Here is a 1,072,387-nt window from a genome sequence, read left to right on the forward strand (position 1 = left end):
CCGGAATAGTGGTTGGCCTATTCAGATCATTATCAAAGTTTCCTTGTGGCCCGCCTGCTTCATGCTTTTTCCCCTCTAACCAGGGCTCTTTTAGGTGACTCTCAGCTTGTTTCAGCAGGTTATTCTTTGCCCCCGCCAATGAGTTTTCGCCCAAAATTAGAATTTTTGGAAGGACACCAAAGTAGGTTTTGAGAGAGGGAGTTATTTTAACTTTGCGACTTTGTGATTTTTGTAGGGGCCCTTGTGGGGTTCTCCTAAGATTTGCCCGGGGGGGGGGGGGGGGTGAGAAACCGTTTAATTCACAAAACTGAATGGGGATTCACAAACCCCTTCTTTTGCTCCTTTTATTTTTACATCCTCAACTTTCACGGCCTCCCCAGCCTCTTTCCCCTTCTCTCCCTTCCCACCTATCTCACACTTTTGTCCCCTACCTCGTGTACAGGATATCTCCCTATCTTGCTGGACTCCACCTGTCACCCAGCTGTCCTCCTTGACCTCCGTTTTTATTGCACTTCGTAGGGCATATCTGTGTTCATCTCTTGCTAACGCGCCCTCAAAACCCCCTCTCCTCCTGCCTCTTTTGGTTACCTTCGGGTTATCTCTGATAAGCTGGAACATGGTGACTTTCACTCCGCCGTGTACTCCTCTGCGCCGCACAAGCCTTCACCGCCGATCCCCCGAAAGGAGATTTTCGCTGCAGCTTCTCTCCCCTTACGGAGCTCCAGGGCCGCTCTACGCCACACTTGCTCCGGCGCTGTGATTTTCGAAGGAGACGCCACCTCACACGTCTATCTGGCCTTCTCTCCTCCTACCAAGCGGGAGCCGAAAGTCGAGGAACCAGGAGAATCAGAAGAACTTCAAACCGGGCACAAGCAAGGTAACATCTTAGTATGCAGTATCATTGCAGACGAAATGTGACATCTATTTTCCTTTCTTCTCTAAAGGGAAAACTCAGCGCTCAGAATCCCAAGTTTAAAGATCATAGTGAAAATATTCACGAACTTCCCAGGAGTGTACCCGCGACCTGCTACTCGCCGGCCGCCATGTTTTCCGTGGTGCAAACAGGTTTTAACCAAAGGCAACAATTGGTGCCACTTCAATCCTCTCTGTGCAAACCATTTAATGCCCACATTTTGTAAACTTAGGTCTAAGTCAATACGTCTCTGTTCTGCATACCTCTTGCACCAGAAAATATAGCTATGTCCTATGATCCACAATTGCATTTTGAAGGTATGGCTGGAAGGTATGGAAAGATGTCTGTAGCTCATGCAGTTCCTTGGTAGAATAAGAGATATGTTTAAAGATGGGGATCTACTTTTTATTGACATACAAAACGATACGTGATTGGGAGACGAAAAGCATTCTTTTTTAAAAGTAGGGTGCACATTCGTTTTGTGGAAAAGCATCTTTATGATTGGTTAAGAAAAAGCAGTTTCAACGTGGAGTACATATCATAGGATAAAAGTTGTCAACTCAACCACACCTGCTACTTGCACTTGGAAGGCACTGTTCGAACTTAAAACAATTGTGAACTTTTAACCTGCACGTGCCGTTAAATGTTCGAGAAAATGTGGCAAACAAATATGATTACGTTTAAAAAGATTGATGAACTTTTAACCTGCCCATGTTGTAAAATGCTCTAGAAAGTGTGCTGATAGAATACGTTGCACTGACTTCTATGTGTTGTTGAATATTAAAAAAAAATGTTTAAATGGCAAATTAAAAAGAAACCAAGAGAGAGAAGTTTTCAAACCTAAAAGAATCAAGGAACTATTCTAATTTGTTCTTTACATGTATTTATGTGTGGAGCAACACAATTATAGACAGAACAGCACCAGGAAGAGGAGGAAGCAGGGAGTGGGGGGACGGGGGAGATGGGCAGAATGGCAGACATGCACAATTAAGTGTAGCACAAGTATAGACAAACAATGGCCAAAATGAAATACACCAACAAGGAGCACAAGTCACACAACTCTCCAACATCACACCAGTGAATGAGCTCCCACACTTTTGTACGGTGCGCTGTTGTATCTCGTGCACTCATACAGCACACTATTGTAATGCCTATTTGCGCATGTTCTGCTGCATTCCAGCTGCACCATCACAGTGCCGTTTGGAGGTGGTGCATGCCACTTTACAACATCGACTGCTGCGGCCCTTGTGGCAGGCCACACCAGAACACAGAGACACACTTACCGCACGTCCTGTACACGGAGATGTCCAAGACACCCAGTTCCCGTTGTCAGATAGGCACACCCCTGCGCGGACCTGTGTACCCCAGACCAGCACACGCCAGTTGTGCATGCAGGAGGATTCGTGCGTAGCTACATGTCCAGGCTCACTGCCAACGCAAGGTGATAGCACACTGTGATGTTGCAGGGCTGGTGCCTATCATGCTAACACAATGACCAGAGGGACACACTTGCTCAGATGCAGGTTTGGGGGCGTTGGTGTTCCCGGAGTTGTTCCGAAGAGTCTTGTGGCCCTCATGGGTATCCCTGTATCATGCTCATTTATTCTATGGCACCTGTGGGTGTTCTGGTGTGGCTCTTGGCTGTTTTCTCTTTCATGGAGCAGGTAGTCGTCCTGCTTAACAACATCAGAAAGCAGGTGTATAATCCCTGGTGCTAACGTGGCTTATCGCCGGAATATGTTTTGCATTGCAGTTGGTGTGAAAGTTGTGATGTGATATTTTGCGTGTGCAGGACAATATACGAACTGGGCAGTGTATCTTGTCAAGATCCAGCACCTGACGCCCGATTCCCAATCAATATAAATACAATGAGGTTTCGTAAATGATTTTGTGTGTACACTGTGAGTGCAGCCACTACGTCAGTGCAATACAATATGGGATTTTAGTATTTAGAATAAATCGCAATGGTGCACCTTGTGTCTTTTTGCACGGGAACGGCTAGTCTGCATTTCATTATCAGCACTTTAAAACACTTTTCAGAAGTTGGTGGAAACTGCAGACATCACCAGTATTCCCGCGATAAGTCCTCCAAAATTTAAGACCATGGCGGACTTCATCAAATAACAGTAAAAAGAACAAGAAAGAGTTACACAGCAGTTAAGAAAACAACTAGAAACGTTACAAATTATTTTTTTCCAACTTTATTTTTTTATTAACATATATCAATGATAAAGTAATAAACAAAATTTATCAAAAAATAAATAAAATAACAAGGTGGAACATTGCTGTGGGGATCATGGATGTGGACGACAGAGCCTGGAAAATAAAGCACAAAATAAGGACGTCTGTAATGTGCATATCAAAGGAGCGAGACATAGAGAAAAAGAGAAGGAAAAAAAAAGCCAGAGAGAAAAAGAGAGGGAAGGAAAGAAAGGGAGTGAGAAAGGGAGAAGGACGAGAGAGAGTTAGAAAGATAGAAGGAAAAGAAGGAAGAGAGAGAGAGAGAGCGAGAGAGAGAGGGGGAGAGAGAGAGAGGGAGACACTGCCCCCCCTGCGCATCCATGAGTAAATAATTACCTGGTGCCACCGGAGTGTGCAGCAGTGGGCACTCCACGTGCCCGTCAAAACTCACCCCAGATATATGTCTGAGTCCTGAGTAATGAATGGCGGGGACCACATCAGGTGCTTGGCGGATCGCACAGATGTCGCTGAGTCCTGAGTCATCAATGGCGGAGGCCACATCAGCTTTTGGGGCCGTTAAACCTGTGGAAGTTAAGTTCGTGCCACATGGTGGTAGGCCCCTGATGGCCATATGAGCTTCAGGGGGCACTAAACCTGTGCATCTGAAGTCTGCGTCAAGGGGGTGGTTGGCCCCTGAGGGCTATACAGATTAGGGTGCGAGTAACCTTCTGCGTAAGTTTTGAAAGACTCTTTATGGTTGAGACACGTGGAACGTCCGGCATCTAGCCAGCACCGGCAATAAAGGATGTGACGTTGTCAATCTATTATATTTGCGTGGTCACATGGCCTGTGACGCATGTGCCCGGATGGGTGTGGTGTGTGTGCAAACCTGCCATCAGGGAGTGGGCGGAAGATGTGGAGAACTAGACCACTGACCTGCACACCAACAGCGAGTACGCCTGCGACAGGTAGCTATGTGGGGCCATCGTCGGAACGTAATCTGAGTGGCGTGGCGTGGCATGGCGTATGACGGAACAGGGCAGGGATAGCTACAATAGCACGGATGGCTCATAGTACTGCGTCTGTGAGTGGAGTGGACCGGCCGCAGTTGTCCCTCTGCAAGCCTGGGTGCGAACTGTTCATAACTCACACTACATAAGTATTGAAAAATAATTTTGTGATTCAGTCCGTCAGCTGGCATTTGTCCGAGGTATTTGTGAAAACATATTGGAGTTCTTTCTGTGATAGATACCCCTTTGACGCTGCCTCTCCCCACATCAGCAGTTAAAACACCCTCTTCCCACATTACCATCATACCCCCAACAACTTTCTTGGGCCCGGAAGTGTCCCTGTGCGGTTGGACAAAGAAGAGTCTTACACATGTATAGATTTACATATAAAAAAATTATTTAAAGAAAAGAACAAAAATAAGACTGAAGGGGGTCTGGTGCTGTGGTCGCTGGCACGAAGTTGGGGTGACTGCCATTCAGAAATCAGGGCACAGTTACACATGTGGGATCGGTCTGTGTTAAAGAGGGTTAGTGGCACGACGTGCTTTTGGCCATGCATATGGAAATATGCCTCATTGATCAGAGGGAGTCTGGTGCTGTGGTCGCTGCCACGAACTTGGGGTGACTGCCAGGACACAGATACACATGTGGGATCGGCTTGTGTTAAAGAGGGTTAGTGGAACTAGGTGTTGCCGGCCTTGCATATCGAAATATGCCTCACAAATCGAAGGGAGTATGTTGTGTGGTTGTTACCTCGGACTTGGGCTCACTGCCACTCAGGACACAGTTACACATGTGGGATCGGCTTCTGTTAAAGAGGGTTAGTGGCACCAGAAGTATTGAGAGTGTATGAGCCTGTGATGATGCTTGGTGTGGACGGGCCGCACTGGGAGCAATGTGTCTTGGCTATAGCACGCGTCATGTGGAATCACGACTCTATCTGAATTGTGAGGCCTGCTGATCGTAGTGTAGGCCAGAGGTAGCGGTGAGCAAGGGCCCACAGCCACGTGCATACGTTGGTGGCGTCACCGGCCTGCGTAGTGCAGGTTCAGTGGCACCACTTGTCGCCAGCCTTCAATATGAAAATACTCCTCACTAATCGAAGGGAGTGTGGTGGTGTGGTCGCTGCCATGAAGGTTTGGGTCACTGCATATGGAAATATGTCTAACTGATCAAAGAGAGTTTTCTGCTGTGGTGGCTCCCATTGACTTGGGGTCACTGCCATTCAGGACTCAGGACACAGTTACACATGTGGAATCGGCTTGTGTTGGACAGTGTTAGTTGGCACCACATGTCCAAAATTCAAATTGCAAGGTCTGCTGCCCGCAGTGTAGACTGCTGAGTGTTCGTTTGTACTTGAAAATGAATTTGGTGATTGTACTAAAGGTATAACTGATATAAAAAATGTTCAAGAAGAAAGGATACTAAAAGGATATTATGTAGATTTGAGGCCTGTAATAGTTACTTTCCTAGTGGACTCTGTAGTTAATGAATGAAGAAATAATTTGCATTGGGAGCCCCAGTGAGTGCAGTGTAGGCGTATGATGAAAAGATGAAATAAGTATAGAATACACTGACGAAGTGTTGTATTTTCTGAGTACAATCTTGTTGTTAGAAATTAGCATTTAAAAATGGAAATGCGAGCTGTACTGTCTGCAGTGTAGACTGCTATTCCATTTTAGTTTTAATTTGAAGATTAATTTGGTCATTGTAGTAAAGCTATAACTGATATAAAAAAGTTCTTGAAGCAAGGATACTAAAAGGATAATATGTAGGGTGTAGGACTGTGATACTTACTTGCCTACTGGAGTCTGTAGTTGCATATGGAAATACCCCTCACTGATCAAAGGGAGTGTGGTGGTACGGACATGGGGTCACTGCCATTCAGGAGTCAGGACACAGTAACACATGTGGGAACGGCTTTTGTTAAAGAGGGTTAGTGGGACTACGTGTCGCTGGCCTTGCATATCGAAATATGCCTCAGTGATCGAAGGGAGTGTGGTGCTGTGGTCGCTGCCACGGACTTGGGGTGACTGCCATTCAGGTCTCAGGACACAGTTACACATGTGGGATCGACTTGTGTTGAACAGGGTTAGTGGTAGTAAATCTACATTTGAAACGTAAGTCTATATCATCACAAATTTGTTTTATAACATTTATATTAAAACTCGATTTCCTGCCGCAGGAAAACCTAGACTTATCCAAATGGTTCCTGTTGACTTTGAATATAAACTTGCAGATGTCTATCGGTCCGAACATTGGTAGGATCCAATTTCTCGATGTGAAAGTATCTTCAAACTGAAGCTGTACATTTTTTTCCTAAGTGTCTTCTGTGAAATTTCTTCTCACATTTCTTTGAATTCTGTCTTCTCAGAGTTGGTAATATATGACGTGACATAGTGAGAAACAGCAATTAAGTTATGTGCATCATATTGTATGTTCATATTTGCATTTTACATCTTCAAAATCTCCGTATTGTAATCATTATTGCACTTCGATGCTTCTGTTCTTTTTAATTTATAAGTATTTTTGGGTGATTTTCGAGTGCTGGTATGTCTCATTGCTGACTGTTCGCTCTTCCTTTGGAAACTACTGGACGTGGAAAGGGAAATCGACAGTTTGTGTAAAATGTATCTTTTACGTTATCTTTTGCTCGGCAATACTATCCACTTTGATGACTTTGTTATGCAAATACGCCACACTAATCGAAGGGAGTCTGGTGCTGTATTCGCTGGCAAGAAGTTGGGGTCACTGCCATTCAGGATTCAGGACACAGGTCCACATGTGGGATCGGCTTGTGTTGAAGACGGTTAGTGGTACCATTTGTCGCCGGTCGCCCACAATGTAGGGCAGAGGTAGCGGTGAGCTGGGTCCACAGCCATGTGCATACGTTGGTGACCCTAACAAACCTTGAGTAGTACCGGTTCAGTGGCACCACGTGTTGCTGGTCTTCCATGTGGAAATACCCCTCGGTGATCGAAGGGAGTCTGGTGCTGTGGTCGCTGTCATTGAGGACTCAGGACACAGTTACACATGTGGGATCGGCTTGTGTTGAAGACGGTTAGTGGTACCATTTGTCGCCAGTCGCCCACAGTGAAGGGCAGAGGTAGCGGTGAGCTAGGGTTCACAGCCGCGTGCATACGTTGGTGACCCAAACAAACCTTGCGTAGTACAGGTTCAGTGGCACCACGTGTCGCCGGTCTTCCATGTGGAAATACCCCTCAGTGATCGAAGGGAGTGTGGTGCTGTGGTCGCTGCCATTGAGGACTCAGGACACAGTTACACATGTGGGATCGGCTTGTGTTGAACAGGGTTAGTTGGCACCACGTGTCGCCGGTCTTCCACAGTGTAGGCCGGAGGCAGCTGTCAGCAAAGGCCCACAGGCAGGTGACGTTGACTTGAGCTGCACAGATTGGGAGCATTTGGTCTTCTTAACCCATTATAGTCTCTTACACAATTTGCGTCGCTACTAATGTTGAATTGTGAACCATGTAACTCCAGTTTAGGGCGGAGGCAGCGGTCAGGATGGGCGCACAGCCACGTGGCGTTGAGTTGAGCTGCACAGTTAGTGGCACCTGGAGTACTCCGCGTGTGCGCACCCTGCGATGAGACGTGGTCCCGGCGCGCATCACTAGGAGCAATGTGTTTTGTCTTATGAATTCTGCATTGATAAGGCCACGTGGGGATGACTTATGAGGCAGTGAGTTAGAAGCAAACAACGTGTGCGCAGCCTGCGATCATGCGTGGTCCGTGCGGGCTGCACTGGGAGCAACGTGTCTTGCGAAATGGACTGTGACATCTGCAATCGCCACTGCATCTGAATTGTGAGCCATGCTGTCCGTAGTGTAGATCGAAGGCAGTAGTTGGTACAGACGTAAGTCTGCGGTGCTGTGCCGCTGGGTTCGCAGGGGCCCTGAGTCGAGGAGGCCCTCGGTTATGATGGCTGCCACATGCCAGGGTGAGGGCTGCCGTTCTGACAGACTCGTTGGTCTTCCCACAAGTGAACCACACCTAGGGCCTGGTCTATTTATACATACTCCTATGCTAGAGTGGCGTACGTTGGAGCAGCCCACTCCGCTTCCGCTTCCAGGGAGGGACAACACAGCTACATGCCCGAGATCTTCCCCACTGCCTGAGGTAACATGGTTGCATCCACCGTGTACTACACTACAAGTATCAATAGTATATCTCCACATGGAGAGGTTTGTGCTTTGCATAGTGAGGTCTGTGCAGCACATGAGCGTTACACATGGCATTGTGTGCTTTATCAGGGATGGGTGACTTGCCTCCTTCATATATAGTTGGTTGCTCATCTCCCAACATTCAGCTATTGTGTGGCTGAGGGGCATGGCGTTTTGGGAAGGTCCGTTCTGTTTTCTGCAGCCTCGGTGGTAGTAGGGGGGGTGGTCCAGGGGGAAGGTTCTGGTGGTGGTGGGGCTGGGTGTTGTGGCGTTGTTGGGTGTCGGAGCTGCATGATCAGTAGCTGTATCACGTGTTGGGCTTTAGATGTGGCTGTGAGTTGGGTCGAAATAACTGAGTAGATAGTCGACCTCCTTACACCAGTTAAAGGTTGATGTCAATTTGTTACTGCTTACTCGGCTTATCGCCTGCTTTTTGGATCGCATTGCAGATTTGGCTGGTCGTTGAAAATATGGGGAAGTGGTGTTTTCGTGTTTTTTTTGCACGGAAACGCCTACTGTGCATTTTATTAGAGTTAGGTGTAGCTCTTGTTTGTGTTGATTTTGTTGGTGTAAGGTATTGATGGAAGAGTGGTGAGATTTGCAGTTTTCACCAAGTTGAGAATGGGATGATAATTAAAAACACAGAAAAAAAGATAGGTTTAATGAACGTTATAAATAGAAATTAGCATTTAAAAAACCTTTGAAATTCACTGAAAAAACCATAGGTTTCAGACACGTTATAGTTAGAAATTAGCATTTAAAAAATCTTTGAAATTCACTGAAGAAACCATAGGTTTCATGCACGTTATAGTTAGAAATTAGCATTTAAAAAACCCTAGAAATTCAATGAAAAAACCATAGGTTTCAGGGACGTTATAGTTAGTTGGACATTTGAATCATATAAAACCAGAGAAATTCGCCTGTTATAGTTAGTTGAGCTAACTATAACTCGCGCCCCCGCAATGCACTGCTGATGACGTCTGCTTTTCCTCTACTTGACTCTGACATGAGCCAAACCGGGCCCACAATTCCTTCTCTGTGGTGGTGCATCTTCCGCAGTATTATCTCTCTTCAAAGCTGTCCACAAAATGAAGACGCACTCCTCTGCAGACTACAAGAGTTTATTTTCAGCGAGGAGGTCTGGCGCTTACCTGGAGAATTCTTTCTTGCCTAGTGCGTTTTGGATCCACCCGATCCTTATTCACAGGCAGCGGCAAGGCAGCATGACACAGCTGTGGCACTTTTCTGTCATGCACAATTTATGCTATTGCCCTCTAGTGGGCCTTTCAAGTATGTTTTATCTTAAAATGCATGCTGGGAAACATAAGGGATTACGCATTAGAGAACAAGTGCCGCAGCTGTGTCATGCTATGAATTGCTGTTGCCTGTGATCAAGGTTTGGGACGATCTGAAACATGTTAGGCAGGAAAGAATTGGCCGTGTAAGCGCCAGACCTAGTGCAAAATAAAATCTTACAGTCTGCAGAGGAGTGCCTCTTCATTTTGTGGACAGCTTTGGAGAGAGATAATACGGCGATCCTGCCGGGAAGACTGCACCACCACAGAGGAGGATTGTGGGTTTGGTTTGGCTCATGTCAGAGCCAAGCAGAGGAATGGCAGACTGGCAAAGAAAATGTAAGTGTATCTGGTTCTTAAACGTAGAAGCCCACTGGAGAGCTGCAAACAGTTGATGACATTTGCAGCATCACTATGCACACCCACTGGGAACGCTAATAGGATGAGCGTTCCTTGAGGCAGGGATCAATTAATGACTGCAAAGACTTAAGCCAACTAACTACTTATTGAACAACAACAGTTGCAAAAATAACCTGAAAGAACCGAAGATTGTTGCAAAAATGAAAAACATAATTTATTGTTACACATAAATGCACTTTACATAAAGATACTCACTCATACTGACTTCATTCACGTCCACATGCACACTCCACATCCACAATATTAAAAACACAGTATTCAAAAACACAAAAATTATTCAAAGAATTGTCGTTGCAGCACTACGTTTCCCAGCATGCATTTTAAGATTAAAGTTACTTGAAAGGCCCACTAGAAGGCAATAGTATAAATTAAGCATGAGAGAAAAGTGCAACAGCTGTGTCATGCTCTGTCTTGCGGATGGATGCCTTTGATCAAGGATAGAGAGGATCCAAAACGTGTTAGGCAAGAAAGGAATTCTCCTTGGAAGCGCCAGACCTCCTTTCTGAAAATCAAATCTTATGGTCTGCAAAGGAGTGCGTCTTCATATTGTGGACAAATTTGTATGTGTGTATATATATGTGTGTATATATATATATATATATATTCACTGAAAAAACCATAGGTTTCACACATGTTATAGTTAGCGGAAATTTTACTGATAAAAAACCAATGAAATTCCCCCGTTATAGTTAGTGCAGGCAACTATAACTCACGCGACCGCAATCCTCTGCTGATGCTAATACTGTATTTAGACACTTATTTGCCCATGTCTTCTTCCATACATTTTTAGCTATACATATATTACAAATATTTTTTTTTCATAAAGACACATATGTCATCAGCAGAAGATTGCGGTCGCGTGAGTTATAGTTGCCTGCACTAACTATAACGGGGGAATTTCATTGGTTTTTTATCAGTAAAATTTCCGCTAACTATAACATGTGTGAAACCTATGGTTTTTTCAGTGAATTTGCAAGGTTTTTTAAATGCTAATTCCTAACTATAACGTGTGTGAAATCTATGGTTTTTTCAGTGAATTTGTACGGTTTTTTAATTGCTAAGTTACTTTACGCCATTCGTGGCGTGCGTGCCCACTTAACGCAGTTCGTTCCGTGCGCGCACGGTAAGCACGCGGTGCGCTTCGCGCACCGCGCGCCCACTTTACGCAGTTAGTGCCGTGCACGCACGGTGGGCACGCGGTGCGCTACGCGCACCGCGTTCCCACGTTACGCTAGATGGGCCATGTACGCACGATGCGCTTCGCGCACCGTGCGCACATGGAGGACATATGATGCACTTCGTTTTGAAAGGTAATATTTTATTTTTTCGTAATTTTAATAAGCCATGCACAACTGGTGCCCTTCGGGCACCATTTGCACACGGGGTGGACAGAGTGTGGATAATTTTTTTATTTTTTTTATTTTTGTAAATATTATAGTTTATCTCAAGTCTTATAAGCCATGCACAATTGGTGGCCTTCGACCATCCGATTGCGCACGGGGTGGGGAGAGTGTGGATAATTTTTTTTTTTATATAATTTTTTACCGTACGCGTACGGTAAGCATAATCGGCGAAATTAGCGAAAAAAAATAAATTCCGTTTTTGGCCTTGGGGGATCTTTGGGGACTCCCTCGACATGGCTATGTGTGTGGGAGCTGTCTAAACAGCCCCTTTACATGTCATTGTGCTTTGTATTTTCATCATCACTCTCAGTGCGAGAGAGAAAATGGCGGCCGCCGCTTCCTGGTTTCGGCCGATTCGAATGTTTACTAAGATCTAAGAGCCAATCAGAATCGCGCTCGCGCACGCCACCGTACGCGTACGGTAAGCGTACCGTAAGCGCACCGTAAGCTGGCTCAGATATATATATTGATTTAAAGGCTATTTTCTCAGAATCTACTGAACAGATTTACACCAAACCTACAAAAGGCACTTCCTTGACCTGAGGACTACCTCTCTGCCAAATTTCAAGTAATTCTGTTCAGCCGTTCGGGCTGTAGCCCTGTCTAAAGGTCCTATGGAAAAATGCATGGGAAAACGCGTTTTGGGACCCCCCTTTTATCTCAGCCCCCGCTTGACGAATCCCCCCGAGACTTTCAGGGTAGGAGCGGAGCGTAGCGCCCCACCTATTTTGAAAAATTCGCGAGGATTCGTCGACCGGCGCCAAAGTTATTCAAAATAGAATGTTGTGGATTTCCTATGGAAACGTGGTCCTAACTATAACTACCTACTGGCGACCGCCAGTAGGTAATATATATATATATATATATATATATATATATATATATATATATATTCACTTAAAAAACCATAGGTTTCACACATGTTATAGTTAGCTGGACATTTCCCTCGTAAAAAACCAATGAAATTCCCCTGTTATAGTTAGTGCAGGCAACTATAACTCACGCGACCGCAATCCTCTGCTGATGACGTCAGATATTACATCACTGATTACATATGTGTCTTTCTGAAAAATAAATATTTGTAATATATGTATAGCTAAAGATTAATGGAAGAAGACATGGGTAAATAGGTGTCTAAATACAGTGATGTAATATTTAACGTCATCAGCAGAGGATTGCGGTCGCGTGAGTTATTGTTGCCTGCACTAACTATAACGGGGGAATTTCATTGGTTTTTACAAGGGAAATGTCCAGCTAACTATAACATGTGTGAAACCTATGGTTTTTTAAGTGAATTTGCAAGGTTTTTTAAATGCTAATTCCTAACTATAACGTGTGTGAAACCTATTCCTACAGTGGGCGCTGACAAATTCTTGTTTCTTTAAAATTTCACTTACTCCATGTGGAGTTACCTCTGGAGAAAGAGTTGCCTCTTCTGCTATTTATTCCAGCAACACCAGGCTTCAAAGTGCACACTGCGCTCGTTATTAGCTGGCGCTGCAGGTCCGCATATATTTGGCGGCAATGCTGCCCGAAACGCATATGGCAACTTACCTGATGTGAGCGTGTTTCTCTGCAGCCTGCAATAAAGAAGGTGATTGATTTTAAAGCAACAAGAATTTGTCAGCGCCCACTGTGGGAAATGAAGGAACTACAGATACCATGAGGCTATGGGGCATGATAACCCCACTGGAGGCGGGTCCAACAAGCACTTTAAATGTTCCTCTTTCGCTGCAAAAACTTGTTGATGCTGAGCCAGTGATCAAGGGCAATGCTGCCCGAAACGCGTATGGGAACTTACCTGATGTGAGCGTGTTTCTCTGCAGCCTGCAATAAAGAAGGTGATTAACTTCAAAGTGTGCTGGCGTTCTCACAAAGGGTAATGTTGAGTTTGGACATTAATTAGCGGCGCACCTCGTCGCGAGAACGCCCTGCCGCCAAATATATGCGGACCTGCAGCGCCAGCAAATATCGAGCGCAGTGTGGACTTTGAAGCCTGGTGTTGCTGGAATAAATAGCAGAAGAGGCAACTCTTTCTCCAGAGGTAACTCCACATGGAGTAAGTGAAATTTTAAAGCAACAAGAATTTGTCAGCGCCCACTGTGGGAAACGAAGGAACTACAGATACCATGAGGCTATGGGGCATGATAAGCCCACTGGAGCACTTTAAATGTTCCTCTTTCGCTGCAAAAACTTGTTGATGCTGAGCCAGTGATCAAGGGCAATGCTGCCCGAAACGCGTATGGCAACTTACCTGATGTGAGCGTGTTTCTCTGCAGCCTGCAATAAAGAAGGTGATTAACTTCAAAGTGTGCTGGCGTTCTCACAAAGGGTAACCTTGAGTTTGGACATATATATATATATATATATATATTTCTTATACATACACAATAAATCCATAAAAGATATAGACAATGCAGTAACAAAAATATATACATTATTTTTGACAATAAAGTAATATTACGTATTGAAAACTCCAAAAAAACACATTTACTAGAAATACTATGAACAGTAGGGAAAGCACTGGACTTCGGAGGGGTTACATTTACTATTCCTTCTCCAGTCTGTATAACAATAGGGAAAGCATTGTACTTCAGAGGGATAAGATTCAATAGTCTCACTTAATATTACCAGTCAAGCCTGTGCTACAGTAAGGAATGTGTTGGACTTCAGAGGGGTAAGATTTACTAAACCCATTTCAGTCATTGCAACAGTAGGGAAAGCATTGGACTTCCGAGGGATTACATTTACTATTCCCACTCCAGTCTGTGCAACAGTAGGGAAAGTGTTGGACTTTGGAGGGGTAAGATTTACTTTTCCCACTCCAGTCTGAGCAACAGTAGGGAAAGTACTTTACTTCAAGCACACTACATATTTGAATAACCCTATTAATTCATAACAAATATACAACTGTTAATAGAAACAATATTAATTAACATAAATAAATATATATATTAAAAAACAACTGGGGCCTTGGCCAACCATCATGACCGGGTGGATGTGATCGTGAGGGCTCCGCTGAATACCCAACAAATATTCCATGATCTGACGCCATCCACCTGTTTTGCAACTAACAAAATAATAAATATATAGAGATGCCTTCAGTGAAGCCTTGAACCCTCTGTTTCTACTCCTCTGTTTGGGAGAAGCAGCTCAAAACTAAAGCGACTCGCCTCCGGGGCCCAGGAGCAATGGGGGCAGTGAAGGCTGAGTAGCAGCACCACTGAGTAGCCTCAAGGCCTACCTGTCAATACTGGAGGACTTGACACACTCCAGCATGCATTCTGATGTGGTAAGAAGATTCAGGGACACTCCCTTCATGGTGAAAGTGGATTGTCTTTCCTGTCCTGGTCCCTCTAACTTGCACCAAGATGGCGGCCAAAGCTTCCTTCTTCTGCCTTGTCTCCTAAGGGTGGGTCCAGGCATCCTTCCTAAAGCCCTGGAAGACACCAACTACTGTACAACATCCATGTTACCAGAAATGCAATGGTGAAGAGACTGATAAAAGAACTGAGGTCTGTTTCCGTCTTGCCTGACCTAAACATGGTGCTGCCTCTGACATGCGATCAGCGCACTATCTTGCTGGCATGGTGAACAGCCCACTTCTGCCGCTCTGCAATTGCCACTGAGGTGATACATGCCCAATCCTCCCACTAATGTCCCTGGGGGCAAGTACTAGACTGTTGTCACCAGACTTTTTGAAATTAGCCTCCACAACCCTTTCATCTTGTGATACCGGGTTGATTACAGGACTCTGGTGCCGGTGGGGCCTCCGAGTGATATCGGTGAGCGGGGGAAGGTACCTCCACAGTACAGGGGAGTGATTCACACTTGGAAAAACCTTTGAGTGCGTTCACTTTCAGTCCCTCCGTGATACACTGACCCCAACAGGAGCTGTATGACCCATTGCCCATCTTAACATGATTGTAGCCTGGAGTGTTGGAAACTGCTAGACCTGAGGGGAAAGGAGTTTAGCAGCAACAGACCTTCTGTACCCTTCAGCTTCACCAGCCGCAATTGTTTATATGTTGTCAAATAAAGTCCAAGCACACAGGGCGTCTAGTTACTTCACCCCCTCAGAAGCAAGGGCATCCAGTACATACTCCTTCCCAGAGGCAGCCATGGCTTTAACTAAAGATGAGCTCCTCTTATCGCTACAAGAATTTAAGAAGGAGGAGAGCAGGCAGCGGAGCCCCTATGACTGACTGCTGAACTCCAAGATGTGGCCTCCTCCCACCAGCTAACGCCATGCGCTCCTACACGACGCTGCCTAATGACTCTCTGCAGCAGGCTCAGAGGCACAGAGGTGCGGTGTCTCCTTCATTCCACGCCAAGGAAAGTTTGCAGGGGGGTTGATTACGCCCCTGGCAGTAAGTTGGAGGCGTGGAGCTGTGGTGGTTCCTATTTATCTCGAGCTCTAAATTCGCCAGGAGAAGTATTGGGCAGGCTGGCTCCATCATTGTATAAAGAGACATTCTGGGATCTACAGCGCCTAACAAAGCAAAGGCACCAGAGCAGCTTTTTTCAAGGACCTAGCAGCAGGGTACTGCAAGCGGTAGGTGGGCTCAGCACGCGAGGAGTCGTGGGATGGGCTCAACTTACAGGGCAGGGGGACCTCATGCGCCCTAACGTAATGCGACAACAGCGCTCAAAGCAGACTGGTAATCCTCCTGCAACCCCAGTCATACCAAAGCAACAGAAAAAAGCATCCTGGTGCCAGGTAGCAGGCTGGAGAGAGAAGAGGATACTCCCAAGTACTAACGTGGCATCCACTGCGGAAATACAGTTTTCGGGCATAACAGAATCTGCCCATTCATCATGTTCGACAGGGGAGGAGATCTTTCTGGAAGAAGGAGGAGTAGAGGCGTCTAATGATTCATTCCAGGTGCAATCTTGTCAATGACTAGCCAGCCCACCCCCCTACACCTGTCATACTATGTACCACAGCTATTAATATGCCAGGGAAATCTAAAGAGTATCCTCAGTTTCAAAAATTCACTTTCAAAGCAGGTTCAGTGCAGATGGAGACTGCACTAAGCTCGCAATAATCACTAAACTCGACCGAGATTCAGGCAATTCCTACATTGGGCTTATCAGACACAGTAAGGCAATTAGCAGTACAGGATTGGCAAGCACTCCCGAGGTAGTAAATGTAGGTCAAGGTTCGGCTCAGGATAAGCAAAAAGATCCAGAAAGAAAGGATACAGGTGACACAATTGGGAGTGGATAATGCAGAGCTCCATCTAGAATCTATTTCTGAGGCGCTGCGACCATTACTGGAAGTGATTTTAATGGAGGTCCGCGGGCTCAAAGCACAACAAGCTCTTGAAACGGCAATAGTTCATCAAAGACTGTCTAAAATTGAGGATAGCCTGATACAGCTACCAAAATGTCTTCTGCTGGCCGCAAAAAGGATTTCTGATCTTGAAGATCGCTTTCAAAGAATGGATGAGAACATTCTCCAAGAAATAAAAAAAACTGCAACAGATGGAAGCTAAAATGGAGATGTTGGAAAATAATTTGCGATGCAGCAATTTAAGGTTTATTGGTATTCCAGAGGGAGTTGAGTCACAGGGGGAGATTCCGAACGTCCCCCAGCTGAGGAATTCTCTCATAAAGAAATTTATATTGCCTAATGCCCCGAATGATTTATCCTAATAAAGTAAGAACAGTGTCCACAAGGAACTTATTCACAAACAGTGTTGACAATTTTGGAGCAACAATTCAACTCCCAACCGATTTAATCCATAAGCCAAACAAAAGTATTTTGTTATTCTGGAGTACTTATTTATTCAGACAATAACAATTAATTGCATAATTCACAATAATATGAAAAAATATATTCTAGTTTTCAGGCACAAAGAAAAAAAAGTGAAGAAAGTGAAAATAGAGCCCAGTGTGAATAGAAGTAGCCTATAAGGTGAAATAGGTGTAAAAAAGGTCTTTCTTTTTAAAAAACAATGAGGAGCATATAAACGTGTAACGAGTCTGTTTTGCTCTCCCTTTGTTGAGTTCGACGACGTTTCAACCCTCTCTGGGTACGGGGTCTCATCAGAACATAATCTGGGGACTACAAATAAACAAAGTGTGAGTGCCCTAATTACGCTAATTATGTAAGTGAATTTGGGACTCCAGTAATTCGTTGGCTTACCTAATTACGTTCAAATGGATTTTGAAAGATGATAGATGAACTATATCAGACGTAAATCTAAAAAATAGAAAAATGATGTATAAGGAATATATTCTTATCGATATATATATCTTTATGCTATCCCTGAAAACCGGGATTTATAAGAAATTATTCAGTACATAACCCAAATAGGACATCATCCTAAAAGGGGCTTAACACCATTCAGGTATATTTCCTAGGTGTTTGTCACACTATAGTGATCTTCATCCAACAATGCTTATCTCCGCTATTTATAATATGTATATCACTTACTTGGAGTATTTAATATCTCCACGTTCTCCGTTTAGACAATGGCAAGGCTTCCCAATATATAAGCGCTATTGTGCCCAATCTGTATGATGATCTATATAAGGACATTAAAATAAAGCATAATCGATAACTGAAGGTGTGCTAACCCGGTTTCCATTCTATTTGTGAAAAAATATATTACTCACAGGGCTGTTTTGAGGATCCAGGGTGGCCTCGAACTGTATTCAATATGTTAGTGATAATTCCCTAAAGAAAATGAGGCCAAAAATTAAAAGCCAAGCCTTCACCTAATACAATAATATAGCTGAGGCCGTGCGTGTAAATTACTTACTTTTCCAAGGTAACGATTAGGGAAACCAATCTCCGAATGATTCAAGCATCCAAGTAGCCCGCACAAGTCGGTGAACGCTGACCCTGAAGGCGGAAGTATTTAAATCCGCCTGAAAGCCCGCCTGAGTGTAGGGGAGGAGCCGATTCTATTGGCGGCCATCTTAGAGAGGGGTATTGTACTTGTATCTTAAGGATAACCCCAAGACGGAGAGTGCTAATTCCAAACCGATTACTACGTATGCATCGAGGAAAAAAAAATGAATTATAAGGCAGACATCCTAGAGGGGTGCTTAATTAATCCGTCCTTCTATGTGATTTACTTGTCAATGATAGACGATTAGTAATTCAAACGCCGGATGGTTCAAACATCCAAGTCATCGGCGCGAGTACGTGAACACTGACTCTGAAGGCGCAAATATTAATTCACCTAAAAGCCTGCCCATGTTCGGAGATAGAGCCGATTCAATCGTCGGACATCTTAAAAAAGGGGTATTATACTCATATCCTTAAGAGCTACACGTTGACCCCGGAACCGGAAGTGCTTAATTCCACCCGATTCCTGAGTGTGTGCTGAGGAGAAGTTGAATTATAAAGCGGCCATCTTGGAGGGGGTCTTAAGTAATCAGTCCTTTATATAAGTACACAGATTCAAAAGACCATAAAAAAACATTGGCTCACATTGAACACTCTCAACATCGGCCGTGAGCTGCCCATGTTTTCCTTTAGAAAAGGAAAAAACATACGAGACCATTTGGTCCATTCCGACACAAGCATCAAAGAAACGAAAAGTAGCCTCACGGAGCTTTGGTCATTACCACCTATAATTGGACATCATAAGTGCGGTAGTTGCACCGCATGTAAATTCACTAAGGAAACCAAGTCCTTCTTACATTCTAACATCAATTACATCTTGCGTGATTTTTCCAATTGCGCGACTTGTAATGTTATATACTGTATTTGGTGTCCATGTGAATTGATTTATATTGGACAGACTACGCAACCAGTCAGAAATCGAATCTGCCAACACCGTAGCAGAATACGGTGTTCTACTGAAAATGCCCCATTGGTTGAGCATTTTAAGGAGAAGGCTCACTCACCTGATGACATCAGGTGGCAAGTTATTGAAAAAGCTAAACTGCCACCCAGAGGAGGGGATATGTCAATTCTGTTACAGACACTGGAATGTAAATGGATCGATAAGTGTCAATCGACAACTCAGGGCCTTAACAGTCTAGAAGAATGGCGGAAATTCATCAGTCTACATTAACATACAATTGAAAAGAGTTCCACCCATGATATTGTGCCCGGCTTTTAGTAATTGTTATTGGGAATGAAAGGTTATGTGACCTATATTAGATCTCTACCAATATACAGTGAAAAGAGTTTAAGCCATGATAATGTACTTAGTCTTCATCATTATCCCTTAGAAATAATAGATTGTAGGGCCTATATTAGAACTCCATAAGGTAGATTGTCAGTTTTTCGATAGTCATTGTTTACAACTACAATTGAATTTTGATTATAGTGTTTTGATTCATCGATGTACCCGTGGGAAGTTTTCCCACGCACAAAATCTTACCAATGTAAATTGTATTTTGACCAAAAAATGATTTGTTGCCATGAATCGATTAATACAGTGGCAAGCAATGAACCATTAATATATCTTTGGCTACACCATTTGAAGTATGATTAAACATCATGTGTATGAATCATGTATGATGATCCCTCAACTAGTCTATTTTGCTCTCTCCGACACAGTTGTCTATTAATTATTAATTTAATCAGGGTATTTTACCACTCCAGAGTGCTACCTTTCAATTGGTCTAATTATTCCTCCTTGAGCGCACTGTGTGCTCACAGAATTCCGTAACCACACACACCCCTTATTTTTCACACCGCTTTCCTTAAAAATGAGCCTTCCTCATATAAAAGGACTGATTACTTAAGACCCCCTCCAAGATGGCCGCTTTATAATTCAACTTCTCCTCAGCACACACTCAGGAATCGGGTGGAATTAAGCACTTCCGGTTCCGGGGTCAACGTGTAGCTCTTAAGGATATGAGTACAATACCCCTTTTTTAAGATGTCCGACGATTGAATCGGCTCTATCTCCGAACATGGGCAGGCTTTTAGGTGAATTAATATTTGCGCCTTCAGAGTCAGTGTTCACGTACTCGCGCCGATGACTTGGATGTTTGAACCATCCGGCGTTTGAATTACTAATCGTCTATCATTGACAAGTAAATCACATAGAAGGACGGATTAATTAAGCACCCCTCTAGGATGTCTGCCTTATAATTCATTTTTTTTTCCTCGATGCATACGTAGTAATCGGTTTGGAATTAGCACTCTCCGTCTTGGGGTTATCCTTAAGATACAAGTACAATACCCCTCTCTAAGATGGCCGCCAATAGAATCGGCTCCTCCCCTACACTCAGGCGGGCTTTCAGGCGGATTTAAATACTTCCGCATTCAGGGTCAGCGTTCACCGACTTGTGCGGGCTACTTGGATGCTTGAATCATTCGGAGATTGGTTTCCCTAATCGTTACCTTGGAAAAGTAAGTAATTTACACGCACGGCCTCAGCTATATTATTGTATTAGGTGAAGGCTTGGCTTTTAATTTTTGGCCTCATTTTCTTTAGGGAATTATCACTAACATATTGAATACAGTTCGAGGCCACCCTGGATCCTCAAAACAGCCCTGTGAGTAATATATTTTTTCACAAATAGAATGGAAACCGGGTTAGCACACCTTCAGTTATCGATTATGCTTTATTTTAATGTCCTTATATAGATCATCATACAGATTGGGCACAATAGCGCTTATATATTGGGAAGCCTTGCCATTGTCTAAACGGAGAACGTGGAGATATTAAATACTCCAAGTAAGTGATATACATATTATAAATAGCGGAGATAAGCATTGTTGGATGAAGATCACTATAGTGTGACAAACACCTAGGAAATATACCTGAATGGTGTTAAGCCCCTTTTAGGATGATGTCCTATTTGGGTTATGTACTGAATAATTTCTTATAAATCCCGGTTTTCAGGGATAGCATAAAGATATATATATCGATAAGAATATATTCCTTATACATCATTTTTCTATTTTTTAGATTTACGTCTGATATAGTTCATCTATCATCTTTCAAAATCCATTTGAACGTAATTAGGTAAGCCAACGAATTACTGGAGTCCCAAATTCACTTACATAATTAGCGTAATTAGGGCACTCACACTTTGTTTATTTGTAGTCCCCAGATTATGTCCTGATGAGACCCCGTACCCAGAGAGGGTTGAAACGTCGTCGACCTCAACAAAGGGAGAGCAAAACCGACTCGTTACACGTTTATATGCTCCTCATTGTTTTTTAAAAAGAAAGACCTTTTTTACACCTATTTCACCTTATAGGCTACTTCTATTCACACTGGGCTCTATTTTCACTTTCTTCACTTTTTTTTTCTTTGTGCCTGAAAACTAGAATATATTTTTTCATATTATTGTGAATTATGCAATTAATTGTTATTGTCTGAATAAATAAGTACTCCAGAGTAACAAAATACTTTTGTTTGGCTTATGGATTAAATCGGTTGGGAGTTGAATTGTTGCTCCAAAATTGTCAACACTGTTTGTGAATAAGTTCCTTGTGGACACTGTTCTTACTTTATAGTAATACCCAGTTCGCAGGGACATATGGGTTGCTCTTGTTTGTTAGAAATATAGATTGTGCAGGATTCTGCAAGAGCTTTTTTGAATATATTGCTCAATACCCCATGTGGGTTATTTGTTTGTTTGTCTGTTAGTATCTTATATATGTTTAATTGTGGACTCACTAATATATAGTGTCCATTGCAAAAAAGTCTGTACTAGCTATGTCAGAGGCTCCCCTTTACACTGAGGAATATATAGCTAGAGTGATTAGTGGTCCCTCTCTCTTTTCAACACCTACAACAGCAGTTCCAACCAATCCTAGATCCATCCTACTGGAAAGACTAGAACGTACTAAGAAGAAACATGTACGCACTGAATTGCATGCTCGCATGCTGACCGAGTACTTAAAAGCTGGAATCATTCCCCAAGGATTAATAGTGAGGAATGTCCCTGGGATATTTAGAGAAGACAATAGATTCAAAGGTGGTTTTTCCAATATCTCAGTGACTTGCTCCAGACACTGGATGGTTTTAGGTATAGAAACAGCTTTGGAACACAGTAAACAAGAACTACTGGAAATAGAGAATTTGGAAAAGGAGTTGTTTGGATGTGATAGCTTAGAAGAGTCTAAGCTTGCATTGGAGAAATTGAATAAAACAATACATGAATTCAATTGTTTTGAATTAAAAAAGAAAGCCGACAAGGTACAGAAAGATATTGCAGCATACAGCAAAGAGAAAGCCTTCCCGTATTTACAAGAAAATTATTACAACCAACCTCAACAATACAAAAAAAGTGTTACGTGGGGCAGATATAGGAACAATAACCTAATAGGTTTTTCAGAATCTTCAGCAGGGTCCACTTCCTCAGACGACGCGGGAGAAGGCCCTAGTGGTTTACAACAACAGAAAAATCAACCACTTCCTCATACCTCCCTACAGCAGCCTTTTTTAGGGCAGGGCCAGAGGGGCAGAGGTACCAATCGGAACCAGCGAAGGAATTGGTACCAATTTGCAGGCGAAAGGCAAACTCGACGCCAATATTACACATGGGGTCCTCCGGGACAACAGCTGTAAAATCAATATATGCTAGAGATCAACTATATGAGCCTGTGATTTATGTAATTGACACGACTACTAGAAATCTAGACAGCACTATCCCTGTCTTTAATCTGTCAGCACACCAACTTAGCATCAATGAATTATCACTATTGAACAAGGGCCTTTCGTATGTTCTAGCAGAGTCTACTGATTTTTTCAAATTGCAGACGGAGTTACATAGATTCTTTAGAACATTGAGACTAAAGGTGTTCTTCAGTGAGAGAGAAACAGCAGCCCCTGACCCAAATAAACTTCAGATGAGATCAAAATCCACATTTTTCCCACCTAATAGCATGATGCCTGCAGAGATTATGGCATTTGAAAAGGGAGTCCTTGCGGATATCCTGAAATTGAAAAATAAAAAAACTTTCACCCCCTTTAACATCTCCAAATTGGAACGTGAAGCCCTTAACACGTTGAAAAAGGATGAGTCTATCATTTTGAAACCAGCAGACAAGGGGGGTGGAATTGTTATTCAGGAGAGAAAAAACTATGAAGCTGAGATAATGAGACAACTAAGTAATCAGAATCATTATAAAAGACTACAAAGAGATCCTATTAGTCAAATTCAGGAATGTATACTTACAGTCACACAAAAAGGACTAGATGATGGCTTTCTAAATAAACATGAGTTTGAATATCTGAATGTGAAACCCCCAAGGACTCCGGTCCTATACACATTACCGAAAGTGCATAAGGACCTTGCTAATCCACCAGGCAGACCTATCCTTTCAGGTTGCGGATCGGTTCTAGAACCACTTGGCAACTACATAAACAGCTTTATTAAGGACTATGTACCAGAGTTACCTGCATATGTGCGAGACAGTACACATATGATCAACCTAATAGAGGGGTTGGATTTTGACCCGAGAGAGGATACCTTAGTTACAATGGACATAGAGTCATTGTATACTAATATTCCGCAAGTAGAGAGCATGGAAGTCATTAAATCAGTTCTAAACACCCGTCCAGGTCCCGTACTAGTCCCTACAGATTTTGTGATTGATCTGCTCAAAATATCCCTGACAATGAACTACTTCAAGTTTAATAGCTCATTCTTTCAACAATGCTCAGGTACATCTATGGGCGCTATTTTTGCGCCAAATCTAGCAAATCTTTATGTCGGCGCTTTTGAGGAGAAGTATATCTATGACGCCTCCAACCCATTCACTAACCGTGTTAGGTGTTGGAGGCGTTATATTGATGACATTTTCTTCATATGGAGGGGAAATGAAGGAGAGCTTGAATCATTCATCAAATATCTACATGAATGTCAAACATCTTTAAAGTTTACAATGAACTCTGATAAAGAGTCTATCCCCTTTTTGGACTTGAAAATCAGAAACAACAACAATCACTTAGATGTAACTCTATACCATAAACCTACGGATAGAAATACCCTCCTACAATATAAGAGCTATCATCCTAGAGCCTTGAGAGATGGCCTCCCCTATGGACAATTTTTAAGGCTCAGAAGGAACTGTACGGAGAAAGCGGATTTCTTTAGAGAAGCAGACATTCTGAGTGCCAGACTTAAAGAGAGGGGCTATCCAAAAAGATTAATAAAAACCTCGATGAAACGCGCATGGTTTAGTCCTCGCGAGACACTTTTGGAAAAATCTGTAAAAAGACCATCACCCCAACTGGTATGTGTGACTACCTTCTGCCCCCTAAGTACACAGATTCAAAAGACCATAAAAAAACATTGGCTCACATTGAACACTCTCAACATCGGCCGTGAGCTGCCCATGTTTTCCTTTAGAAAAGGAAAAAACATACGAGACCATTTGGTCCATTCCGACACAAGCATCAAAGAAACGAAAAGTAGCCTCACGGAGCTTTGGTCATTACCACCTATAATTGGACATCATAAGTGCGGTAGTTGCACCGCATGTAAATTCACTAAGGAAACCAAGTCCTTCTTACATTCTAACATCAATTACATCTTGCGTGATTTTTCCAATTGCGCGACTTGTAATGTTATATACTGTATTTGGTGTCCATGTGAATTGATTTATATTGGACAGACTACGCAACCAGTCAGAAATCGAATCTGCCAACACCGTAGCAGAATACGGTGTTCTACTGAAAATGCCCCATTGGTTGAGCATTTTAAGGAGAAGGCTCACTCACCTGATGACATCAGGTGGCAAGTTATTGAAAAAGCTAAACTGCCACCCAGAGGAGGGGATATGTCAATTCTGTTACAGACACTGGAATGTAAATGGATCGATAAGTGTCAATCGACAACTCAGGGCCTTAACAGTCTAGAAGAATGGCGGAAATTCATCAGTCTACATTAACATACAATTGAAAAGAGTTCCACCCATGATATTGTGCCCGGCTTTTAGTAATTGTTATTGGGAATGAAAGGTTATGTGACCTATATTAGATCTCTACCAATATACAGTGAAAAGAGTTTAAGCCATGATAATGTACTTAGTCTTCATCATTATCCCTTAGAAATAATAGATTGTAGGGCCTATATTAGAACTCCATAAGGTAGATTGTCAGTTTTTCGATAGTCATTGTTTACAACTACAATTGAATTTTGATTATAGTGTTTTGATTCATCGATGTACCCGTGGGAAGTTTTCCCACGCACAAAATCTTACCAATGTAAATTGTATTTTGACCAAAAAATGATTTGTTGCCATGAATCGATTAATACAGTGGCAAGCAATGAACCATTAATATATCTTTGGCTACACCATTTGAAGTATGATTAAACATCATGTGTATGAATCATGTATGATGATCCCTCAACTAGTCTATTTTGCTCTCTCCGACACAGTTGTCTATTAATTATTAATTTAATCAGGGTATTTTACCACTCCAGAGTGCTACCTTTCAATTGGTCTAATTATTCCTCCTTGAGCGCACTGTGTGCTCACAGAATTCCGTAACCACACACACCCCTTATTTTTCACACCGCTTTCCTTAAAAATGAGCCTTCCTCATATAAAAGGACTGATTACTTAAGACCCCCTCCAAGATGGCCGCTTTATAATTCAACTTCTCCTCAGCACACACTCAGGAATCGGGTGGAATTAAGCACTTCCGGTTCCGGGGTCAACGTGTAGCTCTTAAGGATATGAGTACAATACCCCTTTTTTAAGATGTCCGACGATTGAATCGGCTCTATCTCCGAACATGGGCAGGCTTTTAGGTGAATTAATATTTGCGCCTTCAGAGTCAGTGTTCACGTACTCGCGCCGATGACTTGGATGTTTGAACCATCCGGCGTTTGAATTACTAATCGTCTATCATTGACAAGTAAATCACATAGAAGGACGGATTAATTAAGCACCCCTCTAGGATGTCTGCCTTATAATTCATTTTTTTTTCCTCGATGCATACGTAGTAATCGGTTTGGAATTAGCACTCTCCGTCTTGGGGTTATCCTTAAGATACAAGTACAATACCCCTCTCTAAGATGGCCGCCAATAGAATCGGCTCCTCCCCTACACTCAGGCGGGCTTTCAGGCGGATTTAAATACTTCCGCATTCAGGGTCAGCGTTCACCGACTTGTGCGGGCTACTTGGATGCTTGAATCATTCGGAGATTGGTTTCCCTAATCGTTACCTTGGAAAAGTAAGTAATTTACACGCACGGCCTCAGCTATATTATTGTATTAGGTGAAGGCTTGGCTTTTAATTTTTGGCCTCATTTTCTTTAGGGAATTATCACTAACATATTGAATACAGTTCGAGGCCACCCTGGATCCTCAAAACAGCCCTGTGAGTAATATATTTTTTCACAAATAGAATGGAAACCGGGTTAGCACACCTTCAGTTATCGATTATGCTTTATTTTAATGTCCTTATATAGATCATCATACAGATTGGGCACAATAGCGCTTATATATTGGGAAGCCTTGCCATTGTCTAAACGGAGAACGTGGAGATATTAAATACTCCAAGTAAGTGATATACATATTATAAATAGCGGAGATAAGCATTGTTGGATGAAGATCACTATAGTGTGACAAACACCTAGGAAATATACCTGAATGGTGTTAAGCCCCTTTTAGGATGATGTCCTATTTGGGTTATGTACTGAATAATTTCTTATAAATCCCGGTTTTCAGGGATAGCATAAAGATATATATATCGATAAGAATATATTCCTTATACATCATTTTTCTATTTTTTAGATTTACGTCTGATATAGTTCATCTATCATCTTTCAAAATCCATTTGAACGTAATTAGGTAAGCCAACGAATTACTGGAGTCCCAAATTCACTTACATAATTAGCGTAATTAGGGCACTCACACTTTGTTTATTTGTAGTCCCCAGATTATGTCCTGATGAGACCCCGTACCCAGAGAGGGTTGAAACGTCGTCGACCTCAACAAAGGGAGAGCAAAACAGACTCGTTACACGTTTATATGCTCCTCATTGTTTTTTAAAAAGAAAGACCTTTTTTACACCTATTTCACCTTATAGGCTACTTCTATTCACACTGGGCTCTATTTTCACTTTCTTCACTTTTTTTTTCTTTGTGCCTGAAAACTAGAATATATTTTTTCATATTATTGTGAATTATGCAATTAATTGTTATTGTCTGAATAAATAAGTACTCCAGAGTAACAAAATACTTTTGTTTGGCTTATGGATTAAATCGGTTGGGAGTTGAATTGTTGCTCCAAAATTGTCAACACTGTTTGTGAATAAGTTCCTTGTGGACACTGTTCTTACTTTATAGTAATACCCAGTTCGCAGGGACATATGGGTTGCTCTTGTTTGTTAGAAATATAGATTGTGCAGGATTCTGCAAGAGCTTTTTTGAATATATTGCTCAATACCCCATGTGGGTTATTTGTTTGTTTGTCTGTTAGTATCTTATATATGTTTAATTGTGGACTCACTAATATATAGTGTCCATTGCAAAAAAGTCTGTACTAGCTATGTCAGAGGCTCCCCTTTACACTGAGGAATATATAGCTAGAGTGATTAGTGGTCCCTCTCTCTTTTCAACACCTACAACAGCAGTTCCAACCAATCCTAGATCCATCCTACTGGAAAGACTAGAACGTACTAAGAAGAAACATGTACGCACTGAATTGCATGCTCGCATGCTGACCGAGTACTTAAAAGCTGGAATCATTCCCCAAGGATTAATAGTGAGGAATGTCCCTGGGATATTTAGAGAAGACAATAGATTCAAAGGTGGTTTTTCCAATATCTCAGTGACTTGCTCCAGACACTGGATGGTTTTAGGTATAGAAACAGCTTTGGAACACAGTAAACAAGAACTACTGGAAATAGAGAATTTGGAAAAGGAGTTGTTTGGATGTGATAGCTTAGAAGAGTCTAAGCTTGCATTGGAGAAATTGAATAAAACAATACATGAATTCAATTGTTTTGAATTAAAAAAGAAAGCCGACAAGGTACAGAAAGATATTGCAGCATACAGCAAAGAGAAAGCCTTCCCGTATTTACAAGAAAATTATTACAACCAACCTCAACAATACAAAAAAAGTGTTACGTGGGGCAGATATAGGAACAATAACCTAATAGGTTTTTCAGAATCTTCAGCAGGGTCCACTTCCTCAGACGACGCGGGAGAAGGCCCTAGTGGTTTACAACAACAGAAAAATCAACCACTTCCTCATACCTCCCTACAGCAGCCTTTTTTAGGGCAGGGCCAGAGGGGCAGAGGTACCAATCGGAACCAGCGAAGGAATTGGTACCAATTTGCAGGCGAAAGGCAAACTCGACGCCAATATTACACATGGGGTCCTCCGGGACAACAGCTGTAAAATCAATATATGCTAGAGATCAACTATATGAGCCTGTGATTGATGTAATTGACACGACTACTAGAAATCTAGACAGCACTATCCCTGTCTTTAATCTGTCAGCACACCAACTTAGCATCAATGAATTATCACTATTGAACAAGGGCCTTTCGTATGTTCTAGCAGAGTCTACTGATTTTTTCAAATTGCAGACGGAGTTACATAGATTCTTTAGAACATTGAGACTAAAGGTGTTCTTCAGTGAGAGAGAAACAGCAGCCCCTGACCCAAATAAACTTCAGATGAGATCAAAATCCACATTTTTCCCACCTAATAGCATGATGCCTGCAGAGATTATGGCATTTGAAAAGGGAGTCCTTGCGGATATCCTGAAATTGAAAAATAAAAAAACTTTCACCCCCTTTAACATCTCCAAATTGGAACGTGAAGCCCTTAACACGTTGAAAAAGGATGAGTCTATCATTTTGAAACCAGCAGACAAGGGGGGTGGAATTGTTATTCAGGAGAGAAAAAACTATGAAGCTGAGATAATGAGACAACTAAGTAATCAGAATCATTATAAAAGACTACAAAGAGATCCTATTAGTCAAATTCAGGAATGTATACTTACAGTCACACAAAAAGGACTAGATGATGGCTTTCTAAATAAACATGAGTTTGAATATCTGAATGTGAAACCCCCAAGGACTCCGGTCCTATACACATTACCGAAAGTGCATAAGGACCTTGCTAATCCACCAGGCAGACCTATCCTTTCAGGTTGCGGATCGGTTCTAGAACCACTTGGCAACTACATAAACAGCTTTATTAAGGACTATGTACCAGAGTTACCTGCATATGTGCGAGACAGTACACATATGATCAACCTAATAGAGGGGTTGGATTTTGACCCGAGAGAGGATACCTTAGTTACAATGGACATAGAGTCATTGTATACTAATATTCCGCAAGTAGAGAGCATGGAAGTCATTAAATCAGTTCTAAACACCCGTCCAGGTCCCGTACTAGTCCCTACAGATTTTGTGATTGATCTGCTCAAAATATCCCTGACAATGAACTACTTCAAGTTTAATAGCTCATTCTTTCAACAATGCTCAGGTACATCTATGGGCGCTATTTTTGCGCCAAATCTAGCAAATCTTTATGTCGGCGCTTTTGAGGAGAAGTATATCTATGACGCCTCCAACCCATTCACTAACCGTGTTAGGTGTTGGAGGCGTTATATTGATGACATTTTCTTCATATGGAGGGGAAATGAAGGAGAGCTTGAATCATTCATCAAATATCTACATGAATGTCAAACATCTTTAAAGTTTACAATGAACTCTGATAAAGAGTCTATCCCCTTTTTGGACTTGAAAATCAGAAACAACAACAATCACTTAGATGTAACTCTATACCATAAACCTACGGATAGAAATACCCTCCTACAATATAAGAGCTATCATCCTAGAGCCTTGAGAGATGGCCTCCCCTATGGACAATTTTTAAGGCTCAGAAGGAACTGTACGGAGAAAGCGGATTTCTTTAGAGAAGCAGACATTCTGAGTGCCAGACTTAAAGAGAGGGGCTATCCAAAAAGATTAATAAAAACCTCGATGAAACGCGCATGGTTTAGTCCTCGCGAGACACTTTTGGAAAAATCTGTAAAAAGACCATCACCCCAACTGGTATGTGTGACTACCTTCTGCCCCCTAAGTACACAGATTCAAAAGACCATAAAAAAACATTGGCTCACATTGAACACTCTCAACATCGGCCGTGAGCTGCCCATGTTTTCCTTTAGAAAAGGAAAAAACATACGAGACCATTTGGTCCATTCCGACACAAGCATCAAAGAAACGAAAAGTAGCCTCACGGAGCTTTGGTCATTACCACCTATAATTGGACATCATAAGTGCGGTAGTTGCACCGCATGTAAATTCACTAAGGAAACCAAGTCCTTCTTACATTCTAACATCAATTACATCTTGCGTGATTTTTCCAATTGCGCGACTTGTAATGTTATATACTGTATTTGGTGTCCATGTGAATTGATTTATATTGGACAGACTACGCAACCAGTCAGAAATCGAATCTGCCAACACCGTAGCAGAATACGGTGTTCTACTGAAAATGCCCCATTGGTTGAGCATTTTAAGGAGAAGGCTCACTCACCTGATGACATCAGGTGGCAAGTTATTGAAAAAGCTAAACTGCCACCCAGAGGAGGGGATATGTCAATTCTGTTACAGACACTGGAATGTATATGGATCGATAAGTGTCAATCGACAACTCAGGGCCTTAACAGTCTAGAAGAATGGCGGAAATTCATCAGTCTACATTAACATACAATTGAAAAGAGTTCCACCCATGATATTGTGCCCGGCTTTTAGTAATTGTTATTGGGAATGAAAGGTTATGTGACCTATATTAGATCTCTACCAATATACAGTGAAAAGAGTTTAAGCCATGATAATGTACTTAGTCTTCATCATTATCCCTTAGAAATAATAGATTGTAGGGCCTATATTAGAACTCCATAAGGTAGATTGTCAGTTTTTCGATAGTCATTGTTTACAACTACAATTGAATTTTGATTATAGTGTTTTGATTCATCGATGTACCCGTGGGAAGTTTTCCCACGCACAAAATCATACCAATGTAAATTGTATTTTGACCAAAAAATGATTTGTTGCCATGAATCGATTAATACAGTGGCAAGCAATGAACCATTAATATATCTTTGGCTACACCATTTGAAGTATGATTAAACATCATGTGTATGAATCATGTATGATGATCCCTCAACTAGTCTATTTTGCTCTCTCCGACACAGTTGTCTATTAATTATTAATTTAATCAGGGTATTTTACCACTCCAGAGTGCTACCTTTCAATTGGTCTAATTATTCCTCCTTGAGCGCACTGTGTGCTCACAGAATTCCGTAACCACACACACCCCTTATTTTTCACACCGCTTTCCTTAAAAATGAGCCTTCCTCATATAAAAGGACTGATTACTTAAGACCCCCTCCAAGATGGCCGCTTTATAATTCAACTTCTCCTCAGCACACACTCAGGAATCGGGTGGAATTAAGCACTTCCGGTTCCGGGGTCAACGTGTAGCTCTTAAGGATATGAGTATAATACCCCTTTTTTAAGATGTCCGACGATTGAATCCGCTCTATCTCCGAACATGGGCAGGCTTTTAGGTGAATTAATATTTGCGCCTTCAGAGTCAGTGTTCACGTACTCGCGCCGATGACTTGGATGTTTGAACCATCCGGCGTTTGAATTACTAATCGTCTATCATTGACAAGTAAATCACATAGAAGGACGGATTAATTAAGCACCCCTCTAGGATGTCTGCCTTATAATTCATTTTTTTTTCCTCGATGCATACGTAGTAATCGGTTTGGAATTAGCACTCTCCGTCTTGGGGTTATCCTTAAGATACAAGTACAATACCCCTCTCTAAGATGGCCGCCAATAGAATCGGCTCCTCCCCTACACTCAGGCGGGCTTTCAGGCGGATTTAAATACTTCCGCCTTCAGGGTCAGCGTTCACCGACTTGTGCGGGCTACTTGGATGCTTGAATCATTCGGAGATTGGTTTCCCTAATCGTTACCTTGGAAAAGTAAGTAATTTACACGCACGGCCTCAGCTATATTATTGTATTAGGTGAAGGCTTGGCTTTTAATTTTTGGCCTCATTTTCTTTAGGGAATTATCACTAACATATTGAATACAGTTCGAGGCCACCCTGGATCCTCAAAACAGCCCTGTGAGTAATATATTTTTTCACAAATAGAATGGAAACCGGGTTAGCACACCTTCAGTTATCGATTATGCTTTATTTTAATGTCCTTATATAGATCATCATACAGATTGGGCACAATAGCGCTTATATATTGGGAAGCCTTGCCATTGTCTAAACGGAGAACGTGGAGATATTAAATACTCCAAGTAAGTGATATACATATTATAAATAGCGGAGATAAGCATTGTTGGATGAAGATCACTATAGTGTGACAAACACCTAGGAAATATACCTGAATGGTGTTAAGCCCCTTTTAGGATGATGTCCTATTTGGGTTATGTACTGAATAATTTCTTATAAATCCCGGTTTTCAGGGATAGCATAAAGATATATATATCGATAAGAATATATTCCTTATACATCATTTTTCTATTTTTTAGATTTACGTCTGATATAGTTCATCTATCATCTTTCAAAATCCATTTGAACGTAATTAGGTAAGCCAACGAATTACTGGAGTCCCAAATTCACTTACATAATTAGCGTAATTAGGGCACTCACACTTTGTTTATTTGTAGTCCCCAGATTATGTCCTGATGAGACCCCGTACCCAGAGAGGGTTGAAACGTCGTCGACCTCAACAAAGGGAGAGCAAAACAGACTCGTTACACGTTTATATGCTCCTCATTGTTTTTTAAAAAGAAAGACCTTTTTTACACCTATTTCACCTTATAGGCTACTTCTATTCACACTGGGCTCTATTTTCACTTTCTTCACTTTTTTTTTCTTTGTGCCTGAAAACTAGAATATATTTTTTCATATTATTGTGAATTATGCAATTAATTGTTATTGTCTGAATAAATAAGTACTCCAGAGTAACAAAATACTTTTGTTTGGCTTATGGATTAAATCGGTTGGGAGTTGAATTGTTGCTCCAAAATTGTCAACACTGTTTGTGAATAAGTTCCTTGTGGACACTGTTCTTACTTCATAGTAATACCCAGTTCGCAGGGACATATGGGTTGCTCTTGTTTGTTAGAAATACCGAATGATTTATCCATCATGAGAGCACACAGGGTCCCTGCTCAACAAATGCCAAATATCCACGGACAATATTAGTTAATTTCGCAGACTTCCCGCATTAAAGAACAGTTTTTGGTTACTGCAATCCATCAAATATCATTTGTTATCTCTGAAAATGTTCATAGGAGGGTATTCTCGGATTTGGCTGCAGCCACAGCCAGGTGCCGCAAGGCATTTCAGGGTTTTATTCAAGAATTGAAACATCTGTGGGGTCAAACTTCGGTGATACAGCAAGCCAAATTTAAAGTGCTGCTTAAGGGCCGGTTCCATGTTTTATTATCAGTAGAGGACGCAAATGTCTTTTTATCAGACCTATCTCAAGAATAATTGTGGATGCAGGAGCTTTTTTGGAGTGAATTTAGCTAATTTTGGATTGTGGTTGCAGGAGTTTTCTTTTGGTATTTTACATAATTGCTGGTGGGAGGGTTATGTCTTGGGCACGGGTGCCTTACCATGGTACCAATAGGTGGAGTGAGGGTGAGGGGCTGGCAGGTGGGTTGTCCCCCAGCTCTCGAAGGGGGAGTGGGGAAGCTTGAGGGGGGAATGGAGGGTTGGGGATTGGGATTGCAGACAAAAAAATGAGTAGACCAAGAGCAAATGTTTTACAATACATGTTAGTGGAGGGAAAAAAGAAAGAGAGGGGGGAAGCAGCAGGGAAAGTTGGTCCAGGTTCATGATATTGAGAACAAATTAGATGACAGTACGTCAAAATAATTACATGTAATTGAACAGTCTCCTGAATCCACGTAAAAGCGGTGCTCTTCTTAAATGGCTAGCATCTTTTGCCCCTGAAGTAATTTTTCTGCAAGAAACTCACTTTAGAACCAATACTCCTAAGATCAGCCTGCCAAAGAAATATGCACTCGCATACTTCTCATTGACTACTGTAGCGGTTCGGCGAGTAGGGATTTAATTATCAAATATGATCAAGTGGCAGGTAAAGGAAGTAATACAGGATGGGGTGGAAGATGGTTATGGGTAAAGGTTAAAGTTGAGGAAACTGCTAAATCTGGTAAATTACTATGGCCCCATTGATGATGATATTGCAGCGCTGGAACAAATTTATAATATAGCTGTAAAGTCGGGAGGTGACTTGATTATTGAGGGTGATTTGAATTTTAGTCAAAATCTGACACTTGATACTTCCAATAGAATGAAATGACAATTAAATCCTAAAACGGCAAGGTTAGTGAATACTATAAAAATTGATTTTGCATTAACAGATCCATTGAGGGCGGGGCACCCTGACTTCTCCCAGTTTACTTGTTATTCATCTAGATATAGGACAGCCCACGATTGTATTTCATTCTGGTAGATAAATTATTTACTAATGGCAGGACAGAGATATTAGCTAGTTCTTTCTCAGATCATTCAGTAGTTTCCTTTGCATTACGTCTTGTGATTGCTACAAGAAAGAAATCAAGATGGCAGTTTGATAAATCTTTATTGGAGGATATCACTTGACTTAGGGAAACTAAAACTTTTATTAAGGAAGATTCCAATTTAATTTAAATACCGCTTCAATCTTAATGGTCTGGGAGGCTTTTAAAGCCGCCTTGAGGGGGCAAGTTATTTCTTATAAAGCAAGGATAAGTAAACAGCGCAAGCAAAAAGTTGAGGAATTACAGGCCTCTGTTGATAAAGCCAGACAAGAAATTAATTTAGCCTCAATTAGGGAGCACTGTTTTGAGGTACAGCAGCAGGAATGAGCAAAAGCCAAGGAAGACCTGAAAGATTTCTTTGTATTAGAAGAGAGTACGGGGAGTAAAGCATACCAACATAAGCTCTATGAAGAAAATCCGCACATTGGTAGATTTCTGGCCTGGACCACGAAAATCCAGAAAAGAGCCCAAATAATAAATCAGCTTAATGATCCTATCACTGGTCAATTAGAAGAGGATAATCATAAGATCGCAGATATCTTTCTTACTCATTTTTAAAAAATGTACACGGACTTGCAGACAACAGCTGAACATGAATTAATTTCTTATTTCAAATCTTTAGATCTGCCTCAATTTTTGGGTGAATGTATCAGCAAACTTAATAAAGTTATAGAACCAATAGAAATTGTGGGAGTGCTGAAAAGCATGGCTAACGCTAAGGATCCGGTAGAGGTGTAAAAAATATTCAGGATGAATTACTCCCTTTTTTAACTAATTTTTTTAACCAAATGAAATAAGGAGCTAGTCTTCATAAAAGTTTTAAGGAGTCAGTGATGATTATTTTCTTGAAAAGGACAAAGATCTGCGGGATCCCAACTCTTACCGCCTAATTAGTCTGCTAAACACAGATTACAAGAGGCATATGAAAATGTGGGCGATGTTAATTGCTCTGAATTCCCAACAAGTGGCGCATATAGATCAAAATGGTTTCCTCCCTGGGAGGCAAATGGCCACCAATACTTATTTTTAACACAAGCTATTGACTACTTCTCAGCTAATCAGATTAAAGCTGCAATACCTATGATGGATGCCGAGAAGGCTTTTGACCTGGTAGACTGGCGTGCATTATTTTTCATTTTAGAAAAGTTTGGCTTTCCACACCAGTTGATAGGCATACTGAAAGAAGTATATAGTCAGGCAGAAGCCAATATTATTAATAATGGAGCAGAAGCAGGAAGGGTGAATATTAATTGAGGTACTCGGCAGGGATGCCCACTGTCCCCCTTTATTTGCTCTTTTTAGTGATCCGCTCGAGGCAAAAATGCGGGCTAATCCGCTGATTATAACTCCCGTTGTAGGGATGGCAAAACTTAAATTATATGCAGACTTAATCTTATATCTTAACGTGGCGGGACCAAATATAAGAGTGTGTTGGACGAAATTCTGAAAATTACAAAAATTCGGGGATACAGAGTAAACCAAGCTAAAACAGAAATTCTTACATTTAATTTCAGTATCTCAGAGACCCCAGAATGTTTACAATACATAACATCCAGCTCTATTAGATATCTTGGTATTCTCGTAACAAATCAATATGCCGAACTGTTTTCATTAAATTATTTAAATATGCTGGGGAAAGTAAAAAGGCTACTAAATAAATTGACAATCTGAATTTATCGCTCATTGGACGGATTTCAATCGTTAAAATGTTGGTACTCCCACTATTTTTATTCCTGTTTAATAATCTCTCCTCAAAAATTCCCAGTTCCTATTTTAAAGAGCTGGATGAAATGATTCAGAAGTTTGTGTGGAATAATAAGCAAACCCAGGTAAAATTAGCTACACTACAATTAAATATAGTTCATGGGGGATTAGCACTTCCACATTTTGCAACATACTATCAGGCCTCCCTGGTTAATTTGATAACACAAGTAGGGGTACCAAATTCAGTTTTTGGTCATTTTCTTTTGAATCATATGGTAAAGGAGCGTGCAATTAAGCTACCAAGCTTTTTACGAGTGGCAAAAAAAATCTAAGAAAACCAGATATAAAGTTTTATTGGTGTTATTGAGGAGAATTCAGTTGTTTTTAAAACCTAGAGACATTCCTGCTTACCATGCTTATACCCCCATCCAAGTCTGTGTAGCAGGAGGCCTAATTTTGTCCAAAGAGCTTTTTCAATCATGGCACGAATTAGACTTTGTTCAGCTTGGGAATTTTTATAATCTAGGTAGATTAATTACATGGGAAACAATACAGATGCAATTTGGTAGTCAAAGTATGTCTTTGTGGATAAGCTATACACACACAACAGAATAGGGGGTCTGATAGTAGACAGCACAAGGATAAAGAAAGGGAATAATAGTGTGTGAAATATCAAACCCATACGTTTGTCAGAGCAGAGCACGGAAAACCATCAAACCGACTCAACCAACGAGACCAATATTGAGAGCAAAGTCACCTCTCACGATCAGTTTATATCATATGGTCTCCACCTAGAGCAGAGGTATGCCTCTTGATCATAGAGACTTCCTCGTTAGTTCAAGGCTCTATTGCTCCCTTGGGTTGATAAAGAAAACTCCAGAAGGCACGTGACAGACTGTGACCACCAGACAAAGTGGAAGTGCAGTGCAAAAAGAAAGATGTGAATTTTAAAAAAAGATTGTGTGAAGACTACGATATAATTCAACTCACTACGCACATCTCAATTAAAAAGGTGTGTAACAAAAATACCAAACAGTGCTAACTAGTCACTGTTGAGTGAGGGTCGTTAACACACATAATAAACCAATTCAGAAAAAATGTGCCGTCTACAAACAAGCAAATCTATTAAATATGCCTGGTTAATTGCTGTGAAGGAATCTACGCAATGCTTACCCAGTGTGATCAGGGATTGCACCTCACCTACCCTGGAACCTGGCTCAGGTTAAGGAGGCCCCGCTCTAGATCGTGGGTAAAAGGACAAAAAAATAAAAGAATTTTTTATTTGTTTTCTGTTTTTATTTTATATTTAGAACAACAAAGAGCCAAAATCACTCCCAATTGTTCTTTCGCGTTTAATTCAACGCAAAAAACTCCTAGCGCTTTAGTAGTATACTCTACCCTTCAGTACAAATAACCCACCCCAGTAAATCAACTCTCAGAGGTGGTACCATTAAAACTACAAAAGTGCATAATTTTGGCCATTGTGAATATCCCTGACTGGTAAGGGAATGGATCTCTAACTTGTCATTGCATGTATCTCTCAGTTTGCAAATACAGAAAAATGACTGCCAATCTGCCTAATTGCACTTGTCAGGTGCCTCTATTCAAACGAGTGAGGCTCGCTTCTGAACACGCCTCAGCCAAATCTGCTGAAAACGAGTGAAGAAAGGAAAAAGAGAAAGCAGAAAACGCACCGAGAGTTTAGCGCTCGGTTTGCAGCAACTCTCACCTGTCCGTCGTTGCCCCTAGCTTTCCTAAGCAGGGTGGGAGGCAACGTACAGGATCAGGCAGTGTGTTAAAATACCGTAAACTCACGGAACACGCCTCACGCTGCGTAACCGGAAACTACGGAGGGCGCCGTGTTCAGTTTAACAAAACTACGAAAAAGTAGCCTGCCTCATGGGAAATGTAGTCAGCAGCTATCAGCGCGCATCAGAAATAACTACGCGCAAAGCCGGGGAACAGGCAATCCACTTCTGGTACAGGGTTGCCGCTTCGTTGACTCCTTTAAACCCTTTCCAAATATCAGTATTACTATTTGTCTAATCCATTATCAGACAAACCCGAAAGTCCCGTTTGAGTGCCATATATTGTTCGAGTGTCATATATTGTTCTGACCGAGCAGTGGCATTGTGACGTTGCAGAGGGAAGAAGGCTCCTATGTATTAGGTGCTTTATGGGTAATGTAGTCAATAACAAGTCAGCAGGTTCCTCTATAGATTTTAAAGTACTTGCAACTATAGCTATAAGCCATATCCAAACAGATGTTCTAGCAAAGCAGCTATAGAGAGGGAAACACCCTGTGAATGTCGAGTTGCAGCTAATATCATAAATGTCACGATGTCTATGTTTTATCTAGTGATGACTGTAATGACTTAGTGTATTCTAAAGTGCTCTTTACATGCTGGTGTACCGCAGAGATTTATAATTAGTACGCTCTTGTCTTACTAGTTTTTATTTGATTTAGTGGTTAGCAACTTGTGATCCTGTCGCACCCTCTCGCAGTACTAAAAGTCAAAACAGTAATGAAGCAAAGAGCTTAGGTTAATTCATCATCCATTGCATCAATAAACAGCATATGTTATAAACTATGACCCAGAGTATCACAATGCCTAATGGATCTTGCCCTCATAGTTTAGAAAAGCCAATCCTTAATACTGGATGCTAGTCCAGGGTATATCATCATTTAATCCCAAAGTGTCACAACGGAGCCTGTGAACCCATTTTTGTTCTTTGTTGAACAAATACCTTGAGATATCGCTGATGTGTTGTGGAATAATTGGTTTCTCCAGTATTGTCCAATGGAACTCATCTGCAGTGTGATTGACTTCAGTATAGTGCCTGGTGAGTCTTGTGTTGGATTTGCGGCACCTAAAGGTGCTCTTGTGTTCTAACATGCGTAGCCTCACCTTACGGGTGGTCATACCCACATACCTAGTCTGGCACGGACATGTGAGTAGATAGATGACATTACTGCTATTGCAGTTTGTAAAGTGGGTCTGCATCCAAGGTCTGTTGGTCCCAATATCCACTGAAGAGCTGTGGGTAGTTTGTGGACACACCGAACATCCCCCGCAGGGGTGGTGTCCTGTCACTGCTGGTAGGTCCCATAAAGTGCCCAGTGGTCTACTGGGCCCACTTGGTGGTCGTGTATGGACCAATCGGTCCTTTATATTGCCTGATCTTTTAAAAGCAAAGAGTGGCATCGCTATCCTCTCCTGGCAACTGTTCAATATCCGCCAATGTTTTTTAATGCTTTTCTTTATGTCATTGGATAGTGTACAAAAAGTACTGACCATAGTCAGACGTTCCAATGGTGGCTTCGGTACTGGCGGTTCCAACAGTGCTTCCCGATTGTTATTTGAGGCTCTTTTGAGAGACCGTTTGACCAGCTTGCGCGGATAGTGTCTCTCCATAAGTTGCTCAGATAACAGATTGGCATGTTTGGCAAAGCCATCTGTTGTGGAACAGTTCCTACGCACCCTTAGAAACTGGCCATAGGGTAAATTATCCCTTAGGGCCTTAGGGTGCTGACTGTCATATCGCAAAAGCGAATTGCGTGCCATGGGCTTGCGATATAGTTCACTTCCCAAACCTTCAGGAGTTACAAAAATCGATAGGTCCAGAAACGCCAAACGGCTCTTGTTCACTTCAACCGTGAACTTCAGATAATTATTACGTGAGTTAAGCCACTGGTGGAAGTGGCCAATAGACTGTTGATCTCCTCTCCACACCACCAGGACATCATCAATATACCGCTTCCATAAGCGGATTGATGAAAAGAAAGGGTTAGTGGGAGCTAGGACGTGTTCCTGCTCGAACGCATGGACATACAGATTCGCTAAGCTGGGCGCGAAAACGCTGCCCATGCTGGTCCCCGACGTTTGCAGGTAGATGGTGTTCTCAAATTTAAAAAAGTTCTCTTTCATCGCCATTCTGGCCAAGGTCATAATGAAGGGTACAGGTGTAATAGACTGTAGATCAGTCGCCTCTAAAATGGAGCATATTGTATCCAGTGTTTCATCTTGGGGAATGGATGTGTATAGAGATTCGACATCGAAGGAGACTAAAATGTCTCGCTCCGGGTCGAACTCTACCGTGGGAAGCAAACGCAGGACATCCTTAGTATCCTGCAGATACGTCGGCATCTTCTGGATGATAGGTCTTAAGAAGTGGTCCACAAACATAGACAGTGGTTCCAGAAGGGAACCCTGTCCCGAGATGATTGGTCGCCCAGGTGGTGGTCTCTGAGCCTTGTGCACCTTTGGCAGTACATAGAAGTAGGGGATGACAGGAAACTTGGTCTGTAGGAGCTGTGCTTCATGGTTAGTAATCCAACCTTCACAGAGAGCTTCTTCGGTGATTTCACCGATAGATTGAAGTAGTCTAGCAGTGAGATCTTGACTTAGAATCCTATATGACCGCTCATCGCCCAATTGGCGGAGGCATTCTGCTCTGTAGTCAACAGTATCCAGGATAACGATGGAGCCACCCTTATCTGCAGGTTTGATGGTAATTTCTTCTGCTTTCGACAAGGAAGTAAGTGCCTGTCGTTCATCTCATGGTAAGTTGCTAAATCTCTCGTTCCTTGTGTTACACAGGGCACTGATCTCACACGTAACCGCTTTTTCGAAGGTAAGAACCTGTGGAGGAACCAGGTGTGTTGGAGGGTTAAATGTTGACTTAACTCTAAGACCCGTGTTTTGTTCCTTCTCATCAGGATCAGCTAATGTTTTATCCCTAAAAAAATGATGAAGCCTGAGTTTTCTGAAAAACTGTGCCAATTCGCATTGGATCTGAATAGGGTCCCCTATGGAGGTGGTAACGAAGCCAAGGCCCCTGTTAAGGACCGACTGCTCGTCTGCTGACAGGGTGCGCTTGCTCAAATTCACTACGAGGTTAGATTTGCACTGCCCGTTGGTGGAGCCGAGTTCTTCCTCGTATTGCTCCGTGTCCCGGCATGAGGACCTGAAGGTGGGCCTGAGGCTAGATCCCAAAGAACTTGGGCTTGTGCGTTTCTTCGTCTGCCTCGCGTTCTTGGGGGGCCATACCCTAAAAAAGACTGGTTGTCAAATTCTGATTCATATGGTGTCATAGGTGGTGGAAAGGCTTGTGGTGGGAAGCCCCAAGGGGTAGGCGGCCACCACTGTTGAAATTGTGGTGTGCCATAACCCCTTTGGTGGTAAGGTCTAGTGTATCTGCCTCTGGAACGTGGTTTGGGTCCATCAGTGTCGCTAGATGTTTCATCTGAGCTGGAGCCTGAATAGGAAGAACCATATCTTCTCCCATTGCTCTTGAACTCAGGGGGTGTACAATTCTCACTGGTGTAAGGGTAGACCTTTTCATGTTTGAACTTGGCCAAATCTTTTTTAAATTTTTCAATTTTAGTAAGGAGAATAGAGTCCTTAAACTCCTTGTTGTTCTTATTAGATTCGTCCAAGTTCTTTTTAAATAAAGTGGCAGTGATGGTAATTTTGATTTGGGCTTCTAAGGCCTGTATCTCTATAAGGATGGAATCAGCCACTCGCTTCGCTGTGCTGATAATTAAAATCAGCCAATCACGCGTACAGCGCCATGCTATAAGTGACCAGTCTTTGAGAAACACCCTATCATCCAGAAAAAGCCTAGGGGCATTGGTTACTATCAACCCCGGGGGCGCGCAATTCGCTCTCAAATATTCAGCCATGATGGCGCCGTGAATAGAAGAGCGTGAATGAGATTTCTTAAGAACGAGGACTCTGCCCCAATCATTGCCTGTTTCTAAGAGGGGAGCGTTGGAACCCTCAAGTATACTAGGTGTATTATCTAGAATGGATTGGTATACTGCATCATCATACGCCAAACCACTAAATTCGGCCATTTATATGGTGACCAAAGCAAAAGTTGAGATATAGCAAAAGGGTTAAATGCTAAAGGGAAAGAAACCACAAAAAGGTGTAGGCTAAGCAGTTAAATAAATCTGCAGTGAATAAAAAAGGAATACCCACGAAAGGCAGTATAATCCTTAAGCAAGACCCGCAGCCAAAAAGCTGCTCAAAAACATCAAAACTACCACATGGAGGAAGGGTCTAAGGGAAAACATTTTTTAAAGACCTGCCCAAATTCTAATCCCCATAACAAGACTATACACACACAACAGAATAGGGGGTCTGATAGTAGACAGCACAAGGATAAAGAAAGGGAATAATAGTGTGTGAAATATCAAACCCATACGTTTGTCAGAGCAGAGCACGGAAAACCATCAAACCGACTCAACCAACGAGACCAATATTGAGAGCAAAGTCACCTCTCACGATCAGTTTATATCATATGGTCTCCAACTAGAGCAGAGGTATGCCTCTTGATCATAGAGACTTCCTCGTTAGTTCAAGGCTCTATTGCTCCCTTGGGTTGATAAAGAAAAGTCCAGAAGGCACGTGACAGACTGTGACCACCAGACAAAGTGGAAGTGCAGTGCAAAAAGAAAGATGTGAATTTTAAAAAGAGATTGTGTGAAGAGTACGATATAATTCAACTCACTACGCACATCTCAATTAAAAAGGTGTGTAACCAAAATACCAAACAGTGCTAACTAGTCACTGTTGAGTGAGGGTCGTTAACACACATAATAAACCAATTCAGAAAAAACGTGCCGTCTACAAACAAGCAAATCTATTAAATATGCCTGGTTAATTGCTGTGAAGGAATCTACGCAATGCTTACCCAGTGTGATCAGGGATTGCACCTCACCTACCCTGGAACCTGGCTCAGGTTAAGGAGGCCCCGCTCTAGATCGTGGGTAAAAGGACAAAAAAATAAAAGAATTTTTTATTTGTTTTCTGTTTTTATTTTATATTTAGAACAACAAAGAGCCAAAATCACTCCCAATTGTTCTTTCGCGTTTAATTCAACGCAAAAAACTCCTAGCGCTTTAGTAGTATACTCTACCCTTCAGTACAAATAACCCATCCCAGTAAATCAACTCTCAGAGGTGGTACCATTAAAACTACAAAAGTGCATAATTTTGGCCATTGTGAATATCCCTGACTGGTAAGGGAATGGATCTCTAACTTGTCATTTAACAATTAATGATTACCTGTCAATTATTACATCATACACTTCCCACCCTTAAACCCCTACAAGCCAGCAGCCCATGCCTAAATATGACAAGCATATATAACTATTACACAATATACATAACTATTAATCAATTAAAATAGTAATAAAGATGAATAAATAATAAATAATTAATTATTACTTAATTAACTTCCCACTCTATCCTCCTATAAACTTAGCAAACTGCACCTAACATAACACTAAAATAAATCAGTATTACATCAATCATATACCAACCTAAAAGTGATTAGTTCATAAAATATTACTTCTTACTTAATTAACTTCCCACCCTATCACCTACAAACCAAACAACCCGCTGCAACACTATAAATTACCATTAGCAATTAAATTAAAAGATCATACTGGCACATGCATCAACAACTGGGGTGGCAGAGTGGGCTAAAGAATGGTGATGGATCAAACCCAGATCTGTTGACTGGGTGTGAGTGTTTGATTGGTTCTGATGCTCCGTCCATCACCACCCCCTTTTGTACTGACATGCATCAACAATGCCATTTGCGATTCCTTATTAGCGAAAAATGAGGATCCGCTAATAAGGAATAGCAAAAGTCTATGCATGTAGAAATCGCTTAAAAAATAGCGATTTCTAAACATTCCTTAAATGCGACTCGGAAATTGCGAGACGCAATTAAGGAATACCTCCCCATTCATTCCGATGGGCCTAGAGGCCCATAGGAATGAATGGGAAGACATTCTCAATTTGCGATTCTCAATTAGAGAATCGCAAACTGGGAATGCAATTTCAAGGGTGCCAGGGTGTCAAAAGGACACCCTGAAATCTGCATATGAGTACATCTTGCACACACACATGCCCCAAGGGCATGTTTGTGTTTAAAATGGAACTTTGAAAAATGCACTTTAGTGCATTTTTCAAAGTTTTCGCAAAGTACCATGAAGTTCAACTTCATGGTAATTTGCACCCCCTATTATTGAAATTGCTAGTTTTTTTACTTTAATGCATTGCATTTAAGGAATCTCAATTTGAGATTCCTTAAATGCAATCGCAATTTAAGTAATCGCAATTTAGAGATTACTTAAATTACGATTTTTGCATTTGGGATGATGCATCCCAAATACAAAAATACTGGTCGCAGAGGGGCAGATTCTGAGAATCTGCCCGTTTGCGACCGGTTTTTGCTTTGATGCATGTGGGCCTAAGTCACTTAAAATTGCAAACTATTTAAAAAAAGTGATACAAACAATTATAACACATAAAATTAATATATAAGCTAAAACACATTACATAGTTAAAAAACTATTTTTTTTACAACTATAATATTGGAAATGATATTAACAACGATATTCTTAAGGACGATATTACCCACCTAAAAAAATGATATTCTTTTTTTTTTTTTTTTTTTTTTTTTTGAAAACCTTTATTTCAAAATTCAGGACACAGCTATTCAGCCAACAGCCCGAAGGTTCGGCAGCATTAAGAGTTAGATACAGTGATGTGTCCCCAATACAGTTCAAAGAGTAATGCAAAGGTCCAATTTTAAGTAAACACAAAAAGAAAAAAAAAAAAACAAAACTCACAACAAACCCCAGCAAGGCAAGGACATTGAAAGCCCATGGCGAAAGCCCCCAGGGGAGGCCGGACCCCACTCATCTACTAGTTACAAGACTGTGTACGGAGGAAAAAGGGGGACAGCAGAGGCCCAAAACGGTTCCTAAAACCAAACTGTGCTGGAAAGTAGGTCAGGGGGAAAGCTGTTCCTCGGGAGGTTCCAGATCCGGGGCAAGACATATTCCCCCCCTGTATTGGTTCCACCGCCCCCAGATGGCATGCCACTTCCGGGGGCGACCTCTAGAGCAGTAGACCGTCTTCTCCCTAAACATGCTCCAGTCCATGTTCTCCTTCCACGCGGTCAGTGTAGGGGGTCCCGAGGAGCCCCACAATCGCGCGATATCCCTTTTAGCTACCATGTTACCCAGAGTCACCCATTGGGTCTGCGCCTCATTGAGGTCAGTGGGCCCCCAGACGTTCAGGAGGCAACACCGCGCCTCCGGCTGTACCGCAGTGCCCGTCACCTCCCCCATAACTGCATGGACTCTCCTCCAGAACTCCACAATGACACCACATTCCCAAATGATGTGCAGGAAAGTACCCACCATACCACATCCCCTTCTGCACAGGCCGTCCTCCGAGAATCCCATGTGGACCAGCCTTGGCCCCGTCACATACACCCGGTGCAGTATTTTAAGCTGCACCAGCCTCAGACGCGAAAAATGATATTCTTGATGCTATTTCTGCAACACTATATTTTTGTATCCCAATATTTTTTTCCGACATTTCTGTCTCACGATATAAAAAACTATACATTTTGTAGAAAACACAGCAGGTGTCGTTAGCAGAGAGTCGGTTAAAGCAATATTCATGTCGTGGGATAATGCTAGATGGCAAAGTGCTGTGACGTTAATAATTCTGTGCTCTGATTAGTCAAAATTGTATTTCGTTTGCTCACACCATAATGAATTAACAGTTTTAGTTATGTTCTAACAGAGATTTCCTGTATAAACACTCAAATATGGGGTGATCCAGATGACTTTCCGATGTTACTAAGATGCTGTCGATTTCTTACTGGTTTTAATACTCAAGTGGGACTGAGAATGTTTTAGATTTCGCTTATTATTTCACGTTGCCCTATTATTGAGAGCCTTCATGGTAATGACATTATGCATCTGCATTTACAACTTCTGTATTGTATCTTTTGATTTTTTGTAATAAATCCTTTCTAAACTTTCTAATTCTGCCCCAGACCTCACTTATGGGGTGTCTCCTTACTTAATTGACTATATTTGATATGCCAGGTTGTACCTAACTTAGGGACACATTGCCTCATGAAATTGAGGTCTAACACCATGCCTGACCCATCCACCTCCGGACGTACTATTGATATCTTTTTAAGGTGTAAGAATTTAGGCGGTTCCTTGTGCCCACACTAGTCAGCCCATCAGGTCAGTGACTATCGTAAAATTATATACATTTGAAAGGTAGTGTTAGACCTGGCATCATTGGCGTGGGTTTCCCCTGTATTTTTGTCTTTGCCTCCTGTGTTTTTGCTGTGCTCCCTTTGTAAATTATTGTTGTGGATTGGTGTTTCCACAATTGGCTTATTTGATTTACGAGTCAGTCCCTAGTACAGTGCACTGTGTGTGCCTTGGGCCTGTAAATCAAATGCTGCTAGTGGGCCTGCAGCACTGGTTGTGCCACCCACCTAAGCAGCCTGTAAATGTAACTCAGAACTGCCACTGCAGTATCTGTGCACAGTTTGGTACTGACATGTCGACTTAGCGAGTGCTCCCACTTGCCAGGCCCCAACCTTCCCTTTTTTTACATGTTAGCCACCCCTAAGGCAGGCCCAAGGTACCCCTGTGGGCAGGGTGCAGTGTATGTGAAAGGAAGGACATGCCCTGATGTGTGTGGCATGTCCTGATAGTGAAATACTGCCAAATTCGTTTTTCACTACTGTCAGGCTATCTGTTCCCATAGAATAGAATCGGGAATTTGCTTATAACATCTTAGAAGAATAACTGCCCATGGGAACAAGATGGAAAAATAAATGATATGCCTGAACTCAGTTAAGATGCATCTGTTAGTGAGGGTGAGTTTTACATTCTGGGTTTGAAAATACCACTTTTAGAATGTAGGTATTTTGTTGCTTAGACATCTAGTGTGTCTCTGCTAGGTTGTGTATTGACTGTCTGGCTTTGGGGTGACAGGGGTTGGGGATGTGCATTCTGTTCAGACAGCCACTTGGGGGGTTGGAGTGTGTCCTGCCTTTCCAGGGTGAGTCAGGGTTGGGCTGAATAGACCTGGGCTGCATTCAGAGTAGGGGGAGGAGATTTCTTTCACATCTGAATGGGCCTGATCTGCCAAGGACAATGCTGTCTCCACCTCCTGCCAGGAAGCTGCACCAGAGAGGACAGAACTGGTTTTGGCTAGGCACAGGGCTTCTCTGCCAACAGAGAACAAAGGATTTTGCTGCATAATTGTTGGGGCCCAGAACTTTAGATCACCTTTGGACTTCAAGAGGAACCTCTGCCAAGGAGAAGAGCTGGAGAAATTGGAGGAGGAGTACTGCCCCTTTGCTGTGTGCTGTCTGGGGTTGGCCTGCAGTGGCTGTTTCTGCCAAGGAGAGGACCTGTGTGTGCATCCTGCTTGAGAAAGTATCTCCAAGGGCTTGAAGTGGAGCTTGCCCCCTGTTCAAGAGGTCTCAGGAACAGCAAAGACCTCACTATCTTTTTGGGCAGCGGCTCTGGAACCGCTGGTTTCAGTCGCGCAGAAGAAAAGGGCAACCGACTCCGTCACCGAGTCCATCGCAGGATTCCGTGTCCTGAAAGCTCCGCAGAGAGCACCGCCTCACTTCGCATCGCAACCCTTGTCTCACCAACTCTGTCAACGAGCCGCTGCTTGCACCGTATACTGTGGGCACCGCACTCCGCACTGCTTCTGTACACGCTGCACAGACGTCACCGACTCCGTCGCTGCCCAACTCAAACATCAACCGGCTCTGTCGCCGCACCGTGGCCTGCCAGCACCGCATCCAGCACCATCTCACCCTGCAACGCAAGCCTTGGTCTCACCGACTCCATCAACAAGACACTGCCTGTGCCGAGCCGCGAGGAGACCGCACGCTGCCACGCTTTCATCTCTCAACGCAACCGTGACGGTTGCCCCGACCAACTCTCATCTGCACGTTGGCCGCAACAAGAAAGGTACTGTTTCTGAGTCTGTCGACGCTTTAGCTGCCCCGTACCGACACATTTGGCTGGAATTGTTAGACTCTGTTGTGTTCAGTATCGCGATAGCCCTGAACGGAGCTACCGAATCGGTGGAACTGTGTTTTCATGTTATTCCTGCAATTTAAAGGTTATTTTGCACAGTAACTATTTTTACAGTATTGTATGTTGGGTTGTTGGTTTAGATAACGTTTTGCTTATTTTCCTAAACTAGTATGGTGTCCATTTGTTGTGTTTTCACTGTGTTACTGTATGCATGCACAAATGCTTTACACACAACCTCTGAGATAAGCCTGTCTGCTCGTGCCAAACTACCAAGGGGATGAGCAGGGGTTACTTTAGAAGTGAATGCCCCTTACCCTGACTAGGAAGAATGGTCCCTACTTTGACAAAGATACCTACCACTGCCAACTAGAGACCCCCATTTCTAACAGGTAGCATTACCTTCCTAGAAGGAGTAACTTCCTAAATGTAATTTCTTCCAGAAAGCTATTTCAGAACTGCTGCTCAAGCCTGTGTACTCTTGCAACTGGATAGTGGTAATCCCTATTCTGTAGCCTTCTAGACTCCATACTGAAACCCCTTATGGGCATCCTACATGCCACAAAATGCCTCAACCAGGGCCTGAAGAAATATGATCACATCAAACCAATCATGATGGAACTCCATTATCCCCACTTGCTGGCCCGCTCCATGTTCAAAACCAACAACATAATTTACAAAGCCATCACAACCAGTACCGCCGCTTACCTTGTAGACCATCTCTGGCAGTTCGCGGTACACCCACAGACACGACACCATCAGATTGCAGACTAAGAAATATAGAAAAGGAGCAGCAGAGATGACAAACATGTGGTGAAAGAGCTCCACATGAAACAACCTTTACAACGCAGTTATTACATTGCAACATCCTTTGCATCACATGTAATTACAACGCAGCTTCTCTAAAAAGAGTGAAGGGTGATGGTACACTTTGGTGAAAGCTCAATTCAATTGATATTATGTTTTGATTAATTTCTTGCAGAGCCTTCTGACCAATCGTATTGATTGATACCGCGATTGATGGTCAAGAGTTGAGGCCTAAGTAGCAATCTTATAGTTTTATATTTATTATTTTTGCACTATATTGTCAGCAGAGTGACTGATAGATACAGGTCCTGATGAATGCCCTGAACTTAATTGTCACTGAGCCAGAAACATGTTGACCATACGAAAGGGTTCACATCCATAACCCAATATCACTTGCTTTTTATCTACTATCACGTAGGATGGAAGTATAAAATTGTTGCCCCTATGTAGTTAGTTTTAATACACTCTTACATTTTGTTTGCACTCTGCCCCTCATTGCCCCCTCGATGTAGTGGATTTAACACATGCTTTGCACTCCTGCTCCTTCCCTCTTGGGTAAGTCGTATCCCACATGGGGTACCTTACGGTCCCTGTGTGTTGGAGGAACCCAATGATGAAGCATGTCACCCTCGGGTGAGTGAGGGTTGTTGTCCACAACATTGAGGTGCCCTTCCTTTCATCCCCCTTTTTTCTCAGGGTTTTCTACCTTGAACATTGCTACCCTATATTCTGTGTGAGTCATGATAATGGAAGTAGTATAGGATAGATTTTTCTATGTTGTAGTGTAGCCTTCCTTGAGACCCTCTTGTGTGTGATAGAGAACCCAACGACCTCCCATCCCCCCACCTACTTCCTTCTGTCTTCTTGTCATTGTCAGTTGTAATAGCATCAGGACAGCCATGTGAGTATTGTATGAGGATCTGCATACATTGTATATATGAGACATCATCAGATGAAGTTGTGGATTGACTATTAAGGTCCCAGAATGCATTGTGCCACCTGATAGACACGCAGCACCATTGCTGTGTGTATACACATTCCTTCATGTCACATAGGGTAACAATTCTTTACACTATCCTGTGAGCGGGAGGTTCCAGTCTAGTAGCCATGTCTTTAGCATGTGGTATGTCGCAATAGTATATGGAATTTGTTGTTACCCAGGGTCATGGACTCATCATGCTCATCAGGTCTACATCACATACCATTAGCAGGTTGATGCTGTGTTGCAGCCTCCTGTCGCAGTACTTGTTCTCAGTGGTTCTGGCAGTAATAAGGGACCCACATGTGCCATCTACCACCCCAGTGATGTTAGAAAATCTCCCAAAACATAGAACTTTTCTTCCGCGTTATTTACTGTATGGGCTTCCCCTGGATAAACAGTATTCTGCAGGACTAAAGTAGGAAGGACACTCATGACCTCTCTCAACACCCTAGAAAAAGTGGGCTCTGAAATGACGCTCAGGTGTCCTACTAGCCTGTGTCATCCACCAGCAGCAAGGAAGGGCAGCACAGAAGGTAGATTCATGAGGAGGGCAATAGCAACCTGCATTCCACTGTTAGGCTCTAGTGCACCCTGACTGGAAGCCAGAAGATTCAGAATGATGTCCATAGTTAGGGAATGTACTCTGGACATTTTGAAGCAGTTCAGTCACCTCCTTGTAGGTCTAGCTTTTCTCAGGTTGGCAATGCTCTTAGATGCTTGGAAGCATGCTTCTCTTATAGCTGCAGGAATTTTCATTTAGCCTGAAGAACTGGTCAGTGTGTGCTTGCCAATGGTGCAGGCATGTGAGTGTGGCTGTAGAATGTGTTACTACTGTGCGGTGCTTCTGGGTGGAGGAGCACTCTGGGGCTAATTCACCGTTTGATTCCTGCTTTTCAGCAACTTGTTATGTGTGTTTTGGTGTTATGCACATAGAGTCATCACATGCTAAATATCAGCCTGTTTGGACTGGTATTTCACCCAGTATTTGCATATGCGATGACACCACTTTCGGAACAATGTGTATTCATTTTGCAACTATTTAACCAAAGGAAAAATGATGATAATACCATTCCACATGAGTCATGACAGGGTTTTACTGTCTGAGAGAGACACATCGCAACATCCATTACAACGCATGATTTTACATCGCATGCCATCACAACGTATTTTTAGAAACTACATTTACAACGCATTCCATTACAACGCATACCATTACAATGCATATTACTTTTAGGGCAACAGTAGGGTAAGTGTTGGATAGTGTAGGGGTAAAACTTACTATTCCCACTCCAGTGAGTGCAACAGTAGGGTAAGTGTTGGATAGGGTAGGTGTAAAAATTACTATTCCCCATTACTTACCTTATATTGCGTTGTAATGGCATGCGTTGTAGTGACATGCATTGTAATTACATGCTTTGTAGTGGCATGCGAAGTAATGGCTGCATTGTAAGGGCATGCGATGTAAAGAATGTTGCGTTGTAAAGGTTATTACCCCCACTGACAGGGAGAACACTCTGCAGAATTCATCAACAAAATCCCCTCTCATAAGAACTGGCTCAGGAATGCTTTGGTGCCTTTAATGGGAGCATCCTGAGAGAAGCTCTCCTGCCAGATCTTAGCCAATCAGAACAAGGTTTTCACATGGTTTCCAGACTCCTCTAGCAGACTTGGTAGAATTGTACTCCAGAAACCCATAAATTGGGGGTCAAGGTGTGATAGAGGAAAAGGGTTCGATTCACAAGGGGCAGAGCTTGAAAATCAGTCTCTGAGGGTCATCTTATGCGTTTATATAAAAAAAGTCTGCTGCAAAGAAATTGGCAACAAGTACATATGTGACAGTAAATCTGTTCTAGATTACTCAATTGGCCTCAAAGAGGAAGCATTTAAAAATATCTTATAGGGTTAAGGCACCTGCTGCAGAGATCATCGTGTGCCCAGCGAGGGGATTATAATATCGATAAGGTAACTCTAGTGGTCAACACAGTTTTTGGAGAGTTCTGTGTTTTGTTCAGTCAAAGTTTTGATTCATAAAGTAGCATAGAGGGTTAATGTTCCTGCTGAAAAGCACGTTGTGTAGCATGCAGACCACACATTTGTGTTTTAATTATACAGGTAAGTGGGCTACTGCTTTTGATACTGAGATCATTTTGTTAGTTCCAGTTAATACGTTGCAAGCCTTCTAATGTAGCACAGTGACCTGCTTATGGCGAACTGTAAGACATGGGTTTGGATCCTTATTTTTTTCTCATTCTGTTGTCATTGCAAGGTTACAAAGAAGGCTTCCTTTGAGAAGAAGTAAGTCATGTTAGTACAGATAACCACAATCTCTGTTATGTTTTATATCCTGACTTTGTGTTTCTCCCGACCATTCACTCTTCACATATGATATCTACAAGTATGAATGATATATGATTCCTGCACCTTATAACTCTTGTTGTTTTATGTAACATTTCCTGTATATTTATTGTGCCAGTCTTTGTGAAGTAATTTTTTTTCTTTTTTAAAATTCTTTTTATTAAACGTTTTCTCAGTTGCACAAAACAGTGGTACAGTACAAGATGAGCGACGGGAAGTACAGTGGATTGCGATATATCACTTTCACCTGGTACACCTAGTACAGATAAATAGGCATTGCCTCCCATGCAGATACTGGTCTCCTCAAACAATAGTGGTAAATCACTTGAGGATCCCACAACCCTCCCTTTCAAGCCCTCTCCCAGAAAAATCATTTACCCCTATATGCCACATACTAATCCCAGACCTTTTCCCATTTCCGTGGGCATCCCGACTCTCGTAGACCACCTTCTCAGCTGCACAGCACCATTCAAGATCGATTTTCCAGTTTACAACCCTCGGAAAAAGACTCGTGCCCCAGGTTCTGGCTATATTCGTTTTCGCCACCATCAGCCATATTCTGTGATACTTCGGCCAGGTCTCCTCCTCCATCACACACAACGCATACCACCTGGCCTCCATTTGGTATAGTCTATCCCATCACTTCAGACATGGTCTGTGTTACCTCCCTCCAGTACTGTTGGATTTCGGGGAAACCCCATAAATGACACAGTGGTTTGTGTTGCAGCATCCCAACCTGTGCATGAGTACTCTGGAGGAGTAGGTTCGATGGAGGATACGGAACTATGTAAGATGAAAGTGAGACCGGATTTCTACCTCTCTAGGACTTTGAATTGCTTCCTCCCAGTCATCATCTTCCAATATCCCTGCGTCAGCTTCCCATGCCTCCCGCAAGGCCCTCGGTGGGTCAGGTGCATTAGTCATGATTTTCTTAAATATTAGGAAGGTGGCCTTGTCTACTATTGGGTCCAGCAAGAGTCTATCCTCCATTGGAGTGTATTCTGGTAGCTGTTCCCCCTCCAGGATATGGGTGCGCAGCGCGTGTCCCAACTGCAGATATCGGAATGTTGGTCACTAAAAGAGATTATGGCCTTGAGCCCTCCAGCCGTCCCTGAGATGGTCTATACACAGAAGCCCCAATTGATTAAAACCCTGCAAGTTCCCCACTTCCTTTAATAAATCACTATGCCACAGTGGGGTGCTTTCCGTTAGCTTATCTGCCCTTCCAAGAAATTTAGTGGCCTCTCACCACGCTGTGATGTAAGAATTAAATGAAAAAATAGGGGTGCCATTTAAGTCAATAGTTGTGTAATTACTCTTACAGTGCAAGCATATCTCTTAAATAGGGAGTTGCACAAAGTTAAAAACCTGCCTCCAAATCACAGTTTCTCTTAAGTACTTGTGAAGTGATAACAAGCTGTGCACCTTTGGAATCCAGGTGTTAGACTCCAGATGGCTCCCAGCCAGGATGGTACTTGAATAAGGAGGGGGCCCTTTAAATCAGGCCTTTGTTATGGCCCAGCTGGATGTTAAAATAAGAAAGCCCCATCGCTGCTTGCAGGTTTCTGCTCTGAAGGGAATGCAATCAATGTTGGGGTGCCCTGCTGAATTATGTCCCAGTGTCAGAAAAGGACACCAGGACAAATTCAGCAGATTTCCCTATAAAATAACTGCCGGAACCAGGATCTGGAGGGCTCCCCCTACTTTCCAGCACTGTGAGTGGGGGTAATCCTTCAACAGAGTTGCTGACTCCTTGAGAAAGAAGAGTAGAACATTTCCCTGGCACGGTAACATTCATGACAAGACAACCAATCTTAACTAGGAAAAACAGTTAACGCATACAATACTGCAGGGAAATGTATGTAACATATTTTGCCAACAGAACGGGCTCCTTAAAAGTGCATTCCTATGGTAAGCATACAGACACAGTGGCATACTACTTCAAAGGGCTGAATCAACAAACTGATTTCCTGCAACTCCGTGGCCCTCCGCCCCACTGCAGGTTTGCAGCCAAGAACGTGAACTAGCAATCGTCAGAGAGGGCAGCCTGTGCAACACTTCCTGTGGCAAGAGCAGCCGCCCTCTGCACTCAACCCGGTGAATGCAAACCTCGTGGGCGCTGTGTCAGAGCTGGCTGTGCCGGTAATGTCTGCTGACTCCCATTTCACGTGATATCATTTCCACAAAACGTTATTCATTAAATACTCACATGCTTTAATCATGTTCCGCTTTCATAAGGAGAAATACTGGGGATGTTTGCAAGAATACAGCAAGAGGAACGCTGCCATGAAAACTAGAGCGTTTTGCTAAAAGGTGTGGTCATAGAACCCTTGGTAAGTGTGGATACTGGAGGTCTGATCATTTGGAATGTGTAGCATATATTGCAGCTGTGAGAACTTAACAAGTCAAATGGGTGCTTCCATGCATGCAGCGATTTACAAGTCTGGCAAGTTTTCAGAAAGTCAGTGGTAAACTTGTTCTGTAATACTTGAAGACAGTAGTTATCAGTTGCATTAGTTGCCAAGAGGTGCCAACGGCACTTTCAAGCAAAGGTTATTATCTTCTCACTATAGAGAAATGAATTATGGCATATTGCATATACAAGAAATGCAGTCTGGCTATGTTGCACGCCTCCGAAGCAAGTCTCTGGTGTAGCATGGTCACCTCTATTTATTAACTTCCGTCCACGTGACCATAGGGTCGTACTATTCTCTTTATTCAACTGGGGCCACTGCCAGAACACCCCTGTCCAGGTAATCTAGATGGTGGGGCACCGACATTACATTTCTCCTCAACCATAAACGAAGAAACACATGACACACTGAGCCAGTATATCTGAAACTACAATATGATGGCCATATTAGTCCACCACGAAATCCTGATACTTCTGGGAAGGGGTGGGTTTGGACCAGAGGCTGTACCTTGACAAGCCTTGGTCAGTTGACTGACTCCCTAGGACCTCTGGGTGTCTCTAGGTCAGTGCCCCCAGTACCACTTTGTGGTCTACCGAACCTTAGTCACAGCTGGTGCTTCCCTGTAGCCAGGCGCCATCGGGTGGACATGGTCTGCACACGGCATTGTCCCTGGGAGACACTATTTATCTTCCATTGTCTCACTCCCCTGATCTCCCTTATCCCTGTTGGCTTCCTCACTTGGGGCCAGTCACTGACCACCAGGTGGCATACAGAACAGTTTAAAAAATGACAAATTACTGGTAATCCTCTCCGTCTTTGTTTTGGCCGACACCATGGTACCTCGGAAGCAGCTGATCAAGAATGCCCTCTCAACACTTTGACCTGGGGCTTGGGTGATGCGGATCAGTTTTGCTAGGGTTCTCATAAACCACTTGACCTCCCTATTTGTCTGAGGCGACTGGGTTGTTATTCTCCTCTGCTTGGTCCCTCAAGAGTTAAGGTAGTCTGTTATTTCTCAGCGTTGAACTGCAGGCTGCTTTCAATGCAAAGTTCCTTGGTCAGTCCATGTGTCACCATGACTTTCTCTAGTTTTGTTATGATCGCTCCCGCTGATGTTAACTTCAGGGCATTTCGAGAATTCATCAATAATGACTAACATATGATTTCCATCGAAGTCTACCCTAGCCTGATATCACAGCGCAGCAAGTAGAGGGGTCAGGGTTCCTGTTACTAGGCATAGCCCATACTGCCGGACTGTCTGTTCTACTCACTCGTCCAGCCCTTGCTTCGGAGTTGACTTTTAATTTTGACAATGCCCTGGTAGGAACTGTGTGCTAGATCAACTACTCGCTGGGCCACACTTTGCAGGAAGTGATCCAGACTAGTGAGCCGGGGGCCTCGCAGGAGGCAGCCTTCAGCCATGATGGGCAGTTGTGCGGCATGTGGTACATAGATGCCAGTGTTTGCCTGACCTCTTCCGTCCATCACACACCATCATGTATGAGCAACTTCCAGTCCCCTGACTGCCATCTGCAGGCAGTCGTCTACTTTGGTGGTCTTTCCAATGTCTGCCAGGGATCTCAGTAGGGATTGGGAGAGTTCTACGACTAGCTGGACATACTCCTCTGTCTCCAACGATTCCACCTCTTCATCCATCGTGGCTGGGTGGGCGTGTGTTCACAGATAGTCAGCAGGGTACTGCACTCCAGGCTTGTACTCAACTGTGAACTGGTATTCTTGCAGCTGCAAGAACCATTTTTCAGTTTGTGGGGCAGGGTGAAGAGACTGAGATCTGTTTGTACCGTAAACAAGTGGCCATATAGGTACAAGTGAAAATGCCCGCAAGCCCATTGTATTGCGATGGCTTCCTTCTCAATGTGTGAGTATCTCTGCTCTCTGGGTGTGAGGGACCTGCAGGCGAAGGCGACTGGGGCACGCTCTCTGCATTGTTGTTTTTGTGATAGGACTATTTTTAGACCTGTGGGGTTGGCATTGATAGGCAGTCAGACTCCTTGTGGGGGTCGAAGTGCGCTAGTGTGGTGTGCTCTGACAATGCTTGTATGGTGGCCTGGAACACTTGCGCTTGATCTTCTACCAACATCCATGGTGTAGACTCCTTCTTGAGTTCTCAAAGGGGGCTGGTGAGAGTGGTTAATTTCTATATGAATCGGCGACAGTAAGCGACCATCCCAAGGAAACTTCTGACCCCTGTCACTGTGGTCGGGCTAGGGCTGATGGATGTCGCAAGCTTTTGCCAGGTCCAGGGTTATTTCCTTTTTGGAGAAGTGATATCCAAAGAAACAGATTTCTTCTTGTAGAAACTCACACTTTTCTTGGTACAGGGTGAGCCCACTGTACTGGAAATGGCCTAATACCACCCTTAAAGGGCTGAGGTGTTCATCGAGGGTTAGAGCATGCACCAGAATGCCATTGCTGACATTGAGGACTCCCGGAAGCCCAGCCAGCACTCGTTGAATAATATCTTGAAACTCCTGAGTGGCACTAGAGATGTTAAAATTGTAGCGTTTACAGTTTCTTAACCCAAGGTGGGCTGAAAATGTGGTGATATGGCTGGACTCTGGTGCCAGCACGATTCGGTGGTATCCCGATCTCAGTTCTACCTTGGAGAACCAACATGACCTCATAACCTTGCCCACGATGCTATCCATCTTCAGGTACGGTTTTCTGGGTACCACAATGGAGGACACCCATGGGATACGGCCATCAACCTTTTTGATGTCTGCTGCTTTGAGTTTATGGATCTCAGCTTCCACTTTGAGACTGAGGTGGAAGGCCTCTGTTCTGTGGAGCAGAACTACTGATCGGCTGGACTTGTTGATGTGGGGATGAACCATCCTCCCTTTAAGCATCCAAAGCCTACGAACAATGGTTTGAACTCATCAAAGAGAGCTTGTATGGTGTCCACATGGATACTGAATGCAAATTGTACCAGCTGCAAGCTTTCTGCTGTTTAGCAGCTCAGGAGCATGCTGGTTCCATCTTTGGTGACTTATATCTTGCCATCTGTTGAATGCTCTTAGTGTGCAATGTTGGTAGCAAACACTCCTGCTAGTGGTAGATGTGTGGTCATGCCCCACCCGGGGTCTCGTTCGGTGGAAGGTTGGTCTCATTGGTAGGGTTTCATACAGTTACTGTGTCATGATATTGATTGATGCACTGGTGTTGAGGAGTGCAGTCAGGGGCTGATCTCCTATCAGGATGTTACATTTTGGTGCAGTCCTGGCACAGTAGTAAAATGGCTCAACTGCGTGGATCACGTAAACTGTCCCCTCGAGGTCTTCGTCATCCGTACCTTCATCCTTAGATGGTTGCGTAGGGCCTCCGTGACTTTAACGGTCGTCTTCAGCTGGCCTCTTGATGACGGGATTGAGAGGTACACCTTGGCATGGTGCTTCAGATTTCCACATGCCAAGCATTTCTTTCCCATCTCTGGACATTCGCCTGGATGGGGTAATGGAACGCCACACCTCGGGCAGGGCCTGTTTGCCTCTGGGGTTTCCTGTCGGTCTTTCTGTCCAGCCGGGTCTCCGTGTGTGACTTGGTTGACTGGCTGAGTCTTTATGGATCATTGGAGAGTTGCTTCCATATGGAAGGCCAGTGCTTTGGAAAGCTCTTTGGTGCGCCCCAGCATGCAGATGTCCTGCATGGTTTTGCCTTGGTCTTGAAGTATCTGTTCCATTAGCTTCCCAGAGATGCATCCCTGTATGAACTGCACCCTGATTTCACCCCCTTTCCCTGATCCTCACAGAGAAAGCCTCATCCATCTGGTCCTATATTTTTATACAGAAACCTATTTCTAGTGCATCTTACTAGTTCTTTTATTTCTTTCACCTTTTGGTGTAGGTGGTGCACATGGTTGCTTCCCATGCCTATCAGTAGGTAGTGAGGACCACTTACACTGTTCTCACATTAGGACACTGATGAAGGAGGAACTTTACATTGAATTTCTTATAAGCACTCCATGGGAGGGTGCCCCATATGCTGCTTTTCACTTCACTCCCCCTTATCTCTTGCTCTCTGTGTTGCTGCGCCCCTGCTCGTGTGTTGCTTCCCGCACCCTTCTCTGTTCCACTCAGCTTAATATTAATATTCCCTCCTCATTTGCTGCCCTGCTCCTAACCACTTGGCAACCCATCTTCTCTCACTTCCAAGTCAACTCCGCCCACTATGTATCTACCAATGATATTAGCTTTGCCAATGCAGGATGTTTTCTTTATTTTCAAGATGGCTACACGTTGCGTGACACAATGTGACGATGCAACATAGTGGCTGCCTGAAAGGTATAGAAAATACTTTCAAGGTGGTCATCAATGTAATGACATATGCAATGTGGTAGCCATCTTGAAAGTATAAAAACATTTGTTTTCTATACTCTTGGAATGGGGACCTGCTTCTTTCCTCCAGCATAACTTTGGGTTGTCACACATTATATTTTACAGTATAAAAGCACAACTATAAGTACCAGAACGCAAACCAAATGCGGGACTGTGTGAGCTCATCTCACCTGGCAGAGGCCAACTTGTTGCATCTTAAGCCTATTTTTTGTATTGTAGGAGTTATGTAGTTAAAAGCCTTTTGTTTGTTCATCTTTTTTTAATTTTTTACTGGGCTGCTCCAGTCCGCAGACTGCATGTTTGAAAAGCATTTTCTGATTAAAGTATTTTACAGTGATCAGATGTTTAGCCTTGTAATTTAGACTCACCCACATTTTCTGTAAATGCTAATACACTTTTCTCCTTTACATCTGTGAATATATATATAGGTCCCTCCTATATGTGTAACAGCCCTACATACAATAATGTTTATATTTTAATTGACCTACATTACTGTGATATATTTTGCTCCCTTCTTATCGCTATCTTTGCACCTCTATTTCATTCCGCCTGTCCCTACTCAGGGTTTTGAGTTAATCTTATGATGTTATATAGCGCTGGGCAATAAAAAACAACCCATTCAGAAGTACACCTTCATACACACTCACTCACAAATGCACACAAATAATCTCTCTCACCTGTACATATAGAAGCACAAACACACATACACATGGGCATACTTGACCACTCACAGAAATATACACACAGCCACATTGCCACATTCACATTTACCTAAGCATATAGGCGGACATATCAACACACAGGCGTATTCTTTTTAGGTGTTGTTACCTATTGTTCTAGACGGGATTGTCTCTCCCAGGGCCTGATGGAAGCCTATTGTTATCGTAGTGCTGCAGTGCCTTCGCCCCACGCAAAGGGGCGCAAGGGCAGCGCAACACTATAGTCAGATTTATCAAGCCATGCAAGACCACCTTGCGTGGCCCTGCATGGCTTTATGAATCTGGTATAACGTGAGACAGCACAAATCACTGCCTTGCATTACTCTGCTCCAGGGAGGCATTCCATGGGTGGAGTGTGGGTGTTCACACGCATCCACCCATGGATTTTGGCACATTCCTACATTTACCATTAGTGATAGACCTGGGAATGTGTCAAAATTCTACCGCTCCCCAGTAGAGGTATAACAAGGAGAAATATCTTTATTGTAGAAAGAGGAGAAATATCTTTATTTTTCCTCATTTTTTTCCTCTTTCTACATGGGCTGCATTAAAGAAGAAAATTCCTCTAAGTAGTCCCTTCCTGCACAAAACAATCCTGCCTCCAACGCAGGCACCCTTGTACACGTTGTGCAATAGCTCAAGGAAAGGACAGGAATGTGCTGTATAATGTTAAATACAGAGCATTCCTGCCCTTTCCCTTTCATGCAGCGCAGCAAGGTTGCTTGCTGCCTTGCGCTGCATGAAAGTATGATAAATCTGGGCTTTAGTTCTTATTCCTGTGATGTGCACTTCTAGGAGCTATCTCCATGTTGTGCAGAAGCATCCCAGCTTCTCTTATTATCTTTTTCTCATTGAGGTTATCAGTTGTGGTTTCGCAGTTCCCACATGCAGCCTTATTTCTATTCGTTTTTATCTGCTGTTTTCGGTGTTTCGGTGTGATACTGGGATGTTGTCTATATTTCACAAAGTCTCTTTTCAGCACTGTAATCCGGTCCATTATCGCCTGCTAGTATGGTCCTGTTTTTTCTGTCTCTGAAATGCGGCTGTCCGCGGCCCCCGCAGGGGGCCATTCCAAAAGGGCGGCCCTTTAGTGCCATTTGGGCAGCAGCTCACCCCTCTCTAGTTGGGCTCCTCTCCTGTAGGAGTCCACTCGCAGGGGCGCCATATGGGCGTCACATCCGGCGCGCCGAGGTGGGGGGAGGGTTTATATGCCTCCCCTCCTGGCATCCACTGTCGCACCAGCCACACCGTCTTGACTGATTGTCTTGTGTCTGCCGGTGTTGTTGCGGCTTCTTCCCTCCCCCACTGGATGCGCTGTTTCTGCAGCGCACCTCAGGCTTCATGTACCCGGGTCCAGGGGGTTGTCGGCGTGCGTGGGAGTTTGGGGGCAGGGAGGTCCTTTTGGGCCTTTGTTGTCAGGGATTTGGCGCCGTTTGTCAGGCACGAGAGCTCATCGCTTGCGCTCCCTGCTTTGCAGTTGGTTTGGTTGAGTGAGTTTTGGCCTCTGGGGCCAGTTGTTCCCCCCGCCAACCACCGTTTGAGGCAGTTGCTCGGCCTACAGTTTGGCTTGATGTGGTGGTGCGAGATCAGGGGAACAAGGGAGCGGCAGAGTGGGGGCCTCACGTTTGGTGTGTTGCTGGTTGCTGTGGGGCCTCCATCCATCTCGGAAGGGGGGCCACTGGTGGCGGAGAGCAGGCATGACCTCGGAGTGTTTTTCGTGCGGGCTGGGTGCACTGCCGTGGATGCACGGCCGCCACGCTGTGGGTTTGTTGGCCTGATTGCAGGATGTGCCCCGGTGTGAGAAGGGAGAGCAACGTTTGCATTGTGGAATTGGACTTCCCTGGTAAACTGGCGAAGGAAAGGGGGTTGATGTTGATCCAAAGGCACCAAGGGGATCACTGGCCCAGTTTTGGATTTTCGAGCTCCGGGACATTTTCATCTGTTGTGCTGTTGTCGGAGACCACCGAGGTGCCAGTTCCGAGGTGCATCTGGGCTGACCCTGCCTGCTAGAGGCTCTTCTCCTTTCATCATCCCAAGGAGTTGCCTCTAACGAGTGAAGGGGGTGCGCGCGTGCAGGTGGTGTGGGCACCGGGTGGTTGGGGTTGAATTCCGACGGGATGGTGCCGGTAGTTTGGGCGGTCTGCTTAGAACTCTGTCCGTCAGTCTCTGAGCTTTGGCAGCTTACTGCTGGTGTCTCTGTTGGAAGTGTATGGTTGTCCGTTTGTCGGCCGGTGGGAACGTGAGGCAGCCCCTGTGGGGTGTAGGCTGTGGGGGGCTGTTTTGGACAGGTCAGACACGGAACATGAGATGGTTGTGCTGGTGTTGTAGGCTATTTCTGGCCAAGCTGGCATGCTCCCAGGAACAGCCGGTGATGCTCAGCGGGTCTCCGGGGAGCTGCTTTTTGCCCGGGCGAGTTGCGCCGCACTGGGGGGGTGGGGTGCTTGGTCGGGCAGGTCTACCGTTGATCAGTTGGTGGATCGAAAGACAGCAGTCCAATGGCAGGTGTCCTTGGGGCGCAGGTTCGGGTCCATCTCTGTGTGTTTTTGCCTTGAGGGACATGAGCGGAAAGCATTGGCTGGTTGGGGTCGGTTGCTCGGCGCTCTGGTCCTGGGAGGGACACCTACCTCTCCGTGCTCTACGCTTTTCCTGTGTGGGGGGAATGTCCCCGGTGGACTCCCTTGGAATGCAGACATCGTGGTTCCAGTGGCAGGAAAGTGACATCTTGTCTCATGGTATGTGTACTCAATCAGGCAAGACGGACATGGTGTCTGCACCATGGGGGCGACAGCCTTCTGGGCTACACGTGAGTTGGTGCTTGGCTGCGATGCAATATTTTGCCTGCTTCGCGATGTATGGATTCCCGTGTCGGATCTGAGCGGCTCTCCAGTCCTGTTTTACTTTAGTCATTTTCTGCATCCTAATTCCGAGATTCACAGGAACCTACAGGGACCAGCTGGAGGGGTCGTGTATTCACATGGGATAGCTTGAAGGAGAAGGCTTCATTGAGATGTGCAACACCTGACCAACATGTCTTGGGGAAATGGAGAGCGGCTTTGAATGGAGGTCAAACGAGCTCGCTCTGCGCTCCAGGGTCGCGCATGTCGTGGTACACACTCTTTTTGATGGGCAGCACCACTTGACAGCATCTCTCTCTGAAAGGTGTGGGGCAGGGGTTTGCAGACCCGAGGCTCTCGAGTGGCAACTAGGGGCGCTTCACACAGGTCATCTGAACGCCCACCATGGCATTGTCAGGCAGGGGGCTCTGGGGAGATGGATGAGATGGCTCAGCTGGTCATTGGCCCTGCTGCAGTGGGGTGAGAGCAGGCAGCAGATCACAGAGGTGTGTGCAGGCAGTGGCCAGTAGACATGCCTCTTGGTGGCACGCCAATCGTTGTCTTTGCCGTGAAGCACTACTGGTACCGGAAAACGTGGTATCTAGTCCCACACTACCAACAGAGTAATGGGATGATGTACTGCTGGGCACTGTAGGACACAGTGTCAAATACATGTATGAAATATAATTGTACACGTGGGCACAGACTCATACTTGCAGAGGTGTCCAGGAGGCCAAATTTTTTGTGATGTTGGAGGGGAAAGGCCCTCTAACGTTTTTGGACATACACTGTTAACATTGTGACTGGTATTCAGGGATGAGCCTGTTCGCCAGCACTCCCTGCTTTTGTAGGTGAGGAAGTTGATATCCTCACCCGTTAACTTTTTCTGCCCAAGGTCAGAGTGTGGGGGCCCGGATTTAGAACCGGTGCCTTCTGGTGAGGATGATGGGAGCTGGCCGCTTCTCTGCTGTCGCCGAGCTGTGGATCTATCGGCGCTCACATGCTCAGTCGAGATGTCTTGTTTGGTCATGGTGGGGCCAGTCCAAGGGCGGATTTTGCATGGAGTGGGAGATGACAGTTGTGGTTTGTTTATGCACTGTCTGTTTTTTGGATGTCACATTTCAGCTGTTCTGTGTGGCACTTTGTGGCTTCTCGCGGGCCAGCCCAGGGAGCATTCACTCTGGAGACCCTCTTCCCTCCCTCCCAAGAAACGTCGAACTCCCACCACCGGAAGCAGAGCATCCTCTTATCTGCTATGACGTGTGCGCATAAGTACAGCACAAAATGCTTACACTTGTACAAACATGTTAGTCTTTGTGGCACTCGAACGAGGTCGGATCTTTTTGAGTACAGATCATTGTAAATCTGGCACGTTCACCAAATTGCTTCCGGTGTGCTAGGACCAATACTACCAGAATTTGGCAGGGGGGCAAGTTAAGGGTGGGATTTCATGGGCCCGCCCATGATCAGCATCAGCGTGCTTGCTCCTCAAACCGGGTCAGCAAGGTGTTTGTCCCTGATGAAAGCATTGTTAACTGTGCCCACTGCACCCCATTCGTTTTGAGGCCTCTCTTCCCTCCCCCCCTCCGTCGCCTACTCCCCTGTCACACACTGTGGGTGGTTTTTCAACCAGACAGTTGCTCGTAAACGGCACGGACCTCTGGTGGGTTAGATTTCGTTATAGTTGAATGTTTGTATTATTTGGTTCTATTTTTATGGGTGGCATTTCTTTTATCAACTTAGAACTAACTGAGAATACTAGACAGAAGACATGTTCTAGTTCACACAGACATGTAGGCATTTAAACAGCCACAGGAGTAGATGTTCAACCCCTCCCCACTGAACTGAAGTTAATAACTAGAACTTATTATAAAGAGGACCTGCCTCCAATGTAACTACTTATTTTGCGTGCAATTGAACGTATGTATTATGCTATGGCTCTGTATAACCTTTTTTGCTTTGCAGGAACTCTTTAGTGTTATTATGTCAGATGTAAACGATAACTACTGCAATATGTACGATCTGGATTTATCTAAAAAATTATGTTGATTGTTAAGTGTACCTATCTATACAAATACCAATAAAAAGATATTTTTTTTAAAAACTGTGCCCACTGCACTATCCCTCTCCCAGTTTGCGAGCAGAGGCTTAATTTGAAAGCAGTAAGTTGCACAAGAGTAATTCATACTCGGGTGTCTAGTCTGCTCTTCTATGTATGTCAGAGCAGGGAGTGCCTTGCAGTTTGCTAGTTCCCCTGTGGTAAATCTCCCTCGATGATTGTCATTGCGTCCTTGTAGACTGTGTAATAATTAGCGGGGCCTACTGCCACGTAGATCTATCTGTGCCTGTAATGTGGCGTAAGTCATGGTATAACGTGACGGGTGCTCATGTAAGGCTCCTCGATACCTTCAGCTTGAGTATGTGCTAGATAGAACTTTGAAGAGACAACCAATGGCACTTTGCATTTATTTGATTAAAAAGTGAACGTTAAGCAAGCAGTTTGAGCAGCAGTAGGTTTGGGGTGAGCCCGTCCGTTTCCGGCCTAGGGGCTGTGACTCCTTATGTGACTTTTTGAGTCCATAGTCCTGCTTGCTGTAGGTGGAATGATGCATGTTGATTACATAACTGGATGCGATATCTGAGGAGGCAGAACCATGCAGCACACTATGTTAAGCAACGTTCCTGGTGAATTGTTTTGATCCAACGCCGAAGTGAGAGCTTCTAGTGCAGGGCCAGAATCATTAGGCGACTGCAGCATGACAAGGGTCTTTTAAAGGCACTGGTGAAAAATGGTGCATGCTAAGTAGTCCTTAAGGCCCACCTCTTGCAAGGATGGCAAGCAGGGGTCACACGAGGGAATGAGCTATTAGCTGCCAGTCTTTTGAGCAAATAACCAGCATGAAAGTTTGAGGGAGGCTGCTGAGTTGCCCTAGCATTGTTTGCCTCGTTTTGGGGCCAGCGATGGTTACTTTTCAGGGTAAGGTTCGAATTTTTAGTTGCGTTTGGATACTTTGACAGGTTGCCCTTACTCATGCAACACGGCGATAAAGTTGTAATTTTGTGGAGTGTTGAACTAGGTTGTAACTTACAAGAAACTCATCATAGATCTTGCAGTCCCTTCAGTGCAGAACATAAGAATTTCCACCATTCTTCAAGGAAGCCAGAGTTGTTGCTTAGTCAAATTATGTAGCTATTAACCATGGATAAGGCATTGGCCCGGGCTGGCGATACGTCCAATTTGGCGGGTTGATTAAATAGATGGACCCTAAGACAAAAGATGCGGAATCATGCAGCACACGATGTCAAACCATTCTTCACCTGCCATGTAAGATGTTCGGCAACCATAGATAGACACACCTCTAATTTCAATTATAGCAGACTGATTAATCAGCAGCAGTTGCGTCGATAAACAGTTTCGTTCCATACACTCTTCGTGTGGTGAGCATGGAGATATGTTAGTGCAGTTGGTGGAGGACAAATAGGGAAAAGAGGTGTGTAGCTTCAATACGAGTGTCAGGTGGTCAAGGGTGGTGTTGACTTTTTCAATATCAGAAGAGTAACTAAGGACATGAAAGTCCCCCTTGTGTCCTCCGGCAAAGCCCAACTATGTCCGTTAAAAGCTCTGGATGTATTTTGAGGCCCTCCTATATATGATAAGGGAGATAAAGTGTCTGTCATCGACAAGTTCTGATGGCTTAGGGAGCGGTGAATGCTCGGTCTGATCACATTGGCAGGTGATTTATGCGTGGCTTAGCTTAGTATGCCACCCTGCAGTGGCATTACCAACTAGAGTGAGGCAGTGGATAGGGTTGCAAGCATTGCTCTCAGAGATGGGTCCTTCGACATCAATATTACTCTTAAACTCGGTCAATGTACAGGCCAGGGAATGGCGGCATGCCTCCGTGTGCTGGGGATGGTAGAGTTTGGGGCAGGTTAGCATCCCCAGCATGTCTCCGTGGGGATGATGTGTCTTTCGGGTCATTATGAACAAGTAGAGCTATATCGATTGGTACAGCTGGACATAGGATTGCTAGGCTAGAATCCAAGGGATTGTAGAACAAGTGTTCCGTGTTCTGAGCCTGGTATATGCAGGCGTGAGTAAAAATGGTAGCTGCCAGTTTAACCTTGCGTCACCCGAAATTCAAGAGAATAGGCATTGCTTTAAGAGTGAATTAGGCCCCATACAGGGCTGAGAGGGAACATTCACCTGGGCTAACCGGGACTGTGCAAACCAGTATGATCTGGGTCGGATTGGCACATTTGATAATGGTGCGGGATAATTATTGTTTTACTCTAGGAAACTGGGATCTTATGCCCAGGTTCTGTCTTTCTTTGCCATCGGTTACTAGCCCAATGGTTCGAATGTATAATTTTACACTCACTTTGGCAAATTACAATGCAAAGAGAGGTGCGGCAAAAGGTTGTTGAGACTGCATTGTGCAATTGGTCACAAGGAGCATTGATGAGGAGATCTGCTGGCACAGGATAGAAACAGGTACCATGTACACTGGTGGGCATTCTAGCTTTTGAAAGAAAGTTGAGACAACCCAGTAGAGTTTCAATGCAAGGCCTCATTTGGTTGGGCAATTTCATTTGTAAAGCATTAAACCAGTCAGCCATGGGAATTACGCAGACATACCATTAAATAGGAAGTGTGTTCAAACCCAAGCGTCTGGTCAACGGGGTTTAGTAAGTGTACCCCAGAACCAACCGTAGGTGACATGTTCTTGCAGTGAAGCTCAAATGCCCCGGCCGGTTAGCTATATTAGCCCCGCTTGGTGGGGACGCTGTCAGCCAACCTAGTGTACTGCCGTCCCAAGAAATGGGGAAACAAGGTGTCAAGCACAAAAAGCTACCATGTAAAGAACATTTGGCACGTCCAGTGTTCAACAAAATTTTAATTTTACGGAGCAGGTAATTTTCACCGCTGGGGCTGCTCAGGGTGGGCAGTGTGAACCCCCCCCCCCCTCAGCCCACGCTCCCCTATTTGAGAATATTCTAGGATGGGGGTAAAGTAGGACTTGGTCAATCCTTAATGTTAGGCACCATATTGGAAACAGTGCACTCTGTATTAAATCAGACAGATTCTCTTAGCTGGTATGCCTAGAGGGTTTCACCACAGAGGGAGCTGAGCTGGCGGAATTCCCATAAGGGATAAGGGATGCATTGCAAGGGCAGGAGGGCATCCTTGCTCATTGTCACATACTTCTAGTTATGAACACTCTTGCGCGTCATGATTTAGAAAGCAAAGGGACTGTGCAAATGTTAAGTATAATCCTTCCCGCCATAATAGCCAAAGTAGGCAGGTGAGGGTGGGAGCGGTTACCTAACAAGTGGGTTGCTGTCCCATAGAGGGGGGACACAGGTGTTCAGGCACACACGGTGCTAGAAGGATGGCAGCTAGGTGAGATCAGCAAATAGATGGGGCAATGTGAGCCATGGTGTCTGAAATTGTCCCGCCCAGAGTTGGCACAGGGCTGAGTCATGTGAGGCAGTGGAACTTTCCCGCAGGAGGGTGAATAGTTCTTGGCACAGGTTCACAGGCCAGAAGGTCCTATGGTTTCATCAGACACTAGCTGATCCTGGCTAACGTTAAGGGCTATTGTGACATAGATGAGGTTCATCTATCACCAGTAGGGAGGGAACTCTTCCCTTAGATTTGCAGGAGGCCGGGAAATGAGTGGTTGCAGGTGAGACATGCGCTGTTTTGGTGAGATCAGCAACTACATGGGTCTATGTGAGCTCTGGGGGTCTGAGATGTTCCCCCACAGAGGTGGCACGGAGCTAAGTCAGAGGAGGCCGTTGAACATCCCCGTAAGAGTGAACTGTTCATGGCGTAAGTTCGCAGACCAGAGGGCTCTGGGTGTCATCAGACACGAGCTGATTCAGGCTAATGTTAAAGGCTACTTTGATAAAGATGGGGTCCATTGTCACCATTAACATCCAGGCAGACGCCTAGGTTAGGTTGACAAACATGGGGTGCACTTGTCACAGGTGGGCATGGACACTTTCCTCTGGACATGCACGATGCCCTAGAAAGAAGGTTGCAGGTCAGAAATGAGCTGTTTTGGTGGGGGGACTCTGGCGGCGACAGGGGTCGCCTCCAGAGCTGTGGCAGAGTTACAGGGCGATCTGGAAGCAGACTGGTACAGTAAGGGTACCTCTGCAGCAGACGGGTACAGTAAGGGTACCTCTGCACGGCACAGTAGGGGTGCCAGAGCCGAAAACCAGGAGCCTCATGGCAGGTTCCTGGAAAACTGCGACGGCGCCACGTTAGTCCTTCGGGCGGTTGTGGGCCTGACCAACCGGGGGTTTGCCCTGCTACGCTCCGCCCCGAAAAGAGCGTGAGTAATAAGAGACCAACGTGTCACGTGATCCGGAGGAGGATCACCAAAAACGTGTAGCACTGACTGGGTGTCCCACAGTGCTGGCTCATCAGGCGGGCGGGGCAGCATAGGTTGGTACAGCTGCCTGCCCTTGGATCACCCATAAGATAACCCACCATATTGCATACTTTTGTATGGAATAAACCTGCAGCAATATTTTCCCATAACAAAAGTTGTCTTGTGTATTTATTTATTCATGCATGCTCAGACTGTGGGTGGTGGAAGTTGCCGATAATGGCACTATGCGGCCGTCCGCGGCCCTCACAGGGGGCCATTCCAAAAGGGCGCCCTTTAGTGCCATTTGGGCACCAACTCACCCCTCTCTAGTGGTTGGGCTCCTCTCCTGTAGGAGTCTGCTCACCAGGGCGCCATATGGACGTCACATCCAAGGTTGGGGGAGGGTTTATATGCCTCCCCCGCCCTTCCTGGCATCCTCTGTTGCACCAGCCACGCCGTCTCCCACCCCACCTCTTAACCGGTGGACAGGCTGGTGGACAAGGTACTCAGAATGTTTTAATGTTTTCTTTTGTGTTGCAGGCGAAGTTACAGGGCGATCTGGAAGCAGACTGGTACAGTAAGGGTACCTCGGCAGCAGACAGGTACAGTAAGGGTACCTCTGCACGGCACAGTAGGGGTGCCAGAGCAAAAGACCAGGAGCCTCAGGGCAGGTTCCTGGTTAACCGCGACGGCGCCCCGTTAGTCCTTCGGGCGGTTGGAGACCGGACCAACCGGGGGTTTGCCCTGCTCCGCTCCGCTCCGAAAAGGGCGTGAGTAATAAGAGACCAACGTGTCACGTGATCCAGAGGAGGATCACCAAAAAGGTGTAGCACTGACTGGGTGTCCCACAGTGCTGGCTCATCAGGCGGGCGGGGGCAGCATAGTTTGGTACAGCTGCCCGCCCTTGGATCGCCCGTAAGATAACCCACCATATTGCATACTTTTGTATGGAATAAACCTGCAGCAATATTTTCCCATAACAAAAGTTGTCTTGTGTATTTATTTATTCATGCATGCTCAGACTGTGGGTGGGGGAAGTTGCCGATAATGGCACTATGGCTCTGCTCGTTTAATCCTGTTGATTGACTGCGGTTTGTGTAAGCTTTCTGAGGGATTGCCTTGTGCTGTTCTTGACACTTTTTGCTTATCCCATGTTTATGCCTTCACCCTAAATGCAAGGCTTTTGTTTTGTCACTGGCTCTTTATTATCCTAGGCCTAGATTATATTATTTCAAACTTGTTTTCACTGAGATCAAGGCACTCCCCACATCCTTGACTCATCGATGCCCTCGTGCTGTTGTTTTGTAAATGCTGTTCTCTGAGTTTTCCTGACTTGTACATAGTGAGTGATACATTTGTCATTAGAAATTCTTTGTGCAGTACTGGAAGTGGCACACGTTCTGTACAGAAACGGAGGTTGATAATGTGCTTCACTTCGGGGGCGGTACTGAGATCAGCCACCCGTGCTTCTGGGTGGCTTTTCATTATTCGATCTTTAAGGATTACTTCTGAATACAAAAGGCTCAGTTCACAAGGGAAGTCACAATCCTGCGCTTGTACTTGGGTATCGATCTACAACTTTAAATTTCAGAAGTAGAAATGGGAAACTTGCACAGGTTTCCAGATGTTTGGATAAACATGTGCGAAAGGCTGCATAAAGCATAATTGTGCACGTTGTGCAATTACACATACTGAAATACCATACCCCTCCTAGAACGCCCGCTCCCCACTCCTTAAGTAGGGTTTACTCACTTACAATATTACACCATCTTGCAGTTATATTGTGTGAGTAAAAAGAATGACAAGTTGAGCTCACAAGTCAAAACGTGATCGGGGGAATCTTCCAGGGACATCTAGTGCTTGTCTCCAGACACATATTTTCCAGAGATTCTGATTTCAAGGCTTAATGGTATTTCTTTTTGTGAGGCTCTGGTGCTTCCGCTTGTGCGCTCAGTTGAGCCTGCACCTTGCTGTCTCCTGGTTTCACAGCGCTGTAGTTTTCCTTCCGGAATGCATTGTAGCATGCATCAGTCAAGAAGACCTGAGGGAACCCTAAGAGTTGCCGCTATCTGGGGTTTCTCAGGTTTACCTTTTGCTTGTATGTCTCTTTCAGTTTTTCTTGTATTTTCCTATTTCTTGTGCTTCTACTTTGCAAGCTTCACGTTCTCCTAGGGCTGAGCCTGAGAGACCTATGGTGCACTGTACCGCACCTCTCCTGCCTCAGGTCCCAGTCAAGGAGCAGTGACACATGCAGGCTCACTGATCTCCGCTCAGCCTGCTTCACCACAGTGACCGCCTCAACAGCAGCCCCTTTCCTTCTCCCAGCATGGAACATGCTATAAAGGTGTGTACTAGGCTGGTGCAAGATCAGACTGGCACAAGGTATGAAAACTGGACAGAAAGGCCACCTGGAGCTTTTCCAAAGAGTAGCAAGATAAGGCTACCCTGCAGTGACTGCAAACGGGGTGGGAACCAAAACAGTACATTTATTGAAAAAAAATCCTGGACAGACACATAGCATTGAGTAAGTAAGGTACGTTCTCTATTGAACAATTTGATTACAGTAGTAGCCTTAGAGCAATATCGACTTGGGGTGTTACACCCTACACTCTGCTCCCCTCCTTGCTCCATTCGCTATGCTTCCAACAGTTTGCTCCACAGGGCTCTGGGGTGGCTACAAGAGCTCTTATTGGTGCTGCATAAACCCCAAAATAAATGCATAAATTAAGCCGGAGACCAATAAGGGCCAGTGTGCCCAGAGTAGAATGAGAAATTTCAGACTGTGAGAAAATACTCAAAGAATTATACAATTCAGAAAAGACCTGCTTCTAACGTAATTCAGCAAGTAAAGAGCAGGGTATCAGTGCGTAAGCTGCGCACACTCACTGTGACGGGGCATGCAACTACTTCAGGAGGCCACGCCTCCCACCGCCTCTTACTGCTTAGCATATTGCCTTACAAATAAAGGCGCATAATACCAACTGGGTAAAGTCTTAACAGCTTGGCCCTCCATTGATATGAGACAGAGTCGAGCACAAAATGAGAGAACAGCGCACTGCAGGCGCCATAAGATCACACCGGCCTGAAGTTACCAAGGCCACTGCCTTGCCATCACAGTGGGTGCAAGCACTGACCAACATGCATGCGTACACGCAAGGGGAATCCAGGAAAAAGAGCTAATGAACCCAACAAAAGGAAATCACCTTAAGAAATGGAACTCGAATGGCATCCACGTATTTAGAGCCAACGGGTAAGATAGAAAAAGTCATCTTTAGGAAAATGTCAGAAAAAGCCGGTTCCAAAAGAGCCCAGGCAGCAGGGGACATTACGAAACACACTGCAAAGTACACAGAACTGACGTGTCAAGGTTGTGCCAAGTGGACCCAAATGCCAAAGACAGGGTAAACACAGCACATGCAATACATTGCTCAACGGGTTTGGTATTATGCCCAGAACAGCCAACAATAGAATAATGATGGGAAAATGAAGAAAAAGTGAAGTCACATCTGTGAACCATATCCCGGATTGTATTAGTGCCGGGTACAAGGATGGAAACACAAACACTGCCATCAGCAACAGCCCATCCCCAAATCCCAAAAGGGTTACCGAACTAAAAACCCAATAAACACCATAGAGTATCGCACACACACATGCAGCTTTCAACTACTGGCCTCATGATCAGAGTGGGGTTTTCAGTCTGTTTCCCTTTTCATGCAACAGCTCTAAGAGTGACGGGCAGGGCCGGCTTTAGCACTGGTGGCACCCTGTGTGATAATGTTTGTTGGCGCCCACCATGGGTGCCCCCCACAGATTCCCTCACTACCACCCTTTAATAGTGCCCTCTCAAGTCTCCATAACCACTCTCTCTCAGGTATATTTAATTAGTTATATAGTGCCACCTATACCAGTGTAGGGTGTCAGGGCACTTAACATCACACACACACATACATTAAACATAAACAATCAATGATATGTGTGTGAATCAGTGTATAGGAAATGTTACATAAGCCAGAAGACAAGGTGTCTCACATGTCATCCACACTGGAAGACAGTATAGTTTCAGTGTGCTTGGTCTGGAGAGGCACAGACTCAGAATTTAAAACATAACCCCAGGGTTGGAGGTTACATTTAATAATTAGGATTTTTGTTTTTACCAAAATGAACCCTTTTTGAAACATTAGACTAACGAAAGACGCAGGAAAACATCATAATGCTCTAAACTATACCTTGACCGTTTGCATGCAGCTCTTGAATGACAGTTATTAGCTCACTGTTCCATGTTAGGATTTTAACATCTACGCTGCTAGTAACCAAAGGATCTCTCTGACAAAAGCACTGACCTATTTAAACTATCTGCACGTTGTGATTGGCATGGTACACATTCTTTGCAACAGGCACATTAACACTCTGTGCTACCATAAAATGAGATAAAACTTCCACAAGACAAAACTCCTTCTCTCTCCAGGAAGAACATTAATCACTGGAGTTACCCTGACATTTTTATTGTTGTATGAAAATTGCAGGAGGCTAGCAATGCAGCAACGGGTGCTTTTTAAACCATAAAATCCTTCCAAACACGGCGCCCCCTCAAAGAGTCAGCACCCGGTGCGGTGGCACCGGTCGCACCGCCCTAAATCCGGCCCTGGTGACGGGACAGGAAGTCCATAATTGTTATTGGAATCAGATTACAGTCCGAAGGATGCTTAGTGCTGAACTATGAAAAGCCATGATTGCCTCAACGTTACATGCAGAGAATGAGGCCTGTCAGCAGCTATGCACAGCCCTTACCAATGGCAAGACACGGCCATTTGCATTCATTGACACATGAGAATGAGAATTCTGATCTGTGTACCTTCATATAGAGAGATCTGTAAGCCATCTTAACCAGATCTCACCAAGCTGTACTTACTCTTCATACGCAGCTCAGCAAAAACACTGACAACACCAATAGTTTACTTTTTAGGTCGAGCCTACCAGACAGAGCAGGCTGTTGGTTGTGAAAGACATATTGTGGGCTTAGCAAGAACATACAGGGGCTTGCAACCTATTCGTTGTTTACCATTGGTTGGCTTTACTGTCACTCTCATTTGCCTACTTGTTCGTCGTGTCCTAGCTTGTCAATCTTGTGTTTGTCACTCCCATATAGCCTCTTTACAATCTCTGTGATTGGCAGGCTTCTCTACTTCAACTGCTTGCTTTTTGGGATAAACTACTCTTTAGGTCTCGGCTAGCGTAGGCTGCGCAGACATGCGCAGTCTCGCTGGCGAGATTTTATGTTTTTGGGTAGCTTTCACTAGCGGGGTTTAAGCCCCGCCCCTCTTTTCCATTGGCTGGCATCACCGTTTATGCTAAACGGTGGCCAGCCATTGGAAAAGAGCTTCCAGTGACGTACACTTTTCTCTTTTAGAGCCGTCCCAGTTGGACTGGCTCACTTGACTTACGTGTGCGGTAAAAGGTTTCTTATCTTCTTTATGGGACGAAACAGATGGCCCCATAAAGAAGATAATAAACCTTTTAAGCCAGCAGGGCAGTCCGTCCAAGTGGGACGGCTCCAAAAGAGAAAAGTCTCTGTCGAGGACAGGCACGAGCAGCAAACTCAATCCTGGGCGTCCTCGTCGACTTTCACCCCGGTCATTCGGAAATTGCGGTGCAGTGAGGCGCGAAAGCCCACGGCTTCATTTTTTTCTAATTTGGCAATTCATAGCATCACAGTTGAGAATTCGGAAAATGCATTTATGATAGACACGAACGCACTGGGGCTCAAGTAGGTTAATTGTTTTCAGCACACAAATCATCTTGTCAATGCCTGGTGTGTTTTAGCAACGAAACAGAACAGAGACGAGTCGAAAACGTTTCTATTCCAACTTGTACACTCTGTTAGGCGCATTCGGTATGGTCATCGTATGGTCATCGGTCTCACAGAAAATGTTTCCTACCTAATAGCATGGATCACAAACTCACCCCAGTCCAAAACTAAAGCTATGTAGACAGTTTACAGTCAGCTGTATGTTTGGGAAGGAAAGTAACATTCCTCTGCGAATAAGGCCGTTAAGTTAGGATTGCGGCTTTTAACTTGGATTGGGGCTTTACCTTAACTGTGCAACAGATGCCCGATCGTAGGGGCGGGTTTTAGCCTGTGCCTCCATTTTTATTAATATGTACGTCCCCACACGCAGGCTCCTGCGTATGCGTACGCACACACGGCCCGCCACTTGGCTGTGCTGGGAGAAGGCCGAAAGATGCCGGCTATTTCCAAAGGAGATGGGATGAGCGGCTTGGCCGTGTTCATCTCCGACATCCGCAACTGTGAGTGTGGGGATGGGAGCGGTCCTAGGAGCAAGGTTGGTACTTCCGGTCAGAGAGAGCGAGACCGGAAGTGGCAACACCTGAGACCGGAAGCTATATTAAAGCAGATGTCAAAGCTCAATAGAGTCCATGCATTTACCTGTCAATTTCTCTTATTACCTGTCAGAGTAACATAGGAATGTGGATTGCGCAACGTGCTGGTATGAAAAAATATTCGTGTCTACGATCACAATCTGGTAAATTCAAAAAGAGTGTGATTGGACTAATCGGACCCCGGGATTTTACTGAAAAGGGATTTTAAGGCTGACGTTGCTTTAACCTGAAGCATTAAACCTGTCACTGCACAGTCTGTGACTGCGCGGACGCGTCTCAGCCATGGGATTGCCATGCGTGGGAGCCCGGAGCATATCAAAAGCAGGAGGCGCTGCTTCTGGCGGGATTAGAGCGCTTTATTGGAGCCGTCCCTCACACACGTGGCAGGCACAGACTGGGTCTCGCACCAGGGCAGGTCGCCGGCCGGGTGTTACTTCACACCCATGTGCAATAGGTCTCGCCTTTCATTAAGTTAAAGCCATTTGCTTTGCTATACAATACCATTAGCAAAGCAAATGGCTTAACTTAATCAAAGGCGAGACCTATTTTATTTTCAATGCTTGTTTTCTTAGTGCATGTGGTTTCCAGTTATCACCCCGTGCCTTCCACCTGCACATTACTCTCTCTCGCCCATGTGCTTGTCCCCATCCCCACAGTCCACGTTGCTCTCTTTTGCTAATATTGCTTCCCTCTTTCAACGTTTCTATTCCAACTTGTACACTCTGTTAGGCGCATTCGGTATGGTCATCGTATGGTCATCGGTCTCACAGAAAATGTTTCCTACCCAATAGCATGGATCACAAACTCAATCCAGTCCAAAACTAAAGCTATGTAGACAGTTTACAGTCAGCTGTATGTTTGGGAAGGAAAGTAACATTCCTCTGCGAATAAGGCCGTTAAGTTAGGATTGCGGCTTTCATCTTGGATTGGGGCTTTACCTTAACTGTGCAACAGATGCCTGATCGTAGGGGCGGGTTTTAGCCTGTGCCTCCATTTTTATTAATATGTACGTCCCCACACGCAGGCTCCTGCGTATGCGTACGCACGCACGGCCCGCCGCTTGGCTGTACTGGGAGAAGGCCGAAAGATGCCGGCTATTTCCAAAGGAGATGGGATGAGCGGCTTGGCCGTGTTCATCTCCGACATCCGCAACTGTGAGTGTGGGGATGGGAGCGGTCCTAGGAGCAAGGTTGGTACTTCCGGTCAGAGAGAGCGAGACCGGAAGTGGCAACACCTGAGACCGGAAGCTATATTAAAGCAGATGTCAAAGCTCAATAGAGTCCATGCATTTACCTGTCAATTTCTCTTATTACCTGTCAGAGTAACATAGGAATGTGGATTGCGCAACGTGCTGGTATGAAAAAATATTCGTGTCTACGATCACAATCTGGTAAATTCAAAAAGAGTGTGATTGGACTAATCGGACCCCGGGATTTTACTGAAAAGGGATTTTAAGGCTGACGTTGCTTTAACCTGAAGCATTAAACCTGTCACTGCACAGTCTGTGACTGCACGGACGCGTCTCAGCCATGGGATTGCCATGCGTGGGAGCCCGGAGCATATCAAAAGCAGGAGGCGCTGCTTCTGGCGGGATTAGAGCACTTTATTGGAGCCGTCCCTCACACACGTGGCAGGCACAGACTGGGTCTCGCACCAGGGCAGGTCGCCGGCCGGGTGTTACTTCACACCCATGTGCAATAGGTCTCGCCTTTCATTAAGTTAAAGCCATTTGCTTTGCTATACAATACCATTAGCAAAGCAAATGGCTTAACTTAATCAAAGGCGAGACCTATTTTATTTTCAATGCTTGTTTTCTTAGTGCATGTGGTTTCCAGTTATCACCCCGTGCCTTCCCCCTGCACATTACTCTCTCTCGCCCATGTGCTTGTCCCCATCCCCGCAGTCCACGTTGCTCTCTTTTGCTAATATTGCTTCCCTCTTTCAACGTACTCTTGCAACCTTTTTCATTTTTAAAAAATGTTTTAAGTGATTTTGTGCTCTGTTTTGAAACAGCACTTTTGCACTACTTTTTGAAAAAAAATTACTGATCAATCTTGGGTCGGTAAATAAAAAGCAAAAATCCTGCATCATTTTGTTGACGCACAAGCATGTTGAATGCATGCATGTGTCTACAAAACAATGCTCTGGCCATGTCATCACGCTTTTATATCAATAGCTATTGTACGCGGCAGCTTTGATACTGTACACCATGGCTAAAAATGATTGGCCAAGCCAATAGGTGTAATAGGCGACACCTATTTACTTTACCAATGCCTGTTTGTAGTAGAAAAATGTCCACAAGCTTCACTAACACACATAAGAAGTACAGTATGACCAGCAGCTTCCTACATATGAGGGCACTGAACCCCAATGATTGAATGAACCCCAAAAAATTTGATCACCCAGATTTGATCTCATCAGTTTGTTTCCACTGCTCCGTTGATCTAGTGGCTAGACACGCCACCCTCTTCCCTCAGGAACATCAAATTAGCAGAATATAAATCAACATAGTCAGATAGTAACTGGGAACACCTAATAACTATTTTCTAGATCAGAAGAATACGTTTATGGATTTATAACAAGCAATTTCAATAAAATCATTGTCGAAAATATGCATTAAATGTCATGACGACATGGGTACATAAATCAGATTCAGAACAGCAATCAATCCCTATTTAACCATCTAAAATTAAGTTTCTGACACGTAAAGACTCTTAGCAGCATATTAGCAGTAAGGGAATATGACTCAATCAAATCAGACTGAGTTTAGGGGAAAAAATGAGAAGTTACCTCCAATGTCTGAAAAACCAGGAGTTTGTGTACTCAATTCATACATATCAGTTAACAAAACTGCAAATGTATCATGGTATGATCATGGTTAGATCACAAATCACATATAATATCATCATAAGATTTCAAATACTAACATTAACCCATTTCCTAAGGTAAGGGAATCTTCCATTCGCTTCCTTAGCAACTACAGTCCGGAGATGCAAAATACAATGTGAAACATTCTAAACAAAGCCTGTTAGAGAAAATGTTATTCTGAAAGCCTACATCTGAACTTTCAAGGGAAGTCCTTCAAAATGTACATTAGGAACACGGTGAAAGTTTCATTCACAATACACATTTTCTAACAAAATCTGTCATTGCCGTCATACACGCTGAAGCCACAGAAACTCTGAGGAGAGAACATTTTGCACAGTAGCGGCTGCTATGGGGCAGTAGTGGCAGGGGGGTGAGGAAAAAAGAAAAAGTCACTTACCTGCTAGCCGTTGCTTCTCCTCCGTCTTCTTTGGTCGAGCAGGAAGCAGAATCCCCTCGTCAATCACAACGCTGCTGCCACCAGCATGACTGCAAAAACAACAGTTGATGGACAGAATGCAGAACAATGTCCTACATTCATCCCAGTACAGAGATCTGGGCCCAAATCCATCGTTATTTTGTTCACCATGCCATTCCAGTTTGAACCCAGCCATATGCAAATCAGTCTTGAACCTGTGCCTCATAGGTACAGTCCAGCCCGACCGGTCAAGCCTGGTCCTCCCTGGACTGGAAACAAGCATCCAAGGACCGGTTTCGGGGTTTCACCCCTCTTCAGCCAGGATAGCTTGATTCCAGTGGCATGGAGAGCACGGGACCCACGTCTGGGCATACCCGTCCTACTCGGGGTGACAAATGCAAAAACAACAGTTGATGGACAGAATGCTGAACAATGTCATACATTCACCCCAGCACAGAGATCTGGGCCTAAATCCATCGTTTTTTTGCTCACCATGCCATTCTGGTTTGAACCCAGCCATATGCATATCAGTCTTGACCCTGTGCCTCATAGGAACAGTCCAGCCCGAACTGGGGTGGCAAAGTGAGCTAAAGAATGATGATGGATTCAACCCAGATCTGTGACTGGGGGTGAGTGTTTGAAAAGTTTCAGCACTCTGTCCATCATCTCCTTGTGTTTTCTTTGTTCAACCTAAGTTGGCAGGGTATGCCCAGATGTGTGTCCCTTGCTCACTTTGTCACTGGATTCAAGCTAGCCTGGCTGAAGAGGGCTGTTAGCCCAAAACCGGTCCCAGGATGCTTGTTTCCGGTCCAGGGAAGACATGGCTTGGCAGTTCGGGCTGGACTGTTCCCATGAGGCACAGGGTCATGACTGATTTGCATATAGCTGTGTTTGAACTGGGGTGGCAAAGTGAGCTAAAGAATGATGATGGATTCAACCCGTCCATCATCTCCTTGTGTTTTCTTTGGTCACCAGCATGACAGCAACTTTGTGATTGGTCTGAGCGCCGTGGTTCGGAGCTCAGACAGGCAGTGGTAGCATGTGCATGTTCTCCACCCAGGCTGTGCATTACAGCCCGGTGGAGGACATGCTAAGCGTGCATGACTGTTTGGCCGGCCCCAGATGGTGGGCCATACCACCATGCACACTTAGAAAGTGCTCAACACTCCTCTCCTTGCACTGGTGGCAGCCCAACCCCGTCCTGCACCTTCAGAGCTATAGAAAAATAAAATGATAATAACACAGTGTTATTATCATTAAAAGTTTCCTGTGGGGTTACACTCCTCTCCAGAGGAGCCACCCCTAATTTTGCCGCAGGTCACTCATTGGGAGGGAGAATGACCAGGAGCAGGATAGGCAAAATATCAGAAACTTGCTTACATTTTTTATAAAATGGTATCTGCAACAAAAATGTGAAACAACGTTATTTGTCCTTAAACACTCTTTTGAACCTTGTATTATCATTTTTTAAGTACAACATCATTTGTTCATTGGTTAGGGCCATTGCAACATGAAAATTATTAGCTCTCACAAATTATTTATCACCCAAAAGTGCACATTTTGATAAAGCTTTCCCACATACATAGAAAAATAAACATAGCAGCAGCATTACAAGCAAGCTTCTCTCAAACACATACAAATGACACCCATCACCAATAGAGAGCAGGAATGAAAGAAGAAAGTTCAGGGGATGCTACCGTCACACTCATAGAGCAGGTGCAGCTATGACAGCAAAAGAACACGTTTACTTCTTCATAAGCAGCATAAGGTCAACAAAGACAGCTGTACATGCTCCCTCACACACACAGAATGTTTGCAAGTGATGGGCAAGCTTCCCCCACACCCATAAACACCCAAAATGCACAGGACAGGCAGCAGCATTGCATCACCCACAAAAGAGATGCAGTACAGCAACAGCATTACAAGCTTCCCTCCCAAACAGAACAAGCATTGGCATAGCCAATTGGTCTCGCCTTTGGGACCTTATAAGGGTTTTGTTAGTGGCGATTAAGTGCTTTGGGATTGGTGAAGCGTACGGGTGAAAGGGGGAGAATAGTGTGCAAATTGTGAGCTTAACAGGAAAACGGTGGGGATGAGATATGGCTTAATGGCTACAGCAGTCCTGACGTTGGTTTAACACCCTGTGATCCTGGGCAAGTCACTTAATCTCCCCAAGCCTAAAGCAAAGTTAACGTGCCCTTGTATAAACCTAACAGAGAGGGCCCCGGGTCCCGTGTCGAGGAAGGCTGGTGCGCAGTGGAGCGAGGAACCGAAGCCTGATTGATGGGGCCGTGAGTGAAGGGCCTGCTAATCCCCTTACACCGAGCCAACTTCACTCACTTCCACCCTGGATCTGACGGCGCGGACTCTAGCTGCGAGACGGACACTTCCTGCCTCTGGGCCAAACCCGGCAGGATCTCCCGTTCATCATCTGTTCTTACACACCTGGGTCAAGTGGAGTGTAAACAGGTCAAGCTTGTGCAACGTCTCCAACACCTAGCACCGCTGAAGGGTGGCAGTCTACAACAGCAGAGTAATGCTGTCCTCTTTAACTGTGGAACGTGAGGCACTTGTCAAGGGGTGCGTCGCAGAGAACAATTCCAGCAGGGAAAAGAAACAACTCCCGATAGAAAAAAAAGCTGTTTGTTGCTAAATAACACACACACACACACACAAACACGCTTGGATGGTAAGTGCGCTGAGGCTGAATAAACCGAAGCACTATATTCAGGCCTTAACAAGAAATATTTGAATATTTCCTGCCATGTAACTCTGTGTAACCAGCACTGCACGACTCCCTTTCATTAACTAGGTAATGTATTCCAGGAGCTGTAGTGCTGACAGGTCCGGATTAGATGCTCCAACTGAACACAGCAACAGCCAAGGACGTTGTCTGTAGTTGATTTGAGGTGGGTGAAGGTGCCGAGGTCGTGAGTAATCCTAAATGGGAACTGTTGAAATGTTTAAAATGCAGATGCACTAGTATACAGTGGTTTGAAATGTTTGATATTCTTTATGGTTATTATATTGTTTTTATATGGAATGGGAGGAATGTAGTGTTGCGTTAATTTAGACGGCACCTCACACACAGGAGTGATAGTTGGTTGGACCCCTTGTGCGTGTGTCGAAAAGTATTGTCTGGCACACAGCCTTACGTAAAAAATAAATAGCCCGGGAAGCAAGCGTGGTTAATAAGGAGTGACCACTACAGCAGTCACGGCATCTGTGTGGTCATTTCATAGGTCGCCACGTGCGCTGACCAGCAACCCTACAGACACAGTTTTTCCTGCCCTAAGCTTCCATTTACTACATCAGTGCATTCTGGGATTTGTAGTCCTGCTGTAGCTAAACTGAGCCCCTTGGACTATCACATCCAAAACAATGACTAAAAAGATAAGGAACTACGGGCCCAAATATAACACCTTTCCATAGGAGACTAAGAAACACAAAAACATTTCATAAAGTAGGCAAGACACCCAAACAATCAAACATAAAAGGTAATTAATTCTCGATTGCAGATAAGTGTCCAAGCGATCTGCCTCCAGGCTATGTGGTGCAAACAGGTTTACAGCTTCATTGTATTTACAATATAGTGGGCAGATAAGAATATTTCACAGCTGTCTACAGACAGCGGGCAGAACGCGCTGAAACACACAATTTATTAATGTGCTGGTGCTCAGCGAGAGACAAAGAGCGCCTTCAACAAAAGCGCCTGATTCAGCACTGCGGTGACTTTGGCTGAAGCGCATCGAAAACGCAGCCCGTGCCCAAGGTGGAGAAAGCGGCGCTGTGAAGGTCGACAAACGTGTGATTTTTCCGCATCGCCACCCGAGCGTGTTATTATAAAACATAGTATTATACAATCTTTCTGCGAATCTCTAAGGCACCTGACCAATAAAAGAAACGCAAACAGAGACGTATACTCAAGAGAAAATAAACAAGTATAAGCGCGCGCGCCTCGCGCGGCAGCAGGGGGAGGGGGGAGAGAAGAGGGGGCCTGCACGATTCCCTTGTGGGAGCGAGTGGCAAGGCGCGATAATTGCTACCATATGGCGCCAGCTGCTCGCTCCCGTAAGTGAATAGCCAGACGTGCACGCGTTGCCATTGGAAGCAATGCAACCCGTGCACGTTTTTGCAGGTAAAGCTGTGCCGATGACTAAAGGTCTCTTTCCTATGCAGCGCATGCGCACTGCGTAGGCGAGACCTAAAAAGTATAACACAGCAGAAGTAGTTAGAATTCCAATCACAGTCTTAGATTGGGCACCAGCAATGCAAGATTTCCTCACACAGAACATGAATGCTAGTTTTATAGACTTTTCATGTAGATATAATGCAACACTTGACAGAAACTGAAACACTGAGGTCATTGCAAGTGCACAACATTCTCATGAGAAAGACACAAAGGATCTTGAGAAAAAATAAAAAGAATATAAACGTCCAGATGCTCAGCTGACTACTTGTGAATCCTTGAGAATCTTTGCTTAGTGCTGTCAAGCATGAGCGAGAGTTTAAATATGCTAGAAGAGGTCCAGTCTACACAGCTTACGGTAACATGGACAAACGAGATGGGGGTTGTCAGATCAAAAATGGCACTGGTTATCATGCTAATGCCAAAGTAAACTAGTACAACTTCTCAAGCCCTTCCTTTTGTTCCTTCTGGTGCAGTTCTTTAAAGTGAGTCTACACCCATTAATCTCATTTCATTATATAATAAATTGTCTATACTGCACTTTTCTGTTTCATAATTAAACCAGCTGCTAGTAATCAGGAATTGTGAGGGGGAAACACGAGCATAAACATATATTATTGCTGATGCGATGAATAGCACGTATACAGACTCAACACAAGTACTGTTTCAATCATCATTAGCCCCTATTCACCAAAGGATCTTTTAGCCAGGACCAGATACTCTGCCCATCTAAATTAAACCCTTAGTTCATATTATGGAGTTCCTTCACACTTTCCCTAATGTGATCTATTTGCTCATGAAAACTAAGAAAGCTATTGAGTACATATGAGCAACATTCTGATTTAATAATTACATAAACACCACCTTTTGCAGCAAGGACAAAATCCAGAGTTAAGGAATCTTGCAGGATTATAGTTGTCTACGCTTCTAGTTGGTCTGAGATGAGCTCCAACATGAGAGCATACCCATTGGCTACTTCTTCAAGAGTCTTAGTAATACCCTTAACTTTTTGTATGGTTATTTCTATCCCGGAACAGGATAGTGAAAAACCTTGCAGTTTCATTTACTGTGATAGAGCCAGCATGCACACAAGGATATACCTCAGTCCAAACAGAAAACATGCACACAATCACAGGTACATAGTAATGGCAATAACATTTAGGCATGTGGATGAAATCCATCTGTAGATGGACTAAAGGCCACAAAGGAATTTAGGTGGACCTAACCCCTTTCCGAACAATGAGGGCTTGGTAAATGGCACAGGAATGGCTACTGCTGGGCAAAGGAGGAAAAGAGTGAAGCAAGCAAGCTCCCTTCCAAAATGGGCATGACAAGGGGAAAATGCGTGAGGTGGGAGAGCAAACATTTCAGGGCAACTTCTTTCCTGGTATTGTCTCTCCACACACTTTTTATAATCCTATTTCGCCCATGCTTGTTTATCAGTTTCTGAGGTTGGAGCCAAAGTGGCTTTCTTAGCAGCTTGGTCAGCAGGATTACAAGAAACTTGATCATGGGCAGATTGATCAGCTGTTTAACTAAATTAGCAAATCCCATTATCTACTGTCTACAATATGCCACTATTCAGAAGAAGGTGCATATATGAGCAAACATGACCAGGCATGGTAACCTATGGTTGTCTTTCATCCACTTGGCAGACAACTGGGGTTCTCCAGTCAAGATGCTGCAATCTAGATATCGAGCATGGGGGGAGACAAAAATGTAATTTCTCTTTTGAATCCTTATTTAGCACCTTTCTTAGCCAATTCAGTAAGATATTGCATTGATCGAAGGTGGCAGAGGCGTGTAACACATCATCAACATATTGCACTAGTGTGGGCTTTTAGGAAAGACAAGAGTGTCCAAGTCTCACTTAAAGTTTGGAAAATATGGATGCTGACTTAGTAAAGCCTTGAGAGTGCCAACACCACTTGAGTTGGTCCTTGGCCCAGCAGAAGGCAAGGAGAATCTGACTTTCCTTATGAATCGGGGTAGAGAAAAAACGAAGAACTGAGATCAGCAACAGTAAAAAGTTTGGCTGTGGCCAGTTTACATAGTAATATGACAGCTGGATTAAATACAGGAAAACTTAGTATTACAACATTACTTATGGCTCAGAGGCTGTGAACAAACCAGTACACATTGTTACCAGGTTTTTTATATCAGCAAAATCAGAGTATTACATACACACGTTGGGCTATAGGACACCTTGCTGGATTATTTTGGTTTAATTGGTCAGATTAGAGCTACTGCTTCTGAACATAGGGAGTACTATGGGATGTGGGTCAATTTCTTTATAGGATTGACCTTCATTTTCTCATTTTCACAGGCCTACTGAAAGTATAAATTGTACATCATTTGAATGCTCTAAGTACAGGGATGAGGGGCACGCTTAAGTAGCTGGTAACTTTTTTAGGGTCTTCAGTACCATTTATGTTTTTATGAATACACACTAAAACTTTTGACTTAGGCAAATTCAAGAAAACACTATCTATAGTATGATACACAGTTCAGTTCAATTTACTGATGAGATCTATTTCCAGTAGGTTTGCAGGTGAAGTGGGCGTCTACAGGTAAGTATGTTGACCACTGCTGAGACACAGAGTGATGGAAACAGGGTTGGTGAAATGGCGAGGAACACTAGTGTGAAAAATGTCAACTTCATTAGTAGACACGCTTGACTGACGTAAAGAAAGGAATTCAGCGGTTTTCATTGTGGATCAGCAAGCACCGGTACCAATTAGGCAGGAGGTGGTTTTCCCACTAATTTTACAGTTTACATGTGTGCCATTCTGGTCAATGGGATGTAGTGCACGCACAGTGCAGCTGGTGCCTCTTGGACTGTACTAAAAGTTAGATGTATTGGCTTTGAGAAATCTGGGTAAAGTCAGGAGATTTAGCTTGGGAAGGGGTGGATGCAAGATTGTTGCAGTCGAGTTTCCAGTGCCCCAGTTGTCCACAACTAAAACCAGATCCACCCAAATGGAGTTGTCTCTCATTCTGTCCCACTAGTATGTTGGTCAATGCGAGATTTCTCTCAATCTCTCTAGTGCTTCATCTTGCAGCCTTCTCAGACTATCCTGGGCTGTATTCAGACTGTGTGCTCTCCCTTGTCAAGGTCTAGGCTCAGCCCGGTGGGTAGCCAAGTAAGAGCAGGGCCTGGAGAGGATGTGTATTGGTATATTTGTGGACTCTGCTTCTAGTCAAGTGCACCCAGGACCCCAGGACCTTCCTCTACTTCTGTACTGTCAGTTGTGCTGTTTTGCACTTGTCTCGCAGTGCTCGCTTGTGCACCCGCTGCACCCACTTGTGAGCTGTTCTCTTGTCCCCCTAATGCTGGAGCTCTCCTGGCGTCCTCCACTGCACATAAAAACTACGACATCTACAATATCCTCCTCTTTCTCTTTTGGTTCTGACTGTTCTTTTCTGATGTGATATAGGCAACTAAGTAGAGAGGAGATGGGGCAGTAGTGGTATAAGTCTAACCCTGTCCCTCAAGTGACTGACTTGGAACTGGAGCTTCTCATAGGTCTCTTTCAACACCATTCATCTAGATCATGAGTCTCTTTTGCACACATTCAACCTTATGCTCGCGTCCTGGCACTCTTGCCTATATTTCCCTTTTTTCTTTACATCTAGAGCCCTCTTGCTCTATGCCATTGATTAAATTCATACTCCTAAGCCCTGGGATTCCCCAATATCCATCTACCCAAACTGGTTTGATCTATTCTCCTACCCTGACAACAACTCGAGGTGAGCTGGCTACTTGTGAGTCCTCCTTTATTGCTGCTAAGCATGAGAGAAATGTTAAAAACAGAAGAAGCGGTCTGGTCTTCACAGTTAAGGTTAAGGTGGCAAAAATGATGGCAAGATGGCGCCAATTATCATGGTGATGCTAAAGCAAATTAGCACCATGTCTTGTATGGGTGGTGTGTGTCCAGTTACACTGACCCAGGGCCGGCTTTAGGGCGGTGCGACCGGTGCCACCGCACCAGGTACTGGCTTCCTGGGGGCACCGTGTTTGAAAGTTTATTATGCTTTTGAAGCACCTGCTGCAGCGTTTCTTTCCGCCGGAAATTGCCAGGCCTCACATAAATGTCAATATAACTCGTGTGATTAATTATCTTCCTGGAGAGAGATCAGCATTTTGTATAGTTGAGGTTTTGACTTAGGTGAAGTTAGTGCAGAGGGTTAATATGCCTGCTGCAAAGAACATGTACCAAGTAGATTACAGAGTGTGTATGATGTAAACAGATCAGCAGGTTACTGCTTTCAAAAGAGACATCCTTTTGTTACTTGCAATTTATAACTTAAAGTCCTAATATAGAATAGTAAACTATTAACTTTCACCTTTGAACTACATACACACTGCAAAGTATACATTATTAGAACATTGATTAATGTTGTAAAAAGGGTTAATTTGGCTAGAAATCGATTCTTATTATTAAAGAAAAGTCCCAACTATGCTGTTTCTTTTTTGACTCTGAGTTTGTGCTTCTCCACACCAAGCACTCTTAAACTATACTGCCTACCAGTGTGGATGACATATGACTCCTACACTCTTAGTCCTTTGGCTTATGTAACATTTCCTATACACTGATTTGCACACGTATGATTGATTGTCTCTGTGTAATGTGTGTGTGATGCAAAGTGCTCGGACACCCTACACTGGTATGAGTGGCGCTATATAACTAATTCAATGCATCTGAGAGAGTGTGGTTATGGAGACTCGGTCACTGTTAAAGGGTGCTAGTGAGAGAATCCGTGGTGGAGGTGGTCATTGGGGGGGGGCGCCAACAAACATTGTCGCACAGGGCGCCACCAGCACTAAAGCCAGCCCTGCACTGACCGCATCATTGTTTTACAGTTAGTGAAATGAGATGTTATCCTTAAAATTAATATAGAGCCTCTGCTCCTTAAAAAAAACAGCACTCAAGAGAAACACTTTAAGGATTGTTTTTGTGCATTGTGATTCTGCTGATAATGCAGGCACCCTTGCACCATGGTATAAGGGTGCCTCATTTGATGCTAGGTATCACACAGTGCGCTAGGGGGCAGCAGAAATGTGCCATATCTTAGTTGTATGGCGCATTTCTGCTGTCTCCCTTTCACACAACCAAGCCCAGCAATTTGCTTGCTGTCCTGTGTTGCGTGTAAATATGCCCTGAAGTTCAGTATGTCAGGCCTCACCTGTCCTTAATGATCTAGTTATCTGTGCCTTTATATATGATGTATTCATGGTGCAAGGGTACAGATCATGGATAGTGTTACAGATGGCAGGAAAGTGGGTGGCACATAGTGTCTGAGATCACGCATACACACAAAGACCTACACACGTTTTATGTATTCAGGCATATTAGCAAGAAAATAATGAATCCCCTTGACCAGACAGTGTGTTCTCAATAAACAGAAATTACCCTGTGCTTTTTGCATATATGAAAGCCCCAGAGAATATCACAAATTAATAATTATAAAATACCATATTCAATTCTTACACATAAATTGTAATTTATTAAAAAGATTTTGTTTAAAAATCACATATAAAGTCACAATTATGACTCAAGACAGTTAAAATACAATTCATACAATACAGAAGAAAATTATTCAGTTTGAATTACAAAAACCGTTATGACCAGCATAACAGAGACAACAAAACATATTAGACAAAACACCTTGTCATTTACTGTTGCACATCGTATGGAATTGTAATTGTTAAAACACAGCTAGTGATACATTAATCTCATCTGTATCTTCAATTCTATGTTGGTCCTTAGATTAGCCATGACTGAATAGAAATTAAGAGAAACTAACAGACTAAAGTGAGGTAAATTAAAGCCCAATACTTTATCATTATTGTGTAAGATGTGTTGTGAACCACATTTTGTTGGGGCTTATAGTATTATAAAATAGTTGTTATCTGTTAGAAGCGCTTGTTTTAAAGATCAGGTCACCCTGGTTTCTCGAATTTAGAGTGCTCCAGCTTGGCATGTCATTTCTATATTTTTTTCAACTAAGGTCAAGAGATGAGCCTGTGTGTGTGGGTGTGCACGCTTGTATGCGTGTGTGTGTGTGTGTGTGTGTGTGTGTGTGTGTTTCCCTCTTAAATGTATTGCATTGCAGTTGCATTTATTTAGTGTTTCACATCCCACCTGTGGCACCAAAGCGCACATGCGGACATGTGGCCCAGTGCTCCATGGGAGCGCAATGAGTGGAAGTGCGTGCGCTTGACATTTGTCCTCTTTGGATAGTATTTCAATGTTGTGCATGTGGGCCAACGTGCTTTTGATGTGCTCTATCACTCAGCTGCCTCTATACTTGAGAATGACCAAATTTAGGAAACTTCTTAAAAGACATTTTTTTTAATGACTTCCCCATGTTTACCCACTATGTGATGGACTTGACCTCAGCGCTGAGAGGCCCACAGGGTAGCCATGCGCTTTACAAATCCCTAGCATAGCATATCCTAGACAGAAGGCTTCTGGGAAAAGGCGCGACGGGAAGATCGATTAGGCAGTAGACGTTGATGTGAGGGAGTGCGTGAATACAGTGTGCTCTACGTGGGAAGCACATTTGAGGTGCCCATGTATGGCAGGGACTGATAAATTCTGCCGACATGAGCGCCTCCCTGAGCTTTTTTTTGGCTTTAATTAGAATCTGTAAATGAGCATCCCTTCGGAATGCGCATTACACAAATGTTCGCAATTGGACTCGAGGGGCAAGGGCGGCTACCAGGACCAGCAAAAGAGCAACCAACCCATGGCAGTGGGTAATACTGAATCTGAGTGAGGGTGGTTGCTGAGAACATTTGGAATGGGGTAGTTAGATTAGTATGAAGGGATAAAAAAATAACATTAAGGGAGGAGATGTGAGGAAACTAGAGCAGGGGTTAGTGTCCAATCTCTTACTTGGCCCAAACAGGCTCAAACAAGGAACACACTTAATCACTCTGCTCTTCACCTGGACGCCCTGGGCGGGTTGATTATATAGGGCTAGACCAGACAAGGAGGGGGCAAAGGTAATGCCACTTCCCCAGTCATGAGAAGGGCAGAGGCACAGGCCTGGAGTTTGCTGAATGCATGGCTAAAGGGAAACCTTGGCAGGGTGAAGAACAAGCAGGCTTGAATGCCTAAAATCTGTGCAAGAGTCGCTGGCATAAAGCAAGGCAGCCTCTATCAAGTGCACCCAAGTAAGCAGGAATGGGGCTCCATAACAAGCAAAACAAATTTCATATTTTTAAAACAATAAATAAGAATTGTTGAAATTGATATGCTTAAGGACTTTTGAAAGCAGAAGTGTCAGAAATTGATGATAAAGGAAGTGCAAGAGCTTTTCACGTTATTCATTTTTTTGCAGTTAAATTGGGACACCCTTAGTATAGGGTTCCCCTCCTGGTTTTCAAGCTCTGGAGTTTGTGGTTTAGTATGAAGTTTGCTCAGCTGACATATATTTCATGTTTCTAAGTTTTAGGGAGGAGATTTTGAGGCAGATGGATAATGGCTCCTATCAGTTAGATGGTTTAATACAAGAATGGTAGGACTTAGTTGATGTGAAAATGTTACGAGGGGGATTTATATGTTCAGTTCAAGTTCATAGCATTTTGCCAGTCATGTTCTGTGCATTTTTAGAGTGCTCTATCACCCATTAGGTATCTTGGCACTGAGCAGGTGTGAGGGCCATGCATCATGGGGCGGGGAGGCGGGCTAGTCAAAGAGCCAGGTCTTTAGCTTCTTGCAGAACTCAGAAAGAGAGGAGGAGGTTCTGATGGAAAGTAGGCAGTCATTCCACACTTTAGGAGCGATGTAAGAGAAGGCTCAATCTCCGGCTTTGTTTCTGTGTATGCGTTGGATGTGTGCTAGGTAGATGTTCAGCTGAGCAGAGGTGTCTGGATGGTTGGTGGAAGGAGATGCAATTGTTCAGCTATGCTGGGCCTTTGAGGTGCACTGTTTTGAATGTGTGGGTGAAGACTTTGAATTGGGCACGTTTGTGTATAATGAACCAGTGGAGCTCCCTAAGGTGTGGTGCGGTGTGTGTCTGGCATGGAAGGTTGAGAATGAGCCTGGCTACCACAATTTCGATGGTTTGTAATGTTCTGGTGAGTTGTTTGATGGTTCTGGCTTATAGGGAGTCAAGCCTGCTGGTGAAAAGGACAGGAGTTATGGTCTTTCTGGTCATACTTGGGAACCATTGAAAATCTTCTTCAGCAACCTCAGGGTGAGGTAGCAGGATCTTGCCATGCAGGTGGTGAACTTGTTCCTAGTGCTGAGGGTTCTGTCCGAGATGGATAAAATGAGTTTTGTGTCATCTGTGTATAAGAGGATGTCATGGACGTGGATGACATTGACTAGTGGAGTCATGTTTGTGCTGAAGAGGGTGGGTCTAAGGGATGATCTTTGAGGCACGTGGCATATGAGTTTCTATGCTTCTGAATTGTACAGTGCTGGGTTTACTTGTTCCGTTGTTTCCATCAAGAAGGAACAGATCCAGCGGAGGGCATGTCTTTGAATGTCAATCTCATGCCGTCTCTTCTCTATACAGGATCATGCAGATGTCATCTGTTTCAGCGATGAGTGCAGTCTCTAAACTGTGATTGTGTCTGAATCCTGACTGTATGGCATTGAGAAGCTGGTGGTAGATGGTGAAGGAGGTGATGAGCTTCTCAAGTACCTTCTCCAAGTACAGTAGGAAGGAGATCGTTCTGTTGTTGGCGAGGTTGGCTGGGTCATCGGAGGGTTTGTTGAGAATGGAGGTAGCAGCAACATGTTTCCAGGTTTTAGTGAAGGTGGCTGAGTTGATGGAGGCATTGAGGATGATAGTCAAAACCACGCTGATGGGGGTAAGACCCTTGTTAAAGGCTTAGTGGGGGCAGGGATTTGTCATTGGATAAACCTAATGGTGGCAATGGATCTTGTCTATGGTAACGGCAGGCCACATGATCAGGGTTTGTTCTCGGCTGAGATGGGAAGACTTGAGATCGATGGGGTCTGTTTGAAGGTCGTAGTTTCCATATATCCTGTTATCTTGTTACTGAAACATTTCTGAGAGTTTGTCACAGAGGTCCTGAAAAGGGATGGTGTTGCTGCCGGTGGCTGTATGTGCAGTGAAATCTTTGATGATGGCAAAGATTTTCTTGCTGGTGCTGCTAACGTTGATGCAGTCTGCGAGTGCTGTGCACCTAGTGAGCTGGAATTATTTGTAGTAGTGTCTCATGGCAGATGTGAAAGTTCTCTTTCTTCAATGTCCTGAATCATTCCCTACTTGCACTCTTGTTGTTTGCAAAGCTGTTTCATCATCTTGAGTTCTTCTATGTACCAGCTGGTGTGTATTTTAGTTTTTGCTGTTTTGTCACACTTGAGGTGGGCCAGTGAGTTGGAGTAGTGGACATCTAGCCATTGAAGCTCATGGTGTCTTCTTACAGGCTGCTGGCATGCCTGGGGTGGTGTGTGGAGAGGGTGGAAGTCTAATCTTTTTCTGTGCTGCGCCAGCAGCATCAGGCTGGTTTAAGGGTGGTAGGTCTTCCATGGAATGGTGAAGCTGACAAGAGCGTGATCTGTTCAGGTGATGGGTCACGGTTTGTTGATCAAAATGTTTCTGACGGAAGAGAACATTGGGTCCAGGAGGTGTATGATGGTGTGGGTGGGTGTGATAATGTGCTGGGTGTGGCTGTGGTTCCTGAGAATCTCCAGCAGGTCTACTGAGTGAAAATTCGGGTCTCCTTGGAGAAAGGAGGTGGTGGAGTTGATGATAAGGGGTGTAAAAAAGTCTGATATTGCTGGTGAAATTGGCACAGGGTCCGGATGGTTTGTAAAGGCGAGTCCTGCACAATGTGAAACTCACTGTGATTCTTAGCTTGACGGTGAGGTACTCCAAGTATCTGGTCGGGGTTTCGATCAAGTTGGTGGTGAAGGTATCCTTGAAAATAATGGTAACTCCATCCACCTCTGGGTTTATGCTGGCGGTCTTGTCTGTCAGTCTTGTAGCTGTTAGGGATTGCTGTGACGATGTCTGGTGCCGAGGTGATGAGGAAGGGAAGGTTCACTGTGTAATCGTGCAGCAGGTCCCATATCTCCGTGGTGTGTTTCCTGAGTGGGTGTTGAGGATCATGCAAGTGAGAGTAGAGTGGTGTGCAGGTGGAGGCTTGTAGGTGAGTGTGTGAGCTGGTAGGGTGTTGAGTGTTTTTTGGGTTGTTTCCGAGGTAGTGGTGAGTGTTGGAGGAGGCAAGAGAATCTGCAAGAGGTGCAGGTGAAGGCACCTTCCTTTGGGTGTGGTGTGGTGTGGTGCGGCAGAAGGGCAACAAGCGGCAGCAATGGTTGGGTGCAGGCCCAGGGGTCCTGACGGTGGGTGCTGTCTAGGAGCTGATAAGCCTGTCTTTGCCACCCCATCTAAGCATCCACACTGCTACTGCCATTAAGTAGGCCTTGGGAGCAAAGGGGGTCAGGCTAGGTGGGGCATAGGAAACGGATGAGGAGCATTGTGAGGAGGAGATATGGAGGGGCTTAGCAGAAGGATCAGAGAAGCAGGAAATGGCACACAAGGATAGCAAATTAGCAGAAGGATGAGAAAGTAGCAGGAGTCAGAGACAAAGGTGAAACAAAGAAGGCAGATAGAGGGCACAACACAGATGAAGATGGCAGTGAAGGGGCAAATCAGATAATGGCATTACAAACAGTGGCAAACAAGCAGTGGCACAGTGGTGAACAGTGGCAAAACCAATGGTGGCCAAGACAAACAAAAAGAGGCAAAGGCAGACCAGCAGTGGTAAAACAAAAGGTTGTCAAAGACAAACAAAAACAGGCAATGTCAGAGGGAACAGTAGCAAAACAAATGGTATCAAAGACAAACAAAAAACAGACAATAGCAGAGTGAATAGTTGCAAAAACACATTGGCAGAGGCGGACAATGACATGGCAGAGACAACTATGATGTGGCAGAACAAACGATGGCAGAAAGAGCAAAGAGAAATGGAAAGTGGCAAAGTCAGACAATGACAAGGCAAAAAACAGACAAACCTAAGTTAGAGAGAGAGACGGAGAGGCAAAGAATGAGAGAGATAGAGAGAGAGAGACAGGAATGAGAGGAGCACAAGAGTGGGATCCGCAAGGCCTATGCCTGGTCAGAGGACCAGACACAGGTAAGTGTTTGGGGGTTAGGGCTATGCACCTGCTTAATGGTTGGTCCACCCTGTGGCTGCCATTGAGTAGGTCCTGGTAGGGGGAAGGCGCGCAGGGAGCAAGGCAAGACTACAAGCTTCACAGCAAGCAGGAGATGGACGAAGAGCAGTGCAAGGAAGAGATAAGGAGTGGCAGGGAGGATGGGGAGCAGAAGAGCAGGAAATGGCACACAAGGAAAGAAAACCAGCAGAAGAACAGTGAGAAAGGATTCAGTCACAAAGGTGAAACAAGGTATATAGATAGTTTTTCATAATGCAATGTTTTTTCATTAGTTTCAGTCTCTATGCAATGATTGCTATGTGTTCCTCATGGCGGTTATCTTCCAGGAAATAGTTGTAAAAATGTGGTTTGTGAAGGAGGAGGAGGACAGGAACATGGATGTCATTTAGCGGTTGCCAGGGGTCGCAGCTGTAACCCCTGGCTTGCCTTATGAAACCCCTGGCACTAAATCTTGACCCCTCCCCTCAAAGGTAGCAACATCAGTCCCAGGAACAGAGGGGTAGCTTGTCCTTATGGACATTGGTTAAGCCTCCAATCTCCATATCTTGTGTAAAAAAATATTACAGTAATAGTGAATTATAATACACTATTCACTATTAGTGTAATGAAAATAGAGTACAATTATGAGCATCCCTGGCAGCAAAGGTAAGTAAAAAATGCTTTTAAATGTATGTTGTGTGTATGTGAGAGACTGTGTTTATGTGAGAGACGGTGTCTGTATGTGTGAATGTATGTGTATTCATGCGTGTGTGAGTGAATGTAAAGATCAAGTGGCGTGTGATGTCACTTCCGCTACCTCTGGTTTTTTGGTGAATTGATGGTTATGGCTTTAAGGAGAAATAAGGTGGAGGCTTGCCAGGCGAAAGGGAAATGCTGACTTTCAGACCCGGGTAGAGAGAGGACAGAGATGGAGGACGATAATAATTGCACAATGAGACAGGATAATGAAGTCCAGGAAGAAGAGGTCTGAGGTGACCATGATGGAGAGGAGTGAAAGATAATGAATTGGGGGGGGGGGGGTGAGGGGGCAGATATGAGTGCTGTTAAGGATAATAAGGGTTATTACAGTGAGATATTGAGAGGTGTTTCTGCTAAAGGTAGGGGCCACCGAAGGAGCTACTGTGGTGTTGTTACTGTGAGAGGTACTTGGGGAGATGTGATTGTGAATGGTACTCAGGAAGGTATCACAGTATGAGATACTACAGGATGCTGATGGAGGATTTAGTGTGAAGGGCTCAGAGAGATGTAGATGGTGTCTAGGCATAGTCAAGTCTAGGCAACACCTGATTATACTTTCAAGCACCAAACGGCCAGTGTACTAAGACCCATTCACAAGCCAGGAAGTACAGTTTGCGCATTTACTAGATTGTGAATTGGTCTGCAATTACAATGCAACCAGTGTACTACAAAGTTGCATTGCAAATTGCACGTTTACAGGTCACAAAACTAACCATATAACATATATGAATAAGGCAGGTCGTAGTTTGCAACCCCATGCAAATGGCTGCGAATAGTGGGATGGTGGTGTACAAGGGACGGAAGATCATTGTTTATGCATTTGCTTTCTCCAAAGGGAAACATTTACACAAATTCTTGATAAATGCATTTGTTTTCACCTATGTGAGTAATAATAAGCGGGTTTTTTTTGTGAGTTGTAGCTTGTTGAGTAGTTGTACAATATAAGTTACAGAAAGTCTGTTAAAGTGTTATGGCTTGTTTGTGTACAAAAAGGCAATATATTGTACAGTTACTGGTGGTAAGTAATAGCAATATTTTGAAAATTTAAATAAAAGAGGGAACTAATAAAATTCCTTAATGTAATAGCAGTATCATGTGTTTAGAGGAGTTCTGACAACTTTTGGGCCCGGTGCCATTGCACCTGCTGCACTATAATAAATATGCCCCTAGTGCCTGCAAGATAACTGCATTTGTGACTGCCTGTTTAGTAGAAAAATATAGCAATATTTAAAGTTTAGAGGAGCTATGACAACTTTTGGCCCTGGTGGCACTGCACCTGCTGCACCTGCTGCACCATTCAAACCATGAACCTATTGCCTGTAAGGTAACTGCACTTGTGATGCCTCTTTAGTAGTAAAATATTACAATATTTGGTGTTTAGAGGGGTTCTTAGAGCTTTGGGCCCCAGTGTCACTGCACCTGCTGCACCATTGAAATCATGCCCCTAATGCCTACAAGCTAACTGCTATTGTGACGCCTTATTTAGTAGTTAAATATAGTAATACTTGGTGTTTAGATGAGTTCTGACAAATTTTGGGCCTGGTGCCACTGCACCTGCAGTACCATTGAAATCATGGCCCTAGTGCCTGCTAGATAACTGCAATTGTGTCAGCCTGTATAGTAGTAAAATATAGCAATATTAGTTAGGTGTTCAGAGGAGTTCCAACAACTTCCAACAACGTTTTGACGCAAGTAAGCATCGTAGAAGTGACGCAGTGAAATCTATGAGATTTCACTGTGTCACTTCTAGGACGCAAATGCGTCAATATCTTACGCCTTCCTCTTGGCAGGCATGAGACTGACGCAGGATCATTTAACATGGGACTTGCCCATGTGTAATGACCCATTGCTGACGTTGTGTCACTTTTGTGACAAACTCCGGCAATGCGTCACTTTTGCGCCTACAGATACGTCAGAAATACTGACGTATTTGTAGCTCCTTGCGACATGATGCGTCATACAGTAAATATGACGCATCCATTATGTCTCAAGGAGGGCCCACTGAGAAGTGACGCATCGCAGCTTTCACGCAGCGATGCGTCACTTCTCATTATTGAGGCCCTTTGTGTTTAGAGGAGTTCTGACAACTTTTGGTCCCCTGTGCTACTGCACCTGCTGCACCATTCAAATCATGACCCTGTTGTCTCCAAGGAAACTGCACTTGTGGCTGCCCGTTTAGTAATTAAATATAGCACTGCTCTTGTAATAACTTTATTTTCCACACGTAATGTTTATTATAACATTTAGAATTTGATCATAATGCCCAAATAGATGTTGAAAAAATCAATCTGACAATGCCTACAAAGTGCAAAGAAAGGTACTGAGGCATGAATAGGAAATGCCACAAACATTCTAAGGATAAAACATCTGCTTTACACAACTAATTAATAAAAAGCAAGCATTCCATCACACAGTTAGAAGCTGTCAGCCTTTTCCGTGGGAAGAGATTTTATCTTGACAGTGAATGAGGCTTAAACAGTGTGAACTGCTTTAGTAGAAGTATCGTAAATACGTGCAGCCAGGGGAAGTTAAAAAAAAAGTTCCACACAAAAGCAAATGAACACAGTAATTTGGCAAGGGGAACTGAAAAGAGCCCCCTTTTAAGATATATTAAATAGAAGATATTTCACAAGCACAGCACAAGCGCTGTGTAGGCGAAACCTAAAAAACAGGCAAGTCCATGTGTCCTATTCATGAATGCATTGGGGCCGGAGGTGGGTCATTTTCCTGCTCCACGCAGGGCTATCGCACCTGATTTCCTAGGACAAAGCTGTCTCGCAAGAGCGGCAGCACCTTTACAAATCAGCGACAGATGTATTTGGTGTGCCATTATGTTTCTGTCTCCTGCAGCACCAGTGCAGCAGCAAAGATTTGATCCATATCACCTGGAAGCACAAATAGGAGAGAACACCTCCTTCATACCCCACTCCTGATGGCGAATCATAATGATTAGTAAAACCTCTTTTGCAAGTCTGAAAGGATTGTCCAGTTCGCAAAAAGGGGTTCAATAGAAGGTCCAGTACCATTTCATCGTCACAATTGTTTAGTACTTCTAGCCCTAAATGTCTTCTGTCTCCAGGGGTGTAGTGGAATGTAACGAAAAGATGACTTTGCACCAATCTTAGCTCATATGGGATCTACTGCACCCCTTGCAAATGCCAATGCTGTAACATGTCCATGCTCTAATTAACACAGTAGGGCATTAGAACCACACTGTCAATGCAGGTGCAAACCTTCTTTCCAGCTATATCTAACCTTAATTGTTTGATAACTTAATACTTGTGACATTTGACTTAAAATATGTGTTCATATTAATTTTCATAACAAATTGCAATGTTTCGAACATTATTTATGGCGATTTTTAGAAAATGCCTTGCACCCTCTTCTCTCTCACACAATATAGCTTACAATAGTATACCTACAATACATACTCAACCCTCTAAATCAAGTTCTTACTTTTATCAATGATTGTAATGTTGCACTGCTTACTACAAGCATCACAACTCCAGGCTGCTTTATATATCTTTACATACACATAATGGATCTTCTTTGAGTGGGGAGCAGAGGCACTACCCACTGTAATGTGAATTACAGGAGCTCTTGCTTCACAATATGGTATGCAAGAGTTTATCAGACCATAAATGTAAGTATTACACATGCCTTCTGGAAATCCATAGATGATGGACTGCTGTACCTGCATCTGTTCCAAAGAAGCCATCATTCCACAACCTGACAGTTCTAGCGCGTTGTCGTAACAAAGAAATTGACATTTTAAGTTGATATACAATGATAAAGGGCAAAGTTATTTCTTCTGCAGCTTTGGTGCTATCATTATTAGTAAGAGCAAAAGCCGGGGCTCTTTGTAGTCCCTGAAGGAAGCTATTGTGCGACGTTGAAGGCTTTGGGACTGCAGGAGTCTACCAGTTAATCTCTCAAGTACTCTAGCTCGTCAAAAGGAAGTGAGAGCGTCCTTCTTGGCCTCTGCACTTAACAAAAGCACTGCAGAGAAAAATAGCCAAAGATATATTAGACGTCTGAAAGTCAGAGACGTTTTAGGGCAAAGTGGGATTTTTCATTGGGGCCTTCTGTTTTAGCGAAGGGAAAAGGCCCTCTTTCATTTAAAGCTAATTGTCGCAACATTTAAAAACAGGTTCCAAAACAGAATTAATTCCAGAGACTATGGAGTGCCTAGGTGGAGGGATTTTCCCTTTGTGGATTTTGGGTGAGATGTAGAAGTATGGAATCCGGGGGTGTAGATTCACCAAAAATTCTGGCTCCTTCTTTGTAATCCACTTATTGAGTTCTGCTTTGTAGCCCATACGTTTGCCCAGCGAAATCATGGGATCCTGAAAGATAACTTAGTAGTTCCTTTTATCTCCCAACTGGTAAAGGTATATCTGCCTGTAGTCTTCCATATCCAGGATAACCACTGCTCCCCCTTTATCTGCTGGCTTAATGATGCCAGATTTATCTTTAGATTGAGAGGAAAGCGCCTCTCTTTCAGCTGAGGTGATTTTCCTGTATGGTTGTTTTTTGTCAAGTTGTACGCCATGCAAGGCAGCCTGTTCAAAGGTTTGTACTTCAATGGATATGGTTGATGCAGGTGCCATGAATGCTGAAGGATTCTAAACATTTGGAAAGAAAATGAAAAATAAAAATAATGTACAAATGCTGAATGTTCATTAACCATGACACGCATCATGCTGTTTTGAACCTTAACAACGAACCCCAAAATTAAAGATGATTTTCCTAGACTATTGATAGTTAATTTTAAGCTCATTTCACACTTGACCAATCTACTTGGTAATACTGGGGCTAGATAGGCCTGGCCTCTGTTGGCTTTTCCCAAAAAGATCTCTGGCAAAGAGCCCCCTTGTGAGCCCTGCTGGGCATTGCAGCACCAACCCAACGAGGAGCCCAGCCCGATTATGAAGCATTCCATGGATTGATGGGAGAGGGCTTGTGCTCTGCACCCATGTTGCCTATAATCATAACAATTGAATGAAACAAGTTGTCTAAAGAACACATTCTATTTTGGGTGAAGTGAATTTTTCCCTCTCCCTGGAACTGCACACTTATTATTGTTATTGTATACAATTGAGAGGTTGTTTGCTAGACCGTTCTACCTTCCTATGGATTGATATTTGTCTGTGATGTTCGTAGGTATAGTGTTCCATGGGAAGTTTTTCAAGCAAATGGAAAAACATGAAATTGCTTTATATGCATTTTCAGAAATGAGGTGGTGACAGAAGACCTAGGCCTGGGCAGCAGGAGGTTAAGGTGGATGGCTAGATGCAGATCAGTGAAGTATGTATGTTAGGTACGTCTTGAATGGTCTTTCTTTATGTTAAATAGGGAGCAATAGAAAAGCATGGATATGTGGCTGTCCCATCATAAAATGGTTAGGAGTTTATATATGTAAAGAAAAATATGGAAGACAGCTAGAACTGTTATAGTAGGAGGTGGAAGCTTCCATTTCAAGGCAAGCAGGACTGGAATTGGGGTCGTTTTTTACCACTCTACTAGACGTAGTTAGTGTAATGCCCTGTTCAGGGTGATTCATTTGGGGTGAATGACCTTGCACAGGTGCCAGACATGGAACTGAAACAAGTAAAGGACTTCCTAGAGGAAGTGAAAAGGTGGCATGGTAGTTAAAGAGGATGTCGGGTGGAAAAAGATAAGATCAGAATTACAAGGAGACAAGAAAGTCAGCAATTATCAACAGGGCTAGGAAGGAGATATCTGGTTCTTGCACACAGTATGATTTGAAGTGGATGATATTCAGAAACATTACAACTTCTCCTTCTGTACTATTGGTTTCAAGAGCTCTTCTTTCCAAGGGTTCTCCTTAACTCCATCAAACGTCCTTATCAGTGGTTTGGGACTCTAAGAGTGCCCCACCAGCCTCTCTGCCAATTGGGGCCCTTCAAAGGTCAGTCCTAGGACCACTGTACACAGTACCTCTCATGGAGCCTTCTTCTCTCTTTTTGGCTTTTTCTACCATCTTCAAACCAAGATTTCACACATTTTCGTCAACTTTCCTACACTCACCACCTTTTTCAAAAACACACCTCTCTGGGTGCCTCATTGCTATTCGGCACTGGAGTCTCTCAGGTCTCTTATCTTAAACTCCTCTACAGGGCCGGCTCTAGGGCGGTGCAATCGGTGCCACCGCACCGGGTGCTGACTTTGGGGGGTGATGTGTTTTCAAGTACAATATGGTTTTAGAAGCACCCACTGTCCCTTTCCTCCAGCAATTTTCAGGCAGCCATAAAAATATGAAGATAACTCTGGTGATTGATGGACCTGCTGAGAGAGATCGGAGTTTTGCAAGTTTTAATTTATCATAAAGTAGCGCAGTAGGTTAAAATGCCTGCTGCAAAGCATGTGTACCATGCAGATTACAAAGTGAATATAATGTAAATAGGTCAGTGCATTACTGCTTCTGTCAGAGATACCCTTATGTTACTTGTAGTTTATAAGTTTAAATCCTAATATAGAACAGTGAGCTGTTAACTAGCATCAAAGAGCAGCAGGCAAACCTTAGGGCATTATGACATTTTGCCCCAGTTTTTTTTTATCCTAATGTTGCAAAAAGGGTTCACTTGGGTAGAAATCAATTCTTATTAGTAAAGCCAACCTCCAACCATGGTGTTATGTTTTAAATTCTGAATTTGTGCTTCTCCAGACCAAGCACTCTTAAACTATACAGTCTACCAGTATGGATGACATGTGACTGCTACACCTTGTAGTCCTCAGTCTGATCATTTCCTATACACTGATTTACACACTTAGGATTCATTGTCTCTGCAATGTGTATGTGATGTAAAGCGCTCTGACACCTTACACTGGTACGACTGACGCTATAAACAAAAGAAATGCATGAGAGAGAGAGAGTGGTTATGGAGACTTGAGGGGTACTACTAAAGGGTGGTAGGGAGGGAATCCATAGAAAGGAGGTCATTGGGGGCTCCATCAAACATTGTTGCACCTGACGCAACCTCTGCTAAAGCCGACCCTGCTCCTCTAAGTGGAGGTACACTACTGTCCCTCTTCCTATGTGCCTCTATCTCCACCTATCTCTAGCCACTTTCCCATGGACATCTTGAGATTCTCCTCCTCAGTTAGAACTTTTAGTGCACTTTCAACATTTCAATCATTTTTGCAACCACTGCATCACAGCACAAGTAATAAACATTAGGAAAATATGCTGATGTCTTCCATTCCATAAGACAATTCCATAACGCCAAGACAGTGAATAGTTCATTACACTTAGTAAATCCGGTTACTGTAACACAGAGCCTCCTCAATATTAATTTTCTCCAATGGGACAAGATTCTCATTTTTGCCACAAAAACCTTATTGAACATGCCCAGGAATACATAGCACTCCTTTTCGTGATGACCATGTGCAGCTCTCAGACGAAAATAGGGCCCCATCCAAGTTGGGCAATTATATACAAGGTAAGCCATGGTACTTCCCGGGCTACCTTTCTAGCATATTGATCTGCTACACACCCACAGGGAATCTTTGATCTGCCAACCAGAACATAATGGTCACACCGAAAGAACAATGATCAATATCCAGATGAAACCTCCCTACCTCCTGTCCCTCATCAGTGGAGCTCGATGCCTCATCAGATTCGAGGTTGCCCCTCTCTCACTGAGCTAAAACTACCTTGAAATGTCATTTCAAAACGGAGTGAAAGAACAACTAATGTTGCACATTACACCAAAATAGTGAATAGATCCATCGTGTAAATATGCCGTGTTAATTGTCCTTATGTGTTCCTGATAGTGTCTTGCAGTCTTCTTATCACAACACAGCTTCTTTCCAAAATGTCAATCACCACTGTTAGGATATCTGCAGCATCTGCCTATCATACTGTGCACCATCATTGAAGCATTTCTAGTAGACATGTCATGCCACTTGGGCTAGAAACCAACAAAAATTATTTATAAGGCCCTTAAATTGTGAAAAAGCTAGAGGTGGTGGAAGAGTGGATGAATGTAACAGGCCACAGAAATAACACAATCTGTGGAGGGGATTTTCTAGATAAGGTAAAAAATTACAGGCTAACAAAAGATGGAGTGTCCATGTTGTTTTTTTGGCCAGGCCTCAACAGTCAGTCAGTGTGTCAATGTGCTGAGGCGCGTTTCAAGTTGGGGAATTAATTACCCTTCAATAGTGGGGGTCCCTGGGGGCCAACTAGCCCATCAGATACCTCCAGTAAGCTCCACAGGGCTGAGTTGCGGAGAGGTGGTCTAGGCCATGCCCCTTTTTACACCTCTCTGCAACGCAGCTCTGTGGCGCTTACTGGAGGTACCTGGTGGGCTAGTTGGACCCCAGGGACCCTCAGGATTCAAGGGGACTTTATCCCCCAACTTAAAACGCGCCACGGGGCGCGTTTCCACAGTGGTGAAGGGAGGGGGTGGGGCCTGAGGTGACATGTGTGCAAACACTCCCTGTGGTGCGTTTTAAGTTGGGGAATTAATTCCCCTTCAATCCTGAGGGCCCCTGGGGGCAAACTAGCCCACCAGGTACCTCCAGTAAGCGCCACAGGCCTACGTTGCAGAGAGGTGGTCCAGGCCATGCCCCTTTTTACACCTCTCTGCAATGCAGCTCTGTGGCGCTTACTGGAGGTACATAGTGGGCTAGCTGGACCCCAGGGACCCTCAGGATTCAAGGGGACTTAATCTCCCAACTTAAAATGCGTCACGGGCGCGTTTGCACAGTGGTGAAGGGAGGGGGCGGGGCCTAGGTGACATGTGTGCAAACACGCCCTGTGGCACGTTTAAAGTTGGGGAATTAATTCCCTTTCAATCCTGAGGGCCCCTGGGTGCCAACTAGTCCACCAGGTGCTTCCAGTAAGAGCCACTGCGCTGCATTGCAGAGAGGTGGTCCAGGCCACGGCCCTTTTTTCACCTCTCTGCAAAGCAGCTCTGTGGGCTAGTTGGACCTCAGGGACCCTCAAATTCAAAGCGACTTAATCCCCCAACTTAAAACGCGCCACAGGGTGCGTTGCACAGTGGTGAAGGGAGGGGGCGGGGCCTGAGGTGACATGTGTGCAAACACGCCCTGTGGCGCGTTTTAACTTGGGGAATTAATTCCTCTTCAATCCTGAAGGTCCCTGGGGGCCAACTAGCCCACCAGGTAACTCCAGTAAGCGCCAATGCGCTGCGTTGCAGAGAGGTGGTCCAGGCCACGCCCCTTTTTACACCTCTCTGCAACGCAGCTCTGTGGTGCTTACTGGAGGTACCTGGTGGGCTAGTTGGACCCTAGGGACCCTCAGGATTCAAGGGGACTTAATCCCTCAACTTACAATGCTCCAGGGGGCACGTTTGCAGAGTGGTGCAGAAAGGGGGCATGGCCTTTGTCTACCTCTCACGAATCCCACTGCGTGGGGCTTATTGGAGGTAAAAGGTAGGCTAGTTGGCCCTTAAAGAACCCCCAGCAGTAAAGGGGACTTCAATCCCCTTCCAAGAGCGTGCCAGGGTGCGGGTTTGTAGAGTGGTGGGCAAAATGGGCGTGGCCCGGTACGAGTACTTACAAGTGCTGCTGTGTGGGACTGACTGGAGGTAATAGTTTGGGAAGTTGGCCCCAAAGGATGTCCTTGGGGGTCAACCACCCCTCTTGTTTCATCCAGTAAGTCCCACACAGTGGGGTTGCTAAGACGTCTTCGGAGGCCATGGCCCCCTTTCTCTACCACTCTGCAAACGTGCCTCGTGGCAGACTACGGGATGGGGGATGAAGTCCAATTTAGTCCTGAGGGAGTTTGGGGGCCAAGAATCCCTCCTGGTACCTCCTGTAAGTCCTACGCAGCGGAATTCCTGAGCGTTGGTTGGACGCCCAGCACCCTTTCTCCACCACTCTGCAAACACGACTACTAGTTAAAGGAGGATATTTCTGCACCTCTGTGTGGTAAATATTTCATTTCCGGTACTATTTTTATGCGGTAAAGTCTAGTAAGAATAACTCAGTAAAAATAAGAGGCATAATCCGTGGTATTAGAGGTTCTGAAAGGCTTTATTCCTCTACAAAGGAATTACAGTTCGAACCGTAGGCTTCAAATTCCATCACCACGAAGGTTCAGGAAGGGAAAGGCAATACATTATCGACAAGTAAAGAGATTTATATGAAAAGCATTACATTAAGACAGATGTAGGAGGCGTAACAGCTGATAGTACAGATAATAATACACATACGTAATGAAAAAGGCGTACATATAGGCGTAACTAGATACGTCATTAAACATGATGTCACAAGTGGGTGGATCCATAAGAGAATCCTGCAATGTCAGCAGAAAATATTTGGCAGAGATGCGCGCGCAGCCATATGACGTGTGATTGACGTGCAACTAGAGGGTGAAGGGGACTTGACATTTAGCTCTACATGTGGAGACAGAAGTCTGAGGGGTCATGTCAATCTAATCCCAAATCATATCTAATATCTTATGTTTAAAGAACTGTATTATCCAAAAGGAAAAAGTCTCTCGGGCGGAATCTATTCTATACTGACTGTTAGTGCGTGTACAAGCGTCTAAGTGTCTACATGAGATGCGAGGGGGCAGGAATCTTCCATGGTAACAGGGGCTATGAATTACTTGCATGAGGACAATGAGGCCTGGCCCTTTGCTCGGTAGCTGGAAGAATGTTTACCTAAACTACTAGACAGGAATGCATCGGATGAGGAGCGGAGCAGATAATCTTGAAGGTGAAATACAGTTTTTGGCAGGCAACGGCCGGATCAGGCACCGTTAGCCGTGCAGGGAGTAGGACAAAGTTCATGGATACAGATGCGGGCTCGGACTGGAGCTTTCAGAGGCAGAAGGCAGGAAAAAGCTTGATGGCAGAATTCAGGGCCTACTCGCCTGAATCTGTAAAATGTGGAAAGTGAACCACATAAAGTCGGTGGCCTTTCATACTTAGGAATGGAATATCTGACCCATTCATGGCGGATCTGAAAGAGGACATGTTGACGGTGGACGCACATGTATTTGCGTCTTCATAACTGGAACTGGAGGGAACATACATGTACTTGTAGCATGCACATGGAGCCGTTGGGGTCTACGATAGGGGACATAACTGATCACAAAATTCATATTTCCTCATTCCCTCCTTGTCCCCTACGGACCCTCAGGAGATATCGATCTTCATCAATCCATCGATCTGTTCATATAGCATCATTTGTTCTTCTTTCTTCTTCCGGGATCTTGAACGAAAACTTGGATGCGGGATACACGATGTGGCACACAGACCACAAATCGCTGGCCCACATTGTAGACATTAGCAGCAACTGAATAGTATGAGAAAGCCAATACCTAGGAAGGATAGGATCCTCCATCCCCAGGCTGACAACACGCTCCAGAACCAACCGGACCAAGTCCAGGTGCCTGGACTCTGGTGTATCTGGCTTATAATCTTATGAAGGCGAGTTATGGCTTTATATACTGACGGCGAATTTTCTGGTATGAAAACACAGCAACTTGATCCGATGACCCTACAAGCTCCGCCCCTATCGGCCAGAATGACGTCAAGGACAAGACGATTTTGAAGCACAACAATCCGCATCGCAGTCTGCTCCTCTGTTAAGTTGCCTAGGGCGGAAGTAGTCTCGTTCACTACTGCTTCAAGGGTTCTAGTTAATCTACGTATCAGCTTACTATTAGTGACTGTACCTATATAAGGAAAGAAACTTTTATTGAAATCTGTGTATTGCTCCCATGCCGTTTCAGTATAATCGACAATCGGGAGATCTCTCTGCTGTCTATTGTGTACTAAATGGGTATTTCTGTGATAGTCAGGAGGGGCTAGGAAAACAGGTGGCAGAAGGAATGCTATGTAACAGGTACCATCCCAATCTAGAGGTAAACGTATATATGCAGTCTGGCCACATATAAAGTAGGAATGACGGGAAGCTCTAAATGTAGACTTGCCTTGATCACTGAATTTTATTACAGTGGTGCATTTACTATGGCCCATGTGTATGGAACCATTCTTTCTTACACATAATTCCCCTTTAACTGGAAATACTGACATAGCGGGCAAGATTGGCGTAGCTTCGGATTCAACATTCAGAATCATGAGGTTAAGTGTAAAATTACCTAATCCATATACTTGATTTTCTAGATCAGTTCCTGTTCTTTTGGGAAGTCCCTCCTTGTTAGGGTAGCAGACTTTAAGCAAAACTAGGTTCAGGTTTCCCCATACCCAGTTGTCTTGATAAACTACTGAATTTGAATCTAGGGAATTAATCAAACTAAACCATGCTCCACAGGAGCCATTGTGTGTGAACGGATACGGAAAGAGGGGCAAAACTCCCTTATAGTTCTGATAGGGAGGGAGTCGGCCACATATCCAACAATTGGTAGCATTGCTGGTCTGATGGGAATGATGTAACATACTAATAAAAGTGTTGTTGCGCAGCGCAAATCTATAAGACAACTCATGCGGAGGTAATTCGCTAAAAGAATGTTCAGCAGTAACATTGTAAGCACGCTTAGAAATAGGGTAATACATATGTAGCAATACACTAGAAATGATGATCAGAAGACTTAGAAAAAACAAAATTAATAATGTAACTGTGCAGTGACTACGAAGCGATTTACAGTACGCATGTTTTTTAAGCTTTATCTGTCTATTTCTCTCTCTATTTCGGTCTAGAGGATACATGTCAGAGACAAATTCAACCGATTCACCTTGGAGAGGACTTAAACAATCAAATTGTCTGACTTGCTAGACCTTAGTTTCAGTTTATAGAGTTCGTTTTTTGTTTGTTCAACCAAGGGGAGCTTTGAGTCTGTCTGTGAGGGAATGCAGGGCTGAGTGTTCACATCGGACGGTAGTCCATAAAATTTCTTGATATGACTCGAGTGCAACCACCCTTTACGTCCCTCAACCTTCACGGCTGTCCTTGTTGTCAGCAAGACGAGTTTGGGCGACTTCCACCTGGGCTCCAGCTGGGTCTTCCGGTCGAAATTCCTCACAAGAACCAGATCACCTGGAACCACGTCATGGGGCTTTACCTCAGTGTTATCGGGAAAAGCTGCAGCTACCTGTGAACGACAAGATTGTAGTGCAGACATCAAGGAAGCCAGGTAATCTGTCAGCATATTACAGTCAACATCAGTGATTTTACGAGGTATAGGCGTCCCCCACATATTTGGTGGTCTACCGAAGATCACCTCATACGGGGATAGCCCTGTTCGAGAATGTGCTACCATTCTCATGTAAAAGAGCGCAACTGGTAAGGCTACTATCCAATCGACACCTTTTTCTCTACATATTTTGGACAATCTGATTTTCAGAGTTTGATTATGACGTTCCACAAGACCTGCTGCCTCGGGATGTCGAACACAGTGGAATTTCCATTGGTAACCTAACAGAAGTGAAACGTGTTTCATTAGTTCGGATGAGAATGGCTGGCCGTTATCTGAGTATACAACACGTGGCAAACCGTACCGTGGGAAGAATTCTCGAACTAACTGTTTGGCAGTAGTCGGGGCAGTGTAATCTGAAACCGGGTAGGCTTCTGTCCAACGGGAAAGAGCACAAACAACTACGAGAACATATTTGAATCCTCGACATCGTTCCATCTGGATATAATCCATCTGGAGGACTTCAAACGCATGATCGGGAGGTTGAAATCCACCCTGCTCTACGGGGATGCTTTTACCTGGATTAAACTGACAACATATCATACAGGTACGTACTTTCTGTTTGGCTGCTGCTCGCAAGTGTTTGTTGAACCAAATGTGTTGAATGCTGTCTAGCATAGCTTTTTCTCCTAGGTGCGCTGGACTATGTATTGTGTTGATGATGACTTGAACCATGGAGTCGGGAAGAAACCATATAGATTTTTCCTTCGTCATCCATCCTTGATCCGTTTGGATCCCTCCTAATTCAGTCCATTTCTTTATTTCTTCTGGTGTAGCATGTGTCTGTATGTCAATTACATCAAGGGCGGGATCCTTAACTGTCATGCAATGTGTTGGTGTCGGAACTATTGTCTTTGTCGTGTCAGTTGTATGAGTCTGGTTCTGAGCAGTCTGTTTAGCTGTTCTGTCAGCTAGGTCGTTACCCTGAGAAATGATGTCGGTAACTTTTGTATGAGCTTTGCATTTCATAATCGATATTGCAGTAGGTAGATGAATCGCGTCTAATAGAGCTTGAATGAGGGGTCCGTGTTGGATGTGGGCACCGTGGGAAGTTAAATAACCTCTCTCTCGCCACAGTACGCCGAAGTCATGGACGACTCCGAATGCATAACGTGAATCTGTGTATATGTTGACTTTCTTATTTTTGGCTTGAATACAGGCTTGTGTCAGAGCGATGAGCTCTGCTGCTTGAGCTGACAAAGTGTTAATACAATTTGTTTCAACGATTTCAGTGTCTGTTGTGACTGCGTAAGCGGCCACTAACTCTCCTGTACTTGTTCTCATACATGAACCATCTACATACAATGTCAGGTCCGGATCTGATAAAGGGATGTCTGTCAAGTCTTGTCTGGGTTTCGTCGTGATAGTAATGACTTCAATACAATCATGTGCTAATGGATCTGTTCCATTTACTGGCAAAAGTGTGGCAGGATTTAATGTATTACAACGTCTGATTTCTATGTGTGGCTGAAACAATGTTAATTCATAACCGGTGAGTCTTGCTATAGTCAAGTGTTGTGTTTGTGTGCGGTTCAAGAGAACCTCTACTGCGTGTGGTACTTGTACTGACAATTGATGTCCTAACACTATGGCATCGCTTTGTCTGATTGCTAAAGCTGTTGCTGCCACTGATTTCAGGCACGCAGGAAGAGCCTGAGCTACGGGATCTAATGTACTAGAAAAATAAGCACATGGTTTGTGTGATCCTGCTTGTTCCTGAGTGAGTACTGACAAGGCAGTACCTTCGCGTTCTGTAACAAAGAGTGTAAAAGGCTTACTGTAACATGGTGTTGCTAAAACAGGTGCTTGGCATAAAGCTTTCTTTAAGCTTTCAAAGGCATGTGTATGTTCTTGAGTCCAAGGGAGGACAGTCGATGTAGCTGCCTCCTGTGTTGTCAACTGAATGAGTGGTTTTACTAGAAATGCATATTGAGGGATCCACTGCCTACAGTATGAAGTGAGGCCTATAAAAGCCCGCACCTCCTTTTGTGTCTTGGGTGGTAGCATGTTAGCAATTAACTGGATGCGATCAGGTGTAAGCTGTCTTCCCTCCTTGGACAGCGAGTGCCCAAGGTAAACAACTTGCTGGACACAGAATTGCAGCTTAGAAGGGGACACCTTGTGCCCCTTGTCGGCCAGAAATCTTAAAACCGTCAGTGACGCTTTTTCACATTCAGGTTCGCTTCGGGCGGTGATCAGCAGATCATCGACATATTGAAGCAAGGCAGTGTTAACTGGCATGTGGATACTGTCAAGTTCTCCTTTCAGTGCTTGGCTATAGATGCTGGGGCTTTCTGTGAATCCTTGAGGAGCGCGTGTGAATTTAAAACTTCGTCCATTTAAACTGAATCCGAACAAATATTGACTTTCCGGATCTATTGGGACGCTAAAGAAAGCATTCTTGAGATCAATTACAGTGAAGAACGTTGCTTCTGAGTCAATAGCTGTTAGTAATGAAGAGATATCTGGGACCACAGGGTATTGTGGTACAATACATTTATTTAATTCGCGCAGATCAATAACTAATCGATATACTGGTGGTGCTTTTGGATCCGTTCTTTTAAGAATCGGAATTATCGGGGAATTACATACATTGGAGTCGGTTTCCACAACCACTCCTTGTGAAATGAGCTCGTCAATGATTTGCAGTAAAGCCACAACAGCATCTGGTGGTAACTTGTATTGTCGCATTCGTGGTAGTACTACTCCTGTTTTTAGTGTGACTCGATATGGTGTAATGTTCATGCAACCAACATCAGTCGGGCCTTGTGCCCATAAATGTGTAGGTAAATTCTGCAGCCGGTGATCCATGTCTCTGGACACGTAGTGACCTTTGAAGTCACGTAGAAATAGTCGTACTCCTTCCGGAGAACAACATATTATGGCTCCTAGAGCTTTCAATGTTTTTATACCTAACAAGTTTTCTGGACATGATTTAGTAAGCAATAAATCTGTAGTTCGTGTCAATGGACCAACCGTAAGTGGTAGGGGTTGCGATACTTCATTAATGATAGGCTTTCCTGAGAATCCAAGGGAAATATTCTGTGAGCCTGAGAGGGGTGCCCCTGGAACTTCACTGCGTCGTATAGTTGTTCTGCTTGCCCCTGTATCAAGTAAAAACTTTCTGTCTTCCCCTAATAGTTCACTATGTACATAGGGTCCCTCTTGATCTACAGGAACCTCGATAAGGGGTAAGCCAACTTCCCTCTCTAGGCTATTTCATGTGTAGCGCTGATAATCGGGATAGTCAGTTTGTGCATACTGGTACATCTGTTGTGTCGTTGCTTGTGTGGCAGCAATAGGCTGCGCTTGTGGTGTTGCTACGGTCTGTTGTGGAGCTGCCTGTTGCGGAACTGGCCTAGATTGTGCATGCTGAGGAATTTGTGATTGATTCTGATCCTGTCTAGGTGGACGTGGTCTTTCCTGGGTTCTACCCGTGGCGATATTATGTTTCAGAACTGGACAATCGTGTATATAATGACCTTGTTGTTTACAATAGTTGCATGTCCCTTTCGCCGGACCTGCGGAATCACCCTTTTTATGACCATCAGCTGGAACTGACTGGGCCACAAGCATTTTCATTTTCGTGTCTTTCATACGTCTTTGTTCATGTTCTTGTTCTTCTCTAATTCTATTGTGGTGATATTGTAACATCTGTAACATCTGTGACGGGGTGTTACCTTGCCAGGTACTCTCGAATTTCAATACTCTATTCTTAACTTGCGATAGGGAATTTTCAACTAATTTTGTCACAAACAGATGTGGATATGACTCACTACTTGCTTTTATGCCACTATTTATACCAAAACATTTTTCAAATCGGGAATAGAAATCACTAGTGTCTTCATCTTGCTTTTGTTTACAGGCTGAGATTGCACCCCAGTCCTCCTTTTTCGTAGTTAATAAACGTGGCAGTACCTGCACTAGTAATCCTGGTAGTGCTGTAGTCTTTTCCCCAAGCCCTGATCCTGCAGCTCGAGCCTTTTCTTCGTTTTCTAATGCTGTCCAATCTATCTTTTGGTCTCCCACCTCCCATTCCTTTTCTTTGAGTTTCTCGTAAACACCGGCAGGCATTAATACTTTTAATATTTTCATAATGTCGGGGTAGGTATACTCTCCAATGAGTAACATGTCCTTTATCTCACGGTGGAAACCTGCTGGATCCTTGTCATGGCTGGGTACTACTTTCTTCATTTCTAATAATTCAATTTTAGTTATAGGCGTGTACACAAACACGCGTGTAAAATTATTGTCTTCACCTCTTATTGGGTGTACTTCGCGTAAGGGATTCTGTCTATCTATGTGATACATTTTTCTTCCCATATTGGGAACCGGAACATGTTCTGGGCATACGAAAACTATATACTGGTTTCGAAATTCTAGAATTTCTTTAATTAAATCAGTACCTGACCCTCTCCATTTATTCGTGAGTAATTCGGTCAATATGTCAGGTAAGGGTCCAGGATCGGAGTGTTGGCTTTTATATAATATAAGGAGGTGTTGAATCATGTATATACCAGCTAAACGCTGTTCGTCTGGGGCAAGATTCAGAAACGTGTGTGCTAGTGCATCATCACTGTATTTACTGGGACTGTCAGCCCATTGTACTGCTGACCTGGCCAATTCTTGTTCATCCATGGAATCGAGCATATGGTACCCCCTTCGGTCTCGGAGTAATTTATCAGCGGCTTGGAATAGGTGTTCAGGAGACCTTGTATTTAACATAGGGGCTTGGAAATGTCTGTTACATTCTGGACGTATCGGACGTATCGGATCATTAAAGCATCTGGTTTTATTAAAAGATCTTCCTTTACCTACATAAGCCATCGTTTCTAATTGTCCTGTAGGCATTTCGTCCTCCTCTCCCTCTGGTTCATGTAGATCTGACTCTAATCTTTCTGTATGTATTCGTTCTACTTCTTTGCAAATCTTACGGTACATAACTACTATACATGTCTGTTTATCATGTTTCCCTTCTGATATATTCTGACCCCATTTGGTAAGTACTTGCATTTCCTCCTGATCTACCCCAGGCCTATCTCTGTTTCTGATCACACAGTTTATGAAGAAGCGTAACAGTTGTCTCTGTACATCCACTTTCTGGTATTCCATAGCTTCGTCAATACTTTCAGGGCCTCGCCCTGATTGGACAAAGTGATATATATTGTCTAAATGTGCCACCATTCCTGGTAGCGTTGCTAAATATCTTGAAGCTCGTCGTATACGTAGTGATGACAGCAGCATACCGTCCCGTCTACCGGGCACAGGATCATATCTACAATCCACTAGATGCTCTTTAAACAAGTCTGAAGTTGCTAGTTGGGGTGTACGTTCGTATGCTAAATCTCTAAGGGATAATTTATTTCCTCGAGGTGGCGTGGCAAAAATTTCTGTCGTACCTCCTATCGCACCATCTGAGGTGCTAGGCGCGAAAGGATTTGTTGGATGTAAGATAGAAGCTGTAGATGTAGGAAAAGCGGTAGAAGCAGATGGACCTGTGGGAATGTGCGTAGGAGTTTGTTGTTGCGGGGATACAGACGGATGATCTTGGCGTTGAGCACCATCGGTGGGCGGTGGGTGTGGCGGAACATTAGCATATTCAGGAGCTACATCATCTAAATAGGAAGAAAGGAAAATATCTTTTGCTGTTTTGGGATGTGCTTTTATCGGGAGCAATGGGGGTGTCAAGTTTTTCGGTATTTCCGGGGTGGCCTGAGGTAACCCTTCGGCCAGAAGAGGATACATACCATTCATAAGAGTGTTTCGCTGTCTGTCTACTTGTTCTGCTTTTACTCGGGTACCTTCCTCGATTAATAAATTTTCTCGGGTTTTATTCGAATTCTCCCTACCTTTCTCTTCCTGTCTGAGCGCTTTTTCTGTACGTCTATATGATTCTTTACGCCATAATTCAATGGCATCTTTCTGTGACTGTCTGGCTTTCTTTTTCCATAATTCTTCTTCTACTCTCATGATGCAATCTGCATCCCAGGTCCCCGCTGCGGGCCATCTCTGACTCTCTGGTAAATCCTTGGTGTAGTCCACCCATAGATCAAGAAATAATACGGCATCTAGGCCATGCTTATGATACATAAAGTACCCTGGAGTGTCCCTAGGTGGAATGGGAACAGCTTCTTCGAGTACCCCTTTTCTGGTTTTGATCTGTCTTAATTTTGAAAAGAGCGGCATTTTTAGACCTTATTATTTGAACACACTTGATACAATAAACACAATAATGAACAATCATTCACACCACAATATGTAGAACGTATTAAAACATTTAACATTTAACAGTTAACGAACGATGATAACTGATAGAAAACTAGTTACTGACATAATACTGACACTAGATAATACTGAATTATATGCAAGACATACTAGATATACTGCTAAACAGTACAGATACACTGCTGAAACAGTGCAGACCGGATTTGTGTACCCAAACCCGTCTTGACCGGCACAACCTATGTGCACGTCTAAATGCCTCCCCGGCAATGGTACTCACCGGGTAGCGCGGAACGGAAGGCCTCGGAACTGAACTGGACTGGACCGGACTGGACTCGACTCGACTGGACTCGGAACTTCGGAACCTGGTGGGCCTCTGTATACCTCGGATCTTGCTCTCTCAGCTAGGCTCTGGTCGGGATACTTCGCACTTCTCACCGCCTCGTCTGGGTGTTGATCGCAGCCTCAGTCACCCCCGCTTGGCCGGAGGGAGATACAGGAAATCCTGCAGGTACGCGTTTTTGTCCGTTCAGCTGTGGCAGGAGACCGGGCCTGCAACGCACCTCCGGCGCGTGAGATGAGAAAGTGTCCCTATTCGGGCGCCAATTTATGTGGTAAATATTTCATTACCGGTACTATTTTTATGCGGTAAAGTCTAGTAAGAATAACTCAGTAAAAATAAGAGGCAGAATCCGTGGTATTAGAGGTTCTGAAAGGCTTTATTCCTCTACAAAGGAATTACAGTTCGAACCGTAGGCTTCAAATTCCATCACCACGAAGGTTCAGGAAGGGAAAGGCAATACATTATCGACAAGTAAAGAGATTTATATGAAAAGCATTACATTAAGACAGATGTAGGAGGCGTAACAGCTGATAGTACAGATAATAATACACATACGTAATGAAAAAGGCGTACATATAGGCGTAACTAGATACGTCATTAAACATGATGTCACAAGTGGGTGGATCCATAAGAGAATCCTGCAATGTCAGCAGAAAATATTTGGCAGAGATGCGCGCGCAGCCATATGACGTGTGATTGACGTGCAACTAGAGGGTGAAGGGGACTTGACATTTAGCTCTACATGTGGAGACAGAAGTCTGAGGGGTCATGTCAACCTAATCCCAAATCATATCTAATATCTTATGTTTAAAGAACTGTATTATCCAAAAGGAAAAAGTCTCTCGGGCGGAATCTATTCTATACTGACTGTTAGTGCGTGTACAAGCGTCTAAGTGTCTACATGAGATGCGAGGGGGCAGGAATCTTCCATGGTAACAGGGGCTATGAATTACTTGCATGAGGACAATGAGGCCTGGCCCTTTGCTCGGTAGCTGGAAGAATGTTTACCTAAACTACTAGACAGGAATGCATCGGATGAGGAGCGGAGCAGATAATCTTGAAGGTGAAATACAGTTTTTGGCAGGCAACGGCCGGATCAGGCACCGTTAGCCGTGCAGGGAGTAGGACAAAGTTCATGGATACAGATGCGGGCTCGGACTGGAGCTTTCAGAGGCAGAAGGCAGGAAAAAGCTTGATGGCAGAATTCAGGGCCTACTCGCCTGAATCTGTAAAATGTGGAAAGTGAACCACATAAAGTCGGTGGCCTTTCATACTTAGGAATGGAATATCTGACCCATTCATGGCGGATCTGAAAGAGGACATGTTGACGGTGGACGCACATGTATTTGCGTCTTCATAACTGGAACTGGAGGGAACATACATGTACTTGTAGCATGCACATGGAGCCGTTGGGGTCTACGATAGGGGACATAACTGATCACAAAATTCATATTTCCTCATCTGACTTAGAGGTAGTTTTAATCCCCCTGACCTATTATGTACTAGGGCCTTACAGAGGACGTCATGCTAATCACAGGGGTACCCCAATGCATAGTGTTCCCTAGTGTATGTAGGTGTTTTCACTGTATTCTAAGTGTCTTTTAGCATAGCGCTAGCTCTAGGCCTGATTAGTCAGAGTCAGTTACCACCAGTACCCGTCTGAAAAAGTTGTGGGCACAGGATGATTTTGCAACAAGGCCTCTTTCTGCTCCTCTGTTGGTTCTTTCTGCACGTCTTGCTTCTTCCTGCAATTTTCTTTGTCTTTGTGGACTTCTGTTGCCTCTTTCTGCATTTCTTTTGCATAGTTAGAAACTAGCATTTAAAAAACCTTTGAAATTGACTTAAAAAAACCATAGGTTTCAGGCACGTTATAGTTAGAAATCAGCATTTAAAAAACCTTTGAAATTCACTTAAAAAACCATAGGTTTCAGGCACTTTATAGTTAGAAATTAGCATTTAAAAAACCTTAGAAATTAACTGAAAAAACCATAGGTTTTAGGGAATGTTATAGTTAGTTGGACATTTCACTCGAACAAAACCATAGAAATTCCCCCGTTACAGTTAGTTCAGCTAACTATAACTCGCGCCCCCGCAATGCACTGCTGATGACGTCACATATTACATCACTCATGGCATGGTCAGTGACATCACTGATGACATCACTGATGACATCTCAAATGACATCACTGATGACATCATCCATGTGATAATTTGATGCATCTTCTCACACCCTAATATAACCTTTGACACACACACTCTAAATTACAGACTGCCATTCTCAAAACCATGGACACTTCAACACCAATAACTACATACCCACTCACTGATTCTTAGGTTTACACACACATCCACTCACTCACCCGTACAGTCACTCATACTCATGGTCACTCAGTACACCTATGTAGACACTCACACACCTCCACTCATCCATAGAGGTACTCACACACCTAGTCAGTCATTCAAATAATTAATCACACTGCCATTTACTCACCTACACAGTTATACACATACCAGCTCAATTACTCATACATATACTAGCACATTATTACGCTCTTATACAATCACTGATACAAGCACACACTCACCCATACAGCCACTCTCACAATCACACACTCTCACTTATAGTCATTTATATACTCCAACACACATATATACTGCCTTTCACATAGGTAGTTACTCACACATGTACCACTGAGATATACATTCACTCACCAATACACCTATACACACACTCACCCACCCTTACAGTCCATCACAGATGCACTCTTGAAACCATGCACCCAGTGAATCACCCACTCACACATCTATGCACAGAGTTACACACACCCCACCCACACAAACACTCAGGCACCCATACAGATACTCAGACAACCAATCAATAACCCATATAGACACTCATGTAGCTATTTGCAAACCCATGCAGTCGCTTACACACCAACAAACAGACGGATACAGACATTCACACAGTTTAGTCACTAACCCATGCATTCAGTAAGATACGTTTAATCACTCACTTATAGAGTCAGTCACGCACCTACTAAATCACCCATTCAGACACTTATACACCCACTCATTCTTCAATACGCCTTTCCTGTTATATATTAAACACATTTAAACTTTACAGAAACACACAGTCACTGGATGATGTCATCAGTGATGTCATCAGTGATGTCACTGACAATGTCATGAGTGATGTAATATGTGATATGTGACGTCATCAGCACTGCATTGCGGGGGCGCGAGTTATAGTTAGCTGAACTAACTATAACGGGGAAATTTCTATGGTTTTGTACAAGTTAAATGTCCAACTAACTATAACTTTCCCTAAAACCTATGTTTTTTTCAGTGTATATATATATATATATATATATATATATATATATATATATATATATATATATATTGTCCAAACTTCTCCAAACTTAAGAAAAGCAATCGACGCCGTGTCTGTGCTGAAAGTTATTTATTGCCAGCTGAAAAATCTAGACGCGTTTCGCCTGTCCTGCAGGCTTGTTCACTAGCAGTTTAGTAAAGTTTTCCAAGGCAATTTAAAACAGTGAGTGACGATCAAGGCACGTGATGGACTACAAGTATTAAAATAAACAACAGACTCGTAGTTCAACAAACTGCAATAGATAAACAATCCAGGCAAGTGCCGCAAAGTATAAGAACAATTCATTACGGTCAGTAAAACATAGTTTGAACTCAATAGATTTGGAATATTAAGTAACATTCAACAATTATGACACAATTATTACCCTAGTGGTCCTGTCATAATTGCTCATTAAACATTTTAAACCAAGTCAATATTTAACTGGCAAAGATAGCACATTGCACGAGTAATTAGATCAAGTGATCAGACGCTCTGAATATAATTTCAGCCGTTATGCCAAAACATATTTAATCAGATCAGAATGGAAATGACAGTGAATATGAAGTTTCTGTGAAGTTACTGCCCAAGTGGGCTACAATGAACATCAACAGAGAGTCTGTAACAGTTAATAGTAGCTATTTTTAGTCCAAAACAGTGACGAAATCACACAATAGACAAAATACAACTAAAACCAAGTAGAAAAAGAACGGGAGGATTCTATAAATGCGTGTGTAAGTCTTCTTCCATGTTAAGACCATGTGGTGTTTTAGTATTGAGTCTAATGATATAGCAAGATTCAAGTTTGCGCAGTTTCTTTTCCCGGTTTCCTCCTCGGCTGCCAGCTGGAATAGCATCAATTACATAATACAGAAGACCTTCAGGGTCTTTGTTATGACATCTGTCAAAATGCCGTGCCACGGGATAGCTTTTATCCCCATTTTTGATGGCACGTAGATGTTGTAACACCCTTTTATGCACAGGCAAAATCGTAGAGCCCACATATTTAAGGCCACAAGGGCACTGTAGTATGTAGACCGCATAGTCAGTCTTACATGTGTAATGACCCTTGATTTGTTGGATGGCTTTATGGGAAAAACCTGCTGGGAAACAAGTGATGTTTTTTCCATACATACAGGCCTTACATTTATGGCATTTAATAAAACCATCCTTTCTTTGAAGCCAAGAGCCTGCTGATTTCACTTGATTGCTAGGTAACACATTGCTAACTAATGCTTGGTGCAAAGATCTGGCCTTTCTGAATGTAAATTGTGGTCTTCTTTGAACAATTTTCCCCAGCACTGGATCACTCCGAATGATGTGCCAATGCTTGTTAAAAATTGTTCTTAGTTTATCCTGTTGCTTGTTGTAAGTAGTGATAAACCTACACTGGTTGGTGTCTTTTAATGAATTTTTAGCTGACTTGGTGTCTTTATTGAAAAGGATTTGTTCTCTGTTGGTTTTTTCAATTTGAGTGACAGCTTGATTGAGAAAGATTTCTGAATAACCTCTGGCTTGAAAACGAGATTTCCAACATGCAAGTTCTTTATTAAAATCATGTTGGTTGCTACAGTTACGCCTGGCTCTAAGACATTCCCCGTAGGGGATGCTGTTGACTAGTTTAGCCGGATGGAAACTTGATGCATGTAATAATGTATTACCATCCGTTGGCTTGCGGAACAATTTAGTGTGCAATTTACCCTCATTCACGTACAGTGTTAAATCTAAAAAGTTAATTTCAGAGTCACTGATAGTACTGGTGAGTTTCAGGTTCAAGTTGTTACATTGCAACTCTTTGACAAAATCTTGCGCACTTTTCATGGTGCCTTTCCAAATAATAAAAAGGTCGTCGATGTAACGACTCCAGTGCATTACATTATTGTGCCATTCCGCATGCCAGCGCGTCTGGACAACCTGCTCCTCCCACCAGCCCATATGCAAATTAGCATAGCTGGAGGCGAAGCAGGTGCCCATCGCCGTTCCGCAAATTTGTTGGTACAATTCTCCGTTAAACAGAAAAAAATTGCTTTCAAGACAGATGGTGATCATTTGGAGTAGCATTTGAGTGTGGTGCCAAAATTTTGCTGGACGGGTACCCAGGAAATGTTTACATGCATTAATGCCATCTTTATGGCGAATACTGGTGTATAGTGTGGTAGCATCTATAGTAAGTAGTAGGAAATCTGATTCCCACGGGATGTCATACACTTTGCGTAGGAAATCACTTGTGTCCAGGATAAACGATGGTAGTGCTTGAACAAGAGGACATAAAAAAGAATCAACAAATTTGGAAGTGTTTTCAAAAGCACTGCCTATAGCCGAGATAATGGGACGACCCGGGGGATTAGCCATGTCTTTATGAACCTTAGGTATAAGGTATAAAACTGGAATGACGGGGCAATCAATTTTCAGGAAAGACATTTCATCTTTGCTCAACACACCTGTTCGGACCCAATCAGCTAAGGAATTGTTAAAAGACAAATGACATTCTTCCATAACATTCTTATTCACCTTGATATAATTTGACTTATTATTAAGTTGTTTATAGGCCTCTGTCAGGTATTTCTGTTTACTCCAAAGAACCACATTGCCACCTTTGTCTGCATTGCGGACAATGCAATCATTGCTGTTGGTCAATTTGTCGACAAGATTATAATAGTCTTTGGACTGATGGTTAAATGCATTTCTCTTACTATTTAATGATGTACATAGATTTTTGATTTCATTAGTAACCAAATCATTAAATAGGTCTACAGAATCTCTTGCTGTGACAGGTGTGAATTTGGAACGAGGCTTGAAATCAGTCAATTTATCAGTGTTCATATCAATTCCTTCCTTGTAGGCCAGTGATGTCATCCACTCATTCGAACTGGTGGTTTCCAAAGATCCACTTGAAAACGCATTGACATCATCCTGGTTGACTAGTTGCTGCAGTTCGAGCATAAGGTTCATATCTTCTACACCCAAGTTGTCAAATTGAGTGTGTGAGGGCACATGGACAGATGGCACTGATTTGTTTGGTGTTACTGCAAAGAATTTTTTTAACTTTAAGGACCTGATGAATTTAAAGAGGTCCACCCTTGTTGTCACATAGTCCATGTCAATTTGGGGACAGTATGAGAGGCCAAGTTTGAGGATGTTCTATTCTTCTTCAGAGAGCACAATGTCAGTTAGATTAACAATTGTGGCTTCGTTGGTTGCTTTTATTTCTTCGGGTTGGATTTGAGATTCTTTTTGTCGTTGGTAAAGTTTGGAGCCTTTGCGCCTCTTCCGCCTCTGCCTCTTGCTCTTTGTGCTCCGCTGTTTGCAGGGGGTCTTGGGCGTAAATTGAAGCGTCTCTCCTCCCTTAAAAAATCAAATTCATCCACAACCGATGGAATAGCTGCTCCCATCGGAACATTTGGCCCGTCTTCTACATCCGTGTCAAGTTCTGAACTAGGAATACTACTAAGTTCAGAAACACATGTGTGACCCATAGATGTAGCTGCACTCATTCTCAGTTTTCTCATACTTTCAAACTTTTTAGCAAAAGTGTAGATTTGCCCTCTGTCATAATCGTTCTTGTCACGCAGAAACTTCTGCGCCTTCCTTTCTTTAATGGTCGTTTCCAACTTGCCCAATCTTTCTTTCATTTCCGCCAAGAACTTATTCACCATCTCTTGGTCTACTTCCTTCTTGAGCATGTCCAGGATTTGTTCAATTTCTTCAAGGATTTTTATGCGATCAGTTTCAGCATACTTTATAAGAATCATTAACATCCTGCTGGAGGATTCCTGACTGTTATCGGACCACTCTCTCAGCATATTAGGATTGGGGTCCTCGTAGGTAGGTGCTACTAAAATGCGTAACCCTCTGGGTATTCTTTTGGCATCCAAATAGCAACGTAACGATTTGGCTTCCCACCATTTGGAAAGTTCTGTCCGCTTTAGTTTTTCCAAACGTTTGAATCTTGCTTGTACATCGGTGGTTTTAACTCCTGCAACGGGTGTAACAGGTTTGTGAGACCGTGCTGGTTTCTCACAGAAGATAGACAAGGCAGCTTCCTCCCGTTCTTGTATCTCAGCAGCTGACATGGTTGAAAAAATTTAACTTGTGCGGCGTGAGTCCGCAAAACACAGAACCGCCAGCATTCACACTAACCAATGCGTGTGAATATGTAAAGTTCACTGGCTTTCCCTTCTCCCCGTCCGTATGAACAAACGCTCACCTGAGCTTGAGATCCCACCGCACACAGGTCCTCCGACTCGTGTCGACGCTGTACTCTTCGCTGAGGTTGCAGTAATCCAATTAATCAGGACGCGGTCCCGCTTTCCTGAATTCACGGCACGGGGGGGGCAGCGGTATTAACACGATCCACAAATGGATGGGAACACCCGTTGCCTCCAGAACGAAGGGCGCGTCGAAGAAGAGACCTCCCAAACACGGTCACAAATATTGTCCAAACTTCTCCAAACTTAAGAAAAGCAATCGACGCCGTGTCTGTGCTGAAAGTTATTTATTGCCAGCTGAAAAAGCTAGACGCGTTTCGCCTGTCCTGCAGGCTTGTTCACTAGCAGTTTAGTAAAGTTTTCCAAGGCAATTTAAAACAGTGAGTGACGATCAAGGCACGTGATGGACTACAAGTATTAAAATAAACAACAGACTCGTAGTTCAACAAACTGCAATAGATAAACAATCCAGGCAAGTGCCGCAAAGTATAAGACCAATTCATTACGGTCAGTAAAACATAGTTTGAACTCAATAGATTTGGAATATTAAGTAACATTCAACAATTATGACACAATTATTACCCTAGTGGTCCTGTCGTATTGCTCATTAAACATTTTAAACCAAGTCAATATTTAACTGGCAAAGATAGCACATTGCATGAGTAATTAGATCAAGTGATCAGACGCTCTGAATATAATTTCAGCCGTTATGCCAAAACATAATTAATCAGATCAGAATGGAAATGACAGTGAATATGAAGTTTCTGTGAAGTTACTGCCCAAGTGGGCTACAATGAACATCAACAGAGAGTCTGTAACAGTTAATAGTAGCTATTTTTAGTCCAAAACAGTGACGAAATCACACAATAGACAAAATACAACTAAAACCAAGTAGAAAAAGAACGGGAGGATTCTATAAATGCGTGTGTAAGTCTTCTTCCATGTTAAGACCATGTGGTGTTTTAGTATTGAGTCTAATGATATAGCAAGATTCAAGTTTGCGCAGTTTCTTTTCCCGGTTTCCTCCTCGTCTGCCAGCTGGAATAGCATCAATTACATAATACAGAAGACCTTCAGGGTCTTTGTTATGACATCTGTCAAAATGCCGTGCCACGGGATAGCTTTTATCCCCATTTTTGATGGCACGTAGATGTTGTCACACCCTTTTATGCACAGGCAAAATCGTAGAGCCCACATATTTAAGGCCACAAGGGCACTGTAGTATGTAGACCGCATAGTCAGTCTAACATGTGTAATGACCCTTGATTTGTTGGATGGCTTTATGGGAAAAACCTGCTGGGAAACAAGTGATGTTTTTTCCATACATACAGGCCTTACATTTATGGCATTTAATAAAACCATCCTTTCTTTGAAGCCAAGAGCCTGCTGATTTCGCTTGATTGCTAGGTAACACATTGCTAACTAATGCTTGGTGCAAAGATCTGGCCTTTCTGAATGTAAATTGTGGTCTTCTTTGAACAATTTTACCCAACACTGGATCACTCCGAATGATGTGCCAATGCTTGTTAAAAATTGTTCTTAGTTTATCCTGTTGCTTGTTGTAAGTAGTGATAAACCTACACTGGTTGGTGTCTTTTAATGAATTTTTAGCTGACTTGGTGTCTTTATTGAAAAGGATTTGTTCTCTGTTGGTTTTTTCAATTTTAGTGACAGCTTGATTGAGAAAGATTTCTGAATAACCTCTGGCTTGAAAACGAGATTTCCAACATGCAAGTTCTTTATTAAAATCATGTTGGTTGCTACAGTTACGCCTGGCTCTAAGACATTCCCCGTAGGGGATGCTGTTGACTAGTTTAGCCGGATGGAAACTTGATGCATGTAATAATGTATTACCATCCGTTGGCTTGCGGAACAATTTAGTGTGCAATTTACCCTCATTCACGTACAGTGTTAAATCTAAAAAGTTAATTTCAGAGTCACTGATAGTACTGGTGAGTTTCAGGTTCAAGTTGTTACATTGCAACTGTTTGACAAAATCTTGCGCACTTTTCATGGTGCCTTTCCAAATAATAAAAAGGTCGTCGATGTAACGACTCCAGTGCATTACATTATTGTGCCATTCCGCATGCCAGCGCGTCTGGACCACCTGCTCCTCCCACCAGCCCATATGCAAATTAGCATAGCTGGGGGCGAAGCAGGTGCCCATCGCCGTTCCGCAAATTTGTTGGTACAATTCTCCGTTAAACAGAAAACAATTGCTTTCAAGACAGATGGTGATCATTTGGAGTAGCATTTGAGTGTGGTGCCAAAATTTTGCTGGACGGGTACCCAGGAAATGTTTACATGCATTAATGCCATCTTTATGGCGAATACTGGTGTATAGTGTGGTAGCATCTATAGTAAGTAGTAGGAAATCTGATTCCCACGGGATGTCATACACTTTGCGTAGGAAATCACTTGTGTCCAGGATAAACGATGGTAGTGCTTGAACAAGAGGACATAAAAAAGAATCAACAAATTTGGAAGTGTTTTCAAAAGCACTGCCTATAGCCGAGATAATGGGACGACCCGGGGGATTAGCCATGTCTTTATGAACCTTAGGTATAAGGTATAAAACTGGAATGACGGGGCAATCAATTTTCAGGAAAGACATTTCATCTTTGCTCAACACACCTGTTCGGACCCAATCAGCTAAGGAATTGTTAAAAGACAAATGACATTCTTCCATAACATTCTTATTCACCTTGATATAATTTGACTTATTATTAAGTTGTTTATAGGCCTCTGTCAGGTATTTCTGTTTACTCCAAAGAACCACATTGCCACCTTTGTCTGCATTGCGGACAATGCAATCATTGCTGTTGGTCAATTTGTCGACAAGATTATAATAGTCTTTGGACTGTTGGTTAAATGCATTTCTCTTACTATTTAATGATGTACATAGATTTTTGATTTCATTAGTAACCAAATCATTAAATAGGTCTACAGAATCTCTTGCTGTGACAGGTGTGAATTTGGAACGAGGCTTGAAATCAGTCAATTTATCAGTGTTCATATCAATTCCTTCCTTGTAGGCCAGTGATGTCATCAACTCACTTGAACTGGTGGTTTCCAAAGATCCACTTGAAAACGCATTGACATCATCCTGGTTGACTAGTTGCTGCAGTTCGAGCATAAGGTTCATATCTTCTACACCCAAGTTGTCAAATTGAGTGTGTGAGGGCACATGGACAGATGGCACTGATTTGTTTGGTGTTACTGCAAAGAATTTTTTTAACTTTAAGGACCTGATGAATTTAAAGAGGTCCACCCTTGTTGTCACATAGTCCATGTCAATTTGGGGACAGTATGAGAGGCCAAGTTTGAGGATGTTCTTTTCTTCTTCAGAGAGCACAATGTCAGTTGATTAACAATTGTGGCTTCGTTGGTTGCTTTTATTTCTTCGGGTTGGATTTGAGATTCTTTTTGTCGTTGGTAAAGTTTGGAGCCTTTGCGCCTCTTCCGCCTCTGCCTCTTGCTCTTTGTGCTCCGCTGTTTGCAGGGGGTCTTGGGCGTAAATTGAAGCGTCTCTCCTCCCTTAAAAAATCAAATTCATCCACAACCGATGGAATAGCTGCTCCCATCGGAACATTTGGCCCGTCTTCTACATCCGTGTCAAGTTCTGAACTAGGAATACTACTAAGTTCAGAAACACATGTGTGACCCATAGATGTAGCTGCACTCATTCTCAGTTTTCTCATACTTTCAAACTTTTTAGCAAAAGTGTAGATTTGCCCTCTGTCATAATCGTTCTTGTCAAGCAGAAACTTCTGCGCCTTCCTTTCTTTAATGGTCGTTTCCAACTTGCCCAATCTTTCTTTCATTTCTGCCAAGAACTTATTCACCATCTCTTGGTCTACTTCCTTCTTGAGCATGTCCAGGATTTGTTCAATTTCTTCAAGGATTTTTATGCGATCAATTTCAGCATACTTTATAAGAATCATTAACATCCTGCTGGAGGATTCCTGACTGTTATCGGACCACTCTCTCAGCATATTAGGATTGGGGTCCTCGTAGGTAGGTGCTACTAAAATGCGTAACCCTCTGGGTATTCTTTTGGCATCCAAATAGCAACGTAACGATTTGGCTTCCCACCATTTGGAAAGTTCTGTCCGCTTTAGTTTTTCCAAACGTTTGAATCTTGCTTGTACATCGGTGGTTTTAACTCCTGCAATGGGTGTAACAGGTTTGTGAGACCGTGCTGTTTTCTCACAGAAGATAGACAAGGCAGCTTCCTCCCGTTCTTGTATCTCAGCAGCTGACATGGTTGAAAAAATTTAACTTGTGCGGCGTGAGTCCGCAAAACACAGAACCGCCAGCATTCACACTAATCAATGCGTGTGAATATGTAAAGTTCACTGGCTTTCCCTTCTCCCCGTCCGTATGAACAAACGCTCACCTGAGCTTGAGATCCCACCGCACACAGGTCCTCCGACTCGTGTCGACGCTGTACTCTTCGCTGAGGTTGCAGTAATCCAATTAATCAGGACGCGGTCCCGCTTTCCTGAATTCACGGCACGGGGGGGGCAGCGGTATTAACACGATCCACAAATGGATGGGAACACCCGTTGCCTCCAGAACGAAGGGCGCGTCGAAGAAGAGACCTCCCAAACGCGGTCACAAATATTGTCCAAACTTCTCCAAACTTAAGAAAAGCAATCGACGCCGTGTCTGTGCTGAAAGTTATTTATTGCCAGCTGAAAAAGCTAGACGCGTTTCGCCTGTCCTGCAGGCTTGTTCACTAGCAGTTTAGTAAAGTTTTCCAAGGCAATTTAAAACAGTGAGTGACGATCAAGGCACGTGATGGACTACAAGTATTAAAATAAACAACAGACTCGTAGTTCAACAAACTGAAATAGATAAACAATCCAGGCAAGTGCCGCAAAGTATAAGACCAATTCATTACGGTCAGTAAAACATAGTTTGAACTCAATAGATTTGGAATATTAAGTAACATTCAACAATTATGACACAATTATTACCCTAGTGGTCCTGTCGTATTGCTCATTAAACATTTTAAACCAAGTCAATATTTAACTGGCAAAGATAGCACATTGCACGAGTAATTAGATCAAGTGATCAGACGCTCTGAATATAATTTCAGCCGTTATGCCAAAACATAATTAATCAGATCAGAATGGAAATGACAGTGAATATGAAGTTTCTGTGAAGTTACTGCCCAAGTGGGCTACAATGAACATCAACAGAGAGTCTGTAACAGTTAATAGTAGCTATTTTTAGTCCAAAACAGTGACGAAATCACACAATAGACAAAATACAACTAAAACCAAGTAGAAAAAGAACGGGAGAATTCTATAAATGCGTGTGTAAGTCTTCTTCCATGTTAAGACCATGTGGTGTTTTAGTATTGAGTCTAATGATATAGCAAGATTCAAGTTTGCGCAGTTTCTTTTCCCGGTTTCCTCCTCGGCTGCCAGCTGGAATAGCATCAATTACATAATACAGAAGACCTTCAGGGTCTTTGTTATGACATCTGTCAAAATGCCGTGCCACGGGATAGCTTTTATCCCCATTTTTGATGGCACGTAGATGTTGTAACACCCTTTTATGCACAGGCAAAATCGTAGAGCCCACATATTTAAGGCCACAAGGGCACTGTAGTATGTAGACCGCATAGTCAGTCTTACATGTGTAATGACCCTTGATTTGTTGGATGGCTTTATGGGAAAAACCTGCTGGGAAACAAGTGATGTTTTTTCCATACATACAGGCCTTACATTTATGGCATTTAATAAAACCATCCTTTCTTTGAAGCCAAGAGCCTGCTGATTTCGCTTGATTGCTAGGTAACACATTGCTAACTAATGCTTGGTGCAAAGATCTGGCCTTTCTGAATGTAAATTGTGGTCTTCTTTGAACAATTTTACCCAACACTGGATCACTCCGAATGATGTGCCAATGCTTGTTAAAAATTGTTCTTAGTTTATCCTGTTGCTTGTTGTAAGTAGTGATAAACCTACACTGGTTGGTGTCTTTTAATGAATTTTTAGCTGACTTGGTGTCTTTATTGAAAAGGATTTGTTCTCTGTTGGTTTTTTCAATTTTAGTGACAGCTTGATTGAGACAGATTTCTGAATAACCTCTGGCTTGAAAATGAGATTTCCAACATGCAAGTTCTTTATTAAAATCATGTTTGTTGCTACAGTTACGCCTGGCTCTAAGACATTCCCCGTAGGGGATGCTGTTGACTAGTTTAGCCGGATGGAAACTTGATGCATGTAATAATGTATTACCATCCGTTGGCTTGCAGAACAATTTAGCGTGCAATTTACCCTCATTCACGTACAGTGTTAAATCTAAAAAGTTAATTTCAGAGTCACTGATAGTACTGGTGAGTTTCAGGTTCAAGTTGTTACATTGCAACTCTTTGACAAAATCTTGCGCACTTTTCATGGTGCCTTTCCAAATAATAAAAAGGTCGTCGATGTAACGACTCCAGTGCATTACATTATTGTGCCATTCCGCATGCCAGCGCGTCTGGACCACCTGCTCCTCCCACCAGCCCATATGCAAATTAGCATAGCTGGGGGCGAAGCAGGTGCCCATCGCCGTTCCGCAAATTTGTTGGTACAATTCTCCGATAAACAGAAAAAAATTGCTTTCAAGACAGATGGTGATCATTTGGAGTAGCATTTGAGTGTGGTGCCAAAATTTTGCTGGACGGGTACCCAGGAAATGTTTACATGCATTAATGCCATCTTTATGGCGAATACTGGTGTATAGTGTGGTAGCATCTATAGTAAGTAGTAGGAAATCTGATTCCCACGGGATGTCATACACTTTGCGTAGGAAATCACTTGTGTCCAGGATAAACGATGGTAGTGCTTGAACAAGAGGACATAAAAAAGAATCAACAAATTTGGAAGTGTTTTCAAAAGCACTGCCTATAGCCGAGATAATGGGACGACCCGGGGGATTAGCCATGTCTTTATGAACCTTAGGTATAAGGTATAAAACTGGAATGACGGGGCAATCAATTTTCAGGAAAGACATTTCATCTTTGCTCAACACACCTGTTCGGACCCAATCAGCTAAGGAATTGTTAAAAGACAAATGACATTCTTCCATAACATTCTTATTCACCTTGATATAATTTGACTTATTATTAAGTTGTTTATAGGCCTCTGTCAGGTATTTCTGTTTACTCCAAAGAACCACATTGCCACCTTTGTCTGCATTGCGGACAATGCAATCATTGCTGTTGGTCAATTTGTCGACAAGATTATAATAGTCTTTGGACTGATGGTTAAATGCATTTCTCTTACTATTTAATGATGTACATAGATTTTTGATTTCATTAGTAACCAAATCATTAAATAGGTCTACAGAATCTCTTGCTGTGACAGGTGTGAATTTGGAACGAGGCTTGAAATCAGTCAATTTATCAGTGTTCATATCAATTCCTTCCTTGTAGGCCAGTGATGTCATCAACTCACTTGAACTGGTGGTTTCCAAAGATCCACTTGAAAACGCATTGACATCATCCTGGTTGACTAGTTGCTGCAGTTCGAGCATAAGGTTCATATCTTCTACACCCAAGTTGTCAAATTGAGTGTGTGAGGGCACATGGACAGATGGCACTGATTTGTTTGGTGTTACTGCAAAGAATTTTTTTAACTTTAAGGACCTGATGAATTTAAAGAGGTCCACCCTTGTTGTCACATAGTCCATGTCAATTTGGGGACAGTATGAGAGGCCAAGTTTGAGGATGTTCTTTTCTTCTTCAGAGAGCACAATGTCAGTTAGATTAACAATTGTGGCTTCGTTGGTTGCTTTTATTTCTTCGGGTTGGATTTGAGATTCTTTTTGTCATTGGTAAAGTTTGGAGCCTTTGCGCCTCTTCCGCCTCTGCCTCTTGCTCTTTGTGCTCCGCTGTTTGCAGGGGGTCTTGGGCGTAAATTGAAGCGTCTCTCCTCCCTTAAAAAATCAAATTCATCCACAACCGATGGAATAGCTGCTCCCATCGGAACATTTGGCCCGTCTTCTACATCCGTGTCAAGTTCTGAACTAGGAATACTACTAAGTTCAGAAACACATGTGTGACCCATAGATGTAGCTGCACTCATTCTCAGTTTTCTCATACTTTCAAACTCTTTAGCAAAAGTGTAGATTTGCCCTCTGTCATAATCGTTCTTGTCACGCAGAAACTTCTGCGCCTTCCTTTCTTTAATGGTCGTTTCCAACTTGCCCAATCTTTCTTTCATTTCCGCCAAGAACTTATTCACCATCTCTTGGTCTACTTCCTTCTTGAGCATGTCCAGGATTTGTTCAATTTCTTCAAGGATTTTTATGCGATCAATTTCAGCATACTTTATAAGAATCATTAACATCCTGCTGGAGGATTCCTGACTGTTATCGGACCACTCTCTCAGCATATTAGGATTGGGGTCCTCGTAGGTAGGTGCTACTAAAATGCGTAACCCTCTGGGTATTCTTTTGGCATCCAAATAGCAACGTAACGATTTGGCTTCCCACCATTTGGAAAGTTCTGTCCGCTTTAGTTTTTCCAAACGTTTGAATCTTGCTTGTACATCGGTGGTTTTAACTCCTGCAACGGGTGTAACAGGTTTGTGAGACCGTGCTGTTTTCTCACAGAAGATAGACAAGGCAGCTTCCTCCCGTTCTTGTATCTCAGCAGCTGACATGGTTGAAAAAATTTAACTTGTGCGGCGTGAGTCCGCAAAACACAGAACCGCCAGCATTCACACTAACCAATGCGTGTGAATATGTAAAGTTCACTGGCTTTCCCTTCTCCCCATCCGTATGAACAAACGCTCACCTGAGCTTGAGATCCCACCGCACACAGGTCCTCCGACTCGTGTCGACGCTGTACTCTTCGCTGAGGTTGCAGTAATCCAATTAATCAGGACGCGGTCCCGCTTTCCTGAATTCACGGCACGGGGGGGGCAGCGGTATTAACACGATCCACAAATGGATGGGAACACCCGTTGCCTCCAGAACGAAGGGCGCGTCGAAGAAGAGACCTCCCAAACGCGGTCACAAATATTGTCCAAACTTCTCCAAACTTAAGAAAAGCAATCGACGCCGTGTCTGTGCTGAAAGTTATTTATTGCCAGCTGAAAAAGCTAGACGCGTTTCGCCTGTCCTGCAGGCTTGTTCACTAGCAGTTTAGTAAAGTTTTCCAAGGCAATTTAAAACAGTGAGTGACGATTAAGGCACGTGATGGACTACAAGTATTAAAATAAACAACAGACTCGTAGTTCAACAAACTGCAATAGATAAACAATCCAGGCAAGTGCCGCAAAGTATAAGACCAATTCATTACGGTCAGTAAAACATAGTTTGAACTCAATAGATTTGGAATATTAAGTAACATTCAACAATTATGACACAATTATTACCCTAGTGGTCCTGTCGTATTGCTCATTAAACATTTTAAACCAAGTCAATATTTAACTGGCAAAGATAGCACATTGCACGAGTAATTAGATCAAGTGATCAGACGCTCTGAATATAATTTCAGCCGTTATGCCAAAACATAATTAATCAGATCAGAATGGAAATGACAGTGAATATGAAGTTTCTGTGAAGTTACTGCCCAAGTGGGCTACAATGAACATCAACAGAGAGTCTGTAACAGTTAATAGTAGCTATTTTTAGTCCAAAACAGTGACGAAATCACACAATAGACAAAATACAACTAAAACCAAGTAGAAAAAGAACGGGAGGATTCTATAAATGCGTGTGTAAGTCTTCTTCCATGTTAAGACCATGTGGTGTTTTAGTATTGAGTCTAATGATATAGCAAGATTCAAGTTTGCGCAGTTTCTTTTCCCGGTTTCCTCCTCGGCTGCCAGCTGGAATAGCATCAATTACATAATACAGAAGACCTTCAGGGTCTTTGTTATGACATCTGTCAAAATGCCGTGGCACGGGATAGCTTTTATCCCCATTTTTGATGGCACGTAGATGTTGTAACACCCTTTTATGCACAGGCAAAATCGTAGAGCCCACATATTTAAGGCCACAAGGGCACTGTAGTATGTAGACCGCATAGTCAGTCTTACATGTGTAATGACCCTTGATTTGTTGGATGGCTTTATGGGAAAAACCTGCTGGGAAACAAGTGATGTTTTTTCCATACATACAGGCCTTACATTTATGGCATTTAATAAAACCATCCTTTCTTTGAAGCCAAGAGCCTGCTGATTTCACTTGATTGCTAGGTAACACATTGCTAACTAATGCTTGGTGCAAAGATATGGCCTTTCTGAATGTAAATTGTGGTCTTCTTTGAACAATTTTACCCAACACTGGATCACTCCGAATGATGTGCCAATGCTTGTTAAAAATTGTTCTTAGTTTATCCTGTTGCTTGTTGTAAGTAGTGATAAACCTACACTGGTTGGTGTATTTTAATGAATTTTTAGCTGACTTGGTGTCTTTATTGAAAAGGATTTGTTCTCTGTTGTTTTTTTCAATTTTAGTGACAGCTTGATTGAGACAGATTTCTGAATAACCTCTGGCTTGAAAACGAGATTTCCAACATGCAAGTTCTTTATTAAAATCATGTTGGTTGCTACAGTTACGCCTGGCTCTAAGACATTCCCCGTAGGGAATGCTGTTGACTAGTTTAGCCGGATGGAAACTTGATGCATGTAATAATGTATTACCAAGTCAAATGGTCTTTATTCGGATAAAAATATCCATAAAAGTACAAGTCATCACCGCCAATAGGATAAAAATACAGCATAAAAAGGTAAAAACATGATTAATTACATGGTGATGGTGTTGAAACATAGGCAGAAAGTGCAGGGTGACAATAGAATGCAAGTAAATTCACTTATATAAACAAGCATCTCATCAATGTCATAAAAGTTGTGCAAACTAGCAATAAAGTGCTCACAATTTCAGTATGCACACTATGCATACGGCAGCCAAACTGTAACCATGTTCAAATGAGCAAGCTGTAAGCAAAAAATGACAGGAAAAACAGGAATAATACAACTATGAGGTTTCCATTGTTTTCCGTGAGCGAACCGCAAAATATAAAAAAGAACTTACTCTAAAAATCATCAAGTCACTTCCTAACCGTAATATTTCATTATATGCCGTTTTATGGTCAGTGATAGCAAGTGACTTAAAATAAGGGATAAAATACTGTTTAGTATAACTATTGTAAAAGTTACAGAAGAGAAGGAAGTGTAGAGTTGTTTGTTTTTGGCCGTTCCCACAAGGGCAGAGTGAATGCTCTAAGTTTTTAGTAAAGCCAAGAGGGAAACAAAGGGAATATTTTATGCTTCCATCCCTAAGGCGGAAGAGCAGGCTCCTATTCCATCTTCCGATATTCTTTTTAAGATATTCTTGTAGTGTGTCTTTCTTGTAACCTAAAGTAGGCAAGAAAGAAGTGTATCTGATTATTGAAGGTTTAGGAAGCTCTGAACGTTCTCTTTCCCTTCGGTATAAGTCAAATAATGCCTCTCTCAGTGCCTTAATACTCATGCCCTCTGTGTTCGAACGGTCAGAAAAGATATGTTCCAACCCCACACTAGCTAAACTTTCCTTCACAGCGTTAAGCCACGGAATGGAACTGCCCCTATCGCATTTGAGGCAGTCAATGATTATTTCCTGTGTTAAAATTGCAGCCGGATTTTGCCATATCTTCAGCCAAAACAGAGCTGGCCGAGACTTGATAAAATCTTCAACATAATACAGGTTTAGTTCGTTATGGCATATATAGGTAGGAGAAGAAATTTGAGCCCCCAGAATCTTTCTACAGAATCTATTTTCTTCTCTTTGAATGCCACTGCTATTTGTGTACCCCCACACCTCAGCGCCGTATGTTGCGGTAGGTAGGCATTGGGATTTGTAGATCTGTATTAGGGGCACCATAACCTCAGCTCTCTTTGGCTGTTGTAAGCTAATAATAGAATTAACTGCCTTTGCGAGTTTGTTTCTGCCATGTGCTGCATGAGCAACCCATGAACCAGTGTCTGAAAAAATCAGGCCCAAGTATGGAAAAGTGCTAGTGCTTTTTAAAATGTTTTCTCCTGAGACTATGTGATTAATGCGATGTTTAGTTGGACCGCACAACATGATATATGATTTTTTGAAGTTAGTGCATAAGTCCAAACCAGCCATAAAGGAGACAAAGCCCGTGATTAAAGTACGTAGTGCTTTTGGTGTGCGGCCTATCAGGACCGCATCGTCTGCGTATAACAGTACTGGGAGTAAGTTGCCATTAATTTTCGGCACGTCGCATGTGGATTTAGAGAGGGATTTATTTAATTCATTTATGTATAGAATGAAAAGCAGGGGGCCAGGACACAGCCTTGTCTGACCCCCCTGCCGATTAAAATATCACCGGAGACCTCTCTCTAATGTATTACCATCCGTTGGCTTGCGGAACAATTTAGTGTGCAATTTACCCTCATTCACGTACAGTGTTAAATCTAAAAAGTTAATTTCAGAGTCACTGATAGTACTGGTGAGTTTCAGGTTCAAGTTGTTACATTGCAACTCTTTGACAAAATCTTGCGCACTTTTCATGGTGCCTTTCCAAATAATAAAAAGGTTGTCGATGTAACAACTCCAGTGCATTACATTATTGTGCCATTCCGCATGCCAGCGCGTCTGGACCACCTGCTCCTCCCACCAGCCCATATGCAAATTAGCATAGCTGGGGGCGAAGCAGGTGCCCATCGCCGTTCCGCAAATTTGTTGGTACAATTCTCCGTTAAACAGAAAAAAATTGCTTTCAAGACAGATGGTGATCATTTGGAGTAGCATTTGAGTGTGGTGCCAAAATGTTGCTGGACGGGTACCCAGGAAATGTTTACATGCATTAATGCCATCTTTATGGCGAATACTGGTGTATAGTGTGGTAGCATCTATAGTAAGTAGTAGGAAATCTGATTCCCACGGGATGTCATACACTTTGCGTAGGAAATCACTTGTGTCCAGGATAAACGATGGTAGTGCTTGAACAAGAGGACATAAAAAAGAATCAACAAATTTGGAAGTGTTTTCAAAAGCACTGCCTATAGCCGAGATAATGGGACGACCCGGGGGATTAGCCATGTCTTTATGAACCTTAGGTATAAGGTATAAAACTGGAATGACGGGGCAATCAATTTTCAGGAAAGACATTTCATCTTTGCTCAACACACCTGTTCGGACCCAATCAGCTAAGGAATTGTTAAAAGACAAATGACATTCTTCCATAACATTCTTATTCACCTTGATATAATTTGACTTATTATTAAGTTGTTTATAGGCCTCTGTCAGGTATTTCTGTTTACTCCAAAGAACCACATTGCCACCTTTGTCTGCATTGCGGACAATGCAATCATTGCTGTTGGTCAATTTGTCGACAAGATTATAATAGTCTTTGGACTGATGGTTAAATGCATTTCTCTTACTATTTAATGATGTACATAGATTTTTGATTTCATTAGTAACCAAATCATTAAATAGGTCTACAGAATCTCTTGCTGTGACAGGTGTGAATTTGGAACGAGGCTTGAAATCAGTCAATTTATCAGTGTTCATATCAATTCCTTCCTTGTAGGCCAGTGATGTCATCAACTCACTTGAACTGGTGGTTTCCAAAGATCCACTTGAAAACGCATTGACATCATCCTGGTTGACTAGTTGCTGCAGTTCGAGCATAAGGTTCATATCTTCTACACCCAAGTTGTCAAATTGAGTGTGTGAGGGCACATGGACAGATGGCACTGATTTGTTTGGTGTTACTGCAAAGAATTTTTTTAACTTTAAGGACCTGATGAATTTAAAGAGGTCCACCCTTGTTGTCACATAGTCCATGTCAATTTGGGGACAGTATGAGAGGCCAAGTTTGAGGATATTCTTTTCTTCTTCAGAGAGCACAATGTCAGTTAGATTAACAATTGTGGCTTCGTTGGTTGCTTTTATTTCTTCGGGTTGGATTTGAGATTCTTTTTGTCGTTGGTAAAGTTTGGAGCCTTTGCGCCTCTTCCGCCTCTGCCTCTTGCTCTTTGTGCTCCGCTGTTTGCAGGGGGTCTTGGGCGTAAATTGAAGCGTCTCTCCTCCCTTAAAAAATCAAATTCATCCACAACCGATGGAATAGCTGCTCCCATCGGAACATTTGGCCTGTCTTCTACATTCGTGTCAAGTTCTGAACTAGGAATTCTACTAAGTTCAGAAACACATGTGCGACCCATAGATGTAGCTGCACTCATTCTCAGTTTTCTCATACTTTCAAACTTTTTAGCAAAAGTGTAGATTTGCCCTCTGTCATAATCGTTCTTGTCACGCAGAAACTTCTGCGCCTTCCTTTCTTTAATGGTCGTTTCCAACTTGCCCAATCTTTCTTTCATTTCTGCCAAGAACTTATTCACCATCTCTTGGTCTACTTCCTTCTTGAGCATGTCCAGGATTTGTTCAATTTCTTCAAGGATTTTTATGCGATCAATTTCAGCATACTTTATAAGAATTTTATTTATTTATTTATTTATGTGTTTTATAGAGCGCGAACTTGACCCGTTAGGGTATCAGAGCGCTTTACAGGGGAGCAAAGCAATATACAGACAGATTTAGAGTCAACCAGTTACAGCTCAAGTAGCAGTATAGTGCAGGAATATATATACACAACGTATGTATTTACATTTTACATAACCGATTACAAAGAGCGACAAACCATATTTACAGAGTACATTTTCAATAATTCTAACCCGGTCCCAAGATTCTGGTGTTTCGGGAGACCCGGTAGGTAGGGGGGAGGTAGTGGGCCGTCATAGGCTATGCCAAAGAAGTAGTTGAGGTAGTGTTAGACGAGAAATTTGCCCATAAGGAAGATTTTGGCATCCTTTTTGAAGTGAGACAGTGAGGGGATTCTTCTGATGTGGGGTGGGAGAGAGTTCCATATTCGTGGAGCAGCCCCTGAGAAGGCCCGATTGTACGTTTTATTTTTCCGAAAACGTGCAGGTTGGAGCAGGAAATCCCTGGCGGATCTGGAGTTTCATTAACATCCTGCTGGAGGATTCCTGACTGTTATCGGACCACTCTCTCAGCATATTAGGATTGGGGTCCTCGTAGGTAGGTGCTACTAAAATGCGTAACCCTCTGGGTATTCTTTTGGCATCCAAATAGCAACGTAACGATTTGGCTTCCCACCATTTGGAAAGTTCTGTCCGCTTTAGTTTTTCCAAACGTTTGAATCTTGCTTGTACATCGGTGGTTTTAACTCCTGCAACGTGTGTAACAGGTTTGTGAGACCGTGCTGTTTTCTCACAGAAGATAGACAAGGCAGCTTCCTCCCATTCTTGTATCTCAGCAGCTGACATGGTTGAAAAAATTTAACTTGTGCGGCGTGAGTCCGCAAAACACAGAACCGCCAGCATTCACACTAACCAATGCGTGTGAATATGTAAAGTTCACTGGCTTTCCCTTCTCCCCGTCCGTATGAACAAACGCTCACCTGAGCTTGAGATCCCACCGCACACAGGTCCTCCGACTCGTGTCGACGCTGTACTCTTCGCTGAGGTTGCAGTAATCCAATTAATCAGGACGCGGTCCCGCTTTCCTGAATTCACGGCACGGGGGGCAGCGGTATTAACACGATCCACAAATGGATGGGAACACACGTTGCCTCCAGAACGAAGGGCGCGTCGAAGAAGAGACCTCCCAAACGCGGTCACAAATATTGTCCAAACTTCTCCAAACTTAAGAAAAGCAATCGACGCCGTGTCTGTGCTGAAAGTTATTTATTGCCAGCTGAAAAAGCTAGACGCGTTTCGCCTGTCCTGCAGGCTTGTTCACTAGCAGTTTAGTAAAGTTTTCCAAGGCAATTTAAAACAGTGAGTGACGATCAAGGCACGTGATGGACTACAAGTATTAAAATAAACAACAGACTCGTAGTTCAACAAACTGCAATAGATAAACAATCCAGGCAAGTGCCGCAAAGTATAAGACCAATTCATTACGGTCAGTAAAACATAGTTTGAACTCAATAGATTTGGAATATTAAGTAACATTCAACAATTATGACACAATTATTACCCTAGTGGTCCTGTCGTATTGCTCATTAAACATTTTAAACCAAGTCAATATTTAACTGGCAAAGATAGCACATTGCACGAGTAATTAGATCAAGTGATCAGACGCTCTGAATATAATTTCAGCCGTTATGCCAAAACATAATTAATCAGATCAGAATGGAAATGACAGTGAATATGAAGTTTCTGTGAAGTTACTGCCCAAGTGGGCTACAATGAACATCAACAGAGAGTCTGTAACAGTTAATAGTAGCTATTTTTAGTCCAAAACAGTGACGAAATCACACAATAGACAAAATACAACTAAAACCAAGTAGAAAAAGAACGGGAGGATTCTATAAATGCGTGTGTAAGTCTTCTTCCATGTTAAGACCATGTGGTGTTTTAGTATTGAGTCTAATGATATAGCAAGATTCAAGTTTGCGCAGTTTCTTTTCCCGGTTTCCTCCTCGGCTGCCAGCTGGAATAGCATCAATTACATAATACAGAAGACCTTCAGGGTCTTTGTTATGACATCTGTCAAAATGCCGTGCCACGGGATAGCTTTTATCCCCATTTTTGATGGCACGTAGATGTTGTAACACCCTTTTATGCACAGGCAAAATCGTAGAGCCCACATATTTAAGGCCACAAGGGCACTGTAGTATGTAGACCGCATAGTCAGTCTTACATGTGTAATGACCCTTGATTTGTTGGATGGCTTTATGGGAAAAACCTGCTGGGAAACAAGTGATGTATTTCTATACATACAGGCCTTACATTTATGGCATTTAATAAAACCATCCTTTCTTTGAAGCCAAGAGCCTGCTGATTTCGCTTGATTGCTAGGTAACACATTGCTAACTAATGCTTGGTGCAAAGATCTGGCCTTTCTGAATGTAAATTGTGGTCTTCTTTGAACAATTTTACCCAACACTGGATCACTCCGAATAATGTGCCAATGCTTGTTAAAAATTGTTCTTGGTTTATCCTGTTGCTTGTTGTAAGTAGTGATAAACCTACACTGGTTGGTGTATTTTAATGAATTTTTAGCTGACTTGGTGTCTTTATTGAAAAGGATTTGTTCTCTGTTGGTTTTTTCAATTTTAGTGACAGCTTGATTGAGACAGATTTCTGAATAACCTCTGGCTTGAAAACGAGATTTCCAACATGCAACTTATTTATTAAAATCATGTTGGTTGCTACAGTTACGCCTGGCTCTAAGACATTCCCCGTAGGGGATGCTGTTGACTAGTTTAGCCGGATGGAAACTTGATGCATGTAATAATGTATTACCATCCGTTGGCTTGCGGAACAATTTAGTGTGCAATTTACCCTCATTCACGTACAGTGTTAAATCTAAAAAGTTAATTTCAGAGTCACTGATAGTACTGGTGAGTTTCAGGTTCAAGTTGTTACATTGCAACTCTTTGACAAAATCTTGCGCACTTTTCATGGTGCCTTTCCAAATAATAAAAAGGTCGTCGATGTAACGACTCCAGTGCATTACATTATTGTGCCATTCCGCATGCCAGCGCGTCTGGACCACCTGCTCCTCCCACCAGCCCATATGCAAATTAGCATAGCTGGGGGCGAAGCAGGTGCCCATCGCCGTTCCGCAAATTTGTTGGTACAATTCTCCGTTAAACAGAAAAAAATTGCTTTCAAGACAGATGGTGATCATTTGGAGTAGCATTTGAGTGTGGTGCCAAAATGTTGCTGGACGGGTACCCAGGAAATGTTTACATGCATTAATGCCATCTTTATGGCGAATACTGGTGTATAGTGTGGTAGCATCTATAGTAAGTAGTAGGAAATCTGATTCCCACGGGATGTCATACACTTTGCGTAGGAAATCACTTGTGTCCAGGATAAACGATGGTAGTGCTTGAACAAGAGGACATAAAAAAGAATCAACAAATTTGGAAGTGTTTTCAAAAGCACTGCCTATAGCCGAGATAATGGGACGACCCGGGGGATTAGCCATGTCTTTATGAACCTTAGGTATAAGGTATAAAACTGGAATGACGGGGCAATCAATTTTCAGGAAAGACATTTCATCTTTGCTCAACACACCTGTTCGGACCCAATCAGCTAAGGAATTGTTAAAAGACAAATGACATTCTTCCATAACATTCTTATTCACCTTGATATAATTTGACTTATTATTAAGTTGTTTATAGGCCTCTGTCAGGTATTTCTGTTTACTCCAAAGAACCACATTGCCACCTTTGTCTGCATTGCGGACAATGCAATCATTGCTGTTGGTCAATTTGTCGACAAGATTATAATAGTCTTTGGACTGATGGTTAAATGCATTTCTCTTACTATTTAATGATGTACATAGATTTTTGATTTCATTAGTAACCAAATCATTAAATAGGTCTACAGAATCTCTTGCTGTGACAGCTGTGAATTTGGAACGAGGCTTGAAATCAGTCAATTTATCAGTGTTCATATCAATTCCTTCCTTGTAGGCCAGTGATGTCATCAACTCACTTGAACTGGTGGTTTCCAAAGATCCACTTGAAAACGCATTGACATCATCCTGGTTGACTAGTTGCTGCAGTTCAAGCATAAGGTTCATATCTTCTACACCCAAGTTGTCAAATTGAGTGTGTGAGGGCACATGGACAGATGGCACTGATTTGTTTGGTGTTACTACAAAGAATTTGTTTTTAACTTTAAGGACCTGATGAATTTAAAGAGGTCCACCCTTGTTGTCACATAGTCCATGTCAATTTGGGGACAGTATGAGAGGCCAAGTTTGAGGATGTTCTTTTCTTCTTCAGAGAGCACAATGTCAGTTAGATTAACAATTGTGGCTTCGTTGGTTGCTTTTATTTCTTCGGGTTGGATTTGAGATTCTTTTTGTCGTTGGTAAAGTTTGGAGCCTTTGCGCCTCTTCCGCCTCTGCCTCTTGCTCTTTGTGCTCCGCTGTTTGCAGGGGGTCTTGGGCGTAAATTGAAGCGTCTCTCCTCCCTTAAAAAATCAAATTCATCCACAACCGATGGAATAGCTGCTCCCATCGGAACATTTGGCCCGTCTTCTACATCCGTGTCAAGTTCTGAACTAGGAATACTACTAAGTTCAGAAACACATGTGTGACCCATAGATGTAGCTGCACTCATTCTCAGTTTTCTCATACTTTCAAACTTTTTAGCAAAAGTGTAGATTTGCCCTCTGTCATAATCGTTCTTGTCACGCAGAAACTTCTGCGCCTTCCTTTCTTTAATGGTCGTTTCCAACTTGCCCAATCTTTCTTTCATTTCCGCCAAGAACTTATTCACCATCTCTTGGTCCACTTCCTTCTTGAGCATGTCCAGGATTTGTTCAATTTCTTCAAGGATTTTTATGCGATCAATTTCAGCATACTTTATAAGAATCATTAACATCCTGCTGGAGGATTCCTGACTGTTATCGGACCACTCTCTCAGCATATTAGGATTGGGGTCCTCGTAGGTAGGTGCTACTAAAATGCGTAACCCTCTGGGTATTCTTTTGGCATCCAAATAGCAACGTAACGATTTGGCTTCCCACCATTTGGAAAGTTCTGTCCGCTTTAGTTTTTCCAAACGTTTGAATCTTGCTTGTACATCGGTGGTTTTAACTCCTGCAACGGGTGTAACAGGTTTGTGAGACCGTGCTGTTTTCTCACAGAAGATAGACAAGGCAGCTTCCTCCCGTTCTTGTATCTCAGCAGCTGACATGGTTGAAAAAATTTAACTTGTGCGGCGTGAGTCCGCAAAACACAGAACCGCCAGCATTCACACTAACCAATGAGTGTGAATATGTAAAGTTCACTGGCTTTCCCTTCTCCCCGTCCGTATGAACAAACGCTCACCTGAGCTTGAGATCCCACCGCACACAGGTCCTCCGACTCGTGTCGACGCTGTACTCTTCGCTGAGGTTGCAGTAATCCAATTAATCAGGACGCGGTCCCGCTTTCCTGAATTCACGGCACGGGGGGGGCAGCGGTATTAACACGATCCACAAATGGATGGGAACACCCGTTGCCTCCAGAACGAAGGGCGCGTCGAAGAAGAGACCTCCCAAACGCGGTCACAAATATTGTCCAAACTTCTCCAAACTTAAGAAAAGCAATCGACGCCGTGTCTGTGCTGAAAGTTATTTATTGCCAGCTGAAAAAGCTAGACGCGTTTCGCCTGTCCTGCAGGCTTGTTCACTAGCAGTTTAGTAAAGTTTTCCAAGGCAATTTAAAACAGTGAGTGACGATCAAGGCACGTGATGGACTACAAGTATTAAAATAAACAACAGACTCGTAGTTCAACAAACTGCAATAGATAAACAATCCAGGCAAGTGCCGCAAAGTATAAGACCAATTCATTACGGTCAGTAAAACATAGTTTGAACTCAATAGATTTGGAATATTAAGTAACATTCAACAATTATGACACAATTATTACCCTAGTGGTCCTGTCGTATTGCTCATTAAACATTTTAAACCAAGTCAATATTTAACTGGCAAAGATAGCACATTGCACGAGTAATTAGATCAAGTGATCAGACGCTCTGAATATAATTTCAGCCGTTATGCCAAAACATAATTAATCAGATCAGAATGGAAATGACAGTGAATATGAAGTTTCTGTGAAGTTACTGCCCAAGTGGGCTACAATGAACATCAACAGAGAGTCTGTAACAGTTAATAGTAGCTATTTTTAGTCCAAAACAGTGACGAAATCACACAATAGACAAAATACAACTAAAACTAAGTAGAAAAAGAACGGGAGGATTCTATAAATGCGTGTGTAAGTCTTCTTCCATGTTAAGACCATGTGGTGTTTTAGTATTGAGTCTAATGATATAGCAAGATTCAAGTTTGCGCAGTTTCTTTTCCCGGTTTCCTCCTCGGCTGCCAGCTGGAATAGCATCAATTACATAATACAGAAGACCTTCAGGGTCTTTGTTATGACATCTGTCAAAATGCCGTGCCACGGGATAGCTTTTATCCCCATTTTTGATGGCACGTAGATGTTGTAACACCCTTTTATGCACAGGCAAAATCGTAGAGCCCACATATTTAAGGCCACAAGGGCACTGTAGTATGTAGACCGCATAGTCAGTCTTACATGTGTAATGACCCTTGATTTGTTGGATGGCTTTATGGGAAAAACCTGCTGGGAAACAAGTGATGTTTTTTCCATACATACAGGCCTTACATTTATGGCATTTAATAAAACCATCCTTTCTTTGAAGCCAAGAGCCTGCAGGGAACAGCATATTGCATGCCAGTAGCAGCCACCCAATGAAATTGAAAAACAGCATACCATATGGGGAGCTTTTGCGTCTTAAACGTAATTGCTCTAGGGAAGGTGACTTTGCAAGAGCAGCCAAAGATAGCATTGAGAGATTTGAAGCCAGAGGATATGACTCACAGCTATTGCAAAAAACTTTGCATAAAGTGAATAAGATACCCAGAGGCAATTTGTTAGGAGAAAACATAAAGAAACAAAATAAGGAGAAAGAGGAGGGCAGATTTCGTTTAATCACAACATATTCTGAGGATGCCAATGCCTTAAAAACCATTCTTCGAAAAAACTGGCAGGTTTTAAGAACAGATCCTGTAATTGGGTCAGATATCTCACCGGTCCCATTAGTAACCTTTAGGAGAGCGAGGTCACTTAGGGACAGATTGGTCCATAGTCATCTGGAGAATCCAATAGACAAGAGAGGCACCCTGAGTGACATGAAAGGATTTTACCCTTGTGGGCGATGCAAAGCCTGTGCATTTAGCAAGAGAGTTTTGAACTATGAAATCAAAAGTATGAAGGAACTTAAGATCATAAGCAAGTTTGTGACATGTCAGACAACGCATGGGGTGTATTGCTTGATTTGCCCTTGCAAATTAAGATACATCGGTAGCACCATACATAGTGTGAAAATAAGAATTTTAGAACACATGCGTGCAATCACAAATAGGGACTTAAATTATCCAGTGGCAAGACACTTTGCCATGAAAAACAACAGTGATAGAAATTTACTTCAATACTTTGGATTAGATCATATACCACTCCACATCAGAGGTGGGGATAGAGTGCTTAAACTGAGAAGATTGGAATCTCGGTTTATAATCGACTTGCAGACAAAACTCTGAATGGTTTGAACAGTGGTGAAGAGTTAAATGTACACCTAGGGATCTAGGATAAAAATAACTCATCTGACATTGTAGATTCTGAAACTTCTTAAACTAATGTTACATAGATAGGTTGAAAAAGGCAGATACACGGCGCGAATGAGAGAAATGGGTGAGGACAATAGGCGGATCAGTATGACTGAACCGCTAATGGCCGATCCACGGCGAAATTCAAATGATAAGGAGGTACAGAAACATTTATATTGACTAGGAGACACATAACACATAAACAATAATGTATAATGTGGTATGAATTGTTTTAGCAATATGCTTATATACAATTATGAAGTAGAACTCTAAGTCAGAATGTTTATTTTGCACACTCCAAAATGGCGCCCAATTTGTATGGGAAGATTTGTCCTTCATCTGTTTCAGAACCCGGAAATGCTGTGTTTTTTAATATATAAAAAACAATGCCGCGCTACACAAATTGCAAACACACTGACGAAGGGAGAACCCGAAACGCGTATGTGAAGCGCTATGGAATAAACTGGTTATTGAACAAAACCCGCGAGTGCTGTGTCTTTTTTCCCGACTGGGAGAGAGAACTTTGGAGCTGGATAGAATACACGGGGCACCATCGTGTGAGAAGCACCCGTCATGGAGTGACCCGTTGCAAAGGTGCAGTGGAGCGAATATATATATATATAATTATTTTAAAATACCCCTAAAACCCATAAATGTCCATTTGTATCCTAATGACTAAACTCCGCAAAAATTGTTAATTTACCCATACCACCCCAATACCCATACCCACTAAAATCTTAAATTATCCTTGGTACCCCAAGACCACCATGTAACCTAAAATTACCCTGTGCACCCCAAAACCCAAACCCACCCTGTTCCCTAAAAATACCCCTGCACCCCAAAACCCTAACCCACCCTGACCCCTAAAAATATCCCTGCACCCCAAAACCCAAACAAACCCTGAACCCTAAAAATACCCCTGCACCCCAAAACATAAACCCACCCTGTACCCCAAAATTACCCTGTGCCCCCCAAAACCCAAACTGACCCTGAACCCTAAAAACACCCCCTGCATCCCAAACCCCAAACCCACCCTGACCCCTAAAAATACCCCAGCTCCCCAAAACCTAAACCCACCATGAACCCTAAAAATACCCCAGCACCCCAAATCCCTAACCCACCCTGACCCCTAAAAATACCCCAAAACCTAAACCCATCCTGAACCCTCAAATTACCTGCACCCCAAAACCCTAATCCACACTGAACCCTAAAAATACCCTGTTTAGCCCATAACCCAAACCCACCCCGAACCCTAAAAATACCCCAGAACCCCAAAACACCGACATACCCTTAATTCTAAAGTTACCCCATAAACCCAAAACATATACTCCTGCACCCCAAAATCCAAACCCACCCTAAACCCTAAAAACTGTCCCAGTACCCCAAAACTTAAATACCCCAGCACCCCAATACCTAAACCCACTGTGTACCCTAAAAATACCCCCTGCACCCCAAAATCCAAACCCACCCTGACCAATAAAAATACCCCAGCACCCCAAAACCCAAACCCAAGTAAAAACCCTAAAAATACCTTTGGACCTCAAAACCTAAACCCACCCTATGCCCTAAAGATACCCTGTGCACCCCAAAACCCAAACATACCCTTAACCCTAAAAATACCTCTGCACCCCAAAACCCTAACCCACCCTGACCCCTAAAAATACCCCAGCACCCCAAAACCTAAACCCACCCTGAACCCTAAAAATACTCCAGCACCCCAAAACCCTAACCCATCCTGAACCCTAAAGATACCCTGTTCACCCCATAACCCAAACCCACCCTGAACCCTAAAAATACCCCAGCACCCAAAAACCCAAACATACCGTCAACCCTAAAAATACCCCTGCACCCCAAAACCCAAACAAACCTTAAACCCTAAAAATACCCCTGCACCCCAAAACCTAAACCCACCCTGTTCCCTAAAATTACCCTGTGCACCCCAAAACCCAAACCCACCCTGAACCCTAAAAATACCCCCTGCACCCCAAAACCCAAACCCACCCTGACCCCTAAAAATACCCCAGCACCCCAAAACCTAAACCCACCCTGAACTCTAAAAATACCCCAGCACCCCATAACCCAAACCCACCCTGAACCCTAAAAATACCCCAGCACCCAAAAACCCAAACATACCGTCAACCCTAAAAATACCCCTGCACCCCAAAAACCAAACAAACCTTAAACCCTAAAAATACCCCTGCACTCCAAAACCTAAACCCACCCTGTACCCTAAAATTACCCTGTGCACCCCAAAACCCAAACCCACCCTGAACCCTAAAAATACTCCCTGCACCCCAAAACCCAAACCCACCCTGACCCCTAAAAATACCCCAGCACCCCAAAACCTAAACCCACCCTGAACTCTAAAAATACCCCAGCACCCCAAAACCTAAACCCACCCTGAACCCTAAATATACCCCGAGCACCCCAAAACCTAAACCCTAAAAATGCCCTAGTACCCAAAAACCTAAATATACCCTGAACCCTAAAAATACCCCTGCACACTAAAGCACTAACCCACCCTGACCCCTAAAAATACCCCAGCTTCCCAAAACCCAAACCCACCCTAAACCCTAAAAATAAGCCTAGTACCCCAACACCTAAACCCACCCATACCCTAAAATTACCCTGTGCACCCCAAAACCAAAACCCACCCTGAACCCTAAAACCTCCCCCTGCACCCCAAAACCCTAACCCACCCTGACCCCTAAAAATACCCCAGCACCCCAAAACCTAAACCCACCCTGAACCCTAAATATACCCCAGCACTCCCAAACCTAAACCCACCCTTAACCCTCAAATGACTCTGTGCACCCCAAAATCCTAACCCACCCTGAACCCTAAAGATACCCTGTTTACCCCAAAACACAAACCCACCCTGAACCCAAAAATTACCCCAGCACCCCAAAACCCAAACATACCCTTAACCCTAAAATTACCCCTACACCCCAAAACATATACCCCTACACCCCAAAACCAAAACCCTATACTTACATATAAAAAACATATGCTTTTACCATTCATGCATTTACAACGAATTTCGTTGTAAAAGCATGCGTGGTAAAAGCATATGAAATGTAATGCCATGCATTGTATGGCATTGCAGAGTAATGGTAGTTGCATTGTGATGGTATGCGGGGTGATGGTAGTCGTGGTAAAAGATTCATTGTAATGGGTGTTTACCGTATGACTGAACTGAGGAGGCACACCAACCCTCATCTTCTTAGGGTTTGACACGGCTCCCATCCCGTTCTCCTCCAGCAAACACACAACATCGGAATCCAAGGACAGGCACTCCCCGATGGATCTGCTTCTTCTTTACTGGAAGGATACAGTCAGTCAGTCTGGACCATACATCTCGGGCGCCCACAATGTCATCTTTGGACTTCTATAAGGATCCTTCCTGAGCCGACCCTCATCAATGCCTACATGATCACTCTGGCCAGCATCATCTGCTCTCACTACATCAACGTTCTCACCTACACCAATGATACGCAACTCATTCTCTCCCTAACGCACAAGACACCTAGTACCAGAATCAAGTTAAATGCCTGCATGACTGAAATAGCTCACTGGATGAAGACCAACTGTGTGAATCTGAACACAGACAAGACCGAAATCATGATCTTTGGGAAGACCACTTCACTGTGGCAGCCCACCTGGTGGCCAAGAGAGTTAGGACAGACAGCTACACAACCACCTATTGTAAGAACCTTGAGATCGTCATCGACAGCAAACTCAACATAACCGCCCAAGTCACCGTCTCCTGCTTCCATACCTTGAAGATGCTGAGGAGATTTTCAAATGGCTCCCAATCAGCATCTGAAAAATCATCCTGCAGGCACACCCTTCTCACAAGCAAACCAAATTATGGGTACACCCTCTGTGCTGGACCAACAAAAAACTCACCAGAAGGCTGCAGATCATTGAAAACTCAGCAACCAAATTTCACTCTTAACCTCCCACGTCACACTCACATCACACAGAAACTGAGGGAACTCCACTGGTTTCCCATACACAAACAAGCACAATTCAATCCCTTCATCCAAAATTACACCTAAAGTATCCTGGCCCACAGCAGTGTATGCTTTTAAATCAATTTTAGGAAGCTTCAGTTCCCAATCTCGAACAGGAACAGCAGCCAAATGCTGGTGCACAGCCAGTACCACCACTTTTCCTCAAACGATAGTTAGACCTACAGAAGAAACTGTTTTAAAATAAAATATTAATTTCACACCTAAATCAACAGCTTGTGCAGCTCCATGCTCATTCTGTTTTAGCTTTAACACCTCCGGTCACACTGCCAATGAGGGTGTGCCATTCGTAGTAATACAATACATTTTGGTTCTCATGTAGTACACTCTTCTACAGGTGATACTATATCAAATGGAACATGCATAGCTAGCATTTTATGTGTTTCTTGAGGTGATGTGGGAAGACACTTCTAATTGATTCATTTTGAGCAAACCAAAATGAAATCATGTCTAGCGTGTGGGCACTTTGCCCATAATGGCATTAATAGTCTGCGGACTAATTGCCTGCACTGCAGGGTGAACTTGCTGTGCAGGATCAGGAACTATTGCCCCAGTAAATCTTACTGTTGAAGCAACCTAAAAATGGCCCCTAACTGATTTAGCAAATAGTTTAAATCCTGTACAGACAGATTTGCTGCCACTGGATGTGGCATTTTCTCACACTAAGCACTACTTGTTCTAGATTTCTTGACATCCTTGACATCCCTATACCCCTCTATTATCCTCTTAATTGCATGTAATCATAAGCTGCTTTTGTGGTGTATACCCGTTCCTCAACTGAATTTTGCAGCTTGGCCTGTAGCACTTTTCTCTTATGGTCCATCTCGTTATTCCTGATCTTCATTCACATACCTCTTCTGTCTACTTTTACATCCCCCAGTAGTATTTCCTGTTCTTCTTTTATTCCTATTACCTCAGAAATTCTGAATGCTGCTAAAAACATAATTGTGAATAGTGAATGAAATACTTTTCTTTCCCTTCCAGATGCACACACTGTCACCTGTTCTATCAACTCCAGCAGAATTTATTTTTATATTCTCTTTTCTATGGTTCACCCTCCCCCTTCTTCCTTGAAGACCATTCTAAAATCGCTCACCCAAATTCTCCTTCTGATGGTTGAAAGCCCCAGAAATACCTCCCGTGGACCACTATGCCTACCAGCTTCCCAGATCTACTGGCTGGTGCCAGTTCCTCCTCCAACATATCCAGTGAGTAACCACTTCATCTCTACTACACAGTCCCATGCATATTTTGTGCACCGTGTGCTTGGGTCTTCCGCACAGGCTTGCTCTAGATGAGGGACGTACGTCGGCTCTGATTCTCTTAGACCTCAGTGCCGCATTTGATAAGATCTCTCATTAAGGGGCATATGTTTGAAAGGAAAAATTAGTCGCAAACGCTGCGAATCGCAAAAAACAGCGTTTGCGACTGATTTTTCGCTATTTCATATGTATGACACACTTCCACACAGAAAAATAAGAAATCGCTAAATTAGCGATTTCTTAGGCTGCGAAACCTGAAAACAGCGAATTTCCTTGCGAATACTTAATTTGCGATTTCTTAGCTTAGCGAAAATCGCTAACAAGAAATCGCAATCTAAGAAATCGCAAACACATGTATGAAAATGTCGCAAATTGCGATTTTTCGATTTTCGCAATTTAAGAAATCGCTATTAACACCAATTGCTTGCAGGTGGTAAACTGGTGCAAGGTACATAAACCAGCCCACAATGCAACAAACACACCCACAATGGCTGCAATGTACGTGATAGCCAGGAGGCTGCGTATTCGGGCCCTTGCTCACAGGAGAATGAGACAGGAACGTATATTCAGGCTGCGCATCACCCTGTTCCAGAACACTGAAGAGGACATCTATGACAAGTACAGACTGCACCCACAGACCATAATGGACCTGATTGAGGAGCTGAAACCCCACTTGGAGCACCCTACACGCAGGACACAAACAATTCCCACACATCTGCAGGTCCTGTGCTCCCTGCACCTCCTGGCGTCAGGGAGTTTTCAACGGGTCATAGCGGAGGTTGGTGGGGTGTCACAGAGTGCACTTTCGCGCTTCTTCCATGCCTTCCTAGATGCAATGCTACTGAGGCTCTCACATCACATTTACTTCCCCACCACCCAACAGGCATTACAGCAAACGATACTGGACTTCTACCAGATTGCACGTTTCCCCCACGTCATTGGCTGCATTGACGGGACCCATGTGGCCATCACACCCCCAGCAGAAACTGAATATGTCTACAGGAATCGGAAATGCTACCATTCCCTCAACATACAGATTGTGTGCAACGCTAAGTATCTCATCACAGACATCGTAGCCAAATACCCTGGAAGTACACATGACTCTTTCATCTTCAGACACAGTGGAATACACAGACGTCTGAGTGCTGGAGACTTTGGGGAGGGGTACCTGCTTGGTAAATACATTGCACACATCAATACATCCACTACATCACTTAAGGGGGGGGGGACATTGACTTACCTATTGTGTTTTTTTCCATGCAGGTGACAGTGCCTATGCAGTGCGCGACTTCATCCTGACCCCATACCTGGATCCTGCAAATGCAAGTGAGAGGAGCTACAACAGGGCACACAGATCTACACGCTGCATCATTGAGCGAACCTTTGGAATCCTGAAGAGCCGCTTCAGGTGCCTGCATAAAAGTGGAGGCGCACTGCAATACAGCCCTGAGACCTGCTGTAAAATCGTGGCAAGTTGTGCAATGCTACATAACATGGCAATGAGGAAAGGCACCACAATTGATGTGACCGATACAGACACATCGGATGACGAGCGCCCTGCTCCCCCTGCCAGACCAGCACCAGGAGTTGGGGCAGCTGCTGGACGCCAGAGACGGACTGAGATCACACAAAACTACTTTTAGGTGAGTATTGATGAAATGAGACTACAAAGCCTGATGATGTGTCAAGTGTTTAATCACACTTCACATGCAAGAAATAGCAATTGTCCCCAGCACGTTGTACTCACAGTGCAGAGAAGGCACAAGTAATAGGGCAAACAGCATTTTCGGGTTAATGCACCCGTGTTGCAGGCAGTGTCCCCGCAGATGATCACCTCCGTCGGTGCCGTCCAGGGTGAGTGCCCCCCATGGTGCGCCCTTGGCCTGCGACCTGTCTGCCACTGCGGCGTCTTTCACCTGGCAAGGTTGGAGTGATGCTGCTGCGACTTGATGTGTCCTCACTCTCAGCAGAGGCCATTAGTGCGCTGCCACCAGCATTGGCTGTCTGCAGCTGTTCCACAGCAGTGGTTACCTGCGGAAGCCCTCGTGCAATGTCCTGGCAGCAATGTGCCATGTCCACCTGCATGGTTACGCTTCTGCGTGTGAGTGCGCTGGTGGTGGTGCAGAGGCGGTTGACTGCCTTTGTATAATTGTGTAGGCGTGCATTGGCACGTCATCCAGCCCTGTCATTGGCAGCTTGGGTGTCCCTCAAAGTGGCACAGAGCTCATGTATTGCCGCTACCATATTCCGATTGTCCTGATGTATGCGGCATAGCTGGCGATTTATTGACCGCATTGCCTTGCTTTGCAGGCGCTGTTGCTGCAGCATGCACTGTTCCAAACCGGAGAACACGGACCCTTCTCCTTCTGTTGCAGTGCTGCTCCTGGGCCTTGACCTGGATGTAGCTTGTGCCCTTTGCCTTGGTATTGGTGCGTCATGACAGGGCATTTCTGTCACACCCTGACTCCCCTCTCTCCTGTCGGTGTCATCGCCTGTTGCTGGGAATTCCTCGTCAAATGGAGGCAGTGGGGGCACATGTGCGCGCTTCCTGCGCTGAATTGGCTGCTGGTCTGTGTCATCGCTGGAGTCCGCAGGGTCTGCAGGCTCCTCTCCCTCTGCGCTGTCTTCTTGTGGCATGCCATGTGCTGTGGATGTAAAGGGGACTACATGAGTTTGTGTTACTGTCTGGATGTGGCACTCAATAAAGTTACAATTCTTTGACGGCTAACCTCTAACACATTTTCATTCAATGATCCCCAAAACACATATGTTGCATTTAATTTTGATGGTGTCATGGACACACAGTCAGACACAGTACTACGAGTCCCATGATGCATTGCTGGGTGTGCTGTAAGACCTGGGCTGGATTGACATTTTGGGAGTTTACTATGCGCATTTGGGGGAGTGTGCAAGGGATGGGGAGGAGTGCAGGTTGATTTTGCATGCATCTTACCTTGTCTGCTGGATGAGGGGTCAGAGCTGTCTATTGCAGCCACACCACCAACGCTCTCAGGCAGGAGGGTAGACTCCACGAGCTCCTCATGGGGGGTTGGCTGCTCTGCAGTGGATGGTCCTCCTCCAGTCTGAGTGGCATCCTTGAGTCTGGCTGCCACCCTCTCCTTGGACCTCTGGCGCATATCGTACCACCGCTTGCGCAGCTCCTCGATGGTACGTGTGGTGACTCCAACAGCATTCACCTTGCTCTGTATTTCGAGCCAGATTTTCCTCTTCCTGGCCTCTGGGACTTTGAGTGCCTTCTTCCCAAAGAGGAGCTCATGGCTGCAGACCATCTCCTCTATGAGGACCTCCTGCTCCTTTTCAGAAAACTTGTGTTTTCGCTTTCTTTTCTCAGCATCCTTTCCCTGCTGTTTTTGGTTTGGATCCATTGCTGGTTGCTGTCTCCAGGAAAGCCTCCTCACACTCCACAAGCAGCCTCTGGGTGTGGCTCAGGTGAGCAGGTGCAAGCAATCACTCCAGTTTCCTGTTTGTGATGTCATCAGCCTGCACCAGGCTTGCAGATTCCCGTTTTTGCGATTTCTTAATTTGCGAATTTCGCTATTAAGAAATCGCAATACGGAATTCTGCGATTTATTTGTGACTTTTAAGTAATCGCAAATGATTAGCGATTTATTTTTTACATCCCGTTTAGCGAATCAGAATTTGCGAATCGCAAAATATCGCAAATTAGGATTCGCTAAAGGGGAGTTTGATACATATGCCCCCTAATCCTGTTACGCAGGCTGGAGGAGGCAGCTGTTGTGGGCTCGGCCTTGGATTGGTTTGCTTCCTTTCTCTCCAACAGGACCTTCCAGGTTGTGACCCCTCCGTTTGCCTCCACGCTCCATGCCAACAAACAAGGGGTTCCTCAGGACTCTGCGCTGTGCCCCATGCTTTTTAACCTTTATGTTCAATCTCTGACTGTCCTGGCGAGGAGCAGAGGGCTTACTATTGTATCACATGCTGATGATACACAGTTGGTAGTTGCTCTCTCGGATGACACCGTGGGGGCAGCATCCAAGTTTCAGGACTATCTTACGGCTGTCGCCGAGTGGATGACTGCCAACTGTCTCCAACTGAACTCCAACAAGTCAGAGGTTCTGCTAGTGGGAAAAGATCAATAGCTGTGGGGGGAACTGTGGTGGCCGACCATACTGGGCTGTGCACCTACCCCTAAGCAGGTGGTGAAAGATCTCGCTTGGGTTTTTTGACCCGTCCGTCAGTCTAATGATTATTCATGCCTCCATTTTATCAAGACAGGACTATACCAATGCACTGTATTTAGGGGTAAACAAGACTGAAACCCTGAGACTACAGCGAGTTCAAAACACTGCGGCTAGAACCCTTCTGGGTCTCCCTAGAACCTGCCCCACCTGTAGGGCAATTCATCGGCTACATTGGCTGCCTGTTGCCAGCCGAGTGGAGTTACTTTAAGGTCCTTTGCACTGCGTTCAAAATTCTGAAATCTTCCTCTCCCGGCATCCTGTCACACTTGCTTTCACTCTATTCTCTTACGCGCCAACTTTGCTCGATGGGATAACATCTGGCGACTGTGCCTCGAATGAGGAGGGCGCGATCGGGCGGGCGCTCTTTCCGTTTGCTGGCTGCCAAGCTTTGGAACGCTTTGCCATTGTCCATTCGTGCCATGAAAAACTAAATGGCCTTTCGTAGGGCCATCAAAACTCATCTTTTCCCCTCACTCTAGTGCCTCCTTCTGGTTACCAGCCTCCATGTTCTGCTTCAGCACTGGGACGCCTCTTTGCTGAGGCAGCTGTGCGCTATACAAAACATGCGAACATAACATAACAGCAATCACACAATCTCTGGGCCTCATCCCAGGTTCGTAGTCCAGGTGTTGAGAGACGAGCTGCAGTTCACCATCTTTACAGATGTGCTTTACCTTATTAATGTATGGGCGTCTTCCATGTCTGTCTCACCCATTCAAAGGGTTACCGCTTGATCGCTTGCCACAAACGTGCACTCCACTGTCACAGCTGTGCCTTACTGATGTACTGAGGATCTACATATCCTTAGCAGGAAGCGATGTTCTGTTCACTCTTGGCTGCCATGAAATTTATACACACAGGTATTCATAACGGAAGCATCTCTCCCACAGCAAATCAGAGGACCAGAACTGATTCTAAGCTCCACAGGATCAGACTAGGTTTTTAAAACTTCAGCACCAGAACAAATTCAAGCGCTTTTCCACTAAACAATCCTAAGCGCACCCACACTTGTACAGATTCGAATTGTTTAAGTCTCAATCATCTCGGTAGACTGGTTAGAGGATGATAAGGAATGGAGTTGTGAAGGCAATAAAGAGAATTGCATTGTGGCATCTGTTGCTTTAGCCTTATTTAGAGCTTTTACGGAGCAGAATTGGCGTAAGGCGCAGAAAGAAGATTCCACTTTAGGCCTGGTCAAGAAATATATTGAGACAAGTTGGCCAAAGTAAAGAAATATTGATTTTGACCTTAAGAGTTTTGTCAAGGTAGCAGGGGAGCTATCTGTGGAGGAGGGTCTTCTATTGAGGACTGACAAGTTTGTCCTTCCCATTGCTTTGAGAAATACCATCATAGTAGGTGCTCATGAAGGTCACTTAAGGGTTACTCTGACAAAAAGGCGTGTGAGGTTGTCTTACTGGTGGCCTGCTATGGATCATGAAATTGATCAAGAGGTCAAAGAATGTGGGATTTGGTCCAACTGTGACAAGTCCAAGAAGTTAAGAACTCCTATTGTATGTCCCATTGAATTATCCACTGGACATTGGGAAAAACATGGTATAGACATTGTGGGACCTAAAGTGGTGGTGGAATTTCTGAAGGAAGTCTTTTTGAAGGAGGAATCCAGTTTGTTTCAGGAGAGTTGAACATCTTCCTAAATGCAAGTGGTATAAAGCATCTTAGGAGTTCACTATACCATCCCCAAACGAATGGTCTCGTTGAGAGAATGAACAACATGTTGGAGGAGTGCATTCAATGGGCAATTGCTAATAACAATAATAAGTTACTAATGCAGTGAAAAACATGCTTTGGTTTTATCGCACCACCTCTCATGTTGCAACAGGGGCCACTCCTATTAAATTGTTGCGTAGGAGAAGGGCTACCACATGTTTTTGCCCTGCATGGACAAATAAATTGATGAGGTCTGGTCAAGAAAAAATGTCAGGTGATAACGTCAGGGAAAGAGTTTCCAGGATGTAACAAAAACAAAAAGAATATTTTGATGATGTAAACAGAGTCAAAATGCTAAATTTCAAGGCTGGTGATATGGCTCCAATGTGTAAACTTGTTCACGTCTCCAAAAAGGAACCAGATTTGGTGTTCCTGTCAAGGTGATTAAAGAGAACAGTAGTAGTGTGAGAGAGGAAGGTGGCTACTGTTGGAACAGTAAAAGTGTGGCAAGATTTAACAATGGTAAAAACTAATTGGTAGGAGAAAGGAGAGATCCTATGGTTATTGAATCAAAGTTAGGGAAGACTATGGGGAATGCAGCTTCTCCTAGCCAAAATCCTCTGCTGGCTGAGCCAGACCAAGAACTTGGGGGCATATTATCAAGAAAGGGCGTTAAAATTATCACTGCTTTAGCGGCAGAAAACTGTCAGAGGACTGTGCAGCACAAACAGTTGCACTGCACATGAGCAACCATGACTGCAAACCTGTACAAGAAAATCACACATAACTAATTGGGAAACTGTCATGAGTGGCACATTGGTCATGTGCACAGATCAGTACCACAAAGCATGGTGTAACACATGAAGTGGTGGGGAGGCACACACACTGGCAACCCAAGGAGATAGGTGACATGAGAGTGAAGTGATGTGTATGTCAGTAGTGGACAGGTCAGGGATGTACAATACACAAATACATGGAGGAGTCACTCACAATGGGTAGGCATTAGAAGCAAAGCTAGGGGATGGTATACCTCCACATCCCACATACCATACTGGAGCCAAAAATGGCTCAAGTGACAGCAATGCATGATGAAACTCACCCACAATGTCAGTGTGGTGAGCAGGTCTGCACAGTGAGCACAAACAGCAACAAGAACCCATGGCTGATCAACAAAACACAACACAGACTTGGCTGTCACACACTCTGCATACTCACAACTGGCAGCAACAACAAGTAGGTGTCCCCCAGGAGTGCAAGGACACACCAACACACTACACAGTGCACAACCTACAACTCCCCCATGTGCACACAATCACAAGCACAGGGCTGACAAATCAAACTAACAGGCACTCAGCTCCTGGGTGACACGTGTGCAGTTGCCATTGCAGGGGCACACACCCATCAACACAAAGTGCAAAGTAGGTACATGAGAACCTGTACAGGGAATGGGCATCCAAAGTGATGAACAGCAAGGTCATTGGCCAGTACAAAGTGCAAAGTAGGTACATGAGAAACTGCACAGGGAATGGGCAAACACAGTAATAAACAGCAAGGCCAGTGGCCAGTCCACAGTTTAAAGTAGGCACATGTGTGCATGAGAACCTGCACAGGGAATGGACAAACACAGGAATGAACAGCAAGGCCAGTGGCCAGTACACAGTTCATAGTAGGCACATGTGTGCATGAGAACCTGCACAGGGAATGGGTGAGACTGTACACTGCCCTGGTTAGCAACACAGCTGGGGGATACAATGGGCAGCCCCGGAACCGCTGTGGGAGAGACAGGTGTGACAGGGGGACTTTGCCTCAGACTTGGCTGTCAGTTGGACTGGGAGGTGGCTGAGTGTCGGGCCAGTTGGAGGACTGGACCTGGGAGAGAGAGGACCAGCTGAGGCAGAGGCATCAGTGTCTTTGGGAGCCGGAGGGCTGCTTGGACCGGGTGGTGTTGTGGCACGTGGAGGCGGAGACATGCTGCCGTGAGACACAGTGTGGGAGGAACAATGTGGAGGGGTGCCTTTCCACTTCTTGGGGACTCGATATGGAATTTGGGTCTTGGTAGGAGTGGGAGGTGGGGCGGGCACAACAGGCACACTCTCCACCAAAGGTGCATCAGGGGCTGGTGTTGGCCCTCCCTCTGGGGACCTGCTGGATCCAGCGGTACTCTTGGCCTGGCCTTACCTTTTCCCCTCCATTCCCTGTTGACCAGGTGAACCCCCTGCAGTGCCCTCTTTTCCCAGCTTCACAGGGGTGTGGATGGGAGTTGAGGTTGTGAGTGAATCTGCCTTAGAAGGCTTTTTCTGCAGACTCTTAGCAGGCACCAGCTTCATAGCAGGCACGGCAACTGTCTGCTTGTCTTTGGGAGACGCTTTTGGGATGGGAGTGTCCTTGGATGGGGATGCTTTTGAGGCATGTGAGCCTGAGGCCTGCTTCGTGGCTTGATGCCCCTGAGTGTCACCTGAAGGGCTTTTGCCTTTGTGCTCTAGGGTGACTTTGGTTTATTTGGGGGATGGTGTCTGCACTCTGGCCCGCTTGGGGTGCCGCTGTTGTGTGCTGTGTGTGGTGTATCTTGAGCCTAAGGGCTGTAGTGTGTGGTCACTCTCATCAGTTGTAGCCACTGGCAGGGGGTGGGCAAAGGGACTGGAGCTGGACTCTGAGTCTGTGACAGCTGAATGGCTGCCGTCACTGTGGAGGACAAAGACTGGACAGTCCTGTGTAGCCCACCCACATCTGAATGAATGTCCTCCATGAAGGCAACTACCTGTGCCAACTTCTTGTCATGGTCTAGGAAGGCATTCAGGAGACTTGTCTGACCCACACACAACTGGCGCAAAAGGTCCACAGCCTCAACACTGAGGGCAGCAGGGGAGACAGGGGCAGGGTCAGCGGTGCCTGGGGGGAAGGACATTCTACCCATCTTACTGGTGCGAGCACGTGCAGCACTAGTGGAAGTAGCTGGGAGGGTGGGCACTGGACGATGTGTGGTGGAAGAGGAGGCAGATTTCCCACTCCCTGTGCCCGCCAACATAGAGGAGTCACCGCTGGCATCAGATGACGTTGAGGTTGGTGTCTCTGGCTGTGGTTCCTCAAGCACACTACTGTCCCCCTCCGAGGCGCTGGTCACATCAGTGTCAGTGTGCTCATGTGTAGCAGTCATGCCTGATGCCTCACCACTGGTGTCTATCCCCTGTCCTTCTTTGCCCTCGGTAGATGCTGCAAGAGACAGAGACGTAGGTTCAGTTTAGTGCCATTCACACAAACATCATATGCAAGCAAAGCACAAAACAAGATTATGATACCTCCATGTTGCACACCACCCTGTGCAGTCACATTGTGCAACCTTAATTCCAGAGTCAAAAATTGCATGGTATCATGCAAACTTGGCATAATTGACCCATGTGATGTCCACACAGCCAAATAGCTTGCCCATGCCTCCATGTGACCAGACATACAGATCCCTCTGAGCATACCTAGGTCGCTGTGGGTGAAAAAGATGTACCTCCCAACATGTTGTCACAATCACATATGAAGTCACCATAAGGGGACAACACAGATACAGACTCCAAAATATCAGTTCGCAATGGCCATGAGCTCATGCCATCCACCATGTTGTACTTTGGGGCACAACTACAGTTGTACATTGGTGTCAGATGTGTAGTTCTCACAATTTTGAGATCAGGCACTGCACACATTGATGAAAGCACACTCAGATGAGGCACACTGCCGTTCACTGCCATGGGATGTCCCTGACTCCCCCAATGCAGCTGATGCCATAAGGCCACAACTCAGAATGCAAAGTCAAGGGCCATTACATCAATGACATGAGAAAGTACATGTAGCAAAAATGTATGACAGCTGCACCCAACACAGAGGCCACTTACAAGCCATTGCATCACACTAGCAACATCACAGACCTCAGCACTGGCTCAGGCTTGGAATACATGCAGTCAGTCACAACCAAAATCACCCTTCCCGGAATACTCACCCCCAGCTTGCTGCTGATGGGCCTTCAAACGTGCATCCAGCTCTGGCTGTATCACTGCCAAGACGTTTTTGCTCAGCCGGTAGATGTCATCCCACCTCTTGTGACAGTGTGTGTGTCATCGGTTGGAGACACCCAGAGCCCGCACCTTGCATGCAATGGACCTTCATATATCCTTACACTGGTGGACTTTGAGCTGCAGGCATGAGAGACAAAAGGGGGAAATTTCATGACACTGGGTTATGTACCCCTATCTCTCAGTACAGGAGCATGCATAAACTCAGCACCACTTCACAGATATGTTTAGCAGAGACAATACAGCATGACACTTAGTACTTAAGCATGGAATAATCATACCAAAATGCATGCAGGTATGAGGATGGACACAGTACCTGCCCATCTCATACACATGCAGAATGCCAGCACAGAAAGCAATGTGAAGGAGGCCCACATCTGCTATCCAGTTTGTGAGTGAGCAAGACATACATTACATTGGATATGATGTGGCGGGGCAGACTCACTGTGTCCAACACAGCACACCCCTCAATGTCCTTACCCTGTGAATGGCTCACTGTGACATGGAGGTCCCTTTTAGGGACATTAACTTACAATCTCACACCCTCCGATCAAGGTCTGTCTTGTGCAATCCACAGGCCTGAGATAGCTCTTTGATGGATAGGGTAGCAGACAACCCATATGTCTCACTCTGTCCATTCAGTGATGGGTCCTTGTCAAACTGGGCAGTGACTGTGCAGGCCAGGGGGGGCTCACACTGAGGTTTAACGTGGGGCATCAGAAATGTTACATGCAGGTACAATATGAGAGGGCAAACAGTGCCTACACATGCGAGTCAGAACCCATAATGAAAACAATGGAAGGATGACATTACATAAGTACAGTAATCTGATGTGTCATATGTGAATTATTCGCCAAGAGTGTCACCCTCAGGCATTTCACTCTTGTGCATAATGCTTACATATCCATGGTGGCAATATAGAGCCAAACACACTTCCATCAGTACACTCTGGACGCAAAGTCTTTCTCATTCAAAAATGAGCCTGTGAAAAACCTGATGGATTCAAAGATCCATTAGCACAGGCAAAGTCTGTCCTGACTCCCACTTTCCATACTTGCAGTGTCACTGTCTGGCTGCAAAAAGACTGAATGTCCCTTCCATCCTGAAATGTGGACCGGGGAATGTGTGAAATAGGCTACAAACCCCATTTCCATGAAGTCAGCATGCTAGGGAGTGTATCACACAAACCCACACTCTCAGGCACATACTGCTGCAGATTAACTTCATGTGGGCACTCCCTACACTCTCTCTTCCACTATGAAACACTTACCATGACATCTGGAGCACCATATAGCCTTCCATAATGTGTGAGCACCTCATCCACCAGGACATCCAGCTCCTGTGTGGTGAAGGGACGGGCCCTGATGTTCTCAGTCCTCATCATCACTGGGTCCAGGAGACAGGAGCAGCAGCAGTTGGTGGTGAACAGTGTCAGGCAGCAGTGTCTGGAAACATTGGAAATGTTAAGCTCTCTCCCACACATATATAGCCCCCTGGGGTAGTTTCAGTGGTTCTAAGCTACTGCAATTGGTGTTCCAGGTCCGCTTTTTTTTTATGCCTACCGCGATTTTCAAAATTGCATTAGGCTACCGCGATGCGGTTCCCATTGGCTGTAGGACTTGGGCATTGGCGGTGACACACCGCAGGGGCCAGGCGGTTGCTACTGCGATCGTACATCTTTCAATTGCATCCAAAGACCGGCCGAGGTAGCGGAGAACGCCTATAGCGATTTTCAAAATTGCATTAGGCTACTGCGATTGCAGTTTCCATTGGCTGTAGGACTTGGGCATCGGCAGTGACACACCGCAGGGGCCAGGCGGTTGCTACCGCGATCGTACATCTTTCAATTGCATCCAATGACCGGCCCGAGGTAGCGGAGAACGCCTACCGCAATTTTCAAAATTGCATTATGCTACTGCGATTGCAGTTCCCATTGGCTGTAGGGCTTGGGCATTGGCGGTGACACATCGCAGGGGCCAGGCGGTCGCTACCGCAATTGGGCATCTTTCAATTGCAACCAATGAGCGGCCCCGCGGTAGCGGAGCACGCCTACTGTGATTTTCAAATTTGCATTAGGCTACCACGATTGCAGTTCCCATTGGCTGTAAGGGCTTGGGCATTGGCGGTGACACATCGCAGGGGCCAGGTGGTCGCTACCGTGATATGGCTGTTATCTATTGGTGCCAATGACCGTGATTTGGGTGGCGGAGCATGCCAACCACCATTTCCCAATGTGTATATCACTACCACGATTACGGGTCCCATTGGCTTAAAGGGCATGGGCATTGGCGGTGACAAACCGCAGGGGCCAGTCGGTCGCTACAGCGATATGGCTGCTATCCATTGGTGCATATGACCATGAATAGGGTGGACAGCACCTATGGACAAATCATGCTGTGTCAATGGCAATGGCCAGTTCTCAACAGTGTACAGTAGATACTTGATTCATGCCCCAAGATAGTGCACACAATGCCAGTGTAACATTTAGCCCACTGCTGACTACACATGCCATGTCGGTGCACATGATTGCAAACATTGGCATGTTCTCCCTCAATCAATCAATCAATCAATCAGTCATCTGTTAAGTGCACTACATACCCGCGAGGGTCTCAAGGCGCTGGGGGGGCCGCTACTGATCGAACAGCCAGGTCTTCAGAATCCTCCTGAAGGTCTTGGGTCTTGGGTCTGTTGTAGGCTCAGTGGCAGGGTGTTCCATGTCTTGGCGGTGAGGTGGGAGAAGGATCTCCCGCTGGTGGTTGTCTTTCGTACGCGTGGGACAGTGGCGAGTGAGAGGTCGGTGGAGCGGAGCTGGCGGTTGGGGGTGTAGAAGGAGAGCCGTCTGTTGAGGTAGGCTCGGCCGGTCTTGTGGTGTGTCTTGTGTGCGTGGTTGAGGAGCTTGAAGGATATCCTCTTGTTGAAGGCGAGCCAGTGCAGGTTTCTCAGGTGGGGGGTGATGTGGCCGTGTCGTGGTACATCGAGGATCAGTCGTGCCGAGGCGTTTTGGATGCGTTGTAGTCGATTGATGAGCTTGGTCGGGACTCCCGCGTAAAGGGCGTTTCCGTAGTCGAGTCTGCTGCTGACGAGGGCCTGGGTGACTGTCTTTCTTGTATCTGTCGGGATCCATCTGTAGATCTTGCGGAGGGTGCTGAAGCAGGAGGAGGAGACGGCGTTGACTTGCTTGGTCATTGAGAGCGTTGAGTCGAGGATGATTCCCAGGTTGCGTGTGTGGTCGGTGGGGGTCGGGGCTGCCACCAGTGCCGTTGGCCACCAGGAGTTGTCCCAAGCTGACGGGTTGGAGCCGAGGATGAGGACCTCCGTCTTGTCTGAGTTCAGCTTCAGACGGCTGATCTTCATCCAGTCGGTGACGGCCTTCATTCCTTCGTGGAGGTTGGCTTTGGCGGTGATGGGGTCCTTGGTGAGGGTGAGGATTAGTTGAGTGTCGTCGGCATAGGAGATTATGTTGAGGTCGTGCTGTCAGGCGACGTGTGCGAGCGGGGCCATGTAAATGTTGAACAGTGTCAGGCTGAGGGAGGATTCCTGGGGTACGCCGCAGATGATCTCAGAGGCTTTGGAACGGAATGGGGGGAGGCGGACGCTCTGGGTTCTGCCAGAGAGGAAGGAGGTGGTCCATTCCAGAGCCTTGTCTCAGATCCCTCCGGTTTGGAGGCATGCGCGTAGTGTGCGGTGGCAGACGGTGTTGAAGGCGGCGGAGAGGTCTAGGAGGATGAGTGCTGCGGTCTCCCCGTTGTCTAGCAGGGTACTGATGTCGTCGGTGGCGGCGATGAGGGCGGTCTCCGTGCTGTGGTAGCTGCGGAACCCAGACTGGGAAGGGTCTAGGATTCTGTTCTCTTCGAGGTATCGGGTTAGCTGTCTGTTGACGATTTTCTCGATCACCTAGGCCGGGAAGGGGAGCTGAGAGATGGGTCGGAAGTTCTTGTGGTCTCTTAGGTCTGCCTTGGGTTTTGTGAGTAGGGCGTTGATCTCAGCGTGTTTCCAGCTCTCTGGGAAGGTCGCGGTCACAAGGGAGAGATTGATGACATTGTGCAGGTGGGGTGCGATGGAGCTACTTGCTTTGTTGAAGACGAGGTGCGGGAATGGGTCTGACGGAGAGCCGGAGTGGATTGTGCTCATGGTCTTGATGGTGTCATCGACGCTAACGCTGCTCCAGGCTAGCAAGGGGATGTGGTCGATGGTGTGCAGAGGGTCTGTTGTGTTGCTATCTGTTGGGGCTGTCTGGGTGTTGAAGCTGTCGTGGATGTCTGCTATCTTACGGTGGAAGAAGGTGGTGAGGGAGTCGCACAGGGCTTGCGACGGCGGGATGTCGTTGGTGTTGGAGCTGGGGTTGGAGAGTTCTTTCACGATGTTGAAGAGCTCCTTGCTGTCGTGTGTGTTGTTGTCGAGGCGGTCTTTGAAGTAGGTCTTCTTGGCAGCCCTGATGAGGTAGTGGTGGTTGTGGACGGCGTCCTTGTGTGATGCATGGCTGTCCGGAGTTTGTTCACTGTGCCATTTCTTCTCTAGTTTCCGGCATGCTTGCTTGGAGGCTAGGAGTTCTGGGGTGAACCAGCTGGCCCTCTTGCTGGTGTCTCTGTGAGGGGGTTTCTTCAGCGGGGCGAGGGTGTTGGCACAGTCCTCGATCCAGCGTCTGAGGTTGTTGGCAGCGTCGTCGGTGTTGGAGGGTTCGTGGGTGGGCTGAGAGCGAGGTTTGCATGCAGTTGGTCTTCGGTAATTTTGCTCCAGCGGCGGCGGGGGATCTGTTGGGTGCGGTGGTGTGTGGTGGGTTTCTGGAAGGTGAAGTGGATGCAGCGGTTGTCAGTTCAGAGGAGTTCGGTGGTGTGGCTGACGGAGACGTGTGGGCTTGAGGAGAAGACAGGGTCGAGCGTGTGGCCGGCGGAGTGGGTGGGCGTTGTTACGAGTTGTCTCAGTCCGAGGTTGGTGAGGTTATCGATCAGGGTTGTGGAGTTGTTGTCGTTGTTGTTCTCAAGGTGAAAGTTCAGGTCTCCGAGGAGGATGTAGTCGGTGGAGGTCAGGGCGTGCGTGCTGATGAAGTCAGCAATGGAGTCGCTGAACTGGGGGCAGTGTCCGGGGGGTCGGTAGACGCGGGTGCCTCTGAGGGTGGAGTTGGGGTCTGTGTGGATCTGGAAATGCATGTGTTCGGCGGTGCTGAGCGCGTCGTCGGTGCTGGTCGAGACCCTGATGCTGTTCTTGTGAACAATGGCGATTCCTCCTCCGACTCCGTTGGTGCGGTCTCTGCGGGTGATTTTGTAGCCGTCTGGGATGGCTATGGCGATGTCAGGTGCAAAGGAGTTGTTCAACCAGGTCTCTGTCAGGAAGGCGACGTCCGGGGAGGTTGTGTTGAGCAGGTCCCAGAGCACAACGACGTGTTTGCGTGCGGAGCGGGTGTTCAGTAGTATGCATCGGAGTCGGTTGAGGTCTTTCTTGGCGGGTGGTTCGTCGGCTCTGTGGCTGGTGTAGCTGCAGTTCCGGCAGGTGAAGGGACAGTGTGTGTGTTTCGGGGAAGCCTTGAAGCAGGTGTGGGTCCGTCCGGGGTTGAGAGCGTGCAGAGTGCTGGCGTCATAGTGGCGGGTGCGGGGTCCTGGGGTTCTGGCGCTGGGTGCGGTCCAGGCGCGAACGGGCACAGACGCGCTTGTCTTATGCTTGCCTTCAGCGCACCAGCGGCGTGCCTGCCGTGCACAGCCGCACAGCGGCCAGCATATATGGGGAGGTGGGAGGGAGGAACAGCTGGGAGGCGGGAGGTGGGGGCAGCGAATAAGCAGTCAGGGGGGCGGGGCCGCAGGGGACACAGCGTCGGGGGAGGTGAGGGGCGACGAAGGAAACAGAAGGCAAAAAGGGTACAACAATTGAGGGGGAAACGAGTGGCACAGAAGGCAAAAAGGTCACAAGAAAGGGCAAATAGGTCACAAAAATCAGGGGGAAACGAGTGGCACAGAAGGCAAAAAAGGTCACAAAAATCGGAGGAAACGAGTGGCACAGAAGGCAAAAAGGTCACAAGAAAGGGCATAAAGGTCACAAAAATCGGGGGGAAACGAGTGGCACAGAAGGCAAAAAAGGTCACAAAAATCAGGGGGAAACAAGTGGCACAGAAGGCAAAAAACATCACAAGAAAGGGCAAAAAGGTCACAAAAATCGGGGGGAAACGAGTGGAACAGAAGGCAAAAAGGTCACAAGAAAGAGCAAAAAGGTCACAAAAAATGGGGGGAAACGAGTGGCACAGAAGGCAAAAAGGTCACAAGAAAGGGCAAAAAGGTCACAAAAATCAGGGGAAACGAGTGGCACAGAAGGCAAAAAAGGTCACAAAAATCAGGGGGAAATGAGTGGCACAGAAGGCAAGAAGGTCATAGAAATGCAGGGACAGCTAAGCAACAGAAGGCAAAACTGGGCAGAGAGACACGGGGGCAGCGAGGGAAACAGAGGGAGAAAATGGGAACAGACCACGTACAGGCAGCGGGGGAGACAGACAACAGCAGTCACAGACACAACGATGAAAAAATACAGGCAGTACAACGAGAGCAATAAGAAATACAGGCAATACAATGGAAGATGAGCAAACCTACGGCCTACCACTGGCCACCAGGGATGAGGCGCAGGTGGTAGCCTGCGGGTGGAGGAGGGCCTCGAACTTCCTCAGCAGCGGCAGCTGGGGCAGGGACACACAGGCGGTGCTGTGCGGAGGGGGAGCGACCTACCTGGAAGGGTCAAGGGTCACATGTTACTTGTGATATTGTTGTGCTTGTACACAGATCAGTGTTGTGATGGACTCTCCAATATGTACACATGTCAATGTGTGATCTGGCTAAGCAACACACAGTGATGAATGATCACAAACAAGGGTAGTAGTGTTCCCTAAAAGGGAGATACCGCACATCAAAATAGTCCAATATTGTGCAAATTCTCAGTCAAATGGCGTGAATATTGAAAAATTGCTGTAAGTACAGCGAGGTGCTTAGCTAGCTTGAAACACCAACCACCCAAGAGTGCTATCGGTACGTCGAAATCAACATGCACCACAATGACAGAAATATAAGCTAATACAGCACACCCCTCATCAGTTAAACATAGTCCCAGACAGTAAGCAAAATAATGGAAAAATGTCTATCACGATTCCATAAGTCAATTCCAATACTCCTATAATTCCAAGGGGATCCAATAATGCACAGGATACTTCACAGGACTTCCCTAAACATCATTCCTTTTATTGATTTTCAGAAACATTTCCCAGCATATGAAGCAGCCAACACGTGTTTCGTCTGTAATAATTACTAGTTACGGCGCGTGGTAACGCTCAGGTAAAAGCGCCGTAATTCCAGAGCAACTTTTAGATACAGGAGGACTGGATGTATCAGGATCAGGTGCATTTTCCATTACTTGAAATTTGCAGTTTATTTGAACCTCACCATTTGTGCAGGGTTACGTTGGCCTTCGGTATACCCGACTTGGCCGCATTTTTGGTTGTTACTGGATTTCTAGTCCAGCCGCAGTGGAACTGTCCCACCTTAGGAGACTATTGGCACATCATAGATTTGACTGTGCTGCTGTTCCACTTCTTCGTTACGTGGCAGGGCCTTATATCGGCTTTGTTTCAACTATAGATCGTGTCCTATCAATTGATTACTTACTTCATTAGGATATTTTGGAAACACGTTTTCATTTGGACTATTTGTGTATCTTGACTTGACGACGAATCGGCCAGGAGTTGTTTTATGCCTTGAGAAAGTCTGAATACTTATTAGTACAGACGAAACACGTGTTGGCTGCTTCATGTGCTGGGAATTGTTTCTGAAAATCAATAAAATGAATGATGTTTACGGAAGTCCATTATTTTGCTTACTGTCTGGGACTATATTTAACTGATAAGGGGTGTGCCAGTCATTGTTGGCGTTGTGTCAGTCAAAACGTAAGATGTTGGACACATCTCATGGTGGATTGCAATGACATGTGTCCCCTTTCATCCTACCTAGGAGGCGACCAAATGTGCATAGTCCCTTCAAAGTGCTGGCGGACATGGAGGATGAGGACGTCATACAGAAATTCCGTCTGGATTGACCCACCCTACAAGACCTATGTGCTATGTTGGAGCCCCACCTGTGGCCTCGCAGAACATATCCGACTGCTTTCACACCAACGTCTAAGGTGATGGCGGCCCTGCATTTTTTTGCTACTGGATCATTCCAGTACACGGTGTCCAGCACAGGTGGGATGTTGCAACCTATGTTCAGCATGGTGCTATGTGATGTCCTGTCCGCTATGATAACCTACAAGGACAGATACATCCATTTCCACAGGAGGCATGAATTAGCGGCTGTGAAGGGTAATTTTTATGCCCTTGGGCACATCCTTATTGTTGTTGGTGTCATTGACTGCACACATGTTGGCCTGGTTCTACCACAGGCACATGAGCACATCTACAGGAATATGAAACATTTCCATTCCATCAATGTGCAAGTGGTGTGCCAGGCGGTTTGATAATCTCACATGTCTGTGCCGAATTTCCCGGCTCTACCCATGACTCGTACATCCTGCGTAACAGCATTGTGCCACAGCTGATGGCAAAACTGCTTCTGGAGCGTGCATGGATTGTGGGTGAGTACGCAGAGTCAAGTAGCGTGCTCTATGTGTGACAGGCTGTCCTCTGCCACAGTTATATTACAAAATCGGTATGTGTATCTCACACCTAGGTGACTCTGCATATCCCAACCGGCCTTGGTCGCTGAGCCCACTGTGGAATCCCAGGACCCCGGGTGAAGTCCGCTACAATGATGCCCATGGGAGGACACATTGTGTGGGGGCACGTACTTTTGGTCTCCTGAAGTCACGATTTTGCTGCCTGGACAAGACCGGAGGTACACTGATGTATTAGCCCAAAAAGTGGTGTCAGATTGTAGTTGCATGCTGCATGCTCCACAACCTGGCCTTGCGCAAGGAGATCCCCCTGCTCCTGGACGCTGATGAGCAGCCGAGGGCCCTGCCTGCAAACCCACACATGTCCAGTGATGAGGATAGTGTACAGGAGGAAGGTGTCGACCTGCGTCAACAGCTCATCAACCGTTACTTCACTTGAAGGTGAGTGAAAACGTACAACGGGGCCATTGTCTGCTGATGTTGTTGGTGAGGCCTAGGTGAGCTTTGTGACTGCTGCCTGTTGTTGCCTCTGTGCTATATGCTAATGTTTCTGGGAAAGGTTAGTTGTGCACAGGTACAGGATGTCTATGTCGGTACTGTTGCTCATTGTAATGTGTGCAGATTGGAGTACCTTGATGACAAGTGTTGTGTAATGGCTGTGATGCCATCGCCTGACAAGTGAATATTGTTCTCTTGTGTTTTCCTAGCTCCCTTCAGCCTCTCATTGCCTAAAAACAATCTGTGCACTCCTGGTACATTGTAATCATGGTCAACATTGTACATCCTGTGACAAACATGGAGCAGACACGAAAACATAGGTGTGTAAGGAGTATTTATTTACAATGGGTATATGTGTCAGGGAAGTGAATATTTACAAAAAGGTGAATAGGGAATCAATGAGTTGTCAGTGATGGAAGATGAGACAATCGTGTAGTCACCACATTGATGTGATGACCCAGTCCAACAGATGCATTCCATTAGCATGGCAGTGTGGATAAGGACAGTCAACAAAGTCAATGCAATAGTGAAGATGGGTGCCATCATGGCTGACTTCTTGACTGGCGTTTGGCGGGTGCTTTGCCATGGGATCCTCCCTGGGATTTCTTTGGACGTCCCCTTGATCATTTGGCAGAGGGGGGCCTCTGCTACGGGCTTAGTGGGGTCTGAGGACTCCCCCCTCTCTGTGGCTCCAGAGGAGGTGGGAGAACTGTCATCCTGCGGGCCACTGGAGGGAGGTGGAGCTGTTGTTTGGGCCACAGGCCTGTCTCTCAGAACCGCCACAAGCTGGCCCAAGAGGTCGACCTTTTAGCCCATGCGGGTGTCTATGGACCTCTGCAGCAGGCGTAGTTCACAGGAATCTTCACGAGCCTGGCCCTTGTGTCCTTGGGCTCGTTCATAGGCCCCAAGGACTCAAGCGATGTTGGCCAGGGCTTCGGTCCCAGTGTCCAGTTTTGTTTGACTCCCAGTTGCCCTCCCACCTGCCCTGCTGTCACAGACCAGTGGCGTCACCACTCTACGCACCCGCCTACTCTCCCTGCCCTCCTCAGTTGGTGAGGTAGGGTGGTCATCCTCTGAGGCAAGGATAGTGTTGCAGGCAGCACTGATGGTGGTGGAGGCTGCACAGGTCGTTACAGCAGGGGTCAGCGTAGTTGTTGTTGCTGATGTGGTGGCGGGGGGGACAGTGGGGTCCTGGGACCTATTGTGCCTTGGCATACCTGATGGGCCAGCTTCTTGCTCCGCATCCTCGAAATCCAGGGATCCATCATCAGAGAGTCCATGTTCCGGGGGTGGAGACTGTCTCTGCAGGTTGGTGTCATCCTCTTCTGCTGTCAGTTCTTGGTCACGTGTGGGGCAGAGGGAAAATGGTCATTGAAGTGCACCCCTAAAGCGTGGGATGAAATGTATCTTATTTACAGGTTATACACCACACAGTTTACTAGCTATCACATGGTTTGTCTGCACAGTACTGTGCATCATGACATGATGTGGAGGTAAAATGCATTACTTGTCCATGGTGTGACATGTCAATAGATACTATGCGCCACGTGCAGATTTTGTGATTACAAGGACTTGTTGTCATCTAACGGCTAGCGGCACAACTGTATGTGAAGCATCTTCGTTGATTACTCTGCCTGGCAGACATTACATCTGAGCATGAACTAGCAATAGTTATCTCATGCATACCTTTGTCATGTCATGTGTATTGCTTTATTTGTACTACAGACCATGTTTGCTTTGTTTTCATATGGTCTTTAAAGCTCTGCCCCCATGGCACTTACACATAGCATTCAGTGCTGTGCATGATTGTGCCCTGAATTTCTTCAACATGTGATTTGGCGAGTCACACTTTGGTTGCTGTGACAGTTACATATGCTTAGCTGTCTGCACACTGTAAGTGCCTACTGGATCTGTGTCAATTTTGGTGGGATGTGAGGGCTGGTGTTGTCATATGGCTCCATGCTTTTTGAGAGGAATGACGGGGTGCATGCACTGTATACTTACCTGTTCTGTTAACACATTTGGGTTGCATTTCTGACACATCTCTCTGAGTGTGTGGGGAGTGCTACATACTGCTCAGGGTTGGGACAAGGGGGCCTGGTGGGAGTGGTAGTGCAGGCATCCCACCCCCAAACACCCTTCCCTGGGATGATGGCTACCTACCTGTAAGTTGGTTGTTGTGATGCAATGGCTGCCACATGCTTCTGGGTGTGGTGGAGTGCTACATCCTGCTCAGGGGTGGGACAGGGGGGCCTGGTGGGAGTTTTAGTGCAGGCCTCCCACCCCCAAACACCCCTCCCTGGGATGATGGCTACCTACCTGTTGGGTGAAGGTGAACAATACAATGTCTGCCACATGCTTCTGGGTATGGTGGAGTGCTAAATCCTGCTCAGGGGTGGGACAAGGGGGCCTGGTGGGAGTTGTAGTGCAGGCCTCCCACCCCCAAACACCCCTCCCTGTGAAGATGGCTACCTACCTGTAAGTTTGGTTGTTGTGATACAATGGCTGCCACATGCTTCTGGGTGTGGTGGAGTGCTACATCTTGCTCAGGGGTGGGACATGGAGGCCTGGTGGGAGTTGTAGTGCAGCCCTCCCACCCCCAAACACCCCTCCCTGTGAAGATGGCTACCTACCTGTAAGTTTGGTTGTTGTAATTCAATGGCTGCCACATGCTTCTGGGTGTGGTGGAGTGCTACATCCTGCTCAGGGTTGGGACAAGGGGGCCTGGTGGGAGTTGTATTACAGGCCTCCAACCCCCAAACACCCCTCCCTGGGAAGATGGCTACCTACTGTAAGTTTGGTTGTTGTAATACAATGGGTGCCATATGCTTCTGGGTGTGGTGGAGTGCTACATCCTGCTCAGGGGTGGGACAGGGGGGCCTGATGGGAGTTGTAGTGCAGGCCTCCTACCCCCAAACACCCCTCCCTGGGAATATGGCTACCTACCTGTTAGGTGAAGATGAAAAATACAATGGCTGCCACATGCTTCTGGGTGTGGTGGAGTGTTTCATCCTGCTCAGGGGTGGGACAGGGGGGCCTGGTGGGAGTTGTAGGGCAAGCCTCCCACCCCCAAACACCCCTCCCTGTGAAGATGGCTACCTACCTGTAAGTGTGGTTGTTGTAATAAAATGGCTGCCACACACTTCTGGGTGTGGTGGAGTGCTACATTCTGCTCAGGGTTGTGACAAGGGGGCCTGGTGGGAGTTGTAGTGCAGGCCTCCCACCCCTAAACACCCCTCCCTGGGAAGATGGCTACCTACCTGTTAGGTGAAGGTGAACAATACAATGGCTGCCACATCCTTCTGGGTGTGGTGGAGTGCTACATCCTGCTCAGGGGTGGGACAGGGGGGCCTGGTGGGAGTTGTAGTGCTAGCTGCCTGTACACATGTAACCCTGGGAATGTTGCTGGCTACCTTTCAGGTGATTCAGATGGAGTGAATGTTACATCTGTGAGACATGTGTTGGGTAATGTGTGGTGCAGATGAATGGAATTGGGCCTAGGAGGTGTAGATTTGTAGTTGTGCAAGACAGTACAGAGCAGTGTAATGGTAGACATTTGTTTGTACTTGTCAGCCTCCACTCCCCCGGGTACTCCTGTGAGACTCTCTGGATGCAATATGGTAAGCACCTTCTCCTCCAAAGCAGGGAATGTTCTTGGTGGAATGGGAGGGCCACCTCCAGTCATCTGAGCCAGCTGACGGTTCTAGTAGTTCTTCTGTTTCACCATCCTCTTCAGGTCATGCCACCGCTTCATGATTTCCTGCTTGGTGCGCGGGGTGGTCCCTACTGCATTAACCTTGTCGACTATCCTTCTCCACATTTGTGCTCTGGTGGCTAATGGTGTCTGTTGGACCAGATGACCAAACCATTGTGGTTCTACTCTGATTATCTCATCTGCCATGACTGACAACACACTGTCAGTGAATTTGGGCATTTTCTTTTGTGCCATGGTGTGTCATGTGCAAATGGTTTGAGGTGCAGTTGTGAGGGTGGTGGGGGTAGTGGGGGTGGTGTGTGTGTGTGTGTTGTTGTGCTGGTGAGATGTGTTGTGTTTTGCCTATCCAATGTGCTGCAGGGTTTAGTTTCTTCAGGGCCGGAGTAGTGCAAAGGATTCTTGTCAGTGAAGGGGCTGGTTTTAGACTCAGCTATGTGGGTGCGTCAAAATGGAGTATTGCTGTCAGGTGTGTTGTGTGTGTTGTCCTGGGATTTGTATTTTTTAAGTTGCCATGTGGGTGTGTCATTGGGGTGTGTTAGGTGTTTTGGGGGGCTGAGCTAGTTTGATGTGTGCACCCGGTGACCTTGTTGTGTGTTTTTTTTGTCAACCACCATATTTGCCACGGAGCGTCCACGCCGGTGGCTATGCAACAGCCCTTCCGCCGGCTCTCCCATTCATCACTGTTTGCGATCTCGGCAGAGGGAAACAGCGGATAGTCCCGCTGTCACCTCAATGGAATCCCCATTTTATATGCGGTCAGTCCGCTGGCCTAGCGGAGGATTTGTGTGTTTTTGTTGCGAATCTGACCGCCGCGGATGGATTTTCACCAGCTCCACCCGCTACCGGTGGTCTTTTGTGGCATTGTTCTGTTGTGGTTGGAATTTTTGGGCGGTTGATCCTAATCAGACCGCCGGTTTTGCCGCAGTACCAGCGGACGGTTAATTTCCTCTACCATGGCGGTCGGGATGGTTTTCCGACCGCCATCCTAATGGACCCCCAAGTTTAGAGTATGCGACGAACAGTTCATTCGCATATCAAATAAAAAGACTGCACTAGCCTAAGTGCCGGTAACTGACATGGCCGAATATTATAACCTTTTACGAGAAAGTCCCTTCTATACCATAATACCAAATACCATGGTGGAATGTCTACCTTACCACACTAAATCAAGAAGCCAAAACCAATAATGCTGTTGAAGGATGGCATAATGCCTTCCAATCATCAACAGGATGAGGCACACCTACCCTACACAAACTCCTAGTCTCCCTACAAAATGAACAAAGGTACCAAGAACTCAGAATGGAGCAATCTGTCACACAACTCAAGCTTAAACTATCCAAACAAACTAAGCAAATGTATAAATACCTTCAACAACAAGTTAAACTATACCCTACAACAAGAGGCCTAGAATACTTAGGAATGATTGCCAAAAGCCTACTCTAAACTTTAAAAACAATGTAAATATATAATACTTTTCATTTAAATTAAAAACATACCAAACAATTTTATTTTTTCACAAATGAATTAATTTGTCTAATATATTTTTATTATTAAATAAATATATATATAGACACATTAATTAAACGTGAAAAAATAAACAGTAACAGAACTAAAATTATAAATACTTCCCTCCCACAATTAAAATGTTTAAAAAATTAACGTTTCCGTAGTTGTAGATTAAAATTCCCACATCTTCTAAATTACTGCAGGTAGCTCATAATCCCAAAAAATTAAAAAGTTTCCCAAAAAAAATTGAAAAATCCAACTGTAACAAAAATAAATCCTCCAAATGTAATTCCACAATACCGAAACCATAAAAAACCCGAAAAAAGATTTTAAAAAAGAAATGCTCTGTGAAACCCGAAAAATTAAGAAAGTGTTAAATAATTATTAGTTACTAAAACTAATATACACTTCCTTAATAAAAAAAATGCAATTTTCCGGCACCCAAAACTTCTTTCGAATAAAACCTAGAAAACAAAAACAAACACATGCCCACCCACACAAATAAACGCATAGGTGCCGATTCCGATCCTGTAAAACCCGGGTACAAATGGTCGTACGGAGCGTTTTCTCCATACGACTCGTACCCGGGAATTCCACCGTACAAACCAGCAAGTACGAATCGTACAGAAATACAATTTCCGTACGATTTCTAAAAAACACAGTACGGCTAAAAAATACATACAATTTCGATCCTGGACAGCGCGTACGCGACGTCCGCACGGAGTCAGGCAGCGTTTTACGGACCAGCAAGTACGAATCATACCCACAGCACTCCGCACGGCTATATTTTTACGGGAGCCAAAAAGTGCCGGAAAAGCTAAGTACGCTGCGATGCACGAGGAAAAGGGGGCCCGGTACGCATCGTACACGCCATCACCCACATCGTACGTGTCATCATGTACGGTGCGTACCCCAGCCCCTTATGTACGCGCCGTACCCCCAGCCCTGTATGTACGTGCCGTACCCCCAGCCCCCCGTATGTACAGCGCGTACATACAGGGGGCTGGGGGTACGCCGCGTACATACGGGTGGGCTGGGGGTACGGCACGTACATAAGGGGCTGGGGGTACGGCGTGTACATACTGGGGGGTTGGGCGTACGGCGCGTATATACGGGGGGCTGGGGGTACGGCGCATACATATGGGGGTTGGGTGTACGGCGCTTACATACGGGGGGGCTGGGTGTACGGCGCGTACATACGGGGGACTGGGGGTACGGTGCGGACGTATGCAGGAGGGGTGGGAGGCTGGGGGGGCCGTACGACTCATACCCCGGGCACAAGTGTACCCGGGGTAGTGGTCGTGCAAAGTTTGCTCCGTACGGGACATTTTCCATACGCTTGTGTATTCGGGACGCCGGTACGGATCGGACTTGTGCGCTCGGACTTCAGTTTTACGACTCGTACGTAAAACTGTCCGGGGACGTCTCGTAGACTTTTCCAGAGGTCATTCGTATGTATTTTTCACGTATGAATCGTACTTCGCCGTTTGTACGGGACTTGTACGATTCGTACGTAAAAAAATACGGATACGAGTCGGACGGTAAATTTTTTTAACGGATCGGAATCGGCACCATAATGTCCCAAATTACAATATTACAAACATTATACACACAATAGTACTACATATACAACTCTACTTTAAAATTTCTAACTAGGCCTCAAAAACGTTACACTACAGAAATCGTCGCTACCTAACTAAATCATAAATAACGCCAAAACTTCGTAAACCTAACTCAACAAACACTAACTACAACCTAAATACCTTCAAAATCTAGTACAATTATAGTTTAAATAAAGAAAAGTATTCTTACCTTGCTCAACGTGAAGCAGCTTCCAACCGCGACCTTCTCTCCTTCGAAATGACCCAAAATAACAGCGAGCGGTTACAAAACACAAGCCCCAAACAAATATGGCAGTTTCAAAAATATCAAATAAATGCATTTTAATTTTTAAAATGTTATAACATCATATAAAGATTACTATTTTGTTGAATTAAAATAGTACCATTTGTATATTATTTGTTTAAATGCATTATATATTTCTTACACATTGTAAAATTATAATAATAAATATTATTAAACATAATGGGGCCCATTAGCATGGCGAGCATATCGCCACCACCCGACCGGCGGTGGCGATCCACCCGCCAAAACATCCTGCCGGATGGCCTTTTACCCTCCACCATATTAGCATGGCGGGGGTACCGCTGTGGACGGAAAGACCGTCCGCCACTTTTCCGCCGGTAGGTAATCGTCATGATTGCCTACCGGGCAGAAAAGGCCTGCAATATGGTGGCGGTACCACATTATGATGTTACCGGTTAAATGCCTTTCCATGGCAAAGACTCTGCCATGGAAAGGCATGCGGTGTTTACTTTGGGGGCCCGTTGTAGGCCCCTGGGGGGTGGGGGATACACTTGGGGGTACCCATGGTACCCCCCTACATTGGCATACACAAGGTGGCAGGCACCGTGCAGTGCCTGTCACGTTGTCCATGCCAATGCACAACATGCATTCACAACATTGTGGTGGGTGTTGCTCACAGCGCCGCCTGCCACAATGATGTATATGCAGGATGCGACCGCCACGGTGGCGGTCGCATACTAATTGGCAGTGCGGGACCGCCACACCACTGGCGACCGGTCCCAGCACCGCTAGGGTGTCTGCCCGCCATCCTAATGGACCCCATAAGATTTAATATTATAATTCCATATATTTACATGTTACATGGAAAACTATGTAAACATAATACTTTTGTTTCCTCTTTAAAAAAAATCTACCGTCTAAATAAAATGTATAAAATAACAACTATGTAATAATTATTAATATTAATATTTTATATATTAATATTTCTAATTAAAATTTATTTTGTTTTTATAATAACTAGCAATTGTTAAATAAATACATTATTATGTGAAGTGTACACACAAAAATATGAAATAACAGTATCTGATATTACATATTTGTCCTCAAATGTGTAAAGTAATTTACTAATGAATAAAACAAATTTTCTTTAATTATAACATTTAAAAATTACATACAAACTGTTTTATTGTTTCTCAAATAAATATAATTTATTATCTTCATGTATTGATTTAATTTTATTATTTTTAATAAAATATGTTTTTGTCATTTGCATTTCATATCATTTTTGAAATAAATCAACTTTATCAAAAAAGTAAAATGTCTTACTTTTTCTCCCATTTCAATATTATTAAATACAATGTTCCATATTAAATATATTTGTATTAATTGTACTGTATGTGATATGTTTTATTAAAATATATGTACAATCTTATTTTTTTTACCTACACAACTATCTTATATATATTTTTATATTACTTTAAATGTTAGGTTTTTTTTTTCAAATATTTAAAAGGACATTTCGCTACATTACTCTTCCAACCCCACTTAACGTAAATACAGGGGAGGTGCTGGACACTACACTTAATTAATCTACTATTCCCACTCCAGTCAGTACTACATTGGGGTAGGTGCTGGACACTAAACTTAATTAATTTACTATTCCCACTGCACTTAATATTAAATTGGGGTTGGCGCTGGACACTAAACCTAATTAATTAACTATTCCCACTCCACTCACTATTAAATTGAAGTAGGTACTGGACAATAAACTTAATTAAATTACTATTCCCACTCCAGTCAGTATTACATTGGGGTAGGTGCTGGACCCTAAACTTAATTAAATTACTATTCCCACTCCAGTCAGTATTAAATTGGGGGAGGTGCTGGACACTAAACTTAATTAATTAACTATTCCAACTCCAGTCACTTTTACATTGGGTAGGTGCTGGACACTAAACTTAATTCATTTACTATTCCCACTCTAATCAGTATTAAATTGAAGTAGGTGCTGGACACTACCCGTATTCAATTTACTATTCCCACTCCAGTCAGTATTAAATTGGAGTAGGTGCTGGACACTAAACTTAATTAATTTACTATTCCCCCTCCAGTCATTATTAAATTAGAGTAGGTGCTGGACACTAAACTTAATTAATTTACTATTCCCACTCCAGTCAGTATTAAATTGAAGTAGGTGCAGGACACTAAACTTAATTAATTAACTATTCCCACTCCAGTCAGCATTCAATTTGAGTAGGTGCTGGACACTAAACTTAATTAATTTACTATTCCCACTACAGTCAGTGTTAAATTAGAGTAGGTGCTGGACACTAAACCTAATTAATTTACTATTCCCACTCCAAACAGTATTAAATTGGGTTAGGTGATGGACACTAAACTTAATTAAATTACTATTCCCACTCCAGTCACAATTAAGGGGCCAATTCCGATTCCGGCCGCAAAACGAACCGACCGACACGGACCGGGACCAAACACCGACCGACACGGACCAGCGCCGTACGACCTGTGCAGTACGATGCAACGCATGTGAATTACAACCGACACGTACGGAATACAAGCCGTATGACCGAGCCGTAGTGAAAATAGTGATCCAGCTGGAAAACCGACGCGAATATCACCGACCGACACGAACCCAGAATGAAGACGATCGACCCGTACCCGCGATGTACGATATGTGCAGTACGATGCAATGCGTGTAAAACCAGACCGACTCGCATGGAGAACAAGCCGCACGATCGACACGTACCAAACACAGAAGATAGGCAGCGTGAACGAGGCGGAGAAGCCCGCACGAGACAACAGCTGCATCCGTTTCCGTCACATGAACGTCTCCTTCATGCCTACAAAACACAAAGAAAAAAGACAAAAAAAGAACCAAACAAGCAATGACAAAGCCAATAAATACCAAAGAAAAAAACATGGTACAAAGACACACCCACCACTCCAACTATATAAAGGACTACAATCACTACCATCATCCCTTGCAAACAGGAGACACAGCCAGCAGCAAACACCAGTACACAGCAGCCACAGACACACTCACAACTCACCCATCACACAACTCACACACCATCAGCACCTCACACAAAAGCACACACACATACACCCAGCAAAACCAACACCAACCCACCATCACTTGCACCCTCACACACACATCCCTCACCACCACCACCCATCACCATGCCTCCAAAGAAGAATCCAAAGTTCACAGATAGTGAGTTAGAAGTGCTGGTAGACGAGATCATCAGAGTAGAGCCACATTTGTTTGGTACATTGGTCCAAAGGACCCCCATCTCACAGAAAACCAAGATGTGGGCGAGGATTGAGGACAAGGTGAACGCCCAAGCACCAGCAAGGCGCACTACGGACGACATCCAAAACAGGTGGTATGACGTGTGCAGGAGGGTCAAGAAACTCATCTAAAAAGATCACGCCCTGAGTCAGTGCACCGGTGGTGGCCCTACTGCCAAACCAGTCTACTTCAGGACCTGGGAGGAGAAGGTGCGGGACATCCTACCACCAGAGAGCGTTCATGGCCTAACAGACATCCCAGAGCCTGGTGAGTACACAAACAACATACCCAAGATTGTGTGGCAAGGGGACAGTGAAACCATGCACCGCAAGCAAAGCTACACTAACCAATAGATAATCAGCCCAAGATGTGTATGCCAGTCAGACAAACACAATACCTGCCATCTCATAGTGACTGGGAACTGTGTCTTGACATGCACCAACCTACAAACAAATAGAGCAAGCCAGTGGCACTAAGAAAAATAGACCCTGCCAGACAGTTTGACACCACAAACACACCACCTCACAGTGCAGCTGACTGACAGGAAGGAATAGTGGGGATGCAGGTGAAGTGAGTGTAGCCAAAAGCATGATGGGGCCTGTAGTCACAGATAATGCTCCCCCTCCTGATTGGCCCATCAAGACCTCTAAGAAACATGCCCACACAACAGGGAGTGAAAAATACCTGACAAGATGACTGACTCTGGCTCCTGCTGTGGGGAGCACAAGGCCCTGCTAGGGCTTGTGTGCAAATCAGAAGCAGGACACCACTGACTGACATCCTGAAGACAACTTGCACGCACTACAATGGAAGCACTTTTCATGATGGGAAGGAGGACTGACAGCTCTGACCATACTAATCAGCATGGGGAGACCCCCCCTCAACACAAACTCCACACAACTCACAGGGTACAATGCATTGACATACACCTCATTGAAATATCAGCAAAAGATATCCCGTACTGGGTGCTGCTGTGTGAAGCACAGGGGCTCACTTTGGACTTGTAGCCGAACAAACACCAGGATGTCACAGTCAGCCATCTTGCCATTGCTTTCATACCCCCTCACAGGGAACCAGAGTCAAGAGGGAGGAAGTATGGGTATGCTGAGAAGGGGGGTGTAGCCAAGAGTATGATGGGACTCGCAGTCACGGACAACCTACACCCACCCACATGGCCCAGCAAGATCAAACTGAACCATACTTGCCTCACAGGGAGTGGGAAGCAACTGACAAGATGTCTGACACTGGGCTCTGTTGTGGGGAGCACAAGGCCATGCTGGGAAATGGCCAACAACAAACATCAGGACTTCACAGTCAGCCATCTTGCCATTGCTGTCGCACCCCCTCACAGGGAAGCAGAGTCAAGAGGGAGGAAGTATGGGCATGCTGGGAAGGGGGGTGTAGCCAGGAGTATGATGGGACTCGCAGTCACGGACAACCTACACCCACCCACATGGCCCAGCAAGATCAAACTGAACCATACTTGCCTCACAGGGAGTGGGAAGCGACTGACAAGATGTCTGACACTGGGCTCTGTTGTGGGGAGCACAATGCCATGCTGGGAAACGGCCAACAACAAACATCAGGACTTCACAGTCAGCCGTCTTGCCATTGCTGTCGCACCCCCTCACAGGTAAGCAGAGTCAAGAGGGAGGAAGTATGGGCATGCTGGGAAGGGGGGTGTAGCCAAGAGTATGAGGGGACGTGCAGTCACAGACAACCTACACCCACCCACATGGCCCAGCAAGATCAAACTGAACCATACTTGCCTCAGAGGGAGTGGGAACTAACTGACAAGATGTCTGACACTGGGCTCTGTTGTGGGGAGCACAAGGCCATCTGGGAAATGGCCAACAACAATATCAAACTCTGTCCGTGACAAGCTGGGAAAAAGCAGTGTACAGGCAGGCATCTATTCGAAAAGTAGAAAATGTCATGATTGTGAACCAACGATGCATGTAGAAACATAAATCACATTGTGTGTCTCCTCCAAACACAGGTGGTGTGGTGCTGGGCACCCAGCACCAAATGATGAGGATACCCAGTCCCAGACTCTGGTGGACACTGAGCTCTCTGGTCCGACTCTCTCACTGTCCTCTTCGGATGACGACGACCAACCTGGCCCCTCCGGTGTGAGCCATCATGCAGCACCAGCAGCATCAACATATGCCCCCCCTGTACCCACGCCTCCAGAATCTGGACACCGACAGGGCACCCCCGCCAACACGGACAGACCAAGGCCAATCAACACCCACAGCACAAGGACACAGGACCCCCCGGAAGCTACAGCAAACACCACCAGCAACACCACCAAGGGGTCCCAGATGTCCCAGCACATCCCCCAGGGCCCCTAAACCTGTTCTGGACAATGTCCTTTGTGCACAACCCGTTCACCTTGTCCAATCGCACACAACTCGCCCACATGATATGGAGGGTTCATGTTGGGCCAATGTATCAGATGACTGTGGACTTTACTCTGGACATTTCATCTACCAGCACTTCCAACTCCAATGTGAACTTTGGATTCCCAAACCAATGTAACGCACCCACCATTCTGTGCACATCCCTCACACATGTTTGTAAATAAACTCACCAGTACACCATACTTGCCTCTGTTGTGATTCCAACTTGTCATGTTCAGGGAGATGTCGATCTGCTACATAACACAGTGCATGCCAAATACTGCACCAATGTGACCAACGTAAGGTGAGTCATGGGGATGTGACACATGTGAGGGAGGCACACCACTATGGCAACACAAAACATTCTCACCATGGCCATGTTACTCATCACACACAATGATGTGGACCTGAAACGCATTGGCATGCACAGACACAACACCAACCCCAGTCAGTGGTAACAAGTCCACAGGTGAGGTAAGCAGATGTCACTCAGATGTGGGAAGACAGACAACGCACATAACAAAGCGTAGCACAGGTTCATTACACATCAGCAACACGTTTATTCCACAATAGTTGCACGATAATTCTATGTGACAGCGGACACACGCTCTCAATGTGTTGGAGAATGGAAGTCCAGGGATGGGTGGTAGATCAGTTGATGGGAATTGTCAACTTCCACACTGGTGTTGGCTTCTGGGTGTTGGGGGTCAGTGTTACCACACAACAGGCAAAGTACCCTGGGAAGGACAGACAAGATACAGTCAAAAGCACAGAAGAACAGGAGAGAAATGCAATACACATGCACAAAACATGTTGCAAGACACCTACACAAACACTAGTTAGCAGTACTACCCTATTGTGGAGTACACACCAGCTGAATGGACACATCACAGCACACATCCAGGCAAGTGGCAGACAGACACACTCAGACATCAACAGAGCTGGCACAACACATTCCAGGCTACCTCCATACATTCACATAACAGCCCTGGAAACTCACATTCAGGTGAAGAAGTTGTTGATGAGCTGTGAGCGGACGTCACCATCATCTTCATCATTACTGGCATCTTGGCCCAGGCCGGAATCCTCCACAGGTGCCAGACGTTGGTCATCGTCATCGTCATCCTGGATGAGAGGCACCTCCTTCCGCACCGCCATGTTGTGTAGCATGCAGCAGACAAGGATTATTTTGCACACCTTTGCAGGATCATATGGGAGGGCCCCTCCGGTCTTGTCCAGGTAGCGAAAGCGGCTTTTCAGGAGGCCGAATGTCCGCTCAATCACCCTCCTGCTCCGACCATGTGCCTCATTGTAGCGCATCTCGGCTGGTGTCACAGGGTTCCGGAGGGGTGTCAGCAACCACGGCATGTTGGGCTATCCGGAGTCACCTACACACACAAAAAGTTTGTAGGAGTGCGGAATACAACATTGACAAACACACACAATGTGAAACAGTCAGTACACACCGACAAGCCAGGCATGCTGAGCTGGCATCTGTGACACCAGCGTTGTAATGCGACTACTCCTCATAATGTAGGCATTGTGCGCAGACACAGGGAACCGTGCACACACATGTGTGATCGACATGTCAGTAAGACAGACCACAAGAGCATTGATCGAATGGTAGTGCTTCCTGTTCCGGTATGCCTGCACATGTGCCTGTGGTGGTATCAGGGCAACATGTGTCCCATCAATAGATCCGATGACGTTCGGCATCCTCCCCGGTGTATAAAAGGCATCCTTTATTTCAGGGAGTTCAGCTGGGCTCGGGAACTTGATATACAGGTCGAGGAATTGCAACATCCCCTCCAAGACATCGCGTAGCACCCGACTAAACATCGTTTGCGACATCCCACCAGCAGTAGCCACAGTGTACTGGAAGGTACCAGTGGCAATGAAGTGCAGGGCTGCCATCACCTTCACCTCTGGGGTCAGTGCTTTAGGGTATGTCCGGACAGGTAGCAGATGTGGCGCCAACTGCTCCGCCAACTCCGCAATCAGTGGCCTGGTGAAGCGGTACCGTCTGATGCAGTCGCGTTCCTGCATGGTTGCAAGGTCTGGGAACGGCTGATGGACAGCTGGTGCCCTGCAGTACAGAGATGCACAAAGGAAGATTGTCAGTACATCCACCCATGTGGCCATGACCATGATCAATATCACATGCTAGTTCATGACATTACACAATGTACTGAGGTGTGTGCTGTTGGTCATGGACACATATGTCACCTACAAGACCACCACCTCACATCTCAATTCCACATGTCCACATGAGTCCCATGTAGTGCAATGGCCAATCATCTGGCTGTGTCACCCAACCCATGTGCTGCTGCAAATTTCCAAACACACACCACAGTGACAATTGAGGCCTCAGGTCTCCCAGGCATCACAGATCTTTGCCATGCAGAAACCCAGGCTCCCTGTATTGCCACAACAACACAGCAATGGACATGGCGTAGCACGTACACACCACAAGGCAAGTGTAAGTCCCACAGGTAGTGGGCACTGTTGTTCCTGCCGGCCCTACATGTACGTCTCTTAGACACACACCCCATCAAGGTTGATACATATGCAACATGGATGTGGAGACTGTCACCCATTGGGAACATTTGATCAGACACATCTGAGACACCACATGCACACAGACTGTGTGTGCACATCAGTATTGTGGTTACAGGTCTCACTGTGACGTACATGCCATCACCCCCAGGACTCAGGGTGCATGTGACCTGTCCTAAACATATCCAACCTGACACTGTGGCCGTGACTCATGCCCATTACTGTCCAACTGCACATCACAGTGGTAATGTGCACAACAAACAAAGGATTCTGCCCCCATGTACACGTGCACAGCCTGGGAGTAGCTGCACAAAGTGCCAGCCAAAAAAACAGATGTGCCCCCCTTAACACCCAGGGAATGCAGCCTTACATGCCATGGGACACTGTGTGGCCAATGCTGTAGTGTGGTAGGTGTACACAGGTGTCCCTGGCCAGTATATGTGTGTTGCATCCGTATAATAGTCACACTAATGAGGTCCAACGCGGGTGACAATGTGTACGCATTGCATGGGTCATGTCCGAGCCGTGCGTACGCTTTGTCATTGAATGCAATGAGGTCCGACGCGGGTGACAATACGTACGCATTGCACGGGTCATGTCCGAGCCGTGCGTATGCTTTGTCATTGAATTCAATGTGGTCCGATGCGGGTGACAATGCATATGCATTGCACGGGTCATGTCTGAGCCATGCGTACGCTTTGTCATTGAATGCAATGAGGTCCAACGCGGGTGACAATGCGTATGCATTGCACGGGTCATGTGCGAGCCATGCGTACGCTTTGTCATTGAATGCAATGAGTCCGACGCGGGTGACAATGCGTACGCATTGCACGGGTCATGTCCGAGCCGTGCGTACGCTTTGTCATTGAATGCAATGAGGTCCGACGGGGGTGACAATGCGTACGCACTGCACGGGTCATGTTCGAGCCGTGAGTACGCTTTGTCATTGAATGCAATGAGCTCCAACGCGGGTGACTATCATGCATACGCGTCAGACAGGCATGGTCCGAGACAGGCGTACGCCTTGGCCATTGAATTGTATGGAGACGGGTTCATGTGTATATTCAAAATACGCGTTGTACAGTCAGTTGAACGAGCTGGGCGCACCCATTGGCTCCGGACTGTCATGGAGACGGATGCGGATTCAAAACTTGTACGAGTTGTGCACTGGAAATTCAGTTGGATGCCTACAACAATGTTGCAATTTCAAGTGTTCCATGAAGGTGAAGATTTGAACAATGCGGAAGGCGTGTACGAGTCGTACTTTTAAATGGATTGGCCAGATTCATAGAACGCAACCGTGTTGGACCTATCACTTGGGACACATGGCACAGAGTTTGCCTCTGCAGCACAGATATAAGGCTGGCTGGCCCCCAGGGAGCTCACTTGCCTGCACTACATGCTACTGGACCACATCCCAGCTACCACTGCTACTGTCTCTGCATCCTCTGGCTACTGCTATGGCATGTACTCTGGAGAGGGCCCCAGCCTTCACTGAGGAGGAGAACCAGGCCCTGCTGGACGGGCTCCTTCCAGAGTACAGCAAGCTCTATGAGAGACCAGGGGAGCAGGTGCGTGTGCAGTCCACTGCCTTCCTAATTATGCATGTTGTCTGACTAGCAGTACTAGCAGTGTGTACACCAGTGGCAAGCATTCTCACTGACTACTTTCATCCCCCAATGTGCGTAGGTACATATAATGAATAGTTTTCCTGCTGCTAAAGTGCATTATTGCAAGCTTAAACTATCCAGGCATTGTTAACATGTCAGACATGCAGGTGATTTTTCCTTCCCCATGGTTGCACTACCTGTGTAATTCATTTCCCTTTGCGATGATGACATGTATATCCAAATGTGTGCTGCACAAATCTGAGGCATGTGTGTTAATGCACTTTTCACTTTGTCCTCCTCACAGGTTGATGCCCACGAGAAGCAGGAGATCTGGATGACCATTGCCCGGGCTGTTCGTTCTGTGGGGGTCTACAAGCGCCGGATCCGCAACTGCTAGAAGAGGTAGCAGGACCTTCGGGGCTGGACCCGGAGGATAGCTAGTGTCCAGCTGATGCTGTCACCTCCACGCAGGAGAGGCAGACACCGGACCCTGACTCCCCACATGCTCCGTATCCTGGCAGTGGTCTTCCCGGACCTGGATAGGCAGCTGAAGGCCAGACAGCAGCAGGAAGGGGGTGAGTCCATGTCTGATCTGTGTACTATGTCTGATATGCTAATAGCAGTCTTTTGTCCTGGTCACACTTCCACATTACGTAGGTCTTGTAGTCCAAAACTCAGGTCCCACAATTGTGTGATGCACCCTCCTCATCTGTTCCACAGGTGTTGCCCCTCCAGTCTGTTGCTTGTGTCACTAGGGCACTATGTCCTGCAGTCAGCTATGCTTCAGCTACCGGTCAGCATCAGTTCCAGTGACTCTGTTGTGTGTTTCATGGGTGGGTCAATTGTTTACACAATGCCTGAGATATGACATGTGATCTGTGTGTGCCCTTGAGATGTGTACCAATTGCTGGTCTGACTCGCAACTTGTGTCTGGGGTATTCCAAACAAACCCATGCAGCAGGGGACTCCAATTTTTGGGCCTCAGGAGTATGTATATCAAGTATGTCACACTTGCGTTGCCACCTGACTACTGTCCAGGGCCAAACACTGTTTCACATAGACCTGGCCAGTCATGCCTCCTCAAGGGCATTTAGAAACACTCTGTAATCCCACTCCTGTGTATGAAATTGCAGGTTGTGCTTAGTGACATGTGCCCTCAGGTGTCTGCTTCTGTGTCATTAGGGTGTGGCTTGTTGTTACGTACAACTGGGGTGTCCATGATTCAGAGGGTCAGCATGACATCTGCGATGTGACTGTGAGAGACAAGACCTGTGTGACATATAGATGTGTGATCATCTGACAGCGCACAATGGTGTATGCAACTGTGTCCTTCATGCAGCTGGGTTACATGCATGGCAGACTGTGATGTGTTAATGTACAGGTATTTGTGTTTGCAGAGACTCATATGTATGATTTGCATGATGTGGGGTCTTCTGGGTCCTGGATATGTTGTTTGCATGGGATGGGCAAGTGTGCCGGTCATCTGCAGAGTTAGCTTTACCCCTGAGCTAGGATTGTGAGTCAGTGCATATTGTTGTTGTCTGGATGCCCTGCCCCTGTGACAGGAGACAGTGTTGACGGACTTTCAGGGCATCCCAGTGCCATGGCATTTAACTTGCTATGAGTGATCCTACATTGTGTTCAAGTGTGCACCATGCACCCGATTGTGGCATTGTCCATCAGGACATGGGTACATCATAGTGTGTGTTGCTGGCATGCATCCCAAGCATGTGAAATGAGTCTCTGCCCATCCCTTCATCCGGACACCTGTACTGAGTCAGTAGCAAGAGATGTGCTGTGTGTATAGTGACATACTCCTACATGTTCACTTGCATGTACAACTCATGTGTGGGTGGTGCATGTTGGCACATTGGGGTGTTAGCATGCAAAAGACATATGTGTGAAAGTCAAGGAGGGATATGTGTGCCATGGTTGATGTTTAGAATGACAATTGTCTTATCCTTCACAGTGTTGGCACTTTGAGCTGTGTTCAGCTGATGATGCCAGGGCTTGCCCTGTGATGTGATGTACTCACTGTGGTGTGTGTAGTCGGTGCAGGTGACTGATGCTGTTCTCTTACTTCCTATTCCTATCCAGATACATCCACAGCCACGGGAGGGGACAGCTCCATGGGCCAGGAGGAGCCACAGAGCCTTACAGGGACAGAAGGAGAGGAGTCGGGTGTACCCAGTGGCACGGAGGGCGAGTGGAGCCACACAAAGGAGTCGTCAGCACCACCCCCCCAGCTGAGGGCCACAGCAGCTCTGAGGATGACTCCCTTGTGGAGGCGGGGGTCAGCAGCCACCAAACCTCAGCTAGTTAGGCTGTCCCTGCCATCACCACCACCATCACCCCCCTCCCATCGGCTCCCATCCCAGAGGTCCCTGTGGGCTCCCGTGTTTGTGAGCATGTCTCCTTTGTGCCAGGCACCGCACCCCCTGCCTCTGTGTCCCCTGCTGCCCTGAGTGAGGAGTCTGTGGATTTACTTTGACAGATCCATGTAGGGCAGACATCGATGCTGAAGGTCCTCCATGCACACACACATCTGTTGACACAACTGGTGGCATTTCCTCGGGCATGTCTGCCCTACAGAGGACCAATCAGTCCGTGGCCTCCTCCCTGATGGCAGCAGTGTCCCTCCTCCAACAGTCCCGCACCCCTCCTACCCCTGCACCACCCAAGATTCCTAGCACCCTACCTGTCCCAAGCACAGAAACCCCCAAACCAAGGTCTAGACGTGCACACAAGCGAGCGCAGGGGACTGATTCCACACTCACAGGAGCTGGTTTTCAGACACACACACAGTCATCCACAGCCACTCTGCAGTCCTCCAAGACCTCTCCCTCCCAGCCCCCTTCCATTGCCTCACCTGCAACCACATCCCCCAGAAGCTCTTCCTCTGTGACCTTGGCCTCTTCCCCACCGACCCTGCAGATCCTGATTACAAAGGGAAGAGGAAGTCCCCACATACAGAGGGGAGTGCCCCTCACACCTGGACACCCTCCCCCAGGTGCAGTCAGACAGAGACCCCCACCTGCAAGTCCCCCCGGCCCAAGAAGAGCAAGACCCCCCCACCACCACGCTGCTCCAAGGCAAAGTCTCCATCCTCCAGCCGCCAGGCCACCACTCCAGAGGTTCCCCCGCCACTCCCTGCCCCGGGTTCCCCTACCCACAGATACACCATCCCCAAAATGCTAAGGCCATCCCCCCTAGCACTTGCTCCTCCACACCTGGTCAGACAGTTAGTGCCACTAATGTGGGGACCGTGTCCCCCCTGCCCTGCCGACCTCACCTGTCCCCCATTCCGCTCCCATGGATGTAGGCATTGCTTTGGAGTCCACGACCACCCCGTCTGACTTGGGCACTGCAGTGGTGAGCCAATCCACTCCATCTGACCTGCCCACTGGAGTTGTGCCGGCACCCCCACCATCTGACTTGTGCTCCACAGTTGTGACAGCACCCACCACTTCAGTCGGCTCCACTGCAGTTGCAAGTGTCTCGCCTGTATCCCCCACCTCTTCACTGCCTCCTTCTGCTGTGCCCTGATCCTGTCCCTGTGGTGCCTGGCCTGCCCCCATATATGCCCCTCCGAGGGGATGACCCCGGTCCTTGGCAGTGCAGGCAAGCAAGGTGTGACAGTTGTCACTCTAATTCACTCCTTGGCATTTGGACATGGACTGGCCATTGGCCTTTTGTTTGCACAGACGTTTAACTTTTAAAATGCTGAATAAAGCTTTTTTCTTTCTCCCTGTGAACTAGATTTAGCTGTACATTATGTTGATAATGTTAAACATGCCCTTGCACCTGTGATGCTTTGTTTACAATGTTGAATTCTGATGTGTTGCTGTGAGGTACTCCCTGTAGTCCATGAGATATGTATCCTATTCTGGTGGGTATCCATGTCATCCTTTGCAGTTACCTGGGTGTGTCAGGATCAACTATTTCTGGACATCTCTCTGTGAGCATTTCATTTGCATGGACACATCTCTGGCTTGCACCCCTGCACATATGATGTGCTTCCCATTGTCCAATTTGTCACTTCCACATACTTTGTGCTCCTCAACACTGGACCTACAGATGTGGGCATCATTGTAATAGGAGCAACTGGGTCCTCTGTGCAACTTGCTAGACATATGTTTTGGGTATGTGCAGATGACTTAGGGGAGACTCACGTACCCAGGCTGTTGTGACCAGAGCCTTCATTGTCTGGTAACTGATGGCTGACTGACCAAGTGTTCTGCAGACATGAGTGGGACTTGCGGTGAATATGTTTGGCACAGCTGGGCTACCACAGGAGTTGGGTCCCCTCAAGAAAGTGTGTTGTCCAGTGACATGGCCTGGGCCCATGGTGTGTATTGTATGGGCATGTGTGTGTGTCCACATCCCTGTTTATACACAGACAGTGTTCCCTTGATATGTTCCTGTTGTTGATGCTTGCTGAGTGGTATCGGGTTCATCCCACTACTTTTCCAATGGGCTACCAGATGTGTGGGTGCATGACACACTACTGTTAATTGGTGTTTCATCATTGGGTTTTGTCAGTTCTGAGTGGTGATGATGTTGTCAGACACAGATGGGACACAGTCAGGGTTCCTCAAGGCACCTGTTTATTTACTAAATCATAAATCATATAGTTGTCCCTAGGTGGTAGTTTTCAGTGATTGTGACATTTGTATGTGTGTGTGACTGCTCCCACTTGTCGGGTTCATGGCTGCGATGCTGGCAGGTGTCAGCATGTGTGCCTTGCGGTTCTCCTTGGCCTCTGCATTGTCCTGGGACTGTGGCAGGGGTTCTGAAGGTTACGTGACCTTTGAGGTCATGGCCATGTACTGCATACTGTGCAGTATGTCTGTCATTCCCCAGGGTTGTAAACTGTCCTTGTGTGATGTGTCTGTGCACCTTAGTTTCTCCCAACATTCCTGTGTTTGTCATGGGTGCATGTGCAATGTCACCTGTCCATGTGGGCGTCATAAAAACACATTGTTGCAGGGTGTGTGGTGTTGAGGGTGGACTGATGTGAATGTTTGCATGGATGGTCCCCTAGCTCCCGTTTGTCCATGGATGAGGGGCCATGCTGAGTGATTTGTGTTTGTGTATGTGTGATGTACGTTTGTGGCACAGGACACATGTTTGGGTTTCCCAGTTTGTACGACATCTGCCTTTAGCATCACAGTGGAGGTGTCATGCATGCTTGTGGCACCCCAATGTCTGTTCCCTGGGGGTAGTGGTGTTGTGTGTCAGTCTCTTGCTGTGTTAGTTGGTGTTCATTCCAGCTTGTGTCACATGTGTCTGTTGTGCTCCCTCTCATCCCCCAATGCCTGATTGCCATCTGAGGGTGTCCCAATGGTGGTTTACTTTTGTATGGCACTGTGTCCACATTTGGGTCACTGTGGTTCAGCCCCCCTAATGTGTTGTGTAGTTGCCTGGGGATACTGTGACACACACACACACATATGCTGTGTCAGATGTGCAGTGTGAGTTTGCCTGTTTGTGTTTGTGCATCTGCACCAGTGCATTGGTATTGCTGTTGTGGGCCTTTGTCTGGATGCTGTTTCTGTGATTTTGCTTGCTGTCCCTGTGAGTCATATCACATCATTGTGCACATTCATCCTGGTTGTTAGGTGCCATTGCTGGCATGGAATGTGAGTTTGGGAGCTGACACCTACAGTCTACACATGTTGTTTTGATTGGTGTGTCTATTTTCGAGATGTGTGCATGCTTGGTGATGGTCACTTCTGCTGTTGTGTCATTGTACACTGTATGCATTTTCAGCCCCCATGTGTGGTGCTTGTCTGCACATGGCCGAGAGTGTGTTATGTTTTCACAGCACTGTTAGCCTCACCACATCTCTGTGTGTATGGGGACGTGGGGAAGTGTGGCTCAGGGGTTAGAGGCGGCAGACCCGGAAGCTGAGATCGGTCCTGGACCAGGGTTCAATTCCCCGCCTCGGCGCGTCTTGGGCTAAAAATTCCACGGACTCGATAATTCTCGCCCCGGTGCCTCCTCGACTCACGGGTTCACACTCTGCGACTCTGGGCAATAGCTTGCTTAATCTCCACAACGGCCCCTCGCGGCGGGATGCCTGACTTTCACCTTGTGGATACCCTGCTATCTCACAGGGGAATACCAGGACGGGTTCCCTAAGCAAGCGCCGGGAAACCCACAGCGGGTAGCTGTGCGCTATATAAGCTCAACTACATTTACATTTACACAACCACTAGTTTGCCCCAGAAGTGTTTGATGTGTTGGGAGAAGGGATCATACATGCTGTTTGTTATTTGCAGCTTTGACCATAATGATACATACCTTTTGGTCACTGTGATGAGGGGGGTTTAATCCCCATCACCACAATGCTCAACATCTGCTGCATTTTGGAAGCCCACACTTAACTTATATTCTACACAGTGAGGGGGTGTTCTTTTTACATTGCCACAGTGCTATGGTGATGCTTGCCTTGTGTATGTCACACTCATGTGTTGGTCACACATGTGCTGTTACTTACATTTTTTGTTCGTAGCCATAATCACTGTGGTGGGCATTTGTCACAGACTACACACTGTTGACATGATGTTAGGGGGATGTATTTTGCAGACATACCTGATGTTGGAGTATGCTGGATGTGTTGCACATCACCCATCCTATGGCTGGGGGTGGCAGGGGTGATGGACAACAGGTCCCCTATGGGTGGGGGTGGCAGTAGTGATGGGCAACATAGTCCCTATGGCTGGGGGTGGCAGTAGAGATGGCTAACATAAGCCCTATGGCTGGGGGTGGCAGGGGTGATGGGCAACATAAACCCTATGGGTGTGGGTGGCAGTAGTGATGTGCATCATAGTCCCTATGGCTGAGGGTGGCAGTAGTGATGGGCAACATAAGCCCTATGGCTGTGGGTGGCAGAGGTGATGGGCAACATAAGCCCTATGGCTGGTGGTGGCAGTAGTGATGGGCAACATAAGCCCTATGGCTGGGGGTGGCAGGAGTGATGGGCAACATACGCCCTGTGGCTAGGGGTGGCAGTAGTGATGGGCAACATAGTCTCTATGGGTGGGGGTGGCAAGAGTGATGGGCAACATAAGCCCTATGGCTGGGGGTGGCAGGGGTGATGGGCAACATAAGCCCTATGGCTGGGGGTGGCAGTAGTGATGGGCAAAATAGTCCCTATGGGTGGGGGTCGCAGGAGTGACGGGCAACATAGTCCCTATGGATGGGGGTGGCAGGAGTGAGGGGCAACATAGGCCCTATAGCTGGGGGTGGCAGTAGTGATGGGCAACTGGTCCCCTATGGGTGGGGTGGCAGTAGTGATGGGCCACATAGTCCCTATGGGTGGGGGTGACAGGAGTGATGGGCAACATAAGCCCTATTGCTGGGGGTGGCAGTAGTGATGGGCAACATAGTCCCTATGGGTGGGGGTGGCAGGAGTGATGGGCAACATCAGCCCTATGGGTGTGGGTGGCAGTAGTGATGGGCAACATAAGCCCTATGGCTGTGGGTGGCAGTAGTGATGGGCAACAAAATCCCTATGGGTGGGGGTGGCAGGAGTGATGGGCAACATCAGCCCTCTGGGTGTGGGTGGCAGTAGTGATGGGCAACATAAGCCCTATGGCTGGGGGTGGCAGTAGTGATGGGCAACATAAGCCCTATGGCTGGGGGTGGCAGTAGTGATGGGCAACATATGCCCTGTGGGTGTGGGTGGCAGCGGTGATGGGCAACATAGGCCCTATGACTGGGGGTAGCAGTAGTGATGGGCAATTGGTCCCCTATGGGTGGGGGTGGCAGTAGTGATGGGCAACATCAGCCCTATGGGTGGGGGTGGCAGGGGTGATGGGCAACAGGTCCCCTGTGAGTGGGGGTGGCAAGGGTGATGGGAAACAGGTCCCCTGTGAGTGGGGGTGGCAGGGGTGATGGGCAACATCGGCCCTATGGCTGGGGGTGGCAGTAGTGATGGGCAACATAGTCCCTATGTGTGGGGGTGGCAGGAGTGATGGGCAACATCAGCCCTATGGGTGGGGGTGGCAGGGGTGATGGGCAACAGGTCCCCTGTGAGTGGGGGTGGCAGGGGTGATGGGCAACAGGTCCCCTGTGAGTGGGGGTGGCAGGGGTGATGGGCAACATTGGCCCTATGGCTGGGGGTGGCAGTAGTGATGGGCAACATAGTCCCTGTGGGTGGGGGTGGCAGGAGTGATGGGCAACATCAGCCCTATGGATGGGGGTGGCAGGGGTGATGGGCAACAGGTCCCCTGTGAGTGGGGGTGGCAGGGGTGATGGGCATCAGGTCCCCTGTGAGTGGGAGTGGCAGGGGTGATGGGCAACATTGGCCCTATGGCTGGGGGTGGCAGTAGTGATGGGCAACATAGTCCCTGTGGGTGGGGGTGGCAGGAGTGATGGGCAACATCAGCCCTATGGGTGGGGGTGGCAGGGGTGATGGGAAACAGGTCCCCTGTGAGTGGGGGTGGCAGGGGTGATGGACAACAGGTCCCCTGTGAGTGGGGGTGGCATGGGTGATGGGCAACATTGGCCCTATGGCTGGAGGTGGCAGTAGTGAAGGGCAACAGGTCCCCTATGGGTGGGGGTGTTAGTGGTGCTGGCCATGCAACCCCTATGGTGGCCTGTTGTTAGTGGCCAGGATGTAGATCCCCTGTGTGTGTGTGCCATTTTGCGGGTATGTGTTGTTTGTTTATGTGGTAGGTGTCTGACTTACCGCCTGCGCCGTCTACGTCGGTTCCTGACCTGGTCATAGATGTAGAGTACTGGTATGACCTGCGCGATGGGATTCATGATGTGTTCGTGTCGTACACGCTGCTTGTTGCTCTGTCTCGTACCCGCTGCACGCTGGTCCGTCTCGTAGCCGTGTATTGAGTTGTGGCACGAATCGTAGCTGATATGCTTGTTTTCCGGATGCTGTGACGTGCAATACGTGGCGACCTGTCCGGCGCGTAGGAAGTACGCATCGTACTTGTCATGCCGGAAACTGCTATGGATACTGCTTCCGGGCGACTCGGTTCATCGTTAGGAGTTACGGCTCGGACGGAGAATGGAGCTTGAATCACAGCCTACGTGACGGTTGTGTTTGTTGCAGTTATGCGCATCGTACTTACTCTACAGGACGGACCGGCTCCGGGTACGTGTCGGTCGCACGGTAAGGCTACATACAGCTGTCCGACCAGCTATCGGAATCGGCCCCTAAATTGGGGTAGGTGCTGGACACTAAACGTAATTAATTAACTATTCCCACTCCAGTCACTATTAAATTGGGGTCGGTCCTGGACACTAAACATAATTAAATTACTATTCCCACTCCAGTCTGTATTAAATTGGAGTAGGTGCTGGACACTAAACTTAATTAATGTACTATTCCCACTCCAGTCAGTATTACATTTAAGTAGGTGCTGGACACTAAACTTAATTAAAGTACTATTCCCACCCCAGTCAGTATTAAATTGGAGTAGGTGCTGAACACTAAACTTAATTAATTTACTATTCCCACTCCAGTCAGTATTACATTGAAGTAGGTGCTGGACACTAAAATTATTTAATGAACTATTCCAACTCCAGTCACTATTACATTGGGTAGGTGCTGGACACTAAACTTAATTCATTTACTATTCCCACTCTAGTCAGTATTAAATTGAAATAGGTGCTGTACACTACCCGTAATTAATTGACTATTCCCACTCCAGTCAGTATTAGATTGGAGTAGGAGCTGGACACTAAACTTAATTAATTTACTATTCCCCCTCCAGTCATTATAAAATTAGAGTAGGTGCTGTACACTAAACTTAATTAATTTACTATTCCCACTCCAGTCAGTATTAAATTAGAGTAGGTGCTGGACACTAAACTTAATTAATCTACTATTCTCACTCCAGTCAGTATTAAATTGGAGTAGGTGCTGGACACTAAACTTAATCAATTTACTATTCCCACTCCCATCACTATTAAATTGGGGTAGGTGCTGGACACTAAACTTAATTAATTAACTATTCCCACTCCAGTCACTATTAAATTGGGGTAGGTGGTGGACACTAATCTTAATTAAATTACGATTCCCACTCCAGTCAGTATTTAATTGGGGTAGGTGCTAGACATTAAACTTAATTAAATTACTATTCCCACTCCAGTCAGACGATCTACGACTCGCAGCAGATAAAAAGACCCACTCAGCTTTAATCCTACTTGACCTCTCAGCCGCCTTTGAAACCGTGAACCATGGGCAGTTACTCACTCGTATGCGGCGGCTGGGAGTCATTGGGCTGGCTCTCCAGTGCTCCACTTCTTTTTTGGAAGATCGCCGGCAGAAAGTCCAGTTAGGTGACCTCATGTCTAAACAGGGCACTCTCCGGTGGGGGGTTCCGCATTGTCCCCCCTGCTTTTTAACATCTACCTCCAACCCCTGATTGAGGCCCTGGCTAAGGCAGACTGCCAGGTGTTTAACCACACGGACGATACCCAGTTAATCGTCCGCATTGATCATACATGTGATTCACAGCGGAATGTTCAGAACATTCTTCGGTACACCATGAACTGGATGACCGTCAACTCCTTAAAGGTGAACCCAGATAAGACTGGTACTCTCCCCAGATTCCTCCCCTTGGTCCAGCTTGTTTTGGCCTCAAGAGCTTGGCACTACTCCAATGCCAGTGCCGGCCGTGAAAAGTCTGGGTATTAGACTGGACACCGGACTGACCATGAAGAATCAGGTCATGGGAAGCTGTATCGGATTGATGCGTCAGCTCCGGAAACTATCTGTCCTTCTGTCATCCACCACCATGCAGGTGGTGGTGACGGCTTTAATACTTTCTCGCCTAGATTATGGCAATGCAGTCTATATTGGCCTCCCTGCAACACTCCTGAGGAAACTCCAGGTGGTCATGAATGATGCAGCAAGGCTGATATTTAAGCTGCCCTGCAGAACGCATGCCACCCCCTTGCTGCGTCAACTACACTGGCTGCCTATTAAACAAAGGGTAGGCTTCAAGGGTTTGTGTATTGCACACAAATCCCTGTTTGGTGAGGCTCCCAAATATATTAAAGACCGTTTGAAGCCCTATGCACCGGGCCGTCACCTTCGTTCATCACAGGCCAGTCTCCTCACTTGCCCTCGCTTCAGCATGGCGACCTTTGGAGGCCGGGCCTTTTCGGTCTGTGTACCCCAGATGTGGAATAGGCTTCCAGATGATATGCGTAAGGAAGCTAAACTGCTCCCATTTCGGAGGAGGCTCAAGACGATGCTATTTTTGGAGGCATTTGATCCGGCCTCTTAGGATTAAGGTCAAGATTCAGTGATGTTACTAAATTCGGTCTGTCGTCTATGATGCAGCGCTTAGAGACCTTTGGTGATTAGCACTATATAAATGCAAACAAACATAAACATTGGGATAGGTGCTGGAGACTAAACTTAATTAATTTACTATTCCCACTCCAGTCAGTATTAAATTGGAGTAGGTGCTGGACACTAAACTTAATTAATTTAGTATTCCCATATTTCATAAATTCAAATATTAATTTCTTTAATTAATATCTTAAATGTTCACAAATATTATACATTTCCAAAAATTATTTTAAAACACTCCCCACACCTATCCCATATAAACCCAACATCCCGCTCCTAAAAAATATTTTTCTGAACTCTAAATTTAATTTTTAAATTAAAATGTATCATTTATATTCTTGAAATTTAATTTTTACATTAAAATTAATACTTTATAAATTTAATATAAATTCAAAACAATTATTTTAAAACACTCCCCACCCTTATCCCCTATAAACCCATCATCCTGCTCCTAAAAACTTAATTAGTTTACTATTCCCACTCCAGTCAGTATTAAATTAGAGTAGGTGCTGGGCACTAAACTTAATTAATTTACTATTCTCACTCCAGTCAGTATTAAATTGGAGTAGGTGCTGGACACTAAACTTAATTAATTTACTATTCCCATATTTCATAAATTCAAATATTAATTTCTTTAATTATTATCTTAAATGTTCACAAATATTATACATTTACAAAAATTATTTTAAAACACTCCCCACCCTTATCCCCTATAAACCCATCATCCTGCTCCTAAATGTTTTCTGAATTCGAAATTTAAATTTTAAATTAAAATGTATAATTTATATTTTTGAAATTTAATTCTTTTAATATAATGAATAATGTATAAATTTATTATAAATTAAAAACAATTATTTTAAAAAAACTCCCCACCCTTATTTCCTATAAAACCAACATCCCGCTCCTAAAAATTATTTTACTGAATTCGAAATTTAGGGGTCTATTAGGATGGCGGTCGGAAAATCACTCCGACCACCATGGTAGCGGGTATTGACCACCCACCAGGACCGCGGCATAACCGCCGGTCCAATAAATATGCTCCGCAGTCGAATACCGACCGCGGCGGTACGATCGCGACCTTTAACATTGCGGCGGTTGCTGCTGCTAGCAGCACCGCCGCGATATCAAAAGGAGCATGTTCTGCATATCCCTGCACAGTGCCTGACACGTGGTGCAGGGATATGTAGGGGGGTATGTGCAGTTAGTGCGACATGAGACTATTGCTATTGGAGGAGGATCAAGGTTTATTTGGATAAGATTGGTCCCTTTCTGTAGAGAAACAGTGAGCAAAACAACATAGACTGGATTGCAGCCCAGAGTAATTGTTAGTGGTTGACTTCATTTCAAGCATTCCACTCATCACTTTGTGCTGTTATATTTGTGTACCTTCATTCTATTTTAATTTCCAAATTAAATGGTTTTGCCACATGATGACATGTGCTGGCCTATTGTAGCATTTGATTATTGGGATACTTTCAGACTTCTAAAATATCTTTGGCTACTTTTTTCTGCAGTGCTTTTGTTAAGTGCAAAGGCTAAGAATTATGTTTTCACTTCCTTTTGACGAGCTTGAGTACTTGAGAGCTTAACTGGTAAACTCCCTTAGTCCCAAAGACTTCAACGCCGCACAATAGCTTCATTCAGGGACTACAAAGAGCCCCGGCTTTTGCTCTTACTAATAATGATAGCACCAAAGCTGCAGAAGAAATAACTTTGCACTTTATCATTGTATATGAATTCAAAATGTCAATTATGTGTTCTTCTTTGTTACTGCAACGCACCAGAAATGTCAGGTTGGGAAATGATGTGTTCTCTGAAACAGATGCAGGCACAGCAGTCCATCATCTATGGATTTTCAGAAGGCATGTGTAATACTTATATTTATAGTCTGCTAAACTCTTGCATACGGTAATATTAAGGAAGAGCTCCTGTAATTCACATTACAGTGGGTGGTGCTGCTGCTCCCTTTGCTAAGATCCATTTGAGGAGATATATGCAGCAGACCAGGTGTTGTGATGCTTTTAGTATGTGGCAGCGAAAAACAATTATTGGCAAAAATAAGAACTTGATTTAGAAGTTGAGGACATGTTGTAGCTATGTTTTGTAAAATATTTTGTGTTATTGTTCAAAACATTGCAATTTGGTGCATATTTACAAGAACTGACCCATCTGCATCTATGCGTCAGATATCTTGTGCCTGCCGCAAATGCCCTAACGATGGCATGGATGCATTGTATTTACATTACAGTGGTCCATGGCACAAGGATTCTTGGATGAGCCACATTTTTTGGCGCTAAAGTGACGAATTGCTGGACTTAGTCATAAGACTGAAACAACTCCAGCAATGCGTCAGAACACAGAGGCGAGTCCCATGTTAAAAGCCCTGTGTCAATCCTTACGCCTGGTTTGAGAATGCATAGGGATTTTGATGCAGTCAACTCGTAGAGTGACGCAGTGAAAAATGTGTACTTTTCACTGAGTCAGTTCTATGCAGCGTTTAACGTGGAACGCCTACCCTGCATACATATAGCTGGTGCAGGTACAATCTGATGCAGGCCTCTACAAACTGATGCATTGGGCTAGGGCTTTAGATTTGAATATGGAGCAGTGTGGGGCACTGATTGCGCCGCTGCATTAAAAATAAAATGCTTCGGCTGCGTTAGCTCCTTGTAAATATGCCCCTTAGTTTCCATTTAGGGGCATATTTACAAAAACTGACGCATCGGCATTGATGTGTCAGATTTCTTGTGCTTGCTGCAAATGCCCTAACGACTTAATGGATGCGCTGTATTTACAATACAGTGCTCCATGGCATAAGGATTCACAGATGCGTCAAATGTCACTAGTATTAATTAAACAAACAAGGTGGATAGACATAGCTGGAAAGGGGTTTTGCAACTGCATTGCAATTTCTGTTTGGTTCTAGTGGACTACTGTACTAATTAGAGCATTGTTGTGTTTTGATATGGGAATATGAATGTTATTTTAATTTATTGCATCGGCTTCTCTACATAGCACTTTAGCCAAGGTTGATCATGGACAGTCAAGAACAATAGCAACAGTTTAAATTTACTGACATAAACTTGAGAATTAGAGGCCGGTAGTGTGAGTGCAGTGGACAAAGGTCACAATTGGTTTTTTTTCTTTAGTTTCCATATTTGATCAAATAGGGGACACAAAGTGGTTGGAAGACAACTAGGACTCATGTAGAGAGAAGGAAGACATATCAGTTCACTGTAGTTTAATTTTATGACTTTTCTGTTACACCACATTGGAGCATATGGAGCCGGTGCAATGTTTTTAGCAATCACCAAAGACGCCAGTAGTCCATTGCGAGATGCGGATGGTTGGCTGACCAACATGGATCCAAAGTAAACGGTGAGATTGTACATGCTGCAATTGGTTGTTTATGAAATTATTGACTATTATGTTGCAGGTTTAAGAGCACCATTAGCCATTTGCAATTTTAGAGAGGTGTATTATGAACAAAGGCAAGACCATATAATGGTGTACAATTTCAACTATAGGATTCAGGATAGACTGTGACAAATACAAAATACTAGTCTAATGGAAGCATTGAATATTCCTGGAGAGACTACCCTCACACACTGCTACATATTTGGGAAATGGTACTTACACCGCAGTGTGTGAGGGGATGCAAGAAAGAGAAATCCTTCTACCACATCTTATGGGAATCTCTAGTGATTTGTACATTCTGGCAGGGTGTAATGACAGTGATGCCCAGGGTCCTCTGGGTGGGGGTGCCCATGGGCACCAAGTGGCTACTGTTGATGATACTAGGAGAGGAAGACTGGCACGACATATTAAAACTCTGGCTGGCACTGGCAGCAAGAGTAGCAAAAGAGAGCATAGCGCGCAGGTGGGGGGCACCACATCCCCAGTCAGTGGCGGAATGGGAGACTGATTTAGACTGGTGTCAAAGAGCAGACAAAGTAATTTACAAAAGCAGAGGGTGCATTAGAAAGTGAGAAAAGATATGGTCCCCCTGGAGGGAATACAGACGCATGTAGGGGTGGATTTGATTTCTCCGACGCTGGATCCCGAGATAAAGCAAACTGAGAGCGATTTGTGCCTCATACAGTGTGAAAAGCTTCAAACGACTTGTGTGTTGTTCTGGATTCCTAACCACACCACACTGTTAAATCACTTCAGACTTGTAATGTATGATGAGCTTGTTCAATTAAAAAGATTTTTTTTAAAATAAAAAAATATTGCTGGAGAGGAAGAAATGTCACAATGTGCGCAATTTGCAAATCAAATGAAAGTGGAGGAAGGTGCAGGGGCTGTGTGGATAAGGAGTAGTAGACTGCACAGAGTTAAGCGAGTGAGGGTACAAAAGTTCCGGCATAAGCAAGAGCAATATAAAAGAGAGGTGTCAGTGTTATAGTTGTAGCCAAGCCAGCCACATGGCTAATGCTAAGGGGTGCCAATGTTCTCTAGTCAGTCTGGCATATATTTAGTGAGAATTGGGAGTAAGAGAAATCTGTGTTATTTCTCTTGAACAAGGTGCAGCAGAAAGAAACAGTATATTTGTTGCACTACAACTGAGTGGTGCAAAGTCCAGGGTTAGAAACCCAAATTTCAAGTCATCGTCATAAGTAATAGACCAGAGTCCATCCACTCAGGGCCCCCATCAGACCCCTGCCCCCACCATGCCTAATCCAGGGGACTGAAACCCACCAGTGCCATGACTTCACTCGTTCTGAATGCCTTCACCTCCTATGTGATCACCCCATATGCTTGGAAACACGCAATTGTCCTATTTTTGAAAAATCCCTCAACAGACCCTTTAATGCTCTCCAACTACGCACTTATCTCCCTGCTACCATTCCCAGCTTAAGTCTTAGTGAAAATCCCCAACAGATGCCGCATGGAATACCTCAATGACCACCAACTCCTTGACACCTCTTAGTCTATTGACACTACTCAGACCCAACCACATCATGGAAACTTCCCTCCATGCTGCCAAAGATGGCATCAACATGCCTCTGACGTGAGGAGGCATGGTCACCATCATCTTCTTAGACCTCTCCCTACGGTTTGACATGGTTTCTCACTCCATTCTCCTCCAGCACCTACATAACATTGGAATCCAAGGAAAGGTACTCCCCAATGGATCTGCTTCTTCCTTACTGGAAGGACGCAGTCAGGCAGCCTGGACTTTACACCTCAGACGCCCGCAATGTCATCTGTGGAGTTCTGTAAGGATCTTTCCTGAACCAACCCTCTTCAATGCCTACATGATCCCTGTAACCATCATCATATGCTCTCATGACATCAACATCCTCAAGTACGCCGATGATACGCAACTCATTTTCTACCTCACTGACAAGACGTCCAGCACCCGGATCAAGTGCAAAGCCTGCATGCTAAAACTGTGTGAAGCTGAACACCGACAAGACTGAAATCATGATCTTTAGGAAGACCACTTCACTGTGGGAGTTTACCTGGTGGCCAAAAGAGCTAGGACAGACAGCTATGCCACCACCTACTCCAAGAACTTCAAGATCATCATCAACAGCAAACTCAACATAACTGCTCAAGTCAACATCGTCACCGTCTCCTGCTTCCATACCCTGAAGATTCTGAGGAAGATTTTCAAACAGCTCCCAAATCATCATCCAGAAAACCTTCCTGCAGGCACGCCCTCCCAACAAGCAAACCGAACTATGGGTATACCTTCTATGCAGATCAACAACAAACTCACCAAACGTCTGCAAAGCACAGAGAGCTCGGCAGCCAAAATCACTCTTAACCTCTCACTCTGCACTCATATCACACAGCACCTGAAGGAGCTCAACTTGTTCCCCATACACAAACAAGCACAATTCAAACTCTTCACCCACACTTTCAAAGCACTACATAACACTGGCCTAGTCTACCTCAACAAATGTATCTGCTTTCAAAAACCTTTCTTTCTTGCTTAAATCCCATTCATATGGAAAAACAGATCCGGCAGTCGGGCCTTCTCTTACATTGCGCCTAAAGCGTGTAATGATCTGCTGCTACACATATTAGACTCCTATTTGCTTCTTGAAATCAGAAACAAGCTGAGGGTGTGGCTTTTCACATAGTACCACACTACGTTCTACAGAGCAGCATGAAATTTGCAATTTTAGGGAAATGTGTGATGAATATATGCAAGGCCGAATAATTGTTTACTATTCCATCTATAGGATCAAGGAGAGATTGTGACAAACACCAAATACTATTCTGATGGAAGCATTGAATATTGCTGGTGGGGAAGAAATGTAACAATATGTGCAATTTGTAAATTAAATGAAAGTGGGCGCTGGTGCAGGGACTATGCCCTGGGTAGATAAGGAGGCACTGGAAGCACAGAGTAAAATGACGAATGGTACAAAAGCTGCAGTATAAGCAATGGCAATATGAAGGAGAGGGCTGTTTTCAAAAGAGGTGGTGGGTGTTATAGTTGTGACCTCGTTAGCAACCTGTCCAATGCTAGGAGGGGTGCTATGCTCTCTAGTCAGTCTGGTACAGATTTGCAGAAAAGAAGCATTTTGCCCGTACATGCATGATGGGTATTAAGAGAGATCAGTTTTAGTTGTCTTGAACAAGGTGCAACAGAAAGTAACAATATCTTTATTGCACTACAAGTAAGTGGCGTAGAGTCCAGGGTTAGGTACCCAAATGTCAAGTAATCGTCATAGGTAACAGACCAGAGTCAGCAGATTTAGAGTCTTGTTACTAAATGGGAAATACAGGACTTAATTCTAACTGAGGATGTATTACAAATAATGCCCCGGGGCACTATGGTATTAGAGGCTTGTGTGGTATCTTCTGTAATACAGACAGCACTGGTGCACATGTAGCATCAGTCCCATCTTCAGAAAATGGTCCCTTATTTACATGGGAATCACTTTTGCACACAGGCGCAGAAGCAAACATGATCTTAGGAGGCGCCCTGACAGTGCGCTACAAAAAGGTGGCACACTGTCAGTGTGCCCTCTGAGGATAGCCCTCTGGAAGGGGGAAATGGGGTACCATGGAACCCCCAGACATCCCCCTGCAGGCAGATGCAGTCACTGACTCACTGTACCTGCCTGCAAGGTAATCTCTCTCCCTTCTTCAAAGTGCAGGCAGGTTTCCATCTGCATTGTGAAACACAGAGCAGCTTTGAAGCAGCCTTTACACTGAATAATTGTTTACTATTCCACAAGTACACACTGTCCCTGTTTACGCCCAGCGCACCTGTTTAAAGGTGCGCCATGGCACAAAGAAACAGTGCGCCCTATCACTAATACAGGCCCTGGTGTCATATGGGTGAATGCCCTTAGTTAAGCTGGGGTATTATGAGTGGAGCTAAAGTCTAAGGACATTTGTATTCAGATAATGTCGGATTTGCACAGAAGGGTGACCCAATTTGGCTGGGAGCACCAGGCCTTTCTTAAAATGGAGTTATGTCTAGAGACAGTCAAACAGATTATGTTTGTTGCCCGCAGGAAAGGAGTTGCAAGATGTGGGTGAGTTCTAGCAGAATGTTTTTCAAATGTCCTGGAGAGTCCTGATTTGGGCATGCCAGTGCAGATGATTTTTACAACAGTGCAGGCAGGACAAAATGAGAGCTCTATCAACTTCACCCAATGGTTGATTTGGAGTAGTAGAAGGATTTCATGGAGAAAGAAAAGCTGGAAGTTTATCCCCTTGACTTCTGCATTGGTTTGTGCAGCGAACAACCACTCTGAGTCAAAGAGATTCTGAGGAACTTAAGTTTTGGGGTGAATGAAAGAAGGGGTACTCTTTGACTGGGGGCCAGACAAAGAGCAGTTATTTTAATTTTGTAACTATATAGGTGCCGATTCCGATCCGTTAAAAATTTTCCCCGTACGAATCGTATCCGGATTTTTTTACGTACGAATCGTACAAGTCCCGTACAAACTGGCAAGTACGATTAGTATGTTAAAAAATCCATACAAATCGCATTGGGAAAATTCCCCGACACGTCCTCGGGTCGGAAAAAGTGTCCGACACGTCCCCGGACATTTTTACGTACGAATCGGTAAACTGAAGTCCGAGCGCGCAAGTACGATCCGTCCCGTCCGTCCGAATGCACAACCGTATGGAAAAAACACCGTACGGAGCGAACTCCCATAGCAACCATGGAGACGTCCAAACATGTGCCCTCATACGCGCCGAACACCCCCCCAGCCCACCCCCCCACATATGCGCCGTACCCCCAACCCACCCCCATAGGTACGGAGCGAACCACCACCCCCGTAGGTACGAAGTGTACCCCCACCCCACCCCGTAGGTACGGAGCGTACCACCACCCCCGTAGGTATGGTGCGGACCCCCACCCCCGTAGGTACGGAGCGTACCCCCACCCCACCCCATAGGTACGGAGCGTACCACCACCCCCGTAGGTACGGAGCGTACCCCCACCGCACCCCCGTAGGTACGGAGCGTACCACCACCCCCGTAGGTACGGAGCGTACCCCCACCCCACCCCCGTAGGTATGGAGCGTACCACCACCCCATAGGTACAGAGCGTAACCCCACACCACCCCATAGGTACGGGGCGTATCCCCACCCCCATATGTACGGTGCGGCCCCCCAGCGCGTAGCGCTGGGGGTCCACACCGTATCTACGGGGGTGGGGGTACGCTCCATACCTATGGGGTGGGGGTACGCACCGTCCATAGGGGGGGTGGGGGTACGCACCGTCCATGAGGGGGTGGGGGTACGCACCGTCCATAGGGGCGGTGAGGGTACGCACTGTCCATACGGGGGGCTGGGGGTACGGCGCGTACATAGGGGGGGCTGGGTGTACGGCACGTACATACGGGGGCTGTGGGTACTGTGCATACATACGGGGGTCTGGGGGTATGCGCTGGGGGACGGTGCTTACATACGGGGGCTGGGGGTACGCACCGTCCATACGGAGGTGGGGGTACACACCGTCCATACGGGGGTGGGGGTACACACCGTACCCCCAGCCCCCCGTATGTACGCGCTGTACCCCCAGCCCCCCGTATGTACGCGCCGTACCCTCAGTTCACGTATGCACGGCATGTACCCCCAGGCCCCTACACCCTGCCCGTGCCTGTACGCACCCTACCCCAGGCCCCTACACCAGCACCCTCACACAGCCATGCGCATTTACGAGTCGTACCAAGCCATAGCAAATGTGAGCACTGTACAACAACATGGCCGATGTACGCACCTCACAGACGCGAAAAACACACGTACTGAACCAGGACACTGCAAAACACCACAAGGAGAGTCAATTTGAATCGCACGACACCACAAAACACCTCCAACAAGCCCAAATACATCCAATACACTGACCTGCAACAGCCAAACAGGTAAACAGAGGCCCAAAACACAACCACTCCTTATAACACACCCACCCAAAGTTCAAACACAGCCACACCCACAAATGGACCAATAAAAAGGGCCCACACACACAAACCATGAGCCTTTACAACAGATCCACTGCTGCCAGACCCCACAGACAACCCACAGCACCATACTTGAACCTTGACTACACCTTACACTTGCACACCTTCACACAACCACCTTCACAAACACCCCCTCATCACATTCACACATACACCTTCACAACCACACACACACACCCACAACCATCCACACCCACACCCCACACCATGCCCACAGACAGGAATCCAAAGCTCACAACAGCGGAGCTGGAGATCCTTGTCAACGAAATCATCAGAGTCGAGCCACAGCTCTTTGAAACATTGGTCAGACAGACCAGCGTAGCAGCAAAATCAGCCATGTGGCAGAGGATCATCGAGAGGGTGAATGCTGTTGCGCCCATCAGAAGGACCAGGCATGAATGCCAAGCCAGGTGGTATGATCTGCAGAGGACGGTCCGCCGCAAAATGACTGACGAATATAACCAGGGGAACATCACTGGAGGTGGCCCGCCCCGCACACCGGTACACTACCATCCCTGGGAGGAGAAGGTGATGCGCACGCTGCCGCCGGTGGGAGTACACGGAGTAGAAGGAGTCGCCGAGCCTGGTGAGTACACAAACAACTCACCCCACATGGGGGGAACCGCATCAACAACCCAACTCACAATAATGCACGCAACTACCCCAAAGCCATCACCGGACACAACCACACTCCAAAAACACGCACATGCCACTATCGGCTCCATGCCCCATGCACCAAGCAAGGCCATGCCAAGTCACAGGCCACACAAAATACCAACACAAGACAGGATGTCCGTGATGGTGGGAGGGTGGGCCTCCAAAATCACATTGTGCAACTCAGATGCAGACACCAATGCCCTCAGCCCATATGGCCTAGGGCAGAGCTATACAAACAGTGTGTCCCGACACTGTACTGTGTCGCCTGCAAATGGTGGACGCGTCGCAGGATGACATGGGTATGAAGGCCCAATTTGCACATAACAGCAGCTAATGAAGAGGCATCACTGTGAAAGAGTGTCAGCACACACCGCCGCAGCAGCGCAGACTCTAGAGACACTCCGCCCAATGGGGGCCGAGAGATTCTAAACAAAGGCACATGAACAAGCCAATGGCCTTTGAAAGACCTGCAAAGTGTGTGTGCCCAGGAAGCTGGGCTGAGGTGACAGAGGGTGACAGACAGACGGAGGCAGAGGGAGAGAAAGGGAGGGAGACAGAGGGTGACAGAGGGAGACAGACAGAGGGAGGAGGGTGACAGAGGGAGGGAGAGAGGGAGACAGGGGGAGACAAAATGACCCTTGGGTGGTGTGGGCATGTCCGCTCGTCAGCAGGTGGACTGTGTGCATGTTGACAAGGTCTGGCAGTGTGTGAAACACCCCTCTTTCATTTGGAAATCACTGGGCCATGTGTCAAACTGTGCACGAGTAGATCCTTGCTGCAGCCACAAACCTAACCTTACACCCAGTATACCCACTCACTGTGTTTGTTAGAACCCAGTCACAAATGCATAACTTACCTACCTGCATTCTCCTATAGATATGAAAAAGCACCATTTGGCCACGTACAGTGCAACACGTAAGCCGGTTCAGCATCGCTCGCTACGCACGCTCGCTACACTGCTCACTGCGTTAAAAAATGATGCAACAACAAAGAGTGTGTCGCACATAGGAAAAGTGTTGATAGCTGTGGCCAAGGGACATACCCATGCACCATGCACAATCCACAGGGACTTGCCAAGTACAGACAAGGTAGATGACACTTGGCCCTGCTGTAGACAGCACAAGGCAATCCTGTGACCACTGTACACTCAAACACCAACTCCACATGCCACCTACCTACCACAGGAACTCACATTCACTGTCATGCCAGCATGCACTATGAGGGGATAGACACATCACCTGGTAGACCCAAGGACAAATCACACCACACCCAACAGCATGCCCGGTCACACACACACCCCCCTTACACAAGCACACACCCCCGGGGCAACCAATGCAAATTGGCACTCCCACAATGGATATGTGACACAACAAGACCAATCCATAGCCAAATAAGCATCCCAACACTCATTAGACAGGCCACATAACCATGACTACTTATCAATTTGTCCCCCGCAACATACCCATCCACAAGTGCACTGTGAGAGGAATGCTAGACATATCCAACTACCCAGAGGAACTGTGCCAACTTGAATATGTATGAAACATGGATGACGCATGAAACACCATTAACATTGTCTCTCTCTCACACACAGGGCAACGCCGTCGATCTCCCCCCAACACTGGGGGGGAAGAATCACAGGACCAGGCTCGGCATGACGATGATCCCACCGGCAGCGACGACTCTCACCACACCGTGGATGACCCCGACCAACCTGGCCCCTCTGGTACCCAAGCACCTGCAGCACCTGCGTCAGGTACAACTGTGCCAACCACCACCCCCATTCCTGCCACATCCCAGGATACACACAGGAGCCCTGGTCGCACACAACAACGCAGCCAGTCTGACCAGGAGGGACAAGGTACTCCGGGCACCCAGGAAGAGGCAGGTGACCCCGCAAATGCCATCCCTCTGGGGTCCCAGAGACCCGATGTGCCCACAACGGCAGGCCAGGCTCAAGTGGGCAGGGGTGGTGGGAGTGGAGGACGGCGGAGGCGCGAACCGGACCAGACAGCTGAGGAACCCGTTATGTCACACGTCCGCAACATCCTGGACACATACCGGTGTGACACTAGGGGCATCAGCCAGGTAGTGGAGACCCTCAATGAGATTAAGAACATGCAGGCCGAGCAATATGCCAGTCAACAGCAACACCAAGGACGGATGGAGGCAAAACAGGCTGAGCTCGTGGCGGTGCTAACGGACATGGGGCGTTCACTCCGTCGGATTGCCGAAAACATGGGCAACCCTCCCTGTGCCACCAGGCGAAGATCAACACCAGCCACAGGGAGGGATCAGGAGGTGGAGGGTTCGTCCGACGGAGCATCACAGACATCGTCACGGCCTGCTTCTGAGGGTCCCCTGAGGAAGGTGGGTCGTCCACGCAAAAGTCCGTGAGAGTCAGCGGACCATCACCATCTCCCAGGTCACCTGGCCTGGCACCTGGACCTCTGGCGCAACAGAAGTACCTCATCCAATGACATTCTCTGCCACATGGACTTGCTGCTCACTGTCTGACCAATGTTGACAAAGACTGTGGCATGGACTCTGATGACTTCCAATGGCAAGGATCCCAACTCCCCCTGTGAACTTTGGATTACAGACACCCGGCAAGCACCTCTTTACATCCCCCAAACACGTACCCCACCACTAATAAAAATCATAAAAATCACGACATGATGCCGTCATTTTGCATTATTCCATAACATGTGTGTGTTGGAAAGTCAAACCATGCCTGAGTTTTGAAGTAACTCCAACCATGCATACCCTGGGTTCTGAGTCTGGCACAGGACAAACATAGGTCACAATGTATCATCCAATACAGACATGGAGCACCATACTCACCCGTGATGGGCCCAACCAGCTGAGGGGGTGCCTGCACAACTGTGCGGACAGAGCTATTTCGAAGAGCAACAGTTATGCGCAGAGGTCAGGGATCATGTGGAGTGTCCTGGGGTGGGAGTCCCAGGTATGTGTAGCCAGGTAGGAGAACTATGTCCTGCATGCTGGAGTCAGGTGGATGTGGAGAATGGTGGCCAGGCCAAGGTTGGATGCATGGAGATGGCACAATAGGGTCTTGGATGACAGTGCCACAAGGTTGTGTTGGGGTCGTGGTCGTGGGCTGCATCCTGAGTGTGGGCGTGGATTGTGAAGGTCATCCTGCAGCTGACAGTGATCCATTGCAGCTATCTCTGTTGGACGGTGATGTGGCTGGGATGCCGGATGTTGAAGCAGAGCTGTGCAGATGCACCCTGGATGTGGACAAGTATCATGGGAGTTGTAACGTACTTCTCCGTAGAGTGCAGGGTAGGATTAGACACGGATATTGTAGTTGACCTGGGGGATGGTCTGTCTTGCCTTGAGGTGGATCGAACTGCGGATCTTGTGCATAATGCAGAGTGTGCTGAAGCCTGAGGTACAGATGCTGGTGATCAGCATAGCACATGTGAGCAAGCAATCCATGATGCACACCATCTCGTATGCGTGGACACTGTGTGCCTGTGCAGGGCCCTTGCGGGTGGGACACAAGCAATTGAACCAGCTGTAAGGGGACAATCCGCAGATGAACACCTCAGTCGTGTACAAGTCCAGCATCAGGTGGCCGATGTTCAGCCATCTGCCAATGGATACCATGCATTATTCAATATGAGAACTGGCAAGGACTGCGTCTTTGGGGAGGGTGAGGAGCACCTGGCTGGCAATGGGACGCCAGATGATGATGAGATGCAGTGCGCATGTCATGGTGTAGAGGGGGATCCTGGACACATTGTAGACTGACACGCTGAGACATGATACCTGTGCCATATGTCCCACAACGACACCATACTACATGCAGAGGCCTGGAGTACCACTCCCATGGCCTTGTTGGGGTACAGAGCCGGTGTGGAGTAGGAGGGACATGACCTGGTTGGTGTGACAGGGCCTGGAAGGCGTGCCAGCGCTGTGTAGGCAGTTGGAGTTGCACACTCATTATGCAAACGTGTTGTGTGGGCGATGAGTGCATGCCTGAGTGCATGCAACAGATGTATTGGATGGACATTGCTTGGTGGGTGGCCACAACATCATGGTGTAGCGTGATGTGGCACATGCAAGGACATGAGGCACGTGCAATGTGCACGTAGCATGTGCAGACGGTCCAGCCTTTGCCACCGCAACTGTGTCACACACAAGCAGATTACACCAAAATGAATGGGTGGAGGGAGGATGGGGGGTGCGTCTTAGAGGCGTGTGTGTGAGGGCAAATATAGAAACTCTGTGTGCCCTTGCTGCAGGGCCTGCAGCAGCAGGTGCCAAGTCCTGAAAACCATGCCACAAGTTGCACACAAACACAAGCATGTCCGAAATGACTACTGCAAAAGGTGTATGATAAGGAAGGAGTGTCTGGTTCAACATGGCACACACACAGACAATGGATGCACATGCAGCAAAGTGGCCATTGTGGGGACTGAGATGCCAAAATACCTACACAGCCATGTACATCATGCACAATACATATCATAATCCCTGACAAACAGCTCGCATCTTGCTACTCTACACATAGACTCATATGCACAATCTGTGATAACTATGCCAGTCATGCCGCATGCACAGTGGCAAGAGACCTGCATTGACAGAGATGAGGCACCTTGGAGGCTGAGGGACACCTTTATTAGTCATGATTGCCGGAAGGCAAATGCATCTATATTAACAGATGCACAGGTCATGTGGATGAACATGTGGGACCTACACTGGCACACCCCTTTGCACCACAGATGCAGGAAATCCATAGAACTGGCACACAAGTGACAGGTTTGAGGCAAACACCCCGTGCTACTCACGGAGAGGCTGCTATTCACCATTCATTCCTGAAATGCCAGAAACCAGTCCTAGGAAGCTTGTTTCCGGTCCAGGGAAGGCATGGCTTGGCAGTTCGGGCTGGACTGTTCCCATGAGGCACAGGGTCAGACTTATTTTATCAGCACAGTGCCTGCTTCACGGTTTATGCGCTTCAAGTTTCACAATGGCGGCTGTGAACCTAACTTTTATCTTCACGGGCACCGCACTTTATGTTTTAGCACTGCGCCTGCTTTCATATTTTGTATGTTACAATAATATCTAACTTTTTTATTTTTAAAATGATATTGCACTCGCAAAATAAATAAAACAAATATAAAGCAACACAGATTAAAATAATCTGTTCATGTAAGTCTGGTTAATTTTCGATAGCCCAGTTACAGTTTACAGAGAGCATTATTATATGAAGATGGCTGCTGGTTTCATGTCATTCACAGTGATGTTCTGCTGCACGGGCACCGACCAGAAGCAGAAGTGCAAGGAAGCTGTCTGAGAGTGTCAGTGTGCTGTCTCTGACCAAGGAAAGCAGTGTGAGCGATTGCTTGCTTTCCACAAGAGATCCATGTTTGCTGAGTGTTGACTAAAAGAGCCTGGCTTTTTAAAGGTTAGACAATGAAGAGCATCTCCGAAGGATGCCTCTTGGGGCAAAAGACTCGGTGACAGCCTAACGCTTCAATGAACCAGCGCCTTGCTTGGTGCGAGGAGTTTGCAGGCCCTCGGACTCTGATTCTGACAGCCCGCAGTGGGCGAATGTCCTCGCCCTTCCACCCTGTGGTTTGATAGCCTGAAGCATCCTTTCAGCCTACATTAAATGATTTAATCTGGGTGAAGGGCTGCAGTGTAAGCCATCACTGGCACGCCTGCTTCTGGATTTCCCTCAGATCGTGTAGTTCAGCATTTTAATGCATTTTCGGTAGAGATTTAGGTTTACTTCATACACATTCTATTCAGATTGTGCAAATTCAGCTGTATATCCTTCCCTGGTCGATCAATCTTACTCTTCAGTTGGATGGTAACACTAACTATTAAAACTGCAAAGGCACACCTCGCAATGTGTAATGTACACTAGAAACTGTCATCATTCATGATAATGTTTTTATTCATGTGTATTGTGCAACTGTTATCTTTGGTCATAGGATAATGTTGGGTGTGAGTAGTGTCATCTATCATTGTTGTCCATGGACCGCTGGTACTATTGCACTCAATTGCCAAAACAAGTTACTCCTAAATAAATGAGGTAGCAGTAGTGGGTTTAAAAGTCGGATACACTAAGAAACTAGAGTAATTGTACACAATAAGGTCAGTACCTACTTAGAGCTATTAGTTTTAAAAGCTTGGAGTCTTTAATCCATACATAAAAGGCTGAGAAGTTAATATAAGGAAAACCAAGGACAGATTTTCTAGGGCCTTCTGGTTTAGAGATGGGACCACCACACAGCTTCATGTCATTAAGGCTTTGCCCTTATGCTCAACAGCCTATAAGTTAAGCACTTGCCACTGACAAATGCAGTGACTTCAGGTCACATTTTCAGTATTGTCCACTATACCTTCTGTCTTTCAGTGGTTGGTTGATTACCATAATCATGTATCATAGTAACACTTGGTAAAGCTCGCATCACTGTCCATAGCAGTGCAACATTCCAAGACTAAGATCTCCTTGCTTTTAAATTCTTGTGCATAATGTGTAAAGAGTCTATGTCAACTCTCCCCTAGGTGTGTCCGCAAAGTTATGCAGCGGGTTTTACATTCGAGATCTGAGCTACAGTAAGAACGTTTCCTTAATAGCCTCTCATTTTCTGTGCAAGAGCCGTTATTGTACTTATTTACTGATTGACATTAAGCTCTTAAACATAGTACCAAGCATAAAAAATCAGAGGTCTTAAACGTAATATTATTTAAACACATGCAAAAACAATGATTCATAATGTTTGTTCAAAGTTTGAATAAATAATGTCTTATTGGTTATATATAAGGTAACAAAAATGCTTCTAACACTTTGTTATTATAACTTTTCAACATGCTGCACAGCAAGCACGCAGGCATACAGACATTGGCAAAGCCGATAAATAACTCTGGCTAAACACCTATAAGGTCCCAAAAGCAAACTCTATTGACTATGCCAATGCTTGTTACTTTTGTGTTTAGTCTTACTTTACAGGACTCATTTATCTATAAATGTGCCTTACAGGAGGAGAGTTGTTCACAGACTGCAAAGTTAGTAGAACGCTATCCACGAGACAGTAAAACGGGGGCTTTAAGAACAAAGGGGATGGAATCATAGTGCCGGTTTAGTTTTTGACAGGATGAAAAAAATGCCGTGTGGCAGCTTTGAAAGTTGTTGTGAAAAATGTGGCTCCCACTTCCTCAGAGGGTTCTTGTGAAGTAGGCGTTAATGTGTTGCACCACATGTGATGAAATCCTGTAATATTCTCTAATGCCACGATAAATGTTCTGATTCCGGAGAAAATAAGTGACTCTAATTATAAACTACAAGCGCTGTTTATGTATGTTTTGGAACTTCGGTTGCCAAACCTAGCCAGGGAGCCAAAGTACTCTAGAAAAACAAGTGGGTAAATAAGCTATTGAGGGGAGAGAGCGATTCAAGGTTGTCTAATGTAGTTAGGGAGGGGTAATTACTTGGGGATGGCATGTGGCCGCAGGAGCGATAAGTGTCCTTATCGGAGAGCAGCTCCATGAAGAGGTAAATTGTTGCCTCTGTTTCGTATTACGGGAGTGAAGGTGCACCGTGCAAGCCTGGTGTGTGGAGAGATCTTTTTCCAGAACTTCAGTGGATAAAAGTGGGCGGCTCGACTATTAGATTTCTCTATTTCGAGTTTCTCTTGGTTTTGACTCGGGATGATCCATGGCTACTTTTTACGTTGCCTGTCTGAAATTGTCCGTTTTTGTTCAGATATGTTTTTGCGCCGATTTTTGCTGCTTCGAATGCTGATCCCTTCGTCCACTCAGATGATAATAGAAGGAAATATGACATGGTTTCACTCACGGACATTAAAACGTGCGAGAATATTTCCAAGGGGTCAAGTAACTATTTAGGACAAAGTCAGAAAATCACGTGTGCCTCTGATATATACATGAAAAGAAAATGCAACAAAAAAAAGTTAAATCCTGAAACTATTTACAGAAACAATTTGTAACAGAGGTTTGTGGACAGCATGTACAAAATATGGTAGATAAACACTTTAAAATCACTAAACACTCTCTTCGCTATGTTGAAGGTTTACTCTATAGGCATGCTGTGGGATACTTTCATGTATGTACCACCGCATGAAAAAGCTAAGTTCATACCTATCCCTCTGCCCATTCCAAAGCACAGCTGGCGAATGTAATTATTTGTTAGGTTTAGTTTTGTAAGCATACTTTAACAGTGTTTTTTTTAGTGAATACGTATTTATTCAGCGAACATATATATATATATATATATATATATATATATATATATGTTCACTGAAAAAACCATAGGTTTCAGAGACGTTATAGTTAGAAATTAGCATTTAAAGAACCTTAGAAATTCACAGAAAAAAACATAGGTTTCAGGGGTGTTATAGTTAGCTGGCCATTTCACTTGTACAAAACCATAGAAATTCCTCCGTTATAGCATAATTCATGACATGGTCAGTGACATCACTGATGACATCTCAAATGACATCACTGATGGCATCACTAATGACATCATCCAGTGAATGTAGTTTAGTTTGAAATTTAAATATGTATTATATATATACATATATATATATACCAATCTGTATTGAAGATTGAGTGGATATATAACTGTCTGGATGGAGGATTTAGTAGCTGTCTGACTGTCTGTTTAAGAGAGTAATTAAAAATGTCTCACTTAATACATGGATTAGTAACTAAACTATGTGAATGTGTGCATCACTGTCTCTGTTGTTGTATAACATCCTGCATCAGTTGGTCACTAACTACATGAGTATGTATATTAGTTATTGATCAGTTGGGTGAGTATTTGCATGGGACACTGAGTTTGTGTGTGGTTGGATGGGGTGTGTGTAACTCTATGCATAGATGTGTGAATGGTTGATTGACTAGGTGTCTAGGTATAAGAGTGCATGTGGAAACAGTTGTTTGGGTGACTGAGTGTATTTATTTGTGTGTTGGTGAGCGAATATATATATGTTTTAGTTGTATATCTTCAACAAAGTAAAAAAATAAAAGGCATTGTATGTGAGAGTTGGTGTATATAAATAAGTATGTGTAAGAGTCAGTGATTGTGGGAGTAACTATATGAATGAGTCTATAATTGTAATGGTGATTTTTTAACATATTAACTATAAGTTGCTATGTGTTTGAATAAATGAGGTGTTGTTGGATCATTGTGTGAGTGAGTAAATGTAAGTGTGAATAACTTTTTCCATGAGTGAGTAGGATGACTGCATAACCGACTAAGATGGCTGCTGATGTGTCAATGTCTATATATGTGTATAAGTGCATTTGATAGTGTTCTATTAATTAGTGACTGCATGTATAAATGATTCTGTTGTTGAATGGGTAGTAGTGTGTGTAGACTTAGGAATCAGTGAGTGGGTATGTAGCAACTGGTATTGGTGTGTCAACGGTTTCAAATATGGTACTCTCTATTTTACAGTGAGTGATGAAAAGTTATACTAGTGTATGATGAGGTGTATCAGATTGTCATGTGGATGATGTCATCAGTGATGTCATCAGTGATGTCATTTGAGATGTCATCAGTGATGTCACTGACCATGTCATGAATGATGCAATATGTGACATCATCAGCAGTGCATTGCGGGCGCGCGAGTTATAGTTAGCAGAACTAACTATAACGGAGGAATTTCTATGGTTTTGTACGAGTGAAATGGCCAGCTAACTATAACACCCATGAAACCTATGGTTTTTTATGTGAATTTCTAAAGTTTTTTAAATGCTAATTTCTAACTATAACGTCTCTGAAACCTATGGTTTTTACAGTGAATTTCAAATCTTTTTTAAATGCTAATTTCTATCTATGTAACGTCTCTGAAACCTATGGTTTTTTTCAGTGAATTTCAAAGGTTTTTTAAATGCTAATTTTTAAGTGTGATAGTAGTTATACCTATTTTTTTGTACTGATTTTCTACAGTTTTTTACCTGTTTATTTGTAAATATTTGATTCATTAAATAACATTATATATTTTTCAGAAAATTGCAAAAAAACATAAAAAAATGATTTTAATATATTTCTATTATTCTCTTTAAAAAAATGTTTTTTCCCCAAAAAAATTCGGAGCAGTGCACTCAAAGCGTACACATCACAGTGGGTGCGCGGATTCTAGCCGCTATTTTAGAAAAGTCGTGAAGGAACCGCGTACGGTGTGCGACGGCTGCGTGTTTTTCAGTTACATCATATACATTTAATATTACGTGATGTGCGCGATTGGTATGCGACCAGTCCGCGACTCCTGCTCCCGCGCATTCACAACACATGCGCATTATGGTATGAGATGCTTGCACGGTGGCGGGTCCCGCGTGTTGTCATATACGTGCTGGGGCGCGCTGGGTGCGCAATTCCCACAAAAAATGTTATGTTCCAAAATGATTTGTATGTGCCTTTAATATACATATTAGGGCAAGAGATTATCTAAGATAGTCATAAAAATAACATATTTGTACTTATAATAAACTTATATTATTTTTAAATATATTTTCGGGAAGTCGGGTGCGTGCATCGTGACGTGAGTGCAGAGAACCAGGTCAGCAGAGGTGCTGTAGAGCCAGAGAAACCAGGTCAGCAGAGCCGTTGTAGAGCCAGAGAACCAGGTCAGCAGAGCTGCTCTAGAGCCTAAGAAGCAGGCCAGCAGAGCTGCTCTAGAACCAGAGACCCAGGTCAGCAAAGCTGCTCTAGAGCCAGAGACCCAGGTCAGCAAAGCTGCTCTAGAGGCCGAGAACCAGGTCAGCAGAGCTGCTGTAGAGCCAGAGAAACCAGGTCAGCAGAGCTGCTTTAGAGGGAGAGAACCAGGACAGCAGAACTGCTTTAGAGCCAGAGAACCAGGTCAGCAGAGCTGCTCTAGAGCCAGAGAACCAGGTCAGCAGAGCTGCTGTAGAGCCAGAGAAACCAGGTCAGCAGAGCTGCTTTAGAGGGAGAGAACCAGGACAGCAGAACTGCTTTAGAGCCAGAGAACCAGGTCAGCAGAGCTGCTCTAGAGCCAGAGAACCAGGTCAGCAGAGCTGCTTTAGAGCCATAGAACCAGGTCAGCAGAGCTGCTCTAGAGGCAGAGAACCAGGTCAGCAGAACTTCTTTAGAGCCAGAGAACCAGGTCAGCAGAGCTCTTTAGAGGGAGAGAACCAGGTCAGCAGAGCTGCTTTAGAGCCAGAGAACCAGGTCAGCAGAGCTGCTCTAGAGCCAGAGAACCAGGTCAGCAGAGCTGCTTTAGAGCCATAGACCCAGGTCAGCAGAGCTGCTCTAGAGGCCGAGAACCAGGTCAGCAGAGCTGCGGTAGAGCCAGAGAAACCAGGTCAGCAGAGCTGCTCTAGAGCCAAAGAACCAGGTCAGCAGAGCTGCTGTAGAGCCAGAGAAACCAGGTTAGTAGAGCTGCTTTAGGGTGAGAGAACCAGGTCAGCAGAGCTGCTTTAGAGGGAGAGAACCAGGTCAGCAGGTCTGCTTTAGAGCCAAAGGGACCAGGTCAGCAGAGCTGCTCTAGAGCCAGAGAACCAGGTCAGCAGAACTGCTTTAGAGCCATAGAACCGGGTCAGCAGATTTGCTTTAGAACCAGAGAACCAGGTCAGCAGAGCTGTTGTAGAGCCAGAGAACCAGGTCAGCAGAGCTGCTCTGGAGCCTAAGAACTAGGTCAGCAGAGCTGCTCTAGAGTCAGAGAACCAGGTCAGCAGAGCTGCTGTAGAGCCAGAGAAACCAGGTCAGCAGAGTTGCTTTAGAGGGAGAGAACCAGGTCAGCAGAGCTGCTTTAGAGCCAGAGAACTAGGCCAGCAGAGCTGCTTTAGAGCCAGAGAACCAGGTCAGCAGAGCTGCTTTAGAGCCAGAGAACCAGGTCAGCAGAGCTGCTCTAGAGTGAGAAACCCAACGCAGTAGAGCTGCTTTAGAGCCATAGAACCAGGTCAGCAGAGCTGCTTCAGAGCCAGAGAACCAGGTCAGCAGAGCTGCTCTAGAGCATAAGAACCAGGTCAGCAGAGCTGCTCTAGAGCGTAAGAACCAGGTCAGCAGAGCTGCTCTAGAGCATAAGAACCAGGTCAGCAGAGCTGCTCTAGAGCGTAAGAACCAGGTCAGCAGAGCTGCTCTAGAGCCAGAGAACCAGGTCAGCAGAGCCGATGTAGAGCCAGAGAAACCAGGTCAGTAGAACTGCTTTGGAGGGAGAGAACCAGGTCAGCAGAGCTGCTCCAGAGGGAGAGAACCAGGTCAGCAGAGCTGATCTAGAGCCAGAGAACCATGTCAGCAGAACTGCTTTAGAGCCATAGCACCAGGTCAACAGAGCTGCTTTAGAGCCAGAGAACCAAGTCAGCAGAGCTGTTGAAGAGCCAGAGAACCAGATCAGCAGAGCTGCTCTGTAGCCTAAGAACTAGGTCAGCAGAGCTGCTCTAGAGCCAGAGAACCAGGTCAGCAGACCTGCTGTAGAGCCAGAGAAACCAGGTCAGCAGAGCTGCTTTAGAGGAAGAGAACAAGGTCAGCAGAGCTACTTTAGAGCCAGCGAACCAGGTCAGCAGAGCTGCTCTAGCTGACACTGACTGACACTGACTGACTGACACTGACAGATTGACACTGACTGACACTGATTGACTGACAATGACACTGACTAACACTGATTGACTGACACTGACTGACTGACAATGACTGACTGACACTGACCGACACTGATTGACTGACACTGACTGATGACACTGACTGACACTGATTGACGGACACTGACTGACTGACTGACTGACACTGACTGACTGACATTGACACTGACTAACTGACACTGACTGACTACTCTGCTACTCTACTACTTACTCTCTACTACTCTCTTCTACTCACTCTCTACTACTCACTCTCTACTATGCTCTACTAATCACTCTCTACTACTCACTCTCTACTACTTTCTACTACTCACTCTCTACTACTCTCTACTATTCACTCTCTACTACTCACTCTCTACTACGCACTCGCTACTACGCACTCTCTACTACTCACTCTCTACAACTCTCTACTACTCACTACTACTCTCTACTATTACTCTCTACAACTCACTCTCTACCACTCACTCTCTACTACTCACTCTCTACTACTCGCTCTCTACTACTCTCTACTACTCTCTCTCTACTACTCAATCTCTACTACTCTACTACTCTCTACTACTCAAATCAAATCAAATCAAATATAACTTTATTCGATTGTTAAAAACAACCATAAAAGCATACATTAAAAAATCATTGCGTTTAAAAAAGTCACAACTGTTCATTTAGCGATAACTCAATGGCTTTAACACTAAAATTATTAATACAAATCATTCAAGGACTTAATAAAGTGCATTATATTATACTTTTCCTAGTGCAAATCACTTTTTTATAAAACAATGTAATTGTGGCAACACAAAAATGATTATCCAAATGTAGGATATCTAACATAGCCAAACAACATTGCCGATGACCCACCTCTCTTAAAAATGGCAGTAAAACTGTGTGCCTAATATAACTGTAAAATTTACAAAATAAAACAACATGGATAGTACTTTGAGGGGAAACATCATCACAAGGACAGGGCAATAATGTGTGCGTCCAATCATTTGTTATAGGAAAACTAACCAATCTGTGAAAGATTCCAAATCTGAAACGTGATAATAGGAATCTATCATAGTTACCAGGGACATACAGCAAAGAGGGTTGAATATTAAAAGTTGTTAAAATTAATTGATGTTGCAGGACAGTAGGTTTTAGGATTTCCACCGAAATTCTGGTGGAATCCAAAAATGCAAGGCCCTCCTTCTTCAACTCCTTACGCGATATGGCTGAGATAGTAAGAGGATTTAAAAAATAATCCAGCTTTCCCATGTCAGCTAAAAATTTGCGTATATATCTCAGCCATGGTATCCTCATCACTCCTTCCAATTCCAAGATATCTATCAGTATATCTCTATTAAACATGGTTTCATCTTTAGTCCACATCCTGTGCCATAGTAGCACTGGTTCAAGTTTAATAAGACCAGATATAACAGGAAGACCCAATTCTGCATGACAATTATAGTTAGAGGAACTCTTGGGTACTGCGAGGATACATTTCAAGAAGGAGTTTTCAACTGCCTGAATGGGAGCAGAGTTAGCAAAGCCCCAAATCCCACTACTGAGGAAATTCGATTTTCGATCTCGCTTGTATTCAGCCACCATTTTTTGTGTTCCACCGCCATTTTGTGTTGCCCTCACTCAGGCAGCACAATGAACAAAGTTTTTCTGCTGATCTTACTGCGACGTGTCAAATAACCTTCTGCCTCTGTTTACGAGACTGATGTCAGGGACTGGCTGAGTCCACTAATCCTCGTCTGGTTTGACTAAACCCTGTCTCAACTGTCTGTCGGTTCACACCATTCTTTCCTGAGTTTATCTTATCTTCTAGCCTTCGCTATTCTCTACTTGTATTCTCTCATTTCACAACTGCCCTCCAAAGCATACAAATATGTCCTGCCACCTGCAAGTTGAGTTGTAGACACTACCACTGATTAACTTGTGGGGAGGGGTGACAAAAACAGTTAGAAGAGAGGTTTATTTGGGTTACTTGATATCTTGTTTTCAAACTTTTCTCATTGGTTATATCTTGTTTTCAAACTCTTCTCATCGGATAACCATGTATGCATTGGGAGTGTTCTTGGTGAATCTATGTGCTATAAAAGATTGTGCGCCACGGAGTAAAGTGGCAGTCTACTAAGAACATACTGAGTGTACTTCTGGGACAACTGTACTTAGCTGCAGCTAATAAACCTGATCTTCTACGCTCAACAGAATGTCCTGTGTCTCTGTTCAACAAAGCAGGTGAACTCAGGAGATTAAGGCGTGCCCTGCGCCGCCAGGCCCATAAGGCCCTGGTTCTTCAATGGGTGCCCTCTGTGAGGCGGCTTCAGAGGTAGTGATTTTGCCGTGAGGAACCCCGCAAGAAAATTCTGGAGGAATCGCGAACCACGTCAAGCGACCCCTGTCGAAGTGGTCCGAAGGTCTTTTTCAGCGCGGTTTCTCCTTCCTGACGGCTGCTGACGACTGCTGCCCTGACTGCCGCCTTGCTTTGGCCCTTTTTGGTGATGTATGGTATCGCGAGACGTTAGACGGGCCTCTGTTGGCGTAAGAAGACACTTAGTTAAGTATTGGTGGGTAGCTCCCACTATTTTTGTTTTGATTTGGGTCTTTGATTCGGCTATTGCAAAAGCCGAAGCCGAGGGGTGAGTACGTTTGTGCTATATTATTTGATTTAACCCCTTGATGTTTGTGAACAGTCCAGTGAAATAACGATGCCTGGTCTGAGTACGTTTAGAAAGTTTTGTTGTTTTGGTTGTGATAGGGATTCCCGGCTGGAGGACTCTTGTCCAATTCCTCCGGTTGGAACTCCCACTTATGAGCTTTATTCTAAACATGGTGTTGGCCCCATTGCTTTTAATGAGGCATGGATCCGATACACAAAGAACAATGGTGTTCTACAGTGGCCACAGAATGGTAGCTTTGAGACGGACATATTAGATAATTTGGAAGCAATTTTGTTTAAAAGAAAAGCCCAGCCGGCAATGTTTAACTCTTTCCGCCTCTGGCGTAAGGAAGCCAAACAGAGAGAAATTAAACAGGCAAAACGAGATAAGAAAACACAAAGTATGACGATTATACAGGCTGCCCAGCAGTTTAAAGATAATGAGATTGATAATGCAACAGAAATCTCAGAAAGACAGCATCGTATGGCGATAGATAAATGCTATCCGGTGTTGCCTATTTCCCCTTCTGATAAAAGTAAGGATCCGGAGAAAGACCCTTTGATGTCTCACTTATTGAGATTGCCTCCTCCCTATGTACAAGGTGCTAATGCACCCCCATTGTTACAACCAGTTTAGCCATTAGTTGCGCCTCCGCCTGCTCCAGCTCTTCCGCATTTGCCCCTTCCGGTAGTGCCACCCCCACCTCTTCCGCCACCGACTTCTTTGCCTCCGTTTCCTGAACATCAATCTCCTTTGCCTTCGGCTCCCCTTATAGCTGTTAATTCTTCTGTTAGTTCACCTAAAACCTTGTCCCCTGTTCTTATGTCTAATTCTCCTACTGTGCGCAAACGAATCACAGATACTGTCTCTGGGTTTCTGTCTCCTTTCTTTGAGACTTTGAATATGTCTCCGGCTTTTTCTCGAAGACAGTCTCGTAGTCAACTCCCAGGTTCCGACGAACGGGTGGTATTGGACTCTCTTGCTCGCAAATGGATCGAGAAGGGTCCCCAGTATAGTGTGAAAGATATCATGACCACCTTTCATCAGTGGGAGGCGCCCACGCAGAGATATGTTTTTAATGTTATGTGTGACACTCTCGCTAAAGAATGGAAGGATATGGATTTGGGTTTACTTCCTCAGGGTTTGTTAGATGTTCAGGCTAATTTCGATAAGGGACTCATTGTGGGTTCTAAGGTTGAGGATGCCGTAAGGACACTTGTCACTTTTAGGTCCTTATTTTCCTCACAGACTTTTTTTGATTCCGATCCTGCTGTTAGGCTGACATACAAACATTATCCCATGAGAGAGGTTCCTCCAGTGTGGAGAGAAGCGGTTGCACAAGCAGGTGCTAATCCAGCTGTTCCCGCGCACTTCCAGCGTATATGGGTACATGTCCCCTGGAAGAGATATGAAGTTTTGGCTCTTAAACAGTCTCTACGGATCCCCGTAAAAACCCTGCTGGCTATTATAAGGAGTTGTCCCAGACTGTTGATGCCTGTATCATGAATTTAGCCGATATTGATATGTTGATGGGAAATGTAGTCCCACAAGCATTATGGGCTCGGATTCGTAGAGAGGATCACGCCCAAGCATTGGGTGGCGATTGGGCTGCTATAACTGCCGCGGATGCAGCCCAAGTGGGTGGTGCTAAGCCTGATGTTTTGATTTCAGAACTCCCTGGTAGGATTATTACTTTAATGAAAACGATGATGCTCGCCTTGCGAGTTAATTGGGATAAATTAGCTGCGTGTAAGCAGAAGAAAGATGAGAGTGTCTCTGATTTCTTCATTCGTTTTGAGGAGACGTTTATTGATCACAGTGGTCAGGATATGACTACGGAGGGTGGACAGCGATTATTTGTAGATAAATTCGTATTTAATTTGCTTCCCGAACTGTCACATAAGTTGAAAGACTCCGAGAGTTCATGGGCTGTTTCTTCTTCTGCCCAGATATTGGCTACTGCTCAATATTATGAGAACAGGGATAAAGAGGAGAAAGATAAGCAAGAGAAGAAGACGAAAGAATTAAAAAACGAAGATTCTTCTGCAACAAGCTTATCCTCCTCGTTATACTCAGCGCCAGTTTCAACAGCCTATACAGTTTCAGAGAGTGTATCAAATATCTGAGCCCTTTATTCCGCGACCTTTATTAGGTCCTAACCAATGTGCCTATTGTAGAGAGGAAAGTCATTTTAAGAATAGCTGCCCGGTTTTATTGCAACGTAAGGGAGAACTATCTGCTCCACGAGGCCGTGGTGGTTTCCAGATAATATACAGGGGTAGAGGTCGAGGTGTGATGCCTCAAGAACAGCGTTCCTTACCCCCTCCAAATTCTACGAACTACGTCGATCAGCAGAATACTCAGTCTACACAGTATTACAATGATGATTATCATATTGAAGGTGAAAATGAAAGCCTTCACGCTAACTAGGACAGCCATAGACAAAGTGAGGGAGTTGTATCGATTCCAGTAAATCAGGATGGGCCTTATGTCAATGTCACTACAATGGGTGTTTCAGAGCCATTTCTTTTAGATGAGTGCGATGAGAAGTTCTATCATTCATTCTAAACTCCCTGGGGCACCTTTATCTGGCTTAACAAATGTATCGGTAGGATTTTCTGGCGCCCCAGTTCGTAACCCGGTCTCCTGTCCTTTGCCTATTTCAATTGGCCCTTATGATATGGAAGCTCCTCTTCTTTTAAGGACTGGTTGCGGCGAGAATCTGTTGGGTTTGGATCTATTGAAAAGAATGCATGCAACGATATATTGTTCTCCTTCTGGTGTGCATCATACTTTAGGGCAGAAATTGACTTCTTCAATGTATTTGTCTAAAGATCAATTCCCACCTGAATTGCTCTCTCTTCCTGCAACGCGCTGGGCTACGGGTCCAAATGATGTTGGTTGTCTTGAGATCCCGCCTTATGTTGTTACTCTCAAGCCCAATGCTAAATTGCCACGCATTCCTCAATACAGAATTTCCAATTAAGGTGAAAGAGCGCTTTTGGATATCATTTATGATTTGTTTCAGAAGGGTGTGATTGAGGAAACGAGAGGAAATGTATGTAATAGTCCTATTCTTCCTGTTCTTAAACACACTGATCCTTCTAAGCCTCCTGTTTATTGTTTTGTGACTGATCTTCGGGAGGTCAATAAAATTGTTGTACCACAGTTTCCTGTTGTTCCAGATATCACTGCCCTGTTAACTATGATACCTGCCTCAGCGGCTTGGTTTTCTATTATTGATCTGAAAAATGCTTTCTTCAGCATTCCCATTGCCAAAGAGAGTAGGGATATTTTTGGTTTCTCTCTAGGAGGCCGAAGTTTCCGGTTCAAGCGCGCACCCCAAGGCTGTTGTGAAAGTCCCTCCATTTATAGTCAAGCTCTGAAATGTCAGCTCGATGTTTTTCCTTTGCCTCCAGGTGCTACTCTTATTCAATATATGGATGATTTGTTGATTGCTGCTGATTCAGAGGATGTCTGCAAGAATGTGACTGTTGCACTGTTACGTCACTTGTCTGATCTTAATCATAAGGTTCGCCTTCTAAACTACAATATGTCCGTCGAGAGGTTACCTATTTGGGTTCATCTCTTATCAAAGGAGTGAAGGCGATTAACCCCAGAACGAATTCAAGCAATTGCGCAAATGTCTGTGCTATCTACACAAAGAGAGGTGCGCGCCTTTCTGGGCATCACTTCTTATTGTAGACAATGGATTCCGAATTTTTCTTTGTTGGCCAAACCTTTGTTAGCACTCACTTTGAAAGACACAACCCAACCCCTTCCTTGGACTGACGAATGTCAGAAGAGTTTTTCTGAATTACATACTGCTCTGTGTTCTGCTCCTGTGTTGGGTACTCCAGATTACAGTAAGCCCTTCACGCTCTATGTCCATGAAAGAGAGGGTTGTGCGTTGTCAGTCTTAACACAACGATTTGGAGACAAACAGCGGCCATGTGCCTATTTTTCAGCTACGTTAGACCCAGTAGCCAAGGCATTGCCTAGTTGTCTTAAAGCTACAGCAGCGATTTCTATTCGTCAGTCTGCTGGAGTGGTGCTAGATAATACTCTCATTGTTATGGTACCACATGCAGTGGATACCTTGCTAAATAGGACGAAAACACAACATCTTACAAGTGCTCGATTGTCTGGATATGAGCTGACGCTCTTGGCTAGTCATGTGCACATCAAACGATGTAATATTTTAAATCCAGCCACATTGTTACCTCTTCCAGAAGAGAAAGGTATTCAGGAACAACATGATTGTTTTCTCCGTACTGAGGAGGAGACAAAAGGCAGGATTGATTTGAAAGATACGCCGTTAGTGGATCCAGAAGGGATCCTATGGGTGGATGGGTCTTGTTTCAAACTCCCAAATGGTGCGACAACTTCAGCTTATGCTGTTACCACCTTGTATACAATTGTGGAGACAGCACGCATCAGACATAATTCAGCTTAGGCAGCTGAACTGACAGCTTTGACCAGAGCGTGTGTGTTATCTAAAGGAAAGAGAGTGAATGTGTATACCGACAGCCAGTATGCGTTCGGTGTGGCGCATAGCTTCGGTCGTTTGTGGAAGGAAAGAGGATTCCTTACCTCCCACGGTACTAAAATACAGCATGGTCAATTGGTAACTGATCTTCTTGAGTCACTTGTTTTGCCTACCCAGATAGCAATTGTGAAATGTAGTGCGCATAAGAAGATTACTGATGATGTTGGTCGCGGAAATGCTTTTGCGGATGAGGTAGCAAAAAGGACAGCCAGAGATGCTACAAGTCGTATGTATGTTGCGGGCCCTGTGAATTGGGTCAGGGAAAGAGGATGTGTGAGGACACAATAGAAAGTGTGAGATCGATTCAGGCAGATGCTACAGAGAAAGAGTTGAGAAAGTGGAAAGAGAGTACAGGAATGTTAGATGCGATGGGATGTTGGATAGAATTGTCAGAACACCAGCGTTGGCTGTTACCAGACGCCTACGTACTGCCTGTAGTTACTATGGCGCATGGTCCAGCCCACATCAGTGCAAAAGGAATATGTCAACTTCTGGCTCCAGTGTGGCTGAACGAAGGGATTCCAAAATGTGCAGATAATGTGGTGAAGCATTGTATCATTTGCTTGATGTACAATCCGGGAAAGGGAACCCCAACTCCAGCAGGTCATTTTGCTCCCCCAACATATCCTTTTGAGGTGTTGTAAATCGACTACATTCACATGGATCGATGTAACAATCTTAAATATGTTCTGGTAGTGGTATGTGCCTTTTCCAGATGGATAGAGGCTTACCCCCTGAAAGACAACACTGCTTTGTCCACTGCCAAGGTTCTTCTAAAAGAGTTCTTCCCTAGGTTTGGTTTGCCGCGCATTGTCTGGAGTGACAATGGAAGTGAATTTGTAGGCCAAATTATGCAAAAGGTGTGTACCGGTCTTGGTATAAGGCAGAAGTTTCATGCGGCAAATCATCCTCAGTCCGCGGGTTTGGTAGAGTGCTATAACGGCACTCTCAAACTTAAGCTTGCAAAAGTACAAGCCAGCACAGGTCTTAATTGGCCCGTTGCTTTACCTTTGGCTCTCCTGTCCACTAAAACAGCTGTACATTCTCGTTTGGGACTCAGCCCATACGAGATTGTTTTCGGGCGCCCAGCTAATGTATGAGGAGTTTCTCGCCCTAGAAAGTATTCTGATATACAGTATCCAATGCTGATTGACTATTTACATGACCTCACCACTAAATTACGTGTTCTTCACCAACAGGTTCAAAACGCTTTACCAGAAGCCTCCACAGACCCAGGTCATTCTATCCAACCTGGAGACTGGGTCTGTGTGAAAAATTTTCAGAGGACAAAGAATTTGGAACCTCGCTGGAAGACGCCTCGACAGGTTCTCCTGACAACTCGCACAGCAGTAAAAGTCGAAGGGAAAAAGAACTGGATCCACGGCGTGCACTGCAAGAAAGTGCCCTTGCCCTTGCATTTTGATCAGTGGGTTCGTAAGGGTATAGGTGATTCTGAAGGAGAAAAAGTCCCCCGATTCATACCTTTCAGTAGTGCACACCTGGATGGAACTCAATCGGAGAAAGAAGATGACGACATTCTACAAGAAGCCGTACCTTCCCATCTCTGATTAAACACTACAGAGCCACAGACCCTATTTCAAGACCAAACTGTACCAACAAGGACTAGATACAATTTAAGACCTAGATTGGTCAAGGACACCTGAGATTTCCATCTCTTCTGCTACATTTATCATCTGTCCAGGTTGCAGGGTCACGGTAGGAGTCTTGGTTTGTGACCTGTATAGTGGCTGGGTCCCCAGGACTTGCAGTGTCATAGGACGGCTACTAATCACAGCTAAGTGAGTAAGGAAGATTGCCGTCAGCAACAATTTTAGAGGATGGATGTTAAATTAGGAAAGAAGGATAATTAGGAAGAGATGAGAAAGAAATATTGTAAAATATTGTACATTCGATGTGGCGTGACATTGTGTGTTTCTATATTTTTGTGTATCTTATTGGCTTGTGTAGGTTGGGTTATTCATGCTATGCAGCAAAAAGTTGTTCCCAATTCTATCTCCTTGCCTCTTCATTCTACTATCTCCCCACATCAATTATATACACTTCCCCAACATGAACTAATCAGGAGAACAGAATATTTTAATAATTCATTTATCCAATTGTTACACCAACACCAATTGGTAGTCAACACAACCGACTGTTGGGTGTGTGGACTTATGCCTCATACCACAGATAAAGGGATGTCATATTTAGTCCTTCCATTTTCTTATGAAGGTTCCGCTTGGGCCTATTTTGTAATATTTTCAAATGCATATCAGAGCCGATTTAGACGTCCAGTTGGTTCCTATGGTAGTAAGCCAGATTTTAGTCATAATTCTCTGATAAAGGGAATGGTGGCTATGACTAAAATTGTGGAGAATAGTAAGGTTCCTGTTGACGAGAGACAAACATATACTAATTGGAACGTGACTCGTTACATTACTAGCCTTACAGATAAAACTAAACAGGGAAAATCTCCACCAATTTGGACTGTCCCTCATCAAGGTAATTTCTGTTTACAAATGAATGGCCAGACTACTGACACTGGACAAAGAAAAAGCTTTTGTTCCCATACATACATCTACACGTCTCAGAATTCACCGCCGTTAGTGCCATCCCAGGGCACATATTTTGTCTGCCACGATAGAGCTTACACGTGGCTACCAACAGATTTTTCAGGAACATGCTATATAGCTTTTCTTCTCCCTCCTACATACACTGTTCCTTCAGGCCATCATAGAAACAGATATGGCAGAGGGATTATTGATTCTAAAGACACGGCAGGACAAGAGGGAAGTGATTTCCTCAAAGGATTTCTTCCTTTTTGGGGCCCAATGGCCAACAGCAGAAACATGAGACAGCTGGTTCGTGTTGTTGAGACTACCATAGATGTCACTGTGGGAGCCTTGAGTAATCTCACAGCTGAACTTCAGGCGGATCGTCTCATGACTTTGCAGAACCGGATTGCACTAGATGTTATTCTTGCAGATCGTGGTGGTGTCTGTAAATTGATCGGATCTAGCTGTTGTATTTATATACCTGACGACGCCCCTACGGTATACCAAGCCATCTCCAAATTACACATGATCTCCGAATCGATTCATCAAGACGAAGGAGATTGGTCTTTATTAGGATGGTTTTGGGGACTACTATCTAAATGGGGATGGAAGGTACTAACCTTCCTTGGAGTGGTTTTGGCCATCATTTTTTCCTGTTGTCTCTGTATGCAGTGTGGCCCCGCCATCTGCGGTCTTTGTGCCACTCTATGTGTCCCAAGACCTGAGTCACAGAAAACAGAGAACATTAAAATGATGTTGCAGCAACAGTTTGACGACCTCATGGCTATTGACATTGATTCAGATTAATGTGAATCTGTGTGTTTTGCCTGAGTTATGGCAAAAGGAGGGTCTGAGGAAATTCAATTTTCGATCTCGCTTGTATTCAGCCAACATTTTTTGTGTTTCACCGCCATTTTGTGTTGCCCTCACTCAGGCAGCACAATGAACGAAGTTTTTCTGCTGATCTTACTGCGACGTGTCAAATAACCTTCTGCCTCTGTTTACAAGACTGATGTCAGGGACTTGCTGAGTCCACTAATCCTCGTCTGGTTTGACTAAACCCTGTCTCGCCTGTTTGTCGGTTCACACCATTCTTTCCAGACTTTATCTTATCTCCTGGCCTTCGCTATTCTCTACTTGTATTCTCTCATTTCACAACTGTCCTCCAAAGCATACAAATATGTCCTGCCAGCTGCAAGTTGAGTTGTATACACTACCACTGATTAACTTGTGGGGAGGGGTGACAAAAACAGTTGGAAGAGAGGTTTATTTGGGTTACTTGATATCTTGTTTTCAAACTTTTCTCATTGGTTATATCTTGTTTTCAAACTCTTCTCATTGGATAACCATGTATGCATTGGGAGTGTTCTTGGTGAATCTATGTGCTATAAAAGATTGTGCGCCACGGAGTAAAGTGGCAGTCTCCTAAGAACATACTGAGTGTACTTCTGGGACAACTGTACTTAGCTGCAGCTAATAAACCTGATCTTCTACGCTCAACAGAATGTCCTGTGTCTCTGTTCAACAAAGCAGGTGAACTCAGGAGATTAAGGCGTGCCCTGCGCCGCCAGGCCCATAAGGCCCTGGTTCTTCACTACCGTACATTGCACCAGACACGCATTTAGCTTTGTAAATCTTAATTCATTCTGCCGGCGGTCTGGTACCTAGTTTCATGGAGACGGATTTAAGGGCGGCAGTCGAGCGAACCAATGCAAGTTTTTTCGCTGCCACTGCCGGACCCCAAGAGTCATTCTGGTTGAACAAGATACCCAAGTAAGAAAATTGTTTAGTGGAATCAAGCTTCTGTCCTGCTATAAAAACGGCCTTTTTAATTTTGGGATTTCGACCACAGCGCATGATGAAAGTTTTCGAGATGTTCACTCTAAGGCCCAACTCGTTCATAAAGAGGGCAAAACTATCCACCACGCGCTGTGATCCCACTTGAGTACGGGACATTAGCACAGCATCGTCCGCGTACATCAACGCCGGGATTGGACGACCAGCAGCGTATGGGGGTCGAATTTACTATTGCACAGGGCTTTCTCCAAACCATTTATATACAAATTAAAAAGGAATGGGGCGAGGACACAGCCCAGCCTGACACCACTCCTGATTGGGATTTTGCCCGTGCATTGCCCCCTAAGGCCATAGCGGACGCGAGCTGAAGCGTCACTATAAAATCGTTTAAGAAAATAAATAATATTGGATTCAACCCCAAGTTGTCCCAGCACAGTCCATAAAGTGGAATGGTCAACGCAATCAAATGCGGCAGAGAGGTCAACAAAGGCCAGGAACAAACTTCCTTTCCTGGCCCTCGTGTACTTCCCGGTCAGCATTAGAAGATTTAAGCTCTGTTCCACTGTTCCTAGGCCGGAGCGAAAACTATATTGTAAGTCAGATAAAATAGAATTATCCTCAGCCAAAGCAAAAGGCGGTCCAAAATTATTCGACCCACTATTTTAGTAAAGGAATCTAAAAGGGAAATGGGTCTGTAACAACCCGGGTCGTGTCTATCCCCTTTTTTATAGATGGGCACAATTATGGACTCCACCCAAGTGGGCAATAATTCTGTAATACAATTAGCGTTAAGCACCTGGACCAGAAGGGGAACCCACAAAGGAACAATTGCCTTAAAAATATCTATAGGGACACCGTCCGGACCTGGTGCCTTCCCGCCCTGACTCACACGTAAGGCTAGTTCAACCTCTTCCAGGGTGAACATTAAGTTTCTTGAGATGGGATAAGCAGAGGGATTCAAAAGAGGGCTAGACTTACCTAGTCCTTCGTATACTTTAGTAAAATGATTAATCCAATCTGTTTCAACAATTGCTATCTCTAGAGTTGGGCCAGTAGCATCACTAAGGAAAGGAGTTCTAATGATCTTCCAGAAGCCCGCACTATCCTTCCTTACCGCAGCGTCGTGCAATGCTTCCCAAGATTCTATTTTTAGCTCGTTCTTTCTATCTTTTAGGGCGAGCTTATACTCAATCCTAAGTCTACTCACTTCCTTTGCACACCTAGGTGATTTATGCAGTTCTTTCTTTAAGAGAGAATAAGCTCTTGTGCACCTAGAATTAAACCAGCCTCCGTTTTGTTTGTTTTTGTTTTACATTGCCTAATAAGGGAGGACCTGATTTCATTACAAATAGATAGAAAGGATGCAAGAATCTCTTCAGATGTAGACTCCTCCCTCAAACAAGTCACTACCTCAGACATACTTTTAACAATTACTGTTTTAAGTGTTTCTACTTGATCCACCTTATCCCATCTTAGCGTGTAGCCATTCATACTACCAGTGCTCAAGTTTTCACGCAATCTGTCCGCGTCTATGTTATCTTTTGGGACAGAATTCCTTGGAATCAGAATGGTTACACAAAGAGGAAAGTGGTCACTTAACGCAATATCTGAGACCTTGAAAGAATATATGCTACCAGCATGCTTAATAGTTACTAGAGCAAAATCAATTGTGGAAGTACAACCCCTCCCGGTAAATGTAGGAGGTAAGATGAAAGGGGTTGCACAAACTTCATTTACAAATCCCAAATCAAGTTTGCCTATTAGTTCGTTAAATTGTTCACCCAAAAGGGAATGATTAAAATGTGACTGACACAAGCCATCTTCCTGGGTGATTCCGCACCTATTGTCTCCCCTCATGGTGCACAAAGTACAATTAAAATCACAGAGGAGAAGGGTCATCATATTATATCCATAAAATTTACCTTGTAGAAAAAGTGCATTAGCCAACTTTTTAAAAACATTAAGTACATCACCAGGGGGAATGTTATTATACAAATTAATCAGGGCAATCGGAGTGTCTGAGTCCAAAACGAGTAACAAAAATTGGAAATAAGTATCTTTGACAGGCTCTGTTGCCTTTAAGATGTTCAACTTATTTGACAAATAAATCATCAGTCCACCCTTAGCTCTACCGTGGGTATCGTCCACGGCTGGTGTGTGAAAGGTCTTAAAACCATTTATATGGACCGGATCCCTACTCCATGTTTCTTGTAAACAAATCAGATCGTAAGTCTGAATAAAGGCCTGCCACAATGGGTTACTAATCTTAGATTTGATACCAGCAATGTTCCAAGAACAAACATTACATAAAGGAGGACCCAAAGGGGGGGAGATGGAAGAGCCCACACTAAGACCAACGGGTAGAGATTCAAAACCACACTCACTCCGCTTCTCTAACCCACCAACCAGAGCCTCCGGCCCCCCTGTGAGACCCTCAGACGTAGAAGGACTAGGATCTAACCCCTTGCCTTCCTTGCTGTTTTCCCTTAAAGTAATAACAGGCATAAGATCCGTGACTATCTCTGAGGAGTTGTAAAGGGAATAGAGTTGTGGTCAATCATTTGTGTCCAAACCGCTAAGGGTATCAAAGGGATTAAACGTCGGGATACCATATCGCCCTCCCATGGACCCCCCCCCTACTATTTCTACTACTCTCTACTACTCACTCTCTACTATTCACTCTCTACTACTCACTCTCTACTACTCGCTCTCTACTACTCTCTACTACTCACTCTCTACTACTCCACTACTCTCTACTACTCACTCTCTACTACTCTCTACTACTCTCTCTCTCTACTACCCACTCTCTACTACTCACTCTCTACTACTCACTCTCTACTACTCTCTCTCTACTACTCAATCTCTACTACTTACTCTCTATTACTCTCTACTACTCACTCTCTACTACTCTCTCTACTACTTCTCTCTACTAATCTCTACTACTCCCTCTCTACTACTCACTCTAGTACTCACTCTACTACTCACTCTCTACTACTCCTCTCTACTACTCTCTACTACTCACTTTCTACTACTCTCTCTCTCTACTACTCTCTGCTACTCACTCTTGTCTACTCTCTACTACTTTCTCTCTGCTACTCACTCTCTACTACTCACTCTCTACTACTCTCTACTACCCACTCTCTACTACTCACTCTCTACTACTCGATCTACTACTCTCTACTACTCACTCTCTGCTACTCTCTCTACTCCTCTCTACTACTCTCTACTACTCACTCTACTCTCTATTACTCACTCTCCACTCTCTACCTCACTCTACCTCTCTCTCTACTACTCTTTACCTCTCTACCTCTCTAACTCTACACCTCTACCTCTACACCTCTACCTCTACACCTCTACCTCTCTCTAGACGCACACATATTCACATATATATATGCATATGCATTTTTTATATGTATGTGTATATATATACATACATATCTAAACATATATATAATCTGCATATCTATATAAATACAAATATAAATGCATGCATACATATACATATATGCATACATATGCATGTATGTACATGAAAGTTTGAAAAACACTAATACAAGCAAAGCTAAAAAGCCACCTAATTACAAACAGAATTGCTTTAACTTAAACGAGGGCGAGACTTATTGCATTTTCAATGCTTGTTTACTTGGTTCCACCAAGAAGGCATTCAGATGTATCACACATTTGCCATAAATTCTGAATGTTAGCACTCTAGTTGCTCATTAGATCACTGTAGTAAAGCTACTGCTCACCAGGGAAGTCTGCTGCTGGTATTCAAAGTTCATGTTTCAGTCTGCATGTCCGAATTTTTTAATGAAATAGAAGAGGATTTGAGAAGTCAAAATGTGCCCTAATTGTTCTTTCTGCAGAACTAATCATAATTTCTATGGCAAAATTAACCCCCTCATTTTTTTCCTTTGCAAATTAAATGTTTTAAGTGTTACCACTTTATTCCAATCAAGATGGCTTCAAGTGGGCCACACTTTTGTCAAAAGTAAGACGATTAGCGCTCTAGTTGTTATTTACAACACTCTGGGACATTTTCTCATTGGGCTACATGTCTCTGGTGGCCATCTTGGGAGACTTATTTGTTATGAAGTTTCCTAATTTCCTCATTTACTACAGTCTCCTCAGTAGGAAATACTTTCAGTTTTTTACTTTTATTCCATCAAGAAGGCATTCAGATGTGTAACACATTTGCCATTAATTTGGAATGTTAGCACTCTAGTTGCTTATTAGATCACTGTAGTAAAGCTACTGCACACCAGGGAAGTCTTCTGCTGGTATTGAAAGCGCATGTTTCAGTCTGCATGTCAGAATTTTTTAAGGAAATAGAAGAGGATTTGAGAAGTCAATCAAAATGTGCCCTAGATTACATTTTGTCAGCACTAATCATAATTTCTATGGCAAAATGAACCCCCTCATTGTGTTCCTTTTAAATTAAACTACTGACTCTCTACTACTCACTCTCTACTACTCTCTACTACTCACTCTCTACTACTCACTCTCTACTCTCTCTTCTACTCACTCTCTACTACTCTCTCTACTACTCACTATCTACTACTCTGTACTACTCACTCTACTACTCACTACTCTCTACTACTCCCTACTACTACTCACTCTCTACTACTCTCTACTACTTGCTTTCTACTACTCACTCTCTACTACTCTCTACTACTCACTCTACCACTCACTCTCTACTACTCCCTACTACTCACTCTCTACTACTCTACTACTCCCTACTACTCTCTCTCTACTACTCACTCTCTACTACTCTCTCTCTACTACTCACTCTCTACTACTCCCTACTACTCACTCTACTACTCACTCTCTACTACTCTCTGCTATTCACTCTCCACTACTCCACTACCCTCTACTATTCACTCTCTACTACTCACTCTCCACTACTCCCTACTATTCTCTCTCTACTAACTCCCTACTACTCTCTACTACTCACTCTCTACTACTCACTCTCTATTACTCTACTACTCTCTACTACTCTCTCTACTCACTCTCTACTACTCACTCTCTGCTACTCTATTACTCTCTATTACTCTCTCTACTACTCACTCTCTACTACACTCTCTACTACTCACTCTACTACTCTCCACTACTCTCTACCACTCACTCTCTACAACTCTACTACTCACTCTCTACTACTCTCTACTACTCTCTCTCTACTACTCACTCTACTACTCTCTACTACTCACTCTCTACTACTCTCTCTCTACTACTCTACTACTCTCTACTACTGACTCTCTACTACTCTACTACTCACTATCTACTACTCTCTACTACGCACTCTACTACTCACTCTCTACTACTCTCTACTACTCAGTCTCCACTACTCGCTCTCTACTACTCACTCTCCACTACTCGGTCTCTACTACTCTACTACTGACTCTCTACTACTCTCTCTACTACTCACTATCTACTACTCTCTACTACGCACTCTACTACTCACTCTCTACTACTCTCTACTACTCAGTCTCCACTACTCTACTACTCCCTACTACTACTCACTCTCTACTACTCTCTACTACTTGCTTTCTACTACTCGCTCTCTACTACTCACTCTCTACTACTCCCTACTACTCACTCTCTACAACTCAGTCTCCACTACTCCACTACCCTCTACTACTCACTCTCTACTTACTCACTCTCTACTACTCTCTCCACTACTCTATCTACTACTCTCACTCTACTACTCACTCTCTACTACTCTCTCTCTACTAGTGTCTACTACTCTCTACTACTCACTCTACTACTCACTCTCTACTACTCTCTCTCTACTAGTGTCTACTACTCTCTACTACTCACTCTACTACTCACTCTCTACTACTCACTCTCTTCTACTCTCTACTACTCTATCTACTACTCTCACTCTACTACTCACTCTCTACTACTCTCTACTACTCACTCTACTACTCTCTACTACTCACTCTACTACTCTCTCTCTGATACTCTCTCTACTACTCACTCTCGACTACTCTCTACTACTCACTCTCTACTACTCACTCTCTACTACTCACTCGACTACTCACTCTCTACTACCCACTCTCTACTACTCTCTACTCCTCTCTACCACTCCTCTCTACTACTCACTCTACTACCCACTCTCTACTACTCACTCTACTACTCTCTACTACTCACTCTCTACTACTCTCTCTCTACTACTCACTCTCTACTACTCTCTCTACTACTCACTCTCTACTACACTGTCTACTACTCACTCTACTACTCTCCACTACTCTCTACCACTCACTCTCTACTACTCACTCTCTACTACTCTCTCTACTACTCTCTCTTTACTACTCACTCTACTACGCACTCTCTACTACTCTCTCTCCACTAGTCACTCTCTACTACTCTCTACTACTCACTCACTACTACTCGCACTCTACTACTCACTCTCCACTACTCAGTCTCTACTACTCTACTACTCTCTACTCTCTCTACTACTCACTCTCTACTACTCTCTCTACAACTCACTATCTACTACTTTGTACTACTCACTCTACTACTCACTCTCTACTACTCTCTAATACTCAGTCTCCACTACCCTCTACTACTCACTCTCTACTACTCTACTACTCCCTACTACTACTCACTCCCTACTACTTGCTTTCTACTATTCGCTCTTTACTACTCTCTACTACTCACTCTACCACTCACTCTCTACTACTCCCTACTATTCACTCTACTAGTCACTCTCTACTCCTCTCTACTACTCAGTCTCCACTACTCCACTACCCTCTACTACTCACTCTCTACTACTCACTCTCTACTACTCTACTACTCCCTACTACTCTCTCTCTACTACTCACTCTCTCCTACTCACTCTCCACTACTCCCTACTACTCTCTCTCTACTACTCACTCTATACTACTCTCTACTACTCACTCTCCACTACTCACTTTCTACTACTCTCTCTACTACTCACTCTCTACTACACTCTTTACTACTCACTCTACTACTCTCCACTACTCTCTACCACTCATTCCTACTACTCTACTACTCACTCTCTACTGCTCTCTACTACTCTCTCTCTACTACTCACTCTCTACTACTCTCTCTCTAGTACTTTCTACTACTCACTCTCCACTACTCGCTCTCTACTACTCTCTACTACTCACTCTCCACTACTCAGTCTCTACTACTCTCTACTCTCTCTACTACTGACTCTCTACTACTCACTCTCTACTACTCAGTCTTCACTACTCCACTACCCTCTACTACTCACTCTCTACTACTCACTCTCTACTACTCTACTACTCCCTACTACTACTCACTCTCTACTACTCTCTACTACTTGCTTTCTACTACTCGCTCTCTACTACTCTTTACTACTCACTCTACCACTCACTCTCTTCTACTCCCTACTACTCACTCTCTACTACTCAGTCTCCACTACTCCACTACCCTCTACTACTCACTCTCTACTTACTCACTCTCTACTACTCTCTACTACTCTCTCCACTACTCTCTCTACTACTCTCATTCTACTACTCACTCTCTACTACTCTCTCTACTACTCTCTGCTACTCTCTACTACTCACTCTACTACTCACTCTCTACTACTCTCTACTACTCACTCTACTGCTCACTCTCTACTACTCTCTCTCTCTGCTACTCACTCTCTACTACTCTCTACTACGCACTCTCTACTACTCTACTACTCTTCTACTCACTCTCTACTACTCACTCTCTACTACTCTCTACTACTCACTCTACTACTCACTCTCTACTACTCACTCTCTACTACTTTCTACTCCTCTCTACTACTTACTCTCTACTACCCACTCTCTACTACTCTCTACTACTCACTCTACTACTCACTCTCTACTACTCACTCTCTACTACTCTATACTCCTCTCTACTACTCCTCTCTACTACTCACTCTCTACTATCCACTCTCTACTACTCTCTACTACTCACTCTACTACTCTCTACTACTCACTCTCTACTACTCTCTCTCTCTACTACTCACTCTCTACTACTCTCTCTACTATTCTCTACTACTCTCTACTACTCTCTCTCTACTACTCTCTCTCTACTACTCTCTACTACTCACTCTACTACTCACTCTCTACTACTCTCTACTACTCACTCTACTACTAACTCTCTACTACTCTTTCTCTGCTACTCACTCTCTACTACTCACTCTCTACTACTCTCTACGACTCACTCTCTACTACTCTCTACTACTCACTCTACTACTCACTCTCTACTACTCTCTACTCCTCTCTACCACTCCCTCTACTACTCACTCTCCACTGCCCACCCTCTACTACTCACTCTACTACTCTCTACTACTCACTCTCTACTACTCACTCTACTACTCTCTACTACTCACTCTCTACTCCCTATTAATCATCCTCTACTCTCTACCTCTCTACCTCTCTCTACCTCTCTCTCTACTACTCACTACCTCTCTACTTCTACCTCTCTACCTCTACACCTCTACCTCACTACCTCTCTCTACACGCACAAATATGCACATATATATATATGCATATGCATTTATATATATGTATATATATATTCACCTAAAAAACCATAGGTTTCACACATGTTATAGTTAGGTGGACATTTCACTGGTAAAAAAACCAATGAAATTCCCCAGTTATAGTTAGTTCAGATAACTATAACTCGCGCAACCGCAATCCACTGCTGATGACGTCACATATTACATCACTCATGACATAGTCAGGGGCATCACTCATGACATCACTGATGACATCATCCTTTTGATAGAGTGGCGGTCGCGCGAGTTATAGTTATCTGAACTAACTATAATGGGGAAATTTCATTGGTTTTTTACGAGTGAAATGTCCACCTAACTATAACATGTGTGAAACCTATGGTTTTTTAAGTGAATTTGCAAGGTTTTTTAAACGCTAATTCCTAACTATAACGTGTGTGAAACCTATGGTTTTTTCAGTGAATTTGTACAGTTTTTTAAATGCTAAGTTATGTATTTATTATTATATTTTTTATATATTTATTTTACAATAAACTACGTATTAAAAAAAAAATTGGGGGGGTTTTCAATGTGCGCGCACGGTGCGCGCACCCCGCGATTTTTTAAAAAAAAATTAAATGTTTTTTTCTGCCTTCGGGGTCCTTCAGGGACCCCCTGACAAAGACTAGGGGGTCAGGAACTCTATACCCTGCCCCCTTTTCACGTTCGCCACCTTCCTTTTTCACTCTCGCACTCAAAACAAACAAAATGGCGGCCGACACTTCCTGATTTCGACCGATTCGAATGTTGACTGACATGTAACCACCAATCAGAATTACGCTCGCGCACGTTAAGGTGTGCGCACCGTGTGCGCACCGTGCGCTCACGGTGCGCGGCTATAGATATTTATGTACTTTAGCTGCAATTTTCTCAGGAACTACTGAACAGATTGACTTCATATATGCGAAAGGCACATCCCTGACCTGAGGACTACCTCTTCGCCAAATTTCAAGTAATTCTGTTCAGCCGTTCGGGCTGTACCTTCGACTAAAGGTCCTATGGGAAAATGCATGGGGAAAACGCATTTTGGGACCCCCCTTTTTTCTCGGCCCCCGCTTGACGAATCCCCCCGAGACTTTCAGGGTAGGAGCGGAGCGCCTCATTAGTTTTGAAATTTTCGCGAGGATTCGTCAACCGGCGCCAAAGTTATTCAAAATAGAATTTTGAGATTTCCTATGGAAACACGGTCCTAACTATAACTATCGACTGGCGACCGCCAGTAGATGATATACTTACATATATAAGCATATATATAATCTGCATATCTATATAAATACAAATATAAATGCATGCATACATATACATATATGCATACAAATGCATGTTATGTACATGAAACTTTGAAAAACACTAATAAAATCAAAGCTAAAAAGTCACCTAATTACAAACAGATTTGCTTTAACTTAAACGAGGGTGAGACCTATTGCATTTTCAATGCTTGTTTACTTTGGTTCAATCAAGAAGGCATTCAGATGTGTCACACCTTTGCCATAAATTCTGAATGTTAGCACTCTAGTTGCTCATTAGATCACTGTAGTAAAGCTACTGCTCACCAGGGAAGTCTGCTCTGGGACATTTTGTCATTGGGCTGTACTTGGGCTACATCTGGGTGATATTTGTGCTACATTTGGGCTCTTTTGTCTCTGGTGGCCATCTTGGGAGACTTATTTGTTATGAAGTTTCCTAATTTCCTCATTTACTACAGTCTCCTCAGTAGGAATACTTTCAGTGTTTTACTTTGATTCCATCAAGAAGGCATTCAGATGTGTCACACATTTGCCATAAATTCAGAATGTTAGCACTCTAGTTGCTCATTAGATCACTGTAGTAAAGCTACTGCTCACCAGGGAAGTCTGCTGCTGGTATTCAAAGTGCATGGTTCAGTCTGCATGTCAGAATTTTTTAATGAAATAGAAGAGTATTTGAGAAGTCACTCAAAATGTGCCCTAATTTTTCTTTCTGCAGCTCTAATCATACTTTCTATGGCAAAATGAACCCCCTCATTTTGTTCCTTTTTAAATTAAATATTTTAAGAGTTACCACTTTATTCCAATCAAGATGGCTTCAGGTGTGCCATACGTTTGTCATAAGTAGGACTGTTAGTGCTCTAGTTGTTCTTTAGAACACCCTGGGAAGCTGCAGTAGAACACAAAGGAATCAACTGACAGTCTCTGCCCTTGTTGGATGTACATGTTTTACTCAGAATGTCAGACTTCTTTCTCACATGACTGAGAAAGATAATGTGAATTTACAGAAAATATGCTCTCAGGTTAGCTTATAGATCACCTTCCAAACCTCTGTGGGAAAAGCATGAGAACATATTTTTCTCTGAACCATGATTCATGATACCCCAGCAGAAGGCTTTTTCACATGGTAAAATCACCTTAGAACATTCCTAAAATGAGTATGATACCATCAACAAATGATTCATAATGTAACTAAAGTTTTAAAACCTTCTATTAGCTGCAATGCTTTTTAATGAGGTGCTATCATGTATATTGGTCCCAAGATGGCTGCCAACACTTCTTGGATGAAGTGCTGACAGCCAATCGAGTCTCACAGTGAGATGTGTGGTTAGGCTCCGCCCAGATATATATGTGATTTTGATTTTGGTTTTCTCAGGAACTACTGAACAGATTGACACCATTTAAATTGATTGGGGAAAACATGTTTTGGGACTCCCCTTTTTCTCGGCCCCCGCTACACGAATCATCCCAAGACTTTCAGGATAGGAGCAGACCGGAGCTGGCCAAAAGTTTTGAAAATTTCACGAAGATTCGTCAATCGGCGCCAAAGTGTTTGGGAATAGAATGTTGCGGATTTCCTATGGAAAATAGGTCCTAACTATAACTACCTACTGGCGACCACCAGTAGGTAATATATATATATAAATATATATATATATATATATATTTTATTTTTTATTTTTTTTATTTTATTTACTCCAATGTGGTTTAATGCCGGATCGCACAACAGCGGGTGCGAGCGTTGGGCCAAACCCAGGCCAAGTTCAATTTTCTGACAAAAGACGCCGCACTCTGGAACCAGTAGTTTTCGAAATTTATTTAAACAGAGCCCAGTCTGTCGTACCGACGCGTTTCGACCATGACGGCCTTTCTCACAGTAGGTGACACTACTGTCAGCTGATATTTTATGTCATATCCTGTCCATAGATTGCTCCCATTGAATTCTGGGAGTTGTAGTTCAAATTACATCAGGGGTCACCTTATGACAGAAACGATAATTGTACACATTGTAAATGCAATTACCATTGTTACCAATGCATTCGTGATTTAGTGTTAAGGCTAATCAGTCTTTATTATGAGTAAGGTAATCATAAAAGAAAAAATATATAAGAGGAAAAAGTGTTAATTGATAGTAATTAAACACAACATTGCAGTTTGACAGTCTAAAGTTGGTCTGATCAATTGTGTAGTACCCCTGTTGACTGCCTACTGATGTTAGTGTTTAGATTATTTAGATGCATGCGTGCCTACTCAGTATGGAGACATTGTGATCGTCTAGTACGATTGATTGTGCATCTATTGTCATGATGGAGCTGTAAAGTTAATTAGCCACATTGTTACAGACATTGATTAAAGTTCATATGTCTGTAACAATGTGGCTAATTAACTTTACAGCTGCACTTTACTTGCCTCTCTCTGCACTTCACTTGCCTTTTTCTGTACTTCACTTGCCTCTTTCCACACCTCTGTTGCCTCTTTCTGCACCTTACTTGCTTCTTTCTGCACCCTTCTTGCTTCTTTTTGCACCCCTTTTTGTCTCTTTCTTCACCTCTCTTGCGTCTTTCTGTACCCCTGTTCCCTCTTTCTGTACCTTTCCTGCCTGTTTATGCACCTCTCTTGCCTCTTTCTGTACCTCTGTTGCTTCTTTCTGTACTTCTTTTGCTCTTTCTTCACCCTTCACGCCTCTTTCAGCACCTCTATTGCTTCTTTCTGCATCCCTACTGCCTCTTTCTGTACTTGTCTTGCCTCTTTGTGCACCTCTCCTACTTATTTCTGCACCTCTCTTGTCTCGTTTTGCACCTCTATTGGTTCTTTCTGCACTGCTCTTGCTTCTTTCTGCACCTCTTTTGCAAATTTCTGCATCCCTCTTGCCTCTTTCTGCACCTCTCTTCCCTCTTTTGGCACCTCTCTTGCCTCTGTCTGCACACCTGTTCCCTCTTTCTGCACCCCTTTTGCCTGTTTCTGCAACTCTCTTGCCTCTTTATGCAGTTCTCTTGCCTCCTTTTGCACCTTACCTGCCTCTTTCTGTACATCTATTGCCTATTTCTGCACCTCTCTTGCTTCTTTCTGCACCATTGTTGTCTCTTTCTTCACCTCTGTTGTCTCTTTCTGCACACGTCTTCCCTCTTTCTGCTCTTCTCTTGCTTCTTTCCACACCTCTGTTGCTTCTTTCAGAAATTCTCTTGCCTCTTTCTGCACTTCTCTTGCTTGTTTCTTCACCTCATTTGCTTCTTTCTGCACCCCTCTTGCCTATTTTTGTACCCCTTTTTTCTTTTTCTGCACCTCTTGTGCGTCTTTCTGCACCCCTGTTCCCTCTTTCTGCTCCTTCTCTGCCCTATTATGTATTAGAGCCTTACAGGAGAGGTCATGCCAATCAGAGGGGTACCCAACCCATAGTGTACCTTAGTGTATGTAGGTGTTTTCACTGTATTCTAAGTGTCTTTCAGCATAGCACTGGCTCCGGGCTTGGTTAGTCTTAGTCAGAGTCAGTTACCACCAGTACCAGTCAGCAAAAGGTTGGGGGCACAGGATGACTTTGCAACAAGCCCTCTTTCTGCACCTCTGTTGGTTCTTTCTGCATATCTTTTGCTTCTTTTTGCACCTTTCTTAATCTTTCTGGACTTCTGTTGCATCTTTCTGCATTTCTCTTGCCTCTTTCTGCCATTTTCTTCCTCTTTCTGCGCATGTCTTGTCTATGTAGGAATAGTTAGAAATTAGCATTTTAAAAACGTTTGCAAAATTCACTGAAAAAAAACATCGTTTTCAGGAGCGTTATAGTTAGGAATTAGCATTTAAAAAACCTTTGAAATTCACTGAAAAAACCATAGGTTTCAGTGACGTTACAGTTAGAAATTATCATTTAAAAAACCTTTGAAATTCACTGAAAAAAACATAGGTTTAAGGGACGTTATAGTTAGAAATTAGAATTAAAAAAACCTTTGAAATTCACTGAAAGAACCATAGGTGTCAGGGATGTTATAGTTAGTTGGACATTTCACTCTTTCAAAACCAGAGAAATTCAGCCATTATAGTTAGTTGAGCTAACTATAACTCGTGCCCCCCCAATGCACAGCTGATGATATCACATATTACATCATTCATGACATGGTCAGTGACATCACTGATGACATCTCAAATGACATCACTGATGACATCATCCACATGATAATCTGATGTACCTCCTCATAATCTAATATAACCTTCGATACACCCACGCTAAAATACAGACTACCACTTTCTAAACCATAGACACACAAATGTCAGTTACTACATACCCACTCACTGATTCCTAGGTCTACACACACATCCACTCATTCACCCATACAGTCACTCATACATGCAGTCACTCATCAATACAGCACTATCATATGCACTCATACACCTATACAGACACTCACACACCGCCACTCATCCATGGAGTTACACACATAGTCAGTCATGCAAAGAATCAATCACACTCCCATTTCCTCACCTATACAGTTATACACACACCACCTCACTTATTCAAACATATACTAACACATACTTACTCTCTTATACAATCACTGATATAAGTACACACTCATCCATACAGCCACTCTCACAGTCACTGGCTCTGACGTATACTCATTCATATACTCCAAGTCTCACATACACTGCTTTTAACATATGTAGTTACTTGGACATGTACCACTGAGACATCCAATCTCTCACCAACACACCCATACACACACTCACCCACCCATATAGCTGTTTCCACATGCACTCTTGAACCCATACACAAAGTGAATCAACCACTCACACATCTATGTACACCTCCCACTCACCCACACACACACTCAGTCTCCCATACAAACACTCAGGCAACCAATCAATAACACATATAGACACTCATGTAGCTACTGACCAACCTATGCAGCCGCTTACACACCAACAGACAGACTGATACGCACATTCAGACAGTTTAGTCACTAACCCATGCATTCAGTAAGACACATTTAATCACTCACTTATACAGTCAGTCACGCACATACTAAATCCTCCATCCAGACACTTATACACCCACTCATTCTTCAATACACCTTGGCATATATATAAAACATATTTAAACTTTAGAGAAACACACAGTCACTGTATGATGTCATCAGTGATGTAATTTGAGATGTCATCAGTGATGTCACTGACCATGTCATGAATGATGTAATAAGTGATGTCATCAGCAGTGCATTGCGGGGGCGCGAGTTAAAGTTAGCTGCACTAACTATAACGGGGGAATTTCTATGGTTTTGTAAGAGTGAAATATCCAACTAACTATAAAGTTACAGGGGTGGGCTGTTTCACTGGAGTGTGGTGAGCCGCACACTGCACATGGAGGGGGTGGGTTGCACATGGTGCACAGACCAAGGGGTGAGGTAGTGCTGGCTCACAGTGATGACTAGACTGTATAGGGAGGGAAGCAGCCTGCTGATGGCACGTGGCACAAGGGGGTGGGCTATTTCACCGGTGTGTGGTGAGTCTCACACTGCACATGGAAGGGGTGAGTTGCACGAGGTGCACAGCCCAAGGGGTGAGGTAGTGCTGGTCCACAATGATGCCTAGACTGTACAGGGAGGGAAGTAGCCTGCTCATGGCATGTGGTATGAGGTCTGGGCTGATTCATGGGTGTGAGTGTGACCATCGGCACACGGAGGGCGCGTTTTTACTACTACGTGGTTGGTCTTGTACTTGTACTGCAAGGGGAGGGGGTGGTTGGTTCGAGACGTGATGCGTTCCTGTGTCCGAAACCACACTTCACAGAGAGAGGGTGGTTTGAATGCAGCAAACAGCATGAGGGGTGACCTATTTCACTAGGGCAGCATGTTGTGGTGAGCCTTACACTATGCTTGTTGCACACAGCATGCGCAGTTAGTCAGCACATGGCACAGAGCACAAGACCTGGGGCAGTACTGGGCATGGTGAGTTCCACATCGCCCAGAAATTGAGACTGCCTGTTCCTTCCTTTTTTTTTCACGAGTGGTCGGACATTGAGGCTTGCTGACCCCACACTGCAGACAGGATGAGGGAATGGTGACTTTGTGGCACACGGGCTGTGAAGCAAAACACAGCTAGACACTTGCTGCAGCTGGGCTCCAGCACCCCATGCACCCCCCATGGATTATCGTCCAAGGGTGATGCATCTCGATCATTACTCTCAAAGCCGGACCTATACTTGTCAAGCCGTGTCCATACTCTAGCTGCCACAACAAGCATCTGCACTTTACAAACTACGAAATCACAGGCATTATGTGCAAAACGCAGTGCTTTGAGCGGCAGGTTCTGTCACAGACTGAGTGATTGTACGTCTTCAGTTTAAAAGGGAGAGTAGCAGCACTTCTTAGCAGGTGTGCACTACATTTAATGGGAGAGGTACTTACTCACTGATACTGAGTTGCTGTACTTATGGCTATTTCAAGCACTAGCAAAACAGAACCGTGTTCGAGTATAATGAATTATTCTCGGGTGCCCGCGGCCTGCACTGTGCCATTTATGAGCTTCGGACTGGAACGGCCAAAGGCATCGGGATAGTCCTAAGAGCCAGACTCAGGGTGTGTAAGAAGAGGATAGTGGTGTTCGGTGGTAGCAATGAAGATGAGAGAGATGGAGACAGAAAGAGAGAGCGATGTAAAGAGTTGAAACGTGGACAGATTGATGGGGGTGAAGGGTGTTCCAGTCACAGTGCGTTGGGACAGTGGGAAGCTCTTGTGACACTGTGATGGAAATCGACTTGCATGGTGGGTAGGAAAGGACATTCCAGACCAGTCCTGGCACATCGAGTGCCATATTTCTGACGGAAATTGCCAGGCGCTGAGGCAAAGAAGTGAACCCTCCAGTGACGAAACTTGGGGGGGTCTCCCATGCTCCAAACCCAGTCAGGAGCTCTCAGTCCAGTGCCCGCCGCTCGAGCTGCACAGTTTCGGAGGGAGCCCCCTGGTGCTGAACCCCCTCCCCCCGCACCGCAGGAGCTGCGGGGCTAATGTTACGCCACTGGGGGCACTGCACAACCTGTAGGTGCAGCGGGTGTCTCACACCTGCGGATCTACCAACCCAAGCCGTTCACTGGATCGATCATGAATTAAATATTGGCAAAAAGTGAACTATGGCAGGTCCCTGTGGATGGGGTCTCACTCCCATCGTGAAGACCTGCCCACCTTAAAGCACGTGACAAAATCAATCACTAGTGGCGCAGTGTTTGTCAACAGTGGGAAAAAGATGCCATCAAGGTGCCCTGACCATCACACACGCACCACAAAGGAATATTCAAGAGGTAAAAGGCAACAGGCCCATTCTAAAAGCTGATGCATTAGAGGAGCCATCAACCCGGGAGCAAGCTCGTATTTACTAAAGCCTGGCTTGTCACTTGCAGACACGGCTCACAGGAATCACCCCTTGGCTGCCTCTGTTACCCAATGCCCACACTCCTAATGCCACCTCGGCCCCACAGCAAGAGGTCTTACAAACACCCCGGGCATCACTCCTAGAGAAGCCAGCACTAACCCATGCCAAGTTAATCTCTATGCCCCTGCGCAAATACCTGAAAGGGCATCCCTTACCATCCTGTTAACTTCCTGGGGATACGGGTCAGCAGACTATGGCAGAGCCATGCCCTGGCACTGAGCTTTGCAGGTGCGGGCCCATTCAAGCCACAAAGCCCCCTTCAGAGAACACACTCGCTGGTACGGGTCCAGTGGCCCTCCATGCTGGTGGACACATGCAGCCAGGATTCACTCCTGTTCCTTTCCTGGCTGCATCACTTACACAATCTTTAGCCAGGAAGCACCTACAGGTGATGTACTTCAGGCGCTTTTAATGCAAGAGCTCTCATTAATCTTACCTACCTATTCATCCAAAATCATAATTGATTCATCCACTCAACTCGCCGTCATCTCAGCTGCTCATTCACACATTCATCCGTGTGACGGACATATATCAGGGCCTGTCCACCACGCCTAACTTGCAGAGAAGTTCCTCCTCATAAGTTTTTACAGTTCCTTTTAGACAGCCCTAATATTTCAAAGGCGCCTTCCTTTTATGTATGCATAGAAGTACTTTACAGTCATATATATAATTCATGATTTATACAATGGGTATTTATAACGTGCTCATGTTGCTGGTTAGGAAGTCTGAAAAGGCGAATATGGTGCCTACACCCTTTAGTGACACTTCAGACCACTATGGGACATTGTAGAAACACAAAATACAACACATACAATGCTACATGGCTATAAAACTCGATAACACCCTCATCCCCAAACCAACTAGTAAGCCGAGTTGATTACTTGAAAGTGTTCTGATGACACTCCAAGGGTCTGACCCACTTGTTACAGCCAGCTATCGATTGACTGAATAGGCATGCGTGCAAACAAGGACCAAATGAAAGCACCGAGGTGCCGCCGGTGCGCGGTAGACGCTATATGCTCAATTATAATGTGATATAAGATACTTGATAGTCCTGTGCCAATGTATCTATAGTCGAGCGCAGTAAACCCCAGCTCACCCCAACTCTTCTCAGCCAGCACTTGATATGAATCCCCAACGCCGCGGTGGCACTGCCTGGGTGCCCTATCTCCCCCCAAACTTGCTGCAGCTTCTGAGGCTAGCTTCCTGCACAGTGCACGCGCGGTGCCCCTCTTAACTTCTCCACCTGCACTTCGCCCCAAATTCCACACTAGCCTTTTTACACCACTCTGCAAATGAGGCTTCTGGTGCCCTGCTGGCGGGGCTATGAGGTCCTCTTGTGTCCTGAGGACCTCAGGACACAAGAGGACTTCATCCTCCGAGCAGCAGTGCGCCAGAAGCCGCGTTTGCAGCATGGGGTAAAAAGGGGCATGGCCTCGGAACACCTCTCTGCAACGCAGCTCTGTGGTACATACTGAATGTACCTGATGGGCTAGTTGGCCCCCAGGGACCCTCAGGATTCAAGGGGACTTATTCCCCCAACTTACAACGTGCCAGGGGGTGGGTTTGCACAGTGGTGCAGGGAGGGGGTGGCGCCTGATATAACAAGTGTGCAAACGCGCCCCCTGGCGTGTTGTAAATTGGGGGATTAACTCATTTCAGTTCTGAGGGTCTCTGGGGCCAACTAGCCCACCAGGCATCTCCAGCAAGCTCCACAGAGCTGCTTTGCATCGAGGTGGTCCTAGGCCATGCCCCTTTTTACACCACTCTGCAAACGCGGCTTCTGGTGCACTGCTGTTGGGACGATGAGGTCCTCTTCTGTCCTAAGGACCTCAGGACACAAGTGGACTTCATCCTCCGAGCAGCAGTGCACCAGAAGCCGCGTCTGCAGCATGGTATAAAAAGAAAGAGCAAGAGAAGTGCAGTAAGAGGCAACAGAGGTACAGAAAGAGGCAAGGTTGACGTTTGGGGCTAACTACCCCTCCTGTTACCTCCAGTAAATACCACACAGTGGGATTGCTAAAAGGTGTTTGGAGGCCACGCTCACCTTTCTCACCACTCTGCAAACGAGACTGCTATGTTATAGTTAGAAATTAGCATTTAAAAAATCTTTGAAATTCACTGAAAAAACCATAGGATCCAGGGACGTTATAGTTAGAAATTAGCATTTAAAAAACCTTTGAAATTCACTGAAAAAAACATAGGTTTTAGGGCCGTTATAGTTAGAAATTAGCATTTAAAAAACCTTAGAAATTCACTGAAAAAAACATAAGTTCCAGGGACGTTATAGTTAGTTGGACATTTCACTCGTACAAAACCAGAGAAATTTGGCCGTTATTGTTAGTTCAGGTAACTATAACTCACGCCCCTGCAATGCACTGCTGATGACGTCAAATATTACATCACTCATGACATGGTCAGTGACATCACTGATGACATCTCAATAGGTAGGTATAGTTAGGACCCTGTTTCTATTCAAAAGCATGTTTTCTTTTGCCAATATCTTCGGTGCCGTTTGACAAATCTTCACAAAATTTTCAAAACTAATGGCCTGCTTAGATCAGCTCCTGTCTTAAAAGTTTCGGATGATTCGTCAAGCCGGGGCCGAAAAAAAAGGGGATCCCAAAATGCGTTTTCTCCATGTTGATTGCCACAGGAAACCTTTGTCGCAGCAACAGCCCGAACTGCTGAATGGACTTACACCATATTTGGCAGAGAGGTAGCTCTTGGTCCAGTGTGAAATCTTTGCTTTAAATGGTGGGAATCCGTTCAGTAGGTCCTGAGAAAATTATATGTAAACAAATATTAATATCTGGTGATTGCGGTGGATCTGCGAACCCTCCCGATCCTGAGCTGACTTCTGATTGGCTGCCAACACTTCAAACCAGGAAGTGTTGTTGGCCCTCTTATGAATTGTTTGAACCGAGTCACAAGAAAAAAAGGGTCAGCGAAACCTGCCAAAAATGTAAAAACTATAAAATAATGCGCGGTCTCTCGCGTTTCGTTTCGTTTCTTTTAAGCCCCCGGGTGGGCCAGGTCCCAAGGGCAATGGTTAGTTGTTATGCAGGGGCCCAGGGGCCCCCGCAGCCACGGGGACCACCACCTTCCTGGGGCTTTTTTAATAATACGTGGGGGACATGTGCCTCCCCCACAGCCCTGGGGACCGCCACCTCCAAGGGCCTTTTTTTATAAAAAATAAATGTTTGGGGGGGCTCCTGCCCCCCACACTGCCATGGGGGTCACCACTTCCCTTGGGCAAACTTAAATTAAGGGCAGGGTCCATTGCAGACCCTCGGCTCCCGGGAACCACCACCTACTCGGGGCTTAAAACATGCTTCAAACATGCAGGGAGGGGAGCCCTCCTAGGCCCTGGGGACCGCCACCCAACAGGACTGGCTCCGGCAATGTCCCGGGGTGCCCACCCCAAGGACATTGCAGTTTGCTATGGCAGGGCGGGAGCACTGCTTCCACCCTGCCATAGCAAACATCTGCTTCGCTTCATGGAAGCGAGAGCATGAAAAATGCTCTTGCTTCCATGAAGCGAAGCAGAATTGCTTTTTTAGCAGAGGGAGCTGCATGCCAGAAGCTCCCTTTGCCCAAAAGCAATGCCAGCTCCCGGAGGAGGTGGAGAGCTGGCTGCGACCGCGGGGGCATTAGGGCTCCCCCCTGCGGTCCCCAACGTCATGGCCATGCCCCAGGGGATGGGGTCCCAGGGGCCAAAATTGGCCTCAGGAGTGGGGCCACACGGGACCCCTCCAAAATGTTTTTTAAATAAGAAACGGCAAGGCAGGCCCCGGGGGAGAGGGTCCCCGGGCCAAAAGTGGCCCGGGGAAAGAGGGGACACGATGCCCCCCTTCTATTTAAAAAAAAAGGTTTTGCCGGGCCCCCCTATAAATAAAAATAAAATAAACAAAGGCCTAGCACTGGGGGATGAGGTACCCGGGCCGCAATCGGCCTGGGGAGGGGGCGGTGTGCACCCCTCTCCCTTTTCAAATTTTGTTTAAATGGCTAAGGCACTGGGGGATGGGGTCCCTGGGCCCAAAAGGGTTAAGGGAAGGGGGGCCACACAGCCCCCTTCCTAAAATAAAAAAAAAAGAAAGAAACCGTCAACTCGCCGGAGGCCCCGCCCCCTCCCTGCAGCACTCTGCAAATGCGCCTTCGATCCTAAGGGTCCTTAGGGGCCAACTAGCCCACCAGGTACCTCCAGTAAGCCCACACAGTGGGATTGCTGAGAGGTGGTCTGAGGCCACGCCCCTTTTTACAACACTCTGCAAACATGGTGGGGCAATGAGGTCCCCTTGTGTCCTGAGGACTTCAGGACTAAATTGGACTTCATCACCCAAGCAGCAGTGCTCAGGGGGCATGTTTGCAGAGTGGTGTAAAAAGGGGGCGTGGACTCTGACCACTCTCAGCAATCCAGCTGTGTGGGGCTTACTGGAGGTAACAGGAGGATTAGTTGGCCCCCAGGGAACCTCAGGAGGCAAGGGGACTTCATCCCCCAACCAAGAGGGCGCCAGGAAGCGGGTTTGCAGAGTGGTGGAGAAATGGGGCATGGCCTGTGTCCACCTCTCAACAATCCCTCTATGTGGGGCATACTAGAGGTAACAGGTAGGCTAGTTGGACCCTAAGGATCCCCAGCAACAAAGGGGACTTCAATTCCCATCTAAGAGTTCGTCAGGGAGCGCGTTTGCAGAGTGGTGGGCAAAAGGGGTGAGGCCTGGTATGAACACTTAGCAATCCTGCTGTGTGGGACTTCCTTGAGGTATTAGAAGGGGTAGTTGACCCCCAAGGATGTCCTTGGGGGCCAACTACCCCTCCTGTTACCTCCAGTAAGTCAAATACAGTGAGATTCCTAAGAGGTCTTCGGAGGTCACGACCCCCCTTTCTCTACCACTCTGCAAACGTGCCTCCTGGCACAGTACTGGTTGGGGGATGAAGTCAACTTTACTCCTGAGGGACTTTGGGGGCCAAGATGCCCTCCTGGTACCTCAGCGGAATTCCTGAGTAGTGGTTGGAGGCCCAGCCCCCTTTCTCCACCATTCTGCAAGTGCGACTACTAGTTAAAGAAGCATTTGCAATGTAATAGGTCTTGCATTTGCGAGATTTAGAGCTATTGTCAATGTAAATGTAAACGTTATTTACTGATGTTTTTCGAAGTGAAGTGGATGTATGTTGTGTGTAGTGGAATTATGTAGATAGAAAGTATGTAGTATTAGTGTATAGGAATTATGTAGAGTGGGATTGTGTGTTCTGGAGAATAATTGTGTGGTATGGTAGTCTGTGTTGTGAAGTTGTAAACTCAGTGTTAGAACTGGGGGTCTCTAGTTGGCTGAGGTAGGTACCTTAGGCTAAATAGGGATCCTTGCTTCCACTTCAGGGAAAGGAAGGATACCTTATCAGATAGTCCCTGCTCACCCCGTCGGTAGCTTGGCACGAGCAGCCAGGTTTATCTTCAAAGCAAGTGTGTAAAGTATTTGCAACCACGCTCTCAGTAACCCAATGATGACACCACAAATGGACTCCACACGAGTTTCATAAAAACAAGTATATGTTTATATAAAAGATATACGATGAGACCACACAATATAGATCCAACATATGCGTATTTGTAATATTCCTCCAGGCCGGTTATTAGGCCAGCCAGCCCTTGTAGGTTCTGGTGATATTAATGAGCAATTCTAGATGATCCAATGCAGTCCTAATGCAATGCTATGCAGTTTGTAATGCAAGAATCAGGCCCTTCGCAATGTAAAAATAATGCAGTTTGTTATGCAACAATCAAGCAGTTCGTAATGCCAAAATAATGCAATGTGTAATGCAACAATCAGGCAATTCGTAATGCAGAAATAATGCAATGTGTAATGCAACAATCAGGCAGTTCGCAATGCAGAAATAATACAATGCGTAATGCAACAATCAGGTAGTTCGTAATGCAGAAATAATGCAATGCATAATGCAACAATCAGGTAGTTCGTAATGCAGAAATAATGCAATGCATAATACACTAATCAGGCAGTTCGTAATGCGGAAATAATGCAATGCCTAATGCAACAATCAGGTAGTTCGTAATGCAGAAATAATGCAATCCATAATACACTAATCAGGTAGTTCGTAATGCAGAAATTATGCAATGCGTAATACACTCCAGCACCGTTCACGGTGTTTTAGACGGTCTCTCTGCCACTCGTACTGACTTACGGTCACGTATATGGTGTAAACCAAAGTGAAGCTCCACACTCCGGTACTGCCCCTACTAGGCAAGTACGGGCCGCGATATGAACTCAAGCAGAGGCACATGCTGCAAGAATGGGAGAGGCCGTGAGCATCTCTCTCCGAGCCCGCACCCCGCCCCAGGCGGCGACACACATTACCTGGGGGGTGCGACCTCGCTCTCCTCTTCTGTTCTCGCAACGTGGGCCTCCGATACAACTTTGTGGATTCCGGTGCAGTGGCGATAACGAAGATCTCAGGCTGCAACAGGGCACACGCACACAGCGTCGCTGAGACTCCCTTGAGCTTTCGGGTGTGCACGATCACAGGGCAATCCTCACGAAGGTCTCAGGCTGCAAGAAGCACACGCACACAGCGTCGCTGAGACTCACTTGAGTTCCAGGTGCACACAATCACAGGGCAATCCTCACGAAGGTCTGAGGCTGCACAAAGTACACACACACAGCGTAGCTGAGACACACCTGAGTTCAAGGTGCACACGATCACAGGGCGATCCTAACTAAGGTTTCAGGCTGCAAGAAGCACATGCACACAGCGTCGCTGAGTCTCACTTGTACTCCGGGTGTGCACGATAACAGGGCAATCCTCGCAAAGGTCTCAGGCTGCACAAAGCACACGCACACAGTGTCGCTGAGACTCACTTGGACTCCAGGTGTCCACAATCACAGGGCAATTCTTACGAGGGTCTCAGGCTGCAAAACGCACATGCACACAGCGTCGCTGAGACACACCTGGAAACCTTTGTGTTCCTGAGTTTCCACAACAGGAAGCCAGCTCTCCTCGGGTCCTTGGGGATAAGATACTTCAGGACACAGCACACAGCAAAGTCCTTTCAAGCAGGGGGGCCCAGCAAACAGCAAAGTCCCTTTAGCCACTCCTTGGTTAAATGAGCAAACTGCAGGCCAGCCCCAGAACACAGAGCAAGGGTCAGTCATTTCCTTCAGTCTATTCAGCTGTTTCCTCCTTGGTCGAGGTTTCTCTTGACCACAAAGTAGTTTCAATCCTTTACAGTCTTGAACAGTTCAATTCCAATGCCAATTCCAATTCCAACGTTCAGGGGTTTCAACTCTCATAGTTATACCCCTCAAAGTCTTTGAAGTCCTTGTGTTCAGGGGGGCACTGACCCATGTCCAAACCAGTTCTGGGTGTCTCCCTGCCAGTGACACCTTCTTCCTTTGACAGTGGGGTCTGGATTCGTAATCACACAGCAGCAGATGGAGCCATTGTTTTATGGCAGCAGCCCAGGCCTCTTCACCTCCAGGGGCTACTCCCCCCCTACACTCCAGATGCAGGTCAGCCTGTTGCCGTCTCACCTCCTTCCCTGGGTCAAGACATTCCCCAGATCCTATCACTTCAATCCACAACCAGGCAGAGACACACAGAAATGTTAGAACACAAAAAAACAGCCACTTCTAAAAGAGTGGTTTCTAAACACACAATGCAAAAACCACCTTCACAATAAGATGTGTTATTGAATTGTGAGTTCAGGCACACTAAACTTCACCTCTCCATCTTAAGCCTATGGGAAGATAGGCTGGACACATATTACACAGCCTCCCCATTCTGTCCTATGGGCAAGATGGCCTTTCAACAGTGATAAACAAAATGGAGAGTATTTCACTGTTAGGACATGGTAGGCACCTCAGTACATGTCCTACCTTTCACATACACTGCACCCTGCCCAGGGTGGTACCTTGTGCCTACCATAGGGGTGTCTGATGTGCATAAAAAGGGAAGGGTAAAGTCTGGCAAGTGGGTTGTACACTTGTCAGGACAACAAGGCAGTTTAACAAACTGCGCTCAGGCACTGCAGTGGCAGGCCTGAGTTCCCTCTTTAAGGCTACTGGTGTGAGTGGCACAATTAGTGCTGCAGGCCCATTAGTAGCATTTGCATTACTAGCCCTGGCACACATAGTGCACTTTACTAGGTACTTTAGTAGTAAGGAAAACATACCAATCATGGACAACCAATTATCATTACACTTTACACAGGGAGCACTTGCACTTTGACACTGATCAGCAGTAGCAAAGTGCCCAAAGCATCTAAGTTGGCAACACCATGTCAGAAAAAAGGTCTAGGGGAAAAGCAAAATGTTTAGGGAACTTTAGCCAAAAAAGGACCAAGTTCAACACTCAGGTTTAGTCTTCCTCATTTCCATAGAAGCTAAACTATAAACTCAATGAGACATAAAAGAAGGAACCACTGAGGAGCACTTCTGGACCTAGTTAGAGATATGAGCAGGGCCACTGGAATTATGCGACTGTTCGGCTGCACCGATTTTTGCATTATGATACATTTTACGCCTTTGCCACATAATCCATCATCTGCTGCATAATCTGCAGATTTGAGCAAAAAAAACTTGTTTCTAGCTCAAACGGCTCAAACGTTACCAGAAATGCAGTGACAAGTGTTACAGCGTGGTGGAAGGCCCTTTACCAACATGGAATGGTTAACTATTACTTTTTGCTAAATGTGTGTGTTAAATTGGTACTAATGATGCGCAAACCACGCTTGCTTCTTTCTGCGCCTCTCTTGCCTCTATCTGCATCTATCTTGCTTCTTTCTGCACCTTTCTTCCTATTTCTGCATATCTCTTCTGCTTTCTGCACCTCCATTCTTTCTGCACCTCTCTTGCTTCTTTCTGCACCTCTCTTGCTTCTTTCTTCTGCATCTCTCTGGTGCCTCTTTCTGCACCTCTGTTGCTTCTTTCTGCACTTCTCTTGCCTCTTTCTGTACCCTCTTCCCTCTTTCTGCACCTCTCTTGCCTCTTTTTATACTTCTCTTGCTTCTTTTTGTACTTCTCTTGCCTCTTTCTGTGCTTCTTTTGCCTCTTTACGCACTTCTCTTGCCTCTTTCTGCACCACTGTTGGTTCTTTCTGCACTGCTCTTGCTTCCTTCAGCACCTCTCTTGCAAATTTCAGAATCCCTCTTGCCTCTTTCTACACCACTCTTCCCGCACCTCTTTTGCCTGTTTCTGCAACTCTCTTGCCTCTTTCTGCAGTTCTTTTGCCTCCTTCTGCACCTCTGTTGCTTCTTCCTGCACTTCTCTTGCCACTTTATGCACCCTTCTAGCCTCTTTCTGTACCCTGTTGCTTCTTTCTGTACTTCTCTTGCTTCTTTCTGTACCTTTCTTGCTTCTTTTTGTACCCATCATGCCTCTTTCTGCACCCCTCTTCTGTCTTTCTGCACCTCTTTTGCCTCTTTCTGTACCACTCTTGCCTCTTTATGCACTTTTCTTGCCCCTTTCTGTACTTCCGTTGCTTCTTTCTGCACTTCTCTTGCTTCTTTCTGCACCTCCTTTGCTTCTTTTTGCATCCTTCTGGCTTCTTTTTGCACACGTCTTCCCTCTTTCTGCACCTGTCTTGCTTCTTTCTGTACTTCTTTTTGCACCTCTCTTGCCTCTTTTACTCCTCTCTTGCCTTTGTCTGAACCTCTCTTGCTTCTTTCTGGACCCCTCTTGCTTCTTTCTGTACCCTTCTTCCCCTTTTCTGTACCTCCCTTGCCTCTTTCAGCACCTCTCTTGCCTCTTTCTGTACCTCTCTTGCTTCGTTCTTGATTTTTTCTCTCTTCTTTCTGGACCTCTCTTGCCTCTTTTGGGACTTCTCTTGCTTCTTTCTGTACTTCTCTTGCCTCTTTATGCACTTCTCTTGCTTCTTTCTGCCCTTCTGGCCTTTTTCTGTACTTCTCTTGCCTCTTTCTGTAACTCTCTTACCTCTTTCTGCACTTCTCTTGCCTCTTTCCTGCACCTCGTATGCCTCTTTCTGCACGTCACTTGCCTCTTTCTGTACCTCTCTTGCTTCTTTCTGAACCTCATTTGCCTCTTTCTGCACTTCTCTTGCCTCTTTCTGTACCTCTTTTTCTTCTTTCTTTACTCCTCTTGCCTCTTTCTGCACTTGTCTTGCCCCTTTCTGCACTTCTCTTGCCTCTTTCTGTACTTCTCTTGCTTGTTTCTGCACCTCTCTTGCTTCCTTCTGCCCTTATGGCCTCTTTCTGCACTTCTCTTGCCTCTTTCTGCAACTCTCTTGCCTCTTTCTGCACTTCTCTTGCCTCTTTCTGCACCTCGTATGCCTCTTTCTGCACGTCACTTGCCTCTTTCTGTACCTCTCTTGCTTCTTTCTGAACCTCATTTGCCTCTTTCTGCACTTCTCTTACCTCTTTCTGCACTTCTCTTGCTGCTTTGGTGATGAGGAATGGGAAGCAGCTCAATTTACAGCGATATAAGAAGTAGGTAGTCATGAGAAAGGAGAGGATGACGTCAAAATAAAAAGCAGCTCTGTCCCCTGTAGTATGCCACCAGCACCCGGATCAGTAACTACCAAATGGCACAAGACTCAGATGCAGACACCACCACATACATTGATTCCGCCAAGACACACACTGAACCTGCCACCTCTCGTTCCCTCTGAAAGTCACCAGTGTCAGTGACATCACAAAGAAAATAATTCAAGGTACTATTATGGGCATGTTTAGGCAGGAGGGGACCTACAAATGCAACTATCCAACTATACGTTTGTACAATGGGAAGCTGACTAAAATGTTAGCACTGGACCTCCTCCCTTTTTCCTTTGTGAAGGAGTGAGATTTTTAGAATTTATGGCAGCCATCTTCCCAAAATGGAAGGTTCCTAGCCCATCCTATTTTGTCAGAGTTGCTTTTCCAGTGCTCCATCATGATGTGCTGCTTTTGGTTGGCTAAACTATGAAGCAGAGTGCTGTTCACACTATCCACCTGAAGACAGATGTGTGGACCAGTTGCAAAGCAACTGATTACATGTGTATCACAGCATACTGGCTCACTTTTGTAAGGGTTAGACAACAGTCATCTGCATGTCTCAGCATTGAAGAAAGTTTTAAGGGCATTTAGTGGCATGCAACAGTATTGATGTTCACCTTGAAGTAATCCCATACAACTGTGAAAATCTTGGAAGAGTTAAACTGCAAGGTGTTTGAATGACTTCAAGCCAGAGGTCTCAGAACTGGGTTTGTTGCCATGAATAATGGCAGTAATGTAGTCAAGGCCATGGAAGATGGATATTTCAGGGTCATATGTTCGGGGCATTGCCTCAGCCTGATTGTGTAGGACTTCTCTAAAAAAGAAGACATAGTCAGCAACATACTGGTCACCTTCCAAATAATCTGCACTCATTTCAGTCAATCTTTAAAAGCTCCCAAGCAGTTGAGGACCATTCAGTGTGCTGATAGAGTACTGGATAAAGCCCTCATACAGGAGGAGTCAACATGTTGGAACTCGACCTACTACATACGGCAAAGTCGGTTTGAGTAGTGCAGACAGACCATCGACTATTTCCTTCAAAGAGGAGGAGCTGCAACTTAGAAAAGCATGACAATGGACATGGACAAATAGGGCTAGTCAAGTGGCTGACACAAATGCTACTTCCTTTTGAGGTTTTTGCACAGGAAGTTAGCATGGAGGGCAGTACGATGAGTCAAGCAACCCCACTGTGCATCTGCTACAGTGCCAGTTGGAAACGGTGGCACAAAGGCTTGCCAGTGTGAACGAAGAAGCATATATGTTGATTCAGAGCTTAATCTTTCGCTTGGCTGTTAACCCAAGGCTACAAAGAGAGATTGTGTCCTCCAAAGAGTCAATATGTGCCACAATACTCGTTCAATGGTACAAAAACATATAGGCCACTTTCATTCCTTTTTCTAAAGGGGATGTTTCACTTTCAAAGGCTTGGATTGTCGATCAAGCAAGAGACCTGGAAGAAGAACGGCAAAAAGTTAGAGGCCCGAGCAGAAGTTCTGGTGTAAACCCGTCAACCTCCAGAGAGGGCAGTGCTGTTGTCTCACAGCCAACACTATCATCACCAGCAACAGACGAATCTGACCCAACCTTAGCAATGGCTTAATTTCAAGTGGCAGGGCTTAATTCAATTGCAGAGGCAAAGGCAATAGAGGTCGAGCAAGTAGCAGCACCAGTGATCATTCACATAATGGTCCAAGGCTATCTGGATGACACAAAAGAGGTCTGCCTGGTATATCAGTATGAGAAAATGAGACAAGGCTAGAGCTCAGCAGGCTGGCAATAAAGTATTTGGCTTTATCTGTAGCTAGTGTGGCTTCTGATCGTGTGCTCAGTGCATCTGGTGCTGTTGTCACAGTCAGAAGGGCCAGTCTCTCATCTCAAAATGTGGAGAGATGTACCATGATTAAAATGAACCAACAGTTCATACAACAAAATTACACTGTTTCTGAAATAGCACAGGTGGAGGATAAGGGCAATTTGTCAGACTTAAGTGTGTTAGCTGATGAACTTCTGGGTGAACCCCCTAAGTTTGAGGATTCACTCTACTTCCCTTACAAAGTAGCCCACAACAGATGTTGCATATAAATAACTGAACTGCTTTGAAAAATATATATATATATATCAAGAAGAACATTTATATATTTGGGGCCCCTTGCATCAAACTAAAAACCGGTCGCAAACAGGCAGATTCTCAGAATCTGCCCCTTTGCGACCGGTATTTTTGCATTTGGGATGCATCATCCCAAATGCAAAACTCGCAAACTGCGATTGCATTTAAGGAATTGCAAATTGCGATTCCTTATATGCAATGCTAGAAGCAATTTAAAATAGAGATTTCGCTATTAGGGGTCGCAAATTACCGAAAAAATAAACTGGTCGGTAATCTGCAAAAACTTTGAAAAAAGCACTGAAGTGCATTTTTCAAAGTTACATGTTACACACACATGCACTTGGGCGTGTGTGTGCGCAGCATGGGTGCACAATACAATTTCAGGGGTGTAACACGGTGTCCTTTTGGCACCCTTGCACCCTTGGTACTTGTAAATTGCGCATGCAATTCCCATTCATTTCTTTGGGCCTGTAGGCCCATGGGAATGAATGGGAAGAAGCCATTCCTTAATTGCGAGAAAAGGGAGAGGTAGCAAACATCACTTAATTATTCAAGTAAGAACTAGTTTAGAAGTTAGCACTGAAGTAGTTCTAGTGAAAAAGAGATAAGATTGAGATTTTTGTGTATGTTGTTGCCAGACACTGTAGGAAAGTAAATGGTTACCATCCCTTTTTGCTTGGTGTTACACTGTTTTTGACTTATCTGACTGGGATCCTTCTAATCAAGACCTCAGTCTATCTGCTTTCTCCCTAAAATCTTAAACATGTACTTGGGTACACTCTATATTGGATACTGGGGTACCCTTGTCAGTCCCTAGTATATGGTATACAGGTACCCAGGGCAAAGGTACCCCAGAGGCCTCCCATGGGCTGAAGCATGTAATATGCCACCCATGAGAGGGCATGCACAATGGAACTACAGGCCTGCCATTGCAGCCTGTGTAAGACGGTGCATGCACCACTTACTTTAGATATAGGTTTACTATATCTATAGGTCACTACACTTAAAACCTATAAGTCACCCCTATGGCAGGCCTTGACAATCCTGAAGGCAGGGTGCTGGACTTTACGTGAAAGGGTGCCCCTGCATGAGCAGAGCACCCCTGCAGCCTTCAGAGACCATTCTCAGGGGTTGTCGGTGACGCAGCCAGACATGTAGGTAGAGGTGGATTATATGCTCGCGTAAAATGCTATCTCGAAAACGGCTGCAACAAACCATTTGTGTTTGCTATCAAACACCTTGGAATCATACCTCCACACTGGTAACCGGTTTGGGAGGTATGATTACACCCTTCAGAAGCAAGCTTCATGGGGTCCCTGCTTTTCCCGGTACCAGCCTTCTCGACCCTGACAGCCCAAAATGCTTGCCGCTGACCAGAGACACATTTCTGCCCTCCTGCTGCTGAGCCAAGCTCGAGCAGAGGAAGGCAGCACAATAGGCATCCTGTTACAGGGAGGTGTGACCACCTCCAAGACAGGATTTAGTGTATTGGAGCTGGGTGGGTGTACGTCCAAAGTGCATGAAAGTCTGCATGGGACACATTTGTTGTCCCTGTGCATAGTCCAGTTCAAACTAGTCCTGGGAGCCTTTGGCTCCTGCTCTGGTGCTAAACTGGACAAAGGGCATGGGAGTAACCTCCTCACTGTCCTGACCCTCCCCTGGGAGAGTCCCCTGAATCTGTCTAACCCTCTTCCATGGGATCATAAGGGCTTACTTGGCTGTAGGCCCTAGATTCGATGTGGACAAGATTCTGATCAAGAACCCACTGACCTTCAACCGTCTGGACACTCTGGACTTTGCTGGACTTCGACTGGGCCCGACTTCGTCTCCCTCTCCATCCAAATCATTGTCTGTGCACATGCACCATACAGGCTCTGTGTAGGACCTGTGGAGCATCAAGGACAACTGAAGGTATCTCCCTTGGGGTGAAGGAGTCACTCCCCTGCATTCACAGGCACCATAACGCAACTGACAGGCCTGCTGATCCTGAGCTCCTGCAGACTCCAAAAGCTTCAGCAACACAGGAGCAGGGTTCCTACATTCCTTGAGGTTAAGCTTCCCTCTCACCAAGTTTGAGGCAAGTATCCCTTGTGTGGACTGCATAACCCTAACTCCTGTGCACAGTGTACTTTTGCAACTGCATATGCTTGTTGGCATTCACCAACTGAGTGCATTGGGCTATCGATAGCCCCAACCTCTGCACACATTTCATACAAAGGACTTTGGCCTCCTTACACTCCGTACCCTGCAAGCTGTTACTTTGTGAAACTGCTAGAGGTCTCCCTCGCGGCTCCAGTGCCTTCAGCTTGAGGGTCCACTTGAGGGACAACACTGCTTTTCTTGGGCTCTCCTGGTTGCTCCAAGCCTGCCCTGACTCCCCTTGCTGTGGTGAGTCCCCTGGTCCTTGCTAGGCCAGACCGTAACCTTCTTTGACCTTCTTCATGGGTTGCCGCTGCCAAGGCTTGTTGGTGCTCCAGCCAGACACCGATCCCTTGGCACTCAGCATCCTTCATGGAACTGCTCATATCCAGCTCCTGGTTGTACTCAACATCTCCTGGTCCCTGCAGCTGTAGAGTCAAGCTCTCCATCTTCACACCTGACGCACTCGACAACGGTGGGCATTGATCTATCAAGCCCCTGGTTACTCCTGAGTGAGCTAGGCTCTGTCCCCTCTGCTTTCAGGTTCCTTCCATTAATAATCCACCTGTGGGTTCCACCGGACACTTTTCTTCTTTCCAGCAGTGGCATTTCTTTGAAGGCTTCCATTGAGAACGACAGCAGTTTCCAACGCCACTTTGACCCTATGCACCCGGCTTCCCTGGGATAGGTAACTCTGGTACTTCGGTATCCACAGGTGGGGTGGCTCTCCAACTTTCTAAGTTCCAAAGGGTTTCTTCGTAATCCACTGGGAAGGGTCCTTAAATTTTACAACTGCAAACGTGACCCTCCCATTGAATTGTACATAGCACGCAGTTGTGTTCTCACACTGCGCCCGTCCTCCGTGGGGTCCCTACTTACTCACCTTAGGTGGTTCCTTGGAGTCCCAGTGATTCTACATCCTCTAGACACTGTCTTAACTCAAGTTGTGGTTCTTATACCACTATTTTAGTATATGGTTTGCTCTCCCCTGGAGCCCACTGTGTATTAGTGTTACTTACTTTTGTTTCTGTGCTACAGTATTGTGTGCTTTGTGTTTATCTGTGTGTAGGAGATACTGTGAGGTTTATAAGATGAGTTATAATAATAAATACATATTTTTATAACTACTGTGTGGTTGGCCATTCATTTAACCAATACAATAAGGTTGCATTCTGGTAAAGCAAGCTGCTTAACATTCTTTCAAGACCAAGCCTGAACGCTGCTCTCCACAGCTATCACTTTGATAGCTTTCTAAGGTAATCTTTGACCTCTTAAATCACCATAAGGGTTGTTTGGACTGGTGCAAGGTGCCCACTTTAATTAGTGGATATCATATACCAGACCAACTTCTCACAGACCCCATTAGAGGTCAATAGTTACAGAGGGTGGGAAAAGGGCAGTAACTAACTAGTGTACATTATCACTGATAGGTGGCTGGGTGCTGCAAAACCTCATCAAGCAATAAATTCAAACACAATTAGTCAGTTTTCTATTCCCAGTCTGGTAGCGGGGTACCCTGTAACCTACTGAACAATAAATGCATCGCAAAGGACTTCAGGTAGGGAAAATCTAGGGGGAAAAGTGGATGTATAGTATAATGTGTGACCATTCCAGAGGAAAGACTCTCGTCTTGCTCTGTTACGCTAACTAGCAATGCAGACAGATCCTAAAGACAATGAAAGGGCCATTTATTTTTTGCCATACGAAGCCCGCCCTATCAACTCACAGCACACCCACTACCCAGATCAAAAACCCAAAATGTCTCTTTGACTTTTTCCGCGACTCCCCTACCCACTCTCTCCACCCACAACAGGACCTCCCACCAAAAATAATGTTCAATAATAAATGCTTTGAGCACATCCAGTTCATTTATTTTTGATATCTGCTATCTCCCAGGCCAGGACCTGTTGCCCACACCTGAGGAGCGCTAGTTCACATAGGATGTGGTGGAGTTCACATAGGATGTGGTGGAGTAGGTGGTCGGATGATGACAACGAGGAGCGGTGGCTGGTCATGTTCCGGGCAGCAGTGGACCCCAGCTGTAGGCACCACTGGAAGTGGCATGGCCAGGTTGTGGGTGGACTCTGCTGTCAGCCCAAGGCACTGGTGGCATGTACCTCCTCCTCATCCATCTCCAAGTGTTGCAGGGATTCTGCTTATGCACAGAACTATGCGCAGGAGACCAGGACCTCAGAGAATTGTGGTGTACCAGAAACTCCCCTCAGAACCAAGAACCCCTTCCCCTTATCCGACTAGCTTAGTATCCCATTCGTTAGCCTAGATCTAGCTAGGCGGTCCCAATGTATAGACAAACTAGAACAAGCGACTTAGATATTTCTCAGGAGTGGTGGGAATCCGAAATACCTGTTCGTATCTATTTGTTAGTCCACAACAGAATAATACAGACACGGTAAAGTTTAAAGAGTTTATTTTATAAACCTCGCGTCCTAAGATGCAGTACTTTGGCTAACACTAGCAGACTAACGGTACAGATCAGAACCATAAGCATTGTTACAATACCATACAAAATGAAAGGAGCAATCATACTAATAATGACAGTGGTATACAGCCACACTCCTTTCTCTAGAATCTAATACATTATTATTAGACTATTAGAAGATCTCTTAGGTTAACAGGGGGGACCCCATACCGTATAGATCAGCTTAGTAGAATCACATCAAAGGATCAGCTAGCTCTCTCATGCATCAGCTCTTCTGTTCGAATGTGTGCCAACCCAAACTGTTCTGCAATATTAAAGACGCTTGACCTTCAGATATTGGCAGCTGCATGTATGATATGTCTAAAAAGTGGTACGATAAATCTAATCACAACACTCTGTACCTTCTAGTGACCCAGACTCGTTCTTTACATGATGTACAGACCAAGGGCACATTTCACTGTTAAGAATGTGAAACAACAGTTTGTTATCCTGTAAGGCAAAGTCGAGTCAGCATTTCTAAAAATGAATAGCAGCGCAGCAGAAACGACAAGCTGGCTTGCTAAGAATTATCTCGGTTATGCTAACTTAGTGTTGTAAATAGGGCGTGGCTTAATCCATCCTACACCCCCCCATGATCGGAGCACGAACCAATAGGGATACACTTATCAAGAACGCAGAGTTCAAGTGATATAGAACGGAACCAAGGGCATGAACTATAAGTCCATATAAGGTAAGTGTAAAGTCCGAGAATTAATTAAAAAAAATAGGTAAAAAAAATTCGATGAAAAATTAACAGCCCTGGATGCACCCTGGAGTGACAATCTCAATCCGTCAGTCCATAAAGGTATATGCACCGTAAATTGCAACAGCTTCCAAGAGGAAATCATTTGAGCGGTCCGCAAAAGTATCTGCCACCCAATTTAGCAAGGGAAAGGAACACACGTGTTCCTCAATTATCGGAGCATCCAGCACCACAATAGGACAACTCTCAGCATCCTCGATATAACTCCTTTCAAGGAATTCAATAGCCGCCTCTCCGATATCCCAGTCACCAAGGACTCCTTGTGCAGCACCCAAAGCCATAAACCCGACACCAGAACAATCAAAATCATGAGCCACTAAGGGACACATTAGTTCATCAAAATCCGGGTCAGGTGACGCCAAGTTTGACAGGCACAAGTCCAGAGCCCACTGGATGGGACAATCTAGGCAATGAAAGACAGGCTGCGCACAAGTAAAAAACGGAAACCGGAAAGACAATCCATACTTGACGCTTAAGACCGCCAGAGGGAAAGTGCCGTAATAATCAAGCATCCGGCTACGAAGACGGAGCAGGCGGAGCATGCCGTCTTGCAACTCCTGTTGTGCAGCCATATCGAAGTGCGCAAATCAACAAGAGGATCCCAGCCACCAAAGCGAGGAGCAAGGGGAACCCTCCGAAGACACTTGAAAAAATAGAATGTAAAAATGCGGGGATCACACCAAAAATAGTCTGGAAAGATGTCACGAGGCCCGAGCCCACAACTTTAAAAAAATGAACAAGGCCAGTCGTAGACGAGGCATTAAAGATAGTTTGAATCAAGGTTTCAAAATGGAGGGGGAGGTCAGTATTTAAAAGAGCTTATACCTCAATGTTTCACGGGACGAAGTCAACGCAACTTCCTTTTTAGACAAAAGAGCCCTTATTCTGCTCATCCTATTGAACTCTGCGTTCAAGGTTGGAATCGCCGGCCAGATGGATATATCGAGTCGGCCTTGCGGGGGTGGGAAAAGGACGTTATTACAGCAAACCACCTTTTGCGAAACAGTGACTATGTAAGGAATACCCACTAGCATCCCACAGCAAGCTTCACTATTTAAAAGCAAATAACTACCGTTGGTAAGCAGCTTAAAAGAAGACGTTATAACTGGCATTGTAATCCCCTTTAGGACACAAGCCAAATTAGGAGCGTGTATATTGCAAGCGCCATGTAATTGTATATGTCTACAAACCACAGAATGATCAGGGGCGGAAGTGCATTCTTCACCTTTTAAGTAAACCTCCTTGCCATCCCTTACGCATCTGTAAGTGAACGGAAGTGACCAAACTTCGTGCAGGAACGCATCACCAAGTTGTTCATATCTACCAATGGCATAATGCTTCATGCACGAACTAAATTTAAACAGACTAAAAGGTAAAGTGACCAATCCGTGTATAAGCCACACGGCTGAATTCAACTCAGCAACAGAAAAAGGTAAAGGTTCTAATTTTTCAATGTGCAGCAATGCGTAAGTTGCATCTTTCATGGACATGAACTGCTGTTTTGCTGTCAAATTAAAAGGAAGGAACAACGATGAAATATTCATGTAATCCCAAGGGACTTTCCCTGCCTTTAACGTTTGCAATGTCCATGCAAACTGCATAATTGAACGCAACTGATTTTGGCCATGATACAACACAGATACATCATCTTGCACAATGTCTACGACAGAAGAAACAATATTATCTAGTGTATAAATTCTAGATGACAAAGTATTATCTATCACAGCCAATACTTTTTCCATATTGGCCTGGTCAATAGCACGTAATCTTGAAGCAGCTTCAATTTGCGACAATTTCCAAATTTCATTGTAAATAGCATAAACCCATTGTTTGGACCTGCCATTTGCAGGGCACTTAATAAAATCATTCAAATCTACTTTGTCATTTAATCGTGATAAATGTAGCTTAACTGAAGCTAACGTGGAATGTTGCAGCCACGATTGACATAACTTACCTACAGAGTAGGTAGTCACAGTGTGTGAAGATGTAAAACGAGGGTCAACCCTAAGTTGTGTATACCCTGGAGCCAAATCCAGAAACCGACGTTGACAGGAATCTGAGCTTGTTTGCCAAACCAACCAACCCTCAGGATTCAATGTTGAAATATTGAATGTGCCGTTGGAAACAAGGGACTGCAACATAGTAAGGGACAGATCTGAGTGATTTTCCCAACCAGGGTAAGCACCCAGATCTGGTATCAAGGAGGAATTCAATTTTTTTGATATAGCCAATCCAAAACAGGTGGTCTGAAAAATAGACGAATTCAAAAATAATATATGGTTTGGGATAAGACAGGCACGATGCAAGGCTTCTGTTCCTTGTACCTGCCAAGGTTTAGTTCCCCAAACCGACTTAAGATCGATAGTAGCTTTCCATACGTCATAACCTCCAATTGCCAAATCATCCATAAAGGATTTGGAAAATAATAATTTTGTGTGTGTCAATCTGACCTTAGAAGTGGGTTCTACCGCCACCTGAAAATAAAAAGAATCAGGGTTTGACACACTAAAATCCGAAAAGTATGTGAATTTTTTCAAAAAAGTGGCAGAGCTGCCAGGCATAGGGACAGGACAATGTTCCCATTGAGTGAAATTAACAAAATTTCGAAAAGTATTTGCTCTGTGTAAGGAATGTGTGCCATAATGTTGAAAACAAAATTGCTCATCGTAGTTCGCAGTATTTAAATACAGATCTTCAGTATCAAATGCAGCATAATATTTCAAATCAGAAAACAGTGCTTCTATTGCTTGTACATCCCAATCATCTGAACGGATGTTTTGTTTAACTACATCACCTATAGAAACACGAAAAACAGTGGGCACATTAATAACTTCGGTGGGACCATGAATTTGAAAGTTCACTGCATCCCAAGCAATCCCATCACGTACAGGCCAGGCGGTGATGTTCACAAACGTCTGGTCTCTTTTCATGATGTGTAATGAGGAATGAGGGGCCAAAGTTCCATCAATTAATTGAATTGTAGAACGTTCATTCAGGTAGTGTCCATTGATAAGTCTAAAAAACACTACCACAAAGCCAATCGTCATGAATAAAAAAATACAAATCAGCACCAGCCATATGTAAGTCCAAGGTGCAACCAAAAAATGTCTCTTGAACCAGGCAAAAAATATAGAAATTTTGGAAGGGGCAGTGGAAGTCAATGATTCAGTTTCAAAGGAAGAATGGGACTGGGTAAGTGTTGTTGTATGTAATAGGGGCAAAGGGACTTCTGCAGGATAAGCATACTCAGGATCATCAGGCAAACCACCAGCAGTAGGTGGCACAGGCGGTTCAGCAACTGTAAGCATCTCAATGGAAACCTCAGGCACGATGATAGAGGGTGGCATCACAACAGAGTTTCTCATCACCGAAGGGCAGGAAACCGAAGGCGTCATACTATGGAGAATCGGCCACCCTGTGTAGCTTGACATTCTCAATTGAAATGTACCTGTTACCCTTGCGACCAGGAAGAGGGGGTAAAACAACTGTACGTGTACCCAATACTCCAAGCACCGGGACTGGTGCAGGATAAGAGGGGCCAAACTCCTTCTTGTTCTCCACTTTCTCACGGACCAGGTCACCAACTTGAGGTAGCCAGCCGACTACCGGAATCAGGAGCGCTTCTTCGGATGTAGAGGGCACGTGTTCCTTTGCTAGAGTGTCTCTTGCTTCTTGTAGATTCTGCAATACAGCACAGTGGTCATCTAGGTCAAAAGGCGTGGCAGCCGCCGCCATGTCTAGACCATCAAGGTCTGGAACAAACATTCTTACTCCAAAGAGCATCATGTAAGGGGTCCTCCCACCCAGAGACCTTCTAGGGAGGTTATTAAGTGCACGTTGGACGTCATACAAGTGGGCAAGCCAGTTCCAGCCTTTACCTAATACCGTGGCTGTCAATGATTGCTTTAGGTCACGGTTCATTCGTTCCACAACACTATTGCCCTCAGGCCGGTATGGAGACGAAAATTTGACTTGGACCCCCAAACTTCTCATTGCTTCTTTGTACGCCTTAGAGGCGAACGCCGGGCCCTGATCAGAGTGAAGGGTACCACATGCAAAACTCCCTATAGAGACACGCAATACTTTGATGACAGTCCTGGCATCAGCACTCCTTTGTGGCCACACCCATAGAAAACATGTGCACGAATCCACTGCAACCAAGATGTACTTGTACGCAGTATCAGAGGTAAAAGGCCCGCAGTGATCTAAATAAACACACGCAAGTGGTTGATTAGATATATGCAGCTGCGTTGGAGGTGGAGGCGCAACAGAAGAAGGTTTAATCTGCTGGCAAATGTCACAACAAAGTACATAAGCCCGCGCTTGTTTATACAAACCGTACCACCAGTAACGTTGCTGCAAAAGAGACACAGTTGCTGACACTCCAGCATGCGCAGACGCAACACCTTCGTGGGCAGCCGTTATCAAATTTGGTCTGCAGTCCGCATTGGGAATCAATCTATCACCAATGTCGTTAATCCTCACTAACGGGACGTTATCAGGACTTAAGTGATAATGGTATCGAGAAGGGAAACCTCTAGGGAAGTTTGTCCCTGTCTCAGAAGCAGCAATAGCTGCCAAGATGTCAGCATCAATCTTAGATTTTGATCTTGTAACTGCTGCTACTAAATATGTCGCCACTGCTGTTTTAGCTGCCTCGTCAGCCAAACTGTTACCGACAGTATGGACACCAACTCGTTGGTGACCAAGAGTGTGAATTACATTCACAAGTGGCAGACTCCCTTTAAGTTCTGCCACCCGAGCCCAAAGCGTTTTATGCTTCACTGTGCCACCTTTGGAATCACGAAAACCATTCATATTCCAAAAAAGCAAATTGTCGTTGTAAGATTGAACACAATAGTAAGAATCACTCACTATAAGAGTAGTGACCCTGTGATCAGCAAACTCAAGTGCAAGCACTAGAGCATGAAGCTCCGCCAACTGCGCGGTACAATCACCCAATGACTGCGTATGCACTGCATCAGATTGGAACTCTCCATTTACGAAAGTACCGACTACAATTGCGCAAGCCGCTGAATAAGCATGCCTTGATCCAGTCGCGGGTTGCGCCGACCCGTCAGTGTATATGACACAATGGTATTCCTCGATAGGGCGCAATAACAGAGGAGCTGGATGAACAAATTCATACTCCAAACTCTCCTGAGTCTGCAACGCCGCGTCAAAGATGTATTCGATGTCAGGCGAAGCTAAGGAGGTCGCCCATTGTATCCACCTTGGATGTAAAGCCTTGGAATTCGGTACACTAGCTTTTGTGACTGCTTCGAGAGCAGGAAACGGTGTTACCACCAGCATGCACTTTCCTTGTGATAGCGCTCGTTCTTTCAGGATCGCCATCTGAACTGCTGTCAAGACTTTTTCAACAGTGGAAAATCGCAGCTCAGCCGAAGTGTACTGATGAGATTTGTAAGCAATGGGAACTGTGTCGCCCTCATTGAACATTAAGTACGTGAAACCTTCCGCGCCTGGAACAATTCTAATGACCAGGTTGGTGTGGTTATCACGAGTTTTTAAATATATAGCAGTAAGAAGATCAGTCTGCAAAGAATACAATGCAGATGAATGCTCTGGCAGCCAGCAAGATCTGGTAAAAGTTGGTTGTACCAAGGCATAAAGCGTCTTGATACGCTGGGCATAATCAGGAATGTAGGAACGACCGAAATTCAGAAAGCCCAGTAATGATTGTAGTTTTTTCAGTGTCGTAGGGATACGAAGGCGTGCGCATTTCTCAAGGAAGTGCGGTGCCAAGCCTCGACCCTCATTATTGAGTTCGTACCCCAAGAATAACACTGTGAACTCAGCAATGTGGGACTTCTTAAAGTTAAACTTGTAACCAAAGTCTGCAAACATAGTCACTATGTTATCCACACGAGCAAGGTGTGGAAGCAACTCGTCGTCAGTCAGATAGATGTCATCAACATACGAGTATGCCTCCGGGTCTACCATCTCCAAGAGAGAGACCACTCGAGCAGAAAAAACTCCAGGGCTGTTTTTATAGCCCATCGGGAGCCTCTTGAACAATTTTTGTTTTCCACCCGAGGTAAATGCCGTCCACTCATAACTATGAGGGGCCAGGTTATGGCAATAAAAGCCATTTGACAAGTCGAGCGTGGTTTTGAAACGTTTTCTCACAAGACTATCGACGAGAGCCGAACTATGAGTATTTTGTACCGCACACGTCCGGCAATGCGAGTTTAAATGCCGGTAATCCAAAACTAGGCGGTACGACCCGTCAGGCTTCGTAACAGTGAATAAAGGATTATTCATGGGTGACACACATGTCTCATCACTCCTTGGTATTCCAATTGTTCAAGGATGGACGCGACGTGAGATCGTGCCTCGCGACGCATGGGGTATTGGGGTTGAGGCTGGGGATCGGACCGCAATGGAATCTCATGATTGGGAGAACATTTATCCCATCCAACCTGATTACGATATAACGCAGATGCAAGCACCTGTGCCCACTCTCCGGCCAACCTATTAGACTCATCCGTGGGCACTGCGTGCCCAAAGGAAGGAAGAATGACTTCCTCTCCCCTTGGAGCGTCCAAAATGAAAGCCGGAGGCCAATCTTTCTCCGCCAAAAGAATATCATAGGTGGTTGTAAGATTGTCCCAAAAAACCACTTTAATTTTGCGTTGTATGTCACCCTCAATATTAAGGACTATTTCAAATAATCTTTCTGGGGGAGCTACGCGAGTATCAGCAGTTTCAACTGTCACATAAATGTCAGTTGCTGTCGCCTCCAGAAATGGACGCAATGCTTGCCGCACTACTGTAACTTCCGCCGCGCTGTCTAGCAGCGTTCGTGCCCATGTCAGGTTCCGAAGCTGTGTCCGTACCATCTGAGGCATATCTCGCTGAGATTGCAGCAACTTTCTTTTTCTGAAACGGTGGACGTTGTCTGGCAGTGTCTTCCTGCTTGCCTTTACCGTCAGTCTGGCGGGGCTGGTCTTGACCTTGAGTACCCCGTCCTCTCCCACGCTCTCCACCACCAGTGTGCGAAGTCGATGTTTCCTGTGAAGAACGAGGAGAGCGTTGTTCAGAAACCTGAAACCTATCAGGTGACTTAATACGAGTACGATCGCGCAAATCATAAGTGCGTTCACTAGACGACTGTACGGATGAGGCAGAACGAGAAACCCGTTTCTGTTGCTGTTTTTCTTGTTTTTTGGCTCGCCAACTTTGTTTAGGAAAGTTGGGCTTTTCGTCTTTTGTAGACGAACTCACCTTAGTTTGCTGTACTACATCAGGAATTTTGATGGTGGGCTTCACGCCTAAGGCACCACGTCCAACCATCCTGTAGGCTTTTGCAATAATTTTTGCGAACTCCCTGGGATTATCGGCATCATCCACAAGTTCCAGCATATTACCAACTTGGAACCGCATGGCATCTCCTTTGAGGTTGCCCATTACCATGGAACAAACCACATCGAAACTGTCGACAAGCCTTAATCCTAACTCAATAGCTGCCTCCGCACCATGACTGTCCTGGACTTTCTTGATGACGGAGGGTAGTACAGACATAGACGGAGTGCCGTAGCACTTCGAATAGGTTGCAGCAAAGACTTTGCCCCAATTGTCACAATCAATAATATCAGGGACTAGGTCCTTCGGCAAAGTAATGGTGAGTATCCTGTGTTTATCCACAGGTGTAGTGTTTGGAAACACGGCTTCCAATTGATCAAATTTTTCTGCAAGCCAGTAAGGAAATTCATCCTTACTGAGGGGGCGCTTGCCGACAACCGCATTAACCATAACAGGGCTTATCACCACCGCGTGATGGTGATCCGTCCCGTGCCCAGCAACCGCAGGTGCTCCCACCTGTACTGTGCGTGACACATACTGCACTAAAGCCCTATGGACGGTAATCAGGGCTGTGTGTAGCGTTCGTAATTCACCCACTCCCACCGTCAGGTAGCGTGGGTGCGGTGTATATCCGGCCAGTACCGGCCAAGTGGCCCCTGCAATGGACAACGGGCCCATTCTCGCCGGTACGACCTCATGGGGGAGGGCGCCATTAATCCAAATTGTATGCTGCCAGGCAGAAATAGGTATTTCTAGCTTCCTATATGGGGCATAAGCCGCAGGCACAGGCGTGGCTGTTTATTCGTGGAACAAATTATCGTCCGTATCCACCTCCTCAAAGGTCACCCATGAGTAAAAATACTCATAAGGGTAGGTGGCATCAGCACTGACCACAAAGACCACGGCCATCCCGTTATCAGGTACCCCATAAGCCCTCAAATGAGTGCGCAGAGGAACCCTACTATGAGGGGGAATATTAACCGCCATAAGGACACACTAAAGAGGAACAACGATATCTACAGTAGCACTTGGGCTCAAAAGTTGTAACCTTTTTAATTATCAAGCTTGTATGAACCTATAGTCAAACCCTAGGTAGGTTAAACCGTCACTCCTGTTATCCAGAAACGAGAGTAAGGGTGGTTGTGGACTAACACAAGTACTGCTAAAGCGTCTCAGATCATAAGACCAAACGTTAGGTGGGCCATGTTGCAGGGATTCTGCATATGCACAGAACTATGCGCAGGAGACCAGGACCTCAGAGAATTGTGATGTACCAGAAACTCCCCTCAGAACCAAGAACCCCTTATCCGACTAGCTTAGTATCCCATTCGTTAGCCTAGATCTAGCTAGGCGGTCCCAATGTATAGACAAACCAGAACAAGCGACTTAGATATTTCTCAGGAGTGATGGGAATCCGAAATACCTGTTCGTATCTATTTGTTAGTCCACAACAGAATAATACAGACACGGTAAAGTTTAAAGAGTTTATTTTATAAACCTCGCGTCCTAAGATGCAGTACTTTGGCTAACACTAGCGGACTAACGGTACAGATCAGAACCATAAGCATTGTTACAATACCATACAAAATGAAAGGAGCAATCATACTAATAATGACAGTGGTATACAGCCACACTCCTTTCTCTAGAATCTAATACATTATTATAAGACTATTAGAAGGTCTCTTAGGTTAACAGGGGGGACCCCATAGCATATAGATCAGCTTAGTAGAATCACATCAAAGGATCAGCTAGCTCTCTCATGCATCAGCTCTTCTGTTCGAATGTGTGCCAACCCAAACTGTTCTGCAATATTAAAGACGCTTGTCCTTCAGATATTGGCAGCTGCATGTATGATATGTCTAAAAAGTGGTACGATCACACTCTGTACCTTCTAGTGACCCAGACTCGTTCTTTACATGATGTACAGACCAAGGGCACATTTCACTGTTAAGAATGTGAAACAACAGTTTGTTATCCTGTAAGGCAAAGTCGAGTCAGCATTTCTAAAAATGAATAACACATAACAACAGTATCGTGTGCAGCGCAGCAGAAACGACAAGCTGGCTTGCTAACAATTATCTCGGTTATGCTAACTTAGTGTTGAAAATAGGGCGTGGCTTAATCGATCCTACACAAGGCATCCAGTCGGCAGTATTCTGCAGCCATGGACTCCATCTTTTGCAGCCACAGCCGGGCAGCTATCTCCCACTGGGATGGTTACTAGATCCAGCTGCAGGAGTAGCTATGTGAAGAAAGAAACAAATGATGCTCATCCCCCACACTTGCTTAAAAATGTCTAAAGTTGCACAATAGCAGAACATTGCTGGTCCCCTAGGGCCATTGGAATTCAATTTTTGATTTGATTAGTTGCATGGCCAAGTTTTTCCCATACATGCATCATATAATGCTTGAAGCTAGAACACCAACATAATCAAAAAGTTATTCTATATGAAAGGATTTCATTGTGAAACTGAACCGATGCTTTATATGTGTTAATAAATGAATTTGCTGCCATTAAAAAGTAAGGCATATATATACCGCACAATAACTTAACTATATGTGAAACATTAATGGAGTCATAGTGGTAGGTCTAAAACTCTGCAGCATGTTTTTGGGGCAGCTATAATGGCATTTTCTCCTACACCCTCTTCAATTCTATCCTGAGTTCAAACTTAGGGGCTGATGAAGTCTGGCAGATGGGATACTCTGTTAAACATGTGGAGGATAACAGATATTCTGTCCGCCGTATTATAGTAGAAGGTGTGCAGGAATATAAATGATGCACTGTAGAGAAGCGGACAGGATATAATTTATTCATAATGTTTGTCACAGAGTATCCCACCGGCGAAATTCTAAATCATGCTGTCAGTCCAAGATTACACCTTGACTTCCACCATAAAATATTTTCAACAAATACCTTCACTTGGCAGTGGAGAAAGTTAGTCTACAGGAAGATAAGTTATCTGGGTACTTGACTAGGTAGAGGTTTAGCTATGGAATGATTGGGTGTCACTGATCATGCACTATGCTTTTGCTTAGTCACATTGGTGGGTGGAAGCAAAAAATTGGAAACGTAAATCCATAATGGAAGCCATGTAATATAAGCCACTTGGGCAGAAAAATGTGGCACATGCCAAGATGGACTTTGCACTTTTGGTTAAGCAGGGAAAGAAAGAAAGAAAGAAAGAAAGAAAGAAAGAAAGAAAGAAAGAAAGAAAGAAAGAAAGAAAGAAAGAAAGAAAGAAAGAAAGAAAGAAAGAAAAAGAATGAAAGAAACAAACAAACAAACAAACAAACAAACAAAAAACAAAGAAACAAAGAAAAAACAAAGAAATATTAAGTGAAGTACGAGTCGGTGACTGAATGGGAATGGGGAAATACACCTTGTCTTTGGTTTGTATACATTGCAGATTTTGTGCTGCACTGTTAACTGATGCAAAAACAACAGTTGATGAACAGAATGCAGAACAATGTCATACATTCACCCCAGTACAGAGATCTGGACCTAAATCCATTGTTTATTGGTCACCATGCCCTTCCAGTTTGAACCCAGCCATATGCAAATCAGTCTTGACCCTGTGCCTCATAGGAACAGTCCAGCCCGAACTGCCAAGCCAGGTTCTCCCTGGACTGGAAACAAGCATCCTAGGACCGGTTTCGGGGTTTCACCCCTCTTCAGCCAGGATAGCTTGATTCCAGTGGAATGGAGAGCACGGGAACCACGTCTGGGCATACCCGTCCCACTAGGGGTGACAAATGCAAAAACAACAGTTGATAAACAGAATGCAGAATAATGTCATACATTCACCCCAGTACAGAGATCTAGGCCTAAATCCATCGCAAAAAAACGATGGATTAGGTTAGTTATCAGTATCTTCTATCAAAAGTATCACTTTGGGAGGTTTAGTTGACAACATTTTAAAAACCAGGAAGTCAATCAAAATCTTGGGTGGAAGGTAATGTAAAGAACATATAGTATTGCTTGGTATTGGTACCTCTCATTACTCCCATGCTGCGATGTTGTGGAAACTGCTAGTATAAGACAACATTGAGGGTCCATGATCACTCTATCTCTGTCAGGAAGGCGAGCTGATGCATGCATGTGAGTGCTCTCTGAATGAGTTGCATGGTGTGAGCATGACACTTTCATTTCGCCGATTGAACTACATGCATGGGGATAATTTATGCCACTACTGTAATAAGGGTTATTTAAAGAAAAGGAATTATTTCCTTTCCCGTGCCCAATGATTTAGAATCTAGTTAGGGCGAGCACTCCTCCATCATGCCATGTTGCTGTGGCACTCGGTAGGATACCTACAAGTACTGCTTAATTAGTTTGGGCGGACATATTCCCCCCTTCCATCCCGAAAGGTGAAAGGACCTCTCCACCCTTCAGGACTGTCCAATGGTTCCCCACCACTCCCAGTTCCTAGATTATAACACTCTATCTCTGTCCCATTACGTTTTGACTGTTTGATCAAGAAAGCCTTCTGGTGAATACTTGCACGTGCGATCCTTTTTATGTTACCAAATTCTGTTCTCTTAACAGTACTACATAATACGTGTAAAAGAGGGGCAAAGGAAAGCTTACTGAGAAGGGTAGCAGAAGAAAGCTACAGACAAGGGAAAGTCAGCTGCTGAAACAAGAATTATAGAAAACACGGTGAAATGCAGGAATAACAAACTTTGGGTAGGGGAGGTGAAAGAAAAGTAAATGCATAAGGCCATAATTACCATTAGGAATAGCTAAATGTAAGAAATAATAATATGCATGACTTACTGCAGCCAGCAGAACCATTTCCCATGGCTGTGGCTCTGGAGGTGGTAGTCCCACTCGCTGTCGAGCTGGTGGTGGCAGCAGCAGCTGCTTAGACGGATGCCCTCTTCTCCTTGGATGCTTATGAAAGGAATAAATATAAAAGGAACAATGATAGTGGTACTCCCTCCCAAAAACATTTTGGCAGGCACAGCATTGTACTTTTTAAATCAAAGAGCCTATTCCTAGTTTCCTAACCTAAAATTACAATTTGAACTATTCATTCATTCGAACTAATTATCTTTGCTTCCCCACCGCCTTTAAGTATTGATGGGCCACTTCGGTCTCCCTTTGCCTACTGCACAACAGGAAGATTGGGATTGAGCTACATAAAACTACAGAGAAGAATGCTAACACCCATGATATACTACTGTTGTAATAGAGTCTTCCTTCAGTCAGCCCAAGAGAACCCCTGGCTCACACTGGAACAGAATCACGGTAGTATCATTCACATGATATCCTCGCCACTCCTATGGTCCAATACCCTCCCTGTTAGGCTGACACCATGCACCATTACTCTGGATACCAGGGCCCAGATTTATATAGCCATTGCGCCACGGAAGGTGGTGTAAGGGCAACACAAACCCTTAAGCGATATTTGCTAAGCTATTTCAAGCTCCTTTGCATAGCCCTGCTTGGCTTGGTAAATCTGGAGTAACGTAACAAGGCAGCACATCCTGCTGCCTTGTATTACTCTGGGCCGGGAAGGCACTCCATGTTACCTGGGTGGAGATTGAGAATAGATATTCTCATGCATCCACCAATGTATACTATTTTGGTGCATTCCCAGATTTTCCGTCACTGGTAAACCTGGGAATGCACTAAAATGTAACACTTTCATAGTAGAAGTGTGCGCATCGAAGAAAAATATATTTATTTCTCTTTGTGTTTTGTTCTTTCTAGATAGAAAGATGAAGAAGCCTCTAAGTATTGTTTTTGTGCAGAAAGGTGTCCCTTCCTGCACAAAAACAATCTAGGTTGTAACGTGGCACAAGGGTGCCTGCACTGGTGCTAGGCAGAACCCAGTGCACCAGCACAGGGAGAGAGCAGGAATGTGACATATCTTGGTACATAAAAATGTTGCATTCCTGCCCTTTCTCTTTGATGCAGCACAAAAAGTTGTCTTGCTGCCCTGCACTGGTGGAATTTTGATAAATCTGGGCCCGATGCACTCCGCAAAGTCTATAAACCCTGGCGTACTACATACCGACTCCTTTTGAAACAAAGTCAGTAGACGCAAGTACTCTCTGCTGCAAAGAGTGCATTTATTTAAAATGTTATTGGTACACACTAACATTAAAAAACCTCTTGACTGGACATGGTACTACGCTCATAAAATAAATTCCTTTTTTTCACCTGAGGGCACATGTGGCCACAATCATTGTTATATATATATATATATATATATCGAAAATGTAAAATCTCCTGCCTCGCGACAGACTGATTTCTTTTAGAAAGACGCACTCACTTGTGTTCTCAGATGTTTAAGGCGGTTTTATTTCAAATAATTGCCGAACCCAACGCGTTTCACCTTTACTCAAGGCTTGTTTACGGGATACTGCATACTAGAAACAGACATCTTTTATTTCTAATAGTCCCCAGTTAAAACCAGGGCTACAATGTGGCAACGTTTCAAGACGCGAGGCAGCCGTCACGTTAAAAGAACACTTTGAATTCGTTGAAGAATTGTTGAAAGGAAAGGAACCGGAGATATGTGCCAGTTTGGAAACCCAGAAATCGTTAATTGGAAGCTGTGAGGAATCCTACCGGAGGGCGGGGAACCACATGGTGAACCTCGAATGGGTAAGTGCTACCGCTTGATTTCTCTATTTTCCATAAACATTCTTGAAAACGATTAACAAAGCATAATACGTGACTAAAAAGGCCCCGTTACATCATCGAACTATACGATTTTGTTTCCCGTGAAAAAACATTCATTAAAATTGAAGCATTGAATGTTTATCTGCCATTGAAAGAGAAACATTAAAGAAATACTGTCAATAATAATATACGAGGCAGGAGATTTGACATTTTCCATTGAAACCGGTGTGGCCCTGCTGGAAGAAACGCACCGCCTTGGACAAGAGCGCCAGCGTAAAGCCAGGGCTATAATGTGGATATATATATATATATATATATATATATATATATATATATATATATATATATATATATATATATATATATTTCATCAAGGTGCTCTTGCACTCTTGAGAGGGCACTCACGGCATCCCAGCAATTCAGCTTTCTCGCCTCTCTCAGCTCTCATGCCCTTTCTCCAAGCATGTTTCCCAATTCCCGACGCGTTTCGAGGCAATTCCGCCTCTTCATCTAGGGGACAAACACAGAAGCAGACAGGAAACTCGCCTCTTGTTTCCATTACTTTTTATTGGAAATCACCGCCCTGAGTGGGCGTGGCTCGCCATGTTCACCACCAAGCATGATGGTATACGTAGTCCCTGAGGTGAGTTGTAAGTCTCCCTATAGTAGGTTGTATGCTTCTGTGTTCAATTTCAGTCCATTTTGAAGCCTTTAGTAGGAAAGGAAAAACGGGGCAGTTGAGCTGTTTATTACAAACGGAACGTCGTATCCAAGGGTGATGAGCAGTTCTCCACCACGGTCTCTCTGCTAGCAGTATCGTCTTCTGCAGACAGAGCGGTACACCTCTCCACGGCCAAGGGCAGCCGTGTAAATATTTTTCATCAAGGTGCTCTTGCGCTCTTGAGAGGGCCCTCACAGCATCCCAGCAATTCAGCTTTCTCACCTCTCTCAGCTCTCATGCCCTTTCTCCAAGCATGTATCCCAATTCCTGACGCGTTTCGAGGCCATTCCGCCTCTTCATCTAGGGGACAAACACAGAAGCAGACAGGAAACTCGCCTCTTGTTTCCATTACTTTTTATTGGAAATCACCGCCCTGAGTGGGCGTGGCTCGCCATGTTCACCATCAAGCATGATGGTATACGTTGTATAAATGTTTTTTAAATGCTAATTCCTAACTATAACGTGTGTGAAACCTATGGTTTTTTAAGTGAATTTGCAAGGTTTTTTAAATGCTAATTTATGAATGTATTATTATATTTTTGTAATATTTATTTTACACTAAGCTACCTATATATATAGTTATAGATTAAATTTATCCTGTAATATGGAATGGCTCAGTTCTTTTTTTTTTATTTGGATAGAGTTGAACAGCATAGTTAATATCTTCTGTAAACTTATAAACACTTTAAAAACATTTTTTTAAGGGTTTTTGTCCGTGCGCGCACGGTGCGCGCACGGTGCACGCATGCGTACGTGCTCCGTGTGCGCATGCGTACGTGCTGCACATGCGCATGCGTACGTCGTACGTGCTCCGTGTGCGCATGCGTACGTGCTCCGTGTGCGCATGTGTACGTCGCGCGTGCTCCGTACGCGCATGCACGCGTGCTCCGTGCGCACGTGCTCCGTACACGCAGGCGTGCGTGCTCCGTGCGCATACGTGCATGCACGCGTGCTCCGTGCGCGTACGCGCATGTGTGCGTGCTCCGTGCGCGCACCTTGCGCGCACGGCAAGTCATGTGATTTAGAAACAACACTTTTCATTGGTTTATAGTAGTTTCAGGTCATGTGATTAAGAAACAACACTTTTCATTGGTTTATAGTAGTTTCAGTTCCAGAAACTTCCAACACCACACCCACTCCCCTCATTATTACTTCTGATTCCCTGGGAGAAGGAGCTGAGCAGCTTTTCCAGTACTCCAGTACTTGAGAATGGCAGAGCAGCAGTCATTTTCTGGGAGGGAGCAGGAGACCCTTGTGAGACAGAGACAGAGGAAACAGAAAGACTCTTTTATATGGCAATTTTTTACATTTCCTGAGGGGCAGAAGAAGGTGAATGCTCCAAAAGTCACCTGCACTCTTTGTGACCGTGTCTTATCAAGAGGAGATCCTAAAAAGAAATACTCTTTTAGTATCTTCTCTATGATCAGGCACGTTAGAGATGTACATCTTGTGGCTTATGCTCGAGCTGCTAGAGAAAACCCTCCAGCAGCTCAGCCGAGCACATCCGCAGCAGCTCAGCCGAGCACATCATCGGCAGCTCAGCCGAGCACCTTATCTGCGGCGGCAGCTTCACCTGCTTCTGTTCCTCTGGATATACACCCTCTGTTTAAGAGGGTGCATATACGGTGCAATGCGTGCAATGCTCTTCTCTCTTATGGGGACACCAGCATTCCCCTAATAGAGAGCAAGATACAGCAGCACACGTGCGGCACCCTATAATTTTTGCCATTTTTCTGTTCCTCTGTCCCTCTATTAATACAACTGCTCTTTTTAGAGCCACCTAACATCTAAACACTTAAATTTGATTTTTAATTCTATTTTCTTTATGATTTTTTTCCGACGTGCGCGCACCCCGCGATTTTTTGACAAAAGCTAGGGGGTCAGGAACTCTGTACCCTGCCCCCTTTTCACGTTCTCCACCTTTCTTTTTCACTGTCACACACAAAATGGCGGACAACACTTCCTGATTTCGACCGATTCGAATGTTGACTGACATGTAACCACCAATCACAATTGCGCGCACGGTGCGCGTACGGTGCGCGGCTATAGATATTTATGTGCTTTTAACTGTAATTTTCTCAGGAACTACTGAACAGATTGACACCATATATGCAAAAGGAACATGCCTGACCTGAGGACTACCTCTTTGCCAAATTTCAAGTAATTCTGTTCAGCCGTTTGGGCTGTACTTTCGACTAAACGTCCTATGGGAAAATGCATGGGGAAAACGCGTTTTGGGACCCCCCTTTTTTCTCAGCCCCCGCTTAACGAATCACCCCGAGACTTCCAGGGTAGGAGCTGAGCGGAGCGCCCCATTAGTTTTGAAAATTTCACGAGGATCCGTCAACCGGCGCCAAAGTTATTCAAAATAGAATTTTCAGATTTCCTATGGAAACACGGTCCTAACTATAACTATCCACTGGCGACCGCCAGTAGAGTATATATATATATATATATATATATATATATATATATATATATATATATTCTCCATCAAACGCCTCTAGCTTTCAGGACGCACTCCCAGCCGATTTCACCATTCGGTTTTTTCTTTACAGCAACCAGCAGCTTCATTCCAGTGAAATTAGTGCCGACGCGTTTCAAGGCATCTCGCCTCTTCTTCTCGGGCAATCTCAGGTGATTTCACAGAAGGCTCTGCATGCCGTTTATAGTTCCGCCCAATGGGTGTTGCTAAGTGCCTTATTAGTGTTCAGAGGCATGCTGGGAAGGGTAGTCCATTCCGTTGAGTAATTATTCCCTAAGTGGGTTCTGTGACTTCAGTTTGCGACTTTTTAATATCCTATAGTAGGAATCCGGAGTTGGCGCTGGTTTGATTGTGCTAAATCGGCTGCGCTGCATACACGGCGTGGATCAGTTCTCTGCCGCAGCCTCACCAACATTGTGGGATGTTGCTGTCCTGCGCGGAAGAGGCCTCCGCGTGCATGTTCTCCATCAAACGCCTCTAGCTTTCAGGACGCACTCCCAGCCGATTTCACCATTCGGTTTTTTTCTTTACAGCAACCAGCAGCTTCATTCCAGTGAAATTAGTGCCGACGCGTTTCAAGGCATCTCGCCTCTTCTTCTTGGGCAATCTCAGGTGAATTCACAGAAGGCTCTGCATGCCGTTTATAGTTCCGCCCAATGGGCGTTGCTAAGTGCCTTATTAGTGTTCAGAGGCATGCTGGGAAGGGTAGTCCATTCCGTTGAGTAATTATTCCCTAAGTGGGTTCTGTGACTTCAGTTTGCGACTTTTTAATATCCTATAGTAGGAATCCGGAGTTGGCGCTGGTTTGATTGTGCTAAATCGGCTGCGCTGCATACACGGCGTGGATCAGTTCTCTGCCGCAGCCTCACCAACATTGTGGGATGTTGCTGTCCTGCGCGGAAGAGGCCTCCGCGTGCATGTTCTCCATCAAACGCCTCTAGCTTTCAGGACGCACTCCCAGCCGATTTCACCATTCGGTTTTTTCTTTACAGCAACCAGCAGCTTCATTCCAGTGAAATTAGTGCCGACGCGTTTCAAGGCATCTCGCCTCTTCTTCTCGGGCAATCTCAGGTGAATTCACAGAAGGCTCTGCATGCCGTTTATAGTTCCGCCCAATGGGCGTTGCTAAGTGCCTTATTAGTGTTCAGAGGCATGCTGGGAAGGGTAGTCCATTCCGTTGAGTAATTATTCCCTAAGTGGGTTCTGTGACTTCAGTTTGCGACTTTTTAATATCCTATAGTAGGAATCCGGAGTTGGCGCTGGTTTGATTGTGCTAAATCGGCTGCGCTGCATACACGGCGTGGATCAGTTCTCTGCCGCAGCCTCACCAACATTGTGGGATGTTGCTGTCCTGCGCGGAAGAGGCCTCCGCGTGCATGTTCTCCATCAAACGCCTCTAGCTTTCAGGACGCACTCCCAGCAGATTTCACCATTCGGTTTTTTCTTTACAGCAACCAGCAGCTTCATTCCAGTGAAATTAGTGCCGACGCGTTTCAAGGCATCTCGCCTCTTCTTCTCGGGCAATCTCAGGTGAATTCACAAAAGGCTCTGCATGCCATTTATAGTTCCGCCCAATGGGCGTTGCTAAGTGCCTTATTAGTGTTCAGAGGCATGCTGGGAAGGGTAGTCCATTCCGTTGAGTAATAATTATATTATAGTATAGTATATTATAGTTATAGTTAGGACCAAGTTTCCATAGGAAGAGTATTTTTTGTTTTGCTTATAACTTTGACGTCGTTTGATGAATCTTCATGAAATTTTCTAAACTAATTCTGTGTTCATATCAGATCCTATGTTGAAAGTTTGGGGGTGATTCGTCAAGGGGGGGGGCCAAGAAAAAAGGGGGTCCCAAAACGTGTTTACTCCATGTTAATTTCTGTAGGAAACTTTAGACAAGGCTACAGGTCGAACGAGTGAACGGGATTTCTCCAAATTTGGCAGGGAGAAGGGTCTTGGTCTAGAAAGCACACTTTTGTTTATTTGGTATAAATCCATTCAGTAGTTTTTGAGAAATATTGAAATTTACAGATATCGATATTTGGGAATTCTGCCATCTGATTGGCTGAGGCGTTACGAGCACGAGCTTGCTGCTTATTGGTTGGGAGCGCTGCGAGCGATTGCAACTAGGAAGTGTTGGCCGCCATTTTGTGATTCTGTCGAAGCGAGTAAGGGGAAAAAAGGGCGAAAAAAGTAGGAAAGAGGAGGGTAGGAGCACTGTAACCTCTGTGGGGTGTTTAGGGTGTGCTATAGAGGGGGTGCTAAGCGAACTACTCATACCTACCGGTCTGAAAGTGCTGGGTATGGAAATTAAGTGAGGTATTGCGTAGAGTCTGATGCTGCTAAGGTGAACTGCTGCGGGAGTTGGGGATGAAAGCGTGAGCCTAAACTGTGTGTCTTATGGTGTGACGTCATGTGCCCTGGCCGCTGCAGCATACCTGTGGAAGTAGTGTCAGCATGTGTTTATACCTACTAGGACGAACTACTGACTCTTACTGGTTTGAAAGTCCTGGGGTACGGAAAATATGTGAGGTATTGTCTAGGGTCTTATGGTGCTAAGCTGAGGTGCTGCCGAAGTCGAGGATGAAAGCGTGAGTCCAAGCTGTGTGTCATATGCTGTGAAGTAATGTGCTCTGGCCGCTGTGCCACATCTGTCAAATAGTGTCAGCATGTAGTTATACCTACTCGGAGGAACTTTTGTTTCGAACATTGCAACTTGTGTATGGTGCTTAGGGGGTGTTATACCGGGAGTGCGAAGGTAAATTTGCACGTATCAAATCAATACGGTATTTGTAAAGAGCAAACTAATCACCCCTATGGGTCTGAAGGCCCTCGAGGCCGGAGTGGAAATTATGTGAGCTATTAAGTGAGCTATTGTCCAGAATCACATGGTACTGAGCTGAGGTGTCCAAAGGTGTCCTTCACAAGCATTTCCAAACCTACCCCAGTCAATGTGAGACCTTCGGGTGATATAGGCGCCTTACAAATACCAATACATAGACATAGACATAGACAATGTGCCTAGGTCATTTCCACCACAATGCACAATCATGGGGTCAGGGTGTGGCAAATACTAAGAGGTTTTAACCAAAGGTAGCAATTGGTGTCACTTCAATCTCCTCTGTGCAAACCATTTAATGTCCACATTTTCTAAACCTAGGTCTAAGTCAATACGTCTGTGTTCTGCATACCTCTTGCACCAGAAAATATAGCTATGTCCTACGATCCACACTAGCATTTTGAAGGTATGGCTGGAAGGTATGGAAAGATGTCTGTAGCTCATGCAGTTTCTTGGTAGAATAAGAGATATGTTTAAAGATGTGGAACTACTTTTCTTTTTGCCATACAAAACGATACGTGATTGGGAGATGAACATTTTTTTTGTTGTAAAAGTAGGGTGTACATTCGTTTTGTGAAAAAGCATCTTTGTGATTGGTTGAGAAAAAGCAGTTTCAACGTGGAGTACATATCATAGGATAACATTTGCTCAACTCAACCACACCTGCTACTTGCATTTGGATAGCACTGTTCGAACTTAAAACAATTGTGAACTTTTAACCTGCACATGCCGTTAAATGTTCTAGAAAATGTTGCAAAAAAATATCGTTATGTTTAAAAACATTGATGAACTTTTAACCTGCACGTGTTGTAGAATGTTCTAGAAAGTGTGTTGATAGAATACGTTGCACTTCTGACTTCTATGTGATGTTGAATATTAAAAAAACGGTTTATATGGAAAATTAAAAACAAACCAATAGAGAGAAGATTTGAAACCTAAAAGAATCAAGGAGCTATTCTAATTTGTTCTTTACATGTATTTATGTGTGGAGCAACAAAATTATAGACACAACAGCACCAGGAAGAGGAAGAAGCAGGGAGTGGGAAGACGGGGAGAGATGGGCAGAATGGCACACATGCACAATTTAGTACAGCACAAGTATAGACAAACAATGGCCAAAATGAAACACACCAACAAGGAGCACAAGTTAAACAACCCGCCAACATCACACCACTCAACGAGCATAGAAGTGAAATGCACGCTGCATTCATACAGGATGTGTACAAAGGCCGGTCATTGGTGTTGTGGGATGTCTGCGAACGTAGTCATCATGGATGAGATGCCCAGCACGTGGCACATGGGTGAGTTCACTGTGTGTTACGTTGCCAAACAGATGCTCCTCCCTCCCACAAGCCCCCATACTTTTGTACGGTGCGCTGTTGTATCTCGTGCACTCGTATGTCACACCATTGTAATGCCTATTCGCGCATGTCCTGCTACATTTGAACTACACCATCACAGTGCCATTTGGAGGTGGTGCATGCCACTTTACAACATCGACTGCTGCGGCCCTTGTGGTAGGCCACACCAGAACACAGAGACACACTAACCGCACTTCCTGTACAGGGACATGTCCGAGACACCCCGTTACCCTTGCCGGATAGGCACACCCCTGTGCTGACCTGTGTACCCCGGACCAGCACACGCGGGTTGTGCATGCAGGAGGATGCATGCGTAGCTACATGTCCAGGCTCACTGTCAACGCTGAGGTGACAGCACACTGTGATGTTGCAGGGCTCATGCCTATCATGCTAAGACAATGACCACAGGGACACACTTGCTCAGATGCGGGTTTGGGGGGCATTGGTGGTCCTGGAGTTGTTGCGATGAGTCTTGTGGCCCTCATGGGTATCCCTGTATCATGCTCATTGACTCTATTGCACCTGTGGGTGTTCTGGTGTGGCTCTTGGCTGTGTTCCTTTCATGGTACAGGTAGTCTTCCTGCTTGACACCAGCAGAAAGCAGGTGTAAAATCCCTGGTGCTAACGTGGCTTATCACCGGAATTTGTTTCGCATTGCAGTTGGTGTGAAAGTTGTGATGTGATATTTTTCGTTTGCAGAACAATATACAAACTGAGCAGTGTATCTCGTCAAGATCCAGCACTTGACACACTATTCCCAAATAATATAAATACAATGAGATTTCTTAATTGATTTTGTGTGTATACTGTAAGTGCAGCCACTACCTGAGTGCAATTTAATACTGGATTTTAGTATTTAGAATAAATCGCAAAGGTGCACCTCGTGTCTTTTTGCACGGGAACAGCTAGTCTGCATTTCATTATCAGCACTTTAATGGAAGTAAAGTTGAGATAAATCTAACACACTATTCAGAAGTTGGTGCAAACTGCAGACATCACCAGTATTCCCGCGATAAGTGCCCCAAAATTTAACACCATGGTGGACTCCTTCAAATAACAGTAATGAAAACAAGAAAGAGTCACACAGCAGTTAAGAGAACAACCAAATACGTTATTAATTTTTTTTTTCAAACTTTATTTATTTGGAAACATATATAATATGTAAACTATTTTCAAACTTTATTTTTTTATTAACATATATATATATATAAATATATGAATGATAAACTAATAAACAACATTTATCAAAAATAATACAAAACAACAAGGCGGAATACTCCTGTGGGGACCATGGATGTCGACGACAGAGCCTGGAAAATAAAGCACAAAATAAGGATGTGTGTAATGGGCATATCAAAGGAGAGAGACACAGAGAAACAGAGAAGGGAAAAAAAGCCAGAGAGAAAAAGAGAGGAAGGAAAGAAAGGGAGTGAGTGAGAAAGGGAGAAGGAAAAGAGAGAGTTAGAGATATAGAAGGAAAAGAAGGAGAAGAGAGAGAGAGAGATAGAGAGAGAGAGAGAGAGAGAGAGAGAGAGAGAGAGAGACAGGCACTGCCGCCCCTGCGCATCCGGAGTGTGTAGCAGTGGGCACTCCACGTGCCTGTCAAAACTCCGCGCATCCCAGATATGTCGCTGAGTCCTGAGTCATGAATGGCCGAGACCACATCAGCTTCTCCGCGGATCTCCCAGATGTCGCTGAGTCCTGAGTCATGAATGGCGGAGACCACATCATCTTCTCCATGGCCCGGCAGATCTCACACATGCCGCTGAGTCCTGAGTCATCAATGGCAGAGACCACATCAGCTTTTGGGGGCGGTAAGCCTGTGGAACTCAAGTCCATGCCACGTGGTGGTAGGCCCCTGATGGCCATATGAGCTTTGGGTGGCACTAACCCAGTGCATCTGAAGTCCACACCAAGGGGGTGGTAGGCCCATGACGGCTATACAGATCAGGGTGAGACTAACCTTCCGCGCAACTTTTCAAAGACTCTTTATGGTTGAGACACGTGGAGCGTCCGCCATCTAGTCAGCCCCGGCAATAAAGGATGTAACATTGTCGATCTATTATATTTGCGTGGTCACATGGCCTGTGACGCATTTGCCGGATGGGTGTCGTGTGTGTGCAAACCTGCCCTCAGGGAGTGGCCGTGAGATGTTGAGAACTAGACCACTGACCTGCACACCAACTGCGAGTAAGCCTGCGAACATCGGAACGTAATCGGAGTGGCGTGGCAGCCAGCTCGTAGTATTGCATCTGTGAGTCAAGCGGACGGGCCGCAGCTGTCCCTCTGCGAGCCTGGGTGCAAACTGTTCATAACTCACACTACATAAGCATTGAAAAACCATTTTGTGATTCAGTCCGTCAGCTGGCATTTGTCCGAGGCATTTGTGAAAACATATCGGAGTTCTTTCTGTGATAGATACCCCTTTGACGCTGCCTCTCCCCACATCAGCAGGTAACGCACCCTCTTCCCACATTACCATCATACCCCCAACAACCTTCTTGGGCCTAGAAGTGTCCCTGTGCGGTTGGACAAAGAAGAACCTTAGTCATGTATAGATTTACATATAAAAAAGTTGGGGTCACTGCCATTCAGGATTCAGGACACAGTTACACATGTGGGATCGGCTTGTGTTGAACAGGGTTAGTGGCACCATGTGCTGTTGGCCTTGCATATGGAAATATGCCTCACTGATCAGAGGGAGTCTGGTGCTGTGGTCGCTGCCACGGACTTGGGGTGACTTCCATTCAGAACTCAGGACACAGTTACACATGTGGGATCGGCTTGTGTTAAAGAGGGTTAGTGCCACCACGTGTCACCGGCCTTGCAAATAGAAATATGCCTAACTGATCAAAGGGAGTATGCTGCTGTGGTTGCTGCCACGGACTTGGGGTCACTGCCATTCAGTTACACATGTGGGATCGGCTTGTGTTGGACAGTGTTAGTTGGCACCACGTGTCCAAAATTCAAATTGTGAGGTCTGCTGCCTAGCAGTGTAGACTGCTGAGTGTTCGTTTGTACTTGAAAATGAATTTGGTGATTGTACTAAAGCTATAACTGATATAAAAAATGTTCAAGGAGAAAGGATACTAAAAAGATATTATGTAGATTTGAGGCCTGTTATAGTTACTTGCCTGGTGGACTCTGTAGTTAATGAATGAAGAAATACTTTTCCTTGTGAGCCCTACTGAGTGCAGTGTAGGGGTATGATGAAAAGATGAAATAAGTATAGAATACACTGACGAAGTGTTGTATTTTCTGAGTACAATCTTGTTGTCAGAAATTTGCATTTAAAATTGGAATTGCGAGCTGTACTGCCTGCAGTGTAGACTGCTATTCCATGTTAGTTTGCATTTGAAGATTAATTTGGTCATTGTAGTAAAGCTATAACTGATATTAAAAATAAGTTCTTGAAGCGAGGATACTAAAAGGATAATATATAGGGTGTAGGACTGTGATAGTTACTTGCCTACTTGCCTACTGGAGTCTGTAGTTGCATATGGAAATACCCCTCACTTATCAAAGGGAGTTTGGTGCTGTGGTCACTGCCACAGACTTGGGTGACTGCTATTCAGGACTCACTTAAACATGTGGGATCGGCTTGTGTTAAAGAGGGTTAGTGGGACTACGCGTTGCCAGCCTTGCATATCGAAATATGCCTCACTGATCGAAGGGAGTGTGGTGCTGTGGTCGCTGCCACGGACTTGGAGTGACTGCCCTTCAGGACTCAGGACACAGTTACACATGTGGGATCGGCTTGTGTTGAACAGAGTTATTGGCACCACGTGTCGCTGCCGTTGCATATAGAAATATGCTTAACTAATCAGAGGGAGTATGCTGCTGTGGTCGCTGCCATGGACTTGGGGTCACTGCCATTCAGGACTCAGGACACAGTTCCATATGTGGGATTGTTCGGCTTGTGTTGAACAGAGTTATTGGCACCACGTGTCGCCGCCGTTGCATATGGAAATATGCCTCACTGATCGAAGGGAGTCTGGTGCTGTGGTTGTCCATGGAGTTGGGGTCACTACCATTCAGGACTCAGGACACAGTTCTTCCACATGTGGTATCGGCTTGAGTTGAAGACGGTTAGTGGTACCATTTGTTGCCGGTGTTCCACAGTGTAGGCCAGAGGTAGCGGTGAGCAAGGGCCCACAGCCACGGGCATACGTTGGTGGCCTCACCGGCCTGCATAGTGCAGGTTCAGTGGCACCACGTGTCGCCGGCCTTCCATATGGAAATACCCCTCACTGATCGAAGGGAGTCTGGTGCTGTGGTCGCTGCCATTCAGGACTCAGGACACAGTTACATATGTGGGATCGGCTTGTGTTGAACAGGGTTAGTTGGCACCACGTGTCGCCGGTCTTCCACAGTGTAGGCCGGAGGCAGCGGTGAGCAAAGGCCCACAAGCAGGTGACGTGTGACCTGTGCTGGGGAATTCAGATAGAAGCTGGGAATCGATGGGAGCTGGTGGGAACTCATCTTGTTTTGAGACTCGACACCCCCGCTCGCCATTTTGGAGCGGGGTGCGGTCTAGTGTTCCAAACTGGAACGTATTAGGAGAGAGGCTGCGCGCAGCGGTAGCGCAGTGGGCGCGCCACTGGCGTGCCAAAGGTGAAGAATACAGGCCCCAGCTAGGCCCGCAGAATACAAGGGTTCGCCTCCCTGTAACGAAAACTAGAAGGAAGTTGGCACGGAAACTGCAAATACAAAGACAAAGTTTATTAACCCTTAAGGGTGGTCCTACAACCTATACAACACTCTTCAGTATTGCATAGAGTAGCACAAAGAACTTGCGTACACAGTCCCCTTTTATACACAACAGAGGGGCTCATAAGTGGGTGGATACAACATGAGGCAAAGAGTATTACCTTTTATGGACATTTTCGATACAGAATCAATATGTGGGCGGAGTAACTAATTTCCTGAGCCCGCGAAAACATGGTCAAGCAAGGACTAACTGATAACAGATGTGGTCAAGTCTGGGCATGTGCCAGACGGACAAAGGAGCTATTTATAGACTGTTACTAGGCAGATTACAAGAGCAACTAACACGAAGATAGGACTCTTCTCGTGCAGAGCACGTGGAGGCATGACTATACAAAATGGAGTCCGGACATTAGGCAACATAAGAAGGGAAACTTGTTCTAAGTAAGGGGAATTCATGTCTTTAGTGAATGCTTAACCAGATCGCTGTTTTAGGTTTCAACAGACGACCCTTTCAGCATTTACTGAAGACATTCGGCTTATTAGGATAATCATCATATATGTCAATTTTCATCATCTCTTCCACTTCTTTGGTTAAATGTTTCTGATGGGTGACATTGGCAATAGCTTTATTATCAGGAATACAGAATGACACACATAGAGAGCAGAGTAAAGGACCACACTGGACACAGATGCAACAGGAAAACAAGATTGCTACAATAATGCAGAGACCAGTTAAAACCTTCCATCCCCATGCAGTGATCAATGCCCAAAACCATCCAAAAAAGGTCCAAGTGCCATTTTCTGTGTGAATCTCAGCTGCGATTTTATGCAATTTATTAATAGCGCTATAAACTGATGGCGTATGGTCAGGAATAAACACGCAACAACTACTTCCGATAATTTTACATGCTCCACCTTGGTCAGCTAACATAACATCTAATACCATACGATTCTGCAATGCAACAATTCTAGTAATTTGTCATTCTTCCGTAAGATTCCCAAGAGCAGCAGCGGTTTGATTCGTCACAGCCTCTACAACTCTCGTTAATCTTCGAACCTTCCTACTATTTAGGGCAGCTCCAACAAAGAAAAACAATCCTAAGTTAAAATCAACATATTGCTGTAAGCTAGTATCGGTTTGATCAACATCATCAATGGATAGAGTACGTTTATATCTGTTTACGGTCACATTATTCAATAACTTCAAATCTTTATGGTAAGATGCAGGTGCTAAAAATACAGGGGGTAATAGGAACGCTACATAACATACTCCGGACCAGCCGGCTGGTAAACGATAATAGCCCTTATTCCCACATACAAAGTATGTGTTATGGGAGGCTAAGAAAGTACTATTGTTTAATCCGTCGATATTCAGGACAATAATACAATCACTAACACCAACAGGAATATAACCTACACTCTCGACACACAGGTCCGCTTGAGCTTGTGCCACTTGAATCACGAATGGGTTCTTCCCTATAGTGTCTCTGGTGTTCGTGAAAATGTAGGGGATCGATTCATTGTCTGGTCGATATTCTTCCCATTCCCATATTGTCCCATTCGCTTGTGGATAGCCATCTTTGTCTTGATGACATTCCTTATTAAGTCTGAAAAGTAATCGTCCCACTGTAGGTTTCCGTGTGGCAAAAAGCAAAGTATACCATGCTCTACAAGAGCCATTATGAGAGAAAGGAAGAGGTATGAACGGCGTTCCTCCTTTCTTCTGATGAGCTGGCATCATACCACATATCCAGCAGTTCGTAGCATTTGTGGCAACATGGGTATGATGCAACATCTGGATGAGAGTGTTATTCAAATAAGACTGACGATGCTTCAATTCTTGATACTGAAGGGTATAAAAGTAGTGCTCCTCAGGCACTGGAGTGGTCAAAACAAGCAACTCACGGGCAGGAGTCACGTCCTCAACAAACCATGTGGTTATACCCATAATAGCCACAATGATAATAAAGCTTGTCGCACAGAGAATCTTCTTCTTCTCCATCCTGTAATAAGTCAATATCTTCCTGAAACTAAAAGGTTGTCAGAACTCTTCCCCTTAGGCAGCCGTTGATTTTTTCACCAGCGGGCCAAGACGGGTGTCACTACACTAATGCAGGGCTGATCCCCCCCCTTGCCTCATTGGCTATCCGTTTCACTAACCTAAGGGCCGTTCTGACAACTTTGGATACAACAATCACTTCCTTGGTCTGAGGTGATATCTTCTTCCTCCAGAAATCGCTTGGTCCGGGAAGAGCTCCTCTGTGTCGTTCGGTTCCACAACACGGCCTTTCTCCGCAGTCAGGACTTCTCGATGGTCGGTCAACGCAGCAGGCTCCACCAATCCAGGCGGCACTTTACGACAGTGCAAGGAGTGGATCCAGTTCTTCCGATTGGAAACCCGCACAGCTGTCCTCGTTGCGAGCAAGACTTGCTCAGGACCAACCCATCTCGGCTCCAGACTGTTCGTCCTTTCGAACACCTTTATCATTACCTGATCGCCAGGTCGGAGATTATGGCCTTCACCGGCGGACCGATCAGGGAGCGCCTCTCGAACCTGTTGATGAATAGAAACCAAATTATCCGTTAACTGTGCCAGATAATCATTCATCATTACACAAGGTACATCATACACGGACTTTGGTTTTGGTGGACCCCAAATATTCATTGGGCGTCCAAAAACAATCTCGTAGGGTGTGAGACCGGTCCGAGAATGCGGTATCGATCTAATTGACAATAATGCCAGCGGTAAAGCATCTGGCCAAGTCAAAGAAGTCAAAGCTTGGATCTTAGCGATCTTAAGCTTCAAAGTACCGTTATATTTCTCAACCAATCCCGCAGACTGGGGGTGAAAGACTGCATGGAACTTCTGAGTAATGCCTAGGCCTTTCAGAACATACTTGATAACGTCTGCTATGAAATGAGGTCCGTTATCACTCCACAACAATCTACAAACACCATATCGAGGGAAGAACTCCTTCAATAGCATCTTGGCTGTAGTCATTGCAGTATTGTCTTTCGTAGGGTATGCCTCAACCCATTTGCTGAAGGCACAAACCACTACTAGAACATACTTCAGATTGTTACAGCGCTCAAGCTGAATGTAATCCATCTGCAAAACCTCAAAGGGGGCAGTGGGTGTTGCAAATCCTCCTGCTGGAGTTCGTGTACCTTTTCCTGGGTTGTACCTCAGGCAAATCATGCAGGTCTGCACTACCCTCTTTGCCGTACTAGCGATCTCCGGATGCTCCCAAACTCGTGTGAGTAATTTGACAATTGCGGAAGCTCCGACATGCGCTAGTCCATGTGCCATCTGAACCATAGGTTGTACGAAGGCTGTGGGTAACTTCCATTTATCCATCTGCTTACTTCTCCAACACCCTTCATCATCTAATTCTCCATCATTGGACCATTACTCCCGTTCCTTATCGGAAGCGGTCCTCTGTATTTCCAGCACTTCTCTCCTAGCATCGTGCCATCTCTCTGCCTGTGACTTCACAACATACATTGCAGTAGTGTCAGGCTGCATCGCAGTCTCTCGTGCCACCCGGTCTGCCAAAGCATTCCCTTCTCCAACTTTTATCAACCACTTTCTTATGGGCACTACATTTAACTATAGCAATCTTCTTTGGATATGTTAACGCAGTCAAAAGATTGTGAACTAACTCTCCATACATTATCTGTGTTCCATGTGACGTTAGAAACCCTCTCTCCTTCCAGAGTAGGCCGAAATCATGCGCTACTCCGAAGGCATAGCGGCTATCTGTATAAACATTCACACACAATCCTGTACTGAGCTCACATGCTCGCGTTAATGCTATCAGTTCCGCTGCTTGAGCTGATTTCTGCGGTATGCGTGCTGTCTCCACTATTGTTTGTAATGTGGTAATTGCATATGCTGCTGAAGTCGTACCATCTGGTAGCTTCAGGCATGATCCGTCCACCCACAGTTCTCCATCTACATCTGTAAAGGGCGTATTCTGGAGATCAATACGACCCTTTGTCTGTTCCTCAGTCACAAGAATACAATCATGTGCTTTCCGGGCTTCAGACTGAGTTTCCAGGAACGGCAACAATGTGGCCGGATTTAACGTTGCACATCTCTTTAACGTAATATGAGGAGCCAAAAGCGTCAACTCATATCCCATTAAACGAGCACTGGTCAAATGCTGCGTCTTTGTCTGATTAAGCAGGGCATCAACAGCATGGGGGACTAATACCAACAGTTTGTGAGATAACACAATTCCCTCGCTTTGGCGTATTGACACAGCTGTTGCCGCAACCGAGCGAAAACACCCTGGTAATGCTCGGGCAACAGGATCAAGTACAGCCGAAAAATATGCACAATGGCGCTGCTTGTCACCGTGCATCTGCACTAAAACTGATAATGCACATCCATCTTTCTCATGCACATACAGTGAAAAGGGCTTTGTATAATCAGGGGTACCTAACACTGGTGCTGAACAAAGGGCTTGCCGTAATTGCTGGAAGGCAATTTCACACTCATTTGACCAGGGAAGAGGAATCAGAGTGTCTTTTGTCAAAAGCGCTAACAATGGTTTAGCTATGTGTGAAAACCCCAATATCCATTGCCTACAGAAAGAAGCAAGACCCAAAAATGCGCGCACATCCTTCTGTGTGGAAGGTACTGGTGTGTCCAAAATTGCTTGAATACGATCTGGTGTGAGTGCACGCCCCTCCTTAGACAAAAGGTGACCCAAATAAGTCACCTTTGGTCTACAGAATTGCAATTTCTTCCTTGACACTTTGTGATTATGAGATGCCAAAAAGGAAAGCAAAGATAACGTACACTGCTCACACAACTCAATTCAATTCAAAAGACCATTATTCGAATTACTTGAATTCATAAAAGTACAGACATAAAAACAATTCATCATTACAATATACAACACAATATCTCTAAAAAAAATTTTTTTATAAGGAACTAAAACAACAATCTTTCAGGGATTTTCCATCATATTGCGTACACGGATTATTAGTCTTAAAAAGGTGCTAGTACGAAAAATCAGTTCCTCAGAGTCCAGGGAGAGTAACATTTGACAAGACTCCATAAGAGAAAGGGGTCTGTGTTTCCTAAAATAGGGTGTTAAAAACCAGTTGATATATTTTAAGTAAAATTTACAAAAGAATAAAAAGTGTAACTCATTCTGCTTACTGGTGCTATCACAGGGGCACGGGTTGCGGTCAATAATTAAATTGTAACCCAAAGGGAAACCCAGCATGAATTTTATGGAACCGGCCCTTAATCGAAATAACAGAGACCTCTCCCAACTAGTCATAGGTAGAGTAAGATAAAGTGGGAGAGGTTGCCTGGGCAGGTCATTCTCGATATATCTAATAACCGTAGCTTTCAATGTTTCCCTTTCCAACCGTTCTGCCTCATAAAGTGCATATAGTGCTTGTCTGACCTCTACCTTGTCTTGACATCCAATACTGGAGGGATCTACAAAGAGATCACCTTTCTTCACGGCGCTTAATGATTTTGAAACTCCCGCTAACCATGGGATTAAAAGCCCATGATCACATTTAAGACAGTCTTTGATTATGTCTTGTGTTAGCGAGGCTGCATTATTCCTCCAAATTCTCAACCAGAATAGAACTGGTCTACTTCTAATGAAATCACAAACGTAAGGGAGGTTTAGCTCTTTATGGCAGATAAATTCAGAGGACGAAATTGGGGCACCCAAGACTTTTCTGCAAAAACGTGTCTCTTCTCGTTGGATGCCGGGATTTTTAGCAGTAGCCCAAACTTCGGCCCCATAGGTGGCAACAGGAACACACTGTAATTTAAAAAAATTTAAAATAGCACTGGTTGCACCTAATTTCTTAGGGCGTGGGAGACTCAGTATTGAGTTGATGGCCTTCGAGAACTTGCTCGTGGCATGGGCGGAATGCCCACTCCACGAGTTGTTCGCAGCGAAGGCCACCCCTAGATATATAAAAGAGTTTACGGAGTCAAGTTTATCAGACCCGATATGGATGGTGTTAAGTTTCCGTTTACCAGGTCCGCATGACATAACAAAGGATTTTTTAAAGTTCACACGCAGGTCCAAGCCCTCCATATGATGTACAACATTTTCCACAAGCACACGGAGGGCATTAGGGGTGCGGCCCATAAGGACCGCATCATCTGCGTATAATAGAACTGGCAAAGGGTGCCCCTGGATAGTTGGGACATCTCTGGTTACTTGTTTTAGGGCCTTTGCTATGCCATTAATATAAACGATGAACAACAGGGGTGCTAAAACGCACCCCTGTCTGACCCCCCTGCCAATTTTTATAGCACCAGAGACTTCTCCTCCTGACCCAATCCTGACTTGTGCCCTAAGATCGGTATGGAGATATGCCAGGAAGTGTACTAAGGGCTCGTCCAATCCATAACTGAGAAGCATTGACCACAGTTTTGATCTGTTTACCAGATCAAATGCGGATGAGAGATCCATGAAAGCGAGATATATAGGAGAGGATCGGGCAACGGTATACTTATCAATTATTAATTTTTAATTCAAGCATTGTTCAACCGTGCCCACCCCACTCCTAAATCCCATCTGACATGGATCCAGTAGGTCAGAATCTTCAGCCCACTCTACCACCCTATTGTAAATAACTCGCCCAAGTATTTTTAGAGTATTGTCCAAAAGCGAAATTGGTCGGTAGTTTGCTGGGTCTGACCTATCGCCCTTTTTATAGATTGGAACAATAATACTAAGGGACCATGTCTCGGGGATGGACGCTCGTATCATACTATTAAAAACATTATATAAAATTGGTGCCCATAGGTCTGTGCTGTGTTTTATAAAATCTATCGGTAGGCCATCTGGTCCAGGGGTCTTATTACCTAGACTCTCTCTAATGGCTGTCGTCACCTCAGGGAGATCAAACCGTAAGTCTCCCAGCTGTTTCAGATCCAAGGTGATTATTTCTTCAGCGGGAGCAGCATAAATGTTGGAGAAGTGGGCTTCCCAGGTAGGGCCAGTTATATTGCAGCCAATAGGGGATACATTTTTACCCATATCGCGCATTTTCCTAACAGCGGGCCAGAATTGCCCGCTGCCCTTTAAATTGGCGCTATCAACCAGGGACTCCCACTGTTCCATCAGAAGTGCCGCCTTCCTTTCAGCTATTTTTTGTTTGTAAAATTTCCTAGCTGTTTGTACCTCCGCTGTGTTCCTTGGTTTGGTGGTTAATGCCCTACGTAATTCCCTATTTGCCATAGAGCAAGCCGAATCGAACCATCTAGGGTCCTTCGTCTCAGGGAGTATAGGGACTAACAAATAATTTTTAATTGCCACGCATAATTTCCCAAAATCGGCGACTATTCTGTGACAATCTTCATCCATTGATAGACAGGAGTTTACCAATGCTAGGTGATCATTCTTTACGCGGTCAAGTAGGGCTTCACAGTCAATTCTCCTCCATTTAAGACGGAGACCGTCACCTGATGGCGTGATATCTCTTGCGCCATTGAATTTAGCATATATTGGGCTGGGGCCCAAATACAAGGTGACTGTAAGAGGATTATGATCTCCATATAGGGTCTCTATCACATTTGAGTCAGTAACACAGTCTGTTAAGTGGGGGGATGTGAAAATAAAATCAATCGTTGATTTTGAATCTCTCCCTCTAAACGTGGGGGCATGGGTCAGTCCGGGGGATTGGCTTGTTTCCATAACATTACTAAGAATGTGATCGTTTAAAATCTTAACAAGCTCGATACCTCTGCGATCTGCTAGATCGGGGCAGCTTTTATCCTCTGCTTGATATTTACTTGAGATTTTTGCATTGAAATCACCCCCAATAAGGATCCCTGACTTCTCGCCTGGGCCTATATTCATATTTGCATCAAGGTGTACCAATAAATTAGAAAGTGCTGCATAATTCCTATTTGGTATCGAATTAAAATCATTATTATAAAAATTGATTAAATAAATCAAGGTCTTTCGTTTATATTCAAGGACCTGGATATTTGGGTTCCCCAATGATAGGTCCTTAAAAGTACCGCCAGCCAATATTCTGATCCCTATAAAGAGTCCTCCCATTGCTCGACCGTGGGCAGGCTTAGAGGCGGGTACACTAAAACAGTGATAGCCCTCTAGGTACACATTCCCTGTAGCCCAAGTCTCTTGAAACATAATGACATCTTTGCCATCCAATAGCTGGACCCACTGGGGGTCAGACAGTCTTGATTCGATGCCTGCAACATTCCAGCTAAGGATGGACAGATCATAACCGCTTTGCCTGCCTAGGTGTTTAACACTGGTGGTCTGCTTGTAATTAGGTTGTGGCGTTAATGTTGCGTCCTCACATACAACTCGGGATTTGTCAGTAGTAGGCTGTGTGGCCATAGGTTGAAATGGGATAGTATTGAAAAATGTAGTTCCAGGCCCCACTAATATCGGAGATACTAATGTAATGCTAGCACTAGGGGCCGGTGAGTCAAAGGGCCTGCTACAGACATTCTCCACCAATGATGTGTTGATCGAACTTCCAAGAGCGTTAGTAACATTATGGGCCGATAAATTATCCAAAACAGCCCGATTATTCAGTGGCCCATCCAATACAACAGCATTCAAGGTAGGTAGCTTAAGAGAACTGCAGGCACCACAATCCACAGCCATTGGTTTATCACTAGAGAGTCAATCGACCCCATCCAAGCCATTCAGGCAATTAAAACGATTAAAATGATTAAAATGGAAGTAGGGCCTGTCTTGCATCTGAAAGTTTGGACGTTGTGCATGATCCCTATATCTATGTCTATGTTCCACCCTCACCCACTCATCTGATGTCGGAGTATGATGCATATGGGTTGGGGGGAAGAAAAAGGATACTGGCATGGTCTGGATAGTAGAATCCAATGACCTGTTTATTCCTTTACAAATATGCCGCACAGTGCCCGGATCCTTAAAGCTTGTCAGGATGCAGTCCCCTATTATAGATTTCCTAGTTTTACCTAGCCAGGAGACCCTTCTTACCATAATAATCTCACTATTAAAATGGGACGGTAGGGGTCGATTCCAATTCAGCCATTTAATGACCTTATGTTTTAGTGATTGGTAATCCTCGTTCTCCCCTAGTCTTAAGCGGGGGGCACCTGCTAAGACCACCGTTAGACTATTAGCCTCTGGTGGCAAGTCTGGTCTCCGTGGACTTGGGGCCAGCCGACCCGAAGATGGTAGAGAGATACCACCAGCTTCTAAGTTGCCGTCAATAATCCCCAAGTGGGAACTTTGAGAGGCAGAGTTTAATGTCTCTCTGGGCCTATTGGGTGCGTTGCAGCGCGGTACATGGTCTGAAACAGCCATTAATGGTTGTAGAGGAGGGGCAGTAGTCACTCTCTGGGGGGAGACTTTATTGTTACCCTTCGTACCTCCCTTTTTGGTAAGGTTTCCTGCGGGGGGATAGGGTCCCATATTATTTGATTGCTTGCTAACTATGATGTTCAAATTAGTAAAAGCTGTTTCCAATAAGGTAAGCCTACTCTCTACTTTTATCAGACTATCGCTAATGGGCTGTAAAAGAGAACGCAATAGCGATTCTAAGCTCCCTATAGCTGTAAGAGGGTTAGGTGTATCAGCCACTGGGGTGCTTAGAATAGGGGCTCTAGTTGAACTAGAGACCTTTGAGAGAAGAACAGTGGGAACGTTCTTATTATCCCTCCCAGGTTGGGGTACAAGTGTGTGTTTTTTACCGAAATCTAAATGCGTCGGTTTGATTTTCCCCCTGTCCCCCGTTGACTTTTTACTCCGTTTACTCGGTGGAGGCTTGTGCAGCTCTACCTCAACTCTTTGTTTAGGCTTGCATTTCTTGGCTGCGAGCGAGGGTGGGATTTGGGTGACCAGATTAACAAAAGTAGGACAAGTCCCAGAAGGGGTTATATCAGGGGGTTTTCCAGGGGCCAACTCAGGGGAAGTGGGGATGTCCCGCAATAAGAGAGGAAAATCCTCAGGGGTCAGAGATTTTAAGCTAGGTGGGGGCGTATCATCCTCTTGGGTGATAGGGTACGGGATGATCTCTGGCAGGGGCGTATTCTTCAAGGAATCAATGGAGCGCCGCCGCTCAACCCTGCGTTTCTCCAGTGATTTTTCCTTACTTACATCATCTTTAGTAGGTTTAAAGTACTTGTCCAATGTCCCTGCATTACAGCCCCCTTCCCTGGCAGTCGGTTTACAAAGTCCTGGAGAGGACATCCTCCTGGACAAGTTGTGTTTTGGACGAAAGAGATATGGCCCGGCCCGGCCTCCTTTGGCCCCTGACGGCCACAGACGGCCCGCCCTTTGCCCGGGCTTAACCCGCGCGCGGTCCCGCGACGCGGGGGGTGTCCCTCTGCTTTATGCGCCTCCTGGCGCCAAAATCTGGTTGGGCGGGTCTCCTGCCCCAAGAGGTGCTGGGAAATGTAGTCTTTGGTCTCCCCACCGCGGCCGCGAAGGTGAAGACGCGGCGGCGGGAGACTGGAGCACTGGGTGCAGGTCCGACGCGGGAAACACGCCACTGGTACGTTTATTTTAAGAATTTGAACCCGCTCTGCCGGGGGTGTCCCTCTGCTTTATGCGCCTCCTGGCGCCAAAATCTGGTTGGGCGGGTCTCCTGCCCCAAGAGGTGCTGGGAAATGTAGTCTTTGGTCTCCCCACCGCGGCCGCGAAGGTGAAGACGCGGCGGCGGGAGACTGGAGCACTGGGTGCAGGTCCGACGCGGGAAACACGCCACTGGTACGTTTATTTTAAGAATTTGAACCCGCTCTGCCGGGGGTGTCCCTCTGCTTTATGCGCCTCCTGGCGCCAAAATCTGGTTGGGCGGGTCTCCTGCCCCAAGAGGTGCTGGGAAATGTAGTCTTTGGTCTCCCCACCGCGGCCGCGAAGGTGAAGACGCGGCGGCGGGAGACTGGAGCACTGGGTGCAGGTCCGACGCGGGAAACACGCCACTGGTACGTTTATTTTAAGAATTTGAACCCAACTCAGGAGTGTCAGCCGCCAACAAGATGTCATCGACATATTGTATAAGGGCGACACCCTCAGGCAGAACAAAGGAATCCAATTGCCTTTTCAATGCTTGACTGTAAATACTAGGACTTTCAGTATAACCCTGAGGGACTCTACAAAATCGATAAGACCTATTATTCAAAGTGAAGCCAAAAAGGTATCGGCTATCAGGGTGAATAGGAATCGAAAAGAAGGCATTTTTCAAATCAATAACTGAAAACGTGGTCGCCGTTGGCGGGACCAAAGTGAGTAATGTTGTGATATCAGAAACCAGTGGATACTGAGGTATCACTATCTTATTCACTTCCCTTAGGTCAATGATAAAAACGATAAACCCTGGTATCAGTATCTTTCTTCAAAATGGGTAAAATAGGACTATTGCAGACATTATAGGGAACTTCCTCCACTACTCCCACCTGAATCAAATCCTGCACAATCTGTATGAGTGCCTCCTCCCCCTCCTGGGAAATGCGATACTGAGGGAGGCGTGGTAACACCGCACCCTCCTGGACACTAATGTGGACAGGCGGAATCACCATCTGTCCCACATCAGTATCCGAGGTGGCCCACAAAGAAAAAGGGAGGGACGCTAATGCAGCCTCCTCTGCAACCACACACATCCGGTCTGTCATAGGGTGATTATCGTTTAAGATCACACGCACTCCAGTAGGGGAGCAGCGGATCGTGGCCCTGAAGTGCTTGAGCATATCCAGACCCATAATGTTGTCAGGCGTGTTCGGGGCAAGCAAAAACGGACAGGGTGCAGAAAAATGGCCAACATGGAATGCAAGGGGTCAGGAAAGAGGGCTTCGAGAGAGTGTCCCATCAAACCCTACCGATGTAACCATTAAGCCAGATGGGGGAGCCCTCGGAACCAATTGTTTGGACAGTGCACTACGAGTAGCTCCTTTATCAACTAGGAACCGATCAGTAGAACCCAAAACATTTGCTGAAACATAAGGACCCTTCTGATCAACCGGCACTTCAACTGATTCCAACCCCCATCCATCGCAATCCTACGCATGCTGTGAGTCATGGTACCCAGAACGGTCATTCCCAGACATCTGATACTGATTTTGCCGATCAAATACATTAGGCCTATCCCGTTGCTGTATGTTAGGTTCAAATCGAGCACGATCATTGGAGTTCCTTCTAAAATTCGAAAAACCCCCTCTACCTCTCGGTGGTCCCTGACCGCGTCCCTGCCAAGATGCATATAACACCGGACACTCTCTAGCCCAATGGCCCGACTGTTTACAATACGCACATTGATTCCTATTAACATCTGACCGACCCAAAGGGGGACCATAAAATCCTCCTCTACCTCTTTCTACACCCCGGCGAGGCGGACCATACACTTGTGCTAGCATCACCTTAGTTTTCAAATCTTTCGATTTCTTCTCCTCATTCCCCTTCGCTTCTTGTTCCTGACTCTCATAATACTGAGCCATAGTCAGGAGGGATGCCGGAGACGAGGTGGACCAAGAACTTTCACGAGCTGCTATTCCTGGTAATAAATTCGCCACATATTTATCAACAAAAAGATGCCGACCCGTATCATCCGTAAGCGACTGACCACTGAAATCATGGAATGTCTCCTCAAAGCGTGTAAAGAAATCTGAAACTGATTCATCGACCTTCTGTTTGCATGAGGCTAACATATTCCAGTCCATTTTTTTTAGGGGGAATGATTGTTTTCAATTTAGTCAAAATAGCAGCAGGAAGGTCTAAAATAATCTGCGGTGGTTTTTGCGCGGGTTTTCTCTCCCTATCCTCATCCTCAATCTCGGACCACTTAGCCTTAAAAACGGGAACATCATCCACCTTCCGCACAGATCTCCACATATCCGGTGGTAAAATGAGCCCAAAGAACAAATCTATATCCGCTAAAGTCATAGTACAAGAATTCAAGGCCCCTTCGACCTCTTCATAAAAGGCCGCTGGATTCTTGCGGGGGGTCAGGCAATGCATTCTTTAATGCCATAACATCAGCCCTATGCCAGGGAGTATAAACCCAATTATACACAAAATATCCCCTAGCATCGGGGGAAGACATGTCTGAACTAGTACCCACTCCTTTAGGAGGAACATACAAAGGTGCCGCCTCTCGCATCGGTTTAGCATGCACTAGTTCACTCTTATCTGAATGGGAGGTAGATGATTGGTCGCCGCCGATATGTGAATCCAATTGCTCCTTCTCCCCTGCCTGCAGGCGCGCTCGCTCTTTAAGTTCAAACGCCGCGTCCCGCAATGCAAACAGCCGTCGGACCGCATCGGGTACCTTAGAGGGAGAAAAACACCGTTACGTAATGCTTTAGAATCTGATACTACATCATCAGGCTCGAAAACATCTGAATATTTCCGAAAGGCAACAATCACGACATGAGAAAAAGTTTCAAGAAAATACAGCCGCTCTTTATCCCGCCAATGTTCCAAAGATTCCAATAATTCAGAAAGTGATAGCTTGTTCTTAAGCGCGCGAAGAGAAGTTTTCCGAAGCTCACCCATACGCTCAATTGATAACATGGACCGCGTGTCTACCTTATCCGAAACCGATCCAGAATCCTGTGATCTCGGTGCGGACGCGCCAATATAAGGAGGCGGAGAACGATCTAATAAATAAAAATCATCTTCAAGATTAGTAAGGACAGGATAAAGTGGCTGACGGACAGCATATTGACCCGAGACTTGCAACCTACGCTCTTTCTCTTGTCTCTCCGCCAGTTCTCTTTCTTCCCGACACTTCGCTTCCTGCGCTCTCACATGATCATTTTTCCGTTGCTCTTTATCAAACAACGCTTTCTCACGTTTCTCTCGCTCACGCACTTCCTTCACCCATAACCGTACACATTCAAACATATCTTGCCGAGCACGCCGCTAACACATACACTGTTCCACATACTCAATCTTTCGCATATCAAACGATCCATACAAAGGCCATCGTAACTCAGGATCCTTTTTGGTGTATTTCCTCCACACTGTGCTGTACATTATAGAGGAAAGACCATGCTTCACATACATGTCCCTATTAGGAGTCCCCTCTGGGGGGGCTGGAGCAGATTCCTCGAGATTTAACCGGTTTCCAAAACAGCAGCACCACTTACGGAGTGCGCTGAAAGCAGGCATGCTCAAAAATAATGCAAAATATGCAGTATTATCAAAAATGGCACTTAAACTTTGCGCCGTTCAAATTTACACAACTCCGGAGAAATATCTCCACATTACCTGCCTATATGTGTTGCAACGCATATATTCTCACAGTAATCAATACAAAATATGACCGGTCATCACAAATCAAACTCAAATAGCCAACCCAGGCTTCAAAACTCGGAGCAAGTACCGTACAACGGTTCTTACCAATCAAGAGTCCAGATTCCAACTGCCAAGTTCCACAATTCGCCCAAACGGCTGTCGCGGCAAACCGACAGAAGAGGTCTCAGTCGAGGACCGGCGCCACCCAGAAGGTCAGATCGGAAGGGAAGGAAGAAAACCTCGGGATGCCAGGGCTAAAAACCGCCACTGGCAGTGATCACATCCCCGGCCAAATTCCTCACCTTCGTCACGACCAATCCTTCGAGCATCCGAGTCGCCGATGAGCCCCACGTGACGGGCGCAAATTGAAGAATACAGGCCCCAGCTAGGCCCGCAGAATACAAGGGTTCGCCTCCCTGTAACGAAAACTAGAAGGAAGTTGGCACGGAAACTGCAAATACAAAGACAAAGTTTATTAACCCTTAAGGGTGGTCCTACAACCTATACAACACTCTTCAGTATTGCATAGAGTAGCACAAAGAACTTGCGTACACAGTCCCCTTTTATACACAACAGAGGGGCTCATAAGTGGGTGGATACAACATGAGGCAAAGAGTATTACCTTTTATGGACATTTTCGATACAGAATCAATATGTGGGCGGAGTAACTAATTTCCTGAGCCCGCGAAAACATGGTCAAGCAAGGACTAACTGATAACAGATGTGGTCAAGTCTGGGCATGTGCCAGACGGACAAAGGAGCTATTTATAGACTGTTACTAGGCAGATTACAAGAGCAACTAACACGAAGATAGGACTCTTCTCGTGCAGAGCACGTGGAGGCATGACTATACAAAATGGAGTCCGGACATTAGGCAACATAAGAAGGGAAACTTGTTCTAAGTAAGGGGAATTCATGTCTTTAGTGAATGCTTAACCAGATCGCTGTTTTAGGTTTCAACAAAGGCACGCCTAAGGCAAGCCCGTCTGCGCCCGTCCGCGACCCAGAGACGACCAGCGCCAGCTATGCTGTCGATTCTCTCCTAGGTAACCCTGACACTTATAAACGTACACTAGTATACAGCAGGAACCGAATGTTGATGTTGGACAGAGGTATTTATCAATGCTCCCAACACTGTATATCAGTAGAATCCGAGTCACTGGTTTGTAAAGAATGTAATCGGAACTTTTATTTTCAGTCAGACTGTAGGAACCCTCGAGGCAGGACAGAGCAGGCTTTTGAGTTGACAGGGGCTGCGAGGATGGGGGGAAAGTTGAAAGCTATTCTTCTAAATGTGAGATCTATGAAGAAGCATGAACTTCAGCTTTTTGACCTCCTCTCAGAGACACAGCCAGATGCAATGTTTCTAACAGAAACATGGCTTAATGAGGGCTCTAACCCTACTATTGCCTGTGCACTCCCTCCAGACTAAAAGATCCTAAGGAAGGATAGATCTGACGGCAGGGGGGGGGGGCTTGCGGTCATATATAAGCATCCACTTGCCTGACAATCAATACCAATGACAGAACCGGAAGGAGCAGAGGGACTGGGCTTTTATCTGATGGTCTCAGCCCACCAATCTATTGCTGGGGCCTTGATTTACCGTCCCCCTGGGCCAGCAGGAAGGTTCTTGAAATTGATTGGCCACGCTATCATGCCCCTTATGTCCAAACACAGATAGTGCATGATCTTGGGAGATTTTAATATTCATTTTGATCAAACGACCGATTCAGATACCATGAAACTCTGCGAACTATTAAGCATTTTTAACTTGGCTCCATATGTAGCGCTTCCCACACATGAAAAAGGCCATATTTTAGATCAAATTGTCTCGGCCACTGAATTGGAACCGATTGTTCCTCTGCCTATTGTTTAGTCAGACCATTTTCTGTTAACTTTTACAATTGGAAAGTTTCCGACCAAGTCTCAGTCTTATTGTAAAAATCGGCCGGAAAGTTTCAGACCTTTTAACCAAATAAATCGGAGGCTGTAACCGCCATGCTTAGCCAACATCCCATACCAGTTAATTATAATTTAGAGCAAGATATGTCTGCTCTGGAAAACTGGCTCTATGAGTGTAGTATGCAGCTAGCCCCCATTAAAATACGAGTGGCCAAACAAGGCAGTAACTCGGTACCATAGTTTAATGAGTCCTTAAGGAAAGGTAAAGGTACATGTAAAAATTTAGAACGCCGCTGGAGAAAGAATTTTGACCTTACAGATAAACTAACATACAAAATGGCTCTGAAAGCCCATTATGTAAAAGTTTGAGTAGAGAAGAAACAGTTTTTGGCCAGTAAAATTGAACAAGCAGATAACTGTGCTAAAGAATTGTTTAAGATTGTTAAGGATTTTACCGTCCCTATAGCCTCTAAAAATTATTTTGCCCCCACGGATACATGGACAAATGAAATTGAATACTCTATAGGAAAATTCTAATAATTCAGGACTCTTTCAGTAGTCCATGTCTGGATGCGATCAGCAGCATGTTTAGATCTCCACAAACAAGCCCCCCCCAGTGAGAATACCCTAGTGGAGTTTTTGCCCATGCCCATGGCCACTTCACTTAAAATTATGAGAGCCCTAAAATCTGGATCTCCTTCCGACCCTTGTCCGGCAAAAACGCTGGTATCATTGCTGAAGTAATTAATCCAGCAGTAAATAGGACGCTCAACCTCTCTCTGTCCGAAGGAAGGATGCCTATAATCTGGAAGCATGGGAAATTCTTCCTCTTTTAAAATAACCACTAGCAGATCACTTGGTAGTCAGCAATTATCAACCTATTTCGCTCCTACCTTTTTTCTCCAAAGTGATGGAGAAATATGTGAATACTATTGTTACTGATTTTATTGAGGGTAACCAGATACTCCATCCTAGCCAATCGGGTTTTAGAGCGAACTACAGTATGGAAACCACTGTATTAGAAATTGATGATTAAAATTACCCTAGATACTGGAGGAAAGGTGGTGCTGACATTATTAGATCTTTCAGCGGCCTTTGACACCGTGCCCCATGACCGCCTCCTTCAAAGACTGAAGGAGAGTGGCATAGGGGGCACGGTGCTCAGATGGTTTACTTCCTTTTTGGACAATCAACAGCAAACAGTTTGGGCGCCTCCTTTTTCAAGCCCTATTCAATCTCTGAATGTAGGGGTCCCTCAGGGTTCGGTTTTAAGTCCAACCCTGTTCAATATATATATGGCCCCTCTTGCCCTTTTAGCCGAACAATATGGGGCAAAAATCATATCCTACGCAGACGGAACACAATTGCTATTCACCTGCGAGAAGGATGAGGTGTTTAATGGCAATGAAGTTAATGTCTGCCTAACCAAGGTGTTTAACTGGTTTAGGCAAAACCAGTTGCTCTGCAATTCCGACAAATCAGAAATAAAAAAAATTTGGGCATACTCCGGATGACGAGTGGCGCCAGTGGTGGCCTAAAAATCTTTCTCCTCCTGGGAAACCAGTCTCCACCGTAAAAAATTTAGGAGTAAAGATTGACTCTGACATGACCATGAAGTCCCAGGTACAATCAACTGCAGGTACCTGTTTTGGACTATTAAAAATGATGAGGAATTTCCTTCCTCTTCTTCCTATTTCACATAGGAAAACCGTGGTCCAGGCCTTGATTATATGTAGGCTGGACTGCGTAAATGTGTTGTATCTGGGCCTTCTGAACTACCTACTAAACCGTTTGCAGGTAGTACAAAATGCGGCAGCATTGGCCGTACTTTTTGTTGGACCCAGAGCTCACATGTCTTCCCATCTGAACACCCTGCATTGGTTACCAGTAAGACAAAGGATCTGTTTTATATCCCTGGTCTTAACTTTTAAGGCCCTGAACAATATTGGAGCCCCATATATTAGAAATAAAATTCAGCCCTATAAACCCTCTAGAACACTGCGTTCATCATCTCAACAACTGACAATTGTGCCTAAATTTCGCCGTTCTTATAAAGGTGGCCGCTCTTTTCAAGTGGTAGCTGCAAAATTATGGAACAGTCTTCCTTTCTTCCTCCAACAAGAATGTGATCTCTACCGCTTCAGGCGAGGCTAAAAGACCTGGCTTTTCCAGCAATAGTGCGTTTTTGTTTAGCTGTTAGCTTTTCTGTCCTGGGATCAGGCTAGCACCGGGACACTCCATGGAGTAGCCATGCGCTTAACAAATACCCCTATAACATAACATAACATAACATAACGTTGACTTGAGCTGCACAGATTGGGAGCATTTGGTCTTCTTAACCCATTATAGTCTATTACACAATTTGCGTCGCTACTAATCTTGAATTGTGAACCGTGTAACCCCAGTGTAGGGTGGAGGCAGCGGTCAGGATGGGCGCACAGCCACATGGCGTTGAGTTGAGCTGCACAGTTAGTGGCACCTGGAGTACTCAGCGTGTTCGCACCCTGTGATGATACGTGGTCCCGGCAGGCCGCACTGGGAGCAATGTGTTTTGTCTAATGAATTCTGCCTTGATGAGGCCACGTGGCGATGACTTATGGTGCAGTGAGTTAGTAGCACCTGAAGCACACAGTGTGTGTGCAGCCTGCGATCATGCGTGGTCCGTGCGGGCCGCACTGGGAACAACGTGTCTTGCGAACTGGACTGGGACATCTGCAATCGCCACTGCATCTGAATTGTGAGCCCTGCTGTCCGCAGTGTAGATCGAAGGCAGTAGTCGGTACAGACATAAGTCAGCGGTGCTGTGCCGCTGGGTTTGCAGGGAGCCTGTGTCGAGGAGTCCCGCGGTTATGGCGGCAGGCACGTGCCAGGGTGAGGGCTGCCGCTGTGACAGACTCGTTGGTCTTCCCACAAGTGAACCATGCCTAGGGCCTGGAATTTATTCATACTGCTATGCTAGAGTGGCGCACCTTGGAGCAGCCCACTCCGCTTCCACTTCCAGGGGGGGACAACACAGCTACATGACCGAGATCTTCCCCACTGGCTGAGGTAACATGGTTGCGTCCACTGTGCACTACACTACAAGTATCAATAGTACATCTCCACATGGAGAGGTTTGTGCTTTGCATAGTGAGGTCTGTGCAGCTCATCAGTGTTACACTTGGCATTGAGTGCTTTATTGTTGCTGGGTGACTTGCCTCCTTCATATATAGTTGGTTGCCACATCTCCCAACATTCAGTTATTGTGTGGCTGAGGGGCATGGCGTTTTGGGAAGGTCCGTTGTCCTGTTTTGCGGTGCCTCAGTGGTAGTAGGAGGGGTGGTGCGGGGGGAGGTTCTGGTGGTGGTGGCGCTGGGTGTTGTGACCTTGTTGGGTGTCGGAGCTGCATGATCAGTAGCTCTATCACGTGTTGGTCTTTAGATATGGCTGTGAGTTGGGTCCAATTCACGGAGTAGATAGTCGACCTCCTTACACCAGTTAAAGATTGATGTTAATTTGTTACTGCTAATTCGGCTTATCACCTGATTTTTGGATCGCATTTCAGATTTGGCTGGTCGTTGACAATATGGGGAAGTGGTGTTTTTGTGGTTTTTTTGCACGGGCTCTCGTTTGTGCGATTTTGTTGGTGTAAGGTATCGATAGAAGAGTGGTGATATTTGCAGTTTTCACCAAGTTGAGATTGGGATGTGGGATGATAGTTAAAAAACACAGAAGAAAAGATAGGTTTAATGAACATTATAATGAGAAATTCGCATTTAAAAAACCTTTGAAATTCACTGAAAAAATCATAGGTTTCAGGCACGTTACAGTTCGAAATTAGCATTTAAAAAACCTTAGAAATTCACTGAAAAAACCACAGGTTTCAGGCACGTTATAGTTAGAAATTAGCATTTTAAAAACCTTTGAAATTCACTGAAAAAACCATAGGTTTCAGGCACTGTCATGTTCCTCTAAACCCTGGCGCTCTACTCCTAACTATGAATGGGTTTCCTGTGGTTTTCAGACAGTTCTTTACTCATGCCAACTGCATTGGTACCTACTTTGTGCGCTCCTCCTGATGATGTCACTATTATACTGATTTCCTCCAGATTGGTAAAGAGCCAAGGACCAAGCTTTTTAGGACCAGCGTATGACTGCATTGTTTAATCCCACGTATCCATTCTTTGACACTTATTTCCTTTATTTGTAAAACACTCTGCTTTGCAGAATATTGTCTTTATGTGCAAACATGTTCTGTTTGTCTTTATTTGCAAAAACGCTTTGTTTGTATATATGTTAATTGCGCTCCAAATGCTCTGTTTGCTTATATGCTAATTATGCTCCAAAGCCTTTCTGCCTTTCCTGCTATTTTTTCACTTCAGAGGCCTCCGTATTTGGTTCTCTCGCTATTTAAGGCGACCGCACCCAGCCACACCCTGCAGGTTATTCCAGAGTCTACCCGAGGATGTTTTCCTGCTCGCATCTTGTGTGAGAAGACATTATTCCGCCGGTAAGATTAGCCGATAATTCCTGTTTGTGCAGCTCTCACCTTCAGGTAAGGAACTTTGTTTCCTTTTTGGTTTATTGACAGTGTTTCCAGGCAACTTCTTCAGATCGTTAAGGTCAAAGACATTAAACGCGCATAATTCCCTGCCTTTCCAGCTGAACTAAGGATGTGATTAATCATGTTTCTAGGCATCGCGCGTTTCTGGGAGAAGTACTTTTAGAACATTTCTGAGTGTATTCCTTAAGAACTAGTATAAATATTTCATCTACGTATTTCACTCATTACAACAAAAAAACTGTGGAAGATTATTACAAACTTATAGAGTATACTTGTTTTTGGATTTACTTTTCTATCGTGGGCCTGATAATAAGCAATGTGCTATGTGATAGTGGAGAAGACACAGTTCTTAAAACTAGTTGGATATATGATGAGAGCTCATTTTGGGAAACATTTATGAATACTTAAGAATATTCTCAAGTACTTAAATCGAAACGTCAAAATCAAGAAAAGTGCATGTAAAGATTAAACCCATTATTCATGACTTGGAAAAGCACAATAATCTACAGACGAAGACAGCAACAATTCATTTAATCTTTTTTCTTTTCAGGTAATAATTATTTACTATACTAACTATAAGACCAACTAATATTTGATGTTGTATTATGTCTGTGATTTGAACTAGAGATTGCAGATTTCACTCAACAGATATCTTGCCTCTGTTCCAGATCTCCCTCCCTGCAGTACCATCCCTAATTCCCTTCCCCCCATCTGGCCAACATGATACTCTGGTGTTTTTTGAGCACAGAGTCAAGTCTGCCTGGAGGTGGGCTTCTTGAGGGTACTGCTCCTGAGGAACCAGTTCTGACAGGCACGTTATAGTTAGAAATGAGCATTTAAAAACCTTTGAAATTCACTGAAAAAACCATAGGTTTCAGGGATGTTATAGTTAGTTGGACATTTCACTCATAGAAAACCATAAAAATTCCCCAATTATAGTTAGTTGAGCTAACTATAACTCGCGCCCCCGCAATGCCTTGCTGATGACGTCACATATTACATCATTCATGACATGGTCAGTGACATCACTGATGACATCACTGATGACATCTCAAATGACATTTTAACTATAACGTGCCTGAAACCTATGGTTTTTTCAGTGAATATATATATATATATATATATATATATATATTACCTACTGGCAGTCGCCAGTAGGTAGTTATAGTTAGGACCTATTTTCCATAGGAAATCCGCAACATTCTATTTGGAATAACGTTGGCGTCGATTGATGAATCTTCGCGAAATTTTCCAAACTTTTGGCCAGCTCCGGTCTGCTCCTATCCTGAAAATTTCACGGTGATTCGTCAAGCGGGGGCCAAGAAAAAAGGGGGGTCCCAAAACGCATTTTCCCCATGCATTTACCCATAGGACCTGTTGACGCAGCTACAGCCCGAAGTGCTGAACGGAATTACACCAAATTTGGCAAAGAGGTAGTCCTCAGTTCAGACTCGTGCCTTTTGCTTAAATGGTGTAAATCTGTTCCGTAGTTCCTGAGAAAATCAAAAGTAAAATCACATATATATCTGGGCGGAGCCTAACCACACATCTCATCGTGAGATCTGATTGGCTGTCAGCACTTCATCCAAGAAATGTTGGCAGCCATCTTGGGACCAATATACATGATAGCACCTCATTAAAAAGCATTGCAGTTAATAGAAGGTTTTAAGACCTTAGTTACATTATAAATCATTTGTTGATGGTACCATACTCATTTTAGGAATTGTGGTGTGTTCTAAGATGATTTTACCATGTGAAAAAGCCTTCTGCTGTGATATCATGAATCATGTTTGAGAGAAAACTATTTTCTCATGCTTTTCCCACAGAGGTTTGGAAGGTGATCTATAAGCTAAACTGAGAGCATATTTTCTGTAAATTCACATTATCTTTCTCAGTCATGTGAGAATGAAGTCTGACATTCTCAGTAAAACATGTACATCCAACAAGGGCAGAGACTGTCAGTGTTCTACTGCAGCTTCCCAGAGTGTTCTAAAGAACAACTAGAGCGCTAACAGTCCTACTTATGACAAACGTATGGCACACCTGAAGCCATCTTGGTTGGAATAAAGTGGTAACTCTTAAAACATTTAATTTAAAAAGGAACAAAATGAGGGGGTTCATTTTGCCATAGAAAGTATGATTAGTGCTGCAGACAGAAAAATTAGGGCACATTTTGAGTGACTTCTCAAATCCTCTTCTATTTCATAAACAAATTCTGACATGCAGACTGAAACATGCACTTTCAATACCAGCAGCAGACTTCCCTGGTGAGCAGTAGCTTTACTACAGTGATCTAATAAGCAACTAGAGTGCTAACATTCTGAATTTATGGCAAATGTGTGACACATCTGAATGCCTTCTTGATGGAATCAAAGTAAAAAACTGAAAGTATTTCCTACTGAGGAGACTGTTGTAAATGAGGAAATTAGGAAACATAATAACAAATAAGTCTCCCGGCAAGATGGCCGCTGTCTGCTTGTAGGGAGTAGTCGCTCTCTCCCCCCTCTCAGAAAGAAGTATAACCGAGGAGATGCTGTCTTTATGAACATGGAGTGTTTTTTTCTCTTATCTTCAGAGCGGATTACAGAATGCCTACGGAACCAGTTGAACCAGTTGAAATATGACCACGCTTTTGAAATTTTACCTATATGGCTCCGAGAGAAGATATCGGAAATCTCTACAGGCAGTAACTTTAACGGCTTTGACGGCTAGGAAACATTGGGGCACCCTGCTGCAATATATCCAAACTATGGCACCAAAAATACAGAAGACACAGAAGACACAGAAATCTTCAAAGGAGCAGAAGGGGAAGATAGAGAGGGGAAAAGCTACACCCCAGAGTCTTGATGTGCTAAGTGCGAGAGCAAAAGCTCCAACAAAGGCTCAAACTAGGAAAGCAACGGAGAAAAGTATCGAAGCACGAGCCAATAGCGAAAATACTGAGGCGAGTGAAAGGAAAAACGGAGATAAGGGAAAGAGTAAAGAAAATGGATTGCCTGCAAGAAGCAATAATCAAGTACGACAAGGAGACTACCGTCCAGCGAGGGAGGCATCCCTGCGCCAACCTACCTTGTTGGAATCTTTCTCTCCCTTCTCTGCTACACCGACGGTGATGCTGGGGTTACAGAGGCCGTCCTCAGCTGCCCCGGATATGGTTGGAGATGCTCGAATGCAGGCGGCAGTTTCGATCGGGAGCTCGGAGCGCCTGGTGGCGCGGGGAGCGCAGGACAGCATGCAGAGCAAAGAGAGCACCGCGGCATGTGCCATGGATGAGGAGTTAAACTACCCGGAAAAACATGCTTTGAGAGCTATATCTCAGCCAGTAGACTCAGACCTACAGGAGCTACAGGAGCGCCAGGATGCACAGCAGTCGTTAACAAGTGGCAAGGTAGGAGGAATTACTGGACATGTGGGAGAGCACATACACGCACTCGACAATGAACACGCTATGAGTAGTGGTATTATGGAGAATACTAGCAAGCTAATTGCAGACGCGGTGGGAGACAGCCTCACGCTCTTAAACTTTCAATTGAAGGGGAAAGGTGCTGCAATGGTAGAGATGCCTATAGTAAGGGATCCCCAAGCTGAGGGAAGTCTGGAATTAAACTGCAATAATACAGTACTAGTTTCAAAAGGAGGTACTGCAGTAGGAATAGACATCAATACCCTTATTCCTGGCTCTCCGGGCGATGACGTCTTTTTTTCAGTAAATGATGAGGAGGACGACGAGGATGAAGAGGGAGAAGACGATGAAGATTATTCAATCTCAGACCCTCGGTCCGATATAAGTCTTCCCTCTCTACCCTCAGAAAGTTTTCCAGAAGACTCGGAGTCTGGATCTGATACTTCAGAGTTAGATGACAATATAGAAAATAGGGTTGCCCGCAAAGACGTTTAAAAAGTGTGAAGAAATGGGTGCATAGCAGGGTAAAACAATCGCAAAGCCTTCCACAAGCACAAGCACAAATACAAGCAGAGGTTGCGAAGAAATTGGATTGGGATTACTCTGCTACCTCCCAGATATATTATGAGCAGGAAGGAAATAATACTCAATGCCTGCCACAGTTAAATCTGCCTCAGCAGCAAGATCAAGCTCAAGCTCTAGCTCAAGTTCCAGTCCAGCCGCAGAATCCTAGCCTTGAACTCTTATTTTCAACACTGAAACAGATGCAGGGCGAGGCGAGGATTGAAAGTCGAAGGGCTAGACAGGCAAATAAAAAGATACAGGGATCGCTTCGAAAAGTGAATAAACTTTATGCAGACATGGTAGGTAGGGTTGCCGAGGTGGAGGAAAGAACAGGAAAATTGGAAGAAGAGGTTGCTAAATGGAGAGATACTAAGCTTGAACAGGAAAAAACCACAACGGATATAGTATGGAAACTTGAAGCGTTTGAAAACAGACAAAGGCGGAACAACATCAGACTGCTGGGTGTGGGGGAAGGGAGAGAAGGACAAGATATTCGATCATTCGTCATTGAATTGTTCAGAGAGGGACTTCCTGAGATAAATAATTGGGACTGGGAAAAAGAAATCCAACGTGTTCATCGTTTCCCCATATCTCAGAAACAGGGAAATACAATAACTAAACCTAGAGCGATTCTGATATATGAGGGGAATTTTTTATTAAGGGAGGAAATTATGAGTAAAGCAAAACCTGTGGCTAAACGCTCTTATCGAGATATACATTTTTTTGTTCAGCCTGATTTTTGCCACATCACTGTAGAAAGGAGGTGGCGGATGAGACAGTTAATTGCGCCGTTTCAGAATGCTGGATGTGAAGCTTATTTGATGTTCCCATCCCGATTGAAAATAGGGCGTAGTGGCCAATTTAAGATATTCTATTCTGAAATACAAGCCCAGGAGTATCTCAACGAAATTAAACTCTCTAAGGGGCAAGAAGCTCAGGCAGCTAGCAGGACTAAATAAAAAAAATTAAAAAATTCTTTAATATAATTAAAGAGTTGAGTTTTTAGATTAGCCTGACATTTAAGATCCTAATAAAATACTGATTGATAAGGTTAGTTTAATCAACAGCAAAACAATAATTTATTATTGATAATCCATGGGAATATGAAACGGGTAAGGAAAAATATAGAGTGGGGGAGAGGCTGCAAAACTGCGAGCCAGCGGACACACATAGGTCAGGATTGACCTATTTGCCAGTAAGGGGGGGTGGGACCTCAGGCCGGGTTCCTTGGGTAGGGGTAGGGGTTGGGGGGTTTTGGGCACAGGGCAGGACACATTGAGAGAATGTATGAGCACAACAGGTAGGGAAGAAGAAGAAGATATGCTAGAGATAGATGGCGCGAAGATATGCACGAGCAAAAGAAGAATGAAGACAAGTACCAAAGATGAGGAAGGACCAGAGGAGAATAGTAGGACTTATTGGTTGAGACAAATAGTAGAAATAAGTTAATGGGTACTCGATTTGTTACATGGAATGTATGCGGATTAAATGATTGTCGGAAGAGGCGGGCAATTGCACAAGTATTAAAAAGGATGAATGTGGACTTTGTCCTATTACAAGAGACACATATAATGGGGACACAAGGCTATCTCTTGGGACAGTTAGGTTTTCAGGTATTAGCATACTCTAAACAAGGGGTTAAAAAGAGAGGTGTGGCTATTTTATCCAGAAAAAAGGATATAATCACAAGAAAAAAATTGGAAGATCAGTGGGGTAGGTGGGCACTGATTGAGTGTCTACTTAGCGGTAAATGGGTTACATTGGGGACGGTCTACGGCTCAACTGATGACGACCCAGAGATATTCGAATACCTGGATTTGGAATTAGCCACATGGGCGCCATCCGTTATCCTAGCCAGGGATTTCAATATTAATGGATCAAATGGATTGGACCCTGGGCTATACAGGAGTAGGAAAAAGAGAGTATGCCAGGCGCTATTTAGTCTTGCTCAAAATAATGTTTTAACAGATGTATGGGCGAGTTTAAGATCGGATGATTTCGGGTTTACATATTATTCTGCCCCGCACAAAACTTGTGCAAGGTTGGATTACTATTTTGTAACTAATTCACTGATTCCTAGTTTAGAAATTGAAAGATCCCCTAGAGTATTTTCTGACCACAACCCGCTGATTTTAAACTGGGTTACAACAACTGTAATTCGGAAGGAGAGGGCATGGACGTTTGAAAGAGGGTTATTAAGCGATGAGCAGTATATCCAGCACATGAAACAATGGATAAAGTCTTTCTTTGAGATCAATAGGGGGACGGCCGCTACAGGAATGGTGTGGGATGCCTTTAAGGCTGGAGCCCGGGGAGAGACTCTAAGTTACAGCACATATAAAAGAAAACAAGAGCGATTGAGAAATCTAGAACTAACTAGAGTACTCTTGGATGCTGAGAAGGAGTTGGAGCAATGTATTCTGTTAGGGGTCCCGCTTGAGCAAGCCCTCATTAAGGTCGCCAGGGCAAAGTTGCAAGCAGAAGAGAGTGAGGCACACAGAGCTGCTAAGATATATTTGGCAAATAAAGAGAGATGCCACGAGTTTAGTGAGAGAGTGGGACGTACACTTGCCATCCGAACTAGGCAGAAGGTGGCTACAGGGAAAGTTAGAGAAATCAGAGATAACATGGGCATCCTACATATAGATACAGAGGAGATTCGTGAGGTATTTAGGGAGTTTATGCAAATCTATATGATGAGAAAATCGAGAAAGAAGAACAGGCAATTGTTACATATCTACAGGAGATACCATCTACAATATTAAGCGAGGATGATGCTGAGAAGCTAGAGATACTCATAGATAAATCAGAAATTACAGTTGCTATTCAGAATTTACCCTCTGGCAAAGCAGCAGGCCCGGATCAAATTCTGATCGAATTCTATAAGGTATTCTGGACTGAGATAATTAGTGACTTTATGGTCACATTACAGCAGGCACAGGCAGGAATATCTATCCCGGTGTCATGGGGAGGAGCAGATATTGTTATAATCCTAAAGAAAGGAAAGTTACCCATTGAGCCAGGCTCGTATAGACTGATAACCTTAATGAACGCAGACACGAAGATATACTCAAAGGTATTAGCCACGAGATTTGCCAATGTAATACATACCCTTGTCAGCAATAATCAACATGGATTTATACCCGGTAGGGGTACTACCCACCATACGCGGAAGGTTATCACACTATTTGACCTTGGAGAAGTTACAGGAGATCCGATCGCGGTGATGCTCTTAGACGCAGAAAAGGCCTTTGATCGGGTCTCCTGGCACTATTTGTGGTATACCTTAAAGAGAGCAGGGTTTAGGGAAGGGTATGTCAGGGCGCTGCAGGCTCTATATATAGCCCCGATAGCCTCGATTAGAGTAAATGCTGGTTCTACTGCCCCAGTGAAAATAAAACGGGGAACACGACAGGGATGTCCCTGCTCGCCGCTATTGTTTGCGATGTATATGGATCCGTTAATACGCAGGCTGGAGATGAACGAAAGAATAGCGCCACTAATTACAAGTTTGGGACAGTGTAAGATACTAGCATATGCCGATGACGTTGCGGTTATAACACCAAACCCAACAGAGGCAATAGAACAGATTGAGATTGAGGCTACTAAATTTGGTCAGATATCGGGGTATGCACTGAATAGCTCTAAAACGCAAATAATTAAAAATCAGTACGTACACTGTTTGGATCGCAGAGTGGTGGACTCAGGGGTGTATCTGGGTGTAACTATCACTTCTGCATTAGAGACCCTGGTGGAAAAAAATATAGCTCCAATAATTTCTAACGTGAGGGGAGATCTAGACAGGTTACACAACTTACATCTTTCCATTATGGGTCGTACAAATATTATTAAAATGATGGTCCTCCCGAAATTTTTATATATATTTAGGGCAATTCCCCTAATGTTCGAGGATAAGTGGTTTAAAATCTTAGAGAACCTGATAAATAGATTTGTTTGGGCTAAGGGCAAGACAAGGAGGGCATTGAGATTCATGGCACTCCCACGACACAGGGGCGGATGGGCGTTACCCGATTTAAAACTCTACCATTGGGCAGCTGCACTGCAGTATATGGCAGGTTTAATTGGTGGGGCAGAATTTGAAGGACAAGGGGTTTTCGGTACAACTGCTATATATGGGTTAGTATTAGGAATTGAAGCAGAAAATATTTTTTTGAAGCAGACGGATTCGAGTTATTTTAAAAGGACCAGATTCAAGACAGTCATGGCAGCATTCCGTATTTGGAAGGCATTTACAAAGAAATTTGGCCTTGGGCGGTTTAACTGGTATACAAGAATGGGACAGAACCCTTTCCTACCTCAGGATATCTTTTTTGATTTTGTGTTTAAAGAATGAGGAAGGAAGGGAATAAACAAGATTGGCGACATTTTGGCTGGACAGGGGATAATGCAGTTTTCGGAGATACAATGTAAATATGGAGTGGATTCAAGACAGTTTTTCAAATACTTACAGGTTAGAAGCTTTCTGGTAACAAAGAAGGGTGGGCAGGTAGGATTCAAGAAAAATTCAATTCTGGAGATTATACAGGGAGGAACTGACTGTACAATTAAAAGACTCTATTCGGAATTGATAGAATCTAAACAGGACGATTTAGAAAAAGGAGCGGAAAACTGGACACATAAGTTGGATGTAGGGAAAGATTCTTTTTTTCTTTCATTAGAATTTGGGCAGACTACACTATGCTCCGCCACCCTCCAGGCACAACATTATAAAACACTGTATAGACTATATTATACCCCTGCTAGAATAGCGCAATGGGGTGGGACAACAGGTATTAATTGCCCAAAATGCGGAAGCCTCGAGGCTGATATAGTTCACATCTTTGCTACATGTCCACATATGAAAATAATACAGAAAGATATCGAGACCTTCCTTACCAGATCACTAGGATTGGAGATTAGTTTAACACCGGTGATTATATTGCTAGGAGTCAATAACTGCGATAGGCAATCTGAATTTGATCGCTTTATTTTTATTGCCATGGCAGTATTGAGATTGTGTATTGCTGCGGAATGGCTTGCACCTTTGCCCCCGCCTTTTCACCGCTGGTTAGCTAGATTAATAGAGACTTATAATTTGGAGATGGCAATCTATGCAAGGAAGGGGAAAAAGGGTAGACAATTAGGTAGGCAAATTTGGGAGCCCATAATTAAATGGAAAGAATGCCATGTGAGCTAATGTATTATGGTAATGCGTTTATAATTAATTGATATTATGTCCTATATATAATACATGATTCTGTATGAAATGTTTATGGTCCGAGAATAACGGTATCAATGAGTACTGTATGTAAATTGCTGTTGTTTATTTAATGTAATGTGTCCTGTTTTGTGCTTATTATATATGGGAAAAAACTCCTAAATAAATAAAAAAAAAAAAAAATAACAAATAAGTCTCCCAAAATGGCCACCAGAGACAAAAGAGCCCAAATGTAGCCTAAATATCACCCAGATGTTGCCCAAGTATAGCCCAATGACAGAATGTCCCAGAGTGTTCTAACAAACAACTAGAGCACTAACAGTCTTACTTATGATAAAAGTATGGCACACCTGAAGCCATCTTGATTGGAATAAAGTGGTAACACTTAAAACATTTAATTTACAAAGGAACAAAATGAGGGGGTTCATTTTGCCATAGAAATTATGATTAGTGCTGCAGAAAGAAAAATTAGGGCACATTTTGACTTCTCAAACCCTCTTCTATTTCATAAAAAAATTCTGACATGCAGACTGAAACATGCACTTTGAATACCAGCAGCAGACTTCCCTGGTGAGCAGTAGCTTTACTACAGTGATCTAATGAGCAACTAGAGTGCTAACATTCAGAATTTATGGCAAATGTGTGACACATCTGAATGCCTTCTTGATGGAACCAAAGTTAAAAACTGAAAGTATTTCCTACTGAGGAGACTGCAGTAAATGAAGAAATTAGGAAACTTCATAACAAATAAATCTCCCAAGATGGCCACCAGAGCCCAAAATAGCCCAAATGCAGCACAAATATCACCCAGATGTAGCCCACATGTAGCTCAATGACAGAAGGGTGCAAAACACTTATTTTTTGTGTATTTGCAGTTTTATATAGTGCAGACTTGTCAGGTATTGGAGTGCTTTACATGAGCATTGGTTACATCACACAAGATCAAATTTTGGTTGTAGACATGGGGAGATTAAGTGATTTGACCAGACTCACAGAATGTTGAGCTGAAGCAGAAACTCAAACCTGGTTCCGCAGTTGCAAAGTCTGCAGCTCTGGAAGTAAAACCACCTCCTCTCCCCTAGGTGCAACATTTAATCAAGTGATCAGTGGAGAGGTGTGGCTCACTGGTTAGAGGCGGCAGATCCGCAAGCAGAGAATCGGCCAGGGACCAGGGTTCAATTCCCGACGCGGCAGGGTTGTGGACCAAGGTCAAAACAGACTCGATAATTCTCGCCTCGGTACCTACTCTAACCAGGAACACACTCGGCAACTCTGGGCATTAGCTTGCCTCATCTCCACAACGGCCCCCCACATTCGCCAGGGATGCCTGGTTTCACCTTGGAGATATCCAGGAGGGACCATCTCACAGGGATAGCCAGGATGGGTTCCCCAGCGGTCTACAGCGCCACGACGCCTCAGGGCAGCAGTGCGCTTTACAAGACACATACATACATTTACATTTACATCAACTGGATAAAAAAACAAAGATTACAAATAATTTAAAAGTTCTTTGTCTCTATTTGAAAACTCAGAAAAGATGTCCTCATTTTAGTTTTTTAGAGCACTAACCATAATTTTGATGCAAATAAGACCCTCTCATATATGTAATTTCTAAAGGAAATACTCTAGGTATTACAGTTTTGATTACATCAAGATGACGTCAAGCGTTCCACACTTTTGCAATAAATATAGAATGTTAGCAATCTAGTTGTTCATTGGGATACTGTTGAGAGGCAGAGGCCAGGGGCACGTACTCTGAAAATTGAAGGCAGGTAGGAAAGTGCAGATGCAACAATTTGACCACACTGGGCAGGCAGGAAGGGTAGTGGCAGCACAACAGACTATGGAGGGCAGTGGAAAGGGGGGCAGGGGCAACAAACCAATAATACAGGTCTGGCAAGAGAGGTTGTGGCAATATAATAGACCATTGTGGGCAGAAGGAAGAGACAGTGGTAGTACACCCATACATGCCAACAGACCCGTTTCAGCCAGGAAACGTCCAATGTTTTTAAGCTCAAATGGGCTTTATTTGGTCTGTCTTCTATCTACAATCTCCTCTTTTTCAATGTAACTCAAAGGGGAAAATCAATACCCCAGTTTGTATTCAAAATCTCCCTCTTACCAAGTTCAAAATGTTCGCAAGTATGGTACATTGGATCATGGTCGGCAGGAGGAATTGGGGTAGGGACATGGACTCGGATAACAGAGGACAGGAGGGACATGGAGAGGCGCACCAAACTGACCCTACAGGGCAGGCATCAGGGTTTGCAGCAGCACAATACACCACACAGCGCATGCGGGACGGGAGTGCAGCACAACAATCCATAGAAAGCAATAGGGAGGGGACAGGACCATGCACATGGACAACAGAGAACAGAGGGGAAAGAGGCAATGGTAGCTAGCTGACCATAATGGACAGACAGGAGAGAAAGCTGCAGCATAACAGACCATAAAGTGCAGGAGGGATGGATCAGGGGCATTACAATGGAACAGACAAGCTAGGAGGGAGGGAATAGGGGTCTGCACATGGAAACAGAGGGCTGGGGGCAAGGGGGCAGGGTAGGAGCAGCAAGATGACCATGGAGGTCAGGCAGGATGGGCACTAGAAACAAGACACACCATGGAGAGCAACAATGAGACTATGATGGCATACACACAGACCATGGAGGGAAGGTGGGAGGGGGTCAGGGGCAGCTAGCTGACCACACAGGGACGGTGGGAGGGCCATGGCAGCACAGAAGACCATGCATGGCAAGCGGGAGGGTTAGTGGCAGCACAATGGCTATGATGGGCAAGAAGGAGGGTGCAGGGGCATGCACAAAGGACCATGGAGGATAGAAGGGAGGGTCAGGACCTGGGCACAGACAAGAGAGTTCAGGGGAAGGGGCCTCACAACAGACCGCGCGGGGCAGGCAGGAGGAGCAGTTACAGCACAACAGACCAGGGAGGGCAGAAGGGTGTGGCAGTAAAATGGACCATGGAGGACAGGAGGAAGGGGATAGGGGCATGGCATGTGGACAGGCAGGGTGGAGGTGGCAGGGACAGGTTACAGTCATCTGACAATGCTAGGCAGGTGGGAGGGGAGTGGCAGCTCAACAGAACACTCAGAGTAGATAGGAGTGGCAGGTCCATGGAACATGGTGGGCAAAAAGGATGGATCAGGGGCATGCACAAAGACATCGGAGGGCAGGGGGAAGGAGAATAGAGGCAGCAAGCTAAGCACAGAGGCTAAGCAGGAGGTCAATGATGGGCCATAGAATTGGGCAATGGAGGGCAGGAGGAGTGGACTGGTACATCATGCTAAATGGAGGGCAGTGGCAGCACATCAGACCATGCATGGCAGGAGGGAGGAGGCTAGTCCATGGATTCAGACAACAGAGGATAGGGAGGAGGTGGATGGGGCAGCAAGCTAACTGTTCAGAGAAGGTGGGTATTAGGAATTTTATTGTTTTTAGAATGTGTGTCTTTGCGAACTACTTAAAATATGAACAAGTATGCAGCATAATCTCACTTTTATTCAGGAAGAAGAGGACGTTTGTGACTGTGACTCTGGGCTCACTTGGCAGAAACACCCCCTGACCCTCCACCCCCCATCGCAAAATATAATGCCCGTGAAAAGGGTAGCTGGACGCAGTGTTATATAGAACATAGTCCTGAGAGCACGATTGAAAATGAAAACTAGATATAGTATATGGTATAAACTATGCACCAAAAAGTGTGATATTAGATGAACCGGGGCGTGAAATATAATATGCAGTACATTGTGCGCAATGACAGATTCATTGGAGAGCGCGAGATAGCACAGGCATTACCGCGTGCTATGCGATATGCGCCTTGGAGTGTAATATGCACAGGGCAGTGTTGTGTAACCTAACTAGTCTCTAAAGTTGTAATATGAAATATGTACTGGGGAGTGTAACGTTGCATATGCACTGTGACAAAGATATGGATCCCAGATTGTAATATGTATAGCATAGCGCTGTGCGTTATAACATAGGCATCGAGGAAGGCACGTTAGATGGGGCAATATAACCCGTGCGAAGGCAAGTGTGGCAGGACATATTCATGGGGTGGTATTACAGTGCACATGGGCTAGAGAGTGTCATAGCATACGCACTAGCTGGTGGAATACAACACAGAGGTGTGAGGCACTCAGCGGGCACTGATGGGTGTAACACAGCATTGGGCTCAGCCAGGAGCACGCTGTGACTCTCAAGTGAGGTTCGTCTCCTTTCCAGAGAGTAAAATAAAAAGTATTAGACATCCGGCGGTGGATGTGTGCTTTATTAACCGTGAGGGGGGTTTCTTGCATAGTTTGGTCGAATTTTTGTCGAATCCCCTTTGAATGGCTTGGTGTGCGTGTATATTAAATGTGCCCGTCAATAGCAACCCATGTTTGAATAAATAAACGACAAGGGTGTCTACTTGGAGAGTACCCACCGGCGGGGGCGACGGGATGATGGCACGGTAGGGCGTCAGACACGTCAGAGCTTCACTAGCGGTGTACATACATTCCATGTGGATTCATTCTAGGCAAAGTCGCCTTTTAATGAATATCACGCAAATCGTCATGGTGATAGGTACATACGGTTTGTCCAGCATGTCCTAGGTTTTTCTATAAATATATATATTTTTTAAATAATAAAAGACAAAGGCCGGCCCCAGGGGATGGGGTCCCCGGTGCCATAAGTGGCCTGAGAAGGGGGGCAACGCAGACCCCTCCTAAAGAATTTTTTTAAAAAAAGGCCATGACCCGGGGGTTGGGGTCCCCGGGGCCGATTAAACAAATCATCCATTAGGCACTTATATACCCATTGATTCTTCCATCGACCTTGAGATATACATATATAAAACATGTAATTTTCAGAAAAACACACATTCACTGGATGATGTCATCAGTGATGTCATCAGGGATGTCATTTGAGATGACATCAGTGATGTCATGAGTGATGTTACTGACCATGTCATGAGTGATGTAATATGTGATGTCATCAGCAGTGCATTGTGGGCGCGCGAGTTATGGTTAGCTGAACTAACTATAACGGGGGAATTTCAATGGTTTTGTACGAGTGAAAAGTCCAGCTAACTATAACGCCCCTGAAACCTATGGTTTTTTCAGTGTATATATATATATATATATATATATATATATATATATATATATATATATATATATATATATATATATATATACATATATACATATATATGCATATATATATATATATAATTAGTAACTCAAAGGGGTCTGAAGAATTGATGGCGCACTCCTCTGTTGGTGCTAGCGGTGGGGGTAGACCAAACCCCCCTAGATAATTACACATCCACTTTTAAACAAAGGCCGCTGCAAACCAGTCTCCAATAATTTTACGAGTTAATTTTAACGTAGCAAACAACAATGCATTTTAACTCTTCCAAGTCTTGCTCACGGTCATTGAGTCCCTTGTCAATTTAATCTATAAATACATGGCTTGGCAGTTCAGTCTGGTCTGTTCCCATGAGGCATAGGGTCAAGACTGATTTGCATATGGCTGGGTCTAAGCTGGGGTGGCGTAGTGGGCAAAAGAACGATGGATTTAACCCAGATCTCTTGACTGGGGGAGAAGGTTTGAATCATTCAGCATTCCGTCCATCATTTGTTGCAGTTACACAGGATTAAAAACAGAGCACCTGCAGTGTGAAATAATAAGTGCAGGACGCAACCAGGTCTATATGTTTCAGCTTAAGAGACCCCAAAAGGTGTCACAGCTTTAGTCAGTACCCTAGAAAAAAGTGCTACTGCTATTCGGGTGCACTCCATGATGAAATGCACCAACGAGATGATGTCCAGGTTCCTGTTGTCGAGTGATGTTCGTACTGTGGCCAGAGTCTCGTCTTGATGGATGCAGGTGTAAAGCGACTCAACGTCAAATGAGAGAAGATAGTTTCTGGTGGCATCAAACGGAGTGTCCGTCAACAGTCTCAGATTGTCTTTAGTGTCCTGTGTGCAGGATCAACTATGTAGATATGAAATAGAATTGAGGGTAAGAAAATAGAACCAGGTAAGATGGCATCAATTTAGACGTCATATCTATGGGTAGTCTACCTGGAAAATCTTATGCCTGTGACGTCGGTAAAGCAATTCTGTACCATCTGTGGGATACAGCTGTAGATGTACAAGGGAGTTAGACTTCCACGTAAAGACAGCAGGTGGGAATATCCCAAATTGTTTAGGCAGTTACTCTTGGTAAGAGTAAAACCAGGAAACATTGCCTTAATAGGTGAGTTGATGGAAGACCAGTTACATATACACAAGACAAAAAGGATAATAAAGAATGATAAGAATTGAGACCACCTACTAAATACAGAATACTGGTCAGTTCTAAAAGGTTCCCCATGGAGAGAAGTCTCTGAAGTAGGTGGAACGAGACAGTAAATCTGCAAAAGAGATTCACATTTAAAATGCGTGCACAGTCCATCATAATGATCGCAGTTACATGAGGGAGATTTGTAGGGAATAGATAGTTTAACTCCCAGAGACTTTTTTATTTAATCGTGGAATGTCTGGTGACAGTAAAGGCATTATGCTGATTAAAGTCTTCTTGCGTGTACACGCGTGCCCAAAACATCATATAGAATATAAGGCTAATACATAAGGCTAATACATAAAAGTATAGTGCCAAAAGAGGCTAGCTGAATAGACGTTAGGTGAAAAGACGCCATGAACTGCCATCTCTTGGGACAAAGACGATGACCCAATTATCAGAAAAAGGATGCAGCAACTTACCCAAGACTCGCAGCAAGATGGCGTCCCAGGGAATCAAGGAACCATGCATAGGGCGGCTCGAAGGTAATTTAAACACGAGCACGCAACGTATTCCGTACATCACGTATGTGTGATGTCACACAAGGCCAGACGCTCACTAGAACGCTAACATAACCTAATGGCAGTCTAGAATAGAAGAGAGACTATGAAGGAGTGATAGTTGTGGACATAGAGGGACCATATCATTCAGCAGATTACGGTTTAAGGATCTAGACTTATTGCTTCAGATAAATGGAATATTTAATACTAAATATTATAACACGTGGAAGTAAAACCTCAAAGGTTATATTTCCATCAATGAAGGGAACAAATTGTAGAAATAATAGTCATTAAAAGAGAGCCCTTTGCAGCAGAAGAGTTGCTGCTCTGGTGTGCTGCTGCAAACAATGAAGTTTCAGAGAATGGAGTGAAAAGAAATATAAGAAAGGGACTGTGAATAATTGTGAGACACTAATAAAATCTTTGGGGCAGAGTCCAAAATAACCAGTAAGGCAACTAAGTAGGCACCGTACAGATAAATAACATCTGATAGCTTCAAAACTAGGTCTTAAAGGAGGCCATATGTCTATGGTGACATATAAAATTACATTTTATCCATCTGAGGATGAGGGAGAGTCCAGAAAGCAATTTCTCAAAGAAAGTGCCCTGACGGTTAGATTTGAAAGTTGTATAATATAGTGTTTTCCCAGGGCATTTGGCTATTGAGTCCATGTTTGTAGGTATCTAGAGTGAAAATTCATAATACCTCTCTCTTTTTACGGATTTCATGGCTTCTGTTTTCATCCATGATCTCTATTTTTTCCAATATCAACCATAGTATATTGTTAGCTGTATGTTTCTTGTCAAGATAGTGTTTGACTAACTGAGCTGTGGTTTTAGAGGTGCAAATTGCTGACCGATGTTCTGTCAGACAGGTAGCTACTGAACGAGAGGTCTCTAACCTAGGTTGCATGGGCCTAATAGGAGATAGACCTCATTCTTAGGTTTGAAGTTAAGGAATTTGTTAGCTAGGATGGTGTATCTATTATGAACAAATGTATTCCCTTTTGATCCCTCTCTCGCAACACTTTTTTAAAACAGTGCGTTTGCTGCTTCTCCATATGATTGGGGGTGGCTGACAGGCCCGTGTGGGCTGGCGCACTCTAACTCTGGACTTCAAACACGGGGGATTCGGGGTTCCAGATATTTACGTATACTATTTATGCGCACATGCGCAATACGCACACTTTTGGTTTACTTCTCACAACTTTATCCCGCAAGTAGCAGTGGAGCACTGGGACGCACATCCCATCCCCTTAAGCTCCAATTTAACGCAGAAGTGTAGATCCACGCCCCATTCCACATTCAACACTATTAACTCGACGATCGCAGCATGGCAGGCGCTAGGCCGACTGGCCGGGAAATTGCCATTGTATTCTCCACTGCTTCCCATTGCTTACCATGAGAACATGTCAGTGACACATGAGATGGGGTCTATGCGCATACTGGCTCAGGCAGGCATTGACAAAATGCAGGACTTGTACCCTATTGGCACTTTTCTGACATTCGCTGACGTCGATTATGTTCAGCATCAGACTCTGCTATCAAATTCACACTACACAGGTTTAAAAAAGCAGCACAGGCCTATTATCCAACGTTCCCTGCAGAACCTCTAGAGTCCCTCGCAATGCACACCTTACTTATTAGTCCCACCCGACACAAACTCGTCACTAAACTATATAGAGCTGCTAGAGAAGATAGGGCCCTCCCTAGAGATAAGAGTCTAGCCATATGGAACAAATATTTAGACCCACAGATCTCCCATGACGATTGGGTGCGCTGCTGTAGCCTGACCGATGCCCTCACCTCCAATGGGAATTTGCGTATTATACATTTTAAATTTCTTCATCAAGTCTACCACACGCCCCAAAGACTATTTAAATATGGCTTGCGAGACCCAGATGCATGTGCACTCTGTGGCGCCTTGAGTGCAGACTTTTGGCACCTGTCCTGGGCCTGTGGGCGAGTGGGAGCATACCGGACCGAGGTGATTGCTAGGCTGTCCAAAATCCTTGGAGTGGAATTGCCTTGCTCGCCACAGGTGTGCTTATTGGGTCTCCTCCCTTTGCTGAAAGGAGCGATGGGTAAGCTGGCAAGAGTGGTACTGCTTATCGCCAAACGGCAAGTAGCAATAGTATGGGGTGGCAAGCGGAGCCCTACAGCTGACCAACGGCTCAAGAACTTAACAAACTGCAGAGAAAATGTAGTGCTATATGCGGAGGAATTGCCGGTGACCTCCCGACCAAATGATATTTGGGAGCCTTTACTGTCTTACCTACGCACGGATATTCAGCCTACTTCCCCAGATGCAGTGATTGTATAAACGATGCTCAGACTCAATCCATATACTGTGTTATGATTGTAACTGTAATGTCAAAGATCTGGAATCTACTTCGATATATGTATTTTATAGCCACGGGTTATTGTTTGAAATATTTTTTTGCTATTGACAATGCTCACAATGCTTTCATGTCTCAAATGTGAACTGTATATGCATTTATGAAAATCCACAATAAAAAAAATACAAAAAATGTATTCCCTTCATTCATAGTCTCACACGATTTACATTGTGAACATTTGAAGTTGCCTCTCACTGGTAAAGTACCGTCAATGGTTTTCTGGATGAATGGCTAGCCCTCTGTGAATCGCAAATGTACAATGATATACTTAATATTTTTGTTGCTGCGATTAACAAATAAAGGTTTCACAAGTTTGTGCTGTTGGTCTGGGTCGCTATTAAGGATATACCAATTGGAGTTAATGATCTGTCTGATGGTTTCATTCATGGTAGAATGCTTGGTGACACAAACTAATTGTGTCACCAGAGGGCGACTACGTGATTTCAATAGAGAATCTCTATCATAAAATCTTGCTATTTTGTAGGATTTTCTCACGAGACGATGAGGGTATCCCCTAGCTATAAATTTAACTTTAATAGCAGTGGCTTGTGCATTGAAATCTGATGAGTTGGAACAATTTTGTCGCAATCTCAAAAACTGCCCGAAAGGTATACTTTGTTTCTGTGCTCGGGGGTGGTAACTGTCGCAATGCAGTAGGGTGTTTCAAGCAGTGGGTTTAACAAAGAAATCAACTTCCAGGATGCCATTGTTGTGTCGAATAAGGATATCTAAAAATTCAAATTGTGTCTGGCTAGTGTGGGCAGTGAATTTGAGATTGGTGTCTCATAAATTTAGCCATTCTAAAAAAGTTTGGAGGCATTTGTGCCTGTTAGTCCAAATGAAGAAAATGTTGTTAATGTACCTTGACCAATGTACAACTGATTCTAAAAAGATCGCAATCTCATTATGAATGTATTTTTTCTCAAATAGAGTCATATAAATATTGGCTACAGTTGGAGCTACCGATGCCCCCAAACTCACGCCCTTAATGTGTTGCTATAGGGTCTTGCCGAATTTTAATGTATTCTCCGTAAGGAAAATTTTGAGACATTCAAGGCGAAAAGATTTCCAGCATGTGATGTTATACATGTCGATGAACCAGTCGATGAACCAGTTGACAGCCTCCATAGCATCCGTCTTGGGGATGTTGCTGTATAAAATATTCAATGTCTAGGGTGACCAGGATGTCGGTTTCATGGTTGAAAGAAAGGTTCTCAACTTTATTGATAATGTCTCTGGTGTCCTTAATGTATGATGGAATTTTAGATGTGTGGGGCCGGAGTAGGTTGTCTGTAAATATAGACAAAGGTTCCGTGATCGACCCAATGATGGACACGGTGAGGCAATAAGGTGGATACTTCACTTTTTTTGTGGCTCTTTGGAACGCCATAAATACATGGCATCTTGGAGTCAGTGTTGGTTAGATAAATGAACTCTTTTCTGCAAATACCTCCAGCATGCAAAGCGTTTAAGGTGAGTTGTCGAATTTTAGATGCTACTCTTTTGGTGGGATCTAAGGTGATTTTGAAAATCCCGATCATTTAATAAGGTCATTATTTTTTGTTCATATTTAGGGGTGTCAATAACGACAACGCCTCCCCCTTTGTCACAGCTTTTGATTGTCAATAATTTCTCATGTGCGATGGTTTGAAGTGATCTAAATTATTCCCTATTTAGATTGTAAATAGGTTTGGGGATGTATTGTGTGGCTTTGTCTAAACGGTTCAGTACTGTGTGTTCAAATATAGCAACTTCTGGGCCCAATTGGTCTAATGTGGGCGTGAATGTTGAAGGTTTTGATAGTCCCGAGATATTCAGGGACATGGCTGGATGTATTTCAGTACCGTCAAAGAATTGTTTTAGCCTTATCTTACGAAAGAAAGACATAATGTCTTGATAAAGTTTAAATACATTAGTATATGTGTGTGGTACATATGAGAGGCCTTTAGATTGAAGCGTTATGCAGGGGTGATTCAAAGTTGTGGAGGATAGGTTGAAAATAGGTATCATGTTCCCTGTCTCCAGTACTGTCCATTGGGAGTTTCCAGCATGTGGTGATTGCTCGGTTGGTAGTATTGGTTCTGATAATTGCCCCTGAACTGAGACTGAAAGTGAGCCTTTTGTCTGCCCCTGCGGGTACCGCGCTGGGCATAAAAGGTTGCATCGTGCCTACATTGGGGTACAACAGGTTGCGGTGTCCCTGTGGTTTATAATGATATGAACTGCTTTCGCCTTCAGAGTCTGAAGTATCAGAGAAGGTGAGGACTCTTTGTTTCCTCGACCTGTCTTCCTTTTGATATTGGTTTTTGTTTATAACAGTTTTCGGCTAAGTATGGGTATGTGTTTTCCCAAGAGTTGAAACGTATGTCCTTATTAAGTTTGTCTGTCTTAGGTTTAACTAAATATTCAGTAAATGAAGACAATTCTTTGTCTGCTTCTTCTAATTTCTTTTTTGCTTGTTCCAAGGTGTTTAACGTTTTGATTTTATCCTCAAGTTTAGCATGTTCATTTATAAGTGTGGATACTAGCTCTTTGGCAATCTCCACAATATGCATCATTAGGTCTCGAGAACATCTGTTCACTAGCATAGTCAATTTTTCTAGAAACTTTCTAATTTGGACAAACAGGCCTGAGATGTTGCGAACTCTGAGACCTGGCGGTATAAATCCAGATCTCAAATACTCTACATGGATTCTCTGTGTTTAATTTTCTTTTTGAGGGTAATGAGTTGGGCCATATCATAATAACCCTTGAAATGAGAGTTAGAGATGTTACTAAATGTCCTGTTGGAACCTACTAATGTAGCAAATTCTTTGTCGGTAAAATCAAATGTTTTTAATTGATCCATGTTGTTAAATTAATCGAAGATTGAGACAAAAACCAAAAACAGAAATATGATAAATAGTAATGGAACAAAAAGAGAAAGGAAACGTGCAAGAGAAGACAATACCAACACCATAGGTTAGATTCACAGCAGTATTGAAGGAGACGAAGGTGAAAGAAAGTGATGAAAAATGCTACACAGCTGCAATGACATAACAAGAACAGCCCCGCACAGAAAGGCTGTGGATAATCTAACCTAAAAAAAAAAAGACCCCCTGCTACTAATGTAGATTCCTAGGGCAGGGAAATTACTGTAATTGAGAAACAAAACCCTAGGCAACTATAGGTTTACGAAATATGTAAGCCCTAATAGAACAAAGACATATATTAAAGACTCAGTGTATACATCAAATCATTAAAAAATTAATTTATTTAGTAAACCATTCTTTAAAATCATCCTGATAAATGTTACAATAATTTAAAAAAAAAACATAAGTGCAACAACATCTCAACATGACCTAACAGAAACAAAATAGACATAATACTCAAAAAACATAATTGTTTCCATTGAATATACTGATAGATTGTGATAACAAATTTGCAAATTCGATAATTGTGAAACACAAAATAAATCTGATAAATAAACAATTAGATGAAGTTGCTAAATGATGGATCTTCTTAATGTCTGAGCGCGTTTTGGCGTGCTCAACACCTTCATCAGGAAAGCCACAGTAATTCCTAAGTTTAAAAATAAGAGAACGTACACTGAGTCCATATTGAAAATAGCATCAATTCTAATGTTAGAGAAACCTTCCATCTCCTGGTGCAGTAAAAACCAGAAAAAGCTATGATGACTAGAAAATGGAAAAGTATCCTTCACCTAGAGAAGTGTTCAGTGCTTGGTATTTACAAGACAATTGCCCAGTGATGAAGGGAATACCTAATAGGGAGAGAGTATGGGACACCATGTGGAATGTGTCTCTGCAGAGAAGATAAGAGCAGGGACAAAACGCCCTGGGGGGTGGGGGGGCCATTTTGGGAAAAGTAGAGAAAAGTTCCATTGACTTACCATGATGTATCGCTTGATACATATATCCAGAAGGGACAAATATTCAAATGAAAAGGGATAAAACAGCTCTAAAACAGATGAGTATATAGGGAATGTCAGCCTAGATACAGACATTATAATTCAGGGGCTGGCTGCTCAAACATGTACTGGTGAAAATTAATTTACCTCAAGAGAATATTTCAAAGTGCTTGGGCCCAAGCAACTTTATCTCCAAATCATGACCTCAGGATGGGGAAGTGTGCCGGATCAACTATGAAGATATAAAATAGAATTGAAGGTAAGAAAATAGAATCAGGTGAGATGGCATCAATTTAGGCATCATATCTATGGGGAGTCTACATGGATAATCGTATGCCTGAGATGTGGGTAAAGCAATTCTGTACCATCTGTGAGATACAGCTGTAGATGTACAAGGGAGTTTGAATCAGACGTGAAGACAGTCAGTGGGAATATCCCAAATTGTTTAGGCAGTTACTCTTGGTAAGGGTAAAACCAGGATCTACAGTGAGAAAACTCAAAACTCAAAATAAGGTGGACGGAACATCTACAAGCCATAAAGAATTGTGGCACAAAACATCCTATGGCGATACATATAGCGATACATTTTCGTGACTATCTCAAAATGACAGAAGTAGGATGTAAACGTTTTATGATTTTTGTTTAACAACCCTGAAGAAGCGCAATTGTGCGTGAAACCCGTGTTGGCTGTATTGCTGTATCAAATGAATTATTCAAAGAATGAATAAAAGAAACATGCAAAGAAACAAAGCAAGAACAAATTATTATAATTGTTTGATTTCTCGGTAAATTTATGTTTATATGTTAAAATATTATACTGGTGGGGACTAGTAACCAGTAACTGAGACATTTAGCGCCGTATAATATTGAATAATGAATATGCACACTTATTAAATTTAAATTATATTTATTTTTATAAATACAATAAACATACATTATATATATTAAAAAATAAATAACTATATATATATATATATATTCACTGAAAAAACCATAGGTTTCACACACGTTATAGTTAGGAATTAGCATTTAAAAAACCTTGCAAATTCACTGAAACAACCATAGGTTTCACACATGTTATAGTTAGCTGGACATTTTACTGATAAAAAACCAATGAAATTCCCCCGTTATAGTTAGTGCAGGCAACTATAACTCACGTGACCGCAATCCTCTGCTGATGACATATGTGTCTTTATGAAAAAAAAATATTTGTAATATATGTATAGCTAAAATTTAATGGAAGAAGACATGGGCAAATAATTGTCTAAATACAGTATTAGCATCAGCAGAGGATTGCGGTCACGTGAGTTATAGTTGCCTGCACTAACTATAACGGGGGAATTTCATTGGTTTTTTATCAGTAAAATGTCCAGCTAACTATAACATGTGTGAAACCTATGGTTTTTTCAGTGAATTTGCAAGGTTTTTTAAATGCTAATTCCTAACTATAACGTGTGTGAAACCTATGGTTTTTTCAGTGAATTTGTACGGTTTTTTAAATGCTAAGTTACTTTACGCCATTCGTGGCGTGCGCGCCCACTTAACGTAGTTCGTTCCGTGCGCGCACAGTTAATGTTAATGTTAATGTTAATGTTAATGTTAATGTTAAAATGGTACTTGTAGAGCGCACGGCTACTCAAAAAGAGTGTCCCGGCGCTTTTATTTAAGGTGAACTACAAAATGGAGACACAGCATATTAAAAGAGAAAAAGAAGAAGTAACACATTCAAAAGGAGAAGCAACCATCAAAGCAGGACCTACTGAGTAAACAGCCAGGATTTAAGATCCTTTCTAAAGGCAAGTAAGCTAGTGGCTCCCCGCAATTTGAGAGGCAAAGAGTTCCACAACTGTGGCGCCAGTAGACCAAAGGAACGACCTCCCAAGCGCACTCTCCTTACTCGCGGGACGGAAGCCAAAAACAGATGTTCTGATCTCAGAGAACGCGCCGGTCGATAGAACGCAATTCTCTTTTGGAGATACTTGGCTCCCGTCGCATGGAGAGCCTTAAATGTCAAAGTCAGAGCCTTAAAGGCAATCCGCTTGCGGATTGGAAGCCAGTGCAGGGTCTGGAGTAAGCCCGCAGCACTGACACGTCTGTTCAGGCCAAAAATCGCTCTCGCCGCAGCATTCTGCACAATTTGAAGCCGCTGTAGCAGGTAGTCTGGCAGGCCCAGGTACAGAACATTGGAATAATCTAACCTGGAACCTATCAGGGCCTGCACAGTCAGCCTCCTGTGCTCCTCCGATAAAAGGGGAAGAAACCTCCGTAGCATCTTCAGGAGGCCGAAGCAGATGCCCGACACCTCCAAGATCTGCGACTTCATAGTCAGCCCATTGTCCATCTTAACCCCCAAGTTCTTAGTCAATTGGGATGAGCATATAGGGGGGAACATATTGGCAGGCCACCAAGCCTGCCAGTCTGGCTCCGTATCGCACCCAAAGAAAAGTACCTCGGACTTATCGGAATTGCACTTGAGGCTGTTCAGTTGGAACCATTGAAACACGGCCCCAAGGCAATCCCGGATACTCTTCCCATCAAAGTCTCCTCCTCTCTTACACGAGAAGAGGAGCTGGGTGTCGTCTGCATAGGATACGATCCGGGCCCCAAACGACTCCGCAAAACGCCGCCAGAGGGGTCATGAAGATATTAAAAAGGGTCGGGCTCAGGATAGAGCCCTGAGGGACCCCGACTCCCAGAGGCGGCATCTCGGCGGAATCAGGCGAGGCCCAGACCGTTTGCCGGCGGCCCGTTAGGAAGGAAGAAAACCAACTAAGCACCGTCCCCCGCAGTCCAATCTCATAGAGTCTTAAGAGAAGACCATCATGGGGGACGGTGTCAAAGGCCGCCGACAGATCCAGCATCACCAGCATGACTTTGCCCCCAGTGTCCAGAACCCCTTTAATGGTTTCTGAGACCTCGAGGAGCGCAGTCTCCGTGCTAAGATTTGGACGAAAACCCGACTGAGTGGCATGCAAAATCTCATTCGACTCTAGAAAGTTGGACAGCACCGTCTGCACGTGCTTTTCGACAACTTTCGTAAGAGCCGGCAGCAGGGAGATAGGCCTATAGTTGACTGGGGCATTTGGATCCAGACCAGGCTTTTTAAGCAGCGGGATGACCATTGCTTGCTTCCAAGCCTGCGGAACCACTCCCTGACTCAGCGAGAGATTCAGTAACGGGTTAGCCAATGGGTTGACCACCTCGGCCAGTTTTGCCAGAATCTTAGCAGGGCATGGATCCAGGGGCGAGCCCGATTTCAAACTGCCCAGAAGTGCTAAAGAGGCGGGCGCAGGTAAGGGTGGAAATATGTCCAGCGTCAAACCTGGCAGAGCAGAGGACGATCGAATAGCCCCAGAATTAACTCGCTCCACGGGAACAGTTAATTGGAAAGAATCCTGTATGTGTTGGATCTTGCTAGTAAAGAAACCAGCGAGATCAGAGGCCCAAGAATCAGAGGGTCTCTCTTCAGAGATGTTAGTCCGTGGGGAAATAAATTCTTTAACTATGGAAAAGATCTCCTTACAGGAGTTTGAGGCAGCCTCTACCCTCTCTGCCAGGTAGGCTTTCTTGCTCAGGCGGATATCTCGATGGTACTCCTTAACCAAGCTCTTATAGGTCAACTTAGCATCCGAGTCATATTTTACTCGCCAGGCTCTTTCTGCTACCTTGCATTGCTGCCGCCTAGCCGACAATGCTACGGAAAACCAAGGGGCGGAGACTCGTTTAGGAGTCAGACGAGGAGCCAGTTCCGGGGCCAAATCATTAAGCCTGTCAGAAAGCCAAGCCTGTAAGAACTCCAGATCCTTCGACAGGTCGCCAGAGAGAGGGCAAGGGTGATCCAGGGCCGCCTGAGCCAGCATCTCAGGGGTCACTCGATGGTACGCCCTATGGGTACGACCATGCTGCTGTAGAGCGGCACCAGCCAATCTACCTGTGCCTTTGATCAAAAATTTAGCCAGCAGATGGTCAGACCACAGTACCGGGATAATTTCTAAGACTTCCAGAGAGGAAGTCGAGAAAACCTGGTCCAGAGTGTGCCCCTTAACGTGCGTCGGCCCCTGCAAATAAGGGAGTAAACCCAGCGGTGCCATAGCCTCAGAGAATTTAATAGCAACCGCATCAGAAGGGTCATCCATCCGGAAATTGAAATCTCCGGCCACGATGCAATGTTCTGTTTTCAAGGCCAGTCCCAAGAGGACGGAGTCAAGATCTTCAAAAAAAGTCGCAGGTGGGCCAGGTGGTCTGTAGACCAATAGTCCCTTGACTGATTGATGCGGAGCCAGAGCGATGGAGAAGGCAAGGGACTCCGAGCCACGAATATCCTCCACTGGCAAGATAGTGCAAGCCAAGCCTTTCTTCACCACCAGTGCCACTCCACCACCCCTACCCTTCGCTCTGTCCTTCCTGAAAACGTTATAATCAGGTGGAATTGCCATGACGACGTCTGGGTTCGAGAATTCTCCCCACCATGTCTCGGTCAACATAAGACACAGTGGTTTAGCCGTGTCAAGGAGCTCGTAAATATCTTGTGCGTGTCTGCAAGCCGATCTGGTGTTTAGTAGCATGCAGAGAAAATCCACATTGGCGATATTATTGCCGGGGAGACACGCCAGAGCGCGGGAGGGACGCCATCCGCAACCAGGGCAGATGGACTTACCCCGATGACGTCCAGGGAAGACAGTGCAGCAGCCACTGGAGACAGTGCGGAGAGCCCGAAGCTCCCCCGCCGTATAACACAGCATGCGAGGACCTGTAGGATACACGCTGGATGACCGAGCCTGTCCCGCCGCCCCGAGCGTTTCCGAGACGCTGATGAGCGCAGACGGGCAGGACTCTGGCTTGACTCAGGCGCGAGTCAGGCGCTACCGCTGCGCGCCAATGCGAGCTTTAAATAGGCATTGAGGCGGAACAGCGGCGCTGGAGCGCTAACCCCCGAACCCAGGATGTGCCAATAGCCCTCTGCAAGATGGCGGCGGCGCGTCACGTGACCCCGTGAGCCCGGACCCGCAAAGTGCGGTGCTAATAACTATTATGGTGCGAGTAAGGGCCAGGGGGGGGCGCAGCTTTCGTAAAAGCAGGGAGACAAAACAAAAATGAAATTAAATACAGAAACAGGGAGGTTTTAAAAGTTTCCTCAGCAAGCCACGAGAATGCGCGCAGCGCGAAACCCTCACGCAACGTGGTAGTCACCTTTACAAGGCTGACCCACCTGCCCACTCACCTTAAGTAGGCAATGAGGCGGAACAGCGGCGCTGGAGCGCTAACCCCCGAACCCAGGATGTGCCAATAGCCCTCTGCAAGATGGCGGCGGCGCGTCACGTGACCCCGTGAGCCCGGACCCGCAAAGTGCGGTGCTAATAACTATTATGGTGCGAGTAAGGGCCAGGGGGGGGCGCAGCTTTCGTAAAAGCAGGGAGACAAAACAAAAATGAAATTAAATACAGAAACAGGGAGGTTTTAAAAGTTTCCTCAGCAAGCCACGAGAATGCGCGCAGCGCGAAACCCTCACGCAACGTGGTAGTCACCTTTACAAGGCTGACCCACCTGCCCACTCACCTTAAGTAGGCAATGAGGCGGAACAGCGGCGCTGGAGCGCTAACCCCCGAACCCAGGATGTGCCAATAGCCCTCTGCAAGATGGCGGCGGCGCGTCACGTGACCCCGTGAGCCCGGACCCGCAAAGTGCGGTGCTAATAACTATTATGGTGCGAGTAAGGGCCAGGGGGGGGCGCAGCTTTCGTAAAAGCAGGGAGACAAAACAAAAATGAAATTAAATACAGAAACAGGGAGGTTTTAAAAGTTTCCTCAGCAAGCCACGAGAATGCGCGCAGCGCGAAACCCTCACGCAACGTGGTAGTCACCTTTACAAGGCTGACCCACCTGCCCACTCACCTTAAGTAGGCAATGAGGCGGAACAGCGGCGCTGGAGCGCTAACCCCCGAACCCAGGATGTGCCAATAGCCCTCTGCAAGATGGCGGCGGCGCGTCACGTGACCCCGTGAGCCCGGACCCGCAAAGTGCGGTGCTAATAACTATTATGGTGCGAGTAAGGGCCAGGGGGGGGCGCAGCTTTCGTAAAAGCAGGGAGACAAAACAAAAATGAAGTTAAATACAGAAACAGGGAGGTTTTAAAAGTTTCCTCAACAAGCCACGAGAATGCGCGCAGCGCGAAACCCTCACGCAACGTGGTAGTCACCTTTACAAGGCTGACCCACCTGCCCACTCACCTTAAGTAGGCAATGAGGCGGAACAGCGGCGCTGGAGCGCTAACCCCCGAACCCAGGATGGGCGCACCGCGCGCCCACTTTACGCAGTTAGTGCCGTGCACGCAGGGTGGGCACGCGGTGCGCTATGCGCACCGCGTGCCCACGTTACGCTGGATGGGCCATGTACGCACGATGCGCTTCGCGCACCGTGCGCACATGGAGGACTTATTATGCGCTTCGTTGTGAAAGGTAATGTTTGGTTTTATGTAGTGCAATGGTTTATATATAAGCCATGCATAAATGGAGCCATTCGGGCACCATTTGCACACGGGGTGTGGAGAATGTGGATATTATTTTTTTTTGCAGTTTTTTTACCGTACGCGTACAAGAAGCGTAATCGGCAATTTTCGAAAAAAATTAAAATTTAATTTTTGCCCTTGGGGGTTCTTTGAGGACACCTTCATCAAGGCTAGGTGGTTGGGAGCAGTCTAAACAGCCGCTTTATATGTTTTTTGCCTTTGTTTTTCTTCCACCCCCTCAGAGTGCGAGATAGAAAATGGCGGACGCCGCTTCCTGGTTTCGACCGATTCGAATGTTTACTAAGATCTAACAGCCAATCAGAATCGCGCTCGCGCACGGCACCGTACGCGTACGGTAAGCGCACGGTAAGCGCACCGTAAGCTACCACAGATATGTATATTGGTTTAAAGGCTATTTTCTCAGGATCTACTGAACAGATTTACACAAAACCTACAAAAGGCACTTCCTTGACCTGTAGACTACCTCTTTGCCAAATTTCAAGTAACTCTGTTCAGCCGTTCGGTCTGTAGCTGTGTCTAAAGTTCCTATGGAAAAATGCATGGGAAAAACGCGTTTTGGGACCCCCCTTTTATCTCAGCCCCCGCTTGACGAATCCCCCCGAGACTTTCAGGGTAGGAGCGGACATAGCGCCCCACCTATTTTGAAAATTTCGCGAGGATTCGTCGACCAGCGCCAAAGTTATTCCAAATAGAATGTTGCGGATTTCCTATGGAAACGTGGTCCTAACTATAACTATCTACTGGCGACCGCCAGTAGATAATGTATATATATATATATATATATATATATATATATATATATATATATATATACCGAAGAACTTCGCCATAAGAAACCCAACAGTCCCAGCTTGCAGGAATCAGATGAGCACAGACCCAGTTAGAAGTGCACGGTGAGTTTACTTAGTTGCTTTGCATGTCCGCCATGACGCGTTTCAGCCTACCAGAGGCCTTCATCACATGGCGCCTTGGGAGGAGTGTACCAACTTTTAAAGTACTATGTGCAAATAACATACAGCGTGATTGGTTAATTGCACCAATGTATGGACATAGAAAAAATCTTAATGTTCGAACATAAATGTTTTAAACAATGTAGTAGCCAGCCATATTAAGATGATCTTTCTAATACTAAAATAAACATTATGTCATGTCTAAAAAAGTATTAAAAGCAACACAGTAGTATGTAAGGATTTCTTTATAATTTGAAATAAAAAAATCAGATCTTAAAACCATGGAAGCATATGTGCAAATAAACGCAGACAGAATAAAACCCTAGTGGGTTTTGTGCATATAGTTAGGCTACATGTAAACCCAAATAGTTGTTGCCCAACCGATCTGCTCAGGGTATGGTATCTAATGAAAACCTACATCAGTTACAGTCATTATTCAATGCAGCAGACAAGACGATTGACCTAGAATCAATAAAAAAACTCATTTTTTTTTTTTTAAATCGCGGGGGTACGCGCACGGTGAAAACCAAAAAATATAAATATATAAAAAAATAATAATACATAAATAAATTAGCATTTAAAAAACCGTACAAATTCACTGAAAAAACCATAGGTTTCACACACGTTATAGTTAGGAATTAGCATTTAAAAAACCTTGCAAATTCACTTAAAAAACCATAGGTTTCACACATGTTATAGTTAGGTGGATATTTCACTCGTAAAAAACCAATGAAATTCCCCCGTTATAGTTAGTTCAGATAACTATAACTCGCGCGACCGCCACTCTATCACAAGGATGATGTCATCAGTGATGTCATGAGTGATGCCACTGACCATGTTATGAGTGATGTAATATGTGACGTCATGAGCAGTGGATTGTGGGCGCGCGAGTTATAGTTATCTGAACTAACTATAACGGGGGAATTTCATTGGTTTTTTACGAGTGAAATATCCACCTAACTATAACATGTGTGAAACCTATGGTTTTTTAAGTGAATATATATATATATATATATATATATATATATATATATATATATATATATTATCCATATACCTATATGGCGGTCGCCAGTAGGTAGATATAGTTAGGACCTATTTTCCATAGGAAATCCGCAACATTCTATTTGAAATAACGTTGTCGCCGATTGACGAATCTTCGCAGCCCCCCTCCATAAAACCTGCATCTTTTAGCCCAGCACTGACTCTGAAAAGTAATTCTAAGCGTACTTACCAGTAACTTATATTTCCTTCCATAGGAATCCATTGTGTGGTTTTCGGCAGAAAAGTTTCTAAGTGTCCATTTTTGAAACGTACAAAAATTCCTCTAAAATCAGCCGAACTACGAATTCCGATTTACTCACCTGTTATCAGGAGAGAACCCAGGGCTGCATCTGTTAGCCCAGCACTGACCCTGAAAAGTAATTCTGAGCGTACTTACCAGTAACTTGTATTTCCTTCCATAGGAATCCATTGTGTGGTTTTCACTTGAAAAGTTTGTGTCCATTTTTGAAACTTACAAATATTCCTCTAAAATCAGTTGAACTACGAATTCCGATTTACTCAACTGTTATCAGGAGAGAACCTAGTGCTGCATCTTTTAGACCAGCACTGACTCTGAAAAGTAATTCTAAGCGTACTTACCAGCAACTTGTATTTCCTTCCATAGGAATCCATTGTGTGGTTTTCATCAGAAAAGTTTTTAAGTATCCATTTTTGAAACGTACAAAAATTCCTCTAAAATCAGCCGAACTACGAATTCCGATTTACTCACCTGTTATCAGGAGAGAACCCAGGGCTGCATCCTTTAGCCCAGCACTGACCCTGAAAAGTAATTGTAAGCGTACTTACTAGTAACTTGTATTTCCTTCCATAGGAATCCATAGTGTGGTTTTCACCAGAAAAGTTTCTAAGTGTCCATTTTTGAAACGTACAAAAATTCCTCTAAAATCAGCCAAACTACAAATTTCGATTTACTCACCTGTTATCAGGAGAGAACACAGGGCTGCATCTGTTAGCCCAGCACTGACCCAGAAAAGTAATTCTAAGCGTACTTACCAGTAACTTGTATTTCCTTCCATAGGAATCCATTGTGTGGTTTTCACTTGAAAAGTTGATGTGTCCATTTTTGAAACTTACAAATATTCCTCTAAAATCAGTTGAACTACGAATTCCAATTTACTCACCTGTTATCAGGAATGAACCCAGTGCTGCATCTTTTAGACCAGCACTGACTCTGGAAAGTAATTCTAAGCGTACTTACCAGTAACTTGTATTTCCTTCCATAGGAATCCATTGTGTGGTTTTCACCAGAAAAGTTTCTAAGTGTCCATTTTTGAAATGTACAAAAATTCCTCTAAAATCAGCCGAACTACGAATTCCGATTTACTCACCTGTTATCAGGAGATAACCCATGGCTGCATCTTTTAGCCCAGCACTGACCCTGAAAAGTAATTCTAAGCGTACCTACCAGAAACTTGTATTTCCTTCCATAGGAATCTATTGTGTGGTTTTCACCAGAAAAGTTTTGAAGTGTCCATTTTTGAAACGTACAAATATTCCTCTAAAATCAGCCGAACTACGAATTCAGATTTACTCACCTGTTATCAGGAGAGAACCCAGTGCTGTATCTTTTAGACCAGCACTGACTCTGAAAAGTAATTCTAAGCGTGCTTACCAGTAACTTATATTTCCTTCCATAGGAACCCATTGTGTGGTTTTCACCAGAATAGTTTTTAAGTATCCATTTTTGAAACGTACAAAAATTCCTCTAAAATCAGCCGAACTACGAATTCCAATTTACTCACCTGTTATCAGGAGAGAACCCCGTGCTGCATCTTTTAGACCAGCACTGACCCTGAAAAGCAATTCTAAGCGTACTTACCAGTAACTTGTATTTCCTTCCATAGGAATCCATTGTGTGGTTTTCACCAGAAAAGTTTCTAAGTGTCCATTTTTGAAATGTACAAAAATTCCTCTAAAATCAGCCGAACTACGAATTCCGATTTACTCACCTGTTATCAGGAAAGAACCCAGGGCTGCATCTGTTAGCCCAGCACTGACCGTGAAAAGTAATACAAAGCGTACTTACCAGAAACTTGTATTTCCTTCCATAGGAATCTATTGTGTGGTTTTCACCAGAAAAGTTTCTGTGTCCATTTTTGAAACGTACAAATATTCCTCTAAAATCAGCCGAACTACGAATTCAGATTTACTCACCTGTTATCAGGAGAGAACCCAGTGCTGCATCTTTTAGACCAGTACTGACTCTGAAAAGTAATTCTAAGCGTACTTACCAGTAACTTGTATTTCCTCCCATAGGAATCCATTGTGTGGTTTTCACCAGAATAGTTTTTAAGTATCCATTTTTGAAACGTACAAAAATTCCTCTAAAATCAGCCGAACTACGAATTCCAATTTACTCACCTGTTATCAGGAGAGAACCCCGTGCTGCATCTTTTAGACCAGCACTGACCCTGAAAAGTAATTCTAAGCGTACTTACCAGTAACTTGTATTTCCTTCCATAGGAATCCATTGTGTGGTTTTCACCAGAAAAGTTTCTAAGTGTCCATTTTTGAAATGTACAAAAATTCCTCTAAAATCAGCCGAACTACGAATTCCGATTTACTCACCTGTTATCAGGAAAGAACCCAGGGCTGCATCTGTTAGCCCAGCACTGACCGTGAAAAGTAATTCAAAGCGTACTTACCAGCAACTTGTATTTCCTTCCATAGGAATCTATTGTGTGGTTTTCACCAGAAAAGTTTCTGTGTCCATTTTTGAAACGTACAAATGTTCCTCTAAAATCAGCCGAACTACGAATTCAGATTTACTCACCTGTTATCAGGAGAGAACCCAGTGCTGCATCTTTTAGACCAGTACTGACTCTGAAAAGTAATTCTAAGCGTACTTACCAGTAACTTGTATTTCCTCCCATAGGAATCCATTGTGTGGTTTTCACCAGAAAAGTTTCTAAGTGTCCATTTTTGAAACGTACAAAAATTCCTCTAAAATCAGCCGAACTACGAATTCCGATATACTCACCTGTTATCAGGAGAGAACCCAGGGCTGCATCTGTTAGCCCAGCACTGACCCTGAAAAGTAATTCTAAGCGTACTTACCAGTAACTTGTATTTCCTTCCATAGGAATCCATTGTGTGGTTTTCACCAGAAAAGTTTCGAAGTGTCTATTTTCACAAACTAAAAATATTCCGAAAAAACGTCTGTATGACTTAAACACATCCTTTCAACTGTTTACAGGAGATTGGCCAGTGCTGGATCCAGGATCCACCACTGAGTAAGAAAAAGTAACGATAACACTACTTACCTGCTAAGTGAATTTTCTGCCATAGGGTAACATTGGTGATTCTATGTCCACATTTTTCTAAGTGTCAACTTTTAAAATACAATAATGTTCCTTAAAAATCACTACTGTAACCAGAAGGCTTTTACTCAACTGTTTACAGGAGATGTCCAATTACTGAATCTAGGATCCAGTCCTCTGGTTAGAAAAGTATTCCATAAAGTAACTAATTGCATTTGACTAGAAATTCACATTGAGCTCAATGTTGCATTGTGTTTGAAATTGTGTTGCCCATTGCAACAACTGTAACTACTGTACTTAAAAGTCTATTGCCTATTTGCAAAGTATTTAAACTAAAGTATTTCATTCTGAGAAAGTATATTTTGTATTGTAATGTATAATGTAATTAAAAAAATAAAATATCTAAAAATAAACCGTTTACGAGTTTCAAAGCTTTATTCGACAGCATGTCATAAAAGCATTTTAACATCCTAACAATACCATAATATAAATACTAATTTAAAATACAATATATGAATTTAAAATTACATTAAATCATAGTGCTGGCGAATAGTTCCAATGAATTTAGCAACATCAATTATCTGTTAAAAAAGTAAAATCTTGAAATTTAAAATAGATCAGTAACATTTAGTGTCAAATACTCATTGACCAGCTTCTAGAATTTTTAGGGTACGAGTGCGTATTATCCATGCCCACCCCAAGAATTTTGCAACAGCAATAACCAAACAAGGGGTGCAATCAGATTCGAGTATTCTTAGGGCTTCCTTATATCTGCGTATTCCCAAATTTAAACATACTGGTTTTATCCACCTGTGACGTGGAGCAACATACAGTGGACAGACAAATAGCAGATGACCAGAATCCTCAATCAAATCTCGACAATAAGGACATTTATTGTCCTGATTAGATGACCATCTATGAGTGAATGCTTTTACAGGAAGAGACCCAATTCTAAACTGAAAATACAGTTTTCTATCAATGGGCCTCTCTATAAAATCCCAAAATGCCTCACAAGATGGAATAGATTTGACGTCAAAATAACGACCTGCTATCCCTGCTTCGTCGAGAACCCTCCAAAGTTTAGAGCGAGGCACTAGGTCAAATGCAGATTTTAAATCTATAAAGACCGCATAAAGGGTCCCATTAATCAGCTTCACATTCTTCCAATAGAGTGCTAAGAAATAAAATACCTGGTCAACCGAACTAGTACATGGTCTAAACCCAGCTTGGAACGGGGATAAAATATTATTTTCTTCAATCCAAGTTTGTAATTTATTTTGTACTAATCGACCTATGAGTTTTTGGGCAGAGTCAATAGGACTAATAGGTCTATAGTTGCTTGGTAGTGATTTATCCCCTTTTTTGAAAACTGGGATTATTTCAGCCCCTTTCCACGAAGGGGGAATAGGTGCACCCATAGCTATAGAATTAGCTAGCCATTGGAAATATTGACACCAAGATGATCTATCAGTTAAAAATACATCCGCAGGTATCCCGTCCATACCAGGAGCACGACCCCCGGTTATGCAATCTAATGCTAAATTAACATCTTCAATCGAGAACACCTGCGTGTGAAAATGGATAGCGGGAGGAAGTGAGTGCTCTCCTTCAGACGAGACTGAAGCATATTGCGGTCTGAAGAAGTCAACCCACTGGTTATTTGCCACATTATTTTGGGGTGATGGCGCAACCCCACCTCTGTCCCACTTAACTATGGCCCAAAACTGTTTTTGATCCTTGGCCAGACAAGCGAATTTCAGGTCTTGCCAGTGCTCCTCGTCCCATTCCTTCTTAGCCGCTAGCTGTGCTTGTCTATATGACTTCCTAGCGGATCTCACATCTTCGATGTTTCTTAATCTAAGGGCTACATTTAACCTCTGGCGAGCTGCTCTACAAGTTTTGTTAAACCATCCCGCCTCAGGTGGTTTGCCCTTATTAACTTTCCCACCATCAGAGGGCTTCATAAAAAACTCTTGGAGTTTTGAAAAAAAGACGGTGTGGGCCTCAAGCATAGATGAAGAGAAGTTGTTATCGGACGATTGGGCTTTTAATTTAGCCACTTCGTCAATTACAACTTTTTTAAGATCCTCTAATTTCTCCGGCTTTCCTATAAATCTGCCCCATTTAACATGCCTCATATTGTTTGATACGACGATATCCAGGCTAGTTTTTGCCCCACCAATTTTGGGTTCTATAAGCCCATTAGGAGCTTGTAATTCCAAGCACAGAGCGTTATGATCGCTATCTTCCCGTGCGGTTATGGTCATATCGTTCAGTCTATGCCAAATCCTAATATCCACCAGAAAGTAATCAATACGGCTAGTGGACCTACCATTATCAAATGTACTAGCACCCTGGCGATCTGACCGGGTGTACCCATTAGCAGCTCTGAGCCCTCTCTCTAAACAGAGTGCTTTAAGTTGAATGGCCGCAGCGGTCCATCTCTTAACTGGGGGAAGATCCAGCTGGGGAACACCCCATCTACTGTCCTCCTCTTCAGCAAGGAACTGGTCCTCAGGGCCAAGGGGCTCGAACGTCGTATTAAAATCACCACCCACTACAATGAGCTTCTCCGATGGTAGTACAGAAAGATGATGATCTAGGGTAGATGTCACGTCGGATGAAATACCTCCAACCATCCCTCTAGCATAAATGTTAGATATAACCATTCCCTGGTCATTAGGCCAAGTGATATTTAATGACAAAATGTCATTAGATTGAAGACTATGTTGGCTAATTTTGCAACATAAGGATTGGCGGATCCAAATTATTAGGCCACCTGATGGTCGGCCTTTAGTTCTTTTGGTAGCAGGTATGTAAAAATTAAGGAATCCCAGACGGTAAACCGGGGCCAAGGACCACGACTCTTGAAATAAAATTATGTCGAACTGGTCAACAAAACTATACCATTCAATTGAATGTAGCTTATTGCCTACTCCTGCAAGATTCCAGGATAAAAAGGTCAGGCATGGCTCAGTTTCAAGAGAACAAGAAAACTCATTTATTGTTAATGGACTTTGGAGCTCACCATCAATCCTATTCACGTGTTCGACGTTACTACATGGGATACCTAATGGTTCGTTTGTTAATACCTTTAATCCTATGTTTCCAAAACCTGGGTGGCTGGGGGATGTTAACCTGCGCGATTCTATTGCGTCTGGCTGGGTTATACTAAAATTGCATGTTACAATATTTTCTTGACAGCTGGCGGAAGCTATGGGAGTAGACAAGCTATCAAACAGTACCAAGGCTTTGTTCACAAGTCTAACCTCCCCATCAAGTCAATCACAGTCATTTAAATCTGACAAGACCCCAAACCTGTTTTCTAAACTGATGTTCCACTTCCTAATAGAGTCACTCCCACCCCCTATGCTAGGCATTGGGATCCACCCTGGCCTCAATGTCGCTCGGTTAGCTTCCCAATTCCTCCCACAATAAAAATATTTTAGTGTTAGAGGAATGATAGCACCATGTCTTCGTTGAGGGGGAAATATATTATTCAGGACATTGGGGAGAACTTCTGGGTTAGAAAAGTTAAGGACCACGCAGTCTCCTGCGTATTTTTTGGGATTATGCCCTAGCCATGAGACTCTTCTTGCCATGATAATTTCCCCAGCTAATTGTTGCGCTCCCCAGGGGGACATCCTCATGTTTTTTATCATCCAGTGCAAAGATTTGCTAATGAGAGAAGATGTAGTTTCTATTTTGTCGGACGGCAAAGTAGGGACATTAGCAAGGACCAATGTAAGGGGGTGGGCCTCAACAATACATTGGAATTGGTCATTCACTGGACGCGAGGCAATGCGGTCGGGTGGAGGACCGGATTTGGATACCTTCTGGAAATTCCTATCAGTTCTAGATTGCGAAGGTGGGGGATTCACTATCTCTTTTTGCGTAGCCCTTCCTTCACCTCTAGCGGGCAGCACATTTAGAGTAGATCTACTTGGTACCGGGGACATAACTCTGGTCACTTCTTCCACTGGTCTATTTATTAGGGCACTCAATCTAGCTACCTCTGCCGTTAATTTATCGATTTTATCTACCAAAGGAGTGATGATACTCTCAATTTTGGTGTCAATCATATTTACTATTTTTATAGGTAGTTCATTCTCAGAGTTTTTAGCAACATGTAACTCTAGTGCCTCTGCCTTATTCAGGCTTTTGGTTACGGAGGTTGCCTTTTTCTTCCCTGGGCGGGTCCCATTGTTTTTAGTCTGAGATTTCCTACAAGCTCTAACTGCCCTAGCTCTAAGGGGAGGAGCGGGGGACTTAGGATCAGCTAATTCAACATCCATAACCAAATCTAAATCAGGAGTAGATTGCGAATTGACAGTTGGGTGCACACTTAGTTCAAGGATGTCACTGTCTAAGACCTCTGTATCAGTTGGGGTGCTACTGTTGACCAATGAGGGAGAAGCCAGCAGTGAATCAGACAGGGGGATCGGTAAAGGAAGGTTAGAAGAACAATTTAACCCCAATGAAACCCTCCTGTCATTATTAATTTTACTAACAATCTGCACCAAGTAATTGTCCATAGTGTTCGAATTTGAGGACATTTTTGGTTTCAACATGCTACCACAGAGCTATAACAGAATCTGATGACAGCATGTATTATAATAGTGGAAACTGTGAGCAATATCAGTCAACAGTGGTGCCTGGCGGAATTGGAATCGGTGGAAAACTCACTCTACCACAGGCATAAGGGAAGTGGCCCGTCCCGTCCTCTGTCGCCCGCGGACGGCCTCAGACGGCCCGCCCTTTGCCCGGGCTTAGCCCGGCGCCGCCCGCGCGCGTCCCGCGAGGCGGGAGTCCAATTTCAAATTTAAGCGCCACTGAGCGCGAGCTGGCGGTGTACGGCGTCCGGCCGCTAAGGCTCCTGGGAAGTGTAGTCTCCCCTCACAGCGGCCGCGCCCTTAGGTGTTACGGGGCTGCAGGCGGCGGGGGAGACCGACGATGTAGGATCCCACAAGACCTGAGGGAACACAGGGATTCAGCAAGGGCTCGGCAAGGGTCCACACGAACCAACAAACAGGTAATTTCCCCGCACTGTTCGCAGGAATGTTGACAAGGCTCCCACTCGGCCGGAGTCCAATTTCAAATTTAAGCGCCACTGAGCGCGAGCTGGCGGTGTACGGCGTCCGGCCGCTAAGGCTCCTGGGAAGTGTAGTCTCCCCTCACAGCGGCCGCGCCCTTAGGTGTTACGGGGCTGCAGGCGGCGGGGGAGACCGACGATGTAGGCTCCCACAAGACCTGAGGGAACACAGGGATTCAGCAAGGGCTCGGCAAGGGTCCACACGAACCAACAAACAGGTAATTTCCCCGCACTGTTCGCAGGAATGTTGACAAGGCTCCCCGTTTACAAAATGTAGTCAATCAGTATCAAAATAATCAGTATAACAATTAATACATTAATAATTGTCATTTACAAAGCCTTTGAAATTCACTGAAAAAACCATAGGTTTCAGGCCTGATATAGTTAGGAATTAGCATTTAAAAAACCTTTGAAATTCACTGAAAAAACCATAGGTTTCAGGCCTGATATAGTTAGGAATTAGCATTTACAAAACCTTTGAAATTCACTGAAAAAACCATAGGTTTCAGGCCTGATATAGTTAGGAATTAGCATTTAAAAAACCTTAGAAATTCACTGAAAAAACAATAGGTTTTAGGGGAGTTATAGCTAGCTGGGCATTTCACTCGAACAAAACCATTGAAATTCCTCCGATATAGTTAGTTGTACTAACTACATCTCACGCGCCCGCAATCCACTGCTGATGATTTCACATATTACATAATTCATGACATGGTCAGTGACATCACTGATGCCATCTCAAATGACATCACTGATGACATCACTTATGACATCATCCACGTGACAATCAGATACACCGCATCGTACACTGGTATAACCTTTCATCACTCACTGTAAAATACAGAGTGCCAGATTTAAAACCATTGACACACCAATACAAGTTTCTAAACACCCACTCAGTGATTCCTAGATCTATACACACATGTAATCACTTACCTATAGATTCACTCATACATGCTGTCATGCTGTCAATGATCAATAGAACACTATCAAATATACTTATACACCTACATCGACATTACATACCAGCACACATCCTAATCAGTTATGAAGTCATCCTACTCACGTATGCAAACAATGGATCATACTTACTTTTACTTAGCTATACACTTATAAAAACACCACTTCATCTATTCATAAAGATAATAACTCATACTTAGTGTGTTATAAAAACACTATTACAAGTATACAGTTATCCATACAGTCACTCATACAATCACTGAGTCTTATGTATACTTATTTATATACAACAACTGACACATACACTGGCTTTTATTTGTCTAGTTTGTTGGACATGTACCATTGAGACATATATTTGCTCATCGCCACACCCATAAAGATATTCACTCACCCAAACAACTGTTATAACATGTAGTTTTAACTTCATATACCTACTGAATCAACTATTCACACATCTTTGGGCAGTCACACACCCCCCACCGAACCACACACACATTCACTCTCCCATACAAATACTCAGTTAACTAATCAATAAATAATATAGACTTTCACGTAGCTAGTAACCAACTAGTGCAGCAGTTTACACAACAACTGACAAAGTGATACAGATATTCACACAGTTTAGTCACTATCCAATATATTTAGTGAGACACTATAAGTTAGTCAAGTAAACAGTCAATCGCACTGCTACTAAATCCTCCATCCAGATATTTATATTTATATATCCACTCATTCTTCAATGCAAATTGCTAGATATATATTACATATTTAAATAACGAACCAAACCACATTCACTGGATGATGTCATCAGTGATGTCATCAGTGATGTCATTTGAGATGTCATCAGTGATGTCACTGACCATGTCATGAATGATGTAATATGTGACATCATCAGCAGTGGATTGCGGGTGCGCGAGATGTAATTAGTACAACTAACTATATCGGAGGAATTTCAACGGTTTTGTTCGAGTGAAATGTCCAGCTAGCTATAACACCCTTAAAACCTATTGTTTTTTCAGTGAATTTCTAAGGTTTTTTAAATGCTAATTCCTAACTATATCAGGCCTGAAACCTATATATATATATAATCATCGTGTACACTTAAATTACCTGTGATCATGCTGCTTGAAAAAAACGAATAATATTAAAATTTTTAGAGAACAAAAATAGTATTCGCCAAGTCCCGCAACCTCGACATCTAGCAGGTCGATCAGGTTGGGTTCACGGTCAAGGATGTTCACCAAGCGGTGCGGCGGCTGCTGCTGCTGGGTGTGCAGGACATTGGTGGTGTGGTGTATACAGCGCCCCACTCGACCCAGAGCATCCGACGCTCCTGCTGGGCCCCTTACCAGACCTGCCCCCCTCCTGTCAACATGCGGAAGAGATGGCGCTGCACCCTGAAGATGAGTGCAGCCGCATCAGCTTCTCACACGCCCACTTATTCACACATACAGCCACTCTCACATCCACTCACACACGGATACACCGTCACACATATAATATATGTTAAGAAATTGAACCACTCATTAGTAGTACACAAAGTAAACTAATTTAACCTTTGTGTTACATTAGTATATATGTTTAACACTCAGAAACCTTTAGAAAGCACTTACAATCACTGGATGATGTCACCAGTGATGTGATTTAAGATGTCAGCAGCGATGTCACAGACCATGTCATGAATGATGTAATGTGTGAGGTCATAAGCAGTGCATTGCAGGGGGCATAAGTTATAGTTAGCTCAGGTAACTATAACTGCTGAATTTCACCTGTTTTGTACAAATGAAATCTGAGCCTGACTATAATGTCCACGTAACCTTTGTTTTTTTCAGTACCTTTCTAAGTTTTTTTTCCATTCTATATGCAAACCATAACGTCCCTGTAACCTTTGTTTTTTTACAGTGAATTTCTATGTTTTTTCATTTTATTTCCTAATTGTAGCCTGTAACCTATGAGAGTGAGTGTATGAGTGAGTGCACGAGTGTCTCAGTGGATGTGTGTGTCTCAATGGGTGTGTGAGTGTCTGAGTGGGTCTGTGAGTTGGTGCGTAAGTGTCTGAGTGGGTGCATGAGTGTCAGGGGTCTGTGAGTGGGTGTGAGAGTGTCTGAGTGGATTTGTGAGTGCTTCCATAAGTGTGTGAGTCAGTCTGAATGAGTCTGTGAGTGGGTGCATGAGTCTCTGAGGGGGTCTGTGATGGGTGTGTGATTCTCTGAGTGGGTCTGTGAGTGGGTATGTGAGTCTCTGAGTGGGACTGTGAGTCTGTGTGTTAGTGTCTGATTAGGTCTGTGAGAGAGTATGAGAGGTTCTGTAAGTGGGTGCATGAGTGAGTGGGTGTACCTGTTTGAGTGGGTCTGCGAGTGGCTGTGCATGAGTGTCTGAGAGGGGGGTATAAGTGTCTGAGTGGGTCTGTCAGTGGGGGTGTGAGTGCCTTTGTGTGCGAGTGGGTGTCTACGCGTCTCTGTGGGTGTATCAGTACCTATGTGAGTGACTGGACCACAACAGATTCACACTTTCTCCTTTAACCAACAAGAGTCCACAGTTCTGTACAAAATATTTACTCAAGTGGAGTACTCTCTACTGGCTAACTACTAAGTGCTAACTTGTTGGGTAAATGCCCAGTAGGTTTTCTACACTACAGCTACGTTATGGACTACGAGGAAATGTAACAAGTGACCTTGTGTGCGTTTTGGCAATGTGATTGTTCCTTGTGTGTCTTTATCCAGAAATATATGATAACATGAATCTTCCTATCGATAAGACAACGAGACTACAAAGAGGTACATCTCCACCAAACAAGGGTCCTTCTTCTGAACTACATGAAGTGCTTCTTTGTTTGATGGAGATGCCCTCATATTGCTCTGCATCAAGAACGCCTCACCAAAATCAGAGGGATTAGCGCTGGGGGCCTTGGCAAAAGGTAGGAAGACCTTTGAATACTACTAAAGTGGCCGGGGCTAAATGGGTAAAGATTCCAAGTAATTTGCACATTTGCATACTCATAGTAATTTAAAGGGAGAACCATGGACACTGCTCTCACCAGGTAAGGAGAAGAAAGAACACACTTGTCACAGTCACTTACAAATTGCGCTCCAATAGATCAACAATGCATTCACCCCCAACCAGGATCTCAGATCATTTTTCAATGTGGGATTGTGGAGAAAACACACTTGCTTAGCCTTTGCCAAGCCCAGGAAGTCAGGATTATGTGTCATTTATAGAAGGGGAGGGGGCTCTGCTGCCTCCTTACCTGGGACCCCTTTCACCTGGGGCCGGGCCAAGAATACATGGGGGAGGGGGCCACACATCCCCCCTCCCCAAGCTTATTTTGGACCTGGGAACCCCATTCCCCCAGGCACAGTCAAGTTTTGGAAGAGGAGGTGGGTTGCACAGCCCCCCTCCCTAGGCTGATTTCAGCCCCTGGGACCCCATCCTCCGGAGCCCGGCTTCTTCATGCTGGGTGCCCTGGAGCCCACCCAGGGCACCCAGTGTTGCAACGTTGGGAACCGTGGCGGAAGCCCCAATGTCCCTGCAGTCCCTGCCAACTCCCCACCTTCAGTGGGAGCCAGCATTGCTCCTGCATGTAGGGAGCAGCAGAAAATACTGCTCCCTGCATGCAGAAGCAATTCCTTCATCTGTTTGAAAATAGATGAAGAGTTGGCTCCCAGCCAGCAGGAGCAGTATTCCTGCATCCACTCGCTCGGAGCAATCTTAACGTTTGTTATCGCTCAGCGTTAGCTGTCAAAGCTCCTGCTGAGTGAGAGCAAACAGCTATGTCCTGGGGGTGGGCACCCCAGGAAATAGGGAGCTGGCCCTGGGAGGTGGCAGTCCCCAGGGCCAGTAGTGGCTCCAGGAGGGGGGCTGCGCAGGCCCCTCTGCTTTGTACTTGTAGGACCTGCCCCAGGAACCTGACCCATCCTAAGGCTAATCATTAAACAATCGCGGGAGACCATACTTGATTTTTTTTTTTTTTTACTTTTTGAAGCCCTGGAGGAATCCCTGGGGTATCCCAGCACCAGAGCTAGGGGGGTAGGGTATTTCTACTTAGCCCCCTTTTCTTTATTTTTAGGGTGCTTTTGGACTCGGCTGAGGCGGAATCCCAAAATGGCTGCCAGCTCTTCCTGGTTAAAGTGTTGGTAGCCAATCAGATCTCTGCATGAAATCATCACTAATCACAAAGGATTTGCATCCATAGATACACAAATTTGGATTTTCTTTATATCTCGAAAGTTACTGAACGGATTTACACCAAATCACAAAAAGCATGCTTTCTGTACCAAGATCTAGCTTTCTGCCTAATTTGGTGTAATTCTATTCAGAAGTTCGGGCTGTAATCTTGTCTAAAAACCCTAAGGAATTAACATGGGAAACTCACCTTTTTTTGACCTCCTCCTTTCTCTTGGCCCCCACTTCACGGATCATCCTAAAACTGTCCATGGAAAACTAGAACCAACAGGCCACTTTTTTGGGAAAATTTTGTGTATTCGACATCCGGCTCCAAAGATATAGGCGAGTCAAAAAATGGTTTTCCTTTTTTTTTTTTTTTTTATTGATTTTCACAGCAGCAAGTGAAAGTTGACCAGACACATTATTGTCCATTTAGTTATACAAAAACATAAATACAACATAACAGGAAAATCAGGTTAATTACAGATTATACTTTAACATTGTAACCATTCGTAAATAGGGGCCCAAAGTTTAGAGCCAAAGTTCCTCTTTTTCGTCCCCTTAAAGCGATACACAGCATTCTCTAATTGATACATATTTAACAATTTAATTTGCCATTGAGAAAATGAAGGGGGATCTGCATCAAGCCAGTGCGAGGTGACACAGTATCTAAAAATAGACATTGATATGAATAGAAATCCCTCTTCAGCACGTGTGTACGGCCGAACTGGATTAAATTGAATGCCAAGTATTACAAGATCAGCAGACAATACTAGGGGAATATTCATTATTTGGTTTAGAAACAATTGAACTTCAGACATAAATTGAGATAGTTTAGGACATAAGAAGAACATGTGAGTAGAGTTTGCACCTATGCATCCACAGCGGTTACACTTATCTCCAGTATTCCCATTCCATTTTAGTAACTTGGCAGGAGTATAATATAAGTCAAAAGTACTCATAAAGCTCTGGCTCTTTAGCGATCCATTAATTAATACTTGATTAGACAGCACTAAGGTATCCAATACGTCTATATTTTCAATATCCATTTCTTTTTGCCATTTTGCATTATAAGATACAAGATTATCTTCTAAACCTTTAATCATTGCTTTATATATCACCCCAATTTTCTTTTGTTTCAAGCAGCATTCTAATACCTCATGTTTCTTAATTTTGTTAGAGTTCACTAAATTCTTTGAATTTAGGAAACTACGTATTTGAAGGTATTTAAAAAAATCTGCTTTAGGTAAATTATACAGTTGTTGAAGATGAGAGAATGTTATAAATTGTTCATTAGGAAAAAGATCCCCAATTTGACGAATATTACAATTTTGCCAGCGCTGCATAATATAATCAGAAAAAATTAATGGCAACGATGGGTTATCAAATAAAGGTGTATAAAAATTAAAGTTACTATCTAGATGAAGTCTTCGTTTGCACATTTTCCATAATTGGAAGACTGTTTCCATTATCTTAAACCTTGTTTTCTTATAGTAACTTGGTTCTAGAAAGCGGACCAAGCATCTTTGTGCTTGACTACCAAGAATCATTGTGTAAATTGAAGGATATAAAAAATCATCCAGAATTATCCCCTCAAAAATTAAGCTGCTCATTAGTCTAAGTGATATCGCCATATAGTATAAACGAAAATTAGGGATTCCCCAACCACCTCGAAGCGGGGATACAGTACAACTAAGTAAAGACTTCCTTGCTCTTTTATATCCCCATAGAAATCTAGAAGTTATCCTATCTAATTTAATAAAAAAACTGGATGGAAAAAGTAATGGTATAGTCCGAAAAAAATAGAGAAATTTGGGGGAAAAAAGCATCTTAACGACATTAGCACGACCATACAAAGAGAGATGTAAGTTATCTAACCTCTCGAGGGACCTATTCGTAGCGGCAAGTACTGGATCAAGATTAAGCCCAACAATATCTTCTACTTTAGGTGAGAGAATCACACCTAAATACAAAGCCGTCTTCGATAATGGCAAACCAGTTGGCGCGCCAGCAGTAGAGTGAATCATCTGTGTTTTTGAGATATTTAATTTATAGCCAGAATAAGATCCAAATTCGCTAGCTATTTCAACAATCTTGGGAAAAGCTCGATTAATGTCTGAGGTCACTATCGCGACATCGTCGGCATATGCCAAAATTTTATACTCAATTTGGTGGATCGTCACTGGGGAAATATTGTCATCTCGCAGAATTTTTTGTAAATATGGTTCTATATATAATGCAAATAACAAGGGGGAACATGGGCATCCCTGCCTTGTCCCCCTCGTTATTGTAAATGTTGTTGAGATATCCGAAGCAATTCGTATGCTCGCCTTAGGGTCAATATATAGGGCTTTCAAGGCTGTTATATATCTGCTTGGGAATCCCTTCCAGGCTAGGACAGACCAGAGAAATCCCCAGTCGACCCTATCGAACGCTTTTTCAGCGTCCAATAGCGCCACGCCGACCGGGGATCTCGAGGCCTGAGCCCAGTCTAAGAGGGTAATGATTCTTCTTACATGGTCCGTTGTATCTCTATTTTTAATAAAACCATGTTGGGTTTTTGCAACTAAATTAGGCATAAAATCTTTCAGTCGGTTTGCTAATATCTTAGAAAAAATCTTGCTGTCGCAGGTTAGTAGAGAAATTGGTCTATACGACCCCAGATCCAGAGCATCTTTACCTTTTTTTTTAAATACAACTATAGTTGCTAGTGACCATGAAGGAGGAGGTCTACCTGCAAAAGCTTCTTGAAAGACTTTTAATAATTCGAGTTTCAAAATGTTACGAAAGGTACGATAGAATTCTAAAGGGATATGATCCGGGCCCATCGCTTTACCAATAGCCAAACCCAGTATCGATTCCTCTACCTCTTCCCATGTTATAGGGGCAGATAGTGTTATACATTGTTCACTAGTAAGGGAGGAGGGACTATCTAGATTTAAAAAATAATTAAGCACATCATTCCTTATACTGGTACCGTCATTTGATTTATTATATAAGGATTGGTAAAAATCCCGGAATGCCCCTAATATGCCAACAGTAGACTCCTGAACTACACCATCTTGGTCTTTTATTTTGAGGATTTCCGTGATGGCAGCTTTTTGTTTCAGCCTTTGAGCTAAGGTCCTACCCGTCTGTTCACTAAGTTCATAGCAGTCTTTTTTAAATAATTTATATTTTATCGCTACTTGTTCAGCCAGAAAAGAATAGACAGTCGAACGTTCCACAGCTACAGATTTCTGAGCTTCTTGAATGCCAATACCGTTTCTAATACAAGAAGCTAAGTTTACTTCTGCAGAAGTAATTTTATCCATAGCAGCCATAAATTCAGCTTGTTTTTTCTTTAAGCGATGTTGCGAGAAACTCAAAGTCTCGCCTCTAATGACCGATTTGAAGGTATCCCAGACTACCTGTATCGATGTAGATCCATTATTGTTAACAAAAAAATCTTTAATAATCCCATCCATATGGGATAGGTAATCCTGATCTAACAATAGGTTTCTCTGAAATGACCATTGTCTCTTATTGTGATGCTCAGAAGAAGGGATTGAGAGCTTTAAAACAATAGGATTATGGTCAGAAATAATTTGTGGTAAGACCTCTATGCTTAAATCATGAAAAACCTTAGGAGAGATAAAGAAATAGTCTAAGCGGACAAATTTACGATGCGGTGCAGAATAATAAGTGAAACCTGGTTCTGTTGGTCTAAGTTTGTTCCAGACATCAATCAAACCATTCCCCAAAACTAAATTCCTGAGGGCCCTATAGGATTGAACCTTCCGTCCTTGATGACACCTAATATCTCTTATATTACAGTTTGCTACAATGTTGATATTAAAATCACCACATATAATTAAAGGTTGATTCCAATTCGCTAATTCACAATTAATAAAATTAAAGACTTCTTTGTCATCTAGGTTGGGACCATATAATGAGCAAACTGTCATTTCTACTTTATCTATAAGAATCTGTGCAATTCCCCATCTGCCCCATTTGTCACCTAACGTTTTACTACACTTCCCAATCCCTTGTTTTATCAAGATAGCTATTCCTCTTGTAGTTCCCATTTGTTTAGAACAGACTAAAAGCTCAAGACCTAATCTTTTTAACAGATCCCTCTTAACCCAAGAAATGTGTGTCTCTTGAAGACAAAGAATATCAATATTCAACAGGTGAATCAAATAACGTAAGACCCCGATCTTCCTATAGTCATTCAGGCCATTGATATTTAACGAGCAAATTTTTAATTTTCTCCCCATATTGTGTTCTTAACAAATATTTATAAGTACATTTCTGCTCATGAAATTTTTTTTTTTGTATATTTCTAATATCTAGGTCAACCATTCTTGCTGCTTTACACCCCAAACCCCACCACCGAAACCCCCCCCACCCCCAGGTACAAGACCTTCGGCCCACCCCCCTCCCCCCCCCACCATATGAGACTCAGGAACTCTCAGTTCCTGCTAGAAGAGGCACTGCGTTCACCGAGCTCCGCGTCAGTTGAGTAAAAAAAAAAAGAAGAAAGAAAAAAAGGAAAAAGGAGAAACATCAACAGTACTGTTCTCTAAGAGAATAGATGTTCACATTAAGTCTTCATAAGATGAAACAAATAAACCCTTATGCTAAAATAGGAGAGCTTTAGATTAGAGAGTATCTAAATATTCTTTTGCTTTGATCTCTGAAAAAAAAAAAATTGTTTTGCCTTTCCACACAGTCTTTAATTTGGCCGGATTCTGCAGATAGACAAGGGCTCCCTTTTTCTGGAAATCTGAAATTAACTGCCTTAAATGCCACCGCTGGGTCACAGTCGCCTGACAAAAGTCCGGTCGAACAAAAAAAGAACATCCTTTGGCAGTTGCTTTTTTATCCGGTCTAGCTCGAGTTGAAATGTCTTCTCTCGCCATAAAATTGTTAAAGCTGACCAGGATTGCACGAGGATACTCAGCTTCACCCTGCCGTGGCTTCCTAATAGAAAAAGGGAAGCGATGAGCTCTTTGGATCTCTTTTGACCAGTCCCACTCAGTTAGATCCGGAAAGGCCTCATTTAAAAGTCCAATCACAAACTGTCTGGCGTCATTTCCCTCTTTCTTTTCTGGAATTCCGAGGAAACGCAAGTTATTCCTACGAGCCTGGTTTCCAAGATCTGACAGTTTATAGGAAAGGTCGTCCTTAAGGCATTTGACAAGTTCAAGTTCTTGCTTCTGGGATTTCATCTCTTCTTCTAATACTAAGATACGGGCCTCAGCTTCTGTCACTCTGTCTGCTGTTTCAGAGGAAAGTTTAATTGCACGACGAACCGTGTTTTTTAATTTTATACAGGAAGCCTGAGTGCGCAGATTTTCTAATTTAGTCTCCGCCCGATGAGCCATCATAGTGTCATAAATGGTTGACAATGTAATTTCAGGGGGTGGTTCCGTCAGAGAGTTCATATCTATAGTAGAATCGGACCTCTCTGTGCAGACAGCCCCGGTCTGACCAACCAAACCCTTTTCAACGAGGGAAGCAGGAACAGGAACAGTATTCTCAGCTTTTTTTAGATTATTAGACGCAAGATTAAGAGTGCTCCTCTTCTTACGTTTCTTCAGAGTAGCCATACTATCATTGGGTGAGATTAAAAAAGATTGGCCAGCATCTTCATCTTCATCGTCATCTTCTCCTTCACCCGAGGGACTGTTTTCTTCCATGTTATCCGCCCAATCTCTTCTCCCACTTAAACTTTCATCAGATGAATGATCTGAGAGAGAGTAAAAGTTTTCCAGCGCCTCTTGGGTCTTGGAGCTTTCCAAAACGTAGTTAGCTTTTATGGCAGCAGAGGACTCACTGGACGTAATATCCTGCAGTACATTGGCTTGTCTTTCATCTGTCATGAGACTCTGAATGTCCTGGGCCCTCGGATTCAAACTTGTCACTGTTGAATCTGTAACATCAGCAGAACCGCCACCCAAGGCAACATTGTCTCCATTCAAAACTGTAGCCTCCATAATAGCAATCGTTGAGGATACTGTTGCAGTATGCTTTGGTACTTTTTTATCAAAAAAGCCATGAAATGGTAAAGCATTTTGTTTTAAAGAACACTGAGGTACCGGTATAGATGTATTTATGCTGGTCAAATCTGCCGGAACGTTACCCAAATCATCATTACTGTCTGTAAGTTCGTATACTTTTGTAGGTGAGGGGTCAGTTGCAGCGTTTTTAACTATGGGCAATTTCTCACTCACAGACGGTTTTACCTTTACACTGCGTGTCTGGACTTTCGTTTGTGGTTTCTGTGTTTTCTGCGGCATTCTCACACCTCCTTGTAGAACGTTGTTCCTGCTCTCTCTCCCTCGGTACACCAGGAGCCGGCTTCCCGCTACGAATCCTAGAAAACGCCACAGAATGAAGCGTTCGCAGGACCGGAGCACATCGAGAGCGTCAAGCAGCATCCGTTGCAGCTGAGTTCGACACCAGCCGGGCAATCAGCAAACTCCGTAATGGAGCGCCCGGGTCGGACACGCCGCTGATATCCAAAACCTCTGAAATCGCTGAGAATCGCCGTTGACTAAGAGTTCACCGGTTAAAATTCCTTTACTATAATTGACAGTCGCGTAAGTGCTCTCGTTCTAAGAGATGAAGAATTCGTTGAAGATTCAGCCCTCCGTTAGCATAATCTCTCCTTTTTCTTCAAAAGACGCGGAGCCGGGGAAGGGAGCTGCTTACACAGCCCGCATCGCATCCGCCATCTTGTCTCAGCGACAAAAAATGGTTTTCCTATGGAAACTAGAACCTAACCATAACTACCTATTGGCAACCTCCAGTAAGTAATACATACATACATATATTATATTCTGCAGTGGCAGTCATCACTGTGTGGTTATAGTTGAGGGAGAGTTTCCGTAGGAAAGACATTTTTAGTGTTTTATTAATAACGTAGGTGCTGTTTGAGGAATCTGCACAAAACTAGTTTGGCTCCTTCATTATTTTTACTTTCAAAACAAATTTTATTGCCATCAGTTTATAGCCAATTCCACATACAGAAATTATAACACAGGTGCACCACGTTACAGAGTAACATTATACTCATGGTAGAGACATCATTACAGCACATTTTAAATTAGAGTAACTTAACTCAGACGAACCTCCGAGCTGACCGTCTATGCCGCATTAACTAAAAACCGAATGCACCAGGCTGCTAACAATCGACAGAACATGCACATAGGGAACAAAGGCCATGGGGAACAGGAGTCGTTTTCACTGGCCGACAAAAGGGATGTTTGCAAATATCGCACGGATGTAGGGCACATCCAGAAATTGACTTGTGAGCAAGAAAGGCACCACGTTCCAACTCTGGGATCTGATGTCGAGCAACACAGGGCAAGACCATCAGCACAGCAAGAAAGTGTGCATCTGAGGTGTCCAGAACCCGTGCACTGAGAGGGAAGATCTAGTAATCAACATATGCTCAGAGGACTAGGGTTCAAGAAGTTTTATTATAATTGTTAATGGGTGTAGTTTCTGTATTATTTCTTCTTATCACTGTGCGATGGGGATTTGTGCAGCCCCCTAAGCTCCTTGCTATGAAGTCAGTGACTCAGCCACAGCCCAGTGTGTGAAATTACTGTGCCCTTTGATGAGGGAAGGAGGTGCAGTGCAATGGTGATATTGCGCCTGGAAGGTATAAGGGCCAGGTCAATAAACCTCGCCAGCACCTTGTCCGCTTTAGGTCTCTTAAAGGCTCCCAAAAGGCAGACAGCAGGAGAATGTGGCTTCGGCACCCCTATGCTATTGGAAAGAATTCCTGTACTGCCTTTCCAGTGTCACTCAACACAGGACAAGTCCATCACATGTGTATAAAACCAGATTTTTAAAATCAACACCTAGGGAAATGTGAGGAGGATCTAGGAAAAATCTTGAATAGCTTGGCTGAGGTATTGCTCGGTGTAGTATGTACAGCTGCATCAACTGAAATTTACGCTAAACTTTGTGCAGCTATTATATCCCCCTGTACCTCTTTGTACCATTAAATATGCTACAATATCCGTTTCCCACTTAACCCTAAGCGATGACAGTTGCGTAGCGGCTAGCTACATCTGGGCTCTGTAGAGCCACTGGACTAATTCACTGGCCTCGTCAAAAGTATGCATAGTCTGGTGGAGTTTGTGTTTGTGGGCTTCTTCACATATGATTTGCCATTGTGTATGTAGCGCAGCAGTAATATGTCCATATGTTATGAATTGTGCTTTATGAATGTTGTACTGTTGCAGTAGGTCATGAAAGGCCATCAGGTTGCCATCCTTAAACAGCTCCCCACCCCGAATAATGTTTTTTTTGGAACACTGGGTTAAAGCCCTAGATGAGAGCTATCCAGTAGGCAGAGGGGGTCCGGCCAGATGCAGAGCTAGACCGTATAGAAGATGGGACCAGGTCAGAAGAAGCCCGCACCTCAGCACCACAACTTTCACAGACATCAAATTTGAACATTTAACAGCCTGGTGGGAGGGAATGAAGGGATAGGAGTCTTGATATGAACGGCGTCTGAGAGAGCGCAGTTTCAGACAGAGTGATTCGCCAACCATCGAGGAGGCCGTTGTAGTGGAGGAGCCCCATAATAGATCTCAAAATCTGTACCTCCCAATCCCCCTCTGTCTGTAGGTAACCATAGTGTAAATAGAGCAACTCTACGCCTTCCCGCACCCCAAAGGAGACTCCCTAACAGCTGCTGCGAGCATCTACAAAAGGATCTGAGCAACACTAAAAGTAGGTCAACAAAATAATGTAGAAGTGTCGGCTACATGAATATCTTGGAGATTGCCATGAGGTCTGCCATTGAGAGAGGCAATGTGGTCCAGAATTGTATCTGTTTTTAACTAGCACGCTGCTGTACCTAGATTATCCTCTACATACTGTGCATCAGAGTGATAGATCTTCACTCCAAGATATTTAAAGCAGTCAGGGGCCCATCACATGGTGCTCCACTTTGGCTCCCTCATGGAATGGTTTGCACTGATCTATCAAGGGGGTGAGGTCAAAAATTGGGGGTGGAGGTCCCAAAAGTGAGGTTCCCAATTTTAATTCCCATAGGAAAATTTGCTCTCCAATACAAAAAAAACAGTTGAATGGATTCACACCAAATTTAGCACAAAGTTAAAACTTTACTCACAAAGCGTGCTTTTTGTGATTTGGTGTAAATCCATGTAGCCGTATTTGAGAAACGAATATTGAAAGAGGGGCTTGTGTTGGGCATGAAGGGGGTTAAACCTCAGAAAATGTTGGAGATATTTGAGTGGTTAGTTCCACGATATAGAGCCGTGGTACCAAAATAAAAAAATACTCAACCCTGATTGGTCTAGAATTTAGCTTTTTTCCCTGACTGCCATTTTGCTTCTGTAGTAATGAAAGTATTTTACAACACTGAACAAAATATTGCGCCTCCATTTCAGATAAAAATGGGCTTATCTGGTGGCAGAGTGAGCACACCGTGACCCCCTGGGCTATAAGGATCCCCAGTAATTAAAATGTGTTGAAAAGTCGATATTGCAGCCTGTACCACAAGACCCAGTGAAGTCCTGTGAGGTACCGTGGTACTCCCACAGGACTATAGTAATGCTTTGCCATAAATAATAATAAAGAAATGCCAACCACCACTGTGCAAGGCCAAAAGTTATGTGCCCCTATTGCTAACACTTTTTTTAAAAAAAAGAATGCCTTTTTTGAATTGGCAAAGGATCCAAATTCTGCTGGGACATCCAGGGAAATTGTGTCTCTAGGAGCCACCATGTGTGCTAGAGGGAAGTGCCAGTTGTTTACACCTTCTGCGCATCCTGCCTTCTTTTCACAGGGTTCAACTGCTAGAAATGCTGTGTGCTTAGATGTTTCTACATTTCAGAGTACCAAAGGAGTACTTTCTACCTGTTCCTTGGCTAAACTGCTTCTGACACATTTTACATGTCACCTCCTTTGCGGAGGCCTTCTCTCCAGGTGGAATTGTGAGGGACTACCAAACTTTGGATTTGGGAGGGCATCTCATTCTTCTTTCCTTCCCTTCTTCAAGGCCCTGAGGTTCAGGGTGGTCACCTGCTGATTTCATGCTCTAAAATATTTTTGGGATAATCCCTAAAAAAAAGGAAGTCCAAAAACACATGAGGACAGATTTCACAAGTAATATCCAAATCCTTAATGCAGGAAGGAGGTTGTCACTACTTTCTCTTGGATGAGTACAATCCCACCAACGGGTCAGATGTGTTTTAAATGAGTCATTGGCACTGCAGTACCATTTTTAAGTACCAGAACACTTAATGACGCAGCAATTTTATTACAAACTACACAATCTCTTAGTTATTTGCTCCTGTCAAAAAAAAACCTAGTCTCAAACTTAAAAAAAAAATGAACCCTTCATAGTAAGCGAAACATTTTTTTAATACTTCCAGTTCTTGTGATACTACCATGAGAGTGACGCAGCACTCTATGATTGGCGCTATCGGTCCCACCGAAGTACCTCGGTACCAAGGGGACACCAAAAAGATAAACAAATAATGCAGCCATAGGATTGGCAACTCAGTAAACACTACTTAAAAAATAAGCCCACAGACATTAGAAAGAAGCACAAATTATTTTCCTGAACACCATTAGCACACTGCTGTTTTACAGAGTGAGACTGGTGTGCAGAAGATCAGAGTCAATCAAGGCCTCACGGAAAATTGCACAGCAGCTGCCGACCACACTATCCACTGGGTCTTTCGCGGTTGGATCATTGCAAGATGATGATATTATTGTGCTGTCATCAACATCTTCAGGAACAAACACCTCCCTGAAAAATAATTAGTGGCATGGAAATTCTTTCCATTACCAACTGGACAGAAGCAAAAATAATAAATGCACAAGAAGTTACATGTACTTTGTGTAAACAGGTGATCTATAGGGGTAAGCTGGCCAGAACTCCTCAAGTCTGGGCGGTATATGGAAGCAACAGGGGGCTATGCATCCCGACCACATATTAGAGCCAGAGGCCAGGCCTTGTGCCCAACCCCCACTGCACATGGACATATGGCATGTGATAAAGAAAAATAAATTCACTGACATTGAGACAAGAACTAATGTTTAAAACCCCCCAAAAACATTCAAATTGTCCAGTCATAGTTTAATCAGCTAACTATACCTTGTGCTCCTGTCATGCACTTTGAATGACCTCACATATTCCATTACTCACGACATAATTGATGACATCACCGTTGACATCATCCATACCACTAATATTCTCTTTGCTCAATAAACCTTTACATTTTTTTTTTAACTGAGATAGGCACCTGGACACCTAGCTTGACACTTGCCTGTGGCCTCCAATTCCTGCTTGTTCCAGACTGATCCAGTGACACAGCAGCTGCCCAGGTTTTCCTGAACAGGTTTTCCTACTCGCCGCTCTTCCAGCCAACAGAAGCCCCGCCCACCCCAGGACCTTCTTATTGTAGGCCGCATCACGACCGTGCAGCCTGGCGTGCTCATCAGGTGTGTCACTGGCATGCCAAAAGCGCACCAAAGACTAGCCCGTCTGTGCCCATCTATGCCTGGACCTCGCCCAGCGCCACTAGCCCTGGGCCTCCCGCCCCTGAAGATACACCATCACCGAGCTCTACAACCTAGACCCTGGGCGCTGCACCAAACATTACCACCACGCCGACCAACACTCCACGGTAAGACCTTTCACTTGCACCCAATGCCACCTCACATCACCTGCCACTGCACACACACCAGCCCACCGACCAGCCTCACCTCAAACACACCAGCTGAACTTGCATGCGCCCTTCTCAACACAAGCTCACTTTGCAAGCATTCCATTGAATTATGGGTCCTCATCGCCATCCTTGCATCCAACATAGTCTTCCTCACGGAGACCTGGCTCAACCCCACAGCCACCCCAGATGTTGCCACAGTGACCCCCAACCGATATAAACACACTTACCAGGACTGCACCAACAAGCCAAGAGGAGGAACAACCATCATCCACACAGAGACCATGCAGTATACCACCACTGACAAAACCATCACCCCCATGGAACATCTCACCTTCAAGCACTACACGGTTGACAAGACAACCGTCAGAAGCCCCCTTGCATACCGACCCCCAGGCCCGCACTCCAGCTTCTGCAACACCATAGCAGACTTCATTGTACCCCTAGCCTTCGACTCCAAGGACTACATCTTCCTCGGTGACCTAAATTTCCACATCAAAAACCTCAATGACAAAAGTTTTGCATACCTCCTCGACAGTATGAGCAGTCTCGGATTGACCCTGGTCATCCACAACCTTACACAAACCTCAGGACACATGCTGGACCAAATTTTCACCTCCAGCAACTGCATCAAATACAGCCACATCACAGAACACACATAGACTGGTCACTCTGTCCACCACTTCAGCATCTCCAGCCCCCACACCACCATCCTCAAGATAACCAACACCTCCCCCTACTAAAGGTGAAGTAAAATCTCAGAGACCAGCTAGGTAAACGCCCTCAACACCTCCAACCCTGCTACTGCCACGAACCTCGAACAGGGAGTGAAAAATGTCAACGCCTTGATCACTAATTGTGCAGACAGTATCATCCCTATCAAGAGCAACATCCAGAGAAAATCATCTAAAAGGCCAGCTGGTACACCCAAGACCTCAGAACAGAGAAACGAGACAGCAAACAGTTGGAGAGGAGATGGCGCACCAGCAAGGACACCTCCAACAGGGCAGCCTTCAAGACCTCTCTCAACCTTTACCACCAACTGCTGAAGGCAACAAAGAAGACAGCCATTGCCGCAGGCATCAAAACTAGCGCCAACAACACCAAGGAATTTTTCAACATCGTTAAGGAATTCTCCAACCTGGCTTCCAGTGAAAACATCTATACCTCACAGTAGCTGAGCGACAACCTCGCCCCCTTCTTCCATGAAAAGATCACAACCATATATAGTAACTTCGAACCCCAACCCACACCTATGTCCTGCCTCGACATATACGCCACCATCATAACCGACACAAACCACACACTGACCACCTGGAACATCCTCTCCACTCAAAATACCACCTCCAACATGAAATCCATCCACTGAGGAGCTCCCACAGACCCATGCCCACACCACATCTTCAATCTTGAAAAACAAATGATCAGCCATGGACTCACCCCCCTACTCAACACCTATATGACCACCGCAACATTTCCCAATGCATGGGAACATGCAAAAGTCAGACCACTACTCAAAAAACCTTTTTGCCGACACCAGCGAACTCAAAAATTGCAGGTCAATCTCTCTGCTCCCATTCACAGTGAAGGTACTGAAAAAGATAATCAACAATCAACTCATGACACACCTGGAGCTGAACCAGCTACCCGATGCCTCCCAATCCGGCTTCAGCAGCAATCACAGCACCTAAACCACTCTGATCACAGCCACCGACAATATCCGAACACTCCTCAACCGAGGAGAAACAGCAGCTTTAATACTCCTCGACCTCTCGGCAGCCTTAGACACTGTATTCCATCACACACTGATAGAAAGACTCCACCACATTGGCATCCAAGGGGACGCGCTCAGATGGATCACCTCCTTTCTCACCAGAAGAACCCAGAGGATCCACCTCCCACCTTTCACCTCTGAACCCAAGAAGATCACCTGTGGTGTCCCCCAGGGCTCATCCCTCAGCCCCATGCTGTTCAACGTGTATATGACCCCCACTGGCTAACGTCGTCAGATTCCATGGTCTCAAAACATCATTTCCTACGCAGACGACACCCAACTCCTCCTCTCACTCACCGATGACCACACCACCACCAGAACCAACTTCCACAGATGCATGACAAATGTTGCCGTCTGGATGAAGAACAACTGCCTTCAGCTGAACATAGACTAGACGGAGTGCTGATCTTTGGCAACAGCAGCAACACATGGAACGGCTCCTGGTAGCCATCAGACCTAGGACCCACACCCACTCCATCCAACCACACCAGAGACCTCTGAATCATCATTGACAACGAGCTCACCATGAAATTACTCATCAACTGGTCTCCTCCACCTGCCTCCTCACTCTGCGCATGCTACATAAGATCTTCAAGTGGCTACCCCTATACACGAGACACACCACGACACAAGCCCCCATTACCAACCGACTGGACTAAGGCAATGCCCTCTATGTAGGAATCGCCACACACCTTCTACAGAGACTTCGAACCATACAGAATGCCACAGCCAGACTCATCCTTGACCTTCCCAGACAAACCAACACCACATCCTACCTCAGGAAACTCCACTGGCTCGCCGTACAGAAGAGATGCAAATTCAAGCTGCTGACCCACACACACACACAAGCCTCTACACAACCAAGAACCCGCCTACTTTAACCACCACCTGAACTTCCACCAACCATCAAGAAGGCTGTGCTCTCTCTCCATTTCATTTGTCCATACTCCCCACATCTACTGAAGCAGAAGTGGAGGATGCTCCTTCTCTCACACCGTAGCAAAGACCTGGAACACCCTACCTACACACCTCCAATCACCTCACTTCTGAAATTCCAACTGGCCCTGAAGACCTCGCTATTCGAATAAGCTTTCGGGCCAGCATGCGCCTGGATACCCTATCAAGTGATTAGTCGCACTTTATAAATACTAATTGATTGATAGAGTTAGTTGTGAAGGGTCTATAGTCATATACAACACACAATTACTGTGTGAATAGAATGGAAATAGAATTGGCCCTGGAGCCAAGTCAATTTCTGCATGGTGAAAGTTCTATTGTGCATGGCTTACCTACCACTAAAGTTAGAGGTGCAATAAATACTCAAAGTTAAGGTAAAGGATGAGCATGCATTATGTGGGTTGCAGAGCCATTTTTTAAAAGTTGTGGATTAAACACAAAGGCTGTTTCCAAAAATCTGTGAGAAAGGTGAAAGCTTTGGTTTACAAACAGTTATTCACCTGTGCAATTTGGGCACATTCCCAAGTCAAATATATGTCATATACTAAAAGAGAGAGGCTGTATGAACACTGTAGATTTATAGGCTGTGGGTGTTTATTTGCTGAACTTCCCTGATGACTTTGAGGCATTGCACATTGTCAACCACAGTACGGACACCGCCCTCCTTCCTGCAACAGATGACATCAGTACCTTACTGGACAAAGGAGAAACAGCAGTCCTCATCCTCCTCGACCTCTCAGCAGCGTTCGACACAGTCTCTCACCGCACCCTAATATGCAGACTCCACGACGCAGGGATCCAAGACAAGGCCCTGGACTGGATTTGCTCCTTCCTCTCCGGCAGAATGCAGCGGGTCAAACTCCCCCCTTTCCTCTCGGACCCTACACCTGCCGAGCCCCCCAGGGGTCCTCCCTCAGCCCTACGCTCTTCAACGTCTACATGGCTCCGCTCGCCCCCATCGTCAGAACCTCCGGACTCAACATTGTGTCACACGCAGATGACACCCAACTCATCCTCTCCCTATCCAACGAACCCAACACCGCCAGACACAACTTTAAAGAAGGCATGGAAGCTGTCACCAAATGGATGAAAAACAGCAGCCTACAACTAAACACCAACAAAATGGAAGTGCTCATATTGGGCCAAAACCCCGACGCCTGGAACAACACCTGGTGGCCCCCCGCCCTCGGAAGCCCGCCCACCCCCACGGACCACGCACACAACCTGGGAATCATCCTGGACTCGGAGCTCAAAATGGACCGCCAGATCAACTCTGTCTTGTCCTCCTGCTTCCACACCCTCCACCTCCTACGTAAGACCTTCAAATGGATCCCCCTCGAACACAGAAAGACCGTCACTCACGCCCAGGTCACCAGCAGGCTCGACTACGGCAACACACTCTATGCCGGAATAAACAAAAACCTCACCCGCAAGCTACAGAACATCAAAAACGCCGCCGCAAGACTGGTCCTCAACCTGCCAAGACACTGCCACATCTCCCAGCACCTGCGCACACTCCACTGGCACCCCATCGCAGCTAAAGTCACCTTTAAGATGCTAACCCCTGCTCACAAGGCCCTCCATGACACCGGACCAGCATACGTGTACAGCCGACTCAAATTCCACGCACCCCAAAGGACCCTACGATCAGCCCAGCTCTCCTACGCCGTGGTCCCCCACACCAGAAATACCAGAATAGGAGGCCGCTCCTTCTACTTCTGCACGGCCAGAGCCTGGAACGACTTTCTGCTCCACCTCAGACAGACAACATCACTCCCCATCTTCGCAAGAAACCTCAAAACCTGGCTCTTCGACAGACCCCCTCCTTGATGAACTGGAACCTGCGACCCCCTCATCCCCCAGCGCCTTGAGACCCTTACGGGTGAGTAGTCGTGCTTAACAAACACCTGATTGATTGAACTAATATACAATGTAGGGTTGGCCAACTTAGGGATAGAATAACTCACAGTGTGATTCAACCATGGCTCTGATGTTGTACGTTTCTGCTCTTCTCAGTAATGCACGTAGTGGGGTTATCCATATAGATTGGCTGAAGTTACCTTTTTAGTTGTAAAAGCATACCTGTCAATCTTTAAGTAAATAATTGTGGGTAATGTGAGGTCTTTAGCAGTGTTATACTCCTAAGGTGAATATAGAATAAACTTTATTTTATAAGGGTTAAAATGTAGGTGACCCCATTAAACTGCATGGAGGCATTTTGTTTGTTAGGTGGGGTAACACCAGTAAAACAGGGTGACATTATTTTACACTGTCCTTTACTTAACAAATTCCAATTGACACCTCTCCTTTTTCTTTCAGATGGCCCTCTCCTCACTTCCATCTTCTGCATGACTTCTCCCTGAGCACAGGCACCTACACAGTCAATCAAGCTTCATGTTATAATTTTGTGCATAGGTTTTGTCAATCGTTTAACTAGTGGGTCTTCCAACGTTACTGGATCACGATAGAAAAACATAATCTTTAAGTATCTAGACCCCCAGCCATCTTCAGTTGGTGTCGTTATTATCTTTATATCTTCTCCTTTGGCTCCACTGACCACGCAAACGGGGGGCATGGCTTGAGCCGCCACAAGATGGCGGCGGCTCTGTGAAGTTCCGCACTGCGACTTCGACCGTTTTCCTTCCGGAGTAGCAGCCTTCATTTATTTTCTTCATGGAGTGAAGGTTTTTTTAGCGATTACGCGGGGGCACAGGTAGCTATTATTTTTTCTCCTCTACAAGACGTTTTTAGCCCTGTTTAGCCTCATGTGCGTTGGTTTCCAGCCACCATTTTGTATGAAACGGGATGCAGCGGTGAACGGCAGCATTTACATTTTTGGTAATGCCTCAACCTCGTTGAAATATGGTCCTTTTTTACTTATTGGGTATACTTTGGCCATATTTAAACTAATTTCAATGCCTCTCAGCCACATTAGACTGTTATTTTCTATGAACCACTATGTTCTTCTGCCTCTTATTTGTTCTATTTTATAAAGAGGGGAGAAGGGTATAATTGAAAGTAACAGAAAGTAGCTGTAATACACTTCTGGCTACTTGCTGAATTTATATGGTTTTTGTTTTTGCTCCTGCCAACTAAGCATGTTCAGAGGTTGCGGTTCACCAGTGGTATATCCTCTTTGTGCATTTATGGAGCCTCCTTCTCTCCTCAGCCAGAAGGGTGCCTCTGCAGTCATGTTTTCCTTCCACAAAGAAACCACTACTGCTGCTTCAAAACGCCAAAAGAAGGAACCCTGTTCCCCCACTAAGTCTCCACTACCTATCACGTTAGAAGACCTCATGGAGGACATAAAACTTATGAAGCCATTTGTTATTGAGACCAATGCTACTCTTTAGAGACTCTAGGAGAAATGGTCCAATCTAGAGTCAAGGGTATCGGTGGTGGAGCAGAGGATCAGCGATGCACAAGATGTGCTCCCTAAAGTTGAAGCTATGTCTACAGAAATAGCTCTTCTCAAACAACAGACGGAGGACTTGGAAAACCGCAATAGGCACAACAACCTTAGAATTTATGGTATCCCTGAAGGAGGAGGGGCCTGGCATGCTTGCCTTTCTTAAAATTCATATCCCCAAAATAGTTGGCCTCAAGGAAGGTACCACTCTTAACCTGAAAGGCGCTCATCGTATTGGACCCACCTTTGATGAGTCCCCTTCTACATCGCCAGTCAGTTGCCCGAGAGGGATCATTGTTTTGTTTTTTAAATATACTGAACTGTTAATGGTTTTGTCTGCTGCAAAGCAGAGAAAGTAGATGTTGTGGTCAGGCCAAATAATTTTTCTCTCACAAGACATGGCTCGTGCCACTGCTGCTTGTCGCAAGGAGTTCCTCTCATTTCGTCCTGCACTTTGTTCTATGAATGCAAGATATGGTATTGTACATCCTTGTTTTTTTAAAGTCACCCACACGGAAAGGACTCATTCATTTGATTGCCCAGAAGACTTACAGCGCTTTATTCTTTGCCACAAAGGAGAGGAAATGGAACTTGGGAAAACATGAATATTGACTCTTCCTTCATGTCTTAGGCCCTTTTTTGCTCAACTCCCCTTAATTTACAGGCTCTGTTGGTTTTCGCCTTTTTCGCATCTATCCGCTTGCTGATTTTGTGGTTGTTATGTGTATATCTTTTCATGGAAATACTTCTTATTAATCATGTGGTTTCCTTTCGCAGATGTCTCTTGTCTTGCTCGGACATCCCTCCAAGATGTCTCTTACTTCCCGCTCCTCCTTTCCCGTCCCTAGTGTGTATAGCTCTTCCCTGCGTGGTGGTAAGTGTTATCCCCTTCATTAATTATGTCCGTATCCTATATTTGTACGTTATAGTTTTTATCTTGCTAAGTTAATCCTGTCCTTCTTATATCCCTTGCTGCTGCTCCTTATTATATTTTCTTAATTTTTTTATTTCTTCTATTTAACGGTCCTCGTCGTTTCTCTTGGACTTCATTGACTCTGTTGTCTGTCTTTTTTCGCGGTTCCCCGCTTCCTCATGCTGTTCTTTTCAGTCTGGTTTTTTTACTCTGCTCTGCTTGACTGAAGCCTTCCGGCTTTTTGTCAACTTCTCTTTCCATATCTTTTTCACCTTCTTCTCCCTTTTCTTTCTTTTTCTAATCTTTTCCAGTTTTTACTCTCCTACTCATTTTTCCTTGATTTTTGGTTCTTCCTTCTTTTCTTCTTTCTCTAAACTATTATCTCAGATTATTTTCTTCTACCACTTTTACCTAGTTTTTTTTTTTTAACATCCTTTTCTTCCATTTATTCTTATTGCACACTGTTTTCTAGTTGGTTTCATAATTTTGCAGGCTGTTTTCTTAGCTTTACAAATTTTAGAATGCTCATGGCTGTATTTATTGTTTCTCTTTTCTCATTAAGACTGATAACGTTCGTATTGTGTCCTGGAATGTGAAGGGTCTGCGTAACCCTATCAAGAAACAAAGGGTCCTTACACATTTATCTAGATTGAATTGCAAAATTGCCATGCTACAAGAAACACATTTCAACAAAAATGATATTAGTTCCCTCAAGAAGCAATGGGTGGGTCATGTGTACTGTTCCCCAGCTAAGGACATGAAAAACGGAGTGGTGACTTTATTTCATAAATCTCTTTCCCCTATTATAGAGAAAGAAGAGAGAGATGCTGATGGTAGATGGCTTCTTCTACACCTGGTTAAAAATGGGTCCCCTTTGTCTCTCCTTAACATATATGATCCGACTGGTATAGATTCACAGTTTTGTCAGTCCATGTTCTCTGTTATTATTATTATTATTATTATTATTATTATTATTATTAATAATAATTAAATTTGTAAGGCGCAAAAGCTACCCAAAAAGGGTTTCTTGGTGCCGGCCAGGCCAAGGAATAGGTAACAGCTTACTGATTATTGGTTGAAGAGCCAGGTTTTTAAGGATTTACTGAATTTGGCAAACACCGTTTCATTCCGAATTGAAGTGGGAAGGGAGTTCCATAGGGAGGGGCCGAGATATGTAAACGATCGTCCACCCATCCAAGATAGTTTGACTCTGGGCACAGTAAACTTCCCTTGGGTATACGAGCGAAGGCAGCGAGAGGGCATATATGGGTAAACCAAGACTGCAGATACTGAGGGGCCACACCTGTTTTGATTTTAAACATGTAGCTCAGGGCTTTTAACCTAATACGGTTCTCCACCCTGAGCCAATGCAGGTCCCGCAGGTGACCGGAAACAGAGATAGCTCTAGGAACCCGGCAAAGAAGTCTTGCATGCGAGTTCTGAACCATCTGTAGCCTGCGAGTCACCACTTTGTTGGCCCCCAGATAGAGAATGTTACTGTAGTCCAGTCTAGAGGTGACAAGCGCCTGGACTACTGTTCTCTGAGCAGGCTCCGGCAACATCCAAATGATCTTTTTTAGCCATTTCAGGATGGTAAAGCATGTGGCGGCTACCTTCACAGCTTGATGTTGCATAGTTAGAGAATCATCAATGATGACACCTGAGTTTTCCAATCTTGTTCTAGTTCCAACCTCCTGGTGGGCGGGGATTGCAATCAGGTCATGGATCCCTTTACTGACAGGAAATCCACTTTTAGATATATACCAAATAAAATGCAAAAAACATTTATGGGTGCTATTCATTCCAGAGGTTTGGTAGACGCTTGGAGGATATACAATCCAGATAGTTTGGAATTCTCCTTTTATTCTCCTACACATAATTCTAAATCTAGAATTGATTACATAAGCCTCACCTCCTCTCTAATTTAACTCATGCCGAATTTGGATCTATGCTTATTTCTGATCATGTCCCTGTTTTTATCAATTTAAATCTCCCCTCTGAACCCTTCAAAATCACATATATGGCGTTTTAATAATTACTTACTCAAAGATCCCATATTTATTGAGCGCTTCAAGGATTTTCTATCAGAATTTGTTCTCATTAACACCAATCCAGATATTCCTTTCCACACAACTTGGGACGCTTTTAAAGCGAAAGCCAGAGGATTTATTATTGAATATGTAACTACTAAGAAGAAACTTCTTCACAAGGAATCGTCTTCCTTACTATCTTCTATTAAACAACTTGAACACACCTATTTTGCCTCCAATGATGATGTTACTCTCAAAAAATTAATATAAGCCAAATTAAATTTCAATAGAAAATCAACAGAAGAAGCCTCCGGGATGTTACCTAAAATTAATTCTAAATTCTATGGCAGGCGTAATAGAGCTGGTAAACTGCTAGCGAACTATTTGAAGGTCAAATCCCAAAAATCTAAAATAGTGAATATCATTGATGATAATGATGTCAACCATTTTAAAGATGAGGAAATTTTAAAGTGTTTTACAGATTTCTACAAGAACTTATATACTCCTGAATCTTCTCCTTCTGACACTGCTTTGGATTCTTTTTTTGATTCATTACCTCCTCGCTCTCCTCCTTCTCATGATTGCTCTCTTTTAGCTAAAGATCCGTCTCTCTCTCTGAAATCAAGTCAGCTTTAACCCAGCTACCCAAAAATAAGGACCCAGGCCCGATGGCTTTACTCCCGAATTCTATTCCTGTTTCACACAGATTCTTCTTCCTCATCTTTTATCTCTTTTTCAGTACTTCACCTCCCATCATGAGGCTTGTGACTCCTTTTTAGAAGCCATGTTATGTTTAATCCCAAAGAAGGATAAAGACCCTTCATCCTGTGCCAACTATCGCCCTATCTCTTTAATAAACTTAGATTGCAAAAGTTTCACTAAGATATTGGCCCTTCGTATTAATCAGGTAATTCCGGATCTGATTGGTTGTGAACAGACGGGGTTTGTCAAAGGAAGATCACTGGCAGATAATTCACAAACTTTTTTAAAATATTTTTCATCTTGCGTCTAAGAGTTCCTTTCCCGTTGCAGCCATTACTCTAGACACCGAGAAACCCTTTGATCGCATTCACTGACTCTTTATGATGCGGCACTTAAATGGCATGGTTTTGGTCCTGTTATTCTGTCTCTTATTAGTTTGCTATATTCTTCTCCTACCACTTCGGTTTTTGTTAATGGTTCTCAATCCTCCTGCTTTATCCTCCAAAGGGGCACTCGACAAGGCTGTCCTATTTCACCTTTACTTTTTATACTATTTCTTGAACCTTTTCTTCATTCTTTGCATCATTCTTCTCTATTTTGAGGTTTTATATACAAAACTGTTGAAATCAAGTTCACAGCCTATGCTGATGATATTTTGTTATATATCTCCGATCCCATTATCTCTTTACCCGTCTTTATGAATATCTTATATTCATACGCTGCCCGGATTATAAGTTAAACTTTTCTAAATCTGCATTTCTTCCACTTTACAAATATTGCCTGAAAAACATGTTTGAAGGAACAGGTTTCAAATGGACTTCCAATTGTGTTACTTGCTTGGGGATCAAATATTCTTCCTCAGTTGTTAAAATGGTCAAACTTAATTTGGAGGTAGTTTTATTAAAAGTGACACGTATGGCTGAGAAATGGTCTCCCTTATTTTTACCTTGGTGGGGTAGATTGGACACTATTAAAATTATGATGCTCCCTGTTATTCATTTTTATTTGTCCATGTTACCAGTTAGGCTTCCTTTAACGTTCTTTAAAACTCTCAATAGTATTTTAAGTACATTTCTTTGGAACAATCGGAAGGCTCGCATCTCTCCGTCATCTTTGTCAGCACCTAAGGATCGGGGTGGTGTCAACTTTCCCAATTTCCGACAGTATCACTCCTCTTTTCTAATTCGTCAAGTCTTAGCCTATTTATCTCCTTCTGAAACACCCATTTTATCGGTCTGGCATAGATTGGAGGATTCTTTGATTCATCCCCTTCCCTTCTCCTCGCTTGCCAATTTCTCTCACTCTCCTCGCGTATTTAAGTCCCCAACCATCTTATATCAACTTTTAATCCGATCCTTAACAAATCTCTTTCCCCTTTGCAAGTGTTTTCGGATTCCCCTTTATGGCATAATAGGTCCATTAAACTTTCAAATCATACTATTTTTTGGAGAGATTGCATAGCCAAAGGGATAATTCAAGTTAAGCATCTATTCCATGGCTCACACTTCCTTTCCTTTCAGAAAATGCAATCTAACTGTTTCCTACCCGCCTCCTCTCTTCTTCGGTATCATTCTTTAAGAATACTCTTAACCCAACAGTTCTCTCTTCTCTCTAGTTCCCCTTCTTCTTCATTAGATCCTTCATTATAACCACTATCTACTTCCTGTTCAGTTTGGGCTTCTCATATCTACAAATATCTTCATTTTTCTCTACCCTCATGTCCCAAGACTAGGTATGAACTTCTATGGGAATCTGATTTGCAGCATTTTCTTTCGGTGCACATATGGAACTTTATATGGACACGAATACAACACATCTCATGCAGTGCTAGCAGTACCCAAACACTCTATTACTTTTATCAGAGGTTGTATATAACCCCGGTACCTATCTCCAAGTATAGCTCTGAGATTTCTCCGAATTGTTGGTCCTGTACAAACACTCCTGGTACATTCTTTCTTTCTTTGTACTAGTATTTCCTATTTTTGGTTAAAGGTGTGCAAATCCTTTGTACATAAAAAACTAACAAAATAAATAAAAACAGTTTAATAAAAAAAAGGGATGCAAATCATTCTCCTCCATTTGCTCCATTAATTTTTCTTTTGATATTTACTCAATATTTTTAGGCAGTAACTCTGCTAATGGTTTGGTACCAACAAGCTGGGTTTGTTTGTGGACTTGCTGCTTGCCATTGCATTTCAGGTTATTACCTATAATTGGAAGGACACCACTAAGGTTTCTTTTTCTGGTTTGTGGAACCTTCTTTGCTACCATCATAGGTTGGACAGAGCTTCTGCAACTACCTCTCAGCAACTCATTTGAAAAGAGGCCTTTTGGTCTCCACTTACTATTTATCTTCCCGGGTAGCTCATAACAAGGACAGTACTTTTGTTTTCCAACCGCCGTAAGCTTTATGTTGTGTTCTTACTATATTGTTCATATAGAGATAACATATTATTATCTTCTTGTTATTTGAAAGCCTAAAGTGCTCATTACCGGATGTACCTACCTATACTATTTGGTAAGGATGTTGATGTTTTGTTGTCTACCGTTTTCTTTTTCCTTTTCTTCCTTTTTCTCTCTCTTTTCCATCTGTATTTACAAAATCTTAAAAATGCTATTTTGCTTTGGTACATAATTCATCATTATTGCTCCTAGATCCTGGTTTTTACTTTAGATGTTTGTAGCATTATTAGGTTTTCATCTTACCAGGTTTATATATACTGAGTGATATCTTTTGCAACTTTTCCTATCAGAGATGTAATGTTGTACCCAGGTTTTTATTTGTTTCAATAAAGCTCTTTAAACTCGAACAAAAAAAATAACTGACCGCAAAAGAACCGGTCATATCAATAGTTTCATAATTGCAATAGTGTGTGTCCGAGCCACACCAATTCAGTTGGCTCCTGTTGTGGCAATAAGCTGGTGTTCTTGCTAATGCTCTGGTTCAGTCCTTTCATCGGTCTCACTGTTCCGAATCCAAACCAGTATTTTTCCATCCAATTTGTGGCTTTCCTGACAAAACGAAACGTGTGTATACTTATTACAGCGAAGATAATATCAACACACCAAGCCACTACTTCTAGTGCAAAGTGATTGTGTCTTTGCCATATTATGTTTTCAATTGACTAAATGAGATGATCTGTCAGTAAATAATCACTGCTTGATCATGGTCATTGCTATGTATTGATGTCTATATATGGTATATGACTGTCTGCTTGACTGAAGGTTTGATTGTTTTGTCACGTCATGACTTCGGATGACATCATGTATACCTGCGTATCACTGTTTTCAGATATTTATAGAACTAACAGTAAAGGATGGCCATTTTTCTCGAGCATAGTGGCAGCGCGCATGCACTGCTGGGTCTGCGAGACTGCTGTAGTAGAGTATGGGAGAGAAGCAGCGCCCACTTTCCTCCCATATTTTTCATTGGCTTGTGTCATTGTCTTTCTTAAATTCTGCCTTCGGATCCGTTACGAGGCTTTTTAGTCCCTCCTTTGTACGGCCTTGTCTTGATTTGTACCCTCCCATGGCGACTGTCCCTTTTACTTCAATTGCTACACGGGACCTGTTACTTAGTCTGTAAGCACTATTTACTTTATTTAGTTTCTCTTACTGCAGGCCCGTAACACTGGTGCCTGCTTTCAATCACTTTAATACGGCATTATCTTGTGTCTGTTTCAACCCCTCCAAGAAAAATGGATTTACAGATGATTGGCAAATTAAGTCATGTGAATTCCATGTAGCACATAAACTCGTGCTAATGGGCTGAAACTGACAACAGCACATATGTGTTACATGTCATCTGTACTAAAGCACCTGATGGGTTGTTTTTAAAAGCCTGTTTTATTAACACCACCATCACCAATACCATCACCACCACCAATGCCACCACTACCAATACCACCTCCTCCACCACCAATAACACCACCATCACCAATACCACCACCACCAATACTAATACCAATACCACCAACACCACCACCACCCCCACCACCACCAATACCACCACCACTAATACCAGTACCACCACCACCAATACCACAACTAATTCCACCACCAATACCAATATTGCCACCACCAAAACCACCACCAAGCCACTACCACCACCAATGTCACCACCACCAGTACCACCAACACCAATTCCACCACCACCATTAACACCAATACCAATACCACCACCTCAGCGCCTCTCGCTCACTAGTATTAGCAGGGGCACTGTTTGAGGCCAGAGTGGCTGCCGAGACCCCTCCCCCCCCCCCCTTTTCCCTCCATGCCTGCCATTAATCACAGCCCACCCTGCACCAGGAGGTGAAGCCAGGGCCATACTAGAGCTGGAGTGTTTTTTATTAGGCCAAAAATAGCAATGACATTACGCAATGCTGCACTGCACACTCAAATCACGGAGAGGGCAGGAAATAGCCCCCCCCCCCCCCCAACCGCTCTTCCTCCTGAGCCACAATAGTGTAATCACAGAGCGAAAGGTGTTGGAGCGCTTTGTTAGTGTTTATAGCTCGGATCAAATGTACTCTAACTTTATTCTTTGTGTCTGTGTAATTTACAAAACGTACACATCTTCTTCACTGCACTATTTATCACTACATTGAAGACGTTGCAGGCCTGTCTCTTTGTCTGATATTTACAATCTAACAAGCGGTCGAGATACCCTTTATTGCAATGCAATAGGTCTCGCATTTGTGAGAGTTTAAGCTATCAGTATTGTAAATGACAATGCCTTTTATTTATGTTTTAAAACCCAAAACATAAATAAAAGGCATTGTCATTTACAATGCCAATAGCTCAAACTCTCGTGAATGCGAGACCTATTGCATTGCAAATGCTTGTTCATTTCATGTTTGCTTTGCCCATCTATATGTATCATCAAGCTTGATTAACTATATAGGTGCCTGTTTTTTTTGTTTTTTTTTACAATTAGTAGCTATATCTCTGTCCTAGGAACTTTCAGTGTTGGCCGGGGTTCTCTTTTTTTGTACATTGGTTCTCCCTGAGCACAACCTTCTCTAAATCACATGCATGTTTGCAGTAATCTCTATTGATGGACTTTGCAAACTTCCCACAACTCATTTCAAAGAGATCAACCTCTCCTTTGAAACTCATACCCCTGCAACTTAACAGTACATAATCTCCTCTAGCTTATCTATTAATGCTACCAATGAACTCATATTTTGCCCTGCCCCCACAGGTGCCCTCCCGATGTACCACAAAGTAACTGGGAAAAATGAATGGAATGATCTGTTTGAGCGCACAAGCCTAATCCCAATAAACAACAATACCAATAACACCAGACAAAAAGCGAACCTATGCAAAGTGCTGCCTGGCATAGAGCGCTCTAACACTTTATTGGGGATAGTAAGCACGATATTAACACAATTACAAAACAAAAGGTTATATTTCTGGAACAGAAATGGAACCAGGCCAAGTTTCTGGGTGTTTCATCTCCTCTCTGGTCTCTCTGATTGTGCTTTGACTCATGTCTGCACCTCAGCTGGGACTAGCCTTTGCCTCTGGATGTAGGTTCAGGTCGAGTCAATTGACAAGAGGAAGAGCTCTGTTTCATTTCCAGCTCACTGTTGCCACCAGACTGTATTTGATTTTAGGAATGATGGTGGGTTGAGGCCACATTTCTGTAACTGTGAGGACTCATGTCACCCAAAGGAGTTTCTGCCTCACAGCCTCACTATGATGCTTTACGAAAACGTTTGCAGTGCCAATAGTTTTTAGGAGCATCTAGAGGGAAGTCTTGTGATAAGGCCTACTGATGGTACACCAAAGTGCAAACACCACTGTACAGGGAAGTTGTTGGTATCTTTATGTAAATTGCTCTACTTTTCCTTATCCACCTTTAAAACTGTAAAAAGATCTGAAAATTCTCTCCTTCCCCGCGCCGCCCACCCCACCCCGTCCCTGCAGTAGTTTGAAAGAGATCCCTTGAGTGTTGCAGCAGAAACCTCCGGTTCCCCGGCTATAATGGGGTAGTGAGTAAAGTGCTGTTTCGTGCACAGTGCAGTGTATGGCATCGAATGCTCAGACACGGAAAACACTTGATGTTATGTAAAACAGAAGCAAACGGTGCACCACTTATTGAACAGTAACACAAATGTTAAAAGGTCTGTGTCCGATGTTATTCTTCAAATCTTCCTTTATTCAATCATAGTTCGTTTTAAACACATCGGCCAATCACGTGAGAGTGTCCGTTGTAAAAAAAGACCAGCGTTAAGAAAACAAAAATCTCCGTTCCCAGTCTATGTTTGCAATTAAGGGCTGTAACCTTTATCCGGAAACATCAAAATACCCACTATTCATCTGTGATATCCATTCCCAGGTTATTTACCTATGCCCTTCTTGCTCTGCAATCTCTGCTTGTTTTTGGCCATATTGCCACATTGTACATTTTTGTTAATAGTTGGTGCTGACCTTCTTTTCCAATTATGTAAGTATGAGTTGGGAGCACAACCAGCTCCCTTTATGGTATGATGGATTATAAAATACAACAATATGCCTAAAGGGCCTTCAGGTATCTTGCACGTTCCCCCACAAAAGAGGTCACCCATTTTGCCGCACCCCATCTTAAGTTCCCAAGTAGTTGTTGGGTCGCTGTGTTCCAGGATGGGATCCACAAATTATTCAGCACAGGAAGCTGCAGGAAGTACAGGATCTGCAGGTATTGCTTAAGCGCCGCTAATAGCTTCTAGTGCCTTTACAGTGTCCATTTTACCAGGTGCTGGAGCAGGTAAAGCAACATTTTGTATACCTCCTCTATTTTGCATGAAAATACTAATTACATAACCTACTTATATTATAATTTGACTAACTATTTGCTGTGTTATATGAATCAACTATTTGCACCTTTATTAAACACCAATTACACGTGGGACTTACTGCTATTTGCATGGCAAAATAACTAATAACTAAATTTTGTATGCATATTAATAATAGTATGTGTGGTAATAAGATATTGCACGATTTCTGTCGCTTTTGTGATGTCTGCGTTCCCGTTTTGGACCGAAAGGGTGAGTTTTATTGCTTTAAATGTCGCTAACAGCTAGGAAAATACTAATACATAAAGGGATTAGTGAGGGTTTAACATTAGAATCTTCATTTCTTTGTATTAATTACTCTTTTGTGTTTGTTTCGCTTAAGTTGGCATTTGGGCCTACCAAAACATGGCGTCCAAAATGGAGTTCAGAAGTGGCCACCGTCTCGTGAGCGTGATGCCTACTGCGCAGACTCGGATGGCTCCGTAGACCTACAGGCAACCTCAAGTTCGAAGCACAGTGTTCGTGGTCAAGGATAGGAACATGGAGGACTGCCAAACTTCAGTCAGTAAAATCTGGTCTAAATGAACAATCGGGACATACAAGTAAAACTTTACAATGTTGCATAAGGCAACATGGACAGAGGAAGTGAACCAGCAAAATCCATGAGAGCCTCAACTGACGTGAAATCGGACGATATTACAAAATTCATCAAATTGACCAATCATCTACTTCCTTAGTCTAAGAATGTTTCATGTTATCCCGAATTTCATTATAAAAAGAATAGTAGAATAGGGAGGGGCCGGCGTTCTGCAGTTCCAATGACTGCACACCCCTATCGACCCCACAGGCGATGACAGATGCTTGCACGATATCTTGTTCTTTGGAGATCTTTGGGACTGAAACGTGCTGAGCAAAGAACTTTCGGACTTTGAGCTTTGGCCTGCTTTATTGGGACAATTAACGGCTAAATTCGGTAATGCAGAGCAAAATGACTTAGGAAAAATCCAGATAGCAAGAATAGGTAAATATAAAATGTCATGCAATTTGTGCTGATTGAACAAAATTCTAAAACTTTGATTGACCAAAATGTTAATATTAATTGAAAACAATATTTAGATAAAAAAATTATTGATTAACAGAAATTACGAGTTTGTGGTTTTTCAATGAAGAGATTAGAGGATTCTGAGGCTTAAATGTGTTTTAGCTGGTTCTAAATCACCATCAACCAGTCCAACTAATTGGTCCGTCGACCAAGTGGTGGAGTGCCTTGATGTTTAAGGTTAGGATCCTATAGGTGGTGATGCTAATGTATATTCTGTAAAATAACTTTTCTTCCCTATAGGTAATAAGGTACTCCCCAACATGTCCAGCACTTGAATTATCATCCCTCCCGTGTGCAGACTCGTGAGTGGTTAGTGTGAGTGTTGGTGTTATGGGCCCAACCAATGAATGCGTGTGTAAATGAACTAGTGTGATGTCGGGTCTGCGACGCAGGGAGAATAAGTTGGAAAATGTGCCCTTCTTTCTTTTCCCCCCCCGGTTTCTCGCGCTGGATCATTCTACCAGGGGTTGACAACATTACTGAATTCTGGGAAACTGGATCTACTTTATCCCTCTCTCCTAGTAAATGTGGGGCTCGCCATGTAACATAAAACAAGAAATGTGCTCATGTGGCCTGGGCAGCAAAAAGGAAAATATTACCTACCCTGTAGGCATCTGTTCATGGCACGCGGTGCTGTAGATTCACATGCTGTTCATACTCCTGCCAGGATGTGTGCACTTGTATTTGTTTGAAGAAGTCTTTTCGAGTCATGAGGTATGGTGACTCCACCCATTGTAGGTAATGCATGGGCATTGGCTCCATTGTCAGATTTATTTTCCCGTCCGGAGGGTGATTATGTAGGTGGAGCATAGAGACATAGAAAAGATGACCATACAAAAAGAATTAAACATAAGAGACTCTGCAATGGACTCCAGGTAGATGAGGAGAAGGGGGGGTGCATGTGCTGGAGCGGGTTATGCAAAATTTTGTTTACCCACCCCATTTTGCATGTTGTTTTATTAATTAGATTAATTAATTAATTATAATTGAATTAATGGATTGGAGTGATGTGGAAATTACTTACCAACCTTACTAATACATGAATTACACGTGGTATTTGCATCTGCATGGCCTAATTAATACGTGGACTAAATTCTGTACGCATACTAATGATAGACAATTAGAATATTGCATGATATATGTCGCTTTTGTGATGTAATTGTGATTTGTGCTTTATTTAGTATGTATAAACCGCACTGAGTGTTGCTTTTGCTAGATAAACACACACACATATGGGTATTAGCGAGGGAATAACATTTAATTAGCCATTTCTATGTATTAATTACGTTTTTGTGTTTCTTTGCTTAAGTTGACCATTTTGGCATATCGAAAGATGGCTGCCTTTGGTGCCTAACCCGACTGAACAAGGCTTGGGTGAAGCGCGCCTGCGCTGACAACAACTACAGTGGCCTCGTCATAACCCCAGATGAACATGTACCCTTCAAGGTTGCCCTGGAACACAAGCCAGCTTTTCTGAATGAACAATAATGTGCTACTAAAAACCGGAAAAATCAAGTATAATGGCATCAGAGACTTTATTTTGGTGGGAATCCTGTCAGACGATTTCAACTGACCAATCAGAACATTTGAAGATCCGTTTTTGATACAAATTGTCAATGATTTTTACTATAAATTATGGTAGAATAGAGAGGTTGGTGCGGGTTCGTTTCTGGCCTTTCTCGATTTCCTGACGTTATGCTGACCGAGAGGACGGTGACACTGCAGGACAGCTGATTGCCTGAATCTTTGATGAACTGAATTAATGCCCAAAATCCTGATGAACTGAATTTACTAAATTTGATGGGCATAGATTTGCGAGACTGCCAGATTTGACATAGAGGACGACATTTAGCCAGAATAGGTAAATATGAATGGCAACTTGATCAAAGGAATGATTTAATTTGCAATAATAATATAAAATTGAAATTGAATATCTAGAGAAATGAGTTGGGTTGTTTATTCATTGCAAGGTGTTATTGAAAAGGTTAATTAGGGAATTAGAAATTAAGCTAAACCTGCAACTAACTGATCCATCCCGATTTATGAGGAGAATACTAAAGGTGAAGTTTAGGCCTAATGAGCAACAGAAGGTGGTGTGTATTTGTCGTTAATTAGGGTAAAAGTGGTGTTTCCTTCTCATTTCCAGCGTTTGGAAGATAATCGCTCCCACACGGACTGATGGTGAGTGAATGTTGGTGTTATGGGCCCCACCAGCGAATGTATGGATGATGTGTGTATGTGAGATCTTTGGTCTGACGGAGGGAGGGATTTTACACTCCACGCTGGAGCAGTTTTTCTGGTAGCAAGATGATGGTTGTTATTGTTTTGGTTTAGGGATTATCGCTTGTACATTGCTTATTGATGTTGATTATTGATTGGTATTGATTTATGTACTAACACTCTATGTTGAGTTACGTTGAGTTATATGTTGTATGCACGGCTTCTGGGATGTAGGAAGTCGGAGGTTTGTAACGGTTCCGTAGTAGGGCAGAGGTAAGCGCTGCTCTCGGGAAAGATGGAATTCTTGTTGCCCTGTAGGTACACAAGGGAAACGTGTGACAATTGAAGTTGCACGGCGCATTGTCTGGGTTCGATTCGGTAGCATCATCGTGTGTTGCCATTAGAGACATTTATAGTGTGAAAGAAGAGTGTATGATAGCGAAGGTTACCTGTGAAGTTCTGGTCTTAGGTACCAGGGATTCAACTGGCATTCCGATAACGCTTATCACTGGAAAGGTAATAGGTACTCTCTGAGCTTGTAAGAAGGACAAAGGAGAGGTAAACGCTGCTTTGTTAAACGTATGTTATAATTCTGTAGTAGAACAGACTGTTCGCTGTTCTCGAGAAAGACAGGATTCTGTGTGAATGTACTACATTTTCTTGTATGAATGAGCATGAATGCAAAGGCATTCGGGTTGATTGCGAAACTCTAGGTTTATTTCTCAGGAGCATTGGGTCTCCAACTATGTGTCTTAAATACTAGAGAAACAATTAGCTAATGCTTGTTAGAAGGGTGAAGTAGAGGGATGTGCTACTTTATCAACGGAAGTAATGATTCCGTAGTAGGGCAGAGGTAAGCGCTGCTTTCGAGAAAGACTGAATTCTCGTGAGAAAGGTCTTTTTGCTGTTCTTTGGTTAGCGAAGCGGACAATGGAGATGTTTCTATGTTGTTACTAACAGAAGTGTAGAAATTGAAACAAAAACTTACTGAGTGGATTTGTAAAGGAGGGGTAGACAGGAGCAGGAGCTGCCGCTGCGGCTGCTGATGTCAGAACGGCCGCGCTGGGATTGGACAGTCGGTCAGAACTGTGAAACGCCCCGGATTGGTGCGTTAGTGTACGACGCGCTAGGAGTGGAGTAAAACAGGGTGACGTAGACGCTCCTTATTGAAGCGTTAGTGTGAGTCGCGCTGGGATTTGAGGATTGTGACAGTGACGTGGACGCTCTGAATTGGTGCGTTAGTGTGAGTCGCGCTGTGATTGGATAGACTAGCGGTACAGTTGTAAAGAGGGACTAGCGATACGCGAAAGACAAGAAAATGTATTACGATCCACCAGAAAAAGAAAACCTGGTTAGGGAGAATCAAGAAGTGGTTTAAGAAGGATAAACCAGTTAAAACTAGGAAAGGACAGTTACTTCCTCCACCGAAAACTCCTGCATCCTTTATGATTGCGAAATATGGGTATCATACTTGTATTTGGTTGGATAACTGGGTGAGATATACCAAGGATGACGGAGTATTAGCTTTCCCAGACCATGGTTCATTTAATTTGGCTGTTTTGAGAAATTTAAGAGAAAAAATGATAAATTTAGAACCAAGACCTAGACCGACACAGTTTGAGGCTTTGACAGAATGGGAAGACGAAATGCATGAACGAGAAAGACAAAGAAGTGGTAGGGGATATAGGTACTGGTTTGGAAGACCATACGGACATGAAACGCATAGTGATCGAATGAAAAGATGGCGAGATGCGAGTATGACTGAGGGTGTGTTCCCTGTGAGAACTGTAGGAGAGAATGAAGGACGAAAGTGTGCAGAAAAGAGGCATAATGTGGAGTCAAGAGGGTATGGAGCGAATGAGTCTGAGGATGATATTCTTGATGATATGTTCTATAAAAATCCACCATCGTATCGACCAGAACCAGAAATATTAACTCCAAGTGCCCCAATGAGAGAAACGATGCGAATTATAAAATCGGAACCAGAATCCCTAAATTTGAGTAAAACAGTGCTACTAGGGAAGTAGAAAAGAGGTTGGAAGAAAGAACAGATGGAGAAAATTCTGCAGAATTAGCGAAAACAACCCTGGAATTAACTGAGAAAATAAGAGAATTGACTAAGAATCTAGAAGCGGTAACTGTTCCAGTAACGATAGGTCCAGTAATGCCTATTTTTGACAAACAGAAGGACAGTGAGCATTGTTTGACAGTCCCTTATAGAAGTAATAAACTAGTAGAACAGCCAAGAGTGAGTCAGAATGAGAATCCACGGAGGCAGACTATGAGTGTAATGGAACCAAATTTTACAAATAATCCATTTGTAGATCAGGATTGTGCAGAGAGACGTATGACAATGATAGAGACAGTGTCAGAAACACAAAAATATTTTGGACACGGAAGTATAGAAAAACCAGTAGGACCATCAACAGACGAGTTAAGTGAATGGTTGAGAAGCTTGCAAAGGAAAGACAAAGAATCCCAATCAATTGATGTGGCCAAGTTACGAATGGTATTGAAAGAATTAATAGTAGGGACTATCCCAACAGAAAAATTGAAAACCTATCAGGATGAAGAATTATTATTTTTGTGCAAGAGTGTTACCTGGAGAGCAAAACATTTACATGAAAGGTTAGAAGAAGTGGCACATGAGATGTGTATTGATATTGAAAAAGTAAAGGTCTTACAGAAACCATATCGAGTAGATTTCATTGAAAAGGACATTGAGAATATTAATGCCACAGGACGAATAGGTCAAATTAAGGACATAATCATTTTGCTGAGAAAATGGGGAGACGTGGGCAAGCAGGTGGTATAGAAAACGTGATGATGCCTCAGATAAGACATTTTCGGCCTTTCCTGTAAGAGAAAAGGAGAAGGTAGTGACAGAGTGCCCTATGAGAGAGATTCCAGGAGGAGGATATGTACATGTCCCATGGACGAGACAGGATATTTTGTCTTTTACAAATGATTTCTCTCGACTACGTGAAAAGCCCGTCGAGTGGTACAGGCAGGCAGGTAGATTTGTGAAATTGTCTAAAGTATTATGGATTGATTTGAATAGTCTGTTTGAAATAATCGTACCAGCAGATCTATGGACAGAGTGTAAATTAATGATAAATTGTCCAACCAAGGAATATCCTAGGGATCCTAAAACAGGCGCTCTGGACCCTGAGGTAATGAAGAAATATGAGCAGGTTATGGTGTTTCTGAAAAATAAAGTGACCCCTAAAGAGACAGATTGGGTGAAAATTGATCGAATACACCAGGAAAGTAAAGAATCAGTACATGCATATTACGAGAGGCTAATACAAGCTTTTAAGCAATTTAGCGGAGATGAGAATCTGAGTGAAAAGGATTTGAGCCATTTTGTATACAGATTTGTATATGGTTTACGTCCAGAAATTGGTGAGATGATTAAACAGCATACGGTAGATTGGCAAAACAAGAAAATAGATGAAGTGTTGAGCCATGCTAAATACTTCAGTGATGAAATTGAAGCAAAACAGCGGAAGATAAAGGAGAAGGCAATGTGGGCACAGATAAAGGTAGTGGAGAGACAGGAAGCACAATTGGTGGAACAAGCAGGGTCAAAGCCTAAATTTAATACTGGGAAGTATAAAGGGAATATTGAAGAAGCTAAAAAGAAATTCCCGGGTCATAATTGCGGCAGGATAGGGCATTGGAAATCTGAGTGTAAGTTTCCCCTGAGTACTAACAATGAAAATCCATAATTGAACCCACAGGTGCAGCATGAGGTGAGTGGTCAACTGCAGCAACAGCAGCAAGTTGTTCCCCCACAGAATCAGGTGCCAAAACCGCCTTTTCCACAGAGCAGAAACACACAGAAGTATAGTAGTGAATCAGGATTCTACAATGAAGAACAGGTAAATAAGCTGCCACGCGCTAGCGCTGTCTCGCAGTATTGGCTGCAACGCAATGAGAGTGACGCAGAAGAGAGCTATTGACGGTGCCGAAGGGAGGAAGAAGAGTGCGTACTTGGCGCAACTCTAGAAGTAGACTAGACAGGACCTTTTGTAGATGGGAGGGTTAATGATGAAAACATGACTTTCCTAGTGGATACTGGTGCTACTCGATCAACTGTTAGATCAGCTGATGTTAAAAATCTTCCTCTCTCGGATGAAACGATCCAAGTAGTTGGTGTGTCCAACAGACAGATTAAAACATACCTTACAGACCCAGTGAAAGTTAGCATAGGGACATTTTCAGAAATGCACCGCTTTGTGGTGTGTGACACCAGTCCTGTGAATTTGTTAGGTAGGGACCTGTTGTGCAAAATGAATTGCACTATATTTTGTACTCCGGATGGAATAGCTTTTGAAACACCAGATGATGATGTATTGTACAAAATGACCATAGCTAACAGAGAAAATGAAGTTACTGAAACATATGTTGTATTCAACCCTGATGAATTACCTAAATAATTGAGGCAATCTGTAAAAGCAGAAGTTTGGAATTTCACTGGAGAAGATGTAGGACTAATGAGAAATGTAGATCCAATTAAAATAACCGTAAAGGAAGGAGTAACATATCCAAATGTTCCGCAATACAAATTGACACCTGAAATAATTGAAGGTGTAACTCCTGTAATAGAGAAAATGATCAGGCAAGGAATTTTGAGAGAAATAATGAGTAGTCCATGTAATTCACCGATAATGGGACTGAAAAAGCCTAATGGGAAATTCAGGATAGTGCAAGATCTGAGAAGGGTGAATAAAATTGTGGTATCATGTTGTCCCATTGTACCAAATCCATCAGTGATTTTATATCAGATTCCTCATGATGCAGAATGGTTTACAGTAATTGATCTGTATCATGCTTTCTTTTCCATCCCATTGTACCACGACAGTCAGCAATTTTTTGCATTTCGTTTTGGTGAGCGTATTTTGGCATGGTGCCGAATCCCACAGGGATATACAGAAAGCCCCTCAATATTCAATCAGCTATTAAAGAAGTCTTTGGAGAGTCTAGAAATGCCCGAAAGCTCTGTATTAGTCCAGTACATTGACGACCTTTTAGTGGTGTCAAAAACGTGAAGCCTGTGAGGTAGATATAATAGTCTTGCTGAATCATTTGGCAGATGGAGGACTTAAAGTGTCACCAGTGAAATTACAGTTTTGCAAAAAGTAAGTGCAGTATTTGGGACATAACATTGAGAAAGGACTAAGGAAAATAACCATAGACAGAATCAGAATAATAAAAGGAATGAGAGCTCCCATGACTCAAAGAGAAGTGAGAATGATTTTGGGAATGGTTGGGTACTGTCGTCAGTGGGTTAGTAACTTCTCCTTGATCGCAAAACCTTTGGTGCGATTAACGAGAAGTGATGTGAAAGATCCCCTTGAATTAAACAAGGAAGAATTGGCAGCATTTAGACAATTGAGAGATGGTTTGTGTGAAGCACCTGCATTAAGTATGCCTGACTATGAAAAAGAATTCGAGTTGTATTGCAGTGAGAGAAATGGATGTGCACTTTCTGTGTTGACCCAGAAGCATGGACAAATGAGAAGACCAATTGCATATTTTTCATTAATGCTAGATCCAGTAGCTGTAGGTTTACCAGGATGTTTGAAAGCGGTGGCTGCAACATGTCGAAGTTTGGAGCACAGTGAAGGAATTGTGATGGGATATCCATTGAAAGTGTTTGTACCCCATGATGTAGCAATTCTAATGACAAGGAGTCGTACTCAGTATATGACACACAGTCGACTGACTAAGTATGAAAAGGTCATATTGGGTGCCACTAATGTGAGTCTTGCGAGATGTTTGAATGTGAATCCTGCAACTTTGTTGCCTGATGCTGAGATTGTGGAAGTAAGAGATGACGTAGATCATGATTGTTTGGATGTACTTGATTTTTGTACAAAACCACGACCAGACATAAAAGATGTACCTTTGCCAGAAAGTGATTTTGTGATGTTCGTTGATGGGTCATGTTTGAGAACAGATGAAGGAGTGCTGAGTGCAGCGTATGCAGTATGCACAGTCGCAGCAGTAATAGAAGCATCATATCTGAAAGGAGTGAAATCAGCCCAAGTAGCAGAACTTCTGGCTTTGACTAGAGCATGCAAGATTGGGAAGAGTGTGAAAGTGACTGTGATAACTGACAGCCAGTATGGCTTTGGAGTCGTCCACGACTTTGGCCAACTATGGCTACAAAGAGGTTTCCTAATCTCGAGTGGGAGTCCTATTAAGAATGCAGAAGTGGTTGGAAAGTTGCATGAGGCAATACAGCTGCCTAAACAATTGGCTGTTGTAAAATGTGCTGCTCATAGTCAAGGTGGTGATTATATTGCCACCGGGAACAGGTATGCCAACGACATGGCACAGTATTGTGCACGAAATCAGAATTCGGTCAATCGGGCTTAGGAAAGAGAAATGTCTTCTTGCTCATTGATGTTCACTAACATTGTGGGAACTTGGGAAGAGGTAAGACAATTGCAGGATGAGGTAGGAGATGAGGAAATGAGACAGTGGGTAAAAGCAGGATGTGCCCCAAGGGAAAAGGATCATGTGTGAGTCTATCGAGATGGAAGACCAGTTATGCCTGATAGCATGATGTCTACCATGGCATGGATGTATCATGGCCAGGGACATATTGGGAGAGATGCCATGATCAGGTCATTTAAGCAGACCTGGTACAATGCAAAATTCAGACTTGTAGCAGAAAGTCTTTGTCAAAGATGCTTAATATGTCAGCAATACAATCCTGGAAGGAAGACAGTAGTGAGTCTGGGAACAATAGGTCGAGAAGGAGGGCCTTTCACCAGAATGCAAGTAGATTTCATTGAGATGCATCCCTGTAACAGACTGAGGTATGTTTTGGTAGTGGTCTGCCTATTCTCTAGGTGGGTGGAAGCATTCCCAACAAGAAGAAATGATGGGTTAACAGTAGCCAAGCTACTGCTGAGAGAGTTCATCCCCAGGTTCGGGTTCCCAGTGACAATTGAGTCAGACCGAGGAGGACATTTCCATAATGAGATTGTAAGATTAATTTGTGAAGCATTGAATGTACAACAAAAACTACATTGTGCCTACCGACCAGAGGCTTCTGGTGTGGTTGAACAGATGAATGGTACTATCAAAAATAGAATAGGGAAAATGTGTTTGGCCACAGGTATGAAATGGCCTGATGTCTTGCCTCTAGTACTCATGACAATTGGGGCAATTCCAGACAGAACTACAGGATTGAGTCCTCATGAAATAATCATGGGACGTGCTATGAGACATGTGTTTATTCCAGTCAACAAGTTGATGACAATAACTGATGACATGGTGTTGGAATACTTTAAAGGCCTGGCTGACGCAGTTCATTCTGTGTTTCATCAGGTTGGAGCAGACACCACCACACTTGAAAAGAAGCCAGCCCATGATCTGAGCCCAGGTGACTGGGTAAGGATAAAAGTCCACAGAAGAAGAAATTGTTTGGTTCCAAGGTGGGGAAAACCACGCCAAGTCATTCTGACCACGACCACAGCTGTGAAGTGTGCTGGACTGAAGAACTGGATCCATGCAAATCATAAGTTGAGAATTCCGAATCCGGTAGACAGCACAGGAAAAGAATACTTTGATGAATCAGAATCAAGCACTGAGTCAGATGACGAAGGGTCAAAGACACGAGAAAACTCTGAAAGGGGGGAAACAGAACAAAGTTCAGCCTTGGTCCCCAGAAGTAGCTCTCTGAGAAGAAAAGTGCAGATTTCTGAATCCAGCGATTCTGGAAACGAGCAAGAAGCGCAGGGTTCTAAAAGAGAACACAGAAAGAAAAGAGGAAAGAGTACTGAAGACACAATAAGAGAAATTCGTGAAAAGAAAGTACCAGATGAGAGACTGAGAGAAATTCCAACTGAAATAACAAATTTAAGTGAGCAAGGGACAGGTACAGAGAGAGAGGGACAGATTTCTGCGGAAGACCCCCGAGGAGGTGTAGGAAACTGCAACATCCAGTTAGGTGAAGGGACAAGTAGCCAGCAGGAAAATTGCGTGTCAGAGATCCGAGGAGAGAAGTAGGGAAAACAAAACAAGTGGTGGAAGAAGAAGTCGCTGAAAAGACAAAGCAAGTTGAAACAGAGTCTGAAGAGAGTGAAAATGAAATACCTGAAGGTCGAGTTCTAAGAAAGAGAGCTTGGAGGAATGAAAAGAATGACAAAGGGAGCAAAGTAACAAGAGTTGCAAGAGATGACGTTTGACCCAATAAAATAAGGAAACTGAGATATGGACTGACACGAGTGAATTCACCGAGAGCTGAACAGGTGAATGAAGTGACAAGTCAAGAAAAATCAAAAAAAGACGAATTAACTGAAGACAAAGAGAGTAGAAGAACAAGGAAACCGAACCAGAAGTATAAGTCACCGGAATGGACGTACGTGGCTCTGCCTGAAAAGGGAGAAGAGGCAGATAGTCAAGGAAATCCAGAGGAGGCTGTACTGAAAGTGGTTGAGGTTGAAATAGAATCGGAAATCCTGGGAGTTCTCTTGTCCGACATTGGAGAAGAAGAAACGGAAGTTCAGGAAAATCAGTATTTGGATGACGAGAGGAGAGTGAAGAATGATGAGATGCCAAACTGAATAAATCAAGAAAACTATTGATGAAGAAACAAAATATTGAATCAAAAGATAGAGACTGATAGAACCAAATAGGTGTTAGAACCTTAGGTTAGAAAACTAGTTGTGAAGTAAAAGAGGCTAAGTCAAAAGACACGGTCCATTTTAACAAAGATGGCTAACATACAAAGTAGTAAAGGTAGATGTACATTCATGAAAAGAGGGTGTAAAATGTGTTGTTGTTGTACAGGATTATTAATGCTTTTATGGAGCATCCTTGCTCTTGTCATTTATATTAAGGCCACTATAGATACATTAGAAGGACATAGTGAGAACAAAACTAATATAGGGAAGATTCCAAAGGTAGTTCCAACTAGAATAGATAATAACTATTTACATAAAGACAGATCAATAACAGATTTTTCTAATAATGTGTTTTCAAAATTATTGTATGAATATGTAAAGACAATGGACGTACGGGACTGCTACGTATGTATGCAGTTACCTGCATCTGTTTCTGAGGGAGTGACCTATCATCATCTTCCGGCAACGTATGGAATAACATGTAGTGTAATAGCTAGTTTATTTTACGAGACAGGGAAATTAGAATATTATTTTTCAGATGTAGATAATATTTTTGCGCAAGTGCCTTCTTATAATAAATTAAACAAAGTAAAACCTGCTAAGGTATTAGGTGAATTTTTCTTAGAGACTAAAGAACTAACATTAGAGTATATTTTTAGAAACAATTTAACATGCAGTTTGAAGAAGGAGGAAAAGATATTCTTAGACATGGTTGAGGAAAGAAGATTGAAAATGCAAAGAAAGGCAGCAGAAGGAAAAGTGGAGAAAACAGTCTGGGATATAGAGAAAGAAAAACATTTAAAAAGAGAAGCTAGTCCAACTATAGCTTTAGATTGGCCTCAGAAAGGGAAGTTTTGCATTCGAAGGAATCAAACTGTGTATGGTAATTATTTTCTAGGCAATAGTGAGTGCCATGATACATATCGAATCATGGGTGGGTGGGGATTTAAAGGTGGTAGAGATCCAGTCTTTCCTGGATTATATTTTATTTGTGGGAACAGGGCATATTATCGTTTGCCAGACCATTGGTATGGCACATGGTATGTAGGCCTGGTTTTTACGAAAAATGTTCATATGGATAAAGGAGAAGATGGTGTACATAGCTTAAGTAATCATTTAGCTAGGACCAAAAGAGAATCTTGGGCAGAAATTGTAGGTGACATTTTTCAAGCATTGATACCAGCAGTGGCAATAACTCTGAATGCAAACAAAATTAGAAAATTATCAACAGTAGTGGATCGCTTGTCAACAAGCACCGCTGGAGGATTTTTATTGGTTAACACTGAAATGGTTGCCATGCGTGCTATGGTAATGCAAAATCGACTTGCCCTTGATGTATTATTGGCAAAAGAGGGTGGAGTCTGTGGAATGCTGAAAATTCAACATTGTTGTACTTACATTCCTGACGAAAGCAAACATCTGAAAATTTATATTAAGAATATTACTGAATTGCATGATGAACTTGTACCACTGGAGGTTGAAGGTGTTTGGGAAAGAATTGGAAAGAAAATAGCTGCTATTAAGAATTTCTTAGTAAAAATAGGTAGTACTTTTGTAGGTAAAATATTGTTTCCATTAACATGTGTAATTTGCATAATTTTAGTGATAAGATTAGGTTGTATGTGCTGTAAAAATAAGAAAAATAAGAAAAGAATAAAAAGTGAAAAATCAAAAAGAAAAGATAAGAAACAAGAAAGAGAAATCGAGGAAATAGAATTGGAGGAGTGGAAGGAGAGTATGTACGAATCAGTAAAAAGAGAAGACGTAGGTGAAACTGAATTATGTTTTAGAGCAAGAAAACATTTTAAAGATTTCGTAAGACAGAATAAAATTTTGGGTGGTGTGGTGATAAGATCACCAAAGGGGGGATTGCTGGAGCGGGTTATGCAAAATGTTGTATACCCACCCCATTTTGCATGTTGTTTTAATAATTAGATTAATTAATTAATTATAATTGAATTAATGGATTGGAGTGATGTGGAAATTACTTACCAACCTTACTAATATATGAATTACACGTGGGATTTGCATCTGCATGGCCTAATTAATACGTGAACTAAATTCTGTACGCATACTAATGATAGACAATTAGAATATTGCAGGATATATGTCGCTTTTGTGATGTAATTGTGATTTGTGCTTTATTTAGTAAGTATAAACCGCTGCTTTTGCTAGAAAAATACACACACATATGGGTATTAGCGAGGGAATAACATTTAATTAGTCATTTCTATGTATTAATTATGTTTTTGTGTTTCTTTGCTTAAGTTGACCATTTTGGCCTATCGAAAGATGGCTGCCTTTGGTGCCTGACCCGACTGCCGACGCTGAACAAGGCTTGGGTGAAGTGCGCCTGCGCTGACAACAGCTACAGTGGCCTCGTCATGACCCCAGATGAACATGTACCCTTCAAGGTTGCCCTGGGACACAAGCCATCTTTTCTGAATGAACAATAATGTGCTACTAAAAACCGGAAAAATCAAGTATAATGACATCAGAGACTTTATTTTGGTGGGAATCCTGTCAGACGATTTCAATTGACCAATCAGAACATTTGAAGACCCGTTTTTGATACAAATTGTCAATGATTTTTACTATAAATTATGGTAGAATAGGGAGGTTGGTGCGGGGTCGTTTCTGGCCTTTCTCGATTTCCTGACGTTATGCTGACAGAGAGGACGGTGACACTGCAGGACAGCTGATTGCCTGAATCTTTGATGAACTGAATTAATGCCCAAAGTCCTAATGAACTGAATTTACTAAATTTGATGGGCATAGATTTGCGAGACTGCCAGATTTGACATAGAGGACGACATTTAGCCAGAATAGGTAAATATGAATGGCAACTTGATCAAATAAATGATTTAATTTGCAATATTAATATAAAATTGAAATTGAATATCTATAGAAATGAGTTGGGTTGTTTATTCATTGAAAGGTGTTAATGAAAAGGTTAATTAGGGAATTAGAAATTAAGCTAAACCTGCAACTAACTGATCCATCCCGATTTATGAGGAGAATACTAAAGATGAAGTTTAGGCCTAATGAGCAACAGAAGGTGGTGTAGATTTGTCATTCATTAGGGTAACAGTGGTGTTTCCTTCTCATTTCCAGCGTTTGGAAGATAATCGCCTCCCACACGGACTGATGGTGAGTGAATGTTGGTGTTATGGGCCCCACCAATGAATGTATGGATAATGTGTGTATGTGAGATCTTTGGTCTGTGACGGAGGGAGGGATTTTACACTCCACGCTGGAGCACATGTGTATCTACAGCACTACATTCCACGAACAAATGCTTACAGGGTAACATTTTCCGTTTGTGGCGTGTGTAGCTGTAGATACACATCCTGTGCTTAGACTGTGAAGCATATTTATCCAAAAGTGGTGGCTTAGCCTGAGAATGTTGCAGAAGATTGAAACAGTGTGCATATTACAGCTTGGCCAACTCTAGCTTGTTGTCTAGCTAGGAGTGGGCCAAGTAGCTGCTTTACAGAGGTCAGCGGGAGAGCCATTGAAGCTCCTTTCTTGCAAATGAAATGGGGTCTGGGAGGGACTGGTAGGGACCGTTTAACTTTAGCATAACAAGTTTGAGTACACTTGACAAGCCAGCGAGCAATTTCTGCTTTGAAAATGGAATTTCCCTTGCATGGCTTGGGGTAAGACATGAAGAGTTGCTGTGTCTTACGAAACGGTTTTGTTCTATCCACTTAATACATTAATGCCCTTTTGACATCCAGGGTGTGCAAGGTGCGTTCTGCTACAGACTCTGGATGTTGAAAGAAAACCAGCAACTCGATCATCTGATTGAAATGAAAACTGGAAACCACCTTAGAGAGAGACTTGGGGATGGTTCTGAGGACCACTCTATCTGTATGAACTGAATGGAGGTGTCGGCAAGGCCTGATTGTTGAAGGTGTAGGAGATAACAGACAATGTCTTGTACCGATGGTGTGAGCGGATTGATACATTGTGGTAGGCAATAGTGTACAAAACAGTACAATATGGCAAGGTAGTAGGCCTGCCTGCTTTGCGAAGGAGGACCATATATTTTTCAGATATTTAGAGATAACCAAACGTAATGGCCTAAGGAGTCAAATCGCACGATTGAGCTGCGGAGGTTAGGGGTACCAGAGAGTTCTGTGGTTTTGTGTGAGAAAGTCAAGCCAGATAGGAAACTTCTTGCAAGGAACTAGAGAGAGTTCCAGCAGAGTGAAGTACCAAGGCTGGTGCGCCCAGGTTGGGGCTACTAGAATGAGGGTAAGGGATGTCTGTTTCATCTTGCGAACTACGAATGGTAGGAGTGGGAGAGGCAGAAAAATGTTGGCAAATATCCCCAATAGTGCATTGCTCATGGACCGCCGGTTGTGGTAACCTGCCGGAAAAGTTTGGGCATTTTGCATATTCAGTGGCGGCGAACAGGTCTATGTGAGGAACCTCCCACCACCGGAAGTAACTGGGTAGGGTCTGGGGGTGGAGTTCCCACTCGTGGACTTAGTGATGCGTCCTGCTGATTAAGGCGGTCAGGTTGTTGTCGAGACCGGGAATGTACTGTATGACCAAGTGCACCTTGTGATGTATCGCCCACTTCCAGATGCTCTGGGTTAGGGCAGACAGCTGAGGAGAGTATGTTCCCCTTGCTTGTGTAGGTAAAACATGGCGGTGGTGTTGTCAGTGTGGACTAAAATGACATTGTTGTGAATGAGCGGAAGGAATAGCCATCAGTTCCAGGTGGTTGATATGTAGGCCCTGCTGCACGGGTATCAATAAGCCCTGGATTATGTGATGATAGAGAGGCACTTCCCAGAGGCAACCGTGGTGATGGTCTCCTGTAGAATTGCATTTAGTAAGGGCCGTCCCTGCAATAGGTCATTGACATTCCACCACTGCAAAGAGCAGTGTGTACTTCCCCAAATCAACACTAGATCCTCACATAGACCTTCCGCCTGAGGCCACTGTGCTGTTAGCACTGCTTTTAGGGCCACATGTGTAACCTTACATGAGGAACTATTGCAGTGCATGAGGCAACCATACCTAACAGACGCATTAATGTTCTGACCGTTACCTGACGATCCTGCTGAAAAAGAGGTAGCAGTCTTTTTAAAGTGTCGGCCCTGGCTAGGTTTAGATATGCAGAAAGCAATCAAAAGAGACACTCTGCCTAAGGATTTCTTAATAAAGTGCTATACGTCACTGATATAAACAAAACAATCCTGAACAGGGTACCCTTCTCATTTATCATACAAAATACTTGTGAGTTAGGGATATCATATTTATTAGGATTTTTTGGTCAACATAGTAGAACAAACATAAAAGACAATAAGTGTCCACAAAATCTACAACCATCCTAAGCCGCACACACACAATCTTGCAAGCAATCAGGCAAACACTGACAGACACACTCATACATTCAGAGGATAACAACATATTAAATAGTGCCAACAGTCATGTAATCCAACAAGAGGTTCACAGCAAGGCACTGATACAGTTCATAGTCAATTTTTTTCTTTAGGGGAGAGATTCCAACAAAAGGAGGCACAGGGGCTCCAGCCCGACACGCATTTCGGTGTCAGAGCCACATTTGTGTCACACCTTCAGGGCAACAGGTTCGTGTGCGAGCAAAGGAAATATGAATTGCCTGGGTAGGATAGCCAGGACGCCGGCCCAAATCATAGGCGGGCAGCCAACGTAATAGTATGGATGGGCATATGATGAATAAGAGGCTCCAGAAAGTGGCCAGCAGATGGATATATCCAGAGGATAGTGGGCACAGCGAGTTCTTCATGAGAAAAGGAACATAATGCTGAACACGGTTCTAAGCGATATGAGGCATCGAGAGAGTGTTCAATGCAAATAAACTTTGGTACTTGAGTCGAGAATCAGGCGGTGGAAAAAACCATCCGAGCAGGGTAACGGCGTGCTCAGAGCCAAGACGCCAGGCACTTGGATATGCCTTACCCCACCCTTGAGAATTGGGTAGCCCTGAGGAAGGGTTGCACTTGGAGGGGCTGAAGGTGAGATTTGGCTATATTTAGCATGAATCTCAGCTTGTGAAGAAGTTCTAAGGTTGTTTGCGTGCCGGCCAGATATTGCTGATGTGTGGTGCTCTTGATCAGCCAGTTGTCGAGGTAAGGGAACACATGGATGCCTTTCCGCCTGAAGTGAGCGGCTATCACAGCTAGACACTTGGTGAAGACTCTGGGGGCTGTTGTCACCCCCAGTGGCAGCGCCTAGAATTAATAATGTTGTTCACTTACCACAAAATGGCAGGAACCTTGGATGTGCGGAAGGATGAGAATATGGAAGAAGGCGTCCTTCAAGTCAAAGTGCTGCAACAGGGGGATGACATCTTGAAGTGTGACCATGTGGACGTGTTCCGAAAGGATGTACTTGTTAAGGGTTCAGAGTTTGAGTATAGACCAGAGGGACCCATATTTCTTGGGAAAGAGAAAGTACAGGGAGTATACCCTGATCACAATGTAGTGGCGGCACCAGCTGTATGGCATCTTTGGCATGAAGTGCATGCATCATTTCCTGGAGCAGGCATTGGTGTTCTGTGGACAACGTGTGTGCACATGAGGTGATGTTGAGTAGTGTTTGGGTGAGTTCTAATCAGTACCACTCCCATTTGATGTCTAGAACCCAGTGGTCAGAGGCAATTGCCTCTCAGGGAGGTAGAAACCCCTGCAACCCACCCCTGACTAGTGTTAGATGGTCAGGGGTAGGAAGAAGAATGCCACTGTTTTGGGGCAGTGGCTCCTTTAGGACCTGCCACTTTGCCTCTACCCTTGCAATTGCCCCCCATAACCTCCTCTGCAGTAACCCCATGAAGGGGTCTAATGCGGTTGTCTGGTGTATGTGGTGTAAGTCTCAGGCATGGCAACTGTTTAAGCTGCACCACGGTACTGTGGGCAGCAAAAGAAGCCAAGGGCATTGGGAGTCTGTGGTGCGCGCTCATGGCTTTAGCTGTACCCGTGCCCTTCTTGATCTTTAAGAGTATCTTGTCGACCAGAGGTCCGAAAAGATGCTTACCATCGAAGGGCACATTTAGAAGGTAAGAAGAACCGGAGACACGTAGCCTTCCATGGTGGCGAAGGAGACTAGAACTAATGCCGTGAGCAGCTATGTCCGTGGCATCCAGAGCATACCGGATGTTGGTATTGGAGACAATCTTCCCTTCTGCAACCAACGCATGAGGTATTGCTTTAGGAGAGGATGGATAAGATCCTCCATCTGGTCCCAGTGGGCGAAATCGTACTGGGAGAGCAAGTCCATTTAGTTAGCGATGCGCCACTATGTGGCAGATTGCGCTGCCACCCGCTTGTCAGCAGCATCTATTTTCTTGCTTTCCCGCTCTGTTGGGGGTGCATCCCCAGTGGTCTGGGAATTAGCTCTCTTCCTGGCCAAATGGTCCACTGGAGAATCAGGGTAACTGCCCTTTGATGTTGGGGGGGGGGGTCGGAGGAAAAAGCCTTCAACTTTGTGTCAACTCAGGAAATAAAGCTTTTACAGGCTCTTTGAAGATATACCCAGCAGGCTTGAGAATGCACTTCAACATGGTCCTCTGCATGGAAGAGAGGGTTTCTAGCAGGAAATCCTCCGCCTCAGGCAGGAGTTAGAGCTCAACCTTATGGAAAACAGCCTCCCTGTGAAGAACCTTGTGATGGAATGTTGTATTTTCTGGGGGGGAAAGGTTTGGGGGGAGGGGGGTACAAATCCAGGTCAGTGTCCACTGGGAGATCGGCCTGATAATCATCCAATGGGTCAGGAGTCCAAGAGTCATAAGGGGCATCATAGGGAGACCCTGGACTGCCCCCACCCCATGAAAAATGAATGAGATCCCTTTGGTGAATGTAGATGAGTCGTCAGGCAGCAAGGGGAAGGTAGGCATAGGAGGGCACGGTTAAGGAGAAAGAGGATGAAAAGGCTTGGTAGGGCCAGGTATCAGTGGAGAGGTGCCTCTGTCATGGTGCAGAGGCTTTGTATACGCCGGCTCCAATGGAGGGTTGAGGGCCTCCTCGAAACTTAGTCTCCTGTTGTTGGGATCCTTGGTCTTGTTGGGAGCCATTATCCTGTGCCCGGCTGGATGTGGATCCTCTGCTGGCCAGCACCTAAAAACTGTCCTTGAGTCTCTGCAGAATGGGCTGGTGAGACTCCTCTGAAGATGGCTTGGATTTAGCCGAAGAGGGTCTGCATCCAGAATGCCCCATGGTAGGTTTCAGCTATGAAGCTTTCGACTCTGAATGTAGCTGACATAGAGACTTTGGATCAGGCACAGAAGCAGTGGTCGATGTCGAGAGGTGGGGCTTCGAGGGGGACTTCAGAACCGAGGGTTGCGAGGGCATTAGGCAGGCTATATAGTTTGATGCTAACCATGGCCATGATGCAGTGGCAGCACTGAGCCATCTGAAGGACGAGAGCTTGGTGCTGGTGCCTTAGAACAACAGGTCACAGTGGTACTTACTGTGGTCCTTGGCAACGGGTGTTGGGCTGTCAGGGCCTTTCAGCTTCGACGTCCGACTCACAGGCAGCCTCCTCTGATGAGAAAACCTCTTCGATCTCTGCACCAGACACGCCCAGTTGCTGTATAAATTCCTCCTCTCCTTCGCTGAAGATGTCAGGAGTGTTGAACTCCTCTTGGTGCTACTCCATTAAAGCAGAGGCAATGCAATGCTCCCTACAGTTTCGAAGGGATTACAAGACACCTGTTAGAAATATGGGTCTCTAGTTGGCAGTGGTATACACCCTACTAGAGTAGGGGTCCTTTGTTCTAGTCAGGGTAAGGGAGTTACTCACCCAATATAACCCCTTCTCACCTCCTTGGTAGCTTGGCACGAGCAGTCAAGCCTATCTCAGAGGCAATGTTTAAAGTATTTGTACATAACACACACAGTAAAACAGTGAAAGCACTATAAATGGACACCCCAGCAGTTTAGAAAAATAAACAATTTTCATCTAAACCAAACAAGACCAAAACAACGAAAATCCAACATACAGAACTCAAGATGTCACTTTTTAAAAGTTTAAGCAATTCTGTCCATAGATTACTATGGATGTGGTGGTTGTAGCACAAAGTACCTTCGAAGCGTCAAAACCCAAGTCGAAAAACAGCTGCAACGGAGAGAAGAGTTGGAAAACACAGCGATGTGCCGATTCTGGAATCCCGGGAGAATGGAGGCGTCAGTTCTGCTGCAGGAAAAGTGTTGCATCGATTTGTCACTGTGCCACTAAGGCAGAGGTCTTCAAACTTTTTTACTCTGAGCCCCCCCTAAGCAAAATGTTTTGAGGTCAGGCCCCCCTCCAAAACTTTATGACAAGGATTGGGGGAGCGGGAGGGACATGGCTGCGTGCAGGGAGCGGGGCTTATGAGATGATTTCAGGAATACTTTTTCTATAGCTTATGAACTGCACCAAATATGAGACTTATAAAACAGCAAATGCATCAAACAAAAACAGATATCCCAAACAAACTGCTCCCCATAATTGGGGTGTTGTGGGCCTCTCACACTCTTTGACCCCAATGCAACTATACCTGCTGCACTAATAATAACTGCAGTCCTGGGTAGCAGGCTATCTCCTTTATCTCTTTTACCTCTTCCCCTCCATGATGGATCATCACCTCTGTCCTAATGCTTGAAAGGACAATAAGCTCTGATGCCCCGTTTTTTAAAGGTAGACAGTCATAATTGTGATGCAGTGGGCCCCCAAAATCCCTGGGCCCCAGTCCTGCTGCATCTGCTCCTTTATGATAACCAGCAGTACCAGCTTCACTAATGAATGTCCCTTTTAAAAAAACAAAAACACTTATATTGTCCCCTTCTTTGGGGTATCTCGCTGAAGAAGCTGTCTCAGTCCATCTGTAAACATAAAAATGAGTCTGCATACAGTGCTCCCTATTCTGGGCCTTCTCTTTGACAATATCTATGAATCTCGCTCCTTTCCTCTGTCTCCTAGACCAGTACTGTGAGGCCCCAGGGGTCGAGAGGATTAGGGCTCTGCATCTGATTGCAACCCTGCTGGCCTTCTACCTGCTATCCCATGGACTGAGCTTTCACACAAAAAACTGCCCCTGAATGGTTAATACTGACTTTGAGATGCCTCTGCCTGAAATTGAAGTGCGGGTGGAAGTGCAGAAAGTTAAAAAAGAAACCATGGAATTATGAGTTTCTGCAGCAGCGTTTTCCACATAATTATCAGTGTATTGCATTTGCTACATAATCTGCAGATTTCAACAACAAAAAACTTGATTCTAGCTCAAACAGAACAAAAGTTACTTAAAGAGTGACAAAGTGTTCCGGAGCAGTGGAAGGCCCTTTGCAAAGATTGACTGGTAATCTTGTGGTTGCTTGCTGCTGTATTTGGGTGCTACACAGGTACTAATGAGGTGAAATATTTCCCCTGACAGTGTTACCGTGAGTTCCAATGACAAAATAATGAAGTAATGCTAACCACAAAATGTGGCACATTGTGCCGCATAATTTACCTTTTCTTGCTGCATAATTTAGTCAAACCTGCCGCATAATGTCCTCTTCTGCTGAATAATTCCAGTGGATCTGCTTAAAGCTTTATGGTGGCAAAGATCTATTCTTTTTAAGATGTAATGTAAAGGAGTTATCAGCTGGGATCTTGATTAGTGGAGACACTTACAAAAATGTCTGCATTTGATACAGTTTGATTACTTATTACTAAAAAGTATGTTTTGTAAGAACTTGCTTTATCTCGATCACTGCATCATGTTGCCGCTGCCTAGCTTAGAGTATGTAAACACTGTTTTAAAATAATGAATTGCATATTCACAGTGCTTTCTGCCACAGGCTGGGACCTCATTGCACTATATACAGGGCCATTGGAATTATGCGGCAGGAGAAGACCAAATTATGCAGCATGGTTGACTAAATACTGCAGCAAGCAAAGGCAAATTATGCTGCATATTTTGTGATAGCATTACTGCACTATTTTGCTATTTTTACACTTGTTAACATTGTCCTGCCCTTTATTGCCCCTCATAAGTACCACATTAACACCCACATATAGCAGTAAGCAACAGAAAGGTGACCAGTCAACATTTAGAAAGGGCATGTGTTGCTGCATTTTTCAATCTGCAAATTATACAGCAGATGATGGATTGTGTGGCAAATGCGGGAAAACCATAACTATGCGCTGTGAGTGCAGGGTGAGAATGAGGAGTGAGTTGTCTGAATGCAGGGTGAATTCCCAGACACTAAGTTAATCAGCATGTTATTGACGGGCGTACGGTTTCAGATATAAGTTAAACTATTGCTACTATGGAATTAAATCAGGGAATCGAGGGTGAAGGAAATAAATAATGTGCTGATCCTGCAACAAACTTCCAGTCTTATGATTAGGGTTGCCAGCTCATTATTTTGATGTTGCAGATGGTACAAAAATAACCAGTCACCTAAAGCCCTATTTTCAGCACTTATCTGTGCATACTTCGAAAAGCAAATATAAAGCACTTTTAAATGTGTTCTAGGGCTGCCTGAATGTTTCATGACTGAAAATAAAAGGAACAGACAGAAAGTCAAATTACAAATGAATACATACTTTTTTATTTAAGACCCTATTTAGTGTCAAAGCAAGGTCTTTGCAGGCTCTTTAAACATACATGGCTGGCCTTTTTTCTATTGGCAACCCTTTTTTATATTCATTTTCATGAAATGCATTTTCACACTACAGCAGTATATGTAAAATACAAATGTAAGGAGGAATAGGCAGAGTCGGGCCCAGGGGGTACTGGAAAAAGAAGAAAAAAAAACGCCTCCATAACCAGTTTCCAAAGGTATGCAAATGGTCTTTAAAGACCTGTGAAAAACCGGGGCCTGCTGGAGTCTTAATAAGACTCCAGACACTGCCCAGCCGAGCCCCAAGCAGCACACTCACTGACCTCTGGCCCCACGACACTCTGAGGGCTTCGGAGTAAATGAAGACAGCCTGGAAATGCAGCGAATAAACATCGCTGCACTTCCAGGCGTCTTCATTTACATGTCCTTGCAGAGGCCTTCGCGCCCCCCTGGGAACCCATCCACGCCCCCCCGGGGGGCGCGCCCCACAGTTTGAAGAACTGTGCACTAAGGCATGGAATAGCCTGCCTTTCCATCTTAGAAACTCAACTGAGCTCTTCCCCTTCAGTAAAGAATTAAAAACAAGGCTATTTACATGACCATTTACCTCTGATTTTGTTTAGGTAGTTAGCGCACAGCGCCAGGACACCTCATGGTAACAGAGCGCTTTAGAAGTCTCAGTAACATAACATTCCTCACTGCGAGGAGAAGCGATGTGTCGAAATCTGAAACTGTTCTGGTCTGCGGGGCAATGCGTTTGAAACTTGGCACACCGGTGCAATGCGTGGAAATCCAGGTGCACTTGGATCGATGTGGCGGCGGAGAAACAGGCGGTGCGTTGATTCTTCCAGCTGTGGACCGGTGATGTGTCGACATTTCAGCTGCACAGCGGAAATGCGTTGGTTTTTCAATCACACGACAAGCAAGAAAATGCCCTCTTCCTAAAAGTGGCGTTTTCAAATGCACAATTTAAAACCACCTTTACTAAAATATGTATTTTTAAATCCTGAGCTCAGAGAGCCCAAACTCCAAACCTCAATTTCTTCCAAACTAAAAATTACACTTGTAAGAAGTTACAGGGCAGCTCCAATGATAAACTGTGGAGAGATAGGCCTTGCAATAGTGAAAAAACTAAATTGGCAGTATTTCACTACCAGGACATGTAAAACACATTAGTAAATGTCCTACCTTTCACACACACTGCACCCTGCCCATAGGACTACCTTGGGGCTACCTTAGGGGTGCCTTACATGTAGAAAAAGGGAAGGTTAAATGGCAGTTCAAAACTGCACTAACAGGCACTGCACTGGCAGGTCAGAGACAAGTTTACAGGGCTACTCGTGGGTGCCGCAACAACTGCTGCAGGCCAACTAGTAGCATTTTACATACAGGCCCTGGGTGCACACAGTGCACTTTACTAGGGCCTTACCAATAAATCAAATACTTGCACTTTAGCACTGATCATCAGTGGTAAAGTACCCAGAGTACACAAACCAGCATAAATGAAGTCCAGCATACAGCCACAAAAATACAAAAGGTAGAGGCAAATTGACAGAGGAAACCATGCCATGGATGCCAGGACCTAACACCCCACTCAAGATTTCTCTCTGTGATCCAGAGAAAGGCACAGGTGACAAACTTTGTGCAAATCTGTCCTGTGATATTTGGCGTGGCAAGATGGGCAGAACCGAAAGAGTGCCCTATCCATTAGGTGGACGTTACCGATCGTCAAAGATGATGGGAGTTGAAGGGCCAAGCCTTGCTGGTGAGAACTCCTCTAATACAGATAAATCACAGATAAACGGGGAAGTAACACCGTTCGGTAGACTGACAAAGTGTGATTGTCTGAACCAACGAGGAACTGTGCTGAAGGCCCGGCGAGAACTCCAGTAGGTGTGGAACTGGAGCTCCCTTAGTCACGCCTGAACCAGACAGCGGAGAAAAACAATCTGACTATGGAGTCGATGCCCATGCACATTGCCTACAATAGGTGGAGTCCCATACCTTGTGAGTAGAAAATACTTTTTCGAACAAAAACAAGTTGTACAGGTCGGAGACCAACACTAGATGGCAGGAGTATGCGTATCTACGGCTACACGTGCAATGAACAAATTAATTTCCAAGTGCGCAGCTGTCATCCCACCTGCCTCTTAGGGCGCTGTCAGAGTTTCCCACCTTACCTTAGGCAGCTTTTTTGCCCATGCAAGTTTAATCATCAGTGTCTTGTGCTGATTAAAGAATGTCCTAGGTGGTTTAATAGGCACACTTATGAAGAGGTTCAGCAGCCTTGGCAGGACTACCATCTTCATGATTGCAATCCGGCCCGGAAGGGACAGGGGAAGTTTGGTCCAAGTATCTAACAGTCATCTGTCTTAACCAATTGAAAATCTAGATGGTTTTGTTTCAAGTCATTTGTCATGGGGAAATTGGTACACTTATACCAATTAATTTTGAGTCCGGGGTTTGTGACAAATCACAGAATCTTGTATAATAAAGAAGAGAGGTTCACTTCTGGGTTTCTAATGCATAGCAGTAAATCATCATCAACATGTAATAAACATATATATTATTCCAGGAAATCTTATACCTTACTGCGAGTGTTGATCTTTACCCGTGCACACCAGGGGCTCCATCGTCAGGTCCTCCCTTACCATACTCAATAGTAGAGTACAATGGACACTCCTAGTTGTTTTAACATATAAAAGGTTGACCCATTTAAATAGTTGAATCCCCAGTCCCATCCTCTTTATGTATGTATGTATGTATATATGTCAACGCGTCATGCTGGTGGTGTAACTGTGGCTGAATAAATCTTAGCAGTGACACCAATCCTGTGGTCGGCGCTCCGTTTTTCAGCAGAAATTATGACGGCTGCTCATGGAGACAAAGTATCGTATGTATATATGTATGTATAAGAATTTCTATCACACAAACCTCGCCAAAAGGCAACTGAGAGCTGAAGATGGCCAAAGACAAGCATAGAGTAAATGAGAGAAGAGGGTATCTGGATTGCGGATGGTTAATACAGTGTGAGGAGTGTCCTTCAAAGAGGAGTGTCAGCAAATCTTCCCTAAAATGGAGTAGTGTTGGAGCAGGCCTGAGAAGCATGGTAATGTTGTTCCAGATTATTATTATTATTATTATGTGTTCTTATATAGCGCTCAACTTACCCTTGGGCATCTTGGCGCTTGCATTGGGAACCCGTCCTGGTTTTTCCCTGTGAGATAACCCGTACTGGGCATCCCCAAGGTGAAAGCCAGGCATCCCGCCGCGGGGGGGGCGTTGTGGAGATTAAGCAAGCTTGTTGCCCAGAGCTGCATAGTGTGAACTCGTGCTTAGAGTGGGCACCGAAGCGAGAATTATCGAGTCCGTGGACAATTGGGCTCCAGACCCTGCCGCGTCGGGAATTGAACCCTGGTCCCGGGTCTGACCTCTGCTTCAGGGTATGCCTCCTCTAACCAGTGAGCTACACTTCTCCACAATCCTCCAGATCGCGAGTGCATAGATGGAAAATGCCTGCTGTCTTGTTTCTTTTTGACACTTCTTAGTCTGTTGTCTTATGAACAAGTTATGTACATTCGGCAACAATCTTTCTGGTGTATAAACTAAATGTAGATTCCTGTGTAAGCGCCCCACATATGCGCAGATGTTTCTCTCTAGACTATCTGCGCCATCAGACAAAGAGTCCATCAGGAAATTGGTATCGATCTTTGCAGATCTCTAGATTGGGACATTTTAGATTGAAAAGAGTCCTGTTCACAGAACAGAGTTGTGGGAGGGTCAGTGTGAAATCTGCGGTTAGAGAGAGTATACACCAGAAAGATCATTACCAAAGGTAAACAACTCGTTTTTCTGATGGATATTTCTAACTTCAGATTCTTGACCTTGTGAATAAATAAAATGGCATTACTTTCCAAAGTAGTGGGATTGTGAACTGGCTCAGACCAAAAAGTCCTGCACGACTTTCACCGGACTTTACTTTCGAGGCAGTAGTGCTCTGTGAAGGTATATACCAAAGCCCAAAAGTGCAGGATGGGCACTCTGGGTGCTAGGGAAGTGGTAGCAGCTTTGGCCAAGGCCAAATGAGCCCATAGGCCTTCTAGAGGCTGGTTCGTTGCCAGGGTGTGGGAGATTTTTATGCAGAGAACAGTCCACTTGGAGATGCTCAATTTTAGCACTGCCTTACGCTTCTGCGCTCCTGATCGTACACTCGGTGTTCCCTGGTACAATCGATCTAGAAACTCAAAGGGTCCAAAAAATGGATTCTCTCTTCCCCTTAGAAAGATGTGAAAAGAAGTGACCACTTTCAGTAGAAAGGAGGCTTGAGTCCTCAAAACCAACATATCAAGAACGAAGGTGTTGTAAGGTGGACTTGCACAGAGAACCTGAAGTTTACTCACGCATCTAGCCGACGGTATGGCAATGAGATGGACGGTTTTCAAGATCAGAATTCTAAAGAGACAACTGTTTAGCAATGGATCAAAAAGGGTGCATGTCAAGAAAGTGAGGACTAAATTCAAGTCCCACCAGGCACCACTAAGGGTTTAGGTGAAAACAAGTGCTGCAAACCTTTCAAAAATCTCACCACAGCTGGCGATCTAAATAATGAACACTTATCTAACAGCCACAAGATGGTCAAAAGAGCCAATAAGTAGCTATTAACAGTGCCCAAAGGAAGTCCTTGCTGACAGAGGGAGAAAATAAACAGCAGAACTTCAAAACTTTGCCTGTAATGGGTCAATTTGTCAGTTGCTGCACCAATTCACAAATGTGTCCCAATAGCTGGCATACACAGTTTTAGTGGAGGGATGCCTTGCTGCCAGGAGGACATCAACGACCTAAGAATGCAGGTTGAAGGAGGTCAACTATCGCTGCTCAATCTCCAAGTATGGAGATGCTAGTTATGCAGACCTGGGCGTAGAACCCTGCCCTGCTGCTCCCACCAGAAGTGGCAGCTTGTATGAAGGACAGATGCTCATGCCCAGGAGTTCCGGGTACCAAACTCTTCTGGTCCAATACTGTGCCACGATGATGACTTGGGCTCAGCCATTCCTGACCTTCTTCAGAACTCAGGATAGAAGAGGCAGTGGTGGGAAGGCATAACAGGAGTCTTGAACTTTATTCTAGACGGAAAGCGTATTTGAGGAAACTTCAAAGTGCAGATGTGCTGACATTGCGCATTGACAAAAAGGTCAAGCCAGGGTTCTCCCTATTGGTTGACAATGGCCTGTGCCATCTCTGGGTGTAACTGCCATTCGCGATCCACTAGGCACCTGCGGCTGAGTTGGTCTGCCCTGGCATTGAAAGATCCTGCTAGGCAGTTCACCACCACGGCAATCTACTAGGCAGTCCAGCCACTTTCAAAGGTGCAAGGCCTCCTGGCACAGGTTCCAGGACCCCATCCTTCCCCGCTAGATGCAGTACCACATGGCGGTGGTGTTGTCCTTGAGCATCTGCACCATAAGGCCCCTTTGATGGTTTTGTAATTCTCCCATCTTCTGCTGCTCGTCTTTTTCCTTGCCTGTGCTGTCTATTTTAGTTGACTTCCTGACTCAGCTAAAAGCAATATGCATGCTAAGAGTTTGTAGCTGCCAGAACACCTGGTCTCAGACTCAACTGTCAATCTTTTACTGATGCCATAAGCACTCCTGCTCCCCCTCCCACTTTGCTGACTAAGTGATCTCCCATCTGCCCATGTTTGTCGGTAACTATTCGTGTGTAGTAGGCCTGTACCTTCTATTTGTATCCACGTGCTTACCAGAGCAGAAAAAGCTGGGTATAAGGCCTGTGTTCTGTGACTTCAAGGTACTACCTCAGGCAGCACTTGAGAGTGCTGTGTGGATGTAGTCCCACTTATGAGTGATTAATAAACTTGTTATTTGAATTCCAGCTTCAGTGCCAATCTCTATTTTTTTGGTCTAAGGACCCATGGACAGAGAAGGGTGACCTCTGCACCGGTGTGCACACTAAAAGGCACATTTCCACAGTTGGCGCCCGACACGTAGGTCCTCATCGGAGACGCGGTCATCCAAAGGAGTGGTCTTGACGGAAGAGTGCAATATTGCTGAGGAGAAGTCCTGCATGAGGAGACCATTGTCTTTGCAGCCAAAGTGATTTTTCCATTTTTCTTGATTTGACCCTCCAGGTGTTGGCCGGTCCCGACTGAGGTATCCTTTGGCGTAATTTTTTGCAGTGACCATTAGGTCGACCAAGAGATTGGCAGTTGGAGGTTGGAGACTCTTGTTTGGTAAGATCACTGAAGCAGCACTCTTGTTCGCTTGGCCAAGATTCTGGTTTTGTTTGTTTGATTTATTTTTTGCAAAACAATAAAGGCAGGTAATGTGGAGATTTTTCTCTACTTTTGAATATTTTGAAAATTAATATTTTACAAAAATTGCTACCAATTTTTGTAAGATATTACTTTTCAAAATGTTTCCAGCACACTCCGTAGGCTGTGTTGCTGTCTTGGTGGTACCAAAAACGGATTTAGAAAGAAGTCAGTTGGCTCACCCAGAGGGGACACCTAATAGAGATATTTATGTCCAATACGGTATTTCTTCCATAATGTATAGTACAGTGTGGAACAAATATACAAAAAAGGATCCTGATCTACAATGGCCAGTGATTGGGTCAATTGACTTTAAAAAGATTCAATATGTAGAGCAGTGTTTATTCAAGAGAAAAAGTCGACACAATATGTTTGATTGTGTACGAATGTGGGAGAAAGAAGTGCAAGAGAGTGAGGAAAGAAGAAGCTATAGCAGAAAAAAACAGCGAAAAACGATATATCAAAAAGCATTGGAATTAAAAAATAAAGAGATGAAGGCAATAAAAGAAAAAGAGGAAAGGGAGCGTCGTTTAGAGGTAACTGGCCAGTACCCTATTAGACGCCCCATTTATCCCATACTTAATAAACCTCAGGGTGATTCCATCTTTTTAGATCGACCTCCACCCCTGTATAAATTTCCCTCTGCCCCTGAGAATGATCTTTCTGAAGAATATTTTTCCTCGGACGATGATGACTTAGATAAGCAAGATTGGCGGCAGACTCACTCTACTTCGACTGTTGAAGAAAAAGCCACTATTAGATCCACAAAGAAGCTCATGGGACTACTTCTGCCCCAGACCTTGTAGCAATGGTTCAGCAGTGGAAGGATTTAGAGCAGTTATATTATGCAGAGAAGTTTACCTGGGAGGTAATACTTGGTTTTAGAAACGTTTCTAAAAACTTAAGAGTACAATTATATTAATTCTGATTATAAACAAGTAAATGATGGAACTTTCCTTTTGTCAAATATACCTGATTTAATTAGGCGAGTAGTTAAATTAAGACATGATACACTACGTTTAAAAGCGGAGCAAAAAACAGCTGGCAAACTTAAAACTGCACAAACAGCTCACACCCCAGTGCAGAAAGAAGAAGTTTTGGGGACAGACAATGACCCTAGTGATACTGTAGTTACTGTAAAACCGATGCGTGAAGCTGCGCCTTTGTATGTTCCTACGAAGGGTGCGGGAACAAGTGCTGATAAGGATTCAGATGATGCAAAGGGATATTTTGTCTATAATTGGGTCTATACTCCTTGGAGTAGAGCAGATGTTATGGCTCTTAAAGCTGCTTTGACTGATCCACGGAAAAATCCTGCCTCTTTCCATGAAGAAGTGGAAGGCGCCATTAGCTCCTGCACTATGACCTTGCCAGATATTGATATGTTTTTGGCCTTATTTTGCCTCCTGATATGTGGAGAACAATTCGGAAAATAGATGATAAAGTAGCATATGGTGATACTTGGGTACATTTAGAAGAAATAGATGCGGCTAGAGAGCCTGCAGAGAAGCCACAACAGGAGATATTTGATCTTCCCAAAGCTATTGTGACTAAGTTGAAAACTCTCATACCCCTAAGAAAATAGATTGGACAACGTTAGCCTCTTGCAAACAGAAAGCGGATGAGTCCGTTTCTGATTTTACACTATTTGAAGAGACATTTCATGACTTTAGTGGGCAGTCATTAACAGATGACACGAGTAAGCATTTGTTCGTCGACAAATTTGTCACTAACATGTTGTCAGAAATAGCTAGTAGCCTTAAGGCCAGTGAAAGTTCATGGACCTCGTCTTCCCCAGTCTCCCTTTTGACTATGGTCCAGTATTATGAGCGTCGGGAATTGGAAGCAAAAGGCAAAGAGGATAAGAGGGTAAAGGAGTTAAAAACGAAAGTTATGTTGGTTCAAGTATATGGTCCACCATTCAGAGGTGGTGGTAGAGGCAGACGTGCAGTATATATCCCTGCTGTACCCCCTTTCTCTCGATCAACTTTGTCTTCTGATCAGTGCGCTTATTGTCAAGAGATTGGACATTGGCGTTCTGAGTGCCCCCTTTTGCGAGGTCAGCAGTATCAACGGGTTAGAGGAAGTATGAGAGGACGTCCAGGGAATTCAGGACAGCGGGGAGGAATAGGAACTCGTCCCAGGTTTGAGGTAGTTGAACATGGGTCAAATTATTCTAATACTTTTGATCGACGAAATCAATATCAAATGTCAGATTATTCGGCTGATGATCTTGGAGATTCTGATCATGCATAGGAATGCCTAGGATCGGGTAAGGAACCGGTTGAGGTCCCAGTAGATCAGAAAGGTCCTTATGTTGATGCAAATGTTTTGGGCTCTACTGATCAGTTTCTGGTTGATACTGAAGCTACTCGTATTGCTCTGTCTAAAAAATGTATTCCTAGGGCTCCCCTGTCTGGCGCAATGATAACATCAATAGGATTTAATGGGACACCAAATCTAGCCCACTGTCACAGCCACTTGCATTTAGTCTTGATAAATTCTCCGCAGCATGTCCATTTTTGCTTTCCCCTACCACGCCGGATAACATTGTGGCTATCGATATGCTCAAACATTTTCGTGCTACAATACGTTGTTCTCCAGAAGGTGTGCATGTTATTTTAAATGATGACTATCCAATGGTTGGCAGGTCTGGTCTCATTAAAGAAGAGATCGCTTTGGCATCATTACCTAGTACTTTATGGACTACATCAGATACCGATGTGGGACAAATGGTTATTCTACCAGTGCATATTCAAGTGAAGGAAGGTGCTTCATTGCCTCGACTGGCCCAATATAAAATATCTTGGGAAGGCGAGGAAGCATTGACGCACATTGTTCAGGATTTGATCAAGGTGGGGTTTGTGGAAGAAGTCCCTTATAACATTTGTAATAGACCTATCCTTCCTATTTTGAAAATAGACACTGACACTAAAATGTACAGATTCATTATTGATTTACGAGAGGTTAATAAAATTGTAGTGCCCCAATACCCGGTAGTCTCTGACATCACAAAACTTCTTACTATGGTTCCTCCTACTACCACTACATTTAGTGTCATAGATTTGAAAAATGCATTTTTTTCAATAACTATTCACCCGGATAGCAGCTATTTGTTCGGCTTCACTTTGAATAATAGATCATACAGATTCTGTAGAGCTCCACAAGGGTATACAGAGAGTCCTAGCATTTATAGTCAAGCATTGAAAAGGCAGCTTGATTCTTTTCCTATTCCAAAAGGGGTGGCTCTTATTCAATATGTCAATGACATCTTGTTGGCTGCCGATACCCCTGAACAGTGTAAAGATGGAACACTGTCATTATTATCATTTCTTCCCTCTCATCCTCCCAAAGTCTCTCGAAAGAAATTGCAATTTTGTAGATAGCAGGTTACCTATTTAGGTCACCTCCTGTCTAAGGAGGGACGTGCACTCACACCAGATCGTATTCAGACCATTTTAGACACACCTGTGCCCCGTACTCAGAAGGATGTCCGTGCATTGATTGGCCTTACTTCTTTTTGAAAGCAGTGGATCCCCAGCTTTTCATACATTATTAAACCCTTGTTGGCCCTTTTGACTAAAGACACTTTGATGCCCCTCCCATGGACTGCTGAGCGCCAGAGCGCCTTCCAACAGTTACGCCAAGTTCTTTGTTCTGCACCAGTATTAGGTAACCCAGACATGTTGATGAGTGACTATTTGTCCCAGTTAACTGACAGCTTGTCTTCTATTTATCAGCAGGTGTGGGAAGCTCTTCCTTCGTGAGCCCTGCTGCGTTGGCAGATCACCGAGATATCCTGGTCACCGAGAAAGGACAAGCCACGTCACCTGAAGGATCGGAGGAAGTCTTCCCGGACCACACGATTCCTGGTACATTCCGATATCAGCTGTGACCCAGGAAGAAAGACACTTCATTGCTGAAAAAGACTGTTTGAGCCACTGTCCTGGGTGGTTAAAGACCGACTCCAAAGGGGGGTAGTCTTCTAGTGACTATTCGTCTCAATGTTAGTGATGAAACCAACGCCTGCCCAGGACCTTAGGGCACCATCTGCTTTGTTGTTTGTCGACAAAATGAATATGCCTAAGGAGAAGAAACCAACGGCTGCAGGAGTTTGTGGCAAAAGTACAATAATTGCTACTGGACTTACTTTAACTGTTGTTACTGTTGCTATAATAACAGATTGTAGAGGAAGTAGCTCCTGTCTGAAATCTACTGACTGCTACTACTCCTGTCTCCATTGAACACCATTATTTTACTCTTCCTTATCATGAGCAGAAGCACAGAATGTCCTACCTCTATAACACTTTCATCCAGATGTTGCACCATACACACAATGCTACGATCGTTACCAGCTGCTGGGCATGTGGAATGATGCCAGCTCATCAGAAAAAGGGAGGAACACCTTTTATTCCTTTGCCATTTTCACATAATGGCTCCTGCAGAGCCTGGTTTGCACTATTGTGGGCTTCTCATATCACTAATATTACTAACTTTGATGTAGGAAGACTTAACAGTCAGTTGAATAAAGTCTGTTACCCTGATGAGAGATCCACAAGCTAAAGGAACTGTATGGGAAATGGAGGAGTATCGTTGAGAACATTCCTCGACACACTATGTTTTCCCAACATTCGAACCATTAAAGGAAATGGGCCTCCTGTTATTGCTGTTACTAGAGCTCGAGCGGATCTTTGTGCAAGCAGTATTAGCAATATCCCTGTGGGAAAATGTGACTGTACTTTAGTGTTAAATATTACTGGAATGAACAATAGCAGTTTTATGTCCTCACACAACACCTATTTCATTTGCGGAAGTAAAGGTTATTATCATCTACCTATTGGTTGGTCCGGCATCTGCTATGTGTCCTTTTTGCTTCCACCTGTGTTTTTGGCACCTGCATCCTATAATAAAGACTATAAACTATATAATGACATTTCCAAGACCAGATTCAAGAGGACAATAAACAATGATGAGGTGGATCAAACTGATACTGCACTACAGCAGTATATTTACTTTAAACTGAAATCCACCAGGATTCAGGGACATGGACTTTGACTGGATGGCTATGGAACAGCTTTACTATATTGTCAGCCCTATGTATCATTTTTGCTAGTCTTTTTACTTGTTGCCTATGTATTCTATGTGGCCCAATGCTCTGTTCCCTATGTATTTCTACTTGTACATCATGTATACCGACTAAACGAAATGTCACAAATGTAAATGCTCGCTTGGCAATGGACCAAGAAATTACCGAATTAATGCAGATAGATATGCACGATGTTTTCCATACCCACTCAAAAGCATAGGAAAATGTCTTCAGCATATGCTAAAAGGGTCGTCTGTGGAAATCTGGAATAATTTCTGTTAGCATAAGCTGAAGCCATCTTGGTTTTGGCATCCATTTTGTTGGCTTTGTAATTCTCCCATCCCCTGCTGCTCGTCTTTTTCCCTGCCTGTGCTGTCTATTTTAGTTGACTTCCTGGCTCAGCTAAAAGCAATATGCATTCTAAGAGTTTGTAGCTGCCAGAACACCTGGTCTCATACTCAACTGTCAATCTCTTACTGCTGCCATAAGCACTCCTGCTCCCCCTCCCACTTTGCTGACTAAGTGATCTCCCATCTGCCCATGTGTGTCGGCAACTATTCCTGTACCTTCTATTTGTATCCACATGCTTACCATTGCAGAAAAAGCTGTATATAAGGCCTGCGTTCTGTGACTTCAATGTACTATCCCAGGCAGCACTTGAGAGTGCTGTGTGGACGTAGTCCCACTCATGAGTGATTAATAAACTTGTTATTTGAATTCCAGCTTCAGTGCCAATCTCTATTTTTTGGGCTAAGGTGGACAGAGAAGGGTGACCCCTACACCGGTGTGCACACTAAAAGGCACATTTCCACACCTTGATGGTAGGCAGGAACGCTTTCAAGCCAAACAAATCACTGTCAACTCCAACAAGTGGATGTGGAGTCGATTCTCGATTCTCTGCCAGAGACCAGAGTCCTCTGATATTCACCTTTCCCAAATGGCCTCCCCAACCCAGTAGCGATGCATCCATGAACACCATCAGCTCTGGGTGAGGTAAGGAGAAGGGCCTGCCACTGACCTAATCATAGTCCAGGAGCCACCACTGTAGATCTTTGGCGGTCTTCTCTGAAATGTGGACACAATAGGACAGATTTTCCTGATGTTGTCTCCACTGAAATTACAGGTCCCACTGCAGGGCCTGCACATGCCTTTGGGCATGTGACCGGCAGGATGCAGGAGGCCAACAAACCCAGCACCTCAGAGTCATCCATACCAAGATCCAGGACAGAGGTTGAAACACCTGGATCATAGCCAGAATGTCCTGGACTCTCCATCACGGAAAAAACAAAACTATCATAACCAGAATGGCTCATATGAAAGGGAGCGTCAGCAAAGTAGACCGGTGTGACTTCTGCTCATTGATAGTGAACACCCAATGATGTTAGAAGGTTAGCAGTCCTCTGGAGGTGATTGAAGACTGCCTGGGGTAAGTTCACCTTCAGCTGTCAAAGTACGGGAAGACTGGTAACCCCGACTTCCATAGATAAGCTGCGACCAGAGCCATCCTTTTGTGAACACCAAACGGCCACCGATGAGCCCAAAGGGGAGCACTGTAAACTGAAAGTGCTCTTGGCCCACTGTAAACTGCAGGTAGCGCCTGTGGTCCTGCTGGAAGGGGATGTGAAACTAAGCGTCATGCAGGTCCAACACCACCATCCAGTCTCCATGGTCCAGGGCAGACAGGACCTGCGTTAGTGTTGGCAGCTTGAATTTGTCTGGCTGGAGGAAGGTGTTGAGAGGGTGGAGATCTAAAATAAGATGAAGGTCTCCGTCCTTCTTTGGTACAGGAAGTAAATGGCGTAACACTCATTTCCAACTTCTGAGGCTGGAACCCTTAATCAAAAGCTGTAAAATGGAGTGATGGCCCTCTGTGAGCTGCCCTGAAGATGATGGCAGTTGAGGTGGGGTACAAAGAAAGTAAAGGGTGTAGTACTGATGGACAGTTTGAAGAACCTACTTGTTCGTTGTGATGGCCTGCTACCCTTCGAGGAAATATCCGATCCTGCTTCCAACAGGGTGGCTGTGTGCCGACAAGGACACACTAAAGCAGTTTTGTGGTTGTGGCTACTGGAGGGTCGGGGCACTGAGCTGCATGGTACCTCTGCTGACCTAGTTGTCTCTGGAAATCGCGGCCTCTGCCACGACAGGGATAAACAGCCTGGTGGGCTGGAGGAGAAGTCTGCTGTTTTTTTTTTTTTTTTGTTTTTTTTTTTTTGCTTTTCAAAAACCTTTATTGAGACACAGTAAATAGACATAGCAGACTGCCGCGCGCTCCCCATGCAATGGGTCACTTTTGAAAAAGCGGCGATTGCGGTCCTGCAGCTCTCACACAGCCATTTAGCCGACATCCCGGAGGACCGGCGGCATTGGAGTTTTACATAGTACAGTTCGGGCTGGAGCACTTCCATCGGATATGGTACGTATGCCCACCCAGCCCACGCCGTGATGTAACCAGCCCGCTCAGCCAGCACGCAGGCAGTCTGCTCAAATACCCGTAATTTCGCGCTCCGAGTCTCAACACCCGCCCCCCCCTCCCCGTTCGCCATCATGTCTCTGTCTTCACCTGTTTCATGCGTACTCATCCACACTGTCTCTGACCAGGGCGCCGAACTCCGGCCAAACATCACATCCCGTGCCTCCAGGCCCGACCAGTCCTGTGGTTCCGATGCCCGCTTCGCAAGCACGTCGCCAGGTAGCCCACTCCTCATACAGGGGACCTCCCGTCTCTCCTCCCGCCAACCAGTCCCTCTCTCAAACAACACACTATCATCGTGGCCTATCTCACCACTAGCGAACTCTAATCCAATAGCAGACCCTCCACTGCCCCACTGCACACCTCCGGGGCTTCCTGCTGCGCTTCCCCTTGACCAGTCTCCTCAGAGTCTCCCGCTGTCATGTAAGTGCTGTACAGCGCCCAGAAGTTCTTAGGGCGACTCCTAGGGGGCAACAGTTCGCTATACGTTTCCGCCTGTGTGCTACAGTACAGCATATCCCTAGCCCACCTTTTCTTAGTGGGTAGCGGCCCTCTCATCCAGCAGGCCGCCACGACTCGCCTCGCTATCAGCAGCGCCACATCTGTCAGTCGCCGCAGCGCCCGCGGAAGCGGCTTGGAGTAGCCCAACAACGCTAGAGCTGGGTTTGGGGGGGATCTCTCTTTCCAAGATCTTGCTCAACTCGCGGAATACCGCTGTCCAGAACCGGGCCACTCCCGGGCAGAGCCAGGCCATGTGGAGGAAGTCAGCCACAGGAGCATGGCACCGCTCGCATTCCGCCGAGGGGCGCAATCCATATCTGTGTAGTCTTTCAGGGGTATAGTAGACCCGCTGCAAGAACTTAAAGTGTATTAATCGGTGGCGACCGTTCAAAGAGACCTTTTTGGTGCTGGAGCAGCAGTATCGCCACATCTCGTCCGAGATGTCCATTTCGAGGTCCGTTTGCCAGGCACGCCGCGCAGCAGAGCACTGGGGCTCCCTGTGTTGATCCCCAATCTTTTTGAGTATCGAGACCAGCCTGGACGGCGCCGTTGTTTTAATGACATAGGTAAGCTCCGGGATCTCGGGCGGCTCCGCCGCGGTCGGCCCCAGAAGAGACAGCAGTGCACCCCGAACCCGGTGGAATTGGAAGCGCTGGAGTAACGTGCACCCCGGATGTGCCAATACAACACTCTCCAGCGTCTTCACCACGCCATCGTGGAACAGGTCAGCCATCCTCACTATACCCAGAGCACCCAATGCCCGCGTCACCCCCGCTTCTCGCAGAGGAGGGAGCCAAACCGCCCACTCCACCCGCATCAGCGGGGAGTATAAGAGGACACATTCCTGCCGTTTCATAAGCATGTGCCACGCATGGTTAGTGGATCCGAGCGAGTCCAACAGGCCAGCCCTCCGATCCGCGGGCAGGAAAATCGTCGCCGGGAGTGGTACCGGGTCCGCGAACAAGCGCTCCAGTAGCACATGTGGGACATCTGGGTCAGCGTGTATCCACGAATGCAGATGGGACGCCTGCGCCACCCTGTAATAACTCTCCAGGTCCGGGGCTCCAAGTCCCCCCATCTCATATGGCAACGTTAGCACTGTCCACCGGACTCTCGGTTGCCTACCGCCCCAAGCCAGCCGGATGAGGGTCTGAGTCAGCTGTGCAAAGAAAGATCTGGGCAGCACTATAGGAATGTTGGTAAAGAGGAACAGAAAGCGCGGGAGGATAATCATTTTCATAATGGCTATCCTGCCCATCAGCGAGAGGGGCAGTCTGTTCCACACTTCCACGTCATCCACGAGTTTTGAATAAGCCACCCCGTAGTTTTCCCTCAGCAAGACCTCCGGGTCCCTGTGCAGTCGAATGCCCAGGTAGCGAATTGAGTCAGTTGTCCACTGCAGTGGGTATTCCATAGAGAACGGCAATGTTGCCGGGGTCAGCGGAAATGCCAGCGATTTATTCCAGTTGACTTTGAGGCCCGATAGCGCCCCAAACCTGACCACCTCCCGCAGTATAGAGGCAAGATTCTCCTCCGGGTCTCTGACGTACAGTAGCGTGTCGTCCGCATAGGTAGAGATGCCTATCTTATAAGAGGGAAAATTAATGCCCTCGAATCTGTGGTATTCCCTTATTGCGCACGCTAATGGCTCAGCCACCAGCGCATAAAGAAGTGGGGAGAGAGGGCAGCCCTGCCTGGTCCCTCTAGTGATTGCAAACGGCTCCGTAACACGATCTCCGAGGCGAAGCCTTGCAGTGGGTCTGAAATACAATGCCCCGATCATCTGCAGGAAAGGCTCTCCCAGCCCAAGCTTCCTTAGCACCCGCACCATAAACGGCCACTCCACGGAGTCAAACGCTTTCTCCATATCGAGGAAGAGCGCAATGGCCTTACTCTCTGGGCGCACATGCTGCATGACGCCAAGGACCGTGCGGATATTGTACGTAAGATTCCTGGATGGGACAAAGCCGGCCTGCTCCGGCGCCACGAGCTCCGGCACCAATAGCGCCAATCGCGTGGCCAGCACCTTCGCGTATATTTTGGCATCGACATTGATCAGTGAGAGTGGCCTATAGGATCCGCACTGGTTGGGAGGCTTCCCGGGTTTTAGAATTGTAACAAGCAGGGCCTCTCGCATCGTTTCGGACATACTACCTTCGAGGCAAATGTCATCAAAAAGAGTTAAAAGGTGCGGGAGGAGCTGGTCCTGGAAGGCCTTATAAAAGGCCACCGTCAGCCCGTCCGCTCCCGGGGCAGTGCCCGCCCGCATACTTCCCAAAGCCTCCAATATCTCGTCTTTTTGTATGGGCAGCGCTAAGAATTCGCGCCGCGAGTTGGATAAAAACGGCATTTTGAGGTAACTAAGGTAGTCGTCTATCTCCTCCTCCATACGCGAGGACTGCGATTTGTATAGTCCAGCGTAATAGGCCCTAAATTCTTCTATGACCCCCTCCTCCTCGGTGACCACATCGCCCGAAGCCGTGACGAGCTCGTCAATGACCAGGGGTCGCCTAGAATTGCGCAGTATTCCCGCCAGCACGGATCCCGGGCGCTCACCCTCCCCGTACGTGCGGGCTGTGGCATACTTCCCCATGTGTTTCACCTCTCGGTCCGCTTCACTATTGAATTCAGCGACCAGGTGCTGTAGCCTCGTGGCCACCTCAGGGTCCGCCGCGGCCCCCTGACTCATCTCCAGTTGGGCTATCTGCGACTCCAGGGCCCCGAGCTGTCGCCGGATGGACTTAAGCACTCCCGAATGCTTAGTCATCGCTACGCCGCGAATATAGGCCTTGAACGAGTCCCACACGATTTGGAAACTACGGACTGTGCCTGTGTTGACCTTAAAGAACGTGTCTATTTCGTCCGCCAGTTCCCCACGAAACACGTCGTCCAACAGCGAATACGGCGGCAGTCGCCACGTGAACGGCGGAGCTCGCCGATGCGGAGTGGTCAGGGCCAGCAGCAGCGGAGAGTGGTCCGACAGCATGCGCGGCAGCACCTTGCAGTCCGCAACGCACGCGAGCAGCGACCGGGACACCAACCAGTAATCTATTCTGGTGTGCACGTCGTGAAATGCCGAGTAATGCGTGTAGCCCCCTTTGCCCGGGTGACGGTGTCGCCAGACGTCGAGCATGTCAAGCCTGATCAGCTCCGCCTGCATGTGTAGGGCGGCGGTCGCTGGGCGACGGGCTGGCCCCGACGAGCGGTCCAGCTCCGGGTTGAATGTGAAGTTAAAGTCGCCTCCCCACACCATGCCAGTGGGCACGTGCAGCCTGCACTGTGCCGCCAGTGCGTCGAAGAAGTCAGGGGAGTCATAGTTAGGGCCGTATACATTGACCACAATCAAGTCGTGGCCCTTACCCACGCACCGCGCTATTAAGTATCGCCCGTCCGGGTCGGAGAGCAGCGACGTCAACCGCAGTCTCGATCGTGGGTTCACCCAGGTAATCACCCCCCTGGAATGCGTTGTGAAGCCCGCTGCCTCGCTGGAACCCACCAGGCCCCTTGCTGCTAACAACCTACCTGAAAGCGGGAGATGCGTCTCCTGGAGCAGTGCCAGGTCAATGTGATGTCGGTGGAGGTAGTTTAAGACTTTTCTGAGTTTACGATAGTCATTCAGCCCTCGGACATTCCACGTCAGCGCTCTAAGGGCACCCCCGTCAGATTCAGAAGTCTGCTGTTGACGACAGCAAAGCCTCTCCTGTAGTCTCAAAGAGGTCGAAATTGATGATGAAACTGCTTAAGGAACAAGCATGGCTCAACTCTCTACAGCGCTTCAAGGCTGAGTTGGCTTTGTACCCAAAAAGGTGGGCTGCATTGAAGGGAATGTCCATTAAAGATGCCTGTAAATCCCCAGGGAAACTTGTGGATCTCATCCAGGCATGCCAATGAAGAGCCAAACTGGTGCGCACGGCATGTCCTATGCAATCAGCTGTGCCCAGTCCTGTGCTAATTACGAATTTTGATGCATTGCAGCCACTCTAAATAGCTGGAAGGTGGCCTAGAACAAGATGAAAAATTTGAGCTACCAAATCCCAAGGGGCAGGGGAATAATGACCTATGAGACAGTTGGCATTGACCAATCTTCGAAAAAGGCTTGTGAACAAGAAGGAGTAGTTTCTTACCTGTAACTCCAGTTCTGTAGTAGGGGTATCTCTGTTATAGTCATAATCTATGAATAGTCCCGCCCATGTGCGGGGACCCCGGAGCAATCAAAATATCTCTTAAGCTGTCCTGCATTTGCAAACCTGCAAAGACACTTAAGAGACAGACAAAAATAATACAGCCTAATTACAACACGGCTGCACTGGCCAGCACTTCCTCTGAAGTGAAAACAACAGCCAAAATAAAGTTTAAATGTCATTTTTATTCACATCTGACATGTTCCTTTATTGTATCACACTCCCTTCACCAAAATCCCTTTAAACAATAGAGAGGAAGGGGTGGACAGACAAGCCCTATAGGCTGTCATTATGTGTCTGCTAAAGGGATACCGTGCCTTTAAGAAACTCTCCAGAGACCCCCGGTATCCCAGGATGCACAGCCCAAGCAAGTTACTTTCAGTTCTTTTTGAAGGTGTATAACAACAGGCCTGATACTGTCAGAATTACTCCACCGGGGAGGAGGGAGGGTCGCTTATGACTATAACAGAGATACCCCTACTACAGAACTGGAGTTACAGGTAAGAAACTACTCCTTCTGTAGTAGGGGATCTCTGTGTATAGTCATAATCTATGAATAGAATGGCAAGCCCATCCCAACCAACAAACAGCGGTGGAGTAAGACCCAAACACCAACAAACTACTGTGCAAACAAATTCCTCAGCGAAGCCTGTCCAACCTGCGCATCTGCCCTAGCATCAGAGTCCAGGCAGTAATGCTTTGTAAACGTATGGACCGACTTCCAGGTGGCAGCCTTACAAATGTCAGCAATTGGAACATTCCTAAGCAAAGCTGTAGTAGCTGCTTTGCCCCTAGTCGAATGCGCTGTAGGCTTACCCCCTAACGTCTTATTAGCTTTCTGATAACAAAGCTGAATACAGGACACAATCCACCTAGAGATGGACTGTTTTGAGGTAGCTAGACCAGTTCTTACTGAACCATAATTTACAAACAGTTGATCCGACCTGCGGATGTCTTTTGTCTTATCTAGATAGAATTTCAACACCCTACGCACATCTAGTGAATGCAGAGACCTCTCCGCCGGAGAGGAGGGATGCTGAAAAAATGTAGGCAAAGTTATCATTTGATTTACATGGAAATCTGATATCACTTTAGGCAAAAATTTAGGATGAGTACGCATTACCACTTTAGAAGCATGGAACACAGTATACGGCTCTTGACAACACAGAGCCTGAATTTCACTTACTCTCCTGGCCGATGTAATGGCCACAAGGAAGGCATCTTTCCATGACAAATGCTGCAAAGAAGCCTTATGGATCGGCTCAAAAGGCTCCCTCATCAATCTGGACAACACCACGTTTAATTCCCATGGTGGCGAAGGTCGTCTAACAGGGGGAAACACCTTACGCAAACCCTCCAAAAAATCTTTAATCACAGGGATTTGAAAAAATGAGGTTTGGGAAGGGCCCTTTCTATACGCAGTCAAAGCTGCGAGATGAACTTTGATAGACTGAAAATTAAGCCCAGATTGAGCTAACTGCAGCAGATAAGGCAAAATAACATCTTCTTTACAGGATGTAGGGTCAATGTCCTTTGCCTTGCACCATAAACAGAATCTCTTCCACTTATAGGCATAAGAAGTCCTCGTAGACGGTCTCTTCGCCTCTTTCAAAATCTCCATACAGTCCTGGGGTAGATTCAAGTGTCCATACTGCACTAGTTCAGGAGCCATGCTGCCAAACTCAAGGACGAGAGATTGGGGTGAACCATCTGCCCTCCGAACTTCGTGAGAAGGTCCGGCCGACACGGCAGGCGCCTGTGGGGCAGAACATACCGGTGAAGAAGGTCGGTGAACCACCATTGCCTCGGCCACTCCGGAGCAATCAGGTTCATCCTGGCTCTGGATTGCGACAGCTTGATCAGCACCGCCGGAATCAGGGGAATGGGTGGAAAGGCGTAGAGAAAGCTGTTGGACCAGCTGATCCATAGGGCATTCCCCAGAGTCCCTGGTTGGTAGTACCTGGACGCGAAGTCGCGGCATTTGCTGTTTTCTGCAGTAGCGAACAGATCGATATCCGGAGTGCCCCACTCTGCGAAGACGTCTCGTAGCACGTCGTCGTTTAGCACCCACTCATGATTTTCTTGAACGAGCCTGCTGAGCGCATCGGCTTGGGCATTCTGCACTCCCGGCAGATGGGTTGCCGTGATCGTCAGGTTCCTGGCCACCAGCCAATTCCAGATCGTCTGAGCCTCCCGAGACAGCGTGTGTGACCGGGAGCCCCCCTGCTTGTTGAGGTAGTACATGGTAGTAGTATTGTCCGTCTGAACAAGCAGGGAGTTCGTCGTGAAGGAGGGATGGAACGCCTTCAGGGCCAAGTGTACTGCTCTGAGTTCCAAAAAGTTGATGTGGTAAGTCATCTCCGTCTGCGACCATATCCCCTGAATCTGAAGAGGGCCCGAATGCGCTCCCCAGCCCTGGAGAGACGCATCGGTCACTATGGTCTGGACCGGAATATCCTTGTGGAAAGGAGTCCCCTTGCAAACATTCTCTGAGGAGCACCACCATTTCAGAGATTGGCGAGCGTGTTGGGACAGATGAATCTTGTCCTCCCAACGCCCCCGCCTCTGGTCCCATTGGTCCTCCAGACATTCCTGCAGAGGCCTCATATGCAGACGTGCATTGGGGGTGAGAAAGATGCATGAAGCCATCGACCCCCAGCAAGGAAGACACCGTCCTCACTGTAGGAGAGTGGGCTGAGAGGAGGTGCAGGGCCTTCCCACGGATCGATAAGCGTCTCTCCTCCGAAGAACACACGCTTGCGTTCAAGGTATTGACTGAGGCCCCCAAGTACTGGAGACACTGCACAGGGATCGGCACGGACTTCGACATGTTGATGTGCAGTCCCAGGCGATGCAGCAAGGCAGCCGTCCTGTTGAAGTGACACTGGGCTTCCCGGTACGTGGATGCTTTGATCAGCCATTCGTCCAGGTATGGATACACAAACACCTTGCTCTGCCGCAAGTGTGCCGCCACCACTGCCATGCACTTGGAGAACGTCCGAGGGGCAGACTTCAGCAAAAACGGGAGTACTGTATACTGGTAATGGTTGTTGCCTACCAGAAACCTCAGGAACTTGCGATGCTTTAGTGCGATCGGCACATGGAAGTAAGCGTCCTGCAGATCTATGGCGCACAGCCAGTCTCCTCGATGCAACTGAGGGTAAATCTGATGCAGGGACAACATACGGAACTTTTCTCTGCGGATCCACTTGTTTGCTTGACGCAGATCAAGAATAGGCCTGAACTCGTTTTTGTCCTTTTTTCTGACGAGAAAGAACCTGGAGTAAAGACCTTTTCCTCTTTGCCTCAAAGGAACAGCTTCTATGGCCTTCTTTGCCAACAGAACGTCCGCCTCCCGCTGGAGCTCCCGCACCATGTAGGGAGAGCGCACTGGTGGAATCTGTGGAGGCGGGCTGGTGAAACGAAGACTGTATCCATTGCAAACAATATTCAGCACCCACTTGTCCTGAGTTATTGTCCTCCACTCTGCCAGGTAGTGTTGAATACTTCCCCCCACCGGAGCGGGTAATGGATGAGGGGGAAGTGACCCTTCAGGGCTTCGACCCGGCCGGGCCTTTGTTCCCCGACGAGGATTGATGCTGTCCTCTGCCCCTCTGGCGCTTCTGAAAGGACTGCCTCGGGAACTGTTGTTGCTGTTGCTGGGGCTGTAGCTGGTGACCCGACTGACGCCCTTGACCCCTTTGCTTGGAATAGCGCCTGCCCGAGGAGCGGAAGGACCTCCTCTGCTCCCTGGGCCTCTCCAGCCCCACTGTCTTCAGGGTTTCTGCCTCGGCCTTCATGCGGGCCATCTCGTCATCCGCATGAGACCCGAACAGCGTCGTGCCAGAGAACAGCAAATTGGCGATCTTCTGCTGCGCCTCAGGCTTGAGCGGTGTCAGCCGCAGCCAGGAATGCCTCCTCATGTGTATGCCGTGGCAGTACCCATGGGCCGCCAGCAACGATAGATCCCCCGCCGCACTGATGATCTGGTTAGAGACCATCATGCCCTCGTTCAGCACCTCCTGAAAGTCCTCCCTCTTCTCTCTAGGCAGGGAGGCAGCGAACTGTTGCAGGGAGTCCCAAAGAGACCTGTCATAGTGACCCAACAGAGCGGAGGCGCTAGCGGCCTTCATCGTAGTGGCCGACGTGGAGCACATCCTCCTCCCCAATTAGTCCATCTTACGACTCTCCTTATCCGGAGGGGCCGTGGGCGAAGGCGTCGTAGAGTGTTGCTTACGAGCCGCCGACACAATGACAGAGTCCGGGGGAGGATCCACCCTGAGGAACGCCGGGTCCGAGCCCGGGGCCCTGTACTTTTTCAGCAGTCTCGAGGGCGCCGGTTTCACCACGGCTGGCGTCAAGAACACCTCCATTGCAGGCTCCTCCAACCCCGGAACCAACGGGAGGAGGGGGCGCGACAGATGAGCCTTATGCAAAGTCTCAAAGATCACAGAGGTGGTGGGAATAGGGGTCGTTACTGATATTCCCAACTTCGCCGCCCCCCTCATCAGCACCTCCTGGAAAGTGGCAATGTCATCCACTGGCGAGACGCGGGTAGGAGGCGTCTCCGACAGTGAGGGAGAAAACCGTCCAGCCCCAGAAGAGTCCGTGCCCCTCGAGCCTCTGGAACGAGACCGGTATCTCCGTCGTCCATGTCCAGAGCGAGTGGAAGATCTGCGCCTACTCCGTGATCGCCTGCGAGGACGAGAGCGAGATCTCTGCCTGTGGGGAGCTCTCGGGGGCAGAGGCAGTGGCTGCGGTGGAGATGCAGGCCGCGGAGGCGCGGGCAGAGGCAGCGGAGGAGGAGGAGGAGGAGGAGGAGGAAGAGCAGGCGCCGGTAGAGGAGCCGGCGGAAGAGCAGGCGCAGGAGGCAGCGGCGGCCGCTGAGGACGCAGCGGGGACAGATGTTCCGAAGCCCCATCACTCCTTGCAGGAGAGCCCGCACCATCACTGTCCGGGCTCTCGGCCACCCTTCTCTTCTTGGAGGGCCTGCGTGTTGAAGCCACCGACGGGGAACGTCCTCGTCTCCCCGATCCCCGACTGGAGATCGTAATCACTGAGGACGTGTTCCCCGATGTCCTCGACGTCGAACTGTACGTCGACCTCGTCCGGCGTCTCTTTGCCGGTCGTCGCCCCCTCGACGTCGAACGCCGTCTCGGAGTCGAGCGCCCTCTCGACGTCGAACCATGCTTCCTCGACCTACGTCGCCGCAGCGTCGACCTCTGCTTCGACGTCGATCTCTGGTGCCTCGACGTCGACCTCTGGTGCCTCGACGTCTACCTCTGGTGCCTCGACGTCGACCTCTGGTGCCTCGATGGCGACCTGTGGCGCCTCGACGTCGACTTCCGGTGCCTCGACGTCTACTTCCGGTGCCTCGACGGCGACCTGTGCCTCGACCGCGACCTGTGCCTCGACGGCGACCTGTGCCTCGACGGCGATCTTCTCCGCCTGGACGGCGGGCGCCGAGATCTCGGCGTCGACTCCGTCAGCGTCGAGCCATGAGTCGACGGCGAAGGCGGTGAGTGCAGTCCGCCATGGGGCTCAGTACGATGTCGATGGGGTGTCGACGTCAGCGACGGCGACCCGGTCCCGGGTCTCGCCGGCCCCTCTCTCGACGTCGAACGCCAAGGCTGCCGCGACCCAGAGCCCTGGATCGACGGCGAACATACCGGTGCCTTCTCCCTCGCCGTCGACGTCGTCGCCGAACGCGACCTACCAGCCGGTAGGCGCAGTTTCTGCTCCCTGCTCTGTCCGGAGGTCCCTCCAGAGGCTGAAGCATGGGCGGAGGAGGGGAAATGAGACCCTCCATGCCCCGAAGTCCCACCGGTCCTCTGCTGCTCCTGACCCTGAAGACGAATCTTTTTTGAAAAGGTTTTACAGATGGCACATGTAGCTGGGACATGTGAGGACGACAAGCCGAGGATACAAACATCATGTGGGTCCGTCTTGGCCTTTTTCCTCCCACACTCAGGGCATTTATCGAACAAAGCCATGCTAAGAGTGTGCCAAAACTGCTCCAGATTGCAGGCAGTAGTAGACAAAGGCTCTAGACGTCGAATGAAAACACTATTTATCCAAAAAATCCAAATTTATCAAATAAACCACCCAAAAGGGTAGAGCTCAAGCTCCAGGGTCCTGCTAGCAGGAGCTGGAAAAAAGAACTGAAAGTAACTTGCTTGGGCTGTGCATCCTGGGATACCGGGGGTCTCTGGAGAGTTTCTTAAAGGCACGGTATCCCTTTAACAGACACATAATGACAGCCTATAGGGCTTGTCTGTCCACCCCTTCCTCTCTATTGTTTAAAGGGATTTTGGTGAAGGGAGTGTGATACAATAAAGGAACATGTCAGATGTGAATAAAAATGACATTTAAACTTTATTTTGGCTGTTGTTTTCACTTCAGAGGAAGTGCTGGCCAGTGCAGCCGTGTTGTAATTAGGCTGTATTATTTTTGTCTGTCTCTTAAGTGTCTTTGCAGGTTTGCAAATGCAGGACAGCTTAAGAGATATTTTGATTGCTCCGGGGTCCCCGCACATGGGCGGGACTATTCATAGATTATGACTATACACAGAGATCCCCTACTACAGAATAGCCCTTTGCCAAAAGTCTTGATTTATTTGGATGCAAGATCGGAAGGAGTGGTAGGAAAAGTGTTTGAATTGAACCTGCTGGTGAAGCTTGAACCACAACAGGCTCTCTGTAGTGGGATGTTGTATTAGAAAGGCAGAGTCGGGGGGAGGAGCCTAGCGCGCAACCAAGATGGCCGCATAGGCTTAAGGCTCTCGAGGGCCTCCGCAACCTCCCACGTCTATCCTGACTAAATCCTGCTAAATTTGACGGGCTTTTGCTGATGCATTCGCGCTGAGGTGCCACCCGTTTTCCGAATTCTGATCGGACGCCGGGAACCCGAATGGTTGCCCTCCGAAGTTTGCGGCCTGCTGGTGCCTAGGTCCCGGTCTCGAGTTGGTGAGGTGCCCGGGTACGAAGTGAACAACAGCGGCATGCAGGGCTTGACCTGCCCCGTGCCCCGCACTTACACTTTCGTTTTCAAGTCTGCTGTTTGAGATCGGCTGAGGGACCCTGGTGTTTCAGAGGAGCGCGGACAACGGAGTGTCTGGCCCGATCTTTGGACTATCCACGAACGTCCTGTCTGCGATCGCAGTGTCTGCTTAAATTAGCCAACGGGTCCCTGTCCCTGGCGGGTGCCAACCTTGGTGGCCTCCGGACGATGGCGGCGAGACTCGAAGGGGACAAGTCGAAATCTAAGTCAACCCGGAGGGGATCCTATGCTCAGGCCAACAACATGGACCACTACGCGCAGCTAAAGGGATCCCCCGCTGGCCTGCATAAAACGCCTGAGCGGTCTAAAGAGCTAGCGGGCCCAGCGTCGGAATTTACCCTGCAGGACGTTATGGGCGCCATTGAGGAGATGAAGGCTGCTGTGGGTCAGCGATTTGATACCCTGGCACATAAGTTGGACGCGGTACTGATCGATGTGAATTTGGTCAGGGCAGACCTGTCCAAAACCAACGAGCGGGTCGACTCCTTGTCACAAGCGGCGTCGAGCCTAACTGTGGACGTGGCCGCCCTGCAGACGGAGGTCCGTAGGTTGCGGCTTGCCAGTGACCAGACTGATCGTCGACTTGAGGATTCGGAAAGCAGGGCTAGACGGAACAATGTCCGTATCATCGGAGTGCCGGAAAGATCGGAGGAATCTGCTGCTGATCTTTTTGTGGAGGATCTGGTGATCAACCGTCTCGCGCCCAAGGGATTGAGCAAGTTCTTTGCGGTGGAGCGGGCCCACAGGATTCCGGGTGGTGCGCCCAAAGTGGGTGCTCCCCCGCGGCCTATAATCGCCCGACTTTTTAACTTTCGGGATAGAGATGCTATCCTTCAGGTGTCGCGGGTGGCTGGGCCGCTGAAGTTTGAGAACTCCAATGTTAGCTTTTATCCGGACTTCACGCAAGCGGTCCAGAAACAGCGGCTGGGATTTTTGGGTGTCAAGCGGCGCCTGAGGGACATGGAGATGAAATACGCGATGTTATTCCCGGCGAGGTTGCGGGTTGAGTTCCAGGGTCGTTCCCACTTTTTTGACCGACCGGAGGCGGTTGGTGACTGGTTGGATGCCCTACAGCAGGGACAGGATCGAGACGATCGGGCGGAGGAGAGCGGACGGGATGTGGTGGAGCAGGACTAGAACTTGGTTCCTGGCGATGGACTAGATTGACTATTTATTGCACCTTGGCTCAATTACACTCTAATCCGGCACATCATGCCCTTCAAATGTCTGGGGGTTGTGGGGAGCTTTTTGGGGTCCTTTCCTCCTTCTGGGGTTCTTTTGTGGTATATGTTAGGGCGCCAGGCACACTGCAAGTTGGGGGGGCTGTTCGGGCTCAAGCAGGGGTGCAGGGAGGGGGGAGTTGTGGTTTTGGGTCTGTGGGGGAGGGGGGTTGTTGGGGATGGTTGTTGTTTTTTCGTTTCGCAGGGCAATGTGAAGTTGTTTGCTGATTTCTCCGGGTTGTGCTCTCCGGGATGTGGGTATCATGTGCGGGAGTGGGATGGGGGATAGGGGATTGCGAATCCTTTCGTGGAATGTGAATGGTCTGGGGGACAGGATCAAGCGCGGGGTGGTGTTACAGTTCTTGAAGCGGCTCTCGCCCGACATCGTTTTCCTGCAGGAGACACATTTGGTTGGGAACTCCTTCCAGGCCCTAAATAGGAGGGGCTATCGTCTTGCCGCTCACTCTGGTTTCACTTCTGGCTCTAGGGGAGTGGGCATCTTGGTTAGGACCTCCCTCCCATTGGCGGTGGACGAGGTGCTTCACGATGATAGGGGGCGATATGTGGCGCTGGTGGGGAGATGGGAGGGCAGAACCATTTCACTGGTGGCTGTGTATATGCCCCCGGGGTTGCAGACGACTACATTTGCTGACTTGGGGCGTTTGGTCCTGGGGCTCCCTGGGGGGGTTTTGGTGTTGGGTGGAGACTTTAATGCCGTGGTCTCTGGATTGGAGGACCGTCACCCCCCCAGGGATCTCCCTAGGGCTCAGGCCTGGTTGGGGAGTTTTTTGGACACTTTGGGACTGGTAGATTGCTGGAGAATGATGCACCCGGGACAAGCGCAGTATACCTTTCACTCGGGGGCCCATGGGAGTCTCTCGAGACTCGACTATATGCTCATGCCGGCGACCCAAGCGGGGATGATTGGGGAGGTGCGTCATGTAGCCAGAGGTATTTCTGACCATTCCCCTATATGGTTGCAATTGAGGGTTGACCCTGGCACAGAGGGAAGAGTGGCACCTATTGGCCCCTGGTATCTTCGTAACCCTAAGATCCGCGCGGAGTTGGTCAAGTCCACTGATCACTACTTCACTGATAATGTGGGGTCGGTGTCGTCGGCCGTCTCCCTATGGGAGGCTTATAAAGTGGTGGTCAGGGGGCAGGCCTTGTCCCTTATCTCCCATGCTAAGAGGTGCGAGAGAGCTGAGGTGGTTCGCCTGGAGGCTGAAATAGCTGAAATGGAGGATGACTTGGAGCGTGGAGTTACTGATGAGAAATTGCATGTTCTCAGCCTCAAACAGTCAGATTATAGAGCGCTAGTCACGGAAGCTGCTAAAGGGATGTATAGAGAGCAGCAAGGGCGTCTGTATGACGTGGGGGATAAGGCCGGAAAGTTGATTGCTTGGTTGGATAAGAAGGAGAGAGCGAGCAGGGTGGTGCCCGTTGTGGAGAGAATGGATGGAGTGCGTGTGACTGACCCTGTGGAGATTGTTGACTGCTTCGCGGATCACTTCCGCGGGGTATACTCTCCGGTTTCCGTGCGTTCGGAGGAGGATTCTCATCTGTTGCTTAGAGACATCGCACTGCCAACCTTATCGGAGGCGGATGCAACATTGATGGAGGCGAAGTTGTCGTCAGATGAGATTGCTTTGGCCATTCGCTCGATCGCGTCTGGTAAGGCGGTGGGTCCTAATGGTCTTCCCATTGAACTATATAAGTTACGTCCTGATAAGATAGCGCCGTATCTTCGTGACATGTTTTCGGCAGCACGTGCGGCGGGCTTCCTTCCCCCTGACCAACGCCTCGCCACCATAGTGGTGATACACAAAGATGGGAAGCCACGAGACCGCTGCGCCTCCTATAGGCCCATTTCGCTGTTGAACGCAGAACCCAAAATTCTGGCTAAGGTGTTGGCTAACCGACTGGTTCGGGTCGCGGGCGACTTGATTCATCAGGATCAGTCCGGTTTTATACCCCATCGGAATACCGCCCTAAATTAGATGCTACTATCGCGTTCGACACTTTGGAGTGGCCATATATTTGGGCCGTTTTGGCGAAATTTGGATTCGGCCCTGAGTTTATTGGTTAGGTAAAATTGCTATACGCTGACCCACTGGCTCAGGTGGTGGTGAATGGTAGGGTGTCGGCTCCCTTCGCACTGGGGAGGGGTACGCGACAGGGATGTCCGCTATCACCCCTTCTCTTTGCGCTTTCTTTGGAGCCTCTCACCGCCTGGTTGCGTTGGGAGCCGTCGTTGCGAGGCATTAGATGGACGCCGGAGTTCGAAGACCGTGTCTCCCTTTACGCGGACGACATCCTTCTATATCTCACTTCCCCCCGACAGTCACTAATGGTATTGGTGGACGTGTTGACTTCCTTTGGCCGCAACTCCGGCCTGGTTATCAACTGGGCCAAATCGTGCGTCTACGTCCTCTCCGGGGACGCCCCCCCCTCCTGCCGCAAGACTGCCCTGTTCAGGTTGCTAACCTGGGGTTCAAATATTTGGGAATCTTTATCTCACTGGATCCCGCGGTCCGCTATGAGCGAAACCTTCTCCCTCCCCTCCAGCGACTGAAGGCCGACGTCGCAAGATGGCGACGACTTCCGCTTTCACCGCTTGGACGGGCGGCATTGTTTAAAATGATGTCGCTGCCTCGCTTTTTGTACGCTTTGCAAAATACTCTGGATGTCGTACCGGCCCGCTATTTCCGGGAGGTTGAGGGTCTTCAGCGTCAACTGTTTTGGGACGGGCGGCCGCGGATTGCTCTCGCCAAGTTAACGCTTCCTTGGTACGATGGGGGGGTTGCACTCCCTGATATCAAACGATACTATTGGGCATCTCAGTTGGCGGCTGTGAACCACGGGATATATGGTCCTGCCTTAAACCCGGCGTTCGAGATGGATAAATTCCTGCTCCCGGGTGGGGATTATAATAGGGCGCTGTACTCGGTGACCCCGGACACGCGGCTGACGGGACCCACGCGGGTGGCGGTGCGTGTGTGGCACGCGGCGAATGCTGCGATGGGGTGGAGGGATCGCTTGACTCGGGCGACGCCGCTGTATGCCTCTGGGCGGTTGGGCTGTTTGTGGAGATCGAAAGGCTTTGAGAAATGGGACATGTGAGAAATTGGCCTGATGTATGATGTCACTAGTTCTAGTGTACACCTTATATCAGTCCAAATACCCTTATGGTGATTGGTTGTAAAGTCAACCTTATAGACCAGCTATCCTAGTGGTAGCATGGACAAGAGCAGTCTTAGGCTAAACTCTGAATGGCATGTGAAGCCAGCTGTGATACCATATATAATCCCTTGAATACCAAATGAAAGGACACCACAACAGATATATATATAAAATAAAGTGTATTTATTCTAGTCAAACCCTCAGCACTCTTTATGAGATTAGAGGTAAGTACAACACAGTCTTATTTAAGCATACATTAAGTCACACAGGTAAGTAATACAGTTAGGCCCTAGGGGCCACGCAAACCATATACTAAGTAAGTGGTATAAGAACCACTGTCACGGAAATAGAATAGGCCTAGGCCTAGGGAATCGCTGGGGCTACACTACACTAGCGTTAGTTAGGAAGTGGGAGGCCCACGGGATTCGTGTGCAGAGTGGAAACACTCACGCGTAATGCGTAAAAGTCAATAGCAATAGTACAGTTTAGAAAACGGTAGATTTAGGACACTTCCGGAGTAGCTAGGAAGTTGAGACTTGAAAACTAGACACTAGGATAGTCACTATCCTGATGAGCACCGGAGTACCCAAGTTACCTAGCCCACAGGCTGCGGGTGCATAGGGGTGAAGATGCGTCGTTTTCGTCGTCGACTCCTATGGATGCCTGAAGAAAGATGCTGACAGGCAGTCAGTGAAGAGTGTCCGGTGGATCCCAAGGCTGGGATCAAGAAGAAAGGAAACCTGCAAGCAGAAGGGACAGAGTCAAGGTCACTAGCCAGTGACCACGTGGAACCAGGAAGGAACCAGGCGATGTCGTGAAGATTGCAGGTGAAGGTGAAGCTTGTCGCTGCAGCCAGGAGGACCAGGAAGCGTCGAGGACGACCAGGACCAGGAGGCGAGCTGTCCCACGAAGGCTCTTGCTGTCGGCGGCGTCGAAGTTGGACTAGGACTCACCAAGCCTTGGCAAGCGGAACCCACGAAGAACGGAGCACTTGCTTCTGGTTCAGACCAGGAAGGTCTGGGGTGCTTCTTCTTTGCAGAGAAGCGGGAGCCAGTCTGGAGGAGCCAAACCAGTGCAGAAGATTTCAGGGAGCGTCGTCACAAAGGCCACTAGCCAGCGGGCAAGCAACCGGACAGACGCGGCAAGCAGGAAAATGCAGAAGGGCCCCACGCAGGACTCGTGGAGTGTGGGGGGCTGATCTTCGGTGCAGATGGTGCTTGGGGTTGGGGCTTCTCAATCCCCGGTGCACAACTTCGAGGGTACCTCAGAAGCTGCGCTTTAAGTTACTAGCCACTTTTTCCAGGTAGCCGGTCCCACGTCGCTCGTCGCCTCCACGGATCTCAGCTTTGCTGTCGATGTGGATCAGGGTGGGAGAAGTCTGGAAGTCAAGGCTCTGGTCGGGCTCTGCAGTCGGTTCCTCGTAGAACGTGGGCAAAGCAAAGGGTAGTCTCTTGATGGTGCCTGTTTGCACAGGGTAGCCACTCCTTGGCTACAAGGGAGATTCTTCAGTCTTCTTCTTTCGTCGAATGTCGAAGGTCCAGAGTTTCTGTTCAGTTTTGCAGGTTCAGGATAATCTAAAGTCTTGAGGCCCAACTCCCACTCTTATACTAATCTGGGGGGCTGGGATACCTGCTAGGTCACGCCTTATGGGTGGGACCTGGGAGGGGGTGGTTACAGTGTCAACAAGAGATGTGTAGTTCCTGCAGGACAGGAAGTCGACAGGGAATAAAGTATTCCAATTCAGACTTCAACCTAACGAAAGAAAGTGCACAAGGGAAGGGAATCCCTTCAGGGTGGAACTAAAACCCTCACACACCCAGCAAGCTAGGTGTCATGCTTCATCATCTGGGTTCTGCTCCTCGTCGGGTCGGCGGTGCAATACCCGACGGGCACCCATACAGGGGCTCTTTGTCGGAGATCTTTTGTTCCCTGCCGTATGGTGCATGCGTGTGAGGGCCCGGGAGTGTAGATGTAGGTGATTAAAAAGGTTGGTTAATCTGAAATTGAAGTTTATTGGCTCAGTCAACCACCTAGTTAAAAAGGGGAGTGAGTGGCGTAAAAGCTATATGTGCTCACAACGGATGAGTGGCTAGCTACGCTCAACTCTTATGGTCAACATGTTTCGCGCGCATTGAGTCAGGAGGATCTCGTGGCGCTTCGTCAGGACCTATAGTGAAGTGAAGTGTGCTCGAAAAAAACTATCTACAGTGTGGTGAGAAAAACAAGGGTGAGAACAAAAATGTTGGTCAACCCTTAATAGGCGCCCCTACCTTATGTATTTGATTTAAGAGGGGGTCACCAATTTATGTTAAAAAGAGCTCCTCATCAGGTGCATGGCGCGTCCACAGGGGGAGAAACACATTCGTTCCTACACAGACATCCCCTGGAGGTTATTCAACCTGCCCGCGTCGCCGAACCCGGAAGCTGGTTACACCCACTTCCCTTTGTCCAGTTTCGCGCCAGAGCTGGGGCTGGAGTGCCCCAGCGCCGGTTTGAACTGGACTATGCAAGGAACACCTTGTGTGCCCCAGGCATGTCTCATTCTTTTCAGCCCACCCTGCCCCAATACACTAAAGGCTGTCTGGGGAGGTGCTAGCACCTCCCCAAGCAGGAAACTTATTGTCCAGGCCTCCCTGGCTGGGATCACTCCCAGCTGCAGGAGGTCAGACTTGTGTCGTGGCAGCAGCATCCATTTTGTGATGCTGAGGCTTTGGTCAGAGGGTAACAGTTGAAGTATGATTTTAACATGTCTTTCCCTCTAGAAGGGGGGAATAATATTCTCATGTCCAGAAATGGCATGGGGGTATTATTCCAGTGTTAGACACCTTACACGACATGTTTCGATAAAGCCAAACCATAGTTACCATAACCGTCTAAGATTATAAGGCACTTTAAGAGTATATGGTAGGCTATATCATAGCACAGCTATAAGGACAAGGTTCCGAAAGCTGCAGACAGGCTCAGCTCGTGCTAGAGCACCATCTCACATGTTACCAAGCACTCTGCCTCCAGGATTGTCAAGGCCTGCCATAGGAGTGACTGATAGGTACACATGTGTCTATATGTAAGTTAGGTATAGGAATACTACACCTAAGCAAGGGGTGATTACACGACCTTGCCCCAGCTGAGTGATCAGCCAGTTGTGTCAAAATGGAAGGCCAGGCCAGGGGTGGCATAATACATGCTGCAGCCCCTGGTAGGCCTAGGGTACACCTATGCCCTGGGTACCTAGGGTACACTGTACAGGGGCCAATAAGGTGATCCTATCCAAATGGGTTATGCACCTAAAGTACATAGTATTAATTTAGAGAGAGAACAGCAGGGCTGTGGGTCTGATTAGCAGGCCCACAGCCACATCTAAGTCGAAAACCAGTAAAGCAAAAAGCAAAAAGTGGAGGTGAACATAGAAAGCAGACCCTACTCTCCTACAGGACATGATTGGTATATGTAAGTTGGGTGATCTTTGGGTGAAGGGAGCTTTCAAAACGTTTGAAATGCTTAAAAAGGAATATAAATTGAATGATAGAGAGTACTTCCGATATGCTCAAGTCCACCATGCGCTGTGTTCGGTTTTTCCGGACGCTGCTGCCATCCCCGAGTATTCCCCACTGGAGGATAGAGTGTTGGATGGCTATGTGCCCGACAGCACTATTTCTCTGATTTACAAGAAACTCATCAACGATCGCGCGGACTTGCTGCTCCGTCTGAGGGAGGCATGGACAGGCGATGGCTTAGAGCTGGATGATGAGGACTGGGTGTCGGCGGTGGCCTCCCCGAAGGAGGTGGCGATCCCAGCCCGCCTCTGGTTTGTACAGCTGAAGATCCTCCATAGAGTGTATGTCACAGGGCCCGGTTTGCTGCGTATGGGTTATTCGATGGATGGATTGTGTAAGCGTGGATGTGGCCTGCCGGGCACGTTCCTTCATATATTGTGGGAATGTCCGGAGATTGTGCGATTCTGGAACGGTATCCATACCGTACTGGAGGGGGTCACGCACGTGGCCCTGTTGCCAGAGGCTAGGAGGTGTTTGTTGAATGTCTGGGAACCGAATGATTGCAATGCGGCACAGATGCAGTGGGTGACCTTGGGGTATATGGTGGCTAAGCGTAACATTGCACAGCTATGGGGTTCCCCGAGGCCACCCACGGTTGATGTATGGAAGGAGAATATGGACTGGTGAATGTTTAGGGAAAAGACGGTGTATGTGGCGAGAGGTAAGCCAGGGAAATGGAGTAGGGTATGGGGTCCGTGGAATTTATATCGAGGCCGTATCCGCGCCCCGCCTTTGCCATTAGAGGTCGATATTGCTTTGACCCCCTAGCTGCGCATTCTGCGGGAGTGTGTGATGTGTGTTCCATGCTTTGTTTTCCCATTGCCCCCCTTCACCGCTTCTGGACCAGAATCGCTTTGGACACTGTATGTTGTTCCCCGTCCTGGGAAGAGCACGCTGCTATCTCGGACTCTCATTGCCTTGAGTGTGTTTTATGTTTAATAAAAAATGAAACCGTTGTCTTAAACCGCTCCTGGCCTATGGCCATGGTCTGTTATAGGTGCTTACGGACTGCCGGGTGCTTTGCCGCTGGTTCATTTGAATGTATGGCGTTACACTGCGGGCCCACGGGCTCTATAGCGGCCGGCCCTGGTGGTTGTAGGCCCTTGTATGTCTTTTATTGTGTGCTAACGGTTTCTAATAAAAAATAAAAAAATAAAATAAAAAGAAAGGCAGAGTCACAGGTTGAGGGTAATGGCAATGGGTGACCCATTGATTGATGGGCAGTCTTGAACAAGGCTTGGTCCAAATGCCCAAAAGGGTTTCAGTAAGTTCCTCATTAAAAGGCAACAGTAGCTCAGTGTAAGCCTCATCAGGTTGCAATACATCAGGAAACACATTAATTTTGATTCCATGGTTGGTAATTACATGCCTAGCACTTCTGCTGCCTTTCCATCACAACAGGACCTGGTGGAGACACAAGACCACTATCAAGCAATATGTCAAGCCCACTTGCATCCTGGCGCTCTTCATACCAGTTAATATTATCATTTTGAAGAACATAATAGTCTTCTCTTCTTCAGAACTGTCATTGTCCAAATCCAAGCCAAATAAGCTATGCGATGTCTGGGCCAGGCATCCGAGTCAAAGGGATTGCAAGAGGTTGTAACGCTGGTAGGTGACAAGCATGACTTTGGTAAAGTTAACAGCTGATTTAATTTAGAGTCTGATAGCACTATTGGTTGTATATCCTCATCCAGAGTTGATGCTAATGGGGCCGGCACGTGGGGTGGCTCAGGAGCCAAAGCGGACACTGAAATCGGTGCTGGGCCTGAAGTGAATTCAAGGGGCACAGAAAGCACAGAGGGCAGACCCGGTTTCCGGATCCAGTGTGACATGCTTGGGGAGTAGTCACACTGTAAGGAACCTGCGGTTATAAACATCCATCAAAAGGTGTACTGGCTACGGGTGTACTAAGATCTACCAGAAATGGTGAGTTAGTCTAAAAGATTGGCATCAATCTCCAGCATTTTCTTCAGGAATCCCCATTCCACAGAGTCAAAGGCTTTCTTGGCGTCCAGAAACACCACCGCCTGGCCTCCAAATTGATGTGATCAATAGTAGGGAAAAATGTGTGCCGATTATAGATCATCGACCTCCAAGGCATGAAACCTGCTTACTTGTGAAACACCAATCCCAGCATGTTTTCTTTTTATTTGCTGTATCTAGCATGTATTTTAGCAACCTGTTTACAATAATCTAGTCAAGATCTAGTAACAATAAGGATCTATATAGGCCGCATTTTCTTCTCTGCTTCTTTGGCTTCTGTATTTTCACTCGAATTGCTTCTCGTAGGGTGGACGGCAGACTTTCTTTATCACGCACCCCACATGCATGGCTATTACCTAAAGAGCAAATAGGTCTATACATATTCTTTCTAAAAGGCAACCATCGAACTATCAGTCAGGAGCCCTCCCATTAAGCAGGTCTTTAATTTCCTGGGTCTTACATTAAAATGGATAACAATAGGGTTGCTTACAAGTAGGAGCAGTTTTGAAGTTTGAAATGAGATCGAGGATATTATAGGTCACTTTTTTCGTGGGCAAAACCCAATATAATGGTTCTGTCCCTGTAATTGAGTACACGTGTGCATGAATTGCAGGAGGCCCCAGGGACAGGTTTCCGCCCCAAGGAGCTATGGAACCATTTGATGAAGTTTTGCGAGAAACTTTCTTTGCCGGACAACTCAGTAAGCATTCTTTCAATTAATGTCTCCTCTCTTCTTGTTGATGTCAATTCTGTAATCACCATCACTCTGATGTACAAGTTACTTACCTTCGGTAAAGATGTATCTGGTAGAGACAATTCTAGCTGCAGATTCCTTAACGTAGAATTATCCCCAGGCGGGAGACTGGACCCGGAAAACTTTCTTGCCCAGCATCTCTGCGCGCCGGGTGGCGGTACCACGCGACTCCGCCCGACGTCCTCCGCGGGCGTGACGTCAGCGAGGTCACATAAGCCCCACCCCGGCGCACTGACGTCAGTTTGCTTCGGAGAACTTTTACGCGCCACAACGCGGAGCCATCACAACAAATCTGAGGAGAGCATGGGAACAGTGTGCTAAAAAAACAGAGAAACAAAATCGAGAGAAACAAAAGAGGAGAAACATCACCAGGTGGCACCAAGGCACCAGAAGACGACAACAGCAGGCCAGAGCAGGAAAAGAGCAGAGCACCACTCTCAGGAACAACTGTGCAAGCCAAGGCGAAGCACCAGGTGGCAGTAAAGCACCAGAAGACCAGAGCAGCGAAGCCATAGCAAGAAAAACGCAAAACACCACACCGTGGAACCACCTTGCAAGCCAAGGCGTTAGCCATCCTGGAGGTACAAGCACGGGAAAGCGCCGTGATAAAAAGAGAGAGAGAGAGAGAGAGAGAGAGGGTCTACAACCACAAGGGAAGGGCCACAAGCCCGGAACAGAGGAGCACGAGCAATCCATCCCCAGAGTACAATGCCAAGGATGGCCATACCTCCTAAAAGGAGCAGGAGGCCAAAGCACAGGAAATCCATCCACTGACTACAGTGCCAAGGAGGGCCATAACCCCCGAAAGGAGAAGGAGGTAACCCCTGAAAGGAGTAGGAGGTCAAAGGACAGGTAAGCCATCCACAGACTACACTGCAAAGGTGGGGAACTGGCCACAGAGCCCCAACGAAGAAGGCAGAGTGAGGATCAGAAACTCGAAAAACAGAGTGAAAGAGCAAAGTAGGCCCTCATGCTGGAGAGAAACCAGCTGGAGAGATGCCTGACCGGAAGAAAACGAAGACAACACTCACAGAAGACAAGCCACCCATAGGGAGGTGACAGCAGACACCCAAGCAGAGGGTCCTCGCAGAACGGTGAGGAAGGGCGGGCCATTAAGTAATCTGCAGCTAGAATCGTCTCTACCAGATACATTGTTACCGAAGGTAAGTAACTTGTACATCTGATAGAGACTACTAGCCGCAGATTCCTTAACGTAGAATAGTTACCCAAGCCATACCCAGAAGGGAGGAGGGCCTGCGAGTGAGCCTCCCCACCCGGAAAGACACAGGGCCCAGCAGGGGACATGTCACAGGGACAAGAAGGGAAAGGTTAGGATAGCCTAAGCCCACCCTGCAGGTGCAGACAGCGCCCGAAAAGCCTCAAGGTACACAAGGACCACCTCAACCCCCAGGTAGAACCGGAGGCAGGGCCCACCCGAAGAAACACAGACACAGTGACAGAAAAGATCTGAACAAAACCTCAGCGGCAAGCAGCGGATAAGGCAGGGACAGCTCCATCGCCAAAAGCGTAGACTGAAGAAGACGGGCACAAGAGAAGACAAGAAAGAAAGAAAGAAAGAAAGAAAGAAAGAAAGAAAGAAAGAAAGAAAGAAAGAAAGAAAGAAAGAAAGAAAGAAAGAAAGAAAGAAAGACGGAGGACGGACCAATCCGTCAACCAGAAACACGACAGAGGACCAAAGAGGACAGAAGTGCAAAACTGCTACAACGCGATGACGCAGACCGCAGGCCAGACTAGGCCAGCGAAAGAGCGATCCAGAAGAAGGAAGCAAGAAGATCGCACCTGCGACATACCTTAACGCCACGGAGAGCAGAGGCCCAACGGGCGACCACACCTCCCCAGCACATGAAAGAGCTATATAATAGCTACCATTACCTCACATTGGGCATGTCACGTCCCAAGAACATGGGAACCCTCTTAGGAAAAAGTTTCCGCAGCAGAGGACAACAGAAAGACCTGCGGAGAAAACCGCAGACGACTTGTCAAGCAGCCAATAAAGAATACACAGAAGGCCTAATCTCAGGGCCTATACAGCTTACCAACAGCCAAAACACAAGTCAAAAAAGGGCCGGACCAGCAGCCAACAGCACCAAAGTCCCAACAAAAAGACCTGAAGGCACATCAACCACACAGAACTGGAGCCACCCGCTACAAGGCCCCAGGAAAACAACGAAATAACACCTCCCAAACACACACCGACTTACAGCTCACTGAGGGGGAGGAGGAGGAGGAGGACGAAGCCCCGCAAGAAACCTCTGAATTGCAGAATCCGCAGGGGCGTGGAACAAAAGAGTGCCATCGAAAGGAAGGTCCACCAACCGTTCCCTCACGTTCTGTGGGAACACACTATCCCGTAGCCAGGCATGGCGACGAAGGGCCACCGAAGAAGCCATAGTACGACCAAGCACCTCCGAAATGTCCAGAGCTGAGCGAAGAATAAAGGCCATCAGCTCCCGGCCATCCAACACATGATGCCGCAGATCAACACAGGCACCCTCCTGAGAAGTAGCAGACATAAGGGACTCCGCAGAGTCCCACAAGCAAGAAGTGGCCCTTACCAATACACAAAGTGTGTTAAGGGCCCGCAAAGCTGCACTGGTGGAGGCATAGATATTGCGCCCCCAGGAATCTAACCAGCGGGCCTCCCGTGACGAGGGAGACAACACCGATGGCAGGGAGGGAAAGGCAGTCTGTAAAAGAGGGCCCCTGGTAGAGGGGTGAAGGGAAAGACAGACCGGGTCATGCGGCACAGGACGGTGGCGGTGCAGAAGTGACTGGGGCACCGGGTCCCCCATGGCGGGCCGCCTCCAAGCCCCCAAAAGAGATGTGTGGAGCGAAGCCTCAAAGGGAAGAAGCAGCTCCCGACCAGCAGAACCCTGATGGAGGACCTCCAGAAGATGATCCGTGGGGAAATGGGCAGCTGGATCGCCCATGCCCAAGATCCCCGCCGCCGTGGAAACAGCCCGAGAGAAGGCAGCGCTGGCCTCCGTAGGGCCCCGCAGCGGAGAAAGCAGTTCTTCTGTGGGCGACTGCTGCAAGTTAAGGCGGCCGTCCCCCAGTCCAACCGGAGGAAGAAAAGGCCAAGCCCGGAAAGGAGGAACGGGGACCGAGGAATGGGGAACCTGAGGTCCTTCCGGCGAAGACTGCGGGCGAGGCGACGGCGAAGAGCCATCCTTCGAAGACGCCGGGGAAAAAGCCACGACGCAGCGGCCATCTCCGGAGAAGATGAAACCAACAACTGCCGAACCTCTGGAGAAGAGGGGGCGTCCGAAGACGAATCAACGACCAGACGCGGGCCCGGCTTCGAGGGGGACACCGGAACGACCTCTGCCACAACGCGCGGCGCAGGAGACCAGAGCTGGGTCGGAGCCGGCGCGGCTAAGGAACGGCGCCGAAAAGGCATCGACTCGACCTCCGACGAGGCAGCCGCCTGCATGGAAGGACGAGGGGGGCCCGGGGACACGCACCGACCCCTAGCCGGCCCCAGCGGCGCTGCCAGGGCCAGCAGCTGCCGGCGCCAGAGCGGCGTCACCTCTGCCTCGGACAAGGCCGGCGCCTGCCCAGAGGACCGAGGGGGACTCAAGGACAAGCCCCGAGCCCCGGCAACCTCCCGCAACACCACAGGGACCCCCGCAGCGGTTTGCGGCGAGGTAGAGGCGCAGTGGTCCGAAGGAGGAGACCCCGAAGGGCCGCACCCCGACGGCACCACATCCTACGAACCTGGATCTGAACCCGTCGGCGCCGGAGACGCCGCAGAAGTCCCAGTACGTGGCAAGGGATCCGCAGACGTCCCAGGAAGAGAAGGAGTAGCAGGAAGAGTCAAAGAGGCCTGCAAGGCCGCCGCATAGGCCTCCATCTGGGCTCTGGTCGCCCCCGCGCCGGTAAACGGCGGATAGGGTGGTGACGCGTGGGGCCACACCACCTGCGGAGAACCCACACCCCCAACAGGCCGGGGACCGGGCCTCGGAGACAAACTGCGACACTTACCAACAGGTGAGCGACACCCTTGCAGCCTGGGAGAAGGACGATGTCGGAGACGGAGGCGGCGGTTCTTGAAGCCGTCCACGGGGACGGACGTGGCGACGCCGCCGACCTGGACATGTGTGCCAAAAGGAGCTTTATCCGGCGCTCCCTCCAGGACTTTGGCTTCATGGGCTGACACGCCTCACAGTCTGTGGAGTCGTGGCGCTCCCCCAAACACCACATGCAGATGGGGTGAGGATCCGTCACCGACATCTGGCGCGCGCGAGACGAGCACGTCTTAAAGCCCGAAGGCATTCGCACACTGTTCAAGAAAATAGCCTAAAAGCGGAAAAAAGAAGGCCTGAAACAGGCCAGGGACAAGATCCGGATCCGCGTTGCACGCGGAAAAGAAGAAAACGGATGTCAGCGCGCCGGGGTGGGGCTTAAGTGACCTCGCTGACGTCACGCCCGCGGAGGACGTCGGGCAGAGTCGTGTGGTACCGCCCCGCTGCACGCAGAGATGCTGGGCAAGAAAGTATTCGGTTCCAGTCTCACGCCTGGGGATAATTCTACATTAAGGAATCTGCGGCTAGAAGTCTCTATCAGATGTTGTGATCTAGCCTGCAGGTCCTCTTTGCTTTCACACTTTCAAACATCTTGGCCATGTCGGAGTTTCTCGCTTTGGAACCTGAAATCCTCCTGTATATCAGAGACCCTTCTTCCTGTGAGATCAATCCAAGCTGCTAGTTTGTCCAGTTTTGATAAGCAGGCCAGCCTTCTAGTGAGTGAATTAATCTTCACTTACTGTGGTACAAAGTAGTGCCAATAGCTTGATCATACCAAGGGCTGCTGTCTTTATCGATGGCTTGTCTCCGACATGGAAAATCGAAAGATATTTTGATTTGTCTCTGTTCTATATTACCCATTGTAAACTCAAAGCCACAAATCAGTTATAGCTTCAGATGAATGGACCGTTGTATTCCACTGAAAAGGTTTGATCCTCAGCATTCTGAAAATGAGTTCTTAATTTACACAAATACATGTCAAGGACCCCTAAAATGTACCAAGGTGTACTCAACTACATGCGTCCCTTAGTACACTGTTGGAGAGGTGATAAAGGCGATGAGCATTACTTTAGCAGATATGTCATCCACAAAGTGGATGCCCATCTCATATGTGGAGTCTCTGTTCATATGTTGTACTTTTTCAGTGCATTACTGTGTCATGGTCATGTACAGCAGATCGCAGCAGTGTTCTTTGGGTAGATCACATGTTCCAAGTGTTAGTGATGCGCATTATAACTGCCTTACTGAGGCTCTATACCCATGAACTAGCAAGGCCGGTCAAGCACCCTTATACATATGCCTGCTTTTTAATGGCTATATGATGAATTAACATCTGTATACTGCTCCACGTGGTCAACGTCTTATGTGAAGAGAAGTCTAATTAAACGTTGTCTCTTTTGTTCATAGAATGGGGGTGCACTGCTGCACCAGCCCAAGGTGAAATGTCGGCACATTGAGGGGCCAGAGCACCAGGGGCAGCCTCACTCATTGCTCTCTCCCGTCCCCCAGGGACCATCAACTCCGAGACGCATGCCGCTAGGGCACTCCGGCCTCTACTAGGGGTGAGTCACAAGTCATCAGCCTATAGGAGTGCCACCGCTGAACCAGAAAGCGAAACACCTGTGGAGAGACATCCACTGCAGGGCCTGCTCACCCACTGCCCCTGTCTGCCCTATTTTAGCAACCCACGGGGACAAAGGCCACATGCTACCCCAGGCCCACTGCGAGGCCTGTTTTATTGCAACCAGTAGAGATCAGTAGTACAATGTGAAGCATTTGTAAGCGGTGAAGGTGGGACTGGTTAAGCATAATTAGCAGATTAATCAGGCAGCTCTGAGGGCCTTTTTAGGCAGTGACCATCTTGGTGCTGGGCCAGTTCAGCCTTCTTCCCCCTGTTCTTTGATCTTAAGCATTTTAATTCATTATCCATCCAAACCATAGTAAAGGAAATTGGACTAGTATGGTGTACAATGTACTTTACCCTGAAGTCCAGATGCACTGTGGGCTTCACAGTGATGTAGGGATAATTAACTCTAGTCACACCTGGAAAGGTCAAATTAGACATACACAAGAGACTAACTTTAACAGACACAAGATCCACTTTTATAAGGATATTGTAGATTCACATTAAGAGAGCATGTCAAATTACAACAGAGACACGCTGCAAACATTTTTAAACACATTGCTAATAGGGTGAATTTTCTTATATTACATATAAGAAAACTACCTAATCACTCGGTTACAAATGATGAGGGCAATACTTTGTTGTTTATCTTTGTTTGTCTCATATCCTGCCTCTCCTTAGTTGAGTAGGGCAAGACTGAAAACACAGGACATAGTTTTCATAGATTTGATTAAAACAACCGTGCGGTCAGCTGAGGTGTTAGCAGAACTTACTAGAGGCAATGGTGCAGTGGGCAGTTGAATTAAGGCAACTCTTTCGGCTAGGATGTTAGACAGTGTGGTGGACCACGGACATGTGACCAGAAAGGTGTTTGACAGATCAAGAAGGGCGATTAACTGGTTCCAAGATAAACTCGAGGAAGTGACATTGTGTGCGACAGTTAATTAGACCAGTTTGATTAGGTTTTTTTAATGGGTTATTGTGTTATATTTGGCAGCAGTTCTTCCTGTTTTGCAAATAGTTTATTCTTAAAAGTCTTCCCTACGGGGGTTGAATCAGTTGCATTTGGAGACCTGTTTCTAGTTGCATGGGTGGTAAACAGACAGAATCTAAGAAGTGAGAGATTTCTGGTGTTTACGGGGTCATTTGGTCTGTGAAGCATGTTAGGAAATATGAGAGGATTGTGAGGAAGTTAATGGAGCAGCTAATCATCTGAGGGACTGCTTTGGAGGTTTTGGAAATTGCACTTGAAACCTGGACTTTAATGAAGCCTAAAGAGTAGGTGGATCAAGAAAAGAGATGGAAGAGGACATTAATTTTGGATGCCGGCTCATTTTTTAAATTTCAAATTATCCATTTAATTGTGGATGGAGTTTGTACTAACACTAATTTCATCTCTGGTTTGACAATTAGCAATATTTCATTCCAGCAAGAAAACAGTGAGACACTTTCACAAAAAATCTTTTAAAAACAATGTTTGTTTATTTTTTTAAATATAAGCAATAGTCACCCATGTTTTCAACCACTGATATTTTCCTTAGACCGTAATCAAATAACAGACCTTTGAATTTCTACTAACATTTTAGCTGGTCAGAACCTGGGTTTAGTCAGTTATTTAGAATGTGCCAACTTGTCAAGTACATTTAATATGCATTGTCCAATATGGAAGAGTGAATTATTTCTCATAGCTATGCTCAAGGACCGTGCTTAGTTAGAGTTCCAATACAAAAAACAGCTAATCATAATATGAATTTAACAAAACCACTTAAGATGTGTAAAGGTGTACTGAACTGGAGCTGCAGTAAACAAAGACATGCTCCATTTGCAAAGTGCCAATTAAAAGGTCTATAATTACATTACTCAAGGACCATGATCCCTAGGAGCTGCATGCCTTGGCCTACACATTCATAAACTAAAATAAAGTGCTCTCAATGTTGTATGTTGTCTACAAGACACACTCTATTGGAAAGGGAGCGTGAAGCACTCCCTCAACAGCCCTGCTTGATTTCAATAAATTCACCTATCAATCTTCAGCGTTCCCAAAGTATGTAAACTGGTTAAGCTGGGGCTGGAATACTCTGCACAGTATTAAGGGCATATGGTTCAAAATCGTAAACAATGTTTCTACACACAAATTTCCAAAACTGTTCTGGGAATCCCATCCTTGGCATTTACGAGTTACAATACATATTCATGTAGGGTAATGTCTACAGAGTACCAGCTTAATTTCATACACAAATCCACCCAAAAAAAGGCAGATTGTTTTTTTCTTTTTTTAAAGAATAATGTGCAGTTCAGTTCAAAGCATCTTCCCCTTTTTGTTAGCCAAAAGGGACAAGCGCATGAGCTTCTCGAGAAACTCTGTCAGGGGTTTCACATGATTTGTTGGGTAAAAGAACCATCGCCCTGTAACCATAACTACTGTATGGTGCTGCAATATACAAGGTAAAAAAAAAAACCACAAACAAGCGCTGGAGTGGAGCTTCTCAGCCATCACTGTCAGCTACACATACATTTCAGTGCAAGAGTAGGAGTCTATTGCAATCATAGAGAAAAGAAGCAAAAGACATGCCTACAATTGTATTCAGTCAACTTTCCATAATCTGTAGGAACATTACAACAACAAAAAAAAAACTGCAGTGAAAATGTGCACAAATAAACGTATGAACACTTTTTTGTCTGTATCATTTTACTTCATAGATCCTCTTTCAGTCTCCCAGAGACAGTTGCCTCTTTCAAGCACTCGAACACTTGCTGTATAGAAAGGACTTCTCCATCGACTAGAACACATTCGAAGGACAACTAAATCATGCTTGCGAAACTGAGAAGTGAATTGTGTCTGATATTTACCAAAAACATTTCAATTCCACGGTTTTTATAGATGCATGTTGGGATGACTTGTAAAAGCAGAACGGCATACAATTTTCAAAAGCGATTACCATTTTTTTTAAGATACACAATAGAAAACATATTTATGCAAGCAAAAGCAAAAAACCGTCTCATGATTTAGGGCTCACTTTAGGAGTAGACGCCAACATTACAAACGCAGAACATCTACCCTCCTCTCATGCTACCACGCGCTTTCTAACTCCCCCAAGCAAATTACCTCCATGCACTGCACGAAGAGGACGCCGCTGCGTCTGCATTTCGCCACCACGATGCCCAAGTTTGATTATCAGTGTCCTTTTTGAGGATATTATATCTTGTGTTAATTTCAGCTACATATATAATCTCGTATGCATCTATTCGATTTGTGACGTTGTGAAACACACTAATGTTACTTTAGGCCTTGTCTGGAGTTTGAAGATGGTGCGAGCGTCTGTCAGAACGACACGAGAAGTGCTATAGGATATAATGCACTTGTAATACAGCGGTGCGACAGAGTATCTCGTCTGCCAAACTCTAAATGGGACTGTTAGTCTTCTATAGGTGTTCTGGCTACCTTCACTATTGTTATTATTACAAAGAAAAAAAGACAGCTCATAATAAAGTTACAAAACTATAGAAGAGAATGGGGATGGACTAATTTAGTTTCAATGCAGCAGGGTTAAGTAACGCTCAGAATCGACCTATCAGAGATTAGGTGCGAGGGGTCTAATAGGTACTAACTGTGTTTGATACGAAATGGGTGTTTTGTGCTCTGATCAAAATTGTTCAAGTTTACTCACGTTGGTTGGCGCTATTAATTAAGTTGAATGGGGGTCTACACGGATATCTTCGGTAATGCACAACCGCATTAGTTTGATCTACACCATTATCAAAAGACAAAAGTAATTTTTCAATAAAGTAATGGAACAGCACATCTCCAAAACGAAAACTGGAAAGACTGCCAAGGAAATCTGAGGAAAAGAGGCACAACCCAGCATATACCTACATCCTTAAATGCCTTATCTATCAAGCCAATGTTGCAGGAAAGATTGGAAATGAATGCATGAAGAAAGGTTGTAATGGAAATAATTGCAACGGAAACGCAGAATAAAATACTGCCTGTTATTTCTGACGCATAAAAACCAGTCAGGACTTTGAGAGAGGGTTCAGGAATAAAAGCGATAATGCTATCGGGGACATCAAAATCTGACATGGTGTGTTCATTTCTCTGCATGTCACATTTGCTTAGCCTTTTACAGATCTTGTTTCCGTTACAATTATATTCGAATCCAAACTTCAGATTGCTTTTGTATTTGTGTCCAACCAATCGGTAAAGCACGTGAGTGCAACCGTTATTCAACAATTTACCAACTCCTTCTGACGTGGGTGGGAATTCTGACCACTATGTGGTCCACTTTTCACTGAAGTCCAGACACTAAACAAAGATTCTGGGGTCAGTAAGAATATCATTACATAAACATTGGAACTCAAGAGGACAATAGTATATAAATGGCAGCATGTCAACTAAAAGAAAACACACTTTGTTTCTTGAGCACCTTCTGATTCACAAGGTTTAGTATGGATGTGGAATGCCCAATACAAAGAAGTTTAGGGGGGAAAAGTTCCCACTGGGCGCCTACAGAAGACTTGTCATTGTTTTACCATGGTTGAATGAAAAAGAATTGAGGTTTGAATGAAAAATAAATGCACCTCTGGAGGTTATGCATGAAACAGCCCCTCTACAGTCAGGGCCCAACTGAGATAAAGAAAGAAAGAAGTAAAACAAGAAAAAAAGTGCTTACAAACGTCCTAAAAAAATACTGGCTGAAATCCATGAACGTTAAGCCCATGCGCTTAGCAAAAGCTAATATCTGAGGATCAAAATTTTCCTCTTTCAAAAAAAGTCCTGCGCCAAGTATATATTGTACATGATGCAACTGTCCGGAGTATGCAAACAGCAGGCAGTGATTTGGAATACACTCTTGATTCCACCTTCAATAATCTTCTATAATCGCCTGATACAAGCTATCTCCGCCACGTTTTCCTTCTGTGATGGCCATTTTAACTTTTTCGGATGGTACGCGGAAACAAGCCCAGTTTCCTCCCCATGAGTTTATGGCATGTTCTCGAACGTTTGTTCTGTACTGCAGTTTTACTTCTTGCCAACACCATTGGTGACTTTTGTCTTGTAAAAGCGATTCTTTCTCCTAGATGTGCTGCTCTCACTTTGTTTGACGGGGCTGGTTTCAAAACCTGAAAAGCAAACCAAAGAAGAGCATTATTTGCAGCTGTTCTTTAACAACACACTTTGCAGCAAATTTCATAGGTAGAAGTGTGGCAAATCCTGCAATGTGACGAATAAGCACCAAAACAGAGTTCTTTGCGTTCCTCTGGGTATGTGGCCTACAGTCCCGGTGACAAGCTGATGTGAGCTAAACTCAATAGGATGCATGAACTGGTTTTTAGGTCTTGCCTGACCCAGCGCATGCGCTGGCCTGGCGAGACTTATTGAGAGGGCTCCAAAAAGTGCTACCAGGCCAGCCTAGAGCTACAGTGCATGTGCGCGGGCGCACGCGCCTGACCACGATTACTTTCACGGCCGCTTGACATAGTCAATAGGTCTCGCTTTTGGGACCTTATAGGTATTTAGTTATGCAACTGTTGCATGGCTAAACACTTATAAGGTCCCAAAAGCGAGACCTACTGGCTATGCCAAAGCTTGTTTTTTTTTCCCCTCGACACCACCACGCCATGCCCGCAGATTCATTCCGGTCTTACAGGACAAGTAAGGAGGGAAATCCGGCAAGCAGCCATTACAAGCTGCCTCGGTGTCTCAGACACACCTCTATACCGAGCATATGCCATGCAAAACCACTCCATAGCATTCACCTCAGACCTCACTGGGCTGAAGAACACAGTTCAGTTCTTTACCTAAAATTAACCACTTGCAATTTGAAAAAAATGATCACCATTTAAACATCATTTCTAGGCCTGTGCTATTCGTACCATTTATCAGAAGGATCCTGAGTAAAGAGGCAACCACACAATTCTAAGACCATGTAAAATGGCAAAAATTGCTCCATTACTGAAAATTTAGAATTGCTAAAGAGGGCAGAAAGCTATTGGAAAGTGCTTCCTATTAACCTGGGTGAGGACCACCGTGCTGAACTGATGCTCCGTGACCGGTTTGCAGGCTACATATGGCTGTTGTGGTTACCCTTCTGGAATGCTTGCAAGAAGACTTCATGGCAGTTTTCGGTTTGACCTTGGAGCGCACCCAACCTTTACTACTCAGAAAACAGATTCAGTTCTGCTATTTCCAGCCCGCCAAGACAATGGTAGACTATGTTCTATTTCATTCCTATAAGCTTGACAGTTTAATATGGGCGAAGAACCCCAATTGTCAGAAGACTGAACCGCATTATTTACATATCCAGAGGAACCATACCACTACAAAAATCCACCGTCAATTAGAGCATGGCCGTGACAATAAACTGAAGTAAGGGAATTGTGTTGAACACATACCAGGCTGGATTAAAAAAAAGTTCCACACACCTGAATGGATGAAACACGGAGTGTGTGACCTAACTGCTCAGGAGAAGCCCTGCCAAGGCTCAAAAGTAAAGACTGAGTGTTTTATTCCACCCTGAACTCCTCCAATACTTCACGCCTTCTTGTAAATACAGTAGTGAAGGAAACACATTGCCACTGAACATGGCAGGAAGAGTACCTCCCCCGTGATTTGTATTTACCGCCACGTGCAGCTGTCTTTATCTCTAATCTTGGCATGTGTGAAAATGTTAACCATCTCCACAGGCCCACACATAAAACTTATAGGAGTAACAAAGTACACAACGAGGCTGCTTGAGTGATTATCAACATACATAGATAAGAGGCTATCAAACGTGCCTCAAAATCTCTACTTTAGGTTCTGGTGGAACAAAGGATAGATTATAAAACATTATGCACCACGTATTGACACAGGGAATTACCACAAACTATCTCCCTTATCACCGGTATCCGCCAAAAGCCTCAGATGGCGAGAGAGGCCTTGGCAAGTTTGTCAGAAGCAAATGAAATGGACAAACTATAAGCAGATTCCTCATGGTGCCTGTTTTTACCTTTTGGAACACAGTAGATCTGAGCCTTAGTCCAATTTGCTACAGAGAAGATATCTGAAAACTGCCGTGTTCAGATCCTCTCTTAAACCCCCATAAGACACACGGGCATGGCCTCAGCGAAAGCTGTGGCTCGAAGACGTGATGATACTACCAGGAACACATGGAAGAAGTCAGGTCTGCCTATTTTCATTGTTTTATAACCTGCACTGCAAACATTCACTCCATGTGTGGCACAATGTGCTTGACATCACTGTAGGAAGAAATGCTCGGTAGTAGACAAATAATTAAATTACGTTGCGTTCAGAACAGGACTGAAATAGGAATTTTACAACCATGTTTAAACCAGAGTACGAAAGGAGGAACCTCAGCGATCGTGGATGGAGAAATGAGTTGAAGCGTTCTTGGTGGAATTCTTGATGCGAGTTTCCAGGGACAGACAGTGCGCGATAGTTACGATGTTGGGGCGGAACAGCATGAAATGCACTGATGATCTGCTTCTAAGATATTCCACTTCACCTGTGCATATTCTAGCTTTCTAAGTCAGCTAGGCATGGAGGTGGTATGTGTGCTAGATTGATAATAAACACAAATAACAGCACATGTTTGGGTCATGCTCTAAAGAGATGGTGAATTTGGCTAGGAAATTACCCAAATTCCCAGTGTAGAATAGTAGGGAGGTGGGATAGATTCATGAACGATTCTGAATTGAACCGAGTTTTCCCCTTATGTGTGACCCATTAAAGTCCTACATGCCCCTTTCCGAAGGGCCTTTCCCAGAGAAGGGGCGCACTAAAGGTCTGACACCTTGTTTTTGACAGACATTTTGTATATTTCCCAGGGCATTTGCCCTGCCAACAAATATGGCTCTGTAATGAGAGAGTTTGCCAGGGGAAAAAAGATTACCCCATTTGCATGGGACAAGATTCTGTGGAAATGAGAGAACATGCTTTTTAGGGCTCGCATAGGAAGCACATGTGCAGTCTCTTTGAGACATGCTGTATCTACAATAGGGGATTTTAAGCACCATCTATCTTTCTAATTGGCTCTTTTTACTGTCCTTCATAAATGCCTGCTTTTCTTTAGGTAATATGGTCAGTTGTCCCTCCTTTTCTACTTTTGTAACCGCACATGATGACTTCCCCAGTTACATGTGCTTCCCCAGTTACATGTGCTTCCCCAGTTACATGTGCTGCCCCAGTTACATGTGCTGTTACTCTTCATATTGTTTATTGCTTTACGAGCACTTTTTCTTTATTGTTGCTTGTTTAGGCTCAGGAACTCGCTCTCGCGCTCACAATGGCTCCCTCTCTTCAGGTTGCAGCTGCCTTCTCCTCCTCCCTGGTATTATTTATTTCCTGCTCACTCTTTGGTGCGGTTTACCTTCAGTTCCCATCCATCCCCCAACTACCACCTCTCACCCGTTGAGTATTTTGGACAGTTTATTTTTTAAGTGTGCAAGGGCTGCTTTCTGTCCGGACCACATTTATAAGGTTTGTTTAATTGAAATACTGTTCTGCTGTCGCGCATCCCCCCCCCCTGTGCTCTCATCATTGTCTTCACATCAAACCAACGGTAAGAGTGTGTGCAAGCCAACATTTTATATTTTTGAGGTGTTTTTTTTACAGCGATGTACGCCACGCTTCATCTTTAAGGATGGTACCCACACGCCCTTGTTATGTTCTGCTTGCCGCGTTTCATTTTTTATCAGCACAGCGCCTGTTTCACGGACGTCGCGCACCGTCTAAAAATTTAATTCTGGTATAGCATCAAGATTTGGCTATGCCAACAGTACAAATCTGGGGCTGCGAAAACTCAAGCTGAGTAGGCGGCAAAAACTTGAGAAAGCTGCAGCATGGATATTAGTGCACATGAAGAAGAGGGGCCATTCATCCCCCGGCTCTTGCCACACTTAGCAGATCGCCAATGAACAGAAGGATAAGATTCAAATCACTTAGTCTGTATTGTCCATTGGCCTCTGTACAGGAATGTAAGAAGTTTTACTGCAGATAAATGTAGCTGGTACAAACATGGGAAAACATTAAAATCAGAGAATGCAACGCCCGTAGTGGTGCTTGGTTTAAAGTTTGGAGCAGTGGACACGCATTCTCAGCCCAGGTGGCAAAAGTCTGGAATTAACTGCATGTAACCCTAAGACTGAAAGAAAATTGAATGAGGCTCTGTAAAGCCCTCGAGACTTTCCTCTTTTGAGGAGGAGGTCTAACATAGCCCAGGACGCCCATCAGTTATGGGCTGATAATATGGATGCTCCCAGTGAAAAGAAGCCCCAAATGGATACTTGAGGTACTTAACTAGCTTCTAGTCAAACAGAGGGTGCACTGATGAAAATCTAAGTACCTGGTCTCCTAGTCTGTTGGCCGCAGTCACTGGTAGTGGTTTATCCCAAGTAGACAACTGTATCCACCAAACCATCATTAAAAGTCAGAAAGGTGTCTGAGATTTGTGAGTTTGTCTGTGGGTAGATATGAAAAGACTCAATGTGGCTTCTACTAATGATTAAGACATGCTCATGGCCTCTGCTGCTGTTTTTACAATTAATGCAATTGATACATATTCTTTGGAAGGAAAGTGTTGGAAACAGCCCCACTCCCACTCCGCAGGGTGGTGGTGGACCTTCCCAACACAATGGGGTAGCTTGGCTCGAGTGGTCAGGAAACAGGCGCAGTGCTAAGCATACAATATACCCATACAAGAACCATGCGTGCATCCGTTCCAAAAACGACTCTACACCGTAAAAATTATGAAAATATTCTTTCTTTATCTTTTTCTCTTAGTTGCTGATTGGAAAAATAAATAAGTCAATCACAATATACAAATTTCAATTAGTGCAGGTCAAATAAATATTGGCTGTTTGATGAAATAAATAGGGGTGATCATAAATAACAGGGCATAAATACAAGTGCAATATATACAGACAATTAAATACTTTGAGGCAATAAATACTGTACCAATAAATATTGTACACCAACAAGTCCTGTGGACCTATAAATATAGTGCAGCAATAAATAGGTAAAAACTCAATAAATACAGTATCCCCAATAAATAATTACAAGTATACAGCACCCCTCATATAATCAGATGACACTTCAATTCTTATGGGCTGATATGGCCCAGGCACAGCTTGTAGGGTTGTGGAAGGCTTGAGGGGGGCTACTCCCTGGCTGGGACAAGGCTGAGGCCTAAACTGAGGTAGATCAAAGGGGGGAATACCAGTGCCCTGGCTTTCTCTCTCCACACAACCTCTCTAGGTTAGTCCCAGTTCACCCCAGGCACAGTCAGGTTGGTTTCAGCACCTCCCTAGCCCCTTAGAGCAGTCTCTCAGGTCTCCACAGGGCCTTAGGCGCCCTCTACTCCACTTACTGCCCTTTTTCTGATGTTCCGACGCCGCTGGAGTCGTGTCGACGCCGTGAGGCGGTTCCGGTTCGGTCTCGGCGGCCTCGGCACAATGTCAGTTCTTTGACGACGCCGGCAGGCGGTTCCGGTCCGATGTCGGTGGCCTCGGTTCGATCTCGACCTCCGATTCGACGGCGTCGGGCAGTCTCTTCACGATGTCGACTTCGGGCGGCTCCGGTCCGATGGCGCTCTCGGCTCCGATGACGTCGGCCGGCCTGGCCTCGATGTCGACTTCCGGCGACTCCGGGGTGCGATCCTCACCCCCGACCTCCGGTGCTCCTCCTCACAGGCTCCGGGCGACTCCGGAGTGCGATCCTCACTCCCGACCTCCGGTGCTCCTCTACCTCGGTCTCCGACGACTCCGGAGGGCGGACTTCACTCCTCCGATGACGCCGCTCGCTCGACCTCGGTTCACTTCCTCCTCGACCTCTGGTATTCCTCACGACCTCCGTCGGCGCCCTCTCACGACCTCAGGCGGCTCCGGGTACGACGTCTGCTACTTCAGTCAGCGCCGCTTCTCCACCTCGGGCTCCAGGTCTTCAGGCTACTCGACGCCCGATTCCAGGGAAACCAGTTCTCAGGTCAGAATCTTGCTGTTTTCTTGGTTCTAAGGCCTGTTCCTGCTGTCCAGGTCCTTAGGATAAGTTTCTTCTGTCTTCTTCCCACACAGGGCTATAGGCTGGGATCCATCAGTAGGGACAAGTATCAAGGGTGGGTTTATGGACCCCACTCCAGGCACAAGTTTCCACCCCTGCTGCTTCACTCCTTCCTCCTTCACTCTTGTGCTGCTCTCTCTTCACCAGTCAGGTGCCAACTGCCAGCTCCAACTGCCAACTCTCCCTCTTAGCTTCCCAACATTCTAAACCGCCTCCAACTGTCACAGGGTTCTGGAATGTTCTGGAAGGTGCTAGCAGGTTCCAGTGGATGCTGGTGATGTCGCAGGTGGCCACCATTTTGTGCTTCAGGCCTCCAGACAGAAGTTTCAGGGGTAGCTAAAATGGCTCCCTGAATCTGCAGCAACACGAAAAAGTCTGGTGGTTCCCAAAAAGGAAAAATTCAAACAGGGTTTGAGGCAAAAGTGGGACAAAATAAATAATGATGAGGAGGGACCACCCAAAGGGCTGACAGGTCTAACACGCGTCCCCCCCAGCTGAAAGTGGGGAGAGCTACCCAACCCCTTGGGAGTTCTCATCACTAAGGCGGAAATACCTTGAGAGACCGTCTGCATTGGCGTGGTCCACTCCAGGCCGATGTTCCACCTGGAAGTCCATTCCCTGTAGGGAGATAGACCACCTCAACAACTTGGGATTCTCCCCCTTCATTTGCATCAGCCAACGAAGGGGTCTGTGGTCGGTCTGAACCAGGAAGTGCGAGCCAAACAGGTATGGCCGCAACTTCTTCAGAGCCCATACCACTGCAAAGGCTTCACGCTCTATTGCACTCCACTTCTGTTCCCTGGGAAGTAGTCTCCGGGATAGGAAGACCACGGGTTGATCCAGACCCTCTTCGTTGAGTTGCGATAACACTGCCCCAATGCCATGTTCTGATGCATCTGTCTGGACAATGAACTCCTTGGAAAAGTCTGGGGCCCTTAAGACCGGGGCCTCGCACATGGCTTTCTTCAATTTCTCAAAGGCTTGCTGACAAGCCTCCGTCCAGACTACCCGTCGAGGTTGTTTCTTGGACGTGAGCTCCGTGAGAGGGGCTACGATGGTACCGTACCCCTTCACGAAGCGGCGATAGTATCCCGTGAGGCCCAAAAATGCTCGGACCTCAGTCTGTGTCTTGGGGGGTTCCCAGGCCATGATGGCCTCGATCTTCGCCTGGAGGGGTTGCACCGCTCCCCTACCCACCAAGTGTCCAAGGTACACTACCGACCCCTGCCCGATCTGGCACTTGCTGGCCTTGATCGTCAATCCAGCTTGTCTCAGGGCCTGGAGAACAGCTTGCAGGTGACGCAAGTGATCCTCCCAGCTGTTACTGAAGACGGCTATGTCATCCAGATAAGCAGCAGAGAAACTCTCCATTCCGGTGAGGATCTGGTTTACCAGGCGCTGAAACGTGGCAGGTGCGTTCTTGAGCCCAAAGGGCATCACACAGAACTGGTAGTGGCCATTGGGCGTGGAGAAGGCTGACCTTTCCCTTGCTCCATCAGTCAACGAGATCTGCCAGTACCCTGAAGTAAGGTCAAAGGTACTTAGATATTGGGCAGCTCCCAGCCGGTCAATCAACTCATCCGCCCTTGGGATCGGATGTGCATCAGTCTTTGTCACTGAATTCAGTCCCCGGTAGTCCACACAGAACCTCAGTTCTGGTTGGGCACCCGGTGGTGCAGCTTTCGGTACTAACACCACCGGACTAGACCAGGGGCTGCTAGAAGGTTCAATCACTCCTAGCTCCAGCATCTTAGTGACTTCACTATGAATGCTGGCCTTCACCTTGTCTGACATCCGGTAGATCTTGGACTTCACAGGTGGGCTGTCTCCTGTGTCCACGTCATGGACGCACAGGTGAGTCCTACCCGGGACAAGGGAGAACAACGAAGAGTACTGCCCCAGGACCTGGCGACAGTCCTCCTGCTGTTCAGGAGTTAGGGATGGGGAGAGAATCACTCCCTCCACCGACCCATCCTTTTCCTGAGACGCAAACAGATCAGGGAGAGGCTCGCTTTCCACGTCCTCTCCTCCGTCAGTCACCATCATCAAGATGACTTCGGGCCTCTCGTGGTGGGGTTTGAGGCGGTTGGCATGCAGCACCCGCAGGGGCTGACGAGGGGTCTTCAGGTCCACCAAGTAGGTAGCCTTACCCTTCTTCTCCAACACCTCAAAGGGTCCTGACCAGCGATCCTGGAGGGCACTAAGCTCTCCTGGTTCGATCACCCACACCTTCTGGCCAGGCTCCAACTCCACCGGGTGAGCGTTGTGGTCATACCACGCCTTCATTACTGCTTGGCTGGCTTCCAAGTTGTCAGAAGCTTGCTTCCACAACTTAGCCATTTGGCTCCGGAAGGCCAGCATGTAGCTCACCACATCCTGGGGGAGCTTTCTGGGAGTTCTTTCCCATCCGTCTCTCACCAGGTTAAGAGGTCCACGTACAGGGTGCCCATACAGAAGCTCGAAGGGGCTGAAGCCCACTCCCTTCTGTGGCACTTCCCTGTAGGAAAAAAGTAAACAGGGTAGGAGGACGTCCCATTTCCTCCGCAGGCTTTCAGGCAGACTTCTGATCATGCCTTTTAAGGTTTTGTTAAACCTTTCCACCAGACCATTGGTCTGGGGGTGGTAAGGAGTTGTGAACCGGTAGGTCACTCCACACTCCTTCCACATTGCCCGCATATATGCTGACATGAAGTTGGTCCCCCTGTCGGACACAACTTCCTTGGGAAAACCCACTCGGGTAAAGATTCCCATCAGGGCCCTAGCCACAACAGGTGCTGTTATGGTCCTCAGAGGTATTGCCTCTGGGTACCGTGTGGCATGATCCACCAGAACCAGGATAAACCTGTGACCAGCTGATGTTGGCGGATCTAATGGACCCACAATGTCGATGCCCACCCTTTCAAAGGGGGTGCTAACGACAGGAAGTGGTTCCAGGGGAGCTTTCAGCTTCACCCCTGTTTTCCCACTGGCTTGGCAAGACACACATGTCCGGCAGTAGGTATCGGACGACACTTTCATCTGAGGCCAATAAAAGTGTGGGACAAGACGGGCGAAGGTCTTGTCTTGCCCCAGGTGTCCTGCCAATGGTATCTCGTGAGCCAACTCCAAAAGGAAGGCTCGATAACGTTGAGGAACTACCAAGGCTCGTGACGATCCATGTAGGGGTGCCTTGGGTTCACTGTAGAGGAGGCCATCCTCCCAGTAAACACTGTAGTTCCCTTCAACGTTCCCTGCTGCCTGGGCTTCGGCCTGTCGCCTCAGCCCCTCAAGGGTAGGGCACTCCCTCTGGCCCTGGCAGAATTCCTCCCTGGACGGGCCTCCCTCCACGTGCCACTCGGCCGGGATGGGTAGGTCCTCCAGGTTGGTAACGTCCCCCTCCGCAGACTCCTGGTCCACCACCTCCGGTGGCCTATCCGTCCTACGGGGTGGAGACGCCGAGGCAGGCTCCTCCTGCCCTCGGTTCTTCCCTTGACTGGCAGCTGGCTGGGCCTTTGTTCCAGGCTCCAGCCGGAATGAACTCCCTCTTCGGGTAGTCACGGACCTTGTGCTAACACAGGCCCAGTCAGGTGTACCCAGCATCTCGGTGTGAGTCCGGTATTCCACCTCCTTCCAAGCGTTGTGCTCCATGTCATTGCCCAGCAGACAATCGACTGGCACGGCAGGGCTTACGGCAACTCGAAGTGAACCTGCAACCCCCCCCCATTCAAAGGGAACCTCAGCCACGGGATAGTGGCCGGTTCTGCCGTCAGCCATCGCGGCTGGGTGGAGTACATCGGGAATGACTTGCTCTGGAGACACCAGTTGGCTACGTACCATAGTCATACTGGCTCCTGTGTCTCTCAGAGCCTCCCCTCTTTGGCCATTGATGGTGATCCACTGCCCATACTTTGCGGTATTTGCGGGCACCTGGATCTTAGGAACCATCTCCCGTTCTCCCAGGGACACTAGAGTGACACCCGCCCACTCCCTTCCCTTAGTTAAGGGCATCTCCTCCCCGAGCACTACACTAGCTACTCCGGGGGGCTTTCCTCCCGTGGGAGGGGGTGAGCGTTTCTGACACTTCGGATCTCCTTTATAGTGTCCAACGCCACCGCACTCGTAGCAATGGACAACCCTTGGCTGCTGACTCTGGCCAGGATTAGGGTTTCTGGGTGGGTTAGCCTTAGAGGTGAATCCTGTTCCCTTCCCTTGGAAGTTATTTTGGGGGCCTTTGGAGAACTCCTTTTTCTTTTCCCCTCCTTCTTTCTTCTGGGGGGCGCCCTGTCCGGCCTTTTGAGTATCCCCTCCAGTCCCCCTTGTGGACACCCGGGTACTAGCCCAAATGTCCGCCTCCTCAGCAAGCTTCCGGGGACTGGTCAGCTTGCTATCCACCAGGTGTTGCCGCAGTTCAGGGAAACATTTCTCGAGTAGGTGTTCCTTCAACACTAGGTCAAACAGCTCCTCGTAGTTCCTTACTTCACTGCCCTGAATCCAACCTTCCAGTGCCTTCTTTGCATAGTCCAGGAAGTCCACCCAATTCTGTGTGCCCAGTTTGTGACTACCCCTGAACTTCTGTCTGTACTTTTCCGGAGTAAGTCCAAACTTCCTGATGAGCGCCAGTTTCATGGTGGGGTAGTGGGTTTGCTCATCCTCTTCGAGGGCCAATAAAGCATCCCTACCAGCTGGAGGCATGTATTTATACAGTCCCCCTCCCCAATACTTCGCTGGAACCCCATGGGCCCTCAATGAGACCTCATAGGCTGCTAGCCACTTGGCGATGTCGTCACCTGCCCCATAGCTCGCTACAATGTCCTTTGGCAGGTAAGGTTTGGATTCCCTGGTGGACTCTTGGTTTTGGCTGCCACCATTGGGAACAGGTTGTGCCCCGATTCGCAAAATCTGAAGATCTATTTCTTTCAGGCGCAATTCATGGGCCATCCTCTGCTCCTCCTTTTCCTTCTCCAGCTTTGCTAAGTCCCATGTGAGCTGTCTTTTCTCCCTCCGGTCTGCTAACTCCACTTCAGACAAGCCCCCGCTAGAGGCACGGCTGCCCCCCCTAGAAAGCGTCCTGGGCCCTGCGGACAGGTTCCCCACCTCAGGTTGGTACATCTCAGCCCCCTCGGGGTCAGGCTCTCCATCCCTGTCTTCTTCCTCAGCCTTGCTTTCCCTGCGTGCCTCCCCCCAAGCCCTTAAGCTGGTTTGAAGTGCACCCTTCTTTGCTCCTGGGGGACAGTACACCCCCTCTCGCTGGCAAAACTCCCTGAGTTGGGCCACAGTGTACGTGTCTAGATTTTCAAGAACAAACTCCATCTTGCCCACTCAGGTTAGAGGTCAGGTTTTGTGCAGTAACAATGCAGGGGGGTACCTTTAGTAATACCTCCTCCCACCACCAGAGTAAATTTGGAAAAAACAAAAACCCACAATTAGGAAGGCCGCTGTGAGAAAACTCCCGGTGTAGGCCTATGGACTACCCACAGTTATTGTTGAGTATATGTAGGCACAGCTCTATCCCACCGCTGAACACCAATTTATGTTGGAAACAGCCCCACTCCCACTCCGCAGGGTGGTGGTGGACCTTCCCAACACAATGGGGTAGCTTGGCTCGAGTGGTCAGGAAACAGGCGCAGTGCTAAGCATACAATATACCCATACAAGAACCATGCGTGCATCCGTTCCAAAAACGACTCTACACCGTAAAAATTATGAAAATATTCTTTCTTTATCTTTTTCTCTTAGTTGCTGATTGGAAAAATAAATAAGTCAATCACAATATACAAATTTCAATTAGTGCAGGTCAAATAAATATTGGCTGTTTGATGAAATAAATAGGGGTGATCATAAATAACAGGGCATAAATACAAGTGCAATATATACAGACAATTAAATACTTTGAGGCAATAAATACTGTACCAATAAATATTGTACACCAACAAGTCCTGTGGACCTATAAATATAGTGCAGCAATAAATAGGTAAAAACTCAATAAATACAGTATCCCCAATAAATAATTACAAGTATACAGCACCCCTCATATAATCAGATGACACTTCAATTCTTATGGGCTGATATGGCCCAGGCACAGCTTGTAGGGTTGTGGAAGGCTTGAGGGGGGCTACTCCCTGGCTGGGACAAGGCTGAGGCCTAAACTGAGGTAGATCAAAGGGGGGAATACCAGTGCCCTGGCTTTCTCTCTCCACACAACCTCTCTAGGTTAGTCCCAGTTCACCCCAGGCACAGTCAGGTTGGTTTCAGCACCTCCCTAGCCCCTTAGAGCAGTCTCTCAGGTCTCCACAGGGCCTTAGGCGCCCTCTACTCCACTTACTGCCCTTTTTCTGATGTTCCGACGCCGCTGGAGTCGTGTCGACGCCGTGAGGCGGTTCCGGTTCGGTCTCGGCGGCCTCGGCACAATGTCAGTTCTTTGACGACGCCGGCAGGCGGTTCCGGTCCGATGTCGGTGGCCTCGGTTCGATCTCGACCTCCGATTCGACGGCGTCGGGCAGTCTCTTCACGATGTCGACTTCGGGCGGCTCCGGTCCGATGGCGCTCTCGGCTCCGATGACGTCGGCCGGCCTGGCCTCGATGTCGACTTCCGGCGACTCCGGGGTGCGATCCTCACCCCCGACCTCCGGTGCTCCTCCTCACAGGCTCCGGGCGACTCCGGAGTGCGATCCTCACTCCCGACCTCCGGTGCTCCTCTACCTCGGTCTCCGACGACTCCGGAGGGCGGACTTCACTCCTCCGATGACGCCGCTCGCTCGACCTCGGTTCACTTCCTCCTCGACCTCTGGTATTCCTCACGACCTCCGTCGGCGCCCTCTCACGACCTCAGGCGGCTCCGGGTACGACGTCTGCTACTTCAGTCAGCGCCGCTTCTCCACCTCGGGCTCCAGGTCTTCAGGCTACTCGACGCCCGATTCCAGGGAAACCAGTTCTCAGGTCAGAATCTTGCTGTTTTCTTGGTTCTAAGGCCTGTTCCTGCTGTCCAGGTCCTTAGGATAAGTTTCTTCTGTCTTCTTCCCACACAGGGCTATAGGCTGGGATCCATCAGTAGGGACAAGTATCAAGGGTGGGTTTATGGACCCCACTCCAGGCACAAGTTTCCACCCCTGCTGCTTCACTCCTTCCTCCTTCACTCTTGTGCTGCTCTCTCTTCACCAGTCAGGTGCCAACTGCCAGCTCCAACTGCCAACTCTCCCTCTTAGCTTCCCAACATTCTAAACCGCCTCCAACTGTCACAGGGTTCTGGAATGTTCTGGAAGGTGCTAGCAGGTTCCAGTGGATGCTGGTGATGTCGCAGGTGGCCACCATTTTGTGCTTCAGGCCTCCAGACAGAAGTTTCAGGGGTAGCTAAAATGGCTCCCTGAATCTGCAGCAACACGAAAAAGTCTGGTGGTTCCCAAAAAGGAAAAATTCAAACAGGGTTTGAGGCAAAAGTGGGACAAAATAAATAATGATGAGGAGGGACCACCCAAAGGGCTGACAGGTCTAACAGAAAGTCTAGAAGGAGTACGAAGTTCGCCTACAGGGCAGTGCTCGAAAGCTGGGGAAGCCAATCCAAAAGAGCGCGCTGTCGCTCCGCTTTACTTAAAGCGCTCAAGAGTCCGCTTTCTCCAGAAGAGGCACTGTACCATTAACTGTCATGTCGATTAAATTGGTCTGAGAGTCGCCCAGAAATCTGGTAGAACACAGTCAGGGGTGGGCTGAGTAGCACTACTGCAGTTTTCAGTCATCATGCCGCAGTGTAGACCATGTACAATCTAGTCTCTAGAATGGGCTCTGCTGTCTGTTCTCTTGTCTTTTTCCAACTGCTTAACGGGCTCCATCATATGGTGAGATAGACATACTTTTTGTGAACACAGTCCAGTCTCATAATGAGAGTATACAGTTCCAAGAGAAAGAAGGCATTTGAAGTGCAGAGAGAACACCTTATACCTCATCACATCCAGGAGTTGAGATCCCGGAACGGAGGGTGCAGATGGAAAAGTACTGGGCTTCGATTTTGCAGAGGAGGGTTTGGACCATCAGGGCTTCCTATGATGGAAGGAAGGAGAGGATTCAGGTACCCCAGGGCACTGGGTGAAGGTGTACACCTACACCAACTCTGTTATAACGCAGGTTGTGAGATGCGTAATTCTCAGCAGACTTGATTACTGCAACTCTCTATATCTGGGTGTGCCTAACACCCTTATCGGGGAGCTGTACAGAATACAGGCCATGTAGCGAAACTCGCTTTAAATAGGCGAGGGACCTCAAACACATTAGCCTTGCGAGATTTGCATTGGCTGCTGATCCACCAGCGAATTCAATTCAAAGCTTTATGCACTGTCTTTAGGGCAGCTCATGGAATGGACCCTAAGAACCTGCAAAGAAAATTCAGCTGGTATTCTCCAACTAGAAACCTTTGTTCTGCTTCTGCATTTCTGATTAATTTAGTCAGGTTCAGGCGGTCCAGAACAGGTGGCAGATCCTTCTCTGCCGTTGCTTCTCGGCTATGGAACACTCTCCCTTTGGATCTACGTCAGGTCCAAAGTCTTATGGATTTCAGGAAAAAGTTGAAAACGTTTTTATTCCCTAGGCTGGAGTAATTTTTCCTTCTGATATTATCTCTCTTTTCCTCCCTTCCTGAGCCACACCTCGGCTGCCCCTATTAACTTCTAGTGGGGACTCTCCTTTTTAAGCGCCAGGATACCCGTCGGGTGATAGAGCGCTATATAAGCACCTCATTACATTACATTACACCTAATTCACAGTTCAAAGTTCGGGTAGAACACGGCTTTCACAGACCCACTAAAAATTGGTCAAAGATGGGCTAATTGAACAGCAGCAGTTCCGCCACTGCTGCATACAGCTGAATAGTCTTAGTAAATAGAAAGGATAATGGATTTTACTTCTGCTATAGCCAACGCTAAGTCAACAGCTGGGACAACCTTTTTGATTAGGGTAGTAAATAACATTGTGTCTGGCTACAGGGGTGGCAATAATTTACCAAAATCAAAAGTGTCATCCTCACCCTGTCGTAACTTGGTGAATGGAAGATTAAGATAATCAGATCCAGACCCAACAAGATTTCAAAATGAGAAAACCTTTGAGCAGCTGGTAAATGCTCGGCTAGAGGTCCACTATTGGAATCAGACGTGTTTTGAGGACTGTCAGGAATCCGGAACAGGTGTAAGATTTAAAACAAGCATTTGCAATGCAATAGGTCTCACTTCTGCGAGAATTTGAGATATTGGCATTGTAAATAACAATGCCTTTTAATTATGTGTTGGTTTTTAAAACAAAAATAAAAGGCATTGTCATTTACTATGCCAATAGTTTAAACTCTGTAAAATGCGAGACCTATTCCATTGCAAATCCTGTAAAAGCGCCCCATGCCGCACTTTCACTTTAATGGAGGCTGCGCCCCTTTCTTTAAATGGCCTGCATCTAAAAATAGGTGCACAGCCGCCAGTAAAGTGTAAGCACCGTATGGTGTGCTTTTACCAAAAAAAGCATTTGGAGGTCAAGTTAACAAACAAATGGTTTTTTGTTGTTGTAATAGCGCCCCATGCTACGCGTTCACTAATAATATTTAAAGTTAAAGCGTGACGTCACATCACTGGTAAAAAAAAAACTGGTAAAAAAAAAAAAATTATGGCAAGGGACGCACAAAGAAAGTCACACGCTGGTTAAAGAAAAGAGTGCGCTGATTTAAAAAAATAAAAGCAGTTGAGAGGATGTCCAAGCCATTAAAGAAAAAAGTGCTTGAAGGCTGTAAATAAAGCATATCTAGTAACAACGCACTTAAGAGGGCCAGCCCTTATGGAAAGTTAAAAGATGAGACAAGGCGGCACTAAGGAGGGACTACTAATCCTATTGACCAATGAAAAGCCACAGTTTACAAAGGACAGCGACAGAAGCCAATTAAAAAGATGGGCGGGTAAATGGGCGCCACTTCAAGTCCATACCTGAACATGCATGCCTCGCAGAATAGCGCATGCGCTGCCCAGGCCTGACCTAAAAATTCGCCCTCATGTAACTGCTGCTACTGAAGGCAATTTCTCTGCTCCTGCTAACCATGCCCTCCAAGTTGTGCCCGTCTATGGTGTGTTAAGCCTAGTGTCCATGCCTAGCATTTGATGCGAAACATTTCTGATTAGCTTGCTTACTGGCGAGTGCGTACATTTCTTTATCTGTTTGAAGGTTATTGGGAAACTTTCTCATGACTTAAGAATCCAGGTACCGGTGTAACACTTTTGTTTCGGTCTCTCCACACGAGAGCCCTGTATTTGAAAACCAGAAATCTAGGTCCTGTTTCTCAAGTTCACGCTTGGGAGGTGCTGGGGGATACCCTTACTGCCTGTTCCTGTGATTCACAAAAATGTGTTTCTTTTGTTTGTAAACATTTTCAGTCCTCGAACTGGAGTGTGGGTTTGACACAGGAAACTCAGAAGAGTCCAACAGTTGTTCGAGCTCTGATGGAGTCATATGTCGTGGAGCAACCAAAGGCACTGGCTCTGGCTGTCTGATTTCAAGTTGCTTCTTTGCTTTGGCATTTGCTCTTTCAATGCCAAGGTTGGCACTGGCCAGTCTTGTATTGTACCAATGCCTCTAATGATGCAGGGGCGGAGCTGCCGCCGTGAGTGTAATCTGGACCATAGTATCCAAGGATGAACAAGAAGGCAGAGGACCAGAACAAAATGTGTCTAGAATAGCCTTGGGAAAGCGCCCACTGGTGAATGCTCCCAGATGGAGGAGGTCATGTAGGCTGCCATTTCTCTCTTGTGGGCACTGGCTCAGTAGAAGAATCTCACATTTGTGGAGTTAGGGAACAGCGTTACCAATCTCCAGATTTCAATGGAGAGGGGATCTTTCTTACGCTTCGTGTGCTTGTGTTTCTGCGGTGACCTGTCATTTGAAGCATCTCTCCTCACTGGGTTCAATGTACCTCTGGAAGCGGACCGAGACTTTGAGCCCTTTTTCTGGTGGGCTTTTGCCAGACAAAGCTTTGCTTCTCATTCTTGGATGTCTTCTGTTTGCACTGTTGCACAATTGTCACATGAAACCGAACCATCATGGACTGCGGATCCAGCACAGACATCCTTTTACAGACATCAAAATGCTTTCACTGCACTATCCGCAGAGCGGATAGTGTCTACTCAACGGGACAATGCTTTAAACAAGGAAGTTGTGGTATTTTGGTGACATAATGTAGCAAACCTCTGGTAAGAAACGAAGGTATCTCTGGATCCCACAGTTGAACAAATACGGACAACAGAAAAAAAGAGGGAAGCTCTCTCAAAGGATAAATTAACTAACAGGGGCTTGGTCTACAATAATACATTCAATTATTATTGGAAATACAAATCCATTTGTCTAGGTGACTTAATTACTACTCAGTTACACTCGACTGTCTTCTTGAACTCTGTGCTTGCCTTATCTAAAGGTATAAAAAACATTATAGAACATTTATTTACATATTGCATTAGTATGACTTTAAAAGCATTGCTGCTCATACCATCATTGTAAACTGTGTTATACTTTTGTGTTAAACTTCACATGCTGAATGGTGTGTGGAGCTCAACACAAAAGTATGAAGCAGAAAAGTGTATAAAGGTCGCTGCGTGAGGCTTGGTGTACTTGCACCCGCAATACAGGCCGGCGACAAAGTCCTGGCTGCCCACAGGCGTACCATGAATAATTCACGAACATGGATGCCCTACTGATCAATTAGATATTGTTATACCTTAAAGATAATAATAGTATAGGGACCTAGAAAATAGTGCAGTCTAAATAGAGGTTTAGTGAGTTGTGTGTGCAATAACATCTGAATATATTATTGTAGAGGGAGTACCTATTGGTTAATTTATCCCTGAAGAGACCCTCTCCCCTTTTTGTACACAGTTGCAGCACAGGTTCCTCAGGGAAATGCGGGCTTCCCTTGTCAATCTTGCACAAAAACTGACAAGCGTGTGCAGACACATTTTACGGATCTTTGCTGTCCTATCCTGGGGTTGTAAGGCCGCCTCCTATCTGCTAAATGGAAGCTATTGCTAGTGATTTTGTTTCTGGGTCCTTTTCATATCCGAAGGATTTTCAAGTAGTAGAAATCTACAAGAAAAATATTTATTTGAAACAAAATTCTACAAGCAGAACCAAGCTTTGCTAAAGAGATAATTAATATGACAGTGGCCCGGCCCATGAGTAAACAAATACGAATTTAAGAAATCTTCTTATTTTTTTTGCAACGGGTAAAAAACACAAATGTGCATAGTTCATTTATATCCAATAGACTTTAAAATAGAGAGTGCAAATTCCAAAGGGCACTTGTGCAATCACTCCGACTGAAGAGGTGACATTTGTGCATTCCGTCGGAAGGCCATGGCATGGGTGATTAAAGGACAGAAAGTTTTTTAACCGCCACAGCATCTGCCGCTTAAGGATAGAAGTACCACCAGGGGGCTGGTAGTTGGATACAGGACTGAGGTAAATCTATTCTGCTTTGGAGGAAAGGTGGATGCCAAGACGAGCGGCCCCATTAATCTAAGGGAGCGGGGGTGAGTGCGAGTTGGCTGTTCCAATTCACAACAGAGAAAGGGGGTTCTTGCTGTGCGCGATACTGCCATCCTGTACGTCTTCCTGAGTCTTAACAACATCTTAATTCACTATATTAAAGTCGAAACGATACGCATGCTCAATGCTTGTCTGACTTTACACACTCTGAATATGCTCTCTATATTTTATTGTCAGCAAATGTCAATGTGCGCAAACTGCAGGTTTGTTTGTTAGCCTTTTAATGTGTCTCCACAATCATATACTAGTCTTATAGTCAACCTTATCTGAAAGTTTCCCACTTAAATTGAGCTTTGATCTTATGTGCTGTGTTCCTAGATCTGTGTATATGCATCTGGTCGAAATGCGGTTTGTAGTTCAAACACAACACGCGCACTATACATTTACACATACGTGTCACCCAATGATTACATTGATCAATGTGGTCTGAAGACAGTGTGTCAGTGACAACGTGTTTTCTTAGTACTGGCCAACAAATACATTTATTTTCTACAGGTTGGTATTTACTTTAGCCTTTTAACAGAAAATAAGGTATAACGTGCTGTTTTATTTTATGAACATAAAAGGAATCATTTTCTGGTACTAGTCCGCCACCTGGTGTTCAAACTGATCTATGCAACTCGTCCTTTGAAAAATGTCGGTTTCTCAGGATTGAAAGTTATTCCTTCTAAAGCCAGTCAATTACACTGAAAGATTATTCATTTCTAGGGCACAGACTTTACTGGCGTATCTAACAATGTATATACAACATATCCGTATTGGGCAACGACTGAACAACATCATTAAGCAAGACAAAGCGCCAGAAAACAAGGCGCACATTCATTAGACTATCATTAGCATGTAGCTCATAAGCCATCATTAATAAAATGTGTCTGGTGCATGACAATATTTGAAGATTAAACAATGGGTACGGTAGTTTGACTCTGTTATGGCCTGGCTGAGTTCATCAAGCTGTCTAATTTAAATGCTCAGTTACTGATGTAACGCTTGGTAAATGCTCGCCGTTTTAACACACGATGGAGCTGAGCTCCAGCGAGACTAGGTGATTTAGGCAACATTACACATTATGATCAACTGCTCGAGGTCAGGCTGAATATATTCTGGGTTTTTATTATATTAACATTTTGTAAAAATCAACTGAATATGTTAGTGTTTTCGAAATCACTAAAAAGAGAAACCTTATTAAAAAAGAGGGAGAAAAAGGGGGCCACGTTATAATCCGAGCATAGGCAAGCCTGCATCTCTGCTGTTATCAGAACTCTGGTTCGATGAGAGTTGTGGAATGATCAGAGCCCGGGCAAAACCAAGGCTTAAACAGACACCCCGCGCACACGGAGGCTAAATATTAAGAGCCCTCGTAAAATCAGAACGAAGTCATAGACCCCTGCTACAATCCAATACGTGACATAATAGTTTCCCATAAAGTAGGTTATTGATGACATTATATTCCTTGTAGCGGGTTTTCTGCCTTTTAAGGCCAAGGTTTCCCGTAAGGGATTTGGTAGTGGGTCATGAACGGGTCACAGTAGGGATGCGATCATAATTCATAAAACTGTTTAGCTTTCCTAATCGCTTTTTTTCCTGTATAGAAGGTAATAGGGGAATCCCTCAATCCCCTTCCCACACACAGCATGGCAGTAAAGCTTTCTGTTATGTGTATTTGTAAAGCGTCCCATCACCCACAAGGGTGTCATGGTGCTGAGATGGTTTAGGAATCAGGGTAGTGTGCCCCTATGAATCACTTTATGTACGGCTAATTAGCTGGTCTGTCCATGACTCGATGTACGCCAACAACTACCTATTCAAAGAATGTCTAGAAGTAAACCCAGGACGACCCTATTCAAAGTGAAACCCAAGTACCAGTACAGATAGAAAATCAAGGATTTTAATAATCAAATGTAGTTTCAAGTGTTAAAAACAGTAATTTCTTGAATAAACTCAATTAATGAAGCTTTCATAAAGACACAAACCAACACCCTAGATCAGATCAATGTATTTGCTTCATACAGTATAAATATTAAGGTATAAATGTGAGCACAAGGGGCGAGGCAGTGCTCAGAGCAGATGTGGACGCTTCATTAATTGTGCTCTTTCAACGAATCACTCTAGATTTGTTTGATTGTATACTACTTAGTGGCACTGTTGGTTTTGTCTATATGGGTAGAATGTGTTAATTTTGTTGGAGTTTTCTTTAATTACAAATATAAAAGTGCTCGTTTCTATAAATTGTTTGCAACTGAAACAAAAAGCTACGATGTGTAGAACAGTTTTATAGCTAATGTTAACGGGCCCTCAACTAGGCCTCAAGTCCATTTTGTTAAATATGGCTGCTGACTTTATAACATTCATTGTGTGTTTATATTTCTCACCGACACTGCACACAGCGAAATGTGCAGTTTATTTTGAATGACATGTTTTCTGGGAGCTCTCGGGAGGAAGCATTTAGATAGTTTCCAAGGTTCTTTCCTCAAGCATACTGTATTGTATTCATTTTATTATTGTTCATATCACTTGTTTGTTTTGACACCTCCAGATGACATTATCTCAGAAGGGATCAATAAATGCTCAGGTAGTGGGATAGGGTGAGGATGGTAGGATTATCTGACGTTTTAGAATGCTGAAATGTGATTTGTATTGTCGATACTTTTGATCACACCTTGCCAACAATGCAATTGATCATTTCCTATGGTGAAAATGGCTATATAAACCCTTGAATTGGGTGGTCAGCCAGACTCTTTTCCGAGTCTCTAGGAACGCTGCCCAATTCTCTGCTGATTTGATGCCGCTTAGGGCCTGATTACAAGTTTGGCGGATGGGACACTACCACAAACGGGACGAATATTCCGCAGCTGTATCAAAATTCCATTATATCCTATGGAACTTGTAATATGGCGGACAGGATACCTGTCATGTTTGTGAGAGAGTATACCATCTGTTAAACTCGGAATCAGGACCCTAGTGTATTTCCAGATTCTGCTCATCGTTGCATCTATTTTAAGTAGCTAAATGGCTTCATCTCACATAATTTCTACGTCTTATGATTGACTTATCGAATTAACAGAGCCTTAATTTTGTTTTTTGTATTGCACCTAAATATTTTTAAAAAGTTTCATGGCTTTCAAAATGACTGGTCTCGAACTCACTTTTTGAGGTCTTTCTTAATTTTCAATTGCAATTGAAATGCTGCTTCGAATCTTGCCTTAGGGATATATCGCCTTGCCTATTCTTGAGGAAAGCACAATCCCTGACCTCGCATCTGGGTGCTAGGAGTACCTTGAATATAATGTAGGTTATCTAAGAGATCGCAACCACAATTTCCAGACTACACAAGATCCAGCTCCAGTGACGTAGTGCGTGTCATCTCAGTCCAAGGACTTTATTCTTACATGCTCCATTTGAAGAGTGGTCCCGTGGAATGAAAGCAGCCAGCAACTACTAGGCAGGCATATTAGGGGTCAGAACTGGAAGGGCTTCAACTGAACACAACTAAAACTGAGGTTGCAGAGGGGATGGGAGGGTTGGAGGAGGGCTCTGGAGTAACACCATCTGCCTGTGGCTCTGGCCTATACCAGTGGATTCTGTCAAAGTCATTTTCATGGGCTCGGGTCTATTACTCAAGCACCCAGTTGAGGATGTGGCATTAGTCTGTTTCTCTGAATAGAGAAAAACAAAAATCCTGCCTTGTCTCACTTCTGGGCTCATCTAAGAGGCGTCCACTTCAGTGGGCTCCAAGCTCGGTTACAGAAACATCCTCCATTAAGATCACCCTACAGGAGAACATTTAAAGGGCCCAGATCAATGCCAGCAAGATGGTGATGGATGCGTATACATTCTCTGCAGCCACACTTCTACTGAGGAAACTGCAATGATCACCATTAAAGCTCATAACAACTTCAAGTTTTTATTCAACACCTGGTAAACTATTTAGGAATTGGATCAAGCTTTCCCATTGACAAAATTAGGAAATACTATCCCTCCATCACTTTAACATAACGTGTATTTGTAAAGCGCACGTTCACCGAATAACAAAAGTTTTTTGTTACCCAACTCAATGGTACTCTTTTTATCAACCTCCGAAGTATGAAAGGTGGATCCGCCAGGATTTGAACCTGTGACCATGAGATCGGACACAGGCCCCTAAGAGAGGACTCAGTAGTCCACTAAGCCACCAGCCCTGACTTTGCACTGAGAAGTGTGTGTGTTGCTTTGAATGCCAGGATTCAAGATTTCTTCTGCCCAGCAGTGCGAAGAGACCACAGGGGGTTAATGAGAATGTCCTAGGTAAAAGCAGCCTGCATCCACCAACTGGCACTCCTCACATAACCAAGCAACCAAGCATTCCGTGACCTCATCACACATTCCAGCACTCATCCTGGTTGAGCAGCAGGAAAGATGTAAGTGCAAGAAACGAGAGGCGATAAAGTCACCACAGAGAACTTAAGCTCATGTTAAGAATCATGAGCTATTAACAGCTCCTGGAACTTGCTATTCCTATGCACGGAAGAGAAGGCGGTTGAACAAACCTGCCTTCCACGAAGCTTAAAATGGACTATGAGTGTGAACTCAAACACTGCAATCAAACGTTTTGACAATACAATGTTCTGCTCCTAAGGAGTAGGTGATTTTCTGATGGGGAAAGACTTCTGCTACGCTCTGAAAATTCAAAATCAATGGTGCCGTAACAAACCAATGGAAGCTTGGGAAGGACTTGGATGCAGGAAGTGGTACCCACTACTCGAACTCTTTGGTTAAGAACTGCAGGCTGAATTCTGCCAACATTAAAAGAGAGGGTCATAGCGCCTATCAATCTTTCAAAAACATCTCGATTGCAGTGCATAGGATGGTCTGGTATGAGGTCTCTCAGCTTTTTTTTAAATGGCTGTACGGTCTGGCAGAAGCATGCATTTAGGAAGTACGTCACCATATTCACAAACTAAGCTGTGCTGCAAAGACTAGGATTAGATTTCCGAGCTGCCACTGGTAAAGTCACTCTGGGGTAACAAGATAGCCTTCTATGGGCCGGTGTCCTGATTAAGCTTGATTAATATGATTGGTGTCAGTGGAAAGTATAGCAAAAGGTCTTTGAACAGCTGATGAAGACTCAAACAGCGTTGCCTTGCTCATTTTCCATTGCCAGCAACTAGACTACTGCTATGAATAGTCCTGGCAAAGAGGCAATGTCAGGCTCACTGAGCCCCCTCGAGAGTCTGCAGTCTCATGCCCCTCTGCTAGTTCAGGCCACCTAATTGTTGCTTCGTTTTTCTAGTTCAATACAGAGTTGCATTTCAACACTGCTCAAAAGTGTTCATGGCACGTTAGCTTTCGGGAGCTACTCATGCCCAAAAAGACCTTCAATCGAAAGGGCTCTCTGACAGAGTTTTAGGGCAAATGATACTTGGAAATCTGTGTCTTGCAGCTCTTTGGTACACACTCAGTCACCCTTGTTGGAACTGAGCTAAAATCTGGTGAAGTGATCACCATCCTGAAAATGTATTTTCTCACCCACTTGTTTGCTGTTCTCGGGTGCAAAATTTGTGTATATGTTTTTCGGACCTTACTGTGCACCAGGAACTACCTTGAGTAAATATCTTTTTGTCTTCTGTGAAATGAATTTGCATAGAGCCTGAAAGTGTTATGTTTGAAAGAAGAAATTTGAACCTTGTAGCATAGCCACCATCCCCCCCATAACACATAATATCTATGTGTAATTGTGCTGACATAGAAGTGGAGTCATTGCAAGCCAGTGCTTTCTGAGAAGACTCTGGAATGCTACCTCTGAGGCAGATTTCACACTAAATCTTTAATATGATAATATGGTCTGTGTCAACATACTAGGTGTAAGGACATTGCCTAACTCCCGAGAAAAGGCCACATCCTTGGTGGGAACAGTAGCCATGCTTTTGTACAGCTCTCAGTAGAAATACAAATATGATAAAAAAGTAGTTCAGGAGATCCAAAGATATTATGGAAAAACTAACTCATCACATTTTCAGAAATAAAAGGAGGTGAAACAATAGACTGTTACACCAGCAGTAGCCTTGCATCAAAAGTGCCCAATGGAAGGCAGGGGCCCACCAAAACTGCTCACTTGCGAACATCAGGCCAAAGAGGCGGGACCAGCTGGCATGAAGGTGGCTATCTGGGCAAAGTAGACCCACTCTGTAAAAGGATTTTGTTGGCATTCTGGCATGTAAGAAGGCAGTCCATCACTGTCGTATTTCTGAAGCACTTGTGTTTGCTCGCTTCTCAAGAACTGATCTCAATTCCAGCTCCCATGCAAAGAGGTGGTTCCTTTCAGTGGAACACCGTCCACAATGTCCTATTGATGCAGGCTTACAATGGTCAGCAGGCTACCCTGGCTCTGGACTGAGTTCCACAGATAGCCTGCTTCTGGTCAAATCACACTCCAAGAGAGAGTGCTGGCACATGCATCTGTCAGCACAAGAGGTAGACAACTGCTTCAAACTCAGGTTTCACTCAGTTCCTAACGAGAGCACTTGAACTTGTGGTAATAACTCGCCCATGAAGATGCCACTGGACAATTACCCTAGGCCAGTCCTGAAAGCATACACATGGATTCGCCTACCCTCATATCTTCCTTATAGTCACAGCCCTGTTCAAGGGGCAAGTTTGCTTCACACCCCTTTCGCCTGGGATTCTTTGTAACAGCTAAACCAAATAAGGATTTCTCTTCAGATCTATAGAAGGAGCTCGTTCAACCAGCTCTATCTTTGGCACATTGACAATCTTAGTCCTTCTGGGGTTCTCTCCGCCCCACCCCCAAATGATCGACTTAATAGCTAATTCTCCCCAGACAGCATAGCTTGAGGATTAGTTGGTGTTTTTCCTGCAGGTTTAGGAGGATGGGCAGCATTTGAACAGGGCATTGTTCCTAACAATCCAGCCACCCCCCACCCTTCTCATGCCAAGTCCTTCTCAAACAAACTTACTGATGCAATACAAAGACGGACAAAACAAAAGCGTTCAAGTTGTTCGTCCACTCTTTCCAGGAGGCACGGAGGTCCTGGAAATTCCTTTCAAATGTTGATGCTTAAAATTGAACTTCCATGTTGTCTTTCCAGGAGCACACGCAAGCATCTCTGAGCAAGAAGGTGGAAATAATTACCAGAGGGGAAGCTAGAGTACCATACTGGGACTCGGAATAAGTATTCACGTCATTCTTGTAATGTCTAAGCCTAAAAACAAAGGTGTTGGGGTGGGGGTTGGGGGGAGTCCTTGTATTTCGAACACCTCAAAAGACAAGAATACACACATGTGATGCTGCAAATATCCACAGATCTATGCTGCAAACGTAGCTGTTTCTAGTCACCATGCCAGCAGCAGATAAGACGTCATCACTGCCAGAAGTCATGAAGAGTCAGAAAAATGTGCTCTACAGAGGCCTGGATGGACAAAACCAGTGCCTAGAAAATTAACTATCAGAAATAATTACTAAAAATTGACATGCGGGGAGGAGCCTAGCGCGCAACCAAGATGGCCGCGTAGGCTTACGGCTCTCGAGGGCCTCCGCAACCTCCCACGTCTATCCTGACTTAATCCTGGTTTATTTGACGGGCTTTTGCAGATGAACTTGCGCTGAGGTGCCACCCGTTTTCCAAATTCAGATCAGACGCCGGGACCCGGACTGGTTGCACTCCGAAGTTTGCGGCCTGCTCTTGCCTTGGTCCCGATCTCGAGCTGGTGAAGTGCCCGGGTACGAAGTGAACAACAGCGGTTGGCTGGGCTTGATCTGCCACGGACCCCGCACTTTCACTTTCGTTTTCAAGCTTGTTCTCTGATATCGGCTGAGAGACTTTGGTGTTCCAGAGGGGCGCGGACGGCGAAGTGTGTGGCCTGACTCTCGGACTATATATGGGCTGACTGTCGGCGACGGCTGTGTTCAACTGAATTAGCTACCTGGTCCCTTTTTCCTGGTGGGGGCGGGTGCCAGCCTTGGTGGCCTCCGGATGATGGCGGCGAGACTAGACGGAGACAAGTCGAAACCCAAGTCAACCCGGAGGGGTGCCTATACCCAGATCAATAACATGGATCGATATGCGCAGGCAAAGGGATCCCCTGGTGGCTCGCATAAATCGTCTGAAAGGTCTAAGGAGGTCTCAGGCCCGTCGTCGGAGTTGACCCTGCTGGACGTCATGGGCGCCATTGAGGAGATGAAGACCGCTGTGGGTCAGCAGTTTGATACCCTGGCTCATAAACTGGACGCGGTCCTGATCGATGTGAATTTGGTCAGGGCAGACCTGTCCAAAACTAACGAGCGGGTCGACTCCTTGAGTCAAGCGGCGTCGAGCCTGACTGTGGACGTGGCCGCCCTGCAGACGGAGGTCCGTAGGTTGCGGCTAGCCAGTGACCTGACGGACCGTCGACTTGAGGACTCCGAAAGCAGGGCTAGACGGAACAATGTTCGTATCATTGGAGTGCCGGAAAGATCGGAGGAATCTGCTGCGGATCTTTTTGTGGAGGATCTGGTGACCAATCGTCTCGCGCCCAAGGGACTGAGCAAGTTCTTTGCGGTGGAGCGGGCCCATAGGATTCCGGGTGGTGCGCCCAAGGTGGGTGCTCCCCCGCGGCCTATAATCGCCCGACTCTTTAACTTTCGGGATAGGGATGCTATCCTTCAGGCGTCGAGGGTGGCCGGGCCGCTGAAGTTTGAGAACTCCAATGTCAGCTTTTACCCGGACTTCACGCAAGCGGTCCAGAAACAACGGCTGGGATTTTTGGGTGTCAAACGGCGCTTGAGGGACATGGAGCTGAAATATGCGATGTTATTCCCGGCGAGGCTGCGGGTTGAGTTCCAGGGTCGTTCCCACTTTTTCGACCGGCCGGAGGCGGTTGGAGACTGGTTGGATGCCCTGCCTCGGGGACAGGATCGAGACAGTCGGATGGCGGAGAGCTGACGGGACTTGGTGGAGCAGGACTAGAACTTGGTTCCTGGTGATGGACTGGACTGGTGACGTTTTGTACCTTGGCTCAACTGGACCCTAGTTTGGCACAATATGCCCTCCAAATGCCTGGGGTTGTGGGGAGCTTATTGGGGTCCTTTCCTCCTTCTGGGGTTCTTTTTGTGGTATATGTTAGGGCGACAGGCACACTGCGAGTTGGGGGGGCTGTTTGGGCTCAAGCAGGGGTGCAGGGAGGGGGGAGTTGTGGTTTGGGGATTGTGGGGGAGGGGGGTTGTTGGGGATTGTTTGTTTGTTTCGCAAGGCAATGTGAAGTTCTCTGCTGACTTATCCGGGTTGTGCTTCCCGGGATGTGGGTATCCTGCACGGGAGTGGGATGGGGGGTAGGGGATTGAGAATCCTTTCGTGGAATGTGAATGGACTGGGGGACAGGATCAAGCGCGGGGTGGTGTTGCAGTTTTTGAAGTGGATTTCGCCCGACATTGTTTTCCTGCAGGAGACACATTTGATTGGGAACTCCTTCCATGCCCTAAATAGGAGGGGCTATCGCCTTGCCGCTCACTCTGGTTTCACTTCTGGCTCTAGGGGAGTGGGCATTTTGGTTAGGGCCTCTCTCCCATTGGAAGTGGACGAGGTGCTTCACGATGATAAGGGGCGCTATGTGGCACTGGTGGGGAGATGGGAGGGTAGGACTATCTCGCTCGTGGCTGTGTATGTGCCTCCGGGGTTACAGATGGCAACATTTGCTGATTTGGGACGTTTGGTCCTGGGACTCCCTGGGGGGGTTCTGGTGTTGGGGGTGACTTTAATGCCGTTGTATCCGGGTTGGAGGACCGTCACCCCCCCAGGGATCTCCCTAGGGCTCAGGCCTGGTTGGGTGGCTTTTTGGATACTTTGGGACTTGTAGATTGCTGGAGATTGATGCACCCGGGACAGGCGCAATATACCTTTCACTCGGGGGCCCATGGGAGTCTCTCGAGACTTGATTACATGCTTATGCCGGCGATCCAAGCTGGGATGATTGGGGAGGTGCGTCATTTAGCCCGAGGTATTTCTGACCATTCCCCTATATGGTTGCAACTGAGGGTTGTCCCTGGGGCAGAGGGGAGAGTGGCACCCATTAGCCCCTGGTATCTACGTAACCCTAAGATCTGCGCGGAACTGGTCAAGTCCACTGATCACTACTTCAATGCTAATGTGGGGTCGGTGTCGTCGGCCGTCTCCCTATGGGAGGCTTATAAAGTGGTGATCAGGGGTCAGGCCTTGTCCCTTATCTCCCATGCTAAGAGGTGCGAGAGAGCAGAGGTGGTTCGCTTGGAAACTGAAATAGCTGAAAAGGAGGAGGACTTGGAGCGGGGAGTTACTGATGAGAAATTGCATGTTCTCAGCCTCAAACAATCAGATTATAGAGCGCTAGTCACGGAAGCCGCTAAAGGGATGAGTAGAGAGCAGCAGGGACGACTGTATGATGTGGGGGATAAGGCCGGAAAGTTGATTGCTTGGTTGGATAAGAAGGAGAGAGCAAGCAGGGTGGTGCCCGTTGTGGAGAGAATGGATGGAGTGCGTGTGACTGACCCGGTGGACATCGTTGACTGCTTCGCGGCTCATTTCCGCGGGGTATATTCTCCGGTTTCTGTGCGTTCGGAGGAGGATTCTCATCTGTTGCTTAGAGACATTGCATTGACAGCCCTATCGGAGGCTGATGCAGTATTGATGGAGGCGAAGTTGTCGTCAGATGAGATCGCTCTGGCCACTCGCTCGATCGCATCGGGTAAAGCTGTGGGTCCTAATGGTCTTCCCATCGAACTATATAAGTTGCGTCCCGATAAGATAGCGCCGTATCTTCGGGACATGTTTTTCGCGGCACGTGCGGCGGGCTTCCTCCCCCCTGACCAACGCCTCGCCAACATAGTTGTGATACACAAAGAGGGGAAGCCGCGAGACCGCTGCGCCTCCTATGGGCCCATTTCGCTGTTGAACGCAGAACCCAAAATTCTGGCTAAGGTATTGGCTAATCGACTGGTTCGGGTCGTGGGCGACTTGATTCATCAGGACCAGTCCGGTTTTATACCCCATCGGAATACCGCTCTAAATTTGAGGCGGTTGCACGGCGTGCTGGCTAGAGCGGAATTTATACGTGAGCCGGCCATCTTGGCATCTTTAGATGCTACTATGGCGTTCGACACTTTGGAGTGGCCATATATTTGGGCCGTGTTGGCGAAATTTGGGTTCGGCCCGGAGTTTATTGGTTGGGTAAAATTACTTTATGCTGACCCACTGGCTCAGGTGGTGGTGAATGGTAGGGTGTCGGCTCCCTTCGCACTGGGGAGAGGTACGCGGTAGGGATGTCCGTTATCACCCCTTCTCTTTGCACTTTCTCTGGAGCCTCTCGCCGCCTGGTTGCGTTGGGAGCCGTCGTTGCGAGGCATTAGATGGACGCCGGAGTTTGAAGACCGTGTCTCCCTCTACGAGGATGACATCCTTCTGTATCTCACCTTTCCCCGACAGTCGCTAATTGTATTGGTGGACGTACTGAATTCCTTTGGTCGCAACTCCGGCCTGGTCATCAACTGGGCCAAGTCGTGTGTTTACGTCCTCTCGGGCGAGGCCCCCCTCCTGCCACGGGATTGCCCTATCCAGATTGCTACCCTGGGGTTCAAATACTTGGGAATCTTTATCTCACTGGATTCCGCGGTCCGCTATGAGCGAAACCTTCTCCCTCCCCTTCAGCGATTGAAGGCCGACGTCGCGAGGTGGCGACGACTTCCGCTTTCGCCGCTCGGACGGGCGGCATTGTTTAAAATGATGTCGCTACCTCGCTTCTTGTACGCTTTGCAAAATACTCTAGACGTCGTGCCAGCCCGTTATTTCCGGGAGGTGGAGGGTCTTCAGCGCCAACTGTTTTGGGACGGGCGGCCGCGGATTGCTCTCGCCAAGTTGACGCTCCCTTGGTACGATGGGGGGGTCGCCCTCCCCGATATTAAACGATACTATTGGGCGTCTCAGTTGGTGGCGGTGAACCACGGGATATACGGTCCTGCCTTGAATCCGGCCTTCGAGATGGATACATTTCTGCTCCCGGGTGGGGACTATAATAGGGCGCTGTACTCGGTGACCCCAGACACGCGGTTGACAGGACCCACGCAGGTTGCGGTACGTGTGTGTGGCACGCGGCGAATGCTGCGATGGGGTGGAGGCTTGCTTGACTCGGGCGACGCCGTTGTATGCCTCTAGGCGGTTGGGCTGTTTGTGGAGATCGAAAGGCTTTGAGAAATGGGATATGATTGCTATATGTAAGGTGGGTGATCTTTGGGCGAAGGGGTCTTTCAAAACGTTTGAAATGCTTAAAACTGAATATAAATTAAACGATAGAGAGTACTTCCGGTATGCTCAAGTCTACCATGCGCTGTGTTCGGTTTTTCCGGACGCTGCTGCTATCCCCGAGTATTCCCCACTAGAGGATAGAGTGTTGGATGGCTACGTGCCCGACAGCACTATTTCTCTGATTTATAAGAAACTCATTAATGATCGCGCGGACTTGCTGCTCCGTCTGCGGGAGGCATGGACGGGCGATGGCTTGGAACTGGACGATGAGGACTGGGTATCGGCGGTGGCCTCCCCGAAAGAGGTGGCGATCCCGGCCCGCTTACGATTCGTACAGCTGAAGATCCTTCATAGAGTGTATGTCACGGGGCCCGGTTTGCTGCGTATGGGATACTCGATGGATGGACTGTGTAAGCGTGGATGTGGCCTGCCGGGTACCTTTCTTCATATCTTATGGGAATGTTCGGAGGTTGTGCGATTGTGGAACGGTATCCACACCGTAATGGAGGAGGTCACGCACGTTGCTCTGTTGCCAGAGGCTAGGAGGTGTTTGTTAAATGTCTGGGAACCGAATGATTGCAACGCGGCACAGACGCAGTGGGTGACCTTGGGGTACATGGTGGCTAAGCGTAACATTGCACAGCTATGGGGCTCCCCGAGGCCACCCACGATCGAGGTATGGAAGGAGAATATGGACTGGTGTATGTTTAGGGAAAAGACGGTGTATGTGGCGAGAGGCAAGCCAGGGAAATGGACTAAGGTATGGGGTCCATGGAATTTATATCATGGACGTATCTGCACCCCGCCTCTGCCATTGGAGGTCAATATTGCTTTGTCCCCCTAGCCGCGCATTCTGCGGGATGGTGTGAGGTGTGTTCCATGCTTTGTTCTCCCGTTGCCCCCCTCTACCGCTTCCAGACAAGAACTGCTTTGAATACGGTACGTTGTTCCCCGTCCTGGGAAGAGCACGCTGCTATTTCGGACTCTCATTGCCTTGAGTGTGTTTTATATTTAATAAAAAATGAAACTGGTTTTTCCGATTGCTCCTGGCCTATGGCCACGGCCTATTACATGTGCTCACGAACTGCCGGGAGCTTTGCCTCTGGTTCATTTGAATGTGTGGCGTTGCACTGTGGGCCCTCGGGCTCTATAGCGGCCGGCCCTGGTGGTTGTAGGCCCTTGTCTGTATTTTATTGTGTACCAACTGTTTCTAATAAAAAAAATAATAATAATAAATAAATAAATAAATTGACATGCACTCAGCAGGATTGAGGAGTATGTGGGAAGACTACATATCAATGAAAAAATATAAATTACCAAAGGAAAGTAACTTCTTTTCCAACGGATAGTCCTCCCTGCACATTGCTCATCATGAACCTCGGCCAAAGCAACAAGGAAGTGTTGGGCTGAAATCAAATATGTTAAGTCTTGAGACACACATCTCTAAAGAACCACCCCGCTAAACTGAGTCTCGTGTCTGGCATCTGAATGATGGCAGAAGTACTTGTGGAAGTCTAAATATTAGACCAAGTAGCACTTTGGCAAATGGTTAACGACGGGCACACCTCTAAGGAGAGCCAGTGTGGCACAGTGTGCCCTATGCCATCAAGGGACTCCATCGCTGCTAGCACACAGCACTCATTGAGGTCTTAAAACAGATGCTAAACTTACCCAGTTTGGGCCAACAAAGCCAATTAATAACCGGCCTTCAATCTTAAAATCTTTAGTTCTCTCAAGGGAGAAACGTAATCTCTCCGATGGTCTAGAAATAAAGCCACTTCTGCATGACTGATGGATGAGGGGCTGTAAAAAGTATGCGAGAGTTTTTCTGCGTAAGACGAACTCAGAGCATTCCTTTATATTGTCCATCAGAATCTAAACTTGAGCTTCTGCGACTACATCCAGAAAAGCCCTCCGAGCTAAGCGAATCTCGTTTGGATCCAACATATGGAGGGTTCTAGCTGAGGGGATCCAAAGGTCGTAAAAAAAATGATCTGTCATCCAGATGAATCCCTCAACCCAAAAGGGATGCATCCACACACACTGCAAACTGGCAGCAAGGGGTGTGAATTGGCTCCTCTGAAAGTATAGGCTCCCACTCTGAGCTGTTGTACAAGGGCATTTGATTTCACATTCCAGTCTGAAACACAATCAACAATCGGTTGTATCTTTCCTGCATATACCACTGAATGAATATGCTACTTACCAGTATGCATCTGTTCTTGGCATGTAGGGCTGCTGACATTCATATCTGTGCATAGATCGCCGCCTAGTGTTGGGTCCGGATGTTTGCACGTTGTTGCCCTGGAAGAGTCTTCGAAGTATCCTGAGATAGGTGACTCCTCCCCTGGACCACAGTGCGCATGGGCATCCTCTCCATCCTCAGATTGTTTTTCGCCATTGTGGCAGTGATGGAGTAGATACAGAAAGTGATGACCATGCTATAGAGTAATTCTGAGAGCTGCAGCTGCTACAGGCACCGGGGAGGAGGGTGGGCGATATAAATGTCAGCAGCCCTACATGCCAAGAACAGATGCATACTGGTAAGTAGCATATTCAGTTCGAGGCATGTGGGCTGCTGAATTCATATCTGTGCATAGAATACATAGCAGTACCTCCCATTAGCGGCGGCTACCAGTGCCAGCTGCAGTGGTCTGAAAAAGAGTTTTGAGAACAGCCTGTCCTACAGCTGCCTGCTGTTTTGAGTGTACATCTACACAATAGTGTTTGGTAAATGTATGTATAGTGGACCATGTGGCTGCTCTACATATATCATGTAAAGGAATGTTTCCCAGGAAAGCCCCTAACTTACGTGTTGAGTGGGCTCGTGGGGGAATCGTTAATGTGCGTTTAGCCTTTTGATAGCAAATTTGAATACATTTAACGATCCATCTGGCTATACCTGCTTTGGAGATGGCGTTGCCTTTGTGTTGTGGAGAAAAGGCAACGAAAAGTTGTTTTGTCTTCCTAAAGCCTTTAGTTCTGTCTATATAGTACATGAGGGCTCTTTTGACATCTAGTGTATGGAGCATTCTTTCAGCGACATTTTGTGGATTCTGAAAGAAAACAGGCAGTTCAATAGTTTGATTCATGTGGAACTGCGATATTACTTTAGGCATGAATTTGGGGTTGGTAGGTAGTACGACCCTGTTTGCGTGAACCTGTATGAATGGCTCTTGAATGGTTAGTGCCTGGAGTTCACTAACTCTTCTCAACAAAGTGATTGCCACTAGGAAAGCTACTTTCCAGGTGAGGAATTGAATCTCACATGAGTGGAGAGGTTCGAAGGGTGGACCCATCAGTCGGGTGAGGACCAAGTTGAGGTTCCACACTGGTGCTGGTGGGTGTCTTGGGGGAATTACTCGTTTAAGTCCCTCCAAGAAGGCTTTGATGGCAGGCACTTTGAATAAAGAGAGGTGCGGCCTGTTTTGGAGATAGGCTGCTATTGCGGTTAAATGGATACGTATTGAGGTGTAAGCCAGATTGCATCGGTATAGGTGTAAGAGGTAACAGATTATGTTTTGAATGGATGCGTCTAGCGGGTTAATGTCATTGTTATTGCAATAAATGATAAACCTCTTCCATTTGGCTGCATAGCAAGCTCTGGTAGTGGGTCTCCTAGCTTCCTTAATGATCTCCATACAGTCAGGTGGCAGGTTTAGGTAGCCAAACTCTAAGACTTCAGGAGCTAGATTGCCAGGTTCAGCTGTTGCGGATCTGGGTGCTGAATTTCTCCATGGTTCTGCGTCAAATGCGCGGGTTTGATCCGCAGCCTTTGATGCGGCACCACGGAAAGTTCCAGAAAGGTGGTGTACCATGGCTGGCGTGCCCATGTTGGAGCAACCAGGATGAGTGTTAGTGAGTGCTGTCGCAGTTTGCGTGCCACCAGCGGTATCAGCGGCGCTGGGGGAAAAGCGTACGCAAATCTGCCGGACCAGTTCATCCATATCGCATTGCCCTGCGACTGTGGATGTGGGAACCTGGCGGCAAAGCTTTGGCATTTCGCGTTTTCGCTTGTGGCGAATAGGTCTATCTCTGGATGACCCCACTGTTGGAAGTACGGTTGGAGTACTGACGGGTGTAGCTCCCACTCGTGCATCTGGTGGCTGTGTCTGCTGAGCAGATCCGCCATCTGGTTGTCCTTGCTGGGGAGGTGTTCCGCCATGAGGAATATGTTCCTCTGAATGGCCCACTTCCACATGCTCTGAGCCAGATGAGACAACTGTGGAGAGTGCGTTCCTCCCTGCTTCTGTATGTAGTACATGGCAGTCATGTTGTCCGTCCGGATCAACACGACTTTGTTGCACAAGTGTACCTTGAAGGCTTACATTGCCAGGAAGATTGCCATCAGTTCCAGAAGGTTGATGTGCATCTTCTTTTGTTGTGTAGTCCATAGTCCCTGCACTGTGTAATTGAGTACATGAGCTCCCCATCCCTGGAGAGACGCGTCCGCTGTCAGTATTATTTGTGGAACAGGCTCTTGGAACGGTCGGCCCTTGCAAAGGTTTTGTGGATTCCACCAATGCAGAGAGTTGTATGCCCGACCGCTCACCAACACTAGGTCTTTTAATTGCCCGTGAGCCGGATTCCATTGACGTGCCAAGCACTCCTGAAGCGGGCGCATATGTAGTCTCGCGTGTGGGACTATGAAAATGCAGGAGGCCATCATGCCTATCAACTGCATGAACACTCGCGCAGGAAGGGAGTGTTGGGGTTTGAACTTTGATATCAGCATTTGCATGCCGTTGATCCTCACTAAATTGGGCTGAGCTGTGGCTGCCAGAGTGTCTATGGTCGCACCTAGGTACTGTTGTACGTGTGCGGGTTGGAGATGTGATTTCGGGTAATTTAGTGAGAATCCCAGACTGTGAAGAAGGTGAATGGTGCGGGACATGTGGCTGGCACATTGCTGGGCTGACTTTGCCTGAACAAGCCAGTCGTCCAGGTAAGGGTAGACGTGAATGTGTTGCCTTCGTAGATGTGCAGCCACGGTAGCTAGGCACTTTGTGAAAACTCTGGGTGCTGTTGTCACTCCGAAGGGGAGGACTTTGAATTGATAGTGCTGCCCCTGAATGGTGAACCGGAGATATTTTCTGTGTGACGGGTGTATGGGTATGTGGAAATACGCATCTTTGAGGTCTAGCGTGGCTAGGAAATCTCCCTGTCGGAGGAGCGGGAGAACCTGCTGTAGGGTGAGCATGTGAAAATGCTCTGAGAGAATGTAGTGGTTGAGGGGTCTCAGGTCTAGGATAGGTCCGAGTGAGCCGTCCTTTTTTGGTATTAAGAAGTACAGAGAGTACACCCCTGTTCCCTGCTGGTGTACGGGCACGACCTCTATTGCGCCTTTTTGCAGCATACTTAGCACCTCCTGCTGTAATAACGCTAAGTGCTCTGAGGACATAGAACGGTGCCTTGGCGGTATGGTGGGTGGAGTGGAGGTTAATTCGAGACAGTAACCGTGTTGGATAACATCTTTGACCCACCTGTCCGTGGTGATGGAATTCCACGTGGACAGGAACCGCTGGAGCCTTCCCCCGACAGGTGTTATGTGGGCGGGGGGAAGGGAGAGGGCGTCACTGTTAGTTCTTGGGGGAGGACCTGGCATTGCCGTAACCACGTCCTCTGCCCTTGGTGCTGGAGCCACGATATCCACCTCGGGTGTTTTTATCGTAGGAACTCTGTGTGCCCCCTTTATTGTAGGTTTGCTGTGCCCCCTGTCCTCTACCTGCACCTTTATTTCTGGGGCGACGAAAGGAGCCACTACGAAAAGTCTGCGTTTGCAGAGCCGCCATTGACTTCGCAGTGTCCGTGTCTTTCTTTATCTTTTCTAAGGTGGCGTCAACCTCCGGCCCAAATAAGTAGTCGGGGTTGACTGGCTGATTGAGGATGTTATTTTGGACCTTAGGTTTGAATCCGGAGATTCGTAACCAGGCGTGTCGTCGTAGCATGACGCTGGTGTTTATTGCCCTTGCAGCAGTGTCTGCGGCATCTAGTGCACACTTGATGGATGCGTTCGTGAGCAGTTGTCCCTCCCTGATGAGGAGCTCCGCTGCCTCTTTGTACTCGTCTGGCAGGTGTTGGAGTAGGGTCTCTAACGTGTCATAGTGTGAGCGGTCGTAGCGAGCTAGGAGGGCCTGTGTATTGGCGATGCGCCATATGTTTGCTGCCTGGGCTGCAATCCGTTTGCCGGAGGTCTCTAGAACCTTGGACTCTTTGTCCGGGGGAGGAGCATCACCAGTTGTCTGAGAGTGTGCCCTTTTGCGAGCATTGGCAACTACAATGGAGTCCAGAGGCAACTGGCTTCTAATGTACGTGGGTTCCCCAGGTGCGGGTTTGTACTTCTTCTCGATCCTGGGGTTTATTAACCATGCCCTGGTGGTTTCCTTGAAAATGTCTTTGCTGGCTTGATGACACCTTTTAACATGGGCAGAGTCTTTACAGTCCTCTCGGAGGATGCGAAAGTGTCCACCAAGAAATCATCCTCGATAGTGTCTGAGTGGAGTTGCACTCCATGATTGGCTGCGGCACGTTCAATGAGGGCGTTGAATGCAGCAGTGTCCTCTGTGGGGGACGTTTTTGCGCCATAAAGTTGCGGGTCCTGTGTATCCAGAGCGGCACCTGGGTCTACAGGGTCATCCCAGACTTGATCAGGGTCTTGCTGCCCCTCAGGGTCTATGTCCTCGGGGTAGGTGGTGTCGTCACCCATGTAGTCCTCCACTGCATCCGTGTCGAGTGCGTTGGAGAGAATGATGGATCTGTGTAAGAGGTGTGGATGCGTTCATAAAGAACTGGTTCCGATTCCGCCGGCATTTTTTGTTTTAGCGGGATCCTATAAGAGTCTAAAGCTTGCTCTGAAGTGATCTTCCGCTTTCGGAGCATGAGCCTGCCGGTGTCGGCGTCGATGAAGTGGGACGGCGATGTCCCAGTAGTCGAGTGTGCCGTAGATGGGGACCTTGTCTGGGTAACGCGGGTTCTGATTTCGAACATTTTCGGCGCCGTGGATGGCGGCAAACCAAAGGTGATGTTTGCTGGTGCCGAAGTTGCCTTCTGTGCCCGTGTCGGTACGGAGCCCGACGAGGTCTGGAGGGCTGCCTTTTCCCGGATGCGTTGCAAGGACGCTGCCACTTGTCGCACCTGGAACGCCGACGGTTCTTTGGCGCCGAGTGGTTCCGTAGAGGCAGGTGTGGACTTCTTCGAAGTGACCGGGTCATCGAGTCGAGGAGGGGTAGGAGCCGTCGACGGCATCGATGAGTGTACCGTAGTCGCTGCTTTCGAGGTGGATAGCGATGCAGTGGCTATTTTCACCTTGGTGGTCGGTGCCGATTGCTTCGGTGCCGGGGGCCGAGGCGCTTTGACGGTACCGACGGCTTTTCTTTTTGGGTCGGCGCCGACATCGGCTGCAGCGAGTTCGGCACCGAAGTTCCTTTTGGTGCGGTCGGAGCCGACGGGTTTGGCTGGCGTCGAAGGTGTGGTGGTCCTCGAGCCAACCAGTGTCAGTTTCACTTTCGGTTTCTGTTTAACCGGTGCGATGATTGGTTTCGGTTTCGTGGTAGGGAAACCAGTCTTTTTTTGTCCGTGGCCGGGCCGGGGGGCGGGGCCGAAGAACTGCAGGATTGGTCTTGGGTAAGGCCCGAAGGCGATCCCTCGACCGGAGCCGTCGACTGACACACTGGGATAGCCTCAATTTGTACGGGTAGGCCTTGCTCCTCACCGGAGCTACCTTCTTCGGCCCCTAAGGCCTCATCGTAGTCTCCTACCTCGTCGTCGGCTTCTTCCCTGTGAAAAAGCTCTTCAGCGACATCTTCCGATCGGCTGGAGGGTATATTTTCCACGCTTTCCACATCTTCGTCCTCGGTGCTGAAGAGGTTGGTCGGGGCCGGTGCCGGTGCCGCTTGTTGCGCTTCCAGTCGCGCGGCGCGTCGATTCCGGAGAGTCTTCTTGGATCTGAATCGGGCACAGGCCATGCATTTCGATTCGTCATGATCCGGTGAGAGGCATTTGTTACACACCGGGTGGACGTCGATATGGGGGTATTTGGCGTGGCAAACAGGACACCGCTTGAATGGGGTCCTCGATTCCATCGTGGAAGTTCGGTCGATGGTCGGAGTTAATGGATCCGAAAAGTTGTTAAAGCCGTGAAAAACTAGCCTGTAAACTGTCGATACCGATCGAGAACAGTACCGTCGAAAACTAAAGGCCTTTTGGCCTGCAAACTAAATTTTCCTAACTTGAGTCAAGATAGCACATCCGAACCCAATGGCGGAAAAAAACAATCTGAGGATGGAGAGGATGCCCATGCGCACTGTGGTCCAGGGGAGGAGTCACCTATCTCAGGATACTTCGAAGAATCTTCCAGGACAACAACGTGCAAACATCCGGACCCAACACTAGGCGGCGATCTATGCACAGATATGAATTCAGCAGCCCACATGCCTCGAACAGAGACTTACAAGGACTCATTCTTGAGGTACAAGGAATATGTACAAAGCCATCAAGCCCAGAAACTCGACCACCAACCAAGTTTTCTGAAACGAGTTAAGAGCACACTGCACAATAAAGTGCTGAATATTTTGCACCCTTTTCAATACATTTTGTTCTCTTTGTTGCTATCAATGACTACTTCAGATTTTACATATACGGTATTCGCCCCAAAGCCTGCAAAGCCTCAATTATCCTTCCAAACCCAATTAGTGTGTCGTGCACCTATAAATGAAGTTTTCAAAGCAAAGATATTTCAGAAAAAAACTGTTGGGGCATGCCACTGAAATACTACAACAGATCCCAAAGCCAATGCATCCACTGTGCCCATACTGGAGTGTGCATGAACGTGTTCACTGTGTCCTTGCTGCCCCTCAAAAGTAACCAGACTAGGCCAGAGAAGTGCTTAGACGTTATCAGGACTGCTATCTGTGCCATTTCCCACACAGCGCGGTAAAAGAAGACCATAGGCAGGTGACATTAAATGCATGGTTCCCCATTTGGTGGAGCAGACTGCCCTTCACTCGACTTACCTCTGGGTACTGCAGAAGGCGAAACAATGGGCGAACACACGCCTGGGGCCACGACGATGGGAACTGAAGCCATTTCCATTGGTAGGAGATTGTAAATGCAGCAACATAGTTTGGCTCACACAGCGAGCTGTAAAGACCCTCCTGGATTTTGACTGACCCAATAGGAATGCTGTCAAGGGCACGGAAGACGCACCGCAGAAAATGGTCAAGTGCTTCCTGAACTTAATCAACGCAAGTCAACAGTGTTGGGTGGTTTCTAGTGAGGTGTTACTAACAGTAATGATACTATGAAGTGTAGCACTCGTTTCTTTGACCTGCAGCACTCAGAATTTACGTTAGAGAGTCCACTTGTTGATGGAGAACTCCTAGAGGCAGTGTGCTCACAGCACTGAATTCTCCAAGAGTAGTTCACCATGACCTTGGCGCAAAAAAATGAGCCAGGAGCATCTGAAGGCTGCTATGCTGTGATTGCACAGTGGCTGAAACAGTATTGCACTGCCGAGGTTCAATGGGGTGCCCCAGAAGTACAGGCCACATTGGATCAATGACGGTGAAGAGTAAACTACACGCCTCAGACAAACAACATGGACAAATATACTGATCTTGCACAGGATTAATGCACATCTACCTAAATTAAAACTCTGGATGTCATGCAGCTCAAGGAGCCAGGAGTCCTGGGCCACTTGATTAAAGATATGTTGACTGTTTTCTCCATGGTGCAGTCACCACAGATCTGAAATTGGTTTGTGTGGACTTAAGTAAATATCAGAGAAAGTGTAGCAAACACTACATTCCGGGAGCTGACCAGCTAGCGGAGAGTAAGCCCCAGCATGAGACCAAGAGAATTCAACACTGTGTCGAGGACATAAAGGAAAATCCAGATGCAATAATATCTGAAAGGTTTGTCTTCCAGAACGAGTGGACAGGCCAAGCATGGAAGTGTTCTAAGAAGAATGAACCACACTGGAATTGAAACCCAAGGGATTATCATTCTTTTTCAATGTGTTAAGGGAACATGGAGCCCACGATTCCATCTCCTCCACCTGGTGTGCCAGTTTGAACAGGAAAATTCCATCTTCTGAATTACAGAGAAGAGATGCTATTCTGCAAGCAGTAAGGCATAAATGGTTGATAACAAGTCCCGCATGCTCTTCCCAGATCTAATAAAAGCAGTGAACAAAGGGGGATCTTTAATACTGTGAAGGAAGGAGATCATAAATTGAACCTGAAATATTAGGTGCTCTACGCAGCTAAACTAAAGCTACTCTGAGGACACATTCTGGCATTATCTCACCAGAGCAAGCGTGGAACTACCAAGAAAGATATAATGAAATGGGAAAGCCAAATGGTCTTCATTTTGAAGAGAGAGGATCCTACTAGAACACTTTGGGGGCCAAGAGATCCCGTGAGGAAAGAGATCCCAGGGCCCTTGCATTGCATCACAGTGCATTGCGATGGCTAAAGTGTTCCAAACATAATTCACAACGAAGAAGGGAAGTGAATACTTCGCTAAACAACTGACTTGGTGTGTCTTTTCCATTCTTATAACCCGATTGGGGTGCCTAGGAACACATTTCCTGTATACAGAATTGTGCACCATTATTGAATAGTAGCTAACTTATATGGGACTATTTGCTTACGCACGTACTTCTTGCAAGATTGGTGTGTGTAAATTTACCTGACAGCTGTGGATTCAAACGTAGAGGCACAGATTTAAATATCTGTCGCAGCCTCTGCTGTCATATAATGGAGTCCCCACAGTCAAATCCTGTGAACCAGGAATCAGAGTGAGAGTCTATGAAGGTAGGGATCAGAGTATATAGGCTGTCTATGAGAATATCCACACATAGAGCACAAGAACAAATCGTCAAGAGAAGAGGCATAAGACAGCACTCTTAGAGTGGGGAATAACTGCAGGCATCCCGCCATCAGAGAAAGTGAGAAGCAAGTTATTGTGCATCACTCATCCAATATTTACAAAGGAAGGGTCATAAAGCAGGTAAATTACTGAGGGCTACTAAAAACAGAAAACTCACATGTAGATAATCTCTATTAGGGATGACAAAGGAAGCAGAGTAAGCACACAGTTTTCCTAGGAAACATTATATGCACAACCCCCTCTAAATAATAAAGAGAAGGCACAGATTTCATTAGATAATAAGGAGATACCTTGGCTTTGAGCAGAAGAAAAGGTGGATTGAGACATTCCTTAGAGGGAGAAGAGTTGATTAAGTCCGTAAAAGACCTGAACTCTGGGGGAAAAAGTTAGGTATTGATGGACTCTAAACAGAATTTTACTCAATGGTGAGGGGCACCCTAATGGGTAGGATTCATCATGTATTGGAGGACTTGTGGATGATGATACAAAGCACACAGGCCACTGTCCTGGCTGAACATTGGCAAAGAGTGGTTAGCAAAGATCGTAAAAGAGTCACTGTATTAATGAGTTAGGTACACTAGTAACTTCATACCGAACAGGAAAATGGCCCAGAACCTAAGGGGTCATTACGATAGCACACTGATCGCCACCGCCCGTATGGCGGTGGCGATCCATCCGCTAAACTCCTCCACCTGCATGACTTTCCCCCCCCGCCACGTTACGATGGTGGGGGGGGGGGACCCCAGCAGACGGGAAGACCGTCCGCCGGTAGGCAATCCGCCCGATTGCCTACCAGGCGGAAAAGCCCAGGAATATGGTGGCGGTGCCTTGCAGGCACCGCCATCCATATTATAATGATGGCGGGGAATTGCCTTTCCATGGCGGAGACTCCGCCATGGAAAGGCAGGCGGTTTTGGCTTTGGGGGCCCGTTGCGTGCCCCCAGTGTGTTCGGGAGTGCCTATGGTACCCCCTGCATTGTCATGGACATGGTGGCAGGCACCTCGCGGTGCCTGTCACCTTGTGCATGATAATGCACACAGTGCATTCCCAGCATTGTGGTGGGTGGTGCTGTGAGCACCGCCCGCCACGTTGCTGGGAATGGAGGATGCCACCGCCACAGTGGCAGTGGCATCCTAATTGCAGGTGCGGGCCGCCGTACCACTGGCGGCCGGTCCCAGCACCTCTAGGGTGGCGGGCGGACTTTAGGGCCCCCTAGTGTTTGCGGAAATGCTGCACAGAACAACAGTCCAGAACATGAGGTATTTGACGCATATCATGGGGAAATCTATGGCACTGGGCTCTCAAGCACAGAGAAAACCTTCAGCACAGTTTCTGGGGTTTACCTGTTTCAAGTCTCCCAGTATATGAAATGTGGCATGAAGTTCTTCGGATTGGTAAGACTGCTATATATGAAAACAATCGGACGGAGTAAAAAGTATTGTTATGACCTTTGAAAGTTGGATACTAGGAAGAGGAACCTGTGTGGGCTGTCTCTGCTACTTTCCACGCTAGAAGTAGGGAAAGTGTCGTGCATTTCACTGAGGGATGGGGCCTAAGCATTAGTGTTGTGGAACATGTGCTCTTACTATGTGAGGGAAACATGCCGGTACATTAGAAAGATGTAATTGTGACCGCATCGCCCCATTGCCGTGCCTGATGTTTGCAGATGAACTGATCCTCCTCAGTCGAACAAAAATCTGATTTCAAAAGCTCTTGAACACCACAGCCAAATACTCCGCTACCAACTCTTGATTATCAACTTGAAAAAGTCCCAAACCATCTCTCTCAAAAGGCCTCAGCGGCACTCGTATCAGTGGTACATGGGGGCCGATAAAATGGAAGACATGCAGGAATACAAGTACTTGGAGCCCTCCTGGACAGAAAAGGGACTTAAAAAAATACCACACCTGGAGCACATACAACAGAAATTTCTATCCCTTACAGCCACATTTAAGATTAAAGTAGTCATCGGTTCGTCGAACTGCCTACCCTTGCTAATCCAGGCAAAACTAATCCCCACGATCGCATATGGCATCAAAACCTTAAGGGGAAGAGACGATGCCCCACCTGGAGAAAGCCACCACCAGGCTCCCTACAAGCATATACGTCAAAAGCCCAGTTACGCCTCAAGTTTGGTCTAGACAGGCAATCAATAGCGAGGGAGGGAGCTTTCATAAAACTTTGCTACAAACTGAAGGAGGCAAGCTCAGCAACAATCAGCTCCCTCCTTTGGATAGAAATGAACGGGAGGACCCACTCGCCAGCCAGGATTTACCTTGACAGCTTCTTGGCATTACAATGCATTATGGGCCAATGGGAATCCTTCCGCTCCAACCATCAAATCAAATCAGAAGTTAATAAAAACGTCAAGGCCCGCTCGCTGCTAGCAGACAAGGAGCTCTTTGCCAAGAGAGAGCACACCTGGCTTACGTTGTCCTTTTACACTGAATTAGCTCCTCTATCATATCTGGGCATAGCCATCAAACTGCGACTTAAAGGAGCTTTCATGAAATTTTGAAAGGGATGCCTGCCGTCGTATTCACATCTCCACCCATGGAAAATAAGACCGGGTTATGCCGACTTTGCGGTCTAGCCCCTGAGACACTGATTCACCAGATATGCATTTGGAAAGGCAACATGGAAGATTGGAAAAGAATCCTCCGACCGATCTGCAATCAGAAAGGACTTCATAGCTGCAGACCAGCAATTTTAGCCTGCTTTAATGGGACGGACATGCAACTCAGCTGCAGACTTGTGAAATACCTGGACAAACATGACCAGATGATCTCAAGTACCCCTGGGATTAAGGCAACTTCAGGTCACGCACATACAGCCAAGCCACCCTGCGACCCAGACGCAACAGCCAACACCGGACCCATGGAAGGGAGCAAGTAGGCAGGCATTATGAAGAGATCGAGAAGCAACCCAGGCAAGGCATTTAGTATTTTTTAATGCAAATAGCGAGGCCCAACTGAATTACAGAAGGAAATGATATAACTGATCTTTTTGTACCCTTAGAATTTGTTTTACACTTGAGACTGCATTACCTCAATACAGCTAGCAGCTCAAAAATGTGATAACGTTTTTAATCTCCGATGAGAGCTGCGACTTACATCTTAGTATGCTTAGAATTTATTTTATACCTGTGAGATTGCACTTTCTTCATACCTTTAGCACTTTAAAACCGACCGCACTTTCTTAACTTTTGAGAACTGGCATAACTGTGGTTGGTTCATGGCACGTTTGCACAGTTGCTATGTACAGACTGGCTCATCTGTTGACTATATTGGTCTGTGCCAAAATCTAGATTTGTTGCTATTTGCACTCGTTGCATTGTACCATGGTATTTTATGGATCGATAAGTAAATCAGAAGTTCTGTGCCGCTGGTTCAATTTTTTGTACTGGCAAATGTTTTAATTAACTGATCAATAAACGTAATACATTTAATGGTGACAGCAAAAGAGGCACATGACCTATGAAACCGCAGACTCAAGCACTGCCCAACAGGTTGCATTGCAATGTTACACATCCCGGTACACAGCAGGGTGAATACAATGATGTAGAGGGCCATTGTGACATCCATACAAAAAGGTACTGCCCAGTCAATGAGAAAAGGGATGCAGATCAGGAATGCAGGCAAAGAAATAATGGAATTATCTAGGTTTCATCCTATATACTCTAATAAACTCCACCAAATAAACGTTCTCTTAAAACATTCCAAAAAACAACCAACATAAGTCAGACAGCATTATCAGAAAAGAGTGGAAGTATTCAAAAACGCAATATTGCCTTTGCCACTTCTTGTTGGACTGCTAAAGCATTTAGTTTCAATAAGATTGCCTATCTTGAGTACTCAATGTTACCGAGAAATGTGAACAACTTTCCCACATCATGTAAAAGGACTGAATAAAGGCGAGAAAGAACAATCTTACTTAAAAAATTAAAATTTTCTGTTACTCACCGGTACTGGAATCTGAATGGTGCCACGGAACATCTGTGTTGTAAGTGCTATCTTCACATTCTGACAACGTCTGCAATGAAAAAATATTACTAAGCACTCTCTTGCTCTTTCCATTTCTATGCTTTTAATTGAGAGCTAACACGCATCATCTGTCGTCAAACACTCATGATGCACTTACCTCCCTCTGCCCAGATTTAAAAAAGCAAAGCTTTATCTCCAGAGCCCAGGATGCAAATCTAGTTTCTAAAAGTTCGTCCCTCAAGAGCAACGCCAGATCCACTCATTCTCCTTTATCAAGAGAGGTTTGAGGGCTCTCCTGTCCAATATTATTATTAGCTTTAATTTCAGTTAAAAACCACTAAAAACATACATACAATCCACTGTTTCATTTAACAAAATCAATACAATTCATGCATGTTTGATCGTTTAAGAAACCCAACAGTATTGATACAATGCATAATTAGGTTAAACCCATTAAATAATAATACCACGAAATATTAAGATCTTAGGCCCATCTTGTAATAAAAAGCACCTTTCATTAAAATGTTTGACCCATCTTATTGCGAATAAATCCAACTATCTACTCAAACAAAAAATTATATAAGGGGAAGTGTGATGTTTCAGGACTCTGAGGGCTTCTTGATGTCTCCTGAACCCCATTTTGTTGCATATCGGGTGGATCCATTTCTTCCTGATCTTGTCATAGGCTGTGTGAAAGAACAAACTATGTGCAATATTTTTTATGCTACCTTGGGTGCATAAAGTGCACATACAGTGAAGGCTTTGACTTAGAGAATTCCATAACTGAACTTCAGGTACAATATTTTAACTAGAAACTGTTGAACATTACCTAGGAACGCCTCAAAGTTAGGTCTCGGTTTTATGGTTGGAAATTGCAAAGTCAGCCTATCTAAGCTTGGATCAGAGTGAGCAGTGGTCAAAACATGGGCACACTATACTTGCTTCAGGTGTTTCTTAGAGTTTGGTGTTAATGCTTGTGGCTCACTCCAATAGGAGGCTAGGCCAAGTTTGATAAGAAAAGTCTAAACATGTCAATGCCAAGGGAAGGTTAAAGATCTAATTTCAGCAATTGTCTAAGGCCTTCCCTGTAATGTACAAGTTATTGTGTAGTCCATAATCTGATCCAGTAGAGTATTGGTCTCAGATCTGCAATGTGCTCTATCTGTTTGAGGTTTCGATGGTGGTACATGGGTATTTGTGGTGTCAACAAAGGCAAGCCTGACTGGATTTCCACGGTGGCCTCTCCGAAGGAGGTGGCCATACCGGCTCGCCTTCGCTTCGTCCAGCTTAAGGTACTCCACCGGGTTTACATGACGGGGCCAAGGCTTCTGCGTATGGGCTATGCTGAGGATGGGTTGTGTAAGCGTGGGTGTGGTGCTTTGGCGACTTTTTTGCATATTTTGTGGGAATGCCCGAAGGTGGAGCGATTCTGGCGTGGTGTGCATGAGGTCCTGCGAGTGGTTACGCATGTCGCGCTGCTGCCTGAAGCGAGGAGATGCCTGCTGAATGTGTGGGAACCAACTGACTACTCGGTTCCGCAGACGCGATGGGTGACTCTGGGATATATGATAGCTAAGCGTGACATTGCTCAATTGTGGGGATCCCAGAGGCCCCCGGCGGTGCCGGCCTGGAAAGAACACATGGATTGGTGCATGTTCCGAGAAAAGGTGGTGTATGTGGCGAGGGGTAAGCCTGGGGCATGGGTGAAAGTATGGGGCCCCTGGAACGCCTACCGCAGGGGTATCTGCGCGCCACCACTGCTGCCTGCTGCCTCACCAGCCCCGTCCCCTTAGTTGACTCCTTTCCCTAGCCCCGGGCACAGAGTTCCCCCAGTCCTCGAACTGTTCCCCTTCCCCTCTTTAGACTCCTGTGGATGGCGGGGGTCCCCCATTCGGGGAGCACGTGCTGTTACTTTCGATTGCGGGTTGCCTTGCGGGTGTGGTTTTTTCGTGTTGTTTGTATAAAATGAAACCGTATTGTGGGGTCAGAGCGATGTGGCCCACGACGTTGATACCTCCTGATTTTGCTTCTCTGCAACGCCAAGTGTTTTTTGAACGTATGTCATATGCTCCTGCCATTCTAGCGGCCGGCCGGAAGGTTGTAGGCCCATACTTGTATATTCTTGAGAGTGCGATAAACGGTTTCAAAAAAAAAAAAAAAAAAAAAAAGAAAACAAAGGCAAGCCTAATAAGCCTCTCAAACTTGTTCTCACCGCAGGCAAGCTGTTTTATATTGCCTGTCCCCAAAAGCTCCGCCTCAAACAGGTCAGCTGCTTGGGCCTTATGTTAGTAGATCTCCACGGCCAGTGAGATCTTGGTTGTGGACATACAATGCTTATTAGAAATAGCCCTTGAGCAGTGTGCGTGGACCGTTCTTGTTCTATTTATTTGGGGATTCCATGATTATCTAGAATCAAGTGTTACTCCCAAATAATTAAAGTTTTATACAAGCTCCAGTGTTTGTTTGCCAACTAGTATGTTTCTCCTGAAAGTCCTATGGGGTTTTATGGCCTTACTCTTAGTTTTACTGGTATTTATTTCTAATGCCTTTTCGATGCCGTATGCACTGAAACCAGTTCATAGGTTTTGAAGGCCCCTTGGCGTTTGTGAGACCAGAATGGTATCATCTGCAAAACGTAACACAGGAATAGGGGTTCCACAGAGCTTTCAGCAATCGTGGCTAAAATTCCTAAGATGGTCTAAAGTATCATTAATGTATATTGAGAACAGGGTAGGTGCAAGTACGCACCCTTGCCTCACTCCTCTGCTGATAGGGATGGATTCTCCAAAGTCACCATTCAGGCCCCAGCAGACTTTGGAAAAATTAGCTTGGTGCAACCTAATTATCTGGGTCAAAATATCGTCAGGCACACCCGGGTTCTTTAGTGCGGCCCATTGAGGCCCCAGTGGAACAAGCTCAAACGCCGCCCTCAGATCTATAAATGGATGTTTTTATCGGTGATCCATTCATTCAGGACTTACCAGGCGTTGGACTTCAAAGGATTGGACCCTTCGTTTACCCTTCTAACAAAAGGGAAGTGCTGATGATGAAATCATCGATTAGAGAAGATTATACAGGGTTTTTACTGTTTCCAAGGTATTCCGTAGTAGAGTTTTACCAATCAGAACCAATACGATAATGTTGGTGTTGGTAAGCATTGTGTGTGAACCGGTCACTGAACAGGAGGAATTGACCTACTAAGGTGTCATACACACAACTTTTGTATTAGACATGATATCACCAGGCGTTTTCTTTGGTTCTTTTTTCCTACTTCTCTTATTACAAATTTTGTCAAAGTGTGTATTTCACTTTTCGTTTTTTCTGGCCGTGCTTATTTTTGAGATATTCTTCATTATGGGCAATACATGGAGATATTTATCCCTTATTGGTGAGGTAGCATGACTGTCTTTAGGATTGATACCAATCAGGCATTGTTACACCAGTTCCATTTGTTTCTAATGTACTGTACTTACCTTTGTTAACAGCCTTGAAAAAGTCGTCAACACGACGAAACATGTCGGCTGTGTGCGTTCTCTTTTGACCTGCGTGTCAACAGTATTCTGGCTGTCAATAATTTATAAATATGGACTTTGTATGAAATTGTGCTGTTTTGAAGTGCTTACCAAATTAAAATTGGATCTGCAACATTGACGGATCAATAATACTTTATTTGTGTAGTGCTCTGGATTGCTAAATACTTCTATATATGCGAAAATAATTTTTCCATATAAGAATGTACACTACTAAGATGGCATAATGTTTATTCATTTGAGCACACCATACTTATTCCTTTATTGTACCTACCAGGAAATTTGACAGAGGTGCTGGCAGTCTGTAATTACCACTGCCATTGTGTTCTTCTCTTTAGTTTTAACAAAAAAAGTCATGTAATGAAAATATGCAATACAGTTGGACATCAAGCGTATGAGGTATTTGTATTGCCCAAACAGTCAATTCGAGTTTAACCTTGCGCCTTGCATTTCTGGTTTAAACTTGCACAATTAGTAAAACAGAAAAGCATGAACAGGTGGACTTCACTACTCCATCCTCTGACCATTTAGCTACTAATGCACCCAAGTAGAGGGCAGTTTACAGGGAGACTTATGTCCATCAAACTCCACGCATATGCTGCCTTACATTCCCACGTCTGAAGGTGAGCCTTATGCTGTAACATGACAATAAAACACATAATTCCTGTTCAATAAATAGTACCTTTGGCCGTGGACCATAGTGATCTGCATACCACACCATGCCGTACAAACACAGGAAGGTTGTAACAGCCTGCAAGGAGGAAAACTGAAATTAGTCAAATGGACAAAAAGACTAAAATAAGAACTCTACTTAAAATGCGGTAGATTGTCGTTGGTTGATTAAATATGTTCCCACAGGTATAGCACACAATACAACCTCAATTCATTGAATTAAAGTATTCCCCCAAATCAATGCAACTTATTTAATCAGCCTCAAAGATGAAAGCCTGAGTTTACCCATTTAAATCGAACCCAAGCCCTAAAGTTGAAGGCGAATTTCTAAGCAGCAAAGCTGTACTTTGGGTGTAGAATCAAAACAGGCCACTCAAACATACACATTTCAAATCAATCTGTAGATTTCAAAGGTCCGATAACTGTCCTACTGGTAAGTCAACAATATGTTTTGAGGCGTTACTAATTCACTCTGAGAAGCATAAGGTTTTTTGTTAATGCTTCATTTCAAACAAGTGAAATACTACTGTTTGCAGTTCGGAAAAGTACTTTATTTAAACGAATGACTGTAGGCAATAAATGAACTGCCACAAACATCAACTGCGAAGTGAGGGTAATCAAGAGACGCATCTGTGAAAGGGTGCTGCGGCAGTCCATTAGGTCAGAGACCGCCCCTTCGGTGGCGGCTTCAATGGCCCTCACGTTCAAAGGCAAAGAGCCAGGCACCAACAGTAAACCACCCGATTACCATAATCACCTGTAAACAACCTCCAGTAACTGCTGGAATGCCTGATACAATGAATAAATGTTCAATAAACTATGTTTTCTCACTCCAAACACTATTTGAAAAGCGTAAGGCGTTACAGCATCAACAATGATTGAAACAAACATTTTGAGCATCCTGTCACTTTGACAGAGAAGGAGCTGATCGAGTAAGGATTATTTTGTCTAGTCTCTGTCCTGAATCAGTCAAGACAAATACAGCTACCCACTCTCATGTAAAGAAAAATACACATGTTCCAGTCCACATCTGCAATTGAAGTTGCCAACTCTACACCCTCACATGTGAGCCAGTTTAGAGACCACCTATGTAGCAAAGGGCACGGCATCCGAACATAAATACATTAATTTAAATCTTTACATGAGTGCACTGTAAGTACCTACCACCTAACCAATCTTAAAAATGGCTGTAACTAGACGGTTTGGCAACTATCATATGGAAAGTCTGGCCTGACTTTCCAAAAGAAACCAATGTTAATAAGGCATTGGCAGGTATGCAGGGTGAGGGTAAACTGATCACACAGTGATCAGGCCTGTTAATAAGGTATTGGCAGGTATGCAGGATGAGGTAAACTGATCACACAGTTGTAGACATTGCTTCTGCCACAGAGTGACAAGAAACGGGATACGCTGAAGCCCAACTGGGAAAGAAAAATAGGCGAGGAATTAGGGGAGCAGATTTGGAGCGATATAGTCGGCAATTGTAGAAGGGTCAACAGTAATGCTAGATTGAAACTTATCAATTACAAGTGCTATCTCAGAGTGTATGTGACACCACATTTGCTACACACAATATAAACCAGAGTGTCAGAGAACTGCCCAGAGAGTAAAGGACATTTATACATATGTGGTGGGAATGTCCTGGTATTTTGAGTTTCTGGATGAAGGTGACGGAAAGACTCAGTGAGTCGACGGGTACTGACCTACAAACAAACGGTACGACTGTCTCTGGTGGGACTGGTGCCCAGAACTAAACTTACCAAGTGTTGTCTAAGGTTGTTGAATCAGGTCTGGCTGTGGCCAAAAAGTGTATTGCAGTGATCAACTGTCAACCACAATAAGAAAAAGAGTTTCTCCTATGGGTATCGACTGAATGTGGGGTGAGTCAAAAGCTGAAGTATACAGGTGAAAACCAGGGAGTGCAATGAAGTGGAACCTGGTTGAGATAGAATTATTATATGCTACCACAGAAGTGACTTGAGGAATGAATAGAAGAGCCGGGTCATACTGAAAGAAGCAGCACTTGAGATGCTGGCCTATTTTTATAAGTAATTAATGTGCAGACTGTAATGATGTACTATATACTTAAGAGTGACCAGTCATAAAACGATTCTGGATCAATGAAGTGGGTTCTTATGGGAGGGCAGGGAGAGGGATGAGAACTGTTGAATTTTTTTTTCGGTTGAGTACCCAATAAAGAAATAAAATAAATAGAATGGCTGAAACTGCTCCACTGAAACTAACATTACATACTAGCCTTTTGTTGCATCATAATAATAACAATAATCCACATTTGTAAAGCGCGAACACTCACCCGTGAGGGTCTCTAGGCACTGGGGGCCGTAGGGAAGATAAAGCAAGCTATTGCCCAGAGTCACATGGTGCTGGGCTAAGCTGCCTCCGGCGCCGGGGATCGAACCGTGATCCCCAGATTCCGGAGTCAGTCGCCCTGGCCGCGGCGTCACACCTCTTCCCCATCAAGCGTGCCATGGCAAATTTGGCAAAGGTTTTATGGGAAGGAAGGTATTGAAAACTCCATAAAAAAGATTTGAAATATCTAAAATAATGTCATGTGTACGGGCAGGACCAAATTCAACGTTAAATGATTGCTGGATCGTTAAATGATTGTGGATAATTAGGATTTAACTTGCAGCACACATCATTACATTTAAGCGGTTGTAAACAGAAACTTACCACACAAATTAACCAGAACACAACGTATAATAAGTGTGTTTTGTTGAAGAGATCTTGGCCAAACTTTATGCATACTAAGGCTTCCAGGAATCCGATGGCACTAAAAAATAAATAGGAAATGTTTAAAATCCTTCTAATTTTTATGTAAAACAGTGTAAAGAGTAAAAAGGTAGAGATCATACATAATAATTAAACTTTAAGTTTGACACAATCAAAGTTGAAAGTTTTAAACAGATGTATTAGTGCGAAAAACAATAGTGTAATCAAAGTATGTATAAAACAAATGAGAACTATACACAAAAACATCGAACGATTGTGTACACACTCCAGTGGTTGCTATTTGTCAATAACAATATTTTAATGCTTAAATGTTAATAAAGTAAGCTACACAGGCAGCACATTATCTCATTCCACGCTAAACATCACTAAATGCGCACTTTTAAAATGAAACCATGGAGACATACTGGTCTCCGAATTCACTTTTATAAGCATATCAGATGTTTTAAAAACATGATGCCTGCAAAAAATCATGCATACGGCAGACTCAATGTATAACTCCATATGTATTCAAGTATATCATCTCAAATGCAGATACGTTAATGGGTTTTCCGCTCCAATGGATGCCAAAGTCCAGAAGGTTTAAGGGCCTGGGAAACTGCCCGTTAAGAGCAAAGCTGATCTGATCTTGCTCTCTCCCTTGAAGTTCCTCCAAGTGTGCGGTTTGTTCTCACAACCCTGGGATGTGGCAGCCTCAAACATTTACACTAATAACATTATGCTGACGATTTTGGTGGTTCACAGATTTTACAGATTCCCTGAGCCTGCCTCAAAGCAACTGACTGTACGGAACACCTACTTCAGAAGTAAACTAGAGAAAGCTCTAAATATAGAGCTCTACAATATGCCTTAAAGGCACAACATATCCACCTTCTTTAACTATCGAAAACTAAAAAAAACAAAACTTAGTGACACAAAACAAAGTATAACATCAAAAACCAGGAGATGATCACCCCCGCAGATAGTCCTCAAAATACACAGGCGGTCTACATTCTCTCGGGGTCCGATTCACACTCACTTCCTGAACCCCAATCGCATACCCTATTATTACTCTCATCCCTTAATCACCAGATCCAGAGAATCGTCCTTCAACAACACCTCTCACTCCTTGAACTACTCCTCAATTCATCATCCCCCAGCAACATGAACCCACTGCAACCATCATTTCATTGCTTAAATCCCACTCACCACAATTTTGATAAAGAGCCATTCTGCGTCTATGCCTCTTGTTACCATTTCCCAACACCACGTACCGCTCATGCACCTCCTTTACTTTGAATGGCCAATAAAACTTGGAGAGCCCAACTCTCACACAGCCATACTTAACCTTGGCCCAGCCTCCTACTTAAAATACATTCTCTTGTTTGACCTGGGATTCACTCCCTCCATTGCAATGTTGTAACCAACTTGGCATCAGTTTGGTGACAGGCTTCCTCCAGTTCATGATCTCAAATGCACATTGTTCACAGTAGTGCGATGTGCCCACACAACCTTATTAACTTACTTGCACAAATTGTGATTGTTCTTAACTGCCAATGAACTGCACCTTTTACCAGACGGTTAACTCCTTCTGTGATTCCATTTGCTTCGGGATTGTACAAAGCAGTGCAATGGTGCTTCATACCACAATTATCTAGGAATATTTTCATATCCTGAGAAGTAAGTTGGATACCATTATCTGTAATCAGAATATGATGAAAACCCTCCTCCCTGAACCTTCTTACAAGATAGAAATAGTAGCTTTAGTATTAGTATACACAAACACCATGGCATATTTGAACTCTCTTCTCACCCCAACCAAAGGACCAATGAAATTCATGCTAAAACTATTCTTTGCCCTTACGGGATCATGAATGTGACCCGTTCCAGATTGCGCACCTACTATAAGTCTTTATTCACTCTCTTTACATACAAAACAACTTTCAATCAACTTAGAAGTCTGATCATCGATCCCCAGCCACCAGAAATTCTCTTTCATTGTACTTTTGGTCAAAGTTTGACCGGATTTTAAATCCATAGTAAAATAGGTTAGGGTGTGTGTTCCTTATATATTTTTTTAGTTCTGTTGGAACGCTGAAGCACCATGCCCACTGTATTATCCTGTTTCTCAACATAAACAGTCATTGCCCCCTCACCTCAAGCCTCTACAACTCTTTTACTGATTTCTCTCAGGCACAACTCAGGCTCTTTCAACACTTTTGCAATATTAATAGCATCTTTTAAAGTACAATTTTGAGCTAACCATAACGTTTCTTGGATCTTTCTACTTTTACATTAAATAATTAACTGATCATGAATAACTTCTTCAGTCATGTTCACAAATTGATATTTCACAGATACTTCCCATATCCTTGCTACAAATTAATCAATGGACTCAACCAATCTTTGAGTTTGCGAATAAAAATAGCACAGAGTCATTTACTTCCTTAACAAACCTAACTCCAGTCTAAGTTTGGGTTCCTTGAACACGTCATGCATTCTTTGGCCAACGTGATCCAAAACTTCAGGAAGAAATAAAAAGATGTGAAGCCTTCACTTCCAAGTGTGCTTAATAAAAGAGCTTTTTTCCTTTCAGGTCTAAAGTCTTGGCCATCAAGAGCTATTAAATAACTGTCAAACATATCAATCCAATTCTCTTATTGAATAAGTGGAGTACACTGTTGAGCAATAATGACGGAGGAGATGTAACAGAAGAGGACTCCATGTTGAAGCTAAGTTGGTTAAGAATTCCTTGAAGTTACTGCAGATATAGAATTGCGACTATCCAGAAATTTCAGTAAACCGGTTAAAATTATTGTAATATTTGGGGACTGCAACAATCCAGAAAGTTCAGTATTTGTTTTTATTTCAACTTTTCCTTTCCCAAACTATGGGAAATATCTTCTGAGTTTGGGGTGAGTTCTTCTTTTGTTTCAACGTTTTGTTTACTCCAGCAATAGGTGCTTTCCTCTAATACAAATGTGAGTTGTGCATGCACCAGGGGAGGACACAGCAGATGGGCCCGCAGAAGTGAACAAGGTACGCGGTGTTTTGTTTTCTTTTCCTTAGCCAGAAGAGACACAGTGATCTGCTTGAAATCCAAGACACTTGGGTGATGCCACGCTCAGAATAAGCAGAGTAGATTGGAGTGTGCTGGCTGCCGGAAGTGCTGGCGCAGGGCATGTGAATGCGCACAAACTTGCGTCCATCACCTCAAACCAACCCAGTTGATCACGAGTGCGTGCACCCCAGCCTTGATGGCACCACCAGCCCAACTCACTCACCGTGATCTGGGTTAAAGAGAGAGGCACTTAAGCTCAAATGGAAACAGCCCAAAGCAGTTCATAAAAACAGAGATCAAAGACACCCGATTAGCAAGAATTGATCAGAGGATCTGTTGTGTGGAGAAACATCCAATGGCCTGCACAACACCTCGCATGCTTTAAGGCCGGTAGCTAGTCCTCAAAATGTGGTGAAGGACTCCTAACACCAAGTTGTAGTTGGATGAAGATTTAATAATTATAGCCTACCTGAGCATGATGTTCCCTGAGCCAGGGCGAAAGCAACAGACTGTGTGGAAAACCCACTTCAGGAATAAACAAGAGAACACTCTAAACATAAAATTCTACAATATGCATTAAAGGCATAACATAAACCTAGTCCCGGGACCTCAAAGGTTTACACTATCACCTGCCGAATCACTGCAAATTCTATTCTGTTGGTAGGAAAACAAAATGTCAAAGAACTGAAAAAAATCAGTACTGCGTGACATAATGTATAAAGAAAACTCGTTTTGGTAAAAGCAGTTCACCTTATGAGAGATGTTAGAGAACACCATAGTAAAAACAATCTAACATAAAATCATATCTTTAAAAAGGTACACTATGAACCAGTTTCCCAAGACAATAGATGTATACTTCGGCAGTAAAAATGTATTATTGATTCAGAATGTTTATCTCGGTCCTAAAAGAACTGGTGTGGTACTGGTACATGTAATTTTATAATTTGTGAGATGGATAGTATTTTTTATTTCGATTTTAGTTTACTTTAAGGGAAATACTCTGATTACTTTCAAATCCTCAAATAGTTAACAAACCCAAGTATTGTTTGTTTATAGGAAAACTGTTCAAAATAAAGTGATAGACCTTAAAGTTATTTGCATAGGTCACACGCCACAAGTGGCTAAAACAATTTTTATTTCAAGTTGGCACTGACTTCTATTTCAAGGGCATAGATTAGTCAGTGTGTGTACTGTGTGTTTACATTTAAAAGTCAAATACAATGTTCCAGTTACAGAAGGCCCATAGATAAAGGGGAGAGGAGAAGCTGATCTAGAGGTAGTTGGAGAGTGTCCTTGTAGCTTGCCACAGTGCCAATAATTATTTTGATGAGTTAAAATGTAAGGAGTGCACATTTGCCTTATTGTTAGCAAAGCAGTCTACCTCATGCCAGCAGTTCAATCACTGTATGGTGGGAGAAAACGTCTCACCAGGTGAGCCCAGTGCAAGTGGTCTGACAGAGAGATTGACTGAAATATGGCGAAAGGGGTATCCGTGATGAGAGGTGCTTGTGAAGGCTAATCTCTTCTTCACAACGAACAGGGAAGAAGCTTTCAAGGGCCATACTTGTGACATGGCACACCATCAAATTGATGCCCCAAGCACAAACAGTGACAGTGTGCCCTATTACTGATAATGTGCTGCCTCCATGGTAGCCCCAAACTCGTGGTTCCCTGGGGGTCAGTGCACTGGTAAAAGACAGGACTGAAGGTTGAAGTAGCCAAGCCACCTTTAACAATGCAGGCTGCACTCAGCTGCACTTCCAGGGCAGACAGATCTCAATGCAAGCAGCTGCAGTGAGTGACTGCAGTGAGTGACTGCACATGTCTGCAAAAGGGACTTTAAGAGGGGGGGGGGGCATAGGACCCCATTCTCACTCTCCAGAGGGGAGTCTCCCGAGGCAATCTTTGTGGCACATCGTCAGTGCACCTCCTGACATCCTATTTGCCTCTGCACCCGTATCCATAATATGGAGCAAGCAAAGAGAACGTTTTTGACTCATTTGCAAGGAGCCATGCCCCTATTCCAATGAGGGAAGGCCCTCTTAAGATAGTGCCTGCGCTGTAGCTCTCTGTATTATGCACCGCAGCTCCTTCTAAAATACTACAGTGACATGGGGGTGCAAACAAAGCAATTGTCACACATGCTTGTTGTGTCCCCGGGGCACTGTACTTATTAAGACCCCAAGACTGGCCAGAATTATGTAATCGGCTCCCTGTTTGTGCCACTGGACACCTTTAAGCAGGTACACCAGGTACAAAGAGGGACAGTATTCTCTATTAGAATGAATGAGCTGCCTCACAGGCAAGCTGCAAACTTGTGGCTGCCCTGGGGGTATTGCACCCAGTGAAACACAAAGCGGCTGCTTATACGCAGCTCAATGTTTTACTGTGTCGGTGGCACTCACTTGCACTTTAAAATGGGGACAGAGCACTGCTCCTTCCAGAGGGCTGCCCTCAGGGAAGCTCTGACAACATGCCACCTCTCTGTGGTGTACTCTGAGTGCACCTCCAAAGGGCTTGTTTGAGTCTGCACCATCATCAGTAATAGTGGCAGAGGCACAGTGGCTCCTCCTCTTGCATGATGCAGTACATGTGCACCAGCTCAATCACCATTACAGATGGCCCCTTCTATAATACCTCCGGGGCCCACAAAGAGTGCGCACGTGCCTACTGTGCCCAGAGGCACAATACACAGTATGGCTCCCTGTCTGGATTCTGAGGATAAAAGTAGGAAAGGGTACCCACCGAAACATGTTAGACAATGAAACAATACTTAAGGTCTTGGGAGAAGTAGCAGAGGGCTCCCATGTTCTTTCCAGATACACAGCACTGATTGAGTTTGCCTGTTTATCAATGACTTGGCATGAAAAGTGAAATGCGGGCATGGGACACAAATTGGCAGAGTATGTGAAACTCATATCTTTGTGTGTTTTAACATCCAAAGGAATCAAAATGACAATCAAAATAAATCATGCAGAATCACCACAACATGAGCACATAATCACACTCCATTGCCATGATGTTGGAAGAGAAGAACGTGCACCCTTTCTACTTGGATACATACCACACAGGAAGCAGTCAGGAACATCATAAGGCAATGAGAGTAACTCAGGGTCTTTATTAAAACACACCACTCACTCCAAGGAATCTGTCATACCTTTTCTACCGTTATCCTACTACACTCTAATTCTTCACTTCTGCTTCCACAGGACACTACCCCATTTATTTATATATTACACACACAAAATATTATATTAGCACCATTTTCATACTTTTGGGTTTAGCTCATCCACTTTCTCAACCCTAACCTTCCTTTTACTATATCCCAAATCCTTCTTTGACTCCAAATCTACCTTTACCCCTAACATTTACCCTTCCTTAAACTTATCCCTAGCTCTTCCACTAGTTAGGCCAATCACTTACACTTTTACTAAATCTGACTCCAAAACGTTCTACTTCACATTTAGCCTTCCCTGAACTTAGCCTTAGCTCTTCCACTAGAGTGAAGCCAATCACAAACTAAAACTAACTTCAAAACTTTCCCTTTCCCTAACCTTAACCTTAAGTACATACTTGTACCTACTAATGCCAAATTTATCCCTGAACTTGAACCTTCGCCTTACCTTAACTCTAACACTTACTTCTACCCTTTTCCTCACATACATGTAATTACATTCATTTATTTATTTCAGTCAAGGAAATGATAATGACGAGGTAATGGTAAAATGACAGGTTGAAGTTACTGAGGTATAAATCAAAGAATGTAAAGATGAAAAAGGTTAACACAAACAAATCCCAAACATAAGAACCACCCACAAAAACCAAGCCCTTCGATGGTTGGAGAGACGGTGAACCTCACCACGGGCTGAGGAAAAATTCCTCAAAAACTACCCAAACACCCCAACTAATCATTTAGTGTTTTAAAACAATTGATCAGCACCCTCCATAAAGTATTCTGAATATATGTTTAAAAGACAGTCTATTCCATTGGGTAGAAAAAACATCAGCCCAAGTCTTCAGTTGTATTTCTGCTTTTATTTTCATCTAGTAGATAACACTAAAGATTGCTTGTAGCCTATCAAATTGTCTTGATCTATGGTCTTGGCTGTTCATAATCTAGGGATTGTGGTTATTGGCCCCCATTTGACCCCCACGTCTCAATATATAACTCAATTGCTTAACATTAGGATAACATCCAATTTGTGCAACTGTGACTGTTACCTCAGTGACTAACGGGGAATCATTTTTTGTAATCATTTGTGGTCACAATGCTCTTGGTCCTCACCACTGTTTTCTTTACATTGAATGAGAGACTCTTGCTGGGAAAGCACAAGATTATTACCTCGGGGAAGAGCCAAGTTTTTTGTTGTTTTTTGTCAATTTCCATAGAGGCACTAGGTTTGTGGATTGCCTCAGGGTCATATTCACAGAATTTCAAGCCTTGGGAGATGGGGTACATAGTTGCCTACAGCCCCTTCATTTGGTTTCTCAAAACCTTGGTACCTTAAACATGTCCAAGGGTGCTTAAAGGCAGGCATTGTTCAAAGCATGTTTTGTGAGCAACAGAAAGGGCTTTAAAACTGGACCCTCTACTCAATGTGCAACCAGTGCAATTATGAAACAAATGATATAAGTTGTCAACAATTAGCACCCATGATCAACATGATCATCCAGGCAGCTACTGAATGTGACGCCTTTGAATTCAGCAGATAATCTAAGATCTCCTGATACAGCTCGTCATCAAAAGCTTAATTAAAAAGGGAATGCACTTTAAAGGAGACACCAATGACTATCATACAGGATGGTAGGATTTATACAATTCCAGTCATGAATACAAAAGATAATGCATGAGTTGTCCACATAGGTGAAAATGCATCCCAAAGATAGCAATTAGGGTTGGTAGGGGACAAACCTCTGGGTTGAAGGTGTAAAGAGCAGATAAAGGACAGTGACACCAGGTCAGACAAAAAGTTTAGCAAAGCCAGTCACTGGGTTTTTTCATTCAAACATGAAAAAAATCTACCCAAGTGCTGTTCTTGTGACGCAATCTATTGAAAGGATTCCAACCTGATCTCATGGTTAACAGTTGAAAGAAAACGATGACAAGCTAGCGTTATAATTATTGTCTCGGTTCTAACTAGTCAGAGATCAACACAGAACAGAAACTTAAGGCTGCAGCCCTCAGTAGGTCTTGAACATGAGAGGTGACTGCCCATTCTAACAGGTAGACTGGATACAGACATTTTTGTATTTATTTGATGTATACAGTGAAAATGTATTGTTTTTATCTTAGTAGGAGACAAGTACAATAGATACAGAGAGAAATTAACAGAATGTTGACTTGCTCTCAAACGCGTAGAACAAAACCTCACCTCAAACCCCCAAACCACGCCTGCATATCGAGAGATAATAATTTCATGCCGGTAAAAGGGCAACAATGCCCCACCACCTTTAATGGTCACTGTGCCACTTCGAATTAACTTACTTTATTTGCAATCAAATGCTCCAAAATGTCCTTAATTAATGATCCCAATAGCCCCTAAAATGTTCACCATAATGGCCAGTATTTAGTCATGCCAAGATATGTTTTTCCTTAGGCATTAACAACGTATTAGTTGGAATTTATCCGAGCTTGGTTTTGCTTTCTACACTATATCTCTTAAAGACATCTTATCTTTTGGCTTCTCTTATCTCTACGTCATCGACACCCGAATAGGTTTCTTCTTCTCAACTTTTCCTCCTGCTCTCCAATTCAGAAACTCGTCTAGCTCACAGTAATTCAACATGGGATGGCAATTCGCTTATATGCTTAAATCCCCTAAAACCAATATAATCTACTTTGTATGCCACATCAGTAACTAGAACAGTGTTTCCCAAACTGTGGTGCGTGACCCACTGGTGCGTCGGGAAAGTGAGCAATAAAGATGCCGTTAAATTCTCTGTTTATCTTGTCACATTTCCCAGTGCTTCAAAGACAGATGATAAATGTCAGGCTAGGTCTACTGACACATTGCTGCTTATTCTTTTAACATGGGATTGGTGTTTTCTTTCTCTGACAGCAAAGGGAGAGGAGTTTTGAAGGGAATTGTGTGGCAATCTTACTGGAGTACATGAAGTGTGAAAGGAAAGGCTGTAGGATGTCATTTTTCCAACATGCACCAAAACGAAAATACCTGTAAATTAACTGTATACATTTAGAAGTTAGGGAAGCAAAATGAAGCACATTTTGTTTTTAATTCTTAAGTCTACTGGAAGCAGAGATTTGAATGAGATCAAAACAAATCAAGGGACCTTACTCGATGATACACAAATGTACAGATCATCATTTGTGTACTATACAGCTGTATCAATAAAATTGTATGCCTGTGCCAATACAGTGGCCATTTCAATGGAAAATGTGTGGTCTGTAAATGACAATGCACTACCATCTGATGCTTTAGTTGCATTCAAAAATCACCCTCCTCATGTGCATTAAAGGTAGGTGGGTCACAAAAGTTTGCAGTTCTAAAAAGTGGGTTATGGTTCTATAAAGTTTAGGAAACACTGACCTAGTCTCTTCCAAGACACCACTCTCACGTTGCCTTTAAAAAGGAATCTCCATCTCACAGACAGATCAGTTACTCTGCATTGGAAACTCCATTAAAAATATACTATTTCCACATCCAATTTTAAAATCACGAACTAGCTACCAAGTTCATGTTTCCACACTGGTGTAGTTTGTCATCTCACACAGATGTAAGCAAACTACACCAGAATGGGAATATGAAGTAGGTTGAGGACGAAGACTGAACAGTCTGTGTACGGGGGAATCTTTTTTTAACAAAACGTTTTAGGACGTGAACTTTTATAGCAGAGTGGCTGTCTGTATCCTCTCACTTCGCTAGAACCACTAAATAAATCTACTTACCATGAGAATTTGAGAGTGGCGCAGGATTGGGTTGGCCTATGCCTTCCAATTCCTATTTTACATGACATAACAGATGGTGAAAAGAATACCTATCATCAAATATCCAGGCTAAGATGTAACAATTCACAAGTAATATCATGGGCTGTATGTGAGGACACAGGACTTTGGACATCCATATCATTACAGTTAGGAATTAATAATTGTGTACCTATTATGAAACAGAGCCACCAAACTATAGTGATAATAAATTGAAAATGAATGTCTACAAAATTGTGTTTTGGGTATAAAATAGTTAATTATATGTTTGCAAAAGCAATTTGGAATACCAAAGGTGGGAGGTACCATAGTTATAACAACGAAAATAGTAATGTAATCCACTGATAGTCATCCAGTGATAATAGATTGTCAAGATGTATTGATAGTGCAACATTTAAGATTTAAAATGACTATTATAGTTAATTCTTACATAAAGAAAACTAGTTGGATTCAACAGCTGTAGTGACTTCTGAATGGCATCTATATTTATATGTCATGAACTAAGATCAGCTAAGGATAAAGATGCTTTTCATTTTGTGTATATTAGATTGTAAACATATATATATATATATATATATATATATATATATATATATATATATATATATATATATATGGAATAAGATCAGTTATGGATAATGATGGGTTTGAATTTTTGTATATTAGGTTTCAAAATGAAATATTTTTAAAAAAATATACACACACATCACTGAAACACGCATTGGCATAGCCAATAGGTCTCGCCTTTGGGACTTTATAAGGGTTTAGCCATGCAACAGTTGATGTTGTTGCACCAAGGATATTGTGCTGGATAACTAAACATTTATAAGGTCCCAAAGGCAAGACCTATTGGCTATGCCAATGCTGGTTTCATTTAGGGGCAGGTTTTTATGCACTACTACATTCCAAGTTCAACAACCGCCACTGGTGTGCTCCCTCTGATCCTTGAACTCTCTTTACAGAGAGGAAGCAATTCTGACAAATGGCATTCCAGAGCAGCACAAAGGGATCATGGGGTGCCCTCCAAGTCAAGTGGAGGTTCTAAACCTGAAAAGACTTGAACTGAAGCAGAATCTTTGTATATAAAAAGTTTGAGACTGATTCCTTAGAAGACTTTCCATCCCACTATTTCCCATGTGAGACAATTAATTTACCTAGTAGAAGTGTGAACAACACAGAGTACACACAACAGCATTGTTGAGAAAGCTTCGACATGTATACAGATAAAGGCCTGAGCCTCACACACAACATGAAGTACCTTTGTTCCTCTCACTTGAGACACGAGTCATACACAAATAGTCTCTCTTTGCTCCTGCAAAGGAACTGCAGCATATGTACGTTTCCCTATGCATAACTGAGAGACCATCACCACTTGCACCTAGGCTTGCCACTTAGAAGGAAACTGGAACATCAACTTTCATGCGCGTTACATCTACTGAATCCCACAATTTAATCTGGTCTCTCATAGCTTTATTGCTCGATCCTTGAGTGTTTGTTCTGTCTATGGCGGAACGTCTTGCTGCAGCTTCAAAGTAGCCAAAGTCATGGTTTTAACCCTGGCCTTCTGCACTCAGTCACTGATACTGGACTCTGTGCTGCCAGAAGGGCCAGGGGTGGAGTGTCATCATTGACTCCTCACAGTCAAGCTCAACGGAAACGTCAGAGAGCTATACAGGGTCATGCTGTGTATATGCAATGCACAGCATGTACTGAATGGCTTTACCGGAGACAAGTTGCAACACCGGGTATTACGAAACACAGCGATGCTAATCAGTTACTGGCCAGACTGCTGCTCCAGTGCTAGACATAGGTTTGGTCATGTAGTAGTCACCGCAAGGACGAAACAATTGAAACACTGAAGAATCCTGTATTTGTGATTACAGAGATGAGCTACGAAAAGCAACATAAAAGAAGAGCGATGCTGGACAGCCACAAAGAGATCCTAACGGTCAATGTACAAGCATCGGCACAACATCTAGCATGCCAAATGTTCATGCAAAGAGAGGAACACGTGCATACAACTGGTGAGTGTTTACTCTTTCCCTTGTCAGCCATTCTGCACGAAAGATTATTTGAGGAAACCAATGTGAATCGCAGCGATGTGCACTCTTACAAAATATTCAAGCTTATCTACATTGGCATGTGTTAAAAGCATAGTGCAGCATCAAACGACCTGCAAGTAAAGAAATATATAAATAATACGAGCGTGGTGTCCATGAAGCGGCGCCGGGCTCAAAATGGCATCGGGCTGTCCACATCTGATCTGTTTGTCCATGTGCGTGCATACAGCGAACTCCAGTAAGCTGCATACGCGAAGCGGCATTTTCGTTGCCATGACAATGAAAGCTTCGCAAGATGGCATCAGACTGTCCGCACGTACATGTGCATGCTGTTAGCTTTGGACAAATGGCGAGAGCAGCCATCTTTGTCCATCCCTACGCGTGCATGTAAGCCTTTGAGAGAATGGATTACAAAAGGCACTTGCATGGCGAGTGGCTGCAGGGCCTGTGAGGTCTACTCCCCACAGGCATCCAACACCACGTCCCTCAACCTGGGAAAAGGCAGTAGGACGTTTTGCCTACTACTAAATTGGATGGTGCAGGACCAAATGGGAAGAGCTTGTAAGTGATTTTGCGCATTTGCATACTCATAGTAATTTAAAGGGAAAACCATGGACTCTAATTTCACCAGATGACAAGATAGAACCCACTCGTCATAGTCACTACAGAAGAGATTGCAAATAGTTTTTCAAGGGTGATATAGCAGACAAAACACACTTGCCTTCGCCAAGCCCAAGACGTTATGCTCCGTTCCCCTTCATAGAAGTAGAGCTTCAACTGGGGCAACTGCTATGTTTATATATGTAAGTGCTTCCCATTGAGGTTTAATTTCCGTGAAATGAGCATCAGGGCCAAAATGGATACTCGTTGTATCCAAGAAGAGTCCACAGCTTTGCAGCAAATGTCAAACCAAATGGAGTACTTTCTACGGGTTAATTACTAAGTGCTCCCTCGTTGGGTAAATGTTTAGTGCATTTTTTACACTGTAAAGGAGCGCAAGGTAATGTCTCCAGTGTCCTTGTGCATGTAATTTCGGCAATGTGATCGTTCCTTGAGCATCTTCGTCCACAAATCTCTTATAACATGAATGAGTGTCTAGAGAAGAGGATGAGACTACAAAGAGGTGAATCTCCACCAAACAAGGGTACTTCTCCTTTTAACTATATGAAGTAAGTGCATCTTTGTTTGGTGGAGATGTCATCGGCCTCACCTTTCACATCAGCCATGCGACAAGAATAATTTGGTCTTCTATTCCTTAATTTTCTTGGGATTCATGCTGAGGAGGAACTAACCGGATTTGGAGACATGTTCCGACCCAAAGTACCAAAGGCAGATAGAGTGGAGGTTGATGATGGACATTTGTCACTCGGAGTCCCTACAAGGCTTGAAGACTGAGCGCTTCGGAGGAAACATCTTACTAGCACTGCTAACTGAATATTTATTTTGTGAGAAAAAATTCACACAAATTCTCTCAGAGTGAGCTCCTGATCGGCACTGAAAGTGCAGAAAAAGGGACCCGACGTCCCTGCACCGGGGCAGGCGCTAAATAGCTTTGGTGACATCTCCAAACATCACTTCTTGTGTCAATATGAAGCCAGCGCTCCCTAACTGCATAATAATGCTTTGATGTTTTGCTTTGATGTTTTTCGGACGCCTGGTATTTTTCAACAACTGTGTAATCTGTATGGAGAAGTATCCATCAGATAAGGAGAGATGGAAGGTAGTCCTGAGAAGGCTCATTAGAAGGTGGTTCCAAGCCTTAGCTGCGAGGAAACTAAAAGATCGGCCATCAGGTCTCTTTTTCCTCGGATAAGGAACGCATAGAAGATTGGCAGAAACCAAGTGAAATGTGTGACAGGGCATGTATTGCTTGAAGAGCTGTCCAATATAGCACATATCAGAAGCTTATGCAGCGCGATGGAACAATCAGAGGGCATTTGAACAGGCATCTTTTGATCAATTATGAGCCAATAAAATTCGGGTAACACACAGCATAATATTCTGATCCCCAGTAGGAGACAAGCTGCTGCATTATGCATAATTTGCAGTCTTTGGATCTGTTCCTTGGGCAGGCCAAGGGAAACCGCTTTGCAATAATACAATCTAGGCCCAACAGAGGCTTGGATAGCCCTTTGCCTCTATTCCACAGGCAGAAACTGGGGCACTTTAGAAATCATTTCACAGAGAAAGAACCATGTAGTTCGTTTCCTGCTGGCACTTCTATAGGACAAAAAAGAATATAACCTCTTGCAAGCAATGAAGCCATCCAGTGTCTGAAACAAGCTTCTGAAGTGGATAACTGAAAATGGTTTCTCAGCTGGTCACTGCAGGCAACTGGAAGTTTGAGGCGCTTCTCGTGCAAGGATGCAGCGAAAACAAGGGCCTGAAACCGGACAGTGACAGCCCAGCAGGGTCGCATCTCGCGTCACATTTTCATTAGTTGCTACGTCCGTCCCGGCCCTCTTAAAAAATTGAAAATTTCTACTGTTCTCTTGTACTTTACCCTTTAGTGTCAAAACTACACAAAAACAAGATGCAATGCGAAAAAAGCTAAAAATAAAATCTAAACTAATAATTAAACCCTTCATAGTTTAGTTCTGAGCTGGTAAGCCCCTACAAACGCCCCTTCAAGTAAACTCACGCTCCATACCAGAGCCTGCACTGCACACACAGGGAGGCTGTGTAAACGACAACCAGTGCTGCACAAACAACGTGTACATCCATGCAAGGCAATGCTGGCTTCAGTTCCTGTGGAAAGCATGTCAAGCTCACGAACATTACGTTACTGACGGTACTGGATTTGTTAAGTATTTTCCACATGTACATTAATCCTTCAAGGCAGTTGCTTTTCCCCAGCGGAGGTTCTAGATTCTTCCATGTTCAGTTAACGTGGAGGAGGACGGGACTGGCAAGGCGGAATCCGTTAGAATAACACATTTCAGATTCCAGCCCCGCCCGTGCTTCTGGGCAAGCGCAGTGCCACGCCCTCTCGCGCAGGAACTGCTGCAGCAATACCTGAAGCACGGCATCTGCAGGGTTATCGCCACCTGCAACTTTAACTGCTTTAAGACAAATTCAAGCAGACATCCTTAGAGCCCGCCTAGAACTCAGCCCTTACAAATGTCTAACATGATGGTCTAAACATTTTAAACGTCATGTGAGCAGCTTGAAACCAATACAGTAGTTAGAATAAAGTGAAGTTGAGAGCAATATTCACCTTTAAACAATTAGATTGGACAAGATCTGTGGCTCCAGGATGAACAAGTTACTTACCTTCGATAATGCTCTTTCTGGTCTCAGAAGCCAGACTGGATCCAGAAGATTTTTCAGCACAGCCCCCACGTGCTCGAAGGTGGCATCATGCGGCTTCCTGTCAACTCCCACCCCAGAAATGACGTCTGAAACCACAGAATGGTGCCACCCAAGCGCACTGACGTCAGTTTCTTTCGGGACATTGCGCTTTCAGACGCAAATCCCAAAAAACTGATTGTTTCTGGGAGCACAAGTCAAGCCAACAGTCTACCTGCCTTACCCTCACTCTCATGTGCCCTCGCAATATACGCTCTATAGTTACGGCATCGAAACCTCTCTAGGATAGCATTGTAACGGTCTTTGACAGCCACCTGCTGAGAGGCCACCGCTTGGTCGGTGCCCTCCCGACCGTCATGTATGGTCTTCTTCAATGACACCAGTTACCGGTCGATTTCCTCCACACTTCTACTGTTTCTCCCATGGAGTGTCCCCTAATAACCACTTGAAAGGCCTCCCACTCAACAAGGCAGTCGAAGGCTGTGCCAGCATTATGCGCAAAATAACCCTCTGGGTAGGCCTCGTCTTCCAAGTCGCTAGCGCAGAAGACCCACATGGGGATCGCTGGCCGCGGCGCATCCCACTGTGTTCTGATAAGGAGTGGCACTATGGTCGGAGACAATGCGACCTGGATATTTAGTATGGTAAATAAACGGACAGAGAGGCTGAAGCCAGAAACATATCCAGGCATACATTAAGGGCATAAAGACTAGAATAAAATAAGTAATCCCTCTGAACGCAACGTTGCGTCCTCCAGAAGTCTGCACATTCCCTAAACCCCTTCGCAACCCTGTGCGTTAATGCCCTGGGAAACAGTGGAGAAAAGCAATCGAGGTCGACATCTGCCACACAAAGTCCCCCAGCACAATAACCCCACATGTAGAAGGCCCAATTGTGTCGATAGATGAACCACGAAAGTGAGTTGATCGTGGTGCGAGACATACACACATCCCATCGCCAAGCATTTACCATCCTATTTATGTTCTACCAGTACATATCTACTCTCTCGATCTACCTGTACCTGCACTGCCTCAAATGGACACCGGCACTAAACCATATCAAGGCTCCCCGGGCAAAAGAGGAATAGCCCATGGTGAATACTTGGCCGCTCCAGCTACTCTGCAAATGCCGCACTTCCACAGTGGTGAGGTGTGTCTCTTGGAGGAAAGCTATATGCACCGCCCAGCGTTTCAGAAACATGTCTATCTTATGCCTCCTAGCTGCCGTCTCAATGCCCAGAACGTTTCTCATTAGCAACTTGAACTCAGCGTGTCTCCCAGCCATAACCAAAGCCTCAACACCACCCAGCCCAACGCTGCAACCATCCTAAAAGAGGCAGTCGAGAACTTCAACACATGGATCACCAACGCTGCAAAGCTCCTGACTGAATTTCCCCCATCAAACTTGCCAATACTCAAAGATCCACCAAATAAGCCAGCGGGTACATGCCGGAACTCAGAGCAATGAAACAGAGCTGCAAACAACTAGAAAGAAGATGGCGCACCACCAGAGATGACACAGACCGAGCCACCTTCAAGTTAGCCGTCATCAAATATCACCACAAACTCAATGACGCGAAAAAGGAGGCCCTGCAGACCAAATTGAGGCTTGCGCCAACCACACAAAGGAACTTTTCACCATCGGAGTTCTTCTGCCCAGCAGCCACCGAGAACTTGAGCCCTCCCTCACAGGAACTCGAACTCTGCAACGCTCTAGCAAATCACTTCCACAACAAGATATTCACCGTCTACAGAACTTCGATCCCCAATCTACCATCTTCCTCCGCCTTGCCACTCCTACAGAAGCCTTCCTCGACCGCATGGGAACAGCTCAACACACCGGGCACCACAGCCATAATAAACTCCATCTACTCAGAAGCACCTACAGATCCATGAACCCAGCACCTCTTCTACCTATGTAGCGACAATTTCAGCCACCATCTTAAACGCATCCATCGCCACAGCCACCTTTCCCGGTAAGCAGAAGCGCGCTAATCCAGAAAGCCAGCACTTTAGATTTTAATCGGCAGTAGTACATAGTTGTTACATCCTGGTGTAAAATTTGTAATCACTTTTTAAATTGTGTTTCGCTTGTCAGGGCATCTGAACTTGCTGTTCTCACCCAGCACTTGCACTTTCACAGACGTTGGTCTCCGGTCCGCCGCGGCTCCTACAGCCGATTGTTGAGGAGGGACGTGGCCCCTCCCACCAACTTCCTTACTTCCGGGGGCTGAATCCTTATTTAACTAGAATGCCGGAGTGGGCACGCCAAAGGCGCGCCATAGGCAAGCCCGTCAGCGCCCGTCCGTATCCGGCCGGGGCCAGAACCCCTGCATCTTCCATTCCAAAATGGTTTCATTATGAAGCAGAGGAGCTGCTTCACCTAAATGGACCCATCATAGGAAACTGCCAACACTCCATTCACCCAGACAGTAGTTCTATCAAGTGTCTGCAAATTGTCAACAGCTCCACATATTAATCTACTAAAACCCAAATCTTATAAAAATGTTTCTGCTAAACTGCAGGTCGCTGCCTAAGCATGTGACGGAAACTTCCATCTTTTTGGAAGAAGAAGGGCCAGAAGTTCCGTTCTTGACTGAAACCTGAATTAATCCAGGGTCGGAGCCCGATCTCATCCAGGCTCTTCCTTTGGGCTTCACCATCCAGAGGCTTGTCTGGACATCAGGGAAAGCGGCGGGATCGCTATCATTCACAAAAACCATCTAACCTGTCGCATATCTGGAAGCCCAATACCAGACTGCGGGAATGTTGCTTTTTCTATAGGGTTTTCACCCTCGCTTACCCTGTCCGGTATCCTAATATACCGGCCACCAGGGCCCTTGGGACAATTTGGCAATTCTTTGCCTGATCTCGCAGCCAATTCTGCCAGCATTTTGGCTAATTTCACTTTATTGAGAGATTTTAATCTACATTTCGATCTCTCACACATGGCTGCAGCGGTGATTACAAAGGATCTCTCTGCCTATCAGTTCCACCAAAAAGTTGCCAACCCCACTCACATGAAAGGGCACCTATTAGATCCTATTTTCTTCAATTCGGAGGACTTAGTTGGAGGGAATCCGTTCCCAGTACCGTGGTCTGATCACTTTCTCATTCCATTTCTCTGGACCCCCAATTCTGCAGTGTTCCATACTAAACTGATCTGCACAAGGTTACATCCTTGGCCTAAACTGTCGATAGAACAATGGATTCTAGAGTCAGAAAAACCAAAGCCAGTGCCCAATTCTGACACCATCTTTGCTAATGAAAATTTTAACAAATGAATACAAGACACCCTAGATCTGCTTCTTCCTATAAAATCAATCAAGGCGAAAAGAGGAAGCAATAGAATGGCAATGTACTCCTCAAATCTTCGGGCACTAAAACAAACTTGCAAGATGCTCAAAAGAACTTGGAGGAAGGACTTCTTCCCTGATAAGAAATTGAAATATTGGGAGGCTATTAAACTATATAAAGCTGAAATTACAATAGCCCAGGCGGCCTATTACGAAGATAAAATTTCGCCAGCAGGTAACTGCGCGTGAGATCTTTGGTATCGCTAAAACACTTCACAGAGTCTCCCTTCATCCAGTGACTCCCGATACTTCAGGCTCACGCTGCAACAAACTAGCAGAGTTTTTCCTCTACAAAATTCAAACCACCTATACTTCATTTCCCCTGATTGAGGGCCAAATACGGTATACCAGTCCTTATAGCAAAAATCTCATTTGGAGACAATTTCCTTGATGGATAGTGAGGCACTTGATAGCATCCTATCTGAGGTGAAAAGCGGATCACCCAAAGATCCAGCACACCTCAAAATTCTGAAACAAGTTGCTGGAACCGTCTCCCCAATTATATTTAGAGCTGATCAACACCTCTTTTCCCTCTGGAGTGGTCCCCCCTTCTTGGAAGAAAGCGATGGTGAGGGCACTCCTTAAAAAACCCAGCCTTGACCCTGACTTACCTGGGAAATTACCGTCCCATCTCACTTCTCCCAGGAATTAGCAAAATAGCAGAAAAGTGTCAACTCAGTGCTGTCTGCTTTTTTAGAGACTCAAACTCCTCCACCCGTCTCAAACAGGCTTTCGACCACTCCAAGAAACAGAAACGGCCCTACTCTCAGTTGCTGAAGAGTCTAAAAAAATCCTGGACTCCGGAGGCACCACTGTGGTCACCCTCTTGGACCTCAGTGCAGCCTTCAACAGGGCTAACCACCAAATCTTAGTCCATAGACTTAGAAGATTGGGGGTGAGCGGGGTCGCTCTGGCATGGTTACAATCTTTCCTGAGTGATAGATTCTTTCAGGTTTTTGATGCAGATGTGGCCTCAAAACAGGTGCCTCTCTGCTGCGGAGTTCCTCAGGGGTCATCCCTGAGTCCCACAACGTTTATATGAGCCCTTTAGCGAAGTTGGTGCTGCCTTTTGGGGTACACATAGTGACCTATGCAGACGAGACCCAACTTATGTGGGACTCAACCATGCTGATAACTCCTCTCCCAGCCTTCGTCCATGCCTGGAAGAGATAGCTAAATGGATGAATGACTCCTTTTTGAAACTGAACGGGGAAAAAACCCAAGATGATGATTCTGGGGAATTGGTCACCCATCGATCTCTACACAATGTGGCCGAGTACTCTGGGTCCCGTTCCGACTTCCAAGCCCCAGATAAAAAGCCTGGGTTTCTGGTTAGACCAAGACCTGACTTTCAAGGTCCAGGCACTTAACGTGGCGGCCTCGTGCTATGGTATCTTGAAGATGCTCCGGAAAGTCCTCCCCCTCCTCCCTTTTCAGGCAAGGAAACTCATGGTTCAGGCACTTATTCTATCATGTCTGGATTACAGGAATGTCCTTTATTTAGGAGCCCCATGCGCGACCCTTTCCAAACATCAGACGGTACAGAATTGGGCAGCCAGAATTCTCCTGGATATCCCAAAATACCAATCAGCAAAACCTGCTCTGAAATATCTCCACTGGCTCCCTCTCAGGGAGAGAGTCAGTTTTAAGGCGATGTGTATTGTTCACAAGTCGTTAGCCGGAAAGGGTCCGGCCATTAATCACTCTATTATTCGTCCCTACTGTGCCAACAGACGCCTTCGTTCAGATGACATGCACCTTGCCACTGTTCCTAGGATTAGGAAAGCCAGGAGTGGGGGGCGTATGTTCTCTTACAATGCATCCAAGCTTTAGAACTCCCTTCCTGTTCACCTACAAAAATAATCTAACCATCTTGCCTTCCGTAAACTGTTAAAAACATGGCTATTTCCGTAGTCTGGTGGCTACTCTACTGTTTGCCGTTTTAGCGCTGGGATGCCTTCGGGTAGCCATGCGCTTAATAAATGTATTTTTCATTTCATTTCATTAATTTCCCAGGCGCATGGAAACACGTTAAGGTCTGACCTCTCCTTAAGAAACCCTCTGCAGAACCCAGCGATCTACAGAACTACCGCCCCATCTTGCTGACCCTGTTTCCCACCAAAGTCCTGGAGACGGCCATCAACCGTCAGTTCACCAAACACCTGGAGAGAAACAACCTGCTAGACCCCTTCCAATCTGCTTTCAGAGCCAACCACAGCACCGAAAACCGCCCCGATTGCTGCCACTGACCCATCAGCACCCTACTCGGCAGAAGAGAATCGGCCGCTCTGATCCTTCTTGACCTCTCCGCAGCCTTTGACACAGTTTCCCACCCCACACTCATCAAAAGACTGCACCATATTGAAATAAAAGGAGACGCACTCAGATGGATGGCATCATTCCTAAAGGAACGCACGTAGAGAATCTGCCTCCCCCTCTTCACCTCGCAACCCAAGAGCACCATCTGCAGTGTCCCTCAAGGTTCATCCTTCATCCCCACCCTCTTCAACATCTACATGACATCGCTAGCCGACATTGTCAGAACCCAAAACATCTTACACTGACGACACCAAGCTCACGCTCTTGCTCTCAGCAGACCCCCACCCCTACAACGAAGACCAACTTCCACAACTGCATGAAGAACGTTGCAGCCTGGATGAAGGACAACTGCTTAAAGCTCAACACGGACAAGACCGAAGTGCTGATCTTTGGCAACCGTGCTTATCTTTGGCAACCATATCTCCCTCTGGAATGACACCTGGTGGTCCGCGGAAATCAGACCCATACCCACACCGAAAGATCACGCCTGCAACCTCAGCATCGTCCTGGACAGCAAATTCACCATAAAATAACAGATCGATAAAGTTCAGCATATATGAATCACTGCCTGAACGTCCACCAACAATCCAGAAACCTATGCTCCGCCTCACTTGCCCTAGCACAGACACCACACATCCACTGTAGCCAGAACGGAGGACTCACCATCTTTCACCTCGCCGCCAAGTCCTGGAACGACCTACCCCTCTAAATCACCCTCGCTGACTTACTTCAGGAAGAAACTCAAGACCTGGCTCTTCGATGAAGCCCAGCAACCCAGTGCTTGAATACCTGCACAGGTGATAAGCTGCACTATACAAGTATCGATTGATTGAATGATTGATCAAGAGTACTCCAGATAGCAGGGAGGAGGCAAGGCAGGAGGAACCTGTGGTTGGACAGAGTACATGACAGAAAGAGCACTACCTAAGGTCAGTAACCTTTTTTGCTGACAGATGCTTCTATCTGCAGAGTCCTCACCTTAGAATAGATAGCAAATCAGTACCTGCATTGGGTGGAGGGTCTGTGGAGAGATCTGAAAGCCTTTTTAGTCTGAGAACAGAGCGGGCAAAGTGTTCTTTCTGGACCTGGCTGTCAATGGTACAGTGCTTCTTGAATGAACACAGCAACACGGCAGCCCCGCAGATCAAGGACAGGCACTTCCTGTGTCAACACACTGGTAGTGGCCTGAACCTGGGTGGTTCAGAATTAGCTCTCAGACATTCCAGAGGCTGCTTCTTGGTCACTGCCTAGCAGATTGTAATACAGAGGACTATTATCCACCTCAACAAAGTCCTCCTTCTGCGCATGCTTCCTTTGCTCAGAGAATCCCACAAAAATGATTACCCACTTGGCACAATCTATTTAAAACCATTAAGTGTTTTTGCAGTACACCCGATGGAGCCATTCTGTCTTTTGAGGGGTGAATGAGAGCCAGGAACTCTGGCACAGTGATGGATTGCCCAACGTGAAAGAGAGTCATGACTTACGGTAGGAAGGCTATCTGAGGCCTCAAAACCAAATTGTCAGGTAAACAAATGTGGTGTAGGTTGGTTGCACCAGCAGTTGTTGCAGTTCCCTCACGCAGCAAGCTGATGTAATCACAATGAGGAAGACAGTCTTCAGGGTCAGGAGAGACAGTGAGCAGCTATGCATTGGCACAAAGGGCATTCACATGAGGAAATTCAAGACCAAGTTAGGGTCTCATTGTGGCATCAAAATAGCCTGGAAGGAAACATCTGACAAACCTTTAATACATCTCGTCACAACAGATGATTTGCACAAAGACAGTTGGTCGAACAAACTTAGAAAAGCCGAAAGGGCAGACAAATAAAATTTTGCAGTGCCCACTGCAAGGCCTCGCTGGGCTAAAGACAAAAAATAAATAAAAGGATGTCTGACAGCTCTGCCTGTTAGAAGTCCGAATCCTGGGTACCACACCAGGTTACAAATTTGTCCTGGTGGTGAAGAGGACATCCACCACTTCATCAGCAAATCAAATGCAGTCAGTTGCCGCCGCTCAGTTTCCCCACATGGAGGAGGAAACTGCACATTTTTAGTGGAGGACCCTGCTCTGCACTTTCAGGAGTAAAGATAGTCCTCCCGAAGTGGTAGCCAAATACTCACACCGCGGAGTTTGGGTACCACACTATCATGGCCCATTACTGAGCCACCAGGATTACTTAGGCCTGGTCGTTCTTGATTTTCTTATGAATCCAGGGTAGAGATGGTAGTGGTGGGAAGAAGTACAGGAGTCCTGTGTTCCATATCAGCCAGAATGCATCTCCTATTGAGCATTCTTGAGGAATCTTATACATGAAAACTTTTTTCGACACTGCTCATTTGATGTTGGAGAAAGGCAGACGTACAGACGGGGGAGGTGGACTCGAGCTGGCACCCGAATGCAACTCCCGGTAAGGTGCGGGCATCCTTCGTTCCCTAGCCTATGGAGCATTATTCCTACAATTGTTAGGTCTTGATCAGGAGCGGTATCAACTATTTAGTTGTAGTCACACTGTAGGGTACACAGCAGCTGGCCCACTCTGACACCTACAGAGGGTACTAATTGTATATTCACCTTGTTTTCACGTGCACTTCTCCTTTGTCTTCTTGGTCCTGAAGAAGTGCCAGGGATCTTTGACCACATAGGCGTGAAACATGTCGACCTCTTTAGTTACCAGGGCACATTGAGCCTATTAGGGTAGCACTCTAACCTACGGGTTTTTTACTTGGTCAGGGGAACCTTCACATTAAACACTTTTTATGGTTACCCCTAGACAGTTTTAACCCACATTGCACGCACTTCACCGCCCTCCATATAGGACCCACCGCACACACCCGCATGCATCATACGGCATTTCTCTAAAAAGATCTCTGCTAAAGTGACCCTTAGGGCACCCTCTGACTAGTCGGTCCTAGCACCTAGGACACCCTTGTCTTTTGTTTTTTCTCCCTCTCCCCTGTTTTTCCTCTTGTTTCTGTAGTGGGTGGGCGACACATGACACCCCTCCTTTGGAACAGTGCCCCTTTGTTTTGAGTAGACGTCTTAACATTAGGAGCACGGGCACTGGACCATAACTGGCTCCTGGTCCCCCCTTCTTTGCATTGATTCAGGGGAAAGGAAATAGCCAGGGTTGTGACACTGATAGAAGATGCCATGCGCCACCTCTGGATGTAGACAAAACTTGTGATCTACCAGATGACGTCAGTTCATCCACTCTGGCATTCAGGGACCCTGCCAGGTGGTTGGCGATCAGAAAGATGACATGGCACTCCAGCCAACTACAGAGATGCAAAGCCTCTAGGCACAGGACCAGCCTCCCAGCTTGTTGCAGTATCACATGCCCGTATGGTTGTCCGTGAGAATCTGCATCAGCTTCCTCTTGATAGACGGCAGGGTGGCGTTCATGGATAGATAAACGACCTGCAGCATCAGAAGTCTGATGGGGAGTCTGCCTTTCAAAGTCCTCTGATTTCCACCACCCCCAGGTGACACCCCACTCCAGTAGAGTAATGTGCCCATCACCAATGTCAGCTCTGAGTGGGGATGGAGATTGGACTGCCACAGCACAAACTGAGGTGGTCAATCACCACTGCAGATCAGGAGCAGTCTCCTTTGTGACCTGGATGGTGTCAAAAAGTGCAGCCTTGATGTTGGTACCACTGTTACTTTAGCTTCCACTGTAGAGCTTGCATGTGCCACCTGGCGTAGTTCACAAGGAGTAGGCACAAGTCTAAGAAGTCTCAGAGGCACTTTCACCTGGGTTCAGGATTAATCTGAAACATTGGGATCTTAGTCAAAATATCCCAGACTTCTCGTTCAGGAGGAATAGCCGTAAACTCTGTGTCCACAATATACCCAATGAACGGAAGCCTGTGAGAGGGAATCAGAAGCAACTTTGGCTTCTGTATGGTGAACCCAATTGATTTGTTGGCCAGAGATGGTTCACGACTCACTGTGGCAAGCCAGTCTTCAGCAGCCAGTTGTCAAGGTATGGGAACAGAAGAACTTTCAACTTCAGAAGATCGCCACGAGCTCCGCCATCATTTTTGTCAAGAAGGTAAAGCCAAAGAGGTGCATGCAAAACTGAAAAAGCTACTGGCTCAACATAGGCAATGCATTTGAGACTCCAGCACAGGTATATGAGAACATGTGTCCTCCAAATACAAGAACAAAATCCAGTCTTCTGGGTTCAGAGCCCACTGGATATGGGTCAAATCAAAAATGTTGAATTTGTGCTTCTGCAGGAAGGTGTTCATGGGTTGGAGGTCTGCCCTTCTGAGAAACCAGTACCTTTTCGATGACATCATTGGAGAGCAACAGAAGCGCTTCATGAATTAGGGTTCACCTTACTTGTCGAGGGATGATTCTCCAGAGTAGGAGGTTTGGAGAGAAAGTTCGTGTCACATGTGCTGTTCGACGATGTCCTGCCGGCCAATAAGCAGACAAGAAAATGGTTTAGACTAAGTACCCATCTGTTAGGGTATCGTTAAATTGGAGCAAGGGAACAGATGTCGCTAGTCCAGACTGTAGAATGGCCACCAAAACATTTATTTTAGTCTTAATAGAGGGCAACTGTAATTTAAGACTCGGCTGCCCTCCGAACCACCACTGCAAATAAGGAACTTTCTTCTTATGGTGGTCCATGTAGCCAAGTCAAGCTCAGGAGAAGTATCAAGCCCTCTAGTGTTTTGTAAATCAAAGTATAAGGTATCATTTTAGGGAAAAGGGGAGAGCAAGTCCTCCTCCTTTTCACCACCAATATCTTAGGGTGCATCCTACACAGACACAGCATCAGAACAAGATTCAAGAAAGAAAATGGAGTTCCTGCTGATAGCTGCAGCGTGGTAGGGTGACACAGTTTGAATCACAATGTATCTAAATGGGTTGCAGTTTTGTAATCATATTGCATGACAGCAGTTAAGCTCGGGTTGATGTAAATTCAAGATCCGACATGGCGGTCAACACTGGGTAGGGGTGGTGGGAACTGGTGTGGATCTCAGGCTGGAGTGGAAGTCCGTACCAGAGTCAGTATGGCCCTGGTCCTAAGGGGGCATACAGTGTCTGGGGGGGACCCGCTGGTGGTAACTCGACAGGAGACCCTGGTGGTTTAGTGGGACCCAAAGGGACACCAAGCGAAACCAAAATGCACTGCAAATTTGCAGCATGGCATATTTGAGGGATTCTATCTGCGGCTGGGAACTCTGGGCACATCAGGACCATTTTTAAGGATTGGCTGCCTGGCTAGTGACCTTGATGGAGTGTAACTGACATCTTGCCTCCCAGACACTTTCTCTTTGGAACCAGAGTGGCAAAATGGAGTTTGAGTCCCAGTGTTGCTTTTTTATGCTTGCAATTTGACTTACCGGAGGACTTCTTGCAGAGAGTGCAGCGGTCACCAAAACTACCCCATGACCAGGACTGAGACCAGGCCCACAACTTCAAGCAGGAGCGGGATCTTTTGTGTTCAGCGGCATACAACTTCGCGCCCCAGTCTAGAATCGCCTTGAGGTGCATTCGGGCACTCTGGTCACACAACTTCCATTTGTGTCTGGAGCCCAGGAACCAAAGGCACACTTGTGTGGGTCACCGGACAACATCTGCTTTCACAGTTTGAATCCTCATTTTCCATGGAGATATTATTCCTTATCACATTGTGGGAAACATTTTTGGAGTCATCGAAAAACTGACTGAGTCTGGATTGGAGCTCTGGATCCACATGAGAAGGCGCAGAAAAGAAGGAACGGTAGTTTGTGAGCAGGGGTGGCGCTTATATGTGGCTCCACTCTCGTCACTTCTGGGGTGGTATAGTATGGAGCCAACACAGAGCGGCACAACGCCACCTAGGTGTGTGCAGGAGCACTGCTACAAAATTCTGCAGACCCCGTCTATCGCCAGGTAGATAGTCTAAGGTGAGGAATCTGGGGTTAGATGTATTCATCAGAAAACTGGTTTGAACATTGTGTCTCAGTGAACCTGCAAGTAGTGGGGAAAAAAAGAGGGCCTCCTCACTGCAAAGAGGGGGAAAACCAATTGAAAATGGAGAGTTTGTTAGAACTAGTGGTTTACTGAGCTATTAGCAAAGATGTGTTAATAACTTCATGTTGTGTGTAGAGGCAGTGGTGGCACACCACACTAGGAATCTGCCAGGTCAATTTGGAGCTCACCGACGCTCAGCTTGCAAGGAAGTTCAGGGCTCTCATCATCAGTATCATTCATTTCCCCCTGCCTGCGCCCTTGACTCCTAGAAGGTAAATGTTCCCGCATCTTGTACATGAGTAAAAAGAAAGAGCATGGCCACCAGTCTGTTATTGAGTCTGGTTTTAACCTTCCATCTGCTCTTGTTATTCTTGGTCATCATTCTCATTTTGCAACAAGCTAAAAGCAATAAGAGCTGGCTCATTATTCATAAAGCCACCATCACCACACACGCCTCAAAACAATAATCAACACAAGGTGAAATATGAGCAGAGCTTGCAATCCAGTCTCATTACTATCGTCTTCTAGAGTCATCTTGATCCTCACAACGAAGACAGATCTAAGTTTTCTTTAAATTATTCCTTTTCAATGATGGGATTGCAAGCAGTTTGCGTAACTTAATACTATATATTTAGGTTTTCATTTGGGTCTGTAAGTGATTCACTTTTCTACATTAAATATTTATTTACAGCATAAGCATTGGTCCAATTGTAGCACATATAAACAGTGTTTAATGTTCTTTAAAGTGGAAGTCAGAGCAAAAATATGTATTGGCAAAGCCAATAGTTCCAGCCTTGGGGACCTACTATTTTCAAAAAAGCAAAATGCGTTTCACAAATGCTGTGCAGCATCAGCAAAAAAAAAAAAAAATGCGACGATGTGGCTATTGCCAATGGTCACGTCATTCTGCTGACTTGCGGATTGTAGATATAATCTGTGCACGTATGGGTCACAACACAGACGCCATTTCCTTTGGCTTTTGTATTTACTGATCCATGATCTTGGACACCATTTGGATTTGTAAATACGAAAAATAAGATTATTTTTCTCAAGCAAGCGCAAAATAAAGAGTACCGCTCGATGGGTACGGGGTGGGTAGGTAAAGGAGGAGCAGGTGGGCTGAAGGAGTGGAAAACCAGCACATGACAGAAGCAGCACAGAGGTGGGGGCAGAAGCACATGATGGAAAGAAGAACAGAGTTCAGCAGTGGTGGGGAAGAAGCAGACAAGAGCGTCAAAGCAAGCAGCACACAAAGGTGAGAACACCACAAGGGTGAGGGAGTAGAAAACAACAGTGAGAGCAACACAAGGGCTGGGAGAAGCATACAAATGCGACAGCAGTGCTAGGGAAGTACACGAGAAAGCTGCACATGTGAGTGAGAAACACTGAGCATTTGGGGGGAGGGCAGCACATGAAAAAGAGAGTTGGGAAACACATACACTCCCATGGAGTGTGTTGTCAAGAATGTTGTAAAAATTTCTCTAAAGGTGAGCAATGCCTAAAAGTGAGCAGTGGAAGGATACAAGTCAGGTAATCAACGGGGTGTTAGTGTGTGTGCTCAGGGGTGGGAAAGCCAACAAATACGAATCAAACAAAGGTAAGCAGTGGGCGTGCTGTCAGCCCTAATGGGGTCTTGCTAACAATAGGTCTTTTGAAAACAGACAACACAAGGGGAGTCTTCAAATAGCATTATTTTGCCTCACATACATCAAGAGGGTAACTTCATGCTACCGATTTTGAATTTAAAGTACAAAATTAAAAGACACGTCATTTATTTTGTATCAAACTATAAAGTGATAAGACTAGTTTTAAGAACAACATTTTTTTAAAAAAAACAAAAAAAACAGTATACCCGATTCAGCAGAAAGAAAACTGAGGAGAATTAAAATGCTCCAAATCATCTTCAGGTATTTGGCATTTTCAACTTTTCTCAGATGACTACATAGTGGACTTGGACGTTAGGAAGTGCCAAGCTCCCGATTTCATTCACACGCATCAAAACATATGTTTTTACATGTACCTTAACAACTGAGAATATTTGGGCATTCCATACTCTTCCACTGTATCTGTGAACCTTGAGGCATAACCCGCGCATGCTGAAGCCCAGAACACTACACAAACCTTAAAAACCCATGAGCCCTGTGGCTTCACGTCTATGGGCTGCTCAATCGGTTGCGAGGCATAAACCTCGTGGAGTGTAAAACACGCACAACCTAGAATCATTGTATACTAACTCATGTGCTTGTGCTAAACCACAGGAATTAGTACATCCATGGTAAATGTGCACAGAGAAAGTCTTTAGGAATGTCGAAGGAAAACAACATATGTAAAAGCTAAATAATAATTGTTGAATGACTGGGAACTTAGTAATACTTTAGAAACTTCGGCACCATCCGTACATCTCATGAAAATGTTCATGTCTAAGCACGTTAAGGTCTGACACCAAACCCTCATACACAAACAAATCTCAAAAAGCTGGGCCGTCACTCATTTTGCTATAATCAGATGCTTTTCTATGGTGGAAACATACAATTCGACCATTTCTTTTAATCCATTTAGAGTACTGATCGTTCTTGCCCTATTCAATGCTCACGTCTTCCCAAAGGACACGATTTCTAGTTTGCTGCTGTAATATAAACTGTAAATGGAAGTGCATTGTTATGTCTGGCATCATCCAAGACCTTTAGATTTTACTAAGTTTGTACTTTCTCCTATGTCAGTCTTTGTGTTATTTACATATTTGTCCCACTCACAGGAGCATACACCATGGAGCAATGGGTAAGCCCCCTTCAGCCACTGACCGATTTCACAAGGAGCACATCCGCACACAACGAAGTTCCCTCCATTGCCACGAACTGCTATGAAAATGTGCGCTTTTTGAAACCAAAATAAATGTTTGCTTTTAGCTACATATTTATTTATTTCTGGGGGTGGAGGGCTGCAGATCCAGTATAACAAAGTTTTACAAATACTGTGACAAAACAAGCATTGGCAAAGACAAAGGGATGGCACCGAACGACAGACCTATTGGCTTTGCCAATGCTGGCTTTATCTATTGCTGTCCTCTTTCTAACCCATTCTTACCAATCCATCGCCTCAAGTTGTAGAAATATTGAAAAAAAGAACTTACCCAAACACCCAGCACTGAGTTCCTACCCTCTTGCATTGTGTATCAGTCAGGTACGCATAATACTGTCTGAAAAGAAAACGGAAGCCATTAAAAGTGTTCCAAAGAAGAGAATTCAGACAGCAAACAAAAAATGCATTACAATTTCTACTGAGAGTTCAAAAGGAAATCATATAGCACACCAAGAAAACATAGATACCTATATATCCAACCCTTTAGTTGCATATCAGCCCTTTATTGACATGGTTCGATGCAAGAACGGGGCTTTGTTTGCTTTCCATTATGAAAGACAGAGGGTGTTTGAAGGGTGTATGTGATCGTGTGAGGCAGCCTCAAAGGACCGCTCCTGTGAGGTCAAGGATAGAATGCTTAGGCTGGTTTGATCGGGTTCCTTGACAGCCACTCCTGGGTTCATACTTGAACGAGGGTAAGCATCTCCTAATAGTAGTGAAACACCACTAGCGAGAGGATTACCCCAAGGTTGTAGGCCACTGAGTATGCCGCTAGATCCCAAAAGGTGCTGCTGTGCAGAGGGCCCCCACATGCTGATTGATTGTAATAGTATTTATATAGCACCTACTACCCCTGTCGAGGCGTTGAAGCGCTTGTTGGCGAGTAACACGCTAGTCCGGAATCCAAAGTTCGAGTTGTTTAGTTAGTGGATTAGTAAAAGCTTTTTCTTCTTCTTCGGGATTAGTAGTTAACATTGTGTTAAGTAATTGCTTGTTGAGATTTCATGCCTTGTGTACAATTTGGAAGGGATAGATTGGTTTTGGTGGATTAGCGCCGGGAAAATGTAAATTGTTACTGGGAGTGGTGGACATGTGCGCCTGTTAGTTGGATGAATAGGATAAAGGAGAAATAAAAGAGGGAAGAGCTTGGAAAGGGTTGTTTGGGAGCCCACAGTAGTAGGAGAGGTTTGGGACGAGTCAGAGAGCGGAGGTAGGAGCAGAGTTGTAAAGGTTTTTTTTTCTTCAGCGGTAGGTCTGAAATATAGAAATACATACCCACACATAAAAAGAGTATATACTGAGCGATATTACATATTAAACATGCAAAATAATGTAGAAGTATACAAATGTGTACTATCTAAAAATCCATATGTACATGCATGTGTAAATATTTACAAACTCAATCATTCACATTTTTTAAGTTGATAAAGTCTACAATTTCTCCCCTCAATATTTCAATAGTTAAGCAAATATTCACTGATTCCCTATAATCATAGTTACAACAAATTGTGACAGATATGTTTTATCATCTAGAAATAAAACTAAAAGCACACTAATTACCTTATGTTAGCTATTACGCGACCTACTTATACACAATAAGGATAAATTATAAATATTTTTAAATAGTTTTGTTTTCTCCAATGATTAAAGAAAAATATAAATCTATAGGTACATACCCACAGTTATAATATATAGGCAAAAAGTATACATAGACACATTAACATAATATGCTTATGCAATTTGTATGTACTATTGAAGAAGATCATACTTTATAAGCACCCACATGTACGTGTGTACTATTATTTACAGGCTGAGGCCTTCATTTTTTAATGTGAAGTGTAATCAGCAGTTAAAACATTACATATAATCTCTGTATAACCATGTTTATATCTTTTGATAGAGATGTATTGTCATAATCTAAATAGAAGTCACTTATTCCATTCATCCAGTTGCACACTATCATACTCAATTATAACCACTCCATATGAAATATGTTGTTGGGTGGAATTTGTTTTGGAACAGAACGCTACGAGACTAGGGTGCATTGTCACCAGTTTGTTTCTGTTTACCAAAATTACAAATTTACACATCCGAGACACAATTTTGGTGTCTGTCATACTTTTTTTATATAATATCTTTTTACTTGTCTTTATGTTTTAGGTCTGATCTATACCTATTGATTTGTGATTGTCCTGTTTGATCCACTATTATAATGGGACTTTTTAATATGTCAATAAACTTCAATTGATGTTTTTTACTAAAGACATTTTTTTTCTACTGATAATTTCCCAACATTTCATATGGAGTGGTTATAATTGAGTATGATAGTGTGCAACTGGATGAATAGAATAAGTGACTTCTATGTGGTGTAATTCTTTATATTAGTTCAAAGAGTAAAGTCTTTTTAACTACATAGTTCCCGGTGCTCTATCCCTTTGGACTTTATTGAGCCCCTCTCCTTGTTTTGCAAAATTGTCATAATCTAACACAAAACTTAAATGTTATGTATGCAGTGACCTATATTCATGTTCAGAATAAAATATATTATTGTTCTTTTTTTTTTTCTTTTCTTTAAACCCTCAGTAACATACACTTTTTTTTACAGAGAAATGCACAAGTACAAATAAACAAGTATTGTTAGGATCTGGGAGTACTATACAATATGGCTTTAGGGCCTTATTGTGGAGTACACTCACATATACCATCGCGGGTCCAGTCGGTACCGTTTACTCAACCTTAGCTAAACCCTGGGTAGCAGTGGCTGCGAGCAGTAAGGTTTGGCAAAGTAACTTAGTGCGAATCATTTAACAGCACCAAACAAAACACACAAGAAAGGGACAGAACAACAATTTATAAACAGAATTTTTTGAGTCCTTGTTCATCAAAACGGACCGTAGGGTTCCGGAGATACAGATTTTAGAAGAAATAAATACTTTTAAATGCAACCCCAAACAAGCATTGGTAAACAAAAACTTTGCAAACTTTAAAAAAGTTTGAAACCATTAGTTTGGTGACTCAGACCCCAAACTAATGGGCGACCCCTTCCGACAGGGTAGAGGTCTAGGAGTCTAGTATGGATACTTTAGACTTTAGTTACCTGGACACCAGAGCATTTTTGAGGCAAGTTCAGGATGACCACCATAGAATTCAATAGTGTGGTCCTGATGCCAACAGATGCAGGCAAAGGATGCTCCTGTTGCTGTGAGGTCGACTGGGGTGAGTACGGTTGATCCCTCAGCCCACGGGTGGGTTGAGGTGACTTTGACCACGGCACTTAGGGTCCCACGGCACTTAGGGTCCCACGATGTCCTCTTTGCAACAGTAGAAAGCCAGCAGCTGCTGGGCATTCTGTCTTGCGACACACTGGTCACAGCACATATCCTTAGTGGGGCTGGGGACCCTTAGGTGCGACTAATCCGGTCACATATGGCACTCCCAGGTTCGGCAGACACTGGTGCAACTTGTGGCTATCTCGGATTTGTCTCACATTGTTTCTGGCGACTGGCAACAGCACAGCAACTGTGGTGGCTACCACTTAGTCGATTCGGGCACTTTCAGCTCTTGCGTCCCTGGAGTTAGTTCCAGGGGATCAGCCGAATGATCACTGGAGTCACTGCAGTTGTTAAAGACGGGAAATCAACTTTTCCCAAGGTGAGGAGCCGCAGGCACAGTACCAATCTTGCTAGACCAAAAGTGCAGCAGGTGCAGTCTTCAAGGCGATGCAGCCTCTCTTTGTGCGAACTAAAGGCAGCAGGGCAGCCTTCGGACCTTTCTTCTTCTCCACAGTTAACTGACGGGCATGGTGACCGGGGTGCTCTATTTATCCCAGGAAAGTGCCTGGAGGGGACCACGCAGTCACTAGCCAATGGGCTACTGGGTCCTCTCCTCTCTAGTGGTAAGGTTCCTAGAATGTGTGGAATATGGCTATCCCAGAATGCCCCATTCTTGCCCCCTTCAAGATGACACGACCCTTCCTCTGTCTTTGGGAGCAGAGTAGCACCCCTAGAGGCGTGATTATCAGTAGGCTACATGCCTGCGGGAAAACCGGTTTGGGCACAGGTTTCCCTTCTTTGGCTCTGTCTCCTAATTGCCTGCAGGGACAAAAGGCATCCTGCTCAGGGATGTGGTCACAAGCAGCCCATCAAAGGCAACCTCACCTATGAAGCCTGCCTTTTGGGCTAACACCCTGAGTGGCTATTAGACTGGTCATCAATAGGGTGCTCTTCCCACAACGTTTTGCCTACTTACCTCCACCTTTTGCTGTATCCTTTTGTTGGCCTTGGGACTCTGAGCACTTTACCATTGGTGACTAGAGCTAAAGTGCATGTGCTTCTCCCCTAAAACATGGTCACATTTGTATATACCTGATTGGCATATTTAGTGTACCTGAAAGTCCCTCACAAAGTGGTATACCATATTCGCAGGGCCTGTAGTCTAAATGCTACTAGTGGTTGTGCCACCCACACAAGTAGCCATTCAAATCTGTCTCAGGCCTGCCATTACAGGTCATGTGTGTGCAGTTTACTGCCACTTCACCTCTGCATTTAAAACCACTTGCCAAGCAGGGTGCTGTATATCTAAAAGATAGGACATGTACTTTTAAGAATTACATGTCCTGCTAGTGAATACAGCTGCATTTGTTTTTCACTACTTTTCATAGGATAGCATTAAGAATTCCTTAAAACACCTTTAAGCTGTAATTCCGGATTAGAAAGAAGTAGCTAAATTATGTTTCATATCTTTGGAATGGCAATGATAAATCCTCTTTGCTGGTAATGTTGGATTTGACATTATTATTGTAGAAATGCCACAGTTAGAGTGGACATTTCTCTGCCCTTAACTTTGCTCTGTGTGCCTGAAGCCTGTCTCTAATACACGTCTGGGGTGAGTGACAGTTACACTTTGTGCATTCCCTTTAGACAGTCACATACACAGAAAGGGTGGTCGTGACATAGAATTTATCTGGACTCATCTACATTCTGATAACTCTCCCTGGGCAGGAAGAGGGAAGGGGAGCTGCCACACCTAAATAGGCCATGTTCTGTGTCCCACATAAAGGGCTGATTATTCCACAGAGATAGCCTGGTAGACAGAACTCGGATGAAAAGGGACCTGTGCACTTCAAGGGCCTGCTTCGAAGGCATCCCCACTTCAAAGGCACATTTGGGGTTAAGTACTGGGGGCTCTGACCCTACCAAGACAGTAAACGACTGGACCCTTGAAGAACTTTGCAAGGAGTAAAGACTGCTCTGCCACCAGGATTGCCAATCGGCCAGACCTTTTTCATAAATTTCTCCTTGTCCATCTGATCCTACTTAATCCAGACCTCCCTATTCTTGGAAATTCAATGGCCCTGCATGAAATCTGCCTGTCCTTTGGGTCACACACTGTGCATTAGGGAAAGTAATTGAGAGTGTTTCTTTGATTGGCCCACCCCACCCAGTATTGTAGACTGGTAGCCAGATAAATCTGAGCTACCCCAAAAAGATTAAGATTTTACAAATGTACTCTTTAAGCACTATATTTGCTGCAAAAATACCACAATAAATGCAATTGTGTGCTGCAAAATCTCTATGATTTGTATGCTGCAAAACTTTGATATCAATGGCAAAATAACCCGCGGGAGGGGGGGGGGGGGTGAAGGGGGTCTGAAAAGAAGAACTAAATACTGCACAATAGATACATAAAAAATGCAGACATCTTGCACTCCACTGTTAGACGTTGCAGGTACCCTGGGAATAGTAATGGTGTTTGCGACTGTCAGACATACAGGTCATTAGCTAGTGCTAGGAGATGAGGCACTTCAAGGGAAACCCCGGAGCTAGGCCAGACCAATACTTTATGGTCACAGAGATACAGCAGTTACTGGAATATATGGCCAACCATCCGCGAGAGAGAGAGAGAGCAAGAGAGAACGAGCGAGCAAGAGCAGTGAAGCACACTGATCAATTTACAATATCAAAATACATACATTTTTACAATTCCCTAAAGTTTGGGAGATTTTCAATGGAGTGAATGAGTTCAGACATAGAATTCTAAAGATGGGCAGGTGTTAAAACCAAAGATTTTTATGCCTCAATGGTAATGTAAAAGTTCTCAGATGGCTTTGGCAGCTTCTTTCCCTGGGTGTTCGCAGGCAGTTCAGATGGTTTTTAGGGTGGTAAAACTGGAAAATACTTACGAGCAGTGAGGCAGAGGTGGCCAAACTTGGAAAGGATGAGGGTGGATTGAAGAAGAATGCAAGTGGAAACATAACAATGGGAGTGCTGGGATGTCACTTTGTAAACTGCTCAGGAAAAGCAGTAGTCTAGCATTTGTCAAGACCCTTTTGAGAGAGTTAAGTCAACTATAAGTCAGGTTTGGAGCCGAATGTCTACCTAGAATTGTATAACCCGGTGAAGTGTGCTTACAGGCAGAACTCAGTAATAAGCAAACTTGCGGCCACTTGAGAATGTTCTTGAAGGTTAAGCAGAGAAACAGCTAAGAATCACCAACGTTGCTTGATGCCCCCAACATGGCTGGACACAAGAGGAGAGATAAATTCCGGCACACTCATACAGTAATGACGTGAAAGTCATCGGCACCCTTAGCCAACAATGGGCTTTTTCTCCTGCTACATAAGCCGCTACAACCCTGAATGAACGCACCCGAGGATGGTTGAAAAAACGGCTATGTTTATCCAGAAACAGCCTGTGCTTGATGTCAATTTTATGCTCTACTAAAGAGAGTTTACATCATATTTCAGAGGGCGTCTTTAATACTTGAGACTATAGGGCATCCTGTTCTTTCCGAGGCCCTAAAGGGAAGCTCCAGACACAAGACAACAGTATCCTTAAACCCCAGGTAAAACACTGTACCTTCCAGAATGTGATCAAATAATTAGGTTTATGAAATGTTTGTGTTTTCACCCTCTTCATCATGCTGAATGTCTGAGTCCTTCAGAGAGGAAGGGAAAGCATGGCTGTGCAAGATGACAGGAGCAAACACCAAGGGGGTCTGTTGCTGGTAAAGATAGCGCTGGAATCTTAAATGGGGCCAATCAAACTAGAACAAATGCGGCCTGAGTGGCAGGGTTGGGAATGGGGATATCAGCTTTATTTAAAAGAATACAAGGCCATATGTTTCTCAATGGCAGAGCACTACATGTCAGTACAGAGTAACAAGGTAGGACCACCTGTAGCTGTGGCCGGGGTAAAGCTGATACCCTAAAAGAGGGCAACTGTAAGTGACAGAAATAATCCCCATTGGGTTATCAAGAGGGACACTAGCCCAGGAGGTTTTGTGTTCATTCAGAGATGTACTTGAAGGGTTTAAATAAGCCCAGGATATACTCAATCATTTTCCTGACCATGAGGGTGAGGTCCAATCCCCTTTAAGATAATGATCCTCATCCGCAGCAGAAAACACCAGTACAGAGGCGGCTCTCTTCCTCTCTTTCTTGTGAGCAGGCAAGTTGGTGTATGTCTAATCAAAGACAACCAACACATTGACCACTGAGATGGAGAGGGGGCCCAAAGAATAAGTGTCTCCATTATTTTTATAGCTTTGGTGTATGTCTGTGGCAATGCTTACAGTGACTCTAATGGGCAAAGATTCAATCAGCTAATGTATTGTGGGCCCTATTACCTGAATACACCTGGGTGATTGGAGTGGACTGCAAATTAACAAAAAGCCATAGAACAGTGTCTGAGAAAGTGCCCCAGAAGTATCAGATTCAGCATTAAACTATTTACCTTGGGGACAGCATGTGGGGCATGCCTAGGGATTCAGCCATGAGAGCCTTTGAACAACCCACTCACGCAGAGCGAGCACATAGTACTGGAACAGGTACGCTTAAGGTGTGTGGGAACCTTGGAACATGCTCACTAATTAGGAATGAGTCTCCTCAGTACTGACATCCTGTGCTTCACAGTACCTTTTCCAGACGGTCAAGGAGATTGGGAAGGGTGAACAAGTCTTCCAATCAGTGACCTATGAAAATAAGGCTACTCACTGGCGGCTGCTGGGGATTTCTCTACTTCCTAGCTAGAAAGTGATAAATGTTCAATGGAATAAGAATAATAAATGTGTAAATCACCCAGCAAGTACAACAGAACTGCACCATGGAAGAGTGTTATACAGTATGAAATGCAGGCGGTAGGTGCTTTATGCCTAAAGCACCAAATGTAGACATTTTTTTAAACCAGTGCCCATGTCAAACAGGGAACCAGGAAATTAGGTCTGTCAAAAGATGGGATAGGAAGAAATTTATCAGGAAACCGCACACTCTGATGCCATATCTGCTCGCCTCAAACATAAAAAAAGGATTTTGGTGACAAAACTGGAAGGTATTTTAAAGGGAGGAGCCAGAGAAGGGTCTCTACCCAGCTCCTAAAAAACCAACTCCTGCTGTCCAAACTATATTGTGGTACTTGCCCTAAACTCAAGACCTACTCGCAAGTGACAGATGGTAACCATGACACCCATTTTACAACATGAGTTAATAGTATTCTAATACTGCCGGACCGAATTACCCCTATGTATTTACGTTTAGTAGAAATTCAATATTCAATGTACTGAACCTATCAATGAATAAGTCAATACGAAGTCAAGCCCACCCCTAAATTACCAAAATAGCTCTTAATGTTCTATTCTATGGTCTAAATTAGGAATAGCATTCAGGTTTAAAGCTAATGCAGATTGATTTTAACGATATTGACAACTGCCCCCTTGGAATAAAAATTGAAACTTGTGACAAAAAAAACAACTTAGCATTCAGAATTCTGTCTTAAACTTGAATCCCTAAAGATAAAGGGAAATAGCTTGTGAAGGTAAGCCCCACAGGTATGCACTCCAACGACAGCTGCTTACGACTTCAGGGACATGATGAAAAATTAGAAACCATAAGGGTTCAACAGAAGCTCTCACTGCTGGGGCTCACTCATTGCAAATAAATGCTTTTAGCTGGGCTCAAAGATATGTTTTTAAACCAGGACTCAACGTCAGTAACTTCAAGTCAGTGGCAGCAATCCCTAGGTCAGAAGAGCGAATAGAAAAAATTTACATTTAAGAGCACGTTTAAGTATGCATTAGAGTAAGGAAACACAAAAATGTACACAGTAACATACAACAGATTATTGGGTCTAGCAAGGTCATCTAGTGCTGGCCCTCGGTCACTTGTAAGGGTAAAAAGATGTGCTTTTCAAGCAGCAGAGTAAAACATTGATGGAGGTGCTTGAAATCATCACTGACAATGGAAATTGCTGTAGTTAGAATTTAAGCTAGACAGGCCTTTGCAGAAGACCCACACGCAAATCAGATTTGGTGCCTCATTGAAGAGAGCACTGCAGCTCCGAAGGCCAATTCACATCCCTCCAAACTAGAACATTAGGAATCTAGCATGCCTTTTATCCATTAGTCAAGGATGTCTAATTCTGTTGTTGTGCATAAACTTCAAGCTGCTTGCTGTTACCCAAGGGTCCCCAACCTATGTGGGGTGTTAAGGGTTGCTGCTTAGTGGTTTCTCACTAGCTAAGGGATGCTCCCTAGTAAAACATTCATCCAAATGCTTTGTGTGCCCATCATTCACAGAATATACAATGACAAGCTGAAGTGCAACCATAGATGAACTGTGTACTCTATACGGTCTTCAGCATTCCAGTTTCTCTTACTAACCACCACAGTGCAGCTTTTATTAGTTTCGATGTTTCTGCCTCTCATTTGTGAGACACAATAAACATGCAACAAAGCAGGTAATCAAATTTGACCACATTAGGAAATGTTTCGTACCTAGTTGTGGTTTCACAGCAACACAATAAAAAGCACAGAATGGAACACGTAAGTAAGCTCTTTCAAAAAATTTCACAATGGGTGATTTGAATAAACAGGGCTTAGGTATGAAGGCTGTTGGACTTTCCCCTTTCTGAAGGGTCACCTTCAAACTTTTTTGACATCATTCTCCTGTTTTCTGAACCAGTTTGTGTTGGCCTTTAGTACTCTGTGCACCCTACCACTGCTAACCAGTGCCGAAGTTCTTGTGCTCTCTCCATTAACATGATAAAATTGGCACATTTAATTTACTTGTAAGACCCTAGTAAAGTGGTACTACATGTACCCAGGCCCTGTAATTTAAATGCCACTAGTGGCTCTGCAGCACTCATTGAGCCACACACTTAAGTAGCTCTTCTAAACATGTTTCAGACCTACCATTCCACCCTTTGTGTGGGCAGCTTAAACTGCCATTTCGTCCTGGCAAAATAAACCTTGTATTTAAAAATTGGTTGAAGCCCCTTTAACTTTTACACGACTTGGCTGTGAAAAACTCTTAAAATTGTGACGCATCCTCGACGCATGACCTCACAATGCTCCGCAAATCAGGATTAGAAGTACGTTGTTCAGCGTACCTAACGTGATCCCTGTACCCGGCCTGCACTCCATTCCGGTCAGCCTGAAATTGTGTCTTTGTCCCAGTCCAGCGCGACCAGATAAGCACAGTTGGCACTTTGTACACTTACATCCTTGAAATTGCATATCTCTGGATCTACTAATTGGATTTTTGTCATTTTGGTATCAAATAATGTTTTAAAGTTTACACTATTTTCGTGAATTGGTGTAGGAATTTTCTTTTGTGGTATTTTTACTTTATTACAGTCTGAAATGCTGCATACATGCTTTACACGTTGCCTCTACGTTAAGCCTGGCTACTTTTGTGCCAAACTACCAGAGGATTAAGCAGAGGTTAATTTGGGGTTTGATTGTGCTTCACCCTGACATTGATTGTGGTTGCCGCTTGAGTAGGGTTTTACTGCCCTCAACCAGTAATCCAATTTACTCCAAAAGCCCACAGGGCGGGAAAATAACCTTTAACGGTGCCCACAACAAGGCCTAGTCAGGCCAAAGACAGAACAAATAAAAGAAAATCAGAATGATTAGCCGGACGTGGATTGAACCAACATTCCTTGCCCCAACATTCCTCATCCCAGGCAACATTTACCCAAGCAACCAGAATTTATTGACCGTGGACAACCCACAAGAGGCCTAAATCACATCCACCATCTCCACAGGAAAGTCAAAGCCATTCAGGTGGTCGCCAAGCATGGAGGTATAGACTGCGGAAGTTTAGGTATAGAACCTGGTCCTTCTGCTGGAAGACTGAGCTTAGACAGATGCTCAGACTCAGCAGACCCTAATTCAGGCTATCCGAATGAACTGGGCTCGGTCCAGTCAGACCTTTTTCAGGTCTCGAGGAAGGAACTGAAGAGTCGGAAGTCTCTAGAGTCTCATGGAATGCAGAACATGTCGCCTAAGAATCATTCGAGAAGAAATCCTAGAATGCAAAAGGTGAAACACTGAGCAAATTATGGCAGTAGCAAAAAGATCTACCCATCACACGCCCCACTAGGTGAAGAGGTCTTGAACTACCTCCAACCCCATTTCTCAGTTGGAGCTGATGCACCTCGAATTTCCTGGGCCATCGCTGGTTAACTATCCCTGATCAAGTCGCCTATCAAATCACCTTTTCTCAAGGGCTTTATAAATATGTTTCGCCCACTACCTTTGTTATGATACAGTGCAACCTCAATTTGGTTCTAACATTCCTAAAGGGTCTCCTTTTGAGCCCCATCATATTGATTTTTAAGAGTATTTTTCAAGTATCTATCACGTTGGAGAGATGTGTTAGTAAGTTGTAAGATCTGCCCATATGCCCCCCTTTTGCTACCTTTTTCCAGACAAGTTGATTCTTCAAACCAGAGTTTTTCCTTCCAAAGGTCGTGGGCCCATTCCTTCTGGGTCACTTCATCACCCTTCCTTCTTTCTATTCCATACCAAAGAGGAGGAGAGGCTGCACAGGCTGGACCCAAAAAGGGTCAGTTTCTATATTAAGTACACCAAAGATTTCTGTAGCAAAGACCATCTCTTTCTAGGCTACGAAGGCAAGAGAAAAGGCAAAGCTGTCCAAAAGGGGAGCTTATTGAGGTGAATCACCTTGTGCATGAAAATGTGTTATGCCTTAGCATGAAAAGAAGCACCTGAGGGCATAGGGGCCTATTCCACCACAGGGAAGTCTTCCATCTTGGTCTTCACAAGAGGAGTCCTCGTGGTTTACATCTGCAGAGCGGCAACATGGAAGTCCCCTTACACCTTTGCTAGGCACTACTGCTTAGATTCAGAAGTGTGACAGGATGGCCATTTTGCCCCTCTGTCCTCCAGGACTTCCTTGTCTGACCATTCCTTCAAGCCCCTCTACCAAGTGGGGTACTGTTTGGCAATGTATTCAAAAGGTGAGGAATCTGACGGTAGAAGTATCCACCTTTGGTAACAATCTTTCTGATAGATATTATATCTGTAGATTACTCACCAATGCCAATCTTCTCCTAGTCTTGAAGGATGGTCATCAGCAATGCTTAATGGGGTTCCAACAGTTTACCGTACTGCACTTCAATTTACATGATGATGTTGTCATTTTCTCACACTGGCAGAGAAACAATTGATGAGAAACTGATGTCTGCATGCCGGGGCGAGGGCTTTATGGCTTCGGTGAAGTCACAATGATGTTGCTTCTAAAGTCTATGTGGAGCCAGTTTCCCATTAGTGGGGTGGAAGAGCTATAGAAAAAATGTCTGGATCCCGTCTGGTGCCTGGGTATTCAAAAGATGAGGAATGAACAGGTATAAGTATCCATCAGAAGTTGAAAGACCAAGCACAAAAATGTCTGAGAGCAAATGGCCTTGGTCTCCACAGTGAGCATCTGTAGATCTAGCACCTCAGCAGCTCTATGAACTACCACTGAGAAAGAGGTGCTCTATTCAGTAGGGGGAACCAATTGTCAGTCCATCTCATTCTCAGAGGAGATGCCAAGTCCATTAGCAATTTGTAGATCCAAGTAAATAAAAACCATTAGTGTAGTGAGGGAGGGCATCTTCTATCCTGAGGAACATGAAGAATGTCCTATAAACCAGAAGCATTAAAGGAAAGTCTGGAGCATTGTATTTAGTATGCAAATTATGGTTTGCTTAACTGTTGTTCGAGTAATGAACTGTAAAGATAACCAAAAGTTGCCAATTTTAGTGGTTATCTTGGTTTTAAGTTGTACCCAAAATTGGATTGTACTGTGTTTTTAAAGGATTTTTTAAGACTTAAAGATATGTTAGGGTGTGATAAGCAAATCTAAACATAACCTTGTTTCTTCAGTTAATATAAACATATTTTACATGGCTTTGTCACGTAGGATAGAATGACTGTATTATCAGAGAGAAGAACACGAAAACTGATTTGAAAAAATTCAAGGTGGTGAAAGATACCTTTTGGCGCCTTCTCTCAGCCATGTTTCCTTTTCGCAGGAGTTACAGAGCTTGGGTAAGGCTGGCAGGCCCTGGTGGGAGCGCACACTGGAAAAGTTTGCAGAGATTCAAAAAGTCAAACCGGTTTGTGCCACTCATGAAGACCGAGGAAACTGTGTTGTATTTGAATGGATTTAGGCTGTTCTTCCCAGTCAAACAATGGATCTCAAACGTTTTAACATTTTCGGAAGCAGTGGCCATCTTCTGCAGAAAATCTGTAGGTCACTTTAACAGTGTGAATTCTTGTAGATCAGTGAAACATCATACACACGTCTCTCACTTCTGTATACAGTCAGGCACAAGGCTGAGGGCAAATAGACACTTTGTTCTCCACAGGTGGCAAGCAGGAGACAAAGCAGAAGAGGTTCCCAAAGGGGTTTTAGGGAACTTGCTTCCTTAAATCTAGTAGTCAAGTACTGTTTAAAAGGGGCACTAACACAAAGGCAAAGAAGTGTATTCTTGCTGTAGGAACTAGTAAAGTTTTCAAGATCAAAAAATGTCGATTTGTGAACTTCTAAAGTGTACCAAAGTAAGCTGATAATAATGTACAATTAGTAAAAAGTGACCTCAGCAAAGTACTTCCTCAAAATTCCAAAGCGGCAGAGTAGTTTGCTTCGGGGCCAATATTACTATGTTAGAGCAGCATGCCCAACTTGGGGCCAGAAGGCTGCTATGGTTCCAAAGGATTAACCACAGGGATGTATATGGACAATGAGTCATCATTAGAACAAATTCATATTTCCACATAGACTTATCAAATTATGAGGAGTTGTAAATGAAGTTTGACGATTCAACAGAAAAAATTCATTCAAATGGATAAAGTGGAATTTGAATAAAACAGGAAAGGAGTACCACACCACCATTATAGGAGAGCACTAACATTAAAAAGGAGCAAATAATATTTGTGCAGAGAACGTGCAATGCCAAAGTGGATTCGACTGGAACAAATCTGAATTATAATGTTATAGAGCAAGTCTAAAGATCTGATAAAATATTCTGAAATTACTTACTAAACTAACTTTATCCTCCATAAAAGCCATTTAAGTGCCCCCTGAGGAAGAGGTGGCAAACCTTGAAATGCAATAAAGTTATTGTTTGTGACAAAAGATAATGTTTACAAATTTTTAAAGGAGAAAACCTGCACCGAACAAGTATCGTTAAAAACACGGCAGTAAATCAAAAACTATTTTAAAAAATATATATATTAAACAAAACCAAAACAAATCAATATATTACTGTGAAGTGGAGAAATATACTTATAATATGGATTCTACACACTTCTCTAAAGACCAGAAAATGTACTTCTAACTACTAGCTACTCGGATTCAAGCATGTGAATCTGAATCTATCATTACTAGAGAACTTCAGTTACAGGTAAGTAACATTTCTTACTCCAGTTGGAACTTTCATAGATTCACATGCTTGAATCAGAGTAGCTAGCAGTTAGAAGTACTTTCTCTGGTCTAAAGAGAATTGTGTAGAATCCATATTGTAAGTATTTATAGAAGAAAACATACTTTAAGTCCTCGTCTTCAAAATTTGCAATTAATGGCAAAGATATATCTACTAATTGTATTCAGAAGTAATTGTGAAATGTAACATTCTAAGTAACAGGCAACATAAGGAAAAAGAAAAAGAATATAAGATATAAACGTAAAATGTGCGGAATCCTACAGTAGAAAGGAAGGAAGGGTGAAAAGAGAGCTCACTCTTACTTAAAACAGGTTCCTCAGCACCACTTGGCCCACTGTTGCGTCCGTCACTGTGAACTGCGACTTCCCAGCAGTAATGCTTGGTAAAGGTGTGGGTACTCTTCCAGGATGCAGCTCTGCATGTGTCCTGGATAGGTACTCCGGCAAATAGAGCAGCTGATGCAGAGACCGCTCTTGTAGAATGGGAATGCACTGGCGCTTGCAGAGGTTTCCATGTCAATTGATGGCAATATAGAATAGCACTCGAGATCCAACGTGTTTAGACCGGGGATAGCCTTTCTGAGGGGCACTAAAGGCCAAAAAGAGCTGGGTTAATTTGTGAAAGGCTTTGGTCCTTTGAAGATAGAATTTAAGACAACACTGTATATCTAGTGAATGAAAGGATCTTTCCACTACAGTTTTCGGTTGCGGAAAGGTTTTGAGTAGAACAGGCTCGTTCAAGTTAAAGTCAGATGGAACGTTGAGGATGAATGTAGGGTTGGTACGAAGGAGTACTCTGCCGTACTTGAATTGAGGAAAAGGTGCCTGGATAGTGAGAGCCTGAATTTCACGGAGCCTCCTAGCCAAGGTCAAGGCTAGAAGAAGGGCCACTTTCCATGAAAGGAATTTGAGGTAGCATCTGTGTATAGGTTTGAAAGGATGTTTCATGAGTTGTGACAAGACTATGTTGAGATGCCAGAGTGGTGGAAGAGGCTTGACCGGTGGAAAGACCCTAAAAAGCCCTCTCATGAATTGCTTAATGATCCTTGCTAAGCATAATGAGGAGCCAGAAGAGGTCCTTCTAAATCGAGATATTGCAGCCAGATGGACTTTAACAGAGGCATGCGCTAGTCCAGACTTTGCCAAAAGCAGGATCTAAAGAAGGATTTCATGAGGCGAGGATAAGAAAGGATGGATGCCGGTTGACGGACACAAGATACAAAATCTCTTCCATTTCATTCTGTATGTCTTGTTAGTGCTTTGTGACCTGGAATTGGAAAGAATATCCCTACATTCCAACACGATATTTAGATGCACAAATTCAAGGTGTTCCAGAGCTTTGCTGCTAATCGAAGTTATTTGGGATCTGGATGCAGCACTTGTCCCTGGGACAACATCAGAAGAGATGGAATGGGATGTAAAAGGATGGGCTGTCTCTCCGAAAGTTGGAGAAGTTCCATGTTCCGATATTGACGCGGCCATGATGGGGCTATTCGGATCATCCTTCAGGGTTCTGCCTTCATCTTCTTCAGCAGTCTTGGCAGGAGGGGAATCAGTGAAAAGGCATAGGCAAAGATGCCTGGCCATGCCATCAAAAACGTATTCCCCCAAGATCCCGGAAGGTGATGCCAGCTCGCGAAGTAATGGCATTTCTTGTTATCCCAAGTCGCAAACAGATCTACGGCTGGTCTGCCCCATCGGCGAAAAATGTAGCTGAGTGTCTCCTAATCTAACTCCCATTTGTGGCAGGCTGACTTGAGCCTACTTAATGTGTCTGCTGTTGATTTCTGATCACCTGGATGATGTTCCGCCTTTAACCCGTTAATGCGGTGCGGGTGATTTATTGCGTGGGCGGGGCCGCGTCGGCCAACGGACGTGCGCGGCAGTACCGAGGTAGAATGCACCAGTGTTACCTGGATCTGGGTAGGTGGCATTGCCCATTTAGAAAGCAAATGAGATCTGTGGCTCACATAGTGGTGTTCTAGGTGTGTAAGTTCACACAACGGCAGATGGAATTCATATGGATGGTGATTTATAAAGTGCTGTATACCATTTGTTATTTGTCTAACCTAACTGCTGAGGTAGAGGCTCCATTTGCTTAAGTACATAGCAAGTACATGTGGGACCCTGGAAAAAAGGTGTAGGTAAATTCTACCTAATTGAACAGATATCACTAAATACAAAGTGGACAACCATGTAACCTATGAGAAGGGGGTGAGGATATTTTCCTAATAAAAAGTGAAAGTCCTCAAAGACACTGTATAGAATTAAATAGGGCCCTTTACGCTTAGAAATCCAATCAAGAAGCAAAAGACTTCCAATATATTTAACAAGTGCAAGAGTTATGATAAACAGCATAAAACTTAAACACATGTGATGGACAATAGAGAACCCAGTTAATTAAACAACTGGCCCTGGAACTTAGTGTTACCATTAAGATCCCAACCTAAATTACTTATAAGAAACTGGGTTGCATAGTAAACTGTAACTACGTGTTTGCAACCAACTCCTGAGCGGTTTCATCAACCAGTAATTCAAGACTGGTAAAAAAAACAAAAAATGAAGCCAAATACAATGGCTTCCCTCCATGTACCTCAGAGGTAGAGAATATTGGTATGGTATGCATCTTAAACATCTAATAATTACAGTTCAATTCACTACTGTACTACTAATATATTCACCTACTCGAGCCATTGCATCTTGTGATAACAATGAGGACAGCACATTGCCACAACAGCATCTATAAGGTACTAACCGTACAGTAGGTGCAGTAATCACTCCAATGAAGAGAATCCGACACCAGCTCAAAGGATGACTTGCTTGGAAGACAAAGATATGCTTTAAGAAGAAAGTGTTCAACTCAGTCAGCTAGAAAACAAAAAGGCAGTGCACATTTGATTTAGTTTGGAAACATCAGTATGACCTTTTTACTTAAAGCACAATAAATTACTCCACACACTCAGGCACGCGCATGAAGACTAAGCAGGCATCTTGGATCACTCTCTCTGCTGTGCTGCACACACACAGGCACGCGCATGAAAAATACACAAGCCTCTGGGATCACACACTCTGCTTTGCTGCACTTGGAGTCTTTAGTTAAGAGGAATACGGAGTTGAAACAGTCCATTAATCGGTTTCTGGATAAAGTGATGACCTCAAATACATCACATCAATGCAGTGATTTTTACTATGTCTTGAAGTCACAAGCCAGGGACTAAATAAGTAAAACTCCTGAGTGTATTTTCAGAATTACAAAATCCATAACTAATGCTCCGAAAATTTAAATCATAATCTCTGCCTACAGCACAAAAGATGGAAAAAAAGAGTAATTCGAAAAGTGGAAAGACTTTGAAAGTGATTTTGGAATCATTCAGTCTACATACAAAATATTTGCAGCTGTTTCTCTGAAAGTCCTGGCGTAACAACTTGGAAGATAAGTTAGCCAAGAGCTTGGGAAAACTTAACTTAAAGAACAAGATGTAAAACAGCGAAGCACGCTAAAATGGTCTAAAAACCCACAGAGCCAAGGTTTTGTCATAATAAATATCAGCTATAAATAAATCAGCTAATATCAGCAATGGATACTGCAGCACCATCCCAGAGAGATTTATCAGTAAAGTGTTTGCCCATACTGATATTGCTGTTCTTTTTATTCTTAAATCAATCTTTAGTCTGTCTTTCGTTAAAGCCCCTGTGTCTGTTTTTTTTTTTTCGCCGTTGCTATTTATCCCTGATTACAGCCTTAAAGGCATCTCACGTGGCAGCTGGTTGTGTATCTTCGAATTGGTTGGTGTTAAAGTATTCTTCCATTTAGTCTTTCATCTTCTTTTCTATCTTTAAGTATGGATGGATTGAATTTCCAAGGCTCCCCTTCCTGTAAGATTCACTCCATATAAAGTCCCATATTATGGATGCATATTCTAATAGCATTGTCAGGCTTACCTCGATTTTGATTGTCTGGGTCAACAGTGTACCTGTCTCCCCATGGGTTTCATTCTGGAAAAGATTCTGTGACTGTGTGAAAAGAAGGTAGAGTTTTTTTCTCTGTAGGGTGTTATTCCCTCTACAGGTTATATAAGGGTGTGTAGTATAATCTAGTCTGGAGGGTTTGCAACATTCACCCTACTGTTAGGTGATCTGGTGAGTGTTTATCCTTATATGGGTGATGTACTATATTGATGTCTCCTACCCAAATAATTCCACCTCTGCCATATAACAGATTTCTTCCAACCTATTTCATGGTGCAAAGTAACTTACAGGCAATTGCTCTCCTTTCGAAACTCCAGTTTGAAATGTCACTTCATAGATCTTTCTTTCCCACCTCTGTTAGTCTGTCTCGTATTCTAGGGTGGGGAGTGCATAGGGACTGGAAGAGCCTACAAGCATTTGCGGGAGCAAGAGTTGTTTCATTCTAATATATGGTAAGGAAAAGCATGTACAATCTGAATAATGATCACAGCTAAGATTTAACCTGGACTTGTAATTCAAGTCATCCCTGCAAGACTGACAAAGCATCTGCACAACAAGAAAACAGAACTTTTATCATACTACAGCAAATATTCCATAACTTTTGTGCACCTGCCAGATGATCATGAAAAGATAAACTCCGGCCACTCTTTGGAACGAAGACTTGGGATCAAACCACCGAACGTAAGTCCAGCTTGCAGGCGTGAACTGCAACACAGCTCTCTTGATTTTCCCTGTGGTAGTGTGAATATCTCTTGAAATGGAAAAGAAAAAAGTTACATGGAGTATATTGAGGAATGCTAGTACAAAGCTCAATCTAAAAAGGCGGTTTGTTAGAAGTAACAATTTACATTTTTGCACTGTTGGAAATATTATCTGATCCTGGCAAAGCGGTTGCATTACGAATTAGACCATATATGAATAAATGAGAATGCCAACAGTAAAATTCAGTTAATATATTGCTTACACTGCTCATTACAACATTGGTTTTCTCGTACAAATAGTTTTCAAAAGACTCTGATTTCAAATATGCATTAAAATACATTACAGAATGCAAAGCCCCTCAGCCAAATTCTCTCTTCCTTTGCAGCATCCGGTCATACTCCTACCACCACATTATCCAGATAAACTGAAAGCAAACAGTAGGAGCTGTGTTACACTCTTTGCAATATGTGGCAATAGCGATTTGAACAAGTTACTAACTTTTGGTAACACTCTTTCGAGTGGACACACTATCTAACAAAAGATTCCTCACCTTTAAAATGTTTCCCAGGCACCAAACTGGATCTCAAAGTTTTCATAGCAGTGCTCTGATGAGCCGCTAGGGGGTGCCGTGAGGCTTCGCATTGCCTTCGTTCCACCTCGGAAGTGACTGAGTGAAACTGCATAAAAGCTCCACCCTTCCGCCTCAAAGTCATTGTCTTGCTTGACTCATTCCGCAACCTTAGACATTGAATAAATCAATTGAGGTACAGGTGTCCAAATCTCCAAATTGGGATCATTTTAGATGGAAGAGACACCAAAGCAGTACCTACCTAGGTGGAGGGCCTGTGGAGTTGGCTCAGACTAAAAAGTCCTGCAGGATCAAACAGCAAAATGCCCTTCTCATTGGACCTGGCTGTGAAAGCAGCAATGCTTCAGTAACTTATGCACTGACGTGGTCTGACATATGTCAAGGACAAAACCTCAGTGTCAGTGCAGTGGTGACAGACTTAGCCCGGGTAGAATTGGCTTTCAGACCTTCTGGAGGCTGCTTGTTGGCCAAAGTGTAGCAGATAATAATGCAGAAGACTAACTACCTCGACAGAGTCCTTTTCTGTCGCCCCAGAGAACACCACAAAAAGCTCATCGCCCAACCTAAGGTCGATGTAAAAGCTAATACTCCAGTCAATGGAGTCTCGCCTCTTTTGATGGGCGAGGCAGAACTTTGGAAGGGGATTGCCTAACGTGAAAAAGAAACACAACTTTTGGTAAAAAGGCCTTGAAAGGCTGCCCTGGCCCTCAATGCCAGTTAGTAAAAAAAAAAAAGGTGAAGAAGGATGGCTGCACCATGAGAGTCTGGAGCTCACTCAAGTGATGAGCTGAAGTGATCCCAGTGATACAGTTTCGAGACTCAGAGGGCACAGTGAGCAGCTATGCATTTGCTTGAAGAGGGTGCACCTGAGGAATGCCAGTACCAAATCGAGATCCCACTTTGGCACCACAAACGGTTTGGAAGGGAACGTGTGTCAAACCTTCAATACACTGCATCATAGCAGGTGACATAGATAAAGGTGGCTGGTCCAGTTAACGCAAAAATATTGAAGGGCCAACAAATAACCTTTAATAATGCCCACTGCAAGACTTAAAGGGCTGGAACTTCAGAGGGCATAATTTCCGACACAGCTCATTCTCAATCCGCCAGTTGAGCTCGTCCAACCTGATGATTAAAGATCCTGCCAGATGGCTCAAGATCAGGGAAATGTTTAAACACTTCAGGAACTACAGCAACACAGACCCAGACCCAGTACCCCACTCCAACCTGAAGGTTGTAGTACCACTTGGCAGCTGTACAGTCCACAAGAACCGGCACAAGCCTTCACCTGATAGACTGAGGGAAGGCTTTCAAACCCAGGTGGATGGCCAGCAGCTCCAACAGCCTTCTAATCTCCAACTCTACCAGATGGCCTACCCGACCAGCAGTGACAGATCCGTTACCACCGTCTCCTCTGGGTAGGGAAGGGAGAGGGGTCTTCTGGTGGTCAGGTTGGGGCCAAACAGCCACCACCGCAGTCTCCTCCAAAACCTGGATAATATCTGCCAGGTTCCATTGGCTCTCGTTCCACTGACACTTCAAATTCCACTGTTGAGCCAGCATATGCCACCTGACGAAGTAGAGAATAGGGTGCAGGGGAGGGGGACTGGAGAGATTGGTGCCACTGATGACCTGCACGTTGTCCCTGTCCCCAGCTACCAAAAGACTGAGGTGTCTGCAAAGGGGCAGTGGGGTTGGCGCTGTCTAAACACCAAACCTCTAAAGCAGCCCTGGAAGTACAGGGACTGATAAGGGAACAGTCTGGCAGAAGTCAAAAGGCCTCAAGAGTACACCAAGGCCCAACTTTCCTTGAAGCACTCCAGGGCAGAATCAGCTTGTTCGCCAAAAAGGCAGAATGTATCAAAAGGCATATCCTGGATGCGTGCCTGGTCGTCTCCGTAAAGGTTTGCAGATCTCATTCACACAAGGCGTCTGCTTGGCCTAAACAGTTAGTAGTATCCAAGAGCCCAAAATATATATTTGGCCGCATCCTAAACTTACTGAATGGTTTGAGCCAGCTGAGCTATAGAGGCCCTGAACTCTTATGGGTCCAATGGCAAGATTTCGCTGCCCAATGGGCATGGATAGAACAGCCTTGCAGACAAATGGCACTGACCGACCTCAAGGCTAGGCTGGCTGAAGGAAACATCTTATTTTCCAAATGCCTTAATGAGTTTGAATTCTTTTTAACTCCCTATAGGGGGCATTTTGTGGGACTGAATTGGGATTCATTTTGGTGGAAATCAGTATAAACACAAGAAATATGAATACATTAATCCCAACTCACTGCTTTGTAACCTGCCACTGAAATATACATTTTGTACAAGATTATTTTTAAACTGGAAATCCGAGTTCAAATCAACTTGGATAAAATCTACATTACTAGTCCATGCCTCATCACAAATTGCTCTATGGCTAAAATTGTTAATAACCCATCTTAGTCTTGTGTCATAGTGACTGCCAAACTGTACTGTATTTCTAATCACACTGTGATATGTTATTCTCATTGGATCACGCTCCAGAAATTTGTGAGCAAACGTAACGTAGACATTGGCCAAGTATACAAACCGAATTCTGTGGCATGAAAAGAACTAGACTAAACATGAGTATTGAAAGGTGAGTACAGAAATGACTTAATTTTGGGTGGTGCTGGAGTTGGAAAAGTGAGTCCTCAACTATATACTTTGCTGTAAGTGATCTATGAACATAAGTAATCACTTTAACTCAACGATTCATAGATTGCATATTGGATTTTTGAGCCACCACTATATTCATCACAGTTAAAACAAGCATTGGAGAAGCCAAACATTTTAGCTTGCTAACAGTGCAAACACTAGAAGAAGATATGCATGCACACAGAACACACACAGAAGCACATTAAACTGCTTTGTTTCAAATGTGATGCAAATTTTTTAAGGGGAGCTAAACAGTACACCAACACTAAAGTATATATTATTCGACAACCTGCATGTAATAAGGCAATGCTAAAACTTAAATATTTTCTCAACTTTTAAAGAGTTTAACAATTAACTGGGGAAAACTGTTACACAACTATACCATCTAACCAACTAACTATACCAGATAAACATCTATACCAGATATACCTACTAACTATACCAGATAAAGCAAAAGAGGTTGCCTTAAAGTCAAACATGCCGAACAAGCCACAGGAAGTACAGCATAAAATAATGTATACTTTTTCTGCTTTATATAGGAGAGTGCGATATTGCATAAATTCATGTTTGATCTGTGAGATTTGCATTTATGCACTACACGTTTATAATAAACTTCAGAACGATAGTAATGTCTTAAACCATTTACATCTGATGAGTGAAGGAAAAGTACAATTTCTTTTCACTTAATTAGGAGCCCTGGCTTATGTTTCAAAGCAGCGTTGTGTTAAAGAACAAGTTACATACCTTCGGTATCGATGCATCTGTAAAATACATAGGTTAGTTATAGATTCCTTACCTTAGAATTACCCCCAGGCATCAGACTGGATCCACAGAATTGTTTCTTAGCAGTAGCCCTGCGCGTCGGGAGGCGGCATCTGTTGAGTCTGCGTCCGTCGTCGCGGTCGCCAGGATGACGTTGCAGTTTCTACTTAGCCGCCGTCCCTGCACACTGATGTCAGTTCTAAAATGACTTTCCATGCCAGAAGCACAGAGCCAAGAAAGACACTGACCACTGGTGTGCAAAACTAGGGCCCTGTAAGGAAATCCCTATCTCTAGAAGTTAGTTCGCAGAGCGGGGAGGATGGGTGGGGTGGTAAGGTATCTATAACTAACCTATGTCTCTTACAGATACATCGTTACCGAAGGTAAGTAACTTGTTCATCTGAAAGAGAAGACAGTTATAGATTCCTTACCTTAGAACGGATACCCAAGTAATACCATCCCCATCGGAGGGACTGCAAACTAAGTTCACACCATAAAGTCCTGGAGGACCGAATGGGAAAAATAGCCTTCGCGTTGGACTTGGCTGTGCAGGCAGTAATGTCTGTTGAGGATGTAGGACGTTACAACGCATGCTGTTACAACGCATGCTGTTACAACGAAAGTTTTACAACGCGAGTGCATTGACAACGCAGGACATTACAACGCAAGTCTTTACATCGACTTGCACTAGATGGCGTGCTAACATTAAAAAAGTGTAATTTACTATTCCAACTCCAGTCCACGTAACAGTAGGGAAGGTGTTGGGATAGTAAACTACTCTATTTTTAATGTTAGCACGCCATCTAGTGCAAGTCGATGTAAAGACTTGCGTTGTAATGTCCTGCGTTGTCAATGCACTCGCGTTGTAACAGTTTTGTTGTAATGGTAGTGCGTTGTAAAAGTTGCGTTGTAAAGGTTGTTCCCCGTCTGTTGAACGTGTGCAAGGATGCCCACGTGGCCGCCTGACAGATGTCAAGGAGTGGAACTCCACGTGCCAATGCAGTAGTAGCTGCCTTGGCTCTACTGGAATGAGCACACAGCCTCACTGGATGTTCCATATATAATATGTACCCAGCCCCAGGACCATGGCTCATCCTTGGTTGCTACCTTTGTTTGCAACCCGCCCGGACTGGAATTTTCCAGTCTGGGCGTGTTCTTGAGGAATTGAAAATGTATAATATCCGACTTTATGTTGGGGGAGTCTCTTCATTTGTCTGGAAGGCCGAGAGGTGGTCGCGAGTGATAGGGTGGCCTTAATTAAGTCACTTCCTTAATTTTACGCCCGAACAAGGACCCCATCGAGTGACCCATCCCTGCCAGCGGATGGGTGAGGAGGACGGGCCACGTCGGGTCGGATAGACGATCCCTCCACGAGAGCCTGGAACTCGCAGCTGCCCAGCCTGTCTGATAGGGCGGTGCCTCGTCCAGTGGTCGTACCAGCTGGGGTGTTGAAAGGCAAAAACCATAGCTTCGACCGTTTGGTCTGGAGAGTCGGGAGTGGAGAATAAATTTGTTCGGCCTGTGTGCACCAGGTGAGTTTGCTTTGGTTCATAGTGAATATGGCACCCTTTTGAATAATATTTGGCATGGTTTGCGTACTCCATGCTTTGCACCTGGTAGGTCTGCGGACCGATTTGGGTACGGAGTGTCTGCGGAAACTTTGCCTGGCAACATAATGAATTTGACTTACTTTTGAAAATGCCTGGGATTTGGCTGATATTTGGTTTTATGATATGGACTTTGGTTTATCTCTATGGTGCAGTCTGAGGACTGACTTTTGGGTTTTCCTTGTTTCACACGGTCTGAGTAACTAACTTTCAGCAGATAGTTGCGGATTATTTGTCTGGTGCGAGTAATGAACATGCTTCCCTGTCAAAATGCCTTGAAGGAGCAAGCTGTGTTGTTTGGGGTGCCGTTGTTGTTCCGCTGATGCTCGATTGGAAGAAAGGCAGCCTGCGCCTCCAGAAGGCACCCCCAACTTTGACATGTATGTGAAGCACAACCTTGGCCCTATTATGTTCACTAAACTATGGCACAAATATACGAGGGACAATGCTGAGTTGCAGTGGCCGCTAACAGTTACCTTTAATGAACAGAAATTGAATTTCCTGCAGGATAAATTGTTTGCAAGACGAAGTAGGCAGTCGATGTTTGATTATCTCCAAGTATAGCAAAAGGAAGCTAAGCAAAGACGAATGAGAGCAGAAAAGGAAGCTCGTAGAGGGAAAATGTAGACAGTAACTCAGAAGGCAGTAGCGTATGATAGAGAGAAAATAGAGAAGGGTATAGAGTGTGCTGATAGAAAGTTTAGGTTGCAATGTGATGAATCCTATGTTACTCGAGAAGAGGTGACCCTTTTGTAGAGGATCTGTTAGATACACGACCCCCACCCCCATATGCTCCGCAGAGAATATATCCAGCTGTTCCACAGCCCCAGCCTTCTGTCACTCTTGCTCCTGCCTCTGGTTCTTCTGCTATTGATTTGGCTGCTTCAGCTGGAGCACCTCCTGTTTCTTCTTCGGCTTCACCTGCCACGCCAGCAGCGACTGTAGGTCTTTCTGCTACACCAATTGCTCTAACTTCTTCTCTCTCCCCTTAGCTTACACCTACAATACAGACATTAATGACTCTGGTGCCTTTTCCCTCGACTAGTGCCTGTTCCCACAACTCCTCTCCCCGACCTTGTTGAGCTCTGAAACGCCGGTGCGTGGACTGGATGACAGGGATTGGGCGGCTGCAAGGGAAAGAATGGGGCAAGTGCTGATTCGGTCTGATGTGGGGGATGCAGAGAAAAAGATGGTAGCTGACCAGGCCGCCCAGTGTGCCCAGAATCCGATCTACAGTGTGGAAGATGTGTGGAGCATGCTGAAAGAGTATGAGCCGTTTGTACAGCAGCATGCCCTCAAACATATGTCAGCTACTTTGATTGGGTTGTGGGAACAGTGCTTTAATTAGGTTGCACCCCAAATTATTTATGATATCCGGGACCACGTGTATGCTGCTGACATGGCCCCTAACAACGTTTTTAGTAATGTTGCAATGTTGATTGGATCCAGAGGTAGGTTGCACTAGAAAAGTCCGAACAACAGTGTCCCAGTTTCCGATGAAGGAGGTACATCCTATTTTTCACTCTGAGATACTGGAGCTGCGTGATCAGCATGATGCTGCTGTCAGAGAGCGAGTAGAGGCCCGCTTCCAAGAACAATGGGTTTATACTCCATGGAAAAGGAGTGAGGTATTATCCCTTAAGACTCAGTTGCCCGACCCTAGGAAAAATCCAGCTGCATATTATAAAGAATTGACAGAGGCCGCATCGTCGACAGTGATGACGTTGGCTGACATTGGGATGTTTTTCGGTTTGTTGGTACCAGTTGATTTTTGGCGGCAGGTGCATAAACAGGACCATGTTGTGGAATTGGGTGGCATTTGGGATGAGATAAGAGCATGGGATGAAGAGAGGAAGCCTGGTGAGAAGCCTAAGGCTGAGATACTGCCTTTGCCAAGTCGAATTATTACCTACATGCACTCTCTTATCCCACCTAGAAGAGTAGATTAGGACAAGTTAACAGCATGTCTTCAGAAGAAAGATGAAAGTGTATCTGATTTTTTTACTAGGTTTGAAGGTGTGTTTTGGGATTTCAGTGGACAGGATTTGCCAATGGAAGGAGGTGTCTGATTGTTCGTTAACAGATTTGTTACGAACCTGCTTCCTGAGATCAGGACTCAGTTACAGGCTTCGGAGAGCACTTGGACTACCTCCTTCCCATCAGTGATCTTGAGCATGGCACAGTACTATGAGCATAGAGAGAACGAGGAGGAGAAGGTAGAGAGGAAAAATAAGGAGTTGAAGACGAAGGTGTTGATGCAGCAGGTTTCCAGGTGGAACGGTAGAGGACGAGGCATTGGACCGGCTCGACAGCTGCCCCGCACTAGCAGAAATGCCGCGCCTGTAGGGCCGAACCAGTGTGCATATTGCAAGGAGGAGGGACACTGGTGCAGTGAGTGCCCAACGAGGTTGCAAAAGGTTGGGGTCCCTAGAGAATGGGGTTCCCGTGGACAGGGTCGTGGGGCAGGTAGCCATGATGGAGGCCAGGGAAGTAAGGAACAGCCAGGTCGTTCTGATCAGAACCATTTTGATGACCCTCGGGGGTAACAGGATTATCATGATGACTACGATTTGGATGAAGTGAAAGGGCTAAATTATGGTTTGGACAGCCGGGGGCAGGGTGAGCGATCAGTTCAGATCCCTGTGGATCAGCGTGGACCTTATGTTACCGCTGATTTGCAGGGCTCAGCTAAAATATTCTTGGTGGATACAGGCGCTATGAATAGCTCTGTTTCTCGTTCACTGGTCCCTGGGGCAGCCCTGTCAGGCCAAAATAATGTTTCGGTAGGCTTTTCAGGTATACCGGTTGTGAGCCTCATCTCTGAGCCACTTGCCCTGACTATTGGTCCTTTTTTTCCCCGTAGACTCGCCATTTCTACTGACATCTAACTGCGGAGAAAATTTGATGGGTTTGGACTTCTTAAAGAAGTTGCACACGACAATTTCTTGCTCCCCGGATGGTGTCTATATGACAATAGGACCCAATGTAGTGAGTTCCAAGCAATGTTTGTCAAAGGATGCGCTCCTTTCCGCGGAGTTCAAGGAAGTGCCCACAACGTTATGGGCTGCAGGTGATATGGACATGTAGCAATTGCAGATACCCCTGGTTTCTATTACAGTTGAGGACAACGCTGCTCTCCCTCGTATCCCTCAGTACAAAATACCGCAAGCAGGGGAGCGAGCGCTATTGCAGATTATACAGGATTTTATTAAGTCAGGGGTTGTTGAAGAGACGACTGCGAATGTGTGTAATAGCCCTATTCTTCCCATTCTTAAGAGGACACCCTCTGATCATCCAGATGTCCATCGGTTTGTGATTGATTTGCGTGAGGTTATAAGATTGAGGTCCCTCAGTTACCAGTTTTTCCTGACGTTACTGCCCTTCTGACTAGATTCCTTCATCTGCCAAATACTTTTCTGTTATCGATTTGAAAAATGCCTACTTCAGCATTCCAATTCATCCAAATGGTAGGTATCTGTTTGGATTCCCCCTCGCCGGCAGAAGCTATTGATTCTGTCGAGCTCCTCAAGGCTATACTGAAAGCCCCAGTATTTATAGTCAAGCTTTAAAAGGCCAATTGGACTCCCTCATACTTCCAACAGGTAATGTATTGTTTAAGTATGTAGACGATCTCTTGATCGCTTCTGACACTGAATACGGTTGCAAAGATGCGACGGTTAAATTGTTGCTACATCTGGCCCACCATGGACATAAAGTGTCTGTTAGAAATGGAGGTCTCAAGTTGCCAATGGTTGCACATTTGTCCAAGTAGGGACCCTTCTTCCTACTCAGGATAAGGGAGTTACACTCCTAAAATAACCCCTGCTCACCCCCTTGGTGGCGTGGCACGAGCAGTCAGGCTTATTATAGAGGCAGTGTGTAAAGCATTTGCAGATAACCAACAGTAATACAGTGTAAGCACTACAAAAGGACACCACAGCAGTTTAGAAAAATATCCAATATTTTTACATACTTAAGACAAGACCAAAAACGATTTAAAAAAATCCACAATACAGTATTAAGACATCTTCAGTTATCACAATAACCTTTAAAAACAGTTCCTTGAAGTCAATAGCTCCCTCTGGGGCTATCACGGCATCATAAACAAACACATCCAAACAGTTCTGGCTGACCGCTGCGTCGCGGGCCAGCTACGCTGTAGGGAAGACCCGCAAAACAGTACCTTTAGAAATGCAGGGCGTCGGCGACCTCTCGTTGAGCTTCCGAAAGTACGGCGTCTGCAGGCGTCAGTTTCGGAGGTCGGTGCAGGAGTCGTCGGTCCCTTGAAGTCACATGCGTTGCAGACCGAACTCCTCGCGGTTGAAGTCCGGAGCGCTGGCGTTGACAGGCGTCAGGTGCTGCAGTGCGAAGTGCAGCGGTGCGGCGTGCGATGCCCTCAGGTCACGGTGTGAGCAGCGGCTCGGGGACGGCGTCAGATGGTGTCATCGGTGAGACCAGGGTCGTGGTGTGAAGTGATGTGGTGCTCCTCACGGAGTTGGCAGTTCACGGTGCAAGCAGCGGCATTTTCGTTGCTGAAAGAGTCGTCGGGCCCTTGAAGTCACATGTGTTGCAGACCGAACTCCTCGCGGTTGAAGTCAGGAGCGCTGGCGTCGACAGGCGTCAGGTGCTGCAGTGCGAAGTGCAGCGGTGCGGCGTGCGATGCCCTCAGGTCACGGTGTGAGCAGCGGAGTTGGCAGTTCACGGTGCAAGCGGCGGCATTGTCGTTGCTGAAACGCTGTCGTCAGCTGATGAACTGGAGTGGATGGCGCCGGCAGGCCAAGGCTGTGATGCGGGATGAGGGCGGTGCGTCATGCAACTTTACGAGCGGTGCCCTCGAACCACGGTGCAAGCAGCGGCGTCGATTTCGGAGTCGAGCAGCGGTGTCGGGGATACCAAGGCGGCATCATGAAGTGAGGCAATGCGGAGTGTGGTGCCCACAGGTCGAGGTGCGAGCAGCGGCTCGGTAACGGCGTCAGCAGACATCGTTGGTGAGACAAGGGTCCTGGTGCAGCATTGGGGCGGTGCCCTCAGGACACTAAGTCGGCAGCGACGTCGTAGACCGCGTCGGGTTGCTTTTTCTTATTATTGCAGCACAAAACACACACAGTCCCCAGTGCTGAGGGCAGAAGAACTTGAAGTCTTTGCTGTTCCTGAGACTTCTTGAACAGGGGGCAAGCTCTACCTCAAGCCCTTGGAGAAACTTACAAAAATAGATTGCAGAAAGTTCAGTCCAGTCCTTTCACTGCCCAGGACAGAAGCAGCCACTGCAGGCCAACATAGCAAAGCACTCAGCAAAGTGGTAGTTCCTCCTCACAGCTTCTGCAGCTCTTCTTCTTGGCAGTCTTCTATGTCCAAAAGAGTTCTAAAGTTTAGGGGTTGGGGACCCACTTTTTATAGCCCCAAATCCTTTGTTCTCTCAGGCAGAGTGTCTGTGCCCAGCCAGAACCAGTTCTGTCCTCTCTGGTGCAGCTTCCTGGCAGGAGGTGGAGACAGCATTGTCAGGGGCAGACAGGGTCTATTCAGGTGCAAGGTAAATATCCTCCCACCACTCTAAATGCAGAGCAGGCCTATTCAGGTGCTAGTGAAAACTCCTCCCACTACTCTGAATGCAGCCCAGGTCTATTTAGCCCAACCCTGACTCATTCAGGAAAGGCAGGACACACATCAACCCCCCGTTGGCTGCCTGAGAGAATGCACCTCCCCAACACATGTCACTCCAAAGCCAGACAGTCAATACACATCCTAGCAGATGCACACAGGATGGCTGAGCAAGAAAAGACCTACTTTCTAAAAGTGGTATTTTCAAACACAGAATGTAAAAATCACCTTTACTAAAATATGCATCTTCAGATTCTGAGTTCAGGCATACTAAACTTTTTTTTTCTATCTGGTCCCAATGGGAAGTTATATTTATAAGATGTTATACATTAACTCCCATGCTTTCCTATGGGCCAGATAGCCTTTCAATAGTGAAAAATGAAATTGGCAGTATTTCACTATCAGGACATGCCACTCATCAGGGCATGTCCTACCTTTCATATACTCTTCACCCTGCCCACAGGGGTACCTTGGGCCTACCTTAGGGGTGACTTACATGTAAGAAAAGGGAAGGGTAGGGCCTGGCAAGTGGGTGCACTTGCCAAGTCGACATGGCAGTTACAAACTGCGCGCAGACTCTGCAGTGGCAGGTCTGAGTTACCTTTTCATGGCTACTCATGTGGGTGGCACAATCAGTGCTACAGGCCCTCTAAAAGCATTCGATTTACAAGCCCTGGCACACTCAGTGCACTTTACTAGGGAGTGACAAGTAAATCAAATATGCCAATAATGGAAACAACAATCCATAACACAATTTACCCAGAGAGCATATGCACTTTAGCTCTGATCAGCAGTGGTAAAGTGCCCAGGGTCCTAAAACCAACAACAGCAGGTCAGGAAAAAATAGTAGGAAGCAGCAAAAAGTTTAGGGAAAACCCTGCAAAAAAGGCGATCTCTAACAGTGTCCCTTTCGAAATGTCAGTATTGTCGACACGGGGTCACCTGCCTAGGTCACCTACTGTCAAAGGAAGGAAGGAGACTAACACCTAAACGCATTAGTGCTATTGTCAAAATGCCCATTCCTAAGACTCAAAGGGATGTGCGTGCTTTCATAGGTATTACTTTGTATTGTCACCACTGGATCCCTAACCATTTGCTACTAACGAAGCCTCTGTTGCAACTAACCACTAAAGAGGTGCATGAACCCTTGCCTTGGACGCATGAATGTCAACAAGCTTTTGAGCAACTAAAAGTTGCACTTTGCTGTGCGCCTGTACTTGACACGCCCGACTACCAGAAGCCGTTTGTGTTGTGTGTACACGAGACGGCTGGCTGCGCAATCTCTGTCTTAACACAAGCCTTTGGAGGTAAGCAGACGCCGTGTGCTTATTTCTCTGTGCTTTTTGATAATGTCGCAAGAGCCCTCCCAAGCTAAGAGCGGTCGCGCCGTGGCCGTCTTTATTCGACAATCAGCAGCGCTCGTCCTTGATACGGATCTCACAGTTATGGTACCACATGCTGTGGACACACTGTTGAACAGAACGAAGAGGCAGCACCTTACCAGTGGGCGTCTAGCTGGCTACGAGCTGACCCTGTTTGTACCACATGTCACCATCAAAAGATGTGCCACTCTGAACCCAGCCACATTACTACCCCTCCCTTCTGAAAGTGAGGAAATAGACGTACATGATTGTATTTTCCGTACCGAGGAAGAGACGAAGGAACGGGTAGACCTGGCTGATGTTCCGCTATCTGAACCCCAAGGGGAGCTATATTTCAATGGCTCTTGTTTCAAATTACCGGATGGCACAACAACTGCGGCGTATGCCATAACTACCTTACACACAGTAGTCGAAACAACACAAGTTCCCTATCAGTCGGCCCAAGCTGCAGAGTTAGTTGCCCTTCTTCATGCTTGTGAGTTGAGCGAGGGACGGACTGTCAAATATTTATACTGACAGTCAGTACGCCTTTGGAGAAGCTCATAATTTTGGGCAGAGAGAGGATTCCTGACTTCACATGGGTTAAAGATTCAGAATGGCCCATTGATACATAGGCTTTTGTGAGCCCTGACGCTTCCCAAGAAGTTGGCAATAGTGAAGTGCAGTGCCCACAAGGCAATTGCTGATGATGTGGGAAAGGGAAATGCATTTGCAGATCTAACAGTGAAGGAGACAGCCTGAACACAGATGAAAATAATATTTGTGGCAGGCCCTGCTAGATGGGTACCTGAAGTTGCTATGTTCAAGGACACTTTAGAAAATGTCAAAGAGATACAGAGCGAGGTAACAATTGAGGAGTTAGCAGTGTAGCAGGAAAGTACAGCCTGTTTGGACGAGGGGGGGTGCTGGACTGACAAGTCAGGTAAGCAGAGATGGATGCTACCAGATGCATATGTCCTTCCCGTGGTTACTATGGCGCATGGGCCAGCCCGTATTAGTGCAAAAGGGATATGTAAACTGTTAGACCCTATGTGGCGGAACGACAACATTCCTAAAGTCGCTGCTCACTTGGTAAAGTACTGTATGGTATGCATGATGCACAAATCCAGAAAAGGTACCCCTACACCTACTGGCAGTTTCGCACCGCCTTACTTCCCGTTCGAGGTTCTCCAGATGGATTTCATCGAAATGGAACGAGTCAACAATTTGAAATATGTGTTAGTGGTTCTCTGTGCATTTATTAAATGGATTGAAGCTTACCCCACTAAAGAGAATACTGGCGACGGCAAAGGCACTCTTGAAGGAGTTCTTCCCGCACTTCGGTTTGCCCCGTTTGATTTGGAGTGACAATGGAAGCCACTTTAACTCGAAGGTTTACCAGTTGGTGTGTGATGGGCTTCACATCAAGCAAAAGTTCCATGCTGCAAACCATTCCCAATAGGCAGGCTTGGTTGAAAAGCACAATGGTACTCTCAAACTGAAAATAGCAAAGGTCAAAGAGAGCACAGGATTGCAGTGGCTAGACGCTTTAACCCTAGCGCTGTTGTCCACAAGAGTCACGGCCCACTCTAGAACAGGACTGTCACTGTACGAGGTTGTGTTCGGCTGCCCGGCAAATGTCTGGCAAAAGACACACAATTGATGGACGGAATGCAGAACAAATCAAAACATTCACCCCCAGTCAAGAGATCTGGGCTAAATCCATCATTCTTTTGCTCACCATGCCACCCCAGTTTAGACCTGACCATATGCAAATCAGTCTTGACCCTGTGCCTCATGGGAACAGTCCAGCCCGAACTGCCAAGCCAGGTCCTCCCTGGACCGGAAACAAGCATCCTAGGACCGGTTTCGGGGTTTCACCCCTCTTTAGCCAGGATAGCTTGATTCCAGTGGCACAGTGAGCCCAGGACCCAAGTCTGGGCATACCTGGCGCACTTAGGGCGAGATAGCAAAAGACATACAATTGATGGACGGAATGCAGAACAAATCAACACATTCACCCCCAGTCAAGAGATCTGGGTTAAATCCATCATTCTTTTGCTCACCATGCCACCCCAGTTTAGACCTGGCCATATGCAAATCAGTTTTGACCTGTGCCTCATGGGAACAGTCCAGCCCGGCAAATGTCTGGGGCGTTCTGCGACCTTGTAGGTTTTCTGAGATAGAATATCCTCTGCTTGTGGACTACCTCTATGATTTGACTAAAAATGTGCGTTTTATTCACCAACAGAGCTCTGAAGCACTACCGCAAACTCCCGAGGGGCAAGGCCATGACATCAGACCCGGTGACTGGATCCTAATAAAGAATTTCCAGAGGAAAAGCAGCTTGGAGACGCACTGGAGGGGACCTCTTCAGGTTCTCCTCACCACCAGGACAGCAGTGAAGGTCGACGGCCGGAAGAACTGGATCCACAGTACCCACTGCAAACGGGTACCCCTGCCTTACGACTGCTGGGTACTTGTTGGGATCGTAACTCTGAGACGGAGCAGGTACCATGTTTCATTCCCTTTTCGGATGCACACCTGACGTGGGCACCAACTGAAGAAGAGCCACGCTGTGCTGAATGATGCGGTGCCACCTGAGATTAAGGTCATCTAGGAGCCCCAGCCTGTTGGTCCATCTGTGCTTGATTCACAGTCCGTTGAGCCCCAGCCGGATGGCTCATCTGTGTTTTGAGTCTTTGCCCCATGTTCCCCTTGAGCCTGACCCCCTTTTCCCTGATCACTTTGTGCCTGAAGTGATAAGGTACAATTTACGCCCCGACTGAGGAACAGTGCACCAAAGGAAAAGTCAGATTAGTAGGGATGGACTGCATTGCTGAAGAATATGGCGAACGTACCCTGCCCCTGGGACCAACAATAGCATAGGGATAGGGAGATTGGTGCATTGTTCGGACAATTAAAGATCAGGGCCAAAGGACTGTGATTCTCAAGAAATAAATACCTTGCTCTGCAACGTGGGATCTGGATCTGAGATAGACGAACAGCTCCACCGCCGGTGCTCAACCGTGCCTACGCCTGATGAACAATAGGAGTTCACCAGCGGGATTCAGATGGATGCCGGGAACACTGTCCCATTCCCTTGTTTTATCCCCACTTGGCTCCAATTACAAGTCTTTTCTTCTGGTCAAACAGTAAACAAACAAAAAACAAAAAAAAGGAGATGTATCGCTTTGGTCGCCCCATTCGGGAGGAAGAACAGTCTTTTGCAGCCCCACGTTCTGAACGCAACGGGCCTGTTTAGTCCACTTGGTCTGTTAAGAGTAAAATAGTTTTTGTAATAATTATCCTAATCTCTCCAATAATAATTCTTGGAATAGCATATTTCCTTGAGGAGAAATATCCTGTGAATACTTTGATTGGTACCATGCCTGTTCCCCCTAAACATATATTTGTTACTTTGGCCCCTCACAAAGAGGAGCACCGAAAGTCCTATAAAGATAATTTGTTTATCCAGACTCTTCACCAAACACACAATGCCTACATCACAATAAAATGTTGAGTATGTGGGTTGCTGCCCTCAGTGACTTATAGAAGTGAGAACTTGTCCATGCCATTGTCGTATGTCAACAGCTGTGAGGGGTGGTTTGCATTACTGAGTATGGTACGTACTTCTCTCCAGGCTGATACATTAGAACGAAAAAGTACCGGTTCCCGCATCATAACGCAAAACGTACGTTTTCAGCATAGAACACCTCCTGGTGCCTCTACAGGCCAAGAGCCGTTTGGCAGATTGTTTCTTACGTCATGCATGCATGCATACAAAGGAGTGAGAAATGGAACATAGTCCCAGGTGGAAATGGATAATTTCCTGCAGTTTAATACATCAGAATACTTCCAGTCCTTTCAGGCCTGTAATTTTACTGAAGGTAAGCCGATACCCCTGTCAGTGGTTAATGCTACAGCTGCTTTCTGTGTCCAGGGAGCTAGGAGGATTGAAGTTGGGGAGAGCAGGAGCAACGCCACTTATAATTTGAGTTGTAAGGAAGACAAGGGTACCCCGATATGTGAAGGGGGTAGTATAATGTTTTAGGAAAACAATGGTTCTGTTGTGGTCTCAAATGTCCATAGAAAATAGCGAACCCCTCGGGGGCACTGTGATCGAGTCGGGAATGACTATTAATGTTAATGTGAGCAGAAGTAATGTAGAAAGGGACATATAGGTCGGCTTAAGACTAATTATTTTCAAGGTCAAATAGTCGTAATAGTATTCAGGTGCTCACACAGGTAAGTGACAAAAGGCGAGACGTGAAAAAGTGAGTGTGACTTTACAACAAAGATATCGCATTGACAACAATAAAGGAACGCCTCAAGAGTTTACAGAATGTAAGGAGTTCCTGTTGTAGGGGGTCGACGGCGTTTCAATCTCAGCTAATCGAGATCATCTTCAGAACATATAGTTTGTGAGTAAGCTGAATTTAGACCAGGCAAAAACCCTTGGATTAGTGGAGGGAAGCCGGAATTGAAGAAATAATTGTCTTGGGGGCAATCTACTTGAAGGACATTACTTACCGCTTCCATTAACATTAATTGTCATTTCTAACTCTATCACAGTGCCCCCCCAAGGGGTTCACTTATAATTTGAGGGCAGCAGATAGTCTGCCCCTGATACCGTCACCTAATGTCTATTTTGTTTGTGGATCCTACAGTTATGCCTGGTCGGGGAGGTGTTACCTTTCTTACCTCTTACCCCCAGTATATATAGCTCTGCCCAATTACCATAAGGACCATCGATTGCAGTGTAGAAATGCCCATGTGCTCCGGTTTAGAAGAATGATTAGCACTGAAAACATAGATCAGACGGATACCACTTTGCAGCAGTTCACAGTTTCTATGAAAGGCATTATACCCTTCTGGGGCCCTGTGGCCAACAACCTTAACATTTGATGACTAAAAAGAGTGGTGGAAGGTGTCATTAACACCGCTGCAGGGATTTTGACCAATATCACGGTAGGGGTCCAGGCTACGAGGCTTTTTGCCCTTCTGAACAGGATGGTATTAGACGTCATCCTTGCGGACCAGGGTGGGGCCTGCCACGTCATCTGAAGTAGTTGCTGTGTATACGTATATATCGGACCATGTTCCGAATGTATACGCTGCAATACAGAAGCTCCATAGGCTTGCCTGTGACATACACCAGGAAAATGGCACATGGTATCTCAGTGGGTGGTTCTGGGGCCTATTCGCATCTTTGGGTTGGAAGATTATTATTTTCCTGGTTGCCATAGCTGGTACCATTTTGGCATGTTGTCTGTGCATACACTGCCTCCCTACATGTTGTGCCTGCTGTGTATCAGTGCTGACCCCTCGCTCAAAGCCCCCAGAACGTGATTCTCAGAGTAGAGCCATGATGATGCACGGCATCCAAGATTTGATGTGCATGGATGAGGGCATTTTTGAATATTGATAATGCGTGTTTAGCTTTATAAAGTATTCAGTTCTGATTGGTAGTCCATAAGTTAGCAACTGTTGTTCATGATTCAACATTCTTCTTATCTTTAGAATTGTAAAGACCCTTACCTGATAGCACCAAAAAAATTTAGCATGAATGCTAAAAGGAGGGTCTATTCGACTTGAAATATTACCGAAATGCTCATGTTTAGTTCTGTATTAAGTAAGCATTCATGGCGCCATTTTAGTAATAGCAGTCATTTTGTTCTATGATCGAAACCAAGCTGCTTGCCTCAGCAGAAAACTGCCTTCTGCACCCTCAGCTTGTACTATTCAAGGCTGAGCTTCGCTGCACTAATGAATGTACGCTCCATTGTGGCATATCTTAGCTGTTATATAGACCCGTTCCCACATTTTAGAATGGTAGACACAGGCAGAGCTGCCTTGGAGACGAGATAGTATGTATCCTGGGACCATGGCTCATCCGTGGTTGCTACCTATGTTTGCAATTGCCTGGACCAGAATTTTCCAGTCAGGTGTGTTCTTAAGAAATTGGAAATGTAGAATATCTGACTTTATGTTGGGGGAGTGAGTCAGTCCCTCGGCAGTCATCTTAGGAGACTGGTTAGACTGGGCTCCGCTGTAGCGTAATACTAATAAATAACTTTGGTTTATATTTTCTACTTTCTGACCGACTCTTCTTTTGCCTGTAAGGCCGAGAGGTGGTCGCGAGTGACCCGGTGGCCCTAATTGGGTCACTTCACTCAGGAGGAAAGAGATGAATAATGCCTTTAAAGAATTTATTTACAATAGGGTACTTGAATAAAGATGGCTGATCTGGTAGCTGAAGGAAAGCAGAAATCACTGAAAACTGGTATAAAATATTGACATGCCTCAGCAAGACACTTTCATGGAATATTCCTTCTGACCCCAAATTAGTTTTGCTCCATAGCACAGATGGAACAGGGGGCAATAGGTACAAACAACACCTATTATTCCTAGGGCTCACATCTGCCAAACGGGGCATTGCCTAATATTGGAAGAATAACACTGCGCCACCCTTGGGAAAATGGAAAAAGCTTTGGACTGGTGCATGGGAATGGAAATAGCAGTGTTCCAGGCACAGGGTTGCCCACAGAAACACCGGAAGATATGGCAACATTGGGCAGATTATAGAGGTATTGACTTACCTGTAATAGTCACCGGAATGCCTCAAACAGCGGAAAAGTAATTAACTTGTGTACTCTCAGTGTGATTAGACACGATCATTCAGACTGTCATAATGTGTCAATGATTGAGTGGTACGGGGAGAAGGGGGGGAGCTGAATCTGTGCACAGTTTAGCAAGGTTAACTGTTTATGTTCTTTGGTTTTCATTAATACTTCTTCCTTTTTCCGTGTGGTTCTTATTTGTACATGGCGGCATTTATATTGAAACTCATCGATGTGTAGGCCTCCGGGTCGCTATTGTACCGAATACAAAACTGAATAAAATATGTTATTAAAAAAATAAAAAGAAGTTGCTGCAAGATAGCCTTTAAGAGGGCCCAGAGCAGAGCCCTACTGGGCCGAGCAAAGGATGTACAAGAGAACCTCATAAAGAAGGGCTGAAAGGGGATCCACAGCCTTTGCTGTGCACCATGCCACCAAAGTATTCCATCAACAGGCGTGTACTGTTTTAGTGGAAGGACGCCTGGCTGCCAAGATAATGTTACAGACTTCGGGCGGAAGGTCAAAAGCTGTCAAATGTTGCTGCTCAATCTCCACGCAAGGAGGTGGAGGCTGGACAGGTTCAGGTGGAGGACAGTCCCCTGTTGCTGCGACATAAGATCCTCCTGAAAGGGGCAGTCTGATCGGAGGATTGAAGGCCATGCTCAGGAGCTTCGGGTACCAGACTCTTCGAGCCCAGTCCGAAGCCACAAAAATGACTTGGGTCCGGTTGCGCTTGATTTTCTTCAGCAATCAGGGCAGAAGTGGTACAGGCGGAAAGGCGTACAGGAGGCCCCAGTTCCACTTGCGACGATAAGAGTCGCCGAGCGAGTGCCGCCTTGGAAATTCCAACGCGAAAAACTGCTGACATTGCATGTTCTCTTCAGTGGAGAAGAGATCTAACCAAGGCTCTCCCCACCGCTGAAAGAGACTTTGCACCAGCTCCTATTGAAAAAGCCATTTGTAATCTACCAGGCACCGATGGCTGAGTTCGTCCGCCCTGGCATTCAGAGAACCTGTCAGTTGTTGAACCGCCAGGGTCACGCCCTGATGTTCCAGCCATGTCCAAAGGCGAAGAGCCTCTTGACACAGGGTCCACGACCCCACCCGCCTTGTTTGTTGCAGTACCACATGTAGGTGGTGTTGTCTGTGAACATCTGCACTACTTTCCCCTTGAGGTAGGGAAGGGATGCTTTCAGCGCCAGGTGGATCGCCCGGGGCTCCAAAAGGTTGATATGGAGTCCGGACTCTGCCGGAGACCAGCGTCCTCTAATATCTGCCTCTCCCAGGAGGCCTCCCCACCCCAGGAGTGACGCATCGGTCCCACTGTCAGATCTTGTTGGTGAAGGGAGAGGGATCTGCCTCGGACCCAATCTTGGGTCACTAACCACCACTGCAGTTGTTGTGCAGTTCCCTCCGAGATCTGGACGTAGTCTGAAAGATTCCCCTGATGCTGATGCTACCTCCACTGAAACTTCAGGTCGCACTGCAGAGCCTGCATATGCGACCTGGCATGATCCACTAGCAGGATGCATGAGGCCATGAGGACCAGCAGACTCAGGGTCACTCTCACCGAAATCCGGGATAGAGGCTGAAACATCAGTTTCATAGCCGGAATATCCCAGACTCGCTGCTCAGGAGGATAAGCCTAAAACTGCACTGTATCCAGAACAGCTCAGATGAGTCAGGTGCAACTTCGGCACGTTGATAGTAAACCCCTGAGAATGCAGGAGGTCCACCATAGTCTGGAGGTGGGACACGACCTCCTAGGGCGAGCCCGCCTTCACCAGTCAGTCGTCGAGATAGGGGAAGACTGGAACCCCTAATCTGCGCAGATGAGCTGCGACCACCGCCATCACTTTCGTGAACACCCGAGGGGCACTGGTAAGGCCAAATTGGAGCACGGTAAACCCAAAATGCTCTTGGCCTACCGTGAACCGCAGGTAGCGTTTGTGGGCTGGCAGGATGAGAATATGGAAATAGGTGTCCTGTAAGTCCAACGCCACCATCCAGTCTCCGGGGTCAAAGCCAGACAGACAGCACCCGAGCCAACGTGAGCATTTTTAACTTCTCCTTCCAGAGGAAGCGATTAAGGGCCCTGAGGTCCAGAATAGGATGTAGGCCTTTGCCCTTCTTGGGCACCAGAAAGTAGCGGGAGTAGCAACCATGACCTACTTCTGGTGCAGGCACTCTTTTGATAGCTCCCTTGGTAAAGAGAGCTAAGACTTCCTGGCGGAGAAGGGCCAAATGATACTCCAACATGGATCGAAAGACAGTGGCATGGAGGGAGGTTCAGTCTCGAAGGGGAGGGAGAAGCCCCTTTGGACTATTTGCAAAACCCACCTGTCCGACGTGATGGATTGCCAGTGGGAGAGATGCCGAATCCTGCCGCCCACTGGCCGTTGATGGCCCTGAAAGGTCGTACTCCCAGATCCGTAAGGTCGCTAGGTCCTACGTCCGTGGCCCCGCAGAAGCTGGGCAGCTTCGGTGAACCAGTGGCTAGACTGGGCCAGACGTGGCTGGGCACCCCTTCCTTAGCCACGAAAGGGGCGAAAACAGACTGGTGTGGACAGGAAGACGCAGCGAGGCCCAAGGATCTGGCCGTTACCCGAGTATCCTTAAAGCGCTCCACCGCAGAGTCTGCTTTGTTGCCAAAAAGGTGACGGCCATCAAAGGGCACGTCTAGCAAGGTAGCCTAGACATCCCCCGGAAAGCCAGACGTCCTTCACCAGGCATAGCGCCTAAGGGCTAACGACCTGGCAATTGTTCTGTCTAGTGCGTCAGTGATATCCAGTCCACATTGGATCGTGAATTTTACTGCGTCTCTCCTATCTGCTACTGCCTGGGAGAAAACGGCCCGGGCCTCCTCCGGGCACTGAGGCAGCACCTGCGCGACTGTATCCCAGATGGTATGGGAGTATCGACCCAAGAGATACGCTGTATTCACGGACCGTAGTGAAAAGCTGGAGGAAGAGAACATGCGCTTCCCAAGATGATCCAGCTTCTTGGATTCCCTATCTGGGGGAGCAGAAGGGAATATACTCTTGGAAGATGAGGCTCGGACCACCAAGCTCTTGGGGAATGGGTGTTGGGAGAGGAAAACTGGGTCGCCTGGGGCCGGGCGGCGGGTAATCCCCTGTGCTGGGCTTGGACCAGGTACCCAGAATGACATCAGTGAGGGCTTCGTTGAAGGACAGTAAGGTTCAGAAGAGCTTGCCGCAGGCTGAAGCACCTCTGTCTGGAGGTTAGGCCTGACTGCCACTGAAGGGAGCTCTAGACCCAAGGCCACAGCTGCCCTTGGCACTACCACAGTGTAGGAGGCTCCCTCCTCTGTAGCCACAGTAAGGGGAGAAAGCATGCCAAGGTCTGGAGAAGTGTTCAGACCACTGGCGTCACCCAGGTCCTCTCTCCAGTCCGGCTCTTCAAGCTGGTCTGCTAAAGGGTCCAGCGACCCCACCCAGTCCTCATCACCACTACTTGGGCAAAAGGGAACACCAGGGATGAACGGATGAACAGTGGAACAAAAGTACCCTCTGGCGTTGGAACCGACATCGGCCCGGCTACGGGTCCATCTCTGGGGTGAGGATAGGGCCACCACCGACCAGTGGGGGGGCACGTTCTGCGCTGGGGGCATCGTCATCAGGATTGGCACCGGGGAAGGTCGAGTGAGATCGACCGGCGTCGATCCGGATCCAGGACCAGACCCACTGGGGTCTCCGGCACCGAGCCGAAGCCGCCGGCATCAAAGGCCCAGGACCCCGACAGCAGAGACCGAAGACGCGCCGGCAGAGTAGGCTTGCCAAAAGATATGATGGAGGGCTTCGCAAAATGTACGAAGTCGGGCAGGGGACGCTCCGGCTCCTGGAAAAAGGGGAGGTGCATATTTATCCCTGAATCATGCACCAGAGACATGCCTTTGAGCGACGACGCTCACGGTCCCAAGTCGTGTCAGCCAACTGACAGAGAGAAGGCGAAGAGCGCCGGTGTTTCTCTGCCTTCTTCTTCTTGGACTTACCCGAAGACTTGGAGTGCGACGAGGTGTGGTGGCTCCGCAAACGGTCTTGAGACTTTCCTTATGAACGACACCGGGAACAACGTGGAGCCGACTGCCGGGCCTTCAAAAGCTTTCTGGACCGCTCCCGCAAAGACTTAAGATTCATGGACCGGCCGTCGGAGTATGACTTTGGGTCGTGGTCCAGACACCAAAGGCACATGAGGTGCGGATCCGTCACAGACATCAGCTTGTGACAGGAGCCGAAATGCTTTAACCCGGTCCTGAGTTGGGACATGCCTTGCGCACCAGAAGTCGATAGACACAAAAAGAAGTTGACACAACGTCCCAAAAGTTAGTCAAAATGTGACTAGGGGAGCGGTCTCTTGATCTGCGCAAGGCAGGCGCGGAAAAAGAAAGAACTGACGTCAGCGCGCAGAGGCAGCGTCTAAGTAGACAATGCAACGTCATCCCAGCAACCACGCTGCCGCTGACGGACGTGGAGTAGGCCGATGCCACCTAACGGCGCGCAGGGGTACTGCTAAGAAAATGTTTCCCGGATCCAGTCTGACGCCTGGTGGTAATTTTAAGGTAAGGAATCTATAACTAACTGTCTCTTTCAGATCATCAAAGTTGCATTATGGATAGATCCACAATTAATTCATAACATGCTCGATTTTGCAGAATTGTAAAGGTGCAGACATATGGATGTACAGAAAATTCACATTGCCAAGCCCTGCAGAACATTGAGGAACAGGCTCTTCCATCTTCCATTATGGCATTATAGGGGGTCACTGGAAAAATACCTTGTTAGGAAAAAAGGAATGTGGTCTGTGTCAATATCACAAAGAATTAGCTGTGCACATGGTCTGCTGCTGCCCTGCCTTGTTACTCAGAACGATGTTTTTTCAAAATGGCATGAGAACTTGCAAAGAGGCCCTAATATTCATCTATAAAACTGCCATGCCAATGGAAGTCCTATGCGGAAGCAGGAAGGCTTCTGCGAACCTCGTATGAGCTGAATTAAAACACAAGCACACGCCGAGTAACCTGATGCGAAGCAGCATTGTGAGGGTCATGACCTTAGGCTGAAGATGATCATCTAGCAAAATTAGTCACATACAGGCACCCATGTTGAATGGACATTGAGTACCATGTAAGGCTAAAATGCGTCCAAAACACTCGGGGGGGATCTCATATAAACTTGTACTGAAAGGCATTACACATGCACCTTGCACTTTAGGATCTGGAAGTATACAGCTTTACGCATGAGCAAAAACGTTATTGTTTCATGCATGAGCCTGATCTTGCACTACATGGCCTACGCACGAACCCGTGGAGGTTGGGGTGGGGTTTACCATATGACCTGCAGGTCTCGAAAAATCCACTCGCCCGCTCACATTTGCGAGCCAGATTCGATTAGGGCGAGATGTTTTAAGGTCCTACTCGCCCTTTCTGGTGAGTAGGAAGACAAACCGACTTTTGACCTCTGTCTCTGAAAATAGAGGAAATGTGACAAGATAGCAAGATTTAAAGGCATCTTTATTGATCACAAATGGAATGAGAAATAAAAATGCCTTTAAATCTTGGTAGCTTTTCACATTTGCTCCGCTTCCAGAAACTGAGGTCAAGTGAATTTCAGTTGGGTCGAGTACATTTTTTAGGTTACTAGACTTGCAGGTCTAGTAACAATTAAATGATCTTTAGAGCCCAGACCTGGCATTCCATGGATTTACGCTTGCATCTTGCACTTCTGGATCTGGGATAACATGGTTTCATGCATGCATTTTGCACTTTATGGTTTCATGCATGATTCTGATGTAACGCTCCATGGTTTACGTGCAACCTCACACTTTATGCCTTCACGCATGCCTGGTCATGGCAAGTGTGAAATGTTTGGCTTAGAACGCCTGGCCCCACAATGTAATACTTGAAGTTACGTACTGGCTCAGTACGTGCTATACCTAGCACATGATGGCCTCTGGCACATGGCAAGCCCCTGCACACACATAAGCTGTTAAATTTGCTCTAGTTTTAAATGCCATGCTCTTTTAGATTGTCTTAAACAAATTTTAAAAACGACTCTAGCACGGGTTTAAATACCTGGTTTTACAATCATAATACTTGAACTTTGCTTTTGTGCTGCATTATAGATATTAATAATTACACAATAAGGACAATACAATACAATTTTCCATTTCGCATGTTGACCTGTGCTGGTCAAACATTTCTAACAACGACAGTCTTCTAATGGCCATCCCTCATGGTTTCGCTGTAAAGCTTGCAAGCGAGGAAAAACAGTGGAAAGCAGCAAAAAAGAAAGGCATGCCGAAACAACGTAAACAGTAGGTGAGAAGAAGCAAAAAGAATTAAGAAAATGAAAAATGAGTGAAAAAAACAAAATCAGGAGAAGAAGCCGAAAGAGGAGGAAAATAATTGGAAGGTTATTAGAAGAACTGCAAAGACGAAAGGGAGGTAAGAGAAGTCAAGTTCGAGGCCCAGAAGAACAATACAAGGAAAGAAAACAGACACCACGCTGTTCCAAATAGGGGTTCAGTCCTTGCATTCAAATTAATTCTATCTGCCCTCGTTCCTGGCACTCCAGACAAATGGAGAACTATTGTCTGTTCCGCCCACTGCACAGCAACGCCTGGCTTCCGCATCTCCTTCACACAGCTCTTTGGTCTCTCATCCACTACCTCTCTCCCAACTCTCTTGGTGTTTCCTCACCTCTAACCACACTGTCAAGTTAGTCTGTAACTGCATCTCCCACTTCCTACTCCCTGCCTCTTGTGTACGCTCCCTTGCCCTATTGCAACCCCATTTCCTGCTCCCACCATCCTTACCTACCCACACTACTTCCACCCGCCATCTCCCACTGCCTGTAATACCTCGGACCGACCTTTACTTTATAGCTTGCTTCGTGAACTGAGCGCAATGTGACATCTTGCGCTTCTTAAAACTCCAATATCATTAATTAAGAGCACACTGAAGGAGGTAACTGAAGGCTAAATTAATAAGAAACATGATTTAGGAGTGGCACGTGATAGAGAAAAGGAAAGAATGAAAACGGAATAAAGGTAGTAAAGCTTCTGGTAAAGTCTAACAGAAATCTATGCAGCAATGCACATACGTGCACTAAGGCACACAGATATTTCAGATATTTTAACCACTACAAACTGGCAAATAACAGTAATAATAAAATGATGATGCAATCACAATTTAAGCAACCATCACAAAAAAGAGGGAACTGTTCCAATGGATTATTGAAATGAAAACAAGAGATTCACATTATTGCAGCGGGATCATGGTGATCCAACTCCACAAAAAGCCATTCAAAAACACATTCAAATGGCTTCACTGCATGGGATGACACACAAAATAACTCAGATCAGGGTTAAATACGGGAACAACAGGACTGCAGGTCTGGGTTAAAACATCAGCGGTATTCTCCCACTGATAAACAAGGGTCAATTTGTTAATAATCACAATTCTGCAGAAGGCGGAAGAAGATGCCAAGGAGATTATCTATTAAACAAGTGCTTACTGGGAATGTAACCCTGTTTCAAATCATTTAACAGTTAACTTGTATGAAATGGAAAAGAGTTTCCTCCTGATCTGAGCTCTCACAGTGGTGCAGGTGTATGGCTGATATGCATGACTAAAGGAGATGCACCACATGGCAGTTCTGGACCTTTAGCGTCCCACAATACTGTGAAAGAATCATCTTGTTAGTATGTTCGATTACATATTTTCTATTTATTAATTTGGCTTAGCATGACAAATGCATGAAATAGTCAAATGGGGAGAAAGAATAGGAGAGTGACGAAGAAGACAGCAAATAGAAAGCCTATGGGCGGGCTGAAGCCCACAAAGTGAATACAACATGTATTGAAGCGCTGTCTAGCTGAGACCAAAAAAGGCACAAAAGTGACGGACCATTTTCCCTCTTAGAAACTTTGACCAATATAGCTTGCTCACCCCACATGTATCGAGTGACCATATACACAGGCACAGCATTGCGATCTTCTGAGCAACACAATGGCATTTCAAATCCAGTTGTTGGGTCTCGGCCTGCCAACAGCGCATGCACTGTTGCTACAAGGAGTATTGTTTACAGTAAAGGGCTAGGAGCCCACCCATCGCTTACCATTCATTGGCTTCATTTTCACTCTTTTCTGACTCCTAATTTACCAGCGCATGCTGTGCGTCATTTCCTTTTCATGGAGCATGGGCTAAGAACAGGTTGCTTCAGCTTGATCAGTGTCCATCCGCTGCTAGCGCTGTGACTGAGGTACTATTTCTTCTTCCCGCCCCATTCCCCCTCCTGCTGCTTCGTCCCTCATCTACCCACCACTTTTACGTGTTGCCTCTTTACCTCCCACCCACCCATTCTCAGTGTTGCTGCCCCCATCTTCCCACTCCAACCAGTTGTTATTGCTTGCCCGTACCCACATCCCCTTCCCCAGTCCTTACTTGCCCGTCTGCCCACCCTGTCCCACCATAAAAAAAATGCTAGGATGCAGCACTAGCGCTGGCCACGTCATAGCACTTTATTTCTAACTTTTCATTTAGTTATGCTGCTGTACAACATGGCTAAAAGGCATTGGCAAGGCCAATAACTCTCATAGGCGAGACCTATTGGCTGTTCCTATGCTTGTTAGAAATATGGTATGCCCTCCTTAAAACCCTCAGAAAGTCACAGCTTATATGCAGGTCTTGAGTGGTGCATTTAGCTTGTTTGAACTGCTATAGGGAAATGTATTGTTAATAAAAATCGAGACAGAGGGTGAAATTCCACAAAATTAAGCAATCTTAACACATAAAATAAGTTATGATAAGAAATCCTGGGCCTACTACTTATTGCTTGGTTCAAAGCGAACGGCTTTTTCACAGAGAAAATACATGCAACTTCTTTTAGCAGTACTAACAGTATTAAAGTCAAGAAGTATATCAAATACGTTTAAAAAAGCACAATGTATTAAATAAATAAATAAATAATTATTTAATGATTAAACACCAAAAGGACCAAAATTGGTTAAACGGATCAGGAGTTGACATTTTAAAGAAAAAGAAAGAAAACACCTATAGAGAATGATGGAGGAATCTGAAACATCAATTTTTAAACCTAGGGCTTGGATCCCTTATCCAAATCTTAGGTCTCTTTTCAGGCCAACCACAACAGAGCAGTTCACCATACCTGTGATGGCCTCTAAATGCAGTGGCTCGCATTTTGCAACCTACCTCATTAATATTCATGAGGTAGGTGGGGTTGCAAGTAACTATGATTCAGCTTTTTAAGAACCAACCTATTAGTACGTAGGTTGGTTCTTAAAAATCTTTATTAGCTGTAAAATATTGCTCACAAATTGCAAACACTGTTTTGCAGCTAGATTTTCATACATCTGGCCCTTAGTCTCTAAGATGGAAGTCAACATCCTTTGTTGAAGGAAAACAGGATGCAATGTTTAAGATTAAAGTCCAGATAGGAAGGATTCAGGATCCCACTGAAGCCAGAGTTTGGTGCCAAATGCTCAGATTGGGGCACATTTGAAATCTGTAGTTTATAAGATCAATTTGCCATAGGGTCACTCTGCAACCCTCTCTGGTACTTCGTCACTTTTTAAAAGGTTAATATCCTTCAGCACTGCAAGGTCCATATACATGCAGCGCTTCACAAGGTTACACTTCTGTAGTCGTGCAGGAGCCTCGAATTTCTTTGCAAAAAGCTCCAAATGGGACAAAAACAGATAAATCCTGGTCTCCAAGTGTTCGATTTTGCTGGGTAACTTTGGCTCCTCACCCCTGCCTCCACATTCAAAACCTTTCTCCTGAGTAAAACATTTTCTCTGGAGCCAAATATATTTTAAGTCCCAACCCTACAGAAAGATTATCATCTTTCCCTTTGTCACTTCTAAACCTCTTCAACTTTCAGGAGTGTCTACTAGGGTAACACAGCACAGACAGCAGTGGCAAACAGGATCGATCACTCTAGTAAAAGCTCCAGCCAAGTTCGGACTGACTGTTCTTCTTTTATGTTGCCTTTCTAGTCTTTTTATCCCCTTCTGGGCTTACAGAATCTAGCTTACATGATCTTTATGAACCACTCGAACATGATTTCATGTGAAAGAAGGACTGAAGTTCACAGGCAGAGAAGTGTACTCTGAAAACAGACGTCTTGTTTACCCATGGGATTGTCTAGTAAAATAAGGTACTGCTCACCATGTGGAAAACCTACTAAAATATTAAGTGAGAGAAGCTGTTGGAATGGAAGAGGCACGGTAAGAGGCGTGTATCCATGCCCTAAGTGCTCACTTGTACTATTGTTTGGATCCCTAATGCTGTTTTTTTTGTCATCGGCGAACACAAATCATGCATGTGCGCCATGACATAGCCCTATCTCACGTATTGTGGTCTTGTTGGACAGGAAGGGCTGCCCAGAGTGCTACCCTCATAGTGGTGAAAGGTTACCGCCTTTACCAGGAGTTAAGCAGCATTAGCATGGTGGTGGCATTATAACGTGTAGTGATCAGTAGTAGTAAGGAGGACCTTTTTACCCTGACTCACAGGAGTGAGGCCTACAGGCTCGGTCACCTTTTTTAACGTTCTTCTGCAGTGTGCATTACTCACTCTTGGCATACATCAGGTAGAGGAAGAGTGCTGCATGGCGCAGGAGTAGTGACTGCATTAAGTGTATGTGTGCCTGGCAAGGGTACAGTACAAGGTTGGAGTAGTACTGAGCAGTACATGTGTGGTTATTACATGTGCTGGGTGTATGTATGCCTGAGAGGAATACAGTACATGAGAGATGTAGTGCTGTGCAGTGTGTGTGCAGGGGCCGCATGTGTTGGGTGCATGTGTGCTAGGGTGAAGATTTGTGCAGAGCACATAATGGGTGTGTGTTTAAAAATAAACAAAACTGCAGTACTGAACAGTGCATGCAGACCGAGTGTGTATACTGAATGCATGTCTACAGGTATATGTAAAATGCATAGAGGTATTAGTGCTGGACAGTAAGTGTCCTGAGAGTGTACACTGAGTAAATGTGCCTGCAATGGTACAGACTATGGAGGACTCTGTGTTCCATTTTGGAAGTCAAGACCTGCCTCGTGAAGACATGAGGAGGAGAGGAACCTGCCTGGAGCACTATCTCCTGCCTGCTTTCCAATCCCAGTGTGCATTGTGAGGGAGAGGACAGTGTTGGAAAGAGCAAAGGTCAGTGGGGAGCATTGCACAAAGATAGCCTGAGCGACGTGTCAGGCTGTACACCGATCGGGCCGTTGCCCATGTGCAGTATCGAGTCTGTGACCTTCGTATACCAGAAGGTAGCCCCCAGAAGGTGCCTTGTTCGGAACCGTATAGCTGGACAGGAAGCACCATGCCGCACTGCACCGCTGTGACCTCGCATGCCAGAGCGGGTCACTGGAGTACTGAGTTTGGGCCAAGGGTGCAGGACCTGTGACTGACGAGATCGTCAACCCTGTATGCCAGGAGGGGCTGCAGTAGTGAAGGCGATTGCCTAAGGAGAGTCTGTGATGAGTACTGAGGCAGCCCTGTATGCCAAGAAGGGAGGCCGGTGTCACTGGCCTAGAGAAGGAGAACTGCTGTGACCAGGGGGTGGAGCCCGCATGCTGTGATCTGCACCTGATGAAGACCCGAAGGTTCACCGAGACGCCGCTGAGGGCATCGCACCTTTGTGAGAGATCCTGTCACAAGCTGCAGGATCACACCAGGACACCCCAGCTCCCTGGCAGGAGAAAAACAGCTTACCTTTTATATCCCTCGAGCGGGAGCAACTCCGATCACTGGCAACCAACCAGCAGATCTGCTCAACTGGAAGAGCCTGCGCCGCCAAGAGCTGCCACATCCATCACGAGTGGCCCGACTTCTCCGTACAGGATCCGGACTTGGAGGAGCTCCCTAGGAGAGGCACTCACACCACCGTTGAACACTGAAAACCACCGGTGTGAACAAGACTGGAACTGGGTCGTTGGTGCCCAGGGAAACTTGCTGCTAACAGAGCTGCAGCACCATAGACACTTTTGCCTAAATTCCTAAAAGGTCAGAAGGGAGAACTCCTGAGTTCGGCCTAATAGTTTGCTTTCCCTGATGCGGCCATCAATGAATGGGGAATACTCCTGAACACGTTACATAAAGGAGGGCGGGGCAGGGGCTTGCCTGACAACTACTAGAGCCCCAGCCGCAAAGGGCATTGTGTTATTTCATTTGAATGTATTTCATTTGAATGTCGCATCTCTTTGCATTTGTAGAATTAGAAATAAAATGCTACTTTCTCTTATAAAAGTAAGTATTCAGTTGGCCATTGATTTATTGTTCATACAGCTTGTATTTTGAGTTAGGAGTCGTGTTCAATGACTTGTATCTACATCACCCCACAACTACCACTGAGAGTCAAGTGCAGAAGAGGTGATTGGCCAGTTGAATGGGATCCATAGTAGGCCAGACCTGGGACATCAGGCGTAAAAGGTCTCAACCACCACGGTTTGGCGTAGTAGTCCCTGCATGTCCCTTTGAAAGAGGTTCTAACAGAAACAAAGGAGTCTTTGAGAAGGCCTACTTCAAAGGCCACCTCACTAGATCTAGCCTTACATGTGGCTCAAAATTCCAAAAGACACTGCTGGTCTTCACGCGCACCAGAGGCCTCAAATCCCATACTTCCTCACACAGGACCCTAATGAAAGAACAGCGGAGCTTGGTAGAAGTGCGACCTCCTTGTCCTGCTTAATAGGGCTGCACCAGAAAGGCCATACTTCACCAGGCGAGGACTAAAAAACAACACTTCACACCTTTCTGAGCAAGGCTGTGTGCTAAGGGAAATTTAACTGCGGACATTATAGTTTGAAGCAAAAACCAACATTTCTAAAAATCATTTTTGGAACACTAAAAAGTCTGCCTATGAATTAGATTGTCTCTTTTTATTACAATGTCATAAGATTTGACTTTCTAGTTTATTCCGATGCAAAGGTATACCATTTTAGTTTTAAAGATAGAGGGAGCTTTGGCAATGGCAAACACCATATTAGCCTTCACAGTATAAGACTATTTAGTCTCTGTAACTTTAGCAATATGAAAGTTAATATAATATTTGTGTTAATTTCTAAAAACTATGCATCTTGGCCATGTCAATTAACATTTTCTTGCTGACTTTATGGTCGAGTGAGACTTAAAATGGCAAAAAGAAAATGTAAAACGGAGACAATAATGCTGTAGATTGGCCTACAGTGGCACAAGAATGCTAACCAGCCCTGCTGCAATGTTTTTAAAGTGGTCCATGTGGCTGGTGTAAGGCCGCACTTTGTTCCATTTGGGCTATTCGACTTTTATGCCACTTGCACAGGTTTTGCACACCCTCACCATGGGCTTGTCTGAAAGTCAAATCTACCAAGGGGTTGCCATAATTTGGGGTAGAGCACATGAAGGGCTGAAAGGTTAAGCAGCCTCACTCATAGCGCACAAACATCCAAATATGCCAGAATTTCTGTACAACACGTGAGGAGACCAACACAAACAGACTTCCTCAACTATTTTAAGAAGAAAAAAAATACATCAAGAGGCAAATCTTTAAAAAAAGCTTAGAAATAAAAATATTGGTGGAACGCTGGCTTAGTAAAAATAGGACAACCTTACATTCAAGAGATTCCTTTGGAAGGTTAGAAAGTCTAAACCATAAACGCAATGTGCAATCATTTATTTTACATTTTCTTATATACATGTGAAAAATGGCAAAATTCAACTTAAACCATAAAAGATTTAATGCAATCCTATTTCAGAAAATGTTAATATAAGAGTATTAGGTGCTCATAAGCATCCAGGTTTTTAACATGAAATAGAACCTGCGAGAGAACTAGAGACCTACTTGAAGCTTGCCCAGTGATAGGATCTCATTTCCAGGAAGTGACAAACTACCATGCCCAACCAGATGCCTCCCCCGTTGCATAACAGGATGTCCAAAATGACCTGGTCCCACCAGCACTCTGCAAAGTTCGGTAAAAGATGCATAAAGAACAGCTAAAGAAAAGACAAAATAAAAGTGTGAACAAAATATATTTTGTTACAGTTCCATTTCTAAATATCAAGAAACATTTAGCGCAAAATAAAAAATCAGCAACAAATATTTAGGCAAACTAATAAGTGTTTTGCATTACATAAATCAGTTCATATCTAGAACGCACATCTGGAGGTCACCTAATATCACCTACTTCTCTATCTCGTGAAGGGAGGATCATAACCATAAGTAGTACTGAGGTAAAGATTTACTAACCCTTAAATCAGCAGTCAGTGAATGCAAGTCTGCACTGATGGTGCAAATGTAATTTTTAGGTCTCGACCTTGCTATCGCGTAAGTGATCGCAAAGCGAGACTATAGAGAGCGGGTTTGAAAAGTGCTCCCAAAAAGCGGATTGCATGGCTAGCACGCGCATCGTGCCGCCATGCAATCCGCCTTTTGGGAGCACTTCAAAGGGTCCGCTCCCCCGCCCCCAAGCGCGCGCGCCACGCTCCGCCGGGCTTGTCTTTTTTTTTTTTTATAACTTTAAGCGCAAGGCGCGCATGTGGTCAATGCTTGTTTTTTCACTTGCCCGTTATTCCGCATTGCTTCCAGATAACACTACTATAGACGTAAAAAGGTATCTCGGACAGAAACCTTTTCCATCACGTCTCTGTGTGACTGTAAACTAATGGCATGCAGGACTTCAGTGGGGGCGAGTATGGGCTTACTCCTCACAGTATCCGAATTCTATCATCTGGTTTGAGTTAGAGGTAGAGTGAAAGGTTTGAGTAAATCACTGGAGACCTCGACTTTCGTGCCTTGAAGTTGGGTTGGCATGAAAAGGGTTGTGAAATATCGTTCGTCCCCCGAGACACATCGCGCCAGGTTAGCCGAGAGGGGGCGGCTGTCAGGCTGCAGGACACATGCTAAATACGTTTAACTTGGGTCCAGGCACCAGGTCTGACTCTGCTCGCCTCCGCAGCACCGCACACCTCCCCCTCTGCCCTCCCCCAGGCGTCCCGCGAGGAGGGCTGTGAAAGAGTCTGCCTCGGCAAGGGAGGCCAGTCTCGCGGCACCGGAGCCCTCTGCATCATCGCGCGCCAGGAAGGCCCTGCTCACCAGCTGCAGGCGCACGAGGCAGGTCAGCGTTCATTCTGCTGCGGGTGCGCGTACTGCTTCCTCTCAGAGACCCTTCGAGTCCTGCCTTTAAAGTGATGGATGCCGCGCGCCTCCGGAGGACCGGGCTGCTGGCCGCGCTGCTGACTGCCCTGCTAGGACAGGGTGAGAGACTCTAAGCCTGGAGTACTTCGTCTCAGTGCTTAATTTGAGGAAAAATCACGAGCGCAGGTTTCTTAGGAGCGCAAAGTTGGCGCTCTCGAATGGTTAGATTACGTTAGCTTGTGTAGCATTGATTTCCTCCTATGCCTCCTTTCTTCCACTTCCCTACGTCTTCTCACTTTTGCACATTCCTCTCTATTTCAGTTTTTGTATCTTTTTTTTGTCCCCCCCCCCCCCTTTTTTTTTTTGCTTGTCGCCAAATAATGATGAAAAATAAGTTCATGGCAGTGGTTCCCAAAAATCAGTGCCGGTTTCATCACCTGCAAGTTCCTGTGCAAATTAAGCACCGGTATTTCTTAACCCCTTCAGTGCCCATGACGAGCTGGACTCGTCATGGGCCGCGGTGGCGCTGTGCCCATGACGAGTCCAGCTCGTCATAGACCCCGCCCGCTAATACAACGGCCGGCACAGGGCGGGGAAAGGGGCGGGCACTGAAGGGTTAAAGTTAGGGACTCCACAGCCGATCTGAGGTTTAAGCAGAGTGGAGGGGCCTGCCAAGGAAACCAAGCGCTGCGTTTTAAAGCGTGACTTTTATTGGGGCCTTGAATCTGAGGCAAGGTACATGACTAGGACGCTTATATTGCAAAGAAAACAATCGGGAGCTCTCCGGCGTAGATGGTATAGGTTTACTTGGGAACTTCCAGGCATTGTTAAAGCCAAGGTGTACCACATGTGTGGTGCAAGGATTGGTTTCTTGCATCAAAGGTTAGGCACACACGTTCTGGCCCGCTTGTACGTGTCAGAAAAGCCTCACTCTTATGTGTGCACAATATGCAGTTCTGCATATGCTGCTGGGCTGTGAGTGGCGCCCTTGGTGAGCAAAGCTACTGCACACCGAACATTTCTTGAGGAGGGAGTGCAGGGAGAATGGTGGCGCGTGTATCGCACATGAGCTGTACCGAAGCAAGATTAGTAGAATCTTGTGCCAGATGTTCAAGCTCAATGCATTCTGGGTATTGTAGTTATGATTCACTTCATCTGAAATAGTACCTCAATAGCATGCTGTGTAAAATAAAGGCCAAAACCCTTGCGCCATCTTGTAAACTTGCATTTAGGAGGGTTCTGCTTACTTCCTAGTACAGAAGACAATACAAATAACACATTTCATAGCAAGAGTGCCGTTTTTCTTAGAATTCTGTGCCTTGTAGTCTTACTTAACCCTAACCCAGGACGAAACTAGGACCACCATCCCTACAATTCTAAGGAAACACCAAGACTAGGCTATCGAGTTATTCATTGAACTGGGAAACATGGCAGGTTTGTAACACCTTTGCAAAGGGTTTTGCTTCAAGAGCGTTTTAACTTGCCCAGCTATTAGAAGAGCCTCGAAACATTACCTATATGCTGGGGAGAGTGAGCGCTGCACATAGCATCCGTAATTGAATACAAAACTTGGTAAAAATACAGACATGAAGCGTATGCATGAGATAGATAAACTGCAAATCCACACTTATAAGGTCCCAAAGGCGAGACCTATTGGCTATGCCAATGCTTGTTTATTTACTAACCAAACAATTTATTATACAGTCATATTTACTGTGACTGACAGTTGATTGTGTTACAAAGTAAATGTCCTTAAAAGGAAGTCTTAATGATGTTTCCTTAAAGTCCAAGTGTCATTTCTTTTGTGCCTGGAAAGTAATCAATCGCAGATTACATGATAGTTTGACAAAGGAACCAGGACAAGAGTTATCTCCATAATCGCATACAATTACTTGTTGCATTTAATGAAGCATTGTATTTTCATGCACATTAATCACATATGCAAATACATCAAGTCAAAGAAATGCAATATGTGCAAATTATGATTCCAGCTTGCAGATTTATGTAACGTTGAATGTGCAAACATAACTATAAAAATTAATGCAATATCCTGATACCTATGTTCGTAGACTGGGTATTGAAAACATAATATTCGAGAGGCGGAGACTCAACAGTGGATATGTTAGGTATAACTGCCATAGCGAAGGAGCTTGAGAATTTGTTGGAACAGTCTTTAGGTTGAAGAGGATTTTACTGCATCTATTAACTCACTACTAAGTCCCTCTAATAATGGTTTGGCAAAAGTTTGGACCTTCATACATTGCTTTGCTGGCTCGTTATCAGTACAGTGTAGAATCTGTATGTTCAGAGGGGTGATCTGCAATTATTTAGGACAAGTTAAGAGGACACCTTGTTTTTTGAACTAGGTGTCAGAAAATTCTCAGCTTCTTATTTGCATGGAGATTGTCTCCCCAGCATACTTTAAAGTGCACAATCTCCCCAGTATACTTTTTGAATACTGAACTGTCGACAGCATGAGATCCAAAATCCATCCAGGCCTTTTATTTTTTGCAACTTTGCAACATAACTTCTGTCACTTTTTCCCAACTTTAGCAAATAAACATTTACACTTGGCAGTCAGCACCTTTCTTCCTCATAGCTATTCTTTGACATGTGGAAGAGATTGTGGCGGCTCCTCTACAAGGGCTTCGAGGAGCAGCCCTGCCACAAGTGAGGTGCCACAGAAAGTCCTGAGACTCTACCCAGGCTGTTAATAAGTTAACTTAGCATTGTTTATAAAGCAATCCTTTGGTGTTTTAATGGACACTGCCAGTACACAGGTTAGCCCACTTGCCCTCTCCATCCAGCTCCTGATGACAGAAGGAAAAGGAGCAGGCTGACCGCAAGATCGGGCTACAGTGTTGTTTAAAAACACAGCACTCTGTACGTGGATGTCTGGACTGTGCATGTTTGGGGTGTAACTCACTACAACCCCCTCACACTGGCAAAATAAGGTGTGGGTACGGCATCAGGTTAGCGCAGGCTATTTTATGTATCAGTGCATCTGCGTAAGGTTCTCTACTCTCAGATGTGGGAATCGGACTCATGGTTTCAGCAGTGTGAGGTTAAACGTGGTGTTGTGTACCATACTCCGGTAAAAGTGCTTCGAATAAAGATAGGTGATCAACCTGCCTTGGCTGCTGTTTGCCTCACTCTCCAGCACTAACTCAAGCTGGCTGAGACAAGGAAGCGCTTCTAGCTTACTCCTTCAGAGGAGTAGCCAGCATTGGTAGACAGACACACACACAGACCCACAATAGCTAAGGATTGTCTTGTGTATGGCACTCTTGTAACTGTAGACTGCTTTATGTGTGGTTTGGAGTCAGTCTGCTTGAATTTTTGCTCCAGTCTTTCATCTGGACCCCTCTGTCGCATCAGTAGGTTGGGTAAAGGGCAGAGGTCAAGGGGTAAGACCTTCGACTTGGAGTGAAGACCTGACTGGATTTTAGTGATCTTGAACTTGGTGATGTCTAGCTGAGCAAAGATTTGCAACTGAATATTGGGATATGAGCCCTCATTTTCACCACTGTTTCATGGGTAAGCAGATCACACTCGCCACTTGCATTTTAAGAGGCGAGTGAGTATACACAATATCACAAATGATTGCCTTTTCTTTTTTTCTATAAAGAGACCTTTGGTCAACACAACCCACTCAAAGCTAAGGCACTTCCAACAATCCGCTGCTAGTATTGTATTTGTATGGGTTGTTTGTGAACTCCAATGCTTTCCCTACTTAGACGTAAGACTAGGAGCACGGCGGCCCAGTGGGCTGTGCTTTATAATGGAAATTATCTACACACATGCAATGAATCTTCGTGTACATTTTCTTACATCTTTATCAGCCGCTTCAATCAACTGCAGACGGAAACTATATATGTGGAACCCAGAATTCGATTTTATGAGCCAAAACAGGTTTGCAGTGCTCTGCATATTCAAGAGAGTTGAAGAATTTTGAGCAATATTCATGGTGGTAAATCCGGTTTCTTATATAAATTAATTGCATGTTAGTGTACTTATGCTATTTGTATCAGCCTTGAGAAAGCTCTAGGCCCCAAGGGTTGAAACACATATTGGCAAACTGTCAAGCACTATGATCACACAAGGATTATTACTATTCGCATAAACAGATTCTACAACAAAGCACAGAAACACAGCACCACACAAATCCCTAGTCTCTCTTCTCAATTAAAAGAATTATGGATACTTGATCCTAATACATGGGGGTTATTTTGTCCCCTTACTAAATGTACTGATGAGCTAGCTGTATATTTCACTCATCACCTGGGGTCGGAGACTTTTCATGAGTTCTATTTAAGTGGTTAAATGTTGTGCCAAGGCTGAAAAATAAAAACTAGAACCTTCAGAGGTTCCATTCTCTGAGATGTACTTGTTTAAATCACCCTAAAGCATCCGTAAGTACCAGCTTCAGCATCAAGGCTTTGAAGGCGGATATATTAAGAGATGGGCGAGGATTCAGGCACGTCTTTGCCTGCAATCGTTTGACATGCTAGCACCGCAGGCGACAGTGACCAGAGTGCAAGGCTGCGGCTGCATCACTTCAGCAGGGAACGGGGCCACCATGTTCTTCTTGTCACGCGGTTGAATCTTACACCTTTTATTCTAGATTAACTCTCGTTCAACCAAAAAACTGCCCACTGCCTTTTCACTTTCACATGCCCTGCTGCATCTTGCCAAACTAACTGGAATCCATTTCAACACAAAATACCAATATCTTTTTTCAAGGCTGGCAGGACTGGATCCCAGGCAAGGAAACACTCCATTTTCAAATGACCTTTTGCCAGCTCCCAAACCACACATTTGTTGGGGTTTCATTTTTGGGTGTGGTACGGCCAGGTCATTTTGGGATTTATGTTTTTTTATTTAAGGGGTGGAAACATTTCCATAAAATTCTAAATGTGCATTACGGTGAATGGAAACTGCAAAATGAAAAACCAAAACTGGTCTGGAGCGTTTATAATCAATGTGGTGTATCCTGTGGAGTGGAAGACGAGTGCAGCATGCTCAGAAGGGACAACAGTAGGTCTGGCTGGTCAGCTGAGTATCGAATGGAGTTGTCGCCCCAAGAATCTTACACCTGCCTAACATACATATGCAAGTACATCAGGGGCATAGATCTGTTTAACTCTAAAAGTAGACTGGAAAAAAATCCATCAAGGCAGCGAGGGGTGACAGATAACACAGAATGGGACAATTTAAGCAAAGTGGGAGCAATACAAACATTTTAAGGTGAAGAAGGCAAATTAGCAAAAACAGGTACATGACAAATAATTTCTGACTCTGCACTATACCTCATCTTTTATATATGTGCCTGTAAAATGGAGAAGGCAATGGGGAAAATTATTTCACATAGGGAAAAGGAGGACAGGGAGCACCTGGTTTCTGAAAGAAAGTGAAGGAGGGGGCTGGGTTGTATTGGACTAGGAGATCTCCTGTTCTTAGTTTGGTGTGAAGTGTGGCCGGAACATTTTCAATTGTGAATGTTTTAATGTGTGTTACTAGGATTTGGATGGAGTTGTCAGCATGATGAGCTAGCCATGGATTCCAAGAAAGGAACAGAGGTCTAGAATCAGTCCATACAGGAATAGAGCTAGTTAGGGGTTTTAGAGGGCACAAAGTTAGGGAAGGAACAGATACAAGAACAAAAATTGAGATATATAGCGAGAAGGAGGGTCAAGCAAGGATGCTGCGAAAGGGCCATATGGGAGTAAAAGGGCAAAAATGGCATAAGCAAAAGAAGAGTTGAATGTCAGTTGTTACCTCTGGAGTCATTACATCAGGAACACTGTACTAAAATACTTTAATACCTCAAGAAACTGTCTTTTTTTGGTATAGTGGGACTCCGTTCAGTAGTTTTCGAGAGACTAGTATTTAAAAAGAGGCTCGGGTTGGGCATGAAGGGGTTACATTTTAGCAAATGATAGAGAACTTTGACAGTTAAGGATCTGCAGATATCAGGGGATGCAAGAAATCAAAGAACACTCAGGTCCTATTGGCCAAGGGAGCTTTTTCTCCAGTGAGCCATTTCAGAACTGCGGATCTGGAAGGATCAGACTGGCTGCCACAACAAAGAAAATGCTGCAACAGCTATTAAAGGACTCAAGGACTCTGTCCCAGAGTCCTGAAAAAAATGTAAAAGGGGGAACAAATGGGGCAGGGCGAGAGCACTTTGAACCTCACAGGACCACGTGGACTCCCCAAGTGTTTGATATAAAAAATTGAGAGAGGTTTTCTCACTTGATCCTCGAGTCTGAGTGAGGCCGTGCCATGTGGATTCGAAGGTCCTCCATGGATTGAAGGATGTGTGGAGGACCCTGGAATCCAGCAATGGCCATGGAAACGCGCATAGGTTTGAGGCGGCAGGGAAGCTTGCTCTCAATCCATGGATTCGATTTTGGACCAAATACAAAAAACCAAAAAAAATACAAACAAACAAAAAAAAAAAGAGACCAGGCCCTGCGGCCAACCATCAATGCATAGACTATGCGCAGCGGGTTGACTGCCAGCAGAGGGTGGGGTGCAGGGTTTGGCCAGAAGCCAGGGCCTACCAACCCTTGCTGAGCACGGCAAAAAGCTGCGTGCAGCAGGGACTGGCCACCCATAGTGAACCCACCGGGCCTGTCTAAAGGCTAGGACCTATGGCCAGCCCCCACGGCCTTGGCCATGTGCAGCTGGGATTGGCTGCCAAGAGTGGGTTGGACGCAGGGTTTGCCACCAACCACTGCTACACATGGCCAAATCCATGGATCTGGCGCCAACGAGTTAAGCTTTTTCGAGTCTACGGCGCAAGGGTACAGAAGTTTATATGGATCTGCAGATTTAAAAAATTTAAATAAATAAAAGGGATCAGACCCTGCGGCTAACCACCATCGTGCAGGCCAGGCAAAGTGGGATGGTTGCCCTCATAAGGTGGAGGCTGACCCTGCTAAGCACGGCGACGTTCTGTACAGCGCTGGCTAGGTTGGCAGAGAAGGGATTGAAGCAGAGCCTGGCAGGAGGCCAGTCCCCTGCAGCCACACACAGTGTCGGGCACAGGACCTGACAAGAGATGAGGCACTGCAGCCAACATCTGCTTCGCACAGCCAAAGAACGAGCACGGCAGGGCTGGACATTGCTTGGGGGTGGAGCGCATGGGCCGTTGGATGCGGTATGTGATAAAAAAAAAGACACACGAAATTAATTGGAAAAGAAGAAGGTAAAAGTGAAGTTACGGCTGCCACTGTAATAACACATTAACGCATGTTTAAGAAAACTCGGCTAAAAAAAACACCACATTCAAAGTCCAGTTAGGATGATAAATGAAAACCACGAACACACTGAAATTATGATCACAGTGCATACCTCGTATAACAGTCATGCAAACTATAATATGCATACAAAATAAAAATGCAGTACATACCACCTAACACTACTTACACCTATAAATAACACCCAAAAGCAAAATGTAATTTAAGAACATCACATCAAATCATTATGTAAATAAAGTACATCACAACACATGTATTTAAAGAACATCATAATCAAATGTGGTACGGGTAATGTTTAAGATGATTTACAATATTTGCAATTACATCAGTTTCATTATGGCAGTCATTTGCAGAGGTAAGTAAAACTATACATTTTTAAATCATGTTGGTAGCTTTTTCATCTTTGTAACTTCTGCGCTAATTCCAACCCTCTGAATGTGTAATTTTGCAATAATATCATATGTTAGATGCAATGGGTATCTGCTAACGTATAATAAATTAAGGTGACATGAGCATTTGTATATTGTCAATGTGATAACATTGATTTAATTTAGGCTGACCAGGGAATGTATGATTGACCTACAATTTAGGACTGAGTTGATGGACTAATCTTTACGTTTTAGTTGTGGCTGTTTTTGTTTTATCCTTCCTTAGAAAAACCGTTTTAAAGAAACATGATCAAACTGGTATCACTGTGTATTTTATATTCGGAACTAAACTTTTCTTCTTCAGGATCTCCTTTGTTCCTTGAAGGCAGGATAATATTTTATAAGGATTTGCCTCATCCCTACTTTGTTCTCCTTTTACCAATGTAACTAGTAGTGTAAGCCCAAAATGCACACGCGCCCTACTGGATATTTTTCACTTCGCCCAGCCTGCACGTGGTGAGCATCTTTCCTCAAACTCCTGCCTACCCATACTTTATACACTATTTCAGCTGACTGAGGTGCCTTATCTGGACGTTAAACTCACGGGTGACTGGGCATCCGCTGGAGTGAGGATGTGAGCCTGGGACATAAAATGGAGGCAATGTGTGTGAACAGGAAGAGGACATTCATGGGCTGCTGATAACAGAAACACAGAGCTAATACAAAGATGAGGAAGCCGTTGTCTGTGAACTGCAGGCTAGCTTGATTAATATAGTTATCCAAGAAGGAGGAAGCTAAATCCATACTTGCCTCTGTGACTTCCCACGTAATGCTGATTGTCCAACACAATCCATAGCTCCTGATTAGCAGAGCCTTCATGGCCCAGCCCCAAAAGTGTCCGAAGGCAAATATGTCAAAATGGCTCAGGATCCTTTCCCAGGTAATTACGTGGCAATTAACCGCATATTCCTGTGGTAAAGAAGTATAACATCCTATGAAAATGCACCACAAAGTACTGCAGACATCTCACCGGCAAAAGAGAAGCAATGCAGACGTAACTGGAACTAGTTCTGCATGTCAGCACGACATGTAACAAAGGTAAGCATTTTAAAATATGAGACATTACATTCAGTGCTGTTTCTAAATACGCACTCTTCAGTACCTTCTCTGCAGGGATCGAGTATGACTTCCAAAAACATTAAACACTGCCAACTTGTCACTTTAAAAATAACGAGTTTAATATAGACATCAAGTCAGTTTGAGTTTTCAACTGTAATGTTCTAATATTATTTGGGAATCTCATGCCCTTATGACTACGCAGTGTTCCCAGCTTTGCTATCTGTGTGTGATTTTAGCAGTATGTCTTAGTACAATTAAGGTTTCTTTCCAAAAGTAATTGGTTGGGTTCAGACAATAAGTAGAATCTAATGGCAATACTGGGAGAGAGAGAACCTTGTGGCAGCCTTGTCTTTATTTACTTATTTGGTCTTTCTTTATTCAGTGTTAGTTTTGGTTGTGTTGCTTCTTATTTATGCATTCCTGCCTAGTTTTCTTGAGCTGCGCCTCAAGGCTTTTTTTAGGTTGGAGCCTAATGACACCTTGGGGGACACTCGAAAAGCTTCCCTGTATTTCACCAATTGCTTACCATTGGCTTTGTGGTTTTTAACTCACATTTTGTTGCTTTCTATGCGCTGGCTTTATTTGTTTTAGGATGTCCAGCTTGAGTTTGTCCCTCAAGGGGAGCATTGCCTATTAAAGTATTCTTCAGACTGCTCGCCTTCTATAAATAAGCCTTTAAATCTTGTTCTTATCTTGTCACACTTGCTGTGCATTCAAAGACTGAGGTCAAATCCCTGACTCTTCTCTTCCAAGGGAGCTTGGTGTTTACTTTTCTTTTCCTGACTTCAAAGTGAGAGGATTTTGTGACAATCTTGCTGGATAGAAAGACTTTTTTCTAGCACACAACAAAATTGAAACTTATGTAAATGAACTGTACGGATATATCAGAATTAGGAAAGCACATTTTTTATAAATCTGAAGAGTGGAGTAAAATTATTTGAATACAATCACCACAAATCAATACACTAGGTGATGACCACTCCACACATTGTTTGTGCACTGTATATCAGTAAAGCTGTATGTCTGTGCAAATGTAATGATCATTTCAAATGTAAATGTGTTGCTGGTACGGCAGTGCAGTACCACACCATGCAGACTCCACTTCACGCCACTTCATTCTACTCAACTCTGCAACATTCCACTGCTCTCTACTCTACTGTGCACCACTATACTTTATGCGAAGGCACTGCACTCTACACCACTCCAGTCTAGCCCCTCCACTCTATTCTGCGCCACTCCACTCTACTCTACTCTGCACTCTACACCAATATACTCTACTCTGTACCACACTACTCTATGCCAATCCACTCTACGCCACTCTAGCCCACTGCACTTTATCTTGCACCACTACACTCTACCTTGCACCACTCCACTCTACCCTGCACCATCCCACTCCGCACCACTTCACTCTACTCTGAAACAATCTATTCTACACCACAACACTCTATGCCTCCGCACTACGCCACTCTACTCCACTCTGTGCCACTACACTCTATGTCAATGCCCTCTATGTCAATGCCCTCTATGTCAATGCCCTCTATGCCACTCTACTAAAAAACAAATGCACTCTATGCCAATCTACTCTGCACCACTGCACTCTACACCACTATACTCTACACCATTGCAATCTATGTCACTGCATTCTACGTGCACCCTATTCTACTCTGCACCACTGTACTATACACCACTGTACTTTGCACCACTATACACCACGCCACTGACAACTAGACCACTGCACTACTCCACTCTACGTTACTTCATTCTACCCTATGCCACTCAACTCTATTCTGCAGCATTCCACTCGGTCATCACACTCTACATCACTCCATGCCACTCTACTATACACAACTGCACTCTACTCTACTGCAGTCTACACTACTCTAGTCTACTCTGCACCACTCTAATGTACGCCACTGCATTCTACAACGCTGCAATACTCCACTCTACGACTTGCCATTCTACAATACTCTATGCCACTCTCCTCTTTGCCACAAACTTTTAGCCATGCTTACAGCAGCCGCGATGGTGTACAACATGACTAAAGGACATTTACAAAGCCAATAGCTCTTGCATAGACCTGTTGGCAGTGCCAGTGCTTAATGTTCTAGCTTGCGCCGTTCTGGCTCCCGTGTTTCTCAGAAGTGGATTCTAAAATCTGAACTTTTACTGGGGGGTAATAAGTGTATACCTATGGAAGGATTAAAACGTCCATGTTGGTCATATGGGCTGTGCGTCAATAGAGAAAACTTTGCATGAGTTGTTTTGGGGGGTCTGCCTTGGCAGGTGGATGATTTGGTAAGTAACTGAAGAAGGTTTCTTACCCAATAGGCATTGGAAGTCAAGTGGCACACCTGTACAGTTTCTAGAGCATGCCTGGATAAACTGGATTTATATTGTGCTTGACCATTGTCTGCCATACCTCAATATATGTTACTTGATTATTTTGGGGGACTATTCTTTTATTGATTCTATGAATAGTGGTTGATGTGCCGTTTCGGACCAAAGTTTTTGCTTTAGAAGGTGTTCCAAAATAATAGGTAATAGGTAATAGGTAACATAACAATGAATCTGAAAATATGGAAGTGCTTTTGAGAATTAGAGGCATCAGTCATTATACAGTAGCTTGTTGTGAGGAAAACATGTTTGGGCTTATCATAACAGTCCACGTTCTACGACTGGTGTCTCTCCTTTTGGTTTACTGAGGGAATGGACTGCAATAACTGGTTTGGTTCCATTATGGTAAAAGGAGAAGAATCAAGATGATAATTTCAAGAAGAAATTCTATAATTTGCATAAACTTATAGTCTGGTGAGCCGGTAAAAAAGTACTAATGTGGACATCATTGCTGATGATAGTTTGAGTGAAGCTACTGGTTCGGGAAACCTTGCTGGAGAAAGACCGATTCAGAGAAAGAGTGTTGGGATGTCTAAAAATTATTTTTATTTATGAAATCTAACTTGAATCATACTGGGTTTGTTTTAAGGCAAGGAGAAGTACTATCTTTGTTTTCATTTACATATTTGGTCTTTATTTATTCCTTGTTCATTTTAGTTGTGTTATTTCTGATTGACGCATATTCAGCTAGTTTCTCCAAGCTGCATCTCAAGGCTAGTCTACTCTTGCTCACGCCTTTCTGGCTCCAGCATTTCGATTCCAGAGCTTCACCTGTGATGTGACAGTTGAAGTCGAGGGCCTGACGAGTGACATGACAGTTGAAGATGAGGGCTTGACGAGGCTGGTTGCTGATGGCAGGCTCTTTATTCATTACCATTAAAGATAAGCAAATACAGTTTTAAACTTCTTCCTGGAGCCTTCCTGATGAGATCGATAGAAGACGACAGACCTACACGACAAATCTACTCTCATTGAGATGGTCTGCAGAGGTAATGGCAATGAGGAGCACAGTCTTGATGGTAAGGAGCCATAAGGAATAGCTGTAGGACGGCTCAAATGGAGTGATCATCAGATAAGTAAGGACAAGATTGTGGTCCCAATGAACAATCACAAAAGAAGAAGGGAGAAATATGTATACCAGCCCTTTCAAAAATCGTATCACAACGGGCGATTTAAACAAGGAGGGCTGATCAATCAAGCGTAAGAGGGCTGAAGTGTAACCTTTAACAATGTCCAAAGTAAGACTTTGTTGGGCAACAGATAAAACAAACAAGAAGACATCAGACAGTTTGGCTTGGAGGGGCTCAATCTGGTGTGCGCCACAAACTAAAAGTGTGTTCCAAAGACAGTTATATACAGTCTTTGTTGAGGGACACCTGGCTGCAAAGATGACATCAATCACCTCCGGAGGAAGGTTGAAGGTGTTCAGCTGTTGCTGATCAATCTCCATGCACGAAGGTGGAGTTTGTGAAGGCGCGGGGTTAGAATCCGCCCCTGCTGCGGCGACAGCAGATCCTCCCAAAGGTGCAGCCTGAATGGAGAACAGATGCTCCAGCCCAAGAGTTCTGGATACCATACTCCACACCCCAGTGTTGAGCCACTAGGATGACTTAAGCAAGGTCAGTCTTGATCTACTGGAGAACTAGGGCCTGGGGTGGTATAGCTGGAAAGGCATAAAGGAGTCCAAGTTCCACTCCAGGCGTAACTCTAAGCAAGAGACGCCTTGGAAACAAGAACCAGCTGACATTGCACATTCTCAGCGATGGCAAACAATTCGAGCCAAGGTTCTTCCCATTTGCATAAGAGATGTTGCCCCACCTCTGGTGTAACTGCCACTCATGATAAGCCAGGCACAGACGGCTGAATTCATCTGCCCTGGCTTTTAATGAACCTGCCAGGTGAATCACCACCAGAAGATTCCTTGCGATTCCAGCCGGTTTAAGAAGCACAAGTCCTCCTGGCACAGGGTCTGTGACACCACCCGCACAGTTTATTGCAATACCACATAGCAAGTGTTGTTGTCCGTTAGCACCTGTACCAGACCCCCCTGATGGATGGCAGGGAGGCTTTCAGCACCAAGCGGATGGCCCTCAGCTCCAGTAGGTTGATAAATAGCCGGGAATCCGACAGAGACCAGAAGCCTCTGATTTCCACCTCTCCCAGATGGCTGCCCAAGCCCAGAAGTGACACATTGGTTCTGGGTATGGAAAGAAGAGAGATCTGCCGCTGACCCATTCGCTTTTCAGTAACCACCACTGCAAATCTTTTGCAGTCTTCTCCTAAATCTGGACCAGGTCGGAGAGGTTCACTTGATGCTGGGCTCACCGGGACTGCAGTTCTCACTGCCAACCTGGCATATGCCACCTGCTGTGCTCAACCAGCAGGATGCCATCAGTCCCAGCAGCTCAGTACCGACCTCACTGAAATCCAGGACTGGGGCTGAAAGATCAGGATCACAGTCAGAATTTCCTGGACTCTCCTTTCCAGGGGAAAAGCACAAAACCGAACCGTGTCCAGAATGGCTTTGATGAAGGGGAGTGTATGAGAAGGAGTCAGGTGTGACTTTAGGCACATTGACATCGAATCCCAAAGATGACAGGAGCTTTGCCGTTGTCTGGAGGTGTCCGATGACTGCCTGGGGAGAGTATGCCTTCAACAGCCAGTTGTCAAGGTAGGGGAAGACTGGCGCCCCAACCTATGAAGGTATACTGCCAACACCAACACTTTTGTGAACACTCGGGCGTTGGTGAGACCAAAGGGGAGCACAGCAAACTGAAAATGTTCCTCTCGCACCACAAACCACAGGTTGCGTCAATGGGCCGGAAGGACAGAAATATGGAAATAAGCATCCTGCAGATCCAATGCCACCATCAAGTCTCTAGGGTCGAGGGCAGACAAGACCTGGGCCAGGGTGAGCATTTTGAATTTCTCCTTCTGGAGAAAGGTGCTGAGAGGACAGAGGTTTAGAACAGGACAAAGGCCTCTGTCCTTGGGAATCAAAAAGTAGCAGGAATAGCAACCATGCCTTACTTCTTGTGCAGCCACTCTCTTCATAGCCCCTTTGGCAAAAAAAGCTTGCACTTCCTGCAACAAAATGGAGAGATGGAGCTCCTTCCGTTGTTTGGTGAAAGATGAGGTGGGAAAGAAAGGAAGGGTAAAAGCTTATCCTTTGCTAACAATTTATAGGACCTACTTGTTTGACATGATCTCTTGCCAATCAGATAGAATCGGTGGATTCTGCCTCCTGCTCCGGTGACAGTAGTACAACTGCTCGCTCTCTGGACCTCTCTCCACAACCTCACCAGCTCCAACAATTCCACTGTTTCTTTCGTGCCTTTGGACGAGGCAGCCCTTACCGCTAGCCAGTCCCACCCCATGAGGGAACTCGGCAGTTTTGCAGTAGAAGCTGAGGTGCCCACCACCCCGCAGCCAAGGTCAGCATGCCGCTCAGTCTATCGGTGTATGTGTGATTAACTTTTTCAAAAATCGAGCTACTTTCAAATAGGAATATATGTACGTAAGCTGTAGCCTACCAGTTACGCACTGATACATATAGGGTGAATGTGTCGGAAGCAGGGGATTACGTTTGGGAAGTTGGCCGTTTAAAAAATTCTGAAACATTGTTTTCTAGATTAAAATTGTTGTGACAAATTGTTATCCTGGAATTAGGAGTGGTATGCTTGACGCAGGATTATCATAATGGATGGAAAACCTATGAGTTTAGAGGAAGTAAAAACGAAGAATTTCGGGAGAATGGTTGAAGATAATGTCATTATACTTCAGACCAGGCAACGTAATTGTGAAAAAACATAAAAAATAACAGCTTACCTAATGGAGGTTCAAGAAGTGCACCTTTTGATCCCTATACTTGTGATATTTTTCAGATAGGAGCCATGCTAGGCCTTGTGAAACTTTCCTAATGCAACTGCTAAACTCAAGGTCCCAATGTGGGCGAACTAGGAAAGCCCACAGAAGTAGCAAGCAGGAATTATACGTACAAGTAGCCGGCTATACAATTAATTAAAAAAACTGTTGATGGATTCTGGAAAATATGAAACCGTTAGAATTAAATCACCTAACGTGCCAAAGACATATGAGTGAAGCACAAATATAGAATCATGGGTGTTTACTGTGACTATTTTTGGCACTAATTTCTCGGTGGTATAGGAGTTTTTATTATTATTTTTGTACATTTTATTGAGGCTTGCAAAGAGATTTCTTGTGAAGTTTCTATTTTTTTGTTCTTTACATACCCTTTCTACCGAACCTTAAAGTAAATGTAGGGTGTCCCTATTTTATAGGTTGAAAGGCAAGACACATCCCATCCAAATACAAGTTGCTCAAAATCAATATAAGATACATTGACGCAAAGAGTTTGATATTACGAGTGCAGCGAGGAAATAAAACCTAAGCTCCAAGCATAAATGCAATAATAGCATTGTGATTCCAACGTAAAAATGTCTAACATTTACAGACTGCGACAATTACAGCTAATGTTGAGGCTCCCAAAATGTTTCTTGATATTCTGTCTCTGGCATCGCCTGCCTGATTTATGTTCTAATGCGCAATATCTCCGACTCTATGCATGGTTATAAAACTGTCCAGCCTGTACTATTTTTGGCATCTGAGCAAAGACTAAACCTAATGTCTTTTTGCTGCATGGTTAATTAGAAAAGTGTTCTTAAAGTTCATCCCTAAAAATGTGAATTTTGAAGGCAGCAAATGTAGCCCTTGTTCATCCATCTAGCTAAGAGCATAGATGGAATCCCCAGGAGCTCACTCCTTTCTCTGAAAACCTCTAACATTAGTTTGAAAGCACGCATCTTGCCTGCAAGGAAAATCCCCGAAAGGAATTTATACAAGTTCAATGATGGTTTGAATGCCATTTCTCCAAGGCATCATCCAATGACATCTTTGATGCATGCCAGTATATTAACATATAATAGCTATCCCAATATTTGAATCTGACAAGAAGTTTCAGGGTTAATCTACTTAGAAATGATCCTGAGATCCCCCCCCCGCCCCTACCCCCATCACCAGCTGCCATTTAGCTCCCCAACACCATTTCCCAATGCTGAAGTGGTTCTGCCTGGTCAGTTGAGGGGTGGTAAAAAGGAATAGTGTGAACGATGGAAGCTGCTGCAGTGCGGAGAAGTGGCAGAACTGGAGCGAGTCCCTGCAGCCAATGTGAGGGTGAAGTGGGGGATTTATGCAAAGGCACCACTGGTAAATCTCATGCATTTGACAGGCCTTAAACAAATCCTGAGTTGGCGTATCCATGCCACCCCTTAGGGAAAGGCCGCCTGACTTGACCTTTGACTGTGATCCCATGCAAATACAATTTTGAGGGTTCAAATGTGTCCCTGGGGTTACAATGTGGACTCTACTGACTTCGGGGTCAATACAGAACCCAAGGGCCATCTATGGAGGCTGGATGGTAGGTGACATTTATCTTCTATCAGCATTGGTGTTGTGCTCCTGAGGAAGTGATGTCAACTAGTTGAGTCGCATCACATCAACACTCATCCATGCACTTTTTCCAAGGTCCTGAAAGTGCAAACCCTGGAGCCCCATATGGAACAGACTCCGCTGCACTGAAACTGGGCTGATTGTAGCGATTGGTAAGGAGGTAGTGCACTGACCACTGGCCATACACTTATCACCCTCTGCTCCCTCGAACACACTTTCTAGGTGTGCAAATGAGGGGACTAAGAAAATTCACCAAGTGCATAGAAAAGAAGAGCTGCTGGTAAACCTCCTCCATGTCTTTCGGAGACTTTTCGGAGAGCTCTTCCTCAGGGGGCTATGGACGTCACAATGTCAGCAATTTCTAGACTGGTCAAAAGCACTTAGTTTACAGGAGAACCCCACTAAAATATTGCTCCCCTGCTGGGAATTTTAAGGCAATTATTTCTGAAATGGTCTTTAGGAGCAAGGCAAGGACTTAAGCACAACTGAATGCATTACTTGTTAACAGATCTAAGAAATTAATGCTATTTATTAGACACATAAGAAAAATAGCATCCTTTCGAGGAAAATTAACACTAGCTTGAGTAGGTCCTACATCAAGAGCATGATAATAGCTCAATCTCCACAAAGAGGGAAAGATCTCATTGTTCAAATTCATTTACCAGGGCTAAATACTGGACGAGGGAAGAGATATCATTTGGTGATTATAGGAGATAACTGGGCAGCATACGGATCATGATCATATTGCCAAAGAAGACACAGATTTGTAGACTACAGACTACCATAAGGAAAAACAAAATATGAGAGCCCCTAGTCCTGATGGCTTTTCAAGAAACTTTTATAAGGCATTTGAGTCTGAGCTGAAATGCCCACACACCTGTGTTTTACCATTCCCTACCTGCTGGAAGGTTTATCCCAACACTGAACAGATAGTACAGCAATTCACAAAAATAGGGCAGGAATGAGGCAAAACGCTGTACCCACTGGCCTACTATTCTCTTACACATGGATGCAAAGGTCAATAGTAAAATTGTGGCCAACACTGTAGAACTGTGTTAATGGCCGACAGAAATATGAGAATGCAAGGAAGATAGCTCATCTGGTTGACAAGGTCTTTAAACAGAGAGACGGCAGTACTGGATTATTTATATGCAAAGAAAGCCTTTCTACATGGGGAGCGGGATGGTCTGAGTTACAGTCTGAAAGGATCCAGTACAGGTAATTAATTCATTGTCATGGTGGATTATTTGACACTATCGGACATGCTGGGGGATAATAGGATGTTTTCAACCCCATTTTGACTGCAGACGAGTGTGTGACAGGTGTGTTTTCTTTTCCCACTTTGTCCTGGCAATGGAACTTCTGCCAATTGAGATTCATGATAAGGACTTGGTAAACAGGATTACATTTGGGGATGAAGCCCATAAGGTTTTGCTTTTAGTGGATGTCCTGATGCTTTTCCTTACTGAGGACACCTGCTTCCAGACTCCAATAAGAGTACACGGGGACTGCGGTGCAGTGCTGGGACTCGTGGTTAATGAGTTCTTCTGAATGGTGTGGGATTGGAGTAGCTAGAAAATGATTTATGAAGCATTACATTTAGAGAGATGAAGACGAGCGGGACTAATGTACCAGAGCATTCAACGTATGTATACGATGCATATTGGGTAGTTTGATGTAGCTGTACTTCTTAGCAACACAATTAGATTACGCTTTGTGTAAATCCTTTATAAATACACTGGCACATGCCAAATTGCTGTTCGACCGAATAAAACCATCACTACCCAGCCTTAGTTTTGAGTGATGAAGACTTATTTCAAGTTCGTAGGTGTTTACATGACAATCAAGTTACTTACCTTCGGTAACGATGTATCTGTAAGAAACATTAGTAGTGATAGATTCCTTACCTTAGAATTACCCCCAGGTGTCAGGCTGGATCTGTGAAGTTTTTGTCAGCAGTACCCCTGCGCGTCGGAAGGTGGCGTCGTGCAGCTCTGAGTCAGTCATTGGCGTCGTGGTCGCAGAGATGACGTCGTGGCAGCTACTTAAACGCCGCCCTCATGCGCGGACGTCAGTTTTGTACACGACTTTCCACATTAGGAATGCAGACCCATGTAAGGTACTGACCACTGGTGCCTTCAAACTAGGGCCCTGAAAAGGATAATCGTAACCCTAGAAATCAGTTCGCAGAATGGGGAGGATGGGTGAGGCGGTAAGGAATCTCTCACTACTAATGTTTCTTACAGATATTTTGTTACCGAAGTTAAGTAACTTGTTCATCTGAAAGAAACACGTAGTGATAGATTCCTTACCTTAGAATAGATACCCCAGCAATACCAACCCCGGTGGTGGGTCTGCGAACCAAGATCACACCAGGAAGTTCCAGAGAACAGAACAGCCAAAGAAGCGGTCTCTCCGGACTTGGCTGTCCAGGCAATAGTGCTTAGTAAAAGTGTGCAGCGAGGCCCACATAGCTGCCTGACAGATGTCTTGTAAGGGGACACCACGTCCCAATGCAGTAGTGGTTGCAGTCGCCCTGATGGAATGGGTGCGCAGCCCCAACAGAGTCTTCTTTTTTTTAGCCAGAGAATAACAGGCTTTAATACACAAGAGGACCCACCGGGAGATAGTCCGCTGGTGTACTGCCCGACCGTTCTTGGCGCAGACGTAGCCAACAAAGAGCTGGTCATTCACCCGGGAACTGTTGTGTGTGGTTCAAATAAAACAGGAGTGCATGTTTTGGGTTCAGACGTTGGAGCCTCTCTTCCTCTCTGGAAGGATGCGGAAAGAAGGTGGTCAAAGTGATGGTTTGCCCGATGTGAAAGGCAGTGACAACTTTTGGTAAAAAGGATGGACGGGTTCTGAGCACAACCTTGTCCGGATGGACAGACAGAAAAGGAGGTTTACAAGAAAGAGCCTGGAGCTCACTCACACTCCTAGCGGAGGTGATGGCAACCAGGAAAGTAGTTGTCAAGATTAACAGACGTAGAGGACAGTTGTGAAGAGGCTCAAAGGGAGTGCACCTCAAATATGTAAGAACCAAATTCAAGTCCCACTGTGGCATCACAAAAGGAATAGGAGGGAAAAGGTGAGTAATGCCTTTGAGGAATCTACGTACAACAGGGGACTTGAAAAGAGAGGGCAGATCAGGAAGCCTGGGGATAGCTGATAGAGCAGAAAGATAGCCCTTGATAGTGCCCAGAGCAGATCCCTGCTGGTCCAAAGAAAGAAGGAACAGAAGGACTTCTGAAAGAGGGGCAGAAAGGGGATCCACAGCCTTTACCGTGCACCATGCCACAAACGTGTTCCACCTGCAGGCGTATACCAACTTAGTGGAGGGACGCCTGGCTGCCAGAATGACATCACAGACTTCAGGAGGCAAGTCGAATGGAATCAACTGCCGCCGCTCAATCTCCACTCAAGGAGGTGGAGACTGGACATGTTCGGGTGGAGGACCGTCCCCTGCTGCTCCGACAGAAGATCCGCCCAAATAGGCAGTCGGATCGGGGGATCGATGGTCATAATGAGTAGCTTGGGATACCAAACTCTTCGAGCCCAGTCCAGAGCCACAAGAATGACTTGGGCCCGGTCGCGCCTGATCTTCCCAGTGCTGAAGAAGAAGTGGTATAGGTGGAAAGGCGTACAACAGACCGCAACTCCACTCGCGACGAAAAGTGTCGCCGAGCGAGTGCCGACTTGGAAATTCCAACGCGTAAAACTGCTGACATTGCGCGTTCTCTTCGGTGGCGAATAGATCTAACCAAGGCTCTCCCCGCTGTTTTTTAATTTTAATTTTAATTTAATTTAATTTATTTTGTAAAGCGCGATAGTCACCCGGAGGTATCCCAGCGCTGAGGAGCCCTGAATTCACCAAGTCAGCGGAGCAAGAGACTGAGATACGAGGATGGAAGGATGGAAGGTCAAGGCAAAAAGGGGGGGAGAGGGGATGTATAAGTTAGGGAAAGAGATGGGTTTTTAACAGTTTCCTGAAACGCAGGTATTGAGATTCAAGGCGTAGGTTACGGGGAAGTGAGTTCCAAAGGCGGGAGACTTGTACCGAGAAACGTCTTCCTCCTGCTCGGGTTTTCCTGAATCTAGGGATGTTGATAAGGTTTTCTGCATTGGAGCGGAGGGACCTAGAGTTTCTGTAGGGGATGACAAAATTGCTGAGAACAGGAGGACCTTGGTTCTGCAGTGTTTTGTGAACGAGACATAGGGCTTTAAATTTGACTCTCTCCCTTATGGGGAGCCAGTGAAGGAGTTTAAGAGCGGGCTTAGCAGATGATCTGGCCGGGGTGTTGGTGATGATCCGGGCGGCCGTGTTCTGAATTGTCTGCAGTTTCGTAAGGGTCGCTTCGGGGGCACCCAGGTAAATCACATTACTATAGTCCAGCCTCGATACTATGAGACCTTGGACTAATAGTTTTTGGGATTTAGGGGGAAGAAGGGGCAGGACTTTCCTCAGAGATTTTAAGAGACCGAAGCAGGTCCCTGCCACTTTCTTAGCTTGTGAGGTGAAAGAGAGATCGGAATCGATCCACACACCCAGACTTTTCACCTCTTTTTTAGGGTCAGGGGGCGGACCCAAGCAAGCTGGCCAGCTGTCCAGGGGAAGTGAGGCTCCTTTAGGGCCAAGTATAAGGACCTCGGTTTTTGTCCCATTGAGTTTTAGGGCTGATCTGTTCATCCAATGATGGACCTGCGTAAGGCAGTTGAAGAGATCAGCTTTCTGTTGCTTGGGATGGGACAAAGACACCACTAGTTGAGTGTCGTCGGCGTAGCTGACGACGCTCACTCCGAAAGGGATGATAACCTCCTCCAATGTGGACATATAGATATTAAATAACGTAGGGCTCAGGGAAGAGCCCTGAGGAACACCACAATGGAGGGGCATTTCGGAGGAGCGGGCGTTCTTTTCCCAGATCTGGTAGGACCGTTGGGCCAGGAAGGATGAGAGCCAGGATAGGGCTGTACCTTCCACTCCCACTCTAGCCAGTCTTTCGATGAGGAGTTGGTGATCTACTGTATCGAACGCAGCACTAAGGTCGAGGAGGATCACTGCCACTGATCCTCCCCCATCCAATAGTGCTCTGGCCTCCTCTACAGCAGCCAGAAGGGCAATGTCCGTGCCCTGTCCTGGTCGGAAACCCGTCTGGGAGCTCTTTAATTTGTTATTGGCCTCTATGAATTGCGAGAGTTTCTTGTTGACCAATTTTTCTGCGACCTTGCTCACTCCAGGCAGTAGAGAGATGGGCCTGTAGTTAGCTAGGTTCTCGGGATCAAGCGTAGGTTTCTTCAGCAGGGCTTTTACCACCGCCCTCTTCCAGCTTGAGGGTACAACTCCTTGTTGAAGTGAGGTATTGATCAGATGGGTAAGGGAAGGGATGATAGTGGGGGCTACCTCTTTAAGGATGCGGAGAGGAGCAGGGTCACTAGGGGAGCCGCTCTTCATGGAGTTGAACGTATTTTTCACCTCATCGACCGTGACCTGGCCCCACGTGGACAGACAGGTGGAGGTCTGTGGGAAAGCGATATTTTCCTCAGGACTGGAGGGGGGGATAGATTCCAGAATTAGTCTGATTTTATCGTGGAAGAAGTTGGCCAGTTGCTGGCATTTCTCCAGGTCGACTTCGGGATCGGAAATGAGTCCTGGACCTTGTCCTTGGGGTTTAGACAGCTCTTTAAGGATGGCATACGCTTCCTTACTGGAGCATCCTGCTTTCTCTATTCTCTCCTGAAAAAACATGCTTTTGGTTTTATGAATAGCAGTTTTGTATGTCAGAAGGGAAATAGAGTAGGAGCTCTTGTTGGTTGCTGTTTTGTCGCGCCTCCAGGAGCGTTCGGTTTTTTTACACTCCTGACGCAGAACTTTAAGCTCAGGAGTGTACCATAAAGCGGATGGTATTCTTTTGGGTTGTTTCAGGGTGGTAGTTTTCGGAAGCAACGTATCCAGAGGAGAAGTGATCCAGTCTCTGAATTGTTTGTCAGCTATATTGGGGTCAGAGGAGAGCGCAGGGGTAGACTCTGCAAGAGAGTCAGCCCATATCTCAGGAGATAGTTTGCGCCATTGTCGGTCGGTAACTTGGGTTTTTGGGGTTGAATAAGTGGGAGTGGGGATTTCCCAAGAGAAGGGGACCAGAAAGTGGTCCGTCCAAGGTAGGGTCACCGGTGGATCAGAGGTCATTGTTGCTATGTTGGTGAGGATCGGGTCCAATAGATGGCCCTTATCATGGGTGGGCTCATTATTCACTAAACGAATATCTAGAGATGTTAAATCGTATATAATGTCCGATGCTGCTCGATCCGTGGGGTCCAGAAAATGGACGTTTAGGTCACCTAGTATGAGGACGTTGGGGGTGGTAGAAGCTAGTTGTGAACTGGATTCGAATACAGCGTTGATGAAATTACCCGGGGACCCTGGGGGGCGGTAAATTAGAAGCCCTGCGAGGGTGAGAGCTGGGGCGAGTTGGATGGAGAATTGGCCGCTCTCGCAATCCTCAATACCAGAGTTGGTCATGCGGCAGGTAAATTGTTCCCTGTGGATTATAGCTATCCCGCCTCCTCTCCCTTTAGATCTATTAAGAGCTTGACAGATATACCCGGTGGGGAGGGCCGTGACAATATCCGAGTCGGTATTGTCCGAGAGCCATGTTTCCGTTATGAACAGTAGGTCAAGCTCCTGGTTCTGAATCAGGAGGTTCAGTTCGGTGGCATGTTTGGGGAGGGAGCGACAGTTAAGAAGCCCTAGTTTCAAAGACAGGGTCGGTGATTTCGAGATGGGGGTCGGATTGCATTGTGGACAGGTCGTGAATACCTTACCTGCAGTAAACGAGTGATGGCAGGCTAGAGTGTTCTTAGGTCGTAGGTCGTATAAAGTATCCGATGTATACGTTACTCGAGCCTGAGGGGTGCCCGGCATAGTGACGGGGCCTAGGGCCTTCTGGGCCCGGACGGGCCCAGACGGGCTTGCCTTTGGCGCGCTGACGGCGCGCCCGCTGCGCCCGTCCGCTGCGCGTCCGGTAGTTGCACATCTTAAATGTGTAGGGAAAGGGCGGGTGGGCGTCGCCTTAAAGTGGGCGTGGCCTCTCTCCCTCGCCGAGAATGGCGGCCGAGAAGTTTGTTAGGTGCTTTTGGCGTTGCAGCGAAGGGGGTCGCTGTTTAGGTGATTCTGAGCCCGCTCCAGAGAGGTAAACGGGTGAGTGAGGTTTAAAAAATACAGAGTATTTCGGCGAGTTTGTGACACATATAACAATTTTAAAAAAGAGTGGTTAGTCTCCCGGCTTCCGCCTCAGGAGCTTTCAAGGTTCTGATATTTGTCGCGCTGAAGGCAGCGTTTAAATACCGTGGGCGGCGGGTGGGCGTCGCCTTAAAGTGGGCGTGGCCTCTCTCCCTCGCCGAGAATGGCGGCCGAGAAGTTTGTTAGGTGCTTTTGGCATTGCAGCGAAGGGGTCGCTGTTTAGGTGATTCTGAGCCCGCTCCAGAGAGGTAAACGGGTGAGTGAGGTTTAAAAAATACAGAGTATTTCGGCGAGTTTGTGACACATATAACAATTTTAAAAAAGAGTGGTTAGTCTCCCGGCTTCCGCCTCAGGAGCTTTCAAGGTTCTGATATTTGTCGCGCTGAAGGCAGCGTTTAAATACCGTGGGCGGCGGGTGGGCGTCGCCTTAAAGTGGGCGTGGCCTCTCTCCCTCGCCGAGAATGGCGGCCGAGAAGTTTGTTAGGTGCTTTTGGCGTTGCAGCGAAGGGGTCGCTGTTTAGGTGATTCTGAGCCCGCTCCAGAGAGGTAAACGGGTGAGTGAGGTTTAGAAAATACAGAGTATTTCGGCGAGTTTGCTGTTGAAAGAGACCTCGCGCCACGTCCGAGTGAAGACGCCATTTGTGATCCTTCATGCACCTGTGGCTGAGTTTGACCGCCCTGGCGTTCAGTGAACCTGCCAGGTGTTGAACCACCAGGGAAATGCCCTGATATTCCAGCCATGTCCAGAGGCGCAGAGCCTCCTGACATAGGGTCCACGACCCTACCCCGCTCTGTTTGTTGCAGTACCACATGGCAGTGGTGTTGTCTATGAACACCTGCACTACTCTCCCCTTGACAAAGGGAAGGAATGCCTTTAGTGAAAGTCGGATCGCCCAAAGCTCCAGAAAGTTGATATGGAGCCGGGACTCTGCCGGAGACCAGAGGCCTCGGATCTCTGCCTCTCCCATGTGGCCCCCCCCATCCCAAGAGGGATGCATCCGTCACCACTGCGTGCTCCAGTTGTGGAAGGGAAAGGGATCTGCCATTGACCCAATACCGGTTTGGGAGGCACCACCCGCACACTCAGCCACGTCGCACGAGGGGAAGTCGGAGGACGCTTCTCCGACTTCTTGTGATGCTTCACCTTACCTGACCCCGAGTGCGAAGACTTCAATCCCGACGAACTATGGTGATGGCTCCGCGACCGGTCCCTCGACCTCCCACGGGACCGGGACACTGAGCGGCACGGAGCCGAATGCCGGACTTCAAGCAACTTTCGGCACCGCTCCAGCAAAGTCTTCGGCGCCATGGCCCGGCAGTCGGGGCACGACTTTGGGTCGTGGTCGCGCCCCAGGCAGTAGAGACACACGCGGTGTGGGTCCGTCACCGACATCATGCAATGACAGTCCCTGCATGACTTGAAGCCGGGCATCCCTACGGCACCAGGAGTCAGAAGGCTCGAAAAACAAAAATGACTGGGCGTACCGCTCTCTCCGGATCTGCGCTTGCTGGCGCGGAAAAAGAAAGAACGGACGTCAGCACGCGAGGGCGGCGTCTAAGGACCTGCCGCAAAGTCATCTCGGCGACCACGACGCCAACGGCGGACGCGGAGCCGAACAACGCCACCTTCCGACGCGCAGGGGTACTGCTGACGAAAACTTTCCGGATCCAGTCTGACGCCTGGCGGTAATTCTAATGTAAGGAATCTATCACTACGTGTTTCTTTCAGATTCTGAGGGTAGACAGTTTAAGGAGCAAACAACTACCATTCGTTGCAAAAGATTTAGTTGGATTTGGTGAGGTGGAACAACATGCATGCCCCTTGGTGTGGCCAATGTGATCAAGATGAACACAGTACCCAGGTTTGGGTACCCAGGCCTTGTTGATTAAGACTGGTAAGGGTCTTGTTGAAGCACTGGAATCAGGACTTACAGAGATGTGTGGCAGGCAAGTAGGTCCAATGACTGTTGGCTGTCCTTCTTAAAAACCAAAGGATAAGGATAGTCGGTGCTCTATGACATTTTCATAACATAAGGCAGCTTAACTGCACATCCTGGGAGAGTGGGTAGCAAGGAAACTGATAAGCACTGTGCCTTCATGGACCAGAAAGAGACAGGGAGGTCACTCTTTGCTTTGGCTGACAAAAAACACAGACAGCCCAATATTTATTGTAACTAATTCCTTTACCCTCCATTCATCACAACACACAAATATCACATAATATTAACAGAAGGGCCTAGGTTGATTGGAAAAAAGGCCTATAAGGTTATTGCATACAAGCTCAACGGAAAGTCAATAATACAATTTGAGAATTGCATGCCTCATTATGAACTGGTGGAAAAAGAAAGGTACCGTTAGAAGCATCTGAGACACTGGGTTTTGCAACCCTCAATAAGTGAAGCTGCTACAAAGGACAAGACACCATTTGATACCTTTGTTACAGACTTTACCGGAAACATAGGGCAAGAATAAACTTTGAAGGAATCGATGACTAGGTCTGTGACAGAACCAAAGCACACATTTATTGAGTAGAGGGAAACTGATCTGAGGTTTATTTGACCTTAGGAGTGGGGAGGCTTCTGCGGGAAAAACGGTAGAAACACCTGAGGGGGTTCAACACAGAGAGAAAATACCCTGATGTCGCACCCCCAATGAGTCATCTTCCAATAATAACAACATTCTAGTGACAGAAGTCTTGGGACCCTCAACCCTGGCGGGCATGTGCAATGTTTACAGTGATTTATATGGTCTCATCTGTTACAACAGACCAGACGGGGAAGGATAGGAAGAGAGGGCTGTTACACGGAGAAAAAGAGATCCGTCGTATAGCCATAATAACGTTGTGAAACCTCTGTTCTCAGTCTTGAATCAACATTATATTCGTTTTGCTTGAAATATGTGTGTACTTTTCTAATATCAAGTGAGACAGGCACCCACCATAACGTCAGACTCTCGGGTGGCATAGCGAAGGTTGGGGTCCAGCCAGTACATCACAGCTTTGACCTGCTCAAAGTTCAGGAAGAGCAGGAACACCAGGAATAGGAAATACAGCACGCTGAGACCTGCAGGGATTTAAATCAGTTTTTAAAAACATGTTCTACTGTTCATCTTAAATACTTTTTGGAAGATATACAATCATTCACAGAATAATATGGGTGATAATCAAAGCTAAGGGCTGGCTATACAATGTTCAGTCACTGCAAACTTAATGCCTGACGCTTTTCCACTCATCCAACTTATTATGGCTCTATATTGGTCAACAGAGAAAATGGCACAGAATGGCACAATCCGACATGGTCACCAACAGTCACGAAATAGTAACCAACACACAGTTTACAAGTGCCACAAGCAGTGTAAATTAATGGTTGAAACATAAAACAAGAAACATGATAAATTGACTAACGAATGTTTGACAGCCTTTTTTGGTTGATTAACTATGGATATAGGATTTCAACTCTTAATCCAGGTCTGTTTTTGAAAGGTCTGTTTATCAATAGACATTTCCAAAGCTTGACTCATCATGTCACTGAACTGTCTAAGTTGTATTAGAAAAGTCTCAGGAATAGGATTTAAAATTATATATAAATACAATTTTAAATCCTATTCCTGGGACTTTTCTAACACAACTTAGGCATTTCAGCGACATGATGAGTCAAGCTTTGGAAACAATCCTAATATTTAATACATAGTATATAATTTAAAATCATATTCACTGTATTTTTCTAATACAATTTAGGCAGTTCAGTGACAAGAAAAATTCAGATTTGGAAATGTATATCGATATATATAAATAAATATAATAACTGGATTCTGTAATTCCTGTATAAACCTTAGTCTCGAAATTATTTATATTCGGCGATTTACGACACACCCAGTCGTCGATTACAACGCAAAGACGTCAGAACGAAACTATTATAAGTTATTATAGTCAAGTACTGACGTGATAATACCTGCTGGTAGAGCCAGCAGTCAAGGTGAAAGGTAGGTCAGGTCACAGAGCATAACTGAAGCAGCTGTTTAAAGCAATGAAAGGAACTGGTCTTTTCTTTCTTCTGCACTATTTGTTTTAGCTTACAATGACAAGCAGAGAGAACGTGTTTATTTTTACAGTCCTTATATACGGAGAAAAAAGCTAGAATCTTTCTGCATGTTTCTACACATTCCAAGCTAGTGCAATTTTTTTTTTTTTAACTGACTTGTATAACTGTTTATAATATTGGTTTGCAACAAATATCTAACAGGTTTCTGATGTGTTTAATTTTGCTTTAGTTTTATTTTTATCCTCCATGTGTGCAAACATGCTAACTCTTTCATATAAGAGAGCTCCGCACCACTGTTTTAAGTGGTTTGCGGGAAAGGTGATGGTGTGACCATGTTTAATATGGAATTAAGTACCCCCTGCCCCCTGGAGTACAAGATAAAGATATTGCAAGCCACCTCCGAGCTCCAAAACCTTATAAAGGAACTCAGTCTTCGGCCACGATAGCCACGAGTGACAAGTTGCACTTTGGGTTCCAGGACAATTTTCAGAGAACTACGACTAAGGAAAAGTTTATATTACGCTATGTTATTTGTTCTTTCTTCATCATACAGGTACAGAGCCAGTAGACTCAGAAATGCTGTATGTCAGTGACTTGCATGAATTATGAGGTTCACTGTGCACACTTACACTACCATTTTATAAGCAATAACCTTTTGATCACATAACACGGGATAGTGTTTGCCTATACATTAACACACAGCGATCAGTCACAGTTTGGTCCTTAGGAAAGCAACAAGACCCAGACTTGGCCCAGGAGGCTGAAACATGTAGACCACACTTTCATAGTTGATGTCAGGAATCACTGTTACTCCCAAGAACATCTCTTGTTTTTTTTAACCTTACCCCAATTCCAGGATAAATGATAAAAAAATCAAGTTACACCCATTGGAGGTAATTTTAATGCACATTTCACAGATACCCACTAGTAATCCAGTTTAGAAGTGCTCCCACCTTGAGGCTGTTGAGCACCCTCAGCCACATTAGGTGGCTGAGGGCTGACCCAATGATGAAGCATGCCATTTGAAATACCAGTGGGTGAGGGTAGCTTAAAAAATCTGAAGAAATTCCAATTTGAATTAGGTTTCTTTGAGGCAACTCACTCCCCTTTGATTTTTTGTGTAGTAGAATTACCCACTTCCCTTTAATTCATTTTTGCTTTGTAGGCTACTCAGTAGCATTTGACAAGGTAAACAGAAATTTACTCTGGTCCCATCTATCGACCATAGGTACTGACAGCGCGTTGTTACATCATGTCACTACACTAACACCTGGCTGCAGGTCAAATTGTCAGGAAAATCAGTTATATCTCCTAGGATAAAAATCAACAATGGTCATAAGTAAGGCTGTGTGCTAGCCCCCTTACTCTTCTCCCTGTATATATCGAACATAGGCTCAATTATCCATAAACATGATGTTCTTCCGCCGAGACTAGGAAATAGTTTGATCAACTATCTAGCATAGGCAGACGACATTGCTTTGTATTCTTTAACTCCAACTGGACTCCAGAGGCAACTTTCTGCATTCCACGATTTCAACCAGTTAAACGGCCTGTGTCAATATCACCAAGACAAAAAAAGATTCTTTCGGGAAGCAGGTAAGAAAGTTTCATTGGACAATTGGCCATCAACTCATTGATGTAGCGGATACCTATGTGTATCTAGGTTTCATGCTGGATACCGAACTGTCTTTGACACAACATCTTGAGAACTTGAAATCCAACGCTTCTACAATAACAAAATCTCTGAAAAGGTTTGCTAAACTATATGGGGGGCAGGGAGCTTAGACCAACTGTTAAAGCACAAAATGGTAAACCTAATCCAGTCCTGTCCTACGATGCATTAGCTCTCAAAGACAAGCATAACAAGAGCCTCGAAACCACCTACATACAAAATGTCCGGTCTTTGTTTAATTTATGACTTGCATCCCCTCATGCTATGATTCGTCTTGAGCTACTTTTCTTCAATTAAAAGCGCTTATTTATCTAAAAAATAAAAAAAGTTTGTGACTGCGCCAACCCAAACAATGGCACTATGAGGGTCCAATTTATCAAGAGCTGCAATCCACAACCCGATATACGTCTTTCTGAGAATTCTAATACTGCTTTTATAAGCGTACATAACCTGCCATCTATTTGGGACCTGCTGTACATGTCGAAAACAGTCCGTAAAAACACCATCAGACAAGGACTGAATGAGTCACTCCGAACAATTGACCTTCTCAGTGTATCACGATATCATCACTTAGAGTACTTGTTGGTATCATATTTCTTGCCTATGCAGTACTATATTGACTCCAACTTGATATCCAGAACAAAACAAAAATACTTAAGATTCCGCCTCTTATACATTCCTCTGAAGCAGTTTGAGGTCTCCTGGAATATTGAAGGTTGAGTAATAATTTGGTAATGTAATAATTTTTATGAAACCTTATGTATCTGCCCTGCACTGAGTGACATCCGGAACATGTATTTAGTATCAATTTTTAGAGAGCTTTCATTACAAACAGTAGGCGAAACAACGAGGGTGTGCTTCATGGTACAATCCAATGGACCAATTGGTGAATTTATGAAATTCCTGGATACAGCCTATCAGAGACTTAAAAATGCACATAACGTATGCTCGGACACTATGGAAGTCATTTCAATCTTCTTGCTTTATCCTCTTAAGTTTGCATATTTAGGATATTGCGAAGTTTTAACAATCTCATATTGTGTGGCTTGAATGTACTGACCGCTCATTTTATTTTGCATCTGCTTTTATTCTTTCTATTTATTGTACTGAATTTAAATCTACACAATAAACGTATTCAACCACTACTCTTGGGTGAAATTAAATATTAAGATATTGCCACACCATTAGGGTGTGATGGAGCAGGGTTTCGCAAAATTGAAACCTGCTCGAATAAAGTACCCCCATAATACGTACTAACTGTAAGTAGACGTAGTAAACCCAACGTGCACCCACAAACACAGGAGAACTGCTTTGCACATGCCTGAATTAACACGTAATCACACAGTATTGTGAAAACTGTTATGCTTTTGAAGATACGAAGAAATTGCATGAACAGGCCTCAAGTGCTTTGGTAAATGCATGTGCCATTCTGCTTGAAAGGTAATTAATGTCGCTTTCCGCACTAGGCTTATGATAGGTAACATTAATGGGAAGTAGTGGATGGAGGGAGGTGAACAGTGATGGTTTCATTATCACATAATTATTAAATGTTCATTTCTATTTACTTTAGAGTACTGGAGGAAGACGCCATTTTATTTAGCTTGGCTATGGTGAGAGGGGAGAGTTGTTAGGAGCAAGGTCATTCTGCCATGAGGAGAAAAAGATGTGCTGTCCACCGCAGATGACATGAAGGAGTGAAGGCCAGTGTGTCCGTCGCCTGACAACTGCTGTACTTGAGCGTGGGACCGGAGATGTCCTCAGCAAATTACTTTGATTCACGAATAAAGAAATGTATCATTTGTAACTGATGCTTGGAACATGTGAATAAGTTGAGATTCAGACCATGGGAACGGTTGAACATAATGAAGCGGTTCAATAAAGGTGAAGTAATTGTGGTGTGACAACGCCACCTCCCCAGCCCACCAATCCCTGTGCGAGTTAGAGGGTAAAATGCAACATTTGGAGAGATTGACATGTCAATTTAGACTATAATTAGGGTGTCCTTAGGGGTGTGTCCAGAAGCTTAGGCTGACAGGAGAGAAGGGGGGAGATGCGTCGCTATCCGTCGGTTTGCAGAGAGGCCTAGCTGTTCCTATCCTGTCCTGTTCCTGTCCAAATATCTTGCATTTTCCTGATTATCTTTTGGGGAACCTCCATCATCTCCTGGATCCAGGGGGTGGTTTCTCCTACAGACCGATGGGTTTGTATTTAGCCTATATCGTTCTCGGAATCTCAAGCATTAATGTACTTGTCTCTGAATCTTTTGTCTCTCCACCTATCCACTCCAACAATATTTTGATATGCATTATTAGATGAACCTATTGTCTCTTCATCTATCCCTCCGTTAGGTATTATAACGTTTGGCATAATTATTTTTGCTGAATCCTTTGTCTCTTACTCTATCCACTCCTTCATTAGCATCCTATCATTGTATAATGAGTCTGTATAAATACATTATTTTCTCCTGTTGTGAGATTCGATATTTGTAATCTTACCGAGAGTCTTTAATTAATTTCGATAAATGATTGGTGTGGTTAGTATTTATCATTGCCATCAACTATTCAACTAATTGGTCCATCCACCATGTAGAAGAAGAGTTGATATCAAAATCAGTTATTTAACGGATGTCCTAGGAGATTTATAAAAAAAATAAGTGATGAGCGAAACAAATTGACCCCAGCGCATCAGGGATACTGGGTGAATGTGTATGTGCCATTGTAGTGATTTGTTGAGTATCGATCCCTGATCAATTATTGGTATTGGCGCTGGATCGGGTGTTTCTTACTGTGTATAAAATGATGCCACTGTAATGATCGTCTTAGTAATTATAAACAGTTTTTATTTGATTTCTGGTTTTACCAACGTTTTAATGTAACCCATGTTATCCCGTGGCTAATTTTATTTTTTGTTTTTGTTCGGGAGGGCTGGGGTGTACTGGATTACTTTGTCGTAATTTTAATGATGACAATAAAGAAATGAATCCAGAAAATGTATATCATAAGCAATGGCAAGGTCTAGTGTTGTGGTTGTTTTCATCAGTTGGCTGTGTGGAGTGCTCATATGGACGTTCTGGAGACGCAACTCCCCTCCCACCCCAAAAACTGAATAGCGTTCTTGAAGCTTTTCGTGTTGGAACACTGCGGCCATGTTGGCCAAATGAAACATTCCCAGATAGATGCAACTTCACTTAATGATTAAAGCGCACGACTAAGCAGAGCGATTAAGGAGACCGGAGGGACCGCGCCTTTTAGGTCCACTTACTCTATTGCTAAGTAAATCGTCTGTGGGAGATACCGCATCACAGCCGAGCACCGAGGAGCCTGAGACCGCATGAAACACCGGCAATCATCCATGATGCAGAGACCGCCATAAATACTGCATGTGTGCAAATGGCACGAGATGAAAGGTTCTGTCGGGGAATCCTGGAAATATATGGATTTCAATGCAAGTGTGGGCAAAGACAGGGCCGATGACGAACGGCTCTCACTCTAATTTGTGACAGGCAATCTATTCGGTGGGGGGAATAAAAAAAAAGATACTTTTGTATGCCAGATCTGCACATCGCACTCTGCAACATAAGTACGATTACTGCCATTCACCACAAGGCACGGTGGCTGAATCACTCAGGGTACAGTTCATTGCCATGTACCATATGCGTGCCTGGCAGCCAGACCACTAGATGACAGTCGCAAAGCGGGCTTTGGACGTTTATGGGTCCAAACTTCTTTCTTGAACTGCGCACATCTTTGGTGGGTGCACAAGTAAAAATATGTTTTCAGGAGAATCTTTCCCAGAGCCCAAAGTGCCACTGAAAAAACGTGTGCTGAGAGTGCACGCCACGCGACTCAAAGAGCAGGCCGAATTCGTGACTGGGCAGCTCATTCTTACATGGCTGGCGCCGTAGTGGATTCAGATTTGGGGCAGCACCCGACAGTGCCCCGAAGCATTAAAACAGGAACGGTGAATGCCTGCGCCAAATATAGTGCGCTACATGTATGTATAAATAAGTGAAGAGAAACGCTCCCATAAATGAGAGCCAGATAAAACGTTCCCCACAAACATAAACCAGGTGAACATAATTCCGCACGAAAACCTGTGGAAATGACGAATCTTGCCAGAAAAATCTAGGGAAAGATCCTCTTATCACTCTTAAAGGCGACCCTTACACCATCACTGCAGGGCCCTTCCTCATGTTGATTATATCAACTAAAAATAAGAAATGATTAGCCAGGGTTTTTTTTCAGATTTCAATCTGGGGCGTCAGGAACAGCCCAGCCTGTATCCTGCTTCGACTCTTTAGTCGACTGCGGATTTCAAGATTTCAGCTCTCAAAAGAGGGTCGATAGTTTCATACAATTCAGCCGCTCACATCAGTGGAAAATATGCTCCCATAGGACTGAGCAGGCCAGGCGCATTAAATGTGAACTTCACCCCTAAAGCGGCGTTCAGGTGGAACTTTGTCTAATGAATGCAGTGATAAACCCACCCGCACTTGCAGTACACAATGACAACAACCAATATTGCTAGCAAAGGATGAAGCTCCCAAGCCCTATGGAAACTCCCCCAAGGCGCTACAGCGTCACACAATGCTAATCGCAGAACTTACAGAATCCGAGCGAAAACGACTCAAAATCCGTTACTGAAAAAAAGCACTGGCCGACGCAAGTTTAATGGGCATTATTCAATACGGCTCACAACCAATGTAATATAAAGGTACGATCCGGCCTCCAGTCAACGAGAACCCCAAAGAACATGTATTTGAAAATCCATATATCTGAGCTTTGTAATTACTTAACACAGGAACAACAAGGACACATTCACAACGGCTCAATCATGCTGCTCCGACGGCAAACTTCCATCTGATCTTACAATAAACCGCTTCAGGTCAGCAGCAACATTCCACTGTGCCTTAGAAAAGCATTAAGTACGACTAGGATTTAGGCTCGTGACAGACTTTCGCCGTGTTTCTTCGGTGCCTTGTACTGCTTGGCAGCTCGAACTGCTGCCCCATAGCACAGACAGGGAAGTCTGAGCAGTGTTGAACACCCAGCGACTGTTGTGGAGACAGCGACTGCAGGTGCTCGTCTGCTGGTATATTTAATCAAAGATAAATAAAGTGACAGGAGTGGAGAACTGATAATAGGAGGCCTGATGCAACATCCAATTGTCGCATGACAATTATTTCATAAAACAACTCCAGCTGGAGGGCACCAAATCACTTCACTGCGATAACAGACGGGAGCTGCATGTTCTTGATTTCGTTCACAATGTAAATACTGGTTTTATGATTTTTTATATACTACTCCGTGTAATGATTAATATGGGCCCACTATAAAATGGCGCGTTACGGTTACACAGTCTATTTGTCACAGAAAACATAGGGAATGCGATGTAACACCTTTTTACCATCTATCAAAGCACATTTCCAGGTCAGGAAAGTCTTTCAGACTCACCAAAGTGCTTCAGCGACCATTTCCGTCTCTCAAATTGAAGGGGGATGAAAGGGGTGTTCTCTTATTTGTGGGTCGCTAAGGGGTGTATGAAAGCCTTCTTTAAAGAAAATTACCCCAAACCCAGACATGGCACAACCCACGAGATTGGGAACTATTTTTCATGGTCAAAAGAATTATCGGAGGTTGTGGAAGTTGAAGGGGCATTTAATGGTAAAACAGGCCTAAGTATGCAGGAACTGAAACAGCAACGTTTGCTTCCAGGCACTGCAGAGCAGAGGCAAACATCAACAATATCAGAGGTGGAGCGTGGAAAAGGACTGAGGATGTAGGGTCCTTTTAAAGTGTTTTAAGGTTCCATTAATTTAAAAGACTGCAGCCAATAGCTGGAGAATTTGTTTGGGGTCTACATTGTACATGGGTGGATACATATACCCTTCATCGGCTATGGTTTGGTGTATTTTGCTTGAGGATGCGATTGCTGACACTCTCCGACCCACATACAAGTCTACCCAGGACCTAATAAGTGAAAACAGGTATGGCCCTTAGTAGCTTGGGTCCTTTGCAGATATGTCTGGCCTTACCTCCAAGAGGGGGGCTTTGAATGAGATCTCTCCGTGAACAAAAGTTGGCGGTGCCACCTATTCCTTACTCTACTGTGGAGTTTGATGCTGCAGTTGTTGATGGCGACATAAGGGTCACTTCTTGTTCACAGAAGACTGAAGGATAGCAACCTCATGCCAGAGGGCCAATCTAGTGCTTGGTCTTAAGGTGGGTCGTGGAGCTGCGAGGCCCAAGTTCATAAAAGTTACTTGTCGAATCACAATAACTAAAATATGTATGTGTGTTAAATACACATCAGATGCATATCTTTACTCAGCAGTAAAAAAGAGCTACTTTCTGATGAAAGTCCTGAAGATACACCTACTGCATGTAATGACTATAGCACAGAATGTATTATTAAAGCTCGCGTGGAATCTCCCTTCCTCGCTGTAGGTTTCTTCAGTAGAGCTGTTGCAGGGATAGGGTGACTGCCAAGGGCACCTCAGTTCACGGTTAGAATATGAACTGACAAAGAAATCCACTTAGTGCAGCTTCGCTCTTAGCATTACGATAATCATCTAAGGATCTAGAGGTACAAGTCTACATTGTTCTGAATTGCCACAAAATGGGGAAAGCCAAAAGTGTGTCTTTTACATTAAAAATGGGTTAATAAAACTTACCAAACACCATTCGCCAGAGAGCAGGATGTGGCCGTGTAAATGGTCCTGAAATGAAAAAAAGTAAGGTTTAAAATGGGGTAATTTTATGGGGGAAGAGTCTAGCTTTAGAAGATAAGCAGAGTACATGGTCCAGCTTCAATCACAAACATTAGTTGTGCACACAAGTGTATTTATCCAGAGTATCAGCTTGCAGCATTATCCACCCCTACATGTTTGTTTTGCGGAACCAGCGGCCAAACATTACCCCATATAATATGTTCCTCCTTTTGACCTTTCTTAGTTCTGTACTGCAAATAATCAAACCTCAGGTCCGAAGTCAATCATGGACACGCTTCATATATTACCATCATAGGAAATATTGACTCTATAAATCCTGGTGTCCAGCCTCTAAAACATTCACCATCTCCCTGCTTCTATTGGTTAAATGTGGATACTCCATCGTGTGCATTAAATAAAGTTTTGTCAAGTCTTTACTGTGCGCTTATTTTATTATGAATTCTGCAGTTCCTTGCATCCCACTATTTATGAAGATGAAGGAATCCTGATCCTAGAAATTTCAACAATTTTAGTTTGCTGTGCTCCACTATTACAATTTATCATAAAATTTGTGTTGCACTGAAGCGTGACCACAAACTTTACCACAAAATCCAATACATATCAGATGCCTGCCACAATAATTCCAGGAATCTTCGAGCCTGCCCCTTTATTCCCTCTTTGCAGTTTGACCCGACACTCAACAAATGAAAAGTCACCTGGAGGCATTACCTCATTCCCATAGCAGAGTCAGCATGATCTCAGAACCAAAGCTATTACAGAACAGTGATTATTAGTGAAATCGACCAAATGTTTCTCAAAGTTTATGATGCACTATATATATCACCAAAAGCCCCTCCGAAGAGAAAGTAGAGGCCACAGCCGGGGTGAGTAGGGGGGCTTCTTTACTCAGTTTGGTACAGAAATATTTGGCGAATGCATTTCGGCATCAATACTGCCTTCCTCAGCGCCAAGAGTCTTTGTTAAGGAGATGCAGGTGTCATCGTGTTTTTGAATTGACTGCTCCAAACCCATTGGTTTGCATCAGCTCCGCCCCCAAAGTCAATGACTGAGCATACTACCTGCAGGACACCTGGTGAGTGTACACTGCAGATCCCAGAATGCAATGGATTATCCTGGTAGGTGCTGTGGGAGTAAAACAATATTTTTGCGAATAGGTTAGGCTCACCGATGTCATCTGTGGCATTCTCCTGTGTCCTGCTTGAACTCCGGTGCCCCCCTGGATCCCCGGACCGCATCAACCCCCATCCATCGGGATTCCATTCGGCGGGGGCAAGTCTGGTACTCCATCTCGCCCACCGTAGAGTCAATGACTCCAACACCGCCCCGTCTCCTCCCGAATTTGGTGGCGGGTCTTGGTCAATCCAGTACCCTGGAAATACGTAGAAATCTGCAGCAGCAGAAGCCAGCAAAACCAAGTCCAACTTTGCGATGCGGGGGCCTCTGAAGCGCGCTTCTGGCGAGCGCGCAAAATATCACCAAAAGCCCCTCCGAAGAGAAAGTAGAGGCCACAGCCGGGGTGAGTAGGGGGGCTTCTTTATTCAGTTTGGTACAGAAATATATATATATATAAAAAAGCAGTGCTACATAAATAGTTTCCCAGTAACAACGACTAAGAACCTGCCGAGAGAAATCGGTGTCTTAAAAGGGGATGAACTGGGAAAACAGGTGGCTTTATAGAGATCTTTAAAACAGTGCAAGATCAGGGATAAGACAGCCCCTAAAGAAGCAGCTGGCAGGCTTCAGGACATAAATAAAAAACAATGGATTTTGAAAGGTGTAATGTTTTGGTGTGGAATGTTGGCATACGGCGCTAGCCACCAGACTGAACAAAGTTGTCTCTTGTGGTAGACTAATGGTGGTAAAATGCTTAAATAGCACCACTGCAAAGATTAATTTGGATAGATATGAACAGAATGGAAGACAACATGGAAAACAGGCCACCATATATCGTACAAAGTTTGAAGGAGACGTGGAAGAGTTCATACAGGTCAGTAAACATTTCAAGCTCCTAAGGTAGGTTCAATGACTGGGAACAAAATGTTAATACAGCAATACTAGGAGAAGGAATTACTACGATACCTACCTTTGGGTTTCAAGCAACTCAAGCGGACAAAACGCCACTGCAAGCAACTGGAGCACAAATGGAGAATAAGCCAAGACGCCAGAGATAAAGACATCTTCAAATCAGCCTTAAGATGCTACCACCAGCAGATACGGAACACCAAGCGCACAGCTCCTGTAGATTGTATAGACGCCAGCACTAACAGCAGCAAGGAAATCTTCGACATCACAGATTTGAGGAGGAGCGTTGCCAGGCCGGGGACCAAGATGGCCACTCGTGCCTGAAGCTTTGGAACCAAGCCAGCAAATATTGCACTATTCCCCCACCGACCCAGTGAACTGCAATGTGTCCTCCTGAGTGCTTTCATCATGGCTCGGCGGCTGGGTCGCGGGTGAGCCTGGGGTGGCGCTGGGGTCAGAGCTGGCCGCCATGCCGTAAGCGAGGCCTGCGCACTTTGGAGGAACTCGGCTAGCTGCGCCTGGGCTGGCGAGATCAAGGACGCCTGAGCCCCTCATCATCCCTTGGGACGCGCTGCAGCTCCGACACAGCGGTGAGTCCTAACACACATGCGCCGCTGTACACATCAATGTCTGTCGTTGAACCACTGGCACAGCGCAGTATTGGGTGGCTCCTGGTGAGCACTGACTGAGGTCTTATGGATCTGGTGGCCCCGAACTTACCTGCTATAGTGTCCCGAGGACCTTTCAGGACGCGCTGGGGTTAAATGCTGGCACACAATCACACATCGCTGTGCTGATCCTGCTGCACGCTTGAGCTGGGGCCAGTTCCACTGTTTCACAGAGCATGTTACCTGTAGACCTACAAACTCCCTCAGCTCATGAGCTGCAACACCCACTTCTACTTACTGCTGCCTCATAAATGCCTAAAATGGAGTGGCAAACTCACTGCTGCTGGGGCCCCATTTTGACTGCTCCAACCACACACTTCTACACCGACAACAAGCAGTATCGCTGGTCGCCCCTACTCCCTCCAGGCCTGGTCCCACCGTACTCATTACTTGCCTGTGCATTCTTGTCTATGCCACACGACTACCTCCCTGGGGGGGGTCACTACTACTTACCCCCATTATGGGGCACACTGACACCGGTCAGCGTCCATTTTTACTTGATACTACTAAGACCCCCACCAAGGGGATGAAGAGGGCTCCTGTGGGGCCACCCCAGACACTACTGAACCGGACCCTCCGGCACCTGAGGGCATGGCGCCCATAACAGAGTTTGATACAAAGAACAATCCATTTGGATAAGGTTCGTCTCAGGACCTTCTTTCATACTTTCGTACCAGTGATCCCACAAGCAGCTAATTACCGACACATTGCTCATTAGTGAACTCACAAACGGCTAATTACTGACACAGTACTCATACAGAAGCTAGAGGAACACGATGGGCCTAACCAGTATGGCCTCTCCTGCTCATTAGAAGGATATGGTGGAGAAAAAAATGCAGGAAGCATGATGGCTACCCTCACATGGAAAGGTGGCACCAATTTTGGGAGAAACAAATGCAGCGATCCTAAGTACCAGCTTTCAGGAAAAAGGGTACCATAAAGAGGTTTAGCTAACTAGACCTGCAACTTACTAATTCAACATGTAGGAGTGACTGCAGTGAGAAACACAGTTTTCAAAGTCAATCACCTCAAGCCACAGCTAAGAAGAGAGTCAAACAGAGAACATATTGGAAAAGTTATGACAAGTTTAAAGCCTCATTGCAGCTCAATAAACAGGGCAGAAGGGAACATATGGGAAAGTCATTTCAAGGAAAGCATTAGAATAGGTGATCTGATGAATGACGGCTGATCAGGCAATACAAAAAATTGGCTGAAAGGACAGATATGTAACTTTGCTGACAACTAAGCACTGCCTGGCCAAAAACAAAATGAACAAAAGAACATCAGACAATTTTGCCTGTAGTGGGTCAACTTGCCTTTCCATACAGCATGCAATAAGTCTAGTTAAACAATTTGAATGCATGGGGGGGGGGAAGGGTAGCAGGTTGCCAGAACAAGAATCGGTGCTTCCAACTTCTCAATTTGTCCCAATCAATCTCCACACATGAAGGTGTAGATTATGGTATGTCAGGAGTATTCTGCCATGCTGCAAGGACAGCAGATCCTCCCGCCGAGATAGTTGAAGTGGAGGACAATTGCCCAGGATCAGGAGTTCGGAGTGCTCAACCATCTGAGCCCAACATAGAGGCACCAGAATAAGCTGGGCTTGGTCCGGCCTGACTTTCTTCAGAGAACAGAGGTTCAAGTCCCATTGTAGGTAAAAGATGTCCTCTAAGGGAGAAAGTCTAGAGAGCAAAACCGTGGACAATGAGCAGTTTTGCACGAAGCAAAAAGATCTACCAAGGGCCCTCCCCAATTGAGTGAAGATGCCATATGCCACCCTGGGGGTAAAGACATCACTTAGGGTTAACAAGATGATGCCTGCAGAGTTCATCTGATCTTGAGAGGTTTCGCCAGATGAATGACTGCCTGTGAGATACCATAAAGTGTCAGCCAGTGCCACAACCTCAATGTCTCTAGACAGTGAGAATATGACCCTCACACTGCACTACATGGTGGTCATGTTGCCAGCTAGCACATGGATTGACCTGTCTCTGATGGATGGTAAGAAAGCTCTGAGAGCCAATCAGACGCCACATAGCTCAAGTAGATGTATGTGAAGGGATGCGCCACCGGAGCACAGAGCCCGCTCTCCTTGCCATCCACATGACCTCTCCAGCCAAGAAATGATGCATCAATCTCCACCATGACTTTCTGATAGGGTAAACAGCACGGCTGACTGCACCTCAGATTGGCTTCGGGCATCCACCATGGATGGCTATGATCCGTCTCATTGGGGATGCAGATATTGTACTCAAGGTATTTTCAATACGGGACCCACTGCAGAGGCAAGTTTCTTTTTTTTATTATTAAATTTTATTTGAGAGTGCGTACCGTCAAATACATATTACTAAATGGGTACATAAATACATAGAATAAAACATAAGATTATACCCTCATGCAATGCAAAAACAGACAGAGTGATAAACAGTGACATACAATACAAATTAGATTGGCATATTAAATATTGATACAGCCAATATATCATTCGTTTGTGGTCAATTTTGCTGCCCTCCATGTAGCCACTGGGGCCCAAAGTCGCTTGCCCAAATCCCTTAACTTTGCTCCCTTTAAGTCATATAGTGCCTCCTCAATATTATGTATACCCAACATTCTACACAACCACATTTGAAAAGTTGGGGCTTCTGTATCCTTCCAGGCTGCGCTAATTAGAATCCTAAGAACTGCTGCAGAGATAAAGGCTAAAGCTTCAGCCTCGATACTTATGTTTAGTTTTGCGTCACAGCCGATTATTATCAGGGTCGGGGATAGATTAATTTTAACATCAAGTAGCCCCTCTAAAAACCGTGTTATTTCAATTTTGATTAATTTCAATTTTTCACAGCCATAGAACATGTGTATAAGATCTGCCGTACCTTTTCCACATCTGGGGCAGTTACTGTCTATCGCTTTCCCCCACGAAAATAGTTTTTCAGGCGTATAATATAAATTAAATAGGGTTTTGTAATGTTGGGCTCTGAGATTCGTGGAGCGTAAGAATCTCTTGTCCATAGCTAGCGCCTTATCAATATCTATTTCTGGATCTCCTAATTTTTTAGCCCATGCAGCTTCGATTTTGTCGATATCATCTGTTATTGCATCATTAAATATTTTATATATATCTCTAATTCTATGACCCCCTGATTTCAAATACTCAACTAATTCAAATTTCCCTAGCAAAGTGATACATGGCCTAATTGATTTAATTTTATTTACAATCTGCATGTATTTAAACTCTTGAAAGCCTCGTAGTGAATAATGTTGTAAGTTCTTCAAGTGTTCTACACTTATCGCCAATCATTATTTGCCCCAGCTCCACTATGCCATGACTCTCCCATTGACGCCACGTTCCATCCCTACTAAAATTTGGAAAAAGTGTTGAGTTCCAAAGTGGTGTGCGATAATGGAGGGTAGGTATATCTAGAGCTTTTTTAACAGTTTTCCAAATATACCATACATCCTCTAACGTCTTATATCCAGTTTCCTTGAAATAACTCCTCTGAGTTTGCCTTAATAAAAGCCCTACGGCTTCACCGCCTACCAATAGCTGAAAAATTGATGGTATTGCCGACTGTCTGAGGGTTGGGCCACCCGGATGGAGTAGAATAGCCATGTCTGTAAGGAGACATGCAAGATGGTAGCTCTTAATATCTGGCAGACCCAAACCACCTCTGTCTTGTGGTAATGACATATATCTATTTGACCGCCTTATTTTACCATATTGCCATAAAAATTTCAAAAAAATGGCCTCAATCCTCCTAATAATTTTATCATCAATTTTAAATGGGATTGATCTTAATTTGTAGAGCACCTTAGGAAACATTGTCATTTTTATAACGTTAGCCCTCCCTATCAGTGACAGCTGTAATGAGTCCATTCGTTTTAAGTCTGTTTCCATAGATTTCAAGAGAGGGGTGTAATTATCGTTGATTATTTTACCTGGTTCTGCATTTATTGTTAGACCCAGGTAAACTACTGATCCTACATATCTTCCATCCACCTTGGCTATTTTTTTTTAACATAATACCTGAGTTTTGTCAACATTTAGTCGATAGCCAGACACATCCCCAAACTGAGCGGTGATGTTAACTACCTCCCTCATAGCTAGCTCTGGATCTTTTGTGATGACTGCTAAATCATCCGCATAAGCGAGAATTTTAGTTTGAAACCCATTTGATGTTACTGGTTTGATAATCGCGCTGTTCATTAATTGGGTTATTAAGGGATCTATGTAAAGCGCGAACAAAATTGGAGAACATGGGCAGCCCTGTCTAGTACCTCTTGTTATATTGATCCTATCTGATCTTTCCCCCATTGATTGAATTCTAGCCGTGGGTGATGAATACATAGCACGAATAGCTTGACAAATTCTAGGGCCAAATCCCCTTGCTTCCATAACCTTCCATAGAAAACTCCATCTAACGCGATCAAATGCCTTCTCTGCATCGAGGAGGATCATTGCGACCCTCTCCCCCCTAGCAGCACCAATATCGAACAATGTAATAGCTCTCCTAATATGGTTTGTAGTTCCTCTTCCTGGGATGAATCCATGCTGCCAGGGGGAGACCAGGGACGCAATAACCCTCCCGATACGAGCGGCCATAATTTTGGCATATAGCTTGTTATCGCTGTTAATCAGTGATATTGGCCTATAAGAGCCCGGGTTGGTCTTTGATTTCCCTTTTTTGTGAAAGATAGCTATATTGGTTTCTTGCCAAGACTCTGGTATTATTCCGGTATTCATAACACCATTGAATAGATCTAAGAGCAGTGGTGTTATTTCCTCCCTTAAACTTTTATATACCTCCAACGGTATGGCATCCGGGCCCGCCGCTTTTCCACTTGCGAGATCTTGCAGAGCTTCCGATATTTCCGTCAATGTAATATCTTGTTCCAATGAAGTGATCTGGCCTAAATTTAGCTTACTGCCCATGTCTAACCAGCTTATATTCGTGTGCCCTCCTACCGCTTCCTCCTGATATAGTTCTTGATAGAATTTCCTAAACCCCTCCAAAATTTCACCAGGTTTGTTGTATGTTTGGCCCTGATATTCAATTTGTGACACGGTGTTTTTACTTGCAACCTGCCTGATTCGCAGAGCAAGAGCTCTACCTGCTTGCTCACCGGTTTCATAAAGACGTGATCTCTGTGCCTGATAGTATGTTGCCGCCTTTCTTGCTAATTGTTTCTGGATCTCAGCTTTTATGGAATTTACTTTATGTAGGCTCTCAGCAGATTGATCACCTGTACTTATATCTTGTCTATGTTGTGTCTCTGCCTCGCTCAATTTTCCCATCCATACTTCCCTTTCACTTTTAGCCTTTTTCCATACGTTGGTGGTATAACTTATGGTCTCTCCTCTTATTCCTGCCTTAAAGCTATCCCACACCACTCCCCGTGAGGCGCTATACCTATTAGCGTCGAAAAAGGAATGAGTCAATTTTTTCAAACGAGTAATGTAGTCGACATCCGTTAACAGTTTTTTATCGAATGTCCAGGGTCTGGGGACCTTGACTGATCTGTTAATAATCATATTTAGAACTAGGGGGTTATGATCTGACATGATTTTGGGAAGCTTATTTATTTGAACACTCTTAAGTAAGGTATTCGATATCATAAAGTAATCTAATTTCGAGTATTTATTATAAGGATGTGAGTAATACGTGTACCCTGGATCTCCGGTCGATAAGTTACCCCACACATCATATAAGCCATGTGACTGCATCATTGACATAATTGCTCTAAACACCCTTGGCTTCCTGCCAATGTATGCACTACCATCCATGAAATTCGCAGAAATGTTAAAATCTCCACATAGTACTATATTGGTATGCCAATCGATTAATTCATTTTCAATGTGGCTAAAAACTTGTGGCTCATCTGTGTTAGATCCATATACTGTGCAAATAGTGAAGCCTAAGTACATTTCGCATATTGCCCATCTTCCTAGTGAATCCGCCTTGCACCTTTTGGCCCCTCCCAACCCCACTTTGCCAATTATGGCCACGCCTCTTATCATAGAAGTCTGGGATGTACATGACAACAATTCATAGCCTTTAAAATTCAACCAGTGTTTTTTGCTCCACGGTAGGTGGGTCTCTTGTAAACATATTAAATCTAAGTTTATCATATTTAGATACTGCTCAAGCTTCCCCCTCTTTTTCCAATTATTTAATCCTCCTATGTTAAGAGATCCAATACTAAGTTTAGATATTGTCAATTTTTAAATACTTCCATAACAACAGCCTGTCCGGATACCTGAATTCATAATAAAAACCCAACATTTGTTTCAAATTTCCTCCTTCATGCGAAATCCCTTTAACAGTACGAGCTCTCTTCGATTTTTTATTTTCTCCCCCCAAATCCACCATCCAACCCCCTTTCCCCCCCTCCCTTCCCCCCCCTCTTACCATCCCCCCTCCTGCCACCCTTCGAGGCATCCTGGGTTTAGACTCACCCAGCTGTTGATGGCCGTGTGATCCACACGCCTGAGCCTACTACCTGGCCTGCTACTATGTAGTCATGCTTATTGTCAGCCTTACATCAAATAATAGTAGTTGATAGTTTGTCAGCACTAAAAGTCTTCTTCTGTTCAGTTGCCATTTTTTTGCTTCATACTTTCTTCAACCTCCTTGAGATAGATCTCCGCCTGTATCTCACTTGTGAAACTCCTTGTTGTGCCTTTATATGTTATTTTTAATCGTGCCGGATTTTGCAGGTAGACTGTTGCTCCAAGTTTTTCAAAGGGGGCAAACAGCTGTCTCATTCGCCATCGTCTTTCAACTGTTGCGTGTGCAAAATCTGGTCTTGCAAAAAACTTAAAGCCCCTATATTCTCTTTGAGCAGTTGGCCTAGCCAGATCATATATAGTGTCACGTACCACAAAGTTCCCAAAGTTTACCAGGAAAGCTCTCGGGTATTTAAGTGATTTCTCTGACCGTTTTGGTGTTGTCAGTGGAAAGCGATGTGCTCGGCATACTTCTTTATCCATTTCCCAGGAGTTAAGTTCCGGGAAAGCGGATTTCAGTAAATTAATCATGAAGTTTCTTGGATCACTACCTTCCGAGCCCTCGGGAATCCCAAGAAATCGAAGATTGTTCCTTCTTGTTCTATTTTCTTGATCTTCAAGCTTTATCATTAGGTCTTTAATTTTACCCTCGTGCTCTTTGGCTTGCAGTTGTAGTCTGCCGACGTCTGATTCCAAGTTTTCTGCTCGATCTTCTACCGAACACATTCTATTGGAGATTTCCTGACATGTATTGCCAACTTTATTGATAGCGCCTTCCAGTTTTTGAATAGCGACATGGTTTCTTTGACTATCTTTCTTTACATCCTGATGAAAATTTTTAATTGATTCAAAAACTTCACTCAGTGTAGGTTCTCTGTGCTTCAGCTGCTCATCTTCATCCGGATTGTCAAAAGAGATATTCTTATTTCTTTCAGATTCTACATTTGTTTTGCAATGTGGACTTTTGCGTGACAGTTTGGTTCTCGCTGTTTTTTGTTCTGGATTACTCCCAGGGTCTGTTGTTTCATCCTGAGCTATATTTTGATGCCTTTTGAGTTTGCTTCTTTTTCTCCCGGATTTCTTTGTTAATATATAATCGCAAAGTAGAGTATTTTTAAATCCGATTTCTGTTGGTAAAAGCGCTTTTTTATCCAGTTCCTCCTGTCTAGGATTCTTGCCATGATCCGTCTCTTCGCTGGATTTGCTGGATTCACTGTATTCACTGGAAATTGAAATTCCTGTCTCATAAATCTCCGATTCAGAACCATCTGAAACTGCTGCCGAGGCATATTCCTTTGTAGGTTGGTTTATATTCACCAGTTCTGCTGTGGTGCTGCCTTCCACTTTCATTTTCCGCATATTTCGCTGTTCTAGATGTTCTGCCGGAACTAAAACCTCTTCTACAGCAGTCATGGTCCTACTTTGTAATCCTTGTTGATCCATTGTGATTGACACAGTTTCATTATAGGGGCCATTATAGGGGCCATTATAGGGGCCAGTCTGCTGTCTTTCTTTGATTGCGGGGCTAAATATATTTGAAATTCTGGGTTGGGAACCTGTTGAATGCCCAGTTATATTAGCCACAGCTTTTAATTTTTTAATCGTCTGTAGTCTTTTAGCCTTTTTCTCCAATAGATCAAGATTCTCCCTACTTGTCAATTCTTTTTCCTTTTCCTTTTCCTTTTCGATCTCTTTTGTTCTCGGATTTTCCTTAGCTTTCTTTTTTAGTTTCTCAGCTTCCTTATACCGTTTCTGTTCAGTCGGACCAGTCTCGGTGTTTCTCTCTTTTCCATCAGACTTGATATCCTTTATTTTGCCGTCATCGTTGTTTTCGTCGTTTTTTTCCATTGCTTTGTAACCCCTAGTTTCGGGTCGTCTTTGTGTTCCTTTTATCTTCTGAGATCCTTGTGAATTGGGGACCTCTTTAGTATTCCCTCTGTCCTGGTCCTCTGAATCCTCTTTATTCTCTTCTCTTTCATAATTTCCTTGTATTTCCAGTTTCTCTTGATTGGCCTCACCTTGTATCTGGGTCTGAGCCTTTACTTTAGCTTTAACGGTTGTATCGATTGGATCGATTGTATCGGTTGTATCGGTTGTATTAGTTGTATTAGTTGCATTGGTTGTTGCATTGGTTGTGCCGTTCTTTATCCCAGGCTGATTTTGAGTTTGAGTTTGTGTTTGTGTTTCATCCTGCGGAACAGAGTCGCTAGTTACATCATTGTTTTTCTCTTTATCTTTTTCCACACCTTTCTCCATAATTGTGTTCAAAATTTGTATGACGATTTCCGTTATATTTTCTAGCAGCACGACGTTGCCTCTGGCCCCTCTGGCCCCAAGACCTCCACCTTTAAATCTTGATGCTGTTTTAAGTAGCCTTGGGAGTCCAGCATACACCCTTTTCGCCCAAAGAAATTTAACAGCAAGTCCTGTGTTTTCCCCCAGCTGTAGATCAAAATAGACCAGCTGAGAGTTTAGGCCAATCAATAGAGAGCCCATACATTCAGCTCCTTTTATTCCTTTTATTCCTTTTATTCCCTTTTTTTTTTTTCCTCCCCCTTTTGCTTCCCCCTTTTGCTCCTTTCACTCTAGGTGTGTAGTTACTGTTGTCGTATTGTATTGTTTGTGCTATATATATATTTTTTTTTCCCCCCCTTGCTTTTCCCACTTTTCCTTACTGTCCCTTGCCTCCCTCTTTTTTTTTTTTTTTATATTTGTCCTCCCCGGTTGTACTGGATTAAATGGATTAAATGGATCGTCTTCTTTAACGAGAACACAACCTCACGTGATCACCCCGCCTATATATCCGTCTGCTGCCGTGTCTGCGGATGACGGGTGATAACAGTCAACAGTTCCAGCAACCAGCAGTCAGCGGTCGGGGGTCAGCAGTAAGCAAAGCGCAGCGGAGCGGAGCACAGAACACAGAGCACATCAATTACCGAAGAAGCAAAGCAAAGCGGCAGAACGGCAAAGATGAAGCCGTAACAGAAAGTCATGGAAACGGAAGATTTCAGTCGTCCTGGCGTTTGCTTCGCATCACATCACATCTTTTCGCGCCTCGCCTTCCATAGGTGATCCATGCCCATCCTGCGAACTCTGCCAGCGCAACGAAGCGGTGAGTACGGGATCCAAGGGGTAGCAAATAGTTTATAGCAGATAGTGGGAAGTCAATAGAAAATTTATGGGGAAATTAAGGGGAACTTTGCACTCGGTCCGTATGAACGCGCTTTTTATTTCCCCCCTTATGTAGCGGGCCTCATCTTCTTTTCCCGAAAAGGCTGTTGCACACAGTTCCTACAGTTCAGCAGTACAAGCAGTACAAGCACAAGTGCAGAAGTGCAGCAGTTAACAAACACGATGAGACGCAAACGGCAGGGTGCAGCTGAACAGGGTATCTGCTTACATTTAAAAAAAATTTTTTTCACTCTTCACCTTTTGTTCGCTCTTACCGCGCCGTAGTCATCAAGTCATCAAGGCATACACCGACCTTAGTCAGCGCCTGGAAGCCAGCAACTGAGTGAAAGCTGATGAAGATAAGACTAGGTTTCTTTTAAGGTTGACAGCCTGCGATGTGCTGTATCAAGCTGTATCAAGCTGTGTCAAGCATCTTGCTAGGCCCAGGTCTCAGGAGCAGGCTCTGCAGCGACCTCTCACACGGACGCCATCTTGCCTCGACCTCACCCAATGCATCAATCTCCACCATGACTTTCTGATAGGGTAAACAGCACGGCTGACTGCACCTCAGATTGGCTTCGGGCATCCACCATGGATGGCTATGATCCGTCTCATTGGGGATGCAGATATTGTACTCAAGGTATTTTCAATACGGGACCCACTGCAGAGGCAAGTTTCAGTGAAGGGCCCACCATGAGCCACGCAGTGTTAAGTACCAGTAGGATGCAAGCCACTAGTAAACCAAGCAGCATCAGAGCCAACAGTGGCTCTCAGCTGAGACATCTGGATCTTAGGCTGAATGTCCCAGACTTGCATCCTTTGGGAAGGATGTAGGTGGGAATTGAACTCTACTGATTGTGCTCTGCAGGTGATTAGAGACCAGCTGAGGAGAGACTGCTTTCAGGAGCCAGAAGTCGTGGTACAAAAATATGTGTATCCTGGCTCCCCTAGGATAAGCTGCAACCACAGAGATAAACTTTCTAAAGCAGAGAGGGGTAGATGTATGGCCATACCGCAAGGAGGTGCATTTAAAGTGGTCAGCTCTCAATACAAAGCAGATATGTTGTCCTTTTCCCTCAGGTTCACCTCTGCCTCAAGTGCCATAAAAACTCTGCACAGGCTGTTGAATCTGTTATAAAGACTTGTTCCCTTGGCCTGTCAGTTCCACAAGCGGTATGGGAAGTTCAGAATCTATTCGGGGGTTCCTAAATTCCTACACTCCTGGTGGAACTGGCAAGCCTGAAGACAAGCCTAGGGAGCAAGCCACTTGCCTGCTGTTTTTTAAATGGTTCAGGGATGAAAAAACCCTCTATGGCAAACAGTGTAGCCCCATCAAAAGGCATGTTCATCAAAGAGGCATGGATGTTTCTGGAAAAACCTTAGGAGTGCATCCATGTGTCATCGTATGTGTCATCTAATGAGGACACGGACTGCCATCATAGATGGTAACAGCATCAGGGTGGCCAGCCAAGATCGTAAAAACAGCTTGGACACATCTTGGCCATTCTGCAGAGATTGAGCAAAAGCGTTTTGAATGCCCTTGAGCAGCAGCATGCTGTGACAAGAGGGAATCAATAGACTGCCCTAAGAAAAATAAAACGTCCTTGCCCTTTGCATCAAAACGTTTTGACATCCTTACTGGTGGAGTGGAAAGAAAACAGTCTGGATTGACCTTACAAGAAGCTTGCACCAGAATGCTCTCAAGAGTAAGGTGATGTATCAACAATTGCAGGTTCCCTGGAGTGGAGAGTTGACCCATGGCACTTAATTATACGGTAACTCACTGATGGAACTGGAAAGCGTTTCAACTAAGTCGTAAATATTGGGCCAACTAAAGCTCTACTGAATGCAAACTGGGCTCAGAATTGAAAGATCTGGGTTTAAGTATCTCAGTAAGTAGATAAACATTTTCTTTCTTCAGCTGGAAGAGAAAACTCCAAAAGCAAATCTGCCTTCCGAACTACTACTGTAAATAAGGCACTTTCCTTGTTTGGGTGCCACAGCGGTGAATCTAGAGAGGATTTAGTCGAGGTATTCAAGCCACTGGCATTTTGAAGACCAGTATAAAACCTGGCATGAGCATAATATGAAGGGAGCACGACTTGCCTCCTGGTCATCACTCATCTTGAACAACTGATTGAAAATCTTGTATAGTGTCTGAGACGGACACAAAAGTGACTTCCAGTCTGCTGAAATACTTAACACAGTGTTGTGCGTTAGTGATGGTTTCTCTAACAATCGGGTGAATTATCAGTGAAAATGGGTCAGAACATGGCACCAAAAGATCCAGAACCAACGTTACTGGATTTTGCAATGGCACAGATGGATAAAGAACAGGAGTAGCCTGAGGCAAAGGATATGAGACAGCACAGAGCAGTTGGCATGCTGGATCAATTGGCACTGGGGAAGGACTCCCCAGTGGAAATGCAACTGGGGACTCTGACAAGTCTGCAGGCTTGAAAGGCACACCAGAGGGAGCCAGAGCAAAGCTGAAGATCTGCAGAATCATTTCCTCAAAGACCGCAATCTGCTGTGAAGTCAACAATGACATGGGGAACTCAGGGGGCATCACCTCCATCATTAGGCACTGAATGCTTAGAGGAACGCAAAGCTAGAGTCTGGTTTCTTAAATGTTGACTATGTTGATGTCAAAGAAACTTGCTTCTGCCTCCCATGTCTTATCTCAAACATATCCCTTGAGTTTGCTTTATAATTACTTGATCAGGACAGAAATTGCTTATAGTGTTCAGCAACGGTGTTGGGCACCCCGCTCTCTGTTGGCCTTCAGATGCATCAGGGAACATTTGTGTCGGGTAGAGAGATACCAAAGACAAATGATGTGTGGGCCAGTTATGAGCCTCTTCTTGTGACACATGCAACATGCAGTGGCCTAACAAAACTTAAGGGGGCCCTCCATCTACCTTGCAGGTGGGCCCCCTTAAGTTTTAAGGATTTAATCCGGAGCAGTCAGGTCAGAATACTCTGCTGAGGTGGGCCTCCTGCAGCTCGCCTCCCCACCCCAGGCCCCGCAGGGGCCTGTGTTACGCCAGTAGCAACATGGTGCGAAGCCTCTTGTCTTCAGAGCATCTCTGTGCACGCTACCAAACGTAATGGAAGCAAGACTTACAGAAATCTGTAGGAACAGAGATTCAGATCCACTGGTAAGGGCGTGGAAAAAAGAGGAATGAGTAAGGGTTCAGGGGTGCAGCCTATATTTTGTTCTGTGTTCTCATTTCCAAAGGAAGAAAGGAGGAGGCCCACAGCACCATATACTGGCATGCAGAACTATTGCAAGGGATTCTGGATCCAGTTTGGAGCCTGAAGAGTCAGAAGGTGAGAAAGATGCGGTTAGAAGTATCCTCTAAAATGTTAATGATGCTCGGTTTGGGATGGCCAGGCCGATTCGCTACTGGGTGGTTCATCTTTTCTAAGAATAAAAATATTGGCATCCTGAACCAGGCTACATACTGAGTGGTTTAAAAGAGCAAGCGCTGGACTGTCTATCAATATCTTGTACAGGAGTTTTTACCTTTCATGGTGATGCAGAAACATGGACACATGGTGTTGCAGGCCATGTGATTCAGAAAGGATATGGCCCTGCATTTTGGCCATATTGCTCTTTTGTGGCAGTTGGACAGATTTATATTCTTCACTCGTGCAATGGCAGAGTTGGGCTTAAACACATAACATTTCGTCCTGAAGGCATTTTCAGCATTTAGTATTTTTCATCTGAACAGATAAGCATCAAGAGTACCACCCACAGCAAACATGCAATTTCTGCACAAGGCAGTCCTATTGACGCCAGATACAGGGAGAGGTTTCCGGAAAACCATGAAAGCAACTTTGAATTGGATTCATCAATTTTACACCTCGGCAGTGATATCCAGACACGACCTGTCGTACAAAGGAATGAAGACATGGAAAGCTTTCCTACCACTATCGTTTTCCGTCACAAATATCCAGGAACCTATGTAGTGATATTGACTTCGACAAGCTAAACTCTTAGAGAACACCTCACCTACAGGCTATCCAAGGTTTCCTTGACCTTACCAGCAAGTTTCCTTGGAAATCAAACAGAATAGACTGTATATTAAAACATGATATTGGGTGTGTGAGACAGTGTGACACGGAGAAAGTGGAAGTGACACAGCACACAATTCCACAGTGACAGTGAGAGATGATGGAAGAGTGAAACTGTAAGCGTGACAGCGTGAGCGAGAATGTGTGGGTGTGAGAAAGAGAGCGCGCAAAGGTGTGTGTGTGAGAGAGCAAAGGTGTGTGTGTGTGTTAGAGAGAGTGTGGGAAATTGAGTGAGATAATGAATTTAAAAACTAGGGCTCTAGGATTAATGTCTATTCTTATTGTTCATGAAGAGTGAGGGTGATGACAAATGAATATTGGTTGAAGGCTTTAACCATAACTTACTCCAACTTTGACTTCACCATGACTTGCGTCTGAAACCTTAGCATTCTGCGTCATCAAAAAGCAAGACACTGTGATTTATAAAACTAAAGATTCTCCATTTGTGACTGGATTCATGAAAATTGTGCTGACTGAAAATGGAGAAAACCTGAACACGAATCCCCATGACCTTTTGAAGGAACAATTGACCTCCAGTGAGGTCTGAACTTGCACTGAACATACAAATCACTAATCCAACTGATTCGCTTATAGTTATTAAGTCTCAAAAAAGGGTTGGCATTAATGTCACAAACGACATTCAGGAAGCAAAACCTAAAGGATGACCTGAAAGAGAAGGATATCATCGGAAATTATGGAGTAGATTAGGCATGGAATGTATACAAGAGACATATCTGTCACCGGACTTCACATATAATTTATTTATTTTAGAAGTTTTATATAGCGCTAGCCTGACCGGAGGGTATCGGAGCGCTTCACATCAGTTACAGAGCAAAACAAAAGAGAGCAATACATAATACAATAAAGCGTGACTTTCCGAATAAGAGTATTAATAATGTCAATGATGAAGAGTTCCATTTCGGGGTCTTGTTAACACCGCATCAGAGAGGAGTGAGGTGTCAACTTCAGCACTCCGACTGCCCCTATCTGATTGCTAGGGATCGATCCAGGAAAAGGATTTTGAGCTGACTTTTGAATTTAGCGAAGGAGGGAATAGTTCTGATGTGGGGCGGAATAGCGTTCCAGATTTTGGGCGCATTTCCGGAAAAGGACCTGGCCGCGTTTTTTGTTTACGTGATTTCAGCGGGATAAGTAGTAGGGTGTTGCAAAGTCACCCTGTGCCCTGGGCACCCCCCAACTTTTTGCTGACTGGAACTGGTGGTAACTGACTCTGACTGACCCTGGGCTCTGCCTAACCAGGCCCAGGGCCAGTGCCAAGCTGAAAGGAACACATTAGATGTATATAATAGGGCAGGGGATTGAAACTACCTAGAGGTTCCCAGTACCCTGGGGTATGGTAGTATAGAGGCCAGCAGCTTTTTCTGCACTAGCATGTGTGCAGTGCTGAAGCCGGAGGTCAGTTTAAAAGCAGCACTGGGTGCCAGGACTGCTTTGAAACAGTAAATTGCTGTCCAAATTCGACTTTGATGCTAGGAATACAGTAAAAGGAGAATCTCCAATATTTCTACAGATTCAGAACCCCTAAAGTCTCCCCTAGTTGCACAGGGGGTGGGGGGTCCTGTAGAAATTAGGGAAATACTTATAAAATATGTTTTTATAAGCCCTGGTGCTAGAAGACTGGCCCAAGTCATTTCCCCATTGCAAACCCCATGGCCCATAGGTTAACATGGTAGGAAGTTAAAGATGAATAAATATTGATAGGAGAGGACTAACCGGACCATTCAAAGACTTCCCAGAATGGTAGTAGTAAATCCAACAATATTATATTGTTGAATTTCTCCTAAAGGGTACATACAAGAAGTTATAAGACTTTCTTGTTTGTAAGTCCAAATTCAGCCTTCCAGTGGTCTGCCCTGATTGGTCAGAGATAAGTGGATTAGCCAGGCTGCTTTGAAGAGGTGATAAAGGGCCACTCTGCTGGGAGGGCAGTGTGCTAGTCTATAATGTATGCCAGGCCAGGAGGTGGAGTCGTAAACTATGCTCTTCAAAGGCAGAGGGGAGGCCTGGGTTTCAGTTTCATTTTGACACTCTTGACCCAGAGTCAGGGCTAGGCTTAAGGAAGGTATGTGCAGATGGTAGGGGGAGAGTCCATGGAAATAAGCCATCCCAGGGGGTGTGTTTAGCCAGCTCTTACCTCCTTGCTGGAAAATCAGCCATTATGGATTTGGAAGAAAGATGCACTCTGGGACAACATAATGCCACACTCTGCCGGATGTGGTCATAACTATGAGGAGTTACCCTGCTTTCATTGGTCAGAAGTGACCTGTGGCTTGACCCAGAGATTTGTGAATAAGTATCTGAGAGGGGCAGAGCCCGCCAGATCTGCTGCTTGAAACTTACTTGAAGCAAGACGTGCCCTGCTGCTAAGTTCTGCTGTGCAAAGACTTCTAAGGCCTGACCTCTGAAAACTGCGCCATCTGAAAACTGCAGCCCTGTGGATTACCTTGCTACAAAAGGACTAAGAAGTAGACTCCCTGCAAGCTACAGGTTAACAGAGCTCACCTGGACATCCCCACAAAGAATCCCCAGCCTGGAGTACCAGTGGATTTGAAAGGGTTTTGTTCAAGTGGATTGCGGAATTGAAGTTTCACACTTTCAAGGACCCTCTTGGAGATTCCAGAACCTTGGACTGTGTGTTGGATACTTTGGAACCCGCAACAGAACTTCAGGAAGGAGTTCTAACTGGACCTAGCCTGCTGAAGAAGGCTACACAGTGGTGAGATATTCTTCAGAACCGTTTCTAAAGGTGTGCCCCTGTCAGAGAAAACGAAATGACTAAAAGGGGCACTAGAAAGTGACTAATCTTTCAAAATTCATAACTCTGGTTCCATACAGTGGATTATTTTCGTTTTGGTGTCATTTAAAAGATAAAAATATTACATATTTTTATAAATTGGTGTTGGATTTTTATTTTGTGTTGTGTCTTAATTATTTACTGAAATGGTGTTTTTGAATGCTTTACATACCTGTCTTTGAAGTTAAGCCTGTCTGCTCGCAGCCACGTTACCAAGGGTTGAGCATGGGAATAATTTTCTAAGAACTATGCTGGGTCCTATTATGTGTTAGTGGCCTTATTGCCAGTGGCAGACCTACAATTGCCCCTACCAATAACCCACTTTCCAACATTTGGTGTACAGCGGTGTGGATGTGGACTTGCATTTAAAAAGTACACCTTTCAGTGAATGATTTAAGATTATAAAAATCCTCTAAATTGCCTTAGAACAAAACTTTTGAGTTTGATTTTTGGAATTTGGACTAAACTGTTTTTAATCCATTGTTTTGATTTTTCCAAATTGTTTTAAGTCTGTTGTGCCTAGTTTTTTGTGACCCAAAACTAGGGAACCATGGAGCTGGACCTGGCTAAACTGTCCCAGTTCGCAGTGGGTGATCTTAGGGTACAGTGTAGGCTTAGGGGGCTGCCTGCTTCCAACAAGATTAAGAAGACAGCGTTGCTTAAGTCCCTAATGGCCTGGGCTGGGGTAGCTGAGGAGACGCAAGGGGGATGGGAGGATGTTCCCCCCAACCTCACCCGAGAGAGGGGTGAGGATGAGACCTCTCCCATTGTGACTAGCCAGGTGAATGAAGGTGGTGGTGGGAGTAGGGAAGGGTCCCTTACTCAGGTACCACTACTGCCCCTTGCAGAGAGACAGCTTCAGGCTCAATTAGAGCTGATTGCCTTGGAGAAGGAGAAATTCGAACTGGCTAAGAGAAGATGGGAGAGGGAGGAGGAGAAGAGGAATGGTGGCAGCGAAAGTGAAGAGGATGTTGAGATGTCCAGGGGTGGTAGATTTGAACCTAAACTTCCCAAGGGCATAGTACCGAAGTACACTGAGGGGGATGACATTGACAAGTGGCTAGCAGCTTTTGAGAGGGCCCTTAAAATGAGTAGGGTCCACTCTAGGTATTGGGGTGCACTCCTGTGGGAGTTGATTCCAGTAGCTGGGAGGGATAGGCTCCTGACCCTGAAGGGAGAGGATGCAGAATCATACCAGCAGATGAAGGCATGCTTAGTCAAGAGATTTGGTCTGACTCCAGAGCAGTACAGGGTGAAGTTTAGAGGCACCCAGAAATTGAGTTCAAAGTCTTGGGTAGACTTTGTGGACATTTCAGTGAAGGCACTGGAAGGCTGGATTGTTGGTAACACAGTTGGCTCATATGAGGGATTGTATAATTTGTTTTTACAAGAACATATTTTGACTCATTGCGCAGAAGAGAAGTTACGCCAGTATCTAGTGGACTCTAAGCTGACAGACCCCAGAGAGCTGGGAGAAGCAGCTGATGAGTGGGTGAGAACCCGGGTTTCCATTCAGCACCAGGGGGGTGACCAGAAGAAAGGAGGACAGGTCCCTCCCCAGGGGAAAGCCCAGGGAAAGGAAGGTCAAAATCAAGAGTCCTCCAAAGACCCACAAAAACCTGCACAAGGAGGGGGGGCCCCGAGCCAACCCAAATTCAAAGGGAGGGGGTATCAGGGAAAGCCTGGTAGGTTCTTTGATCCCTCAAAGGTGGGTAAGTGCTTTGACTGTAACCAGCCAGGGCACAAACAGGGAGATGCTGTCTGCGCCAAGAAGCTCCCCCCTAAGGGGCCATCCACAGGGATTGCCAGTGTCAGTGTAGGGGTGGAGAGTGGTGCCCCAGAGAGGGGTAGTCAGGTGGTGGAAGCAACCTTAGTGTCCCTGGGTGGGGTGAATATTGCAACCCTTGCTGCCTTACCTCCAAACATGGACAAGTACAGGCAGAGGCCTAAAGTGAATGGGGCGGAGGTTGAGGCTATCAGAGACACTGGGGCTAGTGTAACTATGGTCCTGGATGAACTGGTGCCTCCAGAGAGGTTGTTACCTTGTGAGTTTCACCAGGTGACATATGCAGACAGCACTACCAAACTCCATCCTATGGCTGTGGTGGATTTGGAATGGGGAGGTGTGACAGGCCCTATGAAGGTAGCTGTGTCAAAGGTGCTCCCAGTCCAGTGTTTACTGGGCAATGATCTTGAAGCCTCTGTGTGGTCAGAGGTGGAGAGAGGACTCCATATGAAAATATTGGAGCTCCCTGAGTGGGTATGTGCTGTGACTAGGTCACAGACTAGCCAGAAGGGAGGGGCTGGACACTTGGACCCTGGAACAAAGGGCCAAGCATCCAATGACAAGGGCACTGGGCCTGGTGAGCCAGCCCAGGGAACTCCGGAGGTGCAGGAAGAATCTAACCCTGATGGGGAGGATCTGGCCTCTGAGGGAGGGACTCCATCCCTGCCAGAGCTGTCAGATTTGGCAGAACTGACAGGAGCAGGTGGACCCTCCAGAGAGGAGTTCAGTCAGGGACAGCGTGACTGTCCCACTGTGGAAATATGGATTTTTCTGGTCAGTTATGTCCCCTATCTTGGACCCCAACGGTTCTATGTGCATGTTACAAGTACATGTATGTTCCCTCCAGTTCCAGTTATGAAGACGCAAATACATGTGCGTCCACCGTTAACATGTCCTCTGTCAGATCCGCCATGAATAGGCCGGATATTCCATAGTACGAAAGGCCACTGCCTTTATATGGTTCACTTATGCCATTTTACAGTCCAGGCAAGTAGGCCCTGATTCTGTCATCGAACTTTTCTTGCTTTCTGTCTCTGAAGCTCCAGTCCGAGCCTGCATCTGTGACCATGAACTTTGTCTCATTCTCTGCGCGGCTCACGAAGCCTGACATCAGCTTGCTGCCTGCCAAGAACTGTATTTCACCTTCGAAAATTATCTGCTCCGCTCCCTGCCCAATGCATTCCTGTCTAGTAGCTTAAGTAAACATTCTTCCGGCTACCAAGCAAAGGCCCGACTTCTCTGTCTTCATACAAGTAATTCATAGCCCTGTTACTATGGAAGATTCCGCCCTCGCATCTAGTGTAGACACTTAGACGCTTGTACACGCACTAACCGTCAGTATAGTCAGTATAGAATAAGATTCTGCTCTAAGAGACCTCTCTTTTGGATAACCTAGTTCTTTAAACATAGGATGTTAGATATGATTTGGGATTAGGTTGACTTGACCCTTCAGACTTCTGTCGCCACATGTAGAGCTAAATGTCAAGTCCCCTTCACCCCCTAGTTGCACGTCAATCACACGTCATACTGCTGCGCGCGCATATCTGCCAAATATTTCGGCTGACATTGCGAAATTCTTTCATGTAACCACCCTCTTATGACATCACATCTGATGACGTTCTTTCATCACTCCCAGTTACGCCTATTTTTGCTATGTATGAATATATTATCACCACTATCAATTGTTACGCCTCTTGTATTGGCCTCACTGTAATGCTTATTGTATAAAAGTAATTGATTGTCAATAACGTATGTACTTCACTTCCTGAACCTTCGTGGTGATGGAACCTGGAGCAACCGATTATAATCGACCATTGGAATAAAGCCCATTTAGAACCTCTAATACCACGGATTCTGCCTCTTATTTACTGAGCTATTTTTATTATGTTTCCGTATCAAATTAAGTCCCGGTAATTAAATTATTTACCACATGAATGGCGCCCGAATAGGGACACTTTCTCATCTCACGCGCCGGCGGTGCGTTGCAGGCCCGGTCTCCTGCCACAGCTGGACGGACAATAACGCGTACCAGCAGGATTTCCTGTGTCTCCCTCCGGTCAAGCGGGGGCGACTGAGGCTGCGATCAACACCCAGACGAGGCGGTGAGAAGTGCGAAGTATCCCGACCAGAGCCTAGCTGAGAGAGCAAGATCCGAGGTATATAGAGGCCCACCAGTTTCCGAAGTCCCAAGTCGAGTCCAGTGTCCGAAGCGTTCGAGTCGAGTCCAGTCCGGTTCAAGTTCAGTCCAGTTTCTGAGGCCTTCCGTTTCCGAGCTACCCGGTGAGTACCATTACTGGGGAGGCGTTCTGGCGTGCACATAAGTTGTGCCGGTCCAGACGGGTTTGGGTACACAAATCCGGTCTGCACTGTTTTAGCAGTGTATCTGTACTGTTTAGCAGTATATCTAGTATATCAAGTATATAAATTCAGAATAATTCAGTTCAAGTCGAGTATCATGTTTAATGATTAAGTTTTCCTTAGATCGTCATCATCATTGTTGCTCAGTTTAAATGTTAAATGTTTTTTAGTACGTTCAGTATATTGTGGTATGAATGACTGTTCATTATTGTGTTTATTGTATTAAGTTTGTTCAAAATCAAGTATCAGATCAGTTTTCAATATGCCACTCTTTTCGAAACTAAGACAGATCACAACTAGAAAAGGGGTACTCGAAGAAGCTGTTCCCATTCCTCCTAGGGACACTCCAGGGTACTTCATGTATCATAAACATGGCCTAGACGCCATATTATTTCTTGATTTATGGGTAGACTACACTAAGGAATTACCAGAAAGTCAGAGGTGGCCCGCAGCGGGGACCTGGGATGCAGAGTGCATCGTGAAAGTAGAGGAAGAATTATGGAAAAAGAAAGCTAGACAATCACAGAAAGACGCCATTGAATTATGGCGTAAAGAATCATATAGACGTACAGAAAAAGCACGTAGACAGGAAGAGAAGAGTAAAGAGAATTCCAATGAAGTCCGAGAAAATCTATTAATTGAAGAAGGTGCACGAGTGAAATCAGAACAAGTAGACAGACAAAGAAATGCCCTTATGAATGGTATGTATCCCCTTCTGGCTGAAGGATTACCTAAGGCTACTCCAGGGATACCAAAAGACTTGCCAACCCCATTATTTCCAATAAAGGTACATCCTAAGGGGCATCCTAGAACCGCAGAAGATGTTTTTCTTTCCTCATATTTAGATGACGCAGCTCCCGAGTATGCTAATCCCGCCCCACATAGACCGCCTGCCAGGGAGGTTCAACGCCAAGATCCAGTACCCGTATCGCTACAGCAACAAGTTCTGACACAAGTTCCGGCAAGCACATCTGTTTCTGCATCTGTTCCTACAGCTACTTCTATAGCTGTATCCACGCCTATAGTTGCTGTATTACGTTAAACGAATCCTTTCACACCCGATACCCCAGATGGGGCTACCGGAGGTGCTACCAATATCTTTTCTACGCCACCTAGAATAAATAAACTTACTTTTCAAGAGTCAGCACATTCACGTACCCCCAAACTCATAAATGCCCGTACGCTTAAGGAACTTCTTATAGATTGTAGATATGACCCTGTGCCCGGAAAAGAGGACGAAATGACCCTAGCATCATTACGTATCAGACGAGCCGCAGTATATTTAGGGAAATTACCAGGAATGACTGCACATCTAGATAATATATATCATTTTGTCCAAACTGGGCGAGATTCTGAATGTATTAACAGAGCTATGGAATACCAGAAAGTGGAAATACAGGGGGAACTGTTGCGTTTCCTCATAAATTGTGTGATCAGAAATCAAGACCGACCGGGGGTAGACCCGGAAGAAATGCAGATTCTTACCAGATGGAGCCAGAATATATCAGAAGGGAGACATGATAAGCAAAACTGTATAATAGCCATGTGCCGAAAGATCCGTAAAGAAATAGAACGCCTACACGAAGAAAGATTAGCGGTAGACCAGTTCGAACAAAGCGAGGAAGAAGCATCAGGACTGCCCACAGGACAGTCAGAAACTATAGCCTATGTAGGTAAAAGAAGATCTTGTAATAGTACTAGATGTCTTACTGATCCGATACGTCCGATGTGTCTAGAAAATAACAGGAAATTTCAAACACCAATAATAAATATAAGGTCTAACGAGCATTCATTCCAAGCAGCAGATAAATTACTCCGAGAACGAAGGGGTTATCATTTTCTCGATTCTATGGATGAACAAGAATTAGCCAGGTCAGCTGTCCATTGGGTTGACAGTCCCGGGAAGTATAGTGATGACACAGTAGCACACACATTTTTGAATCTCACCCCAGATGAACAGCGTTTAGCTGGGATTTATATGATTCAACAACTTCTTATACTATATAAAAGCCAACATTCAGATCCTGGTCCCTTACCTGATATATTGACCGAATTACTCACGAATAGATGGAGAGGTTCAGGTACTAAGCTAATTAAAGAAATACTAGAATCAAGAAAGCAGTACATTCTTTTTATATGCCCAGAACATGTCTCACTGCCCATCAAGGAAAGAACCACGTATTACATGGACAGACAGAATCCCTTACGAGAAGTGCACCCAATAAAGGGCGAGGACAATGAGTTTAAACGTGTATATGTATATACGCCCATATCGAAAATAGAATTGTTGGAAATGAAGAAAGTGGTACCCAGTCATGACAAAGACCCAGCGGGTTTCCACCGAGAAATTAAAGACATGTTACTCATGGGAGAGTATACCTATCCCGACATTATGACAATATTAAAGGTATTGATGCCTGCTGGCATTTATGAAAAACTCAAGGAAAAAGAGTGGGAGGTAGGAGACCAAAAGATAGATTGGACAGCATTAGAAGCAGAAGAAAAGGCCCGAGGTCCAGGTTCGGGGCTTGGGGACAAAACTAAAGCACTACCAGGTCTACTAGTACAGGTACTGCCACGTTTATTAACCACGAAAAAGGAAGACTGGGGTGCAATTTCAGCCTGTAAACAAAAGCAAGATGAAGACACTAGTGATTTCTATGCACGATTTGAAAAATGTTTTGGTATAAATAGTGGTATAAAAGCAAGTAGCGAATCATACCCACATCTGTTTGTGACAAAATTAGTTGAAAATTCCTTGCCCCAAGTGAAGAATAGAGTATTAAAATTCGAGAGTACCTGGCAAGGTAACACTCCATCACAAATGTTACAAATGTTACAGTATCATCACAATAGAATTAGAGAGGAACAAGATCATGAACAAAGACGCATGAAAGACACGAAAATGAAAATGCTAGTCTCTCAGACAGTTCCAGTTGAAGGACATAAAAAGGGTACGACACATTCTGGCGATTTAGCGGGACCTGTAAAAGGGACATGCAACTATTGTAAACAACTAGGTCATCATGTACACGATTGTCCAGTCCTGAAGCGTAATATCGCCACGGGCATTACAAAAGAAAGACCACGACCACTTAGACAGGATCAGAATGAACAAGGAGCCTTGCAGCATGCACAGTCCATGCCAGCTCCACAACAGACTATACAGTTTGTGCCAGCTGCACCAGCACTGCCTGTTGCTGCCACGCAAACCACGACACGACAACTGTACCAGACCGCACAGTATGACTATCCTGATTATCAACGATATGCATGAACCAGCCTAGAGAGGGAAGTTGACTTACCCCTTATCGAGATCCCTGTAGATCAAGAAGGACCTTATGTACATAGTGAATTATTAGGCCAAGACAGGAAATTTTTACTCGATACAGGGGCAAGTCGAACAACCATAAAACGTAGTGAAGTTCCAGGGGCACCCCTCTCAGGCTCACAGAATATTTCCCTTGGTTTTTCAGGAAAACCTATTGTTAATGAAGTGTCACAACCTCTTCCACTTACGATAGGACCTTTGACCCGAACTACAGATTTATTGCTTACTAAATCATGTCCAGAAAACCTGTTAGGAATAAAAACACTGAAGGCTCTAGGAGCTATAATATGTTGTTCTCCGGAAGGAGTAAGATTGTTTTTACGTGATTTTAAAGGTCATTATGTGTCTAGAGATATGGATCCCCGATTGCAGACTTTACCTACACATTTATGGGCACAAGGCCCTACTGATGTTGGTTGTATGAATATTACACCATATCGAGTCACACTAAAGGCAGGAGTGGTACTACCACGAATGCGACAATACAAGTTACCACCAGATGCTGTAGTGGCTTTACTGCAAATCATTGACGAACTCATTGCCCAAGGAGTGGTTGTAGAAACCGACTCCAATATATGTAATTCACCGATAATTCCGATTCTCAAACGAACAGATCCGAAGGCCCCGCCAGTATATCGATTGGTTGTTGATCTGCGCGAATTAAATAAGTGTATTGTGCCACAATTCCCTGTGGTCCCCGATATCTCATCATTACTGACAGCTATTGATTCCGAAGCAACATTCTTTACTGTAATTGATCTCAAAAATGCCTTTTTCAGCGTCCCAATAGATCCGGAAAGCCAATATTTGTTCGGATTTAGTTTAAATGGACGTAGCTTCAAATTCTCACGCGCACCTCAAGGATTTACAGAAAGCCCCAGCATCTATAGCCAAGCACTGAAACGAGAACTCGACAGCATCCACATGCCAGTTAACACTGCCTTGCTTCAATATGTCGATGATCTGCTGATCACCGCCCGAAGCGAACCTGAATGTGAAAAAGCATCACTGACAGTTTTACAATTTCTAGCCGAAAAGGGGCACAAGGTGTCCCCTTCTAAGCTGCAATTCTGTGTCCAGCGAGTTATTTACCTTGGTCACTCGCTGTCCAAGGAGGGAAGGCAGCTTACACCAGACCGCATTCAGTTAATAGCTAACATGCCAATACCCAAGACACAAAAGGAGGTGCGGGCTTTTATAGGCCTCACTTCATATTGTAGACAGTGGATCCCTCAGTATGCATTTCTAGCAAAACCACTCATTCAGTTGACAACACAGGAGGCAGCCACATCGACTGTTCTCCCTTGGACTCAGGAACATACACAAGTTTTTGAAAGCTTAAAGAAAGCTCTATGCCAAGCACCTGTTTTAGCAACACCATGTTACAGTAAACAGTTTACACTCTTTATTACAGAACGCGAAGGTACTGCCTTGTCAGTACTCACACAGGAACAAGCAGGATCACACAAACCATGTGCTTATTTTTCTAGTACATTAGATCCCGTAGCTCAGGCTCTGCCTGCGTGCCTAAAATCAGTGGCAGCGACAGCTTTAGCAATCAGACAAAGCGATGCCATAGTGTTAGGACATCCATTGACAGTACAAGTACCACATGCAGTGGAGGTTCTTGTGAATCGAACGCAAACACAACATTTGACTATAGCAAGACTTACAGGGTATGAACTAACACTGTTTCAGCCACATATAGAAATCAGACGTTGTAACACATTAAATCCTGCCACACTTTTACCTGTAAATGGAACAGACCCACTAGCCCATGACTGTATTGATGTTATTACAATCACAACGAAACCCAGACAAGACTTGACAGATGTCCCATTGTCAGACCCAGACCTGACGTTGTATGTAGATGGTTCATGTATGAGAACAAGTACAGGAGAGTTAGTGGCCGCTTACGCAGTCACAACAGATACTGAAATCATTGAAACAAATTGCATAAATACCTTGTCCGCTCAAGCAGCAGAGCTCGTCGCTCTGACACAAGCCTGTATTCGAGCCACAAATAAAAAAGTCAACATATACACTGATTCACGTTATGCATTCGGAGTCGTACATGACTTCGGCGTGCTGTGGCGAGAGAGAGGTTATTTAACTTCTCACGGTGCCCACATTCAGCACGGACCCCTCATTCATGCCTTATTAGATGCAATACATTTACCCATTGCAATATCGATTATGAAATGCAAAGCACATACGAAAGTTACTGATATCATTTCTCAAGGCAACGATCTAGCTGATAGAACAGCTAAACAGACTGCTCAAACTCAAACATCCGATATGACAAAGACAATAGTCCCGACGCCAACACATTGTATGACGGTTAAAGATCCTACTCTTGACGTAATTGATATACAGACACATGCTACACCAGAAGAAATAAAGAAATGGACGGAATTAGGAGGGATCCAAACGGATCAAGGATGGTTGATGAAGGAAAAGTCTGTGTGGTTCCTTCCTGATTCAATGGTCCAAGTCATTATTAACACTATCCATAGTCCAGCGCATCTAGGAGAGAAAGCTATGCTAGACAGCATTCAACATATTTGGTTCAACAAGCATTTACGAGCTGCAGCCAAACAAAAGGTTCGTACCTGTCTGATCTGTTGCCAGTTCAACCCAGGAAAAAGCGTTCCCGTAGAACAGGGTGGATTTCAGCCTCCTGATCACCCTTTTGAAGTCCTCCAGATGGATTATATCCAGATGGAACGATGCAGAGGATTCAAATATGTTCTCGTAGTTGTGTGTGCTCTTTCCCGTTGGACGGAGGCATACCCGGTTTCAGATTACACTGCCCCGACTACTGCCAAACAGTTGGTTCGAGAATTCTTCCCACGATACGGTTTACCACGTGTTGTTCACTCAGATAACGGCCAGCCGTTCTCATCCGAATTAATGAGACACGTTTCACTTTTGTTAGGCTATCAGTGGAAATTCCACTGTGTCCGACACCCCGAAGCAGCGGGTCTCGTAGAAAGACATAATCAGACTCTGAAAATAAGATTATCCAAAATATGCAGAGAAAAAGGTGTCGACTGGGTAGTAGCATTACCAGTTGCACTCTTTTACACAAGAATGGTAGCACACTCTCGAACAGGGCTATCCCCGTATGAAGTGATCTTCGGCAGACCACCAAATATGTGGGGGACGCCTATACCACGCAAAATAACTGATATTGACTGTAACATGCTGACAGATTACTTGGCTTCCTTGATGTCTGCACTACAATCTTGTCGTTCACAGGTAGCTGCAGCTTTTCCTGACAACACTGAGGTGAAACCCCATGACGTGGTTCCGGGAGACTTAGTCCTCGTGAGGAACTTTGATCGAAAGACGCAGCTGGAACCTAGGTGGAGGTCACCTCAGCTGGTGTTGCTCACAACAAGAACAGCCGTGAAGATCGAAGGCAGAAAAGGATGGATTCATTCAAGTCATATCAAGAAATTTCATGGACTGAAATCAGATGTGAATAGCACACCTTGTGTGTCTTCACCCATTGACTCAAAACTTCCTTTTGTGGAAAAAAGTGACTCCGAACTTTATAAATTAAAGCTCAGGCCCAATCAGTCGAGCAATTTGATTGTTTAAGTCCTCTCCAAGGTGAAGCGGTTGAATCGTCTCTGACATGTATCCCTTGGACCTGAATAGAGAAAGCACCCGAAAAATGTTGAAACGACAGGCGTACTGTAAATCACTGCGTAGTCATTGCATAGTGACGTTATTAATTTTGTTTTTCTCAAGTCTTTTAATAATTACTGCAAGTATATTGTTGCACATATATTATCCTATTTCTAGACATGTTTACAATGTTACTGCTGAACATTCTTTTAGTGAATTACCTCCGCTTGAATTGTCATACAGATTTGCGCTGCGCAATAACACTTTTATTAGTATGTTACATCATTCCCATCAGGTTAGCAATGCTACAAATTGTTGGATATGTGGCCGACTCCCTCCCCATCAGAACTATAAAGGAATTTTACCTCTTTTTCCATACCCGTTCACACACAACGGCTCCTGTGGAGCATGGTTTAGCCTAATTAATTCTCTGGATTCGAATTCTGCAGTTTATCAAGATAACTGGGTATGGGGACATTTGAATTTAGTTTTACTTAAAGTCTGCTATCCTAACAAGGAGGGACTTCCCAAAAGAACAGGAACTGATCTAGAAAATGAAGTATATGGATTAGGTAATTTTACGCTTAATCTTATGATCCTAAATGTCGAATCCGAAGCTACTCCAATTTTGCCCGCTATGTCAATATTTCCAGTAAAAGGTGAATTATGTGTAAGAAAGAATGGTTCCATACATATGGGCCATAGTAGATGCACCACTGTAGTAGAATTTAGTGATCAAGGCAAGTCGACATTTAGAGCTTCCCGCCATTCCTATTTTATATGTGGTCAGACGGCATATGTACGTTTGCCTCTAGATTGGGATGGTACCTGCTACATTGGATTCCTTTTGCCACCTGTTTTCCTAGCTCCTCCTGATTATCACAGAAATACTCATTTAGTACACAATAGAGAAAGGAGAGATCTCCCAATAGTCGATTACACTGAAACGGCATGGGAAAAATACACAGATTTCAATAAAGGTCTCTTTCCCTATATAGGTACCGTTACTAATAGTAAGCTGATACGTAGATTGACTAGAACCCTTGAAGCAGTAGTGAACGAAACTATTTCCGCCTTAGGCAATTTAACAGAAGAGCAGTCTGCTATGCGGATTGTTGTGCTTCAAAATCGTCTTGTCCTTGACGTCATCCTGGCCGATAGGGGCGGAGCTTGTAGGGTCATCGGATCAAGCTGTTGCATATTCATACCAGAAAATTCGCCATCTGTATATAAGGCCATAACCCGCCTTCATAAGATTGCAAGCCAGATACACCAGAATCCAGGCACCTGGACTTGGTCCGGTTGGTTTTGGAGCGTGATATCAGCCTGGGGATGGAGAGTTCTATCCTTCCTAGGTATTGGCCTTCTCATATTATTCAGTTGCTGCTTATGCCTGCAATGTGGACCAGCGATTTGTGGTCTGTGTGCCACATCGTGCATTCCACATCAAGATTTTCATTCAAGATCCCGGAAGAAGAAAGAAGAACAAATGATGCTATATGAACAGATCAATGGATTAATGAAGATTGATATCTCTTGACGGGCAAGTAGGGGACAAGGAGGGAATGTGGAAATATGGATTTTTCTGGTCAGTTATGTCCCCTATCTTGGACCCCAACGGTTCTATGTGCATGTTACAAGTACATGTATGTTCCCTCCAGTTCCAGTTATGAAGACGCAAATACATGTGCGTCCACCGTTAACATGTCCTCTGTCAGATCCGCCATGAATAGGCCGGATATTCCATTCCTAAGTACGAAAGGCCACTGCCTTTATATGGTTCACTTATGCCATTTTACAGTCCAGGCAAGTAGGCCCTGATTCTGTCATCAAACTTTTCTTGCTTTCTGTCTCTGAAGCTCCAGTCCGAGCCTGCATCTGTGACCATGAACTTTGTCTCATTCTCTGCGCGGCTCACGAAGCCTGACATCAGCTTGCTGCCTGCCAAGAACTGTATTTCACCTTCGAAAATTATCTGCTCCGCTCCCAGCCCAATGCATTCCTGTCTAGTAGCTTAAGTAAACATTCTTCCGGCTACCAAGCAAAGGCCCGACTTCTCTGTCTTCATACAAGTAATTCATAGCCCTGTTACTATGGAAGATTCCGCCCTCGCATCTAGTGTAGACACTTAGACGCTTGTACACGCACTAACCGTCAGTATAGTCAGTATAGAATAAGATTCTGCTCTAAGAGACCTCTCTTTTGGATAACCTAGTTCTTTAAACATAGGATGTTAGATATGATTTGGGATTAGGTTGACTTGACCCTTCAGACTTCTGTCGCCACATGTAGAGCTAAATGTCAAGTCCCCTTCACCCCCTAGTTGCACGTCAATCACACGTCATACTGCTGCGCGCGCATATCTGCCAAATATTTCGGCTGACATTGCGAAATTCTTTCATGTAACCACCCTCTTATGACATCACATCTGATGACGTTCTTTCATCACTCCCAGTTACGCCTATTTTTGCTATGTATGAATATATTATCACCACTATCAATTGTTACGCCTCTTGTATTGGCCTCACTGTAATGCTTATTGTATAAAAGTAATTGATTGTCAATAACGTATGTACTTCACTTCCTGAACCTTCGTGGTGATGGAACCTGGAGCAACCGATTATAATCGACCATTGGAATAAAGCCCATTTAGAACCTCCAATACCACGGATTCTGCCTCTTATTTACTGAGCTATTTTTATTATGTTTCCGTATCAAATTAAGTCCCGGTAATTAAATTATTTACCACACCACCCTTGAGAGCTTGAGGCGGATTGCTTCTAAGCAAGAGGAGGGGGATGACAGTGGGTTTCACAAACTCTACTGGGAAGATGGACTGCTTTATACTGAGGCCAGAAACCTCAAGGAGGGGGCCACCAGGAGGTTGGTGGTGCCCCAGAAGTACAGAGAGTTCATCCTGACTTTGAGTCATGATATCCCCTTGGCAGGACATTTGGGACAGACAAAGACATGGAACCGGTTGGTGAACCATTTCTACTGGCCCCTAATGTCTGAAAAGGTAAAGGAGTTTTGCAGCTCCTGTGTCACCTGTCAGGCCAGTGGCAAGGCAGGGGGCAAGACAAAGGCTCCCCTCATACCACTGCCAGTGGTTGGGGTTCCTTTTGAAAGGGTGGGGATGGACATTGTTGGTCCCCTGGACCCACCTACAGCATCAGGGAATAGGTATATCTTAGTGGTAGTTGACCACGCCACTAGATACCCTGAAGCCATACCTCTTAGAACCATTGATGCACCTGCTGTGGCTAGAGCACTGATTGGTGTGTTCACCAGAGTGGGTTTTCCAAAAGAGGTGGTGTCAGATAGGGGCACGAACTTCCTGTCCAGCTATCTGACTGCTATGTGGGATGAGTGTGGTGTCAACTACAAGTTCACCACCCCCTATCACCCACAAGGAAATGGTCTTGTTGAGCGATTCAACAAAACCCTGAAGGGCATGATACATGGGTTGTCAGAGAAACTCAGAAGGAGATGGGATGTTCTCCTCCCATGCTTACTGTTTGCCTACAGGGAGGTGCCACAGAAAGGGGTTGGTTTCAGTCCCTTTGAGTTGGTGTTTGGAGACCCTGTGAGGGGGCCATTGAGCCTGCTAAGAGAGTCTTTAGAGAAGCCTCTTAAGGAAGCAAAGGACAATGTGCTTGATTATGTGCTAGGCCTGAGATCTAGAATGGCAGAGTACATGTACAAGGCAAACAGGAAACTGGAGGCCAGCCAGGAGCTCATGAAGCACTGGTATGATCAAAAGGCTACTATGCTTGAGTATACTCCAGGACAGTTGGTGTGGGTGTTGGAGCCTGTGGCTCCCAGGGCCCTCCATGACAAGTGGAGTGGGCCCTATCCAATCTTAGAAAAGAAGGGTGAGGTTACTTATTTGGTTGACCTTGGCACCCCCAGGAACCCTCACAGGGTCCTGCATGTGAATAGATTGAAACCCCACCATGACAGGGCAGACATGACCATGTTAATGGTCACTGATGAGGGTGTGGAGGAGGAAACGGAGCCTGTGCCCGACCTCCTCTCCACTAATATGCAAGATGGGTCAGTGGAGGGAGTTGTACTCTCTCCCAAATTGACAGACCAGCAGCACAGAGACTGTAAGCAGGTGCTGGAGCAGTTTGCTGGCCTGTTCTCTTTGACCCCAGGCATCACTGAGTGGTGTGTGCACCACATTGACACTGGTGACAGCCTACCTGTCAAAAATAAACTGTACAGGTTGTCTGACCATGTCAGAGCCAGCATTAAAGCTGAGGTTGCTAAGATGCTGGAACTGGGGGTAATTGAACCGTCTGAGAGTCCATGGGCCAGTCCAGTGGTGCTGGTACCTAAACCTAATCCTCAGGGGGGACCCAAGGAGTTAAGGTTCTGTGTGGACTACAGAGGTTTGAATGCAGTCACAAAGACTGACGCTCACCCTATACCTAGAGCTGATGAGCTCATTGATAGGTTAGGGGCTGCTAAGTACCTGAGTACGTTTGATTTGACTTCAGGTTACTGGCAGATTGCCCTCACTGATGGAGCAAAGGAGAGGTCAGCATTCTCCACCCCAGAGGGACATTATCAGTTCAAGGTAATGCCCTTTGGATTAAAGAATGCACCTGCCACCTTCCAAAGGTTGGTGAACAGGGTCTTGTCTGGGTTGGAACAGTTCAGTGCAGCTTACCGGGATGATATAGCTGTATACAGTTCTACCTGGGGGGATCACTTAAACCACCTAAGGGAAGTGCTTCAGGCCATGCAGCAGGCAGGCCTAACTATTAAGGCAAGCAAGTGCCAAATAGGGCAGAGTTCTGTGGTGTACCTGGGCCACCTGGTAGGTGGGGGCCATGTACAGCCTCTCCAAGCTAAAATCCAAACTATTTTGGATTGGACAGCTCCTGTTACCCAGACTCAGGTCAGGGCATTCCTTGGACTGACGGGGTACTATAGAAGGTTTGTTAAAAATTACGGGACCATTGTGGGGCCCCTAACAGAACTGACTTCTAAAAAGAGGCCCAAAAAGGTGATTTGGACCCCAGAGTGTCAGAAGGCTTTTGACACTCTGAAAGCTGCTATGTGTTCAGCACCAGTGTTACTGGCCCCTGACTATACAAAAGAGTTTGTAGTTCAGACAGATGCTTCAGAGCAAGGGATTGGGGCAGTGTTGTCACAGCTAAATGAAGGGGGCCTTGATCAGCCAGTTGCCTTTATTAGTAGGAGGCTTCTTCCCAGAGAGCAGAGGTGGAGTGCCATTGAGAGAGAGGCTTTTGCTGTGGTGTGGTCACTGAAAAAGTTCAGACCCTATTTGTTTGGGACTCACTTTCGTGTTCAAACTGACCACAGACCTCTCAGGTGGCTCATGCAGATGAGAGGGGAGAATCCCAAGCTGTTAAGGTGGTCCATTTCCCTACAGGGAATGGACTTTACAGTGGAGCACAGACCTGGGGTTGCCCATGCCAATGCAGATGGACTTTCCAGGTTTTTCCACTTAGCTGATGAGGACTACCAGCGTGTAGGTTAGTAACCCATCACCTTTCGTTTGGGGGGGGGCTTTGTTGCAAAGTCACCCTGTGCCCTGGGCACCCCCCAACTTTTTGCTGACTGGAACTGGTGGTAACTGACTCTGACTGACCCTGGGCTCTGCCTAACCAGGCCCAGGGCCAGTGCCAAGCTGAAAGGAACACATTAGATGTATATAATAGGGCAGGGGATTGAAACTACCTAGAGGTTCCCAGTACCCTGGGGTATGGTAGTATAGAGGCCAGCAGCTTTTTCTGCACTAGCATGTGTGCAGTGCTGAAGCCTGAGGTCAGTTTAAAAGCAGCACTGGGTGCCAGGACTGCTTTGAAACAGTAAATTGCTGTCCAAATTCGACTTTGATGCTAGGAATACAGTAAAAGGAGAATCTCCAATATTTCTACAGATTCAGAACCCCTAAAGTCTCCCCTAGTTGCACAGGGGGTGGGGGGTCCTGTAGAAATTAGGGAAATACTTATAAAATATGTTTTTATAAGCCCTGGTGCTAGAAGACTGGCCCAAGTCATTTCCCCATTGCAAACCCCATGGCCCATAGGTTAACATGGTAGGAAGTTAAAGATGAATAAATATTGATAGGAGAGGACTAACCGGACCATTCAAAGACTTCCCAGAATGGTAGTAGTAAATCCAACAATATTATATTGTTGAATTTCTCCTAAAGGGTACATACAAGAAGTTATAAGACTTTCTTGTTTGTAAGTCCAAATTCAGCCTTCCAGTGGTCTGCCCTGATTGGTCAGAGATAAGTGGATTAGCCAGGCTGCTTTGAAGAGGTGATAAAGGGCCACTCTGCTGGGAGGGCAGTGTGCTAGTCTATAATGTATGCCAGGCCAGGAGGTGGAGTCGTAAACTATGCTCTTCAAAGGCAGAGGGGAGGCCTGGGTTTCAGTTTCATTTTGACACTCTTGACCCAGAGTCAGGGCTAGGCTTAAGGAAGGTATGTGCAGATGGTAGGGGGAGAGTCCATGGAAATAAGCCATCCCAGGGGGTGTGTTTAGCCAGCTCTTACCTCCTTGCTGGAAAATCAGCCATTATGGATTTGGAAGAAAGATGCACTCTGGGACAACATAATGCCACACTCTGCCGGATGTGGTCATAACTATGAGGAGTTACCCTGCTTTCATTGGTCAGAAGTGACCTGTGGCTTGACCCAGAGAATTGTGAATAAGTATCTGAGAGGGGCAGAGCCCGCCAGATCTGCTGCTTGAAACTTACTTGAAGCAAGACGTGCCCTGCTGCTAAGTTCTGCTGTGCAAAGACTTCTAAGGCCTGACCTCTGAAAACTGCGCCATCTGAAAACTGCAGCCCTGTGGATTACCTTGCTACAAAAGGACTAAGAAGTAGACTCCCTGCAAGCTACAGGTTAACAGAGCTCACCTGGACATCCCCACAAAGAATCCCCAGCCTGGAGTACCAGTGGATTTGAAAGGGTTTTGTTCAAGTGGATTGCGGAATTGAAGTTTCACACTTTCAAGGACCCTCTTGGAGATTCCAGAACCTTGGACTGTGTGTTGGATACTTTGGAACCCGCAACAGAACTTCAGGAAGGAGTTCTAACTGGACCTAGCCTGCTGAAGAAGGCTACACAGTGGTGAGATATTCTTCAGAACCGTTTCTAAAGGTGTGCCCCTGTCAGAGAAAACGAAATGACTAAAAGAAGCACTAGAAAGTGACTAATCTTTCAAAATTCATAACTCTGGTTCCATACAGTGGATTATTTTCGTTTTGGTGTCATTTAAAAGATAAAAATATTACATATTTTTATAAATTGGTGTTGGATTTTTATTTTGTGTTGTGTCTTAATTATTTACTGAAATGGTGTTTTTGAATGCTTTACATACCTGTCTTTGAAGTTAAGCCTGTCTGCTCGCAGCCACGTTACCAAGGGTTGAGCATGGGAATAATTTTCTAAGAACTATGCTGGGTCCTATTATGTGTTAGTGGCCTTATTGCCAGTGGCAGACCTACAATTGCCCCTACCAATAACCCACTTTCCAACATTTGGTGTTCAGCGGTGTGGATGTGGACTTGCATTTAAAAAGTACACCTTTCAGTGAATGATTTAAGATTATAAAAATCCTCTAAATTGCCTTAGAACAAAACTTTTGAGTTTGATTTTTGGAATTTGGACTAAACTGTTTTTAATCCATTGTTTTGATTTTTCCAAAATTGTTTTAAGTCTGTTGTGCCTAGTATTTTGTGACCCAAAACTAGGGAACCATGGAGCTGGACCTGGCTAAACTGTCCCAGTTCGCAGTGGGTGATCTTAGGGTACAGTGTAGGCTTAGGGGGCTGCCTGCTTCCAACAAGATTAAGAAGACAGCGTTGCTTAAGTCCCTAATGGCCTGGGCTGGGGTAGCTGAGGAGACGCAAGGGGGGTGGGAGGATGTTCCCCCCAACCTCACCCGAGAGAGGGGTGAGGATGAGACCTCTCCCATTGTGACTAGCCAGGTGAATGAAGGTGGTGGTGGGAGTAGGGAAGGGTCCCTTACTCAGGTACCACTACTGCCCCTTGCAGAGAGACAGCTTCAGGCTCAATTAGAGCTGATTGCCTTGGAGAAGGAGAAATTCGAACTGGCTAAGAGAAGATGGGAGAGGGAGGAGGAGAAGAGGAATGGTGGCAGCGAAAGTGAAGAGGATGTTGAGATGTCCAGGGGTGGTAGATTTGAACCTAAACTTCCCAAGGGCATAGTACCGAAGTACACTGAGGGGGATGACATTGACAAGTGGCTAGCAGCTTTTGAGAGGGCCCTTAAAATGAGTAGGGTCCACTCTAGGTATTGGGGTGCACTCCTGTGGGAGTTGATTCCAGTAGCTGGGAGGGATAGGCTCCTGACCCTGAAGGGAGAGGATGCAGAATCATACCAGCAGATGAAGGCATGCTTAGTCAAGAGATTTGGTCTGACTCCAGAGCAGTACAGGGTGAAGTTTAGAGGCACCCAGAAATTGAGTTCAAAGTCTTGGGTAGACTTTGTGGACATTTCAGTGAAGGCACTGGAAGGCTGGATTGTTGGTAACACAGTTGGCTCATATGAGGGATTGTATAATTTGTTTTTGAAAGAACATATTTTGACTCATTGCGCAGAAGAGAAGTTACGCCAGTATCTAGTGGACTCTAAGCTGACAGACCCCAGAGAGCTGGGAGAAGCAGCTGATGAGTGGGTGAGAACCCGGGTTTCCATTCAGCACCAGGGGGGTGACCAGAAGAAAGGAGGACAGGTCCCTCTCCAGGGGAAAGCCCAGGGAAAGGAAGGTCAAAATCAAGAGTCCTCCAAAGACCCACAAAAACCTGCACAAGGAGGGGGGGCCCCGAGCCAACCCAAATTCAAAGGGAGGGGGTATCAGGGAAAGCCTGGTAGGTTCTTTGATCCCTCAAAGGTGGGTAAGTGCTTTGACTGTAACCAGCCAGGGCACAAACAGGGAGATGCTGTCTGCGCCAAGAAGCTCCCCCCTAAGGGGCCATCCACAGGGATTGCCAGTGTCAGTGTAGGGGTGGAGAGTGGTGCCCCAGAGAGGGGTAGTCAGGTGGTGGAAGCAACCTTAGTGTCCCTGGGTGGGGTGAATATTGCAACCCTTGCTGCCTTACCTCCAAACATGGACAAGTACAGGCAGAGGCCTAAAGTGAATGGGGCGGAGGTTGAGGCTATCAGAGACACTGGGGCTAGTGTAACTATGGTCCTGGATGAACTGGTGCCTCCAGAGAGGTTGTTACCTTGTGAGTTTCACCAGGTGACATATGCAGACAGCACTACCAAACTCCATCCTATGGCTGTGGTGGATTTGGAATGGGGAGGTGTGACAGGCCCTATGAAGGTAGCTGTGTCAAAGGTGCTCCCAGTCCAGTGTTTACTGGGCAATGATCTTGAAGCCTCTGTGTGGTCAGAGGTGGAGAGAGGACTCCATATGAAAATATTGGAGCTCCCTGAGTGGGTATGTGCTGTGACTAGGTCACAGACTAGCCAGAAGGGAGGGGCTGGACACTTGGACCCTGGAACAAAGGGCCAAGCATCCAATGACAAGGGCACTGGGCCTGGTGAGCCAGCCCAGGGAACTCCGGAGGTGCAGGAAGAATCTAACCCTGATGGGGAGGATCTGGCCTCTGAGGGAGGGACTCCATCCCTGCCAGAGCTGTCAGATTTGGCAGAACTGACAGGAGCAGGTGGACCCTCCAGAGAGGAGTTCAGTCAGGGACAGCGTGACTGTCCCACCCTTGAGAGCTTGAGGCGGATTGCTTCTAAGCAAGAGGAGGGGGATGACAGTGGGTTTCACAAACTCTACTGGGAAGATGGACTGCTTTATACTGAGGCCAGAAACCTCAAGGAGGGGGCCACCAGGAGGTTGGTGGTGCCCCAGAAGTACAGAGAGTTCATCCTGACTTTGAGTCATGATATCCCCTTGGCAGGACATTTGGGACAGACAAAGACATGGAACCGGTTGGTGAACCATTTCTACTGGCCCCTAATGTCTGAAAAGGTAAAGGAGTTTTGCAGCTCCTGTGTCACCTGTCAGGCCAGTGGCAAGGCAGGGGGCAAGACAAAGGCTCCCCTCATACCACTGCCAGTGGTTGGGGTTCCTTTTGAAAGGGTGGGGATGGACATTGTTGGTCCCCTGGACCCACCTACAGCATCAGGGAATAGGTATATCTTAGTGGTAGTTGACCACGCCACTAGATACCCTGAAGCCATACCTCTTAGAACCATTGATGCACCTGCTGTGGCTAGAGCACTGATTGGTGTGTTCACCAGAGTGGGTTTTCCAAAAGAGGTGGTGTCAGATAGGGGCACGAACTTCCTGTCCAGCTATCTGACTGCTATGTGGGATGAGTGTGGTGTCAACTACAAGTTCACCACCCCCTATCACCCACAAGGAAATGGTCTTGTTGAGCGATTCAACAAAACCCTGAAGGGCATGATACATGGGTTGTCAGAGAAACTCAGAAGGAGATGGGATGTTCTCCTCCCATGCTTACTGTTTGCCTACAGGGAGGTGCCACAGAAAGGGGTTGGTTTCAGTCCCTTTGAGTTGGTGTTTGGAGACCCTGTGAGGGGGCCATTGAGCCTGCTAAGAGAGTCTTTAGAGAAGCCTCTTAAGGAAGCAAAGGACAATGTGCTTGATTATGTGCTAGGCCTGAGATCTAGAATGGCAGAGTACATGTACAAGGCAAACAGGAAACTGGAGGCCAGCCAGGAGCTCATGAAGCACTGGTATGATCAAAAGGCTACTATGCTTGAGTATACTCCAGGACAGTTGGTGTGGGTGTTGGAGCCTGTGGCTCCCAGGGCCCTCCATGACAAGTGGAGTGGGCCCTATCCAATCTTAGAAAAGAAGGGTGAGGTTACTTATTTGGTTGACCTTGGCACCCCCAGGAACCCTCACAGGGTCCTGCATGTGAATAGATTGAAACCCCACCATGACAGGGCAGACATGACCATGTTAATGGTCACTGATGAGGGTGTGGAGGAGGAAACTGAGCCTGTGCCCGACCTCCTCTCCACTAATATGCAAGATGGGTCAGTGGAGGGAGTTGTACTCTCTCCCAAATTGACAGACCAGCAGCACAGAGACTGTAAGCAGGTGCTGGAGCAGTTTGCTGGCCTGTTCTCTTTGACCCCAGGCATCACTGAGTGGTGTGTGCACCACATTGACACTGGTGACAGCCTACCTGTCAAAAATAAACTGTACAGGTTGTCTGACCATGTCAGAGCCAGCATTAAAGCTGAGGTTGCTAAGATGCTGGAACTGGGGGTAATTGAACCGTCTGAGAGTCCATGGGCCAGTCCAGTGGTGCTGGTACCTAAACCTAATCCTCAGGGGGGACCCAAGGAGTTAAGGTTCTGTGTGGACTACAGAGGTTTGAATGCAGTCACAAAGACTGACGCTCACCCTATACCTAGAGCTGATGAGCTCATTGATAGGTTAGGGGCTGCTAAGTACCTGAGTACGTTTGATTTGACTTCAGGTTACTGGCAGATTGCCCTCACTGATGGAGCAAAGGAGAGGTCAGCATTCTCCACCCCAGAGGGACATTATCAGTTCAAGGTAATGCCCTTTGGATTAAAGAATGCACCTGCCACCTTCCAAAGGTTGGTGAACAGGGTCTTGTCTGGGTTGGAACAGTTCAGTGCAGCTTACCTGGATGATATAGCTGTATACAGTTCTACCTGGGGGGGATCACTTAAACCACCTAAGGGAAGTGCTTCAGGCCATGCAGCAGGCAGGCCTGACTATTAAGGCAAGCAAGTGCCAAATAGGGCAGAGTTCTGTGGTGTACCTGGGCCACCTGGTAGGTGGGGGCCATGTACAGCCTCTCCAAGCTAAAATCCAAACTATTTTGGATTGGACAGCTCCTGTTACCCAGACTCAGGTCAGGGCATTCCTTGGACTGACGGGGTACTATAGAAGGTTTGTTAAAAATTACGGGACCATTGTGGGGCCCCTAACAGAACTGACTTCTAAAAAGAGGCCCAAAAAGGTGATTTGGACCCCAGAGTGTCAGAAGGCTTTTGACACTCTGAAAGCTGCTATGTGTTCAGCACCAGTGTTACTGGCCCCTGACTATACAAAAGAGTTTGTAGTTCAGACAGATGCTTCAGAGCAAGGGATTGGGGCAGTGTTGTCACAGCTAAATGAAGGGGGCCTTGATCAGCCAGTTGCCTTTATTAGTAGGAGGCTTCTTCCCAGAGAGCAGAGGTGGAGTGCCATTGAGAGAGAGGCTTTTGCTGTGGTGTGGTCACTGAAAAAGTTCAGACCCTATTTGTTTGGGACTCACTTTCGTGTTCAAACTGACCACAGACCTCTCAGGTGGCTCATGCAGATGAGAGGGGAGAATCCCAAGCTGTTAAGGTGGTCCATTTCCCTACAGGGAATGGACTTTACAGTGGAGCACAGACCTGGGGTTGCCCATGCCAATGCAGATGGACTTTCCAGGTTTTTCCACTTAGCTGATGAGGACTACCAGCGTGTAGGTTAGTAACCCATCACCTTTCGTTTGGGGGGGGGGGCTATGTTGCAAAGTCACCCTGTGCCCTGGGCACCCCCCAACTTTTTGCTGACTGGAACTGGTGGTAACTGACTCTGACTGACCCTGGGCTCTGCCTAACCAGGCCCAGGGCCAGTGCCAAGCTGAAAGGAACACATTAGATGTATATAATAGGGCAGGGGATTGAAACTACCTAGAGGTTCCCAGTACCCTGGGGTATGGTAGTATAGAGGCCAGCAGCTTTTTCTGCACTAGCATGTGTGCAGTGCTGAAGCCTGAGGTCAGTTTAAAAGCAGCACTGGGTGCCAGGACTGCTTTGAAACAGTAAATTGCTGTCCAAATTCGACTTTGATGCTAGGAATACAGTAAAAGGAGAATCTCCAATATTTCTACAGATTCAGAACCCCTAAAGTCTCCCCTAGTTGCACAGGGGGTGGGGGGTCCTGTAGAAATTAGGGAAATACTTATAAAATATGTTTTTATAAGCCCTGGTGCTAGAAGACTGGCCCAAGTCATTTCCCCATTGCAAACCCCATGGCCCATAGGTTAACATGGTAGGAAGTTAAAGATGAATAAATATTGATAGGAGAGGACTAACCGGACCATTCAAAGACTTCCCAGAATGGTAGTAGTAAATCCAACAATATTATATTGTTGAATTTCTCCTAAAGGGTACATACAAGAAGTTATAAGACTTTCTTGTTTGTAAGTCCAAATTCAGCCTTCCAGTGGTCTGCCCTGATTGGTCAGAGATAAGTGGATTAGCCAGGCTGCTTTGAAGAGGTGATAAAGGGCCACTCTGCTGGGAGGGCAGTGTGCTAGTCTATAATGTATGCCAGGCCAGGAGGTGGAGTCGTAAACTATGCTCTTCAAAGGCAGAGGGGAGGCCTGGGTTTCAGTTTCATTTTGACACTCTTGACCCAGAGTCAGGGCTAGGCTTAAGGAAGGTATGTGCAGATGGTAGGGGGAGAGTCCATGGAAATAAGCCATCCCAGGGGGTGTGTTTAGCCAGCTCTTACCTCCTTGCTGGAAAATCAGCCATTATGGATTTGGAAGAAAGATGCACTCTGGGACAACATAATGCCACACTCTGCCGGATGTGGTCATAACTATGAGGAGTTACCCTGCTTTCATTGGTCAGAAGTGACCTGTGGCTTGACCCAGAGAATTGTGAATAAGTATCTGAGAGGGGCAGAGCCCGCCAGATCTGCTGCTTGAAACTTACTTGAAGCAAGACGTGCCCTGCTGCTAAGTTCTGCTGTGCAAAGACTTCTAAGGCCTGACCTCTGAAAACTGCGCCATCTGAAAACTGCAGCCCTGTGGATTACCTTGCTACAAAAGGACTAAGAAGTAGACTCCCTGCAAGCTACAGGTTAACAGAGCTCACCTGGACATCCCCACAAAGAATCCCCAGCCTGGAGTACCAGTGGATTTGAAAGGGTTTTGTTCAAGTGGATTGCGGAATTGAAGTTTCACACTTTCAAGGACCCTCTTGGAGATTCCAGAACCTTGGACTGTGTGTTGGATACTTTGGAACCCGCAACAGAACTTCAGGAAGGAGTTCTAACTGGACCTAGCCTGCTGAAGAAGGCTACACAGTGGTGAGATATTCTTCAGAACCGTTTCTAAAGGTGTGCCCCTGTCAGAGAAAACGAAATGACTAAAAGGGGCACTAGAAAGTGACTAATCTTTCAAAATTCATAACTCTGGTTCCATACAGTGGATTATTTTCGTTTTGGTGTCATTTAAAAGATAAAAATATTACATATTTTTATAAATTGGTGTTGGATTTTTATTTTGTGTTGTGTCTTAATTATTTACTGAAATGGTGTTTTTGAATGCTTTACATACCTGTCTTTGAAGTTAAGCCTGTCTGCTCGCAGCCACGTTACCAAGGGTTGAGCATGGGAATAATTTTCTAAGAACTATGCTGGGTCCTATTATGTGTTAGTGGCCTTATTGCCAGTGGCAGACCTACAATTGCCCCTACCAATAACCCACTTTCCAACATTTGGTGTTCAGCGGTGTGGATGTGGACTTGCATTTAAAAAGTACACCTTTCAGTGAATGATTTAAGATTATAAAAATCCTCTAAATTGCCTTAGAACAAAACTTTTGAGTTTGATTTTTGGAATTTGGACTAAACTGTTTTTAATCCATTGTTTTGATTTTTCCAAATTGTTTTAAGTCTGTTGTGCCTAGTTTTTTGTGACCCAAAACTAGGGAACCATGGAGCTGGACCTGGCTAAACTGTCCCAGTTCGCAGTGGGTGATCTTAGGGTACAGTGTAGGCTTAGGGGGCTGCCTGCTTCCAACAAGATTAAGAAGACAGCGTTGCTTAAGTCCCTAATGGCCTGGGCTGGGGTAGCTGAGGAGACGCAAGGGGGGTGGGAGGATGTTCCCCCCAACCTCACCCGAGAGAGGGGTGAGGATGAGACCTCTCCCATTGTGACTAGCCAGGTGAATGAAGGTGGTGGTGGGAGTAGGGAAGGGTCCCTTACTCAGGTACCACTACTGCCCCTTGCAGAGAGACAGCTTCAGGCTCAATTAGAGCTGATTGCCTTGGAGAAGGAGAAATTCGAACTGGCTAAGAGAAGATGGGAGAGGGAGGAGGAGAAGAGGAATGGTGGCAGCGAAAGTGAAGAGGATGTTGAGATGTCCAGGGGTGGTAGATTTGAACCTAAACTTCCCAAGGGCATAGTACCGAAGTACACTGAGGGGGATGACATTGACAAGTGGCTAGCAGCTTTTGAGAGGGCCCTTAAAATGAGTAGGGTCCACTCTAGGTATTGGGGTGCACTCCTGTGGGAGTTGATTCCAGTAGCTGGGAGGGATAGGCTCCTGACCCTGAAGGGAGAGGATACAGAATCATACCAGCAGATGAAGGCATGCTTAGTCAAGAGATTTGGTCTGACTCCAGAGCAGTACAGGGTGAAGTTTAGAGGCACCCAGAAATTGAGTTCAAAGTCTTGGGTAGACTTTGTGGACATTTCAGTGAAGGCACTGGAAGGCTGGATTGTTGGTAACACAGTTGGCTCATATGAGGGATTGTATAATTTGTTTTTGAAAGAACATATTTTGACTCATTGCGCAGAAGAGAAGTTACGCCAGTATCTAGTGGACTCTAAGCTGACAGACCCCAGAGAGCTGGGAGAAGCAGCTGATGAGTGGGTGAGAACCCGGGTTTCCATTCAGCACCAGGGGGGTGACCAGAAGAAAGGAGGACAGGTCCCTCCCCAGGGGAAAGCCCAGGGAAAGGAAGGTCAAAATCAAGAGTCCTCCAAAGACCCACAAAAACCTGCACAAGGAGGGGGGGCCCCGAGCCAACCCAAATTCAAAGGGAGGGGGTATCAGGGAAAGCCTGGTAGGTTCTTTGATCCCTCAAAGGTGGGTAAGTGCTTTGACTGTAACCAGCCAGGGCACAAACAGGGAGATGCTGTCTGCGCCAAGAAGCTCCCCCCTAAGGGGCCATCCACAGGGATTGCCAGTGTCAGTGTAGGGGTGGAGAGTGGTGCCCCAGAGAGGGGTACTCAGGTGGTGGAAGCAACCTTAGTGTCCCTGGGTGGGGTGAATATTGCAACCCTTGCTGCCTTACCTCCAAACATGGACAAGTACAGGCAGAGGCCTAAAGTGAATGGGGCGGAGGTTGAGGCTATCAGAGACACTGGGGCTAGTGTAACTATGATCCTGGATGAACTGGTGCCTCCAGAGAGGTTGTTACCTTGTGAGTTTCACCAGGTGACATATGCAGACAGCACTACCAAACTCCATCCTATGGCTGTGGTGGATTTGGAATGGGGAGGTGTGACAGGCCCTATGAAGGTAGCTGTGTCAAAGGTGCTCCCAGTCCAGTGTTTACTGGGCAATGATCTTGAAGCCTCTGTGTGGTCAGAGGTGGAGAGAGGACTCCATATGAAAATATTGGAGCTCCCTGAGTGGGTATGTGCTGTGACTAGGTCACAGACTAGCCAGAAGGGAGGGGCTGGACACTTGGACCCTGGAACAAAGGGCCAAGCATCCAATGACAAGGGCACTGGGCCTGGTGAGCCAGCCCAGGGAACTCCGGAGGTGCAGGAAGAATCTAACCCTGATGGGGAGGATCTGGCCTCTGAGGGAGGGACTCCATCCCTGCCAGAGCTGTCAGATTTGGCAGAACTGACAGGAGCAGGTGGACCCTCCAGAGAGGAGTTCAGTCAGGGACAGCGTGACTGTCCCACCCTTGAGAGCTTGAGGCGGATTGCTTCTAAGCAAGAGGAGGGGGATGACAGTGGGTTTCACAAACTCTACTGGGAAGATGGACTGCTTTATACTGAGGCCAGAAACCTCAAGGAGGGGGCCACCAGGAGGTTGGTGGTGCCCCAGAAGTACAGAGAGTTCATCCTGACTTTGAGTCATGATATCCCCTTGGCAGGGCATTTGGGACAGACAAAGACATGGAACCGGTTGGTGAACCATTTCTACTGGCCCCTAATGTCTGAAAAGGTAAAGGAGTTTTGCAGCTCCTGTGTCACCTGTCAGGCCAGTGGCAAGGCAGGGGGCAAGACAAAGGCTCCCCTCATACCACTGCCAGTGGTTGGGGTTCCTTTTGAAAGGGTGGGGATGGACATTGTTGGTCCCCTGGACCCACCTACAGCATCAGGGAATAGGTATATCTTAGTGGTAGTTGACCACGCCACTAGATACCCTGAAGCCATACCTCTTAGAACCATTGATGCACCTGCTGTGGCTAGAGCACTGATTGGTGTGTTCACCAGAGTGGGTTTTCCAAAAGAGGTGGTGTCAGATAGGGGCACGAACTTCCTGTCCAGCTATCTGACTGCTATGTGGGATGAGTGTGGTGTCAACTACAAGTTCACCACCCCCTATCACCCACAAGGAAATGGTCTTGTTGAGCGATTCAACAAAACCCTGAAGGGCATGATACATGGGTTGTCAGAGAAACTCAGAAGGAGATGGGATGTTCTCCTCCCATGCTTACTGTTTGCCTACAGGGAGGTGCCACAGAAAGGGGTTGGTTTCAGTCCCTTTGAGTTGGTGTTTGGAGACCCTGTGAGGGGGCCATTGAGCCTGCTAAGAGAGTCTTTAGAGAAGCCTCTTAAGGAAGCAAAGGACAATGTGCTTGATTATGTGCTAGGCCTGAGATCTAGAATGGCAGAGTACATGTACAAGGCAAACAGGAAACTGGAGGCCAGCCAGGAGCTCATGAAGCACTGGTATGATCAAAAGGCTACTATGCTTGAGTATACTCCAGGACAGTTGGTGTGGGTGTTGGAGCCTGTGGCTCCCAGGGCCCTCCATGACAAGTGGAGTGGGCCCTATCCAATCTTAGAAAAGAAGGGTGAGGTTACTTATTTGGTTGACCTTGGCACCCCCAGGAACCCTCACAGGGTCCTGCATGTGAATAGATTGAAACCCCACCATGACAGGGCAGACATGACCATGTTAATGGTCACTGATGAGGGTGTGGAGGAGGAAACTGAGCCTGTGCCCGACCTCCTCTCCACTAATATGCAAGATGGGTCAGTGGAGGGAGTTGTACTCTCTCCCAAATTGACAGACCAGCAGCACAGAGACTGTAAGCAGGTGCTGGAGCAGTTTGCTGGCCTGTTCTCTTTGACCCCAGGCATCACTGAGTGGTGTGTGCACCACATTGACACTGGTGACAGCCTACCTGTCAAAAATAAACTGTACAGGTTGTCTGACCATGTCAGAGCCAGCATTAAATCTGAGGTTGCTAAGATGCTGGAACTGGGGGTAATTGAACCGTCTGAGAGTCCATGGGCCAGTCCAGTGGTGCTGGTACCTAAACCTAATCCTCAGGGGGGACCCAAGGAGTTAAGGTTCTGTGTGGACTACAGAGGTTTGAATGCAGTCACAAAGACTGACGCTCACCCTATACCTAGAGCTGATGAGCTCATTGATAGGTTAGGGGCTGCTAAGTACCTGAGTACGTTTGATTTGACTTCAGGTTACTGGCAGATTGCCCTCACTGATGGAGCAAAGGAGAGGTCAGCATTCTCCACCCCAGAGGGACATTATCAGTTCAAGGTAATGCCCTTTGGATTAAAGAATGCACCTGCCACCTTCCAAAGGTTGGTGAACAGGGTCTTGTCTGGGTTGGAACAGTTCAGTGCAGCTTACCTGGATGATATAGCTGTATACAGTTCTACCTGGGGGGGATCACTTAAACCACCTAAGGGAAGTGCTTCAGGCCATGCAGCAGGCAGGCCTGACTATTAAGGCAAGCAAGTGCCAAATAGGGCAGAGTTCTGTGGTGTACCTGGGCCACCTGGTAGGTGGGGGCCATGTACAGCCTCTCCAAGCTAAAATCCAAACTATTTTGGATTGGACAGCTCCTGTTACCCAGACTCAGGTCAGGGCATTCCTTGGACTGACGGGGTACTATAGAAGGTTTGTTAAAAATTACGGGACCATTGTGGGGCCCCTAACAGAACTGACTTCTAAAAAGAGGCCCAAAAAGGTGATTTGGACCCCAGAGTGTCAGAAGGCTTTTGACACTCTGAAAGCTGCTATGTGTTCAGCACCAGTGTTACTGGCCCCTGACTATACAAAAGAGTTTGTAGTTCAGACAGATGCTTCAGAGCAAGGGATTGGGGCAGTGTTGTCACAGCTAAATGAAGGGGGCCTTGATCAGCCAGTTGCCTTTATTAGTAGGAGGCTTCTTCCCAGAGAGCAGAGGTGGAGTGCCATTGAGAGAGAGGCTTTTGCTGTGGTGTGGTCACTGAAAAAGTTCAGACCCTATTTGTTTGGGACTCACTTTCGTGTTCAAACTGACCACAGACCTCTCAGGTGGCTCATGCAGATGAGAGGGGAGAATCCCAAGCTGTTAAGGTGGTCCATTTCCCTACAGGGAATGGACTTTACAGTGGAGCACAGACCTGGGGTTGCCCATGCCAATGCAGATGGACTTTCCAGGTTTTTCCACTTAGCTGATGAGGACTACCAGCGTGTAGGTTAGTAACCCATCACCTTTCGTTTGGGGGGGGGCTATGTTGCAAAGTCACCCTGTGCCCTGGGCACCCCCCAACGTTTTGCTGACTGGAACTGGTGGTAACTGACTGACTGACCCTGGGCTCTGCCTAACCAGGCCCAGGGCCAGTGCCAAGCTGAAAGGAACACATTAGATGTATATAATAGGGCAGGGGATTGAAACTACCTAGAGGTTCCCAGTACCCTGGGGTATGGTAGTATAGAGGCCAGCAGCTTTTTCTGCACTAGCATGTGTGCAGTGCTGAAGCCTGAGGTCAGTTTAAAAGCAGCACTGGGTGCCAGGACTGCTTTGAAACAGTAAATTGCTGTCCAAATTCGACTTTGATGCTAGGAATACAGTAAAAGGAGAATCTCCAATATTTCTACAGATTCAGAACCCCTAAAGTCTCCCCTAGTTGCACAGGGGGTGGGGGGTCCTGTAGAAATTAGGGAAATACTTATAAAATATGTTTTTATAAGCCCTGGTGCTAGAAGACTGGCCCAAGTCATTTCCCCATTGCAAACCCCATGGCCCATAGGTTAACATGGTAGGAAGTTAAAGATGAATAAATATTGATAGGAGAGGACTAACCGGACCATTCAAAGACTTCCCAGAATGGTAGTAGTAAATCCAACAATATTATATTGTTGAATTTCTCCTAAAGGGTACATACAAGAAGTTATAAGACTTTCTTGTTTGTAAGTCCAAATTCAGCCTTCCAGTGGTCTGCCCTGATTGGTCAGAGATAAGTGGATTAGCCAGGCTGCTTTGAAGAGGTGATAAAGGGCCACTCTGCTGGGAGGGCAGTGTGCTAGTCTATAATGTATGCCAGGCCAGGAGGTGGAGTCGTAAACTATGCTCTTCAAAGGCAGAGGGGAGGCCTGGGTTTCAGTTTCATTTTGACACTCTTGACCCAGAGTCAGGGCTAGGCTTAAGGAAGGTATGTGCAGATGGTAGGGGGAGAGTCCATGGAAATAAGCCATCCCAGGGGGTGTGTTTAGCCAGCTCTTACCTCCTTGCTGGAAAATCAGCCATTATGGATTTGGAAGAAAGATGCACTCTGGGACAACATAATGCCACACTCTGCCGGATGTGGTCATAACTATGAGGAGTTACCCTGCTTTCATTGGTCAGAAGTGACCTGTGGCTTGACCCAGAGAATTGTGAATAAGTATCTGAGAGGGGCAGAGCCCGCCAGATCTGCTGCTTGAAACTTACTTGAAGCAAGACGTGCCCTGCTGCTAAGTTCTGCTGTGCAAAGACTTCTAAGGCCTGACCTCTGAAAACTGCGCCATCTGAAAACTGCAGCCCTGTGGATTACCTTGCTACAAAAGGACTAAGAAGTAGACTCCCTGCAAGCTACAGGTTAACAGAGCTCACCTGGACATCCCCACAAAGAATCCCCAGCCTGGAGTACCAGTGGATTTGAAAGGGTTTTGTTCAAGTGGATTGCGGAATTGAAGTTTCACACTTTCAAGGACCCTCTTGGAGATTCCAGAACCTTGGACTGTGTGTTGGATACTTTGGAACCCGCAACAGAACTTCAGGAAGGAGTTCTAACTGGACCTAGCCTGCTGAAGAAGGCTACACAGTGGTGAGATATTCTTCAGAACCGTTTCTAAAGGTGTGCCCCTGTCAGAGAAAACGAAATGACTAAAAGGGGCACTAGAAAGTGACTAATCTTTCAAAATTCATAACTCTGGTTCCATACAGTGGATTATTTTCGTTTTGGTGTCATTTAAAAGATAAAAATATTACATATTTTTATAAATTGGTGTTGGATTTTTATTTTGTGTTGTGTCTTAATTATTTACTGAAATGGTGTTTTTGAATGCTTTACATACCTGTCTTTGAAGTTAAGCCTGTCTGCTCGCAGCCACGTTACCAAGGGTTGAGCATGGGAATAATTTTCTAAGAACTATGCTGGGTCCTATTATGTGTTAGTGGCCTTATTGCCAGTGGCAGACCTACAATTGCCCCTACCAATAACCCACTTTCCAACATAGGGTGTTAGAGCTTCTGAGGTTCCTGTTCTGACCTGCTTTTTAGGTCGAGGACTACCGGTCTGCCGAAGGCAGAACCGGAAGTCGGAAGATTTAATGTTTCCTAGAGTGGCTATTTAGCCCGCCTCTCTTTTTGCTTCTCCTCCATTGGCTGGCTTCCTAAACGGAGGCCCGCCATTGGAGGAGAGAGCCGTCCCTCCAAATAGGCTCCGTCTTTTTCAGATTCGGGGGCGTGTTCCTTGCTGTTCTTTCCACTTTTTAGCCACGCCCTTTTAGAACAGCAGGAACACGCCCCCGAATACGAAAAAGTTTCGGAGCTTCCATCCGCCATTTTTTTGCTGTTGTCTCGTCTGGCCGTGAGGATCTTCTTGCTGTTGTGCAGGAGTAAGGTAAGCCATCTTGTTTGTAATCGTATTCTATATTGTTAACACTCGTTTATCCTGCTTGAGAACGAATTACAATGATTTTGTGCTCGGGATTGTACTTCCCCAGCCCTAACCCGCGAGAGTCTGAGACACGCCTGTCCTTACCGCAAACAGGAAGCACGGACCGTGGGTCTGGCAGGAGGAGGGACAAGGCCCCGTCGGCTACTTTAACTCTCCCCTCCCCGCACGCCTCCTAATCTGTTCAGGGTGCTCCAATTCCTTCAGCCCCTGGGGGTGACTCTTTCGAACCGAAGGTGAAGTGCTGCGTGCTGGGAGCGGGAGCTGTCCACTGCGAATCTACCCTGACCCAGAACGATGCAAGCCATTCAATGAACCCGCCCCTCCGGGCTGATTTTCAAGATGTAGACGCTGTTTTTGTGACACATTTTCTGTGATTTCCTTAGCAGTTTTAACATGGGCTTTCTCGGCCAATACGTGAGCAATACAAGCTACCGACACTTGTAGATTGGGTGGATAAAATGGAGAGGAAACGAAACCATCTTGTACACGTTTCCTTTTATCTCCCCCACATTTTGGATATTCGAGATGTGACAATTTTCGCCAAACGTTTCCCCTTTTCAAAACTACGACGACTCCGGGAAACGCTGTGGAGAGCTCTTGCCACCGTCGCTTAAGACGTTGGTTTAGAAGGGTCGCTTTCCAATGCCCCAATGAGTTTTGCATCGTTGCGCGCACACTACTTGGCAGTGAGATGCCATTACATGTTTCACCAGCCGGAGAGGAAGTCTCCCTCAAAAAAGTTGGGGTGTCGCTGGATGTGCTGCGCACGTCCCATGATGTACTTAACCGGTTCCGTGTTTAAAAACATTTGTAGACAGACCAGTGCAGTTCTTAGTAGTTCGCAGAACATTTTAATAATTTATCGGCACCCTTCGTGCTTTGCGTGGTTTCTGTGTTATGTTATGCATTTCTGTGTGTGTGTGTGTGTGTAGTAGGAGTAGTAGTCTTGCAAACACGTAGAACACAGACTTGTGGGATTCAGAGATCCACATATACAGGGAAATCCGCAAAAAACGCTGTCTAAATTGTATACATTTATTTATGAATTCAATAACTCAGAGCTCAAATACAAATATCCAGGTCACGAGACTCGAAAATGCAGCCAGGTTCACTACATATTGTGGGTGGAGAAACAAAATGCCAGTTTCACGCAGGGTATATGTAAATGAATAACGCAGGGTATATATCTTACATGAATTAGAGTATTACAACTGAATTATAAACCCATGATCTCAAACAGATACGCTTTCTGGGACTCTCTTATGCGCAAACATCTCTACCAAGGGCACGCGCTGCAGCCGTTTTGTAAAAATAGCAGAAACTTCGCCCACTTTCCTAACCTCGGGACTGGAGCCTGAGTATAATGCAGTTTTACCATAACTATGCTGACTGTTTAAAAAGGCCCGGTTGCATAGACTCCACTCTGCTGCGCCTACGCCTTTTCTGACGAGGGTAGGCGCAGCACATTCAGGCGGCGTCGGAGGAAGCGATAGTCTCTCTGCCTTACCTGAAGACCAGAGGTGCTCAGAAAATAAAAAGGGACACTTTTAATCAAACAGTGTTGCAGAAACATGCAAAGAATGCTTCGACAAGGCGAAAGAAACCGAATAAAAAAGACTCGATTCACATAATACTTTTAATATACAAAAAACTCCAAACAAAAAGAATGATGTTGTTTATTGCTCTGTTATTTTGGCTTGTGATTCTTCTGATGCGAATGCAGTGCGTGTGTCTTCTATCAATCTCGCTAAATTGTCGATAACAAGTACTACATCTTGAGACCATTGGATGTGCGTGAATGTGTGTTTCTATGTTTTTGTATGTGTAAGTGATATGTGGTGTTTGTATGGTGTATAAGTGGTGTCATTGTGCGTCACTGCTTTGCGAGTAAGGTGTATTGTGTGTGTTATGTGTGCATGTGTGTTTTGTGTGTTGTACATACATATGGCTTTGTATTATTTGTGTGCAACTTTGGGTGTGGGGAATCTGTGTTATGTTATGCATTTCTGTGTGTGTGTGTGTGTGTGTGTGTGTGTGTGTGTGTGTAGTAGGAGTAGTAGTCTTGCAAACACGTAGAACACAGACGTGTGGGATTCAGGGATCCACATATACAGGGAAATCCGCAAAAAACGCTGTCTAAATTGTATACATTTGTTTATGAATTCAATAACTCAGAGCTCAAATACAAATATCCAGGTAACGAGACTCGAAAATGCAGCCAGGTTCACTACATATTGTGGGTGGAGAAACAAAATGAATGGACTCCGGCACAGCCTGCCTCTGTCTCTGTGAGTGACCCGTGCCATGCCTCTATCTCTAGGAGGCTCCATCCCTCTGACCGGTCCAACAGAGAACTGACTGCACAGAGGCCCCTTTCCCTACCCTGGCTCCACAAATACCCTACCCTGGCTCCACAGATGCCCCTTTCCCTACCCTGGCCCCCCAGAGCCCCCGTTCCTGGTTCCACTGATGCCCCTTTCCATACCCTGACTCCGCAGATGCCCCTTAGCTCCACAAATGCCCCTTTCCCTACCCTAGCTCCACAAATGCCCCTTTTCCTACCCCCACAAATGCCCCTTTCCCTACCCTGGCTCCACAGATGCCCCTTTCCCTACCCTGTCTTCACAGATACTACTTTTTCCCTGTCCTGGCTCCACAGATGCTTCTTCGTTCCTGCATGGACCGCTTTGCCCGTCCCTCACTCTCTATCTACCTCACTCTCTCTCACTACCCCACTCTCTATTTCAATACCTCACTCTCTCTCTGCTAATGCAATAGGTATCACATATGCAAAAAAAAAGCTAATGCCAATAGAAATGACAATGCCATTTATTTAGGATACAAAAACGAAAAAAAAAAAAAAATGAGCAATACCAATAGCTCTACCTATAATATTGCCGAGACCATTGCATTGTAAATGCTTGTTTAAGTTTGGCAGCCAGATATTCAGGTTTGCCGGTGTGAAGGGTTTTGTGGGTGATGCAGGCTGTTCTGAAGTTCGCCCGCATTTCTATCGGTAGCCACAGGAGTTCTTTGAGTGCAGGAGAGATGTGATCAAATTTCTTTATTCCGATGACCATTCTGGCAGCCGCATTGAGAGTTGTTTTCAGAGGAGCAAGGTGTGTTTTAGCTATTCCCGAGAGGACTGCGTTTCCATAGTCCAATCTTGACAGCACCAAGGATTGGGTGGCTTGTTTGAGATCTTTGGGCGGAATGAAAGGTTCTACTTTGTTTAGTAGCTTCAGGTTGAGGAAGGCGCTCTTAGCCGAGATCTTAATGTGTTTGGTCATATCTAGTTTTGAGTCTAGCGTGATGCCTAATGATTTAACAGAGTTGGCCAGGGTGAGGTTCTCATTGAGCGCATCAATAGCTTTTAACCACTCGACCATTTGTGGGTTCTCTTCTTTGTTCGATATGAGGAGTAGTTCGGGTTTGTACGGATTCCGTTTTAAGTGGTAACTTGACAGCCAAAGTTGTACTTCCCTTAGTATGTCATTGAGTCTTTGAATGTCTTTAACAGAGGAGATTTCCAAGTAAATTTGAGTATCATCAGCATATAGGTGGAAGGAAATGTTAGCTTTTCTGAGTAGGGTGGTGAGGGGATCCATGTAAATGTTGAAGAGTTGAGGGGAGAGCACTGACCCTTGGGGGACTCCCCTGTTGACTGGGTGAGGGTTGGATTCAAAGCTTTTGATTTTGATTCTCTGGGAGCGATTGTGAAGGAATGAGAAGAACCATTTGAGGACCACCTCGTCTAGATCGGCCTTTTCTTCGAGAGCCTTGAGGAGAAGTTTGTGATCTACTGCTGCCGATAGGTCTAGGAGAATGAGGAGGCAACATTGGTCTGAGTCAAGTGATTTGTGGATTTCATCGATTATGTTGAGGATCGGATCGTGGTTTCTGTGCTGCAACCTTTCCTAAATCCCGACTGATGGGAGTCAAGGAAGTTGGTATTGTCCAAGTGTTGAGTTAATTGTTGGAGTACACATCTTTCTAGGATTTTGGAAGGAAGAGGAAGGTTGGAGACGGGTCTGAAGTTATTTAAATCATTAATATCCAGGCCTGGTTTTTTCAGCAGTGGGGTGACTTGTCCCACTTTGAGGCAATCTGGAACGATTCCGCTTTTAGAGAGCGGTTTATAATCTTGCACCAGAGTGGGGCTAAGGAGAGTTTCAGCTTTTTGGTGAGTTGCGCAGGTAGAGGGTCTAGGACGTGAGATGAAGATTTGGAGGTGGAGATCAGTTTGACTATCTCTTCTTCTGCGATGGGATGGAAGAGTGACCAGGGTTTAGTGATGGGTAAGAGAGCAATACCAAACATCCCAGACGGGTTGCTCTTGGGAAGGGGGCCGCAACTGATGTCCAGTGAGCACTCGATCTTGGAGATCTTATCATTGAAGAAGTTGGCAAAGTTGTCGCACAGTTCTTTGGATGCCTGCCCTAGGGACGTATCTGGTTTGGAGGTTTGTTGTCTGATGATATTAAACAGCTCCTTGGGTTTGTTTTTTGCGCTATCCAGTGCGGAGCGGAGGAACTTGGATTTTTTGTTCTTGATATGACTGTTGTACTTCTTCCGGACTGTTGTGAGTTGATCGCGATGGATGGTAGTAGGATTGTTCCTCCAGCGTCTTTCTGTGGCTCTTAATTGTCTCCTTTCCTCACTGATGTCTGAGTCGAACCATGATCTGGACGGAATAGCTCGATTTATTCTTAAATTTCAGGGGTGCTAGTTGGTCAAGCAAGATTACCATATTCGAATTATAGACCGAGGTGAGATCGGTTGTGGAGAGGAAGTCATTACCACTGGGGAGGAGCAGATTTAGCCTTTCTTCCATGACATCAAGGGGAATCTGGGTGAGATTTCTGGACCATTTGGGGGGGGGGGGGGGGGGGGTCTTGTACAGGTGGCAGGGATAGTACTCTTTGGTTGATGTGGAATAAGATCATGTGGTATTCCAACCAGTCCACTGGAAGAATGTTGGCGATAATAATTGCGTCTCGATGGGTTGTTAGCGTCTTTAAGTGCGCAATGGGCAATCAGGTCGGATAAGTGTTCCCCGAATGTGGGGGTGTTGCCTGAAGGGTGAGAAGACTAATGGGCTATTATCCTTAGTCTTGATGCTGACAAAAAGACATTCAAAGGAGCTATACTTGCAGGTGACCATTTCAGCGATGTCGATGTCGTCCTTGTGGATGATAGCTACACCTCCACCTCGTTGATCTTTTCTATCTTTGTTGATGATGGTAAAACCTGGGGGTACAAGCATATCCAAGCATGGTGGGGAGGTCATGTCTCCGTGATGAACGCAATGTCTAAGTCCTGAGAGAGGATGGCTTCTGCTAATTCCGTTGCATGCTTGGGGGCTGATCTACAGTTAATGAACATGCAGTTAGTGGATAGCTTTTTTTTTGCTAGGATACTTTCCAGATGGGGCCCTCGGTATGTTGGAGAGGGAGGGCGGGGGTCTTGTGATTTTCGTGGGGGGGGGGGGGGTAGTCTCTTCTGAAGCCTGTGATCACTTGAATTTTGGATTTAGGGGAGGCTGTGGGAGGAGAAACTTATGTGGAGGCTAGATCCTCTGCTTCTTCAGCAGACATTGCTGCTTTGGTTCTAGAAGGTCTTTGTGTCTGGATCTCAGCATCCTTACTTGGGAGACTCTGTACCCCGGACGCGGGGGCTTTGATTCTTGTGAGACTCTGGGACGGGATCTCAGCGTCAATTTTAGAGGGTCTCTGAAGCCGGTTTTCGTGGGCGGATGAGGGCCCGAAATGGCGTTTTAGAAGGTTGGAGTTGGTCGGTGAGGAAGCCCTGGGCATTGCGTACCTTGTTTATCTTTCATGTGGATGTCACATTTTGACAAAGTATTATTTAGTTTAATTACCAACTTTTTACTCCATATGTTTTCTTCTTTGGGTGCATCATTTTCAGATGACATTAACACTGCTCACTTTGGTTTTGAAGAGTTTGTATTTACCTGCTGGCAGCACTCAAATCACTGGAAAACGCTATGGTTTTAAGCAGAATATTCTAGGCCACTGAGCATACGTTTTTGCAGCTGTCAGAAATACTGATTGCCCTTCCTATGTATACATTTAAAATGATTTAGATTATGGAAATCTTCACACAACCAAAAGCAAAGTAAGGTTTCAAAGGAAACATTGCAGTGCAAAATTAAATGCAACTCAGGTGATTATAGGACTGGACAGCTCACCTAACTCAATAAGAGAACCTTGAAAAAAGTTTGAGAGAATGTGATGACGTGGAGCATAACAGCTGGTTACAGCTGAAAACTCGTACGAGGGAGGTCATGTTTGGGAACCCAGTTTCTCTCGTCTACAAATGATATAACCCTGGTAAAAAAAAAATAGTATTAGGTGTTCTACTTATTATGAACACCCAATACTGGTATGCAGTAAAGATTTTTTTTTTAATGTAAACTACGGAAAATTGTGTGCATCATTACCTCTGGAATCAACCCCATAGTAGTGAGAAAAGTAGACAATGATCGGTTATACTGCAGGAATTCTCTTACGTAGAACAGATAAGAACTTCTGCCCGAAACTCCAGACAGCACAGAATGCTGCTGTCTGGGTAGCATTAGTTGTAAGAAAAGATATCCTGTCATCGCGGCATGAAGGGCCTCCAATGGCTGTATCTACTGCAGAGAACTGATTTCATGTGAATCATTAAGCAAGTGTATCTTTGATCGGATCCCTTGATACTTTCAGGATGAACTATTATTCCATCAAGAAAAGAGATCTTTTGGGTTTTTCAATAAAATAAAAAATCCTTTAAACACCAATGCTTACTCACTCAAGCGTAGTAGAACAATGCTTTTGGTTTCAAAAGTAGACCACAAGTGTACCTGTTGGCAGAAGATCTCAGATGTGAACTGTTGCTAACCAAGTTAAAACAAAATTGAAAATATTACTATTTAATTAACACCAACTGAAAGTTTTAGGCAAAAAGCACCTCAGCGCCTTAAAAGACAACATGTGAAAATACTCTGTATAAGTATTATCAACACACATTGGTTTATTTGGTAACTTTGGACCTCTACCAACATACGTTTAAATTGATATGATCTTTCATGCATATGCATCACCGTCAAATCAACAAAGACACCGCAGTGTAAACAAGTTGCAGTGTCAATTCTGAACAACACCTTCATAAAAGATCTCAGCAATTACGTCACAACATTAGCATCTTTAGATAAGACACAAGCTTAGTTATGAAGAGTCTTTTGACAAAGTGTTTTTGCCAGGGCTGGTAATGTAAGAACTGCTCTGACTGCTGGATCAAAGCAAGATTCAACTCCTTCAGAGGTTCCTACTTCCCATCACAAGAGTATCGTACTCTGTTCTATCCCCAAAAAGGAAGGGGTTACGGAAACAGTGAATCAACAGTTCAATAGACATATTCTGATGCAAATAAGTGTGCATTCAGGCCTTCTTTCTCTAAGAGGGCATCTGTCAAAAATCCAGACTGCTTGAGAGGTTATCACAATGGAACCATTGGTCCTCTCCACTGTTCAAGGTTATGTAAAACAGGTGTATGGCCTCCATTATCAACCTTTTCTTCCACAGCCTCTACGTTTTTCTAAAGATCTAAACATGTTGGTATCCCAGGAGATTCCAACTTCCAGTCAGGAGATTCAGTCTTTACTTCAGGAAGGTCCGTTTCAGCCAATTTTTCCAAATGCTTCAGGTTTTTTTAAGCAGTAAATGTGCCTTATAATAAACCTTAAACAGTTCAATGAATTCGTAATTTACCATCCTTTCAAGATGTAAACAATGTTAAGTTTGAGAAATAGCCTTCTCCAAGGAGATTGGGTGGATGGTTATTTGACCATTCCTACACGAGAAGCACAGACGGTATCGCCAATTCCAATGGAAAAGTCACAGCTATCAATTCACCTGCTGAACTTTTATGTTCTCGACAACCACTCTGACATATATGATATAACTACATTCACAAATGTAAGCCTGCAGCGAGTGGAAGAGAAAATTCAAAGGAAAAAACGTTCATGACGTCCTTCTGAATCATTTGCTTCAAACTCATTAGCAGCCCACTGGCACACACTAGACTACCAGGAGAAGGCTTACACTGGAGCCTACTATACAGTGGAAAAAATGCATAAGATTAAACATAAAAGGAAGAAGAAATCCAGTAAAATATGGGACATTCTAGGGAGGTAAAAATATAACCAGACTGAATTCTCTGATCTGAGCTGTCTGGGAGCTATTGATTTAATTCGTATTCCTTCCCAACAGACACTGTAAGCACCAACTGAAAGCTTGCTCTGTCCACAAAAATCCGCATTAAAATTCTAATCCTCTTTCCAACACTAGCTAACACTTGGCAGCAGATTGCTGCATTTAACCTCTCAGAATGGACAGAATGGCTCGTGCTCAGATTGGAGGTTTCACCCGGGTACAACTATTTGAAACTGAATGTTCCAGAGGACAATGGCATGCGTTTGCGGATTATGTGGAGAGATTTTATCAGGCTACAAACATTTTTTGCTATGCCAGGAGGGATGCCGTGCAGAAAAAAGGAGCATGTATGAATTATTTATTCGAGTAGTTCATGTTTTCATTTATATAATTTTGTTACAAACCAACAAGAGAATAGGACATGGGACATACCAATTTAAAAATTTCAGAATAAAGGGAAGCTAGTAGAGAACTAAGTGTCATACTATGATTTAATCAGAGGTTTTGTAAGCCTCAAAAAAATGGTTGTGGAGGAAGAAAGCTTACAATACTGTACACAAAGATGTTTTAGATAATTTTAGAAGATAGTAAAGAGAAAAAAACGCCTGACATAGGGACCACAGAGTGGGAGGTGTTCATGTCAGTCTGTTGTTAGAGGAAGCCCCTGTGCACAGTAGAGGTTCTGACCTAGTAGAAGGAAAGAGTGTGCTCCCACCACAATAGCATTGAAAAGATTTGTGAAAAAAGAAGCCTGCAGTGAGGCCAAAATAGGTCACCAACTCTTGATCAAAGAGCAGTTAAAATGTTTTTGGGCTTTCCCGGTGGTAAAGTCAAAATATACGAGTCTTAAAAATGCAATATGCTTAGAAGATTCCCTTCCTAAATGGAGGCCCAAAATGGCATAAAACAACCTTTTTGGGTGAACATCCCTCCATGTTTTAACTCCTCCTTGAGTCCATGGGGTTGCACAGTAGGAGTGTCCCTGAAAAGAGTTGAGAGGGTTCCTTTCTGCTTTTGTTAAGGACCAGCCTAAATTTTACAGCCAACATACATATTTTAGTTCTAAAGCAACAGATTTATATTCCCTGTTTAGGTATTCCCAGTACCTTGACCACAATAAGAAGTGGCCGCCAACTATTGACTCTAATCTGAATGAAAAAGTCAAGTCATTATAATCCCTTTCTTCATTTCTGATTATTTTTTCCTAAACGAGATGTGCAAAAGGTTGAATTGAAAGAGATACTAAAAGAAAATAAGATTGCGTCCACGCTGTAAGCGAGTACAACGAACACTAGATTGCCTTGCTCTTTACTGTCCATTATATGTGAATGGTAAAGAGGAATAAGAGGAAGTAGGGGTAGCACATACTTACGAGAGAATAAAAAGTTCTCCTATAAAATGAGTGCACAATATGGTTTGGTTTATAGGCAAAGTAAAGAAATACTTTTGGAGTTAAATGACAAATTAATCAAACCTTACACAGTTAAAATGAATAATCTTGGTGAAGACTGCAGGCCTTATATTATGCTGATCTTTGTCTTTACCAATCCAACAGTAATGTAAAATTATGAACTATGGCACAATATTTAAAAAAATCTGATCATCCATAGTCAAGGGCAGTGCTGGTACAGGACAAAGTGGTGACACCCTGAAATACACCTCCACTTTTGTGCTTAGGAGATAAGTACATTTTTCCTTCCTTTCCATCAACTTTGTTCCACTATGAAACAGACATTCGCAGTAATGATCAAAATGTAGCTGGGTGCCTGTTTGTGCCTAGGCTCTGTGTACTTCAGTGGTTGTGTTTCATTTTACAATTGATTTACTATTCAGTATAGTGGGCAGGCAGTCACACACTAGTTTCCTAGGTTCTAAATCTGCGTTTGCAGAGTCCCAGAGAAGGGAGGTGCTGGTGTGTAACAGGAAGAGCACAGTGAACACATTTCCCAAATTGGCCATGGATTGACTTTTTACAGTGCATATCATTTAAAGGCTTATTTTATATTACTACGCACCTCATATCTCCTATATTGAACTACGTAATGTTAACTTCATATCCAATGATGATAGTCAATTAGGTCTCCAATATACCATATGTTTATATACGGTTCTTTGCGAATTGTTCCTATTCATATTTGACCAATTAGACTACAAATAAAATTGTCAGTACGTCACAGTCACTAATCCCACTAAACCTCCCACCTTACACAGGTTTAATAACATAATCTACTGAACACGAGTGGTTCCCCACTCAATGTCCAAGGACATACATTATTTAAGAGGAGGCACCGTGGGGTAAAAAAAAGTTTTCTTCACGTCCATCTTCAATGGCTTAGACACTGTAAACCTTTTCTGGAGGAGAAGTAAAGAGCGACAACTATCCAGGCAAGATAGGGCTTCGAAACAAACTACTTTAAAATAGCCTTTAAATAGGAATGCCTTTAAATTTAGAACGAGGTCTTGCAGACACTGCAGTCAGAGGACTAAAGGATATGCCACTTCTACATCACATAACTACCACCAAAAATAACTTATGCTGGCTCCCAGTAGATTAAAGAACCCAGTTTAAGTCACGCAGACATACAAAGATACATGGGTCTGGGCCGGAGTTTTAAAACAAAAAACAAAAAAAAAAGGTTGCAGATCTATTAACCAGCAAGAGATCTGCAGTCTAAAGACAAATGCGTATTTCTCAAGACAGGGTAAATAGATCCAGAGAGGAGAGGGGGGGGGGGGGGGGGGGAACTAGGTTGGGGGCATGAGGTATATTTCGCAATATTGTAGCATAACCTTCCTGTTGATGTTCATCACTGTGGAAACCTACTGGTCTATTTGAAAATATATAAGGAAACACCTCTTAATCATATGAATAATCTTTCTGAAGCACACTTGGAGGCATTATCTGGTAGCAAAGCAATTTACAAAGTAAAGAAACTACCCCTTCCAGAATAATTTTCCAATGGTCAAGATCAACCTCCTTGCAGCATGTCCCTAACATTTGTATCTGATGTAAGGGGTAGGGCCAGGTTATCCAAAACGGGGAACCGGGGAGAAGAGCAGGAAGAGTCTTATACTCCGTGACAGTTTCCACATAGCCCAGTGCGTACAACGCACTAATTCAATAAAACTACCCGGGCATGGCGGCTGTGCTGCAAGTGTAGAGTTGAGATAATCCGTATTTCTGACTACGCTTGATCGCAATACGTGGGACCGGGTGTCTCCTGCCAAGTCAATGTATAGCATAATGTGCTTGGGCTACGAGAAAGTAGAATTCCAGAACCTCAAAGCCACCCTGCTCAGAAGCACGCTCAGAAGCACACCCACAAGCACACCCACAAGCACACACACACACACACACACACACGCACGCACGCACACGCACACACACGCACACACACACACACACACACAAGCACACACACACAAAGCACACACACACACAAAGCACACACACACACACACACACACACACACACACACACACACACGCAAGCGCACACACACGCAAGCGCACACACACGCACACACACACACACACACACACACACACACACACACACACACACGTCTCTATAAACTTACTCTCGTACTCTTCCCTCCCAAATAAGTCCCACCAGTTGCGTATGGAGCTGGGCAAACCACTTCCATCCAGGTGGGATGGGAATGTTAATAAACAAATAGAGCAGGTTGGGGAAGATGAGCATGTTAATTCACAACACCTTCCCTGCTAAAGATAGGGAAAGATGAGTCATCTCTCAATCAATCTGCATGGTCGTCCAGTACAGGTCATAATTATTACGACTGTTTTATCTGTATCCAGAGATATCAAACTGTATCAAGTTAACTAGAAATCTAAGAGGGAACGGGGTTGTAGCGGCAAGTGGAAATATGTCAAACTTGTTCCTATTAATAAGCCAGCCAGGGAAGTCACCAAAGTGGATGATATCTTGGATGATGGGGTGGGCACCAAACAAAGAGTAGCACATCATCGGCCTAGAGGGAGAGGAGGCAGTGCTGTGTGGGGGAAGTGTAAGCCCCTATAAAGCCCCACAGCGTAGAGGGCAGTGGCTCGATAGGCAAAGCAAATAGTAACAGTGACAGTGGGCATCACTGTTGCATGCCCCAGCCAATCACAAGCAATCCAGTGACTACAGACTTTTAAGCTGCTTTAGTGGTTTTTTCATGACTCCGGTAAATGCATTTCATGCTTTCATTAGTCCTTTTTTCTATGACCAAATATGCACTATTTACCTGTAGTTTGAGAGCTATTCCTGTAATAATGGCTTAAAATAGCTCTCCTGTGTGCGCCTGTGGAGTGTGCAGGGTGGAGACCTCACATTGAGGTAATCGCCCCTTACACCTGATATGACATCATCTCATTTAGGAAGGCACACCTTGAGATGGATTATCTGTGGCAGGCACCGAGTAGTGAGGCAGAAATAAATCAAGATGGCAGGGCTATAAAGTCTAAGGCACGTTTTAAGGGTCTACTGCCCCAAATCAGGGGTAGTTCCACTTCAGAGTTTCCCTTTTCCTCTACATTAGGACGATACCTTTGCCTAGACAACCACACACAATCATGTCAGTGTACCAAGTTTAAATGATTTAGAAAGATAGTGGGACAAGAATATTTTTATCAGAATATGTACATATCTGTAATATTTTGCCCCTTGGAGAAATATATTTTTTAACAATGAAAAGCCATGGTGGCAGCCATCCCAGTGATGAACCACCGAATGCTGACTATTCTTGTCAACCAGCAAGCATTAGAAAGGAGCAGACCAGTCACTGAAACCATTCAAAATTGCTAAACACGCCCAGACAGCTAACAAGAATAAGGATGTGGGAGGGAGGAGCCTAGCACGCAACCAAGATGGCCGCGTAGGCTTACGGCTCTCGAGGGCCTCCGCAACCTCCCACGTCTATCCTGACTAAATCCTGGTAAATTCGACGGGCTTTTGCTGATGCATCCGCGCCACCCGTTTTCCAAATTCAGATCGGACGCCGGGAACCCGAATGGTTGCCCTCCGAAATTTGCGGCCTGCTACTGCCTTGGTCCCGATCTCGAGTTGGTGGGGTGCCCGGGTACGAAGTGAACAACAGCGGCACGCTGGGCTTGACTTGCCACATACCCCGCACTTTCACTTTCGTTTTCAAGTCGGGTTTTTTTTTTTTTTTTAAATCGGCTGCTTCAGAGGTGCGCGGATGGCGGAGTGTCTGGCCTGATTTTCGGACGATACACGGGCTCCCTGTCTGCGACTGCTGTGTTCGATTGAATTAGCCACCTGATCCCTGTCCCTGGCGCCGGCGGGTGCCAACCTGGGTGGCTTCCGGACGATGGCGGCGAGACTAGACGGGGACAAGTCGAAACCCAAGTCTACCCGGAGAGGATCCTATACTCAGGCCAACAACATGGATCGTTATGCGCAGCCATAGGGATCCCCCAGTGGCTTGCATAAATCGCCTGAGAGGTCTAAAGAGATATCGGGCCCGTCGTCAGAACTGACCCTACAGGACGTCATGGGCGCCATTGAGGAGATGAAGGCTGCTGTGGGTCAGCGGTTTGATACCCTGGCTCATAAATTGGACGCGGTCCTGATCGATGTGAACTTGGTCAGGGCAGACCTGTCCAAAACCAACGAGCGGGTCGACTCTTTGGCTCAAGCGGCGTCGAGCCTAACGGTGGACGTGGCCGCCCTGCAGACGGAGGTCCGTAGGTTGCGGCTTGCCAGTGACCAGACAGATCGTCGACTTGAGGACTCCGAAAGCAGGGCTAGACGGAACAATGTTCGCATCATCGGAGTGCCGGAAAGATCGGAGGAATCTGCGGCTGATCTTTTTGTGGAAGATCTGGTGATGAATCGTCTTGCGCCCAAGGGATTGAGCAAGTTCTTTGCGGTGGAGCGGGCCCATAGGATCCCGGGTGGTGCGCCAAAGGTGGGTGCTCCCCCGCGGCCTATAATTGCCCGTCTTTTTAACTTTCGGGATAGAGATGCTATCCTTCAGGTGTCGAGGGTGGCCGGGCCGCTGAAGTTTGAGAATTCCAATGTTAGCTTTTATCCGGACTTCACGCAAGCGGTCCAGAAACAACGGCTGGGATTTTTGGGTGTCAAACGGCGCTTGAGGGACATGGAGCTGAAATATGCGATATTATTCCCAGCGAGGTTGCGTGTTGAGTTCCAGGGTCGGTCCCACTTTTTTGACCGGCCGGAGGCAGTTGGAGACTGGTTGGACGCCCTGCCTCGGGGACAGGATCGAGACAGTCGGACGGCGGAGAGCGGACGGGATGTGGTGGAGCAGGACTAGAACTTGGTTCCTGGCGATGGACTGGACTAGCGATGTTTTGTACCTTGGCTCAATTGCACTCTAATTTTGCACAACATGCCCTTTAAATGCTTGGGGGTTGCGGGGAGCTTATTGGGGCCTTTTCCTCCTTCTGGGGTTCTGTTTGTGGTATATGTTAGGGCGACAGGCACACTGCAAGTTGGGGGGGCTGTATGGGCTCAAGCAGGGGTGCAGGGAGGGGGGGGGGAGTTGTGGTTCCGGGACTGTCGGGGAGGGGGGTTGTTGGGGATTGTTTTTTTGTTTTGCAAGGCAATGTGAAGTTTTCTGCTGACGTATCCGGGTTGTGCTCTCCGGGATGTGGGTACCATGTGCGGGAGTGGGATGGGGGGTAGGGGATTGAGAATCCTTTCGTGGAATGTGAATGGACTGGGGGACAGGATCAAGCGCGGGGTGGTGTTGCAGTTCTTGAAGCGGATTTCGCCTGACATTGTTTTCCTGCAGGAGACACATTTGATTGGGAACTCCTTCCAGGCGCTAAATAGGAGGGGCTATCGCCTCGCCGCTCACTCTGGTTTCACTTCTGGCTCTAGGGGAGTGGGCATTCTGGTTAGGGCCTCTCTCCCACTGGAAGTGGACGAGGTGCTTCACGATGATAGGGGGCGATATGTGGCACTGGTGGGGAGATGGGAGGGCAGGAGTATTTCGCTCGTGGCTGTGTACGTGCCACCGGGCTTACAAACGGCCACATTTGCTGATTTGGGGCGTTTGGTCCTGGGACTCCCTGGGGGGGTTCTGGTGTTGGGTGGTGACTTTAATGCAGTCGTCTCCGGGTTGGAGGACTGTCACACCCCCAGGGATCTCCCTAGGGCTCAGGACTGGTTGGGGGGTTTTTTGGACACTTTGGGACTTGTAGACTGCTGGAGATTGACGCACCCGGGACAGGCGCAGTATACTTTTCACTGGGGGGCCCATGGGAGTCTCTCGAGACTTGATTACATGCTTATGCCGGCGATCCAAGCTGGGATGATTGGGGAGGTGCGTCATTTAGCCCGAGGTATCTCTGACCATTCCCCTATATGGTTGCAACTGAGGGTTGTCCCTGGGGCAGAGGGGAGAGTGGCACCCATTAGCCCCTGGTATCTTCGTAACCCCAAGATCCGTGCGGAGCTGGTCAAGTCCACTGATCACTACTTCACTGATAATGTGGGGTCGGTGTCGTCGGCTGTCTCCCTATGGGAGGCTTATAAAGTGGTGATCAGGGGGCAGGCCTTGTCCCTTATCTCCCATGCTAAGAGGTGCGAGAGGGCAGAGGTGGTTCACCTGGAAGCTGAGTTAGCTGAAATGGAGGAGGACTTGGAGTGTGGAGTTACTGATGAGAAATTGCACGTTCTCAGCCTCAAACAATCAGATTATAGAGCGCTAGTCACGGAAGCTGCTAAAGAGATGGGTAGAGAGCAAGGGCGACTGTATGATGTGGGGGATAAGGCCGGAAAGCTGATTGCTTGGTTGGATAAGACGGCGAGAGCGAGCAGGGTGGTGCCCGTTGTGGAGAGGACGGATGGAGTGAGTGTGACTGACCCGGTTGAGATCGTTGACTGCTTCGCGGCTCATTTCCGCGGAGTATATTCTCCGGTCTCTGGGCGTTCGGAGGAGGATTCTCGTCTGTTGCTTAGAGACATTGCATTGCCAGCCCTATCGGAGGCTGATGCAGTATTGATGGAGGCGAAGTTGTCGTCAGATGAGATCGCTCTGGCCACTCGCGCGATCGCATCGGGTAAAGCCGTGGGTCCTAACGGTCTTCCCATTGAACTATACAAGTTGCGTCCCGATAAGATAGCGCCGTATCTTCGGGACATGTTCCTTGCGGCACGTGCGGTGGGCTTCCTCCCCCTGACCAACGCCTCGCCACCATAGTTGTGATACACAAAGAGGGGAAGCCGCGAGATCGCTGCGCCTCCTACAGGCCCATTTCGCTGTTGAATGCAGAACCCAAAATTCTGGCTAAGGTGTTGGCTAACCGACTGGTTCGGGTCGTGGGCGACTTGATTCATCAGGATCAGTCTGGTTTTATACCCCATCGGAATACCGCTCTAAATTTGAGGCGGTTGCACGGCGTGCTTGCTAGAGCGGAATTCATACGTGAGCCGGCCATCTTGGCATCCTTAGATGCTACTATGGCGTTCGACACTTTGGAGTGGCCATATATTTGGGCCGTGTTGGCGAAATTTGGGTTCGGCCCCGAGTTTATTGGTTGGGTAAAATTACTATATGCTGACCCACTGGCTCAGGTGGTGGTGAATGGTAGGGTGTCGGCTCCCTTCGCACTGGGGAGAGGTACGCGGCAGGGATGTCCGTTATCACCCCTTCTCTTTGCACTTTCTTTAGAGCCTCTCGCCGCCTGGTTGCGTTGGGAGCCGTCGTTGCGTGGCATTAAATGGACGCCGCAGTTTGAAGACCGTGTCTCCCTTTACGCGGATGACATCCTTCTGTATCTCACCTCCCCCCGCCAGTCGCTAATTGTATTGGTGGATGTACTAAATTCCTTTGGTCGCAACTCTGGCCTGGTCATCAACTGGGCCAAGTCGTGCGTCTACGTCCTCTCGGGGGATGCCCCCCTCCTGCCGCGGGATTGCCCTATTCAGATTGCTACCCGGGGGTTCAAATATTTGGGAATCTTCATCTCACTGGATCCTGCGGTCCGCTATGAGCGAAATCTTCTCCCTCCCCTCCAGCGATTGAAGGCCGACGTCGCGAGGTGGCGACGACTTCCGCTCTCGCCGCTCGGACGGGCGGCATTGTTTAAAATGATGTTGCTGCCTCGCTTCTTGTACGCTTTGCAGAATACTCTAGATGTCGTGCCAGCCCGCTACTTCCGGGAGGTGGAGGGTCTTCAGCGCCAACTGTTTTGGGACGGGCGGCCGCGGATTGCTCTCGCCAAGTTGACGCTCCCTTGGTACGATGGGGGGGTCGCCCTCCCCGATATTAAACGATACTATTGGGCGTCTCAGTTGGCGGCGGTGAACCACGGAATATACGGTCCTGCCCTGAACCCGGCCTTCGAGATGGATACATTTCTGCTCCCGGGTGGGGACTATAATCGGGCGCTGTACTCGGTAACCCCGGACACGCGGTTGACGGGACCCACGCAGGTGGCGGTACGTGTGTGGCACGCGGCGAATGCTGCGATGGGGTGGAGGGATCGCTTGACTCGGGCGACGCCGTTGTATGCCTCTGGGCGGTTGGGCTGTTTGTGGAGATCGAAAGGCTTTGAGAAATGGGATATGATTGGCATATGTAAGGTGGGTGATCTTTGGGTGAAGGGGGCTTTCAAAACGTTTGAAATGCTTAAAATGGAATATAAATTAAACGAGAGAGTACTTCCGGTATGCTCAAGTCCACCATGCGCTGTGTTCGGTCTTTCCGGATGCTGCTGCTATCCCAGAGTATTCCCCACTGGAGGATAGAGTGTTGGATGGCTACGTGCCCGACAGCACTATTTCTCTGATTTATAAGAAACTCATTAATGATCGCGCGGACTTGCTTCTCCATCTGCGGGAGGCATGGACGGGCGATGGCTTGGAATTGGACGATGAGGACTGGGTATCGGCGGTGGCCTCCCCGAAAGAGGTGGCGATCCCGGCCCGCTTACGGTTTGTACAGCTGAAGATCCTTCATAGAGTGTATATCACGGGGCCCGGTTTGCTGCGTATGGGTTATTCGATGGATGGACTGTGTAAACGTGGATGTGGCCTGCCAGGCACCTTTCTTCATATCTTGTGGGAATGTTCGGAGGTTGTGCGATTTTGGAACGGTATCCACACTGTGATGGAGGAAGTCACGCACGTTGCCCTGTTGCCAGAGGCTAGGAGGTGTTTGTTGAATGTCTGGGAACCGAATGATTGTAATGCGGCACAGACACAGTGGGTGACCTTGGGGTGCATGGTGGCTAAGCGTAACATTGCACAGTTGTGGGGCTCCCCGAGGCCGGACACGATCGCGGTATGGAAGGAGAATATGGATTGGTGTATGTTTAGGGAAAAGACGGTGTATGTGGCGAGAGGCAAGCCAGGGAAATGGACTAGGGTATGGAGTCCTTGGAATTTATATCGTGGAAGTATCTGCACCCCGCCTCTGCCATTAGAGGTCGATATCGCTTTGACCCCCTAGCCGCGCATTCTGCGGGAGGGTATGAGGTGTGTTCCATGCTCTGTTTTCCCGTTGCCCCCCTCTGCCGCTTCCGGACAGGAACTGCTTTGGACACTGTATGTTGTTCCCTATCCTTGGAAGAGCACGCTGCTATTTCGGACTCTCATTGCCTTGAGTGTGTTTTATATGTAATAGAAAATGAAACTGTTGTTTCCGATTGCTCCTGGCCTATGGCCACGGCCTGTTATATGTGCTCACGAACTGCCGGGCGCTTTGCCTCTGGTTCATTGGAATGTGTGGCGTTGCACTGCGGGCCTTCGGGCTCTATAGCGGCCGGCCCTGGTGGTTGTAGGCCCTTGTCTGTATTTTACTGTGTGCTAACGGTTTCTAATAAAAAAAAAAAAAGAATAAGGATGTGAAGAGGCGAAGTCATGTGGCAACCCTGCAGACCTAGATATCTATGGTATTTTGGCCAAAGGGCAGTGTGCATGCTAAGAAAGGTTCTTTACACATTCTCTATGAAGTGGTATAGAGGAATCTTCTTCAAATTAGACCCATAACTGGGAAAACTGGTGGCCATAGAAACAAAGCCAATTTCACAGAGTTGGTTTGCCAGTCCCTTCATTCATGCACCCACACGGGCTCTGACATATGAACCAATTTACAGTCTTTCCTTTGAAGGATTTCAACACAGCCTGCATGGGAAAGCACAGCTTATTAGGCTGTTCTGATAATACACAGAGGTTCAAAAGAGACGCAGTACATAAGAAAATTGGAAAGATCAGATATACCCGAACATCATCATCTCAAAAACTTGTTGAGTAGGCTGTAACTGCGCTGGAATGGTACAATACAATACAGTTCAGCATTCACAGATTTCCCACCCTTCAGGTAATTTTGGACCCTTGCATCGATTTTCAACAACCACTGGCTACTGAGGAGCATGCAGAGATTTTAGATGGAATTCTTCATGACAACTGCGTGCAACACAAATCAGTTTCCCCATTCGCTTCTCTTGGAAAACTTTATGTCAGAGAGACAAAGACGCAAGGCAAATTAACTGTAAAAGTATAATGAGACTCTGTGTCCTACACAGCTGAAATAAAATGCTTTCATGTTTGAATAAATGACTACTCCCAATAACTAATAGACTGACCATTAACTTTGGCCTCTTGAGTAGCCAGCCACTCCCCATAAAGTGCTTCAGTGCCTTATATGGAGTAGTTAGTGCTATATAAATGCAATTTTTAATTTCAATAAAATTTCAAAATAGCACAGATATACAAGTGTTAATTAACCCTTTTAAGCCGACCGGTAACTTTATTTAAAGGGTTTTATCTCAAAAAACCTGTGAACGGATTTACACCACACTAATGAAAGCAAGCTTTCTAAGTAAAGTTCTACTTTCTTTCCAAATTTGGTTTGAATCTATTTAGAGCATTTTTCCTGTAGGTGCAAAAATTATCCCTGTGTGAACTACATTGGATCAACATATATTTTTTACCCCCAATACGTGACCAACCACTCCCACCCCTGCTCGTCTTCATCAAAGTAGTCATGGGGGATCATAGCGGACTACACTAAGTGACAGTTAATTGAGGTGCAAATCTTTGTACGGTGTCGAAACAACATGTATGGTCAAACCAAACAAACACTGGCAAAGCCAATAGGTCTTGCTTTTGGGATGTATTGGCTTTGTCAATGGATTTTCAGTTCAGCATGGCTAAATAAGGGGGAAAAAAAAAGCCTAGGATATGGCCAGCCACATCATTTGTAGGTGAACGTACCATGCATTTGCAAGCCCGCATAATGACAGGCCGTATATTTTCTGATCCGAGTTGAATCAACAAATAAAGAAAAATATGCAAAAGCATATATATATATATATATATATATATATATATATATATATATATATATATATATATGTTAAGCGCAGGGTCAACCTGGAGGGTGTAGGTTAGCAACCAGAGTGTGGGGAAGGAGACGCAATGGTGACAGCGAGGGTGTAGGGGAAGCAAGGGCAGGGGCGGCAAAAGCAACACGGAGGATAGGGAGAAGAATCAACAGACGAGATAGCAACGAGGAGAGGGCAGGGGAGAAGCACTCGGGCAAGGTGTCTGCAATAGGAAATTCCCTTGCCGGAGCTGAAGTCGAAGATTTTACTCTGGTAGCATGAGCTTTGATGCCCTCTGGAGGTTCCTTGTGGACCAAAGTGTAGCATATCTTAATGCATAAGATGCCTCACCTTGACATCGTCCTCTTCTGAATGGCTTTGCCCTTCGTCTTTCCAACGCAGTCTATCAAAAGCCGATGATTAATTTGGAAATCCTTGGTACGATCAATGTAAAAACAGACTGCTCTCTTGGGGTTCAGTTAAAGAAGTTTCTCTACCTTTTTAGTAGCATGGTGCAGAGGAGGAAAGAATGCAGGTAACGGGATGGACTGCTCCATATGAAAGGGTGTGACCAGCTTGGTTCTAAGAACCAGCTGGTCTGGAAAGAAGATAGTGAAGGATGGCTTGTCACTCAGCACCTGCAACTCACTGACACACCTCACCAATATAATAGCTACAAGAAAAACTGTCTTAAAAGTAGGATTCGCAATTGTGCAAAGACTAGAACAAGGGTCATGATTTTTAGCGATATAAAGAGAGACGGTTGGTGTGGGAGAAAGAGAGATGCCGACCAGATGGATAAGTAGCCCTTTATTGTACTCACTGCTCACCCATGTTGGGCTAACAGCAAGCAGATAAGTGGGCCTTGACAGGCTCTACTGAGTGGTTCTTATACCATGTGACGAACCTGCCCCAGCTCCTAGAATATACTGTTTCGGTGGAGTGTCTGCGGCCATTATGGATAACATCCACATTTACGGAAGGTAGAGAGAAAGTACTCTGATTACTTACTCTGCTTAATCTCCAGGCATGAAGGTGGAGGCTCTGGAGGTTGGGTTGCAGTACCAGCCCCTGCGATCCCGAAAAGATCTCTACCCTGTGTGGGAGACATAGTGGGGGGCACAAGGAGAGGTGCATCAGGTCCACATATCACACTCTTCATGACCAGTCTGGGGATTTGAAGATTACTTGTGCCCGATCTAGGCACATTTTCCTCAAGAAAGAAGAAACGTCTCCAAAACAGAGAACAAAAGCATCTTTGCCAAACCCTGGGTTTTAAAAAACATCCTAAAGGGCAAAAGTTGTATCAAACAAACCTTCCATCTGTGTACACATCAATAAAGTAGCTGCTGAAGGTTATGGTGCAGCTGGGCACTTGCCTGATCACCATCGTCTGGCTATGTCCCAGAAACTGAAATAAGTATTCCAGTCCAGTAATGCTTATGCGATACCCGATTGCGGATACCTAATTTTAGTTTATAAAACTAAGAATTAGACAAGGTTCAATACAGGAAGATAACTGAAGTATTAGCAAACTACTACATATTCACTAGCACACTACATTTATCTAAACTGTCAGGCTTGTTAGTAAGTATGTGAACATTCAGATCAGATATTCAAATGTAAAAAATGTAAAAGTCTTTGTACAAGGCAAACAGACAATCGTTTACCGGATACGCGCAGGGGAGGAAATGGGGAGTGGGGGTGGGGGGTCCGCTAGACGTTTATGTTTCCAAACGCAGAACGGCAAAGAGGCCCTTTGCAATTTAGCACGGGCATGTTATTTCTATCTCAAAGGTAAGCGGCCAATCTTGTTTCAGAATGTTAGACACAAACCAATTGACCACAGGGCAGGAAGTAGCGTAGGCTAAATGTATCGTTTTGACATTTCTAAACTGAATTGTGAAACACACTTATCTGCTTACTTCCAAATCGAAGACCGCTTAATATCAGTAAAATGATCAAATCTCTAAGTAAAAAAAGAACCGCATGTTTTTTTACATTTCGAAACTTACAATTATGATTTTAGGTTTTTAACAGTAAGAATGGGAAGAAAGCTATACAGGTATGCAGTTTGAGCTTTCAGAGGGAGAAAGTTGGTAATGGAATGCTTACTCCCTTAACCCAAATGTAATATGAATCATGCAAGCATTTTTCATGGGGTGTGGCCCCGTGCAAACGAGTTAAAGTCGTTTCCCTGGTGTCCGTGCCGAATTACTGAGCGGGCACAGGAGCAAACTAGACACTCGTTTGAGCCCTGATTTTCCACCACATATGCGGTGGTGCATAGTCAGTATGACCCACAAAGCTGGCCACAGGGAGACCACAGGAGTCCCAGACACAGCCAGCACTCCTTCACAGGTGGGTGCAGTCAAAAGCCCAGCCCGGCACTCCCTCACAGGTGGGTGCAGTCACAAATACAACCCGGCACTCCTTCACAGGTGGTTGCAGTCACAAACCCAGCCCGGCACTCCTTCACAGGTGGGTGCAGTCACAAACCCAGCCTGGCACTCCTTCACAGGTGGGTGCAGTCACAAACACAGCCTGGCACTCCTTCACAGGTGGGTGCAGTCACAAACACAGCCCGGCACTCCTTCACAGGTGGGTGCAATCACAAACCCAGCCCTGAACTCCTTCAGGTAAGTCGTTGATCTTGTGTCCGAGCTGAATTACAGAGTGGGCACAGGAGCAAACTAGACACTTGTTGGAGCCCTGATTTTGCACCACATATGCGGCAGTGCATAGTCAGTATGGCCTATAAAGCTGCCCACAGGGAGAGACCACAGGAGTCCCAGAGACACCCACCACTCCTTCACAGGTGGGTGCAGTCACAAACACAGCCCGGAACTCCTTCACAGGTGGGTGCAGTCACTAGCAGCATCTGCCTGCAGGAGGATCCTACATACATTCCCCCCAGTACAGAGATCTGGGCCTAAATCCATCGTTTTTTGCTCACCATGCCGTTCTAGTTTGAACCCAGCCATATGTAAATCAGTCTTGACCCTGTGCCTCATTGGAACAGTCCAGCCCGAACTGCCAAGCCAGGTCCTCCCTGAACTGGAAACAAGCATCCTAGGACCGGTTTTGGGGTTTCACCCCTCTTCAGCCAGGATAGTTTGATTCCAGTGGCATGGAGAGCACGGGACCCACGTCTGGGCATACCCTTCCCACTCGGGGTGACAAATGCAAAAACAGTTGGACAGAATGCAGATCAATGTCATACATTCACCCCCGTACAGAGATCTGGGCCTAAATCCATCGTTTTTTTTGCTCATCATGCCGTTCCAGTTTGAACCCAGCCATATGCAAATCAGTCTTGACCCTGTGCCTCATGGGAACAGTCCAGCCCGAACTGCCAAGCCAAGTCCTCCCTGGACTGGAAACAAGCATCCTAGGACCGGTTTCGGGGTTTCACCCCTCTTCACCCAGGATAGCTTGATTCCAGTGGGATGGAGAGCACGGGACCCACGTCTGGGCATACCCTTCCCACTCGGGGTGACAAATGCAAAAACAACAGTTGATGGACAGAATGCAGATCAAGGTCATACATTCACCCCAGTGCAGAGATCTGGGCCTAAATCCATCGTTTTTTTGCTCACCATACCGTTCCAGTTTGAAGAGGGGTGGAACCCCGAAACTGGTCCTAGGATGCTTGTTTCCAGTCGAGGGAGGACATGGCCTGGCAGTTCGGGCTGGACTGTTCCCACAGGGCACAGAGTCAAGACTGATTTGCATATGGCTGGGTCCAAACTGGAATGACATGGGGAGCAAAAAAAACGATGGATTTAGGCCCAGATCTCTGTACTGGGGTGAATGTATGACATTGTTCTGCATGCTCTCCATCAATAGTTCTTTTTCCCTCTTAAACATTAGGCCAAGCAACAGCTCTGGCTTTAACTGGTGCAATCTCACTAGAACGGTCAGTGCATTTTGTTCTGTAAATGGATGCACTGTCCCAACCTGTGCGTGGCACATTCAGTTAGCCTTGGCAACACTGCAATCTGGGAAAGCATGCCAAATATGTAAATCGACACCAGTTGGCTGATATTGCCTGTCTTGAGAACTGACATATGTTCCAAATCTCAAGAAGGAAAAATTTCGAACCAGTGAGCAAACAGAAATGTGGTTGTACTCTTTTGGGCTCCACTTTGGAATCCTCGCAGAGTGAGAGGCATGCAGAACATGTGTCAAAACTGCAAGGTGTATTAGAAGAACATTCATGAGGGTGGACATGAAGTGGAAGAGTACAGAATTCAACTGGGCACTACAGCACAACTGGATGGTGGACAACCCGTGCTGCTCAGCGAGGTTTGTGGAGGAGAGACTGACCCGTTTGGAAGGGTGGCACGATCAGGAGATGACAGAAGGGTTTACTGAGGTGCCACACCCAGGGAGAACAACGGCTAAGTTACCAAGAGTCTAATGACTCAGAGGGAGATGGGTTCAAGATAGAAAAGTGGTGCGGGATCTATATGCAGAAGAGCAGGGGCAGCTCCTTACCATGAGCGTTGGGGCCACGCCTCACCACCATTTCCGGCCTCCTGCTCTAATAAAATTTTTTAGGCATTTTAAAAATAATTCAGAGAGTTCAGCAGCATGGCTGCTACCCTCTGACGCACGCTCTGAGCGAGGACCAGGCAGTCAGGCACATATCATATGCACATGCACTAGCGTGCATGTGCCAGTCACACGTCGCAGGTTTATCCGGGCTTACCTCCTTTCCGCCCAGACATCTAATACATCAGCACTGTTGGGCTATCCCTCCTGTAACGTACTGCAGGCTCGCTATACAAAGGCAGCCTTGGGCGCTTGAGGCAAAAGCCCTTGCTACCCTTGTTTGCATATCTGTGAGCAAGGACGTGCCCGACCCTTTGGCATGACATCGCAATGCCTGAATGACACACCCACCTGGGGCAAGATGGGAAAGAGTGCTTATGGCTGGTGTACACTACATCGAGAACGGAAGGAGGATGGCCCAGCATGCAAAACTGTTTGCAAAATGTTTTGAAGAAAGTGTGCACTAACAAAAAAAATGAATAAAAGTCAGAATCTTATTTAAAATATGGCATTATACTGGTTTGTGCTTTAAGGGTCAACTTCTGTAATTTATTATTTCTTCAATAAGTAGAAAACGTTCATGTTTTGCTGAAGCTTCTGCATTTATGCTTCTTAACTGCTTAAACCACGAAGTCTCCATTGAAGGGAAACAAACACAAGACCATGTCAATATGGCCGTCTGCTTAGAAGGGTTGTTGGAACGGATGAAGGACATTAGAGTGCTAGTCCTCTGCGTGCAGCAACGTCATTCCTCACAGCATGGGAGAGTCTTGTGTGTACAGCAGGACGAAGTATGTGTGCTATGGCTCACCATTAATGAATTTAAATGGCAGGTAAGAAAGGGAAACACTGTATGACGCGCGTTTAATTTTTGTTCAGTGGTGCATCATTCTTCACACAGTAAGGTTGGCCAATTAAATATTTAAGCAGTGTCCAGTTTTATTTCATTGCGTTACACAACGGCTTTCTTTTAAATGTGCCCCAAGGCGTCAGGTCACATCGACCACACTTCTAAATGGAACATATAGACAGATGATGCTGATGCACAGAGCATGTGGCTGCTTCCTAATCTGATCTCCAACTAGAAACCAAAGAAGCAGATCTATTGTGCCCGTGGTGCCAACTGTGCTATTGTGCTGATAGCTGCGACACCCACTGCAGGCTCTGGGAGCCCGAGCAGGAGCCGGACTGGTTCCGCCACTAGCACTGGAATGTCTACCACGACCTAGAATTCAGTACTGGCAGAATCACAGAAAATAGGAACAACTTCAGGGTCAGACAGGGACAGAAAATAGGCTCGGGCAACAAAATAAAAGCGGCCCCAGTAATGAAATAGAGTTTTGCAAGATTGGAAGACTGTATGGCTTTGAACATGTTGTAAAAAACATTTGGTTTTCAATCTCATGGAAATCAACAGTACCACTTGGCAGTGTAGGCCATAAAATTGTCCACAAACATTTATAAATATATTCAGAGCTTGACTGTACACATGTTCTAAAATATTGAAGGCCTCCCCCATATACTACTGCATAACAAATATTACTAGTTAGAGTATCCATATCCAACTAGCACCCAGAGGCTTGCCTATTGTAAGGTAAATGTGAAATGGCTGTTAACGTAAACGACACTTGGCTTGATCACCTTCAAGGACTGTTTTTACGCCTCACTTCTTTACATTTATATTTCAAAAATCCACAACAGATTCAAAGACACCCCCAGGAGCGCACATTTTTACTTCACTTCTTTCTAGGTGAAAAATGCCAATTAGCTGGAATCTGCATGGTTCATGCTATCTATACAAGGAGCAATAGGATACATAGACAGTTATTCATAAGACCCTTTATTCATTAATAGTTGGTAAGCAGCTGATGTCCGTGGTAGGATTCTTTCTAACGGCGCAAACAGAATCATGGGGATTAAGGTAATTAGCCCTGACAGAGCAAACAGAGGGAAGAGCACACAGCAACCGAAAGTGGCAAAGGCAATAATTAAGGATACACAACAAAGCCAAGCCCAGGGACGGACACAGCACAATTTTGTGAAATGAACACTGGTGCGAAATGTATGGGGATGTACCAGGAAAGGAAGAGGGAGTTAAAAAAACGAGATGGTGAGGAATCATAAACAGAAATAAAATGCGACAAAACAGATACAAAAAACAGTTATTTTAAAAAACAATTATGAAAGCAAAGAACGAAGGTTTGTCTGAGTTAAGCTTCTTGATAAAGAAGAAACCAGTGGACAACATAAAGCCAAGCAAATTATAAGCGAAGCAATGTGGCGTTCTGCCACAATTCTATTTATCTACTGAATTTCAGGATTACTTCGAAAGCCTCACAAAATGAAAAAGACGGTGCTCGCAAAGAGGCGCACGGTCCGGAAGCAGGAACATTGATTTAAGAGCCCTAGGGATGGGAGTCAATACACCTCCGTGCAGTGCAGTCGAGGACACAGGAGTAGGGCATTCATGTTCCAATGCTCAAACAGAACAACCTAACACACCAATTACTTTACGTCACACTATCTCCTCAGTCGTGAAGCCACCTACAAATACAGACGAGCCATTCTTCCAGCTCGTCAGCATCTTTCTTCCCCATCTCTCAGTGCCATTTCTCTAGAGAGGGATTACAAATACAGATTGCTTTGGCTAGACATTCTGAGTGGAAGTTCCCTCCAATATATCTGCAAACTTGAATGCTTAAGCCTTTCTGCAACCTCAAGCTCCCCCCGGGGTGGGGTCCCTTTCACAGTCGCTAAACACGGAGATGTGCGAAGAAGAAGCGAATCTTGGTAGGTCCCGAACGCCGTGTGGGTTGAATCTCACAAACCACTGTAGATAGCACTTCCTGTGCGCAGACTGGATTATGAGCACTGATTTAAAGGGTTTCTTTCTATAAAGGAAGTGGTCTACGGGCGTGAGTTGGTGTGGATGGAAGGGATAAGGAACATAAGGAATATGTGAAGTGTAATCGAAGGTCTGATGAAGTCAGGGTGATGAAGATGGATGAAGAGTAGGATAATTGATGTGCTTGTGTGGCACATTATTGAATGTTTTTCATTAATATTTGAAATAACAAAATGTGATTTTGTATTTCACAATCACCTTCAATGATCAGTTCATGATTACAGTGCAATGTGTGCCTTGTTACCGCAGCTCTTAAACTCATTTTTAAAGACTACGCATGGTACTCCGCCTGGCAGACATTTTGTTCATGCTTACTCTGGACCCCCGGTAGCTGACATTTTGGATCTCTGGACAGTGACTGACTACTAAATAGGGCCTCGCTGTACGTGGCTTTAACTAAATTATGGCAACTATTTTGGCTAATCAAGTAGAATATTTGTGTTTTTAAACATCTGCACCTCAATATGATCAAAGTCAAATTAGCATCCAAACAACAACCAAAATAAGCAACATTTACACGAAGTCAAAAATACATGGAAGCAGGAAATGGATGGTCCAACATTGTACATAGAGGAACTGCCACAGAGGGGGCTGCAGGAGTAGACATACATCATGATATATATTATTCATAAACTTGCCCATTGCTATAAGCCGCTTCTTTTAACTTTGGCTTTAAATAAAACAGGAACACATTTTTTTGCAGCATACAACCAATTAGTGATAATAAAAATAAAAATGCTTAACTGGAGACATTTTAACCAAATGTTTATTGTTTTAATCAAACTTGGAACATTATTATGCTTTTTTCTTTACTGTAATGTTGTTTTATTTCTACGGTTCATGTGATGTGAGGAAGGCCTCGCTGTTCAATGCAAGCTACCAAAGCGGGTAACCTAGGGAATCCTCACAGAAACCTGTTTTTACATTTAGATGCTAAATTGTTTGACTGTGTTTGATCTCGACCACCTCCCACAACTAACAACCCAGCTTGGCACACTTAAATCAAATGGTTTGATGCATTTCATTCTTGTGATTTCATTCTCTGGATTTAATAGGGAAGCAATATGATGATGCTGGTCTTGAATCAGTTAAGACACCAGCACACTAAGGAGCATATGGTATTAGCAGTAGCTGCCAGAGCACCACTTGAGATCCACTCCATCGTGCACGGACAGCCTGGAATAGAGGTTTCTCTCTGCCATTCCTGACTGATGGACATTGGCACTGGACAATCCTATGGATCGCCTGGTGGGTTCTCTAGTACATGGACCTTGTTATGAGCCCAACCACGACAAAGCAAAAGCACTCATTGGGTTATTGCTCGTGTTGTACCTGCACACATCAAAATTGGCCACATAGGAAGTTAAGAAATATCCAAACCATGAACACAATCAGTAGATACGTGGCTACTTACCATTTGGAAAAGCTAAAACACTAACAATTAGAAAGAAGAATATGACAGAGAGGATTCCCTTCCAAATGTTGTCTTCTTGGCTCGAGTCGTCCCTACAAAGAATGGAAAAGTATTCATTAACAAGCATCTAGGAACAAAAACATGCTCTTTAAACAAGCCATTTACAAGCCTTAAAACATTTAAACATTCACCATCCATGAAACCCAGGTAAACACTCTGCCATGCACCGGATTCTAGACTTTATGAGCAGTCCTCTGTTGTTATGCAGAGCTGTGTGATCCATAGCACAAGGTGGGGTTACATAGGAACCCTGTTTAATTGGATTGAACAGAGAGCCTTTCATATACAGTACTTTCAGCCCGGCTCCCGGGAAGGCTGCAGGCTTCCCTTTGACTCGCTGCTTCTCAGGGAGGCGCGTATATGATGTTGCTGGGTTTTCCCTAGGATAGTCTTTGGCCTTATGGTTCAGGCCTCTGACTCTTACCCTGCATATCAGGTTTTCGATTCCTGGTTGTCTAATGGCATTGTGTGCTCACTTACATGGGCTACCACCTTTACGGTTTCGAGCGCTTGTTTGCATATCTGAGGCCCTGGTTTCACTCCCGGGCATCAGCGAGTGTCTCTGTTTCAGGTTTCCCTCGGCACGACTCGGCCTGCAGCGCCTTTTGCCACCTCATGTGGCGAGACGCTCACGTCCGCGTCTCATTCCCTGTGGATGCTGTGGGGAATTCCCGATCCCTCGTCTTGTGGAGAGTGCCTCTGGGCGCAGGCTCACTCGGGTCTGGGGTTTCGTGTCCTGCATCGGCTTTTCATATATCCATTGGGGATTTTTGTTCAAACAGTGCTTGTGATTGTCCGGGGGTGCTGGTTCTCCCGGTTCTCTTCCCCAGACGGGGCCCAGCACTCCCTGTGCAGATCGTATACTCTTCTTCTTTGTCCCTGGTTTTGGGGTACTGGGGCCTGCCGGCTCGGGTTTCATCCCTGGGGGTGTTGACATTACTCTGGCTCGTTCCGCCCGACTCTTCTGTCCTTCTCGCCTTTGGTGTGTTGCTGCCTGTGGCCTTGCCTCCGTGTTCACTCTGGTTCCTGTCGAGTCTCCGTTGTTCGGCTGGGTCGGTCCTGGGTGTTGGTTGTATAATTAGCCACCTGGGTGCTCGTCTCGGCGGCTCATTTGCTGCATGTGGAACATTGCGGGGACGGTTTGCTTGGCCCCTGCGCTGGGCTGTCTCGCTCGTTCATTCTGTATTCCCCTTCCTTCCGGGTTCGTTATGCTTTCTTGTGCATGAGGTCCCCTGGTGGGCGTTCGCCGTCCTGTTTGGGGCTTGGCCTTGGTCCTGGTCCCTTTTCCACTCTTCAGTCTCCGTGGGCGGCCTTGTGGGCTTTCCGCTTTTTGCTGTTGGCCGGTTGGGTGCCCTTGGTGGACGGGTCGCTTCGATGTCATTTCCTGCGGCCTCCGGGGTGTGTTTTGCCTTGCGCCTGCCTGTGCTCTATCATTGCTATTGCGCTCCCTTCCAAAGGTCCTTTGGGCGACTGTGGTCCATGTCCCGCCTGTCTCTCCTTGCTGGTGGGCTTTGGGTGACCTTCCTTTTTGTTGTTCAGGTGGGGTGCTGGTTTCCTTTCTGCGCCTCCATCCGTTCTTGCGGCTCCTACCAGCCTGGGTTGGTTCCGTCTGGTTCCTCTGCTTCGGCTCTCGGTTGCCACCAGACCTGGTGGGTTTTGTTTCCTTCTCCCTCTCCGGTCATTGGATTGGGGGTGGTTCGACTCTCTCGCTGTTGGTGGTCCACCGTGCGGTTTGGATGGGCATCGGTCGGGCTGTGTCTCTTGCTGCCGTGGCTTCTTGTTGTGTCACTGTGGTGTGGGTGCCCTCTGTTTCTTCGGTTCTGGAGTCTGGGCTTCTGCTTCCTTCTCGCTGTTGGCTGTCCGGTCTTGGTGCGTTTGGGCCGGCTTCCTGTTTTCTGTTCTGGGGCCGGTTTGTTATTCCTTGTAGCTCCGGTCGGTTTCTTCCCGTGCATTCTCAATCCGCCTTCTGTCGGTGGTTTTTGGGCCTGCTTCTGGCGGGCCTCTGTGACTCAGGGGTCTGGAGTTTCGGACCCTTCGTTGTCTTTTTCATGGGCTGGTTTTTCATGCTCGTGGTTGCCTCTCTCTTGGGTGGTTCTTCCACTCGTCTCTGTTTTTGGATTTACTCTGTTTTATTGGCATCTCCTTCTGGTCCGTTGGTTTCTTGTGAGTTTCCACTAAGCCGCTTGGCTTTGGTATGTGCTAACTCTGTTAGTCATGTGGCGAGGAAGACTTAGGAGGAGGTAATGCCCCGGTTACTTACCAGTAATCTTCAATACTCCGAGTAGTCTTCCCCGCCACAGGAGTAAGCATACCTCCCTCCCTTTTGGCTTCATGTTTATGCTTGGTATTCCAGGCTGAATGGTTGGGCTGGCCCGTCTCTTATAGAGGTCAAGGGTGGATTGGGTTCGGCCATATTGGGATGGGAGGCATGGGAGGCTGACCTTTTTTGCTTTGGAGGGTTCTGGTGTGGAGCTGAAGCTAACTCTGTTAGTCATTTGGCGAGGAAGACTCTACTCGGAGTAATGAAGATTACCAGTAAGTAACCGGGGCATTTCAAGACAGTGCCCAGTTTCTTTTGTCCTCACCTTTGCACACTTTGCTTTCGAACATGTCCCCTCATGAGTAGTTATACAACCATCCCTCCTCATTCAAAAAAAATGAACACTATCTTTTTACAGGTACACACAGCTCTGCAGCTACAAAGGCACAAAAGTGGACAATTGGCAAGATAATTAGCAACACTAAAATTAATCAGTTCACCCATCAGCATAGGCAAGAATCTTAAAAACCAAAATACCCTGTATTTAACAATAAACACCTTGTTACAGAATGAGACAAATTGGGAAGGGGGAGGAGAATAACCCCTACCAAAAACAAATGGAATGTTCTTGGCCAGGATGTGACTTGAAAGCAGCACACAGGCAAATCGAGCTCCAGATGGACCAGACGTACAAGTTTCTTATCTACGGTAACGCCTTATCTGGTAGAAACATGATCTTTCCGCAGCTTCCTTACCTTAGAATTTCCCAGGCATCAGGCTGGATCCGGAAGACTTTTGCTCGGGCAATACGCTAGTGTGCCGGTAGGTGGCGCCGGTCGGCTCGGAGTGATGTCAGCGGCGGCATCTGCGCTGGAAGAGACGTCTGCATTACCTATATAGGTGCCACCTGGACTTGCTGACCTCAGTTACTTTTCATGACTTTCCACACCAGGAGCACTAACAGTGGTGTGTTTAGAAAAACTAGGGCCCTGAAAAGATCAGTCTTAACCCTAAAAACCTGTCCGCAGTGCAGGGAGGATGGGTATCGGTAAAGAATCTGCAGCTAAATCATGTGTCTACCAGATAAGGTGTTACTAAAGGTAAGTAACTTGTCCATCTGATAGAGACATCTAGCCGCATATTCCTTACCTTAGAATAGACTCCCAAGCAATACCATGTCTGGAGGAGGGACTGTGGACAAGTTTAGACCCGGAAGTCCTGCAGGACAGAGCAGCCAAAAAGGCCGTCCCTGCGGACTTGACTGTCCAGACAGTAGTGCTTGGTCAATGTATGCAGAGATGCCCATGTTGCTGCCTGACAAATGTCAAGTACTGGAACTCCACGTTGCAATGCCGTGGTAGCAGCCTTAGTTCTGGTGGAACGAGCCCTTAAGATTTCAGGAGGTTGTTTTTGGCCAGAGCATAGCAAATTTTGATGCGGAGGATAACCTCGCGAGATAGTCTTCTTCTGCACAGGACAACCTTTCTTTGATCCAGTGTACCCCATGAAGAGTTGGTCGTCCACCTGGAACTCTTTAGTACAGTCAAGGTAGAACAACAACGGTATTTTGGGTTCAGATGGTGGAGTCGCTCCTCCTCTTCAGAAGGGTGGAGAGGAGCATAGAAAGTGGGCAAGGTGACTGATTGCACCATGTGGAACGGCGTTACCACTTTTGGTAATAGAGAGGCCCTAGTACAAAGTACTAACTTATCAGAGAAGATGGTGAAGTAAGGAGGCCTGGATGACGGAGCCCAGAATTCGCTCACCCTTCTGGCATAAGTTATTGCCACTAAAAAGGCTGTTTTGATGTTAAGCAGCTACAAAGGGCAGTTATGCAGAGGTTCGAAAGGAGCACACATCAGGAAGGTGAGAACCAAATTAAAGTCCCTCTGAGGCATGATGAATGGGGCAGGTGGGAACATGTGTACAATCCCCTTAAGAAATCTATTTACAATAGGGATTTAAATAAGGAGGGTTGGTCTGGCAGCCTCAAGAAGGCAGACAAGGGCGAAAGAAACCGCTTAAGAGTGCCCAGAGGAGAGCCTTGCCGGCAAGGGTAAAATAGAAAAAGAGAAGAACTTGAGAGAGGGAAGCAGAAAGAGGATCAATAGACCTTTCTGTACAATATTTAACAAACCTTTGCCACCATCAGGCGTACACGGTCTTGGTAGAGGGACACATGGCTGCCAAAATAACAGTACTGACTTCGGGAGGAAGGTCAAATGCTGTCAACTGCTGCCGCCCAAACTCCAGGCAAGAAGGCGTAGAGTTGACAGGTTAGGGTGGAGGACCCTCCCCTGCTGTTGCAACAGAAGACCCACAGAAGGGGCAGCCTGACCGGAGGATCGATCCTCAGTTGGAGAAGCTCTCAGTGCCCAGTCCGGAGCCGCAAGAATGACTTGGGCACGGTCGCTCGTAATCTTCTTGATCATCTTTGGACAAGAGTGGAATTGGCGGAAATGCGTACAGGAGGCCTGAACTGCACTTGAGATGAAAAGCGTTGCTGAGCGAATGCCATCTTGGAAGCTCCAGCGTGCAAAATTGCTGACATTGGGCATTCTCGGTGGAGCCAAGGAAAAAAGTAAGGAGCCAGTGTTTTTGGACAAGCTAAATAGGAGGAGGATAATATTGGGACTCCGGAAGAAAATGAGAACAGGGAAATTGATTTGTAAATCAACCTAAAGACCCAAAAGATAGGTTTTTAGTTCTTTATGGAATTTAAGGAGGTCTTCAATACAACAAAGGTTTTTGGGGAAAGAATTTCAAAAAGATGGAGCTGCTCATGAGAAAGAATTAGGGGCAATTGTGTGGGATTGAACTTCTTGGTTTCAAGCCATAAGTTGTTTTTGAGCCTGAAGATTGAAGATCCCACCTGTATTAAGACAGCTGACAAGCAAGATGGGTTTTACATGTGAATAGAATTGACCACGATGCAGACAAGTTTAAACTAAATTCTACCCTCGACTGGAGGCCAGTGTAATGCACGATAAATAGGTGTGATATAGTGGGATTTCTTGGCTCCAGAAATTAGTCTTGCAGCAGAGTTCATCAAAGTTTTCAGGAAGCCAAGGTGGTATTTTGGGTGCCCGTCAGAACTGAGAATCTTTAGGTTGGAGCAGGTGTTTTCATTTTTCAAGGAAAAGAAAATTGCTCTTGCTGATTTTAATGTGTGGTTGATGTGTGATGGCATGGTCGGTGGTAGTCTGGCTGAATGCCCAAAGACCTAACTTTAGAGGTCAGTGTTGGGAAAAGTCAGCAAAGTGCAGCTCCAATAGTCAGTTGTAGTTAAATTTAGATTCATGGCAGTGTCGAAAGATGATGAATTCCGTCTTGCCAGGTTTAAGTTTTAGAAAGTTTGATATCCAGTTGTGGAGAGGATGTAGCCTTACGGCTAGAGCGGTCAGCCTTGAAGCTGGGGAACCGGGTTCGAGTTTCGGCAAAAGACGCTCAACATCCTGTGATTCCGAGCAAAACACTTAACCTCCCCGTGCCCAACAAAAAAATAAATGTGTCCTCATGTAAAGAAATTGGTGCTCATGTAAAGCGCTCCGATACCAGATTTTATCGGGTCTAGTTCGCGCTATATAAAACTCTAAAAAAAAAAAATTTGAAAAGTGGAGTGTTGCAAACACGTTGCACTCGGAAGACATGTGGTATTAAACAGCATTACAATATTAGGTAGTGTTGAGACTAGAATGTCCCCTGCAAGGTGTACAGTTGTTTACCTACCCTGAGGACCCAACTGACAGTATCTTAGTTCCTGTTTTTTGTTTTTATTTTTCTGTTATAAGCATCACATTAATCTACCAAGACATGAACGAGCTCGTGGATCTGTGATGTGTCCTGGAGGCCCTCATTTATCCAACAGTGGAATGTCATTGCTATCATGAGTTTAGCATCTGGAGCGGTGGCGTCATTGTCCCATGTTTGTTAACCAATATTTGGGACGAGTCCTTTTTATCTGTGTCACTGGAGTGGACCTACTTGTGTAAAGTTTGACTGCTATGCGCTAGCCCGGATTCTTGAGTTAAACAGCCCAAATTCATGGGGGAGGGGGGAGAAGAGTGCGAGTGTGTGTGTTTTTACACGCATGATGTGTGTGACTGAGCTGGAGTAATGGAGGCCTGTAGGTTTAGAAATTCAGTTAGGTCCTTTTACTAGAGGAGCTGCTGATTAGTCTTCCTGTGGCATGGTCATTTGGTAAATTGAAGAGGTTTAAGAGTGGACTGCAGTCTCTGCTGTTGAGAGTGTGAAGGTTAATTCAGGTGAGGCAAGTCTACAGTCTCTTTCTAGAACACATCTGTTTGCGCCTCTGTTGTGGGTACTTCAGTTTGGAGACTACCCTGCTGTGAAGAGCATCACTCTACACAAATATCACCGGTTGCATCTGGAGAACTGCCTAGAGAGAACAAATGAAGAGAACCAACCCAAACCTGTTCTGAAAATGGAGACAGAGAAACCACATCCCGTCTGCTTTGTCTAGATAAAAGTGGGAGTCACTGACCAACTTGTTGCAGTTCCAAGTTCTCTTCGACCAAGGAAGGGGGTGTTCCGTTGAATACTCAGAGGACTACTGTGCAGCCTCAGCTAGTGTCTGCATGACAGCCAGTTTTCCCGAAGGGAGACGATAACACCAGGAGTCTTACCTTTTTGAAGGAGTGGACACTCTAACCTGAAGCACTTTGAAGCAAAACTGCTGTTGAAAGAGGGAAGCAGCCTGCCAATCTTGCAAAAGTATGATGGATCTGAAGCGGCAGAGAAGCCTGACCCCCAGTGGTGTGGGTTTGACAGCTGAAGGAAGACTTAGGAAAGAGATCTGTGGGTCCAGAGAAGAACGGAGGGCAGTCTCTTCACTTGAACAGTTTCAGAAAGGACCATGTCAACAACTGTGCTGAACAAATGGTGCTACAACAGAGAAGTGTGCCCAAGTGGACAGTGTTGCTGCACCAGAGAAGTGTGTCCGAGTGGATTAAACCCCACACTAAAGAAGGAGGCCTGAGCAGTCTGTGCCGTTATGCCAAGAGAAATGGCACCGAGCACATCATGCCGCTTCATTCCCAAAACTGTGCCGGAGGTGGCATTACGCCACTCTAATGACTGTGCCAGCGCGGACCATGACTTCTGACCTCAATGGCCCACCCCTGACTCGCCGAAGTCTTCATGCAGGTTCACCATCAAAACTGGAGTGCTGCGCTGCAGCAAGAGGAACCTCCAGCTGGTTTATCTTCTCCCAGAAGAACCAACACGAAGACTGCATGCTGTGGGTCCTCCCTGGCCTTCAAAAAGTGCTGCTGCTGTGGTGAGAATTAAGAAACTAAGATGGTTTTAATACGACTGAGTGCATGAAATATAACATGAGGGAACGTGCACCTCAGCCTGGATACCAGCTCTAGAAAACAATCTGTGGGACCTGCTTAGGACCAAAAAGGAGGGACACATTGGAGAGGGAAATCAGGACCTTAGGTGCCGTGCCCCAACGTCACTAAAGTAATTATACTAGTATCCCGTTGTGTGTAGGACTTAGTTTTGTGTGTTTATTAAAGTACTTAACTTTATTAAAGTAAAGCACTGGCTTGGACAATCTGTTGTTGCGCTGCTGGGTGACTGGTGGTGGATTTCGAAGTCGGCACACCCCCAGACTGCCTCCCTCAGAAGCCTGTGACTGCTAGCCATCGCTACCACAGAGAGGCTAGTCCTGAAGGCATTGTTCTTGGCCCTGTTTGGCAAAGCCATAGTAGGAAGGCCCATAGAAGAGCCGAGGCAAACAACCCCATCCCCAATTAAAGTGGTATGAAAGCATGCGTTCTCACAAACATTTGCTTCCCAATTTTTCACCTGAGATTAGAGTAAATCATTAGTAATAGAATTCCAAAAAGTTATGAAATGAAAGAACTCTAGGCCACATGTAATATTTTTCCTGTATTTTCAGTGGATAGTTGAGTGGTTCGTGAGCTGAGCGAGCAGGACATTTCCTTTTCATTTAGTCTCCACCTTGTCACAAATTAAATACGCTCCAGGGGGGTAGCTCGGGCGTGCTGGGTCACACGCTCTTTAACAACAAGAAAATCTCCTGCAGGGGTTAAACTTTATTCACTCATAAGCTTAAGAAAGGGGGTTGCTTAGGAAGCGTCCCGCTGCTCAGTACATATACTTCGGATCTAATTAATCTCATGTTCCAAGGACACCCCTTGATGATCACGACGCAGAACTCGTCTCCACGGACCACCGTTAACACTGCGATGCTTATCTTCCTATCAACAAGCAGCGGACGCCACTGTCCGCCCCTCCTCCCTATAGCAAGCGTAAACAGACTAAAGCCTTAAAATCTCCACAGAACAAACACCGATTGCCTAACTAGAAATCTGGAAACCGTGCACAGGAATTGAAAACCTTGGCGAACTTGACAAAAACAAGGGCAGACAGGCTTGTCTGTAAACAGATAACACATTAAATATAGGCAATGTTTTCAGATTAAACTGAAACGCCCTGCAGCGCTTATCTAAACGTCTCTGCTTCCAAATCCAGCTCCCCTGCCTGACAAGAAACAAAGAAAAACAAAAACAAAAGAAAATCACATGCCTGGAGCTCAAGAATAAAAACAGGCGTCTATTGACTTGCGCGCCGGCAGATTAAGTTAAACTAATAAGCAAACACATTAGGGTAGGATACAATATAGTGATACAATTACATTTATTAACATAGCTGGGATTCCCTCGCATGACTATTTGTTCGAGGTCCTCAAGCAGAGAGGATCTAGAGATGGGAGCAAAGTTTCCAACCAAGAAAGGAGCAGTAAAGTGTTAACAAGGTGGGCTTTAACTTCAACAAGCACTGGCAGAGCAGATAGGTGGTGTGATAATTATTTTCAAAACAAGCATACGACAAAACAAAAAATAAAAACAGAAAGCACCACTGTAGATAAATGTTGCTAGAACTGTAATGGTGTCCCTCAGCCGGCAGGTGTACTTAGGAAGAGAACGCGCTTTTGGAAGTGGCGGTTTGGACTACCAAGCTCTCCAGGGTGGGGTGTTGGGAGGAAAGTGGGGTCGCCTGGAGCCGGGCGGTGGCGTCGGGCAATCATCCTGTCCACAGGAGCCCCCCAATTGGGCCTGGACCACGTGCCCAAAAGGACGTCGGTGAAGGTCTCATTAAATGGCAGCAAGGGCTCCGAAGAGCTCGCAGCCAGTTGAAGCACCTGTCGGGTTAGTCCTGACCGCCACCGCAGGAAGCTTGAGGTTGAGAGCCTCGCCCGCCCTACGCAACACCACTGTGTAGGACGCTCCCTCCTCGGTAGCCAGGGTAGGAGGAGACAACATGCCAAGGTCAGGGGAGGTGTCCAAACCACTGGCATCCCCCAGTTTCTCTCTCCAGTCCTGTTCACTGTCCAGCTGGTCAGTCAGAGGGTCACCTGACCCCTTCCAGTCCTCCTCCTCATCCGCTGGGTGCCATTCTGGTTTAAAAGGGACCCTAGGAGTGAACAGGGGCACAAAAACCCCTCTTGGCGCCATCAGTTCGGCTCCTGGTCCACATTGGGATGGAGTTCGGGGTCGACGTCGCGCAGGGGGGGGGGGGGGGGACCGGCGTTGAACGCGGCAGTGGTGCCGGAGGAAGCGGCGCCGGTGGAGGCGTAATGGGGTCAACCGGCGCCAATCCAGATCTAGGTCTGGATCCAAGGGGGGCTTGCGGCGTTGGGGCCGGCGGAGAAGGCCTAGGCCCCCCCAACCGAGTCTGCGGGGCCTGCAGGCGGGTTCGGTTCGCCCGAAATTGGCATGCATCACCTCGTAAAACATACGAAGCTGGGCGGGAGTCGCTCCGAGCCCCGGAAAGGGAGGAAAACGTAGAGTCGACTCTTCAGGCTCTGCACGTAAAGCAGTGGGAGGGGTACCACACGCGTTTCTTGTTGGGTCGGCCGGCTGACGAGGAGAAGTCGAAGAGAGACAATGCTTCTTCGACTTCTTCTTATGCTTCAAATTACCCGACCCAGAGTGCGAAGACTTCGAAGTCTTGGAACTCGAATGATGGTGGCTCTGCGACCGGTCCCTCAACCTCCCTCGCAACCCGAATGGCGTGGAGCAGACTGCCGGTGCTCAAGCAGCTTTTGGGACCGCTCCCACAAAGCCTTCTGTGCCATCGACCGGCATTCGAAGCATGACACACGCGGTGCGGATCCATCACCGACATCATCCGATGACAGGAGCTGCAAGTCTTGAAACCGTGCATCCCTCGTGTATCAGGAGTCGAGGACTTGAAAAAGAAGTCAACAAAAGTCGTGAAAAAGCCAATCAAAAATTTTCTGGTGGTACCGCTCTTCCCGGATCAGCGCTGGTTGGCGCGGAAGAAAGAACTGACGTCAGCCTGCGAGGGCGTCTAAGTTGCTGCCACGTCGTCATTCCGGCGACCACGACGTCAACGACGGACGCGGAGCCGACCAACGCCACCTTCCGACGCGCAGCGGTACTGCTGACGAAAAAACTTCCCGGATCCAGTCTGACGCCTGGGGGTAATTCTAAGGTAAGGAATCTATAACTAACTTGTTTCTTTCAGATCTGGATTTTACTAAATCCATAGTAACAGACTATCTAAGGAAAATGATCAAAATATCCCCAGGGTTAATTATCTTAAGAAATCGTTTGAGGGAATTTTTTTACCTATCCCATAAATATGCATCAACAAGCCAAAACTAGAATAAAAAATGCTTACACAAGTTGGGCGAACTCCCTTCACTGTCGGGCGGTGGAGCAGTTAAAAATTAGTGAGTAGTTTAGATTTACCTATTTCATTTCATCTTGTTTTTTCTTAATTCATCTCAAGAACTCTCAACATAGGTTTTATTTGACTAGATTTCACCTTTCTTAGATCAATTCTTTGGTGGCTTATCCACAGCAATGCACTTGGTCTAATACCTTATGCCCTTGTGCTAACTTTACAATACAGAGCACCTTGCACTTTATCCTCTATTATCCCCTGTTTAAGTCTCCCAGAGCTAGATATTTGCTCCCTATTTTAAAACCCTTATGTCCTTGTGCTCAAATAGAAGATCATAGGTTCTACTGTCTTTGGATTCAATGGGTATCTGCTGTGCGGTTTTGAACTTAGTAATAAGCATTGCAACAACACCCTCTCATTAATTCAGTTCCATTGAAAACAATCAATTACATATATACGCAAGCCCCCACTTGCCATATCTTTCTGATTGTAATTGATCTTTTTATAAACAGCATTTTGTAGATTTCTGTTTAAAAAAAAAAAATGTTTTATGACAAAAATATGTATTCTGTGCTTTTAAGATTCATATGAATCGAATAAAGCCTATTGATTGATTGATTGACTGACTTCCAAACGTATTCTAGTAATGGTGGATAATTTTTCTAAATGGCCTGAGATCATGAGACCAAGGTGGTACAGAAGGTGGATTCTTGGGCATTGGTGAATTTCTTGGAGGATGTGTTTGGCCGAGAAGGCGTTCCGAAGATTCTAGTTAGTGACAATGGGGAACAGTTAATTTCTGATGTATTCAAAACATTCATGAAGAGGACTGGTATAATCCATAAAACCACAGCCCTGTATCATTCTGAAGGGAATGAACATGTTGAGCGCTTCAACAGGGTAATAAAAGGTATAATTGAATTATCTAATAGCAACAGTTTGGATTTGGAAAATGAATTAAGGAAAACCATCGACGCTTACAGAATGAAGCGAATGAACATAGCCCTTTTGAATTAATAAGATAGAGATCTCCTCGTGCAAAGGATAACATGCGATGGTTGGGGACACTAAAAGAGTTAATTGGTCGCCACTAAGAGTGAGGAGTCGCAAGGAAATTGGGCAAATTAACTACAAAGATATGATTTCTTGCACGAAGCGAAAAAAGTAAACCTCAAGATGGGAGATTTTGTGAAAGTTAAGAAGGATAGACTTGTGGAGAGGGCAGGTATTCTGAACCCTTAAAGTGAATTAAAATTGTGAGTAATCCTGCTCTACTTACAAATGGGAAGGTGTGGCATGCTAAGAGGTCAGCATTGTTCAAAGGAAATGATCAGAAACTAGTCCCAGGAACAAGTTGATTTACCCCCCCCCCTCCCCCCCGCCCCCTCCCACCCTCCCCTGTCTAGGAGGTATGATTGGCTAGATGATAGGCCAACTGGTGAGGGGGATCTTAGTCGAATGTCAGGGTCAGATAAGTGAGAAGACAAGAACGCTGTGGTAACGCCAACAATGAAATGGGGGGGAACGGAAAATAACCAAGTCTGGAAGGATAAGTGTGAAACCCAGACACCTTGATGACTTTATTATAGCAGTGAATACAGTTGTATAATTGTATACACACTTTCTCTGGTCTAAAGTGGAATGTGATACCTTGTGCCCAGGTATACCTTATCCTATTATTGTTTTGTTGTTATATGGTTGATTTATTTAACTGAAAACACAGTTGTGTGTTAATATGTTGGTTCATAAAACCACAAACATAGTTGCATTTATTTTGCATTAATATGTTTATTTGTGTAACCACAAACAGTTGTGTTTATTTTGCACATTTTAAGGATGTTCAAGCTACAATTTATGTACGTGTATAGCTTTATTTTGTATTTTATTTGGTTGTATTTTGGGGGGTGGATGTGTTGTGATGTGTTTGTCCACGGGATGTTATGGAATCAGTTCTTGACCATACAATGGTGTGAGGGCTTGGAGTATGGTGAGGTCAAGGGAAGAATGTGGGGAGAGCATTCTTGGTAAATACAGCTGCATGGACAGTTGGTTACTACTTTGCTGGTGCCAGGGGATTTGAGTCAGAAGAATAAACCTTGGAACTTCTTTTGCGTGTCATTTGGTTAATGAACATAAAGGTGAATGATGGAGATATGGGAGTCTCCATATATTCAGAAACTCAGTCAGGTGGGAACAGCAACGCAGATGAAAAAATTATCAACAATGAATTCAGTAAGTACTAGAAGACAGTTCCTGTCAATATACTTGAGGAAAAGACACTGATGGACCACACTGTAGCACAGCCTGAACTCCTGAGAGTGGATAGAGTAGTTTCAGTGGGCTGGGACGTAGACCTCATCCTGCAGGATATTCTGGCAGCACTGTAAGGCATGGCAAATAGTAGACATTTGAACAGACCTAAATTGTGCTTAAATAGGACCTAAATACCCTTGCCAGAGAGCTGTCAAGGAGCCTTGTGAATGTGGTTCCAATGAGCAGTCTGGACTTGTGCTTGGTAGGGATTCTACCCAGACTCTTAGGAGAGTGCACTCGGTTATACTGCAGAAAGAAATAATAGAGACAAAAACAAAAAAGGCTGTATTGTTTTCATAGGGAAAAGGCTGTGGATGTCCATAGTTTAAATTACTAAACAAAGTGTTTTGAGATGAATTTAGATCAGATGATCATATTTTGAATATGAAGCCTGCATGACCACCTAATGGCAGTTATGCACTTGAGCAGACAGTAGTGGACCTACTTTTCAATAATTATTTAAGGGTATTTTTGAAGAATAAAGCTTGATTAAATTCAACAGTATGGGTTTATTAAGTGTAATTGCAGCAACCCCCAACAGCTGTCATCCAATGCACTTCTGCCTCAGTCTCCGTGACTCCAACAGACTGGATTCTCGTAGTGGAACAGAAGTTGCTAGGATGCAGTTGCTAGGAACAAAATATGGTGACATCTCCATATAGAACACATGAAGAATACAACATATCCTCTTTCCTAAAATAATTTTTTTTTAACATAAACGAATAACATTTTAATTACAAATGTAATCCTGTAATTTCCTTGGAGGTATTGTCATACGTGTGCTGTGCCTAATGTTTCCATTGGAACAAACTTTGTTGTGATCATGCTTGGGAACCACCATTTTGTTGGAAACTACCAAATGCTTATCTTCCTCAGCAGGATTGGATTTAAACCATTCCCGCATCTCAGTTTCATTGCACTTGGCCACACGATTAGTATTCCACCATTTTCCATCGGAAAGTTTCAGGAAGTCACCATTGACTACAAGTATTTTTATGGATCGGATAACTTGGAACTTCCTTTGCAATGGATGGAATTTGTCTTCACCCTTACATACATACCTAATTCAAACAGCCTTGGTTTCTTGACCAACTTGACGTTATGTTTCTGCTCATACGAATCTTGGTATTCCTCAAATTTAGTTCTCATGGCACTTTCATTAATTACTCGCCTACCACTTCTTCCCATCCAAGCGGGCACAGCAATAGAACATGGTACCCTACCTTTCAACAAATAAAAAGGGGTTTCACCAGTTACAGAATGAGGAGTTATTCTGTAATTCCATAACATGTTTTTCACTTCACTCCTCCAACACCCATTGTTTTGTACAGCCATCTGAATACATTCACCAATCACACGGTTAAAGCGTTCTATTAAACCATTTCCTCTGGGATGATACACTGGAGTCGTACAATGCTTGATGCCCCATTTCTTGAGAAACTCAACAAATTCCTTAGATGTAAATTGAGAACCATTGTCAGTCAAAATCTCAGCTGGACAACCTTCCCTACGGAATATTTCCTCACAAAATTCAATCACATTGCTAGATTTAACTTCACGTACAAATGTTATCTCCGGCCAGTTGGAACAATAATCCATTAAAACGATAGCATACTTGTTGCCAACTCCTAATATTTCAAACGGGCCACAAATATCCATGGCTACTCTTTCCCATGCTCGTTCTGGCCATTTTACATGGTGGATGGGACTTTCTTGAATCACATGAGTTTTGTCACTACATGAACACACTACACAATCCTTAACGAATCTCTCAATCAGTCTGTCCATTCCTGGCCACTAGAAATCTTCTCTTGCCTTCCTCTTCATAGTGGTCATCCCACCATGGCCATCATGTAAAAGTTCAATTAGTTTTGGTCTTAAGGAAGTGGGAACTACTAACCTGTCACTCCTCCTTAAAATACCATTCACAACTGATAATTCACCCTAAACTTCCTTATATTGTAACATTATCTCCTGAAGTTTCCATCCTTCACTGATAGGCAAACTCTCTATTACTTTTTTCATAACAACATCCTCTGACATGGCCTGTTTCCCGTCAACCTCTTCAATAGCTTGACAAACATCAGATAAATTAGCTACAATCCAATCGTCCATTTCTGAATACGTTTCATCATTATCAGACTTGGCTACAGGAAGACGCGATAATCAACACTAATATTCCTCACTCCTGGAACATACTTCAAAACAGAAATTAAACTCTTGTAAATGAGAAATCCATTTTGCAATACGTGGGGTGGCTTTGCCTGCCCCAGAAGTGGAAAACAAGTCAATCAACGGTTTGTGATCCGTGTGTAAGTCAACATTTGTTCCGCAGACAAAATTGCGGAAATGTTGCACGCCCCACCAACATGCCAACGCCTCCTTCTCAATCGTGGAGTATGTGCTCTCGGCATCTTTGAGTGTGCGTGATGCAAAAGCTACTACACGTTCTTTACCTTCATGAATTTGCATTAAAACCGCCCCCAAACCATACCCACTAGCATCAGTTACAATTATACTTTTGTCATTGGAATTGAATGGTTTCAAAGAAGTTGCATTTGTAACAGCCTTTTTCACATCTTCAAATGCACGTTGACAGTTTTCAGACCATACAAAAGTAAAATTTTTCTTCATAAGTTCTCGAAGAGGAAAAACACAAGTTGAAAAATTGTAAATAAATCTTGAGTAGTATTCAGCTAGTCCAAGGAATGACCTTAACTGGTCTTTATCAAGTGTAACCGGAGCATTTTCTAAATCTTCCACAAGTTTGAACTTAGGTTTGACTCCCTCTGATGATAATGTGTGACCTAGGTAATCTACTTCTGTTTTACAGAATTTACACTTTTGTAAACTTATTGTTCAATCAGCCTGCTCAAGTTTGTTTAACACACTCTCTAAAAGATTGTCATGTTCCCATTTATCCTTTCCCCAGACTAATATATCGTCTTGAAATACAAGTACATTTGGGATATCTTTCAAAACACTTTGCATGACTCTTTGAAAGACTGCTGAAGCAGAAGCAAGGCCGAAGGGCATTCGGACAAATCAAAACGCTCCTTCAGGTGTAATGCAAGATGTTAAATGCTCGGATTCAGTTTGCAATAATATCTGATGATAAGCACTTGACAAATCTAAAGTGGAAAAGAACTTACCATTGTCAATGCTTGACAACATCTCATTGATATGAGGCAAAGGATAACGCCTATCCATGTGCATTGTTTTAAATCTCTTAAGTCCACACACATGCGGATACTGGCCTTAGGTTTGCTTGCAATAACGATCGGACTTAACCACTCTGACGCTTCGATGGGTTCAATAATGCCTTCTTTGCATAATCTATTCAATTCTTCTTTAAGAGGACCCCTTAATGCCAATGGAACATTCCTTACCTTATGTACTTTAGGAATTGTTCGCTCCTTTAAAATTATACGATGTCTAAAAAATTTTAGGCAACCCATGTCTTTTTTAAACAGGTTAGGAAACTTAGATTTCCATACATCAGTATCTTGTGATCCAGTCAAGAGTACTTGAGCAGGATGATTAGGATTAAGAATAATGTCAAAATGTTTCTGCTCCTTCCATCCAAGTAATGATTTTCCTTTTTCTACAACATATATTTTAGCATCAGTTTCCCTGTCTTGGAATTTAATCATGGATGAAAAATATCCCAAAACAGGTAACTTCTGCCCACAGTATCCACTGGATTAGCATCAGTAGATTGTAATGTTTTAGAACCCAAATTTGCCCACATTTGTTTATCAATGAGTGTAAACGGAGAACATGAATCTGCCCACATTGGAATTGTTTTGTCTTCCAGACTAATGTCACACTTTGGAGGGTTATAGTTATCACTAGATTTTGCACCCACATCATTAACATCATCAATGACATATCTCAAGATCACTTTCATTAGAATCAGCAGTGGACACGTCTCTAATCACATTCACGTTTGGTTTGGGATGAGCTGCATTAGATGCTTTGCAAACTCTAGAAAAATGACCAATTCTTTTACATTTGTAGCATCTACTTTTAGCTGCTGGACAGTGAATAGCGTCAGAAGAATGTCTGTTACTACCACATCTGTAACATATCTTATTAAAATTAAAAAAATATTTCTTTATTTCACCTTTGTTTTCTACATTTTTGTTGCCTTGTTTGTCACCGATGCTCACTTCACAAACTTTGGATGGGTTTGATTTGCATTCAGAAGGTCCAGTACTTGTTAATTCCTTAACATATTGTGATGTGTTCTCAATGCGCTTAGCAATTTGTATAGCTTTGTCCAAGGTGGGATCCATCAGATCTAATAATTTTTCTTGAACCTGCTTGTTGCTCGTGGCATTGCTTAACTGGTCTCTGATAACTTCATCACGTAAATCTTTAAATTTACACGTGGTAGCTAATCTTCTTAATGCCGCTACATATTGCTCTATTTTTTCTCCTTGCAATTGCTTACGTGAAAAAAAATGTATATCTCTACCACAATACTCAGTTTTTTTCCATAGTTTTCCTCCAACATAACCATGGCAACTTCATATACATCTTCGTCATCATCGTCGGAATTAGAGTTATTACCACCGCTCCTTACATATGATAAAGGTTTTGGAAGGGTTTTTAATACATTTCTGCCCTCTACGCCTAGATGGTGTTTCAAATTCGCTAGTTTTCTACTGGAAATATCAACTTCTGCACCAATAGCTTCTAAATATATGGTAAAGACTCTTTCCAATCTTCCCAAGCCATGCAAGGGGCACCAGGTTCTTGTAAAAATGTGGGAGGAGGACTAATGGCTTCATTGGACATAATTATTAAAATCAATAGGGTCAATCACTGAATTGTATTTGGTTACAAATGCAGATAGATGTTGACAGAATTTTCCTCAAAACAGGCGATTATTTGTCGCAAATATGCTTTAGTAGAAACTGGCAGACCCTCACAGACTCACACTGAATAGTGAACGGAGTATTTTATCTAAATGTAAATTCTCACCTAAAATGTGTCGTATTTGATCCACTTTAAAAAGGAAAGATGTATTGTCTGCAGACACTCTTCCGATGATTTCTTTTTTTACATAAGCGGGATAACAAACAGAAAATTCCGTATCGGTGTTATTAATTTTTTGGGGAAAAAAAAATGGCGGCACGTACGGCGTGACCTCAACCCAACGTGAGTCACGTAACGTCCGTACCAACGCGCACTGTTCCTCTTCCGGAGCTTCGAACACACAACTTGAGCGAGAGACTGTGATCGTGTGTTCTCACTTGTGATGGTTCAAAATTCGTCACGCTGATGCACATCCATTAACGACAAAACGTAAGTGTGTTTTGTACTTACGTTGTTGATATTTGGTCCGATGAGATTACCAAACCAAACCTGCACGTATAAAGGTTGCGCAAACGCAAATACTGTTGTAATGTGGATAACGATCTTCAAATGCGCCTCATAGATTTATAGCGATCTTCTAATGCACTCTTCAAATATCGCCCTGGTATTGAATTCCCTTGTTTCCGCCCCCACTTGTAAGTTGAAGCGCAAACTGTTTACACAAGGTCCTTCGCTGGCGGAAAATATCAGTGCCACTACGATCTTTCAATGCACCTCTCCGGTTATCCTAGGTTGTGAATTCCCTTGTCTTCGCCTGTACACTGCAGATACAGATAGTCTTCACAAGGTCACACCTTGACAGGAGATTTTAGAGTTGACAACACTGGAATTTTTTTTCTGTTGAGGGTCTTCAATGTTTCAGGGAAACATGCAGCTGTACGATTACTTCCCTTTAATTAGAGCGGCTTAATCTTCTTCTTTAATGGGTCATCCCATCCTCGTCGCCATTTTTGAAGAATAAAGCTTGATTAAATTCAAAAGTATGGGTTTATTAAGTTTAATTGCAGCAACCCCCAACAGCTGTCATCCAATGCACTTAGACTGGATTCTCGTAGTGGAACACAAGTTGCTAGAATGCAGTTGCTAGGAACAAAATATGGTGACATCACCATATAGAACACATGAAGAATACAACAGGTATGAGATAAGGCTGCCCGCCATCTCACGCATTGTTTTCACCATGGATTGAGGCACCTGAGACACTGTAGGGAAGGTAGGGAGGGGAGAGAGACTGGGCCTATAAGTGGTTCGACTAGCTTAACGTCACTGAATGCCAACATTGTCCTCCTTAAGGTGACTGAGCAAAGCATGTTGTTCCCTGCATATCAGTAAACAGATGGAGAATTCCTCTCTTGCTCAGGATTTTGGCTTATTGATTTTACATACCGTACACAGATCATATAGTTTTAGGGCCTCTTAGCAAGCACGTATCAGCCACTGTTCTGCTATTGTGTCATTCCCATTTTTCTTCCACCCACTACAGCATAAAGAATTGGTCAGTGGGTGAGCCCACTTCAGCAATTTGACAACTTCGCTATGAGAGATGGCATTCGGCTTTTGTTACAAGGAGCATATCTGCATGCAAAGAAGCTCCCTGAATTGCCAGAGACTACAATGGCAATGCATGTTCTTTGAGACAACATTTTAAAATCAAGACTTTTCAGCTTCATTCAGTCCAGTAGGTTCGACCAGAACGCGAGTTTCAGTAACATCAAAGTCAAATTTTCCTAGCCAACAATCGCCTCTTTTCCAGATAAGTTCAACGGGGTCATCTTGGTCTTAAAGAATCTGCAAATGTCAAACTCCTTCCCAAAAGTACTACTTTTTCTGAAAATGGAGAAACTTCGGGCTTATCAATATTATTGTTCTTGGAAATCCTCGTGGCTGCAAGGACATGAAGTGGTTGGCAGGTTTCCTCTGCATCAGGAACTTAGAGCTGCAGGCACAAGAGGTAGTGCGGACCAAGACTTCAACAAATCTAGGAGTCGGTTCATGAAATTATTTTTAACAACACTGAGAGGAATTATTTCTTCTGGGTTTTTAAAGAGACGAGGCGAGAATATTATTTGTAGAGGATACATGCCATTACCCATTCTAGCATTAGCTCAACACTTTCACTTGGTCTACCATTTCCTCGTTTGCCTATTTTCAACAATAGAATTACCTCAACACCATCTAATCATTCGATCCTTACCTCATCATTAAAACCTAAACCCCATATCTACCAATGAAAAACATTCTATTATGCTAAAATTCAATTATTTTAATATTGCATCCTTACATTAATCCTACTGCTAACCTTAACTGTACTCATGATTTGATAAATATCACTGTATATGGATTTAATTATATGTAATTTATTTCCAATTCATTGAAGTACATAATGAATTTTGTACTCAAGTATTTCACTTTCATTTAACAATCTCTTCCTCTAACCCGAATATTAATACTACCCATAACCAGTTTTAAATATTGGTATTTAAATAAAATTCAAGTTACTACAGTACGTCTTCTTACTAGGTACCTCTAAACCAATCTCTAACGGTCCCTCCTACTGATCACAACCCCGGTTTTTCATGGTGAAATGCCAGCCAAGCTTGGGAGACTAACCTCATGATTTCAGAAATCTCAGAGCTCTTCTTGCAATAGCCAAGAACTCTGTTGCTGGGTCAGCGGAACTCTGCTGATACAAGGGCCTTATTGCAGCTACAGCGATTTATCTCATGCCTGTGAGAAAAAATGAGCACCAAACCAAGCAGTACCTTTAGACAAAAGGAACTTGTATACCGTTTGGGCAGAACTAGCTGATCCCCGTCCACCTCATCGCCTTCATTTGTACAGTCAGACTCTTAAGACATGGGGAAGGAGCAGGGTCTCTGGCAACCCTAAACTTTTATCTTTATTTCATTCAGACATGTTGAATAAGCACTTAACCACATTTGGCTGAATTAAGTTTAAAAAAAGTAGCTCTCTCATATCATTGCAATGGAATTAAATAATAATAATGTATTTCAGATTTGCCAGAAATCTTTCAAATATGTACAGGCGCCACCAGCCCATATAAAACATTTAAGTCAAAATACTTTTTTTTTTAATTTTTTTAAGTGGGCAGCTTAGAGCAGAAACTGTCAACTGTATGTTCCGCACAAAAAGATCACGAGATAAGTCGGATTGTAGGGAAGAATATTACTACTCCACTGCCACATAAACTATAAACGTGGAAAGACTGGAGTGGCCCCATGTATTATACCCAATTTACAGTTTATGGATTATTCCTATTTGACAGATCCCAGGTGTCGCCTGATGATTTCAACCAAATGCCGATCTGGTCATGTGATAATAGTAACTACACTGGGACTCAAAGAAAAGAACATTTAAGCATAACATGTTGAGGTATGGTCATTGGGACTCAGACCACAGCAGAGATCAAAATGTTGCAGATCCAAAAAGCAAAAAAATTAGAAGGGGGCACTCCCATACTTTCATCAAAGAATTCTCGAACATAAGCAAGGAAGTCCAACAGCTAACACTGCGAAAAGCGGGAGGTGCAGTACAAACTTTTCCCTCTGCAACAAACAAAACAAGATCTCCTGGTTGCTTGAACATACAAGCTGTTTATACCCTGTATTTACACATTGAATTACATGTACGAGCATGTTTCCAAATCTTATATATTTTTATGATGTATATGGCCCACTCTTATTCTAATGCAAGTCACCTTTGTCTGTAGAACACACCCCTCACTGCTTTTAAATTTCACAACCAAGCGCGTCATCAAGCTAGCTTCCATCATCACCGAAGCTTGCTTCCAAGGGTCACTGTCATTAATAGAACATATGCACTGAAACACTATCTGCTACCAGTGACATTTGTAACAGCACTAACACCAGTGGAAACAGAGTAACACCATCTCATTACTGTTTCATAGAAGGTAAAATATACTCCGTCTTGAATGTAGGGACTCTGAAACCTTGAGTTCGGACGTTTGCGCACTTAACACGATTGCAAAAAACAACAGTCAAGAGAATTAAACGAGCCATAAAGGAGGTTAGCTCTAAGTGAAGGTGAAAGGAACATGCAGATTTACAGAATGACTTCAGATGCAATACAAATCAATATAAACATTTGTGAACAATCTTTCTTTGTGACATAGTATAATTATCGCCTATCACATATGGCAAAAAAACACATCTATTTGCTTAAGCACATTATGTTGGGACTACTGAGAATTCTGTAAAAAGAGCACTAGAAAGTGATGCTCTCTACATCAGTGCATCCTTTCCACTGGCAGCACAAGAAGGTTTCTCTCCAAAGGCACCCAATGAGGATCCGAAAGAGCGCCATTCAACTACAGCAGAAGAACTTGTGGATCACTTAATAAAGGCTGAAAAGCCCAATGTGGTAAAAGTCTTGTGTTAAGTTTGTCTCATTGTTAGAAGGTGGTTCTGACACTATGGGCCGCCCGGATTTTTTTTGATTTTTGAGCACCTAATTGTTGAGCTTTTACTGTGGGGGAGCCTCATAGTTGGGACTCACCCACAGTGAACTCGGGATGTAAGAGACTGCATGGGGATTTTAATGGTGTTCCCCTGGCTTGACCAGGCCACTGCGCAGCAGCTGGAGTAAGGGACACCGGGCTGGTTACATGCAGACACATGTGTACATGCGTGTGCACACGTGTACGGGCTGCGCAGGGGAGATTCCTAGAGTGCGCAGCCCAGGAGCAGCTACAAAGTGAATGGTGTGGCAGGACTTATGCAGTATTGGATGGTGATATTGGAATAGGCTTTATACGCTGGAAAGAAACATGCCAGGGAAAGTCAGTGTGTTTTACTGTGTTTTCACTTCATTATTTCTCTAAGGGAATGTGGGGCCCATGGCTAAATTAACTTCCACAAGGCCTACAGTTTCCAGACATGCACTAAAGTCCATTGTATTGGAGGTGAAAAGAAGTATTCTGCAGAGCCAAAGTCATATTTGTACTGCTTATGGGTCATCCAGAACTGTCATATTTCTGTGAGCCAGCCAGGACCAGACCCAGGCTGAGGGCTGACCTCAGCTGGATGGATTGATAACCTTTCTTCCACAAGCTAGGGCCTCCTATCCACTAAGAGAAGATGGGAGGGGCTACAGGCTCATCAATTAGCAGCTGTCACTGGGTGCCAGGCACCAGGCTGCACCAAGGAGGGAAGGCAGCGTGGGGGATGAGGCTTCAGACATGTGGCCAGAAACCCTGGACGACACCATTTTTAACAATCCTAGAGGCTGGACAAGAAGGAGGGAGCAGGGGCAGGGACGTGATGTGTCGCTGTTTGATAGGACCAACAGAGACTTCCTGCCAGCCCCCTACTCAACTTTTAAAAAGTGCCTGCACAGGAAGAGAAGCTCTCTGGGGTGTGTGCTCGGCTGAGGCTGAAGGTGCAAGATCCTGGCGCAATGGGCAGTTGGAAGGAGAGACCCGCTGACTGCCCCCAGGACCCTATCAGCACCAGAAGAAGAGCCCAGGAGTGGTGCACAGAAACAGGGGCCTCTGCGCAGGGACAAGAGGGGCCCAGAAAGAGAGCCTAACGAAAGACTGGCGCAGGGAGCCAGTGAAGACAGCACACTGCTGAATCTACGCTCTCAGAGTCCCAGAGGGCAGAGGAGAGTGTTCCCAGTGGCGGGGGCTGGTAAAGAGGAGCATGAAGCGCCCCATAATGCGTCGCCAGGCATTTGGAAATCTGCCGTTTTGTTGCTTTGTGGCCCCCAGAGGAGGGGGGTCACCCTCCCGTGTGAAAAGGGGTGCAGGGGGGGCTGCAGGAGCAGGTGCTTGGGGAGCTGTTGGAGAGGCCCAGTCTTCCCCCCCCCCCCCCAGCACGAAGAAATCTGCCATTTTGGTGCCTGGTGGCCCCCAAAGGAGGGGGTCACCCTCACGTGTGGAAAGGGGTGCAAGGGGGGGCTGCAGGAGCATCGCAGTCTCCCCCAGCATACAGAAGAACAGTCCACCCCCAAGTTTCACGGGGCATCTGAAAGAATAGCCTCTCAAGGCCTCAGCCAGCCTTTAACACCTTCTAGGCTGGAACTTATGTTCTACAGCTGAGGGGGTACTATGAAGTGCATCACGGAGTGAAGGGCTGAGTTGGGGGATGTCTGGAGAAGGGCATCCCCTGGAGGTGAAGTGGTGTAATTGCACCGAAATGCATTTACTATTGGTTATTTCTTTTTAGGTGGACTGAAAGTCACATGTGTAAAGTGAAGTACCCGTGTAAGGTGATGTTAAGCTAAATGGAGTTATGTTGCTGGACCTTCCTGCTAGGGGGCTGGCTGTATTTATGTAATCCCATGCTTTTACCTGTGATTCCTTTTAAAGTGAGAAGGAGAAGTGTAGTTGCCAGGAGTACTTCTTTTGAAGGGACTGTAAGTCACATGTGTAAGGAGATGGCATAAGCCAAGTGGGGCTATGTTGCCAGACAGTCCTGCTAGGGTGTCTGGCTGTATATGTGCAATCCTGTGATTTCATCTGTGATGCCATTAGGGGCTGTAATTGCAATGCATTCAAATGATCAACCAAGGTGATGAGTACTGTCATTCTAAAGTGTGCGTAAACATGGATTCTTGCTGCTGCGCTTAGGTGAAGACCCCAGAATGCTAGCCCTTAAGATATAGAGGTGCATACTTTATGGTCAGTAGGAGATGCTCAGTCAGGGTCATGTGTCACCAAGGCCGGTTTACCCCTTTTTAATGCTTGTTGAGGTAATGGGGTGGGTCGCCACTGGGATGGTGCCAGTGCGCAGGGCCCTCGCTCCAGGTTATGTTCAACTAACTGCATTGGGGGCAAGTTGATGTGCATACATGGGAGTGGTGGTACTAGACCCCACCCCCCCTGCGGGTGGGGTGGAGATGTTATGCAATGTCACAAAGTAATTCCAACAGCTTATGTATATTTGTAAATTGGTGCATAGTATTGAGTGGTGTGTGTGTTTAATAAATGTACTCTTACTTTTATAAAGCAAAGAACAGACTGGACAATCAATTATTCAGTGTTATTTTTGTGCGCCTGCAAATGGCGATTAGTAGCCCACACCAACTCCCTTGAGTAAGCCTCAGACTGCTCTGCAACGCTACCCTCTGAGAGTCAGGCGCTACAATTGGGTGTTTGGTTCCCAGTGAAGGACAAATGTAGTCATGTTATTTGTGCAGGCCTCACAGATGCTGCCTCATTTTCCAACACTCATGATCCACAATCTTGGGCCACCAATGTTGCAAATGTGATAATTTTCACCAATAACCAGGTACATAAGTTAAAAGCAGAAAATAGAGTTCCATTCTCTTGCGGATTTTCATGTTATGGAGAGGAAAGCAGACCTGTGGTGACTTGCTATGTTTGCATATAAACAGAGTAGCAGAAAATGTTCAATTGAAAGTTGCCAGTGTGTTGCATTCCAAAGTCTTAATGCGCTGTCGCAGAGAAGCCCTTGCCTTTAGAACACGGCTTCAAACAAGGAGTAACACTTATTCATGCTTTTGACATGCCTCAGTTGGCATCAGAATTAGTTCATAAAAGAATTCCCTTTTATTAGACGGCCATTCCCGTGCACTTACGCAAAATATGTTCAGAGTGAGTATCTGAGAGGGCTTGCAGCTAAGGTCATCCTCTTCTTTCCACTGGTAATAAACGGAAAATAATTTCAGTTTTCAGCATGGCAAACGGAGTTACAGGGCAATCTTAACTCACGAAGTAAACAAGCATTGCAAAGCCAATAGGTTTCAGTCATGCTGCACAGTGTCCCTCAGGCTATGCAGCATGACTAAGGAGTAAAAAAAAAAAAAAAAAAAAAAAAAAAACACACAACCTTTTCGCTCAGTCACTCAGACATCCACATCATTTGGTACAAGCCTACATAATTAAAGGCATTATCATTTACAATGCCAATAGCTCAAACTCTCTCAAATACAAGACCTATTGCATTGCAAATGCTTGTTTTTTGTGTTCCCAACGCTTTGGCTGGATCTTGCACGCAGCGTAAATTGCTTTGGTTTCGCTGATCTAGAGCGAGAATCCAAAGTTGTGCCCTGTAAATGAAACAAACAGGGACTGATCTCACACATTCAAAAAACAACAAGAGTCTGGAGAAGAGTGCCTCAGTGAAGTTCGTTTTGCATTCTGGTAATTGCAGTACTGTATTTAATGCTACACATGGGAGGAACACAAGTCCTAAAATGAGAAGGAAAAAAGTAAACTAAATATACTATCGCACTTCACAAGGGACAACATGTGATCTCTGCACATGATGATTTAATTATACATCAGAACCCAATATTTGGATGTATTTTGTCTATTTACACTGCAGCTTTTACAAATTCAAACGAACGTCCATATTTTGCCTATTGATTTTTCCCTAACTAGCCGCCAAATGGCCATGCAATGCAAATACTGTTAAGATTAAATGAACGCCGAGCGGGGCCATGCTGGCTGGCTCGAGGCACTGCATTGTATTGCCATGGGATAAATCACGGGAACCAATCCACTCCTGCTATTAACGCTTCGCCATGTTGCCAAAAATAAAAGAGGAAAGAAAAGTAAGGAGCAGCAGAGAGAGATTACTCTGCAGATGAGCAGCCTCGGGGCTGGGCTGCCCTCCTGCAGGGAGAGGTTACACAGGCACAAAGGCACAATTAACAAGTAACCGAGACGATTAAGAAACTTCAAAAGAAAGGCCCTTCCGGGCAAACGAGATGGAATCCAGTAAACGGACAGCGATAGCGCGCCGAGGGCGTGGCCACATTTTGTCTGCTTTCAATGGACAGTGTACAGAGTTTGTGTATGAAAAATGTCACACTATTTTTGGTGTGCTTTTTTTATTGTCGTTTCTTGGTGCGATCTTATCTAGTGTTCAAGTTGGAGAAAACCTGAGCTCCTACGCCAACCTCTTGTTGACCACATTCTGAGACTCTGTGGTAATCACTATCAGCCCCGATTCACCAACACAGCAGGAATGTAATTACGTTAGCATATAGTTATTGATGCTGAAGATAGAAGTGTCACATTACGAATCCTATATTACACTGCATGATAAAAACAGCATAACAGAACACAGCATATGGTAACATAATGCAGCAGATTCTAGCATAAAGAAACACAAGGTAATGCAGCATAGTGTAGTGCACGAATGGATGGTGTAGCCTTATACTAGATTGTGTTGTATAAAATAACACATCACAGTACCACATAACACAGCCTAGCACAACACAGTAAACCTTCACAAAACGCTGCGCAGATCAGAATAGCATCACCGGAGCAACATCCGGACATGTGTGTGATGGAGCAGGGTTTTTACTCTAAAACCGAATATCTGTTTCATTTTCGCATGGTTATATCTAAAAGTATTAATGATTAATTATTAATGATTAAAAGGTCTATCGAATGATGACTAATCAATCTTATTAACAAGAAAATTACACGTGGGAATGCTATTGCATGGCCAAATTACAAGTGAACTAAGTTGGTGAGCGAACTGACAGAAAACGATGTTGCTTATGTGATGTTATGGTGTTTTGCGCTTATAATTAATATGCATTAATTGCTTCCAATGTCACAAATGGCTAGATAAGTACACACACATATGGGGATTAGCAGGGGAATAACACTGTTCAATCATTTCTATGCAGTAATTATGTTTTGTGTTTCTTTGCTCTTAAGTTGACAATTGTGGCCTACTGAAATATGGCCACCATCTGCAGCCTGCAGTTGAGTAGATGCAATAATGAAAAAAGGCTTTGCACGGACTGCGACCCTGACTTCTGGTTGAACTGAAAAGCCATGAACATGACGACAAATCCAGGCTGGCAGCCAAAACCCCCTGGATGTGAAAATTTGTAGCAACTAAATAATCTGACTACATGAACTTTTGGTGGTCTCATAAAATGATACATTTTTAATCCGAAAAGAACTTCCGTAGAAGTAACAAAACTGTGGACATCTGACTTTCTATTCAGAAACTTAGAATTATCAATAATGGGAAAATTCCTGAATGTTACAAGACGACAGCTTTTCCTGTTTTAATGTTCTTTTTGTAACTTTTGAATGTAGAATTTCAGTATAAATGTAAGCAGACTAGAGAGGTCTAGCGCCACTTCTTCCCGAGCTGATGATGCGAGGTCACTATGCTGACAGAGAGGACGATGACTCTACATGACAACAGAAGACTCTAATTTTTCTCCAGAGGACCGGTTTCTGACTTAGGATCTGACATTTAGACAGAATAGGTAAATATGAGAGAAATGAATTTGCATTTAATTGGCTTTTCTTGAAATATTAGATAAATGAACAATCTGTTTGAATTCCTGTCTCGGGTGGTTATTTCTGGTCATGTTTATTGAATTTATTTGTGTATTCTTTGAAATGTATTTTGCTAGATTTACAAGCAACTAAGCTGGTCGCATTGACCTCAAAGTATAGGCAGATCAGATAGAGCATATGTGTAAGGTGGTTTCTCCTTTACAGGGCACGGATAGAGTGATTTAGGGGGAATGTTAGTGTAATGGGCCCCACCAGCGTATGATGTGTGTATGCGTGTGTGACTGTGAAATCATTCCGTCCGTGGAAGTAGAGGGGATTCGGAAGCTCTGATCTGCACCATGTGACTAAAACCCAATTCGCAGGCGAGTCACCTCGCGTGCCCCAGTTCACTTCCAAGTCACCCACCGTCACCCAGAGATGCACCCACCCCACTCATCATGCCGCGGGGGACGCTTTCCCAGGAACAACCCTACCTTCACATGTCGATTACAAGGATGAACCGAGTGCACTAAAACAGGACCCCCACTCTTCACGAAGTGACAGGAAACAAACGTGCGCAACGGACGTAAAGCATGTGTGGCGCTGAGGCAGGGAAACGCATAAAGAACAATAGTAGTCCCCAAACGAAGTCGTAAACATCTAGAGAGTAATGGTGTAGTAGATGGCCGGTGCTGCATGGCAAAACCGGAAACGAGGAGGGAGAAAGACAGCGGATTGCCCATTTTGAATGGACGCATTTTTTAAAGGACACGAACAGAGACCAATAAAAGCAATCAGCTAAGAATGGGTGGCGTTCAACTCCTAACCCATACACAACATATCGCTAAATCGACAACGCAACGCTGTACGCTCGACCTAAAAAGTGGCTCCAAAAGAAGCAAGCAGTGTAAAGACATAGTAATGCGTCCATTCTCCAGAAAAGGGACACACTCACAACAGGGAACACTCACACAAGACATTAAATAATTCAGCAAGCAAATGTGTGATAATGAGGCGAACCAATGGTAAACAATGGGGGAGCATTAAGCCCATTGTAAGCTAACAAAATGTCTTGCAACATACATTAGTCTTAGGCGAGACATAAATCGGAACAAAAATGGATTATAGGGCTGCAAACTTGATAATCCTAGGCCACAGTCGACCAGGAGAAGAATAAAATTGTGAGCCATTTATAAATGGTCACTGGCAACATGTTAATGAAGTACCAAATTATGCGGCAAGAAACTGCAAGTTATGTGGCTTTGTGCATTACATGCTGTGCAATATTATTTGACTATTTTGTCCTTTTGACACACAATAACACCATCTAGACAACTATTTCACCCATTGCATATTTTTTTTAAAGTAAGTGTGCCAGGAGGCCGCTGCAGATTACACTACCTATTGCCGTTGCCAATGACACTACCAACACAAATACTAATCATCGCATTCCTACAAGTGTGACAATTCAGACCACTCCAGGCCCTCAAAGCTATAGGAAAGGCTTGGCAGCAGAAATTAATCATGTTCAATTTATATTGAATTAATGAACAATGGTTGGTGTACTCGTCTCTAAATTAAACAGACAGTACCACCAAGTGGCAGAGTTTCACAAGTGCAGTTGTTGACAAGTGCCGGCATCGGGCACCGGAAACCACCATTTCAAATTAATGACCGATTTCACCAGATTAGATACACTAAATATGTGAATACAACAGTCAACAACTAAAAAGGTTTGCAGTTAACCTATGCAAAGGATGTGCTACAGTACAGCCTTTTTCCCCCCTAACGTTTGATCCATTTGAGGTAGAAATGTTTTTGGTGTTGAAATAGTTATTGTTAATTGGGATTTCTAGAGCGCATTATTGCCTACAGGTCTCTAGGCGCTGCGAAAGAGCCCAACCTGGGCACATCTACAAGGGTGTGCCATGGAGATTTGGCTTAGACGGTCGCCCAGGCTTAAACAAAGAGAAGTGTTTTTAGTTTCCTCCTGAATGGTAAGAGGACAGGTTCTTTACAAAGGCTAGCGGGTAGCTTGTTCCAGAGTTGGGGGATCATTGTGGAGCAAGCTCTGCCGCCTTCAGACGAAATATTGAAACGGGGGCAGGCCAGCATCAGAGGAGCAGAGGGACCGACCTGGCACATAGCTTACCAGTCGGTGCCTGACGTAGGCTGGAGCCTGGCCGTGGATAGCTTTATGGGCTATGCATAGCCCTTTGAACATGGTTCTTTGCTTAACTGGGAGCCAATGCAACTGCTGCAGTAGGGGAGTGGCGTGCGCCCACATTGGGAGTCTGAAAATCAATCTGGCAGCATCATTCATGACTACCTGGAGTTTCGTTAACAGCTTCTCCGGGAGGCCAATGTACAGGAAGTTACCATAGTCCAGGCGTGACACGATCATTGCTGACACTACCATCCGGAGTGCCGTAAAAGAAAGGAGGGGGGAGAGTCGTCGCAGCTGTCTTAACAGGCCCACACATGTTCCCACCACGGAAGATACCTGGTGAGCCATGGAGAGCTTGGCATCAATTTTTATGCCAAAACTCTTTACCACTTGGGATGGTTTGGGGATAGTGCCAAGTTCTTGTGGCCAAAAGAGGTCACACCAAGGATTGGGTGTCCGTGGTGATAGCCAGGACCTCCGTTTTATCGGGGTTAATTTGAGGGAATTGGCAGTCATCCAGTTGACCGTGTACTTCAAGATATTCTACACCCGCCCGTGGGCGAGTTGTTGATCTAGATGATAATTTGGGTGTTGTCTGCGTAGTTAAAAAAACGTAGCACTCCATACGGCTCAGTGCAGCCACCAGAGGCTTAAGATAATCATTGGAGAGGGGGGGGGGGGGGGGGGGGACAACGTTGAACCCTGGGGGACCCCGCACGAGAGCTCGCCGGTGTTGGACATCTGATCAGCCAGTTGGACCCGTTGGGATCGGTCTGACAAGAAGGACGAGAGCTACTGGAAAGCCGTCCCCTGGATGCCTAACTCTGAGATTCGTAACAGGAGCTGGCTATGATTGACTGTGTCGAATGCCGTGGACAGGTCCAATAGGACCAGGGCACAAGGCTTCCTATTGTCGGCGATGGTCCTAAGTTCATCGGTCACTGCCAGCATTACCAATTCTGAGCTACAATGGGCTCTAAAATATTCCTGTTTTATTTGGAGTAGCCAATTTACCTCTAAGTGGTGAGATAGGGTTTTCAGCACATGCTGTTCCAGCACTTTTGCCAGAAAAGGGAGCTGGGCCTAAAGTTCTTAAGATTCTTTGAATCAGCCCCCGTTTTTTTCAGCAGTGGAATGACGTTCGCCTCTTTAAAATTGGTCGGGAGCTGGCCAGTTTCAAGTGACTGATTTAGCAGGCTAACAACCTTCGCTCTCTATCCCGGGGAGTGCCATTCGAAACACCCTGGGGGGACAGCGATCCGCTGGTGAGACGATTTGACCTGGCCCATTAAGTGATTTAGAGAATCGTGATTTAGCTTTGGAAAGACGGTGAGGGGCTTGTCATATACAAGTGGTATGAGGTGCGCCGCCAAGGGGCAGTGTACAACGGGGGTGCAGTAGATATCCGTCAGAAGGTCTTTGACTTTAGTAAGGAAGTAGGACTGTAACTTATTGCAGTCTTCCAGACAGCCAGGGGCTTCTGCTCTGCTGACTGTCTCAGCTCTTATAAAATCCCAAAAGTCTCTCTGTTTATTGTCGGCAGCCAAAATCCTAGACTCATAGTATTCGGCTTTCCTGGCTATAATGCCTTTTTTATAGGTTGTCAGCGCGGTTTTGTATTTGGAGAGAGCATCTGGGTCATATGCTTTATGCCAGGCTCTCTCGGACTGGCGCAGGGTTTGTTTCTTCCCTCTTAAAGTCTCATCGAACCAGGGGGCCCCTTTGCCTATATTCCTCACTCTTTCCCTGCCTGCGGGGGCGGTTTTATCAATGGCATTGCTCGGCCTAAGTGAGAGAGACTCACTTTCCTGGTCGAGGTTGCCCAGTACAGGCCTCGTTGAGGCTGAATTACACAGGGTCCCGACAAGGTCATGTTCTTTTATTTTTGCCCATCCACGCAGCACTTTCCACGCGGGGGAGGGTTGGCCACTAAACCTGTGAGTGGAAACAGACCCCTGAGCAAGAAATGGTCAGACCAGGTGCAGGGACTGATATCAGTCAGGCTGGCTGATGGATGAGTGGTCCAGACCAGGTCAAGGGTGTGGCCTTTGTCGTGGGTGGGGACATTTACAAGTTGTTTAAGTTCCAGGATGGATAATGCCTCATCCAACTGTTTGGCATAACAGTCTCTGGGAATCTGATCCCAGTGAAAGTTAAAGTCCCCCATCACCAAGATGCACTGATACAGAGAGCGGAGGTCGTTAAAGAGTTCAGTGAACTTGGGGCTCGTTCGAGGGGGACGGTAAACCACCTGTAGGATTAGGCAAGAGGACTGGGAGAGGATCTTAGCTCCCAGCACTTCTGCTCCCTCAATATTTTTGGCACACAGCATCTCTGTTGCTAGCTGTCGATTGTATAGGATCGCTAAGCCCCCTCCTCGAGTGTTCTCCGTCCTGTTGTGCCATAGGGCAGCATAATCTGGGGGCAGAGCTGCTACTACGTCCGGGACAGAGGAGGCGTCGAGCCAAGTTTCCGTCACCCCCAGGATGTCTAGGGAGCCATCTTGGAGGAGGGATAAGACCCCAATATTATGTTTATGTAGGGAGCGGGTGTTCAAGACCGCTACCCGAAGTCCGTGTGGGCCAACTGACCCATCCGGCCTTGGAGGGTGCGGTGGGATACCTGTACTCCCTGCTGCGGTTTGTGTCCTTAATAAGCCTTCTGCTCTAAGGATGTCCACTACGTAGTTTTGGGAAATTTGGGAATTTTGCAGAATACTGTGTCTTATATAGCAACTGTGACAAGTTCATAATTATACAGAAATGCCATGGCTGCAGAATTACATAATTCAAGTGGCCTTGCTTTATTGCATAATTCAGAATTGCTACTCAGGGGCTTAGCTCCATGTATCATGGGGTGCAACAAATAAAGTATTTTATGAGGCTGCTAGCAAAAAGTGCTAACATGGTGAGCACAGATGTTGTACTAGGATAATTACTGTTATTCCCATTTGCTCTGGCTTGGTATATACAATGGGGGTCAGCTTTTAAGGATTAAAATTGCGACCACACAAGTTAATTCTATGTGTGACTATGAATAATAAACTTGCAACCATTTTTGCCAACCAAATAAGTGTTGCCTGCTTTTACGTTGCATCATATTTAGCATTCCTAATGAAAGTTACAATAATGAAGGATTTGGGGCAGCAATACTATGCTCTGTGAACACCGAGAGGTGAAGGGTATGCACTGAGATTCAGCTCAGGACCTGCAGTTAGTCCCAGCAGAATTTAAAGGATAATACATTTCATATGACCAGAGGTGCATCGAATGTACCACTCACCCCACTTTCCTGTCCCTGAAGCAATGAGGATGAATTCTGCGTGGTACAAGCACACAACTGAAGCATATTTCAAAAGTGCCTACAACAGACCTTGTGTAGTCTCTGTATATTAAGTAAACACCACCTTCTCCGCAAATATTTTTCGAATGACCCTTAAATCAAGACTCCGAACAACATCGGCAAAAGAACCCGTCCATTCTCAAAGGATGATGGTTGCTGTTCTATTATGTGTAGAAAAAAAGCTTCGGCAATTCTAAAAGGTATAGCTTTTATTTGACTTCTAACTGAAATATTACAAATAGACAGCTTAAATAAAGAATTATTGTTTTCTATATACAATTCATCTATCAGATAAAGAATTTATTTTGTGATGATTAAGAGTGCTTTTGAGATGTAAAACAGTTCCCCGTGCTTTGCAATGCAAGCCCTCCATAGGAGGCGGAATTATACACTAAATAGCCAATGGCACGAAATGTGAGAGAGAATATACTCCTCTAAGCGGAGCCAAAACCTGCTCTATGTACAATTTAAAGAATTAGGTACAATAGGCCAGCAAACAGCTGTCCTGTCAAGTCAGACTTAAAAATGAAGTCCATTGCCCAGTCTCCAGGATATTAAAAATCAGGACACATAACATTTGATCTCTTGCCTCCTATGTTCAAAGTTATTTGGAAGAAAAGCTGAAAGAAGAGGTGCCGTCAATATGTACAGCTTAACAAAAGTACCATGACAGACAAGGTCTAAGCATTCAGAGTACAGATATGAATATTTTAGCTTTTTACTAGGGGGACACAGGTTATTCTTGTTCGGAGCTTCATAACCAATTGGTGCTTCTATATATAAAAAAAAAGTGCTTATATAAAAAAAAAGTCAGAAAACTAATATCAAAGAGTAGTGCAATTTTTTTAAATCATAACCCATGTTCAGTAGAGTTACAAACAAGCACTGGAAAAACCAATAGGTCTCTTCAATCCAAGATGTATTGGAGTTGTCAATATTATTGTCTTTTAGCCATAGTTATTTAGTTGTAGTAACTTGAAGGCTTTGCCCATCCCTCTGAGAGGCCTTTAGCGATACCAGCCATGCTAAATCTTATGTTGTTTGAAGGCAGGGCGATGTGGTGCGGAGCTTAAAAGCAGTCCCCGTCTTCAGGTTAGTAATTCACCGCATTCATAGCCCCAGGTGGAGGCAGAGAAGCAGGATTGGAGGTTAGAAGAGTAGAGACCATACTGTCAAGTTGTCAGCTCAGGAAGGTGAGCTCCCGCACACAAGGCACACTCAGTAAAGGCAGAAAGTAACAACCGCTGGCCTTAGCCAGTAAAAATAACTGAGGTCCTCGGACACAGTGATGCGCTACACATGGATGTACAACGCGGGTGGCTGGCAGTGGTAAACTATGCTACAGAACCTGCTGCAGGAAGGAGCCTGGTCCGACTAAGCCTGCCCTTGGGAAATTCAGTGTGCCAACAAAGACCCAATACACTGAGTTCACAGTGGTCGGGTCACAAAGGACTTGTGACCCAACGCTAGAGCAGCCATCTTTGGAACCGCAGAACCAGGTTTGAGCCCGGGCATTAACTCAACATCCTGCGACTATTGGTAAATGAGTTAATCGTCCGTGCCTAACATAATAAATCTGAACTTGTGTAATGTAATTGGGTGCTCATGTAAAGAGCTGTAATGTCCTGCCCAAAAAAACTAAGATTGGCATAGCCAATAGGTCTCGCCATTGGGCTTTTATAAGTGTTTAGCTAGAGCTATTGTTTTTGCCAATGTTTGTTAGCTAAGTTGGCGTGTTCAAACCTCACAGAATACAGCATGCCTCGCAGAGCAGCACATGCTCTGACTCTAGACGGCCAAGTTTTTTCATCCCACTTAAAGTCTGTCAGTTTATTTACAAACACAGACAGGCCATGTATCAACTTAAAACTAAAACGCACAGTCCTGCCACTTCAGAAAACTCCAATACTGTAAGATCAGGGAGAGGCGCTTTCATAGCTTATTTGACATGCGGGAGGGACGCTTTTTGAAAGAAGGACAAAGCGAACGTCCAGGGAGAGCATACCAATCTGAAAGTGGTCCCCATTTTCTGCTAAAAGGAAACAAATGCTGCGATAGATAGAACTATCCGCCCATGATCACACTGCTGAGTAGGAAAGCCGGGATTATGAAAACAGAGGCCCCTTGGTTTAGACAGCGCAGGTTGGTCAATACACTACACAACCTCCAAGTATACACCAACCCTGTCTGTGAGACGGAAGGAGCAAGGGCAGGTATGCGTGTCCCCTTTTGTGCCAGGCAGCCACGGACTGAGCGCAACCCTCTCTCCCCCGTCCTCCTCCCCGTTCCAGCACGCTGGTTCCCGGAACTAGGCCAGAAACCAGCTCAAACTTGTTCCAATGGATATGCAAGTTATCCGAGATGGAGTGCCCGTGTTGTGTTTGTATAGCGTGGGTTCCATGCAAGGAAACTGGGTTGGTGTTAAAGGTACACGTAGCACTAGAAACGTAAAAAACCCTGTCTTGTGTTTAGTTTACATAAGGATTAGGGAGATTTAATTAAGAAAGGGGTTTCGGACTTCCAACTCGCACGTTTGCTTTGGCACAAACAGACTCGTTGTCTTATATGAAACTGTTACACTGTTGTTAAATCAGTGCTTTTGTGTTTTTTCCACTGGAATAAATGTAAGTAAAGCATTCGTCCGTTGCTACAATCAAAATATCCTTGAATCACACAACTTGAAATGCACTTGGCTCTGCATGTGTTGTCTGCACAAATGATTGTAGAATTACACACCAGTGCACTGTGCGCGCCTGGGAGCGGTTTACAGTATCAAAAACAGCGAGCTCGAGGAAAAGTGTGTGTGTTCAAGGAAAGCGCGTGCACGAGTAGACATCAATGTGCATGCCCGCGGGCAATGCTTGAAATGGAAAAATAGAACTGCTGTACCAGAGTACCTGCTTGTTTTGAGAAGTGCCGGTACTCGCCAATTAAAACGATTACATTTTTCTTGAGAAATGCAGGTACTCTCCCACGCAAAATAAAAAACAATGCCGGTACCGGCCCATTTAAAGCACTCTTAACCTCTTCAGTGCCCATGACGAGATAGTCTCGTCATGGAGCACATTTGCGCTGTGCCCATGACGAGACTATATCTCGTCATGAACCCCACCCACTAGTGCAACGCCCGGCACAGGAGGGGGAAAGGGCGTGGCACTGAAGGGGTTAACTTGCATATGTTGTTTTGTTTGTTTGTTTGTTTAAAGTGCTGCGTGTATAAAAAAAAAAAAAAAAAAACGATTGGAGGGAGCAGGTAAGTGAAAGCGACCGCGAGACAGGCAAGAAAGTGAAAGCGACCGTGAGACAGGCAAGAAAGTGAAAGCGACCGAGAGACACACAAGAAAGTGAAAGCGGCCTAGAGACACACAAGAAAGTGAAAGCGACCGTGATCAGGCAAATGTAAACAAGTGTGCGCTGCCACGCTAATTAGAAACAGATGGCCCCTGCGCGCCGCTGCTCGCTCCTGCAAGGTGGATGCCGCCACACGCATGAGTGTTACTAAAGTGCAGACCGATTCCAAAAAGTCATCTCCTAGAGCAGTGCAAACGCGCTGCGCTATGCTCGACCTAAAAACACATGACTGGACTGCGTGTTTGAGCCAGGGCGCACACAGCGTGAGTAAATTTGAAGATGGTGGGCAGTCCAACTCTAAAGCTTACATCGCCTCTTCGGAGTACTGCTGTACCACGATCGCTGGGTCACCACAAAGATGGACAGAGGGGGCAATAAGTGATGAGGGAGAAGGGTGGGAGGACAGGTCAGGCAGCGATGAGAGAGGGGGTTGGGGCACGCAACACGTGCCCTGTGTAAACAGCATCTGGCATTTAATCTCGGTCTTTGAATGCTCAGCAAATGTGACGAGATAATAACATGATTTACAGCCCTGGTTACACGGCGCTCAGATCAAGTGAAAACACGGGCACTCCTGCTGAGGGTTCTTGAACAAAGAAAAAAGAAGTTCCTAAATGTTCAGTAAATTGGAGCAGTGGATGGATAGTAGTAATTGGTCCATGCTCTCAGGGAGGGCTGAACACAGGAAGAGGCACGATACTTTCATGCTATGTACAAACGGGGAGAAAGAATAAGAGTGAGATGATGGAGCCAGCAAATGGGAAGCCTACGGGCGGGCTTAAGCCCACAAAGTATAAACAACATGCCTTTCCGAGACAGCGCATGCATTGTCTAAAGCCAAGTCCTAAAAAAGTAGCACCAACAGTAACACCCTAGGTCAAGGATTTCACATGTGGCATGCTACAAAGGAACTCTGTTATGCCTAACTGGCAGACACATGTTCTCACCTACACAGAATATCAACCAGAGACACTGGACTGGCGTCTACCTCTGAACAGCTGTGAATACAGTTACGCTTGCCAATGCAAGTCATAAGCAGGAGAAAGGATATACAAATGTTATTCTAGAATTTACAGTAATACCACAACTGAAAAGTAAGTGGGTGAAAACGTTCAGGTCCCATTGCACAACAAACATTGTCACTACAGTCAGAGAGGAAAGAGGCTTAAGAAAAGCTTTGGGTGCAGTAACAAAAATGTTGACATACTGAATTTAACTGAAGAGCATGAAGATGCTGTTTACAAGTAAACTAAATAAAAGTTCATGCCTGGCTTTGCTATCATTTTGGTATGCCAGAATACTTGTCACATTAAAGATCAACACTGTATTCTTTGAGATACCAAGAGGGTATTTCCTAAAGGTTAGGAAACTGTATATTTACATTGTAAGAGGGTATTTCCTAAAGGTTAGGAAACTGTATATTTACATTGTAGGGCATCCTTGATTCTTTCGGAAATATACAAGACTTAAGAATAATTGTTATTGGCCAACTTTAGACTGTCCAACTAGAGAGAAATATGGTTATCTGCCAAGTTCAACTATATGCTGAATGGATTGTAGCATATATCAAATGCCAGGGATACTGAATTACATCCAGGAACGTTATTTAGCATGAAGCTACCAACAAATGCTGATTGACTATTCAGACAGCCACAGATTTAAAAGAACTTGGCCCAATTCTCCTTTGAGATACTTAATTTGCAAGGGATTTATGTGCATTAGCGCAGGAAAAAGTATCAAAAACATTGGGGTTTAGGTGGTATAGAAGCTGTAGAAGAAGTACAAAGTTACAATAGAGTATGAGAATCTTCTGCCTATGCTAAAGACCAATCGAATAATGTGCATTATGTTGCAATGCATATCAGTGCAAGTAAGGCACACTGATCGTGTGACATTTCTCAAGAAATCAAAAGAACACAAACTGCATTTGTTAACGTAAAAGTACAAAACATACTCCCCATGCCAAGTTATCCCCAAAATGACCATGAAATCCATTCATGATCTCTGCGTTTCTGTATTTTTCTTACACAGAGATGGAGAATGTCAGCTAGAGTGTGTTTGAGAAAGCAACTCATTGGTCTAACCACATTCAAAATTGAGCTCTTTGATGTCCCAATTTTTTGCTTAGCTTTGTTCTAAGCTCTGTCGCTATTTGCTCACATATGGTCTAGTGTGTGTACATTTTCATGACTAGAAAGATGGCGCAATATTCATGAAATGCTGAAGGGGTTGTGATGGCTGGAATGAGAACAAAAACTCTGTACAGACTAAAAGCAGTAAACAAGCATTGGCAAAGCAAACACACTCAGCTTTCGAGCCTATTGGCTTGCCAGGGCTGCTTGCAGATTATGTGCAGTATCGGCATGTCACTAGAAGAAAAACAATGCATGGATTATGCATCCCGTTGTATCATTCTGAAGGAATGAGCACGCCTTAAATGCATGGATTATGCATCCCGTTGTATCATTCTGAAGGAATGAGCACGCCTTTAGAATTACGCAGCTGCCATTTTCATTTTTTTGGGTTTATTGACTGATTTAACATGGCTGACACCACTTACATCAGTAAACCGAACCTAAAAATAAATGCTAACTGTGCATAAGCCCTTTTGATGTAGTGGACCACCCGGGAGTGGGTGGGTGGATGGATAGATGGATATATATCAACAAAACATCCCCAGTTGAAGACGCACTTGAAAAGCATGAATTCCACTGATTCTTGTAATACAAGCAAACTGGCATTTTCATTCCGATGCATTTCATTGCCTTACTCGTTTCAGAGCACAGCTCCTTGATCACAGGCTCCATGATACTGCTCAGAAAAGGTGAAAAGGCACCCCCCTCTGCATGTCCATTTAATTATATAATTCCTCAGTGGGCCTCGCAGGTGAGTTCAACTAAGTGCTGCATTCTGGGATCGGGAGTGCACTTTCAAAATTCCTTTACCTTTAGTAGGTTTATGTGCTGTAGCAAAATGTTCATTTAATATGAAACAATGACGTTCCTATGGACATTGCCCCAAGATGACACTAAAGGTGAATGGTTATTCCTTACCCTGTATCATCGACAGTAGTGAATCGATAAACATCATGCCGGCAGATAAGTACAAAGAACTGTCACCGGTACCCCGTCTCACACCTACGAAGACAAAGGTATACACGTGGGCTGCCTACACGCCACTGCAAAGTCAAGGATCATTTGTAGCAACGAAGCGACACAAGACAACGAAAGTACAAGCACGGATTCAAATTCTTCAAGGAACTTCGTCAAGTGCATATTTACTGAGTTTCAGTACCGCTGCCAACATGGGTCTGCCTTCCATCAACTAGAACATAAATGCACATGCGGACATAGTAAGTCAGTTCCCATCATTGTTTCATGGACTAGGAAAGCTTAAGACCATGAAAGTGCAACCTCATATCAATGAGGACATTTGTCCTGGATGCAGCTCTCGGGAGGACCACGCCCCTGAGTTTCAGTAGGTGGGCGGTGCCCCTCCCTCCCCTGTAATGGCGCGAAGTTCCCGGACCCGCGTTTTTCGCAGCTCGCACTGATGCTGGCTGCGTTTCCTGGCAGGATTCACTTTGATCATTGCGATCTGAGTATGAGCAATTAAGGCAGACAGGAGAATGTGAGAAGATTGAGGGACAGAGGTGCTTTGGCGGTCGGAGAGGAGTGATAACAGCTGAGGTGCTGAGACTGCCGAGAAGAGCTGTACGTTGTCTGCTGTGTACTGCGAGGCTTCAGAGGATTGAAGGGTACCGCTCGAGGGTTGAGTGGAGTGGAGCGGAGTGAGCCAAGCAGCAACGGCAAGACGGTGAGGTGAGACGGTGAGGCGGAATGTCCATCCTGTGGTTTGTAGACGTTTTGCAAACACCGGTTGCCGGCCGTTAAGCGCTAAAAGGAAGAGGGAAGGAAGGAAAGCAACGAAAATAAATAAAAAAAGGAGGAAGGCAAAAAGGGGTCTGCCCAGCGAAGTAACAAGTTGGGCTTGAGAGAATGTCAGCGTATAGCAGAGACAGCAGAATACAGCAAATCTGAGTAAAGGGAAAGGAAAGGAGGGGTAAGGAGAAAAAAGAAGGCAAAAAGGAAGCGAGTAGCAGAGCAGCAGAAGTCAGTGAGCAGCGTGCTGAGACTGGTCGCACTCGTAGAGCCCAATAAAAAGCCGAGAAAGTAAGGGAAGTGCTTGGCCAGTTCTGGCGAAGAGTCTGCTGTGGTTTGAAAATTCCATAGGTGAACTAATACTTTGTCCTGCTCTGCTCAACGGAGTGATCTGGGGACTGAACTAAGAGCTATGCGCCAGATGGTTTTGAGAGGCGCAACAGCACGCGCAGGAGCCCCAGTCGCAGCCCCCCTTACCTCTTCTTCGTCAGCTCAGAAAGCTAGACGTCAGACATCCCAGGCTCGTATCCTGGCTGTGAGAAGAGGTAGAACCGCTCAGAAAATTAAGGGGGATAGAAACGCTACAACCTCTCAAGTGGCCCTTCTGTCCCAGAAATTCTCCTCGACGCTATCACTCTCCTGGAACTCCTGGAACTCCTTTTACCCCTACCTCTACCTCTACTTCATTGGAATTTTCGCCAGATCTGGGAACTGGTGTGAAAGGCAAGGTCGTGGAAGGAGAAGTAATAGAGCTGTCAACTTCGGGAGCTGGGGTCAATCCCCTTAAGGAATACCCGGTTTTCTCTATGAATCGTAAGATCAATCAGATGACTACACTGGTTAATTCAGCGGACAAGACTTTTCCTCTAGAAAGGCCCTCTGAAAATCAGGAGAAGGGCACAGCGATTGCTATATATACTAGGCTCCCGCCGGGGAAGGAAGCAGAGACCCTCCCTGAAAAAAACCTGGTAGATCAGATTCAACCAAGGCAGCTGCCATCGGCCGCTCAGGCGGCTCAGGAGGTAATGATGGAAATGTTACAAAACAATTCCAGGGCTGGTGAAGCCCTGGGGTCTCCACTCCCCCCAGTACAGCACAAGCTATCATTAGGACCAGAACCCGAGCTCGAACCTGGATCAGACGCAGGGCCAGAAGTAAGGAATCCGGAGTTCCAGCAGGGAAAGGACAATACTAATAATGAGCAGGATATTACTGACATTGCTTTAGACCCTGTAGACCCGGCAAATCCGGCCCACTCTGTGGTGGTTCCGTTAACACAGATGCAGCTGCTCTTTGAAACTATTTTGGGAGAAATCCGAGAGTGTAAAACCGCGCAAGCACATGAACTCACTATTGCATCAACATCTAGATAAGATTGAAACTATGGTTCAGCAAATACCTGAAAGATTTAAATTATTGGAACAACGAGTATCTGATATCGAGGACCACTCTGCATTATGTGATTCGGACATTGTGTCTCTTCAGAAGAAAGTCCAGGCCTCTCAGAATAAGATAGACGAGATGGAGAACTATGCATGGCGTTCAAATTTGCGTTTCACCGGGATTCCGGAGGACAGCGAACGCATAGATGGTCAACCTAACCCGGTGGCTTATATCTAATCATTAATTAGAAACCATCTGTTGGATAAGGCTCCGGAAGATCTTACAATAATGAGGGCCCATAGAGTTCCTTTTCACAAATCTCCTGGAGCAAAGTACCCTAGGACAATGATTGTGAACTTTTCGGATTTCCGCATTAGAGAGATAGTATTAACCAAAGCGATCCAGAAGAGAGAAATTGTCCTACCCGATGGAGGCAGAGTGCGAGCATTCCCTGATATGTCAGCGGCAGCAGCACGGAGACGGAAGGACTTTGTAGGACTGCTGAGTCAATTCAAGAATGCAGGAGCCCAGGCTTCGATTGCCCAGCAGTCCAAATTAAAGGTCCTATGGAAAGGAAGGTTTCATCTATGTTCCTCTCTTGAAGAAGCTCAAGAACTACTGTTGAAGATGGTCCAAGACAATGAAAAATTTGTGATTTAAACAGTCTTAAGTTTAGTCTGTGATAGTCACTCATTAAGTGAATGGTTAAACTCGTTTTTTAGGTCTCGCCTTGCCATCGCGTAAGCGATCGCAAAGTGAGACTATAGAAAACGGGTAAGAAAAGTGCTCCCAAAAAGTGGATTGCATGGCTAGCACGCGCACAATCACGCGCATCGTGCAGCCATGCAATTCGCTTTTTAGGAGCACTTCAAAGGGTCCGCTCCCCCGCTCCCAAGCGCGCGCGCACGCGCGCCACGCTCCCCCGAGCTTGTCTTTTTTTTTTTAACTTAAAGCGCGAGGCGCGCGTGCGGCCAATGCTTGTTTTTTTGTTGTGGTTAACACCAGCCTTCCCAGGCTCTTCCTCCTCCTCCCCCCCACTCCTAAGGTTCAGCTGCCTCCTTCTGGGCTCAACCTCAAGCTGCGCAGGAAGATTAATCCTTTTCGGCGGCTACTTTTTCTGCACCAACTCGGACTGTGCTTTAGTAGAAGTTGAACCTTTTCAGGGCAGCGTTACACAGCAGGGTTAATGCGAGTGCCTTAGCGGATCTAGCGCCTGGTGCTTCTTTTAAACACGGAATTACATGTTTCCAAAGTAACTGAAGTGTTTTTGTGTAAAGAATGGATGTAGAGATTATATACAGCGTGCTCCCGCCCCATGAGAAAGGAAACACGGGGGCTGGGTGACAGTAGGGTGAGGGGTGTCTTTCAGTTCTGGAGTGCACTATCGCACACAATTGGGTCCGAAGACTCGACTTGCGCAGGAGCACACCACAACAATAGCTTTCCATACAGCACGTCATGCGGTACGTTGTGGTTTCTAGGCGTTGTAAATGACAGTTGTATGTCTTCTAACCCTTCAGTGTTCCGCTTCCCTTACAAAAAAGTAAGTTTCACGGAGATAATAATGACACAGAAGAAACCGCATTATGCAGAGCACTAACAAAAATAACATTATATATTTTATAACGCAAGGAAGTGAAACCCTGGGGGGGTGAGAGGATGTGGCTTAACGGACAAGGCGCCCGACCTTGAATCTGAGAAACCAGGTTCGAGTTTGGCAAAAGGCTCCCAAATCCTGTGATTCTGGCCAAATCACGAAATCTCCCTATGCTTAGTAATGAATGTGTCCCTCTGTTATGCAACTGGTGCTCGTGTAAAGTGCTCTGATACCTTCGGTTCGAGTTCGCGCTATATAAATCTTCCGTAACGTTTCTCATACCCCGGGGGGGTTGTGGTGTGTTTTTTTGTTGTTTTTAACACCAGCCCTCCCAGGCTCTTCCTCCTCCTCCCCCCACTCCGAAGGTTCAGCTGCCTCCTTCTGGGCTCAAACTCAAGCTGCGCAGGAAGATTAACCCTTTCAGGCGGCTACTTTTTCTGCACCAACTCGGACTGTGCTTTAGTAGAAGCCGCACCTTTTCAGGGCAGCGTTACACAGCAGGGTTAATGAGAGTGCCTTAGCAGATCTAGCGCTTGGGGCTTATTTTAAACACGGAGCTACATGTTTCTAAAGTGACTGAAGTGTTTTCATGTAAAGAATGGATGTAGAGATTATATACTGCGTGCTCCCGCCCCATGAGAAAGGAAACACGCGGGGCTGGGTGACAGTGGGGTGAGGGGTGTCTTTCAGCTCTGGAGTGCACTATCGCACACAATATTGGGTCCCGAGACTCGACTTGCGCAGGAGCACACCACAACAATAGCTTTGCATACAGTACATCATGCGGCACGTTGTGGTTTCTAGGCGTTGTAAATGACAGTTGTATATCTTCAAACCCTTCATTCTTCTGCTTCCCTTACAAACAAGCATTGAAAATGCAATAGTTCTCGCCTTTGATTAAGTTAAAGCCATTTGCTTTGCTAATGGTATTGTATAGCAAAGCAAATGGCTTTAACGTAATGAAAGGCGAGACCTATTGTTTTGTTTTAAAATCCCTCTGATCTGGCTATCCCGGGTTTGATCTGAGCCACCATGACAGCTTGCAGTAGAAGAGGCTCCCTACACTGCATTGAGGTGTTAACACGCAGCACACTCCAGACAAAGGCCTACAAGCAGATCTTATCAAGGCCCTTTCACATTCAGGGACGCAGGGCAATTGGTTCGGAATTTACAAGCTCTAAACAAATGTCCGCTTCCTTTCATCTTGGGAGGGCGGGGTGACACAGGGGGCAGAGGGAAGCGACGAATAGTGAAGTATGTGACTTTTACAACTTCCTCTGGGCAGGCAGCCTTCCAGCGAATTTACCCGGGAGCACTGTCCATGCGGACGAGCAGAGAAGTGGACACAAACATTACTGTATTCTGCACTGTTGAACAGTTACAGTAACACGCGCCTGATCTGCATAAATGCTTACTGCTGTTCGTATCAAAGCCGAACCCGAGGCAGCGAATAAGGGATTACATTGCCGCACTGAGCTACAGTCTTATTTAAATAGGGTTAACTTTACAGTACAAGCATTTGCAAAGCAATAGGTCTCGCATTTATAGGAGTTTGAGCTATTGACATTGTAAATGACAATGCTTTTTATTTAAGTTTGGTTATTTAAAACATAAATAAAAGGCACTGTCATTTATAATGCCAATAGCTCAAACTCGTATAACTGCGAGACCTATTGCATTGCAAATGCTTGTTTCTGTTATTCTGCACTGTATTCTCTCCACTTTTTAGGTCTCGCCTGACCCAGCGCATGCGCTGGTCTGGCGAGACTTATTGAGAGGGCTCCAAAAAGTGCTACCAGGCCAGCATAGAGCTACAGTGCATGTGCGCGGGCGCGCGCGTCACTTTTACCGCGATTACTTTCACTTTAGCGGCCGCTTTGATGTTTGATCGCGATCACATTCTCGGCCGCACGGCCGCTTGACATAGCCAATAGGTCTCGCTTTTGGGACCTTATAAGTGTTTAGTTATGCAACTGTTGCATGGCTAAACACTTATAAGGTCCCAAAGGCGAGACCTATTGGCTATGCCAATGCTTGTCTTTTTTTTTTGCTGCCCCTTTTTTTTTTTTTATCTTGCTGCCCCTAAGAGTCGTTCTTTAACGCATTTTGTATGGTACTTTTTCCGGGGGAGATGTTATGGTAATGCAGAAATTGTAGTCCGTACTGCCAAACTCTTTACATAGGTATATGCTATAGTAAGCCCATAGATTGGATGCACAACTTGCACATCTCTGCACATTTCATATCGCACTTTATCCTTTCTCTTTTATATGGTTATTTGTATGGTGTATCTACTGATATCTCTTTATTTTCTTTATGGCACTTTATAAGCCTTTTTTCCACGATGTGCGTGGAGGAGGTGATATGCAGGCTTTTGGACGCACTATAGATTAATATTTAGGATATTTTGCACAATGCACTTTAGTATGCTCTTTATCATGCCTTTCCTTGCTTGATACGGAGTTGATATATGGTCTACCCCGATTTTTAGGTCTCGGCTCGAAGGCTGCGCTTGCGCAGTCTCGATCCGAGATTTAATGACTTGGAGAAGAGGGGCTTGAACCCGCCCCTCTTCTCCCCTCTTCTCCATTGGCTGGCCTCTTCAATGCTGGCCAGCCATTGGAGAAGAGGTCCCGTCACTCCGATCAGGCCCCGTCCTTTTCGGATCGGGGGCGTGTTTTTTGCAGAAAGTCTAATGATCTCCTCCAGCCAATGGCAAGAGGAGATAACAGCAAAACACACCCCCGAATCCGGAAACGCCGCTGCCTTTCTCCAAGGCATTTCTGTTTTGCCTCGGAGAAAGGCGGTGGTGTCTTCCGGTGCCTCATTTTGATCTGTTTCTGAAGAAAAAAAATAATTATATTTTTTCTAGGAAATTGATGGCAAAAACTTTGAATCAGTTCTACTGTTGTGATAATGTTACATATCTCAAATATACCTAAATTTGGTTGCCCATAATGCCACTGTAAGCCTTTGTTGTACCTACCGCTTAATGCGTCTGGTTTCTATATAGTTGATTGGGCGCCTCCTGTTCTGGATACACTGTGAGCTTACAGAGCTCACTTTAAGAGTGACTTTCTACTGTATAAATGTTTTTAGGGCTCACATTCTTTACAGCGCTTGAACTCCCAGGCGGAAGCTTCGAAGCGATGCTGTGGTCACAGGAACGTGAATGGAAGGGACCGCAGAGTGGTACGAAGGAGTCACAGTTGTAGGTCCGGGATCACCATTCGATCGAAATAAATGTTTGGCTACTACGAGATGCCAAGTAAACACAAAACACAAAGAGATCGCATACGGCAAACGTGTACTTCCCCGGCAATGAATGGGTTCATTGGTTGTGCTTGTGGTGTGAAAAGAAAAGTGTCTGAGAAAGATTTATTTTTATTATTATTCGAGCATCTGGAAAAGGGGTGGTTAATGAAGACTTGCGGTGCTGCACGCTGCCTTATAATAACGCGTCATCCTACACGTTGTGTGCACACACCGGCGCCTCTCTGCCCTCGCCACTGTGCACTACGAGACCAGGCTTACGAACGCAGACTCATGGCTGATGCCAACACTTCACCTCTTTTTAACAGGTCACCACGGCTTTTAAAACTCATTTTACCCAGACCCCAAAAGAAACTGCCGTTAGGTGTTAAATTGTCTCTGCACTGACACCCAGTATGGCATGTTCCGCATTTCGGGCAGTCGTTGTGTCGTGTCCTAGCGGATCTACGGTTCAAAATATATATTTGAGATAGTTGACAGAATAACTCGGCAGGTTCAAGGGACCGGAGAAGAGTGTGCGAACGGCGTCGGGCCGTCGGCTCTCACTTTTATCCGTTATGAAGTCAGTGTCGGCGAATGGAAAATATAGTGCATAGTTACAAATCATGCATGCACTTTCACAAAGGGTTGTATATTTACTCACCATTCACAGAATTTGCGTGCTTGCTGCAGAATGCCGCGCACCAGGAGCAGACAGACTCAACCTTTCATCTTTCGACGAAAATAAAAATGAGTATAACGCAAAACAGTTACAGGCGCTAATATTGCACTGTTCGATAAGGACTATATCTTGAGAAGTACCTGCAGCGCGCGCAATGCGCGATTATCATTAATTAAATAATGGAATGGGGCGTGTGGATGGTACTTGTGAGATGCAAGGGCGAGGGCTCCCTGCGAAGAATGACCCGCATCACATATTTGATGAATTGTGCACTTAACTTGCTTTAGACTAATCCTTTATGGGTTCCAGACTAGCGTGCTGCACGGCGAAAAAGCGCTACAACGCCTCGTCAGGGGTAGTAAGCACTATATAAGTGCAATTACAATACAATACAATGTACCCTTAATCGCAGGTGCTGGTTTCTTTTTGAGGCCAAAAATTGTTTAGATTGATTGAGAGCTCAGTAGCTCCTCGATCAATAAAGTTTTGTAAAAAATATAACCAAGCAAGTATTGACAAAGCCAAAAGGCTGGCAGCTAACGCCAGGACTAATGACTTTGTCACTGCTTAATTATTTGTCGGCACTCCTATTTAAGTCTGTTCTATTTATGCAGTACTCCGATGCATCTGTTTAAAGATCTTTTAGCAAGTTACAATTTCAGAGTGCTGAGTTGCCGAGTCCAGCTATTCGTACTGTTTTAACCTTGGAATCTCATCAAATCTATTGTTATTTATATTGCACGTAGATCCAAGTGCATTTTATCTGATGTTATAATAGTTTATTCAGAACTTAGTTACTCGCACTTAACACCATCAGACAGTAACAGTAATTTCTTACTTAGGATCTTGCTTTTTTTAGATTCGATTTGACAAGACAGCTGTCAAACTGACTTGTGGCTGACTATATATGGCGAGTTTGTTTTGGGTTGCCCGCTTTCAGCTATTAGCTTGAGATTTTGTTGATCTCGTCTTGCCTCTGCCAAGTGGAGTCTTCATCTCTGTCCTAATGCTTTTTCCTGATTACCCCTAGTCTTAGGAGGATACGCCCAGGGGCATCCCATGCTTCTCAGGAAAGTTAACCTCCAGAAATGTGTAGGATGACTTTGAGGGTGCATTTGTGCACTCTGTTGTGAGATGGACATGCAGTCTTACCGGGCACCTGGTTTCCAGGGGCAGCTAATTGAGAGCTCGTAGGCATGGTCATAGCTGCATGGGATGGAGTGTAGATTAGCAGCAGTGTGCACTGCAGTAACATCTTTAACCATGGTTGCCTGATTTAGTTATTTATTTGGGGTGCACCAGATGAGCACATTTTCATAGTTGATCCTTTAAAGGACCAGTGACTGCTCGACCACTGTTCTTAGATCGGTCTACAGGGTGAATTATTTAATATTTGAGCAGTATTGGTTGATGATGGCCTTTACATGTCGGTCAAAATTCAGTTTACTGTCAAGCGGGGAAAGGATTGGGTAATCTTCACAATATTTGAGGATACCCCAGAAGAGGGCATTTTTGATACCCCTTTTTAGGTCGAGGACCGTCCGGTCTGCCGAAGGCAGAACCGGAAGTAGGAGATTTAATGTTTTGGAGAAGAGGGGCTTGAACCCGCCCCTCTTCTCCATTGGCTGGCCTCTTGAATGCTGGCCAGCCATTGGAGAAGAGGCTTTGTCTCTCCGAACAGGCCCCGTCCTTTTCGGATTCGGGGGCGTGTTTTTTGCAACTTTTCTGATTATCTCCTCCAGCCAATGGCAAGAGGAGAGAAAAGAAAAACACGCCCCGAATCCGGAAACGCCGCTGCCTTTCTCGGAGGCATTTCTGCTTCGCCTCGGAGAAAGGCGGTGGTTAATTTTGGACGTTGCCTGGATGCTACCTTGGCCGACCGACAATAGACCCTACTTCCTTCTCGCAACTAACCCACTACCGGTGCCTCTCCCGACCCTCCAGGTACTGGGCGACATGAAGACCTTCAGGACATTGTTAGACACAACCTACACGGCTACAACGTGGAGTTAGTTGCGCCTCCGTTGCTTCCTCCATCTGAAAACTTCGCAGTGCGCCGAGCCTTCGACACGAGGCGTCCTCGTACGTAGTATAACCTCCAGTTCGATTTTCCAATCCCGGCTATCGGTCTCTGCTGTAGAAAATATAAGTGCACGCTGTGCTGCACTCCGGGGCGCATCAATCCACGCGTCTCTGGGAGTGATCCTTGCATCTGATCAGAGTTAAGCCCAGATTGGGCTGTCTGTTTAATAATACACTGTTTTGCCCGGTCTGGAGTAGGCATGCAAGCTGTCTGGAGCCGCGCTGATCGGCATTCAGCCTGGGGCCGCACGGCTGCCGAGGTCTTAGCAGTTCCCAGTCCCGTGAGGCTCCTCTCACTAACCCGTTCCCCAGTCCCGAGGGCGTGTGGCTTGTAGACTACCATGGGTCCTTCGGGTGGCACCAGTCCTTCGTGTATTCCTGTCAGACTTTTCACTACCTCACGTACTATGTTGGTGTTCTATCTCCTTCACTCACGATGCTTTCAGGGGGTGTGTGTTTCGTAGGGTGTCTTGCTCACAGACTTGCGCAATCCGTTTTTCTCCCGCAGCGAAACTCAAAGTCTAATCTTCAGAGGGCGGAGTAAACTGTTGGCCCTGCTCTGCTGCTGTTTCGGCCTCTAACATTATTGTTGTGATGCCCCAGTGCGGTTTTAAGGGACCGTCGTAATCTGGGAGTGTGTTTTATATTTTGTATATAGGTGTTTCCTGAAATGGGTTCAGTCACCGGTTGCAGCAGTGTGTTTGTGTTGCCTATCTGCCTTCATTAGTTCATGGTGATTTCTCCTTTCGGGGTGTTGATTTGTCATTTTTTTCCCCATTGTTACCTCCAGCGCCGGGTAACGCACCGCTAATGCTCCCTTACCATGTTCCAATTGAAGACATTTCGTTCCCCCTCTGATCTGGCACTCTACACAGGCGCCATCATCGGTCTCAGTCTGTTGCGGAGTGATACCACAGCCCATTATATCACCCTAATTTCATTTTATGTAAACTGTGTTTCTGCGTCGCGAAACTTCTGTTGTTCTCTTTAAACTGTTTCAAAAGTCGACCAGCGTTGAGTCAGAGGGAACACCTCAAGTGCTGCTAACAATCGATTCGAGGAACTATAATTTTAAGTATGTGAGGGAATAGCCATGGGGTGCTGGGGTCGAACCCAAATTCCCTCTCATTCCCAGCGCTGGGGTATATATACTCTGTCGCTGGTCGGTGCTCGGTTTACGTTCTTGACTGCAGTGAATGCACCCCACAAAGTACTTTCTTTAAGGTGAAATAGAACGTAAATAGCAGCACGTGCATGCGACAAAAAAATAGAAATACGTGGCCCCAGAAGTGTAAAATTGCGATTGCGCATTTGGACTTTCTTCTCGGTTAATAACGCATTAGGGTAACCGAAAGGGCAGCAGAAGGAGGCATCATCTCTTGAAATAGGTCTCAGGGTGTCCTGTCGTGATAATAGATTATGGAGAATTCTATTACAGGGGCCTGCTTTGCAAATCCCACCCTGGCCTCTTTCAGTGAGTTATCACTGTTTCCATCCACAGAAGCAGCCCCCACCTCCCCGCCCCCTTTTATCTCTGAGTCTGACAGGCCTTTCAGGACCACAATAAACAGGGCAGCCCCAAACACGCGCGTTGGGATTAAAATAAATAATTAAAAAAACAATATTTATGTTAGGAAGCACTTGTGTTCAGGTGTAAGTAAAACCAGTCCAGCCCCCTGTGTTCAGCTCTTAGTGGTGGCACTGTGTGCGCAGCCGTTAATAGTGACCCCCTCGCGTGCGTGTGGTGAAGTGGCTCGTCTCCTGTGTTTAGCTGCTCTGCTTTCATACCTCCCTCTTCCTCTCTCCCATACTGGATGTGTCCAGGCCCCCGGAAGCAGCAGCTCCTCGCCCTCCCTGCGGCCGATGAACATGGGGGACTACTATGACCCGGAGCACCCCATCGAGTAAGTATTTGCACCGGTGTGGCTGTTTCTGCCCCCCCGCTTGTTTTCTTAACCCTCCGCAGTCTAAAAACCAGAACAAGACGTGTTCCCGGCAGTTCTCCCTCAAAAAATAACGTGCATGTGTGTGTTTTTGTCACCATGTTAAACGACCTCGCAGTGCTCTTCCGTGTGAAGTTGGTTACCGAGGCTCGTTATTAATTATGCTTAAATCACTCAAAATGAGCGTTTTAAAAAATCTTTTTGAATTGACATATTGTGCTTTGGTGATTGGCAGTACCGAATTTAGTAGTAGTAAAGTACTAAACACCTCAGTCTCACACATTTCCCCATATCAAGAAAACCCTCGACGGCAGTACTTTATTTTGTGGTGATTTTAAAGGAACCGTCGTAGTGGGATTTAATTTTCTTCTCCTTAGACGTGTGGCAGTTGGACATGTACGTGTTTCGTTATGAGATATTCAATGCCGTTTTAAACCTTTTTTGACAATGGCGGCAATGTTCCGCCTTTCGGAGTTTTTATCTGGTCTGTCCGGTTTGAGGAGCGTGTTTGTAGTCTCCATTTTGGTTACTAGACATTTACAGTTGTAGAAAAATATTATTGTCGGTAGACCAGCAGGCTCACCCCCCCCCCCCCCCCCCGTAAATGGAAATATGTATTTTTGACAACCCCGTGACCTCCACACGGTCACTATTTTGTCAACGCTGCGCCGACGTCGCCTGAGAAACGCGGCCTACCTGAGGCCTGTACGAAGCTCCGGATCCTCGGACTCGCGTGAGCAGGTCTGCCGGAGGAGGGTTTCGTTTAAAAGCAAGGCGAAGAAGCAGGGATTGCCCTCAGCGTTACTACGAGTGTACCGTCTTTCTTAACCGAAATGCCTCTCTGCTTTCAAACCCTGGCGCAATTTGTGACCGGAATTATTATGGAAAATATATTACGTTTTAAATTACTCTTTTTCTGTGCAATGTGCATTTTAAATGGGACCCCATCTATCTATACCAGTGTCCTTCATAGGAAGCTATGTTAGTGTTGGTTCTTTATGTAAAGCAATCTTTTTAGATTTATCCGCATTGCTGGTGTCACAATGTCTACCAGGGCTCCTGTAGCAATACGAAAACATATTGTGTTGGTGCTTTGAACTTCACTCTGCAACTGCAGTAATAAAACCGGAGCAGTCCGCAATTGGCATTTCTAATTTTAAATTCAAATATGGTTAACTCTATTTACCAAACCATGTTAAGAGCAGCGTCTGGCCAGTTATTCTAATAAAAAACAGGATATATTTTGCTCTCAGATTTAGGATCTGGCTCCCTTCAAATTATACTTCACTTCCTGTTGTAAAAAAAATAATTACTCATGAAATCTTAATCTTCATAAAGCCTGTTAAGGGGTTTGTCAGTTAATCCAGCGAAAAGTAAATGTGTTACATTTTGAGGTTACTGTGTGGCTCTATGTGTGTGTGGGGGTGGCTCTGTGTGTGTGTGGGGGGGGTGGCTCTCTGTGTGGGTGGCTAGCTATGTGTGTGTGGGTGGCTAGCTATGTGTGTGTGGGTGGCTGTGTGTGTGGGTGGCTCTGTGTGTGTGTGTGGGTGGCTGTGTGTGTGGCTCTGTGTGTGGGTGGCTTTTTTTGTAGGTGGTTCTATGCGTAGTGGGTCTGTGTGTGTGGGTAACTCTGTGTGTGTGTAAGTGGCTCTGTGGGTGGCTCTATTTGTGTGTGGGTTGCTCTATGTGAGTGGCTCTGTGTGGGTGGCTCTGGGTGTGTGGCTCTGGGTGTGGGTGCAAATGCAATAGGTCTCGCATTTGAGAGTGATTAAGCTATTGACATTGTAAATAACAATGCCGTTTCTTTAAATGTTTTAAAAACAAAAACATAAACAAAAAAAATGTCATGAGCAATGCCAATAACTCTAACTTTACCAAGGCCGAGACCATTGCATTGTAAATGCTTGTTTATAAATGGAGGTGGTTGACAGCTCTTTTCTTGCATGAAAGGTTGTTTTTTTTTTTTTTGGCCACATTGCACATCGCACTTTCTCCATCTATTTATCAGTGGCTGCATTAGATCTATTAGGGTTGCAGCTGACTTATATTTATCGGTTCTGTATAACAGTTTCGCACTTATATAACTTCTTTTACTCTTTTGTTGCACTGCGTAGATTATATATGGCATTGGAATGAGCTATTGAGCATAGCAGTATTATAGGAGCATTTTTGGATTGTGACCCTTGCAAAGTTGAATTCTGTTTTAAAGTAGTCAGTTGTATATTCTCCAGGCTTGAAAAATGTACAGGGGTCATTAAGGGATATCTTTTTTAAAGAAGGGAAGGAAGAGAGGAGAAGAGGGGAAAGGGAGAAACAAAAAAAAAAAAAAGGAGTTGCCAAGGCCAAACGGGTAGTATTATTGACTTTAGTCTTTTTTTTAAGGGGAGGGTAGAGGAGTCACTGAGGGACACCTAGGGTGTAAGGTTATGACACCCAACATATGTCTAGGGCGGGTTGGAAGGTGGCCAGCGTGGTCAGGAGAAGTTGCCACACTTCCTCTGGGGGGTTATAAGGGAGGGTTCATAGGGGTGGAGAGGGAGCATATGGAGAAAAATGAAAAACATTTCTAGGAGTTTAATGCATATGTCCAGCATGAATTAGATAAGTTGAAGGAGGGGCGGTTACTTTCCTCACTTTTAGGTGCCCTTGGAATACAGGAGCTGGGTACTGTTACACAAGTATTTAAAAACAATTGGGGAATTTTGCTTGAGATGTTTTGATAGATTTAATGAAAGGGAGATTGGAGGGGGATAGGGAATTGTTGAAAGTAATTTCTTTCAATGTTAACGGCCTTAATAGTGAGACAAAGATGAGGGCTATAGAAGCCTGGATTAAGACAGAAAATCCAGGGGTAATCCTGATGCAAGAAACGCATATACCAGCGGGTAAAGTAGCAGAGTTCCCATTGTTTAAATCATGGGCTGTGAATAAAGCTTTCTCCTCCTCTTCTGCTGCCCATAGAGGGACAGCTATTTTTTTAAGTAAGAATATCCAGGTAGAGGTGGTAAACTCAGCGAGTGATCAGGCGGGAAGATGGTGCTGGATCACTTGCAAGGTAAGAAATAGACCCCTGACATTTGCAAGCTTTTATGCTCCAGTGGAGGATAATCCCTCCGTTTATGAGGAATTCTTTCAATCTTTAATATTAGTGTCAGGGGAGATAATTGTGGGAGGTGACTTTAATTTGTTGATGAATCCAAAGACCGATTCTTTAACAAAAGGGAAAAAACAGCTAAAGCATCAATCCCTCAAAGTGGTTCAAAGCTACAGCCCAATACTTGATATTGTCGACCCTTGGCGGGCTGCATTTCCTACTGAAACAACCTACACTTGTTTTTCAGGGAGATTCCAGTCGTTCTCACGGATTGATTTGTTTCTTATCTCCTGGAGTTTGTGTTTTAAATCACAAAAAAGTCTTCAGAGCGGGTTCTCGGACCATGCACTGGTTAGTTCAGAGTTAGAACTAGGGGAAAGTAAGAAAGCCTTAAGAAGATGGCAATTAAATCATCAGTACCTATCAGAGGATACCTGGATTTCCGAAATTAGAGAGTTTTTCGACCGAAATTATGGCTCAGCCCCTATACATATAATTTGCGACTCTTTTAAATCTTTTTTTTGTGGGCTTGCAGTGGCTAAAGATGCAGAGATCTCAAAGGGAAGGAAAGAGGAAAAACAAATGCTTGAACAAAATTTGCAAAGATTTCTAAATAATTTTCTTGCCAACCCTACCCCGGCAAACCATTGACAATGGGAGCAGGCCAAACGGAATCTTGCAGAGAATTATTATGTAAAAGGTGAGCTCTCTTATCAGCAGCATAGGCAAAAAATCTATGAGGAGAGTAATTACACCGGCAGATTCCTAGCTTGGCAAGCAAGGGAACGGGCTGTAAGTAACCAAATATTGGCATTAAACTGCCCTATTTCAGGCCACCGCATTGAGGATAGGGAAGTAATAGGAGACATTATGCTCAAACATTTTGAGAAGATATATGGTCATGAACAACCCATTACCAAAGCCATTGTTGGAAGCGTTTCTTCAGGAAAATGAATTACCCGTTTTAACAGATTTAGGAAATAGCAAGATGATGAGGCCGTTCACAAGAGAAGAGTTAGGGGAAGCTATTAAGAACATTCCGAATGGTAAAGTCTGTGGTCCAGACGGCCTCCCTTCAGAGTTTTTTTTAAAACATTTGCTAGCGAAATTTTGGATTTTTTCCTTACTCTGGCTAATTCAATTTTGGAAGGAGGACCCATACCACAAACTTTTAGAGAAGGGAATGGAGTTAGCTTTTTTAAAAAAGGTAACAGTGGTGAGGATCCAAATTCTTACCGCCAGATAACTCTTTTAAATACGGACTACAAACTAATTACGAAACTTTTAGCTAATCGTTTTAATGGGTGTGCGTCGCATTTAATCCACTCTAATCAAAATGGTTTTATTGCAGGAAGGCAATTTGGAACTAATACGCATTTTTTAGTGGAAGCACTGGATTATTTTGACACTCGAAAGATTCCAGCAATAGTTTTGTTTTTAGACGCTGATAAGGCCTTTGACTTGGTTATATGGGAGACTTTATTTAGCATTTTAACAAAATTTGGAATCCCTTCCAAAATTATAGATTTGGTGGCGAATCTATATAAGAATGCCGAAGCTAACATCATTATTAATGCTACGCAGGTCGGTCAGGTGAAAGTAAAAAGGGGAACTAGACAAGGCTGCTCGTGATCTCCGGTGCTATTCGCTTTTTTTATTGAGCCTCTTGCGATAGCCATCAGAAAGAATCGGCATATTAGTCCTCCGTTTCCGTCTATGGATAAGATTAAATTATATGCCAATGACATTATGCTTTTAATAAAACCCGAAGAGGAATCGCAGGCTAAAGCTTTTCAAATGTTTGACTTATACGAGTCATTTGGCAGCTATAAAATTAATAAAAGAAAAACCGAGATAATTTTGAGTGGATGCACACCGGAGATCTTACACCCCGATATCTTTTCCTGTTTTAATCCGAATCCTATGCGGTATTTAGGGGTCTACTTCTCACCATTTGTTTCAGATCTGTATGATCTGAATTTTGTTCCGTTATTACGAAAAGTTCAGGACTTATTTGTCCGCTGGGATTCTCTTTCGCTTTCCATCTTAGGAAGGGTTGCCTTGATCAAAATGTCAGTGCTTCCACTGTTTAGTTTCCTATTTTCTACAATTCCCTGCGTACTATAAATTCCTTTTTTACAAAAATAGAGTCAATGTTTACAGCGTTTTTTTGGCATAAGAAAATTCCCAGAATTGCACTCAGCACTTTATATGAGAATGTGGAAGATGGCGGTTTAGCCCTCCCCAATCTCAAAGAATACTATTTTGCGTATTTTGCACAATACAGGTCTAGATTTAAACAGGGTTTACAGTCGGGTCTTTTTATTAACTTTTTCATGAATTTAATGTTTAAAGACAATCAGATCCATCACCCATTAGCAATATTTTGTAATCCAAAATTAGTGAGATATAAGTGTCTACATTGTTTTTTTTATAAATATCAGGCCTTTTTTAGACGTTATTCTATCCCACTTATTAATGATATAACTCCCACTGCTGAACTTTTTATCTCAGCAGGCATTAAAGACTCAGCTGTTCTCTCTCAAAACTGGTCGAAAGCTGGGTTTTTGAAGCTCTTCGATTTTGTCCGGAACAATAAATGGATCAGCGTCAGAGAAATGTCTCAATTAATCCCTGGAGAATCTCTTCTCTTAGGGTCCTTAGTACATTTCTTGAAAATCTCTATTTGTTTCATATTCTGACTCAGAAACAGCTAGTTTATAATCTGTTGGGAGATAAACTAATAAAAAAACCTGGGGAGTGGAAAAAAATGCTAGCAAGAATTAAAGGGTCAGATTTGGAGATTAAGGCAATCACAAAGTGGGGTAAATATGAAAACCAAGAACTTACAGTTAATATTTGGACTACAATTAATAGCTTAAACTTTAGTTCAATTAGAGGCACTAACTGGAGAAGGATGCTTTATTTTAGTAAATGGCTATTGTATAGAACTCCTGCCTTTATTGCTAAGGCCTATCCTAGTCAATCGGGGCAATGTTTCCGTTGCCATATCCATCCAGCCGCAAATGGGACTCAAATAATATTACAGTGCCCACTGATTCAGAAGTTTTGGAGTGATATCTTTGAGTTTTTCACAATAGAATGCGGAATTTCAATTAACTGGAATCACAGATTGATATTGTGGGGCTATGATCCAGATTTGCAGGCAGCGCAGAAGCCGATTAAAATACTTTATATTGGTATGGCCGTCGCCAGATCACTTTTACTTCAAAAATGGCGATCGGATTTAATTCCTTCTAAAGTTGAATGGATTCGGAAAATGGCTCATGTAAAGAATAGTGAACGAAAATACGCTTTGCGAATAGGGGGACTGAAGAAATTTCAACAGATCTGGGCAAAGTTTTTTTGATCTTTCTCCCTAAAGTCACTATCTGAATACATTTTCTCTTTTCTAAGTCTGCCCTATTGGGTATGAGAGAACATACGCTATAGAAATAGTATTTTTCTGGCCATTAGATCAATCTTGATATAAATAATGGAGATACTTTTAAAAGATGCTATTCCTTTTTTTTTTATGACTGTTTAGGATCTACCAAGAATTGATCAATATACGCTATGTATTATTATGTGTGCAATTACTTTTGATTACATTTATATGATGTACAGCTGGATTTATTGTACTGTATTACATATGGTTTTCAATAAAAAATGTATTTTAAAAAAAAAAGGAGGACATTTGTCTTGTTGCTCAACGACATCGTTAAATTGATTTTAACTTACAGGAAGCTGCTGAGAAAGAGCTGGAAACGCTGTTAAGGCATAATATCATTAAACGCTCTACTTGTCCGACACCAGGCGTTTCACCCATAATGGTAGTGCCCAAAAACGACAGTGGAGGTGCCCTGCGCATCTGTGGTGAAATGCGTCAAGCTAACAAGGCAATTGAGAGAGAATGACATCCAGGTCCGCACACTGCAGACATGATTACACAGCTGAATGGAGCCAAAGTCTTTTCTCATCTTGATCTGAACAAGGGGTATCATACACTCGAACTAGAGGAAAACTGCAGGTACATAATCACCTTTTCGACTCATATTTGTTTGTTTAGAAATAAAAGACTACGTTTTGCGGGGTCTTCAGCTGCAGAAAATTTTCAGGATGTCATTCGCCACATAATACAGCCTGTCACACATGCTTTTAATTATAGTGATGATATACTGGTATTTGGGGCCACTCAAAAGGAACATAACAAAGAAAGCCCTTACACAAGTATGACGCTTGCTGGCTGCCGCCAGTTTCACTTTGAATGCACAAAACAAAACTCACATTTTTTGGGCATATTTTCTCTGAAAAGCGAATGACACCATATCCGGCTCAAGTACAAGCCTTATCGTCCACTACTCCACCGCAAGATGCGATCATGCTGCAATCCTTCCTTGGTATGGCCAGTTACTGTTTCAGGTACATTCGTGATTTTGCCACAGTCAGTGGCATTAAGACATTTCACACAAAAAAGAACGCTGTGTTCAAGTCGTTACCTAAATGCAATCAAAGCTTTAAGAAAATCAAACAGGCTATCGAGAATGCTACTTATGGCCTATTTTTATCCAAAACGTCATACTGAGATTGTAGTAGATGCCAGCCCAGTGGGTTTGGGTGCGGTCCTTGCCCTGCACAGTGGACATGACAACACTCAAAGGCAGGTTGAGGCTTATGCGAGCAGGAGTTTGTCGCTGACTGAACTTGCTTATTCCCAACCTAATAAAGTCTAGCTGTAATGTGTGCTAGTGAACAATCCCATGTGTTTCTATACAGAAAGCCCTTCACCCTGGTCACTGACCACCAGGTTTTGCACACTATTTATGGGAATACACAGGACAAGACGCTTGCTTGCAGCAAGAGGAGGGGGTTGTGACTACAAGAGTATGATTGCAAAATTGTGCATAGGCCAGTGAAAGATCCAAATCTCGTTGACTAATTTTCATGAGTCCCAGTGCAGTGTCACAGTCCAACATCTAAAGCGGTTGAGGCCTAGGTTAACTTCATAGTCAAGTCAAGCATACCTGCAGCTCTTTCAGTGGAGCAAATTCTTGCTGCTACAAATACAGATCAAGATGTGTGTGTTCTCAAAGACATTATTGTCCAGAAATCTTGGAAGAAACACACTCTACCTCTTAAGGATGACTTTGAATACCAAACGTTCAAAAATTGGAGCGAGAATCTCTGTCACTCACAAAGGCATCATATTAAGAGGTTCCAGAACTGTCATTCCAGAGAGTCTGTGACAAGTCACTGAACTAGCCCATGAGGGTCATTGGGCAGTCGCCACCGAGAGAGCTTTGAGACAGAGTGTAGTTTCCTCACCTTGGTGAAAGAGAATTAAAAGGTCGGCATTTGTGCAATGGCTTGTCTCTCAAAACAATGCAGCATCCGTTAGTTATGTCTAACACCAAATGCAGCAAATCCAGGATTATGCTAAAAAAAGCCATGGCTGCAGAATCGCAGAATTCCAGGGACCCTGAATATAAGAGATATGCATGAACTGTAAAAATGGTGTTGTTGAACACTTCACGGGCACCCAAATAAGAGTAGTTCCGCACACTGCACTAGAAAGAAGTGATCTCAAATCAGCTCCATGCTCAGCCCTTCGTGCCCACAGATCGACTCCCCATTCCACTACAGGTGAAAGCCCTGCCACTTTGATGTTTGGGAGAGCCATGGGAACCAAATTGCCGCAATGGACCACTCATAGGTCAACAGATGGGGACAAGATCCATACGATGGATTCCTTGCAAAAGCTAAGAATGAAGACCAAACCTGATAAATGTGCTCGGATCATGGTTTTCAAGTAAGGAGACCAGGTCCTGTTCAAGCAAAAAACAGAAATGCAAGTTGAGCAAAGTACATATGGTGACCGCTCAACATCCCGGAAAGTCCATCACAAGAGATTCATCACACTTCAAGCACCTACCACGAGGTTAGTCGGCTCCAAATGTCAGAAGTGCGATCTGCCCACCTGAAATTCCGTACAGCCCACCGCTTACGGCTACCTCTGCATCCCCGGTGCCTGAGGCAGACTCCGCTTCTCCACTTCATCTACCTCTCATAACTAGGCCTGGAAGACTGGTTGAAGAAAATCGACGACCCATTGAGGAACTATGATGTATGTGTGTAATACCAGTACTTTTTAGATCTATTGTTGTTGACTTTGTTGCCGAAGGGGGACAGGATACGTACACACGGGGGACAGGATACGTGCACACGTCGGACAAGAGTTGTGCACACGCGGCGTCTCTTCTCCGACGATCTCAGCACTTTTGCGCGCTCCTACCGCGCTTTCACTTTCGCGCGTTCGATCTAAGCCGTGTTTAGGTCACAGTATGCGCGTTCTACTTAGGGGAGACGTTAATGATAAGAGTTCTTGAGGGCCAACAACACTCTCTGCATGCAAGAGTGCCATCTTCCTCCATCCCACTTTCTCCCCCAGCCCGGTAACCTCCCATCTGCCGCGGTACACTTACTGCTCCGTGGCTGAAGAAGTCCGCTGTGATCGTGGTGTTTAAAATATGTGCTATTCCAACACATCACTTAAAAGTGTCATGCCGTGACTTTCACACACCCGCCCAGACTTTTGTTCACACAACTTCCCTTAGTTCCCTAATGCCATCTAATCACGCACACCTCGACAGCAGTTCCCAGCTCCTCTACGCTCATCCCATTCAGAACCTGTGAACGTTTACAGGAGAAACCCGCCTTCGAGAGATTCATCGAAACACCGCCAGCAACTGAGACCGCTTCTGCACTGGAGCATAGAAATCACTGCTTCGACTGGCACTGATTTTACCTCAGACTTGCACAAGATCTCTCCCAGGATCCCTGCCCGGTTCCGAGCACACACAGGTGCCTCCGGTGGCTGAGCGCTCTGCCATAAGAACGTGCTCACGCACTGGTAAGGAGATGCCACGCAGACTTTCATCGCCATCTACCGGTCGCTGCAGGAATAAGGTAGTATACAGTGTCTCTCAACCAGGCGCTTCAATGAATAACTAGTAATTAGCCTTCAAGATCCGAAGCGGGTGCCAAGCCCAAGGGCCACTGACCCTTTTCATATAGGTAGCTATAATAGTTTTCACTGTCCATATTTAGGCTGAGTTTACTGCTAATTCATTTGTACCATTACAAGCTGCAATGTTGCTGTCCATCATCGCGCGCACAGATAGCTTACCGTTACATACTGAAATGTATGTCTGCGACAGACACGAACATAATGAATAAGTATTGTAATTGCATTTATATAGCGCCCACTACCCCCAGCGAGGCGTCGAAGTAGGTGCTTTAATGTAAAAGGTATACACTTGAGATATTTGTTGTATTTTTCCCACGTTGCAATAGATAGTATACAACATACTCTACAGAGCTACTAATAACTCCACCACCTTCCCTAGAATGACATACACTTTTGTTCACAAGCCATTTCAGACCTGCACGTAACCTTGGTACCTGTTCATTATCTTGATCTGCCAATCTTTGTCAGTGCTCCATATCCCACTGCTTCAGCCTACCAAAACTTGGGCAACATGTCCTTCTTTGGTCTCCTAAACCCAGTGAAGGACGTGTAAACATTTTATTTACTTTGGGACCCCACAAATTGGGTGCAACAGAAAGGAGGCAGAGTGATGAGGGTTGCATCATAAGAAGAGCAAGCGAAGACATTAAGAGTGAGTGTGTGTGTATGTATATATATATATATATATATATATATATATATATATATATATATATATATATAATAAAACTGAGGGGTTAAAAAGTGCGCCAACAGTGTTAAAAATGTCAAGAACAGTCCTTCTATGCGCCAGAAACAACGCCAGACACCATAATGCAACTGGGAATGTGGTATTGAGATATCCAGAGGGAAGTAAAAACAGATGACCAGGAAAACCTTCCAGCTGTCAGGCCCAGCAGAAAGACGAATATCAAGAATAACAAACTGGAACTGGGGATTAAGCCTGAGAAATGCACAGGGCCCAATTAGCGGTGTGTTCTGATGTGCACTGTCGTAGCTTAACACAGAGCTTGGGCGAGGTACTTACTTACACCCACAATTGTTTAGGATCAGCGGTTTTCAACGAACAGGAACGGCATTTTGGGGCATGACGAAGGAGAGAAAGAGGAAAGGCACTCACCTTGTGAACTTTCGTAGTCCTCTTTCTATGCAAACAACGCTGCTCCAATGAGGCTCCTTGGTGATGTACAAATGCAAACCCCCGCGAAATTTGTAAAATATTGACAGTCGAGCGCAGTACTGGCAGGAAGAAGGCAATCGCCGAAACGCGTCCCAGGCGCGAGACTGATGCTGAACACGCTATGATTTAATGCTGGATGGTGGAAAATAAAGCCTGGCTGTTGCGAGATCCCAGCTGTGTCAGACCTGCTTACTTAAAAGGAGGTGGGATTGGTAGTAGTGTTTGTGCGGAGGTCGGCTCCGCAAATTTGGCACGCCTCTCGTTAAGGAGCTCCGTGATGGCCGACAAACTTGTGGTTTGATGCTGGAGGCATAGCGCGGCGCCCCCCCGACCTGGAACTGGTTTTGGTACCGGGGAGAGAGCAGCGGATCACCGCTGAAGGGGTCAACAATACAGCTGGACATTTCCACCTTGAATCCTGCTCAGGTGAAATAAGCCGGGACTTTACATAGACGACGATGTCGTAGCTTAACACAGAGCTTGGGCGAGGTACTTACTTACACCCGCAATTGTTTAGGATCAGCGGTTTTCAACGAACAGGAACGGCATTTTGGGGCATGACGAAGGAGAGAAAGAGGAAAGGCACTCACCTTGTTAACTTTCGTAGTCCTCTTTCTATGCAAACAACGCTGCTCCAATGAGGCTCCTTGGTGATGTACAAATGCAAACCCACGTGAAATTTGTAAAATATTGACAGTCGAGCGCAGTACTGGCAGGAAGAAGGCAATCACCGAAACGCGTCCCAGGTGCAAGACTGATGCTTAACACGCTATGATTTAATGCTGGATGGTGGAAAATAAAGCCTGGCTGTTGCGAGATCCCAGCTGTGTCAGACCTGCTTACTTAAAAGGAGGTGGGATTGGTAGTTATATATATATATATATATATACACACACACATATATAAATAAAACTGAGGGGTTAAAAAGTGCCCCAACAGTGTTAAAAATGTCAAGAACAGGCCTTCTATGCGCCAGAAACAACGCCAGACACCATAATGCAACTGGGGATGTGGTATTGAGATATCCAGAGGGAAGTAAAAACAGATGACCAGGAAAACCTTCCAGCTGTCAGGCCCAGCAGAAAGACGAATATCAAGAATAACAAACTGGAACTGGGGATTAAGCCTGAGAAATGCACAGGGTCCAATTAGCGGCGTGTTCTGATGTGCACTTGCCCAGACAGCCGATGTTCATTCGCTTACAGGTCGCGCGTCCGCGTGCTTTCGCTTTCCCTCCCTCCCTCCCGTCGGGCCCCTCCTTCTTCGCTCAGAGCCCGAAGCGCCGTACTACATTTTCTTCTTCTGCGGCTATGGTTCTATCTCAAACATTTCATTTGGTCTTTGCAATGGAGCATTGGAAACATTTTGAAAAATTATATGTGCAGCCATGTATTTGCTTGCAGAAACAGGGAAGTGTCACTTATAGTCGTTGAATGTTACTCATAATTACACTGAAATTATAAAAATGTCACACGTAGCAATCTGAAACTTTGGGAGCTATGTTGCATACACATGGTAGCAGGTGCAACGTTACCCCTCCAGAGCTTTCTTTAAATCTAAACAAGTATTACGTGTGCATGGTGGGGTAATTGTACTGTAACTGCTCTCCTGTGACGCTGTGCTATAACTCGGTATTCATTTAAAAATCAATGTTTTGTTGGAAAACAGTGACCAGCACTTAATGGGTTCTAAACAAGCATTTGCAATGCAATAGGTCTTGCATTTGCGATAATTTGAGCTATTGGCATTGTAAGGACAATGCCTTTTATTTATGTGTTCGGAAAAGCTGCAAGCGGTGCGTAAACACGCACTTATAGTCCCTGCTTACGAAAAGAAAGACTGGCAGTAAAAAAGGCGTAGTTACTGCCAGTGTTGCTTTTCGTAAGCAATGCCTGCACAAATATGCACAAAATGCGTGTTTACGCACCGCTTGCAGATTCTTAAAATATATAATTAAAGGCATTGATATTTACAATGCCAAAAGCACAAACTCTTGTAAATGCGAGACCTATTGCATTGCAAATGCTTGTTAATTGAGAGAGGGGGAGATGTAGTGCCTTGTAAATATGAATAGCGGGACCCTTCTGGTCCCTGATGGACTCAGTAGGAGAATGGCGTAATCATTTGGGTGCGTCTGGATGTGGTTAATAAAGTTCATGATGAAGTGCGTACAGTTAATGGTAGCACTCTGAAGAACTAAGACGTGCACTACAGAGCTCTGTGTGTGGCGTGGTCATTTGCATGCTACTAGGCTGGAGAGTACGCTACACTTCGCAGTCTGTCAGTGAAATAGCTGCTAATTGTTATTGTTGAGTCTATTTCTCTGCCTCTGGCATGGACTCCTTCCTGGTTTCCTCTAAACTGCTCCCCGACGCTCTTGCCTTCACCCCTTTTCGCTCTTCTTTCTACACTCTGGAGAAGTGTGGCTCAAGTGGAGAAGTGTGGCTCAATGATTAGAACGGCAGACCCTGATGCAGAGGTCTAGCCCGGGACCAGGGTTCAATTCCCCGCCTTGGCGGGTCTTGGGCTAAAAAATTCCACGGACCTGATCATTCTTGCCTCGGTGCCATTCCAATCATGGAGTCCCACTCTGCATCTCTGGGCAATAGCTTGCTTAATCTCCACAACGGCCCCCACAACGCTAAGGATGCCTGGCCTCCACCTTGGTGGTGCCCAGGAGTGGACGCCTCACAGGGAAAGCCAGGATGGGTTCCACAGCGGTATTCGTACAAGCGCCTTGAGACCCTTGCAGGTGAGTAGTGCGCTATACAAGTATCAATTTACATTACATTACTCTAAAATGGAACTACGTAGGACTAACATACTTTTTATTCATAACTCTCACATACCCCACATTTATGATCGCACTTTACTATACCCACATTTTAACTTAAAGATAGCTACTTCATTACTAAATGTTAGCCAGAGTAGCCACCTCATTCTGACAATGTCGAATCCGTACTTTCCAGTCAGGGAATCTTCCAACATTGACTGACTGGTAGCTAATGCCCCCAACTACCCGGTCACTGGCTGTGAAGCTTCTATTGGCCCAAAGTAAGTCATCAAACGGACAACATCAACAAGCATTTGCAATGCAATAGGTCTCGCATTTCGCAACTTTGAGCTATGGGCATTTTATTCATGTTTTGGTTTTTAAAACATAAATAAAAGGCATTGTCATTTACAATGCCAATGGCTTAAACTCGCGTAAGTGTGAGACCTATTGCATTGCAAATGCTGGTTATCAAAAGCGCCGCAAAGCTGCCAAATGCGCTGGCGGCTTCTCGCCTCATGGAGCCCAGAGTGCTGTGAGAGTTTATTGCAACTACAGGGGAGGTTGTCACGATCAGAGATAAGGTGTGTGTAAGAGGGGGGGTATAGCAAAGGGGTGTTCACATGAGCTACTGAGGTCCCCTGCTCAGTTTATAGTTTTGTACTCATGGGGAGGTTTCTACAGTATGCCCAGATGAGAAGTGAGCACATTGTATGTGCACAGTCTGTTGTCGCCGCACTTCAAGACGGGAGGGGTCACTGTCTACACCAAGCCCGAGAAACACAAGGACCAACCCAAGTATGTCTGCTCATAGCGCACAGAGGCGAGTTGTTCAGGCCCAAGCGCTAGAGAAGTAAAGCCACTCTTGCCATGCTTTCTTTATTGTGCGATCCGCTGGAAGGGGCGGGGAGGGCTGGGAGGGAAAGCCAGCGAAGCCATAAATCAGTAAATAACGGAGATTAAACCTTTCCATGTGCTCTTTAACAGGGAACAGATGCCACGTGCATGAAGCCAGGGCAATGCAAACAGCAGGTGTGCGATCAGTGGCAGTGCAGACACTGGGGGCACAGAGGGCGCTGCTTCAAGCGTGCGATCAGTGAACCTGGCGCAGAGGGGGGCGGAAGGACAGGTGGGCAGAGGAGAGACCGCACTACTGCACAAGAGAAGATAAGGCACAGGGTACAACTGGACTACCGCGCACACACACAGGTGATGCAGGGGCTAAACGGACTACTAGACTACTGCAGATATGGAGGTAACGCGCGGATAGAGGCACGGATTCCCTTACTGCACATCGGACAGGGGACTGCTGCCCGCTCGGAGGGCAGGAACAGGGGAACTCCTGGGCTGCTGCACACCTCGAGGAAAGGGAGGGCTGGCAAGAGAACGAGAGGGAGGAAGGTGGGCTGGAAGGAAGGGCCAGGGAGCTCCTCTCAGGTGAAGGGTGAGGAGTCCCTGACAGGTCGACGGCTTGGATTTAGGAAGGCATGAGGCGCGTGTCTCGGGCAGCACTGCACTCATGGAGGAAAGGGAGGGCTGGCAAGAGAACGAGAGAGGGAGGAAGGTGGGTTGGAAGGAGGGGCCAGGGAGCTCCTCAGGTGAAGGGTGAGGAGTCCCAGACAGGGTCCACGGATTGGAGTTAGGAAGGCATGAGGCGCGTGTCTCGGGCAGCACTGCACTCATGGAGGAAAGGGAGGTCTGGAAGTAAGGGCCAGGGAGCTCCTCTCAGGTGAAGGGTGAGGAGTCCCTGATTGGATTTAGGAAGGCACGCGTCTAGGGCAGCACTGCACTCATGGACGTTGTAGTCAGTCAGACCACAAGCCTTGATGTGAGCTGGGACTGAGCTCCCACAAAGCACCTTTGTTTTTTAGGGGTCCCTGGCTCACCTTTGATAGGTTAGTACAACCAGCAGAGAGAGGACGCCACCAACCGCAGCAGCAGTGCATTCGATATAGAAAACATAGAAGCTGCAAACGAAGTCAGAAGAAAGACAACAAATGTAATAGAATGAGGCAAACTTTAAGGAAGTGGAAAACATGAATCAAAATGATAACTAAAACAAAAAACGGCCCATAGGAAAGCGTTGGAAGGAGGCATATAATGTTACCTCTAGGAACAACAAGCCAGGCGGAGCGTGGCGCGCACGCTTGGGGGCGGGGGAGCGGACCCTTTGAAGTGCTCCCTCAAGGCGGATTGCATGGCGGCACGATGCGCGTGATTGTGCGCGTGCTAGCCATGCAATCCACTTATTATCAAGCCCATTATCGCCGCTTTAGCGGCAGTTTTCTGTCGCTAAAGCGGCGATAATTTTAACACCGTGCTTGATAATATGCCCCTAAATTAGTTGTACGTAGCGCTTCATACTACGCTTCTGTTTATAATCCTGGTAGATAGCACTTTGCGGTTACTAGTTTAATGGTCCTACTTTCATGACCTTGGCAGGATTATGAAAGGCTGCGTCAGCACTGCTGGGATTCAAAGTCCTCGCCTGAAGACTAGGGCATGTTTAACCGGCATGCATTGGTCCATCCAACTAGCTGTGGTTGGCATTTTTCACCCTAACAAATTGATCGTCGCACGTGCAATACAAATGGCTTTTATTTACACCCGTGAATGTGAATCCGCTACAATGTGTAGTTGCAGCAGCAATCTCTTTTAACGGTGCGCCATTAAACTTATCACCCCAACAGCCAAGTACAGCCGCCCGTACTCTACAGGGTTATTTATAAATCTTTATATTCTGTATCCTGGAAAGGACCTCGGCGGGAAGCAGGGATGTTCCTTTCAAGGCAGGGCTGTATCACAAAAAAATTGTTGTTTGACGAGTGTTAGTGCTTTGATTGTTGTAGGACATAGTGCGCGCAGTCAAACTGTGTGGGAGGAGCTATGAAAAAATGTTTATTTGGAGGTGCTGGAGTAGGATTGTAAGCTTTTCTTTATGGAAGAAAAAAAAGCAATGGCTGGGGAGGATGGGTGAAGCAACAACGAGGGAGGGCGCAGGGATGGGGGCAGCCATTGCTTTACTGGACTACAATGAACTGTGGAACATGGGTGCAGAGCGCTGCACGTTGAAAGCACATAAAGCATAGCGCTTACCGTTATGGAGGCCCCTTTGAAAACGTCCGCCCACTGCCATGTTAGAGGACGCTGGTAATGGTAATGAATGTGTACAGGGGTGTGAGCAATTTCCAGAAAGAAACAAGTGGCATGGGTTACTCTTTCCCTTGTTATTCCCACTGATGTGCGCAGGCCAGCGATGGGTGCCAAAATGAGCATGAAAGGTAGACATGGGCTGATGGTGGTGGGGGGAGGGCTCCGCGAGCGGAGGCAAAACAAAAGAAGCGCGGACGCTTGTTATTGCAAGGCATTACACAAATGTTAAAAAATAAAGTGCTTACATAAAAGGTAGAGACGGGCAGATGGTGGTGGGGGGAGGGCATCGCGAGCGGAGGCACAACAAGCGCTGCCGCTTGTTCTTGCTCCTCATTACACAATGAGGAAGACGGGGAAAACAAAAGGCGTGTCAGCCATTGTTGAAGCTAAACGCTGTAATAGCAAAACAAGCCCGACGGAGCGTGGCGCGCGCGTGCGCTTGGGGGCGGGGGAGCGCATTCCAGGAGGGGGAGTGGACCCTTTGAAGTGCTCCTAAAAAGCGGATTGCATGGCGGCACGATGCGCGTGATTGTGCTAGCCGTGCCATCCGCTTTTTGGGAGCACTTTTCAAACCCGCTTTCTATAGTCTCGCTTTGCGATCGCTTACGCGATAGCAAGGCGAGACCTAAAAAGTAAGCCCGACTTGTGCTGTCAAGATTGTTCTGTTGCAGAAGAGGGAATTGGTTTTTACCCTTAAAAAGGGAACAAGCTTCAAACACTACTTCTCGCTAGATTTGCATATCATCAAGTAGAACCGTGCCCCCACCTCTTTTCCATTGACAGAGAGTTATTGGTTTCTCCTACTTTAGATGACATCTTCAGTTCTATGGCTGGAAAATAATTTGAAGGTACTGAGAATGGGAGATTTTGAATAATGATTCTTTAGTAACCAAAGAATTTAACTGGAGCATGCTGTGTTAAAACAGTTCTTCAATGCACGATACTTGTTCTCTTTAAAATTTGTGACTACACTTAAAATTAGTGCAGTTGGGCTGAGGTCACATAAAAAAGTATACAGTTTGTGGTACCCATGTTTGATGTCTTTAGCTGTAAAGCTTACCTAGTCAGGAACGATTCGCTCTTAGAAGTTATAAAGGTACAGCAAACTATGCGAACGTCTTATCAGCTGAAAAACATCTACCCAGAATTATGTCACTTCTAACTCTAACCTCAAAGCAATAACCTTTCAAGCATCACCACGCTACACACATCACCCACACAATGCTCCTTATATGTATACTTCAAAGTGAGTAAACAACTTTGATCAGATGGGATCTATTGGTGCTTGTGAAAGTTCTTCCTTCTTTAGCTCTGCCTCACCAGTACGTTAGAAGCCACCATCATCACGTCCTTTTCTTTCCTCTTCCACTTTCTGTTTTCTTTGTGGGTTACCTTGCATGTATTTTTCTCATATATGACACTGAGCCTCATTTCCATCAGAGGCTACCTCTATCTCTGTTAAGCATTATTCTCCTTCACTGATCTTCTGAATGCGACATCTATAGTACAGATCTTCAGAGAAACACCCGTCTAACATGGAAGACGTTTTATTATTAATAAGTACTAAGTTACAGCAACATAGGAAATGTCTTGTACATCCGCAATCACAGTCCTGTCATTTTGGACATTTCTTTCAAACCCCCAAAAGTTCAATGTATAGTCACTTTCAATGCATGGGTATCATTTAGCCTCCAGAAGTGTATACAAAGCATGCACACATCTAGGATAGCACAAACCTTTTAATCAAAACAACAACAATGTATATGTGTAATGTAATGAATATCATTGCTCCCACAGGGCAGTCCAACATCCAACAGGACACAACAGACAGATGGCTGAGTAGCTATGCTGACTCTGCAAGAGATAGTTACGTGGAGAGACAGATGAGCTGTTGGCATTACTTTGCAAATACTAGATCAGGTTTCTCCAACGAGTAGCTTGTGGGCAACTGGTAGCTCTCCAGCTACCTGCAAGTAGCTTGGCTGTGTGCAGCCCATCCTGCTAAAGAAGCCTTTGCTTGGTTGAACTTGGATATACATCCCAAAATTGAAAAGCATTTATTTGAGACAAAATGCGTGTCTTTTCAGAACTCATAAATTTAGCTGCTGTTAGGATACAAATGGCTGCATTTCTAAAATCTTCATAAAGCTGCCATTTGCTTGATAAAACGAGGCATCGAGGAGACTTGTTACTAAAATTATAAGCATGGTCACAGGGGCACTGCAGCTATGGCGGTCATGTATTAGAACTATAGGCACATTCCAAATTGATAAAACCATGTTCACATTACTGTTGGGAACCTTTCCTGATGCACTTAGGTAATCACTGCTGGTAATCTCGAATGGGTGGCCTCTAATGTAATCATGCCTGATGTGGTCACTATTACATCACTAATATGAGTAGCTCAGTACTAATTTCATTGAGCACAAGTAGCTCTTATTACACAAAACATTGGAGACCCCTTTACTACATGGCTTTAGTTCCACGTTGTGTGTGTGTTATAGTGCCTGGAGGTCTTATACTTGTTCTTTATGGGTGGGCAGAATTTTGATGCATATGAATAGGTATAAGATGTTCTTTTGGAGGCTAAGTGCTTTTGGGGGGTTACAGAATAGCAGACTATAAACAGCATATTTGAAATGTGTTGGATGGGCGTAGTACGTTCTATTGGGGGATTATGCTGTGTTTCTTGGTGTCAAGCCCTATTCAGAGCATTATAATAGCTGACCATTTAGCATATTTGTGCTGTGTTGAATATATGTATAACATGTCTATCTGTCCTGGGACAGCAAAAAAAAAAAAGCATATACCTGTCAAAAGACCACAATAGCGAAACCCAACCATATGCACCTGGACCAGCATCTAAGCTAAACAACAGTAAAATGATAAGGCCAACAGCACAGACACTTCAGAGCAAGGAGTTGACAACAGTTCATTATTGTGAAATGAAATAAACAGTGAAATCCTACAGTAAAAGCTAATGCATGAAAAGTAACTTACAAAGATCCCTTGTAGAATTGGTCACATCATATTCACTCCATTATCCAACATTAAACAATACAGTAAACAGACCAATCATTATAAGAAGCTATTTGTAGAATGCAAGTTCACCACCAAGGAGAGCACTTGGCACGATTGAGAAATAACAAAAGTTTATTTTTATCCAAATTATAGGTTTCTCATTTTATCGACTATGAAACAGTGTTGCAATGAAGGGGGATCAGGCAACTATTATTTAGCCAGAACGGGGATCTGTGTGGCCCCAGTGATATAGTGATTTTTTTCCAGTGTAATTTGTCAACATCGGGTCTCAATTCAAAGGACCCTGCATGCTGTCTGCTCTCTGTGCGGAGCACAAATGTGCTGGTAGCGTGGGGGTATTCCGATTTTAAATTCCAGCTGTGCCTAAAACAAAGGCTGAATTTAAAGGGCCCTCCTTTTTGTCCAGGTATAATCCTGCCTGGGAGCTATCTGGAGCCCAACACCTAGATGCCAAATGCAGCAAATCCATAATTATTCAAAAAAAAAGCTACAGCATTGCATAATTCCAGTGACCCTGTATGTAAGAGATATGCATGAGCTGTAAAATGTCAGATGTATCATTATGTACGAGTATTTACATAATTAACGATTTAAACAACACTCTTTTATATAAATTCTTTTGTAGTGCTTTTATCTCAATTTTGCAATGTTAATATGGAAAACGAAGCATACATCGATGAAAATGAAATATTGTCTATTAACAGATTTGTCTGTTGTGAACTCTACATACTTGCAAGTCGAGGCTGACATAGTTAGGGAGGCTCTGAGACCTATGTCAGGGGATTGCTGATTGATAGGTCAGAGGTGGGAGGGTGCATAGCTGCCAGGCTCTGAGACCTATGTCCGATGATTGCTGATTGATAGGTCAGAGGTGGGAGAGTGCATAGCTGCCAGGTAAACACTCAGGCAGGAAACTCTTGATAAATCCCACAGATAGGGGCAGCGACATAACAATGATATGGGGAGAATGCCCCAATAAAACACACATGGCCCGAGGGGGTACGCACGCTCCTAAAAACACCATAAAGTCAGATGCTACATGAGTTAGGAGCACATAGCCAATCAGGACCTCACACACGTAGTGATCACGCCCTCCCCATGCCGGAAATCAGGACACGTTCACTGCTGGCCACACTGTGTCCACGAGAGGTCGAGACCAACCTGTAGTAACCATTGACCATTAATTTAGGACTCTAAAGGCAGCAACCAACATTCCTCACCAAATAAGGTACAACGGAAACTTTTTATTACCTAGTGTATTTTGTATATAAGGAGTACACCAATCAAATGTAAATTGAGACAGTACTCAACCCTCGTGCCTGTAACTGTTCTCCTGGCTGGACTGTTTAATTAAAGAACCTGTTCCTGTTTGGCCAAACTTCTCTTATCTTCTGTTTTTTCAAGAAATTCTAACCCGAACAGGGTGACTGATCACTGTACATCACAAGCCCACATGATACATGACAATAAATCATACAAGTGTGCAAATCAACATGCAGGATTTTACATAAGAGTTTCAAGGTGTAGGAGTCACACATCATCTTTACTGGTAGGAACTACATTTTAAGAGCTCATGGCCTGGAGAAAAACAAAGTTTGGATTTAAAACGTAACACAGAGCTTGGAGTTGTCTGTACTAATAAGACTTTATTACTATCCAAAGAAATTTATTTTAGCAGCATTAAAAGATTGAGAAAAAAAGATAAGGTTCTAAACCCATACGCTGCAATTTGCATGCAGTTCTTTGATGCCAGTTTGTAGCTCGCTGTACTATATTAGGAGGATTGCAATTTATGAACTGCGAGTAATAAAAGGATCTCTGTGACAAAAGCACTAACACACTTACCTAGTTACATAAAATAAAAGAATAATCTGCACGTTACACAATGGGGCCGATTACGATGGCTGTCGGACAAGCGTCCGACCGCTACTGTTGCGAGAGCGGGACTGGCTGACAAGTAGCTAGCCTCCACACGATGCAGGGATTTTTAGGGGAACGCCACAGGTGTCCCCCAGGGCCCATAACGGAGGTCCACAATGGGCAAGGGCCCTGTTAAGGCCCCCAAAAAAGCCTTTCAACCTCGAAAGAACCACTGTGAAATAGCTGGTAGAACAGTGGATCGTAATCCCCACGGTGGTGCCTGATAAGTTACTGCCTCCCTAGTGGGGAATGCGATCCGACCGACCGCCCGACAGGCTCCTTGAGCCCCTTAGAAGCTATTGGTCAGTTCCTGGGGCAATGCGGTCCAACCAACCGCATCGCAATGCGACGGTCTGACTGCGGTTACAGATGTAGGTGGCACCATCGTAATCGGCCCCACAATGCTTAGCCAGAGACACATTAACACTATATGCTACTTTATGATTTAAAACTGTGATTAGACAAAACACAGATCTCGCCAGCAACTGCATTAAACACCAGAAATATCCAATCATTATTAATATTCCCTGAGATATACAGGGCACACATAGCTCTCTGCAGCTGATGCCTTAACCGCTCAAGATATTTTAAAATTCAGCCTTTAAAACCAATTAAGCCAGAAAAGATGAACTAGTACGTTTCTCCTTGTTGCCAATTTCTTTGTGGCAGAGGTTTTTAAACAAAAAAAAGTAAACTTTGACTGTCAGACTGCATATGATGACTTCGCCCATCGTGACTCCACCCCCTTTTGTTGCCACACCTTAACCCCCAATGTATGTATTACTGGAGTAAAGTGTTGTCAATTCCAGCACTGCTCTGAAGGGTTAAAGACTGAGTAGCCAAGTTGAGATTAAAATATGTGACCATGGAGTCAAACAGACCAATGAAGAGGATTCTTCAACGGAGGCTCAGACCAGTTGTGTTTGATACCACTTACCAAACACAACAACCCAAAACGCAAATAAAAATATAAATGCCAGATACGTGCTATACAAATGTTAGTAATTTTAGAAGGATATGACAAGAAAACAATGCATAAGATCTTGGTTACGGTCACTAATAGATTTGTTCAACTCAGTTGAAACCCCCAATGCACAATGATACTTAAGCGGCAGGAATATATGCTAATCGATTGATTCAATCAATCATACAATAATTTCCGTTTATTCGGGTCCTGGCTTAGTTCACATGTGGATAGACCGATCTGGGGGACACCGAGTTTCTATCTGAGGTAGCAGATTTTTGTTCCTTTCCTTGGTGCTTTGATCCAGCCGGTGTGGACCATCCCCAGCGTTATACGCTCCCAGGTTCCAATATTCTCATGCCGTTGTTGAGCCCCTCACGCCCTCGCTTTTTGTCAACTGGTGCGCGTCTATGGCTCCTCTCTTGTTCCGTGCGTTCAATGAGCTCTTTCATCACTGCTCTGCGCGGTTCACTTCCTCAGAGATGAGCAATATCCCTCATTCTCAGTCCTGCCCCGCCTGTCTCCTACACTAGTCCACCACACACTTGCTGTCCTTTGCATTGCCCCCTTTGCTCGTATACCGCCGTCTCCTGTACAATAACTCATCCTCGTGCCGCTCACCTGGTGAAGACGAAGTACATGAGGCTGATTGTGGTGCATGTCAACAGGGTGATAGTGTGAGGCTTGTAGAAAAAGTCTATGGTGATGTCCTCCACCTGCTGTTCGTTGATCATCCTGAAGTGCAGCTTGTAGTTAGCATCGCCTTTACTCAGCGTCCGGGCTCTCATGCAGGACGCCATCTCCACCCGCTCCCGGCCTGCCCCTAGCACAGGGGGGAGTTGGGGGTGGAGACAGAACACACCACTAGTGTAACGCAAGGGGTGTACGGGTGCCTCACACCATCCGCACGGTGACTGGCGGCTGGCAGAGACCGGCTCGGAGAGAGGGGGAAGAACCAATGTCAGTCAATAAGATGACTGTGATCTGGGATGGTCGCTAAGAGTCTGCTAGAGTTGGACAAAGCAACGAGTGTGTCGTTATCCCCTGCAGTAAAATATGGCTTCTCCCAAAGAAGGTGAGCCTGTTACTGTGGTATCCAACTAAACTGTACAGCACAATCAATGAGTACAGTGAAATAAAAAAAGGACTTTTAAAATCGTAATTTCTTTAGAAGTGTAAACATATCGGACATCTTTAAAAAAAGGAACGCCGTCCCTTAGAGAGACGACGTAAAAATATTACGAATGCAGTCCATCAAATAAAAATTGGTTGAACAAATACAAACTTGAATTACTTGCTACAATTTCATATTCAAGACTACCATTAAAAATGCGTAATAAAAATGTTGCCTTTAAGTTTGGTTTGAACTATTTTCTGATCTTCTAAAAGACTCATAATTACGCACTGTACCGCGTTATTTTTCTCTCTTCTTTCAGTAGTGTCAAGAAGATATGATTATTATTTATTATTATTTTGGAAAGACTAAAATAAAACGATTACACACAACGGGACTACCGCATACCGAAAGTCCCATTTCTATGTTTCAGAGCGGCGCGTGCGAGAACAACAAGAAAGAATAACATCTCTAGCTCTTTATCCAGGTCTTTAGTGGTTTAGCTATGTTGAAATAGATATGTATCTAACAGTCCGAAAATCTTTCGGCAAATCTTTACCGGAATAAAGCCTTACATACATTTAAAAATAGGCTAAACAGATTCCAGTACACTTTTCATAACACAATCCTAAAATACTTGAATACATAGAATTCCCTGAAATAAGTGTATATGTTTTTAAGTAGTGTAACAATGCATATGCAAATATCAACATACCACAAGTAGTTCACAAAGATATTTGAAAAAAATCTGGTCACAAGTTTTATGCTATTTTGTATCCATCACCGAAAAGCACATACAAATTAACAAGTGTCTGTCAAAGATGGCTGCTCCCTCCTCAGCACCTCTCATGTAGCAGGCACGTTTCCTTTTCATTGCATGGTAGACGCTGCTCGAAAATGGTCTGACAGCTCGGCGTTGCTGCCGGGTTCCCTCAAGTTGCACCGTTCACCTCTGGCCCAGGAATAGCGTTAATCCCTTTCCATCTACTCCGGGCTGCAGGAGGGGACACGCCGTTCTGTGCCGTTGTAAAGGTTATTAATGGGGATGGTGGGGGCATAAAAGGTGAGTGCCGATACTCCAGTGCCATCATACGAACAGTTATCATTAAATCATTAGATGTGCTAGCACTTCATACAGCACCTGTATGGCGTAGTGGTTAGTCGCAGATTATTATTTTTTTTATCAGATATTTATTGTATTTCATAAGGCGCCAGTGTTTCTAGCATTTAACAGCATGTTGAAGCAAGTGGGCCACGTTTTCGTGACCTCCGGATGTTTGATCGACACCAGTCGTACGATCCGCATCTATCTCGTATGTAGGGCTCCCATTTGTTTTTTTCCCAGTTGCATAGTTTTACGTAAATCGCGAACCAGATGACCATTTGAAATGTATTCGTGTGAGCAGTTACTACACAGGTGACCAGGCTGGCGGAACTCTTTAAAGTCGTATCAACAAAAACACAAATGGAGGGAATTGCTTATTAGCAGTTTTGTTTAGCGCAGGCAAGTAAGACCCAAAGGGTGGCAGAATGCATCACGAAAGAGCAGCGTCATACAAGAAAGTTTAGATGGAGTGGCCCTCCAAGTGATTTTCTCATCAAGCATGCTGGTGATAGGTCCGATTGGTTAGCAAACCCGCAATAAGAGTAAGAGCAGGTCTCCAATTTTAAAGAAACAAGTCTAGCAAAGCAAGCTATTTTCTTATTTCATGCTGGATAGATAAAGCTGCTCTTGCAAGTTGTAGTACATGTTCTGGGTTTTCTCCTTGTTGAGATTGCTCTGGGCTTGTGGAATGTTCTTATCACTATGTTCTATGTTGCTTCATGGTTCTGTGTTCTCTCCGTTGGCAGTTGCGTTTGGCTTCTGCTGTGGAGAGTCCGCTCTTGTGTTCCTGTGTAACTTAATAAAGCAACCTTAAGAAGAAACCCGTTGTGGACCTGCTTCTATTTACAACAATTTTGGCGACGATTTCTTTCATCAACCCACGCTTGGCACTACTGCCTTTTGGTCTTCATTACAAGAGCGGAACATCTCCACACCTCTACCCTCCAATATCGATCCTGCTGGGCTGTCTCTTGTCTTGGTGAAAACTAACAGATGAGCTTTCCTAACAGATGAACTTTCCTGCGCGATCAGCTCTCTGCCTTCGTTAGTCTTCCCACGGATCGTGTTTCGCGTCAAGCGCGAGGGAGAGTCAAACCCGTAAGAAACGATTCGCTTTGCAGAAGCTTCGGACTGAGTCCAACTTGCGTGGAAACACTAGCGACTCACCTTTGGGCCTCGTTCTGGTTGCTGTGTCCATCGGCGTGTCAGTGACAGTTGGTGCTGCAGGAGCTCCGCTACTCCCGAAGGTTTCCCTCTTCTGATGACATCACGGAACCTTCGACGCTGCGTGGCTCACGGCAAGAATCCTCTGACTCACAGTAGAGCTTTCAGGTTTTGCTCAGCTGTCATCAAGCGTCTAGTTACGCTCCCACGTCTCTACGTCATCGACGTGGCGGCCATCTTTGTTTAGTTCTGTTTCCATGACAATACCTCTTCTGTCAGTCTCCGAGCTACGGAACTCGGTTTTCTTGCGGATTTGGACAGCGTTTCGTTTCGAGAAGTGACACACGTGTCGTGTGTCTCATCCCACTGTCTACTCACCTGGTGTACCGAGGATTTACTATAATTCAGGTACTGTCTTGCTGCCTTGCAGTGTTTTCCTCTCTCATTACAGACTTCAGTTCGCCTAGCCTAGGGCTTAGTGTGGTCAGCCATGACAAATGAGAATCCATCTATTGTTCTTCCTCCTAGTTTCTTGGCCCTTCCAGGACAACCTAGCATCTCTTGGGATGATTGGTTTCCCATGTTCGATAACTATTTAGATGCTTTAGATGCGCAGGAATATTCTGCAAAACGCAAAAAAGCACTCTTACTGGGTTCTTTGGGCAAAGAAGGTCAACGCATTTTTCGCTATTTACCTCAAGCACTACAAGCTAATGGGCAACCTGTTCCTGACGAGTATAAAGAGGCTATTTGTAGGCTCGAGGTAAGATATGCGAAGGAGGAGAACTTAGTCATGAATAGATACAGATTCTACACAAAGAGTCAGAGATCAGGAGAATCAATCGATGACTTTGTTGCCAGGTTGAGAGAGATGTCAGTGAAATGCAAGTTTGGTGGGATGACGGATGAACTTATCAGGGATCAACTTATTGTACAGTGCAATAACAAGAAGATCCAAGAACGGCTGTGGGCGGCGAAAAATCCTAACCTACAGACTGCCATAGAATTAGCCAAAATTGTGGAGGAGTCTCAAGGGTGTATGAAGGAACTTGAAAAGAAGAGTTCTGGTGATGTCAATGAAATTTCTTGTCAAGAATGCTCAGAACAAACTTACTCTTCTGGAGAGCAGGTTGACATAGCTGCGGTGAAAAACAAGAAGTTTGTCAAAAAAGTTCCTTCCGTCAAAAATCCCACTACTCAGAAGTCGCCTGTAACGCGTATGTGTAATAGGTGTGGCAGCACTGTTCATCCTTCAGATTCCAAGTTTTGTTTTGCAGCTAAACAAGAATGTTTGAAGTGTGGTCGGGTGGGTCATTATGCGAGAGTTTGTCGTAGCAAACCTCGTTCTTCTGTAGCTTCTGTGGATAATGGGGTATTATTCGATGAAGAAGGCCACAAAATTTTAGTCGTTGATGGTGACTCATCTGTGGTGCTGAGTGACAAGCGCAAAGTCAGGCCTAAGGCACTTTTCACCATAGATGGCAAAGAAATTCACTTAATGGTGGATACAGGTTCAAGGTACACCATTATTCCACATGATCTTTTCCTCCTCAATTGGGGTACTAGGCATCTTTTACCTAAAGACATTTCCCCGGGTGGATATCAGGGCGAGACCATTGATATTTTGGGGTACTTCAATGCATTCATTATTTTCTCTTTCAGGAACATACATGGGAAAGTTTATGTCTCTAGGTCTGGCCCGGCAATTCTGGGTTGGGTTCACCAGTATGACTTGGCAATTATCGTCAATCCCCGTGCTTCACCACAGGTGATGATAATTGAAGATAACGAGTTGGAGAAAATTTTGGGGGATGCTAGTGCTGTATTTAGGGAAAGCTTAGGTCAACTCAGAGGGTATTCTCATCGAATTGTTCTGAGGGAGCATTCCATCCCAGTGCAGCACAAGGTCAGGCGTGTCCCGATCGTTGTTAGACAAGAGGTTAAGAACATGATCGATGAGATGTTAGCTTCTGGAGTGATTGAACCAGTGGAAGCCTCACCCTGGGTTTCTCCCATAGTCGTCACAAAGAAATCGGACGGCAAGCTCCGTTTTTGTGTTGATTTGAGATCTTTGAATGATTGTGTGGTTGCGGACACCTTTCCCCTTCCCAACATTTCTGAATTGGTCACTACTCTACATGGCGCTAAGGTGTTTTCAAAGTTGGACCTCAGAAGCGCTTACCACCAGATTAACTTACATAAGGACTCTAAGCATTTAACTGCCTTCATTACACCTTTTGGCACGTTTCAATTTACTCGCTTGCCTTTTGGGCTCAATTCAGCTGCTAGTGTGTTTCAAAGGATGGTCTCTGACCTCCTTGAGGGAGTTGGAAATACTGTCTACTTTCAAGACGACATTTTGATCTATGGGCAATCAGTGGAGCAACATAATGTCACTCTCAAGATAGTGTTAGACAGGCTTTTGGTGGCTGGCTTGACTTTGCGCAAAGATAAGTGCAAATTTTTGTCTGAGCGTGTAGACTACTTAGGGTACACCATTAGTGCAAGTGGGGTGAGTCCGAAGGAGGATCTGTGTAGAGCGATTCGCTCTGCTCCACAACCTCAGGATAAAGATCAGTTGCGGTCCTTCATGGGGCTTATCGAATATTATGCTAAGTTTGTTAAGAATTTTTCTGACAAGACTGCATGTTTGAGGTCACTGCTGAAGAGAGGTGTGGGCTTTGTGTGGTCTTCTGAGGTACAAAAGTCTTTTGAAGCTATCAAAGGTGAGATTTGTGAGGCAAAGGTTCTTACCCCGTTTGACATTACGAAGAGTTCCGTGGTGACGGTGGATGCCAGTGCCACCGGTCTGGGGGCTATGCTTTCGCAGATCTCTGGTCAGGATGAACGTACTGTTGCTTTTGCGTCTTGAACTTTAACCGATGCTGAAAGGAATTACTCGGTTATCGAAAGAGAGGCTCTGGCAGCTTCATGGGCAGTCGAACATTTTCGAACTTACCTGTGGGGTTTAAAGTTCGTGCTCAAAACCGACCATAAGCCTCTCATTAAGATTCTCTCTCCGGGTGGGACGGGTAAAGGCTCGGCTAGATTGGCTAGGCTTGCTTCCAAGCTTCAGGAATTCCAATACACTGTCCAATATATTCAGGGATGGAGGAACACTCAGGCTGATTGCCTTTCAAGGTTGTCGCTAGATTGGAAGACTGTAGGAGCTCCGCCCTCATCTGAAGATGATATTGCGGTTGCTTCTGTTGAAGATGCTGTGTTTGTCGGGGAAGGTGTTTTTCAAGCTGTTGATTGGGAGCGTGAGATGTCGGCTGATGTTACGTTGCAAGAGGTCATTAAGCTTATCAAGCTTGGTTCTAGGAGGGAGAGTACTGTTTCAGTTTCGGTACGTCCTTTTCTAAAAGTTTTGGAGGATCTTTCTCTTATCTCGGATAATTTAATTGTCAAAGGTGAAAGGTTTGTACCTCCCGGTGGTTTGAGAAGGAAGTTGTTGGCTCTGGCCCATGAGGGCCATTTGGGCCAAACTCTCACACAACGTCGGTTGAGAGATAATTTCTGGTGGCCGGGTATGGACGCACAGGTGGTGGATTGGGTGGTAAATTGTTCTACTTGTAAGGAGGGCGAAAAGAGACTTAAGGTTGGTCCCAGCTCCTCTCAGACTCACATACAGAATCCTGGTTCACCGTGGCACAGTATTTGTTTGGACTTTATTGGTCCAATGGGTGAACTTCATGAGAAGGACAGGTATGCTATTGTGGTGGTTGATGTGTACTCTAAATGGTTGGTGGTGGAATTCTCTAACAACATTACTACTGAAAGGACTATTGTTTTTTTGAGTGGTTTGTTTAGAGATGAGGGTCTACCGTCGGTGCTCATCACGGACAATGGTACCCAACTCACCTCTGTGGAAATGCAGTCTTTCCTTAAGGGTTGTGGTATTGCTCACCATCGTACCTCTCTGTACAACCCTCAGGGCAATGGGATGTGTGAAAGGGCTAACAGAGTGGTGAAGGGCATTATTCAGATGGCTTCTTCTGAGGGTCTCATTGTTAGGAAGATGGTTGATGAGATGTTGTGGGCCTATCGCACTACATCCTTGGTAGAGGGGCATCAGTCACCTTTCCAACTGATGAGAGGGCGCACGCCTGGTTCCAAACTTGTTCCTGCTTGGATGAAGCGGGTTGTGTCTTTGCAAAAGAACCCCACTTCTGTTGTTTCTTCGTCCACTCGGCGTCCTTTTCGGGTGGGTGATTTAGTTAAGGTCAAGAGTGGTAGAATTGCAAGAGGGTTGTCTAAATTCAAGGGACCTTTTACTGTGAAGAAGGTCTTGGATCATTGTGTCATCTTGAACAATGGGGAGTGCTGGAACTTTAGACGTGTGGCTCTTTATGAAAGGGGTGTGTCTCTGGCCAGTGGGTGTGAACCTTCTTCGGCGGAAGATAACAGTGGTTATCTTTTGGCGCCCTTGCCACATGAATCTAGCTCGGTGCCTCTTGCTTCCCATGTGGTTGGTGGGTGGGGGGATTCTAGTTCTTCTGGTGTTCACTCTGTTCCAAATTCTCTTCCTCTTCCTTTGCCTTTGCCACAGAGTCGGGTTCAAAGGTTTAGAAGGGCTCCTGTTTATTTGCAAGATTTTGTGTGTTAAGTGTTTTTTTTTCTTTTCTTTTATTAGAAAGAAAGAAGATGTGCAGTACATGTTCTGGGTTTTCTCCTTGTTGAGATTGCTCTGGGCTTGTGGAATGTTCTTATCACTATGTTCTATGTTGCTTCATGGTTCTGTGTTCTCTCCGTTGGCAGTTGCGTTTGGCTTCTGCTGTGGAGAGTCCGCTCTTGTGTTCCTGTGTAACTTAATAAAGCAACCTTAAGAAGAAACCCGTTGTGGACCTGCTTCTATTTACAACACAAGTCTAGTTGTCCCAATGTTCATGAAATGGGACCTAAACATGCTAACACAGTAATGTTATTTAGATATGTAATATAGGCCCATATGCTCCTTATTTCCTATTTATGTATGATGTTTGCAGGTAAAGTTGGAATATGCGACCTGCGTTTTATTTCTATGCATACTCTTCTCAAGTATACTTGGTCTTGTTGACTGTCTGCAGGTAGCACAGGTGTAAGTATTGCAGTATTAAAATATTTGCACATGTAATTTGCATCTGTGAAGAAATCCCTTCACAGAACACTGAAATATGTATCATGTTTACACACTTACTCCAACTTTATGTCAAAGTACATTCATGTGTGCAAATAGGATGGGGAAATTATTATGAATGAGATGTAACTCTGTGGATGTTAATCCGATTCCCAATAGGGATTCCTGTGCCCTTACATAAGAAACTACTATTGGAGAATCCACCCCACCTGGAGATAGTTGATTTATAGAAAGAAAATTAAAACATCTTTTTGCAAATCTACTAACCCTAATCATGGATTTTATTCAATGTCTGAAATATACTTATGTTATAATTGACTTGTGTCTTTCCTTTCTCTGGCTGGGTCTTCCCTGCTGCTCAGCTAGTATGAGTGTTAGAATTCCGGAAGACCTCAAGGAATGTTTGAGTGCCTGGCTTGTGTGTGGAGTGTGTTGTGATTGCATCACAGTTTGTCCCCTTTCTCCACCCGTACCCCACTCCCGTCATCAGCTGAGCGTTCTAGAATGTTGACAGACGCCAGCTGCTGACCTGCCACCCCAGACGCGCCTCCTGTCAGCTCCCTTTCTCCTCATGCTGTGTTGGCATCCAGTTCAATAAATTACTTTCCACCGCAATTTCCTTTCTGCTTATACTTTACAAGTTGGCGACGAGGGCCAACACAGTGGAACCTGCGTGCCACCCTCGGTTAAAGGAAGCAATTTTGACTGAGAAGTAAAAGAATTTGCCTTCGAGGGACTTTAAACAAAAGTTTTACAAGGTGAGATATAGCGTTAAGGAGAATGAATTAGGAGGAGGGTAATGAGGAATGGGGAGAGTAGGAATTAAGTACTCTGAAGAGTTTCCTCCGACTCGGTGTTCATGAAAACTAATTTGCTGACTGAAAACAAACTCATCCGTTTGAGTGCACATGATGAAATGACATGCATAAATGACAGGGTTCTAGAAGCTATCGCAGCGGAAAAGTAAATGAATGACAGTGCGCACTGCTAACTGAAAAATGCAAATCTGTCAAGTTCCAACCGTCAGATAGCAACTCTCATCTATCACCGGCATCTGAAGCAACTGTCAGCTGGCATTGACTCAGTACATCGACCACGCACGGCGGCCATCTTAAAGGTATGAATTCACTGCATTATATGAATCGCGCACCATTCTTCCTGACTACAACGTGATTCACGAAGCATTCAAGCCGTCACAGACTAATCCTACACAGCGATCGTCAGCCATCTGTAATAAAACAAAAATGAACAGTGCTGCAGCATAAGCGCTTCAAGTCAAAGGCACAAGGAACGTTCATGAAGGAGAGTGGCAATCAACGCTGATTGGCACAGCACAAAGTAAAAAGGTATTACTCCCACGTTATTACATGGTTTAACAGCTGCTCTTACACCAGCTGAACAAAAACTATTTAGACACATCAACTATAATCTGTTTGAACCCCCTTCCCCGTTCAAGAGCAAACTATTCATTCAATAGACTTTAAAAATGGCTACAGGGTATTTGTTAAATTTGGCTCCACCTGCATCATTCTTAGCAGGGGGAGGGGAACCCCCCATCAAATGGGAAGAATGGAGAGAGCATTTCACAAACTTTATAGAAACTATTGAGGATGAGGAAGACTTAAAGGCAGAACGTAAATACAAACTTTTGATGCACTGTTTGGGCGCAGGTAGAATAAAGGTCTTCAAAAGGATAAACAAGAAAGCGAGGGCTGCAGATGAGGGGGATGTTTATACAAATGCTATAGATGATCTAAATAGCTATTACAAACCCACAGTATGTGTAGGAGTGGACAGGTATAGGTTCTTCCATAGGAAGCAGGGCCAGAATGAGTCTGTAGATGACTTCGTTGTGGCATTAAAGAACCTAGCCATTACATGCCGATTTGGTGACTTACATGATGAATTTATCCGGGACCAAATTGTAATGTAGGGCTCCAACGCTGACATTCAAGACAACTTGTGGGCCAAGGGAGAGTATCTGCTTCAGAATGTAATAGATATTGTAAGAAGGGCAGAACTGACTAGCAGATGCGCTAAAGCCGTGATAGCAGAAAGTAAAGAAAGGAAAGAGGAGAATATTGTTGCCAGAGTGGAAGTGAGGAAACCCAAGGAAGGTAAATCCTCTTACAGAGACAAACCCAAAACTTACTCTAAATTTGAAAAAGAGAGTAGCACCAATAGAAAATGTTACAGAAGCGGCAGTTCAAATCACTTAGCCAATGACCGAAATTGCCCGGCCAAAAAACACAGATGCTTCTTTTGTGGTGTCATAGGCCATTTTCAAAAGGTATGCCACAAAAGACCACCCAAAACTGTGAAATATATTGAGAATGAGAATAAAACTAGTTCAAATTTCTCAGATGAGGACGAAATGAACATGTTCGTACTCAACATTGATGATGTCTGTGTTCTAGACGTAGAAGGAAATGATGAGGGGTAAGTCAAGAAAAAAACGATGTGTGATATGTGCATTGGTAGTGTAAATGTGTCTATTGTAGCGGACTCAGGCTCACCATATACTATCGTAAACGCAAAGGTGTGGAAAGAGAAGTTTCTTGCCAAACTGGGCGAACAGTTGGAACCCCCAGACATCTCAATGAAAACATTCACCGGTGAGCCCATCGACTTGGATGGGTTTAGGAGACTGAAATTCACATTCAAAGGGAGAGAAGCCCTATGCAAACTTTACATATCAAAGTCTGGTCTATTAGTACTGGGCTGGCTGGACCAAGGGAAGTTGGGCATTGTTCTAAACCCTAACAGTGAAGAGCCAGTTCTCGTGGTTGAGAGTGAAGAAGGAATTGGCAAGGAGGTCAAACGCAGATTCCCCAAGGTGTTGACGGAATCAATCGGTCATTTTGAAGGTTTTGAGCATACAATTTGTGTTAAAAAGGGTGCCATCCCTGTGATACATAAAGTTAGAAACATTCAAATTCTCCATTCGAGAAGGGGTAAAAGAACATTTGGAAAAATTACTGCAAGATTACATTATTGAGAAAGTTGAATCATCTGAATGGGTGGCCCCCATGGTGGTAGTAAAACGCCCCAATGGGCGTTTGAGATTATGCATTAACCTCCGTGATCTCAACGAGAGCATCCTCGTGGACCAATACCCACTCCCACGAATTAATGAGATGCTGGCTTGTACTAAGGATATCAAATTTTTCTCAACTATAGATCTAAAGGCAGCGTATCACCAGATCCCCTTGCACCTTGATAGCAGAAGCCTGACCACGTTTGTCACCCCCTTTGGGTGTTTCCGTTTCAAAAGAGTCCCATTTGGATTAGCATCAGCTGCAGCCATGTTCCAGAGACTGATGCAAGAAACATACAAGGGGGTGGATGGCATTTTAATAGTTCAAGACGACATACTGGTCATGGGCAAGAGTAAAGATGAACATGACAGAAAATTGATGCAAGTGAGATCTTGGAAAACAAAAACCTCATCGCCGAATACAACAAATGCAAATTCGCACGCACTGAAGTTACCTACCTGGGTCACTCTATCTCAGATTCGGGAATCAAACCAAAAAAAGAACTCCTTGACGCCATATCCAACGCACCTAAGCCCAAAAACAAGGACAAACTTCACTCTTTCCTGGGCCTCATAGAATTTTACTCAAAATTCATTGACAGGTTCTCATCAAAGACTTTTGATCTAAGACAGTTACTGAGAAATAAAAACAAATTTGTTTGGTCTGAAGAATGCCAGAAGGCATTTTTCACGCTAAAGAACGACATTTGCGCCGCACCACCCTTGCAAGGATTTGATCCATCATTGACTAGTATTGTGACAACAGGTGCAAGTGGAAAGGGTTTAGGCGCTGTGCTAACTCAAAGAGACTTGAAGGGCAAGGAAAGCACCATTGCATTTGCCTCACGTTCACTCACACCAACAGAAGAAAAGTATTCTGTCATTGAACGTGAGGCCCTGGCATGTGTATGGGGTTTGGAGCACGTCCGACAGTTCGTGTGGGGCAGCAGAGTAATTTTAAGAAGTGACCACAAACCCCTCACCAGGGTTTTAACCACCAAGGGACTGCATGCAGCATCTCCAAGACTAGCAAGACTGTTTGATTATAATTATGAGGTGCAATACGTACCTGGTGTTAAGAATGTTGTTGCGGATTTCCTGAGCAGAATGCCAGTTCTAGCCCAAGAAGCTAGTGGAGAATCGAATGAAAGATTCTGGGTTGCCAGTGTGCATGATGAACTACATGGCATTTCACTAGAAAAATGGATGTCTGAGCTTAGCACAGACCAGACGTTGAGTACGGTGTGTGGTATGGTAATGAATGGATGGCCAGTTAAAAAAAATGTAAAGAAGGAATTGTCGCCCTATTGGGAAGTGAAGGATGAACTCTCAATCGAAGAGGGATTACTCCTAAGAAGTGGCAAGGTTATTCCTCCCACCACCCTAAAACGTACCATACTAGAACTATGCCATGAGGGACACTTGGGCATCGGTAAGACAAAGAGCAGAATAAGGAATCTGTACTGGTGGCCAGGTGTGGATCTAGCAACCGAGAGAATGGTAAGAGACTGCGTACAGTGCAACAATTCTGACAAGTCCAAGGTCACGTACAGGCCTCCACTCCACCCCTTACCATCTCCCAACATGCCATGGGAAAGGATAGGGATAGACATCTTGGGACCCATTTCGGATCAAGGAGAACAAATCCATGCATAGTGATTATTGATCACTTTTCTAAGTGGCCGGAAGTAGGGTTCGTTAACAAAACTGATACACAGAGTGTGCTGCAATTCCTTGATGAGGTGTTCATTAGAGAAGGGCTACCTAAATGTGTTGTCAGTGACAACGGCCCAAAGTTTACCTCTGAGTTGTTTGGCAGCTACTTGAAGAGAAATAATATAGCACACAAGACCACCTCCGTGTACCATCCATCTGAAAATGGTGCCGTAGAAAGGTTTAACAGGTTCACCAAGGGAATTTTGCAGCTTGCCACCACCAACAACCTAGCGTGGAGAAATGAGATAGGCAAGATATTGTGGGCGTATCGCATAACTCCATGCTGTAGTACAGGGCATAGCCCATTCGAGTTAATGAGAGGAAGGACACCTATGTCTAAGGACAATGTCGGCTGGCAAACAGCCGCCAAGAGGGCAGACTGGTCGCCTGACACAGTCAAACAACATTTGCAAAAGACTCGGGTAGATAGTAAGAACCACTACGACAGGAAACATAGCTGCAAACCAGTGGCGGCTGGTCTTAAGGGGCGTAGGGGGTGTTGCCCACCTACCAGCATCGGGGAAAGCTAAAAGGAGAGAGAATGGACACCAATTGAGCAGTTTAAAGAAGTGCTCACTGCTTGGTGCTCCCCGTAAACGGTAAAACTTGAAAGTTAAACTATGTAAAAAAAAATATATATTTTTTTACTTACTTTGTCTCGGAGTCTTCCTGCGCAATGTGCGCATGTGCAAAAGCTGGGCGGGAACTATTCCTCGCCCTCGAGACACAAGCGAGGAGGCGGGTGACATCAGCCTTGTGGGAGTGGCTGAATAAAGCGGCATGAAATGGGTTTCAAATAGGGCGATAATGAATTGGCCCAGGGCGCGGTCAGTGGAGCGCCATTCAGGGTAATGGGAAGGGGCAGGGCTGGCTCAGAGTGCACTGAGTGCAGGGGGTGGTAACAATTGCAGCACTCGTTTCGCCTCCGTAAATTATTAGGCTATTAGGGAGTGGCTATCCATTTAGTTTTAGTTTGGCAGGCAGTTCCTATTACCGGAAGGGGTGTGTTTGTTGCTGGAAAAAAAAGTAGCCTGCAGCCGTGGTTTCAAACGACACATGTGCAGGTAAGCCTTTTCCCTTTTTTGAACCCCAGGACTCGGCAGACCTGCTGTTGAAAATGCTTGTAAGGCATGCTGGCACTGGCTTCCTGCGTTAGTTTGGATACTTTTTTCGTAACCGAAGCAGCAAGCGAAAGTCTTGCCAAGATCACACTGTGTCTAGTGGTTGTGCTGTGCTATTTGAGCTATAAGTGCTCAGGATCACACCGCGAGAGAAAGGGCTGAACTTAGAGATGAGTGGGGAGATAAGGCGACTGCTCCAGTATCACTACGTGTCAGGTCATATACGTAAGAATACTGCGTGAGCGTTACCCAAATCGGAGCTTACCTCGGTGTGTTGTATTGTTAATTGCATTTATATAGGGCTTACTACATGTGATTCGAGGACATTAAATGTGTTTATTTTTAAGATCTGCATGTATCTTGGAACACACGACTGGCACGCTGGGCGCCGATCTGTCGAGTGTCCAGTGAAGGAGTGTGATCTGGGCACGGAAAACAGCCCTCAGTAATGTATTGTGATTGGATGTATATAGCGGTTACTGTCCCTGACGAGGAGTTTAAGCGCTTGCCAAGAACCTGCAAATATCCGTGCTACAAATTCATCCCTGAAAAACAAATCTATTTTTAGCTTTGTGAAACGTTTCCAGCCAAGAATGGTGGCATTTGCCAGCTTCCAGGAATTTTTAATAAATAGATATTTTTTTCCCTCATTATTGCTGCACGTGGGCGGGGTAGTACTTCACAGTAGCCCTAGTGCCCGGTTCCCAGGCAGATCTTGGTCTGCCTCACCAGTGGGCGACCAGGCCATTCTGGCAGCAGGCAGCTGAGGCTGAAGGGTGCCAGGGAGCGCATAAATGGCAGGGCAGTGATGAGGGGCACCGCTGCGTCTGCTCGAAACCTAGTGTTAGAAAAACACGGGTTTCAAATATTTTATCCTAATTTGATTTGAGAAAAGGTTTGACCCGCTATAGCTATAATGAAAATCAGGGTTGGTCAGAAAATGTAGTGCTCTAAAACAGAAGGCACGTTTCAACATTTAAAATTATTATTTGCCACACAAGGAAGAACAAAGTGTTTAATGAAAACCACGCCACATACCAACAGCAATAGGAGGTTTTTTTTACACAATAAAACACATAATTTTCATACTTAAATCAGGCCATCATCCACTTCCATGGACCCAACATTTAAGACATTTGCAGTACCACCCACCACCCCCCAAAAAATGTAATGGTGTACAGTAGGCATAATGAAACATTTAAAAATAGTGAATATATACACCAGTCAGTAAAATGCAGACTAATCAGAAGGGAACTGTGTATATCTTTCCAATAACATTTGCACTGTTGTAGATCTCACAGGACCCTTTACCTTCTGTGCCTAATTGAGCATAACATTAATGTTAAGATTAACTGTTGTCCACTTGCACATTTTGCTGCTTAGAAATGTACACCTGCATTTTCTTGTACTGCAAAATGTTTCCCCCCTTAGGTTGCTCGCCATGTTGCGTGCTGCCACAAATTTTACGCCTCACCACTTACAAATGTCACCTGCAAACCTGTACAAGTGTCTGCGGGTGATATGGTTCGTGTGAAGTTTATCGGACTCGTAGCCAAGGGGCAAAATAGATACTCACAACCACTCGAGGTAAAGAAAGTGTTCTGCAACTCGGCTTTACTCAGCGATGGTAGAGTGTGGCATTTCTAAAGATTAGCCCCAGGCAAATACAGCAGCACGTGTAGAGATAATGAAGATGTGCGCAGAACCGTAGGAGGTGGAGGAATGGATTTGTGTGATGATGATGAAGACAAAATGGATGTGGCAAAGGGCACACAGGGTTCAGCCTCCTCTAGACGCAGCGAGTGTTTTCCTGACCGGAACATTGTAGGGGCTGATCCTGAGGGTAGCCAGAGTCCATACTCCACTGGTTGCGGTGAGCATGCACCGGTTGGTGTAAGTGTAGAACCATCTAGAACGAGATGTGATTGCAGGGTTGTGCCGCCGAGCAGACTCAATGACTTTATTTGTGACTAATGGCTTAACCATGCTTTGTTGCTCCTGAAGGAGGAAGATGTGTTGTGATTGCATCACAGTTTGTCCCCTTTCTCCACCCGTACCTCACTCCTCACTCCCGTCATCCGCTGAGCGTTCTGGAATGTTGACATATGCCAGCTGCTGACATGCCACCCCAGACGCTCCTCCTGTCCGCTCCCTTTCTCCTCATGCTGTGTTGGCATCCAGTTCAATAAATTACTTTCCACCGCAATTTCCTTTCTGCTTATACTTTACAGAGTGTCAGTTGATGGCAGGCAGGCTGAGCGGCAGGGAGGCTGCTCCTGGAGGGGTTATTCCATTTACCTATCTTCTAATGAACTTACCTTGTAACTAAGTTTAAATAAATCAAACCTGTTTTATATACCTGGCTTCTGGACCTTCAATTTACCACATTTGGCGACGAACTTGAGCAACCTACGCATTGAAGAAAGACTGTGTTTAAAGGAGCTAAGGAACTATTGGAACTAAGGACTATACTAAAGACATTGCAAAAAGGAAAAGGAAACTTAACGGAAATGCCCTGGTCAGCCCCACTAGTGTCCCACATCATCTGGACAGCCTGCAGCCCAGGGCGTTTGACCTTCTACTGCTGGGTTTTGTGCAGCTACTGTGGAGATTGCTACAATCCTTGGAGGAGTTGCTCTTGCCCAGCTGTTCTTTCTACAGTCATAGGACAAGTTGCTAATTTGGTCTGGCAGTAGAAATTGGTGCTTGGGAATTGGCACCAGCGATGTGTGCTAGACAAACCAGCACCCCTGTGAGGCTTTACACTTGGAAAACTAGGCAGAGTCTGGTAGGAGTTTGACAAGCGGATGCTATGTGTTAACTTGCCTGTTGCCCGTGAGAAACCAGAAGTGTCAGTGTGTCCTGATACGCTCAGGAAGTGTGTTGTTTCTTCACTGCAACATACAGGGGTCATTTTGAAGTGTTCTGGTGAAGACCGACACTCCTAGGAGCCGTTACGCTACTTTTAAGAGACAGATGATGCATATGAACCTGCGGCCTGTGTGAAGCTGGAAGTGTTCCAAGATTCAAGTGTTGCGTGACTTCGAGCAGATTTCATATGCCACCATTGAGCAGGTACTGTGTATTGAATCTTGACTTTTGGCGTTTTTACCCCCAAATTTTTTTAAAACAGTGCGCGAGTCGGTTGATGCGCTTAATGCTTACCTGTTTGCTTCGATGGTCACAAGGAGTTGCTCTGTGGCCATTCTGACGTCTGTGGGAGCTTAGCTGCTTCTAAGGCGCTCCCAGCACTAATGTGCCGAGAGCCACCCGGTGCAGCATACGCTGCGTGCCGCCATTTTATGTTTGACGTTACTTGCATGTATTTCACTCGCGTCGTGGATACAGAAGTCACCATCTCCAGTATTCAGCCAGTAAGAGACTGACCCACCAGCCGATGGAAGTTGAAGAGCAGTGCTTCTGTGGTAGAGTCCAATCGAGCTCGTCAGAAGTTTACAGGTGCCAAAGCCATTTCTTCAGACATGTTTTTGGAATGGAGTCTGATGCGGAGTATTAAACAAAGTCACGCCTTCAGCAGCTGTCTGGCAGTAACTCTATCAGCTCTGCAGATCTATTTGCAGAAGATGATGCGACCGATGGAGTTGGATCCCTGGGCAGGCATGTGTTTCCTGCTCTGAAACACATGGAAGACCCTTTCACTTTGTATCAGGACCTCGGGTGAGAGATCGCTGCCCTGAGTAAGAGACTTCATTTTTAGCCATTTAATTCCTGTGATATTGTTTTGTGGGGGTGGTTGCAGGGTGGTGAGTTTTGAGGTGTTGTGTCCCCATTATGTGTAGGTTGTGGGGCTGAAAGTGCTCTAGTTTTGCCTTCATAGAAAGGTGTGTTCCTTGTTGCGGGGAGGTTGTGTGGTGGTGTAACTGAGTGCCCCAGTTCTGTTCCTAGGGTGGTGAGTGCCCTTTTGTGGTGAGGTTTTGGGAGCAGAGTGCCCCAGTTCTGTTCCTAGGGTGGTGAGCTATGTTCCCACTAACGTGCGCGCCTGAGCGCCCGCGCACCTTTAAGGCACCGAGAGCGCAGTGCCCCATGTGAAGCGCGCACACATTCTCATCGCCACCCGCGTTTAAAACGCGAGCGGCGAAAAACGGCAATTTACCGGTTGCCTGAGGCCTTTGTGAAAGGATTCCTGTTAATCCCAGTGCCCGTCATGCGCTGCAATTAACAGGAATACTTTCACAAATGCCCACAATCAGCACCCAGCCACGCTCTATTGAGAAAAGACATGCATCAAGTCCAACAGCACGACGTGTGCTTTACACATCGTGCTTTCGGACTTGCTTCATTTCTTTTCTAAATACAGCGCAGCTGGGTGCTGATTGTGGGCCATCGTGAAAATATTCCTGTTAATTGCAGCTCATGACGGGTGCTGGGATTAACAGGAATCCTTTCACAAAGGCCCAGTGGCATAGCTAGGGGGGGGCAGTCCGCCCCAGGCGGCACTATTTTGGGGGCGGACAAAGGCATTCAGATAAGGCTCGGCTTGCTTTCGTGGACGTTCGGCATGGGCAGAGAGGAATAGGACTCAGTCAATGTCATCTTCTTTTTTGTGCCTGCCGCTGTCCCCCCCCCCCCTCTCTTCCTATTATTCCCCCTCTTTCTGTCCTGCTCCTCACTTACTGAAAACCGTGACTTGAAGAAACGGTTTACAGCCTCTCTTACCTTCTTTCATTTAGTTGCTTCCCTGTGAAATGGATCCAAACAAGAAAAACACTCTTGCGAGAAATGCCCTTTTTCTGACATTTTTGTATTCCTAAGTGCAGCAGGATGGAGAGAACTAGAAGGTTTTAAATATGAAAAATAAATACATACCTAAATAAAGCAAGACAGTTGCAAAGTGGCCAGATTGGTTTTATTCACATCCAAACACATCAGCCTCACTTTACAGACTTTGCAGTGAAGCGCTACTTTTGTTTTCTCGTCTTTCTTTGAACAGCATTGTTGTCCGCAGGTGGGAAAGTGCACCATTCCTGGAGGGACTGCAATACCTGGTTGATGGGTGGATTGGAAAACAAAATGTGTACTATGGCTCTGTTTATGGATGTGGTCTTTTTAACCCATACTGCTTACGTTTTGTAAGGAAATAAGCAATAGACATTGAAACGGTTCCCTTCAGGGCCCTGTAGTCATGTCCTTAACTTTTCAGGTAAAACCACTCGCTGCTTTCTGAATAGTGAGTGAGAGATCGTTAAGGTAACCATGTTGTTTCTGCTTACATTTCACATGCTTTACTTAATCTTGCATTCCCTATGAGTGGTTGCTTTTACTTTTTTTTTTTAGGCCGCATATTACTCTTATCAAGTGCATAATTTGAATTGAGCCACATCCAAGTGTTTATAGAGGGCACAATTAGGTTGTAGCTGAAGGCAGTGCGAGTTTCTCTCAGTGGGGAAGTATGGTGTTCAGTGGGGGAGAGGATGTGGCACTATGGCCAGAGCTGTCGAATTTGGAACTGGGTTACTGGGTTCAGCCTTCATGACCAGTCCACCAGACCACTCTACTGAGGGAGCATATTCCCATGCTAGACCTAAGAAGGCCCCACTAGACCTTAGAAGGCTTGATGTCTTAGCACAAGCAGGTGTACCCTAGTGGTGTCAATTGTGAGTTAACCTTGAAGGCCTGTCCACCACAATCCATACTGAAGTTTATCTCCAGTCTTGCAGGCAGGCCTACGAAGCAGCACACCCTAGAGCAACAGTGATCCAGTCACTGTGACTCTGTCACTGAGGTCACATGAACCTTGAGCAGGTTAGGGTGGTGCGAACGGTGTGACCGCACTGGGTACCTATTTTGGGTGGGTGCGTAGTGTTTGCAAGTATATTATGGTTTAAAAAAAACTTGCTGCCTCCTTCCTGGCCTTCAGCAATTTTCAGAAACAATAAAAATGTCATGATAACTTCGGTGATTAATGTTCTTCCTAGAGAGAGATCCCAGTTTTGTCTAGTGGAAGGGTTGACTCCTGGAAAGGTAGCACAGAGGGTTAATGTGCCTGCTGCAAAGAGCATGTACCATGCAGATCACAAAGTGCACTGCTTTAATGGGTGGACCATGATGAATGGTCATTTAATTTCAGCTGTAGATCATGGATCCCTGAACAGTGTCATGTATGTGCATTGTGCTGAGGGGATTACCAGGTAATTGTTCACACAGCTCTCTGATGGATGTCACATGTAGTCCCCAGATAGATCATGCAGTCTGTGTGTTCTCTTTTTTACTGCCAGTCACCGGTGTATTCAACTGTGTAGCCTTGGACCGTGTCGTGTATGGGTATGTAACTTGCATGATCAAGGTAACTATTGGCGGCGATACTACGTGTCTCTCGGTCCTCTTTCAAGTGCTTGCCGTCCTTTTCCCCAGCAACTCCCCTCCCAGGGGCGGCAATCTGAGGGATAATCCCGGGCGCTACAAGCTCTAGCTACACCTCTGCAGAGGCCCACAATCAGTCGCAGCCAGGATCCATTACAAATGCAGCAAGTCCAAAAGCACGAGTGTACAGCACACGTCATGGTTCTGGACTTGATGCATGTCTTTTCTCAATAGAGAGAAGCTGCGGGCTGATTGTGGGCATTTGTGAAAGTATTCCTGTTAATTGCAGCGCATGATGGGCGCTGTGATTAACAGGAATACTTTCACAAATGCCCACATAATTCACATGCAACATCCATGTACATAGCTCTCCCTAGTGAGAGACGCTAGGGCAGCGAGCGTTCTCTTCTGGAATCTACTTGCTGGCAAATGTATTGTGGAAAGTGTGTTTTAAACTTGTAAATAGATCGTTATTTACAACTTTTACCTGGGGGCTTTAAATTGAATAGCTAGCTGGGGAATTGAGTTAGGCACACTGACACTTCTCCAAAAACGCTGATCTTCCTCTCTCTGCCTCCCCCAGCCGTCTTCTGTTATTTGCTGCTGGAGGCGGTGGGCACCATTTTAGGTAGGGCTGGGGGTGCGCTCTAGTCGCGCTGCCCTCCCGCCCTCCCAGGCTATTTAGAGCGGTTCTTTGAAGCCCTCGTCGCCTATTAGAGCTCTCCCTAGTGAGAGACGCTAGGGCTGCGAGCGTTCTCTTCTGGAATCTACTTGCTGGAAAATGTATTGTGGAAAGTGTGTTTTAAACTTGTAAATAGATCGTTTTTTACAACTTTTACCTGGGGGCTTTAAATTGAATAGCTAGCTGGGGAATTGAGTTAGGCACACTGACACTTCTCCAAAAACGCTGATCTTCCTCTCTCTGCCTCCCCCAGCCGTCTTCTGTTATTTGCTGCTGGAGGCGGTGGGCGCCATTTTAGGTAGGGCTGGGGGTGCGCTCTAGTCGCGCTGCCCTCCCACCCTCCTCACACCCTATATAATGTGCATCCCGGCCAGACGGCGCAGCGGGCTGGCCCAGCGGGCGCGCCGAAGCCGCGCCAAAGCCAAGCCCGTCTGCGCCCGTCCGCGACCGGACACGGCCTAGGGCCCCTACCCCTGACCCTAATCGCATGTGGAGTTGGAGTAGGAGTGACTTAGTAAGTTTTTCCTCGATTGTGTGCCCTCTAGGTCACCACAGTGTAAGGGTAGGGGAGAATGAAGGATGTAGCCACTGTCAATTCCGCTTCAGCTTAGCCCTACCAGACACCAGGGCAAGCAATCCCTCGCTGTCCTGCGGCCTCGTTAATGTGAGGTCGCTTAGCTGCCACAAACATGACATATATGACCTTCTCACTGATAAACACTATGATCTGCTGTTTATCACTGAAACGTGGCTAGACGCCAATTCTGATCCTGATATCATCCAGGCTTTACCTGATGATTATCAGATGGTGCGCCTGGACAGACCGATAGGCAGAGGGGGCGGGATTGCCATCGCCTTTAAACAACGATGGCCCTGCAAACTTGAACTAGTTGACCTGGTGGGATGTGAAGCGGGTGTCTTCTCCATAACAATCGATGGGAGCATGACTGTAAAGGGCCTGCTAATTTATCGCCCACCGGGACCTATGGCCAGTTTTAAAGGAAATCTCCTAGAGTGGGTCACAGAAACAGCGATTAGGAGAGACAAGTTTCTGCTGTTGGGAGATTTAAATATCCACCTGCAAGACGCCCTAGATAAAGGGGCGGTGGAGTTCCGGGAAGAACTTCACACCCTACAACTAGAGCTAAAAGGTCAGCTGCCTACACACAATCGTGGGCACCTGTTAGACCCAATATTCGCCAACTGGGAGGGTGTTTTAGCCGCTCCCCCGGTGCCCCTGCCCTGGACAGATCATTTCTTTGTTCCGTTTACTATTCACTTGCCTAAGCATAAAGCTAGCGCTCCCACCCCTCTTAACTATCCTCGACGTAAGTGGGCAAGATTCTCCCTGCGAGAGTTTAATAAGGCTCTCACTGTGCAAGGGCCCCCAGGAGGGATTGACGTGACAACGGCAAATAAATTGCTCATTGACCGTATCACGGCTGCTCTGGACCACACAGCCCCACTGGGCCGGTCAACTAAAGCTGTCCAAAGACAAAGAACTGCCCCCTGGTTCAGCGAGGCGTTGCGTTGTGCCAAAAGGGACTGCAAACGAGCAGAAAGACTATGGAGAATGAGCTATGATGATCGGTCGAAGGAGGCCTACCTCACTAAGAGACGATTCTATCATAATAAAATTTGGATAGAAAAAGCCACCTACTATGCAGATAAAATCTCTGGGGCAGAAAATTCGGCCAGAGAATTGTTTAGTATATATAAATCTCTATCCACCCCAAAAACCGTTACTGGAGATGAAGATTACTCAGTAACAGCTTGTAATCGTATTGCCAACTACTTTGGAGACAAAGTGCGTAAGATTTACTCCGCTTTACCCGACACGTCACCCCTAGCGGAAGAACCTGCAGACTTAGCAGGAGCTGAAGTCGATCTAGATCTGCTACTTCACTTCACCACTCCTCCCTCGGAGGATCTTGTCAAAATTTGCAGATCCGTCAGATCTGGCTCCCCACGTGATCCTGCTTCCCCAAAAAGGTTGTATGACAGCCTAGAGACACTAGAACCCTATATCAGGCATTTGCTAGATGTCTCCTTTCATTCCAGTTCTTTACCTGAGGACTGGAAACAGGCTGTGGTGCTTCCTCTTCGGAAGAAGCCTAATATCGGCTTTGACAAGCTGGATAACCTACGCCCCATCTCTCTCCTGCCTTATTTTTCGAAGGTAGCAGAGAAGGTGGTAAATAAGCAGCTAATGAAATATGTGGAGGACAGCAACCTCCTTCATCCGACTCAATTCGGGTTTCGGCCACGCCATTCCACGGAGTCCGCCCTTCTCAGGGCTTCCGAAACCCTTAGGCAGGGCGCTGACGAGGGTCAAACCGTGGCTCTCATCCTTTTAGATCTGAGCGCGGCGTTCGACACTGTGGCACATTCCATCTTGCTACAGTGTCTGAGCAAAGGTGGGGTGAGAGGGGCAGCGTTGAAATGGATTTATTCATTTCTTGTTGGCCGTGGCTTCCAGGTAAGGCAGGGGGACTACTACTCTGAGCGAATCGCTCTGGACCAGGGGGTGCCGCAGGGCTCGTCCCTGAGCCCAACACTTTTTAACCTTTATGTAGCCCCGATTGCCTCCTTGGTAGAGAGCTACGGCCTCCGAATGGTATCCTATGCCGACGACACGCAGCTGGTCATCTCCCTATCGCGCGCACCCGATCTTTCGGCGGGCACCTTTAGAGCCTGTATGCAAGATCTAGCTGCCTGGATGTCCGCTAATTGCCTGAAGCTTAACGGAAATAAGACCGAGGTGCTTGTCGTAGGGGGAGATCGCTCGGCGTGGACGTCGGCCTGGTGGCCTCCTTGCCTAGGTTCAACACCTATTCCGTGTTTGAAAGCGAAGAATTTAGGCATCTGGTTCGACTCCGACTTAACCTTCGGCCCTCAGATCAACCGGGTGGTCGGATCATGTTTTGGGACCCTCAAAAGTCTCAGGAAGGCACTGAAGTTTCTACCGGTAAAGGCCCGTCAAACCCTTGTGCACGCATTGGTCACCTCTAAGATGGATTATGGCAACCTCCTCTATCTAGGGACTCTGAAAAAGAATTTGAGCCGTCTACAGGTCCTACAGAATGCCGCTGCCAGGCTGGTACTTAGACTACCCAGAAGAGCCGCATCTTTGATGGCCCTTCGGTCCTTGCACTGGCTCCCAATCAGAAGTAGGGTTGATTTCAAAGCACTCTGCATGTGCCATCGGATCATCAACGGGAGGTCTCCTCTCCCTTTGAAAGGACTACTGTCGCCCTATGAACCGCCCCGCTCCCTCAGATCTTCTGGCTCAGGACGCCTTGTTGTCCCCAAGGTATCAAGAGCACGGATGGGCGGAAGATCCTTCAGGTACCTTGCAGCCGTCAGATGGAATACATTACCCTTAACACTGCGTCTCGAACCTTCTGAACTAATCTTTAGAGCTAAGCTCAAAACTGCACTATTTCAACAGTAAGTATGCACATCTGTAGGTTCCAGTTAGCAGCCGCTCCTTAGCGCGGGGACACGCCGCTGTGCGTCACCAAGCGCTTTACAAAACTCCCTAAATAGAAATAGCTGTCAAGGTGTCAGATTGCAGTGATGACCAGGGAAACCTATAAATATCAGAAATTACACTCTGTCCTCCCTAGAAGAGGTCCTTTCATCCCTCCTAGCTATTAATCTCTCCACCCTTTAAGCCTTTCATCCAGCGTCCATTTCACCTGTCTATTCATGCTCCCATCTGTCTGTCTTTTCATCTAATCCATCCATCCTTCCTTTACCATTCCATCCATCCATCCATCATTTCACCCACCTTTTATCAATCACCCATCCTTTCACCCTTCCATCCAGGTTTCCATCCATCTATCCAAACATTCATCCTTCAATCCATTCTTACGTGCACCCACCCATGCAAATATAACTTTATTCTTCCATCTCTCAAACCTTTCACCTTTGTATCCATCCTTGTATTGACCTCTCCTTCTTGTCGCAGTTTCTTCCTTCTTTTCATATTTCCTATATTTCATTCTTCCTTTCTGCCCTCTCTTTCTCTTTCCCTCTATTTCCCTCATTCTTTCTCCATCTGTTATGGTTTCTACCCCGCATTTAGAAAAGAAATGCAGAAAGTTTTCATATAGTGCGAACTCAACCCAAAAGTATTGGAGCGCTTTACATGATTTATTATTATATATTTTTTTGTATGCATGGGGAGATTAATTGATTTGCCCAGAATCATCTCCTAAACTGACAGCTCGAGCATTAAGCCACAAACCCAACCACAAGAGCGGAACCATTTTCAATATTATATACAACTTGATGCAAAAAACAACCATTGACAGAGACAATAGTCTTGGCTTCTTGTAGGTGTAATGATACTTGTATTATATATCTGGATGCAATGACAGAAGCAACAAAATATCAGTAGGGTGGCACACTATGCGATGCACATATTTTTTGCGTAATTGCTTTAAAGCCACACCCTTAATTGCATTGGTTATGCCCCTTTGAAAGAACCCCGAGTATTTTCATCCCACTCAAAGCCTTGGTCTACACGCGTGGTCAGGTTCTCGGCACACATAGCCTTGGCTGCAGCGCACAGAGACCTTACTCTGCCGCACACAGAGGAAAATAATTAGAGGGAACATTGGTGGTGAGTACCCTGTTATGTGTAGGTTGTCGGGCAGTGAGTGCCCTTTTGCCATGAGGTTGCGGGAGCTGAGTGCCCCAGTTCTGTTCCATGGGTGGTGAGTACCCTTTTGCGGTGAGGTTGTGGGAGCTGAGTGCCCCAGTTCTGTTCCTAGGGTGGTGAGTACCCTTTTGCAGTGAGGTTTTGGGAGCTAAGTGCCCCAGTAATGGATCATAGGGAGGTGTATTCCCCTATTACGTGGAGATTGTGGGAGTTGAGTGTCCCATTTCTAAATGTTTACCAGATTTTCGAGTTTTGAGTGGTATGCCAATGAGTGGCATTAATGCTTGTTTTAATTTTGCATAAGAGAGGGGGATGAGGTTAATCCTAATATGTTTATGGTTAATCCCAATTTGTTTGTTTATTTTTGAGAATGCAATGTAAATGCTTTTCTTTCAGAATGCATTGTATATATTGATGTTTGTGTTTGCTTCCTTCATTTCTGCATTTCCCTAAGGAAAGGGGATATGTTATAATTGACGTGTCTTTCCTTTCGCTGGCTGGGTCTTCCCCGCTGCTCAGCTAGTATGAGTGTTAGAATGCCTGATGACTTCATGGAATGATTGAGTGCCTGGCTTGTGTGTGGAGTGTCAGTTTATGGCAGGCAGGCTGAGCGGCAGGGAGGCTGCTCCTGGTGGGGTTATTCCATTTACCTATCTTCTTCTAATGAACTTACCTTGTAACTAAGCTTAAATAAATCCAACCTGTTTTATATACCTGGCTCCTGGACCTTCAATTTACCACATCTTACAAAAAGGTTTTTGAAAGCAGGTGTAAATAATTTTCTTCATGCATGTTGGTAACTCGCGCTAGTTCATTCCTACATGTGTAAGTTACGACTGCAGCAGCTGGGTAGTTCTGGAACATGGCCATGTCTAATGCGCATGTGAAGGTAGGTGTAACTTTTTTGTGGTGTAATTTACACCTTTTTTGTAACAATGGCAATCAATGATCAGTTGATTCAGTTACAAGCTATAGGCATGCGTGGCTTTTGTTTTGAATGCTTAATATTGGGGACAGAAGAGAGAAGCGGAGGTTAAGGCTGTACATAAATCAAAATGGAAGTCTCATAGAAGACCTTACTTTTCTATGATTCTCTTCTTGTGGACACCAAGCTAAATATGAGGAGAAGCGAGAGAAAGGGAATGAAGGATGTGGCGATGGTGGGCGATGATAAACGGAATGGCAGTGAGGAGAGGCAAGTAGCAGGACAACTAGGCAGTGGAGAAATACATATCAAGGCTGTTTCGAAAACTGGTATTGCAATCAGGAAACCGCTATTACAACGCTGCTGTTACCACCCATTGCCTTTACCACGCATGGATTTACAACGCATATGCCTTTATCATGCATGCCTTTACTACAAATTATCGGTGTAAAGGTATGAATGGTAAGGGATGTGCGTGATACTGGTGGTAAGGGCATGTAGATGGTAAAGGTAGTAAAGGCACAGGTGTGGTAAAGGCTATTGATGTCTTTAGAGCGGAGGACCGAAGAGACCCTTCCGCTTCCTCTTGTGCAGAAACACGAACCGTCCCGCACTTCAGCCTACAGGAACTTCCTCCCTCATCTTGACGTAAGGGGGATTGTAGAGGAGGACGTCGGCCGGGGAGGGTTTCAGGGTTGCTGCAGCGGTGGGTCCGGGTTTAGGGCTCTGGAATTTTTCAAAACTTTTTTTAGGGCAGGGAGCCGGGGGTAGGGAGGGCACTAGCACCAAGGGCAAGTTTTAGGATTGAGGGCTGGGTTCTGTCTTCTTTTTTTATGGTTGGGAGATGGTGGGGGTGGGGGGAGGACTCAGGGCTGTGGGCGTTTTTTTTTTTTTTTTTTCTTTTTTCTTTTTTTTTTTTTAAAGTACTGGGGGCGTAGGGGCACTGGGGTCCAGTTTTAGAGCTCAGGGCTGGGGACTTATTTTTGGGGGGAGGGGCTGGATGTATGGGGGGTTGCGCCAGGGAACGGTTTTAGGGCTCAGGACTGGGATAAGGGAACACCTTTACCACACATATGCCTTTTAACATTCATGTTTTTACAATGATATTCATTGTAAAAGCATGCGTGATAAAGGCATAATCATTTTAAAAATATGCATGATCATTTTAAAAATATGCATGATAAAGGTTAAGCGTGGTAAAGGCATTTGTGAAGGGCGTGTTGTAATGGCATGCATTACAATGGATTGCGTTGTTTCCTCATACATTCATTGCAATCTGGTTTTACATGATGGAAAGTTGTGTACATGATGGTGGAGCTTTACATACTGGAGCTGTAAAGCTACTGTCATAGCAACGGAGCTTTACATACTACTGTGAGGGGACAATGAAGATTTAACTACTGGACCTAGGCCAGTCTCATACTGCACTCCAGTGCACTGGCATGACTGTATGTGTGTTCTGTAATTCGAGGACATGTAAATACTGGCATAACAATGTGTTATTTACATTCAGGTGGTGTCATATTAATGCAGTTATCTGAGTGTGTCCAATTTAATGTGTAGGCCCAGGCCTGTGTGGTCTATAGCCTTAACCTTTTGACTTCTGAGGACCCCGCCGAATATTAGAATCTGGGGACCTCCACTGAGTCATTACTGGACGCTGGGGACCTTTCCTGAAGCAATTTTAATGGTTTGGACCACAACGCAATAGAATGCTGAAATATTTTATTTAATTCACAAATAATTATTTAAACAATCATAATTTTAATGGGAAGTGTGGAGCTTTTTTGACATCAATTAAGGATACCCATTGTCCTTACCGTGTTCTGTTTGATGCATTTGCACTGTCCCATGAATAAATATGAGATACCAACTTGTTAGCCTTCAATTGCAAATTCCTTCACATTTACAGAACGTTTTAACTTTTAAAATTTTACATTTTCTTCTTTATTTAAACACACTTCAATAATCTGTTAATATTATGTACATTTTTAAGCAGTCTCAGACCTCCTGAGTAGCCCTGGCACTGAGCAACCCCTGCACCACCTTCAATACCACTATTCAGGGACTAGTCCCCTTGTACAATTAGCAGCCCTGGCATACTTGAGCATTAGTGATCTCAGTTTACAGTCTAAATTATTAAACATGCCTCTGATCTATTTGAACAACACTCTTGGCGGATTGACACTTTTAACATCTTATTATCAGCCCCTTGAAATATTCGAACAACGTCCATATACATTTTGGATGCAACCTGGCATATAATGGCTTGAGTCAATAATGAGGGCATTTTAATTTCTGTTTCAGAAATTGTAATGTGTCGTAAACAGGTAGGGAAACAGCAATTGACAATTTGTCCTTTCACAGTTTTTATAATTGTTATTTCTCTGTCCATGGGATTTTTTGAGATGGGCAATACTTTTCCCATTGCACACGTATAATAATCTGTTGTATACCCAGTGTTTAGTACTGGGTGTGCTACTGGTGAGAAATAGTATTCATTACTGTGGTAGACTCTGCAGTAATGGAACATTTAATTAGTTCCCCTTGACCATCGTTCTACCAAACCTAGGTGGTTTTATACACACCATCTGAAAATATGGTTGTAAAAGGCACATTTTGGATTCAGTTTTTAAAAATGTTTTGAGACGAGTCCCATCAACACCTCTGTAGAGGGAGAGGCTTGCTTGTTTCACTTGTGCATTGCAATATGGGACTGGTCTAAACATTTTACAATAGCTGCGACCCAGTCTTGCCGTGGTCCAGAAGAGTGGTGTTGGTTATTGGTATTGTCCAAGCATTCTAACAGCCGTGAATGATGCCAGAAGTACACTCACCTAGACATTCAGCCTAAAGCCAGGAAGCTGCAATCATGCTGTTCGCAGCGCCCGGCCACTTCCTTCACTGAGTATATTTTTCCGTTTCCAGCACTGCCGACCATCCATTATCTGCTATTTGCAGTCTCATCCATTTTACAGTATTTCCCTGGTGGAGAACACCAAATGCCTTTTGTAAAATTGCGTTTACCATTTTATTAATTTTCGTCAACGTTACTGACGTAATTTGCTTTTGCTATTCAGTTTCCCAAAACTTGATCGGGGGAAGAGCTTCCAAATTCTCCAACTTGTATCTTTAAATGCCATATAACTTTTCCAAACTTATTGGTTCAATGTGCATTAAATCACACCATTTGGTACTTATTTTGCGTAATTTTCGGGGGGTATCAATCCCCATACATTCTCTTGTGTTTATTTTCCGTGCTTTCCCATGCTGCAGGCCTATTGCTAAGGTACAATAAATACTCCACGGAACAGACCAAATGTATAAGTTTCCATTACATATGTATGCAGTTATGTAGCACCAACCTGGAGGCATCAGACTTCTATATATTGTAACATAAAGTAGTATATATAGAGCAGAAAAGAATATAAAAACATTGTCGTATCAAAAAATTCTCATTGAAAAAAGGAAGGTATCTGTTACAAGTGAGAACGTTTTAAGTAGATGTGTTTTAGGGCCCAGCTGAAAGATTACACGTTGGGGCTATTCTTAGATGCCATTGAACCTAATCTAAACACACTCATTGGTAGAGCGCCTATTATCCCCAGTTGAGGGCTCTTGACTTGACTGAAAACAGATGTATATTGTTTCCCAACTGAATGACACTTATTCTTTCGACCTCAGAATGATGAAAGGCTGAGTACACAACTTGAATGAACTACCAGACCTGACTAGAAAGTTACTTAAGCATGAAGCTTGGCAGGAGAAAGTTTGTTTTGATACTTTTTCTTTTTTTGGTACTTACAGTATAGCATGTAATTTGATTATACTGTTGTGAGACACCCCTGATTTGATGTTTAAAGATGTATTTAATTCACAAACAGGTTTGTCCAACATTATTAGATCATTAGGCATCAGAAGGCACTATTTGCTACACATTTTCCATTAATTCAGTTGAGGGAGGAGCACAAACCCATTAAAAATATATGCAGTCTTATTCTATGGTCTTGGAGGAGTGCGCTTTAAAATCACCATATTCCAAAATTCTCCTTTGGATAGCATGCTCATAAAAATGCAAAGTGCACTTTAAAATCTTGATGTAGTGTAACATACCCCAAAAATGCTCGGTTGGGTGAATTTCATGCAGATATTTATCCCTCGGGTACAGGGGCCATGCCCCTACAAAACATATAAATCAGGCTAGGGGCCTGTTAACATATAATAAAATAGAAGGGTGAAACATGTAACATACGTATCAAACAACAATGTCCTCGGGTAAGTTCAATATAAAGGATAAGATTCCTAAAGTGGAATCGAAATATCATTAACAGCAGTACCCTTTTCAAGATATCACTGTAAGCAGATCATGATTTGAAATTACTTTAAAATAGTGAGGTTTGCAATACAATTTTTTTTTTTTTAGGGCAATACTATAATTCGAGATGTTCTAATGGCTGGAGAGATCGAGCTCCACCCCGTAGGTGCACTTTTTAAGAATAATTGTTTTACTGAGCTTTCTGTTTTTAGGTCGTAGCCTACCAGACGGGACAGCTGTCTGGTTGCGAAAGGACTTCTTGTGGGCATTCTGAAAGCTTCCCTGTGAATGCATTCTGCCCATTGCTTACAATTGGCTTTGTGGTTTATAACTGAAATGTTCTGGTTTTCTATTTGCTGGGTTTGTTTTAGGCTGTCTAGCATGTCTTCGTCCCACTGGTGGAGCAAAGCTTGTTTATCATCGCTTTTTGTATTCTTCCATGAGTCCTGCTTTCTTTTACTAGGCCTTTACATTTTGTTCATACTTGTCACATTTGCTGTGCATTCAAAGACGTAGGTCAAATGTCAGACTCTGTCGTCCAGGCAGCTTGGTGTTTACTTTTCTTTCTCTGTCTTCAAACTGAGAGGATTTATCTGACAATCTTGCTGGGTACTGGGAAAAAAAAGGTTTTTTTTCTAGCACACAACAAAATGTAAATGAGCTCTGCAAATATTTAGGAATGTATATCAGAATTAGGAAAGCAGAAATGAAGTACTTTCTTTTATAATTCCGAAGTATGGTGGAAACATATTTTAATATGATCAAAACAATTCAGTACACTAAGTGATGTCTTTTCATCAAATGACCCTTTGTGTGATGAATAGTTTTATCAGTAAAACACTATGTGCAAATGTAATGGTAATTTCTGTTAAAAATGAGTTGTCTGTAATGGCAGTGTGCTACCACACCATGCATACATCACACTGCACCACTCCACTCTGCGCCACAGTGCGATGCTGTACTCATCCACACTCCACTCCCCTCAATGCCACTCTATACCACTTCACTCCAGGCCACTCTGCTCCACTCTACGACACTCTACTCTACGACACTCCGCTCTATATCACTTCTCTCTAGTCCACTCTGTGACACTCCACTCTGCACAAATCTGATGCTCTGTTCCACTCAATGACACTCTACACCACTCCACTCTGTGCCACTCTACAACACTGCACCACTCTACAACACTCTGTGCCACTCTAGTCCACAACACTTTGCCACTCTGCTTCACTCTACAACACTCTGCCTCTCTACTTCACTCTACAACACTCTGCCTTTCTACAACACCTTGAGTCGCTCTTCAACACGCTGTGCCTCACTTCAACACTCTGTGCCTCTCTTCAACACTCCGGGCCTCTCTTCAACCTTCTGCGCCTCTTTACAACCTTCTGCGCCTCTTTACAACCTTCTGTGCCTCTCTACAACCTTCTGTGCCTCTCTACAACCTTCTGTGCCTCTCTACAACCTTCTGTGTCTCCCTGCAACCTTCTGTGGCACTCTACAACACTCTGTGGTACTCTACAACCTTCTGTGGTACTCTACAACCTTCTGTGGCACTCTACAACCTTCTGTGGCACTCTACAACCTTCTGTGGCACTCTGCAACCTTCTGTGGCACTCTGCAACCTTCTGTGGCACCCTGCAACCTTCTGTGGCACCCTGCAACACTCTGTGGCACCCTACAACACTCTGTGGCACCCTACAACACTCTGTGGCACCCTACAACACTCTGTGGCACCCTACAACACTCTGTGGCACCCTACAACACTCTGTGGCACCCTACAACACTCTGTGGCACCCTACAACACTCTGTGGCACCCTACAACACTCTGTGGCACCCTACAACACTCTGTGGCACCCTACAACAATCTGTGGCACCCTACAACACTCTGTGGCACCCTACAACACTCTGTGGCACCCTACAACACTCTGTGGCACCCTACAACACTCTGTGGCACCCTACAACACTCTGTGGCACCCTACAACACTCTGCACACTACAACCTTCTGTGCCTCTCTACAACACTCTGTGCCTCTCTACAACACTCTGTGCCACCCTACAACACTCTGTGGCACCCTACAACACTCTGTGGCTCTCTACAACACTCTGTGGCACCCTACAACACTCTGTGGCACCCTACAACACTCTGTGGCACCCTACAACACTCTGTGGCACCCTACAACACTCTGTGGCACCCTACAACACTCTGTGGCACCCCAACACGCTGTGCCACCCTAAAACACTCTACTCCGCTCTACAACACTTCACTCTGCAACACTTTACTCCTCTACACCACTCCATTTTGACACTGCACTCCACTGTGTGCCATTCTACAGCACCGTGTGCCACTCTACTTTGCTCTACTCCACTTTACCACACTCTGTTCCACCCTACTCCACTCTACTCTACAACACTCCACTCTGTGACACTTTACTCCACTCTACGACACTCTACTCAACTCTACGACACTCTACTCAACTCTACTCCCCTCCACGCCCCTCATCTCTATGGAATCCTACTTTACTCCACTCTGTGACACTCTACGCCACTCCATGACACACTACTACACGCCACGACGCACTACAAGACTCTACTTCACTCTACGCCACTCTACTCTTTGCCACTCCATGACACTCTTCTCTACCACACTTTATTCCATTCTGTGGCCCTCACTTCTATCCATGGCACTCCACTACACAACACTCTACTACACTCTGCTCTACTACACTTTTCGCCACTCTTCGCCACTCTATTCTACGCCACTCTCCTCTACACCACTAACTTTCAGCCATGTTGAACAACAGCCACGCTGGTGTACAGTATGGCTAAAACACATTGGCAAAGCTAATAGCCCTTGTGTAGGTGAGACCCATGGGCTTTGCCAATGCTTTTTGAATGTAGGAATTTGTATTAGATTGTATTCTTTGGAGGAAGCACCTGGTCCTCCAAATAGGGTCGCTTTTGCACAAGGTAGTTGGGATTTAAAAAAAGAAACCACATCTTTAAGCGCGATACAAGTACGTTTGTAGATAAATAGGAGCATTCATTTATATTGTGTCCTCGTCGCCTTAACAGTGCATCACTAAAGCAGATTACATTTCATTAACCTGAATACATAGTTGCAATAAAAGTACAATATATGTAGGGTTTCTAAACAATATGGTGTTAGATTATATTGTGTGATAAGGAAGAAGTAGTTTATGAATTGGCTAATGATACAATAAAGCAAATGTGTCCAACAGTTTGCGTTGCTATATTGGGCAGTAGGTATTTGTAGAGCATGTTTACATATTATGCAGTAACATAATACATTTTAAACAGTAAGCAGCAATGTTAATTTTACAAGACCTGTATACATGATGTGTACAACACATGCAATATAGTAGGACCTCCAACATAAGCTGATTATGATTTAAATGGATAGTTTCTCCCCTTCTTTTGTGCAAAACTTAAGCACAAAAGGTTTTGAAGTCAGTCCTGAAGATCTTGATAGCAGGCACTGAGTTCCAGAGCTTTGAGGCAGTTCGCAAGAAGACTTTCTTCAGGGTTCTTGTTAAGTAAACCTTGGAAATTGCTGGTCAGTCCTCTCGCTTCTGGACACGCAGGCACCTCCAAAGATCTTCCAAGTTTGCCCAAGATATTTTGGTGTTTTCAGATAGACTGCTTTGTATGCAATACTTGCAAGTTTAAATTACCATCTTCTTTATAGTGGAAGCCAGCAAAGATAATTTAAGACAAGGAGCAATGTGTTCTTTGCGGCTGGTGTCAACAATGCAACTGCATGAAGGGTGGCTCTAATTGGGGCTTATCTTGATTACGGGAGACCAGTTTGCAGTATGTTGCCATATCGTGTTTAATTCTGGACCATTGTATAGGCCTTGCTTTGTAAAAAAAAAAAGAAACATATCATTTTCTTCAGCATTTTTAGTTATTGGGCTCCCTTGGCTGTTTTTTTATATATATTAATCAAGATGGAGTATGTTGTTTAATATGAAACTAAATGTTTTCCTGTTTTTAACCGCTAGGAGCCAAAGTTCAAGTGCCTTAAGGGGGTTGGGGCGGTAACCAGTTTAGTACTGCCAAGGTTCCTCGGATGGCAGTATCAGTAAAACTCAGTTTCGGAGAGAATTAAACTGAGTTCCTCTAGTGTCAATTTTCAATTGTTTTGGTCGAGATATTTTCCATGGAAGGGTACATTGGGCACAGAGTTTATTTTATGGTAAGGTCTAAACCATACTGGTGCTAATTTAAAGCCAACATAATTTAGAAGGTGTACCCCTGTGGCTCAATGAGAAGGTTGAACAGAAGGCGAGCGATGATGTAACCCTGCGGGGCATCATGTGACTAAGGGTACAGAAGAAAGCAGTGATCGCCCGAATAGATTTCCATTTTATAATTGAAGAGATATGATGCAAACAATTTTAATACTGAGTTCTCGGTAATTAGGGCCTGATTACAAGTACAGCGGTCCATAGGGCCATCGAACTTGTGGTGGAGTGGCGGGATCCGCCGCACTGGCGGTTAGACTGCTGCATTTTGAATGCTACTGTCCCACCTCCACAAGACCGCCGCACCCGCTGGGGATCTGCGATTCCCTCGGCAGTGGCGCGGTGGTCTGGCCCAGAAATATGCTGGCGGTGCCGCTGCGGGACCGCCAGGCATATTCCGAGATTCCTTACTGTCACAGTTTTCATGGACTTGAACCCACCATTAAAACTGTGTATAGGACTCCATGTGTCCAAAGGGCCATGTGATTCATGCAGGGGGGCACATGTTGTGCCCCCCGGTGCATGCACCCCCTTTCCTTCACGGCATGGTCTGCAGAGGCCATGCCGTGCAGGAACGGCTTTTGGCACTCCCATTGCATTGCCTTTTTAATAGGCTCTGCCTTGGGACCATCACCGCACTGCCCGCCAGACACGAGGATGCTTGCAATCGGGCAGGCGGTGCGCACACAGCTTTGACTGTTTGGCAGCGGAGCGGTGGTGTGCCATGTCACCAAAGTCATAATTAGACCCATAGTCTGTTACTCAGGACCAGATTCTAGTTGCAGTGCTCTGTGAGAAAAGCAGCTTAGCAGTCCTGTGAGTTTTACACCTCAAATGTCTATCAGTTAGGTGTAAAGCACCGCAGTGGACAGTCTGTGCCACTTTCCCCCAATCTGCTCTGCGCTGTCATGTACCACTGTGGCATGTTCTTGATTACTGGCATCTTGCTGTTAGGTATTCCGTTAACATTTGCTCATTATGTTAGCTTCCTCTTCAAGATTCAAAGCAACGCATGTCTGGCATATAAGTAGGATACCTACATGGATCCTGTATTCTACATTACTGTTTGAAAGCCCTGCCCTCTGTGTTAAAATGTTTTTGATTTTACTGAACTGAAAATGTCCAGACACTGCCTGTGTGCTCATAGGTGGCACATCCTTCTCTGTTCAAGCAGTCAAACTATGAAACCCTTTGCCCCCAAACATAAGATCCATGGATAACTACCTTGTCTTCAGAAGACTACTCAATAGTTGGCTCTTCCCCATATAACCACCATACTCCAACATAAATATACAGCATATCCCTGTGTATATAAGCAGTTATGTGTCTTCCTTTGTATAAATGTGCATAATAATCTTCTTAATCAATATGTAGATTTTCATTAGTTCTGCTTAACAAATGTACATATTACTTATGGTTTCTATGTTTAACATGTATGTAGGTCACTGCATAAATAAGTACTTTTGTTTAATAACTTCATCTACAATTGCTTCAGTACTGGGGGGATATATGTATATTAGCTTAAAGTACAGCAACACTTAAGTCTGAGTTTATTTAATACAACTTAAATCTAGATATATTACTGTGGTAATCCTATGACTGATGTTATTGACGATGTAGAATCTGGAATGTAGAATGTACGAAGCGGTAGGCTGGGAGGTTCTGGTTGGAGACAGTTGCTGGAGCTGTTAGTGGCTGGGACGCCTAATACATACATACCTTCCATATACTTATGTATCTGTATATTTATTACTTTGCTCCAAATTCAGGATCTCAAATGCACTACTCTATATCTCTCCCCTTACCTCTCTCTGTATATCCTCTACCTCAACTCTTACTCATCCCAAACCTCAATCTACCGCTCTCTCCAATGCACCACCATATTTCTTACCCTATACCTCTCTCAATATACCCTCTACCTCCGCTCTGACTACTATGATCCCCAAAATAGCCCCCTCTAGACTCTTCCCTACTCTACCCTTACCATGATCCTCAAAATAACCCTTTCTAAACTCTTCCCTCCTCTATCCCTCCATTTCATCAAATCAAACCTCTTTTACTATACAGATCTCCCAAACAAGCCTTTCTAAACCCTTCCCTCTGACTCTTCCCCTCCCCACTCGTCCCAAAACTCTTCCTGCTGCTGTGAACTTCAAATAAACACTTTCTAGACCCATTCCTCCCCTATCCTTTTCAATCCAACTAACACTCACATGTCCACTGCTCAAATTAATTTCATATTTCTCCATGCTAATTCACCACTAATTCTGTTTGGGTTCTGGGATAGCATGCCACTCATCAAAGTGCTTTGATGCCTCATCAGGGGTACTAAGTGCTTTATAAATGCAAACCCCTCCCTCTTTCTCCCCTCCACTATCCTTTTCAACCCAAATACTAATTCGCGACTAAGGGCCACAAGCATCAAGCATTTTTGCCCTCGAAAATCGGGCCGGTTCGCAGAATCGGCCCGTTTGCGACGGCAAAAAGGCTTTTTCTGATGCATCAAAGGCTTTCCATCTGCAAATTAGGTAATCACAATTATTGGTGATTACATAAATTTCGAATGCATTTATGGAAATGCAATTTGCGCTCCATCAAGCCTTTCCTAAATGCAAACTGTGCATTTAGCAAGCGCTAATTACCATCAACTTCAATTGATGGTAATGTGCGCATTCTTTGGAAAATGCACAAAAGTGCATTTTTCAAAGTGACGTGGCGCACACACATGCCCTTAGGGAATGTGTGTGCGCCACATGTGCACACTTACCTTTATTGGGGGAGCCTTAGGCTCCCTGGCACCCTTGGAATTACATTCGCAATTTGGGATTACCAATTTGGTAATCACAATTTGTGCATGCATTCCCATGGGCCTATAAACCCATAGGAATGAATAGAGTGGCATTACGTAATAGCGATTCTCAATTTGCGAATCGCTATTAGGCAATGTTTAGGAATCGCAAACTTTTATGCGATTTCCTAAATAGCGATTCCTTAAAAATCGCTATTTAGGAATCGCAATACCTTATGTTGATGCATGTGCCCCTAAATCTTTTTGAGTTCTGGAGTAGCATACTACTCACCAAAAAGCGCCAGACACCTCATCGGGGGTAGTAAGCGCTGTATAAATGCAATTTATAATTACAATATGTTTTTGGGGGGTGGAGGCAGGGAGCATTTTGCCGTGCAGACAACAAAGCATTGAAGCTGCCCCAACACATTTGCATAGTTGTGATGTGTGGCACTACTGGTGGTATGACTTGAATACAGGTGTTTCTCTAGTTATTTTCCCATGTTTAGGCCAAGGCTGTGCCTTCTGAAACTTGTGCAGTGCCGCTATAGCTCTGTGACTGTCCCTACCCCTGTCTTTACAATGCAAGCTGAGATACAAAACGGGGCCTGGGAGTATTGAGGAGAATGTGATGATCAATTGTGTTGAATGCCATGGAGAGGTTATGTTATGTTCTAGGGTATTTGTAAATCTCAACTTTCACTCCGAGGAGCATCATGGCGCTGAGCGGATCCCTGACAGACAAGGTGGCTGAGACTGGAAAATTAATTAGATAAGTGATCTGCATGGAGCATCAGGGGCTGTAAAGATCCACGTTTTTAGAGCTTTCCTAAAAAGGGTTTCTGATTGGATGAAGCGTAGGTGATTGGGAAGTTGGTTCCAGGCCTTGGTCCCAAGCACTGTGATTGATTTCCCCCCTTTTGAGAAACATCTGAAAGCAGTGGGTTTTAATAGATTTGCGTTAAACGATCTGAGAGTACGGCGTGGCACATAGTGTGCAAACCTGGGCCGAAGGTATTCTGGGCCTGAGGTTTCTTTTGTGGATGGGTAGCCAATGCAGTGCTTCCAGTGCAGCAGATGCTGATTACCACCTAGACCATTTTTGTACTAGTCGGGCTGCATGTTGTACCATTTGTAGTTTGTGTAGGACCGACTTATTTGCTCTGCATAGAGACTGTTGCAATAGTCCAATCTAGAAGTGATTAGGGCCACTCCGACCGCCTGTCTCGCCATGCAGGGGAGAAGGTCGAAGAACTTTTTAAGTGACTTTATCAGATGGAAGCAGATCCCAGCCACTGCTAGGGATTGCTGGTGGAAGGACAGTGCTGAGTCAATTTTGACCCCCAGATTCCTAGCTACTGTTACTTTATTGGGGGTCTGGGGGAGGAATCTTGGAGGGCCACCATAGACCAGGGGAAAAGGTGTTCGCTTTCCCTAGTGACAGGATTTCTGTTTTTCCTGAGTTACATTTTAAGGTGTTAGCTTTCATCCAATGAAAGACTGCGGGAGACCATGGCGGAGATTTTCCTCAGCCAGTGTGGTGTTTTTATCTAACACCAGAATTAGCTGTTTATCGTCCGCGTATGAGATAGTCTCGATGTTAAAGGACGATATACGACTAATCAGGGGAGCCATGTAGGCATTGAAGAGCACTGGACTGAGAATGTTCCCTTGTGGAACCAGGGAAATAAGGGTTTTTTCTGCTGACTGGTATTGTCCGAGAGTAATGACTTGTCTTTGGTTTTGTAAAAATGATTTTAGCCAGGCCAGGGCGAGATGAGAGATACCATATGCTGCGAGACTGTCCAGGAGAATGACATGTGAGACCACCGTGTCAAAAGCAGCTGATAGGTCTAATAAGACCAACACAGCATTCCTTCCCTGGTCTAAAGCGGCTTTAAGGGATTCAGTGGTGTACAGGAGGGCCGATTCCGTAGAGTGCTGAGGCCTGAACCCTGATTGGTTAGGGTGTAAGATAATAGGTCCTTCCAGATAGGTCATAAGTTGAAAGTTAACTAGTTTTTCAGTAATCGTACTAAGACATGGGAGTAGAGAGGTGGGTCGAATATTGGTAAGGGTGGTGGGATCAGCAAGTTGTTTCTTTTGGAGTGGTTTGACTGCTACAAGTTTCCATTCATTGGGAACTTCTGCTAGTGAAAGGGAGGTGTTTAATATGTTATTGATCACTGGATTGACTGTATCGATAATGGCATGTAGAATTAAGGGGGGACATGGGTCAAAAGGAGAACCTGATTTAACTGTAAGAGTAGCCTGATGGGATTGTTCTAGGCTGATGGCTTGAAAAGCTCAAAGGGATGGTTTGTTGTTTCCTAGATCAGCAGTTGTAGTAGCAGAGGAATGAAAGGTACTGGGAAATCTTGTTTTAGTGACTGGACTTTCTGTTCGAAATAGTCTGCTATGCGGTTACAGAGAGACTGTGATGGGGGAATCTATTGTTTAAGGGATATGGGGTTGGTGAAAGAGTTGACCATCTTAAAGATAGCTTTTTGATTTGTGTTGGCCAGTGTAAGCATCTCGGTGAAACAGTACTTCTTGGTAGCTTTGATTTGTTGGTGGTAGTTGTTAAGAGCTGCTTCGAACCTGGTTAGTTCATCCTGTTTGTATTTATGTCGCCATCTACGTTCCAATTTCCTGCAGTGGCTATGTAGTTCTTTCAGGTTTTGGGGGTACCATGGGGCGGAGGATTTCTTAAACGATCGGTTATTTTGTGAGGCAGGAGGTGCAAAAGGGTCCCTCAGAGTGGACATCCACTGTATGAAACATTGGTTGTCCACTGCTGGATCCCCCAACAGCCTAGGTCTGCAGTCTGAGGCTTCTAGACTGAGGTTGGGAAGACCTGCCATATCATTCCACCTGGGTCTGGTGTTTTGAATGGTGGGGATGTGGCCCTTTAAGTTTTTCGTGTGCTGTTGTCTGATTTCTAGAGGTACAAGCTTGTGGTCGGACTAGGTTAAGCTAACTGGGGCTTTTACTATAAGGGTCACGAGATTTGAGCAAATACTGTGCTACAAATACTGTCCAGTGTGGTCTGCATTGTGGGGTAGGGCTGGATATCCGCTGATCCAGGCCAAGTTTATCAATAATTTCTAGGAAGTTCATTTCACCCGGATCATTTTGTACATCTAGGTGGATATTAAAATCTCCTAATACGGTGACATTGGAGAATATAAGGGTTAGTGAACTCATGAACTCTCCAGTGCTATCCAAGAAGGTCTTATAAGGGCCTGGTGGGTGGTACAGCAGAGCCCCTGAGAAGGAGAAAGAGTCCTCTATTTGGAAGCGTAAGCCAATACTTTCTGCACCTTTGAGGTAGGATATGTCAAATACAGAGCATTTCAGTGTGCCGCGATAGATAATCGCCAGCCCTCCTCCTCGTTGTTATGGTCTATCCTGTCTGTGAATAAGATAGCCAGGGAGTAGGGCACAAACAATATCCGGGTTACACCAGGCCTTGTGCCATGTTTCTGTTACGAAGAGGCAGTCTAAGTTACTGTCTAAGATTAGGTTGTAGATTCTTTGGGCATGTTTGCATAGTGATCTAGCATTAATGAGACCTACTCGTAGGTAAGTTGTGTTAGGACTGTTGCCAATCGGTGTGTCCTGTAAGGGACTGAAAACTGTTTTACAGTTCCTACAGCAAATGGGGGCCTCCCATTTAGCAAAATCAAAAGGATTTTTGCAAGAGGTCTAATAGCATGAGGAGCCAAGACTCCACAATCCAAAATGGTCTTGCGTGGCATTGGTGATATCCAACCATAATTCATTAAGGTGTGGACTGATTTTTTTTTTCCTTCTGTTTTTAAGCTGAAGAGGCAGGAGGGAGGATTAAAGACATTTGCTTTCATTTTACTATAAGCATATTTAATTCGCGTTCTTGATCATTCAGATCACCAGTGTTGAGAAGGACTTTTTAAATTTGTAATAATCCTTATGTCCTTTAAGTCTGATCCGTTCTGAGACCAATGTAAATCCCTCTGTCCTAGTACTTTTGGCATGTGGAAACCTTTTTACGTTCTATTGTAGCTGATTGAACTGTAACAGCACAATACGGTGGCTGGTACTGCACTCTCATCTCCTGAAGTCCAATTTTAAAGCTATTGTTTTATACCCCTGAAGAGGCCACAAAACAATCAAATTTGCCATGGGTCTCTGGAAGTAATTTTAAAGTGTATGGTAGGAAGGATGCTTGATATACAGAGCAAAAATAGCAACATCTGGGAAAACCTACAAGGGAGATTTGACCCCCCACCCTCCCCCAAAAACCCAGGAATTTAATTTCCTTTTTAACTTGCGTTATTGTGGAAGACTTTTTTGATGAAGGTCTAACTGAGCAGTGTTGGCATGTATGTTGCCACGTTATCCCTTTAACATGGCGTGGAGTAGACAAATGCCGGGGCAGATGTGAAGGGAGGGGCTACTGCTCTGTGTTTAGGAGCCTTGCCTGGAATATCAGCTCTCCACCACAGTCCGTGGCTAGGAACTTGAGTTCATGCTGCACCTTTACCTACTACATACAAACCACATACTCTATCCTAGCAAGTGGGCAATGGTGTACGTACAGATCTCGCACATCTACCGAGGGGTGAGGTTGCCAGAAATGTATACAACAATCTAGATGTAGCCTCCAAACTGGGTCCAGTTCTCAAATATGTGGCCTCCAGTGTTTGAGATGTGTCCTCCAATCTGCACACAGTCCCCCAACTGAGACCTCCGCAACTGAACAGAGTTTCTTAGATGTGATCTTTTAAATTGCACCCTAAATTATAGAAATTACATGTACAACTGGGAACAACATTTCTTAAGGCCTCCTGTGCTGCACACAACACACCATATGTGGCCTCTGGATTTGAACATATGGCTTCCTAATTTGGGTACAATATGACGGAGATGATATGAAAGGTGTCTTTCTCTAATAGACACATTACACAAGATGAGGCCTCTGGAATCAATCACACCTGTAAATGGTCTCTCCTTCACAACTGGATATGCCAGCGTAGACAAGGTTTATAGAACAGGTAACAATACAATATAACACAAGTGGCTTGCAGAATTGAACTCCACATGTACCTGTACAATGTGTGCAAAGTAAAGAAATCCCAGTATTTTTCTAGTATCTAATGCACAGTGAAGCATTTAGGGTCATCTCAGTCTGTGATTTAAAAAAAAAAAGTTGCAAAGTAAACTAAGCAGTACAATCTCCCTAATTTTTGACAAGGTAAACAAACGTTAGTGGTTTTCTGTAAGATAATGAAGGTAAAGCCATCAAAATAATAATTTGTAAGCAATGTAAAGCTAATGGATTAATTTTATTTCTGAAATTAAATCCAAAGTAAAAATTATCTGGACAGTCTCACTAAAACTAATGCATGTACCAGTAATCAAAGTAATCCATGTTTCTTAATGTAGTGCAGAGCACAGTAATCAAAGTAATATTTTTAAATTCAGTACAGCGTAAATTAATTAGAGAAAATTAAATAGAGGTTGATGCAATCGGAATAATCTTATTTAGTAGCCCATTGTAGACTACATTAATCAGAATCCTCTTTTTTTAATCTAACGCTGAATATCCTCAGAGACCTACTTCTGTAGCATAAAGTGTTAAAAGCAAACTTCTATTGTTATCATCCCCTAAACTAAATCGAGTATTCTGTATTCTAACAGAGAGTGAATCAGAGCACAAGATTTGATGTCCCTCAAAGAGTCCAAGGTCTTTGAGTGACTGTAAAGTTCCCTATAACCAGGACCTGGCCCAGTGTATTCAACAAAGCTTCCATCACTTTCCATGTTAAGTATAAAATGTATACATTATTAATAAATTACTTCCCTAAAAAAATTCTTGTTTCCATGTGTCACAAACAGCATTCTTGATTTATTTCTCGAGTTCTTTATGCCTTCACTTGCCAATTGGATCTTATAAAGCTGTTTTGTCTAATGTTAGTTTAAAAATTGTTACACTGTAATTTTTGCTTAATATCAAATTGAGATAGCCTATATTTTCCTTCATGTCCTGCAGACCTAACAAAATGACTTGTGATGTGTATTGATTTAACCTATTGTGATCAATAGGCATATTCCACTTCCAGAAATTTGCTATTAATATCTCCTTTGGTAATACGTTAGAACACACATCATAATAGACTTTTGTAAGAATTTAGGACATCATGACCACAAATGTAGTTACAATCTTGGTACATAACCACATTATTTCTAATATTTTGTTCAATAATACGCTTCTGGACCTTATTACTTGATTTCAAATTTTGAAATATGATTTACCACATTCCCTACAACTGACAGGTGTTTATTTCATATTCCAAACCACCAGAAATGCCCTACTGATTACCCCATCACAAATGTTAAGTTATTCCACTTCTAGCAATGTCACTAACGAGGCCATAATGTAAGGATAAGAGTATCTTGGGCTTCAGAAAAGGTTAAATTGACTTTCTAACATAATGTCAAATCTTAGACATTTTGCATTGGCTTTATCTTTTGCTGGCTGATATTTTTATATGAATCTTCAATTTCCTATCAGACGTTAAACACCTGCCTAAGGAGTAAAATACATTAAGTCATCAACGACTCCATTTTGCAGTCACTTTAAAGATATCCTTGAATTGCTACCAAGCCACAAAAGTTGTGTCTTACCTACAGTCATTGTGAGCTTCTTCCATTATAACATATAGACAAATTCTCAACTGGCCTTTTATGGTGCAGTCACACATAACCTTCTTTATTTCTTGTTAAATGTGTTCAGTTTCTAATCCAAATAGCACCTGGGAGAATATGTTTTCTATATATCGGTAGAGGGCCAACTTTGCTGCTTTTTTTTTTTAATTATGAAAGAAAGTACTTCCATTATCATGAAATAAATACGTCTCTTTCCCAGGAGGAGGTGGAAATTTGTCAGTACTTGGGTATCCAGTTGGAGAAGAATCTATTATGGAAACTCCAGACGGAAATTGGGCTACAAGTCGCGGCATTGGGTCTGAGTGGGCCTTGGACAAGAGGAATAAAAGACTACCTAAGATAGTCTCACCAACATATACTGTGCCTCTTTTACAAAAAACAAGCGTTGGCAAAGCCAATAGGTTTCACCAACAAAAGCTATTGGCATTGTTAATGTCTTTTAGCCATGCTGTACAGCAGCGCGGCTGCTTTGAAACAGGGCTGAAAGTTTTGGGGAAAAAAAGCGCTTGGACATGGTCAGCATTGACTACGTGATAGCCTTTTTGTGTGATGTTACAGGGGGGGGCATGCAACAACGCAGAAAGGGCAAGCGGGTGGGAGAGGGCAAGCAGCAATGTGAGGGCTAAAAAGACAAAATAATGCAGTACTGTCACAAACTGTACCGCATTATGCTACATAATTTGCCTTTTCTTAGCCTTGTTCATAAGTCACAAAGGTCACATAAGTGAATGTTGCTTAATTGGGGCATTGTAGAAAAAGCAGGAAGAAGGAAAAGAAACATAGCCAAATGCTGCGGCCTAAGACAGTTAGAGAAAACAAGTGGTTTAAATCCTATCCAAAGCATGGTAGCACGTAGGTTGAGCATTCACGAAAGAGATCTGCTTGTAAGCCATCCTTTTATCCTTATTAGTCTGGTTGATGGGGTATATTTTTTTAGGCGACACCAAAACAACGTTAACATTATGAAAAAGGCTGTAAGGTTTTAAAAGGTTGTGTTAGAGTAGTCCTGGTTCGTAATACAGTTGTAAAAATAACTAGCTTTACAGTGTGTTACCACAGTCTTGTCACTGGGTGGCTCTAAAACCTTGCCTCACTGTTACTTAACAGATACTCATTTTACTGACTGAGGAAGGATGACCGGTCGAGCCAATCCTGCTTTAGAACATAGAATGTGCATCTGCATGTATAAAGCATTTTATCAGTGGGTCTTCGGCCACTTGAAGGAACATGTAGCTTTATTCCTTTTGTGATATATTCAGGCGCTTGGCTGTTAACTTCTTTACATGTTTCACTTTCTCATTGGCAACCAACAAAGGCGATGAACTAGTGACCGTATCTATTTACTAATTGAAGTGTTTCCTTGCAGATCTCTGCAGCAGACACTTAACCCACTGAGATGTAATACAGGAAGATTTATTTTACCCAACCAGGGACGTAATATGGTAAAAGCACATTTTCATTGTTGTCGCCGGGTGCACCTTTAAAAAGGTGCGCTGGGCGTGAACAGTGAAAATGCGCTCTATCACCATGAATGCGCTGCCTGCAGGGCAGCCGCAAACTAGTGCTTCACTGGTAGCAGCGTATTCAGGTGAAAACCGGAGCATCTGCTTTACAGCCGCTCTGTGTTTTCACTGTGCAGGCGGCACCCGTCTACACTTTTGAAGGGGATTAGAGATTCCCTAGCAGGTGGGTGCAGGCATGGGACCCCTTTCCCCCTGCCAGAGGACTGCCATCAGGAGGTGCACTCAGAGTGCGCCACCTTCTAGGTGTTGCACTGAGTGCCCCTCCTGAGGGCTTCTTTACCTCTTTGCCCGCGTCTATAATATGGCGTGGGTGCAGAGGCAAAGAGATTTCCTCATTTGCATGGGGCACATCCTCATGCAAATGAGGGAACGCCCCCTGCAGATAGTGCTGGTGCTTTATGTGCGCCAGCGCTATCGGTATTACAAAAGGGGGCCGCACAAGCGTCTGCAGCCCGCACAAGCATCTTCGGCCCCTTATGTAATACCAATATGCCCCAGGGGGCGGGGGGCGTAAACCGGGTGCAAATGTCTGCTGCGCCCCTCGGGCACTCACTGTAATACGGCCCCAGTTATTAAACACTATCATTAGAAACCTCGAGAAATGGTGCTACGAGGGACAAAACTTTATAACATGCTGGAGGGCGTAATTTACAGCACTAGAAGAAAGAGGAGATGCAACAAAGACAGGACCGTTACTGGACCCTCATTCTTTTAATTTCCGCCCCAGGTAGTCCTTTCAGCACCTCTTGGACAAGGACCTAGAGGGATCACGATTTGCACAAAGGAAAGAAAACATTTTAATCACCCAACACTGTAGCTAAACAAACAACTCCAATAATGCAAGAACAACCTCTCTACAATGTTCTGACACTTTTGTGGCAGTTGCCTACGTGATGAAATATTCACAAACTGAACAATGAGTGTGTTTAATGGGTTAAGAAGTATTTTTCAAATATTGTTTATGGGAATCTTATTTTCTTCTTGTTTAATGTAATGAATATTTCTTATAAAACTAATTCTTTCTAATTTGCCATGCGATATGATCCTTGTCCTATGTGTTCTAGCTTTACATACTAACCTTGTTTTACACATTCTTTTTCAGGAAATGACCGTTTTTGCAATGAGTTTACTGGCTTCTGCAATAGCAAGAACATACCCCAGGGTGAAGCACAGCAATATTCCTTTTTGTGTGATGACTATAGGAAGAAGAGAAAATGGAAATTGGAGTATGCTCAAAAAGCCTTTGCGGTTTTTCTTGTTCAAGTCTTCCAGTGTAGCCGCTTCTTTTCCTGGGTGGCGGAATAATTGTATTTTGACGTCTGGGAAACATTTTCTGTCCACTAAAGCCAGTGGTTCAGAGGTTAATTTGCCAGAAAAAATTCCACCTTCTATTAGCCATCATCTACAGAAAACAAATCCATTGTTCAGCACAGATACTGCAGCAGTACGTGATGGTAAGTTAAAATTTCAAACTAGAAGGTCTTAACATTACATTTCCTGTATTCAGACTATTTTCCAAAGTATGTAGTTCCGTAGTCCTTTCCTTAGCTAGAAATATGAATATCTTTCTTGATAAGCATGGCTCTTCATTCTAAAGTTTTAATCGTCTTGGAAGTAGGAGTAAGCAAAATTTGAATTAAACCGCCTTATGTGAAATTTAGCAAAAATCTACAATTGGGAAATTTTGCATTACCTTTTTAAAGTGAGCGCGTACCCTGCATAAACAATGTCTCGCAGGATACCAGCAGGTGACTGGTATGCAAAAATATCTCCCGTGGGACATTTTCTGCTTCAATTAATCTGCTGCCTGTATCTCCTGAGGCTTTTTAAGTGAGTAAGTCAATCAAGATACCAGCAAACTACATTTCATCATGAAAGCGTAATTTTGCGAAATTTTAATGGAAATACGTAACATTTTGCAGGAAAAATTGTGCCATTTCTCACGCCCCCTACTGCTAGTTATAATCCTCTCAAATTCAGACTCTCAATTCTCTGGTCAAGAAAGAAACATCAGAGGCCATCAGCTGTAAATGGCAGTATTTGTGGCATTACTTGAAGTCTCAACCAATACTGAAATACTTAGGCTATCCAATGTTGCAAATTGATAGGTCTCCTGCCAGTGTCACTGCTTTACTTGCACCTCCGGATGTATACTTATCCCACCCCCTCCCTTGCTAGGACATACCTTTTTACTTTTCATGTTCCATCCCCTCAACTGACTGACAATTCAGCTGGATAGATGTACCATTCTTACTCCATCCTGAACCAATTATAGAAAATCTTGAAGCATTAGGGAATTCAAGGTAGTTGTCAATGTATTGATCAAGATGAAGTATTGGCGATTGTATCTGTTAGCGCCAAAATAATAGGGGTACACTAAGCAATCAATCTGAAAGTCTTGGAGTATTCACAACCGTGCAGATGAGTATTTTTTAAACTATGTGAGGATATCTATTATGTGGAACCGTGAAGAGTGCCCAGGGGATCCTAGGTTGTGAAAAGAGATGTGACTGGAGCGATATCAGCTGTTTCAAATTAGTCTAAAATCAAATATCATTTAGCGATTGTATTTGGCTAAATATACTGCGAAAAGAAATTTCTGAACCTATGTGCAATTTTTGAAATGTTAATGTTAGTGGAAAACAAATTGCAGCAATGAACATCAGTTTTTGTTAAAATCCTCACACCTCTCTCCAGAGTCCCTTTGGTGTTTCTGTTCTGTATCCTTCAATATTGTTAATTTCATACACCTGATTATGTTGGGACAAAGCAAACACAAGGAGATGATGGAAGGAGCACTGAAACCTTTCAGACACTCACCCCCAGTCACAGATCTGGGTTGAATCCATCAACGTTCTTTAGCTCACTTCGCCACCCCAGTTCAGACACAGCTATATGCAAATCAGTCTTGATCCTGTGCCTCAAAGGAACAGTCCAGCCCGAACTGCCTGACAAAAGACAAAACTAGGACAAAAGCAACATATATCATGGTTTTTATACTTTTCTAAATCCACTGATGATTCTGGCATTTTTTCTCCCCCTAACCTGGCTACGGAGGAGGGGGCATCATTCGATTTGGTGGTGCGTAGGGCTGCGGAGCTCTTGGACCTACAGCTCCCCACGGTGGCAGTCAAGACTAATGTATTAGCAGAGGTCCTGCAACCTGGTGTTTCCAGCTTGTAACCCTTGCTGCCTTTCAATGAGGCCTTGACGGAGATTCTTCTGGGCACCTGGTCCAACCCAGGCCCCTGTGAATAGAATGATTGCCCGCCGCCATCCCCCTGCACCGGGCGGCCCAGTTTTCCTCACCACTCATTCCACCCCACAAAGCTTGGTGGTTCAAGCTTCCACTCCCCGTGGCGTGTTTCCTTCCGCCCCCCAGACAGGGAATCCAAGAGACTTGAAAGCTTTGTGAACTTTTTCTCTTCCGCCAGTCTAGCATTGCAGTCGGCCAACACCGCATGTCTTATGGGCTGTTATTCCCATTCGATATAGGACACAGTTGCACAGATGCTGCCCAGAGGCTCCGAGGAGGACCGAATTCTACTCTCACAAGCCATTTCAGACAGGAGAGATGCAGCGAAGTTCGCCATCCAATGTGGCTTGGACACAACAGACTCGCTGGGCATAGCGATTTCCATGACGGTGGCTGTACGTCGCCACACCTGGCTGAGAATATCTGGTTTTTCAGGGGGATGTCCAAGCTAATATTGTGGACATGCCCTTTGATGGCTCCCATCTCTTCAGAGACAAAGCAGATGTTGGACACTTGAGCGTTTCAAGGACTCGCGGGCTATGGCCAAGTACTTGGGCCTCACCACTACATCCCACCCTGTGTCTGCTTTTCGCTTCTTTTGTGACTACCAACCACGCCAAACCCTGTTCTGGCCAGAGGGCCTGGAAGTTCAGCAACCTCTGCGGGGTCGTGGATGCAGTTCACCCTGACTTAGGTGGGTCGGGAGGCCATAAGTCGAGCAAAGCCATGATTCCCTCCTCCACCTCAAAACCCTCCTTGTCCGATTCCCCCAGGTTCATATCGCGACCGTTTGGTGGCAGAATACGCCATCATCCCCAACCACTGGCAGGACATCACCTCGAACAGGTGGGTGTTACAAATAGTCCGAAAGGTCTACTCCCTGATGTTTACCCCGTGCTTCTAGGGGCAGTCTTTTGATAAGCTTGAAAGTTCCCCTTCGAGACTCCCTCCACCCCGCCCCCTCCATCCATGCCTCCAGCGTACGATTGGCTGACCTTGTTTTACTCCGCGATGAAGTCAAAACTCCCTTGGCCAGGGGAGCTAGAGAGAGGGTTCCTGGATCAGAAATAGGTTGTGGTTGTTATTCCTGCTTTTTTCTGGTCCCAAAGAAGGACGTAGGCCTTCGCCCTATCCTCAACCTCAGAGGCCTCAATTACTTCCTATAAAAGGAACCGTTCAAGATGCTCACCCTAGCTCAGGTCATGTCTGCCCTGGAACCGGGAGACTGGATGGTAGTGCTGGACTTGCAGGATGCCTATTTTCATATCCCAGTCGTGCCTGCCCATCGTCGCTACATGTGGTTTACAGTGGGCAACAAGCGATTTCAGTTTGCCGTGCTCTGCTTCGGCCTCACTAGTGCCCCTCGGGTGTTTACAAAGGTGATGGCGGTGCATGCAGCCCATCTGTGTTGATCAGGGTTTCCAGTCTTCCCCTATCTCTACGACTGGTTGGTAAAGGGAGGCTTGTCCAAAACAGACCTCTCTCGCCTCCAGACTAAGGTGAACCTCCTGCATTTGATGGGGTTCACTATCAACGTGTCAAAGTCACACCTGGCTCCCTCTCAGACACTTCATTTTATTGGGGTGGTTTTGGACAAGGTGCAGTTTCGGGCTGATCCTCCTGAATGCTGAGTCCAGGATATTCAGGCTCTGATCTCGATGTTTCAGCCTCTATCCTGGATTTCGGTGAGAATGACTCTGAGGCTGTTGGGCCTCATGGCCTCCAGCAATTTGCTGGTGGAGCATGCAAGGTGGAGCATTCTGGCTCTGCAATGGGACCTGAAGTTCCAATGGGCACAGCATCGAGCAAATCTCACTAACCTGGTTCAGATTTCAAAGGTCACTGCGAAAGACCTGCAGTGCTGGCTGACAAACGGTGATTGGGTCAGAGGCAGGCCCTCTCCCTTCCCCATCCAGATCTCATAGTAGTGACAGATGCGTCTCTTCTGGGATGGGGCGGCATATGGGAGAGGTGGAGATCAGATGACTCGTCTCCAGCGGAAGCCAATCTCCATATCAACCGATTGGAGCTTTGTGCGATCCGATTGGCACTGACAGCCTTTTTACCATCCATTAAGGGAAGGATAGATCAGGTGTTCACGAGCAACACTACTGCCATGTGGTACTGCAACAAACGGGGCGGAGTGGGGTTGTGGACTCTGTCAGGAGGCCCTGCGCCTCTGGACTTGGCTGGAACAACAGGGCATTTCCCTGGTGGTTCAACATCTGGCCGGTTCTCTGTACGCCAAAGCAGATGAACTCAGCCGGAGGTGCCTTGTGGATCACAAGTGGCGTCTCCATCCGAAGGTGGTACAAGTACTCTTTCAGCGGTGGAGAGAGCCTTGGTTAGATGTGTTTGCGTCTGAAGAGAATGCGCAATGTCAGAAGTTTTGTGCGCTGGAGTTTCTAAGGCGACTCTCGCTCGGCGACGCTTTTTGTCACGAGTGGAGCACAGGCCTCTTGTACGCCTTTTGTCCCATACCACTCCTGCCCAGTGTGCTCAAGAAGATCAGGACCGACAGGGCACAAGTTATTCTTGTTGCTCCGCATTGGGCACGGAGAGTTTGGTATCCTGAGCTTCTGGCTATGAGCATCGATCTTCCGATCAGGCTAACCCTTCGGAAGGATCTTCTGTCGCAGCAGCAGGGGAGGGTCCTCCACCATAACTTGTCCACTCTCCGCCTCCTTGCGTGGCGAATGAGTGGCGACAGTTGACAGCTTTTGACCTTGCAAAGGTATTCTGGCAGCCAGACATCCCTCCATGAAATCGGTATATGCCTGCTGATGCAATTGTTTTTGAAAATATTGTAATATTGTACAGAGCGGTCTATTGACCCCTTATCTGCTTCTCTGGCAGATATTCTCCGGTTTATCCTTTCCTTAGCCCAGCTAGGCTCTGCTTTGGGCACTATGAAAGGCTACTTTCTTCCCTCTCTGCTTTTCTTCGGCAGCCAGATTAGCCTTCACTCTTTAAGTCCCCTCTGGTACGGAGGTTTTTGAAGGGGTTAAACCACTTGTTTCCCCCTTCTCCTTTTCTTATGCCACAAGGGAACCTTAATTTGGTCCTTACTTTCTTGTTGTGCGCACCCTTTGAGACGCTGCACAACTCCCCTCTACGGTTGCTCACTATCAAAATAGCTTTTTAGGTGGCAATTTCCTCTGTCTGGAGGGTGAGCAAACTGCAGGCACTGTTTTAACAGCCTCCTTACCAGACAGTCTTTCCTGACAAAGTGGTCCTAAGAACTAGGGCTTCCTTTGTGCCTATGGTTCTAACTCCCTTCCATCTGGTTACTCTGCTCACTTTCTATGCACCTCCGCACTCTTTCAAAGAAGAATCGCGTCTCCACCATCTGGACCCAAAAAGAATGGTATAGTTCCAACTCGATAGCACTAAGGAGTTCCGGTGGATGACCAACTCTTTATAGGGTACGTGGAAGCAAAGAAGGGGCGTGTTGTCCAAAAGAGGACCATTTCTTGCTGGGTTATCCTCTATATCAAAATATGTTACACCTTCGCAGAGAAACAGCCTCCTGAAGGCCTTAGGGCCCATTCCACCAGGGCGAAGGCAGCCACCACGGCCCTCCAGCGTGGGGTTCCTATTGCTGATATCTGCCAAGCGGCCACATGGGCATCTCTGCACACGTTTACCAGACACTATTGCCTGTATTATCAGGTTCGTAGGGAGGGCCTGTTTGGCCCGCCTGTCTTGCAGGGTTATATAGTTTAAAGCTTTTCCACAGTCCCTCCTCCGGGAAAGTTATTGTTTGGGTATCTGATCAAAGGTAAGGAGTCTGCGGCTAGATGTCTCTGTTAGATGGACAAGTTACTTACCTTCGGTAACGCCTTATCTGATGGAGACATGATCTAGCTGCATACTCCTTACCGACCGAACTATCCTCCCCACACTGCGGGATTGTTTTTAGTGTCAGGGCTGGTCCCCTTCAAGGCCCTAGCTTATTTTTTAACACACCATGGTCAGTCACTTCATTGCCCTACGTTTCTGGTGTGGAAAGTACTTGCGTCAATGCACCGGAGTGGCGGTTATATTGACGACGCAGACGTCACAACGACAAACACAACTATGATGACGTCACATGGAATTGACTGAGGCAACATACCGGCGCGCAGAGGTACCACTAAGAAAAATCTTCATGCTTTAGCCTGATGCTTGGAAGTTCAAAGGTAAGGAATCTGCTGCTAGATCATGTCTCTACCAGATAAGGCATTAGTGAAGGTAAGTAACTTGTCCAATAGTTACAATCCACTTCACACTTAGCAAATCTGTAATAACAGAGTGTTAAAATGTCAGTTGGGAGTGGTCAAATGAACATATCGTATATTCTCCAGATGTATTGCAGCAGCACCATCTATATTGGAACACCTGTTAAGACCTTTCTTGAGGGATGCGAGCAGAGGGACCCTTCTATCTAACCAGTCAGCAGGGCTGCAACGCTGGCTCTGTAGTGCCGTTCAAAGCAGCAGAGAGTCTATGCTGAGGTGGTAAGCAGTTAGGATTTCAGCTGTGCCCATAGGTCGTCATGTGAGTGGTAGAAGCTCTGCATCTTGCTCGAGTTGGGTGTTGCAGTACGTGAGAGATTCAAGCCAAATTTTACATTTCAGAGCTCTGTCTTTACCCCAGAGGCATGCGATCAATCTTTTAGCTAACAGTAGTGATAAAGCAGTGAATTTTGTATGAGTGATTGGAATCCTCGCCACCCAACCATGTAGGCTTCTCTTAGTCCATCCGAATTGCACATCCAATTATGCCAGATAAAGCAGAAATGGACTCGCCCCAGAAGGCATGCACAGGGCTGCCTGTCCAAGCCAGCTATGGGAAATCTGCCTCTCGGCGTATTTCATTTGATGTAGTTAGTCCATCCAAATCCTAGAGGCTCGCTGTGAAAATGTAAAATGGATGATACAAAGTTTGCTGCTTGGGGAGAGTAGCAGAAACTCCACACCTTCTCTGAAATCACCCCCCCCCCCTAGTTCAGCCTCCCACTCAGTTCTAGCAAGACAGTCAACACTCTATGCCTTATCTTGTATCAAGTGGTATAGAATGGCTATAAGCTGCTTCGTGGTAGTGGCAATTAAGAATTTTTCTAAAGTTTTGAATGTGTCAGGCTCTGAATGTAATGAAGATAGCATAGACCCACAGGCCTTAACCCCCAGTACTGTAATAAAAAAAGATATCTAGGGGGTGCCGGTGGAATTCTCACTATGTCCTCCAGCGTTTTAAATTTACCATTTTCTGTGTAGACTATCCCATGTTAGAAGGCCAAAAGAACATTGCTTTTGCTTCATGTGTTGCTGGAAGCTTTAGATAAATAGTTTGGGGAGTCCAGAGGAGGGTGTACCATCTGTATCAACCCACTTCTAGAGACCATCCCAGGCATGGATCGTCATAAAGCAGTATCTATTGTGAAGGAACAATATCAGCAATGATTGAAGCAGCAGAGGGGCCAGGTTGTTCAATTTACCAGCAGTATGAGGCAGTCTGGGGGGCTGGATTAAACCAATAATCATCGAATTTTTCCTGTGCACACAAGTTTAAAAAAAAATCAAAGTTGGGTACTTCAAAGCCACAGAGGTGAAAGGACTGAGTCAGCATCTCGCATCTAATTCTAGACTGTTTTCTGGCTGATGCCAACTTAATCATCTTGAATCTGAGGCTACGAAAAAAAGATCTGTTGAGAGAGAGATGGATGCTCACAAAATAATGAAGTAATTTCTGCAGAACAACCATTTTTATCAGGGCGATTTGTCCTGCAAGTGATGGCAGTAGAGACGTCTAGCGGGTCATCTACTCCGATAGCTTGTCCATTACAACACCATTGTTTTTCCTGACTACCAAGTTAGTGGCTCAGTTGACCCGAATACCCAGATATTTAAGGGAACCTTCACACCATGTCATTGGGAAGTGGAGTATAAATCTAATTGTCTTGGCAGAGAGAGGGAATCTTTGTGATTTGCTCCAATTAATATTCACTCCAAACTGGTCCCAAAAAGCATATGAATTTCCACCTCATGGGATTAAGACATTCTACTAAGTTCCTCAAAAATAAATCCATGTTATCTGCTTGTAGAGAGATAAGACGGTGCCAACTAGTGTATCTGAGGGCATGACTAGAATGGTGCTGTTGAAGTTTTGCGGTTAGGAGCTCTAAGGTTATGACAAAAAGATTAGGTGAAAGAGGGCAACTCTGGCGTGTTCCACAGGAGATGGCAATGGTCTGCGAGATACGGTTATTGATTGAGATACAGACCATGGGGGAGTTGTATAGTAAACTGATCCACTCTATAAATCTGATAGGCTTCCCAAGTCTAACCAAGATACTAAATAATTATCTTCATTCCAGGGAGTCAAAAGCCTTTGAGCCATATAGGAAGACAGCTACTTCATCCAAAGTAGGTTTTAGACTCTGAATAAGGACGAACAGGGTACACAAGTTGTGCATAGTTGACCTTCCTGGGATAAACCTGACTGATCCAGTAGTACCAAATCAGGGAGAAGGAGAACCAGGCGGGTAGCAGTGAGCTTTGACAAACTCTTGATGTCACAATTTATAAGTGAGAGTTTTCGATAAGATTCCGTTATTAACTGACTTCCAATGTTTTAGTTGGGCTATTAGGATGGCTTCACGAAGTATTGGGGGGCTGTCTGTCAGCTGCCTTGGACTATTCAGACATCTTATCTCTTAAGTGGTGCAATATGGAGGCTTAGTAGCCATGTGTAAGTGATAGCTCTAAGTCTCTAATTTTATGTTTAAGGCGTGTTGTGTGTTGTCAATGACCATCAGGGTCAAACCAGTCTTGGGTTGCTTGTGTTACAGTTCACAGAGAACCTGGTTTGGCAGTATGGGCTGGACTGTCCCTTTTAGAGCAGGGCAATACTGGTTTTCAAATGACTAAGTCCATAGTGAGGTAGCATGGTGAATAAAAGAAGCATGGGTTGGGATGCTACTCGGTGGTCAGTGGTAATATAAATTACAAGCATTCCTCGCATCACATTTTGTGTGTTTGTTGTAACACATCACAACAAACTCTATGAACTACAGGCGAGGGATTACGGTTAATAAGGACGGTACTCCATAAGGGTGTGACCCCATAGGTTACACATGAGGGCCTGCTCTGTCTCCTCATAGTTAGAACAAGGGGTTCAAAAGAAAATTAATGAACACTAGTCACACAGTTAGTCACATAGACTATTATAGCACCCCTTGACTTACTGTGATGGCATAACTCGAAAATCAAAGTTAGACATATGTAAAGGCATGTGAATGCATCACCAACATCATATTGTTATGCGCAAGGCAACTTTGAAAAGACCACTGCTGCGGAGATGACCCATTCACCCTCAACCCCAAACATTCAATACCATACAATATGTGATATTTGTATTTAACATCACTGAGTCTTGAGTGGGATAACCGTGAACCCACCTTCCCTCCCCTCCCCAAACATTCAATAACATACAATACGTAATTATAGCAGTTAGTCGGTATCACTGAGTCTTGAGTGGGTTGGCCATGAACCATCCTGATCATTGAGGTGAGGACTAGCCTCTACTAGCCCCCAAAGGAATTCTGAAGCTCGCTGTGGGATTTGAAATATGTGCAAAGTAAAATCTGGAAAAAGCAATATTTGGTAGCCATCATATGAAAGTTAATTTCTCGCAAGCTAGTCGGGCTGTCTCTCAAACTGTAAAATTGAGGAAACGTGCAATGATCGAATGTGCCGGGGAAAGTGATTTGAGTGGCCTCTCCAAGACTAGCAACGTGAGAAGACCTACAGTGCCAAAAAAAGCCAGCAGCAAGTGTTTCCCGTTTGTCCTCGAGTTCGCCTCCAGAATACCTAAAATGTGGTGGTTATTTTTTTTTATTTTTTTTTTTAAACCGTTTATTACAGGTCTTAAAAGTATACAAGTATGGGCCCACAACCTTCCGGCCGGCCGCTAGCAATAGTAGGAACATACGACATATATTCATGGAGCACGTGGTATTACAGGAGGAGCATTTCTCAATAGATAACAATGTCGAAAACCACATCATCCAGGCCCCATTATGCGGTTTCATTTTAAATTAAGAACAACAAAAATTAAAACCACACCCACAAGGCAACCCACAATCAAAAATAGCAGCACGTGCTCCCCAAGAGGGGGGATCCCAACTATACACAGAAGTGTGAAGAGGGGGAAGAGAGCAAAGCGAGGACTGGGGGAACCCAATGCCCGGCAGCGGGGGAATGAGTCGGCTAAGGGGATGGGGCTGGCGAGGGATCAGGCAGCAGCGGTGGCGCACAGATACCCCCTCGGTAGGCGTTCCAGGGGCCCCATACTTTCACCCATGTCCCAGGCTTACCCCTCGCCACATACACCACTTTTGCGCGAAACATGCACCAGTCCATGTGTTCTTTCCAGGCCGAGACCGTCGGGGGGCCTCTGGGATCCCCACAGTTGAGCAATATCACGCTTGGCTACCATATATCCCAGAGTCACCCACCACGTCTGCGGCGCTGAGTAATCAGACGGTTCCCACACATTCAACAGGCATCTTCTCGCTTCAGGCAGCAGCGCCACATGCGTAACCAGACGCAGCACCTCATGTACACCACGCCAGAACCCCTCTACCTCCGGGCACTCCCACAAAATATGCATAAAGGTCCCCAAAGCACCACACCCACGCTTACATAACCCATCTCCGGCATAGCCCATACGCAGAAGCTTTGGCCCCGTCATGTAGACCCGGTGGAGTATCTTGAGCTGGACGAAGCGAAGGCGAGCCGGTATGGCCACCTCCTTCGGGGAGGCCACCGCGGAGGTCCAGTCCTCGTCGTCCAACTCCAGCCCGTCGGCAACCCAAGCCGCACGAAGGGCAGTCAACAGGCCCGAGCGGTCGTTTATCAGCTTTTTGTATATAAGTGAGATCGTGCTGTCCGGGACGTGCCCATCCAGCACTCTATCTTCCAGGGGGGAATATTCCGGGATGGATGCAACGTCCGTGAAGACGGAACCCAGCGCATGACGGACCTGCAAATACCGGAAGCATTCACTGCCCTGCAACTGAAATTCCGTCTGCAGCATATCGAACGTTTTAAATCCTCCCCTCGTCCAAAGATCCCCCACTTTACTGATACCTATTATGTCCCACTTCTCAAAGCCCTTAGAGGTCCACAGGGAACCTAACCGCTCAGACGCGTATAGTGGTGATGCCCGGGTCAAACGATCCTTCCACCCCATAGCTGCATTGGCCGCGTGCCAGACTTGCACCATGACACGCGTGGGGCCCGTCAGACGAGCGTCGGGCGCGCTAGAGTAGAGCGCTCGATTATAGTCGCCATCTGGCAGGAGCATCTTGTCCATTTCAAAAGCCGGGTTTAAGGCGGGCCCGTAGAGGCCATGGTTAATGGCAGCGAGCTGGGAGGCCCAATAGTACCGTTTAATATCCGGGAGGGCGATCCCCCCGTCAAACCATGGGAGCGTCAGCTTAGCCAGAGCAATGCGCGGCCTCCCGTCCCAGAACAGGCGGCGTTGCAGACTCTCCACCTCGCGGAAGTAGCGCGCCGGGACCAAGTCCATAGTGTTCTGCAAAGCGTACAGAAAACGCGGCAGAGACATCATCTTGAACAATGCCGCCCGGCCAAGCGGCGAAAGCGGCAGGCGCCGCCAGCGTGCGACATCTACCCGCAGACGCTGGAGGGGGGGAAGCAAATTCCGTTCATACCGGGCCTCCGGGTCCAGAGTAATGAAGACACCCAGGTACCGAAATCCCTGCGGGGCGATCTGGATCGGACAGCCCCGCGGGAGAATAGGAGCCTCCCCAGAGAGAACATACACACACGATTTAGCCCAGTTGATGACGAGACCGGAGTTACGACCAAACGAGTGTAAGACATCAACTAGGACTATAAGTGATTTGCGTGGGGAGGCTAGGTACAGAAGGATGTCATCAGCGTATAGGGATACGCGATCCTCATACTCGGGGGTCCAACGGAAACCACGGATGGAAGGCTCCCACCGCAGCCACTCCGCCAGGGGCTCCAAGGCAAGCGCAAAGAGAAGCGGCGACAGGGGACAACCCTGCCGCGTGCCCCGGCCCAGCTCGAACGGGGCCGATACTCTTCCGTTCACGACCACCTGTGCCAATGGGCCCGCATACAGCAATTTGACCCAACTGATGAATCCTGGGCCAAACCCGAACTTAGCAAGCATCTCCCAGATGTATGGCCACTCAAGCGTATCAAACGCCATGGTGGCGTCTAAGGACGCCAAAATGGCCTGTTCCCGTATGAATGGGACGCGCGCAAGCACCCCATGCAAACGCCGCAGATTAAGGGCTGTATTGCGATGGGGGATGAAGCCAGACTGGTCCTGATGAACCAGATCTCCCACCACACCGACCAGTTGATTGGCGAGTACCTTAGCGAGAATTTTGGGCTCCGCATTCAGTAGTGAGATAGGCCGATAAGAAGTAACCCGATCCCGAGGTCTCCCTTCCTTGTGGATCACCACGATTGTAGCCAGACGCTGGTCAAGCGGGAGGGAGCCCACTGAGTGGGCCGCAAGGAACATTTCGCGGAGGTGAGGCGCCAATGTATCCGGTCGCAGCTTATACAGCTCGATAGGGATACCATTCGGGCCCATGGCCTTGCCAGAAGCGACCGAGCGTATGGCGAGGGCGATTTCGTCGGAGGTGGGAGCGGCGTCCAGCAACACCCTGTCCTCCCCGGACAGGGAAGGCAATGCGATATCTCTGAGCAGGGCACGGGAATCCTCTTCCGAGCAAGAAGAGACCGGGGAATACACCTCGCGGAAATACTCCGCGAAGCAGGAGACAATTTCTTCTGGTTCAGTTACACACACACCATTCGTTTTCTCAATCAGCGGGACCACACGATTCGCTCTTTCCTTTTTATCCAACCAGGCTATCAGTTTACCAGCCTTATCACCCACATCATACAACCGCCCCTGTTGCTCTCTACTAAGGCTCCTGGCCGCCTCCGTAACGAGGGCCCTATAAGCCGCCTGCTTGAGCTGAAGGACATGTAGTGCAGCGTCCGTCACCCCATCTTCTAGATTACCCTCCAGCTCCGCTATTTCAGCCTCCACCCGGGTCACCTCCTCCCGCTCACGCCTCCGTGCGTGGGAAATAAGGGATAGGGCCTCCCCTCTAAGTACTGTTTTGAAGGCCTCCCATAGGGAGATAGCTGAAGGCACTGACCCCACGTTCTCCTCAAAATAGCGCTGGAGGGATTTAATCAAGTCAGCGCGAATGGTGGGGTCGCGCAGGTACCAGGAATTGATTGGGACCACCCTGCTCTCAGCCCTCGGAAAGACATCAACATGCAACAATAGCGGGGAGTGGTCCGAGATACCCCGTGCCAAATGGCGCACCTCCCCCACCCTTCCGACATGGGCCGCCGGGACAAGGACATAATCAAGCCGTGAGAGACTACCATGGGCCACCGAGTGGAAAGTGTATTGCAACTGTGTGGGATGTTTTAAGCGCCAGCAGTCCACCAATCCCAGTGTATCCAAGAGGCCGGATAGCCACGCCTGTGCCCGGGGGAGGTCCCTAGGGGGGTGACGATCCACAGTTCCAGAGACCACCGCGTTGAAATCCCCCCCCACCACCAGAAGCCCCCCCGGAAGGCCAAGGAGGAGGCGCCCCAGATCTGCAAAGGTGGTCGACTGCAACCCCGGTGGGACGTATACTGACACAAAGACAACCACTTTGCCCTCCATTCTCCCCACCAAGACAGTGTAACGTCCCCTGTCATCATGGAGCACCTCATCAATTTCTAACGGGAGCGAGTTCTTTACCATGATACCCACACCCCTCGAGCCTGACGTGAAGCCCGAGTGGGCCACAAGGCGGTAACCACGCCGATTCATGGCGCAGAAGGAATTGCCAATAAGGTGTGTCTCCTGCAGGAAGACCACATCAGGCGAGAGTCGCTTCAGATACTGTAGGACCACACCTCGTTTGATCCTGTCCCCCAGTCCATTAACGTTCCAAGACAACAAAGTCAATTCCCTACCCCCCATCATACACAAAGACCATCATTCGTCCCCCCGAGAGCACAGTAGAGCCTACACAAAAAAAGGGGTGCCTTGTGAGAATAACAAACAACGCCCCATCCCTACCCACCCACCCCAACAAAACTCCCCCCTCCCTGCACCCCTGCATGAGCCCAGACAGCCCCCCCAATGTGCAGTGTGCCTGTCGCCCCATAGATAGCTAAACTAACTAGACCCCCAGAGGAGGAGGGAGAACCCCCAAGAGACCCCACACAACCTCCATAGGAGGGGAAATTAAGCAATCCGACGTATAGTCAAAAGTGGCATCATTTTTGTCCCGAGCGAGGCCTAATATTAGTCCCTCAGTCTTGATCCGGCGAGCCCTCTCCCCCGGCCGCTCCCCCCCCCGCCACCCCGATCCCGATCTCCAGATAGAGTATCCAGCCAGTCCCCAGCCGCTTCGGGACGATCAAAAAAGTGTGTGCGACCTTCCACCTCCACTCGCAGCTTAGCTGGGAAGAGCATGGCGTACTTGATGTTTAGGTCCCGAAGACGGCGCTTGACACCAAGGAAGCTCAGTCTCTGCTTCTGGACCGCAGGGGTGAAATCAGGATAAAAATTAATATCCATATTATCAAGTCTAATCGGTCCCTGTAGTCTGGAGGATTGCAGGATAGCGTCTCTGTCCCGAAAATTAAAAATCCGGGCGATGAGAGGTCTCGGAGCGGCTCCGACCTTAGGCCTTCCCCCGGGAACCCTGTGGGCTCTCTCCACAGCAAAGAATTTACGCAGCCCCCGTGGGTGGAGATGGTTGACGATCAGGTCTTCCACGAAAAGGTCCGCCGCCGCTTCCTCACGTCCCTCAGGCACCCCGATGATACGGATGTTGTTACGCCGGGCCCGACTCTCGGAGTCCTCCAGGCGACGATCCATCAGCGCACTCGCCCGAGCAAGCCGGCGCACCTCCGTTTGCAGGGCCGCCACATCTGTCGTAAGGCCCGATGCGGTGTGGGCCAAAGAATCAACTCTGTCGTTGGTCTTGGAGAGATCGGCCCTTATCAGGCCAACATCTACGAGGACCGAGTCGATCTTCTGCGCCAGTGTGTCAAAACGCTGGCCCACAGAGGCCTTCATCTCGGCGATGGCGCCCATGACATCCCGCAAAGTCAGATCCGTGGGCAAATCGGGGGCATCAGTAGGGCCCTCAGGGGACTTGCGGGGCACCTCAGGAGATCCCTTCTGGAGGGTATAGCGATCCATGCTGTTGGACTGCTGGGCTGCGCCACGCCGGGTCGATTTTACCTTTGCCCGATCGCCATCTTGTTTCGTGGCCATGGTCCCAGTCTCCCGATCGCACCAGCCACGTCGTGAAGGGCAGGCAAGCCGGTCCACGGGCTCCGGGGGGGTGCCACCCCAGATCTGCGGGGCGGATCACAGCCGGCGGGCAGGCGGGGTCCCCCAGAGAGGCCACACCAACACACAAAGCCCCGTGACCCAACCTCGCATAGACAGCCAGGAGGGTACGAAAGCGAAAGTGAAAGTGCGGGTTCCGCGAGCCACCAAGCCCTGCCCGCCGCTGTTATTCACTTCGTCACTGGATCGCCCCACAACGCAAATCCGGGGTTCGGCTAGGAGAAGGCCGCAAACCTCGATCGGTGGTAAAGTCGGTGTCCGAGGTCCGATTTGGAAGCGGAAAACGGGCGCCACCTCAGCTCGGGCTCACCAACACAGTCCCCTCATCTGGGACAGGATATGTTCAGGATAGTGATAGGAGGTCGCGGAGGTCCTCGGGAGCCTCGCACCTACGCGGCCATCTTGGTTGCGCGCTAGGCTCCTCCCAAAAATGTGGTTATTATTATACCTTGCCTCCAGGTCTTAATTCTTGGAAGCAATTATATAAAGGACTTTGTCCATCTTGAATAGCATTTTACCCTTTAGGTTGATGTTGTCTTCAGAGACAGAGACTTATAGCTTCACAGCACCCAGTCTGCTGTCGTGCTTTTCTATTTTTCTTGTTACGGAGTCCATTCTTGGAGTAGGGTTATCGATCTTCATGTCTATTGAAAGAAGACATTCCTGTATAGCTTTTAGTAGGGACTTCATACTGTCGGCTTGCATCTCCCGATCATCATTTGGAGGAGCGGAAGTGCCCACGTCTGCAGCACCACCAGTTAATCTTGAACTGCGGCAAGGCTCAAAGTGTAGCTTGAGCTGTTTGGTGTCTGCTTTTTCCATGATTAATATACAAATCAAATCCAGCTGAAGCGAGACAACCACAATGAGGCTACCACCCGCACATCACAGCCATCAACACATGGCAAACACACAGCTGTGCCCTGGGGATGTTTATATCGCTCATGCGCATTGTGATGAGATGTAGAGTATGATGAATGAGGAGGTTATCCCATAGACTGTGGGAACAGTTGTGAGCTGCAGGTATTGTTGCTATTATAGAGACTAGCACGATGGATCCCGCATTTACCTCACCTAAAGATAGGGTGGTCACAAGCAGACCATACTTCCATTGATAGAGTTATGAAATAGCAGTTGAGTAGGTCACCAAATGAGCACAATTCACAGGTAACACATGTATTTCAGCATTTATTTACCAGTCATTGTCGCAACTCAGCTACGCGACTGCTCAGACATTGAAGGTGGGGGAAGGGGTGGGGTGGGCATTGGGCCTCTAGTATTGCTTAGGGGAAATGTATGTCTCTGAGCTCTCATAGACTCAATCCCCCACAAAGCACTGTCCCCCTATAACTGTCAAAAAGAATAACCTCCACTCTCCACAACAAGTCACATCACGGCCAGCCTCTGTCTAAGCTGCCATATTTGTCATAGCCGTCCCATCACGACCACTGACTCGGGCCTATTGCGGTCACATAAAGAAAGAAGGCTAACATCGGCCTCCAGCAAGCCAACACATTGGCCCTTTGACGTCTCTTGCTCGATAGTCCTGGTCCTCCTCCCCTTCCTTCACTGAACGGCTCACATGCGGAAGCGAACAATTTTCAAACCTCTTCTGCGGTAATCACTGTTTAACCTACTCATATCAGGCACACCTCTATCTGCTAATCATTGGGCAATGTATCGGCCTCAGAAGTAGATTCAGAGCATGATCGGCTCCATTGGAGCCTTCTGGACCGCCATCTTGGCCATCCAGCACCCAGCACTGACTGAACCATATTTATTCTTTTCCCCTGCTCCATGCACCTGGCCATTTACACTCTCTGAAAGGTGGCAGGGGATTGCAGGGAGCAGGATGTTGTCACGCCGCTCTAGTAGGGTGATGTTTAATGGGGAGTCTTTTGGATTTTGTCCCTTGATGGAAAGCGCCTCCCCAGAGTGCAGCCATTTTGATTGTCGGCTATCTAGGACCCCTCTTTATAGCAGTTTGTTAATTGAATACTGACTGGGAGGAACCGTAAAGACTTTTTAAGTCTGCGGAGGGTGAGACTGTGTCCAACGCGCAAGGAAGTTCAGGTACGTCTAGAAGAAATGTACTGGGAAACTACCATGTACTGCTGATTATCCTAAGGAACACAGCTGTAAAATATAAAACGAAAAAGATCCTTAAGCTCTTGTATCTGTAAGTAATTGACTTGAAGAAATTGGGACACTAGATTAATTCAATGATGGTAATGGAATTAAAGCCACCATCTTCCATTTTAAAGGCAAGTTCCACAGAAAGTACAGAATCAATACAATTAGTAGGTGGGCTGTGCTACTGAGCACTGGAGGAAGTCAAATAATACACAGTTATCAGAAATTGAATGTGATGCCCCTTCTATGATTCAGTTTATGAGGGTAAAATATCCTTCTAGTTATAAGTTAGAACTGAAATGGTTATTCTGTGATAATAAAGACCCTGATCAGCAGGAGAAACATTTGCCCCTTGCATCAATTTTTAAAGTGGGTACCTGTGTAAGATAGTATACTTTGAAACTGCAGTATGAAGTGCTAATTGAGGGAGACATGATTTCTAGGGATGCACTGTGCTAATCAGAGTGGCCCACAATGTTCAATCATAAAAAAATAAAATAACTAGCCAGAGGCAAAAAGGATGCTGCACAGCATTTGATATTCAGACATGCATTTGCAGAGTTTATAGCTTTAATTCAATCTACTGCTTAATGTGAAGAAAATGTCCGTTTTTAAACTTTGAGTATAAGCAGTTCCATTATGTCATAATTGAACTGCTCAGAGGCAATTTTTCCAGTATTCATTTCACAAGGCTAAAACCAATTCAAATTCAGATTTACCTGAAATTGAGGCATATACGGAAGACAGGAATATGTTAATAGTTGATTAGCTTCTAGCAGCCGGAATCTTCGGGTGAAAGTTCAAGTATCCTCTGTGTTCCTGCAGATCTCATAATTCCGGTGGAGCAGGTAACTGCTGCTGCATTCAAAATTAGGAGGCCATCTTAAGATGGATGGTGTGTGGACCCAAAGGTAGCCATGATTGTGGATGAGTTTGAGTCAAACCACACAAGCTGAAAATGAGCAATGCTGTCACCATGAGGATACTCATAGCAAGCAACACATATTTCTGGATAATGACTTTAACCTGGCAGCTACCATAAAGGAAATGAGTAATCCATTTTCAGTTAACAGGTGAAGATCTGCTAATTCTGAATATTGCTGAATTCATGGATGAGACTTGTTTTTTTTTGGTTTTTTTCAAGAAAGTCAATAAAAAGATTCGTTATTGAAATGTTTAGGTAAAAAAGTTTAATGAAAGACTTTCAAAATGTGAAAAGCCCATCATCAGAAGCAGGGTCCCTCGATCAAACATCAAAATCTGGCAATTCTTCAACAGCAGGACAATCACAAAAAAAAGACAGAATTGTGGTTGTCAAAATGTGTATAGCTTGTAATGGGTAACTTACAGTCATGTGAACAATAGTTCTCTACCATCTTTTTGATGTTAGCTCTGTGAACTGTAGAGGGAACTCCAACCCACTTCAATTTCTTGAGAACTTTGTTCCAGCAGGAGACAAAGAGGGAGATGCACCTCGTGATCCTCATTTCGACGTGAAGATCTGCCATTGTCCCTTTTATTACATCAGACCAGACTGATGCCTTTCAGGACTACTCCTAAAATGTATTATCTACATACAAAATCAGTTGAGTAAACCTGGTCTATTCCGAATAGCTATTGTTTTTGATCTTTATGAAGCAGACAACCTGAAGTCTTCTGTGCAAATTAAAAGAGGTAAATGTACTTGTAGATGAGCCGAGCTGACAAAAACAGTGCAGTAGAAATGACGTATAAACCTAAAGATGATCAAAATGAAAAAGTACTTTTTGACCTACTGGTTACCCAAAAAGTCAAAGCAACAAATCATGATAAAGTTGTAGTCATACAAGAGGAAAGAGTAAGATAGACCCACTGGGAGGCGGCAATTTGAGGAGAATGTTCTTTATTTAAGACCCAGGATTACAAACAGTAGACCAGGAGCTAACTACAAAACAGCCAGTGCACAATTAAAGCATAACATTCAACATTGAATTCCAAGCATACATTCTGGCAGCAAAAGATAGTAGAGTAGGTAAAAGCCAAACCTAACACAACGGGGCGAATGGAACCCGACATCCAAGAAGAAACTGACAAAAGAATGTTTCTTCATGCTGCAGATTGTATTGCCGAAGGTAGGAAGAGCACTCTCATACATACTGCAAACAGTGATGTTGTTGTGTTTGCATTTCAATTTGGAAAGAGACAAAGCTTTGAGCAATGTGGGATGCGTTCAGCGCTGGCAAACCGTTTCACATTCTTGACATTAGCAAAATGACTGAGACCTTTATAGTCTTTCCAGCTCACGTATGTTTGAAGAGACTGTAACAGTTGTGGCTTCAGTTTTTAATTCTTCTGTATAACAGCTGCAGCCAGGAACAATGTTTGAATAAGTCCAGGCGTGTGTTATTTGAACAGCAAATAGGGTCAAATAATACCCCTCACCCTCTGGGTGCCTGTCAATGGCATGGTCTCAAGAGTAGGCTACCAGGCAGGACATACTTGGCCCCAGGCTCTTGATAAATCACCTTAGCTCCCAGACTTCAGTACCTTTGTTTGGAAGCAAGATAGACCCTCTTTGCTGTGGCAACCACAATAGATCATGTGACCTCCATTTGCCAAGTCCCAAGAGTTGATTGGGTGCAAGTGTTAAAATGGTTGTGCTTTGCTGTGCACAGGATTATTCACCCTGCAGTACTCTGTGTATATGGTGGTTCTGAGTATTTTGTATTTTAATTTCATGAACATACTTTTTAAACTGTTTAGAGAAAATGAACTTTAAGTTAATTCAAAGTTTTAAATGTCATTCCTTTACGCAAAAGAAAGCTTACCAGAGACAGAAAAAATAAATGACACACTATTTTTCATGGTTATATTGGTTTTCATTTTATAAATGATCCCAAAATATAAATTACTTTGATATGTTGCTAACCGTAAGAAATTCCCTTGATATTTCAACTAAAGTCTTCCTTAAAACCATACTAGTTAATAGGCTTATTGTTGAAATAGCCATGTCTTTCAACATAATAAAAAAATTAACAGTTACATATTGATCCTGCAAACATTTTACCTTTTTTGTTGAGGATTGACAGCAGAACAAATTCAAAATAAAAAGTTAAATCCGTTGATTCACTGAGGAATTATGAATGTGACTGAATTTTAGCAGCCTTTTTCCACCCTGGCGGCCTTTGGTGCTTGGAACCAGTTCCTACAATGCTTAAAATTCCAATTTGGGTATAAACAACTCTTCTGCCAAATTTAATGTTTTTGCCTAAAAATAAAAAGCACAATGTAGTCCTAAAGGTGGGGCATATCCTTTGGACTACAGAATGTCTGACCTCCAGAGACTTTCCTCGCATGGTGGCTAACTAGGAGTTAAGTTAGTGGCGGAATGATGTGTTTGGTATGGTGGAATTGGGTACCAAAAAAGTGCTTTTAGTCCATCAAAGGCAGGTGGACAGTACACAGAGATTTAAAGGCTTTTTTGCTTATATCTGTTGCATGAAAGGCAGCTACGCAACCGGAGTACAAGAATAATATGGATACGATATGGGGAGTTCCAATAACAAAATACTACAGCAGTACTCATGTTGGATTGAATACTTGAGGAGGCCAGTTTAAAGTTCTTTTTCATAATTAGTGTTTTCTGTTCACAGAGTGTACATTTTAAAGATTTCCATTGGTGTTTTTCCAGTGTTTGGAAATCACAGTTCATACATTTTTCTATGAAAATAAAACTGGAGAAAATAGTTTTTCCAGTGTTTACAAAACAATTTGCTTTGATTGGAGCATAGTGTGGGTACTGCTTTCTTTTACCTACAGCATTTGCAGCAATCAGGGAAGGTCACATGCCCCTTCCACACCTTCGGCAACCTCACAGGACAGGTTGGTTAGCAGAGTTGGCACCAACACTTATGCATTCATTCACTTGACATACCCCCTCATGTCACACCAATTACCCATTACTCACTTAACACTGACACAGACGCTCACACATTAGAGACACAGCCTACAAGGCCCTCTTGCTGCCCCCAGGCATCAGCCTCTATCCCCCAAAAACAAAATAAATTAAGCCTATCCAAATAATTTATGTGCATGATTTTGTTGTCTATCTGCTGAGTGATGTGGACAGCATGGATTGTGTTTGAATACATTCAGTGTTCTCTGGTCACACCCTACCCCTGGAAATTAAGCAGTTAGTTTTTCAATATTGTTTTTCTCGGTATTATTATTAAACACTTCGTTTGACTTCCATTGGGCATCAGAACTAATGGACAAAATGGTGCATTTGAATGAGAAATCCATTAACGGAAAAATACAACAAACCAGGTAGATAAACATTTGTCTGAGTGTGGGTTTAAATCTTGATTGGGATTGAATAGTTTTAAAAAGGGGGAAGGACGGGGATGTCAATCACTGCCAGATTCTGCCTAGTACAATTCAAATACCTAAATTGTATATAATACACAAGAGAAAGACTGTGGCATATTCAACCAGATTCATCTACCCTATGCCTTCATTGCCTTGGCGAGGTGGGCCATTTACTACTTACTTTGGGGCAGTGGAAAGGAGTCAGGACTTGCAATGAGTTGATGGGCTCCCGGATCTCCTTGGATGCACGTATTACACTGATGCACATAACTGTAGATCCTTGCCTCTCCAGATCCCAAAACCTTTCGTCTGGGGAGGCCCTGATTGTCACCAAGTGAGATATTGCATAGAATTGGCAAGCCCAGACTCATCCAAGTGTTCCAAAATGTAAACACAGCTTAGCCAAATCAAGCGTGTTGGAGAGACTGACATACGAGGCATGGGGTGTCCAAATAAACCCTTGGGGATATGGGATGCTTGAGCTCAATATGTGGGGTATTGGATAATGTGGGTCTGATTGTGTTGTCAGAAATGACAGTTTATTCTTGTATTTGTGGATGTGTTTGTACATACTGGGAAAATGAGAGAGCTCTTTTTCTGTAATACTTTTGTATTCATTTCAGCGTTATTCTTGTTGGCATTTATTTTGCCTTTTGGGAAGGTAACTGCAGTGGTGAGACTAATAATTATTGTTTTTGTGCAAACTAAAAAACACATTTATACAAAGGAGGAAAGTTGGGGAAACAAGGGTGAAAGTCAGTGCCACTTGTGTTTTAATGGTACTGTTATTCATGTGGTCTCTGTTTTAGATTGCATGACCACATTTCCGGCTTCAGCACTGGGGCAAGTAGGCGGGGCGTAACTAGGATGTGGGGTAGGCAGTGTACAGAGCAGATGTGAAATCTTGAGGCTGCTGCATGCCTGACAGCATTCAGATACATCTAGCACAGCTTTAATGTATACACGTAATTTGGAACTGAAGGAGCATATGAATGGCACACAGACCCGCTGGATGACGCGAGATGACTGCTGAAAGAAACCTCTTTGTTGCCTGAAGAAAAAGCCTACCCATGCCAGCAAAATGTGTGTATAGTGTGGAGCCGGTATGTTCTCTCTATCCTATGGGGAAAGAAACTGTGCCAAGCAAAAGATCGGCATGCGAGGGCTTGTAATATGCCGTCCACGAAAAGGAAGTAATGGACGTCCAGAGAAGGAGGTGTCAGCGGCTTGCTCCGGTGCATTGAAATGGAGATAGCCGAAGCCATAGGGTGAGGCCTGCTCAGGATCTACTGCACATGAAAGAGGAACGCAACTGTGCAACTGGTGGGCTGTGAGGGGACTCCAACACTTGGGTTGGAGACTTATGGATCCTTCTGTTGATCTTGAATCTACAATCCTGACGGAGATTGACTGGGAGCTTGCAGGCCAGAGTGGATTATCAGAGGTATCTCGTGACCTCAGGCCTAAGCTGATACTGTTAGGACCAGTGGTGAAAAGTGAGGCAACATCACTCACAGATATTAGGATAAACATGGCTAAAGCCCCTAAGTAGGTACTACAGAATGTGGATGCTTATCCATTGGATATTAGATGTTGACAGAAACTTAACACTCAAGGTAATCTATCATTAGTAACCCCTTCATTACTCCTTTAATTTGATTTTGGGATAGAAGCTTAATTAGATGGTTTTAGGGATATGAGGGGCTTGACATTATGGTGGCGCTACTAGATAGTGAAGGGCAATAGATCGTACACCACTCCTTGAAGGGAAGGGAAAAAAATAAACGTATGAAGTCATTGCAGGCTTAGGCTCCATGGCCTCTGTCCTGCTGGTCCAAATCGTGTCTGCTCACAACAATGACAACAATCATTCCACCCCCCCCCCCCCCCCACCACCACCACCCTCCCCAACCCCCCCCCCCCCCCTTTGCAGCTATTCGGAATTCACGTGAGGCCCGAATAGAGAGATACAGTGGCCACAGACCTCATTTGTCTTAGAACAGGCCACTAAAAAATGTCTGATAGCGTAACTGAAGCTGACATGGTGCTGGCATCGCAGGAACCACCTGTACAGGGCCTGCAAAGTCGGGTCACAAACTTTATGGGCATGTACACTACTTTGAGTACAGGGCTGAGATGCAGAATGGTGCACCAGTGGGAATAATGTGAGGATTATTAGGACTTCATGAAGAAACTGAAGGACCGAGCATGGAACTGTACCTAGAGGAATAATTTAGCACCCAAATTGCATCACAGCATCACAGGGCATCTCCAGTTACTTTTCCGTCAACAGACAGTGTAAGGCTGGGAGCTCCCACATGTCCAGCTGGCACCCAGTCGCTCAATGAGCATGAGAATTTTTTACAAAGAGCACGCTGAAACTGACCACATGCAATTCATGGCCAAAGGTTATTCCTTTTACTGGATTTTTCAGCCACAGTTGAACAACAGCTCATTTTTCAAGATGCATCCCTCAGACCACTGAACTTTAAACATATGTTTCTATTCCCAGTCAGGCTAAATATTCTGCATGGAAAGGACGCACGCCTCTTCCTATATACCAAAGTGGCCAGAGAATATGCAAACAGATGAGCAGCTTATTAACCTTACAAAAACAAAAGAGGTAGCAGTGTTTTCTGGACAGTCGCACATCAGAAAAATATTACATCAGAAATGGTAATTACAAAATACGGTTATGTGTCAAGCAAAGATATAATTGTTGGTGGTGCCACTAGGGGTAAAAAGTACATAACAGTGGAGGCCCGCGTCACGTATCGAGTTCATCGGGGCTCTACATAGCCCAAGCAGGTATCCCGAATATGGATGCAACTCTTGATAAATACAGGATTTGAGAGTGGCTTGTGAATTTCCAAGTACCACACACGGAGACGTGTAATATCTTACGGTAACGAACAGACATTGGAGCGAAAAGGATTTGGGTCTCCCCTAATGAAATACGTTTTTCTTTGGACACCATCTACATGGACTTACTATAATACCCTTCTTTTGAACTACACTTCCACCTCACAAATGAAGAAGCAGGATTGGAAGTAGTCGCAGAAATTAGTGTTTATCTTGAAAGCCTTGAGAAAGTCACTGGATGTGACGAAACACGTGTCGGCTGTTCTCGTGCATCTTGATTGGAGCTGCGAAATTGAGAACTTATGGCGCAAGCTTTCCCCTTCTAAATATATTTCTCACAATAGGGGTCTTTTTATAACTTTGAATTGTACTATTGTGTACCTTCTGTACAAAATTTCTCTTTCCAAAAAAACGTTTTTTGTAATAGAAGTCTGCTTGTAATTTGGATGCAATTATCCTTGTCTCAGGTGTAAAGTATTGAGAAATGTATTCACGTTGTCTGACTAATGATATATTAATGAAGGAGTATACTATAGAAAAAGCCTATTAAAGCAGTACATAAGAGATCTAACGTTTTGAGTGCCGGGATATGTTCAGTTCAGCTTATTAACCTTATACAACGGTGGAACAGCACAAGAGATGTAGACTGACAGACTGCAGCAGACAAACCAACAAAGAAACAAGCCTACAAAGAAAAATGTATCTAGCTGAGCGTAAGGAGACGATTGCGCACCCTGTGTTCTGGCACATCAGTGTGCCTAATGACGTTGACGCCTCTGAATCAAGCACAGTGAAGCACTGAAGTCTGCGTCTTAGGAGATGAAGATACTGATCAAGACTCTTGGTTGCCTGCATATGTCACTTCAATAACTGTGGGCAGCCTGATCTAGGTTTGAGGACTGGTGGGGGCCTTCTTACTATGTGCTGAGCATAGAATCAAATACGCACAAAGTGGGGTCCCCTTGTTGTGCCACTAAGCTAATATCACTAGATTTTGCTAAGTGGAAAGCAAGGGATGATTTGGAAGCATCATCCTAGCTCTTGGTGTACTCTGTATGATCGGTATGAAGCAAGTAACACACACCCACTGTCACTTCCACATGCCTTAATTTAGTTCCATGTGACTTTAGCAAATGCAAGCTTGAGAAATACTTGTTTGTATTGGGATGGTCTGTATAGAACCAGGCACAGAGGGGGGGAGTCGTTTTTTAAAGAATGTTTTTAGATACCAGATTGTACATATTACACTGCTGCACTAGAGGCACATGGTGTCGGTGTACCAAAGGGCAGGGTCATTGAATGGTTGAAATTATCATCAGGACTAGATGTATCTTGTCAGGGATCACACTGCGGATTAGTAAACAGACGTATACTCCACGTGCCAGAATCCTGACATGTTTGTTAAGGTACAAAATGGCATTTTGGAACATAAGGGAGTGGGCAATTTAGATAAGTTATAAGATGTATGCCTGTCTCTATAGACTCAGCATTGATATAGCGTGTCTACAGGAAACAAATGATCAGTGGCAGGAAGTGTTGAGCTACACAAGAGATGGAAAGGGCATATCTATATTACGCTTTATTACACTATATGCTTATACACTAGGGGAATCCAAAATTGTCTTTAGCCTAAAAAATGTTTTCCGATTTCGACTTTTTCTAAATTGTTTAAAACCTAGCTGTTGGGGCCTTGTGTTAAGTTCCATAGTGAAACTGTTTAGAATTTTAAACATATTTAAGTTACTTAGGCCTTTAAAAAGGACTTAGAATGTTTTAAAACGGGGTAATTAATTTAATACCATGTCTGAGGCAGGTTCTTCCCAGGAGCTCAACCTATGGCACTCACAGGAACCTTAAGTTGTCTCAATTTAAGTCCCTCTGCCAAGCATGGAACCTCACCATGGTTCCAAGACCCACTAAGGCACATCTGCAAAGACTGCTTGCAGGAAATGCTAGGTCCCTTGCCGAGGGAGAAACTCCTCTAGGAGAAGGGGCAGAGGATGCGGATGTGGTTGATGACGATTCCGACAGCAATCCTACAGAAAGCAACACTGGGAGTACTGACGGCACCTCAGGAGAAATAGACAGTGAAGATGCAGCTCTTCAAAAATTTGCCAAGAGTATAGCCTTGGAGGCTAAACTCCTAGCTACAGTGAAAGAAAGAGCTGATGTAGGCCTAGGACCCATCTCTGGTGGCAGCTAAATAACAAATAAGGAGAAAGATTAAGCTTTCGACCCTAAAATCCCAAAAGGGATTGTCCCCAAATACACAGAGGGTGATGATATCACCGAATGGTTTACAGCCTTCGAGTGGGCTTGTAAAATGAGGCAACTCAACCAAAAATATTGGGGCTCCCCTCTCTGGAAGCCATTCTCAGGAAAGGTTAGGATTAGGCTCCTGACACTAAATGAGACAGGTGCTGTGACCTCATGAAGGATACCCTGATTGAGGGCTTTGGACTCACCACTAAGGAGTACAGGATCAGGCTCTGGGAGACGTGAAAAACCCAGAGTGAGACCTGGGTAGATTTTGTAGACTTTTCAGTGAAAACACTACGTGGCTGGTTGAAAGGTAACAACGTGCAAGACTGTGATGGGCTTTATAACCTTATTATGAAAGAGCCTCTGTTGAGTAATTGTGTTCCTGAGAAATTACATCAGTACCTGGTAGACCTAGGTCCACTTTCTCCTCAAGAGTTGTGGGAAGAAGGGAGACCACTGGGTCAAGAAAAGGGTAACCAGGACAACTCATGGTGACCGAAAGAAAGGGTTCGCTAAGCCCCCCCCCCCCCCCAAGGGAAAGATGGTGACAAATACATAGACAAAAACAAAGAGTCTTCTCAAGGCACCCAAAACCCAGTTCCGGAGGGTGCGCCTGAGTCAATACGCAGTCTAAGGGTGAGTAACAGGGTAAGAACTGAGATCCCAAGAAGGCTTGGCACTTTAATTGCAAGGTACCACACTAAAGACCCTTGCTGTCCAAATAAAAATAATCCCCCTAGCGCACCTAAATGCAGTAGTAAGTCTCCAGATGGGATCCCAAGTGAGCCCAGACCATGTCCGAGAGCTCACTGAAGCAACTTTAGTCTCAGAGCATGGGGTGGATGTAGCTGCCCTGCTGTCTGGCCCATTAACATGGAAAAATACAGACACCAGTCTTGTATAAATGGGATCAGAGTTGAAGCACTGAGGGATACAGGTGCAAGTGTTATTATGGTGACTGACCGACTGATATCCTCAAGACAATACTTGGCTGGTGAGATACTCATGGTCCTCAGTGCTGATTATCCAGACTAAGATCCATCCCATGGCGATGTTGTCCTTAGAGCGGGGAGGTGTTACTGGCCAAGAGAAGGTGGTGGTATCCTCTGTAATTCTGGTAGAAAGTCTACTAGGCAATGATCTGGAGTCCTCCACATGGGCTGAGGGTGAAAAATTTAACTCAACATGTTTTTGCTATTTACTAATTCAGAGTGAAGATTTACTCCCATGTGTACACATGCATGTCTACCCTGTCAAATCAGGAGGGTGGAGCGTCCTACTGCAGGATTTACAGGTGTAAAGTTTCTACTAGTAATTTTGCACACATAGGTGGAGCACTGCAGTAGCGATCTCTCTATTGAAAACTATAGAGACATTAATAAAGTTAATTTTGCTTTAAAAAAAAGAAAATAATATTATAAATGTAAATTAAATTAAAACATTTATTGACCTAGAACTAATATAATAAAAAGTTACAGCACATTAACTCAACAAATGTTTTAAATAATTAAATATATCAATTTAGTTTTATAAATATTTTCTAAACCATAAGTGTTGAATTAATTTAAATTACTTTAAATGTTTTAATAACAGTTGAAACTTTCTTTTTTAATTACATGTGAAAATAATTACATATTATTCTTACATTCTACAAATCTGTTGTAATATAAAATTATGTATGATATATATTATAACAAGTAGATGTTCTTTACCCTGCTGAGGATGTATTAACGCTATTTTTTACACCAACCCTGGAGTGCCGTGCTCTTTTCGTATTTTGGAGGGAACTGTCCATTTATGTAGTGGTGAACAGAACAACAGTTCTGACCCACGTTTATTCGAAATATATACAGAAACCAGCATATACTGATGTTGCTGAATGCAGCTCGACATTGCTGGAGCCAAACTCTACTTAAGACAGCCACTAAAGCGCATATGTATCTACGCTACCGGCATGGTGGAAACCACACCTTGCAAAGAGAGCAAAAATGACTGGTACAGCAGTGTGGACAGCTGTGCATGTTAGAGGACTTACATGATGGTGGCTCCCAACATATGTTCAAACTTTGCAATTGCCACAACCTGTCTTGGTAGCACAGTTCTTAATATTTAATGGTTTAAACCATATCAGTCAAAAAAAGTTGCCTTTGGAGCGGTGGTGCCTCGGACACATACAGTATTGGAGACAATATTCAGGTTAGACACTGGCAAAACAAGCATTGGCAAAGCCAATATGTCGGCTCTTTGGGACTTATTGGCTGTGGCAATGCTTTGTGGCGTTGCTGTACAAACCATTGGTAAAAAGCAAAATGGTTTCTGCACCTGCTGTCCAGCAGGGACAAAAAAATAAAAAAAAAGATGCAGCTGTTGTCGATGGTCGTGTCATTCTGTAGGCGCGTGTAACCCAACAAAAGGCACAAGAGGGAACTAGCCAGGTAACCTGTTGGGGATCTAATACCTTTAACAGAGAAAAACTGATACACCCCCTTAAACACCATCGTTGGAAGTATGCTAAAGAAATCCATATATCACAGACGCGTTCATTGCCTCATCATAGGTGAATGCTATAGAAATGTTCGAGATATAAATATCTGGTATCAACAAGAGAGTGAGGGATGGTACAAAAGGAACACTCTTGGTCCCCCCAATCAAAGTAGTATAAACAACAAAAGAGTGACTTTTAGCAAGAAGAGCGAGCATGAAGAATCTTTCTAGATTCTTTAAGAAGGCCCTCACTCACTAACCTAGTTGGTGACATGCTTTATCATTGGGCCCCACCGGGAGAGGCCGAGTGCCTCCCCGGTGTGCTGCGACGCCAGAATTACTGCGTAGCTGGATTTTATGATGACAAGGGAAGGTGTATTGAAGTGTTTAAAAGTGCCTGGATTGTGTCCAAAAAAACTTTATTAAATGGCCAATCAGACACACTAAAAACTGAGTGTGGGAAAAAGGGCTGAATAAATTGTTCCGCTATTTCCAATGGAGTGGGGTCGACATGTTTCTGCCCTGGTGGTATAATTTACCGGGCATTCATCAGGACCAAGAAAACTATACCTCGGCGGTATGGGCGCGCTAAGGCCCACCCTAACCTGAGGACGTGAAAGTGAAAATGGTGTAAAAAAGTGCAATCGGAGCGATGTGGATGGTCGCTCTTTATTCAGAGAAACCAGATTGCACCTATGAATAAAAACAAACAATAACAAACATATAAAGAGAAGACAAGACAAACAGTTAATTTCCATCTTGGGCAATTGTTTGTTACGGATATATCATGCTCTGGTGCTCTAAAAAGTGCACTTGTACTCAGGGTAATTCAATAGCCTGAGGTGTATGAACACATGCACTTCATTTCTGAATCACAATATAGCCAGCTTGATTACCGTGATCGGTACCTTCAAAGTAGCGCTATTGCACCTGCACGCCTACTAGGGCGTTTAGCGGTATCTCGTATTTGGTGGGGGGATTTATGGTAAATCCTAGTCAGTGAGCCTTGGTGGCGTGGCAAAAAACCCCCACAAACACATGCGACTGTTTAAAACCATATTTACAAAATATACAAGATGTGTCTCACGTAAGGTGTGAGAAATCTCCACACCTTGGGTCTCGGGAGGGGGTGGTGGTGAGAATGGCACACCCTATAGGAGAGAGGAGTACAAAGGAGGAGTACAGGACTCACCAGCTGCGCAGTTTACTTATCTGAAAGAGCGCAAAGGAGACTCACGCCGACGTCGCCAGGCACCCGCTTGGTACCTGTGTGAATCCCTCTTGAACCAGACCCCGTCGATGCGAGGTCCTGGTTCGGCGGTGGTATTTAAAGAGGTAAAAAGACTGGGCATTCTGGCGCGTTCACGGAGAGGTTGTCGGCGTGGCCGCATACATCATGACATTTGGACGTGCCCACCTGGCCAATCACGGGACGCGTCTAGCGGCATGGACAGGCGTCAATCCTTGCTAGGTAGTCGGGGGATAATACGAGAAAAAGAGAAACTAGACTGCTAACTCACGCAAGTTTACTTTCAAAACAACTTTATTGGTATAAGGCTTAATCGCAGACATTTAGCACGCCGTTTTTGAGAAATGCCGGAGTACTGGTACCCGCGACTCAAAAGAGTAGGGGCAAATAGCACAAATACGGGCTGGCAGCTGAATGGACCCAGAGGTTAAATAATGATCAGTTGTTGGTGGCACTAAACTTAGATGATTATTCTTTAGCTTGGATGGTTAAAAGAGCCTAGAGGGTTAGTTATATGGCTAAAAAGGCACCGGTAGGTGCCCTCTATATCAAAACGTCAAATGATTTCTTAAAAAATGTTTATACATGTACTAGTGGTAACCATTATTGATTCACCATGCTAAGTGTGTATGTTAGTGGAAACCACAGATGATTATTAGAAGTATGACAATCCACATATGGTAACCATCATTGTCTCACCATATTAAAATGTGTGTAGGGTGACTCAGCTTGATACACAACTGATAGGCTAGGTCTGGAAGGAGGGGGTTATGTGTCTTGAGAGGTGTGTCTGCCTGTTTTCTCGCATGGGAAATTAGGGGAAGGAAGGAAGGAGCAAAGTCCATGGAAAGGCCATCGGGATCTCTGTACTATTTCCCAAGGAATACTAGCGCCTTAGTACTGTGCCCCAGGGAATATCATCGTTCAGGCCTTGTTTATGTGTCCCTAGGCGGTAGACCCACCTTTGTTCTTTCTCGAACAATATCTGTGGTATGTTTTTCCCAAAGTTGATCTGCTCTATGATAGTCCATTTTAGGTCGTTGGTAGTGTGGTTGCTCTGTAGGAAGTGTTCACTCATCTTGGTTGTAACTTTCCGGCACCTGATGTTACTTCTATGTTCACATAATCTTTGTTTGATCTTACGTGTAGTCATGCCCACATACAGCAGCTGGCAGGGGCATGTGATTAGGTACCCCACATTGGTGAAGTTGCAATTTGTGTGGATGCGTTGTGTCCACGTTTTTCCAGGTTCGAGATTCAAAACCTTTGTGTGTGATGTCAGGTGACAGACGCTACAATTGGAACAGGGAAATGGCTCAGCACTTTCGGAATGTGTCAGTGACGGATCTAGGACGTGTGTGTACTAGTGAGTCTCTCAAGCTACGTCCCTTTTTGAATGAGAAAAGTAGTTTTGTCCAGTTTCTTTTGTTACTGGCTAAAATCTTCCAATGTTTGTTGATGGACTTTTTCAGGACATTTGATATGCTGCTATAAGTGGTGACGCAAGTAAGGGGAGTGTTCGTGGGCTCTCTGGGGTTGTCCTCAAGGAGAGCCTCCCTAGGTTGATTTCGCGCTCTTTTGTAGCTTTTGTTCAGAACTTTGTCTGGGTAGCCTCGAGCTTTCAGTCTTGAGGTAAGGTCTGCAGCCTGTTCACGGAAGTCTGTCAATTTGCTACAGTTTCTTCTGACCCTGAGGTACTGGCCATAAGGCAGCTTTTCCCGGAGTGGTCGGGGATGAAAACTTGAGAATTCCAGCAAATTGTTCTTAGCAGTGGGTTTGTAGTTTGTTCTGGTGGTAAGGCTGCCATTGGTTATAGAGATTACCACATCTAGAAAAACCACCTCCTGTTTGCTACTGGTGTGTGTGAATTTAAGGTTCACATCTAGGGTGTTGATCCACTCAAGAAATTCTCCCAAAAGTGCTTCAGTGCCCCTCTAGATTAGAAGGACGTCATCATTATACCTCTTCCAAAACCCTATGGAAGAGGCATACTGATTGTCCGTTGGCAAAATGAATTTTAGTTCAAAATCATGGACGTAAAGCCCGGCCACACTAGGGGCAAAGGTGCTGCCCATTGACGTGCCTGTGCATTGGAGAAACAAATTACCCTTGTATTCAAAAAAGTTTTCTTTGAGGGCCAAGGTGGCACACTCCAGAATGAATTCCTTTGGTGTCTGGTACTCCCAGTTAATGGAGTCTAGGGCAACCCCAAGGACCCTGATGGCGTCATCCTGGGGGATGCTAGTTTACAGACTCTCGATCTCAGGGGCCACTAGTATGATGGAGTCTTCCTCAAAAGTTACTTCCTGAAGAAGCTGTAACAAGCTCTTAGTATCTTTGAGATACGTAGATGTCTGTTGGATTATGGGTTTAAGGAAATGGTCACAAAAACGTGACAGTGGTTCAAGTAAAGACCCAATACCCGACACGATTGGTCGTGCGGGTGGGGGAGGTTTTGTTTTTATGAGTCTTTGGTAGTGTGTAGAAGTATGGTGTCCCCTGTGGTCAAAAAATCAGCTTCGTGTTTGGTTATGTGGCCATTTTCCTCTGCTTCTTTTACCATATTTACAATTCTTGTTTTTAGCTCAGAGAAGGGATCCTTCCTAAATAGGGTGTAGTTCTTACTGTCATCCAGGAGATTTTTACAGACTTTGTCATAGTCCACAGTGTTTTGGATAACTATGCCCCCACCTTTTGTCTGCTGGCTTGATGGTAATCTCTTTGTTGGCTTGGAGTCCCTGAAGGGCTTGGTATTCGAGGGCACTGAGGTTTTTGAAATTTGTGGGTTCTTGGTAGGTCTCAATTTCATAAAAAACAGCCTGTTCAAAGGCTGTTATTTCTGCCGGCACTGAGTAAGAAGGAGAGGTAAAGGTCGATTTTAATCTTAGGCCGGTGTCTCCTTGGTTAGTCTGTGGCCCAGTGTCTTCCTTGCCCTCAAAAAAGGCTTTGAGTTTCAGCTTCCTAAAGAAGTCCGCTAACTCACAGTGCAGCTTGAGCTTATCTGGTCGGGCTGTTGGAACAAACCCAAGACCCTTTTCGAGGACTTGAGTTTCGACAGGGGATAGAATTGTGTTAGAGGTTGGTAATTAAACTCCCTGTGCGCTTGTGCTCGCCAGTTGTGCTTTGCTGCGTGTATTGTTCCCCACCATGTCCTCTGTTTACCATGTGACCTGGTTTTGCCCTCTTCTTTTGCCCATTCCTCTCCGGCCTCTCTCTAAAAAAGGAGGCTGATATGAGTTATGATGGAATTGTGGGGGGTGCATGTAGTCCGGATTCCAGCCCGTCAGTGGGAAATGTGGTTGTTGGAAATGCATGGGTGATGGCACAGTATAGGAGGAAAACACCCACGCTATTTGTAGATCAGAAAGAAGTCAGAACACTTCCCAAGATGTAACCGGCACGCACTCAATGCTCCATTGCCTAGGGATGTAACTCTTCTAAGCATGCTCATCACGTTGGTTTCTTATAAATTTACTATGCACAATAGCCTTGAAAGGTATTGGAAAAGCAGCCCTGGGTGCGAGAGGCAAAATGGTAACGGTTATTACACCTATTGTTTCATGGCTTGTTTTGCATCTTTACTTTATTGGCAACATGTTTATGTGTCAATTATCCTGTGTCCGACAAAACCATGACAAATTTTTGTATTGCACAACCTGTCCATAATATCATTTAAAAAAACAACAGGGGGGCTGGGAGATTTCAGCATGGTTCCCTTTGGATTCCTTCTCTTTTGTGCTGAGTGCGTGGAGTGATTGACAGCTTTTCTGTAAGAAATGGATCTGGTGGGATGCTTTTAACACTCCCTGCTTTATAGATCTCTCTTTTTAGTCTTGCATCCTCCTTCTACTGGCTTTCCATTATGGTCATCAGTCCCAAGTAAATCATGACTGATTTTAAATTTGGGTGTTGATTGTTAACCCCTTGGATGATCAAGTCCGGAATTGACAGAGTTATTGCTGCAGTGCAGGGTTTATTGCTGTTAGGCATTCCGGACCGTCCAAAACCCAAGACAAAGATGAAGGATAATCATCATCTCTGTCTTGGGTTTTGGGTGGGGCTCTTGCATCATTTGGATGGAGCTTCATGGGTGCGGTACATTATTGGCAGGGCAGTGCTGGAGCGACACCACACACTCTTAAAGCTCATCTTTCCTCATCCTTTCTGTTTGTATTAGTGAGTCTGTACATATTTTCCCAATGGTTTTGTAAAGAATTGTCATCTCTTCTCTTACTTTGACCCTCTTTGTTGTGACGCTTGTGCAGTGTTTGCCCTTTTAGGGCTTTTTGGTATTATTGTGTTGTGTCACAGTATTTTCTTCGATTCACCCCTGTAAGGTGTTAATTGCAAATTCCTTGCAAATTCCGATTAGCCTGGCAACACAATTTCTATACCGAATAAGGATTACTTGTTGTGTTGGAAAACTTGCAATTTTAGTTTTTTTTTTCCCTAAACTCACTTCAACTGATAAAAACAGGGAGACGTTTTCTGGAGAAGAGTGCCTGGAATATTCGAGAAACCTGCTGAAATTTGTGTTCAAACAGCTATTTCAGAGGTAATTCCATGGGCCAAATTTGTAATGGAGCAGTAATACTGCACTTAGTAATCACTGTACCCTGTGGTATTGTTAATTCCTTGTGCGATATTACTACATTGGGTATCTTGCAATACTTATAATGAGGGCCTATGTTTTATATTGGTGCCTTTGCTTTTTACCTTTTTTATTCGTGATTATTGTAGTTAACTTAAAGAGTTTGTTGGTCAGTATTTTAACTGGCCCATGAATGTGCTCTTGGGTATAAACATCATCTTGTGTCTGTGAAGGGACCTTGGCCTCTGCCCTTGGAGGCACAAAGGCTCTTTAGAGATGACCCGATGGACCGGTTTTTGAAGATTATACATCTAATGGCCGTAGTAATACAAAAAACTAACACCATGAAGAACCCTCATGAGCGTAATAGCTGATATGGAAAATGGAGGATCAGAGGTGGGGTGTTGGGTCTAAAATCCCTGATGAGTTTACCCTGTGCTGTGCTCCTGCTTTCATTAGTTCTGACTGACCCATTGTGTTTCCTGGGCAGGAAGTTCCTGTCATGGGTCTCTTGAGAGATGCTTAACTTTGGTACTGCTTTTCACCATCAAAATACAAAAATTTACACGACATAGTGGTCCCCCGAAATATTATCTTCTTTTCACTTGGATGACGGCATTCCCTATGTTCAGGCCTTGACATGACTAATGGTTTGCAGTTGACTAATAGTCACAGGGTACACATCTTTTTTACTGCACCTCAGGTTTGGAAGGCTTCCTGCTGGCTCTCCCATTGTTTCTTTATGATCCAACCAGCCTTCCTACAGGGAAAATTGGTTTTGGGTGCTAGTCACTGTAAAGGCATGTTAACTTTACATTTCTACATGTCCTACTTTTAAAGACAATGCACCCTGCTTTGTGGACTACAAGGCCTACATTGAGGTGCCTTATTAATATTTAAAAGGAAACTTTTTACCTGTCATAAAGGGTTTTAGTTTGACAGGTCGAGTTGCAGTTTTTACACTGCTACAGTGAGGCTATAATGTTAGGCCTGAAAGCATATTTGCACTGCCACTGCAGTGGATGGTACTCTAGGCCCTGCAATCGAATAGTGGCATTCAAGTTCCAGGCCCTGGGCACACTTTATGCACTTTACTAGGGACTTATAGGCAAGTTACATATGCCAGTTAGGAATATGTCAGTTTGATCCTGTTAAAAGGGTGAGCACAGGCACTTTACTATTGGATAGTAGGGGAAAGTGCAAAGATTTCTACAGCCAGGGTGACAGCACAGCCAAGGTGGATTTCTTACTCGTGTAGTACTGCATACCATTACACATGGGAAATTGAGTTGTACTGTACAAAGTGGTGCTGGTGGCACTGGTTCCCACATTCGGACACCTAAGGGACAAAAGGGTAAAGTATTTAGGCAGAGACTTGACACATGAGTAATGGGGTGGACTGTGAGCATATCGTGTGAACGTGTTCTGCCATGATAACTGACACCAGCATGTCTTTTCAGAGAGCAGGAATTAAATTGGCCAGATGCCTTGTGTGTGAGGGCAAATATTCTGTGCATGGTTTGGTCGTGTCCGAAGTGAAGACCCTTCTGGAAGCAGGTAATTGCAAAACTGATTGACCTCATTGGAAGGCTGGTTGTTTAGAGCCCTGGGGCTTGCCCAAAGGGTCTGTTTCCTCAACAAGCCTTGTTATTGGCCAGGCACTGAATGTCTATGGCGTGAAAGTCAACACTTGATCTACGCCTGTGAGCTTATGGGCTACAGTAGTGTGCGCAGTCCTGAAATTTGTGTTTATCCATCTAAACTCAGCTGTGGCATTTTTGTTGTAACTGTGCCATGGTTTATACCCATGACGACTTCTATGGGTTACCCTGTTAGCATGGTGTATGAAGTCTTGGAGTCTAAGCTACATAAGAGAATATTAGTTTGAGCCATTTTAGCAGAAGAAGCCTAATTTGCCGACACTTGAGATATGAACAGACTTGGAAAGTGTTGCTGGGCTTGTACCATTATCTGCCCCTCTGCTGTAACAGGACATGGATCTTTTATCTAATCCTATTTCTACACCTATCTCACATTGACTCGTTAACTCAAAAATAATGCCTGTGGCTGCTTTCCTCTTTTTATTATAGGTGATGCCAAAGGCGTAGACTCATAACCCACAACACACATGTCTGCTTGTGCTTCAGGGCAAAAACAGCCTTGGGTATCTCAAGGAGAGAGACCCCTGGGGTAACGCCTGTGATCTCAGTTTATGAGCCCCAGGGGGCCTGTTGTGTTGAGCGGACATTTCCCCAGTACTATCCATGTGGATTCCAGCTTCTTGTGGTCTCCTTACTCTTCTCCTTTATATAGTAGAACATCACCACAGTAGTCTCTAACCATTTGACTGCTAGGGGATCCCTCCCCTGTTGCACAGCCTTTTTCACATTTGGGGTGGCTGTTAAACCATCTTATCTATTTTTTTGTATCAAACGTACCCAGGCCAAATACACATGTTGGGTAGTCTGTAATGTACCCTGGAGTGACCTGAGAAATAGACAAAAAGTTGAAAAATGTCCTATTTTAACAAAACAATAGGAATAAAGTGGTATGAATGGCTTCAACAAAAGGTCTGATGTGCTGAGATCGATATCTTTGAAAGCTTTCAAAAACAGGCAGGGCAGAATGAACCTTCTTTTTTCAGCACAGTTTTTGAAATTTTTCAAGTGATGGTCAGTATTTCCAATACTTGTGTTTTCTACGTACTTGATGTTTATGGGGAAAACCCATGACCTGTGAAACCGATGGCTGAATTCAGAGAGCTTTATATTTATGAGAAATAGACACTATTTTGAATTCAGTAAGGGATTATTTGTGTAGTTCACAAAGTTTTTCTAAAGAAATTAGTTGTTGAAATAGTGAATGTAACGAGTTAAAAAAGGTATTGAGGCAGAATTTTAATCTTTGAGCCATTGCACTGAAGGTCGACTCAAAAGTAAGACAGCCAAATATAGGAGTCTTTTATAGTTGTAGAGATGAATAGCTTTTGTCAGAGGTCAAATGTAATACCCAGAGCCATTAATTGAGCCGTGGCCTCAAATGATTCTTCATCGTGTTCTGAGCATGCTTCAATTCATAATGAAAAATCTAAAGGAAACAACTTTAAATATAGCTTTGGGCGTTTGGACTTGACCTCCCTCTCCAGAGCCCCTGGGCGTTTGTGCTAAAGATAGGGAGGTCACCTCCAGAGAACCTAAGTGGTTAATAAAACTAGATTACACAGAAGGAAAGGAAAGCTTTGTGATCTGCAGTGAAGACATTTATAAAGTTTCACAAGAGCTGACACATCTGTTTCACAGTGTTAATGCAATAACTGGTCTCCAGGAATGAACTTCAGTAATTCCACAATGTTTTTTTTTTTTTTTTTTTTTTTTTTTTTGTTGAAAAACCTTTATTGACATTTCAATCATTAACAAGTATGGGCCTACAACCCCCCGGGGCCGGCCGCTAAGCAATCAGAGCAATAAGATCAAATGTAAACACAGGCGGCACCTCGGAGAGCAGAATCTTCATGCTAATATAGTCCGGCCAGGGAGCCGCGCAGGTAGGACACCAGGAGAAAAAGGGTTTTTCATTTTTTAATGGAACAAGACAGTAGGATCAGGTGCCAAACAATTTCCCAACAGCGATAAGGGGCAGGCAGAATAATAGACGTAAGCAATAAACAGCAATCTATTGGATCAATGGCGCAGACACAGGAAATTCCGGATGGGGAAGAATATCAAAAACAGTTGCGCCTGCAGGCCCCCGTACCTAACGCCCAGAGAACACCCCGGAAACTGTGGCACACATGAAGAGGCGACTATTCACAACAAAGGAGGTGTACCGCGCTGATCCCAGAAAAGAAGAAACAAGAAGAAGCGGAAAAGAAAAAGGAGGCCATGGAAAAAGAGATAAAGACGAAAGAGTCCCCTCCCCCAACCCCCCACCCTGCACCTCTGCAAATGAGTATGGCCCCCCCCCCCCCAGCAGTGTGCCTGTCGCCCTGGAGCTAGACCCGAAATATAGAAGAAACAGGGAAAAAGGAGTAAGAAAGAACCCCACCAGACGGGGGGGTGGAGAGAGTATAATAAACTGGAGGAGGGCCTTCAAAACATACCCCCGGCTTCTCCCACCCGCACGGTGAGGTCTCCCCACAGCAAACAATAAGCAGCACCAAATCGATCATATCAAAAAAGGGGATGGGGAGCATTGTGCACCAAATATGCTAATAGCTATGTCCTGAGAGTACGCAACCATGAGTCCGCCCGTCTACTAGATGACCACCCCCGAAGGATCAGCCTCATCCTTGACCACTCTTTGCAATTCTGCCCATGCCTACCCCTCGACCCAGCACCATGTCCGATGTTCCAAGGTAAAGGAGTGTCCAAAAACAACCGGGAAGCGACGCACACAGGTGGGGTGGAAGTCTCTGAGTACCAACACAGTCCGCATCATGGAGGGACGTCTTTCCCAGTGCTGCCCCAGGATCTGCACTGCACACAAGGTCCAGGAAGGCTGAATCAGCCGAAGTAGACAAATGTTGCTGGAATTGTCCCTGGGTCGCCGGAGGCCGTGCACGGGACGAGGCCACCACCTTCCACTCAGGTCCAATACCTCCGGAACAGATCAAACCCTCAGTTAGCCGATCACACGGTAGCATACTGTTCGGAGTGTCCGGCTGTGCACTAATCGCAGGGGTGGCCGCGACATTATCCTCCTGTGTGCAGTGTGGGAAGTCCCTGTGTACCTGTGGACCAGCATGCCGCCACTGTCCCAACGCTGATGCCACACCATCGAGCTTACTCCCCAAGACCCCGACGCCACGAGCCAAGGAGAAATGAAGGGCACCAAGGGCCTCTAGGAGGTCGCCGTACCCCAGCACAGCTCTCTGCGATCGCTCCGCCACACTCCCGAAAGTCACACACTCCCAATCCTGCTGCGACCCAGTGGACAGGATGGTAGGCTGCATCGCAACAAAATGGCCGCCGGGAAGGCCCGACTCGTATTGGGGCCGGGACCCAGGGACAAGCGCCTCGAGGTCCACGTCGCTGGAGACAGGGGTCCGGGGGCAGGCACAAATTCAGCCGTTGCGTGGACTCGGGCAACAATCGTCCCCACCACGGACCAGCTCCCGCGAAAATCCGGGAGCAGCCCGCAAGGATCAGGGCGAGCTAGGGGCGGCGTCCGGGCAGCTCACCGTCAAAGGCAGGGGCAAGCACCGAAGAATCTGAGAATTGCACCCCCGGGCATGCCCTCGGTCCGCTACGCCTAGCAGTGTGAGCGACCACGGCGAAATGCAGGCCGAGGGCAGCACCGCTCCGGTGGACCGACTCCACCCAGTCACCACAGGCCGCTGTTGTTGAACTGCCACCCGGCCAAGGCGTCCACTCGAGGTCCCGGCTCCGGGGCTGCACGGGCCGCAAAGTTCAACTGCAGATTTCTCCGGCGGTACAGCAGCCAGAAACCTCGGAGTCACACGATCGGTTGCCACTCTCATTCACAAACACGATCTCATAGCGCAGACTGAGGATCTCGTGCAGGATATCCGTGCGGGATGCGGAGGTTCACGGAGCCGGGAATCTACGCTGCCGTCCCGGTCGCCATCTTGGCTCCTCCCCAATTCCACAATGTTAGTTCTTTCTTTGGTATGTAGTTTTTCCCCCACCCGAGCCACATGCTTCTTTCCACTTTTTTTTTCTCATTCAGTTGTGAAGCCTATAGCAGACCAGTCAATTGGAGTTTGAGCTGTGGTGAGTTAAGTCACTGCATTTATCTTTATCTGTCTATCTTCTCCCTTTTATCTGCCTCTCTGGTTACAATAGATCTGTGTCAGAACTTAGAAGTCACCATCATATGCCATTTCAACCAGAGGTAATTGCCTTGTGAATCCAATGTAAAAGCACTTCCCCCTCTGAAGACAAAACCGCTCTGAAATATTTTTAGGGCTTTATGAGTTTTACTCGACAAGATGAAGATAAATATGCTTAATTAGATGTAGAGGCTGCTAGCCCATTACTGAGAAGTGGCTTAAAGCACTTGAGTATGAGATGGTATTGCAAGAAGTGTGAGATATGTAACAAGTGGTTGCCCTAATGAAAACCAGTCACACAGGGCAGCACAAACCCGTAGTAATGGATGGATTAATTGCGGAGGATGGTTTACTGATGAGAGAGGAGAGACTACTTCCTCCAGAAGTGTTAAGATCAGAGATTATTTGTAGTGGACACGATGGACATTTTGGTTCCACATTGACCGAATGTAGGCTTCAAATGAGTTCTTGGTGGCCAGGGATGGGCAATGAGTTGGAAGAAGTAATAAAAAAGTTTTCTTCGTGTTTGAGTTGTGAAAAGGGCCTTGTGATACGTCATCCAGCCAATTGAGTTGCCTTCTGGGCCGTGGAACAAGGTAGGTATTGATTTACTTGGTCCTCTTAACTTTTTTGATTTGTGTTATCGATATGCTTTAATCTATAGTATAATCTATTATTCTAAATGACCAGAAGAAGGATTTGTTGCTGAACCTAATTCTATGAACCTAATTGATTTCTTAAAGGATGTTTTCTCGAGAGAGGACTTCCTGGAATTCTTATTATTTGATAATAGTGTTCAGTTTGTAAGTGAGGAAATGCAGAGTTTTATTAAAAAGTAGGTGTAAAACATTTGAGAAGTTCACTACGTCATCCTCAAACAATTGGCCTGGTAGAATGTATGAACCGGTCTGTGGTTGTGTGTCTAGTGGGCTGTAGCTAGTAGGTATGAGATTGTGGCAGTTGTGAGCACAATGCTATGGTTTTATATCACCACGTCCCACACAATAACTGGAGTGACTCTGTTTCAATTGATAAAGAGAAGGAAACCTATTTCAAAACTGTGTTCCTCATGGATGAAGAGATGGTTGGAAGATGGCTGTAAATGTGAGGTGGCTGATGATCAAGATTGTACAATCCAGAGTCGATGTGGCTCAAACTGGAAGTTGATAATAGGAAAAAACTAGAGTTACATTAATTTGAGTGGATGATGTGTTTCGCATCAAGAAAACTGGTCGTGTTGACAAAGATAGTTCCGAGTTTAGTAATCCCTTTGTGGTTGAGAAAGTATGTGGCAGAGCAATCCGAATTTGTGGACAAAAGTGGTGTAATTTTAATAAAGTTGTGAAAGTTGGACAGAATCCAATAAATCTGAATAGAGAGCTTGGAGATAATACAGTTCATATTCATAGTGGAAGTAGCCCTATTTGAAGGATTGTTCTCATTCAAATGATTCCTGCTCATTTTCGGTCTTAAAGTTATATAGTTGGTAGAGTTCTCATTAGTTCATCATCAGTATGTTCCCCCGTTTTTTGTTTTCTTTGAAGTCTTTCAGGTGTCTAGTTTTGTGTGTATTCGTGCTGTCACATGGCTTTTGTCTTCCAGTTGTATGACTAAAGTATGTTTTAGTGTGTTTAGGAAAGGGAAAACTTATGAGGTAATTGCCTCAAGTAGTTGATGACATCATACATGTTCTTATAAGATTGCTATGTGTGAGTTGAACTTGGTTTCAGTTGGAGCTAACTGAATGACAGAATGTTAACGTCGACAGCTCACTTTACAGAACTTACTTGTATTTAAATTCCAGCATGTTTCATGTCCTCTTTCAAGACAACTGGAGCTGGATCACCATACTGACATTTGAACTACTTATCTCATTTGAGCGATCGCCCTCTCTTTTCCAGTCTTTATAACCACCATTTGCTTTCCAGTGAACTACTTCTCCAGTTCAAACATTCGCATCAGCCTACTTTTGTTACTCTTTATGTATAATTCAATCACTTCTTAAGGGCCTATTTGGTGTCTACATAAACAGTCAGGAGTTATAGTGTCCCCACCAAATATGTTGTTTTGAAAGGGAGAAATGTTTGATAATTCTGCAATAAAATATTGTTGACTTCTTGACTTGGTTATTAAGACAGAGTCCTAAATATACTGAAACAACAAGTCACAAGCCTAGTTTATGGAATTAAACACTAGGCCAGTAGTTGTGTAACCATGCTGAAACATTTGGATTGCCCGATCAGTCATTTCAAAACCTTGGGAAGTAGACCCTCTTAACAGAGATCACTTACTCTACTTCTTCCTCAAGTGCTTTTGTAAACTTTTTCTAAGGTTTTGTGAACCTCATTTATAAATATTTAAAAATTCAAAATGCTAGAAGGTACAAACTTAGAAAAACATGCTTTTCAAGTGACTGTGCTCGAATATTTGCTTCCTAATTAAATACACAAAATAATATTGTGGGCCAGTCCCTTGTAAAATTATCAGTAATATAGCCTCTTGGATTATACAGGGCAGGTGCATTTTACAGGTTCTAGGAATATTTTTACTGCCAATGCAAGCAAAAAATTAAAAATAAACAATTGGCAAAACCAGAAGATTTAGCATTGGTTAACAGCATTTTTGCCCTGTAAATGCTTGTTTTGTCATAGTGTGTAAAACTTTATTTTTGGTGGAGCTGCCAGGCCGTTGCCAATATAAAACAAAGGATAAATGCAAAACATTTTGCTGGTCTCAGAAAGCACACATTGTCACATTAGTACCTGGCATTTCAGGGAAGTACTCTGTGTTCAGATGTGCTCTTTGTCATAGCAAAATGCAGTCACCCACAGTGAAGTGTATGAGTATAGAGTTGAATACCCTAGTTCTTTAAAACAAGTCTTTATAAATCCGTCTGAACATAACATGAGGAGAATAGCATGTTTATATATATTTTTAACTATACATGCCAAGGAACGAATGTTGGATAAAGAGTAGAGAGCCTTCCGATGCAAACCTGGTTGCACCTAGCCAATCTGTGTGCGGTATTTCTTTAGTGCAAACCTAGTGTTGTAGGTTAAGATATATTTTATTTTTATGTTTGTATTGACATCTATTCTGCACATTTTCTATGCAATCTGCCTCTGCCGTAGTGACCTCATTGGTGCTTGTCTAGAATAGAGAATGCAAAGTAGGTTTGGTTCCATGTACTGACAGTTACAAGGCAGAATGGATAGAGGTGGTTGTGTGGTGCAGGGCTTCTGTTTTATGAATAAAGCTTCCCAACATTTCAAGAGTTCAGATTCTTTTACTGAAGAACCTTACACCAGGCCAAAAGTCAGCGGAGCGCTGTACATGGTCGTCTGCAGTTTGTGTTCTGTATTTTGTCCCTGAGGCATAACATGACTTATGGTGAATGAGGTTGCAGGAAAATATGAGGCAGACAATAACGTGACAATGTCAGGTTCCATTGTTGCTGCAGATGGGACTTAAGGTGGATACCAAACCACATGGAATTTCTAACCACACATCCTTGTGTGCCCATGCACCTTACATTTTATTAATTGTATCTTATTGAAAGTAGATTAAGTAATACTTTCCAAACTCTTTTTCGTTTATTAGCCTTCATGTAATAAAAAAGTAAACGGATTAACTTGCAAAGCTATGCTGCAAACAACTGTATAATCAAAGCTCAAATTATTTTACAATTGACCTATTTTATCACTCTAGCTAATGTTATCACACCGTTCAATAGGAAAATGCTATGTTATTGTGTTTTAAAAAGGCTCAGGCCGAAGAGTAAGTTCCTTCCTTCACTAATGCCTTTTCTTATTGCCAGAAATGGATGATGTCTTGCCCTTATCTCCTCTGGAGGAAATTTCAGAAGATGAAGCCATGCAGATTGTAGCAGAGCCTCTGCTTCCCCCAGCTTCCTTTACACTCCGTGATTATGTGGACCGTTCAGAGACATTGAGCAAGCTGGTTCTTCTGGGTAAGCGTCTCATTTCTTATGTAAGTCACACAGTCCCTCTTGACCCATTTGACTTGCTGCTGCCAAGGAAGCACTCATTCCTTTTCTCTATTTTCTAAACCTTATTGTTCAGTTTTCTTAACTTTACAATGCCATCCAATAAAACATTAAAACTGATTTATCCTAATTTATCTTCTTAATTCGTATGTCTATTTTAATTTCCTATTGACATTAAATAATTTACACCACAAAAAACATTTACCTTACTAACTCCAGATAAAAAGAGTTTCAGCCACTTCTCTCTTATATAATTAGTTAACAGGAAATAGAGAGTTACATGTGTCTGTGAATCTAAAACCTATTTGCTGCAAGCACAGACCCTTTCACAAGTCCAGCTGCTTTTACATGCTCCTTAAAAAGGGTGTAGCAAACATACTGGCACTCAATTTTAAACACTGCATCAAGCTTGACATTTAGTGATACCAGAACACGAGATTAGGTTCTGATCCAGCGCAAGGTCCATACCTGATCAGGGATCAATACTCAATCATATCACAGAACAATGGCCCATACACATTTACCCAAATCCCTGATGCACTGGGGTCAATTTATATATGTTCAATACTTTTCCTTCTAAAATCCATGTGTGACGTCATAAAATACTTATCTAAATTATACATCAACTTTCCTTTTACTTGGTTGATGAACCAATTAGTTGAATAGTTGATGGTAATGATAATGCTATCTAACTATTCAGTCATCTAAATAATCAGACTCTCGGTAAAGTTAATAAAGTTTTATCTCGAATTATTGCAAATGCTCAATGCATTCAGTCACAGAATGCAAATAATGAAATTCATAAAGGGAGAGAAAACATCAGCAACTTCAAATGAATACAAACTCATCATACAAGCAATGACATTGTGCATGAAAGAGTGGATAGATTAAGAGACAAAAGTTTGAGCAAATTAAATGCGAAACAAAATACACCTGACGGAGAGGATAGATGAAGAGACAAAAGTTTCAGAGACAAAATACATTTGCAAGTCATTTTTGCATGAACGAGTCCGAATAATACAAACTTAACGGTCTGTGGAAAACCACCCCCTTGGCCTAGGTGATGGTGGAAATAGAATCAGGGAACAAAGATGTCAGAACCCAGGAGCAGGACAGAGACTGGAACAGCTAGGCCTCTCTGCAAAACCGACGAACAGCTACGAATTCACCCGTCTTCTTTTCCTCCTCGCAAGTCTGAATTACACCCCTAAAGGCACCCCACTTGTACCCTAAAACGTACATGTCCGTCCCACATTAGTTGACACATTTTACGAAACTCGACAAGGGATTGGTGGGTTTGGGAGGTGTTGTTGTCACACCACCATGACTTCACTTACAATTTAGTCATTTTATTGTTCTACATCCTTTCCCATAGCTTGGTTCTTGACTCGTTCTCACGATTTCTACACAAGATACATTTAAACATTTTAGTTCATAAATGTCGGCATCGTCCGCGGAATGCGTCTCTGGTCCCACGGTTGGTCACATCACTTGGCAAACAATCATCACATTGGCCTTCATCCCCCTGCGTCTTTTCTACTGTTCTCAGCGCTTCTGTCATGCCTTTGACAGATCATTTCACTCCTTTGCTCACCCCTCCTCTATTTAGTCAAGTTAAGGAAGATGGCATTTCATCCAGCACACCATAGCAAATGTAATATGAACATTCATTAATTATATGATAATGCACTTTTCACTGTTTACCACCCACCTTGCATTATTCCTCGTTCGAGTTATCTAGCATAAGCTTTAAGCAAAAAGCGGCATTATTTATTATTCCAAAGCAAGATGCAACATGCAAACTACGAAATGCACATGCGGCCTATTCATGCATGATTTTCCGTATCCTTCAAAGCGTACTGCAAATACGTTTTTAGTTATTTCACATTAGTGCATACATGCGCAAAGCTATTTTCCTTGTGTTAGTGTAAGGTGCACGCTAGTTTTCTATTACTACTTACTGTTAGTGCATATTATGAGGGTGTCAATTCGAGCAGGTTTCTTTCTGCGAACCCCTGCTCCATCAATCCCCCCTCTGATGGCTTTCTGGAGCCATCATAAATTACCTACCGTACCGAGTGCCATCTTCATTTATTTAAAACTCCATATTCTTCTCTTTTTATGGCACTTTTGTCTAAATCTTTCATCATATCATAATATTCTCCTTTCATATCTTCTAATTCTAGCTCTTCTCTTTTTCTCTTTCTTGCTCTTCATTGATTCTTTGATTCTGTCACTTCTTTTCTTCCACTCCTACACTTACAACATTTATATGTTGTTATTATCACTAAGGCTACTGTGGCTACTGAAACGAATGCCATTATTATTTCCCCTAAAAAACTATTTCCAAAGTTGGAAAACCTTTTACCTACAGAGGAAAACTCTAACCAAGCTTCTCCAAAACACTGTCAACCTCCAGTTGGGTCGTCTTCATTTAATTTTGTAATATTCTTTATATATCCCTCAATTCTATGTCCGGACCGGAAGCGAGGATTATGCTTATCTTTCTTCACTTTAATGACCGCAGCCATTTTAAAGTCACCAAACAACTATTCCCATGAAATATAGGGAATATCACAAGAAACAATAGAGCGTCCATGGATAGAGTGTCCTTTGCTGTCTGCACCAATCACAGCGCTCTGAGGTGATGGTAGTCCTCTTTCACTGTCCAATCTCCTTCTTTCTTCACTGCTTGCAGCCAGATAAGTCATGATTACTTTTCTCTTCGTGATTTTATGAATATGGGCGAGGAAAGAACCTTGGTGGCAGAGGCAGCTGCACCTCCAGTTTTTCCGGTGAGTGTTCTCCCTTCTTCCCATCTAAAAGTGGGGGGCCAGCTGGCGCATTTTTTCCAGGCTTGGACCTCTGTCACGTGCGACGCATGAATTCTACAAACTGTCTGAGGATTTCATATAGAGTTTCTCGGGGAGCTGTCCAGCCGACTCCGCTGCACACTCTGGTGTTCTTGGCGGTGGACAACGCTTTGGTTGATCAGGAGGTCCAGTCTCTTTTGCACAAAGGGTCGGTCGTATGAACTACTTCCCATGCTCACGGCTTCATCAGCAATCTTTTTGTGGTGGACAAGGCGGACGGGGGCCAAAGGCCCGTCATCAATTTGCGAGAGTTCAACGAGTGGCTGGTTTACCACCACTTCAAGATGGAGGGAATCCATCTTCTTCACGATCTTCTCACCAGACAACTGGATGGCGCGTCTCGACCTAAAAGACGCATACCTGACCATACCAATTTTTCCCCCACACCAGAGGTTCCTGCAGTTTCTTTGGCGAAACAAGGTGTACAAATTCACCACACTCCCTTTCGGTCTCTCCTCCGCTCCTTGGTGCTTCACCAAGGTTCTGCGTCCGGTGATAGAACGTCTGCGTGCGTCCGGGATGCGACTCATCGTTTATTTGGACGACATTTTACTCATGGCGCAATGTCCCAGGACTCTGTCTCAACACCTTCACACAGCGGTCAATCGGCTTCAAAGTCTGGGCTTTGTGATCAACAAGGCAAAGTCCTTGCTTGTACCATCCCAGAGGGTTGTTTTCCTGGGGTTTTCCATCGACTCAGTCACTGCTACTCTCAGCCTTCCTTCCCGAAAGATGACGAAAATCCGTCACGAGCTGAGGAGAGCCCTCACCCAGCACCAGCTCTCCCTCAGACAGGTAGCCCGCATTGTCGGTCTTCTGCCGGCGTCAATTCAAGCTACTTTCCCAAGCCCCCTCCATTACAGGGCCTTGCAACACCTCAAGGCCCAGCACCTTCGCTGAGGCCTCTCCTACTCTCAGAAGGTGTCCCTCTCTGCAGAAGCCAGGGAGGAGATACAATGGTGGCTTTCCAACATGGAAGCCTGGAATGGACGTGCGATCTGCAGTTCCTTGCCAGATATCGTTATTGAGTCAGACGCCAGCAGCTCTGGCTGAGGCGCGCGATGTGGCGTGTTCACAACAGGAGGTGTTTGGTCTCCTCGGGAGCAACATTTGCACATCAACTGTCTGGAACTTTTGGCGGGGTCGGTCGCGATCTATGTTGGACCAAAGACTCGGTACGATCTTGTGTCCTGCTCAAGATGGACAACATATCAGCCGTCCGGTACAGCAACCATCTTGGGGGCACGCGCTCGAGGGCTCTCTCGGACATGCCAGCAAACTTTTGGAAATATTGTCTGGACCATCATGTGTCCGTGACGGCGGAATACCTTCCCAGGGCTCGACAAATCCACTCGACCGCTCGCATTTGCGAGGTAAATTTTATGAGGTCGAGCTATTTTTAGGTCCTACTCGCCCTTTCTGGCGAGTAGGAAAACATACTAACTTTTGTCCTCCGTCTTTGAAAACGGAGCAAATGTGACAAGATAACAAGATTTAAAGGCCTTTTTATTGCTCACAAAGCAAATGAGCAATAAAAATGCCTTTAAATCTTGTTATCTTGTCACTTTTGCTCTGCTTTCAGAGACGGAGGTCACGTAGGTCACTGTTAGGGCGAGGAGATTTTTCAAGGTACTAGTCCTGCAGGACTAGTACCATTTTTCATATTTTTCGAGCCCTGCTTCCGGGTCGGGACAACCAGATCGCGGACTTTCTCTCGCCATTTCCATGACAGCAGTCTTTGGGAATTGCACCCGGGGGTTTTCGCAGATCTCCAGTCCCTCTGGGGTCCGTTTTCAGTGGACCTCTTTGCCTCTTGCTTGGATTACCAGCTGCCCAAGTTCTTCAGTTGGAGACCGGATCCTCTGGCGGCGCAGACAGACGCATTTCTTCAGAATTGGCGGGACGAACAAGGCTATGCCTTTCCCCCGTTTGCCATGATCACGAGGGTCTCAGCCCAGATGCGACGCCAGAATGCAGACGTGGTTCTAATTTCCCCAAATCTGGAGGTCTCAAGTGTGGTTTCCGGTTCTTTTGGAACTTTCTTGGGATTTTCCAATCCCACTCCCCCACTTTCCGACTCTCCTTCTCAATCCGGACGGAGTTCCTCATCCATTGATAGAGCAGGGCTCTCTCGCCCTCATGGCATGGAGGATTACAGGGGACACTGGGCGGTCCCAGGCCTTTCAGGAGCGGCTGAGGAGTTCATGTCAAAGGCTTGGGCCGACAGCACCGTCAAGCGCTACCGCTCCACCTGGAGTAGGTGGTATCATTGGTGTGTGCAACGCAGTCTCAATCCCGTGGCAACGGATGTGACCTTCATTCTGAATTTTTTGGCCTCTCCGGAGGAGGAGGGCTTGGCTTATAGGACTATCAACACTTTCCGTTCCGCCATTTTGGCGGGTCATACCATGGTTGACGGGTCCCCTGTGGGCGAACATCCCAAGGTATCCGTCTCTCGCTACCGCCTGAACCTCGTTATTCTCAGCTTTGGGATGTTAACCAGTTCTTAAATTTTTGTCTTGGCAGCCGAATAGGTTCCTCTCTAGGAAAGAACTATTGGCGAAGTTGGCAATGCTTCTCTGCCTTATCTCATGCAGAAGGGTTTCAGATGTCAGAGCCCTTGATGTTACCAGTAGAATGTTTTCCCCCACGGGGGTCACTTTTACAATTCGCAGATGAACAAAGTGTGGAACGAGATCCATTTCTTATCCGGCTTTCCCGTATTCTCCGAAGCTGTGTGTGGTTACTTGCCTTAAAGCGTATGAGGAAATGTCTGAGGAGTTCCGTCCTCCTGGAGAGCAGCAATTACTCATTGCACTTAAAAAAAACTCATAAGGCAGTTTCTTCCCCCACCATTGCCAGATGGGTAAGGTAGGTCATGCAAGAGGCCGGAATTGGCCTTCGAACCTTCAGCGCTCACTCGGCCAGAGGAGCAATGGCCTCTAAGGCATTTACCCTGGGAGCTCGTCTGGAAGACATTCTGAATGCAGCAGATTGGTCTTCAGACTCTACTTTTAAGCGGTTTTACTTTAAGCCGATTATTAACGTGGCTCACTTGGTGGTGAGCAAGCGTTAAACGAGCATAATCCTCGCCTCCGGTCCTGATATAGAATGAAAAATTTCCTAGCTATCGTAACGCAAAGTTTCAATTCTATTAAGGACTCGGAGGCGTGGATTATCCCACCCAGGGTACAAAGTCTCTTTGATTCCTTCCCGCCCTCGTACTGGGGTAAGTAGCATATTTTGATGATTATGATCTCACCTGATGTTACTGTACATTTCACTCTGCTGTTTTCCTTGCAGGCTAAACCTTAGCCACGACTGTCGCTTATATTCTGTTTTGCGTTTCAGGCGATTCGGGTAAACCAGATTTGTGAAGCCTCTAGGCTGACTGGTGTACAGCAACGAAAGTGGGAGATTGGACAGTGAAAGAGGACTACCATCACCTCAGAGCCCTGTGATTCGTTCAGACAGCAAAGGACACTCTATCCATGGACACTCTATTGTTTCTTGTGATATTCCCTATGTTTCTTGGGGAATAGTTGTTTGTTTTGGTGACTTTAAAATGGCTGCTGTCATTAAAGTGAAGAAAGATCAGCATAGTCCTCGCCTCAGAGTCCTTAATAGAATTGAAACTTTCCGTTACGATAGCTAGGACATTTTTCATTCCTTTACTCTTATCAGGGATATATGTACAGCAGTGTTGAATTTTCAACATGCCACAGACTCTACCCTCTGTTGCCAATAAGATATCAAGGGCAAGTCGATTTTGCACAACTATTGATCTGATTGCAACCATTTTAGTGTCAATCATCACGATCCCACCAGCAGTATCTGTTGATAAACAATCAACCACTGTGGACAATTTTCGAATTTGGTGTAAATTCAGAAAGACTCCAACTGAGGGTATCAGTGCACCAAAAATATCACCTACTATTTCTGAGAAACTTGCTCTCTTAAGTGTTAGTCCTTGTTTTACTTCATTTAGTCTGTTGTTTCAGTCCATGTGATAGACCTTTGAAAAGACAATAGCAAACTAACAACTACCATACCAATGTGCAGGCAACCTATAGTAGGCTTTATTACCACACACTTACTAGATTCCTGGAAAGATGGGATCAGTTCCACCCTTTAATCCCCAACCTCCAGTAATTTGGAAAGTATGCTCACATTCACTAGAACCAATGAAATAATTGTTATAGTTAGTTTTCATTCTAAGCAAACATATTTTTCCCTTTTGAGACCAGTCCAGGGACATTGCAGCGTATGTCTCGCCTTTCTCATAATTTCCTTCTCTAAAAGCCCATGGTGGTACCTGACTTCTGTTCAGCAGCTTTTCTTTGGAAACTTTCTCTTCTATCTTCTACCATTTCTATAAAAACAAATTCTTCAACCCGCAAACTATAAGTCAGGTTTTTTTTCTAGAAGCATATTCCACATCTAAAGTTTTAGTGATATGGAAGAATGAAAAATTTCCTAGCTAACGTAACGGAAAGTTTCAATTCTATTAAGGACTCGGAGTGGAGGATTATGCCTTCTTTCTTCACTTTATTACAAATCGCTGCATTTTAGATTAACAAAGACTATGTTTCCCATGAACCATAGGGAAAGGTAGCTAGAAAAACAAACACATAGTAACTTCCAATCCAATTAGGGCAGTAGTGTCCAATCAAGGGGTTTCCTAACCCAACAAAGTCCTTTGCTAGGGTCCCCTCTTCCTCTATCAGAGTGCGAAGACAGCCCATCCATTCTCTTCAGGCGTCCTGCTTGTGAGCATCAGAACCTGCAAATTACAGGGACACATTACCGAAGTAATCAAACTGCTAAAGCCTGCAAATATAGCATGAAGCAGGTAACCTAAACACAGAAACAGCGATACATGTAACCAAACTGAAGTAAAGTACTTACTACAGTACGGGGAGGGTTCTCCTCCTGGAGCGTAGGGCAGGATAATCCTCGCCTCCGAGTCCTTAATAGAATTGAAACTTTCCGTTACGTTAGCTAGGACATTTTTCATTCTATGTCAGGACTGGAGGCGAGGATTATGCTTGTTTAAAGCTTGCCCACAACCAAATGAACCATGTTAAGTACCAGCTTGAAGTAGAACCTCTTAAAGGTGCATTGAGGATATCCTCCAAGCGGACACCCAAGCCGAAAGCTTTAGAGACCATAGCTCCTCGAGTAGAGTGCGCCCTGAAGTGACGGAGGCTTATGCCAGCCTCTTGCATCACCCAGCGAATCCATCTAGCGATGGTCGGCGAGGAAACCGCTTTAAAAGGTTTCTGGAGAGTAATAAGAAGTTGGTGTTCTCCTGGAGGACGGAACTCTTCCGTCATCTCTTCGTACGCCTTGAGACATCTAACCACACAAAGTTTCGGAGAGTCGGGAAACTCCGGGTAGGAAATTATCCTGGTATGGCATTTCGTACGTCTGAGCAGAGTGAAAGTCACCCCATCTGGAGTAAACATCCTACTAGTGATATCCAGGGCATGAACGTCCGATACTCGCCTGCAAGATATCAGGCACAGGAGCATGGCTAACTTTGCCAAAAGCTCCTTCCTCGAGAGGAACCTGTTAGGTTGCCAGGATAGAAAAAGGTTCAGAACGTGATTCTCATCCCAGAGAGCGGAATAGCGCGGTTCTGGAGGCAATGAGAGTCGAATGCCGCGCAGTAACCTGCAAACCATGTGGTGTTCGTTCACCCATAGGCATTCCATTAACCGGAACATGGCCCGATGAAATGGCCAACCGGAACGTGTTGATGGATCTGTAGGCCAACCCGTCCGAAGCTAGTTGTGCCAAAAAGTTCACAACATGTACTACGCCTGCGACCAGGGGATCAAAACCCCATTGCATACACCAACTGGACCATCTGCCCCACGCGGACCTGTACCGCTTGACGTTACTGTCCACCCAAGCCTTGGAGAGGAACGTTTCAGCCTCCCGCGAAATTCCTGGGGCTTGCCATCTACCCCTGAAATCCGCCACGTCATGAGCCACAGCGAGTTTGCCAACACCAGAGGATGTTGAGTTCCGTTGGGACTCGTGAGGATAGTTGGAAAGTGGGGGTGTAGGATTGGAAAATCCCAAGAAAGTTCCCGAAGAACTGGAAACCAAACTTGCGACTTCCAAAGAGGGGTGACCATAACTAGATCCGCTATTTGCCTGCGGACTTGAGTCGGTGACCGCGTGATCATCGCGAAGGGTGGAAACGCATATCCCTGCTCCAGACTCCAGTCCTGGAGGTAAACATCCATGGCTGCCGCTAGGGGGTCCAGCCTCCAACTGAAAAACCGCAGAGTCTGATGATCCAGTTTGGATGCGAACAGATCCGCTGAGAAGGGTCCCCCCTGTTCGTTCAGCATCGCAAAAATCGATAGGTCCAGTCTCCAGAGTCTGGAGTCTTGGAAGTAACGCGAGTGAAAATCCGCTTCCAAGTTGTCGCGCCTGGGCAGATACTCTGCTGTGACTGAAATCTGGCTGTCCAAGCAATACCGCCAGAACCTCGCTGCCAGTTCCTAGAGGGCTTTCGACCTGGTGCCTCCCAGGTGGTTCACATAAAGGACCGCCGAGATGTTGTCCATCTTCAGGAGAACGCATGACTGCACCGAGTATCTCGTCCAACAACGGACGGCAAAAGACCCCTCCAGAAGCTCTAGACTATTTGTATGCAACTTCTGTTCGTCGGGTGACCACAATCCTCCCGTAGAAAGGTCTCCGCACCTGCACCTCAGCCCAGCCTACTGGCAACTGATTCGATAACAAGATCTGGTGTGGATCCGAAGATCCCTCGGCCGTTCCAGGCCTCTATATGGTCCAGCCACCAATGAATCTCTGCCCTCGCCTTGGCGGGCAGGGCGACCTTGTGAGTATACGGGTATCCTTTGCGGAGGAAGTACATCTTGAGGATTTGAAGGGCTCTGTAGTACAGCGGGCCCGGGAAGATGGCCTGTATTGAAGCTGACAGGAGGCCCACCACCCGGGCTAGCTGATGGGGTGACCCCTGTCGTTTGGCAAGAACGCGTTGCAACTCGTGGCGGATCTTGGTGACCTTCCTGGATGGAAGACTGAGAGTAGAGGTTGTGGAGTCTATTACGAACCCCAAGAATGTAACGGACTGAGCTGGCTGTAACAGTGATTTCTGCTCATTGATCACAAAGCCGAGATCCTGGAGCAAGGTCACTGCCATCCGAAGATGAGACGTCAGATGATAGGGGCAGGAAGCCATCAAGAGAAGATCGTCTAGATATACAATCATCCTGACCCCCCGAGCTCTCAAGAACTCTACCACCTGCTTGAGCACCTTGGTGAAACACCATGGTGCTGAGGAGTGCCCGAAAGGAAGGGCCGTGAACTCGTAAATGAGGTGTCACCAGGCAAACTGGAGAAACCGTCAGTGAGGGGATAAAATCGGAATCACCAAGTAGGCGTCCTTGAAGTCTAAGCGAACCATCCGATCTTGGGGGTATAAAGCGTCCCAAAGGAGATGAATCCCCTCAATTTTGAAATGGCGATAAACCAGCCATTCGTGGAATTCGCTCAAATTTATGACTGCCCGCTTGCCGCCGTCGGTTTTTTTCGACCAAGAAAACATTGCTTAAAAATCCCCTGGGATAGAGAGAAGTAAGGATGATAGCGCCCTTGTGGAGGAGGGATGCGACTTCCCCGTCCACAAGGGCTGGGTCTCATGTGGAAAACTGAATGGGCCTGTAGGTGAATCTCTGAACCGGGTCCCCCACAAACTCTATGTGAAACCCCTGCACTGTTTGGAGTACCCATGCATCATGTGTTATGGACAACCAAGCCTGGTAATAACTTGCCAGCCACCCCCTTATTTTTTGTGAGGAAGAAGGGAGAACACTCACCGGGGCTTGAGGTGGCAGCTCCTCCTCTGAAACCTCTCCCTTTTCCGTGTCGTCCTCTTGTGGGATAAAAGTTCCTGAATCGGGACTGATCCTGATATTGTCCGGAGCGCCCCTGGTTATTCTGATTGGGCTGACGACCGGCCGAGCGGCCCCTGCCTCGGCCTGACCCATGAAAAACACAAGGGAAAATCTTTTTGATCGTGGACTGGGCCTTGTCCAACGACGTGAAGGTACTGACAAATTTCCCGAGCTCCTTCACGAACGGCTCGCCAAACAAACCCCCCCCCTGGGCCACGGCGCCCTCCTCTGAGTCCGCCAGGTCCCCTATCTTTGGATGGATCTTAATAAGTAGGGACCGGCGGCGCTCGGTTGAAAGGGTGCAATTTTCATTGCCTAACAATATCACCGCCCTTTGGGCCCAGCCGGACAGGGACTCCGGTGAAATGATGGAGCCGAACTCCTTGGCTTCTTCTGCCATATCGAGGATCTTAGTAATAGGTCCGAGGGCATCCAGGAGCTTTTCCTGACATGCCCTCCAAGACCTATTGATCCCTTTTTTGGGGTCCCTGACAAATGTCTGTAGTAAGGTGGCTATGCTGGGGTCGATATTAGGGGTCATGGCTACTTTGCCCTCCCCAGACAGCTACAGGCCTCCTATTCTAGAGGCCTGCGGATGTGACTGGCCACATATGTGGCGACCTTATTGGCCGGGACCCACTCTGAAGAGCGTGGGCGGACGATTTCATTAGGATCGAGCATATCGGACGTGCTCTGGGAAGGGCGGAACGGGAGCCAGGGTCTAGAAGTGCCCTGGTCAGAGTCAGGATCTCCAGCCACGCCCAGGTCAGTAGACGGAAGACCCGGCGAAGGAGTGGGGGAGTTCGCTGCCGGAATGGCAGGCTGGCTATCTAGAAAAGCCTGCTTGAGCCTAGCGAAGGCGTCTAAGTCCACCCCAGATTCGCGGGCCCACTTAGATGGTGGAGAACCAAGATTGACAGGGTCCACAGGGGCCGGGGGAACTGCAGTGAATTGAGACAACAGCCTGTCGAATGCCTGGGCAATCTGGCGGGAAAGCCGGTCCTCCAGGGGAGAGATGGCCTGATCCACCGCCCGATAGATGGATGTGTCTACTGCTTCGTAAAAAGCATTGCCCCGTGGCATATCTGCGAGGGGGTCCTCCTCCCCCTGATATTCATTGTAATGTGACTCCATACTCCTAGGGAACCAAAGGAGTTCAAGGAAAGGATTTATGACAGTTGTTGACAAAGGTGGTTACTCACCAGCCCGGTAATGGAGGCCTAATATAGCGGCTGGGTGGCAGCCTATAATAATGGCGGATGCACCGTGACTTCACGGGATTCGAGCCCCAGGGGACTTGAGTGCTGGCACAATACTGTAAAGGGTGCGACTAACCTCACAGCAAAGGCACTGCAAATCGCCGGTCTGGGTAATGTCCCCTTTGAGGCCCAACTGCCCTTATAGACCTCTTGAGAGGCGTTCAAAGGATCGAAAGAATACAGACTCCGCCCCAGCGTAATCGCAAGCCGGCAACAAAGTGTTCGAATTTAAATACGCGCCGAAAGTGAAAGCCGTTCACCGCCTACAGACCACAGGCGTCCCCCTCAGACCAGAGGCTCCTGCTCAGTGAGTGCACGCACGCTGTTTGAACCCGTGAAAGAGAACCAACTGCGGCACATCCAGCATAGCCTCCCGCGCCCCCCCGGCAGCGGGAGGACCACGGACCAACAACCAGCACGGTGCCTCGTAGGGAAGGGAAACCCGTTCCCGCTGCGGTAAAGCAATAAACAGCAACGCTGAGGAAACGACTAACGCGCGTTAAACCAGCTATTATCAACGCCAGGGCACCGCGCGCACAGCGCCAATCACAAACCGTGACTGACTGAAAGTAAAGCGTCAGGGCGCGAACGCGCACATTAGTGGAAATAGAGTAAAAGACAGCAGTACAAAATGCGTTAATCACGTCAATATACGAGAAAATAAAGCACCAAGCAGCTAAAGCGAACTGAAGGTTACTTATCTGGCTGCGTAGTAGCGAAGAAAGAGGAAGAGGGGACACTAGCAAAGGACTATGTTAGGCTAGGAAGCCTCTGATTGGACACTATTGCCCTAATCGGATTGGATGTTGCTATGTGTTTGTTTTTCTTGCTACATTTCCCTATGGTTCATGGGAAACGTAGTCTTGGTTAATCTAAAATGGTGCTGTTTGAAATAAATGAAGAAAGAAGGCATAATGCTCGCCACCAGTCTCCCATATAGCGTGCATTTTTACTACTTAAAACGTTAGTCAGCTCTTAATAACAGGTATTTCTGAAAATACTAAATCTTTATTGGAATAGTGGTATAAGAGCTTCCCCGTCACGTAGAAAAGGCTAGTTAGTACACTGCAAGACACACCATATGTTAATTGAAGGTGGTGATAGGTCACCCCCTCTGAGACAGACAAAGGTAATTGCATGCACACATAACAATCACTCACATTCATTGTGTTAATGTACTCCTATAACAATTTAGTATAGACGTGTAATGAGAAATCACTGATTGATTTATCATGATGGAGAATGCTTCCATCCAATTGTTCTATATTAGTATTAGGGGTTTCATTAGTGACATCACTCATTCTTTCACTTTTTACATCATTAGTATTGTTTCCATTATCAGTTACCATTAGATAACTGGTTAGGTACAAGGACAGTCAATAATAACCACATAAATGTTAATAGAAAGACACTACAAAAGCAAGCTTTAATACATCTACGTTTTAGACTAGATTTTGAATGTTCAGTCACTTTTGCTTTAGCCATTTTTGTATTCTAGTAAAATAAAACTCTATCTAAATCTGTGAATTGTAACTTACTCAAAAATTCTAAAAAAAATAGTAGTGTAATCCTACACTTCAAGGCATTCATCTTTACCCCCTTCTTTTATTTCTTTCTTCGGGTTTTCTGAATCTTTTATTCGTCTTCTTTTCGGTTGGCAAGGTTTCACCTCAACTTGTCACAGTTCTTGTAAGGCGGTCTCAATTTGCTTTCATCACCTTGCTCAGTGTCGGAACTGTCTTTTTCTTCACTTGGATCTGAGCTTACAATTTCTTCCAAAATGACATACGTCCATTCAGGTGCTGTGTATTTCTTGCTTGGAATTCTCACCCTTCTTGTCTTTCGTACTAATTATTCTCATGACTCTTCTTGTTCTGTTTGACTTGAGACCTCATTACTTTGCTCTGGTCTTTTCTTTGACTTTCTCCTCACAAGAGTGTATTTCAACCTTTTCACTCCACTTGGCCAATTATCACCTTTTCTTGGTTTCTTAGCTTTGACTACTTTTTCACCTTCTGTATCTGGTACACAGGTTCTTTTATTTGGCCTTTCTTCTATCTGTTCTTCTTCCTGATTTTCAGCCTCTTCTGTTTCTGCTAATTCAACAATAATTTCTCTTTCAACTGTGAACTCACTTCCTTCTGGCTCAACAGCAGTCTCATTTGTTTCTGGTTCAGCTGGGAATTCACTCTCTTCTGGGTCAACGGTGAACTCTCTTTCTTCTGGCTCAGCAGCAGTCTCTTGTGTCGCAGAATCTGGTGCCCACCCTACTTAACTTGTGCTCGGCTATTCACCATCTGTTTGTTCTTCAGAATCTGTCACTCTACATTCTTCTGCTTCACACACTTCAGCCACTGGTCTTTGACTTTGATTTACCTGTTGTTGCTCTTTTGGTCTTTCAGGTGGATCTAGGACTCATCCGATATGGCTCGCATTAATCTAATTTGGCAAACCTCCACACTTCACTGCTGTTGTCGTCACCAGTATGATTTGATAGGGTCCGTTCCACCTGGGTTCTAAACACGATTTCCTTATGTGCTTTTTGACGCAAGCCCATTCACCAGGACTGAGAACATGAGCTTGATTTCGCTGTGTTGTAGTGGCGTCTTCTCCAACCTGGTGAGAGACAGAGCGCACCAGATCAGCCAATCCTCTGCAATAGTCAAGCACTAGATCATCAGATATACTCATCAGTTTGTTCGCTGGTATGTATGCTTGTCTCATTGCTCTTCCCATTAGGATTTCATGAGGACTCAATACCGTCTTTTTGTCAGGAATACTTCTTAGACTCATATGTACAAGGGGTAAAGTGTCAGGCTATTTCAGTGATGTGGATGCACACACTTTCCCTAACCTGGATTTTATAGTGTCATTGATTTTCTCAACCACTCCAGATGCTTCGGGTCGATAGGCACAATCCAGTTTCTGCTCAATTTTAAATGCTGCTCAAATTAGCCAAATTATCTCATTGTTAAAGTGGGTTCCTCTATCTGTCTCTAAAGTGACTAGAATTCCAAACCTAGGAATCAGTTCTCTCAAAAGCAGTTTAGCTACAGTGAGGCTATCATTTCTTCTCATGGGATAAGCTTCCACCCAGCGAGAGAAAAAGCAGACGATAACCAACACATACTTCAACCCATTATATGGGGGAAGTTTGATAAAATCTAATTGGAGTCTGGTAAATGGACCTCCTGCTCGTCTAATTCGTCCCCAACTAACAACTGTCTTTCTGCCTGGATTTTGCTGCTGACAGGTGATACACCTCTGGCAAAGGCTCTCTCTGCAATGACCCTGAACTTTGGGGTATACCATGACTGCTTGAAGAGTCTGTTCATTGCATCTCTACCAATATGTGCAATTCCATGGTAAACTCTGGCCATGTGGGAAAGTAAAGAATCTGGCAAAACTGGTCTTTCGTCAAAATAGACCAACAATTCGTCCTCTGCTCTCTTTCTACTGCCTGAATTACTCCAATGTTCCTTTTCTTCATCACTTGCCTCTTCTTGCATCTGCCTAACTTCATCCCAAGTTTTAAATGTGGTTGTAAACATAAGATGGCATTCAGTATTTCCCCTCTCAATTGATCGGTTTAAAGCATTACATTTTGTGCACAGAAAAGAGCTATTTGGTAAGCGTATCTGTTGCCCTTAGTCACATAATCATCTCCTGATTTATGTGCTGCGCATTTGACCACTGCAATTCTTTTGGGCAATTGCAAAGCATCCAATAGTTGTTTTACAGTTTAACTGTTTCTGATAGGGGAACCTGAAGAAGTCAGAAATCCCCTTTGTATCCATAGCTGGCCAAAATCATGGACAACCCTGAATCCGTATTGGCTGTCTGTAAATATGGTCACCCTCGGGCTTTTAGTAACTTTGCACGCTCTAATCAGAGCTATCAAGTCAGCAATTTGAGCGGAGTTTACCCCTTTTAGACAGGATGCTTCAATAACTCCTGGTATGGTGAACATGGCATAGGCAGTGCATAATTCACCTTTCTCTTTTCTTAGACATGACCCATCCACAAATATCTGACAGTCTGAATCTTCCAATGGAACATCCTCTATATTAGGCCTGGGTTTTGTGCACAGTTCTGTCACATCCAAACAATCGTGATCCGCTTCCTCTCTCCCTTCCTCACAATGAGAATTCGGCAGTAGGGTTGCCGGATTTACAGTTGTGCACCTCAACACCGTCACATTTTCAGCACCCAGAATCACTCTTTTGTACTTAGTACCTGACTTCTAGTCGGCTGACTGTGTCCTGGTACGAGTTAAAAGAATCTCAACAGAATGTGGCACATACACCTTGACTGGATATCCCTTCACTTAGTTCCAGACCAACGGAAGTGGCGGCTACTGCTTTCAAAAAACCTGATAAAGTTGCAGCCACTGAATCCAAAGTAGCAGAAAATATGCTACTGGACGTCGTGCCATTCCATGTTTCTGAGTTAGGCCTGAAAGTGCACATCAATCTCTCTCGTAGCAGTACAACACAAATTCCTTTGTATAATCTGGCATTCCCAATGCAGGTGCTTGACAAAGACTGCTTCTCAATTTAGTAAAAGCTTCCATACTTTCTTCATCCAGAACAATCGGATCTTTCACATCTTTTCGTGTCAATCTCTGTAGAGAAACCACTGATCTACTGCCGACAGTATCCAACCATTCCCAAAAACATTCGTACTTCTTTCTGAGTTTTGGGCGGGTTCATTTGTTTGATTACATTAATTCTTTCTGGTGTCACTTTTCTAACTCCTTTTTCTATTTTGTGTCCTAGGTACTGGACTTATGGTTTCCAGAATTGTAATTTTGCCGGGGACACCTTGTATCCTCCTTCCGCCAGATGGTTCAGTAGAGCAACTGTGTCTGTCACTCATGCCTCTTGTGTCTTTGATGCCACTAAAAGGTCATCAATATATTGAACCAAAACTGAATTTCCTGGCATGACTAGAATCTCCAGACATTTTTTCAAGATCTGATTAAAGATTGAGGGACTCTGTGTACCCTTGAGGAACTCGGCACCATGCCAAAACACGGCCTCTGAACCGTAATGCAAACAAATACTGGCTTTCCGGGTGTAAAGGAATCGAGAAATATGCTTGGCACAAATCAATCACTGTGTACCACTCAGCATCACAGGGAATTTGGTAAAGGATCACTGCTGGATTTGGCACTACTGGACAACAGGGTACTACAATTTTATTGATCTTTCGTAAATCCTGCACTATTCTGTATTTTCCACTCCGCTTTTAAATTCCTATAATAGGCGAATTGCAAGGACTGCTCAGAATTCCTTTCAGGATTCCCTATTCAATCACAGGAGCAACTCCTGCAATTACTTCTGGACTCATTTTGTACTGAGGTGTATTTGGATATACAGGACCCTTTTTCACAGTAATCTGAATCGGATCTACATCTGTCATTAGTCCAATTTCTTTTCTGAAAAATCCCACACATCCGATCTCACTGCGCTTTTCAATTCTTCAGAAAAATCCTCTTCTGTGAGAAGTTAAAACAGCTCATCCACTTCTGTCCCTTGCTTCGCTGATATCATCTTAAATTCGACATTCTCATCAGGTGTCTGAAATGCAATACCATCCGGCGTACAATAGATGGTGCAGTTCATCTTGCGTTAATAAATCCCTACCTAAGAGATTTACTGGACTTGAGTCACATACCACAAACAGATGCATGTCTCTGAAGTTTCCAATATGAACTTCTATTGAATTAGTGACTGGCGTTCTAATATGCTTATTCGAGACTCCTACAACTTGGACAGTTTCTCCCGAGAGGGGTAGGTTCGGAATTTCTGCTACTCTCACAGTAGAACGGGTAGTACCAGTATCGACTAGGAATGTAATTTCATTACCTTCCATTTTTCCGTCAACAAATGGACCTGACTGAGCTACCATCAAAGATGCGCCAAGTACGCACTCTTCCTCCCCCCTCAGGCACTGTCATTGAGTTGAGTCTGAAACATTCTCATTGCATTGCACCCATTATTGCGGAACCATTTGCACACTTTGATTCTTACCAATTTGGTCACCTCCGTGATATCCAGTATTCACGTTATTTGTCATGGGAGATTGTGGCACCTGTAACTGTGGAGTAACTATCTGCTGCTGTTGCTATTGGTTTACACCCACCTCATTCTGCATCTGTGGAATTACATTTCGATTTACCCTATTATTCTTTTTAGCAGATCTACACTTGTTCTTCCAATGTCCATGCTTTCCACACACATGACAAGGAAATGTCTACCTCTTTACTCATTTTACCTCTACCTCTACTGGGTACCTGACCACTCTGATTCTGACCATTCATCTGGTAACCTGTTTGAGTATTATTGTTTTCTTGCAGCTCTGCTACTTTCACTTGCGCCCACATCATTTTCTCTTTCAACTTTTTACGTTTGGTGTCAATTTCATCACTACAATACTTGGCATACCTTAGTATTTCATCAACTGTTTTACTCTGCCAACAAATAAAATGCTGCTGTACCATATTGCTAATCTCTGGCCTCAATCCAAACACACAACGGTACACAAAATGCCCCATACCCATCTCTCCAAAATTTTCAAACCCACCGTACTGCTTGAATACCTGCAATAACCTTTCATAATAGGCGTGTACTGATTCCTTTGGTTCTTGGGTCGTCCCGTCCATTTTAACCCAATCTGTTTCCTTTGGAGAAATCTTTCCTTTCAAATAAGTGATTACCTGATTATACTTTTTCATTACTTCATCAGATGGTGCACCTGTTTTGGGGTCTCTAGGGTATTCATCTTTTGGCCAATCAACAGTAATTTTACATTCTGTCCATAAAGCAGCTGGAACAACAATCTCAAATAATCCATCTAGATCCTTTAACAAGACCTTTGAAACCTTCACAAACCTCTCTACCTGTTTGTATCAAACAACTGGTTTTTCCTCTTAATCTAGGAAAATGATTTGTGAAAGACAATATATCCTGTCTAGTCCAAGGTACGTGAACATATCCACCACCTGGAACTTCAAGTAATGCAAGTTTGGAAATTATCTTTCAGCACTGGCACTGGCGATAGGTAATGGTGCAAGAAACAGCCATCACTGTTCTCACAAGGTTGGATGCTGCACAAGAAGGTTTGTTTACGCACACAATAACTTCAGCACTTTTCATTGACGTCATCTCTGTGGCTGGATCATCGAGAGATTCATCACAAAACCCTGCCACCAGTGGCTGCCCTCGTTTGAAGCAGACCCCTTGAGAGGAATATTTTCAATGATTGTACTCGAAAGACAATGACTTGCAAGAACTTGCCACCGAGTTCTGTGCTGTCAAGCACTTCATGAAACTCCTTTCTCAAAAGATGCCTTACTTTAGAAAAAGAATGTACATTGTTGACCCTGACTCTTCTACACCTTATCTCCGGCACCGGATTCCTGATTCCTCATACTGCTTTGCAAACTTGTTAACCAAATCATCATAACCCGCCTGAATATCTTGGATAATTGTCTTGAGGGTGTCTCCGGCATGCTTAGAAGGAAGAAGGTCCTGCCTGGCCATCTGTAATTGCTTACTTCATTTATTAATGGCACTCTAATGTTTTCACAAAAATGCTGCTTGAACATGTGTTTTACTGCATACTGCGGTGCCTTCGAGCTCTTTCAGAGCAGTTACCCACCAGAACCATGCGCCTGTCGTCTTTTTATTCAGCGCGTGAGCCAAGGGCCCACCACTCTACACAGGGTGCTCGGAAACACTGCCCCAGCACCTGGATGGGCACTGTGACCCCTCAGCTCCACACCTGGCACAAAAAACGGGGTAGCGCACACATGAACGGGTGCGGTTAGGTAGGGTTGCCAAACGGATGGGTGTCACTTACGGTTCTATTTTCGCATCATGTCTTGGCCTTTGCACAAAGTTAACATTTGCACATATGGAGGTAGTGAGGCATCCCATGCTCCCGTCCCGTCTGTCAGCTGGAAAAGTTAATGGGCTAAGGGAGCAGAAATAAAGAGAGGTTTGCCGTGCTTTTGGGACAATGGTTTCTGGGGCTCCGCATTGGCACAGCACTTATGAGAGGTGCCACATGGTGGCACTGTTTGTGAAATTTAGACATAAGCAAAAGAACACTTGTTTATTAATTCAATATACATTAAAACTCATCACCACTATATTTATATTCCTTGGCTTAATTACTACTAATTACTAAAGTACTCTTCTTTTTGCGTGCCTTACTGAAGTACGTCTATAAATATTTTCATACCTATCTGGTTCATTTACTTCTTTACTGGGCATATTTGGAACATCACCGCAGCGCAAATATTGTTTTCTTTAAAAATAACCTTGTTTTGTAATGTGCCGAGTCACACAAAGATGTTCAAGGGCATTACAAATGAATACAAAGAGAAGTGGAAAGTGAGGAGAATGGGGCCATCACATTAAAAAACAGGTTTCCCCGAAAAAAACGGCAGCAGCTGGAAATAAGAACGTGTTTTGCTTTTTGCCTCGCAGTTCCATCTACAGTGGAAATAAAGACTTTTCTCAGCTTCTGTAAGACAACATGGAGTGTCGGGTGTGCTCCCACAGCTTACCTCTGCTCTGCTGAAAATGGCAGATGGCGTGGGTACCTGCAGTTGTATACTGCTTGCCTTGCTCGACCTGCAAACCAGCTGCTTTGCCCAGCCACGCCTGATGCAGCTCCGCGCTAGCACCCATCGCACTCGTGACTCACTCAATGAGCGCGGTGCCAGTGAGGAAAAGGAAAAGGCAGGGGGCGCATAGACAGTCACGCTGATCTGCACATAGGAAGGAGAGAAACGTCATCCTCTTCGGCCTGGCCCGCCCCACCCCAGCTAAGCTCAAAGCCAATCTGAGCAGCTGGTTTGGGTGAGGGCGGGCAACAGAGCCTGAAAACAAACTAAACAGCCCAAACAACACTAAAGGGCTACTAAATTGACCAGCAAGCATCACAAGCTACTCACAGGGTCTCGGCGAGCTACCGGTAGCTCGCGATCGACCGGTTGGAGACCCCTGCTCTAGATCTTTGTCAGTAAAGGCCATTCTGTAAGATTTCTGCAACACCTTTGATTTTTCTATATCTACTCCTAATTCATTAGCAGCTTCTGATATTTCTCATGAAGATTCTTTGCTCTCCAAGTAATACTTTTACACAAAAACAATAGTTATTCATCTCAATAAGTCCCTAATCTGTCTGGACTTATTTTGCCAATAATCATCTCTTCCAAATCTACTTTCAATTGAGTCACGTTTTTACTCTGGGGTTGAGGTTTTGGCGTTGTCATTTCTTTTTTCCAATTATTTAATACTTCTAGGGAAATACCTGCTGAACTCCCTGCTACTGGAGTGACATTCGGCCCTATTTTTCTTGGGTCTATTTGTATACTTCTTCTACGGGTTTCTGTTATCATTTCACCAACCGGAAGATCTAACAATGTGCTATTCGGATCAATTTGCTACCGTCCTCCTTTCACTCCTGACACAATTTCTCGGAACTGAAAACGTATGTACTTGTGATAAATTCTGTCTTTCTCCATACAGTGGAACTACGGAACCAATTGTTACCGGTACTGTCAATGCTACTGCATTCAAACTCAACTGATTCAATTTCTGAACCTGCTCTATTCTTGCTTTATTCAACAAATTTATTTCATTTTCTCGTACTGCTTTAGCTATTTTTGTGACTTGTGGAGTTAATGGGGTTCCTATTTGTGGGGCACTTGAAGTCACTTCCTCTGAATTTTCTTCATATGGCGGAGGTCTTATGTTCATAATGTCCTCTAACACTTCATCAGACTCGCTTGGGTTAAAACTCAAACTCGAAGGTTCTACATTTTTCTTTTTCTCTTTACATTTGCCTCCTGTCTGTTCTTCATCAACTAAAACTGGGTATAAGCCTTCAGATATCACAACTCTCCTCCATCTTTTCAGCTTTTCTTCTCTACTCTCAAAAGGGTATCTAAATATCATTCTCCTGTAACCTCTGTTACCACTTCTGTGTCTCTCTCTCTCAAATGACTCAACTTCCCATTCCTCCAATGCTTTATACTGTGTCAATCTGGGATTCCGTTCTAATGAATTCATTCGATTTCTCAAATTCTGCAATTTTCTTGGATTAAATGTACCATGCTGTGGAAAAGCTATAACCCCATCATCCTTTGTATACTCCATCCAATTCTCTAACCACATACACGTATGATATCCTCACTCCAACATCATATATGAAGCAGGTGTTTTTGGAGGTGGAATCGGAATTCCCTCTCTAGTCACAATCAGTTTATCATAGTTAAAGAAATTCTTTATTCTCTTAAGCAGCTTCATCTTTCTGACTCTTCGCGATAATGTATTTTAGCAAAACAAACAAAACAACTTTTCCGTAATTCTACTTGTTCTATTGGTCAATTCTCGTCATATACCAGCACGACTCACTCCAACCGTCAAATCACGGCTCTCTACGTATTTGCTTTTTCGACCAATGCTAGCGCGACTCACACCAACCAGCCAATCAGAACTCCGTACACGCCCACGGCTTGACCAATGCCAGCGCAGCTTTTTCTGACGTCAGTATTACTCCTTCTACTGACCCTCCCTTCACAGCACAAAATATTACAACAATATTTTTCTGAGGTTTCTTAGTCAAATTTCAGTTATTAACACCACAAAAAATAAAGAGATATTCTTCACAGTTGAAACAAAGTTTCTTACACTGCAAGCAATAATAACGACCAGCGTTCTCAGTTCTCTAACAAGCTCTGGGAGGACCTGGTACTCCTCTAGGGATAAGGCCAACATTTCACAAGATAACTTTTTGGTGTGAAATGAGGTCTTGTTACTCTCCTGGAAATAAGCCTGGAGTTTCGAAAGTGGATCCTTCGCTATTCCAGACACCCTACTTGTATACAAAACTTTCCCTAATATAACACCTACAGCCCTCCGTAGCCTCAGTGTTATTACAACAGACAAAGTACTTCTGCAGTGTGATTTCTTTACCACACTCTTCTTCTGCCTACTTCAGGCTAAATTCCTTTCCCGGGATTCCTCAGATATCTCCTTACGTGTACTTCTAGACAACGTAGAACATGACACTAACTTTTCGTGTTAAGAACATATAATCATTAATCATTACCAAACTAATCAATAATTAAACCATCCTCTGCTACCAAGAAACTGATCCAGCGCAAGGTCCATACCTGATCAGGGATCACTACTCAATAATATCACAGAACAATGGCCCATACACATTCACCCAAATCCCTGATGCGCTGGGGTCAATTTATATACGTTCAATACTTGTCCTTCTAAAATCCATGTGTGACGTCCTAAAATACGTATCTAAATTATACATCAACTTTCCTTCTACTTGGTCAATGAACCAATTAGTTGAATAGTTGATGGTAATGATAATACTATCTAACTAACTATTCAGTCAGCTAAATAATCACAGACTCTCTCAATAAAGTTAATAAAGTTTTTTCGCGAATTATTACAAATGCTCAATGCATACAGTCACAAAATGCAAATAATGAAATTCACAAAGGGAGAGAAAACATCAGCAACTTCAAATGAAAACAAACTCATCATACAAGCAATGACATTGTGCATGAAAGAGTGGATGGATTAAGAGCCAAACGTTTCAGCAAATTAAATGCGAAACAAAATGCACCTAACGGAGGGGATAGATGAAGAGACAATAGTTTTCATCTAAAATAATTCGAATCAATATATTTATGATGGAGTGGATAGGTGAAGAGACAAAAGTTTCAGAGACAAAATACATTTGCGAGTAATTTTTGCAGGAATGAGTCGGAATAATACAAACCTAACGATCTGTGGAAAACCACCCCCTTGGCCTAGGTGATGGTGGTTTTCCCTGAAATAGAATCAGGGAACAAAGATATCTGAACCCAGGAGCAGGACAGAGACTGGAACAGCTAGGCCTCTCTGCAAAACCGACGAACAGTGACGCATGCACCCGTCTTCTCTTTCTCCCGGCAAGTCTAAACCACACCCCTAAAGGCACCCCAATTATACTCTAAAACCTACATGTCCGTCCAACATTAGTTGACACATTTTACGAAACTCGACAGGGATTGGTGGGTTTGGGAGGTGGTGTTGTCACACCACCGTGACTTCACTTACAATTTATTCATTTTATTGTTCTACATCCTTTTCCATAGCTTGGTTCTTGACTCGTTCTCACGATTTCTACACAAGATACATTTAAACATTTTAATTAATAAATTTCAGCATCGTGTCTCTGGTTCCACAGTTGGTCACATCACTTGGCAGACAATCATCACATTGGCCTTCAACCCCTTACGTCTTTTCTACTGTGCTCAGCGCTTCTGTCTTGCCTTTGACAGATCATTTCACTCCTTTGTTCACCCCTCCTCTATTCAGTCAAGTTGAGGAAGACGGCGTTTCATTCAGCAAACTATAGCAAATGTAATATGAACATTCATTAATTGTATGATAATGCACTTTTCACTGTTTACCACCCACCTTGCATTATTCCTCATTAGAGTTACCTAGCATAAGCTTGAAGCAAAAAGCGACATTATTTATTATTTCAAAGCAAGATGCAACATGCAAACTACGAAATGCACATGTCTAGTCATGCATGATTTTTCGTTTCCTTCCAAGCATACTGCAAATACGTTTTTGGTTCTTTCTTATATTATTTCACATTAATGCATACATGTCCAAAGCGATTTCCCTCGTGTTTGTGTAAGGTGCACATTAGTTTTCTATTACTTGTTACTTTTATTGCGTATTATGGGGGTGTCAATTCGAGCAGGTTTCTTTTTGCGTACCCCTGCTCCATCAGAACCTTTAGTTCAAACAAAAATAATAGGCCTCAAATGGTAATTTTTCGAGCTGGCATATTCTTTAGTCTTGGCAAGGTCAGTAAGTACAAGGGGCAAGGCTTTTTTAAACATTAGTGCCGCTACAACCGTAAAAAAGTTTTTGATGAAATATGAAGATTCTTGTTTTTGACTTCCAAAGGTAATGTGCGTTCATGTGATGAAAAGTTTGAACTGCAGTTCTGGTTTCCTGCCTCTTGTAGACTAATGTATGGAAATCTCTAAATGAGATGGAGTCATTAATGCTTTTATTTTAAATGGGATACTTTCAATACCAAGACTGGATTTCAACTATCTTGTAATATGTTTATCAGCATAATAAAAAGTTACCTACATGGCATACCATACTATAAATGGTATTGTGCATGTTTTCAGGCTCCCCAGATAGAGGTGCACATTATCCCCGATAGCTCTGCATTGTAGTTTCTCGATTTTCTGCCTAGAGGAAAGGCTAGTTGTTGTTATGTGGATCAGTAGCAAAGGAATTTCATGGGTGGGGCTATAATTACGATGTGAATAACTTATTCTTTGTTGCCAGTGCGCCTCAATAAATGCACACTCTCACCAAATGCATAGCGGATTAAAAAAAATTCAAAACAGTTCTGCACATCACCCTTTCCAGATTTTCAGTCTTCCTTGAAATTAGTATGCAGACAATATTAATTCAGGAAAGTTGAAAATAAGATAATGTTATTTTGTCATTAGTCTGCAATCAGGAATGTCTGAAACAGCCAACATGAAGATATTTTTCTCAACCACATGAACAGACACTTTCAAAGATGCTTGTGGTTTGTTAAACTAATGTTAGTCATCTGTAGAAATGATTGGGTCATTGAATACTCCCTCTTAGCTGTCAGAATCCTTAAATGACGTCTAAGCCCTACATGCACTGTCAATCAGAGCCAAAATAATTGTTCATTGCCTGATATAGGTAACTTTTGACACTGTAAAATAAGGTAAAATTACCTCTTTGTTCAAATTTGCGTTTTCGTAACTCTTTTAATTTTACTTAGTGCTGACAGACAGTCACATGTAGCATGTGTTCTGACAATATCTGCTCATTATAAGGTAAAGGCATTTAGGTTAACACCTGCATTAAATTCAGTACTTTTACAAATTATGACCAATTCAATGTGAGGTCTAGAGGCTTCGGATTATGTTTATTTTTCTCCTGTATTACCACTCAGCAGCCATAATGTAATAGAAAACATAGGGACTACATATCCCATGAGTTCCTTAGAAAAAAGATATCTAATAACAGTCCCTCCTTCCACATATAGTGGACATCACTGAAGTAGCACTTCCTCTTTCTTCGTTGCTCGGCAGCCAGATACATGCTATTTACTTGATTTCTTATTTTAGTTTTTTGTTTTTTTTATACATTGGGATTGTGATTTGTCTTGGGGTGTTATTTACTCACAATCGTTCCCGCCATCTCATGTGGCATAGCCTGGTCTGTTTCTGATGGTCAGTTGTTGCGCGCGGTTCATTGTTTCGTTCCACCTGACCTGAACCGATCTCCTCAAAGGGCGTCTGAATGTGGCGGAAATGCTTTTTTTCCCCCAGTGTACCCAGCACTCCCTTAGAGGGTGTAGTCTTTAGCTTTGGCTCGCACTTTACTCTGTCCAACCCCTATCTTCTTTATGGTCTCCAGTCCTTTATCGAAAAAGTGAGCGTTTGGGAGGCAAGTCGAATCCTGAGTCCACTACTGGTTCCTTTCAGTTTGGGTGCATTGTTGCCTTTATAGCTGGATTTTGATCTCCCATTAACCATACATGTCCAAGGGCGATTATAGTTGCTACAGAAAAAAACCTAATAAAGAATAAAAGGGTAGTAGACCATCTTTAGTGCGTTTCAAGCACCACTCTTTCCATCTCCCCATGACCTGTTGTCCAGTTAATTCAACATCTGACTCAATCATTATGGCGCAGTGACAGGATTCCAGTTATCTGGAGGAGGTCACGGTGGGGCAAAATTTGCAGCCGATTGACGGTAGTTTGGTTGAGGCAATTTATTACTCACTTAAGAAGATGATCTCTTCTGCTTTGAAGCCCCTGGGAAGAACAATTCACTTGCTTGCCTCTGTACACAGTGTCCTACTTCTGCCAGGGAAGGCTCAGTCCCCTTGAACCCCAGGCTGTTTAGAACATGCCCCACCAGGCCTCCCAGAAAACCCCTGTTTACCCCCCCCTAAGGGTTATCGCCTACTTCTAAACCTCTGGGAATTCAATGGGTGGCTAATGTATCACCACATCAAGATGAAGAGTATTCATCTGCTCAAGGATATCTTGCTTCCTTATGGGTGGATGGTAAGGCTCGATATAATGAGCATGTATTTCTCAATTCCAATAGTCCCTCCACACAGATGATCTCTTCAGTTCAGATGTAAAATTCAGATGTTCAAGTTCATTGCTCTTCCATTCGGCCTGTCATCGGCCCCTTGGTGCTTCACCAAGGTTTTGAGACCGGTCGTGGAATGGCTAAGAGCCAGAGGGATTTGTCTGATAGTCTATTTGAGCAATAGCCTTCGTTTTTATCCGAATCAGACTCAACATAAAAAAGAGCTATAGGTGAGCTATAAGTTAAAACAACCTAATTGCACTAAAGCAAACGGATTTATAAAGACATAATACAGTTTGTGTAGGAAGCATAATTTCCAGGTGCTTAGATTTATTGAACTCCTCAATTGCCAACATAACATCTAGAAGGAATTGCAGCACAGTCAACTGCAGCTTGGTTAATGTCAATCCATCTCAAAGGCTCATCATTCATTATCCATTAAGGGCCTTTTGTGTATAACAATAATAATAATACTATATAAGTGGTATAACTTTCCATCTACACTTAACCCATTCCTCCACGTCCTCATGTTTGACATCTCTATTGGTCTGCTTAAGCCATCACCCATTAACATGGACTTTTCGGTCTATAATCTCAGACCAATTATTTGAAACAAATATCTCTTCTTATTTAGAAGAAATGGTCACTTACCAACTAACAACTAATGTAGCTATATCTACCCTTTACCCCCCCTACTGACTATCCAGGGCCGGCTACTCCTTCTGTTACACCCATCATCTCCCTTAACCAAAATCCTACTTTCCTCGTTTCTAGCTTGATGCAAGTATGAAAGCCGGTACAATCTCCGGCGAGTCCCAACTCTGCACAGTGCATTTTAATTGTGTAGTTTCATCTAGATATGCACAAATGACCGCTTCCTTTCCCAGAATGTATTACTGCAGCATACGTAAATACATGAGTCTCCAACTGAGAGGATGCATTATCTCATGACAAGTTTTGTCACATCTACATCGCCAATATCATCACAAGTAGTTTTGTACCTGCATCTATGGTGTCTCCCCTCAGCTTTTCACTTTATGTTCTTCCTGTCCCCATTTGCTTCTTCCTTCTGAAGTCTAGGATCATCTGACAAATTATTTCCCCGAAAGGGTGGTTCCGAAGTTCTAGGTCAAATTACTATACTTCCCTTTCCAATCATAGGCTTCTTGCGGTGTCTTGAAGAGCTTGATTCTTTCTCTCTGTCCCTGTAATACATTAGGCTTTGCAGGCAAATAACCACATATATTTCACATCCAGTGCCCAAGTTTTCTTCTTGATTTCTTGGGCATCTCCCTGCTTTCTAAACTGCTTAGATACCTTCAGGAAAAACATATCCTTATGTTCTGGAATTTCAGCAGGTCTGCATTCCTAATTTCATTCAGAATAATGTCTTATCTGAAATAGAATGTTACTTACCTTTGGTATCTATCTTTGTGGTGAATACTAGGTCTGCCTGCAGTTTCTCCACCTTTTAAATATCCAAGGCACCAACCTGGATCCGTAAACATTTCCATACAGGGCCTGGATGGGAATTCAAAGCAGCCCTGGAAATTTTGTTGGACCAGCCCCCGGGGCAGATATCAATATTTCCCACACCAGTGAGCAGAGAGGACAAGAATGACATCATGTATGTTGATGTGCAGTGCAAACACTATTTAGAACCTTTATTAAATGGCATACAACCATCCTTCAAGACTGGCAGGAGGATGTGAATCTGTGAAGACTATTGGTTGAGTATCCACCAGAAAGATTGTTACCGAAGGTAAAAAACTTTTTCTTCTGATAGATACTTCTAACTGCTGATTCCTCACCTTGAGTGAGGGGCTTAAAGGAATAGTCAGACAAGGAAGTCCTAGAGGACATACTGGGTAAAATGTCCACCTCTCGTCCTTACGCATCTAAGCAATAGTGCTTACAATTGTGTATATGGATGCCCATTTTGCCACTCTGCAGATTTTCCTTGCCGAGGTGCGGTGTAAGGCTGGGCTCTGGTGGAATGGGCCCTTATGCCATAAGGTGGTTCTTTCTCATTTGATACATTTTGATGCATAATACAGCTTTGCTCTACTTGTTGCCTGTGTGCCTTATAAAGAGCTGGTTATCGGTCTAGAACTCCTTGGTGCAGTCAATAAGAACTGAGTGCCCTGCAACCTCCTCCTTGGTGGGATGCGGAGGGCGGTGGAAAAAAGGAAGGCTGATGGATTGGTCCAGATGGAACATGGTGAGAACCTTGGGAATGAAGCATCTCTGGTTCGAATTACAAACTTGCCAGGGAAAATGTAGTAAAGGTCAGCCATACGCTGAGCACTTGCAACTCATTGACACGTCTCACTGGAAAGATGGTGGAAAACCACTCTTAAAAGTCGAAAGTCCTAACTGGCAACAATGTATGGGCCTGAAGGGAGACCGCTTCAGGAATGTTAGACCCAAATTAAGGCCCCATTGTGGCATAACAAACTTAGAGAGAACAATATTCATCAAGCCCTTGAAAAAACGTCAAACTAAGGGCACCTTGAATAGCGATGGTTAGTTCATAAAGCAGACAGGGTGCTAGGTATCCCTTGACGGTCCTCAAAGTACAGCTGTACTGTACATTAGAAAGCACAGCACTCTGGATGTCTGACAAATGGGCCTTCCTTAGATCCACTTTGTTCTAATCGCACCAAGCAACAAACTTATTCCACCTTCTGGAGTACACCATCTTGGTGGAATGATGGTAAGAAGGCAGAAGGATATCTACCACTTAAGCTGGCAACTGGAATGAGGCTAAATTGCCCTGCTCAGTTTCCAGACATGAAGGTGGAGGCTCCGAAGTTAGGTTGGAGAACCTACTCACTCTCTGCCCTGAGAGGAAGGGCAGGAGGCCTGCGTACCACACCCTTCGCTGCCTGTCTAGCCTGATGAAGAGCACTTGTGCCCCGTCTTGGCAAATCATCCTCAGAACCCCAGGAGTCAAGGGTATGGAAGGAAAAATGTAGTAAAGCTGAAAATTCCACTTGGACCGAAACACTCTCTTAAAGGCTCCTTGCAATGGATACTGGAGGGCTTCAAAGTTCGGGCAGTGCAAGTTGCTGTGAGCGGCAATTACATCTACCTCAGGTGTGCCCTACTGTACGAAGATGCTCTGAACTACCTCCAGTAGACATGCCGCTTGTGGTTGGCAAAATGACACCTAAGCCACCTGCCCTGGTGTTCAGAGAACCAGCCACATAGTTCGCTCCCAGCCTGACTCCATGCTTGTGAGCGTAAGACGTGAGTTGCTGGGCCCCCACCAGAGAAGCGGAGTTCATGCTCCGCCTTGTATGTTTATATACCACTTTGGTGTCCTATTGTCTGTCAAGATCTCAATGGACCATCTGCGAAGGGAATGAAAAAAATACCTTGAGCGGTCAATCTAGTCTTCCTCAGTTTGAACAAATTGATATGCAGATGGTGCTCTTGCTAAGACAAGAGTTCTCATATCTCTAGATCCTCCAGATAAGCAACTGCTGTGGACCATTGCTGATGAAGGGGGTTTAGAATCCTTCTTTGACAGAAAGATATTAAAGGCACTGATGTCTAGGATCAGACAAAGACCGCAGTACTTTTTGAGAACAAGGAAATACCAAGAGAAGCCAACCTTCTGTTATGGCACCAACTTCACACTCTCTTTCTGCAGCAAGACTCCCACCTCCTGCTTGAAGATGTGTAGGTGGTCTACTGTCTGACAAGAACAGGGAGTGGAGTATGTGAAGAAGCCTGATGTAGGCATACCACCTTTCTACAATTTGGAGAACTCACTGGTCCAAAATTCTGAACTTCCAGGCTCGTAGAAAGGAAAACGCCCAGATGCCAACCAGTCGCAAATAGATTGACAAGGGCGGACTAGAACTGCTTGCCTGAGAGGGCAAGGGAAGGAGGAGGTGGAGGATGAGGCTGATTGTTGGGTGGCTTGGCCTTTGTCCTTACCACAGTCCCTTTGGCTGGTGTTGGCTGAAATTAAATCTATGAGCAAACTCTCAAAACCTATAAATTTTGCCCCACTCTAAAGCTGAATCAGCCTTTTCACCAAATAACTAGGAGCCGTTGGGAGGAGGGGCAGGGTTCCATGGCAGTGGTCCCATGGGAATCGAAGGTGCTCCGCTGCAGTCCCTTGCTCTCCTTAACAGCTCAAACATAGCGTTCAAGAAGAACACCAGATTTTTCTCTGGGTAGGGCATTCCTGGGGTGGTTGAGGAGAAGGCAGTGGTGCTGGGCTGAGTTCTGTTGGCAACAGCATCAGCAGCTTGAAAAGGAGGGAGATCTCCACAAGTTCTAGCTTAGATGACGATTCCATTGGGGTCATATATCACAGAGGAGACTTTTTCATTTATCTCTCGTGTGTGTCCTCTTCTTTTCTTGTTTATGCCTCCTTTTCCTGAACGTCGAGGCTGGAATCATAGTTTCCTGGGCCATGAAGAACGTAGCTTGCCCTTCTTTTATAACCTTAGGATGCCTCCTTTGGTAAGACTTGTAGGTCCTTGAGTGGTGAGAGGTTCAGGGATTGGGATCTGGCACTCTGTCTCCTCATGGTTTGAATCCTTGAATATTGGGGGGAGGGCAGCATTCGGCACTGCACCATGAGTTTTGAGAAGAGTAGAGTAATTCTCTGAAGAACTCCTGAGGGTATTGTCAAAGTGTGAACTTTGGATACGTGTCGATGGTGCAAAACAATTGAGGTGGATGCTTTATGGCTCTAGTGATGTCACAATGATGTTCCTCCTGGTGCAATGCCTTCCAACTATGGAAAAGTATCTGGATCCAGCCGCATGCCTGGGATATTCAAAACCTGAGAAATCTGCAGGTAGAAGTAACTATTAGAAGTTCAAGATAGAAGCACTTTTAGGTTATCCCCAGGTGAGTCACAAGTTATAGTATCTTGTGGTATGATCTTAGTGTTTCCTACCCCAGGATTGCATTAGGATTTTGATGGATACATCTAACTGCAGATTCCTCACCTTTTGAATACTCGCCAGGTATCCGACGGGATCTGGACATTTTAAAGCCGTTCCCTTACATGCCGTTAGGTGGCCTCATGTGGCTCCATGGAGACGTCGTTCCCCTCCAGAAGTGACATAGGGAACCACATATAAGTGACAGTCACGTGCGCTGACATAATTTCCTGTTGTATCTCTTGGTAACCAGTTCTCTTTGACCACAGCAACAAGTCTCTTTCCTTGGGTCTGGTATGGTTAACATAGAAACGTTCATGTGACTAGGAAGTTAATATAGTTGCAGTTTTCCTATGTCTGTAAGCGACGAGTAGTATCAAGGTTTTTCTAGGCCAGGGAAAAACTGGACTTAAGCCTCAACCTTTTCTTCCATCTCTACAAGCCTCAACCTTTTCTTCCATCCCTACCATCTTTAGCTTGTTGGTAAACAGATCAAGGGGTAGAATTAAGAAGAAAGGGGAGAGAGAACAAGGGATGGAAGACACAAAGGTTCTTTGGAGCACTAGTCTCAAACAAATGGTGTAGTCGGAGCATGTTGTGTCAAATAAGTTACCCTGGTCTGCAGCACACTATGTAGCCCAGGTTTGAGACCGAAGCATATAATTGCAGGCATTAGACTCGACCTTTTACAGCTTGCAAGCTTGGAGGGGGCAGTGTCTCATTTGCACTAACCTGGCAATCCGGATTCAACTGGAACAATGTTAATCTCCTCACTTTCCTGAAACTGATAACCACGAAAAGGATTCTTTGGTGGCCAGCTGTAGATTGGGGCAAAGGGGGTGGCACAAAAGTGAAACAAAGGCACTGGATATCTTCACTCAGCCTGTTCGTACAGCCCGGATTAAGCCACAATTTCAGCTTTAATATTTGTTTTTATCTTAACAACTATCTTCAAGGATTTGTAAATTAAGTCTGTGCTATGAAAGACTCTTAATGTAACAAGATGCTCAGCGGTAACATAAGGAACACACATTAGTATTGTACCTTTCCTCTTGACAGCAAGCAATCACAACACCACCCAGTCAATACATTAATACTGTACTTGACTCAGAAGAATATATAACAAAAGTCTGCACAAGCCAAAGATTCCTCTTGCTCCTCTTGTTGTATAAATAGTGCAAGTTAGAGGTTATAATCCTTGCAATGCTGACTCAAAGTAAAAAAAACCCTACTGCACTTCCTTACAAGCCTTTCCTGCATCTTATGTCTTGATCATGGGTGGTGGAGCACAGCACAAAACATTGATTGTGAAAATGATGGAGTATACCCCCATCCCAATTGATGTCACGATACTAAAATACAACAAAATAATGTGTATATCCTATCTCTTAGGACTCTTTTCTGATCACTGCCACGAGTAATGCTTCCTGCAGTGCACAGTGATTTATGTTCCTAGTCTTTTCAGGTGATATTTGACGACGAGATCTCCCAGGGAGTGTGTACCGCTCCCTTTATTGGCGGTGTGTGTTTGGTCCTTTGACGCTTTAAGTGTGTTCTTATTCCTCTATATTGATCCATCAGCATCCTGCTTCTGCTCGGTTTACCTGCCAAACAGCATCTGGCGGCAGCTGGTCCTGAGCTAACAAGTGCATCGGCTCAGATATCTTCAGCTAGCATCTCACCTGAGACAGCTGGTTCAAGTTTAATTACTTGTCTGACTGCCACATACTGCAGAACGTCCTCCTTTTCTCTGAGCACTGCCTATGACAACAATAACCACCAGTGAGTAGGTTAAGCTGTGCCTGGTATCCAAGTATCTTTCTAGGGGTAAACAACAGGTATATCTCTATATTGGATTCCAGACAAACCTTTTTGGTAAGCCAACAACGCCCACAGGCTTAGCCGTGATTACAAATAGAATCAAGCCATGCTTGCAGCATATGTTGATGTTTACTGCTGCTGGTTTTATGTTACGATTTTATCCTTCATTTTGGGAGATCTGCTTTTCTACTTCCCCCCCGTTGTTGATAACATGATAAATACAGAAGAGTTTGTACTGAAATCGGGATTTGCTAGTGTATCATTAGGGGTTGCCTGTCGAGAAAGGCAACACGATTAGCAGGAAATTAGCATTGCTGATACTGTCATTATTAGAATTGTTTACATCTGATTTTGTTTTAATGCTGTATTTTTACTACCATAATACTTTTGTTCCCACAGGTGTTGATTTGTCCAAACTGGAAAGACGTCGTAATGTAGCTACCTTCCTGCTTAAGCTAGATTTTGAAAATGATGTCCAAAAGATACTTCTCTTTCTAAAGGATGTCGGTGTAGAAGATTGGCAGCTTGGGCCATTTATTACCATCAATCCTTTTATCCTCACCCAAGATCTAGAAGTATTGCAGGAAAGGTATGTTTTTGACACCAGCCTTTATTTACGTTGTGCATAACCCCTTGGTACCTTATAACAATTAGACATTTTTAGACATAAAAATAGAGACTACAGATACCAAGTATACCTGACCGGGTACATTTGTGTGTAGCAATTCAGCAGAGACATAGATGACTTTAGTGCTGGGATGATATTCCCTGACGCTTACTCTGACAGCATTAGACAGAGGGTCTTCTTTAGAGCTTGGCAAATGCAGCATGCCTTGTTACATTGGTGATGCGACCCTCCTACTAGGGCCAGATACAAATGCCTCTATATCTGAACTGCTAATCAGCTGCTATCAGCCGTCGGTCGTGACATGGCATTCTCATGGGGGCAGTACCACTTTGGATGTATTCCTATCAACTAAGAGAATCTGTTAATGAGGAACATCCAAAATCATGTGGGGCATGTCTCACAAGGCTCGTCCCCTGCATAGAGATTTAGAAAATAAGGAGTATGGTGGCTAATGAGAGCAGGTCAGGGGGACCTTCGACTTTGCCATCCCCAAATCAGACATGTCCGAAACAATTACTGCCAGGGAGAGCCTGCCATTTGATGGAGTCCAGAAAGTGCGTCAGCAACCTAGTTTGACAATCTGATCTTGTGCCCTACAGTAACATCTAATTCTTGCAAGAAAATAGACCACAACTGTAAAGCCTGGTTGTTACCTTTCATAGCCATTACCCTCCACAACTCCCAAATCGGGACGGAACCTCATCAATGCCCAGATTGTTTAGGCCATTATTTTCAGTTGTCACCATATTCTGGTACGATATGAGCACTGATGAAAGCCTCTGTGATTCTGTTGTGCAATAGTGGTAGCAATATCCTTGTCAGATGCCATTCATCTGTACTGTGAAGGGCCTGCCGTATTCACATGACTGTTCGGGATTCGCTTTGAGCCTTCCTGGACCTATTATAGGCCTCTTACAATGCCAGAGTCCAGTTGATCTGCTTTGGCTACTTCTTGGAAGTCACAGCAGTTCCGAAAACAGTTCCAATAATACCCAGTGAGTTCTAGGATCTAACTTGGCTAAGAAACGAAAAGACCCAAATCCAGCACAGTTTAGACTTCGGTCTCGAGAGGGTGTATCTTACCTCCTCGTGTCGCGGGTAGACCAGTGAGCTCTGCCTGATCTGGCACTTGATTGTCCGACTTTGCTCTCTACAGGAAAATGGAAAAAAGTACCATGGAGGTTACTTGATGGAATGCTTTGGGTGGCACTTGCGGTAAATTCCTCTCCTGCTCGGTTCACACTTGTGCTTCAGCCTTTCTTTCTAGTATATCTTTTCCTTACAGTCAGGCGTATCTTGTTATTCCCAGTAGTCTAAGTACGCAATACAAATCTTCCAGCCCAACAACGATTTCTTTCACTTACCATTGAAAGATGGCCTCTTTGTTCTTGAGCCCAAACTGCACCTGCGTTTGGTTCTCAAATGCCATTTTCTCCTTGCTGCCCAGGGTAAGTGCCTACTTCCAAATAGCAACTGGTCAGATTAAAGTGCTCAAACATCTTATTGCACTTTAGCTTGTCCACAGGCTCACCTGGCCAGGTGATTAGATTGCCTGTTGGCCTTTGAGACATCACTGAGATTATATTAATCCATGCAAAAAAAGGCTTTGGAAACATTGAGTTTACCCATGGACTATATGACTTATTAATGACCTTGAGGACTAGCATGTGAGTCTTCAGAGGAAAACCCTAGTGTCAATGTCACGGATACACACTTGTAAGGAAACCGGGTTATTAGTTGTGCTGGATGCGAGGCCTGTACAAGTAATATGTTCACAATTATCCTCTCATTGGGAACCAAGCACCCCATTGTAGCGGTTGACTCTCAGGGTAGTGAAGCAGAGCAGTCAAAAACCTACTCGGGATGTGGTGTGGGCTAGTAACCATCATTCGCTGGCACGCAATAGCACTCAATAAATGGTTGTCCAGTCTGGGCTTTTTCTTTGGAAAAGGAAAAGTACACTTATTACACATACACTTAAGATTGTTAGGAATAACTTTGGTGACATTATTAAATCATACCTGACCCCTAATAGATCATGACCCTCAAAAATCATGGTACCCACCACCTGTACCAGATAGTACGTTATAATAAAGGAGGGTGTCGCTTAAAATAAAGCAGGTCTGTTGGCTTTGTCAGAGTCACCACCTTAGAAAACCAAGAAAAACCCGTTAAAACTAAAAATAATAATCTCTCCATCACTGAAAACGATAATCATGGTTTACATGCATTCGTTATTACCAGTAAAGCATTGCAATGTTTAGCATACCTCACTACCAGCAATACACTTTTAAGTAAAACACTGTGAAAAACATCAAATGTGTTGGAGTCTTTCTTAAAACACTAGGTCACAAAACATGCAGCCATACAACCAACCATTAGAGGTACCTGCTTTCCCAGGCAGAAAAGCCTGGTGGACATAATTCCTTGACCCTAGAAACCTAGGGTCACTTTGTAAATTCCTTGTGTGAAAGGGAGGGCTGCTGTGACGCCTGTAGCTCCGCACAACTTTCCTTTAAAACATTAGTGGTGTCCTGCCCTCCTGGGGCTACCACAAGGAGAAACCTTTGGGCAACCAAAGCTCCACAGGGCATTATGGGACGCTCCTTTGTGTGAATATGAAATGAGCGGCTTCAGCACCGGTACGTCTTTGTTGCGTGGAGCTTTGGGACCCTCATCTTTTTTTTCTTTTAACCCCTTTACTGTGTTGGGGTCCCCGGGACGCCCCAATATGCAAATTTTAGTTGTGGCTGCGCAGGGAGCCCACTGCGGCACTGACCAGCCAACTCACCTCTCGGCTCTGTTGTCTGCCAGTGCGTGAGACAGCATTCACATTCTCCCTGCCAGTTTTATGTCTCACTGGTTCTGGAGAGACCCACTGATCTGGGGTCAGCTGCAGACAAAGTCCATAGTCCATTAGGACATCAGGAGGCTTGTCCATGGTGTTACCGCCATCCAGTTCCAGTGTTCAGCTCTCTGTCTCTCCCTTGTTCAAGAGTTTTTAAGTGGGCGTGGAAAGTTCTGGATGCCAGGCACCCCTGGCCAATCTTAGCGTACCACATCAACCCTTTGCCACGTCCCAAGCCTCCTGCAAAGGATGCTGGGATAATCCAAGATGGGGCTGTCAAGAGGTCTCTGTGCACATCTCCTCTGGGGTTCTCAGTGCCTCTCCTCACTGACATTGCCGCCAGGGACTTTCCCACCAAAACTTCAAAGAGGCACTCCATTCTTTGGTCAGTGGGCCTGAGCTGTCCCAACCCTGGTACAGTGTGACAGCTAATTTCCAGACCGATATTCTTCTCCATTCCTTCCGCCTCAGGAGCTGAGTGATGCACTGTTAATTGCTCCTTTTGTGTGGGCATGCCTTTGTTCCCTTTGCGGGGGAGCAGGGTAATTAATGAGCCAGCAAAATGGGGCATCAGAAAAATGAAGTGATGGATGGAATGCTTGAATTAATCTCGGCCACTGGTAATCAGTCCACACCCCATCCCAATCTATAATTTTTCTACCTATCACATGCCATCTCAGTTTGGACCCAGCCATTTGTAAATCAGTCTTGACCCTGTTCCAGTGAGAACAGTCTCAACCGAACTGCCGGCCAGGTCCTCCTTGAACCATAACTCAAGCAACCCAGGACTGGTTTTGCCCCTATTAGGGCTCTTCAACCTTGTATGGGCATAGCTGTCATACTTGGGGCATCAAAAAACAAAGTGATTGGATTGCTTTAATTAAGTGGGACGGTCAAGACTGGTTTGCATGTGGCTGAGTACAAACAGAGGTGGTATGGTGTGCAAAATAACTAAGGACTGGGATACGGCTCCGGGTTCCGCAGCAACAACAGCACCGAAACAGCCCTCATCGCCGCCACCGATGACATCAGGGCCCTGCTAGACAACGGAGAAACCGCGGCCCTCATTCTCCTGGACCTGTCAGCCGCCGTCGACACGGTCTGCCGCCGCACACTACGCACACGCCTCCACGACGCCGGGATCCAAGAGAAGGCCCTGTACTGGACCACCTCCTTCCTCTCCGGCAGAACACAGAGCGTCCGCCTCCCCCTCTTCCACTCTGAAGCCACTGAGATCTGCGGCGTACCCAAGGGCTCATCCCTCAGCCCAACGCTGTTTAACATCTACATGGCACCGCTCGCCCACGTCGCCCGACTGCACGACCTCCACATCATCTCCTACGCTGATGACACCCAGCTGATCTTCTCCCTCACCAAGGACCGCCAAAACCAACCTCCACGAAGGAATGAAAGCCATCGCCGATTGGATGAAGAACAGCCGACAGAAGCTGAACTCAGACAAGATGGAGGTCCTCATCCTCGGATCCACCCCTCGGCCTGGGACGACTCCTGGTGGCTGACCGCACTAGGAACAGCTCCAACACCCACCGACCATGCACGCAACCTAGGGGTCATCCTAGTTTCCACCCTCTCCATGACAAAGCAGGTCAACGCCGTCTCCTCCTTCTGCTTCAACACTCTCCGCAAGATCTACAAGTGGATCCCCACCGAAACAAGAACAACGGTCACCCAGGCCCTCGTCAGCAGCAGGTTGGACTACGGAAACGCCCTTTGCCCTCTACGCAGGAGCCCCGGCCAAACTCCTGAAACGACTTCCAACGCATTCAGAACGCCTCTGCACGCCTGATCCTCGACACCCCTCGCCGCAGCCACATCACACCCCACCTGAGAGACCTGCACTGGCTCCCCGTCAGCAAGAGGATAACCTTCAAGCTCCTCACCCACGCACACCAGGCACTCCACAACACCGGACCAGCGTACCTCAGCAGACGACTCAGCTTCTACACCCCCACCCGCCAGCTTCGCTCCACTGACCTCGCCCTCGCCACAGTCCCCTGTGTCCAAAGAGCGACCTCCGGCGGTAGATCGTCCTCCCACCTCGCCGCCAAGACCTGGAACACCCTCCCCATCCACCTACGGCAGACGCAAGACCTTCTGACCTTCAGAAGACTCCTCAAGACCTGGCTTTTTGAGCTGTAGCAGCATTCACACGCCCCCCCCCCCCCTCAAAGCGCCTTGAGACCCTCACGGGTAAGTAGTGCACTTTACGAATGCCATGATTGATTGATTGATTGAAAGTAATTACCGGTGGCTGAGATTAATTAAAGCATTCCATCCCTCACTTTTTTTTTCTGCCACAGAAATATCACAATGCTGGACGATCCATAATGTGTACATGTAGGTTCTTGGGACCTGCATGTTCAAACTTGATGTACATGTTTCACCTCAGTTTGATACCTCACTGCACTTTGTAGACCTAAGGGAAGAGTCCGTGCATAGACCCTTCTGCGCCAGGCTACTTGAGCACAATTACCAGGCTGCACACAACAATAGTCTCACCAACGCAGCCCGCACACGTGCTCACATATAACTAGCCCAAGTGCCTCTTACCGTGATGCGTCTCAGCGGCCTTATCTTATCTTAAAAGGCGGACATTAGTGGCAAACATGCACAGTCCAATTACGATGATAGGAGTGAGACTCCCCCACAGTAAAAAGTCCAAAAACCATATGAGCAAAAAGCAAACGATCTGAGAGGATTGTATGGGCAGAACCCCGTTCACTATACCACTGATGTTTGACTTTGTGAGTACAGGCCTTAGACGTGTCTTAGTACAGCTCTGCAATCATCCTATTTTTTGTGTGTGAGAAAGATCTGGAGAGGAAATTATTGTGGTTGCTTAATTATTTGGGCCAGCTGTGAGGTATGAGTCAAATAGGTTTTTGCCATAAGACCATCATGCCCTTTATGGCCTTCCCAGCTCACTCCCAACTAATCAGCCTCCTCAACCAGTATTACTTGCTGCACCCATACTACCACCTTCTCCACCTACCCCTTTGCCATCTACACCTCCTCGCCAACCAGCACCACATTCTCCCTTTCAACCTCCAAGAGAACAGTCTCCCAAACCAGTCTATAAGTCTCGTGTCTCACCAATTCCTGAGAACATGGATGATGATGATGATGATAATGACAATGAAGACTCTGCCTTGTCTATTCTGATATAGACGAGGAGGACGAAGAGCTTCGACATGAAGATGGAGATAATGACGATAGAGAGGTTTTTAATGTTCCAAAGGAAGATAACCTTCCCAATTCGCAGGATTCATCGGATGATATATTCTGTTTTCATTCATTAATGGGAAGAGCCAGCAATTGCATCAGTGGAACAGCAATGTTTCCTTTATGGCTTTAAGTAACAGCCACTTAAGTCTATAAGTTCCATTCCAATCCTGGATTTTGACTGGTCTCAAGGTCTAATATGAATGAAAATACCAGTTCCGGTCCAATGGTGATACCACATCTGGAGAAAAAATAGAGTCCCAGATTCAACTCATTTGCCATCCAAAACAGATTCAGTGATAACTTTGGCTATTCGAAGGAGATTAAAAAAAAAAGCATCACAACATCCTCTGGTCCTCCAGACCAGTATAGTAGGTGTATAGACGGTATGTACTGAAGAATGTGTTTGATGGCAGTAAAATCAATTAAAGCAGCTAATACTCTAGTAATCTGCTTAGGATGCTACAATCATCAAATGTGGCATGACGTTCCGGTACTGCTTAACCTAAAGTAGACTCCTGGAACTATACTATAGAAGGGGAAACTTACTTCAGCAGCTATCATTGATGCAGCAATGGATGCCTCAAACACAAGCTTTTGCCAGCTTGTAGGAGGAGCTGTCTTCAGAAGACCAGGCTGTTAACATTTCCAGGCATCCGTCTTAAATCCAATCCTAGACATGCCTTTCAATGGTCACACTCTTTTTGAGAAATGTGTAGATGGGGCTTTCCATCGTCTCCATATGGACACTGCATAGGCACTAGGTCTTTTACAATACTGTAGTGCTGGATCATCAAATTTTCATAGCTCATGAAGATCCCAGAATTACAGGGGAGGTTTCAATCAGTATGGAGGCCAAGGCCAGTCGTACTATCTTCAAATGCAAGTCAGATATGACCAATGATGTACCTATGACCGTAACAAAAAACAGTTATGAAAGATCATCAGTAAGAAAGAGAAACTTTTCAGAGGTGGAGGGTTGTTTTCCTTAGATCGGCGGAATGTGAGGGCGTTATTAGACTACAGCCAGCTAGCCGCGCCCACAGCAAGAAAGCTTTAGAGAATGCAAGGGCTTGGGAAGCCTTAACAGTGTTGTTTGAAGGCTTCGGAGGCGGACTTGGATGTAGACTCTTTGACTAGTGATCCAAATGGCCTACCCTGATGGCCACTTGATCAATGCATGCATAAAGGAATCTAATGTCTCCCTGACTGCACTTATTTTATTGCCGCAGAATCTTACTGATATGCAATGTAATGTACGATATTTGTATAGCGGACTGATGCACCATGCTCTACTGTTATCATGATATCCTGCTCTGTGCGCCACGCCGGGGGGTATAGGGGAGGACTATGAGGGGGGGGGGGGGGGTATTTCTGGTTGGTTTCATCAAGTGCAAAACTCAGACGTCACTTTTATGTTCCTTATTGCCTCTTGATTGTTATACCTGGGCATGAATCGCATCACTCCAGGGGAGCGGGTTGGTGCTTTGATGAAGTGAACTGGAGTACATAAATGTAGCCCTAGGTTATCCCACTTGTAGGGAAATTTAAAGCTTATTACTGACGGATGGACATCTGAGGAAAATTTGCATCCTGTATGTGCCAGAATATTTTGTTTTGAAATGAATAAACATATTTGCAACAAAAAAAAAGCCATAAAAATAAACAGTAATAAAGGATTTTAAAAAAAAGAACATCGGTAAGAAAGAGAAACGTCTTCCAATCACACTCCAGCGACAACCAAAAGAGGACTTAACTCTTTGGTATTGCCCCCTATCCAGCACAAACCAAGGAAGTAGGGGAGAGAATTTCCCTTTTTGCCTCCACTTGGAAGTCGTTAACATTAGAGAAATGGTTCAGACAAATTGTTAGCACAAATGATACTTCAGAATTTGTTCAAAGACCACCTGTATGCCCACCCAGAACAAACCTCTCCTTCTACGGGAGTTGCAACAGGAAATTCTCCTTCTCCTAAAGGGAGCAATACAAACTGTCCCAAAATCCCAGAGAAACCAGGGATTTTATTGCAGATTCTTTTTCATAAGAAAAAAGATGGGACAGTGGAGACCAATTCTGGACCTAACATGGCTGAACAAGTCATGTCGGGTGATTACACAAGAGGTGCCTCTGATGATCCATGAAGGAGATATCATGATGAGCAAGGATCGTCAGGATGCATACTCCCACATACCCTTCCACGGAAAGCACAGGTAATATCTTCGATTCTCAGAAACAGGACAACACTACCAGTTCAAGGCACTTCTTTTCAGACTAAAATCAGCAGCTCAGAATTTTAAAAAATGCATTGCTCCAGTCACCGCTATCTCGGAAGTCAGGGTCACCAAGTGTATCACTATTTGGACAACTGGCTCGTCAATGCACAATAAAGGAAAGTGGCACGGTCTTCTACAACAGCCTCCATCAGACTCTTCCAGAATGTGAGCCTTACTTGAACTAGAACCCAAGATGCAAATCCAGTTCCTGGGTGCTATATTCTACACTTAGCCGATGAAGGTGTTTCCATCGGCAGAGAAAGCTATAAAGCTCTGAGCAATGGCAAAGAGTCTGTTAACAAAACAGTCTGTTACAGTTAGACAGTATAGGTCACTTTTAGGCCTAATATCATCATGTATAGGCCTCATTCCCTTGTGCGGGCTGTGATGAGACCCTCCCAACAAGAACCTGATACGCAATGGTAACAAGTTGATGGCTCATGGGATGAAACCGTCCAAATAACGAGACAACTGAAACAGGCACTATTGTGGTGGAAAATCCCAACAAACCTCAAGGTAGGTCACTCTTTTCAACCTTAAATAGAAAGAATTGCACTGACAATGGATGCGTCCATGGATGGATAGGTAGCTCATCTGCAAGATCTCTCAGCCAGAGGCCTCTGGTCAGATGTAGAAATTATACTTCACAACAATGTGCTAGAGCTCCAGCCTATAAGCGTTCCTCCTGAGACTAGGAGGTCAAGTAGTTCTAATCAGAATAGAGAATACAACATCAATGTTCTATGTATCCAAACCAGGGGGGAATGTGGTCCCAACCTCTTTCGGAAGAGACCCAACTGGTATGGCACTGGTTAATTTCTCACAAGATCGACATTGCCGTGGAACATCTGCCAGGATGCCATAACGATCAGACGGATGGATTAGGCCGACAACTTTCAGACTGTGGCGAGTGGAAACTATACCAGGAGCAGGTGGATTACATCTTCCAACAGTAGGGTCAACCCATAATCAATTTCTTTGCCACACAGGACAGCAAGAAATGTTAACACTTCAGAAGCAGATTATGGCATCCAGGGTCAATGTGCAATTTCCTTTCAATCAGTTGCTCCAAAATCTTTGATTAATCCTTTTCTCCATTTCCCCTGATCCCCATGGTACAGTAGAAAGCGAAAATAGATTGTTGCACTCTGATCCTCATTGCTCTAGCGTAGCCACACTAATACTGGTACAGCAATCTCATACAGCTATTAATACATCCAGCCATCTAGCTGAAATTGCACTCCAGCTTCCTCTTCAGACACCACTTAGAGGTTCTGCACCACAACCCCAAGTGGCTGAATCTGACAGAATGGTACTTGACACCTTAGAGTAAGGCTATTTAGATCTACCGCTGGACTGCAGAGATATTGTAGCACAGGCACATGGTCCTGCAACTATGAAAACCTACAGTGCCAAGTGGAAGTGTTTCTGTGTCTGTGCAGGAGTTAACACTCCAATTCTCTTCAAATAAGACCTCATCAAATACTTCTGTACTTGTTGGATCTGGCCAAGATTAGACATAAATATTCTTCAGTCAGAGTTCATCTGAATCTAATTTCAAGATTTACAACAACAGAGCTATTATTATTTACTCTGTTTTCCCAACGAATCATAAAACAATTTATGAAAACGCCCTTCAGAGCATTTCCACCTGTACGATGCCCTCCAGTACCTTTGGAGCTCAATACTGTCATCAGGCAGTTAATACAACCTCCTGTTGAACCAGTACACAAGGCGCATTTAAAAATCATCTCTTGGAAGACCCAGCACTACTAGTGTTAACATCTTCAAGGAGAATAGGAGAGATACAAGCATTCACCATCAAGAACCGTTTTCTCTGCTTCACAAAGGTCAGAGTCCTCCTTAGAGCCAAGCCCAAGTTCATCCCCAAGGCTCCTACAGACTTTCATTTGAATGTTATTCTAAACTCTTTCTTTCCAAATCCATTTACATCAGTGGTCAAATCATTGCATTTATTGGATATGCTGGCAGATGCCTCAGGTTCTACATTGATAAGACTAAAGGCATCGGACATCGAATCAGCTGTTCCTGTCTTTTGGACAGCCAGGAAGAGGTCATCCCCTCTCCAAACAGGGGATAACACTTTGGCTCTCAGCCTGCCTTTTGTTTCTGCCACACCAAGGTGAAGCATCCACTCCAGGGAAGAGTAAAGACACATTCCACCAGGAGCATGGCTTCACTGTGGAACTCTATGATGGTGTGCCCTTGAGAGAGATCTGCTTTGCAACCACCTGGAAGAACAGGCACCACTATTGCCTTGACAGGAATGCATAAGCGGACGCATCTGTGAAACAGCCAGTCCTCAGGCACCTGTTACGATAAAGATGAGTCTGCTTCTTGCTCTTATTATGTATTGTAATGTGTATTTCTTACTATTCTGATTCAAGCATGTGAATATAAAAAAAGATCAAATGTTGGAGAAGAAATGACTTACTTACCTAGAACTCCAGTTCTCCAACGTTGGAATATTTTATATATTCAAAAGTGACCCTCTCTCCTCCCTAGTCAGAGGCTCCTTTATTATGTACCCTTCTCACACTTTGTGCTTTGAAATCTGAGCAGTGGTGGCATGCAGAGGGAGTTAAAGAGCTGGCACACTCAACTCATTGGCTGAAGTTCAGGTTGCTTCAAATGAGGTGCATGTGTTGCTAAACAAACACTGTTGTTCAGGCCTGTGGTCATTTTAACACGGTTTACTGCTAGTTAAATGCACCATGGATTCCCGGCCTGATGATGTGGAATAATTCAAGCATGTGAATGTATAAAAGATTCCCGTGTTGGACAACTGGAGTTACAGGTAAGTAAACTAATTTCTTGTTTTCCACCATCCTTTTGATTCAAATTAAAACATTTATGCATTTTTGCAACATAGATGCCACTGATGGGTAGCCAGGAGGCAGCAATTACTACCACTTGGGTACCCATGGCACTGCCAGCTACCACATGAAGGAAGAGCAGAAACAGAAGGTAACAAGTTTAACAAGCATTTGCAATGCAATAGGTCCTGCACTTTACGTGAGTTTAAGCTATTGGCATTGAAAATGACAATGTCTTTTATTTATTTTTTCGTCTTTGAAACCTAAATAAAAGGCATTGTCATTTACAATGCCAATAGCTTAAACTCGTGTGAATGCGAGACCTATTGCATTGTAAATGCTTGTAAGTACAGGAAGAAGGTGACTCAATCAATCTCTGTACTCACCCAAAAGCGCCCTAATAGCACCAACAATTCCTCAACACAGAAAAATACCTAAAATCTAACAAAGCACCAAACACTAATCAGCATGGCAACAAAATTGCACTGACTCAAATAATTCCACTCAACCCAGGGACCCCCAAAAATCTCAAACGGGAAAAAATCCCTGCAATCAAAACTCTCTCTTTTTTTAGCACATTGAGGCAGGGGCAGCGTGCTGTAATAATACATTTACACCATAGCACAGACAAAATGTTTAGCACTTTTAATCTCACAAGTACACTAACTACAACCTGCTAAATGACCACCAGCAAACAGTTGAAATCATCCCAGAGTCTTATACTAAATTCAATGTTTCCCTCAACTCAAAAGATAAATATGATTGTTTTAAATTTAGAAAGCGTTTCGTTATCAAAGTCAGGTAATGCACACTGTTAAGGCAGCATTTTCCAAGTACACACTTAAACGTACATTTCACCACAGGAAGAACGAGCACTGAAAAGCGCGTGCAAGTACAGAACGCCGAGATTGCTTCCTGAAAGCGCGAGCAAGTCTGAACAGGGTGGGCGGGGCCTAATGCTAACAGGGTGGACACCAACCCCGCTTCCACAGGCCCCAGACACAGAAGCAACAACAATAGATCTTGCTGAGGTGAAGCAGCGCATGCGCGCTGCATTCACAGGCGAGACCTAAAAACTGCCGGTGCTCAGCACTGGTGAGACCTGGCCCACTTAAAGCCCTGATTCTGGGTAAATCACTTAATATCCTTGTGTAACGTAACCGGTGCTCATGTAAAGCGCTCCAGTACCTTCGGGTCGAGTTTGCGCTATATAAATCTGCATTTAAAAAAAAAAAAAAGCATCTAAATGTCACGTGTAACACCTTTAGCTAGTCCATGCTTTTAGAAAAGAATCATTTGCATTCTGGACGTGTACTTCAGTTTTTACCCCTCCCAGTATAAGCTTAAAAAGGCAAAGTACTGTGGGCGAAGAAAGCCCGGCCTGGTTGCAGGTACCTCGCGCTGAGGGAACCAAAGGCTGACCACGCCAGAATTGAGGAGCACCGACATTCTGTAGTAATTAGAACGTTCGTGAACTACAGGTGGCGCTCATGCTTTCTGGGAGTTGCAGTCTTTGGTTCCTGCCCTGAGGAGAGGGCCGCGGTTTCTTCCTGTGAGGGGTTTCCTTTAAGTCCCGACAATTGAAGCCCTAAATGCATGTCGAGCATTGAATTACATTGTATGCGTTTTCACTTTCACTATTTATTGCGGGAAGATCGCTTCCGCTCCGGTTGTGTGTTCCTCGCTATCAAGGGTTGTCATTGAAGATGGAAGGTAAGAGCGTGGGGTGGTTCCGAAGGCATGTTAACTTTTCACCTTCAGGCTCTAGTGAGTAGGCTGCAGCCATGAGCAGCAGAGGCGATGAGAGACTGTTTTACTCGCTGGTCGCTGTGGTGGCCACCTTGAAGAGCCATAGCGTGGAATACCCAAAGGCGCTATGGGTGCCATACTAGTGACTGATTGTGCGCTAGACCTGTGCCAAAATCTAACAAAATATTACCCAGAATGTCCGAGTTCTTTAAATTGTGCCCCTTCCTCTTTGCATAGAATGGTAAAGTGTTTACTTGCTTCCTGAAAAGCACGAGCAAGTCTGAGCAGGGTGAGCAGGGGCTAATGCCGACAGGGCGGACACCAACCTCGCTTCCACAGGCCCCGGACACAGAAGCAACAACAATGGATCCCGCCGAGGCGAAACCGCGCATGCGCGCTGCATTCGCAGGCAGACCTAAAAAGGGCTGAGTCTTCGTTACTTTCTGTTGTGTCCACTCCCTGTCCTTCCCTTAGACCAGGGGTCTTCAAAGTGTTGGGCGCGACCCCCAGGGGGGCCGTGAAGTGATGGAAAGGGGGTCGCGCATTCCCGGTCAACACTTCTGCCCAGGCACAACAAGGGATTCAGCCCCCCTCCTCCCCCGTAGTGTGTCTCAGCTCGAGCTGCTATGGGCTCCGCTGGGCTGTCTGCAGTCTTATCTCCTGAGTTTTTCACAGGTCGTTAAGGACCATTTGCAGATTTACATACCTTTTGTAAAGTGGTTACTGAGGCTTAGTTTTTTTTTCTAGTTCCAGTACCCCCTGGGCCCCAACTCAGCCTTTTCCTTACATTTGTTTTTTACAGTTACTGCAGTAGTGTGAGAATGCATTTCATGAAAATAAATATAAAGTAGGGTTGCAAGAAGAAAAATACCAGCCATTTGATGTTTAAAGAGCCTGCAAAGGCCTCCTCTTGACACCAAATAGGATTGTAAATAAAATCATATGTATTCATTCGTAATGTGACTTTTCTGTCTTTGTTCCCTTTAATTATCAGTCATGGATCATCGAGGCAGCCCTAGAACACAATTAAGTGCTTTCTATTTATATTTGCTGTTCCAAGTACGCACAGATGAGTGCTGAAATATACAGATTTAGGTGACTGCTTAATGTCATAATAAAAATAGTTTAACTTGTATCTTAAACCCTACGCTGCCGTCAATAATATGCTGAGTTACTTCAAGTGTTTGGGAATGCACCCTGCATTCAGAGACCTCACTTCTCATTCTCGCACTTCACTTTCACGCTCACCCTGCACTCACAGCGATCACAATGCACTCACACTGATCACCATGCACTCACATCATTCACCCTCTCATACTGCACTCACAGTGATCACTCTGCAATCACAATGCACTTGCGTTGTTCACCCTGTACCTCAGCCTAAAGTCACACCACTCATCTGCACTCATGTGACACCTCATTCACCTGTCCCCTCACTGCTCAATTTGCAACTTGCTCAAACAAGCCCATCATTAACCATGCATTCATTTGTCCCACTCTGCACTTACATCCGCACCCAAATTCATGGTCACCTCACTCACCCGGCAGTCACTCCTCTTTCCCTACTCTCACACTGTTGCATCACTCACCGTGCACTCACATGGGCACACTTCTCATCCACAGAGTGCAGAGGGTTAATGTGCCTGGTACAAAGAACATATACTATGCAGATCACAGAACTGTGAGTAAACTGAGTAGCACTATAAAAAAAAAAAAATGTTTGTCAGAAAGGTGCTACAGAGAGATGAGGTGCTTTGTTGGTGAGTGGTAGTGAGGGAATTTATGGAGAAGGAGGAAACGGGGATGGGGCACCAAAAAAGACTGTTGCGCTGTGTGTGGCCAGTGCTATGGCCAGCCCTGCCTGGGAGTGTAGGCCCCCTCGCAAAGTTTGGGTCTAGTCGCTCCCATGCTTCTGCCTACTACTATTATTATTTACATTTGTAGTATGCTGCTATTACCAAAAGGTGTCCTGGGGCTAATAGCCATCTGCTGCCTGAAGGCAAATGAGAAACATACAGAAGGGGAAGGAGAACCAGCCAAATGGGGTGACCTACAGAGCATAGAGCCAGGTTTTTATATCTTACTAAAGGATAATAGATTCTTGGTGGAGTAAAGCAAAGGAGGGTGGACGTTCCATAACTGTGTGGCCTGCACCAAAACAGCAAGACAGACAATTCGTGCCTTCCTGAATTAGGGAACAATAAGCAGAGTGGCACAGGCCAAGAGGAGCATACGGGTCCAACCCGTGTGCTCGGTGAGGAGAGATGAGCGGATGAGAAAGGACAGCAAGGGAGTGTGGGAATTTGATTGAAGAGGTCAGGGATGAGGAGAAATGTGAAGTGCCGAAGGGAAGTGCGGACACGCAAGAAGTGAGTGTGAGGGAAAGTTGAGGGCACAGATGAGGGCTACTGTCAAACTGTGAGAGAAGATAGCTGAGAGATGATCTGTGACCTAAAAAGTAATTTGATGCGACATTGGTGAGGGACAGCAGCGATAGGGGAAGAGAGGAAGTACTGGGGTGGGTGCTGAGCAGTGATTAATTTGTAATTAAACATGTGCCAGGGACCTCACCAGTAGGCCACTGCTACTTTAACCACCCACCCATTGCCTTGTATGTACGGCCAATGACAATACCTATGCAACTACCAACCATAACACTGTACAAGTGTGACTATTTCAAGCCCCCAAAGCTATAAGAATGGCATGGATGTCAGGAGTTTATCGTTTTTAATGTATATTGAATTAATAAACAGCTGTTCTGCTCATCTCTAAATTACACAGACAGAGCCATCAAGTGGCATGTGGCAGACGGTCATATTGCCAGTGTGCACAATTAGGTGCCATTGCGGAGCAACGGAAACCACCTGCTCAAATTAAGCACTGGTGCTGAGGTAACAGGGGAGAGGGACTTGGTTCAAGAAGGTGTGAAGAAACAAAGGATAGATGTGAAAGATGAATGGGGGACTGGAGAGGTGTAAGATACAAATAGACAACAATTTGAACGGCGAGACTTGAGATGAATGAGAAGTGCAGATGGGCACGGGAGGTGACAGGGCCAGAGAGACCATGAGATAAATGCGAGAAACTGTTAGAGATGAGGGCAGTGAAAAGGCAGAATGGCAAGAGGTGATTAAGGGTGAAGTGAGAAGTTGAATGGGGAGAGTTTAGAAGTTGTAAGAAGGGGGTGAAAGAAAATGGCCTGCAAAGTGAGAGAGGGATCCAGGATTGGGAGAGGAGAGGGATGGAAGGGAGGGGTGGGAGGAAAGTGGCATGGGTAAATTGCTCAACCCTGCACAAGACCGCCAGGGTTTTAAGGGACCCCTGCTGCTCCCGGCCAGGGCCAGGTGAGCTTCTAATGTGGCAGCACGTATTCCTGCAGAGTGGAAGGCCCATCACAAAGGTTGACTAGACATCTTTCTGATGTTAATTGCTGTATTTTGGTTATAAACTGGTACTGATGGGGTGAAATCTTTCCTCAGTGTTACTGTGTGCAAAAAAATTCAAAATAATGAAGCAACTCTATCCCAAAATAACGCTGCATCACATAATATTATTTAAATTTTCTTCCCACACAATTTAGTCAAGCCTGTCGTGTAATTTGGTCCTCACCTGCCTCGTAATTCCAGAAGCCCTTCCTACAGGTTTAGAAATGTTTATCAGGAGGGGGTCCTTACAACTGAAAATGTTGACAGGGGGGTCTCGGCACCCAAAAGTTTGAAGACCTCTGCCTTAGACCATCAGCTGAAAATTCGAGGTAGTTCATGGGCAAAGGTAGTTTCGAAGGGTCAACCATGTAACGTCACAGAGGGACAAAGGCTGTGTGGTATCACTTTCGCTATTTCTTGCAATTTGGAGTCTTAAAAGCAATACCTTAGAATAAGTTGGCAGAAATTTCCTGGTAGTCCTTTATTACTCGTTTTCATGTTTATTAAAGATCTCAAGCACAAATTACCTCCTGTTAACCACTTTCTGTGTATGTTTAGTTGATACTATTACAAATTAAATTCATTAACTTGCATCACTAGATTTGCCTAACGTGTTAGAGAGAGTCAAGATGCAGATTTGGCAGTTTAAACTGCTGTTAATTAGTATTTTCACATTATGTTTCTTAGGGTGGCTTACCTGGTGTCTAAAAAATTCAGCAAGGAAGCTGTTGCACGAATGGTCTCCCGAGCTCCATATCTGCTGAACTTTTCAGTGGAAAGGCTGGACAACAGACTTGCCTTTTTCCAGAAGGAACTTAAAATAAGTCCCCAAAAGGTAAGGAAATGCCTCATTCTTGATTGTTGGAAATCATTGCATATTGTTGGTTATTTGAGAGATGGGAAATAAGTTGTTTGCCATAAGATTTTACTCAATCAATCAAGGAATTATAAAGAGCGACTACTCACCCGTAAGGGTCTCAAGGCACTGAAGGTTTATAATCTGGAACAACACCAGATAGGTCCTTCGCTCTCCTCAGCCACTTCCAACAACCCAACTCAGAACTAGATGACTTCATAACACTGCACACACAATGATTGGACATCTAAGAAATTTAGAACACAACATATCGCTTTTCCCAACAAAAGGAAACAACAATGGATGGAAACTTACTCCAATTATAAAGGACTAATATGTCAACAGGTACAATAAACTATAAAAGAATGACCAGGCATTTGCAGTGACAATGAGAAAAATAAAAATGTTGAAAAAGACTTGCAAATAATATTTACAATTTTGAAGCTTAACCACCACCCATAAAGAACTTTGCTTGTGAGAAACATTAACTTCCACAAGGTAGAGCTGGAACACTATTTCTTACAATAATCTTTCATCCACAGAGGAGCACATATGGCTCTATGTGGTCGAACAACAGTCTAGAGGTCCTTCCTAAATAGCCACAGCAATGGCGATTGCCTGAGGTAAAGAGGCAGGGAGTTCCAGGTCTTTGCAGCGAGGTAGGAGAAGGATCTTCCACCATCCGTGGTCTTGCTGATCCGTGGAACGGTGGCCAGGGCCAGTTGGGCCGAGTGGAGATGCCTGGTGGGGGTGCAGAAGGAGAGGCCGGGGGTTGATGTAGGCAGATCCGGCGTTGTGGAGGGCTTTGTAGGCGTGCGTGAGAAGCTTGAAGGCGATTCTCTTATTGACAGGTAGCCAGTGAAGGTCTCTCAGGTGGCCGGTGATATGGTTGCAGCGTGGGATGCTAAGAATGAGTCCGGTGGAAGCAATCTGGATGGTCTGGAGTTTATTTTAGAGTTTCTGGGTGGCGCCAGCGTCGAGTGCATTGCCATAGTCAAGTCTGCTGTCGACGAGCGCATGGGTGACTGTCTTCCTGGACTCAGTGGGGATCCACTTGAAGATCTTACAAAGGAGGCGAGGTGTGTGGAAGCAGGCGGACGTGACGGGGTTGATTTGGTGGCTCACTGAGTGCGAGGAGTGCAGGATGATGCCGAGGTTTCATGCATGGTCTGTGGGTGTGGGGGGGATTCCGAGCGCTGCGGCCAGTCAAGAGTCGTCCCAGGTGGTGGAGGAGGAGCTTATGATGAGGACTTCGGTCTTCTCTGAGCTGAGCTTGAGGCAGCTCTCCTTCATCCAGGTGGCGACTGCCTTCATCCCACCGTGGAAGTTGCTTTTGGCGGCTGAGGGAGAGAATCAGCTGGGTGTCATCGGCGTAGGAGACGTTATTGAGTCCGTGGCTTCTGACAATGGCTGCAAGTGGGCCATATAGATGTTGAAGAGGGTGGGGCTCAGGGAGGATTCCTTAGGCACTCTGCAACTGATCTCTGTGGGTTCTGATTTGAATGGTGGAAGTCTGACTCTCTGCGTTTGGCCGACGGAGAAAGGAGCGGATCCATTCGAGAGCTTTGTTGCTGATGCCGGCGTTGTAGAGTCTTGCGCAGAGGGTGTGGTGGGAGACAGTATTGAAAGCGGCCAAGAGGTCCAGGAGGATGAGGGCTGCATTCTTGTCTCGATCGAGGAGGGTGCGGATGTCATCTGTAGCAGTCTCAGTGCTGTGGTTGCTTCTGAAGCCCAATTGGGAGGCCCAGGATGTTGTTCGGTTCAGCAAACTCAGAGAGTTGGATGTTGATGGCTTTCTCTATGACTTTGGCTGGGAGGGGAGCAGAGAGATGGGTGTGCAGTTCTTGAGGTCCATTGGGAAACTCCAAAATATTACGTAAATTTTTGTTTCTTACATTTTCTTTTTAGTTGTTCCATGTAATGCCATTTGTTTTTTGTGCAGTACAGTCTTCTATTTTATGGCACAAACCAAAACTTTACTTGTTAAAGCTCTACCTTCAAATTGTTTGAGCAAATCAGTTGACTAGCCCTGTACGTTGGCATCCCTGGCTATCTGTTGAACAAGTTACAGGTGGTCCAAAATGCAGCAGCCAGGCTTCTTCTGACATCCCTTTTAGAAGCAGCGTAAGACAACATCTGCGCTCATTGCACTGGCTTCCCGTGGCTGAACGGGTCAAATTAATATCCCTAGTCATGGCTCATCGCGCCCTCCAAGGCCTAGGCCCTACCTACCTACCTACAGAAGCGATTTTACTTCTATGCCCTTATGAGATACCTGCGCTCCACGTCTCAACTTTTAGCCCAGGTTCCCTGCTTCCAACGACAAAGGTTGGGTGGCAGCTCTCTTGCCCTGAAAGCTGTCTTGGCATGGAACGCACTGCCATTTGCCTTACGCAACATCCAATACCCCATGGCTTTTCAGAAGAACCTGGAAACTTTTCTCTTTGTCTAGCTCATCCCTCTCTACCCCTCTTGGTTCGCGCCGGGACACTCCTCAGAGTATCTGTGCACGCTATAACATAACATAACAAGGCAAGAATGCTGCCCTTTCATTTTTTAACCCTAACCCTTGGAAATTGCCTACCTCTTTGAGGTTAGACCCTTCCAATTAATCTGTTTGCTAAAAGGCACAGGTTGCTTCCTTGGAGAAATTGGTTGTTAAATCAAGTGTAAAAAAAAACACACTCATGATAACGCATAGAAGTCTAACATGCTTTTAATGCAAAAATAGCCAGCAAACATTCAAAATAAGCAAGGCAATTGCTGTTTAAATTGACAGAGTATTGTGTCCTACACCTGTAAAGATCCGACACAAGCTTTACTTGATGCAGAAGTGGGTTTATTAGTATCAAGCAATCAATCGGTGTTTTTGTAAAGCGCGATTACTTACCCGTATGGTTCTCAAGGCACTGAAGGTTTAAAATCTGGAACAATACCAAATAGGTCCTTCCCTCTCCTCAGCCACTTCAAACAACCCAACTCATTACACTCCACTCAGAACTAGATGACTTCATAACACTGCACAGTCAATGAGTGGACAGCTAAGAAATTTAAAACACAGCATATCTCTTTTCCCAACAAAAGGAAACAACAATGAACGGAAACGTACTCCAATTATAAAGGACTAATATGTCAACAGGTACTATAAAAGAATGACAAGGCATTTGCAGTGACAATGGGAAAAATAAAAATGTTGAAAAAGACTTGCAAATAATATTTACAATTTTGAAGCTTAACCACCACCCATAAAGAACTTTGCTTGTGAGAAACATTAACTTCCACAAGGTAGAGCTGGAACACTATTTCTCACAATAATCTTTCATCCACAGAGGAGTACACATGGCTCTATGTGGTCGAAGAACACCATCACTGCAGGTGCTGTCTGTGACATGACATCCATGTTCTCCAACAACACTACTACCACTCTTTTTGCCCATCGCATCACTTTCATTAGTTTCCCTCGCCCTTACCAGTCTGGACATGCTCCACCATTCCCCAATATGTACTTGCACCACATTTAACTTAATCTCTGTGATATGGATTGGTCCAAAAAAACTCTCTTGCCTTTGGCTTGAAACCTAGGTGTTCTGATCCACACATCATCCCACATGGACCACAAGATTTTCTTCACACAATGTTTTTCATCAAATCTTCCCTTATATTTCCCTTGATGCCTTGCAATCTTCGCCTTCACATCTTCACTCCACTCATTATTCTCCGGTTCGCCACCCTTTAACCACTGGGGATTCATCTTAGTGGCAGCTCTTATCGCTCTCAGTACACTGAAAGGGGTACAATTAGTGATGGGATTAGGTGAAATTCTGTGTGCCCACAATTTTTCTCTCAATAGACTCCTAAGCGAAACACCACAACACACTGCCTGCTGACTCCACGCTTGCCCCAATCCATTCATGCCCTCCACTAGTCCGTTACCTTGGGGTGAATAATGTGCAGTTCTGCAATGTTTAACACTCACATCTCTCAAAAATTCCACCATCTGGGAAGAAACGAACTGCACGCCATTATCAGTGACTATGCTGTCCAGCACACCTTCTTTCTCAAACTCGTCTTTTAAACATTCTGTCACCGTCTGAGTGCTTACTTCTCCGACACACACTGCCAAAACCCACTTAGTCATGTAGTACACCAATATTAAAATCAATCTCTCCACATTGGAGAAAGAATTGAACGTCCCCACTATATCCACAGCCACCTTACTCCATTGCTTCTCAGGCACTTCCACAGGTGACAGGGAAACCGTTCTAGTGACTTCGTTTTTGTTAATATACGCACACTGAACACACTCCATCACCATCTTTTCCACTGTGTGATCCATACAAGGCCACCGGTATTGCTCTCTCACCTGCGCTTCGGTCTGTTTCTTTCCAGATAACCCTTATGTGCCAAATCCGCAGTCTTGTCCCTTAACACTTCTGGTGGCTCCAAGCTCTCTCCTCTATACAGAAACACATCAGCAATTGACAATTCATCTCGCACTGTCCAATATTCTCCCACATTGGACCCCAAGGTTTTTTTTTTCCAGCCACCCCTTCACCACATATTCTTTCAAAGAACTCAGTCTCATTCCTCTCCACTGCTCTAAACCACTCCGGTTTCATCAGCGCTTGCTCCTGTAACCACAGCACACTAGCTTGCTCAACATCCTCCCATTACTCCACAGCAGGTAAGCACGATAAATACTCTGCAGTCTTGTTGCTAGATCCACAAAGGTATTCCACCTGGAAATTGTAATCCCTCACACCTTCAATCCACCTGCTAATGCAAGGTGTAGCCTTCTCACTTCCTTGCAAGTGAACACCACAACCAGGGGTTTGTGGTCTGACCTCATCACAAACGGTAGACCCCATCAAATATAACATGAAATGCAATATACCCAACCTGCACGCAAGCACTTCTCTTTCAACAACTGAATTGTTTTATTCCGCACCCCTCGTGGCCTTAGAGGCAAAAACAATTACCTTCTCTTCTCAGTCCACAACCTGATGTCACCCAATCCTTTAAGACTTGCGTCAGTAGTTAGAATAGTCTTCTTAAAGACTTAAAAATGCCAAACCGTGATCATGCTTCCAGTATTCCTCTTGACCAGCTCAAAAGCACCCTGGCACTCTGACGTCCAAACAAATCTCTCACCTTTCTTCAATATTAACTGTATGGGCTGAACTACACTCACAAAATTCTGAAGAAATGTGTGGTAATAGTCAGTTGGCCAAGGAAGGACCATACTTCATCCTTGCTGGTAGGTTCAGGAGCATCAACAATAGTCTAAGCCAGATCAGATTTGGGAGTAATCCCATCACTGGAAATTGTATGTCCTAAGTAAGATACCGAAGTCACCCTGAACATACACTTCTCCTTCTTCACCTTCAGACCACAATCACGCATCCTTCCCAGTACCTCAACCAGCTTCTTCTCATGGTCTTCCTCATCTTTGATATGTGGGGTGCCACAGGGCTCGTCACGCAGCCCCACGTTGTTCAATATTTTTATGCCGCCATTAGCTGACATAGTCCAGGAATTTTGGCATCTCCATGATATCATACGCTGATGATACTCAGTTGGTGGTTTCACTTGATTCCATGGTTAAAGGTGAATCAGATCAGCTTGCGCCATGTTTGGAAAGGGTAGTGAAATGGATGACAAGTAGCTGTCTAAAGCTGAACGGTGACAAAACTGAGCTGATGGTCATCAGAAACTCAGGAGTCCCAGGCCTCTAACTAGCTGGCCAAGCTGCTTAGGGATTGCCACAGTCCTGAGCACTGCTATAACAAATCATGGATTTTGGATGGATAAGGAGCTGACTATGGAGACCCAAGCAAATAAACTGGCAGGCACTTGCTTTGGCTTACTTAGAATGCTCCGCAAGATCCTAGAGCTTATCCCTTTACAACTAATAAAGACGGTTATACATTCACTAGTCACATCACGTCTGGATTATGGTAACTCCCTCTTTCTGGGCGCACCTAAATATGTCATCAAGAAACTACAGGTTGAGCAGAATGCTGCGGTCAGACTTCTGTGCAAAGTCTCAATTCAGGAACCAGTGGGAAAGTATCCAAGAAACCTACACTGGCTACCGATTGAGGCTAGAGTCAAAATTTAAAGTATTCTGCCTAACGCATAGAGCCATAAATAACAAGGGATCCTGTAAAATCGGAAACCTGGTGGGCGTAAATGTCCCCAACAGACGTCTTAGATCCGGCACTGAGTGTCTATTAAAAACAACTAGAATATTAAGAGCCAGATTGTGCAGAAGATCTTTTACCAATCTGTCACCCAAGTTATAGAATTCACTACCTCAGGAACTCCGATTCCTAGTTACAGAATCTACCTTGAGGAGACAACTGAAGACCTGGATGTTCCTCCAGTTCTGCTAATCTCTTCTCCTGCTGTCTGCACCGTATTTGACACCTAGTGTTGAGCAGCCCTTGGGCAGCCATGCACTCTACAAATCCTTGTAACATAACATCTTTACCATAGACCAAGATGTCATCCTGAATATTTTATTCTATCAATCCCTTCAAGTACTTTCAACATCACCCTCTGGAAGTATGCTGCCGCCGATGCCAGCCTAAACGTCATACGGACGAAGCTGTAGGCTTCCAGAACTTTGGACTCCTCACTCATTTACACCTGGTGCTAGGCGGATGAAAGGTCCATCACACTAAACAGCCATGCCCCCTTCAGAAAGACCACTCTTACCCAATATTCGGCAAAGGTTGCCTGTCAACCAAGATGTTTCTATTCAGGTCCCTTAAATCGATACACAGTCTAAAAATATTACCATTAACCTTGGGTGCCAGAACCACCAGAGCTAGCCATTCCGAGGATGCATTCTCCTCAATCACACCCAACTTCAATAACCTGCCCAGTTCTTCCTTCAAGGGATCCAACATTAAATGTGACACTTTCCTCACTTTGTGCACAACTGGTCTTGCTCCCTCTTTCAGCACAATACAATGTTCGAATCCTTCCAATTTCACTAATTTCTCATCATATACTTAAGGAGATTTCAACACTATATCCCGTTCTCTTGTCCACTCTACACCAACATCACTTGTTGACGTGCGTTGGGATTGAGCGTGATACCCAAATCCCTCTGGTTCGTCCACCCTAACAAGCAATCTCCTCTTTTCGCCACATACACCTTTCCCCATGTATTCCTTCCCTTGAAATCAATCAACATGGGAACATTCCCCCGAACATCCGTGGTTGCACTACCATAACCAAAGGACTTGATATCTGGTTCAGTTAGTTCAATTTCATCACCACCATACACATCCTGCCAGATACGATCACCCACCAAGGTGTAGGGTGAACCCAAATCTGCCAAAATAGGAAATTGTTTTCCCCCAATCATCATCTCATCCCATTCCGACAAAACAGTAAACCCCCCCCAAAAAAATCTAATACAACAGGCTAACAAAACTAACTAAAACAAAAACCTGGTAGTACAGGAGGGCCGTCACAGCAGAGCATCTTTCTTCACTTCCTCAGCTATACAAAAGACGAGCCCTTTTGCCGTAGCTTGCAGTCCGATGCCAGTCCGATGCCTAGAGTTCCTCCAGATTGAGGAAAATTACCACAAGATGGGAACAGGACGACACCACACAGGTGAGGAAGATTCAGTAGAAAATTACGTATATGCCACACCAGTACAGCCTTAATAATGATCTCCAGTCCGGGCTGGTTACTGCAAGACGCACTGCAGTCCAGAAGAACTGCTCTCATAGGCACGTACACCTTGACACAATGCACTTGATGTGCAAAACCGCCCAATATAAGATGCCGGATCTCTACGTCACCATTGCGATGACGTCACACGATAGACAATGCCCAATCTGGGGCAAGCACTAGTCCTGCTTCTTTCTGCTCGTTTCTGACCTTTATTTTATGTCTTGCTGCTTGTTTCTGCCCTTCTTTTTGCCACTTTCTGCCCATTTCCCCCCCCTTCCTGCCATTTCCCTCCTCTCGCCGTTATCTTCCTCACCTCACCCTGTGCCCTGCCCTCCCCCCAAGACCTACTTAATGGAGGCTGCAGTGTGAACTCATAAGCAGGCACTCGTGCTCCCCGTGAGACAGTTCTCATGTTCAGCCTGACCGCAGTCAGCTAGCCTCCGCTGCCATAATTTCTTTTGCCTCCTCTACTCATTTTCTGCTTCTTTTTCTGCCTCTTCTCTGCTCACTCTTGCATTTTATTTTGCCTCTTTCTGACCTTTATTTTGCCTCTTTCTGCTCGTTTCTTACATTTATTTTGCCTCTTTCTGCTCGTTTCTGACTTTTAATCTGCCCCTTTCTACTTGTTTCTGTCATTTATTTTTACCTCTTTCTGCTTGCTTCTGACCCTTATTCTGCCTCTTTCTGCTTGTTTCTTACATTTATTTTGCCTCTTTCTGCTCATGTCTGACATTTACTTTGCCTCTTTCTGCTCCCTTCTGACTGTTATTCTGCCTCTTCCTGCTCATTTCTGACCTTCATTCTGCCTCTTTCTGCTTGTTTCTGACAATTATTTTGCATCTTTCTGCTCGTTTCTGACCTTTATCCTGATGCCGCATCTACAGCGCCCAGATACCCCTAGGGGTGACAGCACTGCGCTATACAAATGCCGATTGATTGACCCTAGCATGCGCACACTATCATTATGAGGCAATGCAGCACATAGCCAAGGCTTTGAAGATGCAACAATGCCTAAGCTGGTGGCATGCAATGCTGTTGGTACACAGCAACCTCGTGCTGAGCTGCGCTTCTCACCGTGTCTCCCTGATGGTACGGTTGCTCACAAATAAACAGGTGCTCATCAAACCTGTTTACCAAAACAAAAAATCGCCGTCACAGGTTCCACAACATGCATTGAGAGTTCAGGTAAATCACACAGGGTTGGCGAGTAATAGCGACCCCTGGAACACTGTCCTAGGGGTCATGTAGTTGAAAACCTGCCCCCACCGCAGGCTCCACAGGTCATCATCAATTTCTTGTGCTGTGTCCTACACCATTAAAGATCCAACCCGAGCTTCAGTTGATGCAGAAGTGGGTTTATTAGTATAATCTGGATCAACACCAAACAGGTCCTTCCCACTCCTCAGCCACTTCCAACTGCCCAACTCAGTTTGACTCCGAACTAGATTACTTCATAACACTCCACACACAAAGAATGGACAGCCAAGAAAGTTACAACACCACAAAAAGTCTTGCCCTTGATCAGTTGATGTAATGATAAAATCGATACATTTTGGTGCTACTTTTATTCACCTTTTTCTCAATGTAAGTGAATTGAAGCAAGAACATGTGACCGAATCAAAACCTATAGATAGACACTCATGAGCTGGTGCCAAGATCTTCTGTGGGAAGCATGCAAGTGAAGACCATGATGAACTGGTACAGCTAAAACCAGCAAGAGCAGGCTCTACTATTTTCTAAAATCATTGCTTCATTGTGCTACCTTCAGAATGAGGCTACTCTTTTCTAGAGTGGTTCAGGAAAATGTGCAGTATACTACACAGGATAACATGATGGATATTTTGTCTCAGTAGAGCTATAGCACCTCATACAAGATGAATCATAAAACTTGCACAATAATTGGGCAGTACCGTCTCACCTGCCACTGACCCTAAGAAGCCTCTGTACCGATTTATGAAGCTGGATTAAGCACAATAGAGCCAAGTCCTGCTTTAAATGTTTAGAGTAGATTTTTGATGGGATTCACATACATCTCTAGGTGCAGTCATGCACATCAGTGATGCTAAATGATTTCCAGAAATACTTCCTTTGGCTAAAATCCTCCTGCGTAGATGTGTGGCGGAATTATGCATTTGCACATGTTCTTGTAGTAAACCACTTTCCCCTTACAACATTAGAGAATTTATTGGAACTTTTACATCCTATTAAGAAATTTACTCTACTGGCTGCCCTTCCATCAACCCCCCCAACAACTCTCCTCCCAGGAACGACTTTACCGGCTGCCCTGCCATCCACCTTGTCCGAAACACTCTTATTTCTGAAGATTCTAACAATCACGCACACCCCTACACCAACTATGTTACTTGTAACACATAGCACACTTCTGTTTGGTCTGTAATCAAAGATCCCACAACATATCCTACTGTCACAATCTCTAGTGAATTGCATCCTAAATCCAGCCCAAGCAACCACTGAAAAATCACCACCTTTCAATCCCAGCGGCCCATCTCCCAAACATGACATCAAAGCCTTTTATATGTGTTCTCATCCAAACTTCTCTATTGCAATTACAGAAACCTGATTTTCCTAGTCCTCATTACCACTATTTCATCTTATCCTACCACAAAGATACAAGATCTTCATCTCTGTAAACCAGAATAAAATTGTGACAGTTCCACTTAGCCACAAGAACTTATTTAAATAAAAAAATATTCGCTCAATAAGCACAGAACATATCGAGGCCCAGGTTCAGTGATCCCTGTATCCTGTATGCCAGAGGTATTTAATGTTGTTCCACAAGGGCAGACGTTGTGCCAGATTTTCAGGATTTGTGCATTTATGTACACTTTTTCCATACATGGGCACATTTACATAGTCACTGGTTTCTGTGGGAACCTGAAATGACTTCAGCCCTTCTGGACCAATTTTAGGCATCAGTGCTGTGTATCATTTACAGCTGAAAGGTTGTGTGGAGATATAGGAATGTGCATCTGACCTTATGAGCCTATCACCACCTAATTCTGACTAGAACCTGAGGTATCCCTTCGTACCCCTTTTTAACTCTGTACAAGGTGCACACACACTCATGTCACCCCCCCCACCCCCACCCCTCTGGGACAATCCCAGGTTGGAGTAAGTTGCTTGTATTGGGAAACCCACCAAAGGATGGAGGACTAGTATGCTGCCAAAATGTTTATCATTACAGGTGTTAACCCGGGACGTTTTTGTATTGTATTGTTTGCAAAATGCAAATAAAGACATTTTGGTAAAAAAACTCTGTACAAGCCCGCTTTGACACTTCATCCATCAATCACCCTACTGTATCCAGTACAGAGGCCATACTGGGAGGAGGGCACAGTAATAGACTGCACCATTGTCACTACTACCATTGTTCCTGCTTCACTCCCTCCTTCCCTCTAACTATGGTCATATTGCAGCCAGCCCTCTTCATCATTCTCCTTTAATCTCTCATTGGCTATCAACTTGTGCGTTTACAGGGGTGTATACAGACACTCAACTTTGCATTTGATTTTAATATGCAGTGCAGCAAACCATAAGTATAATGATGAATATATGTATTTTCTTTACAGACTAGAGATCTGGTAATTCGTTATCCAAGAATGCTCACTGGGAGTCTGGAGCCCATAAAAGAAAACCTTAAGGCAAGTATGCTTTAAGGTACATTTAAATATAAATCTTGCATGTGCAACCAGTATAGGTAAAGTATATAGTGTGACACCTGTAATTTGTTGCTTCTATGAGTAACCGTCTTAAATTATAAATATGATCATAAAACCGAAGCAGCCTTCCTCCTTCTGGAGACCAAATAATCTTAAACACATCAAATTAAGATTCTACCATGACAAGTGCTTAATGTGCAGTCCATCCACTTAGATGGTGGTTCCAGGATATGTGCACTAATGGGTACAGAACCAGGGACAGTTTGTATTTAAACCTCGCTTCTCCCAACATAAATGTTGTGACCATGGGTATATTGTTTTTATCCTGCAGTGCGTCTGTTAATTAAACTGCCAAGATTGTAAAACCCTTGTTACCATTCTTCACGCATGTCATCAATCACAGAGTGGATGACCACTTCAGAGGAGTGAGCTGGACGGAAGCCAGCCTGGCAGGGATCGAGTAATTTGGACTCCTCCAAAAAGGAGCAGAGGTTTTAAGCAACATGTGCCTCCACTACTTTCGCTAAATAGTGTAGTAGGGAAATAGACGATAAATTTTCAGTTCAAATGGGTCTTTGTCGGCTTTCTGTTGGAGGGGTACCACTATAAACTCCTTGAATGAGCTAGGTACTTTGCCTCTTATAAGGGGCAGGTTAAAGAGAGAAATAAATGGATCAGAGAATTGAGAGCATACTGTTTTCTGGGCTTTCGGGGGACAAGTGTCATTTGGGGAACCCAATTTGACTTTGATCAGCAGGTCTACAAGGCAATGCGTGCTAATAGCGGGAAAGGCGGAGAGGATGACAGGGTTTTTGTCTTCCAGGAGGTTCCATTTGAGAATGAGCTAGGGGGAATGCTGTCTTTAATGATCTTTATTTTATCAATACATAAGGTGTTAAGTGTGATGCATAAGTTATGAGTGGGGGAAATGGGTAGAGGGATTCTGTCAGGGTTTGAGAGTTCAGAGATAATTCTGAAGATCTCTTTTGATTTATTCGTGGAATTCAAGATTTTGTGTGTGAAAAAGGCAGATTTAGCTTGCATGATTAGCATTTTATATTCTTTTAAGTGTTTTTTTTTTTTTTTTTTTAAACCTTTATTTTCAAAAGTCAGGACACAGCTATTCAGCCGACAACCCGGAGGTTCGGCAGCATCGATATATAGAAACAGAGATGCGTCCCCAGTACCGTGAAAGGAGAAGTGCAAAGGTTCAATTTTAAGTAAACACAAAAACACACAACAAACCCCAGCAAGGCAAGAACACTGAAAGCCCATGGTGAAGCCCCCCAGGGGAGGCCGGACCCCACTCATCTACCAGTTACAGTACAGTGTAAAGAGGAAGAAGGGGGACAGCAGAGGCCAAAAAAGTCCATAAACCATACTGAGCTGGAAAGAAGGTTAGGAGGAAAGCTGTTCCTCGGGAGGATCCAGATCCGGGGCAAGACATATTCCCCCCCTGTATTGATTCCACCGCCCCCAGATGGCGTGCCACCTCCGGGGGCGGCCTCTAGCGCAATAGACCGTCTTCTCCCTTAACATACTCCAGTCCATATTTTCTTTCCACGCGGTCAATGTGGGGGGCCCCGCGGAGCCCCACAATCGCGCGATATCTCTCTTAGCGACCATGTTACCCAGAGTCACCCATTGGGTCTGTGCCTCATCGTGGTCAGTGGGCCCCCAGACATTCAGGAGGCAACACCGCGCTTCCGGCTGTATAGCAATGCCCGTCACCTCCCCCATCACTGCATGGACTCTCCTCCAGAATTCCGTAATGACACCACATTCCCAAATGATATGCAGGAAAGTACCCACCATACCACATCCCCTCCTGCATAGGCCGTCCTCCGAGAATCCCATGTGAACCAGCCTTGGCCCCGTCACATACACTCGATGCAGTATTTTAAGCTGCACCAGCCTCAGACGCGACGGGATCGCGACCTCCTTAGGAGAGGAAACAGCCGACTGCCAATCCTCATCATCCAACTCGAGGCCATCCCTAGTCCACTGGTCCCTCAGCCCCAGAAGCATGTCCGCCCGGACGTTGATCAGTTTCTTATAGATGAGCGAGATCGTGCTCTAGGGCATATGGCAATCAAGGACCCGGTCCTCCAAAGGAGAGGACTCAGGCACCTTCTCACCCTCTACGAGGACTGATCGGAGGGCGTGACGCACTTGAATATATCGGAAACACTCGGAGGGCCCCAGCTCATACTCCGTCTGCAACTCTTCAAAGGACTTCACCTTCCCCTTATTCAGCACATCTCCCACCCTGGAGATGCCGATCAGGTCCCATTTATCAAACCCTTTTGTGTGCCAAAGCCTTCCCAGTCTCTCCGATTCAAACAGCGGGGTAGCGAGGGTGAGCCTATCCTTCCAGCCCAGCGAGTCAGTTGCCATCTTCCACACACGCACTGCCACACCAGTGGGCCCCGTGAGGGACGAGTCTAGGGACCGCGAGTACAACGCCCTGTAGTAGTTACCACCACGCAGCAACCACCTGTCCATGGCATACCCAGGGCTGAGGGCAGGGCCATAAAACCCATGATTAATCGCGCTCAGCTGGGTGGCCCAATAGTACCGTCGGATGTCTGGGAGCGCAATGCCCCCGTCGTACCATGGAAGCGTCAACTTTGCAATAGCTATTCGCGGCCGCCCATCCCAAAGCAACGTTCGTTGGAGGCCTTCGACCTCCCGAAAGTATTTGGCCGGAACCCAGTCCAAAGTATTCTGCAGTGCGTAGAGGAAGCGGGGAAGAGACATCATTTTAAACAGGGCCGCACGCCCAACGAGGGAGAGCGGCAGCCTCCGCCAGCCTTCAACATCCCGCCTCAGGCGTGCCAGGGGGGGAAGCAGGTTCTTCTCATAGCGCACAGCAGAGTCCATGGAGATAAAAATCCCCAAATACACGAAGCCCTGCTGAGCGACCTGTATCGAACATGTTCTAGGGATCGGTGGAGCCTCGCCACTAAGAACATACAAATACGATTTACTCCAGTTGATAACAAGACCCGAGTTCCTACCAAAAGATGTGAGTACGTCGCAGACCACTATAAGTGATTTCTTGGGTGAGGCAAGATACAGCAGGATATAATCGGCGTAGAGCGAAATACGGTCCTCGTGTTCAGGCGACCATCTAAGGCCCCGTATATCCGGGTGCCAACGTATCCACGCAGCCAGCGGCTCAAGGGCGAGGGCGAACAACAAAGGCGACAGGGGACAACCCTGCCGAGTACCCCTCCCAAGCTGAAACGGAGTCGACGCCCGACCATTCACCACCACACTCGCAAGTGGCCCCTCATACAGCAACCTCACCCAGCTCACAAAACCGTGGCCAAAGCCGAACTTGGTCAGCACGGCCCACAAATATGCCCATTCCACCGTGTCAAAGGCCATTGTGGCGTCAAGAGACGCCACAATAGCTGGTTCACGCAGCGTGCCCGCCCTGGCGATTACACCATGAAGGCGCCGAAGATTTAACGCTGTGTTTCGGTGCGGGATGAAGCCGGATTGATCCGGGTGGACCAAGTCACCGAGTACCCTAATCAATCGGGTCGCCAGGATTTTAGCCAGAATTTTCGGCTCTGCGTTAAGAAGTGAGATAGGCCTATATGAGGCGCACTTATCTCGGGGTTTGCCCTCTTTGTGTATAACCACGATCGTCTTTTAAGTGTTTTTAGTAGACTTCCTTTTTATTAGGCGGATAACTGTTCCGCCATTTGTGTTCACAGCAGCGTATTTAAAGTTTAGCTAGCTTTAGATCTTTTGTGAAATGTGGATGCGTCATGTCTTCTGTCCTGTTTTGCTTTACGGAGAGGGGCCTGTGTATTACTGGCTGCCGCTACCCAATCAGTTATTGATTTCCCATAAACATTTGTTATTGTTTACATCAGGTAGGGTGGTTGCCATAGAGTTACAGAAGGAGTTCAGGTCTACTCGAGACCAGCTTCATATAAACTAACCCTTAACCTTTTTAGAGTTGCTTAACCTTCATTGGATGTACATCAAAAACTTCTCCTGGCTCACAAATTCAGTGGCACGGTGCCTTATAAACGGAATGATGAGGCAGAACAAGTATTTTAATACCTGAAATATATCTTTGTAGAAGCTCCCACACTTGCTCAAACTCAGGGATGTAAACATTTTACAATGGAAACCAATGTTATTGATACCACTATTGGAGCTGTACTGCTTTAAAAACAAACTTCAGATGGTAAAGTGTATCCAGTGGCCTGTTATCCCCATGATCTTAACTCTGCAGAAATAAATTATATAATTTTCAAAAAGAAATTGTTAGCCATCATATAAGAAATTGCCATCTTTTGCGTGGTGCACCCCTAGATGTTTGCCCTATCTGTTTTTGCTGGCTGTACACCTCTGTGCAGTTTACTACTGGTTAGCAGGGGTAAAGTGTGTGTGGTTTAATTGGCATAGTCCAAATTGTTATACTTAACTTGCTTATGTGTCCCTAGTATATGGTAGAAATGTACCCAGGGCCTGGAAGTTATCTTCCACTAGTGGACTGTAGCACCTATTATGCCATCCACTACAGTGGCATTGCAAACATAGCTTCAGGTCTACCATTGTAGTCTGACTGTAGCAGTGTAAGAACAGCAATTCAAGCTTTTGGGAGGTCGAAGTCTCCCTTTAAACTATTAACAAGTCACTTCTGTGTATGTCTTGTAGCCCACAAGGCAGGGTGCATGCTATTTAAGAGTAGGACATTTATTAATTTGATTTTTATCATGTTTTTACAGCTCCTAGCACCCAGAAACAGTTTTCACTGTGGCAGGTATAGATGCCCTATGTAAAAAGCTAGTGTACAAATTAAAATACTAATACTTTATCTCTGGAATAGGACCAGCTAGAATAATAATGAAACAACTATTTTTAATGGATAATAAAAATCCATTTCGGTGATGAAGTAATAATTTTAATAAATGTTTAGGAAAAGTAACTTTTAGTAAGTTACTTTTTTCCCTGCCTAACATTACAGGAGGTTAATTTGCATTGGCTCTTTAGCTTATCCCAGCCAGTAATTAGCCTTGAATAGGTGTGAAATGCCTCCCAGGGGCAAACAATAGGCTGGCCTTAATGGGCAGAGATGTCTCCTCTCACCTTCGCTGAATTTGAAGGGTGGGTTGTGGGCATCCTTTTTGTCACTATAGTGTCAAATTCTGCTTGACAGGTCTCCTGTGTTGACATATAACACTTGGTGCACACTTAAATGGGGAAAAAACAGGATGCCAAGACAATTCACTATCCGGTTGCTGAAGGGCCTTGCTTTTGACCTGCTGTGGCTGCTCCAAACTGGATTTTAGTGTTTGATGTGGGTAGAAGGACACTAGGATTAGTATAGTAAAACAAAAAAAAGCAGACTCACACTTTAGTGTGGCCGAAGGCTTTTGCCATCTTGAAAATGCCCAAAGTGGGTTGGTTTGACCCTGGGAACTTTTACCCCATTGGTTAGGGGGTGCCAGGAGTCATTCCAACTCACTAGCTAGTGTCAGGCAGAAATGTGGAATCTCCTGGCACCCACTTCAGAACACTCATTCTACCTGCGGAAGTTGGAAAAGGACTGGACCTGCTGTCTATGACCTGAGAGGGCCTCTGAAGGATTGGACCTGCTCCGTTTTGTATCCAGGACCAAGAAGCAGACTGCATAGGTCATAAGGCTGGATGGGACCCTGCTGTTTGTCTCTTGCCTCTGTCTGACACCCTGTAGCCTCTAAGAGCCTCCACTGAGGGTCTTTAGAGTACCCTTGTGGTGAATTGGGTCTTAAAGGACAAAGTCAGAAGGTAAAATCTTTGACCACGATGAACCTCGTTGGTGTATACGACCCGTGTTCCATCACAGTCCTCCATAAATTGCGCCTAGGTCCCGGGCTACCGAGACTATCATTGGCACTCTGTGATTTTTTTGGTGCCATTTCTACTTAAATATTTAAAAACTCGTATCTCCAGTTCCCGATTGGATTTTTGTCATTTTTATGTCCTTCTATTTATTACATTTGACTCTATTATTCTAAATTGTTTTAGGATTTGTATTGTTTTGCATTAGGACTAGGGCTCCTGGTTTTATTGCATTTCTGTATTTAACTATATTTATTTTTTGCTATTTTTTTCTGCATTAATCCATATTTATCTTGGGCCTTGTGAAAAAAAAAATTTCAGCTGCAATGGAAATATTTCCAAGTTTATTTAACCGATCTATATTTACTCATGTTTGAATATCCAATGAGTTTTAGCCATTTACAGTCCAATATAATCCTATGAAATAATTTGAGGCAATGAAGCACATATGACCAAATCTCCACTAGCAGCTAAATGGTGTTAACTCGGTCCTTAAACGACATTTGACTTCTACTAGAAGGATCTCTGCTTGGAACCATAGGACGTCATAGACAAAGTGTGCCAACGGACAAAACTGAAAAGGACACAGTTTAAGACCCACTCAGGACATAATACCAGCATTTTTCCCTGCACCCTACCCGTTGATATCAACGACACGTACTTATTTTCCTACCCATTTTTTCAAATATCTGCAGTTACATTCCAGAAAGAATTCTGAGGATGTGACCTTCTTTTACTTCCTGGGCTTATCACTGAACATAATTTAATCCAGTGATTTAAGAAAAAAAACTTAACCTGAAACTAAAAACAAATAGGAATTTTAACACTAAGAAATTGCATTTTACCAAAGGTGAAAGCCTTTATAAGCTATGGCACTTGGTTATAGGTTAATAAAGTTATGGAGTAATCTTTCAGACAGTAGGGAGTCGGAGAAATGAAATAGTTTCTAGCGGATAAAAAAATGGTTTATCTACATTGTAAAGAAGTCAAATATTTCATCACATTGTTTTTCAGGTGTGCCAAATTGAAATGGGTTTTCGTGAGAATGAAATACAGCACATGATAATGCACGTTCCAAAGATTCTAACTGCAAACAAGAGGAGGCTGACAGAATTGTTTGACTTTGTTCACAACCACATGGCAATTCCTCATCACTGCATTGCAAAATTCCCTCAGGTAAAGTGATCAGCGTGTTTGTCTTATGGGCTGCGAGTTTACATATTTTCACAGTAGTGCTGCAGGCTTGACGTTTTTTTATGCGCTGGATGCTCCCTTGGTGGAAGTGAGTGAGTGCTATAACTAAAACATTTGGTAGCAAGCCTACACCACCTGATTAGGGGTGAGTGTTCTCTTCAAGCGACCTCGATCGATAACCTCTTAAATAAATTGCCTTACATTTTGGGACTTTCAAAATGTTACAGCATTGATCTACAGCCAAATAAAAATTGTCCAACTAAAAGTGATGAGGTTTCCTAATAGTGCATCCAAATACCGTTTATTTGGGTCAGTATTTTGTGGCATTGAGTCCTATCACTTGATAATATACAATAACTAAGTGCCATATTACTTGTATCTAGACAAGTTTAAAATTGGAGTAAATCACATTTTCACCTTTTGTGTCTATTGTATAATAAGAAAATGAGCAAACATGTTTTTAAGTCGGGTCATATTACATAAAGAGTTTTTACTCTCTGACAGAGTTCTTACTTTTATAATTGAAAAAATGAGCTTTCTCCATTCCCTAGTGTGTTCTCAGCAGAAATAGGGATATGACGCCATATTTTACCCTGGTTCAAGCCCATAGATTAGATTTGGAGCATCTTGTAGTTCCTTTTCGTATTACACAATAAGCAAAACCTTGGGATTTTATTTTCATGGTATTTTTGCTCTGACATGGTATTGCCCTTTTGCTGACACACTATCATTTATACAATTTAACTCTATCCTAATTTCACAAGTGCAGGATTTTATGATTGACTTGGTTTACATCATCCAGGTATATCCTGTTTAATCCGTGTTGGTCACCAATGACTTTTAAGTATTTCTTGTATATGCATTACGATCAATGCTAATTGTAACATTATTTCTTAGCCTTGGTATAGAAATATGTTAATTGTGTCCCTCCTTTCTGAAGTGGCCAGCAGCATGGCAGACTAGACGTGTCCAATAGGAGCTCCGATGGCCCCGCAAATATCCTAGAGGAAGCGCCGCTGTGGAACACAGCAACAACATCAGGCTGGCGGAAGCACTGGTGACGTACAGTCCCAAAGGAGCGACTGTGCGGGCGGGTACCCCAGGTGCTGCCATGGGTGGACCTCCGCCGGAGGACGCAAGGAGATCTACGCCCTCGAACACCACACCATCAGATTGGAAGTGCGGGAGACCCGCAGTCCAGCAGCGGACGGAAGGAATGCAAAATCGGCTCACGACAAGTGGCTGAACAGACGGCATATAGACAGAGCGTAATCCTGAAACTGGAGGATCACACAGTATCGGAATCTGATCCAACAACTGAGCAGTGAGGCCACAAGTGTCAGAAGCCAATTAACAAAACAGCAGAGCACCGGTCAAGCGTATGCAGGTGACCCATATTCTAACAAAAAATGTCTCTGAGGTAAACCTAAAACTCTGGGCAGCGGAAGACAACGCTTGGTCAGAACCTAAACTACATTTTTCCTACCTAGAACTCATTGTAGATTAGGTTGGGAGAGGGAATCGTGACCTCAGAATGGCTGACCACGAAGGTGGGGAAAACTGGCAGGAGACACCCAGAAGAGTGTGTGTGACAAGATTCTTCCCACGAAAAGAGGGACCCAGAAGGTGAACCCGGTGGGGGAGGGGGGAGGCTACTGAGGCCAGTGACAGCGTGGTGAAAACGGCGGCAGTGTGTTGGTGAACGACACAGGAACCAAACAACTTTCCAGGAGTTGACACCATTTCACAGGTCTCAGACTCGGTCCCAGCACCAATCCTTGCTAGGAATAAACCGTCTGTCTAAAAGAAGCAAGGGAGACACGAGCCCACGATTATCGTACACTGGGATTGGAAGAGATGCATACACGAGAGACTTGGTGACCCTCCACCAGACCTGGAGCCCTGAGAAAACAACACCGGGACAACATAGATGATAAATAGATGGTCTGCTCTGCTGAAAAAGACCCAACCTGACCCACCGAAAACAGGGAGGGATAGCCCGAGGGAAACTGGAGGCTGCACTTAGAGACCAGCTTGTGACGATAAAACACCTGGCAAGGCCAAGAGACGTCCACAACAGACTCAGAGGAAGCCGGAATAGATACACATGCATTTGATGACCAGGGCAGCTTATACAGAGATCAGGAAGAAACTGTCCAAGAAAGGACCCTGGGGCGTGACAAGACCAGGACCGGTAGTCCACTATCTAGCAGCACCCTGACCGCAATTATCCTTAATGGCCAGAGACAAGGAGCAGAAACCACAGATACATGGGAAAATGGACACATTTTCAAAATTCGTGCCCTCCCTCTACCCTAGAGAAGGCGGGTACAGGTATAGCAATGCCAGACAATGCAATCCTCCTGCAGGCGATACAATCCTCCAGAGAAGCATTGGAAAATAAAATAGAGGAAGTCCGCACTGATGTTACTGTACTCCGACAATATCTACGCAACATAGCTGGAAAAGTAACATTAGCAGAACAGCGTATATCGGTAGTAGAAGATGTGACACACACCCTGCGCAAGGAAGTTACTAATCTCTCTGCATCCATGAGGGAGATAGCCTGGAAGGTGGACGACGTGAAAAATCTCGCACGCAGAAACAACCTACGCTTCATAGGCTTCCCTGAGGGAATTGAAGGAGCGGATGTGGCAACCTTTCTACATAAATGGCTTAAAGACACTCTCCCAAAAGCACAGTTCTCACCTTTCTTCGTAGTTGAACGTGCCCACAGGATTCCCAACATGAAGCTCTCGGCAGGTATGCCCCCACGGCTGCTACTTACCCGCTTTTTGAATTATCAAGAACGGGACCTGATACTCCGCGCAGTGAGGCGAGCTGGAGAGATTCGTCTCAATTAAACTAAAACAATGGCGTTCCTGGACTATTCTCGAGAAGTTCGGAAACAAAGGAGAACATTTGACTCTGTCTAAGAAAAGCTACGAAATTTCCACAACCATTACATACTCCTCTTTCCAGCAAAACTAAAGATAATTTTCCATAGTAATGCATTTTTCTTCCAAACACCAGAGGAAGCATGGAACTGGATAGAAGAACGTCCTCTTATACAGAAATGGAGTGAATCGACAGGAGTTCCTCACTTGGGCCGAACCCCCGACACAGTACCCCGACCACAAAGACTGAAACTAAAGCGTGGTTCAAGGTGAATGGGCAAGTTGAGCTGGGGCACCCCCCTGGGATCGAAGGGGGCCACAGAGGAAAAGACATGCACCTCAGACACGGAAGATGGCCAATCACAAATTAAGACCGGGAAGAAACACCATAAAGGCCGACTAAGATGACTAGCCACTTCTGACCCCTCTGATCTGGAACACTCGACGGGAACAGACCGTGATCACCCACTCTTGCAAAAGATTACCCGCCTAGAGGAGCTGGAAGTTGGCACAGCAACAAGAGAAAATCCCCTGCAAGTAACACACAAAGAGAGCGAGGAAGGATGACATAAGTGGGCCAGTCGAAGCCGAAAAAAAGAGTAAGACGGCACTTGCCAGAAGGGTCTGGGTGTCTAGTCGTTTGACACACCAATAGTTGCGTTGTTGGTTTTTTATTAAGGAAGAAGGGTGAGGCTACTGACCTCTCAAGCTTAACCTACAACACAGTTGTCATGTTAAAAGTTCGGGATAAGTGCATGGGCAGTGGGAGAGAGTGGGTAGGGAGGGAAGGGATTAAGGGTACTATCAGCTTGAAGAAACGGGAGGGGGGTCAGTTTTGGGTATGTTATAGAACAAATGGACATCGGGACAGCGTACACAGTCAAATCCACACTTTCAACATCACACATACAAGAACTGTGAAAGGGACCGACACAACACTCAGGAAATGAGGAAGGGTACTCTGTAATGACGTGGAATGTCAACGCCTGGGCCATAAAATTAAGAGGAGGCTAGTGGCCAACTGTTTTAGGAGACTGAAACCAGATGTATTCCTCCTCCAAGAAACGCACCTCCGGGGCACCCATTGCATCTTTCTTGGGAGAGGAACATAAACAACTCTTGCACATGCAGGATCCTCATCAGGATCTATGGGGGGGCATCCTAATTAAAAAGACAACACCCTTTTGTATATATAAAACCTGGGTAGACACTTGGGGAAGACGGAAACTCACCTTTGTCAGTGTATATGCACCCCCAAGGCTGCAACAGCAGACTCTGGATAAGGTGGCAGAGATCCTACTGGACTCTGACTCCTCAATCCACAAAGTAGGAGGAGACTTTAATGATGTAGTGGGTCCTTGTATGGACCGTACGAGCGTAACAACCGATCAACGGGGGAACCACACCACTGGCCAGATTCATACAGACTTTAGGCCTGACTGACCTCTGCGTCAACACCAACCCTTAGGCTACACCTACTCATACTTCTCCAGGAGCGCACAAAGCCCTCTCCAGATTGGACTACCTTCTAGGCCCGGCAGGGGAAATAGGGACGGGGGTTAAAGCAGACTACCTAGCCAGGGGCCTGTCCTACCACTCCCCCCTTTTTGCTCCAAGTCAGAGGACGACCCCGAAAAACATGCAATAGTTGGAGGCTCAATGCCTGGAACCTCCGAGACGCAGAAATTGCTCACGACATTAGGATAGGGTCAGAACTATATCACCACGAAAACGAGGGGTCAGTGTCCTCCGCATTTGTCTTATGGGAGGCTTTCAAACCTGTACTTTGAGACAGGGCACAAAATACAATAGCCTATAAGAGAAGAAAAGAGGTTCAAGCCCTTGAAAATCGGCTCCTATAGCTGGAGAGAGGCTTAGGCCCAGACACAGACCAGTGACTCTTACAACAGATATAAGTAACATGCAGGGAATATCAGGCGCTAGCCCGCTGAGAGGCAAAATCACTTATCCTTGCCACACAGCATTGCATGTACGAGACTGGAGATCGGGCCGGGGGACTGCTGGCGTGGCTTGGCAGGAAGAAGAGAGAAACTAGGTGGGTGTCTGCCATACATAAAGGGGACAAAATGCTAACGACAGCACAAGATTTAGCAGATGCATTTGTGAGCAACTATACAGATCTATATAGAGCTTGAACCTTGGCAGAAGATCTCCAAATTTAGCACTATCTTAGCACGATTAAACTTCCCTCCCTGTCCCCAGAGGACCGGGAGTGGTGACAGCAGAGGGTAGATCTTCGGACAGCCACCGTGGCAGTCATTCATAAAGCAGGGAAACCCGCTACGGAATGTGGCTCTTACCGACTGATCTCGTTTCTAAACATAGAAACTAAAATGCTGGCCACTATCTTAGCGACAAGATTATTGCTGGTTATTATCTCCCTCGTTCATGCAGATCAGTCAGTGTTCATGCCAGGGAGATCGACTGGGTTTTATCTGTGTTGGCTATCGAACTGGCTAGATAAGGTCAAAAATTTCCTAGCCCTAGGTGCCGAAAAGGCTTTTGATGCCATACAATGGCCGTTCATGAGACTTGTGCTACAGAGGTTTGGATTTGGTCCAAGGTTTCTGGCATGGATAGAGTTACTATACACTGCACCGTGGGCGAGAGTACGGGTCAGTGGTGCAATGCCGATGGAGTTCCTAGTGGAATAGGCCACCAGACAGGGCTGCCCGCTGTCGCCCCTGATATTTGCATTAATATTAGAACCGCTAGCGTGCTTAGCTAGGGCTCACACAGACTTAAGCGGATTTGAGGCAAACAATGACACAAGTCACGACGAACTGATTTCATTATATGCCGATGACATCCTGCTATATGTCACCAATCCCATTGTGACACTCCCAAACATACTACACGTGTTTGAAGAATTTGGTTGTCACGCAGAGTATAACATTAACTTGCATAAATCAAGTCTTTACCTAACAGGGGGACCTATAGAGACACAAGAACTCCCCATCCACTTGCCTGTTGAACATGAGGGATTTAAATATTTAGGCATCTACATAACTACCAGGGTCTCATTGAGCCTTGAGCACAATATCCGGAGCATAACAACGGAATTCCATGGGGCCGCTGAACGATGGAGACGACTGCCCCTGATATTACTAGGCAGAGGGACTATGTTCAAAAAGATCACGCTCACCAAATTGCTATACGTTCTCCAAAACACATATAATAAGATACCAGAGGAAATATTTAAGACTATAGACGTGGAAGTGAGCTCACTACAATGGGACGGGGGTCAACCGAGGGTCACACTCCAGACACTCCAACGCAACCAATACAACAGTGGGATAGCGCTCCCAGACATACGATCATACTATCGCACGGCACACATGATAGCTATCAATGAATGGGGACATCTCCCGGGGGACCACCCGACATATACTCTAGAGAGGTCAATTCAAATCCCACTCCTACCTTCATTACATATATGGGGGCAAGGGACTCTGACATCACCTATCGGCTACCCAGAGAGTGATAGAGGCATGGAAAGGGGCTGAGAGGCAAATGAAATGGGACAAGACACTTACAAAAGAAACCTTCATCTGGGAAGGCACACGCCTACCTGAACTAGGGAAACTAAGGGGATTTGAGGCATGGGGTACAATTGGGATATCCAAAGTTAGAGACCTCCTAGAGGAAGGGTCTCTGGTGGCCTTTAACTCCCTACAACGGGAATACCGGCTTAGCGACAACCAAAGATACAAATACTTGCAATTACAACATGCATGGAGGGCGGAGAGGGTCGACATAACCTATATACCCGATTATGCGCCACTAGAGGGGAGACTCCTAATGAGAGAAATATCGGAGAAAGCCATCTTGTGGACATATAAAACTCTAATGAATAACATCCCTGATAATTAAAAGACCTTAGGACAAAATGAGAAAATACCCAGGGAGACCGAGAAGATGTGGACTGGGAGGCAGCCCTAATGTATCCAAGAGCGGTGGCTATCAAATTACGACTAAGACTGATACAATTTAGAATCCTCCATAGGGCCTACTTCGATAGACGTCACCTCCACAAAATAGGAATGGCGGTATCCGTGGAGAGTCTGAGATGTGGTAGGGATATAGGGACGTACATTCATACCTTGTGGGAATTCTCCCATATACAATCATATTGGACTAATTTGTTTGAGGAACTCAGTAAGATTATAAGGACACAACTACTGAGAGATGCCAAATATGCCCTATTAGGTATACCCTCGGATGTGGACATACCCTTAGGCTATGTAACCTAGGATTAGTGGTAGCTAAAAGAGACATTGCAAAATACTGGGCTGCCCCAAAGATTCCAAAAATGGCCGAATGGAGAGCAGGGATGGACCTTTATATGGGGGCAGAAAAGGTGACATATAAAACAAGAGGATGCCCTAAGAAATTCTCCAAGATCTGGGGCCCCTGGCTACGATATTACGAATTAGAAATGGGGTATGAGTCGGGTGAACCTCAACCGCTACTAACAGAGTAATCAGAGTGGAAAGGGAGCACCCACTCACCTGAATTTACGATGCAGACACATGCAATAAAGTAAAACCGTTAAATGTGGGCTATGCAAACACTAAGCTGTAATTGTTTTGCTCATGAATTGATTCTGTCTACTAATCACTCAACAATGTCTCTTGTTTGCACTGCAAATGTATGTACTTCTAAAAATGTATTTATAAAAATATTGTGTAAATAAATGGTGGGCCTACTTTCTACATAGAACAATCATTGTGCCTTTTGTTCGTAGGGCTCGTGACATTCACGGTACACTTTTCAACACCAATCAGCAAATTTGATGGTGTTTAATTTTTTTGATAGAATTCCACACTAGCAAAAATACTCCCAAGAATGTGATTTTGTCCCACAAAATACTCGTAAAGTGCAGAGTATTGTAGCCCTTTACCAAAAGGGTGAAAGGCAGTTACAACATAACTCAGAAATTAAAAATTATTAAAATGTCTGACCAAGAAATACGCATAATGTATGCTCACCGGGAATTCATGTCCGTGCAAATTTTGCCCATTTTCATGGTTAAATCTTTAAAATGTTCTTTTGTGCATGTCCTACACACCAAGCGCAAACCAAAAACTTGTATCAGGGTCTTTTAGTACTCAGACACAGCTGCACTTATTTGATGTTCATCCCTCTGAACACTGGAAGGAATAGGATCTGAAGTAATAAACCTGTATTAGGAATTGGGCAGTTTAAAATTCATCTGCCAAAAATATCACTTTAGAAACTTACAGTGATGTCTTGAAGGTAAAGTATGCCACATCTGCGTTTTGCTGATATAAGGATATTTTAAAGGGAATTTGTATCAGAGTACAAGAAAATAGAGTGCAAAAATGTGTACCTTGAGATTGACTAGCGTCTGTGAATGCAGCATTTTCTAATGGCTCCAGAAGTCTTGACAACTAAATACGTAAGTGGCCTGGATTGCTACCTCAGAATAATGTATAGGTTCATCCATGAAACATAGTTAGTTTTGGGGTACATATAAGTTATCCTTCTGCTTCAGAAATGGCCAGCTTCTCTTTGAGGCAGAGGATATCTTGAGATAGTTAAAATCCTCCTGCTGCCTTTTTTTATGTTCCTGCAACCTTTTGCTGGAGTTTGGAACCCCCCTGAATTTTAAGAACACATGCAAGATCTCTTTGCACAATTCAGCTGTAATGTTAGCTCAGCAGTATACCACAGTGACGACGGTGTTAAGCAGAAGGATTTCCCTTATTTCTTATGGAGAGTTTTATCCAAAGCATCGGTGACCCAGTTAAAAAGGTCTATTGATGAGTTAACCTCATGAGATAAATCAGTTTGGGAACTTTTCAGAGCATCTTGAAGTTTCTGAATGTATACTCTAGACCACAGACAATACTCAGTCTCCAAAGTGAAGAGACCATGGGTTTAAATTCATCTTTATGAACATTAAAGGTCATAAGTTTATGAACTGTCAAAGGGAGTTCGTAACGAGCAGTTCTTCTCGGGCCGTACCCCTCTTCGTTATGACCCATAGTTATGGTGTCCCTCAGCTTTCGGCCCTCAGCCTGCCTTGTTTAATCTTTATGTGGTGCCTCTTGCATAGTTTATTATGTTCTTTGGCTTCCTTTTCTATGCTTATGTCTATGATACCCAGCTTGTTGTACATCTGGACAACAGCTCAGAGTTTCGCAATCAATTCAGACCTTGCATGTTGGCTATTGCCAACAGGATGAGTGCCAACTCCCTGCGTCTGAATTCTGACAAGACGGAAGTCCTGTATTTTTAGAGAAGTAGTCTGCCTGGTGGCTTCATTCTCTTGGACTGTGTCCTGTACCTGCTTCCGCATTTTTGATGTGCACTTGTCTTCTGATGTTCACATCCTGACTATGACTTTTACTTGCTTCCTCTTTGTTAGGCTTTTAAAAAACATTTGCCATTGATTCCATCAGCATTTAAGCAACAGTTGGTCCAGGCATTGGTTATCAGTAGACAGGACTACTGTATAGCGCTGCATATGGGGCTGCCACACTGTCTACACCACATGTTACAGATCATTCAAAAAGCTGCAGCGCTGCTCCTTTTATCTGATCCTAACTTTTCCAGTATTTTAAAACTACACTGGCTGCCCCTTCAGCAAAGATGCTTCTTTAAAGCTTTATGCGTCTGTTACAAGGCAGTTAATTCAACTATGCACAAGAATTATATCACTTCTCTCCTTTTAAGAAATAGTCCTGCGCTCCTCTTCCGCTTACCTTGTGTACGTACCTATGTTTTGCAGAATCTGGCTGGTGGGCATTCCTTTCCTGTGATCACGGCCAAGGGCTGGAATGCCTTTTACCACCCTCCATTTGCTGAGAGCCACAGCTTCTTAAATTTTCAAAATGTTTTAAACTCCTCTCTTTCGCTAGATTTTGTTTCTGATACCATTCTCCCTATATTATGCGCACCAATATATTGAGAGGATTAAAAGTCCTATATCTTGTGCTTCACATACTTGTCCAGAAATCCTCAGTGATGTATTTACAACTCCCCACTGTCGATTTTGGTCTTGTCATAGGAATATCATTATTTAAACAATTCTACTAGGGAGCCCTCTATTAGAGAAATAAAGTTCTTTAGTCCAGTATGTATAAGAAACCGATATGAAGCGCCTTGATGTTCTAGATCAAACCCTTTTGTTTCCATTAAAATAAGAGCTCATACAGCCAACATGTTTTGTTCAAGTGAACTTCTTCGGGCTACAGATAATAACAAAAGTATAATAATATGCCAGCATAGTTACAATGTGTACAAAACACAATAAATCACATTAAAAAATACTAAAAAACGCTAAAAAGACTGCAAATGTAGTCACGTTAATTTAATCACAGAATCAAAACCCAAAATTGATGGTTAAGGAATGCCAAACTTTTACCAATTGAAATGGACTCTTATAAGTACTTCCAAACAACAGGTCAATGAATAATCAGGATATCAAACTTAACAATGAAACATAGAAAATACAGAAAAAAGTATAACAAAGGCATTAAGAATGAACAGAAAGAAGCACAGAACAGAATAAGTGAAATAAAAGCTTATTAAAACCATGTGCAACCAAACATTTGGGGAAACCCGGCAACAGTCTGATCTGCTGCATAATCGTATGGTTAGCAGGTGTACATCCAGTGCTTACGAAAAAGCCAGATCCTTGTGATTCTGGCCCCTTTGGTTTGTTACAGTAGTTTTTGGTCACAATACATCCAAGTCCATACAATCATTAGTAATGTAGGCAATAATCGATATCTAGTTAATGATTAAGATCAAACACAGAATTGAAACACCTGGATGTTATGAGTAAATAGATTATTGTATTAAAATAGACAGTAGCTCTTGAAACTGAATTCATCTGATATCTTGTCTGTCCAAATTCAGAACTAAAATACAGGAAATTGAAGCAAAAATTCAGGTCTCTTCAAACAACTATTGTAAATAATCGACATAAACATTTAAAATAAGGCAAAAGATCGATGTCTCCCCAACACATTTAATGAAAAAAAACATGAAAGCACAAAAAAGCTCCTTGGAAACACCAACATTTTAAAATTTAAGCCGAAAATTTCCTCAGCTCAACTGCCAGAAAAATAATAAGAGCACAGAAAAGATTCTTGAAAACTCAGTCGCATAGAAACTTAATCACCATCCACAAAGTCAAGACATGACCACATAATAGAAGGTGTGCCGTGGACGCCGTCTTGAAATATATCGACCCATGTGTGTGCAAAGAAATATGTCCATACCCAACAAGAAAAAATTATAAAGGAGAAGTTCAACTACCCCAGTGTGGTCCACTCCTAAAAGCATATCAAGAAAACAGATGCTAACAAAAGAACATGTACCAAAAACACATGGTAGCTTATCCAAATCACTATCCATGATGGCGTTCAACTAAGATCTGCCATCTTATCCATTACTATTTATCATTTACCCATAACCAATGGGAACACAAGATATTGATGCGTGTAATACGGGCACAAACATTCCAAATATACGGCCGCCAACATGGGCTAGTCAGGAAATCCTGTTTTAAAACAATAAAAACGATTTCCTAGTCCAATCAATTACAACCTCTTCTTCAAAACAAATGTATATTTGCTATAAAGCCTCAACTAATTTGATATAAAATGTGAGATATTAAAAAGCAGTTCCAGCAATTTAATATTACAATTTCCCTGAATGACGGACACAAGCATTCCGGATACAAAAACACCATCTTGGTCTGGTCAAAAACAATTCTAATCTAGGACAGTGAAACCCATCTGCTGGTAAGGTGTATTGGTCAAATCAACAATTTTAAAAATAAATCCAATCTGAATGATATGTATACAATCAAAAACCCAATCACAAGTGCCAAATAGGGCGTTTATGCCATCTATCCATTTCTAATGAACTCCCATCTGTAAACAATGACGGCGTGGAATATTGGCATAAAGAGGGCAGGCACAAGTATTCCGAAGGCAAGGCCAACATCATAGTCTAGTTAGAAATGCCACCATCTTAAAGCAATGAAACCAATCCAATATAACCAACTATACTCTCTTCAAATAGAAAAAATATGTATGTTTATTTTAAACCCTCGACCAAAATGGGAAAAGGGAAGACCTTAAAAACATTTACCAATTCCTTGTTATATTTTCCCTGGATTACAGAGCTACGTATTCTAAATTCGAAGCTGCCATCTTCGTCTAGTCAGAAAATGTCCCAGTCTAAATCAATAAAACCAATCTTGTTGGTCACGCGTTGCAATCTAATCCAACCCCACAAATCCTAAACAATAAATTCAATCTAAATGATATGTATACATCAATTCAAATAACAAACAGCATCACATATCGCCTAGGGTAAATCTATGCATTCGCTACAGTACCAAGTATCCAACTTCATTATCACTACTCAGGCAAGTAACCTACCAGCATCAGTCATGACCTTTCAAGATAAATGCCCTAATACAACTTACAACTCACTATAAAAAATTAAAAAAGATAATTCATCATCAGTATTAAAACCCATCTGAATAGACCTTAAATGACAAATCCACTTGCATTCTTTTTGCCTCAAGGTTAATGTGCAATCTCCTCCCCTCCATCATTTCTCAGTACAGGATCAATTCCATGAAACCAGAAACTATAATCATTACTATGTTTACTTACTGGCTAGTGAAGAGAACCCACCAGAAAATGAGGAACAATCAATGCTGTTTATTGTAGGGATGAATCAAGAAGATCATACCCATTTCGACCACCATCCAGATTTTTGCCCCAATCTATAAAAGACAACCTCAACATTTTTGGGGAAAATGTAACCAAGGACATGAAACAACTATATGTTGCGGTAAACCAGAAGAAAAAGAAAATGTGTCCAAAAAAAGCACTTTTCCACAAGACAGTGAATAAACTCCAGAAAGAGTACTGATTAAACCCTCGGATAAGGGAGGGAACATTGTTCTATGGGGTAGGGAACTGTATAAAAAAGAGGCCCTCAATCAATTGAACAATAATACCTGTTACATCCGGATAAATATGAAGGAATATGAAAGAATGAAAGAACTATTCTTCATAAGGCTGGATGTGTGGAAGGACAAAGGCTTATTGAGCTGGGATGAATACAAATGTATTAAAAGAGATAAACCAACGATCCCGGTGTTCTATATGCTCCCCAAGGTGCATAAGAGTCTCACCAGTCCACCAGGGAGACCAATTATTTCATCTTGTGGGAGCTTATTTGAGAACGCATCACGCTACATAGATTACTTTTTAAATCCGATTGTAAAATCATTGTCTTCATATATCAAAGACTCAACGGATTTTTTAAAGTGTATCTTTGACATACAATGGGATGCGGAGACCATGTTATTATTGACACTTGATATTGCAACACTGTACACCAGTATAAGACACATAGATGGTTTAAAGGCAACTGAATATTTCCTAAATAGAAGACCAATTCGACTCCTGGAGCACAACAAAATGATTTTAGAATTAATGGAATGGTGTCTGACAAAGAATATTTTTTTGTTCAATGATGAACTCTTTCAGCAGGAACAAGGGACTGCGATGGGCACCTGTTTCGCCCCCAGTTATGCGAATTTACATCTTGGCTGGTGGGAGGAACAGGTGCTCAGAGGCAGTCCATTGGAGCACTGGTCAGAACACATACTACTGTGGGTTAGATTTATCGATGATGTCTTCGTGCTGTGGCAGGGCACGGAGACAGATGTAGAATTATTCATCAAAGACCTGAACCGGAACTCAATTAATTTAGAGTTTGTAGGTCACCACAGCAAAGTCACTATAGACTTTTTGGACATCCGGGTCAAACCGGTGGGAGGGAAGATGGGGACCTCAGTGTTCCGTAAGGCTACCGCTGGAAATACAGTGCTCCATGCGGAAAGTGCCCATCCATATGCATTAATTAGGAGCATCCCCTTTGGGGAGTTCTTTAGAGCAAGGAGAGCATGCAGTAATCAGGCTGAGTATGATAAAATTGAGAATGAGATGACCTGTAGGTTCATCCAAAGAGGATATTCCCCGGCTGTAATAAAGGTGGCCTCATCTAAGGCAAGGAACCTAGACAGACAGAAAATCCTGTTTGAACCATCAAGAACAAAACGGAGGAAAACACGGAGAGAGGAGAATAAAAACCATATTAACTCTAGATTCATAACAACGTTCAATGAAAAGCATAAAGAAATAAGATCTATTTTAAATAAACATTGGCATCTAGTGAGAAATGATCCCGTGTTAGGCCCTAAAATGAAGAAACACCCTGACATCACCTATAAGAGATCAAAATCACTGAAAGACTTGGTTGTAAGGAGCGAATATCAGGAAGTGAAAGGGCGAGCTCCCACCTGGTTACATCAGAAGCCAGGTTTTAGAAAATGCCCAAAATGCAAAGCGTGCCAGCATGGCGTAAATTGCACTGACTTTAAAACATTTTTTAATAAAACCATTGTTATTAAGAGTTTTTTGACCTGTAAATCTAGCTATGTTGTTTACTTGTTACGATGCCCCTGTCCGAAAGTATATATAGGGAGTACAACCCTTCCTGTATATAAACGAATTTTACAGCACAGGAGGGCAATCGTAAACCAAGACAGAACATATCCTATAGCACTTTGAGACCCATCATCAAAGTAACCCGGTATTCTTACAATATTCCTGCATAGCGGAAGTCCCGAGGAAAAAGAGGGAAGGAGATAGGGAAAAGGAATTAAGGAGATTGGAAACATATTTCATCCTAGAATTTAATTGTAAAGAACCACAAGGGCTAAATGTGGATGAGGATCTCTACACATGTCTGTCTTGAAACACTCAGAGAGAAATAGAGAATAGGAAACTGCACACATGGTAAACCATTGATGATATGCTGTTTTTTCGTTTCTTGCCCTTCTTGTTTTTAATGGTGAAAATTTGTCAACATAGAGGTGAATTCAACATGAACAACCGCTCTGCGGAAAAAAATCTCAAATATGGTCTTAATATTTGTAAATATGTATGTATGTGTGGTAATAATCCCTATTTTGGTTTATTTAATTGTGCCGGGTTGAAGGAAGTAAATAGGCCTTTTATTTGATAAATGCCTAAGTTTACATAAGCACTTGCACTTTAAATGTGTCATGACAATCATCATTAAGAAAAACTGTTTTGATTATCTAATTTTTCTACAGAATGTATAAAAAAATGGCTTTGGTTTTGTTTCAATAGAAGAAAACCATAATATGCTATATATACCAATTATTTGTACATAGTAGAATGGGGATTTCTTGCGTAATTTGCACAACAAGCACTAGCACTTTCAATTACCAATTGTTATAATGAAATGAGAAAGGCACTTGTCGAATATGTTCGTTAAGAACAAATATCATTTGCACTTGCACTTTGAAAAAATCCTAAATTTTATAGAAATGTATGGATATCTTCGACCATAATTGACTATTAAGAATGTGTGCAAGGAAAGGTATTCCGGCGGTATAAAGAATAGTTTTAATTATCGGGTCGCGGAAAAATATTTCTTCTCCCTTCTCTCCCTCTTTTTGAAAATATACAGAGAAGTAACACACTCTAACATGATTTCAGAGAAAATATGAAGGGAGGAGAGGGGAGTAGGCGTAATGTGCAATATAAAAACATGTTAAAGGAATAGGAACGAACATGTTAAGAAATGGCGGCCAAAGTGCATCAAGCAGAGCCTGTGATTTTATATGTTGAGTCCCTCTTTGATGTCATTCACCAATTGATGTGTATTTTATTGACAAAAAAATGGTGCACAAACATCGTGAACAAGGCAGCGTGAGTCTGCCGAAACGCGTTGATGTTACACCTCGTTCATCAAAATAAAGACCGAGTGCCCAGTTTTAACTTTGGAGTGCTGGATGTTTATTTCGCAGAAGAAATACACCTATATTTGGATGTTTATTTATATAGTGACATATAATCAAAAGAGGAAGGAAGAAGCAGAGATCTATTCAGCTTCCTATCAGAGGTAAGTAATCAAAGGGAGAATGGATCACATGTACCTATATTACCAGGGTCGGGTGTGTTGACCAACTCAAAAACCCTCATTCACGTACAGGAGTGGTAAAGCGGTAGATCTGGATTCTCTGTTTCTCTTGGAACGTGAAAGCATCAACATTGGGTCTTTTTGACAATGTGCTTTCCTCCACCTGTAGGTAGACCAGCTAGTGATAGCAGTAGTGATCAGTGATAGTGAACAATAGTGAGTTAAAATTGCTTCCCGTTCCTTATCAATGAAACTTTATTCGGTAGGAGAGGAGGCAAGGTTAAAAAATTAGGGCGGTGCGCTTATAGAAATGTTACTGTTCTATAGCACCTCTTCATCCATGTGAAAGGTCGAGATGTTTCAGCCTAGTTCTCGCCCAAAAGGGTCGGGGGGCTTTCTTCAGGACCTCCTTAGCTTACAAATGTGACTCTATTGTTATCATGATTTAAAATTGTGGCGGCTGGTTTATGTGAATGCTGGGCTCAGCAGCTTGTAAGGATATACTTGAGAAAACATAAGGCTCCTCTTGCGTATCGATAGAATGCGCTTTAGCTGTTCATTGATCATACAGTCTAAATTAATACCACGGTGTGTCCTGTGATTTGTGCATCGTGTGCACGAGCCGCGGTGGGTTAGTTAGCAATTCGAATTCAACTGAGATGCTATTGTCACCGGTAAGGCGAGCGTGTTCTCTGCAGTGTGCTCGCCGTCTCTTATTTCAATGTTAATGTGCTACTTTTCAGTGTAAACTGACAGGGTGAAGCACGGTGGATTGGCATTTGAACATGTGTTGCCGGTAAATGTGGTACGAGCATGTACTTAATGATGTGCTCGTGGTCTCGTATTCACTTTGTAGGCGCGCTTGTCTGTGTTTTGATATAGACATAGTTAGTGTCTGCACAGAAGACGCGCTTGCTTATTGTGTAATTATAAACGGCTACAAGTTACATACTGAAAGGCAGTCTTGAAAGTCGAGGAAAAGTTACGCACGCTCAGTGTTATTTCAACAAAATCACTTGCATTCCTCATTATTCCCGAATTAGGGCTTCCTCGGGTGACCGGCGGGCTCTTGAATCTGATCGTAGGGGGGATAAAGATATTAAGTACTAACGTAAACTGAAGTGTCCTGGCTGCTGCACAGTTGCAATCTGTGGATACCTGGAATTGCAGGTTTTCTTGGCTTGTGCACGCTCCTGTTACGGTGCCCCGGTGACACGGGCCCGTCGTGAGCTGTTTTTTTGACAAATGTGAGTAAGCATAGTAGAGACTGCGTATCTGTTTAGGAGCTAAGAAAGGTTAATTACTTAGACCATGAAAAATGGCAAATTGTGATGGATATTATTTCTAAGTACATGGATAATTGCTACTTTAGAGAATTCTATTTAATGAACAGTGCTCACTTACGTGCCAAGTATGCAATTATGGAAGCTTTGAGTAGTGCCATCTATGAATAGGCATAGTAGAGAGTCTGCATGTCTCTTGGTCAGTTGCGAAAGATAAATAATAAATAACGTGATATAATTTGTCTATGGCAAGTTATTGGGGGTGATCTGTATTAGCGCAGGGGCTTGATGTCAGATAAATAAGTGAAAGTGTCATTAAATTCAGTTGAGTGATAGTCAGAAGCTGTGTCTTCTTTGGTAGATACTGATTCCAGCTCCATGGTTTTTTTGAGCAATTGTAGTTACGCATATGTTCAAATGGGATATCTGTGTCGTTAGTGTCTGTTTGGCTAAGATGTTGTTTTTATGGTGTTAGTGTGACAGGGTGTGCCAGGGAATGTTATCATTCAGTTCTGTTTCATGTGTCTTAAGGCGGTACACCCATCGCTGTTCTTTCACGTATAAGACTAGTTCTGCGTTGTGAGTCTTCCTTGCCAAAGTTTCAAGGATTACCCACCAGAGTTCATCGCCAGTGTGATTTGACTCAATGAAGTGATTGCTCATTTTCGTGGTTGCTTTCTTACAGTTAATGTTGCTTTTGTGTTCGCAGATTCTCTGTTTTATCTTGCGACACGTCATCCCAATGTATTTCAATTTGCAAGGACAGGTGATCAAGTAGATTACATGAGTCGAGTTGCAATTGGTGTGATACCATATTGTCCATTCCAAAGTTGGTGTTAGTTGTTGGGTCTTCGTGGGTCTTGTCAGTTTGCATACAGAGCATGATCCACATGGATAGTGGCCAATTATCGGGGGTCATGTTCCAGAAGTTGGTAATAGTTTCTCTCTTTGGCTGGGGTGTGAGCGGTCTTGTATGTACCAGAAAATCTTTGAGGTTCTTGGTCCTCCGGTTTGCGAATCTTGGTTTGGGCCAGTTTAGAGATCCTGAGGTCAGGATTCTCCCGTTCTTATTGACAATTTTTTCACTGTGTTTGAAGCGACACTGTAGGTTGTAACACAAGTGAGGATGTCAGATGTTGCCTTCGGTGAAGTTTCTAAGAGGCTCTCTCTGGGTTGATTTCTTGCTCTTTTCTGGCATTTACGTATCGTTCCTGGAGGATAGTTCCTGGCTTTGAGTTTTTTACATAGCTCACTTGCCTGTGATTTGTTGTCCTCTGCTTTGCTGCAGTTTCTATTTATGCGCAGATATTGGCTGTATGGTAAGTTCTCTCATAGGGGTCGCGGGTGGAAGCTGTTGTAGGAGAGAAGACTATTTTTTGACGTAGGTTTGTAAAACGTTTTGGTGTTCAGAGTGTTATCCTCTGCATAGATAGTGATGTCTAAGAAATCCAGTTTGTGGTTGTCTGCTACATATGTGAACTTTAAAGACTAGTCCCTGCTGTTGATCCACTCGTAGAAGTCTGGTAGGCTGTCTTTTGTGTCATTTCATATCATGATGATGTCATCTATGTAGCGTTTCCAGAATAGAATCTTTGAGATGAACGGGTTGTTGTCATTCAGGATGTGTATTCTTTCAAAATTGCTTGCATAGAGCCCTGCCATACTTGGGGCAAAGGTGCTGCCCATTGATGTCCCATGGCATTGTAGGTATAGTTTTCCATTATATTCAAAGAAGATCTCTGTTGGAGCCAGACGGCAGCACTCTAGTACAAAATGTCTCGGTATGTTATATTCCCATTGTTGTGAGAAAAGTATCTCTTCAATTGTTTCTAGAGATTTTTCTTTTGGGAGGCTTTTCACTTCAAGGCCTACTAGGCACATGGTTTCCTCATGAAACGGTTGGTCTTTGAGTAGATTTAATAAGTCTTGTGTATCCTTCAGGTACGTCGGGGTCCCTTGTACCAGGGGCTTGAAAAGTAGTCTGCAAATTGGGATAGGGGCTCGAGCACTGAGCCGATCCCTGAGACTATCAGACGTCCTGGTGGTGGTATTCTGTTGTTATGTATCTTCGGTAGGGAATAGAAGTACCGTATTAGGGGTGATTTTGACCTCGGGAAGTCTGCTTCATTTTTCGAGATCCAAGAGTTTGTTTCTGCCTCATCAGTCATTAGTTCTATGATCCATTGCAATCTGTCCGTTGGATCCGTGGGTAGTATTTTATAGAACCTTGTGTCAGATAGTAGATCCAGGCATTGTCTATCATAACTTGCTTTGTTGAGTATGACGATGCCTCCTCCCTTGACCACCAGTTTTATGATCAGGTCTTCAAGTTGGCGTAGTTGGTCAAGAGCTTTTTGTTCCCGCCTAGTCCGCTTGTTGGTCTTCCGTCAGGGTCCACTCTGTCAAATTGACTACTAATGAGTTGCCGTGCTCGGTCCCGGTCTCTCCTTGGACATGCTGCGAGTCGGTACTTATCGTTCCTGTTCTGGCCAGGATACTTCTTTCGTTCTTGCTCTGTAGTTGTTCCGGCCTCTCCCTAAAAAAGGGGGTCTCTGTGTTTGGTGTGGTCCCATCATTGGTCCTGCAGGTGGTGGTCCCTGCATGTAAGGGTTCATCCACCCTTGGAAGTTCGGTATGTAGGGTTCGTATAGAGGAGGAGGATGGTCACCATATTTTGGTGTCCGCCACGTATTTAGCCAGCGGCGTTGTTGGCGTCTGTTCTGACCTCTACCACATTGTATGTTTGGTGTATCGTCACCACTCCAGTCCAAGTTATCCGATGAATTGTCACCCGAAGTGTCTTTATCGCTCGATTGGTCCGGTGCTTTGTAATCATCTTTTGCATAAGGGTGCATCTTCTCTTGAGAAAATCGCTTGAGATCTTTTCCCAATTTCTGTATTTTATTTTGTATTATGTAGTGCTTAGTTTCGTTCATTTCTCAGTTGATCTCTTCCAACCATTTTTTGTAGACCGAGATATGTACAGTAGTTTTAAGCTTCGCCTCCCTAACTTTTTTTTTTTGCAAAGTTTTATATAGCGCAAACTTGACCCGAATCGGGTATCAGAGCGCTTTACATAGCACCAGTTACGTTACAAGAGGACACACATTCATTTTTGTTAGGCACCGGGGAGATTAAGTGATTTGCCCAGAATCACAGGATGTTTAGCGTCATTGCCGAGACTCGAACCCAGTTCTCCAGATTCAAGGTCGACCGCCCTAGCCGTTAGGCCAACTCCTCTCCCTTGGATCTTTATAGTCAAAGCTTCTGAAAGTCTGGTGGCTGTTTTAATGATTAGGACTAATTAGTCCCTTAAACACTTCCATGATATAGCCGACCAATCTTTTCTGAATGCCAAATCTTGTAGAAAGATACGGGGTTCATTATGTACCCACAGTCCTTTTGGTGCTGCGTCAGCACAGAGATACTCCGTCATTATCAGGCTGTGGATGGATGTTCTTACTTGTTCTTTTTTTTTAGTTTCAGAAAGTTCATCTCATTCGTTTGCCTGTGCTAAGGTTTGTGTGAGCTCATTCTCTTGCAATAATGATGGTGCTGATAAGATCACATTGATCTCATCATCTGTATAACTGAGTCCTGGGTTTTCTGCCATTCTTGTATCCACGTGTTAGGGTCTTTTTCTATATAACCTTTCCAATTTAGTGGTTTTGAGAGTTCTCCTTTTGGGAAATTTACCATAGGGTGTACAAAACTTGTTAGTGAATTTTGGAGAAAAGGAATATCCCACAGCTGTACGCTGCTTTAGTAGTATATAATCAAAAGCGGGAGGAAGAAGCAGAGACCATTTGGCTTCCTATCAAAGGTAAGTAATCAAAGGGAGAATGGATCACTTGTACCTGTATTACCGGGTCGGGTGTGTTGACCAACTCAAAAACCCTCTTTCACGTATAGGAGAGATAAAGCGGTATATTTTGATTCTCCGCGTCTCTTGGAACGTGAAAGCATCATCATAGGGTCTTTTTGACAATGTGCTTTCCTCCACCTGGAGGTAGACCAACTGGTGATATCAGTAGTAATCAGGAATAGTGGAAAATAGTGAGTTAAAATTGCTTCCTGTCCCTTACCAATGAAACTTTATTCGGTAGGAGAGAAGGCAAGGTTAAAAATTAGGGCGGTGTGCTTATAGAAATGTTACTGTTTTATAGCACCTCTTCGTCCATGTGAAAGGTCGACATGTTTCAGCCTAGTGCTCGCCCAAAAGGGTCGGGGGCTTTCTTCAGGACCTATGTTAAGTAGAGATTGCTAATTGTAAGCATTATATATATATATATATATATATATATATATATATATATATATATATATATATATATATATATAAGGGCAGTTAAGTAACGCACCGTTCTTCTTGTTCGTAACAGGTCAATAGTACCTATACCTGGAGTGAATGGTGAAGCATCATGGAGTATTTCTTGTCTCTGTTGTGTAGTGCTCTGGCATATTCCTGAATGCGTCGTTTTCAGGCTACGAACTGTGCTGCCAACATAAATCAAACTATAGTCACAACGAATGACATATACCACAAACTTCTCATTACAATTAATAAAATGTGGAATAGTATATTCCTTCTTTCTATTATATTTAAAACACCTAGTTCTATTCCTACAAGATATGAAGATATTACAGTCATTGCATAGAAAAAACCTGTGTGGTCTTTCTGGCTGCCAACTCTTGGCTTCTTGTAAGGGTACAACATAACTAGGACACAATAAATCCTGTAATGCATCACCTTTCCTAAAGATAATTTTAGGTTTTTTTCTAGATCTCATCCTTAATTGCAGGAACTTCCAAAAGCAGCGACCAATGTTTTCTTAAAATTCCATTAACTTTGTCAGTGAACGCAGTATATTCTGTGACAAATGCTTCTGCTTCTCTTTCCATTTCGTTATTTCTTGGCTAAAGTATCATTTTGCTGAACCTTTGCAATTCTATGTGCTGTGCAGTTGTTTGCCCTGGTGCTTTGTAAATTGTTAGGAATGTCATTAATGAAATACTCCTAGTGTCAGTCATTCTAGTTTCTTCAGAAGACGTGCACTGTACAGGACAGAGATCTGGCCGTTTTGGAATAGTGATCACGTAGAGAACAAGTATAATCCTCTACATATGTGTCACTGTAGTCCGTTTAGAAGTCAGATTTGGGAGGAAGAGGAGATAGACCAAACTGTGTTCAACACAGCATACCTTCCCTGAAAATCTGGAATGGTTTATGGGTGCTGGATGTTGTCCATCCTGTGCATTTTGCCGTAAGTAAATTGTGACTTTTCAACTTGGACTGCATCCACTTCCTCTTGTGAAAGAAGTACACCAGGGATGATGTCCATTGCAAACTTTAGAAGGAGTGCTTGCAGTTTTTGCGTGGCAAATTATAGCACTGTAGAGCGTGCAAGACTGCCAACGTGTGTGTCTGTCTCTTCAAGGAGTGATCAGCAATAATCCTTAATGAGGGAGGGTGTAGGTCCTTAAATCACTGGAAGTTGGACCACCTGAAAATAATTCTAAACCAATAAAAGGATACCTTATATGATAATCGCTAAACGTACTGCGTAATAAGAATGATCAAAAACAGTAAGTCCGTTGATCATCAGGGCATTTCATTCACTCAAAATTTGAGAAATATTTAATTAGACGAACATAGAAATCCTGGTCATGCAAATCATGCACAAAATGACAATACAACAGTTGCATGCCTAACCAATACAACACAAATCCAAAAAGTGTAATGTAAATTGTGTGAATTTTCATCATGAATTGGTGACAGAACACAATTTACTTTGCATTTTTGGGATTTGTGGTGTTGTATTTTTTAAATTCTTTTTGTTGACCATATAACATGCAGAACAACTGGTTACCACTCGAGACATCCAAAGCAGAGAGCTTCCCTCTTCCTACCTATAACAGAAAGCTCACCTGGCCCATTTGTAAAATACAGAAAGAAACCCCCACCGTTTACCTCGAGTTCCAAACTACTCGCATTCCAATGCAGTCTCCAAATAGTTTTGCCATGCTTCCCAGATATTGGTCTATTTCTAGAGGCAGCCTCTCCTTTCATAGATTTCTGTTTCTGCTACCATGCAGTGCACCAGTCCATATGTTCTTTCCATGTTGCCAGGGCTGGTTGGGTCCCAGCTCCTCATAACCTGGCAATGTTTTGGTTGGCTGTTGCGCATCCCAGATTGACTTACAATTTAGAGGATTTGGGGATTCTGTTTTCCCCCCACACTTTAAGTATACATCTTTTGGTGGTGATCTCAATTGAACTCCCTAATACCCGACTCACACAATCCTGTATTTGATCCCAGTAATGCTGTACCTCTAGGCATGCCCACATAAGGTTGGAAGAAGGAGCCCTGACACTCTCACCGCCTGAGACTACTGTCAGGATCTGTCCTTCCCATCGTCCACTGTGACATTCTGGTATGGTATGACCTGTGCAAGATGTACAGTTGTATGATCTAGAAGCCAGACCAGATTGAAATTACTTATTTTTATTGATCATTCTCATTGCGCTGTACATTTAATGATTTTCACATGAGGTATCCTTTTTTGTTTTACAATCTCCAACGAGTGTCCCCAGTTTGTTACATTGTTCATGTTGGGGCGGGGGTTAGACAATTCGGGCTTCTGGATTGAGTGTAGGGATGCGGTGTACACATTGAAAATGTACTGCTATAACCTTGGGCCGGCACCATTGATGGGGGTGGGGGGGGGGCAGGGGGAGGGGAGTGTGTGCCTACGCATGTGTGTATGTATAAAAGTAAAGCCTATTGTAAATACCTACAGTAACTTAGAATACTTTCACATGTGCCAGCGGATTGCTATGGGATTTCTATACGCAGAATTTAAAATTTTTTTAAAGGTTACTTAAAAATGTTACACACACAGTTTACATGAACCGATTAATTAATGTTATTTACCTCTCTTTTTCTTTGCAGGTTTTTAACACTAGAGTGTTAAAAGTCAAAGAACGACATATGTTTCTTGCGTTCCTGGGGCGAGCACAGTATGATCCAGCAAAACCCAACTATGTCTCCCTGGACAAATTTGTATCCCTACCCGATGAGGCGTTTTGTGTGGAAATTGCCAAGGCATCAGTGCAAGACTTTGAAATGTTTTTGAAAACACTTTAATTAATAACACATGCAAAAGAAAATCTAATGGCCTGCGAAATACATATAGTAGGTGAAACAGTAGACTCGAACAAGAAGCTGGAACAGAAAGTGCTCTTGGACTGAACAGTATGTAAAGAAACAGTTGCATAAAAGCAAAAGTTACGCACATAGAATTCAAAGAACACTACACGAAAAAATTAACGCGCCTTAGTGCCACTGTTGTACTACTTTGTATTCTTCTGATCAGCTCTTATCAACATGCTGAACAAAAGTGCTTTATCAACTGCATCTGTTTGCCAAGAAAGACAATTCTATTTTTCTGAACTAATCAGAAGCAAAATATATTTTGGATAAAACAAAGCCATAAAATATTTTGGACATCTGTTTTCCTGACATTTGTCTGGCTTGTTCTCATTTTCTGTTTTTAATTAAGTACCTACTCCACCTTGACTGAGCTTGATATTGGTCCAAGGTGCAGGGAGCGACCTGGAGCTACTTGAAATGGTACATCTAATACTAAAAGTACAAGTAATCATTTAATATTGTTTTTCTAGTGACCAGCTCAAATCATTGTTTCAGAATTGGAACCGTAGAAGATAAACTCCTTAATTAATTTACTGCGGCAGCAGCAGCACAGCTGAACTTGAGTGATCTACTATATCACAGCCAATCCCCCATGTTATGATGCAAAGGTATTATGTGAGGTTTTAGGTTGCAAACGGTATTACCTGTAAGCATTAGGTTTTAGGTCTTTACCGTAAAAGCTGTAAATAATATGCATTTGGATCAAGGAGCAAAGAAATGTTATTTGATTGTCGTGGTCGGAAAACCTGCAAATGAAATGCAGAGACGGAGACAACGTTTATGAAGGCGACCATGCCTACAATCAATAAACCAGTTGCAAGCATGCAATTGAATTTGCTTTGTACAAAGAATGACCAGACTGCAGTGTATGTAGTTGTATCATATTCCTAGCAAATGAATAGGAAGATGCCAATGCATTTGTGAACACTCAAATAAAATTGCAGACTTACGACTGGCATTTGGCATGTAGTACTTGGAATAAAGTGCAAATGCAAACGTTGCAAATCACACAAACAAAAACATTTCACTAACTTTTCTTAAATCAGGTTAAAATCAGCCAATCAATCAGGATTTGTGGAGTGTGGCTGCTTCACCCATGAGGGTCTCGAGACGCTATCGGATAATGCTGCTAGTTCTCCTATTGGTTGAACATCCACGTTTTGAGGTCCTTTCTGAACTACTGGAACGATGGCGAGGCTCTAAGGTGTAGTGAGAGGTCGTTCCAGGTCTTGGCCGCCAGATGGGAGAACGCGTGGCCTCCGTTGTTTGTCCGGCAGATGCAATGGGTGGCAGCTAGGGCGAGCGGTCCAGAAAGAATGTCCTGGTGGGCTGGTGAAAGGTCCTGCGTTGGTTGGGGTAAGCAGGTCCTTTGTTGTGTAATGCCTTGTATGCGTGGGTGAGTAGCTTGTACTGGCATCGCTTAATGACTGGTAGCCTGTGGAGTTTCCTGAGGTGAGGGGTCATGTGAGTATGTCTGGGGTGGTCGAGGATGAGCTTGGCTCGAGGATGTGTAACAAAGTATAAAATACATTGCTGAATACAACACAGCCATCAGGAATGATGTGACTCTACATGGTGGTGACATGTATGTGTCTACTAGCAGAAGGTGAGTGATGGAGATATGTTTTGTGAAAGGGTTACAAATCTAGAACAGAGTGAAATGTAGGTCTTTGGAAGGTACAGAACCAGTAAAGAGGTGATCTAACCTGTGAGTTAAATATAGTATTAAGGTCTCAATAACTTTACAATGTTTTTTTGACTCAATATCAGAATGCTTGAAAACAAACTTAACCACAATTTCAACGAAAATTCTAGGCAAAAGACTTGTATTATTCATTACTACAAAAAACATTACACAACCGTTATTGCTTCCTCATAGGTTTGTGATGTAATGCCGTGCGAAACTCATTGTTTCAATGATACAAAAGAATGAAATACACATTTCAAAATCAGTCCCATTTCAAAATAAATCCCAATGCATTTTGGGTTATGATAAACCCTTCTTCAGGGGTTATTTAACATAGTAGAAAGAAAGCTGTTCCTGAGGAAGTCCTCCGTTCAGAACTACAACAAAAATGAGAATATCTCATGAGAATTCCTGTATTGTTATTATCCGACGAGATAATCTAGGGATCTTTTGGGGTCCTTATTGCAAAAAGGAGTTGATAATGACTTAATCACGGAGAACACCAGAATATTTCTACACACCGAAACTCCGAAGACACCCCACATATATATGCTTCCCAAAGTACATAAGAATGCAACTAACCCACCATTTTGACCAATAGTAGCAGGATGTGGATCAATACATGAACCCATTGGGCAATTCTTAGATTACCAACTACAACCACTTGTATAATCGTGGGAAACATATGTCAAGGACACGACGGATTGCCTTTTGAAACTAGAAACCATACGACATCATTTTGAGGAGGACATTTTATTATGCACCATTGATGTGGTTGCCTTATACACATCCATTGCTCACAATGAAGGCCTTGAGGCGGTGGAATGGAGACTATTACAATCCTCAACAGCACATGACATAGGCATATTTCTACTGGAGTTACTACATTTGTCATTGTACCACAGTTATTTTGTTTGGAAGGATCGATATTATTTACAAAAAACAGGTCCATCCATGGGATTTCCCGGGGCTCCGTCCTATGCTAAGACTTTTATGGCATATTTTGAGCACCAACATATCCTCCAGAATTTGATATGGCGTGAAAATGAAGTTATCTTTTTACGTTATATTGATGATATTCTTGGGATTTGGAGAGGACCCAAAACAACATTGGAAGCATGCATTCATGAACTTAACTCATGCAATCCCAGGATCCAGTTCACCCACGACATCCAGTCTAAAACAATTCATTTTCTAGACATTGAAATTCAGAAGACGGCAACAGGCCTACAAACGGCAGTGTACAGAAAGCCTACAGATGTGAACAACGCGTTACACTACACAAGTGCACATCCATACTCGCTTAAGAAACACTTACCAGTATCCCAATTCACCAGGATTAAAAGAATAACCTCTGATTATTCGCTTAGTGAACTTCTCATTGAGGAACAAATAAACAGATACAAGGAAAGAGGTTATCCAGATAATGTGTTGACACAAGCAGCAAGAACAGTTGCCCGAACAAAAACGTGAAGATCGATTACTCCAAACGAGGAAATCCTCAAATAAACGTGAAGTATTTGTCCTAAAACATTCAGCACAATCGGCGCAAATTAAAACCATCATCAGGAAACGTTGAGAAATAGTTGAACAAGCAGTGGACTTTGTTGGTTTGTTTCAAGACCAACCTTTATTTGCACACAATAGATCTAAGAATTTAAGAGAACTTCTTAAGCCAAGACATCTCTCAGCAAAACAAAGTCACAAAGGAATGAGAAAATTTTACAATTGCGGCCAGTGTGGCAACATTATTCCTGGTAACACCTTTGCTCATCCACACACCGGCAAAAAGATCACACTCAGACACACATCAGATTGCAATACTGAGAGCGTAGTTTACGCCATTCAATGCCCTTGCGGGCTTGTTTATGTAGGCATATTTTCAAGGAAAATAAAAACACGAATTGTGGAACATAAAAGTATGATTCGGAACAGAAATCTAAATTCATGTCTAGCAGCACATTGGGTGAACTCATCACACACAATACCTCAGTTGAGGTTCAGTATTTTAGAAAAAATGGATGCAACTCCAGTCATATATCGACACACAGCCCTAGCGCGCAGAGAGACCTTTTGGATCAAATATTTAGGTACGGTGATCCCCGAAGGGCTGAATGATCATTATGAACTATTATGTTTTCTATAAATTCTTTGAATTCATGTAACGAACAAGTTTATTAACCCTATTGTATATCTACATTACCACTGTGCTAGTATTTTTTAGAGCACACATCTGTACAGGATTTGCACTCACCTTTCTCTTTTTTTCAGTTTTCTTTTGCTAAATTATTGCTCACCCTCACGATAGGAACAGGCACTTTACCATCACTCATTTTCTCAGTGGGGTTCATCGAGTGGAATCTCATTTAGGACAGACTCAGGGTATACTAGCATGTCCACAATGTCATAGTACGATTACCATTTGTATGATTTTATATATTGAACCTCTCGAGTTACTATTACGTGAAAGTACAGATCTACATCACCATTACATAGTGATTTCACTAGAAGACACGCATTCTTCACATCGGCGTTTTTTATCCTGTTGTTCCATAGCTAGATTCACAATGAAGTTTTGTGGGTTTTTTCGTTTTTTATTCGAACTCTAAATTCACCTCTGCCCCTTTAAAAACACGCGCATACGCTCTCATGCACGCAGATGGCGGTGACTAAGAGTAACGAAGGAGGCATACCATTTTAACACTAGAGGTGAGCTCGTAGATAAGACTTTTCATTAGTTTATGCTTAATATCATGGATAAAGGGTAGAAGTAGTGACGACCTTTTTTACTTTTCAGTTCCTCCATTTGTCTGTACAGACGTTTCAAGCCTAGAGTTACCGGTAAGCCTCGAAATCTTAACTACGCGAGCCCGGTCTCTTCCTCATTAGAGTCTGGCTCGACGCATTGTGCCTATTCTGTTAGATAGCCCTGGTTAAATCTCACCGGCATTTATCACTCTGTTCTTTCAGAGAAACCCGGCTACCAGTAATTTGTTTGAGTCGGGTAAGCACGAGAGACATACGATGATTTTTCAATCTCAGCTGGTTAATTTTTTCACTGATTTGTTTTTACGCGCAGGATTTCTTTCTGTTTTCTATATATTAGATGCATGGCGGACTTGCACTTGCACTGACTCTGTCTCGGCGCTTCGTGCCTAGACTCTTAAGTAACCCAGTTCAGATCTCACACGCACCTTTTTCCGTTATTTTGTTTCTGTCGGGTAAGCACGATAGACGAATAAAGGATTCAGTAGTCCTAGCACTTTTATCTTATCACCGCTTTATTTACACGAGCGGATTTTTTCCGTTTGATGTTTATCATATGCACGGTTGATTTTCAGTTGCACTGAGCCCATTTAACATGCTTTTGTTGGTGTATGGGGCTAAGTGGAAGCATTTCCTTAACTTTGAGTGGGAATCCTATTTTAGACATTTTGAACAGTACAATACAGGAATTCTCATGAGATATTCTCATTTTTGTTGTAGTTCTGAACGGAGGACTTCCTCAGGAACAGCTTTCTTTCTACTATGTTAAATAATGCCTGAAGAAGGGTTTATCATAACCCGAAATGCATTGGGATTTATTTTGAAATGGGACTGATTTTGAAATGTGTATTTCATGCTTTTGTATCATTGAAACAATGAGTTTCGCACAGCATTACATCACAAACCTATGAGGATGCAATAACGTTTGTGTAATGTTATTTGTAGTAGTGAATAATACAAGTCTTTTGCCTTTAATTTTCGTTGCAGTTGTGGTCAAGTTTGTTTTCAAGCATTCTGATATTGAGTCAAAAAAACATTGTAAAGTTATTGAAACCCTAGTGTCCTCAGCTGTGCATCACGTAGGTTTGGGGCATCCCAAACCTTGAGTTCTTTCATTATCAAATAGGAGTTAGGGCTAAAACCCCATAACGCGATAGCACGCCAACAAGTAGTCACACAATTTAGTGATATTGCATTAACAGTACAAAAGAACTCTTACATAGGAGTGCAGGCCCATCCATTCATATTATATTAAATATAGTATTGCCACATATCACACACCAACTGTCTCTCCTACTCCCATATCCCCTACCACATAGCTGTCCCTACGGAATCTCTCACTTGGTGGTACAATACCCAGGCAGCACGCATGATGTCTGTGTTCAGGCACATTGTGTGATACCATTATCTAGCAAACAGTAAAGTAGGTGACGGATGTCTGTTTAGTAAGGGTGGATATGGAATTGGGTAAATATAGGAGCCAGAAAATACTGGACGCTTTCAATAAATCATGTTTTTCTGAACAGGTTGACGGCGGATGTGGTCTATATTGGTGGATCCTATAATTTTAAGTGAACTCCACTACTGGTAGGCAGCAGAGATGGAATATGCCACATGATACGCAAACTGTTTGTATGAGAGTCTAGCTTTGAAATCCTGAAATTAGGATTTAAAAGTCGGCAAAAAGCAGGGGGTAGCCAAACTGCAAATTCTAGTAATATGGTGCAACTGTGGTGCTATATGTGCAGTATTACAAAACATCACATTCACCTAGAGAATGAAGAGGAAGTGTGAACAGGGAGCACATCAGCAGTATGGTGGCGAGCCATGGAAGATTTAACAGGAGAGCTAATGTGGCCCAACAATATTTTAAGGTTGATGGATGTTACATTTATAAATAGGCACATTTTAACGTTAAAATGTCTCTTGTTTTTTCCACAGCTGTTAATACTAACTCCAACATTCTATGTCCAACTGGACATATAATCAACGCTGCTAACAAAGAGCACTATAAAAGAAAATATAGCAAAATGCTTGCCTGAACAAGATAAAGTAAAGAATGTAGAAGTTGAGTGGTATCAATGTTTTTTCAAACCCCCCTGACTTTTCCTTTTTTTTTTATCATTGAATTAATTTCTGCAGGCTAATGGCATTTGATGGCTCACTATTTATTGACCTTGGGGTTGTCTCATGTGTGCCTCTTTTTATTTCACTCAACTGTGTTATGACACTAGAAATTTAGAGTAAATCCTTTGTCATGTTCATTTACAAATAAACGTCCTCATGCAACCTGTATCCCTGCTCAGTATCCATGTGCCATTGGCTAAATGTCTTACAGAAGTTGTGCATAGCATGTTTGCCTACTATAAGAAAGCAATAAAAATCCTCTGCCATGTGCATCAGGTTGTCTTGCATTTTAGAATAAGTGCCACCAACAGACATGTTCGTTTCCCAGCCTTTTTCCAGTCACATTGAGTGTACAGATCTTGCTGCTTTTCGACATGCGTCACAGCCTTTCTAGAATCTTCACTTATTGCGTTGTGTATGCCAGCATCCGCCCCAAACTGACACTGCTCCCTTCTGATAATGCTAGGGGCATTGTGATGTATTCATTCGGCTGAAGTGGTTGACGGTTGTAGAATGACTTTCTACTGTCCAAGCATCTATGGAGTAGCCTGTGATAAGGCAACAAGTGGGTTATATCTTCCAGAGTGAGTGTGAATGCCTCTGAATATTACTCAGTTTCTGAAGAGTTAAGCGTGTTGTGTTTGTTGGGGGTGTGGCTGACAGCGCAACATGGTGGTTGCACACTAATGAGTCCCTACCGTACCGCTCGCCCATCCGAAACCATCTGGTGCAGGAGAACTGATGATGCCAGCAGAGGACTGTGGCCTGCCCTGCAGGGACATACCACCGCCATCCATACATCCCCCTTCCCCCCCAGGCAGACTGAGGGCTGGCGGTCACAGGCCTTGCCCATGCGATGCGCCGGGGAACGTCCTGAGGCCTGCTGGGCCTGCTGCTCCCTGGGCCATTCACAGTATATCAGAGGCCGGGCCCTGGTGGGAGATGTGATTGACTCTTCATGCCAGAGCCCTGCCGGGCAGTCTTGCCACTCTTTTGACCTCTGGCCTTCCCTCCTTCCTACTGGCCTCCCTGACTATAGAGGGACCGCTGGGGTCCCTGTATCCAAATACATGCCATGAGTCGCTACAAGAGGACACCAGAGCCGCTCCCTCTGCGAAGCTACAAAAGAGGCCCTATTGTGACCGTGAGATCCTATCCCCTACCCAGAGGCTGGGAGGGACTTGCCTCACTTCTTGGCACATGGGGTCTGTGGCTTACATCCTGGCCTTTCACCTGAACTTACTGGGGCCACACTCTTAACTGTCTCCTCTGAGTATGCTGGGACTTCCCCATGTACCGGTGTGTGGTTTGCCCAGCCGCTGAAGATCCCTGGCAGCCGAAGTTGGGTGGGATGGCTCGTGCTCCCCCACCCTTTGAGATCGATAAGGGAGGGGGGGCAAGCAGGTCCATGGCTACTTTGACTCACTGTCCTTTGGTCGAATGCCATAGATGCACCTGCTCTGCCGACGAGGCTGTCACTTAACCATTGTCTGGAGCTCCACTGTGACAAACAGGGTTTTATTCCTCCCTTTGGGCCCTGTGTTGGACTCTGAAAAGCTGGACTGCATCCTAGCAGCGACAGAGCTTACAAAATCGCTCCTAGAATCCAAAATGTATACCCTTGTAAGTGATGTTAACTTGCACGACGACCATCGAAAATTGGCGAAGAGTTACCCAGTCCAAAAATGAACTGGTGGATATTCAACCTTCCACAACGGATCTTAGTGACCAGATGCACTCCCTGTCTGGGAGAGTCCGGACCCTGGAGCACAGAGCTGAGGACGCTGAGGCAGGGGGGCTCAAGAGGAAACAACATAAAGATTGTTGGCTTCCCGGAGGGGGTTGAGGGGCTAAATCTGATGGTCTTCATGGCGACGTGGTTGTGGGAGCTCGCCCGGCGGCCAAATTCTCTCCCTTCTTTTTCATCAAGTAGCCACATCAGGTTCTGGCCTGCCGCCTGACACGCCGGGGTCTTCCCTGCACCACCTTCTGGTCCGGCTCTTATATCACCAGGCGGACCAGATGCAACCCTTAGGGCAGCGCGGTGAGATGGTCCCTTTGTGAGGGAGAATGTGTGAATGATGTTCACGGACGTAACCATCGCCTTGCCGCAGCAAAGCTCCTCCTTACTGGGCATCAAGAAGCGACTGCAGAAGCATGGGGCCGCCTCAAGTTCCTCTTGCACCATAAATCCTACGTCTTCATGAACCTAACAGCGGCATGGGACTGGATTGATTCACATGGCCTCTTTTTAGGATTGTGAGGGGAGGGGCAGTGATTTGGGGTCTGCAGTGGGGGATGCCCACCAGGCCAGTCGAAGGGAATGATGGTCTGGTAATCATCGCTCCCAACCTCGACTCAGGTACTCCAGGACCAGCGAGTGGCGCTCACTGAGGCTGCTTTCTGGAACCCCCGCCCGCTGCACTAGACTCATTTTCAGTTGCCTCTTTAGAACGCAAGAACCTCGCCTGGACCCCATCCCTTTCGGGGGACTCTATTGCTCCCCAATAGTTTCACCCCGCAAATGGCAGACGATCTGGTCTGAGCAATTGTGACACAGTAGCTATAAGTCCCTGCTGGGCGTGTTTTCAGATTGGGGGGGACCCGGTTGATAACTGGTGGCCGGGATGGATCAGTCCCCTCCCCGGACTCAAGATAACTCAGCCTACACAACTATCTCCTGCCTTCATCTCCCCTTATTGACCTGTTGCGAGCAGTGTTCCCAGCAACGTGCGAACGCGCGCACGTCTGTTCTCCCGAGCGCGCAGTGCTGCGTGTGGAGCGCGTACCCACAACACAACCCGAGAGAGCATTCGCGCCGCCGCTTTTATAACGCTGGTGGTGCGAAAAATTGTAATTTCCTGGCTCCTGCACTTACTGCTGTTGTTCCTTCTTAAGAAGTGAGGCTGGGGGCTGTTTGTCGGCCTTTGTGAAAATATTTGTTAATTGCAGCATCGTAATGCCCTGCAATTAACAATTATTTTCACAATGGCCCACAATCAGCCCACAGCCGCACTCCTTTAAGAGAATAAATTCAGTTTTGTTGCTGTTTGTCGGAGGCGGTTGCATCCTTGTACTTACCATCGCAGGGGCGACCTGTTCGGCAATGGACGGCATTGTCTCTGATGTTGCAGTTGGTGTGAAGAGAAGATCAGACAAACTGCTTTCAGGAAGTGTGCTTTTGAGACGTGTAGGCAGCGGATTACTAGCAGCTATGCACATTGCACCTATAGATAGAACGTGATCACAGAGTTTTACATCCTTAGCTAGCTATCACTACGACCAATTGTTGAATTGCTCCTCCGAGGTGTTAGTCAGAAATACACCGCAAGCATGTCATTTCTCGGTTTTTTTTTAAACTTTGTTTTTATTGTTTTAGTTAACAAATAACATCTTTACATTCATATATCAAATCACGAATAATTCCCAAATCCGTCAAGCTCCCCAACAGCCTAGCTAGTAGTGCCTTCCCACCCCTGCTCCCCCCCCCTCCCCTTCCAGTGTGCTCCGCTCCATATACCATGTTGCAGTCCGCCCAATTCTTATGGGTATCAGAAAGGTGCCTTCTCTATCGTACGGCCTCCCTCCCCAATTTGCCTGACGCTTCCCTGTCTAGTGCTCTTCCTGGTCTCGCGCTCCCCCCACTGCTCCCTGTGATCCGCCATCCAAAAGAGCTGGGTCATCCTGCAAGTCTCTGGCAGGCCTCCGCAGCGCCTCTACCAACGCCTCCCAGGCCCTTGCTCCTTCCAGCATTACCTCATTCTGCGACCTATGCGCCAGCCTCAGTTTAGTTGCACTTTCGCTCACCGCCCACTTAAGAAATTCGTGTTTCCATCTCCGGACTCTAGGTCCCTGACTGTGTTTCCAATGGCTGGTTATTTCCCGTTTAGCTATTAGCAGACCCAGATCAATAAATCTGCTGGTCACCTTGTTATGTTTTGTGTGCGGGTACCAATGCAGCAAGCTCACCCCCATATCCTTTTTAAGTGTTCGCTCTATAACCACCTCCAACTCTGTGAATACTTCTCTCCAATACCCACTCAGATGCGGGCAGGACCAGAACATATGCCGAAAATCTGCCTCCGCAATCCCACACCTAGGGCAGCTAGCATTATCCACCTTGAAAATCCGCTGGATGTGCGTCTGGGTCATATATGCCCTGTGGAGCACATAGAATTGTATGAGCTGAAACCTAGCATTCCTTGTAACCTTCCACGCCCTCTCCACTAATTTGGGCCAGGTAGCTTCCGGGATGTCCCTCTCTAGGTCCCTCTCCCACTTCCCCTTGAGTCGGTCCAGCGGTTGCCTCCCTTCCTGCTCCATCCTCTTGTTAAGGCACGTGACGGCCTTGATTGTGCCCTCAACCATGGCCACATACTGACACACCAACGACGTTGCCGGTTCCGTCAACCCCATCTTCCACCTGCGTTGTATCCCCGCTACCAGCGCTGCGTGCAATAAGTAGTGCCCCCGCGGCAAGTCATATCTATCTTGCAGCGCCCCCACCCTCCAGGCCTGTTTATACAACGTCTGTAGCCGGGGCGCTAATATATCATGGCATAAAATTCGATTGGCAACCCATCTACTCCCGGTGTTTTGTTTCGGGCCATGTGTTTGATCGCCAATCGGATTTCCCCTAAGGTTATCTCCTGTCCCAATAGTATGGCCTATTCCTCTTCCACTTGGGGCCACTCCAGCCCAGCAAAATAATTCTCCATATCTACCGCATCAGTCACTCCCTGGCTACGATACAGCTCTGCATAATAACTGGCGAACATCTCATTTATCCCCCTTTGGGTGTATTCCATCATGGCGGCCGTAGTTCGGAGCCCCAATATTGGTGCTCCCCTGGTCTCCGGAGCAATGAGGCGCGCTAAAAGCCTACCTGTTTTATCCCCCTCATCATGCATTCTTGCTGTGTATGCTTTATAATCAAACGCCCTAAGCCTTTCAACCTGCCGCGCTACCTCTTCCCTCGCTCCCACCACCTCGTCCTGAGCCGTCGCCGCTGCATGGCTCCGCTTCTCCGCTTCCCGCAACCGTTCATCCGCCCTCTGAACATCATCTAGCAATGTTTTCCGCACCCCCACCTTCTTAGAAATGCAGAGCCCACGAACTACTACCTTGAAAGCCTCCCATTCTGTTGCTACACTCGACGTTGTATTATCATTCTCGGTAAAATAATGGCTGATGCCCTGTTGGAGCTCGTCCTGGAATACCGGGTCCTCTAGCAGTTCAGGGTTCAGTCGCCAAGTTGGCACCAACGCCCTCTCCGTATACCATCCCAAATGGACCAACAGGGGGTTATGATCTGACAATGTTTTGGTCAGATACTCGCTGTATTGCACTTTAATACATACATCCGACGTTCCCAGCATTGCATCCAGCCTAACATGCAAATCGTGCAAGCCCGAATAATATGAATAATCGCGCTCCTGCCGGTGCTGTGCATGTCATTTCTCATGGGTTATTTTCTTACTAAAAAGAATGAGAAAGATGTAAGTCCCATGTAACCTCCTCTGTCCTCTGCACCCTCGGCAGTTATCCTATTTTATCCCCTCATTCCCAGTGTTCACCTGAATGAAGCCAGCGTCCCGTGCCAAAAACACTAACACATTGCACCTCCAATAGTGCAGTGTCTTTCACCCCCTCTCCACAGGGCATGCTTGCGCTGCCACCGTCCCCCCGCTACAACTGGCTCCTGGGTCATTCTGATGTATGAGGACAGAAAGGCTGTCTGGACAGAGGGAGGGAGACAGAGAAGGAGGGAGACAGAGGGAGGGAAACAGAGGGAGAGAGACAGAGGGAGGGAAATGGAGGAAGAGAGAGAGGGAGATGGAGGAAGAGAGAGAGGGAGACAGAGGGAGAGAGGGAGGGAGACAGAGAGAGGGAGACGGAGAGGGAGGGAGGCAGAGGGAGGGAGGCAGAGGGAGGGAGGCAGAGGGAGGGAGGCAGAGGGAGGGAGGCAGAGGGAGGGAGGCAGAGGGAGGGAGACGGAGAGGGAGGGAGAGAGAGACAGACGGAGACAGACAGAGGGAGAGACAGAGGGAGGGAGACTGAGGGAGGGAGACAGAGAGGGAGGAGGGCGACAGGCAGAGAGAGGAGGGCGACAGACAGAGGGAGGGAGTCAGGGAGAGGGAGTCAGGGAGAGGGAGTCAGGGAGAGGGAGTCAGGGAGAGGGAGTCAGGGAGAGGGAGACAGGCAGAGGGAGACAGGCAGAGGGAGACAGGCAGAGGGAGACAGGCAGAGGGAGACAGGCAGAGGGAGACAGGCAGAGGGAGGGAGACAGAGGGAGGGAGACAGAGGGAGACCGAGACAGACCGAGACAGAGAAGGAGACAGAGAAGGAGACAGAGAAGGAGACAGAGAAGGAGACAGAGAAGGAGACAGAGAAGGAGACAGAGAAGGAGACAGAGAAGGAGACAGAGAGGGTGACAGAGAGGGAGACGGCGAGAGAGGGAGACGGCGAGAGAGGGAGACGGAGAGAGAGGGAGACGGAGGGAGACGGAGGGAGACGGAGAGGAGACAGATAGAAGGAGACAGACAGAGGAAGGGAGACAGAGGAAGGGAGACAGAGGGAGTTAGGGAGACAGAGGGAGTTAGGGAGACAGAGAGAGGGAGGGAGACAGAGAGAGGGAGGGAGACAGAGAGAGAGAGAGAGAGACAGAGAGAGAGAGAGAGAGATAGATAGAGAGAGAGAGAGAGAGATGTGTATGCCGGGTCCAGTGGCTCTGTAAACCAAGGCGTCCGCTGCAGGGGCCTGTATTCCACCTCATGGTCACAGTTTTTTTTTTTTGCTCTAGCCCCGCCCCCTCCCCCAATGACCACGCCCCCACGGTGCAGCCCTCAGCCACAAACCACACTGTAAATTTGGCCCCCGAGAGAAAGTTTGTGAGTACCCATGGTCTGGACAGTGGGGAGGTTAGTTCCATGTCCTTTGTCCAGTTTTGCCCCAGAGCAGGAGCCAACGGCTCCCAGGACTGGTTTGAACTGGACTATGCACAGGGACACCAAATGTGCCCCTGATTCAGACTTTCGTTCTCTGGCAAGCGCACCCACCCAGCCCTAGTACACTAAATCCTGTCTGGGAGGTGTTCACACCTCTCTGGGACAGGATGCCTATTGTTCCACCTTCCTCTGCTCGAGCTTGGCTCAGCAGCAGGAGGGCAGAAATGTTTCTCTGGTCGGCAGCAAACATTTTGTGCTGCCCGGGACTAGAAGGCTGGTACCGGGAACACCAGGGACCCAACGAAGCTCGCTTCTGAGGGATGGAATCATACCTCCCACACCGGCTACCGGTGTGGGGGTATGATCCCGCAATGTTTGACACCAAGCACAATAGGGTTACTTTCAGCTGTTTTAGAGTTGGTCATCACGCGGTCGCATAATGCCACTCTATATGTCGTAAATGGCTGCTGCCCTAGCAACCCGGGAGAATGGACTCCGTAGGCTGGATGGGTGTCCTGCTCATGCAGTGGCACCCTCTCACCTAGAACCAAGCACCCTGCCTTCAGGATTGTTAAGGCCTGCTATAGAGGTGACTTATAGGTTTTAGGTGTAGTGACCCTTAGATATAGTAAACCTATATCTTAAGTAAGTGGTGTATGCACCATCTTACGCAGGCTGCAATGGCAGGCATGTAGTTCCATTTTGCATGGCTTCACATGGGTGGCATAATACATGCTTCAGCCCATGGGAGGCCTCTGGGGTACGTATGCCCTGGGTACATGGGTACCATATACTAGAGACTGACAAGGGTACCCCAGTATCCAATCTGGAGTGTACCTAAGTACATACATAACAGTTTAGGGAGACAGCAGATAGACTGGGGTCCTGATTAGAAGGATTCCAGTCAAACTAGTCAAAAATAGTATCACATTTAGCAAAAAGTAGGGGTAACCATAAGAAGCAGATCCTTCTTTGCTACACCTGTCATCATAAATCAAAAGAGCACATTTAACATCAAGTTTACTTAATAGCTGTTCCTTTGCATTAGATGGAAAAGAAAGGTAGGATGTAAAATGTGACAGAGGATTTCCAGTACCGAGAGTAGGCCTTAAGAGTGGCGGGACGTAACCACTCCTGAATCACCTCCACCAAAGAAGAGGCGAGGCGTTTTGTTTAGAGATTGGACTTCTCAACTTTCAAACTGACAGTACGAGCAGAAAAGGGAATGGAGAGACTTTGAGAGGAGAATGAAATCTTGGAAATGCCCAAGGGGGTAGAAGTGCCAGGGACTTTAGGAGTGGAAACCAAGAGCTCCGAGGCCAGTATTGAACCACCAAGATTAGTTGCTCCCCCTTCTTCAGCATGAGTTTCGGGATTAATGGAAAGGGGTGGCAGGAGTACAGAAGATGTTTCGGCTACTTTATCACCAACGAATTCACTCCCTATGCCTCCTCATCTGGAAACCTGGAACAGTATCTGCAAAGTCGGGCATTACTGTTCGATGCAAACAGATCTACAAAAGGGGTCCTGAATAATCTGCAAGGTCATTCTTGGCACGGTTAAATCCTGGGATGAAAGAAATTTCCTGTTCAATAAATCCGCTGTAAGATTGTCCACTCCTCTGACATGGGCTGCTGATAAGCCCAACAAGTTCTTCTCTGCTTACAAGCCCAATGGGACAGCTATTTGATTGAGGCTCTTGGAACAAGTGCTCCCATGAAGGTTGAGATAGGAAACTGTGACAGTGTCTGTCGTTATCAGCATGTTCCTTTGTATCATGCTGCGATGGAAGAACTTCACTGCCCTGGAAATCGTCATGAGATCCCCCCAATTCGAAGAACTCTGACTTTCTAGAAGGGACCATCTGAATTGACATGGCTTGTTAGTGGCTGAAGCGTTTCTCCCCATCCTAGGACGCTGGTATCTGTTATGATGACTACAAGAGGCTCTTGATGCATTCCCATGCCCTTGGAGAGGTTCCCAATGATCTACCACCAACTCAAATTGTCTCTGAGCTCCTGAGTCACAGGAAGCAACTTGGTCAAGGTATCTGAAGCCAGAGACCAGTGACTGTTGAGATGCCACAGTAGAGGCCAAAGGTACAATCTTGCCTACCGGGATTGTAGTATGGCCATTGGGGACATTGTCGACATTGCTAAGTAAGCATGACCTTTGCTGCCATGATGCTGCTTTTGCGCATGTTGCTACATGACTTTATTTTGCAAGACTCTGTTTGTGCCTTTCACATGATAACTGTCTGCTTTCTGCGTTCTCTGCCTGTTCCTGGAGTTTAGTCTGAACACACTGTGCAAGGTTGATAAACAATGCCCCTTGTTATTCTGTTCTGGTCAGTCCCTAGCACTTAGACAAAACATGCTACACAGCTGCACGCTGCTGGAGACTCGTGCTTCGATATTATGGGATTGCATGTTGGTTTAACACACACTTTGAGAGGGACCTTTCCAGGGAGAAGAGCACTGCAGTTCCTATGATGTAATAATTACAGTCTAGGCACTAAGGTATGTGGTCTGCTGACAAAACCCAGAGATCTTCCTATATATAATAAAAAAAATTCTAGTCAAGGGGAGGGTGGTTAGGCCTTATAGTCCTTTATCCACTGTTATATGATAATTTCCCCTTTCATAGTCTGTGGCCTTGCTACAATGCTAACTGTTTTAGGTTTATGGTTTTGCTGCTGGTACTGGCTCGTATACTGCATTATAGAGCACAATAGTTAAAATAAACATTTTAAACTATATCAGTGACTCTGACTATTCTTATTGTAGACAAGTACGAGTGAGTGAGCGAAAGGGTACGTCTTGCTCCTACAATTCATGAGAGAGTCGGGAGTGTTGTGTTCTGGGTTGTCTAATCATTTGTAGCTTTGTGATTATGTAGGAACACAAATGAGAGAGTATAGGTAGTCGTTTCTAGGATTTTGGGTACTGAGGCGGTAGGAATGCTTAACCCTTACCCTATAGGTCCTGTTTTCCTGCGCATAGTTCTGTGTGTGCAGAATCCCCGCAACATGGCGCTGCCCACGTTTGGTCTGGTACTTATCTGCGAGATGCCTGAGTAGTGCTTGTGCTTGTCCATAAACCCCTCAGTTCTGTTTCCGGAGACGGTTGTGACGGTGTAGCCTCCTATATTGTGATATCTTATAGGTTTTTCAAGCTTGAATTTTAAAAAGTCTTTCTCTCTCTTTTTACCTGTTATTGTGCTGACGCTCATAAGTTGTGATTCTACTATTGATTATGGCAGTTGCCATAGCACTTCCTAACCTGTCACGGCATATTTGACTCAATATGGAGTCCTTGATGCTGGTGTTGCACTTATTTTTGTTGTTGAAGCAGCTCACCGCTTCGAGGTATTTTATTCTTGGATCACCTTTCCGGCTGTCGATGGAACTGATAAATCGTTTCACGAGTTTACTGCCACTGTCCTTCCGCAGAATTATCTACCTTATAAATCTCTTCAAGTTCCACTAACGGCTTGGCAACACATTATATGGTTTAATGGCGCCCTTCCTCACCATGTAACTGCGTTCCATTTAGGCCCCTTGTCAATTGATAGGGCCACGTGGCCCGTTTTGGCTGGCTGTACCCCACATTCAAATTATCTTAAAGTTGCAGTCGCAGAGCTACGTGTATTACATACTTCATTAATACATACACATAGAGCTGTTATTCAGTTTGTGTTGCGCAACTTCCAGGTGGGACCACCTGGTGTTGCTTCACAACCTCCGGGACCTGGTGGCGTAATAATCAGTCCTGTCATGATTAATTCAGTAATGGGCAAGTGATCACAAAAAAAGGACGAACTTCCTTATTGGCTTGCTGAAAAGTTTGGACAACTCGAAGCTGTTTTACCAAATACCACACCTGTGGAGAAACACAGAATCCTGACAATGAGTTTACCTAAAGGCCTGGTTCTCGAGTTAGCTGATTGTAGCACTTGGGGTAAAGTGTTTGCAACGTTTTATTCGATGTGTTTCGGCACCCCCTCATTTACCGTTCTCCGTTCCATGATTAAACGTGTTCAAGATGAACATGGGGCCGAAGTGGCCCTGAATTGGGGATGCAACTGGTGGGAGTGTTCAATATTGTTTGCCATATGATCCTTGCTAATACTTGGAGGCTGTTGCAGACATACAGCCCGAATTGCCAAAGATTATGGCTAAAGCTTATAAAACCTTAGGGCGCAATATTCTGGGAATTAAGCCTTTTACTCAACCTCAAAATCAATCTCAACAGAAAGCCCGACCTGATAAGGAAGGGTACCCATTCTTTCCTAAAAAGAACTGGAAAAACAAAAAACGGGGGCAGCAACAACAGAAGTGGGGTTTGCGTACTGGTTCACTGACAACCGAATCTTCTGAGCGAACTTATGATTTGCTCAATTGCGCGAAAATTACGTCTCCTGATAGATTTCAAGTCCCTGATCAGCGCTCTCCTCTTTCTTTACAGGACTCATCGGACTGTTGAGTCGGTGGAGGGGAGCGTCGGGATCATGGCAAAGGTGCTACTGCTCAACAGGGACAGGATCAACCTCGTCAGTTTGACGCGAAGGCCAAGCAAAAGGGACTGCCTTGTTTGGACCCCTGTATCAAAAGAAGAAAGTTGCTGCTTTAACAGAAAAATATGTCTCATACAGTGAGTACGCTCCTCCTAGACTGCTGTTGGGCAGTGACAGCGCAGCGGAGGTTACCATAGTGCGGGAGGCACTACGTCCCTGTCTGGAGGCAGGAGCAACTGATGCGTTTATTACAGTAGAAACAGCAGATACTCAAATTGCTCCCCCGGATAGACTCTATGAAAAAGTCCCCCAAATTGAGGGTGATATACAGCTTACAATTGCATCGTTTTTTGGGGAAAATCTCCCTTCTTATGACATTTTGTTGGTGGAGGCGGATTGGCCTCCACCTTTTGTTTTTGCCGCTTCTAGAGGGGAGGACGTGATACTTCCGAGGTTTTCCCCATACGTCCCTTAGGAACATGCATAGGCTTACGCGGCGGAGTGGGCTTTGGCCCTTGCCCCGGCAGTGTATCGTAATCAAGTGGACTGGGATAGAGATTCACCTGCACACGAGAGTCCATTACGGTCTATGCCACAACCGCAATATCCAATCAGACGGGAGGCTAAAGCTCCTGTTTGTGAAATTCTGACACAATTGGAATATCAAGGGGTAATTGAATCCTGTATATCACCGATGAATAATCCTCTTTTTCTGGTATCGAAACCCGACAGTTCATATTGCATGGTATTAGATTATCGAAATTTCAATAGTCATTGTCGTACATTTGCGGTACAGAACACCCACAGCTGTGCGCTAGTGAACAGCATAGTGCGTAAAAATATAAGGCGACACTGGATATATCCGATAGTTTATATAGTCACAACTTGGCTCGTGAGAGCCCTGACTTGGCAGCATTTACCACTGTCGGAAATCAGAAAAATTTACACACTTTCCTATGGGGTATAAGAACAGCCCCGGGGCTTTTGCTGCACGTGTTGTGTCTTTCTTACACAGCATTTACCCTGATGCGTTCTCGTACGTTGATGATATTTATCTGACAGACGACGAGCTGATGCCGCATCTAGCCTGGGTCGACAGAATTATATTATCGTTTGCCAACTATGGATACAAATGTAATTTTGCAAAATCACATATAGCTTGCTTGGTGGTGCTCTTTTTGGAATATGAACTCAACAATGAAGGTAGGGGGTTAGCCCCCAACCTTCTAGAGAAATGTGCAAAATTGCAACCTACTTCTACACTGAAGACGCTTCAGTCTTTGCTGGGTTTTTTTAATTTCGGGAGGACATACATTCCCGATTACGCCCAGTGTATCAAAGAACTTTATGCGTTGACACAACCTACATTTACTTCTGCCTGCTGGTTACCAGAACATACCTCTATTCTACGATCTTTGCAGTCTGATCTGTTAGAGACTAAGTTCTTGTTGACACGTGATAATTCTACGAACCTGGTCATACGTATTGTACCAGGGACGGTCGATTTCACGCACCTAACGTTCAACGAAGGGGACACAGTACCTATTGCATACAAATCACATCTGCACACAGCAGCTCAAATGCGCTTTTTGATTGTTGAAAAGATTTTATCTGCAGTCCAAATGGCGATTCTGAAAGACACTCGCTGGCGCAGGGAAAACGCATCCTGATGGTTTCGCCTATCCCTGCTTTAGAAGCAGTGACTAAGGCTAGTGAACCAAACTCTGAATCTTTACATCCCCGTTGGATCCAATGGGCTACTTCTTTGACATCAGCTGATGTCACGTTTATCTTTGATCATGCTCTCCAGACACAGGAGTTTTTACAGAATGAACATGTTCATCCTCCTCCGATGTCTTTGCTTCCTTTGGATGAGTACAAATTTATCATTTACACCGACAGCCCGGCTCAACCGGCTATCGGGTCCAAACATGCTTATTCCGCGGATTGCGCTATTGTTGCTGATCAATTGTAAATGGTGAATTTAAGTCTCCCATAGTGCATACACATGTGAATACCCTTATTGTGTGCGATTCTTACTACTGTGTCCAGTCTTTTAATGACAACCTGTTCTTTTGGTCTCAAAATGATTATCGAGACTCTAAGGGCTGCGCAATAAAGCATAAAATGCTATGGGTTCGAGTGGCGGAGCTTAAAAAAACTTCTGCCACTCATACACGTTATTCATACTCTTGGCCATCAGCGTGTGGGAGCACATGCTGTTGGTAACTTTTTGTCTGACGAGGCAGTCAAATCTGCAGTAGCCACGTGTTCCGTTGCAGCAGTTACAAGGTCCATGACTAATGGGATTCTAGCAGCTATAGCTGCTACGAAGGATGGAACTGCTTACCCGCAGGGCTTCCCGTCTAAATATTCTTATCATTTATCTCCCGAACAAGTTCCGTATGCCTCAATTCCCTCAGTTGGGGATCGGCTGATTACCAACATGGCCCGCAGACTTCCATTGATCATAGCAGCACATGAGGGAATGGCTTCTGCACATGCTGGAGTGTCTGCGACAGTGTCTATTCTACAACAACGTTATTGGTGGCGGGGTTTATATAAACAAACCCGTAGTTATGGGCTTTCTTGTGACATTTGTCAACAAAACAAACCATCTACAGTTTCACGTCCACCACAGACACAGCTATGTATATCAAATCAGCCATTCGGCTGCATATATCTTGATTAATGCATTCCATTGACTTCTGATACTGCATATAAATATATTTTTGTTGCATTTGATTCGTGCACTCGATTCCTCTGGGTTTGGCCACAACGCAGACGCTCGAAATGTCCTTAGAGAGTAGCGTGTCTTTGTCGGGACGTTTGCCTGTGGCACCTTCCATTCGGACCAAGGTCCAGTGTTTGCCTCTAAGGCGTACAAGGACACGATGAAGTCTTTGGGGTGCTGGTGCAGTTTTCGTCTTCATACAGGTCTGAGGGCAATTCTATAGTGGAGCGAATGAACTGTGACTTAAAGCAATCTTTGACAGCTAGAGTCTTAGTTACTGGTAGGAACTGGCTGGCCCGTTTGTACAGGGTTCAAGGTGCACTTAATAATCTCCCAAGAAGATCTCTGGGTGGGCGGACCCAATACAAAATGCTGTTTGGCATCAAAATGTTTGTGCCTGATCTTGATGGTCTAGACGGGGTGGTGGCGACTATCACATTTGACGTAGATAACCATTCTACTATGTAACAGGACCTTCAAAAGGCCGTGACATCTACGCTACTCAACATATACCCTCGTCCACTGACACAGCAATGCTGATTCCTGTCGCCGGATGGCTTTCTAAGATTGGCGATCTGGTGTGAGAAAAGTTGGAGAACAAAAAATTATTTGGTCCCTTTTATCGTGCACCGGTCCCGGTTCTTGGATTGAAGGGTACTTGTACAGTGATGGTGCCACCTTTGCCTGGTCGCAAAGACAATCAATACATTTCAATGCACAATGTCAACTTACACCATCTGGCCGATTCTGAATAGCGTGACTCCGAGTCTTTCCTGCAACGCTCTTCCTTTGAATCTGGTGAATTCTCCATCTTCTACTAATCCCCGTCTAGATGATGGTGTGATGGAAAGTCCGGCAAGTTGTGTGCCTGCTGTACCCTCATGCATGGTGCTTTCCAACGCTGACGTTGAGTATACTTATCCTGCTGATGAGTTCCATATTGAGGTACCAGACAGTCCTTTACAACCAGATGCTGATGCTGCGCTGCCACCGTTGCTGAACGTGGGTGCAAGCATTTATTTTGAGGACCGTATGAGCTTCTCATATGACTCTTCTTCGTTCTCTTCTGTGGAATCTACACCATCAAAGACACGTATTAAGACTTACTTGGTCCCACCCTGGACCTAAATCTGGTTGGTGCTTATCCTAGTTTTCCTTTTTATGTCGATTGGCTTTGTGACAGTGTTCTTCTTGCTCATCAATGGTTATAATTTAGCAGAACGCTCTGCTGTAAAGTTGGTCGATGGTATTCTGGCTCCCCACACATCGTCTCATAATATGAAACGTGTTCAAGCCCTTGTGAACATTTCGACTTTCTCAGTTGCAGACGGCATCATTTGCAATTAAGTGCTATTCGTAATTCATGGCCCGACTGAGATTCTCAAGATACCATATGTGTTTTGCGTCTCCTTAGGAGATGTGGTAACACAGGACATACATTCTGATGATTGGGATGTACAAGCTGTACATTCATTGTTTTCTGATTTGAAATATGCTGCTTTTGATGCTGAAAATTTGTTTTTAAATACTGCCAATTATGCTGATTTATTCTGTTATCAACATTATGGCCACCATTTCTTGCACAAAACAAACACGTTAAGTTCACTTATTTCACTGATTATAACACGTCTAATCCAGACTCCTATTTCTTCAAATTAAAATTGCCATCTCCATCAAAATTCATTTTGACGCACAGTAAGTTAATATATTCAAACTCTTTTAGAACTCAATTGGCCTTACATGGTTATGATCACTGGAAAAATATCATTGATTTAAATTCGATTTGGGGCTCTAAGATTTGGCAGGTGTAGGGAACCGAGGCTTTGCATCGTGCATGTTTGATATCAACTCAAATATTGTTTTAAAATGACACGGTACACCTAACTACTTGTTTTGGCCTGGCTACTACCAAACATTTAAATACTCCTTCTATTCCGTCATTGGGTGAATTTGATAATTGGCGTTATCACATCAATTATACAATAGATGTCCTACGAGATCTGTTTCAAAATGACAGCTTCAATGTCTCTGATGTTGTCCCTTCGGGATGGTTGTTTTGGTAAACCAATTCTAATGCTTGTCAAATGCGTTTTTATAATGCAACGATGGGTTTCACACAAACTAGACCTGATCCCCGATACCCACATTCACACTCGGTCACTACATATTCAGTGGGAAAATTGTGTCAACAGTGGTTAGAACATTCCACTCTGTCATCTGTGAAACAACATCTGTCACTCTTGTCAAGCGACATAAACTTGTCTGATTTTCTCTTGAGTCCGAAATCACCCAGATCAAAAAGATTTGTTTATGCACTATACAATGAATTATGGAAACTTTCTCAAATTGAAGCAGCAACCCATCTGCGACAAATCAACAAAGCACATTTTGAAAAAGTTCTTGCAGTTGTAGATAATAGCATAAGTACCCTGTCTTCCCGCATTTATACTTAAGATAATATTGTTTCATCTGTTATTGATATTGTTCAAAGTGATGTCTCTGTGTTATATCATGGTCAGAATCAATTACGATCTGTAATGCAAATATGCATGGACGTTATAGATACTCAAAATGGGAAAAGTACAGTGGGATTATTTGAACGCTTATACTTTGTTTTTACCATTTAATCTAACTGAGAAACAGAGATTCATGTCCATGAAAGATGCTACATACACACTGTTACACATTGAACAATTGGAGCACTTGCCTGTAGCGGAAATTGATTCCACTGTATGGTTGATTCATGGCGTTATCTCTCTGCCTTTTTCACGGTTTCAATTTAAATCTTGCATGAAACATTTCCCGATTGGCCGCTTTGAACCCTTGGGTAGTGCTTTCCTACATGAATTATGGTCCCTTCTATTTACTTACAGATATCAACGGGAGGATACAGAAGTTTTCCTAACAGGGGAGGACTGCGATTCCACATTAGGACACTCCCTAGTTTGCAAACAAGTTAAATTGCACGGCTCTTGTAATGTGTTCGCACCTAATCGGGCTTGGTTTTTTAAAGGAACGCCAGTTCCAGCAATAATTCCCACTTTCACATTGCTTTGTAATGGCAGTTATCTTATTTTGAACAACATCAACTGCTGCGGCTTGCGGGCAGGCATCCCGTATATAGTAACGGTTTTCCACGTGTTACTTGTTGTAGCAATGCGCTTTTTCCACCCCCACATGAGGCTGTAGATTCCAACTTTGAAAACAGATTTCAATAAATTAAGCGGGCTCAAAGCGCTATTGTTTCACCATTAAGTGGCTCTCACTTCGGCTCGAGAGACCTTCAATTTGCAGGTGGCTAGAACATCTAGTGAGATTCAGTCACTGCTGAATTCGAATCTCCCACTACATTTTGGAGAACTGATACATAGAATATTTAATGTGTCTAATACAGAAGACCTTGCTCATTTTTTTTAACTTGTGGGGGCCTTGTGACTTCTTTTCACACGATTTTTGGAGTGATACCAGCCTTTATACATTCTATTATTTTCCAGCGCCTTCGGAGGCTTTCCCTTAATACTGGCTCTGGTGGCTGGCGTGCTGGTACTTCTGCTCCTGTTACACAATGGCTGCCCATCTTGTGGTACTGCACAGACCCGGCCAATTGCAACTGTACCGTGACTGAATGCAGCAGCTTTTTGGATGCTTGCCATTAGCAATGCTCAGCGTGAGTTATGGACTAACTTTTTGCTTTGCCTATTTCACTTGCGTACAACTTGTGTTTTATTGCCAGCGATGCCCTTTCTATTGGGCTTTGGATTTATGCGTTTCCAATACGTCATGCGCTGACCCGGATTATGATCTGTTGATGGGTCCCTTAGTGGCCCATGACCAGGCCTGTTCACGGGATGGCCACATAGCACGTGCGGCTGCACCTGGAGTGCTGGCTGAATGGAATATCTGTGCGGCTGCACAGCACCTCTTGCAACGGAGTTTCATCGAATATCACGCAAGTTGCCCAGATATGCTCTTGGCGGCATCAGATTATGAGAAACACATGTGTTTCTTCGAGCTACTTGGTTGGATGGCATCCCTTTTTGCTACAAACTATAGGGATGACCTTTTGGTACGAATTGCAGTCTTGGGATCACGTACTTTGATGGATTTTCCAACTCCAAATTAATCCTGTTCTCAACGAACGACAAAATTCTAATACATTTTTATTTTTTTATTTTTACTAATTTTGTTTTTTTTAGCGCTTTTTGACTCTGCTTACCTTTGGTCATTTTATTGATATGCTATGATCTGGCATGGGGAGGGTGTAGTATGTCGACAATGCTAAGTTAGCATGAGCTCTGCTGCCATGATGCTGCTTTTTCGCATGTTACTACATGACTTTACTTTGCAGGACTCTGTGCCTTTCACATGTCAACTGTTTGCTTTCTGCGTTCTCTGCCTGATCCTGGAGTTTAATCCGAACACACTGTGCAAGGTCGATAAACAATGCCCCTTGTTATTCTGCTCTGGTCAGTCCCTAGCACTTAGACAAAACATGCTACACAGCTGCGCGCTGCTGGAGACCCGTGCCTCGATATTATGGGATTGCATGTTGGTTTAACACACACTTGGAGAAGGACCTTTCCTGGGAGAAGAGCACTGCAGTTCCTATGATGTAATAACTACAGTCTAGGCACAAAGGTATGGGGTCTGCTGACAAAGCCTAGAGATCTTCCTTTATATAATAAAACTTTTTCTAGGTAAGGGGAGGGTGGTTAGGCCTTATAGTCCTTTATCCGTTGTCTGTATGCGATGATTTCCCCTTCCATAGTCTATGGCCTTGCTACAATGCTAACTGTTTCAGGTTTATGCGTTTTGCTGCTGGCAGTGGCTCGTATACTGCATTATAGAGCACGATAGTTAAAATAAACATTTTAAACTAGATCGGTGACTCTGATTATTCTTATTGTGGAAAAGTACGAGTGAGTGAGTGAAAGGGTACGTCTTGCTACCTCGATTCCTGAGAGGGTCGGGAGTGTTGTGTTCTGGGTTTTCGAATCATTTGCAGCTTCGTGATTATGTAGGAGAACAAATGAGACACTATAGCTAGTCGGTTCAAGGATTTTGGGTACTGAGGCGGTAGGAAGACTTAGCCCCTACACACCGAGGTCCTGTTTTCCTGTGCATAGTTCTGTGTGTGCAGAATCCCCACAACAAGATGTATGTACAGATGCCGCCATGTGGCATTGAACTTCCAACCAAAGGCTGGCGGGAGCCTTTTCCTTTGATAACAAGTCCTGCAGATCAGACAGAAGGCGACTGATTCTCTCTACAGGTAGAAAGACTCTTGCAAGGTCTGTCCAGAATTGAGCTCCTATAAAGACCAAATCTCGAGTTGGGGCCAGCTGGCATCTAGATAAATTGAAAAGAAATTCCAAACGGGTCAGGGTCAATCTCGTCTGATCCCAAAACATCAGTTATTGGTCCTTTGGTGCAGCATGCATCATCCAGTCGTCTATGTAGGAAGCTGGCTCTGTATATACTATACCAAAGTAAGGTAAAGTGTGCACAGGGTCCAGGGAATCCCCGGAGGTATAGCAGAGGCTACATTAGGTAAGTACTAACAGCTCTCTTTGTGGTAGTGTGGCCGAGCAGTTAGGCTTATCCAGAGGATGTGTTAAGCATTTATTGTATTCACTCATTCAAGACTGAAGGCACACACTCAGAGACTGAATCCAGAGCAATTGGGTATAAAAAAGGTATACTTATGTTTTATTTCTAGAACCAAGCAGGACTTGGCACAGGTAAGTAAAATATACTCTTAACTGCAGGACTTCACAAGGAAGTGCAGTTGTGCTTAATTTTGCAATAGTTACAGGTTGGTATTGAGTCAAAAAGCAGTTTACATTACACCATAATTACTTTTAGAATACTTTTCAGTTACTTTTATTTATTTATTTTTTTTTTTTTAAGTTTTGAAAACCTTTATTGAGCTTTTACGATACACAGCAAAGAGCCAACAACCCATCGGGCCGGCCGCGAAAAACACATTTGGATGAATATCTGATCACACAGCCCTATGCCGTCAACCCGGAGGTACGGCGGCGTTACGGAATGCACAGGTACCGTGAGGTAAGAAAGAGTGTTATTCGTCTCATACTTAGCAAACAATCACGGCAGAAGGCAGATTGCCAGGAGGTATACAGTGCAGGGATTTACCGACTCCCCCCCCCCCCCCCCCCCCCGAAACGTCGATCAGCACTGCGTTTTTATATGCGCCCTTGGCGAGCCAGCGCTCTCCATCCCCTCTCCAGCTCCATAAGTTGCGGTGAGACGGGTCTAAACGTCTCCCGGATCATCCTGCACAGTGGAGGGAGGCTCGCAGATTCCTCCCCTAAAGTCATTCCACTTGGACCATACCTCGATCCACTTGCGCGGGCACCCCCTAGCCACATACACTGTCTTTTCGTGCAGCATGCACCAGTCCATGTCGCTGGCCCAGTCGGAAAGTTTCGGTGGAACAGCACTACCCCAGAGCCTGGCAATATTCCGTTTTGCTATCATTTGCCCAAGTGTAACCCAGATCCTCCCTTTTGGCGACAGGTCAGTTGGTTCCCATATGTTGAGGAGGCACCTCTTGGCCTCCGGGCGTATCCCCACCTCCCACACCTCTTCCATCTCCCGCACCACCCTCCTCCAATACCTCTGAATCTTGGGGCAGTCCCACAGCACGTGGAAAAAGGTTCCAACACCCCCGCACCCCCTCCTACATAGCGTTGTGTCAGCCCTGCCCATCATATGCAATCTAGTGCAAGATATATAAACTCTGTGCAGGATCTTCAATTGGATGAGCCGCAATCTGGCCGATATCGCGACCTCACGCGGAGAGGCCAAAGCGTGCGTCCACTCCTCGTCATCTATTTCCAGCCCTTCAGCGATCCACTTGTCTCTGAGGGGGAGGAGCAGGTCTGGGGGGTTGTTAATAAGCTTTTTATAGGTGAGGGATATGGCATGTTCCGCGAGGAGCCCGTCAAGTAATCTATCCTCGAGCGGGGAGGCTGGCGGCAGCTTGACCGCCGGTGGGATATTTGCCTGCAATGAGTGGCGCACCTGCAAGTATCTATAATGTTCGGCATCTGCCAATTCGTAGGCTTCCTGCATTTGGGCGAATGAGCGGACCCCGGTGGGTCCCCACATATCTTTGATTTGAGAGATGCCGATAAGGTCCCACTCACGGAATCCTTTGGTGCGCCGCAGGTTACCCAACGCGTCCGAGGCCCATAGTGGCGTGGCCATCGTGAGGACTCCGGACCATCCGAGCTTTTTCTGCGCGATGTGCCACAGCTGTACCGAGTGCAGCGTCGGGCCGGTGAGTGTGCGCGCCCCCCGCCTGGAGTAGAGCGCTATTTCGTAATTGCCTCCGGGCAGTAGCCATCTATCCATCCCGTAAGCCGGGTCATTCCCGTCCCCGTAAGTCCCCTGGTTGATTGCGGCTAGGTGGGCCGCCCAGTAGTACTTACGAATGTCGGGGAGAGCGATGCCGCCGTCGTACCACCCCAGTGTTAGTTTGGCCAGTGAGATTCGTGGCTGCCCGGCCCATAAGAGTTCGCGGAGCGCCGCTTCGATTGCCAGAAAGTAGCTGTTTGGGACAAGGTGCGGGTAATTTTGAAGCGCATATAGAAACCGCGGGAGCGAGAGCATCTTAAATAGGGCTGCCCTGCCCAGCAATGACAGGGGCAGATGCTGCCAGGACTTCGCCTCCCGTTGAAGCCGAAGGAGCGGCGGCTTGAGGTTATGTTCGTAGAGCAGAGCTTTATCGAGGGTAATATACACTCCGAGATATTTAAACCCGTCCTCTGCCACCCGAATAGGGCAAGAGGCAGGGAGCCTGGGAGGGTCCCCACGGAGGACGTATAAATGCGATTTGGCCCAGTTGACTCGGAAGCCAGAATTGCGGCCGAAACTGTCCAATATATTCAGCGCCGCGATCAATGACCCGCGCGGCTTTGAGAGGTAAAGAAGTATGTCGTCGGCATATAAAGATATCTTATCCTCCCATCCCTCCGTCCATGTTATGCCCTGCACGGTGGCCACCTGTCGTATCCAGGCCGCGAGCGGTTCAAGGGAGAGGGCGAATAGGAGGGGGGACAGGGGACAGCCCTGTCGAGTTCCTCTGGCCAGCTTGAATACTTCAGACACCTTATTATTTACAAGCACCTGCGCCAGGGGTTCCGCGTAGAGTAGACGCACCCAAGCGATAAACTGGGGTCCAAAGCCCAACTTGCGCAGAACTGCGAACATGTAGGGCCACTCTAGGGTGTCGAAGGCCATGGTGGCATCCAACGAGACCACCACCGCGTCCTCTTGCAGACTGTGGCACTGCCCCAGCACCCCATGCAGTCTTCTGATATTGAGGGCCGTGTTGCGGTGGGGCATGAATCCCGATTGGTCAGGGTGTATTAGCGACGAGAGCACCGGCTTGAGCCGGTTGGCCAGCGTTTTGGCAAGTATTTTAGGTTCCGCGTTTAGAAGCGAGATGGGTCTGTATGATGCGCAAGCGTCTTTAGGTTTACCTTCTTTCGGAATCGCGACTATGGTCGCCAACCGCTGGTCCCGGGGCAGCCGCCCTTGTGTTTTACAGCTATCGAACATGAGTTTGAGGTGCCTACTGGTGACGTCTGGCTGGAGTTTGTAGAGCTCTATAGGTATGCCGTTCGGTCCGAGCGCTTTACCAGGACGGAGGTTACCGATCGCCTGCTGGAGCTCAGTCTCGGTGAGCGGGCTGTCAAGAGCCTCCCGATCCGTGTCCGAGAGAGTAGGCAGTCGTATGTCCGCGAGGAGGTCCATGGAGTCCTCCTCCGGCCTGTCCGACTCTCGCCTGTACACCTGCCGATAGTAGTCAGCGAACTGTTGTACTATTTCCCGGGGTTCCGTGAGCACTCTCCCCGAGTCGGTGCGCAACTCCGGCACCACCCTGCTGGCTTGTTGTTTCCGCTCAAGCCAGGCGATAAGTTTCCCGGCTTTATCGCCCTGGTCATATATCCTGCCGATCCTATGACGAGCCACCGTCTGGGCCTCCTGAGACACCAGCTCTCTGTACTCCGCCGCCTTTAGCTGCATCGTGTGCCTGAGTTCCCGGTCGCCGCTGGTCGGTGCCTCCCTTTCAAGTTCCCCGAGTTGCTCCTCTAGCGCTACGGTCTGCTGGCTACGTTCCCGGCACCGAGCCGCGATAGCCGACAGAGCCTCGCCTCGCACCACAGTCTTAAACGCCTCCCACAGGGTGGCAGGGGAGGCGACCGACCCATCGTTCTCCATAAAGTAGCGCGAGATTGAGGTGGATATGTGTTTACTAGTGACCTCGTGTTTTAGGTGCCAGGGATTAATGGGCGCAGTGCAGCCCTCCCGTCTATTCCCGAATATAATCTGTGCAAGGAGCGGTGAATGATCGGAAATACCCCGGGGTAGGAGTTCAGCCTCTAAGATCGCCATGTCGTGCTGGAGCAGGGTGAGGACGTAGTCCAGCCGCGAGAAGGAGTGGTGTGCGCCGGAGAAGAAACTGAAGCTACTGTCAGTGGGGTGGAGTAGGCGCCAGACGTCCGTCAGTCCGAAGGACTCGAGGAAGTCCGGCAGCCACCGTTGCCCCTGGGGCAGGTCTCTAGGTGGCAATCTGTCTTGTGTTCCCGATGCCACAGCATTCAGGTCCCCTCCCAGAACGAGCCGACCATCGGGTAGCGATAGTAGGAGTGAGCCCAGGTCTTCGAAGGCCCGGGCCTGTAGGCCTGGGGGGATATAGACTGAAAGGAGATTGAGCGCCTGGCCCTCCCAGCGCCCCGACACTGCCGCGAAGCGGCCCTGCGGGTCGGTCTTGGTGGTGTCTACGTGGAGAGGCAGGGAGCGGCGCAGGAGTATACCTACTCCTCGCGATCCAGTGGTGAAACCGGAGTGCACTACTAGAGTGTACCCATATCTATTTAGAGCGTGACAGACATTCCCCAACAGGTGGGTTTCCTGCAGAAGCACCACGTCTGGCTGGTGCCGTTTAAGGAACTGTAGTACTATAGTACGCTTGAGTTTGTCCCCTAGACCGTTGACGTTCCAGCTGAGAATCTTGAGGCTTTTTTCCCACCGTCTAGTCATGGCCGTGTCGTAAGAGGGTGTCTTGTCCCACCACCCGGGCAACCGTCGTGTGATAGCAATGTGCGTGATCGTAAAGGATCCCCAACTCCCACCCCTCCCTGAGTCCCACCCCCCAATAGTAAATCAAACATATAACAACAGTCCCAACAAATCTGACGTTGAACTCCCTCCCTCCCGGGGCTGGCCCCAACCTCCCAGCTCCCCCACTCAAACCCAACTCCCCCCACCCTGCCCCCTGCTCCGCGGGTCTAGAACTGCCCACCACCCCAATTAGCAGAGCGCCTGTCGCCCCACCCCCCCCCGGTGAACCCACCGAGAAACTCAACTTGGGAAGTTCGTGGGCTAGACCCCTGTGGTCGCCCTTCCGTAGTGTCCCAGTTCGTGCAACCCCCTTATTACGGAGTCACCCATAGAGGGAAGTCACCCATGTAGGCAGTGAGGCGGCCAAGGCACCCCAGAGTTATTAACAAGTCTCAAAATAGAGGCACGTGAGGTATACATACTGTCTGGTATCTGCAGCGCTATTACTCAAGGCCTCAGCGCGGCGTCCCTTCTCTGGACGAGCCCCAGCGGGGACTGTTGGACCTGGAACGCCAGGACCGCTGACTCGGCGCACCACCCTCGGGCCGGCCTGACGCCGATTCCATGACGGGCTGGTCCGCTTCTTGCCGCTGTAATTCGCCACCACGGGAGTCCTGCGTCGCCTCTCCCCCATCCAGCCACTCCTGCACCGCATCCGGCGTGGTGAAAAAGAGGGATCTCCCACCGGTGATGACCTTCAGTTTGGCGGGGAAAAACATCATATATTTGATCCCACGTTCGCGGAGCGCCAACTTAACCCCTTGGAAGGAGCGCCTTTCCCGCTGGACCTGGAGCGTGAAGTCGGGAAAGAATCGGATTGTGGCCCCCTCATATCGCAGGTCACCGTGCTGTCTCGCCGCCTGAAGTATTGCGTCTCGGTCCCGGAAATTCAGGATTTTGGCAATGATCGTACGTGGCATGGCTCCAGGCTTGGGTCGTGGGATAGGGGCCCTGTGCGCCCGCTCAATGGTGAAGAGTTTCGAGAGACGCTTGGGTTTAAGATGCCGTAGGATCAGATCCTCCAGGAATAGCTCCACACTATCTCCTTCAAGGCCTTCCGCCACACCCACGACGCGGATATTACTTCTCCGAGCCCTCCCTTCCTGATCATCGAGCCGCAGGGCCATAAGGCGGTGCTGGTGTATTAGTTCGTTCACCCGTCCCTCAAGTCGCTTCTCCGAGTCCTGTAGGGCCTTAATATCGACTTCGTTAGTCTTGAACCGGTCAGTAGTTTTCCCGAGGTCCGCTCGTAGCAGGGCCACTTCGATAGTGATCTTATCCATCTTGGTTTCCAAGTTCGTGCCCAGGGTCTGAATCGCAGCCATGATGGACTTCAGGGAAGGGTCCGCGGGGTCCGCGTCGTCCTTCGGGGCCCTCTCCGCCGGAGGTGGCGCCTTGACTACTGTGTATTGGTCTAGCTTGTTGGCCTGAGTTGCGGCTCCGCTCTTGGGTCGCATGGCGGGCCGGGCACCCTGCGGGCCGCAGGCGGCACCGCCCTCCGCAGCTCCGAGGCGTCCCGCGGTCCGATCAGCGCTCACAGTCACAGCCCCTGGGCCCCGCTTGCGCCCCGGGATTAAAAGAGGAAGGAGATCTCCGCCGCCACCAGAGAGGCCCAGGATCCGCTCAGTACCCCGTCTCGCTCCGGGTCAGCCAGGCGGTGTGCAGTTCCAGTCGCGGCTGCGGCTTTACCGGGTGTGTGGGCCGGGCGCTCCCAGGCAGCAGGCAACCTACTGCTCGGCTGTGGCCCCAAATTAGCGTCCCCTCCTCTGCCCGGGGACCACTCCTCCGCAGCCCCAGTCACGGGCGTGCTCCTTCTCAAGGACAGCCAGGGGCCCCCTCCACAGCGCCCAGGCGCCCCCGGCTACGGATTGGGTCGACGGCCAGAGGCTGGAGCTTAAGGTAGTCTGCCAGGGAGCGACAGGGGGAAGAGGGTCCCCGTCGCCACCAGTCGGGTCCGAGGAAGGGTAGAGCTTCCGTCTATCCTCACAGCCAGGCGGTGCGCAATCAAAGGCGCGCTCCGAAGTCTCACCGGAGGGCAGGGCAGGGCGTCCCTCGGCTACAGGCCTTCCTCCGCTCCCTTTCGGTCGATAAATGGCGCCCTCCACACTGCCAGGGAAGTAGTCCGTCGCGGCCCCAGTCGCGATCCACAACTGCTCCGGTGCAGCCGATGCTTTCCGGCTCCGATCCGCGACGTCAGCCGCTTTTTACCAACCGCGCTGCTTTGTGCGCGTCAGCGCGTAGGCCCTCGCCGGGGCCTCACGTATCCTCAGGAGCCGCTGCAGAGTTCCGGAGTCAGGGCGTCCGGCCGCCGTCGACCTCCGCAGCCACCCACCCCGGTCGTGTGGGCGTCACCTGGGGCCACCGAGCCGCCCCTACGGGCACTTGGTCAGGGGGAGCCGGGGGGGGTTCCACGGGGGCTCCCCACGGCGCGGATTAGGTCCGGATTTCAATGGGACATCTACGGTCCCGGCGGAGCTCCGGGATCAGGCGGCCATTCACATCGGCGCCTAGCCACGCCCCCTTCAGTTACTTTTAGATTACTTTGAGTACTGTGGGTGGTAAGCCTAGATACCACACATAAGGATCTCACCCTTACACGGTAACACTTTTTTTGGCTTGAGTTAATGTTACTATTTTCCCCATACAAAAAAACAGTTAATCATAGAACATTTTAGGCCAACAATCTTATAACATGGGTTCCTATGGGAGAAAAAATGTTTATCGGTTTGATAGGTAAGTAAATGTCTTACAAGTGGGAGTTTTGGAGGTTGGACCAAGGTTCCCCAGGGTCTAGGATGGCACTCGAGTTGCAGCACCAGCGGTACTGGGGCAGCCGGGTGCAGAGTGCAGGGGCCCAATGTTAGCCAATGAGGCTATGGGGCCCTTCGGTTAGGGACTGCTTACGAGCAGGCTGCACGAGTGTGGGAGCCAAGCTCCTGGGGTTACAGTCAGCACTGCAGGGGCCAACAATCAGCACAGCTACTGCACCACCAGAGGCTCAGGGGAAACCTGGTGCAATGTGCAATAGGAAGTCTGGGACCCTGCGGTTTTCAATGGAGATCTTTGGTTCTGCAAAGTTGCTGCAGGCTCGGACAGGGAGGCTTCCTGAAGGTGACCAATGGCTGGAGAGGTAAGTTGGGTTCTTGGGGGATGCCTGGACACCGTCGGTTGGGCCACCCAAGGCTGTGGGGCTTTGGGTGCAGGGGTGTCTTCTGGCGTCGGGTTTTCTACCAGCTCCGGTTGCGGTCGGGGGGATCCTTCAGGTTGAGGCTGCAGGTGTCGTCTTGAGGCTTGAGGGAGGTTGTGGATCACCAGATGCCAGGTCAGGATCGATGGGCAGACCTCCTCGTGGTTATGGGACACTCGAACTCGGGCCGCCGGGTGCAGTGGTGCAGAATTGCGGAGTCACCGGCATCCGGATTCTGGTCTTGGAGTCTTTGTTTGAGCAAACCCGGTGCTTATGCGAGACAGAGTCTGTAAGGAGAGGCTGGACAGGTCCTCCGGGTGGCTGCTGGACACGCAGGTTCTTCGCTGTAGGAAGGTCAGAGATGGGACAGGCCGGTAGGGCTGAGGCCAAAGTAGTATGTGTCCTCTTCTTCCTGGATCAGCACAGCTCTTTGGTCCTTCTTCTTTCTTCCTCGAATCTGAGGAGGCAAGATTCAGGGTGGCCCCTATATGCTAGATTTAGGAGCGTTAAAAGGGGTGTGCCGGTTGGGACCAATGGGCCCCTTCCTTGTGGTGGGTACACCCCCTATTGTGCCTCCCTCCAGTGGGAGGGGGCATAAGCCTCTTCCTGATTGGTTGGGTCCCCTCATCTTCAAGATGGAGGGGACTGAGATGTGTGCTTCACCACGCCTCCCCCACCTGAGGGGTGGGGTTGGTAAATGTGGACACACCTCTTCTTCTAGCTTGGTTTTCCCGTTGATTCTCCTGCCCAATGTGGGGGGAAAACCTGTGGGAGCCAGTTGCTGGGGCAGCAAAAGGCAGGGACAGCTCACAAAGGTGGCAGGCCTTTGAATCTTCCCCTTCGTGGACCCAGCCCATCCTGGGGGACTAGGCCTAGGATGGGCTTTGTTTCTGGACCTAGAGAATGGAAGCTCTCTCCCTGTCTGGTGGTGGCAAATGGTGAGCAGCCAATCAGGAACCACACCAGGGCTTGTCGTTTTTCAGGGGGCATCTCTAATAAGCCCTGTGAGTGCATTTTACATTGAATCCCGGACTGCCATCAGTGTGAGTTTAATGTGCTAAGAAGTTTACCAAATTTCCCAGGTTTTAGCAAAGCCATTAAGTATCTGTGGAGCTTATAATGACCGACTACCAGACCATATACTCTTTATGGCTTTAAAACACTTACAATGTCTAAGAATGGACTTAGACACTGGACCATGCCATTGTACCCTCACCTGAGAGCTAGTGCACTCTGCTAGAGAGGTGGCTTACCTAGGCCTCAGGCAGTGACTCTTCACTTTTCTCTGCACCAAACCACACAGCCTGTAATGGCAGTGTGTGGGTGTTAAGGTAAAGGGCCTCTAAGGGTGGCACAATAGGTGCTGCAGCCCTTAGAGGCCTTCCCTGGTCACAGTGCCCCTGGTTCCTATGGTACCTTTTACAAGAGGCTTACCTGTGGCCAGAGATGTGCCAATTGTGGGTACAAAGGTACAGTTTTAGGAAAGAACACAGGCCCTGGGAGGCTGATTGGCAGGGACCCAGGGAACATCAGGTCAGGTTGCATGAGATGTCGGGGGAAAAGTGGGGGGTAACCATGCAAAAAGGGGCACTTTCCTATAGTCTTAATATGGCAACACCAGTATTCCCAGTAAATGGAGATAAGCCACCACCCGAGCCATCAACTTTTTGTATACTCATGGGGCTGATTTCAAGCCGAAAGGAAGAACCTTTAACTGCCAATGTTCGGCCTGTATCGAAAACCTCAGGAACTTGCGGTGAGACTTGGCAATTGGATATGGAGATGTGCATCCATCAGATCCAGTGTGATAAGTAAGTGATTTTAAGGAATTAACAGGATAATCCTCTGGAGTGTCTCCATTTTGAATTTGATAGTGTTGATGAATGTATTGAGTATTTTCAGTTCTATCACCATCCCGTAACCTCCTGATGACTTTGGAACCAGAAATACAATGGCGAATACTCCTTGGCTCCTCTCTTGTCTGGGGACTGGGGCAATTGCTCCTTTCCTCTGAAGGTCTAGGATTACCTTCAGTAAGGCCTCTTTCTTGAATAGATCTCGAGACAAAGTAGTATGAATGGTCCCTGTAGACTTCGGGACTACGAAAAAGTCTATCTTGTAACATTTGGTGATGATTTGAAGAACCCATTTGTCATATGATATTTCTTTCCATAGAGAAATTAACTGTTGAATCTGACCTTTTACCTGTAATATTGACATCACTTCCTCGTCATAGTCGTGATCGCCGACCATTGACAATGGGCTCTTGCTTCTGTTTTCGAGAAGAGTTGAAAGAAAATTTTACCTGGAACTTCGAGAACTGCTCCTGATTTTGCTGCTTCCTAGAAGGCTGATGAAAGGAGGCTCGTGATATCAAAGAACTGATACCCCTTGAGGATTGTTTCTGAAATGATGAAGAATGTTTGCGCTTTTCAAAAATGCGATGGAGCTTATCCTCCAACTCTGCTCCAAAGAGTCTGGAACCTTCAAACGGCATTTTGAGTGCACTTGACCTCCGTGCTGCATCAGTGAGCTAGTCCTTCAGATATAAGTTTTGTCTCATGGCCACCGAAGCCTCACTAGTCAAGGCTGCCGATCTGACCACATCAAATGAGATTTTGAAGAGGAACTCAATCTCAATATCCTCTAGAAGCAGTAGATAATCTGATTGCTCCTGAATAGCCATAAATAAGTTCTTAAAGTCAGTAATCGGAGATTGAGTTGTGTAAGCTCCATAAATCCCAGCTCTTAAAGCAACATATGAACCAGCCAAAACTTTCTTTAGAGCAGAATCCACCTTCTTGCCTGAAAGATTCTTGAGAATATTTTTGTCTGCCATAGAAGCGCAGCCCACCAGGCTTGCCACTACTGAATCCAAAATGACACTATTGGGTAATATTGTCTCCATATTTTCCAAGGGATAAAGCTTTACCATGAAACATGGCAAACATTTTTCATCAGGGTCCTTTCTTTCCTGTTTCACAACATTCAACACAAACTAATGAATGGGGAAACCCAAATTAGATGGTCTTTGAAACTGTATCAATAGGGAGTCATCCAAAGTTGCTAGCCCTTCAGCAGGTGGGAAATTCATGTTACCTCTGATGTGGGCCAGACAATCCCCCATCATCTCCTTTGAAACATATTTGCCTTTAAAATCCGGCGAGGATGGGCATCATCACCAGATAAGGAATCTTCAGAATCCTGTACAGTTTCTGAAGCCTTGGAGGAGGAAGTGCGTTAACTGAAAGCTTTCAAATTTTGAATGACAATCCTGTTCTTCTCCTCCTAATCCTCTCTGGAACGTCAAGTGCGTTTAGGAGGAGGAGAGTGCGAGAATGTAGAGGAAGGAGGAGGAGAGATATGCTTTCTTTTCTCCGTGTGCCTACCCATGCCTGCCACACCAGTCAGGATAGGAAAATTAGTCAAGAACGAGTAAATGCTACAAAACGCCATGAAATGTAAGCAAATGCTTATCTTCTGGGCTTTAATAGTGGAAATAAGGGGGTGCTCAACCCCTGGGGCCAAAATGAAAGCCCGCGCAGACCAAACTAGCCTCATTGCCCATGCTCGAGCTGCTTCAACAGGAAACTTCCTCCGCCTATGCCACACCCCACGGAAGGAGAAAGAAAATAATGGCAGTTTCCCCTGAGCCCAGCACTGAGGGGGAAAGATGCCCGGCCTCTTCCAAATGGAGGATCCCGCCAAACTCTGTCCACATCTACTGCTCCCACGTGGGGGCTAAAACCCTCCAAGACCCTACCCCTGTTGGGCTCGGCCCAGGAAATGGCCCGAGCCCAACAGGGACCTCCCGCGTCTTCGTCCCGCAGGAAACTGTTAAAATATGCTTAGGCAGCATCAACCTTGCTGATGCTACACTCTCACTTATGATCAACAATAGAGGGTTCTGGCCCTTAATCAGTAAGGCTAGGCCAATCTAAATAAGCTAACAATAACACACATGCCAGTACTGATATAAAATCAACAAATTACTTACTCGAATCACACGTGACACTCATTATGATTGAAAAGAAACTAATTTATTTTTTCTTTTAGTTTCAGAGAAAATTCAAAATCCTACATTTTATGATTTATGCACTCTTATTGATTTGCATTATAGTCTATTAATCTATTTCCATAGACCACAACAAATAACACGTACATTACATATATTACATGTAGTGTGTACACATGTAATTTAGACAATACTTAACATTGAATAGACAACCAATCTGTGCTGTGAAAAAATAATAATCAGTTATGGTTCCACACAAAATAGATAAACAATAAGTGAAAAACAAAAGTAACAAAACGGGAAGAACAAGACCAAAAGGGTTAGGGAGTATATTTCAAGAACTACCTATTGTTTTTATACACAACCTTGGTCTAGATGAGGACCAAACAGTGTAGTATTCAGTTAACCCGGGTAATTAATTCAATGATATGTCAAACATTTTTTTTAAAACATTGATACATAAAAAGGTTAGCCTGATGCACAGTACATATTCACTCGTTTGGTCAAAGATAATGGTCGAAGCGTTTCGAACCCCTAAATGCTTTGGGGTGGTCTCCTCAGGACTTGGAACTGAAACAAAGCTGAAGGAGAAGGAAAAAGAAGCAAAGAAAAGTGCCTGTGTTATAACTTCCAGCTTCATTTATACAAGCCACACTTCCGTATAAACTGCAGCTGTTTTTAGGTCTCGCCTACGCAGCGCGCATGCGCTGCATAGGAGGATCTTTAGCCGTCATTCTGCTCTTTTTGGAAGCACATGCTCGTGCTTGTGGCGGCATCCACCTTGCAGGAGCGTGCCACAAGCATGAGTATGTGCTTCCAAAAAGAGCAGACTGCGCGCGCACGCACCTCTCCCAGGCTTGTCTGCATGTCTCTCATTTCTAGCATTTCTGGAAAGGGTGGATTATAGGAGGTTGAGTTGCTGGCGCTGTGGGCAGTACTTCCGTCGTTGCAAGCTTATCCTGTGACCTCCAGCCTGGGTGATTGACAGCCGTCAATGGCAGCAGCCTGAGAGATATCGCTTGTAGCCGATGCCTTTGTGTCACAAATAGCAGGGATTCCTAGCTCCAGTGGCTGCTCGTAAGCCAGCGTCTGAAACTACTGTCCAAGCATATTCCCTGTATACTCGGACTGTCCTCTCTGGCGCCTGCTCCCGTGGTGCCCTCAGCCAGCTCCTACTGTCTATGCCTGTTGCCTACCTCCCCCTGACTGTCCTATACTCCACTACATCTCCTACTGCACATCTGCTTTGCTAACCTTGTCCCTAACATATTCCCTGACAGCTTTCTGATGACCCTGCCATTTTCCTCCTATCTTGCCCTGGTCTGTTACTGCTCTGTCTCCTGGGTGTCCCTTTCTGTCCATTTCTGTTCTTTGACTGTAGGGCCTGCCATGCCCCAGCATTTCCTTGTCTTCCGCTGTTTGTTTTCCGCTTCTTAATATATTCTTTCTTCATTTGCAATCGTTCCTTTTCTATTTTATTTCCCTCTCATGATCACTGGCATGCTCAGTCGCTTGTGAGTCCCGTGGGTGCAGGCCAAGCTCCTCGCACTGATAGCATTTATACACAACCGTGAAGCTTAGTTCAGTGACTTTGGTCCAGCCTAGCCATAATCTGTTCAATAACTTACTGGAAATGCAGTTTAGGGTTTCAATGTACAGCTTAGTGCTTCACACTTGCTGATGACACTCGTAAAATGCAAAGTCATCTTTTCATCTCGTAAGCGGAGATCTTTGCTGTCCACGTACCTTTTGTATGATGTGCTGATTCTGGTGTAGATATTACCATGGTGTAAATACAGGCGATGCAAAATAAAGCCTTGACTGTAGTTCAGATAACAAGCATTTGCAATGCAATAGTCTTGCATTTACGCGAGTTTAAGCTATTGGCATTGTAAATGATAATGCCTTTTATTTATGTTTTTTAAGCGAAAACAAAAATAAAAGGCATTGTTATTTGGAATGTCAATAGCTCAAACACGCGTAAATGCGAGACCTATTGCTCTTTCTTTGTTGCTTTGCTGTTGGCAAATGGGTGTTTTGAGCATGGTGGATGGCGTAAGGTATGATCTGCCCTGTGTGCGTTGCTAAGAAGAAGAGGAACATTTCAGTGGTTTTATGAATTTGAGCCTGTACCATAGCTCAGTTTTCGACTGGGGTGTTTTCAGTTAATTCTTTGAGTTTTTTATGATTTGCTTAATTTCAACCCCATTGCGCATGCCCTTTGCCCTTAAGTGAAGCTATGGTTGGCAGTGTTATAGCACCTTAAGTATGTACGTTTTTAAAGCACGTATTATATTTAGGGCCACAGTCAGTAACTTGCACAACAGCCATGAAAATTATAACTTGCACACCACACGCAATGGTCATGCCTCCCACATGGGCCCGGGGGTCAGGGTGTGCTTACCCTGACCCTTTATGTGCCCTTTCGAAAAAATAATCCGTACTAGAGAACTGAGTCCTGTGTGCTATCAGCCACAACATGTTCTTTCAATATTATGGCAGCCAATCAGATCAGCCCTTTTAGAGGATCTGCAGACCTACCTCCGCTTGAACACTTTACGAGCTTTACTTCCTTCCTGCCAAACAGACATTCTTTAAACGCTAATGTCTTGAAAACTTCAGAACAGATTTAAAAAAAACCATTCAAGGCACTTCCATTATAGACTGTTTACCTTCATGCCGAATTCAGTGTAATTTCATTGTGCGTGTTTTCCCGTTTTGTAGAGCAAAGAATCCTATGGTTATTAAAATGGGAAATGACATTTTTCGAACCTCTTCCTTTTTTCTCGACCCATTCTTGATGGACCTGCATGAAAGTTAACCTGAAACTTACCATGAGTAACCCCAAATAGATGAACTTTTTTTGAGAAGTTTTGTGCACACTTTTTTAAATGCCCCAAAGTTATTAAGAAAACAAACAAGGTTAAAACTTTGACTGGACGATTCACAATAACTTGAATGCGTGCAAACTCACTTAGCACTGCACCTGTCAGTGCACACCATTAAATAGGGAGATGCCGCGCAGTAGCCCCGTCCCACTAACGGTCACAGTGTGCGCAGTGTCATCCTTCAAAGCGCTGCATTGGCCAGTGACAAGAGCTGCTTCCTGTTTGTGGTCGTCACAGTGACAAACTAACCAAAGGTCCCTAATGTGAACTTTTATCTCCATCTGGCTGCTTATGCGTGGCATGTCAAATGTCAAATGTTACCATAAAGGTAGATAACACGCATAATATTAAGCGCACAGTGGAGTGTACAACAAGTTCATCTCAAAACTGTCCAATTCGGTGTATTATCTCTCTGGTGCCTCATTCCCTACGCTTCCTAAAATGTGCATATAAATAAATAAAAAAATAAAAAAGTTAAACAAATATAACATTTCTGTCATGGCACATTAGCTCCTTTCTGACTGGGAAGAAATTATGAGAGGTTGATGTTTTTTTTCTTTAGTTTAGACACTTGTACCTATTTTCATTTCCTGGACAACCTTATCAGCGGGCTATTAGCACAGAGGCAACACAGCTGCCCTTCCCACCTGGAACCTGTTTTGACAACACTTTTGAACTACTATGAAAGCTCAGGGCAGGCTGAACCCGCGGCCCGATGATTGCGTGGTACAAGACCAGTGTGTCGCAGAGCTCTTGCTGCACTCACACGGAAGCCGTCCCTGAGCCAACGGTTCCACCTGGACCCCACTACAAATTATTGTTTTCAATTACCACCTGTGCACTTCTTCCTATGCAACTTATTGATGTAAAATTACAGCAACACAAGTATAAATAATTTATGCAGTGATTGTAAAACAGAAGACATTTTTGTTACAGCAATTATGTTCAGCGAGATGACAAAATACATTTCCAGTGTGGGGCCGCAGTAACCTGGGAATGTGAACCTCATAATTTCCATTCATTTCGGATAATTTGGAGTAATTTCAGTATGTAATAACTTCGTAATGAAAAACACAGTGGTACTAAAGTGATTTGACTCAGGTTTTTTTCCTAGGTTAGACATGCCACAAAATAAATAATAAAAGCAATATTTCTTACTTCAGCACAAATCATAAGCGAATACCCGGACTAAATCCGTGTCCACAAAATGAAAAATAAATTGAGATAAAGAAAGTGAAAAACATGCACGCGAGTGGTGCGCATGCGCGCGCGTTACAGCGAGACATCTGGTTCCTATTATCGCGCACGCCTCTGTGCACGATAATTGCAAACAGATGTCGGGCCTGCGGGTAACCGACACCAATAGGCCATGGACAGAGCAATGAGCCCGCCTTTGGCCAATTGCGTGCTGTCTTTGTTAAAAAGACGTACGCAAAGGCCAATAGTGTAGGACAAAAGAAAAGGGCAGATTTCAAAAGCCCCTACATAAACTCTTCGCTAGAACAGCGCATGCGCGCAGTTACAGGCTCGACCTAAAAACGCATGTCACTTCTTCGGGCTCTTATCCACACCTACAGCTAATTTTATCAGGCGTTGCAAAAAGTCAACACAATATTTCACATTGCAGAACCTCAAGTTTCGCTTATATAAGAGTGTAATAAATTTTCTTATTAGAGGTAAGAAGTAACTCCTTTATTAATCTTTGACCTGCAGTGGGTGCGGAGACCAAAACAAATCGATGACCTGTAACTATCACAACTCCAGAACATTACTATTATCCAATTAGAAATAAGTTGTGAATTTGGAGGTGCTTCAAGAATTAAAATTAAAACCAAATATTAAGTGCGAAAATAGTTCCGTTTCATCGTGTGCTGCATAAGCCATTATTTGTGCAATTACGCATACAGGTAGTTCTACACAGATTACATACATCTACAGCTCAATAAAGTAAAAGCCTTTCATATTTGTGCTTGTATTTCCCGTACTGAAGTGCAGAGTGGAGGCAGCGTCCCCTGTGCTGCCTGTGACTGTCCCCTGTGCTGCCTGTGACTGTCCCTTCTGCAGCTGAGCATGCTGAAGAGGGAATAGGTAACCTGCAGGCCATCCAGCATCCTGACTGCAGGCCACCAGGGCAGCTCATACCTGGGGTATGGAAGAAGCGCGCAGGTGCAGGACTTTCCACGGGTGTCTTGGGGTGGACACTGCACTGAAACAGTGGGGCAGGATTCAGGGGAAGCCAAACAAAACCAGGGCACCTTCTCTGACTGAAACCCAGCTGGTTCCACCACTGCGTCATCCCCGAGTAGTGAGAACCACGGTAGAAGGAAGGGGTCCTGGGGAGGAAATGAAGCACAGGGCGGGAAACGGAATGAGGCAGAGAGGGGCAATGGTCCCACACAACAGAACAGTAGGTTTCCCATTACCCAAGCAAGCTTGTAGTATCCTCAAAAATCGATGGCTGGACTAGTAAATGGGGCTACATTACAAACCTCTCAGGTCACGTAAGCCATGCTTATGAAATCCGCAGTATCATAACAGAGTATTTATCAATGAAAGTTATCAATATTTTAACATACTTTAATCAAATATGGACCCAAACCTGTGAAATACTTATAGAAAGGGGTTGCGTAGGGCTTTTAAACGTCTCCTTTTTTTTCCAAAACCCTCCTTGGAAAATGCTCCTACCTTTATTTTCATGTAACATTACCTTAGGCGAATGGATACCAGGACAAGAGAGAGGCCTAATGGGTTAGCTGAGAGCCTCTAACAAAACACAGCTGCGACCATTTCAATGTGGTATTCAAACAATACAATATTTATTTATTTATTTAGGAGCTTATAAAGCGCGCTCATGCCCAAGGCCGTTCTGGCGCTATCTACTGACTCCTGAGAAGAAAACGGGGATCTACTCCATAAATAACCAGGTCTTGAGCCCCTTTCTAAAAAAAGAGGAGCTCCGAGGCATTCCTGAGATGTCCCAGCAGGCTGTTCCAGGCTTTTGCTCCCCCTCTGGCCTTTTTTATTCGTGGCACCGCCACTAGTCTGCCTTCGGCCGAGCGAAGCGCTCTTCCCGGTACATACTACTTAAAACACTTACTTAAAAATTCTGGGCCACTGCCCGTCAAACCTTTAACCCCTTCAGCGCTGCGGGAATTCCCCCGCGGTGCTGAAGGGTTCGAGCGCGGGCGGGCCCATGACGGAACGGTTCCGTCATGAGCACAGCGCAACCGATGCTCATGACGGAACCGTTCCGTCATGGGCATGGAAGGGGTTAAAGACAATGCATAGGGCTTTAAATTGCGCACGTCTTGCTACAGGCAGCCAGTGGAGTTGCCTGAGACCCTTTCGTACAGAGGTGTATCTGGGGGTTCCTGTCAGCAGTCTTACTGCCGCGTTTTGAACCAACTGCAGCCTGTATCCGTGTTTTTTCTTCAAGTTCAGGTACAGGCTATTGCAGTAGTCCAAACACGACAAAATTAGGGCAGAGACTGCTGTCCTGAATCCGTCTGCTGGAAGAAAATATTTTATTTTCCTTAATATCCTAAGGATATGGAAATACAATAAGCATCGACCTATGAGGAGCACCCTTCTGAATTGCACTTTAAGGAAAAGGCTACTGGAGGGTTATTATATTCAAGGGAAACAAATACAGTTGTTATGGACCGCGGGGTAATATTGGTGTAAAATATAAAATTAAATCCAGCATCTAAAATTCTAACTTAAACTGGATTCGGCAGCTAGTGTGGAAACATTCATTGGTTCTGAATTGAAAACCTACAACAACATGCGGTTTACCTAAAGAACCGGAAAATGGCAAAAGTGATCTGAGGATAGACAATGCTTTCCTTGCCTCACAGCCATTTCCCTCTCTCTGCTGTCACTGCTAAATATCGCTCAGGTCTTTGCTCCTACGCTTACTTTGTTTACTTGTTAGATCTCTTGGGTACGCTGGACAGCGCCTCTGCAAATACAGTGTCGACAGAGATAATTAAATACCAACATTATTAGCCTTCCCTGTGGCTTTTTCCAAGGTCATAATTTGCATCAGCTCCTAATAAAATACTCTGCATGAAAATAGGTCCTGACATTTAGTTTGACCCTGGGAGACAATGCTGTTCATATGCGATCGATTCTTTGAAAAACAGAAAAGTCAACCTTCCGCTGTTTTCATTTCAGTGTCTTCGAAGGTTTGCACAAGCTACAAGAAAACAAAATGGGTGAAGTAGGCAGTCGGGATTTGGCCTCCTTATTTGAGCTCAAGAGATTCCCCATCCATCTCGCAACTCCTGCATACATTTTCATGCAAGAAAACCAGTGTGTGAGGTATGGTGACAAGAGGGTCAGTCACAGTGAGAGGGAATCCTGTCTTGCCTGGTGATGACAGCTAAACGGGAAGTCTTATGTTTGCTGCAAATAAGAGTGTATATCAAGAAGCTAACAAACTTAAAAAAGCAGCTGCCCATTATTGGTTGGGTGTTTTAGATTAGCCGACACAGTTTAAGAAGTAAACACTGGGACACATGTTTACTTTCGGTTTCTACACCTACAGCTTATAAAGCAGAGCAGGGAATTCCAGTAACAGTTCCAACCAGTTACACAGAAGTAGGAAAGGTTGCCTTTGCGGGGTTCAAGGTACGACCCGGCCATCGGATCTAGTCTCTATTGTCCCCAAAAGAAGTATTTTGTAAAGTTAACAGAATCCAAAAAGCAAAACATGAAAACAGCTTCAGGAAGCAGTTATGCATCTTTTTTCCGCCTTGCAAGGCTAAACAAGCATGGGGAAACCCAATAACTCTAGTCTAGGAGACCTATTGCAGCATGACAAACTATTAAAAAAAATAAGCACTGTGGTGGTGCTAGTGCTAATGCTTATTTTTGCTTTTTAAACCGTGCTAGCGCTGACCGCGTCATTGCACTTTTGTTTTAGTATTACTTTTACCCAAGTGCTCCCCATCCCCTCGCACCGTTCCTCCCCCCACTCATGTCCTCCTCATCCACCCTTCCGCCCTCCATGTTGCCTCGTCCCCAACCCACTCACCTGTTTGTTGGAGGATGAGGTAACGCGGAGGGATGGAGGGTGGGAGAGAAGGACATAGGTGCTGGGAGAGGGGAGTGGGAAACGGACAGCAGAGGGTCAGAGGGAAGGGCTGGGACAAGCACACGGACAATGGAGGATGGGTGGGCGAAAGGAGGCAGTGCGATGAACATGGACAATGGAGGGTGGGGGAAGAACACGGACAATGGCAGGGGTGTGGGAAGGAATACGGAAGAACACGGACAATGAAGGGTGGGTCTAAAAGTAGACAGAAGCAAACTGACATTAGGAGATGGGGAAGAATACAGACAACAAGCAATGCTCGCGGGAAGCCTCGCGCCAGCTTTCTCAGCACTGTCTGGGAAAGCGAAAGCGATAGCACGCCGCCATGCAAGCGTAGGGACAAAAAAATGCGCGCGCGTGTGCACAAAGATTGCGTCGGTCTGTCCACTTGCGCGTTCATTTATTTGTCCCTACGCGTGCATGTTTAGTTTTGCGGGCGGCGAGAGCAGCCATGTTTGTCCATTTGGACGCGCGTTCATTCAGCTTTGGCTGAATCAATTACAAAAGGTCCTCTTCATGGCGGAGAGCAGCCCATGCGCTGCTTTCGCCAGGTGAGACCTAAAAAGCTGGCATGTCCTTGTGTGGAATGGTGAGAAGCGCTGGACTCTGGTCAGGCTCAGTGGGGAGCATATTAACAATGCGGCAATAGAAAATTATCGCCGCTTTTGCGGCCGCTTTCGGCTGAAAAGCGGCAATAATTTTATCGCTTTATCAGCAAAGACACGCTATCGCGTGTTTTGCTGATTTTAATCCCGTTTCCAGCACGCCTAACTTCGCATCGCTAATGAGATGCAAAGTAGGCGTGTCTGTGGAAACAACATGGGTGAATATCACGAAGGCAGCTTTGCGATATTTACAATGCGAGGAAGCGATTATTTTATTCGCGCTAAGAATGCCTTGACGCAGGAATTTAACGTCTGTTAAATTCCTGAGTAAGGCATACCTAACATGGGAGGTGGATTCATGTGATACGACTACAGGGTCGTATCATCAAGCATATCGCCGTTTTACCTGGAACATCGCTGGAAAACCAGCGATGTTCCATGGAAAAGGGCGCTATCGCTGGAATATACATCGCCATGGCGCTAAGCGTTGTTAATACAACGCTAACCTGGCAAAATATTCCAGCGATAGAAAAAATGTGGTATACAAGGTCAGCGATAATTATCACTGCCTGTTGCAAATATGCCCCTTAGTCTGCCAGTCTGTTAAGCAGGAGCAGAAATGGATTCAGATAGCCACAAAGACCTGGTCATTGTGTTTTAGGCGCTCAGGAGGCACGTGTGAAAAATCTGCATTTGCATACTTTGCTTCCATTCAAAATTTGCATCCAGTCATAATAATTTGTACTTGGCGCCTCACTCAGACATATTTTGGAGGCTTTACTTGTTTTTATGGATGCTAGGTAACTTGTTTCCATATTCTAAATTTCCTGGCACGGGAACAGTTGCACAGGATCACGCGATGCAATGAAGTGGAAGTCGGGATTAGATTCCGGGTATCGTAATTCCGAAGACCACAACCAAATAGTAGTGCACATGGCTTGCTACAGTACTCTCTTGCTCTGTGCACTACAGCATTGTTAATTATTATAAGCGTGTCTGCCATGTTTAGACCACATGTTTTTTTTCGTTTTTACTTTCATTATTTCCATTTATTTTGCATATGCTTGCCAGAAGGGCAATAAAACAGTCTGCCATAAAGATAACCTGCCAAGGCCAGGCCTGTTGGCTTTTCCAAGGCTTGGTTGTTGTAGAAATGTTCCCAGTGAGTGATGAGTGCACAGGAGCTGCCCTGTTGTAGACTTGAATGTCTCGTTTTTGTAGGCTGTGAAGTTGTGTCCAGCCACGTTGCATGAGTGTTGGATGCTGTATAGGATTTTGCTCTTTTAAATGTCTGTTGTGATTAAACACGCTAAATGTGTAAAGGGCACAGGTGATCACCAGCCTTATCAAGAATGCCACTACAAGGTACTCGACAATAGTTTGTCTTGATACCGATTGGCTGTTACTAAACTTGGTGCAATGGGTTGGAAGATGAAAGTTGTCTCTATGTTTTTTGGTTTGTTCTTGGTCTTCTTGTCTCAAGCATGCTGAGTAAGTGCGAGTGACATTGATAGTGGAACAAGGTTGTCGACTTCAGCTTAAATAAAGCCTCTGTTTTGTATTTATAATCCTCATCAAAGTAATAGGCTTTTAACTCTGCTATCTGCTGGACACTTGCAGTGTTTTTTTTCTTTTCTTTAAATGTATTGCTTTTGTGCCTGAAGCATTTAAAAGAATGAAATTGAGGAAGTTGTTTTACATTTGAAGCAGTGACGCAGAGGGCTGTACCTTGAGATAACAAGCATTTGCAATGCAATAGGTCTCGAAGTTACCCGAGTTTAAGCTATTGGCATTGTAAATGACAATGCCTTTTATTTATGTTTTTAAAACGAAAACAAAATAAAAGGCATTGTTATTTGCAATGTCAATAGCTCAAACTCGCATAAATGTGAGACCTATTGCATTGCAAATGCTTGTTTACCTTGTCCAATCTCTAATCCAAACATGGATTTCTTGATTATGCCATGTGGATAAATGATTTAGGCCCGCAACAAAAGTGGACATAAAAGGAAACAGAAAAGAAGCAGAAGAAGGACTTTACGTCACAGTTTTCATTTTCAATTTTGCCGTATAAAATAACAACGTCATTGGGTGGTGGCACTTACTCCGATTGGGCTCTGTTCTTTTTTTTTTTAAAGTTGCGGTCGGAAACGTTCTTCTGAATAGAAGTTGGTAATGCTGTGTTTACAAAAACAGGAAGACAAAGGAAAGTTCTTGAAGAAACTTATTTACTACTTACTAATAGTTGAAAAAAGATTGTTGAAAAATGCTGAGTTCATACCTTAGGAAGTCACTGCATTTATTCTACCGACTCTTGGAGTTGCAGCTACCGGCGTAACCTGATCGGGCGACAGGTATACGGGTGCCTCCACTGTAATGTCGTGACACTGACGCGATTCGCACAGGCGTACGCATCAGGTCACGTGATGCCAGTTAAATAAATAAAGCGTCACGCACGCACGTAGGTCAGAATGGGCACGGCGGCGGACCGAACACCAAGCACCTGTGTCCACGAGTCTTTCTGCCCACCCAGGCCCGCGGCGGTAAACACACATTCCCCGCACACAACATAACAAGTGGCGACGAGGGTGGGCGTGCCCTCGTGTTTCCAGCTCCCGTGGGTGTGGCGGCCGTGGAGCGAACTCCGCTTTCGGCGCTCGTGCCCCCGCGGTTCATCGCTGGAGTGTGACGGCCCCTGCTGCGGCGTGAGGAGGTGGAGTCGCGCAGTCTTTGAAGCGCGCACCTGATTACCGGCGAATCGTGCACCACGCGTTTCCATTCCAGGGCAGAAGCGAGCGTTTCCTCGAGCCTCGCTGGAGTGTCCCCAGCACGTCGCTGGCCACGTGGTTGATGCCTCCCTGCAGTTGGCCGGAACCGCTGTCTCGCGCTGGCTGAAAGCGGTGCAGCCTTGCAGCCTCCCATCGCGTGAGTAGTGTGCCTGGCCCCCATATGAGCCTGGAGGGGAGCTACCTGAGTGGGAATCAGGAGGGGTACTGGATGTGAGTTGCCCAAGGCCCCCACAGCACTGAACAGCCCAGGGAGCAAGAGGGGAAGTCCCAACTCGGCTGAACAGCCCAGGGAGCAAGAGGGGAAGTCCCAACTCGGCCAGACAAGAGGCCTCCATCTGCCACGTGGGAGAAGAGCAGGGATACTGAAAGTAAGCACACCCAGGTGCAGGGATAGGTCTCGCCTAGCGCAGGCAGCTCGCGCGCAACATGGCTAACATTCCACCTATTGAGCCGTTCTCAGTAGAGGGTCCCCATCAGCAGTGGCAGCCCGATGGAGAGACTGGGAAGACAGAGTACGCATCTTCTTTGAAGCCATGAAGGTCCAGAGAGACCAAAAACGCGCGATGATAATCCATCTCGGAGGGAAGGAAATCCACAATATAGTCAAGACGCTTGCGGAAAACACCCCCAAAACTCACATGACACTGATAGCGGCGCTAAACGAACACTTCGAACCAATGGCAAATCGCGATTATGAGAGATTCATATTCCGCCAAGCGCGCCAGCTTCCCGAGGAGTCACTAGACAAGTTCCACGCCCGCCTGAAGAATCTGGCAGCCACCTGTGGGTTCCGTGATGAGACGGAGGAAATAAGAGGCCAGATAATACAGGGGTGCGTGTCAGTTAAGCTGAGAGAGAGAATATTGGAGGAATCCGGCAAACCCCTAGCGGAAATCTTGACAATGGGTCGGACAAAGGAACTGTCGAAAGCACGTGCTGCGCACATGGAAGCCGCCCTACAGGCACCTGTAAAGGTGGAGCCAGTCAACGCAGTCGCAGTCAGACCAAAACAGAGGTGGCCCAAAAGGGGAGCAGGTCCGGCCGCCCAAGAACAACCCAAGTCATGCGGGTACTGTGGAGGGTCACCACATGCCGCGGCAGAGTGTCCCGCACGAGGAAGGAAGTGTCTGGGGTGTGGCCGCTTCAACCACTTCGAGAAGGTGTGTCGCTCGAAGAAATTCCGCAAACCCCGTCAAACAATGAACGCCGTGGAGGAAGGAGAGCCGGTGGCCAGCGACATGTATGATGATGGCGAAGAAGAGAGGGTGATACACCGGATATACATGATAGGCACAGCAACGCGCAGGACAAGACGCCTTCCGCAGTGCAGCATCCGGGTAGGGTCGCAAGAGATCACCACTGTAGTTGACACAGGGGCTAGCATTAACATCATGGCCGCTGCGCTGCACAGCTCCATGCACCCGAAGCCCGCGCTACAACCGTCAACGATAACGGTATTCGCGTATGGACAGGAGGAACCGTTGAAAGTGTGTGGCAAGTTCAAGACCACGATATCTCACGGGACACGATCAGTCACGTCAAACATATATGTCCCAGAAGACGGACAAGGCATGCTCCTAGGCTGCAGAGCCGCGGAAGACCTCGGGGTGGTGACCTTCGCGTTTGGAGTGCACCAAGAGTCGATGCACCACATCCTAGAAGAATTTGAAGAAGTGTTCCAGGGGATAGGCAAGTTCCGCGGCAAGGAGATCCACTTACATATAGATCACACCGTCCAACCAATAGCCCTATGACATCGCCGCATAGCGTTCCATCTCAGACCGTTGGTGGAGGCTGAATTGAAGAAGCTTGAAGCGGCTGGAATCATCGAGAAGGTATGTGGGCCGACCCCGTGGGTATCTCCCATAGTCATGGCAAGGAAACCCAAACAGCCAGGCGCGGTCCGAATATGCGTCGATATGCGACTCCCCAACGTTGCCATCAAGAGGGAGCGCAATATCACTCCCACCATCGACGACCTCATCGGGGAGATGGCGGGTGCCAGGTGGTTCTCGAAATTGGATCTCCGATCAGGTTATCACCAATTGGTACTGGATGAAGAATCCCGGAACATAACCACGTTCTCGACACACGTGGGGCTAAGGCGGTACACCAGATTGAGTTTTGGAGTGTCGAGCGCCGCCGAGGTATTCCAAAACGTGATCCAGGAGCTCATCGCTGGGATCCCCGGGGCCATCAATGTCAGCGACGACATTATGGTACACGCCACGATGGTTGCGGAACACAACGAGCGGTTGGTACAGGTGCTACGACGGATAAGAGACGCCGGTCTCACACTACATCGTGAAAAGTGCGAGTTCCTGTGCAACAAACTCCAGTTCTTTGGGTACACTTTCTCTGCGGAAGGAGTAAACCCCGATCCGGACAAGGTGAAGGACATCAAAGAAGCGGCTGCCCCCACAAACACCACGGAAGTACGAAGCTTTCTAGGAATGGTCAACTACTGCGGTAGATTCATCAAAGATCTGGCCAACCTAACAGCGCCCCTGAGAGAACTGACAAAAGAGTCCACCTCCTGGACATGGAGCAGTGAGCATGCCCGAGCATTTGAGGAGATCAAAAATGCACTTTCAGAAGCGATGACACTTGCATTCTTTGACCCAGCCAAGCTCACACTAATTGCCGTGGACGCCGGTCCAGTCGGACTGGGCGCGGTTCTGCTGCAGAGGAAGACGAGCGCAGAGGAATGGGCTCCGGTAGCCTTCGCCAGCAGGTCACTCACCGAGACTGAGCAAAGATATTCCCAGATAGAGAAAGAGGCAATAGCCATCCACTGGGGCTGTCACCATTTCCACTTGTATGTGTATGGCAAACCGTTCATTGTGGCAACCGACCACAAGCCCCTGGTAGCCCTGTTCTCGGGCACATCCACGAAACCACCCCCGATAATCGAGAAGTGGATGCTTCAATTGCAAAATTACAACTGCAAGATAGAGTACCAGCCGGGAGCACGGAATCCCGCGGACTACCTCTCTCATCACCCTCGCAAGGCAACCCCGCAAGAGATGGCCGAAGCGGCGGAAACGGAGGAGTATGTACGATGTGTAACCGCTCGGTCATGTCCCAGACCGGTATCCATGGCCAGCCTGTCGCAAGCCACCAGTGAGGATGAATGCCTGCAGAAAGCCAGGTTTGCGGTCCAAAACAACAACTGGAACAGAGCCAGGGAGGAGTGGAAGAGCCTGACGCCCAGAGCGAGACAGATAATGGACAGCCTCTATAACGTCAGAGAAGAATTGACTGAAGACGGCACAGGGTGTTTACTGAGAGGACACCGACTAGTCATTCCGACGTCGCTAACCCAGAGAATGGTGGATCTGGGTCACGTTGGCCATCAAGGCATGGTGAAAACCAAGTCGAGGCTCCGCACTAAAGTGTGGTTCCCTCTCGTGGACGAACTGGTAGAAGTCACGGTTCGGGCGTGCCACGCCTGCCAGGTCACTGGGGAAGCACCCTGGCCAGCTCCTATTGTAATGGAACCTCGACCCAGAAGACCGTGGTCCAAGATAAGTGTGGACTTTGGCAGCCTGCCGGACGGAAGGCACACATTAGTCGCCATTGATGACCACTCAAAGTATCCCGAAGTGGAAATACTAGCAGCCTTGAGTGCAAGTGAGGTGATCCCGAAAATGGAGAAAATAATGGCAACCCATGGATTGGTGAGGGAGATCAGAGCGGACAATGGGTCCCCATTTCAGAGTCAAGAATTCGCCGCATATCTGCAAGCGTTGGGTATTCACCATCGGCGAATCACACCCCGCTGGCCTCAAGCAAATGGGGAAGCCGAACGTTTCATGAGGACCCTCAATAAAGTAATACGAATCGCTCATGAGAAAAGCCAGTCGGTAGAGCGCGCGATCTTTACCTTCCTCCGAAGCTATCGCCAGACGCCGCACTCCACCACAGGAACTGCCCCGGCCCATTTGCTGATGGGACGGGTAATAACAGACACAATACCACATCATCCAGAGTGGAGGCCTGAGGCCCCGGACGACAGTGCTAATGATACCCGGCGCCGCGGAGCCTATGCACAGATCGACACCCGACGACGGGCGGTTGCACCGGACATGGCACCAGGTGATATGGTACTCATCAAAAACCGGATGCCTGGCAGTAAGTTCCGGTTGAGTTTTGAGTCAGAACCATGGACTGTGGAAGAAGTCAGGGGCACCTGCGTGACAGCCAGGCGAAGAGGGGAAAAGATAACTAGGAATGTTTCATACTTCAAAAAGATTCCCGGCCCCTCGGACTGGGAGACAGACATCAAGGCGCGCCCCAGGGGCACCCGCAAAGAGTGGAGAGGTTCCTGGAACAAGCCGAATCTATGGACACTGCAAGTGGAGGTACTGACTCACCGCAGCCTGTCCAACAGCCAGAGGTGTCACCGCCAGGGGAATCAGAGGTGCCAGATGTCGGAGGTGATGATGTCAACGGTGACTCTGGGAGTAGGGGCTCGGGTGTTTTGCCAAGCAGTGGGGAACCGCGATACAATCTGAGACCGCACCCCGAGCCTTCACGTCGCCTTAAGGACTACGTCAAGTAAGACTGTTTTGATTTAAGTTGGTCTGTTTTTGCACATGTTGAAGTTGGGCCTACAGTAAGAGGGGTAGTCGTGCCAGGTCCAAGAGGCGACAATGAAGTGACAATGTGTTCTGATGTTGTTTTAAGTTTTTGTGTGTTGGGGAGGAATGTACAGGCGTACGCATCAGGTCACGTGATGCCAGTTAAATAAATAAAGCGTCGCGCACGCATGTAGGTCAGAACGGGCACGGCGGCGGACCGAACACCAAGCACCTGTGTCCACGAGTCTTTCTGCCCACCCAGGCCCGCGGCGGTAAACACACATTCCCCGCACAAAACATAACACTCCACAAGGAAGATACGGTGAGTTCCTTCCACTGCCAGTGCTCTGCAGATTGGTGAGTTGAACTGCGCCCTGTTACGAAAAACTGTATAGTCGGTGATAAGTAAATATCCTGCTTTCTCCCACACACAGCTTCCTTCCTCGGCAGCCTGACAATATGCAGACGCGGCCCTTCGACTATTTGGGTAGGGTATGATCACCCACATTGTCTGGTGTATGATATGTTTAATATTGTACGATTCATCTGCGGCCACATCACTGGTGTGGCAGCTAAAACCGCAATCCCCCTTTATTAAAATAGGTGTTACTCGGTGGATGCGCTTTTAACCGCGATCCTTTCTTCCCACTATTCGTCCACTATCACCATTCACCCGACGCTACTCGGGCACCGTGTGCACCTGCACCGGGACAATCTGACCGCACTGGTAGTCAGAGGAGTAGCGCATTCACCTTGAGCACGAAAAATACGCCCCTTTATTATACTTCACCTTGTACTACTGATGACACGCTAACAACCACCGCGGCGCCCCTCTATTATATTCTGTCATGTACTACTGCTGATACGGTAGTATCTAGCATCCTGACCACGTCACCCAGTGTGACTAGACCAACACTGCTACTTGCCGATTAAGCTATCCCCCCCCATACATTACTGGGTGATGTTCCGATACCCATTATCCAAACTATGCCTGAATACATAGCCATTACTGTGTGTCTATGCCTATAGGGCATTCAATCTTTATGGGCCCAATTCCAACTAATCCTCCTTCCTGTAGTTGGTTACAATAGAACCTTACCGAGTATCACACAAGTCTTTCTGACATGCTAATTGCGCGCATTATACTATGAATGACAGGGTCACGTAGTTAGTGGACCCGGTCAGTGTACGGAACCCTCGTTCCACATTTCTTATGTTAACTAAGCTGTTTGAACTTCACATCCAGCTATTTCAGATTCCTCTTTCCTTCTCCCATTTTATCTCCAACAGGTTCTGGTTTTTGAGAACACGGACAATATGTGTCTCGGACTCAGAGACGTCTTATCCTACCTGACGATAGGTGACGTGGAAGTATAGGGTGTCTTTCCCTGACTCCCACTAGCATTGACTTTATGCACACGGTCCTAAATGAAGCGCACAGGGATCCACTAGGGACCAATCGTTTGCGCGAAACATGTCGACCACCACTCGTTCTTAGTACACCACACACTTTCGTTCCCGGTTTTAGAGCAGGTGGGAACACACTAGTCCCTCCCTTTATTTAGTCTGAAGGAGAGCCTCCAAACCCTATCACCTTTTTAATTTACCTCAAGGACCCTTTATTAAACTTATCTAACTTCACCTTCACCCACTCGCTTGGCCCACACACCCACATGAACAAGTACGGCACCTCCTTAAAAGATCTCCAACAAAGAGCCCTCTTGTAGGGCCTGTGAAGGACTGCAGCACCACCCCCACGAGGAGCACCACCCAATGATAATGCTTTACACTCGCAAGAGTGTGTGAGGGCAAAAAAGATATTAGGAGGTCTACCCCCACTTCAAGCACACTCAACCGTCTTTTGGAGACACACACAAGTCACTCATAACCATAGGTTGTGGAGTACTTGTCCTCTTTTCCTTTAGGAACTGTTACAACTTTGTTATAATGCCTTTCTTTTACTCCCACATTTATCCTTAAAAATACATTTAATTAGGCTGACCAGGGACCCTGGAGCCTTCACCTCATGATGTTATCTTGTACTCCCTCTTATTGGATGACTTCTGGTGACATCTCTTCACAACACGACACTCATGAAGATGCAGCCTAGAATCATGAGACAAAGTAAAGAGCATTCAGATAGAGGGGCAACAATGCCAGTCCTCCAGAAGTCAGAATCTGTATTTTATTAACACTCAGAAATGTAAGAGAAACATGTTACTAATGAAAAAGAAGAACAAGCTTCTTAGCTACTAATTATACCTGGGAGCAAGACAAAATGAACGCATCTGGAAACTAACATGCGAGATAGGCTGGCCATTTTGAAGCATGTTTTTCTTTCCCTGTCACTCGTGCTATGTGTGAACAAGGGTTGCTTCGTAAAAGGAAATGCATCCGGAGTCACAGGGGTCACGGAGCCATTTCCCCGGGAAGTAGGGCTGGGTAGTCTGTCGGGAAGGTAGAGGGCACTTTTATTTCTTTAGATATACAAGTATTCCCTCATGGAACTGCAGGCCTTCACGCCCACTTGCAAGGAACAACTGACACTGGCAGACGAAGGTGAAGCCGACCTTTCATTGTTATTTTTTAAAGCAGACATGAGATTTATTTTCAGCTCTGCTAAGTTACAGAATAATTGCCACTAGAAGAGCCTCCGTGTGTTCCCTTCTCTTAAGTGGTTTTTTTCTCTCAAAAACCTGCACACAAAAAAGTGCTTGCAAACATCCTCTCACACTCTAGAAGCTATAATTGTTCGCTATGCTTCTAAACCAGGGAGAGGAATCAGCAGTGCCACGCAGGCTGCAGGGGAGAAAAGAGCGCGAGAAGCAGGAGGGAGGAGGAGGCAGCCTGAGAGGGAGCGAAGACCAGCTGTTAAGAATAACAAGCGAGGACCGTGCTGCAGCCGGAGCACGGGGATCTCTTGTCTTTATGGGGCAATGTACATGACCCCATAATGATAAGAAACTGCTTTGCGACAGACGCAAAGCAGGCCACCGAGTCCAGCTTGGAGGCCAAAGGGCATCCACCAAAAACCCTAATTTCCAATGGCAGGCCACCGTTTACCATAAACGGTGACGCCAGCCAATGGAAATAAGGGGCGGGGCTTAAAGCCCTCTTCTAAAACTACTCATCAACAATAAATCTCGCCGAGCGAGCTGCGCATGTGCGGAGCAACGCTAGGCGAGACCTAAAAACAGCTGCAGTTTATAGGGAAGTGTGGCTTGTATAAATGATGCTGCAAGTGATAACACAAGCACTTTTCTTTGCTTCCTTTTCCTTCAGATTTGTTTTGGTTCCAATTCCTGAGGAGAACCCCCTCAAAGCATTCAGGGGTTAGAAATGCGTCGACCATTATCTTTGACCAAACGAGTGAATATGTACTGTGTCTCAGGCTAACCTTTAATGTATCAATATTTTTTAAAAAATGTTTGACAAATCATTGACTGAATTACCCGGGTTAACTGAATACTACACTGTTTGGTCCTCATCTAGACCAGGGTTGTGTATAAAAAACAATAGGTAGTTCTTGAAATATACTCCCCAACCCTTTTGGTCTTGTTCTTCCCCCTTTGTTACTTTTATTTTTCAGTTATTTTTTTCTACTTTGTGTGGAACCCTAACTGATAATTATTTTTTCACAGCACAAATTGGTTGTCTAATCAATGTTTAGTATTGTCTAAATTACATGTGTACACACTACATGTAATATATGTCATGTATGTGTAGTTATTTGTTGTGGTCTATGGAAATAGATTAATAGACCATAATGCAAATCAATAAGAGTGCATAAATCAAAAAATTTAGGATTTTGAATTTTCTCTGAAACTAAACGAAAAAATAAAATTAGTTTCTTTTCAATCACAATGAGTGTCACGTGTGATTTGAGTAAGTAATTTGTTGATTTTGTATCAATACTGGCAAGTGTGTTGTTGTTAGCACTCTCACTAATGACATGTTAACATTCCATCACGATATCATGTTTAGAATGTGGGGGAATGAGAGGTTAGGAGTCTGTTGCTGAGTGGTGCCTGGCAGGACTGTGGTGTGGGGTCTCTTTCCTGTTTTAATAAAGGAACTTGCTTCATTGGACCAGAGAGTGGACTCTTCATTATTTCGGCATCGCTATATTTTGGAGACGCTACTGCTGGGCACAGGCGCACTATGGTTAGGGATTGAGACCCCTACCACCCTACCCAGGAAGTGGATACTGCGTTCAGACATGAAGACCACGTAATTGAGCAAGGGCTGTGTTGAACTTTCGTGAGAGCCTATCTACTTGTGGATTGAGGCGCCGGCGGTACAGTGGGCAGAGACAAGGTCAGCTGATTCATTTTTGCCATATGCCCTGCTAAGCGTGGTGCGGCATCGGCACCGTTGGGCTTCATCACTACGGGTGCGTGCAGTGCGATCAGAGCTGACTCGAGGGTGAGTGATTGTGACGGAATTAACAGGGCAGCGCGAGCACAACTGAGCGCTGCGCTAGCTCACCTGCTGTCCTGAAAGAAGCAGTGGGGTCAGCATTGACTCAGCGGGAGGCAGTCTGAGCATTGGATGACATGCTGTTGTGAGGAATCCCTGCAGCAGGGTCCAGGCGGGAAGGCACTGCTGCACTGGAGGGGGCTGACGACGAAGTATAGGCAACCGATGTAGAGAACCACATTCTATGAATTTTGTTGATAGCGTTTGAGGATTGGTTGACTTGTTCTGCTTGCCCAGTTCTCATTGGATGTATGTGTAAAGAAGTGGGCTCATCGCTTGGCTGCTTGCTGCAGAAAAGTACCTGCTGGGTGTTTCTTTTCGTTAGGAAACATGGCCACCTTGTGGAAAAAAGGGTGAACTGGCTTTTATGGAAAGTAATCCACTGTCAGAGTGTTTGGTTAAACAATGGATGTGACCACTGTAATTGTCACGCCACCAACTTTCCTGATGTTACCTGGTGAACCACCAATTGAATGGGAAGATTGGGTGGATTGCTTTGAAAATTATATTTTGGCTCTGGATGGTGCCAGATTTCCTGCCGTTAGGAAAAAGGCTCTGTTGTTGGGATCTCTGGGAAAGGAGGGACAGCACGTGTTTATGTACTCACCCCCTGTTCGGGATGCTCAAGGTGAAGTTATGGGTGATGTATACATAGAGGCCATGCTGTGTTTGCAAACAAGATTTGCAAAACTAATGAATGTAGTAATGAGATGCCATAAGTTTTATACACACTTCAGGTGGCGGACATTGGAGTTTTAGGGTTCATGAGTGCGAATATCAAATTTGTGGATCAGCAGACCCAAGGGAAGATTTATGTGGCTCCTGAAGGACCTCCAATTTTTGGTTGGACACACCATTATGACCTGGGTATCACGGTCAACCCCAGGGCTAATAATCAAGTCATGGTGGTGGATACGTTTTACTTGGATGGCCTGTTGTCTTGTCATGGGGAAGTTTTTGAGAACAGGTTGGAGGAGTTCAAGAACTATGTGCATGAGATCACAATGAAGGATAATTCTGTTCCCATCCAACATCAAGCTAGGCGGATACTAAAGGTAGCAAGGGCAAAAACAAGGAAGATTATCCAGCAGCTATTGGAGGATGGAGTAATAGAGACAGTAGAGGCAACCAAGTGGTTGTCTCCAGTGGTTATTATTAAAAAACCTGATAGGTCTCTTAGGTTTTGTGTGGACCGCCGCAGCCTAAGCAAAAATGTTATCATTTCTAATTTCCCATTGCCCAATATTAATGAACTCATTTTAATGTTGTCTGGGGGAAAGTTTTTATCAAAAATGTATTTGAGGACTGCATATCATCAGGTCAAACTCCATAGACACTCAAAACATCTCACAGCATTCATTACTTTCGTAGGTCACCTTCTAATTCCGTAGACTTCCATTTGGGTTATGCTCAGCTGCGAGTGTGTTCCAGCGGTTGATGACGGGAATTTTGTCTGGGCTGAGTAATGTCTTTGTGTTCCAGGACGATATCCTGGTGTTTGGAAAAGATGAAATGGAACACAACTGTATGTTGAATGAAGTGTTAACTCATATTAGAGAAGCCGGTTTGAACTTATGCAGAGAGAAGTGTGTTTTCTAGGTGCACAAAGTGGAGTATTTGGGTTACATGATTTCTAGGAGTGGTGTAAAGCCCAAAGTGAAATTGGTGAGTGCAATTGCTAATGCAGAAATTCCACGTGACAGAGATGCCCTCTGATCTTTCATGGGGTTAGTGGAGTACTACTCCAAGTTCGTGCATGATTTCGCACTGAAAACTGAACCCCTTAGGGAGGTACCGAGGAAGGGTAGGAAGTTTGTTTGGGGGAAATTGCAACAAAGGGCATTCCTGGCCATAAAAAAACAATATCGCTCATGCTGGTGTCCTTGCACCATTTCAAAGTACTCTAAAGACCATTGTCACTGTGGATGCCAGTGCGTAGAGATAGGGGCAGTTTTGTCCCAGGTGGGTGGCAAAGAAGAGAAAACTGTAGCGTTTGCCTCACAGTCATTAACTGACAATGAGTGTAATTACTCAGTCATTGAGCGTGAGGCTTTGGGTGCTGCTTGGGTTACTACTTACTTTAGGGTGTTCTTGTGGGGTGGGGTGTTCATCCTCAGAACAGACCACAAACCTTTACTGAAATTGTTAGGGCCTGGTGGAAGCAGGAACTGCTCTGGACAGTTGCCGAGGTTAGCTGATAGGTTGCAAGACTATGATTGTTGAGTATGTCCCAGGATGGAAGAATAGGGTGGCTGATTGCCTTTGAAGGCTTCCTGATGGAACGGCTGAATTGACTGAGATAGTCACTGATGAAGTTGTTGCAAGTGTGGAAGATGTGACTGAAGGGTTGGGGGCTCCCATTTCCAAAGGTAAATGATGAGAGCAATGGAGAAGGATCTGACGCTTCAGTGTGTGTTGAAGTTGATGAAGGGGGTGGTCAGAAGGGAGAGTGCTCTTTCTCATACGGCCAAACCATTTTTCAAGGTGGTTGATGAGTTGTCTGTTCTTGGTGATTATCTGTTGATGAGGAATGAAATGTTTGTGCCTCCGGATTCCTTAAGGTCACGTATAATCGTCATGGCTCATGAGGGACACTTGGGACAGACCTTGACTACCAAGAGGGTCAGAGAGAGATTTTGGTGGCCACTAATGGACGCTGAGATTAAGGAATGGATTGTTTGTTGCGGTGTGTGCAAGGATTCTGAAAAACGTCTGAGGGTGGGTGTTGGGAGATTGCAGGAGGAGCAGCACATGTCTGAAGCTAAGGAAGTATGGGAGAAAGTATGTTCGGACTACATTGGACCATTCTCATTTTTTACCTGAGCAGGATAGGTTTACAGCTCTACTAGTGGATGCTAAGTCAAAGTGGTTGGAGGTTGCATTTCTGAGGAATATTACCACCACTTTCACTGTTGACTTCCTCAGTGATGTTTTTAAGAGGAAGGGAATACCTTCAGTTATTCTCACGGATAATGGCACACAATTGAGGTCAGAGGAGATGAGAATGTTTTTGGACACCTTGGGTGTGAGACATGCCTATTAGTCATTGTACAATCCCCAGGGAAATGGTCTTATGGATTGAGTCAACAGGCAGGTCAAAGGGACGATGCAGTTGGCCTGCAGTGCTGGTTTGTCTGTCGAGGGGGCGGTTAAGGACATGTTATGGGCGTATTGCACTGCGGTTTATTCCGTTTCAGGAAAAAGCCCCTTTGAGATGATGCGTGGCAGGTGCCCTGGGACCAAGTTGGCACCGTCATGGATGCGGGAGAGTGTAACAAGGGATCAAGTGTGTTTGAATAAGACTGTGGAAAAACGTTTCATAGCAGTTGGAGATTGGGTCAAAGTCACGCCGGGTGGTGGTGCAAAGGACTTAACTAAATTCAGAGGCCCATATAAAGTTCAAGAGGTGGGTAGCAAATGTGTCAAATTGGAAAATGGCCAAACCTGGAACCTCAGAAGGGTGGCTTTGACCCAGACACAAGGAAAGGTATTGAGGATTTCTGTGTGTGATGGAGATGCGTCAGGGTCGTGTTCGCCTTGGTTGTCCATGAAAGATGGTGAATTCACAAGTGTTTTGGAAGGTGGCAGGTCTCAAACTACTCCCAATGTATCGGGAGGAGATGGGGCAACTGTTCCCATAGACAGTGTGACAGTCATACCACAAGAACAAGTGGTTCCACAGAGTAGTGGTATCATGAGCGTTCCACAGGAGGGAGATGAGAGTGAGAAAGCCTCCCGGCTATTTGGGGAATTATGTTTGCAATTGATTTGTGCTCCATCCGTGGTTCAGATTTCCGCGTGGTGTGTAAGGATTCGTGTTATGTTCTTAAATCTGCCACGCTACTGTGGGTCTGTGTCTGATGTGTGTTTTGTCCTTTGTACTCTGGGTTATCCGTTGGTGGGTGTGTGTGTTCGGTTGTCACGTTTTCTTAGTTTCCCAAGATATGGAGATGTGTTGTAATATGCTTAGGCAGCATCAGCCTGGCTGATGCTGCACTCTCACTTATCTTAACAGAGAATTGGGTTAACCCCTATACTCTTGTGGGCTTGGGTGATATACTGTATCAAGTGAGGGAGCCTACAAGGGATATTCATTTCTTCAAGATTATACTTGTGAATTTCCTTCAAATTTGCATTCCGGTAACATAAATTCAAACTATAAGATAATTAAATGACTTAATAGTGACTTAATCTTTAGCACTCTCACTGATGACATGTTAACATTCCATCACAATGTCATGTTTAGAAATGTGGGGGATTGAGATGTTAGGAATGTGTTGCTGATCCGTGCCTGGCAGGACTGTGGTGTGGGGTTTTAATAAAGGACCAGAGTGGACTCTTCATTATTCCGGCATCACTACAGAAACAAAACAGGAGGAGCCAGGAGTGCCAGCCCCCTTTATGTCAGACAGGCAGGGTGGATGAGGTTGGCTTCAAGATCCTCCTGCTTTGTTACATGTGTGAGGTGACACCACCTCATTTGTAATGACTGAGACGAGGGACGTAGGAGTAATAATGCATAATAATGTTTGGTTATATTGTGCATTTTTACCGAGCAACTTGGAATTATACGATTAGTGGTTTATGACATCCACAATTATGTCAATAGATCTAAAGAGCTCCAGAGCTCTCAGGTTCATATCGTATGATTTCTTGACAACCTGCTCAGCGCTAGATTGGCTATTCTGACACTGACATTTTCCTGGTCGGCAGCAGGCTAGCAGTTTTTAACGGACTATGGCCCAACCATGAACGTTGGTCGGTTTATACATTTTTTAGGTCTCGCCTGGTGTTGGAGCGCACATGCGCTCCCTGCCTGCGAGAGCTATAGTCAACAAGGCAGTTTCAAGATGGGGAATCGAAGTCCCGCCCCTCCTTTTCATTGGGTAGCGTCAATGTTTATGTTAAACGCTGGCTTCCCATTGAAAAAGAGCTTTTTCGGTTGCCGCCCTCTCGACTTTTTGGACAGCTCCCCAGGACTCGGTCGCCTGCATTACGGCTGTCATGACGACGTTTATTATCAGAAGCTTCGTCACGCTGCCTTGCACGCGCCAGTCCAGCTCTCTCATTGAGCGCTCTTAACAGGCTTCTTTTAGTAGGCGTCTTTCCATGGTGTGCATGGCTTGCGTAGCAGCTTGTTTTTTTACTCCTCCCTGACGGACATGCGTCGGACCCTGCCAAGAAATGTAAGCGCCGGTCGGGGTTGGGGGCGTGCTCCTATCTTGCGGACAGATGGAAAGTTGGTTTCGCCTGATTAATTAAGCCTTTTACAGTCTCAGTGTGATACTGGGCCGAGGTCGCACCACCGCGGGATGGTCTGCCGTTGCTCCAAGTCGTGAAACTTCTGATTCTTTGGTGCGTAAGCTTGTCGCGCATGCGCATTACACTTTTCTCAAATATTTGAGGACGAGTTTGAATAGTAAGTATTTGGATACATTTATGCCTCTCCGAGATTTGAGAGACGCAGATACGTTGTGTGTGCGGCGGCGGTGGGGCTGTGCTGGTTTGACTAGTTTGGGGTCCCTACAGAATGTGTCAGTTTGGGTCCCTCCAGGGAGGATGACCTTGGGGCCATTCACACCCCTTGGCGCTGGAATGCGCGTTGCGGGCTGCTGCAGCCATGGTGGTTCGGGCGCAGGGGCAGCTGCACCACGAGTATGCGTGTCAAACATAGACTACAAATAAGGAAAAACTACACACAAAAATAGTAAGCCGAACGCCTCACGTGGATATCTTCTCAATCTTACAAATATTTCGACCTGTGGCTATCATAGGATTCAGGGGGCTTTGCTATTCAAAGTGCCTTGTTGCTTTTGGCTTTCTTTATCTCAAGGCGCTCGACTTTAGTGTTGCAAGGACCCAGAAGCGCTTTTGTTCGACCGCAAGTGAAAAGCCCGTAGGCATCCCGAATACCAGAGTGCCTAGAAGTGCTAAATTTAGTAGTTTTATAAATTAAAAGGCACATGCTTCACCATTCCGGGCCGCTTTACCTTTCCTAGTTTGTTTGCCTGTTTATTATACTTTGTAATACTTACTTTCTAGATCCCAGCAGCTAATACTAGTAATGCGTAAATACATCAAAGTCAATAAATAGGACTCAAATACCATTGTAAGGTAAAGTAATCTGTTCTTGTACGTTGTAGTAACCGACGTCACTGTACCTGCGTCATAGGGTATTGACTTTGTTATTATGCGTACGCTGAACCACCTTGCCTTTCCCAGTGCCTAGATGTGAAAAATGCTGCTATTCTGGGTGCATCTGCCAGGTCGGGTGGCTCAGTGGACTAATGCTTCCACTTAGGGTCCAGTGTTCGACCTCATGGGTCACATGTTAAAATCCCGGCTGGTCCACTCAGCCTTTCATCCATCTGAGGTCGATAAAATGAGTCCCATTGAGTTGGATAACAGTAAAGATCTGTTATTCAGCGCCAAGATGCCCACGGGTGAACGTGCGCTTTACAAATACATTTTTATATTATTTGCACCTGTCTTTGTCTTCCCAAGTGCAGAAACGCCTTCCTTCGATGTACCGGGCACATGGACGCTTCACTGCTGTTAGTATTTTGAGGCTTTTGACTGCGCCTTTTCAGTGCTAGAGGCGCTTAACTTTAACATTATAAGTGCTTGGAGACGCTTCACTGCTTATTTTGAGTACTTGGAGGCACTAGACAATGGAGTGCTTTGTTGACAATATCTGTAATTACATATTTCCGAATGCTCCTTGAAGGTACCAGGTGTTCTTTTTTTACCTTTTTGGCCTCAGTCATGCAGACACGGATCCAGACAGGTCCCAGATATTAATACACTTTCCAAGCCCCACCCCACCTCAAGAAGGGCACAGGGGCCTGCTCTCGGTGCAGCCGCCATCGCCTTCCCTCCCGTGGTGGATGTGCGAGGTAAGGGGTTGCAGCTTGGGCGTCTTTCCAAGGTGTACAGGAACCCCTCGGTGGTTCAGGGCAATGTCTGCGCGAGTGAGGGGCGTGGGGCTGGGTGGAAGCGCCATCCTCGTCATGCGATGGGAGAGGGCGTGGGGCCTGCTATTTTGCAATGGAGAGTACCAGCACTTCTCAGAAACAAGCATACAAAAGAGAAAACATGCTTACTCTAAAAACTGCCTGTTTTCAAAGGATAATTTGAATAATGTACACATTATTGCACCCCGCATTCCACCGATTTCGTCCACGAGTCATTTGCTCATGTCGAGTTTTGCAGTAAATATCAAACTGCATTTAATCAAAAATGAACTGTTTACAATCTTTCATATCATTTAGTGGCACAGTTGTTAACCATACTTTATGCCATGCGTGTGACCGTATAACGAGCAGTTACTTCTGCAGAATGGCATCCTGTTCGTGCTGTATCCGCTTAGAAGCCCAGCCGTTTTTGGTCCTAACTTCTATGTTGTATTGGACAATCCGTGTGACCCAGTTTAAGCTCTCTAGCCCACCTCTTAAGTCGGAGCAGAGCAGCTCGGCCTGGTACACACTTTATGCAGCTCCTTTGTTATTTCCCCCAAACACCTCTTCCCTCCTAGTGAGTGACTGTCTACCCCAGCCTGCCCGGTGCCCCTTCCCTGGCGGGGGCTCTGGCTGCGTCTGAGAGCGGTGCCTACCGACCTCTCCCGCTGCCAAAAGTGCACTTGTACTCCGGAAGTGCGCCCGTGATTTGCCGAGAAGTTACACCTGATTGATTGACTACAAAGCCACGTGGGGAGGGCTGCCCTCAAATGCTTCCTGATTGCCTTTTGTTTGCTGCTCAGTGTGGGAATCGAGCTTCGAGGAGATGCTTGAAAAGTGACCACGAGCCCCGGCCCCCTCCCCCGTGCCTTTACACTAAACCCAAGTGCAAAAAGTCCCTCTTCAGAGTGGGCTCTTATAGCCCTCCAACAAATCCCACCTTCTGTTCCCAACCCCGGACTAACCGGTTGTGAAATTGGGTGTATTTGCTTTACTGTACAATATTGAGAGTTGATATGACTACCACAGAGTCGCTCATTTTCGGCTTCTTATTCGTGCACTTTGAAAGCCATCAAAGCTCCTCCGTCAAAAATATGTAGCGAAATAAGCAATAAATAGTCCTGCAGCAAACGTTATAAATTTATGTACACAGCATCGTCAGCGCAGTACCACAAATAATATATATTTTACCTGTGCGAACAAAAGTTTGAGTGATACAGAACGAGACCTCAGACAAAATAGCCATTTAAAATACTTCAAGACTGGATTGATCATTGATGCAACTTTTGTTGGCTGCATAACATTTAAGACAAATTTTTTAGGTCTCGGCTAGCGTAGGCTGCGCAGACACGCGCAGTCTCGCTGGCGAGATTTTATGTTTTTGGGTAGCTTTCACTAGCGGGGTTTAAGCCCCGCCCCACTTTTCCATTGGCTGGCGTCACCGTTTATGCTAAGCGGTGGCCAGCTATTGGAAAAGAGCTTCCAGTGACGTACACTTTTCTCTTTTACAGCCGTCCCAGTTGGACTGGCTCGTCTGACTTCCTGCTGGCGTAAAAGGTTTCATATCTTCTTTATGGGACCAAACACATGGCCCCATAAAGACAAGAAACCTTTTAGAAGGCGAGGCCGTCCAAGTGGGACGGCAGAAAAAGGCGACGAAAACGTCATGGCGAGCGCTTGTTATTTTCTTACTGTCACGCGCTATGTCACTGTAAGCCGTGATTTATCTGCAGGGAGTCCTTCTTTGCCACACACAAGCACCTTCATGGCATTTTGTGCCACAGCAGTAGTTCCTAAACATCTCTAGCTTCCTTGCATGGAGACAGTACAAGCAATTTCCGGGCGTGTAAGATCCGCAGAGCCGTGTTTTTTGTCTCGCAGTTTTATATAGCTCGAACTCAACCCAGAGGTATCATGGCGCTTTACACGAGCACCAGCTGTTGCAGACAGGCACATCCATGTTTTGTTAGGCGCGGGGAGATGAAGTGATTTGCCCAGAATCACAAGAGGTTGAGCCGCAGAGACTTGAACCTGGTTACCCAGCTTCAAGGTCATATGCTCTAACCGTTAGGCCACAGCTTAATGAGTTCAGCCTGCAGAGACAGGGGCCCCTGTACTTACACTCCAGAGTGTGTCATTCCTGGACGTGTCACTCTTAAGTTTGTCAGTCCTGTGTGTCTCTCCTGAGGTTATCACTCCTGGATGTATCACTACTGGGTGTCATTACTGAGGGTGTCACTCCTGAGTGTGTCACTGGGGCGTGGGGGAGTGCAAACAACCCCATACTGGTTACCATGTTCTATTTGTATGCCGATGCTTGTTTAAACCCGAGAGGCACACTTCACACGTACTGTAATGTACAAACTACGCACAATCCGTCATGCTCAGTCTTCTGAATGGAAGGCAGCTACCGTTGAATAAATATCGTGTCTCCCAGCTGTTTCACATGCAGACCCCACTGAGGGCAGTGCTTCGACGCGCACCCTCCGAGCTTTGTAACACTCACTTGCAGCCTCCGACTCTGTACACCTCCAGAGCCACACACCTATTCTTAAGTGTACCTCTCCTCTGTTCCAGGCCACACTCTTTCTCAGCGTACTGAAACTCCCCTGGATGTCTAGCTCCTCTTTACTCCTCTTGGCGCTATGTCGTAAGCTACAGGAGCAGGCGCAGTGCTGTGAGGTGAACAAGGGAGGGCGCCTCATTTCCTCACAGCTGTGATCGGTAGCAATCTGAGTATGTCAGGCATGTGAGGAGGGGCACCGACCTCCAAAAAATACAATAATTCTGTTTTAAATGCAAGCCTGCAGCTGTTCCACAACTACAACGTGTCAACAACATCTGTAGTCATAGACGCACTGTTGACACATTCTGTAGTGTGCACACCACGCACACACTTGACATGTACTGTAGTGTACACACCACACACACACTTGACACGTACTGTAATGTACAAACTATGCACAATCCATCACGATCAGTCTTTTGAATGAAAGGCAGCTACCGTTGAATAAATAAACACTGATCGTGTCTCCGAAGTCCGCGCTCGGCAATACTCACAGTGAGGACTCTAGAATCTTCCTTTCGGAAACTGTTGCTAAGCTCGAAACTGCATTAAAGGTTTGCAAGATTTGGCTCCCTCTAACCCACGGCTCTTACCTTCATTAGGTACGCCTTCTGTGTTGTGTACCGTTCCCGTTGTACCCTTCACACTTTGTAGCACACAGTGTAGACAAGGGTATTCATAGACAAGTGTAGAGACTTTCTAAACAAAAGGGGTCATATGTGGTTCGGCGAAGTTACAAACCCTCTGCAAGGGTTAACTGGTCAGCTTTCAGTTCACGATTGCTGCATTCAGGTGTTAAACTGGTACTAATGAGGTGCGGCTTTGCTCATACACTATTAGTAGTTGTTAAACTGTCAAAAAACTGAAATATTACTGCTACATATTGTGCCACATTATGTTACATATTCGACTTTCCTTGCTGCATAATTATGTCAACCCTATTCTTCACTGCCACGTAATTCTAGTGGCCGTGCTATAGTGCTTTATAGTGTTTAATTAGCTGATGTAAGAAATACCTCATGGGCAGATATTTCTATTGTTCTGGTGTCAATCTGGCACTGACCAGATGTGGCAGCAACACCTTGTCACAGCCTGGAGTGCTGGTCCATTGGCAGAACCCCCAATCTGAAGCGAGAATAAACAGTATACCTGGGTGGCGGGTCATTATATCCAAATAAGTTTTTCTGCCCCTATAGATTTTGTTTCCAACTATCGCTATCATGTACTGCTAGTAACTGCGGCCTCCGTGGTGGTCCTTGCTGGCTTATCTGTACGTCATAGAAATTTTCACCATTCAGAAATAAATAAATCTAAAGGGAAAGTTGAAAGAAATGAAGGGCGACAGCAGCTCAAGTATTTAGGATTAACAAGTCAGGATTCACGGTGTTACAGTTCGCATGAAGCGCACAACAGGAAGCAGCTACGGATAGGTCACATTATAGTACTTGGTGTCATGTGATACAGAGCGCCACCCTTTGACACAAATGCCACCTGATAAGTAATGTAAACCCTTCTCCCCACCATAATAACAAAAAGATGCAACCAGGTCTGGACCGGCCCAAAAGAATCAGCAAATGCTACTCAGTGTGCACATTCACCCTGCCAATAACAAGGATTACTGCCTTCACTATTTAAAAACATAGCCAATAGGTCTCGCCTTTGGGCCCTTATAAATATTTAGTTATGCAGCACAATATCCTTGGTTCTACAACATCAATCGTTGCATGGCTAAACACTTATAAGGTTCCGAAGGCGAGACCTATTGGCTATGCCAATGCTTGTTATATATAACTTGTTTGCAAGGTGTAGTTCCATGCATGCATTTGTAGTGATTGATTTGTGGCTACGGTCTGATTATTAGCCTTGTTTACCTTTTTCGGTGTAATGTTGTGCTCTCCCCCAACGTTACTCCTCTCCCACAGAAGACGCTACACGTGTCTGCAGTAAAAGGGGGTTTTATTCACAAAATACAACCTCTATGCAGGAGCGCCGGTTAGGAGCTCCGATCGCGTTTGAATCAGCGCGCTAATGCCGATTCCAAAATGGCCGCCGCCGGAAGCCCGCTGACGTCGCACGTAGTGCGCCGTAGACTAGACCGCTACACCACATCTCCCTCCTTTATAAACACAACATGCCAAGTCCCCTCTTCAAATGTGAACAGTCTTACTTGTGGTCCAGGCTGAACTCTTCGAATCTTCGTGGCAGCATTATTCTCCTCCCGCAGCGTGTTCTCCTGCCTTCGGGAACACCGCCCCACTCGCTTCTTGGAGTTCTGGACCACCCAACTCCGTCTCCTCTACTATCTCTCGATCACCTTGTCCTTGCGTCCTGACTCCTCCCTCTCCCGGGCTCCATGTGCCCTGAGGGGAACTTCCCGCTCCACCATCTGGTCTCCTCCTTTCGCCTTCTGGAGCCGGTGTGGATCTGGCTCTTTCTGTGCTGCTCGGTTCCTTCCTTTGTTCCGTTTCATCAGCCCTGGCACACTTCGCCATACGATCTTGGGCCCATATCTTGCCGTCGCTAAGTAACGCTGATGTGGAGTATGGTTCCACTACTTGGAATGGGGGTGTGAATTTGCTGTCCCCTTTCTTCCCAGGCGTTGGCAATTTCACCCTCACCCACTCCCCTCTCTCCAGAGCTACTTCCTTGGTGTTATGCCTTGAGTCGTAATAGTCTGTGTACACGGCCTGCGCCCTTTCCAAATTCTTGCGCACCACTGCCGGTGACCAATGACTCTGCACTGTGAGTTTCTTCCAGGCCACGTTGTCTCTGGTGAAAGGTTCTCTCCCTCTCAGTATTCTGAACGGGCTGTAGCCTGTGGAAGCGGGTGTTATCCTGTATGCCCACAGTAGTCGTTTAAGTTCCTTCTCCCAGCTTGTACCCTGACTGATGGCCGCTTGCACCGACCCCATAATTACTCTATTGAATCTCTCCACCGCTCCGTTCCCCGCGGGGTGGTAGACCGGCGTGCGCCTGACCGTTATTCCATTCCTGTCCATGAAGGCCTACCATTTGGTCGACGTGAACTGTGGGCCGTTGTCGCTTAGGATCCCCTTGGGGATGCCTTCCCTGATGAAAACGTCCGTGAGGAATCCTAAGATGGTGTCTGTCTCCGCGTTCTCATCCACGTGGACTTCTGGCCACTTCGAGTACCTGTCGACGACCACGGTGAGGTACTTTTGGGTACCGCTGGCATCTTGTATCGGCCCCAGAACATCAACCGAGATTTCTTCCCAAGGATTTCCCGGACATTCAAAACGCCCCAGCGGTGGACGCAGCACCCTCTGTGTCTTGTCCGCATTGCTGCACTATTCGCATGCTCTGACATGACGTTCCACCGCGAGGTCTAAACCTGGCCACCAGTAGTCCTCTTTTACTCTTCCCTTCGTCTTCACAATTCCCAAATGCCCTTCATGGGCGATGGCCACCACTCTAGGCCTCAACATCTGCGGAGGCACTACTTTGTCGCCCCGGAACAGAAAACAGGGGTCGTCCCCCAACGACAGTTCTTCTCTGACCTCCCAGTACTGTTTGAGCTCTTCTCCGAGTAGCCTCTTCTCCGGCCACCCTTGCGTCACATACACCTTGACTGGCCTTCACCTTCTCGTCTGACTCGTACTCTTCTTCCCACTCCTGCCTGCTAATGGCCCTTTCATGGTCGCCCATGAACGCCACTGCATACTCTGCCCAACTTTCTGCGTCTTGCGTCTCTGCAGATTCCTTTGCAGCTGCTCTACTTAGATAGTCCGCTACTCTGTTCCTGGTCCCAGGTATGTACTCCACGTCGTACACGTAGTCGAGGAGTCGTAGCGTCATCTTGGCGATTCTCGGTGTTGCGTGCTCGTGGCCGTTGGATGTGAGTACCTTTACGAGTGGTTTGTGGTCTGTTCGTAGGAGGAATCTACCTCCCCACAGGAACTGTCGGAACCTTTCCACGGCCCACACCACCGCCAGCATTTCTTTCTCAATTACGCTGAATTTGCGTTCATTGTCCGCCAGCGTGCGGGATGCAAAGCTGATTGTGGAAGTCGTCCCTTGTGCGGATCTTTGAGTTAGTACTGCCCCAAGACCTCGGTCGCTCGCGTCCGTGGTTAGCACCGTAGGTGCCATTGGGTCGAACCCTTGAATGGGTACTGCATCGCATATTTCCCCTTTCATCTTCTCGAATTCCAGCTGTTGCTCCTCCTTCCACACAAACGCCGTTTTGTCCTTCAGGATCGACCTCATGTGGTGGGTCTTTGAGGCAAAGTGGGATACAAACTTGCTGTAGAATTCAGCCATCCCTAGGAACGTCCGGACCTCTTCCTTGCTTGAGGGCGTGGGTGCGTCTCTGATGGCTGCCACATTGGATCTTTTGGGTTTTATGCCTTCCTGGCTGATCTCGTGTCCCAGGTACGTGACAGTTTCCATTCCAAACTTGCACTTGTCCCACTGGGCTGTAAGCCCATTCTGCTTGAGTACTGCCAGTACGTCCGCTAGCTTCTGGTCATGATCCTCCCTGGAGGTGCCCATCACTAAGATGTCGTCCTGGAAGAACTGGACTCCCTCCATCTTACTGAATAGCCGGTACATTAGCTTTTGAAAAACGGCTGCAGCAGAGGCTAGCCCGAACGGCATCCGCAAGAATTTGTAGCACCCAAACGGGGTTATGAACGAGGTGAGGTGGTTGCACGATTTGTGGAGTGCAATCTGGTGGTATGCGGATGTTAAGTCTACCGTGGAGAACCACCTGGCACCCTTGGTCTTGGCCAGCATCTCGTTGATGCGGGGAAGGGGGAACTTGTCCACTACAATGTTCTTGTTGAGTTCTCTGAGGTCCACACACAGCCTCACCTTCCCGTTGGGCTTCTGCGCAACGACCAAGGGGGCCAACCATTCCGCGTTGTCAATGGCTTCGATTATCCCGTTGTCCTCCAACCTCTGCAGTTCCTCTTGTACCGCCTCTCTGGTGCGGAATGGAATATTCCTCACCTTGTGGGACACTGGTCGGGCTCCCTCCTTCAAGTGTATTTTGTGTGTAAATTTGGCTAACTTCCCTATGTTGTCCCTGAAGACTTCAGGGAACTCCTCCTTCCACTGTTGTGCTCCCACTCCTGGGTCCTCCTCCATCATGAGCACTTGTACGCGTCCTCCCGGGTTCAATTTTATCCCTAGCTTTCCTTGGTCCCTCCATCCCAATACTGACGGTCCTTTTTCTGCCACGTATAATTTCCCTTCGCACCTTCTGCCCTTGAACTCGAAGGTTAAGGGGCAATACCCTACCATCGGTATGGGTTCCCCTGTGAATGTCACGGGATGGATGTCCATGGGACGCAACTGATACGTTGTAACCGGTGCAAAGTCCTCCTCCCATATCTTCCTTCTGATGATCGTGTAGGGAGAACCTGAGTCTGCGACCATTGTGACTCCTACTCCCCCAATACTCATGTCGCATCTAGGTTTCTTGTCGACCGCACCGTCTATCCCCAATATCTGATCCTCTACCATCAGGATCTCTTCGTCTTCCTCCAGGCTTTCGGCCTCATCTTCCTTGCTTGTCTCCTGTGCCACATACTTCACCAGTTGCCTCGGTGATTTCCTTCGGCATACCCTCTCGTAATGACCCATCAGGCCACAGTACGTATATTTAGCTCGGAACACCGGGCATGCTTTGTCGTTGGCGGCATGTCTATTACTGCCGCATCTGTAGCATGTATTGGTGTTCCCTTGTCCCTGTACTTGCTGTTTCGTGCCCCGGGCCGTGGACTTCTTGTATGTCCGCGCGTTGTGATGCTCTGCAGCCACCTGTCCCTCGCGGCTCTTCCGTTCCTCTATTCTGCACACCGCCTGTTCTGGAAGGCGGTCTCTCTTAGCCGCCTCTGCACACCTCCTAGACATTTCCGCCTTCTTCACCATGGCCACCACCGTCTTAAGAGGTGCGTCTCCGTTAGCCCACAGCTTTTCCTGGATGGAAGTGTTCACTGTATGCATAATTATCTGGTCCCTGATCAACTCTTCCTGGAAGGTCCCAAACTTGCACGTCAGGGCCAGCTTCTGTAACGCCGCCACATACTCATCGACCGTCTCCCCTTTGTGCTGCGCTCTGTGGTAGAAATTGTATCTGTCGATGGCTGTGCACACCGCCGGGTGGTAATGGGCGTCCAGATCGTCTATCGCGTGTTGAAACACGTCATCGTCCCCTGCGGGCCGCGCTTCCTTCACCAGGTCGTCATATACCCTCTGTCCCGCTGGGCCCAGATGATGTAGGAGTATCCTCTTCCTGCGCGAGCTTGTGAATTCCGCTTCGCCCTCCTCCTCTAGAGCAAACAGGTAGTTCATGAAATTCCGTTTCCAGTCCTCCCACGGCATCTCCGGGACTCCCACTTTGGTCAGGAAGGGTACTGGGTTCGGCAAAGAGGACGATTGGGCACTCATCTTGCCTCCGGCACCCCTTCGCCGCGTACCTGGACTCGAAACACTCGATGCGCTGGTACCTCCAGAGCCCCCTTCGCCCGGGTCGTCATCCTGGCGGGACTGTCCGCTTCCCGCGTTTCTTCCTGCGACCCCTGCCAGGGTGTATGGTGTCGCGTGGCCACGTGTACTCCGGTGGCGCTATTCTCCGCACTCCTGGGCAGTCTTGGACACCACCGTTACTGTACTGGACCAGACTGGGGCTGGGACCACCTTCGTCCTGCTGCGCCCCCTTGGCTGCCCTCCGCAACTCTGCCATGCTCCTGCACGAGTGGTGGAGACCTTGGATGCAGTCTGCTCACACCACGTGGTTTTCTCCTGGAGGCAGCGCTGGGCCGTTTCACCTCCTCGTCGCCATTGTAATGTTGTGCTCTCCCCCAACGTTACTCCTCCCCCACAGAAGGCGCTACACGTGTCTGCAGTAAAAGGGGGTTTTATTCACAAAATACAACCTCTATGAAGGAGCGCCGGTTAGGAGCTCCGATCGCGTTTGAATAAGCGCGCTAATGCCAATTCCAAAATGGCTGCCGCCGGAAGTCCGCTGACGTCGCACGTAGTGCGCCGTAGACTAGACCGCTACACCACATTCGGGTCTTCATTGTTGTGACCAGTTGCTGGTGCTGGTAAGTACTGCATACAATTAGGAAGGGGTGGGGGTGGTTTCCACACTGTTAACAATGGTGAATACTGCTGGTATGTTTGAGAGGGAGCGGTGTTGGGTTAATTGGACGTTGACCTCAACTTAGAACAAGCATTAGAAATGCAATATGTCTCGCCTTTCATTGTTAAAGCCATTTGCTTTGCTATACAATAGCATTTTGCAAAGGAAATGGCTTAAACTTAATCAAAGGCGAGACCTATTGCATTTTCAATGCTTGTTTTAAGCCTGATTTTAGTTTCCGGCCCTGATCATTCTAGATCGCTCTATAGATGTTAACCCACCTTCATAAAGTTGTTCGCTATCCCTAGCTCTGCTTCACTTTCACCCTGCTTACGTTCCCTTACACCCGAGTTTAACATCCTGTACCTCAATCAAACCATTGTGTATTTTAGTGATTGGTAAATGTAATGCAGGTTGGGGCTGCTCATAATGGAGTTTTAAACGTTATTTCAAAGCAGTGCCCCGTTGTTTAGAGTAAGTGGCTCATCAATGAAACAAAATGGGTTCCCCAACCTATGGGCTCAGAAACTCCAGAGCGTTCCCTTCGTAAGATGACCGCCAGCTAGCATGTTAACACCATTCACCCGTTGACATTCTAGTGCTCTTTCTCCGGTGGCTTACTTCGGCGGAAATGACGTTCCACACGATTACATCTCAGCCTCAACTGCAGTTCTATAGGATCTGACGCTTTTACTGCGTGAAGATGGCGGCGAGGGCACCGGGTGAGTGAGGGTCAGAGTATTTCAATTCTAGGCATGGTTCACTGTCCGGTGTTAAGGAAACAAGCGGGTGAACTAATCGCAGACATCTGCGCGATGTTTTAACTGAATTTGTTTTTTATGGCTCCTATGCAATTTCTTCCTTCAGCGTCCTTTCCCGTCCTGGGTGACCTTCCAGGCACCCGCAGCCACAGATGAACGCAGGGCGTGATTCGCTGTTGAAAGAGGCTTGCTCCTCGAGCTGCAAAGTCAAGCTGAGGTTTCTGGAGTAGTTTTGCGTAATGACCGGCTCGGAACAAATTATGATCGGGAGGATGGGGCACAGATGTTGTAGGGGGCGTGTAGTGATAGAGCACACACGATGTTATCAAGAATAAAACTTTATTGTAGCAATCTTCTTACAAGGATGTACACAGCCGTAATAGTCGGCGAACTGGCTTCTTTCATGCACCATATTCTATAACCTCATTTATATATTAGAACATCCCTACATACTAGCAAGCTCCTCATCCTGTTAAAGGAGACACAATACACGATGCACTAATAAAATTATACAAACTCTACACATCCCTTTTCCTAAAATGAAATAAGCATGCATAACCAGTACTCCTCCCCCCCCCCGATTCCCCCAATAAACAAAAATTATTCCCAAACATACTTCGCCAATTTCTTGCTCCATGTTTTTCCTTCCTTTGCTCGCCAACTCTATTCACCCATTCCACAACAGCATTTCCCCTAGAATGATATAACGCAGTAAATCTGTGTTATGCCTCCAAATTATACAAATGATTTAATCTCCTCCGATTTTACTTATACACCATTGTCGGTTAACATCACAAACGGAAACCCTTCTCTCAAAAAAGATTCTTCTAAAAACCTGATAACCGTAGCAGTGTCCACTTACTTACCACTTCTAATTCCGTCCATCTGGAAAACATATCCACCAAGACGATAATGTCTCGGCATGTACCATCCGACCATGTAATTGGCCCCATAATATCCAACGCTACTTCCTCCCAAGGCGATCTGGGACACCCCAAAGATGACATGGGGGGGGGGGATTTAAGGTTTTCTTAGATTTATGAGCATTCTCACAGTCAACACACACTCTTATAATCCTCTTCATTTCTAAATCCACCCTGGGGCCTCAATACAACATTTTTATCTTACTTTTGGTGAGTATAATGCTGGAATGTCTCATGACCAATTGAGAGAATTTTTTCACGCATACCATAAGGTGGAATGATTATTTTCCCTCTGCAAACAAATTCCCCATCAATACTTAACTCATCACGCACTTCCCAGAATGCTCTCAAATCATTAGCATTACCACCTCTGCGTGAGTCACCCCAACCATTCACAATCTTCTCTTTAACTACCTTCAGCGCTTCATCCTTACTGTGTGCATCCATCCACTCATCATGATGTTAACTACCACCACACTCATCCGTCAAAACTCCTGCAACACAATACTCACTCCATGGATCTTGATCAATTTCTGTGAGTGGTAGCGACATTCTACTAAAAAAAATCAGCTGTTACATTTTTTACACCTGGTACGTATTGCACATCATATACAAAATCTTGCAATCTCATTGATAATCGTACAATTATTGTTTGATGCCCTTGACAACCCTTCCGTAGTTAGTTACTTGGTCAAGGGCTTATGGTCTGAACATAATACAAATTTCTTTCCCCAAATAAACTTCCTAAAATGCTCCATGGCCCATACACTTGCCAGCGTCTCTCTCTCAATCACAGATTATTTTTCCTCCATGGGAGACAAGGAATGGGATGCAAATGCAATCGCCACCTCTTTGCCCTGTACAGAATTCTGTGTTAACCCACTACCCAAACCTGTCCCACTGGCATCAGTAGTAACAAATGTATCTGTAGATGTGTCAAATCTTTGTAGCATGGGTGTATTGCTAACAGCACATTTAAATTCTTTAAAAGATTTCTGACATCCTTCATTCCACATGAACTTAACTGTGTTTTTCATCAACATTCTCATTCCGTTTTTGTGAAAAAATGTGCGTAAACCTCAGCCAACCCAAGGAATGATCAGACTCGACCTTCTAGTAAACCAGATGGAGGGAGTTCTTAAATAAGACCTTTTTCTGGACGAAATGGGGGATCCCCCTGTTTTCTCCAGGAAACTATATCATTTAAGAACTCACTCCATCTGACTTACTAGGGGATTGAGTCTGCCCAGGTGGTATTCCCCTATCAGGGTGGGGCAGAGGTTGCTTATGATGAAGCATGTCACATTATGTGAGTGAGGCTTCCTCTTCCAATAAGATTGGTCTTTCTTCTCCTCTTGGGCTTATCACTATCCATGCCAGAATCTTGGTAATTTAGGAAGCATAGCACTGATAAAAATACTGTTGCAGAAACCACCATATCTTTGTGTTTTGGGTCTTTGCTTTGGGAGGATGTGTGGTGGCGTACACTCCCCTCTCCTTCTGTGTTCTGAGTGCATGGTTTGTTTGGTGACCAACATCATGTCTTATTGTCAAGCAGGTTAACAGCTAAGTAGACTACATACAATTCTGTAGTATTTCAGTATTGTGTTTGTTGAGAGGGATAGGTAGCTAGACCATGAGTCATCAGGAGATCTGCATACGATTACTTTTCTTTAACCATGTGCAGGTTATTTCATGAGTATTCTTGGCAAGCGAGTACAGTTTAAGAAAGTTTACAATTGGTACAAAACATCTTGGTCAACCATTGTAAGAGTAATTATATTTGCTCCCTAGATTCAAGTAATGTTGCGCCTGTTACTGGGAACTCAAATTTGCCCAGGTCCATTTTTTTTTTTTTACAGCAGTTTCTGTTTATATAGATCCATATCTAGCTGCTTCTATATTGGGTGAGTGATGTCTGATAACGGCAATTGATGGGAGTTTGAGTATGAAGCATAGCCTTGCATACCCAGGTATGGGCTAATAATCCTATGAGCTAGTTTCCATTACAAAAGAATGGATTTAACACCCAAGACTAAAAAAAGATCCAAAAGAGCAAGATCATTTTTGTAGGTTAGAGATGGCATGAACTCCTAAGCTCATCTCAGTTGGGTTAAGCGTTATTTATTATATTTGAGATAATGTGCAGTATACGGTTATATCTCATGCCATAAAGAAATTGCAGTTGACAATTAAACAGTATGTGTAAAACCTCGCCATTCCGTGTTGGCAATTTCAGAACAGGTAAATTAAGCCTGGCAGATTCCCACCATACCTCATCGCTAATGAAAAAGCGTGTTTGTGCTAGAGATGGAATAACTTTTGATGTAACAGGAGATGCCAGATGAGCAGCCCTTTAACCTGAGGATATGCTTTCTTATTTTTGGTACATGTCTCTTTATCCCATTTGGATTGGGCCTTCAGATTCATTCTAGAGCCTGTCTTGTCTCGATTTAGGTTACATCCCCAGACATGGCATAGTTGGATATAATTGACACACTAGCTGGAAGGGCTTTCTCCCTCATTTGTGAAGATCAGCAAATCTTCAGCATATGCAGTCACTTTTTATAGTATCAAATTTAATCCTCATCACTGGGATATAGATTTTTCATATAACCTTTGCAATTTTATTTTGACCACTGCACACTACCTAGGTTTTGTGGGAGTAAAAAAAACATCATGAAGCTCGGAGTGCAAGAGGCTTGGTATGAATGTTCTCCAAGAATAAGACTTCCGGAAATGGTGTTCACCCTGACATTGCAGATTTTCTTCTGCAGTAATAGCATTATATGAAATGGTTGCACTGAGTCTTAATATTTCTTTGCCATGGGGTACTCACTTCAACATGATATTGAACACCATACTGGCACAACAGATGCCTGTGATTATGTTCTTGAGACCAGCCAGATGTAACTCCAGTTGGATAGCTCCTATTGTTGTCAGAAGTTGCAAGTAGTTCATCATATTTCTTTAATTAACATTAACCGTAAAATATCAAAATACAAAACATTCAATCCATATAAATAATTACAAGGCATCAGAGATTGGTTTCTTTTACAGCAACATTTAAAAAACAGGCAACATAAATCATTTGGTAACATATGTAAATATTTGGTGGTGAATATAATAGGGCGAGTGATCAAGGAAGGAAGATAATCATATACTTTCTGATACTCGCTATGGCTTCAGACCTGGTAGGATCACACTTGACCAATGTTTCAACCTATATATGACCATAAATAAATACACCATAGCCAAGCGTGGCACCCTGTATATGGCCTTTATGGATCTTAACATCCGCATTTGACATAGTGAGCATGGACAAAATGTGGAACATCATGCTTTCTCTAGGAGCCGACAAGGTTATTGTAAACTTTTTAGCGGATCTGCATAAGGAACCTGTCTACCTCTGTGAGATATGGTCCATAGGGTTGCTGCACTAATGCTTTTGAGATAAAGCAGTGGGTAAGGCAGGGTGCATCTTAGCCCTCTTTCTACTTACTCTGTCTATTAAATGACTAGACAGCTTGATAAGAGAAGGGATGGCTGTCCCTCGAGTAGGCTAAAGACCCATTCCGGCACTACTCTGTGCTGATGATGTGAACTTGTTAGCTAAACTGCCTTAGGCTTCCAACACCCTGTGACTAATTTGTGTCCTTTATGAATATCCTAGATCTTTCAACAAATTATTCAATCAATCAGGGGTTTGTAAAGCGCACTACTCGCCCGTTGGCTGCGAGATTGGAGAATGTCCTTCCAGCCACTCTGTTACTGTAGAAGCGTGGGATGATAGCTAGGGCAAGGTCGGCTGAGCGAAGGTTTCTCTTGGGGGTATGGAAGGAGAGGCGGTTGTTGAGGTATTGGGGTCTGATGTTGTGGAGGGCCTTCAGACGTGCATGAGCAACTTACAAGTTATTCTTCTTTCGACGGGGAGCCAGTGTAGGTTGCGGAGGTGTTTGGTGATGTGGTTGTGCCGAGGGATATCGAGTATTAGTCTGGCTGCAGCGTTCTGGACGGTCTGGAGTTTGCGGAGGAGTTTTTTGTTGATTCCGCCATAGAGGGCGTTGCCTTAGTTGAGTCTGCTGGTGATGAGGGCGTAAGGGACCATTTTCCTGGAGTTGGGGTATCCATTTGAATGTTTTATGTACTATGCGGAGGGTGTTGAAGCATGGGGATGAGACAGCGTTGAACTGGCGATTCATAGTGAGCGATGATTCCAGTATGATACCAAGATTACGTGTATAGTCTGTCGGGGTGGGTGGGTTTCCGAGGGCGGGGGGCCACCAGGTGTCGTCCCATGCGGAGGGGGTGGGCCCTCTGTTTTCTCTGAGTTGAGTTTCAGGCAGATGTTCTTCATCCAGGCTGCGATGGCTGTCATCCCTTCCTGGAAGTTGTGCCTTCTGACGTTGGGTTCCTTGGTGAGGAAGAGGATGAGTTGGGTGTCATCGGTGTAGGAGACTATATGGAGCCCATAGTTTCTGATGATGGTTGTGAGGGGGGCATTGTAGACGTTGAAGAGGGTGGGGCTGAGGGAGGATCTTTGGGGTACTCCTCATCTGGTCTGTCAGTCCTGAAAGGAAGGGCAGGATTCTTATACTCTTCTGCCCGTCAGAAATGAACGTATCCAGTCTAGGGCCTTTTCTTGGATGGCGGCTTCGTGGAGTCTGGTGGTTAGTGTGCGTTTGGAGACAGTGTTGAAGGCTGCTGATGGGTCCATGAGAATGAGGGCTGCTGTTTGGCCTCCGTCGAAGAGGGCGCGGATGTTGTCTGTGGCAGCAAGGAGGGCATTCTCGGTGCTGTGGAATCCGGATTGAGAGTTGTATAGGGTGTTGGCTTCGATGAAGTATGTTAGCTGGGTGTTGACGGCCTTTTCGATGTCCTTGGCTGCAAAAGGAACCAGTGAGATGGGCCTGAAGTTCTTGAGGTCCGTCGGGTCTTCGAAGGGTTTCTTTAGGCAGGGGTTGACTTCGGAGCGCTTCCAGTTGTTGGGGAATGTGGTAGTCTCAAGGGAGCAGTTGATGGTTTGACATAGCTCCGGTGCAATGGCTGTGGTGGCCCTGTGGAAGATGTGTGGCGGGCAGGGGTCTGAAGGTGCTCCGGAGTGGATGCTCTTCATGGTCTTTAGGGTGTCTTCTGTCGTGAGTGAGGTCCAAGTCAGTAGGGTCTGTTGGGTGACGTCGCCGGGGGTAGGGTTTGAGGAGGTGCAGAAGTCTTGGTCATCAAAGTTATCGTAGAGTGTCTTGATCTTGAGGTGAAAGAAGGAGCTGAGTCAGTCGCAGAGGTCTTGGGAGGGAGGCACGTGTCTTGTCTCGCTAATGGATTTGGCAAAATCGTGTATGATGGAGAAGAGTTCCTTGGAGTTGTGGGCATTGGAGAAGATTCTGTCTTGGAGGAAATTCTCCTTTGTGGATTTGATGAGTTGGTGGTGTTCTGTGGTGGCTGTTTTGTAGGCGGTGTGTGTTTCCAGGTTTGCTGTTTCTCCAGTCTTCAGCAGGAGCGCTTGGATTCTAGGAGTGCCGTGGTGAACCAGTTTGTTTTCTTGTTGTGTTTTCTTGTAGTCTTCTGGAGGGGGGCGAGTGTGTTGGCGCAGTTGGTGATCCATTGGTGGAGGTTGCTTGCTGTGGTGTTGGCATCTGCTGTAGTTGGGGGTGGAGTGTAGGTTAGGGCAGAGGTGAGTTGTTCTTCTGAGACTTTGTTCCAGTTTCTGCGTGGGAGGCGGCACGTGTGCTTGTGTGCGGTGGGTTTTCTGAAGAAGTAGATGCATGGGTGGTCAGTCCAGAGGAGTTCCGTGGTGTGGCTAAAGAGAATGCTGTTTCCTCTTGTGAAGACTAGGTCTAGTGTGTGTCCTGCTGTGTGAGTGGGGGCCGAGACAGGTTGCTTCAGTCTTATGTTGGTGAGGTTTTCTAGGAGGGCAGTGGTGTTGGGGTTGTCGTGGTTGTCCAGGGGGCAGTTCAGTGGTTTGTGTGCGCTGGTGTCCGGTCGGCTGTGGGCTACTGCTGGGGTACAGAGGTTGTTGAAGATGTGGCGGCAGTGTCGGCAGGAGATCGGTCCTTGGGTGTTGCCTGGCATCGAGAGCTAGCAATTGTTGCTTCCTCCGTGGTTGAGAGCGTGGCGGGTGCTGGGGTCGTAACGGCAGGGTGTGGGGGACCAGGGTCCCTGGCGCTGGTTGCAGACTGGCTGCCTTTGGCACACTAGCTTCACGCCCACTGCACGACCGCAATTAAGTTGAGGTCAGGGGAGGGCGATCAGCTGGGAGGCGTGAGCGGCACACTAGGGGCGGGGGAGGGCCCGCGGCGGGAAGCGCAGAAAGAGTGAAACGAGTCAGAGAAAAAGAAGCAAAAGAGAGAGTGGCAAAAGTGGAAAAGAGGCAAAAGAGGACACAGAATAGTTTGGAATAGCATAAGAGTGGGGTGCTCTTCCACTAGACCATCAGGGATGAGGTTCAGGCAGGAGCCTGCGTGTGGAGGAACGCCTCGAATACCTACCTGCCAAGGAACTTGGGCTCAAGGGCAGTCCCTCAACGGTGGAGCTGCGCGGGAGGAGAGCAGTGACACTGACCAAGAAGGTCGGAGGTCTTGCTCTTTTTGCCTTGCAGCGGCTGCCATTAAGTAGGGGTCGAGGAGGGCGATCAGCTGGGGTTGCGGGAGCGACATGCTGGTTCTTGGTTCCCTCTTTTAACAACTTTGAAAATTCTTTTTATCCAGGTCCCTTTCATCTGTGTTGAATTTTGCATTCAACGCTGAGGAATGAACAAACCAATAAAAGCAATTGTCAATATTTACCAGTCCAAGAAAGTCTAAGCTTTCGTATATGGTTGTGATATCTGGGGATATATGACCACCCACACTACAAGTTGTGGGAAACAATTTTATGAAACGCTTGCTGTCTCTTCCCAAAAGTGTAGCTCAATACGTCGTACTCTCTGATCTCTTCGCGGGTAGGTTTCCGTTTTGCTAAGTAAGGAAACTGAATTAAATCGAGCACTTCTGAGAGATTTTATCAACCTCGATTTGACACACATGATTCCTTGGATGAGCTATTTATCAAGCAGCTTTTTTCACTGTCTGTTTCAAGATGATCTAGAAAGCTCGAGTTTTAGAGGCAACCTGTGAAAAACCAGAGCCTTTCCTCCGAAATCAGCCCATAAAACTTGGCAGATATAATGCTAGAAACAAAAGCGAGATCGGAGTATTGCAGGACTCTCAGTAACCTTATGCAGCATAACACAAAAGCAAATACCTTGAAAAACAGATATCTGTTGTTTTTCACAAATTGATGGAACTTGGTAGACATTGCGCAGATGTTTGGGCACAGTCTTCATTTGGACAATCATTTTTAGGAGTCATGTCTACAGAATGTATGCAGCAGCTTCAAACAGTTCGTCACTCGCTATTGGTGTGGTTCAAAATGAGGGGGACCTCCGCAAAATTCGGAGAAGCCCCTCAAACATTGTTTAGGCTAACCGCCTCACAGGTGTGCTATTGTCATGGGCGAAGGTAGACGCTGGGCTGTGGATGCCCCCTGTACCATAGTGGTTGGATGAGCCTACATAACTCCCTTGTGTTGAATTTTGCTTCTCTCCTTTCTGACGAAAAGCCTTTTTTTTCCTGACAGTATAATTAGCTAAGCTTCCTTTCATTCACCTTGCAGTCCCATCCAAAGTTTGTCTTTGGTTGACCTTTTTATAAATCTAAACAACTAGATAAAGGTTTAGCAGATAGATACATATATTCGTTTCCAGAGCTGTTCTGATATAAACAATGTTTGTATAGTGCTTCACCATGTCAGTAGTTACCTAAAAATACTTGTGTGCTTAAACGGATATCAGTTGTCAGCTGTTTTAGTTTTGTGAGTAATTCAACATAAATATTTTTGGGGTGAATGACAATTATGCGGTTACTTACACTTTTATATTGCAAACACATTGTAAAGAAATCTTATTTTTACAGTTGCCGCAACCAGCCGTTTGTTTGAAAGCCTTTGCAAATGGTATTACAATGCGGCAGGTTTCAACAAGCTTGGTAAGCATATAGTTAAATATATTGTTACGTTTCGTTTGGTTGTTTAACTACCCTGTTTGAGTGTAACAAGTATTGTAAACATTGTCCTTAAAATTAAGTAATGGGACAACGGCGTGAGAAATTGCACATTGCCAATCGAAATGCAAGCTTATTTACATCATTTGTTTATGGGGAGAATATGCAAATATTCAGATTTGTTTCTGTGCAGAATTCACCACCAACCACATCATTGCTAAACGAAAGCTACTGAATGATAATGATTAACAACATTATTCATGAGCACTGAGTGGGAGATTGGTGAGGTAAGCAGCACATCGAGTTATTATGGATGCTAACCAAGATTTTCCTAGTGTCTCTTCCACTGAAGTTTTCAGAGAACTTTCAACAATAGTCAATGACTTGTAATAGATGTAAGTAGTTAACCGTAGCTATCCCAATAAAACATGTTGCAGCTTGCTGAGTGGTTTATTAATCAAACTTTACAATTAAAATTCCGAATGGAAATGGAAAACGAAAGCAATTTTTTTTTTAATCTTGGGTTGTTAGCCATTAGCTAACAGGATGCGGAGCACAGAACACTAATTTACAGTGAGTGCACTGTGGTAATCTGTAATGCACGGCGCAAGGGTGCACTTGTTTATCGTCCTCCAGGCCCCCCGAAGGAGTTTTTAGATACTGTGGGGGAAGTCCTAAGTGATCTATCGCTTAGATGCTCGAACTTCACTATACTGGGCGATCTGAATTTACATCTCGACTCCCCTAATGCCCCAGGAGTTGATCATTTCATGGATACCATCAATATATTAGGACTTACCCTTTTGACGCATCAGCATACTCACTTGGGAGGGCACTTATTGGACTGTGTTTGTTCTAACTTTACTGGACTTGCAGTTCAACCCCCTTGCCCCCAGATTTGGTCTGATCATTTTTTTCATTCCATTTTGTGTTCCTTTACATCATAAAAACTTGAGTGCTATCACTAATAACCCCCCAATATCAAATTTGATATATAAACCAAATTGGAAAGAAATCTCTAATCGATCTGATGTGCTGGACTCCTGTGCAGCTTGTACCCCAGTACTAACAGGTAGTACCTCTATAGACTACCACAATTTCTGTGATTGGATAACTATGGTAGGCAAGAAATTAGGCCCCACGAGTCTTAAAAATCGTACTTCAACCAAAATTAAAAGGAATGCCCCCTGGTTTACTCAGGAGTTGAGAATAGAAATAGGCAAACTAAGAAGATTAGAACGACCGTGGCGCAGACATTACGAAACAACTGCCCGTGAGATATATAAACTTGCTAGGGGAAAGTATCATGCAGGCATAAAATCAGCCAAAAGAGTATACTATCTTCAAGCCATAATGATGGCCGATCAAGACCAAAAAGAAATTTTCCAGATAGTTAAAGGCTTCATGAATCCTTCAGCCCTCGTGCAGGAAATCCCACCTTCCTTAAAACTTTGTAATGCAATCTCAGACTACTTTGAGAATAAAATCCTCAATATAGTGAAGAGTTTTCCTCCAGTGTCTCCAATTTTAGGAAATATAGAAAGAGGGGAGAGGATGAGTTCTCTAGTATGTGTGGATACGTTTGCTCCCATCTCTCTTGAAGACTCCTTTAAAGCTATTTTAGCTTGCAAATCAGGTTCCCCCTTCGACCCGTGTCCCCCTCTGGCATTACATACCTTGGTGGAATTTATGAATCCCATCATCAACAGTATTATTAATTCATCCCTAGCCACGGCAGAGGTTCCCAATGACTGGAAGCTTGCCGCTGTTAAACCACTTAAAAAAAAAAAAAAGCCCTTGCCGACCCTACCACTCTTTCTAATCTACGTCCGATCTCCTTATTGCCGGTGATGTCCAAGCTGACCGAGAGGTTCGTAACCAAACAACTTACGAGCTTCCTGGAAGTAAATAATATCTTACATCCACATCAGTCAGGGTTTCGCTCAAGTCATTCCACCGAGTCTGCTCTGCTGTATACAGCAGAAACCCTTCGCATGGCCATGGACCAAGGAAAGGAGGCGGTCTTAATTTTACTTGACCTGTCGGCAGCCTTCGATACGGTCTCACATTCCATCCTAGTGGACCGGTTGGCTGCCGCAGGAGTGGCTGGGACGGCTCTGGCTTGGCTGGATAACTTTCTCAGAGACAGGCGTCAAATTACAGTGCTGGGCCCCTATCAATCTGAAGCAAAGGCACTCAGTTTTGGAGTTCCCCAGGGATCAAGTCTGAGCCCTATACTTTTTAATTTGTATATGGTTCCCCTGGTAAAACTGATTACCTCTTTTCAGATCAGTACTATTTCGTATGCTGACGACACTCAGCTTATTTCAGTACTGGATAGGGAGCAACCCGATGCTGAGAAAAATCTCAAAGAGTGTCTAACAGCAACATTTAAGTGGATGACTGACAATCACCTTAAATGTAACGCTGATAAGACTGAGATTTTGCCATTTGGAAAGCACAAGTTGTTTTCCCCAAAGAGCTGTTGGCCTGAGGATGCAGTAGCTCCCCCTAATACCATTACCTCAGCCCGGAATTTAGGCATTAAATTTGACAACCAACTGTCTTTTAAGCAGCAAGCGGTTGCCGTAGCTGGCACTTGCTTCCATATAATAAAAGCGCTGAGAATTTTTTCTGATCTTTTGCCTCTGTCAGCTAGGAAAACAGTTGCTGTGGCACTAATAAACTCCAGGCTCGACTATTGCAATAGCTTATATGCTGGAGCAAATAAGTCGGTTCTCCATAGATTGCAAATAGTCCAGCACGCAGCAGCTCGTTTAGTTTTGCGTCTGCCGCGTAAGTCGTCAGCCTCAGCAGCATTGAATGCGATTCACTGGCTTCCCGTTGTTAAGAGGATCCTTTTTAAGATCCTCCTAATTACTTTTAGGGCCTTTCACCACCAAGGACCTAAATACCTACAGAATGGTTTCAAATGCTACCATCCAGCACGCTGCTTAAGGTCTGCAGGGCAGAACCTGCTTGTAACCCCCAGATTTAAGCTGGTGACTAGAGGTGGTAAATCCCTCTTTGTACTGGGGACTAAAGCGTGGAATAAGCTTCCCTTTGCTGTACGCTCTGTCTCATGAAACCCAATATAGGAAGGCATTAAAAACTTGGCTTTTTTCAAGAACTGATGCTGCATGTATGGCAATGGTTTAAGTATGTGATGTTTAGCGTGAAGTGTGTCTTCTCCCACCAACCCTTTCATCTGGGTTGGGTGAGCGCCATGATACTCTTTGAGTGATAATGGCGCTATAGAAATACATTTTACATTACATTACAAGGCTGCGGGCTGTGTCCTTGTCTTGCTGAGACTTAGTACATGTGAACTCGTGCAGGCCTTGGATAAGCTCTATGCAGCACCATTATACTTGGAGGCTGTGCCTCATGAGGACGGTGGGCCAGAGCACAAGAACTTTTTGGCTTCGGCTGAAGTATTTCATTAGAATACTCAAAAATGCTCACATTGAAATGCAAATGCATTTTTTTGTGTAGAATACAAGATTAACAAGATGGCTAAATGAAAGCTAATGCTGAATGAGAGCATTAATTAGTTCATGATGTGACAGATAAGTGATTAACTATCTTATTACCTCCCCATGAGGTAGACCTCTAACGTCCTAGGTTATAAGCCGTATTGAGTAGACGGGTGTGACACTCCTGATGTAAGTCTTGTGTTGGAGAAAGATCTGAATATAGGTTAAAGGCAAAACTATTTCACTCCATCTTTATTCCTCCTTCCCTTCTAACTGTGCGAATAGTAGAGAACTAATGTAAGTTAAAATGCACATTTATATCCTGTCACAGAAATATCCAGATTAATTTATTCCTGTCCAAAAATATGAAAATTGGAAAACAGAAATGCGCATTGCTTCTCAAAAGGAAGGGACTTAAGGTGCAAAATGATGATTTTCATCTGGTGTAATTAGATCCCTGGTAGTTAGCATTATAGGCAAAGATCATTTATCTGCTCTTTGAAAGGTTCACCCAAAAAATCAAGTAACTAGTATGCTGTTAAAGTGTAAAGCATCAGAGGAGGTAGATATGTAGCCTCTGGATGGAGTCACGTGGACATCAGAAGAATTCTCCTCACAGATTTTTCAGTGATATTACTGGTTGATGACTAGCCAGCTGTCAGTGGAAGTAATAATGGTTTAAAAACTTAAACGATGTATGGTGTCTGATAAGGTGCAATGCTGTGAGTTGTGTCTGCAGATGCTTCAGACAAAGCTGGAGAAATTGGAGAATATATGGTAGCCCAGCCACCCTTTGACATAGACACTGATACACGAACAGCTGTCTCTCATTAGGCTGACAAGAACTTTGACACAGACTTTATCTCCATCATGGTGCATAATGAGAGGAGATGCCAGTAAAATGTGGTTAATGGGCAGAACCTCACTGTCACTCAAGGGAAGATTAAGCATAAGCTGAGAATCAGAGGTGTGTCAAGGGAAGACTGATTTCACAATTGGTATTTGTAGTTTCCTAGATTTGAAGGTGCAGAAAGGTTCTCTACAAAGGTCAATGCCAGTGTACCTTGCGACCAGTTAGTAGATATCCTGTTTTCAGATTGGAAGCAGTCATTTTATTAGAAACTGCAGCAGTAAGTAAGAGCACAACCGCACCCATTCGTAGGAATGGTGTGATAGCAGGTAATTGACTGTGTTTGATCTTGAATGTTGAGCTTATATCACTAAACACTGACTTGGTTGCATTGTTATTCCATTTCCAATATTTTCTACAATTACTAGACTACTATAATATGAAAGTCCCAAAATATTAAAAATCCAAAAAATGTATTTGAAATGCAGCATTGGGCTGTGCTGAAATTTTTGTAGCTGATTCAGCATAATAGCATAGAGTAAATATAGAGGAGCTATGAGGATTATTTCTCTTGGTCAACAGTTATCAGAGTTTTATGAGTTCATCAAAATTCATGCTGTTTAAATCAATATTAGGCAAACGTAGATGTTGCTGTTTAAACCGAAGATGGAAAAAGTTTATCCCACAACACCTGGTGTATCTTCAAGTAAACAGGGAAACTATTATGGCAGACTCCAACAATGGCATGGATCGTACTGGATGAATTGTCTCAAAAGAAATAACCCTGAGTTAAACTTGAAACCAGTTAAACTAATAATAAATGGTTTTCACCACTGTTGACGGCATTTAAATGGAAGCTCGTCATACAAAACGAAGTAGAGAAGTGCCAATAATATTGACACCAAACAATTCTCTATTAAACATAAGATACTTTTTGAAGAAAAGGCAAGTGCTCAATGTTTTATTATATTTTTTTTATTGAAAAAGTGTAAAATGTTTGCCACTATTAAAGACCAACTGTTAGATGAGCTGAATCCCAGCTAGTAGTAGCCGTTTCTGAGCCATCTGTTGGGCAAGCGCCATTTTATAAATCTGCAGGATTTGTATCCTCTCTCCATCTGTACACTTACTTAGCTTACCAGTGTTAGTTATTTATCATCTATTACTTGCTTTTCACTGGTATTATATTGGATATTCAAGTTCAGCAGGGACTGTCCTTTTATGGAAACCATCCACGGACCTAAAATATTTGGTAAACACAATAGTTTGATTCTTTTTAATCGTTGTTCTGGCCAGGAGTGAGCACTTAACAGCTCTCCTTTGAGCTTTTGATGATCTGGGGATGAAGGAGCATGACGGTTGTTAATGTTTGATTCTATTACCGGCAGCTTTCAACTGACTTATCATCCTAGGGTTACATGAATAACTAATGAAATCATAAGGCTCAACAGTACATCCGCCACCGGGAATGCAACTGTTGATGTGGAAGTAAGCAATTTAGAGGATTTAGCAGCTCTTTGTATCTTTTTGCTCTTCTTCCCGTAGATAGCCAGTATGCAAACCAGCAATTACTAGTTAAATTGCTTAATGCATATCTCATTGTAAAACACACTTCATGTAGTGCCAAACTTTGCCCACAACCTAGGCAGCGGTCACATTTTCCAGAGACCGTGTCAACCTCAGACATTTGGTGAACACAGAAGTCGCTCCTCATCCCTTTTCCAGGCTTTAGTCCATGGATACCTCACCGGGTGTGATGCATCTTTGGGCCTGAAAGCTACTGCAATACTTATATCCAGGATCCCCTGCCATACATATGTGATTTCCTTCCAAACTGTTTCTTTGAAATCTGTCCTAACAAGAAATACTGGAGGGAGAGTAGAGTGAAGAAAAAAGAAAATGTGACTTTCATTGTGAACAGCAATTTGTGTTATTTGTGTGAATCATTCAGTGCTCCAATCTTATTGTCACCTAATAACTTGTGCAACTATGGTTGACTTGTTTCTAATGTGCAGAAGATACTTGATGTAGTTGTCAGAGGGGAGGTAGTTCTCCATATATAAGCAACATGTTTTAGGACCAAGTTCTGCCTTGTCATATTCAGCAGTACCACTATAAATAAGCTGTGAATTCAAAGAACATGGCTTAGGAAATATCTGAATCTGCATAAAAGCACAGTATTGTGAAAAAGTACACTTTCTTAAGATGTACGTAGTCCTTTATATCTACATTTCATCCAGTCTTCTCTAAGTATTCGCAGTAGATAAATCTAACCTTGTAAAAAATAACACACAGGTTTCTTTTTATTTCCCAAATAACTGTTGTTTTTTAAATATTTTTATTTGACTTTGTGAAGTATAACAGGGGCACAAACCGATTCCCAACACAAAGCGGAAGTCCATCGCACCAAATAATTTGCCATCCATTAATACAGTGAATAGAGGAGACTGTAGAAACACTGCAGTAAATCGACCAATGCAATAAATCAGATAGCTTGGATTAGTGATCCCGAGACAGAGGCATATCATCAACATGATGTTGCGTATCCAGACCATAATAATCAATTTAGCTACCACACACTGTGCTGAATTTATGTGGACAGCCCCTACTCTTGTAGGTAACTCTTTTCACAGCCATGTATAGGTCCATGCCTGTTTTCCATTTTGACATTGTAGGTTTCTCATTCATTTCCCTCCATAGTGATAGTAAGGGCGTACGTGAAATTGTGTGCGTTCCAATGCATGAGTGGGATGGTCTCCATCTAAGGGGCTCCAATCATTTATAGCAATCATGTGGGAGGCCCAGTAGTAGGCCCGGAGATTTTGGAGGGCTATCCCACCGTTGTAAGAATTGCGATGTAATGTATGCAAGGCTATGCTTGGGTGGGCATTATTTCACAATAATTTCCAAAGTAGATCGTCCATTTTGACAGATATGTGGCCAGGAATTTTGTAGTAGGTGTATTGTTGAGCATATAGTTGTTGCGGATGAGTGATCATTTTGGAAAGCACGGTCCTACCTAGTATGGTAAGGGGGAGCATTGTACAATGGTCTGCATGTGTATTGAACTCCGACAGTACTTTCCTACCATTGTAGTACATGGATTTTCCTTGTTCGAGAGTGGCCTATATCCCCAAATTCTGAAATCTCTCTTGCGTTACCCGTAGTTGCCCAGTGAGGCCCGTCTGATTACACAAACCGCCGGCAGGGACTCGGACGGATTTACTCAATTTTATCGTATAGCCAGAGGAAGGTACATATCGCTGTAAGACCGTCGGAAGTGATCTCTAGTTGGGCCAAATACTGGAGGATATCATCCGCGTATAAGGATGATATTTCTTCTGGAATCGGGGAACCCATTTACCTGAAATCCTTTTTCTGGGTGTGAGCACACCAAACATGCCAGTTGTTCCAGGGTCAAGGCGAATAGGAGGGGAAACAGGGGTCAACCCTGTCGGTTTCCCCTCCTGATAGGAAACTCTGCAGATAGGATGCCGTGGACTCTTACAGCCACTATGGTCTCATTATAAAGCAAGTTAACCCAGGACAGGAACAGTGGACCAAACCCCATACTCTTCATTGTTTGTGTCATAAAAGGCCAGTGTACTGCATTAAAGGTCTTTTCGGCATTAAGAGAGAAACACATGAGGGTTGTGTTTTGATTGGACCTCTGCCATCCAGTTATGGAGTCTGTGGAGGTTACCCCTGGTGAAACCAGATTGGTCTTTATGGATCAAGGGGGGGATATAACTCGCACAAGCTGAGTAAGTGGCCAGCACTTTCATTTCTATTTTGAGCAGAGAGATCAGCCGATAAGAGTCACATTCAGTAGATGGCTTACCAGTTTTGTGTATAACAACTATCCTGGTATTGCGTAGATCTAGGGTGAGAATTTCTTCCTCTCAGGCTGTCTCGAATCATTTTAATAAGGGGGGGGGGGGATGAGGGTGTAGCCAGTATGTCAACTTGTTTCTTGAAAAATTCCGCCAGTAGACCCGGTGTTATTCCCTGAGTTGAATTTGGACACTGCTGCCTATATCTACGCAAGAGTGAGGTTCGTCTCCAATGTCTCACGGCCTTAGCTAGAGAGGGCAGGCAGATCTATTGTATTAAAATATTCTGCTATCTGATTAATATTTGCTAATGGGCGTTCTTTGTAATGGTCTCCATAGAATTTTGCAAAGTCCGCTGCTACTCCCTGATCTGTGCAAAAGCAACAAATGAGGGACGAATTGCTAAACAATCCAACAAACATTCACTCCCAGTCACAAAGATCTGGGTTTAATCCACCGTTCTTTTGCGCACCACACCACCTCAGTTTGGACCCAGCCAGATCAGTCTTGATTCTGTTACTCATGGGATTAGTCCAGTTCAAACTACCAAGCCAGATTCTCCCTGGACCGGAAACCAGCATCCTGGGACTGGTTTCGGGGCATCACCCCATATCAGCCTGGCTAGCTTGAATCCAGTGAGCATGGGACCCACATCTGGGCATACCCATCCCACTTAGGGCGAAGGACACGGCTTGGCAGTTTGGGATGGACTGAAGTGATTATTTTTGTTTGACCATGTTGTCCGTGCTAAATGTGAATGTATGAAGGTGATCGCGGGCAGAACGAGTAGGATGGAAGGCATCGTGTCGGCGGAGAAACCCTGTGTTCAGCGCTGTCGTCAAGAAGGGGTTACCACACCCTCTAGTCAGATGTATAGATTTTGTTTTGTTATTGGGGCGCAGGGGACGACCAGAGTCTGAAGAGTCCCCCAGCACTAAACCCATCTATTAATGGTTGGCAGAGTACCTCACCCAATTCGCACTAACGTCCAGTCTATTATCTGATCGTCCTAGAGTGAGTTCCAGGCTCGGCTCCAGGAATTTGTTTTTGGGTGGGCCAAGGGTGCATTTGGGTGGGCCACTACGGGCCCAATTTGTCGCTTCTTGTGGTAGCCTACAAGCCCTAGATTTATTTATTTATTAAATTGATAAGGCGCGACAGCTACCCAAAAAGGGTTTCCCGGCACCGCAGCAGATCAGAGACTATGTTGAAAAGCGGCTCACAGGTTCCGTTATTGGTTAAAAAGCCAAGTCTTCAAAGATTTGTGAAATTGGACGTATTCTGATTCGTTTCGAAGAGCTATGGGCAGGGCATTTCAAAATGAGGGGCCTAGATATGTAAATGATCTTCCACCCATCCGAGATAGTTTAATTTTAGGAACGAGAAACTTCCCCTGCGTAGATGAGCGTAGGTTACGAGGAGGGACATATGGATGGATAGGTATTGAAGGGCAACTCCTTTTTTGATTTTGTACATGTAGCTCAGGTCTTAGGAACTTGATTCGGTTCTCCAACCTGAGCTAGTGCAGGTCTCGTAGATGGCTGGAGATAGAGGTGGCTCTAGGAACCCAGCACAAAAGCCTTGCAGCGGAGTTCTGGACCGTCTGCAGCCTGCGAGTCACTTCCTTGTTTGAGCCCAGATAGGGAACATTTCCGTAGTCCAGCCTTGAAGTGATCAATGCATGGACTACAGTTTTCTGAGTGGGCTCTGGTAGCATCCAGATTTTTTTTTTTTTTTTTTTTTTTTTTTTGCCGCTTCAGGATGGTAAAACATGTGGCAGTTACCTTGACAGCTTGCGAGTGCATACTGAGCGAAACGTCAATGGTGACGCCCAAGTTGCGAACTATCTACTTGCAAACAGTCACCATGATACAACGGATCGATTCTGTGTGTATACAGAGCATGTGGAGAGTTATTTCAAAGTAAGAGCAATGTCTGGACCTAAGTGCAAACCCTCAAATTCCAACAGCCAGGCTTCAAAACAAGAATTTCCCAACCCGATTATCCACTTTTCTACCATCCCTCTCCTGGTCACCTTATCTCACAGCTGACCTTGGGCCCTAGCCACATATCAGCCACCATTCAGCTCCACTTTCATTATTCCAATAAAAAACATTAATAAAATCACCTTCGAACTTAAAACATTGAATATAGCAGTAAATATAATTAGCACACACTTTAATATGTTCCACAGTTGCCCTCATTACCTGACTGCTAATTAAATAAAAACAGAAAGGCCATGACCGGGCCGGCTTTAGCGATAGTGCGAAAGTCTTTTTTGGCACCCCACCAATGACCTCTTTCTCCACAGATACCATTACTACCACCCTCCAACAGTGCCCTTCATCTCTCCGTAGCCACTCTCTCAAATGCCTTTCATTTGTTGTATAGTGCTACTCGTATCAGTGTAGGGTGTCAGTACTTTACACCACGCACACATTATACAGCGAATGAATCATACAAGTATGTAAATCAGTCTATAGGGAATGTGACATAAGCCAATGAGAATTATAAGGTGTCGGAATCACATGTCATCCATACTGGTGGGCAGTATATTTTAAGAGGGTTTGGTTGGGTTGGCACAAACTCAGGATTTAAAGCATACCCTAGTGGTTGGCTTTACTAATAAAAATGTATATCGGCCCAAACTCTTTTTGGCAATATTAAAATAATGAAAGACTGGGGAAGTTCTAACTATATAGTAACACAAAAAAAGTTAAGTTCTAACTATACCATTCATGTTTGTAGGCAGCTCTTTGATGACAGTTCATAGGTCACTGTCCTATGTCAGGATTGTAACTTCTGAACTGCAAGTAACACACACATCTCTGTGACAAAGGCAGTAACCCACTGAGCTATCCAAAAATACAGATTATCTGCATTTCAAAACTACCAACAGGCAAAGGATTGCTCTCCAGTAGGATCATTAATCACCAGTTACCTGGACATATTTATTGTTCTCTTGCATCCATGGGCATGATCATGATAAAAACAATTTAAATGAAGCCTACACAAAGTATGTGCCTTGCTGGGCCTGTGCAAATTAAAAAAATAAAAACAAATAGTAGCACATCCTCTTACCTACTCCTAGTCAAACTTTGTGTCACAGCCTGATCTGATAAGCAGCTGCAGGGGTCAGGAAAGGTGGATAGGAATAAACAAACTTCTTTCTCCAGTGCTGAACAGAAAAGGAAATATCCACGCATCAGGACTATAGGCTAAAGTAACTCTGTGGCAAATAAAGAAGTTGGCTCCTTCGCCATGCCCCTATTGTTCCTGCTCGACACAGCCCACCTTTCTAAAAGGAGTTGGGTGATTGGGGATGGCTGTGAGAAAGAGCCCAGGCCCAATCACGCAACTCCCAGAATAGGAAGGAAAACAACGTTAGGAGTACCGTTTTAAATTAAAGATACCATTTTATATTGGCCTTCATGTCCTCACTGCGAGGGCCAAGGCTCATGTTTGGGTGGGCCAGGCTCATGTTTGGGTGGGCCTGGCCCACCCAGCCCCCTGCTAGAACCGGGCCCGGTGAGTTCCCATTCTGCACAGCTCTTGTCACTCAACAGACCGGGATGTGCATGGCTCTGTTACCACGCAGGGTGCACTGTGCTGCAGTCTACTGGTTCAGCAAAAGGTTCAATTCTTTGTGTAGCGTTCCCAGGTTAGAGAAAATGTAATTGCCATATAGTGTTTCAGCATCCCTCGGAGTGAATTCTGCCTTTCCGTCGCCTGTGCTCTCACGTGACCTTACTTCTGCCACTGTAGGTGTCCTGCCCTGCAAGAGCCAAACTTTTTCCCCTGCAGCGTCGCGCCGTCACCTCTTCTCCTGGCAGCGGGCTAGGACAGGTTCCCAGACTTTCCATGGCTTTGCGGCGCTGCGTGCAGCCTAGCAGTGCTGACTTCGGGCCCTCTACACCCTCCCATCCATGAGGCCTCCTCTGGTAGTCACAAGCAACAAGGGGGTGGAAGACAGAAGAAGGGGCAATCCACAGGAGCATGTGCCGAGCTGTAGTGTCCGCCATCTCTCGCCTGCGGCATCCGCCATGCGTAGCTGCTGGAAGCGAGGCCTCGGAGGGAGATCCTCAAGGCACTGCGGAGAGTACAGGAACAAGTCAGGTGTCACTGCTCTTTTAAGCACGCACCCCCTCGCACTCTACCGCGATTCATCCTGCCGAGGGGGCACCTTTCCTGTTAAGGCACTCTCCACTGCAGCCACCACAAAATGCCCAGCGTTGTCGAGCCCAATACGGCCGCCTCTTACATGTGGCGTACGAGGTCCCAACCAGCCGCACTCTGTAAGAAAAGGGAGCGGGGAGGAGTCTGAAGTTTCCTGTCACCGGGTGCCGTTCGAGGGGCTCCGTAGTGGATAACTCCAGGGCTCCAGTGCAGCAGCCCAGCTCCGCCATGCTTCGCTCGCCCCCCGGTGCTGGTTGGCGGCCATGTCTGAAAGAGCTCAACGCCCCACACAAGCCTCAGCTGGTCGGCGGAGCCAGCAGTGCCATCCTTCTCTGCCTGGTCGACTCGCTGTGTGCAGATGGTCAGGCTCCAATGTAATTCAGGGTAGATGCCAACTGGGGACACGGCAGTAAAGTTTGGATTAGGGCGGGCACGGTCGGAGCTTCGCTCCGTCGCGTCTAGTCCGCCGCCCAAAATAACTATTGTTAACTATATTTTATTGTGCCAAGGATTCTTGCCTACATTTTGTGGCTTGTAATAACAATACAAAATGTGTTTTTGAAAAGCCTACAAGTGCTAGGTGTTTGTGAGAATAAATTGCGCCGCCCAAGTTCACAAATTGAAAATTACACCGATTGTCATCTTTGCATTTGGGTGAACTTTCGGCGCGGAGAATTGTGTCCTAGATAATACGTTCTGTAGACTTTTCGCTTCGGTACCACTTAGTGCTTGCAAGCTGTTTGATCAGGTTTATTTTTAAATTCACAGACTTCCCCTAATAGGTGCCAGTGAGCTGAGTGTAAGAGCTACCGAGTGCTCTGCTTAGTTAAGGAAATCCCTTTGGTGTGATGCAATGTTTCATCTGAGGAAGAACAAGTTTATTACCACTTTAGGTTATAGGGTGACTTGTAGGCGAAAAAGACCTGCAGATTTTTCTCTTATAAGCAAACTAAAAGCCATATTTTATTACAGCTGTGGCATGAAGGATTTGCAGCCAAAGTTGGGTGACGATAGATGACCAGGGTGGGAAGTACAAAGTGTGTGTACACAGGGTTTCAAGTAATTATAACTTGCTCCTCAGCCATGCACAGTGTTGTCATCAATGATGTCAATTCAGATATCATTG

The 1,072,387-nt window shown here is 45.2% G+C and overlaps 3 protein-coding genes across 6 annotated transcripts in view; 2 read left to right on the forward strand and 1 right to left on the reverse strand.

Annotated features, from left to right (window-relative positions):
* Nucleotides 1–453,098: 453,098 nt before the first annotated feature.
* On the reverse strand, nucleotides 453,099–787,212 carry PTDSS1 (phosphatidylserine synthase 1). Its single transcript, XM_085605215.1, has 13 exons — nucleotides 786,907–787,212; nucleotides 710,972–711,063; nucleotides 629,169–629,213; nucleotides 619,721–619,845; nucleotides 601,375–601,533; nucleotides 591,639–591,790; nucleotides 558,466–558,607; nucleotides 556,643–556,755; nucleotides 539,428–539,493; nucleotides 509,238–509,337; nucleotides 506,554–506,622; nucleotides 502,321–502,390; nucleotides 453,099–456,759 (listed from the first exon to the last, which is right to left on the reverse strand). The coding sequence occupies exons 1-13, from the start codon at nucleotides 787,083–787,085 to the stop codon at nucleotides 456,659–456,661; spliced, it is 1,413 nt and encodes a 470-aa protein (XP_085461341.1). The 5' UTR covers nucleotides 787,086–787,212; the 3' UTR covers nucleotides 453,099–456,658.
* A 1,059-nt stretch (nucleotides 787,213–788,271) lies between these two features.
* On the forward strand, nucleotides 788,272–974,956 carry MTERF3 (mitochondrial transcription termination factor 3). Of its 4 annotated transcripts, none has more exons than XM_085605216.1 (8): nucleotides 788,272–788,462; nucleotides 833,965–834,316; nucleotides 879,086–879,238; nucleotides 913,688–913,877; nucleotides 930,979–931,126; nucleotides 942,433–942,504; nucleotides 949,387–949,548; nucleotides 973,738–974,956. In XM_085605216.1, the coding sequence occupies exons 2-8, from the start codon at nucleotides 833,968–833,970 to the stop codon at nucleotides 973,930–973,932; spliced, it is 1,269 nt and encodes a 422-aa protein (XP_085461342.1). In that variant the 5' UTR covers nucleotides 788,272–788,462; nucleotides 833,965–833,967; the 3' UTR covers nucleotides 973,933–974,956. The 4 variants fall into 4 exon arrangements, with proteins under 4 accessions (XP_085461342.1, XP_085461343.1, XP_085461344.1 ...); XM_085605217.1 differs by lacking the exon at nucleotides 788,272–788,462 and adding an exon at nucleotides 795,297–795,545; XM_085605218.1 differs by lacking the exon at nucleotides 788,272–788,462 and adding an exon at nucleotides 795,954–796,133.
* Nucleotides 974,957–1,049,798: 74,842 nt separating this feature from the next.
* The window catches only part of UQCRB (ubiquinol-cytochrome c reductase binding protein), a 47,552-nt gene continuing 24,963 nt past the window's right edge, over nucleotides 1,049,799–1,072,387 (forward strand). The window contains exons 1-2 of the mRNA XM_085605220.1: nucleotides 1,049,799–1,049,928; nucleotides 1,058,840–1,058,911. Coding sequence (XP_085461346.1) covers nucleotides 1,049,910–1,049,928; nucleotides 1,058,840–1,058,911 — 91 coding nt within the window. The 5' untranslated portion in view covers nucleotides 1,049,799–1,049,909. The remainder of the gene's footprint in view (nucleotides 1,049,929–1,058,839; nucleotides 1,058,912–1,072,387) is intronic.

Source organism: Triturus cristatus, chromosome 5_1 (assembly GCF_964204655.1).
Source record: "Triturus cristatus chromosome 5_1, aTriCri1.1, whole genome shotgun sequence".
Taxonomy (NCBI): Eukaryota; Metazoa; Chordata; class Amphibia; order Caudata; family Salamandridae; genus Triturus; species Triturus cristatus.

Excerpts from the sequence above, each read along its gene's own strand:
- PTDSS1 (XM_085605215.1), bottom strand. The coding sequence starts at position 787,085 with ATGGCGTCCTGCATGAGAGCCCGGACGCTGAGTAAAGGCGATGCTAAC. Across the intron at positions 629,214-710,971 it reads TGTTTTAGCTTTTCCAAATG|GACCATTTACACGGCCACAT; the intron begins GTAAGTAGCCAC and ends TTTTCATTTCAG. Across the intron at positions 456,760-502,320 it reads CCATTCAGATTCCAGTACCG|GTTTTGAAACCAGCCCCGTC; the intron begins GTGAGTAACAGA and ends TTTGCTTTTCAG.
- MTERF3 (XM_085605216.1), top strand. The coding sequence starts at position 833,968 with ATGACCGTTTTTGCAATGAGTTTACTGGCTTCTGCAATAGCAAGAACA. Across the intron at positions 834,317-879,085 it reads TACTGCAGCAGTACGTGATG|AAATGGATGATGTCTTGCCC; the intron begins GTAAGTTAAAAT and ends TCTTATTGCCAG. Across the intron at positions 949,549-973,737 it reads GCATTGCAAAATTCCCTCAG|GTTTTTAACACTAGAGTGTT; the intron begins GTAAAGTGATCA and ends TTTTCTTTGCAG.